The 1153433-nt window shown below is 43.2% G+C and overlaps 1 protein-coding gene across 1 annotated transcript; it reads right to left on the bottom strand.

The window, feature by feature from the left end:
• Positions 1-420554: 420554 nt before the first annotated feature.
• LOC126278678 (headcase protein-like) lies at positions 420555-1113061 on the bottom strand. The gene is made up of 5 exons (XM_049978925.1): positions 1111979-1113061; positions 904098-904194; positions 447511-447699; positions 444800-444988; positions 420555-430285 (listed from the first exon to the last, which is right to left on the bottom strand). The coding sequence occupies exons 1-5, from the start codon at positions 1112788-1112790 to the stop codon at positions 430118-430120; spliced, it is 1455 nt and encodes a 484-aa protein (XP_049834882.1). The 5' UTR covers positions 1112791-1113061; the 3' UTR covers positions 420555-430117.
• Positions 1113062-1153433: the final 40372 nt, after the last annotated feature.

Below are 1153433 nucleotides of genomic sequence, written 5' to 3'. Positions count from 1 at the left end.
TGCTCAGTTATATCTCCTCTGAGGTTTACTTTAGATTTGATGTTTGTTCGAATTAAGCTTATCAGTTTCATTAATTCCTTAGGACCTTTAGTGATGAAGATCTGTGCATACAACCATAAGCTTTTTTGAAGTCTACAAAAGTTGTGATTTGTTGTTTTTGTCTTCTTTTATAGAAATTCATTACCAATTTAAGAGTGATAATCTGTTCTGGACAATTTCTCCAGAATTCTTGACATGACTTTATATTTGGTATCCAAAACAGTAATTCCTCTATAATTGTCTGCACTTTTAATTTGTCTGCTCTTTGGTGTAATGGTTGGATTATAGCTCTAGTCTAGTGTTCTGGTATTAGGCCTTTGATCCTCATTTTCAATACGCATTGGTGTAATGATATATTCACTGGTTCGACTGCTTACTTCCGAAGTTCCACAAATGTTTGATTTTCTGCACTTGCTTTGCAGTTTTCCAATCCTTTCATAGCTGAGTAGACTTCATGGACTGTAGGTATATTTATAATCCCTGCTGGTGTTTTAATAGCGGTGCTTGTGTTTATTTGTAGTAGCTCTGTAGAATTTACGCAATTAAGTAATTTCTTTTAATGTTTCTGCTAAAATTTCTCTACTTTTCTACTGTTATGGACTATCTAATTATTTTTATCCTTTAAAATTGATACCGGGGGTCATATGTTTGTAATTGACTGTTAAATATTTTGTACTAATCCTTTGAGGTTGTATCCTCGCTATTAGTTTCTGTCGTTAGAAAAAAATCTTTTTGATATTGGGGTTTAACCCTTATTATTTTTTTGGCCACCTTTGTTGTGTGAGTTCTAAGTGTAATTCTTCTATTTTATGACTGTGATACTGTAACCAGCCTCCCCCCATGAACCACGGACCTTGCCGTTGGTGGGGAGGCTTGCGTGCCTCAACGATTTAGGTAGCCGCACCGTAGGTGCAACCTCAACGGAGGGGTATCTGTTGAGAGCCAGACAAACGTGTGGTTCCTGGAGAGGGACAGCAGCCTTCTCAGTAGTTGCAGGGGCAACAGTCTAGATGATTGACTGATCTGGCCTTGTAACACTAACCAAAACAGCCTTGCTCTTCTGATACTGCGGACGGCTGAAAGCAAGGGGAGGCTGCAGCCGTAATTTTTCCCGAGGGCATGCAGCTTTACCGTATGGTTAAATGATAGCGCCCTTTTGGGTAAAATATTCCGGAGGTAAAATAGTCCCCCATTCGGATCTCCGGGCGGGGACTACTCAAGAGGATGTCGTTATCAGGAGAAAGAAAACTGGCGTTCTAAGGATCGGAGCGTGGAATGTCAGAGCCCTTAATCGGGCAGGTAGGTTAGAAAATTTAACAAGGGAAATGAATAGGTTAAAGTTAGATATAGTGGGAATTAGCGAAGTTCGATGGCAGGAGGAAAAAGATTTCTGGTCAGGTGAATACAGGGTTACAAATACAAAATCAAATAGGGGTAATGCAGGGGTAGGTTTAATAATGAATAAAAAATAGGTGTACGGGTAAGCTACTACAAACAGCATACTGAACGCATTATTGTGGCCAAGATAAATACGAAGCCCACTCCTAACACACTAGTACAAGTTTATATGCCAACTAGCTCCACAGATGACGAAGATATTGATGAAATGTATGATGATATAAAAGAAATTATTCAGGTAGTGAAGGGAGACGAAAATTTAATAGTCATGGGTGACTGGAAACCGTCAGTAGGAAAAGGGAGAGAAGGAAACATAATAGGTGAATAGGGGTTGGGGGAGAGAAATGAAAGAGGAAGCCGTCTGGTAGAATTTTGCGCAGAGCATAACTTAATCATAGCTGATGCTTGGTTTAAGAATCATGAAAGAAAGTTGTATACATGGAAGAACCCTGGAGATACTAAAAGGTATCAGATAGATTATATAATGGTAAGACAGAGATTTAGGAACCAGGTTTTAAATTGTAAGACATTTACAGGGCTAGATGTGGACTCTGACCACAATACAGGGTGATTCAAAAAGAATACCATAATTTTAAAAATGTGTATTTAATGAAAGAAACATAACATAACCTTCTGTTACACATCATTACAAAGAGTATTTAAAAAGGCTTTTTTTCACTCAAAAACAAGTTCAGAGATGTTCAATATAGCCCCCCCTCCAGACACTCGAGCAATATCAGCCCGATACTCCAACTCGTTCCACACTCTCTGTAGCATATCAGGCGTAACAGTTTGGATAGCTGCTGTTATTTCTCGTTTCAAATCATCAATGGTGGCTGGGAGAGGTGGCCGAAACACCATATCCTTAACATACCCCATAAGAAAAATCGCAGGGGGTAAGATCAGGGCTTCTTGAAGGCCAGTGATGAAGTGCTCTGTCACGGGCTGCCTGACGGCCGATCCATCGCCTTCAGACGATAAGGTTTCATAACTAACCTTTTTTCGTAGGACTCTCCATACAGTTGATTGTGGAATTTGCAGTTCTCTGCTAGCTCTGCGAGTCGATTTTCCTGGGTTGCGAACAAATGATTGCTGGATGCGTGTTACATTTTCATCACTTGTTCTCGACCGTCCATAACTTTTCCCTTTGCACAAGCACCCATTCTCTGTAAACTGTTTATACCAACGTTTAATACACCACCTATCAGGATGTTTAGCACCATACTTCGTTCGAAATGCAAGCTGAACAACTGTCGTCGATTCACTTGTGCCGTACTCAATAACACAAAAAGCTTTCTGTTGAGCGGTCGCCATCTTAGCATCAACTGACGCTGACGCCTAGTCAACAGCGCCTCAAGCGAACAAATGTACAACTAAATCAAACTTTATAGCTCCCTTAATTCGCCGACACATAGTGCTTAGCTCTGCCTTTTGTCGTTGCAGAGTTTTAAATTCCTAAAGTTGTGGTATTCTTTTTGAATCACCCTGTATATTGGTTATGAACTGTAGAATGAAACTGAAGAAACTGCAAAAAGGTGGGATTTTAAGGAGATGGGATCTGGATAAACTGAAAGAACCAGAGACTGTACAGAGTTTCAGCTAGAGCATAAGGGAACAATTGACAGGAATGTAGGGGAATAAATACAGTAGAAGAAGAATGGGTAGCTTTCAGAGGTGAAATAATGAAGGCAGCAGAGGATCAAATAAGTAAAAAGACGAGGGCTATTAGAAATCCTTGGGTAACAGAAGAAATATTGAATATAATTGATGAAAGGAGAAAATGCAAAAATGCAGTAAATGAAGCAGGCAAAAAGGAATACAAACGTCTGAAAAATGACATCGACAGAAAGTGCAAAATGGCTAAGCAGCGATGGCTAGAGGACAAATGTAAGGATGTAGAGGCTTATGTCACTAGGGGTAAGATAGATACTGCCTACAGAAAAATTAAAGAGAAAGGAGAACCACTCGCATGAATATCAAAAGCTTTGATGGAAACCCAGTTCTAAGCAAAGAAGGGAAAGCAAAAAGGTGGAAGGAGTACATAGAAGGTCTATACAAGGGCGATGTACTTGCGGACAGTATTATGGAAATGGAAGAGGATGTAGATGAAGATGAAATGGGAGATACGATACTGCGTGAGTCGAAACAAGGCCCCAGGAGTAGACAATATTCCATTAGAACTACTGACAACCTTAGGAGAGCAAGTCCTGACAAAACTCTACCATCTGGTGAGCAAGATGTATGGGACAGGCAAAATACCCTCAGACTTCAAGAAGAAAGCAGGTGTTGACAGATGTGAAAATTACCGAACTATCAGTTTAATAAGTCACAGCTGCAAAATACTAACCCGAGTTCTTTACAGACGAATGGAAAACTGATAGAAGCCGACCTCGGGGAATATCAGTTTGGATTCCGTAGAAATTTTGGAACACGTGAGGCAATACTGCCCCTACGACTTATCTTAGAAGAAAGATTAAGGAAAGGCAAACCTACGTTTCTAGCATTTGTAGACTTAAAGAAAGCTTTTGACAATGTAGATAGGTATACTCTCTTTCAAATTCTGAAGGTAGCAGGGGTAAAATACAGAGAGCGAAAGGCTATTTACAATTTGTACAAAAAGCAGATGGCAGTTATAAGAGTCGTGAGGTATGAAAGGGAAGCAGTGGTTGGGAAGGGAGTAAGACAGGGTTGTAGCCTATTCCCGACGTTATTCAATCTGTATGTTGAGCAAGCAATAAAGGAAACAAAAGAAAAGTTCGGAGTAGGTATTAAAATCCATGGAGAAGAAATAAAAACGTTGAGGCTCGCCGATGACATTGTAATTCTGTCAGAGACAGCAAAGGACTTGGAAGAGCAGTTTAACAGAATGGACAGTGTCTTGAAAGGAGGATATAAGATGAACATCAACAAAAGCAAAACGAGGATAATGGAATATAGTCAAATTAAGTCGGGTGATGCTGAGGGAATTAGATTAGGAAATGAGACACTTAAAGTAGTAAAGGAGTTTTGCTATTTGGGGAGCAAAATAACTGATAATGGTCGAAGTAGAGAGGAAATAAAATGTAGACTGGCAATGGCAAGGAAAGCGTTTCTGAAGCAGAAAAATTTGTTAACATCGAGTATAGATTTAAATGTCAGGAAGTCGTTTCTGAAAGTATTTGTATGGAGTGTAGCCATGTATGGAAGTGAAACGTGGACGATAAATAGCTTAGACAAGAAGAGAATAGAAGCTTTCGACATGTGGTGCTACAGAAGAATACTGATGATTAGATTGGTTGATCACATAACTAATGAGGAGGTATTGAATAGAATTCGGGAGAAGAGGAGCTTGTGGCACAACTTGACTAGAAGAAGAGATCGGTTGGTAGGACATGTTCTGAGACATCGAGGGAGCACCAATTTAGTATTGGAGGGCAGCGTGGAGGGCAAAAATCGTAGAGGGAGACCAAGAGATGAATACACTAAGCAGATTCAGAAGGATGTAGGCTGCAGTAGGTACTGGGAGATGAAGAAGCTTGCACAGGATAGAGCAGCATGGAGAGCTTCATCAAACCAGTCTCGGGACTGCAGACCAGAACAACAACAACAACAACAACTTGGCTTGGTCTCTGTCTACCTCCGTTTTGTCACACTCATCGTTCCACCATTGGTGTTTTTCCTTGGATTTACTGGATCTACCTGTTTAGCAATTTTATATTCCGTGTTTGCTCTTTGTGTTCTTTGTTACTTACCAATTTATATGTGTCGTACGCACTCTTATTTTCAGGGTGAGACTTTTTTTGTCAACGAAGTGAATTTAATTTTTATTTTCAATAATGTAATGATTTGATCCAGTATCTGTCCCTCTCAGAATTTTCACATTTTCCTGTGTTAATTTTTGTCCATACAGAAATGCTCCAGTTGTAATTCTCCTATTTCTAGCCTGTGCGTTTCCAAGTTTTGAGTTTATTTGGTCTTCTCTTGTTGTGTCATGGTTTCTGCAGAGATTCGCCTGTCTTATGCCATTCTTGTTGGTGGTTCTTTGCACTGGCCAATTTCGTATTACCTATGTATATTCTTTTCCCTTCTTAACTCGGCATTAATGTCTCCAACTGAAGTTTTGGTGTGATTTTTATTTATATTTGTTACCTTCTGATCTAAAAGCTTCATCCACATCTTCTCCGTGTTCTTTATTATTTTTATCATTAGTTGAAACATAGGAATTTATTTTTGTATGTATTTTATCTGCAGCTGTCACAGTTAGTGTTGATAGCCTGGGAGATTGTGGTTTCAATGCTATTAAGGATTCAATTATTTTCAGACTGTCCACAAATCCCGTTACGAATTGTGGACATTGCTTCGTTACTCTATTTCCTGGTATTCCCTATTAAATTCAGTATCCTTGTTATTCTAGTGGTTCCTGATCAGTGCTTCTTGTTTCTTGAAGTCAGTTGTTAGAATCCCTTTCAGGTCCATTTCGTCTGTAAAAATTTTGAATTTCTCTGGTTGTACGATGGAATATATGCTGTGTGTTGCTATGTAGTTTATCTGTCCTGTCATGAGTCTAAATTTTTATCTTCTGTCAGTAATGGGTATTTTCAAATGCTCCACCGTGTCAGAATTCAGTCTTGTTGAGAGTGGCCAAGCTGTGGACTCTTCCTGAAAACATTCCATCCATGTTTGACTTTCGAAGGTAGTCAACCTTGTATGGACAAGCTCCGAGTAACAGCTGCTGTTGGTAATCGTAGAGGTTACAGAGGTTGTTTTGTGTTTGGACCGCGACAGCTGTTTTATATCGTTCATGTCCGCCGGCAAGCTGGGGAGCACCCCTCTAATAGCCATCTTAGACGTTTACTCCTGCGCCAATAATTATGCTGTTCAGATCTGACGTCATTCTGAGCAGTGGTTCTCTTTCTACAGCGTTTTGAAACTAGAACGTTAATGACACATATACTGTATTCTGTTAGGTTTTGTTTTCTTTGATAGTGTTTCATTAACTATGATGTATGTCGGTTGCTAACATTTCGTTGCTGTACAACAGCCGGTATAGTTGAGTGGTGGTTCAATCTCGCATCACCGTGCGACAGGCGTGTCACAGCGTAATTATAAACAAATAAACCGCTCCGTTATTGCTGGATCGCATTAGTTCACTCCTGCAGACAGACAATAGGCAATCCAAAGAAAAGATTTCCAAAGCGGTCTGCTGGAACACCTTCCCAAGCAATTCATGTCAGCGACTTACATGCGTTTCACGCAGGTATTGACGTTTGCTCCGTCTCAAACTATGCTCATACTAAGCACCAGTAATGTGCATTAAAACTCTACCCACTGTCTATTTTCTGTGTGTCTTTTAGTTTTCACAGAGTTTGCTTCTGAAATGCCAGACGTACTTACGAATATGGCTGTGTACAGCACTATAAAGCTATTCGCGAATTCTCTAAATTGATATCATGATAATGCACCTCTCTAGAAAAGGATTTTCTGTTAGACATGATGTTCAAAACACTACGCAGTTACTACTATGTTATCAGTAATTGTATTATCTGCTTCCGATTATCAGCTGTCTGTATTCAAATGGCCTGAGATGCAAAATTTAGTACTCCCATATGAACCAGGAAACAAGAGTGTCATATGACAGCTTTGACATTTTGAAATGGTAAATCAGAATTACTGCGTCTGTTCCAAAAGCTAGTAGTCCCGTTGCAAGTGACGTGAAAATGTTCTAGTAGCGAAGGCAGAATACAAACACTAATACAGCATGCACCTGTGTAATGATGTCACTCAAATCACACACACGTTGAGGATGTCGTAAGCAACGTGAAGTTTCAGTGTCTCACACTCTCCAAGGAGCGGCTTCAAGTATCGGACATCAGAGTTGTGAGTGCCTCACCCAGTGATCATATCAATGAACCGTTGATCCGCGGAACTGTTAATCCCCGACTGTATTAATACCAACTTCAATTAAAAAAACCTCGACAATAGGCACAATTATGTACGCTCTAGAGTATTGTTGCGAAAAGTATGGTCGTACTCTGCGCCATGTAACGGCTCGAACTTTGTTAGGCTCGTTGTGAGAAGTTACGACTGCGGACCGTCTGGCAAGAAGACCACACAGAAACCAGATTTTTCTTATTTTTTCATATTTATAGCACGTGAAACTCAGAACTATAATATCAATCATCCGAAGATGTTCGATGCAACTCTCATAAATTATCGATAAAATCGACTTTGAAGTTTTCTGATCGACTTTAGGAGGGGGGAGGGGGGAGCTGAGTTCGATTCCCAGCCAAGATAAATTTGGCGTTTCTGGGAGGCGTAAAATACATAAGTGTGAAAAAATAATAGTTTCCGATTTTTTAACTTTAAACAATCTTTTATAAAAAGAGAGCAATCAGAAAATTATATTTGGAACCAAAATTGGATTTTTGTGTGTGATACGTAATTATAAATCAGAAGATGAGCATTTTTCAAAAAAATGGTGCTAGCTAATCACCATGTATTTGATGAATTTTATATTTAAATGTTGTAGCTATTCGCACCAAACGGAAATAACGAAAAAAATAGGTACCGAAACAAGACACAGTCAGCGATTACCAATCTCGAGTGATACCAACTTTTTCCATCTTTCTGCATTTTTCGCTTCGCGGAAATGCTCGTAAAACATGCTCCTTTGTTTAAAAATTTGCATTAGCCAGGTATCGAACACACGACACTTACGTGACAGGCGAGAATTCTAACTCAGTACCACGTTATCTTTTAAAAATAATTGACCTCTTTATAGGGCATTACAAACGTTTGAAAATTCTTCAGAGCTGCGTTGATACGATTTGGAATACTGACGTATGAGTTCCCAACTTCGTGAACTATAAATATGAGAGATTCGAGAAAGCCAACTGTTTTGTGTCTTCTTGTGACTAGAAGCACTCATATACTGCCGAAGCGGTAGCATAAAGGTAGCTGTTAGCATCTTTAGCTTGGTTGTTCTGGAGTGACCTGGCATGGTGTTTTTAGACATGAGTTCCAGTTCTCAGTGTGTTCCTCAAGATATCATCTAAAACACATCGACGTTTGTACGTGTCCTATGCGTTGTGCTTATTCTGTAAGATCAGTCGAATACAGACCTGGTTACTGTATCAGAGATTGACGGCAACGCTTTAGGGAACAAATACCAATTAGTTGACAAAAGCCGATCTCTGACACGGTCCACAAATTTATCATATTTTCAACATAATCTGATTAGTTAATTTTTAATATGATATGCGATATGAAAATTCACCACTGACAGACAGTAATCATCAACAAAACTGACGAACAAACACCTAGGCGACACCAACATTTTGATCCATATAGTTAAACAACATGAACAAAATTAGAACGTCAGGTGTAGGTGACACGTGACCCATTGAAGATACCTAATTGAAAAGGCCACTCGACGCTGTTAATCGGAAGTAAGAGCTTTGCTGTACAGATGCCTTCAAGGTTAATTCCTTAAAAGTCGTGATCTCTCTTTAATTATATCAGGGCAGATCTTTACGAACTCACGGGCAAATTTTCACGGTTGGTACTAGCTAACTAGGATATTAGATTCTGTTCCCTTAAATACCATGCGCTTGAGTCATTACATCGCTCACGGTCTAAAACTCCACTTATGCACAACCACAAAACAGCAGTAACTGAATCCTTAAAATGTCACACACAATAATGAAAATGGTATGCAGTATCCGCGTCAGGCTCTCTGTGACAGGAAGGACAGGACCAAAGCGGGACTGAACATCATTCTGTTGTGAACTGTATTTTAACAGAACACACTAAGTTAGGTTTATTAAAAATCTCTTGGAATAAATCTCCAGTCTTACTGACTACTAAGAAACGGAATCATTTGCAGTCATAAAACTGTACCCGAGTAATTAAAGCATACAGATAAAATACAATAATAAAAATTGTAACATTACAATAAAACAGCCAAGAATTTATTTTCGGAAGAAATTTTAAGATTTACAGTCCAAAATAGAGGTATATTCCGCAAATAAGCAACGTATACAAACATTATTATACCGCCGGATAACAGAGATGCGCACGGCACGCAAGAGAAATGTCTGTACAAACCTGGTGTTAAATATTGCTTCCTATATAGTACAAATAGTCAGTGAGAACCTTCATGAAATTAATGGATCTTATATCTCCTAGTGTTTGGCCCGTTCAAAAACCAACAGTGTATACAAGGAGTAACATTAATAACCATTCAGTTGGCCGAGCCATGCTTTCATGAACACATGTAAATAAATCTAGTAATGGACGAATAAGCCAGTTAATACTTCAACAGTTCATATGAGCTAGAAATAAAAAAGGATAGATGCAGCAGGCGCGCGATGATAACGATACAAATAAATACATCTACATGCTATCCAGCCGTGTCTTGGCATCACATAGTTTACTTGGAAATATTAAATAGTGCGGGACCACCTGCACCCAGATGGCCGTTCGGTCGAAAGCGGACTTCGCTCCTGCTGTATTATTCTGGCAGATTTCAGTCAATTCCCACCAAAAGAAACACATGTGGTAGCATAATTAACAGAGCTACACAGAATTTAGTACGGGAATTGGGCCAAACGTCTACTTCAGACCGAACACCGCCGCACAAGAGTCAAAATTACAGCTACAAGAAAAAGTAAATAATTTTTCAGTGAGTTAATGGAATCAGATCAATGAAAATTATAAGGCGGATAAACTTTTAACACAGTTCCGAATGCAGATACCGGGCAGGAAGTTCGACTGAAACAGTACTGCCTACAAAGACCATTGACAACAGTTCGGAATCATTAATTTTGATAAATGTGTAATTTAAATGTTGTATCTGAATGCTGTCGGTGGCATTCTTACGGCCAATTCCGGCGGTAGGCTGTAAGCTCTCTGGACTTCGGTGGCGACAGTTTGCAGCACACCGCAGCAACTCCCGAACACGCATGCACTGCGTCTTGACTTTATTATATCTGCAGTACAGTTACAATACACATGTTACAAAACTTTTACAGGCATTCTTTTTCATGCATTTCGTTGCATGTTTAACCTATTCCCGAATGCTAATATAATAAATAAAGGCTAGCCAAAAAACGTTTTGAGTTTTCATGGACACAGAACAAATGCGACAAGAATTTGACGGAACACTGAAAAACCTAAGACGAAACAAAGCACTTGGAGTAGACGACATTCTTTCAGAATTACTGAAATCGTTGGGAAAGCCAGACATGACAAAATTATTCCATCTGGTGCGCAAGATTTACCAGACTGGTGGAATACCCTCATATTTCAAGAAGGTGCTGACTGGAGCGACTATGTTTAATATTTCTTGCTTGCAAAATAATAATGGGAATTATTTACAAAGGAATGGAACAAGTGGCAGAAACGGACCTCGGGACAGATTAGTCAGTTCTGGGGAAATGTGGGCATGTTCCTGGCAATGCTGATCTTGTGTTAAAGAAAGGCAAACCAACATTTACAGTATTTGCAGATTTTGTAGCGGTCTACTGTTCAGTAACTTCTTTGGACGGGTGCGAGAAATGTTCGTCTATTCCATGAAGTTCTGGGGTTGCAACTGGATTCAGCCGACATCTTGTCACGATATATCGTCTGGCAAAAAATAAGCCTTCTTCGGGTGAGTGTTTTGCACTGGAGATTGCGCATCGTTAACTTTTTGCCATAAATTGGCGCGGAGACGTACGCGCAAATGTAGCTGCTACATGAGCGACCTCTGTCGGGTTCCGCGCGCTGTTCGTATACTGCTCCATCTATGAAGCGCAGACGCAATGTGTAATGGTAATACTACATGCGCGCTCTCTGCCGGAATGTGCATTCGCGGAGCTAAGCTTCAGGTGTCGGAATTGATTATATTAACTGTCGCTAGAAGGGTAATTAGTGATAAAATGTTTTGTTTCCAAATAAAGTAAAGAAATCATTGGATCCCACACCTTATCCAGTTGAAAATCGCCATTACGATAAATAGGATCTTCCGTCAAACTTATTTCCACCAATGCCTTAATAATTGAATCCCAGAAGCGTCTCGTCGAGGCCAAGGTTTCCGTAGGAGAATAACCCGTAAAACTTCTTCTGGCAATACAATGCTCGGCAATGGCTGACTTACTGGGCTGCGAAAGGCGAGCGTGGCGATCACGTTCATCGCATCTTTCACGCGCTTTGTGCGTTGTCTGAGCAATGTAGGCTCTGCCACACTGGCAAAGTATTTCGGAGATTACTGCCTACCACAGTCCCACACTGTGCTTTGTCGAACAAAGAAGAGCACAAGTCTTCGTAGAAGGGCGGAAGATTACTTTGACGTAATGTTTCCTTAAGATTCCGCCTACTGCCGACGCACAGGAGGAACGCCCTGGACTTGAGCAGCACCTTCTTCTCTAGATTTTGTGTTCTTTCTTAAAGCTGTGCTGATATGATGTGAAGAATATCGATATAGATCGTAGATGTTCCAACTCCTTTGTAAGGCTTTCTCCATCGGACACTGAGCCGTGCGTAGCTCGTGTTCCCGCCATCATGTACTTTACACCCTATTTTTTAACGTACTTCCACATCACTATGTTAATTAAATTACTACTGTCACTGAGTTGCTGCTTTACCTGACCGTGAGCGACGTCATCAACGTGTATCGATACATTCCCTCTCATAGCTCGACTGCTATTACTTCGCCGGCCGTGGTGGCCGAGCGGTTCTAGGCGCTTCAGTCTGGAACCGCGCGACCGCTACGGTCGCAGAATCGAATCCTGCCTCGGGCATGGATGTGTGTGATGTCTTTAGGTTAGTTATGTTTAAGTAGTTTGAAGTTCTAGTGGACTGATGACCATTTTTTTTTTGCCATTATTTTCCGGTCATTGTCTGTCGCTGGCCAGTTCGGGCCGCGAGTTCGAGTCGGCCAGTCAGTTGGAACGCGTCTGGAGCGCAGTCCTGACCTGTCAGTCGGGGAGTTGCAGTGCAGCACAAGTGCAGTCGGGTGGAGCAGCAGTAAGGTCTGCGTCGACATGGCTCGCCCGACCATTGCCACCACGCATCACTTGAGCCGGGCCACGGTCTTGGTGGATCGTCGGTCGGTCGTCCTACCGGACGACGCGTTTTGGCTCGCCAATCGTTCATGGGTCGGCTGTGTGTGTGTGCATCGACTCCCGATTTGTCTTTGTGCGTGCTTAGTTACTGTTGAGTATCGTTCAGGTCTTGTGCAAGTGTTTGTCAGGTTGTGTGTGTAGTTAGCGTTATTTCCACTGACGACCAGGTAGGTTATCTCCGCACGGTGCAGTCGGCTGGATCAGCCTCAGTATCGGAGCGTGTGTGGACCTGTCTGATCACCACGAGCTTCGTGGTTCACCGGCCCAGAACGTCAAAGTTGAGTAGTGGTTTCAACTACCCAAGCCACGTCCATTCATGTTGTGTGCTCCGTTTCGGTAGTTCGCTTTTGGGAAGGTTTTCCTGTGAGCAGCACCAAGTGTTTGTATTGCTGAAGTTTAGCAGCCATGCGGTGGAATTAACTACATTGATTGACTACAATTCAAGTGCACCAGCGGAATTTTCTGGCTTGTGACCGTTAGCGTTCCAGTTACCTCCCCTAGCCAATAACGTAATTTCAGACAATGTCATTTCCTCACCCATTGTCGTTGTTCTACACGGTGTGTAGTTTTGACAGTGTAATACATATTTCATTGTGGATAATCACGTTTGTAACATTTTGTGTGTTCAATTCTCGTGCACCGATTGGTGGCAGGGAAGTCGTTTGTCGATCGGTACATGGCGGTCCCTTGTTTGGGTTCCGACGAATCAAGTGTTGTTGGGCTCACCACCTGTCTCACCTTAGTGAACGAGGGCAGACCGAACACCCCCCCCCCCCCCCCCGCCTGGAGGCCTCTGAATGCTGCTATCTTTACTGTCTTTTCCACCGGTGTTTAATTGGCTTTTTGTAATCTATCATAGCAAATGATAAAAAAATTCTTGGTTTTACTGTGTTTTATGTAATTTAGATGAATTCTGGCAAGTGGATATTTGCTGAAAGGTTATTGCCGTTGGGTTGTCTTTTCTTTATTCCGGCTTCAGGCTTAAGGGTTATGGGTTATTTTTTTTTTTAAGAGCGCCCATATGGCGGACGGCGGTTAGGGGAGGCTAACGCAGCATACCCCCAGATCTCAGAGATTCGGTTTAGCACAGTGGTGCGTGGACATTACGACGTCTGCATACTTAAGGCGCCGGCGTGGTGGCTCAGCTGTGGGGCCAAGTGCCATGACATGGCTCGGCCACAGAGAGGGTAGCATGCCGTTGGCCCATTATGACAGTATTTCTCTCTGAACGCTGGAACTGTGTGTTGCTGGTGGCGACTGGCGCTAGCAGGAGCCCAGTGGCTCGGTTGCGGGAATAAAAGGGAGGAAGATTAGGATTTAATGTCCCATCGAAAAATACATCCTTAGAGACGAGACTTCTGGGACGCCCCAGTTCAATTGTCAGCCTATCAGGCAGCGGCTGGATCTCCTTGGTGGGATGTCCTCTCGGCCTATCGGCAGAGCGACGGCGCACACACGGCAGAGGCTGACACTGTTAGGACTGACTACTCCAAAAATGGTTGAAATGGATCTGAGTACTATGGGATTTAACATCTGAGGTCATCAGTCCCCTAGACCGTAGAACTACTTAAAACTAACTCGCTGTTTTGACGTATGCCCAGCCAGGAGGGATGGCCAGTACATATTCACATAAAATCGGGTTCGTTTTGGTGTCGCGGCTACCGAAGGCGCGTATATCTCATGCCAAAGTGTCCTTGTTTTTGGTTATCATCCGGGGTAAGACCAACGATTGAATAGCGATGGCCGGTGAACGCCGTGGTTCAATGCTGGGTCACGTACTGCCGCAGGTGGCGCACAACACGCCAACGTGCTCATCTACCTAGGCTTGTGTTGTTAGTTATTGCTAGTTTCTGCTACCAATCAGTTTTTTATCTTATGTTTAATCTAACATAATGCAACGCGTTTCGAACATGCTCTGTTCAGCTTCAGCCGTTTATACATACAAAGAAATGTTTCTTAAAGTTAAACAGTCTTAAACTAGATTAACCTAGAAGTCTTTGTCCATTGTTTGTTACTACAGCGGATGGTGTGGCATTGGGGGGGGGGGGGGGGGGAGGGGGTCAGTGTATCCCCAAATGCCACACCGGCCGCTACAGTAACAAACAATGGAGAAAGAGTTCTAGGTTAATCTAGTTTAAGACTGTTTAACTTAAAGTAACATAGCCACTATAGATGAAAATAATCGTGTTGTTACACTCTTCCGGCCCACTGAATTCGCCCTGTCGCTGCACTTGGAACTACTTACTCGTTTATAGTTGATTGCAAACACATCAGGTTAGTCTTTTGCTCATGACATCTACACTGATAAGCCAAAGCGTTACGACCACTGCCCACCGCAACTTTGGATGCCACCTTGTGCCACTGAGGACACGTACACGCGACGCGGCAACAAAAATATGTAAACAGAGCAGACACGGACCGGGGTTCAGGCTAGCAAAGATATGGGTTGCAAATAGGAAAATCCATTGAGATAAGCGACTTTCACAAAGAGCAGATTATTACTGCGCAGGGCCTGTGAATTAGCATCTTGAAAACGGCGAAGATGGTCGAATGTTCACGCGATGCTGTCATGAGCTTATGCGGATAGAGGTAGGACAGTGAAACACTAGGCTCTAAATGGTTGGACGTCCACGACTCTTCGCAGAATGTGGTGTTTGGAGGCTTGTCTGTTATGTAAAGTAGGGTAGATATTGATCTGTGACATCTCTGCCGAAATATCCCAATGCTGGTGTTTCGGAGCACATCGTTTATCGTATATTGTTTAACATGGAGCTTCGCAGCAGACCACTCCTAGGTGTTAAAGTGTTATCCACGATTTCAATTATAATGGAGAGTGCTGCAGGAAGCAGCGAGCTAAGCAAGAATGGAAACGTAGGCAAGTGAAGCGCATGTGTAAAAACATATCTGTGACGATGACGTCAATTCGATTACAGTGGGCACGGGACTATCGGTATTCGCCAGTCGATCATTGAAAACGCCCGGCTCTCCGGGTGAATGACATTTTTGCTGCACTATGTCGATGGTCGTCTCCGTAAACGCTGTAATCGAGGTGAACGGCAGTTCGAAACGTGTAGGGCGCCAAGGATTGAGGCTGGAGAGAGCAGTATTATGCTATGGGAGACATTCACCTGCGCTTGCATGGGACTTGTGGCAGTAATCGAAAACGCGCTGGCCGCTGCGAACCACCTGCATCCCTTCAGAGCCAGAACAGTGCTGCAGTGGTTTGATGAGCATTGTATGAAACTCACGTTGATGTCTCGACGACCAAATTCGCCTGATGTAAATCTTTTGGAACCAATGTGGAACGCCATCGGACGCCGAGTACGCAAGTCAGCGGCCCCTTATTTGCGCGAATTACGTGACCTGTGCGTAGACATCTAATTCCACTTACCTCCACGAACCGACCAGCAAACAGTCGGATCCCTGATACGCAGAGTCAGTCATGTATTTCGTTCCAAAGGCGGAGAAACAAGGTGTTAAGCAGGTGGTCAAAATATTTTGGCTCATCAGTTTATAACCGTCCGTCTGTGTCATTTTAACAGCTCACACATTTGAAATTTCTACGCGGTCTATATGTTTTCAGTCTCTTTCTATTCTTGAAAACTAGCACTAGTGCTGAGAACAAATACCAGGGATGTGTTATTACACATGCGCTTCACGTGCCTATGTTTCATTCGTGCTTACCTCGCTTGCTCCCTGGAGCACTCTCCAAGATGTCTTACGGATGAGTTCATAGCTATCTTTTAGTCCCTGTCGGCAGCAATGTCAAACCATTTCGTAGAAATAGGGAGACGTCCCACAACAGTACTCCTACTAACATGACGAACCTGAGCACACACCCTATTGAGACCTGGTAGTAGTCAAGGGAAGGCAGGATTCGGTTACGATCGCGGTTCAAATGGCTCTGAGCAGTATGGGAGTTAACAGCCAAGGTCATCAGTCCCCTAGAACTTAGAACTACTTAAACCTAACTAACCTATGGACATCACACACATCCATAATACAACAGTGTCAATAATAGTGTTTTTAGTAAGTTACAATTTAGCAAATCATCATTAAATACAGATACAACAGACAATATTTTAAAAGCAAGCCACTGTAATCTGGGCAGAAGGCCTCAACGCTAGGAATGGCAATAAGTTAAGAATTGTTTAAGAACCCACAGCAATTTACAACTATCAGGTATTGAAATTTTAAGGTAAGTCGCCACAAACACAGCAGGAGGCACCACACGCCAGGGAGGGCAGTAAATGAGGTTTTAAGGCTTACTGCTGAAATACAAATACCAAATTAAAATTTTAAGGCAAATGACCACAATCACGGCTGCAGGCCTTACACGCCAGGAATGGCAATAATATAAAAAAAATTCGAAACTTGCTGTAAAACAGCAAATACAATAGCAAAACTTAATTTTAAAAAAACAAGCGACTGATCGAGAAGGTGCTCCAGGTATCAACCTGTCAGAAAGTCCGGCAACAAACACTTTCGCGAGCGATGAGATAGGCAGCCAAGAGTTGTATTCACTTCACAAGATGGTGACTCAGACAAGTGGCAGTCTAACGAATGACTAATGTTGATCTTGCTGTAGCTACCTGACGTCCAATGGATCAAATGCAACATTGGAACAATACACCAAAGCCGGAACCGGCGGTCTGCACTAAATACCCAGAATACTGTGTTTAAAGCCCTCAGAACGAGAAAGGAACCCTACCACCGGAGTAGAAAGCACTCCACTCGCTGCTCTTCGCCTCGGCGACACTGCGAGCCGCAACAGGAACCCAAGTCACTGGAGAATCGCGAGATATCACAATGGTGGAGGCTTCTCCACTTGGATTGAAATTCACTCAAAGCTTGCTGATCCGGTTTACGACGAGCTCGTGCACTCTCGTGACCGCAGCCCTTCCATCCGGCAGTCCACGCGTGCCGCCAGCGATCCTGGTGTGTCCTGGCTCCTCCTGGGTCCCCAACCGAACTGGCCCACTTACACGACCCGGAAAAACAACCACGTCGCACCAAAGATTGGGCAACTGTTATTACATATCGATAACCGCCGCTGCTACCACTAGCGGACAGGCAACGCTTGCGAAACCAAGTGGCGCCAGTCAACACGAGAAAAAGACAAACAACAGCAACCATGCCAACTAAACGATACCGTCTGGCCTCCAACAGAGGGCGGAAACCTACAAACAGCACCAACGCGAGCCGCAGCAAGGCTCACCTACACCACACATAATTCTAGTCGCCTCTCAGCGAAGTACCACCCATCTTCTTCAACCTAGTTACAAAGCTGGTAGAGAAAGAATGAAAACTATCGAGGTTGTCGAAGAGATAGCAATTTTGTTAGAGACGGAAAGTACTTGGAAGAGCAATGTAATGAAAGAGAGAGCATCTCAACAAAACTAAAACGAAGTTAATGGAATGTAGTCGAAGTAAATTAGGTGCTGCTGAGGAATTACATGAGGAAACAAGACAATGGAAGTTATACATGAGTTTTTATGTTTGGACAGGAAAATAACTGATGATGGTCAAATTAGAGAGAATGTAAAATGCAGACTAGCAATAGCAAGAAAGGACCACTGAATAAGACGAATTTGTTAAGGTCGGATCTAAATTTAAGGGGTTAGGAAGTCTTGTATAAATGTTTTATCTTTGGTGTTTGCTCGTATGGAATCGAACGTGGACGATGAGTAGTTCAAGACAAGAAAACAATAGACGGTTTTCAAATGTGATGCTACAGAAGAATGATAGTTAGATGCATCGATCGAGTAGCTAATGAGTAAAATCGGACTGGAGTAAAAACAAATTTATGGCATAACTTGAGTAAAAGAAAGGATCGGTTCACAGGACACAAATGGAGGAATGAAGAAATCATTAATTTGATGATGGAAGGAAAAGTCGGGGTAAAAATTGTAGAAAGGACTGAGCCGTGTGTACTTCCATCTTCCACGGCTGGTTTCCTGAGCGTCGTGTGGAGCCAATATTTTTGGTAATCGACAGTTTCTGGGCGCGATCGGGGTCTAGCATCTCGTTACTGTCTGTTATTGCTTCGTTTCTATTTCGTTTTTCCGCGGTTGTTCAGGGTTGGTCTTTTATGAAGCTCTTTCGTTTGAACTCCCGCCCGTAGTGTACCCACTATCGACTGCGATTTCAGTCTTTGGTGTACTTAGAAACCGTAGGTTGGTAACACGACCGACTCACGTGTTTACTGCAGCAGACTCTTTGCCCTGTACTATTTATAGGCGAGCGCGGTCACGTTGGAAGAGGTTGTCGCGCAGTGGCCTTCGTGTCTGCTCTGGTGACGTCGACATCCTGCCTTTCGCGTACGGGTGTTCTTATCGAACCCGCATTTCTACCCGTGGAGGAACGCCGGCGTAGTTGGGCCCCTCTGCCCGCTATTCACTGGTTGTCCGCGGGAGGCGGATGGCAGTCTAATCATTGCTTGCGTCGACGAAGGCAAACAAACAGTAACCATCATGGGGCGGTGGAACCGCCGTTCGGCGAGGGTTTGAGTCCGGGAGCAGTTCGGCTGGGTCGGTGTCTGACGGGACGACTGGGGACGGCTCAGAATTGTGCACAGCAGTCCCGGACAAACGACGAAGTGCACCGAGGGAAAGGAGAAAATTAGTTAAGTGTGAATGTTTCAAGTTGATAGTCCTTTGGGATTGAGTTCATCCAGTCGTTTCTCCTTGTGGCCATCGCTGTGGCAATCCTCTGTTCTGTTCACTGGTGCAATTCTGACAGTGCAGATTCCTCCACGCATCGTTGCTGATCGGTGTAGTGGTGTATTTTGGTAGTTATTTGTGTACGTTTACACTTCTATGTTTTGGTAGTTCATCCTCCCGCCCTGTGGTTGCAGAATTTCTGGTGGGGAGTTAGTTCCTTGTCTCCCAAGATCTAGTGCTGTATTATTAAGGTGAATTCTAGTTCAATGTAGTGTTCTATTAATCCCTGGGTATATGTGTCCGCCATACTATTTGCGCTGTATTTATTCTAAGTGAGTTGCACTGACAGTAGTAGGGGGTTCGAGTCCTGTCACGGAGCTGATAAGGGGTCACATTGGTTTCGGCTTGTTAGTTGGAGGGTGTTGCCTTAGAGGTTTGTTAACATTGGCATGTCAGCGTTGTCTAGCACTTGGGACCTAAAGAAGAACATTGTGCTGATTAGGGAATGTTGTTACATGTTCTTGTTTTCATTTCGATACCTGTATTTGTGAAGGCAACCGCATAAAGTAAGATCTGTTCTGAAGCTATGCTGGATCTTGCGCTGTTGGGATTTTTGGTTTTGTTTTGATCCCGACTATTTGGGTGTCAGGAATATGGAACTGTGTTGTTAATTTTTGGCTTGAGCAGCGGATACACGGCTAATTTAGTACGTGTGTAGTGGCATGGCGTCCTCGTGAAGGAGTGTCCGCTAGATTGTTATTGCGTCTCCTCAAAGTGTAATTTCCACGTTACTAAAACCTCCTTGTTAAAAGGGAGGAAGGAAAAAAAACTTCAGAAATACCTTCTATTTGCATTAACCATCTTACCTGTCGCTTAAGTAAATATCTGCTCAGTGATTAAGCTAATGGGAGCACCTGTCCTAAAAGCAACTAGCGCACTTCTGTTATGGTGGCCCTCGTGCCTATTTTGGTCCGAAAGATTGTATAAACAGGCTTACATGCTCCGTATCGAACTTCTGATGTTGTTTTCTGAGTGATTGTGGATTATTAAAATTGATTATAGTGCAAACTTTTGTATTTTACCAACCGTATTTATAAGTTATTAATGTGATTGTCTGGAATGTAATACGAAAGTTTTAGGACCATAGGTTGTCCAGGTAGAAATTTTGAAGCCATGCTGTGTTGTGAATTCATGTATTTATGTTTCATATCGCAATGAGAATTTAAATGTGGTAAACCCACGCTTTGTGATTACTAATTAAAGATTTAAGAGTGCGTTCACTTAGCGCTTACTTATGTGTCGTGTTTTTATAATTTTTAAAAATTGTAATAAGCGTTTTAGTTCTTAAATTAAAGCCTTTCCAATTCGAAAGTGGTGGCCCTCCCATTTTGGGCAATTGTAAGCATCGAAGCAGGATTTACGTAGTTGGTGTTTTGTATTGTATGTTATGAACAAATTATTTATGTGTTAAATCACGTCTGATATGTCAATTCCTTGGCCCCGTCCACTCCATGGTCGTAGTCTTTTAATATTAAAAGATCAGACCTCTATTCCAGAGACCATGAGAGGAACACAGTAAGCAGATTGAAATGGATGGGGGTTGCAGTAGTCACTCGGAGATGAAGGGGCTTACACAGGACAAAAAGCAGGCATAGCTGCATCAGACCAGACTTCTGAGTTAAGAGCTCAACTACAATGACAGCATCAACACAATAGTTTCTTTTTATGTAATATAATACTTGTAATACTTGAGACAATTATGTCAACAGATATAACAGCGTTGAACCGACCTGAGAGCCTCTGCTAGAACAGTATTAACCGTACCTGTAATAGAAGCAAAGTTTGAATCCCTGCAAGAGATAAATCGTATAATAACCTTTATAAGCGACCAAAGAAAATCCTAGTGACTTTAATTCTCGCTTATCTAGATTTGGTTGTCTATTTGATGCCTCGTGAAAGCCTGGGAATACACACCCTGGATTAGTCAGCAGTTGTTTTATATTGACACAGTACAGCCTATTCCCATGCCACAGGCGGGTCGTGTCAACATACAGCCGCTTCAGTACAACAGCTTAGGCACAGCTTACGCCCGGACGCACACCATTTGCGTCCGCTTCCACTACTCTTTCCCTACTATGCCTCCCACCGACTGCTGTCCGGCCGGACTGACAGACTTTAATTGAATTTCGAGGCAGTATTCATTTCGGGTCGGGACACAACACAGCGCACGCCGAAGCGAAATGTGTGCTCGGGCGCGCCTGCATGTGCGCTCGAATTGTTGGCCCATGTAATAATCGCCGACTCGGACGGAATAATTGTGACAGTAGTGAAACTGAGAACGAAATACGGGCCGGCATTGTCCACGGCGGGCGGTTTTTCAGCGCTGGGAGCGCGGTACGCGCACTTGTTTGAGGAGCGGCGTATTTGCAGGCGGCCGCCGGCTTTTGTGCGGCTAATACAGCCGCGGACGCAGCCGGGGGCAGTGTTTGTCCTGGCCGGAGGGAGGGCGGGCTCCGCTGCCACGCATCTCTCACGCAGCTACACTGTCGTGTCACACTAACCTCAGCACAGGTGTGGCGTGTGGAGTGCGTATGTAATTATGTCTACATTGACAATATTTCTGTGGGATTATGTCACAAACTGATGGGGAAGGAAATGGTCAAATTTAAGTGCATTGAACAAAAGGTTAAGTCAGTCCACCCGGTTAGCCGTGCGATCTGACGCACTGCTTTCCGGGTGGGAAGGCGTGCCGGTCCCTGGCACGAATCCGCCCGGCGAATTAGTGTTAAGGATGGTTTATAAGGCGGTTTTCCATCAGCCTTGGCGAATGCTGGCTGGTTCCCCTTATTCCGCCTCAGTTACACTTTGTCGGCGATTGCTGCGCAGACACTAACTCCACTACGCGTACATCTTACTTACTCTACCACACAAACAATGGGGTTACACTCGTCTTGTGTGAGACGTTCCTGGGGAGTCCACTGGGGGCGAACCGCACAATAACGCTGCGTTCGGCGTGGGGCGGTGGTGGGGTGCTTGGATTGCTGTAACCTGTTGTGGGGTTGTGAACCACTGAGGGCTACAGCAGGCCGGAGCCTCTCCGTCGTTTCTAGGTCCGCAGTTCCATACAATACGATACAGAGAAAAGGTTAAGTCACCCCCAGTAGAATAAATTGGACACCACTCACAGATTAGCCAGCACGATGAGCGACCTGTGATCGTTGGGCATATGCTAAGCACGACTATGCTATACTGCAGTGTCTGTTGTTGTTCAGGAGTACCATACAGTATTTCTTCGGACATGCATGCATGTCTGAAGGAACAGGCACTGCAGCGACTATAGTGGCCATGAAGAACACGGAATGTATTTGCATTTGCGAATATGACCAACCATCAGCTGTATAATGGTATGACGACCATGAAAATTGATGCCGGACCGGGATTCGAACCAAGATTACTGTGAGTGGTCGCCTTACAATTGGGCTATCCGAGCACGCTTCACGGGCAAACAAAACATGTGTTTCAAATGGCTCTGTGCGCTTTGGGACTTAAGTTCTGAGGTCATCAGTCCCGTAGAACTTAGAACTACTTAAACCTAACTAACATCAGGACATCACACACATCCATGCCCGAAGCAGGATTCGAACCTGCGACCGGTTCCCGACTCTAGCGCCTAGAACCGCTTGGCCACTCCGGCCCGCCCAAACCACATGATTGACAACATATCGAAGTATGGATATGGCTGTGAAGGATACTCGGATAGCCAACAGTAGGCGACCACTCGCAGTAAACGGGAAATCTGGCACAAAGTTTCATTGTCACATTCCATTATACAGCTGATCATTGTCCATATTCACAACCGCGAATACGTTTCATGTGCTAAGAATGTTGCCGATCGCTCTAGCAGTTGTTGCCAGTAGATGAATCTTGATGGAGAGACTGCTTCGTTATTCAAGCAGCTCCTCATTTGTCCACGCGAAGCTGAGTAGTCGCTGTTACAGATCTCTCTTCCCTAAAAGTAAAAGGTAGGAGCCAGTCGTCACAAATCTGCTAGAAACGTGTAGAAATATCATATCTTGTATTATAGTAACACGCATAGTTCCTGGGACTTTAATATAGGAAGACTAACTAAAAATCGGAAATGTGCACAGCAGATGCGGCGTCTCACACATTGGAACTTCGGTGAACATGTTCTGGATACCAGTGCACCAATGCAATCAACAAATAAATGCGCAGATGACCTCACGAAGAACGTAACACACAACAAGCACTTCCTTAACTGCGGCTAACTGCCTAAATCCTAAAATTTAAAAATGAGTTTTACAGCCGGCCGGGGTGGTCGAGCGGTTCTAGGCGCTAAAGTCTCGAACCGCGCGACCGCTACGGTCGCAGGTTCGAATCCTGCCTCGGGCATGATTGTGTGTGATGTCCTTAGGTTAGTTAGGTTTAAGTAGTTCTAAGTTCTAGGGGACTGATGACCTCAGAAGTTGAAGTCCCATAGTGCTCAGAGCCATTTGGATCTTTTTTTTTATTTTTTTTAAGTTCTACACTGCTTTCCTCCTGAGTTACCTGACATCATGTCGGCGGTTCTTGTAGCAGTACATTCATTCTATAGATTCAAACAGCAGGTTCCATTTCCATTTCAGTAAGGTGGTAATGGCTGATTCTTACTATACATTCCAGTGTGTTCCCAATAGCTGTAGTTGTAGTAGTAGTAGAAAATTCGTAACTATAACTTGTTTACTACATGTCTAACCAACTCTTTAATGGATGGCATGATTATTCTTAAACTAATAGTAATTTTTGCTGTATGCCTTCATGTGATGGAAATTATGATGTCGGTGTAGATGAAATATGCAGTTATTGCCGTATCAAAGAGACTTAACACATTTCTATTTGAGAGAATAGGTATAAAACCATAAGACTACACCTACAGAATCCCTTTGCTGTCGAAGCTGTTGCTATGTGGCTGAGACGTAGCACATTTTAAGTGAGATGCTGTTGCTGGACTGAGCAGTTCCTCATTAAAAGGGGCAAATAGTGTGTGTGTATGTGTATGTGTATGTGTATGTGTATGTGTATGTGTGTGTGTGTATGTGTGTGTGTGTATGTGTGTGTGTTTATGTGGAATGTAGTTGCACAAAACTTGAAGTGAACGGTGCAAGATGTCTCCGGGAGGGTGGCCGCTTCCCTCACGAGTGTCACGCCATTCCACTCCGCACACGGTATCATGTGTGAGAACTACAACGCGTATCGCATACTACAGGTATTCAGTGCCATGTCCAGTGTTTCGCGCTGCATGGTAGGCAGTCTAAGTATTTTATCTGGAGAAACACACATCGCATAATACAGTTACCGCATCGTATTTCGTCAGCATGGTCAATGGTGGAGGTTGTATCACTCCAGTGTTATCAAATACCCTCCCAGCCTTACCTCAGGCACTGATAGAGTAAAAAATGATTGTCTACATACCCCTAGCTTACACACTGTAATCCAGAAACACTATCAACGTTACGTTTAAGGTTTGAGTATGGCGGTTATTTGTGATGAATTCCGATCTAATAGATTTCACTCAGTCTGACAGCACTACCTTCGTGTCAGCAGAACGTGAATTTTCTAAATTAACACTACACTGAACTCCCATAAAAACACATTTAATATTGTAGAAAATAACACCGAATTCGGAGGTGTGCTCCGCGATGCTAGTGGTATAGGAGAAACTGGAAACTCGAAGTCTGAAAACAGTTGCGTTTGGAAACAGTTCTGAGTGCTGTTCCAACAATTTCTTGATGGCTAGTAAGGCTGATCGCTACGGGTTTGTGGTGCACAGAATCTTAGATGTCCCTTGCACTACGAAAAATACTAATATAATTTATGTGAGGAATCATTTAAAAATGGCTCCGAGCACTATGGGACTCAACTGCTGTGGTCATTAGTCCCCTAGAACTTAGAACTATTTAAACCTAACTAACCTAAGGACATCACACACATCCATGCCCGAGACAGGATTCGAACCTGCGACCGGAGCAGTCGCACGGTTCCGGACTGCGCGCCTAGAACCGCGAGACCACTGCGGTTGGCCATTTAAAAATGATGTGCTGTTGCGGACATTACGCAAATTCTGTTTATAGGAAGTATGGCTGGAGTTTAACCAAGGTGTACCTACACCAATAATCGGTGTCAGTAAAAAATAATGAATACTGTCACCCACGAAAAGAGTGAGTGCGTCGCTGCAATATAGCAGGCCGCGAAGCCTTGCTTATGAATCTACTACTACAGCTCGGTCCAGGCTTATTGCAATATGAATTCACCACGAGATCTATTGTTTGCACCTACTGAATCCACTACTGTTATGGCAACAACCACTAGTACTATACCAACTGAGACACAGCGAGCCACATGTATGTATGAACTATTATAGCAAATTTTCCTGTACACGCACCCTTACAATTCATCAGAAATGATTTATAAATCTCCTGGAAGCGTTTGATTATGCGTCAGTCATTTATGTATACTGAGATACAGAACGTTCGTAGTTCCAAATCAAAAGGGTTACTCCACCAGGAGAAGCGGATAGAAGACTTAGATGTCTTGGAAATAGTAACAAGCCGTTACATCACAAATATCGGTATTCACCAGTAATGTATGTGAAAGTCTTGTTTTGGTTTCCTAGTAGTTGTGTTTTTGAGTATGTAGCGGAAATGTTAAGACGTGAATGTAATAATTCAATGGATAGTACTGCCGCATTTTAGAATTACACCTACTAATGTCCACCTGTTCCGCTATCTGAACAGATTTCACTGCCGACCCATTTTCCGTCATTGCGAGGATACTGTACGAAGTATCATCGAGTTGATTCAGACAGCTAAAAATCTATATCGTTATGGTTAGACGGCTGTTCAGTTTTAGAACATGTTTTATGCCCTTTCTGGAAACAGAATAACAACGCGTATTCCATTAAAATTAATCGTGTGGAGCTCAACTTCCTCTGTCCGTACACAAGGCCCAGAGGACTATAGACATACCAGTGTAGTAGTAGTGCTCTATTAATTCTACTTTAACATGTGGACATAAAGACTGTTGGGTGGCGTTAAACCATTGTCACAGCGTTGCAATATAACGATGGTGTGGTTTCGTTCGTTGTATGGTACAGAAATACCTGATAACCTCTGCCGATGTCTCGTGCACTAGCGGAAGCGGCGTAGCCTGCAGCGTTCGTCACTTCAAGTGAGCTCTGCAGTTGCTGCAAGCACGGCAGCGTTGCGTCTGCACATCGATGGAAGTTGCGGTCTGCTGACATCTTTTGCAGTGTTTAAATACGTAAAAGAACGTCCCTACTCTACTAAACACTTGTCGAAATACACCAAGAGCCAAAGAAACTGGTACACATGCCTAATAACGAGTAGGGCCCCCGCGACCAGGCAGAAGTGCTGCAACACGACCTGGCATGGACTCCACTATTGTCTGAAGTAGTGCTGGAGGGAACTGACACCATGAATCCGGCAGGGCTGTCCATAATCGGTAACAGTACGAGGGGATGGAGATCTCTTCTGAACAGCACGTTATAAGTCATCCCAGATATGCTCAATAGTTCCATGTCTGGGAAGTTTGGTGGCCAGCGGAAGTGTTTAAACTCAGAAGAGTGTTCCTGGAGCCACTCCGTAGCAATTCTGGGCGTGTGGGACGTCGCATTGTCCTGCTGGAATTGCGCAAGTCCGTTGGAATGCACAATTAAAATGAATGCATGCAGGTGATCAGACAGGACAGTTACATATGTGGCAGGTCGAAGGTGGAAGAGCGGTTCTAGGTACTTCAGTTTGGAGCCGCGTGACCGCTGCGGTCGCAGGTTCGAATCCTGCCTCGCGCATGGATGTGTGTGATGCCCTTAGGTTCGTTAGGTTTAAGTAGTTCTAAGTTCTAGGGACTGATAACCTCAGATGTTAAGTTCCATAGAGCTCAGAGCCATTTGAACCATTTGAAGTTACGTACGTGTCACGTGTAAGAGTCGTATCTAGACGTACCAGAGGTCCCATATCACTCCAACTGCATACACTCCACACCATTGCAGAGCTTCCACCAGATTGAACAGCCCCCTGATGACATGCAAGTCCATGGATTCATCAGGTTGTCTCTATACCCGTACACGTCCATCCACTCGATACAATTTGAAACGAGACTCGTCCGAGCAGGTAATATGTTTCCAGTCATCAACATCCTGATGTATGTGATGACGGCACCACGCGAGACGCAAAGCTTTGTGTCGTGCAGTCATCAAGGGTACACGGGTGGACCTTCGGCTCCGAAAGCCCATATCAATGGTTTCGCTGAATGTTTCGCACGCTGACACTTGTTGATGGTCCAGCATTAAAATCTGCAGCAATTAGCGGAAAGGTTGCACTTCTGTCACACTAAACGATTCTCTTCAGTCGTCGGTGGTCTCGTTCTTGCAGGATCTTTTGCGGCCGCAGCGATGTCGGAAATTTGATGTTTTACCGGTTTCCTTATATTCACGGTACACTCGTGAAGTGGGCATACGGGAAAATCCCTACTTCATCGCTACCTCGGAGATGCTGTGTCCCATCACTCGTGTGCCGACTATAACACCAAGTTGAAACACACTTAAATCTTGATAACGTGCATTGTAGCAGCAGTAAAGGATCTAACAACCGCGCCAGACACTTGTTTTCTTATATAGGCGTTTCTGACAGCAGCGCCGTATTCTTTACATGTTTCAGTATTTGAATACGCTAGCCTATTCCATTATCTTTGGCGCTTCAGTGCAGGTTCGGTTGTGCGCGTAGTACTTGAATCTTTTTTTTTTCTCCTGGTTCAGAGGCAATACAAACGTGTCGACCATCAGGAGGGCGAATGTGCATCTCTTGATTTTTATAATTCCATGCAGAAAGTATGTGTGGGTTGTAGTAGTTAGCTAGTTAAATTCTTACTGCTGTATTTCTGTACTTGTATTATCAAAAATAAAGTGTAGTACCTCACTATTAGTGAAAATTGAAACCAAACAGTTTGTTATTGGCACTTATAACCAGTCATTTCCCTGGTATGTCACCTAGAATGTACTTAATAAATTACATGTTTCATAATTTTCTCATTCCTCTTTGCGATAATGAGCTGCGTATTTCTCTAGTATCACAACACCTCAGTTTTTTGGATAAATGTAAATTACGTTCAAGAAGATAGCCGTTGCTTATTGACTTTCTTGGAAATATGAAATTTAGCACTTAGAACGTTCGACGTTTCCACTTTCAAATATTTCTGACAGACACTTTCGGGTCACTGTCAAGAAGAAGGGGACGTAGATAGACATATTCAGCAGTTCTGGAAAAGGAGGGACAGATTTTATAGTTACGTGAAAAGCAATCAAAAATGTTGAGGAGATACTATATCAGACTGTTATTTTGTCTCAAATGCATCAATATTTATTACTGAGAAATGAAAACAACACACGATTCTGCAGCCAACGAAACCTTTCCTTTCACAGAAATGTGAATGGTTAGAATAACTGCATAATTGCCTCTCGTATATGTCACTCTTTATTGACCAGGCTTTCAGAGTGAGATTTTCACTCTGGAGCGGAGTGTGCGCTGCTGCGAAAATTCCTGGCAGATTAAAACGGTGTGCTTGATCGAGATTCGAACTCGTGACCTTCGCGTTCCGCGGACAAGTGCTCTATCGCGTGAGCAACCCAAATACGGCTCAAGCCTCCTCCTCACAGCTTCACTTCTGCCAGTACCTCGTCTCCTACCTTCCAAATTTTACAGAAGCTCTCCTGCGAGAGGAGGAGAGCTTCTGTAAAATTTCGAAGGTAGGAGAAGAGGTACCGGCGGAAGTAAAGCTGCGAGGACGGGGCGTGAGTTGTGCTCAGGTAGCTCAGATGGTAGAACGCTTGCCCGCGAAAGGCAAAGGTCCCGAGTTCGAGTCTCGATCCGGCACACAGTTTTAATCTGCCAGGAAGTTTCAAAGACATGACAAATTCTCACAAACTCCGGAGACAAACCACTCCAGATATTAGAAGAGTGAAAAGGACATACGATAAAAGTAGACTAAATGACGTGGAGGATGTATCTTTTATTAATTATTTAGTTGAGGGTTTTCCAAGACCTTTAACATACTCGTATTTAATATCACAGAACATCGTATCTTCTGAATATGTTAAAATGGCAGTGGTTACTAGTATATTAGAGCGTTATGAGCGTGCCATCTGGCACGTAGCGCACTCCCGCTAGCGCAGGAGGCTGGGTGGCGGAGTAGCGGGCGAGGCCTGTGGAAGCCGCGGCTCGCCGTATATCGGGCAACACATGGTCGTGACGGCCGCACACCCTCCTGCCATTTCCAATTAGCGAAATCGCGCGAGCCCGCCGCACAAGATTCGTGGTGTACACTAAAAAAAGTTACACACACAGACCTTCTAAAAATATAAACACGCTAAACGCTACCGAATAAAATTCACAGAGTTTCTCTGCACAGCTGTTTAATTTCTAGTTTCTGTTTAGAACGACCAATTTATACGCGCCGTTTGCTGCATATCTGACCAGTGGAAACCGTTGCGCCGAGATTAAACGGACTGCGGTTTCCGCTCTCTGACCAAAACTCTGCTGCACCGCAAAATTTAATATTGAACTGCCAAGATGTATGCGCTACGACACCGTCCTTAATTATTTTGAAAGTATCGTAAGTTAATGGCAGCTTAATGGAAGAAACTGGTTTATAGCCTGTACTTCGTACGGATTCTTTGCCCTGTAAGGGAAGAAAGCAGTATGCGTCATTTACCCTCCAGTTTGAGAATTTACTTTCACGTCGATGAGTCTTTCTTAACGCTGTTGAAGAGCGTATTATTGAACAGACCTATCTCCACCTCAGTCCAATACTCAGTTTGTAATGCCAAAACATTGACAAGGTGTGTATCATACTAGCTGCTTTCTAGGGTTCCGTGACTCAGTCTATAACAACAGAACCCTTATAGGACAGCTTTGTTGTCCGTCTTGTCTGTCTGTCTGTCCGACGGTTAAGAACCCTGTTTCTCATGGACAGGTAGACATATCAAGTTCAAATTTTTGTCACGTATTAAGGTCTATGGCCGCTTAGAGGGGTAAAAAGTTTAAGCCTCTAAGTCACTCCAAAAGATGCGGCCATTTATGTCAGATACTCTGATGCCACAAAACTCACTCATCAAGACCTATAGGGTCCTTCCTGTTGACCTACAATCTCAAAACCGCGCGGGGTTAGCCGAGCGGTCTTAGGCGCTGCAGTCATGGACTGTGCGGCTGGTCCCGGCGGAGGTTCAAGTCCTCCCTCGGGCATGGGTGTATGTGTTTGTCCTTAGGATAATTTAGGTTAAATAGTGTGTAAGCTTAGGGACTGATGACCTTAGCAGTTAAGTCCCATAAGATTTCACACGCATTTGAACATTTTTAGAATCTCAAAATCTGGGAAGAAGCAACATTTCGCAGTACAAGTAAAGTAAAAATGTGAAAATTGGCAATTTGTAATTATATAAACTAAAAAAATGTAACAAGAAAAAATATGTTTGTATTTTTTTATCTGTCTGCTTGTTTGTCTGTCCGTCTGTTAAGTCCTCGTGCAACAGTTTGGCGTACCAAGTTCAGATTTATGGCACATACCAAGATCTGTGGTCCCTTGGCGAAGTAAAAATAATAAACCACCAAGTCAGTGCAATCAAAAGGTATATTTATCTCATAGATTTTTATACTGGAGGACTCACTCATCATAACTTATAGGTCTTTTTGGTTCTGAGCACTATGGGGCTCAACTTCTCAGGTCATCAGTCCCCTAGAACTTAGAACTACTTAAACCTAACTAACCTAAGGACATCACACAGACTGTGGCGCCTAGAACCGCACGGCCACTCCTGTCGGTAAAACTTATAGGTGCTTCCCGTTGACCTAGAATCACGAAATTCTCGAGTACCAAAAGAAACTGGTATAGGCATGCATATTCACGTACAGAGATACTAGGGTTGGAATTTAAACAGTGGCAACTATTTATTCACAGCCGATACAAACGAGTTACATGTTTTCACCTGCTACTGTCCTTCAATTTAGTTATCAGCATTGTGTAGAACCCGTTGCCAGCGATGTGGAAGGCGTAGTTGACCGTTAGCAGAGCCTGTTCTGTTGATGGTGAGAATGGAGCGGTCTACTACCTGTGGAGTCTCTGGAACAGTTCTGAAGCGAATGCCACGAAGCGGTTCCTTGAGCTTCGGAAACAGATCAAAGTCACAAGGACTTAAGTCCGGGGAGTGTGGTGGATGGTACAGTACTTCCCAGTCCCATCGACCGAACAAAGTAGCCACAGCTTGGCGTGTATGTGCCCGCGCATTGTCGTGCCAAAATGATGTGTGGGTTGCGCAAAAAATTGTCGCCGCTTCTTTCGTAAAGCTGGTCTCAGGTGATACTCCAAAAATTTGTATGCACTTCTTCTAGGACGACCTGCCCGATGCATGTCTGCCACAGTTTGCCGACTTTCGATAAAGGCTTTTACCCAACGTGCCACTGTTCTGTACGGCAATGCCGATTCACCGCACGATTCTTGAAGACCTTGGTGATATTGTCGTGCTGTACGACCTATGGCACATTCAACCTTGATCCAACTCCGTTGTTACTGTTCCGAAAACATAGTGAAACCTTTACATTAGACCGCTCGCTCACAGGTCACCACCGGCCGGGGTGGCCGAGCGGTTCTAGGCGCTACAGCCACGGTCACAGGTTCGAATCCTGCCTCGGGCGTGGATGTGTGTGATGTCCTTAGGTTAGTTAGGTTTAAGTAGTTCTAAGTTCTAGGGGACTGATGACCTCAGACGTTAAATCCCATAGTGCTCAGAGCCATTTAAACCCATTTCAAAATTAGGTGGACTTACAAGGTAAGGAATGAGGAGGGTCTACGCAGAATCGGAGAGGAAAGGAATATGTGGAAAACACTGTTGAGAAGAAGGGACGAGATGATAGGACATGTTAAGGCATGAGGGAATGACTTCCATTGTACTAGAGGGAGTTATAGAGAGCAAAAACTGTAGAAGAAAGAGATTGGAATATATCCAGCAAATAATAGAGGACGTAAGTTGCAAGTGCTACTCTGAGATGAAGAGGTTGGCACAGGAGAGGAATTCATGGGGAGGGGGGGGGGGGGCGCATCAAACCAGTCAGAAGACTGATGACCAAAAAAAATAGTTCTTTATAAATAATCCATCACATTTTCACAACAACAGTGATGTCCATATCTACAACACTAGAAGGAAAATTGACCGTTACCCATTACTAAAGCTGTCAGTGGCTCAGAAAAGATTTAAGTATGTAGCAACACAAAATCTTTGATCATTTACCAAATAACATAAAATGTCTGACAGGTAGCAAAGCAAGTTTTAAATCTAACCCAAAGTCATATTCTTGGACAACCCTTATTCCATGGTTGGATCTCTATTTAAAAAGTGGTGGACTGTAAAAAGAACCTTGTCACTGCGTGTAGTTTCATGAGCATCAGTTTCATGAACAGCACTAAAACATAATCTGTTAATTGATGTTAACACTAACCGTGAATCGTATCCTGTAAACTGCCTCTTTCCACACCATTTCGATTAAAGTCTATTTCATCTATGGAGCATGTAACTAACTAACCGTGACTCATAAGAAAACATGTCGTAAAGTTGATGATTGTGTCTGGATACGCGGATATCCAAACGAATGGCTGCTCCAAACACGCGCCGCACCACGGACGCAGGCCGGTAGGGAAGTTGTATGCTATGGAGGACATTCACGTGGGCTTCAGTGAATGGTACATGTCGAAGTAAGGTACCATGACATCTGTGGACTACGTACACTCCTGGAAATTGAAATAAGAACACCGTGAATCCATTGTCCCAGGAAGGGGAAACTTTATTGACACATTCCTGGGGTCAGATACATCACATGATCACACTGACAGAACCACAGGCATTTAGACACAGGCAACAGAGCATGCACAATGTCGGCACTAGTACAGTGTATAGCCACCTTTCGCAGAAATGCAGGCTGCTATTCTCCCATGGAGACGATCGTAGAGATGCTGGATGTAGTCCTGTGGAACGGCTTGCCATGCCATTTCCACCTGGCGCCTCAGTTGGACCAGCGTTCGTGCTGGACGTGCAGACCGCGTGAGACGACGCTTCATCCAGTCCCAAACATGCTCAATGGGGGACAGATCCGGAGATCTTGCTGGCCAGGGTAGTTGACTTACACCTTCTAGAGCACGTTGGGTGGCACGGGATACATGCGGACGTGCATTGTCCTGTTGGAACAGCAAGTTCCCTTGCCGGTCTAGGAATGGTAGAACGATGGGTTCGATGACGGTTTGGATGTACCGTGCACTAATCAGTGTCACCTCGACGATCACCAGATGTGTACGGCCAGTGTAGGAGATCGCTCCCCACACCATGATGCCGGGTGTTGGCCCTGTGTGCCTCGGTCGAATGGAGTCCTGATTGTGGCGCTCACCTGCACGGCGCCAAACACGCATACGACCATCATTGGCACCAAGGCAGAAGCGACTCTCATCGCTGAAGACGACACGTCTCCATTCGTCCCTCCATTCACGCCTGTCGCGAGACCACTGGAGGCGGGCTGCACGATGTTGGGGCGTGAGCGGAAGACGGCCTAACGGTGTGCGGGACCGTATCCCAGCTTCATGGAGACGGTTGCGAATGGTCCTCGCCGATACCCCAGGAGCAACAGTGTCCCTAATTAGCTGGGAAGTGGCGGTGCGGTCCCCTACGGCACTGCGTAGTATCCTACGGTCTTGGCGTGCATTCGTGCGTCGTTGCGGCCCGGTCCCAGGTCGACGGGCACGTGCACCATCCGCCGACCACTGGCGACAACATCGATGTACTGTGGAGACCTCACGCCCCACGTGTTGAGCAATTCGGCGGTACATCCACCCGGCCTCCCGCATGCCCACTATACGCCCTCGTTCAAAGTCCGTCAACTGCACATACGGTTCACGTCCACGCTGTCGCGGCATGCTACCAGTGTTAAAGACTGCGATGGAGCTCCGTATGCCACGGCAAACTGGCTGACACTGACGGCGGCGGTGCACAAATGCTGCGCAATTAGCGCCATTCGACGGCCAACACCGCGGTTCCTGGTGTGTCCGCTGTGCCGTGCGTGTGATCATTGCTTGTACAGCCCTCTCGCAGTGTCCGGAGCAAGTATGGTGGGTTTGACACACCGGTGTCAATGTGTTCTTTTTTCCATTTCCAGGAGTGTAGATATCATTGCGGACCATCAGCTTCTCTTCATACTTAATGTCTTCCTTGGCGGAGATGGCGTCTACTACCGGAGTAAATATCTGTGACATAAGGCCTGAATAGTGCTTCAGTGATTTGAGAAGAAAGATACACTATGCGATCAAAAATATCCAGACACCCCAAAAAAACAAACGTTTCTCATATTAGATGCTTAGTGCTGCACCTGTTGCCAAGTACTTCAAATCAGCAACCTCACTAGTCGTTAGACATCGTGAAAGAGCAGAATGGGGCGCTCCGAGGAACTCACGGACTTCGAACGTGGTCAGGTAATTGGGTATCACTTGTGTCATACGTCTGTAAGCGAGATTTCCACACTCTTAAACACCCCTAGGTCCAATGTTTCCGATTGCTAGTGAAGTGGAAACGTGAATGGACACGTACAGGGCAAAAGCGTAAGGGCCGACCTCGTCTGTTGACTGACAGAGACCGCCGACTGTTGAAAAAGTCGTAATGTGCAATAGGCGTAACCTATCCAGACCATCACACAGAAATTCCAAACTGCATCACGATCCACTGCAGTACTATGACAGTTAGGCGGAGGTGAGAAAACTAGATTTCATGGTCAAGCGGCTGCTCGAAAGCCACACATCACGCTGGTAAATGCCAAACGACTACTCGCTTGATGTAAGGAGCATAAACATTGGACGAATGAACAGTGGGAAAGCGTTGTCTGGAGTGACGAATCACGGTACACAATGTGGCGATCAGATGACAGGGTGTGGGTATGGCGACTGCCCGTTGAACTTGATCTGCCAGCATGTTAAGTACCAACAGGAAAATTCGGAGGCGGTGGTGTTATGACGTGGTCGTGTTTATCATGGAGGGGGTTTGCACCCCTTGTTGTTTTGCATGACACTATCATATCACAGGCCGACATTTATGTTGTAAGTATCTTCTTGCTTCCCACTTTTGAAGAGCAATTCGGGGATGACCATTGCATCTTTCAAAACGATAGAGCACCTGTTCATAATGCACGGCCTGTGGCGGAGTGGTTACACGACAATAACATCCCTGTAATGGACTGGCCTGCACAGAGTCCTTACCTGAGTTATATAGAACACCTCTGGGATGTTATTGATTACAGTCTTCGTGCCAGACCTCATCCACTGACATCGATACCTCTCCTCAGTCTAGCACTCCGTGAAGAATGGGCTGCCATTCCCCAAAAAGCTTCCAGCCCCTTACTGAACGTATGCGAGACTGGGAGCTGCCATCCAGGCTAAGGGTGGGCCAACACCATCCTGAATTCCAGCATTGCCGATGGAGGGCGCCACGAACTTGTAAGTCATTTTCAGCCAGGTGTCCGGATATTTTTGGTTATTTAGTGTAACAAACTTGCGTTGACGTCTTAACCATCAAGTCTGCGTCATCCGGAAACACGTAGGGTGCCAAAAACCAACGATCCGTAATTTAAGCGAATTGTGAGACCTGTGTGTAGATATCTCGTGGCACATTCCTCTGGTAATCTACCAAGGACTTGTCGAAGCCATGTTAAACAGAATCCTCTGTACTGCGTTCTGAAGGTAGACTAACACCCCATTAAGAAGGTGAGTATAATGTTCAGGCTCATCAGTGTATGTTGAAAGCTACTTTTGCGTCTCAACCTGGTGACTGTGCGGTACCTCGCTGCTACGAACATTGAGCTCCTCTCGAGATGATGCTGAACACAGTTGTCACTTTAAATGCGAATACAAAGTGGCTCCACTCAAGTAGGTAAGTACACTACTGGCCATTAAAATTGCTACACCAAGAAGAAATGCAGATGATAAACGGGTATTCATTGCACAAAGATATTATACTAGAACTGACATGTGATTACGTTTACGCGCAATTTGTGTGCATAGACTCTGAGACATCAGTACCCACAACAACCACATCTGGCCGTAATAACGGCCTTGATACGCCTGGGCATTGAGTCAAACAGAGCTTCGATGGCGTCTACAGGTACAGCTGTCCATGCAGCTTCAACACGATAACACAGTTCAGCAAGAGTAGTGACTGGCGTATTGTCACGAGCCAGTTGCTCGGCCACCATTCACCAGACGTTTTCAATTGGTGAGAGATCTGGAGAATGTGCTGGCCTGGGCAGCAGTCGAACATTATCCAGAAAGCCCCTTACTGGACCTGCAACATGCGGTCGTGCATAATCCTGCTGAAATGTAGGTTTTCGCAGAGGTGGCAGAGACGTGTAACCAATGGCACCCCATACCATCACGCCCAGTGATACGCCAGTATGGCGATGACGAATACACGCTTCCAATGTGCGCTCACCGCGATGTCGCCAAACACAGATGAGACCATCATGATGCCGCCTCAAGGGTAACCGCAGCCATGGTCTCCGAGCTCATAGTCCATGCTGCTGCAACCGTCGTCGAACTGTTCGTGCAGATGGTTGTCGTCTTGCAGACGTCCCCATCTGTTGACTCAGGGATCGACACATGGTTACACCATCCAATACAGCCATGCGGATAAGATGCCTGTCATCTCGACTGCTAGTCATAAGAGGCCGTTGGGATCCAGCACGGCGTTCCGTATTACCGTTCTGAACCCAACGATTCCATATTCTGCTAACAGTCGTTGGATCTCGACCAACGCGAGCAGCAATGTCGCGATCGCAATCGCAATAGGCTACAATCCGACCTTTATCAAAGTCGGAAACGTGATGGTACGCATTTCTCCTCCTCACACGAGACATCACAACAACGTTGCACCAGGCAACGCCGGTCAACTGCTGTTTGTGTATGAGAAATCGGTTGGAAACTTTCCTCATGTCAGCACGTTGTAGGTGTTGCCACCAGCGGCAATCTTGTGTGAATGCTCTGAAAAGCTAATCATTTGCATATAACAGCATCTTCTTCCTGTCGGTTAAATTTCTCGTCTGTATCACGTCATCTTCGTGGTGTAGCAATTTTAATGGCCAGAAGTGTAATTCTGAGTGCGTTGCGAGCTGACGAGTACGGGCATCTTATATCGTTGGAAAATTATTTATTTTTGGAGGTAGTAGAATTAATTGGTATTTAGCTAGTTTGAATACATTAACCTCAATGGGGACTGTGTTGGAAAATTCGTATTTGGAAACAGCATTACATTTTGCCGACGTATGGGAACTAAATAACAATCGACAGTTGCCGCTCGCTGCATTCTATAAGCTTCTCTTTTGAAATCGCGAATTTCCACTGTCACGCCTTTTGTAAAAATTATTAATAGTCTTCGTAACACATATTGACTCGTTTTCCGCATTAGATTCGGTAATTACCGCTGACATCTATCAAAGTGTTTTATTTAATGAGATTGCAATTTAGAGTAATATTCGATATTGCAATAGTAATAAATGCAAATTATTGCAGACATACGCGGTAATTGTCATTTTGAATAATTACTTGAAGGCTGTCGACACGTCTGACATATAACCATCCTAACTCTACAGTAGTGTTGCACTATAAAGCACGAGTCTGATATTTATCGAATACCAGGGGACCTGTTCGAAACTTTCGCACTTATATAGTTGTTAATATCGACGTATTTAGAATAAGTGTAGTCGCTAAGACGAGAGTAGTTGTGGGAATAAATAGAAAATAACTTTCATGTACATCTACATCTACATCTACATCTATACTCCGCAAGCCACCTGACGGTGTGTGGTGGAGGGTACCCTGAGTACCTCTATCGGTTCTCCCTTCTATTCCAGTCTCGTATTGTACGTGGAAAGAAGGATTGTCGGTATGCTTCTGTGTGGGCTCTAATCTCTCTGATTTTATCCTCATGGTCTCTTCACGAGATATACGTAGGAGCGAGCAATATACTGCTTGACTCTTCGGTGAAGGTATGTTCTCGGAACTTTAACAAAAGCCCGTACCGAGCTACTAAGCGTCTCTCCTGCAGAGTCTTCCACTGGAGTTTACCTATCATCTCCGTAACGCTTTCGCGATTACTAAATGATCCTGTAACGAAGCGCGCTGCTCTCCGTTGGATCTTCTCTATCTCTTCTATCAAACCTATCTGGTGCGGATCCCACACTGCTGAGCAGTATTCAAGCAGTGGGCGAACAAGCATACTGTAACCTACTTCCTTTGTTGTCGGATTGCATTTCCTTAGGATTCTTCCAATGAATCTCAGTCTGGCCTCTGCTTTACCGACGATCAACTTTATATGATCATTCCATTTTAAATCACTCCTAATGCGTACTCCCAGATAATTTATCGAATTAACTGCTTCCAGCTGCTGACCTGCTATTTTGTAGCTAAATGATAAGGGACCTATCTTTCTATGTATTCGCATCACATTACACTTGTCTACATTGAGATTCAATTGCCATTCCGTGCACCATGCGTCAATTCGCTGCAGATCCTCCTGCATCTCAGTACAATTCTCCATTGTTGCAACCTCTCGATACACCACAGCATCATCTGCAAAAAGCCTCAGTGAACTTCCGATGTCATCGACCAGGTCATTTATGTATATTGTGAATAGCAACGGTCCTATGACACTCCCCTGCGGTACACCTGAAATCACTCTTACTTCGGAAGACTTCTCTCCATTGAGAATGACATGCTGCGTTCTGTTATCTAGGAACTCCTCAATCCAATCACACAATTGATCTGATAATCCGTATGCTCTTACTTTGTTCATTAAACGACTGTGGGGAACTGTGTCAAACGCCTTGCGGAAGTCAAGAAACACGGCATCTACCTGTGAACCGGGTCCAAGGCCCTCTGAGTATCGTGGACGAATAGCGCGATCTGTGTTTCACACGACCGTCTTTTTCGAAACCCATGCTGATTCCTACAGAGTAGATTAAAAATGATCCGAACGATGTGAAATAATAACCATGAATTATGATGTATCTTTGTGTGTACATCTCGACGCACATCATTTTGAACAAAATTCGATTACATGTAACCACGAAAGCCAGTAGTAACACTAGGTAAATCATAGTTCAAGATGACAATAACAAATATGTTTGTGTTTTCGGAAAGCACGTTCTTTTAGAGAAGTCAGCTTGTGCCACGGGCAGAGATAGTGGACTAAAGCTGTGGTCACAGGTATTATCCATGAAAATGCTGTATACAAATTATCCAGTTAATAAGTATTTTAAGACATAAAAAATGGCATCTGTAGTAAGGTAAAGTGCAAAGAGAGTCTCTTATTCCTAATTAATTAATCAGCTTCATGAAATACGGATATAAAGATGGGAACCCATGATACCCTTCTGCTGATGATAGTTAAAACTATCTTTTGTGCTATTATTTTTCACAAATAGTAAGTTTTAGCGCAAAATCGGTATGCAATATCAGAAGCCGGTTAAAAAACCCTTTTGACGAAACCGAATTCATCTCTGTGCGATTAGAATGTGCGAGGAAAAGGAATGTTGGCATTACCACGTTTCTTGCTTTGGGTGCCTTTGTTCCTATCGCTGCTCGTACGAAGCATCGCCGGCGGACTCGACTTCGTGCCATTACGTTCACCTGTCCCCACGTTCTTCCCGCTTCTGTTGCTCCTCTGTCCAGTATGCTCCTCCACGTTTTCCACGATCTTCCTCTTCTGCGATGGCCCTGAGGACCGTAATTCAAGGTTTGTCGCTATACTACCGTCTGATTTCTAAGAAACGAATGCCCACTCCATTTCAATTTTCTTGTATTTATCTGTGTATCCACAGGCTTCTCCTTCGTACGATTACGTAGCTCTCAACTGTATATTGTATTCCGGAAATGTATTCTCAGGGTTCTTCTTAAGAAGCGGTACTAAAAGTGTGTATTTTCTTGGAGATTGACTTTGTCACCTTCCAGGTTTCACGCCCCTACAACAACACTGATTTTACGTTGCTGTTGAATAGTCGAAATTTTGTTCGCAGGGAAATGTCATTTCTTTTCCAGAAGGGATGCAATTGGACGAAGGTTCCTTTAGAGTTTTTGATCCTCGCAAGGTACTCTCCTCGGCTCCTCGAATTTTATCGCAGTGCTTCGCGGGAAGGGGAGAAGGGTGGGGGTGAAGTACGTGGAGTCTTCAACATCGCCTGCACTACTTCTTCTGTTTATCTTCCTATCGATAGTTGACTTTAATCGTAGAAATTTCATATTTGTTGTTGGCCAAAAACTTCCCTCCCGTTACGTCAAATATTTCAGTCTGTCGTTCTTGAGCCTGGCGTTTTGAGACAAGAGACATCCGTCATCGACAAAATCAGTGTCTTCTAGTTACTGAGGTGCTGCAGTTTATTTCCTTTCTTTTTCATTCATTTGTCTTTCTCATCTCTGCGTTCATCACAATTGAGAAGATAGATGGAGACAGAACACATCTTTTCATCCAGACTTCAAGTTAATAGGTGATTCATTCATAATGAGTATTAAATTATAAAAACCTCCATGTCTTTCGGAACTCTTGTTCATTGTAAACACCAGAATGAGGTGTGATCCCCACTGGCACAAATACACTCTTGTATTCGCCGGCCGGGGTAGCCGAGCGGTTCTAGGCGCTTCAGTCCGGAACCGAGCTGCTGTTACGGTCCCAGGTTCGAATCCTGTCTCGGGCATGGATGTGTTTGATGTCCTTAGGTTAGTTACGTTTAAGTAGTTCTAGGGGACTGATGACCTCAGATGTCAAGTCCCAAAGTGCTCAGAGCCATTTGAATTTGAACGCCTGTATTCGTTGTGGCATGTAAGCACACAGCCCCCGAATCTCATCCTGCGGAGTTTCTTGACATGCTTGAAACTCGTGCCGTGTTAGTTCATTAAGACTGTTGGAAATGGTTTGGTATTAAAGTATATGTCTTTCCTTCGCAATCCAGTCATGCAGAAGACAGACAAATCAGGGGAACAAGCAAGTTAATCAAGGTTTCGTAGATCACTTAACACCTTTTTGGGATGAACTTGAGAAAGGGGCCCTGCATTATTCTGCTGGAGTACTGTGTTTCCGGTATTGTCCAGAGATTGCGGTGCCACACCGAAGTTGACAACACATATGAATACTCAGATCACAATATAATAGTGATGAAGAGTAGGCTGAAGTTCAAGACATTAGTCACGAAGAATCAATACGCAAAGAAGTGGGATACGGAAGTACTAAGGAATGACGAGATACGTTTGAAGTTCTCTAACGCTATAGATACAGCAATAAGGAATAGCGCAGTAGGCAATACAGTTGAAGAGGAATGGACATCTCTAAAAAGGATCATCACAGAAGTCAGGAAGGAAAACATAGGTACAAAGAAGGTAGCTGTGAAGAAACCATGGGTAACAGAAGAAATACTTCAGTTGATTGATGAAAGGAGGAAGTACAAACATGTTCCGGGAAAATCTTTGTTGTTGCGGTCTTCAGTCCTGAGACTGGTTTGATGCAGCTCTCCATGCCACTCTATCCTGTGCAAGCCTCTTCATCTCCCAGTACCTACTGCAACCTACATCCTTCTGAATCTGCTTAGTGTATTCATCTCTTGGTCTCCCTCTACGATTTTTACCCTCCACGCTGCCCTCCTACACCAAAATGGTGATCCCTTGATGCCTCAGAACATGTCCTTCCAACCGAACCCTTCTTCTGGTCAAGTTGTGCCACAAACTTCTCTTCTCCCCAATCCTATTCAGTACTTCCTCATTAGTTATGTGATCTACCCATCTAATCTTCAGCGTTTTTCTGTTGCACCACATTTCGAAAGCTTCTATTCTCTTCTTGTCCAAACTATTTATCGTCCATGTTTCACTTCCATACATGGCTACACTCCATACAAATACTATCAGATACGACTTCCTGACACTTAAATCTATACTTAAAGTTAACAAATTTCTCTTCTTCAGATACTCTTTCCTTGCCATTGCCAGTCTACATTTTATATCCTTCCTACTTCGAACATCATGTTATTATGCTCCCCAAATAGCAAAACTCCTTTACTACTTTAAATGTCTCATTTCCTAACCTAATTCCCTCAGCATCACCCGACTTAATCCGACTACATTCCATTATCCTCATTTTGCTTTTGTTGATGTTCATCTTATATCCTCCTTTCAAGATACTGGCCATTCCGTTCAAATGCTCTTCCAAGTCCTTTACTGTCATCGGCGGACCTCAAAGTTTTTATTTCTTCTCCATGGATTTTAATACCTACTCCGAATGTTTCTTTTGTTTCCTTTACAGCTTGCTCAATATACAGATTGAATAACATCGGGGAGAGGCTACAACCCTGTCTTACTCCCTTGCCAACCACTGCTTCCCTTTCATGTCCCTCGACTCTTATAACTGCCATCTGGCTTCTGTACAAATCGCATATTGTCAGTCAAATGGGAATTAACATTCTCCATTAACAGGAATCTCCTTACAACCGCCTTTCTATATCTGTTATTTTCATCTTCGCCACTACCACTACTACTACTACCACCATCTTTTTCGTAACTACTACTGCCACTTTCCATCTTTCTTTTCGCTCCCTTCTTCGATACTTCCAGCGTGTTTTTCACCTTTAGTCCACAGACGCTTGAGTCAGTCACGACCTTGGACACACCTGTAAATATGTCTTGCCCCGCGAAATCCAGCTTTTGTCCCTCTTCCGGCCAGCAGGTAAACGGAGCGCGCTCGGTCCTACAGGCGGCCACAATGGGACGGACCGGTTCCGGCGGCGGGCTCTTTGTGGCCCACGCGAACGCGCAGTCGCTAACGGCTCACTTCCACGAGTTCTGTGACCTGTTCTGCCAATCGCTGTTCCACATTATCCTCGTCTCTGAAACTTGGTTGAAACCAAACATTTCTTCCGACGCTATCCGAATCGCTGGTTACTCTCTCCTAAGGGCAGATCGTGAAACACGACGCGGGGGTGGTGTGGGTGCCTATGTTCGCTCTGATCTGACACCTACTGTGCTATGCACATCGGATGCAAAGGGCGAAGGAGAAGCAGAGTTCTTGTTTTTCGAAATAAATACATCAAATCAGAAACTGCTAATTGGAGTAATCTATAAACCTCCAAACGTCGGTGCCATGTCCTCCTTTCAGTCTGCCCTGTCCTCACTCGTGACACAGTATGAACACATAATCATTATGGGCGACACAAACATCGACTTACAGTTAAAATCTCCCTCTGCCGAAAAACTAAGGCGACTGTTCCACTCCAATGATATGAGTTTAACACCGCTGGACCCAACTCATCACACGCCACACAGCCACACAATCATAGATATAATAGCAACAAAGCGACCAGATAAAATAATCCGCGCCAATCAGACATCGGCTCCGGGACTCTCTGCTCATGACGTGATATTTTTAAATTACTCAATGCATACTACCAAAGAAAAATCTCACCTGGTAACCTACAGAAACTTAAAAAATGTTAACCATGACGCTCTTCAAAAGGATTGCTCAGACATCCCTTGGCATGATATAAACGATGAACCGACTTTAGACGAAAAAATTCGGCAATTATGTCGCAAAATTATTGCACTGTATGATAAACATGCTCCTCAACGCACTGTTAAGGTAAAGAGAGCTCCCGCTCCGTGGCTCACCACTGCATTACGTCAGTTAATGAATAAACGTGATGCTGCACATAGGGCCTTCAAGCGTAACCCAACTCCCGAGGCGTACGAAGCTTATAGGAAACTCCGAAACAGAACCAAGCAAAGCGTGAGGAATGCCAAAATCAGACATGCCCGCTCTGTCGTATGCGGCATATCAAAACCTGCTGCACTGTGGAAAAAGCTGCGCAGTTTCGGTATAGGGAAGCGAAGACCTGACGCTGTTTATCAAGCGTCTGCAGAAGAATTAAACGATTTCTTCTCAACAGCTGCAAACTGCCACGCAGCGACAAATTACCAGCCCCAAGATATGAATCTCTCGAGAGACAAGTTTTTCCTAAAACATGTCACTACCGGCACAGTACACAAGGCAATTATGAGAATCTCTTCCGAGGCAGTAGGAAATGATGGAGTGAGCATTGGCATGATTAACAACGTCGTAGACACTATTATTCCAGTTATCACAGACATCTTCAACCTGTCTCTTGTCAGTAGTACATATCCTACTGAGTGGAAGCAAAGTTTAATTAAGCCTATACCCAAGACTGACAACCCTAAGTCGCCAGGTGACTACAGGCCGATCAGCATACTACCTGCAATTTCTAAAGCCCTAGAGCACATTGTCCATGAACAACTGACGGATTACCTCAAAACTCATAACATTCATGACGAATATCAGTCAGGCTTTCGAAAGCACCATAGTACAGCAACCGCATTAATCAAAGTAACTGATGACATTAAACATGCTATGGACAGACGTGAAGCTACTATCCTAACACTGCTTGACTTTAGCAAGGCTTTTGACACAGTTGACTTCGATATATTACTAATTAAAATGAAACAGCTGAATTTCTCAAACAGCGCAATACAATGGTTCGACAGCTACCTCAAAAACAGAAGTCAAAAAGTCATTTGTGGGTCGGAAAAGTCATCATGGAAAAACGTGCGCTCTGGAGTTCCCCAAGGCTCCGTCCTTGGTCCACTACTCTTCTCACTGTACATTAATGATATTTCTTCAGTGATTCACTCCTGCAACTACCATCTTTATGCCGACGACATCCAACTGTACATAAGTGCAAGCCCCAAAAACATTGCTGGCGCAGTAGCGAGTATGAACGCAGATCTTTGCTCTGTTTCTCGATGGGCGCAGAACCTAGGTCTGAAACTAAACCCCAAGAAATCCCAGGTCATACTTATATCTCATCCAAAGTTAATCAGCCGGTACTTTCGCGAAACAGTCCCTAAAATACTCCTCAATGGTACCCAACTACCATACCAAAAAACAGTAAAAGACCTTGGAGTAATCTTGGATGAACACCTAAACTGGGAAGAACAAACAGTCACAGCTTGCCGGAAATCGCTCTCCTCCCTACATGCAATTCAAAAGTTTAGAAAAATATTTCCAACCCATGTTAAACAAAAATTAGTCCAAACACTAGTCTTGCCTAATCTTTACTACTGCGATGTAGTTCAACACGGCACAAATAGTGAAAATTCTAGATGCCTCGAGCTAGTGATGAATGCTTGCGTTAGATACGTGTGCAATATTCGGTTGTATGATCATATCAGTCCTTCATACTCCCAGCTAGGTTGGATACGCCCACATACGGCACGCGATCTCCACACGATGTGCTTACTTCATCGATTTCTTAGCCACTGGTGCCCCCAATACTTATCTTCTCACATTAAACACCTATCATCATTCCACAATCGCAACACCAGATCGGATACGTCTATCATCTTGGCTGTACCTTTACATAACACAAAATCTTTCTCCGTGTCATTCTCCATCTCAGCCATACGACAATGGAACGCGCTCCCCTGTGATCTGCGTCTTATCCAGAACTACTCAACATTCAAGAGGGAACTCAAAGCTTACATATTAGGGACGGTATAACCACCATTCTTGTGCCCCTCCCATCTCTTTCTTTCTCCTCTCCATCACAGCTTCTAATTTTACCGTTCTATTTCTCTTCCTCTAACCTATCTACCTCTTATACATCTCTTTCACCCCATTCTATCGTCTTATGTCTCTGCTCGATGAGAATAACTCACAAGCTGCAAGAACATAACGAGAAAATTCCCAACTAACAATGGGACTGACATTCAGAAAAGAAAAGTATGTTTACTTTCATATACATAGTCATTATTATTACTATTATTATTATTATTATTGATTGTTATAATTATTTTTTATTGTTATAATTATCATTGTACTACTGTTATAATATCTATTTTTTTGTTTAACATCAATACTGCATAATAGGCTATATGTCCTTAATGTTAAGTAGAAACTGTAACTCGTTCAACCTGAGTATGCCTGGTTAGGTGTAAGAGAGGGCCTGAAGGCCCTAATCTTGCCAGGTAAAATAAATGCATAAATAAATAAATAAATAAATAAATAGTCTTTCGCTCCCTGTATTTTACCCCCCTGCCACCTTTAGAATTTGAAAGAGAGTATTCCAGTCAACATCTTGTTCTGTAAGTCTACAAATGCTAGAAACGTAGGTTTGCCTTTGCTTAATCTTTCTTCTAAGATAAGTCGTAGGGCCAGTATTGCCTCACGTGTTCCAGTGTTTCTACGGAATCCAAACTGATCTTCCCCGAGGTCGGCTTCTACTAGTTTTTCCATTCGTCTGTACAGAATTCGTGTTAGTATTTTGCAGCTGTGGCTTATTAAACTGATTGTTCGGTAATTTTCACATCTGTCAACACCTGCTTTCTTTGGGATTGGAATTGTTATATTCTTCTTGAAGTCTAAGGGTATTTCGCCTGTTTCATACATCTTGCTCACAAGATGGTAGAGTTTTGTCAGGACTGGCTCTCCCAAGGATGTCAGTAGTTCCAATGGAATGTTGTCTACTCCGGGCGCCTTGTTTCGACTCAGGTCTTTCAGTGCTCTGTCAAACTCTTCACGCAATATCATATCTACCAGTTCATCTTCATCTACATCCTCTTCCATTTCCATAATATTGTCCTCAAGTGCATCGCCCTTGTATAGACCCTCCATATACTCCTTCCACCTTTCTGCTTTCCCTTATTTGCGTAGAACTGGGTTTCCATCTGAGCTCTTGATATTCATACAAGTGGTTCTCTTATCTCCAAATGTCTCTTTTATTTTCCTGTAGGCAGTAACTATCTTACCCCTAGTGATGTAAGCCTCCACATCCTTACATTTGCCCTCTAGCCATCCCTCCTTAGCCATTTTGCACTTCCTGTCGATCTCATTTTTGAGACGTTTGTATTCCTTTTTGCCTGCTTCATTTACTGCATTTTTATATTTTCTCCTTTCATCAATTAAATCCAATATTTCTTCTGTTACCCAAGGATTTCTACTAGCCCTCGTCTCTTTACCTACTTGATCCTCTGCTGCCTTCACTACTTCATCCCTCAAAGCTACCCATTCTTCTTCTACTGTATTTATTCCCCCCATTCCTGTCAATTGTTCCCTTACACTCTCCCTGAAACTCTGTACAACCTCTGGTTCTTTCAGTTTATTCAGGTCCCATCTCCTAAATTTCCCAAATTTTTGCAGTTTCTTCAGTTTTAATCTACAGGTCATAACCAATAGATTGTGGTCAGAGTCCACATCTGCCCCTGGAAATGTCTTACAATTTAAAACCTAGTTCCTAAATCTCTGTCTTACCATTATATAATCTATCTGATAACTTTTAGTATCTCCAGGGTTCTTCCATGTATACAACCTTCTTTCATGATTCTTAAACCAAGTGTTAGCTACGATTAAGTTGTGCTCTGTGCAAAATTCTACCAGGCGGCATCCTCTTTCATTTCTTAGCCCCAATCCATATTCACCTACTATGTTTCCTTCTCTCCCTTTTCCTACACTCGAATTCCAGCCACCCATGACTATTAAATCTTCGTCTCCCTTCACTATCTGAGTAATTTCTTTTATTGCATCATACATTTCTTCAATTTCTTCGTCATGTGCAGAGCTAGTTGGCATCCAAACTTGTACTACTGTAGCAGGTGTGGGCTTCGTATCTATCTTGGCCACAATAATGCGTTCACTATGCTGTTTGTAGTAGCTTATCCGCATTCCTATTTTCCTATTCATTATTAAACCGACTCCTGCATTACCCCTATTTGATTTTGTGTTTATAACTCTGTAGTCACGTGACCAGAAGTCTTGTTCCTCCTGCCACCGAACTTCACAAATTCCCAGTATATCTAACTTTAACCTATCCATTTCCCTTTTTAAATTTTCTAACCTACCTGCCCGATTAAGGGATCTGACATTCCACGCGCCGATCCGTAGAACGCCAGTTTTCTTTCTCCTGATAACGACACCCTCTTGAGTAGTCCCCGCCCGAATGGGGGACTATTTTACCTTCGGAATATTTTACCCAAGAGGACGCCATCATCATTTAATCATACAGTAAAGCTGCATGCCCTCGGGAAAAATTACGGCTATAGTTTCCCCTTGCTTTCAGCCGTTCGCAGTACCAGCACAGCAAAGCCGTTTTGGTTATTGTTACAAGGCCAGATCAGTCAATCATCCAGATTGTTGCCCTTGCAACTACTGAAAAGGCTGCTGCCCCTCTTCAGGAACCACACCTTGTGGTTGCACCTACGGTACGGCTATCTGTATCGCTGAGGCACGCAAGCCTCCCCACCAACGGCAAGGTCCATGGTTCATGGGGGGGGGGGGGGCGGGAAAATCAGGAATACAGAAATATAAGTCGCTGAGGAATGAAATAAATAGGAAGTGCAGGGAAGCTAAGACGAAATGGCTGCAGGAAAAATGTGAAGACATCGAAAAAGATATGATTGTCGGAAGGACAGACTCAGCATACAGGAAAGTCAAAACAACCTTTGGTGACATTAAAAGCAACGGTGGTAACATTAAGAGTGCAACGGGGATTCCACTGTTAAATGCAGAGGAGAGAGCAGATAGGTGGAAAGAATACATTGAAAGCCTCTACGAGGGTGAAGATTTGTCTGATGTGATAGAAGAAGAAACAGGAGTCGATTTAGAAGAGATAGGGGATCCAGTATTAGAATCGGAATTTAAAAGAGCTTTGGAGGACTTGCTGTCGCATAAGGCAGAAGGGATAGATAACATTCCATCAGAATTTCTAAAATCATTAGGGGAAGTGCCAACAAATCGACTATTCACGTTGGTGTGTAGAATATATGAGTCTGGCGACATACCATCTGACTTTCGGAAAAGCATCATCCACACAATTCCGAAGACGGCAAGAGCTGACAAGTGCGAAAATTATCGCACAATCAGCTTAACAGCTCATGCATCGAAGCTGCTTACAAGAATAATATACAGAAGAATGGATAAGAAAATTGAGAATGCGCTAGGTGACGATCAGTTTGGCTTTAGGAAAAGTAAAGGCACGAGAGAGGCAATTCTGACGTTACGGCTAATAATGGAAGCAAGGCTAAAGAAAAACCAAGACACGTTCATAGGGTTTGTTGACCTGGAAAAAGCGTTCGACAATATAAAATGGTGCAAGCTGTTCAAGATTCTAAAAAAAGTAGGGGTAAGCTATAGGGAGAGACGGGTCATATACAATATGTACAACAACTAAGAGGGAGTAATAAGAGTGGACGATCAAGAACGAAGTGCTCGTATTAAGAAGGGTGTAAGACAAGGCCGTAGCCTTTCGCCCCTACTCTTCAATCTGTACATCGAGGAAGCAATGATGGAAATAAAAGAAAGGTTCAGGAGTCGAGTTACAATACAAGGTGAAAGGATATCAATGATACGATTCGCTGATGACATTGCTATCCTGAGTGAAAGTGAAGAAGAATTAAAAGATCTGGTGAACGGAATGAACAGTCTAATCAGTACACCGTATGGTTTGAGAGTAAATCGAAGAAAGACGAAGGTAATGAGTAGTAGTAGAAATGAGAACAGCGAGAAACTTAACATCAGAATTGATGGTCACGAAGTCAGTGAAGTTAAGGAATTCTGCTACCTAGGCACTAAAATAACCAATGACGGACGGAGCAAGAAGGACATCAAAAGCAGACTCGCTATGGCAAAAAAGGCATTTCTGGCCAAGAGAAGTCTACTAATATCAAATACCGGCCTTAATATGAGGAAGAAATTTCTGAGGATGTACGTCTGGAGTACAGCATTGTATGGTAGTGAAACATGGACTGTGGGTAAACCGGACCAGAAGAGAAGAGAAGCATTTGAGATGTGGTGCTATAGGCGAATGTTGAAAATTAGGTATACTGAAAAGATAAGGAATGAGGAGGTTCTACGCAGAATCGGAGAGGAAAGGAATAGATGGAAAACACTGATGATAGGACATCTGCAAAGACATGAGGGAATGACTTCCATGGTACTAGAGGGAGCTGTAGAGGGCAAAAACTGTAGAGGAAGACAGAGATTGGCATACGTCAAGCAAATAATTGAGGACGTAGGTTGCAAGTGCTACTCTGAGATGAAGAGGTTAGCACAGGAAAGGAATTCGTGGTGGACCGCATCAGACCAGTCAGTAGACTGATGACCAAAAAAAAAAGGTTATTTTATACCTCAAAAGAACAATCTGTTAATTATTGCATCAAGTGATGCACTAGTCAATGACAGTTGTAAATTATCCAGTACTCCTGGACAATGACGTGTGTTAAAGATAAATAGATCTTTTATTTATTTATGTAATAAAGTGAACTAACATGTCATTTGTTCTAGTTTGATGAGCCTTCTCCCTGAGCAATCAAAGAACTCGCAGTTCCGGCCGGTCGAAAGTACTTTCCCCTGTCACAACACTATCGGTGTGCTGTGTTAGGTTACCGTAGCCTCGGACACATCAGACATTACCTCACGTTTTATTGTTGCACAGATAGTTAACATTTTTATATGTAAACGATTATCTTAATTTGTGCCTTAACTCAGTTCCCTTTCAATGAACTGTTTGATTATAAAAGTACCGTAAAGAAAAGGAACTGTTTAGTAGCCCTCTGCCAATCACTTGAGATCCGATGTTCTGTTGTTGTCAACCCCTGCGTGCTATTCACCTGATGACAGCGCAAGAAGCCACTACTGGGAGGGTATAAGTAGAGTCGGTTCTGTGTCAAGAGGCTCTCTCCCAGTTCTCTCGGTGTCAGATTTAATCGGAAGAATGGTAGTGACCTGTGTTCGCCGGTAGCCGCAATGAAAAAAGATACGGAATTAGTTATTTATCACAATAAAACACAGGTAGCGTCTTGATTCGTGGCTGGCATCGTCTGTCACTGCCCGCTGACGAATCGCGTCTTAAGCGGGCTTCAGCCCGTTCAAAACAGGTGACATCGCCACTTCGTTCCAGCCGGCTGCGGTGGCCGCGACAGTAACTGAAGGCGGCACGTGTATTGAACTTATACACCCAGACTTGGGAGGTTCTCTGTTCGCCATCCCCCCCCCCCCCCTCACACACACACACACACACACACACACACACACACACACACACACACACACACATACACACATACACACACGCCCGCTCACCGCCATTCTTCGACATCCATCGTACAGCGATGACGCTTGCCGTGAAGTTCGATGATAGTGGCCAGCCGGCATGTCAGCAACACTGGTGTCCTGATGCTGGTGGAAAGGAATGACCTCCAGGTCCTCCCATCTGCGACTGCGGCAGACTGGTGTGCTGAACTCTGCGACTGGTGATCATGGAGAGGTAGCCATCTCTGCCAGTGGCAGCTGTTGTTGTCCGTAGCGTGCAGGAAATCTACAACAGACTTGGGCCACACGTAACTTAGCTACATCAGGGGAATCTAGTGCGAACCTTATGTATGCCATCGATCGTTCTGACCGACTGCCTTACTAGCTAAACTGCTGGGGTATTTCTGGAGCGAAACTGTGGCTAATGTTTACCCGACGTCATTCGTCGTGACGACATAGAAATTGCCATTATGAAGGTATTAGCGGTTTTCTTCTGCCTTGCTTGCTTAACGACTTCGTTATAGTACAGAAGCGGTTCGAGAAAGCTCTTCGAACCGTTTCTTGTATTCGCCTTCGACTTTCTTTCGTCACATAAAGAAGGTGACGTGACACTGTTTGGCTGCTCTGACCCACTACACTCTGTGAAATCTGCTGCACGGCTCAGCAAAAACGCCGGTGTTGTGTTTTACCATGACCCATTCTCGGTGACAAAATGATTTCGTTGCGGCCGCCTAGTATCAAAAGCGCCGTAATGTAGCGAGATAGCTTCGCTCTATAACTTTGAACATGTACCCGTTTTACTGCCCTGTTCAAGGCTGCCATGCAACAATAGCGTTGAACGGACGTTGGGGCACCCAGCTGAAGGGATGCCACGTCGCTGCGCGGAATTAGCCGAGCGATCTCAGGCGCTACAGTCATGGACTGTGCGGCTGGTCCCGGAGGAGGTTCGAGTCCTCCCTGGGTCATGGGTTTGTCCTTAGGATAATTTAGCTTAATAGTGTGTAAGCTTAGGGACTTATGACCTTAGTAGTTAAGTCCCATAAGATTTCACACATTTGAACATTTGATTCCACGTCATTATGAGTCGGGCGGTACCAGTGAGAGGACTGACCCGTTTTTGGATGACGTGGGAGTGACAGCGAAGAATTCACAGAAGTATCATTTGAGATAAGATGTCGATGGGCAAGAAAAACGCGCGTATTACAAGTAAAATAACCAAATAATTACATAAGTTATTTCACTGTTCGAAGAAGTGTCTAACATGATTGATCAAGGTTGTGCAGTCACAACTAGTTTTGTACATTAATAGTAGGCGCTGAAGAGTAAAGCGAACCATAATAATTTAGATCTTATAAAAAGGATAACTAGATGTTTCTTCTTTAATTTAATCACGTTCCCACCAAAATTATTGCAGTATTAATATATAATTTCGTCGCCATGAAACGAGCGACACGTTTCACCAGGGCTCACCGCCACGATACAGTTAAAACAGCGCATATTATTGGCATAAACCGAAATGATCACTTCAAACATAGCAGACAGATCGAGACACAGTTTAACACAGAGTATGGGACGCACTGTGGAGAATACATATTACATGCACCAGATACTTTCTCTGACACGACCTTTTGCAGTTAGATTACGTCATACAAAAACAAAAGCTCTGCGCAAATAACAAATTAAGACCAAGATTTGCAGGTACGTGAACATTAATAGACAATTCTTATGCTACACAACAAACACACTTTAAAAGTGAACAATTAATTACACATGAATTGCAAAGCTTTACTTTTTAGATAGTACAATAGAGTCTCGATAGTTCGAGTTTCCAATACTCCGAGCCTCTATTAAAAAAAAAAAAAAAAAAAAACACACACGCAGTGTTGTGTGTCATTTTGTTTGTTGACTGTGTGTTCCGTTGTACACCTTACAAAGATGAGTGCTGTAACAAAAAAAGAGGAAATTTGTGCATTTGCATCTAAAATTAGAAATACTAAGACGACTTGACAAAGGAGAAACAATAAAAAAACTTGCTCTCGAATATGGTGTCGGTGAAGTTACTGTTGGTGACTGGCGAAGAAATCGACTTAAATGGGAACAGTTTTCTTCACAGCAATGCTCACACGTATCTCTCAGTTGAAGAAGTATAAGGAAGTCAGACTTCGAAAAAACAAGTGAGGCATTGTTCATGTGGTTTACCCAACAGAGACAGAAGAGTGTGCCACGCAGGATTAGGCGAGCGGTCTAAGGCGCTGTGGTCATGGACTGTGCGGCTGGTCCCGGCGGAGGTTCGAATCCTCCCTCATGGGTGTGTGTGTTTGTCCTTAGGATAATTTAGGTTAAGTAGTGTATAAGCTTAGGGACTGATGACCTTAGCAGTTAAGTCCAATAAGATTTCACACACACACACACACAGAGAGAGAGAGAGAGAGAGAGAGAGAGAGAGAGAGAGAGAGAGAGAGAGAGAGAAGGGTGCTCCGATTTCTGGCCTAATCTTGCAAGAAAAAGATGTGTTTTTCAGAAACGAGTTGCAGGAAGGAGATGACAATTTCGCCGTTAGTGTGGGCTGCCTCGACAAGTGGGAGAAGAGGTACGGAGTGCATCAACTAGATGTATGTGGAGAAAAACTCTCTGGTGACGCTCAGGCCGTTTCAAAATTTTTCGTCGAGTTTAAAAAAAATCATAACTGACGAAAATTTGTCTAATGAACAAATATATAACTGTGACGAAACAGGGCTAAATTTTAAAATGTCACTAGCGAGACCACTTGCTTCTTGTGAAGAAAAAAGTGCTCCTGGGCACAAAAAAAGCGAAGAGCGGCTCACAGTTATGGCAGCTTCAAATGCAACTGGAAACCACAAACTAAAACTAATTGTGATTGGGAAGTCTGCAAGCCAAGAGCTTTCAAGAATGTATCCATCTCAGCTCTTCCGGTTATGTATACGCATCAGAATACTGCCTGGATGAATCAGGAAATCTTCAAGAAGTGGTTTTTTATCTCATTTGTACCTGACTGCAAGAACTTTTTAAAAGAAAGGGGACTGCCATGCACAACAATTTTTCTCATGGATAATGCGTCCTCACAGCCAAGTGCAGGAGAACTGCAGTGCGACGGTATCCGCGCCTTGTTTTTCCCACCAAACGTTATCTATCTCATTTAGCCCATGGATCAGGGCGTTCTGGAATGCCTAAAAAAAAAAAGTATCGACGGCGTTTGGTACAGTCAATCCCGCATTCCGAAGACAACGAAAGCAATGTAGGAGCTTTGAAGAAAGTGACTTTGAAGGACGTCGTGTACTGGATTAGCGAATCTTGGAGCGAAATAAAGTCGGACACAATTTCTGAGTCATGGAGGAAAATTCTACAGGAAAGTATGCCAGACACAGAAACTGAAGATTTAGCAGATGAGGGTGATCAACCATTGTGTAATTTAATCAGAAGATTGCCAGGGTGTGAAGAGGCAGAAGAGGTGGATCTAAGCGAGTGGTTAAATTCGGACGAACAGTTGGAAGTGACAGATTCTTCTATAATTGACATGGTTAACATTCCATCGCAGTGTGAGAGTGACGACGATGAGGCAGAGGGTGCACCGATGATGAGTCACATCGATGGCTACGCTGCTCTAGAGGCCGCCATATGCTACGTGGAACAACAGCCTGAGGCGACACCAACTGACCTACTGCTCCTGAGACGGTGGCGTGACACTGCCGCGAGGATACGTTGCAGCTACGCCAAAGAAAAGACACTTCACTGTTACTTGTCCAAATAAATAATTTTTGTTATTCTGCCAATGCAAATGAATCTGTAAATACTTTTGTTTTAATAAAGTTCATACTTACAATACTTACAATACTTATACTTACAATACTTACAATACTTACAATATCTTTTTTCCATTTAAATTTCGATACTCCGAGTTTTCGATAGTTCGAGGTGGTTCCGGTCCAGTTCACCTCTAACTATCGAGACTCTACTGTATTCATAGTCATAACGGGATTGACAACTAGATTTTTCTATTCTTGCTGCATAGCGGTGAGCATTCGGCATCCTTTCAACAATTATCAGATCAGTCGTTTGCCGTTTTCAGCACCTCCTCCCACCACGATTCAGAGTGTTGGAGAGGTATCAGTTTTAAGAACCGCTGCATCGTATCAGCTGCAGGCATGATTGATGTCGGTATGACCGCTACAGACAAAAGCGACACTCATCGCCGACCACCAGAGAATGCCACTCAGTGCCCCACTTGACTCCAGCTGTACACCGTGCAAGTGTCAATAGCCTGTGGAGTGGTGTCAGCCGTAAACGCCACGTGGAAACTCTAGACCTCAATCCAGTTTTTAGCAATTCGTTCCTATGACCTTTTCGTGGCGCTGTCCTTTTGGAAGGACACGTACCTACACTATAATCATGAGTCCATTTCGCCTCACTCGTTCAACTTTCTTTGTACAACAGTCGTACGGTGCTTGATGCTCCCGTGTACCTCAAGCCAATTATTCGGCCATCCTCAAAGTTCTAAAGCTGACGATAAGCTACTCGTTCACTTCCTATGTGCAAGTTGCGTTATGTGCGCCTGAAATGTTCCAATGACGTTCGACGCAATGAAAATGTTCGCCTATTTACTTCTATGAATGATTAGAGTGCAGTCAATTTTAAGGCAATCTGGCGAGTAAAAAGGGTTCATTACATAAGATATATAGGTGGTTCTTCTATTAAACTGTGTGTCAAAACCACCCTGCGCACTGCATGCTACATGTATCGGGAACAGTATTTGATGACTGTTGTGTAATGATAAAAGTCACTCAAATCAAACACAATTTATTCTCTAACTTGTTTGCAGTTTATGATCCCTCATCAGTCCCTCTCAATCCAACGCCTTTCATCTCTATGCGCCACGCAGGTTTTTTTGTCAACTGTTTCGCGTTTCGAATATTTAAGTTATTTAGTTCTTTCACACGAAACTGTTACAGCCTTCTTCCTAAATTTATTTTTTATATTACGTCACATAGCTTGTCACATTGCTTGTCATTTTCAAACTCATAATAAACTTCTTCCCGCGCGTCTAGGTTGCAGCCCGACCTTCAATCTCGACCACTAGCCACCGACTGAACCATTCCAACGTCTCGAAAGCGCGCTCAGTCCATCCGGGAAACCCCGAACTTTGACGCGTAACACTAACTTCTAGAAACTTCTAGAGCATCAGATACATCACAGGCGCCGTAAATGAGTCGCTAATATCGATCTGCAGAACTCACGTACTTTTGTACTCACAACATTCTTTCAGTATTGAAATTACCGAGAAGAAGCTCACACAATCAATACGTCCAACAGGGGTAAAAAGAAAGATACCGAAAGGTTGTATACAACTTCTGCAGAACCAGACGCCAGTTTTAAGATGAAGAGCGTGAAAGGAAGTAGTAGTTGAGAAGGAAGAGAGATACGGTTGTAGCCTATCCCAGACGTCATTCAATCTGTACGTTAAGCAACCAGTACAGAAAACCAAAGAAAAATATGGAGAAGCAATTGAAGCTCACAGAGAAGAAATGAAATCTTTGAGGTTTGCCAAGGACATTATAATTGTGTCAGAGACAGCAAAAGACTTGAAAGTGCAGTTGAATAGAATGGATAGTGCCTTGAGAGAAGGATGTAGGCGAACATTAACAAAAACAAAACAAGGGTAATGTAACACAATCGAATTAAATCAGGCGTTGCTGGTGGAATTAAGTTAGGAAATGTGACGCTAAAAGTAGTAAATGAGTTTCGAATTTGTACAGTAAAATAGTTGATAAATACCTATGTAAGAGGACATAAAAGGTAAATTGGTAAGGGCAAGGAAAGCGTTTCTGAAGAAGATAAATTTGTTAACACCGAATATAAACTTAACCCTAAACTCACGAGATGTGCTCCCTCAGATCGCAAGAAAATTTTCGAACTCACTAGTGAATGTCAGGTCTGGCGGAATGCTTCTATAATCCCACATCCTTTTTAAATCGCCTAGCCTCAGTGTTTTGCTATCTGTTATATCGCCGCTTTCTTTCTTTGTTGTTGACTCTTATTGACAAATGTTGTGATCTCCTAGACCGCGCCTCATGAACTGCGCACCTGTCTTCTTCAGTACCGTACACAATGTGTTCGCAGGAACGTGTCAGTTGAGTATGAATTGTTAGTCGGTGGACGGAGGAAGAAGTCAGTGGTAAAGATCAATAAATAGACGAAAAATACGACGATTTTACAACAACCAATGATCACAAGTCTTTTAGCTAACAAGAGGATCATTCAGAGGAAGATCTTCAGGACAATTGTGATTGGGACCGTACTGTTTCTCCAATAAAGTACTTAGAGTATTAGTTAAAATCAAAAGTTTTATGAGTGGTGATAGAGAAAATACACTCCTGGAAATTGGAATAAGAACACTGTGAATTCATTGTCCCAGGAAGGGGAAACTTTATTGACACATTCCTGGGGTCAGATACATCACATGATCACACTGACAGAACCACAGGCACATAGACACAGGCAACAGAGCATGGACAATGTCGGCACTAGTACAGTGTATAGCCACCTTTCGCAGCAATGCAGGCTGCTATTCTCCCATGGAGACGATCGTAGAGATGCTGGATGTAGTCCTGTGGAACGGCTTGCCATGCCATTTCCACCTGGCGCCTCAGTTGGACCAGCGTTCGTGCTGGACGTGCAGACCGCGTGAGACGACGCTTCATCCAGTCCCAAACATCCTCAACGGGGGACAGATCCGGAGATCTTGCTGGCCAGGGTAGTTGACTTACACCTTCTAGAGCACGTTGGGTGGCACGGGATACATGCGGACGTGCATTGTCCTGTTGGAACAGCAAGTTCCCTTGCCGGTCTAGGAATGGTAGAACGATGGGTTCGATGACGGTTTGGATGTACCGTGCACTATTCAGTGTCCCCTCGACGATCACCAGAGGTGTACGGCCAGTGTAGGAAATCGCTCCCCACACCATGATGCCGGGTGTTGGCCCTGTGTGCCTCGGTCGTATGCAGTCCTGATTGTGGCGCTCACCTGCACGGCGCCAAACACGCATACGACCATCATTTGCACCAAGGCAGAAGCGACTCTCATCGCTGAAGACGACACGTCTCCATTCGTCCCTCCATTCACGCCTGTCGCGACACCACTGGAGGCGGGCTGCACGATGTTGGAGCGTGAGCGGAAGACGACCTAACGGTGTGCGGGACCGTAGCCCAGCTTCATGGAGACGGTTGCGAATGGTCCTCGCCGATACCCCAGGAGCAACAGTGTCCCTAATTTGCTGGGAAGTGGCGGTGCGGTCCCCTACGGCACTGCGTAGGATCCTACGGTCTTGGCGTGCATCCGTGCGTCGCTGCGGTCCGGTCCCAGGTCGACGGGCAATTGCACCTTCCGCCGACCACTGGCGACAACATCGATGTACTGTGGAGACCTCACACCCCACATGTTGAGCAATTCGGCGGTACGTCCACCCGGCCTCCCGCATGCCCACTGTACGCCCTCGTGCAAAGTCCTTCAACTGCACATACGGTTCACGTCCACGCTGTCGCGGTATGCTACCAGTGTTAAAGACTGCGATGGAGCTCCGTATGCCACGGAAAACTGGGTGACACTGACGGCGGCGGTGCACAAATGCTGCGCAGCTAGCGCCATTCGACGGCCAACACCGCGGTTCCTGGTGTGTCCGCTGTGCCGTGCGTGTGATCATTGCTTGTACAGCCCTCTCGCAGTGTCCGGAGCAAGTATGGTGGGTCTGACACACCGGTGTCAATGTGTTCTTTTTTCCATTTCCAGGAGTGTAGTAGATCCCAACGTTGCATTTCAGTTTTGTACAATTTCTTTTTTTTTTACGTATCGAGGGCAATTTTTAAGTGTAATTTTAAACCCTGTAAATTAGTTTTATATGAATATTTACTTGTTACAAGGATACTTTCACTTTCCAGAATGTAAAATTCAGTTCTCTAACAGTCTGTTGGCGAATTACTTAAAAAAACTGCACGAAAGTAAGGTACTGCAAGCTTCATTTAATGCAAAAAATCAACATCGTGTGTTCAAACGAAACTTAAATAAATGTTGTATAAATTAAATAAAAAGATTCAGATGATTTTGCGCCTTAAACCCCGGTGTAAACATAGGGGTCCCAGACAGCTAATGTCGTTCTATACCTTACAGAAAAGTCGCCTTACGAGTTATGGGTTAAGTGTTAGATAGTCTTTAGTGAAGACATCTGTGTAGAGTGTGGCTGACCCGTGGTAAAATTTGCTGTATTGCAGAGCGCGTCACAGCTCGTAGTGTGAAGCAGTCGATCTCCATTTCTGGCGGTGGTGCCGCTGTGGTAATCACAGCTTTAGTGTCTCCCTCTGGTGGGAAAGGGGAAAGGCAGCCTGTTTAAGTGGCGCTTTGAGCTCGCTGGAGGGCGAATCTGGTCAGTTGGTCAGCTGGGTCAGTGTGGGGCAGTCAGTGCCTGTCTGTCGTCCGGAGTGCTAGTATGTGTTAGGTCGCCAGCGCGCTCTAGCTTGTTCAGGCAATGGTCATTCGCGGTTGGATCGATCGGTTGGTAGGTCGCGCACTGAGACACAAGATGGCTTGTCCGTCTTGAGCGTCGGCGCATATGAGGTCGCCACGTGAGTCCAGTGGGCCGCGCCGTATAGCATGGGATAGTGGCTTCGCGGCCGAAAGGAGAGCAACAGGAGTCAACCCACGACAGCGGTCTGGCCGGCGCGAGCTGCGACGCCGTGAGACGGGAGATCGTCGCTCCTTCCTGCGTCCGTTGAAGCGTCTGGTAGCGGACAGTTCGGGTGAGCGTTGGGGGTGCTGCGCCAGGTCTTCGCCAGACATCGCAGTTTATTAGAAGTTCAGTGATTCGTGATATGTTGTTTCATCTACTTGTTGAATTCTACTTGTTTTCTTCGTCAGTCTCTCTTCCCCAGCCTGCTCGTCTGTCTCTCGTCCGCATTTGTTAGGCAATTAGTGTCTGTCTGCCTGTCAGTCGGTCTGCTGTACGTTATTAGCTGCCTTTGTCATGTTTGTCGGATTCGGTGTTAACGAATTGCTTGAAATGTAACGGCCGAATTCCTCAAATATGGTTTTATCTTGCCTATCATCTTGAGAGGCGGTATATGTGTAATGTACAGCATGTTTGACCAAACTTGTATACTTTATGTAAGACTGCATTTCATTGGTTTTTATTTAAATGGTCATTTTAGTGTATAAAGTTGCCACCCTTCCACCGTAAGAGTTTTTTTTCCTAAATCAAGATGCAACTTCGGTGGCGAGTTAATCTTTTAATGTTAGTGTTTTCTACCATTTCCATCCCTCCTACGGGGTGCATAGTTTATGTGCTTGTGTGAGTTGTTAAAATTTTTACTTTAAGGAATCTGGTGTGTTGCAGATTTGAACCAGTGTAGTCTTTCAGAGGTTGTTGTGAGCGGTCGTGACTATGTCCGTCTCAAAAGGGAGTGGCTAGATTCTCAGCCCGAAAGCTCATACAGTTAAATATTTGTTCTTTCTGCCTCTGAATAAATTGTAACTTCATATTTAGAGGGTGCTTTCTGATTATAATTTTAAATCTGTTTTAAAAAAGAGGCTTTTAGGAATAAAATTTCCATTTGTTGAAATAAATTTGATATGTTTTCATCAGTTACCCACTGGCAACTACTTCCACTCTCACATAGTGTGATTAAATGTGTTAATGTTCTTGATGAATCGCTAGTAAATAAAGTAAAGGAAAAGGTTTTGAAAGTAAATTCACCGTTCAGTAGCACTGTATGAAAATGAAACAAGGACAATATGCAGCTGAAAGAAGAACTGAACAAAAACTTTTGACATGTGGTGTTGCAGAAGAATGCTAAAGATTAGCTGGGTAGATCATGTAACTAATGAGGAGGTCCTGAATAGAATTGGAGAAAAAGAAATTTGTGGGATATCTTAAAGAAGGGTAGATTAATAGGGCACTTTCTAAGATATACGGGATTCGTCACTTTAGCATTGGAAGAAAGTGTGTGGTGGAGAGGAGGGGTGACTGGGGGGGGGGGGGGGGGCGGCGTGAATAAAAGCTGAAGAAGGAGACGTAGGGACAAGTACAGTAAGCAGGTGCAAATTTGTATGGTTGTAGTGGTTATCGAAAATGAAGAGGCTTGCATGGGACAGAGCACCGTGGAGATTTACATCAAACCAATCTTCGGAGTAAAGATCAGAACAACAACATCGAGCAGGCATGGAAATACTGGATTACCAGTTTGGTACCGTGCCGCCAAGAGTTCTTGATGTGACACTTTCCACAGCCGTCAGTGTACTAACGATCAAGTCCGACATTGGTGGTGGAAGGTTAATGAATGCCGAATGCACTGACCGTCGACAGTTGGCAGCGCCTGTAGGTGGTTGCAACAGTTTCTGGGAGTCGGGGACTGGGCCACGCTAGTAGGCGGTCGGCGCAGAGGCGCACGCAGCGTCTCCAGGGTCGGGCGGTTGGAGGCGCGTCGGTTAGGCGTCGCGGCAGCGGCGCGCGCGACGCGGCGTCCCTGAATCATTCAGCGGCTGCGCGCTGCATTATTGAGGCTGCGTCCGATCTGGCAGGCCGTCACACTGTCACGCCGTGTGTCTGCCGCGAGGCTGCAGTTCCTGTTCCCACTGCCGAGTCGCAGGAATTCGTACGGCACCTCGCAGCAATGTGGCCGTTCCGGATTTGCGTGAAGCAGCCACCTAGTGCCTCCGACTTCGGACCGACACACTGAGGTGACTTGGGATACCTCCCAATATGGAGTCGGACTTGGTTTTGCCCGGCGTACTGCAGCATGGACTCAAAGTCGCTGGAAGTCCTCTGCAGAAATACTGAGCCACGCTCCCTTTATACCCGTCTTTACCTGCAAAAGTGTAGCCGACGCAGAATTTTGTGCACGAAGTGAGCCCTTGCTTACATCCCACAAATGTTCGAGGGGATTCATGTCAGGCAGTCTGGGTTGCCAAGTCCTTAGCTCGAATTGTCCAGAATGTTCTGACATCCATCTACATCTCCATGCATAATCCGTCTTTTTATTTTATTTATTTATTTTAGTGTATACCACAAGACCCCTTTCCATTTTAAAATTACGAGATGCATCCAAGTTCTACATCTACATCTACATCCATACTGCGCAAGCCACCTGACGGTGTGTGGTGGAGGGTACCTTGAGTACCTCTATCGGTTCTCCCTTCTATTCCAGTCTCGTATTGTTCGTGGAAATAAAGATTGTCGGTATGCCTCTGTGTGGGCTCTAATCCCTCTGATTTTATCCTCATGGTCTCTTCGTGAGATATACGTATGAGGTGAAGGCATGTTCTCGAAACTTCAACAAAAGCCTGTAACGAGGCGCGCTGTTCTCCGTTGGATCTTCTCTCTATTTTCTATCAACCCTATCTGTTATGGATCCCACACCAGTGAGCAGTATTCAAGCAGTAGGCGAACAAGTGTACTGTAACCAACTTCCTTTGTTTTCGGAGTGAATTTCCTTAGGTTTCTCCAATGAATTTCAGTCTAGCATCTGCTGTACCGACGATTAATTATGGTCATTCCATTTTAAATCACTCCTGGTGCCTAGTCCTAGATAATTTATGGAATTAACTGCTTCCAGTTGCTGACCTGCTATATTGCAGCTAAATGATAAGGGAACTTTCTTTATATGTATTCGCAGCACATTACACTTGTCTACATTGAGATTCAATTGCCATTCCCTGCAACATGCGTCAATCCGTTGCAGATCCTCCTGGATTACAGTACAATTTTCCACTGTCACAACCTCCCCATATACTACAGCATCGTCCGCAAGAAGCCTCAGTGAACTTCCACAAGGTCATTTATATATATTGTGAATAGCAACGGTCCTACGACACTCCCCTGCGGCACATCTGAAATCACTCTTACTTCGGAAGACTTCTCTCCACTAAGAATGACATGCTGCGTTCTGTTATCTAGAAACTCTTCAATCCTATCACACAACTGGTCTGATAGTCCATATGCTCTTACTTTGTTCATTAAACAACTGTGGGGAGCTGTATCGAACGCCTTGCTGAAGTCAAGAAACATGGCATCTACCTGGTAACCTGTGTCTATGGCCCTCTGAGTCTCTTGGACGAATAGCGCGAGCTGGGTTTCACACGATCGTCTTATTCGAAACCCATGCTGATTCCTACAGAGTAGATTTCTAGTCTCCAGAAAAGTCATTATACTCGAACATGATACGTGTTCCAAAATTCTACAACTGATGGACGTTAGAGATATAGGTCTATAGTTCTGCACATCTGTTCGACGTCCCTTCTTGAAAACGGGGATGACCTGTGCCCTCTTCCAATCCTTTGGAACGCTACGCTCTTCTAGAGACCTACGGTACACCGCTCCAAGAAGGGGGGGGGGGGGCGAGTTCCTTCACATACTCTGTGTAAAATCGAACTGGTATCCCATCAGGTCCAGTAGCGATTTTAATTGTTTTTCTATCCCTGTATCCCATAAAACTTCCATCATTGTTTGGGAACATGAAGTCGATGAATGACAGCCAATGGTCTCCAAGCAACAGAACATATCCATTTTCAGTCCGGTTTATTTGGACAAGAGAACACAGTCCATTCCGTGTAAATATAGCCCACACCATTACGGAGTCACCACAAGCCTGCACAAGGTCTTGTTGACAACTCGGGTCCATGGGTTTGGTCATATGACCAGACCACGGAGTTCTAGTCATCCAGGGTCCAACCAATGTGGTCACGAGCCCAGTAGAGGCGCTGCAGGCACTTGCCCATTAACGCCATACATCGCCGTGCTGTTCTAACAGATACGAATTTCTGTGGTTATTTCACGCAGTGTTGTGTGTTAGCACTGACAGCTCTAAGCAAACGCCACTTCCCCCGATCGTTAAGAGAAGGCCGTCGGCCACTCCGTGGTCCGCGATGAGAGCTAATGCCTGACATTTGGTATTCTCGGCACTCTGTTGCCACTGTGGATCTGGGAGTACCGAATTCCCTAACGACTCGAAATGGAATGTCCCGTGCGTCTTGCTGCGACTATCGTTCCGCGTTCAAAGTCGGTGCATGCCCATCGCGCGACCATAATCACGTTTCGAAACCTTTTCACATGAATCAGCTGAGCCGGCCGCTGTGTCAGAGCGGTTCTAGGTGCTTCCTTCCGGAACCGCGCTGCTGCTACTGTCGCAGGTTCGAATCCTGCCTCGGCCATGGATGTGTGTGCTGTCCTTAGGTTAGTTAGGTTTAAGTAGTTCTTAGTCTAGGGAACTGATGACTGCAGATATTAAGTGCCGTAGTGCTTAGAGCCATTTGAACCATTTGAATCAGCTGAATACAATCAGTTGCGCTAATGCACTGTCCTTCTATACCTTGTATATGCGACAATACCGCCATCTGTGTATGTGCATATAACTGTCCCATGACTTTTATCACCTCACTGTATTTCTATGCTTCACTTCGGCTGGAGTCGTTCGCCACCCTGTTTAATAAGGAGACACAGGGTTATTTCAGTTTTATCAGTGCAGAAGAAGAATTATCCCCGGACTTTGCTTTTAAATCGATGTTTTAATAAATGTATCCCAGCCCTGCGACTGTACTGTAGTTTACGCTGATGGAGCCAAGAAGCAGGATTCCATCGGGTGCGCTTTGTTATTTCCAGAATACACTCCCAATATCTGTTTACTTAATACGCACGCAGTGATCTTGATGGTGCTGGAAGAGACCCACTGTAATCAAGCTATGAAGCTACTCATCTGCACCAATTCATTAACTACAACAAATGTATTTGCAATTGCAGATACCAACAACCATCAGCTGCATAAAGGAATGACAACAATGAAAATTTTTTACAGTCTGGAACTCGAACCCGGATTTCCTGCTTCACGTGCACGAGTCACTGCCTGACCGAAACTTCCACATACAATCATCATAACCTTCACTCGTACGCATTATGTAATTCCCGTATAGGGGAGAACACTTTGACTGAAAATCGCTGCCTGGTGACGACAGATTAATACGATACTGCGGCGCCTGTTCGTTAATAAGTACGACGGAGTGTTCCATCGGACAAGCATACGTGTCATCATTCCCTTATACAGCTGATGGTTGTTCGTACTCGCAACTGCGAATACATTTCGTGTATTTCGTAAGGCTGTGGTCGCCGCAGTGTCTGTTCCTTTGGACGTGCCTGTATACCAGGGTCACAGTGCCCCTCAATTATTCCATGGAGAAACTGCCTGAAAACAGAATAGTTTATAACGAATTTGGACTCTCATGCACTAAACTCATTTTATTTTGCTTCTCTTAAGTACTTTTTCAGTCAATATTAGTATTAATAAATTCGAAATTCGAGACTAAGTAAAAACTATCCTGGAAACTTTTCATTGAAGAAACTTGAAATTGACCCGGAACTAAAGACTTTATTTTGCACTTTAATTAGAAGAATATGCTATTCATTTAACGAACTGCACGAAAATTTTGGGTTGTTCTCTATTATTCATAAATCCGTTCATTCTTATTTCCGCACTCTTGGAATCGCTAGCAGACATGAAATATTAGAGACAGCTATCTTCCAACAATAACCACTCTTACCGTGAACAACTGTATTATTTTCATAGCTCCCTGAAGATTCGGTAGACTGGTAAGTTTCACCACTGTCCATAACTGCTGCAGGAGCATCAGTATCCGAATCACTTCCATCACAAAAGCACTTACGTCACTTTCGCAAATGATTTCTTTAACACTGCTTCCCGTATAGCATCTTCGTTACTAAAATGTCATTCCTACGTAACATTTTCACGCAATTGAACCACACACTCTGTGACAGAATAGTTACACAATGCTCACACGTCTAGGGTTTAGTGCCCCTCATGCTTTGCAACAGACACACCCTGAAGAAAAGAACACTACTGCCCATTAAAATTGCTACACCACGAAGATGACTTGCCACAGACGTGAAATTTAACCCACAGGAAGACAATGCTGTGATATGCAAACGATTAGCTTTTCTGAGCATTCACAAAACATTGGCGCCGGTGGCGACACCTACAACGTGCTGACATGAGGAAAGTTCCCTAACGATTTCTCATACACAAACAGCAGCTGACCGGCGTTGCCTGGTAAAATATTATTGTGACGCCTCGTGTAAGGAGGAGAAATGCGTACCATCACGTTTCCGACTTTGTAAAGGTCGGATTGTAGCTTATCGCGATTACGGTTTATCGTATCGCGACATTGTTGCTCGCGTTGGTCGAGATCCAATGACTGTTAGCAGAATATGGAATCGTTGGGTTCAGGAGGGTAATACAGAACGCCGTGCTGGATCCCATCGGCCTCGTATCTCTAGCAGTCGAGATGACAGGCATCTTATCCCCATAGCTGTAACGGATCGTGCAGCCACGTCTCGATCCCTGAGTCAACAGATGGGGACGTTTGCAAGACAACAACCATCTGCACGAATAGTTCAACGCGTTTGCAGCAGCATGGACTATCAGCTCGGAGACCATGGATGCGGTTACCCTTGACGTTGCATCACAGACAGGAGCGCCTGCGATGGTGTACTCAAAGACGAACCTGGGTGCACGAGTGGCAAAACGTCATTTTTTCGACTGAATCCAGGTTCTGTTTACAGCATCGTGATGGTCGCATCCGTGATTGGTGACATCGCGGTGAATGACATCGGAAGCGTGTATTCGTCATCGCCATACTGGCCTATCATCCGGCATGATGGTATAGGGTGCCACTGGTTACACGTCCGGTCACCTCTTGTTCGCAATGACGGCACTTTGAATAGTAGACGTTACATTTCAGGTGTGTTACGACCGTGGCTCTACCCTTTATTCGATCCCTACGAAACCCTACATTTCAGCAGGACAATGCACGACCACTTGTTCCAGGTCCTGTACGGGTCTTTCTGGATACAGAAAATGTTCGACTGGTGCCCTGGCCAGCACATTCTCCAGATCTCTAACCAACTGGAAACGTCTGGTCAATTGTGGCCGAGCAACTGGCTCGTCACAGTACGCCAGTCACTACTCTTTATGAACTGTGGTATAGTGTTGAAGCTGCATGGGCAGCTGTACCTGTAAACGCCATCCAAGCTCTGTGTGACTCAATGCCCAGTCGTATCAAGGCCGTTATTACGGCCAGAGATGCTTGTTTGGGGTACTGATTTCTCAGGATCTATGCACCCAAACTGCGTGAAAATGTAATCACATGTCAGTTATGGTATAATATATTTGTCCAATGAATACCCGTTTATCACCTGCATTTTTTCTTTGTGTAGCACGTTTAATGGCCAGTAGTGTAAATTCAGTTTATTCAAATGATCCACGACACCATTTTCAACTTAAACAGGTAGGGCAAGGTGGTGTCATTCTGCTGGGTACCTTGCTGTTGGGGCACAGTATCCTGCAACTGTGGTAAAGGTGTTTATGGCTGAGGAAGAAAGAAGCTACGGTAGTTGAAACCAACGACAGAGTTGTGGAGATCCTCATTCCGGTCGCTGCAGCTGAGAGGAAGTACTCCTAACACACCTCTGGATAAGGCACTGTCCTCTAACACATGGATTGTTCTTTGGCGGGAGGATTCACCAGTGTGCAGTACTTGTGCAGGATAGAAACAAATATCTGTACACCACATTTTATCAGAATGTGCTTCGTATCAAGATGTGTTGGCTGCAGCCGACTTACTAGCTGGCTTGTTCTCTATTTTAGGAGAAGATGTGGTTGGCGTTTTAAGAGCCTATACGATGTCTGAGTTCCTACATAGTTTCTTAGCCATTTTAATGTTCACTATAAGACAGAAAAAGAAAAGAAGCACAACGAAGGAATTCTCTAAATTAGTCACAAATTGATATTGATACAGGTATAATGCAAAATTGTAAACTTTGACGGCCGATGGATGAATGTGTGACGTTGCAGCTTAATTTCACAGCGCAGCAGAATAGCAAACAGAGGAAATGTTGATACCGGGCATATATTTTTATTTTTTTATTTAAAAGTGGCAACGGCCTGCTCTACAAGCCTCTTCCATTTACTTCTGTTGAGTGCACTATTTGTCCATTCAGTGTTCGTGTTTATCCTAGTTGTGTCCTCCCGGATGTTACCTCTCCACATACTTCTGAGTGTTCCTCTCTGTCCCTTTATGTCCTTCCGAATGCTTTTTTCGGTAGTCTGTTTTCTGTCATTCTTGCTATATGGCCTGCCTAGTTCAACCTTCTGTTTGTACAGCTCTCTTAATTCTTCATTTTTTTCTTATCCTTCATTCCATATTGCCTTCATCATATACTGGACCAAAAATGTTTCTTAGTATTTTTCGTTCAAATCTTAACCTCTTTTTCATCTTTCTTTCTAAATACTTACGCTTCACATCCGTATAATGTTACTGGTATAATGGTCTGCGGATACAGGCGTATTTTGAAGCTAGTACTAAGTAAACTTTTTTGGAAGACTTTCTGTGAGTTGGGACCAGAAGAGAATAGAAGCTTTCGAAATGTGGTGCTACAGTAGAATGCTGAGGTTTAGATGGGTAGATCACATAACTAATGAGGAGGTGTTGAATAGAATTGGGGAGAAGAGAAACTTGTGGCACAACTTGACTAGCAGAAGCGATCGGTTGATATTGTAGCCTCCGCGTGCCCTCTATATTCGTTAAAGCCTGTACTATGGTAAGTGAGCGGGTTTCACCTTATGAGAAAGGATTTTTGTATAGATATCGACCACGTGTAACTGAATGGTGGCAAATCAGACTTACACCCACTCTGTAATAACAATGATCCGTCAAGTAACTTCGAAATGCAATTACACGTTAGGATGGACCAAAAGCAACCCAGAATATGCTACCAATTAGATCACAATACGGTCGCCAGCCTAATTAGGCATTAACTGAGTTTCTTCCCTGTAAAAGTTGGCTTATATTCATGCAAAACAACAAGTAGTAACACTGCATAATATAGTAGAATTTTAGAACCAGAAAATCTATTGAACTGATAGTTTCACATTCTGGACTGGTATGGAAAAATCATAAATACATAACACTACACTATAATGTATACTACGAAAGTTTCTACTGTCTATTAATCTGATTAAAATCGGGCATAGGTTACCCTAGAAACACAAAATGTCAGTTTTGATAAAGATAGAACACTGATAAATTTAGTCTTTTATATTGACTTTAACTGTTGCTGGTCAAACCAATTTAGAACACTTCAGAATTCAAATGAATAAAAAGGGGGGGGGGACCTTGAAACCGTTATGATCACTGTATCAAAAAAATTGATTACTGAATTTATTATACGTTTCAAGATTTCCAGTATATAATTTACAAACTCTTTTCATCTTATTTACTGCTCATTTAAATAGCTTTATATCTGTCTCGAAATAATTAAACATCATTACTATATCAATATTAAAGTCATCTTTCAACTTCGTTAGACCTTCGTTATTCATTTATTGGTTCATTAACAAAACATTTCTTTAAACACCATTCTAAAATAGCTAGGTCTGCAAATAATTATTATTAACACAAAATTTTAATTTTCATTTTGGGACACTCGGATTGCACAACATTTGGAAAGGATTCTGTTAAGTTAGTTGTGAGATTAATTAAATTATGGGAAAATTCTGGTAAAATTTAGGTTATTATTGCACAGTTCACTCTCTGATCCATACGAATACAGTACTAAAAGTTTCAACCTGCTTGTATCGATGCGGCGGTTGGCGGTTGGCGGGCGGCGAGATGGCGAGGCACAGAGCACACATACAACCACAGCTATGGTTCTTGACGTATCGGCACTTTAGTTCTTCTTAGCGTCGCAATACTTTTCCATTTAGTGCCTATGGAATTTTGCCATGCTGTGTGGGCGTTGGAACGGCATACCCGAGGCTCAGTGAAGCTACGTCTTCCAGGAGAGCCTCCTCGCTCCAGAAGGTGTTGCTCAGACCAGTGCCAGACTTCAACTACTGCTGCTGAGCCCGTTGTGCCGTGCAGTGGCCGTGCGCATTTTCCCGCGCTCGCCTGCCATCCACCTTTTACCGCTCCCAGACAGGCCGGGTATTCCCCCGAGCTTTTGCATTCTACATATCCTAACACATTGCCTACGTAGGGACCAGACGTACAGTTACAATTTTAAACATCTTACAACAGTTTCAACATTTGTCACATTTCAATTCTATTACAATATTGCTTGACATTTGACATAAACATTAATATTGACATTGAAACTTATTTACAGTTTTCTTAACATAATGGCATGAAACAAACAAAAATTGAAATCAGAACATCAATTACACATCTTTATCGTAAAATCAGAAGAAAAAATGTTATATGTACAATAGTACAGCGTCATTGTTGTTACACATGCCCCCGTTTCCAGTAAATTTTACTAAGTGCAAATTTGATGGGAACACTGAACTTTTTATTTATATAGGGGTTCTGAATCTTTGTGTGGATGTACCATAACAAAATTTTATATCACAAAACTTCCTTTCACTCAAATTATATAGGTCTATACTTTTTAATATATCGAGAACATTTACCTATTATCTACTTAAGTGCCTTTGGCACAGTCCAACCTCCTATCACATTATGATTTATGTAGCAAATTACTTATTATTATTAAATTTCTCAGATAAATAAAATCAAAAATTGGAACATAAACACTTATCTACAAAGCAAATACAAATACCTATATACACTATAAAACAATTTGTTGCTGCTTGCACTGAATGGCAGTCTATTTCCTTATTTACTAAAAACACACAATACTATTTAGAAAAATCACTACACATATTATTCAGATTTGGGCAGTCCATTTCGCCTCACTTTATCACATCACCTGTACCACACTTACTATTCTCCTTTGATCATTTATCTGCCCTCTTTGGTGTTTGGCAGTCCTTTATATAATGACTCACGTACTGCCCACTTTGAATTTTGGCAGTCCCATCTTATATTTGGCTTGCAGCATTTGCTTTTTCTTTTCAGCAATCTGAAACTTACATAAGTACATTAGCACACTGACATTACTGTACATACATTTACAAAGATTTGTTACATTTAGAATAAAATAGTTTCATCGTAAGATACAGCAGATTTATTGCAGATTGCTTTCTGAATGTACTTAGGTCACTCACACCTAGGAATATACAGTTTCAGGTCCACAAAGTTTCTTACACCTAAAGGTCTCTTAGATTTTGGGTAGATCAGGTAGTAAGCATTATCATGTGGAAAGTTTTGTATTATATACGGTCCATTATAAATATATTTAAATTCGGAAATTTCATGGTTCAGTTCACTAGATTTTTCGTGTTTTTTTTAAAAGAACATAATCCCCAATTTTAAATTTTTAATCTTTCAGGTTTTTATCATGTCTTTTAGATCTAGATTCAGCTTTTTGCTTTGCCCCTTTTCTGACTAATTCTTTCTTTTGAGTTAACCCCAAGCTTGTAGCAGGTGGAAACTCTAATTTTTCGTCAATTAAACTTTTACTTCTGCTGCCTAACGAAATTTATTCCGGTGGGAACCCAGTAGATTCCTGATGTACGGTGTTCATAACATTCTCAAAGTCCGATATAAATCTGCCACAGACTCTTAATCATGCCCCTTCCTGTTTTTTCCACAACGCACCTTGGTCGGCTTTGACATCGTCCCAAGATACGTTCCTGACCCGTGAACCATTTATATCTGGTGGCTTTCTAGGTTTCTGGAGTTCAAAGTCTTTGCTTACTTGAACTCTTTGCGAAATAGACACTGAGTCGTCAGGTGGCTCTTTCTTTCTGTGTTCAGTCTCAACATCAGGGTTTTGTTTTGAAACTTCGTCGTCATTAGGTACAATATCACAGTTAGCTGTATTCCCATTATTTTCACTAGTACCGAAATACTCGTCATCTGAACTATCGTCAGAAGCTGACGATTCTGGATCGCTTTCTGGTTCTAACATAAAAGCTTTTCTGAAACAGGCACTAAGTTCTTCCTCTGCATTTTCGTCAGGCTTTGATTTTAACCCAATGTCCTCTTTTGGCAAAACGACCTCATTATCAGCTTTACTCACATCCACTGTCCCTTCATATTTTGTGTAATCCTTGTGGACTTCAGTTACTCGTAGGTAATTACGTGCCTTTTCCCCATGGTGCCTTTCGGTAACAGCTTGTATTGTTGAGGGATCGTTACCAGAAGTTACTTCCTCGTCAGTGCATAGGATTTCATCCTCCAATTCCTTCCTATCTTTAACCATCATCCTATCGGCAGCACGCGTACTTTGCGTGGCGCTATTTATTCTCTCCTCTTCAAATTCGGGCCATGTCATCTTATCGACATCCCTACTATTTCCTCATTCACTAATTAACCTCCTTCATTCATATTTCTTCTTAAAATCCTCCCACTCACATTTGCTTGAGGCCCTTGTACAGATCGTCGATCTGCACACGCCAGTCAGATACTTCTGCTAATTCATTCTCGCCATTTACTTCATTGCTAACACTGCTAACCGCACCTCTCTGTGTATCCACTGTTCCATCTACTATTTCCTTCGCCACGAACTACCACTCGTAATATACTCGCCAGCTCTTACGGCAATGTTCGTATCTAATTCTGCCGCCTTGCTAGCGGCTTCTCTCTGAACAGCTGATCTGCTAGGCTGGGCCGTTGCCCTCTGATGCTCCACTCGCCTGTTAACATGTAGCGCAGTGCGCGACGAAGATGAATCATCTGCGCACGTACCTGACGGTTGTTTCGCAACAACACCCTGCGTCGTTCCACGCCTGTCCCTAAGCTGTCTCATAACTTCACTGTCAGTCCGGTAATGTTTCTTAATTCGAGGCCGGTATGTTCTATCCGCTTCCGTTTGGCACGCAACGTTCGCAGAAATCAGTTTCCCGTGTCGTTATTATTTTCGCGGTGTACCCTCTACCACGACCTGGATAACTCCCTCTTCCCCTTCCTCTGCCTCTACCTCTCTGTATCATGATGACGCGAAAACCATCGCCGTCATTCCTCTCGTCATTATTGCAATTATTCCTGTTACTAACCGAGCGAGGTGGCGCACTGGTTAGCACACTGGATTCGCATTCGGGAGGACGACGGTTCAATCCCGAGCCCGGCCATTCTGATTTAGGTTTTCCGTGATTTCCCTAAATCGCTCCAGGCAAATGCCGGGATGGTTCCTTTGAAAGGGCACGGCCGGCTTCCTTCCATAATCCGATGAGACCGATGACCTCGCTGATTGGTCTCTTCCCCCAAAACTACCCCAACCCTGTTACTAAAATTCTGATAATTGGCACGACTTTCGCGCCAGTGGTCTTCGTCTTAGATCCTTTCGAGAAACGCTTGGAATCTGCGATGATTGCTTCCCACATATCTCTTCGAATCTTCTGGAAGCTTTTTATGTAGCTCCCAAACGATTTCAGAATCGGATCTTCTCCCTCTTAAATGTGTCAACTTTCAGTGCCAATATTCGCAGAAATCTTTCAAAGAGTTCCTGCCCATGTTACCATGAATTTTGGCCATGATAAACTCTCGCCAAAAATGATCCTGTTTTTGTTCGGACCAGTATTCTTCCTAAACTTCTGTTGAAATTCTTCGAACATCATTAGTTCATTCTCCAGCGCTTAGCGTCACCTGCTAAGGCGCTAATTACTACGTTTATCTTCTCTTGACCAGATAAGTGTTTACGAAACATTCTCTCGCAATTTTTGATGAAATCCAACGGATGCCATCCGTTATGTTTTTTGGCTGGATCGAAGCGTTCCGCACCTTCTAACAGCTTCATAAGTGGCTTGCCATTACAGACAACACCAGGCCTATCTTTGATTTTACTCTCGAGATCGAAAAGTATGCCTTGAATTTTCGATGTATTTTGTTCACACTTCTGTACACATCCAGTACCTTTTTCGTCTAAATCTCTTTCAATATCTGTAACCGCCTTTTTCAACTCTGAGATTCCATGTTGCCATTCGTTTACGATCTCAGTTTTAAGACCGAAAACTTTTTCGTCTACTTTTGTTTCAACTAGAGTCTCTACTTTCTCTTGGATGTTGAGAATTTCAACATCAAGCCTACTGTTAATGTCGTCAGTTTCCCCCTGCATAGTATTCACATTTTTATTAATTGTGTCAATTTCAGATTTCATAATATTTATTGCAGAATTTAAATTACCCGCTTTTTGTTCTACCTGCTCGATTTGTATACTAACTTTAATTCCTTGTTCTTCGATCTGTGCTTTAAGCTGACCATTCTGTGTTTTGAGCTGAACATCGCCATGTGTTCTGAGCTGATCAACGTGTGTTCTGAGCTGATTACTTTGTGTTTTAAGCTGCTCGTCAACGTGTGTTTTAAGCTGATCATTCTGTCCTGCAATTTGTTTGGTTAATCATTCAAACAAGTCGTTCATACTTAAAATTTTCACACTTTCTTGTTCTATGGAATCGGTGCGTTCCGATTCGATTTCAAAATTTTCTTTCGGTTCTTTCTTTATGTGTGGTGAATCAAACATGTCAGTGGATTCGTTCACATACCCACTATCATTTTCAAAGTCATCCCCTACTTCCTGTTTTATTCCTTGCTGTGTTCGAGGCTATCTCGACATTTCAATCTGTTCATTAACATGGTCGTGGTACTGTATGTACGCAAATTGTCTGCCGCTAACGGCATTTGTGATCTGGATGCGTAAACTCCTGTCATTGCCAGCTGCATCTTCCATTACGCTCGGCGCATCTACTGTGTCTACGTTCTTGTCCATACTGAACGCAAATTACACCTCACTACCGTACTTGATGTTCACTGCTGTTTACTTCACTGAATATTATTGCAATTCGTGCAACATCCACTGTTCGGTATTCACGTTAATTTGTGACCGAAAACAACAGGATGTCCTGTCACGGTCGCCACTTGAACCCTCCGTGTGCCCTCTGTATTCGTTAAAGCCTGTACTATGGTAAGTGAGCGGGGTTTTTGTATAGATATCGACCACGTGTACCTGAATGGTGGCAAATCAGACTTAACAATGATCCGTCAAGTAAATTTGAAATGCAATTACACGTCAGAATGACACCAAAAGCAACCCAGAATATGCTACCAATTAGATCACAATACGGTCGCCAGCCTAATTAGGCATTAACTGAGTTTCTTCCCTGTAAAAGTTGGCTTATATTCATGCAAAACAACAAGTAGCAACACTGCATAATATAGTAGAATTTTAGAACCAGAAAATCTATTGAACTGATAGTTTCACGTTCTGGACTGATATGGAAAAATCATAAATACATAACACTACACTATAATGTAAACTGTTATGATCACTATATTAAAAAAATTGATTACTGAATTTATTATGCGTTCAAGATTTCCAGTATATAAGTTACAAGTCTTTTCATCTTATTTACTGCTCATCTAAATACCTTTATATCTGTCTCGAAATAATTAAACTTCATTACTACATCAATGTTATAGTTATCTTTCTACTTCGTTAGACCTTCGTTATTCATTTATTGGTTCATTAACAAAACATTTCTTCAAACACCAATCTAACATAGCTAGGTCTGCAAATAATTATTATTAACACAAAATTTTAATTTTCATTTTGGGACACTCGGATTGCACAACATTTGGAAAGGACTCGGTCTAAGTTAGTTGTGAGATTAATTAAATTGAGGGAAAATTCTGGTAAAATTTAGGTTATTATTGCACAGTTCACTCTCTGATCCATACGAATACAGTACGAAAAGTTTCAACCTGAAACAAACAAAAATTGAAATCAGAACATCAATTACACAAGTTTATCGAACAATCAGAAGAGAAAATATTATATGTACAATACTACAGCAACGTTGTTGTTACAGTAGGACATGTTCTGATGCATCAAGGGATTGCCAGTTTAGTATTGGAGGGAAGAGTGGAGAGTAAAAATCGCAGAGGGAGACCAAGAGATGAATATACACTACTGGACATTGAAATTGCGACACCACGAAGGTGACATGCTACAGACGCGTAATTTAACCGACAGGAAGAAGATGCTGTGATATGCAAATGATTAGCTTTTCAGAGCATTCTCACAAGGTTCGCGCCGGTGGCTACACCTACAACGTGCTGACATGAGGAAAGTTTCCAAACGATTTCTCATACACAAACAGGTTGACAAGCGATGCCTGGTGAAACGTTGTTGTGATGCCGCATGTAAGGAGGAGAAATACGTACCATCACGTTTCCGACTTTGATAAAGGTCGAATTGTAGCCTGTCGCGATTTATCGAAAAGCGACATTGCTGCTCGCGTTCGTAGACATCCAATGACTGTTGGCAGAATATGGAATCGGTGGGTTCAGGAGGGTAATAATGAATGCCGTGCTGGATCCCATCGGCCTCGTATCTCTAGCCGTCGAGATGACAGGCATCTTATCCCCATGGCTGTAACGGATCGTGCAGCCACGTCTCGATCCCTGAGTCAACAGATGCGGACGTTTGCAAGACAACAACCATCTGACGTTCGCAGCAGCATGGACTATCAGATCGGATACCATGGCTGCGGTTACCCTCGACGCTTCATCACAGACAGAAGCGCCTGCGATGGTGTACTCTACGACGTACCTGGGTGCACGAATGGCAAAACGTCATCTTTTTGGATGAATACAGGTTCTGTTTACAGCATCATGATGGTCACATCCGTGTTTGACGAAATCGCGGTGAACGCACATTGGAAGCGTGTATTCGTCATCGCCATACTGGCGTATCACCCGGCGTGATGGTATGGGGTGCAACTGGTTACACGTCCCGGTCACCTCTAGTTAGCATTGACGGCACTTTGAACAGTTCTGAAGATCTATTCACCCAAATTGCGAAAAAATGTAATCACATGTCAGTTCTAGTATAATATATTTGTCCAATGAATATCCGTTTATCATCTGCGTTTCTTCTTGGTGTAGCCGGACGCGGTGGTCTCGCGGTTCTAGGCGCGCAGTCCGGAACCGTGCGACTGCTACGGTCGCAGGTTCGAATCCTGCCTCGGGCATGGATGTGTGTGATGTCCTTAGGTTAGTTTGGTTTAAGTAGTTCTAAGTTCTAGGGGACTAATGACCACAGCAGTTGAGTCCCATAGTGCTCAGAGATATTTGAACCATTTTCTTCTTGGTGTAGCAGTTTTAATGGCCAGTAGTGTACTAAGCAGATTCAGAAGGATGTAGGTTGCAGTAGGTACTGGGAGCTGAAGAAGCTTGCATAGGATAGAGTAGCTTGGAAAGCTGCATCAAACCAGTCTCTGGACTGAAGACCACAACAGCAAAAAGACTTTCATAAAACTAAAGAGGGTTTTGTTCGCTGTTGCAGTCGGGCATCTACTTCTACAGGGTGTTACCAAAACCTTCAGGAAACATTCCTCACACACAAAGAAAGAAAATTGTTATGTGGACATGTGTCCGGAAACGCTTACTTTCCATGTAGGAGCTCATTTTATTAATTCTCTTCAAATCACATTAATCATGGAATGGAAACACACAGTAACAGATCGTACCAGCGTGACACAGGAAATGTTCAAAATGTCCTCCGTTAGCGGGGATACATGCATCCACCCTCCGTCGCATGGAATCCCTGATGCGGTGATGCAGCCCTGAAGAATGGCGTATTGTATCACAGCCGTCCACAATACGAGCACGAAGAGTCTCTACATTTGGTGCCAGCGTTGCGTAGACAAGAGCTTTCAAATGTCCCCATAAATGAAAGACAAGAGGGTTGAGGTCAGAGAGCGTGGAGGCCTTGGAATTTGTCCGCCTCTACCTATCCAATCGGTCAACGTATTTGTTGTTGAGAAGCGTACGAACAATTCGACTGAAATGTGCAGGAGCTACATCGTGCATGAACCACATGTTGTGTCGTACTTGTAAAGGCACATGTTCTAGCAGCACAGGTAGAGTATCCCGTATGAAATCATGATAACGTGCTCCATTAAGCGTAGGTGGAAGAACATGGGGCCCAATCAAGACATCACAAACAAGGCCTGCCCAAACGTTCACAGAAAATCTGTGTTGATGAGGTGGTTCCACAATTGCGTGCGGATTCTCGTCAGCCCACAGTTGTTGATTGTGAAAATTTACAATTTTATCACGTTGGAATGAAGCCTCATACGTAAAGAGAACATTTGCACTGAAATGAGGATTGACACATTGTTGGATGAACCATTCGCAGAAGTGTACCCGTGGAGGCCAATCAGCTGCTGATAGTGCCTGCACACGCTGTACATGGTACGGAAACAACTGGTTCTCCCGTAGTACTCTCCATACAGTGACGTGGTCAACGTAACCTTGTACAGCAGCAACGTCTCTGACGCTGACATTAGGGTTATCGTCTACTGCACGAAGAATTGCCTCGTCCATTGCAGGTGTCCTCGTCGTTCTAGGTATTCCCCAGTCGTGAGTCACAGGCTGCAATGTTCCGTGCTCCCTAAGACGCCGATCAATTGCTTCGAACGTCTTCCTCTCGGGACACCTTCGTTCTGGAAATCTGTCGCGATACAAACGTACCGCGCCACGGCTATTGCCCCTTGCTAATCCATACATCAAATGGGCATCTGCCAACTCCGCATTTCTAAACATTGCACTGACTGCAAAACCACGTTCGTGATGAACACTAACCTGTTGATGCTACGTACTGACGTGCTTGATGCTAGTACTGTAGAGCAATGAGTCGCAAGTCAACACAAGCACCGAAGTCAACATTACCTTCCTTCAATTGGCCAACTCGCGGTGAATCGAGGAAGTACAGTACATACTGACGAAATTAAAATGAGCCCTACCATGGATATTAAGCGTTGCCTGACACATGTCCACATAACATATTTTCTTTCTTTGTGTGTGAGGAATGTTTCCTGAAAGTTTGGCCGTACCTTTGTGTAACACCCTGTATAACCATTCCATTATTGTTACTAAACAGAGTCCCTAAGTACTTGAAGTGGTCAACTGTTTTGAAAGTGAATCCACCTACAGCCAAAGATGCATCACGTAGATTTTTCTTACATATGACCAGATGTTCTGTCTTTTGTTCATTAACATGTAATCCTGCTTTCTTAAAAAAATGTTAAAATGGCTCTGAGCACTATGGGACTTAACATCTGTGGTCATCAGTCCTCTAGAACTTAGAGCTACTTAAACCTAACTAACCTAAGGACATCACACACATCCATGCCCGAGGCAGGATTCGAACCTGCGACCGCAGCATCCGCGCGGTGCCGGACTGAGCATCTAGAACCGCTAGACCATCGCGGCCGGCCAATCCTGCTTTCCCAGCAATTTTGTAATTGTAGGGCATAAAGGATTTGCGAATTTTTGTGTACTCAGTTGTACAGTAAATGTACCTCACAGACAGGCGCGTGAACAATATACGGAGATGGCAGCATTTGAGAGGGGACGTGTAGTTGCGCTCAAATAAGCCGGCTGGAGTAATCGACTACTGGCTTGACATTTGAGTAGGAACGACGCCACTATTCAACGTTGTTGGCCGGAACGGATGAACCACAGCTGTACACAGAGGGCGTGAAGTGTTGGAATGGCCATCGTCCTGGAAAAAGTCGCATGACATCCGGTAGTGGCGGATATTTTCGTATGCATTAGATGTCTGGAAAGCACAGGGCAGCTGCCAGTGCAAAAATCCTGATCACCAGACTTTGCTCCAGTGCTCTGTTAATGTTGTGATACGGGCTGCTGTTAGCCAGTCCTTGAGTGTTTGCGTTAACATCAATGACGTTCTTAACGATCGATGTGGTCTGTATGTCAGAAATGATTGCTCTCTCATCCCTCTAATTCTAATCTCCATCATAAAAATAAAACAATGTACAGCGCTCCCCATTAAAAATGAGAGACATTCACTTCACGAGGCAAAAGGGACTATAAGATGAATATAACGAACAGTAAAGCATCGATAATGGAGTATTGAAAAAGTAAGACAGGTAACGCTGTGGGACTTACATCAGGAAACGAGAAGAAAATCAGAAGAGGCAGGCTACGATGTAAGATGACTGATGACCGAAGTAGAGACGTTACAGAACGCAGACGCGCAATAACAAGAAAAGCGTTTGTGATAAAAAAAAATTTTAACATATGCTATAAATTTAAATGTCTCTGAAAATATTTCTGATGTGAAGGAGTGTGCAAGCAAAAAGTGATAAGTAATATACATAAGAAGAGTAGAATATATTGTAATACAAAATAATTCTAATTACAGGTGGGTAGATCGAATAACTGCTAAAGAGCTACTGAATCAAGCTGCCGAGAAAAAGAGCATTAAGGCGAAACGTGGCTAAAAGAAGTGGTAGAAATTAATTATATATTAATACCTTCAGCTGCTGACGGGCGTTGATATATATCAACGGGGGCTAGAACCCGGGGTCTGCTGCTTACATGACAGACGCTCTGTCCATCTATTTTTTATCTAATTTTGTTCGTTGCTGTTTGTTCGGGGCGGACGTCCTATGAAGCTTGTTCAACTACATCATTGATCCAATAACTCAGTTTTTTTTTTATTACAGGAGGCTGCTAACCCTCTGACCGAACACGCTGAGCTACCGTGCCGGCATCCATCTGAGCCACCGAGGGCACAGAGGATAGTGCGACTGCAGGTACTATCTAGCGCACGCCTCCCGCGAGACCCACATTCACACCTTATACGTCCTCACCCGTCTCTAATGACCTCGTTGTCGACGGGACGTTAAACACTAATCTCCTCCTCCTCTTATACGTCCTCACACTACATTCGTAGTGTCCCTACCCAACACACTTATTACTCGTGGAAGACATTCTTTCCAAGTCCCGTAAGAGTTCGGGTAACATGCGCACAAAAGAAGGAGGTCATGGCCGGTGTTGCCAGAACTAAATACTTATTGTGTCTGTTGTTTCGGATACGTCCGAAAGAACAGACACCATATACATATAAGTATAAAAGAAGAGGTCGGTTGTCAGGACACGACCTAAAGCATCAAGGAAGAGTCACTGTCGTATAGAGGGAATTGTGAGAGGTAAAAGTTGCAGAGCGACCAAGTATTTGCAGCACTATCCAGGAATATACTGCAACCCCCTACAATAAGCATGTTAAAGGTAAATTACGGGGACTGGTTCGTGAACACAAGGAGAAATCTTGAAAAATTATACAGCTTGCCAGGCTGTGGGCTTTCAATAAACATACATTACTCCAGCGAAATTTGTCGGACGCAAGCTAGACACAGTTTGAACAATGTGGACAGCTTTCGTAAGTTAGACCCAGTAAATTGTGCAATAGACACAGGCCGTACTTGTTAGCAAAGCGGCACCTACAGGGCGAGGAACTTCCAACACAAAACGCGACAAAACAGCTCAACGCGAAAGTCCTAAAGGGCCATCCAATAGTTAATCGTACAAGAACAATTCTGGTTGAGAAAACAGCTTACCCACTATAAATAACACAGCTGAAGGTGGCAACGGCAGACAGCAGTCTTGGCACGGTGATGGGGTGCAGACATTTGTATTCAGGCCTCTGCATGGCTGCATTGTCCTCCAGACGAAGCTAGGTCCCAGTTCCGCTATTAGCGTGAAGTCTCGCGCCTCGTCGTCCACTCGAGAACGTTGCTTCCGGATTCAGCGAAAACAAACCCAGGGCTCTGACCACCCACCAACGACCACGGCACGACCAGTACAGCAACGAAGATGATGCCAGGGTCACTGGCCTTTCTCGCTAACCAGCGTAACTCCCACCGTATCTCGCTGCTGCGCCGACTTGTCTCCGAATCTTTCCGCGCACGCCTAAACAGGCGATAGCGACCAATCACACCACGGTAAAGCGTGGTCACAAGAAAGATCCGACACAATAACCGCTCCAGAGATAAGCTGCGGCCAAAAGAGTGAGAGTTGTAAGATCTAACATATCTTTTGGGAACAATTTGATGTATAAACCACAGTGAGCCGTACGTGGGTCGTGTTCGTGCCATCTGTTATTTACCATCATGTTTTTTTTTTCTTTTTTTACCGCACCGCCACCTCGTTATGTTAATCTTCAATTACTGGTGTCATTGAGTTGCTGCCTGGCCTGCCCGTGAGCAGCAGCAGCAGCGCTTATCGATATAGGCCCTGCCATATCATCTTTGCTGGACTGCTATTACTTTCCGGTCGTCGTGTGTGGTCCAGTGAGTTGGACCTGGCAGTCGGACAGTTGGGACGCGGCAAACATTCGGTCAGGTTGGAGCGGAAGTGACATTCGGATAGCCATGACTCGCCCGATCGTCGCCGGCACATATGGTTTGACTGGGGACGGTCTTGGTTGATCGTCGTTTGGTGCTCTTAACGGACAACGTGTATTTGCTCGCCGGTTTCCCATACACAAACCCCAGCTGATGAATCCAGGTTCTGTTTACAGCATCATTAAGATCGCATCCATGTTTGGCGACATCTGGTGAACGCACATTGGAAGCGTGTATTCGTCATCGCCATACTGGCGTATCACCCGGCTTGATGGTATGTTGTGCCAGGGTTACACGTCTGGGTCACCTTTTGTTCCCATTGACGGCACTCTGAACAGTGGATGTTACATTTCAGATGTGTTACGACCCGGGGATCTACCCTTCATACGATCCCTGCGAAACCCTACATTTCAGTAGTATAATGCACGACCGCATGTTGTAGGTCCTGTACTGGCCTTCCTGGATCCAGAAAATGTTCGACTGCTGCCCTGGCCAGCACATTCTCCAGATCTCTCGCCAATTGAAAACGTCTGGTCAATGGTGGCCGAGCAATCGTCTCGTCACAATACGCCAGTCACTACTCTTGATTAACTGTGGTATCGTGTTGAAGCTGTATAGGCAGCTGTACCTGTACACGCCATCCAAGCTCTGTTTGACTCAATGCTCAGGAGTATCAAGGCCGTTATTAAAGCCAGAGGTGTTTGTTCTGGGTACTGATTTCTCAGGATCTGTAGACTCAAATTGCGTGAAAATGTAATCACATGTCGGTTCTAGTATAATATATTTGTCCAATGAATAACCGTTTATCATCTGCATTCCTTCTTGGTGTAGCAATTTTAATGGCCAGTAGTGTACTTGTTTGATGTAGGAGTATAGAGATTTCACGGACATCTTATCCTGATGGATGTATCTGTAGAAATACCTTGTACACTCTGAACACGTTAACAGAAAATAGCAAAAATAAGTTTCTTACGCGATCACAGATCTTAAAAACATCCAGATGTGGTCTCGCTGTTAACTTTTGCCAGTGAGAGGAACTTCTTGTGGCTGTGCTCGGGGCCGTGACACTGAATTACCGGCCGAGGCGGCATTTCGCCTCGCCACGTGGGACCACCTGCTGGCTGCCGGCAAAAGAACCGCCGGCTTGCTCGGGGCGTCGCCACGGCTGCCGCTGCGGCGCTGATTTCATTTCACAGCTGGGCGCCCAGCTCCGCCCGCCCTATCAGCGTCTTGCGGCGCCAGCCGTGCGCACATTATGAGGGCTAAGGGCGCAGCGGAGCCAGGCGACGCGCCGTCCTTACTTACCCGACAACGGCGCAATTTTCATTGCTGTCGGCGTACACGGGCAATGTTTCACTGCAGTGCGAGTTAAGAAAAATGCACTGATGCCACAGAAGTCATGAGACAGCGATATGCACGTATACAGATGACGGTAGTATCGCGTACACAAGATAGAAACGGCCAGTGCATTGGTGGAGCTGACATTTATACTCAGATGATTCACGTGAGAAAGTATCTCTGGTGATTACGGCGGCACGACGGGAATTAAAAGACACTGCCTGCGGAACGGTAGATGGAACTGGACGTATGGGACATTCCATTTCCGACATCGTCAGGCAATTCAGCATTCCGAGATCGACTAGCATGCCGAGAATAACAAATTTCAGGAATTACCTCTCAAAACGAACAACGCAGTGGCCGAAAGCCTTCACTTAACAACCGAGAGCACAGCGTTGTCAGTGCTAACCGACAAGCAACACTATACCAAATAACAGCAGAAATCAATATGGGACGTACGAACAACGAAACCGTTAGGTCAGTGCGGCGAAATTTGGCGTTAGTGGGCTATGACAGCAGACGACCGACGCGAGTGCCTTTGCTAACAGCACGGCATCGCCTGCAGCCCTTCTGCCTGAGCTCCTAGTCTTATCGCTTTCATCATAGACTACTGAAAACCGTGGCTGGTGGTAGAGTTCGAGCGTGGCACCGGCCTCACGAAGCCATGGAACCAAGTTGTCAACAAGACACTGCGCAATGCGCAAGCTCGTAGTGGCTCCGTAATTTACGCGAAATGGAGTGGGATCTCTGTTCCAGCTAAACTGATCATTTGCTGGAAATGTTCGACGACTTGGAAACAATTTGCAGACATTCATGGACTTTCCAGACAACGATGGAATTTTTATGGATGACAATGCGCCATCTCGCCGCTTCGTAATTCTTCACGACTGGTTTGAAGAACGTTCTGGACAATTTGAACGAATGATTTGGTCACCTAGATCACCCGACATGAATCCCTTTGAACATGTATGGGACATAATCGAGAGGTCAGTTAGTGCACAATATCCTGCACCCGCAACGCTTTCGCAACTACACTACTGGCCATTAAAATTGATACACCAAGAAGAAATGCAGATGATAGACGGGTATTCGTTGGACAAATATATTACACTTGAACTGACATGTGATTACATTTTTATGCACTTTGGGTGCATAGATCCTGAGAAATCAGTACCCAGAACAACCACCTCTGTCCGTAATAAAGGCCTTTATACGCATGGGCATTAAGTCAAACAGAGCTTGGATGGCGTGTACAGGTACACCTGCCCATGCAGCTTCAACACGATACCACAGTTCATCAAGAGAAGTGACTGGCGTATTGTGACGAGCCAATAGCTCAGCCACCATTGACCAGACGTTTCAATTGGTGAGAGATCTGGAGAATGTGCTAGCAGGGCAGCAATCGAACATTTTCTGTATCCAGAAAGGCCCGTACAGGACCTGGAACATGCGGTCGTGCGTTATCCTGTTGAAATGTAGGGTTTCGTAGGGATCGAATGAAGGGTAGAGCCACGGGTCGTAACACATCTGAAAATATAACGTCCACTGTTCAAAGTGCCGTCAATGCGAACAAGAGGTGACCGAGACGTGGTACCAATAGCACCCCATACCATCACGCCGGGTGATACGCCAGTATGGCGATGACGAATACACGCTCACAACGTGTGTTCAGCATGTTGTCGCGATACACGGATGCGACCATCATGATGCTGTAAACAGAAACTGGATTCATCCGGAAAAATGATGTTTTGGTATTCGTGCACCCATGTTCGTCGCTGAGTACACCATCGCATTCGCTCCTGTCTGTGATGCAGCTTCAAGGGTAACCGCAGCCATAGTCTCCGAGCTGATAGTCCATGCTGCTGCAAACGTCGTCGAACTGTTCGTGCAGATGGTTGTTGTCTTCCAAACGTCTCCATCTGTGGATTCAGGGGTCGAGACGTGGCTGCACGATCCGTTACAGCCATGCGGATAAGATGCCTGTCATCTCTACTGCTACTGATACGAGGCCGTTGGGATACAGCACGGCGTTCCGTAGTACCCTCCTGAACCCACCGATTCCATATTGTGCTAGCAGTCATTGGATCTCGACCAACGCGAGCAGCAATGTCGCAATACGATAAACCGTAATCGCGATAGGCTACAATCCGACCTTTATCAAAGTCGGAAACGTGATGGTATGCATTTCTCCTCCTTACACGAGGCATTACAATAACGCTTCACCAGGCAACGCCGGTCAACCGCTGTTTGTGTATGAGAAATCGTTTGGAAACTTTCCTCATGTCAGCACGTTGTAGGTGTCGCCACCGGCGCCAACGTTTTGTGAATGCTCTGAAAAGCTAATCATTTGTATATCACAGCATCTTCTTCCTGCCGGCTAAATCTAGCGTCTGTAGCACGTCATCTTCGTGGCGTAGAAATGTTAATGGCCAGTGGTGTATATTGTATCTTATACGTTGGACAGTTACACACAAGAACTATAGTGACGGCAAAAAAATCGCAACACCAAGAAAGAGTTGTGCGACATCAACTAAAATTGGTTGGCGTGTTTCCAGATCTACAATATTGTGTGAATTCATGTGTCGCGCCAATCACGTAAGAATAGCACTTATAGCGCCAATATGAGGATGCAAATCAGGTTTGTCTTAAACACACTCTGTAACGGTCGTGAGCGTTAGTTACCTTTAAGATAGGACGTGGTTGAGGTGATGCTAGTCGAGAAAGTCTTTTAGGCAACAAACACGCTGTTATCAACAACCCACTGAGTTTTAACGAGGGCTACGAGAAGGCGAATGTTGCAGAAGGACTTCGCAGGAAAGTAGCCACAGTTCGTGACTGCTGGAGACGGTGGTCACGTGAACGTATGATTGCAAGAAGACCGGGTTCCAGACGGCCATTGGCACTACCGAGAGGAAAGACCATCATGTTCGTCGCATCGCTCTGGGGCATCGTACTGCATCTGCGGCAGCAGTTTGAGCAGCAGTTATCACCACAGTGTCACAACCAACTGTTACAATCGTTTACTTCAAGGACAGCTCCGAGACAGACAGCCTGTAGCGTGCATTCCACTGGCCACAAACGACCGTCATTTAAACTTCAGTGGTGTCGAGCGCGAGCTCATTGAACAGCCGGTGGAGGTCTGTTTTGTTTTCCAATCAAAGCCGGTTCTGCCTCGGTGCCATTAATGGCCGTGTGTTCGTTAGAAGGAGACCAGTTCAGGGCTTGCAACTAATCCGTCTGAGTGCTAGTCGCACAGGACGCCAATTATGGTCTGGGATGGATTCGTGGACGTCCCACGCTCCCTGACTGCAAATCTGTACGTCAACCTGGTGATACGACCTGTTGTGCTGCCATTCATGAGCACTATTCCAGATAATGCTCGCCCACGTACTGCTGTTGTAACCCAACTGTTATACCAGAGCCAAGGTAGCCCCTGAGGGCCGGCAACCCATATAACACCACAAAGGACGAGGTTGTCTGTACTCAAGGCGTACCTAAAAGCACCATGGTAAACATCGGCTATTTACGTACAAGATAATAGAAACAAACATGCCGAGCACTATTTCCTGCAGGGGAACCTCGAGCTACGGCCTGCAGGAAGTATCACTACGCTAAAAACTGATTGGCTGGAGACACCTATTCAGTAGCTATAACCAGGCCCGAAGTTCAGTTCACGCTAGATGCCGATCTCGTGTACTCCGACCATTGAAGATTACATCTTCGTCTCGGAATCGGACTGTTACTAGTGTGTGAGTATTACCACGAACCTTTATGGAAAATTAGGACTGAACTTTTGTTTGCCTCAATTAGGAGACTTTTTTCGCTATTGTTACCTTTCGTTTATATGTTCAGTCATCAACCTTGTGAACTTACATCAATAAAAGTTGTCAGAATGAGATTTTCACTCTGCAGTGGAGTGTACGCTAATATGAAACTTCCTGGCAGATTAAAACTGTGTGCCCGACCGGGACTCGAACACGGGACCTTTGCCTTTCGCGGGCAAGTGCTTTACCATCTGAGCTACCGAAGCACGACTCACGCCCGGTACTCACAGCTTTACTTCTGCCAGTATCCGTCTCCTACCTTCCAAACTTTACAGAAGCTCTCCTGCGAACCTTGCAGAACTAACACTCCTGAAAGAAAGGATATTGTGGAGACATGGCTTAGCCACAGCCTGGGGGATGTTTCCAGAATGAGATTTTCACTCTGCAGCGGAGTGTACGCTGATATGAAACTTCCTGGCAGATTAAAACTGTGTGCCCGACCGGGACTCGAACTCGGGACCTTTGCCTTTCGCGGGCAAGTGCTCTACCATCTGAGCTACCGAAGCACGACTCACGCCCGGTACTCACAGCTTTACTTCTGCCAGTATCCATCTCCTACCCTCCAAACTTTACAGAAGCTCTCCTGCTAAGCCATGTCTCCGCAATATCCTTTCTTTCAGGAGTGCTACTTATGCAAGGTTCGCAGGAGAGCTTCTGTAAAGTTTGGAAGGTAGGAGATGGATACTGGCAGAAGTAAAGCTGTGAGTACCGGGCGTGAGTCGTGCTTCGGTAGCTCAGATGGTAGAGCACTTGCCTGCGAAAGGCAAAGGTCCCGAGTTCGAGTTTCGGTCGGGCACACAGTTTTAATTTGCCAGGAAGTTTCAATAACTGTTGTGTTTGTGAAAAATTACGAATAGTCAGTCACAACACCAACATGCTCTCCAGAGTGTCGAAATGTTCCCCAGGTCTGCTCGATCACCAGATATGTCTCCAGTCGAGCACATATGGGTTATTAGCGTCCCTTTACTGACCGACCAAGTGCAACAGGCATATAATTCCATCAAACATACTGACATCGGGTACGTGTGTAACACAATGCACAAAATTTTGTACACTTGCATTCAACATTCATCGATTATTAATGGACCAATAATTCATATTTGCAATGACGTATCTCGCTCTTACATTAATCTTTGAGCTTGCCGTGTTATTCACTTAAATATGTACCTACATAAATGTATTCCCGAAATTTAATTACAAGAAAATAATTATTTTCTGGTATTGAGATTTTTTCGGTCAGTGTACATATCCAGAGGTTCTGTGTATACATATTTATAATTTACCGATATCTATGAGTCTTGAAGAGCATCTCAAGAGTTATTCTTCAAAAGGCTTCCTCAGCAGCTTTGCTCAGTTCATTATTAGGTCTAGTATCGACTTGCTCCCCTTCTAGCAGTAATTTATTATAGATCGCTTCGGCAACGAAAGGTACCTAATGACTGCAAAAGAGTGCAGGTCATTGACGTTTTTCAGAAATGCCGGAAGATAGATCCACACAATTAATGACCTATATCGTTGACGTGAATCTGTTGTAGAATTATGGAAAACGTTTTATGCTCAAGAATTATGACGTTCTTGGAAAATGAACATCTCTATAAAAATCAACAAGGATTCCGCAAAAAGAGATCCTGTGAAAATCAGCTCGCCCTGTTCCTTCATGAGATCCACAGCTCAGTGGACAACGGGGCTCAGGTTGATGCTGTGTTCCTTTATTTCAATAAGGCATTTGACACCGTCCCGCATTGCCGTTAAATGAAAAACAAAAGAGTTTACGCAGTATCGGAGGAGACGTGCGATCAGATTCCAGATATTCTTGCAGATAGAACTCAATAAGTCGTTCTTAAAGGAACAAAATCGAAAGATGTGAAGGTAATATCCGGAGTACCACAGGAAAGTGTGATAGGACTGTTGTTGTTTACAGTATACATAAATGATCCAGTAGAAAGCGTCGAACGCTCTTTAAGGCTATTCGCAGATGATGCAGTTGTCTATACCAAATTAGAAACGCCAGAAGATTGTATGAATTTTCAGAATGACCTGCAGAGAATTACTGAATTGTGGAGACTCTGGCAGTTGACCCTGAACGTAAATAAATGTAGCATATTGCGCATACATATGAAAAGAAATCCACTACTGTATAGCTAAACTATTGATGACAAACAGCTGGAGACAGCGTCTGCCATAAAATACCTAGGCGTAACTACCCAGAGCGACCTTAAGTGTAATGACCATATAAAACATATAGTGGGAAAAGCAGACACCAGACTCAGATTCGTCTGAAGAATCTTAAGGAAATGTAACTCATCCACGAAAGGTGTGGCTTATAGGGTGCTTGTTCGCAATATTTTTGAGCATTGTTCATCTTTCTGGGATCCCTATCAGGTAAGAAGAGGAGATAGTGAAGATCCAACGAAGAGCGGCGCGTTTCGTGGCGGGATCGTTTAGCTGGCGAGAGAGCGTCACGGAGATGCTAAACAGACTCCACTGGTAGACGTTACAAGATAGTTTCTGTGCATCACGGAGAGATTTACTATTGAAATTTCGGGACACCACTTTTCAGGAGCAGACAGACAACGTATTACTTCCCCCCACATGCATCTCGCGTATTGACCACGAGGAGAAAATTCGAGAAATTAGAGCCAATGCCCTCTCACTATTCGCCAGTGGAACAGGGTTGGAAGGATCAGATAGTGGTACCGAAAGCACCCTCCGCCACACATCATTAGGTGGCTTGCGGAGTATGATGAAGATGAACATGTAGAAGCTCAGTCATGTGGGACTTGATAATTTACGTCCACGTACGTATTCCGCAAGCCACCATACCCTGTATGGCGTAGGGAACCTGTTCCATTCGCAAATAGGGCGTGAAAAAATGACTGTCTGCACGCCTCCGTACAAGCCCTAATTCCTTTCACCTTATCTCCGTCCTCCTTAAGCGACATGTACGTTGGCGGCAGTAGGATTGTTCTGCAGTCGGCCTCAAATGCTGATTCTCAACAGTGTTTGGCGAAAAGACTGTCGCTTTTCCTCTAGGGATTCACATTTGAGTTCACGAAGCAACTCTGTAACATCTGCGTGCTGTTCGAAGTTAGCAAATCCAGCAGCCCACTTCTCAACTGCTTCAATGTATTCCTTTAATCAGACCTGGTGTGGATCCCAAACACTCTTTTTTTCCCACTCATCCGCTTATACATTTAGAGTATTCATCGTCCCATCTAGAATGAAGTCTGTCTAACTCATCCTGCATTCTCCTACAGTCACCCAACGTCATCGGCAAACAGGCATACTTTCTGCTGCGTTATCCGTTAGATCGTTTTCGTGTATAAAGAACTAGCTTAGCGCCCGCTGCTTCCCACGTGTACACTCTATGGTCTGCACAGATGTTTTGTTTTACTTTAATCTTCTTTTCATCTTGTTCACGAATTACAAAACCTCCTAAACTTTTCACGCTAATTAAGGCCACAGAAGCATAATCTTTTCCAAAAACTCAATTCTGTTGGCTTGACTCGAAGGTAATTGTTAATCATGCCTCTTATGTTCTTGTGGTGATATTTCTATAGAAACTTACATACCCTAAAACACGTTTCTTTATATCTAACCGAGAAGTGAAATACTAATTTTCATAGCTTTAAAAAAATTTTAATATAACAAAATAGTTTATTAAAATTTGTCATCCCCTGTTTCACCCCCTCGGGAGTTATATTTCCAAAAACAATGAAACATATATTTTTTTAATTTATAACAGAGAAGCCAAATACAGATTTTCACAGATTTAGCTTTGAAAATACTTTCGTAACGAAATAATTTCATAAAACTTTTCGTCCCCCATTTAACTTCTTTAGCAGGTTGAATTTCCAAAAACACTGGAACACTTTTTTTAAATTTCTAACCGTGTAGTCAAATACCAATTTTCATAGATGCAGATTTAAAAATGGCTTAGTAGTTCTTTAACAAAATACAAGTTTTTTTTCATTTCTAACTGAGAAGCTAAATACCAATTTTTGTAGTTCTAGCTTCAAAATTGACTTAACAGAAATACATTTTCAAAAAGTCTCTCCTCTCCTTTTTCACCCCCTTATTAGTCAAATTTCGACAATCTCTTGCTTGCGGAATAATATCCAGAGGCTTGGCTGGGCGATATTTTGTCGATGAATCAATCTGAACCTATTACACTCCCTTAGGGGTTGAATTTCCAAAAACAACCACACAAGTACTTTTTTTCATTTTTAACTGAGAAGCCAAATACCAATTTTCGCAAATTTAACTTTCAAAATGTTTTCAAGAAACATTGCACTCCCAATTTCAACCCCTTAGTGCTTGATTGTAACAGAGAAGCCAAACACACATTTTCCTAGATTTAGCTTCAGAAATACTATGTGAAATATTTCCATAAAAGCTTTCATCCCGTATTTCACCCCCGTAGGGGTTGAAGTTTCAAAAACTGTGAAACATGTATTTCCAACCGAGAAGTCGAATTCAAATTTTCATTGATTTATCTTAAAAATGGTTTCATAATGATATATTTTCAGAAAACGTTTTATCCCTGCTGCATCCCCTTTAGGGAATTAATTTTCAAAGACGCTGAAACTCGTTTTTTTTTAGTTGCAACCGAGAAGTCAAATACCAATTTTCGTAGATGTTATTTTTGTTGTGGTAACGATTTTTACCCCTCACGCTTCCCTCCAGTACTAAATTGGTGCTCCATTGATACCTCACAATGTGTTCTACCAACCGATTCCTTCTTTCAGTCAGGTTGTACCACAAATTTCTCTTCTCCCCTATCCTAGTCAGTACCTCCTCATTAATTACGTGAGGGGTTTGGGTTGTTTTGGGGGAGGAGACAGACAGCGAGGTTATCAGTCCCATCGAATTAAGGAAGGACGTGGAAGTTGGCCGTGCGCCTTCAAAGGAACCACCCCGGCAATTGCCTGGAGCGATTTTGGGAAATCACGATGGCCATACGCGGGACTGAACGAAATGAGTCCAGGGTGCTAACCACTGCGCCACCACGCTCGATTAATTACGTGATCCACCAACCTAATCCTCAGCATTCTTCTGTAGCACCACATTTCAAAAGCTTCCATTCTCTTCTTGTCAGTTTATCGCCAATGTTTCACTTCCATACATGGCTACAATTCAAATACTTTCAGAAAGGACTTCCTGACACTTAAACCTATATTAGATATTCGATGGTAACAAATTTCTTTACTTCAGAAACGCTTATCGTGATGTTATCATTATACGTTTTATATCCTCCCTACTTTGACAATGATCCGTTAGTTTGCCTCCCAAAGAGCAAAACTCATTTACTAATCTAAATGCTATAAACGTCGGTTCATCTTTCCTGAACCTATCTTCTGTGAGAAGTCGTAGGGTCAGTGTTAACTTGCGTGTTCCTATATTTCCCCGGAATCCAAATTGATCTTCCCAGTGGTCGGCTCTACCAGTTTTTCCGTTCTTCTGTATGGAATTCGTGTTACTATATTGCACCCGTGATTTCTTAAACTGATTGTTCGGTATTTTCACAACTGTCAGCACCTGTTTTTTTTTTGGAGGATTATAAAATGTATTAATCGCTCCCACTTAACTATCTCTGTAACTGATATTATACCAATTTTAAATTCAAAACTTAACCGTAAATGTGTTTCAATCGTATCTGTTGGATTCCAGTCACCAGTGTGAAGGTACCACACCTCTCTCCATTTACCAAGACGGACAGAATACCAACGACCATCTCACGTTTGTGAGACGCTGCGAGCGCAACAAACTCCGATATTTCACCATCTTGGCAAAAAGGATAGTCCTGCTAATCCGCCCTCGTAGATACACGCCGTAATTTTCCAAGTCGTAATTATGTGAAGTGGCCTGGGAAGCAGGGTGAAAATGTAACTGACAGGGACTTTGTCCCCTAGTAAGCAGCAGTTACAAAAATAAGGGATCGACAATTATAGTGACATTTGGCACCTATTTTTTAAGAAGGGTGCACACTAAATACAGGGATATGATGCGAACTTGTTTTGTTATGTGCCTTGTATGATACTTTCATTAGTCACGTTAAATATAATTCTCTTCACGGAACATGTACTCACTGCGAAGAGAATCCTTATTCACGTTAACCGTTTCTAGAACTCCACAGAACTATCTCAAGCACTTGTTAGTTGACATGGTTACAACACGGAAAACAGTGTGTAAGGAAACTATCACTTGCCTTGATCAAGTTTGCACTGCCACGTGGATCTTTCTGTCATGATTCTATACTCTTAACTATTACGCGCGTAATAAACTGAATAAAAGACACACTATTTTCTATCACGTGACCAGTCGGCCATCTGTGTGTTTAAACCTCGAAAACACAGCCATTAGAAATCTCCCAAGCGCAAGCTGTGAGCCGAAATCACTTACTCATCATGTCGAGAACGCGTTATTAACGTCATTCTAACAATCGTCACAGTTCGAATGATACTCATGCACGCATTTAAAGTCTCTTCCTTCTAGCACACGTTACTGCGTGTAATACTTGCACAACACCCTGTCGCTATTTAGAAGCTGTTTTGGACACTTGGTACGGTATCTGATGAGCGATAATACTCCGAAAGTAGTACATTACATCAGAAATGAACGTTTTCGCCATGCGTTCATCTACGCGCTCTGCCTCTCGAAAAGCGCACCAGCGACTTAATCTTCCGAGCGTGCTAACAACTTACCTGGTGCATCCTCCACTGAACACATGCGCCCGTGAGCCACAGTAGATGTATCTACTTTGAACATGAATGAAAACATATGAACTGAAACAGAGGAATCTGACACATCACGTATTGTCCTCTATTATCTTCTTTAGATCACAATTAAAAACAATATATCTAACCCTGTTCTGGGACTATTTTATCTCTTTGTGCGATCTCTCTAGCTACTGAATAGCAGACATACAGCGACTCGCCTTCGGCATAGCCGTTCCGTGCGTTTTTCGTGGACGCGAAGTGGGGCCGAGGCAGTTTCAGATAAGTTTTTACAGTCTGACGATAATTTATGGATTTGTAGTTGTAGCTTGACGATTTCCACTATGAACAAACGGTAGTTACTGTTATTCTGAAGAATGTTGGGTTATCCCGACTGAAACCTGGGTAAATTCTAGGTAAACGGTGCAGCTGAGGCTGTTTATTATTAAAATTAAAATTAACATTTGGTGATCCCATTGCCATCGACTTCATTCGACACACAGCACTGACTAAAGAAGTAAGGGATTATTAACTCTTAGTGAGTTAGATAAACCATCAAACACTTAGTACGGCATGATAAGGATTTGAAGCTTTCTAGAAGATCCTTCTAGAACAATAGAGAAGATATCTCTGTTTCTGCGCCTATACCACACCCATATAACTTCTGGCTACTTCATTCTCGCCACCCTACTATAAGCAGCTCGTCGTCTTCTATATGTAACGTTCAGTCGTCCGTCTGCTCAGTGTCGTTTCAAAGCCTCCTTCTTACTTTAACTGAGTACAAAATAAATATTTTATTTCACGGCGCCTTACGATCTTTAAATTTTGGTGACGCCTTTAACTATTACTTTATCAAAACTAGACATGATTGTCTAAATGGGATTGCCGTGATCGTTCTTTAAATAAAAATATGGCACTTCAGTCTTTGATCGCTATTTTTTATTTTCAATGACCGGTTTCAGGCTAGCTGCCCATCTTCAGATCTGTTAGACAAAATTAAAAAATATAATTAACAAGAGAAGTAGTTACTGATAGAAATATCTTAGTTTACAAAAATAAATTTTTCAATGTATTAAATGCTAATATACCATATATTGCAGTTACGGAGTAATTCGACAGTACAGAACTATCGGTTCGCTGTCATAACTGAAGTAAATTTTAATCTGTTAAAACCTAATATCGAATTTTTGGAGAAACCTGATTGGTAACAGTAAAAAGTGCCCTATACATATACGAATTGCGCATATGTTATTTTTTCATCGTACAAATTAATAGCGTCTATACTTTTTAATAAAACAATTTTTAAAGTAAAAACGTAGTACTAATTTTTTTGAGTGGACCATGAACCGAAACAATTTACACCAATTTAAAATTTTTTTGTAAAGAAATTTAAAAATATAATTAAAATGTAGATATTATTTCGAAAATGTGCGTTTCCTCGTCTTTGTTTTGATTGGTGGTGGAGAGGATTTCCCTACGTCAGAACGTATACAACGCCACGCCAAGTCCTCTTCCACCGCGCCCAATTCACCTCGTCGCCAGTATGCTGAGGGACGTTCAGCTGCAGCTCCTCACTGGAGCGTGCTGTTGCATTCAAGAGTAAGCCAAATGCTGTCCGATTGCTATGACTGCAATGTTCCCTATATCGAATTTCAAAATTCCGCCCTGTCTGTCCTATATAATAACTGTCACATTCAGCATATTTGATCTTGTATACTTCGGAATTGTTGTATTCCATTTGTTTTGCCGTTGCTGGTTTATGTCGTAGTCTATTTGCCATTTGCTCTTCATTCTGGAATGTCACAACGATGTTTTTTGGGAATCGTTTAGCAATTCTTTCCGACACACGCGCTTTATATGTCAGGGTAACAAACTTCTTCTTAACTTAAATTATCCTAGAATCATTACTGATACCCGCGGATTTGTTTTTGATCTTGTTAAATATACGTGTAACATCTTGTGTCTAGTATCCATTAGCTGCTGCTACTTGCTTAATAATACCTAGTTCTTTCTGCAACTCATCTTCGTTTAGTGGCAGCAGCACCTGCTAGGGGATATAAGACACAAGATCGTGCAGAGTAACTTGTCATTACAGAACTATCGGTTCGCTGTCATAACTACAGTAAATTTTAATCTGTTAAAACATTATATAGCAGTTTTGCAGTAACCTGATTGGTAACAGTAAAAAGTGCCCTCTACCTATAAGAATTATGAGTATGTTATGTATTAACAGTACATACTAATGGCGAATATACTTTTTAATAATACCATTTTTAAAGTAAAAACATGTTAATAATTTTTTTTTTTGAGTGGACCATGAACCGAAACAATTTACAGCAATTTAAAAATTTTGTATAAAGTAACTTAAAAATATAATTAAAATGGAGATATTATTTCGAAAATGTGCGTTTCCTCTTCTTTGTATTGATAGGTGGTGGAGAGGATTTCCCTACGTCAGAACGTATACAACGCCACGCCAAGTCCTCTTCCTCCGCGCCTAATTCATCTCGCCGCCAGTACGCTGAGGACCGTTCCGCTGCAGCTTGTATGTTAGCATTTAATACATTCCAAAATTTCTTTTTGTAAATCAATATATTTCTATCAGTAACTGTATCTCCCTTGATAATTATATTTTTAATGTTGTCGAACAGATCTGAAGATGGGCAGCTAGACTGAAACCGGTCATTGAAACAAAAAAAAGCGATCAAAGACTGAAATGCCATATTTTTATTTAAATATAACTATTATTATCAAATGCACGTAAAAACAAAAACAGAGAATACATATATATATTACTATGTAATGTATTTGCTACGTTGCAAAGACAAAGTGAGTTTCGTACAATCGATACTTTCTGTATCTTATGTTGATTTATCTCAAGTAAATTCATTATTTTCGAAATTAGAACGTGTTCAACAATTCTGGACCAAACAAAAGTGAAGTACATTGTTCTGTAACTATGCCGGTCCTTTCTTTTAGCTTTCTTATACAGGGTGGTCCATTGATCGTGACCGGGCCAAATATCTCACGAAATAAACGTCAAACGAAAAAACTACAAAGAAAGAAACTTCTCTAGCTTGAAGGGGGAAATTAGATGGCGCTATGGTTGGCCCGCTAGATGGCGCTGCCAGAGTTCAAACGGATATCAACGGCGTTTTTTTTAAATAGGAACCTCCATTTTCTATTACATATAGTACGTAAAGAAATTTGAATGTTTTAGTTGGACCACTTTCTTCGCTTTGTGATAGATGGTGCTGTAATAGTCACAAACATATGGCATACAATTTTAGACGAACAGTTAGTAACAGGTAGGTACGTTTGAACAGTATACGTTACACCATTTAGATTGCCATCGATAAGATGGGGGCCAATTATGCTCCCTCCCATAATGCCACACCATACATTAACCCGCCAAGGTCGCTGATGTTCCACTTGTCGCAGCCATCGTAGATTTTCCGTTGCCCAATAATGCATATTATGCCGGTTGACGTTACCACTGTTGGTGAATGACGCTTCGTCGCTAAACAGAACTCGTGCAAAAAAGATGTCACGTTCCCTAATTTCTCTTGTGCCCAGTGGCAGAATTGTACACGACGTTCAAAGTTGTCGGCATGCAATTCCTGGTGCATAGAAATATGGTACGGGTGCAATCGATGTTGATGTTGCATTCTCAACACCGACGTTTTTGAGATTCCCGATTCTCGTGCAATTTGTCTGCTACTGATGTGCGGATTAGCCGCGACAGCAGCTAAAACACCTACTTGGGCATCAGAATTTGTTGCAGGTCGTGGTTGACGTTTCACATGTGGCTGAAAACTTTCTGTTTCCTTAAATAACGTAACTATCCGGTGAACGGTCCGGACACTTGGATGATGTCGTACAGGATACCGAGCAGCATACATAGCACACGCCTGTTGGGCATTTTGATCACAATAGCCATACATCAACACGATATCGACCTTTACCGCATTTGGTAAACGGTCCATTTTAACACGGGTAACGTATCACAAAGCAAATACCGTTCGCACTGGCGGAATGTAACGTGATACCACGTACTTATTCGTTTGTGACTATCACAGCGCCATCTATCACAAAGGGAAGAAAGTGGTCCAACGCAGTTGATATCTGTTTGACCTATGGCAGCGCCATCTAGCGGGCCAACCATAGCGCCATCTGTTTTCCCCTTTCAAGCTAGACGAGTTTCGTTGTTTGTAGTTTTTTCATTTGATGCTTATTTCGTGAGATATTTGGCCCGGGCACTATCAATGGACCATCCTTTATATGGGAGTCGCTTACCCTTTATTCCTCATAATGTGTTGTCTGGCGTGGTAATGTCTTGGTTTAATGGGGATCATTTCGATGGGGTGGACACGTTGCTATGCCCAATTCAGCAGCCTCGAAATTGTTATTCAAGGAAATCGTGCACCGTATAACGAAGTATGCTAGAAATCCGTCGGGCTACTGATCGATGACTTCGTCGGTACTGGAGCTGAGATGTTAACCAGGATTTCAAAAATCGCGAATAAGAGTTTCCATTGACGCATCCTTCTGAAAATATGGTCCGAACGGGTATCATTGTGACTTAGCAGTCTATTTCATTGCATGAGATGTGATTCTTCCCACGTTTTGCACGTAATGGTAATTTTTCTTACAAGGGGAGGCCGCCAATTGTGAAATTCAGATTCGATTCACACCGCGCATAATAAAAGCTCATGGCCAGAGGTATAATGTGGCAAAGCACTTCTCAGCCGTTGTCGAGAAAATCGACAGTTAAAAGAAACTGTTGCGGTGGAATACTCTCTACGATTAAAAATTTTCCACAGCGTCGTGGCGCAGCGGTAAGCGCTCGGGTTCGTAATCCGAAGGTCGCCGGATGGAATCTGGCGCCATGCATTTTTTTTATTATTACGTTTTTTGTAATTCATATATATATATATATATATATATATATATATATATATATATATATATATATACTATTAATTAATTGCTTATGCATGTTGGTGACGGCGGATCGCTCTCCAATTGTACCGCCTCCATTTTTCCGTTTGGTTAACAGGGTGTACCAATGCTCTTACGTCCGCACTGATTTTCGACGATGTTATAAGTTGCGCTAGGGACCGCATCTACCTTCTTTCGAAGTTAGCAGGCAACTACGCTGTTATGCGGCGGCTCGTTTCGGCCCATTCAACATCTGTCCTTCAAGTGTAGCGAGCGAGTAACGGAGTTTTTATTTCATACCTGCCACAGCAAATTTGTATTCGTGGGGTCTCTATTCTAATTCGAACGTTTGACTTACGCTATACGTATTCGTTTCGGAATATCGTTTCTACGTCTTCCGTTAACTATACGTGGTTAACATTATGAAGAGAATTAATAACATTTGTGAAATAAAACTTTGTTTTCGGAAAATATAATGATGTTCGAAGTCCCCAGTTTTTCCATTACAAACGACTTTGAACAACTTATTATATGCACAATTGTTGCAACTGATTGCCGGGAATTATATATGTGTGTGTAGTGTGTGTGTGTGTGTGTGTATGTGTGTGTGTGTGTGTGTGTGTTTGTGTGTGTGTACACATTTGAATTACAAAAAATAAAAGTTGCATGGTGCGAGATTCGATCCGGCGACCTTCGGATTACGAACACGAGCGCTTACCGCTGCGACATAACGCTGTAAACAATTATCAATCGTAGAGACTATTTCACCGCAACGGTTTCTTTTCACTGTCGATTTTCTCGACAACGGCTGAGAAGTGCATTTTGGTGCTTTGCCACATTACACCTCTGGCCATGAGCTTTTATTATGCGCAGTATGAATCGAATCTGAATTTCACAATTGGCGGCTTCCCCTTGTTAGACGAGAAAACAATAGCCCCCTGTGTGAAGTGTGATTTATCGCACATTCATCAGAAAATGATTCTCTTGAGTAAGATCGAGCATCTGGAAACGTGCGAACAAAGCACGCAGGTTGTAACATTCGGTTTCATGTTTTCGTCACGTAATTCATCCATCTGCTACATATTTTAATTTATTAGTCTTTCTTGGTTTGGTAATGGATTGTTAATAGCGATACTTGAAGTTCAGCAAATCTTTAGCGAGTGAATTTCACTAGAGATTGCTCAACTGTTTGAGTGACAGCAGCACACGTGCTCTCTCGCGTTTTGTTATGTCCATTACGTCGGCAGTATTTGACATTGCTTGCAACAACACCACGTTACGCGCCATCAAGAAAGGTTGCTTTACGAAATGGGGCCTCATCAAAGGTGTATTTAAAAGCACTCGTTATTGCTGCTCTTTCTGTGGAGATTCGTGCACTCACACACACACACCCACACACTATTAATCGCTCCTCAACACTGTAACTGTGTTCGCTTACATCAGCCATGTCTTCTCAGGTTACACAACACACTGCTCAAATTAATCAGTACGATACTGATAACACTGTATTTCGTCAGCTTAAAATGAGGGATAACATTTTCTTTTCCTAATTGTATGAAGCCGACAGCGGCAGTGGAATTTATCGGCCACTTTGTACATGTATCAAAACAGAAACTTGGGCTTAATTGTATCTTACGCACAGAACTACAGAGTTTTCATTTCAAAATGAGCCATCCTATTTTACTACGGTAAATCTTTTACAAGTGAGCCGCAGCGGTTTCATTTCGTCTTTTCTTCCCCCCTCATTTGCTGGCGCCTCACTGCGTGTCATAATTTGCTCTTAGCTTCCTGTGTGTTAACGCTGGCGCGGAGTCTTGAAAGACACGCCGGAGCATGTGGAGATGGAAGGCTCTGGGTACGTGGAGACAGGACAATTCGTACAGTGGCTCACCCATCGACTGGCTCTGTTTGATCGGGGACTGACCCGTCACAAGTGTACCGTTATTAGTGCCTGCCCTTCAGTGTGCTTGTCGTCCCTTATGTCCATGCTGTGCACTTTCGGAAGCGGGCGTTTTGCATTGAGCTGAAATTATGGAATAAAAACATCTTGATGTACCAACGGCTGGTATCGCACGCGCTGTGACATGCCCGCCTCTGTTTTTCCCCCGTTGTAATGAATGTGAACCATAACTTATCTGTTGGATGGTTCAAATGGCTCTAAGCACTGTGGGGCTTAACATCTGAAGTCATCAGTCTCCTAGACTTAGAACTACTTAAACCTAACTAACCTAAGGACATCACACACATACATGCCCAAGGCAGGATTCGAACCTGTGACCGCAGCAGCAGCGCGGTTCCGGACTGTAGCGCCTCGAACCGCTCGGCCACAGTTTCCGGCTGGTCTGTTTGCGTTTGATCGATTCAACGGTTAGTGTTTGTTCCGCACGTGCATGATAGCTGCTTGCCGTTGTGGTTACTACCTGAAGTTTACCTTACCGTTGTTTACGCCACAACCTGCCTGGTACTTTAAATCTGGTGGCTTTCAAATCAGTACTATTTTCCTGTGAGCCGTCAGACCCTTTGTTGCTACTCTAGTGGTTAATGAAATCGGGTATTTAGTGCCGTTAAATTGCTCATAAGCTCTGTGTAAATCTGGTTTATTAAGTCGTTGTTTTTAATTACTTGGCACCTTTTCTCGGGCAACGGCCTAGCCGCAGTGGATACACCGGTTCCCGTCAGATCACCGAAGTTAAGCGCTGTCGGGGGTGGCCGGCTCTTGTATGGGTGACCATCCCGGCCGCCATGCGCTGTTGCCGTTTTTCGGGGTGCACTGAGCATCGTTATGCCAATTGAGGAGCTACTCGACCGAATGGTAGCTGCTCCGGTCATAGAAAACCATCATAACGGCCTGGAGAGCGGTGTGCTGACCGCACGTCCCTCCTAACGGCATCCTCAGCCGAGGATGACACGGCGCTCGGATGGTCCCGATGGGCCACTTGTGGCCTGACAACGGAGTGCTGTGCATATTTTCTTGAATTTATTATTTATTTATTATTATTTATTTAATCATTTCAAGGAAATTTGTTGAACCAATGCATGCTGTCCAAATTGTGTTTTAGATCGTTCTGAAATCTAATTCCATGGAAGAGAGCCTTAATTGTAAATGCTAGCATTTAAGTACCACCTCCTAGATGTAAGCTTCTGTTTCTAACAGAAATTTCAGTTTGCGCAGACAAGTCTCTGGCTGTTTATCCCAGGCGACTTATTGACTGTTTTCCTGTTTGAAGTAACTTTCTGAGATTGATGATTTCCCCCTGTTCATGTAAGTTGTTTTGGGGGAGACGTTTATAAAGTCATCATTTTACCGTTTTATGTTGCTAAGCGGTGACTGCTCTGTGCTACGTTGAGAAACGTTACTATTGCATCATTATGGTAGATCTGAAGGTTTTGTGCCATATATATTAAGGCCTGGGTGAATTACATTTTCTTGGCTTATCTTTTAGCTCATGCTTCACTTGAGTAGTGTTTGATAACGGCTGTTCGTTTTACGAGTTGCAGGTCCGCTGTTTGGGGCTGCGCTTGGCCGCGGGAACCTTTTGCTGTTACTCAACGCCATGGTATTTTTCAGGGATCTTTGTGCCTTCCCGACATTACGTTAGTGGAGCTGTTCGTGCTGACAACGTATTTGTTAAGCTAAATTTGTGTAGCCTACGCTCTTATTTACAAACTCTTATGTGAATATTTTCCACGAAATGTTTTATATCACTCCTGAAATGGGCAATATTATTCGATTTCTGATTAACCTTTAGATGTTCTAAATCAGAGTATTTCAGCCTGTACTTGTGGTGCTAATATTCGGAATCTTTGAGCTTACTTTCTTTAGTGATCAATGTTTGAGATGCTTTTCCAATTATTGTTTCATCACTTCCGGTGTTGTATTCGTTCTATGCAAGTGAAAGAAAATCTTTCTGGATCATAACTGTTGGCGCTAAACTTTCATGTTTAGTCTGTTCTGAAAATTGAATGTTTGGACTTGTGATTTTCTAACTAGTAATCGCAGCTGCCGATGATCATTTCAAAGGCTAGTCTGATTAATATGAAAATCCGTTTAATTTTTTTTTATTTCAGTGATTATTCCAGGAACTGAGAAATTCTTAAGGGGCGTTTTTAGCCTTCCGTGAGGGTTAATTGACTCTGAATAAGTCATTTGTATTATATTTTATCTCAGTACGTGGCGATTTGTTCTTAAGGTTTTGGGAGAGTAATTGTTTTAATTTTTCCAAGGCCAAATTGCTTTAATTAAGAAATTTATTACCTTATTATGTTTCAATTTTGTATTTATTACTTATTTCTTGCTTGTGACTTGGGGCCTTTGATCAGTGGCTTAAACCGATTATTTGCAAAAACAAAAGTCCCGTTGCTCGTTCTATGGCATGGTTAATATTCTGTTCGGTTTGTTAGTGTAATGCATGCTGTAAATAAAAGTGAACTATCAAAGGCAAAATGATACGATTATCGTGGGTCTGCCCTTTCATGTGTCGTTTTCCTTTCCCTTTTTATGTAACCAGAGTTCAACAAGTATACACATACAACTTTGGAGTACATTTTACAATCATATTTGGGATTAAAATTTTCATTAATATCTACAAATGTTCAAGGTGAACTCCACCGGACGCATGGTAAACGTCTTAGGATCAAAATAGTGCCATACTCTTACATGAACAGAGTTACTGCGATGGCTATTACTGCTATGCTTCATCATAGTTCACTAGAAGTTGGGGAGGCACATAGATAGAGTCCTTTCCTCCCACTAAAAAACATATAATATGATCAGGCGACCTCGGAGGCCAATGAAGAAAAGTGAGATCTATCCGGTCATTATGGCCCATCCGTTGACGCAGCTCATTGGTTAGAAATGCTCTTATATGCAGGTGCCAATACGATAGTGCACCATCCTATAAGAAAATGACATTTTCATCGTGTACTCGTAACTGTGGAAAAAGGCCAGCGTTCCAGTGCGTATTGGTACCTGATTCTTTTAAATGTCGTTCAGAAGAAAATAACTGGTAGTAAATATTATCTCAGGAAACGACACAAAACATCTGAAGCTTTTTCAGTCCCTATTATGCTCGACTGCGATGTGTGGCTGCTGTGTTCCCCATGTTCTTATGTTGTGACAGTTCACCTTTCGACTTAAATGGTACGTGGCCTCGTCAATGAGCACTAAAACGTAAAATAAAATTGTACTACCTACAAGCCAAGAAAGACTTCACCAAAGTTTACATTTTTGTTTATTGTCACTAAATCCACCAAGAAGGGCAGAGAAAGACAACAAAGACTCACAAACAAGAAAGCTCTTAGTGAATTTGATGAGCTTGTCAAATCAATACTCCGCCATTGTACAAAACCTATGCAGAACGTATCATTAGGAATAATCTTGTTGATTGGACTAAAGGCATGACAGTTGACGGAAGTACTATCAATAACTTTCGATGTGCTGTCTTTCAGCCATCAGAGAAGATGAATTTCCTGTGCTGCTAACAAAAGTAGAGGGTATTACTCTATCATAATGATAATTGATCTAGAAGATTGGATTCATCACACACTAAATGTCGTGCAGCCTCTCATTTCTCTTGGATCAACCATCTACGACAGGGGAAGCTGGGAAGATGAGATAAGAAGACGGATCACTGCAGTGTGAATGGCTGTGAAGAAGCTCACCAAAATCTTCCAGAACGGAGCAATAACGAACACCACAAAGATCCGGCTTACTGGATTACTTGTGTTTTTTTTTGGAATATGACCCTTACGACCAGAGACAAACAGCCTGTTTATGAATTTGAGCTTTGACGTTGGCGCAGGATAATGCCCTAGAAATAGACCGAAAGAACAACAGATGTGGCGACTGATGAGCAACTCAGTATCTCCAACCGCCTTTCTTCTCGTGTCAACCAAAAAAGTTCTCCATTTCTTTGGGCATATTGTGAGAACAGATGGAGAAAGTCAAGAGAAAATAATGACGGAAGGAAAGATCAAGGTAAGGAGACCGAGAGGAAGAACAGCTGGCAGATGAACAGATCAAACCAAGATCCCCGGTCCACCTCTTCAGCAAGCTCCAGGAGAAGCTGGTAACCACACGGGATGGAGACGCTTGATTCATGGGGTTACGACACTCAGCCATGAGAACAACGACTCGTGATGGTCACCACCATGAATGGAGTCTAGTAATTGAATCCTCTGTGACCTGCAACACAATCACCGCCGCGAAACGCGCCAGACGGACACTGTCGGTTGGTACGACGAGTAGACCACTGTGGATCGCGTGCAGAACTCTGTGGCACACGCACTGCGTCTTGACCTTTGGGTTTTCCTTTGCAGAATCAACCAGTGCCTTGAAACTGCCGGTGCCATCATCGAAAGCTTCGAACTACAGGAGCTGCAGAGCTGTCCCCTCGACGGAAATTAGGTCTCATTTTTACATCTGTAAATGAACTGAACCTGTTCAAACGGAGAACGCAAAACATCTATTAATTGTTGTATTATCGCATCTCTACTCGAAGCACATTGCGTAATGAACGAACGTGCTAGCGACGAATCCGACTGCTGCAGGCAGTCCCCTGGAGGCAACCACATGGACCAGAAAACTTGCAAATGGCACCAAGGTGAATTTTTGCATCGATACGTAAGTTAAAACTGTCCGAAGTTTCTGTCTTCATTCGTGTGAAAGATGTAGTGATGTGAAACTGGATGACTCTTTTTGCGCATCGGCGTTGCGCACTGGTTGGCCAACATATCAACAGCCTGAAATTGTACGCCTGGAGCCCTCTATGCTAAACACCTGCGTAATTTTTGTCGTTGGTTACACGCCATTGGCCAGAACCGGTGAGTGAGGCTGGCGCATTCAGCAGCAACAATCACTGGGTGGTTTAGGAAATCAGCCTTAAGCAAAGACAACTGTGTTTGCACAAGGCTCATTTCCGAAACCACCCAGTTTTTACATCGCAAACACGGAAGAAACAAAAGAGGAGCTTAAAACCTTAGAAAATGAGTAACAGTCACGTTCATCGCTCTGTCAACGATATTTAAAACACACAAGGAGTAAAAGAAATACGCATATAAAATCTTTTTTGACAAAAATGTCACAGGTACACCGTTTCCGCGCTAGGTTTTGTTACCACATCAAAAAACTAAGCCACCTTCAAAACAATATACCGAAATTGAGAGAAACTGCCTAGCTAGGCTAATTCACACACAGGTTATATTTATACCACCCCCTATGAACCATTGACCTTGCCGTTGGTGGGGAGGCTTACGTGCCTCAACGATGCAAATAGCCATCCCGTAGGTGCAACCACAACGGAGGGGTATCTGTTGGGAGACCAGACAAACGTGTGGTTCCTGAAGAGGGGCAGCAGCCTTTTCAGTGGTTGCAGGGGCAACAGTCTGGATGGTTGACTGATCTGGCCTTGTAACACTACCAAAACGGCCTTGCTGTGCTGGTACTGCGAACGGCTGAAAGCAAGGGGAAACTACAGCCGGAATTTTTCCCGAGGGCATTCAGCTTTACTGTATGGTTAAATGATGATGGCATCCTCCTGGGTAAAATATCCCCGAGGTAAAATAGTCCCCCATTCGGATCTCCGGGCGGGGACTACTCAAGAGGACGTCGTTATCAGGAGAAAGAAAACTGGCGTTCTACGGATCGGAGCGTGGAATGTCAGATCCCTTAATCGGACAGGTAGGTTAGAAAATTTAAAAGGGAAATGGATAGGTTAAAGTTAGATATAGTGGGAATTAGTTAATTAAATAGAAAAGGGAGAGAAGGAAACATACTAGGTGAATATGGATCGGGGGTAAGAAATGAAAGAGGAAGCTGTCTGGTAGAATTTTGCACAGAGCATAACTTAATCAGAGTTAACAATTGATTCAAGACTCATAAAAGAAGGTTGTATACATGGAACAGTCCTGGAGATACTAGAAGGTATCAGATTATATAATGGTAAGACAGAGATTCAGGAACCAGGTTTTAAATTGTAAGACATTTCCAGGGGCAAATGTGGACTCTGACCACAATCTATTGGTTATGAACTGTAGATTAAAACTGTAGAAAATGCAAAAAAATGTGGGAGTTTAAGGAGATGGGACCTGGATAAATTGACTAAACCAAAGGTTGTACAGAGTTTCAGAGAGAGCATAAGGGAACAATTGACAGGAATGGGGGAAAGAAATACAGTAGAAGAAGAATGGGTACCCCTGAGGAATGAATTAGTAAAGGCAGCAGAGGATCAAGTAGGTAAAAATACGAGGGCTAGTAGAAATCGTTGGGTAACAGAAGAAGTATTCAATTGATGAAAGGAGGAAATATAAAAAGGCAGTAAATTGAGCAGGCAAAAGGAATTACAAACATCACAAAAATGAGATCGACAGGAAATGCAAAATAGCTAAGCAGTGATGACTTGAGGACAAATGTAAGGATGGAGAGGTGTATCTCACTAGGGGTAAGATAGATACTGCCTACAGGAAAATTATAGAGACCTTTGGAGAAAAGAGAGCCACTTGTATGAATATCAAGAGCTCAGATGGAAACCCAGTTCTAAGCAAAGAAGGGAAAGCAGAAAGGTGGAAGGAGTATATAGAGGGTCTATACAAGGGCGATGTACTTGAGGATAATATTATGGAAATGAAAGAGGATGTAGATGAAGACGAAATGGGAGATAAGATACTGCGTGAAGAGTTTGACAGAGCACTGAAAGACAAGAGCCGAAACAAGGCCCCCAGAGTAGACAACATTCCATTAGAACGACTGACGGCCTTGGGAGAGCCAGTCCTGAAAAAACTCTACCACCTGGTGCGCAAGATGTATGAGACAGGCGAAATACCCTCAGACGTAAAGAAGAATATAATAATTCCAATCCCAAAGAAAGCAGGTGTTGACAGATGTGAAAATTACCAAACTATCAGTATAACAAGGCACAGCTGCAAAATACTAAAGCGAATTCTTTACAGAAGAATGGAAAAGCTAGTGGAATCCGACCTCGGGGAAGATCAGTTTGGATTCCGTAGAAATGTTGGTACACCTGAGGCAATACTGACTCTACGATTTATCTTAGAAGCTAGATTTAACGTGTGGATGAAAGTTGAGCCATACCCAGCAGAGTTTGTCTTACAGGCGAAGGCGGGACAGACTCCATATTAATGTCCACCAGTAGTGTCCAGATACTTTTGATGAGATAATGTATACTGCAGTAATTATGCAGAGATGGAGAGGCTTGCAAATGATAGACTAGCCTGGAATTGTGCATTAAACACTTCGGAATGAACACCACAACACCAATATCTTCCCCTGTTTATCTCACTTCTCGCAGCTTTCGCCTTTCTTTATTCGCCTTTCTTTATTCGTCTGTGATAAACAGTATATTCATTTTCTATACATTCTTTACTTCTACTCAAATATACTGCATCACCCGCGTAAGTTAGTATTCCAGTTATAACACGTCGGTATAAGGCTCCTCTCTATTCCTAACAGCTATTACGTTAGTTGCTCAGTTCACATTTCGCAGACTGCGAAAACCGCAAGACCGAAAATCTGCAGACACAAAAAGAAGGGGTTTTTACTTTCTATGTTTCGAATGTGTTTCGCATCCGTGGTTTGTAATCTGATAGTCTCCACATTTGTGCGTACCCTTATTTCAGTATGTCAATAATCAAAGCACTCACCTACATTCATGCCAAAAGAACCAGTAAACACAAATAATGCGGCCAGATAATACATTGACTTCAGATTACTGTCGTTAGCCACAGTCGAAGTCGACAATAGAATAATAGTACCGTGTTCGGCAGATGAGTCAAAACAAAACCACAGCAATTCACAACACATATGAATCAGCACCATTTACAAGCTTTCAGCATTGTTTCTATTATCTCTACTTACTTAAACAGGCGTACATCTTTTTGTCACACTGTAACGCAAATTTACATCGAAGTTGTGCGTCAGTTTAATCACTCATACCAATACGACAAGTAACCGTAAATATTCACTAAAGATTGGAATACATAAAACTGCTTTCAGAGAAGAAAATTTTAGCTGCTTTCGGAAAATGGTCAATCAAATGTTTTTAACTCATTCACTATAGAATATGAAGGAGTGGAGGAGAAGAGGGCGGACGTTGTAGAACTCTCGGTTCTTTTCGGTTAAAAAGCCAGCAAGCTGAGAGTGAGACAAACGGGTTCCCAACAGAAAACATTTCGAGTGGAATTACCATTTAAGGTATTTGCGTGATAACCAAGGGAAACCTGTCGAAGACCTTTTCGGAAAGCGACGAATGACACTACATTTAACCTGTATCTGGAATAACATTATCTATGAACGTGACTACACTAGGTACTCTGAGGAGAATTCTTATTAACATCAGGGTTAACGGAGCCAAGCAGGGTAGATCCCATGGCTGCTCTTGAGGCTCAAGCCATGCATCTATCTCTTAGTAATAGTAAGGTAATCGTCTCGGTGGATCCCTTTGAGGGGGAAGAAATACGAATAGGCTGTGCGATGTTTAGTTCTCCCTATGATTTCTGACTGGAGTTTTATCTGGGCATTTACATTCTAGGCTTTTCATATCACCAGATGAGGCTTGTTTCAGCCTGTCAAGGAGTGTGAATTCACAGAAAACTTACCAATGTACATACCAACAAGCATAAGAGAATGATGTTAATTAAGTCGGACAGCCATAGCATAATATTAAATTTAGTATTTCTTTCACGTCCAAATATAGTCCTGTATGACTAACGAGATCGCAAATTTCATACTCACATTTTAGTAATTGAACTTGCGTATGAGTTGTGTGAATGTCAAAATGATCTTGTTTAAAATCAGCAGCACCCAATTATTATAAGCAGGATACATAGGAACTTAACGTTGCGAGCACATTGTTACCTACTGTTTAAAAAATGTGCTTCGAGATACACTTGCTTACGGAAGCTGAAGGCTGTTACTGAAAAACTACAGGTTTTCAAATCCAAGTTCGTCCTTGTTTTTTGGTTGTACTGCATGATGTGGTAGGGCAATGGATCGCTGCAGTACTGAAAGTCAAAAGATGGGTGAAAGCGCGAAATGCACAGTGCAATGAGAATATATATATATATATATATATATATATATATATATATATATATATATATATATATATATATATATATATATCACAAGCATGTAAAGGAAAAATCTATTGATTACTTGCGGCTATATAAGGAGCAGCAAATGAAAACGAGACACGTGGAATAAATGTAAGTAATCTGTTTTTTATTTCAAAAGCAATCGCCATTACTATTAACACATTCACCTCATTATGAGACAAGACAGTCAGCTCTTTCATCGAAAAATGTTTTCGGTTGCCTACGAAGCCATGATTGTAACCAGGTGAGTAGCTCTTCGTCCAAAGCAAGTAGATGGCCACAAACGTTTTTCTTCAGGGTTTGAGAAACAAGTTTGGCAACATGTGAGCCCGCCCACATATTATCACGGTATTTTAAACAATGCTGCAGAAGCTTCTGGAAAGACCTTACACATGCTCCATACAGTGCCGATCTTTCCCCATGCAATTTATAGTAATACCTAATACCCAACTCCTAAGCCGCTCGGGCTAGACGCGCTGTCTAGAGCGCCTTGCCATGGTTCGTGCAGCAACCCCGTCGGAGCTTCGAGTCCTCCCTCGGGAATGGGTGTGTGTATGCTGTCCTTAGAGTAAGTTAGTTTAAGCTAGACTGTGTGAAAGTCTAATGCTTAATGTGTAACACCAAATGCCTAATGTGCAGTGCCTAACATCTAATGCATAATGCCTTCGAAAAGTTTCCCATATCCATATCCATATGAGTCAAATACCAGTCATTTATAATTTTTTGGGGATGTCACTATCAGAGAAATTACAGTGGATCACAACATTTCCATCAAGGTAATGAGAAAATATGTTTAAACAGAAACATGGTGTTAATCTCAAGTTACAATCTACACTTGCATTTTACAGATAGTTATAATACGTTACTTACAGTCCTCATCAATTTTCATATGTTGATGGACTAAGACCTAATGTATATCACTTACACGGAAGTATGTGACTTTTTAGTTTCTGTGTCGATAAAATAATCGAAATTCCATCTCTCCAACATTTCTAGATGTGTAGTCTCATCTTTCTCTTCCTCATTTCCAAGAAACATTATTTCAAAAGTGTTCTCACACTATCTCCAGCAGAACAAGCTGTTACAATAGGCAGGCTTCATTATCTTCATATTATGGAAAATTAATCACAGCAAATTTGAACAAGAAATCAATTTTTATTTCTATCATAGTAGGCAATTCTAGAGAATTCAGAAGTCTGCAAAACGTCTTGTGGGGACTTCCCTCCTAGATACGTTTTTTGTGACTCAGGGGTTTGGCTTAAAAATTACGCTGTCAGGTTCTAGTGATAGAATACTATTTATGTCCTATAAGGAACGCCCTCAGTAGCTAACACCTTATAATTAACACCTTCAGTAATTAACACCCCCCCCTCCCTGTATGTGACACCCCCCTAGTAGCTGACTGGGTGTCAGCAATTGGAAGGTAAACTGTATTCCCTCTGTAATATATTTTACTCGTAATACCGCTGCCTGGAGGTGTTGTACATTATCTGCTAGACATCATGCGTTAGACATTAGGCATTATGCATAATGCGTTATGAATTAGAAATAGGCGTTAGGAGTAAAGCACCATACATTAGGTGTTAGGCATTAGGCGTTAAACATTACGTGTTACTTGACCGTAAGCAGTATTCTAATACCTGTTGGATGTCAGGTACTGGATATTAAATGGTACTGTGTCACTAGAAGCTATAGGTTAGACTGCAGCATTGCTCTATATTTAATGTTGTATGTATTTTTACAAAGTTATACAGACAATTTAGGTGCAGCAATAAATAATTTGCTTTGTAAGGTGTCAGGCAAATCCAACACCTTCCATGAAAACCCAGTAGCATGTCACATAGCTCCGAATAAATGATGACATTAAATTAACCAAAGTAATATGTGTAACGAGTGAGCAAATGGAATACCACAGACTAACACAAGAATGCCTAAATGCATGTCGTACCTTCCCACCGTGAGGCAGACGCAGTTCCGAGAGGAGAAACGAGAACAGAAGCCGAGAACAGAACCATGTTAAGCTAGAAGGCCCTACGATAAGAGACGGACTGAACACACACGTCGCCAGCTAACCACTAGGGCTCACCATCCGCATGTTTTAGCGTGAGACTTTTTCGCGTCTCTGTTACATCAAGGCCCAGCCCATGTTAAAAGCTAGAGCCCTCCAGAAAAACAGTATAGATCTTACGATAACGCTAAAAGGACCACACCAGCTGCAGGTTTTAGCGTAATACTTTTTAGCGTCTCTGTTACGTTTCCAACTGTAAAAACATTGCCCACCACGAAAAGTATAAAGTTTCTCATTGGATAGATAGAATTTTTTTAGGTGGAGCTTAAGGTTAACATTGAGACCCTGATTGGTCAGATGAAAACACAGCCAGATAGGTTTTTTTTTTTAAACCAACTTCGGTAAATTGTAGTAAGGAGAAGTTAATTAAGAGTTGCTTCCGAGATGGCGAGGTGAGCGGAGCTGTGTTGCCCGCCGCTGCCCTGACGCTGCCTAAACACTGACAAGGTAATGAACGCACTCGATGCCGCATTTTTGAGCGCATAAGGCTTCACTCAGAACTGCAGAAGTCTCATCTGTCACACCGCCTATTAGCGTAATACTAGAGTCGATCGTTAATTAAAACTCATGGTGTTCACATTTGTCACTTGAAGAACAGATCTGAAACGCGACGAGTTTTCTTTTATATAGTTATTGAGAAGCCACATCAGCTACTGTAATTTACGACAAGTTAGATAAGTAATTAAAGATAATTCAGGGTCACTGTAGACCTTTTGATAGTTTTCTCTTTTGTGAAACTTAAATTAAACCTAGATTATAGATGTGATATGGCATAGGTCATCCTTCGATCGATTGTAGAACTTGGAAACCCATTCAGGGAATATTCGTTCACATTTTTCTTGAGCGCAGTTGGTTTTTACCATCCTGTATTAAAATATTTCCTTTTATCAATAGTGCAATTTAAAAACGATGTTGTGTGAGTAGAATAAAATTTCCAATGGTAAACTTAACTGCTTTTTCGACGTTATTTTACCAGCTAACTAAGAATAGGAAAGCCTTGAAACCTTTCCACTATATTTAGTTAGTATTAAGATTCTTTTACAGGGAGTGCAGTGGAGCTGACGCTTAGATCATTTAGTACTTGGTTATATCATCGCTAGTCTCACTGAACTCTTCTGAATTCTACATGTCATGTGTGGTCTGGCGTCTCCTTACCAGCAACAGGTCCCAGGTTCACACTAGTCAATTCCCTAAAAAACACGGTCAGAGCGTCGTTGCGCGAAAGTGGTAGGGGGACAACGATATAGGTCAAACAGACACCACCATGAATGTTTAGAGCTTGCAAAGGGGTCTCACTTCCGGACGTTTTTAGACGTAAGAGTAATATTTCTGCATTTTAAGCTGTACATTAGACGTGCATAGCTTATACCCGACCATTTCTTGGGTATTTAGATGAATTTAATGTAAGGTACTTAGATCAAACTACTATCGTCCAATAACCCATAAAGTAATTTAAGTAGTGCCATTAAGCAAGCTGCGTGTATTTTAATGAGTGATACACACAGTTTATAACAAGAAATATTTGGTTTAATGTTACTAAGACCTTGCAAGGGTGGTACATATCGAACATAGTCGTATATTAGTTTTGCCTAACATAAAAGTTTTTTTCAGTAGCGTCAATATACACTCCTGGAAATTGAAATAAGAACACCGTGAATTCATTGTCCCAGGAAGGGGAAACTTTATTGACACATTCCTGGGGTCAGATACATCACATGATCACACTGACAGAACCACAGGCACATAGATACAGGCAACAGAGCATGCACAATGTCGGCACTACTACAGTGTATATCCACCTTTCGCAGCAATGCAGGCTGCTATTCTCCCATGCAGACGATCGTAGAGATGCTGGATGTAGTCCTGTGGAACGGCTTGCCATGCCATTTCCACCTGGCGCCTCAGTTAGACCAGCGTTCGTGCCGGACGTGCAGTCCGCGTGAGACGACGCTTCATCCAGTCCCAAACATGCTCAATGGGGGACAGATCCAGAGATCTTGCTGGCCAGGGTAGTTGACTTACACCTTCTAGAGCACGTTTGGTGGCACAGGATACATGCGGACGTGCATTGTCCTGTTGGAACAGCAAGTTCCCTTGCCGGTCTAGGAATGATAGAACGATGGGTTCGATGACGGTTTGGATGTACCTTGCACTATTCAGTGTCCCCTCGATGATCACCAGAGGTGTACAGCCAGTGTAGGAGATCGCTCCCCACACCATGATGCCGGATGTTGGCCCTGTGTGCCTCGGTCGTATGCAGTCCTGATTGTGGCGCTCACCTGCACGGCGCCAAACACGCATACGACCATCATTGGCACCAAGGCAGAAGCGACTCTCATCGCTGAAGACGACACGTCTCCATTCGTACCTCCATTCACGCCTGTCGCGACACCACTGGAGGCGGGCTGCACGATGTTGGGGCGTGAGCGGAAGACGGCCTAACGGTGTGCGGGACCGTAGCCCAGCTTCATGGAGACGGTTGCGAATGGTCCTCGCCGATACCCCAGGAGCAACAGTGTCCCTAATTTGCTGGGAAGTGGCGGTGCGGTCCCCTACGGCACTGCGTAGGATCCTACGGTCTTGGCGTGCATCCGTGCGTCGCTGCGGTCCGGTCCCAGGTCGACGGGCACGTGCACCTACCGCCGACCACTGGCGACAACATCGATGTACTGTGGAGACTTCACGCCCCACGTGTTGAGCAATTCGGCGGTACGTCCACCCGGCCTCCCGCATGCCCACTATACGCCCTCGCTCAAAGTCCGTCAACTGCACATACGGTTCACGTCCACACTGTCGCGGCATGCTACCAGTGTTAAAGACTGCGATGGAGCTCCGTATGCCACGGCAAACTGGCTGACACTGACGGCGGCGGTGCACAAATGCTGCGCAGCTAGCGCCATTTGACGGCCAACACCGCGGTTCCTGGTGTGTCCGCTGTGCCGTGCGTGTGATCATTGCTTGTACAGCCCTCTCGCAGTGTCCGGAGCAAGTATGGTGGGTCTGACACACCGGTGTCAATGTGTTCTTTTTTCCATTTCCAGGAGTGTACATGCTGTTTCCACTTTAATAGGTAATTCAGACAATTTAAATGCTGGAATATTTAATTTAAATCTTCATTGTTTTTGCAAAAAGTCTCAAATCTTACATATAATACAATAAATGATAAATAATTTTATCAAAGGTTTTTATTTGTGGCATATCAACTCTGTTATTGTGTTTGGGGATCTTACATCTCTGTCACCATCTCTGGTCGTCTGATGAGTGTGTATAAACAAAGCATGTTATTTTGCAATTTCAGTGATAGTATCGTAGTAAAACACTTGTCTCCCTTCCGAAAATCGAAACCATGAAAATATCTTCTTTCTTTCTAAAATCGTTTTGTGTGTGGTGGTACTTTAACAGATGTTGGTGCAGTTTGTTAGAATTTTTTAGAAAGTCATAGTTCTGTTTGCAACAGATGGGTCATCATTTGTACTAGCTGGCATGTATTGCATTCTTCTCTAGTAATGCAGTCAGCATCTTCGCTCCCCTCCTAAATTGGTGATGAAAAGATTGGGTGAAGACAGTGAACATCTGAACACATTTAACTCATTTAGACAATGTTGTAATTTGAAAATTACACTTTGTTTCATCGGTGACACCTTTTTGCGGACATTTTAGAATATTGAAACATTTTACAACCATCACAGTTGTCGAATATAATTAATTTGAGGCTATGTTGTGTCTTAAGCCAAGTGTGGCATTCAGATCGAACTTCCAATGGTGGAATTCGTTGACGAAAGAAGCGACAGGAGCTGAACGAAATGATAGTATGGCGTTGATGTCCGGGAGTCCCCACCTGGGGAGTTTAGAGTCCTTTCAGTTGATAAAACATGAGGCTGCTTGCGTGTCGAAGATGATGAAATGTTGATGGGGACCTAGGTCTGTTGCAAAGGCAGCCAGAAGCGCTGACCACTCTGCTAGGGTATCGGATGCAGCCAAAGTTAACTCGGTTGCTCATTTTATTTAGCGTTTTTGAAGTCTTGCAGAAGAGTATTTAAAGTAAAACTCATCTTTGACAGCTACACATTACGAATGCGTTAATTAAGTTGCATAAACAGGTCACGGAGAGAATGTTTCACACTCATTTTCAAATTAAATTGCAGAAGCAAACATTAGTTTTGAAATATTTATGGAGAGTATGTTTTATACTCATATTTCATAAAGACGTTTACCTACGTGTTTAGCAGGCCACATGTGTTTAAGCATGAAAATAAATAGTTACTTAGGTTTCACAATCATGTTTTTGACCCAGCTTTTTTGCGTTGTTGATGCATTTCTGCAGACTTGGAATTAATTGTGTGGCATTTGACAAGCATCGTAGTTGTCGAAAATAATTTACTCAAGGCTCTGTTGTGTCGTACACCAGGTACGGTAAATACGCTGGCCTTTTAACAATTTTACCAGTGCAACATCTGTTGGCAACAGAAAGCAACTGAGGCAGAATCAACAGTTGATTTAATTCCACATTTCTCATTGTTTTCAGAAAGATATTTAAAGTAAAACTCAACTTCAGTAACTGTATATTACTATTTCATTAATTCCATTTCAAGCCAACGTAGGTTTAAAATCATTTACAGACAGGATACTAAATACTTGCTCCAGCATAGCGAATGTATATAGTTTAGAATGAAATTTACTGATGTGACTGGTGAGTCAGTCCATAAAGATTTTTTGAAGGCAGTTATGGAAAAACAGTTGACAATATTTTCATATTTTTACGCAATTCAGCAAGTTTTTTAAGGAGCTGATGTATATTGATAAGTAATTCAGGTCGTTCAGATACTTTTGAGCACAGCCATCATTTTAATAGCGGCTCCAATACAAGGCTGAGACTGTAGGAGGAGATGGAGGTGGTACATTATGCAGCATGTAATTACGCAATTTTACACCAATATCATGTAAGTAATGCAACTTGGGGTCATTTTTATGGATAATTCTAACACTACACTTTGACCGGCTGAAATGAGGAGTATGAGGGGGCATGGTAGTATAAAGTAGAATTGTAATAATTGCCCCAGTCTTGAATTTCCTATTGGCTGCTTTATTTTTAATACTTTGCTGTGACTGTTTAGAGTTAACGAGAGGAGAGGTGGCATAGAGCATCACTGCTATTTTCCCCATCTCGAATTATTGATTGGCTGTTCCAGTTTTAACAACCTGATGCGATTCTGGTAGTGGGAGGGGGGATGGGAGGAGGAGAGACTTTTTAATTTCTAACTAGCACAATGGCGTTCTTTCTGTCATCTTAGATCTTTTGACTGTGATGTCATATTTTTAATACTATGTTGTATTTGGATGCAAATATACAGGGAATTGATAGGGGTGGGGAGTGGAATGGAGGGGAATGGATGTGAGAGGAGTCAGACGGGAGGGAAGCGCGAGTGGAAGGGGAGGGCATGGTCAAGACAAAGATCGAAGGTCGTTGACCTCTGTCCCTGAATGTAGGAAACGGAAAGATCAATCTGTATCCAGTGTCACCATTGTGTTCCTACTCATATGCATGTTCAGTACTTACTATAATAATGTAGTTTTTCTTTCAAATCAGCTCTCCCCTCCCCTCTCCTCAGATGTTGACACCACCAGCAGCTCTGCATGCTTGATGATTTCCCTGTCAGTAATGACATTTCCCATGAGGAAAAATCTATGTCAAGAGGCCAGAATCGTGAAACAGTGGTTTGTAACCCATCATATCTAAACGCGATGGAACACCTGTGGGAAACTATTGCTCACTGGCTCTGCATCTAAAAATCACCAGCCCATAATTAACGGGAATTATGTGACCTAAGCACAGATATCTGGAGTCACATACCTCCAAGAAATCTACCAAATCCATGTCACACAGAATCACTGCTGCATTGGGTTCCAAAGGTGGACCAGCATGCTGTTTAGCAAATAGTCATAATGTTTTCCACTCAATAGTGTAGCTGCACCTGGCAGACCCTTACCAGCTTACAACTGACACCTACTTCAGCTTCAATGCGTAAGTCAAAATTCACTAGATACTAAACGTCAATGCAAATAGTTATCTTAGCAACTGAGCCCAATATGGCTTGAAGTACAATCGTCAGTGCAAAACTCCATAGCCAGACGTAGCAATAGCTAACTTTTGGCTGGCATGGTTGACCCTATTTCGAAACAGGATGTATAATAGGAGAGGTTACAATAATGTTTTGTGCATTGTGGAAGCCTTCACGGTGAAAATTGTGAGCCAAAATTTCAAGTGAATCAAGGAAAAAATCAAGACACAGAGGAATTAATGACATTAGCTGCCAGTGGGCACTGATTTACATCAATGCGACAGGTTGAAAATTTGTGCTTGCCAGGGATCCTAACCCAGGTCCTCTGTTGACTAGGCAGATGTGCTGATCACTACGTCATCCACACACAGTGGTCACCATAACCGCACAGACCACCCTACCATGTCTCCAATCATGCCCAAATTCTCAACTTAGTCGCAAACTATTGATGTAGTGCACCTGCTCTTTAGCCCCATTGGAGACCTGGGTTCGAATACCAGTCTAACACAAATTTTCAACTTATCCTATTGATGTCAATCAATGCCCACCGGCAGCTGACATCTTTAATTCCTTTATATCTTCATTCATATAGTCCAAAAGAATAGACACCTCATATAACAGAGTTATTCGGAAAGTAAGGAATAATCGGTCGTGAAACGGATAACACAGTGAAAATCTGATGAAGCTTTGCACAGATGCGTTGGTCACTGTGTCTAGAGTGCCTGTCGATCGCATAATGTCGCTCTTTTCAGTTCTGAGCTCACATTGAGAACGTAAAGATGGTTAGAAATTAGCGTCTCCCGCCAAGTTTGAGGGCCTGGCGAAATATTTCGCCTGAAGCTATGCAGTCCACATAACATAACTGTCATGCAGTTTGTTCTACACGACAATTCTCGGCCGCACACTGCAGGGGCAATGAAGATCCACGTGCAGCGTTTTGGATGAAAGTGTTTGATCACCCACAATACATCCCGTAATTGTCTGTCCCTGAGTTTCATCTTTGCACAAATTAACCGCTGGCTATTAAGACAATATTTTGACACAGACAACGAGCCCCAGTCCTGAGTCGAAAAGTACTGGCGGCTGTCTTCTACAATGAGGGAATTGGAAAGTTGCTACAGCGCGACAACAGATGTCTGTGTGAGCGGCGACTGTGCAGTGAAGTAGCTGGAAGGCGTAGCTTACCATTGCAAATAAAACAGTTTTGATTTTCACTGTGGTTTCCATTCCGCGACCTACAGTTCTTTACTTTCCGAATAGACCTCATATAAAGAAAAAAATGTTACTGCAACGAACGTATATCCTAATTGCTGTCCTTGAGAGCATACAGACAGTTATTATTCCAACGAACTATTGGCGAATAGAACTGAATAGTAGAACTGGATAAACTTACTCTGGAAAACTATGTGCCCTCCGCTAAACACCGTACACCCACTTGCAGGTTGCGTATCTAGATGTAGATAAGATAAATAACAAAAATTCGAGATAATATAATTAACTAGAACTACCACATTTCCCTAATGAGTAGTGACATATTGGTTCTGGAAATAAAGATGTAAACATACAGTACTAGGAATTTGGGAAGGTTAGAAAGTAACTGATACCGTGATGTACATGTCCCCATTAGCGTAAATTAATATGTAAATTGCTGAGGTGGCATGAAACTGAAATACTTTTTAGGGTTCTGAAACTCAATCGGTAAAAACCGAACCCTTATAGTATCACTTTGTTAATAAATTAGTTTTTCCTAACCAGGGGGTCAAATACAAATGAATCCTATCCTAAGAAGCAAAGCAGCTGCATTAGGTTTTTATTACCCTTCCCAAGTAAATTCAACGTCAGTTTGTATACGTAATGATAAACTGCTGCGCTTCATTCCGTCACTGACGTAAACTTCCATCACTGAAGTTAGAAAGCTATCGGCACCATCTACTGCTTCTTTCGTGTACTACGAAACTAACGGCACCATTTATTGCTTCATTGGTGTCCTCCGCCGTCACTAACGTAAACATCCGAACTATTACCTTGTGCAGACTTCTAAAACATTAAATCATTATATCTTTTCTTTTATTGATCTGATTGTGATGAAATAAAGGCTGCATGTTGTCCCAAGCTACACTCAAGTTACCTGTGAAAATCCCACGAAAATTCGTCAAGTATTTTTCGAGTTCAAACAGACAGACACACCGCGTTTACAGTTTTATTATTTGTATTATTAGGCAACCGCTTCTTCCGCCCGCAGAAGTTTAAAAATAGTTCAAATACGTAGTTTCTTAAACTACAAGTTTAAAATTTTGTGTGTATCGCCCCTCAAACAGCATTAAAATTGATGCATTACTATGGTAGAAGGTCAGCTGAGCAAACAACTCTTCGTAGATAATTTCTGGACAGCTCACAAGCTCTCTTAAGTCCCACAACCTACACACAAATAAATACTCGAATTTTGCTGTATTCATAATCTCAATGTAACAAAGAGGCATAGTATCTCTCTTTCTTGCGAAGTAATTCAGTCTAGTGCATGCGGGTCAATACGACCGCTGAAGAAGCGTTGTTCGCTTTGTTCGCCGCAGCTCTTCTCGTGTGGGGCATTTCTTTATGACATATCAATGAAGGGAAGACATTATTCACGAGCCATTAGGTTGGAGGATACTTTCCTTTGTGGGCGTAACAAATATCTCACTAAATTACGGAACAGTAGCATATATGCCATCCCAAATTCTGCACAGGAGAACATTTGCTTCCTGTTGATAAATCTGCCTGCATGTTTTTCTGGGTTGTTGCCTTTGAGGCCCAGCCTTTTCAGAGATATTTTAGTTCAAAGTGGACAGCCAATATTTGAGTTGTTGAAGTGATATAAAAATGAATGTCTTTCACATGGATACAAAATTTTAAAGTTTGGCACAACGTCAATTGGAGGCCACCCAGACAACTAAATTATAACAATATTGTCAATGCAGTGTACTGTCTGCGGTCGCACTTATTGAGTTTCAGAAAGTAACGACATGAAAACACGCCAAACAATACGAAATTTATACCGCTTCTATACAGAACAGACATATCACAATAAAAACAAGATGTTTTTTCTAAAACATAGCGTTTCCTACACGAAGTGCCATTACAGTGAAACTACAATAAACAACGAGGAGAAAAACTGAGCACATATGGAGCGTATAAAATAAAATCTGCAGGATGCGGTGGATTCTATACAGAGCGGTTTTCCTAAATGCGGACGAATTGCAGGAAACGATACCTGAATGGTTAAGAAGCATAAAAGTTGTTACGTACAAATGACCGGACCTGTAAGGTGTTCATCATGGAGAGTACTTTATAATACACTCCTGGAAATGGAAAAAAGAACACATTGACACCGGTGTCAGACCCACCATACTTGCTCCGGACACTGCGAGAGGGCTGTACAAGCAATGATCACACGCACGGCACAGCGGACACACCAGGAACCGCGGTGTTAGCCGTCGAATGGCGCTAGCTGCGCAGCATTTGTGCACCGCCGCCGTCAGTGTCACCCAGTTTGCAATGGCATACGGAGCTCCATCGCAGTCTTTAACACTGGTAGCATGCCGCGACAGCGTGGCTGTGAACCGTATGTGCAGTTGACGGACTTTGAGCGAGGGCGTATAGTGGGCATGCGGGAGGCCGGGTGGACGTACCGCCGAATTGCTCAACACGTGGGGCGTGAGGTCTCCACAGTACATCGATGTTGTCGCCAGTGGTCGGCGGAAGGTGCACGTACCCGTCGACCTGGGACCGGACCGCAGCGACGCACGGATGCACGCCAAGACCGTAGGATCCTACGCAGTGCCGTAGGGGACCGCACCGCCACTTCCCAGCAAATTAGGGACACTGTTGCTCCTGGGGTATCGGCGAGGACCATTCGCAACCGTCTCCATGAAGCTGGGCTACGGTCCCGCACACCGTTAGGCCGTCTTCCGCTCACGCCCCAACATCGTGCAGCCCGCCTCCAGTGGTGTCGTGACAGGCGTGAATGGAGGTACGAATGGAGACGTGTCGTCTTCAGCGATGAGAGTCGCTTCTGTCTTGGTGCCAATGATGGTCGTAAGCGTGTTTGGCGCCGTGCAGGTGAGCGCCATAATCAGGACTGCATACGACCGAGGCACACTGGGCCAACACCCGGCATCATGGTGTGGGGAGCGATCTCCTACACTGGCCGTACACCTCTGGTGATCGTCTAGGGGACACTGAATAGTGCACGGTACATCCAAACCGCCATCGAACCCATCGTTCTACCATTCCTAGACCGGCAAGGGAACTTGCTGTTCCAACAGGACAATGCACGTCCGCATGTATCCTGTGCCACCCAACGTGCTCTAGAAGGTGTAAGTCAACTACCCTGGCCAGCAAGATCTCCGGGTCTGTCCCCCATTGAGCATGTTTGGGACTGGATGAAGCGTCGTCTCACGCGGTCTGCACGTGCAGCACGAACGCTGGTCCAACTGAGGCGCCAGGTGGAAATGGCATGGCAAGCCGGTCCACAGGACTACATTCAGCATCTCTACGATCGTCTCCATGGGAGAATAGCAGCCTGCATTGCTGCGAAAGGTGGATATACACTGCACTAGTGCCGACATTGTGCATGCTCTGTTGCCTGTGTCTATGTGCCTGTGGTTCTGTCAGTGTGATCATGTGATGTATCTGACCCCAGGAATGTGTCAATAAAGTTTCCCCTTCCTGGGTCAATGAATTCACGGTGTTCTTATTTCAATTTCCAGGAGTGTACATGATACCTGTACACTCCCAGTCAGTGCACGACACGCTGTGCTGGGACCAACGTTAGACAAATTGGAAATTGCCACCACGGACATCTGTCTAGGAGAAACGGCAAGTACCATAACCTATTTCCCGGAATCGTCGGTCAGTGGGAGGGGAAGCAAAATAGTAAAAACTTGTCTCGGCTTATCCGTATACACTAGATCGTTTCTGAGAAAATGACCGTCAAAGTTTTCGATGTTGTTTAGACACCTTTAAGCAGTAAGCTCAACCCAACTGGTTGCGTAATGGATAGCGTCGCGTCCTCTCACTTTTGCGCCCTGAGTTCGAAACTTGACCATTATTTTCATTTATTTTATTTTTTCATTTATCTACCAATGTCTATAGAACGTTAATGCATGAGAGTTTCTTTATCAACTCACGGGACACAAGGAAGTCTAAAACTGTAAAATTACAACTGTGTTTCACAAAAAATGTCAAACATTTTTACGTAAATAGTTTTGTGCCATTTTCAGGGTTTACAAGCTTTTTAAAGTCTCATGCCCTTAAACTTAATTCTTCTATCAATTTGTAATTCATATATTTTATGCTCGCGTTTATTTTTCAGTAAAATTTGGCATATATCTTTTGATGATACCAATCGTAGAAACATTCGAAACATAGAATTTCGAACACCAAGAGGATCACGAGAAGGCAGGATTGCCAAGGCGACATTCCTTTGTATGAATTTCACTCGGGAAAGAAGCGCAGTTAACTTGGCTGAAGATCTCACGCATTGGCAATAACTTCGCGGAAAACCACGCAAAACCGGTCACTTTTTCGAAAACCAGCGCTTGCAGTTGATTGTTGTTGTTGTTGTTGTTTGGTCTTCAGTCCAAAGACTGGATTGATGCAGCTCGTCGTGCTACTTTATTATGTACATGCCTCTTCATCTCCGATTAACAACTACAACTTTGTGTGTGTGTGTGTGTGTGTGTGTGTGTGTGTGTGTGTGTGTCATCAGTCTTCCCCGTCACGAATTCCCCCCTCTCGCGCTAACCTATTCATCTCAGAGTAGCACGTGCAACCTACGTCCTCAATTATTTGCTGGATGTATTTCAATTTCTGTATTCCTCTACTGCTTCTCTACTGCTTTTGCCCTCTACAGCTCTCTCTAGTACCATGGAATACCATGGAAGTCATCACCTCATGTCTTAACAGATGTCCTGTCCCTTCTCCTTATCAAAGTTTTCAGCATATTCCTTTCCTCTCCGATTCTACGTAGAACCCCCTCATTCCTTACCTTATCAGTCCACCTAATTTTCAACATTCGTCTGTAGCATCACATCTCAAATCCTTCGATTCTCTTCTGTTCCTATTTTCCCACGATCCATGTTTCACTACCATACGAAGCTGTGCCCCAGACGTACATTCTCATAAATTTCGTCCTCAAATTAAGGCCGATATTTGATATTAGTAGACTTCTCTTGGCCAGGAATGCCCTTTTTGCAGTGCTAGTCTACTTTTCATGTCCTCCTTGCTCCGTCCATCATTGGTTATTTTACTGCCTAGGTAGCAGAATTCCTTAACTTCATCTACTTCTTGACCGTCAATCCTGATGTTAAGTTTTGCACTGATCTCATTTCTACTACTTCTAATTACCTACGTCTTTCTTCGATTTACTCTCAACCGATAACGTGTACTCATTAGACTGTTCATTCCGTTCAGCAGATCATGTAATACTTCTTGACTTTCACTCAGGATAGCAACGTCATCAGCGAGTAGTATCACTGATACCCTTTCGCAGTGAACCTTAATTCCATTCCGGAATCTTTTTTTTTTTTTTTTTAATTTCCATCACTGCTTCCTCGATGTACAAATTGAACAGTAGGAGCTACATTCTTTTCCTACGCCATTTTTAATACAAGCACTTCCACTATTATTAAATCCTCTTTGCTGTTGTACATATTGTATATGACCCGTCTCTCCCTGTAACATACCCATACTTTTTTCAGAATTTCGAAAATCTTGCACCATTTTACATTGTCGAACGCTTTTTCCAGTTGACAAATCCTATGAAAGTCTGTTGATTTTTCTTAAGTCTTGCTTCCAATATTAACTGTGTAAGGAGGCTGTTTAGGTTTTTATATTGGAAACGCCACGTAGCGCTCTGTATGAAAATCACTGGCTGCGCTGTGCGCAGTCTGTGGCTAGTTTGCATTGTTGCCTGCCATTGTAGTGTTGGGCAGCTGGATGTGAACAGCGCGCAGCGTTGCGCAGTTGGGGGTGAGCCGCCAGCAGTGGTGGATGTGGGGAGAGAGATGGCGGAGTTGTGAGAGCGGATGATCTGGACAGAGACAGTAACTTTGTAAGACTGGATGTTATGAACTGATATATATAATATGACTTTTGAACAATATTAAGGTAAATACATTGTTTTTTCTTTATCAAAATCTTTCATTGGCTAACTATGCCTATCAGTAGTTAGTGCCTTCAGTAGTTTGAATCTTTTATTTACTTGGCAGTAGTGGCGCTCGCTGTATTGCAGTAGTTCGAGTAACGAAGATTTTTGGTGAGGTAAGTGATGTGTGGAAGGTATAGGTTAATGTTAGTCAGGGCCATTCTTTGGTAGGGATTTTTGAAAGTCAGACTGCGTTGCGCTAAAAATATTGTGTGGCAGTTTAAGCACAGTATTGTACAATTTTTCTAAGGGGACGTTTCATATGGCGACCCTTAGCCGAGGATATGTCCCTGGAATCTTCTGATTTTTTCTTGTAGTTTGTGTAATTAGTGTAGCTTTTGTTTATTTCTAGCGCGTAATTGTACAGAGAATCTCCTTTGTAGTTGCACTCTTTCATTGTTGTACAGTAAAACAGTTGTGGCATGCATGTAGATTTACACCAAGTATTTCGCAGCTGCACTTACAATTAACTGGATATTATTTTCAGCGCTATGTTAATGTGTTCTCTTAATTTTGCTCTTCAAATTGTGCTTTTCTGTGTTAGCGTGTGAAATATTGTGACAATAATGGCTCGTGAAAAAACGTAACCCTAAGCTCCAAAGTAAACTGAGAAATAATTGTGACGACGAGCGTAGCTTACCAGCACCACTGTGTAATGAATTAACAGGCATTCAAAGAAGTAATTTGGTAACTGTGCATAGGGAAATGGAGTGGGCGGCACATAATGGTGTAGACAGTGAAACAAATAGTGAACAGGAACCATCATCGATCGATCGGTCGACAACAGCTCGCCTCAGGAATCCGAAATAACAGGACACAATTTTGCAAATAATGCAGATTCAGGTTTTGGTTCCTCACCGTTTTCTCAAATAAGTCAAGACACATTTTCTGCTTTTCAAAATGCGAATATTGCCAGTTCAAATGCACTGCCGAATAGCAGTGAGGAACATGTCTCAGACATCAGTGCATTGTTATTACAGTTAATGCAACAAATGGGACAAAGGCTACAAAAGTTGGACACGATGAAACAAAATCACAGACAAACACAGCAAAAGCTTCAAAAGTTAAACGCAATAGAACAAAATCTTCGGAAGTTAGACACCATGCTTGAACAAACACGTGAAGATTTAACTAATGAGTTACATAACATTGAATCGAAATGTCAAAACGTCTGTAATGACGTAAAAACGCAAATATGTGAGCATTTTCAACCTATTTTTTCGCGGCATGAAAATGCATTACTGAATCACGAAGCAGTCATAAAAAAAACAGCAAACTAATGTTCATGAAAATCATGACACCTTGCAAGTTAAAATGGACTCAGTTGCATCTACCGATTCGGTTACGCAACTTGCAAAAACTCAGGAAAACTTAAAGGACACAGTAGATAAGATTTCAACACAAATGGACACTCTGAAACTTGGTTCAGAAAAGCACACAGAGGAAATAATTTCACTATCGGATAAAGTAGCCGAACTTTCAGATCAGTTCACGAACTTATCTACAAAGGTAGATGATGATCTGAATGACACAAGACCTGTTGCCTTCACTGACACTGAAGAGTATGAATAAATTAGAAAATTTAAACAAAATCAAAATCAAATCAATACACAGAACAAAAGAGAAATTCGGGAAGTACAAGATCAGTTGGCACAAGTAACACAAGAATTACATATTTCAGGGGACACTAGCGCTCCAGTACGGGAAGAGGGACATAGAAATAAGGAACAACCACAAAATAATAACACATGACACTTCGGAAATTATGAAAGAAATTGGCAAGGTGCATTGAATTTTGAGATGGAACCGCCGAAACGAAGTAACAATGAGCGATGTGCGACTCGCCGACACGAAGATTTTGACTATAAGCTGTTCATTACTGCACGTAAATTCAAAACATTTAAGAATTCTGGCAACGACATTCATCCACAAGCGTGGCTCCATCAATTCTCTCATTGTTTTCCTCCCAACTGGTCATCTGAGCACAGATTAGAATTTATGTGTGGCTACTTGGAGAATGAACCAGCTGTAAGAATGCGATCGGTCATTCACGATTGTCACAGTGAAGGAGAATTTTATCATGCCTTCCTCTCATCATATTGGTCTCAAGCTACACAAGACCGAGTAAAACATGGCATCATAATGATGAAACATTTCGAACAATCTGAATTATCCAGTCTTGTGAAATATTTTGAAGACATGTTGCACAAGAATCAGTACCTGTCAAACCCATACAGCCTCTCAGAACTCATCCGCATTTGCTTAATCAAACTACCTGAACATTTACGACATATTATTTTGGCAGGACGTTGCAAAGACGACATTGAAGCTCTTCATGGACTCTTACAAGAATTGAAAATTGACAATGACAATCGCGGAACGCGAAAACAGGAACACAACAATTACAGGTCACATCCGTCGCAATTCCGCGATGAAAGAAATAATAACTGGAAACGTCAAGGCTATTATCACAACATTAATCGTGACCAAAACAGACACCACACGTATGACAACCGTTGGCAGAGTAGTAATAATTATAGGGAAAGATCACCTCTCCATGATAGTGACTACCACAGAGACAATCAGAGAAACAGACAATATGGAAACCAAAATAATTATTATCAAGGGAGACAGAATAACTTAAGACGCAACGGTCCAACGCGCAGTTACGATTCAGGGAGAAATTCTCCACCACGTGACCGACAAGAAAGAAACTACAGGAACTATCCACATGACGACAGACGATATAATCATAACGACAGGACTGAATTTCATCAGAACTGGCGCGATTCAAACAGAGCAGGGCACTCTCGACAACATGATTTGTAGCAGTTAGATCTCCAAATCCCAATAACGACGGGCGCCAACAAAGAGATATCAGACAATGACTCACACCGCAGGCAACCACGTGCGCCGTCTGGCTCAGAAAAAATAACATACACGCTAAGCTTGATAAAAATTCCATTATTCTTTACCGACGTATATCGCATAATAACAGCGTTTAAGCTGAATCTCTGAGTACTATGAAGAGTAAAGGATTACACCACATTTCACACGTAAAACCGTTTATTGAAAGATAATTTGCTTTTTAACTTTGTCTTTTCCATAAAACTTTTCACTTCACATTTCTAGTATGCTTTGTTAGACTTAAGAAACTGTTAACATGCAACAATGTTTGAAGTTAAATATCCAGTCAAGAACCAAGAGAACTTATTTAAAAAGAAATTACGAATGCATTGTTATAGAGAACAGACGTCACTGTGTTATTGTGAGTGTACATTCTTGCTTGTTAGTTGCACGATTACGTAACGACTATAAGACTTACATACTTAGAACATATACTGGTACTACTAATGAGATTTTAATGCAACATTTTGGTTTACTTGAAAATACATTCTGGATTTAAAGTATTTTCTGAGAGATACCAGAAGACACAGTGGTTAGTTTACGTGATAGCTACACGATTATATCACGACGCTACTAATATGTGACACAATTTACATTGTTGCTTTAGCGGTGTATCCGGTTTATATCTGCACAGTTCTTCTGTATTATTCTGGAAAGTAAAACATGTTTTAGTAGTAACTTTTGTGGTATAGCTACAATGAAACAGCCTTTTTCGTAGCACAACAATACGTTACATTATAGTTTTTTCTTGATCATGGTAAGGTACGTAATAACTAAGATATCTATACGCAAAGCATTTCACTTTCCTTTATGGTGAGGTAAGTACATTGACTTCAGCAGAACTTTGCTTACAGAGGACGGTGACTACGACACTTCCATAGAATTATCTTACAGCAAGACGCACATTTAGCGCTACAGGACACGTATTTGAGTGATTAATTTTGTACTTAAACCATTTATTTTTCAAGATTTTTCAATTACAAAGAAAGTTTTCCATGATACATTTCATTCCATTGCTGTAATCTGTAACACCTAAGGGTATAATTACATTAATCCTCAGAGGGTACACGCCTACTTTGTTTACCATGTGTCTAGCAAACACAAGGAGCCCTAGCTAATATACTATTTGCTTATACAACTTTATACTTCGGTACCATATTTCTCTAACACAGAATTACGCAGCTATCTGATCATTTAATCGAGAGAGACAAACATTTATTTTACTACATCAGTGACAGATGTTTACGTAATTACACAGTTGGATAGCTCCACACTTACGAAACTGTATTTTGTGTGTACTTTGTGAAATGTTCATATTTTTTCGGAACTATTGTGATACTATGAGAGCTTTCAATGATGTATTTGGTACGAGATAATGATTTTTTAAAGTACGTTTGAGGTAGATGACACTATTGAAATGAGCAGAGAATTTTTTTTAGATTTTGCAATTATTGGAGGGAGCTACAACATTTTGAGAATCGGCTCAGATGTTATGATATTACTACGACGACGAAGTGTATTATGCTGTTGAGGTACGTTTATGATCAATAAGATGATGCTACCGTATATGAGGAATTTGATTATGCTACGTATTTCTTATGATGAAATCTTGAAGAAATGTCGATGAATAATGTATAATAAGGTAAGGAATAATGAGTAGTGGTTAGGGACTCTGATTTGTGGAAAAGGATGTTGGGAACCAAGAATCGTACTTTCAGAATTATGAAATGTATGTATATGTGTAAATGTATCACAACGCCGACGAAAATTATTTGGACACTGTTATATTTATAAGATTTTGTTTCTACACATTTCTAACGCAAATTCACGACCTGTGAAATTTTTTATGTGAGACTGTCACTGTTGCGCAAACTGGTGTCGTAAATATTTCGGTGAGAAAGTTAAGTGACCACCTTCACGTAATGCGTCGTGGGCACCCAGCTGCGCGACAGTCACCTGGAAAAAAGCCATTAGTGTGCGCCTTTCAGAGGCACAGGTGGAAAAAGAAGAGGCCATTATCCTCGCTATTGACATTTCTTTGTAGAAAGTGTCGCAAATACGACACGCTCAAACTTGAAAACATATGATTACAATTTGGAGCTCTTAATTTATATTTACTAAAATGCCTAATAAAATGATGAGAAACATTTTTACATCTATTGTCTTTCTAGTTGAGAGATCGCTCAATTTGTTTAATATCTAGTTTCTAGCTGCCCTGCAGCATTGGTTAAATATAATTTTATAGTTGTGCTTATATAAATATTTTATGCCTAAAAAACCAGTAAAGAATAACTTTATGATGTTCTTCAAAATAACGAATGAGCACAAAAAGACATTTCCCTTCACAGGAATTGCATACAGAATTTTCTTTTCAAGTACTTGGTAATTCCTTTTGTGAAATAAATTGTGATGCATCACTCTAGTGTTAAGATGTGTCATAGGTATTAGACGTGGCCATCTTTAGTGTAATATTTTTTCTGCTTGAACTTTGTAATGTTTAGATATAAGTTATTGCATTTGCTGCTGCTGTTTTGCCAGGCATAGTGCTACTAAATTTCACTTTGTATTATTCTGTTAAGCTAGTTTTACTACTGATTTATTTTTCTTGTTGCTGCACATTGGCTCATATTAGTTGTAATGTTGCATTTTCTCTGTTAATTTAGATTTGCTGCTGCTTGCTTTGCCAATTTGCATTTTTTTGTCATTGCTGTTTGTATTAATTGTTTTGTGCTGCTGAATTGCCTCGTTCCTTAGTTTAGGATCTGAGCTCAGTAGATTTAAGTTAGCTTAAGAGGGGGTAGACTATAAAAGACAACGAGTTGTGATGAGTTGGAAGAAATGCATTGAGAAGCTTTAAGAAAACGGTTTGGCCAAAAAAGTATTTTGAAAAAGGATATGAACAAAAAAGTTGGGTTTAGGTACAACAGGTTTAGGTAGAATTTCCTTGGAAATAAATGATGAGGTAACATAATTTAAAATAAATAATGAGGTAAGAAAAATGTGAACATGTAAATACAGAAAGCATGCTTGGATAGGATTTTTTTGGTGGAAACAAATGTTGAAATAAGAGGAAAGATCTATGAAATGAAGTTTTGGGCTGGACTGCAGTACCAAATGTTACACTGAACACGAACCCTGTCTTTCCTTTTGTATTATATCGCTATGTGTTTATGTACCCTTGTGTGTCTTCTTCTTGTCTTTATGTGTTTAGCTAATAAGATTTAGGTTGTAGAAATACTATGTTATTTTCTTTGTAAAGATGTTTAGACATTATTAATCCTGTTCTGTATCAATGCTCATGTGTGAAATTAATGTTTCGAAAACTATTCTTATTATTTTATATATTCACTTATGTCATAATTCCTGTAACACTGATTTATCTGTTTATTTCTATTCTTTTGTAAAGCCCCCACTACTACAAATGTTATCTGTATTGTTATGTTCTTTAATAATGTATTTTGTACCTTTGTTATTGTATTCTTATGTTATAAAACTGTAATTGACACCAGTTCATCAAATTAAGTAACTTTTAAGTTACATTTCACTGGACACGTTTCTGTTGGTCGTAGTATATGGACAACATGTGAAAGTTGGGACTGTTAGTGTTTGCACATGCGTTAATAATTCAGCAAAGGACTGGATAACTGCATTGCTGGTTCTAAGGACAATTCCAAAAACTTTGAGGCCACAAGTGGTGGCTTATGAACTTGCTATATTCTCCGCAAGACTCCTCGATGGTGATCGTGCACCTGCACAGTCTCAATAGATGGCTGCTGGCCGTCTCTACAAGGACTGAAGTGGGTCTGCACCTTTGATGGCCCACCAATACCATTATTTCTACAAGGACTGCAGTGGGTCTTCTGTGATGACCTACCTACCAATATTCTTCAAAACTTCGACTGACTCTGCTGTGGGTTTGCTCTGTTGTGGCCAATTATCTGTCTGCATGTCAAGAGTCAGCACTGTCTTTCCGTTGGAAGGACAACACTACTTCTTCAACAATGCATGGAAATCCTCTACTTCCATGTGCATTCTCTTTTACTGCTCAGACTTTGAGAAAAACACTGCAATTTTACTGTGATGAACGATCAGGACTGTCTTTATGGACTGTGAGAAAATTTTAGCTTTTGACCAACATTGTATCGATAAGTGTGTGCATTTGATTTCTTTGTTATTGTAATTATGAAAATTTTTTTCAAGTCTGTATCGGCCACTGCCCAAAACAATTTGTAAAATTTTTTGTGGGGAGCATGGGGGCTATGTAAGTAGGCTGTTTAGGTTTTTATATTGGTAACGCCACGTAGCGCTCTGTATGAAAATCACTGGCTGTGCTGTGTGCAGTCTGTAGCTAGTTTGCATTGTTGTCTGCCATTGTAGTGTTGAGCAGCTGGATGTGAACAGCGTGCAGCGTTGCGCAGTTGGAGGTGAGCCGCCAGCAGTGGTGGATGTGGGGAGAGGTGGTGAAGTTGTGAGAGCAGATAATCTGGACAGAGACAGTACTTTGTAAGACTGGATGTCATGAACTGATAAATATAATATGACTTTTGAACAATATTAAGGTAAATACATTGTTTTCTCTCTATCAAAATCTTTCATTTGCTAACTGTGCCTATCAGTAGTTAGTACCTTCAGTAGTTTGAATCTTTTATTTAGTTGGCAGTAGTGGCGCTCGCTGTGTTGCAGTAGTTCGAGTAACGAAGATTATTTGTGAGGTAAGTGATTCGTGAAAGGTATAGGTTAATGTCAGTCAGGGCCATTCTTTTGTAGGGATTTTTGAAAGTCAGATTGCGTTGCGCTAAAAATATTGTGTGTCAGTTTAAGCACAGTCTTGTACAATTTTTCGAAGGGTACGTTTCAACTGCAACGTCGAAATTGCCTCTTCAACTACTGAGCTATTCCTTATTGCTGTATCTATACCCTTAGAGAACTTTAACATACCTCGTCATTCCTCAGTACTTTCGTATCCCACTTCTTTGCGTATTGATTCTTCCTGACTATTGTCTTAATCTTTGGCCTACACTTCATCACTACTATATTGTAATCTGAATCTATACCTGCTCCTGGGTAAGCGTTACAATCCGGTATCTAATTTCGGAATCTCTGTCTGACCATGATGTAATCTACCTGAAATCTTTTAGTATCACCCGGCCTTTTAAAGTATACCTCCTCTTCTTGTGATTATTGAACAGAGTATTTGCTAGCCGGCTGTAGTAGCCGAGCGGTTCTAGCCGCCTCAGTCTGGAACCGCTCGAACGCTACGGTCGCAGGTTCGAATCCTACCTCGGGCATGGATGTGTGTGATGTCCTTAGGTTAGTTAGGTTTAAGTAGTTCTAAGTTCTAGGGGACTGATGACCTCAGATGTTAAGTCCCATAATGCTCAGCCATTTCAACCATTTTTGAGTATTCACTATTACTAGCTGGAACTTGTTACAAAACTCAGTTACTCTTTCTCCTCTCTCATTCCTTGTCCCAAGCCCATATTCTCCTGTAACCTTTTCTTCTATTCCTTGCCCTACAACTGCATTCCAGTTCGCAATGAGTATTAGATTTTCACCCCCCCCCTTTACAAACTATCTTACTCTGTCAATATCCTCATACACTTCCTCTATCTCTTCATCTTCAGCAACTACAACCTACATCCCTCTGAATCTCCTTACTGAATTCATTCCGCAGTCTCCCTCTACGATTTTTACCCCCCACGTTCCATCCAGTACTAAATTGGTGATATCTTGATGCCTCAGAATGTGTCCTACCAACCGATCTCTTCTTTTAGTGGGTTTGTACCACGAAGTTCTCTTCTCCCCAGTTCTATTTAGTAGCTCCTCGTTAGTTACATGATCTACTGTCTTCTTGGCTAAACGATTGTCATCCATGTTTCACTTCCATAAATGGGTAACTCCATAAAAACACTTTCAGAAAGGATTTCCTGACACTTAAATCTAAATTCAATCTTAACAAATTTCTTTTCTTTAGAAACGCTTTTCTTACCTTGCCAGTCTACATTTTGTATCCTCCCTACATCGACCATCATCCGTTGTTTTGCTTCCCAAAGAGCAAAACTCATTTACTAATTTAAGTGACTCATTTCCAAATCTAATTCCCTCAGCATCACCTGATTTAATTCGACAACATTCCATTGTCCTCGTTTTGAATTTTTTTTTACACTGTCCAATCAGTTCAACTGCTCTTCCAAGTCTGACAGAATTACAATGTTATCGGCAAACCTTTCTTCTTCTCCATGGACTTTAATTCCCAGTCCAATTCTTTCTTTTGTTTACTTAAATGCTTGCTGAATATACAGATTGAATAATATCGGGGACAAGTTACAACTCTGTCTCATTCCCTTCTCAACCACTGTTTCCCTTTCGTCCCGTCGACAATTATAACTGCCATCTGGTTTCAGTACAAACTGTAAATAGCCTTTCAGGTTCCTGAATTTTACTTCTGCCACCATTAGACTTTGAATGAGAGTATTCCAGTCACCATTGTCAAAAGCCTTCTCTAAGTCTATAAATGCTCTGCCTTTCCTTAACCTATCTTCTATGAGAAGTCGTACGATCAGTATTGCGAAGTGCATTCCTAAATTTGTCCGGAATCCAAACTGATCTTCTCTGAGGTCGGCTCCTACCAGTTTTTCCATTTTTCTGTAAAGTATTCGTGTATTTTTCAGCCGTGACATATTAAACTGATATTTCGGTAATTTTCACATCTGTCAGCACCTGGTTTTATGGGATTAGAATTATTATATTCTTCATGAAGTCTAAGGGTTTTTCGCTGTCTCATACACCTTGGTCACCATATGGAAGAGTTTTGTCATGGCTGGCTCTCCCTAGGCTATCAATAGCTGTAATGGAGTGTTAACTACAACCGGGGCCTTTTTTCAACTTAAGTCGTTTAGGTCTTCGTCAAATTCTTCACGCAGTATCATACCTTCCTTCTCATCTGCCTCTACGTCTTCTGCCATTTCCATAATATTGCCCTCAAGTACATCTCACTTGTATAGACCCTCTATATACTCTTTCCACCTTTCTGTTTTCCCTTATTTGCTTAGGACTGGTTTTCCCATCTGAGCTCTTGATATTCATACAGGCGGTTCTGTTTTCTGCAAAGGTCTGTTTAAGTTTCCTTTAGGCAGCCTTCTATCTTACCGCTAGTGATATATGCTTCTACGTCCTTACATTTCTCTTCCAGCCATTCCCGCTTAGATATTTTGCACTTCCGGTCGATCTCATTTTTTAGACGTTTGTATTCTCTTTTTCCTGCTTCGTTTACTAAGGTTTTATATTTTCTCCTTCCGTCGATTGAATTCAAAGTATTTTGTTCCCCAAGGATTTCTACTAGCCCTCGTCTTTTTACGTACTTGATCCTCTACTGCCTTCACTATTTCATCTCCCAAAGCTACCCATTCTCCTTCTACTGCATTCATTTCCCCTTTTCTTGTCAATCGCTCATTAACACTCACTCTGAAACCCTCTGCAACCCCTGGTTCTTTCATTTCTACATTTTTTTCCAATTTCTTCATTTGTAAACTACAGTTAATTAACAATAAATTGTGGTCAGATCCACCTCTGCCCCTGGAAATGTCTTATAATTTAAAATCTGGTTCCTATATCTCTGGCTAACCGTTATATATTCAATTTGAAACCTACCGGTGTCTCCAGGTCTCTTCCACACATACAGCCTTCTCTCATGATTCTTAAACTGTTAGCTGTGGTTAAATTATGCTCTGTGCAGAATCTAGCAGGTGACTTTTTTCATCCCTTCCCCCCCCCCCCCCCCCCCCCCTCCATTCCATATTCACCTACTACTTCTTCTCCTTCCCTTCCTTTTCCCACTATCAAATTCCAGTCCCCCATGTCTATTAAATTTCTGGCTCCCTTCACTATCTGAATAATTTCCTTTATCTCATCATATATTTTCTCAATTTCCTTTTCATTTGCGGAGGTGGTTCGCATATAAAGGTGTACTACTGTTCTGGGTGTGGGCATCGTATCTATCTTGGCTACAATAATACGTTCACTATGCTGTTCATAGCAAATTATCCGCGTTCCTACTCTTTTGCTCATTATTAAACCTACCCCTACATAGCCCCTATTTGATTTTGTATCTATAACCGAACTTCACTAATTCCTACTATATCTGTCTTTAACCTACCCATTTCCCTTTTTAAATTGTCTAACCTACCTGCCTGATTAAGGGAGCTGACACTCGACGCTCCGATCCGTAGAACGCCAGTTTTCTTTCTCCTGATAACGACATCCTCTTGAGTAGTCCCCGCCCGGAGATCCGAATGGGGGACTATTTTACCTCCGGAATATTTTACCCAAGAGGACGCCATCATCATTTAACCATACGGTAGAGCTGCATGCGCTCGGGAAAAACTACGGTGGTAGTTTCCCTTTGCTTACAGCCGTTTGCAGAAGCAGTACAGCAAGGCCGTTTTGTCTGATGTTACAAAGCCAGGTTAGTCAGTCATCGAGACTGTTGCCCCTGCATCTACTGAAAAGGCTGCTGCCCCTCTTCAGGAACCTCGCGTTTGTCTGGCCTCTCACCAGATACCCCTCCGTTGTGGTTGTACCTATGCAAATAATATATTGTCCAAGTCACAGTTTGGGTTTCTTAAGGATTCTGATATAGGTTAAGCTATTTACAATAACATTGGGATTCTACTTCATTCATTAGATAATAAATTAGAGCCTACTGGCATTTTCTATGAACTGTGAAAAGCATTTGAAACGTGTGAACCACAGCATTCTCTTCATTAAATTAGAATATTATGGTGTCACCAGCAATGCTGCGAAACGGCTTGTCTTACCTAACTAACAGGAAACAAAGGGTGTCGTTGCGAAATACTTGTGCAGTAAACAGTATTTATCTGATTGGAAATAAATTACATGTGGTGTTTCTCAAGGTTCCATCTGTTACATTGCCAGATGCTAAGTCTGTTTTGTTTGCAGGTGTGACAAACATTGTAATAAGTAGCAAGTCAAGTACAGATTTAGAAATAGCCGCTAATAAAATTTTCAGTGACCTTAAGAAATGGTTTAAAGCTAATTCGCTGTCATTAAACTTTGAAAAGACACACTGTATGCAGTTCATAACCAGTAAGAGTTTTCCTTCGAACATGTGTGTAACATGTTAAGACATGCAAATGGAAGAGGTTAACAGTGTTAAGTTTCTGGGATTACAACTCAATAATAAATTCAGTTGGGAAGGGCATATCACAGAAATCCTTATGTACCTAAACAAGACTGTATTTTCAGTGAGAATGATATCAGATGTAGGAGATATAAATACAAAAAAGTTGCATACTTCGCTTCCTTTCATTCTATTGTCTCATACGGGACCATTTTCTGGGGGCATTTTTGTAATTGCAAGGACAGAACAAAAATACCCCCAAGAAAAGGTTTTAGCGTGCAAAAGCATGTAATAAGAATTATTTGTGGTGTAAATTCAAGAAAATCATGTAGAAACATGTTCAAGGAACTTTATATTCCAACCACTGATTCTCAGTATATTTATTCCTTAATGAAATTTGTTGAAAATAATATAAATCTTATTTCCGATCACCAGCTCAAAGCAAAGTACCAATGCTAGGAGGAAGAACAATCTACATAAAGACCTAAAATCACTTACCTTGGCCCACAAAGGGGTCCAGTATCCAGGAACACAAAATTAAAAAAAATTGCTAGTAACCACTAAAAACTTGCTTTCAGGTAAAGCACGGTTTAAACATAGTTTGGAAGACTTTTTGATACGTAACTCCTTCTACTCTATAGATGAATAACTTAACATGTACGGTTAGAACAGTTCAAATAAAAATGTCGTTAGATTTCAGTTTTGACAGCACTTGCTCACAACAGTGAAGATTAGATATTTTGTGTATGATAAATTTATTAAAAGTACATAATAATGTTTCATTATGACAGCGTATTAATTCTGTAAATAATAGCAGTTCCACTTTACTGTAATTTATTCACCTATTTTGACAATCTCCCAACAAATGACCAGGGTAGTAAGTATTACAATCAAATGTTTTATGTTTTTTATGTTATACTGTCTGACATGTTCCACAACCATGAGAATCATCTCATTTTTTGAGACTATGGAACGAAAACTGAATCTAATTTCATTTAATCTAATCGATCACCTGCATTCTAATTGTACTACAATCTGCTGACAGAGGTAGTTATTGAACATGTTATTACAGCATTGCCAGACCGCCAATCTTTAACATCTATTTACTGCAGGAAATGTTCGCAAGCCCACTTTACACAGTATTTATGTCAAGCTCCTACGTCCGACTCGCTAGTTGGACAGACTCAGCGTCACCAGGGACACCTCCGAAGACAGCCAGCGCAGCTCTGGACGAAAGGTCAGAAACCGAGAAGTTTCTTGGACTATTGCCAGACAGCCCGGAAGACTTATCAGCAACTTTTTGAAAGTATTGTAGAAGAAATACGAAGTAGTTCTTAGCATGAGCCCCATCTAGAGGCCACCACCCACATTACGTATGCCTGGTGTGTGGAGCGCTCTCTAGATTGCGCTGTGTGCTATACCTGACGGAGACACAAGATCTGATGACCTTGCCTTTGTTAGCTTCTCTTCTTCGATGGTTGCCGAGTTGTGTATGTGAATGGTTCCCCCTGGCATTTCCTCACGGTGCCATGGGAAACCATACACCACGGCGAGCGGATGGTTAGTGAAGCTGTGTGCCCTTTAGGCTTGCCTGTATGGCGAGGTGCGACGTCCCCGTCCAACAGGTCATCGCTTGGTGGCTGCAGCTGAACCGCTGCCAGAGGTGTGGTCGGAAGCGGCTGCTTGGTGCGTCGGTAGGTCCCTCAGACTGCTGGCAGCACTGAGACCTTCTGAATCTGAAAAAGACAACTGTCTGGTAGTCCTGCCTACGCATGCACTGGCGTGCTGTGGGCACAACTGATTGCTATGGCACGTTGTGACACCATCAGAAGTTTTATTGTATCCAACAGCCAAGCAGTTGTATGACTTTGCCCGAAACCCAATTTTTTCCATATTTAAAAATTTTAATGAATACGGGATCATTTATCTATAAAAAAACTTTTGTCTCACCTCTGGCAATGCACCTGATTATAATTCACGAACTCCCTTAAAAATAATATTAAAGTATGAGGTCATCTTCCATACAGTCTTTCAGCTGAAGATTTTGCAACATATGAAATGGCTCTGCACTCAGAAACAAATGGTAGTAAAGCACTGTCCTTATTAAACTGCTGCGTGAGTTTTGTCGTATACGACTTCCAGAAAGTCCGTTGGCTTCTGGATGAAATGATGAGGTTTTAAAGTGTGCAGTTCCGTTCCTTAAACAATTAAAATGAAATATTGAAAAGAAAATTTAATTCCGCTATCTGGATCTATTGCTTTCGGTAATACTTAAAGGGAGAAAATCCTTGACAAACCTTGAACTGTTTTCAAAGACGTGATAGATGGCACTTGGGTCACCGGGACATTACTGACGTATTAGTTACTTATGTCGGTCACACGAAGCGCAGTCAGCTTTTGGCCTCGCCAGTCAGCCTCCTCCGTCGTCATGGGTCCAAGTAGTTTTCTGCAGCTGGTCCCATCATATACTTACCCTCAATGATCCTCTCAATCTATTTCACACGTTGTCTTCTACTCGGTCTATAGCCTCTGATGTCTTCTGCCATCATCTGCCCGGTGATCTGGCCTTCTCGCTGCATTACGTGTCCGTAACACCCCAGTCTCCTCTCTTTAATCAAAGCCACACTGTCCAGCGACATCTACAGCTGTTCACGGCTTTTCCTTTTCCTCCAGTCATCTCCATCCTTCATTGACCCAAAATCTGTCTCAGAATAACATTCTGAAATGTCAGTAGCTTCCTTTCTACTTTCTGTATCATAGTTCAGGTATCTGCTCCCTATAGCACGACAGGTTGTAATATTGTCTTGTAAATCCTAATCTTTGAGGCTCCTGATAGAAGCTGGGACACCATCAGATTTCCGTGCCCAAACCTTGATCTGCTTCCCGCTTGGATTCTTGCCGTTATTTCCTCTTCTGTCTCTTTCCGTCCTCTGAGTACTGCCACAAGATATTTTAACTTTTTCACCCTTTCAAAGATATTGCCACCTGTATCTAAAGGCCTGGCGTCGTCCTCTCTGCTCACAACGAGTTGTTTGGTATCATCCATATTCATCTTCTGCCCTCCTCTCACTGCCTCTTCCATTAACAATATTGCCATGTGAACCACATCTTGTTAATTCTGTGCTATTAAAACTACATCATCCGCACAGACCAGTGTGCTAATCCTCCCAGCCAGCTGTATAGCTATCTCCATGCTTGTTGCTTTTCTCAGATTCATAGGGTGGGGGTGGGGGGTGGAAGGGGGGCGAGGAGGCAGTCTCACTGGCGCACTCCAGTCTTCACTTTCAATGTCTCTGATATCGATATCTATCCATTAATTTCCACCGTGAATATCGTCTCTTTTATACACGCTTGTAGCTTCCTAAAAATGGAAGAGCGAAGTTGACGTGCAGATGTGGCCAGATTTCTGATGCCTGTGGCTACGGAATTTACTGTCAAGAACGTCCTGACCGGTATTTATTACATACGTGGCTTTTAACTAGCGTCAGTTCCATGTAGCAACGGTCTCCGACAACACGTTTGGTACATACGATTCTCCAGTGTCACAAATGGAAGATTTGAAGTACTTTGGGTTTAAACATTTTAGCCATAGCTGTTTGTGACTTTTCTGATTGTGAACGTATCAGAACAAGTTTCTAAACCGTGAGAGGATGGCTCATGTGTCAGTACGAGCAAACAGATTAAGAAACTATTTATAAGTAGACCACCCCGTAGTGTTTAATCTTTGGTAAAACTGGTTCCTTTAGCACAAGGTTTACAATTAAATTAGAATTCTACGGAAAATTTTTCACAATGTCTTGACGGACTACATGTAATGAAAAACAGACATCTGCTGAAAAATCATAAAATTTATCTTGTTCTCTAGGTAGTCATGAAAGGAAATTGGGCTGGAATGTTAGCCTGTGCACCTGTAAATTATTTCATGGTTATAATTAGTAAAAAGTAGCGCATAGGGTGTCTGTCCTGGAAGGAACACTATTTTATGGTCAAAAAATAGCCACAAAAAACTTGTGGTCCTTAAAAAGAATGAATTTGAGGCGTAGATATATATCATTAGGTATTTAGCGTCTAACAAACTTTCTTTCAGTTCATTGAATCCATCTTGGTATTCACCGCACCAATTTCATTTTCTGCCTTTGCGTAAGGAATGAACTTCTTGTAGTAATTTATTCATTCATCTTTTTTTTCGTGTCTTTTGACTGGCTTGATGCTGCACTCCATGAACTCCTCTCCTGTGCTAACCTTTTAACCTTTTCATCTCAGAATAGCACTTACAACCTACGTCTGCATCTATAGTTTTTAACTCTCTAGTACCATGGGAGTTATTCACTGATGTCTTAACACATTTCCTATATTTTCTGTCTCTTCTTCTTCTCAGCGTTTCCCATATATTCTTTTCCCCGCCGAGTCTCCAAAGAACCTCCTCATTCCTTCCCTTATCAGTCCACCTGGAATGCCATTGTTGTTCAAAAATGGTTCAAATGGCTCTAAGCACAGAGGTCATCAGTCCCCTAGACTTAGAACTACCTAAGGACATCACAAATATCCATGCCCGAGGGAGGATTCGAACCTGCAACAGTAGCAGCCGTCTCGTTCCCGACTGAAACTCCTACAACCGCATGGTCAAATTGGCTGGCGCCATTTTTGTCAATACTAGTCTGCATTCTACGTCCTCTTTGCATCTTCCGTCACGGCTTACTCTACTTCGTAGGTAGCGAAATTCATTAACTTCGTCTACTTCGTGATCACCAGTTCTGATGTTCAGTTTCTCGCTGTTTTCATATCTGTTACCTCTCAGTACTTTCGTCTTTCTTCCATTTACTCTCCATCCAGTCTTCGTACTCGTCAGACTATTCATTCCGTCCAACACTATTACTTCACCTTGAATACTAATCCCACTATTGAACGTTTCTTTTCTTTTCGTCATTGCTTCTTCGATGCATAGATTGAACAAAAGCGGCGAAAAACTGCGTCCCTGACTTACACATTTAATCCAGCACTTTCTTCTTGCTCTTCCACACTTATTTTTCCCTCTTGGTTCTTGTACATATTGTATATTACCCGTCTTCCCATACAGCTTATCCCGTTTTTCTCAGAGTTTCTAATATCTTGCACCATCTGACATTGTAGAATGCTTTTTCCAGGTCGACATATCCTACGAACTTGTTTTGATTTTTCTTCAATCTTCCATCCATTATTTTTGCTTGCCCTAATGTGGCACGTAATTGCTTGAGGTCTTTGGGAACTGGAAGAATCTCAATTGCATCAGTACGTTTAACTATCAGCCTGGTACCGTGTGAAGACAGAATGAGTCATAACATTGCTCCTCGGTCAGGAGAACGTGCACTTCTTTTTATTAAACACCTCGAATGTTTGCAGCTTGTTGTATTCTTGCCATCATGTTGAAAGTTGCTGATCGACTGCACCCATATCGCATATACAAGTGTCTCAATACTTCTGGTCCTCATGTTATGAGACGAGACGAGTAGCCTGCTTTGTGTTTCAAACCAGAGTAGTTTCAAAACAGAGGTGCTTCAAACCAACCTGCTTGCCCCTATCAGCACCGCAACCATTAAAGCAGCTCAACGTGCCGCAACAGAGACACAAGAGTAATAGTATCCTGAAGCACAGTGGTTGCAATAGGGCAACTTGGGTTTCCGCAAACCTGACAAGGATCACAGGACCCGGTTAGGTTGCTACACCTGAGAACAGGTCACTCTAAAGTAGCTAGCAAAGTATTTCTCTGCTACAGTAGTTTCACTACAGCTCATTTATCTTGACAATGGGAGCAGCAAAACGAACAAACCAAACTTGAAGGAGATTGAGGAGAAATTAAGAACTGGGAACCACATACCAGACACAAAATAGATCCCATCTCAAGCAGAGGAAAATCTGTGTTAATGAGGCAGCATCAAATAATTCGATAGGTGTCTTGCAATGCAAATTACGCAAAAAGTTATTAAACACTCATTCGGTAATCATGCTACGACATTTTTGAAAATTTGACCATCAGTTTCCTCACTCTATAAACATTTCGAAGGAGCACAAAGACTCAGTGGCTGACAAGTAAGTTGGAATGTGTGCTAAGGGCTTGAAGCCATTTAGCAGTACATAGGCCTGACAAACATTGGCTGAAACAGGAAAAAAATATGGCCCAGTGGATATTAAAAATCACAGTCTGGTGTTAAGTAACATAGTACGGAGAAAGCCTAATATGAAATAAAAGCTTTTTTTCTTTCAGGCAAGGCCTTTGTAGACTAACATAAAATGAAAAACGAACTTCTTGTTTGCTAAAATGCATTTGGAGGATTTAGAATGAACTATTAAGGCCACTTAGAATGAATTTAACGACCCGCAATAGACATCCTGAAAAAAAGGTGAAACTAATGTAACTGTGGATATACTTGGCTGCAATACGCTACGTTACAGAAACTGGATTTCTAAAGCCGTTCTGTAATTAAATAGACCGGAAATACGACAAAAATGAAAAAGAGGACGAATGACTGAAAATGAATATATATCGTATTGAGTGATACTCGGGTAAAAAAAGACTTTTCACTAACTTCCGAACTCATAACACAACAATGAAAGCGTACGAATAAACTGCCACATAGCGCAACACAGCCGGAAGGCGGGCCGGGCAAGCAAGATTCCTTTAGCCTGCTTGGATTGAGCATAGTTTGGCTTGGATGAGATTAGTCAGCTGTCTGTTCTGCTGATAACGTGCGGCAATTTGTCGACCAATAGAGTGGTACCATGCAGGCATACAGGACCTCCCAGTAAGGTGGTTTAAGGCCGTCGCATTGAACTGAGATTATATTCAAAAAATAGGGGTTTGTAGCTAAAGAGTGGGGAATAATATGGTGAATTGTAATCGAGAATAAAACCAATCATCTTTCAGAAAAAATATGTTGCATTACACATTCAACGCTCATCGTACACCTCGATTCATGTCTATCCTAATGCATGTCAGTCTAAGCTCTGACATAAGGTCCAATGACTGCAACTAAGATTTCCGAAACCGGTAATCAAAATAAAGTTGTATTTAGCGGTCTTGGCCGTATCAGGTTTTTCCTTCTGTATTTCACCTCATGAAAAAGGTCTAATGGTTTAAGGTCTGGGGATCTTGGTTGGCAGTTAACTGTACTACTACGTCGGTCCCAATAATTAGGGTAAGTGCGGTTGAGATGTTCCCTCACACGTCTGATAAAATGTGTACTAGCTCCTTCATGCTGGAAGTACACTGCAGTTAGCGTGGTGTTCAGCGACATCTTCAAGGTGTTAGAGAAACGAATTTTCCAAAAAATGGAAGTAATTGTGGCCCATTGTGCGCTCTTCTAAAGACCCTGGACCTGTCAACATGATACCGATCACGCCGCACCAAACACTGATCGAAAAACGAACTTGGGAACTGGTTTAGCCTGTAGCGTGTGAATGTTCCTGCGACCATCGATGATTATTATGTGTGCTGTTGATTCCATTCCGTTGGTAAGACACATACGTGGGCGCCACTTGCCCAAAACCAAATGTACGAGGTGTGTGAGAAAACTAACGAGGCTGATAACACTACGGGCGATCTGGCAACTCTGCGTTGTTCTACTTGTGTAGACCAGTGTGCTCATCGCTTACAGATGCTCAGGTGGAGGTTCAACGACGTACAGCCATCATATGATTTTCGACGACGCCATCAGTGAAGTTGTATTTTTGTTGTGTGTTACGAAAATGTTACAGCTGTATTTATAGCAACATTATGCCATTACGTTTTGTATTAAACTTGAGGAACCCATGAGAGTGACATTTCTATGGAGAACACTCCTTATCAAGAGCAGAAGTTTTACTCTGGCACAAATCATTTTCGGAAGGCCGAGAGCATGCTGAAGATGAGTCGCTCTGAGCGAGACCTTAAAAACCGACGAAAACTTCGAACATGCGCGTGCGCTTGTTAGATCAGATGGGTGACCTGTTAAACAGTTTCCCCGCACATCAAATGTTTACCGAAGTTTTGCACATGCGAAACGTTTGTGCCAAAATGATGCCGAGAAACCTCACAAGTGAGCAGAAGGACAACCGAAGAAACGTGTGCTCTGATCTTTTTGAAAGAACTGCCAATGACCAAGGATGGTTGATCGTGTGATCGCAGGTGATTAATCCTAGAGTTCTGAGTGCGATCCTGAGACAAAGAGTGGCAAAATAAGAAGTGGCACTCTGGGACATCTCCTCGACCGACAAAACTAATTAGCAATTAAAAGATCAAAAAATGCTGATATGCTTTTTGACAATGGGGGTATCGTGGAGAAAGGATTTGTTCCTCTAGGATATATTGTCAACCAAGCTTTTTACAAAGACGTCCTTGAAAGGCTCGGGAAAAGGGTGAATCGAGTGAGGCTGGACATTACAGATAAGTGGATGCTGCATCACGACAACGCCCTATGTCACACTGCCACTTCCATCAGAGAATTTTTGACTTCAAAAGGCATTCCTGTTGTCCACTGCCCCCCTATTCAGCTGATCTGAGTCCTTGTGGCTTTTTTCTTTTCCTAAAATTCAAAAATTTCGTAAAATGGGTGACATTTATGGACTCTGGACAACATTCAAAAGCGTGTGACCGACTTGTTAAAGAATGTACCACCTGAAGCATTTCAGCGTTGCTACCAAGGCTGGGAACAACGACTCCGCCTTTGTACAGTTGTCGAAGAGAATTACTTGAAGGGGACAATATTGTTGCTTGAAAAAAGTAGTTAACTTTAGTAGATAAAAGATCAGTTTCATTACTTTTCTCACACACCTCGTACATTAAATCTCTTCTGTCTCGGAACTCATTCCTCTTAGCGTTCTTGTCGCATCCCTGAATATTGACCATTGCTCCTAGCACATCCCGTATTGCTTTACAGAGTACGTGTAACGGAACTTCTGTAACAGAGACAGCTGAGTCGTCTAGCAAGCAAAAGATGTATGATAATGTAGTCCGCACACCCGGCACGATTAATGGGGAGAGGGGTGTGGACGGGTTGCTTTCAGTTCCTCCCGAGCCTGCAGCTACGGGCAGCTGGTTCGCTGGAGTGCCCCGGTAACAAGCTTGTTACCCGAAATTTTAGCCGATGCGCGTTTTCGGCATGCGTGCGCTCGCACGCGCCGGCACCCACGGCCCACGCCGACGGGGAAAGAGCGGAGTGGGCGGCGAAAGGCAGGCGGCGCTGCTCTCTGGCTGATGGAGGCGGGCCGTTACTGCGAGCAGCCTAATGTCGACCATAGGCCACACCCTGGCCTGCCCGTCTCATTAGCGGAGCACAGCGGCGCCGTACAGCGCCGGCCGAGTGCAGCCCGCGCTCTCTGCCAGCAACGTCTGTGTTTCAGGCAGCCGCGGAGGTAACTCTCATCCCGCTTCTTCAGACTTTACAAAAAAGAACGTGGAAAGACTTGCACTTCATAATGCCTTAAAGTATCCGGACACCCCAGAGTAATGCAGAATAGACCACTAGATGTCACGAGAGGAGGACTAGCCAATGTAAAAGTGATTAGACTATTTAGCATCATTTCTTTATTTACACTGAGGTCACAAAAGTCATAGTTAACAGTAATTTATTTTCAAAGAATATTCTTAAGAATTTATTTTATTTACTAGCGATTCACCAAGAACATTACACACTTAATCACACTATGTAAGCATGGAAGTAGTAGCCAGGAAGCAACTGATGAAATCATAACCAAATACCTTTTAACAAATGGGAATTTGTGCATAAAAGCATTTTTTAAAAGAAACAGATTTAAAATTATAATCAGAAAGCACCGTCTAAATATCAAAGTTACAATTCATTCAGAGGCAGAAAGAAACAAGTTTTGACTGTATGAGCTTCTGGGCAGAGAACCTTGCCGCTCCCTTTTGACACGGCCGTAGTTACGACCGCTCACACTACACTGGTGAAAATCTGCAACACACCACATAACTTTAAACTAAGAGTTTTAACAATTTACACAAGCACACAAACTATGTACCCCCCCGTAGGAGGGATGGAAATGATACAAAACACTAACAATTAAAATATTAACTTGATTTTAGCTTCCAAGAAATGTCTTACGGTGAAAGGATGGCAACTTTATTTACTAAAATACTTCAGGTATTAGGCCGTTACTCTCCAAGCAATAAATTCGTTAACACACCAAATCCGACAAACATGACAGAGGCAGCTAATAACGTACGGTAGATTGATAGGGAGATTACCGAAAAAACCGAAATGCAGGTTGTTCTAACCCACCCCTACTCCACAAGGGAAAAACGGACCACCCAATTTATCACCTTCCTGCCGGTGGGCAAACGGAGAAAAGTGATGGGTCGACCCCAAAGCGAAACGGCTGGTGACCTCGCCAAGAAAACAAGTAGAATTTAACAAGAGTAAATCAAACAACATATCACCAATCACTTAACTTCTAATAAACTGCGATTTCTCTAGAAGACCTGGCGCAGCATCCCCAAATCGCTCTCCCGAACCGTCCGCTGCCAGCCGCTTCAATGGAGGCAGGAAGGCGCGCCGATCTCCTGTCTCACGGCGTCGCAGCTCGCACCGGCCAGACTGATGTCGTGGGTTCACTCCTGTTGCTCTCGTGTCGACCCCGAAGTCACTACCCCTCGCTATAGGCCGCGGCCCACTGGACTCACGTGGCGACCTCACATGCGCCGACGCTCAAGACGGACAAGTCATCTTGTGTCTCAGTGCGCGACCGCCCAACCGATCGATTCAACAGCGAATGACCATTGCCTGAGCAAACTCGAGCAGATTGGCGGCCTAACGCGCAGACCCAGATGCAGGAACTAAGCCCCAACTTGGCGACCACTCGCTGAGTTCTCTTACTGGCGGAGTGGAAAGACTCTCATTCTGCCAGCTTTAAAGGTTGAGCCGAACGAAAGACATAATAGCACTCCGGACGACAGACAGACACTAAATGCCAAACAAATGCAGAAGAGAGACAGACTAGCAAGCTGGGGACGAGAGACTGACCCAGACTGACCGACTGGCGAGCTCATAGCGCCCCTTAAATGCACGTGAACAGGCAACCTTTCCCCTTTCCCACCAGAGAGGGACACCAAAGCTGCGATTGCCACAGCGGCGCCACCGCCAGAAACGGAGGGCGACTGTTTCACAATACGCACTGAGGCGCGCCCTTGAAAACAGCCATTTTTACCAAGGCTCATATAGAATAGCGATAAGCACATATTCAGATGGCGTTAGTGAGGCATACACAAGGTATAAAAGAACTGGCAGAGCTGTCGTTTGTATTCCTGTGATTCGGATGAATAGCTTTCGACGTGATGGTGGCCGCATGACGGGAATTAACAGACTTTGAATCTGGAATAGCAGTCGAAGCTAGTTGCATGGGACATTCCATTCTGGAAATCGTTAGGGAATTCAATATACTGAGATCCACAGTGTCAAGATCGTGCTGACACCACAGTTCAGGCTTTACCTCTCATCACGGACAATGCAGTGGCCGACGGCTTCCACCGAGAGCAGAGACGTTGGAGTATAACTGTCAGTGCTAACAAACAAGCAAAACTGAGTTAAATAACCGCAGAAATCAATGTGGGACGTCCGGCGAATGCATCCGCTAGGAAAGCGGGGCGAAATTTGGCGTTAATGGACCGACGCGAATGCTTTTGTTAACAGCATGGCATCGCCTGCAGCGCCTATCTGGGCTACTGACCATATCAGTTGGACCCTAGGGAATTGGAAAACTGTGGGCTAGTGAGATGAATCGCGATTTCAGTTGGTAAGAGCCGACGGTAGGGTTCGACTGTGATGTAGACAATACAAAGCCACACACCCAAGTTGTCAACAAAGCACTGTGCAAGCTTGTGGTGGCTCCATAATAGCGTGGGCTGTATCCACATGGAATGGACCGGGTCCTCTTGTCCACCTGAACCGATCATTGACATGTTCGTCTACCAGACCACTTGTAGCTGTTCATGGACCTCATGTTCTCAAAGAACGACGCCATTTTTATGGATGACATGTCACTGGGCCACAATCGTTCCCGACTGGTTTGAAGAACTTTCGGGACAATTCGAAAGAATAGTTTGGCCACCCAGATCGCCCGACTTGAATACCATCGAACGTAGTGGACAGAATCGAAAGCGCGGTTCGTGCACAAAATCCTGCCCTGGCAACACTTTCGCAATTATCCACGGCTATACATACAGAATGTATGTGATTTCAGGTGTGCCGCAGGGGAGTGTCGTAGGAGCGTTGCTATTTACAATATACATAAATTACCTTGTGGATAACATCGGAAGTTCACTGAGGCTTTTTGCGGATGATGCGGTAGTATATCGAGAGATTGTAACAACGGAAAATTGTACTGAAACGCAGGAGGATCTGCAACGAATTGAGGCATGGTGCATGGAATGGCAATTGAATCTCAATGTAGACTAGTGTAATGTGCTGCGAATACACACAAAGAAAAATCCTTTATCATTTAGCTACAACATAGCAAGTCAGCAACTGGAAGCAGTTAATTCCATAAATTATCTGGGAGTAGGCATTAGGAGTGGTTTACAATGGAATGACCAAATAAAACTAATCGTCGGTAAAGCAGATGCCAGACTGAGATTAATTGGAAGAATCCTAAGGAAACGCAATCCGAAAACAAAGGAAGTAGGTTACAGTACACTTGTTCGCCCACTGCTTGAATACTGCTCACAGGTGTGGGATCCGTACCAGACAGGATTGATAGAAGAGATAGAGAAGATCCAGCGGTGAGCAGCGCCCTTCGTTACGGGTCATTTAGCAGTCGCGAAAGCGTTACGGAGATGATTGATAATCTCCGGTGGAAGACTCTGCAAGAGAAGTGCTCAGTAGCTCGGTACGGGCTTTTGTTGAATTTTCGAGAACATACCTTCACCGAGGAGTCAAGCAGTATATTGCTTCCTCCTACGTACATCTCGCGAAGAGACCATGGGGATAAAATCAGAGAGATTAGAGCCCACACAGGGGCATACCGACAATCTTTCTTTCCACGAACAATACGAGACTGGAATAGAAGGGAGAACCGATAGAGGTACTCACACCGTCAGGTGGCTAGCGGAGTATGGATGTAGATGTAGACTTTCAACGACTTAATGGCACGTCGAGTTGCTGCGCTGCTCTGGGCAAAAGGATGTCTGATACGATATTAAGAGGTATCCTGCGACTTTTGTCACCTCAGTGTATGTAGGGTAGCAAGTGAAGGACAATAATTTCTGTTGCCAAATGACATACCATTCTTCAGGTGTCGTTTAGCTTCCCAACAAGTCTAGTTATAAGGGTTTGCATGCACTCAGCATGTTCCTTCAATGTTCATATCTTAAATATCTCTTCTGGCTTTCAACGTTTTTGTTACTGGGCTATATACGGGGTGTGAATTTTAAGTTGACAAACCAGAATAACCCGAAAAATAAGCTACACACAAAATAATGTGAAGAATCCAAAGTTGAATATTTTCCAGCGGGACATCTGCTGGTGCAAAAATTAGCCCGCCATCACAGCCTCCTGGGGGTGGGACGGGAGGCAAGATTAAAATTTCAAATGGGAACCCCCATTTTTATCGCAAGATCAGATTCTACATAAAAAAACTACGTACATTTTGTCTTAAACATTTGTTTTGATTCTTGGTAGTTGGCGCTGTAATTCAAGAAAATCCATGTTCTCATTTTTGTGTGGAAAATGGTTGCGGATAAATAAAAAGTACGAGGTTTGGTTAGTTAGTTAACCAGTCAGATGATTTGTTTGATAATTAAAAGTTGTGTGGCATCATGACCACAAACAAAACTTATCCGAATCTGCGAAAAAATTGATATAGTATTTGGGTCAACATTTGTAAAATTATAATTCCTCTCTCTCAAACCCCACCCTATGAGAAGAAATGGAGAGTTTTAGTTTTAGCAAATCAAAATTTATGAAGTAAATAAGTATTTTTTATTTATCCGTAACCATTTTCCACGCAAAAATGATGAATAATAGCGCCAACTACCAAGAATCGAAACAAATGTTTAAGACAAAATGTACGTAGATTTTTATGTAGAATCTGATTCTGCAATAAAAAATGGTAGTTCCCATTTAAAATTTTAATGTTGCCTCCCACCCCACCCCCACGGGGCTGTGATGGCGGGCTAATTTTAGCACCAGCAAATGTCCCTCTCGAAAATAATCAACTTTTGAGTCTACACATTTTTTCGTGCGAAGCTTATTTTTCGAGTTATTCTGGTATGCCAACTTAAAATTTACACCCTGTATACATTCGCTTAAAGCCAATCAGCAAATGCAGTCGAAGCTACGGCATATAATTCTGATAACTGAGTGTGAGTACGTACTGTGGAGAGCGGTACAAAATAAAAATACGTTGTCGTTACCTCAGCAATCATCAGACAAAAACTTTGTTCCCAATGTTAAAGTCTGAGATAAATTGTACAGTGACATAGTTGTTGAAGACAGATCCGGCGATATTTCCTTCGGAACAGAACTGCTGGAATCATTTACTCCCCGTGCTTCTCCATTCTGACCTAGAGTCGTAAAACTACTATAGGCTACTGTGGACTGTCATATGTAAGTGCAGACGACAGTTTTCCTTGCAGCTATGTTCAGTTAAAGTCACCTCTTCCTTTACGTTGGGTGTATTGCATACTTATTGGGCGTCGCCTCATAACGGTCGCTTCTTTTGCATATGCCATCAGTGTCTTACTAGTTCCTCCTAAAAACTGGATGCCGTAAACCATCTAGAAACTACATGAGGATATATAAAGGGCCGCTTAACCTACGGAATATTTTTGCTGTTTATAGTTATTCTGTTACCTAAGAATAAACATTTTTCATAACAAAACTGAAATTGTCAATGTTTAATTCAGGTTTTATTCGAAAATTATTGATCTTGGAACCTGAAACAGCGGGATACTGCAGTAAAAATAAACAAAACGATACAGATTATCATGTAGCACTAAAAACGTAATTTTCTCGACAAAAAGATAAAATAAAAAAGCAAAACAATAATATATCTAACATCGCCTCAGTATTTTGTCGAACTTACATAAAAGGCGTTTCTGTTATTCATAAATAAGTTTAGAATTTGTCAGTAACAACAGGAAACTCTTGCCTTTGATCATGATGAAGAACTTTGTGTTGAGTTCAAAATAACAACAAGAATTGTATACATTTGATGTTTGAGCATGTAAAATGTACTTGCCTGAAAAGTAATTGCTTTAGTTTCATAAAAGCGCAGAAGTAACACGATCAACTAATTTTTATTACTTATAAAACGCAATTTATTTTCTTCAAGGATACAGAATACACAATGGACTAACAAACAATGATGTGCGGCTCTATTTACGTGCAAAACAAACAAACAACCAAACAAAAAAATAAACAAAGAGAAAGTCAATGGGTCCCATTTTCTCTCCTACACTTCCATTGATTTTTCTTTCCATAGCACTTCTACCACCGTACTGGTAATCCTACCATTTACTACGTCATTTATGCAGTATACTAAAACTATCGAACCGTAGTTTTGGTAGAGCGCAACTCCATTCCGAACCGAGTGAGCTAGCACAGTGGACTAGCACTCGGGAGGACGACGGTTCATTCCGATTTAGGTTTTCTGTGTTTTTCCTAAATCTCTCCAAACAATTGGCCGGGTGGTTTCTTTGATAAGGCACGGCCGATTTCCTTCCCCATCCTTGAAACAATACGAGGATGTCCTCCGCTTCCGTTGTCTCGTTCACGACGGAACCTTAAACCACAATCTTCCCTCCTTCTTTCCATTCCGAGTTCGACCTGCTTTTCTAGCAGACAAGTCGTGCCAAGACATTGTGGGGTTACGTGTAAGAGGCGGCTGACTCCTTCAGGCCTTTATCCTCAAATTTTTTCCCACTTACTTACTTCATTTACTTTCCGATTCGGTTCTTACTTGTTGACTTTTCGCCTGTATTGTGTGCTGGTGTTAGTGGCTTGGTTCTGAGCACTATGGGACTCAACTGCTGAGGTCATCAGTCCCCTAGAACTTAGAACTACTTAAACCTAACTAGCCTAAGGACATCACACACATCCATGCCCGAGCTGCTATTAGTGGTTAGTGTAGCCTGTAGCAATGTAGGTAACTTGCCTCTCTACGCCTAATCTAACATTTCAACCTTGCAGTAGTTTTTCAGTTCTGGAGCGAAAACAAGCGGAACTTTCACACGCTCTCGAAGACCTGCCGGTTACTCAGAGTGCGGGATTCACGATAGCGGACCACACGGGATCATCTTCCAGGTAGAACTCCTCATGCAATGAGGGGCGGAGTGGAAGCCTGGCGTCCGCTATAGTAGAATTGAGAAAGGTGTGAGAACTCTGCTTGTTAGTAAACTTTAGGTGGAGTCCGTAGCTGTCCACTTGCCGTTATCCTGCTGTGCTGTGATCTCCAGACACCGTTTCCTCAAGCAATACGAGGTGCATTCAAGTTCTAAGGCCTCCGATTTTTTTTCTCCGGACTGGAAAGAGATAGAAACATGCGCATTGTTTTAAAATGAGGCCGCGCTCATTGTCTATACGTCGCAGAGATGGAAGCACCGTACGGCAGATGGAATTTTACCGCCAGCGGCGAGATTGAGAACTGTTTTAAATACTTAAAATGGCGACGTTTTTCTTACTTGAACAGCGTGCAATCATTCGTTTTCTGAATTTGCGTAGGTGAAACCAATTGAAATTCATCGACAGTTGAAGGAGACATGTGGTGATGGAGTTATGGATGTGTCGAAAGTGTGTTCGTGGGTGCGACAGCTTAATGAAGGCAGAACATCGTGTGACAACAAACCGAAACAACCTCGGCCTCGCACAAGCCGGTCTGACGACATGATCGAGAAAGTGGAGAGAATTGTTTTGGGGGATCGCCGAATGACTGTTGAACAGATCGCCTCCAGAGTTAGCATTTCTGTGGGTTCTGTGCACACAATCCTGCATGACGACCTGAAAATGCGAAAAGTGTCATCCAGGTGGGTGCCACGAATGCTGACGGACGACCACATGGCTGCCCGTGTGGCATGTTGCCAAGCAATGTCGACGCGCAACGACAGCATGAATGGGACTTTCTTTTCGTCGGTTGTGACGATGGATGAGACTTGGATGCCATTTTTCAATCCACAAACATAGCGCGTCAGCTCAATGGAAGCAAACAGATCCACCGCCACCAAAAAATATTTCGGGTAACCGCCAGTGCTGAAAAAATGATGGTGTCCATGTTCTGGGACAGCGAGGGCGTAATCCTTACCCATTGCGTTCCAAAGGGCACTACGGTAACAGGTGCATCCTACGAAAATGTTTTGAAGAACAAATTCCTTCCTGCACTGCAACAAAAACGTCCGGGAAGGGTTGCACGTGTGCTGTTTCACCAAGACAACTCACCCGCACATCGAGCTAACGTTACGCAACAGTTTCTTCGTGATAACAACTTTGAAGTGATTCCTCATGCTCCCTACTCACCTGACCTGGCTCATAGTGACTTATCGCTTTTTGCAACAATGAAAGACACTCTCCGTGGCCGCACATTCACCAGCCGTGCTGATATTGCCTCAGCGATTTTCCAGTGCTCAAAACAGGCTCCTAAAGAAGCCTTCGCCGCTGCCATGGAATCATGGCGTCAGCGTTGTGAAAAATGCGTACGTCTGCAGGGCGATTACGTCGAGAAGTAACGCCAGTTTCATCGATTTCGGGTGAGTAGTTAATCAGAAAAAAATCGGAAGCCTCAGAACTTCAATACACCTCGTGTATATAGCCTCTCACGCATCTGGAAATTTCCGAACTTTGGAACGCTGCGCGAAGTTCAACAAAATTTCCATAATTTTCGACAAACAAGTCTCGACTTGGGAACGTGGCGACACTCTTTTCCCTTTTCCATAAACATGTCTTTCCTTGATGGATACATCTCTAACTTTCTTGTGGGAGGTAGTGAACACATTTTCACCTACCTCATTGGAGGAATACTTAGGCAATTTCTGGAACTGGCCAGAAAGATTATGCGGGGTGTCTTTCCGACGCCTGAAGAAAGACTATCAAAACTGAGAGAGCCATTGTACTCCGGGACTCTAGTTAGCATTCTATCTTGGACCCTGCGCTGGTACAGGTTCTTATTGACTTCGCCTTCTGTCAAGTCTTTAACGTGCGCGCATCCGCGACCAGTCATCAGGAGGATGATGAGATCCGCGATTCTCAGTCACTCCATGTCGGCTCACCCAGCCACAGTTAGCAGCGGACGCAGTTCCGCGCACCGCAACTAGTCAGCAACGACCTCGACGTCAGTCACCGTAAGACCGGATTAATTTTGCAATGAACAGTTCTGATTTCAGAAATCGCGATAATAGTGAGGGGAGAGGAGTTCATTCCCGGTTTCTATATGTGCTCTTCATAATTTGATCTATGCGGTTCACACACTAGTACGCATGTTTCCCTGCGTCTAATTCTTGCTTCAAAGGGAATTTTTTTGTAACCACACATTTTTGTTTCGTTATCGAGTTGGTTCATTGGAACTCATCTGCCTAGTAACGATTCTTTCTGACTCTTCCTTTATTCATTGATCCGTTGTGTGTTCTGTCCACATTCGTAGTTTTTTTGTATAATTACATAGTTTTGCAATCATGGTTAAACATGTAATTCGTGTCCTTTATCTGCCTGGGATTCATCTCAGCCGTAATTTTCCAACATCATTCTGGTGGCCACCCCAATAGCCATTCACTTTCTTATCACTGTTCGATTTTAATTTTCTAAATTCATTATCAAATTGTTTTATAACCTCGGTATTCAAGTTTCCCGAGTAATTTAGCACATAGGTTGAATAGATATTATTGTGCCAGATTTCTATGTCTTTCAGCAACCGTTAAAGTTAATTATTCAGTCGAAATGCCCAGGTACTCCAACCATAAGCAATAAGCGAGGCCTCTGAGGAGTTTAGGAACTTATCAAATGTCGTTTCCGATGTGTGCATCAGTTGATCTTTCAAGTAGCCCGTTGGCTTCATCAGAAGTAATCTGTGATTTTATATGACCTGTGTTGGTAGATTCGTATCAATCTAATCTGCATACCTACGGAGCAGTGACGAGCAAGAGTTCGTGTTCACAACACATCCTGATTCCGGCACGTGATGTGGGGGTTCGTTACGTATTGGCTTTCTCAGGGCCACCTTCTCTTATACGATAGTATCTCCATTCGTTTCCCGCACTGCCCCGGAGCTTGTTACGTTGTGGATTAAATAAGGCTTGTTTCCGAGCCAATACTGCGAAAGACACAGCATGCATTGGACCTTTTAGGTCGGGTACCCAGAAAAAGGTCATTGTTCACAATGGCAGATAAAGATGACTATTTTCGGAGGCCAAACAATACAGAAACTGGCCGGTATCTGGCTGGAGACGCGTAGCAGTATGACGAGTAAGGATTTTACGTCTTTCCAACGAAGCAAGGTGCTGACTGCACTAAAGTCCCAGTCACGCATTTTGGAGCATATGTACATTATTACCGCTAACGAACCGATTTATTGACAAAAGGCAAGCCCTGATTCAGGAAATATCGTTCTTGTGAAACACAACTACCTTTTTACCCTCACGAAGTAATTAGTGATGTCGCCCTGGCAGAAAATCCAAAGAGATTCTGGTCGTATGTGATGTATGTTAGCTGCAACAAACAATCAATGCCTTCTCTACGCGATACCAATGGTGATACTATCGAAGATAGTGCTGCCAAAGCAGAGTTACCAAACACAGTCTTCCGAAATGGCCTTCACGAAAGAAGACGAAGTAAATGTTCCAGAATTCGAATCGAGAACAGCTGCCAACATGAATAATGTAGAAGCAGATATCCTCGGAGTAGTGAAGCAACTTCAGTCACTTAATAAAAGCAAGTCTTCTGGTGCACACTGTATACCAATTAGGTTCCTTTCGGAGTATACTGATGCATTAGCTCCATACTTATCAATCATATACAACCGTTCGCTCGACGAAAGATCCGTACCGAAAGAATGGAATGTTGCACAGATCACACCAATATTCAAGAAAGGTAGTAGGAGTAGTCCACTAAACTACAGGCCCATATCGTTAACGTCGATATGCAGCAGGATTTTTGAACACATATTGTGTTCGAACATTATGAATTACCTCGAAGAAAACGGCCTATTGACACCCGGTCAACATGGGTTTAGAAAAAGTTCCTGTGAAACACAACTAGCTCTTTCTTCACATGAAGTGCTGAGTGATGCTGACAAAGGATTTTAGATCGATTCCGCATTTCTGGATTTCCGGAAGGATTTGAGGCTGTAGTGGCACACAAGCGGCTCCAGTGAAATTGCGTGCTTGTGGAACATAGTCTCAGTTATGTGACTGGGTTTTTGATTTCCTGTCAGAGAGGTCACAGTTCGTAGTAATTGACGAAAAGTCATTGAGTAAAACAGAAGTATTTTCTGGCGTTCCCCAAGGTAGTATTATAGGCCCTTTGCTGTTCCTTATCTATAAAAACGATTTGGGAGACAATCTGAGAAGCCGTCTTAGGTTGTATGCAGATGACGCTGTCGTTTATCAACTAATAAAGTCATCAGCAGATCAAAACAAACTGCAAAACGATTTAGGAAAGATATCTGAATGGTGCGAAAAGTGGCAGTTGACCCTAAATAACGAAAGGTGTGAGGTCATCCACATGAGTGCTAAAAGGAACTCGATAAACTTCGGTTACCCGATAAATCAGTCTAATCTAAAAGCCGTAAATTCGACTTAATACCTAGGTATTACAATTAAGAACAACTTAAATTGGAAGGAACACATAGAAAATGTTGTGGGGAAGGCTAACAAAAGACTGCGTTTTATTGGCAGGACACTAAGAAATTGTAACAGACTTACTAAGGAGACTGCCTACACTGCGCTTGTCCGTCCTCTTTTAGAATACTGCTGCGCGGTGTGGGATCCTTACCAGATAGGACTGATGGAGTACATCGGAAAAGTTCAAAGAAGGGCAGAACGTTTTGTATTATCGCGAAGTATGGGAGAGAGTGTCACAGGAATGATACAGGATTTGGGCTGGAGAATCTTCTCACGAAATTTCAATCGCCTACTTTCTCCTCCGAACGCGAAAACATTTTATTGACACCGATCTACATAGAGAGGAACGATCATCATGATAAAATAAGGGAAATCGGAGGTCGCAAGGAAAGATATAGGTGTTCATTATTTCCGCGCGCTATGCGGGATTGGAATAATAGAGAATTGTCAAGGTGGTTCGATGAACCCTCTGCCAGGTACTTAAAAGTGATTTGCAGAGTATCCATGTAGATGTAGATGTAGACAGGATTGTCAAATTAATTCCATATCTTTAGATTTCCAGAAGGCTTTTGACACCGTTGCTCATAAATGACTTCTAATGAAACAGCGCGCCTATGGAGTATCGCCGCAGTTGTGTGACTGGGTTCGTGACTTCCTGTCAGAAAGGTCACAGTTCGTAGTATCTGGCGTTCCCCAAGGAAGTGTTGCAGGCCCTCTGCTGTTCCTGATGCACTTAAACAACATAGGAGACAATATGAGGAGCCCTCTTAGATTGTTTGCAGATGATGCTGTCATTTACCGTCTTGCAAAGTCATCAGGTGATCAAGACGTATTGCAGAATGATGTAGACAAGATGTCTGTATAGCCCGAAAAGTGGCAATTGACTCTAAATAATGAAAAGTGTCAAGTAATCCACGTGAGTACTAAAAGGAATCGGCCAAATTTCAGTTACACGACAAATCACACAAATATAAAGGCTGTAAACTCAACTAAATACTAAGGGGTTACAATTACGAATAATTTAAATTGAAAAGATCACATAGTCACTATTGTGAGGAAAGACCACGATTTATTAACAAAACACTTATAAAATGTAACAAGTCTGCTAAAGAGACTGCTTACACTGTAACATCACCACTATACGTTTCTGCATTAAACTAACCCCTACTTTACCTCCCACTCTATAAAAAGCTTGCGTGTTACCAAAACTATGTACTCGCTGTTTTCCAACTTAAACTCGTATGCTAACTTTTGACTGAACAGAACCTAATCTGAACTGAACTGTAACTTTTCTGGACACAACTTTTCTTTATATTAAATGCGCAACAGAAGTAAAAGAATTATCTGGATCTGATAAATAAATTTCTTTTATCTCACGTCATGACAACGTTGTTGCAAATTTCTCGAAAGCATAACACCAAATAGCAAACAGGCAGCCGCTAATCTAGATTTCTATTCCTAAATAAATATTCAAACTGTTGCATGCCACATGTGCAATGTGGTAATGCGTAATGATGAACTCACTTTAAACGGTGGGACGGGCAGACTGACTATTCCTATGATATAATATTCCAGGACAACGATTTTACAATGTATGTATTCAAAACGACAGAGTAAAACTTCGTGTGATCTTCACACATAACATAGATCTCAACAATAGTATGCTTAACAAACTGAACAATGGTTTGAAATGGGTACAATGTTAACAGAGAATTTCTATAAAAACAGCTTAATCAGTTGATAACTTAACGCGTTACTCAAGGAAGTGGTGTGGTCTTTCTCTCAGCTCTGAGCAAGTTAATTAGCTAACAATAGTTGTTGCTGACCGGAGTGGCCGTGCGGTTCTAGGCGCTACAGTCTGGAACCACGTGACCGCTACGGTCGCAAGTTCGAATCCTGCCTTGGGCATGGATGTGTGTGATGTCCTTAGGTTAGTTAGGTTTTAATAGTTCTAAGTTCTAGGGGACTGATGACCTTAGAAGTTAAGTCCCATAGTGCTCAGAGCCAATTTGAACAGCAGTTGTTCTTCCAAAATAGCTGCACAGTGCTACAGTCTTACCTCAAACTTCCTCTCTTAAAAAATAATAACATTATTCAAAATTTAGATTTCTTTCGCCTTTCAGTACATATTGATATTCATCCTTTCTGTCCTTTACAATAAATCTTTCTCCATCTAACAGATACCATCACAAGTCCACACAGCGCTACTAAAGACGTCCATCACCTACCACACTTCAACCAAGTATGTATCAGACTGCGCAGAGGCAAAGACTGTGCCACGCCAGGACCAAAGATTGCTTAACAGTAACGTAACTTGCTCTCTCTCTCTCTCTCTCTCTTTCTCTCTCTCTCTCTCTCTCTCTCCATTTCTCCCTCTCTGACGTGCACATCGATAAGATACAAAAGTCAAAATGACATGTCCACCTTACAACGCTAAGTTTGTCCGCCCTCTTCTGAAGTATTGCTGCGCGGTGTGGGATCCACATGAAATAGGATTAACGAAGGACATCGAGAAAGTTCAGAGTACGGCAGATGGTTTCCTGTTATCGCGAAATAGGGGAGAGAGGGCAACGGGTACGATACACGATCTGGAGTAGCAGTAATAGAAAGAAAGGTGTTCTCCGCTGCAGCAGTACCTTCTCATGAAACTCCAGTTACTAACATTCTCCTCAGAGTGTGGACATATTATGTTGGCACCAACCTACATAGGAAGAAATGGTTATCATAATAAAATAAGAGGAATCAGAGCTCACACGAAAAGATTTAATCGTCGAATTTTCCCGCGCACTGTTCGAGAATGGAACTGTAGAGAAATGGCTTGAAGATGGTCCGATGACTACACTGCCAGGCACTTAATTGTGAATCTCAGAGAAATATGAACCACGACTTGGGCTCACGCCCACAGGTCACCGTGTGCATGAGCTAAGACACTGATTTTAACATTCTAGGTGACCGTCTGTTGGCATTTTTTTTACATATGCTGTGTTCACTTCCATCTTCCAAGATGACAACAGACGTGTTCACAGGGCTGCAAGCTTACTTTTCTGGTTTGACGAACATTCAAATTCCCTGTTGCACCTCGACTGGCCGACTAAAGCCCCCAATCGTAATCTCAGCAAAATTGTCTGTAACTATTTGAAGAAGTGGGGTGACACGTAGCAGTCAGCATCAACTCAATTTGGTCGCTCTATGGAATCTAATGATCAAAGAGTGTTTCCAGTTGGATATTGCATATCTTAAGATATTTGTGGACTCTCTTTCCGGAGGACGTTATCAAAGCGAGAGGCATTTTTATATAGGTTGGAGCCCTCCGCACCTACATCGACGTGGTGACCATCACAAAAGTGCCAGTGTCAGCTCCAATCGAGGAAATCACACGATGTGGCGTCGTGATGTTGTCGATACATCTGGGTAGGAATACCCACCGATATGGGCCCATCTAGAAGTGGTCGAAAAGAGAACCAAGTGAGAGGTCAGAGGGAAAATAGTGCCAAGGTAAACTCCATGGAAAAAATCTCTGCGATTCTCAGGATGGATATAAGAGAGGTACCTATTTTCTTCCTATCTGCGATAGAGCATGCAAGTCTGTTGTTAGTTTTTGGGTATCGTGCAATGCTCATTGCCATTCTCATAGGTTATGATCGTCACGAAGAGAGCCAGTCCAATTGCGGAAAGGCACTGCTGAGGCTGGGTACCTACGATGTCCCCTAGGCCAGCTGCCGCGTCTGGACCTGTAAAATGCCAAAGCTGTCTTGCGAGTGCGATTGGTTAAAAATCGATCGCACGCTGTAAGGGGATTCGTTGAGCTTCTGTTTGTGTTTAGTGTGCAGTAAGAATTCCCTGCGTTGCTGCATGGTCGACTGGGTACATTCAGCTAGCGTTGCCAGTTAGTTTAATTCAGGGGTTCGCCAGTATTTGCTTATCTGTGAGCTTGTACTAGCCATAAGTGGTTAATTGTCCCTAGCAAGGACTGATTTTGCGGTATGACTGCAGTTTCCCAGGTTTAGGATGAAAGGGTTGTTCGAGTGTCTCTCCTGTACCTCCGTGATTGTCTCTAGGCGGTATTCTCTGTAAAGGTCCACTGCGCATGTGTATCATGGAGCGTTACGCATCATACACTCCTGGAAATGGAAAAAAGAACACATTGACACCGGTGTGTCAGACCCACCATACTTGCTCCGGACACTGCGAGAGGGCTGTACAAGCAATGATCACACACACGGCACAGCGGACACACCAGGAACCGCGGTGTTGGCCGTCGAATGGCGCTAGCTGCGCAGCATTTGTGCACCGCCGCCGTCAGTGTCAGCCAGTTTGCCGTGGCATACGGAGCTCCATCGCAGTCTTTAACACTGGTAGCATGCCGCGACAGCGTGGACGTGAACCGTATGTGCAGTTGACGGACTTTGAGCGAGGGCGTATAGTGGGCATGCGGGAGGCCGGGTGGACGTACCGCCGAATTGCTCAACACGTGGGGCGTGAGGTCTCCACAGTACATCGATGTTGTCGCCAATGGTCGGCGGAAGGTGCACGTGCCCGTCGACCTGGGACCGGACCGCAGCGACGCACGGATGCACGCCAAGACCGTAGGATCCTACGCAGTGCCGTAGGGGACCGCACCGCCACTTCCCAGCAAATTAGGGACACTGTTGCTCCTGGGGTATCGGCGAGGACCATTCGCAACCGTCTCCATGAAGCTACGGTCCCGCACACCATTAGGCCGTCTTCCGCTCATGCCCCAACATCGTGCAGCCCGCCTCCAGTGGTATCGCGGCAGGCGTGAATGGAGGGACGAATGGAGACGAGTCGTCTTCAGCGATGAGAGTCGCTTCTGCCTTGGTGCCAATGATGGTCGTATGCGTGTTTGGCGCCGTGCAGGTGAGCGCCACAATCAAGACAGCATACGACCGAGGCACACAGGGCCAACACCCGGCATCATGGTGTGGGGAGCGATCTCCTACACTGGCCGTACACCTCTGGTGATCGTCGAGGGGACACTGAATAGTGCACGGTACATCCAAACCGTCATCGAACCCATCGTTCTACCATTCCTAGACCGGCAAGGGAACTTGCTGTTGCGACAGGACAATGCACGTCCGCATTATCCCGTGCCACCCAACGTGCTCTAGAAGGTGTAAGTCAACTACCCTGGCCAGCAAGATCTCCGGAACTGTCCCCCATTGAGCATGTTTAGGACTGGATGAAGCGTCGTCTCACGCGGTCTGCACGTCCAGCACGAACGCTGGTCCAACTGAGGCGCCAGGTGGAAATGGCATGACAAGCCGTTCCACAGGACTACATCCAGCATCTCTACGATCGTCTCCATGGGAGAATACAGCCTGCATTGCTGCGAAAGGTGGATATACACTGTACTAGTGCCGACATTGTGCATGCTCTGTTGCCTATGTCTATGTGCCTGTGGTTCTGTCAGTGTGATCATGTGATGTATCTGACCCCAGGAATGTGTCAATAAAGTTTCCCCTTCCTGGGACAATGAATTCACGGTGTTCTTATTTCAATTTCCAGGAGTGTACGTAGCACCTTATTCTGTATGACCTGTTGGTGGCGCAGTCGTGTTGGAGCTGCGTAATCCCGAAAAGGAGCAGCGTATGTCATCAGACGTCTGTTCAGTGTCACGTGCATGATCTCCACACCTTTCTATTCAGTGTGCTTTGCCTGTTGAACATTGGATAAGGTTGTTTGAGCCTCGCGTTTGCTAAGATGGTTTCGTATTCTATGTGGAGCCCTGCCCATGCTCGTTTCCGATCCTGCCAGACACGGAGGTCACTGATTTTCGCACAGAAGAATACTGGGCGTCTGTGTAGTATAATTTGCCTGCAGCGTTGGTGTTTGTGCCGTTGTTTCGGTGTGACAGTGAACAGAACTGCTTCGCACTTGACGTTTACCTTAACACGCCATCATTCCAAGCAAAGCTCAGCATTCTGTAATCGTGAATTTATGTTTGATGGCTTCTAGTCTTGCACTAGCTTAGCAGTGGCATCCGCATAAGTGGTTACCATGGTGGTTTGGTGGTTGGAAAGTCGTTAATGTAGTACTTAAACAAGAGGGGTCCTAGGATACTGCCTTGGGGTATTCCCGCTTGTATACCGTGTCGTGTTAACCGTTTGCTCTGAACGTCAAAGTTGAAGCATCTGTTGGTCAGGTGTGAGTGTATGAGACGTAAGAGTCCGTCGGGGAACCAGCATCGCTGAGGCTGTGGATGAGGTCCTTGTGACACAGTCGTTCGAAGGCCTTCTCTATGTCTAGGAAAACAGTCCCTGTAGCTTTGTTTGTGCTGTAGCAGAGTTTGATATGTTCAGCTATGCAGAGGAGTTGTTGCATTTGAAATGCTCCTCTACTAGGGAATAGGGAAACAATTGGTAGGAATGGACCCTTTTTGTTTCACTCGTTTTAACAACCACATCAACAAATTCCTTTAAAACAACAGTATCATAACCCTGATTACTTTAGGTAATAAGAGTTGTAAGTCACAAGAATTTCAAATATAAGAAAATTTTAAAACCACTGACAATTATGCGCCTGGCGGCTTAAATTAAGACACAAAATATTTCTGACTAGTCTTTGGACACTGAGAACTGATGTTCTCAAAAACATTTACATAAATAACAACTTGCCAGAGATGTACCCAATAAATAGCAGGATGCAGTTCATACAGAGGCATTTGTCTGACACTCATGAGCACAGCAACAACCTTTCACAACTGTATGTTGATATTGGGACAAGGTTTAATAAACATAGCCTAATAAATACCCAAGTAAATATAATTAGCGCCAGAATTAATTAGCGAGGAGTGATGCCAGCTCGTTCGAAGGCAGAACAAAAACTTAACTTGGAGAAGCCAAGGCGGAAGGTGGCAGTTCGAGCTTCGACCCGGAGTCACCTCGGGCTACCCAGGATTTCACAGCTCGGTACCCATTGGTGGAAAGGTAGCGCTTACTACAAAACACCAGCCAGCCAGCTGTAACATTTAACAGGCACACAGAACAGGTCCGCAGGAACAATGTAAACAGCCACCAAAAGATATTAAGTAACAGGTTAAATTATTCACTAATAAAACGGCTCACTGCCTTTGACCAACTACGAATGAACTACACAGGCAACGTATAACCAACAGCGCAAATCTTGTCAATAACCTTAAGGAGAATTTCCTGCTATTAACATTCAAAAAACCTTCAATTACTAGCAAGGCCAGCGGGCACTCCAATCTTAGCCACAATTAAATTACGTGAACTCTTATGCGCCATTGTTGAGCGAAAACTGTAACGAGCACAATTCTGAAACTTTCATCATAAGCTTTACTGGGGCTGACTGCGCTAAGGCTACCAGACACTCGAATGCAGTATATTTGATAAACAGATTACGGCCTTGCAGCTGATTACGTATCACATCAAAGAACAATTTGTCAAGAGCTGGAAGAAGCATGCTCATGCATTATATTAATATTTACCACATGTCTTAAACAGCATGAATTCATCATAGGCACATGTTCACTTCCATGGTAACACCTATGGGCTTACAGTTACCAGAAGTGAGGTAGCAGCCCTCACACATATGAATTAAGTACAACCTGCCTTAACTTTTCGCTCGACGTCCGATATGGCTTGCGTCAGGTAGAGTAGGCGGCAGTAAGGCAGCGGACGACCGTAGAAAGCCCTGTCCGGAAGCAGCAGCATGCAAACCAAGGCCGCAACAAACCTGCTCACAGGCGACAGGAATTGCTCTCCACCAAGCTGCCCATAAACGTCGTCGGCTCCCGCTCCACCACAAGCGAACTCCGGCCTCAGGTGACATCGATCGGCAGGACGGTGTGGGCGAGCGGTTCTAGGCGCTTCAGTCTGTAACCGCGCGATCGCTACGGTCGCATGTTCGAATCCTACCTCGGGCATGGATGTGTGTGATGTCCTTAGCTTAGTTAGGTTTAAGTAGTTCTAAGTTATAGGGGACTGATGACCTCAGATGTTAAGTCCCATAGTGCTCAGAGGCATTTGAACCATTTAACATCGAACGCCAACTGGCCACGTCCTTGGCGAGAGCCTCCAGTTAACTCCTCCGGCAAAGATAAGGCAGCCAAGACTCAGTACGAGCCTCAAGCAAAGATACGAGCGCGAAGGCGAGGTACTTGCAAATACGCTGGCGCGCCAGCAAAACGCCACGGCTCAGTATTGTGGAGTGGTGATTTCTGGACTCGAACTGCTCCTGCCTTAGGGTGTCGTCGGTAAAGAGACGTTTGAGAATCACCTTCCCAACAATTTGCTGAACGAGCACAACAGACTGATGGATTGGTAATTTTGTGGAGGGAGTGGTCTTCCCTGGCTTTCTGAACATCAGGACCTTAGACGCCCTGAAAAGGAAGGAAAGTGTTGATATTGTACCACGGCTCTCGTGATGTGTCTCAGGTAGTATGGCTAGAGGTGCTGTTAGTAGGTGTAAGCATTGAAACGTTCCCTTAGAAAAATTAATGAATTACTGTGCTGATAAACCTCTTACGATATTTGATTTTCAAACAGCTGAGCAGAACTGAACGTACTCAGACATTTCTCTCTTTACTTATTCTGATCAACACTAAACTGACACACAATATTTTTAGCACAATGCAATTTGACTTTCAACAATCCCTACAAAAGAATGGCCCTGACTAACAATAACCAATTACTTGCATGAATCGCTTACCTCACAATAATCTTCGTTACACGAACTACTTCAATACAGCGAGCGCCAATACTGCCAGCTAAATAAAAGATTCTAACTACTGAAGGCACTAACTACTGATAGGCATAGTTAGCAAATGAAAGATTTTGATAGAGAACAAACAATGTATTTACCTTAATAATGTTCAAAAGTCATTATATATATATAGTTCTAAGTTCTAGGGGACTGGTGATCTCAGCATTTAAGTCCTCAGAGCCATTTGAACCATTTTTTAAAAAACTGTCGTCGATGGAATACTAAAACCTGAACTACATTCTCCTTCTTGGACTCTGTGAAGTGACTGTATGAGCTGTGCCCAGGCACACTGGACAAAATGTTAATCACCCATTGGTGCCGTCATGCTGTAAGTAGGCTGTTTACGTTTTATGTTGGTAACGCTACGTAGCGCTCTGTATGAAAATCACTGACTGTGCTGTCTGAAGTCTGTGGCTGGTTTGCATTGTCGGAATGTTTGCTATTGCAGTGTTGGGCAGCTGGATGTGAACAGCGCGTAGCGTTGCGCAGTTGGAGGTGAACCGCCAGCAGTGGTGGATGTGGGGAGAGAGATGGCAGAATTTTATGAGCGAACAATCTGGACGTGTGTCAGCCAGAAAGAGTAAATTTGTAATACTGGATATCATGATGAAGTGATATATATATATATATATATATATATATATATATATATATATAAAATTCTGCCATCTCTCTCCCAACATCCACCACTGCTGGCCGTTCACCTCCAACTGCGCAACGCTACGTTCTGTTCACATCCAACTGCCCAACACTATATATATATATATATATATATATATATATATATATATATATATATATTAGAACTACTTAAACCTAACTAACCTAAGGACATTACACACATCCCTGCCCGAGGCAGGATTCGAACCTGCGATCGTAGCGAACGCGCGGTTCCAGACTGAAGCGCCTAGAACCGCTCGGTCACAACGGCCGGCAACAGTTTTTTTAAAGGATGGTTACAAAGTCGCGACCGTGGAAGACCGTTGAGCAGTCATGGATCAGCATGGATTCCCAGCCTTACAAATAGGTGCAATCCATGTTACGACGAATTACTACAGTCAAAGATGTGGGAAGTGTCTCGCAAGCGGTTGCTCACGAACGTACTTCGCGTTGGCTTCTCGTTGGCTTCTATCAAAGAAGCCGTGCGCTCCAGCTCCGTGCAGTATGCAGACAGTGGCTGCGTTAACAGTTTACGCCCTGCTGCTCTAGTGACTCTTTTCAGCAGCTAGGCGAAGTGCAGTGTTCCTCGTCACTCGCGCCGTCACGCATACCCCTAATTTCAAACTGCATCGAGGAAGTACGTGCCGTGTTAGGTGCGCTGCAACGGTCGCTTTCATCCGGGAGGTGCTAGTAAGGACGGGAACCTTTCATGTTGTCGCTCCGTGTTCAGTAGAACGAGCGGCTGCGGCTACACGTACGCGTGGGAGGAAAAATAAAAGGCGGTGCGCGGTGAGCGGCGCGAGGTGCAGCCGCCGCGGTGGACGGATGGTCGTGGCCGCCGGGGGCGCGCAAGTGCACCTCAGCCGGCGCGCGCATTCAAACGGCATTCAGCGCGCCGCCCGGTCCGTATTTGTTTCGCCGAGCCTCGGCCTGCGCGGTCCGCTTTGTACGGCGCCCGGGCCGGCAAACAGAAGCAGCGCGCGTGGCAGGCAGGACACACACCACTCAGGCCGCTGTCTCCCGGGCCGGTTCTGTTTGTGGGAGGCGCCGCGCCGCCCTAAAGAGAGAGAGAGAGAGGTGGGCGCCGAGCGCCGGGGAGCCTTTTACCGACGTGTTTGTTGTGCGGGCATCCAAATAGGATTCATCCCTCTTTTAGCGATGAATAGTGTGTCGTGACCTGACATACACGCGTACATCATTAACGTTTTGTGCGGGACGTGGCGCGTGGCCGGCGTCGTGTCTGCGTGCGTCCGTGCGAGTTCACACTCGCTTCTCTCTCTGTCTCTCTCTCTCTCTCTCTCTCTCTCTCTCTGTCTCTCTCTCTTTGTGTGTGTGTGTGTGTGTGTGTGTGTGTGTGTGTGTGTGTGTTAGTACGTCGCCTCTAATTTTCTTCCTGTACGCTACCACTCCCTAGTCGAGGTAGCTGAATTGCTATGGAGAAGAGGCAGGTTGCGACAGAAGAGGCAGCCGGTTCGAATCCCAGAAAGACAGTGCCCTTATATTATAAAGGACTGTAACAAAACGTGCCGGCCGGGTGTGGCCGAGCGGTTCTAGGGGCTACAGTTTGGAACCGCGCGTCCTCTACGCTCGCATGTTCGAATCCTGCCTCGGGCATGGATGTGTGTGACGTCCTTAGGTTAGTTAGGTTTAAGTAGTTCTAAGTTCTAGGGGGCTGATGACCTCACAAGTTAAGTCCCATAGTGCTCAGAGCAATTTTTTGTAACAAAACGTCGATTGAGCCGTGCAGATTTAGGTTTCCCTACACACCTCAGTGAAAACTACAGGACGTGCTTTGCAAAATAATGCGACCGAATTCTCTTCCCTCTCCTTCCCCAATCGGAGATTGTGCATCACCTCTAAATGACTTCGTCACGAGTGGACGTCAGACCATAATGTTCTCTCCGTCCTGCCTTCCTTTGAATCCTTGTAATATTTCTGGCTTAGTCAGCCATCATATTAGGCTCCAAGAAGCTGTTCCCAGAGCAGTGGAGATGCAAGAAGTATAGATGACGAAATGTGGTGTGAGGTACCTGTGACAGATGTTAGATTCGGTACCATTCCCGTGAGAAAGACCGCCTGCATAATGCTACTGCTCTGTGATTGGCTGCTGTGTTCGGGGCAAGGGCGCCAAAACGCTACAGTATAGTTATTATTATTAGTTAAATTACTCATTGGAAGGCCTTCACTTTTTAATATAAATATCTCTCAACAACTGGCTATCAATGGGTCATTTCATAATTATTAAAAACAATTTAAATCAAAAACAAAAGACTGACGAAACTGCAGACGAAGTACTTCGGAAGCGTTCATGTCACGCCTTTTCTGGTATGGCGCGCGAAGTGTTTGGGGCTCTTCGTCACTCTCGATTAGGCAGTCGAGAAGAACAGACATGTTCTCTGTCGTAGGATGTTTTTCCAATTTTTATTTAAGTTCCTGATCGTCACTCTGGATTAGGCAGTCGAGATGTACAGTCATGTTGACTGTGGCAGGATGTGTTTGCCGGTATTCAATATTAAAAGATTCACTCCGGTAGTCATGAGGCACAGACACGTGCCACAAATAGTGTAAAGATACATTTTCGTACCCATTGTGTTTGATCATGTACTTAGATGTATCAAAAGGTGTTCTTCTCGTGTGGCTATAGTAAAATACGCGAGTGGCATTCCAAAGAAGTGATACATTATTTCAGAACAGAACCTCGCTAAAAGTCAGTTTCAGCCTCAAAATACAGAACCTACGACCTGCGTGCTGTTTTCTGCGCTGGGGACATCAACTTGAAGACAGCTGGTTAGTGAACTATAACAGAACCTCCGTATTCCACACAGTGCAGTGGGAACAACTAGGCGCCTCACGTGTACTGCATGCACAGAACAAATGTGCTCAGTGACACGTCATCTGCAGTAATGCAGTGGAGGTAAAGGAGGATGATTGTTATTAACACCAACGATTAATTCATTCTTCCTTTCTTGCCGTATTCTGTATTTACAAAACTTACCCTCATCCCATTTTGCATGGTGTGAAAGAAAATTTAAACTGATAAAAAATACACTGCCTGAAAAAAATAGTATACTGGAAAGATGAAGTGGATTCTGATCCGATGACGACATATGTCACCTGGGTGATAGTGGATGTAATGACAATGATTTCAATGTCGTCTGCCAACAGAGAGCACAGTGGTGTAGCTACCAGAGTGCCATCTGTGTCAACCCTTTGCTCACAGCCAAAGGTTCAGTGTGGTATAAGCGTGTGAAGTAAGCAGTCAACCACGGCACAAAGATGTGCTTTCTATAGCCAACTGAGCGAGTTTGAAAGGCGTCAAATTCTGTCCTTCGCAGTGGCGGGATAGTCCTTTCGGAGAATTCCCCACAGAAATTGGAAGTGATGTGTCTGATGTGCAATAATGCTGGCATCAGTGGTCGAGGGAATAATCTCACATCCGTAGACAATGTTCTGCGCGTCCACACAGCACAGATACCCCCCGGGATCGTCGTATTATAAGGGCAGCAGAGACAGATTGTACAATCACCACAGTACAGATAAGAGGGCTTGTGAGCCAAGACCTGTCAACACGTACTGTGGCGAACCAGTTATTAGCAGTGGGATTACAGGCACACCACAGCACTGATGTGCACAGTTCGACTGGTGCCGTCAGAGGATCACTTGCAAGACGGAGTGGATCACTGAGGTCTTCAGCAATGAAAGTGGTTTCTGCCTGCACGCAAGTAATTGTCATCTGCGTGTATGACGTAGACCTGATGAGCGCTGTCTGGTAGAGTGCATTCGTTCAAGACGCACTGGTCACCCCAGGCCTTATTGTCAGAGTTGTAATATGCTATAACTCTCGTTCATCTTTGGTATTTCTGGATGGAATGCTAACCAACACTCGGTACATGCAGAATGTTGTTAGACCCTTCCTTTTACCGTTCTTGCAACAGGAAGATCATGTGTTGTTCCAACAGGATAACGCTCGCCGACAAACTTCCCATGAAACTCAACTTGCCCTGCAGCACTGGACGCTTCCCGTGTCCAGCACTATCTCCGTACTTATCTCCAACTGAGCACATGTGGGATATGAAGAGGCGTCTCGTTTACCAACAACTCATGCAGATCTACGTGAACAGGTCTAGCAGGCGTGGCATAACGTACCCCACTACACCATTCTCCATCTTTACGATCGACTGAATTCCAGAGTCACCGCCTCAATTGCTGCCCGTGGAGGCTACAGCAAGTAAGAATACTAATATAGGTATTTCAGCATAGGTCGATATCCGGTAACTCGGAACCCTTTATGCTGTTGATCAGTAGATGTCATCATTGCATGTGCTCGATAACATCGGAACATTAAATCTTGAGTGAAGTGGAAACCTCTAAAGGAGTGTATTAATTCTTTTCCAACAGTGTATACATCTACTGGCGCAAAGGAAACTGTTCACCACTAACACTAACCGAACGTTGCCAAAATGATACTTAAGAATTTCCATGCCTGTGGGATATCATGATTACAGTTTCATCACTATGGAAGCTTATTTTCAGCACAGAAAAATGCGCACAGCCTTTCCAATAATTAACTTCAGAAAACAAATGACATATTAAAAAACGATTATTGGTCCCCGTAACAAAATAATCTGATCTCCAAAGTGAGCAACGATAATATACACCAAGAACTTAGCCCATGATACAGACATACATTATAGAGGGTGACTGAAAAGTAACTGTACACACTTTGTGGATAAATTACATGCATCAAAGTAAGAGTAAAAATGTTACATCAAGTTTTGTCTGAAACTACTTTACTTCAGAGTTATGCGATAGAGGGGGGATCACAAGTGTAACATAAACAACACATAAGTAATTCTTCTCGGAAGACAACGACACGGAGATCCATGAAATTAAACCCAACTACTTACTGTACTTTACCCCAGGACATGTTCAAAGTGATGTCCATGTAGGCCAGGGCCGGCCAGAAATTCTGCACGCGTGCGGTGCTCCTGCACATGTGCAACTTCCGGGTCACAGCGTGCACGCCGCAGCCGGCAGCGTTCATGTAGTGCATGTTTCTACCCACAGATGTCGCTTTATCCACTTGCTGGGATACTCTGTACCGGCGCATTTTAGTGCTCTTTCCACAGTTTGCAAGCCAACCATGGGAAGGTATTTCGCGTATTAAACATTTAAAATACAGTCACAGTCTACTCATTGAGGCGTCTACTTTTATATTAACAGTTTAACCCAGTAAGACAAGTAATACAGTTAACAAGGCAGCTTGACTGACGGCACGTAAATACAAGTAACGTTTTTGATCTAGTATTTAAGAAAGAGAGCACATAGCGACTTCCAACGAATTTTATTCATGATTTCAAATAACATTAAACTAATGCAAGGTTTCCTATAACTAATTCTCGATGCTCTCAGTTACACCCACATAATTTCTGTCTCACTGACTTCTGAACAGAATGATAATCGCAGACCTCCCGATGATCACCTGTTATTTCAATACCATTATTGCTATATCTTTCATCGGCTCCGTCTGAAATCTGCATAATAACAGACGATTAGATGAATGTTACGTTTTATCGACTTCAGCTGAGCGTAGCCCTTCACACATTTAAAAAAAAACGGTAAATATAAGTACACATTGGAACAATCGGTTTAATGACCAACTTTCCTGATAATAATGTAACATGGAGCAGAATGAGGCACTAATGGACAGTTAGTAAACAATAATTTTTAATTATGGAAGGAATAAATCCAAACACGTTTATCACTGGTCATGAGAAATGATAATCGAGTTGATGTGTCTCATCCATTTTCTTAAGGACATTTAATTTTGCTTGCCGTCCTTCACTCTTGAGTACACTACACTCGTCTTTGTGATATGTATTGTAGTGTCTTTCAATTGAAAACTTACGCTGGCCGCCTATCATTCGGCGGCATAGCAAACACTGTGAGTTTTCACCAACGGCTACAAAAAAAGAATTGCAGTTCCCAGTCATTTTTAAACGACTGAGAGCATAGATATCCCGTCCTTTGCTTTTTCACAGTACCTGCCATTTTTCAGTACTTCTCTGTTAAGGTTATGGTCACCAGGGGTAAACGAGACTGGGTATGTTGCGCTCTTGCTTGTACCACATAAACAGGGAAGTGGAGCCGCCGCCGTTCATTTAGGACACATGTGTAACAACAGATGTCGCTGTCGCACACGTGCGCACATGTGCAGCACCTCCGCACGTTTGCACACTTTGCAGCGTTCGGCCGGCCCTGATGTGGGCGAAGACAGTGATGCGTTCGACATCTTACCGCTTTCGGGTTGTGGCAGGTTCTGTTGATCTCATTCTGCAAAGCTGCAGAGCTATTTTCAATTTGCTGTTGTAGTTGGGCTACATTCTCAGTTGCAACACCACACATGAGCGCCCCGTGACGGCCCCAAAGGAAAACAATCCAGCGATTAAGATTCAGAGACCTGGCGGGCCAAGCAGCTGGCCCTGCACGAACTGTCTCCACTTACTGGGATAAGCAGGGGCGATTCTAGAAGTCGGTCAAGGAGTGCGGTAATGGGGGCGAGGGGGTTAGGGGGAATGGAGTATCGCTTAAGAAAAGAAGAGTTGGGGTCCTCCACCGAAAAATTGGTAAAATTTAGTTTTGCTTAAAGTAGTTTTTGGTAACTGTTTTGGAGTTCACGGTAAAAAGTGTGTATTAATAAATAACAAGACGCCCATTTTAAGTTAAATGATACTTATTGGTTTAGACAGCAAGCGATTTGCCGCTCTTATTCTTTTGTTAAAATGGGTTCGAAATCTTTTGCAGACCATATTGCTACATAATTATCAAAAAATGATTGAATCTGTTGGAGTAATATATTTTCTGATTTCTGAAGTCATTTTATCCAGTGTAATATGATACTCCATGGCGGGGGTGGGGGGGGAGGGCTATAGCTCCCATAGCCCCGCCCCCCCTGGCCACCACCCCTGGGGGTAAGCAATCCTGAGACACTCTCTTGGCACCCGACTGAAATGTGTAGGGGCGCCGTCGACGAAGCAACATCAGTCGATACGCAACCATAAATGACACTACGTTTCTTAACTCAGAAATAAAGCAGTTTCAGAGAAAACGTTATTTAAGATTTTATTCTTATTTTGATTCATACATTGCACACTCGAAGTGCATAGCGTTGCTTTTGAATCGCCTTGTATGGTTATGACAATACTCTTCCGTCTTCAAATGTCTTTACAAGAGGGTACCAAGATAAAATAGCAACAAGAGCAATGTCTCACTAGAATGTTCACAGTCCATTATTACCACCATCACCTTGCCACGCCCCACGCACTTCTATCCTTATATGGTTCAATTTTCGCCTATAAATGACCGTGGTTGGTCATTGGACTCGTAGTTGTAATGGGTGGGCACTCGCGTGCAGTGTTGATTTCACTAATCGAATTTTGAATAACTGGAATCGATGCGGTGACTTGACAAGCAAGCAGTGGGGAGGAGAACACACAACGTAAGTCATAACCACTTCGAAATAGAAACATACACTGCATATGGACAATATGGATCCTACATATGTATCACTTTCGTTACCGCACCGAAAGACACTTTCATGAGTACAGAATAAATGTGTTTTAAACTTAAGACACTTTTATGTAAAATAACACCGAAATGTTGAGTGAAAAATGGTGCTGAGCATTGAAGATGCATAGCTACGGTGGTGATGTCATTTCTAATTTTTGTAACGAATAAACATCTTTCTTCGACATTATCTTTACACAGAATTGACCACTGACTCAAAATGAGTTTTTACACTGATGTTTCCTGATAATTTTCAACGTGACCAATTTTTGAACTAACAGTAATTCAGTGCAACTTAACAAAACGCTTTCCAGCGCTTCTGTTGAAGACATAAATTTAATTTGTCACATGCCATGAATCAGTAAAATCGTATATTCTTAACTCTACAGTAATAACCTTTTTTGTAGTAAGGAAAATGTGCATAATAGCTTTTGTTGTCTTCTTCTGCAGTCGTTTATACTAGATTTGTCAATGTAATAAAATAGCACCAGATTACACTCGTTGCCGGTGACTAGCAACTTTGTACACGCTCTGATGCTTTACTTAATACGGCAATAATAACTTTAAGCACTTCATATAGGCCTAAGTATAATAAGCATACGATCTGAAAATGTTGCTGATTAAATATCACAGCATGTGAAAAGGACACACTAAACATCTACTGAAATAACAACACTGTGACGAAGATTGTTGCTTTCTTTACACATATCTTGTATTAGATTGTACAAGAGGATGACGAATCATGTCTTTTACAATCTGTCCCTCACTATGAAAAATAGAACATACTAAACTTCACCACAGAAATAAATACTTCAGTCTTTTTGTCGTGTTGAGCAATGTGTTGCAGCATCTGACGAGATTTTGCTGCCGATAGATGGTTTAGCAGCTTTTACACATTGGCTTCCAAGTCGTAATTCCTGTCGTAATATTTGGCCAGTACATTATTTGTTGACTGACTTTTGAACTGTGGAAGTACTGTGTAGACCTTGTTAGGTATTACCAGCACCAGATTACACTTGTTGCCCTTGACTAGCAACTTATATACAACTCTCGGCGTGCTTTTGTAGGAAGAGTAAAGGGTTAGGTGTTCCTGGTCTATTTTGTGTCGTGCGTTCGGGTCACTCATGTCGCTTGTGTTTTGGTGATCTAATGGTTTGAATTCTTCCTGTGGTCGGCACCCAAAGGCCCAAACAACAGTAAAGTAGTATGGTGGCACGTACTGGTGCAAGTTTGTTTGATTATAATTCACTCAAATACACTGATGATGGCTGTTTATAGCCGAAATTAAGATATACAGGAATAATAAAAAAAAACAATGGGATTGCGACTGACAGCTGTCTTTCCATCCTTCCTTGTCACAGCGTTTGTTCAACAATGGTTCAAATCACTCTAAGCACTATGGGACTTAACATCTGTCATCAGTCCCCTAGATTAGGACTACTTAAACCTGACTAACCTAAGGACATCATACATATCCATGCCCGAGGCAGGATATGAACTTGCGACCATAGCAGCCGCGTGGTTCCGGACTGAAGTTCCTAGAACCGCTCGGCCACAGCGGCCGGCCACAGCGTCTGTTCCTCAGCAGTAGCACAGACAGATTCCTTGGAGGGTGAGGGCGTGCATATTAGTGGAGAAAAGTTGAAGAATTACCTGAAGGGATAGATCGGCTGCGGTTCGATATTAACGGCTTTAGATCTGCAAGCAAACCACATTCCTGCCAAACTAATGTCGTGTGATCAGTGCAGGTCGTTCAGTATTCTTCCGGAGACAGAGGCTCCGCGATATATCAGTCGGAGTCTCCTAATTCCTTCAACGAATTGTCGGCACATATCGGTGAGTTGAGCACTTAAGAGACTTTTCTGCCTTCACCCACTTAATAAAATCAGTTTTCTTCAGGAGTCAGTAACACATTTGCAAGAAGATGTCTTCCGAAATTTTCGTTCGTTTCACAAGGATTATAAATCCAGAGAAGAAGAATTACTTTTCAAAATGTATCGCTAGCTTTGCATCATTTCCCTATATGCGATCGTGTGACACTACAAACTCTTAGTACGGAGTCATCAGTCGTATGACTTGTTTGATGTGGCCCGCTCCGTAACAAATATCATATCATCCTATCCGTTCTCCTTGTAAATATTTTCTATGTGTTTCTATCTCCTCGAGATCTGATGCCTTACCTTAACAAGGAGGTTAGTGTACTCTGCTATGACCCACAGGTCTATGCTGGTGGGAGCGTAAGCTGCCGGCTGGGCTACCCTATGTAGACAGATCCCTTGCGCACCAGTCAGATTAAAAGCAGTCCTCAACGCCAGGGGTGGGAGCAGAGGGGAGATGACAGGGGGGAGCAAGGGGTTGCTCTTATCCAACCCTCCTAGAGGAGGCAATCTTGACAGAAACAGGGAAGGGCATCCTACAAAACCTGGAGAAATGGATCCGTAACTGTAGAGAAAGTAACCATCAAAGGCGGGAAAAACCAGAAACAGAAAACGGTGTGCTCGGATACCTAAAGGTGGCAGCCCACCATTTAGCTACCCTCGCTCCAGGTAGATATTTTGTTAAGGCGGAATTTTTATATTTCTCCGGAAAAACAAGTAAAAAAAACTGACATCTTTTGATGACGACCAAAGAATGGAAAGGGCTTAACAATAAAAGAACTTAATTTTTTAAACAGCATTATGGAATGTTAGAGGAATGAGCACTATAGAAGAACAAGTAATGAAGGAATCAAACTGTGCAAAAAGCGATGGTGCTGTAATACCAGAAACAAAGTACAACCTACAAGACGCTAAAGAAATCAGTGGTTGTAATATGATATACAGTGGAGTAAGTAGAACTGAGCAGGCAAGAGCTGTAGTTCCTATTACGATCAAAAGGACCTATAATTATTAAAAACAGCTGTAGAGAATGGTTGCAATTATATGCGTTCATAAATCAGAGACTGGTAGTTGTAATATTAAAGATATTTGGGAGGCGGTTGAACGTAATTGGTGTATATACTCCAGAGGTGTGAAAGAGAGGAAACGCATGCAACCTACGAATGCATGCAGACGACGATTAATGGAATGCCTAAAGTAGAATGTTTAATATTTGCTGGAGACCTCAATGTGAGGATAGGTGAATCTATCATTAAAAGTGTAGTGCGGCAACATGGTGAACATATTAAAAATTATAATGCAGACCACTTAAGAGACTTTTCTGCCTTCACCCACTTAATAAAATCAGTTTTCCCCCCGTAAAGATATTCCTAAATCTACAGGGACAGCAAGGGATATTAGATCTGTAATAAACTATGTTATTAAATATGCATTAGCTGAAGACACCAAAATCTTCGGACGATATGACGTTAGTACTGTATTGTAAAAGTCCCTAGCATTGTTCTCTTTGAGGTTTGAGTCTATTGACGGCAAGATTGAATTTAGTAATAAAGAACTAAAGTATGAAATGACCTCCGAACTGAATAGCTTAAATTATAAAATTGATTCGAACCATCAGGATCTGCATGTCAAAAGTAGGGAAACAGCTAACTAAATTGCACAGTATTTTCAAAATCAAAACTTGTAACGTTCGTAAACGTTTCAAAGACACAAATGATCTTATGGAAGAGGTGTTGTCAGAATGGATAGGCAATGAATTCAAACTTTGCTCTAATCGGCTTGCGGGAGTAACTAATAAAGTAAATGTTTGCCAGAAGGACATTATGAAATTAAAATCTGACTGTGTGGAGTTATGTGAGGATCTTGATTAAAAAAATTCTGAGATTCTGGAGGCAGTAGAATTACAATTAGGAGAACTAAATGCTAGTATTCCTAACATAGAAAATAGAATACTCTCTGGTAGCTCTTGTAATACTACTGTCCAGCAAGTTGCTTCAGTCGACGCAGCTTTTATCAGATGTTGTTAATTTCTATGTTTTGATCCAGAGAAACAAATTCATTCGTTAGAGTTCTGGAATGATTTAGAGGACGTTCTACCAAATGCATCGTCAGAACGTGACACAATTTCTTTCATAAGAAGTCGTTTGTCAGGAGATACTTTCTCTAGAAAGTGGGTTTCATGGCTGTCATATCTGACAGAAAAGATGAAATCGGAAATGACCATGAGACTTGAAGGTAACTTGCCTTGGTACTGGCAGAAAAGAATCATCTTTGCACCTAGAGATAATGTGGATATGTTCACTGAGTATCTAGAGCGAATTGAAAGTGTAGCTACTGCCGAGGAGCAGGTGCTGAATAATAATAGGTCCTCTAACAGTCATATAAACAATCGAAATGATGACAGTGGCAAATTGTGAGTTAGAAATATGGAAGTTCAGAATATAAAACCTAATTAATGTGGTCAAGGTCGTGGTAGAGGAAGAATAGGTAGACTGCCACAACGCTTTCGCAGTAATTATTATGACGAATGCAGAAATATAAGTAATTTACCACTGAGACAAGACGGGGAGCAGAATGCTAACCGATGTCGTTCTCAATCGAATGGACACATTACGCCGCGTGTGGAAAACTAAGTTCCATCTATGAGGAAACTGGCGCTCACCAGGCGGAAACAGTGACATAGCCAGCAACAAAAAAAAAGATCACAGTCAGTCAGTACACGCAAACCGATAATGTGGGTGATAAAATAGGTGCAGACGGTACCAGTAATGTGCGAAACCAGTCTCATTATCTAGCTGAATGCATATTGGACACATCAGGAAAATGGGACAAGAAGGAAAAAGAAAACGCTACAGATAATATGGAATTACAGATTAACTGGTTTGAATCAGGTGAGAAAGAAGATGAAGCAAAGGCTTACATGTTCGACAGTGATGGCAGCCTGAAGGCTAAACTTTGGGTGGAGGAAATAGACTCAGTTTTGCAAGGTTCTGAGTTGTAGTTATTAAATGAAGAGGATGGCAGTAATAACGATGCCAGGGAACCTGTTAGCTGTATTGACCTGCCGCAAACTGAAAAACAGACGACAGTATTGTAGATAGCAATGTTGCGCAGGGGCGCAGTTGCTCAGAGTTAGAGAGTAGTTCAGCTGATGTAAAGCAAATGAAAGTGGAGGAAGTTGTAGAGTGCTTCGATTTTAAACTGTTGGGCTGATTCGAAAAGGCAGCTGCGGGTGCACAGGTTAGTAACCCCGTGAATCTAAGTATAAATATACTTGCAGCTGAACAAAATTACTTTACTTGGACACAGATTGAGAAAGATTTATTAGAAGACTTTCATGAGGAACCTTCCATGAGGAACCTGCTCAAACTAGAATAACTCACACTATTATAAAAACTAACATCTCAAGAATAACAGTGCATTGTCTTCTTGACAGTGGCATTGATAAAGTGCTTTCTCACAAGCATTCTTTGAATCTGTTCCTAATAAGATTGACTTAACTGTCACGAAAGAAAGTGGTTTAGGAATAATAGGTGCTACTGGAACAGTTTCTAGACCAGTACAGCATGAAGCTTTGATACCAAATGGCATACGTAACATAATGACAGAATATCCTTGTTTAGTCCTGTTTGGGTTAAGTGTCGAACTGTTCATTGGTACAGAGGTTATAACTAAATATCAGGAAAAGATTGACTTTGATCAGAGCCACTTATGGTTAGCTTCACCAGATTGTGGAGTGATTTCGGAGTCTTTCACTGGAAATTATGTGGGCAGTAATAATGAGGCATGGGAAACGTATATTAGAGTAATGAGGAATAAGAGATACTTGAAGGAAGATACTGAATTCGGGAAAAATGCAAGTAGCAAGATGCTAATGCGGAAGAGAACTACATTCTGGAAGAAACAGAAGCTAAGATACAGTTAACAGACCAAATTTCTGAAATTTCAGAGGAAACAAAGTTTTTGCATGGTTATCAAGAAGTATTCAAGATAATAGGTGAGCCTCATGCAAACACATACTGATTGGAATACCCGAAAAGTAAGACAGAATTAGGTCTACGAAACATTGTAGATCTGAAGCCTATCAAAATTGACATTAATTCGATTCTGTAGAGTGTCTGCCACTCTTTGCGGATATATAATTTGGCATACTGTGCGGTCCCAGATGGGCTTCATTCTCTTCATCTGTTCTATCTATAGTAAGGAATATAGGCCTTCCTGTTGTACATATGCTATTAGTTCATATCTCTCTAGTAAGAAAGATGATTCCCGAAAATGACCATACCCGAATGGTGACTTATAAGGAATATGAGAGGTATTTTGCAATAGTAAATTATAATTGTTAAGGTAACAATGGGAACTTAGAGGACGAATTATAGAAAAATAATGGCTAAAGTAAACAAGTAGCAAATAAGATCCAGAGAAAGGGTTAGTAACTACAAAATGCAGGTACATAGCTTTAAGAGAAGTAAATAAACTGTCATAAATAAACTGTCATAAATAAATAATTTTCATGTCTGATGTAAGGCTATCTGTAGGTAAGAGGGAGTTATTATATGGTGCCAGTAAACGCAAGCCAAAGTGATTTGATATCGATTAAAGGAGATGCGTGAAAATGACGTGAGGATCACACCAAAAATACGTGTAAATAATGAGGTCAGTAGGCTGATGAAGATAAAAGGGAAAAAGACACGTTCAAATATGTATGAAAGTGAAACATATGGGTAAATGAAAATAGGGAGAAATAGGTGTAATGAGATCAGTAGGCTGACATATAAGGTAAAAAGGTGGAAAACTGGTCCCTTACACCTCGTAGAAAGGGTTGAGAAACGCTTAGTCTTGCACAAGGCAGATTGTCAATTAACAGGTACGTGTTGACACATAGAGACAGCAATAAAGATAAACGAATGTGTTAAGAAATGTAGATTGTAGAGTACTGGCATGTTATAATAAAACAGCTTTTTAATTATGTGTGTAATTGTAAGATAGAGCTTATAAAGGTTACTCGATTTTCTAAGTACAGCAGCATGCAACGTAATCCAGCTAACTGCAAACTAACCTAAAATGTGACTATTTTATTGAGAAGCACCCACATGTCTTGCTCATACTGTGGCATCGAGCAGTCAGTCCTGCAAGATGAGTGGTCTGCCAAGCGAGTGGATTCATTCTTATTTATCAAGTAACATGAGCTCTAGTACTAACAATTAAGTTACAAATTATTCTCCTATTTGAATATTACGCAACGGATACGGATAACGCACATCTGACTATTAGTAATTTACACAACTCTGACTGTTCACTACGTACTGGCAATACCACATTTATTTTCTTACCCAACGGCTTTGATCGACACGTGGCCATCGCACTGAATATGAATGGCGCACACATTATAAATTCTGAATATCATGACAACATACTATTCGAAGGAAAAGGCCACCAATCTTTTTCTTTTCACTATCTTTTTTATTCCTATAAATTGTATAACCTAAACACACCATTACATTTTCTACAACAATTACACATAAGAAACTCCGCCCAGTTGGCATGGCTCTACATTGGTGATTCTCTATCTTATGGTCTCGTAACTATCTAACACTACAGTGCACTTTCTGGATAGGATGGTGGATCTTTTGCTATATCTCACACTTCGATTCTCACACCCATCATCGCGAAAATTTCCTCCAGACAGAGCGGTACAAAAGGAACATGCATAACCCACTACCTCTGAACCTATCTTGTGTAAGAAGGCTGTTTAGGTTTTTTATATTGGTAACGCCACGTAGCGCTCTCTATGAAAAGCACTGGCGCGCAAAGCAATTCACTTCGTTTATTACAAGGGAAGTACATTGTCTTCAGCAGAACTTTGCTTACAGAGGACGATAACTACGACACTTCCACAGAATTATCTTACAACAAGACGCACATTTAGCGCCGCAGGACACGCATTTGAATGATTAATTTTGTACTTGAACCATTTATTTTTCAATATTTTTGAATTACAAAGGTTTTCCGTGATACATTTCATTCCATTTCTGTAATCTGTAACACCTGAGGATATAATTACATTAATCCTCAGGGGGGTACACGCTTACTTTGTGTACAATGTGTATGGCAAGTACAAGGAGCCCTAGCTAATATGGTACTTGCTTATACAACTTTACACTTCGGTACCATATTTCTCTAACACAGAATTACACAGCTATCTGATCATTTAACTGAGAGAGACAAACATTTATTTTACTACATCAGTGACAGATGTTTATGTAATTACACCGTTGGATAACTTCACACTTACGAAATTGTATTTTGTCTGTACATTGTGAAATGTTCATATTTTTTCGGAATTATTGTGATACTATGGGAGCTCTGAATGATGTATTTGGTATGAGATCATGATTTTTAAAGTACGTTTGAGGTAGATGACACTATTGAAATGAGCAGAGAATATTTTTTAGCTTTTGAAGTTATTGCAGAAAGCTACGATGATTTTGAGATTTGGCTGAGGTTTTACGATGTTATGATGACGATATGTATTATGCTGTTGCGGTATGTTTATGATCAATAAGGTGATGCTATATGAGTTATTTGATTATGCTACGTATCTGTTATGATGAAATATTGAGGAAGTGTCGACGAATAAGGTAATGAATAATGAGTAGTTGTTAGGGACTCTGGTTTGTGAAAAAGGTTGTTGGAAACCAAGTATCGTACTTTAAGAGTTATGAAATGTATGTAAATGCATGAATGTATTACAATGCCGACGAAAATTTTTTGGACACTGTTATATCAATAGGATTTTGTTTGTACAGATGTGTAACGCAAATTCTTGACCTGTGAAATTTTGTATATGAGACTGTCACTGTAGTGCAAACTGGTGTCGTAAATATTTCCGTAAGAAAGTTAAGTGACCACCTTACCGTAATGCGTCGTGGGCACCCAGCTGCGCGACAATCGCCTGGAAAAAAGCCATTAGTGCGTGCATTTCAGAGGCACAGGTGGAGAAAAAAAGAGGCCATTATCCTCGCTATTGACAGTTCTTTGCAGAAAGCATCGCAAATACGACACGCACAAACTTGAAAACATGATTACACTGTAGAGTTATTAATTTATGATATTTACTAAAATTCCTAATGAAATGATGAGAAACGTTTGTACATCTATTGTTTTTTCTAGTTGAATGATTTTTTTACTGCCTTTGGAGACGCCATTTGTCTAGTGAATGACGTTTCACACCTTGCTTTGTATATATAGTTGCCTATTTTGTTTAATATCTAGATTCAAGCTGCACTCCAGCATTGGTTGAAATAAAATTTTACAGATGTACTAATATAATATTTTATGTCTACAGATCCAGTAAATAATAATTTTGTGATATATTTCCAAAAAAATAAGGGAGCACCAAAAGACATTTCCCTTCAAGGGAACTGCATATATAATTTTCTTTTCAAGTAATTGTCAATTTATTTCATAGAATAAGTTTTTGTGGTGCACCAGTTTAATTATATAGACATTAAGATGTGAATATACATTTCCCTTATCTGCATTCTTGTCTTTAGTGTACTATTTTTTCTGCATGAGCTTTGTCATGTTTACATATAAATTATTGCACTTGCTGCTGCTGTTTGCCAGGCATAGTGTTACTGAATTTCACTTTGTATTACTCTGTTAAGCCAGTTTTACTACTGATTTATTTTTCTTGTTGCTGTTCATTGCTTCATATTAGTTTTAATGTTACATTTGCTTTGCTAAGTCCTATATTGCTGCTTTTTTTGCCAATTTGCATTTTTTTGTCATTGCTGTTTGTGTTAATTGTTTTGTGCTGCTGCATTGCGTCGTCCCTTAGTTTAGCATCTGAGCTCAGTAGGTTTAAGTTAGCTTAAGAGGGGGTAGACTATATAAGAAACTAATTATGATGAATTGGAAGAAAAGCATTGAGAAGCTATAAGAAAATGGTTTGGCCAAAAAAGGTAGTGTACAGTGGAGAAAAACTATTTTTGAAAGAGGATGAGAACAGAATACAGAATGCATGCTTGGATAGGATTTTTTTTGGCTGGAGCAAATGTTGAAATAAGAGGGACGATCTATGGAGTGAAGTTATGCACAATATGTGAAAAAAAGAGGACTGTTAGTGTTTGGACTTGTGTTGATAATTCAGCAAGGGACTGGTTAATAGAATTGCTCGTTCTAAGGACAGTTCAAAAAACTTTGTGAGTGCGCCAGTGGTGGTTTATGGACTTGCTATATTCTCCGCAAGACTCTTCGAAGGTGATTGTGCGACTGCACAGTCGCAACAGATGGCTGCTGGCCGTCTCTACAAGGACTACAGTGGGTCTGCATCTTTGATGATCCACCAATACCATTATTTCTACAAGGACTGCAGTGGGTCTGCACCTCTGGTGGCCCAACAATCCTATAATCTCTACTAAGACTACAGTGGGTCTGCTCTGTGATGACCAACCTACCAACGTTCTTCAAAACTTCGACTGACTCTGCTGTGGGTTCGCTCTGTTGTGGCCCATTCCTGTCGGCATGTCAAGAGTCAGCACTGTCTTTCCGTTGGAAGGACAACACTACTTCTTCAAGACTGCATGGAAATCCATTACTTCTGTGTGCACTTTCTTTTGCTGCTCAGACTTTGAGAAAAAAAACACTGCAGTTTTACTGTGATGAATGATCAGAACTGTCTTTATGGACTATGAAAAATTTTTAGCTTTTAGACCAACATTGTATCAATAAGTGTGTGCATCTGATTTCTTTGTTATTGTAATCATAATTATGAAAAAAATTTCAAATCTGTATTGGCAAGTGCCCAAAACAATTTTTAAAATTTTTTGTGGGGAGCATGGGGGCTATATAAGAGGGCTGTTTAGGTTTGTTATATTGGTAACGCCACGTAGCGCTCTCTATGAAAAGCACTGGCTGTGCTGTGTGCAGCCAGTGGCTGGTTGGCATTGTTGTGTGCCATTGTAGTGTTGGGCAGCTGGATGTTAACAGCGGATAGCGTTGCGCAGTTGGAGGTGAGCCGCCAGCAATAGTGGATGTGGAGAAGTGAGATGGCGGATTTTTGAGAACGGATAATCTGGAGGTGTGTTCATCAGAAACAGTAGATTTGTAAGAATGGATGTCATGAACTGCTATATATACACTCCTGGAAATGGAAAAAAGAACACATTGACACCGGTGTCAGACCCACCATACTTGCTCCAGACACTGCGAGGGGGCTGTACAAGCAATGATCACACGCATGGCACAGCGGACACACCAGGAACCGCGGTGTTGGCCGTCGAATGGCGCTAGCTGCGCAGCATTTGTGCACCCCCGCCGTCAGTGTCAGCCAGTTTGCCGTGGCATACGGAGCTCCATCGCAGTCTTTAACACTGGTAGCATGCCGCGACAGCGTGGACGTGATCCGTTTGTGCAGTTGACGGACTTTGAGCGAGGGCGTATAGTGGGCATGCGGGAGGCCGGGTGGACGTACCGCCGAATTGCTCAACACGTGGGGCGTGAGGTCTCCACAGTACATCGATGTTGTCGCCAGTGGTCGGCGGAAGGTGCATGTGCCCGTCGACCTGAGACCGGACCGCAGCGCCGCACGGATGCACGGCAACACCGGAGGATCCTACGCAGGGGACCGCACCGCCACTTTCCAGCAAATTAGGGACACTGTTGCTCCTGGGGTATCGGCGGAGGACCATTCGCAACCGTCTCCATGAAGCTGGGCTACGGTCCCACACACCGTTAGGCCGTCTTCCGCTCACGCCCCAACATCGTGCAGCCCGCCTCCAGTGGTGTCGCGACAGGCGTGACTGGAGGGACGAATGGAGACGTGTCGTCTTCAGCGATGAGAGTCGCGTCTGCCTCGGTGCCAATGATGGTCGTATGCGTGTTTGGCGCCGTGCAGCTGAGCGCCACAATCATGACTGCATACGACCGAGGCACACAGGGCCAACACCCGGCATCATGGTGTGGGGAGCGATCTCCTACACTGGCCGTACACCTCTGGTGATCGTCGAGTGGACACTGAATAGTGCACGGTACATCCAAACCGTCATCGAACCCATCGTTCTACCATTCCTAGACCGGCAAGGGAACTTGCTGTTCCATCAGGACAATGCACGTCCGCATGTATCCCGTGCCACCCAACGTGATCTAGAAGGTGTAAGTCAACTACCCTGGCCAGCAAGATCTCCGGATCTGTCCCCCACTGAGCATGTTTGGGACTGGATGAAGCGTCGTCTCACGCGGTCTGCACGTCCAGCACGAACGCTGGTCCAACTGAGGCGCCAGGTGGAAATGGCATGGCAAGCCGTTCCACAGGACTACATCCAGCATCTCTACGATCGTCTCCATGGGAGAATAGCAGCCTGCATTGCTGCGAAATGTGGATATACACTGTACTAGTGCCGACATTGTGCATGCTCTGTTGCATGTGTCTATGTGCCTATGGTTCTGTCAGTGTGATCATGTGATGTATCTGACCCCAGGAATGTGTCAATAAAGTTTCCCCTTCCTGGGACAGTGAATTCACGGTGTTCTTATTTCAATTTCCAGGAGTGTATTATGACTATTAAGGTAAATACGTTGTTTGCTCTCTATTAAAATCTTTCATTTGCTAACTGTGCCTATCAGTAGATAGTGACTTCCGTAGTTTGAATCTTTTAGTTAGCTGGCAGTAGTGGCGCTCGTTGTATTGCAGTAGTTCGAGTAACGAAGAATTTTGTGAGGTAAGTGATTTGTGAAACATATAGGTTAATGTTAGTCAGGGCCATTCTCTTTTAGGGATTATTGAAAGTCAGATTGCGTTGCGCTAAAAACTATTGTGTGTCAGTTTAAGCACAGTCTTGCATAATTTTTTTAAGGGGACGTTTCACTTGCTACTCTCCCATGAAAACCACACATACTTAAATTACATGAGATACACCACACTGGCAACATGGAATACAACGCAAGAGATAGTCACAACGTTATAATCAAATCAGTTTCAGCTTTCTCCCTTCAATTAGTATTCATCCCAGTTTCAAACGATGCTGCCCCACTTCGTAGCTTTTCTTTCCTGCTATGAACTCTGGAGGATATATGCACGTCTTCCTGTGCAATGCAAGCCAGGTGGCGTTGCTGGATAGACGGCTGACTCACCTTGCTTCACTCTCAGAGTATTATAGTTTGAATCAAGCGTCACACGGAAACATAACAGGCAAAGTAATACTAAGAACATATTCGTCACACACGCGAGGTCACAACTGATACCATGGACGAGTACTTCTCTTTATCCTTTGTCACACACATAGATTGAGACTCACACAGTAGTCACCACGTGGAAGTACTAGTCTCTAATTTCAAGTCCTGCACAAGCCATTTCTTAAATATTTCCAACTTATAGTACATACGCCAGTAATTCAGCTTAACTTAAGCACGGTCGCAGGTTCGAATCCTGCCTCGGACATGGACGTGTGTGATGTCCTTAGGTTAGTTAGGTTTAAGTAGTTCTAATTTCTAGGGGACTGATGACCTCAGAAGTTAAGTCCCATAGTTCTCAGAGCCATTTGAACCATTTTTTTACTTTAGCACTCGGAAGTATTTCAACTTATTGCTACACGTGGTTTCATTGTGACTGTTGGTGACTTCCGAAGACTACTATGATCCCTTTAATATTACCTGCCTGACATTTAATTCTCCTCACATAAGTTCCTGAAATAGAGAAATTATTATTCCAAACTACTCATAAGTATTCCACATGCTTACCATTCTATCCACTCTTTTGTCTTTACGGAGCACACCTAAGACAGGTCTTACCAACACAAGATCCAGCGCCAGAATGCTGAAACATGGCCGTTCTTCAGGTCATCTCGCACCTCTGTCGAGGTGAGGGAAGACCATGCTACCCATTGGTCAGCCACATTTCAGGCACTCAAAGCTCAGGTAAATTTCATCTCTTTGGTTCCACCGTCTCAAAGATGATCATATATTGCACATTCACTATCTGTGGTTAGCAGACGACCATGCATTCATTCTTTTCGCAGATCTCACCAAATTGGATGTAGGTATTTATTTTGTGGGAGTGCACATGTGATCAATTAAATAAATAAATTGTCAGTTTTTCCTACACTGGTATCCGGCTTCGGTGTATCAAGTGAAATTCAGTTATTATTACAAAAAATATGTTGTTCTGACAAGAATAACGAAGAATGTTGTACCTATTTTTAATGTCGGGCAGTACTGTACCCTTTCATTACAAACCCACGTTGACTGTCAGAGCATAATAACTATGGTTTATAAAGAAACTGCGAAATTCTTTGTTCAAGCTTAATAATGAAATAACTAGTAAAGCGAGCTAGACTAACGTCATGATTTTATGAAGGTGCATATTGTCAATAATTATTTTGAAAAAGTTAATAATAGCCAAATAATAATTTTGAAGAAGAAAAATTCTCTCTGATAACTCCTCAATTAATTACTTAAATTACAGAAGGAAAATAGAGTACATAATGTGATTTATCCTCGCTTAGGTATAAGCTGAGGAAAGGAACTTAGCGTATGTTATCTGTTTCTCAGGAATATGGAGACTTCATGAAAAGCAGCCTATAAGTTGCATGGAGAAGGAAGTAAGAAGGACACCAACCGCAGTGACTTCCCACTTTCTATCTTAAATGTTGTACAGAAAGTGGTTCCTAAGGGCACATACCGTAGTGTGCACAGATGTCATTAAATGAAGGAGTACTGAAAAGCTATAAAAAAGCGAAATGTTTGTGTGTTTCACTTTCAGTTAAAGACCTATAAATTCTAAATCACAAAATAAATTTTATATAATCGAAAATTTTAATTCATGTTTCTATGTTATTTTATGTACATGATTTGTAAAAACAAACTCTACATAAAATAATTAGTAGGTGTAATATTAAGAAAAATTTGGCTAAAAACAATTTGATTTAAAATTAAGTCAGATATAGTAACATTACTTGTTTATAATATTTAATTTTATTCAAAAATATATTTTTTACAAAAATTAATATAGACTAATGAGGTGAAACAAGCACTGCACCAATGCAAGAGATACAGAGGCGAGAGAGTATGCTGGGGCTTGCCCCAGTTCACTACTACCAGCGCCATGACTGTGCTTAACATATAAAAGATTACACCATAACTTTTCCCAATTTCGTCAGTGTATGCTTAAGCATATTTATGCTAACAAATAATGGCTCTGAGCAGTATGAGACTTAACTTCTGAGGTTATCAGTCCCCTAGAACTTAGCACTACTTAAACCTAACTACCCTAAGGACATTACACACATCCATGCCTGAGGCAGTATTCAAACCTGCGACCGTAGCGGTCGCGCGGTTCAAGACTGTAAAGCCTAGAACCGCTCGGCCACCCCGGACGGCTTATGTTAACATTGTGAAGTCTCAGAATTATCAAAGGAATATGTTAGGAAAAATATTTTATCTTAAGTAAAACGTAGGTGGCGCTGAATAATAAAACTAGAAAGCTAAAAAATACAAATGTATGTCAGAGTTAAAAGTTACAAGTCTCAACTGGATCAGAGCAGCGCCGTAGTAGACTTGAACAAGAACAACGTTACATAATCGTCGTCGATTTGTTTAACACTGCTAAAGCAGAGGTGCATGAACCAAATGTAAAAACTCATGAAATGTTGTACTGTACTTTCCTCTCCACGGATTGATATGGCACTACCTGATCTATAATAAAAAGCGATTCAAAGATCTCCCAAGAACTGTCACTATTGTCCAGCTGTTCTATACTATAGATATGAGCTGGGGATATGGCGCCTAATTACTACACATCTTTTATCAGCGAGTTTAATATTATTACCATATGCACAGAGGTGACAAAAAGTCATAGGAAGGCGATATGCTGTTAAACAGATGGTGGTAGTATCACGTACACAAAATATAAAAGGCGGTGCATTGGTGGACCGCTCATTTAACCTGCCAGGTTGGCCGAGAGCGCTAATGCTCTGCTTCCTGGACTTGGGTAGGCGTGCCGGCTCCGGATCGAATCCGCCTGCCGGATTAACGACGAGGGCCGGTGTGCCGGCCAACCTGGAAGTGGTTTGTAGGCGGTTTTCCACATTCCTCTAGGTGAATACCAGGCTGGTCCCCAAGTCCCTCCTCAGTTACACGACTCACATACAACTGAAATACATCCGCACTTTTCCATGATTTACACTAGACGCAGACAGATGGGGTACTCTGATTCCATCCCGGGGGGTATGGGGTGGCGGGAGGAAGGGCATCCGGCCACCGCTTCAAATTAACATGCCAAATCCGATTTACCCAGGACAACCCCGCGCAAAATGCGGGACATAGGCACAAGCGATAGAATAAATTGGCGGTCCAATCATTTGTACTCAGATTTCGGATGTGATCATGGCCGCACGACGGAAATTAACTGACTTTCAACGCGGAATGGTACTTGGAGCTACACGCATGGCATATTCAATTTCGGAAATCGCTAGAGAATTCAATATTCCGAGACCAACAGAGTCAAGAGTGTGCCAAGAATAAGAAATTTCAGGTTTTTCCTCGCACCTCGCACAACGCGGTGACTGACGGCCTTCACTTAATGACCAAGATCAGTGGAATCTGCGTAGAGTTGTCAGTGCTAACAGACAAGCAACGCTGCGTGAAATAAATACGCATCTGTCGCGACACTGCGGTGAAATTTGACTTTAATAAGCAATAGCAGCAGTCGAGCGATGCGAACGTTTTTGCAGCGCCTCTCCTGGACCCTTGACGACTTGAAACGTCCCCTTTGAAAAATTATACAACACTGTGCTTAAACTGACACACAATAGTTTATAGCGCAACGCAATCTGACTTTCAATAATCCCTACAAGAGAATGGCCCTGACTAACATTAACCTATTTGTTTCACAAATCACTTACCTCACAAAAATCTTCGTTACTCGAACTACTGCAATACAGCGAGTGCCACTACTGCCAGCTAACTAAAAGATTCAAACTACGGAAGTCACTATCTACTGATAGGCACAGTTAGCAAATGAAACATTTTAATAGAGAACAAACAATGTATTTACCTTAATAGTCATAATATATATATCACTTCATGACACCAATTCTTACAAATTTCAAAACTCCGCCATCTCTCTCCCCACGTCCACCACTGCTGGCGGCTCACCTCCAATTGCGCAACGCTACGCGCTGTTAGCATCCAGCTGCCGCTGCCCAACACTACAATGGCAGACAACAATGCAAACCAGCCACAGACTGCACACGGCACAGCCAGTGATTTTTATACAGACCGCTACGTGGCGGCGGCGTTACCAATAAAAAATCCTAAACAGCCTACTTACATAGCCTCCATGCTCCCCACAAAAAAAATTATAAATTGTTTTGGACAGTGGCCAATACAGGTTTGAAAAAATTTTTCATATTTACAATGACAAAGAAATGAAATGCACATACTTATCGATACAATGTTTGTCAAAAGCTAAAATTTTCTCATAGTCCATAAAGACAGTGCTGATCATTCATCAAAGTAAAATTGCAGTGTTTTTCTCAAAGTCTGAGTAGTAAAAGAAAATGCACATGAAAGTAGTGGATTTCCATGCAGTCTTGAAGAAGTAGTGTTGTCCTTTCAACGAAAGAAAGTGCTGACTCTCGACATGCAGACAGGTAATGGGCCACAGCAGAGCAAACCCACACCAGAGTCAGTCGAAGTTTTCAAGAATATTTGTAGGTAGGTCGTCGCAGAGTAGACCCATTGTAGTCCTGGTAGAGATTACGGTATTGGTGGGCCACCAGAGGTGCAAACCCACTGCAGTCCTTGTAGAAATAATGGTATTGGTGGGTCATCAAAGGTGTAGACCCACTGTAGTCCTTGTAGAGATGGCCAGCAGCCATCTGTTTGACTGTGCAGGCGCACAATCACCATTGAAGAGTCTTGCAGATAATATAGCAAGTCCATAACCACCACTTGTTCACTCACAAAAATTGTTTTTGAAATGTCCTTACAACCAGCAATGCTGTTATCCAGGCCCTTACTGAATTATTAACACACGTGCAAACACTATCAGTCCCTACTTCTCACATATTGTCCATATACTATGACCAACAGAAATGTATGCAGTGAAATGAACCTTAATTTGAAGAACTGGTGTCTATACAGTTATAAATTTACAACATAGGAATACAATTACAAAAGTACAAAATATATCATTAAAGAACATAATAGTACAGACAACATTTACTGTAATACAGGTTTTACAAAAGAATCGAAATAACAAATACATCTGTATTACAAAAATTATGACATAAGTACATACATAAAAGATCAGAATAACTTTTGAAACCTCAATTTCACAGATGAGCATTAGAACAAAACAGAATAAATAATGTGTAAACATCTTTACAAAGTAAATAACATGTTATTAATGCAAATTGTATTTGAGGATAACAGTATTCCTCATCATAGTGAATGTAGCTTAGTATTAGAAGAGAAAAAAATTCTATGAAACAGTACACAGTACACAGTACACAGTACACGGGAAGAAAACAAATACACAAGGGTACACAAACATATAGTGGGATACACAAAAGGAAAGGACAGGGTTTGTTTTCAGGGTAACATTTGGTACTGCAGTTCAAACCAAAACTTCATTCCTTAGATCTTTCGTCTTATTTCAACATTTGCTTCCACCAAAAAAATCCTATCCAAGCATGCTTTCTGTATTTATATGTTCACATATTTCTTACTTCATCATTTATTTTCCAGTATCTTACCTCATCATTTATTTCCAAGAAAATCCTACCTATACCTGCTTTCTGTACTTTTCTCATATAACCTCTCAGTGGATTTCTTCAAATCCATTGCAACTCATTCTCTTATATAGGCTACCCCCTCTTAAGCTAACTTAAATCTACTGAGCTCAGATGCTTAACTAAGGGACGAGGCAATGCAGCACCACAAAACAATTTACACAAACAGCAATAATAAAAAAAAATGGAAATTGGCAAAAAAAAAGGCAGCAATATTACAACTAATCTAAGTCAATGCGCAGCAAACAAGAAAAATAAATCCGTAATAAAATTGGCTTAACCTAGTAATACAAAGTGACATTCAGTAGCACTATGAATGGCAAACAGCAGCAGAAAATGCTTTAACTTATACCTAAACATGACAAAGCTCAAGCAGAAAAAATGTTACACTAAAGGCAACAATGCAGATAAGGACAATGTCTATTCACATCTTAATGTCTATGCAATTAAAGTGGTGCACCACAAAAACTAATGCTACAACAAATTACCAAGTACTTGAAAAGAAAATTATATATACAGTTACTCTTATTAGTCGCTTCTTATTGCTCTTTCCATTCCAAGAGCTCCTTTTTCGAAGAATGTGGATCATGAAATAATTATTTAATAGATCTGTTGACAGAAAGTGTTCACATTGGCAAATGCATTTAATTTTATTTTATAAAACCAATGCTGCAACACAGCTGGAAACCAGATATCAAATGAAATAAGCAACTATGAAAGGCAAAGCATAAAAACATCATTCAATAATGTGACATTTCATAAGTTAGTACAAATTCTCTCAACTCTCATAGAAAGACGCTTGTCATTATCAGGCGTGCAGAAGTAAATAATTATCTTTTCCAAGTAAAGAGCGTGTCGTTTTTGCGATGCTTTCTACAAAGGACTGTCAATAGCGAGGATAATGGCCACTTTTTTTTCATCTAATGGCTTTCTTTTGTCAGGTGGCTATCGCACAGCTGGGTGCCCACGACGTATTACGTGCAGGTGGTCACTTAAGTGTCTTACCGAAATATTTACGACACCAGTTTCCGCTACAGTGGCAGTCTCATATATAAAATTTCACAGGTCAAGAATTTGCGTTACAAATCTGTAGAAACAAAATCCTATTGATATAACAGTGTCCAAAAAGTCTTCGTCGGCATTGTAATACATTCAAGCATTTACATACATTTCATAACTCTTAAAGTACGATTCTTGGTTTTCAACAACCTTTTTCACAAACCAGAGTCCCTAAGCACTACTCATTATTCCTTACCTTATTCGTCGACAGTTCTTCAATATTTCATCATAACAGATACATAGCATAATCAAATAACTCACATAGCATCAGCTTATTGATCATAAACATACCGCAACAGCATAATACACATAGTCATCGTAATAATAACATCATAACACCTCAGTCAAATCTCAAAAACGTCATAGCTTTCTGCAATAATTTCAAAGTCTAAAAAATTCTCTGCTCATGTCAAAAGTGTCATCTGCCTCAAGCGTACTTTAACAATCATGATCCCATACCAAATACATCATTCAAACCTCTCATAGTATCACAATGGTTCTGAAAAAATATGAACAGTTGACAAAGTACAGACAAAATACAATTTCGTAAGTGTGAAGTTATCCAACTGTGTAATTACGTAAACATCTGTCATTGATGTGGTAAAATAAATATTTGTCTCTCTCTCTCAGTTAAATGATCAGATAGCTGTGTAATTCTGTGTTAGAGAAATATGGTACCGATGTGTAAAGTTGTATAAGCAAATACCATATTAGCTAGGGCTCCTTGTGCTTGCCATACACATGGTACACAAAGTAAGCGGGTACCCCCCTGAGGATTAATGTAATTATATCCTCAGATGTTACAGATTACAGCAATGGAATGAAATGTATCACGGAAAACCTTTGTATCATTGTATTTCAAATATCTTTAAAAATAAATGTTTTAAGTACAGAATTAGTCACTCAAATACGCGTACAGTAGCGCTAAACTGTGCGTCGTGTTGTAAGATAATCTCTGTGGAAGTGTCGTAGTTATCGTCCTCCGAAAGCTAAGTTCTACAGAAGTCAATGTACTTACCTCATGATAAACAAAAGTGAAATGCTTTGGGTATAGATATCGTAGTTACTACGCCCATTGCCGTGATGAAGTAAGTACTGTACTGTAACGTATTGTTGTGCTACAGAAAAGGCTGTCTCATTGTAGCTATACCACAAATTTACTACTAAAACATGTTTTACTTTCCAGAATAATACAGAAAAACTGTGCAGATATAAAACAGATACAGTGCAAAAGCAACATTGTAAATTGTCACTCATTAGTAGCGTCGTGATAAAATCGTGTAGCTGTCACATAAACTAACCACTGAGTCATCTGGTATCTCACAGGAAGTAGTTTAAATCCAGAATTTATTTTCAAGTAAACCAAAATGTTGCATTAAAATCTCATTAGCAGTACTGGTAACTGTTCTAAATATGTCAGCCTTATAGTCGTTACGTAATCGTGCAACTAACAATCAAGAATGTACATGCACAATAACACTGTGACGTCTGTTCACTATAACAATGCATTCGTAATTTCTGTTTAAATAAGTTCTCTTGGTTCTTGACTGGATATTTAACTTCAAACATGGTTGCATATTAACAGATTCTAAATCTGACAAATTGTACTAGTAGCGTGAAGTGAAAAATTTTTATGGCAAAGACAAAGTTAAAAAGCAGATTATCTTTCAATAAACGGTTTTACATGTGAAATGTGGTGTAAACCTTTACTCTTCCTAGTACGCAGAGTTTCAACTTCAACGCAATTATCATGTGGTATACGTCGAATTCTGTAAGGTCTATTGTAAACTAGAAAGAATTTGTGACTCAAGTGTTTCTTCTTATGTGACAATGAATGAGCTTTAATGAGAACTTTCTGACCAATATATAATTTCTTTGCATTTGCTTTACCGTGTAATTTTCTCCTTTTGTCTGCAGCAGAATTTCTATTTTAATAGCCAAATCAATTATGTCTTTGTGTCGAAGTTTACGTGTATTCGGAAAATGTACAAGCTCTCTGATTCTGTTCGGTGGTTCTTTATTCTTCAGTACAAGAACATGTGGTAAAGTAGTGGAGTCATGAGGCATTTCATTCAGCACGTTTTGAAATAAGTGTAAATATCTGTCCCAATGCTGATGCTTTCTGTGACAATAAAGTCTGCAAAGCTTATTGATTTCTTTCATAATCCGTTCGGACGGGTTACAATGTGGTGAGTACAATGAAATAAAAACAGATTTTATTTTATGGTTACGAAGCATGCGTGACCAAACAGCAGATGTGAATTGCGGTCCGTTATCTGAAATTACTTTACTAACGTGTCCAACTTCACGTAAGAAATTTTTAACAAAGGCGTTGGATATAGACCGTCCAGTGGCTTTACGTAACGTAGTGAAAGAAACAAATTTTGAAAGTAATTTCAACAGCGACCAGAACGTACGAAAATCCATTAGATGTTCTGACAAGGGGTCCCAAGAGATCAAGAGCAGCAAATTCTTTTAATTTAGAAGGAATGATAGGAAACAACGGAGCACGATGTGAGAAAGTAGATGGTTTCGCCTTTTGACAAAGTTAACAAATAGACAAGAATCTTCGAATTCTCTTTTCCATATCGTTAAAATAACAAGTCGTTCGAAGAATATGATAACATTTTCGTGGACCAAAATGTGCGTAGCTGAAATGAATGTACCAAATGAGCTTATTAACAAAATCGTCTGGAATGCAAAAGTACCCATAGCTTGTCATCAACTGTCCAGCGTTTGAAGAGTATGTTGTTTCTAACCAGATAATAATGCCGAATCTGAGTGTGCGGCTTTTCATGACATTTACTTTTGATGTCTTTCCAAATCGGATCTTTATCTTGTTCATGAGCAATGTCCTTTAAAGATGTGGTGATGAAGTTTTCAAAGGCGACTTTCTGAATGTAAAGAATACTGTAATTTTTATCGAGGTTGCCTTTTGTGTTACTTTTCTCAAGCCCAGCCGGTGCGCGTGACAGTGCGTCCGGAACAATGTTCTCCTTGCGGGGAATGTAGACTATTGTGAAGTGGAATTCTTGCAGAAACAATGCCCAACGTTTTAAACTGTCATGATTTAATTTTGAAGACATAAGAAATTGTAATGAACGATGGTCACTGTATACTTTTACGTGCTTACCGTAAAGAAAGAAACGGAATTTGTTAAATGCCCAAACGATAGCTAAATCTTCTAATTCAGTAACGGAATAATTTTTTTTTCAGATTTTGTTAGCACTCGGCTAGCAAAAGCAATGGTTTTCTGAACAGCAATTTCATTTTCTGTGGCTTCTTGAAATAAATGGGCACCAAGACCGACTTTAGAAGAATCCGTGCTAAGGCAAAAATCTTGTGAGAGATCTGGATGAGCTAGTATTGGCGCGTTAAGTAGCATTCTTTCAAAGAGTTGAATTCCAACTGTGCTTGTTCGTCCCAGTTCCAAATAGTATTTTTTCCAGCGAGAGAACAAAGTTTTGGTCTAACTAGAATTTGCATATTCAGAAAACGACGGTAAAAATTTACGAGGCCTAGAAAACTGCGGACTTGTTTTTTTGTGGATGGAACTGGAATGGCTCTAATTGCTTCTAACTTTTCAGGATCCGGCTGAATGCCTTCAGAAGAAATAATATGTCCCAAAACTTCACCTTTGTCCTACCGAATTCAGACTTTTCCAAGTTAACTGTAATTCCAGATTTTGCAAAAATATGTAACACGCTGTTGAGGATGCGATTATGTTGTTCCCATGAGGCTTCTGCTATCAGAATATCGTCTACATATAAGGTGATGTGGCGTTTTAAGAACTCAGGTAATATGGAATTTAGCCCGCGAATGAATGCTGCCCAAGAGATGTTCAAACCAAAAGGAAGTTTCCGAAAGTGATAACAAACGCCGCAACAAAGGAAAGCTGTGTATTTTCTACATTCTGGGTGAAGTTCGATCTGATAAAAGCTGGATCTGAGATCAATGGAAGACAACACTTTTACACCATTAAAATTTTAAGGTAGTTCTTCCAACGTTTGCGGCCTATCTGTTTCAGGAATAATGATAGTATTGATTTGTCTCGAATCTAATACAAGCCTGATCGATCCATTTTTCTTCTCAACAACATGTAATGGATTGTTGTATGAGCTTACTGCAGGCTCAATAATGCCCTCGTCAAGCATAGATTGTATTTCTGTTTTAACACGGTCCCTATAATGTGCTGGAATTACGTATGGTCTAACACAAAATTTAGTATGCTCACGAACACGAAATTGGTACTGAAATCCCTTGATTGTTCCTGCATTGTGTGTAAAAACTGTGGAATGTGCTTGTAAAATCTCATAAAGGTCCTGCCTATCAGTGTCATTACAATTCTCAATTGTTTAAATTTTATTCTGAATTAACTCATTAGTTTCAAATATGCCGTCGATATCATCTCTGTCAGTACTTGCAGAGTGATTATTAGTGTCTAGTTCCGTAGAAAATTCCGAACTGTTGTCTAACACAAGGTAAAGCTGATTAATTTCCTCGTCATGGTTTGAGAGCCAATCTTCAAATTTCAAAGCTATTGACTTACCTTCTTTCTCTAAACGTATTTCAGCATCGTGAAAGTTTAAGATTGCTTTGTGTTCATTCAAAAAGTCTACTCCCAGTATAATTTCCGTCGACAATAATGGAACAACAAGAAAGTTCATAGGGAAGCTGTGGCTTTGACAAAAGAATTCTAAGTTGGTTTGTTGACGTACATCTACACTTCTTCCAATGACTGCACCTTGTAATTTAATCTTGCGTAACGGAAGCGTGGAGCAATCGTTCGATTTGCTGCATTTGCTAAATGCTGTTTCACTAATTACTGCCTGAGTCAAGTACTGCCGTAAATTTTACGTCATTTACAGTAATGTGAATCACAGGATATGCAATGTTGTTATGTTTTACGTCGTGTTCCAGGAGTAAGAAGTCCCTAATGTCTTCCATTTTTACGTAATTACTAGCTACGGCAGCTGAGTCGTCAGTTTCATGCGTACGTTTTGTGGCTGCCAGCGGTATGAGTCATTGCCTATTGTGTCTTTGTTGGCGCGCATCGTTATTGGGATTTGGAGACCTAACTTCTACAAATTCACCTTGTCGAGAGGGCCCTGCTCTGTTTGAATCCCGCAAGTTCTGCTGCAATTCAGGTCTGTCGTTACGATCATATCGTCTGTCGTCATGTCGGTAGATTCCATAGCTTCTTTCTTGTCGGTCACGTGGTGGAGAATTTCTCCCTGAATCGTAACTGCGCGCTGGACCGTTGCGTCTTAAGTTATTCTGTCTCCCTTGATAATAATTATTTTGGTTTCCATATTGTCTGTTTCTCTGATTGTCTCTGTGATAGTCATTACTACGGAAATGCGATCTTTCTCTGTAACTATTATTACTCCGCCAGTGGTTATCATATGGGTGGTGTCTGTTTTGGTCACGATTTGCGTTGTAAGAATAGACTTGTCGTGTCCAGTTATTGTTTCTGTCGTCACGGAATTGTGACGGATGTGAACTGGATTGTTTTCCTGTTTTCGCATCCCGCGACTGTCTGTGTCAATTTCTAATTCTTGTAAGAGTCCCTGAAAAGCTTCAATGTCGTCTTTGCCACGCCCTGCCAAAATAATATTCCTTAAATGTTCAGGCAATTTCATTATGCAAATGCGGATGAGTTCTGAAGGACTATATGGGTTTGAAAGATATTGATTCTTATGCAACATGTCTTCAAAATTTTTGACGAGACTAGAAAATTCAGATTGTTCAAAGTGTTTCATCATCATAATGCTACGTTTTACTCGGTCTTGTGTAGCTTGAGACCAATATGCTGAGAGGAATGCATGATAAAATTCTCCTTCACTGTGACAATCGTGAATGACCGATCGCATTCTTACCGCTGGCTCATTCTCCAAGTAGCCACACATAAATTCTAATCTGTGCTCTAATGACCAGTTGGGAGGAAAACAATGAGAGAATTGATGGAGCCACGCTTGTGGATGAATGTCGTTGCCAGAATTCTTAAATGTTTTGAATTTACGTGCAGTAATGAACAGCTTATAGTCAAAATCATCGTGTCAACGAGTAGCATATCGGTCATAGTTACGTCGTGTCGGCGGTTCCATCTCAAAATTCGGTGCACCTTGCCAATTTCTTTCATGATTTTCGAAATGCCCTGTGTTATTATTTTGTGGCTTTTCAGTATTTCTGACTTCCTCTTCCCGTGTTTGAACGCGAGTGTCCTCTGAAATATGTAATTTTTGTATTACCTGTGTCAGCTGATCTTGTACATCCCGGATTTCTCTTTGATGTTGCGTACTAATTTGATTCAGACTTTGTTTGAATTTCCTAATTTGTTCGCACTCTTCTGTCATTAAAGACTACCGGTTTTGTGTCATTCAGATTATCATCTACGTTCGTAGATAAATTAGTGAACTAATCCGAAAGTTCGGCTACTTTCTCCGATAGTGAACACATTTCCTCAGTGTGTTTTTCTGAACCAAGTTTCAGAGTGTCCATTTGTGTTGAAATCGAATCTACTGTGTCCTTTAAGTTTTCCTGAGTTCTTGCAAGTTGCTTAACCGAATCGGTGGATGCCACTGAGTCCATTTTAGCTTACAAGGTGTCGTGATTTTCACGAACAACAGTTTGCAATTCTTTTATGGCTGCTTCGTGATTCTGTAATGCGTTTTCATGCCGCGAAAAAATAGGTTGGAAATGCTCACAAATTTGTGTTTTTACGTCATTACAGATTTTTTGACTTCGATTCAATGTTATGTAACTCAGTAGTTAAATCTTCACGTGTTTGTTCAAGTGTGGTGTCTAACTTCCGAAGATTTTGTTCCATTGTGTCTAACTTTTGAAGATGATGTTCCATTGTGTCCAACTGTCGCTGTGTTTGTCTCTAGTGTTGTTCCATTGTGTCTAACTTTCGAAGATTTTGCTGTGTTTGTCTCTGATTTTGTTCCATTGTGTCCAACTGTTGCTGTGTTTGTCTCTGGTGTTGTTCCATTGTGTCTAACTTTCGAAGATTTTGTTGTGTTTGTCTCTGATTTTGTTCCATTGTGTCTAACTGTTGCTGTGTTTGTCTCTGATTTTTGTTTCATTTGTTGCATTAATTGCAATAATAATGTATTAGTGTCTGGAATCTGTTCCTCTATGCTTTTCGGCAGTGCATTTGCACCGGCAACATTCACATTTTGACAAGCAAAAAATGTGTCTTGACTTAATTGAGAAAACGGTGAGGACGCAAAACCTGCATGTACAGTATTTGCAAGATTGTGTCCTATCATTTCGGATTCCTGAGGCGAGCTGTTGCCGACCGATCGATCGATAATGCTTCCCTGTTCACAAACTGTTTCACTGCCTACACCATTATTTGCAGCCCGCTCCATTTCCCTATGTACAATTACCAAATTACTACTTTGAACATTAGTTAATTCATTACTCGGTGGCGCTAACGCACTGCTTTCGTCTTCACTGTCATTTCTCAGTTTACTTTGGAGCCTAGTATTCCGTTTTTCACACGCCATTATTGTTACAATATTTCACATGACAACACAGAAAAGCACAATTTGAAGAGCAAAAATAAGACAACACATTAATGTAGCAATGAAAATAATATCTAGTTAATTGCAAGCGCAGATGCGAAATACTTGCTGCAAATCTACATGCATACCACAACTGTTTTACTGTACAACAATGAAAATCTGCAACTACAAAGGAAATTCTCTCTATGATTACGCGCTAGCAATAAACAAAATCTACATTAATTACACAAACTACAAGAAAAAAATCAGAAGATTCCAGTGAGGTATCCTCGGCTAAGGGTCGACATATGAAACGTCCCCTTTGAAAAATTATACAAGACTATGCTTAAAGTGACACACAATAGTTTTTAGCGCAACGCAATCTGACTTTCAATAATCCCTACAAGAGAATGGCCCTGACTAACATTAACCTATGTGTTTCACAAATCACTTACCTCACAAAAATCTTCGTTACTCGAACTACTGCAATCAGCGACCGCCACTACTGCCAGCTAACTAAAAGATTCAAACTACGGAAGTCACTATCTACTGATAGGCACAGTTAGCAAATGAAAGATTTTAATAGAGAACAAACAGTGTATTTACCTTAATAGTCAAAATATATATGATAGTTCATGACATCCAGTCTTACAAATTACAAAACTCCGCCATCTCTCTCCCCACGTCCACCACTACTGGCGGCTCACCTCCAACTGCGCAACGCTACGCGCTGTTAGCATCCAGCTGCCGCTGCCCAACACTACAATGGCGAGTATTACAACAATGCCAACCAGCCACAGACTGCACATGGCACAGCCAGGGATTTTCATACAGAGCGCTACGTGGCGGCGGCGTTACCAATAAAAAAACCTAAACAGCCTAGTTACAGAGTGAAAAACCGTGTACTGATCAGATGAGTCGCAATTTCAGTTGGTTAGAGCTGGTTGAGTATTCGAGTGTGGTGCAGAGCCCACGAAGCCGTCGAGACAAGTTTTCGTATATATGGAATGTACTGGATCCTCTCGTCGAACTGAACCGATCATTGACTGGAAATGATTATTTTCGGCTCATTGAAGACCATCTCCAGCCGTTCATTTACTTCATGTTTTCAAACAACGATGGAATTTCTGTGGATGAAATGCACCATGTTCAAAAATGTTCAAATGTGTGTGAAATTTTATGGGACTTGACTGCTAAGGTCATCAGTCCCTTACACACTACTTAACCTAAATTATCCTAAGGACAAACACACAAACACACACATGCCCGAGGGAGGACTCGAACCTCCGCCGGGACGAGCAGCACAGTCCATGACTGCAGCGCCAAAGACCGTTCGGCTAATCCCACGCGGTTAATGCGCCATGTCACTTAGCGCAATTGTTCTTGATTGGCCTGAAGAGCATACTGTATAATTTGAGCGAATGATTTGGCCACGCAGTCACCCAATATGAATCCCATTGAACACCTATGGGACATAATCGAGAGGTCATTTCGTGCTCAAACTCTTGTACCCGAAAGTGTTTCACAATTACGGACGACTATAGAGACAGAATGGCTCAGTACTTCTGCAGGGGACTTACAACGAGTTGTTGATTCCATGCGACGTCGAGTTGCTTCACTACGCCGGGCAAAAGGAGATCCAACACGGTATTAGGAGAAATCCCATGACATCTGTCACATTAGTGTATGTGTTGTACCTTGCACATACAAATATATTCAGGCTTATGATATTTCATATAGTAAGTCAGTCTATATAACTGAAGCCAAAATTGTAAAAACTTATCAAACAATGAACTGTAAAAACTTATCAAACTATGAATTTTTTAAAAAATTTAATAACCTTTCTAAGTTGTAAGCTGCAATATAACAACACAAACTTAAGTAAAAAATACCTTGTTACTAACTTGTTACTTCGCCACTTAATAAAATACTTGGTTGAATTCTGCAAAAATCATACTCTATGTAATTCTCTCGTTTGTTCAACATACTCGGATTGTGACATACTTTCACCATGCCTCTGTATTTCCGTTTCCTCGTGCACATCCATTACTCTTTTTTTCTATATCGTATGCAGTATTAGCAGGACTTTGATACCCCCTGAAATAGTGGTGACCAGTTCATACAGATGTGTGGCCACAGTGGAATTCAGCGTAGTGTGTTACTAAATTCTGGTTTTGAGCTTCTGTTCTGTGTGACCTGCATAAAATTTCCAGCAGCTGTCAGACTTAATTTTGTGTGAAGCGGTCACACACTCAGAATAAATTATATTGAAATGATCCGCTGGGAAAGCCAACACTCTTATAATGCCAACTCAGTTTCTCGATAGTCTTGAGCGTAAGCGATCGTATTCAAAACATAGAAAACAGCTCATATGCGAACGTACATTACAAAACTGTAAACTTACGCTCGGTTCCGGGACTTTGCAATTAAAGCCCCACGAGTCGTAGCGTTCCACTTGGCAGCGAGAGTGGTTCTAAACCCCAAGTCCTTTGGCAACATCCAACGACCAACGACCTTGTAGCTAAAGTGGGAGGAGGGAGGGTGTACTTCCCCGCTCATTTGCTAAAAGCAGGTACGCGCCGAGCACTAACAGTGGCGTGTAGGGGGCAAGGGGGGTGGGGGGTTGTTGGTTTGTACCCAGCGCGGTGGCGGCAGCGGCACGCGTTTACAATCGTTTTATGGACTCGTTGGCCGGATTGCTATCTGTATTACGCAATTAAACGGTTTTAGTGCGTGGGACCGCCGGCCGGCCAGCGCAGATAAAAACCGTGGGCCGCATCGCGCCCCCCACTCCCCGCCAGGGCCACAATTTTTTGCAATTACTTGCAATCCCCGGCCGACTTCGGGCTGCGCGCGAGAGGTGCGCCCGGCGCCCTATCAGCGGATGCTATCAGCCGCCGGACACCGGCCGCTGATAAAAGCCGCCCCCACCAGCCCCCGGTGGCCACTTTAATAGCCGCCCTGGCTGCCAAATCAGCCCGCCTGCTGCACACGGAACACGTTCGCTGTCCGTGTTGGCAGTGTGCGAGTCGCTGCAATAGGCTGGCGGAGTTCTATGCTGTTTAAGTTCTATACTCCTAGAAATTCTTCCAATCCATATCTGGCATACAGCACACCAGTGCTTAACAGTATTGGTTAAAAACAGACTTGGTTAATTTTTTTTATTTTCAACGACGCGTTTCGCCTTATTTAGGCATCTTCAGGTTATCTACATAGAAAACAGAGAACAAATACATCTATTTAAAAATCGTGAATATTTTGGTGGGCCACTTGGCAACATAATCAGGGATTGATTACACTATTATAATAACATACGTTGAGCATTAAATACCTAAATAAGAGCAGCGTATTGATATATATATATATAAGATCATTCGGAAGAAACATTATCATTTCTGTGCATTTTTATAGTCGCGATGCAGTCATACCCGGATCAACACTAAGGGACCAGAAGATTTATAGACTTTAAAAGAAATGCAACACTACACAAAAAGGTTGGTTCAGAAATAATAAGAAAGCGATATTGTTCCTTCTGCCTCATGCTGCGTTCAGCCCATCAGCGTGATCGTAATTTCTGGTGATGAAGTAACACAAAATAATTATAATTCAACACCTTTTTTTAATCCTATGTACCTTTTCATATTAAATTACAATAGATGACCATTGTGGTTAAATACTTTATACACAACAGTCAAAATGTTCTCTTGATGCTGTCTGTTCGTAATCAGTTACAAGAAACTACATGTTTCCTGATTCAAAAAAAAATAACATTTTTCATATTCATTCTTTTTTTTCACATAGAATATAAAATACAGTTGCGGAACGCAGCAAGTCCGGGTCCGCCTTTCATAGAATACAAACAGTAAAAGGTGAGGCGCCAAAAACCTCATTTGTCTTGAAACACCATAATTCTTTTTTATACCATTAATCGATACATGTCCATAGAGATTTACAGGCACCGCGCAAGAACGGCAAAGATAAAGAATAATAGACTCTGTCGCTTCTATGCGATGGTTCATTTCTTTTACTTTACAATTGTTCAATAACTTTAGGCCATCAGGCATTTACTATTGAGCGTATATTAATGTTTGTGAGGCGAAAATTCGCTGCTATGCGATGGTTCATTTCTTTTACTTTACAATTGTTCGATAACTTTAGGCCATCAGGCATTTACTATTGAGCGTATATTAATGTTTGTGTGGCGAAAATTACTAATATTACACTGTCTCCCATGAGGAGGGAAGGAATACCGATGGTATTACTTTCATCCTCATGCCCATTGGAATATTTGTAATTTTCGGGTGTAGCATACAAGTTATTAAAAGTTTCATTTCAAATTCATTCCATAATAAAATAATTAATGTTTCAATTTGTAATTACTGACAGTGGACCATTGTGAATTTGTTCTGTGTTTCTATCAGTGTTTGCATGGATTCAGTCTTTCTTGATGATTCTTAAAATTAAGGCTTTAAGTACACATATTTAAAAAATTTATAAGGAAGTAGAGTCACACTTCTTTTTTCATTGTTGCAAAAGTAATTCGACTGTCACAACTGGTACACAACTTTCTGTTTTGATTGTAGTCATTATATTGTCACCGTCTTGTCAATTGATTGATTTGTCCGTTGTCGCACTTAATTATACATTTATTTTCGTCGTACATACACTATTTATGATAGACTTGGATTGTAGAGCGGCCACTGGTGATGGCTTCGACAAGGAAGTCCATATATTCCACTTTCAGGGCTCGAGTGTGGCTCTCCGAATTATTTCACATATGATACAGATAAAACATCTTATATTAGAATAGGCTACAAAACCAATTTTATATACATGTGGGATGGGATATAGGAAGGATCGGATCCTTTGACGTATTTTCGTGTGCTTATTTTCATTTGTATCGTGTCCTCTCGTTAAGGTTTACATTTCAACAGTGTTCAGAGGTGAACTTGTGACTTATCTCTGTGTACAATCAGTCATTATACTAATTACGCTAACTTCTCTATCTTAGAGTCTCTCAGAAGGTTTATGATATATACAAAAATGTTTCCAGTACTGGATGTGAATGTTTTTGCTACAGAATGTAGAGCACAGCAACTGTGTTGGCGGTTGAGAGTTTACATTATTTCGTCACATGGTGGCTGTCCGCCTCCGCTGTTGCTGTTGAAATTCAGTCTGTGCGAGCGCATGTGACCGGAGCTTACTTGCAGAGCGTTGATTTCGCGTTTGAGGTGCCGTGCGTCGCTTTTGTTCGGCGGATCGTGGCTTTGTGCTTTTTAAATTGCTGGAGGGAGCTTCTGCCACCGAAACTGCCGCACATCACTTCCTGTCCACTATCCAGTTACGGATTCACAGGTAAGTGATAGCTACCGCTGCAACTGCATGTATGGAATGATACTGATTATTACACACTGCACACAACAATGAATTTTTTACACACATGGTGCAGTAGAATACTGCCACTGAAAATCGTCGAACTTTAAAACTTCACTTGCACTATATTGAGCGTCTGTGTGAGCAGTGTGTTCTCGCTTCATAACATCACACGGTGTTTACAAGTTGATTTACATACTAATATTTACAAGAGTTCATTTAAATCGAGAAATAATCTAATTGACCACTTTGAATCAGAACAATTGTTTCTTTATTAGTCTTTTTTTATGCCTACGGTCACAGGTAAGCTATTATAAGTCCTTTTTCTTTGACCAAATTCATTCCAATCTCCTTTACAAATTAATTTCATTCATAGTAATCTTTATCACACTTGTTTATTCATTTTGTAGTCTCAATACATTTTCTTTAATGTTGATCTTATTTAGTGACTTGTGAGGGGTGCTTCATTTATGTCAAAGTTTCTCTCGTATGTGCTTGTCTTTCAAGCAAGTTCGAGGACAGATTTGAAAATAGCAATTAAGCCTCCGGATTTCGTGTAGAAATACAAACAATCGAAAAAGAAAAGTAGGCAAAGGGGGCCTACTCGCGGATCGTCGACAGAATTTAAATTACTCCTCAACCTGGTCGAAAATTTAATTTACATTGCGCATTACAAAAGCAATATGCGCGTCGCGAACCTACTCATTTTTATACGTAGTGCCTCACTTCCCAAGCACACGCGCATCTTTACAAGTTGATCCATTTTTATACGTAGTGCCTCACTTCCCAAGCACACGTGTATCTTTACAAGTTGATCCTGCGGAGTGGATAGGATCAAGGATCTTAAAGTATTTGCACTTAGGAAAGGGATTCAATAATCACAGAGAAAACAATAAATATTGCAGTGCGCACTTAAAATAAAATCTATCACTTCAAGCATGTGTATCTAATATGTATCTTGCTGCAGCTTGCTTACTACTCTTTGTTCGTTTCTTAGACTAAGTCAAATTTATGCATAACGCATTTGGGTATTAATTACCATTTGTATATATAAGCCTCTCACTAGAGTGTTGTTTGCTGCTGTGGCGACCTGTGAAGCTTGGGCGAGATTCTTATTCTATTCGCTGCTAGCTTGTGAATTTGCAGTATCGCTAATGCTCAATAGTACCGTGAAGTTGCCATAATAAACCATGTTACTCATATGTTCTTTTACTCAGGTTGTTTAGTATGGACTCATCTTACTTTGAGTTATATAATAAACTTCCTTTTTATTCCATCACGCTTTTACTTAAGGTTAACGTCAGGCCTTTTTAGAACAATTGCACTGCGTTATCAATCTGTTCATGCTTAATCCTAGGTACCTGTTTACTTCAGAGAGATGTTATTTTATCGCTGGCACAGCACTGTGCTGCAACTTAACAAGTTAAATCTACCGACTGTTTTGCGCTAACGGGTGGTGCCTTATTTACGTCACATTTCAAAATAGGGAATGACCTCATGGAATCGAATCTTTTCACACAACTTTCCTCTTTTGTCTGGACGTTTAAGTATTTCCTTTTAAAACAGGTCATTAATTTGTCCTCAATTAAATTTCACTTACTAATACATATAATCATCATTTTCATATTACTATTTAGCGAGAGAAGCGCATTATTCGCTCCTTCCTGCTCATTTTCAAATTACTATTTAGCGAGGGAAGTGCATTATTCGCTCCTTCCTCTTTCCCCATTTTAGTACCTCCGGGCTAATTATGACCTCTCGAGTACATCATTTCTCTTACATACTAACTTACAACTAAAATTGAAAATCGCCTCTAGGACATGTCCTCCTGTTTACATAAAGATTATTCATGTAAATACTTTGAAACGTCCCCTTAGAAAAATTGTACAAAACTGTGCTTAAACTGACACACAATATTTTTAGCGCAACGCAATCTGACTTACATAAATCCCTACAAAAGAATGCCCCTGACTAACATTAACCTATACGTTTCACAAGTCACTTACCACACAAAAATCTTCATTACTCGAACTACTGCAATACAGCAAGCGCCACTACTGCCAGGTAAATAAAAGATTCAAACTACGGAAGGCACTAACTACTGATAGGGATAGTTAGCAAATGAAAGATTTTAATAGAGAACAAACAATGTATTTACCTTAATAGTCATAATATATATAGCAGTTCATTACATCCAGTCTTACAAATTTCAAAACTCCGCCATCTCTCTCCCCACGTCCACCACTGCTGGCGGCTCACCTCCAACTGCCCAACGCTACGCGCTGTTAGCATCCAGCTGCCGCTGCCCAACACTACAATGGCAGACAACAATGCAAACCAGCCACAGACTGCACACGGCACAGCCAGTGATTTTCAAACAGAGCGCTACGTGGCGGCGGCGTTACCAATAAGAAAACCTAAACAGCCTACTTACAACTTGTCTACAACTTATTCTGTATTTTATTTTTCAGACGCTTTGTTTTAATACATGCGGTTTCCTTTTAGCACCGGTTAACGTCCGTAGTCAGTTCAGTTCAGTTCTTGTTACTCATTGGTTAATCCTGATCTCCAGTACCTTAGAATTTTCTTACAGCTTAAATTAACTTAATTCCTGGCGTTATAAAATTTTCTTAAATCATGATGGTGGAACAATCCTTTGATTTTATTCGTGGCAGGGTCAGATAACAAATAGCTAACAATGTGTGGTTTCCTCATTAACACAAAGGGTCCTTCATAAATGTGTTGCCACTTACGATTCTTCTTTAACAACAGGGATGGTTTAAAGTGAGTCCTGACTAATACCTTTACTCCTTCTTTGAAATCTATAACTCTGTTTACCTTCTTATCAAATGCCTGTTTTCGGAGGTTAGCATACGTTGTCAATGATATGAGAGCTTGCCTGATTTTTGCGTCTAGGTCCAATTAGTTGTCTTGTAACTTTGGAAAGGGGTCTATCCATTCATTCCTTTCTTTTGATCTTGACATTAACTCATGTGGCGTGAATCCGGCCGACAGATGAGGAAGGTGGTTTACAATCTGTTCGAAAGGTGTTACGAAGTCTACCCATTTAGATTGCTTATTCGGAATGTACGTCCTTATAAATCTGTTAAATTCTTTGAAGATTCTTTCTGTCGGATTCGATTGCGGTCGAAACAGGGATATCAAAATTTGTTTGATTCCATGGCGAGCAAGAAATGCACGCTATGGGCGTGATGTGAAATTTGAAGCATTATCGGACAAGATTGATCCCGGAACCCCGAATCGTGTGAAATAATCATTTTCAATGAGACGAATTATCGGATTTGCACAAGAAGATTTCACTGCGTACAGTCTTATGTGCTTAGAAAAATTATCCAGGATTGCTACTAAGTATTTAGAGCCTTCCCTAACGGTGGCTAGTGGACCTGCCAGATCAATACTAAGAAGCTGGTTTGGCCTTTCAGCTATTATTGGATTTAGTGGGATTGAAGTGGAAATGTTTAAGGATTTTGCCTTTTGACAGATGACACAGTTTCTCAATAATTTATGGATTCCTGATGTAGATTCGGAACATAACAGTAAATAGAGATTTTCCTTTTAGGTTTTTCTGGTCCGTAGTGATCCCATGAAATGTGAGTGTACCACAGAAGATGTTCAATGAAATTTCGAGGGATGCAAATACACCACCTCTCAGATGACTCAGACGTCTTATGAAATAGCACTTGGTTATGAACTTTATAAAACTTGGACAACTTGTGGGCTGCATTTTCGTGAAGAAATTGTCTAACCTTTTTTTACATTTTGGATCTGTATTTTGAAGAATCTGAATCTGCCTACATAACTGAAAAAAATACTTTCTGTGAATTGGACTTTCATTAACAAAACTTTATAATTAGACATTTGTTCCACCAGTTCGCTGGTTTCTGGTAAGCCCTCAGGTGAGCGAGAAAGTGCGTCTACTATAATATTATTTTTACCTATAATATCAAAGTCATATTCCTGCAGGAATAAGCACCATCGAGTAAGACGAGGATGTTGCAACTTGAATGAAAGGAGGAATGATAAGGCTTGATGGTCTGAACAGACTTTAATTTTTCTTCCATAGATATAATAGATAAATCGGCTAAAAGCCCATACTACGGCGAGTGCCTCCAACTCTGTAACCGAATAAGACTTTTCACACTCAGATAACACTCGACTCGCAAAGCTGATCACTTGGATTTGCTCGTGTCCATTTACTAATTGAATCTGGAAAAGACAAGCGCCGATACCCACAAAGGAAGCGTCTGCAGTAATGCAAAATTCCTTATCCATCTGAGGATGATGGAGAATGTTACTGTTAACCAGACTGTCTTTAATTTTCTGAAATCCGTCTTGGCATTCCGGCGTCCAATTTCAATGTGAATTCTTTTTTAAAAGGTTGTGAAGAGCGGGATTGTTCAATATCTGATTGGGAACAAAACGTCTGAAAAATGACGTAAATCCTTTCTGTTGCCTTTTTGTAACAGGGGTTGGAAAGTTTGTTATAGCAGTCAATTTTTCCGGGTCAGGTTTAATTCCTTCAGGGGTGATGATGTGTCCTAAAAAATTAATTTCACTTTTTCCAAACTTGGATTTCTTGAGATTTGCTGTAACACCATACTCTCTGAATCGTTTGAAACATGATAATGGCCTCCTTTTTTTCTCTCCACCTGTGCCTCTGACAGGCACACACTAATGGCTTTTTTCTAAGGCGTCTGTCGCGCAGCTGGGTGCCCACGACGCATTACGTGCAGGTGGTCACTTAACTTTCTTACCGAAATATTTACGACAGCAGTTTCCGCTACAGTGACAGTCTCATATAAAAAATTTCACAGGTCAAGAATTTGCGCTACAAATCTGTAGAAACAAAATCCTATTGTTATAGCAGTGTCAAAAAAATTTTCGTCGGCATTGTAATACATTCACGCATTTACATACATTTCATAACTCTTAAAGTGCGATTCTTGGTTTCCAACAACCTTTTTCACAAACCAGAGTCCCTAACCTCTACTCATTATTTCTTGCTTTATTACACATATACATATTCGTAGACACTTCTTCAATATTTCATCATAATAAATACGTAACATAATCAAATTCCTCAAATGGCATCAGCTTATTGATCATAAACATACCGCAACAGCGTAATACACATCGTCATCATAACATCATAAAACCTCAGCCAAATCTCAAAATCGTCGTAGCTTCCTCCAATAACTTCAAAACCTAAAAAAATTCTCTGCTCATGTCAAAAGTGTCATCTGCTCAAACGTACTTTAAAAATCATGATCCCATACCAAATACATCATTCAAACCTCTCATAGTATCACAATGGTTCCGAAAAAATATGAACAGTTCACAAAGTACAGACAAAATACAGTTTCATATGTGCCAAGTTATCCAACTGTGTAATTACATAAACATCTGTCATTGATGTAGTAAAATAAATAATTGTCTCTCTCTCAGTTAAATGATCAGATAGCTGTGTAATTTATGTGTTAGAGAAATATGGTACCGATGTGTAAAGTTGTATAAGTAAATACCATATTAGCTAGGGCTCCTTGTGCTTGCCATACACATGGTACACAAAGTAAGCGTGTACCCCCCTGAGGATTAATGTAATTATATCCTCAGGTGTTACAGATTACAGCAATGGAATGAAATGTATCACGGAAAACCTTTGTATCATTGTACTTCAAATATCTTTAAAAATAAATGTTTTAAGTACAAAATTAATCACTCAAATACGTGTACTGTAGCCCTACAAAAGAATGGCCCTGACTAACATTAACCTATACATTTCACAAATCACTTACCTCACAAAAATCTTCGTTACTCGAACTACTGCAATACAGCGAGCACCACTACTGCCAGCTAAATAAAAGATTCAAACTACTCAAGGCACTAACTACTGATAGGCATATAGTTAGTAAATGAAAGATTTTACTAGAGAAGAAACAGTGTATTTACCTTAATAGTCAAAATATATATGGTAGTTCATGACATACAGTCTTACAAAGTACAAAACTCCGCCATCTCTCTCCCCACGTCCACCACTGCTGGCGGCTCACTTCCAACTGCGCAACGCTACGCGCTGTTAGCATCCAGCTGCCGCTGCCCAACACTACAATGGCAGACAACAATGCAAACCAGCCACAGACTGCACACGGCACAGCCAGTGATTTTTCATACCGAGCGCTAAGCGGCGTTACCAATAAGAAAACCTAAACAGCCTACTTACACGTTGAAATACCTTTTGCAGAAGGGCCACATGATCTTCCCAATTTTTCGATGCTACAAGAACGTCATCCACATAGACTGTTACCTCATCTAAAAGTTCACAGTCTAGTACATAGTCAAGGGCAGAAATAAAAATTCCGGAACTCACATTTAGTCCAAACGGTACAACTTTGAAATGGTAAGATCTACCTGCAAATATAAACGCAGTGTACTTCCTAGACTCCGGCTCAAGTTTTACTTGCCAGTAACTGATTTTCAAATCAAGGGTGCTCAAATACTTAACTCCATGAAACTTCTGCAGATGCTCTTCAAGAGCCTCTGGTCTCGTTCTTATGGGTACTACAATTTTATTGATTAATCTTGCATCTAGGACTAGCCTTACGCTACCATCTGATTTTAGTACAGACAATAAAGTCTCGAATAAGGTGAATGAGATACTTCTATCACAATCCAGCGTAACGTTTTCCTGATCTCGCACTTGATAGCTTCGCGTCTCGCATATGGAATGGAATAGCTTGTTCTACAGTAGGTTGAATGGGGCAGGACGTCCATTCGATATTCAAAACCTTTTATTAGTCCCGGTTTCTTAGAAAATACTTGAACGTAATCTGCTAACAAATTGTAAAGCTCATTCTTTTGTTGTTTGGATAATTCACTGGACTTACTAGCTTTACCGTATAATTCATTCTGACCGGAAATTAGGTCTTTATACTCATCGTCACTAACACTTTCAAGATCTGTCATGTCTTCTGTCTGACTGTACTGTTGTCTTTTAGTCCACGGCCGTACTGCTATTTGAAGCACCTCAAAGTTTGTCTTCACCTTACTTCTTAACAAATTTACAGTTACTTGTTGCTGGCTCGCTACTAGAGTACAGATTCCACACTCGATGTCAATTTTAGCTTTCGTCTGCCTCAAGAATTCCTTACTCAGTATACATGACACTGTTAGGTTTTTAACAAAAAGAAAAATGTACGTTACTGAAATAGACTCTATCTGGATTTGAAGCTGAGTCTGAAGATTTACACGTTCTGTTAGTGGACCAATTGCTCCCGAAACGGTGCAACCTTGAATTGGAAGTGATAAAGCTTTGCACACAGAGGATATTTGCTTAAATAAACATAAAGATAAGACATTTATATTAGCTCCTGTATCTACAATGGCTGTTACTGGCATGTTGGCAATTGAAACTCTTATGGAAGCTTGAACTTGTTCGTCCCATACGTCATCATTGTCTTTCGTCTCAGTGTCTGCTACTAGATCATCACGTAAGTTTGTCTCTTTGTCATACCTAAGTGCTTTAATTTCGTGTGGACTAAGGGACAGGGTGCCCTCATTCAAACTTGCAGCATCCCATAGGAGGCCCAAAGATGCTGCTTTTAATTTTACGCTCGAAGCTTACTTTCCTGCTGATTTATATTTCTTAAAGTTTCTTCCGTCTAGAACTGGTATTGGTTTTGTGGTACGAACTCGGTTGGCAATGAATCATGTTGTCCTGGCGTATTCGCTTACGCATAATAAATTTGCGTATTATACGGGCGTTTAGGCTTCAGACTTCCCGAAGGTCCGTTTGCTTGTTGCATGAAGTGTATATTTTGTGGCTGAAAGGTATTTTGCTGTGGCTTGTGTTGATTGTAACTGTTACTGAAAGGTGTACGTTGGTCTCCACTTTGATTATGCCATTTATTTCCTTTCCGATGACGATTTGAATCGTAAGACTGATCGTTTTGATAATTACCGTTGATCGGTTGCGTGTTTCCATATTGCTGGGACTGTGTATTATAAAGTGAATTTCCGTACTGAGGTGGTGACGAATTATATATTGGATTGTATCTCTGGCTGTCATTGTACTTATTTTTGTATTTACTGTTGGAGTACGTAGTGTGTTTATTTTTTAAACCGTTGTGGCGTTGGTACCTGCCGTCGCTGTGACGCGCTTTCGCTCGGCCACCATTATTGCCTACGTATTCTGTATTGTGCTGGCCGCCTGCACTGATGTGGGCGTTGCCAACATCAACTCTAGCCTCCTCGTAAATCAGGTCTAACGAGTCTAACACAGATAGGAAAGTGTCCGTAACGTCCTCAGACACGTTTACTAACTTTTCTCTGATCGCAGTCGGCAGCTTAGTTTTTAGAATCATAATAACGTCTTTGGCGGTGATTTGCGAATACCAAAATATACTTTTCAAAATATCTTCTCAAACTACCGCGCTTACTGTTAAACACTTCGGCGTTGGAAACCTCTTTTCTCAGGCGCTTCTGCACACCAGAACTCCAGAATTTAGCTAAAAACATCTGTTCAAACTCTTTGTAACTTTTACAAGAGTCGACCATTTCGGTTCCCCATAAGGCAGCATCGCCTACGATAAATCCAGTAACGAATTGAATTCGTTGGCGGTCACTCCAGCTATTCGGGAAAATTCCTGAAAAATTTCGGAGGAACACTATAGGATGAATTTCTCTTTTCTGTGGGTGAAAGGTCGGAAAAACACGATGTTTGATCACGCTTTCCTCCTGTATCAAACTGACAAAAGTGGGTGGGCTGGTACTCTGGTTAAATTGTGCTTCTATAGAACTATGAGTTTGAGCGTTATCAAATGGTGAACGGTAATGTACCTGCTGTTGTTCATTAAATCATGGTGAATTATTCCACTCTCCTGGCACGGGAGGTGGGAAATTTTCAACTTGTCATTTTAGTGTACGAACTTCATCAATTATCTGTTGACGCCATTCAGGTAAATCTTGAGCTAACGTTCCTCTTATCTGGCCTAATTTTGACATCACATTATCTCCTGTTTTTCCAGGGGCTGCCAATATTTCAAAGGTCACGTTTTTGACAGTTTCCCTGAGTTCGTTCTTGACCTTGTTTTCTATGAATCCGTCTTTGTTTTTAATCCACTCTTGGTAGTGGTCGGACAATGCTTCAGCGTGTGCCTCAACAGTATTCTTTATTTGATCCTCTACATTAAGAGTCTCAGTCTGTTTGGAAAGATCATCAACAACATTCTCGATCGTGTCTACTGCGGTTTTAACTCCTTGACCTCATCAGAGATTGCAGTATAATCTTCTTTTAACTTCGCAGCTTGTTTTTGATATTCCATCATTTTTGAATTTATCTCTCCCTTGGCTGCTTCGATTTTTTCATCTAACCGTTTTGAAATATCCTCTATTTTTGACTCTACTTGTGTGTCAATTTCTAGCCTCATGGTCGTGATCTGACGACTGATTTGGATTTGGACATTACCCAACAGGGTATTTAAATCAGCTGTTATGTCTGCCTTTAGTTCGGCCTTTACCGAATTTAACCGTGTATTTAGGTCATTTATCTCCATTTGCAGATCTGTTTTCACTGAATTTATGTCTGCTTTTACTGAATTCCACAGATTTGTAAGGACCTGATTTTTATTATGCCGTCTTTCGGCCTTCTCTTTTTCTTCGCGGGCCTTTTCATCTAATTTTTCCTGCTTTTCACGCTCCTGTCTTTGCGCTTCGCTCTGTCTTTGACTTTCGAACTTGCGTTCCATTATTGCTTCGATCATTGCAACCAAGTCATTTTTTTCAAAAGCGGGAATAGTTTGCACACTAGGTCCAGCTTCTAAAACTTCGGTCGAGGCTGTTACTGCATCCGCTCGTGTACCTAACGCGCGTGAGCGTAATGGATAGTGAGGTCCATTCGCATTACCGCTGTCGTCTGCTTTTGTTTGTGTCCGCTGTTTACCGTCAGTCATGTTCATGAATTATTTGTCAAACAACAAAATGCTAAAGATATTGTTTGTCACTGCCGTCAGTCGTTTGTCTGTGACGTAGTGCTATGGCTTACTGGGACCTAAGATGAAATTTTAACTCTGGGTAACAACTGACATTCATGTACACCAAGAAGTCAAGATGGTTCCTACTAATTACAAACAAATGAAAAATGTCGAAAAAGTGAATTTTTGGTGGCCCACTTGGCAACAGAATCAGGGATATATATATATATATATATATATATATATATATATATATATATATATATATATATATATTCATGGAAATGGAAAAAAGAACACATTGACACCGGTGTGTCAGACCCACCATACTTGCTCCGGACACTGCGAGAGGGCTGTACAAGCAATGATCACACGGACACGGACACACCAGGAACCGCGGTGTTGGCCGTCGAATGGCGCTAGCTGCGCAGCATTTGTGCACCGCCGCCGTCAGTGTCAGCCAGTTTGCCGTGGCATACGGAGCTCCATCGCAGTCTTTAACACTGGTAGCATGCCGCGACAGCGTGGACGTGAACCGTACGTGCAGTTGACGGACTTTGAGCGAGGGCATATAGTGGGCATGCGGGAGGCCGGGTGGACGTACCGCCGAATTGCTCAACACGTGGGGCGTGAGGTCTCCACAGTACATCGATGTTATCGCCAGTGGTCGGCGGAAAGTGCTCGTGCCCGTCGACCTGGGACCGGACCGCAGCGACGCACGGATGCACGCCAAGACCGTAGGATCCTACGCAGTGCCGTAGGGGACCGCACCGCCACTTCCCAACAAATTAGGGACACTGTTGCTCCTGGAGTATCGGCGAGGACCATTCGCAACCGTCTCCATGAAGCTGGGCTACGGTCCCACACACCGTTAGGCCGTCTTCCGCTCACGCCCCAACATCGTGCAGCCCGCCTCCAGTGGTGTCGCGACAGGCGTGAATGGAGGGACGAATGGAGACGTGTCGTCTTCAGCGATGAGAGTCGCTTCTGCCTTGGTGCCAATGATGGTCGTCTACGAGTTTGGCGCCGTGTTGCTGAGCGCCACAATCAGGACTGCATACGACCGAGGCACACAGGGCCAACACCCGGCATCATGGTGTGGGGAGCGATCTCCTACACTGGCCGTACACCTCTGGTGATCGTCGAGTGGACACTGAATAGTGCACGGTACATCCAAACCGTCATCGAACCCATCGTTCTACCATTCCTAGACCGGCAAGGGAACTTGCTGTTCCAACAGGACAATGCACGTCCGCATGTATCCTGTGCCACCCAACGTGCTCTAGAAGGTGTAAGTCAACTACCCTGGCCAGCAAGATCTCCGGATCTGTCTCCCATAGAGCATGTTTGGGACTGGATGAAGCGTCGTCTCACGCGGTCTGCACGTCCAGCACGAATGCTGGTCCAACTGAGGCGCCAGGTGGAAATGGCATGGCAAGCCGTTCCACAGGACTACATCCAGCATCTCTACGATCGTCTCCATGGGAGAAAAGCAGCCTGCATTGCTGCGAAAGGTGGATATACACTGTACTAGTGCCGACATTATGCATGCTCTGTTGCCTGTGTCTATGTGCCTGTGGTTCTGTCAGTGTGATCATGTGATGTATCTGACCCCAGGAATGTGTCAATAAAGTTTCCCCTTCCTGGGACAGTGAATTCACGGTGTTCTTATTTCAATTTCCAGGACTGTATATATATGAGATCGTTCGGAAGAAACATTATCATTTTTGTGCAATTTTATATCGCGATGTAGTCATACCCGGATCAACACTAAGGGACCAGAAGATTTATAGACTTAAAAGAAATGTAACACTACACAAAAAGGTTGGTTCAGAAATAATAGGAAAACGATAATGTTCCTTCTGCCTCATGCTGCGTTCGGCCCATCAGCGTGGTCGTAATTTCTGGTGATGAAGTAGCACAAAATAATTATGAGCAAGTAAATGAGCAGATGAAATCATCAAGGTTAATTTACTAAAATAAGCACACTTATCTGTAACACACCTTTTTTTTAATGCTATGTACCTTTTCATATTAAATTACAATAGATGACCATTGTGGTTAAATACTTTATACATAACAGCCAAAATGTTCTCCTGATGCTGTCTGTTCGTAATCAGTTTCAACAAACTACATGTTTTCTGATTGAAAAAAAAAATAACATTTAGCATATTCATTCATTATTTTCACACAGAATATAAAATACAGTTCCGGAACGCAGCAAGTCCATGTCCGCCTTTCATAGAATACAAACAGTAAAAGGTGAGGCGCCAAAAATCTCATTTGTCTTGAAACAACATAATTCTCTTTTACACCATTAATCGATACATGCACATAGAGATTTACAGACACCGCGCAAGAACGGCAAAGATAAAGAATAATAGACTCTGTCGCTGCTATGCGATGGTTCATTTCTTTTACTTTACAATTGTTCAATAACTTTAGGCCGTCAGGCATTTACTATTGAGCGTATATAAATGTTTGTGAGGCGAAAATTGCTAATATAACAGTATCAGGTAGAGGGCACTCTCTCCTCTCAAATTTTATTTCGGAAATTCCAGTCTGACTTGAAGAGGCGACAGGCGAATCAGAACGTAACAGGATTTTGAACACGCCAAGCGAACGAGACGGGAACTCCGCCAGGTAATGTTCCCTCAGCAGCAGGCCTGACCTCTTCAAGCATAGTGTGATCTCTCCAGATGTTTCCCGGGGCCGGGCAGAGTCTTAAGACCCAAACCCGCTAGCCGGGCACACGACAGTACTGTGCGCCCCAACAGCGAAATCCCGTTCTTCTTTGAGTGACACGAGAACCCCACAATCCTCACTCGAGTGTCTCCACCACTCGCGTAAGCCTGGGGCTTAATCTTCTGAGTGGCGACCGAACTGCCCGTTATTCTCAGCGTTTTGTGCCTCGGCCGTTACCCAACTCCTGGGGAAACGAACTGGAAGGTTCCCAAGATTTACCGAAGCGACATAAGGTCAGACAGACAACGCCTGCTCTTTTTTGTGACGTACGGCATTCCAGTGAAGTGCGCTAACGCGAGTTAAATAAAGTGATGAGATTCATGTGTCTCACATAGGCCTTTTTCAGTTTCTGACACGGAGCAGATAATGTTATCTTATTAATGGAAGGAGGGAAGCCAGAGGCTTGTAACGTTTCGTTCTTGTTTTGAGAAGTCGTGCAGTAATGATTCCATAAAACCTCATATATACGACACTGAATGTACATCCAATGCAATTTTTTTCACCCAGTTACGACATTGTTTTATCTGCTGTAACGACATACTTTAAAATTATAATATTGTAGTGCCTGTTGTATTGAATCATATTTTATTTTTTCGTTCTTTTCTTTTCTTTTGTATAAGCTATATGTAAACTGAATGAGTTATAGACACCGCCAAAGCTAAATTAACGAATTTTGTACAGGGCTGCACGTTCAGAGACCGCGAATAGTTACAACTGAAAGAAAATCAATCCTCGGTCACTATTTTTAATGAATTAACCGGGTTTCAGCACTGCTAGGAGTGTCTTCATCAGAATTTAAATCAAAGAATGGTCTATATTCTATAACATGGTCACAGAATTATGAGTGAAAACGTATGATAAAGTATAAGTATAGAATCATCGTGAAAGACTGGCTGTACTTATGTCATTTATAAAATAACAAATATGCCAAAAGGGCATTAGACACAAAGGTATTTAAGATAAAGAAAACTGTGATGGCGAGCCACTAAGGGCTCTCACGCAACCTGTACCAAGCAAGTAACGAACAGCCCTTACTGGCTCGCCATCACAGTTTTCTTTATCTTAAATATCTTTGTGACTAATGCCCTTATGGCATATTTATTATTTTATAAATGACATATAAGTAATGAAACTTCCTGGCAGATTAAAACTGTGTGCTGGACCGCGACTCGAACTAGGGACCTTCACCTTTTGCGGGCAAATGCTCTACCAACTTTTTTTTTGTTAGCGCTCTTTTTTTCTCTCTGCCAAACTTTTATTTATTTATTTATTTATTTATTGTATGGAAAAGGCGTATTTCAGTTATGACAAACAAAATTGGAATGTACACTCGTGGAAACAACAGAATAAGAGTTCCTTCTAAACTATGAAATAGAATTTGAAACTAATAGTGTGATGATAGATAATAAAGAAAGAAAAATGTAACCAAATCCCGCACGCCATTCCATTTGCATGGCCCATCTGCGTTCAGATTCCATGTTCCCAATTGGTACAACATTTCGCAGCGTGTGGAGCTCCATGGCGGCGGTCATCCTCTGCCCGGTACTCCCCAACTGTGAGGGGGGTTATCGAAGACACTGCGCAAATAGTTCGCAAATACTTGTCGGTATCGGAGTGTACACTCAAGTGTGCTATGACTGTCCTGGAGAAATTACCAGTAATCAAGTACCATCTTCTCATCATCTCGAAAGAGGTAGAATATGGACATGCCTTCAAACCACGTGAGAGCGTGAGTCTTCGCAGGTGGGAAATAAGTATCCTCTGGACAAAGGAGGAGCCGTGGCTCAATTGTGCGAGGCGCGATACGTAGGAAGCAGGCGAGGATCTTCTGCACTAGCAGCCATACCTCTAACGCCGATCCACATGTTAAACGGTGTTCGCCAGTATCCACGAGGTGGCAACGTGGACAAAGGGGAGAATCCCAATAGCGTGCAGCCTTTGTCGTGTTACAAACTTCCCGTTCACCACCTGGTGCCACGCGGCTCGTACACGCGTGGGGAGGAACGGCTTCTGGACCGCTCTCCACACTGCAGGCCATAGGGTCGTAGGGCTCTTCCTCTTAATCACATTGCGAGAGATGGACCTTAGCAGCAGTCTGTAAACGTCTCTCGCCTTGGGAGTGCGAGTGTTGGGAAGGTCAGGGTGCACGTAACTATACTCAAGAATAAATGCCGAGAGGTGCGTGAGTGAGGGTGTAAGGTGCACAACCGTGACAGGTGGCAGAAGAGACGCCGGAAGCAATTCCTCTAACAGATGTCCCGTAGGGGAAGCACCTTTGTGGGTCCACAATTTCATCATTGTGCACAAGTATAACGCTGTAGCTCTCGCTCGTACATTTATAAGTCCCAGTCCGCCATCACACGGAGCGAGGGTGAGTGTTTCGTAACGGACTTTGAATAGGTGTCCGGCGGTAAGGTAATATCCAAACGCTGCTTGCAGTCTGTGTGCCATGGCTGTCGATATAGGTAGGACCTGAGCCATGTGGATCATCTCAGTCGCCACGTGAAGGTTGAGGTATTCCACACGCTGTAGGAGGTCCATCAGTCGAAGTACTGCCTGCAGTAATCGTGCATAGTTCATGGCAGTCGTGCGGCGCACATCCTGTGTAAATGTTATGCCCGAGAACCGGATCTTGTTAACTAGTGGGAGTGGAGCTAAAGCGTCCTCCTGTAGACCTCTCCCAATGGGCATCACAGCCGACTTGGCCACATTCATGAGGCTGCCCGCTGCCAATCCATAGCGATTGATCCATTGTATCATCGAGCGTACCTCGTCACCAGATCGGACAAGTAATAGAAGGTCATCAGCATATATCCTGGAGTGAAAGGTGTGATCTCTCAATCACATGCCCGAGGGCCTGTTTTTCAACCCTCCGACAAGTGGTTCGAGTGCGATCGTGTAAAGGATCATGGAGAGTGGGCATCCTTAGCGGACTGACCGTCGGATCGGAAAGGGACCCGCAATCCGTCCATTCACCAGTACACGGGATGTAGCTCCACGGAAAAGGCGCTGAAAGATGTCGAGGAAGTCAGACGGGAAGCCCATGCGGGCCATAACGAACAGATGGAACTTGTGGTGAAGTCTGTCGAAGGCGTGGTCGAAATCAATGGAGATCAGAGCAGCTCGAAGGCGACAGGATGTGGCGACAGCTATTAAATCCCTGCATTCGCTGGTTGCCGTTTGCATGTTGGTCACTCCGCCCTGTGTCGTTTGCTCCATTGAGAGGAGTGGGCGCAGAACCTTCTTTATGCGGCTGGCGCGTAGTCGGGCGAAGATTTTATAGTCCGAGTTGAGCATTGTAATTGGCCTGTAGTCCTCGACCGTCCGACCTCTGGAAGGTTTGTGTATCGCTATAAGGAGACCTTCCACGAATGCAGGGGACACGTGGGAACAAGGGGTCATCAGTTCTTGGTACATGGTGATCCATCGGGGCATCATTAGATCGCGGAAAGTCCGATAAAACTCGAGCGGCAGTCCGTCTGGCCCGGGAGATTTGTTGAGTGCTCCCATGTTAAGCGCGTCCTCGATGTCGTCCCGTGTAATTCCACCTAACAGCGTCCCCGCTGCTGCATTGTCGAGGGTGTGCGACACGTGCTGCAGTATGTCCTGATCGTCCGCTTCCTAGTCCTCTGTATTCACCTCCTCGTAAAACCTGCGATAGTGATCTGCAAAGGCCTCTGTAACCGCCGCCTGAGTCATTACGACCCTACCACCTGGCAATACGAGGTCTGTGATCAGCTGCTGTTGGCGTCGGCGGCTGTCGAGCACGATGTGATGCATAGACGGGGTTTCTCCTTCCGCTCGGTCTTGACGTCGCGATCGTACTACGACGCCCTCCAAACGTTTCCTCGTAAGAGACAATATTTTACCTTTAATTCGGCGGCTTTCCATTTGTCGGTTTGGAGATGGTGGTTGGCTGTCGAGTTCGCGAAGCATCGTGTAATAAAAGTCCAATGTGTGACGATTCCAAGCTGCCATATCTTTTCCGAAACGCTGGTTTCGCACAGTCCACCCACCATGCTAGAGTCGAAGGGTATTGGGGAAGACGACGTTCGCAATCCAGCCATGTGTTGGCGATATTCTGACGGGATTCCGGGGCTTGAAGATGTGCCACATTCAGCTTCCAGGATCCTCGGCTGCGCCATATCCGCTGCTGTTGTAGAGTGAGTGTGCGTATGAAAGCATTATGATCGGAGAAGGCAAGCGGCCAAAGTTCGGCGTCAGATACCCCCGGCGCTAGAGCTCGTGAGACATAAATGCGGTCTAGGCGACTGGCTGAGTGACTAGTAAGGTATGTCGGCCCGGGACGGTCACCGTGCACTGTCTCCCACGTGTCGGTGAGAAGCAGATCTCGAACCAGGAGCAGAAGTTCTTGACAAGTCGAGAAATGAGGGACTTGGTCTTTGGGGTGGAGTACACAGTTAAAGTCGCCGCCGAAGATGTATTGATCGAAGCGACTGATAAAGAGGGGGGCGATATCCTCCGAATAGAACAGCGATCGTTCGCGGCGTTGCTCAGTTCCTGATGGAGCGTAAATGTTAATGATGCGCGTGCCCAGTGCTGTGATCGACAGCCCCCTTCCTGACGGCAGGTAAGTCGCTTCTTCGATGACAATTCCGTCGCGCACTAGTATTGCCGTACCGCTGCCATTCCGGTCCGCCGGTGACATGTATGTCACATAACCGTAGAAAATGGGGAGGGCCGCTATATACACTTCTTTCAACAGGGCAATGACAACATCCGAAGAACGAAGCATCTCACGCAGCAACTCGATCTTCACTGCCGTTCGTATCGTGTTGATGTTAAGCGTGGCGATACGATAAGCTTGTTGCCGAACCGCAGGTGCTATGTTATAAGCATCAGTCCTGCGTATCGGCATCCGAGTTTGCCACTGTCCTCAGTTTCGTTCGGTGGTGCCACACTGCAGCAAATGGCGGCTGCCTCTGTGGTAGCGTTGTCATTGAAGGTGGAGTCGTCGTCCTCTGGAAGCTGTGTCGCATTCCGTTCGGAAGTTGCTCTACGCCTCCGCTTCCGTCGCTTTGGAGAGGGTTGCTTCCTGGTGTGTCCTTCTGTGTCAGACGATGGCAAAGATTCACGACGTTCTGGCACAAAGGCAGAAGTAGGCACAATAAGCGAGTTGACGGCCAAGCTGTCGTCATGTATCTTGTTATCCGTCGATGGGGGCGGCTGCATCGGAGTTGAATCCGTAGCTCGTGGAACGGGTGTGTCGTCATCGCCCTGTATTGGAGGATGGAGCTGCGACCCAACAGTGGATGTCGGCTGTCGTGGTGAAGTGGTAGCTGTCGTGAGGGCTGCTGCATAAGTCACGGGAAGCAGCGCCGGCTGCGACGGCGGGTCCGCGTCTGCCAGCGGCAGTTGAGTGATTCGACGTTGGATACATTCGGATCTGAGGTGTCCCTCCTTCCCACAACCAGAGCAGGTCTTCCGTTGCCCGTCGTAGATGACGATGGCACGGCAGCCACTGATATTCAGATATGAAGGTACATGTCTTGTAAGTTCTATTCGGACCTGGCGGACTCCGTCCAGCACAGGATATGTCTGGAATTGCGTCCATTTTTCCGCAATATGATCATGCACCGTGCCGTAGGGGCGCAGCACTGTCACGACGTCCTCCGCCGGAAGTTCGAAAGGAAGTTCGAAAAGTCTGATCGTGCGAAGTCCCATGCCTGAATAATCGACGTGCACAGTCCCCTCATTGCCATCAGCATGGCAGAAACGGAGGCCCTGTTTCGTGTCCCGAAGGATCCGTTCACATGTTGCGTCGTTGATGATCTTGACATATGCGATGCTACTCACAATGGACAAGTGAATGCCGAGAATGTCAGTCGCCGGGATTTTAACTTCTTTTCGTAGAAATCGTTCGACTTCGAGTGCTTTTGGCCGTGCAAATTCCTTGCGGAACGCAAATTTGAGCGTCGATCTTCTGTAGTGGTGCGCCATAGTGACCTATATGCTGAGTACGGCACGTGTGAAACGGCCGAGTACGATGTAAACAACACCAGCGCTCGCTCCGCGGCAGGAACACAAACAGCGCGTCCTCACCGCAGCACAGCCGAAGACCAACTGCCAACTGAGCTACCCAAGCACCACTCACGCCCCCTCCTCACAGCTTCACTTCTGCCAGTACCTCGTCTCCTACCTTCCAAACTTTACAGAAGCTCTCCTGCGAACCTATAAACTTTGTGTGCCAGAACGTCGTGAATCTTTGACATCGTCTGACACAGAAGGACGCACCAGGAAGCAACGCTCTCCGAAGCGACGGAAGCGGAGGCGTAGAGCAAATTCCGAACGGAATGCGACTCAGCTTCCAGAGGACGACGACTCCACCTTCAATGACAACGCTACCACAGAGGCAGCCGCCATTTGCTGCAGTGTGGCACCACCGAACGGAACTGAGGACAGTGGCAAACTCGGATGCCGATACGCAGGACAGATGCTCCCCACCACCTTCTGGAGTGCAAGCACCCATGCCGTGTCCTGAAGAAGCTAGGGAAACCGATCTGGCTTTGAGTTCCCCAACGTGGGCGGATGACCACGACGACGACGGCACCATGCAAGTTACTCCGACAGGGCCCACGCCATTGGCGCCGGCACTCTAGAAAGGACTGCAGGTGAGGTTTGGGGGGATGCGGAGGTGTCAATACAGTCAGAAGCGTCATAGGTAATTCCAGTCTTAATGTATAACATAGCACCTGCGGTTCGGCAACAAGCGTATTGTATCGCCACGATTAACTTCAACACGATACGAACGGTAGTGAAGATCCAGTTGCTGAGCGAGATGCTTCGTTCTTCGAATGTTGTCATTGCCCTGTTGCAAGAAGTGTATATAGCGGCCCTCCCCAATTTGATTGAGAGGAAAAGCCCGACCACCCTATGGCCTGCAGTGTGGAGAGCGGTCAGAAGCCGCTCCTCCCCATGCGGGTACGGGTCGCGTTGTACCAGGTGGTGAACGGGAAGGCTGCACGCTATTGGGATGACGGATTCCCCCCTTTGCCCACGTTGCCACCTCGTGGACACTGACGAACACCGTTTAACATGTGGATCGGCGTTAGAGGTATGGCTGCTAGTGCAGAAGATCCTCGCCTGCTACCTACGTATCGCGCCTCGCACAATTGAGCCACGGCTTCTCCTTTGTTCAGAGGATACTTATTTCCCACCTGCGACGACCCACGCTCTCACGTGGTTTAAAGGCATGTCCATATACTAACTCTTTCGAGATGATGAGAAGATGGTGCTTGATTACTGGCAATTTCTCCAGGACAGTCATAGCACACTTGAGTGTACACTCCGATACCGACAACTATTTGCGAACTACAGTATTTGCGCAGTGTCTTCGATAACCCCCCTCACAGTTGGGGAGTACCGGGCAGAGGATGACCGCCTTCATGGGGCTCCACACGCTGTGAAATGTTTTATGAATTTGGAACATGGAATCTGTACGCAGATGAGCCATGCACATGGAATGGCGTGCGGGATTTGGTTACATTTTTTTTTCTTTTATTATCTATCATTATACTATTCGTTTCGAATTCTATTTCATAGTTTAGAAGGAACTCTTGTTCTGTTGTTGGTACGGATGTACATTATACTTTTGTTTGTCGTAACTGAACGACGCCTTTTTTCATATAAAAAAAGTTGGTAGAGAAAAATTTACAATTACAACAAAAAATAAATAAAAAATATACTTAAAAAAAGAAAAAAACAAAAACAAAAAGTTGGTAGAGCACTTGCCAGCGAAAGGCAAAAGTCCCGAGTTCGAGTCTCGGTCCGGCACACAGTTTTAATCTGCCAGGAAGTTTCATATTAGCGCACACTCCGCTGTACAGTGCAAATTTCATTCTAGACATATAAGTACAGCCAGTCTTTCACAATGATTCATACTTTTACTTTATCATACGTTGTTAGTCATAATTCTGTGACTATGTTATAGAATATAGACCATTCTTTGATTTAAATTCTGAGGAAGACACTCCTAGCAGTGTTGAAACCCGGTTAATTCGTTAAAAATAGTGACCGAGGGCTGTTTTTGATTCAATTCTACATAAACGAGTTGTTTTGTGGCAAGGACAATGTTTTGATACATCGTTAAATATCTGTATGAAATAAAGTAAGAAACACGCTCTTCAGTTTATTAATTCATGTATCTTCACCTTTTTATATCAGAAAGAGGTAACGCACGGACGTATGCTAGGATCTGTCGTACAAGTATTGCTAAAACTGTGTATGTTAACCTTTCATTAAAACTGTTATAATCATTTACGAAAAAAGAAACATTTATTGAGACGATTAAGACGTCAACTCCCTTCTGTTTACCATTTCACTCGCCGCCGAAACCCTCCATCAAGAGATTCGGTACAGACAAGAAGAATATACGCAGTAAATGGAGGAGCGTTCCTGCGTCAATATTGCCAAGACTAAACACAATGGAGTTAATGTCAACAGTACGTAAAGCAAATTATATTTATTGATCTTGAATGTATTGATATGTTGATAATGGTATCAGCTAAAGTTCACCCAGGATTGTGCACAGATGGATAAATTATCTTCAAATTTCTTTCAACTATTCTTTCCAATCATTTTTTTCAGTTATTCAAGAAATTATTAATACATATCCATTGTCATATACCTATTCACTGTGATATTGTGATGCACATGCATGTCCAAAGGAACTTTCCATCGTAATCAGAATAACACAGACACTGCAAAATCGTATTTATTTGCCGACACCGAGCAAGTGACTTTTAAGTACAACGTCTTACCTATGCGGGAATATACAGTATATAATGGATGTACAAGGACAGGTCGTAGACGCGTGGTTGACGGCGTATGAGAGATTGGATGTGGGCGCGAGTCGCGCGCGGAGAGCCAAATGGTAAGGTGACCGCTCGCGATAAGCGGGAAATCTCGGTTCGACTCCCGGCCTGCCACAAATTTTCATTATCTTCAATCCATTCTGCAGCTGGTGGTAGTTCTTATTCGCAATTGCGAATTCATTTGATGTATTTTAAAACTGTTGATTCTGACCACAATTCTATTCCTAAAATTTTTTCACTGGGAACTTAACATTGTTAATATCAACAGAATTTACGGAGTATATGGAGGAGCGTTCCTGCGTCAACGTTGCCAAGACTAAGCACATTGGAATTAATGTGAAGCAGTACGTAATGCCAGGCCGGCGCACCAGGAGACACGCACACCTGGAGCTACTAGTGTGCGCTTCCGGGATAACGCTCGCCTGCTGGGCGAATTTATGAAATAATACTGCAAAACCTTTCCAAAATATAAACTTAAAAGATAGTTATACGGATCACATTTTTGTCCAGAAACAGCCTTGTAGGTACGCATTTTGCATATCGTAGCAATTTAGCTACAAGAAAAACACTTGTACGCTCGAAGCACTTTTAGAGCAATCCCGTGCGGAGCCTCAACGTTTCCACACAGCAACACTTCCCCTCCTCTGTCTGTTCCATACTCCTTTCCTACATTTCTCTTTTCCTCATTTGTTCCTGGATAGCGGATTCATCCATCTTTTACCCCTTAAAACCTCTCTGACATCTCCGCTGATCATTTGTTTCAATTGTCTGTGCTTGGAAAATGTCAGGATGTGGTGCATCTCCAGAAAGGTACATTTTTGTGATGTCCCTCTTAACCTATAAAAATTCAGAGCTATGAGCTTAACGCCGGCCGCTGTGGCCGAGCAGTTCTAGGGCCTTCAGTCCTGAACCGCGCTGCTGCTACGATCGCAGGTTCGAATCCTGCCCCGGGCATGGATGTGTGTGATGACCTTAGGTTAGTTAGGTTTAAGTAGTTCTAAGTCTACGGGACTGATGACCTCAGCTGTTAAGTCCGATAGTGCTTGGAGCCATCTGAACAATTTATGAGCTTAACATCCTACACATATCTCACAATAATTTGAAGCACAAAAGTAAAACACGTCCATCGATGGTTTGTAGTACGTTCTCGTTAACGCCCTCATACATACGCCAAATACAAATATACACACACTACAGGCCTCATAGGATAAACGAATGTCATAATAAAGTGCCTAAGAAGCTAAATTCAAAACTGACTTTTGTTCGGATGGTTTTCAATTACGGGTACGGCTGTAGATAATGTTTTATAAGAAACCAATGCTAGCACCCTACTATAGTACGTCAACAAAGTTTATTTATTTATTTAACCTGACCTGAATAGTGTCATCAGACCCTCTCTTGCATTAGACCAGGATTTCACACAGACAGTATCTACTACATCATAGCTACCTAGGAAATAACAATTTTATTATGATACCTAGTACGACGGGCGTTCAGCGCGTAAAGCAAAACACTTTTTTTCTCAGTCTGCTTCGGTTGAAATACGGGGAATTTTTGCTGGGGTACAGTGGAATTTTTCGCTTCAGCGCCTGTCGATTCATGAAGTTCAGATAGCTGGCGGCGCTATCCGCAGCCTTGAAAATTGCCTCTGTAACGGACGTACGTTCCAAGCAGAGAGATATCATTGAGTTTCTTTCGGGGAAAAAACCAGAGCATCGCAGATAATCGTAGGCGCTTGTAGAACGTCAGGCAGGGAACAAAAGCACGGCGAGTCGGTAGGAGAGGCTTCTGCCATCATCACAGCTAGGTCGTGCAAACCAGAGCATCGCAGATAATCGTAGGCGCTTGTAGAGCGTCAGGCAGGGAACAAAACCACGGCGAGTCGGTAGGCGAGGTGTCTGTCATCATCGCAGCTAGGTCGTGCAAACCTGACCGATCTCTCGCGTGCCGGTCGGCCGCACACGCCTGTGCTTATTGCAGCGATGGAACGTACGGGCACTCTCATTCCACGTGATTGACGTATCACAATTGAACACTTCGCTGCACAAGTGGACGTCTTCGCTGGTAGTGCTAAGACACTCGTCCACCAGTTGGCGTACTCCAAATTGTGTGCCTGCTGGGGTCCTAGCCACCGAAAAAAAGACCACAAAGAGTTTCCATCTGATTGGTCCAATAAAAGTTGCACTCCGCGAGAAGCAGTATGTTGATGATGGGTAGGTTATTGATGTACCAAGACGTTGGCTCCGGTGCCGACAAGTAAAGTGGTGCCATGCAGACATACACGCTCTCGCAGTAAGGTGGAGCGTAAGGCTTTCGCACTGAACGGCGGTTATGTTGACACGTATGGTTATGTATTAGAATCCTGAATAAAACCAGACTAATTTCAGGAAACAAATGTGTTACATTACTTCTTGAACTCCTCTCGAGTTAAAATGATTTGGCTGAAGTGGCAGTGTGAACAAACTGTATTGATTATGAATTAATATATTTAATACTGGCATTACTTTTACTACTGCTGCTGCTGCTGACACTAATAGCGACAGTAATAATAATAATAATAATAATAATAATAATAATAATAATGTCAATATTTGTGATTTTAATAACAATAATGACAGTGGAAGATATAAGAACAATTTTCTAGGTCTATAAAGTAGATATTTTCTGATACAACTAGTTCCAGGAAAAGCACTTTAAGAAGACTGCATCGGCTAAGGATGGAGCTTAACATGCCTGTCATAACATTGTCACCCAAAATAAGTTAATGTATGGTAAGCAACACGACATAACATTGTTTACTTACTTAACCCAATATGTACACTTACTTCATTAGTAACATCTTTTGTTGCCCATTTTCTTTCGGGAACGTACGCAGGATCTTATCGGAATCATAGGTATTAGCTTCATCTTCCGATTTCTGGAAAGCATTTTCTTGGCACGACCACCACACACGTTACGACTACAGGCAGCCATGTTCGTGGCACTTACAACTATTCTTACGCTCACATCCTGCCATGGTCGCCACTAGCTAGAATCTGAATATCGAGATACAGCAGCTATTCCTCGCATTATTGTCGAACTTTAACTAATATGACTGAAGTGTTCCACTTAACATGTTCTGCATACAATACCTCAGCTTCCAATCCATTGTCACTTACCATTGCTTACAGACGCCGTGTTCATGTATGATACGCAGATCAGTATACGGTGCACGGCAGAGGGTACCTTGCCCACTATAAGCCATTTTCTTTCCTGTTCCACTCGCAAATGGAGCAAGGCAAAAACGAGTATCCGTACAAGCCCTAATTTCTTTTATCTTGTCTCCGCGTTCCTCAAATGAAATGAAAGTTGGTCGCAGAAGAATCGTTTTGCAGTCTGCTCCAAATGGCGGTTCTCTAAATTTTCTCGATTCTGTTTCGTGAATCCCTCAAGGGATTCCCATCTGAATTCAACAAGCATCTCCATAATGAGGGTAATTGCTTTCTGAAATGGTCCCATGTCTTTCTTTAATCCGATATGTTGGGGACTCCAAACACTCGAGCAGTACTCAAAACTGGGTCGCACTAGTGTTCTACACGTGACCTCCTTCATAAAATTCTTTCAATAAACCAACCATTCGCCTTCGACATTGTGTCAAGCAGCATACCACAAAACTGTATTCGAACATTAAAGGATTATTTTTCCTCCTCTTCTATTTTTAACATTCATTTCTCTAAATTTTGAACAAGCTGCGACAGTCGTCACACCAAACAGAACTTCTGACAAAGTCATCCCGTATCCTTCACTCACTCAACGATGACACTTTACCGTACCCTACAGAGTCACCAGAAAACAGTCGCAGATCGCTGCTCACGCTACCCGTCAGTTGGTAATATGGATGAGCACAACCATTAAAAAATCCGATAAAAATGCTCTGAAATGCATACGTTAAGAGTTATGAGCATATGTTCATCTTCACTACTGTAAGACACATCTCTTTGACTGAAAACTCTTTACTTTCCATATTTTGATAGGTGATTGTGGACCAAAAGAAGATAACATGTCCATTAAACTTGTGGTCTAAAGGGAATGCCTTATGAACTATGAACACTTATCCACCTTCGCTTCTGTGAAACACATCCACCTAACAAATTCTCGTAGCTCGTAAAACATGTATTTCAGAGCCCATATATACTGGTCTATTTTCTTGTTTTGGTCCATAGTACCACCTCTGAAAGTTTGTAGGTGGAGTTCTGGATCACCCTGCACGAAGAACAAGAGCGATCCTGTCACATTTTCCCGAGGTACTCCTGATGACAATCTTCTCTCTGATGGGTTGGGTTGTTTGGAGGAAGAGACCAAACATCAAGGTCATCGGTCTCATCGGATTAGGGGAAGGATGGTGGTGGTGGTGGTGGTGGTGGTGGTTAGTGTTTAACGTCCCGTCGACAACGAGGTCATTAGAGACGGAGCGCAAGCTCGGGTTAGGGAAGGATTGGGAAGGAAATCGGCCGTGCCCTTTCAAAGGAACCATCCCGGCATTTTCCTGAAACGGTTTAGGGAAATCACAGAAAACCTAAATCAGGATGACCGGAGACGGAATTGAACCGTCGTCCTCCCGAATGCGATTCCAGTGTGCTAACCTCGCTCGGTTAGGGGAAGGAGGGGGAAGGAAGTCGGCCGTGCCCTTTCAGAGGAACCATCCCGGCATTTGCCTGGAGCGATTTAGGGAAATCACGGAAAACCTAAATCAGGATGGCCGGACGCAGGATTGAACCGTCGTCCTCCCGAATGCGTCTCTCTGATGAATGCTCGCCGTCAGACAAGGCTATCGCCAGAAGTGTCCCAGGGTTTCGTGGGTGAATATTATGTAGCTCTGAATGTAGTTTTGAGAAATACTTTGTAAGTGCGCCACTCACCTTACGGTAGGCGTACTCTTCCTCACGCCGTTGGTTCTCTGTGAAGTCTAGCACGGCCGTAGTCGGACGGCGTAAGAAATTCTCTAATAGCTGCAGTGGGCTGAGCACGTCCCCTTCCCGAGTCTTTCTCAACCAGTCACGTAACACGATATTCTACACGTCTATACGGCAGCGCCCCAGTGTTGCTGGAATTCTATTCAGGCGGCTCCTGTTTCTGGTCAGTGTTCCAACGCGTGCCAGTATTGTTGGAGAGGTTTGAGTGCTAATACTCCACGGATTCTGTTAGAGTGTTTCTTGACATTTACTGTGATAATGGTTTCTCAAAGTGTTCACATGTGTGTGAATTCGTAAGGGACAAAACTGCTGAGGTCATCAGTCCCTAGACTTACAAACTACTTAAACTAACTTATGCTAAGAACAACACACACAGCCGTGCTCAAGGGAGGGCTCGAACCTCCGGTGGGAGGGGCTGCGCAATCCATGACATAACTCCTAAAACCACGTGGCCACTTCGCGCGACGCTACGGCGCTGTTGTAGAACATTTACCATAGTTGAAATAGATAACTCATTTTGAAATGAAAGCTATGTAGTCCTATGCATTGTTGTTGTTGTTGTGGTCTTCAGTCCTGAGACTGGTTTGATGCAGCTCTCCATGCTGCTCTATCCTGTGCAAGCTTCTTCATCTCCCAGTACCTCCTGCAGCCTACATCCTTCTGAATCTGCTTAGTGTATTCATCTCTGGGTCTCCCTCTACGATTTTTACCCTCCACGCTGCCCTCCAATACTAAATTGGTGGTCCCTCGATATCTCAGAACATCCTATGCGTAAGAGACAATTAAGCCCGAGTTTCTATTTTGATACATGTACAAACAGTCCGAAAAGTCCCACTACCGCTGTTGGCTTGATACAATTACGAAAATCCGTGACACGGCGTCTCTAACCGCGCAGCCACTCCGCGCGGCGATGGTCTATCGTGACACGGGAACAACAAAGTCTGGAAAAGATGCTGCGCTGAAAAGTCAAGTGCCCGAAATTATATTCAGATTACATGATGACTTTGAAAGGGAAAGCTACAACGGCGACCCATTGTAACCAATCAGTAGTCGACAGAGTGGCAGAACTTTTCAGTATCTGTCCTGTGAGAGTGGAGAAAATGATAAAACAGCAAGACAGGGCAGTTTCAGCTGGAATCTCTGCTTTTTTTACGCCTGGAAGACTAAGAAAAAGCAATGCAGTGTCACAAATATAGACAACCTTGATGTAACTGCATTTATGTGGCATATACACTCCTGGAAATTGAAATAAGAACACCGTGAATTCATTGTCCCAGGAAGGGGAAACTTTATTGACACATTCCTGGGGTCAGATACATCACATGATCACACTGACAGAACCACAGGCACATAGACACAGGCAACAGAGCATGCACAATGTCGGCACTAGTACAGTGTATATCCACCTTTCGCAGGAATGCAGGCTGCTATTCTCCCATGGAGACGATCGTAGAGATGCTGGATGTAGTCCTGTGGAACGGCTTGCCATGCCATTTCCACCTGGCGCCTCAGTTGGACCAGCGTTCGTGCTGGACGTGCAGACCGCGTGAGACGACGCTTCATCCAGTCCAAAACATGCTCAATGGGGGACAGATCCGGAGATCTTGCTGACCAGGGTAGTTGACGTACACCTTCCAGAGCACGTTGGGTGGCACGGGATACATGCGGACGTGCATTGTCCTGTTGGAACAGCAAGTTCCCTTGCCGGTCTAGGAATGGTAGAACGATTGGATGTACCGTGCACTATTCAGTGTCCCCTCGACGATCACCAGAGCTGTACGGCCAGTGTAGGAGATCGCTCGCCATACCATGATGCCGGGTGTTGGCACTGTGTGCCTCGGTCGTATGCAGTCCTGATTGTGGCGCTCACCTGCACGGCGCCAAACACGCATACGACCATCATTGGCACCAAGGCAGAAGCGACTCTCATCGCTGAAGACGACACGTCTCCATTCGTCCCTCCATTCACGCCTGTCGCGACACCACTGGAGGCGGGCTGCACGATGTTGGGGCGAGAGCGAAAGACGGCCTAACGGTGTGCACGACCATAGCCCAGCTTCATGGAGACGGTTGCGAATGGTCCTCGCCGATACCCCAGGAGCAACAGTGTCCCTAATTTGCTGGGAAGTGGCGGTGCGGTCCCCTACGGCACTGCGTAGGATCCTATGGTCTTGGCGTGCATCTGTGCGTCGCTGCGGTCCGGTCCCAGGTCGATGGGCACGTGCACCTTCCGCCGACCACTGGCGACAACATCGATGTACTGTGGAGACCTCACGCCCCACGTGTTGAGCAATTCGGTGGTACGTCCACCCGGCCTCCCGCATGCCCACTATACGCCCTCGCTCAAAGTCCGTCAACTGCACATACGATTCACGTCCACGCTGTCGCGGCATGCTACCAGTGTTAAAGACTGCGATGGAGCTCCGTATGCCACGGCAAACTGGCTGACACTGACGGCGGCGGTGCACAAATGCTGCGCAGCTAGCGCCATTCGACGGCCAACACCGCGGTTCCTGGTGTGTCCGCTGTGCCGTGCGTGTGATCATTGCTTGTACAGCCCTCTCGCAGTGTCCGGAGCAAGTATGGTGGGTCTGACACACCGGTGTCAATGTGTTCTTTTTTCCATTTCCAGGAGTGTATATGTATGTTAGAGCACGGAAGAGTACCCTACACGTAAAACGTTATTAGTTTCACTGTCAGAAACCGATTTGTGTAGAGACAGTGCGACAAGCCTTTCCATTATTTTAAGAAAAATTGGTTTCGATTGGAAAAGTTCCTCCGCAGAAATGTATTGATGGAATAGGGAGACATGACGTGGAGATCCGTTTTCTTCCGGAAGACGCTAGCAGTGAACCCAGAAAACATGCACTGATCAGCCAGAACATTATGAACACCGACCCACTATCGAGATAAACCCGTTCACGCGATAGCAGTGTCACCTGCCAAGGAATGAAACACGCACGGTGCAGGACTTATCAGTGAGCGTGCTATACGTGTGCACAATGGGGAAGGAGGGCGATCTATCTGAGTTTGACCAAGGACAGATTGTAATGGTCAGGAGGCTCGGCACGAGAATTTAGGAAACTGCTCTACTTTTCGGGTCTTCGGCGAGTGCTGTGGTGAGTGTCTTCAACACGTGGTGCAACCAAGGTGAAACTACGTCCAGACTTCGTAGGGGTGAGCGGCACACCTCATTACCGATGTCGGACGTAAAAACTGGTAAAACTGGCCAGGCGGCTTACTGTGACGGAACTAACATCCGACTTCAATGCTGGGCGGAGTACAAGTGTGTCTGAACACACAGTGCACCGAGCTCCCCTAACGATGGGCCTCTCCAGCCGACGACCCGTGCTTGTACCAACGTTAACACCACGACATCGAAAACTACGGCTGAAATGGGCATGTGACCGCCGACAATATAAGTTGGCACAGTTGCAGAGCTCTGCATGGTCTGATGAATCCGAATGCCGACGGGAGGGTGCGAATCGGTCGTCTTCCACGGGAACAGATCCTTGATGCCTGTACTGCGGAACGGAGCCGGCCGTGGTGGTCTCGCGGCTCTAGGCGCGCAGTCCGGGACCGTGCGACTGCTATGGTCGCAGGTTCGAATCCTGCCTCGGGCATGGATGTGTGTGATGTCCTTAGGTTAGTTAGGTTTAAGTAGTCCTAAGTTCAAGGGGACTAATGACCACAGCAGTTGAGTCTCATAGTGCTCAGAACCATTTGAACCATATTTTTTTTTTTTTTTTTTTTTTTTGCGGAACGGAGGAAAGCTGGCGGCGGCTCCATTATGCTCTGGGAAACATTCACGCGGACTTCCATGGGTTCAGCGGTGCTCGTGCAAGGCACCATGACGGCAAGGAGTATCGTACACCGGTTGCTGACTTCATGACTGTCATGTTTCCCAACGGCAGCGCCATTTTTCTGCAAGATAATGCGCCGTGTCCCAAGGCCAGAAGTGTGACGGAGTGGCTCGAGGAACACAGTGGCGAGTTCCAGTTGATGTGACGGCCACCCACCTCGCCCGATCGGATATATCTGGGATATGATGAACATGGCGTCAAATCTCATCGCCCCCGTCCCCGGAATTTACGGGAATTAGGCGACATGTGTGCAGATGGGGTGCCAACTGCCTTCAGCGGCATACCAAGCCCTCATTGCTTCCATGTCACGACGCGCCACAAATGTTATCCGTGCCAAATGTGAACAAACCGGCTATCAGCTAGGAGCTCGTAATGTTCTGGCTGATTAGTGTAACATGGATTATTGAAACATGGGATAATGTACGTCGTGCATGGCATTTTCATGGACAGATGCTTAGATCGCAGTTATAAGGTGGTGAACAAACGACCTTGTGGTCTTTGCCTTGAGCCAACAAGTCAATAACATATGACTTTACTGCTAGGTTATTCGTAAAACTAATGATCAGATATAATTTATCGCTGTGGAAAATGTCAACGTTGCAACCACTCAATAAGTCGCACTTTAATGTCAAACCTAGTGGGAGTTTTTTCAGCATGCCTGTTAAAGTAAGGTGCGTGTGAGCCCCTGGTAGCTGAGTGGTCAGCGCGACGGAATGTCATACCTAACGGCACGGGTTCGAATCCAGGCTGGGTCGGAGATATTCTCCGTTCAGGAACTGGGTGTTGTGTTGTCCTTATCATCATCATTTCATCCCCATCGACACGCAAGTCGCCGATGTGGCGTCAACTCGAAAGACTTGCACCAGGCGAACGGTCTACCCTACGCGAGGCCATGGCCACACGGCATTATTTTAGTAAGGTGCGTTATAAATTACAATGACACAGCAGACAACTGGTGCCGAACACGCTTCCGTCAGCTATAAGTAAGTCTTCGATAAGCTCGCACATGTTTATTCCATAGCATCTCGTAGGAGATACGCGCATTGTTAGTGCCAATTGGGGTATCCGCACCTACACTCCGACCGGACAGCAACCACAGCACAGCTGCGTCCCGCGGATGGCCTGAGCTTAGGGCGATGTGCTCTTCCTGCAAAGGTGCCTGCCCGCCAGCTACGGCTACAACTCTGGATAGAAGACAGGACAAGAATAACGAGAGCAAAAAGCTTGTTATCGGTTGAGTCTCAGGACGCCACCACACAGAGCTATTTTCGCCGTCTGCCGACGTTCCACCGTTCCTGTTTTCCAGCGCGGGACTATTTGCCTCCGCAAGCCACGTACCCGAAAACAGTCCGCACTGTATACACTGAGGTGACGAAAGCATGGCATAGAGGTATGCACATATACGGATGACGACAGTATCGCATACGTAAGGTATAAAAGGGCAGTGCATTGGCGGAGCCCTGGTTCCCGGGTTCGATTCCCGACAGGGTCAGGGATTTTCTCTGCCTCGTGATGACTGGGTGTTGTGTGATGTCCTTAGGTTAGTTAGGTTTAAGTAGTTCTAAGTTCTAGGGGACTGATGACCATAGGTGCTAAGTCCCATAGTGCTCAGACCCATTTGAACCATTTTTGAGCTCACGCGTAAAATTTCCGACGTGATTATGGCCGCACAATGGAAGTTAGCAGACTTTGAACGCGGAAGGGTTGCTGGAGCTAGTTGCATGGCATATTACATTTCGGAAATAGTTGAGGCATTTAATTACCTAAAATCCACAGTGTCAAGCGTGTGCTGAGGATACCAAATGTCAGGTATTACTTCTCACACTTAACGACCGAGGAATAATTTCCTGAGAATGTACGTTTGGAGCACAGCATTGTGTGGTAGTGAAACATGGACTGTGGGAAAACGGGAACAGAAGAGAATCGAAGCTTTTGGGATGTAGTGCTACAAACAAATCTTGTAAATTTGGCCGACTGATAAGGTAAGAAATGAGAAGGTCCTGCGCAGAATCGGAGAGGAAAGGAATATGTGGTAAACACTGACAAGAAGAAGGGGCAGGGTGATAGGACATCAGTTAAGACATTAGGGAATGACTTCCATGATAATAGAGAGAGCTGTAGATGGAAAAACTGTAGGGGAGGACAGAGATTGGAATACATCCGGCAAATAATTTGAAGACGTACGTTACAAGTGTTATTGTGAGACGAAGAGGGTGGCACAGGAGAGAAATTAGTGACGGGCCGCATCATGCCAATCAGTAAACTGATGACTCATCATCATCATCATTTAAGACTGATCATGCCTTTCTAAGTTCAGTCTGGAGCATAGTCCCTCTTATAAAATTCCTCCATGATCCCCTATTCAGTGCTAACATTGGTGCCTCTTCCGATGTTAAGCCTATTACTTCAAAATCATTCTTAACCGAATCCAGGTACCTTCTCCTTGGTCTCCCCCAACTCCTCCTACCCTCTACTGCTGAACCCATGAGTCTTTTGGGTAACCCTGCTTCTCCCATGCGTCTAACATGACCCCACCATCTAAGCCTGTTCGCCCTGACTGCTACATCTATAGAGTTCATTCCCAGTTTTTCTTTGATTTCCTCATTGTGGACACCATCCTGCCATTGTTCCCATCTACTAGTACCTGCGATCATCCGAGCTACTTTCGTATCTGTAACCTCAACCTTATTGATAAGGTAACCTGAATCCACCCAGCTTTCGCTCCCATACAACAAAGTTGGTCGAAAGATTGAACAGTGCAGATAACTTAGTCTTGGTACTGACTTCCTTCTTGCAGAAGACAGTAGATCGTAGCTGAGCGCTCGCTGCATTAGCTTTGCTACACCTCGCTTCCAGTTCTTTCATTATGTTGCCATCCTCAGAGAATTTGCATCCTAAGTACTTGAAACCGTCCACCTGTTCTAACTTTGTTCCTCCTATTTGGCACTCAATGCGCTAATATCTCTTTCCCACTGACATTACTTTCGTTTTGGAGATTCTGATATTCAAACCATAGTCCTTACATTTCTGATCTAGCCCTGAAAAACTACTTTGCAAACTTTCAATCGAATCTGCCATCACAACTAAGTCATCCGCATATGTGAGACTGCTTATTTTGTGTTCACATATCTTAATCTCTATTGTTTTCAACATATGATCCATAAATAATATAAACAACAGTGGAGACAGGTTGCAGCCTTGTCTTACCCCTGAAACTACTCTGAGCCATGAACTCAATTTACCGACAACTCTAACTGCTGCCTGACTATCCACGTAAAGACCTTTACAGAAGTTTGCCTCTTATTCCATAATCTCGTAGTACAGCCAATAACTTCCTCCAAGGAACCCGGTCATATGCCTTTTCTAGATCTATAAAGCATAGATACAATTCCCTGTTCCACTCGTAATACTTCTCCATTAATTGCCGTAAGCTAAAGATCTGGTCCTCACAACCTCTAAGAGGCCTAAACCCACACTGATTTTCATCCAGTTTGTCCTTAACTAATATTCGCACTTTCCTTTCAACAATACCTGAGAAGATTTTACCCGCAACGCTGACTGAAGAGATACCTCTGTCGTTGTTGCAATCTTTTATGTTTCCATGTTTAAAGATTGGTGTAATTACTGCTTTCGTCCAGTCTGATGGAACCTGTCCCGACTCCCACGCGATTTTAATTATCCTGTATAGCCATTTAAGACCTGACATTCCTGACATTCCACTGTATTTGATGAGTGTCGACTTAATTTCATCCACCCCAGCCACTTTATTGCACTGCAATCTGTTGACCATTTTCTCCACTTCCTCAGATGTGATCCTATTTCCATCATCATTCCTATCCCATTGTACATCGAAATCTGAAACATTACTGATCGTATTTTCACCTACATTGAGCAACTCTTCAAAATATTCCCTCCATTTGCCCAAGGCATCAACAGGATTCACCAGCAGTTTTCCTGACCTGTCCAAAATACTTGTCATTTCCTTCTTGTCTCCCTTTCGAAGACTGCTAATTACATTCCAGAATGGTTTTCCAGCAGCTTGACCCAAAGTCTCCAACCTGTTTCCAAAGTCTTACCAAGATTTCTTCTTGGATGCTGCAGTTATCTGTTGGGCTTTGTTTCTTTCTTCAACATAACTTTCTCCGTCTAACTCAGTTCTAGTATGCAGCCATTTTTGATGAACCTTCTTGTTCCTTTTACAGTCTGCCTTGACTGTGTCATTCCACCAAGCTGTTTGCTTCAACCTACCTTGCCTCAAAAAAAAAAAAAAAAAAAAAAAGAAAAGAAAAGAAATAGGCTGAAAGACTTCATTGCCAAATATAATATGTTTGAAAATAGCTACACCATACACGACACACATGAACTTACACCTGCATCCCACTCACAGTTAACTTTGCATCACTCAACATAGTCAATCTATGCACAAACATCCCTTTAAAAGAGACTATTAGTATTATAAGAAAAAATCTGATTAGGTATAATAAAATTAATACTGCTGAGACATGTTCACTCATAGAAATGCTCATACTCATCCTGGATTTTAGCTTCAACAACAAGTTTTACCAATAACATGATGGTTTGGCAATGGGAAGTAGCTTAGTCGGCATATTAGTTGAGTTTTACATCAACCACACAGAACAAAAATACTTTTCAACAAATGACAAACAAAATAAAATGCTATAAAAGATATTTTGATGACACAATCCTTCTTCTTGGTGGTACAAACAGTGAAACTGATGGATTGGCAATAGGCCTCAGTAAAATATTAAAAATATTAAATTCACAGTTGAGCACTGAACAAATAGGAACTAAATTTTCTTCATTCTAAAATATGTAACAAGAACCATAACCATCAGTTTAGCATCTACAGGAAACCCACCAACAGAGATGTCAGCAGTGACAATTCTTCGTGTCATCCCATCCAATACAAAATGGCATATCTCAGACCTGTGGTACACTGAATGCATAAAGTACCTGTCAGTCAACACAGATCAACGAAATGAAATCAGTTTATTTGAAACAACTGCTCATGATAATGGCTATAATCCTATAATAATGATACACAAACTCCACAGCAAGATACAAATAAAAGACATAGCTCCATAGACCGGCAGTTGACACAGCTTCCAATTCGAAACTGGTCGGCCTCCTGCAGAAGGCAAACCTAAATATGCTGTTATCTCACATATAGGCCCAATTTATTTTATTTATTTATTTATTTATTTATTTTTTGTTCCGTGGGACCATATTAAGGAGAAGCCTCCATGGTCATGGAGCGAGTCAATACATGAAATTATAACATGATAGTAGAAACAGATAAAATGAAATATAAGAAACATATTCAGGCGACAAGTCGTAAGTTTAAATAAAGATAATCAACAATGTAACACTTGAATTTGCTTAATTTTTAAGCTCTTTCAGGAGCTCTTCGACAGAACTGAAGGAGTGAGCCATGAGGAAACTCTCCAGTTTAGACTTAAAAGTGTTTAGGCTACTGCTAAGATTTTTGAGTTTTTGTAATAGCTTATTGAAAATGGATGCAGCAGAATACTGCACTCCTTTCTGCACAAGAGTCAAAGAAGTGCAGTCCACATGCAGATCACACCCAATTATAAACCTATTTAAAAAGAATGATATTAATATCAGCTTCCCTACTGATAATAAATTACACCAAAAAGTGATCCATGATATAAATGTTTCCTAGGCCCCCTACAGTAAATAAGGAATATACGAACTCCAATGTGACTCGTGCCCAAAATTTTACATTGTTGAGAGAGGCAGAAGTTTTGAGATTAGGTACAAAAAACACCTCGGTGTCTTAAGAATTGGAAACCTCAACAAATCTGCATTTGCAATTCATATGGCGTTACGATTACAATACTACTACAGAATCTGAATTTACAATAAGAATAAACAAGTTTTAAGATCAGAAAGAGGGGAGAAGAGGAAATGGACAGAGGTGTGGGAGGAAATGGACATAGCAAACAAGAAGTAGAAGATGAGATCAGAGAGGGTGCAGGAAGAGGTGGACAAACGGGGGGAAAAAGAAGATGAACAGAGGGAGAGAAGGTGACGGGGAGAGAGAGAGAGAGAGAGAGAGAGAGAGAGAGAGAGAGAGAGAGAGAAAGAGAGAGAGATAGAGAGAGGGAGGAAGGATGTGGAGTTGGACAGAGAAAGGGGAAGGGGGAGATGGACAGAGACACGGAAGAGAAGGACATTAGGAAGTACATCAAATTCATACATATACATACATATTTTCTTTGTCTTTCTTCCTTTTCCATTTAAACATACCGATTTTAGACAGACACAAAATCCCCAAAATTGGCGATCTTTTACAGAAACGCGAAATTTAGCTCCGACTTCAATGCGAGATGCTTATTAGTTTACACAACGAAACTTCGTCTCAAAGAGAATCCAAAGAGGTTCTGGTCATATGTGAACTATGAAAGAAGCAATGCCTTCTCTGCGCAATAGCAATGGAGATACACTCCTGGAAAAGGAAAAAAGAACACATTGACACCGGTGCGTCAGACCCACCATACTTGCTCCGGACACTGCGAGAGGGTTGTACAAGCAATGATAACACGCACGGCACAGCGGACACATCAGGAACCGCGGTGTTGGCCGTCGAATGGCGCTAGCTGCGCAGCATTTGTGCACCGCCGCCGTCAGTGTCAGCCAGTTTGCCGTGGCATACGGAGCTCCATCGCAGTCTTTAACACTGGTAGCATGCCGCGACGTGAACCGTATGTGCAGTTGACGGACTTTGAGCGAGGGCGTATAGTGGGCATGCGAGAGGCCGGGTGGACGTACCGCCGAATTGCTCAACACGTGGGGCGTGAGGTCTCCACAGTACATCGATGTTGTCGCCAGTGGTCGGCGGAAGGTGCACGTGCCCGTCGACCTGGGACCGGACCGCAGCGACGCACGGATGCACGCCAAGACCGTAGGATCCTACGCAGTGCCGTAGGGGACCGCACCGCCACTTCCCAGCAAATTAGGGACACTGTTGCTCCTGGGTTATCGGCGATGAACCATTCGCAACCGTCTCTATGAAGCTGGGCTACGGTCCCGCACACCGTTAGGCCGTCTTTCGCTCACGCCCCAACATCGTGCAGCCCGCCTCCAGTGGTGTCGCGACAGGCGTGAAAGGAGGGACGAATGGAGACGTGTCGTCTTCAGCGATGAGACTCGCTTCTGCCTTGGTGCCAATGATGGTCGTATGCGTGTTTGGCGCCGTGCAGTTGAGCGCCACAATCAGGACTGCATACGACCGAGGCACACAGGGCCAACACCCGGCATCATGGTGTGGGGAGCGATCTCCTACACTGGCCGTACACCTCTGGTGATCGTCGAGGGGACACTGAATAGTGCACGGTACATCAAAATCGTCATCGAACCCATCGTTCTACCATTCCTAGACCGGCAAGGGAACTTGCTGTTTCAACAGGACAATGCACGTCCACCCAACGTGCTCTAGAAGGTGTAAGTCAACTACCCTGGCCAGCAAGATCTCCGGATCTGTCCCCCATTGAGCATGTTTGGGACTGGATGAAGCGTCGTCTCACGCGGTCTGCACGTCCAGCACGATCGCTGGTCCAACTGAGGCGCCAGGTGGAAATGGCATGGCAGGCCGTTCCACAGGACTCCATCCAGCATCTCTACGATCGTCTCCATGGGAGAATAGCAGCCTGCATTGCTGCGAAAGGTGGATATACACTGTACTAGTGCCGACATTGTGCATGCTCTGTTGCCTGTGTCTATGTGCCTGTGGTTCTGTCAGTGTTATCATGTGATGTATCTGACCCCAGGAATGTGTCAATAGAGTTTCCCCTTCCTGGGACAATGAATTCACGGTGTTCTTATTTCAATTTCCAGGAGTGTACTATCGAAGACAGTGCTGTCAAAGAAGAGTTACATAACACAGCCTTCTGAAATGGCTCCACAAAAGAAGACGAAGTAAATATTCCAGAATTCGAATTGAGAACAGCTGCCAACATAAGTAAGGTAAAATTAAATATCCTCGGAGTAGTGAAGCGACTTAAATCACTTAATAAATGCAAGTCTTCTGGTCCAGAATATATAACAATTAGATTTCTTTCGCAGAATGCTGATGCATTAGCTCCATACTTAACAATCTTATACAACTGTTAGCTCGACGAAAGATCCGTACCCAAAGACTGGAAAGTTGCACAGATCACACCAGTATTCAAGAAAAGTAGTAGGAGTAATCCACTTAATTAAACGCCCATATCGTTAACGTCGTCATGCACGAGGATTTTGGATTATATATTGTGTTATGACATTATTAATTACCTCAAAGGAAACGATCTATTATCACACAGTCAACATGGGTTTAGAAAACATCGTTCTTGTGAAACGCAACTAGCTCTTGAGATTTTCACTCTGCAGCGGAGTGTGCGCTGAGATGGAACTTCCTGGCAGATTAAAACTGTGTGCCTGACTCGAACTCGGGCTCCGTATTTGAGTCTCGGTTCGGCACACAGTTTTAATCTGCCAGGAAGTTTCAATTAGCTCTTTATTCGCATGAAGTGTTTAGTGCTATTGTCAAGGTATTTCAGATCGATTCCGTATTTCTGGATTTCCGGAAGGCTTTTGACACTGTACCACACAAGCGGCTTGTAGTGAAATTGCGTGCTTATGGAATACCGTCTCACAAGGGGAAGGCGTCAGACACGGCCAACCGATGCGGCTCAAATTTTGTTAGGTCCCTTGTATACAACCTAAAACGAACGAATCTGACATATTTTGGGACAACACCCCAACGTTTTTGAGAAAATCACCCCTAAAGGCTATGACGAGCAATCGACTAAAAATTGGTGGGACTGATAGATAATTCTAAATAGAGCATTTTTCATCATCAGGTATGGGGTCCGAAAACGCATACTTTTCCGGAAATCGAGGTAAGAAACTTTTACAACTGCTGCTTCTATACGCACATGGTATACGTTTTTTGTCGACAGCACCGATAGAGATATACAGGGTGTTACAAAAAGGTACGGCCAAACTTTCAGGAAACATTCCTCACACACAAAGAAAGAAAATTGTTATGTGGACATGTGTCCGGAAACGCTTACTTTCCATGTTAGAGCTCATTTTATTACCTTTTCTTCAAATCATATTAATCATGGAATGGAAACACACAGGAATAGAACTTACCAGCATGACTTCAAACACTTTGTTACAGGAAATGTTCAAAATGTCCTCCGTTAGCGAGGATACATGCATCCAGCCTCCGTCGCATGGAATTCCTGATGCTCTGATGCAGCCCTGGAGAATGACGTACACAATACGAGGATTAGTGGGCGAGTGTTTGTGGGCGTGTGCAAACGTAAAATCCGTGTTGGCCCTATATTGAAGAATTGCAGCTGCATCCCATTCCTGGAGTATTCTCGTTGTTTCATTCTCGTTACGACAACGAGATTCGACAAATCGGTCGTATGTCCACTTATTTATCGCCTGGTATTTGTCGTATCTTGTCCCTCCTTTAACGATATCACTTTCCCACAATTTCAAGTCCTTCTTCCTTTTCAGGGCTGTTGTTGCTCCATTCTTTTGCAGTGTTTGTAAGTTCCAATTTGGATGATTCCTGACTAGCGCTACCGCCTTTACTTTTACGTCAAGGGGTATATCGTCGTAGTTCAATCGTTTAGTATCCGGTTCGTAATATTCATCGGGAACAGATGATGTACATATTCCCAGTGACGTGGAGATTTCCAAAGTGTTATGACCATTTTGCGATTCATCACTGGCCGGGATATCGTCCACTGAAACACCCTCTGCTTCGTCTTCATGGTATAGTACTTTAGTACAACAAAACTCATTTCGTTCGTAAGCTCCAAAAATCGCTCGACGATAGCAGCTCCTATCAGTCTGGAACGCCGAAAAACAGAACTGCCTGCTTCCGGTAGTGCAACACTTTTACAAACCAAAACACAGCGTCGGTAACTTCCCGCTTGCCATCGTCTGTGACAGGCTCTCAACTATATATTGCAGCGCTAATTGAAGGATGTACATCTTCCATTATTCAGTTTGTGCACCTGAAAGATATTACCCAACAAACAATAACTAGTTACTACCGCATAAACATAGGAGCTAATTACTACAAACTACATACAGTACTCGTCATATGTTACTTACGGAAGAACATTCTATTCATTCACAAAACGTATTCCATTCGGCGCATTAACGATGGAAAAATCACTACGTGTATCCGCGAAGTTCACGACAGCCTAATGACGGAAAACAACTCTTTCCGATTGACTTTTATCAGACTCGTGCTGGATACCTTCACTCTTCCAGGTGCACAACTATGATATGACGAAGAGGCAACTGGGAAAACATAACACTCCCCGGGTGCATTCTGTCCCGTGCCTCGCTGTAAACAAGCGTCGCGCGGTTGGCTATCTGTGATCCCTCGTGAGGAATTCGCAGCACTCTTACTCGGAGTTGCTTTCATGTGACAAAGCTTAAAAGTTTAATACTTTACTAACTCACAGTGTTTGGGAAATTAGTTTGCCTACCTAATTATTATCATTCCTTATTGATTTACTTACCTCATTAACCCTACTATCCCTATCAATTGAGCTATGGAACAATTTAAACGAAAAGAATAACATCCGCTAGGTTTCTTCCAGATTCGAACTCAGGTTTTCCAATTCCCAGCCAGTTACCTTGGCCGTTGCGCTATAAGCGCTGTCGGCAAAAAGCGTTTACCTAGTGGGTACAGAAGCGGCAGTTGTAAAAGTTTCTTTCCTCGATTTCTGGAACAGATTGCGTTTGCGGAACCCATACCGGATGATGAAAAATGCCCTATTTCCAATAATCTATCGATCCCTCCAATTTTGAGTTGATTGCTCGTCATAATCTTTAGGGGTGATTTTCTCAAAATTGCGGGGGTGTGTCGTTTTAGGTTGTACACAAGCGACCTGCCAAATTTGAGCCGAATCGGTTGGCCGTGTCTGAGGCCTTCCCCTTGTCAGTCATGTGACTGGATTTGTGAATTCCTGTCAGAGAGGTCACATTTCGTAGTAACTGATGGAAAACCGTCGAGTAAAACAGAAGTGATTTCTGGTGTTCCCCAAGGTAGTGTTACAGGCCCTTTGCCGTTCCTTATCTATTATATATACGACTTGGGAGACAATCTGAGCAGCCGTCTTAGGTTGTTCGCAAATGACACTGTCGTTTATTGTCTAATAAAGTCATCAGAAGATCAAAACAAATTGCAAAAGGATTTAGAAAAAATATCTGAATGGTGCGAAATTTGGCAGTTGACCCTATATAACGAAAAGTGTGAGGTCATCCACATGAATGCTAAAAGGAATTCGTTAAACTTTGGTAACACGATCAATCAGTCTAATCTAAAGGCCGTAAATGCAACTAAGCGGGTAGGAATTACAATTACGAACGTGTTAAATTGGAAGGAACACATAGAAAATGTTGTGGGGAAGGCTAATCAAAGACTGCGTATTATTGGCTGGACACTTAGAAAATGTAACAGACCTACTAAGGAGACTGCCTCTTTCAGAATACTGCTGCGCGGTGTGGGATCCTTACCGGATAGGACTGACGGAGTACATCGAAAAATTTCAAAGAAGGGTAGCACGTTTTGTATTATAGCGAAATATGGGAGAGAGGATTTGGGCTGGACGTCATTAAGGTCATTAAAGGAAGGGCGTTTCTCGTTGCGGCGGAATCTTCTCACGGAATTTCAGTCACCAACTTTTTCCTCCGAATGCGAAAATGTTTTGTTGCCACCGACCTACATAGGGAGGAACGACCGCCACGATAAAATAAGAGAAATTAGAGCTCGTACGAAAGATACAGGTGTTCATTCTTTCCGCGCAATATAAGAGAGTCGAATAATAGAGAATTGTAAAGGTGGTTCGCTGAACCCTCTCCCAGGCAGTTAAATGTGATTTGCAGAGTATACATGTAGATGTAGATGAAGAAGTAGACTGAGCCACAGAAAAGAATAGCTGGGTACAGATCGTTGTAGCATAAAATCTCTGGCATATTTTTAACCTTTGTGAGAGCAATATTGTCAAAGGACACCCTGTTTCATTACTTTCTCATTTCAACCAGGCGATTTCTTTATTGGCATTTTTTATTTGTTCCAGTATGAATTCTATTTTGGACGTCTTACTTTCTTCTGATATTAATGATACCAATTTTTGTGATACTCGTTGTTTTGATAGTGTGGAACTCGCTCTGAGAGTAGCGAATATTATGTTCCTGGCTGTTTAGTTCGTTCTTTAGTCTCCGTGTTTCAGTTTTTTGTGACTATACTTCTTTTTCCAAGTCTTTTAGTTTCGAAACGTCCCCTGTGTGTTATTACTTCCAGTCTACTGTTTACCCATGCTTCTGAAATAAAACGCTTTCAGCTGTCTACGAACTTTTACAGGAATACGACCAGTTTCGTCATGAAACTTCCTGGAAGATTAAAACAGGGTGCCGGATCGAGACTCGAACTCGGGGCCTTTGCCTTCCGCGGGCAAGTGCTCTACCAACTGAGCTACCCAAGCACGACTCACGCCAATTCCTCACAGCTTCAATTCTGCCAGTACCTCGTCTCCTAGCTTCCAAACTTGACAGAAGCACTTTTGTGAACCTTGCAGAACTAGCACTCCTGGAAGAAAGGATAATGCGGACACATGGTTTAGTCACAGCACAGCATAGTGAAAATCTCACCCTAATAACATCCCCCAGGCTGTATTTCATATCAGCACACACTTCGCTGCAGAGTGAAAATATTTTGGCAGTTTCGTAATGTCAAATCATACCTTCAACGTACAGTCGACATTATGATAAAAATCAAACACATATCCTAATAATCTACACTCTGTGACAACCAATATGAAGTACTTACACGTTAGTAAAATATTTACACCTCACACGGAAATAAAATACTATTCCCCGCAACAAGGAGGGCGTCATAGTTGAAACTGACCACTTAAAAAGTGACATGTTGAAAGAATGTTTACATACAGAACAAAGAGAAACATAAGAAAAAAAAGAAAAGATAGAAAGCTACAGGCAGCAACATTGAAAGCTCATCTCACTTCAAACCACGGTGCTGCTGACATTAACACCCCTGCTGACATTAACACCCCAGCTGTCTCCCTGTGCAGGCCCACACTGATAGTCAACGTATTCATGTTTTTAACTTTCCCTATCATATATACGGTGGCGCCGGCCGGAGTGACAGAGCGGTTCTTGGTGCTACGGTCTGGAACCGCGCGATCGCTACGGTCGCAGGTTCGAATCCGCCTCAGGCATGGATGTGTGTGATGTTCTTAGGTTAGTTAGGTTTAAGTAGTTCTAGGGGACTGATGACCTCAGAAGTTAAGTCCCATAGTGCTCAGAGCCATTAGAACCATTTTATACGGTGTTCTCCCAGGATTCATGAAACCGGTCGCGTTCCGGTAAAAGTTGATATACAGCTGAAAGCTATTTATCTCAGAAACAAGAATTACTTCAGCTGCGGTTGCTTCCAACGGAAACTATTTTTACAGTGTCGTTGATATATACCGAATCCCGGTCCATAGCACAAAATGACATCAGCAAAGACAACCACTTCGCTAACGGCAGGCGGTCGAGGATGAAAGCTATAAAAACAGGTATAATGTACGAACAAGCACTGACTCACGGTCAGCTGTTCCGAGTGTCGATATTGTTAGCTGGCAGGAGTGCTGCTAGCTGTCATCAGGGGTGTCCTTAGGGCTACTGGACCTCAGAGCGGCCGATAGACATAAAGCGTTAGCAGTGTGCAGTCTGTCGAATCTGGGTCCGGGGAGTGAACGCAAGGCACGTGAGCACAGAAACATGTTACAGCGGATGTGAAATACCTGAGAGGAGAGTCATTGCGGAGGATAAATCTTACGTTCATGATTTCTTAAAGCTGAACTTATCGCTCATAAAGGACTTCACGTGTATCAAAGACTCAACTGTGATTTCAGCAGTGTGTATATGGATCGGGAGAAATCTTAGTGACTCATCAAATAACTTACGGGTTTGCTGCCGGGTGACGTCGTCGACCACCCCCCCCCCCCCCCCCCCCCCCGATATTTCGAAAGGAGCCATTCTCAAGGCAAATAGAATCAAGGAAGATACCACACACAGAACAAGTAACCGCAGAGTCAACACAAAGATAACCATCATCAGAAATATCGGAAGCGCCTATTTATCAACAGGTGGGGTAGCACTATTCCGTCCCTCTGTTTTTTGATGAGAGACGGAACCGATTTCCAAACACCATTTAAACAAAATCCACCATCTCTGTTTATAAGGTTGCTTGATAGTTTGATTTCAAGAGATTCCTTAATAATACTATCCCAATAGCTGGACGTGCAAGCCAGATCTCCGTGTTGTTGTATTCCATAGGATGACCGGTGTCAAGGCAATGTTCTGCAATAGTAGATTTGTTCGGCTGTTGTAAGCGTGTGTGACGCTTATATTGAATACACCGGTCTTCCACAGTCCTGATTGTCTGACCAATATATGACAAGCCACAACAGCAAGGAATACGATAGACCCCAGCCTTACGCAAACCAAGATCATCTTTTACGGACGCCAACAGGGCCTTAATCTTAGAAGGTGGTGGAAAAACACATTTCACATCATATTCCCGCAAAATACGGACAACCCCATTGGAAATGCGTCTTGCGTAAGCCAAAAAGGCCGTAGACTTAAGTGCCAGTTCGTTGCTATTGTCACTCACCCGTTGCACAGAAGGCTGATAGCGCAACTCACGTTTGACCTGCCTCTCAGTATGACCATTCTGACGAAAGGTGCTAGACGACGTCACTCGGCAGCAAATCCGTAAGTTATTTGAACATTCAATTCGCCGGGAAAAGTTAAGGTCTCATTATGACTCGTGTTTGATAATAAATTTCAAATAGGTCCTGATACTTGCACTGACATTACTGAAAATTTTCCTAGCCGATAGTAGTAGATTCTAATAATAATTACGTTAACTGTGGTCATATAGATTATGGAACATGAAAACGACTTAAAAACGAATAAGAACAATGAAAGTAAATAGTGGCAACTATTTATTCACAACCGATACAAAAGAGTTACATGTTTGCAGCTGTCACTGTCCTTCAAAGTAGTCACCAGCATTGTGTAGAACCCGTTGGCAGCGTAGTTGGAAGGCGTAGTATACCGTTAGCAGAGCCTGTTCTGTTGATGGTGCGAATGGAGCGAATACTTCTGAAGCGAATGCCACGAAGCCAATCCAACGAATGGCGTCATTATGAGTCGCCGGAAAGTGGAAAGTGCGTCAGAGCCCCAGTGTGGTGAAAGGTATGGTGATTCTCGTGTACGATTGTGATGGCGTTATCCTAAGGCATTACGTTCCTCCACGGCAGAACTTCAGTGCACAGTATGACTGTTCGTTTTGGAGCATCACCTGCGACCAGCTTTGTTAAAGAAGTGGTGACACTTTCTGCGCAACCCACCCATCATTTTGCACGACAGTCCGCAGGCAAGCTGTTGCTGCTCTGTTCGGTCGATGGGACTGGGAAGTACTGAACCATCCACCGTACTCCCCGCTGTTAAGTCCTTGTGCGTTTGATTTGATTCCGAAGATGAAGGAACCAGTTCGTGGCATTCACTTCAGAGCTGTTCCAGTGATTCGACAGGCAGTAGACAGGTTCTGCTAACTGTACACTACGCCTTCCATGTAGCTGGCAACGGGTTCTACTCAGGGTTATTTTGAAGGACAGTAACAGATGCAAACATGTGCCTGTTTTGAATCGGTTGTTAATAAATAGTTGCCACTATTTAAGTTCCAACCCTCTTATGTAAGCTCTACTAATAATTACGCTATCCGATTGCCGAAAACTGATTACATTCTGATAACACATTACTAGCAGAGATTTTACAATTTCCCTCACGTCTTGACAGCTAGGGCGCCACCGATCTAGGTCAAAGTCTATGGAGATAAAGTGGCTATAAATGAGTTATTGCCATGGGAAAGGTCGTGCATTGTGGCGACAAAAGTCGTGGGAGTTCTCGCAATATAATGTCGGACCACATTTGCCCAGCGTAGTGCAGTAACTCGACCTGATATGGACCTAATAAGTCGTCAGAGAGATATTGAGCCATGCTTCATCTGTAGCCGTCCGTAATTGGGAAAGTGTTGCCGGCGCAAGATTCTGTGCAAGATCCGACCTCTCGATTATGTTTAGTGGGATACATGTAGAGCGATCTGGGAGGCCAAATGATTCGCTCTAACTGTCCAGAATGTTCTTCAAACGAATACGAACAATTGCTGTCTCTCTACTGTTCCGCTCTCGATCGGCAAGGGAAAAACGAGCACTTAAATTTTACTGTGCGAGCCCTGATTTCTCTTATTTTATCGTGATGATCATTTCTCCTTATGTAGGTGGGTGCCAACAGAATGTTTTCGCAATCGGAGGAGAAAACTCGTGATTGAAATTTCATGAGAAGATCCCGTCTCAACGAAAAACGCCTTTGTTTTAATGATTGCCACGCCAATTCGTATATCATGTCTGTGACACTATCTCCCCTATTTCGCGATAATACAAAACGAGCTGCCCTTCTTTGTACTTTGTCGATGTCATCCGTCAGTCCCAAAATGGTTCAAATGGCTCTGAGCTCTATGGGACTCAACTGCTGTGGTAATTAGTCCCCTAGAACTTAGAACTACTTACCTAACTAACCTAAGGACATCACAGACATCCATGCCCGAGGCAGGATTCGAACCTGCTACCGTAGCAGTCGCACGGTTCCGGACTGCGCGCCTAGAACCGCGAGACCACCGCGGCTGGCTCCGTCAGTCCCACCTGATGCGGATCCCACACCGTACAGCAATACTCCAGAATAGGGCGGACAAGCGTGGTGTAAGCAGTCTCTTTAGTAGACCAGTTGCACCTTTCAAGTGTTCTGCCAATGAATCGCAGTCTTTGGTTTTCTCTACCCACAATATTATCTATGCGATCGATCCAATTCAGGTTATTTGTAATTGTAATCCCTAAGTATTTAGTTGAATTTACAGACTTAAGATTTGTGTGACTTATCGCATAATCGAAATTTAGCTGATTTCATTTAGTACTCATGTGAATAACTTCACACTTTTCCTTATTCAGGGCCAATTGCCATTTTGGGCACCATACAGATATCTTATCTAAATCAATTTGCAAGTCGTTTTGATCATCTGATGACTTTACTAGACGGTAAATAACAGCACCGTACGCAAAAAATCTAAGACGGCTACTCAGATTGTGTCCAATGTCGTTAATATACACTCCTGGAAATTGAAATAAGAACACCGTGAATTCATTGTCCCAGGAAGGGGAAACTTTATTGACACATTCCTGGGGTCAGATACATCACATGATCACACTGACAGAACCACAGGCACATAGACACAGGCAACAGAGCATGCACAATGTCGGCACTAGTACAGTGTATATCCACCTTTCGCAGCAATGCAGGCTGCTATTCTCCCATGGAGACGATCGTAGAGATGCTGGATGGAGTCCTGTGGAACGGCTTGCCATGCCATTTCCACCTGGCGCCTCAGTTGGACCTGCGTTCGTGCTGGACGTGCAGACCGCGTGAGACGACGCTTCATCCAGTCCCAAACATGCTCAATGGGGGACAGATCCGGAGATCTTGCTGGCCAGGGTCACCTGCACGGCGCCAAACACGCATACGACCATCATTGGCACCAAGGCACAAGCGACTCTCATCGCTGAAGACGACACGTCTCCATTCGTCCCTCCTTTCACGCCTGTCGCGACACCACTGGAGGCGGGCTGCACGATGTTGGGGCGTGAGCGAAAGACGGCCTAACGGTGTGCGGGACCGTAGCCCAGCTTCATAGAGACGGTTGCGAATGGTTCATCGCCGATAACCCAGGAGCAACAGTGTCCCTAATTTGCTGGGAAGTGGCGGTGCGGTCCCCTACGGCACTGCGTAGGATCCTACGGTCTTGGCGTGCAATCCGTGCGTCGCTGCGGTCAGGTCCCAGGTCGACGGGCACGTGCACCTTCCGCCGACCACTGGCGACAACATCGATGTACTGTGGAGACCTCACGCCCCACGTGTTGAGCAATTCGGCGGTACGTCCACCCGGCCTCTCGCATGCCCACTATTCGCCCTCGCTCAAAGTCCGTCAACTGCACATACGGTTCACGTCCACGCTGTCGCGGCATGCTACCAGTGTTAAAGATTGCGATGGAGCTCCGTATGCCACGGCAAACTGGCTGACACTGACGGCGGCGGTGCACAAATGCTGCGCAGCTAGCGCCATTCGACGGCCAAAACCGCGGTTCCTGGTGTGTCCGCTGTGCCGTGCGTGTGATAATTGCTTGTACAGCCCTCTCGCAGTGTCCGGAGCAAGTATGGTGGGTCTGACACACCGGTGTCAATGTGTTCTTTTTTCCATTTCCAGGAGTGTAGATCAGGAACAATAAAGGGGCCCGTAACACTTCCTTGGGGAACGCCGGATATTACTTCTGTTTTACTCGATGACTTTCCGCCGATTACTACGAACTGTGACATTTCTGACAGGAAATTACGAATCAAGTCTCACAACTGAGGCGATACTCCGTAGGCACGCAGTTTGGTTAGAAGACGCTTGTGAGGAACGGTGTCGAAAGCCTTCTGGAAGTTAAAAATATGGAATCAATTTGACATCCACTGTTGATAGAACTTATTACTTCATGAGTATAAAGAGCTAGTTGCGTTTCCCAAGGACTACATTTTCTGAAACCGTGCTGACTATATGTCAATAAATCGGTTTCTTCGAGGCACTTCATAATGTTCGAATACGGTATACGTTCCAGAACCCTGCTGCAAATTGACTTTAGTAATACAGGCCTGCAATTCAGTGAATTACTCCTACTTCCCTTTTTGGGTCTTGGTGTGACTTGAGCAATTTTCCAGTCTTTAGGTACGGATCTTTCTATGAGCGAGTGGTTGTATATAACTGCTAAATACGGAGCTATTTTATCAGCACACTCTGAGAGGAACCTGACTGGTATACAGTCTGGACTTGAGGCCTTTCCTTTATTAAGTGATTTAAGCTGCTTTGTTACACCGATGATATCTACTTCTATATTTCTCATCTTGGCAGTTGTTCTTGATTGGAATTCAGGAATATTTACTTCGTCTTCTTTGGTGAAGGAGCTTCGGAAAACCGTGTTTAATAACTCTGCTTTAGTGGCAATGTCATCAGTGACTTCACTGTTGTTATCGCTCAGTGAAGGTATTGATTGCGTCTTGCCACTGGTGTGCTTTATGTATGACCAGAATCACTTCGGGTTTTCTGCCAGATTTCGAGACAGAATTTCGTTGCTACAAATGGTGTCCAAGTAGCCGAACATAACGGTCAACGATCGGTTCAGTTGGACCAGAGGATACAGTCAGTTACACCTAGACACAGCCTACCGCATTATGGAGCCACCACCAGCTTGTACAGTGCCTAATTGACAACTTGTGTCCACAGTTTCGCGGGCCCCTGCGCCACATCCAAACACTCCATCAGCTCTTACCAACTGAAATCGGGACTCATCTGACCACTCCACAAATTTCCTGTAGTCTAGAGTCGAACCGATATGGTCACAAGCCCAGGTGAGGCGCTGCAGGCGATGTCGCGCTGTTAGCAAAGACATTGGCGTCGGTCGTCTGCTGCCATAGCCTATTAAAGTCCAATTTCGCCGCATTGTCCTAGCAGATACGTTTCTCATACGTCCCACTCTCAAATCTGCGGTTATTTCACACAGAGTTGCTTGTTTATTACTGGTGACAACTCTACCCGATCGCCTCCGATCACGGTCATTAAGCTAAGGCCGTGGGCCACTGCGTTGTCCGTGGTGAGAGAAAATATCCCGAAGTTGTTACTCTCGGTACACTCTTCACTGTGGATCACGGAATATTGATTTCCCTTACGATATCTTACGATATCCGAAGTGGGATGTACCATGCGTCTAGCTCGAACTAACATTCCGCCTTCAAAGTCTCTTACTTGATGACGTATGGCCATAATCACGTCGGAAACCTCTTCACATGAACCACCTGAGTACAAATGCCAGATTCGCCAGTGCACTGCCCTTTTATACTTTGTGTGTGCGATACTACCGCCGTCGGTGTACGTGGATGTCGCTGTCCCATGACTTCAGTCTGCTCAGTGTAAGTGCCAAAAATTTCAATTTTAGTGTTTTGTATCGAGAAGTTAGTACGTGGTCACGCCAACGGCACAGAGAAGATAGTACACTACTGGCCATTAAAATTGTTACACCAAGAAGATGACGTGCTACGGACGCGAAATTTAACCGACAGGAAGAAGATGCTGTGATATGCATTTTCAGAGCATTCACACAAGGTTGCCGCCGCTGGCGATACCTACAACGTCCTGACATGAGGAAAGTTTCCAACCGATTTCTCATACACAAACAGCAGTTGACCGCCGTCGCCTGGTGAAACGTTGTTGTGATGCCTCGTGTAAGGAGGAGAAATGCGTACCATCATGTTTCCGACATCGATAGAGGTCGGATTGCAGCCTATCGCGATTGCGGTTTATCGTATCGCGACATTGCTGCTCACGTTAGTCGAGATCCAATGACTGTTAGCAGAATATGGAATCTGTGGGTTACGGAGGGTAATACGGAACGCCGTGCTGGATCTCAATGGCCTCGTATCACTAGCAGTCGAGATGACAGGTAAATTATCCGCATAGCTGTAACGGATCGTGCAGCCACGTCTGTTTCCCTGAGTCAACAGATAGGGACGTCTGCAAGACAACAAACATCTGCACGAACAGTTCGACGCCGTTTGCAGCAGCATGGACTATCAGCTCGGAGACCATGGCTGCGGTTATCCTTGACGCTGCATCACAGACAGGAGCGCCTACGATGGTGAACTCAATGACGAGCCTGGGTGCACAAATGGCATAAACGCCATTGGAAGCGTGTATTCGTCATCGCCATACTGGCGTATCATCCGACTTGATGGTATGGGGTGCCATTGGTTACACGTCTAGGTCACCTCTTGTTCGAATTGACGGTACTTTGAACAGCGGACGTTACACTTCAGATGTGTTACGACCCGTGGCTCTACCGTTCATTCGATCCCCTGTGAAACCCTACATTTCAGCAGGATAATGCACGACCGCATGTTGCAGGTCCTGTACTGGTGTACGGGCCTTTCTGGATACAGAAAATGTTCGACTGCTGCCCTGGCCAGCACATTCTCCAGATGTCTCACCAACTGAAAACGTCTGGTCAGTTGTGGCCGAGTAAATGGCTCGTCACAATACGCCAGTCACTACTCTTGATTAACTGTGGTATCGTGTTGAAGCTGAATGGGCAGCTGTACCTGTACACGCCATTCAAGCTTTGTTTGACTTAATCCCCTGGCGCATCAAGGCCGTTATAACGGCCAGAGGTGGTTGTTCTGGGTACTGATTTTTCAGGATCTATGCACCCAAATTGCGTGAAAATGTAATTACATGTCAGTTCTAGTATAATATATTTGTCCAATGAATACCCGTTTATGATCTGCATTTCTTCTTGGTGTAGCAATTGTAATGGCCAGTAATGTATTCCTAGATACAATCAGACGTATTTGAAAACGTAGCCGATAGATAGATATACGTGCAGAATTGTTAGCACTTAATACCTCATTTTACAGTGTCTCGTCGACAGAGCTTTTGGTAACAAGTATCAGTGTTTGTTGTAATACAGATCTGTGTTTATAAATCAATATGCTGCCAAAACCTCTTCCATTTAGAATAGTAGTTTTGAAAATTGTAGTTTCATATCATTCCTACTTGTCTTGTGATAGGGAATTTGGTCCCGTTGAAGAAAGAAAGAAAGAAAGGGGTACTAGACAGTGGTTCCAGAAGAGTTAGCAGGAATGATTTGAAACGCTGAAGACGTAAGACCCAATAATGTAACAGTGATGAAGGATGAGGACTTCTTCGCAGAAGTTGACAACTCCTTGGACTTCTTCGCAGAAGTTGATAACTCCTTTAAATCTCAGCTCCCTCAGATTAGACTATCAAGAAACGATTTGCTGTTATAAAAGGAAGACAGTCATTGAATGACCCTGAAATGTAGAGGGACGACACAAAAAATTATTATCCATGTTGAATTTCCTTGATGAGAAGTATCACGCATTCTACCGCAAAATCTGTGCATAAAATACAAATAACAGTAATTCTGATTTTTGATAAGTAGGTATGTGGCCATGACAATGGCACAGAGAAGGTTCTCCGGTCTCCATCGTACTGAGTAGACATGTATGTACGGAAAGCGCGATTTCATAGACAAAAACATTCCAAATTTTTCAAATGTCGTGTTACACCAAGCATTAGAGTATGCCTTTCATCCTTAGCGTTTCTGTAACAATATTAGTGAAAATGAACTCATAAACCCATTTTTTTCTTTCCCATGAAATGTTTTCTTCACGTCAGTTACTACCTTTCCCATGTCAACATCTCAATTAATATTTGCTCACTTCATTATTTCTGTCAGTATGTATTTTATTTTCACATATACACCTAAAAAGCCATTTCGATAAATTCAAAAGTCATTGTTTTAATAAATGCAAACAACGGCTTTCAGCTTCTTAAGTAACATGTAAGCCGATATTTTCGCAGTTTAGTACTACAGTGTATTTAATACCGTACGAAATGGTAATTGTTCTTGGATACAGATACCAGGTGTGTTCAGTAAACAATGCAGCACACTTTTTTCTCCAAGGAAGTTGGTTTTATTCGGGATTTCAATACACCATGTTATTTATTTGACAGATTGATTTATTGCAGGTTTACTACTTTGTTCATATAACGCAACAAATAGCATAAAACCAGAATTGTATAGCACATTGTTAGCTACAGACTGTAATACAGTTGTAGTGCTACGGAAGGTTCTTGCAGTGCAAATCAACTGAGCGTTCTCTTGAGCCAGCACACACGCCGAACTGCTTCAATACGTTGCGATAGGTATAAACAGAAATGCCCGAATCACCATTCAGTTACCAGCGTCAGTTGTAAATTATTTTCCTAACTGGCGGCGAGTATTGTGCGATCCCGTCTATGGGAATCCCCTGGAACAGGAAGCATGGTGCGTTAGCTTTTATTTAGCTCATTACGACATGCCACATATACTAAAATCCCCGGAACTCAAACATCGCGAATCCTTTCATTTCTGCCGGAAGTGGTATGTTTGGGCACTGAGAGAGGGTCTCCAAATTAGTATGCGGGCCGCTGATTTCGCGTTGCTATTTTAATTAACCTGACCCCCGCGCTGCCGACCCGTGCCGCATTACGCCCCCGCGATTCAAGGAGGCCGCGCGAGAACAATAGAGGCCTGCAACACGTGATACACACGTGGAAGCGGACGGACGCGCCGTTGTAACCAAGTTGCTTTATTGGCAGCTTCGTCGATTTCCGAAATTTTCAGCGTGCAAGCCGACAAAGAGAGAGAGCCTTTTATCTCTCATTTGCATAGGTGCGCGCACAGAAAGAGAGGGGGGAAAACCGACAGAGGCATGGGCCGTGAGGGTAGCATATTACTGTTCTGTGACGTTCACTAAATCACGTCTGTCGGTGGAATGTTTGTGTAATAGCAGGTAACTCGTTAACGCCAACAAGAACTGCCCAGCAAAATTTACAGTTGCGGGAAAATTCTGTTTTGTGACGAATGCTTTAATTGCTTACAATACTCTGGGCATAGCCTCACCCTCAGCGGTCTTTAGTAACTTAAGTGATTTAACGTTTCTGTAAGTTTGATATTTAATGACGTAACAGTATATTTATGTTCAATGAAAAACGTGCTTCAACCGGTGACGCACGTCATTAATCTTTCCAGCGGATCCTGTGAGTTTTAAAACTAAGCTTATTTCGTGCGTCATGAGCGACCTGCAAACACATGCTCTTTATGCACACATTACAGTATCACTTAAATTTTTACAAATACAGTGCTCGCCATTAAAATTGCTACACCAAGAAGATGACGTGCTACAGAAGCGAAATTTAACGGACAAGAAGAAGATGCTGTGATACGCAAATGATTAGTTTTTCGGGGCATTCACACAAGGCTGTCACCGGTGGCGACACCTACAACGTGCTGACATGGGGAAAGTTTCCAACCGATTTCTCATACACAAACAGCAGTTGACCGGCGTCGCCTCGTGAAACGTTGTTGTGATGCCTCGTGTAAGGAGGAGTAATGCGTACCATCACGTTTCCAACTTTGATAAAGTTCGGATTGTAGCCTCTCGCGATTGCGGTTTATCGTATCGCGACATTGCTGCTCTCGTTGGTCGAGACCCGATGACTGTTAGCAGAATATGGTATCGGTGGAATCAGGAGGGTAATACGGAACGCCGTGCCGGATCCCAATGGCCTCGTATCACTAGCAGTCGAGATGACAGGCATCTTATCCGCATAGCTGTAACGGATCGTGCAGCCACGTCTTGATCCCTGAGTCAACAGATGGGGACGTTTGCAAGACAACAACCATCTGCACGAACAGTTCGACGACGTTTGTAGCAGCATGGACTATCAGCTCGGAGACCATGGCTGCGGTTATCCTTGACGCTGCATCACAGTCAGGAGCGCCTACGATGGTGAACTCAATGACGAGCCTGGGTGCACAAATGGCATAAACGCCATTGGAAGCGTGTATTCGTCATCGCCATACTGGCGTATCATCCGACTTGATGGTATGGGGTGCCATTGGTTACACGTCTAGGTCACCTCTTGTTCGAATTGACGGTACTTTGAACAGCGGACGTTACATTTCAGATGTGTTACGACCCGTGGCTCTACCGTTCATTCGATCCCCTGTGAAACCCTACATTTCAGCAGGATAATGCACGACCGCATGTTGCAGGTCCTGTACGGGTGTACGGGCCTTTCTGGATACAGAAAATGTTCGACTGCTGCCCTCGCCAGCACATTCTCCAGATGTCTCACCAACTGAAAACATCTGGTCAATGGTGGCCGAGTAACTGGCTCGTTACAATACGCCAGTCACTACTCTTGATTAACTGTGGTATCGTGTTGAAGCTGCATGGGCAGCTGTACATGTAAACGCCATCCAAGCTCTGTTTGACTCAATGCCCAGGCGTATGAAGGCCGTTATTACGGCCAGAGGTGGTTGTTCTGGGTACTGATTTTTCAGGATCTATGCATCAAAATTGTGTGAAAATCTAATATGTCAGTTCTGGTGTAATATATTTGTCCAAGGAATACCCGTTTATGATCGGCATTTCTTCTTGGTGTAGCAATTTTAATGGCCTGTAGTGTATTAGATAACATAGGATGTCCTGAGGATGTATAATCAAAATTATGTAGGTGGTCGACGATCCTACACTTAATGCTTAAAGATATACAAGATTTAAATTGATTTATTTTATTTATGCATTTATTTCAACTGTCGGTATGAAGAACTGCAAGCCGTGTCTTACCAAATAACCAAAAGAACTGTTCACCACGACGAACGGAGCGAGCGAGGAACGAACTCAAGGAATGGTCTCTCATAGCGCACTTCGGTCCCGGCTTTCTACTCACAGTTCCCGGGAACGGGAAACGATCGGTGTCGTTCCCAAACGGCACATAGGCCGGTCTCGTTCCAGCCTCGGTCCCGTTCCCGTGTCTCGGTCCCGGCTTTCTACTCACAGTTCCCGGGAACGGGAAACGATCGGTGTCGTTCCCAAACGGCACGTAGGCCGGTCTCGTTCCAGCCTCGGTCCCATTCCCGTGTCTCGGTCCCGGCTTTCTACTCACAGTTCCTGGGAACGGGAAACGATCGGTGTCGTTCCCAAACGGCACGTAGGCCGGTCTCGTTCCAGCCTCGGTCCCGTTCCCGTGTCTCGGTCCCGGCTTTCTACTCACAGTTCCCGGGTACGGGAAACGATCGGTGTCGTTCCCAAACGGCACGTAGGCCGGTCTCGTTCCAGCCTCGGTCCCGTTCCCATGTCTCGGTCCCGGCAATCTACTCACAGTTCCCGGGAACGGGAAACGTTCGGTGTCGTTCCCAAACGGCACATAGGCCTGTCTCGTTCCAGCCTCGGTCCCGTTCCCGTGTCTCGGTCCCGGCTTTCTCCTCACAGTTCCCGGGAACGGGAAACGATCGGTGTTGTTCCCAAACGGCACATAGGCCGGTCTCGTTCCAGCCTCGGTCCCGTTCTCATGTCTCGGTCCCGGCTTTCTACTCACAGTTCCCGGGAACGGGAAACGATCGGTGTCGTTCCCAACCGGCACATAGGCCGGTCTCGTTCCAGCCTCGGTCCCGTTCCCGTGTCTCGGTCCCGGCTTTCTACTCACAGTTCCCGGGAACGGGAAATGATCGGTGTCGTTCCCAAACGGCACGTAGGCCGGTCTCGTTCCAGCCTCGGTCCCGTTCCCGTGTCTCGGTCCCGGCTTTCTACTCACAGTTCCCGGGTACGGGAAACGATCGGTGTCGTTCCCAAACGGCACGTAGGCCGGTCTTGTTCCAGCCTCGGTCCCGTTCCCATGTCTCGGTCCCGGCAATCTACTCACAGTTCCCGGGAACGGGAAACGTTCGGTGTCGTTCCCAAACGGCACATAGGCCTGTCTCGTTCCAGCCTCGGTCCCGTTCCCGTGTCTCGGTCCCGGCTTTCTCCTCACAGTTCCCGGGAACGGGAAACGATCGGTGTCGTTCCCAAACGGCACGTAGGCCGGTCTCGTTCCAGCCTCGGTCCCGTTCTCATGTCTCGGTCCCGGCTTTCTACTCACAGTTCCCGGGAACGGGAAACGATCGGTGTCGTTCCCAACCGGCACATAGGCCGGTCTCGTTCCAGCCTCGGTCCCGTTCCCGTGTCTCGGTCCCGGCTTTCTACTCACAGTTCCCGGGAACGAGAAATGATCGGTGTCGTTCCCAAACGGCACGTAGGCCGGTCTCGTTCCAGCCTCGGTCCCGTTCCCGTGTCTCGGTCCCGGCTTTCTACTCACAGTTCCCGGGAACGGGAAACGATCGGTGTCGTTCCCAAACGGCACGTAGGCCGGTCTCGTTCCAGCCTCGGTCCTGTTCCCGTGTCTCGGTCCCGGCTTTCTACTCACAGTTCCCGGGAACGGGAAACGATCGGTGTCGTTCCCAAACGGCACGTAGGCCGGTCTCGTTCCAGCCTCGGTCCCGTTCCCGTGTCTCGGTCCCTGCTTTCTACTCACAGTTCCCGGGAACGGGAAACGATCGGTGTCGTTCCCAAACGGCACGTAGGCCGGTCTCGTTCCAGCCTCGGTCCCATTCCCATGTCTCGGTCCCGGCTTTCTACTCACAGCTCCCGGGAACGGGAAACGATCGGTGTCGTTCCCAAACGGCACATAGGCCGGTCTCGTTCCAGCCTCGGTCCCGTTCCCGTGTCTCGGTCCCGGCTTTCTACTCACAGTTCCCGGAATGGGAAACGATCGGTGTCATTCCCAAACGGCACGTAGGCCGGTCTCGTTCCAGCCTCGGTCCCGTTCCCGTGTCTCGGTCCCGGCTTTCTACTCACAGTTCCCGGGAACGGGAAACGATCGGTGTCGTTCCCAAACGGCACGTAGGCCGGTCTCGTTCCAGCCTCGGTCCCGTTCCCGTGTCTCGGTACCGGCTTTCTACTCACAGTTCCCGGGAACGGGAAACGATCGGTGTCGTTCCCAAACGGCACGTAGGCCGGTCTCGTTCCAGCCTCGGTCCCGTTCCCGTGTCTCGGTCCCGGCTTTCTACTCACAGTTCCCGGGAACGGGAAACGATCGGTGTCGTTCCCAACCGGCACATAGGCCGGTCTCGTTCCAGCCTCGGTCCCGTTCCCGTGTCTCGGTCCCGGCTTTCTACTCACAGTTCCCGGGAACGGGAAACGATCGGTGTCGTTCCCAAACGGCACGTAGGCCGGTCTCGTTCCAGCCTCGGTCCCGTTCCCGTGTCTCGGTCCCGGCTTTCTACTCACAGTTCCCGGGAATGGGAAACGATCGGTGTCGTTCCCAAACGGCACGTAGGCCGGTCTCGTTCCAGCCTCGGTCCCGTTCCCGTGTCTCGGTCTCGGTCTCGCTCGGCCGGACTTGTCCTCCTTGGCGTTCCACTGCAGACTGCTCATAGTTCAGTATTGAGTTGTTCGTTTCGTTCGCTTCGCATGCCCATTCTAGATCTTTTTCAAACCTTTTTTTGAACTCTGAACTTTTGGTTCTTTTCGTATTCTATTCAGCGTCCACGACCGGCACTTAAATGTATTTTATAATTACGTAAATTACATTAAAATTACGTGGTATGTAATGCACACAACGTTTCAGGTAACAAAACATCGTATCAGCTTACTTCATTATTTCGATAAAAAGCAAAAGAAATATTTGTAAAAAGGCGAGATTTTTTTGTTATTACACATGCAAAGGACGTCGGCACGGCACACACGTCTTTTTTTAATCCAATGTAAAAGAGCACGTTCATTGTTATGGAAGGCAGACCGACTTACAACCTAATGAAGTCCCGCTTCCTAATAGTGTGTGGTGTCACATTTTGTAAAGAGAATACGATAACTCCCACAACATTATTTCAGTGGCACAGGGTGGCTAGATTGCACATTGTCACTTACCAATCGTCATCTATTGTTTCGAAGTTGTTTGTATTGGATTATTTGTTATTTGTTTACTGCCTAATTGTTACATGTACGTCTATTCTGGTCGTAACGGTCAACAAATATTGCGTTATTGGAGAGCAGTCTGCAATCGTGACTGGTTCTTCGTGCTCCACCTTATATTATTTCACTGCGATCAGCCACATAACGCTGCAATTGGCTAAACGAGATGTTTTGCAGAATCACGAAAATTAAGTGTGTGAGAATTCTGTTGTGTACAAAAATTCTGTACTGCAGGGGGGATGCAACTGCCCCCTCTCGAAGCCTTCCATCTTCAGTCACTTATGCTACTAATTTTTTATTTTTCATTTTTCATATCAAGCACAATGAACGGTGAACGAGTAAAAATGAACGGTTCTCAAAAAAGAGCGATCACCAGTGAACTAGTTCCCAAGGATGAGCGACTTTGCCCATCTCTAGTAAGTTCCCATGGCACATAACTGCTGAGGTCATCGTACACTAGGCTTAGATACTACATAACCTAACTTAAACTAACTTACCCTACACTATGGACAACGCACACACCCATGCCCGAGGGAGGACTCGAACCTCCGACTGGGGGAGCCACGCGAACTGTCATAAGGTGCCTAAGAGCGCGGCTACCCCGTGCGGCACACACTTTAATGCAACCACCTGTCAAAAGCCTGAATAACCACCCTTTTCAGAGTGAAAGGTTCCAACAGGGATGTGCAGCCACGCAGACTCCAGTGATATGGCTAGTTACGCTAGGTTTCACAGTTGAGAAATCATGGCGCGTGCAGGCCGATCAAGGTGGTTCACACATTCTCGATCCGGTTTAAATTCAGAGAGTCTGCCGGCCAGTGGCGTACGGTAAACTCGTCCTGGTGCTCTACGAACGGTGCACGAACGCTGTGAACTGTGTGAGACGTTGCATTGTCCTGCTGGTAGGTGCCATCGTGCCCAAGAAAAACAAATTGCATGTCTGAGTGGACATGGTCCAAAAGAATAGACGCATACTTAATAAGTAATTGTCCACGTTTTCTATGTCAATGAAGTTGGCTTCGGATACTTTCATAAGCTTAGTTAATGGAAATGAATATGTATTAAATCCAAAGGGAGGCACGCAATTAGATTGTTTAGTCACGGCATATTTAATACAGAGTGTCTAGTGTGAGACGTTAAAAGAAAGGTGTTAAACGTTGTAGAGAGCCCTTCCGTCAAAATACCGAGAGGTAATGTTCCAATACCAATTAGAATTTTTTTAAATATTTAAGTTAATAGATAGTGGCAACAGACTTTATAGAACTTCAGACTAATACAATGAACTTCCGACTATGTTTCTTCTCCTGTGAGATTGGTAAATGAAACGGGAAGTACGGCAAATAGTTCTGGTACATTATATATACTTGGTCTTCTTCCCTACGACAGTTCATGTATGATATAGCTGCATGCAGCCTTCAGTGACAAAGGTTTGAAGCTTATCTTTGCAGTAGTTTGCTTTTACTGTAATTATCGCAGACGTTTTATCAAAATTCGATATTTCAGTTAACCAGTCATTAGGTAATATCTCTATGTTGTACGTATTAAGACTATTCCTGTCTGTCAAAATAGTGTTAACTACCAGTGAACTATAATTAGCTCTGCATGGGATGATGCCCATTGTAAAATACAGTACTCACACTTACATCAACATATCTTTATGACTAGTAAGCAGTTCCCACTGAAGTGTTTGGCAGAAGTTTCATCGAACTACTTTCAGACAACGATTTTACAGTGCTTGTATTGTTAAGAAGTACGGCGCAATGTTCTTTCAGAGATGCATGTGTGATAAGGCGACCGCTTGGGTGAAGCGGGAAAACCGGTCCGAGTTCTTGTTTTTGCACATCGTCATTGTACATTTATGTTGTCCTTATTCGCAATTGCTAATATATTTCATCTCTTTTATGACGGCTGTAGTCGTCACAGTGCCTGTTTCTTTGGACATGCATGCATCATACTTCTTAACAACACAGGCACTGCAATATCGTATTTATCTGCCGATACCACGCAGCGTCTTTAAACTGAAATTGCCTCTCCCTGTACGGGCATTCATAATGTATAAGAGTGCAGGTTGTGACGCATGAACGACGACATAGGGAAGTTTGGGTCTGGTCGTGAATCGTGCACGGATAGCCAAACGGTTAAGGCGACCGATCACATTAAGCGGGAAATCCGGTTGCGAGTTCCGGTCCGGCACAGACTTTCATTGTTGTCGTACCATAACACAGGTGATGGCTGTCCGTATTCCCAGTTGCGAATGCATTTGATGTACTTTCAGACTATTTCTCTACCGTTCCATTGGCGAACACTACGGGGGGGAGGGGGGGGGGGGGGAACGAACACATAAATCATTCCGTACGAGCTCTGATTTCTCTTACTTCAGTCTTCATTTCTCCCTATGTATCTACATCCATACTCCGCAAGTCACCTGACGGTGTGTGGCAGAGGGTTCTCTGAGTACCTCTATCGGTTCTCCCTTCTATTCCAGTCTCGTATTGTTCGTGGAAAGAAGGATTCTCGGTATGCTTCTGTATGGGCTCTCTCTGATTTTATCCATGGTAGGAGGGAGAAATATACTGCTTGACTCGTCGGTGAAGGTATGTTCTCGAAACTTCAACAAAAGCCCGTACCGAGCTACTGAGCGTCTCTCCTGCAGAGTCTTCCACTGGTGTTTATCTATCATCTCCGTAACGCTTTCGCGATTACTAAATGATCCTGTAATGAAGCGCGCTGCTCTCCGTTTGACCTTCTCTATCTCTTCTATCAACCCTATCTGGTACGGATCCCACACTGCTGAGCAGTATACAAGCACTGGGCGAACGAGCGTACTGTATCCTGCTTCCCTTGTTTTAGGATTGCATTTCCTTAGGATTCTTCCAATGAATCTCAGTCTGGCATCTGCTTTGCCGACGATCAACTTTATATGATCATTCCATTTTAATTCAATCCTAATGCCTACTCCCAGATAATTTATGGCATTAACTGCTTCCAGTTGCTGACCTGCTATATTGTAGCTAAATGATAAAGGATCTTTCTTTCTATGTATTCACAGCACATTACACTTGTCTACATTGAGATTCAATTGCCATTCCCTGCATCATGAGTCAATTCGCTGCAGATCCTCTTGCATTTCAGTACAATTTGCCATTGTTACAACCTCTCGATATAGCACAGCATCATCCGCAAAAAGCCTCAGTAAACTTCCGATGTCATCCACAAGGTCATTTATGAATATTGTGAATAGCAACGGTCCTATGACACTCCCCTGCGGTACACCTGAAATCACTCTTACTTCGGAAGACTTCTCTCCATTGAGAATGACATGCTGCTTTCTGTTATCTAGGAACTCTTGAAACCAATCACACAATTGGTCTGATAGTCCGTATGCTCTTACTTTGTTCATTAAACGACTGTGGGGAACTGTATCGAACGACTTGCGGAAGTCAAGAAACACGGCATCTACCTGGGAACCCGTGTCTATGGCCCTCTGACTCTCGTGGACGAATAGCGCGAGCTGGGTTTCACACGATCGTCTTTTTCGAAACCCATGCTGATTCCTACAGAGTAGATTTGTAGTCTCCAGAAAAGTAATTATACTCGAACATAATACGTGTTCCAAAATTCTACACCTGATTGACGTTAGAGATGTAGGTCTATAGTTTTGCACATCTGTTCGACGTACCTTCTTGAAAACGGGGATGACCTGTGCCCTTTTCCAATCCTTTGGAACGCTACGCTCTTCTAGTGACCTACAGTACACCGCTGCAAGAAGGGGGGCAAGTTCCTTCGCGTACTCTGCGTAAAATCGAACTGGTATCCTATCAGGTCCAGCGGCCTTTCCTCTTTTGAGCGATTTTAATTGTTTCTCTATCCCTCTGTCGTCTATTTCGATATCTACCATTTTGTCATCTGTGCGATAATCTAGAGAAGAAACTACAGTGCAGTCTTTCTCTGTGAAACAACTTTGGAAAAAGGCATTTAGTATTTCGGCCTTTAGTCTGTCATCCTCTGTCTCAGTACCATTTTGGTCACAGAGTGTCTGGACATTTTGTTTTGATCCACCTACCGCTTTGACATAACACCAAAATTTCTTAGGATTTTCTGCCAAGTCAGTACATAGAACTATACTTGCCAATCAACAAAATATGTCGCTTAAGGAGGAGAAAGTTGGAGTTTTATCCCTATCTTGTGATAACACAAAACGAGCTCGATAATCACGAGACCACCCAGGCAATGCCAGACCATAACACTCCCTCCTCTGGCCTGGATCCTTCCGACGAATTTTGCAGGGTGTTCGCTTTCAGACTTTCACGCCGTACTAGCCAACGGTCATCTGTCCGGTGGATTCATTTGAAAAGGTCATCTGTCGCCACTCGGTGAACATGCAGTTACCGTACTGGAGTGTAAATTCCAGCATTCGCCGCTGATGGACTGTAGTCAGCATGCGTGCATGAACCAGGCGCCCGTTGATGTGACCCATCCATGCATGACTAGTAAGTTGAGGAGACGCTGTTGGCAGCTCCTTGGTTCATCTGGGGGGTCAGGAGCTCAACAGTTGCACGTCTATTCGCCTATACATACCCCCGCCGCCGTCGTTCACCCCTGTCATTTATAGCCAGTGGTGCACAGCTGATGCATCGACGCGGGAAACGTTACCGCCAGGATTTCACCCGGAAGAAGTCCCGACCACTCACCCTCGGTTTTCCAGGTCTTTGTTCGTCGCCTAGGCATCGTTTCAGTTGACCCACGTGGTGTACTACGTTCGGCTGCACTTGGAGTGAATGGTAAATTAATATCTTGCTACGTCTTAAATTTTGCCAGATAGTTGAAAGACACGTTACAAAAGACGTGCATAATTGGCCTCAGCTGTGCCAGGTACTTCCACAGCAAACATAAGAGAAAAAAATTTATCACGGAATTCTTTAAATACGAGAACTCAGTATTCAGATGAATAGCATATGAAGAAACATACTTCTATGTGAGAAAAAGCACCCAAAGGCAAAACAGTAAAAACCTACCCTCAAAGAATAATTTGCTTGGAGAAAGAGGAACAACAGTATGCTTGGCACTTAAGTTTCAGAACTCAGACAGTATATAAATGACCTGGGTGACAATCTTAGCAGTTCTCTTAGACTGTTCGCAGATGATGCTGTAATTTACCGTCTAGTAAGGTCATCCGAAGACCAGTATCAGCTGCAAAGCGATTTAGAAAAGATTGCTGCATGGTGTGTCAGGTGGCAGTTGACGCTAAATAACGAAAAGTGTGAGATGATCCACATGAGTTCCAAAAGAAATCCGTTGGAATTCGATTACTCGATAAATAGTACAATTCTCAAGGCTGTCAATTCAACTAAGTACCTGGGTGTTAAAATTACGAACAACTTCAGTTGGAAGGACCACATAGATAATATTGTCGGGAAGGCGAGCCAAAGGTTGCGTTTCATTGGCAGGACACTTAGAAGATGCAACAAGTCCACTAAAGAGACAGCTTACACTACACTCGTTCGTCCTCTGTTAGAATATTGCTGCGCGGTGCGGGATCCTTACCAGGTGGGATTGACGGAGGACATCGAAAGGGTGCAAAAAAGGGCAGCTCGTTTTGTATTATCGCGTTATAGGGGAGAGAGTGTGGCAGATATGATACGCTAGTTGGGATGGAAGTCATTACAGCATAGACGTTTTTCGTCGCGGCGAGACCTTTTTACGAAATTTCAGTCACCAACTTTCTCTTCCGAATGCGAAAATATTTTGTTGAGCCCAACCTACATAGGTAGGAATGATCATCAAAATAAAATAAGAGAAATCAGAGCTCGAACAGAAAGGTTTAGGTGTTCGTTTTTCCCGCTCGCTGTTCGGGAGTGGAATAGTAGAGAGATAGTATGATTGTGGTTCGATGAACCCTCTGCCAAGCACTTAAATGTGAATTGCAGAGTAGTCATGTAGATGTAGATGTAGATGTAGATGTGAAACAAGCACCAATGTTCACTATACTTCCAGAGGGCATCAAAATTACTTTGTTATTGCTAGATCCATCGAAGTTGTTTTTGCGTGTTGTTTACTGAATAGTTTTGCTGAAAGGTTTTAGGGGTGGAAGGACTAGCACAGCATGAAGGACGTTTTACAGCCGTGTAGCACTGCAGCATATTTCCTCCATAACTGCTCTGTGACAAACATACACATCATCATTATTATTTTTTTAAAATGGTTTTAATGACATTTACGAAACTAATAAATCTTTTGGTTAAAAACAGACAGGACAAAGAATAGCGATAGATTATTTTCTTGAGACAATTTCAACAGCATATTGGACACTAATCAAACAGAAACAGCCACAGTTCTTTATAACCTCGTTTACAATGCGCAGGTATGGCACTGGAAGAATTTATAAGTTAAAACTCACCCATTACCCATGCAAATACTAACGAAATATGTCACATAATCAAATAGCTTACTGCTTTGATTGGGCATTTCTACTTTATGGCATTCTTATATTCTTTAATTGCCGTGAGGTACTATGAAGGCCCGCGTAAACAAAACGACTTTGACTTATTTCTATATAACGTTAATTTTAGACAACAGAGTTATTCGACTGCATCCTTGGCTTTACTGCCGTCTTGACAGATTCAAGCCCATTGTTTTCGCATTGTATGTTTGCTCTGCCGTTTCCCTCAAACAAACATATTATAATAAGTGAATTAGTTAATGAAAATTTGTCCTTGTTTCCCTTAAATAACATCACGTTATTTTTTGTTTTCTATTGCTGGCGATGCTTTCAATCTTCTATAAATATTTTCATTTCTTCAATAATGTACATTCATATTGTATTACTATCCAGAAAAACTTAAATTTCCTATCATTACTGAATTTCATCACAGTGTAACGTGTGTTGAACTGTGACGATAACAACTCCGATGTAGCTTCCAGTTTGCGGAACTGGCGTCTATTTAGGGGTGGGCCTTACACCATGGATAGGCGTGGAGGGGTGTAAATGGGCGAGACTTGTTCCGGATGAAACCCTAGCGCTAAGGGCACGTCATCGACGCCGGCTTTGGATAGCGACACTTTGCCATACTCACATCGCTTTCGTTACCTCTTTCGCATCTCTGAGCTAAGTGCGATGTTTGTTTGTGAGTCCAAGTCGTCACTATACAGTCTGCAGCCATTGTACTACGACCTACAGCCTCTGCGATCTTAGTACGCTTCCATGCGGCTCGTGTCAATGTTTTGCCCATTCTCAAAGTCCGAACGATGAAGAAACTGCCTGCGTACTTCTTCTGCCCATGCTGTTTTTTGATCTCTACCTGAAAAGTTCCAGTAATATTAGGCAGCATTCTTCATGTCTAGAAAAAGTTTGACTGGTTTGATGCAGCTCTTCATGCTACTCTATCCTTGCAAGCCTCTTCATCTCCGAGTAACCACAGACGCACGTGAACAGTTTACAAATTTACCTGTTTCGGAAATGCTTGCAACCTTGGCCCGAAAGCCAAAGATCATGCCCTTTTGGACGTCAGGTGAACCGCTCCGTCTCCTGTAGCCTCAGTGTATAAACTTGCAACAAAATTGTTTTAAACATTTTGTGTAGGGAACCACAGCTTGCTAGCACAAGGAAATACAAAGAAAACAATAAATAAGTGGACAGAATAAATATGAGGAAACTATACTGGTCCCACACAACAGCAACACCGGACGACGGGGCAGCCGACATGGAAGGAGGAATAATGCGAGGGTGACTGGAAATGCGCTGCTCGGCTGGCTGCAGTAGGGAGCGAGAGTAAGAAAGGGTAGGAGGGGAGCGGATGTCGTCCTGGTAGGACCACGGCTGAGGGGCGTTCGATTGCTCGGCGTTCAGCGCGCCAGCATTATTTCCGTTCAGGGCATTGTCTGCAGAAGATGGATGCTCCAGCCGCTTGATTGCAGTATTGCAGAAATGCTTTCTGCAATCACACATCGGAGAATGGACAGGGAATAGCAGCGGCGGTGTGGCAGGAGGCAGTAGGAATCGCTAGGGATTAAACCGACTGAATTATTTCTGCGAATGAATCGTGGTGTGAGAGCAACGGGATGTCCCAGAGAGTAGTTCGCAAATGAAAAAAGCTACTCCCGCATAAAAAGGAATGTGATGTATGCAGCGGATCACCGTAACAAGTAGAGTTCGTGATATATGCTGACGGATAAAGAAAGTTACACCAAAACCAAAAGCAACCGAACTGATACACATTTACATTCCTACGGCGTATCTTAACTCAAGTTTCATCCTCGTGTCAACTTATTATTAACATTTTCAGTACAGAAAACAACTTTTTCTAGAGATGAAGAATGCTGCCTAATATTACTGGAACTTTTCAGGTAGAGATCAAAAAACAGCATGGGCAGAAGAAGTACACAGGCAGTTTCTTCATCGTTCGGACTTTGAGAATGGGCAAAACATTGACACGAGCCGCATGGAAGCGTACTAAGATCGCACAGGCTGTAGGTCGTAGTACAATGGCTGCAGACTGTATAGTGACGACTTAGACTCACAAACAAACATCGCACTTATCTCAGAGATGCGGAAGAGGTAACGAAAGCGGTCTGTGATGTGAACACTTCCTACTCGGAAAGTGCTCGCGCAGCGTAACCAGTGGTAGTTCGTACCTGTATTTGATGTACTTCCGTACGCTCTGCCGAATTGTTAAATCTTTTTATACGCTGCGATCATCACCATCGAAAGTGGCAATTACAGCCCCCCCACCTACCAATGTTGTGATCCTCAATCCAAAAACTGTTTTGATGCAGCTCTCCATGCTACTCTATCGTTGCAAGCCTCTTCATCTCCGAATAAATACTGCAACCTACAACCGGCCGCTGTGGCCTAGCGCTCCTAGGATCTTCAGTCTGGAACCGCGCTACTGCTATGGTCGCAGGTTCGAAACCTTCCCCCTGGCATAGATGTGTGTGATGCCCTTAGGTTAGTTAGGTTTAAGTAATTCTAAGTCTAGGGGCTGACGACCTCAGATGTTAAGTCCCTTAGCGCTTAGAGCCATTTGAACCATTTTTGCTACTTTCATTCCTCTGAATATGCGTTCTGTATTCATACATTGGTCTCCCTCTACGATTTTTATCCCCCACGCTTCCATACACTACTAGATTGGTGATCCCTTGATGCCTCAATGTGTCCTATCAACCGATCCTCTTCTTTTAGTCGGCTTGTACCACAAATTTCTCTTCTTGCCAATGTTATTCAGTATCTCCTCATTAGTTACGTGATCGACCCGCTTAATTTTCAGCATTCTTCTGTAGCACCACATTTCAAAAGCTTCTGTTCCCTTCTTCTCTAAACTGTTTATCGGCCACGTTTCACATTCTCTTCTTCAGAAACCCTTTTCTTGCCATTGACAGTCTACATTTTATATTCTCTCTTCTTCGACCATCACGTTACTTAGCTGCCCAAATAACAAAACTAATTTACTACTATAAGTGTACCGTTTCCTAATCTGATTCCCTCAGCAGCACAGAATTTAATTCGACTGCATTCCATTATCCTCGTTTTGCTTTTGTTGATGTCCATCTTATACCCTCATTTCAAGACACTATACATTCCGTTCAACTGCTCTTCCAAATCCTTTGCTGTCTCTTACAGAATTAGAATGTCATCTGCAAACCTCAAAGTTCCTATTTATTCTCTCTGGACTTTATCCCTACTCCAAATATTTCTTTTGTTTCCTTTACTGCTTCCTCAGTATACGTATTAATTGACATCAGGGACAGACCACAACCCTGTCTTACTCCCTTCTCAACCACTGCTCCCGTTCGTGCCCCTTGACTTATAAAAGCCATCTGGTTTCTGTACAAACTATAAAAAGCCTTTCCCTCCCTGTACTTTACCCCTGCCACCTTTTGAATGTGAAAGAGAATATTTCAGTCCACACTGTCAATAGCTTTCTCTAAGTCTACAAATGCTAGAAACGTAGGTTTGGCTTTCCTTAATCAGTTCCCTATGAGATTAGTAAGGTCAGTATTGCCTCACGTGTTTAGACATTTCTCCGAAATGCAAACTGATCTGATTTTTTATTGTTCTGTAAAAGATTCGTGTTAGTATTTTCAGCCATGACTTATTAAACTGATGGTTCGGTAATTGTCACACCTGTCAGCACCAGCTTGTAGCTCTGGTGGAATTTTATATGCTCCCAGGGCATTTTTTCGACTTAAGTCTTTCAGTGCTTTGTCAAATTCTTCACGCAGTATCATATCTCTCTTCTCATCTTCCTCTTCGTCCTTTTCCATTTCCATAATACGACCCTCAAGTGTATCTCCCTTGTATAGACCCTCTGTATTCTCCTTCCACCCTTCTGCTTTCTCTTCTTTGCATAGAACTGGTTTCCCACCTGAGCTCTTGATATTCGTACAGGTGGTTCTATTTTCTCCAAAGTTCTCTTTAATTTTCCTATAGGCAGTATCTGTCTTACCCCTAGTGATATATGCTTCTATATCTTTACATTTGTTCTCTAGCCATTGCTGCTTAGTCACTTTGCTCTTCCTGTAGATTTCTTTTTTTAGACGTTTGCATTCCCTTTCGCCCATTTCCTTCATTACATTTTTATATTTTCTCCTATCACCGATTAAATTCAGTATCTCTTTTGCTACCCAAGGATTTCTACTCAAATGGTTCAAATGGCTCTGAGCACTATGGGACTAACTTCTGAGGTCATCAGTCCCCTAGAACTTAGAACTACTTAAACCTAACTAACCTACGCACATCGCACACATCCATGCTCGAGGCAGGATTCGAACCTGCGACCGTAGTGGTCGCGCGGTTCCAGACTATAGCGCCTAGAACCGCTCGGCCACTCCGATCGACGATTTCTACTAGCCCTCGTCTTTTTACCTACTTGATCTTCTGCTGCCTTCACTATTTCATATCCATAATGCCCCCTCTGAAAGCTCTACAACCTCTGGTTCTTTCAGTTTCTCCAGGTACCATCTCGATAAATCCCTGTCCTTTTGGAGTTTCTTCAGTTTTAATTTGCATTTCATTACCAATAAATTGTGGTCAGAGTTCACATCTGCCCCTGAATATGTCTTACAATTTACAATCTGGTTCCTAAATCTCGGTGTAACCATTATATAATCATTGTGAAAAATTCCGGTGTCTCCAGGTCTCTTCCAAATACGCAACCTTCTCTCATGATATAATTTTAAGACTTTCCGGGCAATTTGTTGTCATCTCGTGGAATCGGGGGTACTGCCAGTGGTCCACGTCTTCCTAACACGATATTTCGAGGTCGTAACTGGGCGTCTTCATCAGGTGTTCTCTGAGACTGGTTGACGAGCTGGCATAGCCCCATATTTATGCCTGGGCGATGTGTGGCGCTCCCTATGCCGTCCGCGCCCACTGTGGCCATTTCTGGCGGTATTATCAGTCTCTAGGCGCCCCATCTTCAGTCCGCGCCCATTGCGGCTCTCTTCTGAGGTAGCGGACATCCCAAGGCGTTCCTTATTGGGTCCGTGCCCGAGAGGCCCGAGCCTAGCACTCTCATGGCTCTGTTGAAGTTCCTTATGCTGTCGCCGACCGCGGCGAGTTTCTCTCGTGGCCGAGCCATTCTCCAGGCCTTCTGAACCCGGTATGCGCCTGTGAGGTGCGCTTCCTGCGGCATCCGGCTGCTGTTGGAGCTGCATATTACGATGGCCATCCTCCAAGGAGCTTGCTGCCGCCTGATATCGCGTATGCCGTTCTGTTCCGTTACTTACGCCCTTGGACGTCTGTAGTTCATTCCTGGAGGAGAGAACTTTCTGCCGTTGTTTCTGTAGTTGTTCCAAAGCAGAATTCCACGCAGCACTAAGCTGATATCCTGCTTCCCGGTTGATCAAGTTCTACGCTATCTTGATTTCAATCGATTCATTAATGACACTAGCCCAGAATGTCATAATCCATGGTATGCTCAAGGTCCAGGCAATGTTCTGCTATTGCAGATTTAGTTAGCTTTCGTAGCCTACTATGTCTCTGGTGTTCTTTACAGTTTATTTCAACTGTTCTGGTAGTTTGATCGATGTAAGACATCCCACATTCACATGGTATATAATAGACACCAGATTTCCGTAACCCCAAATCATTCTTGACAGTTCCAAGGAGCGTCCTTATCTTGTTAGGTGGGCAGAACACACTCTTGATATTGTGTTTCTTCAAGATTCTGCTGATATTGGCAGCAAGAGTACTTTCCTGGTCTCTTCTTCCTGCTCCTCTCCTGTTGCCTCAGGTCGCCTGGTGGGATGGTACGGATTGTCGATGTCCCTGGTGGAGTATCCGTTGTCTGTGAACACTCTTTGTAGATGTTCTAATTCCGCTGTCAGGCTGTGCAGAGAGTGTTTTGGCTCAGCCTACGAGTGTTCTCAGCACTCCATGCTTCTGTGCTGGGTGATGACAGCTGTCAGCCTGTAGATAAAGGTCAGTGTGTGTTGATTTCCTGTACACACTGTGGCCTAAGGTGCCGTCTGCCTTCCTCTTTACCAGGACTTCGAGGAATGGGAGCTGACCATCGCTCTCTATTTCCATGGTAAACTTGATGTTGGGATGTCTTGTGTTCAGATGGCCCAGGAACTCATCCAGTCTTCTCTTGCCATGTGGCCAGATGACTTACGTGTCATCAACGTATCTGAAGAAGCACGTCGGCTGGTAGGCACCAGTTGTAAGTGCCTCATCCTCCAATTTCTCCATAAACGGATTCGCCACTACTGGAAATAAGGGGCTACCCATGGCCACTCCTTCAGTCTGCTCATAGACTTGGCCTCCACAAAGGAAGTATGTCGATGTCAAAATATGCTTGAAACGATCCAGAAAGGCCCCGTCAAAATTCTCATTAGTTACATTGAGTGTGTCCTAAAGTGGTACCCTGGTGAATAGAGACACCACATCAATACTGACCATGATGTCTCTGTCCGAGATACGTAGGTTGGTGAGACAATCTCATGATTCTTAAGCCAAGTGTTAGCTATGATTAAATTATGCTGTGTGCAGAATTCTACCAGGTTGCTTCCTCTTCCATTCCTTTCCCTCGCCGGCCGCGATGGTCTAGCGGTTGTAGGCGCTCAGTCCGGAACCGCGCGACTGCTACGGTCGCAGGTTCGAATCCTGCCTCAGGCATGGATGTGTGTGATGTCCTTAGGTTAATTAGATTTAAGTAGTTCTAAGTTCTAGGCAACTGTTGACCACAGATGTTAAGTCCCATAGTGCTCAGACCCATTTGAACCATTTTTTTCCTTTCCCTCAGTCCATATTCACCTGCTACTTCTACTTCGCTTCCATTCTCCTGCTATCAAATTCCACTCCCACATGACTATTAAATTTTCAGCTCCCTTAACTATTTGAATAATTTCTTTTATCTCATCATGCATTTCCTCAATCCTCTCCTCTTCTGCGGAGCTAGTTGGCGTATGAACTTGTTGTACTACTATGGCGAGTGTGGATTTTGTGCCTATCTTGGCTACAATAATGTGTTCACTATTCTGTCCATAGTAGCTTCTCCGCGATCCTATTTCTTACTCATTATAAACCGTACTCCTGTATTACCTCTATTTGATTTTGAATTTATAACCCTGTATTCACCTGACCGGAAATCCTATTCCTCCTGCTACCGAACTTCACTAATTCCCACTACATTTAACTCTAACATATCAATGTCCCTTTTAAGTTTTGTAACCTACCTGCCCGGTTAAGGGATCTGACATTCCACGCTCCAACCCGTAGAACACCAGTTTTATTTCTCCTGATAATGACTTCATCCTGAGTAGTCCCCACCCGGAGATCCAAATGGTGGACTCTTTTAGTTCAGGAATATTTTACCCATTAGGATTCCATCATCATATAACCATACAGTAGCGCTGCATGCTATCGGGAAAAATTACAACTGTAGTTTCCTCTTGCTTTCAGCCGTTCAGAGTGCCAGCACAGCAAGCCCGTTTTGACTGATGTTACTAGGCCAGATCAGTCAAGCACCCAGACTGCTTCCCCTGCAACTGCTGAAAAGGTTGCTGCCCCCTTCAAGAACAACAAGTTTGTCTAGCCTCTCAACGTATATCCCACCGTTGTAGATGCACCTAAGGTACGGATATCTATATCGATGAGGCACGCTAGTCTCCCCACCAACGGCAATGTACATCCGAGGCTCATGGCGCGAGGGGGCGGAGGGAGCGGGGGGGGGGGGGGGGCACCTGGCAAAAAACTTCGCAAAACCAGCCGCACAGTGTCGCAGTGGATGCTGATGCACTCATGTATCCATCAGTGAAGTGGTTAGCGGCGCAATCATCGTGTCTTACAACGCAATCGCAGACCAACATGTACCAACTGATACCCTTACAGGGCCGGCAACGGCTTGCCATACTTCACACGCGTGCAGCATTTGCACGCCGAGGGCGGTCAGGGCCCGCCCTGTCACTCGGGTTTGCTCGGCCCTTCTCGGAGGTACCCGGAACAGCTCGACATTTCATTTAGCCTTGTGCTGCGGCATTTTGCAGTCGGTACAACTCTCTGATTTCGGCAGAATCGAATTGAAGAGTCGACGCTGTCTACCCTTCGCTATTTGTTCGTGGTATGAAGAGCGTTCACTTGTCTGATGGCTATGTGCACAAAAAGAGGCAGTCCAGTGATCTATCGTCACAGTCCTTTGACATCAATGGGAGCGACAGAAGAGAGGGATGACAACTCTCAATTCGCATAAGCGACGGGTTCTATTAATTGGCTACGAAACGATGCAGAAAGAAATTAAACTCATAGATGACAATGAAAAAGCAAAAAATTACAACGATCGACAGACAAGATTCATTGTTCTATACATTAAGAAGCACTCTGTGTTAAATTTGCAGGGATAGTGCACTTGAAGAATCTGGTGGTACTATCAGTAAAATTTCTGTAGTCGCACCTATTATTCCATTTCCAGTTGCAAGAGTTTCAGTAGAAATGAACCAAGAGTAAAAACGTCTTCATACATCACTGCAAAGTGCGTTAATTAAGACGAGGGGCATGCCTGGGACGATTTTAAATCTCCCTATTGTTAAATTTACGAAGAAAAATGGAGTGCAGGAAGAAAAATTAGAACTTTCTGAATGGATTGTAGACCTCGCATTTTAAGTGGACTTAGTGCACACTGTCTACAGTAAGATACTGCAAAGTTACTTATTCCTTATTTAATGGGGATGCATTTAAAAAGAAAATCGCGCTGTAGAAGGGGTACATTCTGACAAAGACAATACAGTTTACTAAGCTCACTGGCTTTCAAGAACTCATTTTGCGCTTGCAAGAATTACAATGACAGTTTTACAAAGGTTGTGAGAGCACTATCAATCTTACATCGAGCTGTTTTCGAGATCGTTTGTCACTTCAGGTGAAAGCGCACCTATGTGTGTGAAGATGTAACTGACTGTCCTGGAAGGTAATTTCAGTTTTAATTACAAATTGCTTTTCTCGTATAGATTTTCCAAGTTTCCATAATAAGGCTGCAAAGGTGCTACAACATTTCGATCATACCTGTATGAGAGACCTTTTTTCGATTATGAAACTAAATAAGTCACAATAACGTCGCAGCTTGAGTAAAGAACTCAGTGAAATTGTCTGCGCCTGTCCGTATGCCGACAGTATGTACCAGATAAAAATTACGTCTTCAGCAAGCCAAAAGTAATTAATTAATACTGAAAACCCGCTTTGTTTGTGATCTGTGTTGTTGTAAAATGTGAAATACTAAATCACTCCCATTTAAATGCGACGCGTTCGCTGTTTTCCCCTCTTCCTACTCCTCGCGCTTTACAGAGCGGCGTGGCGATCGGGGAAATGTGAAGCGGGCTGAGCGCGTTGGCACTCGGCCGGGGTATGGCCAGCGAACCGAAATCGTGGCCACCCCTGGGCTACAAGAGATCTGCAGCACACGCACAAACTTCAGTGGGACCACACGGAGAGGGGAAGGACACGACTGCCAACGAGGCAAAATGGAGATAGCGTTACCTGTCGACACCACCCAAGAATGGACCATCACCTACCAACATGTAAGCTGCACTGCTACCTTATACGCAACTACCGTCAAAGGGTCTTTCAACTTATTTGTTGAAAGTAGAGCCAGAAACATAGGCAGGCTCCACCCTATGTCACTAGACAAACTTGTTAGTTGGGAATGTGAGTCATTGTTCAAGCACATAATCAGTATTGTGGCGGCAAGGAAAAACCGTGTGCTAATTGAGGCTGTATCAGGAATAATTGCAAATGTCTTGGTCCAACATCTTTTCCTAGACAAAGCAAATTTGGAGCCCTACTTTCCGAATTTCTTCACTACTAAATAAGGCGTCATCAATAATATTCGAACCTCGCGTACGAAGGACAAATTGCCGGCTGGTGTTGCCGAAAGGTTCTAGGCACTTCAGTCTGGAACCGCGCGACCGCTATGGTCGCACTTTCGAATCCTGCCTCGGGCTTGTACGTATGTGATGTCCTTAGGTTAGTTAGGTGTAAGTAGTTCTAAGTTCGAGGGGACTGATGACCTCAGAAGTTGTCCCATAGTGCTCAGAGCCATTTGAACCATTTTTGAAGGACAAATTGTTAACGTAAATGACGTGTCGCTGAGACATTCTTGCCATCAGACTATTTAGTAAAAATATAGACCTGAATCGGGGAAAGGTAACAAAGCCTTACCAGTTTGTGTTCCGACATTAAGATCACAGGGCTCCCACAGTTGGTTTACGTTCAAGGAGTTCGCTCTCCAGTGGACATGCATCTACCCTCCGTCTTACAGCACTGAAATTCTTTGCGATTTGGACATGGCAGCAAACAGCGTAGGAAGTAACACAAGATGCGCTTAGGTCTAGCAGGAATACCACGACGATTCTCTGACTACCCAGACGCACATACGTCATGAAATGTAACCTCAAGAATTGGATAAACAATTTGAATCGTCGGAATCATTATATTTTTTGCAATTATATGAGATAGAATGGTTACAAGTCGAGCAGTTAAATTCAGAGCTAACATAAGAAGATCAACCGAATGGAGGCCCACACAGAAGTGATGCCTGTGGGACGGTGAACCAACCAACTTGCATTCATTGTACCGGTGGTCAGTGCCCTACCTCGAACCTGCCTAATGTATCGCAAACACAAGGAAACTAACAAAATTGTGTCTGTCAATAATATTATCTTTTGAGAAACAGGAGATATGTTCGAAAACAGGGTTTATGCGAATGCAGTTATGTCTCCGTGAAACATTGCGAGACAGGTTACAGATTCTCGTCTCTTCCAAACCTACAGCGGATCGATGCAAACATCAGCACCGCCACCTACTATCCGCAGCAAGCAATCCATGCCAAGATGACAATGCCACAAGCGTTAGCGGCGATAGCCTCAATGGATTCACCGTCAATACCACCGCCTCCTCTTCTAATACAGTTTGCACCACCAGCAATTCTAAGGAACTTAGAGGACACCACCAAATCGCGGTTGACTGGGCCCAGTTGTACCAACCAGAACTCTGTTTTCCTCTTGCTCCAATTGGTCTCAATCGCTAGTCATCACACTGTCACTGACTGAACCACCAGATTGATGTTCATAACTACCTTGCTAATAACGTTTTAAGTACAGTTACGGCTTTGATGAATGAAATATCATACTACCAGGCCACTAACGGGCCCACTCCAGTACTACATACCAACTCGATCGGAATATCAATGCAAAATACTTTGTCCCCAGCCCTTACACCCCTGAATGGCCTATCACATCATCCAGCGGAACGCAAGATCGCTCAAGGAAAACAAAGACAGTCTTCGACATCTTCTCTTCGAAACTCGTACAGATATTTGGACCGTCACTGAAACATGGTAAAAACCGAACGAATCGTTAGCATTCTCTGGCTACTGTCATTACAGAAGATAGACACGATGACTAGGGCAGTGCAGCCTTGTTGGTAAAATAAGATATCCACTTTTCTGTTGTCACTATTGGTACTGAGCATGATACATTGCATATGGTGTGTATCTGCCTGCTTATGAGGGACATCCGTCTGACTTTGGTCTCAGAATACCAAGTACCTAACAGCAGACCGCAAGAAAAACTGTTAACAACAGTAACTGACTCCAGTTTTGTGAGGTAACGGGCGAGATGTGGCGCACTGAAAATATTCCAAGTTCAGCATTAGCGTCGCCGCTCGGGCCGCTAGGCAAGCCGGGGCTCGTCAGCGACCGCATTGTGCCGGACGTTAGCCGGAGCAAGAGGGCAGCCCCAGGGCGTGGTCCAGGTGGACCGCGTGGCTGGGAATGCCATGTTGACGCCGTGTTTCGGAAGGGGCTTTGTGTCGATTTAGGAGATTTGTATACCGCGGAGTGCCAAAGGTGACAGACTTCGTGAAACCTTAATGGCAGACGTTTCACAGTTCGTATACAAGTTAATAGTCGCCAGGTGAATCAGGATACCTCAAAAAGAAACACGTGTATTACCATTATTTGCAAGACGATTCCGATGGTGTAATCAGATTTCCAATATCTCTTTTAGTTTAAAGTTTAGTATCTGACTGTAAATTATACAAGTAACACCCAAAATCTAAACGGTTCATCCGATTTCGTCGATCGACGTGTCTTCAGAAATATAATAGTGTAAACCTAAATTGGTTTAAATTACAGCCATGTGACTTGAATAGTACAGGAGTTATTGGAGGTCAAAGTGGCCTATTACTACCGATCGCGTCACGCCATAAGTACTCCACAGTTACATGAGATAACGGTAGCTGCATGCTTATAAATATAGTTATTCGTCTGTGTCTTTGTTTATATCCGATATATACTATTCATGAAGAAAGTGGTTAAATATTGTGATGTCCGGAATTTAAAAAAAAGGAGGGTGGTAATTTTTTGTTTTTTGTTTTGTTGAAAGGAAAGAAAGAAAAAAGGGTGAATAAAGGTGAAGGGAAGTGGTTCTATTTTTACTGGAATGAACTTATTGATGGACATCACAAAAATTTATTTTACCTATATTTTTTTTACTCATCGAAGAAGACAACACAACACATATAAAAGAAATCATCACACTAATATTATCCACAGAATGATCGTTTCACAAGACACTTTCTAGCTCGACTGACTCTTAAGACTGCACAAGACTCGACTGACTCTACTCTCTCTCTGGACCACAGCCTCTTCACGTCCCTCTGGACCAGAGATTTCAACTGTGATTAGCACGCCGATTATTTAATTAATCGTACAGCCGCTGGGCGCGCGCTTGGCGCGTCATTTAAATGGGGTTAAACGCACACCGCGAGAGGCGTGGGCTAGCGGTGTCTTACAGGTATCGCCACAATATTTACTGTGTTTTGGCACGCATAGAGATATTAGGCTACTCTCCTACATTGTGTTCTATTCCTTTGATAAATGTTTATTTGATTTGTTTATGTATTTAATAATGTGTGTTAGAATGTGTTTATGGTCCAGCGGTAGGAATATTTATTTAATTTCAAGTTATTTAAATGTAAATCCAGTATTTCGGATGTATTTCATTATGTTTGTGAGTGTGTATTGGCTTGGAGACATGGAGGGAGCGCTCTAGCCAATCACAGCAATCGTTCCAAAAAGGACACGTAGAGAGACTGTATGGAAGTGGGGAAGGAGCATCCTTTCGGGACAGGACACGAGAGAGTTCAAATGGTTCTCAGCACTATGGGAATCAACTGCTGTGGTCATCAGTCCCCAAGAACTTAGAACTAATTAAACCTAACTGACCTAAGGACATCACACACACCCATGCCCGAGGCAGGATTCGAAACTGCGACCGTAGCAGCAGCGCGGCTCCGGACTGGAGCGCCTAGAACCGCGCGGCCACCGCGGCCGGCCACGAGAGAGTCCTGGAGAGTACGGCGGTATGGACGCACGGTCGCGGGAAAGACTTGGAGGGTGGAGCAGTTTGCGAGTGGTCAGGAGAGATAGAAATATTTCTTACAAAGGAACCTCCCCATCGCACCCCCTCTCATATTTAGTTATAAGTTGGCACAGTGGATAGTCCTTGAAAAACTGAACACAGATCAAACGAGAAAACAGGAAGAAGTTGTGTGGAACTATGAAAAAAATAAGCAAAACATACAAACTGAGTAGTCCATGCGCAAGATAGGCAACATCAAGGAGAATTTGAGCTCAGGAGCGCCGTGGTCCGGTAGTTAGCGTGAGCAGCTGCTGAACAAGCGGTCCTTGGTTCAAATCTTCCTTCGAGTGAAAAGTTTACCTTCTTTATTTTCGCAAAGTTATGATCTATCCGTTCGTTCATTGACGTCTCTGTTCACTGTAATAAGTTGAGTGTCTGTGTTTTCCGAACGCACCGCAAAACCGTGCGATTAGTAGACGAAAAAACGTGCCCTTCCAATGGGAACCGAAAATATTTCCCTCCACAGGAAAACACCTCTGATATATTCTATACGACACTGGTGACGGCATGTGCGTCACTTGACAGGAATATATTGTCGGCCCACCTACCTTGTACACTTGGCGAATGGGTAAAAAGATTCTTCTACCTTGCCCGATTTAGGTTTTCTTGTGGATGTGATAATCGCTCCCAAAAAAGTGATGAAAACAAAAGAGTTCGTCACATAAACTGCAAAAAATGAATGCAACAGTTTCACAGTCGCACAGTTTTCCATGTGCTCTGTCAAAACATATGTTTTTAACGTTTTCAAATTTTTCCGTGTGTTGACCGTCAAATCCTGCATATGTCCAAGATAATCTGAACGTGTCCTGGAATTTTGGAGAGCGAAGTTGAGTATGTGTGAGTGCCTGAACTTTGGTAATTGAATGAAAATAAAAAATTAATCTTTAAAATCGAGTGAAGATTTGAATCAAGGACCTCTCATTCCGCCGCTGCTCACGCTAACCACAGGACCACGGCGCTTTTTTCATTTTTTTAAAATCTCATTCTGTTCGTGTTTGTTCGTTGTATCTGCTCGGGGCGAACGTCGCAAGACACCCGTTTCAGTTCGTCGTTGATCCATTAACTTAGTTTTTTTTATTACAGAGGGCAGCTAACCCTCAGACTGAAACCGCTGAGTTACCGGCGCGCTCGTAAGCTCATGATGCCCTTGATGTTGCTTATATTGGGCATGGACTACTTAGTTTGTATGTTTTGCTTTTTTCTTTATAGTTCCATACAACTTCTTCCTGTTTTCTCGATTGATTTGTGTTCAGTTTATCAAGGCCTATCCACTGTGCAACTTATAACTAAATCTGAGGGGGATGCGATGGGGAGGTTCCCTTGTTAGTGCTGACTTGTGCACTTGTGAGATTTCCATGGCTTCTGCAGTGAAGACGTAGTATGCGTTTAGAAGTGAAGGTCTCGCGATTCATGTTGTTGCTCATAACGGATTAAATGAAGTGGGAATCTATTGTTTCCCTGTTATTCAACTTATATTTCATTTAATTTCTGGACCATCGACACAAATAAATGTTTTACAGTAATAAAGGGCATTCTTAAAGGTACTTCTGCTATCGTACTCATCCTTTAAAGTCGTCAAATAGTGCCTGCGGAATTTAACTGCAATCTTTCATTTATAAATGTCTATGTTACGTTCAAAATTCGCAATTTCCGAGTGATAGGAACCTTCAGCCATTCGATTTATGTGTATATTAATGTCGTATACTGTAGACTCAGCAGTATTTGGCTTGTAATGCGGCAACTACGTATCCCAGCCCCTAGACAACGAAACCAGCCAAAACTTTTAACATTTCAGCGCTGAGTCTGAGGGTACGTAGTTCAGGGCCACACCACACCCCATCATTTTTATTCGAAAACCCGCAGCTTTCACCAGATCCTGTACGCTGCGGGCACGTTGGCGGCGATATTGTAACTTAAATGCTTCGCTTCTCTGCGTCTGAGTGGACCTCCCTAAAACTGTATCCCAAAACTTCTCAAAACTGGTTACCAAACAAACTAATTGCAAACTTAAATTCTTGTTCTGTGCAAAACTCTGAATACACTGAATTATACAAAGACTTAATATGATTTGCTGAGAACTGTTGACAAGTTGAAGCTAATTGTTACTATAAAAATACAATGCCACCCTGAATGTAACTTGACTTCTGATATAAATGCGCTGCTGAAACTACGAAGAAATTCCTGGCCCTGAACTGTATTTACACTTACCTCGTGTATTGACAGACATTTTTAACGATTTCTCGAAAGCAGCGAAGCAACATTCAGAAATTACGACTCGCAGTTCTGTACCACAAAATGCAGTGTGCATAAGTACATAATAAACTGAACAGAGAGTGGGAAGTTTTTACTGGTAAGAAATGGCTTCCGGAAAAATTTAGATAAAACTCTTTATTCCAAAGTAGTGCTTTAAAACTCAACTGAATGTTAAGAATAGTATTTACATAACATGTCTTTAATAAATAACTTTAAGCAAGGTTCAAATGGCTCTAAACACTATGAGACTTAACATCTGAGTTCATCAGTCCCCTAGAGTTAGAACTACTTAAACCTAACTAACTCAAGGACATCACACACATGCCTGCGAAAGTAAAAGGTCCCGAGTTCGAGTCTCGGTCCGGCACACAGTTTTAATCTGCCAGGAAGTTTCATATCAGCGCACAGTCCGCTGCAGAGTGAAAATCTCATTCTGGAAACATCTCCCAGGCTGTGGCTAAGCCATGTCTCCGCAATATCGTTTCTTTCAGGAGTGCTAGTTGTGCAAGTTTCACAGGAGAGCTTCTGTAAAGTTTGGAAAGTAGGAAACGAGGTACTGGCAGAAGTAAAGCTCTGAGGACGGGGCGTGAGACGTGCTTGGGTAGCTTAGTCGGTAGAGCCCTTGCCTTCGAAAGGCAAAGGTCCCGAGTTCGAGTCTCGGTCCGGCACACAGTTTTGATCCACCAGGAAGTTTCACATCAGCGCACACTCGGCTGCAGAGTGAAAATCTCATTCTTGATCACACACATCGATGCCCGAGGAAGGATTCGAACCTGCGACCGTATTATACAAAGACTTAATATGATTTGCTTGCCTTCGAAAGGCAAAGGTCCCGAGTTCGAGTCTCGGTCCGGCACACAGTTTTGATCCACCAGGAAGTTTCACATCAGCGCACACTCGGCTGCAGAGTGAAAATCTCATTCTGGATCACACACATCGATGCCCGAGGAAGGATTCGAACCTGCGACCGTATTATACAAAGACTTGAAGTTTCGAAAGTAGGAAACGAGGTACTGGCAGAAGTAAAGCTCTGAGGACGGGGCGTGAGACGTGCTTGGGTAGCTTAGTCGGTAGAGCCCTTGCCTTCGAAAGGCAAAGGTCCCGAGTTCGAGTCTCGGTCCGGCACACAGTTTTGATCCACCAGGAAGTTTCACATCAGCGCACACTCGGCTGCAGAGTGAAAATCTCATTCTGGATCACACACATCGATGCCCGAGGAAGGATTCGAACCTGCGACCGTAGCAGGCGCGAGGTTCCGGAGTGAAGCGCCTAGAACCGCTCTGTCACAGCTTCCGGCTTTAACCATGGGAAATCTCATTTTCCTATCAGAGCAATCCATATAACAATCCCATTATCTGAGCTTCGTTACTACAATCTCAATAATATAAAACAATACTACACGCTTTCACGCTTACATGATTCTCTCAACAATCCAAAAAAATTCACAACCAATATCCTTAGCTTCTCTCACCATAATTGCATCAAAAATATTCATACTCTAATCCCATCAACCTCATATCACACTTATAAAGAAAATTTCCTGACCATTCTTCAAGATGCGTCTACTACTCAACTTAGAATGTGCGTAACTTTTCCTAGCCCTCTCAGGCAGAGGCAGTGACAGATACTACAGCAAAAATCAAAGATTACTCGGATACATTGTTTTGTTCTATGTGAGCTATGATATCGATACTTACGTAAGAAACAGAATTTACAGACTGACCAAATAATATGCATAGCTCACTATGTGACCACCCAAACAGAAGCAAGACTCTCCGCCTCAGAATGCCACTCAGGGTGCCAGTCGACTTTGGCTTTATACTCCGCTAGTACATGTTGTCTCTCGTCTGCTGCGAGCTCTAAACAACGCATGCCAATTCAAGATCTCAACCCAGCTTCCATCAATGTATTCCCAGAATTTCTTGACGACAACCTGTCTCCAAAATCTGCTTTGATTTTAGCTGGTTTCTTTCGTATATTCGTCGGAGGAACTCGAAGGTTACAATTAATTTTTTTCTGACATGGACCTTCTGGAAGGACCTGTCCCTACTGCTGTTGCCACACTGATGTCCTGAATCCATCGAGTCACCTTTCACTCTATACTCATAGCACTACAGCCAATTATCTTGTTCTTTTCTCAAGCAGTTCTTGCGAACCATGGCAAGGCAACAGGTAGATTTCATATTCCTAGATTTCCTCTAAGCGTTTGACACATTGCCACATTGCAGACTGTCAACGTAGGTCTGGTCCGAGCGTACGGAATAGGATCTCAGATATGTGAGTCGATCGTCGACTTCTCAAGTAACAGAATCCAGTAGGGTGTCCTGGACAGCGAGTGTTCATCTGAGGCAAGCGCATGGTCCCAGTAAAGCGTTGTAGGACAAGTCTCGTTCTCTATATACATATACCATGTCATAGATGGGATGAGCAGCAGGCAGCGATTGTTTGCTGACGACGCTGTAATCTACAAAAAAGTGTAGTCATTGAGTGACTGTGAAATGACGCAGGATGACTCAGAACTCCTGTTTGTGGTGATGAAAGGCGGCTTGCTCTAAATGTAGAAGATGTCAGATAATGCAGACAAGTAAGAAAAACTATCCTCTGATGTCAGAATGCAGTATTAGCGATGTGTTGCTTGATGTAGTCAGGTCGATTAAATGTCTAGGCGTAACCTTGCAAAGCGATATGAAATGTTCGACCACATAAGGACGGTTGTAGGGAACACGTATGGTCGACTTTGGTTTATTAGGCGAATTCTAGAAAAGTATGGTTCATTTATAAACGAGATCGTGTGTAGAACACCAGTGAGACCCATTCGCAAGTACTGCTCGAGTGTTCGGGATATCTAAAGGTCGGATTAAAGGAAGACATGAAAGCAATTCAGTGACGTGCTGCTAGATTCGTTACTGGTAGGTTCGATCAATACGTGAGCGTTCCAAAGAAATTCTCCGTGAACTGAGATGAGAATCCCTGTAGAGCACTAGAAATTCTTTTAGCGAAATATTACCGAGAAAATTTAGAGAACCGGTGTTTGTGGCTGACTGCAAAAATGGATGTCTTGCGAGTATGTATGTATGTCTGTATGTAGATGTCTGTTCACCTGTCGGGATTATATCCCCATTTCCCATCATGCCAGTGAATCGACCTGTATCAACGTCTGAAAGACAGCGATAGGCCTTTCAGCATACTGTGTTGCGATCTGCATCTGAGTAAGTTCCAGTAGCGTTGGACACACCTAGTGGACATTAACTAACCACACTACTCTTCATCTGCAGCAACGGCTCTTTTTGTTTTTAAAATACTGAAAATAAACCCACATACAGACGAAAGTTTAATCAAGGTATCCAAAAGGCATAGAAATCATGAAGCATCATTTTGGTAGCGTTCGGTCAGTCACTTTCCATTTTCGTGACGGTAATTATTAAAATATGTATCACATACTTGGCATCCAAGCCGTACTCCTGCATTTAATGAAAATGTATCATCGTTTTTATTTTCTCTTTGAAATAACCTACGTAGTACGGCCACTTTCTATTTTTCCCGAAGTCTGTTTTTGTCTATTCGAGGTATTTTCAAGTACTATCACTTTCATTACAGCTATGTGTGTTCGTATGTTCAGTTTACGTCATTCCCCTATTACTTTGTTTATATTTAGTCTCCCCTTCTTTTAAAATTATTTATACTTCCATATGTCGTATTTGTTTGCCACCGTTCATTATATATCGGAGCTACCTGTTTAGTATTTTGCTTTCACATTTTATTAACATCGCTTTCATTTTAGCTTTTCATTTTTTTTAATTTCTTGTTAAGATTTTTAAATCTCTTCCGTTTTCATACTGTCAGTTCCATCACATTTATCGTTTTGTTCCAACATTCTTCCCTGGTATCTTCAACTCCTTGGACCCAATGGGTCTTCACACAGCTCATCCATTCTCTCTGTATTCTTGTCACGTTTTTTGTATCATTTTCAAGTTATACCGGCAGATTTCTACCTGCCACGCCAATCATTATCTTTTCGACTTATTATTGTGTACAAATATATTTGTTGTGATTCCCCAGTTCTTTTCTTGTATACAATAGTTATCTCTTTACATATTACTTCATTCAATTCCAAATTTCGCTGTAAGTTTTTCTTTCACATCTTCTTCATTTTCTCCTGTCTTAGATCCACATCCACAGGTGTCTTCTATTTCTTACCTTCTTCTTCCCCCAAAGCCTTTTACCATATTTGGTTCTTTTTTTAAGGTGCAGAAGCTAACATTCTGCCAGTTTTTCTCCAAATGGTATTCAGTAATTGGTTTCTATTTTCCAAAACAATTTCTTGAAACTTTATCACAACTATCATTACTAAAATATATAAAGCTTTCTTGCTAGGACTCAAACACATGCATATTTTAACTGCTGCACAAAACCTTATTCTTCACACAATTGTAATAGCTACCACCACTTCGAGGCGTATCGTTGGTTTGACTGCCTGCCTCCGTAATAACATGGTACCTCTTCTATGCGGATTCCGAACATAAAGAAGACAAAATCTTTATAACGAGTTCAATCGAAAAATGTTATTTTAAGCTGTATACAGTGCATCGAAACATCTAATGACTTTGATTCCTCAGTCAGTGGCACACTAATGGACAGAAAGGACTGTTAAATATTTAAATTAAAACGAGTAGCTTACAAAGCAATATTTCAGTATAGATGTGTGACTTTTTCTCCCTCGCTACATCAGCTCGATCCGAAACTGTTCACAAAACTCTCCACGCAACAATAACACCATGCGTACGCTTCCTGTTTTTATTCCCTTCATACTGCCTTAAATAAACTTCACGAAGTTTCACTGTGGAAAAAATAAATTCTACCGCAGGTTTATTTTCGGAATTTTTCAATTTTCTGAACAGTCCACAAAGTTTCCGCAATTCTTGTTGTCCGTTTGGAAAACAGCTGATGACAATGATAAGGAATTTGAAGAACTACATACTTTCCATCAACTGGACTAATTTAGTCTTTATTTTGTAACCGTTCAGGTAGTAGTAAATTTTCACAGGCAGAAAAAAAGATTGTACATTAGATTGATTTGCAGTTCAACTTCCCACAGAGTAAGTTGAAAAATACCAGAATCATAAAATATTTAAATAACCACATATAGTAGGCCATGATTTCAATTCCAGTACAAAAATTTGCTTCATTATGATGAAACAGAACGATCATTGAGATGGTAATACGAGGACTGACCATAACAATTGGTTGGTCCTCGGGTTGCCATCGTACAAATCGTTCCCTTTAAACATAGTTTCGTGCTGCAGTCTAAATCATAGTGGTACGTGTATCTGTAAACATTTTATGACTGTGATTCCTGTCAACTAAGCTAATGTTAATTTCGTATCTATCTAACGTACAACTTTTTCCTTCCTGTGAAGGTGAACACTACGACCGAAACCCTTAGAAAGTAAAGAATAAATTTGTGCAGTTAATGGCAAAGAAGCAGTTTTTCAAATTCCTGATGGCGGTATGATGTCACCTCATTAATCTGCTACTGATGAGAAAGTTGCGGAGATGGGAGACGGAAAAGGGACAAAACACAGCTGGCTCTAGCACAACTGCTACTCCCACTATTACATATATTCAGAAAGAAATTATTATTTCTATACATTTATGCTTACAAAAGGTTAATGTTAAAGTTTTTTCCTTCTGAACCACGCACGAAACTCCTGGTGAAGTTCAGCAATGGGGTCGCCGAAATCGCTCATTTGAATTAACGTATGCAAATCTACATTTGTCAGAAAATAAGAATCACTTACTCGAGTATACATCAAGAGCACTGTTTTCTTTTCGGATGCTATCTGACTGCGTTTGCCTCGCAAACTCTGCAGTAATTGAGAATAACATCGCACTAACAGAGAAGTCATTTCAGAGTCCAGTATTTAATCAGACAGGTTATGGCAACATACCGGTCTCCTCTTTGATAAAGACCGACCCTCATATTTGTTTTCCGTAGTCTAAAATAGCAGACACTTCTCCCGCACAGGGCTTCGTTTTATGCTACCAATATCAGTTACGCCTCGTGGTTAAATTCTACAAAATTAATTCGCCCCCAGCTCTTAGTGAGTGCGTGTGGTTTTGAGAGCTTCATTTGGTTAGGTTTCATCAGCCGCCGGAACGGGACACGGTGGATGTTCATTTTCCCTTGAATGCGTGCCCTCGACTTTGAAATTTTCCAGACATACGCCATAATGATTATACAATGTGCAAAACGAATGAAATCAGAATAGTTCCATTAAAATGGTTATGTTTGTGCTAGAAACATTTCACGGAGAAAAACACTCTGGCTGTAAAATTGAGCGAAACAGGTTGTCACTCAGATTTTACGCTCAAACACTTGGGCGCTGCATGTGAAATGTAAAGATCTGACCTTGAGTCACGGATTTAAGAATGAATTTTCACTTTTCATCGGAGTGTGTGCTAATCTGAAACTTTCTTGCAGATTAAAACTGCTTATAGGACCGACACTCGACACCGCAGTCTTTGCCTTTAGCGGGGAATCGTTCTACAGACTGAGCTGCACACAGACGACTGACAACTCGCCCGCAGAATTAGTTCTCAGGCGGGACATATTTCTCAAGGTTAAGCACGCCAGACGTAGTTTACACTTAGAAACCTCAGAAACGAGCTGTTGCATTGCTCTAATGACCATGATTAGATGCTACAGCGCTCTCCTGCAGCAGTGTCGGTTGCGTCTGACTCATAAATCGAACAGTTTGTTTACGAATATGCACGATAATAAAATTTCTTCACTTTATTGCAATACTTATTTTATATCTACATGCACATATACAGAATGGTCCACTGATAGTGGCCGAGCCAAATATCTCACGAAATAAGCATCGTACGAAAAAATTACGAAGAACGAAACTCGTCTAGCTTGAAGGGGGGAACCAGATGGCGCTATGGTTGGCCCGGTAGATGGCGTTGCCATAGGTCAAACGGATGTCAACTGCGTTTCTTAAAAATAGGAACCCCCATTTTTATTCCATTTTCGTGTAGTACGTAAATAAATATGAATGTTTTAGGTGGACCACTTTTTTCGCTTTGTGATAGATGGCGCTGTAATAGTCACAAACTTACAAGTACGTGCTCCCTGCCGCCGTTGGATAAGCAGCTGCCAGCAGCAAGTCGTATACTCCTAGCTTACTTATTTGTTACACAGTTTAATTCTTAATTTATTTGCGTGTTTTTGGGTACTTGCATTGTTTAATTCATAAATTTCGGGCGTATTATGGTATTTGAGAGTTGTAGCATCGCGCTTTAGTACCTGAATTGTGTAAATTCGTGTAGTCGTTTGTCTTCTATGTTTTGAACGGCCAGTGTCGGTTGGTCACAGCCAGTGTACTCCTTGCCGCCTGAGCTCCCAGTTGGTGCACATCCACAGCGAAGAAAGATACGTATATAGCTTCTTTTCTGCGTTTACTTCATAGATTCTTACTTACATTGCGTGTAAGTTTCGTATAGGAGGTGTAATTTCGAGTTTTAGTTACTGTAATCGTAAATTCAGGCAGATTGTAGCGCAGTCGTTAGGGATTTGTACAGGTTAGTTCATACATTCTTTGCGTGTTTCCCTTGCGTTATCTGGCACTCATGTTTCAGTAACTGTTGTTCAACATCGATTAGAATGGACAGGGACTGTGATTGCTGTGTTCGGATGAGGGCTGAGTTGGCATCCCTTCGCTCACAGCTGCAAGCGGTGCTGACTTCGGTCGCGCAGCTTGAGGCTATTGCCAATTGGCACAACTGTGGGGAGCAGGACTTGGGTATCACGGGGATGTCAACCTCGTCCCGTCTGTCCCCAGATCGGTCTGCCGCTTTGGTTCCGGTTGCTGCCCGCAGTGGGGCTGAGCCCTCACTTGTGGTTCATTGGGAAGTCGTTCCAAGGCGTGGCAGGCAGCGAAAGACGTCCCCGGAGGCTGATCAGAAAGCCTCGCCGGTGCGTCTGACAAATAGGTTTCAGGCACTGCCTCTGGCTGAGCGAGATGCAGCTGCCTGCCCTGTTTCAGAGGATGATTCTCAGCCTTCGAGGTCCGGGCAATCGCAAAGGGTGGGCTTATTGGTAGTTGGGAGCTCCAATATTAGGCGGGTAATGGGGCCCCTTAGGGATATGGCGGCTAAGGAGGGGAAGAAATCCAGTGTGCACTCCGTGTGCATTCCGGGTGGAGTCATTCCTGATGTGGAAAGGGTCCTTCCGGATGCCATGAAGAGCACAGGGTGCAGCCAGCTGCAGGTGGTGGCACATCTCGGCACTAATGACGTGTGTCGCTTTGGATCTGAGGAAATTCTCTCTGGCTTCCAACGGCTATCTGATTTGGTGAAGGCTGCCGGTCTTGCTTACGAGATGAAGGCAGACCTCACCATCTTTAGCATCGTTGACAGAACCGACTGCGGACCTTTGGTGCAGAGCCGGGTGGACGGTCTTAATCAGAGGCTCAGACGGTTCTGCGACCGTGTTGGCTGCAGATTCCTTGACTTGCGCCATAGGGTGGTGGGGTTTCGGGTTACGCTGAATAGGTCAGGAGTTCACTACACTGACAGCTACACGGGTAGCGGAGGCTGTGTGGCGTGGACTGGGCGTTTTTTTTTAGGTTAGAAGCCCTCGGGAAAGTACTGGGTGAGCTGCAATCTCAAAGGGTGCATGGCAAATACAGGACGTGCTTGGATCAAGGAACAGTCGGAATTGTAGTTGTAAATTGTTGTAGTTGTGCTGGGAAAGTCCCTGACCTTCAAGCGCTAATAGAAAGCACAGAAGCTGATATCGTTATAGGTACAGAAAGCTGGCTAAAGCCTGAAATAAGTTCTGCAGAAATTTTTACGAAGTCTCAGACGGTGTTTAGGAAAGATAGATTAGGCAGAATTGGTGGTGGAGTGTTTGTGTCTGTCAGTAGTGGTTTATCTTGTAGTGAAGTCGAAGTAGATACTCTGTGCGAATTGGTATGGGTGGAGGTTATACTTAACAGCCGAACTAAGTTAATAATTGGCTCCTTCTGTCGACCCCCAGACTCTGATGATATAGTTGCTGAACAGTGGTAGGCAGAAAATGTCTTCCGAGATTGTCCTAAATGCTTTCTCCGAAAATTATTTCGAGCGGTAAGTCCACGAACCCACGCGAATTGTAATGGTTGCGAAAACACACTTGACCTCTTAGCCACAAACAATCCAGAGCTCATAGAGAGCATCATGACTCATACAGGGATTAGTGATCACAAGGTCGTTGTAGCTAGGGTCAATACCGTTTCTTCCAAATCCACCAGAAACAAACCCAAAATAATTTTATTTAAAAAAGCGGATAAAGTGTCGCTAGAAGCCTTCCTAAGAGACAATCTCCATTCCTTTCGAACTGACTATGCAAATGTAGACGTGTTGTGGCTCAAATTCAAAGATATAGCAGCAACAGCAATTGAGAGATTCATACCTCATAAATTGGTAAGAGATGGAACTGATCCCTCATGGTACACAAAAAAGGTCCGAACGCTGTTGCAGAGGCAACGGTAAAAGCATGCGAAGTTCAGAAGAAAGCGAAATCACGAAGATTGGCTAAAATTTACATAGGCGCGAAATTTGGCACGGACTTCAATGCGAGATGCCTTTAATAGGTTCCACAATGAAACATTGCCTCGAAATTTGGTAGAAAATCCGAAGAAATTCTGGTCGTATGTAAAGTACACAAGCGGCAAGACGCACTCAATACCTTCGCTACGCAGTGCCGATGGCACTGTTTCCGATGACTGTGCCGCTAAAGCGGAGTTATTGAACGCAGTTTTCCGAAATTCCTTCCCAGGGAAGACGAATGGAATATTCCAGAATTTGAAACACGAACAGCTGCTAGCATGAGTTTCTTAGAAGTAGATACCTTAGGGGTTGCGAAGCAACTCAAATCGCTTGATACGGGCAAGTCTTCAGGTCCAGATTGTATACCGATTAGGTTCCTTTCAGATTACGCTGATACAATAGCTCCCTACTTAGCAATCATATACAAACGCTCGCTCACCGATAGATCTGTATCTACAGATTGGAAAATTTGCGCAGGTCGCACCAGTGTTTAAGAAGAGTAGTAGGAGTAATCCATCGAACTACAGACCTATATCATTGACGTCGGTTTGCAGTAGGGTTTTGGAGCATATTCTGTATTCAAACATTAAGAATCACCTCGAAGGGAACGAGCTATTGATACGTAATCAGCATGGCTTCAGAAAACATCGTTCTTGTGCAACGCGGCTAGCTCTTTATTCGCACAAAGTAATGGCCGCTGTCGACAGGGGATCTCAAGTTGATTCCGTATTTCTAGATTTCCGGAAAGCTTTTGACACCGTTCCTCACAAGCGACTTCTAATCAAGCTGCGGGCCTACGGGGTATCGTCTCAGTTGTGCGACTGGATTCGTGATTTCCTGTCAGGAAGATCGCAGTTCGTAGTAATAGGCGGCAAATCATCGAGTAAAACTGAACTGAAATCAGGTGTTCCCCAGGGAAGCGTCCTGGGACCTCTACTGTTCCTGATCTATATAAGTGACCTGGGTGACAATCTTATCAGTTCTCTTAGGTTTTTCGCAGATGATGCTGTAATTTACCGTCTAGTAAGGTCATCCGAAGACCAGTATCAGCTGCAAAGCGATTTAGAAAAGATTGCTGTATGGTGTGGCAGGTAGCAGTTGACGCTAAATAACGAAAAGTGTGAGGTGATCCACATGAGTTCCAAAAGAAATCCGATGGAATTCGATTACTCGATAAATAGTACAATTCTCAAGGCTGTCAATTCAACTAAGTACCTGGGTGTTAAAATTACGATCAACTTCGGTTGGAAAGACCACATAGATAATATTGTGGGGAAGGCGAGCCAAAGGTTGCGTTTCATTGGCAGGACACTTAGAAGATGCAACAAGTCCACTAAAGAGACAGCTTACACTACCCTCGTTCGTCCTCTGTTAGAATATTGCTGCGCGGTGTGGGATCCTTACCAGGTGGGATTGACGGAGGACATCGAAAGGGTGCAAAAAAGGGTAGCTCGTTTTGTATTATCTCGTAATAGTGGAGAGAGTGTGGCAGATATGATACGCGAGTTGAAATGGAAGTCATTAAAGCAAAGACGTTTTTCGTCGCGGCGAGATCTATTTACGAAATTTCAGTCACCAACTTTCTCTTCCGAATGCGAAAATATTTTGTTGAGCCAAACCTACATAGGTAGGAATGATCACCAAAATAAAATAAGAGAAATCAGAGTTTGAACAGAAAGGTTTAGGTGTTCGTTTTTCCCACGCGCTTTTAGGGAGTGGAATGGTAGGGAGATAGTATGATTGTGGTTCGATGAACCCTCTGCCAAGCACTTAAATGTGAATTGCAGAGTAATCATATAGATGTAGATGTAGATGTAGACGTGGTATCACTTAACATGCCGCCAGTGCGGACGGTATTTGCTTCGTGATACATTACCCGTGTTAAAATGGACCGTTTACCAAGTGCGGAAAAGGTCGACATCGTGTTGATGTATGACTATTGTGATCAAAATGCCCAACGGGCGTCTGCTATGTATGCTGCTCGGTGTCCTGGACGACATCATCCAAGTGTCCGGACCGTTCGCCGGACACTTACGTTATTTAAAGAAACAGGAAGTGTTCAGCCACTTGTGAAACGTCAACCACGGCCTGCAACAAATGATGATGCCCAGGTAGGTGTTTTAGCTGCTGTCGCGGCTAATCCGCACATCAGTAGCAGACAAATTGCGCGAGAATTGGGAATCTCAAAAACGTCGGTGTTGAGAATGCTACATCAACATCGATTGCACCGGCACCATGTTTCTGTGCACCAGGAATTGCATGGCGATGACTTTGAACGTCGTGTACAGTTCTGCCACTAGCCACAAGAGAAATTACGGGACGATGACAGATTTTCTGCACGCGTTCTATTTAGCGACGAAGCGTCATTCACCAACAGCGGTAACGTAAACCGGCATAACATGCACTATTGGGCAACGGAAAATCCACGATGTCTGCGACAAGTGGAACATCAGTGAACTTGGCGGGGTAATGTATGGTGCCGCATTATGCGAGGAAGGATAATTGGTCCCCATTTTATCGATGGCAATCTAAATGGTGGAATGTATGCTGATTTTCAACGTAATGTTCTACCGATGTTACTACAAGATGTTTCACTGCATGACAGAATGGCGATGTACTTCCAACAAGACGGATGTCCGGCACATAGGTCGCGTCCGGTTGAAACGGTATTAAAGAGCATATTTCATGACAGGTGGATTGGTCGTCAAAGCACGTTCACCGGATCTGACGTCCCCGGATTTCTTTCTGTGGGGAAACTCGAAAGATATTTGCTGTCGTAATCCACCTACAACTCCTGACAACATGCGTCAAAGCATTGTCAATGCACGTGCGAACACTACGGAAGGCAAACTACTCACTGTTGAGAGGAGTGTCGTTACACGTATTGCCGAATGCACTGAGGTTGACGGACATCATTTCGAGCATTTATTGCATTAATGTGGTGTTTACAGGTAGTCACACTGTAACAGCATGCGTTTTCAGAAATGATAATTTCACAATGGTACATGTATCACATTGGAACAACCGAAATAAAATGTTCAGAGTTACCTACGTCCTGTATTTTAATTTAAAAATCCTACGTGTTACCAATAGTTCGTCTAAAATTATGAGCCATTTGTTTGTGACTATTACAGCGCCATCTATCACAAAGCGAAAAAGTGATCCAACTAAAGCACTCATATTTCTTTACGTGCTACACGAATATGTAATAAAAAATGGGGCTTCCCATTATAAAAAACGCAGTTGATATCCGTTTGACCTATGGCAGCGAAATCTAGCGGGCAAACCATAGCGGGCCAACCATTCCCCCTTCTAGCTAGACAAGTTTCGTCTTTGTAGTATTTTCGTTCGACGCCTATTTTGTGAGTTATTTGGCCCCGTCACGGTCAATGGACCACCCTGTATACCCCACAGGCTGCCGTATGACGTAGGTCGGACAGTACCAAGTACCACTACTAATCATTTCCTTTCCTATTTCACTCACAAAGGAAATCGACTGTCTACATGGTTCCGCAAAAGCCCTAACTTCCCTCGTCTAAGCGGTCCTTAAGCGAAATGTGCATTCGCGGTAGTAGAATCATTCTGCAGTCAGCTACAAGTGCCTGTTCTCTAAATTTCCTCTACAGTGTTTCACAAAAAGAAGGTCGTCCTCCCTCCAGGGGGTTTATGAAGCATCTCGTTATACTCACATGTTGAACCGTGTTCGTCTTCGATACTGCGGAAACCATCTCTTCTACAGAAACAAAGGTGTCCGTAGCTGACAAACTGCTTATTTGCTTCTGTCTCGGGTTCTTCGGCCGACGTTCGTGTGATGATTTTGCTGACGTTTCGCCAGCACGAGTGGCTGGCATTGTCAAAGCTTCACCCTCCATTGCCGGAGGTGAACTGGAGCCGGGCTCGCGGCCGCAGACTATATGTACCTTGCGCGCCAACGTCCGAGGGCTTCTCCGCGGTCATTTCCGCGGTCATTTCCGGTGCGTTTCTCCTCTTGCTACCTGCTACGGTCGTTCTCTGCAGTACGGGAAGCCAGGAGCCGTTTACCTTAAGGCTTTCTTCTTTCTTGTTGAAGCTGTTCCCGTGTTTGTGTATTTCTACAGCTTCTCTGTACAAGCGGGTGTGATAGTGCTTCTCTACAGCCAGAACTTCCGTGTCGGTGAATTTTATTACATGTACCTGGTCGGTCTCACTCAGTGCGTGTTCTGCCACGGCCGATTTTTCCACCTGTCCCAACCTGCAATGTCGCTTATGTTCTTTGATCCTGGTGTTGATTGATCTTCCAGTCATTCCGACATGCGGGAAAGTTTATGTCGGAATGACTGGAAGATCAATCAACACCAGGATCAAAGAACATAAGCGACATTGCAGGTTGGGACAGGTGGAAAAATCGGCCGTGACAGAACACGCACTGAGTGAGACCGACCAGGTACATGTAATAAAATTCACCGACACGGAAGTTCTGGCTGTAGAGAAGCACTATCACACCCGCTTGTACAGAGAAGCTGTAGAAATACACAAACACGGGAACAGCTTCAACAAGAAAGAAGAAAGCCTTAAGGTAAACGGCTCCTGGCTTCCCGTACTGCAGAGAACGACCGTAGCAGGTAGCAAGAGGAGAAACGCACCGGAAATGACCGCGGAAATGACCGCGGAGAAGCCCTCGGACGTTGGCGCGCAAGGTACATATAGTCTGCGGCCGCGAGCCCGGCTCCAGTTCACCTCCGGCAATGGAGGGTGAAGCTTTGACAATGCCAGCCACTCGTGCTGGCGAAACGTCAGCAAAATCATCACACGAACGTCGGCCGAAGAACCCGAGACAGAAGCAAATAAGCAGTTTGTCAACAAGTGGCCACGAAAGTCTTAACAATTTTGTCCGTAGCTCTTAAGGCATGCATATTAGAGCCCACATTTACTCGACTTATCTTGTTTTCGTTCACGCAAGAGATGGACAAAACTGTTGTTTTCAGAGATCGAACCAGAACTGATCACTCACTGGAATGATCTAGCTCTTTTTAGTGACTCATCAGTCGCTATTCACTCACAAAAATAAGTAAAAGGAAGGTACATTGACTTCTAAGTTCAGGTCACTACACCTGTATTTTTACCTGATTTGATAATATTTTGGATGAGCATATAAAGCATATCTTGTGTTCCATTCCTAGTAATTTTCAGATACAAAAGTTTTAAGTTACAATTGCAGCGCCGGCCGCGGTGGTCTAGCGGTTCTAGGCGCTCAGTCATGAACCGAGCGACCGCTACGGTCGCAGGTTCCAATCTTGCCTCGGGCATGGATGTGTGTGATGTCCTTAGGTTAGTTAGGTTTAATTAGTTCTAAATTGTAGGGGACTGATGACCTCAGCAGTTAGGTCGCATAGTGCTCAGACCCATTTGAACCATTTGAACTGCAGCAAAAACTATAGATTCTACAGCAAAATGCAAAATATTTTTATCAAATAGAAGAATTTTAAGAAAAAAGACTGATCCTTGCTATATTTTGATACTTTTATTGGAAGAAAACAACATAAAAATTATAAAAACTCTAATTGAAGTGTATCTGCAGTAGTCGTTTACAGTCAGTCTTAGCATGTGTGTTCCCATAAAGGAAAAATTAATCAGTATTGTCATTTATAAATAAAATTTGACTCATTTTAGTCAATCTGAGTCTCTTTCTCTTCTTAGTGCACATTTGTCCTGCTTTTGAAGATATTCATTCACAGGCCAATGACGTGGCTGTGATAGGTAAGCAGTTGATACAGCGTTGGCTACAACAGGTTTCTTGTTACCCACCATTTTAAGGGATTGCTCTTTCTAGGCAAATATCACTCCGCTAAATATTTGTCCAGTTCGACAATTGCCGCACTTACTGGTTCGTGACTTGCTTGAAGCTCACTAACAGTTTCACTGAACTCCTCCCAGATTGAGAACGTCTGATGTGCGACGGTGGTAAGTGGTTTAAAAATGAGCTCCGTTTTTTTGTTGTTGAACAACCAACACTTCCATTTCTGCAGTAGCCTTCATGTAACAGTCCTGAAATGTTTTGTCACCTGAAAATCCTTGCTTATGAATCAGGGATCCAGTACTGTTGTCTGACTAATCACTTCGTCCCTGGAGGTAACCGTAAACCGCTCTGATAACCCTTTAAGTAAATTATCAACTAATGAATATTTCTTCAAGATATTCTTTATTTTTGTTTTTAAAAGATGTTAGTTGTCGTTTCATTAATCTTGACAAGATTTTCATTTTTAGAAAACTGTTTCCTGGTAGCCTCATCTATAACTTACAAAATCTGTAAAGCCTGTTGCATTATCTCCCAGTCCGTACCTTTTAAGTTTAAGGTGATCGATTTCCCACCTAAAATAGGGAGGCACAAAATTATGGGCTCTTTACTTAAGGTAGATCTTCTCAGCACTTCGTAAATAGAGTTCCAACTGACTGGGACATTTTGTTTCAGTTTCAGTCGGTTTTCTTTTAAATTTTCTTGCATTCCAGCAAGTTTGCTTAAAACAAAGGGTTTCTCCTTAAGAAACATATCAACTCTTTTGACTTCGTTAACGGTTTCCTGTATGGACCTCTGAATTACGTGTTATACAGTGAGGTTTAAAGAGTGTGCAAAGCGAGAGATATGTGGACATTTCAGAAGCATGACAGTTCATTTCGTATTTGACCCATTTTCTGTTGTTATGGAACTAATTTAAAAGATGTTAGTTGTCGTTTCATTAATCTTGGCAACAGACTTTACCCAGTTTGAGAAGTATTCTGCAGTGCGTCCGTCTTCGAATTGTGAGCACTCTAAAAGGTATGACTTTAGTTCACTCTTTCATCTATGAAATGTGCAGTGAGTGGATAGAAACTAATGTTATTTACACTACAGACTGCCTTTGCGGTACTCAAATTATTTTTGACTTTATCAAATAACTCATGTTGCAAATAGGGCTTTAATGAGTTTGACAATGTTTTTCGACTTGGTTAATTATGATTTGCGCAAAGCATATATTAGATTCTATCTCTTCAACCATAGAGAAAGAATGGTATTCTCTGCAAATCATTTTTAAAAGCTGTACATCTAATGCCATAGTTTTATTTAATGAGAGTGACATTATAATATTTTAAAAAATACTTACTGGTTGTTGTAAATGAAAAGCAGTTGAGGGTGAGGGACTTGGTCTACAACCTGACGACACTGGTGGTCTGGATGCAGTTTGAAACTCAATTTGCCTTACTGAGAGGATACCTTCACCCGAGGTGGAAGCAGATATCAGTGAGGAGGATTGAGAAGAGATGGTTTCTCGAATTTTTGCATCGATTGATGTCGATTTTGATTGGCTTCTTGACCCACATCGTTCCTGAGGTACTGTAGAATGTTTCGATTTGAAATGTCTCTTTAGGTTTGATGACGAGCCAGACGCCATGGTAATTATCTGCTGGCATTTTCCTTCTTCTTCCATTTTGGTAAAATGGTACCAAACATCACTCGTAATTCTTCTATGCGACGGCAGTGTGGACGACATATTGTTGTGCAGCACTGAAAAGTACACTGATCAAATTGAAGTGTTTACTATTAACGTAGCCATTTTAAATTATATAAGCTTAAAGCAAGAACAAATATACATGCAGCACATTCTATAATCGAAAGTTATAGAGTAGGATGTAGAACATTCAGATCCGAGAAGCTTAGATCCACAATTGTGAAGGTTGTATCATATACGAAAAAAAAAAAAAAATATGAAACAGTCATAATGATTAAAGAACTCGCGAAGACACCCCTTATAATATGTGAGGTTTTCACTGCTGGAAGATAAAAATTTTGAATTTTCTGAAATCCGAATTTGGGCTACATAGCGTGAACAAGAGATGGCAGGATAATGGTGTGAATGAAGGCTGAAAGAAAGCAGTGTAAAGGTACATTCTCCAAGGCGCGACGCACACTAGCGACTACGACGCTTCGCTACGTGACGTCAGAAGTTGCCTGCTGGCGCATGCACAGTTCGAGTTTGGGATGCAACGTGTGACTGTTGCGGCGGCTGTCGCAGCACTGCACCAATGAGCAGTGTTGCGACGGAAGTCGGACGACACAAAGACGTACGGGTGCCAGAAAGATGTCGAGCCAGTCAAGGAAAAGCCCGCATCTCGTGGTCGTGCGGTATCGTTCTCGCTTCCCATGCCCGGGTTCCCGGGTTCGATTCCCGGCGGGGTCAGAGATTTTCTCTGCCTCGTGATGGCTGGGTGTTGTGTGCTGTCCTTAGGTTAGTTAGGTTTAAGTAGTTCTAAGTTCTAGGGGACTGATGACCATAGATGTTAAGTCCCATAGTGCTCAGAGCCATTTGAACCATTTGAAGGAAAACTGAAATGAGCCACTCACAGGATGTGATGCTCTGTGAGTTGGTCTCGCAACATCCTTGCCTTTACGATTTGAAGAACCCTAAAGATAGGGACACTTTGTTCAGAGACAGAATTTGGGAAGAAATTGGTGCACAGTTGAAACGTGCAGGTGAGTGAAATATATATTATTTTCCCATTAATGTAAATTTTTCACTCCTGTTATGAAAATCAGTATAATTCATGCAGATGCAGAATTTTCGCAATACTCTTTTTTGTGACGATAACAATTGAAAACGGCAAGTACATTATAAAATGAACAATCTAAAGTACAACGAGAAAGTTACATTTTACAATACCTTCACTTTGAAAGTAAACGGTACACTAGTGTCTTGATGATACCTTCCAGTTGTGAAAAAACACCACCAGATTGTTGTACAGCTTTCTGTAATCAATGTGTGTTCGTTTTTTAGGAAGGCGTTTCTCAACACATTGCGCAAACAGTATGCAGCAATAAGTAATTTGTCACATTCACTTCAATTCATTGGTAGAAGATAGTGCTCAAAAAACTTGTGCCAAAAGTGCACAACTGTTTTACAAGGCCCTTCTGGTCTGACACAGTTCACAACTGAAATTCGTCTTTTGTAAATCCTGGAGTCATCTTATGAGTGCAGCTTGGCAAGATTAAATGTTCATGTCATCCATAACGATGTATGCTGTCAGAATATAAGAATATGGAAGGTCATTTGGATGGGAATAAAGAGTCAGTCGGCTATGAAATTTGCCTTAGCTAGTTCCAAAAGTTTCTGCATGGGACAAACTGACAAGTATAATTTGGGGAAATTTTGTAAACAAGCACAGACATTATTCCTTCCACATTTCTGCCAGTGTATCCTGTAGACGTTCAGAATGAAAATTCTAGAGATGTGTGAAGTGTAACCCTATCTTGTTGTCAAGAACTTGAAACAATGCAATGACGCTAGCGTGCGCTTATTGTTAATAAACTTATCTTTCATTGGAATTTTAGGTGAAATGTACAAAAACAGATGGAGGAATATTCGGGACTCGTGTCAGATAAATAAACGAGGAAGAAAGCTTGGAACAGGTTCAAATGCCTCAGCAAAACCAAGAAAATGGGTTCTGCTTGATCACTTGGATTTCCTGGAGACAGTTCAACAGGAGAGGTAGTACGTATAGCTGTTGATTTTAAGCACACTGCTTTCATCTGCACATCTGTTTCGTTTCTTTGCTATTGTAAATAATAACTTTTGCCTCATATTTATATATTTAACGAGCTACAAACCAAAATACTTCGTTCCAGATCTGTCTCCAATATTTCTCTATCGGAAGAAACGTCTGACAGTTTAGTTTCTGACATTATAACTGATTTCGAGGAGAATATAGACATTGAATTTCCTCAGCCAGAAATATCTGAAATGACAGAGATGGAATGCACAGTAGATCTAGGTACAACTTCCAATAAGTTGAATCAAGAACCTCGTTCCAGCGGCACAAACGTACGTAAAAGGAAAAAGTTGCGTTCTGAGGATAGAATATTTGACCTGCTCGAAAAACGACAGAGTGAGCAGGAAACGGCATTTGAAGTAATAAAAAAAAAGATGCCTGGAGACAAGTGCAAAGTAAGATGATGTCGATTTGTTCTTACGCAGCATGGGCCTGACATTGAAATCATTTCATCCTACTATTTCGGCAGAGACCAAAAAAAAAAAATCTGCATTCTAGTGATGGACATGCAACTTGAAAATGAAAAGTTTCGGACTACGTCAGAACAGCCTAAAACTATCTGAGGCGATTGTACCGTAAGCGACATGCACTGTATATTTTCTCTTTTGTAAAAATGTTGCTTCATTTATAAAAGTGTGCAGTTCTTTTTAAAATGCATGTTGTTTCATTCAGTTTCACGAACTGTTTTGTCGTTTTAACTCAGTTACAATTATGAAAATAAACTTGCTTATGGTGTTGAAAATTATTCTTTTATTTGTGGCACTACAAACTGAAAAGACAAGTACATATAAAATTAACTATATTAATAGGAAATATGGCTGTCCTTCATGATGGTAATAATCATTTGTTGTTCTTGCCTGCGGTTCAATATGTGTTTTGCCAAGGTACAGATCCTTCATTTGCGAAATAATCTATAAACTGCCTTCTAACCTGGAAACCTTCCATTTGAGAGAAACCGCCATGAGGTGTGATGGCAACAAAGTTTTGCGTTGGTTGCTGCAGCGTTTCATCCTCGGTGTAGTAGGGTTTCCCATCTCTTTCGAGGTAGGCATCTCTCAATAGATAATGCAAACAACATACTGCAATAACTATTTTGTCACACGTAGTCACTTTAACAGCAATTGGTTGGTAGAATGCTCTAAAAACTTGGGCCAGGAGTGCAAAACTGTTTTCTGAAACTGTTCTGGCCCGACACAATCTGTAATTGAAAATTCTCTTTTGTGCATTCTGGCGTGCTTCACTTATTGTATATGGTTTCATCATGTGTTTGGCAAGAAGGAATGCTTCATCACCTACAATGATGTATGGTGTCACAGTATCAGAATCTGGAAGAGCAGTTGTAGGAGGGTAAAACTCCGTTTGGCTAAGCGTGGTCCCTATTTTTGATTTATGTAAGATTCCGCTGTCTCCTTCATTTCCATATGATACAACGTCTATCATTACAAACTTCTATTTTCTATCGAGAACAACTAAGAGAACAGTAGAGAAATACTCATGGTGACTGTAATAAAGGGATACAGAATTAGGTGGGCAAATCTTTCTAATGTACTTGCCATCTATTGCACCAACACAGTTTGGAAACTGCCATTTGTTACAAAAATTTCCTAGAATTTTCCAAAAGTTTCTCTTTTGAAGGTACTGGCAGGTAAAGTGGAGAAAGTCTGTTGACAAGTGCGGTGAGTACTTCTTCCACTAGTCGACTGATGTATCCTGTGGAGATTCGGAAGCAGAATGCTGAGAATGCGAAAGATTCAGAACCTGAAAATAAGAGACCCCATTAAGCTACTATTCTGAATAGACTTAGCTTCCTTGGGATACTAGTGAAATATGCAAGAACAGACGAAACATTTTTGGGACTTGCGTGGAGAAATAAAAGAAAAATAAAGCTTGGAAAAGGACCAGTTTTTTGCTAATGTGGTGCTGGGGATAATAATTGAAGCCTGTGGTTGATAATTTTTTGTTAAGATGACCATGTACATGTGTAATGAAATGTATAGCAGTGTTTGCTGAAATAATTTCATTCATACCAATTCAGTCGGTTTTGTGGTGCACCATAAAAATTACCTTAGGTCATATGAACGAAGGTAAATGTTGTGATGCCCCTTGTAGATTCATCTGTTTCATGTATGATATAGATGACATGTCTGATAAGCAAAAAAGTATGGTTTTCCATATTCCCTGGAATACGGTTTATGACCGAATCTGATGAATTTACGTAAACGTAAATATTATAGGACACATTCTCATGCATTTCCTTACAACTTTTGTTGATACATTTAACGAGCTATAAAAAGAGAGACTTTGTTCCAGATATGTCTGCAATATTTTGCTCTCTCAGTTGAATGAAATAATAGACAATACGGTTTCCGTTGCTGGAACTGATTTCAAAGACAATACGAAAGTTGAATTCATATCAATAAATCTGATGAAAGTCTGAGACGAAAGAAATACAAGCTGCATCAAAAGTTTCAGATGAACAAACAATTGGTCTGATCCCAGCGCCGCAAATGTACATAAGATAATAAAACTAGACGCACCTTAGCGTCACTGGGAGTTTTTCAGCTGCACTGATAGGTTTCTTGACGCGGTTGCACGATTTTCTCTCTATGTCACTTGACATGAGCAAACTCGCTGACACTTAATTTGAAATAATGTCTGAATTTCGTATCGTCATTAATCAAAATGTTGTAACAAGCCTTCATCGCCACGTGTCGCAAAAAGACAATGAACCTTCTTCTTTTTCCTTTTATTGTGGAGCCACAACAACGTAACTGTCATCGTCTTCTTCTTGCTGTAAAATATCAAAGTACTTTAAAGTGAAATCGAATGTGGCTCTACTTTTCTCCATCATGTCAATGACAGACCGCAGCTTGGGAAACACGCGCCACTACTGACAAGTGAAGGTCAAATACAGCTGAGCGACGATGGCATTCCCATTCGTACTTATCGCATGATGTACTGTGAAGCGACAATGCGATACTCACGGGAAGTAATTCTCATACCCAGTGTCGCTATGATTTACCTACCACATCATATAAAAAATATAATTGTTGGCAAGGCGATATTAAACTAATTTGAACGTTTTTTCGCTCTGTTGAAAAACGTACATTTTTGACATTTGTTGGTTTTGTTAAGACGTCTACTTCTACTTGGGTATCCTCATCCAGGTTCAGAAGAAAATACTAGAGGTGAGTAATTTATCCTCTTCCCAATAATGAGAAGAAAATATAATGAAGGCAGCATGTCTTTACTTTTAAGAAACCTACATTTCGTGGCACTTTAAATGAAATTGTCAAGAGCATATGGAGAAATATTAGTAACTCATACCGGAGAAACATATTTCATTAGGTCCAAATGTGGCAGCGAAACAAAACAAATGCATTCTCTATCGTGTGATGACCACACGATTCACTTTGCGCGTCGACAGAACTGGCGGCTAGTCGCGACGTTCCGAAGATATATGAACCCAAATCTCGGAAACGGAGATCGATATCATGCTGATCTCAAATTTAAAAATAATTTCGATATGTTAGCTTCGTTTCATCGCCAACGATGTATGACCTAACGTGAACCATACGCAAAATAGCCAGCGACCACATTTTTCACTGTACACAATTCAAATTTTACGCAGTAGGTTACTTCTAAATTAAGTATCGGAATAATTGTGACGAATATCGGAGAAATAGACACCTCATTATCAGGCTGTGATGTGAAACTGTAAGATACGCAAACATCAATTTTTTTGTGCCTTTTACTTTCCTCACAATCGATAGAGAAGTAATATACAGCGAAAAAAAACACGCAAAACCGGAAGAGATACTTTTCAATTTTTTAAAGTAAAAGGAGAATCTGTATCGAAAAACTAACTTTGGGAGCCGATATAGCTTTGTTCCATTAACATACAGTATATTTTACAGCAAGAAAATCGGAATTCTCATTTTTCTTATGTATTTGAATCTGCCGCCGCCGACCAGAGCTTGGGAAACAGCGACGACTGCTGTCGTGTTGCGGCCTTGTCACCGGGTGCCAGGGTAGGGAAAGGGAGGGGGCAGCGTCGCAGTCGCAGCCAACTGTCGCGTCTTGCACAACGTAGCTTAAGTGAACTCTAAACCCTGTGCTTTAGCAGCTACGAATTTGTCTACTCTTGCAGCCACTAGTTCTACCAGTGTGTCTATTGTTACTGTAGAAAATGGTTGCCCATCACTTTCAACTCATTTCTTTATCTACGTCTACATATATACTCCGCTAGCCACCAAGCGGTGTGTGGTGGAGGGCACAATTCGCGCCAAATTCATATCCCCCCCCCCCCCCTTTTTGTTCCGCTCGCGGATGGCGCGAGGGAAAAACGAGTATCTGAACGCATCAAAAAAAAATGGTTCAAATGGCTCTGAGCACTATGGGACTTAACAGCTGTGGTCATGAGTCCCGTAGAACTTAGAGCTACTTACACCTAACTAACCTAAGGACATCACACACATCCATGCCCGAGGCAGGATTCGAACCTGCGACCGTAGCAGTCGCACGGTTCCGGACTGCGCGTCGAGAACCGCGGCCGGCTGAACGCATCAGTACGAGTTCTAATTTTCCTTATCTTTGCTTATCTTTGAATGGTGATGATTCCGCGATTTGAAAGTTGGTGGTAATAACATATGCTCTACAACCTCGGCGAAGATCGGATTTCGGAATTTAGTGAGTAGCTCCTTCCGTGTAGCGCGCCGTCTTTCTGCAAGTGTGTCCCACTTAAAACTTTCTATGAGATTTCTAGCGCTCTCGCGATTGCTAAATGTACCAGTCACGAATCTTGCCACTCTTCTTTGGACCTTCTAATCTCTTGAATCAGACCCAACTGGTAAGGGTCCCATACAGACGAACAATACTCTAAGACTGGACGAACTAACGTATTGTAAGCAATTTCCTTTGTTGAAGGACTGGTTCGCTTCAGGATTCTGATGTTACGCTTGTTTCTGCTGAAATCTCCCCATTCAGGACGACATACTGCTTACTGTCTGTTAGAAAACTTTCTACCCAACCGTATATGTCATCGGATAGACAGTAAGCGCCCGCTTTTTTGAGCAAGCCATATATTTCAGAATATCGACATCCATATTTTTATTCTAACCGACGTGGACAACTGTCTCAAGCCAAGCATACTCTTCAGTTCCCTAAATATAGACTCCACTGCCCTAAGACACCACGAAAGTAATAGATGAACAGGTGGGGTAGCGGTATACCAACATCGATTAGTAATGAAGACAAACAACTCAAATATATGTTTCTAAAAGTAAAAGCCCTAAAGAAAATTTGCCTAATGTGTGTCCTCTATAGACATCCGAAATTAGATAGGATAGCCTGTTTGAAAGCTGACCTTTCAAAATTCGATACAGCTTAGGAGATAACAGGCAATGCTAGGAACACAAACATAAATACTCTAGTATTTCAGCTTGCACCTACCGATAATGTAGCCTATAGTCCGACTGCCAGACATATATTTGCCTCGAAGTCCACGAGCAAACAAATTCGTACCTAGAATATCAGCTCACAACATCACATCCTTGACATACTCTCTAAAATATCAGGGAATAAACTGTACCAAATACAAAGAGTAAGTGTATCAATGTACCTAAACTTTTACGGAGGCACAATAGATAATTTGGGAGCCGACTTCCATACCAATCCTGGACGTAAAAAACTAACTCAATGGATTTATTACCACTCACTCTCTTACAGAATAAATATGCTCCCCCAAAGACCGGAAACCTAAAAGCAAACCTGCACCCTGGCTAACGGAAGAGATAAAACAGTTCATGAATCTCGGATACATTGCATATTGGACTTACAAACGACCTCCTACCCTTGAAAATAAGACTGAACACAAGCAGAAAGCAAACAGAGTGAATCAATACGAGAGAAACGATAACTAAGACTTGCCAATACTTTAATCTAAAACAAAGACCGGATGCTCTATGGAAAAGCTTGTGTAATCTAGGAAAGAGTAGGTAAAGTACAGAGTGCAGCTGATCCCATTGTCGCAACCAAGAAATTAAACCAGTTCTTGACTTAAGCGATTATCTTCGTTGAAACGTAAACAAAGCACAGACTTGCCGATTATTTCACGGAGTAGCGAAAAATTCTTTCTTGATCTCACAATGCTGTTGAAAAATCCTTCAGCTCAGCATTTATTGTACAGAACGGAGTAGCAGTCAAAACGGTCAAGCTTATTGTTGACCCACTACTGGTCATAATAACAACTGCTCCTTAGACCTTGATGCTCTTGCCTGGCCAACACAGCAGAAACACTCGTCCCATCAGAATACGAGCACTAGAGATCCGATTGCTAAGAACACTAGCTGGATACATTCTGTCTGACAGGAGAGTGAATGTAGACATAATAAAAGAACTGAGACTGAGACAAGTGGAAGGATTGTAGACAGATTACCAAAATTGGTGATAATTATTACCCAGTTGGTAGAAAATATTTAGGAAGACAGAGGAAAATTAACTATTTCAACCAAGAAGGCATAACAGACAAATGCCTAATACACAAAGAGAACAGAAGAAGATATATTATATTAAAAATATCATGATCTTTTTAAGAAACTGTGATTGTAATGAATTTTGTAATTACATATTACATTTTAGTCTGATGTAAGAGGACTCCTGAAGGCATTAATCTGTTCAGATTACATGAATAAATAACAAGTTGAACATAAAATTCAGGTTGTCCCAGGATGAATGGTCAGTATTCAGGGATATGACAAGAACGATCATTTGAAGCAATAAACTTTATGAAGACCTATGCACTATTCTGAATGGTTTCCAAGATATAACATATTTATTGAACATTGTTACTTATTTTCTTCATTGTTCAGTACATTGCCATTTTTACAAGGTACTATAATCGTGTAGACGAAGCAGAGACGAATAATTTGATATATGACAGGTGTTCTATCAAGTCGGGAAATTACCGCATATTGGCTTACCTAGACCTCAATGCACGTCGCGCAAGATTTTCCATATTCTCTCGCTCTCTTCATGCAATCTGTGAGTCCTTGAGAAAAATGAATAGGACCTTTTTAAAAGAAATTTAATGTAGTTTAATTTTGTACTGCTACAAGCTTTTGCTATAATCCGTGGATTTCGTGTTCAAGAAAAACGTACAAGAGGGACTTTAAATGTGTTCCATCTCAGAAACCGTTTGGAATAGGCCATATGTCCATATTTAGTTTTTTGCTTCAAATGATCTTTCCTGTCATATCTCTGAATATCGACTATTTCTCCTGCGACAACGTTTATAGATGGACTATCATATATGTTAAAATAATTATGTGGTATACATCCCGTTATATTTAGTATCCTATCCACCCAAAGTAATTAAAACCTGCGAAAAGGCTACCAGCACACCAACAGAAGCAACTAAAAATGCAACAGACGTAGAATAAGCCATAATAGTACACCTAACAAGAACACTCACACAACAAGAAAACAAGAGAGAAAAAATCGAATAAGGATACAAAGCATAAAGAGCTGAGCCCAAGTGGAGAAGAGTTCAGCCTAGAAAGCGTCGCGAGGAGGAGGGCGCGGCAAGGTGCCACACTCGATGAGACTATCGACCCACAGTTTCTCGGAGAAGAAGGTTCGATGACCAGAGAATAACCGGTTCTGAGAGTGGAAAAGGCGTGGATCAACTGCTCACTGCGGTAACAACCCAACTCCGTTGTGGGCTAAAAAAAGATACAACAAAGGAAATTGGAGAAAAACTGTCTGTATTTAGGATTGCGGACAACTGCACAATGCCGTTCATTTAGGAAGCGCCAAACATCAAGGATATTTTTCTCACTGTCAGTAAACAAGTAATTAAATGAGTGTCCACAAATCCACTTCACGGAGTTCGACTTCGCTTGCGGGAAGTATCCCAAGTCCGGAAAGGGGAGCAAGGAGGTATTTGATGAGGAGTCGTACAGATAATTATGTCCGGCAACCGTCGCATCAAGAATCAGACACCTATCGCTGATCCGCACTAGAGGCTATGCTTGTCCGTGTCCAGAACATCACAGGCAACGCATAACCAGAAGTCTCCAAGGTGAATCTCATGAAGGGGTTACCGGCATACTTGCTTCCCATTGACCGTAAGGTACCATGCAGACTGGACGTCAGTGTCAAAATAAGAAGAGCACACCGATCGGCAGACCGCACGCCTGTCGACTTGGGGATGCTTCCTTCAACCACATTCAGTGACTTCTGCTGCTGAAGAAAGCCATAGATCGCCTTCCTGGATGTCAAGCGCGTCGGCAGTATCGCAGTTATGGACGTAGCTAAGTTCAAGGAAAAATTGGAGGAAGTAAAATAAGGGCAGCGGCACATGCGAAAGCTGGATAGACACTGAGGGAGAGATGGTGCAAGGGCCTCCAACAACAGGCTGGTAAGGCATATAGACCACAGCGCCATATGAGAGCTGAAGAAAAGGGCTGTTGCTTTGTACCACAGGAAGGTGGTGGTCTCGTACCTTATCTTGAACAGCAAACCGTGGCAAACATATGAACCCAATGCCGCCACCATGAGGCGGGTCATGAACGGCGGAATAGGAAGTGTATGTGTCACGTGGGGGATATGTGACGCCAAATTCATTTACAAGCGACCACTGCAGAAGATCAAGGGCTTGTAAACGATGGTCTAAGAGCCCAGCACATATTTGGGACAATAGGCGTCGACAGTTGAAGGCAGTAGAGTGCCGCAGATCACATGCAAAATCGAGTCCTAAGCATCTATCGCAGAATCTATACGCAGTGGAGCACCACTGTTCGTAGGAAGCCCCGCACCTATAGCTACGGCGCTCAGTTTCCGGACATTAAGGCAGCTGCCAGAAACTTCGCCACAGGTTCTAACACATGCAAAGTGACTTCCTGATCTCGGCACCGATACTCAAAACGATTACGAGATAGTCGACATAAGCAGTTCAGCCGAATACTTGGCCACCGAGAGACAGCCCAGACAGGCATTGACTGGAGGCCGCAGAACATCAGTTCCATGGCGAAAGCATACAACAGGGCAGAGAGTAGGCAGCCTTGACGCACCAAACGGCGGATCGTGATGGGAGGAGTGCGACGGCCATTGTAGAGTATATGGGACGTAGTTTCACGAAGCAGACGCACTACGACGTCGAAGGTTGTGTCGGGGTATCCCATACGCGGAGTGTCCCCTCCAGGAAGTCGTGATCGACCCGATCTGGCTGAATTCAAGAGCTATCAGAAGTCCAGCTTGAAAAAGAGGGATTATATCCCGACAACGAGGGAGGGCAGTGCGGATGTTATTGGCACATCCCAAAGAAGTTTGGTCAGGGCAAACCACGTACTGGCCGACCATTTTAGCCGTGCACGCAACAGCCAGGTAAAGATATTTCTGTCACTATTGAGCAAAGTCAAGGGGCGGTAATCACATATTCGTGAGGTATCCCGAGGCTTATGGATGGAAATGATGAGACCGTCGAGTAAACAGTGTGGAATCTGCACGAGAGAAGACTTAAAGTCCCGACAAATTTTCGTCCACTCCAGCGCCATTAGGGAAGGAAATGTCCGATAAAACTCCAGTGGAAGTCCATCACGGACAGGTGACTTGTTTGCATAATCCGCCTGGAGAGCATCAAGGAGTACGTCCTCCGTGACGTCGGCAAGAATGTAAGGTGTCAGGCAAATCCAACACCTTACATGAAAACCCTGACATGATAAGCAAATCCAGTAGTATGTCACATAGCTCCGAATAAATCGTGACATTAAATTAACCAAAGTAATACGAGTAACGAGTGAGCAAATGGAATACCACAGAGTAAGACAAGAATGCCTAAATGCATGTCGTACCTTCCCACCGTGAGGCAGACGCAGTTCCGAGGGGAGAAACAAGTACAGAAGCCGAGAGCAGGACCGTGTTGAGCTAGAAGGCCCTATGATAAGGAACGGACGGCCCGGCCTACCTGTACAACTACCACCCGCACGTTTTAGCGTGAGAATTTTTCGCGTCTCAGGTATGTCAAGGACCACCCCCAGCCCATGTTAAAAGCTAGAGCCCTCCGGAAAAGCAGTATAGATCTTACGATAACACAAAAAGGGCCACTACCACCCGCAAGTTTTAGCGTGAGACTTTTTCCCGTGTCTGTTACATTAGGACAATCCTCCAGCCCATGTTAAAAGATAGAGCCCTCCAGAAGAACAGTATAGATCTCACGATAACGCTAAAAGGACCACACCACCCGCACGTTTTAGCGTGAGACTTTTTAGCGTCTCTGTTACGTTGCAAACTTTAAAAACATTGCCCCACCACGAAAAGTATAACGTTTCTCATTGGATAGACAGAATTTTTGTAGGCGGAGCTTAAGGTTAACATTGAGACCCTGATTGGTCAGTTGAAAACACAGCCAGATAACTTTTTAAATCTACTTCGGTAAATTGTAGTAAGGAGAAGTTAGAAAAGAGTTGGTTCCGAGACGGCGAGCTGGATGGCTGCTGCGCCGGCCGCTGCCGCCCTGACGCTGCTTAAACACCGACAAGGTAATGAACGCACGCGATGCCGCATTTTTGAGCGCATAAGGCTTCACTCAGAACTGCAGAAGTCTCATCTGTTACACCCCTTTTTTGCATACTACTAGTGTCGATCGTTAATCAAAACTCAAGGTGTTCACATTTGCCACTTGAACAACAGATCTGAAACGCGATGATTTTTCTTTTGTATAGTTATTGAGAAGCCACATCAGCCACTGTAATTTACGACAAGTGAAATAAGTAATTGAAGATAATTAAGGGTCACTGTAGACCATTTTGATAGTTGTAGACCATTTTGATAGTTTTGTCTTTTGTGAAACTTAAATTAAACCGAGATTATAGATGTGATGTGGCATAGATCATCCTTCGATCGATTGTAGAACTTGGAAACCCATTCAGGGAATATTCGTTCACATTTTTGTTGAACGCAGTTGGTTTTTACCACCCTGTATTAAAACATTTCCTTTTATCAATAGTGTAATTTATAAACAATGTTTTGAGAGTAGAATAAAATTTCCAATGGTAAACTTAACTGCTTTTTCAACGTTATTTTACCAGCTAACTAAAAATAGGAAAGCCTTGAACCCTTTCCACTAAATTTAGTTAGTATTAAGATTCTTTTACAGGGAGTGCAGTGGAGCTGACGCTGAGATCATTTAGTATTTGGTTATATCATCGCTAGTCTCACTGAACTCTTCTGAATTCTACATGTCATGTGTGGTCTGGCGTCTCCTTACCAGCAACAGGTCCCTCGTTCAAACTAGTTAATTCCCTAAAAACACGCTCAGAGCATCGTTGCGCGAAAGTGGTAGGGAGACACGATATAGTACAATCAGACACCACCATGAATGTTTAGAAGTAAGTACATCGTTGCATCCCCAGGAACCGAGCCACTGGAGTCGAAAGAACGCCATAATGTTGGCAGGCTGGTGATTCATTGCAGAATACAGGATAACATTATCGGCATGGAGGTCAAACCCCGTGCGATAGCTTTGGGTATCTAAGTGTTGCCCACCATCATTCGTAAGAATATTAATCAAACTCCTACGACGGTCGCGCCATTCGGCACTCACATGATACTCTGATGGACGCTGCTGCGCTAACCCACCGTGTGTGTGCGCCCTGACCACAACTCCTCCATGATGACCATGTAACACCAAGATCGATTATAAATAGTTTGTACTGTGTAATTTTATGTATGTAACTACGAAATGTTTGGTCTTTACTGACTAATGTCTTTGAATTGTCAGAGGGAAAGTGGAAGTTTATGATATACAGCGTGAGTCGCGCAAGACGTAACACCCCTATTATTCCGGGGGCGATTGCACGTATCGACAAGCGGTTTACGTCGAATCATAGCGGACTATGGGGCACGTACGTTGACACATGCACAATAATCACAACGTTTATATTGACCGAAATAATGTTTTTTTTAAATGGGACGCTAAACTTTTTTACCATCATTCGAACGCTCTGGAAAAGACGCTTATAGTGATGTAACTTATGTTGCTATTGCGATTCAAACTTTGATCAAAAGACGCTGGGAAACGTACGATTGAAGGACGAGGCGGTCGGAAGCGGCTGGACTGTAAAGACGCCTCGCGCCACCCGGAAAGCAGTCCGCGCCCTGCGACGTTGAACCAGTGGGACGTGCGTCTCCTATCCAGACGTAGTTGCTGCTGGGACATTACGTCCAGATACGTACAGAAATCAGGAGAAGATAGACATGCTACTTCTGTATGGCGAAAGTCGTAGGAATGCTGTCGAAACCATACGGCGGTACAGAGATATGTATTCTGATTGTCGGTGTCCTTCTCGCCAGGCCATTGCAAGAATGGTTACTACACTAGTGCGAACAGGCAGCTTTAACAGCAAACAAAGGAGGAGGAAAAAGACTGCGACCGACAGAGACCACGAAGAAGCTGTTCTGGCCATGACGTTTATCGATCCTCATTGTGCCACGAGACGTATTGCCGCGGAATGTGGGGTCAGCCAGACGAGTGTCATGCGCATTCTGCACCGGCGTAAGGTCCACCCATATCAGTTTCACTCCACCAGGCACTCGAAGGACGCGATTTCGAACGTCATATGGAGTTTTGTCAGTTTGCTCTGCGACGCCTGCGAGATAATACATTCTTCAAACGTGTGCTCTTCACCGACGAAGTAACATTCACTAATCACGGCAATCTAAATTTACGTAACATGCACTACTGGGCAGCTGAGAACGCACATTGACTGCGTGAGGTACAGCACCAAAGGCCGTGGCGCGTCAACGTGTGGTGCGGCATTGTAGGAAATTACATCGTAGGACCTTATTTCATTACAGGAGTATTAAATGGAAATATGTATGGAGACTTTCTTAGGAATATCCTACCCGTTCTGCTAAAACAGATACCACTCAATGACCGCCTGTGTATGTGGTTCCAACACAATGGCTGCCCAGCTCACTCCTCACGTGTTGCAAGTCAGATATTGAACAAGACATTTCCTGACCGCTGGATTGGACGGATTGCTTCAGTACAATGACCTGCCAGGTCCCCCTATTTGACCCCACTTGATTTCTTTTTGTGGGGAACACTGAAATATGCGTTCTACCGCGAAGCCCCAACAGATGACATGCGCCGCCGAATCGTCACAGCTTGCTCCGCCATATCATCCACTGACCTTTCATCTGACACCCATTCTCTTGAACGTCGATTACAGATGTGTCTTGCAGTCGAGGTTAAACCGTTTGAGTATATGCTTAAGTAAAGTACAACGCCATGTTTTGTTAAGAACACTATGAATTGTGAAGGTTATCAGTAGCTACCAATGTATTATTAAACGATATGTGTCAATGACCAGTAGCATGCTTGAAGTATAAATGTAACGCCTGTGGACAATGTGTATTGTAGTGGGAGGTGGTCAGCATTTGAATGTGAATAAAATGAGTATCTTATCATATGTGTATTCTCTCTAATTATATTGTCCAATACTATCTGTGGAAACAGTAGTTTCACAGCAGACACTTTGTTACCGCACAGACACACGCAGGCGTCACCCGGCGAAGAGTTTCCCATGACGCATCCATCAATAACATTAACAGCGGCTTACTGTGCGTCAGGTGTGACAGGTAATCAAGAAGGGGGCAAAGCTTAAATGAGAAACTACATCACAAAGCTGTTGCTATGTTCACACAATAACTATTCATTTCAGCCTGGGAATGTCCATGCATTTGGCATAGTTCTCATAATGCCCTTTTGATATGCAATTAGCTAGCATGCGCCACAGTTAGATACGAAACGCGACTTGCCACCCTCGTACCTATGGTGTATCGTGAAGAGAGCGGATGAGGGTTTACCTACATAGCGTAGGCCGTGCATTCTGCATAGAGCACGGCAAGTCGGCCGGCGGGTCGCGCGAGGCGTGTTTACTGTCTGCAGCCGCTTCCGACCACCTCGACCTTCGTCCGTACAATGTTTCCCAGCGTCATATAAGTTTGAATCACAATAGCAACATGTGTTACATCACTATCTTTTCCCGAGCGTTCGAATTATGGTAAAAAAAAGTTAAGCGTCCCATTTAAAAAACATGTACTTGCCTCATTATCTCGCTCAATATAAACTTTGTGATTATTGTGCATATACCAAAGTATGTGCACCCATAGTGGAATATGATTCGCCGAACACCGCTTGTCGACACGTGCAATCGACCCCGAAATAATGGGGGTGTTACGTCTTACAACATTCACCCTGTATATACATCTACATCTACATCTACATGACTACTCTGCAATTCACATTTAAGTGCTTGGCAGAGGGTTCATCGAACCACAATCATACTATCTCTCTACTATTCCACTCCCGAACAGCGAGCGGGAAAAACGAACACCTAAACCTTTCTGTTCGAGCTCTGATTTCTCTTATTTTATTTTGATGATCATTCCTACCTATGTAGGTTGGGCTCAACAAAATATTTTCGCATTCGGAAGAGAAAGTTGGTGACTGAAATTTCGTAAAAAGGTCTCGCCGCGACGAAAAACGTCTATGCTGTAATGACTTCCATCCCAACTCGTGTATCATATCTGCCACACTCTCTCCCCTATAACGCGATAATACAAAACGAGCTGCCCTTCTTTGCACCCTCTCGATGTCCTCCGTCAATCCCACCTGGTAAGGATCCCACACCGCGCAGCAATATTCTAACAGAGGACGAACGAGTGTAGTGTAAGCTGTCTCTTTAGTGGACTTGTTGCATCTTCTAAGTGTCCTGCCAATGAAACGCAACCTTTGGCTCGCCTTCCCGACAATATTATCTATGTGGTCCTTCCAACTGAAGTTGTTTGTAATTTTAACACCCAGGTACTTAGTTGAATTGACAGCCTTGAGAATTGTACTATTTATCGAGTAATCGAATTCCAACGGATTTCTTTTGGAACTCATGTGGATCATCTCACACTTTTCGTTATTTAGCGTCAACTGCCACCTGACACACCATACAGCAATCTTTTCTAAATCGCTTTGCAGCTGATACTGGTCTTCGGATGACCTTACTAGACGGTAAATTACAGCATCATCTTCGAACAACCTAAGAGATCTGCTCAGATTGTCACCCAGGTCATTTATATAGATCAGGAACAGTAGAGGTCCCAGGACGCTTCCCTGGGGAACACCTGATATCACTTCAGTTTTACTCGATGATTTGCCGTCTATTACTACGAACTGCGACCTTCCTGACAGGAAATCACGAATCCAGTCGCACAACTGAGACGATACCCCATAGCTCCGCAGCTTGATTAGAAGTCGCTTGTGAGGAACGGTGTCAAAAGCTTTCCGGAAATCTAGAAATACGGAATCAACTTGAGATCCCCTGTCGATAGCGGCCATTACTTCGTGCGAATAAAGAGCTAGCTGCGTTGCACAAGAGCGATGTTTTCTGAAGCCATGCTGATTACGTGTATGGTAAAGATCTGATAATGTTTAAAAACAATGAAATTTTATAAATATGCCTGCTTATAAAAGAGAAATAGTATGTAGAAAACTGGGAAGTTGTATGATGTAACTTAAAAGACGTAGGGAACCCCCACCGCTACGGAAGGGGCTTGGCGCGCGGGAAAATCTAGGCGGCAACAGAGAGAGCACATTCCTCAGCCAGTGGCCAGCAGTTGTACAGTAAATACCGTGGGTGCCAAATGAGGCATTGAGGAACTGATTTATGATGGAATAGCCTCGGATGTAGTTTCGGCTGTAAAATGATGCTCTCGCACTTTGGAATGGTTCTAAAATGATTAATACGTCGCCAAGAAGATTTGAATAGAGCATTAAACCGCCAGAGGTGAAAACAGATAGCTGCCACGTGCTTGCCACCACCATTGCGCCACTGCTTCACTAACTTTTGAAATGAGATATGTATAGCAGTATGAACCAGTATGATTGTGTGTGAGTGATTTTCAATAACAATTTCAATGATAAAAATTCGTGTTTGAACTTTGCAACTGTCCTGTTCATGAAACCAAGCATCGTCCTATCCTAAACGTGCTAAAGACCCAGTATCCTGTTTATGAAGAACCACTAACTTGCTTCTGTTTGAATGTGCCTAAGTTTCAGTGTTGAAGCATATAAATGTTGCTAGTTAAATTCCTTATTTCAGGGGTAGAGAGAGAGGCACATAATTTGGAACTTACAAAAAATACTTTATTTTGCTTTGAATTGTTTCCTCTTTGAATGTGCCAAAGTTTTAGTGCTAAAAGGCATAAATGTTATTAGTTAAAATCACTTGCTTCACAAGTAGTGAAAGGATCACACAATTTTGAACCTACTTGAAAATAACGTTAGCGCCGGCCGGTGTGGCCGAACGGTTCTCGGCGCTTCAGTCTCGACCCGTGCGACCGCTACGGTCCCATGCTAGAATCCTGCCTCGGGCTTGTATGTGTGTGATGTCCTTAGGTTAGTTAGGTTTTAGTAGTTCTAAGTTCTAGGGGACTGATGGCCTCAGATGTTAAGTCCAATAGTGCTCAGAGCACTTATCGTTACCTTGAACTTATTTTTGAAGTTAATTAAGAATATTGTTAGTGTAAATTGCTATAAAGCATTGAGAGATAAACAATATAAAGTGCAGGGATGAAGTGCATTGCTCCCTACAAGCTCTGCGCTTCATATTGATATTTATTAATTCCACCGAAGTAACTGACAGGTGCAAACCCGTAAGAAGCACTCCCAGTGACTGGACGAACCATCGTACTGTGATGTGTTAGTGCTGTGCCAGACGCTCAGACCCAACCCAGTTCCTGTTATATCTCTGAAGATGTAGGTAGAGATACCGTACAGGGTGGGCCAAAAGTCAGTTGTCACTACCAGTCTTTAGAGTTTATTGTGTCTAGGACAGTGGTGGTCTGTTCTGAACCTGACTAGCGCATAGTGCTCAAAAGTCAGATTATACAGGCAGTTATAGGTTTTGTTGCTTTTTGGTACTTGGGTCACAATAAACAGGACATTAACTATAGAAGAGAGTGTACTTTTGTCAAAAATAATAGAAAAAGGAACATGGTAACAGTGCTGTTTCTGATTTGTTTATGGAACGTTTGCCTAACATCCAACCTCCATCTCGATAAGGTATACGAAAACAAATTTGTGGTTTGAAGAGAATGGGCCGGCCGCTGTGACCGAGCGGTTCTAGGCGCTTCAGTGTGCAACCGCGGTGCTGCTACGGTCGCAGGTTCGAATCCTACCTGGGGCATGGATGTGTGTGATGTCCTTAGGTTAGTTAGTTTTAAGTAGTTCTAAGTCTAGGGGAAGTTAAGTACTTAACGTGATTTATATGGAACACACTTACGGCCAATCTGTGAAGTACTGTTGTTGTTTCTGTCTTACATGTTGGTAGCTCAAAAATGTTCAAATGTGTGTGAAATCCTATGGGACTTAACTGCTAAGGTCATCAGTCCCTAAACTTAAACACTACTTAACCTAAAATATCCTAAGGAGAATCACACACAACCATGCCCGAGGGAGGACTCGAACCTCCGTCCGGAGCAGCCTCACAGTCCATTGTTGGTAGCTTTTGGGCAGTTTGGCCGTATCTTGTCTACATGAGAGCAGGACAATCAGTGGAGATGTATGCATTTTAATGTCTTTTATGTAACGTTTGTTGAACTTACGTTCAAGTTTTGTAAGGGATTAGCCCATAGTTGTGATATACACTCATGCTCAAAAATTAATGATAATACTGAAACATGGTGAAACAACGATCTGGTGGGCGGTTTGCGGATTTAAATCACCTCGGTATCTGACCAAGCGCTGCATTTGACCTGCGGTCGTCACACGGTGGCGCTGGCAGAAGTCCACATACACAGAGGTGTGTTGGTGCATCGAGTGAGTGTGTAGATGTTTTCAGTGTGGTGACTCTGTGTTGAAAATGGCTCAAAGACACACATATTGATGACGTTATGAGGGGTAGAATAATAGAGCGACTGGAGGCTGGTCAAACACAGCAGGTCGTAGCACGGGCCCTCTGTGTGCCACAAAGTGTAATTACAAGATTACGGCAACGATTCCAGCAGACAGGAAATGTGTCCAGGCGCTACAGTACGGGACGTCCACATTGTACAATGCCACAAAAAGACCGATATATCAACGTAAGTGCCAGCAGACTGCCACGGAGTACTGCAGGTAGCCTTGCTCGGAACCTTACCACAGCCATTGGAACAGTTGTCTCCAGACATGCAGTCCACAGACGACTGAACAGACATGGTTTATTCGCCCAGAGACCTGAAAGGTGCATTCCACTGACCCCTGGTCACAGGAGAGCCCGTAAAGCCTGGTGTCAAGAACACAATACACGGTCTTTGGAACAGTGGTCACAGGTTATGTTCACGGACGAATCCAGGTATAGTCTGAACACTGATTCTCGCCGGGTTTTCATCTGGAGTGAACCAGAACCAGATACCACCCCTTAATGTCCTTGAAAGAGACCTGAATGGAGGTAGTGGTTTGATGGGTGGGATTGTGATTGGTGCACGTACACCCCTGCTTGTCTTTGACAGAGGAACTGTAACACGCCAGGTATATCGGGACGTCATTTTGCAGCAGTATGTCGGCCTTTTCAGAGTGCAGTTGGTCCCACCTTCCTCCTGATGGATGATAATGCACGGCCCCAGCGAGCTGCCATCGTGGAGGAGTACCTTGAAACAGAAGATATCAGGCGAATGGAGCGGCATGCCTGTTCTCCAGACCTAAACCCCATCGAGCACGTCGACGTATCGCTGCACGTCTTCAAACCCCTAGGACACTTCAGGAGCTCCAACACGCACTGGTACAAGAATGGGAGGCTATATCCCAGAAGCTGCTCGACCACCTGATCCAGAATATATGCGGCCTGTGTACGTGTGCATGGTGATCATGTCCCATATTGCTGTCGGGGTACATGCTCAGGAAACAGTGGCGCTTTGTAGCACATGTGCTTTGGGACGGTTTTCTCAACTTATCACCAATACCGTGGACTTACAGATCTGTGTCGTGTGTGTTCCCTACGTCTCTATGCTATTAGAGCTACTTTTGTGTAGTGGCACGTTGTGTGGCACCACATTCTACAATTATCCTTAATTAATGAGCATGAGTGTAGTTGAGGGGACAGAGTGCCGCCGCATGTATGTATAATGCAAATGTCCTTGTACCTTATTAATTTAATTTAAGAATCTATCTGTATGTATTACGCAAGAATCTTGTTGGCTCATGAATTAACTGTTATCAAATTAAAATATTGGTTTTGGAATAGTAAATGAGGCATCAAATTGGGCCACCCTTCCATGTGTTCGCTATAAATGAATCCCGATCATTTGTTCTGCATCTCAAAGAAGCTTTGTTATAACTGGAAAATAGCCCACCCATTCAATATCTTCTGCATGGCCGCGCGGGGTAGCCGTGCAGTCTATGGCGTCTTGCCACGGTTCGCGCGGCTCCCTCCCCCTCCTTCCACCTCCCCCCTCCCGGCGGAAGTTCGAATCCTCGAATCCTCCCTTGGACATCGGTGTGTGTGATGTCCTTAGCGTAATTTAGTTCAGGTTACATCAAGTAGTGTGTAAGCGTAGGGACCGCTGACCTCTGCAGTTTGGTCCCTTGGGATCTTACCACCAACATCTGCATCCAGTTAAGGAAAAGTCGACGTGGCAAGAAGACTGAGCACCCTCACATTGAGGGGCTATTCTGGGAGACTTTCAAAATTAAAACTTTGATGAGTAGATTGGAACATGGGGTAGTACTGAATGGTCTCCATGATGCATGGATTTTGCAGTTGGAGGTGTACTAAGTTCGTGATTTTGGGTATTTGAAGGAAGAAATCCAATCAGAATTTGAAAACCTAGGAAAATTTGTGACAAAGTTTTTAAATCAGTGTTGAAATGATGCAATGTTCGCTTCGAAGGGCATGGAAACCCCTTTGAGCGTCAGCTGTAGGTTCACTGAACTTAACATGTACTTTTTTGTTAACAATAAATTTGTATTTTAATTTCTTTACTATCGTTGCACCAAACGTATTTTTACAACCGTGTCATTGTGCACCCTCGATTTTATATGCGCCTTCCAGATTAACTTATGATCGACGAAGAGTCCCAGGTATTTGACTACCGTTTTCCTTTGGAAGTGCTGGCGGCCTACAGCTATATTACCGCTGGTAAATTCGCTGTGTGCCTCGAAACTAATACCGCAAACTCTGAAAGGTGGAAACACACAGAACTTACAAGAACTCTGTCTTCTTGTATCAAACGACATGGACTTTAATTCCGGCAGATAATTTAGCACAAGGGGCATATTGTGCGTAATAAAATACATCTTTTCTCATCGGCCAATTTCGGTTGAAAAATTGTGCAATTTGTTGTGGGACATCGTGGTATATTCTCGCTTCAGAGCGTACAGTTTCACGAAGTTCCGATAGGTCGCGGCGCTGTACGTAGTCTTCAAAATGACATCTGTAACGGAGGTGTGTCCCAAGCAAAGACATATCGTCTTTTGGAGGAAAACTAGAGCATTGTAGATGTTCATAGGCACTTGCACAATGTCTACATAGACCTGGCAGTAAACCAAAAGCACAGTGAGTCGCTGGACAAGGTGTCTGTTGTGTTCCCAACAAGGTCACGCACACCTGTCCGATTCTGTCGTACAGGCCGGATCTTGCATCTTCCATCTGTTTTTCCCAATGGAGGATGCACTACACGGGAAGCAGTACATCTACATTTACACTGCGCAAGCCACCCAACGGTGTGTGGCGAAAGGCACTTTACTTGCCACTGTCATTACCTCCCTTTGTAAGTAGGCTAATTGTATAGACACCAGTTATTCAAATTAAGTATCGTTTCGCTAACACGTTTCTGTTGTTCATAGTATATGGACAATATCTGAGAAGTAGGGACTGATAGTGTTTGCACATGTGTTGATAATTCAGCAAGGGACTGGTTAACAGCATTGCTGGTTCTAAGGACAATTCCAAAAACTTTGTGCGTGCACAAGTGGTGGTTGATGGACTTCCTATATTCTCCGCAAGACTCTTCGATGGTTATTGTGCACCTGCACAGTCGCAACAGATGGCTGCTGGCTATCTCTACAAGGACTACAGTGGGTCTGCACCTTTGATGACTCACCAATACCATTATTTCTACAAGAACTGCAGTGGATCTGCACCTGTGATGACCCACCACTACCATACTCTCTACCAGGACTACAGTGGGTCTACTCTGTGGTGACCTACCTACCATTATTCTTCAAAACTTCGACTGACTCTGCTGTGGGTTTGCTCTGTTGTGGCCCATTACCTGTCAGCATGTCAAGAGTCAGCACTGTCTTTCCGTTGGAAGGACAACACTACTTCTTCAAGACTGCCTGGAAATCCACTACTTCCGTGTGCATTTTCTTTTACTGCTCAGACATTGACCAAAAACACTGCTATTTTACTGTGATGAACCATCAGGACTGTCTTTATGGACTGTGAGAAAATTTTAGCTTTTGACCAACATTGTATCGATAAGTGTGTGCATTTCATTTCTTTGTTATTGTAATTATGAAAAAATTTTCAAATCTGCATTGGCCAGTGCCCAAAACAATTTGTAAAATTTTTTGTGGGGAGCATGGGGGCTATGTAAGTAGACTGTTTAGGTTTTTTAATTGGTAACGCCACATAGAGCTCTGTATGAAAATCACTGGCTATGCTGTGTGCAGTCTGTGGCTGGTTTGCATTGTTGTCTGCCATTGTAGTGTTGGGCAGCGGCAGCTGGATGTGAACAGCGCGTAGCGTTGCGCAGTTGGAGGTGAACCCCCAGCAGTGGTGGACGTGGGGAGAGAGATGGCGGAGTTTTGAAATTTGTAAGACTGGATGTCATGAACTGATATATATATATAATATGACTATTAAGGTAAATACATTGTTTGTTCACTATTAAAATCTTTCATTTGCTAACTATACCTAGCCTTTACATATGACCAGAATTTGTGTTCTTTGAAAGATCACTTACCAGTATTCTGAATGACGTTTCACGCTTGCTTTGCCTATTTTGTTCAATATCTAGTTTCTAGCTGTCCTGCAGCATTGGTTAAAGTAAAATTTTATAGATGTACTAATATAAATATTTTATGCCTACAGACCCAGTAAAGAATAACTTCGTGACATACTTCCAAAAAAATGAGGGAGCACAAAAAGACATTGCCCTTCACAGGAACTGCATACATAATTTTCTTTTCAAGTACTTGGTAATTTATTTCATTGAATAAGTAGTGGTTCACCATTTTAATTACATAGACATTAAGATGTGATTATAACTTTCCCTTATCTGCATTGTTGTCTTTAGTATTCTATTTTTTCTGCTTGTGGGTTTGTCATGTTTAGATATAAGTTATTACATTTACTGCTGCTTGCTTTGCAAATCTGCATTTTTTTGGGCCATTGCTGTTTGTGTTAATTTGTTTTGTGCTGCTGCATTGCCTCGTCCCTTAGTTTAGCATCTGAGCTCAGTAGGCTTAAGTTAGCTTAAGAGGGGGTAGTCTATATAAGAAACTAACTATGATGAATTGGAAGAAAAGCATTGAGAAGCTATAAGAAAATGGCTTGGCCAAAAAAAGTAGTGTACAGTGGAGGAAAACTATTTCTGAAAGAGGATGAGAACAGGATAGGATTTTTTTTTTGGCTGGAGCAAATGTTGAAATAAGAGGGGCGATCTATGAAATGAAGTTTTGGGTTGGACTCCAGTAACAAATGTTACACTGAAAACAAATCCTGCCCTTTCCTCTTGTGTTATCCCACATGTGTTTGTGTACCCTTGTGTATTTATGTCCTTCCTGTCTTTATATGTTTATCTGATAAGACTTATGTTGCATAATTTTTCTAATACTAAGCTACATTCACTATGATGAAGAATACTGTTATCCTCAAATATAATTTGCATTAATAACATGTTATTTACTTTGTAAAGATGTTTACACATTATTTATTCTGTTTTGTTCTAATGCTCATGTGTGAAGTTGATGTTTCAAAAGTTATTCTGATCTTTTATGTATGTACTTATAATTTTTGTAACACTGATTTATTTGCTATTTCGATTCTTTTGTAAAGCCTGTACTACTGCAAATGTTATCTGTATTTTTATGTTCTTTAAAGATGTATTTTGTACCTTTGTTATTGTATTCTTATGTTATAAAGTTGTAATTGACGCCAGTTCATCAAATGAAGTAACTTGTAAATTACATTTCACTGCACACGTTTCTGTTGGTCATAGTATATGGACAATATGTGAGAAGTAGGGACTGATAGTGTTTGCACGTGTGTTAATAATTCAGCAAGGGACTGGATAACAGCATTGCTGGTTCTAAGGACATTTCAAACAAATTCTTTGTGATTGGACAAGTGGTGGTTTATGGACTTGCTATATTCTTCCCAAGACTCTTCGATGGTGATTGTACACCTGCACAGTCGCAACAGATGGCTGCTAGCCATCTCTACAAGGACTACAGTGGGTCTACACCTTTGATAACCCACCAATACCATAATCTCTACAAGGACTGAAGTGGATCTACACCTTTGATGACTCACCAATACCATTATTTCTACAAGGACTGCACTGGGTCTGCACCTCTGGTGGCCCACCAATGCCGTAATCTCTACCAGGACTACAATGGGTCTACTCTGTGACGACCTACCTACCAATATTCTTTAAAACTTTGACTGACTCTGCTGTGGGTTTGCTCTGTTGTGGCCCATTACCTGTCTGCATGTCAAGAGTCAGCACTGTCTTTCCGTTGAAAGGACAACACTACTTCTTCAAGACTGCATGGAAATCCACTCCTTCCGTGTGCATTTTCTTTTACTACTCAGACTTTGAGAAAAACACTGCAATTTTACTTTGATGAATGATCAGTACTGTCTTTATGGACTGTGAGAAAATTTTAGCTTTTGACGAACATTGTATCGATAAGTGTGTGCATTTCATTTCTTTGTCATTGTAATTATGAAAAATATTTTCAAATCCATATTGGCCACTGCCCAAAACAATTTGTAAATTTTTTGTGGGGAGCGTGAGGGCTATGTAAGTAGGCTGTTTAGGTTTTTTTATTGGTAACGCCGCCGCCACGTAGCGCTCTGTATAAAAATCACTGGCTGTGCCGTGTGCAGTCTGTGGCTGGTTTGCATTGTTGTCTGCCATTGTAGTGTTGGGCAGCGGCAGCTGGATGCTAACAGCGCGTAGCGTTGCGCAGTTGGAGGTGAGCCACCAGCAGTGGTGGACGTGGGTAGAGAAATGGCGGAGTTTTGAAATTTGTAAGAATTGGTGTCATGAAGTGATATATATATATTATGACTATAAAGGTAAATACATTGTTTGTTCCCTATTAAAATCTTTCATTTGCTAACTATGCCTATCAGTAGTTAGTGACTTCCGTAGCTTGAATCTTTTAGTTAGCTGGCACTAGTGGCGCTTGCCTGTATTGCAGTAGTTCGAGTAACGAAGATTTTTGTGAGGTAAGTGATTTGTGAAACATATAGGTTAATGTTAGTCAGGCCCATTCTCTTGTAAGGATTATTGAAAGTCAGATTGCGTTGCGCTAAAAACTATTGTGTGTCAGTTTAAGCACAGCCTTGTACAATTGTTCAAAGGGGACGTTTCACTGATATGAAACTTCCTGGCAGATTAAAACTGTGTGCCCGACCGAGACTCGAACTCGGGACCTTTGCCTTTCGCGGGCAAGTGCTCTACCAACTGAGCTACCGAAGCACGACTCACGTCCGGTACTCACAGCTTTACTTCTGCCAGTATCCGTCTCCTACCTTCCAAACTTTACAGAAGCTCTTCTGCTAACCAGAGTTCGAGTATCGGTCGGGCACACAGTTTTAATCTGCCAGGAAGTTTCATGTCAGCGCACACTCCGCTGCAGAGTGAAAATCTCATTCTGGAAACATCCCCCAGGCTGTGGCTAAGCCATGTCTCCGCAGTATCCTTTCTTTCAGGAGTGCTAGTTCTGCTAGGTTCGCAGAAGAGCTTCTGTAAAGTTTGGAAGATAGGAGACGGATACTGGCAGAAGTAAAGCTGTGAGTACCGGACGTGAGTCGTGCTTCGGTAGCTCAGTTGGTAGAGCACTTGCCCGCGAAAGGCAAAGGTCCCGAGTTCGAGTCTCGGTCGGGCACACAGTTTTAATCTGCCAGGAAGTTTCATATCAGCGCACACTCCGCTGCAGAGTGAAAATCTCATTCTGGGGACGTTTCACCTTTCCTGTTCCAGTCGCGTATGGTTCGCGGGAAGAACGACTGCCGGAACGCCTCCGTGCGCGCTCGAATCTCTGTAATTTTACATTCGTGATCTCCTCGGGAGGTATAAGTAGGGGGAAGCAATAAATTCGATACCTCATCCAGAAACACACCCTCTCGAAACAGGGACAGCAAGCTACACCGCGATGCAGAGCGCCTTTCTTGAAGAGTCTGCCACTTGAGTTTGCTAAACATCTCCGTAACGCTATCACGCTTACCAAATAACCCTGTGACAAAACGCGCCGCTCTTCTTTGGATCTTCTCTATCTCCTCCGTCAACCCGGCCTCTTACGGATCCTACAATGATGAGCAATATTCAAGTATAGGTCGAACAAGTGTTTTGTAGGCCACCTCCTTTATTGATGGACTACATGTACTAAGGACTCTCCCAATGAATCTCAACCTGCCACCCGCCTTACCAATAACTAATTTTGGAAAACTGGGAGGCCATTGCTGCAACAAGATGTTGGCTCCGGCTTAGGCCAGTGTAGCTGTACCATGCGACCGTCCCAGCAAGATGGTGTAACGCCGTCGCACTGAATGGAGAATATGTTGAGAAATAGAGTCTTGTAGCCAAGCGAGTGAGGAATTATGTAGTGTATTGGAATCCCGCAGGAAGTCAACGTGATTTCAGAACAAATAACTTGTCGTGATGCTTACTGAACGCTCCTCGTACGCTGTACCCGGTACAGAAAAGGTGCACATTCGCCACGTCTAGCCGTAGTCCCGGAACGCAGCGTTTAATGGACGCAGGTGCAGCAGGCCCGGTGCGTGCAGCGGGCGGCGCGCATGTCGCGGCGCAAATAGGCGAGTATTTGCGGAGGCGGCGCGTCGCCCGCTGCACCGGGGCTAATTTGGTGCGGGTGGCGCTCTGCACACAGGCTGCAGCGGCAGCGGCAGGCGCGCTAAATAGCCGGGGCTGCCGCTGCAGCCGCCGATATGAGCCGCCGCGGGCGGAGCCGCTGTGCGCTCGCCCTGACCACACAGGCTGCCCCCCCCCCCCCCCCCCCCCTGTGACAGAAGCCACTGTGCCGACGCTGGCCTAGACCTCGTTGTTTGCTGTGGACTTGATTCAGTGCGATTTGGGAACCTACACTGCACAAATGAATGAAAGCGTCACTCATTTGAAACTTCATCATTTTCCTCCCATTGCGACGAAAAAGTTTGAAATTTCTTTCAAAAGTGCCTACAGCCTTCATCTGTAATTGCGCGAAAACATGGCGCACTGTGCCTTCGCCCTTGGTCTCGACGACGCTTCAAACAGCAAGGTGCGACAAATGTGGAAAAAATTGGCCAGAGGCGAGTAGCACTCGCGCACTGAGAGTTCTACACAAACCTATATATATATATATATAACGGGTGATCAAAAAGTCAAAACTTAGTGGTATATATATAAAACGGGTGATCAAAAAGTCAAAACTTAGTAAACCACGGAATAATGTAGGTAGAGAGGTAAAAATTGACATACATGCTTGGAATGACATGGGGGTTTATTAGAACCACCCCATATTGCTATACGCGTGAAAGATGTCTTGTGCACGTCGTTTGGTGATGATCGTGTGCTCAGCCTCCACTTTCGTCATGCTCGGCCTCCCAGGTACCCAGACCTCAGCCCATGAGATTATTGGCTTTGGGGCTACCTGAAGTCGCAAGTGTATCGTGATCGACCGACATCTCTAGGGATGCTGAAAGACAACATCCGACGCCAATGCCTCACCATAACTCCAGACATGTTTTACAGTGAAGTTCACAACATTATTCTTCGACTGCAGCTATTGTTGAGGAATTATGGTGGACATATTGAGCATTTCCTGTAAAGAACGTCTTCTTTGCGTTGTATTACTTTGTTATGCTAATTATTGCTATTCTGATCAGATGAAGCGTCATATTCGGACATTAGCTGAACTTTTGTCTTTTTTTGGTTCTAATAAAACTCCCATGTGATTCCAAGTATGTGTGTCAATTTGTACCTCTCTATCCACATTATTCCGTGATATATTCATCGTGGCCTCTGCATCAGAGGCTACTGATGAACGGCTCTTTGCCCAAGGTCGATCTGGCAAATAGATTTCTTACACGCGGTTCATGGTGTACACTAAGACGTATTATAACAGATATTACATACTTGAATTGATTTCCGATGTTTGTTGGACAGAAAACACACTTTTATTTTATGGGAATGGTGTAAGATAATTTAATGAAAGTAGTGTCCTTAGGCAGCTGCAACCTTTTCCCACTTTTCGGTCAAGAAATGGAATCCGTGACAAAAAAAGTCAGGTTCTTTTGAGGTGATATAATCATGGACCCAATCTCCGAGATTGTTAAGAGAGTTGTTGTACAACAAATGCATGCTACGTGAACCAAAACAAGTGGTTTCACTGGCGAGCCGCTGCCTACTTAGACAGACAGTAACCTGCCAGAGTACAGTACAGTGTCTGATTCTTGTTCACTGAATTTCACGGCGGGCAGAGTCCATCAGGTGGTCGCCAGTCACCATATAGAGTCGAACCGGTCGCAGCTACGGATGCGGTGATTCGTGCACACGGTTCGCCCATCTAGTGGAGCAGTGAATGGCACAGGGAGTTACTTCTACACTCCGTGGTGAAGGAGCACCTTAAGGGACCAGTTTGGCTGGCGCCAATCGCCTCTCCCCTGTGTCACCCCCAAGACAACACTACTGGCCTGTTTTTTTAAAATTCTCACTAAAATGGGCACTTTCAAGGGTCATAACAGGACACAGCTCCTCCAGGCTCCCGAACGTAGACGCCCGACAGTTTCTGTACTAATTAAGGCACCATTCTCAGAATGCAAACAACTGCAGGAACGTAGGCTGGGCTTGGCCAGAACTTTAACATTGTATCACAGCATAATGAAGGGACTTGCCACTACATTACGTGCCAGGCTGGAGTGCACATGGACTTTCAACGATACAGTTGTCGGTAGCGCAGGTGGTGGTATGAGGTGGTTCAAATGGCTCTGAGTACTATGGGACTTAAACATATGAGGTCATCAGTCCCCTAGACTTAGAACTACTTAAACCTAACTAACCTAAGGACATCACACACATCCATGCCCGAGGCAGGCGGCCGGCCGACATCATTCAACACAGGAGACGACGCAAGAGGCAGCTCATTACAGAGGTGGAGTTGGATGATAGACGACTTCCCGAAACACAAATCGATATCGTCCGAGCATTCGCATAGTCATATGCACTTCTCTAGGAACGTGAGTACAACATGGATGTTGGAGTCAGGGAAGTCCTATCCGACCTACCCGTCTCTCGGTATCCACAAGATGCTGCTACACTCTTATCGGATGTGACTTACGAAGAACTGCAACAGGCGATGTTGCGCGGTGTTCCCAACAAGATGCCCTTCACTGAAGGACTCGCTCTTGAATTTGAAACCGGTTTTTTGATCTCATGGTGATACGTGGTACTTACTGGAATTAAGGAAAACGTGGAAGGGGAGAGCCACGAATGTAACTTTCTTTTCACACAACCTGTTTATTTAACAATATAAAAAATGAGTTTTATAGATAATCGAACCATTTCACCATAAAATTTTCTTTAACAGAATGAACAAATTGGCAAAATTCTTTTGACGTTGAACCTTAACTTGAATAAGCTTTTAATCTTTACAAAAGAAATCTGAAGTACTGTAATGCAAATTAGCAAACAATATGACAACGATTACAAGACGGCCGGACCTGCAGCCCGGCCGCTATCTGGTGAAACAGCGGTGTTTACTATCGCTCTGCACACTGTCTCTCTTATTAAATGTCCTTCAGGAAAACTTAAAACTATATAAGTACCACTGATGACAAGAGTGATTCAGTTACTCAAAACAGACGACTTAACTTTCAATTTGAAAGCTGAATGTCGAAAGATTCCGGGTTAAGATGCGCACCTCTGCTTAAAGGTTAAACAGATTAACAAACAATACCACAATAATAAGGCTTACTTCAAAGCAACCAACCTCTTAATTTCAATCGGCAACCAAGGTGCGACTGGATCCCAAAACGTCTTTTCTGACAGTTTTATTTTGACTAAAGCCCTGGTGACAGTTGGCTGTTAATAATTTCAAAGTTAAAGTGATTGTCTGTTATTAAGACCGCTCTGAAGGAACGTCTTAAAACATTACGTTCGAACACTTATTACAGGAGAACTCACTCGGCGGAACCAGCAATGACCCGGTCTTTCAAACACAAAACGAACAGCTTAGTACAACAGGTTGTTCACATTATAACTAATGACTGAGAAATGCAATTACAATCAGAGAACTGAACCGGTTTACAGCGAAAACTAACCACGAGGTCCCTCTTTGTTTAACGGCAACCTGTGCCTTAGTACAATTTTCGCGGCTGTATTTATGACTAGCAGATGATTAATTAGAACATTAATGATCGAGTACAAACAAGGAAGGAAAGGCACTATAATAGCGGGACAGTTTTTCAAATGACAACTGGTGTCTTAGTACAGTTCTACTGCCTATATTTACGACCAAAGAGCAGACCAAGTAAAACTCTGAGGATCGGGTTGTTGTTTTGTGGTCTTCAGTCCTGAGACTGGTTTGATGCAGCTCTCCATGCTACTCTATCCCGTGCAAGCCTCTTCATCTCCCAGTACCTACTGCAACCTACAGCGATCTGAATCTGCTTAGTGTATTCATCTCTTGGTCTCCCTCTACGATTTTTACCCTCCACGCTGCCCTCCAATACTAAATTGGTGATTCCTTGATGCCTCAGAACATGTCCTACCAACCCATCCCTTCTTCTAGTCAAGTTGTGCCACAAACTTCTCTTCTCCCCAATCCTATTCAACACTTCCTCATTAGTTATGTGATCTACCCATCTAATCTTCAGCATTCTTCTGTAGCACCACATTTCGAAAGCTTCTATTCTCTTCTTGGCCAAGCTATTTATCGTCCATGTTTCACTTCCATGCATGGCTACACTCCATACAAATATTTTCAGAAATGACTTCCTGACACTTAAATCTATACTCGATGTTAACAAATTTCTCTTCTTCAGAAACGCTTTCCTTCCCATTGCCAGTCTACATTTTACATCCTCTCTACTTCGACCATCATCAGTTACTTTGCTCCCCAAATAGCAAAACTCCTTTACTACTTTCAGTGTCTCATTTCCTAATCTATTCGCGAGGAGTAGACTATGGGCCAGCAACGGGTTTCACCCACTCCCTTCTCTCATCACCATACACACACACACACACACACACACACACACACACATACATACATACATGTAGTACTACAAATAATGTGATGGAGCAAGTTGTAAATTTAAAAAAAAGTGTAAAAGTTTTCTGGCTGCTAACGAGCTGCAACTTGTTTGACCAGTTTATCGCATAGTTGACATCCGAAGATCTAGTTTGCCATTCCATTGGCTGGATATAGGTTTGTAGCAATGGCTTGGCGAGACTGGTGTCCTGCGGGTACAGCGGGGGCACAATATCTGACCAGAGTCTCGTAGTCAGTGAAATGGGAAACAAACCTCACATATACTGGCCATTTCACCTGTCTTTAATTTCCCGTGAGGAAACGGCCTGAATGATAGCTCTGTATCTTGTAGTGACATATGTGCCGCTGATTTCGGGACCAAATGTAGCAGATCTAGTTAACGAAATACTTACTTTCAACTTCCATGTGAAACAGCTTTCGAAGTACATTAAGAAGGCCTGGAAATTCTGATGATTCTAAGGGCTCATTTTCTAAAGTGTGCGTTAAGAGATGCTTATCCACACATCGATACAGCTTCGACAGAGGATATTTATGGCAGTGCTAGAAACTGCAGCATCAAAAGAACGTAGTTTAAACAAATTAAAGATGATAAAAACTGCGAGAGTCGAAAATGGATGGAATCAGATGGCTAGATTTAGCTATCTTGTCGATGTAATATGACACAGCTGCTCAAGACAAGTAAATGTAAAGAAAAATTATAAAAAACACATTCCTTGCTAATGCATATTTTTCTCAACTCTTAAGTATAGCACTTCTTCCTTCATTTCTAATTATTCATTTATGCATTATTTATGATTTATGAGTGTATATAAAATCTATTCTTTATTATAAATCATATTAACACTAATGCGTAATAGCTGCCTCAAATTTTTTTTTAAAATGGTTCATATGGCTCTGAACACTATGGGACCTAACTTCTGAGGTCATCAGTCCCCTAGAACTTAGAACTACTTAAACCTAACTAACCTAAGGACATCACACACATCCATGTCCGAGGCAGGATTCGAAGTTGCGACCGTAGCGACCGCGCGGTTCCAGATTGCAGCGCCTAGAACCGCTCAGCCACTCCGGCAGGCAAATTTTGTTTTACTTGCAATTGCTTTAAAAAGTTTATACAATTTATAATTTATTTACTACAATGATACAGTTAATTTGTTGTGTCCAATGTTTCTTTAATAAAGATTATTTAAGTAATTTTTTACGAATACTGCTTCATTTTCCTTAAACCTTCTAGCAAAATAATAAAATTTGCTAGCCGCGCCGGGTAGTCGTTCGGTCTAGGGCGTCTTGTCACGGTCCGCTCCACCCGTCGGAGGTTCGAGTCCTCCCTCGGGCATGGGTGTGTGTGTGTGTGTGTGTGTGTGTGTGTGTGTGTGTGTGAGTGTGTGTCATTTTTAGCGTAACTCAGTTTAAGTTAGGTTAAGTAGTGTGTTAGCTTAGGACCGATGACCTCAGTAGTTTGGTCCCATACGATCTTACCACAAATTTCCAAAATTTGCTAAATATACCTAGAAAGAACGAAACTTTGTTCGTTGTAAATGTTCAGTGCGGAAAACATTAACTTCATCATCGTGCATGCATTAACAACATTTCCGAAATGTCTCCTATATGGTTGCAAAACACCATTTCTAGGAGTTAACATTTCTTCTTCCCCAAACAACACGATTCTCCCCAAACAGCAACCACAATGATCTCCTTTCACGATGATGTATGGACTACACATATCTGTCTAGTTAAAGGTGGAGTGACATTCATTCTGAAAATTAATGAGGGTTTCATCTTTGAAGATCACTTTCATCCATGGCCTGATCGAGGTGGTGATGTCAGTACTAAGGAAATAAGCGTTTGGGATAGGTGCGAGAGTCCCGTCTGGGCTAGATCCTTGTGTTTTACCGCTGCCTTCCGTCGATCTGTCGTGTGTACACTGTGTGCAATGTTGTGGCATGCCTGTGAGTAGTGTTTGAAACGTTAGTGTTCTGTTGTTACAGATGAAGAAAAGGCAGAAGGTGTCACGCTGGACACATGTTTAACGTGGTGCCAACACACGTGGCATCACCCTTGGACGACTCAGGCACCTACATCCACTTCTCAACCCACACTCTACGCTACCCACCCACAATGGTCGATTTCACCATAAGACCTCTCATCGAATGTGCAGTTGCCTGGGGCAATATTGTTGACGTACACATCCGCCAGCTGCAATAAATTCAGAATAGGTCTCTGAGATTGGCTCTCCACCTTCATTGGGAGTACCGATAGCGAGAACAAATAGCTCATGTACGACGACCGGCAGAACGATATCGAGAAACTGCGAGAAAATTCTACCAACAGAAGGCTAGCTCTATAAATATGAGGTATGTGCTGTTTGGTTATATGAAACATACGTGTACAGATACAGAAAATAGCCGGCCGCTGTGGCCGAGCGGTTCTAGGAGCTTCAATCCTGAACCGCGCGACTTCTACGGTCGCAGGCTCGAATCCTGCCTCGGCCATGGATGTGTGCTCAGAGGCATTTGAACCATACAGAAAAAATATTTATTGTACAAAAATCTACAACTGTTAAACTAATTTTCTACATAGCTTCCGAAATTTTGTAAGCACTTGTCATAGCGTGGCACAAGTTTTTGTATGCCTTCTTCATAGACGGTTGCCACCTGTTTATTCAACTATATGGTAACATGTTCTTCCGGCTCGTCATCATAGTTGAAGTGTTGACCACCAAGGACAGATTTTAGGTGTATGAAGAGATGAAAGTCGCTAGGAGCGAGGTCCGAGCTGTACAGAGGAAGATCAAACGCGTCCCAGCGAAATTCCCGTAAGAGTTGTTCGGCCCCATTCGCCGTGTGAGGTAGGGCAATATCGTGGAAAAAAACAACTTAAGAATTTCCAGTACTGAAGCTCGCGTCGTCGCACGTCACCACATATCCCAGTACAAGCCGTTCTGAAGAGTATCTTCACATGCTTTCCACATCTCAGACAGTAAAAGCTTGCCACATTAATTACCTCAAGGGGGTGCGGTTATTCTGCAAGTTCGTGTCTCTCTTTTCATTATTTTCTATGAAAGCCACTGACCGTCAATGATTCCCTTAGGAACTCTAGCTGTGATCACAAGTACAGCATATGTCGCACATAAGTTCCGTAAAGGGTGAGATCCTAAAGTCCTTAAAGATCAGGATGACAACAACGACCTTGAGCTGGGAGAACTTCTATGAGTTTATTCTTAAGCTCAAGAGCAATTATTTCTTAATCTGAAGGCTGCAGTTGTACTTTCAGTCCAGTCTAAGTGAAGTCTCACAGATATTCTCGAAATTTTTTGCTGAGAAAATAATGACATGTCTCCTTCTGGCGTTTCAATATTCACGAACAATAATGTCTAAGACGCAAGACTCATTCACAAGAGACTAGAGGAAGAAAATCATCGATTACCTTAACATTAGGACGTGAATGTCTCTCGACGTTTGGGGCGAGAGCAAAGTGCATATTCTGGTCGATTTTTGTTCAACAAATTATTAGAGAAACATTTATTTAAACAATTTTAATCAACATGACTTGAATGAAATATTTAAGGCCTGTGTAAATGTAATAATGAACTGTGTGACAGTTATATAAATTCTTCGTATAAAAAAGTTACACTTCTCTTACACCACAGTTACATAGCATATGTGGTACGTTTCCAGCAAACTAGAAAAATAGTCTGAAGAGGGTTTTTGAACTTGAGAAAAAGCGTGTCACTTTTGTTCAAGCTGGGAAGCACAGATTGTGTCCTTGAACGACAGCGGAGCAACACCTGTAGTTGTTTGTTGTGACCTCGTCTGTTGCATGAGCAGACGATCAGTCCGTCGAGAGCGTTTGCAGAGTTATCTCGGCCCCAGGTGCTGGCTCTCTCCCTCTCCTCGTTTGCGTTCAGGCCCCAGCGGACGGCCTCCTCGGCAGATTGCGTCAGGTCGCGCGGACCCACCAGAAAATGAGAAAGCAGGCAGGCCTGCTCGCCGAATGTAATTAGGTATGGCCGATGAATAGCAAATTGAGCGAGGCGCGTCGGGAATGCGGTCGCTGACCTGGGCCGAAAGCAGGTCTGGCGCTGGTATACTGGCTAGGCAATTGCGGGTAACTAAACCACGAGGCTGGGTGCACTTACTCCCTTATCTTGGAGTATGCGTACTGAGCGATCTGAAGTGTACGACCACGCAAAGTTAACTGCGGATAAGGCAGATGGCATACTGAGATTCAATGGAAGAATCCTGAGGAAAGATAATCCGTCAAGAAAGGAAGTAACGTACAGCATTCTTGTTCGACCTATATTTGAATATCGCTTGTCAGTCTGCGATCCGTACCAGATAGGATTGATAGACGAACTAGAGGAGACCCAAAGAAGAGCATTAGGTTTAGTTACAGGTTAATTTAGTAAGCGCGAATGCGTCACGGAGATACTCAACGAACAAGTCTAGTGGCAGACGCTGCAAGAGAGGCATTCAACGCCGCTATGTGGTCTACTGTCAAAATTCCGCACGTGTAGATTCCTCCTTCGTATATCTCGCAAAACGATAATCAACATAAAATTAGAGAGACTGGAATCCACAAGGATACTTACCAGCATCGTTCTTCCTGCAATCCACAAGCGACCGGAACAGGAAAAGGAGGAAGTGGCAACGGTGCGCAAACTACTCTCCATCCGTACGCAAACTACTCTCCATCCAACACTGTAACACGTTTTCCGGTGTATAGATGTAGATGCAGATGTTTCATAGCTATCACTCTTACGGCATGTTACACAGTATACGACGTTACCGTTTTTTATATCTAGTTGCACGTATATCTACAACAATCTGTTTAACATGATCTTCGTCATGCCTTATACGAGGCGTGTTTTTTACGTAAGTACCGTTTTGAAATTAAAAAAAGACGTGTTAAGATATCTCAATAATTTTATTTTTACATCTAAAAATATGGAAATAATTTGACATCCCCTGTCGATAGCGCTTATTACTTCATGAGTATAAAGAGCTAGTTGTGTTTCACAAGAACGTTATTTTCTGAATCTGTTTCTTCGAGGTATTTCATAATGTTCGATTGCAGTGTATGTTCCAAAACCCTACTGCAAATCGACGTTAGTGATATAGGCTTGTAATTCAGCGGATTTCTTCTACTTCCCTTTTCGGGTATTGGTGTGACTCGAGCAATTTTCCAGTCTTTATGTACGGATCTTTCTGTGAGCGAGTATATAATTGCTAAATATGGAGCTATTTTATCAGCACACTCTGAGAGGAACCTGACTGGTATACAATCTGGGCAGGAGGCCTTGCCTTTATTAAGTGAATTAAGCTGCTTCGTTACTCATCATGGCAGCAGTTCTTGATTGGAATTGAGGAATATTTACTTCGTCTTCTTTAGTGAAGGAGTTTCGGAAAACCATGTTTAATAACTTTGCTTTAGTGGCACTGTCATCAGTGACTTCAACGTTGTTATCGAGCAATGAAGGTATTGATTGCGTCTTGCCACTGGTGTGCTTTATGTATGAACAGAATCTCTTTGTGTTTTCTGCCAGATTTCGAGACAGAATTTCGTTGTGGATATTATCAAAAGCATCTGGCATTGAATTACGTGCCATATTTCGAACATCTGTAACTTTGGCAATCTTGGGGATTTTGTGTTCTTTTAAATTTGGGATGCTTTCTTGGCTGCTTCTGCAACAGCGATCTGACACGTTTTGTGTACCATGGGGGATCAGTACCATCACTTATTAATTTATGTGGTATATATCTCTCAATTGCTGTCGATGCTATCTCTTTGAGAACATTCCAAAACTTTTCTACACTTACATGATCAGATCGGAAGGAGTGAAGACTGTCTCTTAAAAAGGCGTTAAGAGCATTTTTATCAGCTTTTTTTAAATAGATATACCTCGCGTTTCTTTTTGATGATTGTAGGTGTTACGGTATTCAGCCTAGCAGCAACTGTCTTGTGGTCGCTAATCCCTGTATTCGTCACAATATTTGATATTTGGCCAGGAATATTTGTTGTTAAAATGTCAAGTATGCTTTCGCAACCATTTACGCTGCGAGTGGACTCATGAACTAATTGTTCAAAATAATTTTCTGAGAGAGCATTCAGTACTATTTCGGATGACGTTTTATGCCTGCCACCGGCTTTAAACGTATAATTTTTCCAGCGTATCGAGGGTAGATTAAAGTCATCACCGACTATAATTGTATGAGCGGGGTACTTCTTTGAAATGAGACTCAAGTTTTCTTTGAACTGATCAGCAACTATATCTTGTGAGTCGGGGGGTCGGTAAAACGATCCAGTTAATAGTTTAGACCAATTGTCAGGTATAACCTCTACCCATACTATTTCACACGAACTATCTACTTCAATTTCGCGCAGGTGGTCCCGACGGAGGTTCGAGTCCTCCCTTGGGCATGGGTATGTATGTGTGTGTGTGTGTGTGTGTGTGTGTGTGTGTGTGTGTTTGTCCTTAGGATAGTTTAGTTTAAGTAGTTTGTAAGCTTAGTGACTGATGACCTTAGCAGTTAAGTCCCGTAAGATTTCACAGACTTTTTTGATTCAATTTCGTTACAAGGCAAACTACTTCTGACAGCAATAAATATTCCACCATCAACTGTATTTAATCTATCCTTTCTGAACACTGTTAGATGGTCTGAAAACATTTCGGCTGAACTTATTTCTGGCTTTGGACAGTCTCTGTACCTACAACTATTTGAGCTTCAGTGCTTTCTATTAGGGCCTGGAGCTCTGGTTCTTTCGCAACACAGCTTCAAATGAGGTTAGAAGATGAAACGCAACACACTGTAGTTAACCAAGCCATGCCTGCAGTGCAGTGCCGCGTTCTGAACCCTCGCCATCGCTGTCAACGACCTAAACTGCCACAAGCACCCTCCGCTGCAAGGCTCCTTCGACCTGCTACCGCAAGGCAACGTCCACGCCTTCGGACACTGACCACTCTTCAAGACGCTTCCGTTGTTGTTGTTGTGGTCTTCAGACCTGAGACTGGTTTGATGCAGCTCTCCATGCTACTCTATCCTGTGCAAGCTGCTTCATCTCCCAGTACCTACTGCAAACTAGTGTATTCATCTCTTGGTCTCCCTCTACGATTTTTACCCTACACACTGCCCTCCAATACTAAATTGGTGATCCCTTGATGCCTCAGAACATGTCCTACCAATCGATCCCTTCTTCTAGTCAAGTTGTGCCACAAACTTCTCTTCTCCCCAATCCTATTCAATACCTCCTGATTAGTTATGTGATCTACCCATCTAATTTTCAGCATTCTTCTGTAGCACCACATTTCGAAAGATTCTATTCTCTTCTTGTCCAAACTAGTTATCATCCATGTTTCACTTCCATACATAGCTACACTCCAGACAAATACTTTCAGAAACGACTTCCTGACACTTAAATCTATATTCGATGTTAACAAATTTCTCTTCTTCAGAAACGCTTTCCTTGCCATTGCCAGTCTATATTTGATATCCTCTCTACTTCGACCATCATCAGTTATTTTGCCCCCCAAATAGCAAAACTCTTTTCTACTTCAAGTGTTTCATTTCCTAATCTAATTCCCTCAGCATCACCCGACTTAATTCGACTGCATTCCAATATCCTCGTTTTGCTTTTGTTGGTGTTCATCTTATATCCTCCTTTCAAGACACTATCCATTCCGTTCAACTGCTCTTCTAAGTCCTTTGCAGTCTCTGACAGAATTACAATGTAATCTCATTGGCGAACCTTAAAGTTTTTATTTCTTCTCCATGGATTTTAATACCTTCTCCAAATTTTTCTTTTGTTTCCTTCACTGCTTGCTCAATATACAGATTGAACAACATCAGGGATAGGCTACAACCCTGTCTAACTCCCTTCCTAACCACTGCTTCCCTTTCATGCCCCTCGACTCTTATAACTGCCATCTGGTTTCTGTACAAATTGTAAATAGCCTATCGCGCCCTGTATTTTAGCCCTGCCACCTTTAGAATTTGAAAGAGAGTATTCCAGTCAACGCTTCCATATGACACAGGAATGCTGCATAACTTCGTCTTCCGCATTATCAGCTGCAAACAGCAGTATTTATTCCGCTTCAGAGCAGCCATCCAGCTGGGTCTATATCATGATGGCCGCCTGTGCCGGACGCCGCCACTAAGACAACGCCGTTCCAAAGACATCGCTGCCACCATCGTAACTTGGCCTCGAAGCCGCGACCGTCGCATAATCGCCCTGGACTTCGCTGCCACCCGACGGGATCCAGTCACCTCTAGCCTCTGAGTGCGGAGTTCAGGACACTGATTGTGAGTCCCCCTGCCATCCTCACTGTTGACAGCAGCAGACGTAGCGGTCGCCCTGCTGAAGGTCTGACCAGACAGAAAAACAGGCCCGGAGCGGCTGACACCGCAGAGGATGGCCGTGGCGTTCGGGGGCGAGGGACGTCACACAGTCAACAGGGGCTGGCCACAGCAGCTGCTGATGTCACACTATGGAAGCGGCCGAAACCTCATTAGCAGCTTGCGTGCGTAGCGCCATACGGCAGAGCTGTCTCCCACCGTTGCCTTGACACGTCAGTCAAATGCTCCAGCGGGTGCACTAACCCGCTCCGACCTGTGGCGAATCTGTATTCATCTACATCTATATACATACTCACAAACCACCATACAGTGCGTGGCGGAGTGTACCTAGTACCACAACTAGCATCTTCTCTCCCTGTTCCACTCCCAAACAAATCGAGGGGAAAAAATGACTGCGTATATGCCTCTGTACGAGCACTAATCTCTCTTATCTTATCTTTGTATTCTTTCCGCGAAATATAAGTTGGCGGCAGTAAAATTGTACTGCAGTCAGCCTCAAATGCTGGTTCTCTAAATTTCCTCAGTAGCGTTTCACGAAAACAACGCCTCCCTTCCTCTAGAGACTCCCACCCGAGTTCCTGAAGCATTTCCGTAACACTCACGTGATGATCAAACCTACCAGTAACAAATCTAGCAGCCCGCCTCTGAATTGCTTCTATGTCCTCCCTCAACCCGAACTGATAGGTATCCCAAACGCTCGAGCAGTACTCAAGAACAGGTCGCACCAGCGTTCTATAAGCGGTCTCCTTTACAGATGAACCACATCTTCCCAAAATTCTACCAATGAACCGAAGACGACTATCCGCCTTCCCGACAACTGCCATTACATGCTTGTCCAATGTCATATCGCTCTGCAACATTGAACCCAAATATTTAATCGATGTGACTGTGTCCAGCGCTACACTACTATTGGAGTATTCAAACATTACGGGATTCTTTTTTCTATTCATCTGCATTAATTTAAATTTAGAGTTAGCTGCCATTCTTTACACCAATCACAAATCCTGTCCAAGTCATCTTGTATCCTCCTACAGTCACTCAACGACGACACCTTCCCGTACACCACAGCATCATCAGCAAACAGCAGCACATTGTTATGCACCCTATCCAAACGATCATTTATGTACATAGGAAACAACAGCGGACCTACCACACTTCCCTGGGGCACTCCAGATGATACCCTCACCTCTGATGAACACTCACCATCGAGGACAACGTACTGGGTTCTATTATTTAAGAAGTCTTCGAGCTACTCACATATTTCGGAACCAATCCCATATGCCCGTACCTTAGTTAGGAATCTGCAGTGGGGCACCGAGTCACGTCTAGGTATATGGCATCCGTCTGATACCCTTCATCCATGGTTCGCAAGATATCATGTGAAAAAAGGGCGAGTTGCGTTTCGCAGGGGCGATGCTTTCTAAAGCCGTGCTGATGCATGGACAGCAACTTCTCTGTGTCCAGGAAATTTGTTATATTCGCACTGAGAATATGTTCGAGAATCCTGCAACAAACCGATGTTAAGTATATTGGTCTGTAGTTTGAGGATCCGTCCTTCTTCCCTTCTTATATACAGGCGTCACCTGCGCTTTTTTTCCAGTCGCTCGGGGCTTTACGTTGGCCAAGAGATTCGCGATAAATGCAAGCTAAGTAAGGAGCCAATGCAGTAGAGTACTCTCTGCAAAACCGAATTGGAATCCCATGAGGACCTGACAATTTATTTATTTTCAACCCATTCAGCTGCTTCGCAACCCCAGGGATGTCTATCACTATGTCCTCCATACGGGAATCTGTACGAGACTCGAACGGCGGTATGTTTGTACGATCCTCCTGCGTGAAATATTTCTCAAATGCTATATTTAAAATTTCAGCTTTCGTTTTGCTGTCTTCCGTTGCTAGGCCAGACTGATTAGTGAATGACTGGATGGAAGCCTTCGACCCGCTTACGGAGCGAGGTGGCGCAGTGATTACCACCCTGGACTCGCATTCGGGAGGACGACGGTTCATTCCTGCATCCGGCCATCCTGATTTAGGTTTTCCGTGATTTCCCTAAATCGCTCCAGTCAAATGCCGGGATTGTTCCTTTGACAGGGCACCGCCGACTTCCTTTCCGCTTCCTTCCCTAATCCGATGAGACCGATGACCTCGCTGTCTGGTCTGCTCCACCAAAACAACAACAACCTTCGACCCGCTTACCGGTTTTACGTAAGACCAGGATTTCCTTGGGTTTTCAGCAAGATCTTTTGCTAAAGTATGACGGTGGTAGTGGTTGTATGCTTAGCGCATCGCTCTTTTTACAGCAGCACGAATCTCTACTAACTTTTGCTTGTCCTAATTCTCCCGATCTTTCTTGTACCGCGAGTGCAAACTGTCTTTGCTTCCTGAGAATTCTCCGAATTGCGCTGTTAAACCACGGTGGGTCTTTTCCGTCCGTAACCCACTTTTTCGGCACATGCGTGGTTTTCAACTGAGACAACTCGGCGCTGGCTGGTTCACCAGGCCGGTTACTGCTGCGTCAAAACCGCCCTCTGTGTGGCCGGCACGACGGTATAAAGGCCTGGCCAGACAGAATACGGCCTGGTCATCTGGCCTGTGGCCTTGAACCGCAGAGGGTAGGCCGCACTGTTGAATCGCTCATTATTGTATGGCGGCGGTCCCACAGAGTGCGGCTCTGACGCACCGGCAGCCGGCCTGCCGCTCCGTTCGCCGCCGGGTTGTCACAGATTACAGATTTGCCGCAAGCCGGAGCGGCTGCTTGCCTCTGTTGGCGCATTCAACTGCTCTGCTGTCACACTGGAAGCAGCGGCGTGAGGCGGTTTTTGTCTTGCAGCTAGTAGTGCATGCACACAGAAAGACTTATAGAGGAGGTGAGAGAATACAACTTTTTGTACGATACGCGCGATCCTGATTCGGAGGAAGAATACTTTTGCCCTCGATATACTCTTGATTGAAAGCTGAATTCTCAGAAATGATGTTGTCACTGTGACGTCCATAACTTCCATTGTCAACTGCTGTAAACTCCGTAGTATGGATCAACGATCACCAGGAGAACTACCTAAAAGAAATGTTTGTAACAGAAGAACTAGGATCCACCATCCTTCGGGCACTTTAATTTGATTAGGCTCTCCGTCCATGCTTCCTAGACAGTCCGAAAACCCCCAAAGTTCTAGAAATCCTTCTTCAGATTTCTTCCATATCTCTGTTGTAGGACTAGGTATATTCTTGGGCTGTATAACAGTCCATATTGCCTGGCAGACTTGTTTCACAATATTTGCGACTGTTGAACGTCCTAACCGAAAAGAAAAAGCTATGGTCTGGTGACTGTCGCCTGTAGTCAAGTACCTGGAAAAGATTAAAATCTGTTATGCCGACAGAACGAATGGATAAATTACCGACCAAAGATATGTTTGTTTAAATTCAATGACAATGTTATGAATACAATGAAACAAAACAATCTATTAAGCAGAAAATTCTCTCTAGCGGAACATAAGGAACTAGGTTACTATAGTTTGCTGTATTCGTAAACACTGCAGATAAACTTATTACTCCACTCGTAACGACGTTGTGGGATAGCACTTTCTTCCGCCGCACCTTTCATATGATACAGCAAAACTGAAATGGAATAATTTATGTGACTTCTATTTGAAGTACAAAGAGACCACAAACGGTAAAACTTACCTCAAACAATTGGATAGTCTCTGCCTTGTATTAACTGCCTTTCTCCAGTTCGTTGTACACTTCTCGGTGCTACCTTTTTATCAGACGATGTATTTCCTCGAAAATTTCTCGCGACATACGAAAATATTTGAAGAACCTATCTTCGTCAGACTCTAGATCAATACACAGACGACGGTATTCTCCTAAGCTTTCTCTCTTGATATTAATGACGTGCACCTAACATCTCTCCTTGGTGCCATTTAGTATCGTTAATGCGAGTACGCATTTCTGCAATTTAAAAAAAATGAATTCGCACAAAGATAACGTGTCCGCGTAAAGATTCCAAATCGTCTAACGCCAAGACAATGGCGCTACGCATGCAGGCTTAATCATGGGGTTGGGCCTCTTCCACAGCGTAAGAGCTGACGCATCAAGAGTCGCTGCGGCAGGCCGTTGCCTGTGTGGCGCCTCTGGCCGCTGACGGGTCCGGCGGCCTACCCCTGCGCCTTCCGTCGCAGCGGCAGGCCGGATTCTGTCTGGCCAGGCCTTAACGAGCACGTCGGCGATGCGGCCTGGCCGTTGCGGGTCAACGCCGCAGCCCGTGCCGGCAGGTCGTCTTCTCTTTGACCAGCGCTCACAAGACAGTTGCTCGGAGTTCAGCACACATGGATGTATTTTCCGCAGAGATCAACACACACGTAAATAATAAACAAGTCTTCTCCCGCCGCACCACATTGATCTTCGATAAAGAATCATGCGTCCATATCAAGCCTTCCTAGACACCTGTCACAAAAAGCAAAATAAAGGTAATGGAATGTTGTCGGATTAAATCAGGCAGTGTTTAATTAGATTAAGAAACGAAACATCGATAGCATTAGCTGAGTTTTGATTTTTGGACAGCACAGTTACTGGCGCTAGGCGGTACTTAGAGGGTATAAAATGCAGCAATAGCAAGAAAACCGTTTCTGATAAAGAAAAAATTGTTAACGTCAAATTGAGCATTTCCACGAACATCTCTGCGCTCTGTATCAGAGAGCATTGTCGCAACTGCTACAAGGCGAGTTTTATCCGTGATCAGGGTGGGAATGGAACAGCGCAAGCTTGTGCGCAGCTCCAGTCACAGCACGCCTGCAGCGAGGAAGACAGCAGTTTGCCAGCTGCAATTCGATCTCGAGTCATGCCGGCAGTGCCGAACCTCTGGTAAAGGGTACAGACAGTCTCTCTGTCACGTGTTCGCCACCGTGTATGTACTACGACGTCCAGATGGATGGAGCGCCGATACCGGCAACAACAGAGGTTGTCCTTTTTCGCTGCCGTGTAGGGAGTCGGATGGGTGGACAGATGCTTTGGAATTATAGGTAACGGCTGCAGTCTCTGCCTGCCGTCTTCTCGCTGCCATGTTCGATGTACAGCGCGCCTGAACATTCGACACTTTTCACTTACGGATGGATTTGGAAGTGTAATTTGGGGATGGTTGGGAGCTCCAGTTACTTGAACCCTTAGGAACATGGCTGCCAAGGAGGGGAAAGGCCAGAGTGTACTCTGTGTTCATACCGAGTGGAGTCATTCCAGACGTGGATCGGGTACTTCCTGATGTGCATAGGGTGCCGCCAACTACTGTTGGTGGCGCACGTCGGTACCAAAGATGTGTGTCACTTTGGATCGGAAGAGATTCCCTCTGGATTCGAGCGGCTAACAGAAGCGGTAAAAGCTGCTTGCAAGATGAAAGCAGAGTTAACCATTTGCAGCGTAGTCGACAGGACCTATTGTGGACGTCTGGTACAGAGCCGAGTGGAGGGTGTGAATCAGAGGCGCAGACAGTTCTGCTGCAGATTCCTCGACGTTCACCGTAAGGTTGTGGGATATGTCGGGATCCGCTAAGTAGGTCACGAGTCCATTACACGCAGGAGGCGCCTACACGTATAGCGGGGACTATGTGGCGTGGACTGTGCCGTTTTTTAGGATAGAGCGTCACGGGAAACACAGAAAGGGCTTCAGTCTCAAAAGGTGCAGGTCGAACGCAGGAAGAACATAGATCTAGGAACCATCGGTATAACAGTTGTAAATTGCCCTAGCTGTCTTGGGAAAGTACCAGAGCTCCAAGCGCTAGTAGCACTGTTGCTCAATCGTTATAGGCACTGAAAGCCAGCTGAAGCAGAAGTTAAGTGCAGCCATAATTTTTACAAAGGGACCAACGGTGGCTGGCGACTGTATATTTGTTCCTGTTGGAAGTAGTTTATCTTCTAAAGAAATTGACGTAGCATAATTCATGTGAGGTAGTGTGGCTAGAGGTCATTTTTGGCAAACGGAATAAAATAATAATTGGATTCTTTTACAGACCTCCCAACTCAGATGATACAGTCACTGCAAGGTTCAAAAAAACTTCAGTCTAATTTCAATCACGTACCCGGTCATACAACTGTAGTTGGTGTGACTTCCATTTACCCTAGGATTTTTGGTGAAAATAAATGTGTACATCCGGAGGTACGCATAAAATAACATCCGAAATTCTGCTAAACGCATTCTCTGATAATTGTTTCGAGCAATTAGTTCAAGAGCCCACTCGAATATTAAGCGGTTGTGAAAACACGCCTGACCTCTTAGCAACAAATAATCCTGAGCTAATAACGAGCATCACAACGAATACAGGGATTAGCGAACACAGGGTTATCGTAGCGAGGCTGAATACCGTAACTCCCAAATCCACCAAAAATAAATCAAAAATATATATGTTCAAAAAAGCAGATAAACGTTCGCTTGATGCCTTCCTGGGAGACGTTCTGCACTCCTTCTAAATTAACAACATCAGTGTACATCATGTGTGGCTTGAATTTTAATAGCATTCCACAGAAACTGACAGATCTATACCAAATAAATTAACAAACGACGGAGCTTATCCCCGATCGTACACGAAACAGCTCAGAACTCTGTTGCAGAAAGAACGAAAAAGCATGACAAATTTAAAGGAACGCAGAATCCGCAAGATTGGCGATTTTTTGCAGAAGCACGAAATTTGGCACAGACTTCAATGCAAGATGCTTATAGTAGTTTCCACAACAAAACTTTGTTTCAAAACTTCCCAGATAATCCAAAGAGATTCTGGTCGTATGTAAGTAATGATAGCGGCAAGATGCAACCAATGAGCGATAGAAGTGAAAATATAACCGATAACAGTAGCAGAGTTACTACACACAGCCTTCCGGAATTCCTGTGCCAAATAAAACGTAGCAAATATTACAGAATTCAAATCAAGAACAGCTGTCAACATGAGTACAAATGCTCACTCGATGGAAGATCCGTACCCAAACACTGGAAAGTTGCACAGGTCACAGCAGTATTGAAGAAAGGCAATAGGAGTAATCCACTAAATTACAGGCCCATGTCACTGATGTCGATATGCAACCTGATTTTGGAACAAATTATAGTGTGTTCTAACATTATGAATTACTTCGAAGAGAATGATCTAGTGACAAGTAGTCAACACAGATTTAGTAAAACATCGTCCTTGTGAAACACAACTACGTCTTTACTCACTTAAAATGTTGGGTCCTGTCAGACAAGGGATTGCAAATTGATTCCGTATTTCTAGATTTCCGGGTGTCTTTTGACACTGTATCACACAAGCGGCTTGTAGTGAAATTGCTTGCTTATGGAATATCATCTGAGTTATGTGTCAGGATTCGTGATTTTCTGTCAGAGAGGTCACGGTTCGTAGTAATTGACGCAAAATCATTGAGTAAAAACAAGTGATTTCTGGCTTTCCCCAAGGTGGTGTTATAGGCTGTTCCTTGTCTATATAAACTATTTAGAATACAATCTGAGCAGCCGTGTTGGCCTGTTTGCAGATGATGCTGCCGTTTATCATCTAGTAAGGTCATCAAGAAGACCAAAACAAATTGCAAAACGATTCAGGTAAGATATCTGTATGGTGCGAAAATTGTCAATTGATCCTGATTAATAAAAAGTGTGAGGTCATCCACACGAGTTCTAAAACGAATCCATTAAACTTCGAGTACACGATAAATCAATCAAATCTAAAGACCGTAAACTATCCAGTGACACACATCGAAAAATAAGAAAAAGGTTTCCTCGTTCACACATTTTGATATTTACTACAGTAGTGAAGTGGATGTAAAGGCAAAGAAATACGAATATCATCGGCCAGGGTAAACATAATTAATGGCGGGCCAAGAATGTAACAGAGGGGTAAATGCTAGCGGTATGGGAGGCGAGCGTTATCCTGTTGGAAAACACTCACTGTCATGCTTTTCATGAATGGCAGCACAACAGATCTAACCGACAGACTGACATACAGATTCGCAGTCAGAGTGCGTGGGATAACCGCGAAAGAGCTCCTGCTGTCATACGAAATCGCACCCCAGACTATAACTCCACGTGCACATCAAGTTTGTCTAGCACTCACAAGGGAAGGCCACGACGTTTCTACGTTTGAAACGTGGATTTACTGTAAACTTCGTACACTCGTTGAACTCCATGAGGACAACAAAATGTGTGAGCAGTAGCGCGTACTTCTCAAGCGTTATTGAGAAAACCGCAAGATGATTTCGCTCGTCAAATATGTACCTTTGCGTGGCCATTTTTACAACGAAGCGCCGGAAGTCGAGTGGGGCCGGCACGGTAGCTCAGCGTGTTCGGTCAGAGGGTTTAGCTACCTTCTGTAATAAAAAAAAAACTGAGTGAACTTATCAACTAACAGACTGAACGAGTGTCGTCTGACGTCCGCCACGAACATATTGATCAACCAATATAGAGCAAAATGAGATTAAGAAATAAAGAAAATAAAAAAGTGGGTAGCGTTGAAGTCCCATAATCGGTGGATCGCTGGATCTGGTCCCGTCCGTCAGTTTTTTTTTTTTTTTTAGCACAGTCATTTTCTTTACTATTTACGTTACAATTGATATAATGGGAAAAATACGTGTAATTGGCTGCACTTTTATTAAATTTACAATGTTATTTGGCAGTCTACAAATTTTTATTATCACAAATAATATAATATTCATAACTATCGACTAGTAAACGACCAAACGCATAAAGTGATACTGAAAATGTATGATTGTCGTGCCTTCAAAATTGTTCGTATTTAATCGAAAGAGAACGAGAGATTGCTTCTCGTGAAGACGCTAGTAAAATACACTCGATACTGCATGACCAATTATCAGCGCCGATATTTAAGGAAATACTGCGTTATGCATGGTTTGCTTCGAAATTATCGGCTGGAAGTGAGGTTTTTGAAAATGTTAACGAGGTTTGTTTTTCCACGGAAAACCTCAAAAGACCTTGCGTATGCAGAAGAATAGCATTTATTCAATGCAGCTGATGCCGTTTAACTTTATATTTTCCATGATTTTACGAAAAATACTATCCTGCAACTTGTACTCGTAATGTCGTAACCGACGATTAACTGTACATCTTTCGAAAGCCCTCTGTGGCGGTCAAAACTTGCAAGAAACAAGTAGTTTCGGGCTCCTTCCAGGTATAAGAGATTTCTCAAATTACGGTCAAGCAAATATTTTTAGTATCACTTTACGCGTTTGGTCGTTTACTAGTCCATAGTTATGAATACTATGTTATTTGTGATAATAAAAATTTGTAGACTGCCAAATAACATTGTAAATTTAATAAAAGTTCATCCAATTACACGTATTTTTCCCATTATATCAATTGTAATATAAATAGTAAAGATAATGACTGTCTTAGAAATTAAAAAAAACTGATGGACGGGACGCGTTCCAGCGATCCACCGCTTATAGACCTTCAACGCTAACCTCTTTCTTTCTTCTTTTTTTTTATTGTTTGGTCGTTCCGGACTCCGGACGTCACATGACATCCGGCCAAGTTCGTTTGTTGTTCCTGCCACTCAGTTTTTTATTACAGAGGCCAACCAACTATCTGACCGAAGACGCTGAGCTACCGTGCCGGCACCTCTCGGCTGCTATCGCTTCATGGTAATAATCGCCAGGCACAGGTGTATACCTGACGACCGAAATTATCTTGCGGTTTTCTCAATAACGCTTGAGAAGTACGCGCTACTGCTCACACATTTTGTTGTCGTCATGGAGTACTAAGAGTGTACGAAGTTTACAGTAAATACGCGTTCCAAACGTCGTGACCTCTCCTTGTCAGACTGGTTACAGGCCCTCAACTGGCCTCCTTCTAACCAACACACGGCTGTCACTGGCACCGAGGCAGAACCAGCTTTCATCAGAAAAGCCAACAGACCTTCACTTTACCCTCCAACGAGCTCTCGCTTGATACCACTGAAGTCGCATATGGCGGTTGTTTGGGGCTCAGTGGAATGCAAACTACAGGGCGTCTAGCCCCGGCGCTGTCCTCGAAGTAACCGATTTGTAACAGTTCGTTGTGTCACTGTAGTGCCAACTGCTGCTCAGATTGATACTGCAGATGCAAGACGATGCGCCAGAGCCATACGTCGAACACGATTGTCTTCCCTCTCGGTATTGCTACGTGTTCGTCTGGAGAGCAGACTGCTTGCGAGCGTACATTCTCGTGCCAGCAATCACGAACAGCGGATACTTTCCTGCCAAGTGTTTCTGCAGTATCTCAGAAAGAACATCCAGCTTCTCGTAGCCCTATTACACGAACTCGTTCAAACTCAGTGAGGTGTCGATAACAGCGTCTCTGTCGCCTTAGGGACATTCTTGACACACATCAATTCACCACGTCCAACCACAAAGGAAACTAACCCTCACAACTGTTGCAGCGCGTATTTAAAGGAAACATGATTTGCATCCTCATTGTGGAGTTACTAACGCCACTCCTATCCAACTGGTGATTGAACAGACATCCATAACCTTTCAGCTGCAGAAACACGCCTAGCAACTTTAGTTTATGTCGCAAAACTCCTTCTTGCTGTTACGATTTTTTTCCTTTCTACACCTACATCTACATCCATACTCCGCAAGCCACCTGAGGTGTGTGGCAGAGGGTAGTTTGTGTACCTCAATCGGTTCTCCCTTCTATTCCAGTCTCGTATTGTTCGTGGAAAGAAAGTTTGTCGTTATGCCTCTGTGTGGGCTCTAATCTCTCTGATTTTATCCACATGGTCTCTTCGCGACATAAACGTACACCTTTAGTGTATTTTACAAGATGTACATCAGGATCTATTCAAGTCTACTCTTCAATGATGAGAACAATCCTTTGAAATGGACGGGGGCCATACTGAAGTATCATGAAAGTGTCCATAGATTTACAGTAAACATACATGCTTATTATATAAATGCATCCATTGTTTCTTAGAAACTGATAGAGATTTATGATCACCCTGTTGGTAGATCTCCTAAATTCATATGATCTGATGCAGACTGTTTTTTCCAACTAGGGTGCAGGGGAACAGTAGCACAGCCACAGACATTATTTTTATTCATTCTTAATTACTAGGATGGGCATTCTGTTAGTAAAAGCATGAATGGCCTTTCAGACCATGATGCACCAGTTTTAACACTAAAAGACTTTTGTACTCACACGAATGTCACATTTAAGTTAATCCAACAGCAACATAGAGTTTTTAAACCTTGTCAAGGAACTTGAATGGCAGGATGTTTATAGTGCCGATAACATAGATCATAAATACAATGCTTTCATTAACACATTTCTCATGCTCTTTGAGAGTTGCTTTCCATTAGAAGGTTAAAACAGGGTAGAGGAATAGGCAGCCCAGGTGGCTGACTAAGGTTATGATGGAGTGTATAGCAGAATATTAAAGTACTGTGCTGCACATGTTAGCGCTGTGTTTAGCCATATTTGTAATTTTTCCGTTAGGAATGGTCAGTTTACTAAGCGATTAAATCAATCACTAGTAAAGCCGCTTTATAAAAAGGGAAAACTTAGATAATTTTAGATCTATTTCTATGCCATGAGTGTTTACAAAAGTTATTGAAAAGGCTGTGTATGTAAGGTTCAATTTATATCACACGATTTGCTATCAAATGTAGAGTTCGGCTTTAGAAGTCGTTTAACAACTGAAAATGCTATATTCCTTTTTCTCTGTGACGTATTGGATGGATTAAACAAAAGGTTTTCGGACTAAGGCATTCGACTGTGTTGACCACAAAATATTGCTCCAGAATTAGCATCATTACGGAATACGGGCAGTAGCTCACAATTGGTTCACTTCTTACCTTAGCATCATACAGCAAAACGTACTTATTTGCAGTGTCGAGAATGGCTGTGATGTGGGGGTCTGAGTGGGGTATGGTCAAATGGGGAGTGCCCCAGGGATCAGTGTTGGGGCCCGTCCTGTGCCTTATTTGTATAAATGATATGCCCGCTAGTATTACGGGTAACTCCAAAATATTTCTGTTTGCTGATGACACTAGCTTGGTAGTAAAGGATGTTGTGTGCAATATTGGCTCGGTTTCAAATAGTCCAATACATGACCTAAGTTCATGGCTTGTAGAAAATAAACTAACGCTAAATCACAGTAAGACTCAGTTTTTACAGTTTCTAACACACAATTCAACAAAACCTGACGTTTTAATTTCATAGAATGGCTAAAAAACGGGCGGTTCGGGCAATATGTGGTGTAAGTTCATGAATCTCTTGTCCACCCTGTTCACGACTCTGGGTATTTTGACATTGGCCTCTCAGTATACATATATACACACACACACACACACACACACACACATATATATATATATATATATATATATATATATATATATATATATATTCTTGTTAACAATATTAGCTTATTCCCAAGAACAAGCGGCTTTCACTCGGTTAATACTCGGCAGAAGTCAAACCTGCATTTGGATCGGACTTCCTTAACTCTTGCAAAAAGGTGTACAGAATACTGCTGCATCCATTTTCAATAAGCTGCCACTAGAATTCAAAAATCTTAGCAGTAATCCACGCACTTTCAAATCGAAACTGAAGAGTGTCCTCATGGTTCACTCCTTGTATTCTGCGAGGATTTCCTAGAAAAATTAAGCTGATTCTTATTGTATTGTTGATTGCGTTTAGTTAAACTTGTCGACCGACATTTTTCAGGTTCATAAATATTTATTTTTATCTGTTATTACTTCTGTGTTAAAGTTTCATATACTGACACGTTCTACGACCTTGGAGATTTGCTCCTATATTTAGTCGTACGGAACTTGACGTGTAAATAAAAATAAATTATTATAGCACATTCGTTAGTCTCTTCGAAATTCCAGACATTATACTGCAGATTACTTTGTTTTCTTTATCTCTACAAATGTGTTGATCTTACTCTCATTTTCCTTAATTGTTACTTATACTACAGAGTGTAAAGTTACAATTTCTTCGCAGCTACGTCTACATTTCTTCATGCCGTACTGATTTTAAATATTTTACACAATATGAAATTTTGGTAAGAAAACAGCAATATAAAGTACACATTTTCTTTCTGTTATTGTAGCTGTTGTCGTCTCCATTTCTAAGATTGCTTTCATTCAGCTGTTAATGATAGTCTGTTCTATGCAAGTCATTTTATCTGTACTTAATACCGTAATCTGCATCCACGTAAAACTGTATACTGTAGTCAACCATTGGTTTCCTACTAAAAGTTTGATACCCCGTAGTTGTCTCCACAACCAAAGGAACTCTTCCATGATGCCTCCTGATGATTTTGTCTTTTATTGCTGCTTAATAATACGATCAATACCTCATCAATACGTAGAGCCGTTGTTCATCCAGCACCTCTTGAACTTTTTCCCGCTTCTTCTGCATATCATTCGTCAACAGTCTGTTATATTGAGCCCAGAACCAGCACTAACTGCACAAAGCACCAACAAGTGATTCTTTGTCCCAAGTTTAAATACACGACTGGTACGTTGACTAGTTAATGGCATTGATAAGATGGCACAGTTATATATCTCATTTGAATAGCTGCTTTCAGAGAATATGTGGATGGCTGCTCATTTATTTTGGTGCTTACTTTTAAGATATAATGAATCAGTAAGTGACTGTTCCTATTTTTTTTAAATTGAAAAACAAAATATCGTTGACTAGTTAATGGCATTGATAAGATGGCACAGTTATATATCTCATTTGAATAGCTGCTTTCAGAGAATATGTGGATGGCTGCTCATTTATTTTGGTGCTTACTTTTAAGATATAATGAATCAGTAAGTGACTGTTCCTATTTTTTTTAAATTGAAAAACAAAATATCGTTGACTAGTTAATGGCATTGATAAGATGGCACAGTTATATATCTCATTTGAATAGCTGCTTTCAGAGAATATGTGGATGGCTGCTCATTTATTTTGGTGCTTACTTTTAAGATATAATGAATCAGTAAGTGACTGTTCCTATTTTTTTTAATTGAAAAACAAAATATCGTTCTTAATACCGGCAGTTAAATGATTCTTGAATTTACTAGTCTTGTTAACAATATGTTAATTTCCGCATATGCAACAAAACTCACCTTTTGGTGAGCAGAAATTTCAAAATTTTCGTGGCAGTAATCGATATCGGCAAAATCTGTTCTTCAAAACTTCCTTCAGTTTTATACACATGCTCCTGACTTTTTGCTGTGTTTCTTTGCTTGCCAGATTGTAGCATTAATTATAGTCATTCTCAGTCCTTTATATTTATCAGGTCTCTTTGCAACTTAATACTACACTTCATCATTTCAGTCTTTCTCTTGTTTTTTTTGTTTTAATCAGGTTCTGTGTTAGGTAGATTATCCAACTTCTCCCATAATTCCAAGTCTCATATTGGTATTACTTTCCCTTAAACTTGTTTTCAAATTTATTATCATTCCGTTACTTCTCTGGCGAACAAGTTAAACTGCATGGAAGGGAGAAAGCCCAGGGTGAAACGTGCCGCACACGATTGTATCACTATTCGTAGCCACGTTTTGTTTTTATAATTTCACTTCGGGTTATTGAAATATACTGCCACAACTTCGTACGAATACAAAATCATTCATACACTGAAATTACAACATAAATAATTGAATAAAGATTCCAGATTATTTTACAGTGTACACATAGGCTGCAGAAGCTTGACATGATATCGACTACAGACAAAATAGAACATAAAAAAGAACTCAGCAGAGGCTGAACTGCAAACATCTGCAGATTAGCGTGTTTAAGCAACCACAGGAAGTTCACAGAATGATATATGGGCACGTTACTATCACACACAAAATAAAAAAAAAGCTTTATACAGTTGAGTATCTTAATGAAACAATAAAACAGGAGCACTTATTAGAAGAGTCAATTTCAATTTTATTAGGTTTCGCAGTAAGCGGCTTTGCTGTGTTGCGAAAAAACTACAGGAAAATATCAAGTGATTTATTAGAGAGGGTTCAAATTTGAGTGACGATAAGCTGCAATAGCGCTTTAATATCAGCTCGACCTCGAACAAGTAATTATGTTTGCCTCACCTGTTTCCGACAGCTAATGGTAAAAAAGTTACGATAACGATAAATCCGCATGGACAATTAGGAAACCGAAAATGTCGCAATACTTTCTTTTACAGAACTAGGGATGAGCTACTTTTTTCCTTGAAAATTCGCTTATAACGTACAACCGAGCGGTAGTCTTCATTTGTTTAGTTGAAATACAGTGTTAGAAGACAGCACAGGTTGCTCACATTCCTTAAACTTCCAGTGTTTGCAAAAATATAAAACAAATTGAGACTTCAGCAAAATATCTGGTAAGCTATTACTCTGCATTTCATTTCCCTCTAATTAGGTTAGCTTCAGTCCTTTGTCACGCCATCATGTAAAAACATGTACAAAAAAAGTAAGTTCTACAAGTTACGCCACGCTCCGACAAAGAACATTTGCCGAACAACGCCGGAGGACGAAAACATTGTAGTACACTCGGAGCGGTATAACGAATTTTCATGGCCCTATTTGTTCGGTCTGTAAGCAAAAAGAATGAGTGTGATTGCATCTTATTAGCAGAATAATGAAGCATTTGTGTGAGCGGCAATCTCCTCGAATTGAACATTCATTTGCTAATTCGTCAACGAATGATGAATTGGTAATTGGGAGACAGCGTTGGAAAACTGCACATGAAATACTCACGAGTTTTTTCGCCCGTCCATACCTGAGGTATCGATAGTTCTTGTTAGCCACGTTTCATCTGGAGAAACAATCATCCGATATATACACAATTTGTTTGATATTTGTCTGAAGAGGTGATTTAAAGACTAATAACACATGCTTTGTAATACTGAATGACAGCACTATTGTCATGTGTGGCGACTAAGACACGCAAAACAAACGTGAAAACTGTTGACAGATTTTATTGCACCTGCCCATAGGAAGTAACTGAAGCAAGAGAGATTGTAAATGCAACAAACGACGCATTGAGAAATGCCTCATTTAATCTGGAATAGTGTGGCAACAGCAACACAGCAGTTCTCCTCATTTACAGGTAATTCATGTCGCAAGACATTCACCTCGTCCATCAAGAAATGAACACTACATCACCTACTGCTCAAGCACACGGAATTCATCATTCCTGTAACATATAACCGCTTTTACATTCAGGAAATGTCTTATAAAAGTAAAGAAAAGCTAAAAGTAATAGCTCTTGCGGCTCACCGTGTGATTTAAAGTCATGTGGCACACTTTAGCCTAGAAACCACTACTTGCTGAGTGAGATTAATTCTTGACCTTCTTTTACAAAAAGAGGAACTATCAGAAGTAGTTTACACAGTACAACATCTTCGTTACAATGCTCGCACACATGATGAACACAGATTACTTCGTCATTTCGTAGAAAACGTCTGACAGAGGCTTGTCATATTTACTTGTTATTAATGTTACAAAGTAGAGATACCGCCAAACTATCTGACGTCTTGTTGGCTTCTTACCACAGTTTATGAAATAAAAAATCTTTAATCTCTTTAAAAAATTAACGACTGGAGCGCATTTTTTTCCAACAGATCGTTGAATACACATTTGATTTTTTAGTAATCGACAAATGTATCAGTGGGAAGCTTTCCAACAGTCCGAAGATAACGTCTCTGAGAATCATTTGAAACACGAACTTGCCCTACGGAATGCAATGAGTAGATTGAATTGTGAGACTGTTTTGGACATTGAGACTAAATGCAGTTCTTATGGAACTGACTTGCGAGGTACAACACAGTTTATCTCAGAACCGTTTACAATATCTGAAATCCCCAAGGAGCATACTGTCATGAATTTTCTAAATTCTCAAATTACTCTAACATCTGACCACCAACGGGGCATAATGGAGTATTGTTTGCCTCATTAATTTCACTCTTCTGTTCACTGAAGCAGGGCAGATCATGGATGGGGTTATTTGCGATACTATTAACTCTGAGGTGTAAATGCACGTATATTGGACATCGATGAGATTAGTGATCCGTTGTCGTCCTTATATGAAACTTCTGAACGATGATAGTTTCTCAGTAATCTGTTTCGCCCGTCTCTGAATAATGGTCTATCTGAGCATAGCTTTCAGTTCCTTTAAAACCCATCGGCTTCACAGCAAGTAACGGCAGTGGTGCACACAGGCCGTAACTACAATGTGATCTGCATTGGGCGTCGCTTATGATTGCTCACCAACTAGCTACTGTCAACAGTTAATAGATGGTCAGGAATAACCCTCCGTCGCCCACAGATGAACTCGTAGCCCATTGCCTCCCTGCACAGAGACATCGCAGGCCGTCGAATGTTAGATCATTACATGATACGAACACCTGAATGTGACAGTGCTTGAGCGACATAAAGTAATTCGACAGGTCAGGTGCCATGTGCTCTCCACTAAATGAAATAAAAAGTGACCACGCGAGAGTAGGACTCGCGCACTGAGCAGTCCGTATGAACACAGACAGTTCATCCATCCCGGGAATCGAGCATCTTGATTTTGCCTGTCATCGACATGCATTGATGCTGGCAAGATATCCGTCCAAATATTCAAAGAGTTTCGGGAATGTTTTAATTTCTTGTCCGAGATCGGACAACAAATGAGAAAAGAAATATTTTTTCGAGTGATATAATTACAAATTCACAATTTTCTGATTATTTTCCCTTACTTGTACTGTGCAATCTTTCTTCTCGTCAGATTTCATGATTCTGCGTCAAGGGAAAGTATCCTATAGGTTTTAACGAGTGAGTTTGAGAGTATCAAAATACGAGGGTTGGGACTTAAACAGTGGCAATTATTTATTCACGATCGATACAAAAGAGTTACATCTTTGCACCTGTTACTTTCCTTCAAAGTAGTCACCAGCGTTATGTAGAACACATTGCCAGCGATGTGGAAGGTGTAGTATACCGTTAGCAGAGCCTGTTTTGTTGATGGTGCAAATGGAGCGGTCTACTGCCTGTCGAATATCTGGAACAGTTCTGAAGTGAATGCCACGAAGTAGTTCCTTCATCTTCGGAATCAAATCAAAGTCACAAGCACTTAAGTCCGAGGAGTATGGTGGATGATACAGTACTTCCCAGTCTCATCGACGGAACAGGGCAGCCACAGATTGCGCTGTTGCACCCACGCATTGTCGTGCAAAATGATGGACGGGTTGCGCAGAAAGTGTCGCCGCTTCTTTTGCAAAGCTGGTCGCAGGTGATGCTCCAAAAACGAACAGTAAGGCTGCGTTCACACTGCCGGCCGGGCCGAGCCGAGCCTGGCCGGGCCGCCGCCCGCTTTGGTATCAGACACATGGTTTTGAATTGCGGTGTCCACACGCACCGACACGGCGTGAGCCTCCCGGAGCCGAGCCGGCGACATCCCGAGTGTTTAATATTGCCGGCGCGAGCTGACCGCAGGCGCGAGCCTGTGGAGCAGCACCACAGCTTCTGCAGTTCACGCATCACACGTCTCCCTTCTGCTTTCGTCACAAGTGTGACTGCACACGTCTTTTATTTTAAGATGTTACCTCACATTTCACAATCAGTGAGGAAAAATTACGTCTATTATAATGATACATGCGAAATTACTTTTATTTCATTTATTTAATCTACCGTATTTACATGCATTTACAACAATAGCTTGCCAGCGATCGCGGCATTGCCGCCACTGAATAGTTCGCATTTACTTGCAAACGGAGACAGATACAAGTGTCACTGAGGGACGGAAATGTGTCCCTGTGAATTGTAAAGTGACAGTTCCTTATTAGTGGAAATAGAACCACTGAGTCAAAGGGCATTATCTCAAAACTCTTCGCCTATCAATCTGTCTATCTTACAAGGTAATGAAAAGAATTCTGTGAGGTCATCAGTGGCTCCACATGATGAACTATCACCACTGCCAAGCGCTGCATCATGAAGAAAAAAGAAGAAAAAAAGTTGAAAATTCTGAAGGAGTATTTCTGAGATTCTTCGTTGAAGGCACAGCAAGACATTACCCAAAATGACGAAGCTAATCACTTCCTAATGATTCTCAGTAGTCCCATAAACTCTCTTCCCCTCAGAGGTAAGCGTTTGTGAAATTTAAAATACAAAAGCATGATTACAATTAATTTGAGGTAGTGAATGCTGTACAGAGTTCTAATGCAAACCAAAAAGTGTGTACTAATGAATCTTACCTTATCGTTATACACAATTTTTCTTCTGCTGTTATACTTCTGCGAAAATTTGTGTTATGTTTCGAAATTTTGTCTTGAAAGTTCTGCAGCACATACTGAAATGTATTATGATTCATTCTGTAACATGAATAAAATTTTTCAGGATAGTTTTTAAGTTCTTCATGTAAAGAAAAAAACTCTCTTAAATGTCTGTCACTGTTTATGGGAGGAATCCATAATCTCCTAGTTCTTCTGTACTTCAAAACTCGACGAGTTACTGCAGAGTCAAAACAATACCAATAAAATAGTGAAGACATTGTTCTACACGACAGCACAGACTAGCTAAAGGCGAGCAACTGTTGACTGCAGCTGCGTTTTCTACTGACTTGCTTGTCAGCTGTCGAAGGGTGGGGATTTTTTTTTAATTTATTTATTTGGCCTCCGGCAGCTAACAGCCATTTCGCCAAAGAGTGAGGATTACCTTGACAGTGCAGCGCAGCCTTCCAATGAAGGAAAAAAAATGAAGAACAATGAAACGCACATCTGTGTCGATCTACAGTAGTTTCATTAACTCTACATTATTTTTTCTGTCAAAGTAGACAACGAGACTACAGAATTGCGCTTCAGTTTCTGCAGTAAACGTATCACAAATCTCCAGTTTGTTTTTGTGATTAGTTTTACACCAAATTTTGTCAGACCTATGTCACTGACACTTCTACCTGTACATGTACTAAGCCAAGCTGTAACCGCGCAAACTCCGTGGCTTGCGGACGCGGCACTGACGCCACTGAATAGCTCGCTTTACTTGTGACCAGAGACAGATATCAGTGTCATTATCATTTCAAAAACTTTTTGGTACTTTTAGCTACATTTCATACGCAACAATGTATGGTCTAAAACGGATCTAACAGTATGCTACCCGCTACATAACTTTTTCACTACAAGATTTGTAAATCAAGTGCACAACGTTGACAAATAGCATCATTTCACAATGACTGTTAAGAAGTTGTTGTTGTTGTCTTCAGTCCTGAGACTGGTTTGATGCAGCTCTCCATGCTACTCTATCCTGTGCAAGCTGCTTCATCTCCCAGTACCTACTGCAACCTACATCCTTCTGAATCTGCTTAGTGTACTCATCTCTCGGTCTCCCTCTACGATTTTTACCCTCCACGCTGCCCTCCAACGCTAAATTTGTGATCCCTTGATGCCTCAAAACATGTCCTACCAACCGATCCCTTCTTCTAGTCAAGTTGTGCCACAAACTTCTCTTCTCCCCAATCCTATTCAATACCTCCTCATTAGTTACGTGATCTATCCACCTTATCTTCAGTATTCTTCTGTAGCACCACATTTCGAAAGCTTCTATTCTCTTCTTGTCCAAACTAGTTATCGTCCATGTTTCACTTCCATACATGGCTACACTCCAAACAAATACTTTCAGAAACGACTTCCTGATACATAAATCTATATTCGATGTTAACAAATTTCTCTTCTTCAGAAACGCTTTCCTTGCCATTGCCAGTCTACATTTTATATCCTCTCTACTTCGACCATCATCAGTTATTTTACTTCCTAAATAGCAAAACTCCTTTACTACTTTAAGTGTCTCATTTCCTAATCTAATTCCCTCAGCATCACCCGATTTAATTTGACTACATTCCATTATCCTCGTTTTGCTTTTGTTGATGTTCATCTTATATCCTCCTTTCAAGACACTGTCCAATGGAAAGGTAAATGATTCAATAGGAAGCTAAGATGTTACACTACCACGTGTACAAAAATCAGATTTTTTAGCCGCATGCTTTCTTCAAAATCGGTTGGAAAGCGTTACGAAACTAAGAAATCACGCGAAACGAAAAGTAGACTTTTTCTTTTTTTGCGACGTAAGTAACGTTTTTCGGAAAAAATAAGTTCATAAAACGATGTGGCGAAGTCTTATATACCGCAAAAAGTTTTTAAAACGTGAAAATCGGAGAAGTGGCTTTTCCCCCATCTCGCCGTCCCGGCTCGGCGCGGCGTGCAATGTGAATGCACCACACGTCGGCCTGAGCTGGCTAGGCACGAGTCGGCCGGCCGGCAGTGTGAACGCAGCCTAATACTGTGCTCTGGCGGTCTGCCGTGGAGGAACGTAATGTGGTGGGATAACACCGTCACAGTCGTACACGAGAATCACCATAACTTTCACGATACTGGGGCTCTGACGCACTTTCGACTTTCGCGGAGACCCATAATGACTCCATTCGTTGGATTGGCGTTTCAGTTTTGGCTCGTACGATGTGACCCACGTATCATCTAGTGTCACGATACGGCGTAAGAAAAACTCTCCTTCGAACTCATAGCGCTCCACGTGCTTCTGAGTAGCGTCATAACGCATCCATTTCTGCCTTTCCTTCGTCATACGGAACCCATCGTGATGCAGTTATTCTCATTCCCAGGCGTTCCTTCAGGATGCGAGGCACAGTCGTATGCGCTAATCCGGTTTCGTAGGCGAGCTCACGAATCGTATGGCGTCGATCACTGTCCACTAACGCGGCAACAGCATGCACTTCTTCAGAGACGCTAGGACGACCTGCCGCTGCATGTCTGCCACAGTTTGCCGACCTTCGTTGAAGGCTTTTACCCAACGTGCCACTGTTCTGTACGGCAATGCCGATTTCCCGCTCGCCTCTTGAAGACCTTGCTGACACTGCCGTGCTCTACGACTGCCGTGCTCTACGACCTCTGGCACTTTAAATCGTGATCCAACTCCGTTGTTCCTGTTTCGAAAACATAGTGACTCCGTTACGGTAGACCGCTCGCTCACAAGTGACTGTTTTTCCCTCGATTGTGGACACGCCGGTGACATGGACGGGCGAGTCCATTTGCGTGGAGGTAACGCAGGTATATCAACAACGTGTGCTAGTAGCGACAATAGTAGATTCCATCGCATAGTGTCTCCACAGCAGTGTTGCCACTATTTAAGTTCCAACCTACGTAAGTGACATAAATGGTGGTATCTTTTGATTGCCTTGACTTATAAGTTTAGGCCTATAGACCTCAGTATATGACACAAATTACTGCTTGATATGTCTACCCATTCCAGAGAAAAATGAATCTTAACAGACAGACTGACGGACATACAGTCTCAGTACAAATGACAAAAAAAATCTTTTTCCTGTGATATGATTACAAACGCACGTTTTTAGGATTTTTTCTTTGGTTGTAATGTGAAACTTGGACAAACGCATGATACACGATGCTCTGTCTTACAACATATTTATTCAATGCCGTTTTCGATCATGGACCATCTTCACAGTGGAGATGGCCCGTGATCAAGTGAGCCTGTGAGACAGCACAGTGTGTGTCCTCCATTTCTCCGTGTACGTTGTTACGGTTGCCAATTCCACGAGAAAAAATGTGGAACCTTGCTTCTTGGCATATTTCCAATTCTCTCCCGTAGTTTTGATGAGTGAGTTTGCGAGTAATAACATATGTGCCGTAAATGGCCGGATCTGTTGATTGCTTTGGCTTAGAAGCTAACGTTCATTGTATCGCCAAGAGACCATAGACCTTAGCACGTGACACAAATTTCAGCATGATACGTCTATCCGTTCCTGAGGAAACTGGTTTTCAACATACGGACAGGCAGACAGCCAGACGGACAACAGAATGTGGTACATAGTCCTAAAAACTCCATGCTTCTACCGTGCGAATTAGATCACCTTTGTAAAGCTGTAAGTTGCGTAATTAGAGCACTTTACCAAAATAATCTTACATTCTACGAATACTGCAAGGCAGATTGTTTTACCTGAAGGATAATGTATCTAGGAATACATGAAGTTTGATGGTCGGATATAGTGACTGTCTAACATTCTGCGTGATGTCTGTTTGTTCTATATCGTGTCTCCCTACCACTTTCGCGCAACGATGCTCTGAGCGTGTTTTTTGGGGAATTGACTAGTTTGAACCTGGGAAATGTTGCTGGTATGGAGACGCTAGACCACACATGACATGTAAAATTCAGAAGACTTCAGTGAGACTAGCGATGATATGACTAAATACTTAATGATATCACGATCAGCTCCACTGCACTCCCTGTAAAAGAATCTTAATACTAACTAAATTTAGTGGAGGGGGTTTCAAGGCTTCCCTATGTTTAGTTAGCTGGTAAAATAACGTCGAGAAAGCAGTTAAGTTTACCATTGGAAATTTTATTCTACTCACAAAACATTGTTTATAAATTGCACTATTGATAAAAGGAAGTGTTTTAATACAGGATGTTAAAAAAAACTGCGTTCAACAAAAACGTGAACGAATATTCCCTGAATGGGTTTCCAAGTTCTACAATGGATCGAAGGATGACCTATGCCATATCACATCTATAATCTAGGTTTACATTAAGTTTCACAAGAGAGAAAACTATCAAAATGATCTACAATGACCCTCGGTTATCTTCATTTCTTTATCTAACTTGTCGTAAATTACAGTGGCTGATGTGGCTTCTCAATAACTACATAACAGAAAAATCATCGCGTTTCAGATTTTTACTTCAAGTGGCAAATGTGAACACCATGAGCTTTAATTGACGGTCGACACTAGTATCACGCAAAAAAGGGGGTGTAACAGATAAGACTTCTGCAGTTCTGAGTGAAGCTTTATGCGCTGTTATGTGGCATCACGTGCGTTCATTACCTTGTCGGTGTTCGTCAGGGGGCGGCGAGCAGCACAGTTCTGCTCACCTCACCGTCTCGTAAGCAACTCTTTCCTAACTTCTCCTTACTATAATTTAACGAAGTTGGTTTAAAAAAAACTATCTGGCTGTGTTTTCATCTGACCAATCAGGGTCTCAATGTTAACCTTAAGCTCCGCCTACAAAAATTCTGTCTATCCAATGAGAAACGTTATACTTTTCGTGGTGGGGCAATGTTTTTAAAGTTTGCAACGTAAAAGAGACGCGAAAAAGTCTCACGCTAAAACTTGCAGCTGGTGTGGTCCTTTTAGCGTTATCGTAAGATCTATACTGTTCTTCTGGAGTGCTCTATCTTTTAACATGGGCTGGGGGGTGGTTCTAATGTAACAGAGTGCGAAAAAGTCTCATGCTAAAACTTGCGAGTGGTGTGGCCCTTTTTGTGTTATTGTAAGATCTATACTGTTCTTCTGGAGGGTTCTAGCTTTTAACATAGGCTGGGGGGTGGACCTAGCGGTTAGCTGGCGACGTGGGTGTCCGTCCCTTATCGTAGGGCCGTCAGCTTAACATGGTTCTGCTCTCGGCTTCCGTTCTCGTTTCTCCCCTCGGAACTGCGTCTGTCTCACGGTGGGAAGGTATGACATGCATTTAGGCATTCTTGTGTTAGTCTGTGGTATTCCATTTGCTCTCTCGTTACTCATATTACTTTGGTTAATTTAATGTCACGATTTATTCGGAGTTATGTGACATACTACTGGATTTGCTTATCATGTCAGGAATTTCATGGAAGGTGTTGTATTTGCCTGACACCTTACATATCACCACCCTTCGAACTTAATTTTTGCACTGAAGTTAGGCAATGATTGAATCGTTGTCTAAGTCAGTCAAAAATTATTCCGGTGTCTAAATTTTGTTGCGTCCTGTTCAACCACATTTTTCTGTCCTATGCTAGTTTGTATTACTAATTTATATTTTTATATTCTTCTACATTATAATTAAAAATGACAAGAGAAGAATATTTTTATGCTTTTATTAATTTTTAATTAATTTCTTTCTTTATTTAAGTGTGAAGTTTGTTTTTAAGAAGTTTGTTATCGAAAGTGAGGAGTCTTTCATATCGATTTTCTTAGAAATATTGTTTTTATAAATGTAATAATTAATTAAAAAGTATTCGTAACAAATTTTCTAAATATCATGTACAAGTAAAATGTTTTTGTTTCTAGACACTCATTTCAACATTGTTACACTAACAAAGAAGAATTATTTCCAAGAATTGCTTTGACAAAGAAATATACATACACAAGTATTGAGATATTATCCTAACAAATGGTACAAATGTTAAAAAAAGAGGGAAAGCATCCAACAAGATAATTTTTTATTCTTTGTTTTTATAAGGAGACAATAAGTAAAATATAGTTATTCTTTTATTTTTATGAAGAGAAAATAAGTGGCTTAATTTTAGTGTTTATTATGCCTTACTTTTGTTCTTTATATACTGTGCATTTCAGAACTAATGACTTATTTTTATCGATAGTCTGTTTTTTACTTAAGTCCATAGTCAATGACTGTTATTTTGTAGTTTATTAGCTGACTGGTGTGCTTATCTTATTTAGTTTATACACATGTTTCTTTTGCACAATTCCTACATCACATAATTTGATTTCACACATTCACACAATCCTATGAATGTTTAAGCATGAGGTTGGCGAATGTTTTTGCACAAAGGTGATGGACTTGAGCGAGATGGATGTGGCCAAGTGTTTGATGTACAGCTTCGTTCGTCATTCCTTGTTGGCTTTGCAAGTGTGTGTTGCTGTTGTGGAGGTCCCATAGTGGAATGGAGCTGTGAGTGCAGAATCTCGTGGTTTACTGGCTTTGTATGCGTGAAAGTCATCGTTATGTGTCGCTGAAAGCGGTCGTTTTTCGTTGTAATACTTCGCAGATGACTAGTTTACAATAGGATAGGGATTTGGGAAGGTATGTTGTCTATTCTTCACCCATCTTCTTTCTTGGTCTCAATCTTGCGAATCTTCAACTTCTGTTCTTCCTGCTTTTTCTCTGCTTCTTATTTGATTCTTGGTTCCTCTCTGTGCAGGATATGGAAATATTTATTGATAACTAGTCACTTTGAAGTTCTCCTCCTAGTAACAGACTGATAAATTGTTTGGGCGTGGAAGTTTTCTTTAGTTTCGTGCATCAGTGTGCTGTTTAGTAGCAGTAGTGTGACTTTCACACATATTTTTTTGCCAGTGGTGGCTTGCCCAAGCGGTCTTCTCGTCAGGCCGTTTTTTGCTCACTTTGTTCATTCGGAGCACTCGGAGACCCTTTCGGCGTTCAGCATCCCGTCGCATCTCTACAGGGCTCCAGCACTCTGTGATTCTGCTTGGCACATATACAGCCCACTTCAGCTACAAGAAGGGCCCTCTGTTGGTCTCGGTGTCCTTTCCCTTCTCTCGACGCTTCTGCCTTGTAGGAATCGTGTCTTGCTAATTACGTCCTTTTCTTTCTGGCTACTTCTCGTGTTGCAACTTTTTGGGTCGTTGCATCTCGTCCTCGCTGGAGCTTTTACAATAGTTCTTACAAAACGTTTTACTTATAACAATCTAACATATGTCTAGTACCTACATTGTTTTACCCCTTCTTAAAAGCTTTACATATTTCGGCGCCCTTTCCATCTTACAATTCTAAGATATTTGGAGTCTTAATGTCTACTCAAGAATCCTCAAATTCGTTTTTTATTTTTGTTTAGTGTTGTGGTGTATAGCATTTTAGTATTTCATGCTGTTAGACTATCTACGCTTTATCCCTTCACCTTAATCTATGGTACTATTGGTGTTACTTTTGTTTCTGTTTTTATTGAAACTACTTTCTTTTTTCCCACCTTCCTCTCTCTTCATTCTTCTTTCTCCTGACGATCTTATCTGCAACATAATCTTGAAATATTGTGCTGATTATTTACCAGTAATAAAATTAATCTTCAAACTTGTACTGAAAGTGTTTAATACTGCCAGTCTTAGGTAAAAATACCTCTACTTTATCTTGTAAAATACCCTCTATTTCTCTTTTACTGTGTTCCGAAATACCTTGAACTTCTTGCAATTTTTCGTCGATTTCTTTATGGACTTCTAACATGAGTTGAGGCGATTCCCCCTTTTGTGCATACCATTCTAATTCTTCTTCCTCTTTATCTCGCATCATTCTTAATTGTTTGTTTATAACTGGTATTTCTTCTAATTTTAGCTCTTGTTCAAAGAGAAGTGTGACATTAGCGAATGTTACGCTATCTTTCCTCATATCCAATATCGCTCGTCTCTCATTTAAAAAATCTGCACCTATAATCAAATCTACAGTTGGTTTAGGTATAGTCATGAAGTTGGCTTCGATCTTTTGACCTTGGCACGAAAGAGTTAACCTTGTTTGTCTCTTAACTTCCGCAGCATTGTTTGTAATAGGACATCTTACTTTAATCTTACGTGTTTACAGAACTGGCAATTCCTCATTGGCATTACACTGCATGAATAAATTTTCTGAGATCGCAGTCAGTTCACTTCCGCTATCAATTACAATATTGACTGGGATATGCTTTACCATGGCCTTCACAATTGGTTGAATTTGAATGGGTTGGTTCTATTCTTCTTCTTCTTCTTGCAACAACGAATCCTCCACTGAATCATACATGAGTCTTTTTAGGAATTTCCTTTGTGAATTTGAACTTTCTGTAGGATAAGCTTCGACAGCTACTTCTCTCTCTTTTATGTCCCGTTCTCTATTTCTTCCTTCGTTTACGCTTTCTTCAACATCCTCTACTTTTTCCTCATTCTCGTCTATCTTCTCCTTCTTCGTCGCTACTTCCACATAATCGCATCTAAATGCTCTAATTATCGCTCCATAACTTCCTTCATTATATACGTTGGGTTGTGTGCCCACTCATAACTTATTTTCATCTTCTGTCGACTGCGCATTATCCCTGGTTTCCATCTCAAATAGCTCTGCAATACTCATTACTTCGTCCTTTCCTCCTACATTCGTTGTGCATGCCTCTGGTAATTCATCTTCCTCATCAGTATTCTCCCAATTAATTTCGTCCCAACACGATATTGTTATTTTCTTGTCTTCGTTTTCATCTGGTCCCTACGGGTTTGTTTCCTCCTTCTTCTCTTTTCGTGATAAGATTTTTATTTCTCTGTTCAAGGTGCTGCAATTGTCCTTGGTCGGTGCGTCATCCTCTTTGGCATGGGCGCTTAGCTGTCAATTCGAACGTTTATCGGCGTTTGGTGGTCTTACCTCCACCTCTTCTATCTGCATTCGCTTCTCTTGTTCAGCTTGTTGACAGTGGTTTCTTTGTTGATAATTTGTCGGTCTATTGGTTCTTCAGTACCCGTTCCAGTTGTCGTTATTCCCTCTGTAATAGTTGTTGCCGTTCCTGGGTGAATTATAGTTATTGCCATATTCTCTTCTAAATCCATAACCGGTTCTTTGTTGAAATCTATTGTTGTTTCTTGGTGCGAAGATATCACGTGGTTCGTAATTATTGTTTCTTCGTATTGTGTCTCGTGGATTCCACTGCTTTTTGCTGTCGTTTTCACGTGCGCTTCGTCGTTTTCTTGCGTCATCTGCCGAAAATATGAACTCTAGTTCCCTTAGAATACCTTCAAATGCTTCGACGTCATTGCCTCCGCGACCTACTAATGATTAATGATTGCTGGTATTTCAACAGTAGCTTCATCGCGCATAATTTAATCAACTCTCCATCACTGTATGGGACATCTAGGCATTAATTTTTCTTTGCCATTAATTCAAAAAATTTCACGGGACTCTTCTCTCCTGAATTTTAAAAATATGGGTTCTGTAAAAATTCGTACTTCACTCTGTTCTGTGCTTCGCTGGACCAATATCGTGAGAGAAACTTCTCTCTGAAATCTTCGTATGATCGGAATGTCGCTGCAACATTTTGCATGATTTCTGCGACTGTTCCTGACATGTGTGCACATAAAAAGTCTAATTTGTGTGCTAGCGTCCAGTGTTCTGGTAATCCTACTCGGAATTGATCAATAAAAGTTCGTGGATGTAATGGGTTTCCTTCTCTAAAGTGTTGGAATTTTCTGACTGCGAGGAAATGATCGTTGTCGTACTTCGTCATAGTTCCATATGAAATTCGCGATTCTTCGCCACTTTTGTTTCTGATCATTTCTCCCTTCGTTCTTTCCGGTTGTGGTAGATCCATTGGATATTCTCCACTGTAACTTTCGCCTACCCTTGCGTAGTATCGTTGGAGTGGTACGCAATAATTTTCTTCCATCGGTAGTGAACGTGTAGCTGAATGCATTGCACTGTACTCTTCGCGACCTGGCTTTCCATTGTCACGTATCGGTTGGGTATTTTGTCTGGCTAACCTTGCTACTTCATTGTACGAACCAAACTGTCTTGAAACATACATTTGTGGTTCCGCATGTGTTTGTGGTGACGTTTGTTCATCAAGAATTTCGAAACGTGTTTGTTGCTGTGCAGGCTGTCTGATTTCACGTATGTTACTTTCCGCCTGTGATTGGAATCGCAAATCCGTAATATCTTCGTTACATCTACATCTACATCCATACTCCGCAAGCCACCTGACGGTGTGTGGCGGAGGGTACCCTGAGTACCTCTATCGGTTCTCCCTTCTATACCAGTCTCGTATTGTACGTGGAAAGAAGGATTGTCGGTATGCTTCTGTGTGGGCTCTAATCTCTCTGATTTTATCCTCATGGTCTCTTCGCGAGATATACGTAGGAGGGAGCAATATACTGCTTGACTCTTCGGTGAAGGTATGTTCTCGAAACTTTAACAAAAGCCCGTACCGAGCTACTGAGCGTCTCTCCTGCAGAGTCTTCCACTGGAGTTTATCTATCATCTCCGTAACGCTTTCTCAATTACTAAATGATCCTGTAACGAAGCGCCCTGCTCTCCGTTGGATCTTCTCTATCTCTTCTATCAACCCTACCTGGTGCGGATCCCACACTGCTGAGCAGTATTCAAGCATTGGGCGAACAAGCGTACTGTAACCTACTTCGTTTGTTGTCGGATTGCATTTCCTTAGGATTCTTCCAATGAATCTCAGTCTGGCATCTGCTTTACCGACGATCAACTTTATATGATCATTCCATTTTAATTCAATCCTAATGCCTACTCCCAGATAATTTATGGAATTAACTGCTTCCAGTTGCTGACCTGCTATTCTGTAGCTAAATGATAAGGGACCTATCTTTCTATGTAGTCGCATCACATTACACTTCTCTACATTGAGATTCAATTGCCATTCCGTGCACCATGCGTCAATTCGTTGCAGATCCTCCTGCATTTCAGTACAATTTTCCATTGTTGCAACCTCTCGATACACCACAGCATCATCTGCAAAAAGCCTCAGTGAACTTCCGATGTCATCCACCAGGTCATTTATGTATATTGTGAATAGCAACGGTCCTATGACACTCCCCTGCGGCACACCTGAAATCACTCTTACTTCGGAAGACTTCTCTCCATTGAGAATGACATGCTGAGTTCTGTTATCTAGGAACTCCTCAATCCAATCACACAATTGATCTGATAGTCCGTATGCTCTTACTTTGTTCATTAAACGACTGTGGGGAACTGTGTCAAACGCCTTGCGGAAGTCAACAAACACGGCATCTACCTGTGAACCCGTGTCTAAGGCCCTCTGAGTCTCGTAGACGAATAGCGCGAGCTGGGTTTCACACGACCGTCTTTTTCGAAACCCGTGCTGATTCCTACAGAGTAGATTTCTAGTCTCCAGAAAAGACATTATACTCGAACATAATACGTGTTCCAAAATTCTACAACTGATCGACGTTAGAGATATAGGTCTATAGTTCTGCACATCTGTTCGACGTCCCTTCTTGAAAACGGGGATGACCTGTGCCCTTTTCCAATCCTTTGGAACGCTTCGCTCTTCTAGAGACCTACGGTACACCGCTGCAAGAAGGGGGGCAAGTTCCTTCGCGTACTCTGTGTAAAATCGAACTGGTATCCCATCAGGACCAGCGGCCTTGTTTTTCCGGTGCTGTTACAGATACGGATGTGGCTGCAGACTCAGTGCATGTTCGATCTTGTTCACTACGCTCTTCAATGGTTTGCAACAACTCTGCTCTCAATTTCTAAAATTGTTGCTTCGTTTGCGCCTCTATTTTGACTTTGCGGTTATCATATCTTTTCAGCGGTGCTTTTGTGATACGTTTGTGTAACACACTGGTTTCAACAATTTCACGCGCTGTACCTGCTGCTTGTCTAGTTATTTCGTTTATCTGTTTCTCTAGTTTCTTGACTTCTCCCTGGGTGTTGTTACGTAATGTTTTGATCTCGTCCTGAATGTCACTACGCAATGTTTGTACGTCCGCTTGTACCTTGTCAATGTCTGTTCTCAATTGATTGTAACCTGTTATTAAGTTTCCTATCACTTCTCGAGATTCTTTTGCCTGGTCTTCAATATGACTTAGGTGTAACTGAATTTTTTTGTTTTGTTCTTTAATCGCACGCATTTGTCTCGGGGTTTCTGCATTTTGTTTCGTCATTTCTGCATTCTGAATTTTAATTTGGTTCGCAATTTCTTTATTTTGTCTTGTCATGGTTTCCGTCATTAATTGTAATAATTCTGCCAGATTGGTGGGTCCTACTGCGTTTTCTTCCGACGTCCTACACTCTGTGTTTTCGCCCAAGTGTTGGTTTGCAACCGATTGCATTGAACTGTGCTGTGACACGTTTCTGCTAGCATTCCTTGTACTATGTGGTGAGGGAGCTCTGATTACTTGTACTATGGGTTCTACGGATTCAAGACGCAAGTTAGAATCCTCACCGATTGTCTCTCTACTTTCCTGCTCCTCTGTCGTATGTTGACTTACGTCTTCTATGCCTTGCCGTACATTATCCTCGTTATGGTGCGTTATATGTCCTATTTCTCGCGGAAAGGTCGGGAGATACGGGAAGACTAAAGCTGGATTACATCATGATAAGAAAGAGTTTTCGAAACCAGATACTAGATTGTCAGGCGTACCCAGGAGCAGGCATAGACTCATATCATAACGTAGCAATGATGAAGATTAGACTAAAGTGTAAGACAATAGTACGTTGGAGTCAATGTGGAATGAAGTACAATACTGGCCATTAAAATTGCAACATCAAGAAGAAATCTAGATGATAAACGGGTAATCATTGGACAAATATATTACACTAGAACTGGCATGTGATTACAATTTGGGTGCATACATCCTGAGAAATCAGTACCCAGAACAACCACCTCTGGCCTGGGTACTGAGTCAAAAAGAGTTGGATGGCGTGTACAGGTACAGCTGCCTATGCAGCTTCAACACGATACCACAGTTAATCAAGAGTAGTGACTGGCGTATTCAAAAAATGACTCTGAGCACTATGGGACTTAACTTCTGAGGTCATCAGTCCCCTAGAACTTAGAACTACTTAAACCTAACTAACCTAACGACATCACACACATCCATGCCCGAGGCAGGATTCGAACCCGCGACCGTAGTGGTCGCTCGGTTCCAGACTGTAGCTCCTAGAACCGCACGGCTACCCTGGCCGGCGACTGGCGTATTGTGGAAGAGCCAGTTGTTCGGTCACCATTGACCAGACGTTTTCAGTTGGTGAGAGATCTGGAGAATGTCCTGGCCTGGGCAGCAGTCCAACATTTTCTGTATCCAGAAAGGCCCGAAAGGACCTGCAACACGCGGCCGTGCATTATCATGCTGAACTGTAGGCTTTCGCAGGGATCGAATGAAGAGTAGAGCCACGGGTCGCAACACATCTGAAATGTAACGTCCACTGTTCAAAGTGCCGTCAATGCGAACAAGAGCTGACCGCGACGTATAACCAATGGTACCGCATACCATCACGCCGGGTGATACGCCAGTATGGCGATGACGAATACACACTTCCAATGTGCGTTCACCGCGATGTCGCCAAACACGGCTGCGACCATCATGATGCTGTAAACAGAACCGGGATTCATCCGAAAAAAGACGTTTTGCCACTCGTATACCCACGTTCGTCGTTGAGTACACCATCGCAGGCGTTCTTGTCTGTTTGTCTGTGGACTCAGGGATCGAGACGTGGCTGCACGATCCGTTACAGCCATGCGGATAAGATGCCTGTCATCTCGACTGCTAGTGATACGAGGCCGTTGGGATCCAGCACGACGTTCCATATTACCCTCCTGAATCCACCAATAACATATTCTGCTAACAGTCATTGGACCTCGACCAACGCGAGCAGCAATGACGCGATACGATAAACCGCAATGGAGTTGGGCTACAATCCGACCTTTAACAAAAGTCGGAAACGTGATGGTACGCATTTCTCCTCCTTACAAGAGGCACCACAACAACGTTTCACCAGGCAATGCCGATCAACTGCTGTGTGTGTACGAGAAATCGGTTGGAAACTTTCCTCGTGTCAGCATGTTGTAGGCGTCGTCAACGGTGACATCAGTATGTGAATGCTCTGAAATCTAATCATTTGCATATCACAGCATCTTCTTCCTGTCGGTTAAATTTCACGTCTGTAGCACGTCATCTTCGTGGTGTAGTAATTTTAATGGCCAGAAGTGTAGTATACTGAAGTAGTGAGGAAAGATGAATCTGAAGTTCGCTAAGGATGTGGATACTGTGATAAGGACTATCGCAGTTCAGATGAAGACATCCCAAAAAAAATCGCAGATTTTGAATAGTCTCACGTAGGTGCGTGAAAGATAACTCCGAAGATACCTTCTTTAGCAGAAGAAGTATCTCAAATTATCGACTAAAGGAGGAAGTATAAAATGGTTCAAATGGCTTTGAGAACTATGGGACTTAACTTCTGAGGTCGTCAGTCCCCTAGAACTTAGAACTACTTGAACCTAACTAACCTAAGGACATCACACACATCCGTGCCCGAGGCAGGATTCGAACCTGCGACCGTAGCGGTAGCGTGGTTCCAGACTGTAGCGCCTAGAACCGCTCGGCCACCCCGGCCGGCGGAAGTATAAAGATGTTTAGGAAAAGACAGGAATACAGCAACATAAATCACTTGCAAAAGAAATTAAGAGAAAGTGCAGGGCAGTCAAGACGAAATGGCTGCAGAAGAAATGTGAAGAATTCGAAAAAGAAATGATTGTCTGGAGAAGCGACTCAGTTTGCAGAAAAGTCAAAAGAGCCTCTGGTGTAGTTAAAAGCAAAGATGGTAACATTACGAGTGCAATGGAAATTCCACTATTAAACGCAGAGCGGATAGGTGGAAAGAGTACACTGAAGGCGTGTAAGACGGGGCGGAGACCGAGCGAGGTGGCGCAGTGGTTAGCATACAGGACTCGCATTCGGGAGAACGACGGTTCAAACCAGCGTTGATTTAGGATTTCCGTAAATTGCTTCAATCAAATGCCTGGATGGTTCCTTTGAAAGGGCACAGCCGATTTACTTCCCGATCCTTCTCTAATCCGATGGGACCGATGAACGATGACCTCGCTGTTTGGATCTCCCCCACCCCTTCCCGAACCAACGGAGCGGGGGCGGGAGGTGTGTAAGTAGGCTGTTTAGGTTTTTTTATTGGTAACGCCACCGCCACTTAGCGCTCTGTATGAAAATCCCTGGCTGTGCTGTGTGCAGTCTGTGGCTGGTTGGCATTGTTGTAATACTCGCCATTGTAGTGTTGGGCACCGGCAGCTGGATGCTAACAGCGCGTAGCGTTGCGCAGTTGGAGGTGAGCCGCCAGCAGTGGAGGACGTGGGGAGAGAGATGGCGGAGTTTTGTAATTTGTAAGACTGGATGTCATGAACTGCTATATATATTATGACTATTGAGGTAAATACATTGTTTGTTCTCTATCAAAATCTATCATTTGCTAACTATGCCTATCAGTAGTTAGTGCCTTCAGTAGTTTGAATCTTTTATTTAGTTGGCAGTAGTGGCGCTCGCTGTATTGCAGTAGTTCGAGTAATGAAGATTTTTGGTGAGATAAGTGATTTGTGAAAGGTATAGATTAATGTTAGTCAGGGCCATTCTTTTGTAGGGATTATTGAAAGTCAGATTGCGTTGCGCCAAAAATATTGTGTGTCAGTTTAAGCACAGTCTTGTACAATTTTTCTAAGGGGACGTTTCAGGTGGAGGATTCGTATGATGATTTGATATAAAGGAACTGCAGTCAGTAAGGAAGACGTAGACGATCCAGTATTAGAGTCAGAATTACGAAGAGCTCTGGAAGACTTGACATCAAATAAATCAAAGGATAGATAATACTCAACAGGAATTTCTAAAATCCTTGGGGGAAATGGGGACCGAACGACTACTGAAGTTAGTGTGTAGAATCTATGGTTTGGCGAGGTACCAACAGCCTTTCGGATAAATATCTGCAACATCATTCCGAAGGTAGCAAGGGCAGACAGGTGCGAAACCTATCTCACAACCAACATAACGTTCCATGCACCCACGTTGCTGACAAGAACAATATACAGAACAACAGAAAAGAAAATTTAGGATGAGATAGATGACGACGGGTTTTGCTTTAGGAAAGGTAAAGACTCGAGAGAGATAGTTCTGACTTCGCGCTTGATAATCCAAGTGAGAGTGAAGAAAATTCAAGATACGCTCATAGGATCTGTCAATCTGGAAAAAGCGGTCGATAGTGTGAAATCGTGCAATATTTCGAAATTTGGAGAAAAATATGAGCAAACTACAGGGAGAGACGGGTAATATACAATATGTACAAGAACAAAGTTGTTGTTGTTGTTGTCTTCAGTCCTGAGACTGGTTTGATGCAGCTCTCCATGCTACTCTATCCTGTGCAAGCTTCTCCATCTCCCAGTACCTACTGCAACCTACATCCTTCTGAATCTGCTTAGTGTATTCATCTCTTGGTCTCCCTCTACGATTTTTACCCTCCACACTGCCCTCCAATGCTAAATTTGTGATCCCTTGATGCCTCAAAACATGTCCTACCAACCGATCCCTTCTTCTAGTCAAGTTGTGCCACGAACTTCTCTTCTCCCCAATCCTATTCAATACCTCCTCATTAGTTACGTGATCTACCCATCTAATCTTCAGCATTGTTCTGTAACACCACGTTTCGAAAGCTTCTATTCTCTTCTTGTCCAAACTAGTTATCGTCCATGTTTCACTTCCATACATGGCTACACTCCAAACAAATACTTTCAGAAACGACTTCCTGATACATAAATCTATATTCGATGTTAACAAATTTCTCTTCTTCAGATACGCTTTCCTTGCCATTGCCAGTCTACATTTTATATCCTCTCTACTTCGACCATCATCAGTTATTTTACTTCCTAAATAGCAAACCTCCTTTACTACTTTAAGTGTCTCATTTCCTAATCTAATTCCCTCAGCATCACCCGATTTAATTTGACTACATTCCATTATCCTCGTTTTGCTTTTGTTGATGTTCATCTTATATCCTCTTTTCAAGACACTGTCCATTCTGTTCAACTGCTCTTCCAAGTCCTTTGCCGTCTCTGACAGAATTACAATGTCATCAGCGAACCTCAAAGTTTTTACTTCTTCTCCATGAATTTTAATACCTACTCCAAATTTTTCTTTTGTTTCCTTTACTGCTTGCTCAATATACAGATTGAATAACATCGGGGAGAGGCTACAGCCCTGTCTCACTCCCTTCCCAACCACTGCTTCCCTTTCATGTCCCTCTACTCTTATAACTGCCATCTGGTTTCTGTACAAATTGTAAATAGCCTTTCGCTCCCTGTATTTTACCCCTGCCAACTTTAGAATTGGAAAGAGAGTATTCCAGTCAACATTGTCAAAAGCTTTCTCTAAGTCTACAAATGCTAGAATCGTAGGTTTGCCTTTCCTTAATCTTTCTTCTAAGATAAGTCGTAAGGTCAGTATTGCCTCACGTGTTCCAACATTTCGACGGAATCCAAACTGATCCTCCCCGAGGTCTGCATCTACCAGTTTTTCCATTCGTCTGTAAAGAATTCGCGTTAGTATTTTGCAGCCGTGGCTTATTAAACTGATAGTTCGGTAATTTTCATATCTGTCAGCACCTGCTTTCTTTGAGATTGGAATTATTATATTCTTCTTGAAGTCTGAGGGTGTTTCACCAGTCTCATACATCTTACTCACCAGCTGGTAGAGTTTTGTCATGACTGGCTCTCCCAAGGCCGTCAGTAGTTCTAATGGAATGTTGTCTACTCCGGGCGCCTTGTTTCGACTCAGGTCTTTCAGTACTCTGTCAAACTCTTCACGCAGTATCTTACCTCCCATTTCGTCTTCATCCACATCCTCTTCCATTTCCATAATATTGTCCTCAAGTACATCGCCCTTGTATAAACCCTCTATATACTCCTTCCACCTTTCTGCCTTCCCTTCTTTGCTTAGAACTGGGTTGCCATCTGAGATCTTGATATTCATACACGTGGTTCTCTTCTCTCCAAAGGTCTCTTTAATTTTCCTGTAGGCAGTATCTATCTTACCCTCTACATCCTTACATTTGTCCTCTAGCCATCCCTGCTTAGCCATTTTGCACTTCCTGTCGATCTCATTTTTGAGACGTTTGTATTCGTTTTTGCCTGCTTCATTTACTGCATTTTTATATTTTCTCCTTTCATCAATTAAATTCAATATTTCTTCTGTTACCCAAGGATTTCTGCTAGCCCTCGTCTTTATACCTACTTGATCCTCTGCTGCCTTCACTACTTCATCCCTCAAAGCTACCCATTCTTCTTCTACTGTGTTTCTTTCCCCCATTGCTGTCAATTGTTCCCTTATGCTCTCCTTGAAACTCTGTACAACCTCTGGTTCTTTTAGCTTATCCAAATCCCATGTCCTTAAATTCCCACGTTTTTGCAGTTTCTTCAGTTTTAACCTACAGGTCATAACCAATAGATTGTGGTCAGAGTCCACATCTGCCCTGGAAATGTCCTACAATTTAAAACCTGATTCCTAAATCTCTGTGTTACCATTATATAATCTATCTGATACCTTTTAGTATCTCCAGGATTCTTCCATGTATACAACCTTCTTTTATGATTCTTGAACCAAGTGTTAGCTATGAATAAGTTATGCTCTGTGCAAAATTCTGCCAGACGGCTTCCTCTTTCATTTCTTAGCCCCAATCCATAATCACCTACTATGTTTCCTTCTCTCCCTTTTCCTACTGATGAGTTCCAGTCACCCATGACTATTAAATTTTCGTCTCCCTTCACTACCTGAATAATTTCTTTTATCTCATCATACATTTCATCAATTTCGTCATCATCTGCAGAGCTAGTTGGCATATAAACCTGTACTACTGTAGTAGGCATTGCCTTTGTGTCTATCTTGGCCACAATAATGCGTTCACTATGCTGTTTGTAGTAGCTTACCCGCACTCCTATTTTTTTATTCATTATTAAACCTACTCCTGCATTACCCCTATTTGATTTTGTATTTATAACCCTGTGTTCACCTGACTAAAAGTCTTGTTCCTCCTGTCACCGAACTTTACTAATTCCCACTATATCTAACTTTAACCTATCCACTTCCCTTTTTAAATTTTCTAACCTACCTGCCCGATTCAGGGATGTGACATTCCACGCTCCGATCCGTATAACGCCAGTTTTCTTTCTCCTGTTAACGACGTTCTCCTGAGTAGTCCCCGCCCGGAGATCCGAATGGGGGACTATTTTACCTCCGGAATATTTTACCCAAGAGGACGTCATCACCATTTAATCATACAGTAAAGCTGCATGTCCTCGGGAAAAATTACGGCCGTAGTTTCCCCTTGCTTTCAGCCGTTCGCAGTACCAGCACAGCAAGGCCGTTTTGGTTAATGTTGCAAGGCCAGATCAGTCAATCATCCAGACTGTTGCCCCTGCAACTACTGAAAAGGCTGCTGCCCCTCTTCAGGAACCACACGTTTGTCTGGCCTCTCAACAGATACCCCTCCGTTGTGGTTGCACCTACGGTACGGCCATCTGTATCGCTGAGGCACGCAAGCCTCCCCACCAACGGCAAAGTCCTTGGTTCATGGCGGAAAGAGGAAACAATAAGACTGGAGAACCAAGAACGATGTGCTCGGGTTAAAAGGAGTACGAGGCCGGGATGTAGCCTTCGTGCCTACTGTTCAATCTGTACGGAAATAAAAGATGGGCTCCAGAGTGGCATTAAAGTTCAGGGTGAAAGGATATCAGTGATAAGACATGCTGATGACATTGGTATCCTCAGCGGAAATAAATAAAAATTTCACGATCGGTTGAATGGAATGTACAGCCTAATGACTACAGAATATGGATCGTGAGTAAACCGGAAAAAGGCAAAGGTAATGAGATGTAGCAGTAATGACAATAGCGAGAAAATTGAGGGTCATGAAGTAGACGATGTTAAGGAATTCTGCTACCTAGGAAGCAAAGTAATCCATGATGTACGAAGTAAAAAGGACATAAGAGACAGACCAGCGCAAGCAAAGAGGTCACTCCTGGCCAAAAGAAACCTACTGGTATAAAACATAGGCCTTAATGTGAGGAGTACATACATTTCTGATAATGTGTGTTTGGAGCACAGCTTTATATGGTAGTGAATCACAAACAATGGAAAAGCCGGAACAGAAGAGACTCGAGGAGTCTGAGATGTTGTGCTACAGAGAAATCAGATGGACCGATAAGACAAGGTATGAAGAGGTTCTCAGCAGAATTGGCGAAGAAAAGAACATGTGTAAACACTGAAAAGAAGGAAGAACAATCTGACAGCACATGTGTTAAAGCATCAGGGAGTTATCTCCATGGCAGTAGAAGGAACTGCAGAGGGTAAAAACAATAGGGGCAGACAGAGATTGGGATACATCCACCAAATAATTGAGGACGTAGGTTGCATGTGCGACTTTGAAATGAAAAGACTATCGGAGGAGAGGAATTTATGGTGGACCGCATAAGGACGACAAGATCGTCCGCATGCGGAGCTACACTCACATTACAACGTCCCGTTGTAGAACGTTGAACAGCTGATCTACGATGAGTCCCAAAAAGCTGGACCGAACACAGAGTTCTGTGAATTTTTGAGATCGTTTTTGATATCACGCAGCCATGAGGCACGATTTGAATAACCCTCTGTCTACAGTAGGCTTTCAAGCAACGTATAACATTCTGAAAATATAAGATCGCTTTAGCTGAAAGTCCTTTAGTTATAGGCGCGATCGATTTCGTAGCATTTTAGCTGGATCATCAGGTGCAGTAAAATCACGTCATGTGTCAGTCGAAAAAAGAGAATGACATGATCCAGCGTTCACAGTCAGCAATTTTTCGCTAAGTAACGGATGTCAAACAGTATAAAATAACATAGAACGCTTTCATATTACGCTCCCGTGATACCATGATAACAGTATCTGGTGAGTTACCGGGTCCCTATATACCGGAATAGTGATCAGAACAGACAGTGTATGATCACCTTTGGGATTACGTACAATTAAGCAGCTCATGAGCCGGCCGCGGTGGTCTCGCGGTTCTAGGCGCGCAGCCCGGAACCGTGCGACTGCTACGGTCGCAGGTTCGAATCCTGCCTCGGGCATGGATGTGTGTGATATCCTTAGGTTAGTTAGGTTTAAGTAGTTCTAAGTTCTAGGGGACTGATGACGATAGCAGCTGAGTCCCATAGTGCTCATCGCCATTTGAACCATTTTTGAAGCAGCTCATGGTTGCTCATTCATACACAGCAAGCGCGCGCACTGGATTGTGTGCCAAAAGGCGGCCTGTCAATACGTCGCTTACTTTCTCCAGATCTCTCGTCCTCTGAAAACACCCAGTTATGTGTTGCTAAGAGAATGGCAAGCCACTACATGCCAGCCACCACAGATGTTTTTATGGCCAGCGGCGTATTTCGCATCGGACCACTATTACAGCAAGTAACGGAGTTACAGTATATGTACACACAGTCGACCACTGCATTGCGTACTTCAACTCTTGAGGGTAAAGATGGGCGATAATTATCACTGGAGTATTCTTCTGTCACACCATTGTATCACAGCTGTTTCCTCTCACTCTTACATCAAATGACGTTCTCTATGACTGAGTGATGCAAAAAGATTCTAGTGCCTCTTGATGTATGGACAGTACTTTTCTGCAGCGTCTTCAGTAGTAACAACAAACTCAACTTTCTTGTTTTATATAACTATTGTGGGAGTAACGGTCTTACATTGCCTCTGTCCTGTGAGCTCTTGGTTGATGCCACTCAAGAGTCTCATTGATTAAGATCATGGACACGTACTCTCGACGGACGAACTAGGTTCATGGCACTGTCTGACCATCTACATTTTGGTCATAACGTCGTCCTAGCCGAATCTGTAAGATGTGTCTAATGCTTCTTCGATTAAATGTTAGATCGTGATTTTCTTTTCATGCCATATTTAAGTGTTAATGTTCTGGGAGATTCCCACTTGATTTGGACGCCAGTCGAGGCTTTGGCATTGTCAAGAGCATCTCGACAGTGCGATACAGCTAGGGGTAGGTGAGAAGTGGCTGGAGGCACTGAGGTCGCATATATATATATATATATATATATATATATATATATTTGAATTCAAAGGACGGCGAAAGTATCCGTATTCATTACAGAGAAGGGCTCAGTTAATGGTGTCCTCAACCTGAAGATAGTCTTTAAATGCGAACATTTTTAGGTTACGCTTTACCGTGACTGTTACTGACATTAAATGAAACAAGTTCACTGTTACCAGTCACCGTTTTATTTATTTCCACGACGCGTTTCGAAGGTTTAAACCTCCATCATCGGGTGGATTTACATTAGTAAGTATTACATTTGTGTGTGTGTGTTGTGTTACGATTTTTGGAGGAACTTGTGACATTGCCTAGTGGAGAAAACAAGACACTATTTCAGAATATGGTTTAGGATTACTTTTGACAAAAAATTAAACTGATATCTAATGGTAAACATTAAATAAGTAAACTACAGTACCTTCAGTGGTCACAGGTTCCTTTTGCTGTCGTAACACATCACATGTATACTGCCACATTCGTAAACAAATATGGCGTCAGAATCAACTGGGTGTAAGGATCGTATAGCAGAAGAGAAGACATAATCGCAAAGTGCAAAGAGTATACATCGTAACAACATTATTACAGAATAATTGCTTAAAGCATTTGGCGGTGTTTGCTTTGAGGTGTCAAATATATATATGTGTACTTCAGGTGTACATAAATCCAATTCTGACAAGTTAAAACCGCTAAACATTCATACTCGTTATACAATCAAGATAGGTTTTAACTCTGTAGTGCTTTCCTAGACGTAGTTCTGATCGAGGTGGTATGTCGGCTTTCTCTGACACCTGAACTGTCTTACATAGCCACTCATCCTGTGGACGTCAATTTAATGTCTATTTTGAACCACATACAACGTGGAATTTTTCGCATTAACAATTAATGAAGGTGAAAGAAGATATATTTGAGAGAAAACAATGCTAGAATCAACTGAGGATTAAACACTGGCTTGGTTCAAATGGCTCTGAGCACTATGCGACTTAACTTATGGGGTCATCAGTCGCCTAGAACTCAGAACTAATTAAACCTAACCAACCTAAGTACATCACTCACATCCATGCCCGAGGCAGGACTCGAACCTGCGACTGTAGCGGTCTCTCGGTTCCAGACTGCAGCGCCTAGAACCGCACGGCCACTCAGGCCGGCATTAAATACTGGAATATTAGATTTGGAGGGTGACGCTTTTACTACTCTTTTAAAAAGTTTTAAGACCTTAATACTCCCCTTACAGTCTTGTCTTCCATTCAACATTCTTGCATTTTCCCTCTTGAGTTCTCAATCATTAATATCGAATTATGTTTATGTGCTTTAGTTAGAAGCAAGCAATGTTCCCCGGTTGCTAACATATAGTACATAGCCAAATAAGTCCATCACTATGACAACTTCCTACACAGAATACAAAGAAGAAAAACTAACAAAACAAATAGTTCTTGAAAAACAAAATACAAAACCTTTCTTATTCTCAGAAAACTGACGCTGTTACGAGAATTAGAGCATTAGAAGAATGCCTTTCCATCATCTCTTAAACTGTTAGGGAGAAGCAGTTGTCTTTTTTCTGCACAACTGACTCACACGCATTCCTTACCAAATCTGCATCTGTATGTTGTCGTTAGCCAGTTACAAACCTATGAAACGTTTATGCGAAATGTATAACTGGGCAGAATATACATAGGTAATACTGTCGTTGTCGGTGGCGGGGTGTACACACTTAGTCGCCAAGCAGTTTGACAGACATGTTGAAGGAAAGACGAGACAAATGCATGAACGGAAAGTTGTACATTATTGTTACATGTATTGATAACATAAATAAAAGTTTAACGACGACTCGAAAAATTTATCTGCATTTGCATTCAGTAATCGGACAGGAGAGAGAAAATTTATGGCTTATACGAGAGTTTACGTGCATAGAGAATCCACGCCTACTATGTATTTATGCATTCAGGTATGTTCTATATCTCCTCCTAAACCACCTAACCGATTTCAGTCAAAACTGTTACTCATATCACTTTCTGTGTGGAAAGAATCGCTGTGGCGCTGAGAACCATCTACCTAGCGAAGGGGTTATGGTGGGAGTGAAAAAGCAGTTTAGTACACGACGCACGAACGACCAGATATTACTCATCGATTATTTGAGATTGCAGCATTTTGTGACACACAACAAACATTACATATAATTCCAAATCTTTACGAAATTTTAACTCGCTGATAGCCCCCTCCACAAAGGGTAAAAGTTTATTGCTTACTACATTTTCGCTGTTAATGTAGTAAAACTCCTCTTCAAGCATGATGCTTTAATTTATTACTTTGTTGCTACGAACTGCATTCGCGACATATTTTGCACATAGTATTCACATATACCACTGAATATATCAGAAAAATTATATCATTGTACGACACATTGTTCAGGAAATATGATGTCATTAACAATGGGATGCTTGAAAAAATGCACATCATGCATGACTTTTAAATGTATTGTTTCTTGGTGGCCGGAGTGGCCGGGCGGTTCTAGGCGCTACAGTCTGGAACCGCGCGACCACTACGCTCGCAGGTTCGAATCCTGCTTCAGGCATGGATGTGTGCGACGTCCTTAGGTTAGTTAGGTTTAAGTAGTTCTAAGTTCTAGGGGACTGATGATCAGAGCAGTTAAGTCCCATAGCGCTCAGAGCCATTTGAACCATTTGTATTATTTCTTTACTACTGTTCGCGACACATTCCGCAGACAGTAATCATACATACCACTGGCTGTGCCTGCAAAATTATATCATTGTACGGCGCATAATTCAGGGGATTTGACGTGAAAATTGAGCTGCGTGAAAGTGGAACTACAAGGCGCAATATTCTAGAGATATAGGAGAAATATGTGCTATTGGGGAGGGGGAATAACATGGAGAGTGAAGGGAGGAAAAGAGAGGGGGAAGCAGGATATGGACATAGACAAGGGGAGAAGGAGATGGATGGAGAGAGAGGGAGGGGAAATTGACAAAGAAAGGAAAGAGGAGGAGATGGGGAGAGAAAGGTAAGAGGAGGAGATGGACAGAGAGAGGGTGTGGAGGAGATGGACAGAAAAGGGTAGAAGGAGGAGATTGACAAAGAGAGGTGTAAGGAGGAGTTGAACTAATAGAAGATTGGAATAAATACATACACAGACAACATTGGGTACTCAGCTAGTTGTGAATAAATAATGCATGGAGATACCAACATTCAAGGGAGCATTGCATATATCACGTCAACGATACAAATTAAAAGATACACTCGCTTTCGTTTCTAACTACCAAAATCAAATATCACCAATAAAGAACAATTAAAGATGTTAGGCGTGAGCTGGTTTTAGAGCATGTGCTTGCTAAATAACTAAAGCTGGCGTGACTGGTTCGGTTAAAAATTACCACCGTAACAGTTCGACTGCCTACAACAATTTATGATCAGAAAGACAGAATCGGAGCGTGTTTTACTTGCACGATCGTTCCTATAAACTGCAGCTCTACGGTCCTCCACGTAGGAAGTTACTCGTATTGCAACCACCTCAGTTGCGCATGACAAATTGGACAGCTTAGCATCGCGTGTTCGAACTCCATTACGATGGTCGCATCTGTAAGCGATTATCAGCTGAGAAACTGTCGAGTGACAGCGGCACGAAAGAAATCCAGCTATCTGTAATAAATAGTGATGCTGTCTTCCTTCCCCCCCTTCCCCAATCTAGTGCAGAAATGAGGATAAGTCACAAGTGTTTTTTGCTGCTCTCGCGATCTTAAGCAACGAAGTATATGTCAGTGAACAGCTGTTTATTTGCCCTATCGGTATTCCCGATGGAAGTTATTGATTTCAGCTGCTGACTTAGGACTTACGCTACGAAAGTTATTCCACTTCTGTAGCCTGTACTCGACGACAATCGTTTTGCGAAATTTTGCACAACTAAAATAGCCGATAAATTTATATGCACTATCACTGTATCGAATTCAATGTGGAAAATGTTAACTTAAGAAGATCTACTATTTTTAGGTAATCATAATGATCGTTCCACGAGGCGTCCAAGACCTCATAATTCCACGTTCAGTGTCTTTATTTAACTTTCCAACAACATAATAACATGCAAAAAGTTGGCTGACATCGAACATTGTCGAAAATTACGGTACGAGCGCTTCTTCACTTCAAATGTCAGGAAGTTTTAGAGTGTTTCTGGATGATTAGCTAACAGGAGGGGTGTTCTGTAGCTCTTTGGAGAAACAGAAAAAGTTTAGTTTCAGCCTTAATTAATATTTAAATATGTGACGATGAGTGTTAACAGAACACACAAACACACATGCACCCGCACACACACCCATAGTCGATAAATTTGCATACGTGGTTACCATATCGAATTCACTCGTAAATACGCTAAGTTAATGTAATATACGAGGGGTGTTCAATATGTAATGCAATAAGTTTTTCCTGGAGGCAGGTTGGTTTTATTGAGGATTCCAGTACGTCATATTATTCTCCACTCTTTTAATTATGAAATTCTATTTTTCAACACAGTATCCGTTCAGTGCGATGCCTTACGAAACGTTACTGGTAGGGCCTGTACTCCCGCATAGTACCACTCTAATTGTCGGGGTCGGAACCAACGTCTCGCTGCATCAACAGCTCAAATGGCTCTGAGCACAATGGGACTTAACATCTAAGGTCATAAGTCCCCTAGACTTAGAAATACTTAAACCTAACTAAGCACATCACACACATCCATAACCGAGGCAGGATTCGAACCTGCGACCGTAGCAGCAGCACGGTTTCGGACTGAAGCGCCTAGAACCACTCGGTCACAGCGGCCAGCTCGCTGCATCAATAACCCCCCCCCCCCCCCATCATCTACATACTGCTCCCCGAGAAGTGCATCCTTCATTAAGGCAAACAGATGGAAGTCGGAAAGAACGAGTTCCAGGCTGTAGGGTGATTGAGTAAGAACAGTCTAATGAAGTTTTCTGACGTCCTCTCGGCTGTACAGACTTGTGTGAGGCCTTCAGTTATCATGTCGAACGAGAAGTTCTTTTGAATTTTTGTGCCAACAAACGTGCCAGTGTTTACTTCTCTTTCCTCAAGGTAACACAGTACACTTCAGAGTTGATCGTTGCGCCATGAGGGAGGACATCGAACAGAACAACCCTTTCAGAGCCCCAGAGGACCATCGCCGTGAGTTTACCCGCTGAGGGGGCGGTTGAACTTTTTCTTTGGAGGAGAGGTGGTGTGGTGCCTCTTCATGGATTGCCGTTTTGTTTCCGGGGCGAGCTGATAAAATCATGTTTCATCGCTTGTGACGGTGTTCGACTGAAAATTGTCACGATCTACCTCGTGTCGCGCAAGGATTTCCACACAGATGGTCGTTCGTTGCCCCTTGTAGTCTTCTGTTATACTGCGAGGAACCTAGCGAGTACACACCTTTGAGTACCCCAACTGGTGGACGAATGTGTCAGTACTACCAACACAGATGTCCAGTTGAGCAGTGAGATGTTTGATTGCGATCCGCCGACGACTCTCCCCACGTTCCAGTGTTGCAGGAGTCACAGCTGTGAGCAGCGAGCAGCCGGCCGGCACGCGGGATTGATTTTATTAACTGCCAGGTCTCCATAGGCATTCTGCAAGCGCCTATGAATATCTGTGATGCTCCGGTTTGCCGCCAAAAGAAACTCAGTGACAGCTCTCTGCTTGGAATGCAGCTCCGTTACAGGCGCCATTTTGAAGGCTACGTATAGCGCCGATACCTATCGGAACTTCATGAAACTATAGGGACTGAAGCGGGAATAATTTTCGATGTCTCACAATAAATTCTGCAGTTTTTCAGTAGAATATACCCGAGAAAAAAATGTGTTACCTTAATTATAGAACGCTACTCGTATATAGCATATCGACCAAAACATTACGACCACCTGCTCAACAGCGTTTTTGCACCACCTTCGGAATGCAGTACAGCAGCGATTCTGTGTGACATAGATTCGATAAATCCTCGGTAAGTTTCCGGACGGATGTGGCGCCAGATGTATGAGCTCAGGTCACGCGATTCCCGTGAATATATCACCGATGGATTGAGGGCGCATTACAGATGTGTGCTAGACATATGCTTCCTGACAAAAACAACTGGCACTGGGATGGAGTTGACATCCGAGCTGACACCACACGCCGGCCGCTGTGGCCGCGCGATTCTAGGCGTTTCAGTTCGGAACCACGCTGCTGCTGCGGTCGCAGGTTCGAATCCTGCCTCTGGCGTCGATGTGTGTGATGTCCTTAGTTTTACGTAGTTCTAAGTCTAGGGGACTGATGACCTCAGATGTTAAGTTCCAGAGTACTTAGAGCGATTTGAATCATTTTGACCCCACACGTTGTCTACTGGGGACCGGTCTTGGGATTTTGATGTCATCGAAGTATCTCAACATCACCCAGACGGTTCGTAGAGACACATCTCATATGTGGACGAGCATTGTCCTGCTGGAAAATGGCACAACGATACTGTCATGTGATAGGTAACGCATGAGGACGAAGCATGTCTGTGACGAACCGTTGTGCCCTCAGAATTCCCTCAGTCACGACCAATGGTTATCTACAGTTACACCCGATGGCTCTCTGCAGCGTAAGTCCCCTCTCCAAAACATACAAAGAATGCTACCTCTCCAAAAAAAAAAAAAAAAGAATTCAAATGGCTCTAAGCACTATGGGACTTAACACCTGAGGTCATCAGTCCCCTAGAACTTAGAACTAGTTAAGCCTAACTAACCTAAGGACACCACACACATCCATGCCCAAGGCAGCATTCGAACCTGCGACCGTAGTGGTCGCGCGGTTCCAGACTGCATCGCCTAGAACCGCTTGGCCACATCTGCCAGCGCTACCTCTCCAAGTAGCCACTATACTCGCCGAGCAGGTCTCCCCAAGTCGCCATCAAACTGGCCGACGAGAGTCGTCTGGGATAATGTATGAACGAAGTTTGTTCCTGAATAAAATGCGACGTCATTTATTAGCAGTCCATGCCTCCCGATCATGGCAGCACTCCAAATGCAACCGTTTGTATTGCGGTGTTTCAGCCAGCCCACGCATGTGACTGTAATTTCCTAGTCTGACTGCTGGTAGTCTCCGACCAATGGTGCAGGATGACAGAATGTTGCAGGGAATCCAGTACTTGTTTTCGGATGCTAACCACATATGTGAAGTGGATGATAAGTGCTTGGTCCACCAACGGCGATCCTCGCTCGTGGTGCCCAGATTTGATTGACTGGAAGCTTGACGACGAGTATGCCTGCCCTCACGTTTCCCAAGCAGCCCAGCATCGGGCTGCTATCACATCCAAATTCCCCACAAACTCTAGACATTGCACGATTCGACCAGATGGCGAAATCGGCACCCACAATGGGGCCTCTTTTAAAATCTTTTAGCTGTTGATAACTCTGTCCCAAACGAGTAGGCGGCATCTACGTGTCCTTCATAGCGAACACTCAACATCTGACTTTTTTTTCTTTATTGTTATTTTCAAACCTGTTTACAGGCAACCGTCCCGGGTGTGCTGGGGGACGTGGATGAAGTCGCCTTGAAGGGAGGAGAGGAACCGATGCCACCGCGGTAACTGGGCGGCGGAACGACTATGGATGTTGAGGTCGGCGGCGATCACGTAGGAGGAGAAAGTATGGTCAGTGTGGGAGAGGAAGTCGAAGGGAATAGGGACGTTAGGGCGGACATAGATGGTGGCGCAGGTGATGGTAAGGCCGAGGGAAGAAGAGACTAAGGATCAGGTGTTCGGTGGAGTCGGGAAGGAGAGGTTGGAGCCGAACTGGGATCTGGCGGTGGTGACCAATGGCAACTCCCCCACGCGCAATCGGGAGGGGATTATCGGAGCGGTGAAGGAGGTAGGGCGAAGTGTGGACGGTGTGGTGGGGTTGGAGGAAGGTTTCATTGAGGAGGAAGGCATCCATGCAGTGGGTGGCAAGGGTGTGCAGGAAGAGGTTCTTGTTGGCGGGAAGGGAGCGGATATTGTTGAAAAGAATACAGTGCTGTCACTCTATTACAGGGATTTAGACAAGGGTGTCAAGACGGGAGAAGGTGGGCCTGGTTGTTGGAGATGGTGGCGTACATTTTTAGTTGGAAAACGGAACGGGCGGCGAGGGATATCTGTTGGAGGGTGTGGGTGCGCCGAAAAGAATGAACATTCTGAAGGACGATGGTGAGGAATCTGATGATGTCCTCAGCAGTAGGGGGTGGGCAAAGGGAATTGCCGGGAGGGGTGGGGGTGAGTTCAGGAGTGGTAGCAGGGTCGGGCCTTACATTTCTGGGAGTAAGTAGAATGAGGGAGGTAACAGGTATTACAGGAGGGGGGGGCACTGCCATAAAAAGTGGGCTTGCCTACAATGTGGGCAGGTGGGGGCCTCGCGGCACTCAGATGTCAGGTGTGCATTATACTGCAAGCACCTTTGGCAGCAGAGGGATTGAGGAGGGGAACGGGAAGGGTCAACTTGATAGCGTTGATGAAAGAGAAGGGCACGCTCCTTCAGGAGAGGGTCGATGGAGGGGGCGTGTTCAGAAAGACCCGCATAAGGCGGGTGGGGCCAGCTGAGTTATGGATGCGGCAAACCGCACGCACCTCCAGATGTGGATGCGCCCTGAGCTCCCTCTACGTGATCACTGGACTAAGCCGAGTGATCACAGCGGTGAGGGTTGGCGGGCGACGCGGGGGTTGTGGTTGGGGGGAGGGAGATTTTCTAGTTTCCCTACCACGTTCAAGCTTCTGACATTCCATGCCCCGACTCGTAGAACATTGTCCTTCCGTTGGTATTCAGTCTTTTTCTCATGGTAACCTTCCCCTTGACAGTCCTCTCCCGGAGATCTGAATGGGGGATTATTCTGGAATCTCTTGCCAATGGAAAGATCATCATGACACTTCTTCAATTACAGGCCATATGGCCTATGGATACACGTTACGTGTCTTTAATGCAGTGGTTTCCATTGCCTTCTGCGTCCTCATGCCGTTGGTCACTGCTGATTCTTCCGCCATTTAGGGGCAGTTTCCCACCCCTAGGGCAAGGGAGTGCCCTGAACCTCTGTCCACTCCTCCGCCCTATTTGACAAGGCCGTTGGCAGAATGAGGCTGACTTCTTATGCCGGGAGTTCTTATTTATCAAAGTTCAAGCAGTGGCGGGCTTCGAACCCGAGACCAAGGTCGTTCTGACTACTAATCAAACAAGCTACCCCTAGGCCACGGGCACTCACCAATTTACAAAAAAATGGTTCAAATGGCTCTGAGCACTATGGGACTCAACTGGTGTGGTCATTAGTCCCCTAGAACTTAGAACTACTTAAACCTAACTAACCTAAGGACATCACACACATCCATGCCCGAGGCAGGATTCGAACCTGCGACCGTAGCAGTCGCACGGTTCCGGACTTCGCGCCTAGAACCGTGAGACCACCGCGGCCGGCACACCAATTTACACTACTGAACTAATTTTCCCAGGTTCGCCGACTCTACCGTGGAATTGTCTACATAGAGTATCATGGTTGGAGGGGCAGGACAATTTTGGCATTCCCAGTTTAGTATACAAGCTGGAGAAATCTAGCTTGTTTTCCTGGTGGCTATTCTGAATTGTCGTTGAATCCACACGCTGGCGGAAACACGCAAAGTCTTCCAGGCTCTGGGATTCCGTGCCATTTCTGGCCACTCAACATGAAGGCAGTAACTTTGAAAGGAATCTACTGACGAACACTTATATGTGGCACCCGAATATTGAAATGATACTAATGTACACTAAAATCAAACTATTACATTATAAAAGATGTATGTGTCTTTTGGGCCCTATAAAGCGGATTGCTGACTGTGCACTACCGCAGAGCCAAAGATTATAGTGTCTGAGATTGTAGTGTTGGAGTAAGAGAGCACTTGGCGCTCACCAGTGGGTAGCTGTCTGTGAGCGAAAGAGGACGGAGTAGGCAGTTTTTGTGGTGCGTTCTGTAGAGCCACCAAATGTTAAATTATCATGTAGGAAGTACAAGTGCATGTATTATTGGAAATATAAATGTGGAAGCACAAGTCTTCTGGCAAGCAAGGTAAGAAAGTTACATTTGTATGACTTGTTTTGCCAGCGCGTTAGTGTAAATGAGCTGGCTGATAAGTGGCAACAGTGAGTTCTATGTTGAGTAACCCCAGAATGTATGTAAACAGATTTGATGTAAAGGCAAGTTATATATTTCCCTCTTGTAATGTTTCTAAGATTTGTTAACACAGATGTACGTAATCTGATGATTTGTCTTTATATTTTTTTTTAAACAGGTTAGATAATACTTGCTACACAAATCTCACTGTTTGTGACTCAGTTAGTAAAAACGATATAATTTTCCTGAGTAATGTAATTTCAGTTGTCAGATTTGAATACAATTACACTATTGAAAAAGTCAGTGCTAGACGTTCACCCAAATCACTACCGCCTCCCCGTCCGGGTCATACGTTTTGCAAAGATATTGAATTTTGCTTAAATGTTTTCAAGTATCACCCAAAAGAAATTTTATGTATATTTCAAAATGTTATAGCGAGCATTACATACCGCTGAACCTGTAGCTAGTATATTTTGTTCTTCTTCATGAGAGACCAGAATATATCGCCATCTACCGTTGCTGCTTTAGAGGTAAGACAATTTTATTACTTGTTATGTGCACAGGGACCAAGGTTATCAGTTTTGAACAGGGCCAGAGGAGTCAGTACCGAAGGGGCTGAATGTATTTTGCAGTGACTGTATTTCCTTATTGGTATTGGGAGTTGCACTGCCCAACCTTCATATAAAGTTCTTGCTAACCATAACACAGAGCAAGCACACCACTTGCAGTTACAACACGCTACACCATAATTCCAGGCATTCATTCAAGTATTCCAAAGCAATTTTTAAGACGTTACAAATTGGCCGCTCCAATCAGCCAGGGCACCAGGAATGGTGACACCTCCAACCTCCACGTTGGCTATAAGGACTTCTTCGTATACCGCGGAGGTGCGCTGTAGTCCGTCGACCGAGTCTTTAAGTAGCCCGAGGAGCAGCTCTCCACCCCAATCCCTTGTAGTTACTAATGGTGCCGAAATCGTCGATTTCATAGTGCATCAGTTACCGTCATTTTGTGGCATTATTGTCCTCTGTTTCCTTGGCAGCAGCCTTGTGTTAACCATCCGCGATTTGCTCGTATTGTTTAGAATTACGAAGGACGCTACAACTATAATGGTTGTGTCTGTGCCTGTCGGTGAGTTTGCATAGCGAGATAACGGCGCTGCAAATCGACATGTACCGTGATAAGCTCTAGCGTCCGACTGCTGTTACTGCGGCCGCATTCTTGACCCATGGCTAGCTTCTTTTCTTACAGTAATTCAAATCAATCATTTTGCACCCTCTCTGGGGACTGATCTTTGTGCTGAAGACATTACTGTTCGTGTGAAGTTTTGCTCTTTCGTCTTGTCCTACAGTACGTCCACTGCTCGTCTAGCACCTGCTTTATTGTGAGTGATACTTGTGGGAGGCGAACCTCTCATTTAAGTATCCGCTTGTGAACAGATGTATTGTCAGATTATTGGTCTGTAGCTTCCCTGATGCCCCTCTTTGCCAGTCGATTCCTTAGTAGGCTGTAATAAGCGAATTCCGACGCCAGGGACGGAAGATCTGCAGCTGAGTGATCAGCTAGGAGACAATGATGGTGGTAAATCTCCGAGGGACTATTTTTTTAGTTTTTCAAAAAAAAAAAACTTTTCTGTAGCATTTTTGATAAAATTTCGACTGGAATGGGGGTTTATGAGGAGTACAACTGTCTCTGATGTTATAACGTATCGTTCTTGTAAGCTTTACTTATTGCTGGCTTCTGGAACTTTCAAAGCCGAGCGCGTCTTTTCCAAGGAAGTAGTATTGTGTTGCTGTATAATGAAAACAGTACCGCAGCGATAGTGGTCGAATGCCGTGCCGTCTTGGTGTGTGTAAGGAGAGTCGTTGAGTTCCCATGCACGGCAGTCACATGTAACCGCGTCATGCATTAACAATGTGAAGAAATGGTAGAAAGTGTAATCAAGACAACATCGGTTCGTAGGAGAAAAGTGTTTGAGAGATTCAGTTATTTCGCAGAAAAGTAAGCGGGATTAGTTATGAGGTTTATGATTAAAACAGTGTGGTATTTATGAGATAGAAATTTTCGTGGAAGACCGTATTTAAAGTAGAATGTAAATGAAAATGCTTCCGCGTTCAATGATTACCTGTTTAATTAATTTGGAAATGTAACATAGCAATAGTTACTGCATCATGATCATTCGTATGGCACACACATGCAGTACATTTATAATACGTAACGAATGTCATTGCGTAAAACAAAACAAAAAACACTAAATATCAGTATCTACGTTTCTAACCCATTCCATCGCTATGGGATTGGCATTCATAAAATAATTCCATGTGCCCTTATAGTTTCGTAAAACGCACTCCTCTCTTACATATCTGATAGATTGTTTCTATGTACCAAGTCACAACTAGAGGACTTCACGAAATCTCATATATGATGTGAGTCAGAGCACCGTCTACATCCACTGCGATTTCTGTTTAATTTCCTATCAATTTCCCGTCAAGTTGAACACCCATAGTATTACAGTTAGCCGGCCGCGGTGGTCTCACGGTTCTAGGCCCGCAGTCCGGAACCGTGCGACTGCTACGGTCGCAGGTTCGAATCCTGCCTCGGGCATGGATGTGTGTGATGTCCTTAGGTTAGTTAGGTTTAAGTAGTTCTAAGTTCTAGGGGACTAATGACCACACCAGTTGAGTCCCATAGTGCTCAGAGCCATTTGAACCATTTTATTACAGTTATATTTTGAACCATTCCCGTTCTCGGCAATTTCCGAGTGTTGGCAGTTCTTATTCCAGAGATTTCTTACTTTGCTGTTACCGGTAGCAAGCTATTCAACATACAGTAATTGCAGGTGTCTCGAACGAAGCCTATTTCTTTAGAAGACGGGTATGTCATAGTGAACTGGTAGTTCCTTATTCTCTTGTATATTATGGTAATCTCTTAGCGTGGTCTCAGGTCTGCCAATCTATGGTGGGTAGATATTGCTCAGCAAAGATAGCCAGTACACAGGAATTGGTGTGAGTGTACCAGTAATCATGTGCATCGTGTTGTTGAGCTGGGCATCAATGAGGTTGCTATGACAGCTGTTATACCACACTGAAGAACAATACTCTGCACCATAAAAAAGCAGTGGACGAGCCGATGTACGTAAAGTCTTAGTTGAAGGCCCACAGATTGCGCCTCATGCCCTCTGAATGATGTTGCGGTTTTCACCTTGGCTAATGTGTTTTCCAGACGCTTTTTATAAGAAAAAATGAGGTTAAGTAAGATGCCAAGATACCTGGTGCACTTGCTGTGACGTATCACACGTAACGTGTTCTCGATGTAAAAGTCCCATACTAGAACCCGATAGTCGCGAAAGTTAGTCTAAAAATAGCAAAAGACGTAAGAGCTATACAGTACCTTTAGACTATCGTTTCCACATCAATCGACGATGCCCGGTATATTATTACATTAATTACGTATGTAGGCAGGAAATTATCAGCAATGGCATCACAACTAACTTTTCTTTTGTGTTTCATTTAAACTACTACTTTGGCTATAGTGGAGACGACAACTTAAGTGAAAACTTCACTTTCAAGAGTACTAAAAGCGATCCACCACGCCAAACAACAAGTCACCTTCGTAACACCTGCCGGAGGTAGTGATGGATGGCAAATGCCGTCCAGCCAGTCAGATAATGGTTGTCTTCGGTGGGGCTAACAGAACAGTGTAGAGCAGTCTCTCTCTAGTATGTTCCGCCAATGCAGAAGTACCAGTTCACATTTGAAAAATGAACAAACCGCAGAACAGTTACTTAACCCACAATCTTTTATTGTGTACTCGACCACTTTCGGAACACTTTAAGTTCCATCATCTCGTTTAAAAAAATGAAATTGTTTAATCATGTGATATCATCCTCGCGCAAATACCATAGAACCAAAGGTTTCTTGTCAAAAGGGTAAAAGGGACAAAAATTCCATAATAACCGTGGGGAACGGTTGTTATGGAATTTTTGTTCCGTTTACCCTTTTGACGCGGAACCTTTGTTTCCATGGCAACATTGAGGCGAGGATGACGTCACATGATTAAGGTTTTTTTTTCACCTAATGATGGAACTCTACGTTCATCGAAACCGATTGTGCATACAATATACGACAATGGATTAAGCAACTTTTTGGGCTTTGTTTATTTTTCAGAATGGACATGTACAGTTGCGGCTGCCCCATAAGAAGAACTGTGCATATGGTTAGTGGTTTTGCAAAATAAATCGTGATGATGTAATTTTATATTTACATCACAAATTATTTGATAAATGTGCCCACATCCTGATCATTTACATGTGGTTCCCTTTTTTAAAAAACCTACCACCTTCTACACATCTCAATAGAAATCCTTCCACAGATCAGAAGGAGTTGTCAAGGAGAAACTTTTTCAGTTTGGTTTAAAATCTTACTGTACTGTCTCCTAGACATTTTATGTTAGTGAGTAAGCGACCAAAAATTTTGGTTGGAGCATTGTGCACCCATTTTTGTGCTGAGGACAATAGTGGTATAATGGTATAATGATGTCATTTCTTGTTCTGGTATTGTAGTAATGTACATCATTGTTCCTGATGAACAGTAGAGCTTAAAACAGATGTTTACAATATGATCACAGGTGAGTACCACACATTACTCTTGCAAAACGTTTTTTCACCAGTGAAGACTTTCTTTCTTAAAGCCGAGTTACGCAGAACATCAACCCATGTCACATTATTGAATGAAAATGTGCTAAGTATGTCAATTTACAAATTTGTCTCTCGCCTAGATCTGCAATGATTCTAAGTGCAAACGTGGCTGAACTAAGCTGTTGTAGGAGGTACAAAATGTGCTTTTTCCAGTTTTAATTCTCGTCAGTGTGGGCACCTAAGAATTTTTATGTTTTCACCCACATTCCCTATTTATTATTTCCTCAGCATATGTTACACTCATCACTGGAGTGGCACCTCTCGGTATGCAGAACTGAGTGTGTGACTCGAGTGAGACCATTCACAGAAAACCAGCCAACGTTACATTTAAGAACACTGTTCATCACTTCTTCTGTTGCTGTACGTATATTTGGGATGATTACAATACTAGTCCCGTCCACCAAAAGAACTAATTCTGCTATATCAGGCTAAAGGTAATTTACATATATAAGAAACAGCAATGGATCTAAGATTGAGCCTTGTGGAACATCGTAAGTGATTTCTCCCCAGTCATAAAAACTTCCTCGAACTACATTGGTTGAAATACTGAGTACAACTTACTGGAGTCTTTTCATTAAATATCATATTATCCATTGCTATGAACCCATCCCATAAAACCTCAGCTTATCTAGGAGAATACTGCGATTCATTTAATTTACACGTTTGACGATCATGAACAACAGGAATATCTCGTCTAGGTCTCAGTTCAATTACGAACTACAGCGACAGATAACACCGTTCATATCTATCTATACTACTGGTAAAACTGTAAATATGCCATGCCTGTCTGTTTTAAAGCTCTAATCTCTAAAACTACTAGACGAATTTTCATGGGGCATTCACAGTTATCTTGCACTTAGCTTGAGGCAAATTATGGGCCTTATTTCATCAAAATCAGAACACACAAAAAATATATAACATTTTAAAATTTTATCTAGAACTGTCTGCTCACTTCAGTAGTTCGAATGTTTGATCATCACAATGCAGAACACGAAAGACACAATAGATGGCACAACATGTTTCGTAGTGCACCAAAGAATCAATACATGGCGCTGTTAGATTTTTAACTCAGTGACAGATTTATTTTCATATTGCAAAATAAAAACTTTCAAAGGCGAATCGTAGGTACTTTGAATGTCCGATTCACACCGTGGCTCACTATTAAATACAGCAAAAATCCGCTTCCGCGCAGTGTTTTGATTCGGAGGCCTACGAGAAAGGCTGCGGCGAGTACGGCAAGAAGGTAGGCCTGAACTCGCTCGCTCTCTCAATTCAGCAGACAAACTACGTTTGTACACCTGTTAACTCGTAACTAGATGTGTGTACATACACACGAGAGTTGCATCTTTTTTACTGGAATCCGCTGATATGGAGTCTTACTGTTATTAGTCCTACAATGATCGGGAGTCCATAGGCCTACTTATATTTTGTTAAGGCTTTCCTGGGGTACAATAAAATTAAAATCATGCCAAAATAATTATCAGTTGCATAAGGCATCACTTCTTGTGCGAAATGAGGACTGTTAAGCAGAAGAGACTGAATGTTATATGCACGCTGTTATATCATATATATCGAGTGTTGATCTTAAATTCTGATGTAATACTGTTAATCAGTAAGACTTCATAATAACAGATTCCAGTAGAAGATGAAATTCTCCTTAGTATGTACACGCCCAGCTGCGAGTTAATGGGTTAAGAAAAGTATTTTGTCTGCCGAGTTGAGCAATCGAGCGAGTTCAGGCCTACCTTCGTGAAGTACGCATCGTGGCCTGTCTTTCTCGTAGGTCGCGTTTTGACTGCGCGATAGCAGTTTGCCGTTGTCGACTGCCGTCGTACGCTGTTGCCATCACCCCGTGGTGGAAGACTGGTACACATCCTCTTCAGCATCGGAATGCATAGGTCATTCAATTTCACGCTCCCTCTTTCCTATTGAAATTCCTGGGGTGTTTTACAATCTCCTTGGTCTCTCTGTATAACCTTTCATGGTATCCGCTTGTGGCTGCCAGTACTTGAGTCCTATCAAAATGAATGTGCTGGTCTCCTGGCTGAAAAACATGTTCCCCAACAGCTGATGTGTCAATCTGCCCTCTGATGCTCTTCTGGTCGTTTCTTGGGCGTTCTTTTTGTACACCGCCCTACAACTACACGGAATCCTATAAATTCTTGCTTTCTCCAGCGGTTGGCGAGAATCCTTGGCCGATTTTAGGTGCTCTTGTATCTTCCGGGTGGGTTTACCGCGATGTTTTGCCTCTTCTAGATTTTTTCTCATGCTGTTAGTAACGTCCATTTCACCGCCACCTGAACATCGCTATGATTTCTACGTGGTGGTCTTAAACGCTCTTTTCACCTCAGCAAACGAATAACCATTATTGAGCGATGCATTGGAGCGTTGTTTGAATTCTGGCTCGCAGATTCTCCTTGCTCTAACCGCCAACGTTTTTATGATTCCTTGCTTGTGTTAGGGATGGTGGTTCGAATCACGGTGTAGGTAAGATCTGAGTGAGTGGATTTACGGTAAACTGTGTGGGCTTATAGAACACCTCCGGGGAGAGCCCTGTTAATCATAATGGGGCTCTGTCCTCTGGATATAAGAAGAGAGAGCAGGCCGCGTGGTACTGGGCCAAGAAAGATAACATTACAAAAGTAGAAGGAATTATGGGAGCACCTGTTAGGGACAAGGGAGAGATGAGGAGGAGGGGTGAAGATTTATGGCAGGAGTTATGGGAGAAAGATGAAATTGGCAGAAGAACTTTTCAGTTCCTACCAAATGTAAGGGAAAGAATGGGAATGAAATATTTTGAGCCAACTCCTCACTGGTCATGGCCCCTATCCGACATATCTATGTCGGTTTGGGAAAAAGGGTGACGCCCGCGTGTGACTGTGGCGCATCAGAGGGTACCCCTGACCATGTGGTTTATGAGTGCCCCCTTTTCGATGATGCAGCAACCGCACTAAGACAACAACTACCAAGTAACAATACCTACGACCTACTCAGACAAGAAGAGACCTTTCAGAGACTGAACACGCTAGCCAACGAGGTATCACGAAAAGTATTAAGAATTTTCTTGAGGGACTTTCGTGACTAGTTAGTAATCACCGAACCGTCCAGCACTCCAAACCCGTTCCGCCTAATCGTGGATAGGTGGACTTAACAGTTGGAATCCGCCACGTGCAGGAATAGTGGGACTGGGGTGATCTACTTCACGAACTTGACAAACGCACCGATTATGACGTAGATTATGTAGCAGTTTTTAGTTACATAGAATAGGATAGTAGGTAAGGAACCTGCAGCGACAATTAAATTCTTGAAACTTCCTGGCAGATTAAAACTGTGTGCCCGACGGAGACTCGAACTCGGGACCTTTGCCTTTCGCAGGCAAGTGCTCTACCATCTGAGCTACCGAAGCACGACTCACGCCCGGTACTCACAGCTTTACTTCTGCCAGTATCTCGTCTCCTACCTTCCAAACTTTACAGAAGCTCTTCTACGAACCTTGTAGAACTAGCACTCCTGAAAGAAAGGATACTGCGGAGACATGGCTTAGCCACAGCTTGGAGGATGTTTCCAGAATGAGATTTTTACTCTGCAGCGGAGTGTGCGCTGATATGAAACTTCCTGGCAGATTAAAACTGTGTGCCCGACCGAAAGGCAAAGGTCCCGAGTTCGAGTCTCGGTCGGGCACACAGTTTTAATCTGTCAGGAAGTTTCATATCAGCGCACACTCCGCTGCAGAGTGAAAATCTCATTCTGGTAAGTATCTTCTTGCCTGCCCTGTGCCAGGGGCATGCTCATAGGGTTTAGCTCTATGAGCCAGGCACCCAAGTAGGTCTATATTAACACTGGCACATATGTAACGCTGCAGGCAGTTAATCTTAATCACTTGTAGTTATTAGAAATTATGCTAACACTAGAAGTAGTCTGCCCATTAACCTATTTAGTACTGTCTGTAGTAAACTAAATATGTAGTAGCTGCTATTATAATAACATTATAGAAAATTAAGACCCACTAATCATTAAGGTGGTGGGGTAGTTTTGTATAATTTATTTATTTTTTATTTATTTCTTTATTGTTCCGTGGGACCAAATTAAGGAGAAGTCTCCATGGTCACGGAACGAGACAATACATAAAATTATAACACGATATTAGAAACAGATAAACAGAAATATAAAAAAAACACATTCAGGAGACAAATCGTAAGTTTAAATAAAGAAAATCAACAATGTAACACTGGAATTTGCTTAATTTTTTAGCTCTTCCAGGAGCTCCTCGACAGAATAGAAGGAGTGAGCCATGAGGAAACTCTTCAGTTTAGACTTAAAAGAGTTTGTGCTACTGCTAAGGTTTTTGAGTTCTTGTGGTAGCTTATTAAAAATGGATGCAGCAGAATACTGCACTCCTTTCTGCACAAGAGTCAAGGAAGTGCATTCCACATGCAGATTGGATTTTTGTCTAGTATTAACTGAGTGAAAGCTGCTAACTCTTGGGAATAAGCTAATATTGCTAACAACAAACGACATTAAAGAAACTATATACTGTGAGGGCAATGTCAGAATTCCCAGACTATTGAATAGGGGTCGACAAGAGGTTCTCGAACGTACACCACATATACCTCGAACACCCCGTTTTTGAGCCAAAAACACCGTTTTTGAATCAGAAGAATTACCCCAAAAAATAATACCATATGACATAAGCGTATGAAAATTTGAGAAGTAGACTACTTTTCGTGTTGAAATGTCACTTATTTCAGATACGGTTCTAATGGTAAATAAAGCAGCATTTAGTTTCTGAACAAGATCCTGGACATGGGCTTTCCACAACAGCTTACTATCTATCCGAACGCCTTGGAACTTGAACTGTTCCGACTCGCTTATACTATGCCCATTCTGTCTGATCAAAATATCGGTTCGTGTTGAATTGTGGGTTAGAAACTGTAAAAACTGAGTCTTACTGTGATTTAGCATCAAATTATTTTCCACAAGCCACGAACTTATTTCACGAACTAATTATTATTATTATGGAAATAAAGAATTTTTTGAAAAGACTGTGTGGCTACTACTGGATAATCTACAGCAGAGTAAAGAGGTGCTAGAGGTGATAGCCTACAATATGACCTCCTCCTGTTGGTTGGCGGCCGTAGCCGCGAAGGTATAGAACCAAAAAATAGAAAAGGCAATGATAAAATTACAACTTTGCTGCCAGAAGACAAAAATGACAATTTCACCGAATAAGTCTACATACAGGGTGGCGCACGAAATGTGTTACCAATTGTTTCTTTCACAATTTACGACGCACATTAGATACCCCGCTCGGATCTCCAGCAGAGCTTGGAGAAACAAATAAGTTCCGAAACGACATGTAATTCACGATACTGCCGCAAGGAGACCAGTAAGCAGCAATGGCTGAAAATGGAAGACTGACGACACAGCAACGATCGGTAATTGTGTTACTTTTTCATGAAACGAAAAGCCTTGTTGTAACACAGAGGCGTTTTCGACAACAGTTCAACAAACAATGGGTCCCTCGTAAGAAGACCATCCACAGGTTGTACGATAAATTTGTACAGGAAGGAGCAGTATTGGAAGCGAACGACCTCGGCCTAAGCCTGTTTGTTCGCCGGAGAATATTGAAGCGGTACGAGTTGCTGTGCAGAGAAGTCCCGGGAAATCGTGTAGAAAGGCAACAGTGCCACTGGGAATATCCAGACGCTCCGTTCATCGCATTCTTAAAAGTAACCTCCATATGTGCCCATACAAAATGACCTGTGCACAGAAGCTCACTGAAGAACACAAGCAGCAGAGACTACTGTTTGCTCAGTGGGCGGAGGATAGGGAAGAAACTCCAACAACGTTTGGTTTTCAGACGAGGCGCATTTTCATTTAGACGGTGTGGTTAACGAACAAAATGTACGCTTTTGGGCCACTGAAAACCCACAAGTGCTTCATAAACGACAACATTATGCTCCGAGGATTACAGCGTGGGCAGCAATTTCCAGTCACGGACTTGCTGGACTCGTTTTCTTTGAAGAAATCGTGAACAGCGAGCGTTATTTGAGCATGTTTCGCAATAGCTTCATTCCACAGCTTCTTGCAAGATGGCGCAAGGCCACATACTGCAAATACTGTGTTGGAGTTTTTACACGAGCATTTCGACATGTGGATCATTTCACTCAGGTTTCCAGGTCGCTCCAATGACGGACAAAATTGACCCCCCCCCCCCCCCCCCCCCCAAAGAGTCCAGACCTCAATCCATGTGACTTTTTCTTTGGGGGTACCTAAAGGAAAAAATTTTCCCGAAACGTCCACGTGATTTAATGGAGCTCAGAAGACGTATTCTTCAAGCTTGCAGTGAAATTATGGAAGAAATGTGCCGTAGGGTAATCACTAACTGTTCGTTTGAAGGAAGTTAGAAAACGAAATGGTGGACATATTGAGTATGTGCTGAATTAGGACAAATCTCCATGGACGGCTCTTCACTGTAGTATATGTTCCTTTCAGCTTTTATTGACAATAATGTTAATATTCAAAAACAAAATGGTAACACATTTCGTACGCCACCCTGTATCTTTGGTAATGGGGCTCTGCCCACTAGACACCAACTCTAGAGAGCAGGCAGCAAGGTTCTGGGCCAAGAAAGGGAACATTGAGAAAACAGAGGACATTCTGTGTGTTCGGGTTGGGGACAGGGGTGTGATTAGGAGAAGAGGTAAGCAGCGATGACAGGAATCGTGGGAGACAGATGATACTCGCCGTAGAACATTTCAGCTCCTGCTCGACGTGAAAGAAAGGTTAGGACTGTAGTACATTGAGCCACCTCGGGGTCTGTTCCACTTCCTCACTGGTCATGAGCCCTATCTGACATATCTATTAGGAGGAGGGCTACGCCTGTGTGTGACTGTGGCGCACGGAGGTTACTCTCGACCATGCGGTTTACGAGTGCCCCCTTTTCAATGATGTAGCAGCCGCGTTGCGACTCCAACTACCAAACAATGACACGGAGTTCCTACTGAGACGTGAGAAGACATTTCCTCCTCTATGGTAAACTGAATCTTCGAATTGATCCCGTTGAGATGTTTGTGAAAACGATACAGTTCCTCCTGGTCACGCCGCCAAAAAACAAGCATACCATCCACGTACCAAATATCCGGTTTCTTGTTCGGAGATTCCAGTGCCTGCCCCTCGATTCTTTTCATAAAGACGTTCGCTATAATCGGGCTTAAGGGGCTCCCCATAGCGACAACATCCTTCTATTCATAAAATATATCGTTCCATTTGAAATACGTGGTTTTACGGATTTTTTTCTCCCGAAGTTGCAGAACTGTTTAAATGTTGCCTCACAACCACGTATTCGGTTTTTTCAAAAACTCTGATGCATTTCGTCGAACTAGCTGCACTGGTTGTATGCACACTTGCCAAAGCTTCCTACAGTTTATCTGTCAGTTGTAAACCCTTATGAGAGCTCTGGATGGAGGACTAGCTGAGAGCGTTTGGATCGTAACTGTGTCTTCACAAGTCTAGTGCAGTTTTTGTTCACAATTGCTTTAGAGTTCCGCAATAAGCATGTCGCGACTTTGTATGGTGTGACGTTGTGTTGGTATCTCTCAGTCTTACAATCTGCACCCAAATTCTACATTAGCTGCCGCTCCTTACGACTCGAATGGGTGAAGTCGAGGCTCTCCATACCTACTTGTCATTTCCTTCCTTTTTGTCACTTAGAGCTTGAAGAATGTCGTCTGCTGTTTTATTTGAATGTATCAGTTGATATTCCTCGTATAAGTCGTTACTCTCCTATGACCTTCCTGAAATGTATTGTTTCCCGTGTCCTCTGGGTATCGTTCTCTTTTGTGACAGTTTTACCAAATTTATCATAATTCCTAATTTGCACCGGAATGAAATCACCAATATCGCCGAGTTTGTCAGCATATTGTTGCCAGTTCTCTTTTTTAAAATTCAAGCTATATTTAGCAGTTGACTTTACTAATTCAGTGAGAATGGGCCTATGTTGGCTGTCTGGACAAAAGTCTATAATTTTCCTGTTTGCCAGTTCATTTCCATTACATTGGCCGTTAGTAAGAAAGAATAGGTCTGGTGATATGTCTTTCTGCCAGAACATTCCTTTGTCCTTTGAACTAAAAACCAATCACAGGTTATTCAAGGACAAACGATTCACATAAGATGTTTCCATTTATATCATTATTCTCATTTCCCGAAGTATGGTGGTGGCTATTAAAAACATAGGTGGCAGCGTCAGTAAAAAGTATGAATGGGGATGTGGGCCAGATCACTATTGGAGGTTTGTAGATGATGATAAAAGTAGTCCTACGTGACATCAGTGCCAAGATAAATATGTTGTCTGTAGAGTCCTTGGAAACCACTCTGTAATCAGCAATGTCCATCGTAACATCTGTTGTTATTCTGTTCACATGGCGTTCGTCATGAAGAGCTCTACCAGTCTATACCATGGGATTTTTCCTTTGCTTTAGAGATCACTGTCGTCTTTTCTGTTTATTTCTTGTAGAGTAATTATGTGCATATCGTTCTCACAGCACAGACGTGAGAGATATTCACATTTGCTTTTAGAGATTTCTTCGATATTCAGGTCACAGATCTTCAAGACTGTACCTATTGTCGGAATTTTGGGGTCTTGAGGAAGACCATTTGAATTTAAATTTTGCCGTATTGAGCATACCATTTACACGTTCGCTCACCAAGTTTTACAAGCATTAAGTATCATAACAGCGCCAGTTGGTATTTTCTGCGACTTATCTAACACGTTTGCCTGTGTGAATCATAACATTCTCCTGGATGAACTGAAGTTTTATGGAATTGATGGTGTAACCAACCAATGAATAATGTCATGTATAACCAAAATATTGCAGGAAATTGTACTTAGTAATGCAAGCAAAGTCGCCTGGGGACATTATTCTGACTGAGAAGAAATCACATAGGGGGATCCACAAAGCTCAATCTTAGGTATGCTGTTGTTCCTCATGTATGTAAACGGTCTTCCATCTAATACACTACAAGAAGAATTAGTTCTTTTGGCGAATAACACTAGCATTGTAATGAAACAAAGTCTACATATACCAACAGAAGATACGTTAATCAAAAATTTAAAAGCATCATCAACTGGTTCCTGCGGATGGTCTAACCCTCAGTTTTAAAAAGAGACAAAATATTCAGTTCTGCACACCTAGAGGTACTAAACTGATGATAAGCATAACCCATAGTGAGGAAACGATAAATAAGGTGGAAACAGCAAAACTCTTGGGTATCCATGCTAATAAGAATTTAAACAGGAAAGAGCAGCTCTTGCAACTCCTAAAACAACAGGAATGACAAATCAGTAAGTTGACATATTTAGTATATTGTCATTCAGCTCATCTCTAACACAGGAAGTCTTCCTTGCTGAAAAACTGCGTTGTAAGAACAATATATGGTGCTCAAACACAACCATAAACACAACATAACATTCAAATATTCTAGGATAGGAGTGGATCCAACGTCGAATCTTGTGGGACACCGATCACAGTGTAATCTCAGTCACTAAAATGTTCTCTCCTTCCGACATTGTTATAAATATTTGGCACGAGCATTCCCAATCTGATTCTTAAGTATGGAACGAACCAGTAGTAAGCGAAACCACCAGTCCTATGAAACTAAAATTTTTCTATGTATAAAAAAGGATCTACACACGCAAACTCTTTGGAAGGATCACAGAAAATACCAACTGATAAGCTTTATTGTTTAAGACTTCTAACGCTTCGTGAGAGTATAAACAACATTCTCAGTCGATCAACACTTCAGGAATCAAAATTTTTGATCCGACAAAAAAATTTTTCTGCTTGAATGTGACACTGCTCTTGAATAAAGTACTTATTCGAATATTTCGTAAAAAGATGTATGTAAGGAAACTGGACGATAAATATTAAAATCTTTCTTGTCACCTCTCTTAAGAAGAGTTTTAACAATTATCGCATATTTCAATCTGTATGGAAAGATTACAGGGATCCTTTACATACATCACTAAGGACATGTCCGCCCCCGGTAGCTAGCTGAGTTGTCAGCGCGACGGACTGTCAATCCTAATGGCGCGGGCTCGATTCCCGGCTGGGTCGGAGATTTTCTCCGCTCAAAGACTGGGTGTTGTGTTGTCCTACTCATCATCATTTCATCCCCATCGACGTGCAAGTCGCCGAAGTGGCGTCAAATCGAAAGACTTGTACCAGGCGAACGGTCTACCCGACGGGAGGCTCTCGTCACACGCCATTAACTTAAACTAAGGACATTACCTATTAATTATCGAAGTTCAACACATTGTCATCTACTCGTGGTTTCACTGTTCTGCAACCACTTTCCACAGATGCCATGAATAATGTGAACACTTACGCCGTTTCCGACTTGCTCATTCCCAAGCGTCAGGATTTAAAATATGCTATTTATCGAAGTCGCTTACATCAGGTGAATTTCGCATTTCCCGCCCATTTGTTGCCTGGAATGAGCTTCCACTCGTCTCTGCTCCGTTTACATAAAATGTGCGAAAATAAAATTGGCACATAAAATATTTCATGCACCATAAGGTAAGCAACACAGCTTATATAATCCGTCCCAGTTGCAGATGATGTAAGTTGGGTTAGCCCTCTCAAGGTAGGTGACATACCTTACTGACCAGTTTTATGTGCCCATCTTGTAACCTTTCTTACCATCTCATATACCTGTAACACCACCAGAATGCATTCCGTCTTTCGGTGAATAATGCCATTAATGTTCTCGTTCGTCAGCGTATTTTGTGCCCTACATTACGTAACTGCCTCTGAACACAGATGAAAAAATTAGGACAATTGCAGGTTAGTAGGTAGTTGTGTACTGAACAGCAGATGTGTCATGTAATATTCGCAGGTGTGAATGTAGTGGGGTGGTTTATAGTTGTTGTTGTTGTTGAGAATAGAGCAAGAACTGATTGTAGTGGTAGCCAAAGGGAAAATCTTTGCCATACAGGCATAATCAGAGGAAAGTAGAAAAGTTATGGAGATACTTATAAAACGAAGGGGAAACAGTTACGTCGATCCTCTGGCTATCTGAGCCCGTCTCATGACATTTCCACCAACGATTTCGAACACCAGTACCACCAATAAGTCAGTAGAGGAGAGTCTTACCCTCCACCTCCCGTGGAGATCACGAAAGTAAAATTAGAGATATTCGAGCGGGCACGGAGGCTTTCAGACAGTCGTTCTTCCCGCGAACCATACGCGACTGGAACAGAAAAGGGACGTAATGACAGTGGCACGTAAAGTGCCCTCCGCCACACGCCGTTGGTTGGCTTGCGAGTATAAATGTAGATGTAGATGATATACACTCTAAGAGATGAAAAGAGACGCAGCACAGAAGTGTTAAGCAAATGGGTCACAAACTGATGCCAGCATCTCGTGGTCGTGCGGTAGCGTTCTCGCTTCCCACGCCCGGGTTTCCGGGTTCGATTCCCGGCGGGGTCAGGGATTCTCTCTCCCTCGTGATGGCTGAGTGTTGTGTGGTGTCCTTAGGTTAGTTAGGTTTAAGTAGTTCTAAGTTCTAGGGGACTGATGACCATAGATGTTAAGTCCCATAGTGCTCAGAGCCACAAACTGATATTTACATAAATACCTACAAAAAATAAAAATTGTAAACTGTGACAGCCGATAGATGAATGTGTGGCGCAACTGCACCATTTCACTGTGCAGCTGGTAAGGATGGTAAATACAGGACATGTACCAGTGCATGAAGTCCGTGAATTTCGTTCCATATACTGTGTTGGATAGAACTGTGCCTCGCGTACCGGCATGTGAACAGCATACACAGATGTCATCATTAGAGAGAGGACATGTAGTTGGGCTCAAAGATGCCAGATGGAGTAATCGACGAATAGCTCGACGTTTGAATAGGAGCCATGCCACTATTCGACAGCACAGACAAGAATGGTTGAGCCACTGTGTTGTGTCAAGAAGGAAAAAGTAGATCTAGAGAGATAAGAGAACATGAAGACCAAGCAATCGTCAGAGAGGCGATCAGAGTCCCGGTCTCATCATTATCATCAATCCGACGTACAACTGGTGCTTCAGTGACCACAAGGACCATTAAGGAGGCAGCTCTCCTTGCACCGACTACCATTGACTTCTGTACACCAACAACCCTATTTGAAGTGGTGTCGGGTTTATTCCTCCTGGTATGTCGTTGACTCAAGCAGAATTGTTTTCAGTGATGAATCCCTTCTCGAACTGATCCCCGATGACCTGCGAAGATGTGGCTGGAGATGTCACAGACTGCAGTGGAATATCAACCTGGATGTCACCAACAATACAGCCTGAAAATCAGGAGTGATGGTCTGGGGTGCCATTTCATTTCGCAGCAGGACGCCTTTGGTTTGTCATCCGCAGCACCCTTACAGCACAGCAGTATGTCGACGACGTTCAACGCCCCGTTCTGTTGCCCTTCAAGGCAAGCCATTCTGAGCTTATATTTTACCAAGACAATACCCAGCTGCAAACGACGAGACGTTCTACTGCTTGTCTTCGAGCTTGCTCAACTCCACTTTGGCCAACAATGGCGCCAGATCACGCCCAATTGAAAAACGTTTGGAGCATTATGGGCAGGACCCTCCAGCCAGGTCGGGATTTCGACGAAATAACGCGCCAATTGCACAGAACTGGCATGATATCTCAAAGTGGGACGTCCAACAACTGTACCTATCAATGTCAAGCTGAATAACTGCTTGCATTAGGGCCAGCGGTTAACAATCACATTATTAATGTGTCCAATTTGAGAGGTTCTTTCTTCTGAATGTATCGTCCAATTTTTCTGTAATTGTGGTCATTTGTTTCTCCATATATGTACATCACATCTATCGATTTCCGTCACATTCAGATAAATCCTTCGTGGTGCATCGTTAGTTTTTTTCTGGAGGCGTGCTCAGATAGTCTGAGGTTTAAGGCAACAGGTCACAATAAGAAGATGATCCAGGTTCGATTCTGATACTTGTTACGACATTTTTATTACTTGTCTATTCAGTGTACCAGAAAGGTTTGCACTAATAGCATTCCATTTCATTATCATCGATTGCATCCCACAGATTCATTCAGTTCATTTCAGTGCATTTGATTCTGTATATATCCTCTGGGAGAGGGTAGGTCAAGGTCTTTCAGTCTCAGTTCCGCCACTAATGCTACTCGCAAGTGCCCTGTGAGACAACCTGTGGTTCCGAAATCATATGTGGTATCATCAACAGCTATGGACATTCATTACAAAAACATCAGTATTATTACGATCAGCATTACCAAACAATGTAGTGAATTGGTGTTTGGCAGCATGAGATACAAACTTTTATTACTTATAGTGTACTGTCCTGCAGCTCGACTTACATAACCAAGAAGACTTTTGGGAAGAACAGCAATAGATCGTGTGACGTTTTGTTAGGGGACGTGAATGAAGTAAACAGATGGGTTATCGGATTCTGAGGCACCTATCGTAGTACACGAAGATCTTAAAAAACAAAAATCAAGTGTAAATCCATGTCTACACTTTGAAAGTCAGAGAATGGTGAGTGGGGGGGGGGGGGGGGTATAAAGTGTACCAGTCCCAGATGGTCCAATTCGGGGTTTGAATGTTGGAAGAAAGCCTCGCACTGCCCCACTGTAGCAGCCCCAGTCTGACAAAATAACGAAAATCGTTGACTTTTATTTTTTTGTTGCTCTTGCCGTAATTATGAATAAGTGAGTAAGCCGACATGACTCATATTTTACAACTATTTTACATCAGACAGGTCTTTTGCGTAAACATGCCATTGTTTCAGTTTTATGACTTACACCAAAATATCCTGCATGTGTTACTGTTTGTAGGTCATCCTCATCAATAAAACTGAGGCGAATGTCATTTATCTTAACCCTATTGTTAATTACAAAAGCTTATCTGCGAATAGCATCATCAATATGAATATTAAATAATGTAATTAATAAACTACTTTGTTCTTTCACTCCTTCATCTACTGATGGCAGAGCTCTTATTTTTTAATCAACATCAAGAACAACTTATTGAATTATTGAATTTTCATAAATAGTTTCAATGTGCGATAAAATGAGTAAGGGATATGTCTGTGTTTCAGTAGGAAGCCTTTTTCTAACAATTTTGTCAAACAATTTGTAGAAATCTGTAAAAGCTAATTTCATTTGTTGGAAAACTTCCTGTTGCCTTCAATTACCAGATTCAAAACAAATATTTCACTAGCTTTGGAAACACCTTTCCTAAAACACAACTGTATAAATATTAACTCTATAACAATTTTCAACTGTGTAATAGTTTATAATTTCCTGTTAAGACTCCTGGAAAATAATTTCTAAAAGGCAAGCAGTAAATTAACACTCCAATACATATTACTACTTTCCTTTCTTAAACATCTGTAATACTGCCACAATTTCTGGCATATGCAATGTGATGGAGTGCTTAGTGTTATTGGCGACATGTTGTGAATTGCTGGTTCAAACCCAACTACCTGTAATTATTTGTAACCTCATACTTATCATTTCTGGGAGCTTCTTGAAATATCTCTTGTCTGTAATATTTGTACATATGGAATATACAATGGTTGTATAAATAGTAGCATTCAGGAACATCCAATGTTTGTGTAAATGACTGCACACCCTGCCAGGAGAACAGTTCTGACCGGCTGTATGTTTGTGTCAGTAGTGAATATACTTCCAGTTCTAAGTATTGCACTTTATCAATGACCCTGTCTGTGGATTTGGACTTGATTGTGGTTTCAACTTACAAAGCTGCATTGCGTGAGATCAACAAAAAAGGGATATTAAATATCCAAATTCATAACTGTAACAAATTAAATGAATCATGGACCTAACAACATGAGCAGCTGCCCCAAGACACAGGAGGACAAATCTTTTTTCAGAAGGTTATACTACCATAAGTGGTGACATGTCACTAGGCAATGAAGCTGTGGACACTTTCTGGTACCTTACTGTAGGCATAGATCTTAGCAACATGGCCCATGGCTTGTGGTTGATACAAGGCAGATACAGATATATTTGCAGACTAGAGGCATTTGTTATACAGACATCAACAAGACACAGTGCATGCAGAAATCATACAAACTAAATGTAATTCAGTCTGAGGAACTTTGCTTTTGGAGCCTTGGAACAATAAATAAAATTCAAGTAAAAGGTCAGTAACATCTGATTAACATAATTTGAATATCACTGGTTTGTTATTGCAGTTGTAGTGATACAATATTATTTGCTTCACAACTGTGATTTTTAACGGATAACTGAAATTAACTAGCCATGGTTGGTGAAACAATTGTATTCTAAGCTACTTACATTCCTGGAGATAGTGTATGTATTACCTGTACTTAATAAAATAACTGCAAATGCTGGACTCAAGTGCTATTACATTATAATTAATAGCTTTTAAAATATGATTAACACCCAAATGTGTGGCATTAACTAAATTCCATTACATTATTGCTTTGGTTTTTAGTTGCTTTCTTAAGTTTTAGTATGACTTTCTACTTCCAACACAAATTTTAAAATATAACCATCCATCGTGTAACAATTTTCCCCATATTAGCTCTGCTTTAATAATTTTAATGATGTTGTTTTCCAATTTTTTTAATTTTTTTATTTTGCACCTACAGGATAATTTCATGCTGAGCTTTACTGTCATTTCAAGCTCTTCATTACTTACTAAGTTTCTTGTTTACACATTCTTTCTTGTTCATTCAAATATGGAAAAAGCAAAGAGAACATATTTAACATTTCTAGGAGGTGACTGCCAATCATTGTTTGACATTTAAAGAGTTTCATGGCACTCAATTGTATAAATACTTACTTCATAACATTTCGTTTCAATAACTGGTCATAACATATGTGAAAACAAAGAGAATACTAAAATTATAGATTAGGAGATTAATTTCATTTGTAGATTGAAACACCTATTGAGTCTGAATACCCTAATTATTTTCCTCTTAGTGACATGGGTTGCTGATGTCTCTAACTGAACATAATAAATGTTCGCAGGCCCTTTACATGTATTGCAGAGGCTTGTTTCCTAATTTTGTCCTTAGTGACCAGTCAGTCAGGATAATCTGAATCACTGTTTAACAATTTCTCTTTTAATACATATTTTAGACTGTACTGGTATCTCAGGCTTTAAACAGTTTTAACATCCATGTACAAAATTGTTCAATAACATCTACTTCTTCTCACAGTGACTTGCTCTCCCTATGTGTTTATCAGTGGTCAGTCAATCAAATGCACCATAGAATAGCTTTTAACACTTTCTGCTGTTAATTCTCATGTTATTTAGTACTTTCTTTCATCACTATGTAATGGTGAGGAATGTAGATATACGCTGTCCCATGTGTTAATTTGATTATCCATCAGTCTCTGTTGCTACTGCTAGACAAAGTCCCTACTGTGTGTCTAAGGGCAACTGTGAGTAATTTTCACTAAGAATCTTGTCCTCAAGTTCTGCACGTGTGCTGGCAGCCATAACTTTGAGCATGCTTAAACCAATATCATCATGATCATAATCATAATCCACACGTTCTCCCCAGTGCACGCTGTCATAACCTGGAATATTTCCAAATGGTTTTAGATGACATACTGTGATCCTTTCCACACTATTTGCTACTTTTATGGTAATGTTAAACATAAAAGTAGTAAACATTTTGGTAATGAAGTACATTATTGAAATAACAGAAATGGAGTTCAAGTGAAATAGAACAAAACTGTTATCAGACCTGTTCTAACATTTGCATGATCTAAAATCAAGAGCTCTTACCTGAAATTAGATTATTAGTAGCTACTTTGCTGAATTCATCTTCAAAACACTCTTAGGTAATGATATTATATGGTTGAGGAATAGGTTTAATTCACATTTAATTTTTTTGAGTTATATCGATATTTATTACTCATTAAAGTAACATACAAAAAGCTGTCAAAAGTTTGTTTCCTTTCTCAACACACAGGACCTCAAGAGCGATCATAAAAGACCTTCCATCCGAAAAGAAACATTTCCTTTTATACATTTGTATTTACAAATGTTGCAACACACTAGACAATTTAAAAATACATATACATGTACATTGCTGATAGGTTTCCAATACATTTTCTCACATTAAACACGCAATAATTCTTTACAATTGACACCAAAAACCATCATATAAAAACTTGACATCACAAGGTATCTGTACTTTTATACATCAATAATAAAAATGTTTATATGTAATATTAGATTTTAAAAATGTCACACACACTGGCTCAACAAGAAGAGATCTCATTTATACAGAAAACAGCAAAAGGCCGATTGAGTACCATCTTACATTTCTTTGAAAGTCGTTACATTTTCTTTCTTGCTCAAAAACTGCTGTTAAAAGGAGACATCAGTTATAACATTTCTTTATTCTGAAATAAACTGAAGTGCTTTTACTGCAAATGATCAATTTCACAGTTAAGATTTTTGCAGAATGATACACCAAAGCTACACTCACAGGTCATCTGATGGTACCAAAAAGAAGCAGCTACTCTTGACACATATAACTTTTCAGACAATTACTATAGCTACTGTACTCAGTGTATTCAGTTCAAAGTAAACCACACTGAGGAAAAGTGTAAGTAGTTACAACTGACAAAAACGAAACTCAGCCAGACCACTGCAGAGTGCAGATAAGATTTTGACTGATGACCAACATGGAACTGAAGGATTGAGCCTAATTGAATTAGCCTGTTCTTTGAACTCAATGGTTAAGTCATTAGGAATAGCACGTTCTAGGATCAGTTCTTTCCACATGCATCATCACTGCTTCTTCCTCCCAAGAAAACTAAGCACAAATTCAAAAGAAGGCACCCTAAAGAAGTGTACAGCTGCCATAATACTGAATATCACTGAGGTGCTTGTGTAGCAAAAGACCTTTTATACAGGCACTGATAGTAAGTGCCCCTCTCAAACAAATAGTGGAGATCACAATGTTTGTAGATTCCACTAACTGTAACAACATTCATCCAAAGTTCACACACAGGCATGACAAACAGAAGCACAATCAACAAGCTAACATCACTAATGAAGCCAACACCATGAGTTTCACTTCACATATTACAAATATTTGTACTCTGGTAGGGATGCAGGCAGGACATGGCTCTGTGCAGTCAGGTCACAGTGAGTGCACAACTAGAAATGATTAACCTATTTCCTTCAACAAACCAGAATTTGCAAACCCAAATTCTTACGAGATATTTCCTTATATGTAAAGAAAAATTCCACCATTCAGAAAGCCACACAGAATTTTCTTTTTTGGCAAGTAAGTATGGTTAAGGCCACTGAGTAATGATATGAGCGATAGCAAAAAATATTTCAATGCACTACAGCACAAGTTCAAGCTCCAAATGCTCGACTTGACTCTGTAGAATAGTGTAGGTGAAAAGTAGTATCAGTGAACTATATGAAGACATCAAGGACAGAAAGAAGCATTCATCAACCACTCTAAAAAAATTGCAAACTGCAGATCATAATAGATGTTACTCAGGGAAACGTTAGCTGAAATAATGTGTAACAGTAACCATGCTGTAGTTACAAAATACAAGAAATTGCTGTAAAAACAAATGTGCAGTGCAAAACAGAATCAATATTGATACATCACGTATTACACAATGTAGCTACGGAATATAAAGAGACAAGAAGATGGTAAATACAAGAAAATCAGAATATGCCACACTTATTATATTTGTAATTAATAGCAGAAAACTTTGTATAAAAATTCTAACCACTCTGTGGAGACATGAGTTATTAATCAGAGTTATAATGCAATAAGTAACATCCAGTAGAAGGCATTGATTCTCTGGTTTATAAATTACTCATTTTGCATATATGAACTACCAAAAAAAAATGGATGTTCATTTCAAAAATTTGAAGGTGCAGAGAAAGTCAAGAGATGTGACAGGAACTCATGGAAATAACGAGCACTGCAAAAACAGAGGTACTAGTTCACCTGTTCATGTCTAACTATCACAAGAGAAATATTTGGAATAATGATACTGCAGTTAGCAGCCATCCACGAGTCCTGTAGCACGACAAAACTTTCTGACATGCTACACCTCTCTGTTAACATTTGGATCAAATATGTGATGGCCTTAGGTTATGCAAAACAAGTGATTTTGTAGTAAACAATTCTGATAGTAACAGTGGAAGTAACAAAACAGAAACAGCAGTAATTGGTGAAACTGAGCTTCTGTAATTTCATCATATTTTATGTTGCATAATTTTCCTCATCTTGTACACATGCTAAATGTTAACAATCTCTGGAGGAAATGATGCACTTACAAGTACTCTAGATACTGGTTTAAGGGGTCATTACTTTGGTTTCAGATTCTGAACAAGCTAACATAGGTATCTCACTTATGAAGTAATATTTTAGATGTAAGTTCTGCAGTGCTGGTTCACGTTATCTGAAAATAAATTAGGACCAACAAATTTCTGCCTATTTTGGAAACAAAAATGGGATAGTCATTCTTCAATTATCAAGCTGAGCACTCAACTGTAATGATAAAGGAACACAATTCGAGAGCCAGTGTCCTTTGCCCACGAGAACTGGGGAAAGCTAGAAGGGAAGTGCTCTGTTGCTCCTAAGGCCACACAGCAGATTCATAGGCGCTCATGTCTCCTCCCCTTGCATCATCACCAACACTGTGTCACCTGCTTCTGCATCTTCTGAGATACACATACATATCAGATGTCTAATTAGGTATTTCTCTCCTTGTTATCTGTGAGAACCAAATATACATGGCCAATATTATTCATGACTTTATTTCTCTCATAAGACATGTGCAACTAAGCAAAATGAGGAATACCATGAAAAAATTAGACAGTAACTTTTGAACTAGCTGGTAACATTTATGTTAGCCAAGAGTGCTGTAGAAGGACTTGTGAGTAGGAATGCAGTATAAATGTGGCACTTACCCAATCATTATTATGCTCTGTATCTTGGCTTCTGATACCTGAATGTGGATCGAACTGCTTCCAACTTAAAGACTTACGGAATATAAGTTTTTAACATAGGCTGAACTGCAATCCCTAGCTGTCAAATTCTACATTACAATATCACCATTCCATGAAGGTCATGTTTAACTGAATAAAAATGTATATTCAGAGAAAGTAACCTACCAAAATAGATTTATTTCCTTCAAATGATAAAGTCCAATGCACAGAGCAACCAGTCAGTGGATAACTGAAATTCCTGAAATATTATACTTCCTATCACATAACTCAGATATTGCTGTAGTCAGTGTATTCTAACATAGCAAACAGCAATGAAGTCAAACAATTATCAAGCCATTCTTGATCCATATTTCCAACAGAGCAAGTGTTTTCTATATGAATCACGCAGTAAATCTGCAGACTATTTACACACTGACATCAACACATATAAATGCTTGTACACTATAAAATTTCTCTCACTTTGTCAGGTAACGGTGCAACCCCATTTTAAATGTTTGAAATTTTTATGGACGTAAGATATAGTGATAAAACAATTTAACAAATTAACTGTTTGTGCGGGACTTGAACAGACAAATTTCAGGTCCGTAGTTTCAACAGTCATTTCAATATGGAATCTGGCAGTGAATTTTACTAAATGTTTTCAGTCAAGGATATGAAATAAATTACTTGCACAAAACTGTACTAAATTTATATAACAAGATGAGCAAATTCAAAACACCTTGTCAGTGCAACCCTCAAATTCTAATATCCAAAAATATATCTGTATCATTAATCTCACAAAAATGTAGCTGAATCAGCAGAGAAGGCAATGTAGTTAAATTTTAAAACGAACATGATAGCTCTTTATATACATGAGCACAATTTAAATATTCAGTCTCTCTCTTTGCTGTGTGGCTCACGAGTTGCGAACACTTCTGTCAAGCTTCCCATACAATCAAAAATTATAATAACAGTAATAATAAGAAAGATAATAATAAAGCACTTGAGTAATTACCACACAATAGTCTTATGCAATGTTATTTCTTACAGCATTAATCCACTATACATTCTACAGATTATTAACATATTACACATGTGGTGCATAATATATATATATATTTATTTATTTATATTATTTGTAATATTAGTACTCTTATCATAGTACAATAAAAATTATGACATTCTCAACACATGATACGACATGCTGAAAGCCCTCAAAGGTTGTGTGTGAAGCCCCTTGAGAGGCACTTTAAAAATAGGCTTCTGAAATATTCCTGCCTTTATTCTTCATGTTACTGCAGAGATATATGTATGGATGCAATGCCAGGGTTGTAAGACTACTTTTTCATTACCAATATCTGTGAACTAACTTTACACATGACTGGAACTCTCAGAGAAAATTTTCTTTGACTCTGCAGTCTGTTGAAACTCACAATTACAAAAAAGCACATTTTTATTGTACGATCCACTAAAAAGATACAAGAATAAAAAATAAATGTAGCACAGACATTTCTTATTGGGTTGTGTTGAAGACAGATGGCATCTCAGATTTCGTTGTCTTAATAAAATGAAGACAAGGAGAGTGTCTGAAGTCAGTACCAGGAAGCAGTTTACAGATGAAATTTGAATTTTAATGTAAACCATCAAGTAGCCTAATGTTAAATATATTTTCAAGTCCTGACACATCTATCACAGTACACACAAAACTCATTTTTCTTACAGTTAATTTATTTAAAATTTCATTTCCCAGTGTCTGCCACAGAAGCCATTACTGAAAATATACTGTGAATCATTCTCTTTCCAATGCAGATTCTTAACTCACACAAAAATTAATGAAGGGAAATAAATTAAAAAACACATTCAGATTATAAATGAGCTCAACATATAACTTATCACTAATACAGAAACTGGGTCCTGAGAGAAAGACTGTTGCACAATTTACTCCAATAATTATCATCAGAAGACAAATTATCAAACATGATCTTGATGTCTGAATTTCTAATCATGTAAAAAGAAAAACCCGCTTACTTACACATGGGTATATTCAACAGTAAATATTTGTAACAGATCTTTCAAGCTCATATACATACACCTCAGCTTTACAAAAGAGATATTTTGCCATTAGATGGCATTTCCAAAAGTTTGTACAACAGCTAATTGTAGAATGCCTCTAATGCAAAAGATGTAAAAAATGTATTTTATTGTGAAGTCTGTATGTACAGAAAACTCCTTTGCTCCTCTCAAAATTATGTGCATGTAAGACTCGAAAACCATAAGCGTTCTGTCCAGTGAACAACATTTTACTAACAAAGTCACATATTTATGTAACCCCATTCCCTTGTGAGCAAGGGTTTCCATTTTCCCCACATCACTGAATATTAGTTGCATGAAAATCCCTGATAAAAGAACAATTTTAGTTGGATACAGACTATCAGACACTGTTCATTTCTCCATCCAAAAAACCTTCTGCTGTCAAAACCAGTATCAACATATGAGAAGTATGTGTATCCCTCATATATTCATCACACAAACGATGCATTGTATATTTATGGTACTTACTGTGTTTTGATAGCACATAAAAGTCGTTTTCGCACCTAATTTACTGTACAGTATAATAGATGCTATTGTCATTGCAAAATGCAAATATCTAAAGAGATGGGTGTCTGACCCATGTACAATGCCAATGTAAAAATTATTAAAAAGCAAAATACCAAAGAGTAAAAAAAAAGTTCCCATTGTTACACATTACTTTCTACTATTGCTCCGTCTTAGTTTATTACCAATCTACTATTTATAAGTGGCAAGCCACATTTTAACCAGCACATCACGCTCCTAACAGCCTCTCATTCTGCTTATTGGTCCACTCCACCAGCTTCCTAACATAGTTGGATGCTTCACGAAATGGCCAAAATTGCAAACATCTTTACACATCTTTACACTCAATCTACATCTAGTGAAACACGGTAGTGCATGAGGGGAAAACTTAGCAAACCTATCAATATCTGTAAATTGTCAACCAACATAATATAATTTGCTTGACTATAACAACTCCCAACATTGCCTCCATCAACAACATAGAGGAAAGAGCATTATATAAGGAATATTATTTTTCTAAAAAGCAGTTTAGCCAATAAATTAAGTATACCGCCATTTCTACAGATATAAATCCTTCTAGTAAATTAGGCCTTGCCTATGGTATTTCATTTAGTTATATAATAAATTGGGGCTACCACAGCTTCATATTTCTATCAATATCAATCTCTTCACAATGCTGATTTCTTGTTTTGGAAAATTTATGATAAAGTGACTCCAACACACATTCACATTACATCACATTACTTGCATAAAAAGAATGACAATTTAGATTTCATAATGAAATAAATTAGTTTATGAACATGATACATTAATTATCCAAAGAAAACAACTCATGGCTTACAAAAGTATGGCAGCTTACTGTATACACACTGCATTTAGAGAAACATACACAAGCAGAAAAGAAACACAACACAATACCTTTGTAGATCTACCACTTCAACCAACAAAGAAAGAAATTGTGTAACCTGATGGCAGAAAAATCTGTTATTGGCATAATGTTATTTTTCTTCCATCATTGATAAAAGTGAATGTTACTTCCATATCTGACAAAAATATTGATTTGTCCAAACTGTGGAAAGTGTATGGTTTTGAGAGGAAACAGTAAATATATGGTATAATCTACTTACAAGAATACTTAAGAGACAACACAAAAAACACACATTCCATTCTGCACTCGCTCTAATTTGAGGTGAAATGTATTTGTACATATGTTTTCAATTGAAGGCTTCTTATTTTTTTGTACCTGTTTCATATTTATACTATATTTTCAGGGTTATTTAATGTAGTGAACTACTTTTTAAGGTACCAAAACAGCATCCTAATGGCTAATTACATACTACAGCTGGGAATTTGTGTTTTTGTGAACAACCCACCAGTCAAATAGGGAATATCTAGCATCACACACACTAAAGCAAAACTTCAGAATATTAATTTAATATAAAACTGTTCAATGTACACTTGCTAGAAGAAGCAACTTCGTTCTCATTTAGAACATCAAATTCGTATCACTATATTGTTATGCAACATTGTAGAATAAAAGTGTAAAGTGATGATTTGTTAACTAGCAAGCAATTTTTTTAAAGATCTCTAATATATGTCCTGATGCTACTATAACCATGTAACTGATTTCACATAAAACACAAAGACTTATTTAACAAATGATGCCTGTATGACTTAAACAAGATTATCTTTAATTTTGTGTTTGTTCTTCCCAATTCTGTATAAGCACATACAATCCCCACTGTCAGTTTTTTTTCTACCAGGAGTACAACACCTGGACTTCAGATACTAAAACAACTTTTTCCTGCAAGAAGGAAAAACTATCAATAATATACCTGATGTGGGAAGAAAGATTTCAAAATATTTTGGTAAATAGTAGATACAAATATATCATAGCTACTTCAGTTCCCAGACAGAGCAACAAAAATCAAAACTCTGTTTTAAAATTTAGACAGTCAATTCTATAGAAAAATTCAAATTGAAATTTTGATGGGGTATTTGAGTGAGGATTGTTACATATACAGAATAGCCACCGTATAATGAAGCATATGATAGCATACCTTTACCTAACTATTGCACAAGAAATAAATAGTCTATTTCTGTACCTAATTGTTTGTAAAATGTACACAAATTTCCAGACAACTGCCACAGCTTGGCACAAAAGGGGCATCTTATGAGGTCAATGCAAGACCAAAATATTCTGTTTCATGGAATTCTCCACATGAGCAAATTTGGGGGCGGTGTATTTTACACAGTCTAAAGTGGAGACACATAAGAATTGTAATTGCTGTCCACTGGCAGCTTTGGTAGATTACATGATTTCTGAGCAAGATGAAAACTGGCTAGCAAAGTTTTCTTGTTTAGCAGAAAATTTCAGTGGTACATTCTCTTAAACCTAGCATTAGTAATTAACAATTAGGAAGTTGTTCTAACTGATGAAATCTTACCACATAGAAAATTTATTACAGTCTACGTCTTACACTCTCCTCTTTATTTTGTTTATTTATACATAGATACAGACATATAAACTTTCATCTGCTGACATTTACAATTGAAATATAAACAATAGTCACAAAATTTATCTGTGTAGTTAATAAAACATTCTCTTCATTCAAAGCACTTCCATCAAATGCAGATGTGAGCTAAATTTCAACACAAAAACTGACATTCATACCAGTGTGTATGATTTCTTTCATTTACAAGAAAACAGAAACATTGATATAAAACATATAAAATTAAGCAGTCTTATCTCTACATGAACTTACAGTTTACCAGACTTACTATAGCAGTGGGACAAATAATACCAGCATTGGTTCTAGAATAAAGCAGTCGACAAATAAACGGCAGGTCAATTACAGACTAATTTACTTTTATTTAAATTGTAACTCTGCAAGTACCAACTTAACAACTTCTCTGAAATAACAAAAAAATGTCATTACTAAATAAGCAAGGCATACCTACAAATTAGCAGCACAAAATTTTCCACATGGTACGCATATGTCAGAGGAAATACATTATTTAAAATTTGTGCTTTGCTCCACCAATGCTAATATTTGCTAATAAATCCCAAAGTCCAATATTTGTACTTAATGTTAATCAAACCCACTTTCAATAAAAAAATCACTATGAGGAAAAACCATTTAGCATATACCTCTCCAAAAGCGGTAACTTTACAACACACTGCAAACATACCAAGGTGTTTCAGTTCATAATTTTTTTCATATATAAAGATCTTTTGAAAATAAGAACGTTTTGCAAGTTACCTCACTTTGACACGTCATTTTCGACATTAAAATATACATCTACCATGAGATAAATATACAGTTACATAGAGAAAACGACAAACATCTGGCACTAAACTACACAACACGGCAGTAGTACGCAAATTTATTACCTATCATAAAATTTCAAACAAGGAGAAGCATCTCACAAACACTACATGTCAAAAAATAATAAGAGACTGACCTCCAGTACAAACAGAAGTTGTAGGCGTTATTCATGCCACAAAATGACAAAAGAAGTGAGGACTGCCAAAAAATATTAATTTCAAAAGTCTTCTACTGGGGCAATTTCGAGAGCACAAGAACAATGATACTGATATTTCTGCAACACAAAACTTATCTTTCTCCTGGCACTGGTATTCTACACAATGTTGCCACAGAAAAATCCACATAAAACTCTAATTCTGGAATACAATTATCAAAAAATTTTCCTCACTGTTAAATGAAACATAGACTTCTTTACACTTCAATAACATCTATTAAAATGCTCTCTCTTTCTTCAACATCATTAGTTTCCAAGTCGCATAACAGCCCCAGTAGTAGCCCAGCCCCACTTGTGGTAGGAGGGCAGACGGTAATCGTGAGTTCCTATGTTGCGGGCACTGTTAAGACCATGGCTGCTGTGGCACGTTTCGGGCATAACAGTAGGCTAGTGGCTTCACAAAATGTGCATCCACTGTCCTGCAGTGTGGGCATGGCACGGAGTGGCTGTAGTCAGAGTAGAAGTTGAGCCGTTGGTGGGGATGCAGCATTGGCTTCTGGCAGTTGTTGCACTGTTGACACAGGTAAGTAAGAAATGTTATGAAACTAATCTTAGTAACCATAATTAAAGGCAACTAATTCTACCACATTATAAAAATATTCACTAACATTTTGGGGAACACAAAGCAACAGCCTGAAAACAGATAAATGGCTTACATTCCTGTATACCATGCTCTATAGACTATAGGGAAATTACTGCAACAACAAAAAACTGAATGGTAATCATAACAGAAATACTGTAGAACAAAGATGTACCCAGTGAGGGGGCATAGCAGAGCAGTTGCTACTCTCCCCAACCCCCTGCTACCACTATAAAAAAAGCCAGAATGCATAATGGACACCGACTAAGTAGGAAGTGCTCCTAGAGCCATTTGTTGTATATCACAAAATAATTTCGCCATTTAGTGCGAAACTAACATGTTAAAAATTGGTATGTTCCATGATAATGCTTCTATTCAAAAACAACATCTACTAATCATGATACAAATAAAATGAGGTTGTCTGGACTGGTCTGTTCAAACCCCTGACTTGCATGTCTTTCAAGAATTTTGGAATTTTTGATTGTTTGCTACACCAATTTATCCAAACATTCACATCATTTACCATAAAGCACAGTGAAAACAAAGTTCATCTTCAGCACATAACAGCTTTGTGGTAAGATAACCCCAAAAATTGCAAGCAGTATTAGTAGTAAAATGACACTCATCTTACAAGCTATTAGAGGGCTGCTATTTCTTACAACGAACATCAATGGCAGACAGGGATTTTTCAGCAATATTCCACAGAATTTAAATGTTAAGAATGATTAGAAACAAAGAAACTATGAAGAATAAATGTACACAGTAAACGAATAAGCACAGTTTTTATATACATGGCACACAATGCACTATGCTCGTGATGTCTCAGTCGTACACACACTTCAGTCCCGAACACAGTAAAGCTATAGGTGACCGAACATGAAAATGACCAAAACTGAGTTTTATTTTTCTTCACAAGAATAAGTAATTTCTCCTGACTTCAGATGTATGGTTTATTAACAAATACGTGTACTGTTTCTTCTTGAAGGTGCTTTGCATAGAAATCTATTCTCTTCGCACCCTTGCAATTTAGCGGCGACAAATGGCATGTCTCGCGGTCTGACGTTTACAATGTCCGAATGTTCTATAGATGGGTTCAAGAAGGCTGTATACAGTAACACGGCATATACAAGAGACATTTTAGCCTTGAATGACGATTTGCTTGCATTCGTTTAATGAATGTGACTTCGCTTTGGTAGTGACATTTCTCTTTTAGGGGTGTTCAAAATGTGCAAGAGTTAACAAATGATGGACTTGTAAGACGAAAATATGTAAAGGATTCGCATAACATGAGAAAAGCTGTGTGAGAAACCTGGTTCTACAACATTTCTACAGAAGAGGATTTGCAGCATGAACTGTGATCAGAAAAGCCTCATGGTGGAATATTGGGCGACTGATGCTACAGGGAAGGAACATTGCCAAAGGCATTACTTCTTGCTACTATTATGGAAACAGTGAAGTCAGAATACGGTGATCTTTCAGATTAAAATTTCTTACTACTTACTTACCAGATCAATACCAAAATTCAAAACAAAGTTTCAACAGTTGCATATAAGAATCGGTTACCAAATATGGTCTTTGTTGGTCACATAGACCTGGCAACAGATGTGATCAACATAATACTGATCCAATCATGGAGAGATTATCTCAAGTTAAAGTTCAGTAATGGGCAATTTATATATCCAGCCCAGGAATAATCATTGACTGTCAACAAGTAACGAAAGTTAAAAGACCTACAAAAGTCTCTACTAAGCAGTCTGGAGAAATGAAGCGTCTCTTCAGGAAAAGTATACAGGATTCGCCTCATCACAAAGAGTGTAAAGCTGAAATGCACTGAAAGAGCTGTACAGCGAGGAGAAAATGTTACAGTAAGGTTTATTTTCTCATTTTCCGTATCAACACAATGGTATCAGTAACGTACAATGAACTTCTTCCACATGTAAAATACGATAGCAGCTTTGTATTAGGCCTTATTCTTCTGGAAATAGTGCTACCACTATTATACGGTGTTATCATTGTGGGTGGTGTTTCTTAAAGAAAATAACCATGATTTTTTTTTTTTTTTTTCAAGCGAGACATGACGCATAAAATGTTTCTATGGCTGCAAACAGTAGCCCGCTGAAGTGTGAGCGATGTGAGACACATGATGCAACAGAAAATGAAATGAGCTTTCAAAATTAGTCTGGTACACAACTTGATGTAATAATAAAGCTATAATGAATAGTTATAGATGGGTACTGAAAATGCTGTGGAGTGATAACACAAAAAATTAGGTACTGCACAGAACTGGTGTAAAATAAATGCGACTAAACCGAAAAAGGGGAAGGATAATAGCAAATGTGTTAGGAAATCATGAAATAACTTTGATGGTGTCACATGGGGCCTAGAGGGCAAACATTGTTGGGAAGACAGAGATTGGAATATATAAAAGAAATAATAAGTGCTACTCTGCGACGAAGAGATCGGCAGAGAAGAGAAAATCATGGCGGCCCACATCAAACCAGTCAGATGCGATAAAACCTTAACCTCTTAAATGTTTTATATCAAGGGTAATGTACTCTCTAAGTATGAGGGAAAAAAGGGATCCCCATTCAATGCCCTGTTTTGCATAGTAGAATTCTCTGATTCCTTGAAGCAGGTCCTTATGCAGACCACAATTTCAGCAGCTTTGAATAACCCATATTGTGTCTTTCCAAACTTTGTAGATTGTTGCAAGAAACGGGCATGTTAAGTCATTTCCCAGTACAAATTCATCGAAGAATAACACTCGCCAACAGCATCCAAATGGTTCAAATGGCTCTGAGCACTATCGGACTTAACATCTATGGTCATCAATCACCTAGAACTTAGATCTACTTAAACCTAACTAACCTAAGGACATCACACAACACCCAGCCATCACGAGGCAGAGAAAATCCCTGACCCCGCCGGGAATCGAACCCGGGAACCCGGGCGTGGGAAGCGAGAACGCTACCGCATGACCACGGGATGCGGGCAACAACAGCATCCAACTCCTGTTTCTAAAGTACGACTAAATCCAACTCTGTCTGGAAGACAACTGTCAGTAAAAGCTAAGTGCGTACGGGAGACCCAAAGCAGATGACTGTTACGTATGGTGCTAAGGGGTTCATGGTATATGAAGGCACCATGATGAGTGGCTGTTTCACACTTTCATTGGTGGGCGAAAAAATACTGCTAACATTCAGAGGTAATGTGCAAAAAGCTTGGGCATGGCAATACTGATCACAGCCCATCGAGCAATCGGAAGAGCTAGTTAGCTATGCACAAACAAGCTGCACATCCTCTTCCACGGGAACTGAATCGACGACCAATACAGGAATGTAAACAATTAGTCTGCAGAACGTTTTGGCTAGCAACCTAAATGTTCTGGGCTCCAGGTACGACACAGCCATGGCTTAAATTTTGAATAACAAATCGTCAGCAACGCAGGTCGAAAACTTCCTGTATAAGGAGTCACCTTCATCTTGACAGTGGCCTTGTCAAGGGCAGACGAGCAAACAGAATTTCAGGGGAACCTCTTGCTCTTGGGTGGAAAATTGCCCCTAAAAGGTGTGTGAATAAGCAATGATCAAAGGTATGACACTGCGGGAGGCAATGGAAACCACTGCATTAAAGACACATTATGGGTGTCCACACGACATGTGATCTGTAGTTTAAAAAATGTTACTTAATGATCTCTCCGTTGGCAAACGATTCCGGATTTCTCTCTCGGATCCTCAGGAGGAGACAGGCAAATGGAAGATAACCAAGAGGAAAAGAGTGCATAATCAAATCTATGGTTCGGAGTTTGAACGTGGAGGGAAAGCTAGAAAATATGAAAAAGGAAATGCAAAGGCTCAATCTGGGCACAGAGGGGTTCAGTGAAGTGAAATGGAAACAAGATAAGGATTTCTGGTACGACGAATACAGGGTAGTACCTACAGCAGCGGAAAATAATATTATGGGAATAAGATTCGATATAAGTAGGAAGGTAAGGCAGAGAGTGAGTTACTTTGAATAATTCTGTGATAGGATTATTCTCACCTGAACTGACAGCAAACCGACGCCAATCACACTATTTCAAGGATCCATGCCGCCGATATGAAGAATTACAGGGTAACTCGTCATGTAAAGGAAGATGATACATTAATAATCATGACGGATTAAACAATATTGTAGGGGAAAGGACTAAAGACGGTGTTATGGGCGAAAATGGGCTCAGTAGTAGGAATCGAGAAAAGAAAGACTAACTGAGTTATGGAGTAAACTTCAGCTGGTAATAGCGAAAAAACTGTTCAAAAATCGCCTGAAGAGGAGGTATACTTAGAAGAATCCTGGAGACACGGGAAGATACCAGCTGGATTACAGCGTGGCCATGGAAGTGCAGGGAAGCCAAAGGGAAAATTCTGCTGGACAAATAAGAAGAAATGGAAATATAAATGGTCGATGGATGGTGTGACTCAGCATACACTGAAAGTCAAAACAAATTTCGTTGAAATGAAATGTAATGGGAGCAGCATTAAGAGTCCCACATAATTTCCATAGTTAAGCCCAAATGAAAGAGCGGATTCCTCACAAGCAGCTTCTAATCAAGCTGCGGAACTATGGGGTATCGTCTCAGTTGTGCGACTGGATTCGTGATTTCCTGTCAGGAAGGTCGCAGTTCGTAGTAATAGACGGCAAATCATCGAGTAAAACTGAAGTGATATCAGGTGTTCCCCAGGGAAGCGTCCTGGGACCTCTACTGTTCCTGATCTATATAAATGACCTGGGTGACAATCTGAGCAGTTCTCTTAGACTGTTCGCAGATGATGCTGTAATTTACCGTCTAGTAAGGTCATCCGAAGACCAGTATCAGCTGCAAAGCGATTTAGAAAAGATTGCTGTATGGTGTGTCAGGTGGCAGTTGACGCTAAATAACGAAAAGTGTGAGATGATCCACATGAGTTCCAAAAGAAATCCGTTGGAATTCGATTACTCGATAAATAGTACAATTCTCAAGGCTGTCAATTCAACTAAGTACCTGGGTGTTAAAATTACGAACAACTTCAGTTGGAAGGACCACATAGATAATATTGTCGGGAAGGCGAGCCAAAGGTTGCGTTTCATTGGCAGGACACTTAGAAGATGCAACAAGTCCACTAAAGAGACAGCTTACACTACACTCGTTCGTCCTCTGTTAGAATATTGCTGCGCGGTGTGGGATCCTTACCACGTGGGATTGACGGAGGACATCGAAAGGGTGCAAAAAAGGGCAGCTCGTTTTGTATTATCGCGTTATAGGGGAGAGAGTGTGGCAGATATGATACACGAGTTGGGATGGAAGTCATTACAGCATAGACGTTTTTCGTCGCGGCGAGACCTTTTTACGAAATTTCAGTCACCAACTTTCTCTTCCGAATGCGAAAATATTTTGTTGAGCCCAACCTACATAGGTAGGAATGATCATCAAAATAAAATAAGAGAAATCAGAGCTCGAACAGAAAGGTTTAGGTGTTCGTTTTTCCCGCTCGCTGTTCGGGAGTGGAATAGTAGAGAGATAGTATGATTGTGGTTCGATGAACCCTCTGCCAAGCACTTAAATGTGAATTGCAGAGTAGTCATGTAGATGTAGATATGTGGAAAGAAAAGGTCTCTAAGAGAGGGAGTATTTGACTCATGACACAACACAAGAAGAAATGAGATTCGGTATGGAAGTCATAAAAGATCCACTACTCGAGTCATAGTTTAACAGAGCTCAGGAAAACTGGCGATCAAGTGACGAAGTGGGAATAGCTAACATTCCTTCGGAACTTCTAAAATCTTGGGAGAAGTGACAACCAAACGACAGCTCAATCTAAACATCAGCGAAATAATGGCGGAAATAAGGTTCAAGAGTAGGATTCAAAAACTGCACCAATGTTTGTGCCGTGTAACAAAAACACGGTAGTGCATATCGGTGTGAGTAGCTTTTCTGCGGACACTGTGGCCAAGGCATCCATTTCGCTTGCGGCGTATGAGGAAATCGAGGAAGGCAATATATTGTCTTTTTCTACCTCCATGAAGAACTGGGCGTTACTATTAATGCTACTGATATGTTTCTCGCGTCTGTGGGGCCAAATGACGAATATCTCGTCAAGGAATCCAAATAAACAACTAGGCTTTAATGGCGCCGTGTGTAATGAAACAACATCGAAATTCTGCACAAAGAGGTTTGCAACAGCTGGAGCTAACGGTCTTCCCATCGCTACGCCCCCGTCTAATCACAATATTTGTCATTGTACAGAAAATAAGAATGTGCCTAAATATCTCCACGAAGTCGGTCACAAGCGAATGGGATACTAGGTCCAAAGAATTTTTGATAGGCCCATTCGTAAACAGCGTTACCACAAAAAAAAAACTGACCATAATCTCTCTATCATATATTGACAACTGTTAATCCGGCTGAGTTTTTCATACCATGTTCACAGTATCCCATAAGTGGAGCAAGGAGACTCGCCAAATACCTCGGCAGCTTGTATGCTGATGAAACAGTGGTGGATACAATGGGGCGTGATGGCGTCCGGTCCTTGCGGATCTTCGGTGAAGCATAAGAATTTGGTGCTGCAGACGCCTGTCTTGACCACATTGTCTTCCACCGTAGACCGCTTGAGAAGCTTAGTTTCCTTCCTTATCATTTTCGATGTTGGGTCGCGTGAGAGATCCTGCCGAGTATCTTGTCCAATAGCGCACAGGTCTGCGGATCGTAATCCGCGTATTCCACGATCACTGATGCGATGCCCTTTTCAGCAGGAAGGGCCACAATGCTTTCATCTTGGTGTGGTGTGCGCTGGCCATTGCGCTCAGCCTAGGTCATGACCTGGTAGCTCTGCTTTCGTGCGAATACTGATGGAATCACGTTATATTGCGTCCGTTGCTTGACTTGCGAGCTGCCTGTTCGAGGCTACATTTTTTCACTAGCAGGAATGACCCGTGGCGAAATTGCGAAGTCCTTTCGTAAGTGCCAACATTGCACCCGTGTCAAATTTGAAGAAAGCTCTGCCATAGCTGGCACTAACGACTTCTGGGAATATTTAATGAAAGAATTCATTGTAATAAAAATTAGTGATAACGCCTTTAATAGAGACGGCGGTCTGCTGCGCAACGCGGCGTACGATCCAGCGACAGAGCGATTGAAGCGGACAAATCGAATGGTTCAAATGGCTCTGAGCACTATGGGACTTACTTCTAAGGTCATCAGTCCTATAGAAGTTAGAACTACTTAAACATAACTAACCTAAGGACATCACACACATCCATGCCCGAGGCAGGATTCGAGCCTGCGACCGTAGCGGTCTCGCGGTTCCAGACTGTAGCGAACGGCTACCCACGCCGGCGGCAAATCGAAGCCCGAGTCAATGTATGTGCTGATGCCGCCTCAGTGAAATCAGAGTCAGTAGCTAACGTGTAATCGTACGTACCAGCAGCCCACTAGCAGCCTTACCAATTGCAAATGGCCAAGGCTTGTTTGGCCGACAGCTTGTGTACTTTAGATCACTTGAGGCGGCAGGAAGCCCAAGAACTTTTTATTCACTCTGCAGTCTTACATACTTCTAAATGACTGTGCGCTTCCAAATCTACATCTACATTTATACTCCGCAAGCCACCGAACGGTGTGTGGCGGAGGGCACTTCACGTGCCACTGTCATTACCTCCCTTTCCGGTTCCAGTCACGTATGGTTCGCGAGAAGAACGACTGCCGGAAAGCCTCCGTGCGCGCTCGAATCTCTCTAATTTTACATTCGTGATCTCCTCGGGAGGTATAAGTAGGGGAAAGCAATATATTCGATACCTCATCCAGAAACGCACCCTCTCGAAACCTGGACAGCATGCTACACCGCGATGCAGAGCGCCCCTGTTGCAGAGTCTGCCACTGGAGTTTGCTACACGTCTCCGAAACGCTATCACGCTTATCAAGTAACCCTGTGACGAAACGCGCCGCTCTTCTTTGGATCTTCTCTATCTCCTCCGTCAACCCGATCTGGTACGGATCCCACACTGATGAGCAATACTCAAGTATAGGTCGAACGAGTGTTTTGTAAGCCACCTCCTTCGTTGATGGACTACATTTTCTAAGTACTCTCCCAATTAATCTCAACCTGGTACCCGCCTTACCAATAATTAATTTTATATGATCTTTCCACTTCAAATCGTTCCGCACGCATACTCCCATGTATTTTACAGAAGTAACTGCTACCAGTGTTTGTTCCACTATCACATCACAACATACTTAAAACTTCCTTGCATATTAAAACTGTGTGCCGGATCGAGACTCAATTTCGGGACCTTTGCTTCCTGACAGCGTTACTTCTGCCAGTACCTCGTCTCCGACCTTCCATGTTTGGAGGTACTGGCGGAAGTAAGGCTGTGAGGACGGGGCATGAGTCGTGCTTGGGTAGCTCAGATGATAGAGCACTTGCCCGCGAAAGGCAAAGGTCCCGAATTCGAGTCTCGGTCCGGCACACAGTTTTAATCTGCCAGGAAGTTTGGTATCAGCGCACACTCCGCTGCAGAGTGAAAATCTCATTCTGGACACAACATACTTGTGTCGTGCCCATGAGGAACCACACCTCATACTGATGCTGACAACTGGCATCAGTTCCACGTAGAATGAAAATTTAAACAATAATGTCCAATACGTTATATGAACATCTCCAAACGGAGTGATAAATGTGGCGCTAGGCTTCGTGGTGCGACACTTTCCATTTCTGTTGGCACCACACCAAGAAGTAGCACACCAGTATCTATCCGCTTTAGTGTTCTCATTTTCATCGAAATAACGCCACCGGAAAGGTGCGACGTGGGGGAAACAGGTAAAGGTATTACAAACAACTGGCGCAATAAGCACGGTTTAAGCTGCGCAGCGCCGTTGACAGCAGAGAATGTCAGGCAGGGCAGAGGGCGGAGGCTGCGCGCCCAATTTCAGGGAACATAAAGCGGCAGCCGGCAATTAGCCGGTGCGCGCCGCCGCCAAACCGATTAGGGCGCCTAACAACGCCAGGAGTCGCCTCGCCGCTGCAGCAAGTGGCTGCAGACCGCAGCGCCTGCAGACATGCCTTGTGGCCTGTCCGCCTGGGGCTCCCTGACTGCCGTCGCGCTGTGTTTACCCACAGTGCCTGAGGTACTCGGGTCTCGCATCACTTGCAGTTTCCGCTGTTCTAGCGCAAGTGCACAGCTGCCCATTAAAACTGTAACACTACGAAAGCAACAAACGTGAAATTGTCAAGTTCCATGCGGCTTTTCGCGGATGATGCTGTAGTATATAGAGAAGTTGCAGCATTAGAAAATTTGCAGCGAAATGCAGGAAGATATGCACTTGGTGCAGGGAGTGGCAACTGACCCTTAACACAGACAAATGTAATGTATTGCGAATACATAGAGTCGGCCGCGGTGGCCGAGCGGTTCTAGGCGCTTCAGCTCGGAGCCGCGCGGCTGCTACGGTCGCAGGTTCGATTCCTTCTCGGGCATGGATGTGTGTGATGTCCTTAGGTTAGTTAGGTTTAAGTAGTTCTAAGTTCTATGGGACTGATGACCTCACATGTTAAGTCCCATAGTGCTCAGAGCCACTTGAACCATTTTTTTGAATACATAGAAAGTAGGATCCTTTATTGTATGATTATATGATAGCGGAACAAACACTGGTAGCAGTTACTTCTGTAAAATATCTGGGACTATGCGTACGGAACGATTTGAAGTGGAATGATCATATAAAATTAATTGTTGGTAAGGCGCGTGCCAGGTTCAGATTCATTGGGAGAGCCCTAAGATAATATAGCCCATCAACAAAGGAGGTAGCTTACAAAACACTCGTTCGACCTATACTTGAGTATAGTACCAGGTCGGGTTGACAGAGGAGATACATAAGATCCAAAGAAGAGCGGCGCGTTATTTGCTAAGGGTGATAGCGTTACGGAGATGTTTAGCAAACTCAAGTGGCAGACTCTGCAAGAGAGACGCTCTGCATCGCGGTGTAGCTTGCTGTCCAGGTTTCGAGAGGGTGCGTGTTCCTGGATGAGGTACCGAAATATTGCTTCCCCCTACTTATACCTCCCGAGGAGATCTCGAATGTAAAATTAGAGAGATTCGAGCGCACACGCAGGCTTTCCGGCAGTCGTTCTTCCCGCGAACCATACGCGACTGGAACAGGAAAGGGAGGTAATGACAGTGGTACATGAAGTGCCCTCCGCCACACACCGTTGGGTGGCTTCGGAATATAAATGTAAATGTAAAGTGTAATACATACTTGGGTATGCAAATAATTTACCATTTCATTGAAACTGCATAAATTACCTCTGAGTAACGTCATTTACTTTGTGTATATAATCTGTGATCTGTGAGAAGATCGTGTTAGGTTTCGTCTACGAAGGACAAACATCTACCACCATGCGCTACGATTCCACAGTGCGGAAGCTGGATCACGGTTACTGAGACTGTGATTTATCGCTTGGCAATACTGCTGCTCACCATGGTCGGGAACTCATGACTGATATGAAAACATGGAATCGATGGGTTCAGGAAGGTCGTACTTAACGCCATGCAGGAACTCAACAGCCACACGTGACTACAAGGAGGACAATCATTAGTTCACCGGAACAGGATCGTACACCCGCGCCGTGGACCTTCAACCAGTAAATGGGCTTGTCTGCAACAGGGTAAGTATCTACATGACAGTATGACGCCTGCAGTAGCACCATGGCGGACTGTTAGCACGTCAACCAATACTGCGGCTTTTCTTGACGCAACAGCAGTAAACAGAGGTAGACTGACAGTAGACGCACCAAACCGTCTTTTCAGACCGTTCCTGATTCCGCGCATAATATTACCATGGACATCTCCATTCTGAAGTCTTCAAAAAGATCGAACGTTGCTAGAGCACATTCATCATCCTCACACGTGCCCAGCATCTGGCATGATGTTATGGAGTACCACTGGGTACACCGAGCGCGGTGGCGCAGTGGTTAGACACTGGACTCGCATTCGGGAGGACGACGGTTCCATCCCGCGTCCGGCCATCCTGATTTAGGATTTCCGTGATTTCCCTAAATCGCTCCAGGCAAATGCCGGGATGGTTCCTTTCAAAGGACACGGCCGACTTCCTTCCCCATCCTTCCCTAATCCGATAAGACCGATGACCTCGCTGTCTGGTCTCCTTCCCCAAACAACCCAACCCCAACCACTGGGTACACAACACGATCACTTTTGGTTAGAAGGGCCGGTAATTTGAAGAGCAGTCGTCACATTTATGGCGGGTTAAGGCCAGTCGCTCTGCCCTATCTTTTTTGAGTTCTCCATTATCTTATTCTTTAACAAAATAAGGCATGACCAAATGTGTCCCGTGCTGTCATAACCTACTTCAATACAGAGGATGTTCCACTACTACCCTCGTCAGCTCGTTCTCCAGATCCCGTCTGGTCGTTGGTTGTCGAAAGACTGATACATCATCTTTTACCGTCTATTGTGACTGATGAATTCTGGTGTACATCTGAAGCAACATGGAATGATTTGCCCGTAATTTTCATCCAACCTCACTTGGACTTGATGCCCAATCGGGTTAGAATCACTGATGCTGTCAGATGTGGCAGCTGTATGTACAAAATTTTGCACCCTGTATACACCCAAATTGACTACATTCTGTACAGATAAGCACTAAAAATTCCATCTTCCCTTGTAATGCAGTTTAAAGGGTCAACAGTGTAGGTACCATGTTAAACAGCTCTACAGTACCTGTGTAAAAACGGACACACATACTTCCCATGGCCAGGACCTGAAGGGGCGGGTAGTCGCATCCTTGAATGTCAATAAGGACATCTTGCTATTCTGCAGAAGGCAGTCCATCTACATGGTGGTTTTGATGGCCTTTCGGGTTTTCGAAACACGAGTGGTGACGTCCACGACGAATACTCTTCAAGAGACTGGCGATCATCATCATCATCATCACCATCACCATCAGTAACAACAACAACAGCAGCCTATATTCATCGCTGGACAGGCTCCGCTCTACACGGTTCCATGTATTACAAGCTTTTGCTATACCCATCTAGCATTAGATGTTGTCAAAATCTTTTTGATCTGTTGATATCCAGAGACAGGTCAGATGGCGGGAAAATTAACTGAACAGCACAAAAGACATTGGACTACCTCAGGTGCGACGATGATGGTGTTTTCGTCCCAGTTTTCTGTCTATTACAGTGTGTTCACCTATGACGCGTGGCACTGAGTGGGAACGAATACAGAGGATGCACTAAGCGCCACATAGCACTCTGGCCCTTCTTCGGAATTTAGCAGGTTGGATGTTGGTTTTGTCAAAATACGACGAGTTTGGAAAAGACGCCTGAGAAAACGATTTGCGTCATTTAACGCTCCGACTGATATTTCAGTAGCAACTCGTCACAGTGTTGTGCACAAGCTCCAACTGAAACCTCACAAAACACCGCTATAGCATCGACCGACCAATCCTGGTAGAGTTCCTCGACATCACTGTTGCAACTGGTTGTTTCAGTCTTTGCGTGAACGACAGATTGAGCCTGCAACGCACTTTTTCTCTCATGAAGAATGGCTGCTTTATAAGAGTCCGTGAACAAGCAGAACAATCAGTGTTCCGTTTCTGAAAATTATTGTCCGATATATGAAGGGCCTTTGCTTAATATGATACAAGGAGTGTGGTGAGCAATTAATGTGCCACGAATAACTGCGGTAATATCATTCTACCAACCAAACCATGTGATAAGTGTTTTTTCAGAAAACTAACAATTAATAGAAAGATGTTCGGCTGTTTCGTGATGGGCAAAACAAGAGCACTTACGCGAATGCATTCATATGACAATTTGAGAGGTGTTCTGATTATGAGAACTATTAATTAGGAGTTTCTGCTCAGCTCAGTGAGCAAATACCACTGACATACAGGGTGTTACAAGAAGGTACGACCAAACTTTCAGGAAACATTCCTCACACACAAATAAAGAAAAGGTGTTATGTGGACATGAGTCCGGAAACTTAATTTCCATGTTAGAGCTCAGTTTAGTTTCGTCAGTATGTACTGTACTTCCTCGATTCACCGCCACATGTGTGCGCTGACGAGAATCCGCAAGCAATTGTGCAATCACGTCATCAACACAGATTTTCTGTGAACGTTTGGGCAGGCATTGTTGGTGATGTCTTGATCGGGCCCCATGTTCTTCCACCTACGCTCAATGGCGCATGTTGTTATGATTTCATACGGGATACTCTACCTGTGCTGCTAGAACATGTGCCTTTACAAGTACGACACAACATGTGGTTCATGCACGATGGAGCTCCTGCACATTTCAGTCGAAGTGGTCGTAGGCTTCTCAACAACAGATTCGGTGACCGATGGATGGGTAGAGGCGGACCAATTCCATGGCCTCCACGCTCTCCTGACCTCAATCCTCTTGACTTTCACGTATGGGGGCATTTGAAAGCTCTTGTCTACGCAACCCCGGTACCAAATGTAGAGACTCTTCGTGCTCGTATTGTGGACGGCTGTGATACGATACGCCATTCTCCAGGGCTGCATCAGCGCATCAGGGATTCCAAGCGACGGAGGGTGGATGCATGTATCCTCGCTAACGGAGGACATATTGAACATTTCCTGTAACAAAGTGAAGTCACGCTGGTACGTTCTGTTGCTGTGTGTTTCCATTCCATGGTTAATGTGATTTGAAGAGAAGTAATAAAATGAGCTCTAACATGGAAAGTAAGCGTTTCCGGACACATGTCCACATAACATATTTTCTTTCTTTGTGAGTGAGGAATGTTTCCTGAAAGTTTGGCCGTACCTTTTTGTAACACCCTGTATAAGTTTGAAATAGTAAATGGCTCATCCGTTTTCGCGGTCTTCTTACCAAGGCCGCTCGGTAACTAGTCTACTTTGGCTGAAACTGAAGCAGCATTTGCCACATTGCAAAGAACGGGCTGGAGCGTATGCGGCATTGGTATCCATGACACACAGCGCTTGCATAGTACAGGTCGCAAAAAACTACTTGGTACCTGAGCAGAAAAATATTCACTGTCGGCAATTGTCGAGTCCACCCCGTCTTAGTTTTCTGTCGCTTGCTGAATTGTGAACTTCGTCCGATAGACGCAACTGTCTCAATTGTTTCTGCGCTGATTTTCGTATTTAATACTCTAGTGTGAGACAACTGTTGATTAAACTGGCATAACCCGTTGAAAGGATAGTTTGCACCTCCCCTGCGGCTCGCCACACACAACGGGAGCCCCACCATTAACACTGCCCCCCCCCCCCCTTCACCCCAAACATGTCGTCTGTGCAGGTACGGGAAAAAGTAATTTAGTGCGCACTCTGGACGAAACATCCCGCATAACAAGATTTGTAGTGAACATATTTTGTGTACCAAATGTCGACTGTGCTCTGAGCTGGAGCAGCACAGATGGGCTGCCAGCACTACTGACCTTGGAGCGCTCGATGCAGCAGTGCATGGCGGCGAAAATGTCGTAAGAGTACATGGTGCCCAGCACGAGGGAGGAGCCGTCCCAGGCGGTGCCGCAGAAGCGGCAGCGGATGCCGCGTCCGGGACCCCAGCCCTCGAGACATGCCATGCACACCGCCGACAGGTACTGCGTGCGGCCCTCCACCTTCACCTGTCACAATCACAACATCGCTAGCGAAAACATAACTTCAAGAGCATTTATTATACAGGGGGCTATAAAATTCCCCTCATGAACTCCTAGGACATGTATAGGGGCAGAGTACACAATATGTCAAATTGGAACCCATGTCCGGAAGTGTACCGCTTCCGCGCTACAGCTATTTGAAAACGTGTTTGTTACACAGATATGCAACAGGATAGTCATGGAGGTGGGTGCCTAAGTCAGACCAGCTGATGCCATTTGACGTCTGTCCTATCTCTCTGGCCTGGTTCGAGCCTAATTTACGTTTCTGTAAGAGTTACAGCAAGCTGGTTGAGTACGCGGTTGCAGAATACACCGACATGGACCTTCTGCATGGTGAATCTCACGATAATGGTAGAGCTGCCCGTCACATTTATCAAGATCTTTATCCACAACGTCCGACTCCACCGCATGCCCTTTCCGCCACAATTACGCTATGGCTTCGAGAAGAGGTACCTTCACCGTCAGCAGGCGTGACTGCTGAGCTCCAAAGTGACACCGCACGACAGAGTAGGAAGGGGCCGTCCTGTATCATGTTGAAGAGAACCCGTCAACGAGTACACGAACAATTGCATGTGCAATGTATGTTGCTCCCAGCACCGTCAGGTATGTTCCGCATGAGCACATCCATACCACCTCCAAAGTATACAGTTACTCGAGGCAGCCAACTTGGCACCACGCGTTGAGTTCTCTATGCAGTTTCTGCGCCGCTGCATCAACGATACATTCTCTTCACAGCCGGATGCAAATTTACTTGGGACTGTGTTCTTAATTCTCGAAAGAGCCACATCTGGGCAGACTAAAACCCGCAAGTCACGCATGTCCAGGGATTACAAGACAGATTTTGTATGAATGGGCAGGTGTTCTGGGTGGTCACCGTACAACCGTACATGCGTACACCCAAGCTCACGGGGTTCCATCCAGTTGACCCTTACACAACACGTATTGGGCGTGTTGTTGGATGCTGTGCAAATCAGTCAAGACATGTGATTTCTGCGCAACGACGCATCCGTTCACTTTTCACGTCATATTCGGGAACACATGGACCAACGTTTCGGACACAGAAAGATAGACCGAGGTGGTCCAATCGCAGGGCCTCCACGAGCTCCTAATTTGACTTCACAGGAATTTTCCTCAGGGGTAGAAAGAAGAGTTTGATTATGACACTCGTGTAGAGACATAAGATCTAGAGACACGAGTTGTGGGTATCTACCACAACATCATAAGTGGGTACAATGTGTGCAATGGACCTGGTGGTGGTCACATGGAACCTTATATGTAGTGGATCAGAATGCTAACAATCCTTTTGAAAAGGACAAAAACGGTTTAACTGTAAAAAACAGTGTTTGTGAAATCGATTAGTTTCCTTTTTGTTGCTTTGGTTATAGGTGAGTGCAATTGCAAAACAAGTGATGTACTGGGTCACGCCTCATAAATTACTTATAAGAAAAGGTTGCGTTACCAACATGGTTATGGCACGGAAACGGTACGTTTGCGGATATGAGTTCCAATTCAATATATTATCTAATCAGTCCCCTTAAGGCTCCAGAGGTTAGTAAGCGAAATTTTAGAGCACCATGTATAAATAACGCCAATAATACAATATATCAGATAACAATAAAAGACTTCATATATGATTTAGCCGCCCTTAGCCGTAGGGTGTCCAACAAAGGACTTTCTGATTTTAAAATCCAGCGACGCGTAATCACAAAAGCCGTTATGAGACGGCGTTTTACACTGTACAGCTCACATCAGCATGCACAAATAAACTCGTTCTCCACAAACATTTTTTGTAACACATCACGATCTGCTCACAATTATACCGCTCGCAGTAGCGAGGTGGCACTTACTGTGTCTCGACGGAAATGGTTTCAGCTGCCACACACATCGACGATTGAAGCTAGTTCAGCGGGTGAGATGGTTCCGATAGCCAGCGTCTTTCAACATGCCCCACAAAATGTAGTCACGAGGAGCCGTGTCCGTGTCTACGGAGGCCAACCCACGTGCCAGTAAATTTTGGATAACCCAACGCACTCTTCTACCTTACCACTCATCAAGCAAGCGAAACACCTGTTTGGTGTTATGTGGTCGAAACGCTTGCTGTGTGGCAACAAACTGTTCGCTTGCTAGTTATCGATTCTCGTATGCAAAAATGGCCGATAACATGCCTCTGCTGTATACAGATGCCCAAATACTAACTTTTAGGAGAATGCAGCAGTTTCGGTTCACACGAACAGGGATTTTCGGAACCCTGAAATAGCCTGTTTTGTTTATTCACAAATCCATTTAAGTGGAAGTGTTTTTCATCTATGAACCAGATGTGGCCAGCATGAAACACTTAATTATCAACCACTGCGAGAATCTGGTTCACAAAGTCGGCCCTTTCTGGCACAGCAGGTAGAGATATCATTAGCATGCCGCTGTACAAGAACCTGGCAGCTCAACAGGCGACACACTATATGGAGAAAGGTCGCCAGCTGCGGTCTACCCACCTGTATGCAGAACCTGGCGTGCTGCCGTGGGCTGAGGAAGAAGGTGCCGTCGATGAGGGGGTAGCGGTCAAACACGGGCAGAGACGCCTGGCACAAGATGCAGCACACGCGGGACGTGTGCAGCGCCGCCAGCGTCGACAGGATGAAGCAGCGCGTCTCGTCGTTGCCATGGTTGCCCTCGTCCTCCATCTGCAACAGCCAACACAAAACAGCACGTCAGTGTCATTTCATACCACTTGTTTCTTATAACGTTCCATCTGGGGCGGGCATGCGCCACGACGTTGCCACTGAGAACCGGTACACGAAATAATAACACCATTGCAGCAACTGCTCAGCGGATGGCAACAGTTCATGAAACCATAGTCAAACTTACTTGGACCTGCACAAATGTAGCAAATTAAGATTTTCTTCGCAATACAGATAAAGAAAATGTGGCACCAATCTAGCCGCTCTCGGTGCCATTTAGTTTCCGAGTTTCAATGCAGCTTCACATTCGTAAGAACAATTTTCAAGATGGGTGACACAGTACATTCTCTTTTAATACGATGACGGTGCTGAAAATCGTGTGTGTGTGTGTGTGTGTGTGTGTGTGTGTGTGTGTGTGTGTGTGAGAGAGAGAGAGAGAGAGAGAGAGAGAGAGAGAGAGAGAGAGGAGGGGGGGCGGTGGGGGGGGGGGGGCGGAGGCACGGATTAGACGGGCGCATGGGAAAGAACAAGCATCGCGCCTGATTGGTAGATTGTAAAACGGGAGGACAACAGTGTTTTTGTTTTCTTTTTTAAGTTCCTATGGGACCAAACTGCTAACGTCATGAGTCCCTAGGCTTACATACTATTTAATCCAACTTAAACTAACTAACGCTAACACACACACACAAAAACGCGCGCGTTCGCGCGCGCGCACTCACAAGGGAGGACTCGAACACTCAACGGGAAAAGCCGCGCGAGCCGTAGCAAGGCGCCCCTGACCGCGCGGCTACTCCGCGCGGCGAGTACAGTGTTGTGCGGTGTGATGGAACGCAGTAAGCGAAACAAGATGAGTTCAAAATCGGACAAGAAATATTTATACTTTTAATTTCAAACAGAAGTCGAGCTGCTCAGTAAAACTCAATAAATAGTAAAAGTAACAACAAACCAAGAAAACGGAAACAAACATCTTTATTTAAATACTTTGTTTATTTTTCGAATCAAGCTATTTGCAATTCTCTTGAACAATAACATCCTTTCGTTTTGAATGAGTAGGTGATATACTGGGTTACGGCGAAAATTTTCGTCATAACGAAAGTTATGACTGTAAGCAAAACGTGTCCGTGTCATGGGTTATTCAATATAAATCCTCTTTTTATTGTAATTAGCTTTTATTCTACCAACTATGCAACCAATAGATGATTTATACTTATGCTTAACCGTGTAACATCTCGTATGAATTTCAGACATTTGAAAGTTGTTACACATTTGAAAGTGGTTTTGGACAATCCAAAATGCAAGGATATCTTAATTCAGCTAACTACAGCCAGTGCGGCAGACATATATCAGTCGGAAAATGTGTTTTGCTGCCGACCTCACGGAACTAAAACATTCTGTAACAGAACGAACCGCAACCGGATTCAGGTTCCAAATCTCGGACATTCACAACTGTCTCTACCAATCGCAGTCGTTGACCTGCCTACGGCCGCAGGAGGAAAGCGCTCCGTGCTGCCTATCCGCCGCGAGTCAACGACCGGGTATACTGACCAACCTTCAGGAAGTTTCTGTAGTTCCACCCACCACGGTGCAGCAAAAGCCAAGTCTAGGTAACCGGTCTCTGTTCGAGATGCATCTAAGGGACATACAAACAGGGTGGCTTCAGCTCCACATAATGCGTTTACACCGTCGTCGTCATTCCGTCATCTTCAAACAGCTGGTCAGCAATATGACGTTCAGTCTGGACAATCACCGTGTTCCAATGACGCTGCCGTTACCATCGTCAAGAGGCCTCGAGCCTCAGTCGGCCACCTAACTCTCCGGGATCTCAGGCAGCTCAGCACTCTGCCGGCTTCACAAAAATACTTCTCTGGGGTCCAGCCATACCCACATTTGTCGAGATTCTAACGGAGGACGCCTACTCTCTGTGCCACTGGGACGAGATGAAGTGTGCCGTATTCGCAGTGACAGCAGCTGACGCCGGGCCGTTGAGCTATGGACCGGTAAACGAGACTCCGTCTGGCACACCAGCTGCAGTGGCGACGCTTGGCCCATGCTACTGGAAGGTCAACACACCAGGAGGCGCCGTGTCGGTGCAGTCGCCAAGTTTGTAAGGGATCACCGTTAGCGGAGTCACTGACTGACGATTGTAAATAAACAGAAATTATGAGATGTGGCATGCCTTTACGATGCACACAGTGACTTGCCCCCTCTCGTATTTATATCTTACCCTTGGCTTGCCCAGGGGATAGATCCGTGTCGTACCAAAATAGAGTGGAATTTTCTGCCGGTTTTCAAGTATCTGATTGGAACGTTTAACCACAGCCACTGTGTTGGGGGCGGTAATGTTCTGTGTTCGGCTTATAAGGATGCTCTTGGTAGAGTTGGCTCTCGCCTTTCGGTCGGAGTAGGTTACAAGACTGTGCTCTCGCTGCTCTGGACAGCCTACCTTCTGTTGGCTGTCTAATTTACATTCATTTCATTGTAACTGTTTGACGAAGTTGTTGAAGTTTCGACTTCAACGTAACTTTCCGAGTACAGCTGGCAATTGAGCACCCTGCATACACGTGGCCTATGTTGTCCGTCTTGAGCAGTTTTGGCTTACGTTGACTGTATAGGAGTTAGTGTGTGACTTCGCTTGTTAAAATCAGTCACTGTACCGCCAGTGATTGTATGGCGAGCCATCTTCGTCTCCCTCAGAGGCGCATTCGTGTTGTTAGGAAGTCTTTAGTCTGGAACACCAGACCACGATAATTTGTTTTGGGCTATACTCGCGACATTATCATCACCATGACGGGACGTCGAAGCAACCAGCCATCACCTCCGGTACGCCAGATCGTGTCCTTGCAGTTGAAAAGACAGCTTGGTAATGTATGTCCGCAGCACCGACAGATTAGGGAATTTTGCTACGTGATAATCAGGGCTCAGCAGAGCGCGCCTGTTCGTCTTTTCTAACGTGGTTCTGCCTTGGGTGTTCATTGTCGGAGTGATCACTACTGTAGCTGCAATTAATGATGGGTTGGCTGGGTGTTTCTCTTAAAATTTGAGTTGCAAGGAATTTTCTCCACATACCACTTGGTCATAAATGTCACAAGCTAGTTTATGGACACCTTCACGTTCACAGCATTTATTTGAGTATCCAATTTGACGTATTGTAAATATCTCATGTGTTTTGTTTATTATTTTGAGTTTAGTCATAATAAATCACATTGTTACTTTGGACAGAACTTTCATTCTGTAGATCGGTAGAGCAACCTTTTCATTCCTCACTACGTTAATGAAACTTTCCTTTATCAAATTAACTTCTATCAAATGAAATTATTGCAGGTGCCAAATTCTTTTATACTCCACTTCCAGGGTCGATTACTGTCAGTTCGCGTTTCTTCTTAATCCAAATTCTACAAGAATTTAGTGTTAAATATACTGCTATCCACGAGCTGTCTTCTTCTCCTGCATCCACATCCGTCCCCGACAGAGCATCTGCGTCCACTACAAGCCGTCCTAGAAAACCTAAAACTGGATGGCTGGACAGAAGTTTGAACCGCTGTGCTATCGAATGCTGTCTTCAGCCTCTGGCACACCTCTCTTGATACCGACACACGAAATTTCTCCCGCCACTTTCGGTGGGAGTGAAATTCTGTCCTCTTTAGCGGCGTATATGCTCCGTTGTAAACGTCAGTCACGTCAAAACACGAATCTGTATACTTCTCGTTGTTTCGTATGTTACACAGTACCCTCGAAATGAACTGCAGTGGCTCGTACAACTGCTAATTACGCCGTACGGGGCCCACATCTCCTCCATTCCATTTGTCTGCAAATTACTCCAGTCGCTGCGTGTCATCTAAGATCCTCAATGAGCTCCACGTTTTTGAAAAGAACACGGTCGGCTACAACCAGGGACTGAGCTATGACCTGGGCCACTGCGAGCCGTGGCGAGGCAGTCGGGCGTTGTTTGCGCGCCGGGGAACACGTACCGCCCGCTTGTTTAATCTGCCCTCCAAATTAATTTTGTGCGCGCCTCTACTGGCGCCGCTTTCCCGTCCTGTGTTTGTCCAAGCGAAAAGCTGCCCACTCGTGTCCCTCTACAACCAACCGCAATGGAATAGATAGAGACTCCAGCGACGGACGTGAATATATCATATCCGTGCCGGTGACACAAAGGAGCCGTGCTCTATACTATTTTAACGCAGAAATCTTTTTACAGGAGATGGAAGTAAGATATCTCCAACAACAAAATTTGATGGTCTCTTGGTGTGGACAATACCATTATATTTATTAAGTAATCTGCTCACTCTGGACCCAGTAAGACAGAATACCTGCCTTTGGAATTCTTTGGTACGGTACGCCTAAGACGAAAACATGCTGTTTAGTGGAGCAGCTGAATGAATGTCAAGAGCTCAGATGGCAGGTCGGTACTAAACAAATACGGGAAAGCTGAAATGTGGAAGGAAGATATACATATATGTATACGCGTTATACAAGGGAAGTGGACGTGAAAGCAATATTACATAAAGTGACGAGGAAGTAGCTAACGACGAGATGGCAGGTAGTATACTGGGAAAAGAATTTAACAGAGCACTGACAAACGTAAGTAGAAACAAGGCCCGTGGAGCAGATAACATACCATCAGAATTACGTTCGACGTCCAGTGTGATTCCAAAATTAGCGAGCACGGAGGATATGGACGGGGACTGCCGGCACTAGGTGGGAATGTGCGTGGGCCGAGAAGCGGGTGCAGTAATTAACGCAACAGCGTAGGCAGGAGATCCCGGGCTCGGGTCGCGGTCCAACACGTACTTTCAAACGCTGCTGATGATTCCGCAGAAAGTCCCGATGCAGCTTACATCAACAGTTTCTTTGCTCCCCCCCCCCCCCCCCCTTTCATTTATGCAATCAGGCGACTAAATCCACAGCGTGATCATGCGCACGTCCAAACATGATATCTTTTTCCGGTCATTCCGTCGTGTTTCCATTTCGGCCCTTGCTATTCCGCTGATTGCACACAACCAACTGCCTACATACCAGTGCCCTGCCGTGATTTATGTCTGCGGTCGAGGGTCACATGAACATCTGGCACCAATTCTACACCATCTACAGCGCTTAAAAATTGACCAAACTTCTCTTATAAGGGATGGCTAACAATTTGTGGGCAGAGATTACACGTAATTTACTTTATTTTATTTAACATAGCAAGATTACGGCCATAAAGCCGTCTCTTACATCTACTCACGTATTCTACACATTTTGCATCACATTTCTTACGATAAGCACGTTATAAGTTATATTTAATATACGAGGGTTGGAACTTAGCCGGCCGGTATGGCCGAGCGGTTCTAGGCGCTTCAGTCTGGAATCGCGCTACGCTACAGTCGAAGGTTCGAATCCTGCCTCGGGCATGGATGTGTGTGATGTCCTTAGGTTAGTTAGGTTTAAGTAGTTCTGAGTTCTAGGGGACTGATGACCTCGGATGTTAAGTCCCATAGCACTCAGAGCCATTTGCAAGTTATATAGTGGCAACTATTTATTTGCAGCTCGAACTAAACAGATTTGTGTTTCAAAGTTTTACTGGCATTCAACGTAGTCACCAGCTTTGAATATAACCCGTTGCCAACGATGAGGAAGACGTAGGATACTCTTAGCAGTGCCAGTTGTGTTGATAGTTCGAGCGGAGCGGTCTACTGCCCGACGAATTTGTAGCACTCATGAAGCGAATGCCGTGAAGTGTTTCCGTCAGTTTAGAAATCGAGTTGAACTCACGAGGGACGTCAGGGGTGTGCAGTAGGTGATACAGCACTTAGAAGCCCCATCAGTCATCAGTAACAGCTTGCACTGTACGTGCTTGAGCATTGTCCTGCAAAATGATGGACAGGTCCTGCATGAAGTGTCATCACTACTGTCTTGCTGCTCATTTTTTGAATACAACCTACGCGCAGCTTAAGGACAGAAGTGATGACTCTGCAGGACCTCTCCAGCATTTTGCAGGACAACGCTAAAGCAAATTGCAAAACGATTTAGAAAAGATATCTGAATGGTGCGAAAATTGGCCAATTGATCCTAAATAACGAAAAGTGTGATGTCATCCACATGAGTGCTAAAAGGAAGGTTCAAATGGCTCTGAGCACTATGCGACTTAACATCTACGGTCATCAGTCCCCTAGAACTTAGAAGTACTTAAACCTAACTAACCTAAGGACATCACACACATCCAAGCCCGTGGCAGGATTCGAACCTGCGACCGTAGCGGTCGCGAGGTTCCAGACTGTAGCACCTAGAACCGCTCGGCCATCCCTGGTTGAGTCCATGCCATGTCGAGTTGCTGCGCTACGTCGAACAAAGCGAGGTCCGACACGATATCAGGTTGTATCCCATGCCCTTTGTCACCTCAGTGTACTGCTGACGTAGCTTTGCACACACACATAAGATTAAAGGGTTTGTTTATTTTGCGCGAGTACTTCCCCGAGGTGTCTAGCAGATATCTGTTGGAGACAGAATTCAGGCACCGTGTACAGGTATCTCCTCAATATTCCAAAAGCGTACGTTCCAAGAAAGTTATTACTTCCTCAAGTAATCTTAAATATTAGATAAACTTAAGCTTGGTGACAGTGGTTCTCGCCGCACACAGTCTGCGACCGGAATCTGTAACTCGACAGCGAGCGCCGCTTGGTAAAAGAGGTAAGTTACGGTGTTTTCCTAGAACGGAGGAACAACCCAAGTGCCCGTGGAGAAACGACTGCGGACTGTGTCTGATTGCAGGGGAAGCGAGTACAGCGTGGAATAAGAGATGAAACGCGGCTGCAGCAGGTGGAGGCTGCAGCTGACAGTGGCTATGACTTGAAATTCGGCGGACGCACGCTCCGACGGTTCTAATTATCGTGTCGCGGCGTGTGACGGCTGCCAGCGGCATACGTCGCGCCAAGAAACGCTGGCTGGCGCGTGCACACTGCTCACGCGTGTCCCGTCCGTGCAGGTAGGCAACGTCGGGATTGCGTGCCGCTCGCCGCATCTGCCTTCTGTCTGCGTACGTTCCGTTACGCTTGCAGAAACTCTTTCCAAAGTAGCAGACCTCTCTACAAGTCTTGACGACACTCCTCTGTAGATTAACGATGTACGACACAGATGTAGAAATAGAGAATGGTACAAATTATCCAGGGTGTCTACATGGACAAGGAAAAATAATTCCCGGATTTTTCCCGAATTTCCCGGTTGAAAACACTCTTTCTCCGTGTTATGTTACAGTAAACTTTTTCTCGGCTCTTATCAATCCTTTTATGGTTTATGGTTTTATACACCGGCGTAGAATTTCCCGGCACTTTAGAAAATGAAACTCAGGAGGAAAAAACACGTTTTGGAAAGATCTTTGATGTGCAGCAAGATATACACTGCATATTTCCGTGTTACGAAGGTATAAATTCGAATTCCACCAAACACCTCATGTTACTTCCCGAAGCATTAAAATCGAGAATGCGACGCGCTTTTGTAAGCCAGTCACACCTCATGTCACCTGATCTCGCCAGCTGATGACAGTATTTGATACGTGACTTAGTCAGTCAATAGCAAGATCACTCTTAAGTAGCGCGAACACACAAATAAGAAAAATTAATGGCTTAAATTAATGTACAATGGTTGCTGCAAGAAAAGCAAAACTATCACATATAATATTGATCTCTAAGGTTAATAAGCTGCAATAGAAGCTAAGTTTCCACATACATTGTTGATCTTTTTTGTGCGTCATACATAACATAAATATGCTAACAAATTTTTTTAATAATGACGTAAATTCCTGATCTTCTGGGCTCGAAATTCTTCATATGGTAGTCCCCAAAGAGCTGATTTTTAAATGAGAGTCAAATGCTCTGTGATTTAAGAAATTCGTCGTACACTCTCTCACATAGTTTATCTTACATAAAAGGAAATTTACTTTGAAAGTAAGGCTTTTCAAAGCAAAATTTGCAATATTTTTCCGTGACCTATTAGAAAGGTACGCTTCAGCAGTTGTCAGAGAGCGCCAGATAACAGGCGTCACTGCACTTCCGCAGCTACGATGACGCAGGAAGCCCGCATATTCGTACGTGTGAAGCATTAAAAGATCTTGCATTAAAACGAATCTAATGTAAAAAACTGTCACGTCATGCTAATTTGAGGCAATTTGTTGTTAAGAAGCACTGCACAGTCTTCCTAAAGCATTTGACACACTTTGCTGTTGGCAGACGCTTGTATGAGCACTGTGTTTTGTTGTTGTATATGGCGCATTTTCTTTGCGACTTATGTTTTCTTTTCGTTTTTTTCTCTCGTTCATGTTTTGTTGCTGCAGTATTATTCTGCAGAAGCGGGATACAGTAAATTTTTTTGTTAGAGTATTGGTTCTCACCAGTCAAAACCACAAAAATTTAACTGAAAACTAAAACAATGAAAAATTCCCGGAACTCAAAAAGGTCCCGGGTTTTTCCCGGTTTACTCCCGGATGAAAAAATTCTCGGGTTTTTCCCGGATCTCCCAGTTTTCCCGGGTCGTAGAACCCTTTCATCCCACCGGCTCATAACACTTTTTCCCAACAGAGCTGAGAAAAAAATACAAGTAATTATCCTACAAGTCTTCTAGTATTCTCTTTCCATTACTGCTCTTTACACGTTTACTGTGAATATTACGTATGTGTTTTATTTTCACTTACTTTATGTGAGTCGATGTTTTATTGGCAAATGTCCATTTTAGCATACGAATTTATTTAAATTAATAGCTACACATACTGCACTTTAAGTGATGAATTTACGATACTGGTTACCCATGCACCCTAGCATTAGTGCCCTACGTATCCAGGCCACGACCAGCACTTATTATGTACCTGGATGTATGGATTTTGGCGTTGATACCTACATTGGTATCCGATTCTACACTGAGTACGCGAAAGAACTTGCCCCCCTTCTAACAGCCGTGTTCCGCAAGCTTCTAGAGGAACAGAAGGTTCCAAACGATTGGAAAATAGCACAGGTAGTCCCAGTCTTCAAGAAGGGTCGTCGAGCAGATGCGATATCTCTGACATCGATCTGCTGTAGAATTTTAGAGTATATTTTTTGCTCGCGTACCATGTCATTTCTGGAAACCCAGAATAAGCTCTGCAACATGGATTCCGGAAACAGCGATCGTGTGAGATCCAAATCGCTTTCTTTGTTCATGAGACCCAGAAAATATTAGATACAGGCTCCCAGGTAAATACCATTTCCCTTGACTTCCGGAAGGCGTTCGATACAGTTCCGCACTGTCACCTGATAAACAAAGTACGAGCCTACGGAATATCAGACCAGCTGTGTGGCTGGATTGAAGAGTTTTTAGCAAACAGAACACAGCATGTTGTTCTCAATGGAGAGACGTCTACAGACGTTAAAGTAACCTCGGGCGTGCCACAGGGGAGTGTTATGGGACCATTGCTTTTTACAATGTATATAAATGACCTCGTAGATATTGTCGGAAGTTCCATGCGGCTTTTCGCGGATGATGCTGTAGTACACAGAGAAGTTGCAGCAGTAGAAAACAGCAGCGAAATGCAGGAAGAGCTACAGCGGATAGGTACTTGGTGCAGGGAGTGGCAACTGACCCTTAACATAGACAAATGTAACGTATTGCGAATACATAGAAAGAAGGATCCTTTACTGTATGATTACATGATAGCGAAACAAACACTGGTAGCAGTCACTTCTGTAAAATATCTGGGAGTATGCGCGCGGAACGATTTGAAGTGGAATGATCAAATTAATAGTTGGTAATGCGGGTGCCAGGTTGAGATTCATTGGGAAAGTCCTTAGAAAATGTAGTCCATCAACAAAGAAGGTGGCTTACAAAACACTCGTTCGACCTATACTTGAGTATTGCTCATCAGTGTGGGATCCGTACCAGATCGGGTTGACGGAGGAGATAAAGAAGATCCAAAGAAGAGCGGCGCGTTTCGTCACAGGGTTATTTGGTAAGCGGGATAGCGTTACGGAAATGTTTAGCAAACTCAAGTGGCAGACTCTGCAAGAGAGGCGCTCTGCATCGCGGTGTAGCTTGCTGTCCAGGGTTTCGAGAGGGTGCGTTTCTGGATGAGGTATCGAATATATTGCTTTCCCCTATTTATACCTCCCGAGGAGATCACGAATGTAAAATTAGAGAGATTCGAGTGCGCACAGAGGCTTTCCAGCAGCCGTTCTTCCCGCGAACCATACGCGACTGCAACAGGAAAGTGCCCTCCGCGACACACCGTTGGGTGGCTTGCGGAGTATAAATGTAGATGTAGATCAGAAAATAAAAATCTTATATTTAATGCATCATTAGGATTTTTGTAGATTTTGCTACAGCTACTTCAACAAAGTTACTCCACTGTTTTTCTATTAGTAACAGATCTGGAGAAATCAATGGCCGAAACCGGGAATTGTGAAATGTACAATTTATGTCACAAAAATGGACCTTTAAAAATAAACTACAACTCTTTGAAAAGAAAACTGCACAAATTATATGTGGATCATAATAACAAAGCGACTGACAGCTGTCTGTTAACGTGACAGCTGCCTCAGCAACAACCAGTCGAGGTACAAGTTTGGTCACACCGTTTGTCCTCTGCACAGTTGTCATACAGCTCTGCTGTACCAGTCAGAAGCGGACAAGAATAGTGTTCTGTAACATAATTGTTATTTCTTTTCTCATACACTTTGTTTCTCAGTTTCGTTATTTCCTATTTACGGAATGTGAAGCTCTGTGTGTATCTGCTTCGGGATCCGACAAAGCGAACTCAATACCTGCACGTTAACAAGGAACGTATGACCGTCCTCAGAACGGAATTGCAGAACTGCCCACTGCGAAACGCCCACTCTCGTCTACGCTTAACTATCGATCTAGATGACACTCTAGTCTAGGTATAATAAAGGTTCTTTTTTTTACCTCGTGACTATGCAGCCATCTCAACAGTGGAAAGACAATACGATGGTATGTCTTAAGGCGACTTCCGTGACAGTAATGGCGATATGAGTGGAACGACAACACAATACTCATACGATACTGAAGTACCTTTGTCATTCCGAATTACATGCATCCATGTCAGAAGGAACTGCACTGTGGCGATTACAGCCGTCATAAAATACATGCGAATATGGATTACCGTCTGCTGGATAATGGAATGATGAAGCACTGACTTATAAAACTCGTCGAGCGCCGGACTTTTGCATAAGGATATTGTTACGAGAAATGCGGCCGGATGAGAGATGAGACAAATAAACTGGCGTAGAAGACGTAATTGTGAATGTAATGGAAATCAAATGGAAGTGGGCAGAACGTTTTCCAAGGTGAACAGGTGTCAAATAAGCCAATGATATTATTTGCTGTATTCCATGAGATAAGAAAATATCGAGATGATTTACTGGAAAACTGGAAAGATGACATTAAAATACATGCATTAGCCACACAAGTATGTATAAGTCCAGAGAACGTCTTTATCCAAAAGTGGATGCCAAATGACTGACAATCAGACCATAATGAGTACCTCCACGTCAAAATGGGAAGCTCGAAGTATCGATGGTGGCATTTGATGGCGTGTGCCATCTAGTGGACTACCGTCCGCATTTCTACTTGTTTAGCACTTGTCGTCTGCACTGTGTAGTTTGTCTGTGGCTAATGAAGACGGGGCAAACTGTAAGGCTTTCTCGGTTGTTCCAAATGGGAGTAACTGGCAAATTTATATTCTTATATAAATAAAAAAAATAAGATTTATTCCCCTTAAACAAGACATCTTCGAGAGGATCTGCGACCATAAAGTCACTATTGATTATACATTTGTCTTGATCGTCAAACATTTTTATTTTCTCGTGATTGTCTTCGGGTTGTCACACCATCAAACAATGGTACAAAGTTATCTTTTCACTGGTACTCGCTGGACACTGATGACGTAATGAGTGTTATAGGTGACCAGATATAGTGTATCGGTGTTAAAAATATGATGACGAGGTGATTCGAAATGCGTCATGAGAAATTGAAACTAAAGAAAAATTTATGGCTATCAAGACTAGTGTATAACTGTTACTAAAATTAAAAAAAACATGCACAACTCCGAATAAGCTATAATAGCGCCCGCTTTCACTAAATACGTTAAATGTGGGATATTTGTGGAGATACATTTCGAGAATGACCTCTACCAATTTCAGCTACCGTATTTCTACGTTCTAAACTGTATGTAAGGAATAAATCACGGAAGTCTGCATATCTGGACAGATGGAGATGCGACCCAAAGATATCTTCATTACGCAGCCGAAACAGTACTCTGTTTCAAAGCATCATTCTTGTTAGGAAGCCATACACTCATTTAATGATTAAGATTTATTTCCAGATGTTCGTTAACTCACACCAAATATTTTCTTATAGTTCTGGGTGTTCTGAAATGTTATCACAAACTTTTCGTTCCGTATGGTCTCATGGTTCCAACTATCGAAACCAGCCTAATGTAAAATTTGTGTCGCTCCTTCATACTGGACCAGATTTTAATATATACATTAATCTACTTCTACCCTACAGACAATTAATGCCCCTAGAAGATTTTACCTTAAACTAATTTCTTGTTTATTAATGTTGTTTTTACGTATGTGTCAAATATTATAAACAGTCCTTCTTTGGCAGATGATCAAAGCATGCAAAAATCTAAATTGTATCAACATGTATTGTGCAAAAATCTGAAATGTATCAACATGTTTTGAGCCTCATTCAATCTGAAATAAATTACCATCGAGAAGGCGGTACAGTAGTTGTCACCTTGGTCTTGCATTTGGGAAGATGACGGTTTAAATGTCCGTCGGTCATCCAGACTTAGGTGTTCCGTGATATCCCCACAACCGCTGTAGCCCCAGTGCTGGGATGATTCCATAGAAAAAGGAACGACGATTTTCTTTTTCATGTTCCCTAATCCGACTGGATGCAAAACTCTTCCATCCATCTCCAAGAAAATTAATTCATTCGAACGTTGGCTACACTGAACATTAGCACAAAAAGTCTAAGAAGAGGCAGCTAAAAGCGAAATAGTTAAATCATGTGAAGTAAAGAAAGTGTGTGATGTTACTGAAAATGTTTCCGGAGCAAACACTTCGTAGTTTGTCAACATGGAATCAGTATGATTAAACGGCCCAACATGGCACTTTTAATGGTTCAAATGGCTCTGAGCACTATGGGACTCAACTGCTGGGGTCATCAGTCCCCTAGAACTTAGAACTACTTAAACCTAACTAACCTAAGGACATCAAACACATCCATGCCCGAGGCAGGATTCGAACCTGCGGCCGTAGCAGTCGCACGGTTCCGGACTGCGCGCCTAGAACCGCGAGACCACCGCGGCCGGCATGGCACTTTTAACAAGATCTCTTATGTAGAAGTGAATCTTCTTTAATGTGAGAATTTATAGCCGTAGCCACTTACATACAGTTCCTTACTTCATAAAAGAAGTGATAGCTTGATCGCCTATTTTCTATAAAAACGCTATCCATGTTTCATTATCAAACTATACAGCGCTAGGAACTGTAGGGTGTGAGCGTATTAGCGTGTCCCATGATAATGAAGGCTGATACAGCCATTCCATAAAATCAAATAAAAAAAATACGAAACAGAAAACGAGACATTGTCCAATTTTTCAGAAAGAATCTTCTATAACCATTAGCTGTAATAGTTTCTCCGCAGACGAATGTGACAAGATTAGCATTACAAAATGTGAACAGGAAAAACGTTTTGGGGAATACAAGATACACCTATTAATAAGATAGGACGCACTGAATTTAAAGGATAACTAACATCGAAAATAAACTCGAAACATTTCTCAGGCATGCATAAATGGTAACACGAACAGCTTTAAAAAGTTAGTACGTGAACATGAACAAAAATATTCGTTTTTGCCTTCCGCTACTCATTAGCGTGGGTACGCCTTCACAAAGCCGACATATCAAGCAAACAAACTCAAAAGAAAATTAATAAAACCGAAAAGAACATCTCCCAAAATATAACAGCCAGTGAAATATGCGCGATGTGAAGGACATTAATAAAGGGGCCCTAGTGAGGCAGCATGCGTCGAAATATACGATAGTGTCATATTCACAGCCTAGTTTATCCGTAGGAGCACGCAAAGAATTGCTTCACAGCTTCCTTTCCCTTGGCTGTTCTTTCATTATTGCTTTCCTTTTATACATCCGTTATAAATCTGTCGTCCAAAAAGCTGCGAGACATGTTTTAATCCCTTGGTCCGTGTCTACCATACCGCAACACCGCTGAGGCTAGCGTGTTGTCTAAGTGTTAGGCGACTACACAATTTAACAACGCGGTGACATGAAACATCACGGAACTATATTATCACTGACATTAATGTACATCAGGCAGATGGTAGTTCTACACGCTCGTTGTTTAAAATTAGTCTTTCCACTAAACACACGCAATTTTTAACTCGTGCACCGCATTGCGTTTTAAAGAACTCAAACCCAGAAGCAGGAAATCCACAATTTTTTTTACAATTCTCGAATGAATTTTTCACTCCGCTGTAGTGTGTGCACAGACACGAAACTTCCTGAACGCTACTGCTAGAACATATTTATTAAATGGGATATCCGACAACGTCTCATGATTCGACAGCAATCTTCAAACGGCCGACACTGTTCTCCCGCTTCTACATCTACTTCTACATCCATACTCCGCAAGCCACCTGACGGTGTGCGGCGGAGGGTACCTTGAGTATCTCTATCGGCTCTCCCTTCTATTCCAGTCTCGTATTGTTCGTGGAAAGAAGGATTGTCGGTATGCCTCTGTGTGGGCTCTAATCTCTCTGATTTATCCTCATGGTCTCTTCGCGAGATATATGTAGGAGGGAGCAATATACTGTTTGACTCCTCGGTTAAGGTATGTTCTCGAAACTTCAACAAAAGGCCGTACCAAGATACTGAGCGTCTCTCCTGCAGAATCTTCCACTGGAGTTTATCATCTCCGTAACGATATCACGATTACTAAATGATCCTGTAACGAAGCGCGCTGCTCTCCGTTGGATCATCTCTATCTCTTCTATCAACCCTCTCTGGTACGGAGCCCACACTGCTGAGCAGTATTCAGGCAGTGGGCGAACAAGTGTACTGTAACCTATTTCCTTTGTTTTTGGATTGCATTACCTTAGGATTCTTCCAATGAATCTCAGTCTGGCATCTGCTTTACCGACGATCAACTTTATACGACCATTCCATTTTAAATTCTCAACCTAGACAGAGGATACCACGTGAAAGGAAACGTTTCAGGTTCAAATCCTGATCTGGTACATTCATTTGGTTGGGTATTTACATAAGATTGATAGCAAGACAACCCAATGACTGTTAAATCGTCATTTTCTAATATAACCCTATAATAAGTATTTGGCGTACACAACACTGTAATGATGTTTTTACGTGTTGGAACTGGAGGACGGCAAGCAACGCACTACCTCCCTTGATTGTGCGCCCCTGTAAACATACCGTAACAACACTGCCACACAGTCAACTCTAAAGTTTGGAGAGTTGCAGCACGGTCTTGAGCTCAGGCGAGCACCAACTTCTCAAGCTATAATTATGGCAACCACAGAAGTTTAATTTCTCTGTCCACTGTGGCCATATACCTTACAAAAAGTATTGTAACCTGAAGTGTCGTCTCGCGTGTTCCAGTAAGTAGTTTTAGTAAATTACGTGGCAGTATATGGAAGCCCTACGTCATTTCTTTTCATTCAAATGGCTCTGAGCAGTATGGGACTTAACATCTGAGGTCATCAGTCCCCTAGAACTTAGAACTACTTAAACCTAACTAACCTAAGGACATCACACACATCCATGGCCGAAGCAGGATTCGAACCTCCGACCGTAGCGGTTGCGCGGTTCCAGACTGAAGCGCCTAGAACCACTCGGAAACAGCGGCCGGCTCCAATAGGCCAAACAACACAGAAAGTGGAGAGTAGCTGACTGGAGGCGTCTAGTACGGAGAAGAGATGTCTCTTTTACAAATGACGCAAGGTGTCGAATACCGTAACGGTCCAATTAGGCACATACAATATGTCATCAAAAGGATCCAGACACCTCAAAAACATACGTTTTCAGTATTACGCTGCCACCCACTGCCAGGTACTCCATAGCAGCGACCTCAGTAGTCATTAGACATTGTGAAAGAGCAGAACGGGGCATCCGCGGAGCTCACGGTCTTCGAAAGTGGTCATACATCTGTACGCGAGATTTCCACACTTCTATACGTCCGTAGGTCCACTATTCCCGATGTAATAGTGAAGTGGAAACGTGAAGGGACATGTACAGCACTAAAGCGTACAGCCGATCTCGTCTGTTGACTCACAGAGACCACCGACAGTTGAAGCGGGTCGTTAATGTGCAATAGGCAGACATCTATGCAGACCATCACACAGGGATTCCAAACCGCATCAGGATCCACTGCAAGTACTATGACAGTCAGGCGGGAGGTGAGAAAACTTGGATTTCATGGTCGAGCGGCTGTTCATAAGCCAAACGACGCCTCGCTTGGTACAAGAAGCGTAAACACTGGACAATTGAACAGTGGAAAAACGTTGTGTGGACTGCCCAAACACGGTACACAGTCTGACGATATGATAGCAGGGTGTTGGTATGGCGAATGCCCGGTGAACGTCATCTGTCAGTGTGTCTGTCGGAGGCGGTGGTGTTATGGTGTGAACGTGTTTTTCAAGGAAGGGGTTTGTACCCCTTGTTGTTTTCTGTGACACTATCACAGCACAGGCCTACATTGATGTTTTTTAAGCACCTTCTTGCTTCCTACTCTTGAAGAGCCATTCGGGGATGAGGATTCCATCTTTCAACACGATTGAGCACCTGCTCATAACGCACGGCCTGTGGCGAAGTGTTTACAAGACAATAACATCCCTGTAATGGACTGGCCTGCACAGAGCCCTGGGCTGAATTCTGTAGAACAGCTTAGGGATGTTTTGGAAGGCCGACTTCGTGCCAGGCCTCACTGACCGACATTGATACCTATCCGTAGTGCAGCTCTCCGTGAAGAATGGGCTGCCATTCTCCAAGAAACCTTCCAGCACCTGACTGAACGTATGCCTGCGAGAGTGGAAGCTGTCACCAAGGCTAATGGTGGGCCAACACCATATTGAAGTCCAGCATTACCGATGGAGGGAGCCACGAACTTGTAAGTCATTTTCAGTCAGGTGTCCGGATACTTTTGATCACATAGTATAGCTTGATGTTCGTTAAGGCTGCATTTCTGGGCGGAGTGGTTCGATGATTAATTGGTGATGTTTTCCGTACCATTACTTTCGCATATTTAATCATGCTACTATGAACATGAACAAGGATGTTTACTGTTCACATACAGGGTGACCAAGTGTTGCCGTCCACATAGTCATGATGAGCATGCTGAGGACTGTCCACTCTTCCACGATGAATGGACCCTGTTCACGTAGCTCACGCACACGTCCAGGTTTGACGAACACTCAGGCACCATAAATCATTTCGATGGCTCGGCGAAGCATCACTTTTTAATCGTACAGAAAATGTCGGGATTGTTTGAAAGAGGGACTGAAAAGGAACAAGCAAAATCCCTATAATTTGGTAGGATGTAATCATTAATGAGCAGCTTCAGCTGAACAGGACATACCTGAAGAAACTTGTGGACTCTCTTTGTCGTCGAATCAGGGCCGTTTTTTCTCCGTTGTGCTTACTTAACCTCGGTTACTAGAAATAAATTTTAAAAAATAATTGTTGCACCGCATAGGGCTTAGTCCGTTCTCTTAATAGAACTGGAGGTCACAATGTCTTGTGAAGTTGCGAAGTTGTCTTTTAGCACTGCATATAAAGCCAGAAATGCAATAAAAGTGGCTGAATATGCCGGAACAGAAAGGATGCTAATCTGATATTTAAGCCACGAGTACGAAACGACAAAAAACTGAGTTTCTGCTATAGAACTGTAAAAGATGTTATAAAGGGTCGAATACCTTTAGCGCTATGACGATGGCTAATGGCGTCAACGAAATAGTTGCATTAAATTAACCCAAGCCGAAAGTCGTCCCTAGCTTCAGTGAATTCGCAAAGCTACAATCCGTTTTTCTCTCACTCTCTCTCGATGCTCTCCTCATGTACGAATTAGCAGATAATGAAATAACGGCGAACTACGCTCGAAAGCTGGGGGCGGCGTCCGCCGTCGCGAGAATGTCGGCAGAGTCGGCACCCAACTATCGGGGGACTGTACGAACTATAAAAATGCAAATGGCATTGGGTGGATTTACATGTTCGACCGCGATGGGCGGAACGGGAATTAGCTGACGCGCACGGCGAGACCGAACCAAGGCCGGTCGTTGTTCGCTGCGACTCGCGGATACCGACTGTCTGCAGGACGCCGCAATTTGTTCAGCAGTCGGCTGCGACTGCAGCTATAGCCGTCGAAATACGGGAGGACTCTGTGCGGATGCTGACACAGCTGCTGCGTCTGGTAAAACTGCCTCGTGGGACAGAAAATGACGTCGGTGGGTAGAAAACCTCGGAAACCGTGTAAGCCTCCTGTGCTAACTCATCTGCCAGTACTGTTGCATGAACATGGCGACAAATAACAAAGAAAAGCAAAAACTCAATTCTAGCAGTAAACTTTTCTATCAAGTGAAACTAATGATGGTTCGCGATTGCTATGTGAGAAATCCCACTCTCCCTCTCTAAACAGAAATGTTACACCATTAATGTTTTCGATTCGCGCTTTGTACCACTGCCTCAGTGTAGTTGAGTGTGTGTTGTTTTGGAAATGGCTGGCAAATTAAAACTGTGACGTGCTGGGACCCGAACCCGAAACCTTGCTTTTTGCTGGCTACTGCTCCTGCCGACTGAGTAATCTAGACGTGGCCTGTATCTCCGCAATATTCTTTTTTTCAGGAATGGTAGTACAGCAAGGTGTCCAGGAAAGCTTCTGCGAAGTTTGGAAAATAATAATAATGTCGTGTGACGAGAGCCTGGTGCAAGTCTTTCGATTTGACGCCACTTCAGCGACCTGCGCGTCGATGGGGATGCAATGATGATGATTACGACAGCACAGCACCCAGTCCCTGAGCAGAGAAAAATCTCCGACCCAGCCGGGAATCGAACCCGGGCCCTTAGGATTAACAGTCTGTCGCGCTGACCGCTCACCTACCGGGGGGCGCACGTTTGGAAAATAGTAGAGAAATACTGGAAGAAGTGAAGCTGTGAAGCAGAGTCCAGAACGCATTTTTAATATCTGTCAGGAAGTTTCAGTCTACAATAATGATTTACTCTGACGCAAAAAATTAAAATTTGCAGCAGCATCGGGATTCGAATCTTGGGTTTACTAGGCAGATGCGCTAAGCGCTGCCCCGCTTTGACACTCCACCAGCAACCACAGCTGCACGGACTACGTCTCGCCCCCGCCCCCCAACAAATTCAAATTTACGCCTCAGTCTATTGCCACTACACTTCTACCCTCGCATAAGTATTATCGAGGCTCTCCGATATTGGAGTAGCACCTTAGCAATGAGTGAATCGGGGTTAATCATGCCTGTACCTGACGCATACAGTCGGTGTTCCTGAGACACACTGCGTCTCACCTTTATCTAAGATAATGATGTAAGCTGAAGCAATGAATTGAAATTTGTACCAGTGCCGGGATTCGAGACTATATCTCCTGCTTCCTAGGCAGATGCGCACTGGCCTTTCGGTTACAATAGCTGCATGAACTACGGACAACCCTAGTACGTCTGCCTCCCCGACACAAATTCCAATTTACGCCTCAGCCCATTGCTAATCCCCTCCTAAACTTGTATCACGAACGCCCGAAGTACATGATTAAGTTTCAGTCTGATGTGTTTTCATACAATGAAGCGCTTTTCTTTTAAACACACAATACGATAACACTTATCGGTGTGGCGCACTGATACGACAGTGAACTTCTATTCGAGAGCACGGTATTCCAAAAGTCGTATGGTAATCTAGTTTTAGGTTTTCCGTTATTTCTGTTCACACATTAAGCTGAATGTCGGGACAGTTCCTTTCAAAAATAAACAGCCAATTCCCCTCCACATCAAAAAACAAGAAGCCTATATTTTCTTTGGGTCACATTCAAATTTTCAGGGAGACGATAGTTATGGTTTACAGTCACGTCCACGATGGGTCGTCGGGAGCAAGTCAGTTCCAATTTCCTCTATCTGTACAATTAACTAGGAAGCATTCAAATCATTTCACAATATCTGTAATATTCATGAGTAGGAAAAGAACTCTGTATTTCACACAGGCCCTAATGCTGAAACTGACAATTTTAGACATAAGACTACAATATTTGTGTGCATTTGCGTGGGCGTATGTTGATGGAATGGGGAACGCGTTCTCCTAATTGGGTTCCCGATAAAGGAAAATTTTCTTCTGCACGCTACACTACTGTATATTTTCAGTAGCTCGTGCAACAAAACAGTGACAGTGTTCCTAAAGTAGACAATGCTGCTACCTGTGAACCTTCTATCAAATCAGTAGAAATAACGGTCATCGAACTGAACACTGACAACGAAAAATATACCGCGAAACTCTCTGTCACGTTTCAGCCATAAAACGCAGTTATTTAGGCTGCTAGTGCAAGAAACGAAGACTGGAAATCTATGTCTTATCGATGTCGTGGTCAATACAGCCAAACCATGTGAACCAAGATATGGAATGACTAGTTTAGCAGCCGCTGCTTCGCTCGGTGGACTGTAGTCTGCATATACTCAATTTTTTTGTGTTTGTTATCTATCGAATTTTTAAATTTTTCACAAATTACAACAGCTTCTAAACTTTTTACGCCAATTACAACCACGAAGCATGATCTTCTCAGACTGTACTTCTGAAGAACAACCGATTCTGGTAGCTGGGGTAGCAGGTCTTCCTTAATCCTGGGTTCTGAGTTCTTGTGGTGATATTTACATAGAAACGTTCATGCGGTAACACATATATTTTCAGAAGTCAAATACTAATGTTCAGAGATTTAGATTGAACAATGTTTTACTGTAACGAAATATTTTCATAACAATTTTCATCCTCCTGCTCCCCCCCCCCCCCCCTCCGCCCCCCTTAAGGGTTGAATTTCCAAAAACCCTAAAACATGTATTTCTTTTGTTTCTGAGGAATGAAATATGCATTTTCAGAGCTGTATCTGTCAAAATGCGTTAGCAGTTTTATAATTTATTTTCTAAAAAAAACTTTCAACCACTATTTACCTTTTAGTGGTTAAATTTTCAAAAATGTTGAAACTTTTTTTTTGTTTCTGACCAAAAGACCAAACACCAACATCACCTAGCTTACACAAAAATGGCTTATTGTTATGTTAGAAATAAATAAATACAGCCGCGCGGGATTAGCCGAGCGGTTTAGGGCGCTGCAGTCATGCTGTGCGGCTGGTCCCGGCGGAGGTTCGAGTCAAAAATGGTTCAAATGGCTTTGAGCACTATGGAACTTAACATCTATGGTCACCAGTCCCCTAGAACTTAGAACTACTTAAACCTAACTAACCTAAGGACATCACACAACACCCAGTCATCATGAGGAAGATAAAATCCCTAACCCCGCCGGGAATCGAACCCGGGAACCCGGGCGCGGGAAGCGAGAACGCTACCGCACGACCACGAGCTGCGGACGAGGTTCGTATCCTCCCTCGGGCATGGGTGTGTGTATTTGTCCTTACGATAATTTAGGTTAAGTAGTGTGTAAGCTTAGGGACTGATGACCTTAGCAGTTAAGTCCCATAAGATTTCACACACCTTCGAACATTTTTGAAATAAATACACTGACCGGAAAACGTAATCATAAACGTAGCAATCTGTTTCTCCTAATGAAACCGATCAGTCCACCGCTTAGGTACTGACGCGCGATCGCAACTTTGCACAACAAATTTAATGAAAATTGCCTAGCGTTGGGCTCATCTGACAGTTTCAATTTGGAACATATGAAGATATAACAATGTATTTTTAATATTTCTTCCGCAAAATGTGTTCACGTAAATTCAAGAACAATTAAGTTCCTCGCACGTGGAAAACTCGGTAACGCCAGTAGAAATCGCTTTTTCGTAACCTCTGTAAAAATATCCAGAATGAGATTTTCACTCTGCAGCGGAGTGTGCGCTGATATGAAACTTGCTGGCAGATTAAAACTGTGTGCCGGGCCGAGACTCTAACTCGCGATCTTTGCCTTTCGCGGGCAAGCACTTGCTCTCTAAAAATATGTTGTCGTAAATGTAACTAAAACGAAAATATATTGCGACTCTTGCAGCTCATAATGCTGCCAGTTCCATCTTTGTACAACGACTAATTTGCGTGTTTGAGAGAACTGAATAAAATGTCAGATCACACGTGTGCTCCCGTGCGAGATGTGGCAACTCTGCTCCGCGCCTCCACGTGCTCCAGCGCCAAGTGTCTCTCCTAACGTAATTTCGAACAGAGTATAGGTAAATGCCGGCTGCTGAAAGATACGCTAGCGGTTGGCTGCCACGTGCCAGCCGGAGCGGTGCGCAGCTGTCGCTGCGTGGGGACGCGTCCCCTCAAAGGACGCCTACGCGAGGGAGGCAAGACCGCACAAAGACGTCCGAGCGGGGGACGCCCGGCTTCGAACCCGGCCCGCTAACGAGCCAGGCCCTTGATTACGACGCTCGTACACATATGCGTATATGCGCGGCACAATGGCGGCACCGAACAATGCGAGTATCGCCGCTCCCGGCACCACCACCACCACCAGTCATCACGATGACGACGCCGGCCATAACCCTCCCCCGCCCCCCTTTCCCTCCATCACTACCACCCTTCTTCGTACTCAACTGGTTTCGCGTTCTGTTCCCCCCTCGTGCACCGCATTTTATTTTCTAGGAAGTCCCGGAGCGATGCCTGCTCCTGCTACGTGTGCGTCTTCGGGATCTTCACTGTACGACGATATAAGTGATAAAATATTCCACATAAAATTGACCAAATGATCAAAATTGCAATGGGAGAGATTTTTCTTGGGAAAATGTATTTCTTTAAAGGATATAATACACATACCTGTTCTCTCTCTCTCTCTCTCTCTCTCTCTCTCTCTCACACACACACACACACACACACACACACCCACACACACACACACACACACACACACACACACACACACAAGGCGGCCCGTGTGACCTTGCGGTTTTAGGCGCTTCAGTCTGGAACCGCGTGACCGCTACGGTCGCAGGTTCGAATCCTGCCTCGGGCATGGATGTGTGTGATGTCCTTAGGTTAGGTAGGTTTAATTAGTTCTAAGTTCTAGGCGACTGACGACCTCAGAAGTTAAGTCGCATAGTGCTCAGAGCCATTTGAACACACACACACACACAAGAACTGAATATCCCCTACAACAGTCCACACTGCACTCATGACGGAGAAGAAGACTCCAGAGGCAAGATCTTATTATCAGCCCTTCCGCCAATATGCTGGGTTAAATTCCAAGCCACTTCCCTTGTGTCCGCATTAGTAAGGGCATGTGACACTGCTGATATTGATCTGTCCGTCACTAAAATGCGTTAAGCTCGTCAGCCCCTTAGAGTCTGTTAATCGAGAGTGCAATACGGCAACTCTAAGTATCACCTTCTCATTTCTCCTGCTGATATACCATCATCATCAGCAGCAGCAGCATCAAAAAACACAAACAAGACACTCTGCTCTTCCCTACACCTTATCACCGCAGACATCTAAACGAAACACATTTAAGACACAGGAAACACAAGTTAACCAAGTGATGTCATCTAGAAAGGCTCGCATTGCACAGATGAGCCCCACCTGTAAATATATAACAAGCACCAGCCAGTACCGTTTGCGGCATATCAATAAACTGTTTGCCCGCGATAACTACTTTTGTCACTCAAGCGTAGTAGCAACGTTACGGCGGAAAATCGTGTGCACCCGACCGACATGGTTGAAATGTTATTGCTGATGTAGATTATAAGATAAAACAATTATAACAGAGATGAAACCTATAAGCACAAGACTATCAGCGAATCGTCAATGAGGGAAACCGTTGTAAAAGCTGACAACAGCTTTAGACAGACATATGAACCTGTTCTCACAACTGACAAGGCTTACCCTAGTCCGCACGTGGGTGTACACAACTGTATTATACAGTTATGTTGTTTGATACGGTGGGTGGTCTTTGGTGTTATAATATGCTCCAATGGCTCCCATACTCCGTGATGTGAAGGAGCAGAGTGGTGAGTGTTTGCTTGCTACTATCATAAATGCGAAAACTGACCTACATTTTTCAACAAGGTCGAGGAAAATGGCAAGCTTTAAAAGACCGGTATTAAGTCTTCTTGAGTCAGTTTGTTAGTTGGGATACGTGATTCACAAGTTAGAGACAGTCCTCCAGTATATCTAGTACAGTAAAACTGGAATACAACGAAATGAAACGCAGAAAGCTGTTTTTTGTACAAGTAATCTACAACAGCGTCCAGGTCCCGCGAACTCTGCGATTTCACTAAAAGGACCACAGAGCGATAAACACTTGTTGCTGGTCTGTTTGTGTAGATTTATTTTCGTGTTGCAATGAAGTGGCAGGCCGTGTTAATGAGTACTACGTGAGGTATTGGGGAACGAACATTTTATTCTGACGGGATGCTGCACGATATCCAAGCAAATATAGTCAATCAACCAGTATCTGAGAATCGATACATAGGACAATGGAAGAGAACTGCTTTGCTAAGCACTTCTTTGCAATGGAAAGCAGATTCCAGGTAAGGTGGCTATTGATTGCGTATGAAAACCAACTCACAGCCAAACTTTGTGAAGCACGAGTATTTTAAAAGCGCCTTTCTACTAAAGAAATTAAAAAAAAACATTTATTTCAGACTTGTACTTCAGAATTTACAGTTAGATACATAAATAATGTACAACATTTAGCAAACAGGATCGAGTAATCTACAATGTGGGAGTACAAAAAATTTAACTAAAATTCGTTCGTCATTTCCTGATAAAAGTATGTTAAGTCGGTTGCAGAAATTATGACAAAGACATTGTAGCAGATGTTGCTACAAACGCACAGGTAATGACTCTGAAAAGTCAAAGGAAGTGAATGAAATGGACATGTGCATGGAAATACAGATATGTCTTATCAGGTTCATGAATTTTACTTCGAACGGCCTAATACTATATAATTATACAGACGACACCTACAACTTTCCGATTGTGTTTTGCTAGTTTGCTAGAATCGATAGCCAGATGTGTAAGGCCGCTAGCACAATTTGCCAACGAGAACTTTTAAATTTTCATGCAAAAACTCTGCTTCTTGACTTGTGGTGATTATGTCGGCATTACAAAAATGGCTCTGAGCACTATGGGACTCAGTCCCCTAGAACTTAGAACTACTTGAACCTAACTAACCTAAGGACATCACACACATCCATGCCCGAGGCAAGATTCGAACCTGCTACCGTAGTAATCGCACGGTTCCGGACTGCGCGCCTAGAACAGCGAGACCACCGCGGCCGGCGGCATTACAAAGCGAGGAAAATCCCAATTGCAGCATTCGAAGATAAATTCATTACTGTCTGACAGAGAAAGCAAAAACGACGCAAGGCAAATGACGAACGGGGATCTAGCACGGAAGTGGTAATGGAATTCCAACTGCGCGGTGGTGACCACGAACACAGACCCTGCAGCGATGGAATAACAAAGGACCGCTGCCGCGGTATTACACGACACAGTCTGCATTACTATTAGAACGTTAGCAGCGCTTCTGCATATGACAGCGTAATCCTTCTCAATATGCTCAAAGCAGTATTTTCCAAAGCGTGCATTTTCGGCGATTAACAATTATACGAACGCTCGAGTTTTACGTTCACTGGCAATAAAAAAAGTGGCAGCCGGTGCCGCGTAGTACGAACGGTTAATACAGCAACAAAACACAATTAAGCAAGAATGGCTGCAGTGGAATTTGCGGTAGATTACAGATTACGAGCGAAATAGGCGCGTTGCCGTAAAGCATCGGCGGTGGGCCGCCATTGCAATTTGTTTGCCGTCGTTAGCAGAGAAGCGCTGGGAATGAGTTAACATGAACCGTTCCACACTCGGCCGGACAAAATTCGTGCGCGGTTGACTCTCTCTCAGCTAGCGGAGCCGTAGCCGGCGAGTAACACTTCCACGCTCACGTGCCGGCAGCTGTTGATCAATTAACACACGAGAGGAAAGTTCTACAAAGAACTGGTTAAAATAAAGAAACGTACAACACACATTTGGCTCACTTATACACCCGTCTGCGTGTAAGCAACGTGCATAAACAATGACCAGCATCTCGCAAACCACTTTAGAGAATATCTTTTTCTTAATCTTATCCATTGCTGTCAATGATGACTCCATGACTGCATTACTTTCGAAAAATAAAAAAATTAAAAACTGCAGAGTCTATCGAGGTACATTCGGCTAGCTAGTGAGGATTTCTCAAGTGTTTGAGTGTTCTTTGTAAAGTGTATCGAAAGTTCGTCTCGTTTCGCCTGCGTAGAATGCAAGGAAATGTCTAACTAACGGCAATAATAATGTTACCTCAGTCTTTCTCCGTGTCCTTCCATATTTCTTAACGCTCACCAATAATTTTACATCGCGACATACACGCATTCCTACAAATAGGCCATTTTTCGATGTGACATAGTGAAGTGCTTAATTTTAGAACTAGGTCGTGATGAAAGAAGGTACCGCAACCAGTCGCAACTAATGTTTATTGTGGCACATGTAGATTTCGGTCACTGGATGACCATCTTCCATGCTAGAGGTAATATAGGAACCAGTCAGGGAACAAAAACCTATGTGTTGACACCACAGTCAACTGCACAAATTTCACATATAAGTGAATGTTACATGCCAGCAGATAAAGTTAACACATTTCAGCCCTTATTTGGCATAGTCCCTCTTGGACTATACACGTCATGAGTTGAAACTGCCGGCCGATGTGGCCAAGCGGTTCTAGGCGCTTCAACCTGGAACCGCGCGACCGCTACGGTCGCAGGTTCGAATCCTGCCTCGGGCATGGACGTGTGTGATGTACTTAGGTTAGTTAGGTTTAAGTAGTTCTAAGTCTAGGGGACTGATGACCTCAGATGTTAAGTCTCATAGTGCTCAGAGCCATTAGAACCATTTTTGAAGTTCAAACTGCACCCCCGTCGGAGGTTCGGATCCTCCCTCGGGCATGGTTGTGTGTGTGTTGTCCTTAGCGTAAGTTAGATTAAGTACTGCGTAAGCTTAGGGACCGATGACCTCAGCAGTTTGGTCCCATAAGACCTTACCACAAATTACCAAATTCAAACTGCACTGAGGCCGCTGTTTATAGTTACTTCACATCTGACTCCAGTGTACGTCATGCGTGACTACGGTCCCATTAACACATGCGCCCGGTTATAGTAATCCGTTGCATATATGCAGTTGGTTGTTTATATTAAGACAAAAACAGCAATTACGAACATAACAATAGTAGCCTACACGAAGTAGTTAATATCACTACAACTTTAATTGTAAAAAAATTTCGCTGCTCTAACACCACTCACTTTTGTAAGTCGCTCCGAACGTATATCGATAAAAACGTATTTCTTTAAAAAGGCTATTTCTGTGATAGTATAAATAACCAACTACATATACACAATGCATTACTGCAACATAACGCTTGTGCAATTGTCCAAGAGGGACTTTGCCGAATAACGGTTGAAATGTGTTACCTTTATCTGCTAGCACGTATATCCACTTACATGTGAAATTCATACAATTGTACTTTTGTGTTAACATGTATGCGAATGTCTTCTAATTGGTCCTGTATTTCCTCTAGCACTGAAGATGGTCACTCAATGACCGAAATATTTATCTGCTACCGTAAACACAAGTTGCGACTGACTGCAGTACTTTGCTTCAGAAACTGAATTAACTGCGCTTGCTCTGCAAATGGGGTCAAATTTCTTTTTTTTGTTTTGTTTAAAAAAAGACATGACCGTAGGAATGATATATGTATTCAATGCGTATCTGTACTAGACATCTTCTATTGATATACAGGAGCCAAGGGATGAAGCCTTAAAAGGCTTTGGTATCAGTACAAATAAACAACAAACGAATCAGTTGAAATAAACAACAAACACAGCTAAACGGAAAATTAACATGAAAATAGCCTGTTTGCTATAAAAGAAAATAATATAAAACTGAATCTCCCAACTGTCCAACGTCATGAAAGCAACGAATAGTTAAGAGTAGTATCAGCAAACGCTTTAGAATCCGCCCATTCGAAACATCATATCTAAGCTGTGTTGTAGCATGTGCTTCGAAACGTCTTCCATTACATAAACGCTCACTGCGATAGGTTTACTTTCACAATCTTACGTGCTGGTAACCAATCAGTCCCAAATTAACACAACTGGTTTCGAAATTGGAAATTTGTGTTAAGTTCCTATGGGACCAAACTGCTAAGGTCATCGGTTCCTGGGCTCGCACACTATTTAATCTAACTTACGCTAAGGACAACACACAAACCCATGCCCAAGGAAGGACTCGAACCTCCGACGGGTGGAGCCGCGCGAACCGTGGCAAGGCGTTGAGACCGCACGGCTACCCCGCGCGGCACAACTGGTTTCCAAGATGCTTACGTCAACTGTCTAGCAGCTTTGTTCACTACGATTGCTGAAAATGACATATATTTCCGAAGCACGAACGGTGTGAGAATACTAAAAGTTTGAAGTAGCTCATAAAAAAATATAAATGCTCCAAGATGCTGCTTAGTTGCTCCAGAATCATAAAGGGTACCTGACAAACCAATGGTGGTCAGCTGATTGGGTGTCACTTGTGTCATACGTCTGTACGCGAGATTTCCCCTCGCCTAAACATACCTAGGTCCACTGTTTTCGATGTGATAGTGAAGTGGAAATGTGAAAGGACTCGTACAGCACTAAAGCGTATAGGCGGACCTCCTCTGTTGATCGACAGACACCGCCGACATTTAAAGAGCGTCATAGTGTGTAATAGGGAGACATCTATTCCAGACCATCATAAAGAAATTCCAAACTGCATCAGAACCCACTGCAAGTACTATGACAATTAGTTGGGAGGTGAAAAAACTTGGATTTCATGGTCGAGCGGCTGTGCATAAGCCACACATTACGCCGGTAAATGCCAAATGACGCCTCTATTGGTGTAAGGAGAGTAAATGTGCAAAATGTGTGTGAATTCCTAAGGGATCAAAATGCTGAGGTTATCGGTCCCTAGACTTGAACATTACTTCAGTTAACTTAAACTAAGAACAACAGACACACCCATGCCCGATGGAGGACTCGAACCTACGGCGGGAGGGACCCGCAATCCGTGACATGGCGCCTCAAACTGCGCAGCCACTCCGCACGGCGCAGCGTAAACATTGGACGATTGAACAATGTAAAAAGTTGTGTGGAGTGCCGAATCACAGCACACAATGTGGCGTTCTGATGACAGGGTGTGGGTATGGCGAATGCCCGGTGAACGTCATCTGCCAGCGTGTGTAGTGCCAACAGTAAAATTCGGAGGCGGTGGTGTCGTGGTGCATCTGTGTTTCTCATGGAGGGGGCTTGCACCCCTTGTTGTTTGCTTACATTGATGTTTTAAGCTCATTTTTGCTTCCCACTGTTGAAGAGCAATTTGGGGATGACGACTGCATCTTTCAACACGATTGACCACCTGTTCATAGCGCACAGCCTGTGTCGGAGTGGTTACAAGACAAAAACATCCCTGTAATGGACTGGCCTGCACAGATTCCTGACCTGAAGCCTACAGAACACCTTTGGAATATTTCGGAACACTTACTTCGTGCCACGCCTCACCGATAGACATCGATAGCTCTCCTCAGTACAGTGTGAAGAATGGGCTGCCATTCCCCAAGAAACCTTCCAGCACCTGACTGAAAGTCTGTCTGCGAGAGTGGAAGCTGTCATCAAGGCTACGGGTAGGCCAACACCATACTGATTTCCAGTATTACCGATGGGGAGGGCACCACGAACTTATACGTCATTTTCAGCCAGGGTCCGGAAACTTTTTGATCATATAGTGTACATACAGACAAGTCATAACGCCATGTACAAACAAGTAACATAAAGGAGCGCGAAACTCAAAAACACGTGGACAGTAGAAAGACGACTCACCCACATTGAGATGACGGAGAGCTTCTGGAAAGATGCAAAGAACAAGAAGACTAAAGTGAACGAAAGGTTTTCGCTGTTTGAAAGGCCAAACCATATAATAATGAAAAAAAACAGTGGTCGTTTAAAAACTATTTGTGAGACGCAAGACATGTCGTCTTCATTCGATAGTTAGCTCTACTGCGTATAAAATATATGAGAACTAAGATTTAAAGAGGACCTCAACGGCAGCTAATGTATGGTCGCTGTACTAACTATGTCCGTTATTAGACTTTGTAAGAAATTAGTGAACGACATTCGAAATTTGAAGTAGGGCGGCTACTGAGAAAGGTTAACACCTGCATACTGCCACATACCAAGTCGCGCATTTTGCAAGAATTAAGCGTGTACGAAAGATTCACATACCGAACGCGTCGTAACGTTCGAAAATTATGGCTGTCTCAGTCTAGTTTCAACTCGCACGCTTATTCTCTGATACATTTTCTGAACAGACAGAAGGTAGCGCCGAATTACGATGGGGAGGAGCGGCTGCACTTATGAGCAATAGTAAATTTACGCTTCTGGAATTCAGCAGCAACGAACTTCACTGAATTGTCACGATGCACATTTTGTAGCGGAAGTTGTGTGTGTGCCTAAGAATTTGGCACCGGCGTTCAAAACCAAACGCCAGGATGCAAGAGTTCTGTAGAAAATGCACTGAGAAGGATCTGACCATCTGTAACTTCATCTTTCGCCTTCAGTTAACGTCTTTTTTTCTTACAGACGAAAAAAAAAATTCGACCGATTGACGTTTTCACAGCAACGTAGATGAGCACACTGCTGTCACACTGTGGTTACACTAGTGTCCCAGTCACACACATAAGCCACCCGGGGGTGCAAAAGTAAATAAATACGCAAAAAATCTCTAACATTCCCAATTGGAAAGCCCCTCTGCCACATTCTCAGCCTGCCACGATGTTTGGTTCGGAAGAACTAAATTCTATAACAGCTCGCACAACTCTCAAAAGTAAATAAAGTAAAAAATATTTTTAATTTAATGAACTTCAGATCTTCCTTTGCCTTTGCTCAGATCTCTGAATTGAACAAACGCTGTTCTACATGGTGTGTGTGTGTGTGTGTAAAACCATGGCATCATTGCCACTCCTTCATTCTGAGTGAAAAGTATTCAAGTTGTCTAAGACGGCGTTGTTCCTGTAGCGTAAAGTGTGTCTTTATCAGTTAAATAAACCCCAGTGCAGTAAACCTCGCTCCTAATCCCAAGCAGTAGGCCTGTATCACATAAATACAAACTTTGACCTTTTGTCAGTACACACGGTGACAAATGACTCTACGATTCCTATATCTTCCATGAAATGTTTCTGGTTAACTACGTTTCGTTCCATTTACGATCCGATGGATACTTTCTAGCAAACAAATAATACAAACGTTTGCCCTGTAAGACGATCCCTGACAACTCGTAGCACTATTGCCAGCTTCCAACTGCAGAGTGCTAATGGCTACCGGCGTCTACAGCGCTATAACAACACTGACGCGTTGCCATAGAGTCTTTTACAAAATCGCTTTACGTTATTGGGTGAGGCACGCACCCGAAGCTGCCGCACTGAGCCCTCTGCAACTGTCAGGGATCAACTTAGATCGACTCAACTACAGGAAATTAGTGGATAACTTGCCGAACGTTAAAAATCATGCTTCTCTCAAAACTGAAATTTATTTGCACATCGCGATTGGTTTGTTTTGGCTTTAGGTTCAAAAACGTATGTGAAATCTTATGGGACTTAACTGCTAAGGTCATCAGTCCCTAAGCTTACACACTACTTAACCTAAATTATCCTAAGGACAAACATACACAGCCATGCCCGACGGAGGACTCGAACCTCCGCCGGGACCTGGCTTTAGGAGTCATTCCGAAGCAGGCAAATGCATCAAATGTGACAATCGTGGAAAACAGAAGACAGTGCGCCTCAAGCTCGGATCATTACTGCCAAAAATGATTCTGATATCTGACAAAGTCGATGTTAACTTGAGTGTTCCTTCCCCGTCAGTTCTGACTGGTTTGATGCAGTCCGCCACGACTTCCTCTTCTGTGCTAGCTTCTTCATTTCAGAGTAGCACTTGCAACCTACGTCCTCAATCATCTGCTGGATGTATTCTAATCTCTGTATTCCTCTACAGGTTTTATCCTCTATAGCACCATCCAGTACCATGGAAGTTATTCTCTGACATCTTAACAAATGTCTTACCATCTTGTTCCTTCTCCTCGTCAGTGTTTTCCATTTATTCCTTTCCTCGCCCAGTCTGAGAAGAGCCTCCTCATTCCTTGCCTTATCAGTCCATCTAACTTTCAATGATCTTCTGTAGCACCACATCTCGATTCTCTTCTGTTCCGGTTTTCACATAGTCCATGTTTCACTACCATACCATTTTGTGCTCCAAAAACACATTCTCAGAAATTTCTTCCTCGAAATTAGGTCAATATTTGATACCAGCAAACATATCTTGGCCAAGGCTTTTTGCCAATGCCAGTCTGGTTTTAGTGTCCTCCTTGCTTCGTCCGTCTTGGGTTATTTTGCTGCCTAGGTAGCAGAGTTCCTTAACTTCCTTTACTTCGTGATCACCAATCCTGAGGTTAGTTTTCCCACTGTTCTCATTTATGCTCCTTCTCATTACTTTCGTCTTTCTTCGATTTTCTCTCCAATCCATATTCTGTACTCATTAGATTCTTCATTCCAGTAACACACCGGGTAATTCTTCTTCACTTTCACTGAGGATCTTATCATTGTTATCCTATCACCTTGAATTTTAATTCCACTCTCCAACCTTTCTTTTATTTCCGTCAATGCTTCTTCGATGTATAGATTGAAAGGAGAGACGAAAAACTACATTCCTATCTTACACCCTTCTTAATCCGCACTTCATTCTTAGCCTTCCACTTATCTTGGTTCTTGTACATATTGTATATTATCCGTTTTTCCCTAAAGGTAACCCCTATTTTTCTTAGAATTTCGAACATCCTGTAACATTTTAAATTGCTGAACGCTTTTTCCAGGTCGAAAGATACTGTGAAAGAGTCTTGATTTTTCCCTAGTCTTGCATTCACTACCAACGGCAACTTCAGAACTTCCTCTCTGGTGCCTTTACCTTTCCTAAAGCAAAACTAATCGTCATCTAACACACCCTAAATTTTCTTTTCCATTCTAATGTATATTCTTCTAGTAAGTACCTTGGATGCAGGAGCAGTTGGGCTGACTGCGCCATAATTCTCGCACTTGTCGGTTCTTTCAATCTTCGGAAATGTGCGGATGATGTTATTCGGAAAGTCAGGTGGTATATCTTCAGATTCACATTCTATGCACCAACGTGAATCGCGTTTTGTCGTCACTTCCCCCAATTATTTTAGAAATTCTGATGGAATGTTATTTATCCCTGCTGCCTTTTTCGAACTTAAGTTTTACGAAGCTCTTTCAAACTATCATTCTAACACCGATCAGATGTCTCTTCTATGTCTGCTCCAGTTTGCTCTCCTATCACTTCGTCATACAAGTCTTCCCCTCATAGAGGCCTTCAATGTACTGTTTCCACCTATCTGCTCTCTCCTCTGCATTTAACAGTGGAATTCCCATTGAACGCCTAATGTTCCACCCTTGTTTTTAATGTTATCGAAGGTTGTTTTGATTTTTCCTGTATGCTGAGTCAGTCTCTCCGACAATCAGTTCTTTTTCGATTTCAACATTTTTTATTCGGACATTTCGCCTTAGCATCCCTGTACTTCCGATTTCCTTCATAGCTAAGTGACTTGTATTTCTGTATTCCTGAATTCAGTGAACATTTTTGTATTTCCTTCTTTCATCGATCAACTGTAGTATTTTTCCTGCTACGCATGGTTTCTTCGTAGTTACCGTCTTTGTACCTATGTTTTTCTTTCCGTCTTCTGTGAATGCCTCTTTTACAGTTGTCCATTCTTCTTGTACTGAACTGCGTGCTGAACTGTTCATTACCGCGGTATCTACAGTCTTGGAGAACTTCAAGTGTTTCTCTTCATTTCTTGATTATTTTGTATTCCACTACTTTGCGCATTAATTTTATCTGACTAGTCACTTGAACTTCATCCTACCCTTCATCACTACTAAATTGTGATCTGAGTTGACATCTGCTCCTGGGTAAGCCTTACAATCCAGTAACTGATTTTGGAATCTCTGCCTGACCATGATGTAAACCAACTGAAATCTTCCTGCATCTCCCGGCCGTTTCCAAGAACACTCCTCCTCTTGTGATTCTCGAACAAGGCATCGCTTTTACTAGCTGAAGTTTATTGCATAACTCCACTAATCTTTTTCCTATCTGATTCCTTGTAACAAACCTGTATCTCTCGTAACCCTTTTTTCTCCTCTTTCCCCTACAAACACATCCCAGTCCCCCATGATTATTCGATTTTCATCTCCATTTACGTACCGAATTACCCGTTCAATATCTTCATATAATTTCTCTCTCTCTCTCTCTTCGACTTACGACGTTGGCATGTATATCTGAGAGTACTGCCCGGTTGAAAGAAAAACAAAAGTTTTATTTTATGTTTTATTGGTACGACGCCGAGCCATACTGTAAAATACGTATCACTGAATAAATTATAATAACGTGAGGACTCGAATCCCACAAACGTTCTACGAGGGTTACTCCAAAAGAAATGCACACAAATTTTTTAAAATACATCTTTTATTCCACATGTCTGAAAGTTTTACAGTGTGTAAATACATCCTTTAGGAATAATATTTTAATTTCTCCACATAATTTCCATCCCTCTCAACTGCCTTACACCATCTTGGAACCAGCACCTGTATACCCGCACGGTAAAATTCTTGACCAACCAGTTGGAGCCACTGTTTGGCAGTGTGCACAACGGAGTCATCATCTTCAAACCTTGTTCCACGAAGAGAGTCTTTCAGTTTCCCAAAGAGATGATAGTCACATGGAACCAGGTCAGGACTGCAAGGCGGGTGTTTCAGTGTTGTCCATGCGAGTTTCGTGATTTTTTCTATGGTTTTTTTTACAGGCATGTGGCCGTGCATTGTGGTGCAACAGCAAAACATCCTGCTTTTGCCTTAGTACCTGAATAGTGCAAATTCGCGTAGTCGTCTGTCTTCTGTTTTTGTTGTGAACGGCCAGAGTCGGTTGGCCAGTCAGTGTGCTCCCTGCCGCCGTTGGATAAGCAGCTGCAGCAGCAAGTCGTATAACCCTAGCTTACTTATTTGTTACATAGTTTAATTAATTTCTTTGCGTGTTTTTGGGTACTTGCATTGTTTAATTCGTATATTTCGGGCGTATTATAGTATTTGAGGGTTGTAGCATCGCGCCTTAGTACCTGAATAGTGCAAATTTGCGTAGTCGTCTGTCTTCTGTTTTTGTGAACGGCCAGAGTCGGTTGGCCAGTCAGTGTGCTCCCTGCCGCCGTTGGATAAGCAGCCGCTGCAGCAAGTCGTATAACCCTAGCTTACTTATTTGTTACATAGTTTAATTAATTTCTTTGCGTGTTTTTGGGTACTTGCATTGTTTAATTCATATATTTCGGGCGTATTATAGTATTTGACAGTTGTAGCATCGCGCTTTAGTGTTTACTTCGTAGATTCTTATTCAAATTGCGTGTGAGTTTCGTATAGGAGGTGCAATTTCGAGTTTTAGTTACTGTAATCGTAAATTCAGCAGATTGTAGCGCAGTCGTTAGGCATTTGTACAGGTTAGTTGATACATTCTTTGCGTGTTCCGCTTGCGTTATCTAGGCACCGACTCGTGTTTCAGTAACTGTTGTTAAACATCGATTAGAATGGACAGGGACTGCGATTGCTGTGTTCGGATGAGGGCTGACTTGGCATCCCTTCGCTCACAGCTGCAATCGGCGCTGACTTCGGTCGCGCAGCTTGAGGCTGTTGCCAATGGGCACCACTGTGGGGAGCCGGACTCGGGTATCACGGGGATGTCAACCTCATCCCGTCTGTCCCCAGATCGGTCTGCCGCTGTGGTTGCCCCGGTTGCTGCCCGCAGTGGGGCTGAGCCCTCGCCTGTGGTTGATTGGGAGGTCGTTCCAAGGCGTGGCAGGCAGCGAAAGGCGTCCCCGGAAGCTGACCAGAAAGCCTCCCCGGTGCGTCTGACAAACCGGTTTCAGGCACTGTCTCTGGCTGAGCCAGATGCAGCTGCCTGCCCTGTTTCAGAGGATCATTCTCAGCCTTCAAGGTCCGGGCAATCGCAGAGGTTGGGCTTACTGGTAGTTGGGAGCTCCAATGTTAGGCGCGTAATGGGGCCCCTTAGGGATATGGCGGCTAAGAAGGGGAAGAAATCCAGTGTGCACTCCGTGTGCATTCCGGGAGGAGTCATTCCTGATGTCGAAAGGGTCCTTCCGGATGCCATGAAGAGCACAGGGTGCAGCCAGCTGCAGGTGGTGGCACATGTCGGCACTAATGACGTGTGTCGCTTTGGATCTGAGGAAATTCTCTCTGGATTCCAGCGGCTATCTGATTTGGTGAAGGCTGCCGGTCTTGCTTACGAGATGAAGGCAGAGCTCACCATCTGCAGCATCGTTGACAGAACCGACTGCGGACCTTTGGTGCAGAGCCGGGTGGAGGGTCTGAATCAGAGGCTCAGACGGTTTTGCGACCGTATTGGCTGCAGATTCCTTGACTTGCGCCATAGGGTGGTGGGGTTTCGGGTTCCGCTGAATAGGTCAGGAGTTCACTACACTCAGCTGGCGGCTACACGGGTAGCGGAGGCTGTGTGGCGTGGACTGGGCGGTTTTTTAGGTTAGAAGGCCTCGGGAAAGTGCGGGATGGGCTGCAATGTCAAAGGGTGCTTGGCAATTACAGGACGTGCTTGGATCAAGGAACAGTCGGAATTATAGTTGTAAATTGTTGTAGTTGCGCTGGAAAAGTCCCTGAGCTTCAAGCGCTAATAGAAAGCACAGAAGCTGATATCGTTATAGGTACAGAAAGCTGGCTAAAGCCTGAAATAAGTTCTGCAGAAATTTTTACGAAGTCTCAGACGGTGTTCAGGAAAGATAGATTAGGCAGAATTGGTGGTGGAGTGTTGGTGTCTGTCAGTAGTGGTTTATCTTGTAGTGAAGTCGAAGAAGATACTCTGTGCGAATTGGTGTGGGTGGAGGTTATACTTAACAGCCGAATTAAGTTAATAATTGGCTCCTTCTACCGACCCCCAGACTCCGATGATACAGTTGCGGAACAGTTCAGAGAAAGTTTGAGTCTCGTAACAAATAAATACCCCACTCATACGGTTATAGTTGGTGGGGACTTCAACCTACCCTCGGTATGTTGGCAAAAATACTTGTTCAAAACCGGTGGTAGGCACAAAACGTCTTCCGAGATTGTCCTAAATGCATTCTCCGAAAATTATTTAGAGCAGTTAGTCCACGAACCCACGCGAGTTGTAAATGGTTGCGAAAACAGACTTGACCTCTTGGCCACAAACAATCCAGAGCTGATAGAGAGCATCATGACTGATACAGGGATTAGTGATCACAAGGTCATTGTAGCTAGGCTCAATACCATTTCTTCCAAATCCATCAGAAACAAACGCAAAATAATTTTATTTAAAAAAGCGGATAAAGTACCACTAGAAGCCTTCCTAAAAGACAATTTCCATTCCTTCCGAACTGACTATGCGAATGTAGACGAGATGTGGCTCAAATTCAAAGATATAGTAGCAACAGCAATTGAGATATTCATACCTCATAAATTGGTAAGAGATGGAACGGATCCCCCGTGGTACACAAAAAAGGTCCGAACGCTGTTGCAGAGGCAACGGAAAAAGCATGCGAAGTTCAGAAGAACGCGAAATCCTGAAGATGGGCTAAAATTTACAGACGCGCGAAATTTGGCACGTACTTCGATGCGAGATGCCTTTAATAGGTTCCACAACGAAACATTGTCTCGAAATTTGGTAGAAAATCCGAAGAAATTCTGGTCGTATGTAAAGTACACAAGCGGCAAGACGCAGTCAATACCTTCGCTGCGCAGTGCCGATGGTACTGTTATCGACGACTGCGCCGCTAAAGCGGAGTTATTGAACGCAGTTTTCCGAAATTCCTTCACCAGGGAAGACGAATGGAATATTCCAGAATTTGAAACACGAACATCTGCTAGCATGAGTTTCTTAGAAGTAGATACCTTAGGGGTTGCGAAGCAACTCAAATCGCTTGATACGGGCAAGTCTTCAGGTCCAGATTGTATACCGATTAGGTTCCTTTCAGATTACGCTGATACTATAGCTCCCTACTTAGCACTCATATACAACCGCTCGCTCACCGATAGATCTGTACCTACAGATTGGAAAATTGCGCAGGTCGCACCAGTGTTCAAGAAGGGTAGTAGGAGTAATCCATTTAACTACAGACCTATATCATTGACGTCGGTTTGCAGTAGGGTTTTGGAGCATATACTGTATTCAAACATTATGAATCACCTCGAAGGGAACGATCTATTGACACGTAATCAGCATGGCTTCAGAAAACATCGCTCTTGTGCAACGCAGCTAGCTCTTTATTCGCACGAAGTAATGGCCGCTATCGACAGGGGATCTCAAGTTGATTCCGTATTTCTAGATTTCCGGAAAGCTTTTGACACCGTTCCTCACAAGCGACTTCTAATCAAGCTGCGGAACTATGGGGTATCGTCTCAGTTGTGCGACTGGATTCGTGATTTCCTGTCAGGAAGGTCGCAGTTCGTAGTAATAGACGGCAAATCATCGAGTAAAACTGAAGTGATATCAGGTGTTCCCCAGGGAAGCGTCCTGGGACCTCTACTGTTCCTGATCTATATAAATGACCTGGGTGACAATCTGAGCAGTTCTCTTAGACTGTTCGCAGATGATGCTGTAATTTACCGTCTAGTAAGGTCATCCGAAGACCAGTATCAGCTGCAAAGCGATTTAGAAAAGATTGCTGTATGGTGTGTCAGGTGGCAGTTGACGCTAAATAACGAAAAGTGTGAGATGATCCACATGAGTTCCAAAAGAAATCCGTTGGAATTCGATTACTCGATAAATAGTACAATTCTCAAGGCTGTCAATTCAACTAAGTACTTGGGTGTTAAAATTACAAACAACTTCAGTTGGAAGGACCACATAGATAATATTGTCGGGAAGGCGAGCCAAAGGTTGCGTTTCATTGGCAGGACACTTAGAAGATGCAACAAGTCCACTAAAGAGACAGCTTACACTACACTCGTTCGTCCTCTGTTAGAATATTGCTGCGCGGTGTGGGATCCTTACCAGGTGGGATTGACGGAGGACATCGAGAGGGTGCAAAGAAGGGCAGCTCGTTTTGTATTATCGCGTTATAGGGGAGAGAGTGTGGCAGATATGATACACGAGTTGGGATGGAAGTCATTACAGCATAGACGTTTTTCGTCGCGGCGAGACCTTTTTACGAAATTTCAGTCACCAACTTTCTCTTCCGAATGCGAAAATATTTTGTTGAGCCCAACCTACATAGGTAGGAATGATCATCAAAATAAAATAAGAGAAATCAGAGCTCGAACAGAAAGGTTTAGGTGTTCGTTTTTCCCGCTCGCTGTTCGGGAGTGGAATAGTAGAGAGATAGTATGATTGTGGTTCGATGAACCCTCTGCCAAGCACTTAAATGTGAATTGCAGAGTAGTCATGTAGATGTAGATGTGGTCGAACACGACTCAGTGAGCTTGAAGTCTCTTCATTGTCGTCACATATACATCAGCATTTATTGTGGTTCCACTTGGCATGATGTCCACAAGCAAGAGTCCTTCGGAATCGATAAACACCCTAGCCATAACTTTTCCAGCAGAAGGTGTGGTTTTGAATTTTTTTTTCTTGGGTGAATTTGCATGATGCCACTCCACTGACTGCCTCTTCGTCTCTGGTGAAAAATTAGAGCCATGTTTCATCACCTGTCACAATTCTTCCAAGAAATTCATCTCCACCATTCTCGTACTGTACGAAAAGTTCGCTGCATACCGTTTTCCTTGTTTCTTTGTGAACCGCTGTCAACATCCTGGGAACCCACCTGGAACAAACCTTTTTTAACGCCATCACTTACAGTATTCTACAAACACTTCCTTCCCCTATCCCAACGTAGCGTTCACGGTGGTGCGTCTTCAGCACTTACCAATTAATTAACTCTCTGCACAGTGTCTGTAGTGTGCGCAGTACGACGCCTGCCGCTGCGAGGACAACCCTCAATATTGCCGTTCCCGCTTTATCACGTAACCTGCTTGCCCACCGACTAACTGTACTGCGATCGACAGCAGCATCTCCATACGCCTTTTTCAACCTCTTGCGGATGTTTCTCACTGTATCGTTTTCACAGCACAGGAATTCCATGACAGCACATTGCTTCTGACGAATGTCAAGTGTAGCAGACATATTGAAGACATGCTGTGACGGCGCCACTCACAGGAACAGGTTGAACTAAGTTTGAAAACAAGCGAGAAAGGATGTATCTACACTCTGTAAAAATTTCACACATGCAGAATGAAAACTGTATTTTTACAAAAATAGTGTGCAAATAAAATGGCTCTGACCCCTATGGGACTTAACTGCTGAGGTCATCAGTCCCCTACAACTTAGAACTACTTAAACCTAACTAACCTAAGGACATCACTCTATAGGAATCAGCATGGGTTTCGAAAAAGACGGTCGTGTGAAATCCAGCTCGCGCTATTCGTCCACGAGACTCAGAGGACCATAGACACGGATTCACAGGTAGATGCCGTGTTTCTTGACTTCCGCAAGGCGTTCGATACAGTTCCCCACAGTCGTTTAATGAACAAAGTAAGAGCATATGGACTATCAGACCAATTGTGTGATTGGATTGAAGAGTTCCTAGATAACAGAACGCAGCATGTCATTCTCAATGGAGAGAAGTCTTTCGAAGTAAGAGTGATTTCAGATGTGCCACAGGGGAGTGTCGTAGGACCGTTGCTATTCACAATATACATAAATGACCTTGTGTATGACATCGGAAGTTCACTGAGGCTTTTTGCAGATGATGCTGTGGTATATCGAGAGGATTTAACAATGGAAAATTGTACTGAAATGGAAGAGGATCTGCAGCGAATTGACGCATGGTGCAGGGAATGGCAATTCAATCTCGATGTAGGCAAGTGTAACGTGCTGCGAAAACATAGAAAGAAAGATCCCTTATCATTTAGCTACAAAATAGCAGATCAGCAACTGGAAGCAGTTAATTCCATAAATTATCTGGGAGTACGCATTAGGAATGATTTAAAATGGAATGATTATATAAAGTTGATCGTCGGTAAAGCATATGCCAGACTGAGATTCATTGGAAGAATCCTAAGGAAATGCAATCCGAAAACAAAGGAAGTAGGTTACAGTACGCTTGTTCGCCCACTGCTTGAATACTGCTCAGCAGTGTGGGATCTGTACCAGATAGGGTTGATAGAGGAGATGGGGAAGATCCAACGGAGAGTAGCGCCCTTCGTTACAGGATCATTTAGTAAACGCGAAAGCGTTACGGAGATGATAGATAAACTCCAGTGGAAGACTCTGCAGGAGATACGCTCAGTAGCTCGGTACGGGCTTTTGTTAAAGTTTCGAGAACAAAACTTCACCGAAGAGTCAAGCAGTATATTGCTCCCTCCTACGTATATCTCGCGAAGAGACCATGAGGATAAAATCAGAAAGATTAGAGCCCACACAGAAGCATACCGACAATCTTTCTTTCCGCGAACAGTACGAGACTGGAATAGAAGGGATAACCGATAAGAGGTACTCTGGGTACCCTCCGCCACACGCCGTCAGGTGGCTTGCAGAGTATGGATGTAGATGTAGATCACACACATCCATGCCCGAGGCAGGATTCGAACCTGCGACCGTAGCAGTCGCGCGGTTCCACACTGTAGCGCCTAGAACCGCTCCGCCATCCCGGCCGGCAATATAGTGTGCATTTCTTTTGGAGTGACCCTCGTACGTTTCCTGACTGTGGATGCGTAAACGTACGCAATTATACTGGTTCACAGTGGCTGCCCATCGTGAACTAAGATGATCCATTTTTTGTATATACCCCACAAGATGCACAACATACACCTTAGACATGATGTAAGTTCCGGAAGTACTGAGTAGACACCAGCAAGGGGCAGACGAAATACGCAGGAGGGCGAGTGGATGCGTGCCTGTCGGCGTAAATGAGCGCTGTGAGGAGCGTCAGGTGTCAGCGATACAATCTGCCCGCGGCAGCGGCGGCAGAGCGCAACAAGTGAGCCACAAATCTCAGCGCCACGCCGCCTGGCGCCAGCCGCCTACCGCCCGCAGCGCCGGCCCGAATCACTTAGCACCTCAGGCACGCCGGGGGAGCCGCTAGAGGAGCACCTCTCCTTTTAGCCACACCGATGTCGCTGGTGGCCAAATGAAATTGGCTCACACCAACTCCGCAACTTCTTCCTGCTCAACACACGAGCTCTGCCACTTGCCCAAAATTGCCCTTACCGCCTAAACGTAACTATCGGCAGACATGCGATTTTCTCCTGACCAGGCCCTCCACCATCTCAATAAGCGGTTTTTAAAAGGGTAGAAACGTTTAACTGAAGAGTACCTCATATTTTACTACAAAATTTACGAAAAGTTAAAGTATAATCTTAAGTACAATTACTGAAATAAACGAGCTTCAATTGAATCTCTTTTATTCGGAATATAATTTTAACCTAACAATACTTTTTGTGTTAGCAGAAGAGCCAACGCCGTGTTACGAGTGGAGGCCGAAATGCACACGTTTTAGCTCACGCACGCTGGCGTGAAGAGGGAAGAACTATACTGACGTGAGGTCTGGAACATGACAAGGAATGAGAATTCAGTAAGCGGACGAAATTAGTTTGATACTTAACTTTAATCCATTAATGATGAACGACGCTCTTGACGGTACATGATTGACAATATTATCTGGTCAGAATACATTTTTGAAGTCATTAGTAGTAACTGAATATGGCGCCTTGCTAGGTCGTAGCTGAAAGCTATGCTGAACTGTCGTCTCTGCAAATGAGAGCGTATGTAGACAGTGAACCATCGCTAGAAAAGTCGGCTGCACAATTGGGGCGAGTGCTAGGGAGTCTCTCTAGACTAGACCTGCAGTGTGGCGGCGCTCGGTCTGCAAATCACTGATAGTGGCGTCACGCGGGTTCGATGAATACTAACGGACCGCGTCCGATTTAAAGGCTACCACCTAGCAAGTGTGATGTCTGGATGTGACACCACAATACTCATGCTTCACTTCAAAAAGTGCAATCGCTTCATTTCACCATTTTGCCATTGCACACATTTATCCTGTTTTAATACTTATCAAAAAAATGTTCAAATATGTGTGAATTCCTAAGGGACCGAACTGCTAAGGTCATCGGTTCCTAGACGTATATGCTACCTACTAACTTACGCTAAGAACAACACACACACCCATGCCCGAGGGAGGACTCGAACCTCCGGCACGAGGGGCCGAGCAATCCGTGACATGGCGTCTTAGACCACGGCGCAATACATATCTTTCTTCGATTTTCTTGTCAGTTTTTGATACGGAACCGCCGCAAACATTATTTAGTCGACTGTATGAGTCTGTCTGTACTCTTTTCAAGCAACAAAAATTTTAGGATTAGACGATTATAACACAGCGTTGAAAAGAAAATGAAAATTCTCCCACTCACCTGTCATTCTCCAAAGTGCAAAGGTATCATCCGCCCAATTACAAAAAGAAAAAGACACATTTTCTAATCAATATAATTTTCTTTGAGGTTGACAGAGGACTGTGAGAGGGATGAATCTTCTGGCACGATGCTCACTACATCTGGACATGCATATCTTACTGCTTCATGTTCCAGTTAAATTAGAGAGAAGCTGCAGTTTTCAAAGTCGTTTTTCTTTCTTTTTAAGGCAATCTTTTTTATCAATTTCTTTCCTATGTCTTTTACTGAAATGGATCATGAACGTGATTTCCTACGCGCTAGACAAAACACGATCACTTCATAGTCTAGAAATTTTAGCATTGCAGCTCTTCTCGTTCTCTAACCCTGTTCACCAGTAGGTTTCACTTTCCTTTAATGTTTGGATTTAAAGTTTTTAGAATTAGAAGTGCTCGGCCCCTTTCACAGTACATTAGTTTTACACAGTTCTTCATCATAAGTATCACTATCTGACACATATAACAGTATTTTTCTGTAGCTTACTTTATACGCGCTGTATTCAACACTAGGGATGTTCGTCTCTGCCGCGGCTGAAAGCTACGTCGCCGGATGCACCTGTCTGGCGCAAAATGCGCTCTTCTACAACAGTGTGAAATAGTCACAATAGTCCACGATTTGTAAACTGATTTGGAACCGTAGGCCGGATCTTCACTTCTGAGAAAGAAACCATGCGTTAGATGACAGTGTCCTACTTGAAGACGCGTAAAGCAGAGTTCATCACCTTTAAAGGGCTGGAAGGAGGTGCAATACGGAATTATAGTCCTTCTTATTGATCGCAGATCATTATTCAACACGCCCAACCACTCTTCCTCCAGAAGACGCCTGATAGACCTTCCCAGCAATGACATCTCGCTATGCAGAGAGATATGCCAATTGGTTGAGTCAGAAGAGTACATGCCCTCTTGGCTGTGGTATCGGCTTACCCATTCCCATTAATCCCGACGTGTTTAGTATCCTGCAACGTGATACATTCTTTCCCTGTCTTTGCAACTGGAGAAGGGCATACGTACAGTTTCATCTACTGGGTGCATATGCTGGATGGTTTGCAGAGCACTTAGTGAATGAGACCAGATCAGTAATTTCAAGTCGTGATCACGTTTCATTTGATCCACAGTTTTATGAATCGCATAGAGTTCAGGGTCAAACACAGTGCACTCAAGGGGCACTCTTGCACAAGTACCACAAGTACCACAAGTATTTAGTTGACCAAAGTAACCGCATGTTCTTGGGACCATAGCATGGCCACCATGATTAGGCCACCGGTACGTCAAACTACCGCTGTTTTCCCGTCGATGTGACGCCGTCCTTCTCTCTTCCTCGAACGATGGGTTGTTCAGATACGAAGCTGATGGATTAACCGTGCTGGTTTACGCTACTGCAGTCACTGGAACGATGTCAATAACATGCATCAGAAGTAAGATCGTAATGGATGAAAATGTGCGTTTGACGTTTGTAGAGCTAATGCTGGTAAAACACCTGCATAAGTGTGCTGCATATGCTGATAAGCCGAAACATTATGACCACTGCCAACCGCGAGATGGTGCGTTTGGATACCGCCTGGTGACGTTGCGGGCACATAACGCGCTATGAAGAGAATGTAACCACAAAGAGGACGGATGGGGCATCACTCTAGCGAAGATACTGCCTGCAACTGGGGAAATCCACTAAGATAAGTGACTTTGTCAAAGGACAGATTATTTCCACTCAAAGCCTTGGCACGAGTATCTCGAAAACGGTGAAGCTGGTCGAATGTTCACGTGCTACTGTTGAGAGCATCTACGGAAAGGCGTAGAAGGACAGTGAAACTAGCATTAGGCGCTAAATGGTTGGACGTCCACGACTCTTCACAGAACGTGGGATTCGGAGGCTTTCCTGCTCTTTAAACTACACCAGATGGTGATCTGTGACATCTCTGCCGAAAGAGCGCACTGTTAGTGCCGGCAAAAGTGTTTCGGAGCATACCTGTCATTGCAAATTGTTGAACATGGAGCTCCGCAGCAGACCGCCCCTATATGTTCACATGTTGACCCAACGACATTTTCAATTACGATTGTAGTGGGCACGCGACCATCTGGATTCGACTGTGGATCAATGGAAACGTGCGGCTTTTGTGGTGAATCACATTCCTGCTACACTACGTCGATGGTCGTCTCCACAAACGCACGTTACGTGCAGCGCGCCAAGGCCGCTGGCTGCTGGGAGCAGTATTACGCTACGGGCAACGTTCTCCTGCGCTTGCATGGGACCTGTGCTGGTAAACGAAGACACGCTAACAGATGCGAACCATCTGCATCCTTTCATGTTTGATGTATTTCCCGATGGTGATGTCATCTTCCAGTAGTATAAATGTCTGTGTCCAAGAGAAAGAACCATACTACAGTGGTTTGAGGAGCAACATTTTGATGTCTCACCAACTAAATTCGCCTGAGGTAAATCCTATGGAATCCATCTGGGTCACTATCGGGCGCCATTAAAGCGTGCGCTAATCAGCGACCCGTTATTTACGGGAATTACACGCTTTGTGCGTAGACATACCTCCACAAACCTACCAACAAACTGTCGGATAAGTGATACGCAGAATCAGTTGTCTTTCGTTCAAAGACGGAAAAACAAGCTACTGAGCAGGTGGTCATAAAGTTTCGGCTCATCAGTCTATAAACGATGTACGAATCTGTCTCACAACTCACCAGGTTTTTCAGTATTTGGCGAACATTGTCATCATAATATACAACATACGAGTTTCCGTGAAAAATGTATCGTGTGTCTTCACGGCATTTAACCATCGTTTTTTCCTGTATTATCATATTATCCGGATGTTCGACAATACGGTTGACCTGCGGATACACTTTACCCATATAAACGACATTCCACTGTATGTTGCGAATTACCTAAAAATTGTTTGTTTTCTGTAACTGTAAACAAACACAACAATCGGGCAAATGTCAACTTTGTACCAATATTGGGATTACCGTACAGTTTCAATTACACTATAGCCGGCATACTCGTCGCGAGAGAAATCAGCAACTTTTATAACATGTTGTTGTGCTCTTTGCTGAGCGTAGCGACCACATGAACTGAGCGTCTCCATCCTGGACTGTTACCAGCTTCTCTTAGAGCCTGCTGAAAAGGTGGACCAGAAATCTTCTTGAACTGAGCAATTCACCAGTTCCCTGCTCTTCATCAAGGCCTCTTTCCCTCGGTCTTCCCTCCCGCGATAATTTTCTCTAGGTTTTCTCCATCTCTTCTCACAATATGGCTAAAGAACAGGAGAATTTTTTGTATAACACGAGAAGAAAGGCGCGTGGAGATATTGGGTTGCTCAATAACGGACGCATTCGTTCTTCTTTCAGTTCATTTTATGCGCAGCATCGTGCGTCAGCGCCAAGTCTCAAATGCATCGATGGACTGTTCGCCTCGCAAAGACGGAAAACACTAGTATTTCAACAAGTCGGACCTTTGAGGTGTTCATTATTTCTCTGTTATACCAGATCTTGGTGAACTACTTCACAGTCGCGCTCCCTAACGTGATTCATTCGTCTTATCTTCACAGCTTCCCGTGTCACAGATTGTTGACCCAAGATAGATGAAAGAATTCACGACTTCCACCTTTAATCGACCTCTGAGTTGAACCTGTACTTCTCGATCAGTTATTAGTTCGGACTTGCTGATATCGAGATCTAATCCATGTGATACACTAATGTGTTTCACCTTTGTTAACAGCTCAGCAAGTACATAAGGGTGCTGGCTAAAAGCACGGTGTCATCACCAAATACGAAGTTGTTTTGTGCTTCTACCAGCAATTAAGGTGACTTTGGTCCAACCATTAAGAGCATTCTTAATGAGATGTTCGACATAGATGTTGTACAGCGGGGGGATAGACTACACCCCTGTCTTACATTTTTGATAATTTGATGAAATCAGACTTGCCAGCATTTGTTTTCACAGCTGCAAGTTGATTATTGTGTAGACTTCTGATCAGTACTGTCAAGTGTGGTGTGACTCCAAACTCCGACTACGGCTTTTCCCGGACGACACAGCCAAAGGTTATCCTATAGTCAAGGAAGCAGGTGAAGACACGGAAACAGAACTCTCGCGATTTCTCGATTGTATGAGGTACGTTGGGACTATATTCACGAGTTCTTTTTCATTCAACAAAACCTTCTTCCTCCGTGGAATGTCAAGCTGAATGCATGCCTTCAAACGCTGGTTCAAGATGCAGAACAACTGTACTGATATTTAAAACGATTTTAATATGTCGCTGATTTTTCAGTCCCAGTTGCACAATTTTTTACAGTATTAGTAGTTCCGATATCCCCGCATTACCTTCAGATTTATGTGGTTACTTCAGAAAACAGGCGTGTTCGCAGCCAGAACAACAAATCAGAATACAGTTGCTGTTGTAGTTGTTGTGATCTTCAGTCCTGAGGCAGGTTTGATGCAGCTCTCCATCCTGATCTATCCTGTGTAAGCTTCTTCATCTCCCAGTACCTACCGCAACCTACATCCTTCTGAATTTGCTTACTGTATTCATCTCTTGGTCTCCCTCTACTATTTTTACCCTCCACGCTGCCCTCCAATACTAAATTGGTGATCCGTTGATGCCTCAGAACATGTCCTACTAACCGATCCCTTCTTCTAGTCAAGTTGTGCCACAAACTTCTGTTCACCCCAATTCTATTCAATACTTCCTCATTAGTTATGTGATCTACCCATCTGATCTTCAGCATTCTTCTGTAGCACCACATTTCAAAAGCTTCTATTCTCTTCTTGTCCAAACTATTTATCGTCCATGTTTCACTTCCATACATGGCTACACTCCATACAAATCCTTTCAGAAACGACTTCCTGACACTTAAATCAACACTCAATGTTAACAAATTTCTCTTCTTGAGAAACGCTTTCCTTGCCATTGCCAGTGTACATTTTATATCTTCTCTACTTCGACCATCATCAGTTATTTTTCTACCCAAATAGCGAAACTCCTTTACTACTTAAAGTGTCTCATTCCCTAATCTTATTCCCTCAGCATCACCCGACTTAATTCGACTACATTCCATTATCCTCGTTTTGCTTTTGTTGATGTTCATCTTATATCCTCCTTTCTAGACACTATCCATTCCGTTCAACTGCTCTTCCAAGTTCTTTGCTGTCTCTGACAGAATTACAATGTCATCGGCAAATCTAAAAGTTTTTGTTTCTTCTCCATGGATTTTAATACCTACCCAGAATTTTTCTTTTGTTTCCTTCACTGCTTGCTCAATATACAGATTGAATAACATCAGGGAGAGACTACAACCCTGTCTCACTCCCTCCCCAACCTCTGCTTCCCTTTCATGCCCCTCGACTGTTATAACTACCATCTGGTTTCTGTACAAATTGTAAATAGCCTTTCGCTCTCTGTATTTTACCCGTGCCACCTTCAGAATTTGGAAGAGAGTATTCCAGTCAACATTGTAAAAAGCTTTCCCTAAGTCTACAAATGCTAGAAACGTAGGTTTGCCCTTCCTTAATCTAGCTTCTAAGATGAGTCGTAGGGTCAGTATTGCCTCACGTGTTCCAACATTTCTACGGAATCCAAACTGATCTTCCCCGAGGTCGGCTTCTACTAGTTTTTCCATTCGTCTGTAAAGAATTCGCGTTAGTATTTTGCAGCTGTGACTTATTAAACTGATAGTTCGGTAATTTTTACATCTGTCAACGCCTGCTTCCTTTGGGATAGGAATTATTATATTCTTCTTGAAGTCTGAGGGTATTTGGCCTGTTTCATACATCTTCCTCACCAGATCGTAGAGTTTTGTCAGGACTGGCTCTCCCAAGGCCGTCAGTAGTTCTAATTGAATGTTGTCTACTCCGGGGGCCTTCTTTCGACTCAGGTCAGAATACAGTATTCTGATGTCTAGTTCCGATACAGATACTAGGCGGTGCGTACGTACGTACATAGATCTGAAGATGATGCAGGAAGATCGAAATTAGGCAAATTATATAAAAAGTGTGCAACTGAGACTGAAAAATAAATTATACTTTGAAACTATTTTAATGTTTCAATTACCTCTGACGTGGCTGTAAGTGGTGAGAGGCTCGTTATGCGCCGGGGAAACAGCAGCCCCTTGGCTGCGCTGCGGGACGTGGACGCGCTCAGTTTCCGGCGATGTGTGCCGCTCGGCGATCGCTGACAGCGCGCGCCGTGCCGGAATTATGCCTTGGAGTAGTGGCCGGCGGCCGGCGGATAATTAAATCCAGCGGGCTGGTGGCACGCCGCCTCTCAGTAATGGAGTTAGGCCACGTGCACGACAGCGAGCAGACCTCGTTACGCGGCAGCCACTAATAAAACAGACGTTCCGCGAACGCGCTAATTAGCACCCGGCAGCTGCAAATACGGTCAAAATGCGGGGCCACTGCCACGTCACTTCGGAAGCTCGTCACACTTACAGGGCAGGGGGCGCACCGCGAAGGCCAACTCCTCCGTTTACGAAACTGCATTATTAGCGGCGTGGGAGGCGGGAGGTTACCAGTGTGCCACCGCAAATTCGCCGAAATTAACTGAAGTAATTCAACGTGCAAGCAATGAAACATTTGTAAGCGCACCGCTCACCTTAGCCTGGGCGGTGAAACTTCTTCCGCGGTGATTCTCTCTGAACTGCAGCACAGCTAATGAGGACGTTAAGGCTTTGTTACCGTCAACCATGAGCAGTCTACCGAGTCTGATGTCAAAAGTCTGGGTGCGAGGCGCGTAATGCGTTCAAAACATGAAATTGGATAAAACACATTATATGTATAAACAAAGATGCTGTAACTTACCAAACGAAAGCGTTGATACGTTGATAGAGTCAATAACAAACGCAAACACACACACAAAATTTCAAGCTTTCGCAACCCACGGTTGCTTCATCAGGAATCAGGGAAGGAGGGGGAAAGACGAAAGGATGTGGGTCTTTAAGGGAGAGGGTAAGGAGTCATTCCAATCCCGGGAGCGGAAAGACTTACCTTAGGGGGAAAAAGGGACAGGTATACACTCGCGCGCGCACACACACACACACACACACACACACACACACACACATATCCATCCGCACATATACAGACACAAGCAGACATATGTAAAGGCAAAGAGTTTGGGCAGATATGTCAGTCGAGGCGGTAGTACAGAGGCAAAGACGTTGTTGAAAGACAGGTGAGGTATGAGCGGCGGCAACTTGAAATTAGGGGAGGTTGAGGCCTGGTGGGTAACGGGAAGAGAGGATATATTGAAGGGCAAGTTCCCATCTCTGCAGTTCTGATAGGTTGGTGTCAGTGGGAAGTATCCAGATAACCCGGACGGTGTAACACTGTGCAAAGATGTCCTGGCCTTGCACCAAGGCATGTTTAGCCACAGGGTGATCCTCATTACCAACAAACACTGTCTGCCTGTGTCCGTTCATGCGAATGGACAGTTTGTTGCTGGTCATTCCCACATAGAAAGCTTCACAGTGTAGGCAGGTCAGTTGGTAAATCACGTGAGTGCTTTCACACGTGGCTCTGCCTTTGATCGTGTACACCTTCCGGGTTACAGGACTGGAGTAGGTAGTGGTGGCAGGGTGCATGGGACAGGTTTTACACCGGGGGCGGTTACAAGGGTAGAAGCCAGAGGGTAGGGAAGGTCGTTTGGGGATTTCATAGGGATGAACCAACGTATGGCATTGTTGGCTAGGATATCCCATGGCGTCGGGCCAGCTGCCTGTCGGAAGAGGCGTTCTGTGTCTGCGCATTTTGGCCACTTTCCTAGTGGATATCTGATAGTTGTGTCGTATGAGTATTTGTAGAGCGCAGGTAGCTGTAATGGTTACGTGTACACTGAAGTGACGAAGTCATGGAACAGCGATACGCACATATACAGATTGCGGTAGTATCGCATACACGAGGCATAAAACGGAAGGGAACTGACTCAGCTGTGAGTTCTATTCACGAGGAGAAGCTGGAAAATCGCAGGATGAAACTTATAGCCACTGAAGGAATGTAATGTGAGAAATAGGGATTTCCTGATTTTTAAGTGCTTTTTTATCAGAATCATCATCTTCTGCGAACATGCACTGAAACATTGTTGGAAAGAAGCACAACGAAAAATCATCTGCATCCTTTGGAAAGCAGCACCATATTTTTCATGGAGCAGTAACGTAAACTGTTCAAGAAACTGCTGCCCTATTGTACCAAAATCAAATTCACAACTCCTAGATTGCTGGTAATAAGTGTGAGACCACTATTCGATCCAAATGTGTTATTAAACAGTATCTGATTACTTTTGTTTTCGTTGTTCATCGATTTCATTTGCAAGGTCGCCCGTTTTAGGTCTACCCACTGCGTCGATATTTGCAAGTTTCTTACAAGTATGTTCTGATTTGGGGATCTATTAAAAATCGACGTACCTTTCTCTTTCGATGTCATAATTTCGAGCAACATACAGCTTCAGAACACTGTATATCAGTATGTCAAATCGCAATCATAATGCCTATTACTTCTACCAAAAAAGTTCTAAATGGATGAGCGATGGCCAATATCTCCTCCTGTTAATTTATTCTGTAACGTATAAAGGTATGTAGTCAATATTACTACAAGAAAATTCTTTTAGTAATTAGTCAAAAACAAAGAACCTTCATCACAAGACATCTGAAAAAATATTCAGAAAACCTGGAATCATATACGCACAAGGTGCATTGTGAAATCACTACGCGGGTTCTCGAACGTTACCGAGCGGTTCTGGGCGCTACAGTCTGGAACCGCGCGACCGCTACGGTCGCAGGTTCGAATCCTGCCTCGGGCATGGATGTGTGTGATGTCCTTAGGTTAGTTAAGTTTAAGTAGTTCTAAGTTCTAGGGGACTAATGACCTCAGAAGTTAGTCCCATAGTCCTCAGCGCCTTTTGAACCCCCTTTTCTCGAACGTTATTTCAGATCCATCAGATGTCGAATGCCAGAATAATTATTCAAACCACGTGACTGCATCATGATGTGAAAATAAATTATACGTTTCGGCTCCTTTTGCACGTGCCGTTCATAAGGGTGACTACGTGTAGAGTGACAATGTAACTCTACATGTATGATTATCTCTAAATACGAAAAAACCGTTCTGGAATTCCGATTAACGAATATACCATCCCAGATCTACGAAGTTGTCATTTCGTGAAAATATAACAAACAATAAAAAAATTTCCGTCTGAGGGCGTTGCTATCTCCTATATACAACTTAACGCGACTCCGTTGCGGGTCTATAAGCACCTACATGCAGGCAAGTGATTAGTAAGACATTCGAGTCTTTTCGCCGTGCGTGTGGCAAATGCGAAAACGTCAAAACAGGAGCAACGTGCTGTTATTCTTTTCTTAGCTGCCGAAGCACAAACACAGCAGACATTCATCGGAGAATGAAGAATGTGTATGTACAAACATGTCTGTCGACAACCACCATTGTGGAATGGCGCGCTAAGTTTCGTACGAGAAGGGGTGCTGCTTTTTTTTAGATAACGCACGACCACATATCGCAAATGTCATAACGCAGAAGTTACGCTGGCTCAAGTTGGACACAGTCTAGTACACAACCTATGATGTAGTCCTGGATCCCTTCCCGTGCGATTATCACGCCTTCGGTTCCTTAAAAAAAACCTTTTGAATGGTCGACGATTCCTGTCTGACGAGGACGTCCAGCAGGCAGTTATGTTTTCTTCACGCAGAAGGTCAAGGTGATTTACCATATAGGTTCTTCAACGCGGTGCGTCGGTGGGGTGATTGTCTCAATGCTCATGGAGACTTTACGTGACTGGTATACAGATTCTGGACTGTACGCCATTCGAACGGAAGTTTTTAGTTGACTCATAATTTCTGCTTGGTGTCGACTGATTTTGGTATAAAGTACCTAATTTGAAAACCGACTTAGCCGGTCATTGTGGCCAAGCGGTTCTAGGCGTTTCAGTCTGGGACCACGCGACCGCTTCGGTCGCACGTTCGAATCCTGCCTCGGGCATGGATGTGTGTGATGTCCTCAGGTTAGTCAGGTTTACGTAGTTCTAAGTTCTAGGGGACTGATGACCTCAGATGTTAATTCCGATAGTGCTCAGAGCCATATGACCCTTTTGGAAACCGACTTACATAATTTTTCTTGGTAGCATAACGCCAAAGCAGTAAACAAGGATTTGGGATTTCCTTACCAGCTCATTAGTTTCTTCACATCCGAATGAAAATAAATAAATAAAAATTTGGCCACATGCTAATAGGAGTCGCGTTCTGGGTTGGGGTTGGGTTGATTTGGGGGAAGAGACCAACTGCGTGGTCATAGGTCTCATCGGATTAGGGAAGGACGGGGAAGGAAGTCGGCCGTGCCCTTTCGAAGGAACCATCCCCGCATTTGCCTGGAACGATTTAGGGAAATCACGGAAAACCTAAATCAGGATTGCCGGACGTGGGATTGAACCGTCGTCCTCCCGAATGCGAGCGCGCTCAGGGGCCTCCACACAAGCTTAATTATGTATACGTACAGTTCATCAGTACCGGGAATCGAGAATCTCAATAATTTTTGCCTGTTGTAGGCACTGACACTCATACGATATTGGTCCCGAGAATGCCACGACCTTTGAGAGTGCTTTAATTTAAAGTTTGAAGTCTGATAACAAATGGCAAGGGAAATATTTTTTCAATGATATAATTACAAATAAACAATTTTCAAATATTTTCATTCACTTCGATTGTGAAATCTTCATTATTGTAAAATTTTATGATTCTAGGTCACCGGAAACTACACGATAGGCTTTAATGAGTGAGTTTGCGAGTATCAAAATATGTGACACAATTGGCCATATCTTTTGATTGCACTGAGTAGTCAGAGGCTTACCATGAACAAATTTGAACCTGATACGTCTACCTCGCCCTCAGAAAAGGGGGACAGTGGGACAGAGTGACAGACGGACGGTCAACAAAGTGACCTCGTAAGGGTTCCGTTTCTACAGACTGAGGTACGGAAACCCAAAAAGCACACAACCATCGCCCACGAAGTCACAACAAGAGCTTTACTGTGAATCTGTCTTTTCACGACAGCAAATTCTAACTTTGGAAGAGAAGCGGCAATAGCTGATATTTGAGGTTTCAGTACCGATTTAAACTATGTGTGGGTGTTTTTCGCGAAACGAGAGTTCATTAGGCTAACTGTTTATTCGTCTGCTCGTCATCTGTAACCGTCCTCCCAACACTTAATAGCAACAGCAGACAATGCCGTCCTCACTGTATAGATTACAAGTTCTTGAAAGAATATCTCTGTCCTTCAGGTATGGAAAGCAAAGTTGGGCTGAATGTTGATGACTTCCACATTTCATTTCGCTCTTATATGAGCACTTAAACGCCGCGTGATAGACCGGAACAAAAGGAGAAGCTGTAGAGTCGATGACAGATAATGGCCTTATGCTTCAGCCATTAAAATAATTGATGTTCCTATTACGCCCTTTACCGAGGCTTTTTGTACTTCCATATAACGAACACGTGCACAGGGAGACCATTAGAACAGCTGTTGTAACAATGCAAGTAGACAACACAAAAGAAGTTTCTCCGTAGTCAGGAACATCACGATTTGAAAAACGATCTTCTAAAAAGTTACTAAGCAATCACCGCAGAGCGACTGTGAATACGTGGAAGTAAATTAAAGTGCAGTTGCTATACTCTCTCCGATTAGGCAAAATGCAAAAGAAACCTGTGAATGTTCTACGTTTCGGTTATTTATATGACATTTGCACGGCCATCGTCTTGTACAAGCTCAATAGAATTACGGTAACATGACTTTCGGCATGTGCTGTGTTCCACGGGTCAATAACTGAGGAATGGGTATGTTATCACATTAGTATACCTTTATCTTTCAGAAATTAAAGTACGTAACAAAAAATTATTACATCGTCATTCACTTACATAACAAGAACTGAAATGCCGACTTATGCCGAAAACAAAGAGGAAAACAGAATCGTTCATCGTGATCCATTGTGTTCTGAGAGCTTCTATCGCATTTATGCCCTCTGTACGCGTTTAATACCATGTGACACCTATGTGGCATAGTTGGTATAAGTCTAAGAAAGTCACCCTGTGGTAATCTTCCCCATGAGAATTCTTGGAGATTCTGTGTTGGAGCAGGGCGACCACGAACACATCTGTCAAATACGTTCCACATAGGTTCAAGGGGGTTTGGGACATCCCTGGTGAAGCTCGCACATGGGCCGTGGCGTTATCGTGTATGGGGAGAAATTCAGGGCCGAACGCCAAGAGACGAACGGCTGTCAACACCGTTGGCTCCCGTCATCATCACAAAACCTTGGCCGAATCTGTCGATATCCTCCACACTTTGCACGTGTCGCTCACTACGGCGTCCACATACACGATCACGATTATCACTTTGCGTTAGAGGAAATCTGGACTCGTCCGTGAATAACACGTTTCGCCAGTGAAGAAGCTGCCTATTGACATGGGAATGGCATATAAGGTTCTTTCTCGTAATCTGCTCGTTACAGTCTGATCGGGCACAGCGGCTCGAGATGCCCTTCTGAGATCGTCTTGCAGTGCAGTGGCGGTAGCCGTACGACGCCGCAACGCAGAGATGTTCAGATTACTGACATGTCTCCTTTAAGTGTGTACACAACCTATGGATGACAGATTGAGGGGCATTGCCATCTGCAACAACACGAAGGAAAGTCCATCCTTTTTGAATGAAACAAACTGCCCTTGCCCCGCACGGAGATGTCGCATTGAGTAAGACGTTCACCAAAACTGTAACTGCCGTCTGTGTATCTCCCTAGAGAACACTGGAATACTGCTACTCACTCTCTTCTGCGGGTCATTTAACACTGTAAACAAGGCCTAACACAGCCGATAGATGACGCATGGTTTTAATTATTGCATACATCTAAAGCGAAGATCTCATGCTATGCTGAAGACTACAGGTACCGCCTGTAAAAAATAGATCCAATATCCCATGCGTTGATACACGTGTTCCCTTAATTCTTTTGAGCAGTGTGTATTTCCTTTGGTATATTATTAAACTATTTTTTTTCTTCTTCCTTTCTAACGATATTTTGTGACAGAATACGAGTTTTACTTCACATTACTACTGTCATATATTCAGTACAATCCAAAGAAAGAGAACTATTTCTCCCAGTCCGCCCACGAACGAAACGTCGGTTACGATTTAACACCAACAATCAACTAGACAATTAGACATGAAAGTGTTTATAGCGAAATTAACTTTCTAATTGACGCGATAATAAGATAAAGATAGGCCATGGTTGTCTTTTTTTTGGGATTCCCAATTGCTTCAATAGATAGCACATTAAAGTTGTCCCCAGACGTATCTAAAATGGTTTTATTTTTCTTAATAGAGATTTATTTAGCATTTAACAGTTTCACATGATAACAGAAAACAAATTCACCTGAAAAACAACTATATATATTACAACACTTTCACATTTCAGTCTTTTGTACAGAAATCTGCAGAAAGTTGTCCATTGAGTTAGATTCTGGGTGATGCTTTTGTGGAATTCACAGTGCACTGCTATTTTTTTTCTTTCTTCCGTGAGGTTTCATGTCAAAATACTATCATAAGCTTTACATATTGGAATCTTAAGAAAATTTGCGTATGTAAGCCTGTATTTACGATGACGAGTTACATTCCCATAAGTATGCCAAATACTGTAAGTTGTCGTTAATTTAAGTCCAAAAATTGTATGAACTATGTATGCCATGGTCCACATTGTTGCGTGTCTCTCTGCTTTAGCAAAACGATTTACATTCTGCTACCATGGCGTTTGAACCTATGCATTACGTATGGCCGTTCTATTGATCAGTCTAATCATGCCCCTTGCTGTGTGCCATATCGTGACAAATTTCGGGCATTGAAAACGATTTTCGACTGTGTCCTCCGAATTACAATATCCACTTGTGGCTGACGGTTTAACTGGATGGAGTAAAACCTGGAGTTAGTCGCTAGTGTCTGGTTTATCATTTTGTATCAAGTCGATCTGGCGGCTTATGGTATTGTCCTTTTATTGAGATAGTAATTTCGGATAAAATTTAATGAGTATGGGCTACTGACAATGTAAACCGACGCTAGCCCTGATGTCGGGCGATGTTTGTGAAACAGTACAGTAGCTGGCGAGTATGATACGTTTTCTATTACACGCTTAGTTCTGTTGACGAGTAGTGGCTCGCATTTTTGGTGCAAGTTCGTTAGTCCCAGTCCACCCTCATTTAAGTTGTGGATGCAGGTCGGCAGAGAAGCCTTAAAGATTTAACCCCTTCATATAACCCATATATTTTGCTAGCTTTATAAGCCTACCTTTTGTTTGGAGGGGGGGGGGGGCTTCTCGTGGTTCTGAAGCTAGTGGGTAGGAGAAATACACACGATTAAAAACTATTCAATAGCCAAGATCGCATAAAGTAATTCTTTATTTAAGACAATCAGTTTCAATAGACTATGTTGTCACCTTCAGGTCTTAAAATATTTTCTTTATAAAACGTGTTCATTCTACGGTGACCTCACGCACAAAATGAACATGTTTTACAACAACAAGATTTTAAGATCAGAAGATGACAGCATTGTCAGCTGAAACTGGTTATCTTAGATAAAGAAGTATTTTATGCGATCTTGGCTGTTGAATGCTTTTTTACAATTAAACAGATCGCCCTTCAGATGTTTCATCTTAATTTTTTTCTGTAATGCTCTACTTAATGAAACCTCGTATTTCAGTGAAAAAGCAGATTCCTGACTCCCTCTCATCTCTAAAGACTTTACCGAAATACACAGCGATCGAACCTACTTACCCAACATTAACTCTATGTTAAGACGCAGCTCAAAGGTTGCGACTTGCGACGGTCAAAACAGTGGGTCACTACAGGCAGGCACACATCATCACAGTAGGTGACGTACTATACTGAGATGACGGTTCTAGGCGCTTCGGTCCGGAACCACGCGGCTACTACGGTCGTAGGTTCGAATCCTGCCCTGGGCATGGATGTGTGTGATATCCTTAGGTTAGTCAGGTTTAAATAGTTCTAAGTCTAGGGGACTGATGACCTCAGAAGTTAAGTCCAATAGTGTTTAGAGCCATTTGAACCATTTTGAACTGTACTGAGGTGACAAAACTCTTGGAATAGCGATAAGCACATATACAGATGGCAGTAGTATCGCGTACACAAGGTATAAAAGGGCAGTGCATTGGCGGAGCTGTCTTTGGTAATCAGATGATTCATATGAAAGGGTTTCCGAAGTGATTATGACCGCAAGACGGGAATTAACAGACTTTAACGCGGAATGTAGATGGAGCTAGTTGCATGGGGCATTCCATTTCGGAAATCGTTAGCCAATTCAGTATTCCGAGACCCACAGTGTCGCGAGTGTGCCGAGAATATCAAATTTCAGGCATTACCTCTCACCAAGGTCAACGCAATGGTCGAGCGCCTTCACATAACGACTGAGAACAGTGGCGTTTGCGCCCATTTGTCAGTACCAACAGACAAGAAACACTGCGTGAAATAAACGCAGAAATCAATGTGGGACGTACGACAAACGTAATCGTTAGTATAGTGCGGCGGAATTTGGCGTTAATGGGCTATGGCAGCAGACGACTGATGCGCGTGCCTTTGCTAACACCACGATGTTGCCGCAGCTCCTCTCCTGGGCCCGCGATCTTAGCGGCTGGACCCTAGACAGCTGCAAAACCGTGGTCTGGTCCTATGAGTCCCGATATCAGTGAGGAAGAGCTGATTGTAGAGTTCGAGTATGGCGCGGACACCAAGAAGCCAGGGATCCAATTTGTCAACAGGGCACTGTACAAGCTGGTGGTGGCTCCATAACGGCGTGGGCTGTGTTTACATGGAATATACTGGATCCTCTGGTCCAACCGAACCGATCACTGAATGAAAATGGTTATGTTCGTCTGCTTGGAGGACATTTTCAGCCACTCATGGACTTCATGTTCCCAAACAAAGATGGATTTTTTATGGATGGCATTGCGCCATGTCACTGGGCCATAACTGTTGACAATCTGTTTGATGAACGCTCTGAATAATTCGAGCGAATGTTTTGGCCACCAAGACCGCCCAACAGCAATCCCATCAAAGATTTATGGTACGTAATCGAGAGGTCAGTTCATGGACAATATCCTGTATCAGCAACACTTTCGCAATTATTGATGGCTATAGAGGCAGCATGGCTCAATATTTGTGCTGGGGTCTTCCTACGACTTGCTGAGTCTATGTCAAGTCGAGATGCTGCACTACACCGGTAGAAAGGAGGGCCGAAACTGTATGAAGAGGTATCCCATTACTTCTGTCACCTCAGTGCATATCACCAATTTATTTTCAACGTAGATACGACCAAAGCTCCTTGAAAATACCCAACATTTTTCATCATTTTGTATATGAAGAAATGATGTCTTCAGTAGCCAACGTGTCGCACAGTACTTGGGGCTAAAAATAGATCGTCGATGGTATAAGCAAGAGTAGGAAACTGCTGGACTGCCGGACTCCTTGCTGGGATGAAGTGTAACGCAATGCAAATGGACGCGGCAGGCAGCTCATATTGCACAGAGGGTTAGTCCGGGCCCATCAGTCGCCGGGCCACTAAACGAAGCCGAGGTAATCCAGCATTTTCCACGCACGCCGCCGCAGGGGCCTAATCCCAGGGCCGGCCCGTCTTAACCGGCTCCCGCGCAGCAGTAAAATTAACATATCGGCAGCGGGGCCACCAAATTAGGTAGAGTGGAGCCGTCCTGTCGCGCCCCAACAGGATCCGCCGCTTACCCCAACTGCAGCCGCTGGCCGCTGACGTAATTGTGCGACGGTCGCCTCGCGCTCGCCCGTGCAAATGAGAGCGGCTGCCCGGATTATCCCGGCGGCCAGTGCGTATACCGCCGCCCGCCGCGCCCTACAAATTAGCCCGTCGCTACGAAGAAGAGTAATCAAGATACAGGTCTGCTCGACCAACTTGACAAAGCCACATCGCAGGCAACGCTGGGTCAACAAGACTGTGAAAGGTGATTAGACGGATGAGCTGCACTTGTTACTGTTTGCATCTCAATTTACCGACAAGAACAGAATCCATGTTAAGCAACGTACAAGCTGCCACGGAACATCGTTGCACCCTTCGCGGGCAATCACTACATAACATGTAGAGCAACGTGTTCCTGATTTTTACTCACTGATAGACTCAGTTGACGCCCACTAAATACAAAAAACTGGAATCCTTCGAAACACTATTACCACCCAGACATAGTAAGCCAAATAACACCATAGTTAGTCTGAGATGACTCAACAGTTATCTCTCCCTACGAAAAAGACCAACAAATCTTCAAGCTTCGTACTCTGGACTACTCCTTCAAAACGACCACCAAACCCCATCTATTCAAGCAATCAAATACATCGGGATGCTTCTGTTTACAACTTCGCCCATGGTTCAATTGGCTCTGAACACTATGGGACTTAACTTCTGAGGTCATCAGTCCCTTAGAACTTAGAACTACGTAAACCTAACTAACCTAAGGACATCACACACATCCATGCCCGAGGCAGGATTCGAACCTGCGACCGTAGCGGTCACGCGGGTCCAGACATTAGAGCCTAGAGCCGCTTGGCCACCCCGGCCGGCACTTCGCCCATACTAAGCTTATAAATGAATGTTAAAACTTATTAATACACAAAGTATAAGTAAATTACATATGTACACTTTGTAGAATCAAAATTAAATGCTGAACATTTAACACACTTTTCTCTTGGCAAGTTCTTGTACAACATACACTGACGAAAAAAATCGCAACACCACGAAGGAGCTGTCTGACATAAAAGAAAATTAACAGGCATGGTCCTACATCTGAAAAATGATGTCTATTTCAATTTCGCGCCAGTCGCATAAGAGTGGTGCTAGTTGCACCACTATGAGGACGCATATCAGGTTTGGTTTAAATATACGCTGTAAAGCTCGTGAGCGTTTGTTATCTTTGAGATTGGACGTGGTGATTTGAAGTTTGTCAAGAATGCCATTAAGGCGACACAGACGCCATTACCAACACCTCACGGAGTTTGATCGAGGTCGTGTAATTGGGCTTCAAGAAGATGGACGTTCTTTCGGTGATATTGTAGAAAGACTTGGCAGGAATGTAGCCTGGCAGCGGTGACCACGAGTACGTACGGTCCCAAGTAGACCGGCCTGCGGACCGGCATGTGGCACAACCAAGAGGGAACACCATTGTGTTCAGCGTATGATTCTGGCACATCGTACTGCACCCCCATCAGTAACTTCAGCAGCAACTGGCACCACAGTGACACAACGAAATGTTTAATAACGGTTACATCAAGGCCAACTGTGACCCAGATGCTCTGAAGTGCCCATTCCACTGCCTACAAACGGAGAGCTCACTGGAGGGCAGAGTGAATGTCTGTTACGATTTCTGATGAAAGCTCGTTCTTCCTCGGTGCCAGTGATGACCGTGTGTTGGTTAGACTGATGCCAGTTGAGGGCCTGCAACAAACCTGACTGCTTGCCAGAAACACTGGACCTATACACCTGGAGTTAATAGTTTGGGGTGCAATTTCGTACGACAGCGGAGCACTCTTGTGGTTATTCCACGCAAAATTGTAAGTCAGTATGTTAGTCTGGTGATTAGACCTGCTGAGGCGCCATTCATGAACAGCGTCACAGGGGATGTTTTCCAACAGGACAAATCTCGTATACACACAGATGTTGTAACCCTATATGCTCTACAGATGGTCGACATGTGCCTTGCCCTGCCCGATGACCAGATCTTTCTCAAACCGAGCACATCTGGGACACAATCGGATTGCAACTTCAGCGTCAACCACAACAATCATTAACGGCCCTTTTATTGATGCACCCATGGTCTACGGATAGCGTCTGTGATTAGTAATCTAGACATCTTCGGTCCCTGGTTCGAAACCCGCCACTGCTAAAATATTGATTAATAATTAGCATTGGCGGGCGAAGAATTCCGACATAAGATGTCACCCTCATTCTGCTAACGGCGAGATGGGAAGCTGCCCCTAAAGACAGAAGAATCAACAATGATCAAAGGCATGAGGATGCAGAAGGCAATGGTAACCACTGTATTAAAGAAAAACAAAATTTATCCACAGGACACGTGGCCTGCAACTGAAAAAGTGTCACGATGATCTCTCCATTGGAAATAGATTCCGAATAGTCTCCCATTTGGATCCCCGAGAGGGGCTGCCAACGGGTAAGTGTTCGTCAGAAAAAGATTGAATAACCAACTAAAGGGTAACGTTCTACGAGTCGGAGCGTGGAATGCCAGAAGCTTGAACTTGGTATGGAAACTAGAAAATCTGAAAAGGGAAATGCAAAGGCTCAATCTAGATACAGTAGGGGTCAGTGAAGCGAAATGGAAAGAATACAAGGATTTCTGGTACGGTGAGTATAAGGTAATATCAACAGCAGCAGAAAATGGTGTAACGGGAGTAGAATTCCTTACCAATAGGACGGTAGGGCAGAGAGATTCTTACAGTAAACATTGAAGTCATAGGGCTGTTCTTATCATAATCGACAGTAAACCAACATCGACAACGATAGTTCAGGTACAGATGCCGACATCTCCAGCTGAAGATGAAGAGAGAGAGAAAGTATATGAGGATATAGAAAGGGTAAGACAGTACGTAAAGGGAGATGAAAATCGAACAGTCTTGTGGGACTGGAATGCAGTTATACGGGAAGGAGTAGAAGAAAAGGTTACACAAGAATATGGGTTAAGAAATAAGTGAGGAGAAAGACTAATTGAGTTCTGTAATAAATTGCAACTAGTAAGAGCGACTACTCTATTCAAGAAGCACAAGAAGAGGAGATATACTTGGAAAACGCCAGGTGATACGGGAAGATATCACATTACATCATGGTCAGACAGACGTTCTGAAATCAGATACTGGATTGCAAGGCGTACCATGGACGAGATATACACTCAGATCACACTGAAGTAGTGATGAAGAGTAGGCTGAAGTAGAAGAGATTAGTAAGGAAGAATCAGTGGCATACGGAAGTACTAAAGGATGACGAGATACGCTTTAAATTCTCTAAGGCTATAGATACAGCAATAAGGAATAGCCCAGCAGGCTCTATAGTTGAAGAGGAATGGACATCTCTAAAAAGGTGACTCACAGAAGCTGTAAAGAAAAACATAGGTACAAAGAAGGTAACAGCGAAGAAACCTTGGGTAATAGCCGGCCGCTGTGGTCTAGCGGTTCTAGCCACTCAGTCCGGAACCGCGCGACTGCTACGGTCGCAGGTTCGAATCCTGCCTCGGGCATGGATGTGTGTGATGTCCTTAGGTTAGTTAGGTTTAAGTAGTTCTAAGTTCTAGGGGACTGATGACCACACATGTTAAGTCCCATAGTGCTCCGAGCCATTTGAACCATGGGTAATAGAAAAAAATTCAGTTGATCGATGGCACAAGGAAGTGTAAAATTGTTCAGGGACACCAAGAAATACTGAAATATAAAAAATGGTTCAAATGGCTCTGAGCACTATGGGACTTAACTTCTGAGGTCATCAGTCCCCTAGAACCTAAAACTACTTAAACCTAACTAACCTAAGGACATCACACACATCCATGCCCGAGGCAGGATTCGAACCTGCGACCGTAGCGCTGAAATAAAAGTCACTGAGGAATGAAGTAAATAGGACGTGCAGAGCAGCTAAGACGAAATGACTGCATGAAAAGTGTGAAGAATTCGAAAACGAAATGATTGTCGGAAGGACCGACTTAGAATAAAGGAAAGTCAAAACAAACTTCGGTGAAATTAAAAGCAAAGATGGCAACATTACGAGTGGAACGGGAATTCCACTATTAAATGCACAGGAGAGAGCGGATAGGTGAAAACAGCACACTGAAGGTCTCTATGAGGGGAGATTTGTCGGATGTGATAGAAGAAGAAACACGAGTCGATTTAGAACACTAATTCCGAAAATTCCGCCGCTACTTCAACTATCTCGTCAGCTGTTCTCATACGCCTCAGGGAAAAATTCTTGTCATTATTACGGATCAACTCCAGCTCTTCGTGTAGCTGCCGGAACACTGTGGTCGGTACGCTGCAGAAGCAGATTAACTGTTTGAAGGAAAAACAAGAGTATATGCTGTAAGCGGTGAAGTTACGCAGGAGTGGTGCGTTGTTCGCACAGACGACGGTGCGCTGACATTAACGGCACTTTCGCCACCAGCGCCACTCGACACAAAGGTTGGTTGGTGGAAGCGACGCGCCCCGCGGCGGAAAGGCCGAGCGGGCCCGTGCTAGCCGCGAGCCGCCGGGTCACCGCCAGCCAATGAACTCCGGCAAACGGGGCGAAATATGACGGCGCGCTCGCGTCCCTGGCCCCGTTCTCGGCGCGCCGCGACACTCTCCCGTTTCTACTTGCCTGAGCATCTCGCTGGCAACGACAACGTGCCGTCGGCACACGACCGTGCATCCGAACGTTGAGCGTTGAGCGTGCCGAGTTTCTGACGTCATACCGTGGAATAGCACGTTCGGCAGTCTTTCCGAACGTGCAGAGCAATATCTGGCATGTCAGATATTCTGAGCGTGCGTCTGAGCGTTGACCAATGAGATGGCACAGCGCCACTTGCGTCACACGCACTCCGTCCGAGGCCCACGCACGCCGTCCCCCTTCAGTACACAGTTATGAGGCGATATATTGGCATTAATTTCAAGCCTATACGTATATATGCCGTTTCTGAGAACCAGCAAATTGAGAATCACTGGGAAACCCGTTGTTCGTTGTGTGATTCGTTCCAATAAAATAATGAGAAACATCATATTCGTGGCAAAACAATTATTGTAACTTGCGTGTCATGAGAGTAGGCTACTTGAAGGCAGTGACACACTGAAGATCTACCCAAAACGCATTGATCTTGGTACAATTTGTTATAACTAAACTTCAATTAGTAACATAATTATCTACGATTAACGTTTTTAGCAAGGGGTAACACATTATTACTTACCACAAAGTGTTTGTTGCTTTAGCGTAGTGTGTAGCGTCTCTGTTCAGTAATGAGTTTTTATTGAGGCGGTGGTTCGTGTCTTAACACTTCGGAATTTTTTTTTCCTAACATTCGCGTTGTTATTAGGTTCTGATACTTTATTATTAGTTTAATATAAGTATATGCTATAATATTTGACGTTATATAAATATAAGTTCACCTTTTTTTGAGGGGTGACTGTTCGATTGGCTTAATCTACAGGACAGCTTGCGCTACTTGTATAAAGATATTTCGCTCCTTTTTCTTTTACGCTTCGTAATTCACATGTTGCAAAGGTTCTGCTACTGGGTAGGAACAGTGGTCCAGTAACACTGACCTTGAGGTTTTACTAAAATGTGGAAATGATGAAACAATGTTTATCTTAGGCGGAGAAGTATTCCAAATTTGTACCGGACTGTTTGTAATGGACATGGTACAATCCTTTTCGAGGACGATGGAGGAAATGTACGTTTTAATAGAGCTAAAGTGGGAATTTTACCCGCGCCCGTTGAGTAAACAGTGTGATTTACGAACTAGAAACATCCCTCAACTGCCGCTGGAGTGCGTTGCGATCGCGTGTACCATGTTGGGGCCCACGTACCGTATGCACAAGTCTCATCGTTCCCGAGCGTTCAGCAGCACGTTGAACTTGGCACGCTCAAGTTAAAGTTCGACAGCACGGTCCGTGTGCCGACGGCTGAAGGTACAACCACGTAATGACCATACGAGGGTGGTTTCAAAAGTTTTCGGAATCACCACGAGAGGTCAGCGGTAGCGCAACGAGCTGTTCAAGTGGTATTCATTCGACTGTTGCCTTTAAACACGTGCCACGTCGGTGCTTTTGGCAGAGCTAAGGCGTGGCGAGGCCTTGTTGTCCCCGTGTAATGATTTGCGAAGGTGGAAAAAATCGAGTTTCGAGCAGTGATTAAGTACTTCGTAAAGAAAGATATGAAAGGAAAGGACATTCATGCCGATTTCCAGAATACACTGGGGGACTCTTCTCCTTCATATTCAACTGTTGCGAAGTGTACAAATGAATTTAAATCTGGTCGGGAGAGCTTAGATGACGATCCGCGCAGTGGTCGGCCAAGATGTGGTCATGGAGGATCTCTGATTGAAAGTGCGTAAAACTGGTCACGCTTGCCACATGTCATCTGAAAGTTTAAATGGTTCTGAGCACTAAGCGACTTAATGTCTGAGGTCATCAGTCGCCTAGAACTTAGAACTAATAAACCTAACTAACCTAAGGACATCACACACATCCATGCCCGAGGCAGGATTCGAACCTGCGACCGTAGCGGTTGCTCGGCTCCAGACTGTAGCGCCTAGAACAGCACGGCCACTTTGGCTGTCCCATCTGAAAGAGTAAATCACATGTTAACTGAAGAATTAGAAACGAAAAAATTATCTACAAGATGGGTGCTGCCATCAAGACAATGCGCGTCCGCGCACATGTGCCGTCGCCATGCAAAATTAACCGAACAAAGGTATGATTTGTTGCCACACCCGCCTTATTCACCTGATATGGCTCCGTCAGATTTCTGTCGCTTCCCAAAACTGACAATTTTTCTTCATGGACGTAGATTCACTTTAAACGAAAAACTGATAGGCGGAGCAGACAACTATTTTGTAGGCCTGGAGGAAACTCATTTTCGAGACAGAATCAATGCACTCAAACATCGTTGGACTAAGTGCATTAATCTACAAGGTGACTACAATAAAAAACAGAAAACCTGCAACTCATACGAAAATAAATGTATTGGTCAGTAAAATTTAGGTAGTTGACTGTCGTGGAATTGAAATAAGGCAATACTAACTTTACAGCTCAGACCGGATTTTACGTGTGTATTTTACTTGTACTAGTGTAGTAACTTGGAACCTCTGTATTTAGGAAACGGATAAAAATAAAACGAAATTTTTCAAGATTATGCGACATCCCGATCTTAGAAATATACCGTAAAAATTACAACAATTTGCTGGGCACCGCCGTCTCGGAGCCAGCGGATGGGTTTTTGACACCAACTGATATAGATTTTTCAAAACCGAGAGATGGCTCTTCTATGTAAGTGACTAGAGAATATGACATTAACATTTGAGCAATTTCCTGCGGTTTTTTATTATTTTGATTTCGTCTTATACCGGATTTTACGTGAATAAGTAGGATTACTGCGGACCACTGTAACTTGGAAACAAAAATGTTCAGGGCTGTCCGAGATCGGGATCTTAGGAATATACGGTAAAAATTTCTGTCATTTGCACCGTCGTCTTTGGAATCCTCGGCTGGGTTTTGGTCTGCTGCTGACGGCGAAAATATAGGAAAAAGCCCTTTTTGTTGGGTTTTCAGAGGAACCACCCACGAACCGAGGTGCCTCCATGTAAGTTCCATCAAGCCACCGTAGACTACATCAAATGTAAAAGGAACCACCCGATTTGCCTAAGAAGGTGGAAGTGTGTAATGTGCATACTCTGACCCTACACTTACTGTAGTGATACTAACATGATCCTTCTGTTGGATATACAGATAGTTTGTAGTCCACGGCTATCCAAAACACTTGACCCCCACCTTTCTATTACCAATAGAACCCGAGGTATGAGCACTGGAGAGGTGAAAGTACACGAAAATGTAGTAAAACAGTTCCAGTAATGAACGAAAATGCGAGGGAAGAAACCTCAATGTAAGATTGGTAGGCAATCTAGCCCTTACAGCCGGAACTACGAAAAACTTAGAAGATCTGTTGAATGGAGCAGAAAACACGTGTAAAAATAAGCACAAACTAAACATTGAAGTAAAACGGAGACGTACTTGACATTAAACTGGAGACCATAATTGAGTTGAAGTGAATTCATTCTACTATACAGGAACCACAATTACAACAGAAGACCTGTCTTATACAAACACCAACGCCTCTTTAAAAAAAAATTAAAAAGCTCACAGTCAAAGTGAACTGTTTAGGTAAAATGTGCTCGTAAACACGTCAAATCAGATATCCTGGTGTACGCAGGACAAAGAAACACAATTACAGGGGGACCCACATGTGGTTCAACCTTACATAACTTGTGCTTCAAGAAGCAGTTCCTTACCTAACATTGTAATATGCATGGAAATATTATACAACATTTTTATTATATGCATACTGCAAATATGTGACGCAGGTCAATGAGAGTGCTGCCCAAATAAAATGAACCGAAAAGCATAAAAAAGTCTTTTATTTAGGTACATAAACGGACTACATTTGTAAGATGATAATAATAATAATAATATAGAAGCAATAACGAATGACAGAAAACGACAAAATAACGGGTTGACCTAATTAGGTAAGATATCAGGGGAAACAAATTTTCCAATAAAAACCATTACTAGTACCTTTTTTATGAGAAAATGGGATAAAGATTTTTGAAGTTCATATCTGGAACACATCAGTGAATAGAGGTGAACGTGAAATATGAGGGAACAGAAGAAAATGAAATTAGGAGAAACTGAAATGTGGCGATAATAATTAATTCGGCAGATGAAGAAGGAAATGCAGCCGCATCAGAATGTAAACAGGTAAACAACGAAGGACTAATTAACTTAGCCCTGGAAGTAGTAAAAAAAAAAAAAAAAAATATGTGTGAATCCTAAGGGACCAAACTCCTGCGGTCATCGGTCCCTAGACTGACACGCTACTTCAACTATGCTAACAACAACAACAACACACACACACACACACACACACACACACACACACACACACACACACACACACACACGCCAGAGGGGGTGCCTCAAACCGCGTGGCCACTCCGAGCGACTGGAAGTAGTAAAAAATAAGAAAGGAAATTCCGAAAGCACAAGCTCCACGAGTTGACGCTCATTTCTATGTACTTCGAGAGCTTATAAATACCACAAGAATATCGGTTTCCTAATCTTCTAGTTCTGTGGCAAGTAACTGCTACTTACAACTTTACTGCTACTTACAACTGTGTCCTCCTCTCCAGCCCTTATCCCTTCCCACGCCAAACTGTTTGTTGTCATGGCATGTTGTTACGTGAACACTGACTAGACTTACTGTCTTAGAGGAACACAGTGACCGTCCTGTAAACTATTTATTGTTAATAAATATTTCACCCTTGGGTCTCACAATTGGTATCATCATCCATAAACAATAAAAAAACTATAACAAGATCATGACTGAGCTATATCGGTCTGACTGTAGATAGAGTACGGCTTTTCGTTGTTGCAACATAAGGAGCGGCAGGGAGGCGAGAACACTGCCCCGGCCGCCTTCAATCCCCCAGGAAAGATCCCTGTTACTCATTTCAACAGCAAGCTAAGTGGACCTGGGGACGTTTTGGAGGGCCTGGAAGAAGCAAAATTCATCGCTACTAACCAGGACTGAACCGGGATCTCCAAGAAAGGAGTCTAGTGTTTCGCTCGCTACACCACGGCGGCCTCAGTAATAGTAATAATATTGCTTGATTTGTCTCAATGGCCTGGTGCAAGTACTTCAACTGGACGCCACTTTCAGCGACTTCTGTGTGCCTAAACCCACCTTCCGTAATCCTACCGGGCAAAGGGGGACCTACAGCCAAAACGTGGAATCCAAACCAGCCGGTGTTCCTGTGACTCGTCACATCACTGAGGGGCGTAGATTAGTTTATTTGAATACGTTACATTGTAACTCGTCAAAGTACTTGTCGAAGTACAACTGTTACATAACCAAGTCAAAAGTCATCCTAACATGGCAATGAATCACAGTCGCTGAAATTAGCGTACACTACATTTACTTTTCGTTACAAGAGTCATAGAATGGAAAGACTTTGGGATGTAGTACATGTAATGAAACAAGGTTACACAATATACATCAACCTAATGTGTCTTCATGGATGTGGAATAAGTCAGAAAACATCTAAAACATTCTTCCATTTAGAAGGTAATAACAAACGTCACAAAATATGGAAGTGTTCAATACAATGAGGTGTTTATAATTCTTACGCTACTGTACCCGCGCATCACCAGCAGATCGGTTTATAACACTTATTTACACTGATTACATTACTGCACTGATGAGAAGTCAGATTTACGTTCTTGAATTCGCATCACAAATAATTCTATTCCACTTTTTTTGGACTCCGAAGACTTAATTTTGGCTTGATTTGTTACCCCCCAAAAAATTATCTGATAAGAGAATGTCGGATGAAAGTAAGCGAAGTATATTTGCTTTTTTAAATTTTTATATCATCCATGTCTGACCACACCCGTACTGCAAATAAAGGTTCATTCAGGTGATTCAAGAGTATGCTCCTTCCTGGACAATTTATTATCTAGCTGCAGTCCCTAGAATTTATCACTGACATTCTAACTGCTTGTCGCCATATTTTAGGCATATGATGGAGGAAACCTCTTATATGTTCTGAACTACATACAGTGCTTCTTTTCTTTTTCAAATTTTTTTTTAAATTTTAGTGACATAGAAATAGATTAAAGGACGTGGCTCCGGAGCCAAATGTGTAGATAAAAAACGTAAATTTGTGTAGAAAGCGATATGCATGCGAATCTTAAATTTGATCCAAGGCAATCGCAATCTGCAATTTTACCTAACGGAATGACAGGTCTGTAATTCTGTCTTGACAATCAACAATTGCTGCTTATGAAAGTCTGACAAAAAAGAAAAAAAAATGAAAACTGTACTTCCAAAGTTATAACAATGCGAACGGTCGCCATACTGCTTGGGGAAGTTGTTACCTCTGATGCCACATTCGTCTCGAGATCAGGGAAACCAACCAATTTCCTCGCTCCACAGTTGCGGCATTTGTTGGTGCCAGCTCAAATGTCAGGCTAAGAGGAACAGGGCGCGGCCTTACAGAAAGCCTAATCCCGATTAACTTTTTTCACTCCGCCGCACGTCAGACTACGCACAAATACAAAAGGTCGGCGTCCCCTTTTCGTTTTTTAAAAAAGCGTCTTCTTCCACAATCTGTCAGCTCAAGACTGCGGAGAAACAACGCTTTTATACGGAAGCTTATTTTTCAGAGACGGAGGGCGGCCGAGGAGAGGACATTCTATATTCAGTAGCTCCTCTGTCATAAAGCGCCTGTATATGGCAGGAGAACTTTAATCCGGCCGAAGCGAGTGATCATGAAAATATTTCCAATACAGGGGAGCCGGCGGAATGAATCGCCAGTAAAAGCGCGCGGGCGCGGCCCTGCCTCCGCTACTGTCATTTTATTTTCCCCAAGATCCGACTCTTTTTTATGGCGCTCGTAAAACGACAACGCCGTGCTGAACGTTACCTGCGCACCCTGCCAGCCGCTCACGCACTCGCCTCCCCTCCCCTCAACTTCTGCACTGCCCCAAAACACGTAGTTGAAACAATAAAGACGTCCGAAGCCCTCCATAGTTATGTGAAACCAGTTATAGTATGCTGTTTCTAGCACAGAACACTATCAAAAACTCTTCCCCAACACAACTACAGTGTGCGCTTCCATGTGCAATTCACTAGATGCAACGTTTTTGGGATCAGAAATACGTATATCACAAACTTAACCGGGAAACTTGCTGTCTAGAACTAATGAAGCTCCAGTTCAGACACATTTGCAGTGCGCATGACTGCTGTGATACGTGATTTAAAAAACAGAAAACTAGGTTATTCTGTACATTTCCTTTGACTAATCCGTGAGGGCATGATTTCTGGCGGTACTCAGCTTAAAGACTGTTTTTGCAGATCAAAGAAAACAGTTATTAGAATTAGATTAGATCCAGTTTTCGTTCCATACACCCAAAAAAAGTAAGATGATTCTCGTGGACGTGGAACATGTCAGAAAGTATAATGTAAAAACATAAAACATCTGAATATAATACTACCCTGATCATTTGTCAGGAGATTGTCGAAATAAGTCTATAAAATATGGTATACTGGAGCAGCTAATATTTTCAGAATTAACACGGTGTCACAGTGTAATACTGTTATGCATTATTACTAAATGTATCATACACAAAATACCTAATCTTTACTGTTGTGACCAAATGCTGTCACAACTGAAATCTAACAGACATTTTTACTTAAGCTGGTTTAACGGCCTCTGCTAATATATTCGTCTATAGAATTGAAGGAACCGCCTATCAAAACGTCTTTCAAACTCTGTTTAAATCGTGCTTTATCTGAAACAAAGATTTTTAATGGTTGCTGGAAATTTATTCAAAATGTGTGTTCCTGAATACTGGACCCCTTTTTGGACCGAAGTAAGTGATGTATATTGTTCTTATTCCTAGTACTGATAATATGTATTGAGCTATTGGTTGGAAAAGAGATATATTACTTGCAACAAATTTCATTAAGGAACGGAGTGTAGTGTTTTGCCCGGTAGACCACGGCGGCCTCGATACTACTACTACTACTACTACTACTACTACTACTGTTAATAATAATACTTGAAGAGGTTTCTACACGATGTTCTTGAATGTACACCACAAATGATTCTTATGACACGCTTTTGCACCCTAAAAACGGTTGCTCGGTTTGATCAGTTGCCCCATAATGTGATCCCATATGTCATAATAGAATGAAAGTAAGCAAAGTATGCAACTTTTTTTATATTTATATCTCCTTCATGTGACATCATTTTCACTGCAAACACGGACTTGTTTAGGCGCTTAAGCAATTCTGAGGTATGCTCTTCGCAACTGAATTTATTAACGAGTTGTAATAACAGAAATTTAACACTGTCAACTTCTGCGATCTGCACGTCTTCACATGTAATACACATGTTGGAAGGAAATCTCTTACAGGTTCTGAACTGCTTATAGTGGGTCTTCTCAAAGTTTAATGACAGTGAATTAGCTATAAGCCAATTATTAATGTCAGTGAAAATTTTATTAGCAGCTATTTCCAAATCTGTAACTGACTTGCTACTTATTGCAATGTTTGTATCTTCTGGAAAAAAACTTAGCGTCTGGCAATGTAACAGATGAGGTTATTAATGTACACAAGAAAAAGCAATGAACCCAAGATGGAACCTTGAGGAACACCACAGGTAATCAATTCCCACTCACACGAAGACTGACTTGATTACTGCACAGGTATTTCGCAACGACAATCTATGTTTCCTGTTAGACAGCTAAGACTCAAACCATTTCGCAGCATTGCCGGTAACACCATAATACTCGTATTCTAATTTACTTAACAGAATGCTGTGGTTCACACAGTCAAAGGCTTTTGGCAGATCACAGAAAATGCCAGCAGCCACTAATTTATTATCTAATGAATTAAGTACATTCTCACTGTAATGGTAATTACACAACACAAGAAGTTTTGTGGCACCCCAGTTCCCAGAACAGCTGAAGACAGACGTTGACTGTGGATATGCATGAGCAGCGCTAATAGACGGAGGGGGTCCAACAGCCGATCAGATCGAGTCATTCTACCAGGAAGGACGTACACGGTCGTGTCGTCTGTAGTTCAGTCATGCCTAGGCGGTCAATACCACGACTCGATAGCGTCCGCATTGTTGCTTTGTGTCAGGACGCGCTCTCAACAAAGGAGCGAACCAAAGCGATGCTGTTCGGGCATGGATGAGATACAGAGACAGGAACTGTCAATGACATGCCTCGCTCAAGCCGCCCAAGGGCCACTACTGCAGTGGATGACCGCTACCTATGTGTCGGAGGAACCCTGACAGCAACGCCACCATGCTTTTCGTGCGGACACAGGACGTCGTGTTACGACTCAAACTGTGCGCAATAGGCTGCATGATGCGCAACTTCACTCCCGACGTCCATGGCGACGTCCATCTTTGCAACCACGACACATGCAGCGCGGCACAGAAGGGCCCAACAACATGCCGAATGGGCCGCTCAGGATTGGCATCAAGTTCTCCTCACCGATGAGGGTAGCATATGCCTCCAACCAGACAATAGTCGGAGACGTGTTTGGAGCCAACCCGGAGAGGCCGAACGCCATAGACACACTGTCCAGCGAGTCAAGCAAGTTGGAGGTTCCCTGCTGTTTTGGGGTGGTATTATGTGGTGCCGACGTATGCCGCTGGTGGTCATGAAAGGCACCGTAACGGCTATACGATACGTGAATGCCATCCTCCGACCGATAGTGCAACCATATCGGCAGAATATTGGCGAGGCATTCGTATTCATGGACGACAATTCGCGCCCCCATTGTGCACATCTTGTGAATGACTTCCTTCAGGATAACGACATCGCTCGACTATAGAGGTCAGCATCTTCTCCGGGCATGAACCCTATCGAACTTACCTGTGATAGACTGAAAAGGGCTGTTTATGGCCGACGTGACCCACCAACCACATTGAGAGATCTACGCCGAATCGCCATTGAGGAGTGGGAAAATCTGGACCAACAGTGCCTTGATGAAGTTGTGGATAATATGCCAAGCCGAATACAGGTATTCATCAACGCAAGAGGACTTGCTACTGCGTATTAGAGGTAACGGTGTGGACAGCAATCTGGACCACCACCTCTGAAGGTCTCACTGTGTGGTGATACAACATGCAATGTGTGGTTTTCATGAGTAATAAAAAGGGCGGAAATGATGTTTATGTTGATCTCTTTTTCTGTACAGGTTCCGGAACTCTCGGAACCGAGGTGATGCAAAACTTTTTTTGATGTGTGTAGCTTTCTCTACAGCAGAATCCTTAAGAAATCCAAACTGTGACCCGGACAATATATTATTTGCAGTCAGATGCTTAAGGAGACGTTTGCACACAACCTTTTCAAATATTTTTGAGAGTTGGTCGATAGTGTGATGGTATATCTTTATCCTCCTTCTTGTAAACTGGTATCTCTTTATCGCCCCTTAACTTCAGCATATTTTAGCCAGTCTGGAAATGTTCCACTGATAAGAGATTGATTACACAGGTAACTTAAGATAGAACTCAACTCGCATGAGCGCTCTTTTGTTTAACTTCGTTGATATGTTATCATACATAATGGTATAGTTAGATTTTAAGAATTTTATTATGGATGCTACTTCATTGGGAGACGTGAGTGTCATTTATATTTTACTGAAGTTATTTTGAATGACTGGTCTCAGATACTCCATTGCACTGTTCACCGAACCTGATAACCCCAAGCTGTCAGTAATAGAAATGAAATACTTGTTTAAGAGGTTTGCAACACTAAATGCACTTGTTACACTGCAATCAGTGTACGATACTCCCTGGCGGTCATGGAGTCTCCTTGCACGAGCTCCACTGGACCCATCGATGCCCACGTGAATGTTCCCCAAAGCGTAAAGGAGCCGCCGCCATCTTGTCTAAGTCTCGCAGAACAGGTGTCAAAGGAGCTGTTCCCCAGCAAGACGACGGGTCCGTGGCCTCCGTTCGGCATGATGACAAAGGTAGCGTGATTCATCAGAACATGCAACGCTCTGCCACTGCGCCAACGTCCAGTGCCGATAGCCACGTGCCCATTTCAGTCGCAGTTGCCGATGATGCGGCGTTAACATTGGCACATGCGTTGTTCGTCGGCTGCGGAGGCCCATCGTTAGGAGTGTTCGGTGTGCTGTGTGTTCAGACATACAGCATTAAAGCCTGTATCGTTTCGCCATTAAGCGCTCCCTCCGTTTTCATTAGTACATAATAGTTTTCAGTTACATATATCTGTATACTTTGGTTTGTTTATTCTTTTGTCAAGAGAAATGCACAGTTCAATAACTGGCGAGCCATTAGCCACTGGTATTACGTCTTCTGCCCCCACAGTGTTTCCAGATCATAAGAAGGGACAGACGATTCATCGTGAGGGTAGTGAATAAGGAAGCAAGGAATATTATAGAATCACATGATCTAGAAGCAAGGCAGGAAAGCAAAACAAGGTTATCTCCTTGCTGCCTGTTATGCTAACTTATCTCTACGATCTGTTGCAAAAAGCTGAAAAGGCGTAATTTTCACAGATATGAACCCTTTGTGCTTCTGGTAAAAAGCGTCCAAGATATGAAGTACATAAATTTCACTATCGTTACTTGGATACGGATTAGAGACATTATACTATGTACATGTGGACATCACATTTCTACTGCAAGCTATAAACAGTCGAAAAGCCCTCACAAATAACAATGATTTAATTATCTTGCTGTGACGAGAAAAGCCATTTTAATGGTTGCACACACATTACCAGAATTAATAAACTAATTAAACAACAGGCTACACAAACGAAAAAAAATGGTCGGATTTATTACGAAAGTATGAGTATCCTGAAAGATTATGGTTATTAGATATATTTAATTTGTTGAAATGTATTGCTGACAAAGGACGATTTACTTCAATTGCAATGTTTTTCCAATGACGTGAACTCCCACTCACAAGGCGTACATGGCTTCCGCATTTCTCTCGCGCGCATTATTCTCTGACAAAACACTCACCATTGTGTTGTGCGACAGGTCAACTATTTTTTCTCGGTCGGCCGGAGTGGCCGAGCGGTTCTAGGCGCTACAGTCTGGAACAGCGATACCGCACGGTCGCAGGTTCGAATCCTGTCTAGGTTGGATGTGTGTGATGTCCTTAGGTTAGATAGGTTTAAGTAGTTCTAAGTTCTAGGGGACTGATAACCTAAGTAGTTAAGTCCCATAGTGCTCAGAGCCATTTGAACCATTTTTTTTTTCCTTTTCTCAATAACAAATATTTTATTTGCGAATCACACACTGTCAGTTTGGCAAGCCGTAGGTGAGTAACCAGGATCTGGCATGTGCCTATTATTCCTCCTGAAGGGAGCGTTCGTCATTATTTTAATACTGCTCATATCAGGAGAAGTAGTAAAGTACTTTTGTAAGTTTGCATTCCAGTCGTTCAGTGTTAAAAATACGATGGGTTACGAGGATTCAACCAAAATTCCAACAGAACTGGCAATTTATTTTGTGTGAATTGTTAAACTTTTCTCATTCGAAGAAGCATCGCCATTTATGAGTAATGGCCACATTTCTCTTGTTGACAGGCTTAATTGTACTTCCTTTGCCAAAACACAGTGTAATTTGCACAAACTCATCTCCCAGCAGCTATTGCGACAGAATTCTCAAACAGAGTGCCACATTAAACAAGTAATTGGCAATCAGAGAGCTCAATAGCTTACGAAAAACCTCATAGTGTCGAAAAGTACTGACTGATTAAAACGGTGTGCCGGACCAAGTTTTCTCGGTTGTAATGCAAACATCGGAAAGTCAATGGTGAACAATCTATCTACATGGATACTCTGCAAATCACATTTAAGTGACTGGCAAAGGGTTCATCGAACCACCTTCACAATTCTCTATTATTCCAATGTCGTATAGCTAAATTTCTGCTTCCTGGGAACTTACTGGAAAGAGGAGCCTTCAAAACAAAGTCATGGCAACAAAGATAATAAATTCTGGAAAATGAAACAAAATAAATAAATTCTGGAAGATAAAACATAATAAAATGATTCAATAGTTGAAGTTACAGTTGTTCGTAAACGCAACTGCGAAAAAATGCACTTATGATAAAGATAAACTTAACATCAGGCACTAAACAAAGAAGTTCATCGCCTTATAGTATGCCGAAGGCAATTCGCACTCGGTCATTTCTTATCTAACTATGGTATTACGCAAACATCGACAAACGATGGTTCCGTATCGCGAGGCACGATACCGCTACCTACACGGATAATGAAACAGGGCGTATCCTCTACGATTCTTTACTGAATTTAAAATTCTTCACTTTTTTTATTGATTCTCCGGTAGACGCGTAGCTTTATCTGAGTAGCAGAGTCTGTTTCCCACTTTGGTCTTCGTAGATGCAAAGAATTGGCACCTAAAACTACGCGTATGCAGAATCTGACGTCTGTGTCCCAGTTCTTGTTTTGCATCTCGTCCCTTCAGATATTTCATACATTATAGTTCTCAGAACTGTCGGAACGTAACATCAGTAATCTGTGTTTTTTTCTCAAAAGCGAAGATTTTTATTATCCTCTGAAAATCTTCTACGACCTCTGCTCCTCTGGTTAATCCTGAACATCATGCTGTAGCGGAACTACTCAAAAGAAAAGAGATGGCTTCCAATCTTTTCGCCACTTTATGCACATCTCTACATCTTTCTTGTGCTGTTTACGTTACTTGTAATAATATAATGTTTCCTACTCCTGAATTGATCCTTATAGCGTATACATTTTACGGTAGTATATTTTTCATTGTTAGTTTATTATTAGAATTTCTACGACATACCATCCCTCTGCAATTTTTGCATCCTCCAATAATATCCTTCACCTTCACCATTAGGATCTGTCAGTGCTACAATATAATCAAAAGTACTACTGAATATTTTCTCGTTGATAATATACTTTAGCATCACTTTCTTCTCTGCCTCTATATTCTGTACAGACAATAAGAATTACAGAATACAGAGAACATCTTGTGCACGTTGGACAAAAGCGAAGTCCCACAATAAATATGAAACGAACACTCGTCGATCGTTAGATTTACAGTTCTTGTATATTTGAAAACATGAATAGTGGTCACATTCAGGCGCGCTGTATTGTAGCGAACATCAAATTGAACAGACGAAAAGAAATTAAAGCGCTATCATGTTTCTCGACTAGATGCGTAAAAATCATACTTAAATTGATCAGTGCGGTAGTACCACGAATCGGACTCACACCACTAATTTGAACAGGTTTAGTATGTTACTTGCAGCACTCCAATTAAGCTAAATATTTTGGGCCCTTCCGCACCACAGGAAAAACCTAAAACAAGAGACTTTCATTTATTTATTTCTCCACACAGATAGAGGTACAAAACAACTGTAACATTAATAAAGAACGAAGAAATTATCAATCAACTAATTTACTATAATTTCTTTATGCAGAATTTAAACGAGTGCATCACATTTAATCTCGCAAATCGGTTACAAAATCACGGTTTTCTGCACGACACACTGCAATGGTGTGCTTTCTCACGTAGTTCTCAACCAGTTTGAAAACAGTACGCTAATTCTGACCCACTTTACCAATCTATCAATCATTCTGTAACTTTTTGATAGACAAGCGCAAAGTGGCAAGAATCCGAATAGGAATACAGTTTCCACTGAAGAGCCAGCTGTCCTCGAGATGCATGTTTGATCGTGTGCGTCAGCAGTCATTTCCTCAGAGAAACAACTCAATATCTAGTTGTCTAATGGATCATACTTAGCGTCTCAACATACGAGTATGTCTTTTCAAATATGTAGCCGTGTTCGATTCACATGTACAGCAATTCTGCCTAACCTGAGCAACTTTTTTCAAGGACGCATTCCATTCGTTCGCTCTCATCGGACAATAGGACTTTCTTAGTAAATTTATTGCAGTAAACGCGATGCAACTGACATAAATTGTGAACTTTAGTAAGAAAAAGGAGAACAATACTCGATTTTCCCATTACGTAGAAACGTAATAACACCGGTTGTGACGGACGAACGATTCATTAGCCACCACAAAAAGCCGACTATCATTCACATCTGCTTCGTGGAAAGGATTCAGACGAATCACGGATGTTCATCCCCTTTCAGAGGTCTTGAAAATGTACGGGCTGGTACATAAACACTTAAACGTCATTTAGTTTGCCAGTCAACGTGAATAACCGTCGTGAGAAGCCTCCATTGCTGTGCTGAGGACATGCATAATATGGTAATGTGTCGTTGCTTTCATCTGGTGGTGTGATACTGCGGCACAAAGGGAAACACTTACGAAAACCGTTGCACGTAGAAGCCGCGACGGCCCTGCAGCAGTAACGGATTACAGGTAACAGCACAGGGTAATAAAACAGACGCACAGGGAACTAAAGAACTCCATGTATGCTAGACGTCGGTAGCGACAAGGACATAACGCTGCTCAAGTACAGTTACGTAATAAAGTTTTAATAACAGGAGTGGTTCTCGGTTCCTCTGTTCGAGAAGTCCAATGTGGCATATCAGAGGCTACTTTTTCGGCTAATTAATTTCATGCCTGCCTTATTATAGCGTGTCGATGGCATGATTATAACCGTGCCTGGAGTAAAAGTGGAGTGTTTAAAGCTGTATAGAAAATGCCTCGGGATTACTTGTAACAAATACTCTTATATATAGCAGGAATTAAGGATTAACTTCTGAAATAATCTAGCGACCTTGCCTGTTATAATATGAAATAATGAAAGATGAATGGACCGGTTTCCGTGATTTTCGTTACATGAGGCTGAGCGGTAAGCATTCACCCGACAGCGGCTCAAGTAGTCTTGGACAGTGAGTAGTGGGCGTAGTCGTAATCAAAAATCAGTGGAAAAAATTTTCTTTACAGCTGAAGTTGCCGCGTACACTTCGTGAACTAGACTGTGAGTTAATCTCCTGTGATAAGTTGCAGACCTCTCACGGTATTTAAGTGAGGGTGCAAAAAATGATGCGTCTGTCCTAGTTACGGGTATGTGAATCTTGGCGTTCATACATTTAGTATTCAACAGGAAGCTATGTGGCGGTGCTGGGTAACCTCTCCCTTTCCCGTTGTCAGAATTCAAAACGCAAATACATTGTTTCTGCTAAACAACAGAAAACACATTCATAGAATGGGAAGGAAAAGTGCATATGTGTACAATTAACACACAGCAGCCTCTTCTGCAGGTCTGTGGTATTGTAATGGACATTTGCAAAACGAACTACGTTATTTGTTCTTGCATGGTATGCGAAAAGTAACTGCATTTCATTATTCGTCAAAGCGAACAGTAGACTCGGTCATCGTGGAAAGGAAACTAACTAGGTTACGTGATTTGGTACAACCACGCACCAGTTCAAAACTGGTGTACGTTGTTAACTCGCTGTGAAAGCACAAATTATTTATTGGAGTTGAGAAGGAGAAAGGAGTGACTGTGCGAAAGGAAAAGATGACGAATGCGCAGGTAAAATTTTAAAGTAGGGTAGTTCGGTGGCGTATAAAGGAAACGCAGTGCTGAGTGGAGTGGGATTCAAGCATCTATCCAAAACAGAAGAAGCAGATTGTGCACAATAAATATGGATGCATGTGTTAGCAATTTCTACGATAATATTAACAATTCATCGAAATGCTAACTTTACGAAAACTTCGCAACTTTTATTTCACAGTATTCAACTTCGAGGTTAGCAAGGAAGCTCTGAGAACAGATTTTCTGTCCAAAGGCTTTGATTTTAAAAGGTTCCAGACAACGAACAATGCTGTGCGAATTAAATGACCTAGCTTCAAAACTGGCATATTAACGGGTGTCCAAAAATATTTTGCACATTCTTTGAAATTCGTTCTTTATTAATCGATATATAAATACGTTTTGGCGGTAATAATACAGACATTTGGCACTATCGTTTGGAGAAAGGAAGCGTGTGCTGAAGTGCTACTGAGAAACACATAATGTGAATGAGTTCCGGCGACGCTTGAGATTCGAATCTGAAACACCTCCATCTTCACGGTTAACACTTACAAGACATCCAGACAAGTTTGAAGTCGATAGAACGGTGCATGATGTGAAGAAGGGCCATAGCGGAAGAAAACAGACGTCAACATAAAGCTATCAACACACAGCCAAAGTGTTGAAACAGTGATTCGGCGTATCCATAATCTCCAAAAGTCACACTAGCCGCCATAACTGCGTATACTGCACTTAACGAAAATCCGTACAGTGATGAAGAACGGCATGTTAATCTACCAAGATCATCAGTCTCGTGCGGTCTGTGGTCAAAAGTGTTACTCAGGAAGTACTTCACTGAACGCACAGTGACAGGCAACTCTTACCTAAAAAAGTATGGAAAAAAACCAAACAACAGCGGTATTTCAATCAGTCCCTATTTATATTTCTTTAAGCTGCCAGTTTTGACTACATCGCTGGTGCCATCCTCTGACCCCATGAAGTGCGAAAACTGGTAACTTCAAGAAAAATAAATAAGAACTGATTGAAATACGGCTGTTGTTTGGGTTCTCTACATACTGTTTGATCAGCCGTTGTCCCGAACCCATGATGGATCAAAAATAAAATAAAAAAATTTACCTAGAAAGATTGCACGTGACAGTGACAGATATGAACGATGTTTTTGACAATGACGATTATTACTTTCTACAGGATGGTGCGCCGCCTCACTCTCAGCTTCATTTGAGGGTCGTTTTCAATCGGCAATTCTCTTAGAAATGGATAGCAAGAAGAGTAAGCGGTGTGAAGCTCGCTCACTGGATTTAACCCCTTCAAACTTTCGACTTTGAACTGCTGTTAAGAACGATATGTACGCCGCAAAATCACAAACACTGGATAATCTAACAGAGCAAACTGAGCGATCCTGCTATGCTGTTCCATTAGAAACAAAACAACTGGTGTATCTCTCTGTTCTAAGTAGTTGTGAACGATAAACTGCGGTGGAATGTGGTCATTCTGAAATACACACCTTAATGTGCACGTCGCTACAAAATTTCTATTTTATACGCTTTAATTAAATAGATATTCATTTTCAAAGAGTGCATACATTATTTTGAGTTATCCGAAAAAATGAAACGTTAGAATCAAAGTGGCCAGTAGTTTATTTGTACGAAACATATACATTAATTTGTGAATAAATCTTGACACAGGGATAGTATGTGTGAAGTATTCTCAAATAAAAATGCCGGCCAATGTCTAGATGACGTTCAGAGTGTGGCAGCAGTGCATTTACAAGAATACCGCACTCGTGAGATCTTCATTTCGATTTGCCACGCAGTACCAGCAGTTCTCTCTCTCTCTCTCTCTCTCTCTCTCTCTCTGTCTTTCTCCCTTCTCTTCCGTGTCATAAGCGCCTTCCTTCCTCGGCGATAAAGGACTCCTTACGCTAAATAACAAATCAGTTCACCTCTTCAAGCAACGGTATATACAGTTACACGTCTCAAGTAACCATAGCCATGCTGATATTCACTGTGATATTTGGCAAGAAGAGCCGAGACGTACTTACACTCTAAACTTGAATCAATATTTGCTTACCCATAAGGACCAGCTTCACTTACAGATAACATTCTGCATATTCATACTTGCTGTTTGCGCAGGCCTCTTCTGTGCGTATCCATTTCAGCTGGTAGCCAACATCCATAAACGGCCTTTCCTTCCTGCCACGGCACAGGTATCAGCGCTGCTTCGGAAGAAACAGCTTGTTTCGATTGGCGGTTCACAGAAAGTGTATTTTCGTTAACTTTTGATAAGCGTCAATATGTGCAACTGAGTACGTCTCCAGAACGTCATTCAAATATTGAGTTAAGAGTTCAGTTTTCGGATCACAGCACGAATTTTTTAAGAAAATCACAAAATAGATTTAAAGAAACGTTTTAGTACATCTACACATTTGAACGAAAACAGCTACAAGTAACTTAAAATTAAGAATAGACAACATTTTCGAAACATTGAAGCGCGTTATTATGTCCAGGGTCAGTCCTATGGAGACGTGGTGACTTCTTTAACACAAAACTCAAATCAGTCCCTACAAGGGCTTCCAAGTACGGATATCACTTGGGAAAGATAGACGTAAATAAGTATTTAACAAATTATAGACCATACGAAACAGCTTGAGAGAAAAACAGTGGACTCCGAGAGTGAATTAAAGAATTTCCTGCTGCACAAATCACCCCATCCCACTCTCTTTGATACACTGTAATTCTTATCTTCCTGTGGTTCGGTAAAATGCACAATTCGGAGCGTCTTTTATGTGAATATCAATGACGCCGTGAATAGGGGGGGGGGAGGGGAGGGGGGAGCGGAGCAGTAGGATTATGCACGAAAATGATAAAAACAGTACGAAGGTAAAAGGACGATTCGAGAATATGTGATAAACGTGAAAGAGGTGACCAACATCTGTCTTTCATTTTAGGTACGTTTCGTGATCTACGTCGCTAGGCTACAATCATGTTCCTACTGGAATCCCAGAGAAAGGAACAGTAAAGACGAAGACAATCAATTCTCGTAGATTAAACTCCTCGTGAGAAGAATTAAGTCGGCAAATGCCGGCATATATAGCGACCGGCAGACAGACGTGAGTTGCACAAGGCGCCACTAATGCACAGCGTGCTTCCGCTGCGCGCTTAATCGCCAGCTATCATTAATTCGCGCTGCTATACCCCGAGCGTGTAGAGAGGAGCGCAACTAATCCAGCAAACGTACCTGCCCGTGTCTTCCCCGCTTTCGCCGCGTCGTTCGCTCCCCAAACGAGCCCGCAGCACGGCCACGCATGTGCATTTCATTATCTTTAATAACCCAGTTTTACAGCCGGGCGTAAATCATACTCCCGAAAATGCACGCGGGCCATTAAATTTCGCCTGTAGTTAATTGGCGCGCGGCTGCGATTGTGCGGCTCTTTTATAGTCGGTGAGGGGCGACCAGAAGAAGGCCCCCCCGGCCCCTCGTAAAAGCCGCCCCGTGCTCTACCAGCAACGGTTGCGGCCGCGGCTGCTTCTGAGAAACGCGCGCTCGGCACCGCCTCTCATTTAAGCGGGCTTTCTCCGAACGCCAGCAAGCGTCGACTGCTGCGGGAACCAATCCCCTGGCTTGCCCCCGAAAATTCCACGCCTGTGACCTAATTAAAAAAGGGGAGCGCAGTGGCCACCGTATTTCACCTCCTTCACACTTGTTTCCCTCTTTCAGTCTGTATCCCAGAAGTATTTTCGTCCTTTTGTCGTCGGATTTGACTAACGAGAGCACCCGCGCGGCACTTCATCTACGGTGCTGGGCAGACACGGTCGCTGAAGTACCCTCACAGCGGCTAAGCTGCGGCCAGCACCACTGAGTAGGATTGCACTAGGCTGCTACGGAAATGACGTCGAGTTCGAAGCGAGTTGGCGTGAGAAGGCGAAATAACACAACGGTTTGCGAATCAATTGACAACCAGAACGAAAAACCTAAGCGGACCTAAACAAGCGAATAACAGGCCGGTAATACTCAAATTACAAGTGTAATGCAGTGTCTTAGTGGTTACCCTGTCGACGATGAGCTAATATTCCCATTCATTACAAACAGACGAACCGCCTCTGGCTTTTATAACTTTTCATTACGTACTGCCCCACCAACTGCAATTCTTACTTTCAATACACGAAGCTCTGTAAACTACACTACTGGCCATTAAAATTGCTACACCAAGAAGAAATGCAGATGATAAAAGGGTATTCATTGGACAAATATATTCTACTAGAACTGACATGTGATTACATTTTCACGCAATTTGGGTGCATAGATCCTGAGAAATCAGTACCGAGAACAACCACCTCTGGCCGTAGTAACGGCCTTGATACGCCTAGGCATGGAGTCAAACAGAGCTTGGATGGCGTGTACAGGCCCATGCAGCTTCAACACGATAGCACAGTTCATCAAGATTAGTGACTGGCGTATTGTGACGAGCCAGTTGCTCGACCACCATTGACCAGGCTTTTTCATTTGGTGAGAAATCTGGAGAATGTGCTGGACAGGGGAGCAGCCGAACATTTTCTGTATCCAGAAAGGCCCGTACAGGACCTGCAACATGCGGTCGTGCATTATTCTGCTGAAACGTAGGTTTTCGCAGGGATCGAACGAAGGGTGGAGCCACGGGTCGTAACACATCTGAAATGTAACGTCTACTGTTCAAAGTGCCGTCAATGCGAACAAGAGGTGACCGAGACGTGTAACGAATGGCACCCCATACCGTCACGCCGGGTGATACGCCAGTATGGCGACGACGAATACACGATTTCAATGTGGGTTCATCGCGATGTCGCCAAACACGGATGCGACCCACATGATGCTCTAAACAGAACCTGGATTCATCCGAAAAAAATGACTTTTTGCCATTCGTGCACACTGGTTCGTCGTTGAGTACACCATCGCAGGCGCTCATGTCTGTGATGCAGCGTCAAGAGTAACCGCAGCCATGGTCTCCGAGCTGATACTCCATGCTCCTGGAAACGTCGTTGAACTGTTCGTGCAGATTGTTGTTGTCTTGCAAAACGTCCCCATCTGTCGACTCAGGGATCGAGACGTGGCTGCACGATCCGTTACAGTTATGCGGATAAGATGGCTGTCATCTCGACTGCTAGTGATACGAGACCGTTGGGATCCAGTACGGCGTTCCGTATTACCCTCCTGAACCCACCGATTCCATATTCTGCTAACAGTCACTGGATATCGACCAACGCAAGCAGCAATGTCGTGATACGATAAACCGCAATCGCGATAGGCTACAATCCGACCTTTATCAAAGTCGGAAACGTGATGGTACGCATTTCTCCTCCTCATACGAGGCGTCACAACAACGTTTCACCAGGCAACGCCGGTCAACTGCTGTTTGTGTATGAGAAATCGGTTGGAAACTTTCCTCATGTCAGCACGTTGTAGGCGTCGGCACCAGCGCCAACCTTGTGTGAATGCCCTTAAAAGCTAATCAATTGCATATCACAGCGTCTTCTTCCTGTCGGTTAAATTTCGCGTCTGTAGCACGTCATCTTCGTAGTGTAGCAATTTTAATGGCCAGCAGTGTATTTTCTTTGTATAGCTCCTTCGCCAAACAAGGTGACGATTTCAGTCAATACATTCTTCGAAGTAGTCACATTTTCCTGTACTCCTTTGCGCTAATGGTGAACATCTTATTTTTAAACTTTTTTCATCCACAGCCACCTCTTTTCATTTTTTTGCATTTTTTCCACTTAGTGTCACTATTTACGTTGACTGGACCGCTTGAAAAATTCACCATACTATAGCCACAAATAAAACAAAAAGTAATTTGCGCCGCCGGAACAATGCGAATACGGTAGGTTAGTTTCGGCCCTGCTACCACTTCGCGCGCGGAAACAATGGAATCGTGTGGTCTAAAACCACACAGATAGGCCAATCTCCCGAAGGCCGCCATGTTATTACTGGAATGAGCAAGCGATATAAAATTACGTAGTGTCGAATTCTATTCGGCGATACAGGTGACATTATGAGGATGAAGAGGTTTTGGGACAGCGTCATAAAAGAAGTGGTAGCACTCACTCCGTCGTCAGGCCTCGAGTGGCCTACGGGAACCATCCGACCGCCGTGTCATCCTTTGTGGAGGATGGGGATAGGAGGGGGGTGGGCTCAGCACACCGGTCTCCCGGTCGTAAGATGGTATTCTTGACCGAAGCCGCTACTATTCGGTCGAGTAGCTCCTCAATTGGCATCACGACGCTGAGTGCACCCCGGAAAATGGCAACAGCACATGGCGGCCCGGATGGTCACCATCCAAGTGCAGACCACGCCCGACAGCGCTTAACTTCGGCGATCTCACAGGAACCGATGTATCCACTGCGGCAAGGCCGTTGCCTCATAAAAGAAGTGGTAGATATGAAAAAAAATCTGAAAACACTGGAAACAAGGGAGGCAGTCTGTAGCTACGCGCAGTCTGGGTCCCAGCCACCGCGAGGGTGAAGAGGGCACGACGGACGTGGGACGTAAAACATTACCACAGTTGGCGAGGACGAGGGCACCAGTGACGCCAAAGCCAGCAGAGCGGCTGTACAACGGCGAGGCCACGGCCACACGAGTCATTTACCATTTGAAAATGACCGAGGCGTGCTAGGTCAAAGGGAGTGGGATTTTAATCACCTGACGCGGCTGGAAGCCCCAGAATATTTCATTAAACCAAAGTTCGTGCTTGTTTCAGTGATCTTCATCCTTGTTGGGATTGCGATAGTTGACTCTTTTTTGATGGACTATTTGTAATGAGCGTTCGTATGGTTCGAGAAATATAAGTTTAGCGAATCTTCTGTTTGTTGCGTTAACTTGTTCGCTAATCATTTCTAGTCCTACAACGACTGCTGGCACACCACTCTGTGGTTCATCACTCCTTACCGTTGTGTAAGAAGTCGTACAGAACAGTAATATATATTATTTTCTTCAATTTTGTCTTACAGTGTGCGGAACGTCTGAAATGAGTCTCATATTAACAACCACTTGCAATACACGCCTTTACATTCCCTCGTTCGTTTTTGTAAGCTGTCATCCGGCCGCACCCCGCAGGCGGCGTGCAGCTGCGATACACAAACAGCTGGTGACAAGCAAATGTCCTCTTGGGGGCCAACTGGTCGGGCCGCAGTAACTTCGCAGCCGACAAGACACGGACCGCGAGGCTCTCAAAGTGTCCCCTGATCCCTGGGGGCGGCGCGCTTCTAACGCGGGCCATGTAAATGCGGCGCGGAGCCTGCGGGCGCTACATTTGCAAGTCGGCCGCGCCGTTTCGCCTAAATTAACGCCTGTGCGCCGCGGCCGCGGCCGAGATACCGCACTCTCTCCGCGGCGGAGTTTGCATCTATTTGGGAGGCGCGGGCGCGCGCGCGGCCACGGCGGCATTGTCGCCCGCGAGATGAAGTGGCGCCCTGGCGCGTCCCGTCCCGACCATCTCGTTACGAAGGCTGCAGCCGCGGAGGGGCCGAGCGACGCTCCAAGAATTACACCAAGTGCCGTCATCCACAAGGGCCAGACAAGCGGAAACGTCGCAATGACAGCTCCGTTTGCAGGGGACAAACTTTCAGCTGGCTACGAGCTGACGAAATTCGTGCGAGGAAATGTGGTGCTCGTAACAGGCGTTCACACGGAGTTGTCTGGCTCACTGTGAAAGTCACATCTAGGCATGAAATATACTACATTAATTTTTAGACTATTATCTATTAAACGTAGAGCTATTGCTACATTTCTTCTAAAGGCGTCGAATACTCACGGAACAGAATGAAACAATCCACTGATTCAGTCTGGCACCTTCGGTCGTCCTTGATATCTCTAAATGTTCTAAAGGAAGTAACTGTGGACCGGATGAATGGATACAGCATCTCAAAGTAGCGGCCTACGATTTGCATGATTCACGTCAATACTTAAGAAGATTATAATAAATGAAAAGCACCAGTTTGCTTTTGTTCTACAATATTACTTTTATTGTTAACCGGTTTTCGGCTTGCAAGGCCATCTTCATCTTCAGACATTTACTGAGTATTATCACCAAAGAAGTTAAATGTTAGCAGACAACATTGGAAGAGAAGTAACACATCTACACTTATGTAGAAACATACAGTAAGTAACATCTTTGCAATGAAAAAGTAAAAACTGAACTGTACATGAATAACAATGGAGTAGACAGGAAAACTCTTAGCACAAAATAGGAATAGCATGCCTACATAACAGTTTCTATTAATAAAGAAAACTAATAAAATAAAATAAAATTAGTAGTAGACAAGGCTTCATCAGGAGGCATGAAACATGGAAACCGGTTAACAATAAAAGTAATATTGTAGAACAAATGCAAACTGGTGCTTTCCATTTATTATAATGTTGTTCCACCAAGAACCGACGGAAGATTCTGTTACTACTTAACAAGATTGTTCGCCATCGATCGAACTGTGTACGGGAAAATATCGTCATTAGAATTGAACAAAATTCTTACTCCGTGAAAAAATGAAACACCTACAGCCGTCGTTTTGATGTAATTTATTACGTTGCAACCAGTTCCGGTGACTCAATATAGCATCTTCAGGCCTCAACTGGCGCCGAGGGGGTGTACTCCAATCACAGACAAGACACGGGATGGTGAACTCCAATCACAGACAAGACATACCGCCCCTTTTACTGTATTCTACAGAAGCTAGTACATAGATGTGGCCACTGATGGGATCGTGTATACGACTGGAATTCAGACACTCAGCGTCAGTTAAAGGCCTGAAGATTCTGTACTGAGCCACCTAAACTGGTTGCAGTATAATAAAATAACAACAAAGCGACGGCTGTAGGTGCTGCATCTCATTACGTATGTGAACGGCCGAAGTCCCGCACATCATCAGTCGCAAGGATGAGCAAACAAAAATTTCTTTTTGGCGTAATGAATGGCAGCTCTCTTTAAATGCGGATAATTTCCAGATAATGGTTGTGACAAAGAAGAAAGAACCGCACGGTATCTGATTAAAACATGAATGGCGACATTTTGAGCACACCATATCTTGTACCCAGTTAGGGGAAATACTAAGAAGCAATATGAAATTGGACGATCGTATGAAATCATTATTAGGGAAGGCAAATAGACACCTTAAGTATTTTTGCAAGGGTTCTGAGAAATTGCAGTCCGTCTGCAAAGGACATACAAGACGCTAGCGCGACCAATACTAGAACACTATTCTAGTGTTTGCTAGGATCGCCCATACGAATGTGTAACAGACAGGTTCAGAGAACTCAAATAGGATTAGTTTTCGCAAAACCCAGTTCGGTAAATTTTGAAAGCCTGTGTACCACAAATACAATCGCATATCTACCTTAGGGACATGAGAATAAGATATGAGAGATTAGGAAACAGACGGAGGCAAAGAGTCATTTTCCCCTCGCAGACAGAATAGGAAAGAAAAGTGATAACACTAATACGATATAACCCCGACACGCACTGTACAGTGGTTTGTGGATCATATAATTATGAAACTGTAGATCAAAGGGTAACACATCAACTTCATCGGGTGAACCCACATTAAATCACATGCAAATTTTATTTACAAATGAAATCGGCATCCTCCACAGATACTCAACGTCTTTTATAGACACGCGTAATGCCGACACTTTGGAAACAAACTTTTCTCCAGTAATGGGTAATTTGTGTGGTGGTGATTACCTCCAGTAATGAACCACATTTATATCGTTGTTATCTGACTGCCATGTCGCGTCGTCGCCCTATCTGACTTCTAAAGGGTACATGAGACCATTTTTATTTTCTTTCTATGGCTGCTGTATGAAAATAGTACGGTCTTCAACCGACTGTCATACATCACATCTGTAATGTTACTCTGGTAGTAATGTATAACGCTATTTAGAAAAAAATCGACCTCTGCTACGATGGCATACGCTTACTAGGTCTCAGATAGCTGCTACCATTTGTAATTTTACTCGATGTGAAGAGTATTATCATATGCTGTTTCGTGTCGAGTCCTTGAAACTTGAAGACGAATTTTGTCCGCGAGTAAAACTATTACACAATATATGATGTGCTCATTACTGTGAAAATCATGTATAACATTTTACTATTAATTTATCTGAGATCTGATTTATTCCACGTGGATTAATTTCTTAAGCTTGAGAGCTTTCCTTCTCACTGTGTTGTCTCCTTCCCAATATAATTATTAATCACACCAGAGACTATTATTATTATTATTATTATTATTATTATTATTATTATTCCCGTGTGGAGTTTGCTGGTCTCCCATCGGGCGCCTCCCCAGGTGGGTACAGGGGAAATAAAATACCGAGGTGGACCAAAATTAGCAACTGCTGCATTGTAGTATGATATTGGCTTATCAAAGGCTAAACGAAGAAAACCTTGAGTAAAAATTACCTGGTCCTCCGGGTTGGGGGTTGTGCAGTGGGCCAGCTCCTCACTCACATAAAAACATAAAAATGCTAAAAAACCTAATAATATGCCTCGGAAAAATTGGAACTTTGGACGACGAACTGGCGATGAGAAACGGAAAATTATGTTTGGATGCTGGAATGTACAACGTATTTCCACTAAAAAAAATTTACTACCTGCAGAACTTGACATGTTCAACGTGGATGTGGTCGTACTCTCTGAAACAAAGAAGAAAGGCCAAGGAGAAGAAGAACTGGATAATTATGTACATATCTGGAGTGGGGTATCAAAAGCAGTAAGAGCCAAAGCAGGAGTCTCCATTATGATAAAGAAATCATGGAAAGAAAGAATGACAAACTGGACATTCATCAATCAACGTATTATAATTGTTGAAATGACATTATTTGCTAGGGAAGTTGTGATTATTGGCGTATATGCACCCACGAACGACACAAAAGATAAGGAGAAGGATACATTTTGGGACACCCTCAGGGGGACTATTGGAAAAATCCCAAGAAGAAAGGAACTGATTATCATGGGAGATCTGAATGGAAGGGTAGGAATTAGAGAATCTTGTAGAATAGTAGGAAAACATGGAGAGGACGAAAATAATGACAATGGGGAACGATTGATTTCAATTTGTGAACAATTTGATCTAAAAATTACCAACACATTTTTAAAACATAAGGACATTCATAAATATACTTGGCAAAAGAACACCAAAGAACTTCGTTCTATAATAGATTATATTATCATTAGGCAAACAAGTAGTTTCAAAGCAGTAGACGTCATATCTTATAGAGGAGCCCCGTGTGGATCAGACCACTATCTAGTTAAAATGAAGTCTTTCTGGCCATGGAAGAATGCAAGGAGTGATACAAGTAACATAAATAAAACGAACCAGACTGAGAAAGATGAAAATTTGCCTTTTAATATTGACAGCCAACAAGACGAAAGTATCAGAACACTCTTTGCGGCCAGGATGGAAAGGAAACTGGTTGAATCATTTGAAGGAAGTACAGAGGAAATATATAACTATATAAAAGCTAATGTGAAAATCATAGCAACAGAGGTGTTGGGTAAAAAAGATAGAACCACGACCGTGCAGCAGAGTGGTGGTCAGAGGAACTAGAGGTCCTCGTTAGAGAAAAACGAAATGCGTTCCTTCAGCGGTTGAATGATAAATCACAAGAAACCAGATCAATATACAAGGAAAAGAAGAATGAAGTGATGAAAAAAATAAGGATGGCAAAAAAAGAAGCATGGGAAATCACAAGTGCCAACGTGAATAGCAAATTAGGATTTGGGAGAGCAAAAGAAGCATGGTCAGTATTGAAAGGGCTTCGACAGGATATAAAAAGCAAAACTAATCTCCAACTGATAACACAAAAGGAATGGGAAGAGTATTTCCGAAAATTATTAAATGAGGACAGAGAAGAATATCTCGAAGAAGGAACAGGGGAAGATAAAGGACATGAAGATGATGAGATCCAGATTTTAGAAAGTGAAGTACTTCAGGAGTTGAGAACAGGAAAGAATGGTAAATCACCGGGCCCAGGCAATATCAATCTGGAGTGTCTGAAATATGATGGTGACTAAATAGTGAAACTGATAACACAGCTCTTCAACAAAATGATACATGGAGAGTCAATATCAAACGAGATGAAGCTAGGTTACATTAATACAATATTTAAGAAAGGGGACCGCAAAATTTGTTCCAACTATCGAGGAATTTGTGTTACAAACACATTAATGAGAATTTTTGCAAAAGTAATTAAAAACAAACTGGAAAAAAATTTTAGAACCCAAGAAGAACAATGTGGATTCATGGCTGGCAGATCATGTGTAGACCATATTTTCATATTACGACAGATTTTGGAGAAACATACGGAAAAATCAAAAAATATAGGATTAATTTTCATAGATCTAGAAAAAGCGTATGACACTGTTGCCAGAAAATTACTTTGGAGAGCGCTACATATGGCAAACACAAACCCTTCCTTGATTAAAATAATACAACAGATGTATAAAGATAACATTTGCCAAGCGAAAGTTGGTAATAAACTTTCACAGAAATTTAGAACAAGCAAAGGCCTTTTACAGGGCTGTCCCATGTCACCAACATTATTTAAAATCTATATAGATATTAGCCTTAGAACATGGTCTCGTAAATGTAATAGTATGGGATTAGAAATAAGAGATGGAGTTTACCTGCACCATTTATTATTTGCTGATGATCAAGTAGTCGTAGCACAAGATGGGGAGATTGCTAACTATATGTGCAATCAACTAGCAATAGCATACAAAACTTGGGCTTTGAAGATTAATTACCAAAAAACAGAATACTTGACTAATGATTCAGATGAGCTATACATTGAAGGAAAGAAAATCAAAAAGATAAACACTTTCTGTTATTTGGGATCCATTTTAGAAATCGAGGGAAAATCAGAGTCAGAAATGAATAAAAGAATTAGTAGCGGACGGAGGGTCATTGGGATGCTTAACTCAGGCTTATGGAGCAGGAATGTAATGAGCAGAACTAAAAAATTAATATACAAATCCATATTAGAGAGTGTGGTTCTGTATGGAACGGAGACCTGGACAATTAACATGAAGCACATTAAAAAAATTACAAGCTCTAGAGATGGAACTTTGGAGAAGATCGGCAAGAATCTCCTGGATAGAAAAGATAAGGAACACCGAATTAATAAGGAGAATGGAAATAAAAGAAAGAATATATGACGTAATGGATAGGAAGAAATTACAGTGGTACGGGCATGTACGACGAATGGAGAAAACCAGAATACCAAAATTGATACTGGAGTGGGAACCGGAGGGGAGAAGAAGAAGAGTACGCCCCATGACCACCTGGATCCAAAATGTACAGCACACAATGAGGAGAATGGGCGCAGAGGAACAAGACACACAAGATCGAAACACCTGGAGAAATATTTTGAGAATATAGTTTAAGAACGGTTATTGTTTGTATTGTAATTTCCAAGTAAATTATTATGTTGGAGATATTCCTCTGTAATGAGGAAAACCTCTTAATAATAAAAAATTCATATTATTACTATCAATTAAATTCGTAACTTTACCAATTACGATGGTTTACATTTCTCGATATTTCACGACATTCCATATCGTGTACGTAGATTTTGATTCATGGAAGGAGATGAGTTAATAGACACCGTACTGTGAAACACGAAAACAGTGCTTGGCTCACTGTACCTATGGCAGCAGAGAATGAAAAGGAAAACTGCACCACAACTTCTCCACAAAGGGGCAGTACTGGTGAGCATGCGAAAGGTAATGGGGCTGTGCTGTCTACGGCGTAACATAGTGTACTGGTAATTTCTGCGGTACGAGCTCGAGAACAATGCTCAAATTAATGTGGTCGCATTTTACACCCGCAGTTAGAATTGCCTCACATCTCTGGCAAGGAACGCGGCTGCTCTTGTAGGAGGAGGTCCACCGGCAGTGCCGGAGCAGCCATTGTGCAATGACAAATCGGAGACACGTACGGCGCGGTCAATCGCGGCCTTGTAAGGCGGGCAGTTAGGCCCCAGAATGGTCGGGTCGCGCTGGCTGGCTGCCGGTTATGATTAGGGGAGGAAGGAAAGGGAACGAGCGTGGTTGCTTGGCACCAGAGCCATCCCCTCCTCCTTACGAGCTGACTGTCCGCCACGTGAGCCCGCGTCGCGTCGTCGCCTTCTGCCACTAGTCTCCAGCAGAGATCACGTGCCTTGTAGTGGCTTGTTAAGCACTCCGTCAGAGAATCCTGACGTCTAGCTGTTACCACGAATCCTCCAGTACAATCTGTAAATGCATTCTAAGTTTATCCTCAGTCTGTAATACTCTACAGGACAACTGTTGTTGTTTAGGCCAAAGAACTAAACGACCGACTCAACCAAACTCCACGCCTGAACTGTTTGCTATTATACTGAACTCGAAGTACCGAAAATGGAAAAATGAATTAGCCGATACCGCGTCTCGACAACAAATGAAGAGAGCGATACCTGACAAAACATAGTCCTATACGGCTATGAACTTTACACTGCCTTCTGGCTAGGATCCTAGTGTTCTCGGAAACTGCCATCATCGAGCGAAACGTGCAGCGTCAGAAACGGCCCCTGGAGTAGCCGGTCGCAGTACTTGGCAGCCCTCGAGCAGCGGCGGCCCCTTCTCGAGCCAGACAAGCCGATTGCGAGGCCGGAGTCCACTGCGCACCGCGCCGCGGCTCTCAGCGGACCACTACGGAAATCACTCTCGGCCACCACAATGGCGTAACGTGCTTGCAGAGCGGCACAACAGCGGCTGCGCTGGGGATCAGGCACTGCCGCTCGGCTTTCGCCAGCATTCTGCTCTAGAGTGGCTTTCGAGACGACTAAGTTACAGCCGCCAACAAACCTCTACCGTTCCAACGGCGAGTGAATAATACTTCACATCATACGCATAAAGTTCGTTTGCATATTCTTTTTTTATGTGAGAAAGCAGGTGCTGACAAATGTGAAAATTACCGAACAATCAGTTTAATAAGTCACGGATGCAAAATACTAACGTGAATTCTTTACAGACGAATGGAAAAACTGGTAGAAGACGAGGTCGGGGAAGATCAGTTTGGATTCCGTAGAAATTATCGAACACGTGAGGCAATACTGACCCTACGACTTATCTTAGAAGCTAGATTAAGGAAAGGCAAACCTACGTTTCTAGCATTTGTAGACTTAGAGAAAGCTTTTGACAATGTTGACTTTCAAATTCTGAAAGTGGCAGGGGTAAAATACAGGAAGCGAAAGGCTATTTACAATTTGTACAGAAACCAGATGGCAGTTATAAGAATCGAGGGACATGAAAGGGAAGCAGTGGTTGGGAAGGGAGTGAGACAGGGTTGTAGCCTCTCCAAGGAAACAAAACAAAAATTCGGAGTAGGTATTAAAACCCATGGAGAAGAAATAAAAACTTTGAGGTTCGCCGATGACATTGTAATCCTGTCAGAGACAGCAAAGGATTTAGAAGAGCAGTTGAATGGAATGGATAGTGTCTTGAAAGGAGGATACAATATGAACATCAACAAAAGCAAAACGAGTATAATGGAATGTAGTCGAATTAAGCCGGGTGATGCTGAAGGAATTAAGATTAGGAAATGAGACACTTGAAATAGTAAAGGAGCAAAATAACTGACAATGGTCGAAGTAGAGAATATATTAAATGTAGACTGGCAATTACAAGGAAAGCGTTTCTGAAGAAGAGAAATTTGTTAACATCGAGTATACATGAATGTATTTGTATGGAGTGTAGCCATGTATGGAAGTGAAACATGGACGATAACTAATTCGGACAAGAAGAGAATAGAAGCTTTCGAAATGTGGTGCTACAGAAGAATGCGGAAGATTAGATGATTAGATCATATAACTAATGAGGAGGTATTGAATAGGATTGGGGAGAAGAGAAGTTTGTGGCACAACTTGACCAGGAGGAGGAATCGGTTGGTAGGACATGTTCTGAGGCATCAAGGGATCGCCAGTTTAGTACTGGAGGGCAGCGTGGAGGGTAAAGATCGTAGAGGGAGACCAAGAGATGAATACACTAAGCAAATTCAGAAGGATGTAGGCTGCAGTAGGTACTGAGAGATGAAGAAGCTTGCACAGGATAGAGTAACATGGAGAGCTGCATCAAACCAGTCTCAGGACTGAAGACCACAACAACAACAACAACCCCTTATAGAAATAAATATTCATGTCCTTGTCGAAATCTTACCTGTTGCTGTAAAGCCGTGTTCGATCAGAACAGCTGCTAATAATAATAAACTGTTCATTTCCTAGAACCATGATGCTAGTGTCAAGCGCATACACTCCCGGCACGACTGAGCATGCATCTAGTCTCGTCGGCTCAGGATTAAAGTGCCACACTACAAATCCAAGGGTCGTGGGTTGACGTATCACGTCTTGCAATCTATCGATATTTGTTAATCTGAAAAATGCCGAGATCCACCGTGGTTGAAAGTGCAAACTGCGGGACCCAACATTACTGGCGGTTGTCGCTGAAACAACCTGTTTTCGGTAATACTGTTTTTTTTTTCAACGCCAGTTTAGCAGGACTCTTAAAACCGCTCAGAATAACCAGTTCTGAAATAAACATAGAAATCGAAGAAAGACTGAAAAATTTTGACTCCCTCGGTTTCAAGATACGTAGAACCTAAATATTAAATTAAATATGCAAATAGAAGAAAAATTATTACGTCCACTGCTCGCTGCTTTTCTCGAAAAGTAATAAGTGGTTGACTACAACAAAAAATTACCAGCATTCTCTCACTGATTCAATCTTTTTGAAACTGCTCAAAAATCGTGTTCTAATCGGGAATTATACCGCTATTTGGACATTGCGAACAGGGGTGAGAACTGGGGCTGAAGAAATCTATGTTTCGTGTTAATTTGTCCGTTTTCAAGGGCTACCAACAGTAAATTGCATGTTATATAAACACAGGCAGCGGATCAATTGCTTCTATTTTTATTGGAACTATGAATGGACTGTAAACTGTCAGGTTTTCTTCTTATATTACGTCAAAACTCGTTGTGGCTCCTACAGTTTTTCATCTTTTAAAGCAAATTTAGCATTGTACTCCAATGATACCACACTTCGTAAAATACGTTCAAACTAAGGATGGTGTCATTAGGTAGGTGAACTGATGTCCAACGACGACAGTTAGAGACACTAACCATACAGTCCAGTGGAACAAGTCTTGCACACTGGATATACAAGCGTACCATCAAAGACCATGGCACATGGTAACAGATACATTATTGTCTCAGAAATGCTGTACTAATTGTTATACTATGTGTTTGTTGTTCATTTCTGCAGCACCGATCACTTCTCCCATTTTCTATAATAACGCAGTATTGAAAAGTAATGAAAATTTTACGAATAAAAATTACTCGTTTAAAAATGGTGGGTAAGTGGTATTTCGGTTTTTTTACCCGGTTATTAGAAAAAGTAAAAACACCTGTTACAACTGAGACCAAACAAATACCGAAAAATGCCAGTTACAGAGAACTAAAATGCCGGTAGCGGTTTAAAACGGTCAGTTTTTGTCATCCATATGGAAGAGTGAAATAAAAACAACATGGGCGGCAGACGCCTACCACCTCCTCCAAAACGATCATACCTAGTAAAACAACGGTGGTGTTCAATCGACCTTCGGGTAAATGACAGATTTACTTTTGGGAAACTAAATATCCTAGCTACTCAAGTAATATATGGACAAATTCCTGGCTAAATCCGTGCCCTAACACTTCTATCAACCCTGCTTGAGAAGGTTTACTACAGTAAGTAATAAAAACTGTCTTCTCACAAAGTTGTGGCACGTACCGAAGGACATCCGGCGAAAGATACGGGTCAACTGCCCTTGTGAGGCGTACGCCACGCACGGTGCTGTGCCAGTCGCAGTTCCAGAGCGACAGATAAGGCAGAGTCAGGGGTCGTGGAGTCCGCTCGAATTAGCAGAGACGCCGCTGCATCCGGACAACAATACGGGCTCAATTACGGCTTATCGGCCGCGGTGCGGCCTTTAATTAAGGGTGAGCTTTATGGGGTGCGCTGCGGCTCGAACCCCCGACCTCGCCGGCAGGTCGTGAATTAGCTCGAGTAACGCTAAACCCGGCGCCGTAAAAAGCTGACTTTGGAAGAGCTTAGGGCGGACGGCGTGTTCATTATTGCCTCGTCCGCGCACCGGAAAGGTATTTCATTAGTCGCGCCAAGAGGAAATATTATGCACCTGCCCTCGGCCGAGAGATTTTTTTTTTCCTCCTCAGCGCTCCGCTTCCTCATTCTACCGTTCCCGAATCAGGCATTATCCCGCCCACAGCTCAATGAAACTGCCCCCTTAACTCTCGAGATTCGTGATGCCGTCCTTGGATTTTATATAAGGAAGATCTTTTTTTTAAAAAAAAAAATATCGACCTATTAATACCTTCCTGTTATGCAATATTTCACTCCCTTATAAGCTCTCGGAGTTTACTTCAACAGCGAAATACGATAGATGGATGGAATGACGTCCCTACGAGCTTAATATCTTGCTCTTTCCCGCTCTCACCTAAAATAATGTGACAACAATAGTTAAAAAGCTCTCAAACCTCGTTTAGTGGTTGAAAAGAGTTTAAAAGTGCACACGCACATGTTAATTTCAACCCGAAGTTTCCGGATGTATTGCGGCTCAGTTTTCATATGGACAACGAAATATAACTGAAATAACATATTACAGAAATAACTTACGTAAACCACGCATTACACATGAATAGACATTACAAACTATTAATCTCTTGCTTTATGTTTTAAAATTTCCTTCGCAATTTAATGACTCTACACTTTTTTTTAGTTTTCACTCTTTTGTACGTCACAAATAAAGAGCAAAGGTCGTCAACTAAACTCAGGATGGCCTTCTTGCGTGCATATAAAGCGTAACGTGTTAAAACATAACGCACGGCGTTTGGCATGCCAAAACGTTTTCAAACTGGAGATCTCTCGAAGTAGATAGCCAACGAGTTCGCAAACTGGAGATCTCTCGCAGGAGAGTTGTATCCGGCGAAGTTTACTACATTTAACATTGTTAAAATGACTTCCTGCCGTCTGGCCGAATGACATGATTTTCCCTAAAGCGACAATTTATGTCATGTGCCTTTGTTACTCAGTTTCCAGACTGTAGACAGCTTTTACACAGTACAGATACTGTATGTAAAGGGATGGGCCAGTGTGGGACTGTCCTGTACGCACACCCCATTTTGTCCGCTGCGTACACCTTTTTGATTGTAGGGTCGCTCAGGGAAGGGGAGAAGGCGATCATATCCCATCTGCTGCAATTATATAAGAATATAACTTACTTTGTAAACTACACTTTATTTGATAACACTGTAATTCAAAAAATTTTACTTTCTTTAGCCGTTCGTGTTTGTCGGTCAGTACCGTTTTGTTGGGATACGTTTTCCCTGTATTCTAGTAATTTAAGAAGTAGATGGCTTGCAGGTTGTCCTCGGCGCTTCAAAGCTTTTCCCTTTGTGTCATTGTTCTAAGAACGCAATAATTTCCTTGTATTGTATTTCTCGTTGCTTCGTCTTATGGTCTTATGATAAATATGTCTGTGTCCCCTTCAGTCAAGTTATATATATATATATTTTTTGTTACCACACTATTTCTTGCCCATGTTAAGCCATAAGCACAGCGATTTAGGTGGTCTACATCTGGCTCTTGGTATAGATACCACTCCACGTTATTTTTCGAAATTGCTCTTCAATTGTACCCGCTGATTTAGCGAACTATTTTTATACCTTGTCTTTCGATTTTTTAAAAATATTCTGTGTGTCAGTGTTCTTACATCACTGTTACTCTGGCTCCTTCTATTCCACTATTCATTTCTTTCTGGTTGATGTCAGTGTTCAAAGGAACATTGTTAGTCTTAGGGGAATGTGTCTAACTGATGTCTGTTTGTGTGTTTTAATGTCTTGTGTACGACACTTATCAATTGCAGGCTTCTTGTCAAAGAAATTTATCTGCGTATCTTGCTCTTCTTCTATTGTAAATTTCATATTCTCATATACTGTGTTTAATGTTGCATGTATCTGATCAACTTTGCTACCTGGTTCATAGCTTGGGCAGAGTATCTCTCGAATGTATATAAAGCGAAGAAGATATAGTATGTATCTGGTAATGTATCGTCAAATGCCAGCTTGATTCGGAAAAAAATATTTTTTTTCCTGTCATTTGGTATCACATCGCCAAACAAGAACTTTTTAACTAAATCACATCAAATACATGCATAATATTTCAATTTGCGATTTCCACTGAAAAATGCAGTAGAATCATTCTAGCGCTAATGTATTTGATATATCTTATTTACCCCGCTCCTAAATGAATGAACAATGAAAGCAAAAAGAAACAATACGTTTTGTAGTGGAAAGTACCTACCACGGCGTAATGTTGTAATGTTGAAAGAGACTTAAATTCTCATACGTATGCCCCGATTTAGAGTTTCATTTATCACTACAGGTGAATGCTGGGATGGCTGCTAAGTAAGGATGCGGCCAATTTCCTTTCTTCTCCTCGTCCAGTTCCGGCTTGTGCTCCGACTCTTACGTGTATATCTTCACGAAGATAGTTGTTAAAACTGAGACCACGAAACAGGAGAAATAAAAATCTTGCTGCATAAACTAGCAATAGCCCATCAACAAAGTAAACTGCGTTCAGCACTATAAACGGGACGAAGATCATGTATTAACGTCCTGTCGACGGTGAGGTCATCAGGGGCAGTGGAGAATCACTGATTGGGACAGGCCTGCGGCTGTGACCTTTTCAAAGGAACCACCACGGCATTTGCCTTGAATGATTTACGGAATATACACAAAAACTAATTCTGGATAGCGAGGCTTGGATATGAACTGCTGTTCTCCTGAATATGAGTGCAGAGCCATCCCATTCGATTACGTAGCAAAGTTGCAGGTGGTGTACGCAGTAGAGACGTTACTCACACATTTACAAGTTGATAACTGATTATTTATTTGAGTCACACTTGCGATTAAAAGAGTTTAACGAGTTTTGTCGCTACGGGGACCATTTTCAGGCCTTTCCAGCTTATTTAAAGTCACAAGCAGAAATGAGATTAATCATAAAATTAACATCAAAATTAGAGTCCATGGAGTAGAGGAAGTAAAGGAATTCAGCTACCTTGGAAACGATGACTTATGACGGACGAGCCAAGAACGACATCAAAAGCAAACTAGCACAAGCAAAGAGGGCATTCCTGGCCAGAACAGGTCTACTAGTATCAAACATAGCTCTTAATTTGAGGGAGAAATTTCTGAAAATGTACGTCTGGTCCCAAAATTCTATAGAAGTGTATCATGGACTGTGGGGACGGTGAGAAGAAGAGGATCAAAACGTTTGATATGTGGTACTACATAAGGATGCTAAAAACTAGATGGACTGATAAGAAAAGAGGAGGTTCTCCGCAGGATCGATGAGGGTGGAAACATGTGGAAAACAAAGACAAGCAGAAGGGACAGGGTGGTAGGATATGTGTTACGACATCAGAGGGCGACTTCCATAGTACTAGAAGAGGCGGCAGAAGGTAAAAACTGTAGGGGAAGAAAGAGATTGGAACGTATCCAACAAATAATTTAGGGTGTTGGGTGTAACTTCTCCTCTGTGATGAAGATGTTGGCACAGGAGAGAAAGTCGTGGCGCGCCGCATAGAACCATCAAGATGAGTGATGAGAAAAACAAGACGTCACCTTCGTCGCCGTGTATTAAAATAGTTTTAATGGTGAGATAGCTGTGCACACACTAACAGTAAACTGGAAAGATTTGAATATGACCCATAAGGATCGAAACAGGTATTCGCTTACATTAGGTCTCAACTGTGGCTGAAATAAAAAAGCAGTTCTAACTTTCCAAGAATTGCAACGTCATTCTATAGATGCTATGCCTGCTTTTGTATTATTTGCTAGAACAATATGCCGTTTAGCGTCCACCCTAAAACAATAATTATCCGTAACAAAACATAGAAATGAATACGTTCTTCGTCTTGGGAAAACCATAATGTTCTAATAAAGGTTATTTCATTTTATAAAATTAACGTCTGAAAAATCAAATTATTGTAACAAGCACACGAAACCTAAATCAATGTATAATGTCTCTCATCGTAATTCCGCATTCAATTATTTTTGTGTTTCAAAAATTTATTGGGCGTCTCGTGTGTTGAGTTTACTTAACAGTATTCATCTGGTGTTAGCTTCATCAGTTGCAAAGTTTAAATCTCTCGACAAAAGTAACATTTTGCAATTCAAAGCAAGTAAGTCACTGTGTATAACGAAAATGGAAGAAATTAGTTTACGAGGTAAAAAAAGCTGTCCACTCCACTAACAGAATGCAGTAAGTAGTAACACCAAAAACCATCACGACGACTACATCAAATTTCGTGGAGGAAGAAAGGAATATGAACAATAAAATGATGTACTATCCTTTTTGTTTAATAAAACAAAGTAAGAGCCTACGGAATATCAGACCAGCTGTGTGACTGGATTGAAGAGTTTTTAGCAAACAGAACACAGCGTGTTGTTCTTAATGGAGAGACGTCTACAGATGTTAAAGTAACCTCTGGCGTGCCTCAGGGGAATGTTATGGGACCATCGCTTTACACAATATATATAAATGACCTAGTAGATAGTGTCGGAAGTTCCATGCTGCTTTTCGCGGATGATGCTGTAGTATACAGAGAAGTTGCAGCATTAGAAAATTGCAGTGAAATGCAGGAAGATCTGCAGCGGATAGGCACTTAGTGCAGGGAGTGTCAACTGACCCTTAACATAGACGTAATGTATTGCGAATACATAGAAAGAAGGATCCTTTATTGTATGATTATATGATAGCGGAACAAACACGGGTAGCGGGTAGCAGTTACTTCTGTAAAATATCTGGGAGTATGCGTGCGGAACGATTTGAAGTGGAATGATCATATAAAATTAATTGTTGGTAAGGCGGGTACCAGGTTGAGATTCATTGGGAGAGTCCTTAGAAAATGTAGTCCATCAACAAAGTAGGTGGCTTACAAAACACTAGTTCGACCTATACTTGAGTATTGCTCGTCAATGTGTGATCCGTACCAAGGCGGGTTGACGGAGGATATAGAGAAGATCCAAAAAAGAGCGGCGCTTTTCGTCACAGGGTTATTTGGTAAGCGTGATAGCGTTACGGAAATGTTTAGCAAACTCAAGTGGCAGACTCTGCAAGAGAGGCGCTCTGCATCGCGGTATAGCTTGCTGTCCAGGTTTCGAGAGGGTGCGTTTCTGGGTGAGGTATCGAATATTGTTGCTTCCCCCTACTTATACCTCCCGAGGAGATCACGAATGTAAAATTAGAGAGATTCGAGGGCGCACGGAGGCTTTCCGGCAGTCGTTCTTCCCGCGAACCATACGCGACTGGAACAGGAAACGGAGGTAATGACAGAGGCACGTAAAGTGCCCTCCACCATACACCGTTGGGTCCACCATACACCGTTGGGTGGATTGCGGAGTATAAATGTAGATGTAGCATTGAACCCTATTTACATTAACTTGCAACAACGGAAGCTTACAAGATGGATACGCCACGGGAGAATTGCTCCAGCTGTGAAGTCACGAAGGCTGGTATTCAGGAGCCATTGGACAGCGTTGTAGCGGAATGAGACTTGTAGCGCCTAGGTCTACTTCGGTGGAACGGTCGGCCAGGTCCACTTTGGCGGAACGGTCGTCACACGCGGACAATGGGATAGTGCGTGACCAGCCGCTGTACGCCTCATCTCGCGCAGCCATGCCACGCGGTAGCATAGCCGCCGCGCGGGTTGCCGAACGTCAAGGCGTGAAGCGCTCCTGTTACGTCTTGAAGCACGTACCAGCCGCTAGGGCGCAACCGGCTTCTGTTCCAGCTACCATCCACAACGGGCGCTGCTTCAGATAAAACTTAAATCACAATACTATACCTAGTCCGCATTTAGGCCAGTTTTCCGATGGCGGAATGTACGATTGACTCAGCAGGACTGCGAAATTTTCGATGAGCCGTATCATCATTGGACGGCCTTAGGTAAACACATAAAGACCACGAAATTTCAGGCTGGCAGTTGTCTTTAAATGTGGATAACTGTAAGACACTGCCTATATCAAAGACAAAAAATGAATTCGAATAAACCTCTGCGACCGTTATACTGCGACCATTATACTGTCGCCGTCCTGTACCTCTCATTGGCATCATGAGAATAAGATGAATGCATATAGCAATTTTTTCCCACATTCAGAAGTACAGGAAGTTGGTGGGTATCACTCACACTTGACGATTAGCTCTGCAGTCTTATAAACGTTAGAATATATCACGGGATTCCGGCCTCCATTCAACTACGTTCAACCGCCTTAAACTAGCAAGCTGAGTTAATGAATACACGATGGGAACGTAATACACTGCAGTTATTGCGTCTCTAAGTCTGCAGTCGTCATTAAATGTGAGATAAACACATACAACAGTGCCTCCAAACTCTGTAGTGTTATGTGTGCCTCACTGTATTTTTTCTTTCACTAATTTATGCCTGATTTTATTCTGAGAAGCTCAGTAATGTATGTAAAAACCGTAAATGTAAATGTGATTCAAAAAGTAATTGAAGTGAAGTGAAGCGCAGCTGGACAGCAAGAAACTCTTTAGTGCGCAATCCCCGCAACGATAGTAACAGAGAATCTTTGAGTACAGACTCTAAAATAAAAGACAATTGATTTTATTTTTTAAAAAAAAGGACTGTTAATCTGTATCTTGCGGAAAGAGGACGTGTTGCTAGGCCGTCGCTCAGAACGTATTGTTACATTTAATGAAAATTGATATTTTAGTGGTAAAAACGAGTAAAGTATGTGTAAGAGTTGCCAAACATTTATGTATACAAATTTTCTGGAAGTGAAGAATAGAAATATTTTGTTTTCGGAAGAGGACGTAAACTTCATTTGTCGCTGCCGTCTATCAATCGAGAGAATTCAATTGGATTATGTTCTTGTACAACAGTATGGTGCTGAGATCCACTGACCAATTGTGATATACCAGGTCGTGTAGTTTGAAGGAAGTTTGTATGCTAAGCAATCTCCTTTTCTCACGAAAAGCAGATTGCTGCTTGATCTTATTTACTTACAACAGTGGTCCCTTAGGAATGAAAAGCTACGAAAACATGGGCTCAAAGCTATCCACAATACGGCCAAGTAACTAACAGAGTTGTATTTTGAACCTTAAAGAACAATAACTTCCTGCAAATTGTAATACGTCACCGAATGGTGCAGAAGCTGATCATTCAAGGAGGCAGCAACCAAAATTCAGGTACCAGTTACGACTTAAAGTAAAAGTCTCAATCAAAAATCTCTCTCTCTCTCTCTCTCTCTCTCCAAACACACATATAAATATTGATATCATTATTTAAAAAAAAGTCATATTACAGCTCTACAGGCTTCTGCACATATTAGTCTGTTTTTATTTGGACGTTTAAATTTTTAGTTTTTTATGTATCGTCAGCCAACACTGCTTGGTCGTGTAAAGAATAAATATACATATATATACACACTTTTTACCATGGTTGATTAACGCAAAAGTACTGGAAACAAGAGATCTTCCGTCGAATATGTAATATTATGTTATTGCAAACGGCGATAAACTTAAGTGAAATACTCAAATATTAAAGGGTATATAACAAAGAAGTCTTTCAAATTACATAATTGTATCTTCATTTATACTTTACCTTTATAATGGAAGTAATATACTGAAAATAATATAATAAAATTGATACGGGAGCGTTTATTTAATACAGAACAGTTTAGTACAGTGTTTATTCAGTCAAAGTTTTAGTTTCTACCAGACAACAAAGATTGCGGTTTAACTTTCTGCCGATGTGACGATATCATAAGAGACGGAGTAAAGCTCGCACTGATGAAGGAAACTGGTAATATCTCCTTCACAAGAACCAACCCGGTATTTACCATACAGGATACATGGAAATCTCCAAAACTTACACCTGGACAGTCGTACGGTGATTCGCACTGTCCATCCAAATTCAAGTTACGTATCGTAAGCACTGCGTCATCTAACTCGATAGTTTCTTCCGATCGATGCCATGGCAGAAGCTAAATATTAAAGACTGTTAAGAAGGTGACAGTCTCAGTATTGCTAGACACTTCTATAGATTATACTGAACCGACAATGGAAATCGTTTTAATAGTGCTCATCTGAGGTAAGAATACATTACATAGATGTAGTTGCAAACTAATACACACTGCTGTTTCATCATCAATGACTGTAAACAGTATGCTGATTGTGGAGAAGGAGCCATTCATTTTAGCATATGATTTTAAATAAGAAACCCATGACTCTTCATATGTAGAAATTCAAAACGTTCGCGCTGAATTTTTTACTGAGCATTTTATGATAGAAACACATGGGTTTTATTGAATTTCTGCGTTAAAATTTATAGCGTGTGTTCAATGTCAGTATACAACGTCTTGTCCTACACAACATACCCTGAAATTACTGCCTTTCTAATTGAAGAAAAAAACACCCTTAGAAATTGTTGCCATTCACTTTAACACCGCCGTGCATGTAACAATCTACATAGATTCTGAGATCCATTTGGTCTTCCTGTTCTTAGCGCATTAACAAATCAATAAGTAAATAAAAGTATAAATAAGTAAATAAAAGTAAGTAACAAACTTAGTTTCATGCCAAATTTATTTCAATGTTTCATTTCAGAAGTTATTACCATGAAAATAGCAACCAGGGAAACGGATATTGCCAAAATTAAAGGTTTAGCTGCGCCTTAGGAAGAGCTGTTACTCTCATAACAGTATACAACTCGCCCCTTGAGACGCCCTGAAGGATATGATAAAGCTGCTGGGACACTGGATATGCATTCTTGAGAATCGTCACGAAAGTCCCAGCTCGCCATCCATATTGATGTTCTGCACGGTTTCCCAAAATCGCTTACGAAACTGCCGCAAAAATTCGTTTGAAATGCCAAAGCCGATTTCATTCCTCATCCCCGTAGTACTCAAGTTCATCCTTCGACTATAACAACTTAACCGCTGACGTAAACATAAACCTTCATACCTCCATTTTTTGTGAATATGCGCTGCATAATGAGTCACAGATATTTATTGGATGTTTATCTTTCTGCAACAAAAAGTAAAATTCTGTAGAGCTGACGGAAAGATTTCAGTATGGTAGGAAAGCACCACGGAAGAAGCGAGAAACGAGGGCGCATCGGCGCAAGAGATATTGCAGTTTTGTCTGCTAGATTCTGGCGCCCCACGCCTTCTCGACGTAGTATCAAACACAGCCAGCTGAGGCGGAGCGGGGGACGCCCATTTCGCTGTGTATATTTAATGCAACTTTTATGGGTGCTTTATCACTTTTGTTCCCGTCATGTGTTAGCTGTTAGTCGTAGCCAACGTCCCTTTCCTCTGATACTATATTCTGGGTCTCTAATTTCCTCCACTACCGTGACAGAAACGCATCCTGCTGACAAAAATAAAAGGACGACGCAGAAAGGCTATTACAAGGAACCGAAATTGGAACTAAAATGACTTGGCAAAATTTCATTCCAGTACGTCAGCGCTTTCTCCTCCCTCGCCGTTTCCTGTCATAAGCCATATAGCGGAGCATCCTTTGAACTCACTCGCCGCACGGCCCTACCACAGCCCCGCTTCCGTCACGCCACGCCTTCCCTCCCTCAACCAGTACTGCCAACCCAATAGCCCCATCACAGAATACAGAATCCGGTGTCCTGCTGACCCAGCCAGCGAACTACTGACTTTATTGCACCATACGAGAAAACGGAGAGTACCCCGTTATGCCGTTACGAAATGCCGACAAAAGATGCACGTGTATTTTACGTATAGAAGCAAATGTATCTGTTGTTCTATTGGTCGTAGCAGTACCTACACAGTTCCTCAAAAGTTCATCGTACCGTAGCAACGAAACAAAACAAGCTGTTTGGTTCATGTGATTCACAAGCCGGAACGTTATTTACTCAATTTCAGTATGTGCTCATTTAGGACAATGTATGTTATCTACACCTACATCTACATGACAACTCTGCAATTCACAATTAAGAGGCTCCGGAAAGGTTCAAAATCATGAACTGTTCAATTTTTACTTTTTTCATTTTAAAAATCAGCAAACTTTTCCCTTTCAATTGACATATAATTTACTCATTTCAGAAAACTACAACTATTTTTAAAATATTTTTGAAATATGTTCTGCATGGTGATGGCCTACTGTGGCGCTGTTAAACTGCTGCCAAATGTCGTACTCATGAATCTACATGCTCATCATGTACGTTTTAGTGATGTGACAGAAAATAAGTGTTACAAAGTAAATGTTGTGGCTAATCTGTGATAGTTCGATATATATCGTTCGCTCGATTGTCGTGTGTTTCATTACTCTTTTGTAATCCAAAAATATTCGTTGTGAATTCTCTTCACTGAAGTCTCCGTGTTGTTGAAGGATAATGACGCGTAAACGTAAAGTGACTAGAAATCCTCTGAAGGCTTTTAAGAAAAGGACAAATGTTGGAAAGCCAAAGGTAGGTAGACGATAACTAAGTGTGTGAACCTAAACTAGCTGGTAAATCTGGCGATTGCAATGAAAGTGAGAAAGTATTTCGCAGAGGAAGCTTGGTTCAGTTAACGAAAAGTATGAATGTCTTCTGGGCGAATCGGATGTGTACGAAGTATTATGTATGTTAGTTCTCAAAGGAATTTTTGAAAACTGTGTGAGATGTATTCAGTGTAGTGAAGTCGGTCTGGAACTCTTATAAAGTCACGTAGGACTTGCCAGGAAATTTAACTGAAGTGTTGTAAGTGTTCATACATGACCACCTTTCGGAACAGTGTTGCAGTAACACCAAATGACAAAAATGGGAGCAAAACAAATGAACACAACATTAGATTTGTTTATGCCTTACGTACAATTGGTAAGGGTGCTACTGCACGTGCAGTTTACTGTGGAATGACGAATCTTCCAAATCCTACAACCAAGTTTACGAACTATACTGGATTTTTGGGGTCTAAAGTAAAAGATGTCGGTATAGAATCTATGAAGGGGCAGCATTCGATGGTACCTGGCACAAACGGGGACACACATATCTTCAGGGTACAGTATCTGACACAAGTAGGTTTACAGGGAAAGTTTTAGGTGTAGCAGTAATGTCTAAATATTGTAGGTGTCCACAAAAAAATAAAGGTACACATGAAAATAACTGCACAGCTACCTATAGTGGCAGTAGTGGAATGGAAGTGGCTGGTGTTACTAGTATATTTCAACGTTCTGTTGCGTGGGAATAAATGCGATATGTGAATTACCTTGTCTACGGTGATTCTAACAGTTTGAAACATATTCAAGAACTGAAGCCCCATGGTCATTAAGTTGTAGTACAGAAATTTGAGTGTACTGAACAGGTATAGAAATGAATGGGATAAAGACTTCGGCGACAGAAACCGATAAAGAAGAAGGAGAGAGAGAGAAAAGAAAACCCTCAGTGGTCGTAAAGTGGCTACAAGGCAAAACATCCACAGTGTCAGTAAAATGAAGAAGGTTGTTTGGGCCCCTTTTTCATACTTTTTTAAACGATGGAAGTCGATGGAAGTCCGCATCTTTACTTGTGTCCCAAAGGAGAAAACAGTTGGTGTAAGTACACAGGATTGCTAAATGATGATGTACACGGTCATAAACATAGTCTGCCTGATGTGGTAATGGAGGTTATAAAAACTATTTTCAGAGACTCGACACCAACTGAACTAAACCCCCAATGAAAGTGTAAATAGTGTTGTATGGTCAAGAATTCCCAAGACTGTGTTTGTTGGAATAGAAACACTTTACTTTGGTGTGTATGATGGTGTTGCTACTTTCAATGATGGCAACATTATAAGATGCAAAGTATTTCGAAATATGAGAATGAAGATAGGTTTCAACATCGTACGAACGATGCTTCTTTTAGACAAGTACCTTCTTCAGGCTGCTAACAGGGCTGTAAATAGCCTGCAAATACAATCCAGAATAAACAGGAGCAGCACAAAGAGGAAGCTGGAGGAGGACAAAGAAGCAGCTGGAGGAGGAGTTTGCACAAGATGAAGATAACCCATCTTATGGACCTGGAATGCACTGAAAAGGTAACCCAAACTTCGTCGCTCGATTCCCAAAAGTTTTATTTTTTCATACAAATTACATGTTTTCTCTGGATCTACCAAACTAATTTGCTTAAATTTTCATGGAGTGTTACACAGTCCCTTCTGTGTAACTTACCACAGCCTTTTTCCAAAAACCTGTATACTGTTGAATTTATAAATAAAAAAATGGCACAAAAAGTAGTGAATTTTCATTACAATGAAAAAAATAATCCCTAACAATTTAAATGAAATTTTTAAAAACCCTTGTTTTAAGTTGTAGCCAATACTCCAATAAATAACCTATATAAATTTAAACTTCCTACTCAAATACTTTCTGAGAAAATACATAATTTATAAGCGCTATTTTAAATTTGGGAAGACAGGGCTTTCCGGAGCCCCTAAGTTCCTGGCAGAGGGTTCATCTAACTACTGCTCCACTGTATTTCCCTACCGCCCCACTCTCTAACAGCGCGCAGGCAAAAAGGGCACTTCAATCTTTCCGTGTGAGCTTAGATTTCTCTTATTTTATTAAGATGATCATTTCTCCTCCCTCTGTAGGTGGGCGCCAACAAAATATTTTCGCATTCGGAGGGCAAAGCTGGTTATTGACATTTCATGAAAAGATATCGGCTCAATGAAAAACGCCTTTGTTTCAATAAGATTGTCACCCCATTTTGCGTATTATATCCGTGGTACTTCTCGCCTTCTTTGAGATAGTACACTAGGAGCTGCTCTTCTATGAACTTTTTCCATCTCCTCCCTCAATACTATCCAGTAAGAATCTCATACCGCGCAACAGTACTCCAGAAGAGGACGGACAGGCGTAATGTACGCAGTCTCTTTAGCAGATCTGTGGCATCTTCTTAGTGTTCTGCCAATAAAACGTGGTAGTTTTTGGTTCGGCTTCCCCACGACATTCTCCACGTGCTGGTTCCAAATTCAGTTGGTCGTGATTGTAATATCTACGTATTCAGTAGGACTGACAGCCTTTAGATTTGTGTGGTTTGTCATATAGTCAAAAGTTAACGGGTTCCTTTTAGTACTGACTTGCAAAACCTCACACTTAATAATAATAAAGTGTCAATTTCCATTTTCCGCACCTTACAGATATCTCGTCTAAATCACTTTGCATCTGTTGTTAATCTTCTAATGACTGTATAAGGCGGTAAAACTGAAAATAAACTATACGGGCTGCTCGGATTGTCTCCTACACCGTTTATATTGGAAATGCAAACGGTATATAATACTTACCACGGGAACGCTAGATAGCACTTTTGTTTTATTCGATTACTTTCTGTCAGTTGTTATTAACTGACAGATTTGTGTCAGGAAATCACGAATCCCGAATAACTGAAGCTATACTCCGTAAGCACGCAATTCGATTAGGAGCTCCTTGTGAGGAAGTGACGAAAGCCTCCTGGAAATCCACAAACACGGATTCAATTTGAAATCCCCTGTCGATTGCGCTCATTACTTCGTGCGAATAAATTGCTAGTCATTTTCTGAATCCATGCTATGTGTCAACAGATCATTTTTTCCGACGTAATTCATAATATTCGAGCACAGTGTATGTTCCAAAATCCTATGGCAAATCGCCGCCAGTGATATGGGATTGTAATTCAACGGATTACTCCTATTTCCTTTCCTGAGTATTGGTGTAACATGTGCAACTTTTCCAGTCTTTAGGCAGGGATCTTTCGTCGAGAGAGCTATTGTATACCCCTACGATTTGTAAGTATGGAGGTGTATATCAGCATACCATAAAAGGAACCTAATCGGTATAGAATCTGGGCTGGAAGGCTTGCCTTTCCAAAGCGATTTCCGCTCCTTCGCTATACCGAGAATATCGACTTACAAGTTACTAAAGTTGGCAGCTGTTTTTGTTTCGAAATCTGGAATATTTACTTTGTCTTCTGTGGTGAAGGAATTTCGGAAGCCTGTGTTTTGTTTCAGTCACAATGTCATCCACTGCTGCCGAGAAACTAAGGTATTGCTTTCGTCTTGCCACTGATGTGCTTTACATGCGACCAGAATCCCTTTGGATTTTCTGCCATATTTCGAGACCAGGTTTTGTTGTGGGAAGTATTACAACTACATAGCATGTAAGTCAACGTTAAATTTTAAGCTTCGGTAGAACATTGCGTCTTGGAGAGTTTACGTTCTTTTAAATTTAGCATGCTTTTTCGTTACTTCTGGAACAGTGTCCTGATCTGTTCTGTATACCGTAGGGAAATATTTCTGTCTCTCAGGAATTTATTTCGTACAAATCTCTCAATTGCCGTCGTTACTATTCTTTGAATTCATGCCACATCTGATCTACGTTTGCAAAGTTCGTTTGGAAGCAATGGAGTCTATCTAATCCATTACCATTCACTTTCGTCAAGTCTACTTAAGCTTTGGAAACGGTATCAGTGATTAGAATCTTCAGGTCATCCATGACATTCACAGACGGTTGGAAAACCTGATCCCTGAAATATCACTGCCTCCAAGGGCGTATAAAGTCTGATGACCTAGGAGACCACTGATGCGGATTCGCACGTGTAATAGTAACTTGATTTAACAGTTGTGTCTGTCCAGCTGTTTAGTGTACACTCTCTATTTCCGGATACTGATTTACAATTCGTGGATCGGGTATGCAGCTGGGTGTCATTCATCTTGCTTCCAGTGCGCACCTTTTCTTCACTTTGAGAAGGCTTTCACTCACTATCAGTTTCACATCATAAATCTTCTGAACCATGTATCTGAAATTTAAGAGTTGCCAAGCTTAAATTACTAATTAGGCACCGATAATCTTCGGTTTCAACAATCAAATCGCAGGCAGGTTTTCGATGTGAGTGGCTCTTCAGGTGACGAGTTACTATGTAGTGTATTCATGTACTAAGGTTGTGTATAGAAGTTAATTTGCTTTACACTTTAGTTTCCTAGTATTTTAATTTCTGAACAATCATCTGTTGACGGTAATAACTGTGAGACTTCAGGCTGAAATATACGAGTGTGAATCAAAACTTGAAATATTTTTTCACACGTGATTTACTGACCAAAAGTGTGAACAAGTGTATCGCTTTACGACATTGTCTCACTGAAATTCAATACATTTCCTCCAGTGCCCCAGAAGGACACAAATTCCACGACATTCTCTTTCTGAAATTCAATACATGTCCTCCAGTGCCCCAGTAGGACACAAATTCCTGGAAAAAGTTCTCGCAGTTACGCGCACAGGCACAAGTGCACTGCCTAGTGCACCTCTACATTTGAACAAACGTTCTCCCTCCCTTTGCCTCTTTGGGAGGTCCAAACAAGTGGTACTCACTTCGGGTGATATCTGGTGAGTATGGCGGATGTGGAAGACCATCAGTGAAGGGCAGTGATAGTTGGTACTGTTCTGAAGGCAGCATGAGGTCGAAATCGTTATATTGCAGTTCAGTATTTGCAGTCAGACGATCACATAAACCTGAGCTGACTGCAGGCCCAAGAAGCTTTGTAAACAAATCGGAATACAACGTGCTGGTGATAATGTTTCCCCTAGAGGGTAAAGTTCCAAAATTATGATGTTTGCTTGTGTGGCGCTCAAATGCGCGGTCATCAGCGCCCGTACAAAGTCCCAATTGTTACACAGTCCCATTTTTTTCACAGTCCAGTCTAGATACTGTCACGAATGATGATGATGATTATGAAATGATGAGGACGTCACAAACGCCCAGTCCCCGGGCAGAGAAATCCCCAATTCTGCCGGAAATCGAACCCCGGACCCCGTCATCCAGGGGCAGCAATGCTAGCCACTAGACCACACAGTTCCAAGATGGCGCCTCGTTTAGAAGGAGGACGTCCGTAATCGACTGTCCATCGCAATGGCTCCAGCTACTGCAATGGACTCTTGCATCACAACATGGTGAGCCTGACTTGGGCAAGGAGGATATGCCACAGACGTCATGCTTTTTCTGAACTTATTATTCCACTCGTACAGTCCGCGCAGTAATAAACATGATCCATCAGACTGGGTTTTCTTTGGTTCAAATGGCTCTGAGCGCTACGGGACTTAACATCTGAGGTCATCAGTCCCCTAGAACTTAGAACAACTTAAACCTAACTAACATAAGGACATCACACACATCCATGCCCGAGGCAGGATTCGAACCTGCGACCGTAGCGGTAGCGCGGTTCCAGACTGAAGCGCCTAGAAACGCTCGTCCACCACGACCGGGGGTTTTCATTCGCCAATGTTTATCGGTAGGTACCATCACTAACTTGAAAACTGTATGAGAGACCGTAGTTCTTAGTTAGTGCTTGTCGTAGCGGAACAATCATTTCAAATTGGTATTGTCTCGGTTCTACTTGTCTGCAGCATACTGTCACCTGTCGGACGTTTTTCAGAGTTCTGGATACGGTACTGTCAACTCACAGCATAATTTCTTTATTTAATTCCACTGCATGAGATGCCGACAGCGCTCGTGCGGGATCCGGAGGGCCCAATGGAGCATGCCCGCTGAGCCACGGCTGAGCCACGGCTCTGCGGCTCGGTGCCTCGAAGAACCTCTGCCGCCGCAATATACGAGGGCCGGTGACAGCGGCTCACCCTACTCATGCTTGGAGACATTACGCAACGTGACGCGCCGCAGACGCCACCTGGTCGCGGGTCCGTCTTCATCGTTCGTGCTCTAGTACAGACTCTTCCTCGCCGAGTTTATGAGCTGGACTCTTAATTCTTACCGCAATATTTGTAATGTGCCTTCGCATGCTTGTAAAAATACAAGTGCATCTTGTGTTTTCTTCTTCTCTCCAGCTTTCCTACGACGACAGTTGCCGCACAACTCTGTGGCCCAACTCTCCTTACAGCTGTGTACAACTTCGTACACAGGAATGATCACAAGCAAACTGTCGCCAGACTACCGATTTCTTCGTATGTGAAAAAAACAGAGAAAGTCTTATTCCATGCTAATATGATACAGATGTTAATTTGACTACAGACAATGGCGCTGGTAATCTAAAGCCTATTACTTTCTTAGCGTTTTCATGTGACTCCCCCTCGGTTAAAACAATATTCACAAGAGTAGTAAGAATAATCTGTGTAATGACAAGGAAGTCTTTAATGAACAGAGAGTATGACTAAAATTTCATAGAGTTTTCAAATACGTCACATTAGAAAAGTTCGGTGTAGGTATTAAAATCCATGGAGAAGAAATAAAAACTTCGAGGTTCCCCGATGACATTATAAGTCTGTCAGAGACAGCAAAGGACATGGAAGAGCAGTTGAGCGGAATGGACAGTGTCTTGAAAGGAGAGTATAAGATGAACATCAACAAAAGCAAAACGAGAATAATGGATTGTAGTCGAATTAAGTCTGGTGATGCTGAGGGAATTAGATTAGGAAATGAGACATTTAAAGTAGTAAAGGAGGTTTGCTATTAGAGGAGCGAAATAATTGATGATGGTTGAAGTAGAGAGAATATAAAATGTAGACTGGCAATGGCGAGGAAAGCGTTTCTGAAAGAAGAAAATTTGTTAACATCGAGTATTGATTTAAGTGTCAGGATGGTTCAAATGGCTCTGAGCACTATGGGACTCAACTGCTGTGGTCACTAGTCCCCTAGAACTTAGAACTACTTAAACCTAACTAACCTAAGGACATCACACACATCGATGCCCGAGGCAGGATTCGAACCTGCGACCGTAGCAGTCACACGGTTCCGGACTGCGCGCCTAGAACCGCGAGACCACCGCGGCCGGCTAAGTGTCAGGAAGTCGTTTCTGAAAGTATTTGTATGGAGTGTAGCCATGTAGCGAAGTGAAACGTGGACGATAAATAGTTTAGACAAGAAGAGAATAGAAGCTTTCGAAATGTGGTGCTACAGAAGAATGCTCAAGATTAGATGGGGAGATCACATAACTAATGAGGAGGTATTGAATAGAATTGGGGTGAACAGAAGTTTGTGGCACAACTTGACTAGAAGAAGGGATCAGTTGGTAGGACATGTTCTGAGGCATCAAGGGATCACCAATTTAGTATTGGAGGGCAGCGTGGAGGGTAAAAATGGTAAGGGAGACCAAGAGATGACTACACTAAGCAGATTCAGAAGTATGTAACTTGCAGTGGATACTGGGAGACGAAGAAGCTTGCACAGGATAGAGTAGCATGGAGAGCAGCATCAAACCAGACTCAGGACTGAAGACCACAACAACAACAACAACAACAGGGACAAAGATGTCGTAGACTCCCGGTTTCTTGCAAACAAGGCCCTATCTTTTCAGGCTCTGCCCCCTAAGCTGCAGTTTACCCCGACAGAGCAGCAGCTGTCGGCAGCGCGACGAGGTGATTGCCAGCACTCTGCGCGCCAATATAAGTGTAGGAAATCAGCGCCCGGCTGGTGTCGCCAGCTGCGTGTTTTACACCCCGCGCTCCGCTGACAGCGGCGCCGCGGGCAGCTAATTTTGCCGGGCAGCGAACAAAGCGCAGGCTCGTATTTCGGTTCGCGGCTCGGGGTAGGCTGAACGGCGAGTTCCCAGTCCCCCTTACCAGCGCTCTAATTCCATGCGCAGCCGCGCAACCTTTGACGAATGGCCAACACGCGACGGGCCCTCAATACATCGCGGCATTTCCTTCCTTTCTCAGACGCCTCTCCCCCTTTCCCTTGAAGAAAAGGCCAAATTTCATTATCCGTGAAACCCATTTATATCTGCGTCGCTTCTGGAACACAGTTCTTTCCTCTGCAACTGAAAATCGAGCATCATAATCTAAATTTGATGGCTTCTGTTCCACAAACATAGCCCGATAAAAAAAGCGAAGCACTCAGGAGAAATGGTCAGTTGTCAATGTAACATCGTGCACCTACACACCATCGGCCGTTATGCGGATGATTTGAGCAGCAATTATCTGCGACAGGCAGAACGACCACGAAAGTATTGTCCGTGTTTAGCGTTGCTACCAATTTGGTAAGGTATACAGGGTGAACATTAATAAAACGAACAAACTGCAGGGAATGGTTCTTGACTGGAAATGGAGGGAAAAAGGTCGTATGAAGATGCGTCTGAAAATAGACGGTGTGCGTCCAACGACAACATATCGTCCCTGCACACAGTACACAGACGCATCGCATCCACGTCACAACTGATGCTCAAAATGGCCTCCATGGGATACTACAATGCACGCGTTCACACGTCACATTATGAACTGCCGCTCTTTTTCCCATAATTGTGATGGTGTGGTGCAAGAACCATTGACAAGGTCCTTTCCGTAGGAGGAAATCCGCTGCTGATAATTCTTCCACTCGTTGCAGGTGATAGTGACAGAATCGGTTGTCATGCAGGATACTGGCTTATACCACGTTAGCGGGTCACTTGCCTGGAGTCTGTACTAGGATTCGTCTCAATATCCTGCAGAAATAGATCCCCCAAATCTGGTGTACGCTCAGTCTGCCGCCTCACTTCACGTTCGTCTCTCTCAAAGAACACATGATCACACAAGCGCCCTAAAAGGGCTTGAAATATTGTGTGATGTGGTTGGTGTCTGTGACGCACTTGTTCTGGTGCTGCCCCACGACTGTTTCCGGTCTGCTTGGCCGTACACCAACACCATCTACACTTGTTGCTAATATGAATATCTGACCATTCTGCTGCTTGTAGTGCACTGCGTCAATCACACAGCCTACAACACACATGGAACACAAGGCACGTGGTCAGAGGAACTTCCATTAGTCGTCGACGTCTACCGCGGCAATAATGCATTTCCGGACACATGTTCATAGGACCTTTTTTCCTCTATTACCAGTCAGGAATCTGTCCCTGCAGTTTGTCGGTTTTATTAATGTTCACCCTGTGTAAGAAATGTTACGTGTTTACTGTGAAGGACACAGAGATCAAACGGTTCAAATGGCTCTAAGCACTATGGCACTTAACAACTGAGGTCATCAGTCCTATAAACGTGTATCTACTTAAACCTAACTAACCTAAGGACATCACACACATCTGTGCCCGAGGCAGGATTCGAACCTGCGACGGCAGCAGCCGAGTGGTTCCGGACTGAAGCGCCTAGAACCGCTCGGCTACTGCGGCCGGCGACACGAAGATCAGCGTGCTCGTTTGAGACAAGTGTTAACAGCACCTGACAAGTGTCTGAAAGGTGTTTCATTGTGTATTTACGTTTGGGTTGCTGGTCGAATCGTGCTACATCCAGATTCATGGAATATTAGAATGTGACAATGCCCCGGTGTTAGAATGCATGGCAAGCATACTCGTCGTCAAGATTCTAGTAGCTGCCGATAACACCACAACGCAGACGGTTGCGTTTGGTGTGCTGCCGTGACCAGGAAGTATGGACTGCTAATGAATGGCGTTGTATTGAGTTCCGGCGATGAATCATAGTTCAGCACTATACCAGATGACCGTCGTCGGCGAGTATGATGGCGACCTGTGGAGAGGCCTCTGTCTTCCTTCGTCTGGAAGAGGCATTGCAGTGTTACTCCTGACATGTGAGAGTAGTCATCTGGTATGAATTCAGTTCACGTCTGGTAGTGATTGATGGAAATCTGCCAGCACAATGGTACGTCGTGGACATCCTGTGTTCTCATGTGTTACTTCTTATGCGACAGTATCGTGGTGCGATTTTTCACGAGGATAATTCTCGTCCACACACTGCACATGTGTCTACCTGCTTGACAGCTAGGTACTCCCGTGACCAGAGAATAATAAACGGGGCCAGGTCGGACGTCAACTATGTCACAGTGCCAAGATCAATTACAACATTTGTGAGCCAGTTTACCTCGGAAAGGATGCAAGGGCTTTATGAGACCCGTCGCAGCTGAATCAGTGCATGTATCCCGGACAGAAGCGAAAAGTCATACAGTGTGCGCATACTGCCAAGTTGTTTGTAAATTTGGCTCGATTTTGTAATCACTGAAAGAACATCACATAACCTCTCAATGCGTCCTTCTTGGTGCTTATCTCTTTTATGCCGTCGTTCTTACAAGGATCTATACCGATATTACTAACGGTCTTTTTTGCCAGTGTACTTAAAAGGATCTATACTGATATTAATAACGCAATGTGATTTTGTAATCACTGAAATAACATCACATAACCCCTCTACGCGTCCTTGTTGGTGCTTATCTCTTTTTTGTCATCGTTCTTACAAGGATCTATACCGATAATACTATCGCTCTTTTTTGCCACTGTACATACATGGATCTATACTGATATTACTAACGCACTGCGAACACCTCCAAGCATGCACTTTTCTTCCGTTATGTTCGCTCTGAAATTGGTTGAAATGGACTCACCGACAACAACAGTTCCTATCGGATTTGAAACCGTTTGTAAATGACAAGTTTTGACACTCGTCTCCCGTCTCTGTCGATTAGGATATTTTTACAACCACTGTCCTCACGCCATGTCACATGGCTGCGAGATGTAAAATGGTCCTTGCCGACACACTGGACATTCCGTGTACATAAGGAACGACATTCAGGATGTAGTCATTGGCATGTTGTAGCACATAGTACTTTTTTTTGATATTCTGTCACGTTTCCCTGTCGCCTATCTTACTTCACTGCACCACTTCACTGCCGTTACTTAGGTCAACAGTGGAGCTTCACATAACCGCTTATCTAGAACGCTACAAAGGAAACAGTATGTTTTTTCAAGGAAGTGACTAATATTTTTTCTGGTGAGCTTATATTTCTTGATTTGTAGATGAAAAATACATTTCCTAAATAATAAGTCCTGTCTGCACTCGCGACCAACTAAATTAGAGGAAGGTGTTGTGTTGTAGAGGAAGCGTTCCTACCTATCGCAGTGAACGAAACCGCTCTGCGTATCACGTGACTGTAATGCTGACAGACCTAATTGCAGACGTGACAGTTGAGCGTAGAATGGGCAAAACAAGCATATTGATTCATGGCCAGCATGGACACTCAACCCATGGGGCACTCCAGCTCTACGATAGCACGAGCACAGTAAATTCAGCGAGTCGCTGTGTCGACTATGCACCGTGAATATCTCGAGTCGCAGGAAATCCCCTCACTTGCAGTGAGCAGCAAAATGTTCGTGACAGCCACCGCCGAAAGGTCATCCATATGGCTTTTAGTTAGCTAATGCCTCACCCCATCGCTTCCAAACTTCGCTACCATGGTTTTACTGAACTGAATTCACTTATGTGAATTAAATCGATACATTAAGGATGAAATGCAATGAAATTTCATTTTAGCGGTCAAAAGAGAGTGGCACTGCTAAACCTGCGGTTCTTCTTTTGGGGAAGAAGGAGAAACATACCTGTCTACTGTTTGATGCAACCCACCACGACTTCCTTTAATATGCCAATTTTTTCACCCAGAGCCCGCATCTCGTGGTCATGCGGTAGCGTTCTCGCTTCCCGCGCCCGGGTTCCCGGGTTCGATTCCCGGCGGGGTCAGGGATTTTCTCTGCCTCGTGATGGCTGGGTGTTGTGTTTTGTCCTTAGGTTAGTTAGGTTTAAGTAGTTCTAAGTTTTAGAGGACTGATGTCCATAGATGTTAGTTTCCATAGTGCTCAGAGCCATTTCAACCATTTCTTCACTCAGAGCTTCATTTAAACTAATAGTCCACAATGATTTCCTGTGCATATTCCAGTCTGTGTCTCTCATTACATTTTTTTTACCCTCTAGTACTATGGAGGTTATTCAATGATGTCTTAACACATCTCCCATCAACATGTTTCATCTTTCCCACATATTTCACTTCTCGCCGATTCTGCGGTGAACCTCTCCTTTCCTTATCTTATCAGTCGACTTTTTTTTTCCTCGTCAATTTTGCCGAGAACAGTCCACCTCATTTTCAAAACCCTTCAATAGCATCACATCGCAAACACTTCGATTCTTAACTTTCCGATTTTCCCACAGTGCAAGATTGACTTGCATCCTCTACTACGGAATCCCCAATTTTGATCCTAAGTGTATCACTAATCTCATTTCTACTACTACTCATTACTTTCGTTTTTCTTCAGCCTGCTCTCCTGTAATTCTTTCTCGCTTTCGAGGTTAGCAATGCCACCAGCGCATCTTTATCACTGATATCGTTTCACCCTGAATTTTAACGTCACTTCTGAGCCCTTTTATTTCCGTGACAATTACTTCATTATGTAGACTGAACAATTCCGGCGAAAAACTACATTCTTGTCTTCTGCCCGTTCGTATCCGAGCACTTCGCTTTTGGTTTTCAATGTTTATTTTTCCGTACTGGTTCTCTTCCGTACTGTATAGCAATGAATATTCTGAGCCCACACAAACTAACGGTTAAGGTTACTGCTCAAGCTAAGCATGAGACTGTTATTCGAAAGCTGGTCTGACACAAATTTTCGCTTTTCATAGTAATGGTTCAAATGGCTCTGAGCGCTATGCGACTTAACTTCTAAGGCATCAGTCCCCGAGAACTTAGAAATACTTAAACCTAACTAACCTAAGGACAGCACACATCCATGCCCGAGACTGTAGCGCCTAGTAGCGCTAGGCCACCTCGGCCGGCCTATTTCATAGTACATTCCAGAACAATACACGTATCAGAATACGTGTTCCTTTTCCCTTTTTCTTCTTTCTGAAGGTACTAGGAGAAGTGATGGGAGCAAATTTCGAATGAATGTCCGTGATCGTTATCGTTTGCGACGCACACAGCGTACTTGTTTGATGGAATGCGAAGACGTCAAGTTTGGAAACTAGAGTGACGACTTGTAGCTCAATTCCAGTAAGCCAGTTTCCATCACGAATATGGGACTAAAATGGTCGCATTCGCCACATTCATTATGACAACTGACAAATAAAAACTTTTAATACTTAACACTGTCCTGTATATAGCATTTAAAAGGAAATTAAAAGAATTTCTTAATGGCAACTCCTTCTACTCATTAGATGAATTTTTGTATATAGTAAGTGGGCAATTTCCCAACCCCCACAAAAAATTAAAAATATTGAGTGTCATGTAATATTTTGTCTAATGTAATATCTTGTATAGACACCTTTTATTAACCTGACACGTTCCACATTATTACGAAGTGACGTATTCATGATCTATGGAACAAGTTCTAATCTAATCTCCAACACCTGTAATCATCAACAACAGCTGCAGCGGCTTTGACATGCACTGCTGGATAACGGCCACCGTTAGACATCCCTATTGCCTTCAACATGTATTCAGGTTGTCTTCAACAATAATTATGTGTTCACGCTGCTACTGAAAAGTCATCTAACAAACTTCCATTAGGTCTTGTTTCGTTCTTTTCTTTCCTCTCGAAATCCAGCAAAGAACCTACATCTACCCTCCACTCGCCTGGCTGCACGTTCTACAAATTTTCATTTCAGTTTTATTAGTCTTATTTCCGTCTTCTGCTGTAATCTGCTAAAACTTCGTACCTCCTCCCGCCACTCATAGAAATTCGCATAATGCATCACATAATATTTGGTGTGCTTTTTCAAAAGCCGATAAAACTGATGGGAGGGAAGGGTATTATACTGAAAAGTGAACATTTACTACATTGTACTTTAGTTTCAATTAGTCTTCTTGTGAATTAAAAGAGAAATAAACTAGTAGCTTTCTGCCCAGACCTGGTGAAAGTGAAAACTGCACCACCGTTTATTTTACTCTTAAATCTCCAGACTCCACAAAGTGCAGTCGGATTTTGGCTGTAACGTAGCCTTATCCACAGTGTTCTGTCCTTGGTGTCCTCTTCCTTTTTGCCAAGAATCTTGATATGCTTGGCTACTTGGTCTTTCCATCTTATTTTTGGTCTGCCTAAAGGTGTAAGTCCTTCGGGTTACTTCTCTGACACCTCCCTCAAACTTGATCCCTTCTTTCTTTTATACCAGTGCCCAGTACATCTCAGATCAGCAGTCAAACAAGATATTTCGCCCACGGACCGTGGAAGGCAAATCTGCACCGACCGACCGTCGTGCCATCCTCTGCCAACGGCGTCATTAGGTGCGGTATGGGGGTGCCTGGAGTCACTGCACCGCTTTCCCGACCACTGTTAGTTTTCATGAGCTAGTGCCGTTACTACTCGCTCAAGTAGCTTCTCAACTGGCTTCACGAGGCTGAGTGCACCGTGTACCAGTCCTCCCACAAAAAAATCGACATTGCAATCGGCCGTACTGACTATTCAGCTACGGGGGCCAACAAACAAAATATCTGCAATGTATTTTTTACTAAAAATTCTTAGTCTTCTGTTAGTCTCATACAGCGCGCCCACCGTGCGGTAGAGGAGGTGCAAATTAACAGCCGAATCTACTCACAAGTAGACCTTCTAAGCTACAGATAGCGTGTCTGCAATAGATTAAGCCGGTATCGCCAGTCTGTGGTCAGCAGCCTCCGAATGCAGTACCGAATATGAAAATCGGAGCACAAACATCAGGGACGGCCGTTTCTAACGGACGAAGCGGACAGTTCATCAGGTGACAACAATGAGAATGCTGCCCTTTCAGAACACTGTGGTGGACTCGTCCAGCGCTGATAACGAGAAAACGTAATTTTGTAGGAGCTTTCGCCCGTACACGATTGTCGCGCCGTTGCGTGTCGGCTTTGCTTGTGCTTTCTACTTCTCTCACTGCGCTTACTGACAGACGTTCGCCGTTTGCTTGCGGCTTTGGCGAAAACTTGCCGCTTGTGAATCTCGCTGGGGCACGCTCTCTCGTTCCTCGGCCGCATCGCTGTCAAACCGACGCCGAAGGCGCTTCTTCGGTAAGCACGGAGCGAACTGCCAACCGGTACGCGCCTGTAACTGGCAAACACGTAATTTAATTTGGGCCCCGGCACTCGAGTTGCTGAGACGAGCCACCAACTTCGGCGAGAGTGCCGAGGGACGAGGACTTCAGAGGCGCCGCCAAGATACGCCTCTACCACGCAGGAAAGGGTACGGAAGGAAATACTGTGCTTGAGCCGTTCTTCGCACCTGGTCGGATATCAGATTAGATTTCTCGAGGCCTTAGCGTAATGGCGGGCGTTACGACGCGTAAACCCGGCCCGCGGCGTTCACGCTTGTCCTCGCGGGGTCGGCTGGCGCGCGGCCCGGACGGCCGCTATGAGGTAATTGAATCGCTTTCCATTACGTCCGCTAACAGCGCGCGTTGTGCGGTCCCCGCGTTTTCTGCCGAGCGGTAAACCCGTACCCGCGCCGCCCGTTTCGGCTGTAGCGTGCGCCGAGCCAATTACGCCGCCAACAGCGACGAGCCTGCACGACAGTTGAAATTCCTCTTCCAGTTTTCCCTCCGCCGCGCCCTAAGCCGCTACCATTTTCGCTGAATTCAAGCACGCGACTTGTGTGTATCTCTCTGGGAACTATAAATATTTCCTTCGAAAGAGAAATTATTCTCATCGTTTATATGCTCTGCGGCATGTTAAAAACACATTCGCCAGTTCCATCCAACATAAATAACGAAACACTCTCTTCACGGCAGAAAGAAACTGGGCAGCAGGAATGTGACCTTCATATGACGTTCACGTAAAACAGCCACAGGTCTCGTACAATTTGATTCACTACTGCCGGCTTCAGTTTTCAGACGCAAGGAATAATCTCTGTTGATCCACTGTGGACGCGGGGCAGCGACTGGTCAAATATTTACCAAGGGAAATCGCCATCAACGTTTTGAGAAGTTATTTTATTCTTAGAAAGTTTCGGCATTTCGGTACGCCATCTTTACACCCCATATGCACTTCATGTGTAGACAGTCGACTGTATCGATATTAACACACTGGAGCCATGATTATCTGGATATTGTGAATTCGCTATTCGAGTGCTTCCTTCGAAGACTTGAGAACAACCAGTTCGCCTTTTGTGCTGGCCACTCAACTCATTTCACAGACATCAGCGTCTGCTGTACAAGCTTTACTAGTTAATACTTTTAGGATCCTTCGTGAAACTTACAGCCAGCTGCGTACAGGGGCGGACATTTGTGATAAGAGTGAACGACAGAATTTCCAACATCAGAAGAATACTAACACGAGTGCTGCAAGGGTCAGTGTTTGGCCCTGCGCTGTGTTTCATATGCGCAGGTGACCCACCGGCCGGCGATGCCAGTGATAATGATATCCATCTACGCGGACCACACTGCTCTCTTAACCGGAAGCCGATGGACAGTGACTCTCCGATCGCCGATTGCAAGATGCCTGTGTAGAGATCGAAAGATGGGCAACCAAGTGGCGCACTCGCTTCCACGAAACAAAAATCTAAGGCATGTTGTTCACCTGCTGACCGAAACTAGACCTCCCTGTCATTTAGCTTTTTGGAGAGTCCATCAATGGGTGGAAATGGCCACATATCTCGGAGTCTCCATAGACAGCAAGCTGACTTGGCATCGATAAATCTCCGATTTTTGTAGAATAGTACGAGGAAGACATCGATGTCAGAATTGTTCACATTTTGTTTTCCACAGCACATCTTAGTGGACCTAATTACTTCCTTACTACAAACTTGATTCCTCCAGTTTATTCTGCGTTTGTTTATAACAACTGTACATGACTCCGCATTTAATTCCTTTGTAATATATTCTTCTTATAATCTTGTATCAACACAGCGGAAAAACTTCATTTAAGAAGATTCGATCTGTCTTGCTTGGTCAGAAAATAAAATCAGTCCTCACATTTACACAGTATCAAGAGAGACTTTGCATAATCTCACACAATCTCCTTTCTAACGTTACGTTTAAATTAATGCTCATCGACTTGTGCCACAGAAATACCCAAATCTTCGAAGACTCATTTCAACATCGTCAGACTGTGTATACACCAGATACCTAAATTCATTTCTTTGTTCAATTATTTGTCCATTACTACAATTTTTGATTATATTAGTTCTAATCCTCCATATGCCCTCACCCTAGGTTAACACGTGGAAACTGTCAAACCATATATAGCAGCTATTTGGCTCGATTTATGTACGAATGTTTGTATTTCATTTTCAGCATTGCTTAGTGCGATCCGGTAGTTAACACAGGTCACAGTTGAAACCGTTTGGCCGACAAGTATCGACTCTCACGCCGTGGAGTTTAATCAGAGTACAGTGCGTGCCGGGGCTCTATCCGGCTGTGCACTTTGAACAGCAGCGCCGCAATCGGGAAAATGGACAATGTTGGCGCGTGTTGGCGTTTCATCTGGCGAGCGCGCACTGAAAGCGCAGGCTAGGCTGAAAAGACGGGTCGGAGCGGCCTGCTATTACTGCGCGACCTCCAATCGCGGTGATAACGACCTCCTAACCGGTCCACCCGACACCCCTTTACGGCCGGTCAAATTTGCATCTACCCACAGCTGCGTCAACGCAAAAGCAGAAACAGATCGTATCATCTCACGGTTACTAATCACATTAACGTATGTAATACTTTAATCGCACAGAAAGTACCCAAATAAATGTACACATGGGGAACGTATAGCACAGCATCCCAGAATAAACTGGTGAGCCGGAATATTATGACTACCTTTTTAACAGCCTGTTGGTTCACCTCTGGAACGCTTCAGCATAGATTCTACGTGGAATGTATTCGACAAATGGTTCAAATGGCTCTGAGCACTATGGGACTTATCATCTGTGGTCATCAGTCTCCTAGAACTTAGAACTACTTCAAAATAACTAACCAAAGGACATCACACACATCCATGCCCGAGGCAGGATTCTAACCTGCAACCGTAGCGGTCACGCGGTTCCAGACTGAAGCACCTAGAACCGCACGAATGTATTCGACAGATCCTTGGTACTTTCCGGAGGTATATCGCACCACATGTGTTCATTCAATCCAGATCAGGTTTATTTGGTGGCTAAGTTACAACTTGAGTTCATAATCATGCTTCTCAAATCACTGTGGTACGATTCTGGCATGTGACACGGACAAATATCTTGCTGGAAGATGACATCGGCGTCGCGGAAAACATAAAGCGTGGAAGTACGGAGGTGGGCAGGTGTAATGTTCACGAATTCCACAGCAGTTATGTTGTCTTCGTATAGTACTACAGTTAAGTTAGTTTTTAGGATGGTAGATGTTAAAGTCATAGTGAGCGACGGCCAGCGCCTTGAGGGTCATTCCAAGACCCGGGCCGCTCGCGCACAACCAGGTGACGGGCAATATTATACCTATGTCTTCTCTATTCAATGCTCTTCCTTCCTTCTTTCTAAATATTTAATTTCGTTTTGTTCATTAATATCTCACTTGATTTTGTATTAGTTATAAGTTTTATACTGCACAAAAAGATATCAAATGGATATAAACAAATAGAGCCCGCCTCCACGTGGCGGGACACGAGCAACGTCGTGAGTGGGGACGGGAGCCGGGGTGGTGTGTTACTTTCAGTCACACCGGACCCCGGACTCAGTCACAGCGGCTAAGCGGCAACATACGACCCACCATAAGAAATTAGACGGTGGGTCAGAAAATATAAGCAGCTAGTGAAAAAAAAGGTACTACAGGCACCAACTGAACGGTTCAAAATGGCTCTGAGCACTATGCGACTTAACTTCTGAGGTCATCAGTCGCCTAGAACTTAAAACTAATTAAGCCTAACTAACCTAAGGACATCACACACATCCATGCCAGAGGCAGGATTCGAACCTGCGACTGTAGCGGTCGCTCGGCTCCAGACTGTAGCGACTAGTACTGCACGGCCACTCCCCGCTCACCAAATGAATGCCCCCCGTAGCACAATGCTACGCCCGCCGACATGCGCCCGTGGCTTGGTGTATGTCTCGAGCAGCCGTTCGTCTGTATGACGGCGTATTAACAAGACGACACGTTTCCATTTATTCACGGTGCAGTTCGATGATCCTGTGCCAAATGCAATCGTAACTGACGATGTCGTAAGGCCAACATAAGAACACGTACGGGTCTTCTGCTACGGTGCCCCATTCTGCACTGAACGGTATCCCCCAAAACACTTGCAGAGTCTGCGTCAGCATTGTACTCTATCGTCAGATCTGTCGCCTATCCTGCTTTACAAAGTGGGCAAGCTTCCGACGTCCACGTTCTGTTATGGGCGTGGAAGTCTACCACCATTTCGCCTACTCCTGGTTTCACCATCCTTCATACACTTGCTCACAACTTCAGAGTTCCCCAGACGCTCTACACCAGGCGCCCGGACACAAGAATCTGCCCTCTATCAAAGTCGTTTATACTTGTGGATTTTCTCCTTTGGGACCGATATCATCCCTAACATGATACCCTATTCGTGTCTGCTCCACTAATATGCTTTCCTTATTGCGGTACGTGCCTCCACCGCCACCAGGCGGCATTTAGTCTCTCGGTGTGCAGTGGTCATAACGTTTTGGCCCATCACTATAAGTGATAATGACAGGGAGAGATGGATAGCACCGCCCTTTTTTTCAGGGACCAGAAACGTGAAATCCCTAGCACGCCCCTGAAGGGCATATAGACTAGTGCTGATAGCACCACCAGACCTATTATCATTACTGCAAGTAAGATACGATAACAGCTGTTATCCCAGAATCTACCAGAAGTTGGGTGTGTGGAGACTTACTCTGGCTTCCAGCTGCAACATTCCAGGTACCATATATGAGCATACGACGACTTCGCTTTCGATGCGCCCGGGATCAGCCGGCCACATATTGCTGTGAGTCTATTTTAATTTTCCACTATTCTTTGATGTGTGTTACTTGACAGTTTTCGAACTTTTCCCCAATCGTCACGTTGTTTTCGATGTTGTCAGTCAGTGTGATTAAGCGAGTGATCGTGGCTCTGAGCACTATGGGACTTAACATCTGTGGTCATCAGTCTCCTAGAACTTAGAACTAATTAAGCCTAACCAACCTAAGAACATCACACACGTCCATGCCCGAGGCAGGATTCGAACCTGCGACCGTAGCGGTCTCGCGGTTCCAGACTGCAGCGCCTAGAACCGCACGGCCACTTCGGCCTGAGAGTGATCGTGGGTGAGATTGGGAGAGAGTGCGTGCGGTTTTACCTAATTTGCCTTTTATTTCTTTTATCGCATTTTCTATGTTTTAACCATTCGTTTCTATTGATCTTCGCCTGGGCGCTAATAACCTCGACGTTGAGCGCCCCTAATCCACAAACACACATTGCGCCTGCTTCAACCTCGCGATCGCTAGATCACCCGGCGCACTAAACTGTAATCTGCTGTTACTTTAAGTGTTGTTACCGATTTTTATTTAAATTGATTCTTTAATTTGACTGTCCCAGAAGCCTACGATGCGTGCCTTGACAGAAGGTGTTGTCGAATTTGTTCTGTTTTATAGAGCATGTTCTGCTCAAGCAGAACTATCAGACGCGCGTAGGCGATTGAACTTCTCATGCTCCTTCCTGCACCGTTCTACAGAGTGCACTGTTTGTCCTCTTTCGCAGAGTATTTTGTAAATCCTAGAGACCAGTTTAAGATACAGCAAGCTCAGAATCATCAGAAAGTCATTTGCCCTGGTGGATACTGGATGCGGACTGAGTGTTTGACTGTGGTGCCGAGCGGTGCTTTCAGACGTTTCAATGTTGACACCAGGGCAAAGATTATCTCATTCCAGCCAGAAGTAAAAATGTAGTAAGGCAAGATAGTCTTACCTGAAAACCTAACAATGCAGGAATGCAGACAGCCAAGTTCGTCTTACCTGGAATAAAAAGAAATACTCGTTAGCTTACCAGTTAATTGTTTTATATTATCATGCATTTTTCAAAGAGTCGTGTTAAATTACAAAACTGTACTATTGCAAAACCACAGGAACAGATGCTTATCTTATTTTACCATCTGTTCCCCAATTCCCAAAGAACACTTTGACTCGTTGTCCCGTAGACGTAAACAAATAAGAATTGTCTAAGAACTAATCAGACCGATGTCATACGGAAATGACCTAGATATTCTTGGAAGTGTATGTCTGATGGGAATTGAGCAAGATTTTCTTGAAAGTGGATGTCTAGTGAAAAACGGTGCATGAAAGTGAAAGGTGGTCCACTGAGTATGAAGAAGAAGGAAACTGGAACCATTTGAAATGTAAAGAAAGTGAAAGATAAAGTTGACAGATGAAGCAGGAAATTAAACGTAATTAAAATAAGAGGCGTGAAAAGAAGTCAATGGATGATTCTTATTAGAGTGAGGGACAGGTTAGTTGGAGCACCTACCGCAGCATCCAGGCATACGTACCTTTTATTGCATTGATAAGTAGGTGGCAGATCATGCAGAATGTTGAGAGTAACAGCTACGCAGAGAAGGAAACAAAATAAAAAGAACTGTCTACAAGGTTCACCTCAACAGTTTAGCAGCTCACGTGTCATAATGTATGCCAATCAGTTTTCCTTGGTGACAGAACTAGAAAGGAATGAAACAAAGAGGTGTTACTTAGCGAAGGGAAAAAAGAAAGTGACGAACACCGGTGACGGCGTTTGGTTAACATTGTCGTCAATGCTACACTCAGAGGAAGGAAAAGGAACACAACTGTGTGAGGTACCGTCGACAGTAAGACTATAGGGTAGAGCTCAAGCTCAGTATACACAAAGGTGGGAAAGGAAATTGGCCTAATTTTCTTTCAAGAAATCGTCTCGTTATTTGAAGTAAGCGATTTGCGGGTTAACTTGATCTTCCTAGTGCGATCATTTGATGCAGCTTTGTTACACACTCAAAAACTATGTAGGCGCATTACTTAAATCCGCAATGCCCTTAATGACTACTAACAGCATAACTTTTATTCGTTAAAAAATTTTTCAGGTAATTTATACTTTAGGTACCAAATTTTATCTCACGAATCCACGCACAACTTCACGATGTCACATCAACAAAGGTCTGACTGAACATAGTTTGTCCACCCTTCATCTCATCTTGTGCTCCTCGTTAATGGCAGCGATGTTGAGAAGACTTGAAACTTCCCTCCTCTGAGACGTGAAGCAGCTGTGTAACAAGTTTCAACGAACTTTACACACGCTACGCTAAGCATTCGGGCACTGTTTCTCTTTGAGACACGCAATAAAATGTATTTAATACTGCCTCGCTCATTAAAATGTCACTGACTTTCCACTCCTCGAACGATCGTATTTCTATCGCAATTGTTAATTGTATGTTTCTTGAAATAAAGGCTCCAGTGGTTACTCAAGTTGTAATTTTATTCACACATTTCTATTCACTTAGAGTTTACACTCTGCTGTCCTCGGCGTAACCTCTTAACAAACTTGAGAATGATTAGAACTGAATCGAGATCGGCTGAGTGAATAAAATTAAAACCTAATTCGCAACTGGAGCGTCCATTTCAAGAGACGTATGTTTCTCTTAAGTTTGGATCTGTATAGAGCCACAGATACCAAGACGTTTTCTGCAATTACTTCAGCAAAGGCTCAGTGCTTGAGATAACGTCCCTAAATAACTGCCAAGTTTTAGACTGTTACACCAGCTGAATTCGTACTAATACAGAGCTGAAAATAAATTCCTTACTGAAAGATGGAATAAGTTTGTTAACCTTATATAAAAATTATCGGGCCGATTCCTCTTCTTCCTTTGTATCGTTAAGTTGACGCTTTGTTTGAAATTTCGTTATCATACGTCTTCCAACTTTGTAGCACTGTTTGAAGCTATGCAACAATCCTCTACTTTCTGGAATCACTGTAATCTGTGTCGCGCTCAATTTGATGTGCATAACGTAAGTAGGTCACTGTCATCCACGTCTTGTAAATTGTATCGAGAATCCTTGAAATGCACAATCATCGGTTCTGTGGCGCGGCCACCTTGTCCTCCCTTCAATACTCGTAGATTTCTTTTGCACTACACGGTCGCATTGTTGCCGATTTATTCGCAGTCTATTCGTAATATTTTTTTAACTATGCTAACGGAGGAGCTTCCATTTTAGTACCTGCTCCTTGGATAACGACTGACCTTTACTTCGTTTCAATGGAGACGGGATTTGTGGCTCTATGTACAAGGCTCCACCCCTGTTTCAGTATCATTTTCACTTATTATCATGTACCGTCATCATTTCCGGCACAGTAGTGCGTATAGACACCACACTTTCCACTGACTTATCTTCCAGAAACACTAATATTTCATCTGCAACTTCTTTCTTAATCTGCGAATTCCTTCGGTTCCTTTATCAACTTCGCGAAACTGCTGTTGTAGATATAATATACTGTTTGCTTTGTCTGTCGTTTCCACTGTTCAGCTTTTTATAAACGCCACTAATGCTGTGGCGCTGTTGTGAGTTAATCACCGACTTAAGCAGTTCAATTATACACCGTAGCCTCAAGCTGTGCTCACCACTAGATACCTCCAGTCCCGCCCCGTGTAGCCATTAGCGAACCAATATTGTGGTTGCACGATAGACAACGTGTGGAGCGACGAATGCTCAGATGGTGATTTTTAATTTTGCTCCTCTCCAATACGAGTTCGTGTTTTGAACATTGAGCTACCACATACAGCTGTGCATCCAAAACAGGCACCCTTTGGAATCGGCGTAGTGGATCGATAAAGGTGCAACATTTCCGAGCGAGATGCTTCCCTACACGCGGCTATTACAAAATGATGGTATTTCGTGATGATGCTGTACGCAGGAACCAGGCACTCAGTCGTTCTGCGCCAGGCAACGAACGCACCGTCGGTCAACTCCAGACCGGGCTGAGCCGAGGCGCGCTCAATGCAAGCGTCAGCGTCTAAGCTGTCCTCCCCAGATAGAAGCCGCGCCGGGCACATCACACGGTACGCGACGCTAATTAGTCGCCGCCCGCTAATTAGCAACTCCGCGCAAGGCGCCTACGCGGTGACAAAAGACGCCGGCCGGCCGCATTAAAAGTTGCTCGCCCGCCGGAAACATTTGCAAATTAAATTCCCCGCGCGGCGCGACCGCCCGGCAGGACCCCTTGTCTGGCCGCGGGTGACGCGAAAAGCTCAGATCTCAGCTCGCGTGGTCCCGGGCATCTCACAAGGCGCACGAACGTTTCGGCCCGCGCCGGAATTTTTCCCTCGCAAATATCGCATACCACGAAGAAGAAGTCTCCTTATACGATACGGCGCTCCAAGAATCCTCAGCATTCGCAGAGGAAGCTACCAAGCATCCGACTTCTTTTCTGTTCACTGGGACAGACCAATAAAAACGAGAAAAAAGATCTGAACACGTGATCATTCGTAGAGGAAGCAATCCTGTGTAGACCACTCCGACACGTACAGGGAACTTCCTGGGTCTTGTTCCGTGTATGGGATCTAATTTGTTTGTAAGAAACTTACTGTTGTTGTTTGGTCATCAGTACGGAGACCAACTAGATTCAACTCTCCACGCTACACCATCCCGTGTAAAACAGTCGATGTCTGCGTAAATAACGCAACCGATATCCATTTGATACTGCTTACTGTAGCTAACGAGGTTTTTACATACACGTGTATTTAAAACTATGCGTTCGCAAAGTTGGCAGCACTCACGGTACCTACATGAAAAACAAACACACACACACACACACACACACACACACACACACACACACACACGCTGCTGAATGCGAAACAGAGAAATTAAAGTCAAATTTCTATGACGGGAACTATTGCAAAGTTTTAAAACAGTGAAATGCAAAAAATGCAAATGAAACAAAGAACAAAAAACCGTTTCCTAAAATTACGAAGAGTGCAAGTGCAACCAAATTTCCTCGACTTCACTCTCTGGTAACGCAGTAAAAATTTCTCAACTTCAAAACAAGAAAAAAATGTGGAAAAAATACTCTACGTAAATTTTAAATCAAACTCGTAAACATCAAAGTCTGTTTTTAATCTATAAGTAACAAAATGCAGATTGGTATTACGTACACTATATTCATAGGACGACCACTGAGGATGCTTCATATAATGCGAAACCCATCTGGTGTAAAATACTCTTTAAACTGAAGAACGCTTAAGAGGAAAAAAAAAAAAAAAAAACATACAATACTTCGACCGTCATCAGTCATTCTGCTGACCAAATAGTAAAATTTGTCTACTGCTGCTTATGTCTCATTTTCAAATTCCCTCAACATAGCCTGGTTTTATTCGATACATTCTGTTACCCTTGTTTACTTTCGTTGATATTCATCTCATAACTCTTTTCAAGACACTATCCACTTCGTCAAAGAAACCCATCGTCGTAATGCGCTGGAATTGTAATCGTCAGAGTACAGACTGAACTCAAACGCCGACTACCACATACAGCTTTCGGCGATTTCGCGAACGTCAAATATCTCACCTGGGAGCCAACGCTGACTTCAAAATAACAAGCCCAAAAAATAAATGTTCCTACGCCTTTTTCGCGTAGTGGATGGAACTCTTAGCAAGAACGTCGACAATTTCATTGAATCTGATACCATGGCGTCTCTTCACCCACAGCATCCTAATTTTATTGTTGTTGTTGTTGTTGTTGTTGTTGTCTTCAGTCCTGAGACTGGTTTGATGCAGCTCTCCATGCAACTCTATCCTGTGCAAGCTTCTTCATCTCCCAGTACCTACTGCATCCTTCTGAATCTGTTTAGTGTATTCATCTCTTGGTCTCCCTTAAGATTTTTACCCTCCACGCTGCCCTCCAATGCTAAATTTGTGATCCCTTGATGCCTCAAAACGTGTGCTACCAACTGATCCCTTCTTCTAGTCAAGTTGTGCCACAAACTTCTCTTCTCCCCAATCCTATTCAATACCTCCTCATTAGTTACGTGATCTATCCACCTTATCTTCAGCATTCTTCTGTAGCACCACATTTCGAAAGCTTCTATTCTCTTCTTGTCCGAATTAGTTATCGTCCATGTTTCACTTCCATACATGGCTACACTCCAAACAAATACTTTCAGAAACGGATTCCTGATACATAAATCTATATTCGATGTTAACAAATTTCTCTTCTTCAGAAACGATTTCCTTGCCATTGCCAGTCTACATTTTATATCCTCTCTACTTCGACCATCATCAGTTATTTTACTTCCTAAATAGCAAAACTCCTTTACTACTTTAAGTGTCTCATTTCCTAATCTAATTCCCTCAGCATCGCCCGATTTAATTTGACTACATTCCATTATCCTCGTTTTGCTTTTGTTGATGTTCATCTTATATCCTCCTTTCAAGACACTGTCCATTCCGTTCAACTTCTCTTCCAAGTTCTTTGCCGTCTCTGACAGAATTACAATGTCATCGGCGAACCTCAAAGTTTTTACTTCTTCTCCATGAATTTTAATACCTACTCCGAATTTTTCTTTTGTTTCCTTTACTGCTTGCTCAATATACAGATTAAATAACATCGGGGAGAGGTTACAACCCTGTCTGTTACGACGCTGTATTGCCGCAACCTATAGCGGTGCAATACAGTCTATGATCTGGCACGCCAGGTAATTGTTTGTATTATTGACGAATTTATTCCATATGAGAAGGGATGCCGATCGCGAGTCCGACAGAAAAATGACTGTAGCTTCATCTAAGCTTTTAGTATATTTAAGACGCTCTAGAACTGCTGTGAGCTTCTGGGGGCTGCAACGGGGCCCTGTGGTGTGTGTGTGTCTTCGTAGCTACTTTTTGGATGAAACTTGAGTAATTACTTAGATAGAAGTTGTATCATACTCCTATAGTATTAGGTAGCATGGTATAGTAGTAGTAGTTTCGTACGATATATGGATACGGACAGCAGGGGATTTTATTGATGGTAACGGACTGACACATACTTAGGCTGGAGCCAAAAGTTATGACACATTTGCATACAGAGTAATTTGCTGGTTGGAGGCTGTAAAACCATAAGTTTCTCAGAGTCAGCTTGGTATATATATATATATACTATGTAATCAAACGTGTCCGGACACCTCAAAAACATACATTTTTCATCTGAGGTGCATTGTGCTGTCAGCGACCTCAGTAGTCATTATACATCGTAAGAGAACAGAATGAGCGGAACTCTCGGACTTCGAACGAGGTCAGGCGTTTGGGTGTCACTTGCGTCATAAGTCTGTACGAGAGATTTCCACACTCCTAAACATCCCTAGGTTCACTGTTTCCGATGTGATAGTGAAGTGGAAATTTGAAGTGACATGTACAGCACAAAAGCGGACAGGAAGATCTCGTCTGTTGACTGACAGAGACCGCCGTCGGTTCAGTAGGGTCGCAATGTGCAATATGCAAACATCTATCCAAACCATCACATAGGAATTCCAAACTGCATCAGGATCCACTCCAAGTACTATGACAGTTAGGCGGGAGGTAAGAAAAATTGGATTTCATGGTCGAGCGGCTGCTCATAAGCCACATATCACGCTGGTAAATGCCAAACGACGCCTCACTTCGTGTAAGGAGCGTAACATTGGATGACTTAACAATGGAAAATCGTTGTGTGGAGAGAAAAATCAGGGTACACAATGTGGCGATCCGATGACAGGGTGTTGGTATGGCGAATGCCCGGTGAACGTCGTCTGCCAGCGTGTGTAGTGTCAACAGTAAAATTCGGAGGCCGTGGTGTTATGGCGTGGTCGTGTTTTTCATGGAGGGGCTTGCAACCTTTGTTGTAATGCGTGGCACTATCACAGCACAGGCCTACATTGATGTTTTAAGGACCTTCTTGCTTCCCACTGTTGAAGAGCAATCCGGGGATGGCGATTGCATCTTTCAACACGATGGAGCAACTATTCATAACGCACAGCCTGTGGCGGAGTGGTTACACGACAATAGCATCCATGTAATGGACTGGCCTGCAAAGAGAATTGACCTGGATCCTACAGAACCCCTTTGGGATGTTTTGGAACTCCGACTTCGTCCCAGGCCTCACCGATCGGCATCGATACCTCTCCTCAGTGCAGCACTCCGTGAAGAATGGGTTGCCACTCTCCAAGAAACGTTCCAGCACCTGATTGAACGTATGCCTGCGAGAGTGGAAGCTGTCATCAAGACTAAGGGTGGGCCAACACCATATTGAATTCCAGCACTACCGAGGAAAGGCGCCACGAACTTTTAAGTCATTTTCAACCATGTGTCCGCATAGTTTTGATTGATCACACACACATATATAAAGAAACTTCCACATGGGAAAAATACATTAAAAACAAAGATTCCAAGACTTACCAAGCGGGAAAGCGCCGGTAGACAGGCACAATAAAATAACACACAAACACACACACATAAAATTTCTAGCTTTCGCAACCAACGGTTGCTTCTTCAGGAAAGAGGGAAGGAGAGGGAAAGACGAAAGGATGTGGGTTTTAAGGGAGAGGGTAAGGAGTCATTCCAATCCCGGGAGCGGTAATATTTACCTCAGGGGGAAAAAAAGGATAGGTATATACTTGCGCGCACACACACACATATCCATCCATACAAATACCAATGTATGGATGGATGTGTGTGTGTGTGTGTGTGTGTGTGTGTGTGTGTGTGTGTGTGTGTGTGTGTGTGTGTGTGCGCGCGCGCGCGCGCCCAAGTATTTGTGTGTTATTTTATTGTGCCTGTCTACCGGCGCTTTCCCGCTTGGTAAGTCTTGGAAATATATATATATATATATATATATATATATATATATATATATATATATATATATTCTCTTATAAAATTCTATGTAAATAATAAGTACCATTTAATGCCGTTTTTGTCTATCCTGTTGAGAGAATTTTTTTTCTGAACTCGTTAATAATTTTTTACGTTTTGCGTAGTCATACTATGCGCAATGTGATTTTACTGATGTTGGATAATGTAGATGATGCAGTAAAGTTATGACTTATTAAGTATGCGATGCTTCCTTTTGAGGACTAGTAACCCCACTGGAGAAATCTATACTGTTGCTTTTGACAAGAAAGCAAATCACATAGTAACGCGCTATATAAAATAAAATGAAACTGATTTAATCTGCCTCATATTATCATCACGGCACTGATTTAGACTGATTTTGTGAAACCGTTGGGACCCGAGTTTGAAACCGTAGTCGTAACACTTAATAGCCTATTTAATGTGACGTTTTCAGATCCATTCACTGAAAATGCACTTCATTTAAACTTCGGTGATTCGCGAGCAGTTCCGGAAAAAGTCCGTATTGTCCGCTTCTACTGCCGTAACCTCTTTACACATGAAATTACATGTTAACATAGCAAAGAATATTAGGAAGCCCACGATTAAAACTATCAAAATAATTTTAGGCAAAACACTAGATGAAGCTGACATAGAACAAAATATTTCTACATTATTTATCTTTTTTAAAGTGGAGACCAGCAGAAGTGAATGAGAATTAACTGCACGTGTAGTGTTCATTATTCCTAGCAAACACGTTACAAATCAGGGTAATTTCCAAGAATGATTGCCTATCGAAGTTGGAGGGCTCCAAACGATACATATCGAACGTGCGACAGTAAATCGATTATGGAAGTCTCGTGGCGCGTGTTACGAGTATGTTTCAAGTTGTCACTACAGAAACAACAAAAGAAAAGCGTTAGAGAAGCAATTGTAAATTCAAAGGAGACGACTTACCTTACTCGTCGTCGGTGTTATCGTCTTGTGACAATCCACGTGATGTATAAGCTGCAGAGGCAATTCCTTTTTTCCCTTACCCAGGGTAAACTCTGTCAATATCATGCAGGAATATCGGCAGTGTGTCGTAGGCACTGGAACAAATATAGTTCGTCCCTCTGTCCTGGACGTCCTTCTCTTTTTATGGTAGACTTGGGAGACTTCCACAGTCGTGCTATATTCTGGGTATGGGCACTGACGTCATTTGAACAGACAAACTCCAGAGAGTGGTTCACGAATCCGTGCTCGAACCCTTCAGCTTTCAGAGTCTGGTACGACTGAAACCCGTCTGTGGTGACTTTACTTCCAGGCAGTATGAAATGTTTTATGAGACCCACTAAAGTCACATTGTCTCAGGACAATACCCTCACAACGGAACCCTTTCTTGACTACCTTTCTATCCCACAAAAAATCGAAATATGATCTACTTCACTTTTAGAAGGTCGTCCTCTCTGATTCTTTCTTCTAGTAATATGAGATTCATCTACTACTACTATTTTATTTGGTCCACCAACTGGCACACTGTGATTTGTCATTATCACGTAGCACACTTCTCGGCAAAACCCGAAGTAGTCACACACGGCATTTGGCGATAACTCAGTTTATGATTCTGTGTTTTGCAACGTGTAATCTCGAATCCAGATCGACACAAGAATTACGCTCGTCTTAATCGATAATTTGGAGGACTCAAACCACGTACTTTTCCTGATGCTGGTTCACTTTCCGCAAAGTCCGCAATGAAATTGAAACGGAATCTCAGTGTCCACACTCCTCTTACGGCGTTTCAGAGACATCGCAGCACCACAGACAACACAGTCCCCTGCTTTGCTCGTCCGGCAGAAGTCCGTATTTCCGGAAAAACGTCAAACATTTGTCTATGGTGGAAATGCATAGGATTAGAGTTTTGCATGTGAGGCAATCCGCAGAAGAAACTTCAGAAGCAGCACACATTACACTCGTTATCAAGAGAAACCGTGTCTATTTCCCAATGGAATCACAAAAAATTACGGCGGGAATGTAATGTACATGAACTGAAGAAACAACGCAAAACTGATAAAAATGACAATCACAAATAATTTATCGTGACACGCACCACGAGACTTCCATAATCGATTTACTATCCCACGTTCTATATGTATCGTTTGGAGCCTTCCAACTTCGATAGGCAATCACTCTTAGAAATTACCCAAATCAGGCTGCTCATCGACACCTCAACTCCTGACGAATTCAATGGAACCCATTCGCGACTATATGCATCGTCGATGTGCAGTAGTCGCTAAAAGTTGGAGTGACAACGTTTTCTGACATTCATATGAGCTAATACTCTGATTATAGTAGTTATATATCACCTTACCTTATACAGACAAAAGACCCGGCTTTTCGACAAAAAACGAACTACAACGAATAAGAATACGCAATTAACAAATAAAGCGAAAATATTTTATCTGAATTTAGCGCTGTTCGAGTTTGGCAGACTCGCATGCAAGTGAAGCAGCGTACTGACGTGAACTTGAGCTCCCTGTGAGCACCTGCAATGGAGGCCGCGCTTATCGAGCGTCCGTTGGGGTCGCCCCGGAGCGGACCAGGTGTTTGGGGCTCGATTGGCGGTCTATTTTGAGTCGCTGAGACTGGCAGATCATCACCATGACAACCGGCCGGGCCTCCTGCGCTCGCCCACGCGATCTCCGATAACTGCGCGCCGGCGCGTTGCCGTGGCAACCAGCTCGGAGTCTGCTGGCGGCAACCTGTAGCGCACCCAGCAACAGCGCGCTCCGTGGGACGATGCCCCACACAGCCACCACCGGCTCCTTAACTCAGATCCTCGACTCACTATCTTCTCTATTTACGTTCGTAGCAACGAACCACGGATGTAGAAGCATATTTGCTCGTAACGTAAAAAAAAAAAAAAAAAAAAAAAAAAAAAAAAAAAAAAAAAAAAAAAAAAACAGTTAAAATATCAACATTTGTTCCTTTACTAGTGTAAAAGCGCATCGTAATGCTTACTGTTACAATCACAACTGGCTGTAGACTGAATTACTTAAATAAATACAGCAATCACTGAATTTTTTGTATAGCTTTATTCTTTTCCCAAGACGTGTTTCGAGTTTTCAGCCATCAGCGTACTACACTTATATTTTCGTCAGTTTCTCGTTTTCAAAGCCTGCTATTTTGAGTGCTGCACCTGCCTTTTGTTCTGCTTCAAAAATGGTTCAACTGGCTCTGAGCACTATGGGACTCAACTGCTGTGGTCATCAGTCCCCTAGAACTTAGAACTACTTAAACCTAACTAACCTAAGGACATCACACACATCCATGCCCGAGGCAGGATTCTAACCTGCGACCGTAGCAGTCGCACGGTTCCGGACTGCGCGCCTAGAACCGCGAGACCATCGCGGCCGGCTTGTTCTGCTGGCAGCATTGAAAATGCAGTAAATAAAAACGTTATACTAACAAAAATATAAACGTATTGTGCCAGTTGAGGGTGGATGAAAGCCCAAAACGCCTCTAAGGCGTAAAACAAAGTTATACAAAACGAAGATCGTTGCTGTGGTTCTTAAAGTAAGTTATTTTCTTTCATTCGTACGCGGTACAGCAATATATGGCACAGAAATTACAGACATCACAAATCCACATTTTTTAAAAATCTGGCACTTAATTAGGTCTATTACTAGAGATTTACCATAAAAAATTAATCGTTCGCTCCCTATCCAGGACATGTGCCGCGCGGTTAAATTCGCCATCTCACTGACTGCGCGGCCCCTCCTGCCGGAGTTTCGAGTCCTCCATTGGGCATGTGTGTGTGGGTTGTTCTTAGCATAGGTTAGTTTAAGTAGTGTGTAAGCCTAGGCACCGATGACCTCCGTGGTTTGGTCCCTTAAGAACACACACACACACACACACACACACACACACACACACACACACACACACACACACACACCATGACACGTAAACCGGAATGTTATCCCTAAAGAGGGTTGCTGCGTAAATACGTAAACAATACTTTCACTTAGCCTGCTACACTATTTGAATTTTTATATACTGAATCAGGTTTTCTTACAGCAACGCCTAAAATTTGGTGAAGGTTCCCTTAATACTGTCGGAAAAGATCTTTTATTCTATTCAAAAGAAAACTGTTGAACAAATGCATAAAATACATCATAATAGCAGTACAAAATTATCGCTCACTGTCACGTGAGAACTCCGATACCTCCGCGTACTACAGTTGCTCATTTCGTTCATGAGCCGATTTCACCGCACGTTAAGGAACAGCGTTTCCGATTAGTAATTCGCATCCTTACATGACCGGGCAAAATTACTGTCATCGTGCACCACTTACCGAGGTTTCCTGTAGACGATAACTGGGCTGTCATAAGGATTTCGTCCAAGGTAACTAATTGGCATGCATATATGCCGTGCACAAGGGCTAGACTGTTCACTTACAACGGGCAAAAAGATTCTTCTGTCCTAGCACCGACTGATCTCCACCTATACTCTGCAAGCCAACATCGACAAATGACGGAGGGTACCTGATGCTAATGGGAACGCACACTCTCACAATTTAAACAGTAAACATCTCGGAGCTGCACAGCGTCTCCCTTGCAGCTTCTGCCACTTGAGTTTGCTGAATGAGTACTAAACGAACGTGACGAAAAGTGCCGCTCTTCAGTACATCTTCTTCATCTCCAATTTTATATCCCCTAAGGAAAAAGTGATGGAAAAGAGCGAGTAGGACACGAGCTCTGAGGGTTCAGAACAAACTTAATTACGTACACCGACAATAATAACAATTCTGAGTGGCTCAAGACCCTAGCGCAAGTCTTTCTATTGTACGTCACTTAGGCGACTTGGCAAGAGGATTTGCAGTTAAACGTGGAATCCGAAAACACCCCTTATTCTGGCGACTCCCTGTATCATTCAGCGGTGAAGGCTAGTGTAAACGAAGACAGAAAAATGCCTGGTCCCACCGAGAATCGATCCCGTGACCACCTCAGTTTCTAGTCGTGTGCGCAAGAACACCATGCCAGACATGTACGTGTAGCTCAATTACAGGCTTTGCTGAGCGTGACTGTGAGTACCAAAATATAGAACACATGAATGCCGTATCTTTGCGTTAATTTAGAAGCTTAATTTATTCACACCACCAAGGGCCCTTAGACCTTAGTACCTGGCATAAATTTAGACTTTCTACCTCTACCCTTTACTGAGAAAATGGGGTCTAGACGGACGGACGGGCGACCAGACAAACGAACGACAGACAAGCACAAAGAAAATAAATGGGAAAAAAGTGATACAGTTACATATTAATTTTCGGGTTTTTCCTTTACTCCTATTGCGAAATTATGGTTCTTGCCAAATTTTAGGGTTGTTGGTAAATGGGAAGTACCCTGTGGGTTTTGACTAGTGAGTTTTCGAGTACCAAAATGTGAGACATAAATGTCCATATCTTTTGACTGCACCGACTTAGAAGCTTAAATTTTTTACACCGTCAAGTTACCATAGACCACAGTACCTGCCACGAAAGTACTATGGGACTTAACAACTGAGGTCATCAGTCCCCTAGAACTCAGAACTACTTAAACCTAACTAACCTAAGTACATTACACACATCCATGCCCGAGGCATGATTCGAACCTGCGACCGCAGCAGTAGCGCGGTTCCGGACTGAAGAGCCTAGAACCGCTCGGCCACAGCGGCCGGCTATCTGCCACAAAATTCAACTTGATACTCTACCCTTTCCCCAGAAAAAGATTTGTTAACAGCCGGGCAGACAGATAAGACAGGGCAGACGGACAACAAAGTGATCCTATGAGGGTTCCATTTTTGCCGATTGAGGTGCGGAACCCTAAAACAGGTCGAAAGAGGATTTTGTAAGAAACATTTTAGAAGGAAAATTACGTTTCCGGCTTGTTTCACCGATTTTCCGCTTGGAATCTGCTGTTGCTATAAGATTTATGCCCACGTTTTTTTTTTGTCTTTCCGGTTGGTTACTCCCACATACACTAAGTAGCCGAAGGTCATGGGAAGCCAAGTGTGCCGGCCGGAGTGGCTAAGCGGTTCTAGGCGCTACAGTCTGGAACCCGAGCGACCGCTGCGGTTGCAGGTTCGAATCCTGCCTCGGGCATGGATGTGTGTGATGTCCTCAGGTTAGTTAGGTTTAAGTAGTTCTAAGTTCTACGGGACTGATAACCTCAGATGTTAAGTCCCATAGTGCTCAGAGCCATTTGAACTATTTTGAAGCCAAGAGTGACGCGAGTCGCTCGCCTGGTGAAGTCTACACTGTGTATTGATCTCGAAACATTACTGATAGAAATGTGTTCACGACACCTTACATTCAAATTGGCGGCACTCTGACTCACAGAACACCGTCAATCGCGCCTACGATACTGTGGAAGTGGCGTAAGTAACGTTCGTCACACACACGTGGTTGTTCTGTGTGATGGTTTACGGGTGTAGAAATAAAGAGTCTAAGCGATATCCAATTTTCGACCCAGTATTGTTGAACTCCGTAACCCCAATCCTTGTCTAATCTTCGATGTGCTTGGAACCATGCACCGACTGTCAACCTAGGTTCAATGCTGGTTAAATCGCGAAGTGTTTTGACCTATATAATGTTTACATTCGCGCCATGCGCAACACCGCAACAATCGGGCGTCTAACTGCTGTAACGCAAAAGGCAGCCTGGCTGCGCTAGCCAATAAAACAATGACAGTTCACTGAAGGCTGTGCACTAGGCAGCTAGGATTGCCTGCCTGCGGCAGCCATTAGAATACGTCGGATTCAGCCGGTCCTGAACAGGACGTCCCGTGCCACGATGCGTTTTCTACATCAGTGGCTGCTACAGAAACAGCTGCAACCGCAGCGGTGAATCAGATTTGCTATCGTAGTCCATTACAGTGAGACATGTTTTAAATTAAGTTTTACGTTCTATCGACTCAGAAAGCGTATGCGGAGGTGAAATTTACAAATGTAATTTAAATAGCTAGGCAGCTAGGGACCAAATAAATGCACATAAAAGGAAGTGTTTTAAGCTAATAATTCTCTCTCTCTCTCTCTCTCTCTCTCTCTCTCTCTATCCGTGTGTGTGTGTGTGTGTGTGTGTGTGTGTGTGTGTGTGTGTGTGTGTGTGTGTGTGTGTGTGCGCGCGCGCGTTTGTTGTGTCTGTCTGGAGTACTTTGCCCTCCATCTCTTGCTGGCTTGAATTAATGTGTTCATATCTACACACATTCTACTCCCAATATTTTGACTGGAGTTTGTCCAGGAACTTATTGAACTTCCTGTCTCAAAGGAAATCTCCGTTCACTATAATCTTCAAGTGAAAAGTAAAGGGCTTGGCGCTTCCAGCAGATTTCAGAGGCGAGGTAGGGTCTCACACCTTTTGCGTGCGGCAGGCTCTGATGCCGTGGAAGCCGTCCCCGCACTCCATGGCAAACTGCATTAATTATAAACAGATGCGTGCATACTGTCGTCGCGTTCTACGGGATAGCAAAAAAGCTAGCTGGATTTCATTCACTAGTTCTTTTAACAGTTCCACCCCTTCCTCTGTCGTGTGGGCCAGCCACCTACGGCTCTATGGGACCAAGATCCATTCCCTAATTTCCGGCCCAACAGTAGGATACGATGTCACTGTGGACCCTACTGCTGCTCTCTCCAACATCTTAGGTCAACATTTTGAGGAAATTTCGAGCTCTTCCCACTATCACCCTGCTTTTCTCCATCGGACAAGAGCAGAGGAGGCTCTGGCGATACCCTTCTCAGAATCCTGAGTGCCGCCTTTATTATGAGGGAGCTCAATTATGCTCTCAGTTCATCCCGATCGTCCGTCCCACGGACGGACGCTGTCCATCCACATTCAGATGTTCACAGCAACTTTCTCTTTCGGGCAAGCACCTACAACCGCATCTGGGCAGAGGGCACGTTTCCCGGACGCTTGCGTGAAGCCACCATCATACCCATAGCTAAGCCCGGTAAGGACATACACCTTCCTTCTAGCTACCACTTCATCTCTCTCACTAGCTGTGTTTGCAAGGTGATGGAGCGTACGATTCATGCCGGGCTGGTATGGTAGCGCGAGTCTCGCAATTAAAAAAAAAAAAAAAAAAAAAAAAAAAAAAAAAAAAAAACTGCACAGCGTCCCGTTCTGCGGTTGACCATCTCGTTACTTTGTCAACCCACGTCATGAATGGTTTTCTGCGGAAATCCCAGACTGTGGCCGTGTTTTTCGATTTGGAGAAGGCCTACGACACCTGCTGGAGAACAGGTATCCTCCGTACTCTCTACACGTGGGGCTTCCGTTATCGCCTGCCCGGTTTCCCTGAGGAATTTTTTAAAAGATTAATTTTTCAATGTGCGTGTTGGTTCTGCCTTGGACATCTTTATCCAGGAAAACGATGTGCGTCGGGTTCAGTCCTCTTTGCTATCGCTATTAACCCTATAATGGCCCGTCTTCCGCTGGAACATCTCTGGCTCCCGTTACGTTGACGATTTTGCCATCTATTGCAGTTCTCCACGGCGTCTTCAGCGATGTCTCGATCGTCTTTACTCATGGAGCACCGAAAATGGTTTTCGTTTTTCCACTGACAAAACCGTTTGTGTGAATTTCTGGCGGCGCAATTGTCTTCTCCCATCACCGTTATATCTTGGGCCTGTTGCTCTTCCGTTCTTTGAAACTACGAAATTCCTGAGACTCAGGCTCGACAGGAAACAGTCTTGGTCCTCCCATGTGTCTTACCTGGCAGCCCGCTGTAAGCGCTCAAAGTCGTAACTGGCCTCAATGGTACTTCCTGGGATGCAGACCAAAGCACCCTCCTCCGTTTGTACCGGTCCCTTGTCCGTTCGAAACTCGACCATGTGTGCTTTGTTTATGCGTCTGCACGTCCGTCCCTCTTACGCCGTTTTAAAACTATCCACCATCGTGGCATCTGTTGGACCACTGGCGCCCGGTTGAGAGTCTGTGCCAAAGTTGCAGAACTACCACTGTCCTACCGCCCTCAGCAGGTATGCATGAGCGTAGTGGCGCAGTGGTTAGCACACTGGACTCGCATTCGGAAGGAGGACGATTCAATCCCGCGTCCGGCCATCCTGATTTACGTTTTCCGTGATTTCCCTAAATCGTTTCAGGCAAATGCCGGGATGGTTCCTTTGAAAGGGCACGGCCGACTTCCTTCTCCGTCCTTCCCTAATCCGATGAGACCGATGACCTCGCTGTTTGGTCTCTTCTCCCAAAACAACCCCAACCCAGGTATGCATGCCGTTTGTCTGCCATGCGTGGCCACCCATCCTATGCCTCCTTATTCAATGACTCCTTTGATCGCCACTATGGGGCGCATCCTCTTTTGTGTTACCTCCAGCACTCCGCTTTCGGCATCTGCTCCGGCGGCTTAACTTAACACTACCTGCAAACTTTCCCTGTGGGTGTGAACCCTTCATCACCTTGGCTTCGTATAGCGACCCGTGTTCATCTTGGTTCATTCGCTTCCTAAGGACAGTACTCCAGCCTCGATCTATCGCCTTCAGTTTCACCATCTCCGCATGGAAGTTCGCGATAGTACCTTTGTGCACACTGATGGCTCTCGGGCTGACCGTGGTGTCGGATGTGCCTTTGTCACTGGCGCCGATGGTCTTCGGTACCAGCTTCCGTCACACTGCTCAGTAATCACAGCCGAGCTCTTCGCCCTGTATCACGCCACGAAGTACATCCCGCGACACAGGCTTTTCAGTTGTGTCCTCTGCTCAGACTCCCTCAGCGCTCTTCAAAATCTCTGTGCGCTGTACACCGCCCATCCCTTAGTGCAACGGCTTCAGGAAAACTTGTCACTTGCTCCCTCTTGTTGGAGCCACTGTGTTGTTTATGTGGGTTCCTGGTTACGTCTGTCTGCCAGGAAACGAGACTGCTGACGTGCTGCCAAGACTGCAGTCCTCGTACCTCAGCCCACCAGTACCTGTATTACCTCCGATGATTTCTGTGTTGCCGTCTGTAGGAGATGGTGTCACTTTGGCATCGCCATTGGTTCCCTCTTCATGGCCCCAGATTATTAAGCTTCTCCCAGCGGCTTGGACGACCTCCTCTCGGCTCTCCCGAAGGGAGGTCATTTTAACTAGGTTGCGTATAGGGCACTGCCTTTTTAGCCATCGTCATTTGCTAAGTGGCGCGCCCCCACCACTTTGTGCATATTGCGCCCAAGTTTTAACTGTCCGCCATCTCCTCACGGAATGCCTATTTTTTAACCGTTTACGTTCCCGCTTGGTATTGCCGTCTAAGTTATCGGCCGTTTTAGCGAACGACCGCGTTTTACTTTTTGTCCGTCGTAGCAATTAGGCGAAGGCCATTTAATTTTTAGTTTTGGACCTTCGTTTCTCTATCACGTATTTTATAGTCCTTTCTGCACGTCCCTGTTTTTAGCTGTCTTCTCTTACGTCGATTGGGATTGTCGTGTAGTTGTTTTTTAACTCCTCTCTGTCTTCGTGTTCAGTTTTGACTTGGGTGCGTATGACCCGAGCTGTTTTTGTGTCCTAAAACAAAACAAACAACATTAAATTTTCAGCTATAACAAGTGCCTTGTGTCAGACAATGGCGTATGGCAACGGTATTCATTGTTTGATATGGAGTTCCCCTCCAGTATTCGTAAACTGTTATTCACTTTTTATCGAGTTTCCACGCAACGCTGATTGCTAAAAATTGATGCGTAACATGGTTTTCCGAATGTTCCAACATCCATGTACGTGAACCTATAATCCGCACCGCAAAAAGCAAGCGAAACAGACGAAAAACAATTTTTATAGTTACTATAAAGTGGGCCTGGATAACGTGGCTTTGCGTTTCTTACGAGGCAAAAGGTAAACGATTATTACATCTTCCACGTCTAACTGCAGCCTGGCTGACTATTGCGTTATAGCGCCGCGGCACATGATGAAATGAGACAACCCTTCCCGTGACTTCCGCTCATTCATTTTATTTTACGGTGGTAACGCTTTCCAGTGATGTATCGCCAGTTGTGTAAGAGAACAATAACGAGTCTTTTCGCCTATTTAAGCGCAAACGTTACCCTTATTTATGTCGTAGGTCGTCAGCCAGCCCCTGGACCCAGCTGTGGTCAACTGCAGACTCCCTGCGTTGCAACACAATTTTCTGCAGTTGCGGCTTCCCTACACAAGATGGGCCTGTAAAACTCACTTGGTATACTCCAGAAATAACGTTTGCTTCCAGCAATTCCGCTTCGTTAAGAACGACGCTGGTGCTAGGAAATCCTGAATACAGTAATCCAGTCACAAAGCTGGTCACTAAGCTATAGAATGGCTTCTGGAACTCAAGGAAATGACAATAACCGGGACGCCGTTACCTACTGCCGGCTGGCTCATGGACGATTGGAATTTCGTGAGATCGCTGTCTGAGGAATCCATGTTCACTCCTACACAACTTGGTCATAACACACGCCCATGAAACGTGTTCCGTAATTCTACAAAAGATCACTAGGGGGCCATGTGGTTGTTTGATAAATCCGCTCTCTCTCTCTCTCTCTCTCTCTCTCTCTCTCTCTCTCTCTGTTTACGTGGTACGTCATATTTCCGCGACTGTGTAAGAAACCATGACACTACGCTATAACTCGATCACTACCGCAGACCTATGGAATTTTCCGAATTATAATGAATGCAAGCAGTGTATATAGAAATGTGTGACAGAGTATGTTTTTAATCCTATACTAGGCTCTAAATACATCTGAAGGTAGCTATTGCATGTGGAAACCGGTTACAAAGAGATTATGTAACTACCGACATTAACGCAAGGTGTGAAAAGTTCCAGGCGGTTATTAAAGCAGCTACCACGTAACTTTCAAACTTTTAAGTCCTCATTACGACGCATTACGTTTGTTTACGCGCTTTTGGTTCCCTCGTCGCGTCCGTCATCTACTTAGAGAACGGATACACTTCCTCAAGACAATCATAATATTGGGTGTAAATCTGCACCAACTGTCACTAATTATATCTCAAGTCTGAGGCCTGCTGAATATGGTTAGAATGCACCTCAACCTGATCAACAAGTGGGGAAGCCATTCTAAGTTACTGGCGAACTAAAGTCGCTCTCACAACTACTACAACTGCTTCGGACGAAACGGGATGAACAAGCGTCTATTTACGTAGGCGGAGGAAAACAATGGCATAATCCCTAATTACACGCCCTATAAAAAGGAGTTTCTTGTAGACTCCTCGTTGCGAGCGTTCTCCGACAATTTGCATACAAATTGGCCCTCCCCCGTCTGGTGGACTATTTCCCTCAGAAAAAATCTATTAGCGTTCAATTTGAATATCAAATGGCGGTGCGTGTACGGAGAAGATGCCGCCACCTCACGAACGCAAAGCTGATACACGCAGAAGCACGCAGTAGCCGACCTCTCGCAGCTTCCGACTACGATGCTGGCGTCAAATTCGCTGACCGTCTTTTGCCTCATAAATTATGAAGAGGCTACCGTGGGGTGAGCAAAGATACATTTACTAACATGTTGTGGTACTAAATACTTATCCGCTTCACACATCACACGAACAAACATAAAAATACCAGTTTACTCGTTCCCATACAGTTGTTTCCATTTCGAAGATGCTTCATCTGCTAAGGTAATACATACACTAAGCCCATACTACCTTTTTTTCCATAAGGCCATTTACCATACAGAACATGTGATTCAGTATTGTTCATGCGCCATGATGTAAATATGTTATAATCGTAGCAGATGAAAAATCATATGGTTCAGATGACTCTGAGCACTTTGGGACTTAACTCCTGAGGTTATCAGTCCCCAAGAACTTAGAACAACTTAAACCTAACTAACCTAAGGACATCACACACATCCATGCCCGAGGCAGGATTCGAACCTGCGACCGTAGCGGTCGCGCGGTTCCAGACTGTAGCGCCTAGAACCGATCAGCCACTACGGCCGGCGATGAAAAATCTTTGGCATTTAAACAACTGAAAAAGTGTGAATTGTTGTTGTATGTGCCCTCGCGCTCTGTTTCCCAGAAAAGGATATATTCCGACGGTGTGTAAGTAAACATATCATCGAAATTATTTAAATAAACACCTCAAACAGTGGTGTATACTAACATACTCGTAAATTAATCTTTCTGAGTAAGAAAAACAAGAAGTACAAGTAACGATTAGGCAACTAATGAGGGCAGGATGCTGTCGAAATGCGTCCTGCCAATAAATTCCGAAAAATAAATGTAAATTAAGCTGAAATTTCATACTAAAGTCGCAGACCCGAACAAATATCACAAACATTTGCAAATGAAAGTTAATAACAATCTTGTCGTTATAATTGGACAAAATATCTTCTATTTCTGATAAGGATTTATTTCTCCATAAGATCATTTAAACCATGTACAAATAATTTTTATGGCCTACATTATTCATACCGTCCATAAAATTACTTACATAACTCATCTACCTTAAACATATGTATGTTAAACTCTAAGTTCCAGGTTATAATTCTATAGCGATTCATGGGCCGCTATGATGTCCGATATCGCATCATAATACTTAATAGAGAAAATCTAAATTTCCCGCAAACTAAAAATATGCCAAACTGAAGTATTGTATAAATATCTGACTTAAACAAAGCCGGCCGCGGTGGTCTCGCGGTTAAGACGCTCAGTCCGGAACGGCGTGACTGCTACGGTCGCAGGTTCGAATCCTGCCTCGGGCATGGGTGTGTGTGATGTCCTTAGGTTAGTTAGACTTAAGTAGTTCTAAGTTCTAGGGGACTCATGACCACAGATGTCAAGTCCCATAGTGCTCAGAGCCATTTGAACCATTTTTTTTAAAACAAAGCACAAAAGGGTCGACAACATATAAATTAACAAAGGAGTGACATCCGTCGATAGGTTTAAACCAGTACGGTTTCCGCACAACAAAGATCTTTGACCCTTCCCTGTATGGACTTAACTTTCAGTCAATTGAAATACATATTTCAGACTCGAATGACAGTCAATTAATTACAGGGCAAAAGCACAGCAAAAGTTAATCTGTCGCAAACTTAGGAACAGAAGATAAAAATTAAAGATGAGTAAGGATTATACTACTTTATTTTACACGTCCCTCTTGATCACACAAAGTTTTACACTTCACTATTATCGGTTTTGGCTACTGCCATTTTCAGATCATAAAATATTCTGATGTAGTATCAGAGTCAAACTAAACATGTAGGTACACAGATTATTTTCAGACTCTATGTCTCCAGTTGATATATTATGAAAGATTTGTCATAACTAAAATATTTAAAAAGATAGTGCTTTATGTTATTAATTATTTTAGTTATGACAAAACCTGACGGAAGAATATCACGTACAATCTGGCCTACACCAGTGTCACATGACGGTTGGGAGAGGAGGAAGATCATGGCAGCCACATGGTGAGGAGGGGAGAAAGTGGGAACGTTTTCCTCTTTTTGTTACGTTGCTACCAACTCAGCCGCCACGCAACGATCAGCTGCTTTGGTGCAAACAGCTCACGAAATTAAAGATTCGTCATGACGAGTTACAGGGGCTTTCTTTTCCAGATGTATTGCTTGTTTTGCGGCCGTGCGGTTCTAGGCGCGTCAGTTTGGAACCGCGTGACCGCTACGATCGCAGGTTCGAATCCTGCCTCGGGCATGGATGTATGTGATGTCGTTAGGATAGTTAGGCTTAAGTAATTCTAAGTTCTAGGGGACTGATAACCACAGATGTTGAGTCCCATAGTGCTCAGAGCCATTTGAACTACACTCCTGGAAATGGAAAAAAGAACACATTGACACCATACTTGCTCCGGACACTGCGAGAGGGCTGTACAAGCAATGATCACACGCACGGCACAGCGGACACACCAGGAAACGCGATGTTGGCCGTCGAATGGCGCTAGCTGCGCACCATTTGTGCACCGCCGCCGTCAGTGTCAGCCAGTTTGCCGTGGCATACGGAGCTCCATCGCAGTCTTTAACACTGGTAGCATGCCGCGACAGCGTGGACGTGAACCGTATGTGCAGTTGACGGACTTTGAGCGAGGGCGTATAGTGGGCATGCGGGAGGCCGGGTGGACGTACCGCCGAATTGCTCAACACGTGGGGCGTGAGGTCTCCACAGTACATCGATGTTGTCGCCAGTGGTCGGCGGAAGGTGCACGTGCCCGTCGACCTGGGACCGGACCGCAGCGACGCACGGATGCACGCCAAGACCGTAGGATCCTACGCAGTGCCGTAGGGGACCGCACCGCCACTTCCCAGCAAATTAGGGACACTGTTGCTCCTGGGGTATCGGCGAGGACCATTCGCAACCGTCTCCATGAAGCTGGGCTACGGTCCCGCACACCGTTAGGCCGTCTTCCGCTCACGCCCCAACATCGTGCAGCCCGCCTCCAGTGGTGTCGCGACAGGCGTGAATGGAGGGACGAATGGAGACGTGTCGTCTTCAGCGATGAGAGTCGCTTCTGCCTTGGTGCCAATGATGGTCGTATGCGTGTTTGGCGCCGTGCAGGTGAGCGCCACAATGAGGTCTGCATACGACCGAGGCACACAGGGCCAACACCCGGCATCATGGTGTGGGGAGCGATCTCCTACACTGGCCGTACACCTCTGGTGATCGTCGAGGGGACACTGAATAGTGCACGGTACATCCAAACCGTCATCGAACCCATCGTTCTACCATTCCTAGACCGGCAAGGGAACTTGCTGTTCCAACGGGACAATGCACGTCCGCATGTATCCCGTGCCACCCAACGTGCTCTAGAAGGTGTAAGTCAACTACCCTGGCCAGCAAGATCTCCGTATCTGTCCCCCATTGAGCATGTTTGGCACTGGATGAAGCGTCGTCTCACGCGGTCTGCACGTCCAGCACGAACGCTGGTCCAACTGAGGCGCCAGGTGGAAATGGCATGGCAAGCCGTTCCACAGGACTACATCCAGCATCTCTACGATCGTCTCCATGGGAGAATAGCAGCCTGCATTGCTGCGAAAGGTGGATATACACTGTACTAGTGCCGACATTGTGCATGCTCTGTTGCCTGTGTCTATGTGCCTGTGGTTCTGTCAGTGTGATCATGTGATGTATTTGACCCCAGGAATGTGTCAATAAAGTTTCCCCTCCCTGGGACAATGAATTCACGGTGTTCTTATTTCAATTTCCAGGAGTGTATTTTTTGCGGCTTGTTGTTTAGTAGTCAGTATAAACTTCAATCAATCCAGTTGCAATACAACTCATGAGTAGAAAGACAAAGGGCATTTAAAGCTTTTACTAAACATCTAACTCGGTGTCTCATGTCACATCGTGTTTTGTTTCTCCTACTAATTCTTCGGGAAATCGGAATCGTACGTGATCGCGAGGGCCAGGAATATCTTCAAGTCATTAATCGCAATTAATATATTAAGTAATACTTCACTCGCGTTCACCGAGCAGCTACAACGCAACTGGCAGCAGATGGAAAAACTACTTCATACTCAGGAAGGTTACTAACTTGTACCGATATTTATCTACAAGACTACGGATAAAAGTGGCACTGCTACGGGGACAGAGGGTAGTACATGTTCTTTATATTAAACCTTGTAGTTTTATTTTTTTGCTTGTAAAAAAAATCATGTTTTAAAAACGTGATTTCAAAAAATGGTTCAAATGGCTCTGAGCACTATGGGAATTAACATCTAGAACTTACGAACACTTACACCCAACTAACTTAAGGACATCACACACATCCATGCCCGAGGCAGGATTCGAACCTGCGACCGTAGCGGTCGCCAGATCCAGACTGTAGCGCCTAGACCGCTCGGCCACGACGGCCTGCCGTGATTTCAGGACAGTATTTTTTTTTTTTAAGTTTTCTGCCTTTAAGGTTCAACACAAGTTTTCAAAAATTGAAACCTCGGATTTTTACGGCTGGGTGAAGAGATTCGTTTCGCAGCTAAATTTTTATAAATTAAGCTTTGGCAGCAAGTGATAGTGGTACACAAACTGACCTACTCCACACACTATGAAGTAACTAGCGGAGTCTAGGACCTACATGTCGAATTATGTCGGAAACCTAATAATAAATATTTTAAGATTGTTTTTTATTTTGACTGGAGGTAGTCCGGGAACTTATTGATCTTCCTGTCTGAAAGGAAACCTCCGTTCACTACAATTTTCAAGTGAAAAGTAAATGGCTTGGCGCTTCCAGCAGGTTTGAGAGGCGAGGCAGGGTCTCACGTCTTTTGCGTGCGGCAGGCTCTGGTGCCGCGGAAGCCGTCCCCGCACTCGATCTGGGGCGCGGCGCGGCGCTACACTTCTGCGCAATCTGGCAAATCCCGTTTAACGGCGGCCGTCGCAGATTGCGCCGCGGCGCCAGCCCTTTGAATAATTAAGGACCGGACTGCGGGAACCGCTCCCATCTCGTTTCGCAGCGGCGGCGCGTCCCCTGAAATTAATGGCGCCGTTTACACAAACTCGCTGTTTTCAGGAGAGAGTATCTCGAAGTTGAGGGAAGTGTGTTTGGCATTTGTTTAGCCAACTATCCGCTTCATTTGCTTGCTCTTCGCCACCAGCCATTGCATTTGGAAGTGGATGCCTGGGATGTAGCAATCGCTTGGTGACGTATAGCAAGGCATTATATTAGATGGAATACGAAATTGTGGACTGACCGGTGTGTACAGATGGGAAGTCGTGCTCTTGTCCGTCCTACAGGGCATGGTGCGATGACTCACCGTAATACTTTCCTAAATAATAATTTCCGCCACCTGTCAGTTCTTGGGTTTGGAGAAGCCTCGTGCGACGATGCGTTTTCTATAATGTCTGTGGCTGCTGCAGAAACAACTGCAACCGCGTTTTACCCTCTATCAGCTCAGAAAGCGTATGCAGAGGTGAAATTTACAAATGTAATTTAAATAGCTGGACAGCTAGGGGTAAAATAAATACAAATAAAAAGTAAGTGTTTTGAGCTAATACCTCTCTACATCTATATCTACATTTATACTCCGTAAGCCACCAAACGGTGTGTGGCGGAGGGCACTTTACGTGCCACTGTCATTACCTCCCTTTCCTGTTCCGGTCGCGTATGGTTCGCGGGAACAACGACTGCTATGGTTCGCGGGAACAACGACTGCCGGAAAGCCTTCGTGCGCGCTCGAAACTCTCTAATTTTACATTCGTGATCTCCTCGGGAGGTATAAGTAGGGGGAAGCAATATATTCGATAACTCATCCAGAAACGCAGCCTCTCGAAACCTGGCGAGCAAGCTACACCGTAATGCAGAGCGCCTCTCTTGCAGAGTCTGCCACTTGAGTTTGCTAAACATCTCCGTAACGCTGCCACGCTTACCAAATAACCCTGTGACGAAACGCGCCGCTCTTCTTTGGATCTTCTCTATCTCCTCTATCAACCCTACCTTGTACACTGAAGAGCAATACTCCAGTTCCCAGATGTTTTACAGAAGTAACTGTTACCAGTGTTTGTTCGGCTATCATATAATCATACAATAAAGAATCCTTCTTTCTATGTATTTGCACTACATCAATATTTGTCTAGGTTTAGGGTCAGTCGCCACTCCCTGCACCAAGTGCCTATCCGCTCCAGATCTTCCAGCATTTCGCTGCAATTTTCTTACCTCGGCACACACTGGCAGCAGTGCTGTTCGTATAGCTCAGCGAGGTGCGCGCTGTCTTGTGGGACGAGCCAAATCCGAATCGGAACAGTGTGGTGTCTTAAAGGACACTGGCTCTGGAATCCCCTGGCCAAAGCTTCGACTTCAATGCTGCCCGGAACGCTGTCACATCGCACTAAAAAGATTAAACATACTGCTAATGATTCCGTCTTCAGAGAAGAGTTCAGTTTGGCTCTTTTGTTCTTTTTCCTGGCTTTATCCCGTATCTTCACGGGGTCGGTATGTTAATCTGGATTTGGCAGTGTTAGCCGGTGGCCGATATCCGTTCTGTCAGTCGGTCCCTTTCCCCTCGCTTCCCCACCGGGGGTTGGAATTTTTGTATCCAATCCGCCTGCGTCTAGTATTATTAGAGTTATTCTATGTGAAAGTGTAAGAACTTTACGAAGTTTTATCGAGCCGTGTAACTGCGGAGAGACTGGGTACCATCCTGGCATTCACCTGGTCGCGTGTAGGAAATCGCATTGCGTCTTCCCGGATCACGAAAGTAGTGTGCTAATACGCGCGGCTATCCGCGCGAATCCACATCTGAGTCTGAGTAAGAGCATGATATCGTCGTGAGCCAAATCAGGACTCTTTCTTTCTGCCAAATTCTGGTGCATAGGAACACTACTGTTAGTACAGCACACTTCAGTCTACTACTTCCGTGTGCTGAAAGTAATAGTGCCACTGTTATCTCGTGCAGAAATTCAGTCCCGGAACTTACTGAGCCGACTGTGTATTTTAACAAACGCAGTAGCTTACAGAGAGGAATCAACACTGTATTTACCACAGAATATGGCTTAAGCATAAACCAAAGGCTTCAATAGTGTGCATAGTAGTAGAAAGAACAGCGACTTTCATGTTATCAATTACCTAGGAAGATGTAGTAGCAGAAGAAGTGAAGCAAGATCACATTAGGTGGTCGAAACAACAAAGGTGTCAGAAATCAATTGGCGCAGGTAATGGAACCTCTCATCAATAAATGAACATTTTAGTGCAAAAATATTGATACGAAATTGAGGAAGAAGCTTCTGAAAACCTACGTCTGGGGCACAGCACTGCATGGAAGCGAAACATAGGTGACAATAAATCCGAAGCAGACGATACTGCAGCCATTTGATCTGTGGTGCTACCGCCGAAGGTTAAAAATTAATTGGAGAGATACGGTAAAATGAAGAAGTACGAGGAATAAACTGCCCCAGAATAGAGTTAAGCATCCAGAAGGAAAGATGGAGGAGGGGGGGGGGGGGGACTAAATGAACCTATGAACCTTCATGTGTTGAAAGTTCCTCACTGGTACGTTGAGAAGCGAGTCATAAAAGCGTTGTACCCTTTTACCCTCTCCCCTCTGGTGAGGTAAACTGGCGCACAACCGTTGCAACTGATCCTTGATATACTGGATACTGGTATTGTGACAGAATTGGCGTCCGAGTTGGCCTCACACTTGTTCTATGACGAAACTATCGGGAATCTTGCCGACCACAAGATTAATTCAATATCACACGTACAGTTCGTACAGATACGTTTCATCTGTGGATTAGCATTACTCTGTGGAGAAAAGTTATCACGACACTTCGTGTGAGAACACGGGATGTCCGTGCTTCCCGCTGTAGCCTCAGAATCCCATCAATCAGTACCACATATGACCTGAAGTCATATTCGATGGCGTCCTACATCCGAAGCTAGGAGCAATGGCTGTGCGCCTCTCCAAAAGATTAGGAGAATGGTGGTATCTCCCCATATCGCCGCCGCACTCGTAGAAAATGGTCATCCGGAGTAGTAGAGAGTCACAATTGATCACTGAACATAATGCAACGCCATGCATCAACAGTCCATGCCTGCCGGACACGGCACCGCTTCAAACACAACCATTTGTGTTGTCGACGGCAGCCAAAGCATGGGACGGTAATTCCCTAGACCGGCTGCAGGTAGTCTCCGAACAGCGGCGTGGGATGATGCAGAACGTTGCAGGAAATCCTCGGATGGCGGGCATTAATGCGAAAGAGTTACGATGTGCTGCTTGTACAACGACGATCCTCCCTTGTGGTAGTCAGATGTGGTCTATTGGAGCTTTGACGACGAATAGGCAGTCCAACTTTGGCCACTGCCACGCCCCTTTTCAGCTTTGTCAGGTGCTGATAGCGGTGTCTCGCACGAGAACGTAGTGACGCCTTGTCCTTTACAATGGTCCCTTACCATCCCTCACTTTTCTCGCCCCCTCTTATATCTCGCCAGAACTGGTAACAGTAATATACACGAAAACCACAAACGCACTCTGCCACAGAGATTTGCACCTCAAATAAATTACATGTCCAACGATGGTGTGTACGTTGCAAGGAGAGTGTCAGAACACTCCTTTACATTACATAAAACAAAATATCTAATTTAACGCTATTCTTTGCATTGTGTAAGCACTCAGATACCGATAGTAATAATTTGAGGGCGAAACATGGGAGCGCGATTCTAAGCATCGTTGTGAGACGAGGTCTGTCTGCGAGAGTGGGAGTGGCAGTGTCGGTCGAGAGCGTGAAGACGCTGACCTCACATCGGTGACGGCAGATCTTACCACACTCAAGGCTAATTTCATTTATATAGCCAGGAGAGATGTAAATGACTTAACTATGCCTGAAGATGGAATTCAAGGTAAAATTCGCAAGCATAGCGCAAAGGCAATTGCAGGGTTAGGGTCGTGATTGTTAGTCCGAGTTTGCAATAATCCCATGTTTTGCTTGTCAGTGAAAGGAACCTCCTTATACTCCAAGCACTAATAATTATTCTCAACATCTAAATAATATGCTGTGGTTACTGAATGTTAATGCACTTTTGAAATTGAAATAATTTGTTAATCTGGTACTCAACCAATACTGACACTTATGTCGTTTGTCACTGACGTTATTAATACTTGTTCACGATTATTCTTAAGTTTTAAATAGACTTAATTCAAGAAATCTCTTCTCAAAAGTTATTTAGTAGTTAACAGGACCCAAGCATCTCCTTTTTATTAAATTCATTCTCCGTAACAATAAGCTTTAGCCACTGCTGCTGCTGCATGCTGTAAACCACATGGAAAAAGGCAGTCATCTAAAGATGTGAGTGCAAAACTTAGGGCCAAAACATAGACACTGACAGACCACAACATGTCATGTACTCCAGTCTAGTAAATTCCGTTGCACAAGTCAGATTCTGTATCACTTGCAAATTCTTGTTCCAAAAAGCGGTCAGACAGCTTATTGAAATGTTAGTTTTGAGTTTTTCACAACACACACACTGTGTTATGAAGGTTAAATTCCGTTTACTGATAGCTCAAGTTGCTTATCGAGTCCATTTTCACAGACGAACATAGGCAATATTGGCTGCATATACGTTACACATATTGGTTGGACATATGTTACATATATGCACGTTACATTTAGCTGCTGCTGCTACTGCGGAATTGGTTGCATATACGTTACAACGTGCACTCTTTTACCGGACATTGTATTAAAATAATAAAATATAAACATGTATTTTAGAATTATTTATAAGAACGGCTGCATACTTAAGATGGAAAAAAGGTTTGTTGGTTTTTAAAACACAAAAACTCGTGAACCATTTCACTGTACTGCACTAATTGTCGGGATACGGATGTTGGAGTGAAGTTTGTGGGATGCATAGGATATGTTCAATATCGATGAGGAAAGGGAGAAATTCGGTGAGTTGGTAAATGATTCGAGTAGTAAAAGGTAACTCGATCGAGTGAGGGAGACGGAGAGTGCACAGAGTTCAAGGAATTATAAGGACTGATGCACGCTGTGTCGAGCAGATATGTGGCACTGGCATAGAAGACATAGGTCGGACCAAAACATCGTAGGGTGGCTAGAATATTCAAAACTTAGTACCTGTGCTCGAGGACAGAATGAAACTAGTTACAAGACGGAATACACAACAAAGCTTGTGAAAAAAGGCAACACAGAACCAAAATATCTGATCCGATTATTCAAAAACGTAAAAAAATTCATTAAAAGCAAAAAAACTGACTCATGGTTACTAATAGCCACACACTGTTATCGAAGGCCTCTTAGAGCATGGCGTGTGGCCAGTTCTTGGAGAATAGTTTATCATGACAGTAATTAGCCAATAAATGCGTAGGGCCCGACTTTTCTTCTTCGACACGTAAATAAAGCATCAGAACGGATCAGACGACGCCTGCTGAACACGCGATGAAACCGGTCCCACGATGCTCCAGCGTTTCTTGTTGTCCAGTCACGTGACGTGTAATTACGTCAAGTCACACCGTCATTCCTCTCGACCACAAGCGAACGGCTCATAGCACAACACCAGAAAGCACTCGGTAAAGCTGTATTTACGTGATCTACACTGACTGCATTCATTCACTTTTACAACTAGCTGCACAGCCTATCAAAAATTTTAGCAAGATTAATCCAGCCGTGCATTACCCAGTACATCCAACTCTCCACTTGTTACTTTACAGTACCTTTCACAACATGACCGTCAGAATCTAGTGGCATCGCTCGAATGCGATAAACTTGCGACATTTTTCTTCTCGGTACCATCTGTCCCTCCTATGTACATTAACTTGGGTACATACAGATAAACAGACATATTAGCACATTCCACGTCTGCTTTGCCATTACTCCTGTTTCTTCTTGTTGCTGACATGTACAGGAATAAAGATTAGGGTTGAAATTCCTGTCGATGGGGAGATCACTGGAAACGATCCAGGCTCGGAGCGGGAAGGATACTGGAGGTGCATTTCCAAGGAATCCATAGTGACATTCTACTTGTGCGATTTAGAGAAATCTCGGATAAGCTGAATACGGAAGGCCGGACAGAGGTCTGTATTATCGCCCTCTGCAATACGAGTACAGTGAAGTAACGCTACACCATCCCGCTCGGTTTACTCACGTTGTAGTGGCAACTATTGTCATAATATTGTTTTTGTATTTATTACCCACACCCAATTGAATTATAAGTGCCATACCAGAAGAGAAGCTTGATAAAACTATATTACTGAATAAATTTTATATGTGTAGCTTCTGCTCTGATGAAAAAAGCGGCATTACAACCCTAATCTGTTACGGTCAGCCGGCCAGTGTGGCCGAGCGGTTCCAGGCGCTTCAGTCCGCTACGGTCGCAGGTTCGAATCCTGCCTCGGGCATGGATGTGTGTGATGTTCTTAGGTTAATTAGGTTTAAGTAGTTCTAGTTCCTAGGGGACTGATGACCACAGCAGTTAAGTCCCACAGTGCTCAGAGCCATTTTTTTAACATCTCACAGTTAGCGAGGTAATTCGATTAAGTCTATTTACTTAGGTAGGGAGGGAAGAAAGAGCGTGGTAAGGCAGTGTTCTCGCATACGTATGGGTCGAGGTTCTAGTCGTATTATCATACAGATTTAGGTTTTAAGTCGTTTGCCTACATCGCGTAAAGCAAATACGGGATAATTATTTCGAAAAGTATACGGCCGCTTTCCTCCTCTCCGCTTTCTTTCTAATCCGGCACTAACATCCTCATCGCCTATCTTTTTCTAGTTGGAGAACGATACGCAACGAGAAAATTACGATTCTATATCAGAAACTATCTCAACGTCTGTCAGTAATGATTCAGAGAAATCGTGTACAACTTGCATCGCAATATCAACTTCTCCATCAGGAACAGACGCAATGATTGGAGCCGCAAACGTATGTTGTTTCATGGAAAGAGAACTTTTCTATTTCAGCTGAACCGTTTAATTTGACTATTAAATGTACAAACGAAAGAGGCGAGTGAGGAACAGTGAAACAAATAACTAATCCTAATAAATATAGGTGCAGAAACCAAAGTTTCCCTGTTACGACATGTGGAAAAGTGCAATCATGCAAATCTTACAACGCTGTTAATGTTTACGGTCACGTTCATTTTGACACACCGCAATTGAGGCGTAAATTACGAAGTGATAAGATCCCCTCATTATTTCCGATACTTCAGTACTGATAAAGTTTCGACATCAATTGCTTCGATCGTGGGTCGTCAATACCACGGCCTCCAAAACGACCGACTTCAACCCATTGGATTTTTTTTATTTTGTGAGGAGATATTGAAAAGCTTTGATGTATTCGAGCCCCTTTAATAAGAGTCGATGAATTCTGGGAACACACTGTGGTTAGCTGTCAACGCATTTGAAACACGTCTGGGATTTTTTGAAAGTGTACAGGCGTCGATGAGGAAGCTCTGAGGCATGTCTTCACGTGAACAGTTATGAATCACTTGTAATGTGTTTGTTCTCAAGTGCATATCTTCATTTTCGATCCTCGGGGGCTCTGCTATAAGGTGATCATGTATTCAGTTGTAACAAGTCCTATCTGGGAATCTTTGGTTTCCAGACCTACGGTTATTGCGGTTATGTGCTTTTTTCATTGCACTTTACTCGCCGCTTTCCTTTGTCCCTACAACAGCCAAATACCGGTACCCTTAATAATGTGGTCGATTTAGTACTCGAGAATTCCATATTTAGATGCTAGCTGTTAACGACATATAAAATCTACATCGATACAACTTTAAAACAACACAGTACTTGATGAACTTCCCATTACTGAATCGTTGATATAACCTAAGACTGCAATCGGCCACCAAACACGAGAAATCCTATTATTACCGATACATACAATCACGCCAATGTGTCTGAACGAAAGCCACGCCCAGTAACGAAATACTTGGAAAGATACCTAACAGACCATCAAACAGTTTGCTTGGACCAATACTAGGAATTTTTTCTTGCACATTGCGAATTCGGTTCAAATCTAATTGCGTGGTTGATTCACGGCAGATGCCTAGGTCTCTGGTGGCTGATTCCTTACCTGCGTTGTATCGGCAGCGCAGCGAATCAGATCCTCCGGCGCAACGTAACGAACGTGTATTAATGGAAGTACTAAGTCTTTTAACACTTTACATTCACTTTATAAATTAAGCGGCAACATAGATGAGAAGGCTTCTTTCCATAAAATTAAATCAGAATGGCCGGACATGATTTTGGGTTCTGTTCCACCGGAGAACGACGCGTATGACATTTAACTGGTGGTACTAAGAAATGTGCCAAGTGCTGTACTGAACACAGCATGGTTATTTATTTAACGGACTCTTACTGATTACGATCTATGTATGTGATGCGTATTTTAGCTTTTTACAGGCCAAAAATCCATACAATCAGTTTTCGTTAACGTCCTATGCAGCTGTATTTGGAAACTGCACAGTAATTCAGTACCAAAATACCGGGTGATAAAAAAGTCAGTATAAATTTGAAAACTGAATAAATCACGGAATAATGTAGATACAGAGGTACAAATTGGCACACATGCTTGGAATGACATGGGGTTTTATTACAACCAAAAAAATACAAACGTTCAAAAAATGTCCGGTATATGACGCTTCATCTGATCAGAATAATAAAATTAGCATAATAAAGTAAGACAAAGCAAAGATGATGTTCTTTACAGGAAATGCTCAATATGTCCACCACCATTCCTCAACAACAGCTGTAGTCGAGGAACAATGTTGTGAAAAGCACTGTAAAGCATGTCCGGAGTTATGGTGAGGCATTGCCGTCGGATGTTGTCTTTCAGCATCCGTAGAGACGTCGGTCGATCACGATACAATTGCGACTTCAAGTAACCCCAAAGTCAATAATCACACGGACTGAGGTCTGGGGACCTGGTAGGCCAAGCATGACGAAAGTGGCGGCTGAGCACACGATCATCACCAAACGAACGCGCGCAAGAGATATTTCACGCGTCTAGCAACATGGGATGGAGCGCCATCCTGCATAAACATCGTACGTTCCAGCACGTGTTTATCAGCCAGGCTGGGGATGATGCGATTCTGTAACATATCGGCGTACCTCTCATCCGTTGCGGTAGCAGTTTTGCTGTCCAGCGCCATCTGTCGGACATTTTGTGAACTTTTTTCGTTCTAATAAAACCCCATGCCATTCCAAGCACGTGTGTCAAGTTTTACCTCTCTATCTAATTTATTCCGTGGTTTTTGAAGTTCTCAAATTTATACTGACTGTCAGATCACCCTGTACTTTGCAGCGAAGTTCTGTTTGTCACACAGCTAAAGTGTATTGCACAGAATTAAACTGCTTTTCACCGGAACTTTGGTGTAGTATTTATCGCGTCATGAAATAAACGAGAGAGATTGCCAAAAGAGAAAACGGGTCAGGAGGTGCAGTGTAGCGCGCGAAAAGCGAGAGGACTGCCAGCCACGGTGTGGTGTCTGCCGCGCGGCCGTGGCGGCGCTGCGATCGCTGACCGCGCTATGCCGCGCCGCGCCGCGAGCCTAGCTCGGTCAAGGTGAGCGCGTCCTTCACGCCGCCGTTAAGGGCAAGCCGGCCACAGCTGGAGCTGGGAACGCCTGCCTCCGCTCCTCTCCCGTCCTGTGCACCGGCGTGGCGTGCGCGGCACTTCCTCTCTTTCTGGTCGCGTACTGCGACGTGCCTTGCCGTCTGCGCAGCCTGTCCATAGGCGATTCGAGGCTTTCATCTCCCCCCTCAACAGTTTGGCCAATACGCGACGGCTTTCTTTTGCGATCATACCTATAGTAGCACGTAGCGTTAAACAGGGCTTCAAGGCCTGATGGAATCCCTGTCAGATTCTATAAAGAAATTAGTATCCTTTCTAACCAAAGAAACCCAAGTGCCAGACTTCAGATCCAAAGTTGTCGTGTTCGATCCCTGACAGTCCCAGAATTTTTATCTGTTGCTTACCATCATTTGCCGGCCGGTGTGGCCGAGTGGTTCTAGGCGCTTCAGTCTGGAACCGCGCGAGCGCTCCGGTCGCAGGTTCGAATCCTTGCCTCGGGCATGGATGTGTGTGATGTCCTTAAGTTAGTTAGGTTTAAGTAGTTCTAAGTTCTAGGGGACTAATGGCCTCAGATGTTGAGTCCCGTAGTGCTCACAGCCATTTCAACCATTTTTTACCACCATTTGCAGCTCTGACCACGGTTTTAATGTGAAAAACCAAGGTCGGAGGAAGGCAACGGCATGATACGTTCCTAATGCAGTGTACAATCAACTTTCAAGTTGATGACAGCGTTAATTTTATCCTACTTATGCGAACAAAAAACTGTGTGCCCAGTGATTGGAAGAGCGTGCAGGTCACAACAGTCTACGAGAATGGAAGCAGAAGTGATCTACAAAACTATCCTACTATATCACTGACGTCCTTATACTGTTCAGTCTTAAAACATATTTTCAAAAAATGGCTCTCACCACTATCGGACTTAACTTCTGAGGTCATCAGTCCCCTAAAACTTAGAACTACTTAAACCTAACTAACCTAAGGACATCACACATACCCATGCCAGGGCAGGATTCGAACCTGCGACCTTAGCGCTCGCGTGGTTCCAGACTGTAGCCCCTAGAACCGCTCGGCCACCCCGGCCGGCAAAACATATTTTCAGCTCGAATGTAATTAATTACTTCAAACAGTATACCGACCAGCATGTATTCCAAAAACATCGGTCATGCGAAAACCCAATTAGCGCTTTTTTCATATGACTTCGGGAAAGCCACGGATCAAGGCAATAAGGTGCACGTAGTTACTTCTTAGTTCCCAGATCCCATTTGACTCATTACTTCTACATACACCAACTAATGCATAAAGAGACTAAAACAAACCACAGGACTGTAAAAAAGGACACTGAAAGAAACGCTTTTGGCTGTCACATGGGCAATGTGTCAAGCCTTCAGCGACAACCGTAACGGAATCTTACCGAAAGATCTCTGGCAACACCCCCCCCCCCCTCCCAAAAAAAGGTCTTGTCACACAAAATGATTGTCAACGGCACCTAAGTTAGTACAATGAAGTAACAGAGGAAGCAAAACTGAAAGTAGCAAAGCAAAGGCAGAAATGATGAACTGAGAACTTCAGTCAGATTCAAAACAGAATTTGCCGCTGACTTAGTCCCCTTTTAAACAAAGTATACTGTGAATGTCTCGAACAAAAAACTGTGTCCAGCAGTTGGAAGAAAGCGCTTGTCTAAAGAAGGGTACCGGAAGTGATTCACAGAACTACCGTCCTACATAATTAACATCTCTGTTGTATAGCATTGTTCTGATCACAAACGTAATGGGTATCTCGAACAACAAGACCTCCTCCATGTCAAACAGCGAGGATTCTGAAGCAAATCAGTCATAGAAACCAAACTGGAACATCCTGAAAGCAGCAATTATGGCAAACAAGTGGATGCAGTATTCCTAGACTTCCGAAAAGCTGGACTAGACTAGAGTGTGAATTCCTTAGGGACCAAACTGCTGAGGTCATCGGTCCCTAGACTTACACACAACTTAAACTTATGCTAAGAGCAACACACACACACACACGCACATGCCCGAGGGAGGACTCGAACCTCCTGCGGGAGGGGCCGCGCAATCAGTGACATGGCGCCTCAAACCTCGCGGCCACTCCAAGTGGCTTCCGAGAAGCATTTGATTCCGTTCCATACGAATATTTGCTAAAAAAAAGTATGATATACGGGGTATCAAATGAAGTTGTGGCTGGACTGATGCTGTAGGAGGATTTCTTGGTAAGGAGGGCGCAGCATGTGATCTCGGACGAAGTGTCACCGACAGAAGTAGAAACAATGTCAGATGTGCCTATGAAAATGTGTCAGGACCTTTGCGGTTCATGTCGTCCGTTAATGAGTTGGAAGACAGCATTAATAACCGCCTCAGGCGTTTCAGTGATGGTGCAGTTGTCTACTGTGAAGTACTATCTGGAAAAAAGCTGCCAAGTTACCCATACAGATCTTGATATAATTTTAAAATGATTCAACGACTGACAACTTCCCACTGAATCACACGTTACAGTTCCCTCCTGTAACATTCGTGTACCTCCCGGGAAGAAGGACTATTTAAATGCCTTTTTGTGCGCTGTTATTTGTCTATTGGTGTCTTCGTGGACCCTACGGGAACCGCATGTATGAGGTTCTAGGAACCCAGCTGCATTCTTCACTTATTACTTGCTCTTGAATACGTGTAAGTAGGTTTTCGGGGAAGAGTTTGCCAATCATGTTTTTAACCACCATTTTCTGGTTCTTATCATCGGCACACTAACAGTAAACAGGAAATTTGCTTGGCTTCGCTCACAACTATCGAATCTGATTCCCCATTTAGGGCTGTTAAATTTGTCCTTTCCCGAATGAATATTTCACATTGCAGCGTAGGTGGGCTGCTCTGAAACTTCCTGGCAGACGTGACAGAGCGGAACTCGAACGCGGAACCCAGCCTTTCGCGAGAACGTTAGCGAAACTTTTCTGTCCGGAGAACCATAGTACTTTGACTGGAAGTAGCGACTGGTCGAGTGGACAACAAATGGTATATAACTTAACTTCCTGTGTCATCAAAACTGTGTGGCAGATCGAGACTAGAACACACAATTTTGCCTTTCGCGGGCAAGAGCTCCACCGACACGACTCACAGCTTTACTTCCGCCATTACCTAGCTTTGCCCATTACCTGTCTCCTACCTCCCAAACTGTACAGAAGATCTCCTGCTCAACTTACTAGAATAGCACTTCTAGAATTAAGGATATTGCGAAGAAACGGCTTAGCTACAACCTACGGGATTGTTAAAGAACAATGGAAACAATTCCCTAAGCTGTAGGTAAGGTATCCTGAACAATGGAACACTCCCTTACACCAGTGATCGACGAAAGTTTTAGCTCAAGAGCCAATACTGACGTAGTGGGGCAACATCTCGGATTCCATATGTACAGGTCTCATTATTAACTGGTAACCAACACATGTGTTCTGAGCCAACAGTCGACTAGCTATAGTAAGGGCGCGATAAGCCGAGCCTCAATTAACGATCGTTAAAAGCCTTTACCATTGGGAACACTTCGCGTCAACTGTTCTGTTTCAGATTGATACAAACTTAGCGACCCCAAAGCCCTGACGAAGTGGTATTGTGTTGTCTATGTGAGTAGATGATCAACTGATTAATAAAAGTTATTGTACTTTTATTTAAATGCGTTGTGTATATAAGACACGATCGGTAATTTAATTTCATATTTCTTGTTGAAAATATGTACTGAATTTGAAGATGACATCGTCTGTAATGATCCATGCCAAATTTTACCACAGCAGATGATCGCAAGACTTGCGGACGCCTGTTAGTTGTCAGTACTGAAAGACAAACAATAAAACTCTCTGTTCACATCCTCTAAACCAACACTCGCCGCGCTACTCACTTCTCTCCCCGTGAGGTAAATGGTCAACTTTACTTATTTCATGGCAGAACTCACCAACGTCCACTAATATTAAACACATCTTAGAATATTACGGTCTCTGTAAGTACTTTTGTTTGATGCTGAATAGGAATGCTACACTCTTAAGAAGCTCTTTAAGTTAGTTGACCTTTTTTTTCTTTTCTTTTGATTCTGCTGTTAGTTGCTAGATGCTATACTATTATAATATTCGATTGAGAAACGCGAGACGCGCCAGAGCTTGATTAGGACCGCAGTTTGACTACCGCTGACTGATGCTGTGACTGGGCCATTTTTCTACATAATTCTTTCTTCCAGGGGTGCATGTCCAACAGGGTATGGAAGACACCTTCTGGTGATCCTAAATTTTTGTAAACGCGAAAGCAAAGCTGTCACGAAACGTCGTGCCATGGGCCTGCGTAACTCAGTTTACTTTTTCGTGGCATTACTATGTGACTGATATTTCAATGTGAAATGTACCTGTTAAACTGCATTCTTCTCCGCATCTCATCTTCACTTGGATCAGACCAATACTTTAAGTCCGTATTCCAGCAAATACTTTTCTCTTACTGTATGCGTTTTCCTATTACAAAAATCAGGAATTAAACTGTAGCTGAACTCTTGGACAAAACTGAAATATGACAAATAATAACATACAACGGTTAAACCTTGCGTGGTTTTGCGTCTGATATCATTACAGTGGCCGGCCAGAGTGACCGAGCGGTTCTAGGCGCTACAGTCTGGAACCGCGCGACCGCTACGGTCGCAGATTCGAATCCTGCCCCGGGCATGAACGTGTATGATGTCCTTAGGTTAGTTAGGTTTAAGCAGTTTTAAGTTCCAGGGGACTGATGACCACAGCAGTGCTCAGAGCCAATAAATCATTACAATGGTCCGATCAGGAGTTTCTCCAAGTGCAACCCCGTAACAACGATGCTCAACTTCAGTGCTGCGGGAGCAGGGGCTCATCAAGCCTTTGTTGTATGTCAAAGCATTACAGGGGCTCCTCTAAATTAATTTCGTAACAGCTGTACTGATCCAATAAAATGTTTCCCATGTCGACTGTGGGGGAACAGCGTCGTCAGCGAGAAGGTGAGATTGACACTGTGTTGGCCTGTCTGGGCGATCGAAGGGAACGTTTTTCTTAGCACGAGGAAAGAACATTCCACTTTGACTTGTGACGTCCGAGTACTAAGTTTACACGGTTTGTGTCGTGGCTTCGATGTCTGAGCAACCAGTAGCTGCACACATCATTTCTGGAGACCCTTTATAGCTTCCTCGACATGAGAATTCAGTAAACAAGTGGCCGTCTGGGAAGTTGCTTCCGTTGTGGTCCTATTCAAGAAGAGCAGTCGTTAGCTGACTGTCGGGGCGAGCGTTCTGGATAAGAGTTACGGCTGCAGGCGCTCTTGGGGCCGTCATGCTCTGAATACGGAAGCCTGAGCAGGGGGCTGGTTCGTCGTGCTTACCAAACCATGGCAGAGGTCTACCGGCGGCAGTTCCCGGCGACAAACAGAAGCCGTGGCTTGTATACTGCCGGAGCTGGCTACGTAAAAATGTTAACATCAAAGAAGGAAATACAATGCTCTCCAGCGAGCAACTCACAAGCTGTAGTTTGCGAGGATGAAAGCGCGAACTGGGAACGCCCATCCTTCTGCGAGGTCCACTGTACTATTAATTTATTTACACTAAAATTAATGTGATCTTGACTATCACCGTGTATAGGGATTGGCGGTTGAACCTTAACATTAATAAATGTAACGTTTTGCGAATAAATAAGAGAAAGGAAGGAAGATTACTGTTTAACGTCCCGTCGACAACGAGGTCATTAGAGATGGAGCACAACCTCCGGTTAAGGAAAGATGGGGAAGGGAATCGGCTAGGCCTTTTCAAAGGAACTATTCCGGCTTTTGCTGTAAGCGATTTAGGGAAATCACGAGAAACCTAAATCACGAAGGCCGGGAGACCCTGATTTGAACCTTCGTCCTCCCGAACGACAGTCCATTGTGCTAATCATTGCGCTACCTCTCTCTGTATAAATAAACGAAGAAATCCATTACTGCGCTAGTGGCGAAAAATGATTGGAAACCGTAACTTCTGTAAAACATCTAAGAGTAACGATCTGAGCGGTCGGTAGTGAATGACCACACATAATAAACCGTGGCAAAAGCATTTGCTGGCCTGACATTCACTGGCAGAATATTAAGGAAATGTATCCACGCGAGAAGTGGCTGACAAAACATTAGCAAAACTGGTTCTTGAGTATAGCTCACAAGTTACCTTTAGATGTACTCCTTTCCACAGAGAAAGCAAATGAAATAATGAATACTGCTTTCCCTCGTCCGTGGTTGAAAATAACCCATTCCCTGAGCGGGGAATGCTAGGAACGGAAGCCTGCAATCGGCCCGTGGTGCGTTGGCGGTTGGGAGAACCCTCCTCCCAGGACAGCCAGCTTCCAGCTTATAAAGGAAACGAACGAATAATGGGTTAAAGTGTCACAGAAGTGAAAGGAAACTGAACATCACTTTAATGTTTGAGTAATCGAGTCGAAAGAAAAGACCAAGTATAGCCTCTGCGCTCATTTTTATAAATTATATTAACAGTCACTACACACACAGATCAACGCTCTATTACTATAGTTACCTACTGCTGCACAGTACTGTCAGACTTGGTCCACGCGGGGGGGATTACGATATGCAATGTGACGCACGATGCGACGACACAAAGCAACTTTCATCGACGGAGCGCACAAAAACGTAGTTGAAGCGACTTAACTGGTTCACACTAGGACTCTGTCTACCTCCCTGTGCAACACGAAGTGCGGTCGCTCCATGCAACTTGTGTCGTATGATACACGGCACGGCGAAGGAAATTTCAAGTCATCCGACGCGCCTCAAACAAATGGCTTTATGTAGTCACTTTCTCAGTAGAACTTTTACACTTTCCATGAAAAATTAAAAATTGCTGGTTTTGGATTCACGGTTATTTTCCAATAGGCAGTCTTTCTCATTCGATTTTGAGGAAACTACTGGGTAAAAAAACTTCTTTTTTCCATGTCGTTTAGCCTGACATCACAGCCTGATAATGAACTCGACGCTCAAAGTTTAGGATATTTCGCAAATACGGAAGCCACCGGGCATATTTTGAAAAGTTTGCAATGAAGAACGTAGTTGCTGGCCAGCTTACCTTTGGTGCCTTTCAAGTCATAGATTGCTGCATACGAAATATAGCTAACATACTGAAATTGTTTTCAACGATGGAAAAGAGAACGAAACTTCTTTCCGTTCTTGAGAAAATATATGAGACGCGTTGAAGGTTGTCCGTTAAGATGGTGGCAGCTGTCTCGTGTTCCTCTTTTTCGTATGCTGCTGATACAATACAAATCTGGAAATGAAAAATTTACTGAAATGAAAAGACACCGGCAGTCATCCGCTGATTATGCTGCTTCCTCATTTCAGGAAACATTGTGACAAGCGTAAAAGAAATGCGAAGGCTAAATTCCTGTTACTGTCGAATGAGCAGTTGGGCAAATGCGAGAAGGACACGTCCGGGCGTTTCTTAGCATCATGAGGTTCTTCCAATTCCTCAAACACGTTGTCTACCCCTATGCAGAGTTCGCCACCCACTGCTATTCCATCTACTATGACTGATCTCACTTCAAATCCAGCAACGTTTCTTCTAATACTCCTTAAGCTGAATCATGTACTACTTTGCGAAACTGAATAGTTGTAGAAATACTATCCTAGATTTATTAATTCACAACCGTTAGTTACAAGCACTGACGAAAAAATAAACTGCAATATCTGAAAGACGATGACTTTTCAAATTTCGCGCCAGTAACATAAGAGTGGCGCTACTGGTGCCACAATCAGGACGCAATTCAGGTCTGCTTTCAATGTACGCTGCAACGATGTGTGATTCCACGTGCTACGTTGTTGTTAGTCAAGAATGACTTAAGGCGACTAAGACACAACTATCAACCCCGGAGTTTGAACGAGGTCGTGTTATAGGGCTACGAGAAGCTGGATGTTTCTTCTGTGACACTGCAGAACGACCTGGCAGGAATGTAGCCAGTCCAGATGACAGTGGCAGCGCTGGTCACGAGAATGTAAGATCGCAAGAATATCGAGCTCTGGGCGGCCATGTGACACTACTGTGAGGGACGACCATCATTTTCGGCGTATGGCTCTGGAGCACCGTACTGCATCTGCAGCAATGATCTGAGCAGCAGTTGGTACCAGAATGAGATAACGAACTGTTACAAATCGGGTACTTCAACGGCAGCTCCGAGCCAGACGCCCTGTTGCGTGCGTTCCACTGACCACAAACCGCCGCCATTTGGGACCTCAGTGGTGTCAAACAAGAGCTCGCTGAAGGGCCGGGTGGGCGTCTGTTGTCTATTCTGATGAAAATCTGCCTCTGTGTCAGTGATGGCCCTGCGTTGGTTTGAAAAAGGCCAGCTGAGAGCCTGCAACCAAGCTATTTGCATGCTGGACACTCTGGAGCTACAGCTGGAATCACAGTCTGGGATGCGATTCCAACAGAATAAAGCTTGCCCACATACCGCTGTTTCAACCCAACATGCTCTACAAAGTGTCTAGATGTTGCCATGGTCTGCCCGATCACCAGGTCTGTCTCAAATCCACCACGTGGGACGTCATCGGACGAGAACTCCAGCGTCTACACAAACAGCATTAACCGTCTGGTCACTTGAGCGCGGGAAGAAATACTGAATGCCGCTGTGGGATGCTGCAAAGTCTCGTGTTCGTGGTCCCTGCGGAAGCGATACGTAGGGCGCTGTTTATATTATTGGACTGCTCGCTTTATTGTGTTGTTTGGACTTTGTAATTAGGTTCACATGTTATATCTTCACTCGTCTGCCAGTCCACCTCCTTCAGCATCTCAGTGACGCTCTCGTGTGGTTCAACCAAATCTGTGAGCATTCGCGTTGCCTTTTTTTTATATAATACTTTGAATATCCCCTGTTTTATGTGCAAGTGTCCCACTCACTGTAGCAGAATTGTAGGATCCATCGAAGTCTGAAACCTGCCTTAGCTAAGGCTGATTCCATTCCAAAGCCTCACAAATTGTTGTACTCAGGTATTTGTAAGAGTTGACTGATTCCGAATGTGATTCATTCATACTGTAAATTTGTATTTCTAAACATTACATACCTGTTGCTAATCTCTGCACTTCTTTGAAATTTTATCCACATCTGACTGAATATTTGCACAGATTTTTTTCAATATAGTCCTCAATTACAGATAACGACATCACCTGCGAAAGTCCAAACTCATTTTCAATATTGGGTGTAGAATAACAACCGCTACCAGTCACAACAGAACATGATAATGCCTTAGTTTTGACGAATTCCACCCCAAATCCTGTATTATGTCCGTGACATTCTCTCCTCTGTTTAATGTTAATACAAAACGTTCTGCCCTTTTTTGAAGTTTCTCGATGTATTTCGTTATCCTACCTGGTAAGAGTCCCACACAGCGCAGCAGTACTACAAAAGAAGGGCTATTTCTTTAGCAGATATGTTGCAACTTCCGAGTGTTCTGCCAATAACACAGTGTTTGGTTCGCCTTCCCCGTAACATTTTATATGTGTTCTTTCCGATTTAAGTTGTACTTAATTGTAAACCCAGGTATTTCATTGAATTTAGGTTACGGCCTTCAGATTTGATGGATTTATCGTGTAGCTGAAGTTTAACGGATTCCATATAGCATTCGTGTAGATGACCTGCCAATTCTCGCACCATACAGGTATCTTATCTAAATCGTTTTGTAATTGTTTATGACCTTCTGGTGACTTTTCTGGACCATAAACGACAGCGCCATCTCCAAACAACATAAGACGGCTGCCCAGATTGTGTCCGAAATCGCTTATGTAGATAAGGAAAAGCAAAGGGCCTATAACACTACCTCGGGGAACGCCAGAGATCACTTTAATATGTTCCCAAATAATGCCGCATATCGATGTTAATGATATGGGCCCGTAAATCAGTGGATTACTCCTAATGCCTTTCTTGAATATCGGTGTCACCTGTGCAACTTTCCAGTCTTAGGGTACGGATCTTTCGTCGAGCGAGCGGTTAAGTATGGAGCTGTTACATCACCAAACTCCCAAAGGAATCCTCATTGGTATACAGTCCAAACCAGAAAAAGTATTTTTATTAAGTGATTTAAGTTGCTTCATTATTCCGAGGATACCTACTTTTAAGCTACTCATGTTGGCAGCTGTTCTTGATACAAATTCTGGAATATTTACTTCGTCTTCTTTGGTGAAGAAATTTCGGAAAGCTGTGTTTAGTAACTCTGCTTTAGCAGCACTGTTATCGACAGTATTTCCATTGCTGTTGCCCAGAGAAGGCCCTGACTGTTTCTGGCGGCTAGAATAATTTACGTTAACAACCAGAATCTCTTTCGTTTTTCTGCCAGGTTTCGAGAAAGTTTCGTTGTGGAAACTATTATAAGTATCTCGCATAGAAGTCCGCGCTAAATTTCGAGCTTCTGTAAAAGATCCAGTCTTGGAGATTTGCTTTCGTTTCAAATTGGCATTCTTTTTTTCGTTGTTCCGACCTGTTTTGTGTACCATGGGGGATCAGCTCCATCGTTTGTTAATTTATTTGGTACAAATCTCTCAATTGCTCTCAATAATGTTTCTCTGAATTCAAGCAACACCTGTTCTACATTTACACGGAGTTCGTTTCTCAAAGAAGGCGTCAAGCAAATTGTTATCTGCTTTTTTTAATATCTGTATGTATAACATCTCTGTACTTCTTTGATTTAAACTCTTTGACTATAAGTCTGTTTTCCAATGTAAACTGGTTTGATGTTATGAATGCATTAGTGTCTGAAGTTACTAACGCCGTAAGTGACATCACTATATCAAAGACGTAATGATGACTGTACACACGTACCGTGTTAAAAACGAAATATCTCTGAAAAATGATATGGATAAACCAGCTACATGTGTATAACATTTTACAACACATGTCGCTGAGCCACTTTCAAACGTTTCATTTGTGTCTATTTAGTGATCATCACATATTTGTTTTTGGTTTAAACAGTGATCTCCAACAGTGTGTATGAAAACATGTACCCGAATGAAAAACACCTGAAGATCGACACAAGTTCTAGACCGGTCGTGTGTTCAACAAAATCATCTTCTATTTTGACTACTAGGTGTTGCTGTTCTACGCTGTATACAAGTACAGTCACGGAGTTCAGCTGCATCCATTAACATTGTCTACTAGGTAAATAACATGCAACACGAACAGTTATGGGCCCAAAATACTTACCTCAACCACACTTGAAGATTCATCTACACCTGTCGAAGAAGATATCTTGTATCAGTTTTCGCTATTAATTATACCCCGTGGAAGTTCCCCATTTCTGATATACAAACCGATATACCTGTAAGTACACAGAAGTTTTTGGTGTGCAGTTGGGCCGTTTCCTTGGTGACGGATGTCCCACGAAGCACGAGCTAGAGGAGCGGCGGGGCGCTGCGCACTCTACACGTTCCGCGCATTAGCAGTCGCCCTTGTAATCGCGACATTTGCATGTTATCGGCCGCTGGTCTTCGCTAAGCCCCTGCCGCCTCCCAAGAACAGAAAAGCGCCGGGGAGCGCTCCCGGTACCGAAGTCCGCGCCAGATCTGTCAGAATTTGCATCAGAATGGCGACCGTGTTTACATATTTCTTCGAGAAGCAAAACGCCCCCGTAGCTCCACTCATCGTAGCGAGTTCTTTCGTCCTAGGCCAGACAACAGCCTTCATCACGTTCCTTAATGCCCGGACGTGGTCTCTGCCCCCGCAGCTCTTGGTCGCTGTTTACCGTCCTTGGGTGTCCTTGTTTGTAAATATTACCAGAGAAATCCTGCGGTCTATTCGTCGCCAGTGCAACGGACAGTGAGCAACGGGAGGGGGGATTATAAACTGTGTCGCTCGTAGTACCGCGTGCATTTCCCAATTAGCACACTTACAGCGGAACTGCGTGGTAGTTCGTCGAACACCCACTTCCTATCCTGACGATCACAAGTTATGCTCTTTTACGACTCCTTACTCAAATCTTCATTTACGAGTGGTCCGTCGCTTCTGTATTTGTTCTTCACGGGCTGCCCAATACTGAATGTGTTGCAAGATGCCAACTCCTGGATTCTTTCTACGTACGCTACCAGTCTACATCTTGTGTTGGCGGTCAGGAATGTGTTAGTTCCTTCAAAACTGAGAGACCTCTCTTCAAGATGGAAATCACTGACAATCCGATCGAGTCAACGACTCGCTCCTACCATACTAGCTTACTAACAGCCGCATTCCTTTCTACATTTAATGACCGTCTTATCGCCATCCCGCTCGTTAACTTCCTTCTCTTGACGCCACAAAAGCGAGTACCACACAGACTGTTCTCATTTTTGCAGTCACTGGGTTTGGCAACCACTCGGTTTCAATGAGCCTTCCTCGAGGAATTAACTTTGGACCCTTACTTCTTTCGTCCCTTTCAGACCTGCTCACCATGCAGGTCAGTGAAATGAAAGAAATGGAAACACGATACGTGACTAGTATCTGCTCAAATACATACGTAGGGTACAAGATGCAATTTGGTTATAATCGACAAAAATTCACAAGTCGTTACTGCTAATACTATAACTTTTTCTCGCATTCTGAAAGACGGTATAATAATCACAGATAAATCTCACTTCATTCTCGCCAATCGTACTATGAAGTCTTGGAAGAGAAATATAAGCAATTAAATTCTTCTATGAGAAATAGCAAGAATCAATTAGTTCTTGCTTGTAGTCCAGCCATCTGAGTAACTGTAAATCCTCCGTAAGAGAACGAGACAAAGACTGAAATAGTGAAACAATAATAATAATAATTATTATTATTATTATTATTATTATTATTATTATTATTATTATTAGTCTCAACTCCCAGAGTGGAAGACGTTAAGTAAAAATGGTTCATTTTCCTTTCCGCTTGTTCTTCTGGTTATTTTTATTTGCCCACCACTATTTCATTGTTTGCGAGAATTTAGCTCTTCTTTCTTCGCTCCATTTTGTTCCGGTTCTTCTGGCTTTTGTCTCCGGTTTAACCTCCCATTTTTTCTACTCTTATTCTAAAATTGTTCCTTACGTCTATTTCTTCTTTGGTGATTTTGGCTAATTCCAAGTCTTTTACACCATTTTGGACCCATTCTGCTCCATTAGCGAGGGAATCTATGTGTTTTACTCTTCTTTATGTTAGTCTATGTTCAGGAAGCCTCATTATGTGGCCGTAGAATTTGTCTTTTCCTCGTGTCTGTCTCTATATTAGAATATTCTTCAATTTTGGACGCTTTCTGTAGTCTATATCCATTCTCGGTCCAGCAATTTTCCTATTATTTTTCTTTCTTCAGATTTTCTACACAGTTTTCCTGTTTAGCGCCAAGGTTTCGCAGGCATAAAACATTGATGGTTTAATAACCTTTTTGTAATGTCTAATTTTGGCCTTTAATGATAATCATTTTTATTATAGAGGTTTTGCACTAATCCTAAACATTTATGAGCTTTTTGTATTCTTTCTTGTTGTGCATATTTTTCAGAGATAATTTCTCCTAGATATTTAAAGTGTGATACTCTGTTAATTTCTCCATATTTGGTTTAAAATCTGAGAATTTCTAAATTTGTTGTTGTAAACGCTGTCTTTTCAAATTATATCTGCAGGCAGACTTTCTCTGCGCGTTCTTTTAGAATTTCTATCTGTTTTATAGCCATCTCACAAGAATCTGCCATCGTCCGCAAAGGATAAGTACGGGATTCGTAGGTTATTTTTTTGGTTCCTAATAAAACTGGTTTCCAGCAATTTTCTTCTTCAAGTTTTTTTTCCCAATCTTCCATGACTGTACCTAGAACTTCATTGAACAACAAAGGCGATAACCCATCACCTTGTCTAACCCTAGCTTTTATCTCGAATGGTTTTGAAAGTTTTCCCATAAATTTCACTTTGGATGTTGTATTTGTTAATGTCTGTTGAATCATTTTCTGTATTCTCCGATGCAATCCTATTTCTTCAAAAATCATAAATAGTGTGGTTCTGTGGATTGAGTTATAGGCCTTTTGAAGTCGACGAAGACATATACTGTAGGCTTGCCTCGCATCTTCCTTATTCTTGTGATTAATTTTAGGGTACGATATGTTTGGCCTGAAACCAGCTTGGATATCTGAGAGTATGGGTTTTAGCAGTTGTTGTGTCTTTCAAGAATACAAGCTGATAATATCGGATATTATTATTATTATTATTATTATTATTATTATTATTATTATTATTGTTTCACTCTTTCGTTCACTGTCTTGCATTCAATATTTCTGCATGTGTACCACAAAATAAAACTGTACACGATTGGAGTTACTGAAGGATATGCTACTGATTCAAAAAATGTGTCTCAGTTTCGTAATCAGATCACGGAGGAATGTACATGGTAACATTTATGTTTCTTCACATGATAACCTTCAGGATTCTTTCAGTCCCATTTTTGTACATACAGCATAGAAATATCAGTAAAATTTGTATTTCCAACAAGTCTCCGGAATTAAGCGTGACAGTAAAATTGCTAATAAATAACGACTCAGCTACTACTGTTGTACTTCTTCAGACGCGTCGATGTTTCTACGCGAAAACAATGTATTACAAGGACATCATGGTTAAGGTTTGAATAAAAGCGGCCTGGGATCGATTCCCGGCCGGGCCAGAGATTTCCTCCGCTCGAGAAGCTGAATGGGTACGAACCGAAAGTCAATAAACTGAAATAAAAAAGGGATGGGATGATTAAGTAAATGTAATAACGTACATTTCTTTCAGTTTGAACCGCCGTGTTATTCATACAATGCGACAATAATTTCCGAGTCGCAGTTCGTAGTGATAAATGCCTCGGGTGATTATTGCTCCCGTGGTAAAGAGCATAACGAAGAATACAGGTAAACGGTAGGACGAGTTCAGTGAGTCATCCATTAACAGGGAAAGGTCGGTGACGTGGCCACGGAGGCTGGCAACAGATGGCAGCACGAGTACAGCTTGTAGCCACTGTGCGGCCCACGACGCTACATGCCACGCTGCTCGCATACATCTGTTTCATTTAAGCGTCTCCGAACTCGGTTCACAGCCAAAGCTGTTTAATTACACAATACTATCACGAAAGAAATAGCTCCTGCCATCTCAGCAAGGTTTTATCCATGTGGATGAGCAACACGAAAGCTTGTGAAACATTTACTACACCTACACACCTGCTGCATGAGATGTCGGTAGGATTAAAACCATCCGAACCTAACCGCAGATATTTATAGGGTAAACACACAGTTCCTTTCACAGAGTTGATACAACGCATTAAGCTGTTTAACCTTCACGAAAACAGTAAATTTTCCTGAATATTGGTAAGCGTGAAGCAATCTATTGGTAGCCGTTATTTGTCAATTTTTCTTCGTCGTTTCAGATTTGCAGAGTCTACAAAGCAAATGGAGGTATTCTTTACGATACTGGAACTTATCGCATCCGATCTCGGTCGACCTTCTTAATTCTGTCTGTATGTTTTTGCCTTTAAGAAGTTAATGTTAATATGATGATCTTTTCACTTCGTCAGGTGGCGCGATGGTTATGGTACTGATCTCGGCCAACGATATTTAAATTTTTCGTAGTTTCCCTAAACCTCTTAAGCAAATACCGGAATGCAGCCGGCTATCTGCCCCTTTCTTAATCTATCCCAGTACCCGCTCAGTTTCTAATGACCTCGTTGTAGAGGGTACGATAAACCCTTAAACGCTAATTTCCACCTTCTATATTAAAATGTGTGAAGTCAGTTCACAGAACATCAAGATATTCGTGCTGCAGCGAATGACTTTTAAACGTCCATATGAGCAATGTTGTTGTTGCTGTCTTCAGTCCTGAGACTGGTTTGATGCAGTTCTCCATGCTACTCTATCCTGTGCAAGCTTCTTCATCTCCCAGTACCTACTGAAACCTACATCCTTCTGAATCTGCTTAGTGTAGTCACATCTTGGTCTCCCTTAAGATTTTTACCCTCCACGCTGCCCTCCAATACTAAATTGGTGATCCATTGATGCCTCAGAATATGTCCTACCAACCGATCCCTTCTTCTGGTCAAGTAGTGCCACAAACTTCTCTTCTCCCCAATCCTATCAATACCTCCTCATTAGTTATGTGATCTACCCATCTAATCTTCAGCATTCTTCTGTAGCACCACATTTCGAAAGCTTCTATTCTCTTCTTGTCCAAACTATTTATCGTCCATGTTTCACTTCCATACATGGCTACACTCCATACAAATACTTTCAGAAATGATTTCCTGACACTTAAATCTGTACTCGATGTTAACAAATTTCTCTTCTTCAGAAACGCTTTCCTTGCCATTGCCAGTCTACATTTTATATCCTCTCTACGTCGACCATCATCAGCTATTTTACTCCCCAAATAGCAAAACTCCTTTACTACTTTAAGTGTCTCATTTCCTAATCTAATTCCCTCAGCATCACCCCATTTAATTCGACTACATTCAATATCGTCGTTTTGCTTTTGTTGATGTTCATCTTATATCCTCCTTTCAAGACACTACCCATTCCGTTCAACTGCTCTTCCAAGTCCTTTGCTGTCTCTGACAGAATTACAATGTCATCGGCGAACCTCAAAGTTTTTATTTCTTCTCCATGGATTTTAATACCTACTCCGAATTTTTCTTTTGTTTCCTTCACTGCTTGCTCAATATACAGATTGAATAACATCGGAGAGAGGCTACAACCCTGTCTCACTCCTTTCCCAACCACTGCTTCCCTTTCATGACCCTCGACTCTTATGACTCCCATCTGGTTTCTGTACAAATTATAAATAGCCTTTCGCTCCCTGTATTTTACCCCTGCCACCTTCAGAATTTGAAAGAGAGTATTCCAGTCAACATTGTCAAAAGCTTTCTCTAAGTCTACAATTGCTAGAAACGTAGGTTTGCCCTTCTTTAGTCTAGCTTGTAAGATAAGTCGTAGGGTCAGTATTGCCTCACGTGTTCCAATATTTTTACGGAATCCAAACTGATCTTCCCCGACGTCGGCTTCTACCACTTTTTCCATTCGTCTGTAAATAATTCGCATTAGAATTTTGCAGCTGTGACTTATTAAACTGATTGTTCTGTAATTTTCACATCTGTCAACACCTGCTTTCTTTTGGATTGGAATTATTATATTCTTCTTGAAGTCTGAGCGTATTTCGCCTGTCTCGTACATCTTGCTCACCATGTGACAGAGTTTTGTCAGAACTGGATCTCCCAAGGCAGTCAGTAGTTCCAATGGAATGTTGTCAATTCGACTCAGGTCTTTCAGTGCTCTGTCAAACTCTTCACGCAGTATCGTATCTCCCATTTCATCTTCATCTACATCCTCTTCCATTTCCATAATATTGTCCTCAAGTACATCGCCCTTGTATAGACCCTCTATATACTCCTTCCACCTTTCTGCTTTCCCTGCACCTGGGTTTCCATCTGAGCTCTTGATGTTCATGCAAGTGGTTCTCTTATAAAGGACACAATTAGTTCGATGAAACAGGTAGCGAAATATCTTTCAGAAAAATAGTGCTGTAAAAAGCTGACGATAAGTGATACTTGAATCCAAGATGATCGACTCAATATAAGCGAGTGACGCCGTACTTTTAAGCCTCATACAAATCACGTAAGCGTTCACGGATCATGCAGCTTTTGGTTGAGCACCTATTTGGGAAGACAGCAGCTTTCGGTTATTTCGCTTAACGTAATTAATTAGAAGGGAACCGTTGCTTTGTAAGAGGTTACGCGACCTGTGTACCTGGTGACGCGGATAATCCAGTACGAGAAGTTAGCTCGGCGTCATCAAGCTGCAACAACTAGCTCGTTAGTGCACGGCACAAGGAAGGATTACACCGGAATACGAACGATGCGAGCCTTACGTCCCACCCGCCCACGAGCTTCGTGCATATTTCAGCCTCCGCCAGCAGAGAATGCTTTTACAAGGGTGGTGGATAATTAGCTGGCTAGAGAGAACTATCACACCAAGTGATTCAGCGCCTAATCCGTCTTGTGTAACGGCTCTCCTGCGGTTGCTCTGTGGCAAAGGCGACTCACAACATCCGAACTGCGAGGCTTAACTCCCCAGAAGGTCGGTTAAGTTCCCAACAATTAGGTTCAGTGAGGATGAATCATTTAAATGGATGAGAATATAGTAGAATACCGTGGAAATGTTTTTCGTACAGTGACAATGGGAAAGCAGTGCCGTGTTTTCTTATAAAATCGAGCAGTAAACAGCATCTGAATTTAGACAAGCTTTGTTGCGATCGTATGCCGCTCTCTGGTAGTACTATTTGTTAGTATTAAGACAGCTGCTGCATTGTTTCGGGGACAGAACTTCCACCGACTTTGGATACTTTTTATTCCAACCTCCGGCAATGCTTGGTGTATGTATAATTCCTTACGTTTGCACTGAATTCAGACTCTACATTAAGCTCTTGCCCATAGGCCGTTTCGGGGAGGAGCACAACTAGTGAAGCACTTATCGGACTAATAATAATTTAAAACTTACTGGATTAAAACTGTGTGCTAGACACGTAATCGAACCCGGAAACTTTGCCTCTCACGGGCAAATGATGCATCGACTGACCGTCGTTCAGTCGGTACAGCACTGCCGCCAAAGGCAAAGTTTCCGGGTTCGAAACCCACAGTTTTAATGTGTCAGGGAGATTTAAATCACTGCACACTCCGCTGCCGAGTGAACATTCATTCTTTAAAAATAATGTGGTCAATGCGTTGCAGCAGCTGTAACATCAATACGGAAAAAGATACTGCAGGATTAAACACCAGTACAGGTCAATTCCATGTATTCTTTTATTTTAAACTACACCGTTTTCACAAAAAAAACTTCTATTTTCAGGTATCTGGCACATGTGGGGGATGTGCGTGCATTAAATGTGATGGTCCATATTCTTAGTGTATTACTAATATAAAGTTGGTACGATCTACGTTCAAATGGCTCTGAGCACTATGGGACTTAACATCTGATGTCATCGCTCCCCTAGACTTAGAACTACTTAAACCTAACTAACCTAAGGACATCATACACATCCATGCCCGAGGCAGGATTCTAACCAGCTACCGTAGCAGCAGCGCGGTTCCGGACTGACGCGCCTAGAACCGCTCGGTCACAACGGCCGGCCACGATCTATGTCTTTGATAACATATGATGTCACACAAAGGGCTCGTGGAGCCCTAAGAGCAATAGTCTTCCTTCAATATTTGTCAAAACATTCGTAACCGGTTTTGGCTAAGTAAAAGAGCGTTTGGAATCTACCTGTGGTGGTCATTAATCCTGACGGACTGGACGTTCTTATTTAATTGTTTTTGCGTTTGTTTATTTGGATATCTAAAAACTGTCCTGCTCAGTTCGGGACACGGTGGCGGCGAGAGAAGTAAAAACGCTTGACGGGTAGAGGACGGACGAAACTGCAACAGATTAAGTTAGTATGTTATGATCACGCTCAAAGCTGATCCACAAGCAATTTGGCCTGACGGTCCGATTCTGTGATTCTAGTTATCTCACCTTCTCTATTCTATATCCCCAAATATACTGCACGTCTAGCATCTCTGAAGCAAAATAAATAGCAAAGTCTTCTCGGAAACCAGTAAGTAAATACTGTCAAGATACCCAAATTCTACGTTCCTCCAGTCTCGTTACAGTACTGCCAATCTGTCGAAGTTCTACGTTCACCCAGTCTCCACTGTACAATGTTTTCCCCATTTCAGGACAAAGAATTAACATCCATTCCCGAGGAAGGACTCGAACCTGTGACCGCAGGGGTCGCGCGGTTCCAGACTGAAGAGCCCAGAACCGCTCGGCCACAGCGACCGGCAAAGATGGCATCGCCGACGAGGAACACATCAAGCATGAAAGGATACAAGTGGTTCGTAGCGGTCAGCGTGTCTTCGATTACTACCTTACATTCCACGCAAGCGCATGAGAATGTCTCCCACAGCATAATACCGCTCCCACCAGCCTGCGTCCGTGGCGCGCTGCACGTTTCGATCCGCCATTCACCTCGATGATGGTGTTTGTTGAGACGACCAGAGAGCTAGTGTAGCAAAAATGTGATTCACCCGAAGAACAGAAACGTTTCCATTGATCGACGGTCGAATCCCGATGGTCCCGTGCCCACTGCAATCGAAACTGACGATGTCGTTGGGTCAAAATGTGAACACGTAGAGAGGTAGTCTGCTGTATCTTTAGGTTCAACAATGTACGACGAACGGTGTGCTTCGAAATACTTGTGCATGCACCAGCATTGTGCTCTTTCGGCAGACGTACCACAGATCACAATCTATCCTACTTTACAGAGCAGACAAGCCTCCGAATTCCACTTTCTGTGACGCGTCGTGGAGATCCACCCATTTAACGCCTAGTGGTAATTTCACTGTCCTTCTACCTCTTCCCGTAGATGCTCACATTAGCACGTGAACATTCGACCAGCTTCGCCGTTCTGAAGATATTCATTCATAGCCTCTGTGTAATAATAATCTCCCCTTTGTCAAAGTCGTTTATCTGAATGGAATTCCCCATATGCAGCCTATATCTTCGGTAGGGTGATCCCCTGTCCGTGTCTGCTCCGCTTACATGCTTTTACTATCGCGTCACGTGCCCGTAACACCACCAAGCGGCATCCAACGTTGCAGTAGGCAATGGTCATAACGGTTTGGCTTATTAGTTGGGGTTGTTTAGGGGAAGAAGAAGAGACAGCGAGGTCATCGGTCTCATCGGATTAGGGAAGGACGGGGAAGGAAATCGGCCGTGCCCTTTCAAAAGAACCATCCCGGCATTTGCCTGGAGCGAATTAGGGAAATCACGAAAAACCTAAATCAGGATGACCGGACGCGGGATTGAACCGTCGTCCTCCCGAATGCGAGTCCAGTGTGCTAACCACTGCGCCACCTCGCTCGGTGGGCTTATTAGTGTATAAGTCAGTGCAACAGCTTCCGTCGGACTTCGCCAGGATAGCTGAAAATCCAGAATTGAATAACAGACGGTCTGTTATTCCGTCGTTAAGACTGACAGCGCACAGCAGGATCACAATTGACAATTCAAATCGCTCTGAGCACTATGGGACTTACCAGCCGAGGTCATCAGTGCCCTAGAAAAAAAATGGTTCAAATGGCTCTGAGCACTATGGGACTTAACTTCAGTGGTCATCAGTCCCCTAGAACTTAGAACCACTTAAACCTAACTAACCTAAGGACATCACACACATCCATGCCCGAGGCAGGATTCGAATCTGCGGCCGTTGCGGTCGTGCGGTTCTAGACTGAAGCGCCTAGAACCGTTCCCACATCGGCTGGGCATTGAGAATTCAATCAAAAGTGTACGACGGAGAGTTGTACGTAATGCTAGGAGAATTGGCTGCACTTTACTAGATGCATTACAGACCTATCATGTAAGGCATCAAACAAAATTAGCGATTGGGTTGCGGATTTCTTGGTACGGAGGAGGCAACATGTTATCTTGCATGGAGAGTCACCGACAGAAGGAGAAGTATCTTCAGACGTGCCCCAGGTGTTGGGATCCTTGTTGTTCTTTTTGTACCTTAATGATCTAGCAGACATAAACAGCATGCACTTGATAATGGCTTAAGGCCAAAATTGCTATCGTGAAATAAAGAAAGAGTTACAGTCACTGGTGTAAATATGATGTCTTTTATAAAGTAACCTCAGACTTTTGCTCACTAGGCACTTACCTATAAAGAAGTACAGTCTGAAAAAATTCTTCAGAAATGCAAAATTAAGTACTCCCTATGATTCACACTTAAGTTACATAAGTGTAAAATAATGTACTTCACAAAATAGTACAACGCTAACCTATGATTCAAATTTCTAATCAGTTATCGTAAACAAATACCTGTGTGTAGCGAATTGTAGGGATATGAAATATAATGATCACACGGGTTCAGTCGTAGGTAAGACTGGCAACAGAATTCAATTCATTGATAGGATACTTGGAAAATGAAGTTCAAAAAAGGAGACTACTTACTTACTAATCACTTGTGAGTCTCATGTTAGAACATGGCTCAAATGTGTGGCATCATACTAAACAGGATTGAGGATGTTGAACGTATGTACAGAAGAGCGGCAAGAATGGTCACCTGATTGAGTCGCGGAAGAACGTCGTAGACATAATGAAAACCCTGAATTGGCAGACTCTCCAAGATCCTGCGAAAGTCTACTTATAAAATATCAGCAACTTGTATTGAGAATTTAGAGATATTCTGCAGCCCTCTACGTATCGGTCCCATAGGGATCAGGACAATATCAGTGCACACTCGGAGACTTTTTGGCAGTCATTTTCTCAGCGCTGCACACGCGCTAAGAATGGTAACAAAAGTAGTATCATCTTTAGAACCTTCTCCCATGCAATTCACAAGAGTGCACAGTATGTAAGTTGATGTAGATATACATATGAAGATTTCAAGATCGAAGAAAATTCGTAGAAGCTGACCTAACTGAAGATGTGTAGAGCATAGTGTGCGAGGGCACGAGCTATATGAATGCGTAAAACTAAAAAGGATCTTTATCCAGCAGTGGATATCGTAGGGGTAATTATTAATTGACGCAAAGTCTGATGCTCCAGGCCAAATAATGGTGACTTTCAGCATCATAATTGTAAATAGCTACTTCTGCTATGTCCGCAGCATATGCAAGAAGTACTTAGCAATACAGGACGGGAATGAGGAAACATTTGAAGTCTGTTTTTGCTAACAATTCGTCTCTGCCGGTAAATAAATTATTCGTTATGTCGCTACTTCCGGATCGTTACACGAAAAAGATGTATCACACGATGGTGTTCTGTCTTGAATCGAAGCGCTTCGATACGGTGACCTACTTAGCGGAGGAGCGCCTACGATATCGCGGGGCGAAAGGAAAGTGACAGCTCGGTACCATATCAGCTTTGCAGAACTAAAACAAACGTTGGGTTACGTTGCTAGGTATAACTCTTCCGTCACGCACAGTGTCGAAGGACAACAGAAACGCACTAAAGATAGCTTTAGTTGTCGGGGGCGAGTCCCTGGCGCGCACGCGCATTCACTAACAAAAGAAAAGTCGCTCTCCGATGTAAAATACTGGGAGCTCTGTTCTGCTTCTTGTAAGTAGGTTGCATTTCTGATGATAACTTGTCTCTACACTTTGCGCTCCATGGCTATAAACATACGTGGAGTAACGGAAGTAGAACTAGCATGGGCTCCGGTCACGCTTCAAAGCGACAGACGCGATGGTACGATCCACTGGCAGGATAACATATTGCTGAAGCCTGACTGTACAACTGACGCCGAAGGTCACGCTTGCGGCCTGAATCTCATATCGACAAAGAGGTAATGTTTAGAAGTGTTTGCGTACATTCTAAAGCCTCTGCGACCCCCTGACGTGTCATTTCGAACCCACGTTATAACATGGCACTAACCCTGGATTACTGTTATTTCAGAAACTTTTCAGGAAATTACTCGTACTTTATAGCAATGAGAACCTGACAGTAACTGCTTTGTAGCTGGAGTCAGAAAAGGGTAGTTAGTTCACTACAAAATAAAGAATAAATGCCAATGGCATGGCACCGAACACCATTACTCCATCAAATGGCTTCGCACCGAAGAATCATGGCAACTACTTTTTCTTTGCAGAGTTAATGCTGAAGTATATTGAAATATTTTATAAAAGCTAGTCAATATATACAAACCAAATAATAAGGAATTTGTTTACCCTGGAAAAACGCCGGTCTACGTATCGCTCTTGTTGTTGTTGTGGTCTTCAGTCCTGAGAATGGTTTGATGCAGCTCTCCATGCTACTCTATCCTGTGCAAGCTTCTTCATCTCCCAGTACCTACTGCAACCTACATCCTTCTGAATCTGCTTAGTGTATTCATCTCTTGGTCTCCCTCTACGATTTTTACCCTCCACGCTGCCCTCCAATACTAAATTGGTGATCCCTTGATGCCTCAGAACATGTCCTACCAACCGATCGCTTCTTCTGGTCAAGTTGTGCCACAAACTTCTCTTCTCCCCAATCGTATTCAACACTTCCTCATTAGTTATGTGATCTACCCATCTAATCTTCAGCATTCTTCTGTAGCACCACATTTCGAAAGCTTCTATTCTCTTCTTGTCCAAACTATTTATCGTCTATGTTTCACTTCCATACATGGCTACACTCCATACAAATACTTTCAGAAATGATTTCCTGACACTTAAATCTGTACTCGATATTAACAAATTTCTCTTCTTCAGAAACGCTTTCCTTGCCATTGCCAGTCTACATTTTATATCCTCTCTACTTCGAGTATCATCAGTTATTTTGCTCCACAAATAGCTCTTAGCACCTAACAAACTGCAGTCCGTCGGGCATCATACAGCCCAGATCTGATATTACGCAAAAATTCACGTGTTTCCAAAAATGAAGGTTTGCGTAAGTGGAAAGATTCTTATAGACGAAGATCCAGTAGAAGATGTGATGATAAAGTGATCGAGAGAGCAGGCAGGATTCTTGAAAGTCTCGTATCGTGGCTCACGGAATGTATGTTCATCCCTTATGAAGTCTTTTTTACAAAAGAATATAATTTTATTCTAACCATTCTACGTGGAGAGAGCCCTATTGCCAATAAACGAACACATGTCAACAATTTAACCTCGGCTGTATTGTTCTCCGCCGTGCGGGGTAGCGGCGAGGTCTAGAGCGCCTTGTCACGGTCCGTGCGGCTTCCCCCGTCGGAGGTTCGAGTCCTCCCTCGGGCATAGGTGTGTGTGTTGACCATAGTATAAGTAGTTTATGTTAGATTAAGTAGTGTGTAGGCTTAGGGACCTCAGCAGTTTGGTCGCATAAGACCTTACCACAAATTTTCAGTTTCCTGTTGTTCTCCTTTGTTGCTCTATTAAGCGCAATATGTTTCTGGAATCATGTCCATTTTCAGGAACAGTACCGAAACAAAAGTGCATGTACACCGGCATCACATATCACGATTCTTGAGTTGTTGATGAGCGCCATAAATGTCAAATGTAGACTCGTACGAGATGTAAAAATTCTCTTGCTGAAGGTGATCTGCTGTGACTCTTGGCCTGGTACAAGTCAATTTCCATTTCATGCCATTTGTGTGAATTTAATGTTTGGTTTCTTAAATGTAGCCGTATGAGAAGATGATGATGAATGGGCGTATAGTGTATTGTCGTGTTCCTGTTGCTGATGATGGCAGAATGGAGAGGATGCAACGCAGTGCAAGCACATTACCTTCTCCTCTCGAATAGCACTCAGAACTTAACATTCTTATCCGACAAAAGGATCACCATTAACTCCAAGAGACACTGCAGAGATTTGGAATTTAATCGAGGCCATTGGCGCGAAATCGGGTGATCTGGAGATGCGTGCCACCGCCAGATGATGCTGGCGATGAAAATTTCTTCTACCGCCATGATTTTAATCGGCATCTTCGAGCTGAGTTCCAGTGCACAAGCATGAGTTAGAGCCATCGGCCACAGCTGCGGGTAATTATCTTGCTAATACAGGACGTGTGAATCTAAGTTACCTCTCGTTTACCAATTCAGAAGTATTAGACGCACAAGAACCAGAAGATTTAACTGTGCTACATAATCTCTCGACGACTTAAAACGTGATTTGCGCCTGAAACATATTGCCCCTAGTGGAACAATAAACGAGAAAAACACACCTTGGGAGGAATTATTTACTTGTTTCGTCTAGCTAATGATATGTTTCTTTACTGACAATCTGCCACTCTGATTGTCGTAACTTGGATTAGAATATCGATTTATTTTCTCTATTTCCCTACTGCTCTGTTTCGGCTATGTAGACACTTTCAAAAGTTTGATATAAACCGTCAAACGGGCAGATTTGGGTTCCAGTGAATATTTGCTTCGATCACACATACCTAACTGCATTTTAACAATTTACGTCCACTGTAAGTTAACTCAAATGCACTACCTGATCAAAAGAATCCGAACTCCTATTAATATGAGATGTGTTCATCTTTCTCCTACATGACAGTTTTAACTCAGCTGCCGACACTTTCAATTAGATGTCTGAATGTCTGTCGAGAAATGACAGCCCATTATTCCTCAAGAGCCGAATCCAGAGAAGGAAGTCTGTTCAAAGCTGGAGTCTAGAGCGAAACAAACATGCTAATTCATCCCGAAGATGTTCGAATATGTTCAGATCAGGACCCTGCGCAGGTCAATCCAGGAATGTTGTCTACAAACCATAGCCTCACAGATTCTGCTTTAGGCAGGTTGCATTGTCATGTTGATACACACAATCATCGCCCCCGAACTGGTCCTCTGCTGTAAGCACTACATAGTGCTGTAAAATGTGTTCGCATCCTTCAGCATTTAGCGTTCTCTTAATAACAATAAAGAGACACACATTAATCATAAAAACGCTCTCATCTCGTAAAACCACCTCCTCCGTGCTTCCATGTTGCACCACACGTGATGGCGGGTACGGCTCCCCAGGCATTTGCCAAATCCAAGCCCTTTCATCGGATCGCCACAGGGTATAGCGTAACCATCCACTGTCCAGTGGCGTCGCTTTTTACACAATTTCAAGCGTCGCTTAGCATCTACTACCGAAATGTGTGGCTTATGAGGAGCTGCGCGACTATTGCACCCCATTCTCTTAAACTACCTAAACATAGTTATCGTCCTATGTGGACTTCCGGCAGCACTTTGGAACTCTTAATTCCTTTCGCTGATTCCACGCAATATTTTAGAACCACCCTCCGCAATGCTCGACGGTCTCTATCCGTCAGTACATGAGATCTGCCTGCTCTTGGTTTAGGCAGTTGTTCCTTCGCATTTCCACTTAACAGGCACGCCACCAACGGTCGACTTGGTCAGCTGATGGATTTGTTAGTAAGGTGGCATCAAATGACCAGTTCACTTTTCAAGTCACTGAGCTTCCCTGACCGGCCGGAGTGACCGAGCGGTTCTGGGCGCTTCAGTCTGGAACCGCGCGACCGCTACTGTCGCAGTTTCGAATCCTGCCTCGGACATGGATATGTGTGATGTCCTTAGGTTAGTTAGGTTTAAGTAGTTCTATGGGACTAGTTCTATGGGACTGATGACCTCAGATGTTAAGTTCAATTGCGCTCAGAGCCATTTGAACCATTTGAGCTTCCCTGACCGACCCACTCTGCTGTTACAGTTTCTCTACTGACAACACAATACTCACCGCCACCATTTAAACTGGTGACGTCTAGTGGTCAATGCCACGCTACACAGCGTGTCCTGATACATTTGATGATACCATGCGTTGGATATCGCCCCCAGATTGACCATTTCAGGAATTACAAGGGAGAATGTTTTGCAAATGCTGACAGAGCAGTACAAAATTTCATGTATATGATGTGGCCCGTCAAACGGACATGCACTAAATCATCAAATGTAGCCGGACACACTGTGTAACGCGGCATTGATTCGGCAATGAAATTGACTACACAGCCGAGACTGTGTAAGTAGTGATCAAAAATTATTTTTCCGTTGACTTCGTTGCAACTAAAATAGTGTTAGGTACTAAGCATAAATCTGTACAAAGTTTTAGTGCTGACGAAATATTTTGTCCTTCGATTTCGAATCGTTCTATTACCTCTTATTTCTTTACCCATCGTCACAGACAGCGTCTCGAGAAGAGGAGGTAGGGTTTCAAATAACCTGATACTCGTTTTGTGTCTACACAGAAGATTACTGATGAAGCGGGAAAACAAACCTAAGTTTCAGAAGCACTTCAGGAGGAATTATTAATTATGGAGGTAGTTTCTGCCAATGTTGCGGTGCAACTTTTGTACTGATCAATCAGCGTTCACAAAGCATTCTCCTTCGTAATTTCTGACATGGTCAGTCTGGAGGCGGTATCCAATTATGGTAGCTGAAGAAATTTTCACAAACCGAGCTCGCTAAAAAAAAAAGGCTTGTATTGGGTGACTGGTTTAGACAGAGTTATGGTGTCATCATCGGATCTTACGCTTTTGAATTTTTACAACATGTTATACATCAGTGTTACAAATCAAATATGCAGTGTGAAGCGACGTGTAACATTAATACGTAATATGTTGCAAAAATTCAACAGCATGGAAAATTCGACTACGATTAGCTCTGTCGAAACGGGTCATCCCATAAAATACATTTTTGGTAATCTTGGCTTGTGAAGTTCTTTCAGTCGAAAACTGTAAAGATGGCGCAAAAATATCTCTCATCAGCCGTGCAGTGGCTGTCCCAAGCACTTTACTGCTTTGGCCTCGTAGCTATACAGTCCGGAACCGCGCGACTGCTACGGTCGCAGTTTCGAATCCTGCCTCGGACATGGATGTGTGTGATGTCCTTAGGTTAGTTAGGTTTAAGTAGTTCTAAGTTCTAGGGGACTGATGACCTCAGATGTGAAGTCCCATAGTGCTAAGAGCCATTTATTTTGTACTAGTCTACTCCGTGCAAGCCTCTGCGTAACTAATTCAGCATATAGCCGGTTCCACCTGTTTACTGTATTCAGCCGACCCCCTTCAAGTATTATTTCCCATACTTCTCTCCAGAGACAAATTGGCGATTCCTTGATGCCTCACGACGTATCCTATGAACCGTTTGCTTCTTTTAGTCAAGTGTGCAATTAACTTATTTTTTTTCCGCAGTTCTATTCAGTAACTCTTCATCAGTTATTCGATCCAGCCACCTGATCTTCAGCATTCTTCTGCAGAACCACATTTCAAAAGCTTCTTATCTGGACCGTTTATCGAACGCGTTTTACTAGAGTGCGAGACTGCACTGAAGACAAATGCCTTAAAAAAATTAAAAATCCTTCCTAACATTTAAATTTATATGCAATGTTAACCAACCTTTTTTTTTCAGATGTATTTTTTTCTACTGCCAATCTGTATTTTATATCCTTTCTCGTTTGGCTATCATTAGTTCATTAGGCCTACCCTTGTTTTACTTTTTTTGATGTACATTTTTAAACCTCGTTTCAAGACGCTATCCATTCTGTTCAACTGATCTTGCATGTCCTCAAACTCTGAAGGTATCAGTATGTCATCGTCAAACCTTAAAGTTTCATTTCCTCACCCTGGATTTTAATTTCTTTACCCAAGTTTTACTTAATTTCTTTACTGCTTGCTCGATGTACGACTGAACAACTCATGGAGGTATGATCTGTCTTTTCAACTAAATGAAAGGCAGTTTCTTCTTTTTCTCCATACCTCCACGAATTTTGAACCAACTAATACGATACAATCTTATCTCAGTCTCTTCTCAACTACTGCTACACTTTCCTTTTACCAAACTCCTTTACAAAATTATTCTCAAAAACTTAATTCCCTTGACAATTTCAACATAAACATGTTTTTTTCCCTTTCGAAATCATTTCTCGAATGGATATATGAAATAGTGTCGGGCTATTTCTGTTTATCAGCAACGCAATATGCTTTGGTTTGAAAAAAGAATTAAAAACTAGTGGGCTATAAACTCGAATTGCAGCTAGAATGTAAGCCCTTCAGAAATTGCACAACGGCACCCAGGGGTATATTTGCGCGTGTTTGCCGTAATCAAAGCAAAAGGCGTTTGCGTCACAGGGGTCCGCAAACAACTTCGCTGCAATACGGCAGAGACAGTTTCCAACAGGCGAAACGCAACGCGTTATTTGCGGGCTGAAACACAACTAAATTCGGACTATGAATGCGCGGCCCGTTTCCATAGCGACGCCTGATGCCATTAAAGCGAAAATTCGACAGGGGGCAGGCATCAACGCAAATGAAATCTGGGGGCCGTGCCCTGCGCTCTCATTTGTGCCCGAATTCTGCGTGTCGCCTATCTGATCACTGGGCGCCGATTCGATGCACTGCATGCCCTGTCACAAGTAATTCCTTTAGCAAATTTTCAGTCACACGAAAATAAATCGTTGCCGAATTTTGCTGCAGATATCGAAATGCATTCAGGCAGTCCGCGCCATCTAAGCGCCAGTGCGTGGAACAATAGTGACTCAGTATGGTATTTTGCAGGGAATGTCAAATTTATTGTTTTCTTCATTTTCGTCTAATTAATTTACAAATGTATGGTATACATTTGAGCTGGAATTTACAGAGATCTCACGGATAGTTTGAGACAGTAAAAAAGATCTCACGGATAGTTTGAGACAGTAACGTAAATTTGCCTCCCAGTCTTCTTCGAAATCACTAAACGGCTACGTCCTCTCAACGCAATTAATGAACGCTCCAGCTTCAGAAGCACATAATTATTTCCACTATGACTACAATCGGTAATCTTCATCCTTCGAGGAAAGAGAAGACATCACCACAGTCTTACCTAGATGGAGGATGCAAAAGCGTCTGGTTCATGAATGACTGGCTGGCCTGTGAACAAAAACGTTTACGTTGTCAGTCGAGAGATTAAGCAGACCCGCAACTGGTGGCTGAGCTATTTCGGAGAAGTTTAGGGAGATAACGAGGGCATATTAATCATAGGTACTGTCCTCCTTTCTTCCTGTATGACCGTGCAAGGAGATGCAGTGGTTAACATTGGCCTCTGAACGGTGATGACCGGTGTTCAGATCACGTCCTGCTATCTAGTTTTAGGTTTTCCGTTGTTTCTCAAAATCATCTAAAGCAGAAGATAGTTTGAAAAGAACAGACCAATTTCGTTAACCATCCTTCCCCAAACGGAGCTTATGTTTTGCTTCTAATGACCACGTTCGCAACAGAAAATTAGCTCTTCATTCCTTTCTTCGCGGCAAAGAAGTGCACACATTCTCTCTTCGACACGCACACCACTCTCCTATCGACATACGTTGTTCCTTTCATTGTTCGTTAAACAATATGGTGGAAGATCGAGACGCATGGCTAACGCTTTATGTTGGTACAATCACGAAAATATTGTTCTTTTTTCTTACGAATGTTGTGCACTAACATGATGCAGTACAAAATTTGCTCTAATTAAGAATCAGCTGGTATAAACGGTCAGACCACTGAGTAGGAAAACATACGAACTAAGCACCCATTATACTGAGGTGTGACCGTTGTGTTCTAACGGGCACAGCACTAGACTCTGGCCAAGGAGTACCCTGGTTCAGTCACGATTAGAGGCATTATTTCTCGTTCCCGTCTCTCCATGACTGCCCCAGATCCACTCAGCCTGCTAGCAAATGTGTACCGGGAAACTCGCCAGGTGTGAACGCCGGCCATGCCATTGGACGCGCCACCAGCTCCCTCCTTGCTGCAACAAGCAAAGGCTGTACTCTGCCTACAGTCGCTTTTTGTCACTGCCTTTTCTTAGGGTTCTGTATCTCCACCTGTAAAAACGGAATCCTTATAATATCACTTCGTTCCCCACCTGTCTGTCCGTCTGCAGACCCATTTTTCTCAGTTATTAGTACAGGTATATAGTTGAAATTTACGTCACATACGGTCCCTTGGCGGTGTAAAAAATTTAAGGTTCTATGTCAATGCAATCACAAGACATTGCCATTTACGACACATATTTTGACATTCGCAAACTCACTCATCGAAAACTATAGATAACAGTCCGTATACATATGGAAGATACACTACTGGCCATTAAAATTGCTACACCAAGAAGAAATGCAGATGATAAACGAGTATTCATTGGACAAATATATTTTGATGGAACTGACATATGATCACATTTTCAAGCAATTTGGGTGCTTAGATCCTGATAAATCAGTACCCAGAAAGAGGTTGGATAACGTGTACAGGTACAGCTGCCCATGCAATTTCAACACGATACCACAGTTCATCTAGAGCAGTGACTGGCGTATTGTTTCGAGCCAGTTGCTCGGCCACTATTTACCAGACGTTTTCAGTTGGTGAGACATCTGGAGAATGTGCTGGCCAGGGCAGCAGTCGATCATTTTCTGTTTCCAAAAAGGCAAGTACAGGACCTCCAACATGCAGTCATGCATTATCCTGCTGAAATGTAGGGTTTCGCAAGGATCGAATTAAGGGTAGAGCCACGGTTCGTAACACATCTGAAACTTAACGTCCACTGTTCAAAGTGCCGTCAATGCGAACAAGAGGTGACCGCGACGTGTAACCAATGGCACCGAATACCATCACGCCGGGTGATATGCCAGTATGGTGATGACGAATAGACGCTTCTAAAGTGCGTTCACCGCGATTTCGAGAAACACGGATGCGACCATCGTGATGCTGTAAACAGAGCCTGGATTCATCCGAAAAAATGACGTTTTGCCATTCGTGCACCCAGGCTCGTCGTTGAGTACACCATCTCAGGCGCTGGTGTCTGTGATGCTGCGTCAAGGGTAACCGCAGCCATGGTCTCCGAGCTGATACTCCATGCTCCTGCAAACGTCGTCAAACTGTTCGTGCAGATGGTTATTGTCTTGCGAAACGTCCCCATCTGTTGACTCAGGGACCGAGACGTGGCTGCACGATCCGTTACAGCCATGCGTATAAGATGGCTGTCATCTTGACTGCTAGTGATACGAGGCCGTTAGGATCCAGAACGGCGTTCCGTATTACCCTCCTGAACCCAGCGATTCCATATTTTGCTAACAGTCATTGGATCTCGACTAACGCGAGCAGCAATGTCGCGATACGATAAACCGCAATCGCGATAGGCTACAATCCGACCTTTGATGGTACGCATTTCTCCTCCTTACACGAGGCATCACAACAACGCTTCACTAGGCAACGCCGGTTTACTGCTGTTTGCGTATGAGAAGTCGGTTGGAAACTTTCCTCATGTCAGCACGTTGTAGGTGTCGCCACTGGCGCCAGCCTTTTATGAATGCTCTGAAAAGCTAATCATTTGCATATCACAGCATCTTCTTCCTGTCGGTTAAATTTCGCGTCTGTAGCACGTCATATTCGTGGTGTAGCAATTTCAATGGCCCGTAGTGTTCCATGGAACCCTCACAGAGCGAAACCTACTCTTACTTGTCCGTTTGTATATGAAGATCTTGTCTTTTACGTAGGTCTTACAAGAGATAAGCGCCCGTATTTCCTCTAAGGTAGGGGTGGGCAAATAGCGGCACGCAGGCCGCTAACGGTTTTGAGCGGCCCAAACGAAGACAGAAAATAATGCCTTGAACCGAGATTTCCTTCTCGGTCGCGACCAAGATATCCACTAGCACGGCGAAAGTAAAATCACACAGTGAAAGAAATTTAATTTCTTTGTACTGAAAAATTTCCATGTATGAAGAAATTTGTTTGGAAAATGTTCTCTACATTCTATGTTTATTTGTGAGCACGGTTGAGAGTAAATACAGGCCCCTAGACGCTCTTTCACAGACATTAACTTCCAGGCTGTGACCAGAAAATCAACAAGCAAATGCATTTCCTCATTTCAAAAGAAAGTGGATACATTTGTCTTATTAAATTGAATGTACAATGGAACGTAAAATGCAAATTAACTAATGATTGCAATCATTTTAAAAGAAGCGGTCATCCAGTTTCCTGTTCCACAAAGTGGCCCCCGACCCAAAACAATTGCCCACCCCTACTCTAAGGTGACAATTGACCTGAAATACTGCATGATCATTTCAGTCGCGCTTTTTTATAAGAACTATCAAATGAAAGCTAACAACATTAGTGAGTGAAACTCCGAAGTTAACTATCCTGCAGTAATAACCCATGTAACACATCCTAAAATTCACACGATCATTTGCTTGCAGTTTGAAGTAGTAATACCGAACGGCATGCAGTTAATCATTGAACACAGCAAAACTGTGTTTGACATTGGCAGTTTTATGATTACTGACGTCTACAGCAAACTAGATACATATATTATCAAACCTCATATTATCATATTCTTACGGCAAACACACTGACAGAAAAAAATTGCACCATCGAAAAGTAATTTATGTAGAGTAATGAAATCTCTGGAATACATTTCTCTCGGTATTATATTTAAGTGAGTAACACTGCAAGTTCACAGGTTAATGTAAACGCGTGGCAAATCATTCCAACTGTAATGCCAGTACAGTAATGACCAGAGTAACCACCACGAAGTTGAATGCAAGCATGCAAACGTGCATGCATTGTGTAGTACAGGTGCCGGATGTCAGTTTGTGGGCTGGAGTTCCATGCCTGTTCCACTGGTCGGTCAATGCACGGACGGTTAATGCTGGATGTAGATGACGCTGGAGTTGTCCTCCGATGATGCTCCACATGTGCTCGATTGGAGACAGATCTGGTGATCGAGCAGGCTAAGGCAGCATGTAGACACCCTAGATCATGTTCGGTTACAACAGCGGCATGTGGGCGAGTGTTGTCCTCTAGTAAAACACCTTCCGGAAGGCTGTTCACGAATTCCACCTCAATAGGTCGAATCACCAGATTGAAGTACAACGCACCCCACACCATAGCTTCAGGTGTAGGTCCAGTCTGTCTAACATGCAGACAGGTTGGTTGCACGGCCTCAACTGGCCTTTTTCTAAACCAACCACGGCCATCACTGGCACAGAGGCAAGATTTCGTGACAAAACACAACAGACCCTTACCAGACCCTCCAGTGAGCTCTTGCCTGACACCAGTGAAGTCGCAAATGGCGTTGGTTTGGATTAGTGGAACCCACACAACAAGGTGTTTGGATCGCAGCCGTCCTTGAAGTAATCGATTTGTAACAGTTCGTTGTCTCATTGTGGTGTCACCTGCTGCTCAAATTGCTGCTGCAGACGCATTACGATGCCAGAGTCATTGCCTAATGCGATGGTCTTCCCACTCGGTAGGGCCACGTGGGCGTCCGGAGCCCGGTCTTCTTGCTACCGTACATTCTCGTGACCATTGTTGCCAACAATCGTGAACAATGGTTACATTCCTGCAAAGTCGTTCTGCAGTATCGCAAAAGGAACATACAGCTTCTCGTGGCCCTGCCACACCACTATGTTCAAAGCCAGTGAGGTGTCGATAATGGTGTCTTTGTCGCCTTAACGGCATTCTTCACTAACATCAATTCACCACGTCCAATCTCAAAGGTAGCTAACGCTCACGGCCATTACAGCATCTATTTAAAGCAAACCTGATTTGCATTCTCATAGCAGCGCTTCTAGCGAATGGCGCGAAAGCTGACTACATATCGTCTTTCAGATGCAGAAACACGCCTACCACCTTTCGTTTATGTCGCATAACTACTTGGTGTTGGTTTTTTTTTTTTGTAACAGTTGGCATATACGGAAACGTGTACCATACTGGTATCTAAGGCCGACTGTCACCGGTAAATGCAGAGGGTGAATAGAAATGATGTAATTCGATTTGTTGTCTACCTTTTCCATACTAAAACTCTGACCATACTGCACAAAATCAGTCAGGAGATATGTAAATCGTGAAGTTTTTCCTGTGTTTAAGCGACAAAAAACTGCCAATTATCCTGGTATATATAAGTGAAAGCGAATGAAAACTAACCATCAATGGCTGAGTAAATGGGCTATACTTGTCACAGGGTTGCTAGAACGTACCTACGTAGTTAGCCAGTAATTAACCTAGAAGTCGAGTCGTCTCCTAGAAGGACAACTCATGCGCTTCTTATCAAACAATAACACAAATGCATGGAAAATAGTTCCAAGTGGTAGTGCGATTGCCAGAGGGAGGGTGATTGTTGCAAGGTGGAACACATATTCATTCGCCTCAAGCAGAGGAGAATTATTTAATCCTTCCCGACAATCGGCGTTTTTTACTTTGTACGACGAATGAGCGCCTTCGGATTCGAGGGGACTTTTGTGAGTTTCGGGGCCATCTACATTTTACGTGCAGCAGAGCCACAAGTCCATGTACGGTACGCGCACTCGAGGTCATAGCTTACGTTGACGAGTAAACATCGCAGAATAATGCAGGGGAGTACGCGACCAGTAGTTTTTCATATCTACTCCTGGCCGAAGTGAAGCGGAAAAGAATCCATTCCACATATTGCCCGTAAATATTTTACGCTGCATTGCATGGCATAGCCAGAAGCAGACCAACATGTGAGACTACGAATACGTTCCAGTTCCCAGCAATGTACTGTTGTTGCTTGTAACCAGCGTCGGTAACTGGTGGGCCCACCGAAGCTTGAAGTAACGACTGTGATTTCTACTTTTAACAGAAATAAGTAATTTTAATAAACTCTGAAAAAACATGCGTATGAAACATTTTTATGCTCTCCACTACGATGCGTTAGGTACTTAGTACCATAATTAGCGACGTTGTGTACATTCCCTTTCGCTTATGGAGTGAGGAGAAGACGGCTGTCATTACGTCTAATATATTTTATCTTAGTCATCTATACTACAATTCGGCTAAAATGGAACACAATCAAGACGCCTATCTAACGTCTTACACTCTTACAGGGACAACAAAACCTTTTTTCGGTACGTCATATAACTGATGGCCTAAGTAAAAACTTTTGTCACATTCTACTCATCTTACGTTAAAAGTCTAACACAGGAAGTCAAGCATTTATGTTAGAAGCTATGTGTATGTCTTGCGACACTGCTACTCAGGGCGCACAAATTACCTGAGTACATTCATCGAGTATTTCAGAATGAGAACACTTTACGATTTTCAGCTAACTTCAAACATAACTTCAAACCCATTTGAAACACAACGTACTGGAAGCAAAAAAGATTATTACTACTACACTTTCGTAGTTCATGTAGTAAAATTTCAGTATCAAGCATGGCGTTTTAATTTATTACTTATTTACAGCGAACTCCACCCTAGCATGTTTTGCAGACAATATCCGCATATAACACACTATGCCACACTTAGTTCAGGAGATAAGACTTAATATACATTAACATGCGTTCTACACGTGAGAGTTCGATTCTTTAAAAAAATCGGAGGGTGGGATGGGGGGGGGGTTGGTGATCGCCATAAGAATTATACGATGGAGCCGCAAAAGTGTTGCACAGTCTTCTTCCAATTCAGGGTCTCTTCAGTGTACCCAACACTTTGGCCACAACTCTGTTACCTGCTTTCCTAAGAGTCCCAAAAATGGTTCAAATGGCTATAAGCACTATGGGACTTAACTTCTAAGGTCATCAGTCCCCTAGAACTTAGAACTACTTAAATCTAACTAACTTAAGGACACCACACACATCCATTCCCGAGGCAGGATCCGAACCTGCGACCGTAGCAGCCGCGAGGTTTCGGACTGAAGCGTCTAGAACAGCTCGGCCACAGTGGCCGTCTGTAAGAGTCCCAGTTTAAGTTCACTGACTAACCTGTTTCAACTTCGTATTTTCTGTACCAACCTATTAAGATTTCAGCAGTGCAGCTCTAAAAATGAGTTCGTTCGCTGTTAGCTTCCATTCGTACTTGATAAGTACTCCAAACGATGAAGTAGTAGTAGAGAATAGATGGCGATAGCGTATTGGTTGGGGTTTCCTTATAAAGTGATATAAGGTGTTCATCGAATTTCTTTGCGCCATGTAATAACCCCTTGATATTTAAGCGAAGAAACAAGCCAAGCTTCAGAAGTTTAGCAATCATCTTGTAATTGGAAACCATCTGCTTTTCACTCTTTGTTAAGGGCAACTGTATTTAGTCATACATTAAAGTCAGTTTTTTCGAAAGCGTAATAGGTAACAAAAATAATTTACACTAGCGAAAAATTGGGAAGCACGAAGTTAATCACCAAGAGAGCGAGGAACACAACTAAACCGTGCGATGACCATGACGATGAACCGTGGTGAACAGCATTTTACCTCGAATAACTGAAAATTCTGAGCACCGACGATACATAGGTTATTTTCGCTCTGATAAACGACTCCATAAATTCTTGATTCCCCGTCGGAATGCGAGACAGAAGTGTTGCAATAACCATTACCGCTGTTTCGAAAGAGAGACACGATTATCCATCTGCCAGTGTGATTCAGTTGTTTCTTAACCGTGTAAACAACCTCTCTTTTTTACTGTAGTGCTATCCATGCCGTGCGGGCTTAAAATCGAACTGTCTGGTTTTGAACGGAGCTGGCGATAAATTTCGTTATGGCGAGGTACGTGGAATTCAACAGGTGGTGTCAGCTGCAGCTTACAGTCGTATCTCACCAGACGATGATGCATGTGTCGCTGTAACTACACTGATTATTACATTCGGTTCACCGAGCGAAATGAAGCAGTTTTTCAAGGCAGTGCACTCAATCTGATAAGCAGCCTCATATACTGGTCAGGCCATCCTGATATACGTTTCCTGTGACACTGCAAATCACTTCAGTTCCGTGTAATCTAATCTAATGCTTTCTAAAGCGCACGGTCGCTTGCTTCCAACATCACCAACCAATTCTATTGCCCCGTATGTGACAGACGTCGATGACAAAGGCTCGAGGAAGGACTATGTCGTATTGTGTTAAGGTTTCGTACCGAATGTGTACAACTATAAACATATTTACCGTGTGTGATATATCGAGGGACAATGCGCGCAGCTCTCAGCAATCTGAGTTACTTGTTGCACATTTTATCTGTTCCAATTAAATTCCCACTGAGATATTAAGGCATGTATGGTGTGTGCCAAGAAACAAAGCGACTACTTTTGGGCCCATACGCCGAAACGACCGTGCTGTCGCCCAGACTAACAACGTCCACGGTCTCCTTTGTTTCCCGGTTGTCATGTCCGGTATGCTACTACTTTTTTACTAATGGGGAAGATAAGCTTCATCTAGCGTTTTGAAACTTGTCTATTTCCCTAGTGACCAGTTTGTTTTCATCAACGCGCTGTATCTAGCATCGCGTTCATTACGCGCCAGTTGGCCGTGTCTCATCCAGGGAAGTCCCCAAATTTCTGAAAGCTGTTCTAAAAGCATTTCGGTCATCCGCCTGTTATGGTGCCCACTCCTCTCTGCGATCTTTCTTGATATAAATTTATCAGAGGACTTTATCAGCCACCTTCGCTCACCCGAATTCGAATATTAAAAATTATTTTAGTCCATCGAGAGGCTTGTGTTAGAAGCGACCTTTTCGCTTGCATATTTCATCTGTGATCTCTATTCTGAAGTATACGTTCTGTTAACGTTCTCGTATAAGATCTTCCCATTTTTTCTTTCTGTTTCTGAGAGTAACATTTTAAACGGAGAAGTACCGTTTATTATTATTATTATTATTATTATTATTGGGTTGGGTTCGTAGCGTTTTACCAGAAGTTTAATAAACGCATCAGTTATAAACAACGGGGACTTTAGTCATCAGTAATATATGCACCTTCACTATTTACAACAGTCTGCCAAAACTGGTTAACTTTTCGATTCCGAGACTATTAAAATCACGTGGTTTTGAGGCGAAGAAGGCGCCAAGCTAAGTTAGGAGCTCATATTCATCCGGGAAGGAAGTTCCCTGCAAGATGTTCGATAAAGAGCAGAGAAGGTAGAAATCTAAGGGCGCAACATCAGGTGATATGGTGGATGCGGAATCATTTCTCAACTCCTGCGTAGTTTTTTTTTTCCAGTCTATCAGAAGGCGGGCATCACTTCATGCATTCCTGATCGCTGTTCTTCAACTGCGTGTGGAAGACGTCTCAGTTGTTGACAATAAATGCCAGTATAATGGTTATACCTCGGGGAAGCAATTCGTACTACACCAAACTGCCTGTTCCACCAGATGCATAACATTATCTTTGTACGGGGAGTTGCTGTTGTTTGGGCTCATCCTTTTCTTTCTTTTCCCATGTTAGCATACAGACACCATTTCTCGTCACCAGTAACGAAACAAGATAAGAAAGGTCGGTGTCGTTCATAAGCCAACTGATGAGAAGCAAGCAGAGATGCAGATACGGCCAGCCGTCGATTTCTGTGATTTTTACTTAGAGCATGCTGTACCCACACATCCGATTTCTGAACCTGTCCCCCCCCCCCCCCTCTTGCATGCAAAAGATGCACGATGGTGAAATGATCACGGTTCATCGCGTTTGACAGTTATCGAATGCACTGACGTGGATTATTGTGCATTACTGTGCTTAAAAAAAAAATGTGTGTGTGAAATCTTATGGGACTACGTAACCTAAATTATCATAAAGACAAATACACACACCCATGCACGAGGAAGGACACGAACCTCCGCCGGGACCAGCCGCACAGTCCATGACTGCAGTGCCTCAGGCCGCTCGGCAAATCCCGCGACACTATTGCGCTTAAGCGATCTCAATCGAACCCGGATGGTCTACCTACACGAGGAGCCAAAACTATCCTACTTAAAACGACGAAACTATTTCCTTGCCGTGTTCTGTCCAACTGCATTATCCTCGTAGAAAGGGTGCAATGTTTCTGGCTGCCTCCGCTGCTGTCACCCCTCTACCGAACTCAAACGGAAGAGTACGTCGGAAAAGTTAGGATTTCTCTACTTCGCATTCCATTTTATAGCGTTCACAGCTTCACCACTCACTATTTCCAAATGACAAAATGAGCGCCGGCGGTTCTACGCGCTTCAGTCTGGAACCGCGCGACCGCAACGGTCGCAGGTTCGAATCCTGCGTCGGGCATGGATGTGTGTGATGTCCTTAGGTTAGTTAGGTTTACGTAGTGCTAAGTTCTAGGGGACTGATGACCTCAGATGTTAAGTCCTATAGTGCTCAGAGCCATTTGAACAATTTTTTAACAAAATGAGAATATGTAAACTCACATAGCAACAGTGAACTACAAATAAAAGACTACAATAGATAAATATAACCTTAGCAACAGGAATGTCGACATTCAAAACGGAAACTATACGAACTTAATGCTTCACTGTATTATTATTATTATTATTATTATTATTATTATTGTAGTTTGTTTTTATTCATTGTTTGTGTACTGCTTAGATCAAAAGGAAATGACAGTGTACAGCAGCAGCTGACTCAACCTTATACTTTCTAAAATATGTTTATAACTGTCGCTCGAATGACCCGTTGCACTTGATAAAGTTTCTTGTGAATATCATCGACAGAACACTTACTAAATGGCGGCGTGAACCTGGAAACAATAGGCCGCAGGGAACCGAGAGTTACGCCAGCTTGGGCTTCTAGTAAACGTAGCAGAGCATACGGAAGGCAGCCGTGGACGGAGCGTATGCTGGCGATTCTGTAGCCGCGGTGGGGTTTTCGGCACTTGGATTCGCCCTGCGCGATGTAATTATGCCAGAGCCCGTTCCAAACGCAGCTGTACGCCGTCAATACTGCTGGCTGTGTTTAAGGCGAGACAAGATGTACGCTCAGCGCCCTAGCAATGGACCCTGTGGCCTAACGTCGTAAAATCGAATGCTGGGTTTCCAGTGTTCGCTGTCTGCGCAAATTACACGTCCGGGCCCGTTACCTTAGCACGAACTTGGGGCTCTCAAATGTGTCCTAACATCGACAACTCTCGATGCCCAACATTATCGCTACACGTTATCCTCAGCAATACACGTAGGTCGAATTAAGAAGATTCGAAAATTACTAATAATAATAAGTCAAACATATGTGTGCCTTTCGGTGCTTGTATTCCCGAAAAATATTTACTTCTTCAATTAAAACGAATAAAGAGGAAGTTCTTCCACAACATACCTAGCCCATATCACAAAACACCAGACAATCCGAACAGGTCATGTACGCCCAGAAAAGATTACTGATGCGTAAGTACAGGGCTCGTTTATATGGTCATTTAAGATGGATGAACAGCGCCAGGTGGACTACAAGAGCACAGCCTGGCGATGAAAAAACTTTTTCGTGAGAGTGGCTTGTAGTTTTTGGAGTACTGATCCCAATAAAGTCACAAAATCCGTATCATCGACATTTTTTAAAAATTAAAATTCAATATTTACAAAACGCGTTTTTAGTTGCCGGTCATGGACTTCCCAAGAAACATGCAAAATTCAGCGTGCTGGGACCGCCTCTTCCGATTTGGGTGCGCGGTGTCCCTTGGAGCACCATAGTCACGCCTGCTGACTGTGAAGGTACCGTTTCTCGAAGCGGTTGCATGATTGTGGCGGAAAGGGTACGCCACTGAGTCAGACCTTATGGAGAATGATCCTGATGAATGCGAACAGCTACCGCGAGCTTCCCCATACACAAGGATCACATCGGCGAATTCTGTAAACATGTACTCAACCAAATTGCTCTAAGACTTACAGTCATGTGAATGAGGCTCGAACCAGGTCAGAGAGGTAGGACAGGCGTCAAAAGACATCAGCCGATACGGCGTAACCACGACCCACCATGACCACCCTGTTGCAAACCTATCTTGCAGACCTGTTTTCATACGGCTGTAGCACGGAAACGGTGCGTTTCTGGAAATGGATTCCTACTCAAAATATTATTTACTCATTCCCCTCCAAAGTCCTAGAAGACTGTAACGGTAATTTCCCAACTTTTCTCTGCGACCAGTCCAGAATGCAATGAAGCATTTTCTTTCAATGACGATCACTAATGTAATCGATGACGTTGGAGACATTTGACTAAAAGGTTCAAATGGCTCTGAGCACTATGTGACTTAACATCTGAGGTCATCAGTCCCCTAGAACTTAGAACTACTTAAACCTAACTAACCTAAGGATATCACACACATCCATGCCCGAGGCAGGATTCGAACCGCGGTCGCGCGGTTCCGGACTGAATCGCCTAGAACCGCTCGGCCACTTCGGCCGGCAGACAGACTGTTTTAGCTAATGTGTGTTCAATTTTTAAGCATCAGTCTCTTTTTTTTACAAAGCTAATTGTGAGCTAATTAGTGGAGAAAGTTTTTGCGGAATGAAAGGACTTGGTGAAGTTTCATGAAACGCAGAAAAAATTGTTAACAAGGAAATTAAAGCATTTTATTATGTGTGATTCTACTAATTTTATCCCGATACTTCTTATCTGAGATTTCACAGATGCTGAAAAAACCAAATGCAGAGTATTCGGAGTGTATTTTTTTCGGCAATGGTCACATGAAGAGTCTGCGTGGAATCAAATGAAAACAGCCGATCGAAGTGGCCGCGCGTTTAGAGGCGCCATGTCACGAATCATGCGGCCTCTCCCAACGGAGGTTCGAGTCCTCCCTCGGGCATGGGTGTGTGTGTTGTCCTTAAAGTAAGTTAGTTCAGGTAGCATGTAAATCTAGGGACCGATGGACCTCAGCAGTTTCGTACCTTAAGAATTCACACATCATCTGAATTTTTGAAATGGAAACAGTGATCGTATTAGTGGTATTGCCATCACAACCATATAACCATGTCTCAGTTGTCAAAGAAAATCCTGGTATCGTTGTCAAAACAATTACACAAGCATAAAGACACGGAAAGTTAACTCGGGTCCACCGGAAACTTCACAGATCGTCGCCTTGACTGCTTGCATTTTCTAATGTCGTGACCCTCAGCTGCCGAGTAATAAAATTCATTCTTTTCAACCACAGCTCCTAGTACCTCGTCACGAAGCCACAGCGGATGCATGCTAAGTAAGAATTTAGTTTTAGTCCTGAGGACTGCCTTGTGATCAAACAGGCACTGAAATAAAGTAATTAGCGGGTATGAAGCCAAGATAAACTTTTCTTTATGGCGCAATTGCTTATGTCGATGTTGTCTGTATCGCGTTATAGATGATACCGGACGTTTCTCAGCGACAGTGCGATCAGGAATGACGGAACCTTTACACAGTTTTCCAAATCGCGCAGTTGAAAGTGCCATTTTTACAAGTATACGGGATCTGCAACAAATATTGTGAACCTATACTACACGATTTTTCTGTTAACATAAAGTGTATCATGTTATCTTGCAGGGGATAGAGGCTAAGAGAGGTTTATGGGACGTTACAGGCAGTTATCTTTTACTCGCTGAATACGCAAATGTAGGCCAAGAAACGCTAACACTGGTACGAACTACGCTACACCAGTGGCTAGCAGAGTGTTACACAAATGTAGAATAAAGGCACAGCAGCCTCTTTTGAACCTATATTAATTTATTACTAAGCCTACACTTCTTTTGTATCATTAAATTTGAAATCGTGCAAGCTACTCTATTAATGAATGAAATAGACATGTGACGTCACATTAAATCGCTACAACATCAGACTCTTTCTTTAATTACGGCAATGCAATTTTCGTTGTATTTCAGTGTCACAAGCACACACACGCAATAGAATCCGGCAGTGAAGCCGCTAGAGTGACAGGTGGTTGAAATGGCCTAAGTGTCCCAAACATCGATATCTCATCCAATCGTTTAGGGAAACCCAGACATCTGTTTAGGGATGTCCGGGACTGTTCATCTCTCAACCAATATGTTAAGGTGGAGCTCCCGAAAGCGGATTTTGTAAATCGATCTCCCAACATCGCTTACGGTTGACCATGTGAACACTAATATCTGTTCTGGAAATGTAGTTCTAGCTGCCGGATTTCCACTTCCACAACAGCGCCCACATGAACGCACAACTGTTTTTGAAACGTGTTTGAATTGTCAGGTTACGGCTTATTTTTGAAAATTTTAGGCTAATCTGGACGGAGTCTTAGACAGAACATGAATCTGTCTACCTATAATACTTAATTGAAGAGAAATAGCGATTGCACTGGCTAAATCTTTGTAGACGCCATTTGTGTGTAGCAAATGGCGATCAGGAAACAGACATTTCAAGACACAATGAAATGAATGACATTAGGCTGCTAGTAGTCATTGATTTAAATCAATGAGGAAAGTTGGAAGTTTGTGACGAATCGGGATTCGAAACCGGACCTCCTGCTTAGTACGTAGAGCGTTGAGCACTGTTCCATTAGGACACAGTGGTCGCAATTGCACTGACGACCATACCACGCCTCCCGTCAGACCCAAATTTTCAACCCGTTCACACACTACTGACGTAGTGCCCCTTGCTGTTATTCTTACTACTCGCGGCATTTCCCCGATTTCCGTAAGAGTTCGAGCGTGGTGTACATCTGCATTGAAATGACTGATTAGTCATCCATCTTACCTTAATTAGAGGTGTGATGCCTGTTCTTCCGGACATGTCTGAAAGAACAGACACAGTTAAGATCCTGCTGCCACTATGAATCAATCAAGACACAAAGGACTGAACGTCATTGTCTGCTGGTAGGCAATGATTTAAATCACTGGGAGAAGCTTGAAAATTTGAGCCACACTGGGATTCGAACACAGGTCTCCTGGTTACTATAATCGAGATGGCGTAAGTAGATCGCTGACAGCACGTAGCGCTGTTCACAGCTTTCAACTGCGAAGCCCTAACGGCTGTAGGCGAAAGCAGTAGCCGTTCACAGAGCTGTGAGATGCTGACAGACATTTACAAAATCGCCTGTAGCCGTTAGTGCTTCGCAGCTGAAAGCTGGCAACAGCGCTACGAGCCGTCTGGAATCTGCTTCTTCCATCTCGATTATAGTAACCAGGAGATGAGGTTCGAATCCCTGTCCGGCACAAATTTTCAACTTTCCTCATTGATTTAAATCAGTGCCCACTAGCAGCTCATGTTATTCATTCCGTGGCCGGCCGGTGTGGCAGAGCGATTTTAGGCGCTACAGTCTGGAACCTCGCGACCGCTACGGTCGCAGGTTCGAATCCTGCCTTGGGCATGTCCTTAGGTTAGTTAGGTTTAAGTAGTTCTATGTTCTAGGGGACTGATGACCTCAGATGTTAAGTTCGGTGGTGCTTAGAGCCATTTGAACCATTCCTATGTGTCTTGATAGATTCATAGTGGCAGCAGGATCATAACTGTGTCTGTCCGAAACGACGGACATCAAATATATAAAACCGATACTTTACCACCCTAGCAAAACTGTTTCAGGAGAAAAACAGTTTCCGAAATTCGATTTTCACATTTCGGAAGTTGTGCCACACGTAAACGTGTTCATAAGCTGAGGCGTGATCTCAAAACGGCCAACTCGTACAAGCGATCGCATAGCCCTTGACAATAGGGAAGATGCGAGCCAGCGGGACAGTACGATGAGTAGTGGGCTGCTGTGGGAAGGGCTAGGAGCTGGCAACAGCGCTGTTTGGCCGCGGCACTCGCTTCACAGGACATTCCCAGCGCCGAGGCGTTACCGCAGTAAATGTCTCCTTCTGAGACCATAGAACACTCCCACCAATGTGCTTTCTTCCAGCTCACAAGCAGACAACCAATATCGGATGGCGAAAATTCGTACAACTGTGGTGACAACATTTATGCAGGAGAAATTTTTTGAAAGCCCATTTTCGCCCATGTAAATAACATCGTAATATCTGATACCTCAAGGTATTGACACTTTTTTCTTGAAACATTACTTTTGAGTCGATACTATTTGTTCAATGCCGAGTCCCTACTCGGAACATCTTTCCTTATTCCTGACACAATCCGGATGGAGACAAGCTATTTAAAAGTTCTATATTAAAAAATAAATCTTTTAACAACCACGATCGCAAGTAAATTACAACTAGCGATGAATAGTTTCCGCTAATAACACAAATATCTAAGGATCTTCTTATAACTTCAGATAACAACAGAAAATTGCACTATGCAGTAGTAGCAGAAGAGATTACAAAACCCTTATAATGTAAACAAAAGATGTGTAGTGTCTGCTCGCAAAATGAGCCTAAGACAACGTCTGCATCACAGTGGACGCACTTTTGTATTGGTATTGCTTTTTATTTCTTAGTTCTTCAACGCCTAATATTTCATGTCAACGGTATACCCCACTACTTTGCTGTCACACGAGCGTCCACTGTGATACAGATTTGTGCCTTGTTTACAATGTTAGCGGACTCCTTCACCACGTGTACTACGCAGAAACCTATTTTCATGTCAATTCCATGGCTAATCTCATTTCTGCTACTCTTCATTACATTCGCCGTTCTTTGCTTTACACTTAATCCATTTTCTGTCCTCAGTAAACTGTTCATTCCATTTATCAAAAATGGTTCAAATGGCTCTGAGCTCTTTGGGACTTAACATCTGAGGTCATCAGTCCCCTAGAACTTAGAACTACTTAAACCTAACAAACCTAAGGACATCACACACATCCATGCCCGAGGCAGGATTCGAACCTGCGACCGTAGCGGTCGCGCGGTTCCAGACTGAAGCACCTAGAACCGCTCGGTCACTCCGGCCGGCCATTCCATTCATCATCAGGTCCTGTAATTTCTACTCAATTTAAGATAATAGCAATGTAATGAATTCGTCGTATCATTGATATCCACTCGCATTGTTTTGTAGTCCTACTCCTGTATATTACTTTTATTTCCGTCACTGCTTCTTCGATGCACAAAGTTGAACAGTAGGGGAGAAAGACTGCATCAGTGTCTTACAACCTTTTTAATCTTTACTCTTCGTTGTCAGTCTTCCATTCTTATTGTTCTCTCTATAGATTATTGTACATATTATTTTAGTACCTGTCTTTCCCTGTGGCTTATAACCGGTTTTTTTGTCCCTCTTTTTCAAACAACGACCTGCCTGTCTGGTGTCTTTGCGATTTCTTACAGAATTGTTAGATCTGTTATTTTGCAGCAAACAGCATCAAGTTTCACATACGAGTGCCACGTGTCATTTAGATTAGAAGTGACTACCAGTTTTGATGCGACTAATATCCCAGTGGTAATGAGTTTCTTTCCACACACGTTGAAGCAAATCGGGAGCAACTCGTGCAACGGCATCGTAGATTCGATTCTGGAGGTCGGCTAAGTTGTCTGATAGGGTAACCATAGACACGTCTTTAATGAAACCCCCAGAGGTAGAAATACAGTAACTTGGGAAGCGATTATCGAGGAATCCTCGAACTTCCGAACGAAATTAGGTGGTGCACCGCCTTGCTGGTAGTAAACCGTGCCATCTCGGCCATATTCATCGATCTGTGGAATTAAAAAGTTTATAAGCATCCAGATACACAATACCAGTGACAGTATTCCCCATGACGAGGAATGGGCCGCACACTGTTAATTTGCTAAGGCGACAAAACATATGTGGATTTTCGCTGCCCCATACTCTGCAGACGTGAGTGTGCGAAATTTATGCCGAACAGTTGTTGCAATAGTGCGTTTTATTAAACCAAAACACACAGTGATCACACTCTGCATCACTAATGGCACCCATTTTAACTGTGCACTACGCTGGCGCCCCTTGTGCCGGAATGGGGTACTGACGCACTAGTGTGTTTGTTTGCTACAAAATGACACATCTATCGAAGCTACCTCAATAAATTTCGATTTGATCCCAAAGCTGTAAAGTCCTTTCTGACTCACCCTGTACTATGTACTCAGTTTTTTTTATTGAATTCTGTATCAGATTACAACTGTGTGACGGGCTGGGACTCAAACCCAAAACCCTTGCCTTTCGTGGGCAAAAGTTCCACCGACTGAGCTAGCCACGCAGACTCCCGGCTCTACAGAGTGCGCTAGCCAGACACGACAGTCTTAATCTGCCAGAAAGCTTCATATCAGCAAACACTCCGCAGAAAAAGAAAATCAGTCCTGGCTTGTGCGACAGTCCTCCCATTTTCTGCACTTGCGAAAACTTTCGCAAATATTGGCTACTCAAAGTTTTCGTCCTAAAACGCGAGGTAGAGTGACCTGCTCGTTTTAGTAACGCGTGCGGAGCGATACCTGCCCGCAGCTGTGTGGCGGTGCGTCGGCGCCGTGGCGAGGTCAGCACGCGCAGAGCGCGCCAATTGAGCGGCCGCGGGGTCAGCGGCGCGACCTCCGACCCGCGGCGTGGGCCTCAGCCCAGATCTGGCGCGCTCGCCGTCACGCGCCAGCCGGGCCAGCTCCAATTCACGGCGCTGCAGACACTAGTCAACGAACCCGGCGCTCGAGGCACAGGCACCACGGGCACTGACAACAGCAGTAGCTCGATTCTCCTCTTATTCTGCCGATTGCAACATGAAGGCGGCATGGAACAGACGCCAAATTGTATTGAAGTGTATTACACGCTCAGATACGAAAGTTATTATACTTTTGGAGCAACCGCAGAAAGCAAGAGTGATGCCATCTACATTCTGTAACCACTAAGGTCACAAATTAATGGGCCACCTCTTAACGTCGTATGCGACCTTCTTTTGCCATTAGCAGTCCGGCTACTCGACGTGGCATGAACAAGATGTTGGGAAGTCCCTTGCAGAAATATTGAACCATACTCCCTCCACAGCCGTCCAAGTGTTGCCAATGCAGGATAACTGACCTCTCGATTGTGTTGGTTCAAATGGCTCTGAGCACTGTGGGACTTAACTTCTGAGGTCACCAGTCCCGTAGAACTTAGAACTACTTAATGCTAACTAACCTAAGGACATCACACACATCTATGCCCGAGGCAGGATTCGAACTTGCGACCGTAGCCGTCGCACGGTTCCAGACTGTAGCATCTAGAACCGCTCGGCCACTTCGGCCAGCTCTCGATTGTGTCCCATTAATGTTCCATGGTGTTTATGTCGGGCGATCTGCGTGGCCACATCATTCGCTCGAATTATTCAGAATATTCAAACCAATTGCAAGCAATGGTGGCCCTTTGACATAGAAATAATATAATAATAACTACACTAGCAGTAACAGTCAGGTATCGTTGCAGGTTACATGCAGCACCTTGTGAAACGTGGGTGGCTCCACGCAGCGACAATGCGCACTGCCATTGCAATCTATCAGTCACAAAGTAATGTGAGTGGGAGTAATCCTGCTCGGTCGAACAAGCAGTATGTCTGTACCCTCGGGCGCTAGAAATAATATAAAAGTTCCATCGCTCTTCGGGAACATAAAGACCATGAACAGCTACAAATGGTTTCTAAGAAGCCGAACTTCACCAATTCCATTCAATGGTCCTTGGAAACACAGTCCACACCATTATGGAGCCGCCACCAGATCGAACAGTGCCTCGTCGACTACTTCGGTCCACGGCATCGTGGAGTCTGGGCCACACTCAGAACCCTACCATCACCTCTTGCTAACTTTACTAGGGGCTCATCTGACTAAGCCACGGTTTTCCAGTTGCCTGGGGTCCAGCCGATATGGTTAGGGGCCTAGGAGGCGCTATGCATGCGATGTTGTGGTGTTGTGCTATTTTGTCTAAAACTGACATGGTGAGTCCGTTGCTGTGTACAATTAATGTAGGTTAATTCTTACAAAGAAGAAAACAGCAACCAGCCACTATTAACACTGCTTATTTAGGTTAATAGCACCGCGGTTTCGAACTGGCAAGTTCATCATCAGACGGCGGTTCAAATGATTTTCAAGATACACTTTACATTATCGTCCGTTTACGATTTTTATTTTTCCACTGTGTGTATGTGGTGCTTTGCACACTGTGGTGATACACAAGTTACGTAAGTGCTGGATATATTTAGGAATATGCGAAAAACACAATCCTTCAACTTCGCAATAAAATCACGCGGAATTTTCGACGGCAACAACACACCAACAATACTTCGGCACAGTGGAATAATAAAAATCGGAAATGGACGATAATGTAAAATGTATCTTGAAAATCATGTGAACAGCCGTCTGATGATGAACTTGCCAGTTGCTATTTTCTTCTTTGTAAGAATTAACCTACATTAATTGTGGTGTTAGTTAAGGCACGCGACTCGGTCGTCTGCTGTCATAGCCCACTACGCTAAATTTCGCCGCACTGTCCTAACGGGTACGTTCATCATATGTCCAACACTGATTTTCTGCGGTCATTCAGGTGTTGCTTGTCTGTTAGCACTGATTATTATTTACAAACGCCGCTGCTCTCAGTGTTCAGTAAAGGCCATCCGCCACTTCTTTGTCCACTGTGAGAGATAATGCCTGAAATTTGATATTCTCGACCCACTCCTGACACCGTGGTTCTTGGAATATTGAATTCCCTAACGATTTTATAATTGGAATGTCCCATGCATACGTGAACACCTGAGTGCAAATGACAGCTCCGCCAAAGCACTGCACTTTTATACCTTGTGTACGTGATACTACTGCGATCTGCACGTCTGCATATGGTTATCCCACGATTTCTGCCTCCTAAATGTGCAAGGAGAGATTGCGCAGCGGATTTGAAGACAGAACTCGCTTTTTAATGTTGGCTGTTTTTAAGGAGCTCGTAGTATGCCTTCTGTAAGAAGAAAAAGCATCTATAGGCACGTATCAAAATTCGACAGTGGCAAGATGACAAGAGACGGTGGTTTATCGTTCCGTGATACTGCTGCTCGCATGGTTGGGATGCCACGACTGTCACGCGAATATGGAATCGTTGGGTTTAGGAGGGCTATAACGTCATGCAGGATCCCAATGACCTCACGCCACTAGCGCCCGAGGGTACAGACATACTGCCGAGCAGGATTACTCCCACTCACATTAGTTTGTGACTTATAGATTGCAATGGCAGTGCACAATGTCGCTGGTGTGGAGCCACCCACGTTTCACAAGGTGGTCCCATGTAACCTGCGACGATACCTGACTGCTAGTGTAGTTGCTCTTCTAAGCAGTAGCGTCTTGACCTGCGACTACTGGTACTTTAGGTGCTTGGGATATTCACGGCTCTGTTTAAAAAGGATAACTCGATGTAGTCATAGGATCAAGTCGCACACGTCTGCTTTCATGCCCCACAGCTAACGCACTGCAAATAATGACCTGTAGCTGTGAACCTGCATCAAGTACTTCATGCAGTGGCTAGAATTGCGAATTAATAAATTACACAGAAATAGAAAAGTTAAATTAATAATTTAATAACGAGGGTTCTATTCCAACGACTATAACTGATGCAGACAACACAGAATTATGCTGAATAATGTTTATTCAAGAAAGGACATCTCAAACCAACGAAAAGTGGCCCGAGGATATTCAGATAAAGCACAGACAGAAAATACCCTTACCATAAGCAGTAAAGTTACGAGAATGGTAGCTATACTCCCAAACTAAATACACATCGAAGATACGTGAAAAATAAGTCACTTTCGCAGTCACCATACGCGAAATATTCACCAGCTCTGAAAAGAGTTCAAAATGATGATTCACAAATTAACACATGTGGTACCAAGAATATTGACACATAATCTGTCTATCCTCAGTTCTGTAACACAAGTGAAAGAGTCCTACTCTGGAGAACAGTCAGACCTCTCGAAATATAAAGTCCCTTCAGAAGTATGATAGTAGCCGTTCACCACCTAGAGTCAACCACCTCCATGTTACTGCAGGCTACTTCTTCCGGAACGAACATCCAAGTGTCCGGAACCGTTTGCCTTGAGTTCTTCATCCGAAAAGTCCCAGTCTGCGCTTGCCTCCCACAGTATTCCGCTACTGTCTGCTTTTCCACTGGCTGGAGTCTGTTCCCACCAAAAAAGCATCGTTCGAAAATTTTACAGTCATGACTTGACTAAACCTGACCACTTCAAGGACTAAACTAATATATCACAACAATATTTAAATAAAGAAGTGTCATAAGCATTTATTTACATTCAGATAATTTACAATAAATATACACTCAGGTCATTTACAATAAATATAAGTAATAGTCGGTTCATAAATTAATTAGCCAACATTCTTGCACAAGTGTGCTCACGGTAATTGACAACAGAGGTCGTTAAATATTGTTAAAACAATAATTTATGCCTTCTTCATAGAAGCGTCTTTTGGTTCTCTTTTCAATTGTGGTGTTCGTTAACACATGCGATTGATTATTTTTAAATTAGCACAGTTTTTTAATAGCACTTGTAGTCAGTATTCAAATAATGTTACTGCCAAAATGGTAAACTGTATTAAATAACTATTCAAGTGTGTCAATATGTAGATATTCATGCTGTATTCATTTGATGCGTAAGATGGAAAATACAATGTTCTGACAAATGTTTTATGAAAATATTAAAATATGTCATAAGTCAACAAATAAAACACATACAGATGAATAGCTATAGTGCAATTTTATCATCTGAAACATCGTTTTGTTGAAATACGGACGAAGCGTTCAGAAGTTGCTAATTCAGTGGTTAATTGTGAAATATTCACTTCAGTAGTCTTAAAGATATTGAAATACTATTGTGTCACTGGACGTACATTATTTTTCTGATATCGCAGATGTATTCAGTTATGCTTTAGTATTTGACTCAACTAGTTCTCTGACGCACAAGGACAATCAAATCCACCCCCCCCCCCCCCCCCCCCTCCCAAAAAAAAATTCCAGGAGGCCAAATCGCTCGCCTATATATGCGTAACGTTACAAATCTACAGAACTAAACGAGCATGTGGCGCTCCAGCAAGAACTAGATTGGAAGGTGGCTATCCCCTCAAACATCAATCATAAATCAATTTTAATCGCAGTACAGTATCTTGTACCAGGAAACGATCTTGTCTGCAAGCAAACATGGATCCACACGAAAACTATTGCTGATGTTTCCCTTGACGCGCGAGAAGAGAGAGGTACGCCAACATTGGTGCGCCCAGCTACACAGGAGTGGACACACAGTGTCCTTTCAGAGGAGTCTCGTTTCTGCATGTACCATCATGGTGGCGTACCTGTTTGTGGTGGCTCCCAGGAGGGCCATGTTGCTAGACTGCTTTCATCGTCATATGGGTCGAGCACCCAGCGCAGTGGTATGTGGTGCCACTGGGTACGCAACACGATCACCTTTCGTTGAAGCCGGTCGTTCAGACAGCAGCCGTTCCACGTCTAACGCACTGAATGACCGGTGGCCGTACTGAATCTTCGATGGGTCTGTGACGTAATCCTTCAAGACAAGGTAAGACGGCATGTTGTCGGAGTTGTCCCGAGTACCTGCCCTGGCCAACACGTTTTCCAGATATCACACCCATTAAAAAACAACTGGTCTTTGGCTGCCACGAGACTGATATGGCACCACTCCCCAGACACTAAGATCCATGTGTTCTGCTGAAGCAATGGAAACATGTACCCGTATGAATAATCCCAGATCGGTTCGATTCATTTCCCAACCGTGTTGAAGCAGGTCTACGTGCTAAATTTCACATTCTGTGTACCTCCAAATCACCTAAGATACTGTATACGCTCAACGAGTGTAATTTAGTTATTTGTCATCCGGCGAAGTGTAATAGATGTGCCTTCTGACACGATTCGCTAAAACTCTTTTGTCGACAAATTTCTTCTTCCATGTATTTATTTCTGATCTCTCAACATTCCACTGGCAGTGTGAAATTAAAAGTGCAGCAAAGAATAGAGAGAAGTATAAGTCCACGGGCCTCTACGCACCAGATACAGAACGTTAGTCTCAGTTATTTGGCGAGGTTCGTATATTGCTTCTCGTGAATTGCATCGTAATGAGATTGAATTTATTTCACAACGAGAAAAATGATAAAAGTCGAGCAGCGCCTGCGGGATCGGCAGCATTTTTCACCAGTAATGCGCCAACAGTGGGTGCGGATGAGTGGCAATGTCAAAAATGTTTCAAATGGCTCTGAGCACTATGGGACTTAACTGCTGAGGTCATTAGTCCCCTAGAACTAAGAACTACTTAAACCTAACTAACCTAAGGCCATCACACACACCCATGTCCGAGGCAGGATTCGAACCTGCGACCGTAGCGGTCACGCGGTTCGAGACTGTAGCGCCTAGAACCGCACGGCCACCCTGGCCGGCCGTTGCAATGTCCCTAGTTTAAGAGGAAAAGCTAGGATTGTCATATTGTCACCGTCTCGATGCTGTCCGTAATGCCTTGGAAAATTTGTTTCTGGTTAATAATCAAGCAAAGGGACTCAAATTACACACCGTTACTGCTCCATTTTGAGACTAATAATAAGCCGCAGCCAAATAAAAATTACGCTTAAACAAAAAAACAGAAACACCTTATTTCGATCGTACTGCAGCCAATAGCCAAGTGGTCATACTAAACCTGCCAGTATTACGTAATCACTGATCGCAAGTATTTCTAAAGTAAGTGTTTGACCTGCAAGACGAACACATTTAGAAGCGAGTACGAAATAGGATATGCTCTGCTGTACGAGCTGACCCATTAACAGGAGACCTGGGAACGCAATGCGTTACTGCGATGAACAGTGTTGTTAAGTTCGCGACATGTCACATGTTTCCTGCTGCCGCCACTGCGTGCTGTGAGAGAACCTGTCGCTCTCAGAACTACATACTGCCTGTCCTTCACGAATGCACACCCGCCTGCGCGAAACGGTAGGCACCTCGAAATACGAGACGTGTGCTGAGGGGGTGAAAATAAAATAAAATGAAAAGCCGTCTCGTGAAGAGTTCCTCCCCGGCTTATAATGTTTAAACAGGTCCCAACTCCCACGAGAAATGAACGTGCGCGAGCGTCTTTTCAAGGACACGGCGAGGGAGCGCGCTCCTTCCCCGGCACGCCATTTCTGAATGAGGCCCCACGACTGCCTTGTTGGCCTTTTGTGGGCGTGAGCACAGCGTCGGGCACCGCCAGTGTGCTGCGGGAGCTAGCCATCACCGTAATGCAGGTGACATACCGACTTCCTCGGCTGAGCAGAGAAATTCACGGAATCACACTACCCGCAGTGCCGCGAGAAATCAATTCTTCCTTTCAGGAAAGTACAAGAAAACGCAGAATAACCACTTAAAAAGGGAATAACGACAGAGCAGCTCCAAGAGCTCCTTTTAATTTTTATCTGCAAGATGATACTACGATTACTACACACTAATGGAAACAGGTAGTCTTACACCATGACCACTTTGATCGAACGCTACCAGAATGATACTCCAATATTTTCAGGCCTGAGAATATGTTGATTAAAATTTCATTCTTATACGAGAGGCGTTTAATTAAGTAATGCGACACTTTTCCCGTTTCGGCTGGAACAATGTGGAATTTGTTGTGGGACATGGTGGAATAATGCCGCTTCAGCCCATATTGTTTCATTAAGTTACGACAGGTGGCGGCGCTGTACGTAGCGTTCAAATGGCGTTCATAATGAAGGTCAGTTCCAAGCGGAAGGATGTCACTGATTTCTTTTGGCAGAAAACCAGAGCATCGCAGTGAGTCTTTAAGAGAGGAGTCAGTCATCATTACACCTACACTCATGCTCATAAATAAAGGATAACTGCAGAATGTGGTGCCACACATCTACATCTAGATTTACATTTATACCCCGCAAGCCACCCAACGCTGTGTGGCGGAGTGCACTTTACGTGCACACAACGTTGAAATATACAAAACTAGCGCTAATAGCGTACGTACATAGGGAACACACACGACACAGATCTGTACGTCCACGGTATTGGTGATAAGTTGAGAAAACCCTCCCGAAATAAACGCCACTGTTTCCAGAATGAGATTTTCACTCTGCAGCGGAGTCTGCGCTGATATGAAACTTCCTGGCAGATTAAAACTGCGACTCGAACTCGGGACCTTTGCCTTTCGCGGACAAGTGCTCTACCAACTGAGCTACCGAAGCACGACTCACGCCCCGTCCTCACAGCTTTACTTCTGCCAGTACTTCGTCTCCTACCTTCCAAACTTTACAGAAGCTCTCCTGCGAACCTTGCAGAAGCATTTCTTTCGAGCGAAAGATTTTGACTGATGATTTTGGGATGAACTAGTCTGTTTGTGGTGATGTAGATAACTGCATATTTCTAGCAAATCCAGAATTTTATTCTTGCTGAGGACGGCAAAGTTCAGCCACCCTTATTGAGAATGTCAAAATAATGGCTACAACTCTCACTTGACTTTACAATTGCAAGGCCCGGAGTTCGAGTCTCGGTCCGGCACACATTTTTAATCTGCCAGGAAGTTTCATATCAGCGCACACTCCACTGCAGAGTAAAAATCTCATTCTGGAAACATCTCCCAGGCTGTGGCTAAGCCATGTCTCCGCGATATCCTTTCTTTCACGAGTGCTAGTTCTGCAAGGTTAGCAGGAGAGCTTCTGTAAAGTTTGGAAGGTAGGAGACGAGGTACTGGCAGAAGTAAAGCTGTGAGTACCGGGCGTGAGTCGTGCTTCGGTAGCTCAGATGGTAGAGCACTTTAGCGCGAAAGGCAAAGGTCCCGAGTCTCGGTCCGGCACACAGTTTTAATCTGCCAGGAAGTTTCAAACGCCACGGTTTCCTGCGCATGTACCCCTACATCAATATGGGATACGATTACCATGAACACGGACACAGGCCGCACAACGGGTTGGCATACTCTGGATCAGGTGATCCAGCAGCTGCTGGGGTATAGCCTCCCATTCTTGTACCACTGCCTGTCGGAGCTCCTGAAGTGCCGTAGGGGTTTGAAGACGTGCGATACGTCGACCGAGAGCCATCCCACACATGCTCGATGGGGTTTAGGTCTGGAGAACAAGCAGGCCACTCCATTCGCCTGATATCTTCTGTTTCAAGGTACTGCTCCACGGTGGCAGCTCAATGGGGTCGTGCGTTGTCATCCATCAGAGCGTTGTTTTACTATGTACCAGCATTATCCTCACTTTATGAGCATGAGTGTAGCTCGCGCAAACCTGTTCGAACTCCCGCGTGCCAGCCGGTCGCAAACGGCAATGACACTTCCAATGGTGGTAAGTGCGGATACTCTCCCCCCGTACCACTGCCATTACAACGCCATCGATCTTGTCTGGGGTCAAATAAAAGCAAACATCGTGGAAAGAAATAAAACCTTTGTCGTGTGAGACGCAGATAAGTCCGTAAATGAGGCTATCACACGAATAACGGCAGAAAATTGGAAAGAGATCACCAGGTCGAACACAGAAGAAGGCTTGAGCGAAGAATCCCTGCAAAATATTGTAATTTCTTTAATGACGATGAGGACAGCACCAGCAAAGATACCGAAGCATGTATGGTCGGGACGAGAGGTGGCCAATTAGAAGACGGAGTTTTGGGGTTTCCGTTCTCCCGCACAAAAAATAAAGATGACATCTTCATCCGATATTTTACATATAACGTTTGTACTTTTTGTTGTATTTTGTTAAAGTCGAAAATCTATTCGTGTGTGCTTGTGTAAGGAGGCAAACACTGCTAGCGCCTGAGAAAAATATCTGATCAAGGAACACATCGCTCAGCAGAATGCTGCCAACACGAGCACTGCAATGAATCGAGCGGCAGTAGCCCTGACTTCCGTGTGGCCGAAGATGCATCGCCTTCCTCCCCGTATCGCAATCGCTGGCCCACTGCTCTTCCATGTCGAATACTAGCAAATGCGCTACCAGCTGTCCGAGATTTTCTTTCGTCGTACGGAGTATGCTTTGTTCCCTTAGTATCGTTTGCTTAAGTTTTTGATGTTCATCCTATCATCTCTTTTCTAGGCAATATTCATTCCGTTAAATTGCTTTTCGAAGTCCTTTGCTACCTTTCGCAGAGTCACAATGTCATCGGCGAACATCAAAGTTTTATTCCTTCTCTCTGAACTTCACTGAACAATATCGGAGGTAGGTGACAACACTCTCTCACTCCCTTCTCAACTACTGCTTCCCTTTCATGTTCTGCAACTTTTACAGTTCAAGTCCGGTTTCTGTGCAAGTTGTAGATAATCTTTCGCTTCCTGTATTTTATCGCTACTACCTTCTGAATTCAAAGAGTGTATTCCAGTCAACACGGTCAAAAGATTTCTCTAAATCTGCAAATACTATAACGGTAGGTTTACCTTCTTTTTCAAATTGCCTTCTAACATAGGTCGTTCGTTGGTCCAGGCCTGCATTGCGTATTCCTATATTTCTGGGGTGTCGGCTTCACCAGTCTTTCCCTTCTTCTGTTACTACTTGGCAACGTCGAGCCCAAGACTGACAAATAGAGCAGAGAACTGAACGGAATTATATCATAACCTCCCCTGAGGGAAGAGAAAGGCAAGTGGATATGATATCCAATACGACCATGATCCGTAAAGCCATGTAACGTTAAAGCAAGTCTTTGCGTTGATGACAACTTCACTTTTATATAAGATTCAAACCGTGATTATGCAGTGGATAATCCCGGCTCGGCGTCAGCGACGCAATATTACGCTGGCTCACGGGGATCGTAAAATGTATGCATGGTTACGTGACGTATCAGATTCGGCGCTCCCCATTTTTGGCAGGTGGCTGGCAGACGCACGTCACGAATACAGAGCACGGAACCTTGAGCTCCTGTACGTGTCGCTAAGCTAATTTCCGGCCACGCCGGGAAACAATCACGGAAACAAAACTTAACCACACAGAATAATTGAGTTGCGGCCAAGTTGCGCGGGGCAGCCGGACGTGAGCAGCATACGTGAGCGCGCCACAAAAACCGCCACCCTCCCTCCCCCTGCCCCGCGCGTGCAGCCACAACTATGCGCTACTATGCACTTCCCTCCAGTCTGTCGTCCCAATCGTCAACTCGAAATCGCACTCAACCGTCTGGATTATTATTTTTACATTTATCTGTGCAGCTAAAATTTGACGGCTGTTTTCTTCAACTAAGAGTGCCAGCGAAAGTTCATTTAAAAAAATCCTTACATGAACGCGGTCACGATATGCCACGAATTAATGAAATACTTTGAATATGTGGGCACTGTACGTTCCTCTTTCATTATTATACAGACCCCCCCCCCCTTTCCGCGCGATATCGATGCTGCTCATCAGTTGTAACAAGTAAAATATGGACGGTGTTTAGCGTGTCGTTGATGTCGTACAGGTGTACCATTGTGTCATTTCGTTTACAAACGATTAAACATATTAATCTTAAAATGCCAGAACAGCTAGCCACTTCACTAAATTGTTACCCACTTTTACTTTCGCTCCATTAAATGCGACATCAATGCCACGTTTATTACGCCAATATTATGTTGAAGTACGTGCGGTAAATATACTTACAAAGTCTTGGTGACAGAAAAAAGGGCCCAATTGTGGCTGTTAGGAGTAGGGATATGAGGTGTTCCAACAGAACGGCGCCAAGGATGCACCACACAAGGTCCGTCTGTTGCTTTCGGCACGATGTGTCCGTGTCTTGTCTACTGCAAGAGGTGCTTGCCCTTGGCTTGTGCAAGGCAACCGTCACTCTCGCATGAGTTGGTATCCTGAACCACGTGCTGGGAGACCCTTTTAACGCACAAGTCTGAACGGCGAAGCTATAAAGCCGCCAGTCCCGTCATTGCCTTCCTTGGTGAACATACCATCTTCTCAATTGTGATTAGTCGCAGATTCGAATCCTGCCTCGGGCTTGTGTGTGTGTGATGTCCTTAGGTTAGTTAGGTTTAATTAGTTCTAGGTCCTAGGCCACTGATGACCTCAGAAGTTAAGTCGCATAGTGCTCAGAGACATTGGACCCATTTTTGAATTGTGATGAGGCCCTCGTCAAATTATTCCTTGTGGTGGGGCTAGCTGTAGAACAGTAATATATGATTCTATGTTTCTTGTGAAAGGTGTGTGTGTGTGGGTACGGGGTGGGGGGATGGCGGGTTGGGGGAGGGGTTGCACTCGCGCATTGTTCAATTTAATTTTAAGACACGACACCCTTTGCCCACAGCTAGGTGCTAAATTCTACGTAATGAGCATAGCTGTAAAAAGCCTATTGCAAATACGATTCGTGACTGAAGGCATCAAAATCTGTTTTTACTTGTCTTTTCATTATAAATGTTACTTTTTAATGTACTGAGTAACGTCGCAGGAAGAAGATACCTTATCTCTTGTAAGTCACGGTAAACTGATAGCACACTAACCATCATAATTACAGGACCCCTCCTCCAAGTAGGTAAACACGTCCAAATTTCTCAAGCAAGGGATAAATTACGAGGATTGGAACTTATATAATGGCAACTATTTATTAATAATTGATACAAAAGAGTTACATGTTTGCATCTGTTACTGTCCTTCAGAGCAGCTACCGGCGTTGTGTTGAACCCGTTACCAGCGATGTGGAAGACGTAGTATACAGTTAGCAGAGTCTGTTCTGTTGATGGTGCGAATGGAGCGGTCTACTGCCTGTCGAATCTCTGGAACAGTTCTGAAGCAAATGCCACGAAGTGCTTCCTTCATCTTCGGAATCAAATCAAAGTCACAAGGACTTAAGTCGTATTAGTGTTTGTTTTTGGAGCATCACCTGCGGCCAGCTTTGCGAAAGAAGTGGCGACCTTTTTGCGCAACCTAACCATCATTTTCTACGACAATGCGCGGGCGCATACAGCGCAAACTGTGGCTGCTGTGTTCGGTCGATGGGACAGGGAAGTACTGCACCATCCACCTTACTCCCCGGACTTAAGTCCTTGTGACTTTGATTTGATTCCGAAGATGAAGGAACCACATAGTGGAATTCGCTTCAGAACTGTTCCAGAGATTCGACATGCAGTAGACCGCTCCATTCGCAACATCAACAGAACAGGTTCTGCTAACGGTATACTACTCCTTCCACATCTCTGGCAACGGGTTCTACACAACGCTGGTGAGTACCTTGAAGTACAGTAACAGGTGCAAACATTTAACTCTTTTATATCTTTTGTGAATAAATAGTTGCCACTATTTAAGTTCCAACCCTCGTGTATAATCATCCATGTTGACTGTGAATTAATTTCACATACACACATCGCAGCATCTGCCAGAAACATATTCCTCCCCCATCCTGCAACGCTTGCTCTCACCCTCTCTCCCACGTTACAACAATCTCAGACTGGAGAAGGATACGAGAATGAATCAACAGCGCTTCCATTTTTTTCCCTTCTCGCCCCTAAGGAGTGTCATTTGGAGAGATCACAGAAAACTGTAATCAGACGTAAATTTAAGCTTTATTCCTACACGTCACTTGTAACTGGGAAGCTATCCAGTCTTACGTTAAAAGGGAGACAGTTCAAAAGCACGAATCCCTAAGCGTGTTGCTACATGTCACTTGAAGTTTGTTTTCTGTTCACCACTTCTGCGTTAATATCAGCGCTATATTTGTCTTCTGTTCCAGGTGCGCTTTCACCTGGCCAGATGTTATTAGCAAAGTTGTGGCACGTAGAAGACAGATGTCTACACACGTTGAGAGATGGTCGGGGTTAGCCCGGCGACAAGACGCCCCGAGAGTTTCGTTCCGGGCAGAGCCGGCTCGTCCGACAACAAATGCAGACGGCCACAGAGGCGCCAAGAAACGGTTCCGCTTGTTTCGTAACCTGCGCGGCTGGACAGCTTTCTAGACCCCTTCCTTAAAAGCACCAGATACTTCCGAGAAGGACCACTGCGTTTCTCCACGTAATGGATTCGAGACCGCCCGCAGAAGTTTTCACTTCTCAATGGGATAAACGTCTTGGCAACTATTAAAAAATTCTGCGGCTTGTATTAAACTTACAGTCGAGTCCCACGAATAGATTTATTACCCGTTTGGAAGGATTTCCTTGCGCAGTTTTTGAGCTAGAAACACAGTGTACCTGCAAAAGGCCAGAATTCGGAGTGTTGGCAGTAAAACTGCAGCTCACACAGCGGACGAGGACCGGAGCCGATGTACAAATGTTACGCGGATGTTTTACGGCTGCCTCCCGTTTACGGCACAGATAACATGGCGGTTATGCGTGCACTGGCAAACATATAAAATTCAACGGGCTTGTTTCCTCGGTGAACGACAGCTGGGTCGTCATAGTCTACAAATACGCGCAGTACTCCGCCGGAAAAAAAGGGGGGACTATATCGCTCGTGAACTGTTGGAACTACCTTGTATTTGCACGTTTGCAGGCTGCCGTGACTGTTATGGCCAGAATCGAGAGCCAGCATTTTTCATTCCGATTGCTGGACTAAATCAAAGCTATCGGAGCCTTCCGCGGCACCTCTCTTCGCAGTCTGGCACAGATATTTACGAAATTCTGGCTGCAGATAAAGCACTTCTGTGGTAAGAAAAGTATTTCACTCATGTCATCTCTTAGCTTATGAGGTATTATTGGTGCCAATGCCAATGATCTACAACAGGAAAAACTTCGAGCAATACGAAGAAAGACTAAAAAATGAAAAAGAATGAGAAGGAAACATCTAATATAAGAGATACAGTTACAAAATAACGTGAATGATGCTGTCACACAGTAAGTGCGCATGCGCCGAAGGTGAACGACAAAATGCTGTGAAGAGTAAAGGCTTCTCAGTCGAATACGGTGTCTCTGGTGTCTGTAAATAATCACTGGGGCCTTGGCCTTCGTTAGTGTAAGAGCTGTTATTTTTTGCCGGAAAAATTAGTGTAATAACGGAGCAACGGAGTTGCACATGAAACTTGGATAAATGCTACTGAAACCTATTTTCCAACAAAAGAAGTACGCGAGTTTTTGAGTGGTTTATGCGTTTGCGAAACTGCCGCGAACAAGCTGAAGATGACTCACGCCTGGGACGCCCTTCAACATCAAACCTGATGAAAATATCGGAAATGTAGGTAATCTGATTCGATCTTCAAAATGGCTCTGAGCACTATGGGGTTTAACTTCTGAGATCATCAGTCCCCTAGAACTTAGAACTACTTAAACTTAACTAACCTAAGGACATCACACATATCCATGCCCGAGGCAGGATTCGAACCTGCGACCGTTGCGGTCGCGCGGTTCCAGACTGTAGAGCATAGAACCGCTCGGCCACTCCGGCCGGCTGATTCGATCTGATTGACTGTTGAGTATTCTATCGATTACTGAAGTTGTGGAAATTGCCGAAGAATGCCTAAGGCAAATTTTACGTAAGTAGTTTGACATTAGAAAAGCGTATGCGAAACTGGTGCCGAAAATTGTCATCATTGAACAAAAAGAAGTTCGTGAAAATATTTGTGCTGACAAAGGTAGAGCACTGGAGTTGATCCTAACTTCTTGGAAAGAGTGATAACATGTAACGAATCTTGATTTTTCACTAATGACCCAGAAACTAAGTACCAGTCCATTCATTAGAAGGGTCCAACTTCAGTGATAGCGGAAAAAGCTCGAGTCAACAAATCAAGATTCAAAGCATTGATGATTGCTTTTTTTAGATATTCATGGTAGTATATACCTTCACCGAGTTCCCGAAGGCAAAGCTAATCAGCGTTACTACCTTGAGGTTCTTGATCAACTCTGTGAGAAAATAAAAATAAACCACCCTAATTGTGGAAGAACAAGTCATGGGCTCTGCATCAAAACATCGCACCGGCTCATTACTCATAATGTGTTAAGAGGCTTCTAGCTAAGTACAGCATTCCATTGTTAGACCATCCACATTATTCGCCTGGCCTAGCACCGTGTGACATATATCTATTCACCAAGGTCAAATCTGCATTAACAGGAACAAGATTTCATCCTGTTGAAGCAGGAAAGAAATAAAGGTACGCGGCATCAAGGAGCCCACAGAGGAAGACTTTCAGCATTGTTTCCATCAATGGAAATGGAGCGTTGTAGGGGTATAAGACAAGAGTAGACAGAGTAATGGCACTAATTATGTACGCATTTGAAATAAATTTTTTTACAGCTATTGTCCCTTTATTTTTTAGCCACAGCTCGTATTCTGAAGTCACCAAGCGTCGTAACAGACATTTATCTGTACAGTGCCGGTGGCTGTGAAAAGAGTTTTCTTGTGATTACGAGATGAAAAGGCGAAATCTGTTGCTGAAACGGAACTTGCTACTTATGGCTTACCAATAGCATCATGGGTGGGACATTCCTTGACGTATTCATACGATGGACTCATCACCTTCAAGAGTGTTACATGCCTTCACAGTACCGGACGCTATGGAGAAGACTTCCTTTGCGCTAAGTCGAAAATACCTTCCACTACCGGGATTCTAAGGGGTTTTAACAGAATCTAACGCTGCCACGCATGATACTTTATTAATGAAACCTTCACCTGAATAGATAATTTCACAAATTTACAACGGACTGTATTTCGTATAACGGTGACTCCCTTACGAGGCTCATCGGGTAAGACACTGCGGTCGCATTCGGGAGAACGGAGACAGTTCAAATCCCCGCCCTACCATCCAAAATTATGTTCTCCGAAGTTTGCCTAAACCGCTTAACAGAAATTCTGGGATGGTTGTTTGGGACGGCACGGTCCACTGGTTTTATCGTTGTTCCTTAATTGACATCTTCTGATATGATGTTTTCCTTCTTCAATATTACATCAAGATTCAACATTACATTCAATAAATGTATGGTAGGAGAATGACTGTCGATAAACGTGCCAATAAGCATTAATTTATCTGATTTTCAGGTCGCCCTTACATCGCGAGAAAGTATTATGTTGCCCGTCTCTTCTAGGAAGATAAGTTTTCAAACTGTAGCGTCTGCCAGTGTAGTTGGATGCGCATCTCTGAATCACCCTCGCGCCAACTAAACGATCCCCTGACGAAATTCGCTGCTCTTCGATGGTCCTCCTACGTCTCTTCTACTAATGCAAACAGATAAGGGTCCCATACTAAAGAGAAGTACTCCAGACTCGGTCCAACAAGTATTTTGTTAGTCACTTCTTTCGCGGATTAATTACATTTAAGGTACTCTCAATAAATCTAAGTCTTGCGTCTGGCTTTCCTTTTTGTTTTATGTGGTCATTCCACGAAAAGTTAACTCTTTCCTATCCCATACGAAGGCTTCACTCAACCCTTTCCTGTGTAGCTGTAAATCCTATACATTTCTATAAATGTTCTTCCCAGCGATCAATTATTTCCCGTAGACATACACATTTTCCACAAATATTGTCTTCACTCCTAAATTCGAATACAAGTCTGTCACACAAGAAATATTAACATGATATGCACCCTCAAGTCGATGCAACAACTTTGTCACCAACATGCATCATGTTATGTCGTAATTTTTATTTTTTCTAGACGTATTTTCTACGTCTTCTCGCTGTTCTAATCCGAAGACTACACTACTGGCCACTAAAATTGCTACACCACGAAGATAACGTGCTACAGACGCGAAATTTAACCGACAAGAAGAAGATGCTGTGATATGAAAATAATTAGCTTTTCAGAACAGAGGAGAGTTTCCAACCGATTTCTCATACACAAACAGCAGTTAACCGGCGTTGCCTGGTGAAACGTTGTCGTATAAGGAGGAGAAATGCGTACATCACGTTTCCGACTTTGAAAAGGTCGGATTGTAGCCCATCGCGATTGCGGTTTACCGCATCGCGACATTGCTGCTCGCGTTGGTCGAGATCCAATGACTGTAAGCAGAATATGGAATCGGTGGGTTCAGGGGGGTAATACGGAACGACGTGCTCCATCCCAACGGCCTCGTATCACTAGCAGTCGAGATGACAGGCATCTTATCCACATGGCTGTAACAAATCGGGCAGCCACGTCTCGATCCCTGAGTCAACAGATGGGGACGTTTTGCAAGACAACAACCATCTGCACCAACAGTTTGACGATTTGCAGCAGCATGGACTATCAGCTCGGAGACCATGGCTGCGGTTACCCTTGACGCTGCATCACAGACAGGAGCTCCTGCGATGGTGTATTCAACGACGAAACCGGGTCCACGAATGGCAAAACGTCATTTTTTCGGATGAATCCAGGTTCTGTTTACAGCATCATGATGGTCGCATCCGTGTTTCTCGACATCGCGGTGAACGCACTTTGTAAGCGTGTATTCGTCATTGCCATACTGGCTTATCACCCGGCGGGATGATATGGGGTGCCATTGGTTACACGTCTCGGTCACCTCTCGTTCTCATTGTCGGCACTTTGAACAGTGGACGTTACATTTCAGATGTGTTACGACCCGTGGCTCTACCCTTCATTCGATCCCCGCGAAACCCTACATTTTCGCAGGATAATGCACGACCGCATGTTGTCCCATAAGGGCCTTTCTGGATAAATGTTCGACTGCTGACCTGGCCAGCACATTCTCCAGATCTCTCACCAATTGAAAACGTCTGGTCAATGGTGTTCGAGCAACTGGCTCGTCACAATACGCCAGGGACTACTCTTGATGAACTGTGGTATCGTGTTGAAGCTGCATGGGCAGCTGTACCTGTACACACCATCCAAGTTCTGCTTGAGTCAATACCCAGGCGTATCAAGGCCGTTACTACGGCCAGAGGTGGTTGCTCAGGGTACGGATTTCTCAGGATCTATGCACAGAAACTGCATGAAAATGTAATCACATGTCAGTTCTAGTATAATATATTAGTCCAAGGAATACCTGTTTATCATCTGCATTTCTTCTTGGTGTAGTAATTTTAATGGCCAGTAATGTATGTAGCAACAGTGTGTCTGCCGCTAGCTTAAAAAGCAGACTAACATGAATATGCGAAATACCAAGGCCCCGCCATCTGCTTTACGTCTATCACGCCATGCTCCCCTACTGGAAGAGGTAAATATTTTTCCCAATTTTCTCTATTCTCTGCGTGCCCTGTACTCTATTCTGCTGAGAAGAAGGCAGCTAATCTGCTAAGAGCACGGGGGAGACGTGCTGCTTGTGTTGGTGAGATACGGAGGCTTTCATTAAATTGACGCCGCGAGTGTTCAAACACGCGGAGAGGCGGCAGGCTGCTCCGTAAACAGCGCGGCTCGGGACGCCGTGCCGCAATCGATGTCTGGAGCTGGCGCGCGGCCCCTCTGGAGACCTGGCGTGGCGGAGCGGTGCGCTCTATGAACCTCCGGCGTCAACGACCCCGGGCCACTGCAGCCCCGTCTATCTTCCCTGTCTCGCGGGATATTCGCTCTCCGATTGCATCAAGTGCACTGCCCCCCACTTTTGTAGTGTATTGTAGCCTTTTCCCCGCGAAAGAGCACTGAATCGAATATGAAATCTGCGAGAGAGGCAAAGCGTCTACCGGCGAAAAACAGATGCGGCACAGAATTGTGAACGTCCGTTTGACTTGAAAAGGGCTAACATATGTCAGCACCCACTAGGGAGGGAATTTAACTTTGAACTTAACAATATCCTTGCACTACAGTGAACCCCAATAACTTTGCAACACAAGAAAGAATACTTGATTATATTTGGAAGCGATTTGTGAATTTATAGGAAAAAACATTTGCTCCAACCTGTCTGGGAATCGAGTCGAACTAAGCTTTGTCACGGGTATGTCAATATCATGTTGCTTCAACTGTATGTCACGTTTCATCAATCGTAGTGGTAGCCTGAAAATCTCTCGGCAAAAGATGACAAAATGTTTTCAGTGGATGTGAGATCTGGAGGGAGTGCTGGCCAGGACAACAGTCGACTACCGTTTGTATTGACGATGTTGCGACAGCACGAGAAAGATGCGGCCTTGCATTTTATTCTTGGGGGATAACGTCACGGAAACCTCCAAGTTAGGATAGATCCTCCGTCCGTAACACACCAGGAGCGCAATGCTTTCTGTTCAAATTACCGGATATTAGAATCGGAGGTGTTTTACACTCAATGGCATTCCATACCATCAGGCCAGGTCACGAGCATGTATGATGGTGGCGAACACAATCTGGAACGTTCTATCTACCGTAGCATCCACACACGGAACCGTTCGTGACTCTTCCCCAAGGACCGCGACTCTTCTCCAATGATGACACGGCGCCACGCCTGTGTCTAGCGTAACCCGTTGGGTGTAACACTGTTGGAGTGTCTTATCTTTTTTTTTTCCACATCAAAGGAAGTTGCAAAAAGGTCGCCGTGCTGTCCAGGCGTCTAGATGGCGTTACACCTACTTACTTTCTGCGGTTGCTCCGAAATGCTAAACATTTTCTTATTCAAGCATTTACTACACTTCACGCCAATTCAGCGCTTTTACATGCCGCGTACGAAGTGTTGTAATTTCCGAAGGTGACTTGAGTGCCACGGAGCCAACGTTTATCCTTTTCTGTATAATGCCTTATAAGATTGCCTTTTACAACAGCAAAAATCTGTAATTTTATGGTTGCTATCTTTGCACAGAATGTGTGGTTATAATCAAACTTCCCCATGATAAACGAACGATAGCAAGAAACTTTGTGGAAATATTTGTAAGAACATATGGAAGAGAAATAATGAATAAACCACTGAGAGGAAAGCATTTTATTTTCCGTATAACATGTTTACGTTCCAGGTCATAAACGTTGTGTTCGATGTGACGACCATCTGCACCCACGACAACCTGGAAGCGCACTGGAGATTCCATTTCACAGTTGTTCGCAGCACTATTCGAACCTTGGATCATAGAATCATCTGCTATCGTACACAGCTCATGCTCTGCTTGAAAATCGCACACCGCGTCGCGCATTCTCAGCCATGGCAACAGTAACGCCTTCAACAATTTGAGGCGCTATTGGCCTCCCCCAAATCGCCAGTTAATTCAAAGTTGCGTGTCATATTCTTCAATCCCGGGGTCAAAAGAAGACCTCTCCGTATTCCTTTAATGCTGAGAGAAGATCACTATTACTGTCATTTTGATAAAATAGCTTTACGAGTAAAACACTGTGCAACTTCTCCAGACCGATACTGACTTCCTGCTGACGATTGTGTTTCAACCCACCGTCGCCGTACCAGTACCGACATCTAACGGCAAGTCATGACCAGGGTTAGGATTTTTAGGTGCGCACTTTTTTTTAAGGTAAATTAAAGCTGTTCGAAATTATATCACAGTGTGAAATTTTGTTCAAAAATGTTCAAATGTATGTGAATTTCTAAGAAATCCAACTGCTGTGGTCATCGGTCCCTAGACTTACACACTACTTAAACTAACTTATGCTAAGAACAGCACACACACCCATGCACAATGGAGAACTCCACCCTCCGGCGGGAGGATCCACGCAGTCCGTGACATGACGACTCAAACCGCACGGCCACTCCGCGCGGCGAAATTTTGTTCCTAGCTGTGAAAAGTAAGTGTATCCCTTTCAGTAAATGCCACGCGGGGGTTGAAAGCACACCTGCAACAATGGAAAGTAATTGTATGTTCGACAAAAACTCTTTCTCTCGCTTTGACACTTTAAAGTAGCCCGTAATAATGCAACTGACTATGAGTGACTATCCCACCAAAATCAGTAGCCAACTGTTCCTCAATGTGAGTTTGTAACTATGAGAGACGTCATCTGTCTGCGTGCACGCGGAGGCTGCTCAAGCAGAGACGCCAGTAACCCCACCCGCGTAGATCCGACAGCTGAGATTGAATTCTGCTCAAAGCTACTAGAAATCGCTTAGACTGCAGTCCCAGCATGAATGAGAATATTCTGGTAATGGTCCCGGTGTTATAAAAGAGAGCCTGGACAGAAAGTGAGCGAGTGGGCGCAAGAGTGTTGTGTGACAATCGCACTGAGTTACCAAGTGAAGTGATGTTAGCTCTTCGTTACATTATTAAACGAGTGTACTACAATATATTACCATGTCAAAGGTGTCCAGTCCCTGATTTATTGTTCTGGCTCAGGATTTCATATAGGATATCATAGACAATGATGGAACTGTTATGGGATGTACTATTTGCGATTCAAGAATTTTGTTACATGAAAAACACAAGCGAGATCGCATCAAACAACATATTACCAGTACCATACATCAAATGAAAAACACTCTTCAAGCAAAAAAATCGCGGCAACCTCTCAAAATTTAAAGTAATTAAACATTGATTTGTGTGTAACTCTTACACAAGCAAGAATTCCGCTCAATAAGGTGAACCGTCCAGCCTTCAAGCGATTTCTTGAATAATACACAAAGATGTCAATGCCTGATGAGAGTACTTTAAGGGGGTAGGAGCAGGAGAGGCACCACAGGACATTTTAATTTCCACTGTCTATACTTTTACAAATAAATTCAGAAAACTTCGTCAGCTTGACTAAGAAGGAGTCAGTATTTACACTCATAGCGGTGGAAGTTCAAAAACATAACGACATAATTATTTTTTTTCCATGTGAAATTTCATCATTTTTGCACACACTGCATTTGTTGCTACAGGTACACTTTGCATCACAAGTAAGAGAGATTCGTCGATGAATTTTGCACAGCACACAAACCATACTTACAGGTGTATGAAACTCTAGAATTTTCCAAATCTATTAAAAACTGTGGTAAAAACTGAAACAACTATAAAATTTGAGTTTTTTTCTAAACATGGAGTTTAAAACGTAACAGCTCATTCATTTTTACACAGATTAAATAGATACGAGATTCATACACCTGTAAGTATGGTTCGTACGCTGTGCAAAATTCATCGAAGAATCTCTCTTACTTATGAAGTAAAGTGTACCTATAGCGACAAATTCAGCCAATAGTAAGTAAGAATATGATGAAATGTCACATGTAAAAAAAATTGTTTTGTCATGTTTTTGGACTTCCACTGCTATGAGTGTGAATCCTGAATACTTCCTTGTCATGCTCATAAAGTTTTATGAATTTATTTGTAAAAGTATAAAAGTGGAAATTAAAATGTCCTGCGGTGCCTCTCCTGCTCCAATTCGGCCCTTTTGATGTCCTACCCCTTTACAGAAAACTAAATCGAGCCTGTTTACCAAGAAACCATAGAGAGAATTAAAGAGAAAGTGTCTGGTTGCGATGTGGGAATCATTGTGGAAGAAACCATAAACTCAATGGGACGATATGTTTGGAACATTTTAGTTATTCCCTTAGCAGGGGAAAAAGTTAAGCCCACGCTGTTCAAATGTATGAGCTGCAGAAATCACACACCAGTACAGTAAGAAATCACTTGTGTACTTCTGTCAAAACCTGTGGCCTACTGGTATCGAGTTTGAAAAACTTCTTGTTGTGGTTACGGAGCAGGCTCCATTCATGGTTTCAGCCGTTAACCAACTGAAACCTTTATTTCCTAAGATGAAGCATGTGACATGTTTGGTCCATGTCCTTCACAGGGTTTGTGAATCCATACGGAACGAACACGACATCGCAAATCAATTCATCTCGGCTCTGCCCTGAAGAAGATTCTACTGAGAGCTCCTAGTCGTGTTGTTGCCTACAGGAAAACCACTGGCCTGCCACTTATAAATCTCCCGGTCATTACACGTTCGGGATCTTCGATTGAGAGTGCTGCTATTTTGAGTGAGAACTTTGACAAAATAAGAGAGTTTGTGATTTCTTTGGATCCAGCCGACGAAGGTGTTTCCAAGCACAGCAAGTTCTGTTACCGGAGAGAATACATAATTTGCAGAGACAACTATATTGTGTCCATAGTTACAAGTACCTGACTGCAGCTATTAAACGATTAGAAAAACAAGGTCTGGAAGAGGGAAAACAATGCGACATTTTCCTTGCCAAAGACAACATGCAGACGTCTTCTGTGAATCTCGTGTGCCTTGTTGTCGGGGATCCCAGAAGCGTAAATATGCAAAAAGGGTATGGTAAATTATTCTTCAAAGCATATTCTCGGAATTAATACATGAAACTATATCTGACGTCCATGAAAGTACATCTGACGCTTCTGTCTCTCACTCCCAAATTATCGTGGACATTTGATCTTATAAATCGCTTATGATGTATTCTCAAAAAATTTTAGCATGTCAGTCACTCTCGTAACTATCAACAGTTATTTCGAAAATATACTACTTATTATATAGAATCTTTTCAACAAAGTATTAACTAGAATGAAATTTTCACTCTACAGCGGAGTGTGTGCTGATATGAAACTTCCTGGCAGATTGAAACTGTGTGCCGGGCCGAGACTCGAATTCGGTACCTTTGCCTTTCACGGGCAAGTGCTCTGCCAACTGAGCTATCCAAGCACGACTCACGTCCTGTCCTCACAGGTTTAATTCCGCCAGTACCTCACCTCCTACCTTCCAAACTTCATGGAAACTCTTCTGCGAACCTTGTAGAGCACTTGCCCGCGAAAGGCAAAGGTCCCGAGTTCAAGTCTCGGTCCGGCAAACAGTTTTAAGCTGCCAGGAAGTTTCAAGGTATTAACTGTTAAGATATTGTTGCTGCATGATTTAGAAAAAGAAACATGCCAGTATATAGGCTATAGTAAGATCAATATCGCTATTATGAAGGAGCTGTGATTTTTTTTTTCAATTAATTAAATATAAATGTTCACTGCAGCCTTAATCGAAAATACACGGATGAGTCACAACACTATGATCACTCCTCATCACGAGACTGAAAGCGGCATGGTGGCAAAGCGTGTACGTGACGGAGTGCGGAAACAACGGATCACACAAGAATGGGCAATCATTCTAGCGACGAAACCCGCGGCAAATGGGGAAATCTACTAGCGTAACCGACTATGACAAAGGACATGCGCATAGGAACGGGCATCTAGAAAATGGCGAAGCTGATCGGCTGATCGCGTGCTACTGTCGTGAAGTGCCCAAGGAAAGTGGATGAAGGCGGTATAACCACAAGCAGGCGATAAGGTATTGGTGGTCTAGCCATCACCACAGAAGGTAGGTGACAGAGGCTTGCCAGCCCTTTAAAGCAAGTCACACCACGATCTGTGGCAGATGTGACAGCAGTGTTTGAGCAGGTACAAGCGCTTCAGAGGATACCGTTCACCGCACATTGTTCCACATGGGCTTCCGAAGCACACGCGCCATACGGGCTAACAAGTTAATTTAACGACATAGTTAATTACGACCGCAGTGAGGTGTGAATGACAGTCACCTTGACTTCCATGGGCACTGTGGTAGTAACCGAAGGCATCGTGACAGCCGTGTACAACGCGAACATTAATGCAGACGACTTGCGTCCCTTCGCACTTTCTGTCCTCGCTGACGGAGACGACATCTACCAGTAGGGTAGCTGTTCGTGTCGCAAGGAACATCACAATGAAATCGTGTTGATGTCTCGACCACCGAATACGAGGATATGAACCCGGTGGAACGTTACCGGGCACCAGCTTCGCTCCCAGATACCACCGCCCAGTAATCTAAGGAAGTTGCCCGACGTGTGGGTAGACATTCCTCTGGAATCTTATTAAGGCATCGTCGACTTCCTGCCACGCACCACTGTTGCGGTATTACTTCCACAGTTGGACCAACAAGCTATTACACATAAGCAGGTGGTCATAATGATTTGTATCATCGGTGTGTATCGTACCGTTTTTTTTTCCATATTTTCAACATTATCGGCTAATAACACTACCTACATCTGCAATTCAAACAGAACACAAACGGAATGAATTTTTGCTAAATAAACGATACCAATCATCAGCCCACGGACTGGTTTTAACAAAGTGCTGCTTATTTGCTATTTAAGTTTACAATCGAACTCGGTTATCTTAGCCAATTGCAGCGGATATTACACGAAATATAAAGCACTGTGTGGCTCAGCATTTCTCACACTGTTCATATCGATGAAGGTTATTTTAAGTAACATTTAAAAATATTAAAATACATTTGAAAAAGAGACAACAGACTGATATTTAGCAGCGTAACCACACACTACGTCTAATTTGATCTGATAGAGAGAAATCTAAGGTGTTTCTTACCAACAGCTGCGGAAGACTGAATCATTCTCGTCTTACCTGAAACAGAAATGAACAGTTATTAGTGTGTCGCACAGATGAACGTATGTTTCCGAAACAATCGTTTTAATCACAAAACAAACAAGACAAAATGATCGTTTGCATTAAACTGGGCAGTTTTCTAGCTCTCTTGAACGAATGGAGCAGCTGCATCTGGAAAAAAAGTCGGTGTTTGATTCCTAACTGGATTTATGGATGGGAAAAACAGACTGTTTAACACCGACACCGGTGTTTTAGTTCTGAATAACCCGTAGTCTTCAGTATTTGTTTGGTAAAGGTTACAACAAGTGATTCTATTTTTTACCCATAACCAGACAAAACAATCTGAATATACATTACCCATAGCAGTAGTAGTAAATTTTTCGTTTTTAAATAAAGCGTCGCTAAAGAACCGATAATTTGTGTTCATAAAATTAGCATTTCTTTGAAATATTGCGTTAGGAAATGGGATAAACGATCGGTGCCATTTTAATAACAATTCCGACAGCAACATGGCATAAGAATGTACAGGCAGTGTTGCTGAGATAATAATTTACCTGTTACCATGTGGCGTGGGCTGTTAGGCAGTACGCGTGTATGTGCAATGTACAAGACTCTAGTCTATATGAAAGTTTCTCACTGTCGTTGTAGGACATCGGTAGTGTTACAGAATGGCAACTGCAAGTATTTTATGAAGTGCGGTATCACTGAAGTAAAATGCTCAAATTGCTTTAAAAGATTAAAAACGGGAGAAGACACAACAAACTTGTGATGTAATATAAGGAGAACACTTAAAAATTAACAGTTCATTCATAGTTACAATAAAAATAGAAAGTAGCTGATCTGTGCTGCCTGTGTCTACATAACACTTATTTATCTGTTCATAGCCCTTGAAAACTGACAAATTAATGTGCGAAATAAAGAATTCTTCAACCTCAATTTTCAGCTTTTGTCACTGGCTATTCGTAATGTCCGTATTAGTGGTATGATTTCCGATTAAAACATGATTATTGAGCAGAGTTGCAAAAAATTTGAATCAATGGGAGAATAATGATTTTTCGTTGTTATCAACCACTTATAACTTTTCGAGAAAAGCAGCAGACAATGGATGAACGAAATAATAGGAATAAAAAATTGAAAATAGGTTATTTAAGAAACTGGTTGTGTTTAGCTGTTGTACCAACAGGTTAAAAAGGCGTTGACAAAAGCCGATATAAGCGAAAACCAGTTGTTTCAGCCATAGTCGCCATACCTCCCTGGCTATTGATTCGTCTCCAAAATAGCCCTCGATGAAATCTGGTGACTCACATTTTGGGCTCTTCTACAGTTTGGTATCCGATAAAACAGATCGCCACGGGGCCTCCCGATACATGGTATCTGTTTACTGTTAGCTACTCCCCCGTGGCCGACGCGGAAGTTTTGCTGCTGGCTAAGTTTCGCTTCCCCTCTGGTCGCCCGTCGAATAAGTGGCGCACTCCTCCCGGGGTTCCCATGGAGACGAAGGACAGAATCGAATCAGCGCAAACGGCTTTACGGTAGAAGCATCCGTCCGGCCCCGCCGGCTGCCAAGTGTGCCGTTGCGACTACGGTACCAGTTTGGTCATGCAGACCGCACGCGGCTGTTCGTAACTCAGTTCACCAACAACAAACTCACACTGCGCCGCAAACACGGCTGCTCCACCTGATCCTTGTGGGCAGTCGTGCGTTCGTCTCGGATGCAACGCAGAACTTGGGAGGAGTGGGGCGGTAAGCCAGTGTGTCCTAAGTTCAGAGACATGCAGACGTAAACCTATGAGCGCAACACTGAGAAATACAAATTAAACTGTTTTCAGCAGTCGCGAACAATTAAACTTCTATGCGAAAGGCCCATTTTGTACATTATATAGAGCTTTGTTTACATAGGCATACGACAGTGGGCAATATATGTACTACAACATATCGGTACAGCTTTAAGACTGAATTCAGGAATTCTTACACATAGAATTCGAAACGTTATTCTTAACGGGGGAAATTTTTCTCGGTCGTGAAAGCGACTATGAGAATACACCAAGGGAGTTTATAGAGCTATTACTGTTAACTATGTACGAGGTGTGCCCGGAAACTAATTTCGTTTCGTAATAAAAATAACAAATCTTAAACTATCATTCTACATATCTCCAACCATTTAGAAGTCATATGTTATTGTACTCTGCTTTTTTTTTTTTTTTTTTTTTTTTTTTTTTTTTTTTTTTTTTTTTTTTTTTTGCCGGCCGAAGGGGCCGGGCGGTTCTAGGCGCTTCAGTCTGGAACCGCGCGACCGTTACGGTCGCAGTTCGAGTCCTGCCTCGGGCATGCATGTGTGTGATGCCCTTAGGTTAGTTAGGTTTAAGTAGTTCTAAGTTCTAGGGGACTGATGACCTCAGATGTTAAGTCCGGTAGTGCTCAGAGCCATTTGAACCATTTCTACATTTTTTATACGCCATCCTCATAGAACCCTGCCGTTTAATGCTGTCTACCATGCGCGTTCTTTCAGCTAATCATTGTAGTTGAGTTTTTGGCCATCATGGAACGTTATCGGATACAAAAAGAGAAGTCGCTAGGAGAGTGGTCAAACTGGCTCCAGTCGAAGTCCTGCAAGAGGTCGGGCGCTGCTATGAATCACAAAGCGATACCGTTTCTGAACTTTCCGTGGCTTTTATTCTGTATCGCGAGAACCTGTTTCCAAAGCGTCTAAAAATGGTTCAAATGACTCTGAGCACTATGGGACTTACAACATCTATGGTCATCAGTCCCCTAGTACTTAGAACTACTTAAACCTAACTACCTAAAGACATCACACAATACCCAGTCATCACGAGGCAGAGAAAATCCCTGACCCCGCCGGAAATCGAACCCGGGAACCCGGGCGTGGGAAGCGAGAACGCTACCGCACGACCACGAGCTGCGGGCCAAAAGAGTCTCACAGTAAACATTTGCACTGACTGTTACATCTCATGGTAAAAAATGTAGTGTCTATTCCAAAAGACTTTGTACATGACTTTTCGAGGGTCAGATTTGAATTGCTTTAGTACTTACTAGCGTTTCAGTGTGCCTCCATTCCAGTGACTGTCGCTTCGATTCAGGATTTTCATAAGCAACAAAAGTCTCATCCCCGGTTACTGTCTTGCTTCTATAACATCCATCATATTTGTTGTAGCGTGTCGAAAAATGTTCAGCCAATTTTAGCATCCTAAACAAACATTCTAAGGGATATGAAACACAATGGGAACTCAAAATGGCGTCATCTTCTTCTCCATGGCTCAAAGCAACTGTCATACATGAGTCAAACTGCGACTGTAGAGCTGCTGTGGAAAGAAATACAAACGGAACTTACTTTCTGGACGTACCTCGTATATGCGAAAACCGGTGAGGCCATTAACGGAGGTTGCCACTGAGTGTAGGGAAATGCAGAGAAAGCTGCAGGGGATTGACAATTTGTGGACTATGTAAAAGTCACAAAGCTCGACCGATATTTCGTAAGTTGCATCCTGTCCATTAAACGACTAGAGAGACATAGAAATTGAGCAAAAAATGCGCCGAAATATTCCTTGTTCGCTGACATGGCTGGCGTCAAACGCTAGAAACAGTTACAATAGTAAAATATCAAGAAGCGACCAAAAGTGGAACGACAACATTAAACTTGTCGAAGGGAAGGGATCGCTAGCTTATAAAACCTCGTTAGACCGATTCTTTAGTAATGCTCTTGAGTCCGGGACTCTTACCAGATAGAATTACCAACGAGTACAGGAGACAAAGAAGACTCAAAGAAAAACGCTGTGTTTCTGCTCAAACGTCTTGTGTGTGTGTGTGTGTGTGTGTGTGTGTGTGTGTGTGTGTGTGTGTGTGTGTGCAGGGTTTATTAATGAGTCGTCAATTATATATATATTTCATAATTTTTCAGTTGTTTGCGCTCTGCTGCAGCTTCCGAATTATGTTAGTTCCCTTGAACTGGGTAAGATTATATAGACGGGGTGTAACGGATACAATTGCAGATATTTTTATTTGCGGTACATTAATATGCACACGTAGCAGTGTGTTGGTGGTTGTTTCTCTGTGTCGAACAAATGTGTGTGATATATTATGGGACTTAACTGCTAAGGTCATCAGTCCCTAAGCTTACACACTACTTAACCTAAATTATCCTAAGGACAAACACACACACCCATGCCCGAGGGAGGACTCGAACCTCCGCCGGGACCAGCCGCACAGTCCGTGACTGCAGCTCTCTAGCCGGCCGAAGTGGCCGTGCGGTTCTAGGCGCTACAGTCTGGAGCCGAGCGACTGCTACGGTCGCAGGTTGGAATCCTGCCTCGAGCATGGATGTGTGTGATGTCCTTAGGTTGGTTAGGTTCAATTACTTCTACGTTCTAGGCGACTGATGACCTCAGAAGTTAAGTCGCATAGTGCTCAGAGCCATTTGAACCATTTTTGCAAAGCCATAAACCGCTCGGCTACTCCCGCGCGGCTGCGTCGAACAGTCTTCCCAGAAACAAATCAAACTTTACCACCTGATGTTTTCTGCATGGCTGTAACTGCACCACTAAGTGGGCTAGGACTACCAGTATAGACTAACCGTTCTGTGCCCGTGCGTCCACACTTTACCTGCTGCCCAGGGGAAAAAATTAGCATCAATGGCTTGCTCTCGGAGGAACAACGCCATCTAAAAAGATATGACTTTTAACAGCAATATCAGTCTGTAAATAACGTAAATATCGATGTAGTGTTGTTCAGTTCACCGTCCTCAGTCACCAACGTAAATATCTACACTTGCACCTGTTACATCCTACATATTTCTTTAGTCTTACAATTCCTATATACTGCTCTGAATCTTGGAGTTCTCAGCTCATAACTTTTATCTTGACCAAAAGTTTATGTTAATCAATCACACATTCTGTAGCTTTAGAAATAAATTTCCTACTAGGAACACATTTCTCTTAGGTATCTAGTTATTTAATTTGCACACTAATTAACGACCACTAACAAGAAACCTGATACGACTTGTCATATTTGAAAATAATGCATTCACCGCGGAACTAGGAAAACAGCAATTCTACATCAAAAGGGATATCAAAATAATACGTCTAGTAATACTGGTAAGACACAAAGGTACGCTCTCTATTTTAGGCTCTGAGCTGATCAAGGTTTGCGTAATTCCGTTGAAAAGCACTGAATTTCGCATAAGCTCGTGGTTAGCTAATTAAAGTGGTGTCAGTCCATTAAACTGGAAAACAGCTGCACTCCGGCTAACACAGTAACTATTACAACAGTCATAAATGGAAAATAGCTGCACTTGGCTAACCCAGTAACTGTTACAACAGTCATAAACAGAAAAAGAGGTTTACTAAGAACTGTTTTACACAGTACTATTTAGTGAACCGTTACAACAAAGTATTTTCAGTATGTGCCTGTCACTCACAAAGTTTCCATTGCTTAATTAATGGAAAGTGAGTAACGTCCGAAGACGTTCAAGCGGATCATTGGCTCACCTAGTCTAGGGTGAGTGAAGAAATTTCCTGTCGACCGTCTTTCTTTTTCTTTCCCCTCTCTTTTCAATATATTATCGGTTACACGGCTCAATATCAACGTACAACTTCGGACATCTTCGGACGTATCAGGTCCAGCAAAAAGGGCATTTGGCTGCTGGCATTAATAACCCATTTCTCAACGCGTATTCCTGTGCTACTGTTTATCACAGTGGATGAACATTTTACAACAAACGTGTTCTTGCATTCCGCCGCGCAGAACTCGAACCTGTGACTTCCGCCTTGAGCCAACGCCTGTGGTCGCGCCACGAGATTCTCTCAGTGAGAGCGGCCAGCAAAAGGAGCGCGCACAGGGTGAATGCGCAACGGATGTACGAAGTCGTGGCGATCATTAGCGTAGAGTACAGTATTTTGGAGCAAAACTCTGAAATCCTAAATCAAAAAGGGCATGCTTTACCGTAATCGAAACTACTGAGCCGGCCCGAGTGGCCGTGCGGTTCTAGGCACTACAGTCTCGAACCGAGTGACCGTTACGGTCGCAGGTTCGAATCCTGCCTCGGGCATGGATGTGTGTGATGTACTTAAGTTAGTTAGGTTTAATTAGTTCTAAGTTCTAGGCGACTGATGACCTAAGAAGTTAAGTCGCATAGTGCTCAGAGCCATTTGAACCATTTTGAAACTACTGAACAGAGGAAACGGTATCAATTACAGACTCGAAAGATGAGTCGGACACATCCCCAAACATCTAGTGAACTTCTACAACGAGTAAAAGATTTTGAAAGTAGACCACAAAATCAATGATAAGATGACTAAACTAATATTTTGCCAAAATAAATTTTTACAAATTAACAATGAAGTCAAAGAATCAGTTGATACGTTTTTGTACTTAAGAGAAATACAGGACGTCTGGATGGACAATGTATATTACTAAGCGGTTAACCAGGTTCATGGTTCACTGTGCACAATCCCGAAAGCAGGATGTCTAACGGCTTCCAGGGGCAACAGAAATATGATTTTCAATATTTCAAACAATTATTATCCGAATTTAAAATAGTGTAATAATCTGCTCATTATGAGGTTTAATATTAATATTAAAGGTTTGACACAGAAAGACACGTTTTACAGTCAGAAACAGTATATGTTTTGGGGGCACTGCAACTCACAGCGCGCCAGTTCTCTTCAGGTATTTGAGAATGAAAGCGCTTACTTACTTCCAGCAAACTTTATACAGAAGTTCAGCTCGAACCTTTACGAAACGTCCCTTACGATTATGAAAGGAAGAAAGTTTATCGCTTACTACATTTTCGCAGTTCATGCAGTAGGACTACAATATCTGGCACGATATTTTACCTAATACACTTCTTTACTTCACTTTATATTCGCAACAGATTACATAGACAATATCCACAGATACCACTCAATGTACCTGGGGAATTAGATCACTGTGCGAAACATAATTTAGGAGATACGACGTCATTAACACTGAGATACGTGAAAAACTAGATTTCGTTTAGAACGAAGAGTAAATTACCGAGACTATACTCACCCAGTGTTTGATAATGTGAGCGCTTAGGGACTTCTAACAAGCTTTAAACATAATTTCAAACCTTTTCTAAACTTTTTCTAGCATACATGAAATATTAAAAACATTAATTCATTTGTAAAGCAATCTGAATTTTGAAGCTGTTTTATACATGGGAGTTCGATTCTTTAAAGTAATGGGGTGGAAGGGCGTTACTGGTAAATAAATAAATAATGACGACTTGTGATGGTTTTGGTAAACTAAATAGGATTTTCAGAACTAGCCTCCCGACGCGTCTGAAAACGAAAGATTACACGTGAGTTGTCAGCTATAAATCATGGCACTGAAACATGGACTTTTAATGTGAAAACCATAAGAAAAACCGAGGGTTACTCAGCGGTTAATAGAGCAGCGTACGTTGGATACTGCTAGGAGAGACATAAAAACAATCGGGGAACAGAGTGGACTGGAACATTTACTTATTTGCGAAATGAAATGGAAGCAAATGAATATGTAAAAACGAAAATGCATGATACAACAGACAAGAAATTACTTTGGATTCCGCTGGATGAGACAAGATCGAGACGACGACGTAATAGAAGGTGGTGGGTGAGACTAGAAAATATCCAGGGATAATGCATGGGAACTGCAGACGACGAAGTGCAGATGAGGCCTTTATGAGTGGACGGTTGCTGACGGCGGCGGCAACGACGATGATGACTGTATTCCACACAGTGAACAAGCTCCTTGTCGTCTCCACAATAAACTAATTCGAGAAGTGCAATGTTCAACAATCTGATTCCTGTAAGTTCCTCAGAAACTTCGAGAGAAGAGAACCGAAGGAGAGCGGAAATAATACAAGACTGATTCTGCAGTCACTTGTCCTTTTAACTACAGCTGCTATTCAAAGCCAACACAAAGCGCCTACTTGTAAAGTCACACAGAAATCTTATCACCCTCGGAGATACAAGATATACAGCGTTTCGTAACGCTTGTTGCCAAACAAAGAGCACTCACAGAGCGGCGGCTGTGCCATTTTCCTGTCGCAGTAAGGCACGCAACTTACGCTGATGAACACATTGCAAAAGCAAATTCCATATCACGGTAAGCGAGTTAATGTTTTTGAATATGTCAGTGCTCTAGTAGCTCGTTTAATTAGGGTTTAATTTTTTGCCCAGTGCAGGATCATCCTAGATGGTTCAAAAATAGCTTGGCTGGCGTAAGGCTCAACACAAAAGTTTTGTCTCAAGTGCAGATAGTGTTGAGGATCAGTGGACAAAGTTCAAAACCATCGTACAATATGCGTTAGATGAGTATGTGCCAAGCAAGATCGTAAGAGATGGGAAAGAGCCACCGTGGTACAACAACCGAGTTAGAAAACTGCTGCGGAAGCAAAGGGAACTTCACAGCAAACATAAACATAGCCAAAGCCTTGCAGACAAACAAAAATTACGCGAAGCGAAATGTAGTGTGAGGAGGGTTATGCGAGAGGCTTTCAATGAATTCGAAAGTAAAGGTCCATGTACTGACTTGGCAGAAAATCCTAAGAAATTTTGGTCCTATGTCAAAGCGGTTGGTGGATCAAAACAAAATGTCCAGACACTCTGTGACCAACATGGTACTGAAACAGAGGATGGCAGACTAAAGGCCGAAATACTAAATGTCTTCTTTCAAAGCTGTTTTACAGAGGAAGACTGCACTGTGCTTCCTTCTCTAGATTGTCGCACAGTTGACAAAATGGTAGATATCGAAGTAGACGACAGAGGGATAGAGAAACAATTAAAATCGCTCAAAAGAGGAAAGGCCGCTGGTCCTGATGGGATACCGGTTCGATTTTACACAGAGTACGCGAAGGAACTTGCCCCCCTTCTTGCAGTGGTGTACCGTAGGTCTCTAGAAGAGCGAAGCGTTCCAAAGGATTGGAAAAGGGCACAGGTCATCCCCGTTTTCAAGAAGGGACGTCGAACAGATGTGCAGAACTTTAGACCTATATCTCTAACGTCGATCAGTTGTAGAATTTTGGAACACGTATTATGTTCGAGTATAATGTCTTTTCTGGAGACTAGAAATCTACTCTGTAGGAATCAGCATGGGTTTCGAAAAAGACGGTCGTGTGAAACCCAGCTCGCGCTATTCGTCCACGAGACTCAGAGGGCCTTAGACACGGCTTCACAGGTAGATGCCGTGTTTCTTGACTTCCGCAAGGCGTTTGACACAGTTCCCCACTGTCGTTTAATGAACAAAGTAAGAGCATAGGGACTATCAGACCAATTGTGTGATTGGTTTCAAGAGTTCCTAGATAACAGAACGCAGCATGTCATTCTCAATGGAGAGAAGTCTTCCGAAGTAAGAGTGATTTCAGGTGTGCCGCAGGGGAGTGTCATAGGACCGTTGCTATTCACAATATACGTAAATGACCTGGTGGATGACATCGGAAGTTCACTGATGCTTTTTGCAGTTGATGCTGTGGTGTATCGAGAGGTTGCAACAATGGAAAATTGTACTGAAATGCAGGAGGATCTGCAGCGAATTGACGCATGGTGCACGGAATGGCAATTGAATCTCAATGTAGACAAGTGTAATATGATGCGAATACATAGAAAGATAGGTCCCTTATCATTTAGCTACAAAATAGCAGATCAGCAACTGGAAGCAGTTAATTCCATAAATTATCTGGGAGTACGCATTAGGAGTGATTTAAAATGGAATGATCATACAAAGTTGATCGTCGGTAAAGCAGATGCCAGACTGAGATTCATTGGAAGAATCCTAAGGAAATGCAATCCGACAATAAAGGAAGTAGGTTACAGTACGTTTGGTCGCCCAATGCTTGAATACTGCTCAGCAGTGTGGGATCCGCACCAGGTAGAGTTGATAGAAGAGATAGAGAAGATCCAACGGAGAGCAGCGCGCTTCGTTACAGGATCATTTAGTAATTGCGAAAGCGTTACGGAGATGATAGATAAACTCCAGTGGAAGACTCTGCAGGAGAGACGCTCAGTAGCTCGGTATGGGCTTTTGTTAAAGTTTCGAGAACATACTTTCACCGAAGAGTCAAGCAGTATATTGCTCCCTCCTACGTATATCTCGCGAAGAGACCATGAGAATAAAATCAGAGAGATTAGAGCCCACACAGAAGCATACCGACAATCCTTCTTTTCACGTACAATACGAAACTGGAATAGAAGGGAGAACCGATAGAGATACTAAGGGTACCCTCCGCCACACACCGTCAGGTGGCTTGCGGAGTATGGATGTAGATGTAGATGTAGAGATTAGGACGAGAAACACTAATGATGCTGTGTCACGACCGAATTCTCAACGATTCTTATGTGAAATGTTTACTGGACGATGCGAAGTGCTCATTCTCAAATATTGGTTGAATAAAGCCTGGCTATTTGTGCGAGGTGAGTTACGATGCCTCGAGACTTAGTTTCACCTCTTGAATACTTGTATTACTGTGTTCAAATATTTGAAACAAGTTTATACCCCATAACGAGTAAATTACAATAGCAACTTGAATTATTAAATTCGTTCCAAAATTACATTAGTAACTGCACTGAATAACCAATTTTTTGTTGCTCCTGAAAGCCGTAAAACTTTCACTCCAAACGCAGCCATTTGCTTTGTGTTGCCGGCAGCCTACGCATGGGACGCTAATTCCCTAGCCCGGCTGTTGCTGGTCTCCCAACAATGGTGCTGGATGACACAGAATGTTACACAATGCTTACTGTTGGATGGAAGCCGCAGACGCAAAGGGGTTACGGCATTCTTGGCGCACTGTACGACGGTCATCCCTTGTGGTGGTCAGACGTGGTCAACTGGAACCTTGATGATGAATATGTCTGCCCTCACGTTCCAATGCAGTCCAAAATCGGGTTAGTGTCACATCCGAATGTCTTACAAACCTGGCCACCGAATGTCTTACAAATCTGGCCATTGCACCATTCGAAAAGTCGAGCAAATTCCAACCCTCAATGAGGACGCTTGTAAATTCTGCCAGGTGCTGATAACGTTGTCTCAAACGAGTACGTAGCTTCTCTGTGTCCTTCACAATGATCACTCACCATCTGGGGCTGTTAAAGCAAAGCCCCTTGTATTCCCTATCAAGCCCAATAACAACACTCAACAGAACAACACTAATGCATCAAATACGACCAATAGTAATGCATTCTAGTGGTCGTTCTATCTGTCACACAGAATTGCAGTTCTAATCGTATACATACCCGCCGATGATGTGCATGTGTACTAAGTTACAAGGACATCCGACGATGTCTTCTAGGTACTTCACTATTTTTGTCGGGCAATGTATTTGAACCGAAAAAAGCGAGGGCGTGTTGGTATCTTGGTCGGAGTTGACAACGTATTCGATTTGGCAGAGAGCTATTGGCAGAGAGCTAAAGAGCTATAATTGGAATGTTAAAATAATTAAATAAGGTCTCTGAGGAATTAAAAATGAGAATTAATAGGAAAAAATGCAAGAAAGAAAGAGCAACTATAAAGTTAGGACACAAAGATATATGGAACAAGTTAGCGTTTTCAAATATCTGGGAAGCATAATTTCGGAAGACATGAGATGTAAGAAGGAGGCGGAAATGCGTATAACAATTGCCAAGGAGGCATTTAATAAGAGGAAGCTTCTATGTGCATGCATGAACAGGGACCAGAGGAACAGACGGGACATGGGCTTTATATGGATCGTGGCGTTATGCGGAGACTTAGACACTGAGGAAAGAGGAAAAACGAAGAATAAAAGTAAGTGAGACGTTGATTTGAAGGAGGTTGGAATGGATAAAATGGAAATACGAAGTGTGAAATGAGCAGATGAGAACAATGGAGTAAGAGAGGGAAATTATAAACGTCATCAGGAAGAGGAAACACAACTGGCTTGGACACGGAATGAGAAGAGATTTTTACTGATGTACGCTATGGAGGAAACGGTGAAAGGAAGAGGAACGAGGAGGAGGAGAAGAAGAAGATACCAGGTGGTAGGCAGTACTAAGAATAGCAAACAATTTTGAGAAAACGAAAAGGCTAGCAAATGACAGGACTGCAAGGAAAGCTACATGTGAAGACTTGCCCTAGGGAGGAACACTGATTATGATGATGATGATGATGATGATGAATGTATTTTATGCCAAACGAGTTCGAAGCCGTACGATGTGGAGTGTGGAGCCGAGCTGCGTGATGCTACGGCGCACCGCACAGCTGACCTTGAGCCCTCACAATGGGGCATTACTGCCGGAGCGCGCTGTTTTGCAAACACGCGCCCTGGTGCGGAGTCGTCGGCAGCCTGTGACGAGGTGTGGTTCCAAACACGCTGAGGCCAAACAGTTTCTGCATCCAGTCTGCTGGAAAGAGACATCGAATCACGTCCCTTACGTAACTCTCCGTACAATCCATTCACTGATATTAAGGTTCTGAGATCGATTCCCGGTGACCGCTTCGAAATTTTCCAGTGATGTAAAGTTGTGGAGCGGGGTTCACTCGGCGTCGTGAGGCTTCACCAGAAGCCGTTGCCCTAACTAGGTAGCAAACTTACATACAAATTACTGAGGCGGTGTCATATCGACTGGCTTGCATCAGGCTGGAAGGCAGGCTATAAATCCCAAAGACTCAGATTCGATTTCTAGTCGGTCCTGGGACTGTTTCTGCCACTTATTGCTTTTTTCACCTCTGGAAATAATTCTTATACACTGCGCAGCAAAATTAAAGGATCACTTTTTCGAAAACCAACGGTGCCTACAATCTTCCCCTGCAATGGTACAAAAGCGTGGCGCCCTGTGACGTCACCTCGAGCTCGGCGGCGCTTCAGACAGAGAGGTGTTGCCACATGCACGAAAAAGGCCACAGCTCGAAGTTCATATGACGTGCAAGGTGGGTGAGTTAGGTCACACTGGCACCAAATTTCACAATTCTGCCAAGTTCCACAGTGGACGTGTCACACGATGAATATAGGTCGTCACAGCTCCTCTTACCCACGTTTCACCCGTCTTTTGGCATCTCTGTGGTGGAGGTCAGAACCGCGACATCCAGCGTTGTAATCAAGCGGTCTTCTTATATGTGGCTCAGGAAAATTCTTATAGGTGGCCCAGGAAAAAAATTTCAAACACACAACCGCTCACAATCGACAGGAACAAACCGCTCACAATCGACAGGAACAGGGAGGGGCCGTTTGCCGTTAATATTGCACGCCACAGGAAGACGGAAAGCAAGGGGACCGAAAAAAGAGTAGGTACCCTTTCTGCTTCAGATCACATTCAAATTTCGTCGAATTGTTTCGAACCTGTGCACGACAGCAAAAGTTGTGGCCGCGTTGTGCTCCAAAAGGGTACGATAACGTTCAAAGGGGATGCACCCCATTGAAACGTCCGACAATGTCAGCAGTACCTAAGATTGTCAACAATGTCTTCCTGGCGCTCGTCACACTGCGATTTCGACCGCGAAATCTGTGGGAATCAACATTCCAGGGAAAGATGTGGTTTCACAAAGGCCTTTTTATGCCACCCACTGAGGGCTTTTAGTGTCGATTGTGAGTGGCTGAACGTCTGAAATATTTTCTTCAGTCACCTATAAGAAATATGCGTGATTTCAACGCTGGGTGTCGCGGTTCTGACCTCCAATGCAGAGACGTCAAAAAAGGTGGTGAAACGCGCGGAGGAGGGGCTGTGACGACATTCTCATCGTATGACACGTCCACGGTGGCGTTGGGCAGAATTTTAATGAAATTTGGTGTCAATGTGTCATCATTTACCGACCTTACAGCTCGCATGAACTTCTGAGCGGCCTCTTTTTCCCATGTGTCGGCACCTTGCTGTCTGAAGTGTTGGGACAAAAATTTCGTGGCTTTTAATACTGTTTCGCAGTGTACTTCCACTGTCTCGTTTTTCCCCACATTGGGCACAAGGGTTTGTGTCCAGAAATGGTGAATTAAAAGCATTTGAAAAAATCCATCAACGTTTTGTGAAATTACTTGTATAAAAAGTAAGGGAGCGTCAAATGTTCCTCAAATCTGCTTTATTACTTACGTTTACACAAATCATTTCAAAAAACACTTGACAGATTTTTGTCCAAAAAAATTTTTTTTCACATTTAGTTCAGATAGCGTGATCTTACTGACACCTGTTTTGTCCTCCTAGTGCTGCTGCTTTTGAAATGCCCTAAATTTAGTACCTGATTCGAAGGGAGCCATTTTAAAAACCAAATCTCACACCAATGCAACTTTTTTTTTGCTCAAAATAGCTACGCCTTGAAAAGATAGACTTTGTGGTATATCATTTCCTTCCTAGTGTCTTCAGCTAAAAAAATATCCTGAGCTTGGTACCGGATTCGAAGCAAGACATTTTCATAGTTACATATCACTCCACTGTAATGTTCCTGTGCAAAACAGAGAGGCCTTCAATAGATGAACTTTTAAGACTTAGTTTACATAGCTAAGAACACTTATCCGTAAAATATTTCAATTTCTCCGCAGGTCAAATGGTTCAAATGGATCTAAGTACTATGGGACTTAACATCGGAGGTCATCAGTCCCCTAGAACTTAGAACTGCTTAAACTTAACTAACTTAAGGACATCACACACATCCATGCCCGAGGCCGGATTCGAACCTGCGACACTAGCAGCAGCGCCGTTCCGCACTGAAGCGCCTAGAACCGCCTGTACACAGCAGCCGGCTCCGCAAGTCCATTAATTAAGTTTTTGTTTTGAAAAAATAGATCTCATGCTCGTCACACTAACATCCCATATCTATTTATCACTCTTCGTTTGGCTACGAAAATTCGGACAGAATTCATTGAGTAATTTTTCACCAAACCACTAGGTTTCTCTTAATTACTTTAAAGCAATTATTTTCTTGTTTTTGGCAAAACCAGACCTCACGCTTCTCAATTCGATACCCTATTTGTCCTTTGCCATTCTTCATTTGACTTGAAAATGTGGGGAAAAAAACACTGTGTTACTTATATGGGGTCTTCTTTTTGTCCCCTCAAACATTTGACCAAAAATGAGAAAGCATCAGTCTCTTAGGGGAACAGTCACAATTTTAGTTGAAATGGGTGTTAGCCTGTTTCGAAAATTTTAATCAAGAAAGTTACTTCTTCGTTTGGTGTTACTAAGCACAAATGTGAATGAGCTTCAGGCAGAAGAATATACGTTTCTTCTGTTTGTCGGGTTTCGACTTACATCGTAGGCCCAAAGAAGAGCGATTTTGTGTATATGAAAAATGTATAGCTCCATCGTGACTCGGAATCCATGTTAACCTGCAGGCTGCGAACACGTTTTAAGACCGGAAAAAGGGAAAGGCATTTCACCTCCAACAGTACCACGCCTAATGAAGCAGTGTGTTTCAAACCAACCTTCCAGTTCAGTATCCCTACTGAGCAATAGTAATATTCAGTAATATACTCATGTTTGTCAAGATTTTCTCAACCATCCAGGATCAAAACTTTACCGCCTTATAATGTACCTTTAAGAACAGTTCCGACCACAATCAGCGATCGAGTGCGTTTCGAAAGATAAACAAATCACGTGCAGCTACTTTACATTACTTGGTAAAAATTTCGTGCTGAGATCAAATGCAGACGAAGCTGTAATTAATCGTTCTTAGAATTTCCGAATTACTAGGAAAAAATACTGTTACTGTGCTATTTCAATTTTATGTTGTATGATTCTGAGGAAGAAATTAGATTAGAGCAATCCGCAAAGATAATTTAACACTCATCCAGTCAGTTTCCGAGTGGTGCTTTTATTTCGATGTAATACGATGCACGGTGCAGAACAAATCCGGCCGCAATCACTCACCCGTTTACAACCTGTTTGTGACACGGCAATTCACGATACACTCATTAAAAGCATCCACTACACTCCCGGCGAAAACACACGCGACGCACGCCCGAAACTGCGTTAATTGATGTGTCGGAACGCGGCACCCTCGCAGCTGTGTTCAGTTTACTGTACTGACGAACAATCAACGAGGTCCGCGGCGTGTCTTATAATTGAAATAAATGCCAGCTGACGCCCACTAGTTTCTTTTATCAGGCAAGAATATGGTTTTCTGGTCCTCTTTTTAGATCTTACCAGATATCCATAGTGTGCCAATGTTACATTATGATTAATAAATGCGCGGTATACACTGAAGACCTAAAACGTTGAGGCCACCTGCTCCGCAGCGTGTTTGTCCAGCTTTGGAACGCAATACAGCAGCGACTTGGAGTGAAAAGGATTCGACAAGTTCGTGGTACGTTACCGGAGGTATATGGCACCAGATGTTCACGGACACGTCAAGCAATTTCCGTAAATTACGGACCTGTGGTTTGTGAACCGTGGATCTGGCGCTTGATCGGATCCCAGAACTGTTCCATCGAGTTCACATCAGACGAAGTTGTGAAGTGACTTCACTATTATGTTCCTTAAACGATTCTGGCCTTGTGACACGAACAGTTATCCTGCTGAAAGATTCCATCGCCGTCGTAGAAGACAACAAGCCTGAAAGGATTCAGGTGATCCGCAGTAATGTTCACGTAATCCAAAGCCGACAGTGTGTCTTCGAGTACCAACCACAATGTGTCTTCGAGTACCAACCACGGGTTCCACGACAGTCCAAGTGAATGTCCTCCACAGTATGACTCCATCGGCCTGCGTACGTCGCGCGCTGCAAGTTTAGAGAAGCCATTCGCCGGATAACGGCGCATTCGGGCTTGATCACCGGCTTGGTGTGACAACAAACGCGATTCATTAGACCACGAACATGTTTCTATTGGTCCACGACCCAACCTCGATGATGCCATGCCCACTGCCTTCCTAATTGACGATATCGCTGGATCAGTATGAGAACACAAAGAGGTCATCTGGTGCTGAGCTCCATGTTCAACAATGTGTACTGAGCAGTGTGCTGAGTTAAACTTGTGCCTCCAACAGCATGGCACTCTGACGTCAAATCTGCTACTGACAGTCGCCTATCGTACTCCACAGAACGAGCGAACGTCCGATCCGTTCTGTGATAATGTGTGTGCGCGTTAAACACCTTATCGCCACCCATAGTTTCGCCGTTGTTTGAACATCTTTCCACAGATTCTCGTGTCAGTAGCATGCGAACAACTTCGCAGGCAACGGACTTATCTTTGTCAAAGGCAGTGGACTTCCTCACTTCCGTCCCGTATCGTCGCTGGAATGATAGCCCATTCGTTTCTGCTCCGCCTACAAGTTTTCCTTCCCGCATCACGTGCCCACAACGCAACCATGCAGCGTTTAAACTCGCGTGGATATACGCAGGGTGAGGCATTTAAAACAGTTTGTCGGAATATTTGGCGAAATAAATATCGGATTAGAAAAAAGTGGTAATAAACGTTGTGCAGTTCGAAGAGAGGCGTCCATTACACAACGCTCGACCCTCCTGTACGACGCCCGGGGCCGGGAGGAGCGGGTGACTTGTAAATCTTTAATAGGATCTATACCTTTTGTATGAAACACTTCCTTTGTTTCGTGCTACATGGCGCTGTAATAGGCAAACATGGAAATGACGTGACATTTATTGCAAAATTGTACTATCTCAAACCAATACACATCCGATTAGAACAATCGATGTACTTATGTTGACGAAGCTCGCCAAGGTATGCTACTCTATTCCCCGATAGGAATGTTCTGTCTGCTGCGTCGATTCGCAGTATTGTCCATCTGTTTACTGAAACGGTAAGAGTTAAACCTAGAGAAAGAGTCCGACCGCGGCTAGTGACAAACGAAAGTAACACAGTGAACACTTTAGCTGTGGTTGCTGAAAATCCTCACATTAGTTCTCCAAATTATGCGAGGTTCAGGAATTTCGCAAAGAAGTGTTCTACGCGTACTGAAAGCACACCAATGGCCCCCCTTTCATCGCTGCATCAAGAACTGCATGATGACGATTTTCACAATTGCCTGAATTTCTGCAATTGGATGTAGGATCAAGTGGCAGTCAGTGATAATTTCATTTCCAAATAGTTTTCCCTGATGAATAAAATTTTACGAATCGTGGTCAAGTTAATCGACATAATATGCATAATATGCATTAGTGATCCCCAATGGGTAAGGCAAGTTGAATATCAACGCCCATGGAGCGTCAACGTTTGGTGCGGTATTTTAGGTACGCATGTTATTGGCCCATACTGGTAAACTGACTGTTCAGCGACATTGTGGATAATGTTTTTCCCATACTAATGGACGATGTTCTACTACAAACAAGACAGGATATGTGGTTTCAACGCGAAGGACGCCCAGCCCATTTTTCACGACTAGCTCGAGAAGTTTTGAATCGATACTATCCGGGTCGATGGATTGGTCGATGAGTTCCCCAGAGAGCATCGCATGTTCGCCAGATTTGACTTCTGCCGATTTTCTCCTGTGGGGATGGCTAAAAGAAAGAGTTTACATCCATGTACCAACAACCCCGGAATATATGCGGCATCGGATAACCAATGAATGCGCAGACATTAGTGCAGACACTAATGCATGTCGGACTGTCGTTCAGACACAGGGTTGCAATGTGCATTAGAAATAATGGACAACATTTAGAACATTCGTTGCATTGAAACATTTGCGAGAGGCAAGGGGACTCACAGTAACCAAGCACACCCAGATAGTGGGAGACAAGGGGACTTACCAAAATCAAGCATCCCGAAGGGAACACATTACTACCATATCCACGTCGTTGTTCCTGGGTAACGCTAAACGTAGTCTAAGAATGCAACGCGGAATGGTAGACGATGTCACATGACAGCATTTTCCCAAATATCAAATAATGTACTTTCACTTTTCTAATCGGATGTGAATTTTTGTAAGGTATTACTGTTTTGCAACAATTGACACCACATTTTAATGTGTGCCGATAACACCCACATCTGTCATGAAACGAAAAAAAAAGTTATAAAAGTTACATATTTTTTCTCGGAAAATCCAAATATGCAATAAAAAAAGGAGTTCCTATTTAAGATTTCAAAGTCACCCCCCCCCCCCCGCCCCGACCCTTCCGCCAGCGGGGTTGGTGCAGGAGGGTCGAGCGTTATGTTCGTGGATGTCCCTCTTCAAGTTGAACAACGTTTATTACTAGCTCTTTTAATCAGTAGTGTAATTTCCCGAGAATTTCGACAAATAGTTTTAAATCCTTCATCCTGCATATACAGCTAAGACGGGCCACCCCACGTATATCCAGAATGAATAAACTCACCGAGGTTCGTTTTACGTTACCTTATAGGATACAATATGGCGAATTTCAAAGAACTTAACTTGGCTCTAGATCAGTTCTATTGGGTTCCGACTGCAACGTTAAGGTGGCAACTGTAAAAATGTAGCATTTGTACAGTGTTCTCCGCGCCGTGAAAATTATTGTTTTGCATGTTTCTACGACGCTTGTCATTCTGGCCCGTGTGAGATCACATCTGTCCTACAAAACAATGGGCGTGTTTAAATAAAGAGTATTTGATTTTTCACTTTCTCCATAAAATTTAACTGTGTAATGTTTTCTTGACTGTACCAATCTTCTATAACATATCGATAGTTACGAAGATGTACTTGCAATGAAAACCAGAATTTTGCGTGCGATATTAAATTAGAAACTAGATGATGTGCATTTTTCTTGAAAAATGATGGTTAAGTATGAGTTAATTACCACATACTTGATGAATTACAGATTTAATTGATTTAGGTGTTCAAATCGAACAAAAGAAAATTACAGACACAGCGAATTTCGAACCGCCGCTCGCCAGCACATGTTATTATGTATTTTTCATACACAGTGTTTCTTGAAAAACCTTAAAGCTGATTTTTCTCTGTAATTTTGTACAAAACATTAACAACAACTTGTTTCTCGCCGTTATGGTGTTCCGCGCGCGTGTTTCACTACGAAGCAAGTGGCACTGTCATCCATTTTCACATTAAGAATGGACAGCAAGACAATCAGAGCACAAGTAGCGTTTACAGAGGCTGGACAGTATACGATTTTTGAAATAAAAATTACATAGCTAAAGTATAATTAAGAAAACCGTTGATGGTTGTTAATATATCAAAATGTCTAAGTTTCATTTATAGTGACATAATAATAAGGTGTGTAATACATAAGTTGGCACAACTTCCAAGAATGGTACTAGAGCTACGACTGCCAATCAATCATCGCGTTTGTGTTTCTTTACATCAGGTTTAATCTTATGATGAACCAAGCACAGATGCAACACGTATACTATGTATGAGCTTCTCAAGCATGTTCGATAAACCAGAATTCTATGTTTTACGAGGCTTCTGAGTACAGTAAGAGAGCGTCGGCCGTCCAGCAGCGGAGCTGGAGAATCCGGCTAACGCGGCAAACTAGAAATTTTCCGGTTTGAGTTCATGTCGCATAATTTTATTTTCCAATGTGCATAATTTTATTTTTTCAATCTTCCATCACGTAACTGTGTCGTTACAACGAATAACGTTACTTCAGAAAGAAACAACAATAACAATATCGTGGTACATTCGTGGTATAATAGGGAATCGTATAAAATAAATGTTAGTTTATCAACACATTAAAATGCGTAGAGTGCTGTTACACCGGGCTATACTTGCTTTGAATACTGTACCCTGTGTTTACAATGCACACATGAATGTATATATAAATGATTTCATGACTCTCCCTTGTTATGCTTCAGCTATACCTGACCAAGTAAGCACCACCGTTATAGTTATTATTATTATTATTATTATTATTATTATTCTATTACGAGTGGGTTTTTGAAAGTAAGTTCCGATTGGTCGCGAAATGGACAACAGTGGAAATTCGATGAAGTTTTGCCCATCGATCCCGTCACGTCGCACGCACGTTTCAGTTCTGAGCGCAGAGTAAACACGTAAAGATGCCAAAAAAAATAGTTGTCTCCCGCCAAATATGGCTGCCTACAGACAGATTTCGCCTCGTTTCATGCAACCCCACAGAATGCAATTTTCTTCTTCAAGAAAATTCTCGGCCGCAGCGTTTTCGATGGGAAGTATTTGATAACACCCATCATACCGCCCGGACCTGGTTCTTTCTCGCTGGCTGGAGTGGACCACCGGTTCTAGGCGCTTCAGTCTGGAACCGCGCGACCGCTACGTCGCAGGTTCGAATCCTGCATCGGGCATGGATATGTGTGATGTCCTAAGGTTAGTTAGGTTGAAGTAGTTCTAAGTTCTAGGAGACTGATGACCTCAGCAGTTAAGTCCCATAGTGCTCAGAGACATTTGAACCATTTTTTTGCCTCTTTCTGATGTTCATCTTTCCTCATATGAACCGCTGGCTATGGGACAAAATTTTGGCACTGTAAACGAGCTGCGGTCCAGGGTAGAGAACTGACGAAAAGCACGGGCGTCTGCATTCTGTGAGGAGAATGTTGGAAAGCTGGTACAATGCCACGACAAACTTTCAACAAGTCGGAGCGTCGGCTGGGTGAAGAAGTAACTGGTAGATGTAGCTAACTGTTGCAAATAAAACATTTCTAATTTTCATTGTGGTTTCCATTTCGCTACCGATCGCAACTTACTTTCAGGGCAACCCTTTTATTCAAATGGTTCAAATGTCTCTGAGCACTATGGGACTTAACATCTTAGGTCATCAGTCCCCTAGAACTTAGAACTACTTAAACCTAACTAACCTAAGGACGTCACACACATCCATGCCCGAGGCAGGATTAGAACCTGCGACCGTATCTGTCCTGCGGTTCCGGACTGAACCACACGGCCACCGTGGCCAGCAACCCATTTATTATTATCATTATTTTTCCTTCACTGTAGCCATAAAAGTTTTTCGTCGCATGACTCAAAGAAGTATGGGCAGATATCCTGTCCGCTACCTTAGTTGGCAGTGCTAACGCGACTGTTCGACGGCTGTCGCTCTTCTGTGGCATTCAACAAGCTCGTCAAACTTCGAAATTCTATTTCTCGAAAGCGCTTGAGAAAAGCATCACACAAGAGCAACATATGTTATATCCAAATGTGTACTACAATCATGCGAAAAACGGGTCGATTGAAAAATGGGAGGCAAGGATTTGCACGTTCCGCAGCTTTGCCAACGGAGGGCACAAGCGAAAGGGGCGCGGTAAGCATGTATCATGGGCTGAGCTACCAATACAGACTGCCGCTGGTGAGGTAATGAGAATTATTCACACGTCATCAACCCCAGCATCATATTTTTTTTCTTGCCCAATATCCCAATCCGCAACAGTTCGGGCTGACATTTAATGAACGATACTGAGAGACAAATGTTTCCCACTCACTGGCAATTTTTCCTCGTGGCCCGAGAGATAAATTTGGAATTTTTTTTTTACGGTGATTATAGGCTTTGGCCCATCCCCACGCCATGGCATGGCATCATCGTTGCTCCACTCGCAGCCCTCCCACAGCGAGCGCACACACAAATCTGGCGCTGGTGACAGCTGCACGCCCTGTCTCCGCGGGGCACGCCCCCTCTCCCTATAGTGCCGCACGCAGCCGCTCGTTGACGCCGAAATATGGCACATGATACGTCTCTTTCAAATGGCAGCTAAGCGGGCGTTCCCCCACCCCCCCTCCCCCCTGCGCGGCGCAGTACGAAACAAGCACTACTCCACAACCGGTAGCCATACCCAGCACACAAAGTCTACCAGTAGCTAACACTGCTCTAGTCGGCACTGCGAATCATTAAGAGAGCACAATCACGCGGGCCGTACCAGTGTATCAAATCTGCGTAAACACTTCAGATTTTTACACTTCAAAATGTACTACGAGCACGTAACATCGGAAGAGAGCCCCGTTTTCAACTGCACGTCGCACACACCTGTACCCAGAGCCGGCAGCCTCTGGTGGACACAATGCCGCGAGTTACGCTCGACGGCGATAAGTGCTCTCTTCCATACTATGACGTGGACAAACTTCAGTGTCGATACAATTTATTACACTGTTTTCACGTTTTTGTCAAGAAACAGAAAAGAGGAGAGAGGAACAACCTACACTGTATTTACAGACTACAAGGTTGGACAAAGGTATGGAAACACCACGAGAAACGTATGCTTGAACAAAAGGCATAAGCTAGCCAAGCCTGCAGGTTGTATTGTACACTACCGGCCATTAAAATTGCTACACCACGAAGACGACGTGCTACAGACGCGAAATTTAATTGACAGGAAGAACATGCTGTGATATGCAAATGATTAGCTTTTCAGACATTCACACAAGGTTGGCGCCGGTGGCGACACCTACAACGTGCTGACATGAGGAACATTTCCAAACGATTTCTCATACACAAACAGCAGTTGACCGGCGATGCCTGCTGAAACGTTCTTGTGATGCCTCGTGTAAGTAGCAGCAATGCGTACCATAACGTTTCCGACTTTGATAAAGGTGGGTTTGTAGCCTATCGCGATTGCAGTTTATCGTATCGCGACATTGCTGTTCGCGTTGGCCGTGATCCAATGACTGTAAGCAGAATATGGAATCGGTGGGTTCAGGGGGGTAATACGGAACGACGTGCTCCATCCCAACGGCCTCGTATCACTAGCAGTCGAGATGACAGGCATCTTATCCACATGGCTGTAACAAATCGGGCAGCCACGTCTCGATCCCTGAGTCAACAGATGGGGACGTTTTGCAAGACAACAACCATCTGCACGAACAGTTTGACGACATTTGCAGCAGCATAGACTATCAGCTCGGAGACCATGGCTGCGGTTACCCTTGACGCTGCATCACAGACAGGAGCGCCTGCGATGGCGTATTCAACGACGAAACCGGGTCCGCGAATGGCAAAACGTCATTTTTTCAGATGAATCCAGGTTCTGTTTACAGCATCATGATGGTCGCATCCGTGTTTGGCGACATCGCGGTGAGCGCACATTGGAAACATGTATTCGTCATCGCCATACTGGCGTATCACCCGGCGTGATGGTATGGGATGCCCTTGGTTACACATCTTGGTCACCTCTTGTTCCCATTGACGGCACTTTGAACAGTGGACGTTATATTTCAGATGTGTTACGACCCGTAGCTCTACCCATCATTCGATCCCTGCGAAACCCTACATTTCAGCAGGATAATGCACGACCGCATGTTGCAGGTCCTGTACGGGGCTTTCTGGATGCAGAAAATGTTCGACTGCTGCCCTGGCCAGCACATTCTCCAGATCTCTTACCAATTGAAAACGTCTGGTCAATGGTGGCCGAGCAACTGGCTCGTCACAATACGCCAATCACTACTCGTGATGAACTGTGGTATCGTGTTGAAGCTGCATGGGCAGCTGTACCTGTAAACGCCATCCAAGTTCTGTTTGACTCAATGCCCAGGCGTATCAAGGCCATTTTTACGGCCAGAGGTGCTTGTTATGGGTACTGATTTCTCACGATACGCACCCAAATTGCGTGAAAATGTAATCACATGTCAGTTGTAGTGTAATATATTAATCCAATGAATACCCGTTTATCATCTGCATTTTTTCTTGGTGTAGCAATTTTAATGGCCAGTAATGTATATTCCACTGTCGATACACAAGAAACGGACCTCGTGGCCGGCAGAGCCAGCTACAGAGGGCGAGAAGCGGGCAGATGCCGCCGCTGGTCGGAGGAGGAGCGGAGTGTTGGAAGCAGCAGGCTGTCGTTTTACGACTGAGCGCCGGGAAACGTGCGAAGAAGGCGCCGAGAGGAGCCCCGTGTGCGTGCCCTTGGCTGACTTTGTGGTAACGACCCGTCCGCCAGCAGTAAACTCTGCACCAGTGATAAGATAGCCCGCTGCTGCGGGTGCGGCCTCGGAATCGCGTGGCTTCGCCTGTCCCGAAGGTCACTCCTACTGTATGGGCCAACAGCAAATGACGCCGCAACCGGAGGCTACGGCTTGCCTTAAAAATCCGTTCGAGTATCCGTGCAAGATTAAACAGTGAATAGGGTCAATAATGATCATATTATACAAAAATTGAAAGCCCAATACAATCTGGCTCAGTGTGAGTTACCGTCTCTAAGTAATTACGATACGACATTGCGCCGGCCGTGGTGGCCGAGCTGTTCTAGGCGCTACACTCTGGAACTGCGCGACCGCTACGGTCGCAGGTTCGAATTCTGCCTCGGGCATGGATGTGTGTGATGTTCTTGGGTTAGTTAGGTTTAAGTAGTTTTAAGTTCTAGGGGACTGATGACCTCAGATGTCAAGTCGCATAGTGCTCAGAGCCATTTGAACCATACGACATTGCAGTGCTTTCGGACATGAGTGCCTGTGCTAAGGAACAGGTACTACGGCGGCTGCAGTTACAAAACACATGAAACATTCGCAAACCATCAATTGCATAAAGGACTCATGAAATGAAAATTTATGCGGGTCAGGGACTCGAACCCGGTTATCCTGCTTCACGTGAACGGTCGCCTTAGCATCTTTGACTATCCGTGTACGACTCAAGGCCATACCCGAACTTCCACATGTCGTCGTTCATGCGTCACACTCTGCACTCGTACACATTACGTTATTGCCGTACAGGGGGAGGGCTTTGTAATTGAAAGTCGCTGCATGCATGTCACTGCCCGGTAGCGGCAGATAAATGCGATATTGCAGCTCCCCCTGTACGGCAATTACCTAATGTGTACGACTGCAGGTTGTGACGCGTGAAACGACGACGTATGAATCGTGCACGGATGGCCAACATTTAAGGTCACATCTCGCGTAAAGTGAGAAATTCTGGTTCGAGTAGCTGCACGGCACAAATTTTCAATGTTTTCATTCCATTATATAGCATGTTTGTCGGTATTCGCAACTACGAGTACATTTCATGTGTTCTTTATTGTACTGTCAGCAAGAGTGCACCCATCACATTCGTATCGAAGGTTCAAATGGCTCTGAGCACTATGGGACTTAACATCTGTGGTCATCAGTCCCCTAGAACTTAAAACTACTTAAACCTTACTAACATAAGTACATCACACACATCCATGCCCAAGGCAGGATTCGAACCTGCAACCGTAGCGGTCACGCGGTTCCAGACTGAAGCGCCTAGAACCGCACGGCCACACCGGCCGGCTCGTATCAAAGAATTCCAACTGAATCCAATATATAACATCACAAATGAGATCGCTTAGACTACTATTGTGTTTCAGTCCCGACAGTTTTTCCACGCTTCATATTTCTGGCGCTAGGACTGCAACACCTCCATCACTGCAAGCGTGAGGTAGCCATACTGATGTATAACAATTGAACGGAAACCCACAACTCCCGAAGGTTTATCGAATCAGGAGTCTAGCGATACATACCTCTCTCCCTCAGAAGCACCTCAAATGTACTCAATAGTAGTGACTGAAAAGAGACCGACTATGCATATACGTTGATCGGAGAAGGAGCACGGTAAACACGAAGCCCCCAACAGCATCTCAAATGCATTCACTAGTAAAGAAACCCAGAAATCTTTGAGACTCAGTTTAAGTCGTGTCATTATGTGCACTGATGAGTCAGGGAGCAATTGGGTGGATTGTACTGCAGAATAAAAAACTTTCCATTAGGAGTCTCCACTAAAAAAAAAACACTGTAAATATGTACAAACAGACCCTTTTGGCTGTGAACGACGATCGCAAAAATGCCCGACGGAAAAATCATCCATTAAGGATAATAAATCCATAAAGGATACTATCAGTAACGTACACTACTGGCGAGAATGTTTTCAGCTTCACGTGCGTTTGTGTACAATCGTTTGGTGGTATGACTTCTACAAACGTGAATTACATCTCTTCATCAGACGGGGTGCGATTAGCGGAGGTACTCTGCTCCATACAGCGTGATGATACTGAGTGGTATAGCAGGAAACGAAACAACATCATGAAGCGGTTGGCAAATGCGTGGCAGAGAAGATGGGACCAACTCCAACTGGCCGACCCCTTCCACTTCTCTCTCCACAAGAGAGAAAATGTAGCGTCATGTCCCAACTCCCTGATGTGGTTAGTGCATTTCCTGACAGGATATGAACCTTTTCCTGAGCAGCTATGGTAAAGCTGTCATCAATCGAAAGATTAGTTTGAATACCACTGTGCTTTACTTGACCTTCCAAATGATTTACCAATCAGTTACAGGGAACTTACAGATTAACATGTACTCCGAAGCGTGGTGCAGCTCGGAATTTTCGCTTAAACACTGCCATAGGGGAAAGAAGCGGTAACTGACAGACAAAAATCCTAATAATGACAGGGAACGGAACCAGAGAAACTTAGGCACCAAGCCTGAGTACCTACATACAGTTAAAAGACAAGACAATGAAATCTGGGACTGTGGATATGTGGTTACAACCGAGTATGGACTAGGGGATATCCAGACTTGTCGACGTGTCAGAAGGTCTTAGACTTGCCAGTGTATCAGGAGGTCTTCCCACTTGCAGAAACATCGGAGCGCCAATAAGGGACAGAATCCACTAGTGCGGACAGTCTGTCTCAGGTACAATTGGCAGCAAACCCAGCGCCACGGAAGAGGGTGGAAATGCTCCAGAGCCGCAAAGCCCGGGAAGAGATTTAAACGTCTGTACATAACTTAAATCAGGTATAAATATGCTAGGGAACAGTTGGCTTCGAGTGCGAGAAAGTACCTGGGGGAACTTGGGGGTTACCTACGGACTCAACAGTTTGCCAGGTTTGCCGAACCAACCATTGGACTCTCGCCACCACAGCCTATGCGCTTGTGTAAACTGCTACAAGTACACCCTGACAGTTCTGATGACATCGATGAGCGATGCAGTGACACTGCCGACGGGGCTCGGATTGCCCCCCGGACACTGCCTGGGATGCACGAACCTTCTGGACGATTGAGTGCAAGTAATAAGCCAGGTATTGAAGCAATGCGCACTAGCGAGGGCTTTGCACCAGGTGACGCACCAGCCAATGTAATCATTCTGCCGTGTACGTGGCGCGCCCGTTGAACATTTAGCGTCGATTTCCGTATTACGTATGGTGAAGATATTTAGCCAATGTAGTGTTTATTAATGGGGGCATGAAGCAAATGTAACAAGTATTATGTTTAGAAGTGTCAGCATACATTATGATAAGGGCAATGACAGAAGCTGGCACATAGTCCAACGTGGCGCCTACCGCAATGTTGCATTATCACAGTCGGCAATGACCGAAGCGAGTGGCGTGGAACAGAGACAGCACGCATTAAAATCCGCCTTCTTACTTGCTATCCACTCTTAAAAGTGCTCCTCCTCCGAGTGCCCACCTCATCTCAGGTTACCTTCACATATTTTACAGATTGAGTGCTTACGGCCGTGGTATAATGGCGTTCGTAATGGTAGTGGTAAAAGATGTCAGGTGAAAATACAACACAACGTCAAACACACACAAAAACGTGTCAAAATTTTTCCACTGTGGATACACGGAACATCTTAGAAACATACGACTGCAAAAGTACCTACAGCACCCAACAGCGAGACGATTGCAGATGATACTGTTGACATTTCGTTGATGAGTGACATACTTCTTAGGGGGCGTCTATAACACAATCCAAGGTATCCAATGTCTTCCTATAAACCACACGTTGCCGACCACATCTTTGACTATTTCAGCAGGGCGCGAGTATACGAAGCAGGCGCTTGACACAGGTGTGCGTGAGGGTACAGAGAAAGCATGCCTTCCACGACCGAGTGTCCCAAGCTTAAGCCCTCGATTATCTGTCCTCTGTGAGACGCGCTGACATTTTTGGTCTGCTAGCGAAAGGCAACGTTCCCGGTTCGAGTCCCGGCCCAGTACACATAATCTGCCGGGAAGTTTCAGAAACAGCTCACTCTCCGCTGCAAATAATCCTCTTAGGCGGTGGCGAAGCAATTACTCCGCCATGTACGTTCTTCTTGTGTGAAGTTTGGAAAGTAGGAGAGAAGTCCTGAGAGAAGTGTAACTGCGACGGCGAGTCTTGGGTCGGTAAGAGCACTCAGCGCGAAAGGCAAGTTTCCACGATTAAATACGCCTCCAGCACACTATATTAATAAGAATAATAATACAGTCAGTTATCTTTTGGGCTCACGTCACCAAGATAAAAAAATCTATTTGACTCCAAAGAGCTACTTTTTAAGTACTGGACTTTGTTTCGCCAGCTGTGGAGAACTACAATCCAATCAGTAAAGCTCTGCGTAATCAGAACTAACCATATTCCATGGAATTAAAACTACTCGCGCTGACTAATTATCTGGATTTTAAAATTAATCCCGTTGTTACAACATTTTTAATTCCAACGAATTCAATTTCCCCAAGTGATAAAGTAATATGCTTAATTAAAAAGGTAGTTTGTTTTCAGCTGAGTTACAAAAAGTACCATAGAAAAAAGTCCAAAAACGAGCAATACTGCCTCGTGTCTACTTGACACAGGGAATGGAATTCTTTGAGCCTGTGCATTAATACCTTTCATGTCAGTCGAAAGTATATTACGAACACTATCTTTGAAGTTTCCCACTTAGTTGGCGCAGTGAAAGCAAGGAAAGAAGATTCTCGGTTAGCGTTCCCTCAACGACGAGGTCATGACAGACGGATCTCGCAGGGGGATAAGGTGATGAATGAAAAACACATCGTGTCCTTCTCAGAGGAACCACATCCTTCTCAAAGGGCACTGACCCGCAAAGTTTTAATTCGGTGAGACCTTTCGTAAACAATATTCAATAATGAGAAGAAGGACCCTATGTACACTACCTCCTCTGCGTGTTACTTAAACCTTTATAATACCCTGCCAATGAAGCGCAGTCAGCTGTTTTTCTTTCAGACTTATTTAACATCGTCACGATCGACTTCTAACCAAACTGCGTGCCAATGGAATATCGCCTCAGTTGTGCGACTGGATTCTTGATTTCCTGACATAAAGGTCACAGTTCGTATTAATAGACAGAAAGTCATCGAGTAAAACAGAAGTAATATCCGGCGTTCCCCAAGGAAATTTTATAGGCCCGCTATTGTTCTTGATCTACATTAATGACGAAGGAGACAATCTGAGTAGCCGTCTTAAATGCTTTGCAGATGATGCTGTCATTTACCGTGTTGTAAAGTCATCAGATGATCAAAACAAATTGCAAAATGATTCAGATAAGATATCTGTATGGTGCGAAAAGTGGCAATTGACCCTGAATAAAGAAACGTGTGGAGTTATTCACATACACAAATCTGAAGACTGTAAATTCAACTAAATACTTAGGGATTACAACTAAAAATAACCTAAATATATATATAATGTTGTGGGTAAAGCAAACCTAAGACTGCGATTCATTGGCAGAACACAACTGGAGCAACAGCTTTACTAAAGAGACTGCTTACACCACACTTGTCCAACTTAATCTGGAATACTGCTGTGCGGTGTGGGATCCGCATCAGGTGGGACTGACGGATGACATCGAAAAAGTTCAAAGAAGGGCAGCTCGTTTTGTGTTATCGCGAAATAGAGGAGATAGTGCTACAAACTTGGTACGTGAATTGGAGTGGCAATCACTAAAACAAAAGCGTTTCTCGTTGCGACGGGATCTTCTCATGAAATTTCAATCACCAGTTTTCTCCTCCGATTCCGAAAACATTCTGTTGGCACCCACTTACATAGGGAGAAATGATCATCACGATAAAATAAGAGAAATCAAGGCTCGTACAGAAAAATTGAAGTGCTCGTTTTTCCCGTGCGCCATTAGAGAGTGGAACGGTAGAGAGACAGCTTGGTGGTGGTTCACTGAACCCTCTGCCAGGCACTTTATTGTGAATAGCAGAGTAATCACGTAGGTGTAGATGATGTATAAACCGTTGTTAGATTAGTCGAAGAAATTTGGCGAGTGTGAATGATTTGCTGGTTCTGCAACAAAATCATGTTAGGCCACAAACTATAACCATACTACGTGACGCGCTTGTATATTACAAGTTAGTTGTCAGTCAGCGCCCCAAAATTAAACGTTTGTACAAACTCTTCTGTTGATTAAAAACGGAGGTTACGTTTTAAGACTTCGCCAACATCGAGTGCGTTAAAGCCAGACTTCTGGTTCAAATGGAGGCTTACAAAAATAAAGACACCTTCTGTGGTAGAGCCGTTCTGGGATTCGCCTGGCGAGGTTTGAGGAAACACAAGAAAACATAAATGATTTATTTTCATTTGACAACATGTTCCTATGGCTTTCATCACTGTATAAATGGCGCGTCTGTCAAATCTTATAGTATAAGCGATATTGTCATCCGCGCATAGTGTGAATAAACATCTTTTCCATAAGACGTCTTCGCATCGATTTCTGATATTTGCATGAAATTTTCGATCATATACTAGAAATTTACACAACAGCAGCAGCAGCAACTCCACAGAAAGACTTTGTAATCATAATGAGGAACGTTTGAGCCATTTACGTGTCTGAATATTGCTGTCTAGTAATAAGCTAGTGCCACTTTCGCTAAGATCTATCGTTCTCGTCTGGAAACTTCACTATGCTGTTTTTTTTGCAAATGCAGCAAAGGTAATTGTTTTGAGTGCTAAAACGCATACGACGTTCATAATCTGGAAACATTTAATTAAGCATGTTTTTTTGCAAATGCCTCATGGCTAATCATTTTTTCACTATAAACGCTCATAAAAGTGATTATTTCTTGCAAAGGGAACGGAAAAACTGCAACATCCGCGCCATAAACTAAAGTTGTTAAGCGTGTTTCTATATCTGATAGATGATGTCCGTTCAAATTTCAGGTCTGTCGCGTAAGGATAGCGCTCGAAGTGTCACTATGAGGGTGCAAATCAGGTTTGCTTCAATTACATACCGTAACGATAAGTGGGCGTTAGTTACCTTTGAGAGTGGACGTGAGGAGTTGATGTTAGTCAATGCCTTTAAAGCGACAAAGACGCTATTATCAACACCTCACTGATTTTCAACGAGGTCGTGTAATAGGGCTACGAGAAGCTATATGTTTCTTCTGCGACACTGCAGAAACACTTGGCAGGAATGTAGCCACTGTACATGATTACTGGCAGCGGTGGTTACGAGAATGTACGGTCGTACATACATCTGCAGACAGTAACAAACGTGGACGATAAACAGGACACACATAGAGAGTATAGAAGCTTTAGAAATTTGATGTTACTGAAGAATGATGAAGGAGAAGATACTGAATCGAAGAAGGGAGAGAAGAAATTAGTGGCACAACTTTATTAAATAGGAGATCAATTGATAATACAACAATATTATCCCCGACAAAGTAATTCCCTTCGGCAGCTGTACACCGGAAGAGTCGTTCTTCCCAGTCTTGGTAGCACCGCTCAAAGGCTTCCACTGGTAAGGACTTTAACATGTTGGTCACATTCTCTTGAATCTTCTCCAGTGTCCCACAATGACTTCTTTTTAAGATATTTTTCAACTTCGAGAAAAGAAGCTGCGGGAACAAAAAAAAAATGGTTCAAATGGCTCTGAGCACTATGGGAGTTAACATCTCCTCACCACGTGGCTGCCATGATCTTCCTCCTCTCTCAACCGTCATGTGACACTGGTGTAGGCCAGATTGTACGTGATATTCTTCCGTCAGATTTTGTCATAACTAAAATAATTAATAACATAAAGCACTATCTTTTTAAATATTTTAGTTATGACAAATCTTTCGTAATATATCAACTGGAGACACAGAGTCTGAAAATAATCTGTGTACCTACATGTTTAGTTTGACTCTGATACTACATCAGAATAGGTGTAGGTTGCAAGTTAGGCATAGAATTGCACGTCTGCATCAGACCAGTCTTCGGATTTAAGACGCCAACAACAATTGCGCTAAAGCTCCTCCAGTCCAGAAATGATCGCAATTGGCAATTACGAAAACAGGCTGTTTCAATGCCGCAAGAAAGCAGTAACATTCTCATACCTAAGGTTTTGTGGAATGGAATACTAAGCTGGCACTGGCTTTGAGAAACCGTTACAGAAAATAAACATATTAGCACCCTTGCCTTATCGATAGCCGGGAGTGCCTCTGGATGACGCTAGATGGAGCACCAGCTGGAAATACTGAGCTCTGACTGCGAGCAGGAAGGCCAGCCAAGAGCAACGGCGATGAGGTTGTACCCTACCGGCAGACAGCTGCCGAGCGCCCATTGTGCAGGTCGGGGCACGCCCCCTCCATTGTCAGGATGCACGATTGCGGACGGCCGCTCGCCGGATTGGATTGGCTCTCAATTCATTCAAACTCACTGCCATGGCTTGCGCGTTGCTCTCTTTCTCGCTACGCTTGACGGTAAATGAAACATCAATAAGCAGCCAAATCAATACGGGCTACTCTATTGAATCAAGTAACAAAGACGTGTCACGGAGATGGGCACTGTGTGTCCAAAGTTCCGCGGCAGTACATTAAGTACTGAATCGGAACAAATGATAGACTACAAATTTCCCAAGCCTCTTATATTTCCATTTTGCAGAGTCAAAAAACTGTGCACTTACAACTAACAAAAAATAGTGCATATGGCTCTGAGCACTATGGGACTCAACATCTTAGGTCATAAGTCCCCTAGAACTTGGAACTACTTAAACCTAACTAACCTAAGGACATCACACACACCCATGCCCGAGGCAGGATTCGAACCTGCGACCGTAGCAGCCCCGCGGTTCCGGACTGCAGCGCCAGAACCGCATGGCCACCGCGGCCGGCCTACAACTAACTCTCTATATGTAATATACACTACTGGCCTTTAAAATTGCTACACCAAGAAGAAATGCACATGATAAACGGGTATTCATTGGACAAACATATCATACTAGAACTGATATGTGGTTACATTTTCATGCAATTTGGGTGCATATATCCTGAGAAATCAGTACCCAGAACAACCATCTCTGGCCGTAATAACGGTCTAGATACGCCTGGGCATCGAGTCAAACAGAGCTTGGATGGCGTGTACAGGTACAGCTGCCCATGCAGGTTCAACACGATACCACAGTTCATCAAGAGTAGTCACTGGCGTATTGTCACGAGCCAGTTGCTCGGCCAGCATTGACCAGACGTTTTCAATTGGTGAGAGATCTGGAGAACGTGCTGGCACAGGACCTGCAACATGCGGTCGTGCATTATCCTGCTAAAACGTAGGGTTACGCAGGGATCGAATGAAGGGTAGAGCCACGGGTCGTAACACATCTGAAATGTAACGTCCACTGTTCAAAGTGCCGTCAATGGGAACAAGAGGTGACCAAGATGTGTAACCAAGGGCACCCCATATCATCACGCCGGGTGATACGCCAGTAGGGCGATGACGAATACACGCTTCCAATGTGCGTTCACCGCGATGTCGCCAAAGATGGATGTCACCATTATGATGCTGTAAACAGAACCTCGATTAGTCCGAAAAAATGACGTTTTGCCATTCGTGCACCCAGGTTCGTCGTTGAGTACACCATCTCAGGCGCTCCTGTCTGTGATGCAGCATCAAGGGTAACCGCAGCCATGGTGTCCGAGCTGATAGTCCATGCTGCTGCAAACGTCGTCGCATTGTTCGTGCAGATGGTTGTTGTCTTGCAAACGTCCCCATCTGTTGACTCAGGGATGGAGACGTGGCTGCACGATCCGTTACAGCCATGCGGATAAGATGCCTGTCATCTCGACTGCTAATGATACGAGACCGTTGGGATCCAGCACGGCGTTCCGTGTTGCCCTCCTGAACCCACTGATTCCATATTCTGCTAACAGTCATTGGATCTTGACCAACGCGAGCAGCAATGTCGCGATACGATAAACCGCAATCGCGATAGGCTACAATCCGACCTTTATCAAAGTCGGAAACGTTATGGTACGTATTTCTCCTCCTTACACGAGGCATCACAACAACGTTTCACCAGACAACGCCGGTCAACTACTGTTTGTGTATGAGAAATCGGTTGGAAACTTTCTTCATGTCAGCACGTTGTAGGTGTCGCCACCGGCGCCAACCTTGTGTGAATGCTCTGAAAAGCTAATCATTTGCATATCGGAGCATTTTCTTCCTGTCGGTTAAATTTCATGTCTGTAGCACGTCATCTTCGTGGTGTAGCAATTTCAATGGCCAGTAGTGTAATAAGTTTTGCATCTACTATTACTCTTTCGGTTGACTGTTGTATTCTTTCATGTTCCAATGACGACAAAAACGAACATTCTGGAGAAACCGAAGTCTGTTGCGTAATTATCCAAATTAAAAGTTTGGTACAAATTCATCGTAGATTTCCAATAATTTGTGTTCAACTGAAATTGAATCGAGCAACAGTGAAAGAGTTCAAACAATTGAATCAGCTTTCGGAAAGGGAGCTTTATTTAGGAGCAAAATCATGGGAAACAGGAAACTGTCAAGCGAGACAGCACAAAGTAATGCTCAACTCTGTTCCTCGACGAAACGACTGCAGACTGAATGAAAGTAGAATCCTAGTAATCTCGAATACGGTTCCACTATTTTACGGAACACGCAATTTATGAAAAATAATTTTCTGGCTCCCATGGATCATGTGCTTTCCTTCAAAATCTCGCGATTCATCAGCACAGTAACGATTCATTAGCGCGATAACCATTCTAGTCTTTTCTCCTGGACTGTTTTAGTGGAGGTGGCAAACACTTTCACTTCGAATATTTTATGAAGCGGTTTCCTCCACCCGTTACATGATGTACCGTTTGGAGGAATACTAAAGTATTGTGTTTTAATATTCCTATTTGAGATCTGCCATACGCTGCAACTAACCTTGCTTCTGTCTTTACCGAAACAAATTACGCTGAGTAGACGCTTCTGTTCACCTATTTCTGACGCTAATGTTTTTCTGACCTGGGTCTTTGCAATAAAAAAAATTAAAAAAACACCTGTTTGCAAAGCTCCTTTGTAGTACCACATCGGATGTTCTAGCGAAATCTCGAAACATGTACAGTGTCATTAACACTCACTAAAGCGAATTAATACTTCTTCCAGTTTCCTGCAGCACTGCCGTTAACCTTTCGATCGACACAGTCAATGCTCGCAGCGTCGGTGTGGCCGCCAAGTGGCTGATTAGCCACTGCACGCAGTAACAGCAACGCAACAATTCGCAAATTAAAGGTCGGCTGCGCTGGAGTGCGGGACGTACTAAACCCGCCGGCGCAAATTGAGCTCTAATTGCAGTGCGCGGTCAGTTACTAGACCGCAGGGTGGGATTGAGTGGAAGCAGTTGCAAGCTGCAACCAAAAGATTTCAATTAGTTCGAAGTTTAATTAAAAGGTATAATTGACGCGGTCACTTATACACAGCCTCTGTTTAAGCTGGCACACACGCTCCATGGCCTACCTGTAGAAAAATCTCCCTATCTCTGGTGCCTGTGGGCATTCCGTTACACAACGCCACACTTAGGTCGTCCCTCACAGAGAACTATTGGAAGTTACCCGCACACTGAAGTACGCACCCTTTCTATTTTTCCAAGTAGATGGCATAGTAGGAAAAAAAATGTGGACTCGAGCATTCGTAGCCAGCCAGTCGTCATGCGTTTAGTAACAAATCGACGTTGTTCCCGAGGTCAACGGCTGCCGGAGCCGTTGTTTGTGAACAAAGATTTTTTAAAATAATAGCAGTGTACTCCTCCTCCCATATTTCTGTATTGCACGAGATTCAAACAAACACTGTCCGTGACACGCGAGAGTAGCGAAAAGCGATGCTCGGTCACTACCGATGTACGCCGATGGGGAACTTGAAAGGTTACTTTCATAATTAGTATCTGCCTGGAGACGTGGGCTTGCGACTTCACACGAGAAGTTGCGTGTCAGCCGTTCCGTAAACAAAGCAAAGTTCATCAACAGCAGGGTGCACTCCATTGAAAGTGGAATCTAATAGTAACTCCAAGCACGGCGCGAGGTCGCCTACGGCGTGCAAGTATGGCGCATTCCGAAGAACTTCATACAGCTGAGTGATCTGTCTGGCCTCAGCATAACGCTCTTTTCTTAACAAGAAAAACGCTTTTCTTACATATCATAATATTCTGACTGATTTATATATTTGAGCTAATTTCTTTAAATTTGTACAAAATGTTTCGCTACGAAAACTGCATTATTCATGCAGCTTGTAGGGAAGCCTGGTGATACCACGTCTGTAGAACTGGTGTCTCAGGTTCTGGCTAAACGTTTTAGCTGAAGGCTGCGACTTGTAAAACAGTCGAGCAGTCAGCCTGAATGGGTCCCATAATAGTGGGACTTTCGCGAAGTTTCCTTGTTGGGAAATGGTGAGGGGGATGTTTTGCTAATCTTAGTGTTTGTCTCTGCAAATCTTGGAGCAGACGACTACGTTTGTCTGCAGAGTTCCCAACACTACGGCCGCGTAATCCAGCACTAGTCGACTCAGTGCTACGTATAGCATAATTCCGAGTTGTGATGAAAAACCACCTTTTGCCTGATGTCACGGATATGTTGCCTCCAGGAGAGTTGCCTCTCAAGGGACACCCATAACTACTTCGCAGTATGCCACGTATTTTTTAAATAGCTGAGATATTTTCATGGCTGGCTTCCTGATGTCTTATGGGTGGCCATATAGGTCTCTAAGACGCCGCGCTTGTCCCTGAGAATTGCGGTTACCAAGAGATCATCTCCAGCGCAAAATGCCAACCACACCGAGGCCTGTCTCCAGCCACATGGAAGTTCACCATTCCTTTCCTCAAATTTTGTGCAGCATTTGCATTTTGATTAATGAAAGTATATGTGCACTGAAAAATAGAACATTATAATAATTTAGTATTTTATCCATCTTCAGCAATTGTATTCGCGTATAAGGAAATAGTAAGTAACCAGTTGCATAAAAGAAATTTAAATTCTCTACCGGTTTCGGGTACTTAATGGCCTTCTCAAAAGGTTATGCCTATTGCATTATTTGTTAGTGTCAATAGTAAACTGCTTATAGCATAATGCCATAATCATGTATTTCACTAGCACTAGTTTTATACACACACTGTGAACTATATGATCATGGCACTGTGCTGTATGTACTTTATTACCAGATTTATGCCGACACTGAACTACATAGTTCATGTCTCTTGCTAATCAAAAAATGTCTTACATTGAGTGCAATTTCGCACTTGCTCGTTCGTCGATCGTTGTACTCACCTACCCAGTGGAATCGTTCTTTGCTGCATATTTTGTTGTCCATGGTAGGGGCTGTTCAAGCGTTCATTGCGTCGTGTTGCAGAGATAGTGTCGGTTATTGTATTTATGTGTCCGTACGTCTTCATTGCACATTACGTTGTACACGGTGGTTAGTGTAAATGAGCTTCTGTGTTGTTCCGTCAGCCCTAGGTTACTCAATTATTTACTGGTCAGAACGATGAGCTATGGGGTTCCAATTTCCCCGCATGTGCAGTTTGAGTTATTCCTCAGCATCATGCGGTTTGTGCGTGGGACAAGGGCCGTTGTACAGTTAGAAAAGATGCCACGCCACGTTTGTGATTGACGAAGCTCATTTTCAAGCGCTCCAGCCTAGTAGCGAATAAGTCGTAAACAACCACTAACCGCCAGGTCTCCACTCGCCAGAGTTGAAGTTGGCGTTTATTCTGTATGGGATCATGGGAAGAGATCTCCCACGATAATTACTGGCTTCAGATCCGCAGACACTCCAAGAGTGATGACATATGACTTTCTGTGGCACTGAACTTTATCTTGCCGGCCGCGGTGGTCCCGCGGTTCTAGGCGCGCAGTCCGGAACCGTGCGACTGCTACTGTCGCAGGTTCGAATCCTGCCTCGGGCATGGATGTGTGTGATGTCCTTACGTTAGTTAGGTTGAAGTAGTTCTAAGTTCTAGGGGACTAATGACCACAGCAGTTGAGTCCCATAGTGCTCAGAGCCATTTTTTTTAACCTTATCCCCCCTAAAATAAGATAGAAGCGCTATATCTATTCCAGTACTTCAAGGGTCTGTCTGACGAGCGCTGAGGTGGACGTTAGGTCGCTGGCAACAAAGGATTTCCCAAGCTCAGTGAGCCTCTAGAACTGGTCATATCGATACCGCCAGCCGGTGGTATATCCAACATTTCTACGTCTTCGTCGCTCTCGGATGAAGACATAAAAGTATGATTTTGGTAAATGAGGGCGAATTTCAGGGAACGATCCCTGAGACGAGAAGAAGGAAATAAGGTCATATGAACGTATGGTCGGAAATGCATTCCAAGGGATGTAAACCCACCTGAAGTCAGCGATACAAGATCGTTAACAATGTAGGTTTCAACTGTTGAGATCACACAGGAGAACACACTAGGCAAGGGAGTCTTCTGTCTGTACTAGTGTTTTAGCCAAATACCCAAAGACGGCAGGGGCTCGAACACCGCCACGTAGTAGCCATATTACAATTCGTAGAACCACAGACACATCTTCCCACAAGTGAAGCAGGATCACCCGCAGGAAGTGCAGATATGCATTGTGGAAGGTTGACTGGTACCACGCAGCGGTCGCCAATCTGTGAATAGGATGGATGACAGAAATCTTGGTGGTCTGTGCGACGAACCAGCGACAAAACTGTTGCTGCAGGGGAAAATACGTACATCATATGGCTTATATGCATTGAAAGTGACAAGTATGTTGCCGGATGTGGAGAATGTTCCACACGGTCGTTTGGCTTAGCCCCTGGTGCTGATGCTGGGGCCTCTGAGACAAAGATCTTTTACTGGCGACATGCGACCAGGCAGTTTATCAGTTCTCTTAAGTGCTGATTATATTGAGTTCGCCAACGTAATTCGTGAGCTATGAGTTGTAGAAGTCACTTCTAGGATGTTCAAATGGATCTACGCACTATGGGACTTAACATCTGCGGTCATCAGTCCCCTATACTTATAACTACTTAAACCTAAATAACCTAAGGACATCATACACATCCATGCCCGAGGCAGGATTCGAACCTACGACCGTAGTAGCAGCGCGGTTCCGGACTGAAGCGCCAGCACCGCTCGGTCACAGCGGACTTCTAGGATGTGATCGTAATCAATTCTACGGTGCATATTTTCTCCATGCTCATTTCTATGTCTCAAACGGTACCAGAGCCTATAATGAGTACTTGGCAAAGGAAAAATTTGTGTATTCAGTATGTACAGAAAGAGTATATACTCAACATTCATATTTATCACCTCGATGATGATGCTACACAAAGGTGACAGGGCACTAATTGCTACCAAAATATACACAACCAATATTTCGCATCAAGAGCCATTATTCAGAGAGCCTCTTACCATGCAGTGACATGTAATGCCTCAATGACGCCGTGAAATTAGTTCCAGAGCGGAAAAACTTTTAATCAAATGGCTTTTTTCCCCGCTGGTCCGTATGCAACAACCAGATTAAAAATCCCATTTAAGTTATCCCACACCGACATGACATGTAACATTTCATCTCCAGCGAGCAAAAGTTGAAATTGGTAGCCGCACTGGAGCGTGTAATTCTGACGCCAGCAAATGAACAGTTATTCACTTCCTGGCTTCAAGCAACACCAAAAAATATGTCCTGGCAACAAGTGATTACGTGCTTCACTGACTGACTCGTTTCGACAGCTTCCCCATTCATCGCCTCGACGTAACTTTTCGTTCTTATTTTAGTTCCGTCGTCTCGTTTCCTGTTGGCCACCAACGCGTTCTACTTTGCAGTCTGCAAGAAGTTAACTTTTACGTGTGTAATACATTTATCTACTAGAATGACTTTCGATGCGAATTACTAATGTTTTATATCAATGCGAAAACGTTACGCGGGAGAGCGGCAATTTCCTTGAGTGATACTCTAGAAACGTGCAGTCAGTTCGACTGGAGATATTACTATCTACTAATGGCAATTTAAGTTAGTACCATTTTCCATTTGCTTCAAAACCAACTTCTTCTCAATACGATGTTTCCTGGTGCACATCTACATTATCTCCTACATTCCCTGAGATTCACTAATTTACCATTAGCTTGCTGGACGAAACGTTACTAGTTAACTCCTCATATGACGCTGTTGCAACCGCTGCTAAGGCACCATTCTTGAATGGGAAGACCGAGATAATCATAGTTGAGATAATGGGCGAAAAACGGTTCAACGTTCTCCATAAAGGCTACGGAAAACCAGCTACAACGCCACTGTGGACAGCTAAGATGTCAAGTCTCAATTCTTTAATCAAGGGAATTCAAATGAATTGTTTCAAATCACCATTTTTTAACCCAGAGAAGCTCAAACGAGTATTAGGGATGTTTTTCAAAAAGTAAGTCCACAAGCTGGCTTTCATGTTCTAATACGCATTCTACACAGTAGGTCGAACTCTTGGTGTGGAAGTACCTCCACAATATGACCGTCTGATCGAAGTTTGAGTTCAGATCTTTTCAAATACTGAACTCCGGAAGATTTCGAGCAACTACTCTTCCCTCGATGAAAAGAGGAACTGGCTACTATACTGTGAAACGGCTCTGTTCGACTTAGTATATAAAGGCTATAGTGCCAGTTTCATGAAACGCATTTATACCTCAATCAGCTACAAACTTTACGGCTGGCGCAGTTGTTAAAATACTGAAACTGTAATCAGCAGGGATGGTGCGATAATGCGAATGACGCGATGGTACCTTGTCCAATCCAATCTTGTGCTCCAATGACTTCAGCAACGGGGTGTTATATCCTAACGTTCCTTCCAAACTCCAAAGTGAATATCTCTCTAGGTACTGTAGCCTTATCAAATCCCTCGGTTTGCTAAGAAAACATTTAAAAGTTGGGATACTGGGCGGTCAGATACAGTCTGGAAAGCTTGTAATGGTGTTGCAGGGAAGGTTGCGTTGAAAAATAATTGTTAAGAACAAAATTCGATAAGCTGCGCCGTTTCCAAGTTATTTGCCATTGAATTTAGCCAAATTAAGGAAGCCTGCCTGCGGTGGCGTCGGCAAACATGTCCGTCGTTTCCAGAATGAGATTTTCACTCTGCAGTGGAGAGTGCGCTGATATGAAACTTCCTGGCAGATTAAAACTGTGTGCCCCACCAAGACTCGAACTCGGGACCTTTGCCTTTCGCGGGCAAGTGCTCTACCATCTGAGCTACCGAAGCAAGACTCACGCCCGGCCCTCACAGCTTTACTTCTGCCAGTATCTCGTCTCCTACCTTTCAGGAGTGCTAGTTCTGCAAGGTTCGCAGGAGAGCTTCTGTAAAGTTTGGAAGGTAGGAGACGAGATACTGGCAGAAGTAAAGCTGTGAGGACCGGGCGTGAGTCGTGCTTCGGTAGCTCAGATGGTAGACCACTTGCCCGCGAAAGGCAAAGGTCCCGAGTTCGAGTCTCGGTCGGGCACACAGTTTTAATCTGCCAGGAAGTTTCATGTTCGTCATTTGGTTATCTCAAACCGAAAAAAGGTAGCTCTTGCTCACCTAGCTTAAATTCATCACTTCTGAAAAAGGCACATTTCGACTGGTAATGGGCATAACTTCAGTGACCCACAGAAGTCTGTGCATTAAAGCAATTTAGCGCGTGCAAGTGCTTGAGTTTGCGCGCGCAACGACCAAATTGGCTCATTTCAATGCTAAATAACTCGGAAACGGCGCAACGTATCGCATTTATTTGCCTTAACAATTTTTTCTGAGCAAAACCTCCACTCCAACGCTCTGGTGGTGGTGGTTAACGTCCCGTCGACAACGAGGTCATTAGTGACGGAGCGCCTGAAACGATTCAGGGAAATCACGGAAAACCTAAATCAGGATGGCTGGAGACGGGATTGAACCGTCGTCCTCCCGAATGCGCCACCTCGCTCGGTCCAACGCTCTGACAAGCCTTTCAGACTGTTTCTGACCACCCTATATAACGTCTCGCTGACGGCAGGTGTGGCGAAAGAATTCTGTAACAGTTTTGTCGAAGAAATCGCCCCGTGATTAGCCTGAAACAATTTAGGGTAATTAACCGCAGAAGCCGAAATTTAAGAAAAGTGAACAGTCCTTTAGGCGGCAAACCTCCCGTTAACGAAGGTAAATAACGAATAGCCTTAACCTGCATACGAGGAAACGGTTGAAATGTCTTGTACGCTGTATGTGTGTGTGTGTGTGTGTGTGTGTGTGTGTGATGCACGTACATAAGACTACGATGGCAGCTACTACACTTTACACACACTACAAAAGAGAGCTGCACGACATCGTAGAGAAACTACTAACTCCGATTGTACAAGAGTGGGAAGTATAGCAGATCGAGTCCTCTTCAAACAAGCCATTTTGGCATTGGCTTAACCACTTTGCAGAAACCACGGAAAATCCAGATATTGAAGCCCGAACGTGAACTTGAATCCGCCTGAATGCAAATCCAGTGCGCCTTATCACTTAATGGCATTAGAGCAGGTAAGACCTCGCTGCCTGAGACTTCAATCTGCCCCGTTCGTATATGACCTATTAACTAATAGGTCGCTACAACGTGAAACATATTCACAGTGATCCAACTAAAACAGTCCACTTCCGTTCACGTCGTCATTTTGTGTGACAAATTCTAGAAAGAGGACCGGAATCGCGGGCTACAGCAGAGCGCGCGGCAGCTGCCGGGTTCAGGCACCTCGCGCAAGGCCGCGCTTTCGCCACCTCGAGTCCTTGGCTCCCTTGAGCTGTATCGCGTGACGTCAACACGCGACGCAGCTGCGACAATGCGAGTCCTGTGCGACTCTGCACAGCGGCCACGCCTCTGCGTAAGCGCGCGTGGTTAGGAGCCATGCCCGCCGGCAGCTGCACGTAATTACAGGCTCTCCTACCGTGTGCTGTTCCGGGCTCGTCCACAGCCGCGTAATTAGAGCCGACGAGACGAGTAACGAGAAAATGGGACAGGCAGTCCGTTCTCTTGGGGTAAATCCAATAACTTCACGTCCCTTCCACAAAAATACAGCTCGTCTCAAACAGATGTCATCTTAATTTCGAATGACGGTACTCTCGCGAAGCAAGTAGAATGATATTTACTGGAAAGAACGAAAAATGTAGTACATAAGTGGGTAATTTCATTTACATAGTGCTGACAATATTTTGTACGTTTCTAGCTGTGGCGAAAGTTTCTTGGAGTGATGGTGCCCTACAGCAACGAGCGATTTATAAAACTTACTATGTTTTATTTTTAGAGCTGTTAAAGTTCGTCATTTGGCTTGTAAAATTAAAGCATAAAATAATCCATTTTCATGTATTACACCACAAGCTGATATAATCTTTATCGCGCTGCGACTACTTAGTACAACGTCATACGGCACAACAAAAGCGAGGACTCCTAAAACCGTTGGGGGACAGAGTAATGAAAATCTGCGAACCAAGCTGCTCGACGCAGAATTAAAACATCTCACCAATGCATTGCTCTAGAATTGTTATTCGTTCGCTGAGGTAAAAAAGAGCGTTAAGGCCATCACTGCGTAGAAATCACGACACTCAACCGCCGGTGAAATCGCTAGTTTTCCTTCCTTCTTTAATGACGTCACTGACCGCATGGGAAAAGTCTTGAAAACGCGGAAGTCGCGGTAATCTACAAACCCATCCGGATGATACAAGACCACCTAAAAGCGGGCAAGGATGCTAGCCAAGCTCTGGAGAAAGTAGGAATTTACAGGATTCCGTGTAGTTGTGGGGAGGTGTACGTGGATACTACAAAATGGAACGGTCAAAAAACGACTAGATGAGCACAAGGGCAGTTGCAGAAGGGGGAGATTGGAAGATGAGCTGTTGCGGAACATGCTTTGCAGCCAGGAGACCACAGCATTAATTTGGATAGGATTCGAATACTGGCAGCCAAAAGCGGATACCACGAAAGGCTATACGGAGAGGCCACAGAGATTGTAAAACATCCCACAACAACAGAAGACGATGGCAGTCGACGACGGCCAATTGAGCTCGGGGTATTCAAAACACGTGACGTCACTCCACTGCGCGGAAGCGGAATTTTGCTGCAGTCATTGGCAGGCCAGGGTATGAATCGAACATTCACAGAAACTACGACCCCTTGAAAACGTCCTCAGCAGGGAGGGACGAAACGGAGCGTTTTAATGTAAAATCCGTTCCACCACGGCATTACAGCCAGAAACATTTTATTTATTGTGAGAGTTTAGAATTTTAAAATTGGGTACAACAGATTTCCGAAATTTAAATGTTATTATCTATATAGTGCTACAAAGTAGGCCTAGAGTATGTCATGACATCATTTAGCCAAGAATTCCAAAAAAATGGCTCTGAGCACCATGGGACTCAACTGCTGTGGTCATTAGTCCCCTAGAACTTAGAACTACTTAAACCTAACTAACCTAAGGACATCACACACATCCATGCCCGAGGCAGGATTCGAACCTGCGACCGTAGCAGTCGCACGGTTCGGGACTGCGCGCCTAGAACCGCGAGACCACCGCGGCCGGCCAAGAATTCCATCTTGGTTAAATATAGGTGTGGGTAAAACTTTCACAGCGCTAAATAGATACCTAATATATGTTAAAATTATGAAAATACAGTACAGACCGTTTTAAAAGTATCCAAACAAGACATTTTGAAACTAACTGCAGTACAATAAAGATTTTAACAGTTCGTGGCAGTATACATAAGAATGCCTTTAAGATACAGAGTACAAACTAAAGATGATAAAATAATAATTTCTGTAACATCAGTGACTGTGTAGTGTACCATCACACCAAAAACCTTCCACCGGCAGGGAATAAGGCTACAGCAACATCAAACGACATACGAATCTTACCAGCAAACTGATGAAGTTTTTGTCCATTCGAGGCCGGTAAAGACGCAATTTCTTAATGAACCGGACAACTGACATTGACTAGTTCCCGTTCGCACGTTCTATAGGAATCCATCGGTATTTTCCCTTCTACAAAACAGAAAGAAAACTGTGTCACTGAGGTGATTTCGAACTCTGCTTGTCTTACCTATATCACACAGCACATTCCCGCAACTGCACCTCTCCGAGTGTAGCAAACATTTCCCTAGCCCTCTCTCTCTCTCTCTCTCTCGATTTTCTGCGTTCGGCTCGAGTGCCGTTCATACACACCAGCGTAAACTCTCGCGAACAATACACAAAAACAGAGTGGATTATTGTTTCTATGTACATATGCAATATCTTCGGCAACGAATTGAGCAGCGTGTTAATAGCTCTCGGTTTACTTAAAAAAACCGTCGTTCTGAAATACACCGTAAAACTTCAAATTTATTCCTAAGCCGTGGAAAAATTTGTGCTGGGCTGCATTATAATTGACAATCATATGACACTCGCGGTTCTATGAAGTTCATCACTGAAGACGGCTTCTTCGAGTACTAGTGTACCGGAATCAAAAGCCTTATGACATTGTGGTCAATGGAATTTTCTGACGATTACTTTATGGAGTTTGGCCTGCTGCGAGGTAACACGAGACCGACTTCACATACTTATTACTGATGTTATATAGCGTCGGCATACCACTTTCTTTCAGGAATTAATGATTGAATCCTTGCAGAGTGTCGTCCTCCCTTCATCTGGAAAGTTATACACAATCACCTTCGTTCTTCCAACGCCCCTTTAATTATTATACTTTCAAAGCCACGAAGTAATAAAAAAATAATTCGTTATGAACTATTCCGAAATGATCTTTAACCTAGACAAAATTTCCCACATTTTCGAGGGCACTGTGTGAATTTGTTGTGGTCCGTAATGCGTATCTGAGGGCCTCTTAAAGCTACGACCTCGGCCATAAAGATGTTATTAGGAAGGAGGTCATGCATAACACCGGCTTCCATAGTGGAACAGCCGTATGCAAATTCCCTTACTTTCTTTCATTCTATGTGAGTCCGTACGTACATAACGGGTGTGTGCTGTCGGCCATGCCATCATAATGTGCTGAGTTAATATTTGAGTTAAAAATTCTAACCGTCGACTAGACACTAAATCTAACCTCCTATCTTCTTGTTTCCTTTTCTTAAAATGCATCATGGCGTATGCACTCCTGAAGTGGGAGGATCACATCGTAGACCAGACCAAGACTTGACTCAGCACAGTTCCTCACCGTCGACGTGACGCTAGTCTAAAATTACTTAAACGCACAGTAGTCAATTTCTCGATTAACACCGGAAGATATTTCGTTAATGTGACTCACACCAGAGCTCGCAAGAGGTGTCGGTGAAGACGATGTATTAAACAACAGAACAACAAATTAATTTTTCTCCAACTTTTGCTGTTTCATATTGAAAATGTCTTCAACAAGACTCATGCTCCAACTCAAGATTGCCGTTTTACTTACAGTGAAACGTCAAATAAGCTTTTCCTTGGTGGCTCAACGCAGTTTAAGATAAATCTGATCTCCAATTTGCGGCTTTTATTGCCTTCTAACTGGCTCTGCTAACTGTTAAATAACAAGTAGTAAATTAAAAATGGGCCAGCTGACTGGCTTCTGAGGATAAGGTATGAAATTAAAAAAGAGCGGCAATAATTAGTAGCAAGGAGGTGGGCGCGGAAAACTTGTGGGAAGCAGAAGCGGCGCTGTTTAATTAAGAGCCCGAGCCGGCCCGGCTGAGTAATGCTCGCAGCTTCTGCGAGTCTTCGCCAGCCCCCGGTGTCAATTACTTAAAAAAGCGGAGGCGAGGGGTTTCACTGGCAGGCTTTCGGCTCCGCGCCTCTGCCTCTTCCAGCGTGCATGCAACACTGAACATCGCAGATTTATTTCACCGTTCCTTTACGCCAAGACGGGCCGACTACTTTGAGCCAAACGCCATGAACCATTCAGCGGCAATGTTTGTTTATTACTGACATCAAGAAGAGATTGTAAAGATTGAACCAGTCCGCCGCTCACGTTACTAACTTTACGCATGTTGTTGTCGTTACTGCTGGTGTGGTCTGAAGACAGGTTTGATGCAGCTCACCACGCTAGTCTGTCGTGGGCAGACCTCTTCAGCTCTGCATAACATCTGTATCATACATTCCTCTCTGCTTACTGCAGTAAAGCTACGGTCTCTCTCTACGATTCTTATCTCTCCACACTGCCAAACTGACGATTCATCGATGCCTCAGCATGTGCGCGATCTCTCCACACTGCCAAATTGACGATTCATCGATGCCTCAGCAAGTGCGCGATAAACCGATCTCTTACTTTTACCAGGTTGTACGACAACGCCCTGTTTCCCACAAATTCGATCCAGTACCTCCTCATTAGTAATCTGATCAAGCCATGTAATCTTCAGCATTCTTCTGCAGTGGTTCTATTCTTTTCTTGTCTGCAGTGGTTCTATTCTATTCTTGTCAAATTCTGTATCGTCTGTGTTTCATTTCCGTATAGGCTACAGTCCATGAAATACCTTGAGAACAGCCTTCTTAACATTTAAATTTATAGTCGATGATAACAAACTTCTCTCTTTCAGAAACGCATTTCTTGCTAAAACCGGTCTACGTTCTATATCCTCTTTACGTCCGCCATATTCATTTATTTTACATCCTACATAACAAAAATCAGCTACTAGCTACCTAATCTAATTCCCTCAGCATGCCAGCCAGTCATGCCTGGAGGTCTAGCGGTAAAGCGCTTGAATGGAAACCAAACAGTCGCGTGACTGAATCCCCGTCGAAGCTTGGATTTTTGAGTCTACGTTTTAGCCTGATCTTCACCCCTCAACGACGTGAAGAGTCGCAAGAAACGCCACGTGGTTCGAATTGCACGTTAAACCGTAAATCCCCTTTACCCAGTTGGATAAGTGGGTTGGGTTGTTGTTGTTGTTGTTGTGCTCGTGGTCTTCAGTCCAGAGACTGGTCCAGCTCTCCATGCTACTCTGTCCTGTGCAAGCTTCTTCATCTCCCAATACTTACTGCAACCTACATCCTTCTGAATCTGCTTGGTGTATTCATCTATTGGTCTTCCTCTGCGATTTTTGCCCACCACATTGCTCTCCAATACTAAATCGGTGATCCCTCAATGCCTCAGAACACGTCCTACCAACCGATCCCTTCTTCTACACAAGTTGTGCCACAAATTCCTCTTCTCCCCAATTCTATTCAGTACCTACTACTCCGCATTAGTTACATGCTCTACTCATCTAATCTTGATCATTCTTCTGTAGCATCACATTTCGAAAGCTTCTATTCTCTTCTTGTCTAAACTATTTGTCGTCCACGTTTCACATCCATACAAGGTTACACTCCATACAATTACTCTGACGAAAGACTTCCTGACACTTAAATCTATACTCGATGTTAACAAATTTCTACTTTAAGTGTCTCATTTCCCAATCTAATTCGCCGGCCGGAGTGGCCGTGCGGTTCTAGGCGCTACAGTCTGGAGTCGAGCGACCGCTACGGTCGCAGGTTCGAATCCTGCCTCGGGCATGGATGTGTGTGATGTCCTTAGGTTTAATTAGTTCTAAGTTCTAGGCGACTGATGACCTCAGAAGTTAAGTCGCATAGTGCTCAGAGCCATTTGAACCAATCTAATTCCCTCAGCATCACCCGACTTAATTCTACTACATTCCATTATCTTCGTTTTGCTTTTGTTGATGTTCATCTTATATCCTCCTTTCAAGACACTATCCATTCCGTTCAACTGCTCTTCCAAGTCCTTTGCTGTCTCTGACAGAATTACAATGTCATCGGCGAACCTCAAAGTTTTTATTTCTTCTCCATGGACTTTAATACCTACTCCGAATTTTTCTTTTGTTTCATTTACTGCTTGCTCAATATACAGATTGAATAACATTGGGGAGAGGCTCCTTATTCTCTCTTTTTGACTGCAATTGAAAGCAACAGATAAAACCTACTGTGGCTGTAATAAGCTTCTTATCGGCTTGGTTGGCGTATACAGGTGGGATGTGAATGACCGCTGACGTTTGTTCCCAGAAAGGAGAGAGAACTTTGAAGGACCTGCCCATTCAGTGCGCGCAGTACGCAGCAGTACATTTCTGAAGAGCCGCAAAAGAAGAACAGGTTCATAACTTTTGCCTCCTACTTTCGCTCAATTAGCGTTTATGAGGCGGATCGCTTTAAAAATACTCCAAGTCCCAACACCTAATTAAATTCTCCGCTAAGTCTGATTTGTTATGCAATTTAATTAAAATTGTTTCAGAAGTGCTTACATTTCAAAAGTTCTTAACTCGATTAGTTGTAAAAACGATTATTCGGCACTATGTAAGTGGATAAGAGGGCGTGCCGGGGCGGGGTGAGGGAGGGGCATAATGGCAGGAAGCCGGCCATGAGCGCCAGCCTTGGAGACGTCCGGGCGGGACAGGACGCTATCTGCACACCAAGGCGATCCGCGGCGGAAGCCTGACTATCTGTAACGACAGCTGTTCGTCATGCGAGTGCATACGGCGACGAGATAATGTTCACAAAATTACGACCGGAGTAATGAATAACAGGCGATATCATTGTTATGACCAGGCTCCGTAGGCGAGGTCGCAGTGGCGCTCATGTCATAAGCAGCTACTGCTGGAACTTTGTCGTTCACCTGCGAGTTCGCTGATTCGAATCCTAAGATGGAAGAAATTTTACGCCATCTTAATAGGTGACAGGCAACAGCTTTGAGATGCTTGTGAAAAATCGTGATATCACACGCCGCACATCTACACCTACACTCCGCAAGCCACTCGTGGCGGAGAGTACTTGCACGGTACCACTGTCTTCCCCAATCTTCCCTATAGGGGAACTCCGGGCAGAACGGGATAGCGGGGCACAATGGGAAGTTGCTCTTTTCTAGACTGGACAGTGTTGCAACCTGTTGTATGGGCATGTAACTACTTCTCCGAATGGAAGGGAAGAGAGGGCACCGATTCTGATTTAGTTTGAAGTGCGAGATCTAAGTGAATTGTCAAGTTACCGTTTGCGTTATTCTAACGTTTGATGCATTTCAACGCCAGGTAAGCTGTTAATTGTATACCCTAAAATGACACATCCCCTTAAAGTGCGTGGCATTTGTTTACTTTAGTTATTTACTGCTTTAAATACGTCAGTTATTACACTCCATAAAAGTTGTTAACCTCAAAAGTGCTCTTGGGGCGGAACGGAACGGGGCAGAATGGGATAAGTGTCCCGTTCTGCCTCGTCATATTTTAATGCAAGTAGAAAGCAAACCCAGCCTGGATGTTTATGGATGCCAGACTCTCCCAACCAGCTATGTTCGCCGAACAACTCAACTCTCCATATATCTCCCGAGGCTGTCATTCCAATCCTACTGATCTGTTAAAATACTTGGCGGACTACAAGACGAAAAGGAAAAACAGTCGTATTAACAGATTCTCCTTATAAGAAGGAACTGCAGAATGATGTCGCACGTAAAGTAGGCCTACAGAAAGGAGGAGGGTGCACAAATACAAACAATGTCAGGACAGAGACGTCAGGTGCAATGCAACTTAAGGCAAAAATATCAAACTGTACACCCAGAAAAACCAAAACAGAAGACATCAAAGACCTTAAGAAAAATAAAAGGAAGAAGATGACGGTGTGGCCATGCGGTTCTAGGCTCTTCAGTCAGGAACCGCGCGACCGCAACGGTCGCAGGTTCGAATCCTGCCTCGGGCATGGGTGTGTGTGATGTCCTTAGGTTGGATAGGTTTAAGTAGTTCTAAGTTCTAGGGGACTGATGACCTCAGATGTTAAGTCCCATAGTGCTCAGAGCCATTTGATCCATTTTTGAAGAAGATGATGGAGAAGAGAGAATCAGAGAGAGAGAGAGGATGCTGAACGTCTCTACTGTGGGGACTTCTATTCCGTTTCTAATGAGGGCTGGGTCGCTTGCCAGACTGGGCACACAATTCATGTGCTGGCAGAGACAGTGAAGATGAAGAGTAAATACTGATTTGTGACTATTGTCGAAAGGGCTAGTAGTTAGTGGTTTGGTGGTTATTAAGCATTGTACATTTTTCTAAATGACATTAAAATATTTTCTTATTTTGAAGATTGACTTTTTAATTGTTTAAATTACACATTCCTTAGTCTGAATTGTCTGTTATACGACATTTTGTCATAGTTTAATACGATATTCGTAAATCAAACTCAACGTTTATGCAATAATTTAACAAAAAATACCCTTATCCCATTCTGCCCCGTGGGTGGGGCGGAACTGGAAATATGCAAGACTTTCTTTGAAAAATTGTATAAAATGCAAAATGTATTGTTTTAAGTGATTATAAAATAAGGTACATTAGGTTACACTATGAGGTGTTTTTTATCACTTTGTGAAGTGTTTCCTTGTGTTCCCTTATTTACAGAAATTGTTAAATATTAAGTATCCCGTTCCGCCCCGAGTTCCCCTACCATTCGAGTATGGCGGGAGTAATGACTGTCAGTAAACTTCAGTATTAGCTTCAATTTATCTGATTATCTGGTTGTGGTCAAATCGTGAGACGTTTGTGGCAAGTAGTAGTATGTTGCTCAACTCTTCCTGGAACGCACACTCTCGAAATCTGAACAGTAATCATCACCCTGAGGCACAACGTATCTCTCGTAGCGTCAACCAATGGAGTTTATTTAGCATCTCCGTAGTGTTCTCATGTCGACTAAACAATACGGTAATCTTTACTGTTAAACTAAAGCCATAGTACACAGTCAACCTTACAAGTGTTCTGTAAGCCATTTCTTTCTTCACTCTCCCATTGTATCTAAGCATGGCATCTGCTTTCTGTGCCGATAGTATAACAGAACAACAACGGATTTCTTCAGCTGTTTACGCACAATACATAACATTTATTTATTGAATTACGCTTATTACAAAACGAAGTTTATGGGCAATTATTTTTTGTGGAACACCGTAGCTGGACATGTTGGAACATCTACATCATACTCCGCAAGCCACCTAATCGTGCGTGGCGGAGGGTGCTTTTTGTACCACTAACTGAGCCCTCCAATCCTGTTCCACTCGCGAATAGAGCGTGGGAAGAATGATTGTCGGCAAGCCTCTGTACTGGCCCTATTTTCACGAATCTTCTCCTCGTTGTCATTACGCAAAAAGTATGTGGGAGGAAGTAATATGTTGTCCGGCTCTTGTGGGAAAGTGCTCTCTCGAAATTTCATTGGTAAATCTCTCCGTGATGCACAACGTCTCTCCTGTAACGTCTGCCAATGAAGTTTGTTGAGCATCTCCGTAACGCATGGGAGTTACTCCTAGACATTCTGCGGTAGATAATGTTTCCAGTGGTTTGTTATCAACAATGTAGCTGATTAGTAGTGGACTTTTATCCTACGCATCCTATTTCTTTATTGTTCCGTGGGACCACATTGAGGAGAAGTTTCCATGGTCATGGATACGAGTCAATACATGAAATTATAACACGATTGTAGAAACAGATATAATGAAATATAAGAAACATATTAGTTTAAATAAAGGAAATCAAGAACGTAGCACTGGAATTTGCTTAATTTTTTTAGCTCTTCCAGGAGCTCCTCGACAGAATAGAAGGAATGAGCCATGAGGAAACTCTTCAGTTTAGACTTAAAAATGTTTGGGGTACTGCTAAGATTTTTGAGTTCTTGTGATAGCTTATTGAAAATGGATGCAGCAGAATACTGCACTCCTTTCTGCACAAGAGTCAAGGAAGTGCATTCCACATGCAGATTTGATTTCTGCCTAGCATTAGCTGAGTGAAAGCTGCTAACTCTTGGGAATAAGCTAATATTGCTAACAACAAACGACATTAAAGAAAATATATACTGTGAGGGCAATGTCAAAATTCCCAGACTATTGAATAGGGGTCGACAAGAGGTTTTCGACCTTACACCACACATAGCTCGAACAGCCGTTTTTGAGCCAAACATTTCTACTAGGTCTCTTATATATACTGCAAACAGTAACGGTCCTATCACACTTTCTTGGGGTTTTCCGGAAAAATGACTGTTCCCTTGACTTACCGAATAATCACATAACTTCATTATTCAACACGATGGGACTTTCTGTAGCACTGGCACCTTGATGTCGGAGTGTTTTTTAATCAACCTCTTCCTCAGTCGTAGCTAGACAGTATGGGCAAAGAGGCTTGGCTCTTACTTTACGGCCGCCGAGATCTGCTCATCTCACGTCATGTGACCCTTTTTTTGGGGGGTAAAAAAAGAAAAGGCAGTTTACGTACGTGGAACTCATAAAACAAGAGATGACGCTTCGTGTGTGGGCCAAATTCGGCTGCAGCTAAGATTCTGGTAATGCGGAAGGAAAGCGATACAGTACTCTAAATATTTATAAACTGCATCTGTATACTTTAAAACTTCCTCTCTCCAACTGTGAATAGATTACTCACAGTTTTCCGAATGACAAACTATCTAAAGTGGGTCCACCTTTTAGGCACGGAGCCAGGTTTCTGCAGGAGGTGGTGTTTCACAGTTTGTTACTGTCTCCACAACCCTGAAATATAGCTTGAAGACACCCTCGTTTTTAAAGTGACATATATTCCTAAGATTTTAATACTCATTAAACACATAAAATGTTGTAATATAGCAATAATAGTTTCCATCGGTGCTTTCAGAAATCTTTAACATAGCATACAAGTCACTGCAATTCGGAGAATTGTTGGACATGTGGTACTTGAAAATGGCTGAAGACTGAAATCATGATTGCACAGTAGAATAAACGATCTATACAGTCTAATGGCGAAACTTTCATTTAAAACGTGTTACATGACTGTGGTCCCCCCAAACCACGCTAAAATTAGGGCGCCAACTCTTCATTTGTTGAAAAGAAGAATAGCTCCTGCCAGCTGTCAAATAGATATAACAACTTTTAGCAATTTCATTGCAACTTTAAGGTTTTCATTGGAGTGACCCTCGTAAAATCGAAGTGTGCAGTCACCGTTTAACAGCATTCCACTAAGCAATTCGAGGGTGAGCGTGGATCCGCCGACCACCGCTATGCGAATGTGTGAGGGGAGTGTTGTTCCTTTCGTAGTTTTCGCCCATGTTTCGGTAAGTCAGTCTTATTGTTATTTTGCTTTTTTTAGTGGAAGGTCTTTCCCATTTCTATGGTCTGACTCAATTTTGCCGGACCTGTCAGTGGATTTAATAACTGTGTGGGATAGTTAACAGGAGGTACGGTTAGCCTGTGACGAACGCCTTAAGGAACTCTTGCACGGTCAATATATGTTGAGCAATAATACTGAACATCTGGGAGTTGTATTAACGGTTTACGCAATCTATTTAAGGAGACTGTAGAGCATTCAAAATACTGACGCTTGCTCAATATACTGTGCAATATAGGCCTACTGTACCGTCCAAGGGCAGTGGTGCGTAATGAAGACAGTTCCTACAAAGACAGAGAAATTTAATTCGCTCCAAATTAATTTCCGTAAGAAACTGCAAAATGTACGTGACAAAAGATCAGAGAGCGTGTTGGAGGATGTATATTAAAGCACTATGCGATACTTCGAGCAGGAGGAGATTAGTGTTTAACGTCTCGTCGACAACGGGACGGAGCAGAAGGTCGCATTAGGGAAGGATGGAGAAGGAAAGGGGCAACCATCCCGAAATTTGCATTAAGCTATTAAGGAAATCACGGAAAATCTAAATCTGGACCGTCGGACACGGGTTTGAACCGTCGTCCAATCAAATGCGAGTCCAGTGTGCTATCAAATGTGTGTGAAATCTTATGGGACTTAACTGCTAAGGTCATCAGTCCCCAAGCTTACACACTACTTAACCTAAATTATCCTAAGGAAAAACACACACACCCATGCCTGAGGGAGGACTCGAGCCTCCTCTGGGACCAGCCCAACAGTCCAAGACTGCCGCGCCTAGACCGCTCGTCTAATCCCGCGCGGCCAGTGTGCTATCCACTGCGCAACCCCGCTCAGCCATACTTCGAGAAATGATATCCCTAACTGATTAGGAAACATCAGATACCTCGTTTTTCACAATAGCGGGGGAAGCTGAATATCACGGTCTCATAACAAAAGCAGAATTGTTTATTTCCACTTCTAACAGTTTTCAGAATTGGCAAAATTATTTGCTAATTCTGAAAACTGCTGCGACCATGGCTACTGACCAGAGCAGTCACACCATAAAATATCATGTAATTCAATCACTAATCAGTAAAAAAAACGTATTTCGATTGTAACAGTTGTTACAGTAGAGAAACACATAGAAAATATCACATGCACACGGTAAATTTCATACTTCACTTGTTCAATACTTAATAAGTTGCTGTGATTTACGAATCCACGCTGCAGTGAATGAGCTTGTGGTCCACTGAAACGGTTTCTGGAAGCTTTTCAGACCGTCCGTTCTGCACAATTTCTGCTAATGTTTTATAAGCCGAGCAACTCAATCGCAATACAAACTAGTTCTAGTGTCAACGTGTTCGCTACGAAGGCACATTTCCAACTGATGCGTTCTGGACACATGCAGTGTGTCCCAAAAAACATCGAAGAGTTTTAGGTTCATGTTCCTTTCCACCAAAGGAAGTCTAGTGAACAGAGACTCTCAAATACATAACTTAAGGGCAATGATCACTTGTTCATCTTAAATACTATGAAACACATCTCTTACTTCAAACTATTTGTTTCTCAGATTTTCAGAGGAGATAGTATGGACCAAAACTAGAAAAAACTGTGGAGTAAACATGGACTCTACAATACATACCTAAAGAGCTGTGAGCACTTGTTCAGTAAGGGAGATGTATTTCACACTAGCGAAAATGAACACGTGGTCATAGCCCTTGAAGTATGCATTTTAGACCCCACGCTTACTGGACTTTTTTTCCTGTTTCGGTACATACGACCTCCTCCCAAAATATGAAAAGCAAAGTTCATGCAGCAGAAGAGATCTGTTTGATAGTATCTAAGATGAACAAATGCTCATGGCTCTTTAAGGTATGCATTTTAGCGTCGATGTTTACTAGACTTTTTTCTTTTTTTGTTGTTGTAAGGAATCCGTCTCTAGCTTGTCGGTGTTTTTCGGGACATCCTGCACACTGCAACTTAATAATATGCCATCCTTGGTCTCCCACTTTCGTGCAATAAACTGACTCAGCGTGTGAGGACCGCTTTAGCTGTCTAGAATGTTACCTTCTAGCCGCAACTCCAGTCACATGGACAGGCCCCCATACAAGAAACCGAAAAGTATCCTGTGTTGAATGCAGCTCGTAGGTTTCCTTGTCATTTTCGAGACTTATCTTTCATTTATTTTATTCGCCGAAAATTAGCTTTCAAAATGGGACATTAATAAATGTAAAATATGAACGTTTCTCCTGGAATGATGCTTTGGAGGGGTCATAGCTAGACCTCCACTTGGATTCGTGATATACCATCTTCGGATAACCTGCAATTGCACCTGCGTACGTGTAGGTTACAACTGGGATGGTGTCTCGAGGGAACTGTCAACATCGGAGTAGACTGGGCGGGCACGTGGATGAGGAAACGCGCTCCCTTGCCGGAGTGGATACGGAGCGGCATTTGCCGCCGGGACGAGTAGGCCGGTTCAACTCCCCCAGTGCAAGCGCCGCGTCTCATCTCCGGCGGTAACTCGGCGAGACGTCTCTCCACCCCCTCACGCGAGTGCAGAATCGCATCTGCACGGCGCGTGCCGACCATTCTGCCGGCGCCAGGAACTAAATATTGGGCAACATCTCTCAGGACGGCGCGCTAGTGAAACGCGCTACCGCTTTTTGAGAGTGGGCCAAGTCGTGCACTAAACCGCACCTGCGCTGTCCCGTCTAGCAGCTTCCATGTGCGATGAAAGTGAAGTGAAAAGTTGGACTCTGAGATTACTCCGGCTCGTCGCAGATAAACTCTCCCCCACCCCCAACCCCCTCCCATAACATATACGCCTGCACATCAGAGACAACTGTCGTCCTGTTGTTTTCACCTTTGCTCCTCCCCTCCAACCTGCTTCCTACCCACGACCTCGCTCTGAAATCTGATAAAAATAATATAAAAAAAACAATCTGTCGTTAATGAGAGGATAATCAAAATGGAAAGGGCATACGTAATAACAAGTAAATAAACGCAAAAAGAATAACAGGAGTAAAATTACAATGCCTCCACGTAACTGAATATCTAGAACTGAATTGTAGCTCTGACAATCTAGAAATATTAGGGAGAAGAATCATTAGGAAAATTTTAGTTCCACTAGGAAATACAGACGACTGGAAGTGATGAAACATGTCCAAAAACAGAAAAAAATAACAGAAACAAAATTAGCAAACATAATTCGTAAATCTCTAATAAATACGGTATGTAAAGTCACATTTATGGGAGAAGTATCTGAGCCATTTGAAATAAAAACTGGTGTTACACAAGTGACCTTTACTGTTTAACTGCGGTCTAGAAAAAAATGTTAGGACCTGGAATTTGGAGAAAAAACACACAAAACTGAAGCAATTATCCTGGGAAGGAAAACAAATCAAATTAAGATAAGCTGCCTGGGTTTTGAAGAAAATGTGACAGATGCAATTATTCAACAAATACTATAGGAAAAGTAGTTACTAAAACTGGTCTGAAAATTTCAGCTAAAAAAAAAACTAAACTCATGAAATATGTAAAAATGTTCTAAAATTCATATAAACACAAATAGGTAAAATAGAGGGAGTAGGTAAATTTATACACCTTCGAGAAACTATACAAAAGAATAGGCTATAAAAATTTTCAGTACAAGAGTCAACGAAATGGGAAGCGCATATGGTTTGACAAAGAATATTTACCACAACAAATGCGTGTGTACAAGATTTAAACTATAAACACTATACAACAGTCTTACGATCATAATGTTTATATGGATGTGAATGTCTAACGATGAACTACAGCCTCGACAGAATGGAGGTACTCGAAAGATTGATTATCAGAAAGAAAATGGGTCCAATACAAACTACACATTGTTGGAAAAAGAAACACAAAGGGCTACGCAAAGATTAATGAATGAGAACAGGGTAACGAAATCAATATTCTTCTATTTGTGGAAGAAGAAATCGACAATAGTATGGATTACAGAAACAATGGAAGAAGCAACATCGAAGAATCGGGAACAGCACGAGGAACTAAATTTGGAAGGCTTTCAAAGCAAAAGAAATAAGAAACAGGAAACAACCTGGAGATACAACACGAAGAGAAGACGGTGTACTGGAGAAATAGGAGACAACAACAAAAGAAGAGGAGCTGAAGTTATTATACGACCCTAGTCGACCAGGACGAAAATTGAAAAGAAAAGTAAACAGGAAAAAGAATTTTTTTTTTTGACGTTTATACCCGTTAGTGCAAACCATATCAAAATCTCTAATACCGATGTCAGGTTTAATTTATATCCACAGACAAACGCGTCAGAAACCTTGATCATGCACAGAGGCGTTTGGGGGATTGTGATCATTGGTATCTTAATATGTAACCATGTTTTCTACACAGCCATAGCTGCGTCGGCCAGAGTGGCCGAGCGGTTCTAGCACTTCAATCTGGAACCGCGCGACCGCTACGGTCGCAGGTTCGAATCCTGCTTCGGGCATGGATGTGTGTGTGTCCTTAGGTTAGTTAGGTTTAAGTAGTTCTAAGTTCTGGGGGTCTGATGACCTCAGAAGTTAAGTCCCATAGTGCTCAGAGCCATTTTTAGTTATAGCTGCACCACTAACTGAACTACGCCTGTCGGTATAGACCAAACTTTTTGCGTCCACAATTCAACATATGGCCCGCTGCCAGGGGAAAATATTTGCGTCCACAATTCAACATATGGCCCGCTGCCAGGGGAAAATAAGTGTTCAGTACATTGGCCTCAGTCGCCAATAAAAATATCTGCACTTGTACGGCTAACACCCTGTATGCATTGAAGAAGTAGAGGAGAAAAAGTTACGTATAAACGCAAGGATTTGAATAATAATTATTTCGTGTGGCTCAATGGCCTATTGCGAGTCTTTCAATTGGACATCACGTCGGCAACTTGCGTCTCCTTAACGTATATCAGTTACACAACTAACCAGAACCATCTGCAGTATTCTGACGAATCTCCACATCACATGGGAAATGAATGTTACGTAAAAAGGCTAACTGAAATATCAATGGTCCGGGCACGATTCGATATCGCAACCTTTCCGTTTCCATGCACACGCTTTGCCACTATTTTTCTTTTTTCTTCGTTCTTATCCATCTGTTTCTTCCCATATTTTTCGTTAGCACTTCTTTGCGGATGTCGCATGACACCTCTTTCTATGCTAGCAATGAGCAGATTCCTCGGTTACGCAGGGTGTACCGTGCCGGCTACCACTACATGAAGAGGACCGAACCAAACTCCTGTGAAGGTTCTTTGCTGGCTCTTTACGGCGCTTCCCACAAGATGTCACGTCCTCTGTAGCTGATGAGTATGTAGCTTCCAACATTGCCAGGAAATGTCACTAAAAACATGTGGGACAGAAAACAATACATACATTACACACTCATCATTACTTGGTAGCAATAAGTTATATGTTCAAACCTTCCTCGGAATCTCTTATCTGTTAGTAAAAACCATGTCCAAATCCGTGTAGTAGTTCCTGAGACTAGCCTACACTACACTTTTAGTTAGTAAAGTGGTTGTGCACTCTAAATTATTTATGTAAATATATAAGATAAGTGGTAACAGGTTGGAAAAAAAAGAAACAGATCTCGAAGTATCTCTGGAAAATAAATGAACGACAAGCTGGATTCCAGAAGTTAAAAAGTATTTAGGACTAACACGACATAAAAGAGAAGAAAAGACAGACAGATAGATTTTGAGATAGAAAGTGTTAAATTTACAGGTACTCCAAGGCAGAGGCAGTAGAGATCCTCTGGAGAACGAAAAAAAAGAGACTAGCGAAAAAGCTAACGAATACTAGAGGATAAAGAGAAAATGAGCAGAATTTGAAATTTTCGCATGGTCCCTAGTTGGCCAAAACGAATGGTGGGAAAGAGTAAAGATACACACACACACACACACACACACACACACACACACACACACACACACACACACACACACACACACAATCTTTTGGAGAACCTCCTTACTGTATCAGAATCATCACTGCGCTGCGCCCCCGTCCATTTCCATTCGTACAAAACGTGCAGGAAAATCTACAGTCCATGCACTGTTTCGCTCGCTGTACGTACGAAATTATCTCATGGCCACATTTATGATTTCGCTTCTCTCTTTAAATCCCTCCGGATATATGCTTGGCGGTTGTAATTTATTCCAATGACTAATCCTCTAGCCCGAAGTCAAATGTAAACTGTGATGATAAATTTACACATACGCTCTCTGCAGGATGAAACCCTTAAGTTACCCAATACAGTATGTATAGCGCAATTTTGCCGCAAGCTTTTGACAACTATTAGTGCGTTGATTGGTGAGTATTTTTTTCCACGATCAAAACTCCAAACTTATTTATCGACCGAGATGCAGAACAGGTTTTTATATTCAAATTATGCATGTTTCTTAACACAGTATCCGAAACCAGAAAAAAAACTAGTCATATAACTCTCATGATTTGACTGCGAACATGTCGAAAAACAGGCCCGCATTTTCTAATTATTCAGTTCAAGAACGTTGGTTGTGGCAGCACAGGTCTGCTTTTCCCCCATGATAAAATCACGTAACGGCACAGAAAATTGCCTGTTTTATTTGTAACAGTTACACCTTTCATTTACTTCTCTACAGAGTCGCCGCTCCGACTTAAGACATCTGCTGTAGCTTAATACTAAATTTCCAATACCCTTGTCATAGAAGGCAGTCTCTGGTGCTTTCCTACAATTTCCTACGCTGGACTGCAGCCCGATGTCTGTGCCAAAATGTTGTCTTTTCAGACAACGGTTCGTCTGAACTGGGATGGAAACTAGGGTCGTGCGGCTGAGAACAGTCATGAAGAAGCAAACGCATGACAATTTCATTATGGGGGGCTGTATGAAATCAGGCGAAATCTCCTGGAAGGCCACCATACTTTTCTGGGCATCTTTCAGCGCTCACTGTGCGCATCTGTGCAAAGCTTCATCGGATTTTCATTGTGGTTTCCACTTCGCGACCGATCGTTTCTTACTTTCCGAACAGCCCTCGTATGTTATCTCTGAAGGTCTTATGAAGCAACTTAAGTTCCGTACGTTGTGCGGAAAAGTTTCAATTTTAAAATGATTCTGCACAACGTAACCCTCCTTATCTCAGTACTATAATTACACGAACTACCATTTTACCATTGAAACGTGAAACGACGTGTGAGGTTCAAAGGTTCAACCCAGCTACGCGTGGCTTACTTTCCTCACTCGCGAAAACTCAAGTGCCTCTTGGACAGGAGTCATGTGTTAGCTTAGGTTGCATAAAAGTACTTACAGTGTTGTCTTGTCACACTTTGGTTCTCCATCCATTGCTGTACTCACCTGCAACAAGGAAACGATAACTTCAGTAATGCCATAACTGTACTAGTAACATCTACGATGATGATAATAATAAACTGCGACTGCAGTAACTATGAATGACTAGAGAGAGAGAGAGAGAGAGAGAGAGAGAGAGAGAGAGAGAGAGAGAGAGATATCGGTAAAAAACGTTAACGTTCGTTATGGTGTTGACAATATTGAAAATTTCAAGAACGGCATAGAAGATATATGGCCCAATAAAAGAGAAAGCAGATAACTTTCACATCATACACTAATTTATTGACTGACCTATGTATGATCATAAGCTGTCAAAATTCGTATGTTTGAGAGAGAGCTCGTAGTCCTGTGGTGTCCTGCAAGTCCATGTTTGTCCTTGGTTTCTCTCAGTCATTGTAGTTGTTTCCTAGACCATACTTTCCAATGTTAGATAGTGCTCTGACCTTATTGACCTTGATGTCGACTGGATATTCAACTGCAATCACCATTTTCTTTTTACATGTCCGAAACAACATGCTCTTCCCTTGGTCTTAAAATACATTTCACAGCTCTAACAAGAATTAACTTGCTGTACAAATAACGGAATTAAGAACTGACAGCAGTCTAAAGCTCTCTCAGTGTCGTGTGGGAAATAATGAGTAAAACTAATGTGCACATAATGAAATTATTACATATCATAAACTTCAAGAGCAAGAATTTTAAAAACGTAGCAAAATTTGCATAGTTGATACATACGTCAAAACATGACTATTGATGGATTAACAGCAGTAATCTGGAGACTTAAATTGAATCGATAGCACCGGTATTCCGGATGCTCTGCATCTATCACTACAGCATTTGAACTAAGAATCTTCGAGTAATAACAGGGAATTCACGTGCTACGTAAATTTATTAAGCAGATAGAAAGCTTTCACCTTATCACACGTATATCGGGTTTCACATCCCGACGGCCATTTAGAGATTGGTTTTAATAACCTGTTTAAGGCAACTACTGATGATGAAGTTTACACACGGTCAATGAACAACCTGATGATTAAGTTTACACACGGTCAACGAACAACCTGATTCTACATTAACAAATGGTTGAAATGGCTCTGAGCACTATGCGACTTAACTTCTGAGGTCATCAGTCGCCTAGAACTTAGAACTAATTAAACATAACTAATCTAAGGACATAGCACACATCCATGCCCGAGGCAGGATTTGAACCTGCGACCGGAGCGGTCGCTCGGTTCAGACTATAGCGCGGAGAACCCCCACGGCCATTCCGGCCGGCTCACATTAACACCACGTGCTTCAACATGTACTATAGCATACACAGGCGGACAAGAACATTGATAAGTTATTGACAACAGCAGGAGTGACGCTGAAAAATTCGTCTTTGAGATGAGGCTGCACTGCAGGGTTCTGTAAGACCCTATTTACATTACTGTAAACAGGTAGCTTGCTATCTGCAACTAAATGAGTTTCGCTGGCGAGTTAACAAATTATTCTACCTGAAAACGTAATATGACTGCATTCTGCGATTACTTACACCAGTTTTCAAAGTATCCGTCGCCATATGTATGCTCCTCTGTTGTGGAAATGCACAAACTAAAATTATTTTTAAGGAATTCCACTCGCATGTTACATCTTTTCACTTCGAAAAGCACAGTGTTTACGTTGGCTGTGGGTCTAAACCCTGTTAGTGTTCACTTGTCGCTTTGCACAGATGCCCACAGTGAGCGCGAAAAGATGCCCAGAAAATAGTGGATCCCGCCAAGTATGGTGGTCTTCCGGGAGATTTCGCCTGATTTCATACAGCCCCACATAATGTAACTGTCATGCATTTTCTTCTTCACGCCAGTGTCAGCCGCACGACCCTAGTTTTCATACCTGTTCAGACGAACCGTTGGCTAAAAAGACAACACTTTTTCACAGACATCGGGCTGCAGTCCAGCGTAGGAATTTGTAGGAAAGCACCCTTCTACGACGAGGGCATTGGAAAGTTGGCATTAAGCTACAGCTAATGTCTTAAGTCGGAGCGGCGACTATGTAGAGAAGTAAATGGAAGGTGTAGCTGTTGGAAATAAAACAGTTTTGATTTTCACTGTGATCTCCGTTTCGCTGCCGATCGGTCCTCGTAGCCCTGTGTATTCTCTTGTTTTCATACCATTCTTGAGGCAAACTGGAACTCGGCTTAGTCTCTTTGTCACTCCCCCTCCCCTGTGTGTGTGTGTGTGTGTGTGTGTGTGTGTGTGTGTGTGTGAGAGAGAGAGAGAGAGAGAGAGAGAGAGAGAGAGAGAGAGAGAACACCTTTACTACTAAGTTTAACACAGGTTGTTAGAAAACTCCTTTTTTGTCTTGAGGCAATTTTGCACAGGGCGCGTCGATCAACCAGGATATATTCATCCAGTATTTGATCATGAGAGCACTTAGCGACTTTAGGACATAATTTCAAGCCGTTTCTTTCCCATCTTTTTCTCGCTTGCATGGTTAAGTCAAATATTTATGACATCACCTCATATGTAAAGCTATCAAGAGTTTGCAGCTGTTTTATACGCGGGGCTTCGATTCTTTAAGAAATCACGAGTTACTGGTTTCGTTCTATAAAGCACAGTACTTAAGGTTTCATGTCACCAGATAGAACGTACAACAGCGACCAAACTCCATCCGCGTTCGAAAGGGATATCCCTTCCCGCCAGAACTTCTAGACCAGGCCGAAAGTTGAAGCACGTCGGAGAGGGTTGGGGGAAGCGAAGCAGACAGCCCAGGCTAGGCGTAGCGGCAAATCTGGGCTACAATGGCGGCGCCGGCGGCAGGATGGGCACAAACTGTGAACTCTTCATCCCGGCAGCAGCGGCCGCAGTTTGCAGAGCAAACAAGACGGCGGGAGTTGGGAGTAGGACTGGCTGTAAACTCGTTACGGCGTCATAACCGCCGGCTCCGCGCGTGAGAGTCGAGTGCCCGAGCGCGGGATTATCCGGTACACCGCTTTATTAGCGCATTCCCAAAGCCGGCGCGCCGCTTGTTGGCGGCTCGGCCGGCGAGCTTCGGAGAGCCATCGAGGCGGGTTCCGTCGGATTACCGCGGCCTCTCTTCTGTGCCAAGTGCCACGTTCCTACCCTCCAAACTTGCCGAGTTTGTGTGGAGCCAACGGAACGGACCACTCACCGCAAATACAGTATGAACTACCCACGTGTCCCAAACTTGGGCATAATATGGAAGAGGAAAAACGGCGAAGATAGCGGAAGAGGTGTCAATCGCAACGGTAGAGAATGCAGTAAAATTTTCTCCGCTGCGAACCTGAAATTAATTCTAACAAGGAAACCACGACGGAGAGGCTATTTTTCAATACAATGTATGTGATGGTACGAGAAATTTTTCAGCGAATGCACAGAGAAACAGCTGCAACAGATGCGTTTTCCATGTTAGGAGCGGCTGGTTTGTTTATGTTCTCTGGGGGTCATTACCTCAGTCGTAACCGCACTGCCGATACTACTGAGATAATACTTGAACTTGAGAAGCAATCGTGCTGCAAATGATAATTTGTAAAGTCAGAAAAAATACATCCAAAAAATAGCCGAAACTACTGAAAGAGCTACAAGAAAGTAAGCAAACATCTAACTGAAGTGAAAACTGAAAACTGCAACAGAATCAGGGATTGGGCTTGGATTTCGTATCTACATCTATATTTACATCCACCTGGATACTCCGTGCGTTTCTAGGCGCTTCAGTCTGGAATCGCGTGACCGCTACGGTCGCAGGTTCGAATCCTGCCTCGGGCATGGATGTGTGTGATGTCCTTACGTTAGTTAGGTTTAAGTAGTTCTACGTTCTAAGGAACTGATGACCACAGATGTTAAGTCCCATAGTGCTCAGAGCCATTTGAACCATTTGAACTTGGATACTAGGAAAAACTCATTTAAGTGCCTGGCAGAAAGTTCATCGAACCACCTTCACAATTCTCTATTATTCCAATCTCGTATAGCGCGCAGAAAGAATGAACACCTGTAACTTCCCGTACGAGCTCTGGATTCCCTTATTTTAACGTGGTGATCGTTCCTCCCTATGTAAGCCGGTGTCAAAAAAACATTTTCGAATTCGGGGGAGAAAGTTAGTGATTAGAATTTCGTGACAAAATTCCGTCGCAACGAAAAACGCCTTTCTCTTAATGATTTCCAACCCAAATCCTGTATCATTTCTGTGACACCCTCTCCCATATTTCGCGATAATACAAAACGTGCTGCCTTTCTTTGCACTTTTTCGATGTACTCCGTCAATGCTATCTGGTAAGGATCCCACACGGCGCAGCAGTTTTCTAAAAGAGGACGGACAAGCATATGTAGGCAGTCTCGTTAATAGGTCTGTTACATTTTCTAAGTGTCCTGCTAATAAAACGCAGTCAACTTCCCCACAACATTTTCTATATGTTCTTTCCAATTTACGTTGTTCGTAATTGTAATACCTAGGTATTTAGTTGAATTTGCGGCATTTAGATTAGACTGATTTATCGTGTAACCGACGTTTAACGAGTTCCTTTTAGCACTCATGTTGATGGCCTCACGCTTTTCGTTATTTATGGCCAACTGTCAATTTTCGCACCTTTTATAATCGTTTTGCAATTTGTTTGATCTTCAGATGACTTTATTGGTCGATAAGCAACAGCGTCATCCGCAAACAACCTAAGACGGCTGCTCAGATTGTCTCCCAAATCGTTTATATAGATAAGGAACAGCAAAGTGACTATAGCACAACCTTGGGGAACGCCAGAAATCACATCTGTTTTACTCGATGACTTTCTGTCAATTACTACGAACTGTCACCTCTCTGGCAGGAAGTCACAAATCCAGTCACATAACTGACACGACATTCCATAAGCACGCAGTTTCACTTTAAGCCGCTTGTGTAGTACAGTGTCAAAAGCCTTCTGGAAATCCAGAAATACGGAATCGATCTGGGATCCCTTGTCAATAGCAGTCAACACTTCATGTGAATAGAGAGCTAGTCGTGTTTCACAAGAACGATGATTTATAAACCCATATTGTAGTGCTGTGTGTCAATAGACCATTTCTTCGAGGTAATTCATAAGGTTCGAACTCAGTATATGTTCCAGAATCCTGCTGCATATCGACGTTAACTATATATGCCTGTAATTAAGTGCATTACTCCTACTACTTTTCTTGAATACTGGTGTGACCTCTGCAACTTTCAAGTCTTTGGGTACGGATCTTTCGTCGAGCGAACGGTTGTATATGATTGTCAAGTATGGAGCTAATGCATCAGCATACTCTGAAAGGAACCTAACTGGTATACGGCCTGGACCAGAAGTCTTGCTTTTATTAAGTGTTTTAAGTCGCTTCACTACTCCGAGGATATTTACTTCTACCTTACTCATGTTGGCAGCTGTTCTTGATTCGAATTCTGGAGTATTTACTTCGTCTTCTTATGTGAAGGCGTTTCGGGCGGCTTTCTGGGAACAGCAGCTTTGCCGTTAAGCAATCGAAACACGCCTCCTGGCCAGATTGCAGTTATCGAAGTCACTACACGTTTCCTCCTACCTGTCGAATACTTCAGTCCCTTTTGTTCTGATGGTGCCACAGAGGCTTATGGGTTTAGTCTAGCTCACACTGATTTTAATCACGTAAGTCAACCTGCCCTCAACCAGAGAGTTAGTTTGAGCATCGAAGTTTTTTAGTAGACGTGGTCCTGTTGGAGGACGTATTCTCTCGTTTTCCTCAGGACTTCAACCTGACAGACGCAGCCAATTACAGGAGGATCTATTGTGGCGATACCTGTAAGACACCGCTAGCCCACGCCTCTCGCGGTGTGCGTTTAACCCCATTTAAATGACGCGCCAAGCGCGCGCCCAGCGGCTGTACGATTAATTAAATAATCGGCGTGCTAATCACAGTTGAAATCTCTGGTCCAGAGGGACGTGAAGAGGCTGTGGTCCAGAGAGAGAGTAGAGTCAGTCGAGTATTGTTCAGTCTTAAGAGTCAGTCGAGCTAGAAAGTGTCTTGTGAAACGATCATTCTGTGGATAATATTAGTGTGATGATTTCTTTTATATGTGTTGTGTTGTCTTCTTCGATGAGTAAAAGAAAAATATAGGTAAAATAAATTTTTGTGATGTCCATCAATAAGTTCATTCCAGTAAAAATAGAACCACTTCCCTTCACCTTTATTCACCCTTTTTTTCTTTCTTTACTTTCAACAAAATGAAAAAACAAAAAAAATTACCACCCTCCTTTTTTTTAATTCCGGACATCACACTATATTAAGAGTCAGTCGAGCTAGAAAGTGTCTTGTGAAACGATCATTCTGTGGATAATATTAGTGTGATGATTTCTTTTATATGTGTTGTGTTGTCTTCTTCGATGAGTAAAAGAAAAATATAGGTAAAATAAATTTTTGTGATGTCCATCAATAAGTTCATTCCAGTAAAAATAGAACCACTTCCCTTCACCTTTATTCACCCTTTTTTCTTTCTTTACTTTCAACAAAATGAAAAAACAAAAAAAAATTACCACCCTCCTTTTTTTTAATTCCGGACATCACACTATATTTCAACTTCCCGGCCGCGGTGGTCTCGCGGTTCTAGGCGCGCAGTCTGGAACCTCGCGACTGCTACGGTCGCAGGTTCGAATCCTGCCTCGGGCATGGATGTGTGTGATGTCCTTAGGTTAGTTAGGTTCAAGTAGTTCTAAGTTCTAGGGGACTAATGACCACAGCAGTTGAGTCCCATAGTGCTCAGAGCCATTTGAACCATTTATATTTCAACTTATACTCAGAATCACGGTGCCACATGGGGTTTTCCACAACATAAACGCGTTTGCAGAGGCAAAACGAGCGGTGAATGACAGACAAATAATAGGATTTTGAGATATGTATTCTGGCACTCACCTACGTATTTCAATTTAATGACATCAAACATAAGCGACGCAACTAAAGGTGACATATCGCTTTTCGCCATTTTCTAACATATCTTCCAACAGTTATGTATTCGTGTTAGATCGCAGGGCCTATGTACAGTGTATGTCGTCGTATGTCCAAATAGACTATTGAAGTCCGACGTGAACCAACGACAATGCAATTCGGGGACCCAATAGCAAGTTATCGAAAAAGAAACAGTTTTCATTAAATCTTCAGCAGTAAACATGTACCGAGGCGAGCGCGGTCACGAATTAAACGGGAGATACAAGCTGCCCAGAAAGTACCACTCAAGGTCCCTGTGACGTATAATTCATTGAGTCTATAAATACTACATGGGAACTGCTGACTTTACTGAAAGCACGTCGATTCCTCGGGAAAGCTGGAACTCGAAGAAAGACAAAGTTAATCCCCGAGGAAGGAATTATAAATTTATACGGATTCCTAAACAGGATTACGTGGGGCTACACGCACAGGAACGGCCTCAAAGGGCGAAGATCCCATGGATAGTCACTACCAGGCTTATAAACTAAGTATTCTGCTACGCAGGAGCACAGACTTGGCGACTTAAACAGCATCAGGCAAAAGCTTTAATGTCCTCACTTTTTCTTAAGATTTAATGCCTCGAGAAGGAAAACTTCGTTAGAAATTCCTTCATAGGACTACGTAACGTCAGTACTATTTCGAAACTAAGATTAATGAACACAATGGTGCAATGTGTTGTTACCACCAGTTTTAATTATATTGGCAGTGATCACATAAAAGAATGCCGAAATTCTCAAAAAACTAGCCGAAATTGTTCTACCATATTCGTTTCAAATATTTTAGATTTTGTACTTAAATTAATAATTGTCAGATATTAAAGAATTAAAACCCAATGAAACATTAATTGAAAACACGGATTCTGATGGGACACGTCGTTTGTTCAAATGATTTTGGGCTTCAGTTATTAGAAACGTTAGAGACTTAATGCTTATGTTTTCCTGTTTATCGGCTAAAAACACCACACGTACATCCAGTAAATCTTGCATGACGTTGCTGAAATATTTCTACACTGTTTTCAGAGACTTGTCTGCCGGGAAATAGTTTTTTTTTTTTTTTAAACTCCTCCTATTACCCTAGGGACATGCATTACTGGTACTGACTACTGGACACTCATTTAGATATACAGGAGAGAGCAACACAATAATAACTCTGCATACAAGGCAACAGACCTACAGTTGTACGACTCAAACTATGAAGTACATCAAGCACAGAATCACTGAAACGGTATTACCATCGTCACCAAAGACAGCCACAAATTCACTCCACACACCCGGAAATCTGCGTTACTTAGTTCACAGCTAAATTTCATTTTACAAAAATAAAATTTCCAGTTTGTGGACCATTTGCGCCTCAGTAGCGAAGGTACCTTCGCCAGTCTTGACATTATCACGTACTACTGACAAGACTGCACCAGCCAAACTTCTTTGTAATATTTCACAACAACCAGAAAAATTTCGTTCTGCCAAATGAACAGTAAAATGAAAATATTTTTATGTGTGTTTGGTAGCATTTTTCGTCTATTCACATCATGCAGGAAAAAAAAAAGAATTTTTGAACGAATTTATTTTTAATGTATTTCACCGTAGACTGCAAACAACAGCCACAGCAGATTGGTGATAAAGTAATACGAGATGAGTTTTTATTCTCCATTATAACCCTTTCTCAAGGCATCCAACCCACACAAATATTGACCCCAGGCATTATTTATAGAGCAGATATAGGGTGACAATTACTGAACTACATGAAAAACGAAACGAAAATTTGATTCAACTTGTAAACGGCTCTACAGATATTCGTATTTAGGTTATGAAATATTCGGTATGGCTGCCATCACTGGTGACGATGTGGCACAGGCGAATAGCGAAATTCTGCATGACCCGGTGTTTTCAGCTCAGCAGTGGTTTTGGGGTTATTACTGTACACCTTGTCTTTAATAAGTCCCACAGAAAGGAGTCGCGTGTGAATATGGCGGCCAGTCGAGGTCCATGCCAGTGGCCTCTGGGCACCTCAGAGCCAGCCTGTACGCGGTCCCCAAAGTGCTCCTCCGGGACATCAAACACACTCCTGCTTCGGTGCAGTCGAGCTCGGTCATGCATGAACCACATCTTGTCGAACTCAGAGTCACTTTGGATAACGGGAATGAAATAATCTTCCAAACCCTTCACGTACCATTCGGTAGTCACCTTACCATCAAGATTATTCCGTGACTGCACACTGCACACCACAGAGGGTGAAGAGATTCTCGATTACGAAATGCGCGTTCTCAGTTCCCCAAATACGCCATACAGACGAACCCATCCAAATGAAAGTGGGCTTCGTCGCTAACCAAACCACGTATGCCTTTACTAATTCCCATCATGCCCCGCGGCCAACCGTGCAGTTTGAAAGTCCTAACGTAAACCGTTCAGAAGTTAAGACGATCTTATTTAATGTAGTTCAGCAATGGTCACTTCGGATACAAACGAGACGATAAAATCAGAGTAATTCTAGCTCATCTGGAGGCCTACCGGGAGCCATTCTTTGTCCGTTCCATACGCAATTCGAACAGGGAAAGTCGTATTAGTGGGGGGGGGGGGGGGGGGGGTGTCGTGGAGGGGGGGGGGGAACCTAAGTACCTACCGCAATGTACCGTAAGGCGACTTGCAGAACATAGTTACAGATGTGCAATGAATTGAAATTAGTTTCATTTTGAAGATATCTTCTTGAGTGAATTCCGAATGTTCAAAGTATCAGCCAAGCAAAAAACTGACTATAAATAGCATGATCAAAAATGTCAGTAAGATGGTCAGAGACAAACCGAAAAATTGTTAGTGTTATTCATCGGATAAAGTCAAATATTTTCAAAGTTATTAATGATGGTTTGTTTCTGACACCAGTCGTAACTGAAATGCAACGATGTAATATATGGAAGTAATCCTCTAAAACGTGTAGTCATAGAAAATAATATGAATAGTAATATGTGGTTACGTTTTAAGTTACGTACTTCACTGAGCAGGTTGAAATACGCAAAATCTCTTCAGCATCCCACATGAACCACGTTTATTCATTAGACAATCGAACGAGAACCTCCCATACAATTCATGTATTGTGTTATCCCAAGAGGAGGGAGCAGCCCCGCTGGGGCACCAGAATGTAAGAGCATTTCCTCGTAACTGTGAGCTGCCTCAACGATGGATCGGCCGCAAGGCTCGTACACACCTCGTATTCCACTACGAGCCTCCAAGATCGCCAGTTCGCACGGGAATTTGATACAATGTTTATGTGCCTACCGGTTAAAAATTTTGGAAGAGTTGCAACACAGCATAGAAACAGCTCTGAAGGCAGTTACGTGCCAATATCCTCGCACAGTTACTGGACAAGTATGTTTGTCGTCTGGTTGTTTGGTGTTTTCCGTGGAGGCAACACTGAACATTTACGAAAGGTAAATGAAAGCTTTCCTCCTAAACGCAACAGTAAAAAATACATTATGGTTTATTTGTGGCTGCAGGTAAAAGTGGAGCTTCTTTTGTAACTAAAAGCTTCTAACCCTGTCCATAAATTAAGATTTACGCCAAGTTATCTTAGTTCATGCAGAAGATACAGTCACATGGGATTGGTCTTTTTTCACACTCTGTGCTTTTGGTAAATAGTTGGCTTTAAGCACGTAAGCGATAAAAGCTTAGGAAAAGTTTGGAATTATACTTGAAGTTTGCTGGACGCCGCTAAGTATTCTCATTGTGAAACCCTGGATGAATATAGTTTGGGTAACTTGCGCTACATTTTAAGCAAAAACTAGTTTTTCACGCATCCCAGTTTTACGGCTGCATATATCCTGAACTATGAATCGTACAATGATACAGTTTCGCAGCTCCATTCATTGGTTTACGTCTGCAGACTGTGTTGTGAATACAGTCGCCAAAACTCAAATCAAATGATATTCAAGCGCTAGAAAATCGTATGCAGCAGAAAGTGAAAGGCGTGAGCGGCGGCCGAGAACAATAATGATGCAGCTGCGGCGAGACGAGAGCGGCTGGGACACAAAAACAGCCGGCGGGTTTTTATAGTTCGCCCCTGTTTACGAATGCGGGGCTCGTTTGTAGCGGCTCTTCTTCTTCAGTGCCAGCCCTCCAACGAGGTAAATTTTTCCACTGGTCCCTGTGCTATCGTCCCGAAAACATTTAATGGCCGTAGTTAACGCGCCCGAAAGCGAGGAAGACGCCTGATAACAGACTCTACCAGGCGGCATCAGTAAACGCCCAACTGTTCCTTGAAAATTAGGTCACACTAACACAGCAACGCAAGCGTATAGTGCTCTTCCGACCCTTACATTTATGAAAGAAGTGTTATCCCGAAACTGGAAGCCCTGTCGACATCTGACGGTGGTGAGTTGTGTGGAAACTGTAGCCTCAGCATACAATATAAAGTGTCATCTTAGGCGCAGGGGCTACTTTTTGCAAATCCGAGACGGCAAAATCACTGGAAAAAGAAATAATAAAGCACATCTAATGTCTTTTACATAGCGTTTTTCGAATCACAACCTCAGCATCAGTTATCGAAGGACTCAATTGCAGCCGGCCGCGGTGGTCTCGCGGTTCTAGGCGCGCAGTCCGGAGCCGTGCGACTGCTACGGTCGCAGGTTCGAATCCTGCCTAGGGCATAGATGTGTGTGATGTCCTTAGGTTAGTTAGGTTTAAGTAGTTCTAAGTTCTAGGGGACTGATGACCACAGTCCCATAGTGCTCAGAGCCATTTGAACCATTTGAACTCAATTGCAATGCCAACAGCCCAGAAGGAGTATCTTTGAATTCTGCTGATTTCTGCAGCATACAAAAGTTAAACAAGAGGAAAGTGCTTCATTGTGAAGTCACATACAACAGAAATTAGAAAGATTCGTAGATACTCGTTTCTGGCTTGTTGCCGCGGAAATGGAGGTACTTCGACAACAATTCAGAACCTGATAATGGAGCTGTTCTTCGAAATGTACACTGATGAAATAAAAATACTACTGAAAAGACAGCAAACAGATTTTTTTTAAGTCTATGAGATTGCAGCATATTACGCCCTCAATGAAATCTAGCGTTTACAGTGACTGCATCTACAAAGATGCAACGCATTGGAATAAACGGAACTATATTATGTACCCCATCACAATGAGAAATAAGCGAGAATGCCCAATGGCACAATGAGCAACGATGAAATGATGTTTTCTGATCCGCGGCCGCCCCTTGCAAGAAAAACATCCCCCCAGTTAAATCTTCTCTAGCTTCCATCGGTGTCGACTAGTTAAATTTGTCTACCTCATGCTTCTGAAAGCTCGAAATGCTGCTATTACCTGACATCGCCGCGAGACAACTTACTTCCACGGTTTCCGTAAATCTCCTGAGGTTCAGTCCTTAGAATAATGCCATTCTCATATCATTCCTTGGCAACACGGATGTCCTCTGCATCTATGAACCGCCAAAGACGAAAAAAAAAATACAATGAAGAAGGGCAGACAGATAGCGTAGGGTTTACCGTCCCGTCCATGACGGCGGACACTGGAGACGAAGAACAAACTTGCACTGCGCGAGGACGGAGAAGGAAACTGGATGAAGAGTCAAACACCTTCGCCTAGTTCGCAAACTTATTTCACTTGGCTACTAGCTTCGGCCATTTACTATGTTATCTTCAAGCCCCTGACCGTCGTAGGAAGATTTCACCTCGGTGCTGGTCAAAACCGGGACCAGCACTGTTATCCAGTGAACTGTTATCCTAGTGAAAGTTGCCATCGCCGTCGGTAAAGACACCAAGTATGAAGGGATGCATATGATCTGCAGTAATGTTCGCCAAGTCCACAGTTGCCGAGGCGTCTTAGGTTACTGCCACAGGGACCATGGACGCTAAGGCGAATGTCCCCCGTAGCATAATACTGCCACCACTAGTCTGTGTCCGAGGCGAGGGATATGTTTCGAGCAGCCGTTGCGTGGATAAGTGCGTATTCCGATATCCACACCAGCCTAATATAATTAGCAACGTACTTCATTCGACCAGGCGACAGGTTCCCTTCCATCCACGGTCCTATCTCGACGATCCCGTGCCACTTACACTCAAAATTGACGATTTCGTTGGATCAACATGGGACTACGTACGTCTCCTGCTGAAGAGCCCCTTGTTATACAATATACGTCGAACGATGTATCCGAATCACTTCTGCCTCCACCAGCATTGTCTGCAACAGCGCCACCTGTCCATTGCACAGTGGGAAAGCCACCTACCTCCGAGTGCAGTGAACAGGCGTGGGTTTCCAACATCCTGTCGCCCACCCGTAGCTTCACCGCCCTTCAACCACTTTCCATAGATGCTCACGACAGCAACACCCGAACAGCCGTCCAGTCTCGCCGTCTCAGAGAAGCTCGTTTCGCTTACGTCGGTGCCTTTCCCCATCTACGGACTGCGTCGTCACTAGAATGGTTCCCCGATTTGTCTCTGCCCCGCTTATATACTGCCCTTACCGTATACGCAAGGTCAACAGGTTTAGTGATCCCAATGTTTTGGCACATCAGTATATTATTCCTAAGACAGAGTGATCCAAAGCCACTACTGCCTTAGACGACAATCAACTGTACCTTTGTCGACTGACTGATAGTACATACAAGAGGCCGGTCTATCTGGCGACGGGGTGGCGCTTCTGCTTCACAAAGCGCGGGCCCCCTTTCAGTTCCGGTTGGGTAATGGATATGCGTTTTCAGTGGCCATTACTATGAGTGTCCACTTTAACGATAAATCTGAACGATGGAAAGTATTAAAAAAGTGTGTCTTCAAGTCAAGAAGAGGCCCAGCGCGACTAGCACTGATGAAAACTAGAATTCTACATAGTAACCAGAACATCAACAAAGATGCAAAGCATCGACACAGAGTAGGATCTTCATTATGCAGAACCTTGACTAAAAAGACTGAGAACAACAAGTTTAAAAAGTAGGACAGTAAGTGATTCGTGGAAGTGATATGACCTCCGCTTTCGTGCAATTTGATTGCGGTCAAGCAAACGGAATCAACTGTGATGCTGTTTCTCTTTTGAGGGAGAGGGCGGGGAGCTCGTATACTGCTTCACAAGCCAACTTCTGACCTGACACTTCAGATACTGAAGCGAACGCGAATGTATCCAATAAAACTACTGAAAACTTCGCCTGTGCTAATCACTGAGCTGGGTTCAGAATTTACCCAATCTGTTTTATTTATCTGAAAACATAAATGACCTGATCTTTTTACAACATATTTTCCAATTAGCAGTCAAAGGGGCTGTGAAATAGAAGTGTTACCGCAACACACTAGATCGCGTGTTCACCTGCTTTGTTCATAGATTTAATTACTGTATGGTTACCTTTTTATTAGGAACGTGGGTGGACTCAGCGACTGTGACGTAACTTTCAAATGATAGAGCACAGCAATCAGTCGTCCTTTTCTTGCACGTTTTATTTTGCAAATTTAGATTTCGGCTAGTGCCTAGCCATTATCAATGTTAAAACATACAGGGTCAGGCGATGCTATCATCGTGGCGTAACCTATATGGCTTCTACATTAGCTTATATACCACTACTTCATTGTATCAATGCATGTTCTAGTCCGTCAGTCTCCTGTTGTTCGGGATTCTGCCACAGTCTTTCAAGACTACTTTATAATGAAGGTAGAATTTGCGGAGAAGACATCGATTGGCTGTATGGCGCCTTCTGTATGAACTACGTAATATATAACGCCCAAAGGAAAAGAGTTATGGTTACGGTCTATAGTAAAAACCTCAAATTTGCTTAGGAATAACACAAAAGGAAATGCAAGTAAAATTATTTGCGTTGCTGTCCGATGTATTTCCATATTCAGCAGTAAACAAAGAAAATATAAAAAAATCCGGTTTCACTCCTTGTGAGTCAATTGCTCACACACACCTTGTCAGTCAATTCTTTTGTTATTCTTTAAAACACATATGTAACGTCAGATTGGTAAAACTTTTTTTATTGTTTATAAAACTCAAGGAGGCACATACTATATTCTGTAACTTTAGAAGTGAGTTAATTTAAATGTTCTTATCTTTTGAACTATTTTTCTGTTTATCTAATCATCGTGATTAATAAATAGTTCATAGATGGCGCCAAATGTCAGCCAGATGGATATCTGGTATGACTTGCCATTCCATTACAGCTATAGAGAGTACTAGACCCTGTGCCACTTCAAACAGATTTTAATTATAAAACCAATATAGTGAGCTGCTGTTACTAACAATGTACAAGCATCTCAACTAACGTAACATGGAGAAAGTTCTGTAGGTTCAGTGTTATAACCATCGTATTCGTACAGTAATGTGTTAATGGCTGCTACATATTGGTAAGGCGGCAGGAGCTACTTCGTACCCCCTGGGTCAAATCCCTCACTGTTTCCCAGCAAGAAGTTCTCAAACAATTCCCAAAACTGCAAATTATTCATAATAACCCGATCATTAATCAGACTGCAGTTGACATTTTTGTGATAACAAAAGATCTTCAGCTCTTCTAGGAGATCGATAAACCTGCTATTCTTCACACAGTAACCTCACATTAGATGTCAAAGTCGACAACTTATGTTTTGTTGTAAGTAAACAAACAGCCATATTCGATTTCTCCGTGGTATCTTTTCTGATAACGTGACGTGTATTTTTTAGCATTCATAAAGGCTAGGCACTAGGCGAAATATAGATTTGCAGAATAAAACCTGCAAGAAAAGGACGACTGACTGCTGTTCTCTAACATTTAATTAAGTTATCGCAACGTGATGAATGTAGGTGGATAGCACTCAGAATAGGAGCAACAGTAATTTTCGTCTGCACAAATTGTGAATATAGCCATGCAGTATTGATATTGTCTTATTTCATTAGCTAAAGTATGCTCAGACATGCCTAAACACTTCTCGTAGTGAGGCTATCGTTACATAGTATCTTTTCAGTTTTCTAGGTCCACTTCATAGGAAGTAGCCCCCGACGAAATTACCACGACTGTGTAACATCAGTTCTAGGAATATGTAGGTGCAGCAGTGTGTAAGCGACCAAGCCCGATCACATCTGCACACAATGGTGTTCTACTAGGCCAGCGGCTTTGTTGCTTGTCCTATCTGTGAGACCGTGACAAGGCACCTATACGTACACTGTACAAGCTAGAAAATGTGTAGGTTAGAAAAGCTCCTTACATACAAGAAGATATCAGAATGAAGACCACGTCAACGTCCACATCTGCACATTGCTGTTGCCAGTCTACCCTTTCTAGTTTAATTATCATAAGTTATTGAATTGCCGAAGTGGCAAAATTCATTTTCTGTCACATTTTCTAAACTAACTCTCTGCACGGTCTGGTTTAATCCGGCAACAGTCCATTACTTTTGTTGATATTCATCCTATAACCTCTTTTCAAGCTATCTGCCATCTCTGAAGAAATCTCATTGCCATCGGCAAACCTCAAAGCTTTTTCCTTGAACTTGAGTCGGGAGTGAGGGTTGTTGCCTACCGCCATGGTACTGAAATCGTCAAATAAACTATCCCCAAGCGAGCTTTCGCTATGCCTGGATTTTTTAATCTGTCTCTAGAGTTTCGCCGGACGGAGCGGCGATGCCCCGACTTCCCAAACCGGCTGAGGTTCCAACTGGAGACTAACCAGCCGGGGAGAGGAATGCTGTCCCAACAACACTCGCCGAGGCCGCCAATGGGAAACCGCCCGCGCCCGTGCCAGCTCCTTGGCGCCGGCACTGGCTGATTTGCATGTAAATACGTGCCGCCGGCAGCCAGCAGGCCGCGCTATTTATTTCATTAGCCCCGACGCCCGGGACGTCCTCTGCACAGATTTGATTGCGCAAAAACATCCGACTGAGATCCCTAGTTCCAGCACGCTCAGATTTTCGTTCGCCCATTTAGCTCTCTCCAGACGGTAATCGCCGAACCAAGCGGACAAGCGCTCCAACCCCCTCCCCTCCCCTCCCCTCCCCCATCACCATGCGCATGCCCCTCCCACACACACACACAAACATCCTTAACTTGTTTCATGTTTACCACTGTGATTGCGCTGCTAAACTGTTTGGCGTTTTTAAGGATCCGTGCATCAATCTGTAAAAACAGAATGGCTTTGTTGCCGTCCGTTTGTCTGTCTATCCGTCCGTTCGTCTTTTAAGGCCACTTTTTCTCAGGAAAGGGTAGACGTCTACAGGCTCTTGGCGTTGTAATAAATGTAAGCTTCTAAGTCAATGCAACCAAACGACACAGCCATTTAGGTTACACATTCTGATACAAATGCACTAATCAAAAACTATATGATACTTCCCGCTGGCCTAGAATCATGAAATCTGAAAAGAAGCAACGTTTCATAATACAACCAAATGAAAAAAATGCGAAAACTGTGGATCTGGAATTATATCCTATGAAAAACGAAAATTTTATTTGTTAGCAGGTAGTGTTGCACTTCTGTTAAGATTCCTTTTCCTCATTAACGACTAAACGTATAAAGCTGAAATTTATGTTGCATACTGGGGTCTATGGTCTCTTGGAAGTGTAAAAAATTGAAGCTTCTGATTCAATGCAATCAAAGAATATTTATGGACTAGCCTATTTTGATACTTTCACATTCCCTCATCAAAACCCATAGGGTACTTACCGTTGGCCTAGAATCCTGAAATTTGGCAAGAAGCGGGGTTCCACAGTACAAGTAATGGAAAAAAACGAAAATTGTTAAATTGCAATTATAACACAGGAAATAAATATTTCTTTTGTCATTTGTCAACGAAAATAAAACGATCGCTGACTGGGTTGCAATGGTAAAATCAAACATCAGGCAAGGAATGACTTTATTAATCACATAACGCGTTTCAGAATATATCCATCATCAGACATCCCAGAGCGATTACTGCACCTCGTAGATATGGCGTTTCAAATTATATATGAAGCAAACATTCGCAACTAGTCTCCAGGTAAATATGGCGTTTAAAGTTATACATGAAACAAACATTTGCAGACTAGTCTACGTGCAGTAATGGCTCCTAGATATCTGACGATGAATAAATTTCAAAACGCGTCATATGAGCAATAAAGTCATTCCTTCTCTGATGTCTGACTTTACGAGTGCGACCCAATCAGCCGGAATGGAGAACGGCTGGTTATAATAATGGTCGCCTGCCTCGAGCAAGACTTTATGCCACATTTGTATTATTGAAAATCTTATTATCCATGGGACCGACATCTTGCCAGTATCAGTGTCGATAACATTAAAAAATGGTCGAGACTTTGATTCTCCGAATGCATGAACTATCTACATACATAATTAAGTTTGTACGGATCCCTTAGTGCGCTAACCCTACTAGCAAATGGCAAATTTTTTCTTCTTTCTCCCACTAATTAACTGCAATATGATTGCTAAACTAGTGATCGCTCTGTATAAGCACACTGGTGCTCTACAAAGAGAAATATTTCCTGGCGTCGGAAGTCTACTTTTTTATTCTCCGTGTGACGTTCTGTTCGAAGCTATTTTGTCTGTATTACACTTCATGGCGTCCTTTGTTAATTAGAAAACGAAGGAGGCTTAGACTCGCCGTAGATGATGTTACTGGAGACGACTGGCACAAGAAATAAACAACAAAATTGGCCATCCCTTTTTCAAAGGACCATGCTCTTATAAGATAGATCGGTGGACATGGGGGCGAGAATCACTACGCCACATCGGCCGGCAGGATATTCGAAGCCCAATAAAATGGTTCTCAGCGTTACGTCACCTCTGCCTGTATAACATTATATGTTCTATACAGCGAACAGATGCTTAGTTCCACTGTGCTACGCGTTTCATTCGCTCCCTCTCTTACTACATCTACATATTCACTCTGCATGCCACTTACCGCGTATGATAGAGGATAAATGAGATCAACGTTATCGGTTTTCTGACCCTTTCGCACATCGAGCGAGGGGAAAAGAATTCCCATATGCCCCTGTATATGCTGTCATGCCCACTTGATAAGGGCTTCAAATACTGGCGCAAAACTCCAGGACCAGTGTCTCGTTTGCGATCTCCTGCACAGATGCGCTGCTATTTCCCAGAATATATCCAAGTCTTCCATTCACCTTCCATAATGTCGCTACTTAGTGTGGTCCCTAAATATTTGCTCAAGACGTTCACCACTTTTCTCCAAATGGTAATCACGCAACCGAAATGGCAGTTACACAGGTAGTAGCCTTTCTAATTTTTCAGAATCACGCGGCCTGATTCCCAAACCGATTATACTGAAACTGATATTTACCATGGAAACCTGCGCATTTATATCGGGAGGGCAGTTTGATGTCCAATTCTTTCAAACATGAGTCCACTATCTGAAAACTACCAACACAGTGATCGCCAAATTCTTGTAACTATAGTATGACAGGGTGACGGAAGCTTTGTGAGTGAAAGGGAACTGTGCGACCCGAATGCAATACTCCTACTACAATTACTTTCTATTGTGTTTAGGTCACTGATCTTCAGAGCACAATCAAGTAGAACAATTTCCTGTATCATTATGCACATATTCTCTTCACTAAAGACGAGACCCACACTGATATTATTGGATTATGTAGCTCCCTGCATGCTTTGTATATAACCCACGTTATCGGGCCTAAGAACGGCGAATACGAGTTTTTGATTGAAAGTGCTAATGCAACCGTCGATTGCTTTTTCAAATGAGTACGTTGCTGACATGAATGCAATGACACACTACAACAGAATTCTGTTCAGAACTATCATCGACGTCGGAGATCGGCTACAACGCTGTCTCACTCCTTTCTCAATCACTGATCCCTTTCGTGTCCCTCGTCTCTTCTAACTGCCATCTGCTTTCTGTATAGATTGTAAATAGCCTTTTGCTACCTATACTTCACCCTGTCACCTTTATAATTTGAAAGACAGTGTTCTAGTCAACATTGTCAAATTCTTCCTCTATGTCTACTCTCTACAATCTCTGGTTCTTTCGGTTTATAGAGGTCCCATGTCCTTAAATTCGTATCACTTTGCAGTTCCTTCACTTTTTCTGAAACCTTCCAGTGTCTCCAGGGCTCTTCCACATATACAATATTCTTTCGTGATCCTTAAAGCAAAAATTATGCTCTGTGCAAAATTCTACCAAGACAGTGGTACGTCGACTATATTCTAGATCCCGTTTTGTTGACTCTCATGACAAGCCTTCCTGGGCTTAAATTTCAGCAAATGCTGCCCGCCTGCACAGGACGAGAGTTTCTACTGCTTGTTTTCGTGCTTGCTAAACCCTATCGTAGTCAGCAAAGTCGCCTGATCTCTCCCCAATTGCGAACGTTTGGAGCATTGTGGGCAGGACCCTCCAAGCAGCTCAGGAGGATCTAAAGTGCGAATTGGACAGAATGTATCTCGATATCACTCAGCAGGACATCCAACAACTCTACCAATCAATGCCAATCTGCATAAAGGCCAGAGGTGGATCAACGCGTTACAGACTTGCTGAATTTGTAAAGTTCTTTCTCTTGAATATATCATCTCAGTTTCCTCAAATTGTAATAATTCGCTCGTCTGTGCATGTACATCACGTCTAACGAGTCTAGTGTAATTCCTTCAGTGTGCGTCGTTACTTTGGCTTAGAGTGTATTCCCCACGAATACCATAGATCACTTCGTAGTTTATCTGGAACACATTCTTCAAGTAAGTCGTGATTGAGCCTATCCTGTCCAACTGAGTTAGCGTTCAGTCTCTTATTAGACCTAGGTCTACGGGATGTTAACACTCTCCCCCTCCACACACAAACACATATACCGATGGACCAAAACATTATGACCGCAAGCAATCGCAAGACCGAATGCCGCATGGAGACGATGTGGGCAAGTGGGGTCGAACATAAACGGATACGGGCCAGCCGGCCGGCTTTGACAACGAGTAGATTATTATGTCCCCATGCATGAGAAGCAGAATCACGAAAACGGCGAAGTTGGTGGGCTGCTCCCCGTCGTGAGCATCTATGGAAAGCGATTTAGGAATGCTGCAGTCATGAGTAGGTGAAAAGGTGTTGGACATCCACGACTCGCCACAGAACGTGGAGGTCTCTCAAGCAGGATCTTCAGCGATGTGTGACATCTGACGACAGAGTACAATGCTGGTGCAGGCGCTAGTGTTCGGAGCACATTGTACGACACACATTGTTGAACATGGGGCCTGGCAGCAGATGATCTGATGTTGATCCAACCGCACCGAAATTTCGATTGCAATTGGCACGCGACCATCCAGGTTGAACCGTGAATCAGTGGAAACGTGACCCCTGATACGATGAACATGTTTCTCGTTAAGCTAGGTCGGTAGTCGTGTCGGGATGCGCATTTACCCAGGCTACGGCTGCTCGAAACATGTCCCTCGGCTCGAAAGAAGGCTCGTGGGGTATTATTACGCTATGGGGACATTCACATGGAATTCCTCGGGACAGGCGGTGGTAACGCCACCATCCCAGCTGTGGACTACGTGAACGTTATTGCAGACCACCTGCATCCCTTCATGTTTGACGTCTCGACAAACGTCCATAGCATCTTCCAGCAGGATAAATGACCTACATCTAATTAGAGACTGATCGCTTACTCATTTGGACCGGGTTCGATCGGCCATGACGTAAATGAAGAAATTGTACTATAGTTGTTTGATGAGTATATAGTGAATTCACATTTATACCTTGGCTACCAATTATCTTATCTGAACCGCATGCAAAACATCTGCGACGCTATCAAGCCCCAGATCCACGCCCAATAATCGTCACATTAAACAGAAACTAAGGTCTGGGTCAGAGTGCATTTATCTGGAGCGACCACACAGAAGACAGATGTCAGATTCGTTCGACCTGTTTTTGATACTGCTCGGCACTGTGGCCTCCACAGGAGATAGGATTAATATTAGAGACAGAAAAGGTCCAAAGAAGAGCAGCGTATCCGTCATGGGCTCATTCATCTAACGCGAGAGCGTCGTGAAGCTCCTCACGTAACTCTAGAGGACGCTACGAAAGACAAACTGCACCACGGTGATATGTTGTTAAAATTCCGGAACGCAAGATCCAAGATGACTCAAACAACGTATCACTTTCTTGTACATACGTCTCGCTCAGTGACCACGGCGATAATAGTAACACTTCCGAGTTCATAGAGACGCCTACCGACAGTCTTTCTTCTCGTACACCATTCGGGGTCGAATCAGGACTAGGAGGAAATGATATTGTACGCGAAATAGACAGCGTCAGATTTCGTATGACGGCTCGAGGTGTATAGCCTGCAAATTACCAGGCGAAATGCACAACGCGAACAGAAATGTGTCGTACTTCTTCACAAAGTAACTGCATGTATAAACGTTCTCTGCAAACCATGGTGAGTGCTTGTCAGAAAGTATTTGGCACTATACCACACGTTAGTATTTCTTCCCGTACCTATCATGCATAGAGCTTAAATGGCGTGCTATAATTAGTCTAACTTATTTTTTACGATCTCTAGCGCTGCAATATGTTGGAACTGAAGGATATTTCCAGATTTTTCACTTAATACTGGTTCCTGAAACTTTACACGCAAGCGCTCAAGGGACTGAGGGCATCAGTCTTCAAAAAATGGTTCAAATGGCTCTGTGCACTATGGGACTTAACTTCTGAGGTCATCAGTCCCCTAGAACTTAGAACCACTTAAACCTAACCTAAGGACATCACACACATCCATGCCCGACGTAGGATTCGAACCTGCGACCGTAGCAGCAGTGCGGTTCCGGACTGAAGCGCCTAGAACCCCTTGGCCACAACGGTCGGCCTTGCAGATAGTACTTCATAATAAATAACTGCATTAAGTTCAAAACGTCTGTGATTGCCTTTACTATTGTCTTCATGCCATTAACATAGAATATGAAAATCATCTTGACAGCTAGCGTCCGAGACAGTTCACCGTTTCCACCCGGTCTATTTGCACACGGTGACGTCTTCGCACAGTGAATTCAGAAAATGGCAGAAAGCCAGAGTGCAGTATACAGTGTGCGTCTGTCGCGCTGACCTATATGCTGTGCGCAGTTCACCTTTACGTTCCGCTGTGCAGCTCCGTTGCCCCCCGGCGCGGCAGTACAAGGCTCAAATTAGCCACAGGCCGGCGTGACCGCTCTCCAAGGCACAACGCACAGGACCGTAAACACGCACAGCACAAGCACAGCCAACAAGATTCGACGACAGTACTCTGCGGTATTGATTTCCTCTGTTCTTTATCTACGTCTCAATCTTTTCTCTGCAAGTCACCTTACAGCCTGGAACCGCGCGACCGCTACGTCGCAGGTTCGAATACTGCCTCGGGCATGGATATGTGTGATATCCTTCGGTTAGTTAGGTTTAAGTAGTTCTAAGTTGTAGGGGACTGATAACCATAGATGTTAAGTCCCATAGTGCTCAGAGCCACTGGAACCATTTGAACATCTATGTCCGAGGCAGGATTCGAACCTGAGACCGTAGCGGTCGCGCGGTTCCAAACTAAAACACCTAGAACCGCTCGGCCACACCGGCCGGCTCCTGAGGGTCCTTGTAATGTACTTCAGTATGGTTTCTGTCTCCTGTTCGGTTAGTTTTATGTGATCGGTCCACTCTAGCTCTGTACCCATGGGTGTAAGTCTGTATTGAACAGGGGACCTAGAAACGACGGAGAGGCCTCCTCCCCGCCAGACCCTCAGTGGTACACAATCCCACAACAGGAGACAGCAGTCCACTCACCCCACCGCCGCACACGCCGAACCCAGGGTTATTGTGTGGTTCGGCCCACAGTGGACCCCCGGGAACGTCTTATTCCAGAGGAGTGTAACCCCAATGTTTGCGTGGTAGAGTAATTATGGTGTACGCGTTACATGGAGACAATGTTTGCGCAGCAATCGCCAACATAATGTAACTGAGACAGAATAAAGGGAACTAGCCCGCATTCGCCGAGGCAGATGCAAAACCGCCTTAAAAACCATCCACAAGCTGTCCGGCACACGGGATCTCGACACTAATCCGGCGGGCGGATTCGTGGCGCGGACTGGCACGCCTTCCAACCCGGGAAGCAGTGCGTTAGATCGTCCTGCTAGCCGGGCGGGCTCTGTACCCATATTCTCACATCTTTAGTAGATCTCTTCCAAAGGCTGTTCGGCAGCTGAGTAATCATACAGCAATAGGTTTTCCGTCTATTTATTTGCAATACGTTAAATTTGTTTATGCTGAAGGCCTGTTGCCAATCCACACAACAAGCGTCGATCTTCTGCAGATCGTCCTGCAACTTTATATAATTTCCTACCGTTGCGAGTCAAAAAGTGATCAAAAAGTCTGTGTAAATTTGAAAACTGAATAAATCACGGAATAATGTAGAGAGAGAGGTACAAATTGGCACACATGCTTGGAATGACAGGGTTTTATTAGAACCAAAAAAATACAAAACTTAAAAAAATGTCCGACATATGGCGCTTCATCCGATTAGAATAGCAATAATTAGCATAACAAAGTAAGACAAAGCAAAGATGATGTTCTTTACAGGAAATGCTCAATATGTCCACCATCATTCCTCAACAATAGCTGTAGTCGAGGAATAATGTTGTGAACAGCACTGTAAAGCAGGTCCGGAGTTATGGTGAGATATTGGCTTCGGATGTTGTCTTTCAGCATTCCTAGAGATGTCGGTCGATCACTACTTCAGGTAACCCAAAAGCCAATAATCGCACGGACTGCGGTCTGGGGACCTGGTAGGCCAAGCATGACGAAAGTGGCGGCCGAGCACACGATCTTCACCAAACGACGTGCGCAAGAGGTCTTTCACGCGTCTAGCAATATGGGGTGGAGCGCCATCCTGCATAAACAACAGGTGTTTATCGGCCAGGCTGGGGATGATGCGATTTTATAACGTATCGGCGTACCTCTCACCCGTCACGGTAGCAGAATCACGCATATCCTCGAAGAAAAAAGGCCCGATAACGGTAGATGTGGTAAATACAACACATGCCGTGACTTTCTCGTAGGCCAGTGGAGTTTCCACGATAGTTCTAGGATTTTCGGTAGCCGAAATTCTGCAGTTTTGGGCGTTGACAAACCCTCGGAGCGTGAAATGAGCTTTCTTCGGTCCACAACACGTTACTCAACCAATCGCCATCTTCCGCCATCTTTTGAAACGCCCACACCGCAAATGCCCTCCGCTTCACTAAATCGTCAGGTAACAGTTCACGATGCCGATGGATTTTGTACGGATAGCACTGGAGGGTACGCCTCAGTGCCAACCAAACAGTAGTGTATGGAATGCCGGTGCGACGTGCGACTGCACGAGCGCTGACTTCCACGTGCATAAACGAACCCGCTACAGTCTCCTGAACTGTCTCAGCAGCATTACGCCTTGTGCTCTGTCGGCCACTACGGGGTCTATCGTCTAAACAACCCGTGGTTTGGAACTTCGCAATCATTCTCGCCACAGCTGCATTTGTCAACGGACCTTTACCCGTTAGCTAAAAGCGCCTTTTCAGGTAACGTCAACATGCTGCGACTGCTGGCGCATATGACTCTCTCTCTCTCTTTACAGCTCCTTTTATACACGATTGTCATGCGCAGTCACTGGCGTTTTGCTGTCCAGCGCCATCTCTCGGACATTTTTTGAACTGTTGTATTTTTTTGGTTCTAATAAAACCCAGTGTCATTTCAAGCATGTATGTCAATTTGTACCTCTCTATCTACATTATTCCGTGATTTATTCAGTTTTCAAATTTATACTGACTTTTTGACCACCCGGTACATGAAAGCAATACTGGCTCGGTATGGAGGCCTGACCCGCTTCCGGTAACACGGAGACACACATTTAGCTAACGGTGGCCACGGCGCAGAAAGCCGTGCCTCTCCACTTGGCGATGGGGACTTGGCCAGTTTCACGCGACGTCCGCCCTCGCCGATTGGGCTGCGGAACACTGGGTGGCGACACGCGACGCCGCGCTGGCGATAACAGCTGGGGCAACACCGGCTGCGCTGCGGTAGGTCAGGGCGCGCACGGCTTTGCGAAACCACCGGCTCGCTGCCCGGGACGCTCTGAAATTCCCACGCGACAGCGCTCGCTCTGCCAGTCAGGGTTGGCACTCGGATGGCACCGGCAGGATTATAGAACAGATGGGAACGAGCATCGAAACGGAGACTAACACATACTGCACTACCGGCACGTGAATGCTGAATGTGGAAAAAATAAGACTGTGAAGATTTTAACCGAAATGACGTTGAACGTTTTGTAGTTGCCGTTTCATTATTATTGTTTTATTATATTCACAATTTCCTTGTTCTTTTAAACTTCCCTTACATTATTTAATTAGTGTTGATCTAGCTCACGTATTAAAGAACGATGGCAAGTAAATTTTTTGGGCTGTGGGATTTTTTGTCATATTGTAATTCTTTTCTTTTATGGTTATTCTGAAGAACCATAGATGAAGGGTATTAGACGGATGCCATATTCCTTGGCTACCGGAAAGCGTTTGACTCGGTGCCCCAATGCAAACTCCTAACTAAGATACGAGCATATGGGCTTGGTTCCCAAGTATGTGAGTGGCTCGAAGACTTCTTAAGTAATAGAACCCAGTACGCTGTCCTCGATGGTGAGTGTTCATCAGACGTGAGGGTATCATGTAGAGTGCCACAGGGAAGTGTGGTAGGTCCGCTGTTGTTTTCTATCTACAGAAATGATCTTTTGGATAGGGTGGATAGCGATGTGCGGCTGTTTGCTGATGATGCTGTGGTGTACGGGAAGGTGTCGTCGTTGAGTGACTGTAGGAGGATACAAGATGACTTGGACAGGATTTGTGATTGGTGTAAAGAATGGCAGCTAACTCTAAATATAGATAAATGTAAATTAATGCAGATGAATCCTGTAGTGTTTGAATACTCCATCAGTAGTGTAGCGCTTGACACAGTCACGTCGATGAAATATTTGGCCGTAACATTGCAGAGCGATATGAAGTGGGACAAGCATTTAATGGCAGTTGTGAGGAAGGCGGATAGTCGTCTTCGGTTCATTGGTAGAATTTTGGGAACATGTGGTTCATCTGTAAAGGAGACCGCTTATAAAACACTAATACGACCTATTCTTGAGTACTGCTCGAGCGTTTGGGATTCCTACCAGGTCGGATTGAGGGAGGACATAGAAGCAATTCAGAGGCGGGCTGTTAGATTTGTTACTAAACAATTTTACTGCCGCCAACTTATATTTCGCGGAAAGACCACAAAGATAAGAGAGATAAGGGCTCGTACAGAGGCATATAGGCAGTCATTTTTCCCTCGCTCTGTTTGGGAGTGGAACAGGGAGAAAGGACGCTAGTTGTGGTACGAGGTACCCTCCGCCATGCACCGTATGGTGGATTGCGGAGTATGTAAGTATATGTAGATATAGAGACTGAAACGAATCATACAGATTGTTGTTACTGATGTTTTCTTCAGTCCCAAAACTGCTTTGACCCAGCTCTTCACGCTGTCCTAACCTGTCCAAGCTCCTTCGTCTGTGCACAGCTACTGCAACCTACATCTATTTGCATCCACTTGCTGCCATCAAGCCTTGGTTTCTCTCGGAAGATTTTAATCCTCACTCTTCCCCCCATAAACAAACTGACTATTCCTTGATGCTTCAGGAGGTCTGCTATTAAAAATCGGTCTCTTTCGTTTTTGTCACGTTGCCCCATAAATTCCCCCCCCCCCTCCCCGAATCCAGTCAACCCATCTAGTCTTCAGCGTTCTTCTATGGTACGACATTTCAACAGCCTCAATTTCTTCTTGTCTGAACTGTATATCATCTGTGTTAACTTCCGCATAAGGCTACACTCCAGACAAATATCTTCATAAAAGACGTAGCATTTTAATTTATATTCGAAGTTAACAAACTTCTCTTTTTCAAAGACGATTTTCTTACTATTGCGTCTATATTTTACATCTCTCTATTTTGGCTATCGACAGTTATTTTCCTGCTCAAATAGCAAACCTCAGCTGCTACATACAGTGTCTCATTTCCTAACCTAATTCTCTCAGTAACGCCTTATATACGAGGTGCATTCAAGTTCTAAGGCCTACGATTTTTTTCCTAATTAACTACTCACCCGAAATCGATGAAACTGGCGTTACTTCTCGACGTAATCGCCCTGCAGACGTACGCATTTTTCACAACGCTGACGCCATGATTCCATGGCAACGGCGAAGGCTTCTTTAGGAGCCTGTTTTGAGCACTGGAAAATCGCTGAGGCAATATCAGCACGGCTGGTGAATGTGCGGCCACGGAGAGTGTCTTTTATTGTTGGAAAAATCCAAAAGTCACTATGAGCCAGGTCAGGTGAGTAGGGAGCATGAGGAATCACTTCAAAGTTGTTATCACGAAGAAACTGTTGCGTAACGTTAGCTCGATGTGCGGGTGAGTTGTCTTTGTGAAACAGCACACGCGCAGCCCTTCCCGGACGTTTTTGTTGCAGTGCAGAAAGGAATTTGTTCTTGAAAACATTTTCGTAGGATGCACCTGTTACCGCAGTGCCCTTTGGAACACAATGGGTAAGGATTACGCCCTGGCTGTCCCAGAACATGGACACCATCATTTTTTCAGCACTGGCGGTTACCCGAATTTTTTTTTGGTGGCGGTGAATTTGTGTGCTTCTATTGAGGTGACTGGCGCTTTGCTTCTGGATTGAAAAATGGCATCAACGTCTCATCCATTGTCACAACCGACGAAAAGAAAGTCCCATTCATGCTGTCGTTGCGCGTCAACATTGCTTGGCAACATGCCACACGGGCAGCCATGTGGTCGTCCGTCAGCATTCGTGGCACCCACCTGGATGACACTTTTCGCATTTGCAGGTCGTCATGCAGGATTGTGTGCACAGAACCCACAGAAATGCCAACTCTGGAGGCGATCTGTTCAACAGACATTCGGCGATGCCCCAAAACAATTCTCTCCACTTTCTCGATCATGTCGTCAGACCGGCTTGTGCGAGCCCGAGGTTGTTCGTTTAGTTGTCACACGATGTTCTGCCTTCATTAAACTGTCGCACCCACGAACGCACTTTCGACACATCCATAACTCCATCACCACATGTCTCCTTCAACTGTCGATGAATTTCAATTGGTTTCACACCACGCAAATTCAGAAAACTGCACGCTGTTCAAGTAAGGAAAACGTCGCCATTTTAAGTATTTAAAACAGTTCTCATTCTCGCCGCTGGCGGTAAAATTCCATCTACCGCACGGTGCTGCCATCTCTGGGACGTATTGACAATGAACGAAGCCTCATTTTAAAACAATGTGCATGTTTCTATCTCTTTCCAGTCTGGAGAAAAAAAATCGGAGGCCTTAGAACGTGAATGCACCTCGTAATTCTGTTACATTCCTTTCAACTTGTTTTTATTTTCTTGATATCTATACACATAATCCCTATACAAGACACTATACAGGGTTTTATAAATCAGTTATACAAAAGTAACCTTTAACTGTGAAATGGGTAAATAACTTACAGAAATGTTTGATAAAGCACTTAGCAATTAAACACGAATTTCCACCCTCCGTATAGTGATTTTGATTACTCCGATAATTGTGGTTTGCAATTCTCCTGTTCATGGGTAGTGAGCGCGTTTTGTAGTATTCCATGATTAAGTATACATCTACATCATACTCCCCAAGCCATGTAATGGTGTGTGGCGCAGGGCACTTTCAGTACCACTGTCTGATCCGTCCAACCCTGTTCCACTCGCGAATAATGCGTGCGAAGAATGATGTCGGTAAGCCTCTGTATTGGCTCTAATTTCTCAAATTTTCTCATCGTGATCAATACGAGAGATGTATCAATACGAGAGATGTATGTAGGAGGAAGTAATGTGATGTCCGACTCCTGATGAAAACCGTTGTCCCGAAATTTCAACAGGAAATCTCTCCGTGATGCACAACGCCTCTCTTGTAACGTCTGCCAGCGGAGTTTTCTTAGCATCTCCGTAACCCTCTCTCGCTAGCTAAACGATCCCGTGACGAAACGCGCCACTCTTCGTTGGATTTTCTCTATCTCCTCTATCAGTCCTACCTGATACAGATCCCAGACAGATAAACAACACTCAAGAATCAGGCGAGTAAGCGCCTTATAAGCCACTTATTTCGTTGATGACTTACATTTCCTAAAGATTCTTCCGATGAATCTGAGTGTTGTGTCTGCTTTTCCCATTATCTGTTTTATATGGTCAGTTCATTTAAGGTCGCTCTGGGCAGATACGCCAGCTGTTTTTCATCAATAGTGTAGCTCTACATAGTGGATTTCTTTTCCTACGTATGCGCAATATGTTACATTCATTTACGTTCGGGACAGCTGCCAGAGTCTGCACCATTCATCAAGTATCTACAGGTCGTTCTGCAAATTCTTACTATCTTCTGGCGTTGCTACTTTGGTATAGACAAATGCATCATCTGCGAATAGCTTACGAAGCATCTGACACTTTCTACTATATCATTTATATATATTGTAAACTGCAGCTGTTCTGTCACACTTCCCTGTGGTACTCCGAATATTACCTTTACATCTGCCGATTTAGTTCCGTTAAGAGCGAAGTGTTGAGTTCTATCTGCAAGAAAGTCTTGAATCCAATCGCAGGTCTGCTACGATACTCCGTAAGCTCATTTTTTTTTCATTAAACGGCAAAGTGGGACGGTGTCAAATGCCTTATTGCAATCAAGGAACACGGCATAAACCTGAGCGCCGTTGTCCACAGCGCTGTGGACCTCGTGGAGAAACAGAGCGAGCTGAGCTTTGCACGATTTCTGTTTGTGGAATCCATTTTCCAAAAAACGTCATAATTCTTGAGCATAAATCGTTCCATAACTCCACAACACACTGACGTAAACGATATAGATCTCTAATTGTGTGGATCTGTCTTCTGGTCTTTCTTAAAAACGGAAATTACCTGCACTTTTCAGTCGTTAGGTACATTTCATTGCTCAAGCGATCTACGATAAATTACTGCTTGAAAGGGAGCAAGTTCCTTCGGATATTCTTTATAGAGTCTTATAGGTATCTCATTCTGGTCCTGACGCTTTTGCACTACTAACTGATGTAGCTGCTTTTCAATTCCGCGATCGGTTATCTCAATATCTGCCATTTCACTGTTCGTACGACGATTGAAAGAAGGGACGATGTTACGACCTTCCGCGGTGAAACAACTTGGGAAGACCGAATTCGGTGTTGCGGCCTTCTCTCTGTTATCTTTCGTTTCGGTGCCGGTGTGATCGCTGGGAGAATTAATACGTGATTTTGACCCACTTACTGATTTTATATACGACCAAAATCTCTTTCAAAGTCACTGAAGGCTTCTCTCATTTCTCTCCTTATGCTCTTTTTCGCTTCGCTAAGCTTTTGTTTGCCAGCAAGGTTTTTACTTCTCTTGAATCTGAGATGAAGTGCTCTTTGTTTACGTTCCAATTTTCTAACACGGCTATTAAACCACGGTGGATCTTTCCCGTCCCATAAAACATTACTCGGGTCATACTTGTCTAGGTCATATTTAACAATGCCTTTGAATTTTTTCCATTTGTTCTCCACATCTTCGTCCGCATCACCGAAAATTTGAAACTGACTACTGATATATTCTGAAATTTATATCCTGTCACCATTACTAAGCAAATATATCTTCCTACCTTTCTTAACATTTTTAACATTCCTTGTAGCACCCATCGCCATAGATGCTGTCAAAGCCTTATGATCACTGATGCCTTCCTCTACGTTCAATGATTGGATAAGTTCAGGTTTGGTTACCAGGAGGTCCAAGACGTTACCCTCACGAGTTGGTTCTCTATCTGCTCAAGGTAATTTTCGGACAAGACATTCAGAACAAAGCCACACGATTCCCTGTCTCCGACACCAGTTTCGATGGCACAACACTCCCAATCTATACCTGGCAATTTGAAGTCATCCCCTATAACAACAGCATGATGAAGAAAATTACTAATGATATTCTGCAAGTTCTGTCTGAAGCGCTCTACCATTACGGATCCTGACCCAGGTGGTCAATAAAAGCATCTGATCACCATTTTTTACAGTTCTTTGATACTCAGTTTCACGCAGATTCATTCACATTTGGAATCCGTGATAATCCCGCAAGTAAAATTTTATCGTTCCTGGACACATGCTGTTAATAACATCTACATCTACATCCATACTCCGCAAGCCACCTGACGGTGTGTGGCGGAGGGTACCCTGAGTACCTCTATCGGTTCTCCCTTCTATTCCAGTCTCGTATTGTACGTGGAAAGAAGGATTGTCGGTATGCTTCTGTGTGGGCTCTAATCTCTCTGATTTTATCCTCATGGTCTCTTCGCGAGACATACGTAGGAGGGAGCAATATACTGCTTGACTCTTCTGTGAAGGTATGTTCTCGAAACTTTAACAAAAGCCCGTACCGAGCTACTGAGCGTCTCTCCTGCAGAGTCTTCCACTGGAGTTTATCTATCATCTCCGTAACGCTTTCGCAATTACTAAATGATCCTGTAACGAAGCGCGCTGCTCTCCGTTGGATCTTCTCTATCTCTTCTATCAACCCTACCTGGTGCGGATCCCACACTGCTGAGCAGTATTCAAGCATTGGGCGAACAAGCGTACTGTAACCTACTTCCTTTGTTGTCGGATTGCATTTCCTTAGGATTCTTCCAATGAATCTCAGTCTGGCATCTGCTTTACCGACGATCAACTTTATATGATCATTCCATTTTAAATCACTCCTAATGCGTACTCCCAGATAGTTTATGGAATTAACTGCTTCCAGTTGCTGACCTGCTATTTTGTAGCTAAATGATAAGGGACCTATCTTTCTATGTATTCGCATCACATTACACTTGTCTACATTGAGATTCAATTGCCATTCCGTGCACCATGCGTCAATTCGCTGCAGATCCTCCTGCATTTCAGTACAATTTTCCATTGTTGCAACCTATCGATACACCACGGCATCATCTGCAAAAAGCCTCAGTGAACTTCCGATGTCATCCACCAGGTCATTTATGTATATTGTGAATAGCAACGGTCCTATGACACTCCCCTGCGGCACACCTGAAATCACTCTTACTTCGGAAGACTTCTCTCCATTGAGAATGACATGCTGCGTTCTGTTATCTAGGAACTCCTCAATCCAATCACACAATTGATCTGATAGTCCGTATGCTCTTACTTTGTTCATTAAACGACTGTGGGGAACTGTGTCAAACGCCTTACGGAAGTCAAGAAAAACGGCATCTACCTGTGAAAACGTGTCTAAGGCCCCCTGAGTCTCGTGGACGAATAGCGCGAGCTGGGTTTCACACGACCGTCTTTTTCGAAACCCATGCTGATTGCTACAGAGTAGATTTCTAGTCTCCAGAAAAGACATTATACTCGAACATAATACGTGTTCGAAAATTTTACAACTGATCGACGTTAGAGATATAGGTCTATAGTTCTGCACATCTGTTCGACGTCCCTTCTTGAAAACGGGGATGACCTGTGCCCTTTTCCAATCCTTTGGAACGCTTCGCTCTTCTAGAGACCTACGGTACACCGCTGCAAGAAGGGGGGCAAGTTCCTTCGCGTACTCTGTGTAAAATCGAACTGGTATCGCAGCAGGACCAGCGGCCTTTCCTCTTTTGAGCGATTTTAATTGTTTCTCTATCCCTCTGTCGTCTACTTCGATATCTACCATTTTGTCAACTGTGCGACAATCTAGAGAAGGAAGCACAGTGCAGTCTTCCTCTGTGAAACAGCTTTGGAAGAAAACATTTAGTATTTCGGCCTTTAGTCTGTCATCCTCTGTTTCAGTACCATTTTGGTCACAGAGTGTCTGGACATTTTGTTTTGATCCACCTACCGCTTTGACATAGGACCAAAATTTCTTAGGATTTTCTGCCAAGTCAGTACATAGAACTTTACTTTCGAATTCATTGAAAGCCTCTCGCATAACCCTCCTCACACTACATTTCGCTTCGTGTGTTTGCTGTGAAGTTCCCTTTGCTTCCGCAGCACTTTTCTAACTCGGTTGTTGTACCACGGTGGCTCTTTCCCATCTCTTACGATCTTGCTTGGCACATACTCATCTAACGCGTATTGTACCATGGTTTTGAACTTTGTCCACTGATCCTCAACACTATCTGCACTTGAGACAAAACTTTTGTGTTGAGCCGTCAGGTACTCTGTAATCTGCTTTTTGTCACTTTTGCTAAACAGAAAAATCTTCCTACCTTTTTTAATATTTCTATTTACGGCTGAAATCATCGATGCAGTAACCGCTTTATGATCGCTGATTCCCTGTTCTGCATTAACTGATTCAAATAGTTCGGGTCTGTTTGTCACCAGAAGGTCTAATATGTTATCACCACGAGTCGGTTTTCTGTTTAACTGCTCAAGGTAGTTTTCAGATAAAGCACTTAAAAATATTTCACTGGATTCTTTGTCCCTGCCACCCGTTATGAATGTTTGAGTCTCCCAGTCTATATCCGGCAAATTAAAATCTCCACCCAGAACTATAACATGGTGGGGAAATCTACTCGAAATATTTTCCATATTATTCTTCAGGTGCTGAGCCACAACAGCTGCTGAGCCCGGGGGCCTATAGAGACATCCAGTTACCATGTCTGAGCCTGCTTTAACCGTGACCTTCACCCAAATCATTTCACAGTTTGAATCTCCGTCAATTTCCTTCGATACTATTGCACTTCTTATCGCTATAAACACGCTTCCCCCTTCACTGTCCAGCCTATCTCTGCGGTATACATTCCAATCAGAGTTTAGGATTTCATTACTGTTTACGTCTGGTTTCAGCCAACTTTCTGTTCCTAGTACTATATGGGCGTTGTGACCGTTTATTATTGAGAGCAGTTCTGGGACCTTTCTATAGACGCTCCTGCAGTTTACTATTAGCACATTAATATTGTTATTCCTTGTTGCATTTTGCCTACTCCTGCCTTGCCGCGTCTCAGGAGGCGTTTTGTCGGGCCTAGGGAGGGAATTCTCTAACCTAAAAAAACCCCATGTGCACTCCACACGTACTCCGCTTCCCTCGTAGCCGCTTCCGGCGTGTAGTGCACGCCTGACCTATTCAGGGGGACCCTACATTTCTCCAACCGATAGCGGAGGTCGAGAAATTTGCACCCCAGCTCTCCGCAGAATCGTCTGAGCCTCTGGTTTAAGCCTTCCACTAGGCTCCAAACCAGAGGACCGCGATCGGTTCTGGGAACGATACTACAAATAGTTAGCTCTGATTCCACCCCGCGAGCGAGGCTTTCCGCCTTCACCAACTCCGCCAACCGCCTGTACGAACTGAGGATGACCTCTGAACCCAGACGGCAGGAGTCATTGGTGCCGACATGAGCAACAATTTGATACTGAACTAAGCCGGCGAGCGATATTCTACGGGCAGAAATCTTAATGCGCCTGCATTCAAGCTAAGAACATTAAATGAGATGATGCGGTCGAGACTCAACGAGGGAAACGTTAATCTGAACTACTATCACTATCTTTTAAGCAAGACGTCTGTCTCGTATGGGCTACCAATACTTAGATCTAACAGTGCCAAGTCAATTCAGTGTTCCATATACTTTTTAAGATAGCTATAATTTGGGAACTTACAAGCACTCATTACATACTTTGCCGTGATTTACAACCGGAATTAGGTATCATTTGGTAGGATGTACATCGTATATATTAATATTTAGACTGGCGTAAATGAAATAGGCAAAAAATAAAAATTTAAAAAAAACTGCATTCGAAACAAAAAACTGTTGTTGAATCAGAGAGTAATGTCTAATTAGAACAAATAATTCTATGTTAGTAAAATTTCCATTACAGTAAGGTGCAAAAATTGTTTTATATATACTGATGAATGTGTTTATTCTATCTGTGGAATTCACTTCCACTAAATAAATAGCAGAAAGTTCCAGTACGATGATTTTCATTGAAACTAGAACTAACGAGTAAAGTCCGCTGATGCTTTTCCAGCGATAGGAATAACAAAGAGATTTCATTTCGTCTTTAATAACATCGATGTCTACAGCATACTTAACTCAAACATTACTCTGTCCATCGAAATTCCATAAGGGTTGATAAAATCGTGTAGAATTATAAATTATAGTCGTGACTCTGCAGTGACCTTCCCGAAGCAGATAAAACTGCTAGTTCCGCTGTTCAATATTCTTCATCAGTGTTGCTAATAGTCTGCCCGCCGTAAAATGGGTTCTGCTCTGCGACCTACTTCAACGGCTCCAATTGATTTCTATTTGCTATTGTGAAAGAGGATTAATCATCATGATAGTCCCGCTGCTATTCATCCGGGCGTCTGAAAATTGTTTGTACAGCCAGTCACAGGTGTCATGTTCATAATGCCACGACAAATCAAATGCCACCTCTTACAATCAACAAGAAACGTTCAGTTCCGCGATCAACAAAAAAGTCGTTATACAGATAAAAGAAAAAAAGACGCCAAGAACAGGCTTCAAATGTTACAACGGTGATTGCGTAATGGTCGACAGTACCAGTCTCAAATAATAAGCTTAATAATTTTTGTTCCCGGTGCTGCTATAATTCGTTAGAATGTACAGTCCTATCAACATCCCAGGTAAAACAATAAAGTTATTATTTCAGGTAAGTTTCATTTTCCTTAATAAACTTTTGTTTCAAGGGTGGGTATGGGCTACGGTTGTCAAAGAAATATATCACCTCCAGTGAGAAAGAGCAGACATACCTCGATGGTGAGTGTTCATCGGCGGTGAGGGTATCATCTGGAGTGCCCCAGGGAAGTGTGGTAGGTCCGCTGTTGTTTTCTATCTACATAAATGATCTTTTGGATAGGGTGGATAGCAATGTGCGGCTGTTTGCTGATGATGCTCTGGTGTACGGGAAGGTGTCGTCGTTGAGTGACTGTAGAAGGATACAAGATGACTTGGGCATGACTTGTGATTGGTGTAAAGATTGGCAGCTAACTCGAAATATAGATAAATGTAAATTAATGCAGATGAATCCTGTAGTGTTTGAATACTCCATCAGTAATGTAGCGCTTGACACAGTCACGTCGATTAAATATTTGGGCCTAACATTGCAGAGCGTTATGAAGTGGGACAAGCATGTAATGGCAGTTGTGGGGAAGGCGGATAGTCGTCTTCAGTTCATTGGTGGAATTTTGGGAAGGTGTGGTTGATCTGTAAAGGAGACCGCTTATAAAACACTAATACGACCTATTATTGAGTACTGCTCAAGCGTTTGGGATCCCTAGCAGGTCGGATTGAGGGAGGACATAGAAGCAATTCAGAGGCGGGCTGCGAGATTTGTTACTGGTAGGTCTGATCATCACGTGAGTGTTACGGAAATGCTTCAGGAACTCGGGTGGGAGTCTCTGGAGGAAACGAGGCTTTCTTTTCATGAATCGCTACTGAGGAAATTTAAAGAACCAGCATTTGAGGCTGACTGCACTACAATTTTACTGCCGCCAAGTTATATTTCGCGGAAAGACCACAAAGATAGGATAAGAGAGATTAGAGCTCGTACAGAGGCATATAGGCAGTCATTTTTCCCTCGTTCTGTTTGGGAGTGGAACAGGGAGAGAAGATGCTTGTTGTGGTACGAGGTACCCTCTGCCACGCACCGTATGGTGCATTGCGGAGTATGTATGTAGATGTAGATGTAGACCCTCCGTGTGCATTAAAATTTAATCTCGATAGAATTCGTTCAACTTCTTTATATTTGAGGCAAGTGTCGTACTGTCTTATTCAAGTTAGGTAACAAAAATACCATAAAATGCAATTTCTACACCATTCTCACATCTGACGTAGAATGACCGACCCCCAAATATATTACTCTTCACTCAGTTCAATTGCCTCCACTTATCCGAGACAAATGGAACTATTATGCACCTTGGAGTCCGTTCCTTCTGTCTTTTCAGTTTACAATTTATTCGTTAATACGGTTTCTATGAAAAGCATCAGGCTAGAAATTTTTTCTATGTAATAACTTTAAGTGAAATTCACAGTCTGAGGAAATAGACTTCATCAAAAAGTATAAAACGATTATTGCGTCTTACAATGAATTTAAAACACGTGCAAATGACGTATAGTTAAGTAATTATCGATATTTGAAAGGAAACGGACGTAAACTATCTTTCTTTGGAGATTGCTTGTGGATGTAATTCTTTAACAGTAAGTTTCCCTCTCCTTGGCGCAGTTGGTATCCGTTTGTTTTGAGATGTTTCACAGCCGTCTTGAGTGCAAAAGTCGATTCACAACAGACGTAACGACTATTTCATGTCATAGGAATACTCAACGCATGATCCAATGTCAGTTACTTGAGCGAAATATAAGCTCGCCGTCAGCTCTGTCACTTTGGGAGTATTTATTGCAAACAGTAAATTATACGACGTCAAACTGTTCAGCCTTAAAAATGTTGAAATAAAATTGTCTCAGAATTTAGGAGCTGCCTATTAGGTGGAGAAACAATATTCAGAATGTTTCTATAAAACATTTAACAATTCTCAGTGTGAATAAAAACACTCATTAAACTTGGAAGTGCAAGACGTTTTACTCCCGATACATCAACTTTTGATCTCCCCAGAACATATTCATAAATAAATAATTCGAAAGTCACACTGTCTCGCTATTTCGTCCTGCTTGTTCTCTTTTCAATTGTGAAAATATATTTAACACATGCATTCGTTGCCCCGTTTAAACTCGTTGACGATGGTCATTTTACTGCAGGAATAGTCAATATGCTTTTATACTGTTCACAAAGGTCGGCTTAGATTTAGTTTAAATAATTTATTAACTATCACAGGACAATCACGATTCACAATATGTGTTACGTCCAAGCGATCTTTTTCCACACTACACCAAGATTTCACCAAATTGGCTGATTTCCATCACCACCCGAGCTTGCGCTCCATCTCTAATTATCTTCGTCGATGAGATATGAAAACCCAATCCTCTTCACATACAATTGTCATCAACATGAAGTTTGCTTTGAATACGATAGTGTTAATAGCCTTGGTTCTATTGGAAGTGGATGTGATATGTCCTTGCCTTTTCCCGACACTGGAGGTAACACATCTAGACACTGATGATGAAACCTACTGATAAACGTAGAATTACAACGTGGTGAGGGAAGTCATGTTACACCTCCTCGCATTATGTCGACCTTTCTTTTGCTTAACGTAGTGCAGTAACTCGACGTGACGAGAAATCAAAAACTCGTTGGGACCCCTGCAGAAATACTGAGCCATGCTGCTTCTATAATTGCACAACCAATCGCGAACAGTTGTGGCCTGGTGACAAGCTGCATTCTCATCCATAAAAATTCCATAGTTGTGTGGGAACATAAGAGTCCATGAATGTTGCGAATGGTCTCCAAGTAGCCGAACATAACCATTTCCAATCAGTGGTCCATGTAAACACAGTTCACACCATTATGGAGCCTCCACAAACTTGCACAGTGCCCTTGTTGACAACTTGGGTCCATGGCTTCGTGGGGTCTGTGCCACACTCGAACCGTACCGTCACATCTTACCAACTGACATCAGGACTCATCTGACCAGGCCGCGGTTATCCGGTCGTCTAGGGTCGAACTGATATGGTCACGAGGCCAGGAGAGGCGCTGCAGGCGAGGTCGTGGTGTTAGCAAAGGCACTCCAGTCGGTCGTCTGCTGCCATAGACTGTCAACGCCGAATTTCGCCACACTGTCCAAACGGATACTTCGTCGTATGTTCCACATTAATTTCTGCCGTTATTTCATACAACGTTGCTTGTCTCTCAGCACTAACAACTCCACGCAAACGCCCGTTGCTCCCCGTCGTTATGTGAAGGCCGTCAGCCACTGCGCTGACATTGGTGAGAGGTAATGTCAGAAAAATATGGTATTCACGGCGCACTCTTGACACTGTGGGTCGCGGAACATCGAATTCCCTAACGAATTCCGAAACGGAATGTCTCATGCATCAAGCTCCAACTACTATTCTGCGTTAGAAGTCTGTTAATTCGCGTCGTGCCATCATGATCACGTCGGAAACCTTTTCAAGTAAGTCACCTGAAACAAGTCTGCGGCTCGCTTCCCGCGCACGGGGTCCCGGGTTCGATTCCCGGCGGGATCAGAGATTTTTCTCGTCGAGATGACTGCCCAGCAGCACTGGCGCTACCGCGAGAACTACAAAACCTTCCTGCAGATTCCACTGCAGACAGCAATCGCCAGAGTCCTCCCCAGCCTGTGACCCCCAGTACCGCCACCAGCCACCTCACCGCAAGAATAACGTGCGCAGTTATAGTGAATAAGTGCAACAGAAAAGATAAAGTGCTTTCTCCTCTCGCATCAAATAGTGAAGTATAGTAGTATAAAGTGTTTCTTCTTAGTGAAATCAGTGATACAAAGTGCTTCTCACCAAACATCTGTCATGCTCGCAAACAAAACAGTGTCTAAAACATGCCCAGTAGTACTACCAGTTTGTTTTTCGTAATTATTTTTTTTCATTTGTACTATATTGTCTAGGAGACAAGCATTACTTACTGGAAAGTGCCAACTAGTTATAATAATAATAATAATAATAATAATTATTATTATTATTGCCTTTCGCGGGCAAGTGCTCTACCATCTGAGCTACCGAAGCACGATTCACGCCCGGTACTCACAGCTTTACTTCTGCCAGTATCGCGTCTCCTACCTTCCAAACATGTCTCCGCAGTATCCTTTCTTTCAGGAGTGCTGGTTCTACAAGGTTCGCAGGAGAGCTTCTGTAAAGGAGACGAGATACTGGCAGAAGTTAAGCTGTGAGGAACGGGCGTGAGTCGTACTTCGGTAGCTCAGATGGTAGAGCACTTGCCCGCGAAAGGCAAAGGTCCCGAGTTCGAGTCTCGGTCGGGCACACAGTTTTAATCTGCCAGGAAGTTTCATATCAGCGCACACTCCGCTGCAGAGTGAAAATCTCATTCTGAAAATTTTCTCTCTTCTTCAATTTAGGTATAATCTGTAGTATATGTAAAAACGTTTCTTCCACTTCTGCTCCATCTATCATGGTGATGTTTCCCTCATACTGTCCCACCTAACAGTTTAAACTAGAGAAGAGATCAAACCAGAATGCACAATGAACTCAAAATCAATGTGTCGATGCTAAATATAAATTGTTATGCCTTCCTGCAATGTCTACCCAAAAAAAGATGACAAATGCCCTTGTAAAAGGGTTCAAGGAACAACAATAAGAGAAAAACGAAAAAGGGAAAAATATAAAAAAACGAAAACCTATAAAATGACTGTAATATTAACCAACAATAGGTATATATTAGGTCCACAGAATAAAATTTCTTTTTTTTTAATTTATCGTAGTTAATACATTGAAATAAATATATATGGTTACAAAAAAAAGTGTTATGTGTCTTTCATCATCATGTTATTCTCATTCACTCGCAAGTAGCCGTAGTGGAGTTAAAGAAGTTGTGGAGCGGCGGCCGAACCGCCCCGCGATGGGTCTTCCGGCCACCAATGCCATACGCTCATTATTATTATTACCTGAAAACAGATGACAGTTCCGCCATACACTGCCCTTTCATATTCTGTGTACGCGACACTACTACCATCTGTATACGTGCTTATCGCTATCCTATGACTTTTGTCAACTCAGTGCACAGCCTCGGTGCGATTTGGCGTTTTTCATATCGCAAGTGAATTGTCGCAGGATAAAGAAGTTTCGAAAAATTTTTCAAATTCCTACGAAACGAAACAAAACTCTCTAATTGTCATCGGGCGAAGGCATCAGACAGCTCTATTTCACTGTTGTTCAGGACTCCACTGCAGTAACTCATGTGAAGATACCCGGGTATTCTGAAGGTATCTTTCAAGTGTCACACACTCTTTTACGTATAAAATACCAGTAACGCTGCTAGGTGTAGCTCAAATTGAAACAGCAACTTTAGCAATTTTCATGATGCTCCAGAACAAAACCCTAACGTCGACATGGCGAAACTAGACGTTTACGCCCCGATAGAAAGCGACAAACCGCCAGCTGATGGTCGTACAGGTACAAAATAAACCCATTGTTAAAGGGCTAGGCGGGCAAGCGAGTGGGGTTGACTGTGCTCTCTGACAGAAAGGCGGCTTCATAAAATTTCAATGAGGCGGCTGAACGTACGCGGCGCGCGTCTCCACCCAGCAATGAATATGCATACAACGCTCGCGCGCCTACGTGTCCACATGGCTGATTTGCAGCACAGCACTGCTCCCGCCCTCCGTGTCGTTGACCGAAGCCGCTTTAATGCTGCTGTGGTTTTCGTGTGAATTGAATGAGGCCGTAAACTACTGCTAAACACAGGGGGACAGTTCAAACTACAGTAGTATCTCACCTCAAGCGATGGTGACATCATCTGTCCTCCAATCTACGCTAGAGTCCCAAAAAAGATCTCGATAAGTTTACTGTTGAATGGTGATGTTGTGGGGGTGATGGAAATTTCTGAGCGTCAATCCCCTGCTTTCACATGTATGGATGTTTGGTTTGTGTGGCGCTCAACTGTGCGATCATCAGTGCCCGTACAAGGTCCCAATTTTTTTGCACAGTCCAATTTTTTACTCAGTCAAACTAGCCAATGTCACGAATGATGCTGATGATGATAATGATGATGAGATTATAAGGACAACACAAACACCCAGTCCCCGGGCAGAGAAAATCCCCAACCCGGCCGAGAATCGAACCCAGGACCCCGTGATCCAGAGGCAGCAACGCTAGCCACTAGACCACGAGCTGCAGACGTGGATCATTTGTGACATCATGGAGGGTTGTAGATCTCTTCAGACTTAAAACATTAGTCTTCGCATCGGGAACGACAGACTGTTTTCTAGGCTCACAGGTCGACACTGCATTAATATCACTTTGATTCTCATTGCGGGTATGAGATCAGTGGACATTAACGTAATGCGGCAGAGCAAAAATAGGCAGGAACGCCTTTCTTTAATCTTAAAAAAAGCCTCTACATGGTTTCAATTTAAACAAAAGGACTTTCTTGAGCCTTCACACGGTATGATGGCGTCAATGTGTTCTCATGAATATGTGAAACTACGACCCTTCGATCCTGCCTAAATTGTCAACCATGACGTTTGCAAATTTCGGGCGCACGAATGTGTGTAAGAGCGAAAGAGAGAAAGAGAGAGAGCTGGGGGGATCTTCTCTATCTCAGTACCGTGCCAGGACGCATAGATCAGTTTATTCCAGCTTCGCATTGGACAGCTGCCAACCTCCCCCCCTTTTTTCTCTATAAACGTGGTGCTGCCAGTTTCTTACCTCAGAAGGTACATACTTGGTATACGAGTCCATTTGAGAGGGCGACCGTGCGTCAATTTCGCACAGACTGCCTCCGAATTACAGTTATTTTTCACAAGGAAAAGTCTAGAAAAATTCGCAGTGAAACTTTGGTACAAGTGAGAATTACACACGAGATATCATTCTCATTTTAATAAATAAGAACCAAGATGTATTCAAAGGATAACGACGGCTTTGTCACTCGGCTTAGATTTTCTAATCGGTTTTTGGCTTTGGTTTGGAATATCTTAGAATCGATATTCATATGATCTCCTTTTCTGTAACAGTCATGAGCTCTACGGAAAGAAGAAGAGCAGCTTAACGCCAGAGAATGCGGCATATAAAATAAATCTAAGGAATAATAAAGCGAGAAGAAGAAACTGATTTCTAGATTGCCCTCGAGACAAGTTCGACATACAACATTCGCGTCCAAGAGTTGTTCCTCTGATCTTAAACTCGCTGATTTTCAGCATTGATACTGACCAATAGGAGAGTAATAATAACTCAAGTCTTCGGAAAGAGTTTATATTTCCATGACTTTACATGTGTCAAAATGTGCCCTACTACTACGTATTATCAAGAATAGCTCGAGTATCTTTGGATCTCACTGAAACATCTTATCCAGGGGTAATCGCTTGTAATGGTCGTATGGTGATTGTTCAACATTCTTAAAATTATGACTACATGCCGGCCGGTGTGGTCGAGCGGTTCTAGACTCTTCAGTCTGGAACCGCGCTGCTGCTACGGTCGCAGGTTTGAATCCTGCATCGGGCACGGATGTGTGTGATGTCCTTATGTTACTTAGGTTTAATGAGATGTAAGTCATGGGGACTGATGACCTCAGATGTTAAGTCCCATAGTGCTTAGAGCCATTTGAACCATTTGACTGACTACAATGGTTGCTTGTTCAACGTATTTAAAATAGTGACTAAAATGGTTTGCAACCGCGCCATGATGGTAACAGCAAACCAGACTCACGGTAAATTAACTCAAACGGAAACACAGAACTGTGTTATAGTAAGTTGACCACTTCAAATTTGGGAGAAGGTGTTGTCTGGAGGGGTGGTCTTCTTAAAGGGTGGCCAAGGTAAAATGGATGCTGAACGTAATTATTTAAACATAATTAATGACAACTGCTATTATATATTAATAATCCTAATACTACTACAACACGAACAAAATCGTTTACACAGTAAAATACGAGGAAATTAGCATCTGCACATAACTTTTCATACCGTTGTTTAAAATCACATTCTCATATTCCTTTTATACCTCAGGTAGTAAGCACATCACTTTTTGGTCGAAAAGCTCAGAGGCAAAGGGCTTGTGTCTAGCAATGCTACGCAAAGGCTCGCCCAACGGGATTGCCTGTACAGAAATACTTAATCTTCAATACCACTGTTCTGATTGTCACTACACTCAGGATCTGGGCTCAGTTCTGCAACGACACCTTTCCACTTACAACCACTATTTAAGCACTCAGTTTCTTAGTTCACTGCAGGAATGTCCAATACAGTATTGACAGCATCGCACAGGATGTTTATTGATTTATAGCCACCTTCTTATTCTCCAGTGCCCACATTTTGTAAAGACTGAATACCAGAATTAATGAAGAATTTTCTAATTGTTTCGTTTCCCTTTTCATTCCACGCACTTTTAATCCAACTGACGCATCACGTACTGCTACAAACTTAGCTAGGTTACACGGATGTGGCGTTGTCCATTTTCGCAATTAGGGAATGCAGAAGCTATGATTAAAAAAATGGCTCTGAGCACTATGGGACTTGAATTCTGAGGTCATCAGTCCCCTAACTAACCTAACTAACTAACCTAAGGACATCACACACATCGATGCCCGAGGCAGGATTCGAACGTGCGACCGTAGCGGTCGCACGGCTGCAGACTGTAGCGCCTAGAACCGCTCAGCCACTGTTATTATCGGTAATGTAATTTCAAACAAAGGATGACTCCTTGGTCACGAGGCTGAAAAACGATACTGCGCTGACTGGAAAAAAATTTTGCTTCCACATTTAGTAAATTTCGCTGCAATGGTATGGTGCATTATCTACAAAAAGTAGTATTTTATAATTTTTTTTTCATATTGCGAAGTCACAGTCATAATATATTTCTTTACCGTCAGTACCGCCATTAGACTGTTGTTTATTACAGTGAAAGTGTAAGTGTAAGACTGTAAATAAAGACCAATCTAATAGCGGTACTGACTTTAAAGAAAGTAGTATTTTATGTTTCTGAATGCTCATTTTTTAATTAAAGTTATTCAGCCAAGAACGAAAAACGTCACACGTCATCCATGCATTTTTATTTGCATGCCAAGAGACCCCAAGCAAGGAAATGTCATTGTTTTTGAAGCATCATGGACGATTTGCTGGATGTATCACTGGTGGTTCTTCTTTTTTACCGCAGAAGTCTGCTGAAAGGCCGGACGTTAATCTTTGTTTCACTATTTTTCCGCCCTTGCACTCATCACCCTACCCAGTTAAGTGATTTGTCTGGAATAATTTTTAAAAATATGGACCAGTTTCATCCATGTTGTTAATTTCTATTACAATAGTCACTTGTATTTATCTAAGTCTCGACTTCCAGTCGGATACAACATCTTGATTAATTTCTGCACTTTCTCCACAGACTGCTCAGAAAACAATACTTTGTCGAACACGAAATCTGTCCAACTAACTGTTGCTTGCATTGTAATTAGGTTCAAATGGCTCTGAGCACTATGGGACTTAACAGCTGAGGTCATCAGTCCCCTAGAACTTAGAACTACTTAAACCTAACTAACCTAAGGACATCACACACATCCATGCCCGAGGCAGGATTCGAACCTGCGACCGTAGCAGCCACGCGGTTCCCCGAATGCGCGCCTAGAACCGCGAGACCACCGCGGCCGGCTGGAATTAGGTATTTCACTATTAGAAGCAAATTTAAGAGGTTTTTCTTGTAGAATCGGTACACTAATTGGCAGTCCTTTGGCACGTACTACATTATACCACAGTAAAACATCATTATTAACGTCTTCAAGTAGTTGCCTTCGAGTTTTCTTTGAATTTTTGTTGGTGGTTTCTTCCCATTCCTTGAGATACCTACCGCTATCTGCAACTGTATTCTGCATTTGACTTTTTCTACAATTAAACTCTTTCGCTAAGTACCGCTGACCTTTTCCTTTTTCAGTCTCTCTAATAACAGAAATTCGCTGTTCTAGTGAAAGAACTAACAGGCTTACAATGAAATTTTAGAGATTACTGCGTAGAACTGTCGACGAGAAATCTTACAATAATACTGTATTGTAATTACCTTGTCTACAATTCTTTGTGGTCGTCTTAAAGGGTGGCCTTATGGAAGTTTATTTCTGTTTCTAAGAATATGGTCTTTTAGAGAGGGTCAACTTAAAAGGGTGATCTTACCGACAAGGTTCACTGTATATAGATCAGATGTATGTGACTTTGAAAGAATCGGCAAAAAGTCACTATTTCAAAGTTAAATCTCACAATTGTCAAATTCAACGGTGAAACCTCATTTCATTATTTCCTTTAATTAACAATAGATAACCTAAAACAAGATATAGTATTTTTAAAGCACTTGAGCTTTATTAATAACAATGATATCTACGGATGTGAACCCCGCTACTTATCAATCAGACCGAAGCCTGAATATTAACAGACTACAGAGCTATTTAAAATAAATATGCCGATTACAAACGGCTATTGTTATTTAATGCATGGCAATAAATGGATAAGAATGACACAGAATGCTAACTCAGAATGTAAGAGAAAGTTCATTTTCTTCACAAACATTATAAATATTCTACGTGACGACCCTCAATGACACAGACAACTTCTAGGCGATGATAATCCATTTCACCTCTTACATTATGAAGCAAGTTTGGACTCTTCAGCGCGATCGTATTAGAAACGCACATTTTCAGTTCTGGAATTGTTTTCGGCAAAGGAGGCACTTACATGGTCTTTCACATAGCCATTTACCAAATAATCCTCTGGGTGCCCTAGAACAGATAACAGTTTCATTACGTTCGGTAAGACAGAGCCAACAGCTTGGAAGATCTTGACTAAAAATGTACCCGGTGCTCGAATGTTCCTTTCAGACTGAATGCCTTCTCAACGAAAGGGGGAGGGGGGGGGGGGGTGGTGGTGGTTCGTTGAACCCACAATTTTTTTTATGTCCCCTGCTTTTGCCCAAGTAACTTTCAAACTACGTATTCCCTTTGAGTTATTGTTTGTTGGCTATTTTATGAAACGTTAGTGTCAATATATTTTATAGAAAATTCCTGCTTTGAAAGAAAAAACAAATAAACTTATTATGAGTCCAACAACCCCCCCCCCCCCCCCCCTTAGGCTTCCATACTATAGAAAATTTCCCTTAGTAGGATTTCGTATTTCTCCTCTCTACAACAATGCAAGTTACTTTCTTGTTGGTTGGTATTCTTAATACACACAACAGTCGGTTTACTTTCAGAGGAAGTGATTGTTGATGTCAGTCAGCTGTTATTTATCCTGTAAACCTGCAGTGAGTTAGTGCAGTTCCCAACACGTAGGCCTCCAGTAACTTTGGTGTCCTACACAGCAAAAACGAAACCAAGTAAAAACTTATTGATGTTGTCAACAATACACCAAGATAAAGGCACTGTAGTAGGAGAGAAGAATAAAACCGAGATAAATGCATATGATAATTCCACTAAAGATGGAATTGATGCCATTGATCAAATGGCGCGTATGTACACCAGCAAGAGGGGAGTAAAGAGATGGTCTCTATCTGTATTTTACTCTCTCATCGTCATTTGTGCTATCAATGCAACCACCATATTCATCCAGCAACATCCAAGATGGAATGAAAAGAAACACAACAAACGGAAACTTATCTTCTGCAAGTTGGGATGGAACTAGCGAAATTGCAGGTAGAAGAAAGAAGTGCCAATGCAAGAGGGTTATCTAACCAAATTGTTCAATCAATGGAGACTATTCTACAAAAGAAAATCAAAGAAGTGACAACAGAAGAACGTCAGCAGCCTCCTGCAGGGGAAGGTCGGTGCCATGTTTGTGTAAGAAAAGCTAAAACAAAGAAGCAGAAGTACAACAATGTAAGTAAACCAAAACAGTATTGTGGACAGCGTCATAAGCATGTGTGTAACACGCATTCAGAAAAAATTGTGAAGTGTGTCTCTTGCCTTGAAGTTGAGGACCCAAGAGTAGTCTATTGTATATGAACACATCTGTATTTAGTATTGTAATATGTCAATTTTTTTATTCACTCAATCCAATATTTATAGCAATTAACAACATTTATAAACCGATGCCTTAGTTAAAATACATAAACCATTTTTAAAGTTGTAATTTTTCGTCAGTAAACTTATTTAATATACGTGGGCTCGCCGAACATCCCCCCCCCCCCCCCCCCCACACGCCAAGTTAGAAAAAAAGGCTTGGGCGTCCTAGGGTTAAAAATACCGAACATTTCAATTGTGTATCACAGCGCAGGCGTCGACTTCAGATTCTCCGTGCTTGCGTAACGATCGACATTTTTGTATTTCTTTTACATTCTTGTCGATGTATTGAAACGCATTAAATATGTGTGGCAGATTGCAATCACTATATTAATTCCCAGTTTCCCTGTATAGTCGATGAAAAAGGTAGATGGTTTGCAGGAGGTTACCGTTATTTACGTTCACTCACACAAACAAGATACTGCTCAATTTAACATGCACTATCACCAGGATATTACTAATGTGGCAAGAGATTCAACTATCTTCCTCCTTTTTTTCCCCTTTGCTTTAGTAACAGAACTACCTGATTTGAAACTATTAAACCCAGGACAGTCGATAAGAAATCAAAAGGAACTAATATCCGCTTCAATTTCGATTCTGAGCTTCCGCCTCGTGGCAAGGAGACTTTGGAGGGAAGCAGTCTTAATCGTGGCGTCCGAGGAGCTGCCACAAATCCCCGCCGCCCCATTTGCCAGGCAGCGTAGGCTCCTGTGGGGAGCAGCCAAGACCGATGCAGCTCCCGCAATTAAGCCTTAATTTGGCCGGATTAAAAGTATTTAAAAGTTGGTTACAAGCGCCGCCGGCATTGTCCGCATGCCGGAGAGCAGTTTAAGATTCAGGCCGTCTACGTGCGCCGATATTATACGGAATAAGCGACACGGCGCGATGCGCTCTCATTAATACACAGCAATCTGATTTCTTTTCAACAGGGAAGCGATCTCATCCGGAAATACACAATGACGAGCACCTGCACAAATGAGATGCTCGTAACATTCCAAGCTGTCGAGTTTAGATGGGCTCTTATCAGCGAAAGAAATGGGGATGAACAGCGTGCCATCTAAAAGACACAACCATTAAAAAAAAGGAAGAGTCAACTCCTAAAAGCAAATCTGAATATATATTTCGGCATTAACGCTTTCATATGGCGAATTCACAAAGTCGCAAACATAAATTCTATATTGGCACGTAGAAAAGGACATTCAAATTGGTTATCGGGGTGAAGTGAAATATTTTCAAGTGACCAAATCATTTCACTCTCATAAAGGGAAATGGCTAATTTTTAACGAGAATGAGCTCCAGAAAAAATGAATTTCTACTGCTCTTTCAAAAATGACATAACAATGGTGTTGAAGTACAGCACAGTCGATGGAGGGACACTCGTCACTACGATTATCTTCTACAGCAAACTCCTTAATATTTAATCGACGAGGATGTGCCTACAGTTTGGCTTAAGAAAATACAGGGTGTTTCAAAAATTACTTGACAAATTTAAAAATTCATATAAATTTACTGAATGAAGATATAGAGCTGGTTTTAGTGCTATTTTGCAGGGAAACACGTCAAGTTTTTTACGTTAAAGATGCTGTATGTGGCTTCCGTTGTTCAACCTGCACACATTAGATACAACTTGCTCAGTGACGGCGTAAATGCTCGCTCTAAGTTCACGTAGAGAAGCCGGCACAGAAGATACAAACACGATATCCTTCATAAATCAGCATAAATAAAAAATCGAGTAGTGTCAGTTTGGCGAACGTGGAGCCCATGCAAACTGACGCATCACGGCCAATACATTGACCTGAAAAGCGGTCACTGATAAAATCACGAACGTCAGCCAGGTAGTAGGATGGTGCACCACCTTGCATGAAGCAAAAATTTTTCGTTCTTGGTCATCTTCACCGATCTATGGTATCAAAAATTGTTGTAACATATCCAGGTACACTACCCCGTTGACGGTTCCCTCACGGAAAAATGAGGCCAAACACTTTGTTCTTGCTCAGTGCACAAAAAACGTTCAGTTTAGGGCTACCACGAACATTTCGCAATATTTGATGTGGATTTTCACTGCCCGAAATCCTACAATTATGTCAGTGAAAAATCGACCCGTCAGTAAAGATGATTTTGTCCAAGAAATGTCCATCTTCACGTCATTGATTTAACACGCCCCCACAGAAGTCCTTGCGAGCAATTTTATCGTTGTCTTTTATTGCTTGTTATCTTAGCAGAAAGATTAAGGAAAGGCAAACCTACGTTTCTAGCATTTGTAGACTTAGAGAAAGCTTTTGATAATGTTGACTGGAATACTCTCTTTCAAATTCTGAAGGTGGCAGGGGTAAAATACAGGGAGCGAAAGGCTATTTACAATTTGTACAAAAAACCAGATGGCGTTTGTAAGAGTCGAGGGGCATGAAAGGGAAGCAGTGGTTGGGAAGGGAGTAAGACAGGGTTGTAGCCTCTCCCCGATGTTATTCAATCTGTATATTGAGCAAGCAATAAAGGAAACAAAAGAAAATTTCGGAGTAGGTATTAAAATCCATGGAGAAGAAATAAAAACTTTGAGGTTCGCCGATGACATTGTCATTCTGTCAGAGACAGCAAGGGACTTGGAAGAGCAGTTGAATGGAATGGACAGTGTCTCGAGAGGAGTATATAAGATGAACATCAACAAAAGCAAAACGAGGATAATGGAATGTAGTCGAATTAAGTCGGGTGATGCTGAGGGAATTAGATTAGGAAATGAGCCGCTTAAAGTAGTAAAGGAGTTTTGCTATTTGGGGAGCAAAATAACTGATGATGGTCGAAGTAGAGAGGATATAAAATGTAGATTGGCAATGGCAAGGAAAGCGTTTCTGAAGAAGAGAAATTTGTTAACATCGAATATAGATTTAAGTGTCAGGAAGTCTTTTCTGAAAGTATTTGTATGGAGTGTAGCCATGTATGGAAGTGAAACATGGACGATAAATAGTTTGGACAAGAAGAGAATAGAAGCTTTCGAAATGTGGTGCTACAGAAGAATGCTGAAGATTAGAGGGGTAGATCACATAACTAATGAGAAAGTATTGAATAGGATTGGGGAGAAGAGAAGTTTGTGGCACAACTTGACAAGAAGAAGGGAACGGTTGGTAGGACATGTTCTGAGGCATCAAGGGATCACCAATTTAATATTGGAGGGCAGCGTGGAGGATAAAAATCGTAGAGGGAGACCAAGAGATATATACACTAAGCAGATTCAGAAGGATGTAGGTTGCAGTAGGGACTGGGAGATGAAGCAACTTGCACAGGATAGAGTAGCATGGAGAGCTGTATCAAAATAGTCTCAGGACTGAAGACCACAACAACAACAACAACAACATTATTGCTTGTACGATCGTTGATCTGTACGGTTTCTCAATACACGCCAAACAGTCGTATATGGGATTTCCAGTGAAAGCAGCCATCTTTAACGTAACTGCCGCTAGCGCTTCTTTCGGTTCGATTCGACGCTAGCGAACTACGCAAGATAAAACTTGATGTCTTTCCCTACACATTGACACTACGGCCACCACTATAGGTACTATAAATTAATTTATTTGAATTATCAAAGTTGTAAAGTCCTTTTTGAAACATTGTGTACTCATAAATGCAGCCGCGAGATATGGACAGACTCGCTGTCGTCAAGAAACGTGAATCGGTCAATGTGGTTCGATTTTTGAAACTTATTAATAAACGAAACCAAAACGTTATTCGCCTTTTCCCCGCACATTATTAATGCTTATTCATAGTACTTTTACCCTACAATGCATACATGTAGCCTACATAACTTACGCCACAACCGCGCACTATCACCTGGTAAATGATAGACGCAAATTATGAAAAGAAGAATTTTGAACAGAATACTTCTGTGCGCAAATAATTATATAATTTGGAGTAACTGCGTGAGAGAATGGATACGAAAATTGCTGAAAGGACTGCCAAAGTAATTTTTTCTCCAAATCTCAAGGAGGACATAACGGCTGAATGGTTGAGGATAATACAGAAATACGGTTCCCTTCTCCATTAACATCGTAGGCTCTCCACGACTACGCATCTCCTGATCCATATCTTTGATGGGGCCAACATGATTATTGGCTTGATCGCATATTTTTCTTTTTGTACCGATGACTGAATGATGTTAGTGTACGAGGCTAGTTTATGGAGCTAATGTGACATTGACACATAAGATATGCTTTCGCACTTGTGGCAAGACATTCAATATTAATAAGACATTGTATTGCATTGTATTGAACTGGGGACTTAGAAATGACGGAGAGGCTTCGTCCCCGCCGTAGCCCGCAGTGGTACACAACCTCACAACAGGCTACAGCAGTCCACTCACCCCACCGCCGCCCCACACTGAACCCAGGATCATTGTGCGGTTCGGCCCCCAGTGGACCCCCCCGGGAACGTCTCACACCAGACGAATGTAAACCCAAATGTTTGCGTGGTAGACTAATTATGGTGCACCCGTACGCGGAGACACTGTTTGCGCAGCAATCGCCGACACAGCGTAACTGAGGCGGAATAAGGGGAACCAGTCCGCATTCGCCAAGGCAGATGGAAAACCGCCTTAAAAAACCATCCATAGACTGGCCAGCACATCAGACCTCGACATTAATCTGCCGGGCGGATTCATACCTGAGACCGGCACGCCTTCCCACCCGGAAAGAGAGCGTTACGCACGGCTAACTGGGCGGGCCGTTAAAAAGACGCGCCTCGCACTACTATAGCTGCTGAGTACTTCTCCCCATCAATGAAGCTGAGATGGTTTCTTAAGCAACGAACGACAGGTTTCTTCTTCTACACCTAATCTGCTACTCTCTAAACTCCACTCCATACTTCCTTCTTTCTCCATCGACAACCATCAGCTTCACATTCCTTCAATCCTGTATGCTGTGTGATCTGTTTTCATACAGGAAGAGGGATTCAGAAATACCAGCACAAGAAGAAATAAGGACACTCAGTGGGAAAAATGATAACGAGTTCTCTTCAAATTTCGTGATAACTAATCCCCTCTATGCTTCCTAATAAGGGCAAGTCTTTCTTTCGAAAGACAAGGGGCGCAGGGTGAGGGTGGATTTGGCGATCTATTATGACACTGGCAGTATCGTTCTTTGACGACTCTCGAGCAGCTTCGCAGTCCACCACCTCTATCAAGCCTGTAGCCTCCCTCCTGCAAAAGGTTATTGATTCTTAATCAAATAGGTTTCTGTGCGACGATTAGACATGTGTAAGGGGTGGTTAAAGAGAAGAACACGCTTCGTGCGAAATATCACCATGTTGCCTTAAAAAAAAACATGTCTTCTTTTCCTTTACGAATTTTAAGTGAAAAAAGTGACTTCAAAGGATAACAACTGTTCATGCTATATACTTCGTTTACTGAGCTTGTAAATAACACACTTCATAGCAATGACCAGACCCAAGCTACCAACTAGGAATGATGGCCGGCCGGTGTGGCCGTGCGGTTCTAGGCGCTTCAGCTGGATCTGCGTGACCGCTACGGTCGCAGGTTCGAATCCTGCCTCGGGCATGGATGTGTGTGATGTCCTTAGGTTAGTTAGGTTTAAGTAATTCTAAGTTCCAGGGGACTGATGACCTTAGTAGTTAAGTCCCACAGTGCTCAGAGCCAGTTGTACCATTTAGGAATGATGATACTGATTTCCACACTGATGTAGTGTGTAATTGCGCGCACATTCCGGAATAAATCGATTAATTACTCACTATAGTCCTAAAATTCGGTACAAAACTTCCAAACTAATATTTTATTAACGTCTTTCTGCACAATGGTCATACGAGAGAAATTCGAAATATGTCTCCTATTTTTCGGGGATGTAGAGAATCTGTTACCACGTTTGTTGGCCAGTGTTGTGACTGGTGTTGCCTCTACTCTCATTAAGCAGGTGCGCGCTTCTCTCGGATGCTCCTCAGTCTCGGCTTGGCAGCCAATCACAATGGAGCCAAGCGCGTAGCTCGCGCAATTATTCTATTTCTCAACGCGAAAGGCGTAAAACAGGTTCGAATTCATCGGCGATTGACGGAAGTGTATGGACAAAACTGCGTCGATGTCAAAAACGTTCGTAAGTGGTGCAGAGAGTTTACTTCATGACGAACAAAGAAGCGAGACTTCATGACGAACAAAGAAGCGAGAGGCCGTCAGTTTCTGACGATACAGCCGCGGCAATTGAGGAAACCATGCGTAAAAATCGGAGGACCACTTTGGCTGCTCTCTGCGTTTCGGATACTGAGATTTTCCGAAGCACCATCCACAGGATTATACCGGAAAAATTACATTATCGGAAGGTGTATGCGAGACGGGTACTGCCCGTGCTGACAAAAGACCACAAACGGATACGCGTTGATTCTCTTCGCGAATTTTTTTGCCGCTAGGCAGAGGAACAGGAAAACTTCTTGGACGCGATTGTCACCAGTGACGAAACATGGGCATTCCTCTCTACACCTGAAACAAAAGTCCCGGGAGTGGCGGCCTCCTCTACACCCATGCCGCAAAAATTCAGATACACACAGCCTTAATTTTATCCACTGCTGTCACTATTTCTTCCGTGACTGAATTACTTTCGTAAAATAAAGGACAGTTGCATTCAGCCACAATTGCGATTTTATATCAATGCACGATTCATTTCGAGCCCTTCGGGCTCTTGTTCAGGTGTTTTGATAGTCTGCATAGTTTTTTTTCCAGATTTAGGTTAATTCTGTTCCTGGTAAGATTACAATGGTACGAGCACATTACAATCTGCCGGTGAGATCACTGCTCTGTGTTTTGGCAGCACTGTTAATCGACATTCTGCTTGCTAGGACAACAATAAACGCTGACAGGTACTGTGAAATCTGGAAATATGAAGAAGAGAAATTCAGAATCGGAGAAAGTAAATTATGAACAAGGTCGTAAGCATTCTCAACGATAGTACTCCCACACGACGCCCGTCAGTCTATCTCCTGCAAAACTTTGGTCGGGACGTCATCACCTACCCACAATACAGTCAGAACTAGACCCCGAGCAACTACCATCTCTTAAAAGTTCAAGGAACATGTGTCTGGACGGCAGATCTGCTACGACGACGAAGTGAAAGATGAGGCTCAACGCTTCCTGAAGGACATGACGATGAGCTGGTATAGCATGGGCATTGTAAAACTGCCACAGCGTCTACAAACATGCATCGTCCGACATGGTGATTATGTAGAAAAATACAGCATCCTTCAGTCTTTAAAATGATGTATCATAAAAAGTAACCTGTTATTGATATATCTAAAAATATAACAGACCTAACTTTCGGGATTGCCCTCACATATTTTAGGTGCGACTCGACTGCATACGACTGTTTCGCGCGAAACCTGGACGACTGCCCTCGCCTCGCATAAAGGCGTGTGAACTGTAGCACGGAGAAGCCGCACGCTCGTTTCTGACTATTCTAGAGATCCAGCGATGCTTGACGGGTACGACTAACGATGTTGATAGCCTTCCTCCTCTATCGACAGTGTGGGGCAAGGGGGCAAACTGTTTCGCATTCCACCGCCACCGTCAACCCTTCTTTCTCGATCTGCAGTACGGAGCACGGAGCAATACCCACACACAAAATTTCTCCAGGGGAGTCTTTGTCCCATTCCCCAAGGAAGACGACTGTGCGGCTTCCACTTTCGATTTTTGTAGGGCTTTCTCAGCAAATTTAGAGAGAGGAGGTGCAGGCGGCGCTAATGAGACGTTAGCGCTATCAGACACATTCGGCGGCTGCGTCACGCGCGGGCGATATGGCTCGCACCCCTGCGCCGTCTCCTCCAAATCATTTCCGCAGATAGCGAGCCGCGGATGTTTCTCGACCCCGTGCAGGGCGGCGCCAAGCGGCGGAACGCGGAACTCATGGTCCTGACAAGTTATAGAGCTGGGGGGGAGAAAGCGACATCCAATTTCCTCCCTGGACGCGCACTGGACAGCAGTTTCTTTCCAAAATTAAGGTAGACGGTCCAGTGGCAGTGGAGGCGAGTGGCCTCCAAATGTACCAAAATCGAGACGCCCGCGCCGCAGAGATTGCCTGTTAATTTGCAGTCTATTACGCCGGCGGGTTGGCTCAAATTCGTTCTGCCGTGGTGCAGGATGGTCGTTGGGATGTGGAATTCGCTGGAAAAAAAGTACGTAAAAACTTTGTCATTCATATAATACCAGTTGGCGAATACTATCAAAACACGAATCTGAAGTCAAACTTCGCAAATCAGTAGGAAATATGTACCCTCGCTGATTACAGCTTGCTGCATTAGCGGGCCGTGGAGAGAGAGTTATCGCAAATACGGAGAACACGGCGCGTATGTAGCATAATAAAATCCTTATCGTACTTCGAAAAAATTCATTTTCCGTATCTTTTCAATATCCGTCGACAACAATTTGGTCCTGTTCCCACCCCTACCACGGATGATCAATTTGATCATATCAAGCCACAGGTAACGACAATTATGGTATAAGCGCTGATATCGATCGTGTACAATGGAATAGTGTGATGATCAGCGTCACTATCGCATCAAAGAAACAATAAACTTACTAACCATGCTGGGTTAATAGAAGAGGTAGAGATGATCTCACATTGATGTGTGTGATGTCCTTAGGTTAGTTAGGTTTAAGTAGTTCTAAGTTCTAGGGGACTGATGACCTTAGAAGTTACGTCCCACAGTGCTCAGAGCCATTTGAACTTTTTTTTTTTAAATAATCTCACAAAGAGCGGCTAGTTTCATCACTGGACGCTTTACGGAGATATTCAACAAAATCCGGTGGCATACGCTACAAAACAGGTGATGTGTGTCGAGGACAGGCTTACTTTTGAAATTCCGAGAGCGTGCGTTCGAGGAAGGTTCAAAATGGCTCTGGGCACTATGGGACTTAACTTCTAAGGTCATCAGACTCCTAGAACTTAGAACTACTTAAACCTAACTTACCTAAGGAAATCACACACATCCATGCCCGCGGCAGAATTCGAACCTGCGACCGTAGCGGTCGCGCAGTTACAGACTGTAGCGCCTAGAACCGCTCGGTCTTTCGAGAAAGGGTTGGGCAACATATTAATTTCTTACAACGTCCCGCGAAATGCCCACAAGGAGAAAATCAGAGATATTACAGCTTCTACGTAAGTTTTTCGATAGTTGTTCTGACCACATACCATTTCCGTATGGAACAGGAAAGGGGCTAAACAGATTCTGTACCTTAACACATAATCTTTCGTATACTTTCGTACGTCATTGTAGTTCTATCTTCAACGTTTGCTTCCATCACGTAAATTTCATATGGGAATAAACTTGCGTTTCCTTCTTTTTTCTCTTTTTCTGTGATGACAATGGAAAATCTCTTCTGACATTACTCTTGTTGCTATTATAAGTAAATGAAATGACATTTTCACTGCCGTTATTTAATGAAGTGATCATTTCGTATGACGATTTTTCAAAAATAGCTCATTCTGCCACTCTTTCTCCATGGTGCTCTGCTTATAAATGACGGCTCTCTTCCGGTCTTTACATGTGATTTTCCTAACAACCTCGTTGCTAAGTGCTTCGACAATAGACAGCATATTTTTTGTTGTCACCGTAACCTTTAATTTGGGTCTATATCAGTTCTAATGGGTTGAAATGGCAGAGACAAAGTAGTAACCCAGTTCTAATGGGTTGAAATGGCAGTGACAAAGTAGCAATCTAATGATTGACTTTTTAGCAGGTAGTTGATTTTGTATATGGGAATAGGGAAAGGTGTATGGTGTACTGAGACATGTGGGACCCGTAAGCTAAGCCTTTTTAAATTTATAATCGTCAGCTCCTTTGGCTTTGCCATGATAGGAGTCTTGTCGCCAACAGAACGGTTGGGAGTATTATCAACATTTGTTGTCGGTGTAGGCACGAAACGCGTAAACCATTTCTCTCTGCCTACTGTGAGAGAGATGCATCCTCATGCATATCGATGACTACATTACATTCGATTTTGCACGAATGTTAGGCTGTGAGTAATAGATCTCTTCCCGGTGGATTCTGCGCAACTTTGCCGCAGCTGAAGAACAGGCTAGTGTCAATTGTGCAAGTTAGGAAATGCTTTAAAAATCTGCATTAGGAAATCATCTTAGCAGGAGACGAAACAAGAATATATTAGTACGTGATGAAAATTAAAATCAACTGTTCGGGTGCTCGTAGATGAAACCAACAACGCTTCCAAGAAAATTATAGCTTGTTTCCTTAGTTACACTGCCAATACCGCGACAGTTACACTAGGAGATGGAAGAATAGTTAATGCTGAATGGTATACAATTCTTTTTTCTCCCAGAAGTCACCTCAGAACTCAGGAAAACAACAGAAAAAGTCGAGTGCGTTTCAAACATACAGATTCATTGTTAGATGATCTGCCTGCTTTTATAAAAAAACACTTTATGGATTGATTTGGGGGTGAGATGCCGTGTAATCGCAGTGTGAAATATTTGTGTTCTCGGTCTTTCTATAACGAATAACATTCACATTTTTGTTTGTGAACGACATAAATTACCTAGGCACACCATGTATTTTGAATGAATGTATTATATACAGGGTGAAACAGAACTCCGCCTACAAAATTTCCGAGGTTGTTCAGGAACATATTTTGAGCACTGAACTTTGGTATGAGGAACCTGTGGTCTCCGATTCCTCGTTACAGAGTAATTGTATTTATCTCCCCTCCCCCCGTCTCTTTCTCACCCCCCCCCCCCCACTTTTTCACCCCTGAGCTAGTTGTTCGTAAATAGCGACACGGATAAGTTCGCTGATGGAGTGTTTTCTGATATGCTACTCGTGTATGGGTTCAAATGCATTGGAACAGCGGCGCAGCGACGCTATGCTAGAGGTGTACTCGCATCACCGGCAACTCCGTTACACTTCTTTTGCATCTGTTTGAGGATTGTTGCATTATTCTGTGTTCTCTATTCTTTGTGCATAATTATATTCATTTTTGTACTATTCAGATTTCGGCTTTTATGCCATTATCAAGCTAAAAGTTGTTACACCATTTTTTCGTTACGTCTGTTGAGGCAGTCCAAAGCAGGGTAAACTCGGCTAACATACGTCGTTAAGATGTAAGAGTTAAGAAATGTTGACTTAATTTTTTCCACGTGCCTCGTTTTCATTTCACTGCCCCTTATATACATCCGAAACCGGCAACTGTGGTTTTTCAATGAATTGGACCAAGAGCAAATTGCGGTTAGTTGCTGCTTTACATTGTTAACAATATTCATCCAGCATGTATTTATCAGCGATGTTATTTTATACGACGAGAGTCCTTTCGCTCCTCACCAGAGTGCACTTTTTTCCTGCCATTCGCACTACTGACAATTTTGTAACGCGTGGGAAGAAAAAGCGGAATAGTGAGAAACTCATTCCGTGGCTGCGATGAGAATAAACAGCCGTTGGACACTGCTTTCCCTGACCAGCACAGATAGGATTATTTATAGCTCTGGGCATCATACGAGCGCAGCACACGGCTCCGCTGGAAGGCGGCGTAACGGTGCCGCCATTGAGGCGTGGGCGCCTCCTATCTGAGGCCCAACAGCTCCGCGCCGCCGATACCGTTCTACCCCCCCCCCCCCCCTCCACCCACACACACGAGCTGACAAGGGGACGGCAGGCTGCCATCTTGCCCTTTCACGCCGCCCGAGAGTCCCTGAGAGCGGAGAGGCAAAAAGCCACTGGTACCGTGACACGCGATCCACTTAATGACGGCGGAAGCCTGTCCGTTACGGAGCAGCGGGTGGGATTCCGACTGGCGGCTCCCCGGGTGGCTGCGCTGACAATAAGACGCTTCCAGCTGTCACAACTGACGGCCGTTCACAATGCTGCCGCTCACGAGGCGTGAAACCGACTACATGGCGCCGCATTCTGCTCTGGCTCAAGAGTTCTGTTACTGCTCACCGTCGCCCAAATCTTATTTAATACAGCTGGGTGAACTGAACTCGTGTAGCTCATGGCGTTCTTAAGCCTGCTGTAACTAACGTCAGTGGACCGCTTGCACGTCTGTTGTCTGAAGAACAAAATCTCACGTGGATTATTGTAAAAAGAAGGAAGACTAAATCTGGCCTCCCGTTAACGAACAAGTCGTTAGAAGGAAGGAAGGAAGATTCGAGTTTAATGTCCTGTCGACAGTGCAGTTATTAGGCAAGGAGCTTCTTAAATAAAGCATCCCGCAAATTGCCTGCGACGATTAACAGAAATCATGGAAAACCTCTATCTGAATGGCCGGACGGGGATTTGAACTTTCGTCCTCCCGCCCAGTGCCTTAACAACTGCGCTATGCCGCTCGGTACGGCTGACGCTATTAGCCGGCCGAAGTGGCCGTGCGGTTCTAGGCGCGGCAGTCTGGAACCGCGAGACCGCTACGATCGCAGGTTCGAATCCTGCCTCGGGCATGGATGTGTGTGATGTCCTTAGTTTGTTTAGTTTCACCTAGTTCTAAGTTCTAGGGGACTAATGACCTCAGAAGTTGTGTCCCGTAGCGCTCAGAGCCATTTGAACCATTTTTGACGCTATTAAATACGCGTCTAATGTCTGGCAGTGTTGCAGATGAAGACGATAAGAGAATGCAGAGGGCGATGTATATCGCCGGAATATAGCGCACTTCTCTCCAATAGCACCGGGCGGATCGCTGAGATTCACGTCCTTCTCCGACGGACGGATCACCATCAACATTGTCACATGCTCTCAGACTACGTGGCATTACAGGAAGATATGGAATGTAACTTAACACTTCGGTTTAGTGTCCGATGAGGAGTAAGTGTTCCTCTCCTCCAATTGCGAGCTGGACACTGGCGATTAAAATATTTTCACCACCAGGCTTCCAGCCAGCTTCCTCTGAATCGAACGTAACCGCTTGAGTGTCCGTTAGGGCCTCTGCTACTGAAAAGGGTGTGATACAGTTGGAAGATGAACTATTCAAGTTATGTAGTAAGCTCTGATGCTCTGTTGACTCCATCGTCTTTAGAGTGATAGGGTTCAGATTCATTGTTCTGCCGACTTCGATGCCATCGGATACCGGGAAAAAGTTCGAACAAAAACGGAAGCAAGGAAAGTTTGGATTTAACCTCCTGTCGATGACGAGACCGTTAGAGCCGGAGCACGAACTCAGACTAGGGAAGGAAACTAGCCATGCACTTTTATAAAAACAACCTCAGCAATCGCCTTCAGCGATTTACGGAAAACGTAAATCCGGATGGGCAATGTAGATTTGAACCGCCGCCCCCCGAATACAGTTCTTGCCACTGCTCGCAGAAAAACAGGTCTCACTGGAGAGAAAAAAAACCGGGCTCGGATTTTTACAATCATTCGACATTCAACTAACGAGGCTTAGCGAAACCGCGAAAAAACTTCATCAGGTTGGAAATGTATCTCATCCTCGCTCCTCCCGAATACGAGTATCTCAGTCTCACCTTGCACTCTCATTAGGAACGGAGAATTAGCCCGTTGGGAAGAACGATGATAAAAGAGCGATGTGCCACCCCTGTCAAGGTACTGTTCTGACTTTTGGGAGGACCAGTATTCAATTCCCTACTTAGGTTTCCCGTTCTTTTCTTTAATCACGGAGAATGGTCCCACTGAATAGAAAACTGTCAATTTTCTGCAGTTCTGCTAATGGACAGGAATGTAAATAAGCTAGAGTCCAGTCGCATTTTGTTAGCACATCCTTCTAACGTGTCAACAACTACGTAAATCTTCCAGCATTTACTTAGATTACAATAGAGACGATCACAGCAAAAATTTCGAATGAAATATACTTCCTCACTGTTGTTGTGGAGGTTACTATCTCTCGTAACCCCACTACTCAGAAATGCATTTCATAATAAAAATACAAGAAATTGTCACATTAATATGAAGACCTTCCTAAAAATAACTTATTCTTCAGCTCATTTTTGACTTATCTATAATGCAATCTTTTTATTTTCTCCGTTTCATCGTAGCATCTATGAGAATGGTTGTCTGTCGTTCATCCGTGTTCGCTGCGCCTGTTTTACTGTAACTCAGGTCTAAAATAGTTGGAGCAACAGCAAACTGATGGCGTTTCGTGACTAGAGTCGAAAATATAGAGAGCATTAAAAAGTCATTAGAGTTCTTTGGAAGACGCTTGTCTGCTGAAAACTACTGTGGAAGTAAACTAAACATAGTAATAAGAGTTAAGGTGGCATTAAACTTTTACCATAAAAGGAGAATGCCCAGCTCACAAGAAAAAAGGTTTTTACGGCCGCTCACGACGAGAACATTAAGAGACAGAGAACAAACCTGAAGTGGGTGAAGCTGAACAATAAACACGTCCGTGTCTCAAAGTAACCGTCCCTCCCAAAAGTGAGTTCCGTGTAATGACCTCTTCATCGACTCACTCGATGTCGCTCTTAATATGAGTCAAGAAAACAATAAAACCAGCGTGAACGAAACCAAATAAACAAACCATTCGTTGTAGAAGTGCCAAATCTCTTGTAAACCAGTCCAAAGCAAAAGTAGTTTTCGCAAGGTCCTGTAATAGTTTGGGCTTTGTCATCGAAGCGAAACGTAAATAATAAAGCAAATGAAACGTCTTGAGGTGACTTATTCACTTATATATATTTTTTTTTTCTTAATGGAGTCCATCTACGAAGATGAAAGTTACCCAGTAGCCTCAGTTGGAAATGTCCCACTGCGGTTTGATGATCATAAGAATGAAGTAAACATACCTTCCGTTCTATCCACAATACGGATTTTTTTATTATTATCGAGACTTTTTAGGGAGGGAGAACTGGGAAAACGAAAAGGGCTCATTTCTTTCCCCCAACATTTATCAATTAACTAGCTACCGTGCCCGGCGCTGCCCGGAATGTATAATAGCGCCCGGAATGTTTAATATTTGCCACACGAAGTGATACGCCCTGTGGCTTCTTGATACTCACAGCGAATGCACCCTGCGTGGGAAACTGCAAAATCTCTTTACTGAAGGGCATATTTCAACTGTTGCGTCTCAACAGAATGCCGCGAATGAATAAGTCCTCACCTGTGCCATCCTTAAAAATCAGATTCTAGGCTTCCGGTTTTGACTTTTACATATATACACAAATTTCAAAAAAAAGTTTTGCAAGTACTTCTATATTATGCTTTGATTACTTTTTAAATTACAAATTGAAATAATATATTTGTAATACATAATACACCTAAAATCTCTCTGCAAAGTACGTACTTCTATCATTGTAACATACGTAATTATCTGCAGGAAATATTTTAAGTCTAAAAATATGTGCATACGTTTATTGAATGAATATTTAACATATTCATTTAAATTTTGTACTACATATGTACAGTCAGCACGGGTTAAAGAACCCCTAATTACTTAAAACGACATGCCGGATTAGCAGTTACTACATTGCAATAAATTTTATGTTATTAGTGTATTTCGTACTTTTATACTTTGACGATAGCGTCATATTATGAACGCTGATTGGCAGTTGCGAAGTAGTGTGAGATGAAGTAGGCGGAGTCTCTCCATATTTAAGCTCATGCTCAGCACTCATAACCATCAGTTGACTTCGTAGCAGCTGATGGGAGCTCCGCCTACCATCCTCCAAGGAAGCCATGGGTATAATAACTTTTATTTTATCTTGTTAAAATTTTGTCGTCATTAGACACTTTTCATTTTATTTTAAAATTGGTCTCTAGTATTTTCTAAAATTAATTAACAGGTCTGAAGATGGTTATGTAAATATAACCGAAGCGAGTCACCTATGTTATTGAGACATAAGTGTTGTGATCAAAACTGAACTTTAGTGGAAATATAATACTTTATTGATCACTGTTCCAAAAATGTTTACCAATATTTTAGGTGAACCTATTATTTGGTCCAAGAGCGAGGAAAACTACTTCGCTGCAAACAGCATCCGCTCGAATGGGAGACACGTGAAAATTTTGCAAGCGGCGAAAGGGAATTTCCCAGGTGATGCAACGAAAGTAGAGCCTCCCACAGTGGCCTCGTGTTGTCTGGTCGGTCGTGATCTCAATGCTTACCAATATTTTAGGTGAACATATTATTTGGTTCACGAGCGAGGAAAACTACTTCGCTGCAAACAGCATCCGCTCGAATGGGAGACACGTGAAAATTTTGCAAGCGGCGAAAGGGAATTTCCCAGGTGATGCAACGAAAGTAGAGCCTCCCACAGTGGCCTCGTGTTGTCTGGTCGGTCGTGATCTCAATGCTTACCAATATTTTAGGTGAACCTATTATTTGGTTCAAGAGCGAGGAAAACTACTTCGCTGCAAACAGCATCCGCTCGAATGGGAGACACGTGAAAATTTTGCAAGCGGCGAAAGGGAATTTCCCAGGTGATGCAGCGAAAGTAGAGCCTCCCACAGTGGCCTCGTGTTGTCTGGTCGGTCGTGATCTCAATGCTTACCAATATTTTAGGTGAACATATTATTTGGTTCACGAGCGAGGAAAACTACTTCGCTGCAAACAGCATCCGCTCGAATGGGAGACACGTGAAAATTTTGCAAGCGGCGAAAGGGAATTTCCCAGGTGATGCAACGAAAGTAGAGCCTCCCACAGTGGCCTCGTGTTGTCTGGTCGGTCGTGATCTCAATGCTTACCAATATTTTAGGTGAACCTATTATTTGGTTCAAGAGCGAGGAAAACTACTTCGCTGCAAACAGCATCCGCTCGAATGGGAGACACGTGAAAATTTTGCAAGCGGCGAAATGGAATTTCCCAGGTGATGCAACGAAAGTAGAGCCTCCCACAGTGGCCTCGTGTTGTCTGGTCGGTCGTGATCTCAATGCTTACCAATATTTTAGGTGAACCTATTATTTGGTTCAAGATTGAGGAAAACTACTTCGCTGCAAACAGCATCCGCTCGAATGGGAGACACGTGAAAATTTTGCAAGCGGCGAAAGGGAATTTCCCAGGTGATGCAACGAAAGTAGAGCCTCCCACAGTGGCCTCGTGTTGTCTGGTCGGTCGTGATCTCAATGCTTACCAATATTTTAGGTGAACGTATTATTTGGTTCAAGAGCGAGGAAAACTACTTCGCTGCAAACAGCATCCGCTCGAATGGGAGACACGTGAAAATTTTGCAAGCGGCGAAAGGGAATTTCCCAGGTGATGCAACGAAAGTAGAGCCTCCCACAGTGGCCTCGTGTTGTCTGGTCGGTCGTGATCTCAATGCTTACCAATATTTTAGGTGAACATATTATTTGGTTCAAGAGCGAGGAAAACTACTTCGCTGCAAACAGCATCCGCTCGAATGGGAGACACGTGAAAATTTTGCAAGCGGCGAAAGGGAATTTCCCAGGTGATGCAACGAAAGTAGAGCCTCCCACAGTGGCCTCGTGTTGTCTGGTCGGTCGTGATCTCAATGCTTACCAATATTTTAGGTGAACCTATTATTTGGTTCAAGAGCGAGGAAAACTACTTCGCTGCAAACAGCATCCGCTCGAATGGGAGACACGTGAAAATTTTGCAAGCGGCGAAAGGGAATTTCCCAGGCGATGCAACGAAAGTAGAGCCTCCCACAGTGGCCTCGTGTTGTCTGGTCGGTCGTGATCTCAATGCTTACCAATATTTTAGGTGAACCTATTATTTGGTTCAAGAGCGAGGAAAACTACTTCGCTGCCAACAGCATCCGCTCGAATGGGAGACACGTGAAAATTTTGCAAGCGGCGAAAGGGAATTTCCCAGGCGATGCAACGAAAGTAGAGCCTCCCACAGTGGCCTCGTGTTGTCTGGTCGGTCGTGATCTCAATGCTTACCAATATTTTAGGTGAACCTATTATTTGGTTCAAGAGCGAGGAAAACTACTTCGCTGCCAACAGCATCCGCTCGAATGGGAGACACGTGAAAATTTTGCAAGCGGCGAAAGGGAATTTCCCAGGTGATGCAACGAAAGTAGAGCCTCCCACAGTGGCCTCGTGTTGTCTGGTCGGTCGTGATCTCAATGCTGGCTGCCGCCGCGTTGCGGATGCCCCCGGCGTGCTGACGGCTCTCCACGTGGGCGGAGGGGGAGGGGCGGGGCAGACGGGCAGTGAATGCGAGGCAGGCAGCGCTGGACGCGAGCGCCTTCCCTTAGCTCGTTATCGGGCCTCTCGCTCACATATTGATCAGATGGCGCGTCGCCAAGGCGGACAGTCCGCTCCCAGACGAGGGCGCTGTCAGGGGGCAGGTGCGCGCCGAATGAAAGATGTCCGGCCGCCAGCGCTCATATTAGAGCCACCTACGAGTAGTCCTGCTCTCGCCACGATCAAAGAAGCCATTGCGGCATATTGAATTAGTGTATCTGTATTTGCATGGTAATATATCTGCCGCTTGGACAGCGGACGCATAAGAAGCTCTAGGTGTGGTCTCTGTAGTGTAAGACTTCGTACACAATGGTAGTCAGGAAAGGTAGGCTACAGACTGGTGCGGCAACTGTTGTACGAAAGCTGGACAGGAGTAGAAATGTTTCACGAACAGGATACTATAACAAACAAAAGATTTATTTAACTTCATCTCTCCCAAAGTCAACAAGCATGAAGCACAAACGAAAGTTTCATAATGTAGTGGCTCAAAGGGCACGTCGGCTGAGCAACTGCCGCCGGCCATCCTATTTCTTGGCGTTCGTAGTCCAGAGACGCTGGAGGCGTGGCTCAGCGGGTGTGCTCCATTCCGTTTGCCGGATCCAGCACGACCGCTATCGGCGTCGGACGCAAACTTACAATTCCGTTGCCAACTATGATACACCGGTAAGGTGGTAGAATTAACGCGATTTCTACATCAAAGATTAGAAAAATTACAGCAGATAGGAAGAATCGAAGGGAAAAACGTATTCGTGCCGAACTTTCGATACATGTTACTAACGTCTCATTCTATCACAATCGCTGGAGAATTATTGCCTGTTGTCCCTGATTTATGCTAGGTTGGCTGGTTTCCCAAAGGCTCCCTCCAGTCATTTGGTACCGAAAGTAAAGTGCCAATTCGAAGTGTTAATCCATAGTGTAGTCCTCCACATGAGCAATACAATAGAATCTACTGAAATATGTGGCTACAGAAAAATGCGGCAGATGAGAACTAACGATGAAGGTACTGAATCAATTAAAGAACTGTAATTTTCGACACCTTCAACTTCACTAAAAGAAGTTGAGCTATCGAGGAACTGCCAGTTTAGTACTGGAAGGCAGTGTGGTGAGGGGTAAAAGTTGCAATGGAAGATCAAGGCTTGACTACAGTAAGCAAGTTCACTTGGCTGTAAAGGTTGCTATAGTTCTGCAGAGATGTAGAGGCTTGCACAGGATAGTCTAGAGTAGAGAGCTACATCAAACCAGCCTCTGCACTTCAGAGAAGACGATAACAACGCAGACAACTCTTCCGAGTATTCCAGTAGTCAGCTCCACAGCTGTAATGTTTTTTAAGAAAGTGATGTTGGGAAACACACCGTCAGTTGCCAAGTCAATCACTTTATTACGCTGCAAGTTTCCGCCTCCTAGGTCACCATACGGCCACAAAAAATGTACGTATGTCTAATCCATCAATCATGGTTTCGATAATGACCATCCGTCTCAAGCGCAGAACTTCGTTCAAATTGACTACTAAATTTTCTCTTGTGATAGATATGAAAAAAAAATTACGGAAGTTCTATCCATAATTTTGTTCAATCTGACATATCAAATATAGAAACTTTGAAGCAGACCTTTTATGTTCGAATAGACATTAACGAAATCTTGTTGGATTACACATACGTATGTTTAGGTGATGTTTTTGACTGCACCATAAGGATAATCACCTACCAGCTGATGTAGTAGATAACTTTATTGTACACAATGGCAATTTAAATCAGGTGCTCTGATCACATAAATGAAAGCAGAAATAGGTACGGGAAGATGACAGTAATTGTGCGAAAGCAGATGTTCTTTTCTCTCTCAAAAATCACCATGTTCAGGGACGGAAGAAATCAACAGACCACGTTGTCTCCGCTGATGGTGACGGAACATTTGAATTAACGAGAGAATTTATAACAATTTGTTCAAAATATGTTCAAATGTGTGTCAATTCTAAAGGGACCAAACTGCTGAGGTCATCGGTCCCTAGACTTACACACTACTTAAACTAACTTATGCTAAGAACAACACACACTCCTGTGACCGAGGGAGGACTCGAAACACCGGCGGGAGGGGCTGCGCAATCCGTGATATGGCGCCCAAGACCGCGCGGCCACTCCGCGCGGCATAGCAATTTGTGACGACATACCCCTCGGGAAAGGTCAAGTACATTTTAAGCAGGTGTGGCGGCGGAAAGACGTATTTTATAATTAGACAATAGCCTGTGCTTTGGTAAATAACATGGGAGACGTCTGTGGCTGTGTACTGAATAACACTGTAGTGATTTAAAAAATCGTGGCGCCATTGCTCCCATTCCTGCTAGTCACAGTCAGCAATATTTTTCTTACACATTCGTTCAACAGGCACTGTCACGTTGTTTGGAGATTAACATACGACGCTGGTACACATTCTGGTGATTAAGTAGTGTCTCTGACTCTAGCTCCCGATAGGGTGCACACTGGTAACTAAATGCTTGCGTGCAACAGAATTTCGAATCGTTTCTTTCGCTGTGATTTTAGAGCTTCCGCGGCGGAGAATAGCGTGGAGCAAACGGCGAACCAAAATACTGTGACGCGGAAAACGGCTGACTAATAACGCTAGTAGTAAGAAAACTCTGTAACGATCTCCCTCTATTAAAGTACACTCCTGGAAATTGAAATAAGAACACCGTGAATTCATTGTCCCAGGAAGGGGAAACTTTATTGACACATTCCTGGGGTCAGATACATCACATGATCACACTGACAGAACCACAGGCACATAGACACACTCAACAGAGCATGCACAGTGTCGGCACTAGTACAGTGTATATCCACCTTTCGCAGCAATGCAGGCTGCTATTCTCCCATGGAGACGATCGTAGAGATGCTGGATGTAGTCCTGTGGAACGGCTTGCCATGCCATTTCCACCTGGCGCCTCAGTTGGACCAGCGTTCGTGCTGGACGTGCAGTCCGCTTGAGACGACGCTTCATCCAGTCCCAATCATGCTCAATGGGGGACAGATCCGGAGATCTTGCTGGCCAGGGTAGTTGACTTACACCTTCTAGAGCACGTTGAGTGGCACGGGATACATTCGGACGTGCATTGTCCTGTTGGAACAGCAAGTTCCCTTGCCGGTCTAGGAATGGTAGAACGATGGGTTCGATGACGGTTTGGACGTACCGTGCGCTATTCAGTGTCCCCTCGACGATCACCAGAGGTGTACGGCCAGTGTAGGAGATCGGTCCCCACACCATGATGCCGGGTGTTGGGCCTGTGTGCCTCGGTCGTATGCAGTCCTGATCGTGGGGCTCACCTGCACGGCGCCAAACACGCATACGACCATCAATGGCACCAAGGCAGAAGCGACTCTCATCGCTGAAGACGACACGTCTCCATTCGTCCCTCCATTCACGCCTGTCGCGACACCACTGGTGGCGGGCTGCACGATGTTGGGGCGTGAGCGGAAGACGGCCTAACGGTGTGCGGGACCGTAGCCCAGCTTCATGGAGACGGTTGCGAATGGTCCTCGCCGATACCCCAGGAGCAACAGTGTCCCTAATTTGCTGGGAAGTGGCTGTGCGGTCCCCTAGGGCACTGCGTAGGATCCTACGGTTTTGGCGTGCACTCGTGCGTCGCTGCGGTCCGGTCCCAGGTCGACGGGCACGTGCACCTTCCGCCGACCACTGGCGATAACATCGATGTACTGTGAAGACCTCACGCTCCACGTGTTGAGCAATTCAGCGGTACGTCCACCCGGCCTCCCGCATGCCCACTATACGCCCTCGATCAAAGTCCGTCAACTGCACATACGGTTCACGTCCACGCTGTTGCGGCATGCTACCAGTGTTAAAGACTGCGATGGAGCTCCGTATGCCACGGCAAACTGACTGACACTGACGGCGGCGGTGCACAAATGCTGCGCAGCTAGCGCCATTCGACGGCCAACACCACGGTTCCTAGTGTGTCCGCTGTGCCGTGCGTGTGATCATTGCTTGTACAGCCTTCTCGCAGTGTCCGGAGCAAGTATGGTGGGTCTGACACACCGGTGTCAATGTGTTCTTTTTTCCATTTCCCTCTCGTTCATAGACTGAACATTGGAAGAACGTTTGCTTGTATGTCTCTTTGCACAAGGTATTCGCCTCGTTAATGAATGCTTTCGTCGCTGTTTGGTAGACAATTTAATTGGTTAAAGAAAGTGATAGGCTCATTTTATAAGTCTGTATCAGAAACAAAATTTATAGCGATGTAGAATATTCGCAGCTGTTGCACTTAAAACCTGTTTTTGATATTTATTAATTGGAATGTTGTAAACATTCTCCAGGTCTTGGGCAGGACAGGTATCATTTCTTTCACACTATCCCGCAAAACAGACAGGCCTGTACCTATTACTACTGCCTCCCAGAATATATTGTAGATGTTTTCTGGACTACCAACAACATTACCAGTATTCCCAGCACGATACATTCGACATTACTTGTGTATCTACTGAAGATTCTACGTCCTAAACAACATGCTGCCTTCTGACTACCAAAAGGATTCAAATCCTGTCCTAAACATTCGTATATTTTCCATACGAACACATTTATTTTAGTATGCGTTGGTACTGTACAGGACGAAAATTCTCTTGAGTAAGCACTTTCATAATTCCATACGAACACATTTGTTTTAGTGTGCGTTGGTACTATACAGGACAAAAATTCTCTTGAGTAAGCACTTTCATTTAACTTTTTTATCTACATTCAACCTACTTTTGTGCACCTCATGAGAATATGTCAAGTGAGTGTAAAACAGTTTTAGAAAGATGACATGGATAAAGAAAGAATGGGACACCCAGAGCCAATACGTTAGCTCGCGCCAAAACGCTCATCGGTAATTCGGCTGACGTCTGGCATGCCACAAGAAAACATGACAGGACTGCTAACAGTCGCATTCTATGTAAATGCTCTAAGAATGAGAACAGAAATGTCACAATGTTTTCCGATGATGATATCATTTCCAGATAAGTTAGAACGTGAGAAGCACGTAATGGAGTCAACGATGGAAAAAAAAGACTTGCTTGAATGCGTTGCTTACATAACTGGTCCAACGTAAAACATGATAACACAGATAAATTATTTCAATGTGAAACAACACAAACATCACTGAAGGTGAGGAGATATTTAGCTTCTCTGTAACACATTGCTAATTAAGTTTAAAAGCTCTAATGCTAGTCATTTTTTGCGCCATCAAAATTATGTGACCGCTTTCAAGCGTGATTCCGTGCTGATTAAAAGGTGGCCTGATCTGTTTTCATCAACATGAATGGACTCGAAGGATGTTCATTAACGTATATCGATATTTCATATGATACAAGTTCTACACCTGAAAAACAACGGAAAATGGTATAAGAAGTGTAAGACTGTGCTAATGTAAGGTGCCACTTCTTTCTACTCTCCATTTGTTAGCCGAAGAGTGAGACAAATAGAACTTTGAATGACGAACAACGAAATGGTATATGGGCAATTAGTACTGTTCTGTGTTCTCACTACGACAGTGCATAGGATTTGACGGAAGACGCAACATTATCGCTAGCCTTAGCAACAATAGTTCCAACGTGCGAGAATGAGCATCTACTCCATATCTGGCATTTTAGCATAAGACTATATCCTCTGACAATTCACCTCTTTCAAACTGAAGCTTTCACTCTACAGCGGACCATGTTGTGGTCTTCAGTCTTGAGACTTTGATGCAGCTCTCCATGCTACTCAATCCTGTGCAAGCTTCTTCATCTCCCAGTACGTACCGCAACCTACATCCTTCTGAATCTGTTTAGTGTATTCATCTCTTGGTCTCCCTCTACGATTTTTACCCGCCATGCTGCCCTCCAATACTAAATTAGTGATCCCTTGATGCCTCAGAACATGTCCTACCAACCGATCCCTTCTTCTAGTCAAGTTGTGCCACAAACTTCTCTTGTCCCCAATCCTATTCAATACCTCCTCATTAGTTACGTGATCTATCCATCTTATCTTCAGTATTCTTCTGCAGCATCACATTTCGAAAGCTTCTATTCTCTTCTTGTCCAAACTAGTTATCGTCCATGTTTCACTTCCATACATGGCTACACTCCAAACAAATACTTTCAGAAACGACTTCCTGATACATAAATCTATATTCGATGTTAACAAATTTCTCTTCTTCAGAAACGCTTTCCTTGCCATTGCCAGTCTACATTTTATATCCTCTCTACTTCGACCATCATCAGTTATTTTACTCCCTAAATACCAAAACTAATTTACTACTTTAAGCGGCTCATTTCCTAATCTAATTTCCTCAGCATCACCCGATTTAATTTGACTATATTCCATTATCCTCGTTTTGCTTTTGTTGACGTACATCTTATATCCTCCTTTCAAGACACTGTCCATTCCGTTCAACTGCTCTTCCAAGTCCTTTGCCGTCTCTGACAAAATTACAATGTCATCGGCGAACCTCAATGTTTTTACTTCTTCTCCATGAATTTTAATAACTACTCCAAATTTTTCTTTTGTTTCCTTTACTGCTTGCTCAATATACAGATTGAATAACATCGGGGAGAGGCTACAACCCTGTCTCACTCCTTTCCCAACCACTGCTTCCCTTTCATGCCCCTCGACTCTTATGACTGTCATCTGGTTTCTGTACAAATTGTAAATAGCCTTTCGCTCCCTGTATTTTACCCGTGCCACCTTTAGAATTTGAAAGAGAGTATTCCAGTCAACATTGTCAAAAGCTTTCTCTAAGTCTACAAATGCTAGAAACGTAGGTTTGCCTTTTCTTAATCTTCCTCCTAAGATAAGTCGTAAGGTCAGTATTGCCTCACGTGTTCCAACATTTCTACGGAATCGAAACTGATCCTCCACGAGGTCCGCATCTACCAGTTTTTCCATTCGTATGTAAAGAATTCGTGTTAGTATTTTGCAGTTGTGACTTATTAAACTGATAGTTCGGTAATTTTCGCATCTGTCAGCACCTGCTTTCTTTGGGATTGAAATTATTATATTCTTCTTGAAGTCTGAGGGTATTTCGCCTGTCTCATACATCTTGATCACCAGCTGGTAGAGTTTTGTCATGACTGGCTCTCCCAAGGCCGTCAGTAGTTCTAATGGAATGTTGTCTACTCTACACCATATGCTGTTTTAAAAAATAAAGTCGTATGGCATGAACTGCTAGGAGACCCCGAAAGGCAGATTCAGCCGCGTAATTGGAAATGTTTTCCTAGCCTTCACACCTGCAGACATCTTTCCGTCGCGAAGTATGAGAGCTGTGTTGGGAAGTATCTCTGTTAGGTTTAGGTCACTGAAACGTGCGTGTGTGTGTGTGTGTTTAGTGTAGTGTTGTGTAGTGTAATGTCACGTTCGTCTTGGGGATAATGAGAGAAGGAAGAGAGTGTAACCCGGTGCCTTCACATAGCTTAGCTCTCTCGAATAGCACCAAGTGGGCCGCTAAGCTGAACGTCCCAATCTGCAAGACGGATCACCGTCAACACTGTCACAACCCCACTTGATGAAACCCTGCGCTAAGGTTTGGCTTTAAACGACGGCAATGGCTCGAATACTGGTGACCAGTGTCTTTGCGCCACCACCCCTCCTGTTTCCCCTGCCGTTTAAGTACAAAAGGAAAATTGTCAACAGCGCGCGGCGTACGTGGACGGTGATCCATCCAAGTACTGCTCACGGCCGATGAAGCTTAATTTCGTGACATCATCGGACCCGGTGTATCCACCACGGCACGCCCATTTATGTGTACTGTTTTGAAACTGCCACCTGTGCCTTCAGTGGATACCGCTTTTACAAAATGGCTCTGAGCACTATGGGACTCAACTTCTGAGGTCATTAGTCCCCTAAAACTTAGAACTAGTTAAACCTAACTAACCTAAGGACATCACACAAATCCATGCCCGAGGCAGGATTCGAACCTGCGACCGTAGCGGTCTTGCGGTTCCAGACTGCTGCGCCTAGAACCGCACGGCCACTTCAACCGACATACTGCTTTTACAAGGGAAGGTATCCAGACACGACATTGATTTGATTTATTGCTCATTTAGAGACCTGTTGCCTTGTATTTTATAACAGGTCGTTCATTTTACAGCTTTTCATGTAGACTACAAAACATATTACATATTAAAAACAGCAGTTATTGTTTTCAGCAATTACAAAGAAAGTAATAATAAATTAAAAATACATTGGAAACTAAAGGAATAAAACACAAGAAAGATTCAAATTTTAAGAAGATATGATGATAGCAAAGACGTGGATAGAAAGAGAGAGAGAAATGTTACCCTAGCTGAGCCAGCCTGGTCTGAATGAAAGCTTTGGAATTACTTCGAGCCTTGCAGCCCCGATTCGCTGGAATTTAATTGAACGATTAATGTTTCTAAACACTGTTTACAAAAACACTATAACTATTATGTACACTGTGGAAAGAGCAGTGGTGTGTGAGTGTACAGCATGATATCTTGCGGTTATTAATTTCAGTTCCTATATTGTGTGTCTTGAATTTTACCTGTTACGTTGCTTGTACACTAGGAGTTCAGTTACAAATGCTACATCCCAGCAGCGATGTAATGACGCGGGATGAATATGCCTGCTGTTTATATTTAAGCTAGAACAGGTTTACAAGGTTGATTGCATTACATTGTTTATTCTAGTACAGTTTAATTATTGTAGATGTCGAAGGTTGTCTGCGGTATGTGTCGGTGAAAGAGTTCGCTGTTAGAGTGAGTGTCTGATTCGGCACTGCTGTCTATGTTGGTGTACGAATTGACATTGCTGTCTTACGTGCTTCGTATGTGTTGCAGTGTTACGTTTCACGGCCGTGACTGTATATATTCGTCATCTAATATCCTTGAGACATCATCAGCGATATTATTTACCTTTTCCTACTAGTCTTTGTGTCTTATTTCCCATACCACGTCATTGTCGCACTGCATTGGTGTCTGATGTGCTGCTCTGTATCGGTGTCAGTGTTCTGTGTTCTCGGAATCCATGTTCCCAAAAGCACACGTAGCACTCTGGCTGCGGCCGCGGTGTTAGTGAATCATACCCCGGCTGGGATTGATAAGGCTCAGTCTCAGACTGAGGAAGAAATGATATAGCCTACGGCCCTTATAGCTCAACTCTTTGCCACATATCCACCCGCTATTTAACGAGTTGGCGCTTCTCCGTGATCTCCTGTCCGATAAATTCAATTACCTTATCCTGTCGCTTCCTCCTCAGCCAGCACACTGCAGCTCGAAGCCGAATGGTTATGTCGATAGGGAAGGTTTCAAGCACCAAGCAGAATGATTCCACTGACGTGGTGCTGAAAGCTTCAGACAGTCTTACCAGAGCGCTTCTCTACCCTCACCGCACGCCAGCAGTACAACTCTCGTGAAAACTTGCCAAGCAGTTACATGTAGTTCCGTCGTGCAACAATGTTTTTAGTTAATTAAAAAAGAAACAATTTTTTGTGTTTTATGATTATGATTTCATATCGCAGGAAGATCGATACTACTGCAGAGTTGCAAGCAAATACTACTTACGAGACAAACTGCCTGTTGGCTTCTGTCTCGAGTTCTTCGGGTCGAGGTTTGTTTGATGACTTTTTGACGTTTCGCTAGTACGAGTGTCAAAGCTTCACCTTCCACTGCTGGTGGTGGACTAGAGTCGAGCTCGCGGCCGCATATACAGGGTGTTTCAAAAATGACCGGTATATTTGAAACGGCAATAAAAACTAAACGAGCAGCGATAGAAATGCACCGTTTGTTGCAATATGCTTGGGACAACAGTACATTTTCAGGCGGACAAACTTTCGAAATTACAGTAGTTACAATTTTCAACAACAGATGGCGCTGCAAGTGATGTGAAAGATATAGAAGACAACGCAGTCTGTGGGTGCGCCATTCTGTACGTCGTCTTTCTGCTGTAAGCGTGTGCTGTTCACAACGTGCAAGTGTGCTGTGGACAACATGGTTTATTCCTTAGAACAGAGGATTTTTCTGGTGTTGGAATTCCACCGACTAGAACACAGTGTTTTTGCAACAAGACGAAGTTTTCAACGGAGGTTTAATGTAACCAAAGGACCGAAAAGCGATACAATAAAGGATCTGTTTGAAAAATTTCAACGGGCTGGGAACGTGACGGATGAACGTGCTGGAAAGGTAGGGCGACCGCGTACGGCAACCACAGAGGTCAACGCGCAGCTAGTGCAGCAGGTGATCCGACAGCGGCCTCGGGTTTCCGTTCGCCGTGTTGCAGCTGCGGTCCAAATAACGCCAACGTCCACGTATCGTCTCATGCGCCAGAGTTTACACCTCTATCCATACAAAATTCAAACGCGGCAACCCCTCAGCGCCGCTACCATTGCTGCACGAGAGACATTCGCTAACGATATAGTGCACAGGATTGATGACGGCGATATGCATCTGGGCAGCATTTGGTTTACTGACGAAACTTATTTTTACCTGGATGGCTTCGTCAATAAACAGAACTGGCGCATATTGGGAAACCAAAAAGCCCCATGTTGCAGTCCCATCATCCCTGCATCCTCAAAAAGTACTGGTCTGGGCCGCCATTTCTTCCAAAGGAATCATTGGCCCACTTTCCAGATCCGAAACGATTACTGCATCACGCTATCTGGACATTCTTCGTGAATTTGTGGCGGTACAAACTGCCTTAGACGACACTGCGAACACCTCGTGGTTTATGCAAGATGGTGCCCGGCCACATCGCACGGCCGACGCCTTTAATTTCCTGAATGCATATTTCGATGATCGTGTGATTGCTTTGGGCTATCCGAAACATACAGGAGGCGGCGTGGATTGGCCTCCCTATTCGCCAGACATGAACCCCTCTGACTACTTTCTGTGGGGACACTTGAAAGACCAGGTGTACCGCCAGAATCCAGATACAATTGAACAGCTGAAGCAGTACATCTTATCTGCAAGTGAAGCCATTCCGCCAGACACGTTGTCAAAGGTTTCGGGTAATTTCATTCAGAGACTACGCCATATTATTGCTACGCATGGTGAATATGTGGAAAATATCGTACTATAGAGTTTCCCAGACCGCAGCGCCATCTGTTGTTGACAATTGTAACTATTGTAATTTCGAAAGTTTGTCTGCTTGAAAATGTACTGTTGTCCCAAGCATATTGCAACAAACGGTGTATTTCTATCGCTGCTCGTTTAGTTTTTATTGCCGTTTCAAATATACCGGGCATTTTTGAAACACCCTGTATGTAGCTGCCGCGCCTACGTCCGTTGGCATTTCCGGTGCGATTCTCCTCTTGCTGCCCGCAACGGTCGTTCGCTGCAGCACAGAAAGCTTCAGGCTTTCTTATTTCCTGTTGAAGCTATTCTCGTGTTCGTGTATTTCTATAGTTCCTCTGAACAAGTGTGTGTGTGTGTCACCTCTCCCCTACGGCAAGAACTTCCGTGTCAGTGAATTTTACTACGTGGTCGGTCTCTCACAGCGCGTCATCCGCCACGACCGATTTATCCACCTGCCCCAACCTGTAATGCCGCTTTTGCTCGGTGACTCTGGTGTTCATTGATCGTTCAGTCATTTCAACACATACTTTTCTGCATGTACGTGGTATGCGGCATATTCCCGACATGGAAAGTGCGCCCTTTTCTCCACTGCCGATCTGAGACACCCTCTGATATTCTTTGTCAGTTTATCAATAGTCTTCACCCGCTTTTGCGCAGTATACGGCCGATTCCGTCCGTCACTCTGGGTATGTACGGCAGAAAGGCCGTGCCCGACATTTCTATTTCCGATGTGTCACTTCACAGAGTGTTTGATTCTGTAACGCTACTTATGTAACTGGTGGAGTACCCATTGCTTCTGAGAACGCTTTCCATGTGTTGCATCTCGCGTCTAATGCTCTGTGGGTCACATATTAGTTTTGATGGCATTACGAGCTCAATAATGATGCCTCATGCCTCTTTTCTGGCAGTTTGTGTACACAAGGTATCAGTCCATGTGTGTCGGTTTTCGGTTCACGGTATGTTCGAGGTTTACACCATTTTTCGCGAACAGAGCATCTCGAAATAGCTATTGTCCTTTTCTACCTGTACGGTAAATTTTATGTTGGCATGGAGACCATTAAGGTGTCTTAGGAAGTCACCGAAGGTATCGTCGAAATATCTATACCACACCTTAGGTTCCTAAGGTGCCATGTTCAGTGCCTGTGCTTCGAAATGTTCCTTGAAGAAGCTGGCCACCGCTGGTCTAAGTGGTCTACCCATGGCGACGCCTTCCAGCTGTTCGTAGAAGTTGCCATTCCACATGAAACAGCTGATGTTGCGACAAGCATGAAAGAGCTTGGTGATGTCTTACGGGAAAAAGGAACCGGATGTATTCCAGAGTCACTGAGGCCACTTTGGTAAACGTCAGAAACGTCATCAAACAAACCTCGGCCGAAAAACCCGAGACAAAAGTCACCAGGCTGTTTGTATTACATAAAAGTTCGAAGTGAAAGTACTTTTCTGTAGCTGCTATGTGGATTACGGCTGCTATTTCATTCGACAAGATAAAACTACGTTTTAATATTTAAAATGAGATTGAAGTCCCAGAGAATCACTTATAAACCACACTCAAAAAAATGTAATTACCGTCGCATTATATCTAAGAATTTTGTATCGAAATACTAATGAAATAATTCAATCTGAGAACTAGGTTTATGTTTCATTTAAACATGTATTAGGAAGGCCTACAAGGATTCATATACTGCTATTTCAGAGTGCTTATGAGGCCAAGAATGCTTTCTGCTTGTTTAGTGATTAAGAAACATGGTTCACTTTAGTTAAAACACCAACATGTCCTGCCCTAAGCAAGCACACAGATTTGAATTTCACCCAGCGCAACTTCACACAGCTCTAATGGGGGTGGGGGACTGGGAAGTGAAGTATCCTTCGGACTGGGCAGATCGCTCCGAGTACCGGTTGTCTCTGCAAATCTCCGAGTCAGCCATCTCCGGACACCGTACTGTCGCCCTCGTCACAGCGCTTTATCAATTTCACCTTTACTTACACAACAAACAACAACGCTAAAATTCCTTGTAATATTATGCCTTAATCGGCGCTTCTACTGAGCAGTATCGGATGTTTTGGAAATGCAATCTGAAGACGAACAAACGTTAAAGGTCTTCTTCATCATTACAGTGTTTAGAGCGACCGGAACTACGTTTAAATAGAAACGCTGTCCGCAGCTACTGTTAAACAGCTAGCTACTTCTTTACTCTCCATTTTGTTTTCTCAAACATTCTGCCTTTTCATGAAATAAGAACAACAAATGCAGTTTTGGTTTTTAATGGATAAATCACTGTTTCACGTATCTAGACGGTCACGAACAGAAGTATATAGTGGTATACCATAGATCAATTTTACTGTGAAGCTTTTCGAAAAAAATAACCACAAAATGTGCACAATAAGGGGCTGAAGTTGTCAGCAAAACGTAATTTGAGCGCCTTTATGTACAATTGACAAGCGAAAGAATGCGGAAAAAAACTGTCCTAACACACTTCGCTCTCATATTTGGCACATTTCCCTACCTTTTTTTGTGAAATGTTTCACGGTTAACACAGGCATGTGTTACAGCAATAAATCCTTTGTTTCACCGGCTGATGAATACACATTCAACGCATATCGTCCCACACATTTTATAAAAAATATCACAGCTTCAATATCTCGATAAATAAATAATATTAATTACACAACAAAATACTCGTCTATCGACTTCCAGCATCCGTTTTGAAATTTATAACAGCTAATTTAAGAACTTAACTAAACTCAAAGCCGAATAATGAAAAATATGATCCAGTTTAAATCAGAATATTCTGCTCTTTCGGTTTGAGGCCATCGCGAAATTTCGCTGCATTTTTGTCAAATAACAGATCTGTTAAGTTCCTTTTCAGCTGACAGTTCGATAAACTCTCAGGCAAATACGTATGTGAGCAGAGTACCGCAGTAAATGCAATAGTCCTCTAGTGTGTTGCACTGTCGTCGCCAGGCTCTTTAGTGAACACAACTTAAGAAATTCCCGATACGAGTAATTACATCAGTTTGCAGGTTGTGCCCATCTTGGCCACTTTAGTTGGAATGGAATACGGATCAAAACCTCTGACGATATCATTATTTCACAACTTACACGAATCCCTAAGTCTTTTGTAATGACGAACAATTCATGAGGACGGACACACCGGTCACCCTCATTAGGGACCAAACCAACACTTTAATTTCTTTATTGCTGTTACACAAATAGGTCTATTATCTACAAACTGGAACAGGTAGTAACTTTTCATTGCTTCTTATAAGGATAATTAAAAATACTATTTAACAACGCTTTTCAGAAAAAAGTTCCTGGCGCCCTCCATCGGTAAAGCTGGAATTCAATATGGTGTTGCCCCACCCTTAGCCTTGATGACAGCTTCCACTCTCGCAGGCATTCGAGCAATCAGGTGCTAGAAGGTTTCTTAGGGAATGACAGCCCATTATTCACCGAGTGCCGCAATAAGGAAAGGTATCGATGTCGGTCGGTGAGGGCTGGCACGAAGTCGGCGATCCGAAACATCCCAAAGGTGTTGTATAGGATTCAGGCCAGGACTCTGTGCATGCCAGTCAATTGCAGGGATGTCACAGGCCGCGCATTATGAACACGATCTCGATCGTGTTGATAGCTGCAATCACCATCCCCGAATTGCTCTTCAACAGTGGGAAGCAAGAAGGTAATTAAAACACCAATGTAGGCCTCTGCTATGATAGTGCCACGCTAAACAACAAGAGGTGCAACCGCCTCCATGAAAAACACGACCACACCTTAACACCACCACCTCCGAATTTTACTGTTGGCACTACACACGCTGGCAGATGACGTTCACCGGGCATTTGCCACATCCTGCCATCCGATCGCCACATTGTGTACCGTGATTCTTTACTCCACACAACGTTTTTCCACTTTTCAATCGTCCAATGTTAACGCTTCCCACACCAGGTGAGGCGTCATTTGGCATTTACCGTTGTGATGTGTGGCTTATGAGCAGCCGCTCCATCATGAAATCCAAGTTTTCTCACCTCCCGCCTAACTGTCATAGTACTTGCAGTGGATCCTGATGCAGTTTGGAACTCCTGTAAGACAGCATAGATGTCTACCTGTTACACATTACGACCCTCTTCAACTGTCGGCGGTCTGTCAGTCAACAGACGAGATCGGCTTGTACGCTTTTGTGCTGTACGTGTCCCTTCACGTTTCCACTTCACTATCACATCGGAAACAGTGGACTAGGGGATGTTTATGAGTGTGGAAATCTCGCGTACAGATGTGTGACCCAAGTGACACCCAATCACATGACCACGTTCGAAGTCCGCGGAGCGCCCCATTCTGCTCTCTCACGATGTCTAATGACTACTAAGGTCGCTGATATGGAGTACCTGGCAGTAGGTGGCAGCACAACGCACCTAATATGAAAATGTATGTTTTGGGGGGTGTCCGGATACTTTTGATCACATAGTGTATGCAGATTGTGGCAGTATCGCGTATACAAGGTATAAAAGTGCAATGGATTTTCGGAGTTGTCATTTGTACTGTAATTCATGTGAAACAGACGTGATGGCAGCACAACGGGAATTAGCAAACTTTGAACTTTGAATGGTAGTTGGAGCTACACGCACGGACATTTAAATTCGGAAAGCGTTAGGAAACTCAATATCCCGAGAATCACAGTGTCAAGAATCTGCAGAGAAAACCAAATTTCAGGCATTACCTCTCAACGTGGACAATGCTGGCGGTGTTTCCGTCGAGTTGTCAGTGCTAACACACAAGCAACACTGCGTGAAATAACAGCAGAAATCAATGTGTGACGTACGACGAACGTATCCGTGAGGACAGTGCGGCGAAACTTGGCGTTGATGGGTTATGGCAGCAAATAACCGACACGAGTGCCTTTGCTACCAGCACGACATCGCCTACGGCGCCACTCATGGGCACATCCGTTGCACATTAGACGACTCGATAACGGTGGACTGGTCAGATGACTCCCGATTTCGGTTGGAAAGAGCTGATGGTAGGGTTAGACTGTGGCGCAGACCGCACAAAGCCATGGACCCAAGTTGTCCACGAGGAACTGTACAAGCAGGTGGTGGCTCCATAATGGGCTGCGTTGTTATGAAATGGACTGGGTCCTCTGGTTCGCGCACAACATCCCACATCGGCAACACTTTCGCAAATTTGGATGGCTATGGAGGCAGCACGGCTCAATATTTCTGCAGGGGATTTCCAACGACTTGTTGAGTCCATGTCACGATGGGTTGCTGCACAACACCAGGCAGAAGGAAGTCCGACACGATGTTAGGAGGTGTCCTATGACTTCTGTCACCTCAATGTAGTAACCATCTTTATTTTAAGCCTTGCGTATAATGATGATAATAATGTTGTTGTTGTCTTCAGTCCTGAGACTGGTTTGATGCAGCTCTCCATGCTACTCTATCCTGTGCAAGCTGCTTCATCTCCCAGTACCTACTGCAACCTACATCCTTCTGAATCTGCTTAGTGTATTCATCTCTTGGTCTCCCTCTACAATTTTTACCATCCACACTGCCCTCCAATGCTAAATTTGTGATCCCTTGATGCCACAAAACATGTCCTACCAACCGATTCCTTCTCCTAGTCAAGTTGTGCCACAAACTTCTCTTCTCCCCAATCCTATTCAATACCTCCTCATTAGTTACGTGATCTACCCATCTTATCTTCAGCATTCTTCTGTAGCACCACATTTCGAAAGCTTCTTGATAATAATAATAATAATAATAATAATAATTATTATTATTATTATTATTATTATTATTATTATTATTATTATTACCATATTAGCCCGCGCAAGCTACTTCCTCTCAACAAATCTGCTACAACCTACATCCATTTGAACCTGCTTTCTGTACTGAAGAGTTGGGCTCCTTCCATAGAAGCTCTGTTTAATATTTGTGACTTCGCCACCTTATATTCTTTGAGAGGCAAAATAAGGCGTGTATTTCTAGGAGTACCCACTATTATGCATGTGACCCTAGTCTTGCCGCCGGAAGACAACGGGGCCTCCGATCCCACTGTCGGACATCCTTCAAGTATGTTTCTGTTGTTTCGTATTTCATCATCAGGTAAACCCGAGGACTCTACCCTTGTAATATGTGTCTGTCCGATACAAGGGGATCGAACTCGTTATCACGCCCAAAGAGGAACTGAAATGCACTGATGTGTTATTAGGGCATGAGGGGCCCAATTTGTTTGACTATACCAGTGTTTTAACTCTCTGGAAAATGAGAACCGTTGCCGGTTAAAAATGAATGAACAATGGAAACAGAAAAAATCTGGTCGATTAAAATTTCCCGAAAGTACGTGATACTAAACGCAGCGTGTTTCAATGATAATTTTGTGAATGTGGTGTCAGTTTCCGTCTTGTAACGCGAAAGTAATGCGGTGAAGTATCAAACTTAACAAGTAGGATGTTTTGTAAATACATTAACAAGTAGAATGTTTTATAAATACATTAGATGGCATTGTCATTTGTATGTTTTCTTTGTTCCTTAGTTACTTCTGTATCATTGTTATTATTATTATTATTATTATTATTATTATTATTATTACTGTTGTTAAACTATTATTATACACATAAAGGCCAATGAAGGACTACGCAAAGCGTCTACAAGACGTGAGATTTTATCTAGGGCCACACTTCCTTTATCTTCTCACTGCGCATTTCCTTCCTTTGTTCCCACCAAGTTGTTCCTCTCTTGAATTTCCTGACTCTTGGTTCACTTTCCGCTTGAGTAGTTTGAGGCAGAATGTTTATCTTGTATTATCTGAGTCTGTTATGCCAGCACCATTTAGCTCCTCTGCCTTCGGTAATCTACTTCATGTTCTTAATGCTTTGTGTGTACTCAAAGATCTGTCAGTTTGTCAGGTGTCCGGCATTCTCTCAATTTGCCCGTAAAATGTCAGTGGCTGTTTCTTCAAGTCATGTACTAGCCAGATGGCTTTCAGTCTCTGGTCTACTCTACAATCGATAGTCATATTCTGACTTACTGCGCCCTCAGTTTTTCCGATGATTATTTCTTGATATTTTATAGTGCACCTTCCGGACCCATAACCAACGTTTCTGATGCTTGTAAGATTTCTGGCTTGATGGCAGCGTTATAATGTCTCACATTTACATTGCGTGATAGGCATAACTTATTGTAGGTGTTTCTAGTCTTCCAGAACGCTACTGTCATAATTTGATTTCTCTGTTTGTCAGCTTCTTACTGTATTCCATTTGCCTCTGTTATATCCCAAAGATAGTTGAATTTGTGACTACCTTGATCTCGCCATACTGTGTCGTAACCTCGTTTGGTGCATCTTTTTGCTTTGACATATATTCTTTACTCCGACCTTTTCAGCCTTCTCTTTCAGGACCATGATTTGGTTTATTTATTTATTCATTTATTTTATTCACATAGTTTACGCCCACATGGGAGTACTAAAATCAAACGTTGTCTCACATGTTATAGTTTCGGAACGCCTCTTCCATTCCTTTTAATTACCCCCCTCTTCCATTCCTTTTAATTACTCTTTTGCATTATTTTAACGCTCTTGAGGTTTCTCGTCGTTTCCTTTCTTGCCCCTACATCCGTTGTGAGATTTACAAGCGTTTCGCTTCCATATATTTCCAATGCATCATCGGGTGGCGATTTTTTGTGGTCTTGTTATAAACACTTACAGGGGTTGAACAACAACACGGAAAAACCACGAGAAATACACGGCTGAAGATAAATGCAGGTGCTAGCCAAGCCTGCAGGTTGCGCTGTTGCATTTGACCACGAATGTCCTCGATACGTTGCAAGTATCAGTCATGGTCAGAAAATTGTTCTGGATAGTTGTGAATCCATAACGTCGGAGTTACATGAATTCGAAAGTGAGCAAATTGTTGGTGCTTGTATGGTGGGTGTTTCCTTAATCCAGGCAGGTGAAGTGGATGCTGTTTCAAGAGGCACCGAACCGAAGATTTATATAGCATACAGTGTAAGCGGAAAAACACCTTCTGCTAAGGCACAACATGGACGAAAGTCAGCGTTATGTGATTGTGACGGACGGTCATTGAAGAGAATTGTGACGAAAAATAAAAGAGGGCGACAGCAGCAGAAATCACTGCGTAACTGAACGTCGCACTCGCGACCTCTGTCAGCAACAAAACAACACGAAGGGTGCTCTATAAGCAGGGAATTGTAGGGCATGTGGAGTTCCAAAACCACTCATCACAAAAAAACGTGTCGCAGAAGCAATAAAATCTGGACTTCGGAGCAATGACGGAGTCACTTGGTCGGATGAGTCTTGTTTCACACTGTTCCCAACTTCTGACCTTATTTACGTCCCAAAAGTGAAACATGACGAGAGTTCGGTGACGATTCGGGCATTCATATCGTCGTATTCCTAGGGTGCATAGTTATCCTGCAAATCCCCAATGGTGACGTTGTGTTCCAAGACGACAGGACTTCTGTTCACATAACTCGCATCGTTCAGGACTAGTTTCATGAGCTCGAGGATGATCAGTCGCATTTCCCCTGGGCACCAGATCTCTATACTATTGAGCCTTTGTGGTCTACTTTGAAGAGACAGGTTTTTGATGGCTATCCACCTACATCATTGCTACTTGAACTTGCAACTTAGCAGGATGAATGGTATAACATTTCCTAGAAAACCATGGAAGACACATATGACCATATCCTCGTACACCGAATAGGTCATAAAACGGGTTGTGTTTTTGGTGTTCCAAATTTTTATCCACGCTCTGTATCTGCCGCCCTAGAGTTGTACCTCTTTGTCCTGGTTATACCCGGATGTCCGATTTTCGGTGTTTACGTGCACATTTCACTTAAACAATTTACTTTCAGTTTGTGCTATTTAAAAATGTGTGTTGTATGTCCTTACTGTCTACATGTGTTAGCTGTTAACGCAAGCAATAAACACACACAAGTAACACGTTTTTAAATAACACGCAGTGAATGTGAATTGTTCAGCTGAAACATGCTGGCAAACGTCGAAAATCGAAGATCCTTGTCTACACAGGCCAACAAGACACAATTCCAGGCGACACATATGTGATAACAAGACGTGCTTATGACGCTTCATAAATAAAATGAAGTGAAACGGTAGTGGCATATAAACAGCCTTTTAATCCATGCTTTCTCGGGTATGCATCAGCATGTCCGATGGGGAATTTGCTGTGAAAGGAAAAAAAATAAAGTTTCGCTTAGTTTGCTCGTGTCTTCGTAATGTTTGTGAAATCTTAAGGAAGTTAACTGACAATGTCATCAGTCCCTACTGCTAAGGTCATCAGTCCCTAAGCTCACACACTACTTAACCTAAATTATCCTAAGGACAAACACATACAGCCATTCCCGAGGGAGGACACGAAGCTCCGCCGGGACCTGCCGCACAGTCCATGACTGCAGCGCCTAAGACCGCTCGGCTAATCCCGCGCGGCTCTCGTGTCTTCCGTTCACACAGATAGTAACTCCCATACAGTCGTGCATGTATCTCTAACTGCTTCAGTGTTTCTTCTGGAATTGTCTTTTGCTGTCGCTTGTTAAGTACAGGCCTGTTAAGAGAGAGCTCGGTGTGAAATAATGGGGTGTCTCCGTGCCTAACGGAACGGAGTGTACACGTGGCGCTGCCAAGACGCCGCAGGAGGCGAAGGAGAAGGCGCCAGCAAACCTGAAGCCCCGACGACCCACTACTAACCTTCCTCAACTCGATTCAGAGAACCCCTTGCCCAGCCCGCTCCCTGGTGGGGGATGCACCGCAGGGGAGAAGAGGCGGGCGGAGCACGTGAGTCCCCGAGCACAATCAATAAAATACTACGACCACTACTACCCTGTCAGAAAACATCGGCCTCGCCTTGTCGACCGGCCTCGCGAGTTCAATGTCAATGTCAGGGACACTCATCGCCGGCCGTACTTGCGTGAACGGCACGGCGCGGCCTGCGTGCCTATCGACCGCTCCTCTCATCCCACTGAAGCGCCGAGGCCTTGATTAAACATCGCTTATCGATATCCGCGCTGTACTGCACTACACATCGCGACCGAAATGACCTTGACAAGAAATTCTGCTAACGGCAGGTTATCACGTATGAGTCCGCAATCTCGCAGAATCATCACAGCGCTTGTTACGCGTAAGCTAGGACCTATTCATTACTGCCCGATACCAGTCGCTTATTACATACACGACTGGGTTCAAGTGACACACTTCTGCGTGCAGCGCAAGATATAGTACGACAAATACCGGCCTCTGTGGTTCTCATAGAGTCATTTCTACTAGTTGACTCATGAACTGTGCATGAGTGTGGATTTGATGTGATGTACCGCGTGTGTAGCTATTGCGACTGAAAAGACTAAATGTGAAGAAGAAAAGAGATTAGCATCCAGAAAATGAGGTGAGGAACCGTTAGATACAACATAATTACAGGATTATCTTTTAATTTGCAGCACGAGGCAACCTGAGGACTGAAAAAGATCATCTCAGAATTGAGAAAGCTTAGTGTACCGTTTCCTATAAGCGTTACCTGTTTTTTAATAAATGACGATAGTGCCTTTGTTAGACATCTGATGAGACTTATTTTTCGTTACCAATTTTAAAATCTGACCACAGACCTACCAGAGAACCTGAAATCATCACATTTAGCCGTTAATTACAAAATTGTTTGTATATCAAGGATCAGTAACGTTACAAACCCATTTGTAAACATGTTTCACGTTTAGAAATTCAGAAGCTTTATCTTTTTTGCTAATAGTGAAGAAATATTGTTTAGTTACATTAATACCGCGTATGTTTATTTCTATGTTCGAAAAACAATTCATTTTTTTGCAGGTGTAACTGTTGATGGCTAAATACTACACTCACACTAAAAACCGAATAACTAAGAATGAAAACGATTAAAAATAACCAGAGTATGGTCTTTAGGTAGTTCAGACAACTTTTTAATCGAGGGCTGTGCTGTTCGGCATTTCTGTCTCAGTAATACAAACAGTTCAAAAACGAAATGTCGCGTAGGAGAGTTCATACAGTTTGCATAAGAGACGGCGTACACAACATTTCCTCCTCCAGTGTAGGGGATCTGGCTCAGGAACCCAAAAAAAGTACCAACATGGATACATAATGACTGCTCATACTCAGCTAACTAAGCGTTATTACACTCAACAGAAAACGGCTGGATACTGTTACCGACGATTTAGCTTCATAGCTTATCAGCTTCGGACTTTGCTATTAACAGTACCTGAATTATACACTGGTATCAGATCACTCAATGATAGGAACGTATCACTTTCCTTATTCTTACAGTTTATTCTTTGTCTAACTCTCGAACAATTCTGTTTTCTGATTACTCTTTGAGACGTATCTTCCCATGATGTTTCGCCGACTGTCATATATCAATTTACGACGATATCTAATGCAGCAAGTCACCACATTTGTGCAGCATCGCTTTTGACTACCGCAGCCATGGCATCTCTACACCAAATAAGCATAGAAAGCATTAAAGACGCGAAAGACATCGCAGAAGAAATCACGTGGGGATGATGCGAAGAGGTACAGCACACATTTAATAGTATCTAGTCGAAAATAAACGCTATGAGAACCATAACCTTAGCATAAAGTTTATAATTTATAAAGTTTATAATTTGATTGTAATTCAAAACACCTGGGCTCTGATTGTAAAATCCACATTTATCTGGTATTCATAAATATATAAAAACATAATAGCTTACTTACTTTTGAATACATTATGGGAGAGGCAGTGATCAATGTCTTACAAATATTTACTATTAAAAACAGTCTTGATCACAATTTATTTATCAAGGTGACCAACACAAAGAGGTTCCTACTCAATGGTCTGACGATGACCACAGTAGCGGTCGAAACCGGTATCCCTGATAAATAAATCGTGATCAAGACTGTTTTTAATAGTAAATAATAGCTTATCTCTTACATTATATCTGGAGAATCAGTAAAATGTGCGTTTATATTCGTTGTTCAAGCTCAGTTTTATCACTGAGGGGAACAAATATGGTGCTCATCTAGTGTACAAAGTGTTAGTTCCCTAACGTCCAGTCTTACAAAGGTACCATCCAATAGTCAAACATTGATTAAGCTTATGCCTTACGGATGTTTAAGAACCCGTGACTTTTTATTAAGTATAATTACAGAACAACTGCAACCAATCACAGCTATGTACCCTCCTGTGCACCATCTGAAAATGAGGCTCACAAAGTTAAAAAACCGTTTCATGGAACAAAAAGCTATTTCAAAAAAGTGACTCGTTGCAATTAGTATTTATTCTATAGGGTCAACATTTTCTTTTAGACCATTAAATTAGCCAAATTTACCAACGTGCTCACATGTACACTCCTGGAAATGGAAAAAAGAACACATTGACACCGGTGTGTCAGACCCACCATACTTGCTCCGGACACTGCGAGAGGGCTGTACAATCAATGATCACACGCACGGCACAGCGGACACACCAGGAACCGCAGTGTTGGCCGTCGAATGGCGCTAGCTGCGCAGCATTTGTGCACCGCCGCCGTCAGTGTCAGCCAGTTTGCCGTGGCATACGGAGCTCCATCGCAGTCTTTAACACTGGTAGCATGCCGCGACAGCGTGGACGCGAACCGTATGTGCAGTTGACGGACTTCGAGCGAGGGCGTATAGTGGGCATACGGGAGGCCGGGTGGACGTACCGCCGAATTGCTCAACACGTGGGGCGTGAGGTCTCCACAGTACATCAATGTTATCGCCAGTGGTCGGCGGAAGGTGAAGGTGCACGTGCCCGTCGACCTGGGACCGGACCGCAGCGACGCACGGATGCACGCCAATACCGTAGGATCCTACGCAGTGCCATAGGGGACCGCACCGCCACTTCCCAGCAAATTAGGGACACTGTTGCTCCTGGGGTATCGGCGAGGACCATTCGCAACCGTCTCCATGAAGCTGGGCTACGGTCCCGCACACCATTAGGCCGTCTTCCGCTCACGCCCCAACATCGTGCAGCCCGCCTCCAGTGGTGTCGCGACAGGCGTGAATGGAGGGACGAATGGAGACGTGTCGTCTTCAGCGATGAGAGTCGCTTCTGCCTTGGTGCCAATGATGGTCGTATGCGTGTTTGGCGCCATGCAGGTGAGCGCCACAATCAGAACTGCATACGACCGAGGCACACAGGGCCAACACCCGGCATCATGGTGTGGGGAGCGATCTCCTACACTGGCCGTACACCTCTGGTGATCTTCGAGGGGACACTGAATAGTGCACGGTACATCCAAACCGTCATCGAACCCATCGTTCTACCATTCCTAGACCGGCAAGGGAACTTGCTGTTCCAACAGGACAATGCACGTCCGCATGTATCCCATGCCACCCAACGTGCTCTAGAAGGTGTAAGTCAACTACCCTGGCCAGCGAGATCTCCGTATCTGTCCCCCATTGAGCATGTTTGGGACTGGATGAAGCGTCGTCTCACGCGGTCTGCACGTCCAGCACGAACGCTGGTCCAACTGAGGCGCCAGGTGGAAATGGCATGGCAAGCCGTTCCACAGGACTACATCCAGCATCTCTACGATCGTCTCCATGGGAGAATAGCAGCCTGCATTGCTGCGAAAGGTGGATATACACTGTACTAGTGCCGACACTGTGCATGCTCTGTTGAGTGTGTCTATGTGCCTGTGGTTCTGTCAGTGTTATCATGTGATGTATCTGACCCCAGGAATGTGTCAATAAAGTTTCCCCTTCCTGGGACAATGAATTCACGGTGTTCTTATTTCAATTTCCAGGAGTGTATTACAAACCACCTGTAATTTAACATCAGATTTTTACTGTCCTACTACTTTTGAAACTAATACTTTTACTACTTGCGAGAAAGCCGCGCGGTTTGGGGCGCCTTGCCACGGTTCGGTTCGGTTCGCGCGGTTTTCCCCCGTCGGAGGTTCGAGTCCTCCGTCGAGCATGGGCGTGTGCGTGTTGTCGTTAGTTAGATTAAGTAGTGTGTAAGTCTAGGGAACGATGACCTCAGCAGTTTGGTCCCTTAGGAACTTACCACAAATTTCAATTTTTTACTTATGAGAAGCTGAGCTATGTTTTATAAATGTTGAACATGTGTGCTGCCTCAAAACATAGAATGGTGGTACTGAACCTGTATTCCCAGAAAGCACTCATAATAGTGCACGTGCCATAGTATGGACATTTTAGAATTTATAACAAAAACACAAGACAAATGGGTCGCACAAAAATAAACATTACTGCACAAAACCAATAACGACTACAAATGAGGCACCTGAAAATGTAATTTTAACATATTCGAAGCCGGTAAAAGTATGATTGAATTAACATTTTTTAAGTGAAACTTATGGCTGGTTGATGTTTCAAGTTATATATTTTAAGACAGCTTTATCAATGTAACGGACGCAGGGGAAAGTTCACAAGCTCTTACGAGAGCTTCCACATCGCAAATAAACAGCATCACCACAGCAAATTTTTGCACTTATAGAGCTGTAAACTTATTTCTGAACAAGCAACCGGTTGAGATGTGCGTTGAATGTATTAACTACTTCGATCCTGTTGTATGTGCCATCTTGTTACGGAAAGGGGAGAACTTTAATGTCTATGCCGTCCCGTACACATCAGCACCATGTATGTGTGACATTGTTTGGCAAAGGTTGGGAATGAAATACGCAGTGGCGCTTTAGAAAAAGGTAGGTGTGAATTGGGGAAACTGCGAAAAACCTAAATCAAGACGACTGAGACGGAATTTGAGCAGCACTGCTCCAGAACATGGGTCCATTTCCTAACTAGCGAGTAACTTTGTTTCTATATTACGCAAATGGCCTTCACTGGTATCAGCCATTCAGGTTTACACAAGTACACACCGATCACACAAGTACATAATCAAACAAAGGCATTATACATATTTCTTAGATAAAAAGCACCAAGGTAATTACTTAATGTTACTTGCAAAATACAGTGAAGTTAATCTCGTCAGACAACGTCTATTCATGCAGCGTGAGTTTATGGTTTCTTTCGAGCAATGTTGTAAATCTCTCGGCAAAACTAAACGACATTTTCCTCCCTTTTGATGGTTTGAAATGCACTATTAACTGGTTATTTACAACACAGAAATGTTTGATCGTCGAAGTTTTGTTCATTTGCATCCGCGTCTAACAGTTCACGCTTTATGTCTGAAACGATGGCACATTACTGATTGCTTTTATTTATTTCAATAACCTTCACGAAAATAGCTTACGTTAACGTCGGTAAAACGTGGTAACAATGGTAGCGGACGGCAGTACAGTTTCCTACTTATCCTGTGAGTATTTGCTTGCAAATCCTACAAGTTCTTCCACCAACTTTAAAAAAATAAAAAAGAACCGACGCTTAATACAGGGAGTGGCAGTTAACCGTCAGTATAAATAAATTTAACTTAATGCGAATATATAGACGCAAGGACCCTTCATTGTATGATTAAACAACAATTGCAGAACCATCACTGGAAGCAATTACTTCCATAAAAGATATAGGAGTATGGGTACGGAGCGATGTGAAATGGAATGGCCATATAAGAGTAACCGCGCGTAAAGCAGATGACAGGCCGACATTCATTGCAAGAATCCTCAAGTAATGTAGCCCGCCAACAAAGAAAATAACTTACAAAACACTCGTGCGACAAATACATGAATGTTGCTCGACAGTATGCGATATGTGCCAGATCAGATTGCTACAGTAAATTGAGAAGATCCGAAATACAGTAGCGTTACATGATCATTATTTCGTAACATGTTCAGTTAATAAACAAGGAAAGCGTCACAGAGATGATCAACCAACTCCAGTAATAGACGCTGAAACATAAACGTTCTGCATCACGGAGTCGATTATTGCTAAAATTTCCCAGAGCGTTACGTTCCTAGATGAGCCAACTTAGACACTGCTTCCTGCTACACATATATCTCGCGAAAAGACAATCGAGATAAAATTAGAGAGATCTGAGCCCATAAGAGGCTTAATGACAACCGTTCTTCCCATGAGCTATTAGCGACTGGACAGGAAAGTGAGTAGTGACATAGAAAGATCTTTTATTCCTGAAGACGAGACATTTTAGCACTTCGTTCAAGCAATAATGTCAGCTTCAGGCGGTAGGGAAGAGAGAGAGAGAGAGAGAGAGAGAGAGAGAGAGAGAGAGAGAGAAGGAGAAGGAAGAGACCACTGCAATCTTACAGAATGCTTGTATAGCAAGAAAATATGGTATTAATCAGAATACACTTCATACTCAAAGCTGTCAAGTGTTCTTCTTTTTTTGTGCCTCGACAGCTCATGGTGAGCCTTGATCCGTTGCTAGAGCCCTCCAATTTCTATAACCCATTTACCGGAGATCTTCGATGACTCCATCCTCCCATCTGATTTTCCGCCGATCACGCTCTCTCTGTCCTCCTGAATTTCCTTGTAATACTTTTGAGTACTTCCCGCAACACTCATTCGTGCTTCATTCCCAGCTCACATAAATCTGGATGATTCCACTATTTTTCTGTTAGATGGGTCTTTATAATCATTGTATCGTTCCCTCCATATTCCTATTTCACAAATTAAGCCGACGATTATTCGAAGGGTTTTTCTTTGAGATGCGTCGAACGTTTCAAAGTCTTTTGCTGTTAGCGTCCACGCTACGGAGACATATGTGAGCACAGGCGTTATAAATATTTAGTAGGTGAGTAATTTGGTGGTCAGGAACCTTGATTATAAAGACTTGTTAGAGTAAAATAAGGTCCATTGGTTGCTACTGGCCTCTTCTTAATTTTATAGGAAGTGTCGTTTGAGCAGGTGACTGTCGTACCCAGATGCTTGCACTGCTCTCCAGTACTGAATGTGGTTTCTGTCACTTCTTTCAATAAACAATGTGAATGATCTGTAGCTGGGTAAAGAAAATCTTGTACATCTTCAAGTTGTCAGTAAATGAGTTCATGATTTTGACATTCGTTACTTAATTTTAAATACCAAAGTTTCCATGGCTTCAACCAGCTGAAGAAATAGCAACGTCTTATCTGAATCAAATAGCCTTTTTAATTCTTTGGTCAATCCTAGCGCTGCTGTAGTACAAAGAAGGGCCTTTGGAGAGGTACAATAAGGGCAGGGTGGGTGGTGGCAGTGACTGGCGAGCAGCGGTACACAGAGCGGCCCGTGTAAACAACGGGTCCCGCTTAAAGCTTTCCGCCCCCGCCACAGCCACGCCACACGCGCGCCGCCACGCCGTTCTGAAAACATCGCGCTCGCCACTGACCTTGAGCTGTCCCTCACGCACCGCGTCCTCTTCCAATGCAGCAGCAGCCAGCCTGTTACGTATTGTTTCCTCGCTTGGCCGCCCTTGCGGCGCCCTACATTGTTTGGACACACTTCCGCCTGAACAGCACCGCTTTCATCCGATGTTGTAACACTGCGGTGACAGCTTTTCACAAACGCATTCCACTGTCAGTGGAATTCATGAACGGCCATAGGTGCTCACAAGAACGAACATTCGCTGCCTCCTGGCGTCTGCGAGTATTGAATTCGTATTTACTACAATATCCTTGCACATTTATAGTAATGATCGTCGGTGAATCTAGAAAATCACAGACTTAGCCATGGCGAGTGCGTTGGGGAATACAGTGTGTGTGTGTGTGTGTGTGTGTGTGTGTGTGTGTGTTTCAGTAGTTTATTTACCTGATTATTTCTTTTACTATGCAACAAGATTTATTCCATTGTACTAATCATTTTTTCTATTTTCAGCTTCTAATTTTCAGTATCAACCCAAAGTTAGCAGTACATTAATACATTTTTCCCCTTCTGAATAACTCGTTTAATATCCTGCATTTAATCATAGGAATAGCTGAATCACAACGGTAGCACTCATATTAAAAGTACGAGGGTTGGAACTTAAATAGTGGCAACTATTTATTTACAGCTAGAACAAAATAGACACGTGTTTCAAAGTTCTACTGACCTTCAAAGTAGTCACCAGCATTGTGTATAACCCGTTGCCAGCGACGTGGAAGTAGTAGGATACTCTTAACAATGCCAGTTGTGTTGACAGTTCGAGAGGCGCGGTGTATTGCCCCACGAATTTGTAGTAGTTCTGAAGCGAATGCCGTGAATTGTTTCTTTCAGTTTAGAAATCGAGTTGAGCTCACGAGGGCATAAGTCATGGGAGTGCAGTAGATAGTATAGCACTTAGCACCCTCATCAGTCAAACAAATCATTAACAGCTTGCACCGCACGTGCTTAAGCATTGTTCTGCAAAATGATGGTCAGGTCCTGCAGAAAGTGTCATCACTCATGTCTCTAAGCTGGTCGTAGGTTGTGTTCCAAAATGAACAGCACAGAGACAGAAGTGATGACACTTTCTGCAGGACCTGATCATCATTTTGGAGGACAATGTTCAAGAACGTACAGTGGTTCAACTGGCTCTGAGCTCTATGGGACTTAACATCTGAGGTCGTCATCAGTCCCCTATAACTCAGAACTACTTAAAGTAACTACCCTAAGGACATCACACACATCCATTCCCGAGGCAGGATTCGGACCTGCAACCGTAGCAGTCGCGCGGTTCCCGACTGAAGCGCCTAGAACCGCTCGGCCACTTCGAACGTACAGTGCAAGCTGTTACTGATTTGTCTGACTGATGGGGCTTCTAAGTGCTATACCACCTACTGCACCTTCCTGACTTACGCTCTCGTGAGTTCAACTCGATTTCTAAACTGAAGGAAACACTTCACGGCATTCGCTTCAAAACTGATACAAATTCGTCGGTACAGACCGCGCCGCTCGAACTGTCAACAAACCTGGTACTGCTAAGAGTATCCTACGACTTCCACATTCGACTTTACGTCAGATCGCAGCATCCACCGTCACTTGCCTGTTTTGGTTCTTGAAGAAGAATGGATTGCATTCCTCCACAGACATTCAGAAATCTCATTGAAAATGTCCCCAGCATACTACAAGCCGTCACAAAGGCGAAGGATGGGCGCACCCCTTATTGACGTCCACTAATAGGTGTCAACATACTTTTGATTAAATGTGGGGGTTACCCTCCATCCCCAATTCATGTAGAAAGTTTCAGTTTGGACTGCAGATTTGGGGTTAGAAGATGTGGATGTCAAGAAACGACATCATACCAGGAAACTCACAAGAAGTCCGTGAATCGGGTGCCGAAGTGACTTGAGACTTTGTAGAATGTTCCTGCGAGAATGTTTTAGAATTTACTATCATGTCCTATAATTTTCCTGATTGCTCGAGAATGTTACATTATCCTGCTCCGCTGAGGTTACATTTCAGCTCAGAATGGTACATACATAGCGAGGCACATGCATCAGAATACTTCTTGAAATCGATCAGAGCTGGTTAAGAAAAAGTGTAAGTGATAGAGTGTGAAATAAATTTAAGTGAAAGATAATTGCTTAACCTTGTGAATAGTGTATTAACTAGAGGAGATGGCTCTGAGCACTATGTTATTAACTAGACTTTTAAAATTTAACACGATGCCAAAACGTAAAAAAGGAAGATACCTTGCCAATGGTGAATTGGAAAAGAAACAGAAACAACAGCGAAAATGAAACAGACGAGGGGCGTAAAGCGTGTTTGGCTTCACAACGGTAGGGAATGAAGAGACCAAGTCAAAACTTAACAAATGAACTAGATGTAATTAGAGAAGAGGATCTAGTAAGATATCCAGAAAGCAGAATAGAGCAACTGCTGAAAAAACAAGATTACGAGTTAAATAAGTATAGGTACAATGACTGAAGTTTGAGAAAGGTAACTCAAGTATATGAACAAAACATTTAGGGTACCATGACGGCAAATCGGAAGAAGCAAAGATTACAGTTCGACAGGTAATGAACTCCTTTGTGATACCAACAAATACAAACACCGTTGTCACTGACAAAGTGGATCGTGTGTTCCAATTGTTCGTGACAACAATTTTTTTAGAGAAACGCCAGGAATATGTTGCATGAGTCCAAAAATGCAATTAGCGCCACTTGAAGCGCCTCTAACACAAATATTTCATTACATTATAGGAGAAATTCCGGAATCAAATCTTTTTTTTTTTTTTTTTTTTTTTTTTTTTTTTTTTTTTTTTTTTTTTACAGCGACCAACGCTTTCTTTCAAATGATATAATTGGTGCTACTTCCATGAGCATGAACAAGTGAGCCTTCAAGGATATTTTAGAGTACGAAAAACAATTTTACGACTTTTTTTTGGAAGCTTGTTTACGATATTCTCGAGTGGTCTTTAATGTTATCAGAAAATGAAAGAAAATGAGACCAAGGCTAGCAAGGCTGTTTCAGCTAGCCTTCCCATGCAGAACACTGAGTGGATACCTATAACATATGTTTTGTTTGATTCCAGTCAAATTTAGTCCATGGGGCATTCAAACACAATGAATCACTTATACCAAATAATGAAAATTTTAGAATCTTGCTACCTCTTGGATAAATTTCTGCAGGCGCTCATGTAAACACCCCATAAAGTCTAGAAAAAGTTCAAATACACGCCTCTGCCTCCAACAGCACGGCAGAAGCCAGAATGCAGCACTTAGCACAGCTAATATTTTGCTTTGCCGCGTTTCCCACTGACGAGACAGTTCAGGCCACAAATAACAAGCGCAGTAGCTCAGCAGATATATGGCACAAAGGACATGTCTGTGTTTGCTGCTGAAAGTGTGTTAAGACCAGATTGCCTTGTGAAATTATTTGTTATGTCAGATAAAATACATGAATGAAGAAAGTTACACAACATGAACCTGGGTATCTCCGGCAACACATGCCGCCTACACAGTACAATATTACTCGCGTGGTACTTGACCCAGTCACATGTTTAAGTTGGGCTTAACGTTGCAAGGCGATATGAAATGGAACGGTCACGTAATGGCAGTTGTTGGGAATGCGAAAGATCGGCTTCGATTTAGGAGAATACCAGAAAAGTGTAGCTCATCTATAAAGGAGCCCGCATATAGAACACTTCTACCGACCAATCAAGAGTACTGCTCGTGTGTTTCGAATCCTCATCGGGTCGGAGTGAAGGAATTCGTCGGTTTTTTCAGAGACGGGCTGCTGAATTTATTACAGATTAAGTCAATAAACACAAATAGGAATCCCTGGAGGGAAGAAGACGTTCGTTTTGCGAAAGACTATCGAGAAAGTTTACAGAACCCAGAACGTCCCACTGCTAACAAACATGTTTAAGGGCTGCGCAGAGAATACAAGATAAATCAAGGCTCGTGCGGAAGTACGTAGATAGTCTTTTTTTCCCCTATCTCCATTTGAATGGAACTGGAAAGGGAATGACTAACAGCCGTACAAGGTACCGCCATACGCGGTATGGTGGCTTGTGGAGTATGTATACAGATGTTGATGTAGATGGTCAATGGTGATGCGAGAAATCGGACGCGGACCAATTTCGTTATTCGTCTTAAATAATTTAGGACAAACCGGAAAACCCAAATAGGAATGGCTGGGCCTTTATCTCCCGATTGATGTGCGATGGAGGAACCCACAGTGCCTAGTCGCTCAGGGCGTGGTAGTAACAGTCCTCTTACGGAAACGGTAATGCCTAGAGAATTTTACAGTAACGTTATCGAAGTCATAAATCTCCTGCCTGTTACGCTGAAGAGATTATCTGTTCCGAAGCGAAAGCGTCTTTGGAAGATATTCACTTTATGTTTCCACTACACTGAGGAAAAAATTGAGATAAAGGGCTCACGAGACAATGTTATCTTTCTTACACGTATCAAGCGCATATAGCCTTTCAGTATTACAATTTCTTTCCCTCCTGCAGATCTGAAACTTATGAGGCTGTCATCCGGATCGGTGAACACTATAAATTTGAATCGTCTCTGACACATCCCTTTACCACAAATTAACTTCACCGTTTGCAATACTTGTGAATAATGCAGCATGAACCTACACAGAAAGTAAAATTAGGAGCTTTACAGGCAATAAGTCAAAATTTGAAGGCCATAATTTTTAAAAGCAAAACTCGATATATTACGTCATGAAATTTTTGCAATTACGCTAGCATACTAATAACATATACAGTGATTGGCAACATAGCCGTCACTCACAGCGATGGTCAGGTATCAGGTAGAAGAATATCGTGCGCTGATGTGGCTTTTTTGCTCGATATAATACTCTCCACAATGAATAACACTAACAAGCTTTAACGATAAAATCACATCTGTCAACGCTGCACTCGAAATACATTGCGAGTGATTAAGTTAAGAGATCACGTATTTGGCAGTATCCGGATTCACATCCAGTGTCAGTCAATTACGTCAATAGTGAGTTTGTTACTCTGAAAGTACATGTTCTTCTCCCTGCCCCAATCCTTGTCTAACGACAAATATTTTTCTCTAACCATATTACCAAGCAGAGAGAAGTAGTGGTTAAACACAGCACTCGAATTCGGTACCTACCTGGGGAGTGAGGTTTAAGTCCTTGTCTGGCAATAAAGGCAAAAGTTTAGAAAGTTTTCCTGAATCGATTAAGCAAGTACTGGGGCAGTTCATTTTGATCAGTTTTCTTCCACACTCTTGTCCTATTCCAGTTTCTGCTCCATTTGTAATGACAACGTGGTCGAGGCGGCATCAGTGGATGAGTGGTTCTAGGCGCTTCAGTCTGGAAGCGCGCGACCGCAACGGTCGCAGGTTCGAAACCTGCCTCGGGCATGGATTTGTCTGATGTCCTTAGGTTAGTTAGGTTTAAGTAGTTCTAAGTTCTAGGGGACTGATGACCTCAGAGGTTAAGTCCCATAGTGCTCAGAGCCATTTGAACCTTTTTTTTTTAATTTTCTTCTCGTTGGATTTTAATTGCTTTCTCCCAAATTTCTCCTAGATTTCCATTACTGCTTGCTCATTGTACAAACTGGCTTAAAATATGACGTAGCTAGGAAGACTACAACCCTATCTCACTCCCTCCTCAACTCTTTCTCTCATGTTCTTCTGTTCTTTTAACTTGCGGTCTGCTTTCTGTTAAAGGTGGTCAACAGCTAGGAGAGCGCGCATATCAACAGCTCTGAAGTCAACCCTAACAATGTAGTTTATGAACGTCGACCGCACAGAACGCTGCTTTATCAGCAGTACGGCTGGTGACGTAAGGAACTGTCGGCATAGGCGCGCCGGGTATAAATAGCGGAGGTTCATTAGCTGGACAAACATAGCGCTTATCGCGCGATGCGCCCGCAGCTTAATCGCAGAGCTCACGTTCCTTTCTATCTCTGTGCCAGCTGTCCATCAAACACACACATGCAGCTGGAGCTTTTTTTTCATACAGTTACCGAATATTCGAGACGAATTCTTTGTTTAATTTTGTCCGTGCCCTCCCACTAGGCGTTACATGCATGTGGCATAGCTGGCTGTGAGAGGCAAAGAATCCGCTTGACTATGCATAAAGTGATCCGCAACATGTACTTTTTTTGCAGGAACTGTAATGTCCCATCAAATCACATTGTGCCCCAAGAGTAAAATATTGTTTAGAGTGAAGCTCAAAGAGAAAAACAACCATAAAGACTGTGAAACAATGTAGAGTGAGACGTATCAATGTACTCTTTAAGACTTTGGTAGTTAGGTATCTAATTTTCCTTTGCACTTTTTGGGGTGAAATACTTATATCCTGCTTATTTAAAGCTGTAAGAACAATGCTTATATAAAGCATATGAGTGTACTTCTGGATATGGCACAACTTCACTAAAAGAAGAGCTCCGTTGATAGGACACACCTTGAAGCATAGAAGAATTGTCAGTTTGGTATTGAAGGAAAGCGTGTGGGGTAAAAAATGTAGAGGGAGACCAAGTCTTGAATAATATAAGGAAATTCACGCAGACGTAGGTTGCAGTAGGATTTAGAGATGACGAAGTTTGCAAAGGGCAGATTGGCGTTCTTTGTTTTTGTTTACGGACGCAAGAACAACTAGGGTCAGGTCATATGGGCACCATAGATTAGCGCAAAGAGATGCATCAAATCAGTTTGTAGGTTGTAGTAGGTATTTAGAAAAATGAAATGGCTCTGAGCACTATGTGACTTAACATATGTGGTCATCAGTCCCCTAGAAGTTAGAACTACTTAAACCTAACTAACGTAAGGACATCACACACATCCATGCCCGAGGCAGGATTCGGACCTGCGACCGTAGCGGTCACGCGGTTCCAGACTGGAGCGCGTAGACCGCACGGCCACACCGACCGGAACGTGTTTACAGATTAAGAAGTTTGCAAAGGATAGATGATGCATCAAATCAGTCTTCGGACGTGAAGACCACATAACAACAAGATCAATGACAAACAAAGAGAACAACAGTGAAACTTCCTGGCAGATTAAAACTGTGTGCCCGACCGACACTCGAACTCGGGAAGTTTCATAACAGAGCACACTCCGCTGCAGAGTGAAAATCTCATTCTGGAAACATAGGCTGTGACTAAGCCATGTCTCCGCAGTATCCTTTCTTTCAGAAGTGCTAGTTCTGCAAGGTTCGCAGGAGAGCTTCTGTAAAGTTTGGAAGGTAGGACACGAGATACTGGCAGAAGTAAAGCTGTGAGGACCGGGCGTGAGTCGTGCTTCGGTAGCTCAGATGGTAGAGCACTTGCCTGTGAAAGGCAAGGTTCCGAGTTCGAGTCTCGGTCGGGCACACAGTTTTAATCTGTCAGGAACCAGGAAGTTTCAGCGCACACTCCGCTGCAGAGTGAAAATCTCATTCTGAGAACAACAGTGGATTCAGGACTGTGTCCTGTGGTACTCCTGACGGAAGCTATCGATTTGCAAGCGTGTACGCTGATACTTCCAGTAAACCGCACATCTTCCCGCCTCTCAAAAGTATTTTACGGTGCGAAGTCACTCGTATTTACAGAGTTTCTATCCTAATGGGCAGTATCGCCATTTCTGTGACAACAGAGACCAGCGTGCTCATCGCTCAGACGCAGTACAACAGCGTGTATGACGTTACAGTACTGGGAGCTCCTTGAAGCGTGCTTGCCAAGCGCGAGTCCCAACACAAGCATCAAATGCGTAAGCGTGTGGCTGAGAGCCAGATGCGTCAATAGCGCCCGCAGTGCAGCCGTCCCTAGCGCGGCAGCTGCCATAAACTCAAGCCAGGCTGACGGCCAAATGGCTAATTGCAACCAGCAGTGTTCTCGGAGCCGACGGCGAATGAGTTGATGTGCTGTGCCCACGTTCGCCAGAAGAACAATAAGCATCCAGAGTTCAGCAACCTGCCTGCTTGTCTTAGACGTTGCCATTCCGTCGCCATAAACTACGTGACCGCTTTGTTCTATGCTGCCAGTGGTTCAAATGTACAACATTAGTCATTTTGCCGATGGAATTTTGTCATACCCATACCTACGACTACGAACTCGTATGGATACGAAGCCAAAATAAGTAATACGTGAAGCAAATACTTGGCTTCCGTTTAATAGCAGGACAATGGAAAATCACTACGTACTCAAAACACACAGCTTTTAGCCCTAAGCACTAACATCTGAGGTCATCAGTCCCGTAGACTTAAAACTACTTAAACCTAACTAACCTCGCGACAGCTATGGCGCAGGTTCGAATCCTGCCTCGGGCACGGATGTGTGTGATGTCCTTAGGTTAGTTAGGTTTAAGTAGTTCTAAGTTCGAGGGGACTGACGGCCTCATTACCAAGCGAAGTGGTGCAGTGGGGACCGTCTTTCAATTCAAAAAATGTTCACATGTGTGTGAAATCTTATGGGACGTAACTGCTAAGGTCATCAGTCCCTAAGCTTACACACTACGTAACCCAAATTATCCTAAGGACAAACACACACATCCATGCCCGAGGGAGGACTTTAACCTCCGCCGGTACCAGCCGCACAGTCCATGACTGCAGCGCCTGAGAGCGCTCGGCTAATCCTGCGAGGCGTCTTTCAAATCCCTGCCCGGCTATCGAAGATCTGGATTGTGCGTGGTTTCAGTGAATCGTTCAAGGCTAAAGATGCGCTGGTCTCCTAGGAAAGGACACGACCTATTTCCTTTACATATCAGCACTTGTGTTCCGTCTGTGATTACCGCGTCAATGACCGGAGGCTAAAACCTAATTTTTCCTTTCAAGAATATACTTCAGCCGTGAACATATACCCCGTAGAAGATGGATCATTTTCGATTAGTGTCTCGTCCATGACGAATTCATTAGAGAAGGAGCGCACTTTAGCATAACATAAAGGAACACTAACTGTGGACTTCCATGGATCGGTGGCGTCGTTCAAGTTAGTGTAGGTAAACTAAGGAAAATGATAAAACATACGCAGTTTACCAATACGTCTCACAGTCATTCCTCATTCAAGGCGTCGTGCCTCCTGATATATTAATTTCCGACCACTGGTTCCGGTTCTAAATACTCTACAGCCAGATCAAATCTGACTGTAAAAAGTTGGCATACTACCCTGTACGTCGGACAATTATGTGATATCAGAATCTGTTCTATAGGTTTGTCAAGTCTCGTGATTATAGCATTGCGTGAGTTTACTCTCGTGAACAAATGCTATTTAATCATCCTTGGCAACAAGATGAAGATAGAAGAAAATAGAAATTAGTTCTCATAGCTCGGCGGGTCAATGATCAAAAGGCACACTACAATCCAAAGTCCAGGATTCGATCCACGGTCAGTACTGGGAACTTTTTCCCTGTTCACTGCTTCTTTCAGCTCTGGAAATTATTTCCTAATGCAAAAATTTCAACGCGCCCCATGGTTCGGAGTTCAGGTACGGCTGTGGTTACCCCAGAAAGTCACTTGGTATGTTAGTTCCAAAGTCGGAGGATGGCAAGTTCATGTTATTTCCAACAGGACCATGCCTAGTAGGGCCCTATTTTGTTTAAACAATCCTTCCGATTGAAGACAGCTATACTTAATAATAAAGAAGGTTCAACATACCAGCTCATGATACAGAAACCTAGGCAACTTTTTCCATGAGCGTTTACTGAATTAAAATCGTCAGTGGTCTAGAATCAATCAATATGAAATTCTGGTTTGATTGCTTATATAAAAACAGTCCTTTTCAGAAGCTACTAAATACTGATGTTTTACTTATTTCTTATTGCATTGTCTATTTTCTGCTTGTATTTGGCACTGGTGTTTGGGCCATTTTCACATTTACTTGCAGCGCTGACGTAAATTACGACTAAAAATTGTTACGTCACTGTCACACACAGATATTTGTTTACGATGCTCTGACTAAACGTATTAGCCGGCTATGTGAACAGGGAACCTGCAAGGCCGGTGGCACATCGTGTTGAGGGCCAGGAAACAGTGAGAGTAGGTAGTAGTAATATGGAACAGCGCAGCTTCCTCATAAGCGAAGGGCTGTTACACGCTCCAGCGTCTGTGCCTTCTGTAAAACAACTGAACACTGACAGGCAATTTAGCTTTACAGAACAACTTGTACAATATCACTGTGACAACATTTACAACAAGCCAATTTAATTCTGAGGCTTATTCTGTTCACAACTATGTCGTCTCGTTCACATACTTGATGACAGTTCTGGCACCTTCAAGAACCATGCCGCCATGAGTACAGACAGAACATTTTGCCGGCCGGAGTGGCCGAGCGGTTATAGGCGCTTCAATCTGGAACCGCGCGACCGCTACGGTCGCAGGTTCGAATCCTGCCTCTGGCATGGATGTGTGTGATGTCCTTAGGTTAATTAGGTTTAAGTAGTTCTAGGTTCTAGGGGACTGATGACCTCAGTTGTTAAATCCCATAGTGCTCAGAGCCATTTGAAGCATAATGTTCCAGTACAACATTAGTAGTGTGCTGATCGACACAGTCACACCGATTAAATATCGGGGAGTAACGTAGCACAGCAGTATGTAATGGAACGAGGATGTAAGGATTGTAGTAGCGAAGGAGAATGGTCAACTTCGGATTATTAGAAAAAATTTAGGGGAGTGTGGCTCATCTGTAAGGGAGACCGCAATAGGACACTGGTGCAACGCAATGTTGAGTATTACTCTCGGGTCCCCACAGGGACCGATTAAAGGAAGGCATCGAAGCACTTCAGAGGCGGGCTGCTGGAATTGTTACCGGCAGGTTAAAACAACACGCAAGTATTAAGAGGATGTTTCGGAAACTCTAAAGGGAAACAATGCAGGGAAGGCGACGTTCTTTTAGAGGAGCGCTATTAAGAAAATTTAGAGAATCAGCATTGGAGGCTGACAGCAGAACGATTCTACTGCTGCCAACATACCAGGTGTTCAAAAAGTCAGTATAAATTTGAAAACTGAATAAATCACGGAATAATGTAGATAGAGGGGTACAAATTGACACACATGCTAGGAATGACATGGGGTTTCATTAAAACCAAAAAAATAAAAAAGTTCAAAAATGTCCGACAGATAGCGATTCATCTGATCAGAATAGCAATAATTAGCATAACAATGTAAGACAAAGCAAAAATGATGTTCTTTACAGGAAATGCTCAATATGTCCATCATCATTCCTCAACAATAACTGTATTCGAGGAATAATGTTGTCAACAGCACTGTAAAGCATGTCTGGAGTTATGGTGAGGCATTGGCGTCAGATGTTGTCTTTCAGCATCCCTAGAGATGTCAGTCGATCACGATAGTCTTGCAACTCCAGGTTGCCCCAAAGCCAATAGTCGCACGGACTGCGGTCTGGGGACCTGGGAGGCCAAGCGTGACGAAAGTGGCGGCTGAGACACGATCATCACCAAACGACACGCGCAAGAGATCTTTCACGCATGTAGCAATATAGGGTGTTTTTTTTGTATTTTTGGAGTAAAACCACATGAAATTCCAAACATGTGTGTCAATTTTTACCTCTCTATCTACATTATTCTGTTGTTTCAAATTCATACTGACTTTTTGATCACTCAGTACATTTCGCACAAGAACCACGAAGATTAGACTCGTACAGTGGCATACAGACAGTCGTTTTTCTCTCGCTCTGTTTGCGCATGGAACAAGAAAGGAATGGCTAGTAGTGATAAAGGGTACCCTCTATACACACCATACCCTGGCTTGCGCAGTACGTATGCAGACGTAGTGTTCAGTTTTTAAAAGACCGCTCTTTTGATCTATACTTTGATTCTCAAAAGGTCATCCTTACATTTTTTAAACTGTGCAGCAGTGTTCGTACAAGATATATACGAAGGGAGAGTGTTCCGCTACGTCCACCGGCAGCGGCGACCGCAGCACCGTCTGGCGGGCACGCCGCGAGCAATTAAAAATCGAGGCCCAGCGGAGCTGCGGCAATTTGCGCGGCGTTATCGCGGAGCCACATATTAACAGCGGCCATCGCAGGTAATGACGAATTAGCGCCGGCCGCAGCGCACTGCCGGGCGCGATACGGCGATCCGGCCCCAGGGACGCATCCATCGCCGCACCACAGCCGCACGCTTTTTCCCCATGCTATCTGCTGCCGCGGGCCACCTACCCGCAACAGGCCTGCTGCACGCGTCCTGCCCAGTTCTCCCTATCCGACAGTCACAGCCAGTCCATTTCTGCAGCCAGCACGCCGGGAAAACCTCAACTGCCTGCGTGGCTGCCCCTCTCAGTTTACAGCATTTAAAATCCGTGTTGCATCTGATTAAAAAAATTCTTATTTATTTTATCACGTATGTTACATCATACCGGGAGCGAGGTCACTTAACCGCTGCGCATTTCTGTCCAGGGTCAAATTTTAGCTAAGTAGTTAAAGATACCCCTCACTATGAGAAAATGAGAAACAACTGCTCTGTGAAATTTGTTTAAATGTGTTGGCATAACTGGTTTATTATTAACAAGCGACAATCTCAGCCTCGGCGTCGTTTTTGCAGTCATTGCATGCGTGAAAAGTGTACTTTACGAATAGAGAATAGTCCAAAAGAAGAACACTTGTTAACTTCAAACATGTGGTGGAAATTTGATCGCATTATGAAGATGTAAGTAGATCTTTCGTTGAAAAGTTCCCGCTTATACAGCCAACATGCAGGTACGCTATCTGCAAATTAAATCGAAGTTTCGAGGTGACAGGGCGTTCGAGGAGGACTGGTCAATATTCAGCAATATGACAGGAACACTTCTTTGAGGCAAAGAACTTTGTATGGAAATACGCCCTATTCCATCGCAGAAGCCGCAGACAAACACCGTATCTGAATTTCTTCATTAGTGTAGATATGTGGTATTTCAGGCAGCTTGTGTGTGTGCACAGATAACCGATGGTTCTCTCTGATACATTCTCAATACCTCGCACTACTTCACCAACAACACCCCATGGACCACTGCGCATTCAACGTGCTAGTTTAATGGCAGAAACACATCGCGAGCAGAGAGGCTGAAATTAACAATGTAGGTTGGATAGAATAAAACCAATGACAAACTTAAATATCCTTTATTTTCCTTTGGTGTGTGTGTGTGTGTGTGTGTGTGTGTGTGTGTGTGTGTGTGTGTGTGTGTGTGTGTGTGCAGGCGCGCGCGCGTGTGTATGTGTGCGAACGTACGCGCGCGCGCATGGGAGAACCATCATTCGCAACAAACAAAAAAAGATGTCGTAAACATGGGCTCTAAAATGTATCTCTTGACAATGAAATTTGGTAAATATTGCAATCCTTTGATGCAGAACGATTTACACCGGCAAAAGATTGGTTCAAATTTTGGTCGCCACATGCAAATCCGGCACTGTGAACGCAAGAAAGACGTGTAGAAATGTTCCCATTTGTTATGGATTAAGAACAGGACGTGAGTAGGAAATGTCTAACCAGTGAGAAAAGCATAATTATGTTACTATTAACCGTCGCTAACAAAATTTGTTCAAAATGAGCGAAGCATTAACTCATTAGAATATCTATCGTAATTACACTGCTGGCCATTAAAATTGCTACACCAAGAAGAAATGCAGATGATAAAAGGGTATTCATTGGACAAATATATTATACTAGAACCGACATGTGATTACATTTTCGCGCAATTTAAGTGCATAGATCCTGATAAATAAGTAACCAGAACAATCATCTCTGGCCTTAATAACGGCCTTCATACGCCTGGGCATTGAGTCACAGCATGGATGGCGTGTACAGGTACAGCTGCCCATGCAACTTCAACACGATACCACAGTTCATCAAGAGTAGTGACTGGCGTATTGTGACGACTCAGTTGCTCGGCCACCATTGACCAGACGTTTTCAGTTGGTGGGAGATCTGGAGAATGTGCTGGCCAGGGCAGCAGTCGAACATTTTCTGTATCCAGAAAGGCCCGTACAGGACCTGCAACATGCGGTCGTGAATTAACCTGCTGAAATGTAGGGTTTCGCAGAGATCGAATGAAGTATAGAGCCACGGGTCGTGGTACATCCGAAATGCAACGTCCACTGTTGAAAGTGCCGTCAATGCGAACAAAAGGTGACCGAGACGTGTGACCAATGGCTCCCCACACCATCACGCCGGGTGATACGCCAGTATGGCGATAACGAATACACGCTTCCAATGTGCGTGCGTTCGCCGCGATGTCGCCAAACACGGATGCGACCATCATGATACTGTAAACAGAACCTGGATTCATCCGAAAAAATGGCGTTTTGCCATTCGTGCACCCAGGTTCGTCGTTGAGAACACCATCGCAGGCGCTCCTGTCTGTGATGCAGCGTCAAGGGTAACCGCAGCCATGTTCTCCGAACTGATAGTCCATGCTGCTGCAAACGTCGTTGAACTGTTCGTTCAGATGGTTTTTGTCTTGCAAACGTCCCCATCTGTTGACTGAGGGATCGAGACGTGGCTGCACGATCCGTTACAGCCATGCGGATAAGATGCATGTCGTCTCGACTGCTAGTGATACGAGGCCGTTGGGATCCAGCACGGCGTTCCGTATTACCCTCCTGAGTCCACCGATTCCATATTCTGCTAACAGACATTGGATCTCGACCAACGCTAGCAGCACTGTCGCGATACGATAAACCGCAATCCCGATAGGATACAATCCAACTTTTATCAAAGTCGGACACGTGATGGTAGGCATTATTCTCCTTACACAGGCATCACAACAACGTTTCAACAGGCAGCGCCGGTCAGCTGCTGTTTGCGTATGAGAAATTGGTTGGAAACTTTCCTCATGTCAGCACGTTGTAGGTGTCCCCACCGGCGCCAAATGCTCTGAGAAGCTAATCAATTGTATATCACAGCATCGTCTTCCTGTAGGTTAAATTTCGCTTCTGTAGCACGTCATCCTCGTGGTGTAGCAATTTTGATGGCTAGTAGTGTACTTTAATTATAACCAACCGGCAGATCAAGTGTGATCCGGCTGCAGTCTTTATGATTTTTGAAAAGTTTATCAGCGTTCCCACCAACACGTGAATTGGTGTTAGAGTTCTAAGTCTTCGCTAAAGACAGAGTTCTACGTCTTCAATAAGGACAGGATACACTGTATAGTATGTATTTCTCCCGACAATAGTTAACAGAGAATGTTTGGAGGCGGTAGTTGTTGCGCCGCCCGGGTACATGGAACTCCGCCAGCAGGAGTGTTTACTGACAAGATCTGCTGGTGGCAAGGTCTTCTCGGCCTCATTATAGAAACCGAAGGAAGCGACCGCTGCAACTCGAGGAGGCCGCCTGACGCAGCGTCACGTGATGACAGGTGTCCACAGCTGAACGGTCGGTCTGTTCTCTACGAGATCTGCAGCACGTCCGCAGCTGCAATCTGCGCCGTTCCCGAGAAGTCAGTGGAAAATAAGTGTGGAGTCGGTCAGCTCTCTTCTCTGCTTCTAGGAATCAACGCCTGCTGCCCGGCTCGTTGTGCTCGGCTTTCTGCCAACGCAGAGGTCTCGGTAGCTGCGAACGTTTCTGTAATAAAAGCTCTGGACTATATCTCGGCCGATGATTTGATTATTCACTAGCAAACCCAGCAATGCTTCGCAATTGCTTAATACGTACAGGAATTGGATATATAGGGTGATCAAAAAGTCAGTATAAATTTGAAAACTTAGTAAACCACGGAATGTAGATAGAGAGGTAAAAATTGACACACATCTCTAGGGATGCTGAAAGACAACATGCGACGCCAATGTCTCACCATAACTCCGGACATGTGCTGTTGACAACATTATTCCTCGACTACAGCTATTTTTGAGTAATGATGGTGGACATATTGAGCATTTCATGTAAAGAACATCATCTTTGCTTTGTCTTACTTTGTTATGCTAATTATTGCTAATCTGATCAGATGAAGCGCCATCGGTCGGACATTTTTTGAACGTTTGTATTTTTTTTGTTCTTATAAAACCCCATGTCATTCCAAGTATGTCTGTCAATTTGTTCCTCTCTATCTACATTATTCGGTGATTTACTCAGTTTTCAAATTTATACAGACTTTTTGATCACCCGGTACATCCTAATCTCGCCCCCCCCCCCCCACCCCACACACACACAAAACAGACTCTGTCCATCCATCCCCCCTCCCCCCCCCCCCCCCCACACACACACAACGATCCTCGTTTACTGATATTGCAAACGAAACCTTAACTGGAAATTGAAGTCGCTTAACATGAATGGGTAAATCGACTGGGATCATTGGTATATGGGTTATGAGACAGATAAACCCAGCTGCTGAAAATGTGAGGATAGTAACTTCAATGAGCGTACTTGGCATCTGCGAAATGGTAGGCTTACCTAGTTTCAGACGATTCAGATTACGCAGCAGAACTCTAACCTTAAGCCGATACGCCATAAATACAGCTTCACAGTTTTCAGTTAAAACCGACAGCGAGGAACATAACACAACAGTATATTGTTGAGAGTACAGTTTTTGTTTCAAACTGTATAAGGACAAAGAGTATACGAGGTGGTCCGAAACAATCTGTAAAGCTTGTGAGGGTATTTCAGAGGAGGTTTTGCTGAAAAATAACTGTAAAGGAAAACATTAGTTATGTTCCTCCGTTCCCGGTTCAAAAATGGTTCAAATGGCTCTGAGCACTATGGGACTTAAATTCTGAGGTCATCAGTCCCCTAGAACTTAGAACTACGTAAACCTGACTAAGCTAAGGACATCACACACATCCAAGCCAGAGGCAGGATTCGAACCTGCGACCGTAGCGGTCGCGCGGTTCCAGATTGTAGCGCCTAGAACCGCTCGGCCAAACCGACCGGCCCCGTTTCCGCGTTATTCAAGATTGAAGTTAGCCAATCAGGTCGTTGAGCTCGCAAATTCAAGCACCTGCACACACTAAATTGCAGTAGATATAGAAACGTCTGTGGGACGTGTGGCCGTGAGTTACCAATTCTTGAAACGCTAATTATCAGTTAAAATGTGTCTTTTAAAAAATGGTAAATTTTCGGTACGTGAGCAAAAGCTACGTCTATTCGGTTTGGGGAAACCAAACACATTTGGCGACTCTGCTTTCGGCAAGTTACTTTGTCTAATTTAAATGCCCTGTCTACGAGGAAAAAAAGGACATCGCAAATCTTCACAGCGCAGCGTTTTCTTTCTCTCATTGGTTTTAACGGGAAACCTGTACATTGTTGCTTAAAAAATATATAGCCTACAACTGCCCAAACCTTTAATTGAGTATAGTGTAAAAATTTGAAGGAAGTCAGTCGAGAGCATTTCGAGATTTTTGGGAACAACGTAAAGAACGTCGTATAGTGGTGTAGATGTATCGCATTTTTCTCAAAGTCTGAAGCATAATGACTTGAAGAGATTTAGAACGTTCGATTTCAATTCCTCACAAGTTGGCTCTGTTGTTGCAACACGTGACGCAATTGGGAAAATATAATTATATCCTTCTAGCGACGATTCAGACCGCAAATTGGGAAATCCACTGTCATAAGCGTCTTCGACAAAAGGACAAATTGTATGGCCCGGCGACGTCGTCATTCAAGCGAACGGCTGCTAACATGCACTGCACCACGAACGCATGCCGATGGACGCTGTGTTATGCTATGCTATGGAGGACATTCATCTGGGCTCCCACGGAACCATTGATAGTAATCGGAACCACAACTGCAGACTTTGTTGAACATTATGTCTGGTATCTTCCCAGACAGTGTAGTAGGCATTTTCCAGCAAGATGTCCGTGTCGCACGGCTAGAATCGTGCTACAGTGGTTTGAGAAGCAGGTTGGTGAACTCGCTTTGATTTCTTCGCCAATTAATTCGTGCGATCTGAATACTATGGAATACATTTTGGATGCTATCGTGCGCCGGCTTCTCATTCACAAACCACCGAACCGTTATTTATAGGAATTGCGTTGCCTTTGCGCAAGCTGCAGTGTCACATACGCTAAAAAACCTACCAAGGACTTGTCGAATCCATGTCACACAAATAGCTACTTCACTGCTTGCCAAGGAGGACCAATACGCCATTACGCACATGGTCATAATGTTTTGGTTTCTAAGCATACAAGACTCGTTATTTTTGCAGCTTACGTGCATTTCACATCGACTTCATTGGAGCTACAATAAATCTTAATTAACACGTCTCAGTTGCTAATGAAGGCAGGGATCAGGCGTTCCAGAAATTTATGGTACCATAAATTTCTTTTTAACGTTTCCCAACTATGCTATTCCTTCTCGTGTCAAAAATTTCCAAAGTTGCTTTCTGACCAGCAGTTCGTGTAATTTAACTGCTTTCGCAAGCTAACGTGCGTCCTTCCCAGCGTATTTTAGTTTACATTTCCCAAATTCTTCATAATCTGCTTTACATTTTTCGCGTATCAGGCTCGAAATGAATCCCAGATATTAGATCAATATTCCATTAAAGTTCTCAGCAGCGTTTTATGTGCAAATTCTTTCGTACACTAACTATATTTTCGCAATATTTCGCCTACGAATTTCAACCTGTGATTAACAGATCGAAGAAATGTTATTCCAAGTAGTTTTATGACAAACTCACGATGAAGGCCAAAAGTTCCGTGTTTTTTAAATATACTACATGTTTAAATTCCCTGAATGTATACATATACATACAAATTGGCAGTTTACAATCTTGCCTATGATTGAAAGCGTGCCAGCAACCTAACTGGAAACCGGTACGACCTTTTCTTTCTTTATTTATTCGTTTTTCTGCTGTTTCGGATATATTACGCGTCGCTTCTTTCCAGAACACTCATTTCAGTGGAAAATGTGATTAAATATCCAGCATAAACCTATTTTCTACGGCGGACATCAGTGTTACACTTTTTTATTGTGGAGAGATAAATAATACACTTCTTTTCCTGCATCGCCGTATTTTGGAATCTCTTGTTTGAAGAGTGAAATTTGTCATAGAAAAGTCCTATCGATCTTCTCTGTGAGCAGTCACTGCAAACCGCTACCATCTTAACCTCAGACCAGACTCATAAATCTTCTCTGGTAGTCCTCTACGTGATTTACGTTTCGAAGCGTATTTCAAGGCTTCAGAAAAGAGGAAAATGAGTAGAAATCATACAGCGCAAATTGCAGCTATGGTAAGTTGCCGTGACAAATGTCAAAAGTTTACTAACAAATTTTACATATTAATTATACGTGATAAAATCATGTGCCCTGTGTCTGCTCGAAAGTTGGAAAATCACAGCTTCTTTATTAGATGGAAGGTTTCAGAAAAAAATACCACCGATATTCTATAGTGAAGTAATGCCTCCTTTTTAGCACAAATTTCAACACAGTTACGATTGCGATTAGTCTTCTGAAGGTGACAGATTGATAGGTTACAACAAGGCACAGAAACACAAAATAATGAGAGGATTTTGTATGTGGAATGGGTCTTGCAACCGAAATAAACATTTAAAATGTCCGTATCAGCATCATTTATTTAGGATTATCTCTCCAAAATTCCCCATAATTTCCGAGACTACTATCTTAAACGGGGACGTACAAATTTTTCTCTCTACCCCTGTAATCGTTGAAACACAACTTTTATGTTCGTAATGGCAAGAATCTGAAATAACGTCAAAAAAATTACAGAGAAACTGAGGCTCTGCTTTAACTCATTTAGAGATGTCAGATATACCCCCTACCGAATACAATAAAATTTCCTGAGAGCGAAAATTTTATGTTCACCAATCAGCATGGTTTTACAAGGCATGTCTCGTCCGAAACTCAGCTTGGCCTTTTCTCACATCATATACTGCGAACTATGGATGAAGGACAACAGATAGAATCCGTATTTCCCCATTTTTGGAAAGCGTTTGACACGGTACCCTACCGCAAGCTGTCAAAGGTAGTACGGGCATATGAAATACGTTGACAGACATGTGGATGACTCGAGGACTTCTTAAGTCATAGAACCCAGTATGAAGTCCTCGAAGGTTAAGGAGTGCCGCAGGGAGTATGATAAAAAACGCTATTATTTTCTGTGTACATAAATGATTTGGCGGGCAGGGTGGGCAGCAATATCGGCTATTTGCTGATGGTGCTATGGTGTACGTAAATTGTCGTCGTCGAGTGACTGTAGGAGGATACAAGATGACTTAGACACAATTTCCAGTTGCTGTGATGAATGACATCTAGCTCTAAATGTACAAACATGTAAGTTAATGTAGAGAAGAAGGAAAAACAAAGTAACATTGTTCCAGTACAATATTAATAAAGTGCTGCTTGAGACAGTCACACCAGATTAAATATCGAGGCGTAACTTTGCACAGCAATATGAAATGTAATGAGCACATAAGGACTGTAGTAGCGAAGGCGACTGGTCAACTTGTTTATTACGAAAATTTTAGGGAAGTGTGGTTCATCTGTAAAGGAGACCGCAATAGGACACTGGTGCAACCCACTGTTGAGTATTACTCTCGGGTCCCCACAGGGTCGGATTAAAGGAAGGCATCGAAGCACTTCAGAGGAGGGCTGCTAGATTTGTTGCCGCTAGGTTTGAAAAACACACAAGTATTAAGAGGATGTTTCGGAAACTCTAAAGGGAAACAATGCCGTGAAGGCGACGTTCTTTTAGAGGAGCGCTATTAAGAAAATTTAGAGAATCAGCATTGGAGGCTGACAGCACAACGATCCTACTGCTGCCAACATACCAGGTGATCAAAAAGTCAGTATAAATTTGAAAACTGAATAAATCACAGAATAATGTAGATAGAGAGGTACAAATTGACACACATGCTTGGAATGACATGGGGTTTTATTAAAACCAAAAAAAAATAAAAATAAAAAGGTTCAAATATGTCCATCGAAGCACTTGAGAGGAGGGCTGCTAGATTTGTTGCCGCTAGGCTTGAAAAACACCCAAGTATTAAGAGGTTGTTTCGAAAACTCTAAAGGGAATCATATGAAGGGAAGGCGATATTCTCTTCGAGGAGCACAATTAAGAAAATTTAGAGAACCGGTAATCGAGGCTGAATGCGGAACGATTCTGCTGCCCCAGTACACACCGCGCTAAGAACCGCGAATGCAAAAACGAGAAATTGGGGCTCTACGGAGACATATAACAATCGTTTTTAACTCGCCCTATTTGTGAGTGGACCAGAAAAGTAAATGACCAGTAGTAGTACGGGGTACGATCCGGAATATCTATGCAGATGTATCTTATACATCTGTTCAACAAATGACAGGATACAACAGTGAATTCTGGTATGCTTTTACTTGATCCTTGTGGAGAGCCAGGTGAATACACTTTCAGCACGTGCAAACGAGGGCGTGTAGCGCCAGCAGTATGGAATAATACCAAAGACAAGGAGCGAAGAAATAGCTACATACAAACTTTGATGGAATGATTCAAAGGAAATTCCAACTGGAAAAAAATTGGGAACGCAAGGGCAATGAGTGGCCTTTCTTCAAATAAATTTAGAAAAATCCAAACAGGGTCAACTAGAAATTTGAACATCCCCCCCCCCCCCCCCCAATGTTGGTGTCAAAAGCACTTTGTACACTTGACATCAGCGTCACACAGTCTTTACTACTCTTTCAGTGCTACACTGATTGTGAAAGAGTAACACTTTTGTTAAAAAGTCTTAATCTTAAATTTTTGAGCATTCCCGTGACGCTCTCGTACTGACTAATTCCGTTCCAAACAACTCTTTCAGTGAAATGGTTTAAAGAGGAGAATGGTTCACAGCTGCGGTATCATACTCAGACCGGCTGCGCATGTTAATAACTACGAGAATTCCATTATAACCCTGTCTCGTTTTATCAAATGAGCTGACGTAAACAGCCCATTCGTTGACTTCTCTTTCCCGTGGCTTTCGACTTCTGAGAAAAGTTTTGCCTACAGAAGAACTTCATCGGAATACAGCGTCCTTGTGCGGGAGGTTTCTGCGAAATTTTATTTGGCTTGGAGCCGTCACCGGTAAACGCTTTACCTGACAGACACGAGGGGGAGGTGTGGCGGATCAATACCGAAGGGGACATCTCGGGCTCAGCACAAGCGTCCCGCCAGCTTCAATAAACACAGCGATTGCCTCAGCTGCCTGCACCAGATCGAAGGGGAGGAGGCAATAAAATCCACAGCCCGCCGCAAGGTGATGCAACTGTATTTGCTGTGTTCTGTGAAACCTGCGGGCTGCCTGAAGGTACGAGTAGTATGCGACCGCTGTTCTGCTGATGTGAGCTCATCCTGTGGAGCCGAAGGCACGGTGAACAATGTAACTCAGTATGCCGAATGGACAATAATCTTTTACTTCTGCACTAAATATTACAGACGTTACTTTTACAGTAACTAAGCTGTAAACCAATTACGCAGCGATGTACTATATTAGCTAAATGAATAGAATTACCTCCATGTGCTGTCAGGCGGTTAAATGTTTGCTGCGCGCCAAACCGCTGATCAAATTTGTAGAACTGTGAACTGATACAAGAAGGAAAGGGTTGGAACCATTTACACAGCCGGCCGGAGTGGCCGTGCAGTTCTAGGCGCTACAGTCTGGAATTGGGCGACCGCTACGGTCGCAGGTTCGAATCCTGCCTCGGGCATGGATATGTGTGATGTCCTTAGGTTAGTTAGGTTTAAGTAGTTCTAAGTCTAGGGGACTGATAACCTCAGATGTTAAATCCCATAGTGCTTAGAGCCATTTGAACCATTTTTTTTCTCCTTCCTCTAACTTCTTGCTGCCCTTCAGTTCGTGATATTTCACTTGGATGTAAAATAAATAAATAAAACTACGCAGTTTGCGTAAGCCCCGTACAGTGAAGATACCTCTAGATTGTGTCCATTACAGTTTCAACAATTCAAGCTGCAGCGAGTATACAGAAGGGGCAACCATGGGCCGGGCTTCCACTGCACCCTACAACATGTGGCGTGTAGAGAGGTAGAGAGAGAGAGAGAGGTAGAGAGAGAGAGAGAGAGAGAGAGAGAGAGAGAGAGAGAGAGAGCATGAAAATTTAGAAAGATTTGGTACAAGAGAGATTCAGTAGTATTATTAAATGGTTCAAATGGCTCTGAGCACTATGGGACTTAACTTCCAAGGTCATCAGTCCCCTAGAACTTAGAGCTACTTAAACCTAACTAACCTAAGGACATCACATACATCCATGCCCGAGGCAGGATTCGAACCTGCGACCGTAGCGGTCGCGCGGTTCCAGACTGTAGCGCCTAGAACCGCTAGGCCACCCCGGCCGGCAGTAGTATTACTGATGTATATGATTCTGATATTAATTTATATATTTTTTCATTTAACAATAATGAATTCCGCATGTCTGCGTAAAAATTTTAATTTATTTTCATATGATTAGTAATATAAAAACATTTTATTTTAATTAATAAGCTGTGAATCAATATTTGTTTAGCATTGACAATGAACGCAGAATTTACAACAAAATTAAGAAATTGGTACTCGTGGCATTGAAGCAGGGATCTCATTATCACGTGACTTGTACGTTACGCATTCAGGTACAAGATACTTCTTTGTATTAAATTAAATGTTTTGAACTTCGCCGCTCCCGGATATCTTCACATCTCTGAAGGAGATTTTTAGAATTTTTCTGAGAACTGCGTCGTACTGCTTAAGGAAACTGATCTCCGAGCACTGACCTTCAGGTACTACAAGTACGGAGAAAACCGAGGGGACCAGTCCATAACGTCCCCTTGTACGATTGAGACGGCGACTTAATGGGAGGTGGGCAGATGACATCAGGAAACAAGCTGGAGCAACAAAATGCACCTATATAAAGCTAATTCAAGGAGAAGTGAGCGCTTCATCCATCATTACGGTTTAGATATATCAAAATATTGCAGTACAAAATACAAGCAGGTGGACGTGCTGGGTAGTTTGTTGTTCCATTCACTTTCGCACTTATACAAGAAACTGAGGATCCTCTACTATATCTTAATCAAGCTGTGAATCTTATTCAAGCCTTGTGTCGAGGCGGTGCTGGTTGGCTCTAGAGAGTGGGTTGCTGCAGCGGGCAGGGGAAACGCACCCTCGTGAAAAATCCATACCGGCTTTCGCTTCCCTTCCCTTCCCTTCCCTTCCCTACCGCGTGCTGTGGGGGAACTACGAGCGGCGCGCAACCGATGCGCTGTTGGGGCAGGCCTGCAGTTTCCTTCCTCAGCGTTTTGCCAAAACCAGTTGCAGCGGCCCCGCCTTCTAACGTCAGGCTGAAGCAAACAAGGGCCACTGTCATTCTTTTCCGAGCTATTAACGCATATACCTTGGCAAGCATAAGTAGAGATTCATTCTTTCCAGCCAGAGACACCACCCTGTACTATTTTTGCCAGTAACGTGGCAAATTTGAGCATCGGGAAGCACATAATTATTACCAACAAAATTTATTTCAGTCGACGCTCACTAAATTGTTTATTGACTATACCTGTTCCGACTGACTAGTCATTCTCAACAGCTCATAAATACTTATTGGTCTAGGCTTCGTCAAAGCATGCTAGAAGTCGACGTGACTCCTACTAGCTCAGAGGGTTCCCAACCTTTCTCAGGCCACTACCCCGGAGTGCAACCAGATATCAAAAATCCTCCTTAATCCCAGCGACCCGCTTTACTGGCTCAGTTTTGGACCCCTTCCTGTTTTCGTAGAATTCTTCTATTTGCTCTGTGAACCTAGTGTGTGCCATTCTTGTAATGTACCCATAAAATTTAAGACTTCGTCTTGTCATGTCACAGATATTTCTGTATATTCTTCTATTGCCTTATGACTTATCAGCCTTCAAGTTTCTCAATCAGTATTTACCTAATAATCTGTGTTTTGCCTTTTGAATTTCTTCAACATTCCTCTTTCTATTTAAAACTAAAGTTTCTGCTCCATAAAGACATTCAGGTATGATTACAGTGCTTTAATACCTACGTTTACTGAATTTAGAAAGTGATTTTTTATTATAAATATTACGTATTAGTCTGAACGCAGTTGCTATTTTTGGACAGCGAACTTCGTGTGAAGCTTTTTCCGGACTGTTTTCTTGGATGATTTCCCCCAAGTATTTAAATTGAGAAACCATTTTTATTTTTCCATATTTAAACTTTGGGGCTTGTTTGTTGCATGTCATATTAATTCATTTTTTCGAATGATATTTGTAGTCCTACTTTTTCTGCAACTTCTCTAAGAATTTCAATTTGTTTTTGAGAAGTGGTTATATCCCTAGTTAAATTTGCCAATCATCTGCAAAGGCGAAGATATATTCTGTAATATTACTTCTACCTAACTGGACTGACTGATCTATGTTTTGAGTCGATTTTTGCTCTTACCATTCTTTAATTACCTTTTCCAAAACACAGTTAAACAGTAATGGACAGAGTCCATTCCCCTGTCTAACACCAGTCTTTATATCAAATGGTTCAGAAATTTCTCCCATGAATTTAACTTCAGACGTAGAGTTGGTTAACGTTTCCTTAATCAGTGTTAAGAGTTTTATTACCTAGCCCTTGTTCTTTTAAAATTTGGAAAAGAGATTCACTATCAACTGAGCGTTAACATCGGTTATATCCTCTTTTTTATGCAATGCATAAATTAGGGAAGTTTTCCAGTCCTCGGGTATTTTCCCAGTTTGCCAGATATCTCCTATTAGTCGAGTGATTCCTTTTAGAGTGGTAGGGCAACTGATTTCATTAGTTCTGCAGTCATGCCGTGTTCACTGGGGTGCTTTTTAAGTTTCTTAATTTGTTTAGTTATTTCGATTTCGTCCGGTTCTTTAGTGTTAGGGTTGGCGTTATTAGCTTGCTGTGGTTGGAATTTATTCACTGGTTCTCGCCAGTTTAATCGTTTTTCAAATTAATTAGCAAGTGGCTCACAATTTTCCTGATTACAGTTAGAAAGGTATTGTACTTATTTTCAGTTTTGGCATTATTCCAGTTTTTGAATGCCTCGTGACTTAACTGCTGTTTCACCATCCGCGTTCCATCGAGGGTGTTTTTGCTTTCCTTTCGAAGCGGAATAAATATTTTTGCTGTTTTGATCAACTTTTTTAAGGCTTTTCCAATTGCTGGATTGTTTTTTGTCAAGTTCGTCTGTGGAGTTATCTTAGCAGTGTCAAATTTTGGGAAAACATTTATTATTTTCAAGAGTTTTTGAGGTTGAAGTTTTACTTTCATTCGTGTTAAATAATAGTTAGAATAAATATTAGCCCGTTTCCTAACTTGGACATGTGAAATCTCTTTAAAAATGTGTTGACATGATCTTAAGGTTAAAAATTCTGTAGCTTTCTACAAGTCCTTGGTAATTTTGGTTTGTCGATTTGTGCGCAGGAAATCCACCCTTCGTTTTCTTCTACTTTTTTCTCTTTACCTAATTGAGCATTAAAAGCACCCATTAAAATTTTAACATGGTCTTAGGCAGTGTTGCTTTAAAAATTCTGGCGGTTACACCGATTATTAATGCACTAGCATTTCACAGTTGCAAAGGCATATCTCGAGCTTAAATTAACCTGTGATCATGCAATGCTTATCACTCAAATATGTTATCTAGACAAATGTATTCCGCAAATTTCATTACTCTGCGTTAATTATTTTTTGGTACTGGCATTGTTTCTGTCAACGTATTTATTGTAAACACGTGTGGTCCTACAATGCTTCTTTGTGGAACGTACCATGACAGTCGCACTTATGATGAAGCTCCGCTGTGCGTTACGTATTGGACGCGTCGGAGAGACACATTGCGCGGTGCCCTAACCTAGGACAAGGGAGGAGAGGTGACCGTTAGCGGGCGCCCACAAAGGGGAAGAGATGGCCCGGCCTACCTCTTGCAGCTTGCCCTTCCGCTGTGCTCCCGCATCACGCCACCGCTCAGGGAGAGCAGGAAGGTTGGGGAGGTGTGGGGAGGACGCGTGGAAAAAAACACGAACACGCACTGGCGTGGCAGCTGCTTCACGCAGCACGCACCGCGCTGCACTTGGCAAGCTTCGCTTCGCCGCAACTTCCTGCTCTGCTGCACCCAACCCGCGTAACCGAGGCGTCCACCACCACGTGGTCACGGCCTCGCAAATACCAATTTATGGATGAGTATGTCGTAAGTGTGCAAACTCGCTGAGTAACAAGAATACCACGAGAGTCTAAATACCAATCTCGGACACCAGTTTATTGGTTATGAAATATGAATTAAAACTTAGGAAACTGCAAAAGGAGAGAAATTTAAGGGGATAGGACCTGGATAAACTGACAGAACCAGAGCTTGTAGGGAGTTTCAGACGGAAGATTGGGAAACGGCTAATACGAATAGAGGAAAGGAATATAGTAGAAGAAGAATGGGTCGCTTCGATAGGTGAAATAGTGAAGACAGCAGAGGATCAAGTAGGTTAAAAGGCGAGGGCTAGTAGAAATCCTTCGGCAACGCAACAGATACTGAATATAACTGATAGAAGGGGAAAATTTAAAAGTGCGGTACATGATGCAGGCGAAACATCTAAATGAGGTCAACAGGAAGATCATAACGCCTAAGTAGGAACGGCTAGAGGACAAAAGTAAGTATTTTGAAGCATATAACACTAGTGGAAAGATAGATGCCGCCTACATGAACATTAAACAGACCTTTGGAGAAAGGAGAACCAACTGTGTGAATATCAAAGAGCTCAAATCGAGAACCAGTGCTAGGCAAAGACAAGAAAGTAGAAAGGTGGAAGAAGTATATAGCGGACCTGTGAAAGGGAGACGTACTTGAGAGCAACATTATTGAATTGGAAGAGGACGCAGATTAAGATGAGATGGGAGATATGATAGTGCGCGAGGAATATGACAGAGCACTGAAATACTTACGCTGAAACAAGGGCCCGGGAGTAGATAACATTCCATTAGAACTATTGACAGCCTCGGGAGAGCCAGCCATGACAAAACTCCGCATGTAGTGAGCGAGACGTATCAGACACGCCAATTATCATCAGGCTTCAAGAAGAATATAATAATTCCAATTCCAAAGAAATCAGTTGCTGACAGGTGTGAATATAACCGAACTATGAGTTTAACAAGTAACGGTTGCAAAATACTAACACGAATTCTAATTCTTTACAGGCAAATGAAAAAACTAGTAGAAGCCGACTTCGGGGAAGACCAATTTAGATTCCGGAGAAATGTACGAACACGCAAGACAATACTGACCCTACGACTTCTCATCACTAGAGCAAATGAAACTGTATCAAAGGCATGGGTGTTACTAGATAGAAAAATACTGGGAAGGCGACAAATTATTCATGTCTGTATGAGAAAGTCATCACCGTGGACAGTACCCGTTACCATGCCTTGTTTACGTCCTCGAACTTGAGACTCTTATTACAAGACTTCAAAAGATGGGAATAAATGAACTGAATTTTACTAGAGTGAGGTTTTTGCCTACGAAATTTTCGTGTTAAATGTACTGAGGTTTCCATTCTAGTACAAAAGCGACAGAGCATAAAATCCCGCAAAAAATTAATTCCACCCGAATCGGCATTTCCGAGCGCTGATTTTCAATGTCAAATAGGATTACGGAGATTACCAGCTGGCATCGTTATAACAGCGGCATGACTTCGTGTGGTACTGGGCAGGCAAATTAGACATCAATACGATACCAAAATATTGACCGACGTTGTAAAAGGGGCATTGTAGTTTATTCAAGTCTGCTGTCCTTAACTCGGACCATCGGACGCCCATCGCAGATCAGTGACATAATACTGGTTATTCTTCTGCCCGATTTCCCGCTCATACTTGCGCTTAAGGTGTAATCTGTTTTCAGAATGTGAGCACCGCACGTGGACACAGGAGATACCGTATAATGAGGACTAAAATCCGCGCAGTTACGGTGCAAAGGAAAGCGCACAATGAAAGTGACTCCACACACAAAAGGCGATAGGCATGAATGGTGCGGGACATTAAAAGCCGTTTCGGCTTTCAATTAACTGAATTTTCCAACGGACTACCGAATAATGAAATCACAAATGCCTCTCACAATACTTCCATGTTATTAGGGAGCGGTCCCCTCCGAACAATAGCTTGCAGATAGTTGGCTAACATTCTGATTTACGGGTGGTAAATAATGCGGATGAAGCCAGCAGTCATGTGCCTCAGACACTGCTAAAGTGGAGACGTGGCGATAATTGAAACATACATTAATGATCTTACTGCTGAACAAAATTAGCACCTTCAGACTGCACATTCTTCTAGATGATACAAACGTATGAATTAAAATTGGGACTGAATTGGGCCTCTCGACGAAACATCTAATCAAATATTTGAAAACATCAACAGATCATGGACGGAAAGTGAAAGCGAAGAAATTATGTGGGTAAGTGACTAGAAATTAACGAGGAAGACCAATAGCAAATGTTATCTGCGGCGTGTCTTTCAAGTCTAGCCATTTTGCGGGTACACAGCAAACAAATTTACGTCCGTTGCGACTTCACATAGGCTGCAGGAATTCTTATTTTGTCAGCCTCTTTTACTGTCTGTCCACAGACTCATCGATATTTTACACCTGAACAGAGCAAAGGCGTAATTACAAACTTCACAAAACGCAAGCAATCCATAAATCCTCCACTCCGGCGATCATACTATGCACCGTGTCCGCAACACAAGAACGTGGATCGGTCCATGTTGGCAACTGATTTGCAGGCAGCAGTGTGCAGCAAATGGCTAATGCAGAAATAAATCTGCACAGATGCACATTTTTCCTCTCCTGATAAAGCTACACAAACACTGCAGTTAATGCTGCGAGATTCTCCAAGCTTCCAGTGAATGAAAATGCTGGAAGTGTCAAATATTCAGCGCAGAAAATATGGGGCATACGCTCGCGAATATTCGCCGACACCAAATCGGCTTAACGAGATGTGATCACGCCATACATTCGTTGCGCACCACCAAAAAAACTATACGATCCCTGCGGACAGTCGACGGGAAATTAGTCACACGGATTGTTTCAATCTGGCCACATTTAAGTGTTACGCATCCACACAAATAACAACGTGGTGAACCAAAAACAGCACGACAGGACTACCACGAGTCCTACCGCGGCAAGAAATATTGACACACTGTAGCGAAACTGTGGCGTTTCTGGATATATGGAGCCCCTATTCTACCCTCACGTGGACGTAAAGGAAAAAAAAAAAAAATAAACTACGTAAAAGGACGTCACACACAAGATTCCACTAAGATGGTGAGAGCTACTACGCCTGCTTATAATTAGGTAGCCATTTACAGATTATTTTAAGATAAGCGTAACTACGTGAAACTGGCCGTTAAAGCTTTGCAACTGAAAACTTATTTGTACAGAAGAATTATGAGTTTTTAAGAAGGAAAGTATTTTTAATCTGCACTATCGACGTTTTATTCTTGTGAAAATAATGGTCTACAATTTTTATAGTTGCGTATTCCGTCCCTTTAAGTCGAAAGGGTAGATTCACTACAGTGTAGTGCATATTGTTTCCCTTTACATATCACTGTTGATAATATTAGGTAACAGTGATACCTATCACTCTGTATCCAACAAATATTTCTTTTTCCGTCGTGTCTGTTACAGCCCTCTCAGTCATTTCCCCATATACTTGCTAAAAACTGCAGACGTCAAAAGAAAAACATGGCCTTCAAAATGTTACTTCATTCATAGGCATGTGCGCTTGGTGCTTTGATGAAAGATCTGCGATTGACGCGCAACAGTTTGCTGCAGACTGCCAGCAAAGCCATTAGGCGAAGTGGTGCTATAAGTAACAGAGAGAGGAAGAAATCAGAAGCCAAATGGCTCTGAGCACTATGGGACTCAACATCTGAGGTCATTAGTCCCCTAGAACGTAGAACTAGTTAAACCTAACCAACCTAAGGACATCACATAGATCCATGCCCGAGGCAGGATTCGAACCTGCGACCGTAGCGGTGTCGCGGTTCCAAACTGCAGCGCCTAGAACCGCACGGCCACTTCGATGAAATTTTTATCTCCTAAGTATTCTTCTGAAAGGAAACGTTAAACATTCATGTTCCTCATAAGACTTGAAGAAAGAAGGACCCTTTATTGTATGATTATATGATAGCGGAACAAACACGGGTAGCAGTTACTTCTGTGAAGTATCTGGGAGTATGCGTACGGAACGATTTGAAGTGGAATGATCATATAAAATTAATTGTTGGTAAGGCGGATACCAGGTTGAGATTCATTGGGAGAGTCCTTAGAAAATGTAGTCCATCAACAAAGCAGGTGGCTTACAAAACACTTGTTCGACCTATACTTGAGTATTTCTCATCAGTGTGGGATCCGTACCAGATCGGGTTAACGGAGGAGATAGAGAAGATCCAAAGAAGAGCGGCGCGTTTCGTCACAGGGTTATTTGGTAACTGTGATAGCGTTACGGAGATGTTTAGCAAATTCAAGTGGCAGACTCTGAAATAGAGGCGCTCTGCATCGCGGTGTATCTTGCTGTCCAGGTTATGAGAGGGTGCGTTTCTGTATGAGGTATCGAATATATTGCTTCCCTCTACTTATACCTCACGAGGAGATCACGAATGTAAAACTAGAGAGATTCGAGCGCGCACGGAGGCTTTCCGACAGTCGTTCTTCCCGCGAACCATACGCGACTGGAACAGAAAAGGGAAGTAATGACAGTGGCATGTAAAATGCCCTCCGCCACACACCGATGGGTGGCGGGCGGAGTATTGATGTAGATGTAGATGTAGAATTTCCTCTGCGGACCTCAGTATCAGCATTTTACTACCCTACTTTCAGAAATTTTTTTCACTCTAATTTACTTTGAGCCATGCCTTTCCATTTATTTCCATTAACTTGCCCAACGTGAATTCTTATCAAAGTCATCAGTGGTTAAGAATATCACCCTGCCAGCAAATAACGAAGTATAATTATTAAAATAAATCATCTCGTATCTTCAGTTTCATTCTCTGTAAAAATCAGTCGCTGTTGTTTCTTGGTCAATATGTCGAAAATTATTAATGCACAGTTAATAGAAGTTGGATGTTATTTCATAAATTATTTGTAACAGTGGTGTTCGCGAACGATTTAACGTTGAGCGCTATGAGGTCTGAAACATCGTCAGCCGAAAAGAGAGCTTTCACAATGCCTTATTCTTAATTTATAACAAGTTGTTTGCCTGAATGGTTAGATGCAGTGTTTATTCAAAAATTCACTCCCAACTGCGAGTGACTGTAAGACATGCATGAACAAGGGTAAAAGGTTATGCTAAGAAAGACCCATTTACTGCTCAGCTACGAGAAAGATAGCGATTTTCAAACACCATGTGGCTTGGCAATGTCTTTTGGAAATTATATGTATATCCGATATTCATCCAAATAGCGCAAAGGACCATGGTCTTGGCCAATGACAAGTCTGGCGACAAACTCTCAATGGAAACAATCGAGAAATGTTCTCATTTATCAATGGTCGCAGTCGTAGTATACCGTATGTGACGTCACCAACTGTATTCTTAATTACTTCATTACGAACGCAGATATAGCGAATGGCTTGAGACGTGAAACCTCCAGCAGCTTTAGGTTGTCATGAATCGTCCAGCAAGCGATTCGAGAGCGCGAGAACCAAGCTGCAATCATTTTCATACACCGGAGCTGCACTGCAAACTAATAACGTTGTTGTAAACTAACTACCATGAAGAAAGTTCAGTGGAAAAATCGTGTCACTAAAAATTGTTTCAGAATTCGAAATGGCTACTTCAGGGTTGAGCGCCACCGTGAGAGTGACCTTCAGCGACATTACCTACTGTGTTGCGTTCCTCGACTACATAAGCAAATAAACTTAAAATTTGTAAACTTATATCCCTTATTTATTCACAAAAATATTAATTCGTCTAGCTCGATTTCAACTAAATTGAATACTTTTGGAATTCACATATTGTTACTAATTACAGAAACTGTGATGTTTATTTGCCTATTAACCAAGTATTAGACATACTTCACACTCTGTAAACTAATCATACGTTCTTCTTACTTATTTCTAACAGATTTTCTGCGCTACGCCATTTACCTTTGGAACTAGTGAAAAGTCACTGTCTAAAATACTCTTATAATATATTCATGATCAGTAGGCGAAATATACACTGATGGAAGCATAATTGTTGGGCAGTCTTCTTCGAATACAGGTTCTCTAAATTCGCAACAGCACTTCGTGAGAGATTCATCGTCTTACTTCCCAGCTGCCCATTTAAGTTCCCTGACTATTTCTTTTACACTTTCGAATGAGCTACACCGATCCTTTAATCTCTTAGCGAAAAATCTATGAATTCGGTCGATGTCCGCCGTCATCCCTACTTCATAACGGCTCCAAAGGATGGAACATTATTCTAGAATTGCTCGCGCTAGCGTCTTGTATGCCATTTCCTTTACAGATGCCCCAGATTTTTCCAGAATTCTTCGAACAAATCTTTGAGTCTCCTTTGCCTTCACAAATACTGAATTTTCTTAGTCGTCCCAATTTCATACAACTTTTTAGTATCATCACTAAAATACTTACCAGATGTGAGGTGATCAGATACTTTCGGGTTGATTCTTACTTTAATTATAACGATAATGTTATTATAAACGCATCCAGTTTATAGATGGTTGCATAACATTATCGTAATACTAGGTTACCTTAACTATCAGAAATGTAACGTAGACTCCTGTGGATATCCTGGGCTAGAAGAGATAAACTTACGACTGCCAACAGATGACTGCGTTTAGAAAATATTCATCTTCAGTCCCAAATATGAATGATTACGATTGCGATCATATCGCATATAACGTTTAATTTGCGAAGTTGTCCACTGAGTACATTTCACAAGATATTAACACATCTCGCACAGTCTTCATGGATGGTGGTAAAGTGATTTACGCTGTCTCCCCGGCCTCAAATGCAAGCCTCTAAAAAGTCTCCCTGTGAAGGAACTCGTGTTTTTATTGTGGGGCTCCCTGTAATCGCACTGCAGCAAATGTTCCAAGTGGAAGTACACTACAATGTGCTGCGCCAATTTAGCACCAACCAAGTCATCTTTCCAAGGACGTCGCTCAAAGGAGTATTGCGTTTGATGGCCTACATTATGAGGGCCGTTCGCTGCTAGCTTTAATGATACAGAATGGCGGGCACTGCGCATGCGTTTTTACTTTCAAGTCTCTCTTACTGCCAACTGCGCAGTTCGGTGTTTTACTGTCCACTGCGACGTAATCTTCCGCAGCCAAGCGATCCATATACGCTTCATACCATATTGATACTCTCTATTGCTTAGTCCAACATTAAGAATGCTTATTATTGTTGGCAAAAGGATACAGACTGAGTAACCAAATGGAACAAAACCTCCAATCAAAACTGCACACTGCAAATAACGATACTATCTACTTCATTTTGTCTCTGCATTCACATCTACCTATCACGGAAATTCGTCGATACATAAAACAAATAGTCCAAGACAACTGCCAGTGTCTATTAACCTGTACCATAAAATGCACAATACATAATAAAACCATTCGCTTGGGATCAGTACTACACGGTGACCATTACCCGTTGGTATATTAAACTGGTCACACTAAGGCTAAACAAGTCATGAAACTGAAGTCTGTCGATCACTAATACATAAGTTGTTTTTCTTGTGGCTAGAAAACCGACGCTAACACACTATCTTACGCTGAACTTGTTCCACACTCTTACTAGTAAGGGCAAAAATAGCGAGAGGCTGTAGGCTAACAGGATACTAAGTGTCAAAAGCGCATGTAGTGAGACCACGTTTCTAGTCTTCTCAAAAATACCGCATCTGCACTGTGAAGCTGCAACGTTGTTTAGAAAATCAAGGTGAGGTTCGTAGAAACATCGACAGATGACAGGTTTAGGGTGAGACACTCCCATCCTTAGGGACGCCCAGAAAGACATTTAGAATTAACAGTCGGATCCATTCTCCCTCTCTTATGTCGCATATATCATTTCAAGGACGGTCTGTAATATACATCTGAATTGTGTTGGGAACAATGTACCATTAACGTACGTTAACAGAGATTTTTCGTAGACAACAGTAAGACAATGGGTTTCTGCAGTGTATCGCTGGCGGTTGAGGGAAAAAAAAAGACGACATTAGGCATGACATGTTACGCGCTGCAAGAAATATGGGAAGGTTTATATTCGGCTAGTCTGCGATGCTAGTGGACACTATATCTTGCCTCAGCGAAGCAACCCCTTCTCTCTCGGCCAATACATCTTAATAGATGGACGCGGCGGCTCGATGCGAGTGACAAATGGTGGTAGGGGAGTCCTGTACCCAGTGTAGAGGAACTAGTGCCGCACCAGATTCCCATATGGGAACAAATGGTAATTAACTGATTTCACGCACAAAGCACTGTACATTTCGAGCCCCGTAACTTTCCATTAGGCCTAACACATTACTGACCATACATGTAACTAGGCGCATAAAATTATATTTGACGCGAAACAGTGAAACCCTCCCACAATTCTGTTAGGACTGTATGGACAAATTTAGGTGAACAGTCGGTTGGTCGTAACCGTATAGCGCGTAGCAACAGAAAAACGTATGGGGATGCCTTCAGCTGGACGCGTTACAATTCAAACTTCAACATAGAAGCAATATGCTTTCTTTCAGAGACGAGTTACGGGCAGAACTGAAGCTGTTGGGAAGGGTCGTGAGTCGGAGCACTTGGCCGCGAAAGGCAAAGGTACCGAGTTCGAGTCTCGGTCCGGCACACAGTTTTAATCTGCTAGATGTTTCAACACAGAAGCTCATTTAAAGTACTCCCGGCGGATAGAATAGTCCTCCATTTTTCGTACGTGCATCCGAGACAGCATCAAATCTTCTTCCGATATTTCAGCTGTGAGCCTTACAGCCGAAATATCAGAAGCAGAGGTGTTCCTGATACAGGGCCGAAAACTGATGGGAGAATCTAAATGTATTTGGAGAATACTGCATGAAATTCCGATACACATCTGTCCACCTAGAACAGAAACGTTAGGCTACACTTTCACTACTCATTAAGGTTGGAACACAGCAAAAAATTTACATTTTGATTTATGCATAGTACACAACTTATGAGCGGAGGGTATACTTCCGTTAAAGCACTGAATGACATGCCCTTTACCAGACAACGGTACGATTTCTGCCATACCTTTTCATTTATGTATCACGATTGTTCGTCTCATCGATGATTAAACAGACCATCAGCTTAGCAGACTAACGATAGTCTACTGCATTTCTGAAAAAGCCATGCAAACGATTGACAGGACTGGATTAAGAGCGTGACGGGAAGCCAGCTATTCTAGTTCCACAAACGAGAATGCTCCAGAATTTCACCTCACGTCGAAAGAAACACGTCAATGATGTATGTTTTTATATCCAAGTACGTAGGTAGAAACGATCACATAATAAAATAGGCGCAATGAGACCTTACACAAAAAGATTTAATTGGTCGGTTTTTCCGCACGATGAAACCTCTGCCAGGCACTTACTCTAAGTCCGAATCGCAGAGTACTAATAAGGATGTTACGATTGTTCGTACTAGCATCCTCTCACTCTTACACAGCATACAAGGTGAACGAACCAATAATCTGTGCCAACCTCTGTTATAAATGAGTGAGCCGGCCGCGGAGGTCGTGCGGTTCTAGCGCTGCAGTCCGGAACCGCGGGACTGCTACGGTCGCAGGTTCGAATCCTGCCTCGGGCATGGATGTGTGTGTGATGTCCTTAGGTTAGTTAGGTTTAAGTAGTTCTAAGTTCTAGGGGGCTGATGACCTAAGATGTTAAGTCCCATAGTGCTCAGAGCCATTTGAACCATAAATGTGTGCATGGGCATGGACAGACTTATCGGTAAGCGTATCGTAGTGCCTAGTATGCTATGCTGAACCAAATTTCTGAGCAAACAACATATTTTCACTGTGGGTAGACTTTCAAATGCAAGGAAGAACCGCGAGGTTCGTGTAAGACTAAACCAACATGAAAGAAAACATGATGAAATAAGCGTGTTACGAAGATAACTGGTTGAATGCGTAACATGCGCAAGTAAAGCACTCCTCGAGATCATCAATACTAAGGAGATTGCCATCTTGACGGGAATTGCTACCGAAGTAGTCATCACAAAAAACTCACATGGGGCCCCAGAACCCAGGGTTCGGTGTGGGGCGGCGGAGGGGTGAGTGAACTGCTGTAGCCTGTTGTGGGGTTGGGTACCACCGAGGTCTACGGCGGAGACGAAGCCTCTCCGTCGTCAGGTCCCAGGTTTAGTACACGATACACACACACACACACACACACACACACACACACACACACACACACACCTTGGCGCTTTATGTATACAGCCTCCATCACACATTTGCCGTTTCAGTTTTTTGCGAAAATTCGTTCGGAGCGAATTCAATTTCTCTCGGTATCGGCAGGAACTACTGTTTATTGCGCAATATATTGAGCGAGGATCACTATTATTGCGTAATACTCAGTATTTTTTTAATTCGCATCATAACGTGAATTAATTTTGATAGAAAAACTGTCTGGTTCAAAGAGCGTATTTAGGATTTTTTTTATTTTTATACAGCCAGTAGACAGGGTAATTCTTAAATGGAAATGCCTCAAAAAGTGCGTTATGCGTCAACTAGGTTCTTCAGTTTCCCGTAGCGCCAGTGGTAAAGTGGAGAACATTTTCATGGGTATTACTAGCGAAGAGACTTAAGTCGCATTCTTTTGGAGAAAGGAAGAGAAAAATACAGGGTGTTTCAAAAAGAATGACCTAATTTCAAAACTCATATTTTTGGTAAAAAATACAACAAACATGTGATAAATTGCAAAATATTCATAAAATCTTTAAGTTTTGGCCATGCTATTACAAATTCTCTCTGTGTCCTCCAGCTGCAGCATGAAAATCTAGACAATAGCTAAAATCGTCACCAACTTTACATAATGTATCTGCTTTTACAGAAGCGTCTATTATTCTATTCTTCACTTCTTCTGTTGCTTCATCACTGAAAATTAAAGTGTGGTGTCCTCTAGCAGAGCATTACCGAAGTCAAACCGCTTCCTTTTATATCACTTAGCCAAAGAGCTTGCACTAGTTGTTAACAGACCAAACGACGGCGGATCAATGTCAAAACGCCAACGAAAAGCACGCTGGACCGAAATCACTTAAAGCACGTTGGACCCAAATCACTGACTCACTCTTTGCAAACTGCAGCATATTAATGTCTTTCGTGGAGCGGACGACATTTTACTTCCAACTGACTGCAAACTGAGAGGACGCACCGACTGACATCTAACGGCTATTTTATGAAACTCTAGGCCCCGCCCATTCAAACAAACACATTTCCTTGCTGGCACGTCCCATTTTTTTATCATTATTACCGTCCAAAATCAGGTCATTCCTTTCGAAACATCCTGTACAACGAAATTTAGCAGATGTCACTGCAGTCACAATCCACCGGTGCGACATTTAGATATGCTGTCTGAGATCCAGACACTCAGGCCTGAAAAGCACGTAACTGACACCTCGCCTAAACACGAGAGACCGCGCAAAAGGGGAATAAAGAAGACGAAAAAAAAGAAAGAAAGATACCACAAGGGTAAGCGCAGTAATAAAAGTGCGCGGCTTTTTCATAATAGTCTTTAGGCACGGGCACTACTCAAATTCTTAGGGAGGAGCGAGAGCTCTTTCAGGCGTTATCGCGGTTCGCGCCCGCGCTGATAGCTCCCGCAGTAGTGCGCAAAGCGGCGGGGCGCCAGCTCGCCGCCGTAATTGCGACCCGGCCGAGGGCGCGCGCTCACATCAAAGCCGCGCGCCCCCGCTGTTCTAGCTGGCCGCGCCTAATGAACATGCGACTCTCGCGCCGCTGCACGCTGCCCAGCGAAGCCTCGCGCGCTGCTGGAGCGCACAGACTCGAGGAAACCGTCACAAATTATGCGTCGCGTCTAGTACTGCTTGTCCACTTTCTCCCGATTGCCGGGCACAGCAGATTAAAACTGTGTGCCGGACCGAGACTCGAACTCGGGACCTATTGCCTTTCGCGGGCAAGTGCTCTACCACCTGAGCTACACAAGCACGACTCGCGCCCCGTCCTCACAGCTTTACTCCTGCCTGTACCTCGTCTCCCACCTTCCAAACTTTACAGAAGCTCTCCTGCTTCCCCTTTAATGTCGTTCAAAGCCCGTATTCCTTTGAAATTTCAGTGTGTATTATAGCTAATAATGCCTAACGCGTTCTCCAAATCAACAAATACTATAACAGTACGTATTCCCTTCTTTAGTCTATCTTCTGAGATACGTCGTCCGACCAGTACTGTCTCCTATTTTCCTCTGCAAGATGTATCCCAAAACCTGTTTGGTCATAAAAAATAAGCTCATGAGCATATATATTACTACATGTCTACTCTACTTTTCTACCTGATCGCCATTCACGTATTTACACTTTCCAGAACGCTGCACCAGCTTCTTTAACACCTCTGTATACAACTCTGCCGCCTGGAAATTCAACGCCTGTAAATTCAACCAGCTGATAACGCCAGTCTACAGTTCATTGTCGTTTTGAAGTCGTTGTCCACTCAAACACTTTTTCGAATAGAAGAAGAGGAAATGGTCCTTCGGTGCAACGTCGAGAATGTACGGAGGGTGCTCAGAAAGTTCCCAACGAAAACCTTGAGTTTTCTCCTCCGTTTTAGCAGCGGTTTGAGAGCGTGTGTTGTCGCGAAGGAGGATTACGCCAGACGACTGTTTCCGGCGGGTTCGATTTTGGATCGCACGTCTCAATTTACTTAGCGTTTCACAATATACGTCGCCAGCCGGAGTCGCCTTGCGGTTCTAGGCGCTACAGTCTGGAACCGAGCGATCGCTACAGTCGCAGGTTCGAATCCTGCCTCGGGTATGCATGTGTGTGATATCCTTAGTTTAGTTAGGTTTAATTAGTTGTAAGTTCTAGGCGTCTGATGACCTTAGAAGTTAAGTTGCATAGTGCTCAGAGCCATTTGAACCACAATATACGTCAACTGTAACTGTTGACCCACGGTCCACGAAATCAATCAAATTGCCGCCCTTCCGTTCCAAAAAGCGAGCCATTGTTTTTCGATTAGACAACGGAGAATGCTTTAATTTTTTAGGTTTGGTGAACTTGAATGGAGCCACTGCATTGAATGTTGACCCGATTCTGCGTTGGTGTAGGATATCCGCGTCTCGTCGGTGTGGAATGTGGGAACACAAATCACTCCATCTTTCCTTCATCGCACCAAAAACTGCAGTGCACTATGTATTCTTTGATCTTTGTTCTGATAAGTGAGAATTTTTGGGACGCATTTGGCACACAGTGATATCCAAGCTATTCAGTGACAATCCTGTTAACTGAGGTTGGAGCAACATTTTGGAACTCATTAGCCAGACCACTAATCATCAACAGCCGATCACGCCGAAGTTTTTGGTTCACTTGATCAACGATGTCGTGGGTCCGAATTCTAGACCTGTCACTCCGCTGTTCATTGTGAACATCTGTACGCCCATTATGAAATTATCCACACCACTTTCGAACACGTTTGTCGCTCATTATTTGAGGTCCATACCCCAGCCATAGCTCACGATGGATTTCAACAGCTGAAGATCCTTTTGCCGGAAAAAATCCAATCGCACCGCGCACTTCACAACTGCCGGAATCTACGATTGTCTCGGCCATTGTGATATGCCCTCACCGACAGTCAAACGACTAGTGAATCAAGTCAACACTGCAGCAGTTTACTAAAGAGGCGGTAGACATCGCTGCAAGAAACATCATTCAGGTCTACCACCACTTAAATATGGTCAGTTTTGGAATATACCTCGTACATTTCTCCGGAACCTAAATTGATCTTCCCCGTTGTCAGCTTCTGACTGTCTTTCTATTCTTCTGTATGGCATCACTTCCGAATTTTATCTAGTGTGATTAGCTATTTGGTTGGCTCACAGACGTAATGTTGCAATAGCTCGGCTTATATATTATTCCTTTTATAGGTTTATCCATCTACATCTACATACATACTCCGCAATCCACCATAGAATGCGTGGCGGAGGGTACCTCGTACCACAACTAGCATCTTCTCTCCCTGTTCCTCTCCCAAACAGAGCGAGGGAAAAATGACTGCCTATATGCCTCTGTACGAGCCCTAATCTCTCTTATCTTATCTTTGTGGTCTTTCCGCGAAATATAAGTTGGCGGCAGTAAAATTGTACTGCAGGCAGCCTCAAATGTTGGTTCTCTAAATTTCCTCAGTAGCGATTCACTAAAAGAACGCCTCCTTTCCTCTAGAGACTCCCACCCGAGTTCCTGAAGCATTTCCGTAACACTCGCTTGGTGATCAAACCTACCAGTAACAAATCTCGCAGCCCGCCTCTGAATTGCTTCTATGTCCTCCCTCAACCAGATCTGATAGGGATCCCAAAAGCACGAGTAGTACTCAAGAATAGGTCGTATTAGTGTTTTATAAGCGGTCTCCTATACAGATGAACCACATCTTCCCAAAATTCTACCAATGAACCAAACCCGACTATCCGCCTTCCCCATAACTGCCATTACATGCCCGTCCCACTTCATATCGCTCTGCAACGTTACGGGCAAATATTTAATCGACGTGACTGTGTCAAGCGCTACACTTGTGATGGAGTATTCAAACATTACGGGGTTTACATTTACATTTATCTATACTTAGAGTTAGCTGCCATTCTTTCCACCAATCACAAATCCTGTCCAAGTCATCTTGTATCCTCCTACAGTCACTCAAAGGCGACACTTTCCCAAAGCATCATCAGCAAACAGCCGCACATTGCTATCCGCCATCTCCAAAAGATCATTTATGTAGATAGAAAACAACAGCGGACCTACCACACTTCCCTGGGGCACTCCAGATGATACCCTCACCTCCGATGAACACTCACCATCGAGGACAACGTACCGGGTTCTATTACTTAAGAAGTCTTCGAGCCATTCACAAACTTGGGAACAAATCCCATATGCTCGTACCTTACTTAGGAGTCTGCAGAGGGGTACCGAGTCAAACGCTTTCCGGAAGTCAAGGTATATGGCATCCGCGTGATACCCTTCATCCATGGTTCGCAAAATATCATGTGAAAAAAGGTCGAGTTGCGTTTCGGAGGAGCGATGCTTTCTAAAGCCGTGCTGATGCATGGACAGCAACTTCTCTGTCTTAAGGAAATTCATTATATTCGAACTGAGAATATGTTCGAGAATTCTGCAACAAACCGATGTTAAGGTTATTGGTCTGTATTTTTGAGAATCCGTCCTTCTACCCTACTTATATACAGGCGTCACCTGCGCTTTTTTCCAGATAGTCGAAACCGGAGAGCAAGGCGACATCAGTCCGTCCAACCGCCGCGGTGACCCACATGGTAGAAACAAGAGCAGGGGACAGGTGCTGGGGGACAATGCAACGGAAATGCAACTGCGTAGCTCCGTGGGAGCGGCCCGCCAGGTGCCGTGATGCGAACCCGCTCGCCACTTCCGGCGGCGTCATGTGTGACCCAGTGCGCACCTGGGGTGTCCTTGGGGCTCGGCACGCAAAGCCTGACCTACGGCACAACTGCCGGCAACCACCCAGAGCCAGCGCTGGAAAAACGCGTAGTGCGGGCGCCGCGTCCTTCGCCCCACGCGGCGGCAGCCGCCCGTGACTCATGCACGCCGCAGCGCCTGCCTGCTCCCAGAAGCGCGCCACTGCTTCTAGGAACGTACAAACCACCACAACAAACATTACGCAACGCCGGCAGCACACACTCTGAAGCTACCTAGTAATTTCTCCGCCATAACTCCCTCTCCACTTAGCCGTCCTCACTGACCTGAGGAACCAGTAAGCAATGAACCGCCGCTTTCAGCAATAATCATGACTTCACTGTCCCGTAGTACAGTACCACAACGGTGAACTGAATGATTCTGGTTCCATCCCCGTTAGTTCTACATTTGTTCTCTCACTTAACCCTGTATTCACATCTGGCAACGTGAAGAATACTGACAAGGGAACCTCCCCATCGCACCCCCCTCAGATTTAGTTATAAGTTGGCACAGTGGATAGGCCTAGAAAAACTGAACACAGATCAATCGAGCAAACAGGAAGACGTCGTGTGGAACTATGAAAAAATAAGCAAAATATACAAACTGAGTAGTCCATGCGCAAGATAGGCAACATTAAGGATAATGTGAGCTCAGGAGCGCCGTGGTCCCGTGCTTAGCGTGAGCAGCTGCGGAACGAGAGGTCCTTGGTTCAAGTCTCCCCTCAAGTGAAAAGTTTAATTTTTTATTTTCAGTCAATTATTATCTGTCCGTCCGTCCGTCCGTCCGATGCGAAGTAACGCGGCCTAGTATGGGGACGCTACACCTAAACGGAAACATTTGAAAACGTTTTGACAGAGCACAGGGAAAACTGTGCGACTGTGAAACTGTTGCATTCATTTGTTGCGGTTTATGTGACAAACTCTTATGTTTTCATCACTTTTTTGGGAGTGATTATCACATCCACAAGAAAACCTAAATCGGGCAAGGTAGAAGAATCTTTTTACCCATTCGCCAAGTGTACAAGTTAGGTGCGTCGACAACATATTCCTGTCATTTGACGCACATGCCGTCACCAGTGTCGTACAGAATATATCAGACGTGTTTTCCTGTGGAGGAATCGGTTGACCTATGACCTTGCGATCAAACGTTTTCGTTTCCCATTGGAGAGGCACGTCCTTTCATCTACTAATCGCACGGTTTTGCGGTGCGGTCGCAAAACACAGACACTAAACTTATTACAGTGAACAGAGATGTCAATGAACGAACGGATAGACCATAACTTTACGAAAATAAAGAAAATAAATTTTTCACTCGAGGGAAGACTTGAACCAGGGACCTCACGTTCAACAACTACCCACGCTAACCAAGGGACCACGGCGCTCCTGACCTCACACTATCCTTGATGTTGCTTATCGTGCGCATGGACTTCTCAGTTTATATATTTTGCTTATTTTTTCATAGTTCCACACAACTTCTTCCTGTTTTCTCGATTGATCTGTGTTCATTTTTTCAAGGCCTATCCACTGTGCCAACTTATGACTAAATCTGAGGGGAGTGCCATGGGGCGGTTCTCTGTGTAAGCTGATCTCTAATCCACAGTGACGTTAAACTGCAGGCCCTCCTATAAAATGGCTGAGGAAACAGTTCAAAGGTCGAAGAAAGTCAATGATGTACCACATCCAAAAGGACCGTGCTTAGTAAACTACTCAAACCAACCTTCTGGTTGATGAGAGCTTTACCTTTACTGACAGCAGTATGTGTATTAAGAAACTGAGCAATATTAGACAATGTGCAGAATTCTAGAAGGTGTTGTCAATATAGCCGTCGGTGTCGCTCAGGAGATCTCCTCTCCCAGCTGGTGTCTTTCTGGACTCATCTCTCTCTGTAGCTTGTCACAATGTTCCTTAATAAGTTCTCATTTTATCTCGTCTAGTGGAATCCTTCTTACGTACGTTCGCTGCAGCTCTTGCCTGATTTTCACTGCTCAAGTTTTGGTGAGCCCTTACTTCACCGACATTGAGTTTCTTATGGTTATTTCTAATGATATGCCTAATCTCTATTGCTAACGTTTAGAAGGCTTTTTTCCAGTAACATCTGTGCCGGCCGCGGTGGCCGAGCGCTTCTTGGCACTTCAGTCCGGAACTGCGCGACTGCTACGGTCGCAGGTTGGATTCCTGCCTCGGGCATGGATGTGTGTGATGCCCTTAGGTTACTTAGGTTTAAGTAATTCTAAGTTCTAGGGGACTAATGACCTCAGATGGTAAGTCCCATAGTGCTCAGAGCAATTTTTGACCAGTAACATCTGTGTCAATTCTTTTTTTTTTCCATCGAACTGTAAGGCGGACGCTTTGCTACTTTGTTTGTGTCACGGCGTGACAATAGCCTCTCAGAAGGCATTATTATAAAATTCTGTTTTTAGATAGTGAAGTACAGCTGTGTGGCACGACACGCGCGTTTAATTCTACACATGGGATTTAGTGACAATACATCGGTACATCAATACATAAACAAAAGCACTTGACCAATGACACCCGCAGTTCTTCGTTGGTTACACAGATAGGCATCAAAATTGCAAGACCATGAAAGCGGCAACCAACAGACGTCAAACTGGCTAAGTGTACTACATCCTTGGACATAATAATTATTGGCATTGCGCAACCGTACAAAGCTGGGAGGGTTATCACAATCTACAATAGGTCCATAACGACAGCTTACGCAGCTGGTTTGCCGTGCAGGATTAGCCGAGCGGTCTCAGGCGCTGCAGTCATGGACTGTGCGGCTGATCGCGGCGGAGGTTCGAGTCCTCCCTCGGGCATGGGTGTGTGTTTGTCCTTAGGATAATTTAGGGTAAGTAGTGTGCAAGCTTAGAGACTGATGACCTTAGCAGTTAAGTCCCATAAGATTTCACACACATTTGAAAATTTGAACGCAGCGGGTTCCTCATTCAGAAATGGTATTTGAATGTTGTTTCTTTGTGAGACGATCTTGACATGTCCCGTGTGAGAATGCGAAAAGGCTTCCGAAATGTGTCGGAATTCGACAATGGCCGCTTCGTCGCCTATCGAGACTGCAGGTTATGATGTCACGGTCTTCTGATCGCACTGTTCGGAATTCCACGACAGCATTGCGAGTATATCTCTATGGACCTATACGACTAATGCCCAAGATGATAGACGTGTTATTTAAAAAAAAAATCTTATGGGACTTAACTACTAAGGTCATCAGTCGCTAATCTTACACACTACCTAACCTAAATTAGCCTAAGCACAAAACCACACACCCATGCCCGACGGAGGACTCGAACCTCCTCCGGGACCAGCCGCACGGTCCGTGACTGCAGCGCCTCAAACCGCTCGGCTAATTCCGCGCGGCCCGTATTATTCATTCGGCCTCGAAGGAATAGTACAGACCCGTCACGTATAATGAATCAGGAAATGGGCCTGCCTGTGCAGCAAGACAAGTAACCACACGAGCAGTGCATCGACGTATTGAAAACAACAGACTATCAGCAAGGCGACCATCGTTACCTTGAGACGGCATAAGAGGCACATGCGCCCCATGACAACACTGGACGGAGGAATAATAACACGTCGTGGTTTCAGACGTTCCTGTTCTGCGTACATCATCACAATGCGAGAATCCTTGTACGGAGGTTCCGAGAAGGACAAACGTTACCAGATTGCGTCCTCATCGTCATACAAGCTCAGGGCCTAACATGAGGTATGGGATGCCATTGGGTATACAACACGATCACCACAGATTCGCGCAGCCGGTAATTTGGCCAGCTGCCGTGTTGAGGCAGGTGTCTGTGCCCCTCGCCTCCGCGACATCAGGTTTCAAAGATAAGTACCACGATACATGGAGCGTACGAGTGTTGCCTCGACCAGCATCATCTCCAGATCTCAAACTCCCTGAAAACATCTGGTCATGGGTTGTCGACCGATTGGCATGCTGCACGCGCCAGCCACTACAACTGATTTACTTTGGCACAGCGCTGAAACGTACAAGTTTGCTGCACGCGCCAGCCACTACAACTGATTTACTTTGGCACAGAGCTGAAACGTACAAGTGTCTGTTATCCAATCCGAACAGGATTAGCCGGAATCTTCCTGCCAGAAGTGGCAGCTCTGTGTCCTAACTTTTGCATCCCGTTCAAAATTGGCTCTGAGCACTATGGGACTTAACTTCTGAGGTCATCAGTCCCCTAGAACTTAGAACTACTTAAACCTAACTAACCTAAGGACATCACACACATCCATACCCGAGGCAGGATTCGAACCTGCGACCGTGGCAGTCGCGCGGTTCCGGACTGAAGCGCCTAAAACCGCTCGGCCACCCCGGCCGGCTTTGCATTCCGTAAACGGCCCAAATAACTTTTACTTTTTTATTACTATTGTTCTGCGTCATCAGGCTTCTGACTGGTTTGATGCGGCCCGTCACGAATTCCCCTCTATCCAAGTAGCACATGCATCCTACGTCTTCAGTCAAATTGTTGGAAGTATTCCAATCTCCGTCTGCCTCTAAACGTCTTACCCTTTACAGCTCCCTCTAGTACATCTACATCTACATCCACATCCGTACTCCGCAAGCCACCCGACGGTGTGTGGCGGAGGGTACCCTGAGTACCTCTATCGGTTCTCCCTTCTATTCCAGTCTCGTATTGTACGTGGAAAGAAGGATTGTCGGTATGCTTCTGTGTGGGCTCTAATCTCTCTGATTTTATCCTCATGGTCTCTTCGCGAGATATACGTAGGAGGGAGCAATATACTGCTTGACTCTTCGGTGAAGGTATGTTCTCGAAACTTCAACAAAAGCCCGTACCGAGCTACTGAGCGTCTCTCCTGCAGAGTCTTCCACTGGAGTTTATCTATCATCTCCGTAACGCTTTCGCAATTACTAAATGATCCTGTAACGAAGCGCGCTGCTCTCCGTTGGATCTTCTCTATCTCTTCTATCAACCCTACCTGGTGCGGATCCCACACTGCTGAGCAGTATTCAAGCATTGGGCGAACAAGCGTACTGTAACCTACTTCCTTTGTTGTCGGATTGCATTTCCTTAGGATTCTTCCAATGAATCTCAGTCTGGCATCTGCTTTACCGACGATCAACTTTATATGATCATTCCATTTTAAATCACTCCTAATGCGTACTCCCAGATAATTTATGGAATTAACTGCTTCCAGTTGCTGACCTGCTATTTTGTAGCTAAATGATAAGGGACCTATATTTCTATGTATTCGCATCACATTACACTTCGCTACATTGAGATTCAATTGCCATTCCGTGCACCATGCGTCAATTCGCTGCAGATCCTCCTGCATTTCAGTACAATTTTCCATTGTTGCAACCTCTCGATACACCACAGCATCATCTGCAAAAAGCCTCAGTGAACTTCCGATGTCATCCACCAGGTCATTTATGTATATTGTGAATAGCAACGGTCCTATGACACTCCCCTGAGGCACACCTGAAATCACTCTTACTTCGGAAGACTTCTCTCCATTGAGAATGACGTGCTGCGTTCTGTTATCTAGGAACTCCTCAATCCAATCACACAATTGATCTGATAGTCCGTACGCTCTTACTTTGTTCATTAAACGACTATGGGGAACTGTGTCAAACGCCTTGCGGAAGTCAAGAAACACGGCATCTACCTGTGAACCCGTGTCTAAGGCCCTCTGAGTCTCGTGGACGAATAGCGCGAGCTGGGTTTCACACGATCGTCTTTTTCGAAACCCATGCTGATTCCTACAGAGTAGATTTCTAGTCTCCAGAAAAGACATTATACTCGAACATAATACGTGTTCCAAAATTCTACAACTGATCGACGTTAGAGATATAGGTCTATAGTTCTGCACATCTGTTCGACGTCCCTTCTTGAGAACGGGGATGACCTGTGCCCTTTTCCAATCCTTTGGAACGCTTCGCTCTTCTAGAGACCTACGGTACACCGCTGCAAGAAGGGGGGCAAGTTCCTTCGCGTACTCTGTGTAAAATCGAACTGGTATCCCATCAGGACCAGCGGCCTTTCCTCTTTTGAGCGATTTTAATTGTTTCTCTATCCCTCTGTCGTCTACTTCGATATCTACCATTTTGTCAACTGTGCGACAATCTAGAGAAGGAAGCACAGTGCAGTCTTCCTCTGTGAAACAGCTTTGGAAGAAGACATTTAGTAATTCGGCCTTTAGTCTGTCATCCTCTGTTTCAGTACCATTTTGGTCACAGAGTGTCTGGACATTTTGTTTTGATCCACCTACCGCTTTGACATAGGACCAAAATTTCTTAGGATTTTCTGCCAAGTCAGTACATAGAACGTTACTTTCGAATTCATTGAAAGCCTCTCGCATAGCCCTCCTCACACTACATTTCGCTTCGCGTAATTTTTGTTTGTCTGCAAGGCTTTGGCTATGTTTATGTTTGCTGTGAAGTTCCCTTTGCTTCCGCAGCAGTTTTCTAACTCGGTTGTTGTACCACGGTGGCTCTTTTCCATCTCTTACGATCTTGCTTGGCACATACTCATCTAACGCATATTGTACCATGGTTTTGAACTTTGTCCACTGATCCTCAACACTATCTGCACTTGAGACAAAACTTTTGTGTTGAGCCGTCAGGTACTCTGTAATCTGCTTTTTGTCACTTTTGCTAAACAGAAAAATCTTCCTACCTTTTTTAATATTTCTATTTACGGCTGAAATCATCGACGCAGTAACCGCTTTATGATCGCTGATTCCCTGTTCTGCATTAACTGATTCAAATAGTTCGGGTCTGTTTGTCACCAGAAGGTCTAATATATTATCGCCACGAGTCGGTTTTCTGTTTAACTGCTCAAGGTAGTTTTCAGATAAAGCACTTAAAAATATTTCACTGGATTCTTTGTCCCTGCCACCCGTTATGAACGTTTGAGTCTCCCAGTCTATATCCGGCAAATTAAAATCTCCACCCAGAACTATAACTTGGTGGGGAAATCTACTCGAAATATTTTCCAAATTATTCTTCAGGTGCTGAGCCACAACAGCTGCTGAGCCCGGGGGCCTATAGAGACATCCAATTACCATGTCTGAGCCTGCTTTAACCGTGACCTTCACCCAAATCATTTCACAATTCGAATCTCCGTCAATTTCCTTCGATACTATTGCACTTCTTATCGCTATAAACACGCCTCCCCCTTCACTGTCCAGCCTATCTCTGCGGTATACATTCCAATCAGAGTTTAGGATTTCATTACTGTTTACGTCTGGTTTCAGCCAACTTTCTGTTCCTAGTACTATATGGGCGTTGTGACCGTTTATTAATGAGAGCAGTTCTGGGACCTTTCTATAGACGCTTCTGCAGTTTACTATTAGCACATTAATATTGTTATTCCTTGCTGCATTTTGCCTACTCCTGCCTTGCCGCGTCTCAGGAGGCGTCTTGTCGGGCCTAGGGAGGGAATTCTCTAACCTAAAAAAACCCCATGTGCACTCCACACGTACTCCGCTACCCTCGTAGCCGCTTCCGGCGTGTAGTGCACGCCTGACCTATTCAGGGGGACCCTACATTTCTCCACCCGATAGCGGAGGTCGAGAAATTTGCACCCCAGCTCTCCGCAGAATCGTCTGAGCCTCTGGTTTAAGCCTTCCACTCGGCTCCAAACCAGAGGACCGCGATCGGTTCTCGGAACGATACTACAAATAGTTAGCTCTGATTCCACCCCGCGAGCGAGGCTTTCCACCTTCACCAACTCCGCCAACCGCCTGTACGAACTGAGGATGACCTCTGAACCCAGACGGCAAGAGTCATTGGTGCCGACATGAGCAACAATTTGCAGTCGGGTGCACCCAGTGCTCTCTATCGCCGCCGGTAGGGCCTCCTCCACATCTCGGATGAGACCCCCCGGCAAGCAGACAGAGTGAACACTGGCCTTCTTCCCCGACCTTTCCGCTATTACTGTGGATGTTGTATCCTGATGTCTTAACAGATATCCCATCATACTGTTCCTCCTCCTTGTCAGTTTCCCACATGGTCCTTTCTTCGCCGATTCTGCAGAGAACCTACTCATTTCTTATTTGTATCCCTCTACCTATTTTTCAACGTTGTTCCGTAGCACCACATCTCAAATGCTTCGATTCTCTTTCGACAAAGATTCACTACTATACAATGCTGTGCTCCTCCAAACGTTAATTCTCAGAAATTTTTTCCGCGAATTAAGGGCTGCTTCTCTTGGCGAGGAATTCTCTCTCTGCCTGTGCTAGTCTGGTTTTTATGTCCTCCTTGCTTCGTTCATCACGGGTTAATATGCGTCCAACTTAGCAGAATTCCTTAACTTCGTCTACTTCGTGACCACCAGTTTCGGTGTTAAGTTTCTCGCTATTCTCATTTCTGCTACTTCCCGTTACCTTTTATCTTTTTCCGGTTTACTCTAAATTAACGAAATGTATAGGCGCAGTATGTAAAATTTTATTATTTGCTATCTTTCCTGGTGTTGCTGCTTTGCCCAGCAGTGTATTTCGCCAAGTTTCCCGGCCACGAGCAGCGGCGTCATGCACTGCAACAGAACTGCAGTGTGAACGAGCTGACGGACCGTGCGTGCAGCGCGCTGGCTGCTGGCATTCGCGTGCTGACAGCCTACTAGGGCCGTGCGTCGCTCGCGAAGACGTCAGCCAGCCCCATAAATCCCATTAAAACTTTGCCGCTGATTTCACGCTGGCGCCGTGCGTCAATAACAGCTGCGTATCATTTGCCTGCCCCTGGCTCGCAAAGGCGCTTATTTCGCTCCACTAAATGCGCGCGCATTCAGACGCGCCTTCAGAGCGCAAGCACCGCCTCTGCCGATTCTGAAGGATCCGTGTCTCCCACACGGATTGTGTTTTGGGAAATTGCGCATTCCTGCTGCTGTATAACAAATCTGACGTTAATCCTTAAATCGTTACTGCAATCTTGGGAGTAGCTAAATCCACTGAGACGACGAAGGGAAACATAACAACGCACCGTTAAACCGCTCTAGAAGGATGGTCCTGCGTGTAAAAGCAAACTTAAGTTACTCTCCTTCTACGTATGAGTGCCGCCAGTATGGAAAAGATTTAGCTATCATTGGCAATCTGCAATCCACGATTTAGCAAATTTTCTCCTTTAATTCTTTGCTCGGATGCCTTTTTGTCCCCATAGGCATCAGTTTTTCTAATGGAGGAGCGATGAGTGCCGCCATGTGTCTAGTAATATTGTTAATTGCATCCTGCACATATTTGTTTTGTAATTTTGGAAGTATAACAACGTATTGTGTATTGGAGATGCTGGTTGGGAACCAAAAAGGTATTTGCCTATATAGGTGTGGAAACGTACCAGAAAACCTACACTCACACACACCAGACTAACAGTTGTCCAACCGATGCACGTGTTTAGTTCGCATGTAGTTCACCTCAGTGACTTGTATGCCAGGGCGCTAAACGGTTCGAGTACGTGAGCTTCGCTTTCGATTCCACCAAAAAATGGAAACTTTATTTAGTAGCTAAATTCTATGTGGAGAATCATGATAACCGTTAGTTGAATCAAACCATACCACGCCAAATGCAGTTAAAAGTGTTTTAGTGCACACAAAGTATCTCTTTGGATCAATAAATAAAACGCGACGCACTCGATCATCTCCTAAGCTATCGTCTCCTAAGGTATCACAACAACCAATTATAGTAAAGATAATAAATTCTCGAAGACTGAATGGTCTGGACATCTGATGATAATGAAAGAATACAGAATTGTGTTAAGACTATAGAGTGAGAAACCATATGACAAAAGACCAAGGGGGAGACCCTGGAGTACTTGGTGCAATGAACTTGATTGCATACGCGAAAGATTGGGAATAAATAACTGGCAAGAGGTAGCACAAGACAGGAGCATCTGGAGGAAACATGTGAGATCCCCAGGGGAGCTTCGAGTCCCTTAGAAGACTACTACTACTAATAATTATACATATTACCGAGACGAAGCTCTGACTACGGAGATAATAAACACAGCTATATAGTGATCTATGTATCTGCGTGAAATATGATGTTGCGGTACGTAAGTGCGCGGTCACAATCCAACGAGGTTTATCAACACACATGAAGGCACTTTTTTCAGTCCCAGCACTGCAGTAAATAACTTATTATCGAGGACTAATTATAAAATGGTTATCCCGCTGTCATTTATCCTAACGGTGCATTGCACTGAGGTTCTTTTCTTTTTATCACGACTGGTTTTCACAATGATACCGGCACCCTAAAGCTACAGTGGGAGCGCAGACGTACACGCCTGTGCTCGGTGGAGACCTTGATGTTACCAAATGCGACTCGCACACGCTACTTTCCTCCTGACGACTCGGACGCTGGATGTTTCACGATCAGCGCAGCTGGGCCTACATTCGAATATCCACGGACGGTCTACGTGCTTCCCAATCTCTCACGCTCTCCTGCGCACGTTGTCAATAATAATACCGGAGCAGCTCATGGCATCTTCAGGGCACGTATCCACCACGTGACGCCGACACGTGGCTTCAGTGGCAACGCCTTTCACAGGATCTGGCGCCTCTGGCATTCTTACACCAGAAAAACGTCTTCTGCAAACATCATTCACCAAATTCCTAGACATCGATTTCTTTATAAATTGAAATTATCAACTATAATTTCATAGTACTACTTTATCAACTGGCTTCCACATTTGCATGAGAGATTAAACTGCAGATGGAACACAAGCTTAGATATCTACATCTACGTATCCATCTACACTACTGGCCATTAAAGCTGCTACACCGGAGAAGAAATACAGATGATAAACGGGTATTCATTGGACAAATATATTATACTACGACTGACATGTGATTACAATTTCACGCGATTTGGATGCATAGATCCTGAGAAATCAGTACCCAGAACAACCACCTCTGGCCGTAACAACGGCCTTAATACGCCTGGGCATTGAGTCAAACAGAGCTTGGATGGCGTGTACAGGTACAGTTGCCCATGCAGCTTCAACACGATACCACAGTTCATCAAGAGTAGTGACTGGCATATTGTGACGAGCCAGTTGCTCGGCCACCATAGACCAGACGTTTTCAATTGGTGAGAGATCTGAAACATTTTCTGTATCCAGAAAGGCCCGTACAGGACCTGCAACATGCGGTTGTGCATTAACCTGCTAAAATGTAGGGTTTCGCAGAGATCGAATGAAGGTTAGAGCCACGGGTCGTAACACATCTGAAATGTAACGTCCACTGTTCAAAGTACCGTCAATGCGAACACGAGATGACCGAGACGTGTGACCAATGGCACCCCATACCATCACGCTGGGTGATACGCCAGTATGGCGATGACGAATACACACTTCCAATGTGCGTTCACCGCGATGTCACCAAACACGGATGCGACCATCACGATGCTGTAAACAGAACCTGGATTCATCCGAAAAAATGACGTTTTGGCATTCGTGCACCCAGGTTCGTCGCTGAGTACTCCATCTCAGGCGCTCTTGTCGGTGATGCAGCGTCAAGGGTAACCGCAGCCATGGTCTCCGAGCTGATAGTCAATACTGCTGCAAACGTCGTCGAACTGTTACTGCAGATGATTGTTGTCTTGCAAACGTCCCCATCTGCTGACACAGGGATCGTGACGTGGTTGCACGATCCGTTACAGCCATGCGGATAAGATGCCTGTCATCTCGACTGCTAGTGATACGAGGCCGTTGGGATCCAGCACGGCGGTGATAGGTGGCGGCGCTATACTATAATAATGTCGTGTGACGAGGGCTTCCCGTCAGGTAGACCGTTCGCCTGGTGCAAGTCTTTCGATTTGACGCCACTTCGGAGACTTGCGCGTCGATGGGGATGAAATGATGATGATTAGGACAACACAACACCCAGTCTCTGACCGGAGAAAATCTCCGACCCAACCGGGAATCGAAACCGGGCCGTTAGGATTACATTCTGTCGCGCTGACCACTCAGCTACCAGGGGCGGACGGCGCTATACTTAACCTTCACAACGGCGTCTGTAACGGAGATACGTTCCAAGCAGACAGCTCCGAGTTTCTTTTTGTGGAAAACAGCAGCATCGCAAATCTTCATATGACCTTGCAAAATGTCTATGGAGACTTGGATGTGTACAAACTTGTCCGTGCCGCCTGGCCGCACACAGCTGTGACTCTTGCAATGCTGGAAGTTGGAACGTGCGGACACACTCAATCGAGTTGATCAACAGATCACAATCAAACACCTGGTTGCACAACTGGACATCTCTGTTGGCAGTGGTGACACACTCGCCAACCAGTTGGGTACTCAATGGTGTGTGTCTGCTGGGTTCCATGCCGCATAAAAGAAGACCATAAAGAGCAATGAAGGGCCATCTGCCGCAATAAAAGAAGCACTCCACGGGAAGCAGTGCATGGTTGATGGGGAGATTGTCGATTCAGCAACACGTTGGCTCTGACGTCGACCATTAGTGTGGTACCATGCAGGCACACTGACCCTCCTAGTAAGGTGGCAAAAGACCGTGGCATTCAACGAACATTATGTTGAAATAAAGCAATTTGTAGCCAAAAGAATGGGGAATAATACAGTGTATTGGAATTATGAATAAAACCAACCTGCTTTCAGAAAAAGTGTTGCATTACTTATTGTACGCCCGTCGTCTTAATGCACAACACAGGGTGTCCCACTCAAACCTCCCTGATTTCAAAGACCCAGGAAAAAAAAACAGTAGATATGACAATGAAAAATGCACCTCATTGTAGAGAATCTCAAAGAATTTATTTACTATCAATACACCTCTACATGTGAACCATTTGTGGCACGAAGAATATCGAGTCTAAATTCTATTTCACGCCAAGTTCTTTGTAACATTTCCTCTGTTATTGTTGCAATCGCATCAGTGATACGATGTCGCAACGTAGGAATATTGTTCATTTTGGTCCTTCACGAATCCCCGCATAAAGAAATCAAGCGGCGTAACGTAAGGTGGACGTGGTGGCCAGGCAATGTGTCCTCCGCGCCCGATCCAACAATTGGGAAAATTCCTATCCAGAAACTTGCGAACAGCCGTTGACCAATGCAGCAGGGGTCCATCTGGTTGAAAAATGATGCTGGGTTGCAAGTCTTGTATCTGTGGGTACTGCTCCAACATGACCAGGTACACTGACCCATTCATTGTTTGCTCTGCAAAGAATTAAGGTCTCCGTAACAATCATTAATTTTAAGCGTTTCTGTGACGTTTCTGTTCAGCAGAGTAAAAGGGCTTGTCCACAGCAATCTCTTTAATTCAGTTCTAAATTCAATGGCATTACCTACAAGGGATGTAATATACATTGGCAAGTGGTTGAATACGCGTGCACTCCATCCGAAGGACACATCAACATTAGCCATATAACACTATCCAAAGACTAAAATGTTCATATGTGTGTGAATTACTACGGAACCAAACAGGTAGATCATCGATCCTAGACACACCCATGCCCGAGAGACGACTCCAACATCAGGCGGGAGCGGCCATGCAACCCGTGACATGGCGCCTCAAACCATGCGGCCACTACGCGAGCTGTATCCAAACTCGTATGAGATACTGCAGAAAGATTATGGCTTTAGTCGAGAACTATGACGCACTTCTTGAATCGCTGATCAAACAATTGTGCTGAAACTTCCTTTCACCACCAAGACTTGAACAACTTAACTCTGGGTAAAGTACCATCGCATTAATGTGAAGTAGTAACCTTCGGTTAAGACATAGGTTGATATTCAATCATTACAATTTAATCAAGAAATGCAGTAACGATATGGGAGACACACATTTTACAATACGTATACTAGATTTTTTCGGCTTGTTCCCGGGTATTTTTTTACATTTTACATGTATTGCAGGCCCCGCAATCTCGTTTTCTGTGATTTTCCCAGAAAGCAAGAAATATCACTCACTGTTCAGGAGACAGTAAGTTTTTATTTAACGAAATTGGAGGGAACATAAGGGCGGATACAAGAAATGAGTAAGGAAATCGGTCACTTACTTCTAATAGATACTCCCATAACACACAGCGAGTTAGCACACAAGGCACTGGACTCGCTTTCGGGAGGAATGGAGTTCAAATCTTCGTACGGTCATCCAGAATCAGCTTTTCTGTAGTTTCCTTACATCAATGCTGAAAAATTGCAGACGTCAAATGAAATACATGGCCTTCAAAACGTCACTTTTCATTCGCAGGCACGCGCGCTTGGTGCTTTCAAGAGCGAGCTGTGATTGGAGCGCAACAGTTTGCTGCAGACTACTAGCAAAGCTACTAGGTGAAGTGGTGCTATAAGTAACAGCCATGAGGAAGAAATCAGAAGCCAGCAAGCTGCTGGTACAATATTTAAACAGCGGTCACCCGTACAGGACAAAAAGTTATAACAAATCGCCAGTTTCGAGGAAACTAAATACAGATCTCATCCGAGACTGTGGCACGTGTACACACACACACACACACACACACACACACACACACACACACACACACAATTTTTTTTGTCTCGTAGTGGTCAAAAATTACCCAGAAATAAATTAAAAATAGTCGTGTATCCCTGTTTCCCTCGCTCATCAGGCAAATGTCGAAATTCGAAATCCCCTCCAATATTCTTAATTAGGGGTCTCTAAGCCCCACTTCCAACCTACTAGGACACTTGGCTGAAAAGACCAAAACGTGTTCCACAGCAGCCAGCTTAACTCCCTCGAATATGGAAACACAACTCACTGCAGTATGGAAACTGCACCCCACCGTTAACACTATTTAGAAGGGAAAAAATAAAAAAATAAAAAAAGCTTGACAGTAACGACGGATCGAGGTACAGGGGAATTACAGCGGTTACTAGTATCGATTCCTGCTGGTAAGGAACTTTCGTGCGAAAATGTATCTTTCCTGCGAGCGCGCCCACTTACGCTTTGTTTTTCCCCTTTTCCTAAACACTGAGGCGGTGGACGACAATCGGAGCCTGAGCAGAGAGAAATGTGAGCGGTTCCGGGTGAGCTGCAGCAAACACTGCAGAGCGTAGTATTAACCGACGTGTAACGTGGTGTATCGTACCGCTACTGAAACCAGTTCCGCGGTTTTTTCCAGCGTACAGCCGTCCAACTGCGCAGCTCCGTGACCCATGGTCCCCCTCCTTATATCCACGGCCTTGCGTCATTCCACTCACCGCACTAGGAAAACAAGAGCGTATTATACACACAAGAGCGGAATATGTGATATCGTATGCCGGAAAAAATACTGTCGAATTCTTTGGTCGTAAAATATGGCGCTCACAGGAAAACACCCTTGCCCAATATGGTTCCTTCAAATAAAAACTGCTTCTAGCAACAATTCTCCAAACCAGGCTGGGTAAAAAATAGTCATCGACTGACAGTAGTATTTGTACTGAATGCAGTTATTCTTTGCCGACAGATAACAAATTAGTATGTCTCACGACCTAGTGTAAATATGTCCTAATTGACGCCCCTTTGGCCGTTTGCGCCCTTTGTAAGTGTGATAGTTTCGCATAGGTTACTGTAAGGAGTGAGTGTTTGTTTGTTTGTTTGTTTGTTTGTGTGTGGAGGGGGGGGGGGTGTACGCGCGCGCTCCAAGGGGACCGCCTTGTTTCATATTCCCATCCGACGGACGGATCACCACAAATAAAGGTGATTACAAAGTAGTAACTACGGCTTCTGAGATATAATTATTTTTGATAAGTCATTAATTTGACCTCTGCAGAATTAAAACTGTGTTTGATGCGAAACTGCCATGGGGAGGAATAAGTAAATAAAACATAGGTAAGGGTGACAGAATGAAGATGAAACATCGTGAAGTGTTATGTTGTGGTTCTATCTCCAAAGGCAATCTGCAACTAGACTCTGAAATGTTTAACAGCAATATGTTTCAGAAGATCGCGAGGTGTGTGTTCCGCTAATGCAGCACACACTGACTTCAAGATAAGCTGCGTCCTAGTTTGGTAGTTAACCTCATTCTCCACCGTAAACTACGCGTTTTTCAATAGATAAAATGGTGAATGCAAGCATCATATTCGTTGAAAATGAAACTGTATTAAATTTAAATAAAAGAATTCCAGGGATTCCTTTCCAGTTGTATGATTTGTTTGTGAATGCAAGACACATCTTTTTCGCATTCATCAAAAAATCTATTTAGAACCTCTGCTTACCAAGGAGAGGAAATTGGGGATTTCGTGACAAATATTGCACACGTCATCACAGGACGAAACGTACCACAGGAAACTGGAAAAGTCTACAAACGGATAACTTCCCTTCACAATTGTAACGTAGCATTTTCTTTATCACAGACAGATTTAAAGTACCGAACACAACTCTTCATTAAAATATGTCGCAGATATCGTAAGCACCGTGGTTCACTAAGTCAGCAATGACAGTTTACTATAGCTGCATAGGCGGTGTGAAGACGTTATTAAACAGGAGCTAATCAGAACGTTATGAATGTGTAGCATTTCACTTAGTGCAACAATTTTGATGTCTGTTCAGTACTCTTGACTCACATGTTACGTCCATTCGGCTACGTTAACTGAATACTTGTCGCTCGCAGACAAACTCGTGCATCTGATACGATAATTCCTGGAAGCGCTACAGGTGACAGGAGGGCCCTTTTCTGCACTTACCTTGATGTGGTAGGAGTTGAGTTTGTGGCGTGGCAGTGAGTTGAAGGAGCTAAAATCTTGACGCCTGGAGAAGATGCCATTGCCGCCGGCACCCGCCCTGCAAAAACAACATGAACAATTTGTTAACTGGGGACAGTCAAGTACGTAAACACTGTTACGTAAACGGGAAGTGCTTTCACTTCGTAACGGACTACGCTGTAAGAGCGATAATCGCATAACGATATAGCCACAACGATAAACAAACGTATTATTAAGTTTCTGGACTTTCCCGTGACACTTTGATTACCCGCATATATCCAATAATTTAGCAAATATAAATGGCACTCTCTGGATACCAATTCAGAATTACATGAGCACTTAACATACTGTAGTTAATGAGAACTGATTAATTTCATTACAAATATAACTGATCTTAACATTTCACAAACATCGTTATAGCTCTTATTACCGGCCATACAAAATATGCAGTAGGATTATTATTCCAAGACAATATACCTGATCTTATTTGGAGGTGCAGCTGGAATGTGGAGAACTACTTTTGCCAAGGCGTTATTACGCTGTCAGTAACCGAAATGCGGTTCGTGATATACAGAGACAACCAGTAACATTTAAGGTTGGTGATTTATGGCCTCTTCATTATATTTATATATAAAATATGTACATGAAATCGAAGCATAGGAGAAATGACAGTATTTGGCTATGCTAATTGTTAATCTATAATAAGTATTAATGATTACAGAGTCCGTGACAAATATTCACGAACAAGCGAACCAACTGTTTCAGAGAATGTCTATGCAGTTCCTCATCAACACTGCACGATTCTCTAGAAGCAAAGCAAAACGATCACTGATAGCTGCCAGCGTTTTTCATGACGCGAAATAAGTTACCGGAATAAAGACAGAAACAATTAGTTTCATTTTGTGAGCAAATTCAAATTGCCCAGTCCTATGTTATGTGGAGGTATTTTCAACAGGCATTTATAGACACATGACTCGATAAATTTATATGAGAATGAATGGTAGCTAGTTTGCACGGTATTCCCTCTTTTGCTGTATACAGATGTAATGCTTCCTCATGTATCCCGTAATACTCATGAGACTCAACGAAGAAAATCACCTTGCACATATTCTTGGGATCAAAAATACAGAATATACTGCTCATGAGTTACGCTTTTGAACCAGAATATGTCAAAATGTTTGCTATTCTTACACTCACCATGATTTCATGCACTTTTCTTGAAAATTCCGTCATTCGCATTTAATTTTTGACAAACTGAACATATTTCGCTTGTAAAATGCCAGCCATTTATTACTTACTGTACTACAAAGCTTTCACCGTTACTAGTCCGCTTGCTTATTCGACGCGCATAAATCCCAATGACGCTGAGGTACTCAAACCGAATTCCTGATATCAAAGACGGACTTTATTTTTTAACAGTTTTACTGGCAGCCACCATCATTTTTACCTGTTTACAGCAGAAAGATTACGATTATCACCGGTCATCTTCAGACCTGACAATGAAAAATTATATCGCTCAAGAGCTTCTTTTTCAGCAATATTCGGCGAGTAGTTGTCTACAAGTTACTTCGGGTGTGCCATATTAAAGCTTTAGGGCAACCGAAATGAGAGGATGTTGACTGCTACATATCACCTGTTGTTCCTAATGACTCTGAGATTGCCGGCCGCGGTGGTCTCGCGGTTCTAGGCGCGCAGTCCGGAACCGTGCGACTGCTACGGTCGCAGGTTCGAATCCTGCCTCGGGCATGGATGTGTGTAATGTCCTTAGGTTAGTTAGGTTTAAGTAGTTCTAAGTTCTAGGGGACTGATGACCATAGCTGTTAAGTCCCATAGTGCTCATAGCCATTTGAACCATTTGAACTTTGAGATTGAGATTGGATGATTTAGCGAAAAAGTTGAAGACCGATAGGTCGCCTGGTTTTTGTCAAACCAGGAGCGTATCTGTGCAGATCCTGGTTTTTGTGCAAAGTAACCTAAATGAACGGGCCAAATCACGATATGGAAAACACCCCGTTAACATCAAATAACCACTTCCGGCGTGAACTACGCCCTCCACACATTGTGAGTTATGCGTACTCGAGGCCTTGCACCGTTTGTTAAAGAGGCAAGGCTGACTCGTCTGACCACATTATACAGCCCTTGTCAGGTACTGTCCGCAGCTCGTGGTCGTGCGGGAGCGTTCTCGCTTCCCGCGCCCGGGTTCGATTCCCGGCGGCGTCAGGGATTTTCTCTGCCTTGTGATAATTGGGTGTTGTGTGATGTCCTTAGGTTAGACAGGTTTAAGTACTGTTCTAGGGGAGTGATGACCTCCTCAGACGTTAAGTCCCATAGTGCTCAGAGCCATTTGAACCATTTTCTACAAATCGCAGTCATAAAAGTCACGTTTGTAACTACAACACTGACATTGTACTTAATATAGTTCAAGTCCGTTTGAAGATGGCCGCTGGTCAAAACGCGCCAGGAAATGAATACATTATCTGCGGATTAGACGAACGTGCAATCACAAAGGGCGTTTAATAAGTAACGCAACACATTTTTTTCTAAAAGCAGTTTGTTTTTATTCGGGACTCCACACACCATATTCTTCCCCACTCTTTTGGCTACAAAACCCCATTGTTCAACATAACCTCCGTTCAATGCGGCCGCCTTACGCCACGTTACTGGGAGTTACAGTATGCAAGCATGGTACCACTCTACTCGTCGACGTCGGAGCCAACGCCTTCCTGCATCAAAAACGTCACCATCATTCATGTACTGCTATTCGCGGAGTGCTGCCATCATAGCGCCAAACAGATGGGCGTGGGACGGTGCGAGATCCGGGATGTACAGTGGATAAAGAAAAACTGACCAATGAAGTTTTGTGAGCTCCTCTCGGGTGCGCAGATTCATGTGAGGTCTTGAGTTGTCACGGAGAAGTCCCATTTGCATCTTTGACGTGACGACCATGCTGAAGCGATTTCCTCACTTCCCTGAGGCTAGCACGATATACTTCATCATGAGGGAGGTCATCAAACAGAATAACCCCTTTAGCCTCTCAGAAAGTCGTCGCAATGATTTTACAGGCTGGGGATGCGGCTTTCAGCTTTTTCTTTCGGAGGAGAGCTGGTATGGCGCCACTCCATGGATTGCGAGGTGTTTGTGATCCGTCGATCACTTCGAATGCGACTGTCCGCACTTTCCCACACTACAGGAGTTACAGCTGTGTTGCCGCCGGCCGGCACGCGAGAGGTCGGACAGAATGAGATTTTCACTCTGCAGCGGAGTGTGCGCTGATATGAAACTTCCTGGCAGATTAAAACTGTGCGCCGGGCCGAGACTCGAACTCGGGACCTTTGCCTTTCTCGGGCAAGTGCTCCACCAACTAAGCTACCCAAGCACGACTCACGCCCCGTCCTCACAACTTTACTTCTGCCAGTACCTCGTCTCCTACCTTCCAAACTTTACAGAACTCGGGACCTTTGCCCTTCGCGGGCAAGTGCTCTTACCAACTGAGCAATCCAAGCACGACTCACGCCCCGTCCTCACAGATTAACTACTGCCAGTACCTCGTCTCCTACCTTCCAAACTTTACAGAAACTCTCCTGCGAAACTTGCAGAACTACCACTCCCGAAAGAAAGGATATTGCGGAGACATGGCTTAGCCACAGCCTGGGGGATGTTTCCAGAATGAGATTTTCATTCTGCAGCGAAGTGTGCGCGCTGATATGAAACTTCCTGCACATTAAAACTGTGTGCCGGGCCGACACTCGAACACGGGACCTTCCGCGGGCAAGTGCTCTACCAACTGAGCTACCCAAGCACGACTCACGCCCCGTCCTCACACCTTTACTTCTGCCAGTACCTCGTCTCCTACCTTCCAAACTTTGCAGAAGCTCTCCTGCGAACGTTGCAGAACTAGCACTCCTGAAAGGCAAAGGTCCCGAGTTCGAGTCTCGGGCCTGCAGACAGTTTTAATCTGCCAGGAAGTTTCAGGGCGGACAGGTTTGAGCGACCGTGTTTCGATGATAACAAACATCTTGCTAAACGACTCACCGTCATTTTGTTTACTGCCAGGTCTCCGCGGACATTCTACAAGCGCCTATGAACATCTGCGATGCTCTGGTTTTTCGCCTAACTATACTCAATTATGGGAACGCACCTATCGGAACTTCATGACACTACAGGGCCTGAAGCGAGAATATTTCACATGTCCCACGGCGAATTCTGTATTTCTTTAACCCCCAACCAAAATCGCCCCTCGTAAATTACATAAACGCTGAAACATGTGGAATTCAATATAGGAAAGCGACAGGTGTCTTCGAGGGGAGGTATTCTAAGAGCTTACGGGGCGTCCCGCTCTTTGAAAACGGGCGAAAATGAAGCACTATGGCGAGATGCCTTTAATAGATTCCACAACGAAACATTGTCTCGAAATTTCATAGAAAACCCGAAGAAATTCTGGTCGTATGTAAAGTACACAAACGGCAAGACGCAGTCAATACCTTTGCTGCGCAGTGCCGATGGTACTGTAACCGACGACTGTGCCGCTAATGCGCAGTTATTGAAAGCAGATTTCCGAAATTCCTTCAACAGGGAAGACGAATGGAATATTTCAGAATTTGAAACACGAACAGCTGCTAGCATGAGTTTCTTAGAAGTAGATACCTTAGGGGTTGCGAAGCAACTCAAATCGCTTGATACGGGCAAGTCTTCAGGTCCAGATTGTATACCGATTAGGTTCCTTTCAGATTACGCTGATACAATAGCTCCCTACTTAGCAATTATATAAAACCGCTCGCTCACCGATAGATCTGTACCTACAGATTGGAAAATTGCGCAGGTCGCACCAAAGTTTAAGAAGGGTAGTAGGAGTAATCCATCGAACTACAGACCTATATCACTGACGTCGGTTTGCAGTAGGGATTTGGAACATATACTGTATTCAAACATTATGAATCACCTCGAAGGGAACGATCTATTGATACGTAATCAGCATGATTTCAGAAAACATCGTTCTTGTGCAACGCAGCTAGTTGTTTATTCGCACGAAGTAATGGCCGCTATCCACAGGCGATCTCAGGTTGATTCCGTATTTCTGGATTTCCGGAAAGATTTTGACACAGTTCCTCACAAGCGAATTCTAATCAAGCTCCGGGCCTATGGGGTATCGTCTCAGTTGTGCGACTGGATTCGTGATTTCCTGTCAGGAAGGTCGCAGTTCGTAGTAATAGACGCAAATCATCGAGTAAAACTGAAGTGGTATCAGGTGTTCCCCACGGAAGCGTCCTGGGGCCCCTGCTGTTCCTGATCTATATAAATGTCCTGGGTGACAACCTGATCAGTTCTCTTAGGTTGTTCGCAGATGATGCTGTAATTTACCGTCTAGTAAGATCACCCAAAGACCAGAATCAGTTGCAAAGTGATTTAGAAAAGATTGCTGTATGGTGTGGCAGGTGGCAGTCGACGCTAAATAACGAAAAATGTGAGGTGATCCACATGAGTTCCAAAAGAAATCCGTTGGAATTCGATTACTCGATAAATAGTACAATTCTCAAGGCTGTCAATTCAACTAAGTACCTGGGTGTTAAAATTACGAACAACTTGAGTTGTAAAGACCACATAGATAATAAAGTGGGGAAGGCGAGTCAAAGGTTGCGTTTCATGGGCAGGACACTTAGAAGATGCAACAAGTCCACTAAAGAGACAGCTTACACAACACTCGTTCGTCCTCTGTTAGAATATTGCTGCGCAATGTGGGATCCTTACCAGGTGGGATTGACGGAGGACATCGAAAGGGTGCAAAAAACGGCAGCTCGTTTTGTATTATCACGTAATAGGGAAGAGAGTGTGGCAGATATGATAAGCGAGTTTGGGATGGAAGTCATTAAAGCAAAGACGTTTTTCGTCGCGGCGAGCTCTATTTACGAAATTTCAGTCGCCAACTTTCTCTTCCGAATGCGAAAATATTTTGTTGATCCAACCAACACAGGAAGGAATGATCATCAAAATAAAATAAGAGAAATCAAAGCTCGAACAGAAAGGTTTTGGTGTTCGTTTTTCCCGCGCGCTGTTCGGGAGTGGAATGGTAGAGAGATAGTACGATTGTGGTTAGATGAACCCTCTGCCAAGCACTTAAATGTGAATTGCAGAGTAGTCATGTAGACGTAGATGTTGATTTCATCCCAGGAGCCAACGCCAAGCCCGTTCGCCTTTCAGGAGCCGCTGCCAGCCGTCGCCGACTCTTTTGCACGTGTTAAATCACGTCTTGCCCTCCACGTGCTTTGGTAGCCAGGAGCAGCGGCTGGACTCGGCTGGCTGCGTGCGGCCCACGGCCCACGCGGCGCGCGTGGGCGACCCGCAGGCCGGGCCGCGCCGGGCAGACGCGCGCCTCAATAATTCACCGCTGACCGGCTTCTCGCCGCAGCGCGCTCCCTCGGGACCAGCCTGTCTCGCGCCGGACTGACTCGCGGCGCACCGCCGTCATTACTGGCCGAAAGGGCAGCGGCCTGCGCTGCCGCCGCCTACCCACTACCACTTCACGCGATAACTTCTCCGCGTTACGCTGAAGTCACCGTAATCAGCACCAAAAAGACTTTCTAGAATTTTTCACGAATGACGTCGGCTCAGTAACACAAGTTAGTCGCGCACACGGAAGATCAGTGACTGCCTTTTCTTACAAGGGAACCTCCCCATCGCAAACCCCCCCCCCCCCCTCCCCAGATTTAGTTATTAGTTGGCAGAGTGGACAGGCCTTGAAAAACTGAACACAGATCAATCGAGAAAACTGGAAGAAGTTGTGTGGAACTATGAAAAAAATAAGCAAAATACACAAACTGAGCCCGCATCTCGTGGTCGTGCGGTAGCGTTCTCGCTTCCCATGCCAGGGTTCACGGGTTCGATTCCCGGCGGGGTCAGGGATTTTCTCTGCCTCGTGATGGCTGGGTATTGTGTGATGTCCTTAGGTTAGTTAGGTTTAAGTAGTTCTACGTTCTAGGGGACTGATGACCATAGCTGTTAAGTCCCATAGTGTTCAGAGCCATTTGAACTATTTTTTATACAAACTGAGTAGTCCATGCGCACGATAAGCAACATCAAAGTTTACGAACGTCTGCAGAACGAATTACAGATGTCAAAAACAACACTGTAGAATTACTTGAATAGGATTGGGGAGAAGAGAAGTTTGTGGCACAACTTGACTAGAAGAAGGGATCGGTTGGTAGGACATGTTCTGAGGCATCAAGGGATCCCCAATTTAGTATTGGAGGGCAGCGTGGAGGGTAAAAATCGTAGAGGGAGACCAAGAGATGAATACACCAAGCAGATTCAGAAGGATGTAGGTTGCAGTAGGTACTGGGAGATGAAGAAGCCTGCACAGGATAGAGTAGCATGGAGAGCTGCATCAAACCAGTCTCAGCACTGAAGACCACAACAACACAACAACAATTACTAACGTGTTTACTTCAAACATGTAGGCTTGAACCAAGGACCTCTCGTTCCGCAGCTGCTCACGCTAACCACGGGATCACGGCGCTCCTGAGCTTATACTATCCTTGATGTTGCCTATCTTTCGCATGGACTACTCAGTTTGTACATTTTGCTTTTTTTTTTCATAGTTCCACACAACTTCTTCCTGTTTTCTCGATTGATCTGTGTTCAGTTTTTCAAGGCCTATCCACTGTGCCAACTTATAACTAAGTATGATGAGGTGCGATGGGGAGGTTCCCTTGTTAGAGAGCCTGTATAGGGAGAGAGTGGCCATAGGTGAAGTTGCCCGTGATTGGTTGACTAGCTTTGGTGCCATTTTTCTGCCAAACGTCTCTCGCGCTTCCTATGTTCGCCGTGCTTTTGAGTTGAACTGAAGTGCAGAGGACTTCTGGAAACGATTAAAAGCTATTTGAAACATTGAGAGACTTGCCATGCATTGTGCATGCATGTTCGATTTAGTTGTATATCGTTTTTAGTACGTAATTAGCGTTTGCGATCTTAAATACGAGTTGAAATAATGAAGTGTTTTGTTATGAAGTCGGTAGGCCTACATCTTTGAAGTAAACACGTTAGTAATTGTACAGTATTGTTTTTGACATCTGAAATTCGTTCTGCAGACGTTCGTAAACAATGCCAGGTTGTGCTGCATTTGGTTGTTCCAATAGAGGCAAAGGTGGATTTCGCCTGTTAGCATTGCCACGCATTGAAGAACGACGAAAGCAGTGGGCAGTATTTATTTAGTTACGCCTATAAAAATGTTTGGTTCTTCACATTGCTCAGAGAACTCTGAAAAGGTGTCAGTTATTTTAAATATTTTTAGTCACGCAAAACATGTAGGCCTATTAAAATTTACTGCATTTTTAAGCTCTTATTTCTTTAACAGTCCGTGCATACTGATAGCATCACAAGCTTTTCTGAAGCCAATATCTGACAGTCCTAGCTGGAAACGGAAAGTTCCTGTAATTTTTCGAGCCATGCTCATTCGACTTTATAGCGTCAAACTTTATTTCATTCCGAATCAGAACACTAGGCATTAGTTTTGTTTCCGTATTACTGCCTGACTGTTGACGCATACAAGTTGTAAGCACGTTTTCCGCAGTTGTCGTGATTGCTGAAACATTATTCATAGTAAATAATCGTAGGTACTCTTGAAGACAGTTTTTAATAGGCCTGCTTACTGTGGGGTAGTTTTCTTATTATATTTGGTCGTTATTACAGTAGCCTACATTTAACATTACCTGCTTTTTGTAATCTTTTTCGTTTGTTATCTACTATGAAAGGAAGTCGTAAGCAGTTGTTTACTTGTGACATGTAAAAAGTTTGAAGACGTGACAAGAAGTATTAAAACGTCTCACACTTTTTGCATGTCACAACAACTGCTTACGACTTTCATTCATCTGACGTTAAATGTTTAGCGTTATGCACTTCCGATACAAAACAAATTCTATACACTATATTTTTTTTTACGTTACTTTCAATGCCTCACTTCCCGCGCCCTGGTTCGATTCCCGGCGGGGTCAGGGATTTTCTCTGCCTCGTGATGACTGGGTGTTGTGTGATGTCCTTAGGTTAGTTAGGTTTAAGTAGTTCTAAGTTCTAGGGGACTGATGACCTCAGATGTTAAGTCCCATAGTGCTCAGAGCCAATAGAACCATTCAGTTGACGCTTAAGTAGTGACATTGTGTCAAGTGTATGTATATACAGCTAACGTCCTTCCAGAAGGCTGGACTATTTTTCAAAAACTATGCAAATAAAAAGGGAATAACTGTGAAACAGATGTAATTTTTACTATAACTGATTAATCAAAGTTTTCATTAAACCGTATACAAAAAACAGTTCAGCCTTATCTGGGTTAAGTTGTCACTCTACCGCGTTCCAAAAGGAAATACTTATACGAGCGTTGGAACTTAAATAGTGGCAACTATTTACTCACAACAGATACAAAAGAGTTACATATTTGCACCTGTTACTGTCTTTCAAAGAGCCGGCCGTGGTGACCGAGCGGTTCTAGGGGCTCAGTCCTGACCCGCGTGACTGCTACGGTCGCAGGTTCGAATCCTGCCTCGGGCATGGATGTGTGTGATGTCCTTATAGTTTGGTTTAAGTAGTTGTAAGTTCTAGGGGACAGATGACCACAGCTGTTAAGTCCCATAGTGCTCAGAGCCATTTTTTTTGTCTTAAAAGTAGTCACCAGCGTTGTGTAGAACCCGTTGCCAGCGATGTGGAAGGCGTAGTATACCGTTAGCAGAGACTGTTCTGTTCATGGTGCGAACGAAGCGGTCTACTACCTGTCGAATCTCTGGAACAGTTCTGAAGCGAATGCCACGAAGTGTTTCCCTCATCTTCGGAATCAAATCAAAGTCACAAGGACTTAAGGTGGGGGAGTACGGTGGATGGTACAGTGTTTCCCAGTCCCATCGACCGAACGCAGCAGCCACAGTTTGCTGTATGCGCCCGCGCATTGTCGTGCAAAATGATGGCTTGGTTGCGCAGGAAGTGTCGCCGCTACTTTCGCAAAGCAGGTCGCAGGTGATGCTCCAAAAACGAACAGTAATACTGTGCATTGACGGTCTGCCTGAAAGAACGTAAGGCGTTAGGATAACACCATCACAGCCGTACACGATAATCACCATAACTTTCATCATACTGAGGCTCTGGCGCACTTTCGACTTTCGCGGCGACCTATAACGACGCCATTCGTTGGACTGACGTTTCAGTTTTGGCTTCGTGGCATTCGCTTCAGTACTGTATAATAAAGAAGATTGATACAATGCACGTATTTTGTTTATCGAGGATTTTATGAGCGTATTAAAACTTTCCGCAGTGTCCTCAATAAGATTTTAATTATTCGTCTTCACTGGTAAGTCGACAGATTTTGGGGTGGCATACACCATAAAAGCATTAAAAACATATGAGCAGACTTCCAGCAAGCATTTTATGTGACAAATACTTCCTGACACGCACAGTGAGTTTAACATGTAGATTCTTTTCTGTCTGGCTGTTTGTTTTCGGTATAAATGTTGCAATGGATTTTAAACTAACCTATCGATGAGCTGGAGACTTGAAACTTTCAACATAGCTTAGAACTGGATGATGACACAAAATGAACTCGCCTGCTTGTGTGATGCGTGGCGGATATACAGTACTTTTTTCCAGAGCCATTTCCCCTTTTCCTGTTCCAGTCGCAAATAGTTCGCTGCAAGAATGACTGCTGATAAGCCTCGGTGTGATACCGGATCTCTCTGAATTTTACCTTCACAGTATTTTTGAGAGATACACGTAGGAGGAAGCAAAATATTGGTTGATTGGTTGACTCATATGAAAAGAAACTACGATAAACCTGAAGTTTACATCGTGTCTCTGTAGTAATCTCATCAAATCGGTTGGAAAAATTTCACACACACACACACAATACTGAAAAGCAGAAAATTATTTGAATAAAATCAGTTTTATACACCATGTTTTAAACAAAGTATCAAATAATTTTAGCTGCATACAGTTTCCCAACTCGACACAGATAGTATAAAAAATTTGTAATTCAAAATTTGAAAATACTTGTAGCATTAAGACGAAAAAGGGGGAAGCATGCAATATACAATTTATGCATGAATACTTCACTTCCATAAAATTACCTATTGTGTGTGACCCACGTTTTCGTTGAAAATCTTACAAGTTTTTTCATAGGTACTAAAAATTTAGGCTCAAATTTTCAGAACTATCTGGATTAGGAAACTGTTTAGGGCTAGTAGAAGTTATTATTTTAGTTAGATTTAAAAACGTATATTAAAAATTTATTTTTATTTAAAAATTATTTCAATAATGATAGACGAAAACTCACCTCATTTAAACTTAAAAAGAATGGCCGTCCAGAAACAAATTTCTACGCAAATCATGCGTATTTCTACAAGGACACCTGAGCTGTCAATTGGTGCAGTACCAGGGAGTGAGGACACGAAATCTTCATGAGATGGCTCTCCAATAATGCAGAAGCTTCGCTTCGGAAAATTTTTGGTCGGTTGCGCTAAAGCACGAGGGCTGCCGCTCTCGAGTGGTATAAACATGCTCGTGAAACTCCGAACCTCGATTTCCCAAAAACGCTTGAGAAGCGCATCGTGGTAGAGGAACGTTGTTACAGTACAACTGTGCGAAATATGAACAAAATTGGCGATCCTCTGGCTACACGTTCCCTTTTAAGTGTTCTTTTCATTGTCTAACGAAAGTACTGTAGATACTTGTTTCAAAACCTCGCTCTTCGCTTCTGCTACAACGCTTCCGTGTTTCTTTCGCAAGTCTTTGTATTCATTAACCTTTCTCAACAGCACTGAGTCCTCTTGGGCACTGCTAATTAACCATATGACTGTACCCTCACTTGTGTATACGACAATGTGAAACTCGAATCATAATCCTGGTACGTTAATAAGAATAAAACAAGAGGAACTCAGTTACATGTGAGAAATTTCTCAAAATGCTTAACCTTGGCTCTTTAGAGGACTATAGAACCTCCGCAACCGGTGGCACTATCTCATCGCTCTGTCATAACAAGAGTTCAGAACAACGGTTCCCTTGACCGACAGAACTGTATGCATAGAATGCGCGCAAACAACACAACACTACTGTGCCAGTACGTGTCAGGCCGATCGGAAAATAGATCCACCGGCGCTGCAATGAATAGCCCAGGTGCAAGAGCAGCGGTCATCATGTATTTGTTGCTCAACATCCTCCATGCCACTGAGCATCAGTCGGTTCGCAAAGAATTTCAGACTTGTCGCTTGCATAATGCCTCCGACTATGACGTACTGCGACAGCCGCATGCTTTTTCCATCAATTCTGGGGCAATTTTAGCACTGTAAAAGCTTTCAGATATGCAGTAAATGATAGCTTGTAGTGGCTTAGGAATTACAAATTTTGTTTGTGTGAATGCCACCCTATGTTACAAGCACAGAAAAATATCGAAAACACATAATGTTGTTACTTTTTCTCTTATTTACAGTACCAGTAGCCTAATTAATAAAGAATTTCAGGATGAGAAATATATCGTTTTAAAAACCTTAAATGATGCCTAAAGCAATAGTCAACGTGGAATCAGAATCACCACGTAACGAATGTCTTGCAGTGTGCTCATAAGATTTGAGACAACGTAGTAAAAGTGAGATGAATAGCCGGCCGGGTGACCGAGCGGTTCTAGGCGCTACAGTCTGGAACCGCGCAACCGCTACGGTGGCAGGTTCGAATCCTGCCTCGGGCGTGGATGTGTGTGATGTCCTTAGGTTAGTTTGGTTTAAGTAGTTGTAAGTTCTAGGGGACTGATGACCTAAGATGTTAAGTCCCATAGTGCTCAGAGCCATTTGAACCATTTTTGAGACGAATATACATTACTCTTAAAGCAGAGAGCACCATATTTTAAGGATAAGACTGAGAGCCCGTCCGGCAAGAGGTCATTGGAGATGCACCAAGAACTCAGCATGGACAACAACGGAACAGTAAAACAACATCTACGAGGGAAACTGCTTACAAAACACTGCTGTGACCCATCCTAGAAAACTGCACAACTGCGTGGGACCCATACCAAGCACAAGATACGGGGGACACCACAAACATACATTGAGGTCACAAAAGTCACATTTAAAGATGACAATGTATCGCGTACACAAGGTATAAAAGGGCAGTATATTGGTGGATCTGCCATTTGTACTCAATTGATTCATAAGAAAAAGCTTCCAAGGTAGTTAAGGCCGCAAGACAGGAGTTAACAGACTTTGAACGCTAAAAGGTAGTTGGAGGTAGACGCATGGGATATTCCATTTCAGTATTCCAGTCCAATATTCCGAGATCCACAGTAAAAAAAGTGTGCCGAGAATACCACATTTCAGGCATTACCCTTTCATCACGGACAACGCAGTGGCCGACAGCCTTCGCTTAACGACCAAAAGCAGCAGCGTTTGCGTCGAGCTGTCAGTGTTAACATATGAGCAACACCGCAAGAAATAACAGTGGAAATTAAGGCGAGAGGTACCACGAACGTATCCGTTAGGCTAGGGTGGTGCAATTTGGCGTTAATGGCTATGGCATAAAAATGACCGACACGAATACCATTGTTAACGGCACGACACCACCTGCAGCGGCTCTCCTGGGCTCGTGACCATATCGGTTGGACCCTAAGCACCTGGAACGCCGTGTCCTCTTCCGATGAGTCCCTCTTCCAGTTGGTAAGAGCTCATGGTAGAGTTAGAGTTAGAGAACCCACGATGCCATGAACCCACATTGCCAACAAGACACTGCGCACGCTGGTGCTGGCTTCATAATGGTGTGGGCTGTGTTTACATAGAGTGGACCGGGTTCTCTGGTCCAACTGAACCCACCACTGACTGGAAATAGTTATGTTCGGCTACTTGGAGACCATTTGCAGCCATTCATGGGCTTCATGGTCCCAAACAACGATGGAATTTTTATGGGTGGCCGTGAGCCATTGGTTTTAAGAATATTCTAGACAATTCGAAATAATGATTTGGCTGCCCATATCGCCCCCATCGAAAATTTATGAGACATAATCGACAGGTCAGTTAGTGCACAAACTCCTCCACTGGCAATACCTTCGCATTTGTGGACGGCTATAGACGTCGCATAGTTCAATATTTCTGCAGGGGAATTCCAATTATTTGTTGAGTCCATGCCACGTCGAGCTGCTGCATTACGCCGTGCAAAATGATGTGCGAGACAATATTAAGAGGTAACCCATGACTATTGTCACCTCAGTGTATAAAAAAATGCACCAAAATGGTCACAGATTTGTTTGACACACGGTAGCGTGTCACGGAAATGCTGAAATGGCTGAATTGGCTGATGTTCAAAGATAAACGTCAACTATCTCACGAAAGCCTACTCAAACATCTTCAAGAACCTGTACTGAGGAATCCAGGAATATACTCCACACCCCCCACTTATAGCTCCAACATGGGCCTCGAAAAAATGATGATTTACAACGCTCACAGTGGCGTTGAAACGTTCTTCCCACTATCAATACACGAATAAAGCATGATGACACCAAAATATACTGAAGATCCAAAGAAACTGGTACACTTGCCTAACATCGCTTAGGGACCCCACGAGCACGACTTGCCTAACATCGCTTAGGGACCCCGCGAGCAAGCAGAAGTGCCGCAACATGACGTGGCATGGACTCGACTAATGTCTGAAGTAGTGCTGGAGGGAACTGACACCATAAACCATGCACGGCTGTCCATAAATCCATAAGAGAACGAGGATGTGGTGATCTCTTCTGAACAGCACTTTCAAAGGCATCCCAGATATGCTCAATGATGTTCATGTCTGGTGATTTTGATGGCCAGGGAAACTGTTTGAATTAGGATGAGTGTTCCTGGAGCCACTGTGCAGCAATGCGGGATGTGTGGGGTGTCGCATTGCCCTGCTGGAATTGTCCAAGTCCGTCGGAATGCACAATGGCCATGAATGGATGCATGTGATCGGACAGGATGATTAAGTACGTGTCACCTGTTCACCTGTCAGAGTCGTATCTAGATGTATAAGGGGTCCCAGGGTCCCATATCACTCCAACTGCACACTCCTCACACCACTACAGAGCCTCCACCAGCTTCAACTGTCCCCTACTGACATGCAGAATCCATGGATTCATGAGGTTGTCTCCATACCCTTACACGTGCATCCGATCGATAGAATTTGAAATTAGACTCATCCAACCAGCCAACATGTTTCCAGTACAATGTCGGTGTTGACGGGCCCAGGCAAGACGTAAAGCTTTGTGTCGTGCACTCATACACGAGTGGGCCTTCAGCTCCGAAAGCCCATATCGATGATGTTTCAAAATGGTTCAAATGGCTCTGAGCACTATGGGACTTAACATCTGAGGTCATCAGTCCTCTATAATTTAGAACTACTTAAACCTAACTAACCTAAGGACATCTCACACATCCATGCCCGAGGCAGGATTCGAACCTGCGACCGCAGCGATCGCGCGGTTCCAGACTGAAGCGCCTACAACCGTTCGGCCACACAGGCCGGCGACGATGTTTCGTTGAATGGTTCGCACGCTGCCACATGTTGATGGCCCCAGCATTGAAATCTGCAGCAATATGCGTAAGGGTTGCACTTGTATCATCTTCAGTCGTCGTTGCTGTCGTTCTTGCAGGATCTTTTTGCCCGCAGCGATGTCGGAGATTTGCTGTTTTACTGGATTCCTGATATTCACAGTACACTCCATGAAATGAGTCGTACGGGAAAATACCCATTTCATCGCTACCTCGGAGACGCCGTATCCCATCGCTCGTGCGCCGATTACAACATAACGTACACACTCCCTTAAATGTTCATAACCTGCCACTCTAGCAGTAGTAACCGATTTAACAACTGCCTCAGACACTTGTTTTGTCTTATATAGGCGTTGTCGCCCGCAGCGCCGTAATCTGCCTGTTAACATATCTCTGTATTTGAATACGCATGCCTACACCAGTTTATTTGGCGCTTCAGTGTACACGGTACATCTGGTAAGTACCCTCTGCCATGCACATTCACAGTGCCTTACAAAGTATGGAAGTTCCATAAATAGTAAATACCGTTATCAAAAGGTCAAGATAACGACATAAGCGTGCGGGAAACCTGAGTGCATGGGATGTGACCCATGCATGTCATTGGACGAATTAGAATAAATATCTCGAATCAGCTGGAGGCAGTCAGACCTACGAACATGTAGAGATTAGTCTGTTTCAACTTTTCTATGCTTCGCAAATAGCAACGAGAGCCATAGAAACTGTGGTGTTCGCGCGCCGCCACAATACGAACAGACTGTGGAACCCCCTTTTTTTTTTTTTTTTTTTTTTTTTTTTTTTTTTTTTTTTTTTTTTTAAGGAAGGGGTCCATGGTGAGGGTACCTTTGGTAATTAAACACGGCGATGTATCGGCAGCGGGCGATGGCGCACATTAGCTGTACGTGACGTGCCACAGCCAACCCTCGCAAAGCGTGTTGGCCGCTCCGCAACTGCTGAGTGGAACTTTTTTCATTACTTACGCGCGTAAATCTTCTGTAAATGTTATTGCACTCATCTCGCAAGCATCAAAGCCCCGCAAATTTGGTTTCACTGCTTCCGCAATCAGCCAGAATTAATGGGTAGTGCAATATACACCCACGAAGAATTATCAGCCGACGGGAATTGTGTCGATGGGGTTGTTTTTCCAGCCATCAAGGAGTAGACAGAGAAGCGCATTATATCGATTTGCTACCCCGCTGCGAGGGCGTTGGATTCTAAACGTATGTTCAAATGCTGACTACTACGAAGCATTTTCTTTTCATACGCGAAACCAAGAAAGAACCACATTTCTGCATCGATATTGCGACAGATAAGTAATGGTAACAAGCGGTTACAAACAATAACCCGAGGGCGCAGAAATTTGCTTCGTGATGGCTCGTCTCGATGCTGTGTGCTAATACCGATTCCTCTGCATAAAAATCGAAAACTCTTTCGGCCCACTAGTTAAAACGCTTAATACTCCCAACTGAGTAATGTATTTGTGTTTACGTGCTGTAAGTCGCACCAACGCGCCAGACAAGAAAAGCGTAGATGGGGCCACACACAGATTCAACGTTAAGTATTTCAAAATGACAAGTTATTTGATACACTGGTGCATAGTAAATGTTGATATATTGTTATGTAGCTCGTTTAGCTGTCACTCAACAGTGATTTTTTTTTCTTCTACACACTACTGCATTATCTAAGCGTTATCAACCAACGAAAACTTCAACAAATAAGAGATTTCAAGATAAATTACTTTATCAACGTCACGTCTGTCCGGTCGCTGTAAGAGAGTACAGGAATAATGACATCATTATCAGAAATTTGCGATCCACCGTTAGTAAAGGCCCTTTCCAAACTTCTTCATGCATTTTTATATTTATGGTTATATTCATATAATTTTCTACTGTTAATTACCTCCTTCCATTATGCAATCTTCTCGATCCATTCGTATCTATTGGAAGCCAAGAAAATACTTCTTTGGTCCATCGACAATCTCTTTGCCCTGCTGCCCACCATCATTTCATATTTATCATACTTACGTCATCACTAAAGTTTTTTTTCTCTGTCCTTTTGTTTGTTTTCCTTTCTCTACTAATAGCTCCCGCCGTGCGGGATTAGCCGAGCGGTCTGGGCACTGCAGTCATGGACTGTTCGGCTGATCCTGGCGGAGGTTCGAGTCCTACCTCGGGGATTGGTGTGAGTGTTTGTCCTTAGGATAATTTAGGTTAAGTAGTATGTAAGCTTAGGGACTGATGACCTTAGCAGTTAAGTCCAATAAGATTTCACACACACACACACAGTAATTCCCAACAAGTTTATCCACAGTGCTCGCCGAACAACCAGCACTTATCGATTTTCGCATTGAAAGTACTTGCTTCAATGAAATTCGAAAACGATGATACACAGTGTTGGAGACTTCCCTTTCGGGCACAACGGGAGAATAGCATCGCTCTAAACACGCGAAGTCCTCAAATGGTTCTATTACTTCGTTGTTGATTTGTTCTCTTTATGTGCAGGTTGTACATTACGCAATTCAAGACATAGGCTGTCCAGTCACATTAACGTGACCACTTATCCAAAGCTCGATTAACCATCTTTTGCAGCGCGAGACATGCAGAGGGTAAATGTGGTCCTGGTAGATACCGACAGATGTGTGGAGAAGCGCCAGTTCCGGTGCCTTGGCCAGCTGGGGGGGGTTCTCGGTTGAGAATCAGTGCCGTGAACAGCCCGATCGAACTGCTTCCACAGATTCTCGACTGGCTTTAAATCCGGGAATTTTGGTAGCCAGGGGAGTACGTTAAACCAGGGGAGTACGTTAAACTTATCTTCGAACCAGACCCGTACACTGTGATCTGGGGAACACATTGCATTCCTCTGCTGGTAGATGCCATCGCGCCTAGGAAAAACAAACTGCATGTAGGTAGAGGTGGACTTGGCCCCAGGGATGGACGCATACATGTGTACATTCTACAAGATCATCCAGGAAATTCCACGAAAACATTCCTCAGACTATAACGCTGCTCCCTCTAGGTTGCAGTGTGTTTTCTTTCTGATCTTTCACGCAGTACACGCCGATGGTCATGTGTCCGATTGAGCATACATCGAAAAAGCCACCTTTCACCACTCAGTGGACGTGGCGGTGTTGACATGCGAATTCCAACCATCGTCGCCGACGAACAGCAGACAGCGTGGATGCATGAAGCAGGCGCTTACTGCGGAGGCCCATACGCAGCAACTTTTGCTGAACGGTCGTTGAGAACTGTTGGTAGTCTTCTTTCATCTGGGCGGTCAGTTACTCTACAGTTGTACGTCTATTCGCACGTATACATCTCCGCAGCCATTGTCCACCCCTGCATCTGTGTCCCGTGGTGCACCAGTTGCTTCGGCGCTGGTTTAGGGTAGCGCCATTTTGCCACGCACGGTATACAGGGCGTCGGAAAAGACTTTCCATGATTACATAAATTGATAACTCATGCTAGAAGTAAGATACAAATACGAAACTTAAGTCGAATTGTTTACAACTACTAAAGTCTTTTCCTGTTTCAGGATCGCAGAACGTAAGTAGTTAAAAAAATGTGTGTGGAACCTTATGGGACTTAACTGCTACGGTCATCAGTCCCTAAGCTTACACAATACTTAACCTAATTTATCCTAAGGACAAACACACACACCCATGCCCGCGGGAGGACTCGAACCTCCGCCGGGACCAGCCGTAAGTAGTGGATGAGATGCAGTGCCCAAGAAGCCATGTTAACCAATCAGGTGAAGGCACAGTGTGTCCTGTAGTACCATGAGACACGATCACCAACCACAGTGCACAGACACTTCCAGACAACATTTGGAAGGAATCCACCTGATGTCAACAGCATTAAAGCCTGGTATCAGAAGTTCAAGAACACATTCTCGGTTGCTGACCTTCCGAGGTCTGGTCGACCAAGAACCTCACCAGACAGGGTGGAAGCTGTAAGGCAGTCTTTTCTGGGAAGTCCGAAGAAATTGGTGCGCAGGACCTCACGCGAATTACAGATGCGAAAAAGCTTTCTCCATGCCATTTTACACAAACGTTTATTGTTTCGTGCATACAAAGTGCAAATAGTTCAGGCCTTGTTGACCAATGACAGTACACGTCGATATGACTTTGCGGTCGAAATGCTATCACGTGTTGAGGACGATGATGGTTATCTCAGACGAATTGCCTTTTCCGACGAAGCGAATTTTTTTTGCCAGTGTAATAGTGAATCGCTATAACGTGCGCATTTGGGGTTCACAACCCCCTGGCGAGGTCATGGAGTGCAACAGGGGCAGTCCAAAGGTGAATGTTTGGTGCGCGCTACAGCACGACCGAATTATCGGGCCATTCTTCTTCGCTCTGGCTGTGTATCTGGCAGTGTATCTGTACATGTTTCAACTGTATGCTGTTCCTCAGCTGCTTCATTATCACCCCGATGTCTTGTTTCAGCAAGACGGTGCACCGCCTCACTGGGGTTTGGACGTCCGTGCGTATCTCGATATGACCTTTCCTGGGCGATGGATTGGTCGTGATGGGACAACGGTTTGGCCTCCACGCTCTTCTGACATAACCCCATTAGACTTCATTTTATGGGGTTATGTCAAGGACGAGGTCTACCGAATAAGTGCACCAGATCTTGAAACCCTGCGGCAACGGATAACCACAGTCGTTGAATCGATCCCTCCAGTGATGTTGGCTAATGTGTGGACGGAAACTGAATATCGCCTAGATTTGCTACGTGCTACCAAGGGTGCTCATGTGGAAGTTTACTGATGTGTGAAAAAAATAGTTTGTAGTGTGACTGCTACGGTCGCAGTTTCGAATCCTGCCTCGGGCATGGATGTGTGTGGTGTCCTTAGGTTAGTTAGGTTTAAGTATTTCTAAGTTCTAGGGAACTGATGACCACAGCATCAGAGTCCCATAGTGCTCAGAGCCATTTGAACCATTTTTTTGATAGTTTGTAAACAATTAGACACCAGTTTCATATTTGTATCTTACTGCTAGCCTCAGTCATCAATTTACGTTATCAGGGAAAGACTTTTCAGACACCGTGTACTTCAACCACGGCGGCACGCGAACAATTTACAGACTTTGCAGTTTCGGAAAGGCCTCCATCTCTGGCCCAACAGCAAATTATCATGCCCTTTTGGACGTCTGATAAATCACTCCGTTTCAGCATTACGACATCGAGTGCACTGTTTTTTGCGAACCCTCCGAAACGTTTTATATACCCTCCAATGCTATTGCTGTCACCTGCCGTTTGTGAGTGAGCGCTGCACGTTAACGTCGAACATAGACGCTGGTCACATTAATGTGACTGGACCGTGTAGTTCGTTTCAAGCTAGCTTTCAAACGTGTTCTACTTAATTTCTTCAATTTGTTGTTGAAGCTTACCTGCACTACAGGCAATCAGTGCAGTATAATTTACAACATGATAATAAACATCATCTTTAATAGCACGGATACAGCTGCAAATAGCCCTCTCCGCAGAAATTCTCTAAGGGAGCAGGAATTGAACTTAGTCCCTCCGCACTGTAGTGAGACAAAGCACACAGGCCGTCTTCACTGGAAATTTATTTTTACTATGAGTAAGCCTATGAGAACGAAATTAAATGCTGACCTTGACGAGTTCAAGTCGTAGTGCGGAGCAAATAAAGGCTAGGAAGTTGTTCTGTAACACACCGCAAAGCAAAAAACAAACTGGGAGATAAGACACAGCGATACATGCGAAATAAGACATAAAAGAAGCATTGTGGAGGCGTGACTCCACCGCAGGATGTGATACAGATTGACTCAGAGTGTCGTCAGCTTCCGGCGACAAGTCCGAACAAGTATACGCGATGATCACATGCTAATAATGTGGCCGCCAACATACAGCTGCCTTTGACGCGCCTCCAACAGACTGATGTGCTATTTGTAGGATATGTCACTAACGTAGACTAGTAATACCGAATAATGTACGAACAGCTACATGGGTGCATTACTTATTTGTCAGTTACGCAGATTGGTAAACTGCACGTAGTTGAAATGGTGACCCATTTGATGCCCCCATGGAACCACAACAGATTAACATTGTTAAAGTGTTAACAGCAAAACAGTGCGGGTAGCTGGCATCTAACAGGTTCTTAAAATGATTCGTAAACTGCCACGGATTTGGATCAACAGATTTTTATGCATTATTATGTAACTTGAGGGTGGAGGGGGGAGAAAGGAAACGGAAGGGAAGGGAAGGAACTGCAGATACCAGCTGCATCGATACTTTATGCGGAATCGGCGGCGGCGCGTGACAATCCGTGCCGGACCAGGACTCGAACCCAGGGTCTCCATGTCACTAGGCCGTTGCATTAACCACTGTGCCATCTGGACACAACGTTTATCGCAGATACGCGGACTACCTCGGTACGCTCCGCGGCCGACTCACACAACCACCTGTGTCGTACATTATGACGAGCTAAACTGACTAATAAAGGGAAGCCCTATATATCTGATTTCACACACTTGCAAAATCAGTCAACCCATGTGTCAAATCACTGGCAAAGTCAAGTGTGTCTGCGTAAGTTTCTAACTAAGAAAATGAAGATTCCTATTCGACATGTATGTGCCCTAATTCCCAAACTGATATTTCTAATCTAACAATCGCAGTGACACTAGCTTATAATTATTGAAACAGTCACCAACTTACTTATGGCGAAGACAATTGAGAGAGATGTACTCAAAAAACTGACTGGTTTCCAATGCTTTTCCCACAGTTACAGAATCCTAGTCTGGTTTTTAGAACCGTCACAATCCCATAAGGCTATCAACGACAAAGGTTCCCCGGTACCTGCAAACGACCATACGCATACAGCAAAGTTTATAACACATCTCACAAAATCCATATTTTAACTTAACACAGTATTAAAACTCTCGACGAAGGCTAGCAGCTTAAATTGTTAGAACTGCAGATAGCTCGAAATTTTAACATCCAAGATCTGAAGGAGAAATCTGTGATGCTTTCCTGACCATCAGAATAATCTCCACAGTTAGACAATGGAAAGAGGCAGTTTTTATATCGTCCATTTTGGCTATTATGTTATACGGCATTACATTTTCGAGTAATCTGTGCATTCGTAAAGCGATATTTAAATCAGAAAATGCGATTCCAATGATTTGCCTGTCACTCTGTGAAAATAACTGTAAGAGTACTTCAGATTGCTGTCTTTGCCGTCCCGACGCGGTGCATAACGGGTCTTGGGACAAATAAAACAGACAATTACAACTTAAAAAAAATTAAACTTAACAGAAAATTATCTACATTATCATAACACTCACTTAACCGCCGCCGGCCGCGGTGGCGAGCGGTTCTAGGCACTTCAGTCCGGAACCGCGCGACTGCTACGGTCGCAGGTTCGAATCCTGCCTCGGGCATGGATGTGTGTGTGATGTCCTTAGGTTGGTTAGGTTTAAGTAGTTCTATGTTCTAGGGGACTGATGACCTCAGATGTTAAGTCCCATAGTGCTCAGAGCCATTTGAACCATTTTTTTTTTTACTTAACCACCGTCCTAATGAATTATTCGCTATTCTGCAGGTTACGTTTCCGATATTATTACTTGAAGTAATACCGCAACCAGCTGTATTTATGCCAAGGCGAGTATGGTGCTTTCACTGCTTCAACTGGTGTAATATATTTACATTTTCATTAATCCAAAGTTTTTGTTAAACTTCATATGCATAACACACACACTTTTACATTCACTGGCACAGTTTTTATATGCCTTAAACCATACACGAAGAAAAAATACAAATGGAATAAATCACTGGTTTTCAAAGGTCTCAAAAGCATATTTATAGCACACATCCTAGATCTTTACATTCGTCCCTCGTGTTAGGTTACTTTTCCTGTATCGTATTACTTATACATACATATATGTACTACCGCAAATTTTCTTATCAACATTCTGTGAGCTGTAGATGTTGAGATAGTAGCTTCCGTTCAGACGGTCCCACGGAGCCTGAGAAAATAAATAAAACGTCATGGAGAAACACTGGCCACACTCTCGAAAAGGGGGCGCGCTGTTCCAGCTAGTCCGGCTTGGTCCCGGCAGGCCTCAACTGAGTTATTAGCGCAGAGAGCACAGCTTGATGACGCAGATTTCGCTGTTTAGTTAGTTAAGTGGGCGCCTGGCCCCAATTCAGCATGAGCTCAGCTGCGCCAAACGAAACCAAGCTCTGCTCCCAGCGCGTGCAGTAAACAAGCTGTTCGCCTAATGCACATCAGTAGCTAGGCTTCTCCCAGCCTATGTAACACAGAAGGCAGGAGAAGATAGCCAACTACTCTTAGACCCCAGATTCATGGACAGCCGCAACATACAACGTGACGCAACATACAGTACTGCTACCTCTGGGCACGAGCAGTACACTTAAAAATGACTCCAAATCAGTAATTTACAATGCGTCTGGACTCTCCAGTAAATGAAACAGATCTAATCCCCAGGGTTGGTGTGATGGACTGGTTGATCTGAGGGAAGGGACCAAACAGCGACGTCATCGGTCCCATCGGGAAAGGGAACGATGGGGAAAGAAGTCGGCCGTGCCCTTTCAAAGAAACCATTCCGGCATTTGCCTGAAGCGAGTCAGGGAAATCACGAAAAACCTAAATCAGGATCGTCGGAAGCGGGTTTGAACCGTCGTAGTCCCGAATGCGAGTCCAGTGTGCTAACCACTGCGCCACCTCGCTCGGTCTATGGACCGGGTAAGCATTTCGTTAATACACGTTGTATCATTTACGAGCCTTCTGGGATCAAGTGTGATCTAAGGTGACACAAAAGTATCACTGCAGCGGGGGCGCAATTTTCGCATTAATAAGAATGGTCATTTTGTGAGTTTAAAGACGTCTATAAGGCATGCCCCCTTTATCGGCCTACTTTCACCTTGATTAGATGTTGTTGGACCATGTTACTGCCTCAGTTTCCTCACAAACACGCAATTTTAAGCCGAATGTCGCGTCTAACGACAGTTAATAATGTCATTTTGATAATGTCATTTTGACCAAGGTACTTTAATCAACAGGCCTCGACAGAGGGTGTGCCTGAAATATCACCGTTGTACGTGAGACTGCTCGCCTCAGATGGAACAGCCTCTGACAAGAGACACTAAACTCCACTCCGTTAGCAGCTAAACCTATAGAGCCTCTGTGGGCCGTGGTGGCCGAGCGGTTCTAGGCGCTACAATCTGGAACCGCGCGACCGCGACGGACGCAGGTTCGAATCCTGCCTCGGGTATGGATGTGTGTGATGTCCTTGGGTTAGTTAGGTTTAAGTAGTTCTAAGTTCTAGGGGACTGATGACCTCAGATGTTAAGTCGCATAGTGCTCAGAGCCATTATAACCATTTATCTTGTGGTCCTGATGTATGTTTGCATATTCAGCTGTTTTGCATATTTAACTTATAGTTGACAGTCACTTTGACTTATTGCGCTTGTTTTCGAGTACTTGGAGATTTTTTACTTTAGAAAAAGGTAGATCAAAGAATTTACAACAAAGGTTGCTTGAAAAATGGAATAAAGTGCAGCAACGCGTTCGGAATGTTGACTGTAGCTTTTGGCGAACTTACTAAGATGGTTCAAATAGCTCTGAGCACTATGCGACTTAACGTCTGAGGCCATCAGTCGCCTAGAACGAAGAACTAATTAAACCAAACTAACCTAAGGGCATCACACACATCCATGCCCGAGGCAGGATTCGAACCTGCGACCGTAGCGGTCGCTCGGTTCCAGCCTGTAGCGCCTAGAACCGCGCGGCCACTCCGGCCGGCGAACTTCTAAGAGTCAGTCAAGAGTTTGGTATACAAGTTTCGAAGACGGTCGGTAAGACTGAAGACGACAACCGCCCTGGACCCACGAGCACAGCACATCAATTACTGGCACAAAGTGGAAAAGTAAAGAAAATGGTCATGGAAAATCGCCGAGTCACTATAGAGAGTTTGCTGATGATGTTGGAATATCCTTTGGTTCAGGCCAGGTAATTTTTCTGATGTTCTGGGAATGAAACATGCTGCAGCAAAGTTTGTTCCGAAACTGTTGAATTTCGACCAGGAAAGACTTCGCGTACACATCGCTTCGGAATTGCTTAATGAAGTCGTAAACGATCCAGAAGTTCTAAAGAAGTTTATCGCAGGTGACGAAACATGGTTATATGGGTTTCTTTCTTTTGCTTACGCCATAGTCCCGCAGCGATCGCAGGGTCGGCATGGTTAAAACGGATTTGGCAATGTTAGTGTTAGGGATGTTCGGATGCCCTTCCTCCACCCCATACTCCCCAGGACGAAATCAGTGTACCCCAACTGTAGTGTAAATCGTGAAATAGTGCGGACGTGTTTCAAATGTCTCCGATGCGTGTAACTGAGGCGGAACGTGGGGACCAGCCAGGTATTCACCTAGTGGGATGTGGAAAACCGCCTAAAAACTACATCCAGGCTGGCCAGTACACCGGCCCTCGTCGTTAATCCGCCGGGCGGATTCGATCCGGGGCCGGCGTGCCACCCGAGTCCACGAAGCAGCGCGTTAGCGCGCTGGGCTACCATGGCGGGTCAACCATAGTTATATGGGTATGAAGTCGAAACCAAGGCACCAAGGCACCACTTTTACCAATTTCTTCTTGTATTTGTTACGTTATTACTCTACTATAGACCAGTAACAGTAAGTAAAATCAAATGAAGCAAAACTATTAGAGAAAAACAGACACGTACATTTTGAAATTGAAACTATTAGAAATTTCCACTTTAAAAACTGGTAAAACTTTTAAGACATTAAAGAAATTTTGTTAATTTGCATGTATTACTTGTTCCTGGGAAAAGATGTTCTTCCATTTGAAAATACAACATGGTGCATGGCCCACTAAGTTTTGCTTACCCGGCCGTACGTCATACAACTAATTTTAAAAAAATTACACACAATTTTACTTCCACAATAATTTGTAACTGCTGAATTAACAATATATTCCAACTAGCTTTTAAATATTCTACAATACTTAAACGTGTAGAGTTCCAAATATTTGCAAATGCTGCGCAAAGTACTATCTCACGCCTAACAACAAAAAACGTAGAAAATTGCGGAAACTACTAATGGCTAGTCCTGCCTTTGAATATCTTTCACACAAGAGATGACTCCCCTGAGTGATACCTGTCATGATAATAGTTTGTTTCCTTACTTTACTCACAATGACTTTCGTCGTATCCGGCCAGAGTGGCCGTGCGGTTCTAGGCGCTGCAGTCTGGAGCCGAGCGACCGCTACGGTCGCAGGTTCGAATCCTGCCTCGGGCATGGATGTGTGTGATGTCCTTAGGTTAGTTAGGTTTAATTAGTTCTAAGATCTAGGCGACTGATGACCTCAGAAGTTAAGTCGCATAGTGCTCAGAGCCATTTGAACCATTTTGACTTTCGTCGTTTTCAGTTTGTTCTTGATAGCACATTCGCACCACCAACTATGGCAATGTAGTCATTCTTTGACGCATATTCGCCATAGTTCTGCGTTTCTGTGCCTGCCTCGTGCTTCCATCTACTGTTGGACCCCCTTAGATGCTAATCGCAACAAATATTATTCGCCGTCTTAGCACATTGATATCTTTGGAGCACTGTAGATGGAGTAAAACTGGTACCAGTCGGCCTTATGACCGCCCTCCGCTGGCTCTTACGTAGTAGCAGTGATGCGGTGTGCATACAATCAGTGTCGTAAGATGCGTACACGTGGAAACGTGACAGCTGTCATGTTGGGACGTGTCAATGGGCACATCGTGAACGTCAGCTGTCCGAATTTCGATGCATCCACGGACAGTCCAACGTTTCTAAAAGGAATGGCTTATCACTTGCAGCCGTGTTAATGCGCTGAAGTACAGTGTTAGTAAAAAGATGCTTCCATATCATTTCGTTTAACGGAGCACCATGCTTCAGGAAGCTTGTATTTGTCAATCCTGGCTAGTAATATTGATTTTCAATCTCAGTTTTATTACGATCCAGGACACAAGTCTTTGTTTCGGCTTCGGTATTACCGCTGACAACTGGCCTGGACAAACTGCCAGCACAGTTCTATCGCATTTACAGTTGGTGCTGTACCACTGTTCACTGTACCACCTGAAGACTTTGCTCAACAAATAACCTTGGCAATCTTTTAAAGTCTTATAACATACACCACCTGTCAGTAATATTTACTGTAATTTTGAGATAGTTTTCTCGTATTATTTGTTCTTTTATTTCAATATTGCAGTGTAGTTGAGCATTGTTACTCATAAAGCTATCCGTGAAAGGCATTCAGCATGAATCCTTGACTCATTCTACAAAAACGTCATATTTTCTTTTTTTTTTTACGCCTTGAAACACTTATTGGCCGCCAGAAATGTGCGACTGATTACGAGTTTATCTTATCTGGCGTAGTGTTTTTTTTCCCACTTCACAAGGGGGAGATCTTACAATACCTCAATACGAACTCTGTGTTCTTGTTAACGCAGTGATTTGTCTCCTAAACAAGCTTCAAAGTAGAAACATCTAGGTGCCTAAATAGTTTTTTACATCCATGTATAAACTCCATGTACTGTATGCGTAAACAGCGGTAGACATGTATTATTAGTCTAGCGACGACCTACCTAATATTTAAAAAATCTTTTACTAGCATATTTTTCGGAATTTCATCTGTATTTTGTCTCTAGTGGCAGAGGTACTTCACTGAACTTTGCATTCTACTATGGTATGTTCGTACCTTCCGCCGAAGTTTGGACGAAATATAGACGACGTAGCGGCGTCGGCCACTATCTCTGTATGAAGGCTCTCTGCGAAAAACTATGCGCATACGCTACAGCGTCAACTTTTGGTAAAAATTCACCGATGAGCACCAATAATACCCAATGTAAAACTCACATGGAGAAACCCGAACGGTTGTCAGCCGAAATATCAGGTCTACATCAACTGGCTGCTATTCCGAAACCTTGCGTAATATTTATTACGCTACAAAAACTTCAAAAATCCCAGAGGGCACATTGATTCTTTAGTATCTTCACCTCCGCTATTCACATAGAAATGCTATTACAAACTACTGGAAATGATCTACGGAACAATTTGAAAAAAGAATATATATATATATATATATATATATATATATATATATATATATATAGAGAGAGAGAGAGAGAGAGAGAGAGAGAGAGAATTAAAGAAGTACTCTTAAATAGGTGGTGTTGGCACGTAAAATGGCGCGAACTACCAGTTGGGCACCTGACAGCGTAACGAAGGCCTTGACAGTTGGCAGCACTGTTGCCATATTTCAACTGCGAAGCGTGAATGATTGCTGACGATACCGAACTACGTGAGTGAAAACAGTAGTCATTTGTATAGCTGTGGCAACACTGAGGATTTGCCATCGAGATGTAAATAAAATCGCGAAACAGTCGCACCAGGCCCACTTGCTGAAATATTTGCGATCACAACAATAGCTGAATATGCAAGTGTCGCAACAATACGCAATGCTGAGCCGCCCTGAGAGCGCTTGCATGCTCGCCCGCAGCTGTGTAGAGCGCTCCAGGGGGAACCCCCTAAGTGTCCGTTAAAAGTGAGCGGCGTCTTAAATTAGTCGGCAGCTCCGTCCTAGGCGGCACGTCCGCGGCGCAGCTGCAACACGTTATTCACGTTTTGTCCAGCAGGGAGTGCCCACAATCCCAAGGGCCCAGAAGGTCAGCCCACAATAACCATGCTTGAAACACACCTACGCGCTACATTGCCTCAACCGCAGAACGTTTCCAAGTGCTCGAACGGTTCCAACGCCTTCGTATTCGCCATGGTTCTGCTTCTCTCTACTCTGCCTCGTGTGGTTCCACCTACTGGGTCTCGGTACCCTTAGATGCTTGGCTAATAGTACAAAATATCATTCACCGCCTTAAAACAGCGCACTGATCGCTTTGGAGCACTGAAGATGGAGTACAACCGGTACCAGGAGGGCATGTGACCCTCCGCCACTGGCAGTGAAGTGGTATGCATGCTATCAGTGTAGTAAGATGGGTCGACGTGGAAACGTGACAGATGTCATGTTTGGACGTCCGCATGGTCACAATGTGAATGAAGTTGTCCGATACTTCGACGCATCAACACCGACTGTCCAACTTTATAAAAGAAGTGGTGTATCGTGTTAATAGGTTAAGTACAGTGTTAGTAAAAAGATGCTGAACGATAAGGGCTGGAAATGTCAAGATCTCAAACGCTACAGGAATTCCTGCCGTCAGTGAATGCAGGTCTATTTCAAACCAGTTTCCGAGAGAACATTGAGAAGGAATGGAATCTGGTATCTTGCAGAAGGGCACTGATTACGACCGTTTTCAAATGATCCACGACGCTGAGTGCAACGACGGCCAAATGAGGCTTTTAACCGCAAGATTTTAAGGGTGTATTTCAGGCTGCAGGTGGTTCTGTGACGTTTTGAAAGCGTTTTTCGTACTATGACTTTGACCAATTCATCCGGGTTACCGCGAACATGAACCTCGACATATATTTCAAGATCCTCAGTGACCAAGTGTCTTCTCCAAGAGGACAATATGAGTTCGCAGTACTCCACGCGTACGTACCTGATTTGACGAAAACTCACGCACCATATCGTACAACTGGCCCCCGAAATCACCCGATCAGCTGAAAAAACGCTGCCTCATGTCTTCTGAGGCGGGCGGGAAGGGAAGGGACTAATTTCAAATTTTTTGTCCGGTGTCCTTATTTGTCTAAAAGTTGACCGTCGGCCGGTCAGAGTGGCCGTGCGGTTCTAGGCGCTACAGTCTGAAACCGAGCGACCGCTGCGGTCGCAGGTTCGAATTCTGCCTCGGGCATGGATGTGTGTGATGTCCTTAAGTTAGTTAGGTATAATTAGTTCTAAGTTCTAGGCAACTGATGACCTCAGAAGTTAAGTCGCCTAGTGCTCAGAGCCATTTGAACCAGTTGACCATCTGTTGCATAGTGGGACTCAGCGGAGCAGCGGAATGCTTCCAACTTATATTCTACATTACTTCACTCTATTCTTTTTATTAATGCCTTTTAATAGATTAGCTTTTCTCTGGAGAGGCGACGACTTCACCTTACTTCACAACCCAACACAGCCTCCTTCGTACACAAACAGAAGTGCTACACAGGTTCCTTATTGTCATTCTGGCAAAAGCGAACAAACTGGTCACAACTAGAGGGAGTCCTAGGCCCGTGTCTTCGCCCAATTCAAAACCAGTAAGGTTTGCCGTCAGACTTCAACGGTAGACAGGAATGACCCCATGAAATAACTTGTGTATATTTTCTTTTCTCCTTTCTTTCTTCGTAGTAATTTTTCATTCTTTCCTTGTGTTTTTCTCTTCTTTCTTCTGTCAATATGTGGTGTTTTTTTTTTTCTGTTCAATGTTAGACTGTGTGGACAAATACTGCATTTCATCAGTACTGATGCGACTGGGTCAATTTTCAAGTGAGAACCTTTCTGTCTTACTTGGATGGCGATAACGTGGACGACTAGCTAGCCAAGAAAGGACACACCATCTGCTTAGCTGGAGAGGATGCAATTCCGACTAGTATTTGGCCAGACTGTTTGTTGACTCTAGCAGGTGCAAAAGAAGCCATAGATTCAGGATTTCGTCCCGTCGACGACGAGGTCATTAGAGACGGCGCACAAGCCCGGATTGGGGACGTATGGGGAAGGATATCGGCCATGTCCTTTTCGAAGGGACCATATCAGCAATGGACGTTAACGATTTAGGGAAACAATGGAAAACCTAAATATGGATGGCCACTACGTCACGTTCGTCCTCTGGTAGGTGCAGCCGAAGAAAAAACTGTTGTGGCAGATATAAATTATAGTGTGTAAAAATGATTGCGGAAGTCGTTCAGTATACCAGGTGTGCTGAGATGAAAAGTTTAGTGCAAGGTAAATAGATCGAAGACAGAATCGCACCACACAAAAAATTACTATAAGAAGTTGAAACTCCGTTAATTTTCAAAGTGATAAATTTTCTAACTATACTCCCTCGATACAAAAGAAGGGGACAGTTCATACATTATAACCATTCAGCAGTATCGCCCCGTTCAATAGCCGGGCCTTTGTAGTAGGCTAAAATTCGTACTTCACCCACCCCATCACTCGTCAAGTATTTACAGGTTAGTAATCAAGTGAGGCATGACAAAATTAAAGCGAATTCCTGTTTAGTGAACTTGTACCGATCCTTTAAGCAGCAAAAACCGAACGAGAATACTGGCAATGGCGTTCCTCCCCCAACGCCTCGCCCCATTTATTTCTTTCATATACATTTTACGTGATAAATGTTCATATTCGTTGGGAATGTAGAGAGCCTTGTTATTATTGTCAATTTGTAGCATTCTGTATTTGGCGAAGAAACGTTAACTGTGGTACGTATTTCACTTCTAGAAGAGGCATTGTGTTCTCATTAGAAAAGTTCGAACTCCCACATGACTGACAAAATAGAAACTGCTTTCAGACATTTTTCGTATGTAACTATAAGGTATGTATTGTTTTTGTGGTTTTGTGTCACTGCTGTATCTTGAACACAAGAAAATCCCTGACGGCCTGGAGAAACGATAATAAGATTCACGGGTCAGTGGTAAACAACCATTCGCCTGCAACTGTATGATTAATAGACTTTTTTTCGGAGGATGAAACTAGGTAGAAGATACTGGTTTCGAGCAGGTTCACATTCGCCCTGATTTCTGTAGTCATTTCAGGACGATGCCACGAAAGTTCTTTCACGTGGCTTACTGCTCTCTTCTGCCACATCCAAAGGGTGTACACTCCGCGTAGCACTCAACCATTCAAAATTCAGTATAGAGATAGTAGTTTAGAATGATGCACTGCAACAGACTTAGCTAGGCAACAATTTCTCTCTTATTAAGCCGCAAATGAGAAAAGCTCGTAACACGTATGGAAAGAAATAACAGGTTCCGTAGGTGGCATTTTATTTGCGCTGCATCTCAAAAGGTGGAGATGCGTTGAACTAAGCGACATTAATTTACCGTTTGTGACCATAATAATTGTAAAAGGAATCTTCTCCCTTGCTAGAAACTAACCGCGTAACGGCTAAGCCCCTGGTGGCCATTGAGCACACCGGGTTATCAAAAAAGCCGTCTGTCCAAAACAATCGATCTATCGCTACTTACTTATCTGTGGGTCGCAAGGGTTTATCGTTCGGGCGCGACTGACGCAGGAGGCCGCAATATTCTTCGTTTGTCAAGACTCAATCAGCCGGCGAACATGTGGGTGCGATAAAAGAAAAGGAGCAGAAATTCACATTGAATCACTGGCAGAAAAGTGCCTCTTCAAGCGTTTTCACGGTCAACATCAGCGGCAAGGACAGTGCGAAGATAACATACTACGAAGCCGCGGAAGAAGCAGTCTTTTTTTATCTTGCCAGCTGATTAAACACTATCTCGATACAATGTATTAATAATAACTCAACTAATTGGATCAGCAGTTAGGAGCATATCGAGGAGGGTTTAGAAAAGGACGGTCCTGTGTGGGACAAATTTTAAACCTGAAATTCATAATCTGGTATAGAAGAATGGGATGTAAAAGCATTTGTATAACATTTGTAGACTTCAAAAAGCATATGATTCAGTTGACAAGAAAACGTTATTCAGCTCCTTAAAAGGGCTTGGAACTGCCAATAAATCAGTGGCAATCATAAAAGACATACTAACAAATACAAAATTACATTTTAAAGCAAACACTGGGAGGCTTCTGAGATCAGAACTGGCGCAAGTCAGGGAGATGGATTATCCTCACTACTGTTCAATTGTGTGCTAGAAAACGTAATCGGGGAATGAAGGAAAAGAACAGAAGAAAGAGGGAATTAGAAGAATCACGATTGGGTGAAAAGGGGATAATCTGAGTTTTGATTGTCTGTCTATTACAAATGATTTTACCATCTTTGCTGAATCTGTAGAAGGTGCAATACTGCAGATAAATCTCCTACAAGAGAATTTCAAAAGCAAGCCTATATCCATCTTTTGTAAAAACAGAGTATATGACCCAGATTCGAAGGAGGCATCGAAATATATGGAAACTGATTGTGGTAGCATAAAAAAGCTACAAAAATTAAATATCAGGTGAAATAATGCAACCAAATGATTTAAACAAAGAAGCTATCCTAGGAAGGGCAGGGAAAATGGAGGTGGTTTTTCAAGTGACAAAACACCTGGATAAAAAGAAATCTATTTCCATAAGCGCAAAACGTCGACACTACAGTACTGTCATTAAACCAGACTGCCTTTATGCATCAGAATGTCTTTCGTTAACGAAAGCCAAGCAATCAGGTGAGCCGCGCGGTCTAGGGTGTCTGTTACGGTCCGCGCGGCTCCCCCCGTCGGAGGTTCGAGTCCTCCCTCGGCATGGGTGTGTCTGTTGTCCTTAGCGTAAGTTAGTTTAAGTAAGATTAACTAGTCTGTAAGCTTAGGGACCGATAACCTGAGCACTTAGGTCCCCACAAATTTCATTTTTTTTCAATCAAGTGAAATAGAAAAGAAGGAAAAAAAAAATAATCACGTAATGTTGGGACCAAAATATGAGAATGGAAATGAAAATCAAGAAGTAATTAAGAAATTTATGAAGAAGTAGAGTGAATATCAGAAACGATGAGGAAGAGAAGAGTTGCATTCTATGGACACCTAAAAAGACTGATGAAAACAGGATAACAAAAATAATTTTTAACATATTTGACAGAAACCCTTAAACATCAATGACGTGGATAAAAGAAACTAAAGCAGACCTAACGGAAATGGAAATAATGGAGGAAGAAATAGGAGAAAGAGAGAGGTTCAGAGCAAAAATAAAAGGATGTATGTGATGTCCTTAGGTTAGTTAGGTTTAACTAGTCCTAAGTTCTAGGGGACTAATGACCTGAGAAGTTGAGTCCCATAGTGCTCAGAGCCATTTGAACCATTTTTTTGAACTCTTTTCGAATGTGTTCGAGATGCAGTGAACCAGCATGAACTCATGAATTCTGACAATTTCGCTCACACATTCCTCCCTCTCCTCCAATGGTTGTTCCAGAGCAACGATGGTGACTGGATCTTTCTACTCATTTCTGTGTGGGTTGGCAATGTGAGAAATGGACTCCGTTCTGTCGGTTAAGTCCTAATAGGAGTGTTTCGCCTTTGCCGTCGTTAGACGTGTGGATATGTGTTGTTGTAAATATGGAAATGAAAGGAAGGTAGCCGGCCGGAGTGACCGTGTGGTTCTAGGCGCTAGTCTGGAGCCGAGCGACCGCTACGGTCGGAGGTTCGAATCCTGCCTCGGGAATGGATGTGTGTGATGTCCTTCGGTTAGTTAGGTTTAATTAGTTCTAAGTTCTAGGCGACTGATGACCTCAGAAGTTAAGTCGCATAGTGCTCAGACCCAGCAAAGGAAGGTAACTCGAAATTCGCTATCAGTACAAATACTAATCCTATCGAACAGCGCCAAACACTATCGAGCTTAACGAGCTAACCCTGCGGCCGGATCGTCATCAGCCGAGAAATATTCTCACTTGGAAGGGAGCTGTGGAGGGCTTTGGGATCTAAGGTACGATACTGGAGCAGATTCCCGTGATCAGGAAGCTGGAAGTAATATTCTTATGTGTATCCTTATCTCTCGTACTCTTATTGCTCAAATATAGGTGAAGGGAAGTTGCACTACTACGATTCTAACTAGCTATCTCCAGCTCGAGTACCACGGCAGTATCTTGCTTTATCGAGATCTCCTAGGTAGACTTGTATCATCAAAAGGAACCCCCTTGAGTGCGAGGTCGCAAAAGGCCAGGGATGTTTATGGCTTTCAGTGCCGCACACATTGTCTGTCATGGAACCACAATTTTGGCCGCCAATGGCAACAGGGGTCGGGACTGGAGGTATTCAATGGTGAGCACAGCATGCGGCTACGTAGCGTAGTTGCACTGCTTAGCCGGCGAGTAACTCACAGCAGAGCTACAGTGCTACTGGAGTTGATACAAAGCAGAGCAATGGCAACGGTAAACAGAGAAAACATTTCATTATACCTACAACAGGCTGACGAAGTAGACATTTCGCAGAAACGAGCCTAATGAATTTCGCAGACGAAATATTAGCATTTCTGTAAGATGAGTCAGGGGAATGTATGGTGTCGTATACGCTTTACTGTGCGGACAATGTACATGTAGAGTACAACGATGGCGATACGTACTTAACAACTGAAAGCGATACTGAAACAGGTGACGAGTCAAAGTTATTTCGAATAAGTCCGCAGCAATATGATTCTGTAGTGCATAAGAAAAGCTACTGATACTCAATGCAGAACAAGGCGCACTTGTTACAAAAACTGGTGTTAGTGCGTTTAAGGATTGATCGATACAATGTACAAGACGTCCATGGCAGTGACCTGTTACGTTACGCACATCAAATTGCGCGCGACATAGATTACATTGATTTCCAGGAAGCAGTGGATGCTTGCTTAACTTTCAAACAGTGCTACAGAATTGGAAGACGTAATTTGAAGAAATTTCAAACAAAGCGTCAACTTTACGATACAAATCAAGTTGCGGAATCGGTCCGATTTTTTGATAAGGCAAACTTATTTAATCGTTCACTAAAGAATCTGAAGAGGAAATGTCTATGGAAGGAACCCTGGAAATTAAAGGTACCACGACAGTTGTATCAATCAACTAACATAAGGGCCTTAACGCATTCGTATACAATTATGCCGACTGTTAACATGGATGGTAAACTGGATGGAATGATTTTTATTGTGATGCGAGAAGATGGAAGGTGCTCTGTCCTTACGATTCTTTCTCGTGTGCGTGACCTTGCAAGGGCATTATGTTATGAGCACTGCTTTTGCCCAATAACTGTCAAAATAACTTACATTTGCTTGATTCCTGATCTGAGTATAAAAATCATATTCGCTCCTGAAAAGTGTGTGGCATTGCAATTCATACCACCTGGAAGAATTGGACATATTCAGCCTCTGGATTTTTGTTTTTTCCGTGCCTTTAAAATAAATTATCGCACTATGTGCAGCTACGTCTTAAAGGATAGCCATTTCCACAATAAACTCCACGACAGACTGTTCGCATTCGACTGCATGCCATCACATTCCATCGGTTCTCAGCGCCCCACTACACCAATATGACTCTATATGCATTCTTGAAGAGTGGATATCTAACTGAACGTCTTGCACTGTTTGTAACTCTCTAGGAGTTCGCCTTCGATCTTGATGATTCGAACCTCTCTGATCACTGTGGGGCGCTATTTTTCATTCGGTGTTTATGATGCAAGTTAATGATTTGTTTCAAACATTTCTTGAATGTCGACGATTTCCACTTTGTGTAATATGTACATCCCATAGATGGATGGTCTCTGCACCTACAGGGCACTCATTTTCTGTCGCCCTGCTGATGCACATGGCGAGTCATTAAGATCTAATATTTTTCCTGTCATACCTGTTTGCAAAACACTTCCAGATGAGCCTTACAAAAGACTACACTTGCGATCTCGCACTTAGGGGTTCCTTGTCAGTTACACTAACGCGTAAAACCTACGCACCGGTAATGAAGTTCGAACAGCACAGTGTTGTAGATTAAGTAACTGCCCAGTTGCAAGCAGCTATGGACAGCGCAAGCAAAAACAATGGGTTCGCGAGGTGCCGAAGGTAAGGTCACCCGTCCGATAAGGAAAGCTGCAGACTGCCAGTCAAGGACGCCTCGGAATAACTTGCTTGTTTACTACACCAGCGGCTCACGTTATATCCCTGTTTCGCTGCAAAAAACTTACAGTGCTTAGAAAACATGCTATGAATAAACTGCTACGGTACAATTACACGGAAAAGGAACAATCAGTAACAACCACAAAACACTAACGCTCTGTCATTCAAACACAGTATTAGAAGCTGTTATTTCCTTCTAAGTCGTTATTTGTCATGAGGATAAGCAGCTTAAAGGTTAATTCATTCAAGCAGTCGGTGCTGTTTTGCCTAACACAAGGGTCAGAAGAAGGACGTCAACTAAGACCTAAGATGTGGAAGTGTGGGAATAAACTCGTCGCAGACGTTATTTGTTCCGAACACTGTTTCAAAAATGTTCAAATGTGTGTGAAATCTTATGGGACTTAACTGCTAAGGCCATCAGTCCCTAAGTTTACACATTACTTAACCTAAATTATCCTAAGGACAAACACACACACCCATGCCCGAGGGAGGACTCGAACCTCCGCTGGGACGAGCCGCCCAGTCCATGACTGCAGCACTTTAGACCGCTCGGCTAATGCCGCGCTGCGAGATTGTTTCATAAATTCGCAATCCAGCTCTTTTCGAATTATAAGTGGTAAGTTCCGTCAATGTAGTTATCTTCGTGCAAACGTCAGGGTTAGTTTCGGCGCAAAAATATGCTGAAATATTTTTCTAAATATATATTTGTCCATTACGATAATACAGTTTTAGTACGTAAGGTTTCATAGAGAGATGATGTGACAATATTCTCTGTATTACAATACGACAAAAAAAGGATACAAGTAAATTCCAATACATCAAGATCTAGAATGTATAAGTTTGAAATCAAGCGCTTAATTAAACCCAATGAACTGTGGAACCATGCACAGGCATGCAACATATACAATGGAGCAGTAATGTGTGTGAACCGCCCCTGTACGCTTAATCCGAAACAAACTACACTTCTACAGGAGGCTTAAATCTGGAGCTCACTGTACATACAGATAGGTGTTGAACAGACGCGCAGTACACTGCACTTCGCAAATGTCATTGGCTGTAAACGATACCGTCTCCATTAAAGGTATAAAGTTTCGGATCCGAGTAATGGGAAAAAAATTATGTCGCTATTTAGCTAGAAAGAAGGTGAGAGAGGGAATGACATATTGTTTTCATCCATCAAAATTTAGCACCATCGACTTACGGTACAGATCAGATCTTTCTACAGCACGCTAAGTAGAGAGGGCTTAGGACGCCGTTGATGATTAACCATCAGTATGATTGAGACATTATGCATACGGTTGCATTGCAGGCATGCGCTAGGTGCAGGCGCCGTGCTACATCTCTCGTTCCTCAGTTCCGTCACCAAATCCAAAGTAACTGCTGCTTGGCAACAAACATGCGGGTTTCTTCACGACTGGACAGAAGGACGAGAAACTCCATACAAAATAAAGTCAGAGACTTTGTCCGGAAACGCTTTAACCTAAATAGTTGCTCGCTCGCTGCAGGTGTTACCAGTTTACGGACAACCGTAAGGAAACTGTAAATAAAATTTACAGCAATACCTCAACACCAGGCTTTAATAAAATTCTGACAGTGTCACATCAGCTGGTACAGCTCTGCTACCAGTTAGACAAGATCACAGGCGGCAACGAATCTTGTGAAGATTATTTTTCTCTCTACAGACGTTTCAGGTAACAGACTGTTTACAAAGTACCAGCAGTCGGAATACGTGAACATGATGTCCAACGAAAGGAACTCAAATTGTCCCCGATGGTATCAATCATCGTGCACTAAAAAACAAGTACGAGAACATGTTTAACGACATTGGGATTTTGTGCCTTGAAATAAAGTCAACGTCATAATAAATGAAGAGCACTAGTTTGCTTTTGTTCTGCAGTATTGCATTTATTATGTTAATCGGTTTTCGGCTTACAAGGCCATCTAGAGACATTTACTTTGTATTGTCAGTAAAGAAGTCAGAATGTTTGTAAAAAAAACATTGGAAGAGAAGTTACACGTCTAGATTGAATCAGAAACATACAGTAAGTAACATCTTTGACATTTTGGTGGTAACGCAATGAAAAAGAACAAAAATTGAACAGTAAATAAATAAAAACGGAGTAGACAGAAAAAAAATTAACACAAAATTGGAACAGCATGCCTACTTAACAGTTTCTATTAATAAACAAAACTAATAAAATAAATTAGTACTTGACAAGGCTGCTTCAGGAGGTATAAAACAAGGAGTGTGTTACACAAACCAATTAAAAGAAGAAACAACTATAGATGTAACTACAGAATATTTAGGGAACTTAAGCAACATCAATAAGATAAACAGAAATGAATAAATGCAGGAAAATGGAGGAGTGTGAGGGAACATACAGAAAATGCAATCTTTCAGAGTCTGGTGGTACTGCATTTTAAAAGGTAAAAAGACTGAACAATACACAAATACAAAAGGAGCAAACAGGAAGAACATTAGCATTAAATAACTGAACCAAGTAAAACAAAATCAATTACATGAGACAACTAAAAGAGGTATTAAACATGGAAAGTAATACAAGTACCGGTTAAAAGAAATTGAAACTACAGTCTATATGGAATTCATAGACAACTTCAATAAAGTAAAAGAACTTAATGAATCAGGCAAATGGGAATAAGTAGCAAAAGACAGTGTGGGAAGTAATGAATAACAGAGATGATATATGAAGTTTAGGAGAGGGGAAGTTCTGAGCTGTGTCTGGTCATCTAGGATTACATCACGACTGTGAGCTACAAGTTTGTTAATTTCCAGGGCTCCCAGCTGGTGGAGCTTGCGGCCTTTGTTTGCTAAGCGAAGGACTTGGATACTGGCTGATAGTTGTGACCCTCATTTAGTACATGTTCAGCAAATGCGGAGTCAGAATTCTGCAACCTCCAACTGCGTTTATGTTCAGCCAGCCTAGTTGCTATGTCTCTGCCTGACTGATCAATATAAAACTTGTCGCAATCAGAAAAGGTAATTTTATATGCCTCACTGAAGGCTAATAACTGGATCTTATCTTTGCTATTGAAAATACACTGGGCTGTCACGTTCTTAACACAGCAGCAAAGCCTATACTAGCAGGCTTTCAGTAAGTTGGGTACTATCTGTGACACTTCTCCTAGATATGGTACTGTACACCATTTCTTGCAGACAGTCGATGGGAAAGCATATGGAGCATAGAGGAGTTTTTTGTACTAAAGTTTATCCTGTCTACTCCGTTTTCATTTATTTATTGTTAAATTTTTTTTATTTTTCATTGCATTACCACCACATAATCAAAGATGTTACTTAGTATATGTTTCTGCTTTAATCTCGACGTGTAACTTCTCTTCCAATGTTGTTTACAAACATTGTAACTTCTTTGTTGACTATACTCAGTAAATATCTCAAATGGTCTTGTTAGCCGAAAACTGGTTAACATAATAAAAGTAATACTGTAGAACAAAAGCAAACTAGTTTTTCATTTACTATATTGTTCTACCAAGAACCGACGGAATTTCAGTTAACAAAGTCAACGTCACTTTCGTGAACTGTAGACAACAAAGTACCCGCTTTTAGGAACTAGTGAAGTCACTAAGTGCACCCTTTCACTCACTCCAAATTTTTACAACTGTGTTCTTGCTACTTTCAACTGCCGAAACATCATTTCCTACCACCAGAATGTCTGTAAAAAGAATGAAGGCTTGGAATGATGTGAGATTTCCATGAATCCTTACTAATTCCTAAACAAAGCTCTACAATGGAGGGTTATAAGTACTCAATATTCTCTCAGTCTGAACTGTGCTCATAAACAGTTTGATTTCTTTTTAGTGAGATTTTCTGCTAGACAGTATCACACAATAAATGCATTTATAAAGATACTATCAGTATTGCTCTTCAGTAATAACTAATTTTTCTGTAAATGACCCAGTAAAGATAGGTGATTACTACAGAACGATCAATTATTTACAAACAATGAATAACTGGTTGAAGCAGACCTCGGGGAAGATCGGTTTAGGTTCTACAAATATGTGGGTACACATGACGCAATTCTGATCTTATGACCTACCTTAAAACAAGAGTCAACCTGCGATTATATCAATGGTAGATTTTTGTAAAATGTTGGACAGTGTTGACTAGTAAACAGTATTTGGAATTCTAAAGGTATAAAGTGTAAAATGTGGGGAACAAAAGGTCATTTACAACTTATATACAAACCGGACTGTAGTTATTAGTCGGAGGACAAAGGGAATATGTTATTGAATCTGTAAAATGAGCAAGCAGTAAAAGAAACCCAAGGCGAAATTTGGAAAAAATAATATACGTTCAAGGAAAAAATATTAAAACTTCGCTCTTTTTCTGTGACGCTGTAATTCTGTCAGAGATGGTAATGGATTTGGAAGATCGGCTGAATAGAATAGACAATCTCTTGAAAAATCGTTGTAAGATGAGCATCGACGTAAGTAAATCAAGGAATATGAAATGTAGACGAATTGCATCAGGTGATTCTGAGGGTATTAGATTAGGAAATTAGAAACTAAAAGTAGTAAATCAGTTTTACTATTTCGACAGCACAGTTAAGTGATGATAAGTGAAGTAGTGAGGATATAAAATGCAGACTGGCAATAGTAATAAAAGAATTCATGAAAAAGCGACATGTGTTAACGTCTAACACAAATCTAAATGTTCAAGAAGCCTTTTTCAAATTTTATTTATCTGAACTGTAGCCTTGTACTTAAGTGAAATGGGAACGATGGGCAGTTCAGACCAAAATGGGATAGAAGCTTTTGAAATTTGGTGATACAGAAGGATGATCATTAGATGGGCAAATCGGATAACTAATGAGGAAGTACTGATTCGAATTGGGGGGCGGGTGGAGAAATTAATGGCAAGACTTCACTATAAGAAGGGGTCGTTTGATAGGACACGTCCTGAAGGAACGAAAAGTGACTTTGGCAATGGAGGACGAAGGAATAGTCAATTTCGCACTGGAGGAAAGCATTGTAGAGGAAGACCAAGCCGTTTCAAATGGATGTACATTGCAGTAGTTACGCGGAACTGAAGAAACTTGCTTAGGATACACTGATCAGCCAGAATCTCATGACCACCGATCTACTATCGATGTAAACATGTCCAGGAGATAGTAGAGTCATCTGGCGAGGAATGACTGCTAGTCAGGCACACGCAAGGTGCATGTAGCATCGGTGAGCGTGCTGACTGTGTGTAGAATGGGGAAGGTGCGCGATCTATCTTGAGTTTGACCGAGGGCAGATTGTGATGATGGCCCAGACGCTACGCACGAGAATTTTAGAAGGCGCACGACTTGTCGGGTGTTCGAGAAATGCTGTGGTGAGAGTATTCAACACATGGCGAAACCAAGGTGACACCAGGTCCAGACCTCCTGGGGTTGGGTGGCCACCCCTCATTACAGTCGTTTGACGTCGTAGGCTGGGCAGACTGGTAAAACAGGACACGGGCGAATTATAGTGGAACTAACATCAGACTTCAATTCTGGGCAGAGGAAAAGTGTGTCTGAACACACAGTGCACCGAACACTCCTAACGATGAAACTCCGCAGTCGACAACCTATGTATGTGTCGATGTTAACACTACGAAATGGTTCAAAGAGCTCTGAGCACTATAAAACTTCTGAGGTCATCAGTCCCCTAGAACGTAGATCTACTTAAACCTAACTAACCTAAGGACATCACACACATCCATGCCCGAGGCAGGATTCGAACTTGTAACCGTAGCGGTCGCGCGGTTCCAGACTGAGGCGCCTAGAACCGCTCGGCCACCCCGGGCGGCTAACACTACGACATCAGCAACTACGACTGCAAGGGGCACGTGACCATCGGCACTGGACGTTGGCGCAGTGGCAGAGCATTGCATGATCTTATGAATCCCGATACCTTCTTCGTCATGCCGATAGCAGGGCGCGAATCCATCGTCTTCTAGGTGACACCTGTACTGAGGGACGGAGACAAGCTGTTGGTGGCTCCATTATGCTCTGGAGAACATTCACGTGGGCACCTATGGGTCCAGTGGAGCTCGTGCAAGGCACATCGGTTGCACACCAAGTACACCCGTTCATAACGATCACGTTTTCCAACGGCAGTGGCATATTTGAAGAAGTTAGTGTGGCTTGTCATACGGCCAGGAGTGTGATGGGTGGTTCGAGGAACGCAGTGGTGAGTTCCAATTGATGTGGTGGCCCCCCAACTCGCCAGATCTGAACCGGGTCGAACACATCTGAGATGTGATTGAACGTGGCGTCAGAGCTCATCGAACCCTTCCCGGAATTTACGCGAATTAAGTGCCTTGTGCGTGCAGATGTGGTGCCAACTCCCTCCAGCGAACTACCAAGGCCTCACTGCTTCCACGCCATGACGCGTCGGTGTTACCCGTGCCAAATGAGGATATACCAGCTAGGTGGGCATAATGTTCTGGCTGATCAGTGCATATAAGCATGGAGAGCTGCTTCAAACCAATCTTCAGACTGAAGACGAAGACGACAACAACAATAACGAAATGGCTCTGAGTAGTATGGGACTTAACATCTGAGGTCATCAGTCCCCTAGAACTTAGAACTACTTAAACCTAAGGACATTACACACATCCATGCCCGAGGCAGGATTCGAACCTGCGGCCGTAGCGGTCGCGCGGTTCCAGACTGAGGTGCCTAGAACCGGCAACAACAACAACATTAATACAGATATGCTCTGTTTTACGTCGACGCGCATTGGACACGCAAAATCCGAAGACGCAGCGTCACCACTGGGAGGAGAGATTCGAGGTAAGCGTCGTGACATGCGAATGACAGAGATTGAAGATACGCCGTATGAAGGGCCCCTCCGACTGTTGGCCAAACAGGATTAGAAAGATCGCCTAAATATGGGTGTCTGCTTATCGCCACGCCCGGGATGCGATGCTGCGCTAACGAGACGTATTTGGGAGCTGCTCCTCGACACGAATCCTGTTCACCCCCTCTTCTCCACACTTTTCGGTGATGCTGCCGATGCAACAACATAAAATCGATATTCCTTTATTTCCCCTGTGTGCCGAATATTTTTCAGCAAGGCCGCCGCCGGAGTCAGCGAGCCATTTCTGCTAAGGATGTCACAGATACGTATCCTCTCTGCTGTCCAATATACAGCGCACACAAGTTTAGCCCCAGGCGTGTAGCGAATGATCGTCATGTTCCTATCAATGTATCTTTTGTAACCAGCTAGGGGAATGAGGACACGATGAAACCTAACAGTTTACCTCCTCTCTGCCAAGCGGTAGGGGGGAAAAATGCACGGTGTGATCACAGTAAGGTAACTGCCAACGTCACTGTTCAAATTTCTTTTTCTAGTCTTTGGAACAATCCAGTTTACTACAAAAAAGAGCGAAACGCAGAGCCAGATGTACTGATTGGGCGCTAGGAGCGATGACCTCAAAATTTCTCAAGTGAAATAATGGTCGTTTTGAGCGGTCAGTTTACAATTGATCATTTTTAGCCTCATGAACCCAAAAAGATATTTTACAAACACTTATCTTTGTAGAGGTGTCTAAAATCCCAAAAAATACAAGGAGTAAGGATAAGTTGAGTGTAAGAGAGTGTTGTGGTTTGCAGGAGAGCCAACCGTGTTAGTAAAGGAAGCCGAAATGCACGCGTTTTAGCGCACGCAGGCTGACGTGAGGTCTGGAACATAACAAGGGAATTAGAATTGATAAAAACGGATGTAGCTGGTGGAATACTTAACTTTAATCCATTTATGGAGAACGTCGCTCTTTATGGTACATGATTCACAATATCAATAGTACGGATACTGGCGCCTTGCTAGGTCGTAGCAAATAACTTAGCTGAAGGCTATGCTAACTATCGTCTCGGCAAATGAGAGCGTAGAAGTCAGTGAATCATCGCTAGCAAAGTCGGCTGTACAACTGGGGCGAGCGCTAGGAAGTCTCTCTAGACCTGAGGTGTGGCGGCGCTCGGTCTGCAATTACTGATAGTGGCGACACGCGGGTCCGACGTATACTACCGGACCGCGGCCGATTTAAAGGCTACCGCCTAGCAAGTGTGGTGTCTGGCGGTGACACCACAGAGAGTATGTTTACTTCGCAAGTTAAATATATTCAGTTTTCAAACTAAAAGTTAGTTCGTGTATAAAACTTGTGCTACCGTTCAAGAAAAAAAATTAATACTGATTTCTAGTTACTGGTCCACATCTGAGATACAATTATCAACTTTGTCCCGTCTTCTTTTACCACTCAGCAGCACAGCTCGATAGTTAAATTAAATTTGCAGCTTGTATTATCTTCCTTATTTTTCGGAAATTTACTAACACAACTGTCAGTAAAAGCAAAAGCAGTTACGGTCTAGTTACAAATGAACGTAGCCGATTGTTGGGTTTCACTTCTGCGAAATGAATAAAGAAGTACCAGGAAGGTTCCCTGCAGAGAACTTGTTCACAGAATTTCGGCTGGAGTAAATAAGGGAAATCTTAGCAGCCGACATTGGAAAACGAGCACGTTTTCAATCTTCACTTCAGTACTATATCGAGCGCTTGTAACCGCCTAATCTTCTGTCCTTGTCCTGTTTCTATGTTTGTGTTTCAGGACAGTCTGCGTTTCAAGAAAGTAAAACGTAAGAATGTTTCGTTAACAGCGCACCGGTACGAATTGAATTACACAATTCAATATCAATGGCAGTAACCATTTGTGCCTCACTGTTTAAAAGTTCAAAAAATGGTCAAATGTGTGTGAAATGTTATGAGACTTAACTGCTAAGATCATCAGTCCCTAAGCTTACACACTACTTAACCTAAATTATCCTACGGACAAACACACATACCCATGGTCGAGGGAAGACTCGAACCTCCGCCGGGACCAGCCAAACAGTCCATGACTGCAGCGCCCTAGACCGCTCGGCTAATCCCGCGCGGCTTTAAAAGTTCTGTCCTGCCTTCTCTTTCTGATTCAGATGCTTTGTTTGTTGACTACCTCCATTGTTCGATACCTCTGCTCTTTAGGTAAACACAAGAACGACACATAAAACAATATGTTACATCACTATCAGTGAGATAAGATATCGGTTCCAGCAAGCCGTACATCAATAGGAAGATAAAGAACAATAACACAAACTAGTTACAGAACTACGCCAGAGAACTGTTCCGCAGTAGATGTACACATTTGACGGTAGCTATAGATAACATGTTACAATTGGAAACAAACTAGATAACTATTATCTAAGACTTATAGAATGAAAACGCTTACTCACTTACTCACCTTCTACGACAATTTCAGCTCTACACTCAGGGCACAACCTGGTTCGATACGAGAGTGCACGAGAGTGCACCAAATAGCTAAAAAATAGAAGGTCAGCAACTGGGAGCAGTTAATTCCATAAATTATCTGGGAGTACGCATTAGGAGTGATTTAAAATGGTATGATCGTATAAAGTTGATCGTCGGTAAAGCAGATGCCAGACTGAGATTCATTGGAAGAATCCTAAGGAAATGCAATCCGAAAACAAAGGAAGTAGGTTACAGTACGCTTGTTCGCCCATTGCTTGAATACTGTTCAGCAGTGTGGGATCCGTACCAGATAGGGTTGATAAAAGAGATAAAGAAGATCCAACGGAGAGCAGCGCGCCTCGTTACAGGATCATTTAGTAATCGCGAAAGCGTTACGGAAATGATAGATAAACTCCAGTGAAAGACTCTGCAGGAGAGACGCTCAGTAGCTTGATACGGGCTTTTGTTAAAGTTTCGAGAACATACGTTTAACTAAGAGTCAAACAGTATATTGCTCCCTCCTACGTATATCTCGCGAAGAGAACATGAGGATAAAATCAGAGAGATTAGAGCCCACACAGAAGCATACCGACAATCCTTCTTTCCACGAACAATACGAGACTGGAATAGAAGGGAGAACCGATAGAGGTATTCAGGGTGCCCTCCGCCACACACCGTCAGGTGGCTTGCGGAGTATGGATGTAGATGTAGATAGTGACCAATTCCTCGTGGTGAGATGAACTTCTCAACAACACGCACTTTCATCCGCGATCGCGAGAGATCGGAAATCGATACACCAAAAGGTGCGCTTCTTGGCCACCATTCCACCCCACAATTGTATATTTCCTTAAACAGTCCTCTAATCCGTTCCAGAGACTACAAGAATTTAACGAATTTGCAAAGGCATGAACAAGCGATGACATACTGACGTTTAAAATTTGGTTATGTTCTTTCGGCTCTGGCTGTCGCCACCTGACTAGTGAACAGTGAACCGTATCAGACACGCTAGTAATTGCAAGCATGATGCGGCATAAGTATGTACGCAATCCTGCTAACTAAAGTAACATTAAAGACAAATGACATGTAGCCATTTGCATGTGTTGCTATAAAAATGTTAACAGGCATTTATCTACTTTCGAACTCCATTACAAACACTAAAGAAGGCTTATAAGCCGGAAGAAAATCCAAATATGAGTTATATTTTAGTAAGATACGTACTCCAGTGCTAAAATGAAACATATGAAACACATAAGCGACATGTAATGAAACGACATAGAATTTATGATATGGGAATAAACTGTAGACTGGGTGGAAAAATCTGGTTTAGTTTAAGAGAACTACTCACAAACTTTGCCAGTGAGTGGATTCAGCCAACTTGAACTGAAAGAGAACTAATGAATGCGGTCATGTAGGTGTTTTTAGTTTTCTCAGTTCATATGGGTCTTCTGTGCGGAGGAATCAAGTTGATGCCTGATTATTTCAATCGTAAATACCATTAAAATATGCAGTTCTCCCGAAATAATAACAACAATAATAATAAAAATAATAAAAATCATTTTGCGTAGAAAACATAAAATTTATGTTTAATGCTCTCTTTGTTGAACCGTGCTTCTTAACGAGTTAGTGATGCGTCTCTAATGACATCGCAATCGACAAAGAGTAACTTTTCACTAATCTTCCTGCCGTCATGACTTTCGCATATTGTCTATAATTACAGAAAGTAGAAGCCAGAAATCAAAAAATAACATGCAGACAAGTAGTTTTCTTTTCCCTACACTGCAAGCAGAAAGGAAAAGGAAACTGCAGACACACGTAGGAATACTTGTGTACTGCAGACTGTTTTAAAATACACAATATACTAAAAAGATAACGTGATAAAAATATGATAATGGCAGTAATATTGCACTGCATTTGTTGATCTGTAACTAAAAATACTCCTATGTATAATAAAGATAAATTGTTTTCCTTTTTTATGAAAGGAAAATTAAGGTTCTGAAACAACATAGTAGGACGGTACGGGAAAGGCAGCTTTTCGAAACACTCAAGAACCTGTTTTCATTTAACTGTTAGGAGCATTGGATTTCCTCCATCGAAAATTTGGTTTACAAGAAGAAGAAAAACACGAAACTATAAAATGTACCGTAACACTCTTCCTTCGACTTCAAAGAAGAAAGAAAAAGCTAGTAACATGTCAAGGAAAGTACAAAAAAAAAAAAAAAAAAAAAAAAAAAGGTGGAAGAAGAAGTTTCAAAGTTTGGATGTTCAGCCAAGTTACTGCTCGTGCCGCCGGAACTGAGCTGCGAGCAGTGATAGGAGCTTTCCGGTGCTGGTAAGATTGGAGAACGAAGTGGCAACAGTTCTGTTCACTAGTTATTACATTATCTGTAGTATCAATAATCTTTTATACAAATTAAGGAGATAATACATAGTAATCAGCACACAGCGTACTAAACAGCAGATAACTGACATTTACGTCGGATACAGCGGATGCCAATCAAGATGATTTCACTGAAACCCTGATCACACTTTATTAGTTCTGGGAGTCAAGGTGCGCATTCACGCTGTAGAAATAATTGTCAGTGATGATCTCCACTGTGTCATAGTCATCAGCGGTTGTACCTGGCCACTGCATCAGGCATAAGTCTACAATGGCGTTACAAAGGACGCTCAGTAATTAATCTACTCGCTATCTTGACAAGCAGCTGAACACAACGTACAGCGAAGGAAACTACGAGGGTCAGTCAAAAAGTAATGCCTCCTATTTTTTTTTTCTACGTTTAATTGTCAGGAAATTTAAATGCAATTACATAGGTTGAAAACCACAACATTGACGATCATTTTGTCATTTTTCAATGTAATCTCCGCCCATCTCTACAGTTTTGGTCCATCTTTGAACAAGGGCATGTATCCCAGCACGGTAAAAATCACAGCTCTGCTTCCTAAGCCATTGACGCACGGATGTTTTGACGGCCTCCTCATCTTCAAAATGAATCCCACGATGAGCTTCTTTTAGTGGCCCGAACAGATGGAAGTCTGATGGTGCCAGGTCAGGGCTGTATGGGGGATGAGGCAAAACTTCCCATCCAATTTTGACAATCTCGTCAGAGGTGTGACGACTGGTGTGTGGTCTTGCATTGTCATGCAAAAGAAGAACATCTGCCATTGATTTTGTTGGGCGAACTCGCTGAAGACGTGCTTTAAGTTTTTTGAGGGTTGTGACGTATTGAACAGAATTTATTGTGCATCCCTGCTCCAAAAAATCAACCAGAATCACACCCTCTGTATCCCAGAAAACTGTTGCCATAACTTTCCCTGCCGATCGCACAGTTTTGAATTTTTTCTTCCTCGGCGAGCTTGTGTGACGCCACTCCATTGACTGCCTCTTTGATTCGGGTTCAAAAAAATGCACCCATGTTTCGTCCCCGGTCACAATTTTTTTCAGAAACTCATCTCCCTCCAAACGGAAGCGCTGCAAGTGTTGGGAGGCTATTGTTTTCCTTGCCTCTTTATTCTGATCGGTTAACATTCTTGGAACCCACCGTGCACAAACTTTTGAGTACCCCAATTGTTTAATAATCGTGATCACACTGCCTTTACTAAGAGAAATAATGCGACACACTTCATCTGCAGTCACCCGACGGTCACCACGAATGATGTCATCAACTTGCTGAATGTTGTGTGGAGTCACTGCACTCACCGGCCTGCCGCTCCGCTTTTCGTCAGTCAACGGTGTTTGCCCTTCAGCTTCCTTACAAAGACGAATCCATCGTCTAACAGTGCTGACATCCACTGTCACAACACCATACACCTTCTTCAGTCTTTCATGAATGCGTATGGGCGTTTCACCTTCTGCATTCAAGAATTCAATCACACAACGCTGTCTCAAACGAACATCGATGTCGGCCATCTTACAAACTTCTGCTGTGCTGCCACATGTTGACACAGAAAGTTACTACTGCAGTGGATTGCAGAAGAAGGTTTGAGGAATGGCGCCAAATTCAAATTTTTCACTTAACTTAATTTTTTTAAGTAGAAAAAAAATGGGAGGCATTACTTTTTGACCGACCCTCGTACTTTTAGCAGGTGCTATTACCTATCAGTAAGCGCTTGATTTGAGGAGGATCGGTAAATGCGGCGACGCATGAACAACAAACGAAAGACATGTGGATCTTCGTTCCGTGACAATGTTGTTAAAAAAATGAAAGAAGGCTGAGGTTTAAGGACCCATAAACAACGCGGTCACAAGAAACGGAGCACAGGCTCGCACTGGAGATGACGAGGAGAACTCGATTGTGCCCATTTTGAAACAACTATCCTGGCATTCAGTTTAAGCAATTTAGGAAAATCAAGGACACCCTAAACGTGGAGATGGCCAAACTGAGGTTGCAAACTCACTCCTACAGAATACAAGTCCAGTGTCTTACATACTGCCCCAATTAAAGGTGTTGCACAATCGATGGGACGATGAATACAATACGTACGTACTTGTGAGAGAGTGTCACACCTCCAAGACAAATTTTGCAGCAAAATGTTTTATACGCAAGAAATAGACTGTCGATGAGCAACAATTAGTGATATGTATGGAAGCCTTTCCAAAGAAAATTTGCTACAGAGTCAAGTTACTTATTAATATTGTTGGTTTAAGCTGTATGATTTCCACGAAACCGGCACTTCAGTTAGAATTATTAGCAAGTGTTTTCGCAATATCCACTTCACCCAAGTCGGGAATTACGCATACTGGACAAAAAACTAAGTCACCCCCAGGATATAGCAGGCTAATAACGTGTTAACACCGCCCACTTCTGGCCTTCTTACTGGTTCCAATTCTTCGACGTAGAAATCAATAAATTTATTCAATTATTCCATATCCAGCTACAAGCACTAACTGACTGTTACATCCCATACAGCTGTCAAGTGGGGTATGTTGATTGCTAAGTTTCACCCACTGTTCAAAGCAGTACCAGGCTGTAGGAGTTAGCGCATTAGTCGAGTTGCAACATAGTGCTTCAGTGTTTGTCAAACCAGGAACGTATGCAGAGACCTGTGAACACGATAGCTATCACCTTCGAAGACGGGAGTGTCCATTGCATATCCCATACTCTCACGAAGATATAGTAGAAAGGGCAACACTGTATCAGCGGGGATGTGGAAATACACATTCTGGTTCATGTTTACAGTAACTTGAATGAATGTGCACATGTAATGGCGCAAAAAACAGCTCCAAAACATCATTCGGCTACGGCCTATATTACACCCTCCACGAACTGAGAGTTATATGTCTAACTGGGCCGTCAGTGCACTAGGCACCTTGTATCATTTGAAAAGAAAAAATCCCAGAACTCGTAGCACCACACTACACTTTTCCAGTCAATACTGACCAGTTTCTCTGTTTTTTTTATTCAATGACACGTGCAGCTTTATGTGCTGCTATGCACGACGGCCTTCTGCGAATGTGGCAGTTCCCTTCGCTATATTCGTTCGGAATCCGGTTTAAATGATTCTATGTTGGAACACGTGAGGCAATACTGACCCTACGACATCTTAGAAGAAAGATTAAGGAAAGGCAAACCTACGTTTCTAGCATTTGTAGACTGTTGATTGGAATACTCTCTTTCAAATTCTGAAGGTGGCAGGGGTAAAATACAGGGAGCGAAAGATATTTACAATTTGTACAGAAACCAGATGGCAGTTATAAGAGTCGAGGGGCATGAAAGGGAAGCAGTGGTTGGCAAGGGAGTGAGACAGGTTTGTAGCCTATCCCGGATGTTATTCAATCTCTATATTGAGCAAGCAGTAAAGGAAACAAAAGAAAAATCCATGGAGAAGAAATAAAAACTTTGAGGTTCGCCGAGGACATAGTAATTCTGTCAGAGACTGCAAAGGACCTCGTAGAGCAGTTGAACGGAATGTACAGTGTCTTGAAAGGAGGATATAAGATGAACATAAACAAAAGCAAAACGAGGATAATGGAATGTAGTCGAATTAAGTCGGGTGATGCTGAGGGAATTAGATTAGGAAATGAGACACTTAAAGTAGTAAAGGAGTTTTGCTATTCGGGGAGCAAAATAACTGATGATGGTCGAAGTAGAGAGGATATAAAATGTAGACAGGCAATGGCAACGAAAGCGTTTCTGAAGCAGAAAAATTTGTTAACATCGAGTATAGATTTAAATGTCAGGAAGGCGTTTCTGAAAATATTTGTATGGAGTGTAGGTATGTATGGAACTGAAACGTGGACGATAAATAGTTTGGATAAGAAGAGAACAGAAGCTTTCGAAATGTGGTGCTACAGAAGAATGCTGACGATTAGATGGGTAGATTACATAACTAATGAGGAGATACTGAATAGAATTGGGGACGAGTTTGTGGCACAACTTGACGAGAAGAAGGGATCGGTTGGTAGGACATGTTCTGAGACATCGAGGGATCACCAATTTAATATTGGAGGGCAGCGTGGAGGGTAACAATCGTAGAGGGAGACCAAGAGATGAATACACTAAGCAGATTCAGATTCAGAAGGATGTAGGCTGCAGTGGGTACTGGGAGATGAAGAAGCTTGCACAGGATAGAGTAGCATGGAGAGCTGCATCCATCCAGTCTCAGGACTGAAGACCACAACAACAACAACGTTCATTGACAACGGCAGTTCCTGCCGAGTATGAAAAGAATGTTCTAGACAAGGCGTAAAACTCGTCTCCAGTTTCTGTCGGTTAGTGTCCTTTTACGACCATGGTCTTGCGTGGCCGGTAGTGGAACACCACTCCTTGTGGACACGCTGACAAACCGCGTCGGTACAACCACAATTTGAGCAACTTTATTCACCTTGTAATTACTTGGTGCCATGTCCTCAGTGGCGGAAAGTTTTCACCGCCTGGTACCAGTTACACACCACCTACAGCGCTTCAAAACGACCAGTGTACTCTTTCAACGGCGTGACTAATTCTCTGTACCATGAGCTTACCTGACATCTAGACTTTTATAAGAATTGTGATATAGGAGCTTCATGAGTTATCGCGACAGTTATACGGGAAACGTCCAAGTAACTGATAAATGATATTACGTCCATAACCGTCGGGCGACGTTAGAAGAAGCGACAGAGCAACGTCGTTTCACCCATACGAACGTAGGCGCTCAATGTTGAGGAGAGTCGCTCAATGTTGAGGAGATTGTAGGCGATACGACACCTCGACAGCAGCCTGGAAGGGCAGAGTAGTTGCTGCGTGGCAAGTGCGTGCTGGGATGATGTGTTTTGGGCGCCGAGCCCCCCGTGTAATTACGCGGAACCCGGATGTGCCAATCGTCGCAGAAACAAGGTCTGCGCCGCGGCCTGTATTATGATACGCGGAACGCTGTCCCAATCCGCAGCCGTCATCAGGATTTCCATCACGTGGCACAGCCCCGACCCCACCTGTGCTTATTACTACCCACTCCGTCTCAGTCATAAGGAGCTGCCCTCCTTGTGCTTGTGCTTCTCCGTTGCTCATTTTACGCTACATTGCATATGCTTCCTTCAGCATAGATAACATTTTGAGAGGCGCATATCTCTCTTTTACGGAATGGGAAAGGCTATAATTATGTAACAGCAACATATTACCTTACCCAAGTTACTTGTGTATTTTCCCTACTACGTGTCACAGTTTTGTAGAATTGTAAATGTTTGTGCGAGTCGTGGGATATTGTTACAGAATGGGAGAAAAACCCAAACGACGCCAAAAATCCTTTCTCTGTATACACATTCTGCATGTTATTGTTCAGAGTATCGTCCTATTCAGTTTGCAGGTGCAGCACGAGAAAATATATGGCCCCGTAAGCGGCCGACTCTTTTTTCGATATTTAATGATTCTCACACGACGTACACGATGAAAGCACGAATTTGTCGTATACCTGGGATCCCCATCGTCTTAAGTATACCGAAGATGGATTCACGGTATCAAATTCAACTTCCTTTCAACGATTCCCCTTTAAATTCCCTGAGAGTTTCTATTATGCCCCCTACTGGACATACCAACCTAATAACCACCCAGCAGTGCGTCTCTATATTCTTACGATGTTCTGTAAGCTCGACTTCATGAGGAGGATTAACAGCGCAGCATTACTCTAGAACGTGTCCTACGAGCTTTTCTGGGTAGTTTTTTTTTCGGAGTTGTACCAATAAGTATCTTCGCGAGAGACTCTGGGAGCATACCTTACCTTCGTTTCCGATTAACATTCATCATAAAGTACGGCGTATAGATATTACAAAAATTCTGAGCCAATCATATAACTGTGATCGTATTTAACATTTTTCGAAATTCTACGAATATGGAAACTGTCTGTTCGTCAGAATCAACTATCTGGCACACATCGCGCGTAGAAACACTCACAAATTACAAGGGAGAGTCCACAAATATTCTTTACAGCATGTCTCTCTTGTAAGGAAGAGGAGGACACGATTAAGCTAGTTAGCTAATCGCAAAAGGGTGTATAGGGAATATTTTCTACTCTCTCCATCAATGGACGAATGATAGCCAATCTTAATATACAGAACAATTAATATAAGGAAAACAAGTTAACATAAGGAACAATAAAATAACCACGCCTATTACTGTGATGCGCAGAACATAGAAGTTGGTTTGACTGCGATACGAACGTTTCCTTCCATCGTATCTGTCCAGACCAGGTTGGTGTTCCACATCTGAATTGTTACACTACATTCATTTTGTTAGGGAATGAAGTTAAAAATTAAAATATAAAAAACCTTGTCTCCCGATTTTCTGTGTCCCTGATACGAGAGTGAGACGCAAATTACACATCATCATTTACTTTGTGCAGGAGTAATTTTGGGCCAAGTTACTGTACCGTAATGCAGATCTTAAAAGACCGACTGGTCATTTAGAATGGGAGAGAAAATAGTGCCTGACAGCTTCTTTTCTGGTTTTTAAGTAGGATCCGGCTTCACTTTCGTTGGCGCCCTGCAGCATTCAGAAGTAGCATCCGTGTGGTCCTAACGCCTCACGCGCTTACAGAAATAATGAGGAACTTGGAAAGTCGAGTGTGACGTTTACTACTTGTGAGACGTAAATGATTCACGTGATTCACGCCACTGGAATAAAACCGCTGACCGCCGTCTGCATAACATACCGACATGGTACGGCCTAAAGACTAAGCAACACGCCATCCTTCTCCCCTGTTAATAGATCTCTCCCTTTTGCTCGTCTCCACCGTACAGTGGCTTCCTTGGCATCATTTTGTAACTCATTTTTAGTTGATCCTCACTTATGGTGCAAAAATGAGGTCACTTGAAGAAAAGTGCCCACATATGAATAAAAGAATGGAGAAGGCAGGACACTGTAATTGGATTTCACGAGATGCCCACAGGAAAACAGTGGAGATAAAATCAAAACATCTAAAATATGCGGAAAATGGAAGCGACACAGTCCATAACCAGCAGGCTGCAGAGTAAAAATCTGCAGCGGTTACCGCATGTTAAAAGGCTGAGGAATGACAGGTGGCCTAAGAATGTGTTAATGTGCACCCCGAGAAAAACTAAAAGAGGACGGCCACCTTTTTCGTGGGATGTATAGCATCGGAAAAAGTGCACCTGAAAGACTGCGTTGCCTCTGATGCGATGTTGGAATATGCCATCTGGGGGACAGTAGATGTACTGATAGTGGTTTCAACGTCATCTACCGACAGACAGCCTACTGCCGTAGTTACCAGAGCGCCATCGTTGCCTACCCTTTAACAGGGAATGTTTACGATGGGAAGGCTCAGTGCGCTGCAAACGTGCGAAACAAGTAGGCAATCATGTCACTGCCGGGATGGCCCTTTCGGAAAACTGCCACACAAGTTGGACATGCTGCGTCCGTTGTGCAACGATGCTGGTATTAGCAGTCACGTGATCATTCTCACACCCAAGGACGAGGTCCTGGACGTCCACGCGGCATAGACGCCCGCCAGAATCGTCGTATTGCCAGGACAAAGGTGGCAGATCGTACAGCATAGATAGAAAGACGTGTCGACACGAACTGTTGCGATCCGATTAATGGCAGTGAGAACATGGGTACGCACATCTCTGGCCCGTCTTCCACTCACACCACAGCATCGACGTGCAAGTCTCGACTGGTGCCGTCAGAGGATCACTTGGGAAATGGAATGGCGCGCCCTCGTCTTGAGCGATGAAAGCAGATTCTGCCTGAGCGCGAGTGATCGTCGTTTCCGCCTACGACGTAGACGGCGAGTACTGTTTCGTAGTGTATTCGTCTGAGACACACAAGCCAATACTCCAGTCCTTCAGGTCTGGGGTGCGATAAGCTGTATCTCTCGTTCACCTTTGGTGTTTCTGGAGAGGACGCTAGCCTGCGCTCGATACGTGCGGAATGTAGTTAGACCCGTTCTTTGGCCGTACTTGCAACAGGAAGTGATATGTTGTCCAACAGAGTAATGCTCGTCCACACACTGCCGTTAAACTAAATGTGCTCTGCAACACATGCACCAACTTCCCTGTCCAGCATGATTTCTTGACTTGCTCCAATCAAGCACAGCTCTTACAGAACTACGTGGACATGTCGAGGAGGCGTGGCATAACGTATTCCAGGACAGTATTCGTCATCTGAACGATCGACTGGATGCCAATCACCAACCTTCTCCTCCGAATGCGAAAATACTTTGTTGACACCGACTTACGTAGTGAGGAATGATCACAAAGATAAAATAAGGGAAATCAGGACTCGTACAGAAAGATACAGGTGTTCATGCTTCCCGCGCGCTAAACGAGATTTGAATAATAGAGAATTGTGAAGGTGGTTCGATGAACTCTCTGCCAGGCAATTAAATGTGATTTGCAGAGTATCCATGTAGATGTAGAGTCAGCTCCTGCATTGCCGCCAGTGGAGGCTACATCAGGTACTAATATGGTTCAAATGGCTCTGAGCACTATGGGACTCAACATCTATGGTCATCAGTCCCCTAGAACATAGAACTACTTAAACCTAACTAACCTAAGGACATCACACAACACCAAGTCATCACAGGGCAGAGAAAATCCCTGACCCCGCTGGGAATCGAACCGGGGAACCGGCGCGCGGGAAGCGAGACCCCTACCGCACGACCACGAGCTGCGGACATACTAATACGGGTGTTCCAGAATGGGTCGATACCTTGTATCTCAGAATCGCTTGTGCATTGACCTGTAAATGCAATCATTTCAAGTACTCCCTACGCACTGTTGCAACAATAAATCTTGAGCGAACAGGAAACCTGAAAAAACGAATGTACTAATTTGTCCGACAGTGTATATTGGTACAACAACGAATCAGAAGGCTTTAGCAGTTTTCGACTGGAGTAAACGGGACTACTTAGATGAGAAAACGAATAACCTCTAGTGTGGGGAATAGTCGACGAAGGAGAAGAAAAAATGCTTGACCACCTGTGAAACCTCATACTGTATACTAGTGCACATGTTCCTGCCGCATTCGTTTTCCTGTTTCTTTGTGTACTTCTGATGCAGAATATACACTCTAAAACCAAAAAATGACGCACCGACAAGGAACTATTCGAATGGGACGGCAGTCGGGTAGATGTGATGCACGCGTACAGTCAAATAAATCAATACAATTTCAGAAAAGTTGGATGATTTGTTCAAGGGAAAAAGCTTCAGAAACTGAGCAAGTCTATAATGCGTTGGTCCACCACTGGTCCTTACGAAAGTAGCTATTCGGAATGGAACTGATTGATAGAGTTTGTTGGATGTTCTCCTTCGGGATATCGTGCCAGATTCTGTACAATTGGTGCATTAGATCATAAATATCCCGGTATGACTGGAGGGACCTGCCCATAGTTCTCCAAACGTTTCAACCTAGGAGAGATTCGGCGATCTTGATGACCCCTTGGCTTTGTAAAGTACGGCCGGCCGAAGTGGCCGAGCGGTTCTAGGCGCTACAGTCTGGAACCGCGTGACCGCTACGGTCGCAGGTTCAAATCCTGTCTGGGGCATGGATATGTGTGATGTCCTTAGGTTAGTTAGATTTAAGTAGTTCAAAGTTTTAGGGGACTGAGGACCTCAGAAATTAAGTCCCACAGTGCTCAGAGCCATTTGTACCATTTTGCGAAGACGTGTCTAGAGACGCTCTTGACAGCAATAGCATATCAATCTGACTGTCGTACGGCATACGACCCGAGAACCAGGAGTGATGGGCTGGGATGCTATTTCTTTGCATACCACCAGCTCTTCGGTTGTGGTCGTCTTCGTGCTTGCCAAACACTGCCCTGGCCAACAAAGTCGCCGGATCTCTCCCCAAGTGAGAATGATTGGAGCACTACGGGCAGGGTCCACCAACCAGATTGAGATTTTTACCATCTAATGCGCCAACTGGACAGAACTGGCACGATGGCAGGACATCCAACAACTCTTATCAATCAATACCAAACCGAATAACTGCTTGCCCAACACAAGATGTGGATCAACGCGTTATTGACTTGCTTAATTTGTGGAGCTCTTTTCGGAAAGTGTAATAAAAAATAGTTCAAATGGCTCTGAGCACTATGGGATTCAACCACTGTGGTCATTAGTCCCCTAGAACTTAGAACTACTTAAACCCAACTAACCTAAGGACATCACACACATCCATGCCCGAGGCAGGATTCGAACGTGCGACCGTAGCAGTCGCACGGTTCCGGACTGCGCGCCTAGAACCGCGAGACCACCGCGGCCGGCGAAAGTGTAATAATTTGTTTGCTTATACATATACAACAAATTTACGTCCCTCCTGTTTATCTACATCTTTATGACAAGCTTAATAAATATAAGTTCAAACTGTCTGCGTCACTGGCGCCTGTAAGTAGGATCGAGTCAGATTCTTCGAAGGCAACATAGCACTCTGTTTCTTTCGCTAGCAATTCCACACAGCTATAACGCGAATACATCGTGCATCGAGAGTGAACTTCACTCCGCGCACACTGAGAGCAGACCACCCGTAAGGCGGTGCTGGGCCTGCTCCCCAGTCACCACACGTCCTGGTGCCATCGCCGCGGCCCTGACTCGTTTCGTGGCGCTGATAGGCGGACCGAGGGGAGGAAATAATGCGCGCAAAGTGAAAAGAGGGAAATAATTCCCATTCCGGGCGCGGCGCGGCGTTTATCGGGCTGGCGCACGGAGCGGTGACAGAACAAAAGCCGCTATCTGCCCGGCCATGGCCGCCATCCTCCCTCGCCTTCACGGTTCGTCAACACCTTTGTCACTGCTGCTGTCGTGTGGATGTTGGGGACCGGGCTTTCACGGCGCCCACTACAGATTCCAAACCGGCTCCAACGTCTGCTTTAACTTTCAGTCTTCATGACCAAGTTGTTCCAATTATTTCTCATCGTCCGTCATGTGTAAGATAGTACGCCGTCCATGAGTTAAGCGACGTAACTATTATATATTAGAATCCGCAAATTCAAACCAATACTTATGATTCATTTCATTAGGAAAAAAAATAATATGATGGACAGGAACGGGATGATCACTCGCCTTTGACCTTGTCAAATAAAGCAACTAAAGCTGGTTCTAGAATCTACGTCGAGAAGTCTTTACGGTACAGGATGAACCGAAACAAAATATCGGAGGTTGATCATGTTATTTTCTGAGTTTTGAGTCAAAGAGATCCGAGGTTTCCGGTGGTTCTTTACAGAGTGGTTGCATTTCGTTTGATTTCTTACCGCCATTTATCTTGATATCTGTACTGCGCTGATAGTATCTGCACAACATTCGCATGTGAACGGTATACGCCAGCATCTTGTTAGCGAACAAACTTGTTCCATTCATCCATAGCACTCACTGTTGACTTCAGTTAATGCCCTCTTTATTCTTCGTCCTCAAGCTTTTCATTCAGTACAGCTCATTTCCGTCTCAGGTTTTTTTCCGGCAGTGTTACGGTAACAGTGACACACAGAAGCAAGGATAGATTTCCTGCTGAAGTTTTGTTCGATATGCACCTCGTGTACGTATGTACTGAATGCAATGTAAGGCCCGGACGACGACACTACGCTAAGCTATTCCCGCAGCGACGGCAAAGCTAAGCTATTCCCACAGCGACGGCAAAGCTAAGCTATTCCCACAGCGACGGAAATCACACGACAATATATATTGTATAATATACATACCGTCTTTTGCAAAAAAAAAAAAGAAAATAAAAATAAAAAAATAAAAAATAAAAATAAAGGTTCAAATCGCTCTGAGCACTATGGGACTTAACATCAGTGGTCATCAGTCCCCTAGAACTTAGAACTACTTAAACCTAACTAACCTAAGGACATCACACACATCCATGCCCGAGGCAGGATTCGAACCTGCGACCGTAGCAGTCACGCTGTTCCGGACTGAGCGCCTTAACCGCGATTTGCAACTGTAATGAAAGGTTTAATGAGACCAAACACGTTTCGCTTTATTCTAAAGCATCTTCATTATAGGTTAAATGCTGTCTTTTACAACTGTAGATAAAGTCTTATTGAGAACAAACCTGTTTCGTTTTATTCTAAAGTATCTTCAGTAGTCACTGTAACAATGTATTTTTCCCCCTCCCACAATTTTGTTTGCTAGGATCATAAATAGTTCACATGATTTAACTTACGACTGTAAAAAGTATTAGTTATTATCGTTACTCGTGACTGTTTACGTCATTCTTCCTGTTCTTCCACACATATGTGTCAGATTTTAGCATACATCACTTCCACTAACGCTAAATAAATTCACGTCAGTGTACACACACACACACACACACACACACACACACACACACACACAAAGCGCGTGTTTAACTGGCTCGACTTTTAGTGACCTGTATTACATTTTACTTTTATACTTGGAATTATATGTTTCTTTGATGCAGCGTAAAGTATAGCACCCTCGAGGCACATGGTCTTTCAAATGTAGTTTCAACTGACGACTACTGTTGTAGCACAAATAATTGTTTTAAAGGAAAATATATATCTTTTGTGCCTCCCTCTAAACACACTGACTTCTAGGAACTCTTACGCCGGAATCGCTGATATTAGGCTGCTCTGTTCCTTTTCAGCCGCTGCTTCTCTGAGGTTTGTCTCCGTGATGCCATATCCAAATTGTGCATTTGGGCGACGGACTTGTACTGTTCCATTACTGAAGGTATTTCTTGACGTGAAATACGAAAAATACAGCACCATCAGAGTTTGTTTATGTTCTCCTGGCTAAACGCATGTCTGGGACACGAGTCAAATCACTTACAATGTTTCAAGCGCCCTTTTTACTGTAAATATGGGCTTTTAGTAGTTAAAAAGTCGGATTTTTAAATATCGTTAATAACTATAAAGCAACTACGCACACCCGCTACGGACGAAAACCAGCAAAATTCCGAATTGCCATGTCGACTTATTGCATAATTAAAGAGTATTTTCTAAGTTCGAACATAACAAATTTTTTGACGCAGAAAATTCAGAAAGCATCGCTCGTGTGAAACTCAGCTTGCTCTTTTCTGTCACGGAATCTGGAAAACCATGGATGAATCATAGATCCCATATTCCTACATTCCGTAAAACACCTGACATAGTGTCAAAATGCATACTGTTAACGATACAGCATATGGAGTAGGTTCTCAGATATGTGAGTGGCAAGATGACTTTTTAAGTAACAAAACCAAGTATGTTGTCCTGGACATCGAGTGTTCATCGGAAACAAGTTTCGTCAGGAGTGCACCAGGTGAGAGTGAATGGACAGCCCTTGTTCTCTATGTATACATGAGCAAGTGTGAGCAGCTATCTTGTTGCCAAATAGAGAAACCGCTGATGGCGTTGTACTGCACGGGAGAGTGTCGTCTGAGAGCGACTGTGGGAGGATACTTTAACAGAATTTCTATTTGATGAGCAGAATAGCAAAAATGGTTCAAATGGCTCTGAGCACTATGGGACTTAACATCTGTGGTCATCAGTCCCCTAGAACTTAGAACTACTTAAACCTAACTAACCTACGGACATCACACACATCCATGCCCGAGGCAGGATTCGAACCTGCGACCGTAGCAGTCGCGCGGTTCCGGACTGCGCGCCTAGAACCGCGAGACCACCGCGGCCGGCAGCAGAATAGCACCTTGCTTTAAATGTGAAATAATGTAAGTTAATGTAGATGAGTAGGATACACAATCTTGTGTGCTGTTCGAATACAGTATTAGTGGTGTGTCAGGTCGATTAAATCTGTAGGGAGGTAAAGTTGCAAAGAGACTTGTAATTGAACGAACACGCCGAATGTCAAACTTTGGTTTATTGAGAGATATTTAAGACAGGGTAGCTCATCTATAAAGCAGACAACGTACTGAACAATTGTGCTCGCATTTTTAGGGTCTGCTGCAAGTCGGATTAAAGGAAGACATCGAAGAAATTCGCATGACATTAGATTTCTTACCGGTAGGGCAGCGCGGGATTAGCCGAAAGGTCTCGGGCGCTGCAGTCATGGACTGTGCGGCTGGTCCCGGCGGAGGTTCGAGTCCTCCCTCGGGCATGGGTTTGTGTGTTTGTCCTGAGGATAATTTAGGTTAAGTAGTGTGTAAGCTTAGGGACGGATGACCTTAGCAGTTAAGTCCCATACGATTTCACACACATTTGAAAATTTTACCGGTAGGTTTAATCAACAAGTGAATGTTACGGGAATGCTCCTTGAAGTCGAATGGGAACCCCTGGAGGGAAGGAGATGTTCTTTTCGAGGTACACTTTTGTGAGAGTTGATAGAACCGGCATTTCCGACAGATTGCAGAATGGTTCTACTGCCAGCAATATACATTTCACGTAAGGACAGTGAAGACAAGATAAGAGATATCAAGGCTGATACAGAAGCATGGAGACAGTAGTTTGTTCCTCACGATTTGAGAGAACAGAATAAGGAATGACTAACAGTTGTACAATGAAGCATCCGCGACGTGGATCGCGGAATAAATATGTAGATACAGAAGGCTAAAGACTCTGGCTACACGAATTTGACTTATTTAAGCATAGAACTAATAACACATTTCATTCATGAGTGTGGCCACTTAGTGTAAAAACGCCCACAGTCAGCAAGCTCTCGTGTGTGGAAGGGCAAATACCAGTAAAGAATTGCAAAACCGTGCACGAGACGAATTTGAAACGAAGCTTGTTGTGTGTTTTATCGTAAATCACATTTACGAGTGTCCTTGACTCATGTGATGTTCATCGCAACCACGGCGCGCAGACTGGAGTGTCATGTAATTATGAATAAAGGCATAGTTCGGTGCTTAATTAAGGAACCGCAAACCACGGCCTGCGTTAGCGTGCTTTCACGTGGACGCACTGAATCATCAATGGAATTAGCACGGCATTTATTATTTTCGCTATAAATTCGATGCCACAATTCTGATGCTTGCTTGTGACATTTTGGTTTATTCGGCTTACATTTATGTCGTGCTTGCCATTTGCTATGAATACGCTGTTCTCTGTTTACCAGTTTTAACTGAGATTATACTGTAATATAGCGCTGAACGATAAAATCAACACCTGTAATAACTTCTTGTTGCCAAAAGCTTGAAGGTGTCGAGCGTGCTATTCGATTTACAAGTTTTGTGAGATTCCCTGAAGAAATGATTAATTCACCAACTAGTCTCATCATTCAGTAGGAGATTTCTACTTTAAGATTCGAATATGTATTGAATCGGTCAGCTGAAAAGGGTGGGGGTGCGTGTAGAAACGTAAAATTCTCAAGGATGCTTAAGAAAACAACTAAAATAGTTTTCTTAGACATGTTGATCTAGAATCACTATGTCGCATTAAGCAGTGGGATAAATTAATATATACCATTCAACACTAACTAGCTACGCAAAGTGCGGCGAAGAAACCCAATTTGAATGTATTGGCTATGACCGCTTTTCGAGCCTGACGGTTTGCGAGACGTCACTAGCAGCATAAGGAGTGATGATCGCATGATATCGGACTATATCATTCACTTGTTTTATATAAATTACGGAGTGTCTTACTAGCATACAACCTAATCCAAATTACAGCAATACTGCCCATGATACCTTAAACACTACACTTTATCTTCATCGCTATTTTATCAGTAGTAGATACCAATCGCCTCCATGTTCTAGAGATTAGCGTCGCGCAAAACCCATGTTAGGTTCCCAATGATCATTTCAGAGTTTTCTGACGGAAGGCCTGGGCAGAGCTCCATTCGGTATCGTCAGATCAAATGAGAATCTGCTTGAATAACCAAGTGGCAACAGTTGACTACGAATCAACCGTAATGACATAAAACCAAGAATTTCTTCTCCCAGAAACGACTTACATTTATTTATACTGGCTGATTCTGACAGGTCTGCTACCTCCGTGGAATTTTCTGTACGCCTCCTTTCTGCTTATTCGAGCTGGAACATTGTATCAAGTTATGTCCTGAGTTACATCCCTTTCAATAGTGGGGTTTGTAGTGAAGAATTAACTTCTTGATGCTAGTAATTTCGAGAAGCAATCCGAGATAAAATTGATTGATTAACTGGGCGGAGGTATTTGACTAAATGGCGGGGTCATCAGTCCCGAAACTGAGCTAAAAAGAAGAAGAAAAAAACCTTAATGTCTAGGCAATTCTGAACTAGCTATCATTTTTCAGCTCAATCATCATCATTTCTCCCCAGATTGGATATCAATATATTCTCATTCCTAAAGCTAAAAACACATTTGTTACCTTATATGCTTCCCCAACTTTAACACTTAGTCTGTTAACTCAGTTCAAAATAAAAGGAGTCATGCAAACGTCTACAGAGTTCAAAATAAAAGGAGTCATGCAAACGTCTACAGAACTATCAGACTTGAGGAGACGACAGCTATCGTCTACATCATCTACAGTATCGAAGGATTGTAAAATTTAAACTGATGGCATTCTGAGACATGAGTAAATACTGCAGCACCTGATGACAAATATAGTCCGCACAGTGCTATCTCTGGACGATATTTATAAACCACAACGATCTCCACAGGAATCAAGCGACAGCGTTAATTTCCAGCACCTATCAACTGATCTTTTGGTTCATAAATTCTGCCGTGATGTGGTTAAGGCCGCATTAAACACTCGGGTGAAGTGTAATTTTCGCGTGCAATCACGATTTCATTATTGAACGTTCAATCAAAAAATCCGCCCTCCGACCTTATGACAGCGACCGATTAATAATGATCGCGCACGCTTCCGAATGGAAACCCATTTGCGAACTGAATAACCGTGACTAACGCACTATCAAATGCAACCGTACATCGAATACTGTTGTTTGCTGAGATCGTTGCGATAACCTGGCCAGGCGATTGCAGATTTCTCGCTGCCGACTGCTGTTCCCCTTCATTAACAGTCTTTCACCCAGACACCACAAATGACATGCTTCTTCAGTTCTTAACTGCTCAGTACATGCACCACTACACACAGTAAAAAATATATGAATGTCCCCTAGCGCACAAACGTTGAGGTCTCTCACCCAAACGCTACTGTTTGACGGTTTCTTTTAAGAGCGATTACATACCAGTCTTTCATGAGTTGCTTAGTGAAGATGCAAACATGATCCTTTTAGATCACACACAGCCACTCGAAAACAGGATAATTGATAAGAAAATGACCAGAGTATCATTGCAAAGAATGACTCAAACGGGGATACGCCAGACGATCATCTGTAACTGTGACTCCTGAACTCGACTAAATCGAGCGTCAGAGTCTGACATAAAAGAAAGAGCAAAAACTATACAAGAAAAAAAGAGAAAACTCAGAAAATACTTGTTTTGTTACGTCCATAGTACGAAAACTTAAAACACTCTTTGTACAGGTAATAAGTGAAACCTGCTAGCGGTACGAAGGCGTTATTCGGGTAGTACAGACAAGAGATCTTTGTAAGAATGAGCAACCGATTATTTCATTGAAAAACTCTAAAATCGCGGCCTCTGGCGGAAACGAGTCGTAGTACAAAATTATAATACATTAAATTTCCAACAAAAAATCATTTTAACTTTATCTTGGGGGAGCGAGGGAACATTGAAAAATCTCGCGCGACATCGATGCGCTGTAGCTTAGGAAGTTGTAGCCCGCAAGTTTCCCGTATCAAATTCTTTTTCTCCACTTCTTCTACAATACTGTGGTATGTTGTAAACAATGACAATGTACTGAATAATACAGAAAATAGAATAAAATGTTCTCGGATTTCCAACCGCGTCAATTGCTTAAAACTACACGAGCTTTCGGCCAAGCTCTCCTTGGCCATTGTCATGTGGTATGACTGCCGGTGGGCTGTTGGTAAGCCCTTATATACGCTAGCTGCTGGCTGTGACGTCACTGGTGCACGTGACATTGCCATATATGGGCATGTTTTGAGTCGGCGTTCATTGTGCCCTCTTCAACCGCGCGATCGCTGGATCCCATGCAGCGCTGAGCTGCAAACCACCGTCTCTATTCAGGGTGATTGCGCTAATTTTCGACAATAACTCTGTCGTGGCTCGCACTAACGGCTTCTGGGGCAGTTTAATAAAGGAATTACCGTAAATACCCTGAATAGAGACGGTGGCTTGCAGCTCAGCGCTGGGGATCCAGCGTTCGCGCGGTTGAAGAGGGCACATCGAACGCCGACTCAAAACCATCTGATTTCTACTGCCGCGGAATCGAAAAGTTATCCCAGTTTTGGGCAGACTGTTGTAAATAGTGAAGGAGAAAATATTACTGACGACTAAAGTCTCTGTTAGGTGTATCTGTCGTGTCTACTAAACTTATGAAAAAGCGCTACGAATTTATGCACCAATCCAATATCTCTGGCGTCACGTTTAAAACAAATTGGTATTAATTACACAAAATCGGTATACTGTCTTTACCGCGACATCATACATATATACACTTTTATATGAAAAGCTTCGGCTGATACCGATAACTCCATAATTAAAATAGCTATGAGAAGACTACATAACGTTTCTCACAATATATCTGGGCGAAATCAGAATTACGATATCTTAAACGGTTCAGGAAATATGAGGGGTGAGCAGCTTACTTAAACCACCTTGTATATGCTGGGTACTTTTTCCACGTTTCTTGGGCTACTTTTCCTAGTCACCTGGGATAAAGGACTGGGCTCTAGTTGCAAGGCAATCACATATTTGTGATGCTATTACGTATGCTCCTGTATTTGTCACCATTCGACATTATAGTAAAATTATATAAATCTGTGAATAAAAACCTACCTGTCCGTCGGCGTACATCATACTTTCCAGAACGGTGTTGATTTTCGGGGAGAAGCTTTGCTTTCCAGGAATATCATTACATTCCAGCTCATTAAATGCTGAGGTGCATTCCAGAACGGTGTTGATTTTCGAGGAGAAGCTTTGCTTTCCAGGAACGTCATTACATTCCAGCTCAGTAATTGCTGAGGGTCCTGCCACAATCAGTCTTTGAAGCCAATGACTTGCGGGTGATAAATTCCCCTTGCAAACTAAGACGAGCAAGTGGCATTAAACGTTGTTTCCCAGTTACCTGCTTCTAATGTATCGACGTACGAAATAAATCTATTGCGACAATGGTAACTATTACATTTACATTTGCAGATGACACTGATGCCCAGCGCTAATAGTTCCTATAGTAATAAAAAGAAATGCGGGCCGTAAGTGGGAGAAGATACAGAATACCATTGGACATTGTCAGCAGACGCATTATGTGATTACGAACTTATTAATTACAAGACACATTAAATTATCGCTCTTTCACACAGCGAGTGATAGACAGTGGTGACTATTTTAGATGGTTTTTCTGAACCACAACATTCCAGATGTGAGTTCCTTTCACACCCCTACCTACCGGGCGACCGCTATATGTCCCAACAGTTTGTATTAGAGACAACGAATACAATTTTCTGCGCCTGTTCATTTACATTCCTTACACATCATATTACCCAACACTTGTGGACAAACGTACATCTTTATAAGGGGAACTGAAAATTCATTCAAGCCTACTACCTTATTCTACACTCAGTATCATTGCACACACGACAGTAAAAATAGTGATTCAACCTTTTATAATGAGTTGGATAATGGCTTGTCACAGCAAAATTCGTGCTGCGAGAAAAAACAGCATGTCTAGTTGGAAGAAGGTCCAAAAATTGAATTATAAGAAGTAAAAGGTAAGAAACATTTTTAACTGTTGAAGCAAAAAAGAATCGCCAGTCGCTGCGAAGCAGTACACAGTTGCACCTAGGACTTGAGTCCAGTACGCGCGGCATGAATATTAAAAGCAACCGAGTAGCTGCCCGTGCCTCTTCCCCTTCCCCTTCTTTCTCCTCCACCCGTCCCTCCTTCCACTGCATGCGACTCCCTTCCACTTTTACTCCTTGACCTTCACCTTGACGACTAAAAATACAGCTGCAATGTCGTCGAACGAAACACATAGTCGCTGTTCTGTTACGCTGTCGGCATTTTAACGTCCTGTCTCACGGGCGTGAAGGTGACGAGAGGTCGCAACACGGCAGAACTATTCAAGCAAAGGAAAACAATACTCATACACCTTCAGGGCGTTAAGTGGAATACGTAAAAGGGAAGACACTATTCACCATTCACTTTTGCAACTGAAAATGTGTAATTGCGAAGTAAGCATGCCGATCGCCCTTGAATGAAGACTAACAATGAACCTTACCAAATATTGCTGTTAAACTAACCTTTAGTTTTTTGTTTTTCTTTTAGCCTCACCACGGGTGTGTGTGTGTGTGTGTGTGTGTGTGTGTGTGTGTGTGTGTGTGCGCGCGCGCTAAATGTCCCGTTACTGTGTATCTGCACGTCTGTAATCAAATCAGTTTGCTTATGTCTCTGTACACCACCTTCATACAGCTGGGAGCTGTTTTTCACTTCCGAAGATCGGATAACCTACGTGCCATTATTTCCTGGCTCAATATTTTCAGGTGACTTCAAAATGATTCAAATGGCTCTGAGCACTATGGGACTTGACATCTGAGGTCATCAGTCCCCTAGAACTTACTACTTAAACCTTAGTAACCTAACAGCACACACATCCATGCCCGAGGCAGGATTCGAACCTACGACCGTAGCGGTCGCGCGGTTCCACACTGAAGCGCCTAGAACCGCTCGGCCACACTGGCCGGCCTATTCAGGTGACTGTTAAAGCACTATTTTGTCTATGGTGTTGGGGTGGTAAAAAAACAGATGGAAGGTAAGCTCCCGTAGAACCATAGTAGGTACTATAAAAAATACCGAGTTTCCAAGAGCTTCATTTCCATTTTCTACGGTGAAACTTACCTATTTTGGTTACTGTTTGTTATGCTTAGAGGTTCTGTGCCCCAAGTATTGGCATTTCTCTGGTAAGGTATATGGATCGTTGTTTGTGTCTCATGACAGTTTAAAGGCCACTTCTATTATTCCTTATTTTTCTATCAAACATTATTATTATTATTATTATTATTATTATTATTGACAATATAACTACAGAAGGCTACCAATGTCCCAGGTACATTAAGTCGATGGATGGCAGGGTCCTTGCAAGCGGAACGGTAGTCCACACAACCTGACGGGAACGAATCGACACCGAAGGCAATGGGCAAAGGATACGGGAACTCAGCTCTCTCTAATACCGTTCCTGTGAATTACCTACGAACTTCCGTCATCTAACTCGTTCCACGTGTAGTCGAAATTTGTGGTCTGCGGAAAAGGAATCTGTTCGTCACATAAAAACAGACTAACAGAAAATAAATGACGTCTTAAGCGAGCAAAAGCATTTAGTTTTTCACGGCTTTCACAGAGCACTGAAAGGAAATTCGTCATTTTCCGTGCTATCTTTTACAAGGAAATGAGGTGGTTACCACTACATTTTAATTGTAAGTCAGTGTTTAGTGGTGACGTCACAGCTGTCTTGGCAGTTTTCGTGAGAAATAACACAGTTACTAGCATTAGGTTTGAATTATACGCATACAGTTCTACTCCGCACGCAAGGTGGCGGAGGACACTCATGATAAAGCTTTATCCCCCTTACCTGGTCCATTCGCGACGTAAGACGTCGATAAACTTCAGCATTAGTTCTGACTCTCTCGTTGTCATTCCGCGAGACAAACTATAGGAAATAACAAGCTGGTCCATATTTCCTGAAATGAAAACTCTCGAAATTTTAACAATATTAAGATGTCGTTATGTTTTAGACCGTACTATGAGACTATTGTTCACGAAACATGTACGTGAGTTTTTATCAAGCATTCTAAAGCGAGAGAAATCGAACTGTGCGGCTAATCCACCAACAAAATGGTTCAAATGGCGCTCAGTACTATGGGACTTAACACCTGAGGTCATCAGTACCCTAGAACTTGGAAGTACTTAAACCTAACTAACGTAAGGACACCACACACATCCATGCCCGAGGCAGGATTCGAACCTGAGACCGTAGCAGTCGCGCGGTTCAGGACTAAAGCGCCTAGAACCGCTCGGCCACCGTGGACGGCGGTCGCCTCAACAGCTCCGGCTATCCGAGTACACTTTCCGCCCAACCCAAATACCCAACTTGTTGCACATACAAACATACATAAATAAACATCGCCACATATTCGAGATCAATTTACGAAATAATTACACGTTTCACTATCATAATTTTATCCACATAGTTGAAGCCCCTGAGCTGTCACTAATTCGTAGCCGTCGTGTGATTGTTTGGGGTAGTCTAACAACATGCACTTTAGCAAATTCTACTGTGGCGATACAGTCCAATGACGCCAAGAAGGAGAAGATTACTAGTCTCTTAATTATGCTGTTTCTAATAGATTTTTTACCGGTGGCTTTCAAAGTGTCAAAACATAAGCGAGATGAAAATGAAGCTGCGAGTAAAATATTATGTTATTGGTGACAGAGATATCCCACGGGGAGGGTTCGGCGGCCTGTTGTGGCCCTTGCACACACTGACCTCTTTCCTTGCGAATATATGAGAACTGTGTCTTACGGGTATTTGTAGAGCGAAGGTGAATGTAGTGGATGCATGTGTAGTGTAATGTTATGTATGTGTTATATACTCCTCTAGAGTAGGATCAAGGTTGTTATCGAGGTTAAAGTCCCAAATGACGGACGGATCGCCGTCAACAGTGTCACATGCCCTCAGTTCATGAGACAATGCGGTGAGGTTCGGAATTTAATCCACGACACTAGCACAAAGACTGGTGAACAGTGACTTCACGCCACCCCCCCCCCCCCCTCCAAACCTTCTTTCCGAACTACTACTGGCAGCGAAAATTTCATCCACCGTAAAAATTGGAAACGCCTTACCTCCGAGTCGAGCGCCATTAACTGCACAGAGGCGTGCATTAGCAATCTCCGCTACGGAGGCGGGTGAAAATGAATGGAGACAAATGTGAATCCATAACTTCTAAACGCTACTAGGCAATGCGAATGCTATTTATACTGCAACTGCTTTCTGAATTTAAACTGTATGCAGTGTTTTTCAATCGTGTCCGTTTGAAACAATAACAAGATTTTAAAAAATCCTCCACACTCTTGACTTCGTTTACACTGTCTGCTGGACACTTTAAACCGTTAGCTGCAGCTTCACTGTGAACAGGACGACCTCTGTCATGGCCTGACTAGCCGGTCGTAATATGATGCTGTGTATGTCGAATGAACGACAAAAGGATGAATGACTAATTAGGGCTGTGTGAGCAAAAACACTAAATAATACAGCTTTCGATTTACAGTGTCATACAATAGGTACGGGCTACAAAAGCCGTTGTTCTTCGTTTCACCAGCGTGTAACAGGGCTTCCATGGCGCTAGATCGGGGTGAGACTGCGGCGGAAGCTCAATGACAATAGTCATCAGGGGGAACTGCTTTCAGGCCCGGACAATGCTGATGACTGTGTGCAGAAGAACAAAGACATGACGACTGCACGTTGTAACCGAAACTGCAAAGCGAGTGCAGGTTATTCACAAGTGCCTCGGTGACGTTTAGGAACGAATTATCAGAAAAATTGTACTACAGTACATGCACTCAAAAAGTGCACTTAAATGAGATGATACGTACACTTTTCTGCCGATAATATTTAGCTCGGGTGTGGCTTGATGACTCACTAGATACGTTTCTCGGTTCGATCTCCCGTCGACCCTAGGAGTTTTGCATCACTTTACCTCTCCCACTGACATCTTAACGTGAATAATGCCAAACTTGGCAGTGGTTCGCAGCCCCCGATAAACTGTAGTTGTAAGTCGCCCATGTTGCTGTGTGCGTTATGACCTATAGTGATCCGGTTCGGATCCGACGATTACAGCTATACCTGTAGAAAACGATCATTGAGGAAATAAAAATATTTCAACACGCGATCTTGGCACAAAAAACTCTTTATCAATAAACTACATGCATACATTTTGGGCTCCTTTTTACAAACACGTTCACTATAGTAATTTTTAATTATTATTTTTTTACCAATGTTCAATGTGTCCCATCAGACGCACGAGGATCATCATCAGAACTTAGTCAAACTCGCCACAGACTTTTCGAGCATGTCTGGAGTTACTGTGTCTACTGCCGTTGGTATGCTATCTCGTAGCCCACTCGAAGTTGTTTTAACTGGTATACGAGTATTTTACGAACACCCTCTCTCCTTTACAAAAGATATGAATTAAAAAAAAAAAAACATTTAGCGCGAGATCGATAGAAGTGCAATGACCAGGGTCGGTACCGGCAGCTTTCTCGGCGCAGCCAACCTAGTCAACTTCAGTGATAGGACGACACTGAGTTTAGTGCGTCTATGTACTCGTAAACGAAACTATATTATTGGTTTCAAATACTGGAAAATGGATGTCCTCCGTATATAGTCATAATCAGACGACGTTGTTTCGAATCAATAATATGACTGCAGTGATCTCAGTGTTCTGCCAAACAGTGTCGAAAGATAATGTTGGTAGCAACCAGAAACAAGTGAATATCGGTCCGTAGTCATCCAAACGGATACTAAGTCACTCACCGCCCTGAGAGACGACGGACTTTCAGTAAGTAATACAACACTTTTTTTTCTCGGCCAGTTTCGGTTGAAAAAAATTGGAATTTATTGTGGGAGATCGTGAAACATTACTACTTCAGCCCCTATAGTTTCATGGAGTTCCGATACCTGGTGCCGCTGTACGGCGTCTCTGAAGGAAGTGCGTTTGAAGCAGAGAGCTATCGTTGAGTTACTTTTGGCGGGAAACTAGAGCATCGCAGATATTCATAAGCGCTTGCAGAATGTCTACGGACTCTAGTTAGTAAACAAATGCACAGTGAGTCTTTGTCCAGGCGTCTGTCATCATCTTACAAGGTTGCGCAAACCTGTCCGATCTCCCGCGCGCCGCACACCTGTGAATCCTGCAATGTTGGTACGTGTGGACACACTCATACGAGATGATCTACGGATCACAATCAAACACCTCACTGCTCAACTGGACGCTTCTACTGCTAGAGCAAACACTCTTGCGTTCATCAGCTCGGATACTCAAAGTTGTGCATCCGCTGGGCTCCTGGCCACCTAACAGAGAGATCATAAACGGCAACGAAGGACCATCTGCGAGGAATTGCTTGAGCGTTACGAGGCTGATCGTGATACTTTTATGTCGAACATCGTCACAGAAGATAAAACATGGGTTTATCCCTTCTTACCGAAAACAAAACGGCAGTCCACTGAGTGGAACATCACATCTCCTCCGAATTAAAAGTTCAAAGCCGCATGCCCAGCCGGCGAAGTCATGGCGCCGGTATTCAGGAACTCTGAAGCGATACTCCGTTTGATTTCTTCCCTCAGGGCCCGCATCTCGTGGTCGTGCGGTAGCGTTCTCGCTTCCCACGCCCGGGATTTTCTCTGCCTCGTGATGGCTGGGTGTTGTGTGATGTCCTTAGGTTAGTTAGGTTTAAGTAGTTCTAAGTTCTAGGGGACTGATGACCTCAGATGTTACGTCCCATAGTGCTCAGAGTCATTTGAACCATTTGAATCTTCCCTCATGGTGCAACGATAGAGTCAGAAGGGAGAACCGATACAGGTACTCAAGGTACCCCATACACTGTCAGGTGGCTTGAGGTGTATGGATGTAGATGTAGAAGTGTACTGTGTTACTCTCAGGAAATTGAAGAAACGACTTTAGCGTGTTTGTCACCGCAAAAAGGCAAACTAATTTCTCCTGCATTACAATGCAAGACCTCACACAATTATTGGTACTCGAGATGAGCACACAACGCAGCTTTTCCTCATCTACCCCACAGACTGTGTCTCGCTCCTTTCGACTTCCATCTGTTTGGCCCAAAAAGGATGCACTCCGAACAGTCTGGAACCGCGCGGCCGCTACAGTCGCAGGTTCGAATCTTGATAGGTTTAAGTAGTTCTAAGTTCTAGGGGTCTGATGACCTCAGAAGTTAAGTCTCATACTGCTCAGAACGATTTTTCATGCACTCCGAGGGAAGCAGTTGGTGGGGAGGTTTCTGCTGCAACAAGACGTTGGGTATGACGTCGACCAGTTGAGTGGTACCATGGGGCCATACAGGCTCTCCCAGGAAGGTGGCGTACGGCCGTCGCATTGAACGGATATTATGCTGAAATTAGAGTTTTGTAGACAAAAGGATTAGGAATAATATGATGTGTACATTACTTTATGAACGCACCTCGTAATTCTTACGCCCTCCACACGCTCAACTCAAATAAAATCCGTTGTCAACACCAGCTGGTAACCAGTCGATTGTGAATCACTTCCTGTGTTGTCGAATACGGCTTCGGGCAAGGTGCGACAGCAGAGTAACTTAGCAGTAAATGCAGTAAATCGCTGTGTCCTCGGACATAGTCAAACGGCTCTGAGCACTATGGCACTTAACATCTATCGTCATCAGTCCCCTAGAACTTAGAACTACTTAAACCTAACTAACCTAAGGACATCACACAACACCCAGCCATCACGAGGCAGAGAACATCCCTGGCCCCGCCGGGAATCGAACCCGGGAACGGGCAGCGAGAACGCTACTGCAAGACCACGAGATGCGGGCTCGGACATAGCCGTGTACTGGTTTAACTTCAAAAATAATAAGCGGACCGTGAGTAACTCAGTACTAGCTCTGCACGGGAAGTGAAAAAAATTCCCATTTTATTCTTCTGCAAAAAATGGTTCAAATGGCTCTGAGCACTATGGGACTCAACTGCTGTGGTCATTAGTCCCCTAGAACTTAGAACTACTTAAACCTAACTAACCTAAGGACATCACACACATCCATGCCCGAGGCAGGATTCGAACCTGCGACCGTAGCAGTCGCACGGTTCCGGACTGCGCCTAGAACCGCGAGACCACCGCGGCCGGCTATTCTTCTGCAAGCTTCGAGACTGCTGCAGGAGGGTTCTGACAGAGAAAGTATGGTGTGAAGTGAGAGAAATATTTCATATTACATGTATGTAGTATACAGTGTATCTGTTATTTACAATATAATTTACGGTTCGTTAATGCGCGTAATGTAAAAATATGAAAATTACAACAGGAGTATTCTTGTTTGTCACTAGCTATGTGTTCTGTAAAATTTCATTGCCCAGGGAAACGAACAGTGAAAACGACCGAAAGCCTACAAACCTCCGAAACGCATAAAAACAATGGTGTCTACATACAAATGATCTAACGATATATCCGTGTACATAAATCGGAAGACATTTGGGTCTTCAAAATAAAAATGAAAGGGTTTTAGTAGTGTGCTATAAGAAAGGGTGCGAAGGAGGGGAATGACGGAGCAGGGGGAAGGCTGTAAGAGTAACGAAGGCAGGGGCTAAGAAAGCGGGTAAATAAAGAAGGCAGGCAGGCGCCGTGCTCTGGTAACGACTGGCTGCTCCGATTGAGATTAATGGCGGCACAAGTGAGTAATCTCCAGCGCGGTCGTGCCCGCTTAGCCTCAGCTCGCGCTGGTTTAGTCGCAGCGCAACAAAAGAACGAAATGATACAACGATACGAAGAGGATTAGTTGGTGATCATATTTTCTGCTGGTTCGGCCTACTGTCTTTACGGTTCAATATCGACGCACTATTGCGCACTCATACAATGATCTGCTCATGGCTGCACACACGAAGACCTTCCTAATAAAACACAAAGTATGAAGGATGTTCTTCTCTCCACCCATAGAAAAAAGGATGACGAATGTGGAGTGCGTCTATAAAATTGAATTGAATGCAAAAACTACTTCATTTTATTGAGAGGGAGAGAGGGGGAGAGAGAGAGAGAGAGAGAGAGAGAGAGAGAGAGAGAGAGAGAGAGAGCCGAATGGACGACCAGCGCAGTTGGAAGGCTTCTGCGAAAATGCGGTGTACTATAAACAAAATCAAATATAAGACGCAAATGCGACCCTATTATACAGTACTGTTACTATGTTTGGTGTCTTTATCAAGTAGGCCTGATAACATGCATCGAACGAATTCTGACGAATTCTGCAAGGTCGGTACAGCCCAAATGAAAGTGTACCAGAAACGCTTGGAGAACGTAAATGTTAATCCTTGGAAGAGAAAAGTAATTTTCTCGCAACCCTGTTGCGTAAATTTAGAGCTCCCTGCATTCGAAGGAGTCAGTGCACTCTTTGTGCTTACACCATGGAACATGATCCCTGGATCATGAGAATAAGGTAGATAGAACCATTTGCGAGATCATTTTTTTTCCCTTGATCAACAAGCGTATGGGACACGAACGAAAATCAATAAAATTGGTACGATGTAACTTTCCCCAGGCAATGTAAAAATGGTTCGAATGGCTCGAAGCACTATGGGACTTGACATCTGAGGTCATCAGTCCCCAAAACTTAGAACTACTTAAAACTAACTAACCTAAGGACATCACTCACATCCATGCCCGAGGCAGGATTCGAACCTGCGATCGTAGCAGCAGCGCGGTTCCGGACTGAAGCGGATGTAAAGTGACTTGGGTAGCATGCGTACACCAACCTGATCAGAAGTATCCGGACACACTATAAAATGCGAAACCGACCTCTAGATGCCACGCAAGGCGAACAGGCCAGAATACGTGGATCCGTGGAGTATTGTGTGATCAGGGGACAAGCAGGAGCAGCAGAATGGTTCAGTCAGGAGAGTTCAGTGACTTCGAATGTGGCATAGTCATTGGAGGTGAAGTGAGTAACAAATCCTTCTTAGAGCTCTCTGAGTTGGTGATGCGATTGTGAAGTGGAAAACGCGAAGGAGCAACTGCAGTCCTCATGTATCGTGGACAATTTCTAACACTGTGGAGAGTAGTTGTAAAAAAATGGCATGAAATCACTCTTGAGTTCCAAAGAGCCACCAGCAGACCAGCTAGCTGTGCGTAGGGAGTTGAAAACAATTGGGTACAATGGTCGAGCAGCTCATAGTAAGTCATAAATTTCTGTCGTAAACTCTAAGCATCGCTTGATGAGGTGTAAAGAGCAGCTTACTGGATGAATAGTGACAATCGATATGGAGTGATGAAACGCGTTATACCCTAAGACAATCCGATGGAAGGATGGAGAACATTAACTTCCACCACGGGTAGTGCTAACAGTAAAGTAAGTTGCGGATAATGTTTCAGTACGTTTTTTTTTTTTTTTTTTTTTTTTTTTTTTTTTTTTTTTTTTTTTTTTGAGATTATGGTGTGGTCTCCTTAGTGCGTTTAAGAAAACTCTAAATGCAGAACTATGTGAACATACCTACGACACCATTGTCTCCGCATTGCGTCACACCGCTCGGTCCTCGCAGAGGATTGCCTCATTCCCTGCAACTTCCTGACAAGAGCAAAACTGTGTGCTGGACTGAAATGGACTGGTTTTTAGATCTGAGCTTTCTGTGAGCATGCTCTTACCGGATGAGGGCTCAGACATGTTTTATAGTGTACATAAAGGCTTCAAATGGCTCTGAGCACTATAGAACTTTACTTCTGAGGTCATCAGCCCCCTACAACATAGAACTACCTAAACGTAACTAACCTAAGGACATCACACACACCCATGCCCGAGGCAGGATTCGAACCTGCGACCGTAGCGATCGCGCGGTTCCGGACTGTAGCGCCTAGAACCGCTCGGCTACTCCGGCCGGCGGTACATAAAGTTTTAAAATGCCAACAACTGTACTTTTGAGTGCTTATCTCGCTAGGTTTACACAAAATTGACCGAACACTATGAAAGTAATGGAGAGAGATCTGCATCTCATCTGACGTTAGACAGAAAAGCTCTATCACCACTGCGACACACGACTTGAGATGCCTTAATCAGAGTACTTTTTCCTTCAGTACAGTCCATGAACGAATGAAAACCTATGATAATGGGAAGAACACCAGGACACTGCGGAAAATATCAAGAAGTACAACACCATATTACCCATACGGGACAAATTTTTATTTATCACAAGCATATGAAGTTTATTACTTTCGAACGGAGACTCATGGTGTTTGTTATACGTCAGTGACAGTGATAGTAGTTATACTCAATGACATCTACTGCGGGGCAGGCATCTCGTGCGGACTGGAGTTCTGTCTATGGAAGAAGTGCGTGAATACTAGCAAATCAATACATTAGGTGGGTATATGTCATTTCGTTCGCAAATTATGAGACATTTATTCTATGACCTTCTGAAACCAAATGCTACAGGCAGAATAATTTTACCCAGTGATTTCTAGCTACCATTGGAGTCCAGATCTGTGGGACAAAAGCTGTTAAGTTTTCATATTGCCTGTCTAATTGCATATTAATCCATAATGTCAATGGAATATTTAATGTGGGCACTTTGCTTCTTCTTTGGGGCAGATACCTGAACCCCATTCCACTTGGCATCGTGTCCCTCCTGCCTTGTCACACTATAGACTCACTCAATTTTGTAACATTTTGCTGGCACGTTCTGTCACCTTTGTCGTTAAGAATGTCATCCCTTTATCCTCCTCGCCGCGGATAAATTTATTACGTAAGCTGTTGTGGCTTCCCGCGAACGCATTTTCCGCAATCTGTTTCCTGCTTGAACTGCGAGGTAACAACGCGCACCACTTATATACATATGTTTAAATTATACAAATACATCATACGAATGAGTGGGTGGAAAACGGCGTAAATAAAAGTTGTAGTGTTCATTTCATGGTCCTATGTAACTGTGTGTGTGGGGGTGGGGGGGTGGGGGGGGGGGGTGTAGCTCAGACCCCTACGTGGTTCGGGTGAATAAACCAAAACCAGTTAAACAGATCATTACTAAGCAGAGATGAAAGCGCCAAAAACACACTGTAATGACGGTTACTGAGCGAAGAACAGATTCTACGTACCTGAGGCGTGCAGTTAACCTCCCAAAGGCGGGAAAAGCGAGCGATGTAGGAAGCGAGAGTGTCCCCCATACATGCCGTAATTACGGCGTGGGGCCAGCCTCGAGCCGGGCACACAATGGCGGCCAGACCGGTCGCGGAAGCTACCGCGGTCACCTTGACCCAATACAGCGAATGCGTTAGCTGGGGACGAGGGTTCGGGGCAGGTGGCCGGCAAAGCGGGCGCTGGGCAGCTGCAGCTGCAAGGCCACGCAACGCCACAAAGGCCGGCCAGCGCTACCCTCATAACGCATTCATCGACACCTTCTCTTTGGACTCCACCAACCACAACATGCCACACACATGACATCCATTACAGAGTTTTCTAGACTCTGAACATTCTTGAAATGTATTCGCAGTTGCTAATATAAACCACCTCCAGCTGTGTAATGGAATGACAACAATCAAAATGTGTGCCGGACTGGGACTCAAATTCGGATTTCCCGTTTCACGCGATAGGTCGCCTTCAGCGTTTTGGCTATGAAAGCACGACTCACGGCCAGATCCACACTACCACATGCCGTCATCCATGTGTCATGCCTGTACTCACACATCCCAGTAACGTTAGTACCGTATAGGAGACATTTAATTTGTGAGTCGCGGGCCCGGTGTAGACTGATAAATACGAAAATTAAGACGAGTACATTCTGCTACTGACGTTCCAAACCTAAGGTGTCAGAACTAAAAGCTACCTCTAACAAACGGCTTTCCGGAGTGGGAAGGAGCGCCGGTCTCCGGCACGAATCCGCCCGGAGGATTTCTGTCGAAGTCCGGTGAGCCGGCCAGTCTTTGGATGGTTTTTAGGCGGTTTTCCATCTGCCTCGGCGAATGCGGGCTTATTCCGCCTCAGCTACACTATGTCGGCGATTGCTGAGCAAACAAGTTCTCCACGTACGCGTACACCACCATTACTCTACCACGCAAACATAGGGGTTACACTCGTCTGCTGTGAGACGTTCCCGAAGGGGGGGGGGGGGGGCACCGGGGGCCGAACCGCACAATAACAATGGGTTCGGTGAGGGGCGGCGGAGGGGTGAAGTGGACTGCGGTAGTCGTCGTGGGGTTGTGGACCACTGCGGCAGCGGCGGGGAAGGGGCCTCTGTCGTTTTTAGGTCCCTGGTTAACATACAATACAATACAAAAGCTACAACGGCACGTCTCGCTTATAGACACAAAGATTAGAAGTCTCCACTAGTCTTCCACCGTTACAAAAAAGTGTTGTCGACTGACATACAGGTGTCGGACAAAAACATAGAAACATGGAAAACATAACACATTATTATGTGTAATACGATGCAGGAAACTCTTTAACATTCACAACAGCTTCCAGTCGTCTGGGAATGGATAAATACAGTTCCCGTATGGTTTTCGAAGGAATCTTACACCATTCTCCCTGGAAAAAAAAAAAAAAAAAAAAAAAAAAAAAAATGAAAGTTCAGCTAACGACGATGGAGGTGGACAGCTTCACGAACCCTTCCCTCCGAAGTAGAACACAAAGGCTCAATAATATTGACATCTGATGAGTACGGTGCCCAGGGAAGATAAGCCAGTTCATCCTCGTGCTCACAAAACCAATCCTGGAGCTGTGTGAACAGATGCCCTCTAGTTTTGAAACACAGCGTCACCACTGCCGAACAAACACTGCACCATGGGACAGACCTGATCAGCTAAAATGGTCACGTAATCCTTGGCAGTAATGTGACCTTGCAGAGTAATCATGGGGCATACGTAATACCAAGATATGGTTGCCCAAATCATCACCGCACGCCTGCCACGTTTCAGTCTTGCGACGTAAACTCGGACAGAAGTTAGCGTGCAACAAGACTCAGCCGACCAAATGACTGCCTTTCACAGCTACAAAATTCCGGTTTAAGGGCTTCAGTACTACGTTTTCCTGTGCATTTGCATCACTGATGAGTGTTTTTGGAATTCCAGCTCGCCCTGCAATTCCGTGCTGATGGAGCTCCTTTCCTGTTGTTTTAGTGCCGACAGGGCTCTTGAGTGCGAGATTCGGTTCTGCTTATTTTTCGTCAAAATCCTCTTCAATGATCGTTTGTCCCCTTCTTCTTGTCAGTGTTTTTCACACGTTCCTCTCCTTATCACTTCTGTGGAGTTCTTATCAGTCCATCTAATTTTCAACATCCTTCTGTAACGCTCCCATTTCCGGCCGCTGGTGGCCGAGTGGTTATAGGCGCTTCAGTCTGGAGCCGCGCGACCGCTACAGTTTAAGTAGCTCTAAGCTCTAGGGGACTGATGACCTGAGATGTTAAGTCCCATAGTGCTCAGAGCCACTTGGACATTTTTTAACGCTTCCATCATCTGCTTTTCCGGTTTTCCCATGGTCCATTTTCATTTCCGTTTAATGCTTTGCTATCAGAAATTTCGTCATCAAATTAGGACCTATGTTCGATACTGGTGGCTTTATTTTTGTAAGAAGTGCCCTCTTTCCCTGTTTTAGTCTGCTTTTTGTCTTATCCTTGCCTCATTCGTCATGTGTTCATTCGCTTCCAAGGCAGCAGAATTCCTTCAGTTTCTCTACTCCGTTGTCATGAATTTTGATGTTAAGGTTATCGCTCAACTCACTTCTATTACTCCTCATTACTTCAGTCTTTCTTCGGTTTTCTCTTAATCTATAATGTGCGCTTATTAGACCATACCATTCAACAGGTCCATCAATTCTTCCTCACTTTCAATCAGGACAGCGATGACATCAGAGAATATTATCATTTATATCCTTTCAACCTCAATTTTATCGTCAAATTTGATGTTAAGTTATAGCTCATTTCACTTCTATTACTCATCATTACTTCAGTCTTTCTTCGGTTTTCTCTTAATGTAAAATGTGCGCGTGTGTTCATGAGGCCATTCCATTCAACAGGTCTATCAATTCTTCCTCACTTTCACTCTGGACAACAACATCATCAGTGAATCTTATCATTTATATCCTTTCACCCTGAAATTTAATCCCACTCCTGCGCCTTTCTTTTATTTCCGTTAACCATATACCAGAATACTAACCGACAGTGTAACGGGTGTTGTGAGTACTGAAGATGAATCTTGGTGTGTAGCTCGAGGGGTGTTGGTGCAAGGAACGCACTCATTTTGGCCGCTAAGCAGATGCTCTATTTCTCAAATTATATGTTCTTTTGCTTTATTCCACCATACAACCCTAATACACACGATGTACAGGAGGGGATAACACTGTTCCAAAACCGCCAACAAGTCCGTCTCTGCCGGATAAAGACACCTGCAACATTGAAACAAACGAAATGTAGATGTTTTCGCTAAGGAGGGTACTCTTTATTACGCCACTATGGAATCCTAGTTACCCAGTTACTACCAAGAGTGAGAGCTTCATTCAGGGAAGCGTGGCACAAAGAATGGCAAGCGTCCTCCAGAATGAGGCCCGTAATAGGCCTACATTGTCAAAAGTTGTCTAACAATAAATATAAAACGCGCTCTAAGTTTTGTAACAGGTATGATATAAATGTTACACTACACCACTACAGATCTATAAGGCGTCAGTGAAAGTTCTTGTACAGTGCTTTAGAGAAAGAACTGTAGCACAGCACATACCGCCAACGTAAGCCTGAGCTTCTATTAAGGCTACTTCATGAAACATCTGCATCGAATCGGTTTCACACTAATCATTCTGTGTTCACGGACTGCAGTGAAAAACGAGAACTGTATCTTTTTCGGTTGCATTAATCGTCCTGATTCTACAAAACCCAACTGCAAGATCTAATAAATCTGAAATGTGCTCTGGCGATTTCAATAACGTTGTTATTATCAGGAAAGGAAATCAACATGTACAGGCTGAAATGCACGTTTTTAATCAACATGTACTTGTGCTTTTAATATTGGAGTGATTATAATTGGAGAAAATTGTGAAACACTTATTTGATTGCAATGTATGTCCGGGGCAATAAGAGTTGAATCTACAGTTACGGAGGCTACGAGACGCGAGTTCTTCGAATCGGGCTGTAGCATCCTGACCTAGTTTAGAATGACTTGGAGCGGCTGGAAAACCAACTCCTAGCCAATATGAAACCAGGGTCCTCTTCCCTTGATACTCCTTATTGTACAGTTGGTTTCCAATCGGTAAGGAATAGATTAAGAGATATTGTTTTAATTCAGTAATTAAGTACCCATTTTATAAATGGACATCGTTCAACAAACAGTTAAAATTATTCTGTCTAGGTGATGTAGGCAGCTTTCTTCATATAAATGTATTGTGCCACACAGGCAAACGTCAAGAAATGGAAAAAATCACTGCTCTAAGAGCAGTCTGTCCAGGTTTGGATAAAGAAGAAACATGAGATAGTTTCCCTTTAACGCTGAACACCACAGGATATAATACTTCAATGTACAGTTGCTTCGGAATGCGGAACTATAATACTTCCATATTATATTCGACAAATATTGGGTGAAAAATTAGCGTTAGTGTAAGTTCAAAGTAATAGAAGCCTCCGGTGGTCAGAATTCACAGCAGGACTTGCAATCTGTGAACGTACCGGGGAGAAATACTTTCAACAGCATCGGTACAATACAAATATTCTTTGCAACGCGGTTCGCACATATTTGCAGAGTCCAAACGCACATATAATCCATTACCCGTTCACCGTCCACGGTACCGGATTGAAGCACAAAGAAATTCTGTGGCTTCCCACCCGATACAGCAGTTGTACGTGGAAAGCAAATCACAATGTTTCCGCATCGCCAAGGAAAGCAAACTGTGTCAAACTCGTGTAACCGCGTGGAGAACATCTGGTACATCAGTCGGAAATGGAGACTATATTCAAAACAGTATTTTCCACACTTGAATCTCTGGGTTACTTACAGGAAACGATTAACACCAAAGTCTGCTACTTTTTTTTTCTGCAACGGGTGGGGGTAAAGGGGGGGGGGGGGGAGCATGACCTGTAAAAGTAAAGAACGGTAAAAAGTTAAAAACACCTTAAAATAACGACTTCCCGAACATCTTTTTCCGGGAAATAAGTACGTACTCATGGTTATCCTGTTCAAAAACAGATAACATGTTGTTGAGGTTGTTGTTGCTGTTGTCTTCCGTCGGAAGACTAGTTTGATGCAACTCTACTTGCTAGTCCATCCTGTGCAAGTCTCTTCATCTCAGCTACAGCAACTTATGTACATCCATCTGAGCCTGCTTACCATATTCGAGCCATCGTCTTCCTTTAATTATCTAATCACTTCCCTTCTACTTCCCACCATTACCAAACTGATAGCTCCTTGGTGCCTCAGTATGTAACCTATCAACCGATCTCTTCTTCTAGCCAAGTTACACCATAAATTTTTCGTTTTTTCAAATTAGTTCGCGTACCTCCTTATTTGGTGGTTCGATTCACCCTGCCAATTGTTAGCATTCTTCTATAGCACCTCCTTTCAAAGGCTCGTGCTATCGCCTTGTCTGGATTGCCAATCGTCCACGTATCGCTTCCATACAAGATTACACTAAAACCGATCCAGAATGAGAATATGAAACTTCCTGGCAAATTTAAACTGTGTGCCGAACGGAGACTCGAACTCGGGACCTTTGCCTTTCGCGGGCAAGTGCTCTACCAATTGAGCTACCCAAGCACGACTCAAGCCCCGTCCTCACAGCTTTACTTATGTCAGTACCTCGTCTCCTATCGTCCAAACTTTACAGAAGCTCTCCTGTAGCTCAGTTGGTAGAGCACTTGCCTGCGAAAGGCAAAGGTCCCGAGTTCGAGTCTCGGTCCGGCACACAGTTTTAATCGGCCAGGACGTTTCACTCCAACCAATACCTTGTCTCTCCCCCTACCACGTTAATTCTTTATCCAAATTTCTCCCTGGTTTTCTTCGCCGCTTGGTCAATGTACATTTTGAATAACATGAAGATAGGCTAAAACCTTTCCTCATTCCCTTCTCAACAATTGATTCTCTTTCAATGTATTCGATTCTTACAACAAAGAGACAAAAATAGTGTATTTTTAAAAAATTTCATCAGATTCATAAATAGCTTTAGCTTTCTTAACCAATTTTCTTCCGATTCTTAAGTTTAACTGTGCTATGCTTCTACATTAAAACACGGCCAATGGCACACTCTGGTCGAGTTTTCTCTACATCATTTATTTGCCTTTCTGCCCGGCCCTATTATCAAGGCTTTTTATTTTTGGAACATAGAATGAGCAAAATGCATATTGTGAGGCAGACTGCTATTGCAAATAAGCACGAACTTTTACGCCAGAGGGTTGTTGCGTATTTGCGAGTTTCGGGCCTAACGCGCAGACTTCGTAAGCATCAAGAGCACTAAATAGGAAAAAAATCAATAATCAGGAGATACACAAATAAAATTTGGATCTGAATCTCTAGAATGTGAAGTCGATTTTAAAATATGCACAAAAATATTAAACCCACTACTGTTGTGACCTGAGACTAACGACCACTTCTATTACAGTGTACGTGGCTTTGCGGTGTGTGCCTGTGGACTGAGGACTTTTGCCCGAATGTCGGGTGTTCCAGCGTTTAAAGTTGTTCAAGTCCTTCAGGAAAAGTTTTGCTTATTCAAGAAAAAGGTTAATTCATATACTCAACTGCGAATCCCACCGTCTTCCTGCACTCTACAAGCGCTGGTCTTGTTACTAGACGGTACAGTGAAGGTCAGCACAGCCCGTTCCGCTCAAACCAAATTTGGAACAAAATAGTGCCTCAGTACACTGCGATATCTCCGAACCACCACATACCACGCCCCCAATTTACAATATTACTGACATTATAGAGGCAATATTGCCCTACATTATGAAGAAACCACTAATTACCATCCGGTTTGACAAAAGCATTAAATTGGCGATGCTCTCACGATTCACAGTGTGCTAATTGAACGTTTAGCTACATCTGCAGGATCCTGTTACATAACGGAGTGCAAAAAGGCAACAAGTGAACTTCGCGGAGCTGCTCTCCGCGTCCTTGCCAGCAGGCGTTTCTAAATGACGCCCAAGCAGCTGGGGGGCCCAAGGTGGGAAGGAACCGCACAGCCAAACACTGTACACGCCGACCGAGTCAGATCACTGGAACGTGTTTGAAACTTCTCTCAGGCTTAGCTGGCCTGTCAAACATACCACACTGCTGCCATGGAATGTCCGTCATGCCTAGAGATAAATAAATAAGAAACGTCATGTGGCTATCAGCCTGGTGCAAATCTTCCGGTATGACACCACTTCGTCGGCTTCTGTGTCAATCAATGTACCCGTTTATTCCTAGAGCTTCTCATTTGTCCTCACGAGGTTGAGTGTACTCCATTCCAGGCTTTATCACATACGAAAAAACATGATACGGTCACAGTGAATCGAAGCGAGCAACTCTGCGTCAGTAGCGACCGACGTTAGCTTCTAGACCACGGAGGCGATCATGCGGAAAGAATGAAATTTCCCAAGTACAAGCACCGTATCATTACTTTGTCTGGAGGTAATATGAAGTATGGCGCACTGCCTGGTGTTTCTCAGATATTTATTGGCATTTTATATTACCACAAAAAGGAACAGAATCTACTTAGAATTTTAAATCAAAGTAATTTTGCAACCACATAGGCACCCGCGCCTAATGTAAATTTCAATACACGCCATAGATAATAACCACTGTTTTTATTTTAGTATTTCAAGTATTTAGCATTTTGCCGTAGCACTACGCCTTAAGTATTTTAATGAAAAATTATTGTATTTGGTGTCTATTCTTTTGGACATGTCCGAAACAACAGACACCATTTTGATCCAGCAGCCACTCTGAATTAAGACACAAAGGAAATACAGACATTGGCTGCGACTGGGCATTGGTTTAAATCAATGGATAAGTTGAAAATTTGTGCCAGACCAGGATTCAAACCAGGGTCTCCAGTTTACTGGGTCCATGTGCTGACCACTGAGCCATCGGGACACAGCTGTCATCGCTACTGCACCGATGTCCCTAGCACACCTCCCGTCAGACCTCAATTCTGAACTCCTCCACGTACTAATAATGTAATGCCGCCGCGCCGGGTAGCCGCGCGGTCTGAGGCGCTTTGTCACGGTGTGTGTGTGTGTGTGTGTGTGTGTGTGTGTGTGTGTGTGTGTGTGTGTGTGTGTGTGTGTGTGTGTGTGTGTGTGTGTGTGTGTGTTGCCCATAGCGTAAGTTAGTTTAAGCTAGATTAAGTAGATAAAGGCAATGGAAACCACTGCATTAAAGACACGTAACGTGTATCCACAGGACATGTGGCCTGTAGTTGAAGAAGTGTCATGATGATCTCTCCATTGGCAAAAGATTCCGGAATAGTCCCCCATTCGGATCTCAGGGAGGGGACTGCCAAGGGGGAGGTTACCATGAGAAAAAGATTGAATAATCAACGAAAGGATAATGTTCTACGAGTCGGGGCGTGGAATGTCAGATGCTTGAACGTGGTAAGGAAGCTAGAAAATCTGAAAAGGGAAATGCAAAGGCTCAATCTAGATATAGTAGGGGTCAGTGAAGTGAAGTGGAAGGAAGACAAGGATTTCTGGTCAGATGAGTATCGGGTAATATCAACAGAGGCAGAAAATGGTATAACAGGTGTAGGATTCGTTATGAATAGGAAGGTAGGGCAGAGGGTGTATTACTGTGAACAGTTCAGTGACCGGGTTGTTCTAATCAGAATCGACAGCAGACCTACACCGACAACGACAGTTCAGGTATACATGCCGACGTCGCAAGCTGAAGATGAACAGATAGAGAATGTGTATGAGGATATTGAGAGGGTGATGCAGTATGTAAAGGGGGACGAAAATCTAATAGTCATGGGCGACTGGAATGCAGTTGTAGGGGAAGGAGTAGAAGAAAACGTTACAGGAGAATATGGGCTTGGGACAAAGAATGAAAGAGGAGAAAGACTAATTGAGTTTTGTAACAAGTTTCAGCTATTAATAGCGAATACCCTGTTCAAGAATCACAAGAGGAGGAGGTATGCTTGGAAAAGGCCAGGAGATACTGGAAGATTTCAATTAGATTATATCATGGTCAGACAGAGATTCCGAAATCAGACACTGGATTGTAAGGCGCACCCAGGAGCCGATATAGACACAGATCACAATATAGTAGTGATGAAGAGTAGGCTGAAGTTCAAGACATTAGTCAGGAAGAATCAATACGCAAAGAAGTGGGATACGGAAGTTCTAAGGAATGACGAGATACGTTTGAAGTTCTCTAATGCTACAGATACAGCAATAAGGAATAGCGCAGTAGGCAGCACTGTTGAAGAGGAATGGACATCTGTAAAAAGGGCCATCACAGAAGTTAGGAAGGAAAACATAGGTACAAAGAAGGTAGCTGCGAAAAAACCATGGGTAACAGAAGAAATACTTCAGTTGATTGATGAAAGGAGGAAGTACAAACATGTTCCGGGAAAAACAGGAATACAGAAATACAAGTCGCTGAGGAATGAAATAAATAGGAAGTGCAGGGAAGCTAAGACGAAATGGCTGCACGAAAAATGTGAAGACATCGAAAAAGATATGATTGTCGGAAGGACAGACTCAGCATACGGGAAAGTCAAAACAACCTTCGGTGACATTAAAACCAATGGTGGTAACATTGTGAAACGGGAATTCCACTGTTAAATGCTCAGGAGAGAGCAGATAGGTGGAAAGAATACATTGAAAGCCTCTATGAGGGTGAAGATTTGTCTGATGTGATAGAAGAAGAAACAGGAGTCGATTTAGAATAGATTGGGGATCCAGTATTAGAATCGGAATTTAAAAGAGCTTTGGAGGACTTACGGTCAAATAAGGCAGAAGGGATAGATAACATTCCATCAGAATTTCTAAAATCATTAGGGGAAGTGGCAACAAAACGACTACTCACGTTGGTGTGTAGAATATATGAGTCTGACGACATACCATCTGACTTTCGGAAAAGCATCATCCACACAATTCCGAAGACGGCAAGAGCTGACAAGTGCGAGAATTATCACACAATCAGCTTAACAGCTCATGCATCGAAGCTGCTTCGAAGAATAATATACAGAAGAATGGAAAAGAAAATTGAGAATGCGCTAGGTGACGATCAGTTTGGCTTTAGGAAAAGTAAAGGCACGAGAGAGGCAATTCTGACGTTACGGCTAATAATGGAAGCAAGGCTAAAGAAAAATCAAGACACGTTCATAGGATTTGTCTACCTGGAAAAAGCGTTCGACAATATAAAATGGTGCAAGCTGTTCAAGATTCTGAAAAAAGTAGGGGTAAGCTATAGGGAGAGACGGGCCATATACAATATGTACAACAACCAAGAGGGAATAATAAGAGTGGACGATCAAGAACGAAGTGCTCGTATTAAGAAGGGTGTAAGACAAGGCTGTAGCCTTTCGCCCCTACTCTTCAATCTGTACATCGAGGAAGCAATGATGGAAATAAAAGAAAGGTTCAGGAGTGGAATTAAAATACAAGGTGAAAGGATATCAATGATACGATTCGCTGATGACATTGCTATCCTGAGTGAAAGTGAAGAAGAATTAAATGATCTGCTGAACGGAATGAACAGTCTAATGAGTACACAGTATGGTTTGAGAGTAAATCGGAGAAAGACGAAGGTAATGAGAAGTAGTAGAAATGAGAACAGCGAGAAACTTAACATCAGGAGTGATGGTCACGAAGTCAATGAATGCTTCTACCTAGGCAGTAAAATAACCAATGACGGACGGAGCAAGGAGGACATCAAAAGCAGACTCGCTATGGCAAAAAAGGCATTTCTGGCCAAGAGAAGTCTACTAATATCAAATACCGGCCTTAATTCAGGAAGAAATTTCTGAGGATGTACGTCTGGAGTACATCATTGTATGGTAGTGAAACATGGACTGTGGGAAAATCGGAACAGAAGAGAATCGAAGCATTTGAGATGTGGTGCTATAGACGAATGTTGAAAATTAGGTGGACTGATAAGGTAAGGAATGAGGAGGTTCTACGCAGAATCGGAGAGGAAAGGAAGGATGATAGGACATCTGCTAAGACATGAGGGAATAACTTCCATGGTACTCGAGGGAGCTGTAGAGGGCAAAAACTGTAGAGGAAGGCAGAGATTGGAACACGTCAAGCAAATAATTGAGGACGTAGGTTGCAAGTGCTACTCTCAGATGAAGAGGTTAGCACAGGAAAGGAGTTCGTGGCGGGCCGCATCAAACCAGTCAGTAGACTGACGAGAAAAAAAAAGTTGTGTGTAGGCTTAGGGACCGATGACCTCAGCAGTTTGGTCCCAGAAGACCTTACCACAAATTTCCAAATTCCAATGTAGTGCTCCTTGCTCATTATGTCACTACTCGTGGCATGTGGCATTTCGCCGACTCCCGTAAGAGTTCGAGCATGGTGTGCATCTGCACTTAAAAGATCATTGGACTTTCTCACTTAAATCATATATGTGATGGTTGTTCTTTCAGGCATGCCCGAAAGAACAGACGCCACATACATATAATTAAGGCGAGGACTGCCAATGGTCTCTTCAGTGCAGATGCACACCAATCTCGAACTCTTACGGGAGTCGGCGAAATGCTGCGAGTACTGAGTATAATGGGCAAAAGGCACTCACTATATTAGTAGTTTGTGAATGAGTTGAGAATTTGGGACCGACGGCAGGCGTGCTAGAGGAGTCCGTGCAGTAGCGATGACCATTTTGTCCTAATGGTGCAGTGGTCAGCGCATGGACATGGACCAGTAACCAGGAGACCCAGGTCTGAATCCTGGTCTGGCACAAATTTTCAACTGTCCCCATTGATTTAAACCAAAGTTCCATCGCAGCCAATGTCTGTAATTCCTTTGAGACAGATTATTTTTGTTTTTTACAGATATACCTACTGTCTACAAATGGTACGCTCTACCTTTCTCTCGATTTCTGTAACACTCAAGTATACAAATGTGTATATATGAATGTGTGTATGCTTAGGTCCTCCTAGAAGACTCTGCATATCATGCTGCTGGTACTGTATGATTCTAAAGACTTTCATTTATTTTTTTAAAAATTCTCTAAAGGGTCTCTGAGACTGCACTCTGATGTCATCATGATCATCTCCAATCAACCTACCCACTTTGAAAACTATGGATTGCAGACCAACACATTTCGTTGTTTTACGGCCATCCCTTTTCGACTGTCACTTCCACTCGTAGCGGACAGGAAGTCATACGTCGTTATGATTTAACACATACATGTGCATGTTTGTACGTGTCAAAAAAATTAATAAAAGTTTCAAATTCGACTGTGAAAACGGGAAAAACAACTAGGAGTCAACAAGGTGAAAAAAAATATATGTGAAATCTTATGGGACTTAACTGCTAAGGTCATCAGTCCCTAAGATTACACACTACTTAACTTAAATTATCCTAAGGACAAACACACGCACACCCATGACCGAGGGAGGACTCGAACCTCCGCCGGGACGAGCCGCACAGTCCATGACTGCAGCGCCCTAGACCGCTCGGTTAATACCGCGCGGCCAACAAGGTGAAAGATCCGCTCTCCAGAATTATGCATGTATACCCAGAATGCTTACTGGGGGAGAACAGGTCAAATTCATCATTAACGAAGGTGAATGAAATAAGATGATCGTATGACATTAATGGTCGGGAGTCCCTGACCGGAGAAGTTCGGCAACCCAAATGCAATTTTTTTCAATTGACGACACATTGGGCGACTTGCGTGTCGATGATGATGAAACGATGACGACGACAACACAACATCCAGTCTCCGAGCGGAGAAAATCTGTGACCGGACCGGGGATCGAATCCGGGTATGCAGCATGGCAGTTAAGACGCGCTGACACTCAACTAAGGAGGCAGTCATTAACAAAGGTAAAGAACTGAAAAGTCGGAAAGTGCATGAGCATTCTAATTTTTAGTATTACTGTTTGCAAGCTATATGTGTCCAAAATATTGTCAGCGCGAATCAAAGCCGACAACATGAGATGAATTACTAAAATATTCTTGGGTCACCGCCAGTACTGATGGATTGATACACGTCTTCTAACTCCCCAATAAACCCGAACAGATTTTACTACTTTCAAGCCGTGTTAAAATCGTACAGCTAAAACAGCACAATATCAAAGATACATGAGGAGCCCCTCTAATAGGCAACGTAACATCAATCTGCTAAACGATTCGCTAACTTGAAAGAATTCTTAAGATTGACGGAGAAGGTATTAAGTGTAGAATTCTGGGATAAAGGAACAAAGTCAAACGAACCTTGTAAAGGAGACAGACAGGTGAACAACAATCGCTATACATTGAAACTAGGGAGACACATACTCACACAAGAGTGACTTACTATATAGCATCATGAAGTCGCCAAGAGCTGAGGAAAAAGTTTCGGAACACTGGATGTTTGGAGCACTGCACTGTGTGAAAATGAAAGGTGTACAATGGAGGAAACGAAACCAGAATGGTATTTGATGTACTAAAAAAATGTTAGCATTAAGGAGAGAATGAGTAGTCAGATGATAAGCGGAAGTCTGTTGAAACACTTATTTGTAGAAGAGACAGAGAGGTGGAACTGGAGATATGGCACCCAGGAGCGACTAAGACGACTCAGGAGTGAGCAGTGGAAGGAAAAAGTTGTAGGAGGAGGCAAAGACTGGAACATGTCAAACAGGTTACCGAAAGCACTGCGGGCTGCACGTGTGGGTAACGACATCTGACCAACCTTCGACTTAGGGTGTCTACACGCCTCATCCCATGTGGCAAATGGCTGTAAAACTGCACGTAGAAATTACGGCCACTATAATAACCTCGGTGTTTTCACGAACGGAACACGTATTTTTTACAGATGTGCAAGTCTGTAATTCGTGCGTAACTACTGCAAGCTACATCCATTTGAACCTGATTACTGTATTCGATCCTCGGTCTCTCTGCCTCTCTACAATTTTTAACTCCTAAACGTCAATTACCAAACTGGCGATTCCTCCATGCTTCAGAATGTGTCCTGTTCATCTACCTCTTCTTTTAATCAGGTTGAGTCATAAATTTCTTGTTTCCCCAAACGGTTTAACGTCTCCTCATTAGTTATTCGATCCACTTTTCAAAGGCGTCTATTCTCTTCTTATCTCAACTGTTTATCGTCCTTATGTCACTTCAGTATGAGGCTGCACTAATGAAAAATGCGTTCAGAAAAGCTTTCGTACATTTATATTCGTATTCTATGTTAAAAAATTTCTCTTTATTAAAACTGCTTTTCTTGCTATTGCTAGTCCGCATTTTATAACCTCTGTACTTCGGTCATCACTACTCATTTTTGTGCTTAAATACCAAAACTCATGTACTACTTGTCTCATTTCTTAACTTAACCCCCACAGCATCGCTTGATTTTAATTCGACTACATTCCAGTAATCTTGTTTTACTTTTGCTGATGTTAATCTCATAGCCTATTTTCAAGATATTATTCATTCGTTCAACTGCTCTTCCAAGTATTTTGCTATCTTCAACTGCCTCCTTAATTCAAGAACTGGTCCATTAAAAGAAAAAAAAGAGTGTCGCACTTGTTATGCCCCAACTGTTTCTAATGAATGGAAAAAACTTTTAATATTTGCTTTTACAAGGCAAGTAGAATAGGTGAGATCCAAAAGGTATCATGCTGTTATCACGAAAGAAGACGAATACTTAGTTACATGTGCTAAAAAGTGAGTATTCTACAACATAAACCCCGTCTCCTCTGTTCCGCTATTCTGTTACGGACTTCATTCCTCGAACACGTAGAAACGCTTTACTTCCCAGTTTAGTGCATCCTAATCCAATTCTCGTGTAAATGGTAAACTGAGCACGGCATCTTCCTGTGTCCTTTTCACCTCCACGAGGCCGCCGCTAAACAACACTACTTCGCGAGAGGCTCTCAGCTACTTTACTTTCATTTGGTAATTATGCAAAATCCTACTATTTTTTGTCTATTGTGTGCCAGTTCTCTATGACTCTTTGTCACTATGTTGTTGTTGACCATAAAACAATTTATTCAGGTGTGTAAAATGACAATCACAAAACGTACGTAGGATGGATGATGAATACACACCAGGACCGCCACTGTGTTCTACAACGAAATGTATACGAGGAATTGAGTCAACTCAACAAAAACACTGAGCATCCCGTGCCTCATTTTCTGAAGGGCCCGTCTCAATCTCCACACTTTCATCACGGAGCAGGAAGAAGTAAGTGATGGTCTAGCAAACTGGAAATTTGGAAAGTTGAGGAAAGATCTTATGGGACCAAACTGCTCAGGTCATCGGTCCCTAAGCTTACACACTACTTAACCTAACTCAAACTAACCTACGCTAAGGACAAAATACACACACATACACACTCACACACCCATGCCCGAGGGAGGACTCGAACCTCCGACGGGGGAGCCGCGCGGACCGTGACAAGGTGCCACAGACCACGCGGCTGGTGGTCTAGCAGTGACGTTTTGTCCCAGTAACCTTCTGCTGTGTTACGCTATGGTGGCTGTGCGCCAGTCATTCTTCCACGATCTTGTGTACTTCTTCAAATGGCTGTGAGCAATATACGACTTAACTTCTGAGGTCATCAGTCGCCTAGAATTTAGAACTAATTAAACCTCACTAACCTAAGGACAGTTCTCTTAGGTTGTTCGCAGATGATGCTGTAATTTACCGTCTAGTAAGGTCATCCGAAGACCACTATCAGTTGCAAAGTGATTTAGAAAAGATTGCTGTATGGTGTGGCAGGTGGCAGTTGACGCTAAATAACGAAAAGTGTGAGGTGATCCACATGAGTTCCAAAAGAAATCCGTTGGAATTAGATTACTCGATAAATGGTACAATTCTCAGAGCTGCCAATTCAACTAAGTACCTGGGTGTAAAAATTACGAACAACTTCAGTTGGAAAGACCACATAAACAATATTGTGGGGAAGGCGAGCCAAAGGTTGCGTTTCATTGGCAGGACACTTAGAAGATGCAACAAGTCCACTAAAGAGACAGCTTACACTACACTCGTTCGTCCTCTGTTAGAATATTGCTGCGCGGTGTGGGATCCTTAGCACGTGGGATTGACGGAGGACATCGAAAGGGTGCAAAAAACGGCAGCTCGTTTTGTATTATCACGTAATAGGGGAGAGAGAGTGGCAGATATGATACGCGAGTTGGGATGGAAGTCATTAAAGCAAAGACGTTTTTCGTCGCGGCAATTTCAGTCACCAACTTTCTCTTCCGAATGCGAAGATATTTTGTTGAGCCCAACCTACATGGGTAGGAATGATCATCAAAATAAAATAAGAGAAATCAGAGCTCGAACAGAAAGGTTTAGGTGTTCGTTTTTCCAGCGCGCTGTTCGGGAGTGGAATGGTAGTGAGATAGTATGATTGTGGTTCGATGAACTCTCTGCCAAGCACTTGATTGTGAATTGCAGAGTAATTATGTAGATGTAGATCACGTACATCCATGCCCGAGGCAGAATTCGAACCTGCGACCGTAGCGGTCGGTCGGCTGTAGCGCCTAGAACCGCATGGCCACTGCGTGTACTTGTTATTTAAGTCCCTCCACGTTCTCTGTAAATTAGCAAAAAATTAAAATGTGTGGTCTTCAAATTTTCATTACAAGTAAAATTGCGTCTTACAGTACTATACGTAGCCTATCTCACTGCAATCTTGTTTCTGCAATACAACCACAATTTAATGGCCTTACAGTACTTCAAGGGCATTTGAACTACGACAACAGATCCACAATGGTGCATTTCCGTCCTAGGGTTATTTGGAAAATTTAGCTTGATACGACGTTTCCAATCTTGCTCTGTCCTTATTATCGAGTCACAATGTATGGCACCCATTTTCTGTCAGTGGGGGAAGTTATTATTCATATGCCAGAAGAAGGCGCAACAAATTGTAGGCAAGTCAGCTGGTACCGAAGCTACTGCATGAAATGCCAAGACTAGCTCACTTACCAAAATGATAGGGCTAATGTTTGCCGTTAGCGGTTGGCTACTCTTGTTTCGCTTGCGCACAGGGCGAAATGCACTACGGAAGAGCGGCGCACCACGACACGACCCAAATATTGTTTACATGAAATCGTATGAGGCAGGACGCACACGCGGCATAGCTGACCAACTGGCCAACCATGAATCGCCATGCGGCGTCATTAGCTCAGATGTCGCTAGTGCGGTATAGCAGATGCCGCAATGATGCACATCACTCAAATCGTAGCTCTTTTCACTTGTGAAACGGAAATTTGTTTCCGAAAGTGGCACTAGACGAGGAAAAGTTAATTGTTTGTATAAATGGATATCCCGATTTATAGCCTTCACAATGAACATTACATGCATAGTAGCAGAAGAAGAAACATGTGGAAAGAAATTGCCTAGGAAACGCAGGCTCTGAGCACTATGCGACTTAACTTCTGAGGTCATCAGTCGCCTAGAACTAAGAACTAATTAAACCTAACTAACCTAAGGACATTACAAACATCCATGGCCGAGGCAGGATTCGAACCTGCGACAGTAGCGGTCGCTCGGTTCCAGACTCTAGCGCCTAGAACCGCACGGCCACTCCGGCCGGCGAAATGCAGGCCAAACTTCTAGCGGGGAACTGAAAAAATCTTTGAATCTATCTCGTATCTGGATAGTGTTGTTCACGAAATTGTCTCATATATGAAGAAGCTTTGGTAACTGTATCAATTCAGTCTCTTCATTGTCAAACAACACTGAGTCGTGTGTGAGAATATCGTCAACACACACTCACGTTCTGCAAATGTTCCGGTCTGAGACAGATATTGCGAAAGCAAATCCTAAATTTCTGGCACAACATTCCAAAAGCATTGTTTGAGACAATTCGTTATGTCTGTAACAGTATAGGCAGTTTACGCAATTCTGAGGACCCTTGAGACATAAAAGAAACGTTTGAACAGGCTCTACCACATTTTGCGGAAATGTCGTAGCGCGACCACATTTAAACAACGCTGTACTATCGAAGTATACGTCACAGCGACATTACGCAGCGCTGAAGTACTTATTTTCACAGCGCCACGTCACTGTGAACAGTGACGACTTTATCAGGACACGGTGGAAGCTTCCTTCGGAGGACGATAAACCACATACCGCGGCGGCCATTACGCGGTAAACGGCGGCGACGGGCGCCGTTCCTTTCCGGCCAGCGCCGAAATTGGCAGCGACGTGAGAGCAACAGGTTGCTGGGCAGGCCAGTCGGGAAACACAAGACGCCAGCCAGCCGCGCCGCGCTCCGTCGGCCAAGCGCAGTGTTGCCACCCGAGCAACTCCGGCGCTGCCCTCTGCACACTCTCCAGTCCTCGCTAAGTACTCTCACAAACTCCACGCACAGCTCCCCGCAGTTTTGCGTGAAAGAGGCAATGTCAAGTCTGTGTACTCGGTGATTATTTAATCGTGACAACGTAAGCACCCCATAGGGCTTCAAAGGCAATGCCAAAGTAGAGCCATATCCTGCTTCTGCCTTAAAGCGACGGCTATACGTGTTGTCCACCAATTTAAGTGTGATGCTGTTCAGTTACGCGAACACTTTGTCCGGAACACAAATTGTTATCTTCGTCCATGAAATACAAAGTGTCGTGGACGGCGACCTAGATAATGGTCTTCCTTAACTTCCGGAAGGCATTCGATACACTACCTCACAGCCGTTAAGTGGAGAAAAAAAAAACACCCGAGCTTACTGAGTATTGGACAGACTTATGACTAGATTCAGGCATTTTAAGCGACAGAACTTAATCCATTATTCTTAACGGGATGAAATCGACAGAAGTAAAAGGTAATTTATTGAGTACCCCAAAGTAGTGTTACAGGGTCATTAATGTTTACAATGCACAGGTTGTAACAAAATTTCCATAACAAACTCTGAGGGCAGGTTCCTTACACCAAAACAAGAAAAGAAGTCCAGTGAACACAGGCTATAAAATGCACACCTCATGGCTCACTCCTTCTATTCTGTCAAGGAGCTCCTGGAAGAGCTGAAAAATTAAGCAAATTCCAGTGTTACATTGTTGATTTTCTTTATTTAAATTTACGAATTGTCGCCTGAATACGTTTCTTATATTTCATTTTATCTGTTTCTACTATCGTGTTATAATTTCATGTACTGACTCGTTCCATGACCATGGATACTTCTCCTTAATTTGGTCCCACGGAACAATAAATAAATAAATAAAATAAATACGAGCACTTGTTCATCTTCGAAACTATGAGACAAATCTCTTCTACTGCAGCCTCTTTGCTTTCCACATTTGAGGAGGGGGTACCATGGACCAAAAGAAGAAGAAAATATTTAGTAAACGTGAGTTCTAAAATGCACAGACTAAAAGTTATGTGCACTTGGTCAACAGAAGTGTCAGTAGAAGTGTCGATGAGCAAGGGCTCACAGCTCCTTAAGTACGCATTTAGGAGCCCATGTTTACTGGACCTTTTTTTCGTGTTGTGGTCCATATTACTTCCTCCCACAATATGAAAGCAAGAGCAACAGCAGAAGAGATGTGTATCACAGTACAGAAGATGAACAAGGTGTCATACCATGGTAATCGGACTTCCCGTCTTCATTGTCGGTAAAGGGAATTTAGTTATACTCTGTATATAAATAATCAACGTAGGGACCTATATGAGGCTTTTTTTCAGACAATGCTATTGTCTATAGGATGGTTCAGAGCCAAAAGCCGGTAGCAGAATGACCTGCGCAGGATACACGAGAGCTGCAGGAACTGTAGGTTGACCTCAGACATGCATAAATGTAACATACTGCGCGTAAAATGTCTTAGTGACCCATTACTATTCGATTACACTATTGGTGAGATGAAAAATCATTGGAAACAGTAACAACCATAAGATATCCTGGAAAAACCGTCCTAAATTCCGAATGCTACATCAAATATGTATTTTTTTTAATTACAATATTTTATAAAATGAATCAGAACGTCTTACGCAACTACATCAACAGAAAAGAAACTTCATAAATACACAGCCTGACAAAAAAAATAGAAGCACCCAAGAGCGGAAGAGTACACAAAATGTAACTTCATGGCTTGAGAAAGTATGTGATGTTAGTGCAAATTTTTAAACTGGAGTCAAATTTACAAACAACTTTGGAGCATGAGCCTACTTATCAGTATGACGTTGTACTCACTCTGGCCTGGATACAGGCACTGATTGAGTTAGGGATGGCGTCATAAAGGAGTTTTATCCTCTCATGAGGTTAACTGACCCACAACTGTTGTAATTGGTCTTTGATATCTTGGATACTGGCACTGTGATGGAGTTGACGTCAGACGTAGTCCCAAACATTTATCGTGGATAGGTCTGTTGTTCTTTCTTGTCACAGGAGTACATGCGACACGAATCGTATGTGGACGAGCATTGTCCTGCCGAAAAATGACGCCACGATATTGTAGCGTGAGGATGCAGAATGTCCGTGACATACCGTTGTGTCATTGGTGCTCTCTCCGCTGCGGCCTGAGGTCATACCCAATGGCTCCCCACACCATGATCCCAGGAGTAAACTGTATTTTTACAAGAACGGGACCTCTCCTCAGATCGCACCCATACTCGTATACGATGCTCATCCGAGGTAGTGCAGAACCGCGAGTGGTCGCTGAACGCATTATGACGCCACTCTGCAGCTTCCCATTCGCGGCACTGCTCCAAACGCAGCTGTTTGTGTTGTGCTAACGGCAGGATACAAATGGGACGGCATTTCCCTAGTCGGACTAATGGTGCGCGGTGACACAGGATGTTGCAGGGAGTCCGGACTTGTTCTCGGATGACAGGCGCTCATGTAAAACGGGCGCTCCCCTGTAGTAATCAGACGTGGTCGACCCGAACCCATTTGGCAAGTATACCTGCACACAAGTTCCCATGCGATGCAGCATTGGGCCACCGGATGCCACACAAAGCTGGATAATACATGATTCCACCAGATAGTCAATAAGACACCTCTTTCCAAACACTGCCAGATACTGATAACAGCGTCTGCCATGAGTGCACGCCAGTGATCACTTTTAGGCTGACGTTATTCACGTCCCTCATAAACCCTATGGTGGCCGTTCTACCTGTCACTAATCATACAGGGTGTTTCAAAAAGGTATAGCCAAACTTTCAGGAAACATTCCTCACACACAAAGAAAGAAAATATGTTATGTGGACATGTGTCCGGAAGCGCTTACTTTCCATCTTAGAGCTCATTTTATTACTTCTCTTCAAAACACATTAATCAGGGATGGAAACACACAGCAACAGAACGTACCAACGTGACTTCAAAAACTTTGTTACAGGAAATGTTCAAAATGTCCTCCGTTAGCGAGGATACATGCATTCCCCCTTTGTCGCATGGAATTCCTGATGCGCTGATGCAGCCCTGGAGAATGGCGTATCGTATCACAGCCGTACACAATACGAGCACGAAGAGTCTCTACATTTGGTACCGGGGTTGCGTAGACAAGAGCTTTCAAATGCCACCATAAATGAAAGTCAAGACGGTTGAGGTCATGAGAGCGTGGAGGCCATGGAATTGGCCGCCTCTACCAATCCATCGGTCACCGAACCTGTTGTTGAGAAGCGTACGAACACTTCGATTGACATGTGCAAGAGATCCATCGTGTATGAACCGCATGTTGTTTCGCACTTTTAAAGGCACATGTTCTAGCAGCACAGGTAGAGTACCCCGTATGAAATCATGATAACGTGCTCCATTGAGCGTAGGTGGAAGAACATGGGGCCCAATCAAGACATCAACAATGCCTGCCCAAACGTTCACAGAAAATCTGTGTTGATGACGTGATTGCACAATTGCGTGCGGATTCTCGCCAGCCCACACATGTAGATTGTGAAAATTTTCAATTTGATCACATTGGAACGAAGCCTCATCCGTAAAGAGAACATTTGCACTAAAATGAGGATTGACACATGGTTGGATGAACCATTCGCAAAAGTGTACCCGTGGAGGCCAATCAGCTGCTGATAGAGCCTGCACACGCTGTACATGGTACGGAAACAACTGGTTCTCCCGCAGCACTCTCCATACGTTACCTTGTACAGCAGCAACTTCTCTGACGCTGACATTAGGGTTATCGTCAGCTGCACGAAGAATTGCCTCGTCCATTGCAGGTGTCCTCGTCGTTCTAGGTCTTCCCCAGTCGCTAGTCATAGGCTGGAATGTTCCGTGCTCCCTAAGACGCCGATGAATTGCTTCGAACGTCTTCCTGTCGGGACACCTTCGTTCTGGAAATCTGTCTCGATACAAACGTACCGCGCCACGGCTATTGCCCCGTGCTAATCCATTCATCAAATGGGCATCTGCCAACTCCGCATTTGTAAACATTGCACTGACTGCAAAACCACGTTCGTGATGAACACTAACCTGTTGATGCTACGTACTGATGTGCCTGATGCTAGTACTGTAGAGCAATGAGTCGCATGTCAACACAAGGACCGAAGTCAACATTACTCTCCTTCAATTGGGCCAACTGGCGGTGAATCGAGGAAGTACAACACATACAGACGAAACTAAAATGAGCTCTTACATCGAAATTAATCGTTTCCGAACACATGTCCACATAACATCTTTTATTTATTTGTGTGTGTAAGGAATGTTTCCTGAAAGTTTGGCCGTACATATTTGTAACACCCTGTATACAACAGCCGACGGTGTGTACCTGTACAAACTTACACTGACATACGATCATGTCTTCTTGGTGCCTCACCTTTTTTGGTCTGGCAGTAAGTTGTGAACATTGAAACACATTCACGTTTCAGTCATCGGTAATGAAACTGTGGGAGGAGGCCTTCTACTTGTTACGCAGCTTGTTTGTTTCCTTTGGTGTCGGAGACTACGACACGATTACTTTGTAACATGTGTATGTTTGTATCGTCTCCTTATCGGCTGTGGCTGTACTATTTGTTTTTGGGCTACATTTGATTACAATTTAAGCTTTGCATGGAGTAACTACTATCAACAATTTGTCGAGATTCGCTTTGTACTCCTGATGTTTTTGGACTTTATTTGTGTTTATTGCATGCTAGCGTTATTGCCCTTGATGTTTGTAAATTAGAATTATTATTCCTGCTCGAACTTTTAATTGTTCTTTGAGAAAACAGTAGAGGCAGGGGATGTCAACTACGCAGGAACAGTATCATTTTCGGTAGGTTTTAAAATTTCAACGACGGAACGACATCACTTTTAGAGACTACGCTCACAACGTCGTCGGATACCTAAACCTGCGACCACACAATTTGTAAAACATAACATGAAAAAATACTTCAATTATTTTACGCTTTCTGAACTTACATATATCTACAATGTTGCCATTTACGGTACTATTGATTGGCGTAACATACTTGGCTGAATAAGCGAAACGAGAATGTGAAAAATTATACGAGAGAGGCAAAGGCCAATCGAAACGACGTAACTAGAATACTGATAGACTATCACCGACTGGAGAGCTGTGTTTAGGAAAACAACGATGTAACCCAGAAAGTTCATCAAAATTTTATCAGTAGTAGAAACAGAAACAAATAATTAAATACTTCAGTCGTATGACTGAATTATCAATGCTAACTTAAGGGAAAATTACAGAAAGGAAAGACTTTTTTTTTACCTCCGCTATATGTAAAGAAACATTTCTGCACTCACTAGTAGTTCAGATGTCACACTTCGTCTCTTGAGCCGGAATGAAAAACGGAATATTCAGCATCATTCTGCCACAAGGTATATATTGCCAAGCACGATAATGTGACGTTATCACTTTGTTTAATGTTCAGAATCAAAGCAGGCAAAGATATGGAGTGTCAGTTCACTAACTTTGCGTACACCGTTGTTTATATGTGTAAGCATTCTAACTCTGACATCCCTGTACGTACGAGGTGTGTGGGACAAATAATGAGGCTGACAAATGCGAGCTATCTGTCAACGATTTGTTGTTCTACTTGTGTAGACCGATGTGTTCATCCCTTACAGATGCACAATCCGAGTTTCAGTTCAGTACAACCATCACGTGATTTATGAAAGCGCCATCAGTGAAGTTGTTTTTATTGCGTGTTAGAAATGGAACTGCGGAATTTAGTGCAACGTTATGCCATCAAGTTTTATGTTACACGGGGAATTCGCGATTATGACTCTTGAAATGTTGAAACGAGACTACGGGGAACATGTTTTATCAAGAGCACAAGTTTTTTGCTGGCACAAATAATTTTTTTTTGAAGGCCGAGAACACGCTGAAGATGAGCCTCACTCAGGAAAACTTTCAACTTCAAAAACTGACAAAAATGTCGAACGTGTGCGTGCTCTCGTGATATCAGACCGGCGTTCAACAATAAGGACGATGGGCATCCTGCTCAAAACACTTCCACCGTACACCCAATTCTGACCAGAGTTGAACAGGTTCGTTCCAAAAAGGTGCCGAAAAACCACACAACTGAGCAGAAGGACAATCGAAGAAACGTATGCTTTGATCTTCTTGAGAGCATTGCCAATGACCATGAATGTGATCACAAGTGACAAATCCTAGGGTCTTAGTACGATCTTGAAGCAGGGCGACAAAGTGGTGTGTGGCACACTGAGATATCTTCTCAACAGAAAAAAAGTTCGAATGAACACATCAAAGATCACAATAACGCTGATTACATTTCTGGCAGTAGGGGGTATCGGGCATAAAGAATTTGTTCCTCCAGCACGAACTCCCAACCACATGTTTTACAAAGATTTCCTTGAAAGGCTCACGAATAGGGCGAATAGAGTGAGACCGGACATTACTGACAAGTGGATACTGCATCATGGCAACACCTCACGGCCACTTCCATCGCGGATATTTTTTTTTTACTCAAAAGCCATTCCTGTTGTTCAGCAGCCCCCCTGTTCACATGATCTGAATCTTTGTGTTTTTTCTTTTCTCGAAATTGAAAAAGTCTTAGAAAGATCTTATTTAGGGAATCGAGGAGCACATTCAAAAGAAAGTGCAGACTTGTTAAACGCCATGTCAATTGAAGCCTTTCAGCGTAGTTACCCAGACTGGGCACAACCACTCCGTCCGTGTATAGCTGCCCAGTGTAACTACTTAGAAGGGTATAATATTGTTGTTTGAAAAGAAGGAAAAAAAAAACGTTGTTGAAGAAATAGGTCTAGTTCCTTTCCCTCATACGTCGTATTGAATTTATTGTTGGCAATATTGGTTCATTTACAAAAAACTGCAACATTCATTCAGTGAACACTAGACGCAAAAACGATCTGCACTTGGATTACAACATCTGCAAGCCTTGTACAGGAAAGTCTGCACTGTTCAGCATGTTTCATAATTGTTTAGTTTCTTTTGTTTATAAATTTTGAAATGAACATTCTTTAACTATGTACAGAGACCTGAGAAATAAACTGAAAAGCTTAATGAGGCGAAAGGATTTCTTTTATTCTCAGCATAAGCAGTGGTGTACGCCGGTGCTTACCACTGCGGAGAAAGATAAGCGACGGAGCTGTTAGGATTCATTCTGAGCAAAATACAATTCTGTGCTATAACGCGGCCTATGATCTAGCTCCTCCCTCCAGTTTGCTGCGTTATTAGTATCTGTTAGTATGGATTCTATACCGATTCTCGATTTTTGATTGAGGGACAGGGCATGTAAAATCAATAAATAAATAAATGGGCAAAGGTCAATCACTATAAAGTCGTGTGCAAGTGGAGCTTCATGTGAGACAGTGTTTATCTTTGGAGGGGCATTCTAGCTGTGCACGAATCGAAGGAGACGGTGCGCATAGTTCAAGTCACTGTTCTGGCGCAGAGGACAAACGGAAGACGAGTTGACGGTCCACAACGCGACCCGTGTTCCGCAAAGTGTCGTGGAATGGGTCTCATTATTCCCAGAAATCTATATATTCCTATAGCTGCTTATTGATCAACTAAAATCGCTCATATAGCAAAGGGGATTGCACATGACGAGATACCCATACCATTCTACAAAGAGTACCCGAAAGAACATGCTATATATTCCTATAGCTGCTTATGGATCAACTAAAATCGCTCGTATAGCAAAGGGGATTGCACCTGACGAGATACCCATACGATTCTACACAGAGTACCCGAAAGAACATGCTACATATTCCTATAGCTGCTTATTGATCAACTAAAGTCGCTCGTATAGCAAAGGGGATTGCACCTGACGAGATACCCATACGATTCTACACAGAGTACCCGAAAGAACATGCTATATATTCCTATAGCTGCTTATTGATCAACTAAAATCGCTCGTATAGCAAAGGGGATTGCACCTGACGAGATACCCATACGATTCTACACAGAGTACCCAAAAGAACATGCTATATATTCGTATAGCTGCTTATTGATCAACTAAAATCGCTCGTATAGCAAAGAGGATTGCACCTGACGAGATACCCATACGATTCTACACAGAGTACCCGAAAGAACATGCTATATATTCCTATAGCTGCTTATTGATCAACTAAAATCGCTCGTATAGCAAAGGGGATTGCACCTGACGAGATACCCATACGATTCTACACAGAGTACCCGAAAGAACATGCTCATTTTCTGGTAGCGGTCTATCGTAGGTCACTAGTGGGACAAAGCTTCCAAACTGATTATAAAATTTACATTTTATTCGCGTTTCCAAGAAACATCGAACAGATACACACAACTATCGGCCAGAATCACTCATTTCAATCGGTTTTACAATTTTGGAAAACGTATCGTGACCTCATGGTAGGAACAAAATCTTCTCTTCTGCGTTTTCCTGCATTTCGCGGTAAAACTCTGGTGTTGCGACTTGCCAATACACGACAGTATCAACTGCGAACTACTTCATGAGCCCTCCAATGTCAGACAACGTGTGATTTATACATCTCGCACAGCAACGGCCTTAGTAACACTTCCCCGGTATACATCCACAATAACTTGATTCGCCCGGTTAAGAGGGACGTGTTGAAGCCTGTCCGCCAGAAAGGCCTCTGTTGTACGGACGAACACACATACAACTACGGACTTCAGGATGCGTCCTCTTAACCGATCTGTTCTTTAAGTCAAGCTGTGCCACAGATTTCTTTTTTTCCGGTTCGATTCAGTACCTTTTCATCAGTTATTCGAATCTATCTATCTATATTCAGCATTTCTCTGTACCACCACGTCTCAAAAGCCTCTCTCCTCTTCTTCTCTAACACTGGTCTGATGCAGCTCTCCACACTATTCTATCCTGTGCAAAGCTATCTCTGGAGAACTACTGCAACCTACACCCACTTGGACCTGCTTACTACATTCAACTCTTGGTCACTGTCTACAATATTTATCCACCACACTTCCTCTCATTACCAAACTGACTATTCACTCGTGCTTCAGGAAGTGTCCTTTGTCTGCCTCTCCTTCCGATGTAGTTGTTCCTGTGTCACAAAGGGAAGGTCCATGGTTCGTGCAAGGGGGGAGTCTCTATTCTACTCATTCAAAAGCATGGTTCGATATCCCGTAAGCTTGTCTTTGTTCATTTGATGAGAGTGTGCAATTGAATCGCACGGGTTCCGGTCGCCAACGAATATGAAATAGCTCTTGCCGTCGGTATCTACAGGTTCCTGCACGTCGTGGACGAACCGCGCGAGCGACATCCGGAGAAGAAAGAAATACTGATCTAGTATCAACCAGAACTATTTTTTCTATTATCGGGAGAAAATTTGAGTTTCGCGAAGACATCAAAAATGTTCAAATGTGTGTGCAATCTTATGGGACTTAACTGCTTAGGTCATCAGTTCCTAAGTTTACACACTACTTAACCTAAATTATTTTAAGGACAAAACACACACACACACACACACACACACACACACACACACACACACACACACACACACACATGGCCGAGGAGGACTCGAACCTCCGCCGGGACCAGCCGCATAGTCCATGACTGCAGCGCCTTAGACCGCTTTTTTTTCTCATTTTGTTCGCTTTTGGTCATTGAATCTGCTCTGGGCGGACGACGTAAGACTTCCATTTACGTTCGTTGTTGATCGATTACCTCAGTGCTTTTATTACAGAGGGCAGCTAACCCACTGACCGAACACGCTGAGCTACCGTGCCGGTAGACCGCTCAGCTAATCCCGCGCGGCTTCGCGAAGATATATTCAACGTGTATTTACATGGTAAGTCAATGGCTTAAAAAGAATATTACAAGTTAGGGTGCAGCGCAATTAAAACTGCTGCACAAATGTCCCTTGACAGTGTACGATAATTTTTCTGCTCTGCATACGGTATATTGTCGGGTGGTTTGATAAAGTGGGCCAAAGTAAGTATCTACATTACTGCCGACAGGCCAGTGCTAAAGGCTGTTGCTGTATATTACAACGTCGCCATGTGGTGTGCGGGCTGACTGGGGAAACCACACGCGGCCGTCACCCACCACCAAATGCCAGGCCACACGCGCACCTGCAGCGCCGCACCCCACACTCTTCCAGCCATCTCGCCAAATTGAAACCCTGCGGCAATGCATCTCCATCCTGCCACACGACCGGTAGAAAGCGTATGCTGCAAGCTAGCTGGGGCATAGGCCACACTACATCATGATCAGAATAGACAAGTGACTGACAGCTAGTTATCTACATGACAGCGACCATAGAAAGCTACTGCTAACTGATCTGAAGTGACTTGTTTGCACAGAGCAGTTTGGTTTGACTTTTTATACTTAACAAAACGGCGTGCCTGAGCTAGCAGCAAAAGTGCACACAAATGTGACAAAGCACTAAGAAACTCGTTATCATGCGGTAACGAGACACTTAGGAACAGATTCAGTGCCCTATTGAATGACACAGCTGTAGTTGATATAGTCATCTTGCCAGGGTTGGTAACGCAGGAGACTAAGCTTCCAAGCTTTACTGTCTATCATTTTGCTATTCTGATTCACGCATAAACAGCATTCCAGCTTCAGACCCACACCCTTTTGCGTTTGCCTTCACTTGACAAACGAAGCAGCAGGTTTCTCGATACGTAATAAAGAAAGCCGTTGTCACAACAACATCGTTCTGGTTAGAACCATAGGACCCTCACACGATCGTAGTGGAATGATCTACCATCCATTACTACAGAAAAAATTCAGAATACCAAATACAAGACCCAACGTATGAAAAGTAACCCTCACGCACTTAGAAGGCAGATACGGAAACTTCATCACAGAATAATGGTATGCAGGGTACACCAGATTCTAACGACAAATTTCCGGATGCTGTTCAGGGATATTTCCAGTATATTTGTATTATGGACCCTTGGTCTTCTGTGGCTGATTATTAGTAGTTGCATTTGGCTTGATTTCTTACCCAAGTCTGTGTTGCAGTGAAAATACCTGCACAACGCTGCAAATATTGACGGAATGCGCTGTGCGCCTTGTTTCGGAACAAACTTGTTCTATTCACTGACGGTACTTGCTGCTGACAAACAGTAATGCGCAGTTAACTCTTTGCTCTCAACTTTGCAGTGAGTACTGCACGATTCTGTGTTTTCGCAGTGATAGTCAGCAGTATGGATAGATTTACTGATCAAGAGTTGCCCGACATGCACCTAGTGTGTAGGTTCTCTGAATGCAATGGAAGAGCTGCACAGCAACCCAATGCTGAACAATTTCAGTAGCAACGGCATCCGCATCACCGCACTTTTCCATCTGATCATTGTTACAATATTCCGGTTTTGTGTTTCATATATTGTTGTACATTTGTTAAGGTATATTCACAGAAATGGGATAACAAAGCAAATAAATAATATTTTCGTTATTACTCTGTAACGACCCAACCCTTATAACAAAACATGCCTGAGCAATGTCCGAAATTTTGTATGTGGAGCTCGCGTTCGACCAATATTTACTTCAATTCACTTTCTCGAAACGAAAAATAAAAGATTTACACCCTAACTTTCCAATGCTGATTGGGACTGAAGAAGAGTGTTCCACGTATTCTATGCTTCCAATAACGTGCTACAATACCGCAGTCGCTAAATGACACTGATGGAGGCGAATTTGAAAAAAAAAACTTACTTCAAGCATGGTAGGTACGAAACAGAAAACACTGTTGAAATGCCCTTCCAACTAGTGTAACCACAAAACCTGAGCCACCTCTTAGCACCTGAGCTCTACAATGGTTAGGAGCACACACACACACACACACACACACACACACACACACACACACACACACACACACACACACAACCAAAGTAAGTTAATTCAGTTTTTAAGACAAGGGATTAGCATTCAACAGGAGCGGGGTCAAATCCCCGTCCTGATTTCGATTTTCCGTGATTTAGTCAAATAGTTTAATTCAAATGCCGGGACAGGTACTTTGAAAAGGACCCCAGGAATTTCCTCCGCCATTCTTGTATTCGAAACGAGTCCTGTGCTCCGTCATCAATGACATCATGGTCGACGGGAAATCAGACCTTAATATTTCTTCCTCTTGTTAACAGTTTGCTTAAAATCTGGTGACCACAAAGTAAATACACATGATAAGGTAAAAGCCTGGATTTAAAAGTTTTTCGCGCTTGTGTAAAACAACAGAGTCCTGAAAGAAGGAACGGGATCACTGTAGTCTGTTGATATTTGGCAAATGAAAATTGCTATTATGGTTGTTTGAAGAAAATGACAGCGAAACTAAAATGGCGCCTTGCTTGTAACAGTATTTCCGCTCGCTACACATTAAAATGGATGTAAACATTGAAGTTACGGAATGCATGATGAACAGGTACGCAAAATACACCGTGCGCACTTTTGGTTGTACCCTAACGACAATTAGTAGAACTAAGAAGAGTTCCGAGTAATTCTGGTGGCGCAGTGGTTGGCATACTGGATTCGCTTTCGGGGGGCGACGGTTGAAATCCCAGTCCGGACATCAGGGTTCAGGTTTCCCGTGATTTCCCTAAAGCGCTCCAGGCAAATGCTCGGCTGATTCCTTTCAAAAAGTACTGCCGATTTCCTTTCTCGTCCTTTATTAATCCGAGAACGCGCACGATCTCTAACGATCTCGTTGTCGATGATGCGTTACACACTGATCTTCCTTCCTTCCCTCCAAATAATTCTCTTTCTCAGTCGGCAGGGCTATAATTCGACAGTTATGTTCCACTGATGAATATGTCATAGTTGTTGTTGTTGTGGTCTTCAGTCCCGATACTGGTTTGATGCAGCTCTCCATGCTAATCTATCCTGTGCAAGCTTCTTCATCCCCAGTACCTACTGCAACCTACTTTCAGAAACGACTTCCTGATACATAAATCTACACTCCTGGAAATGGAAAAAAGAACACATTGACACAGGGGTGTCAGACCCACCATACTTGCTCCGGACACTGCGAGAGGGCTGTACAAGCAATGATCACACGCACGGCACAGCGGACACATCAGGAACCGCGGTGTTGGCCGTCGAATGGCGCTAGCTGCGCACCATTTGTGCACCGCTGCCGTCAGTGTCAGCCAGTTTGCCGTGGCATACGGAGCTCCATCGCAGTCTTTAACACTGGTAGCATGCCGCGACAGCGTGGACGTGAACCGTATGTGCAGTTGACGGACTTTGAGCGAGGGCGTATAGTGGGCATGCGGGAGGCCGGGTGGACGTACCGCCGAATTGCTCAACACGTGGGGCGTGAGGTCTCCACAGTACATCGATGTTGTCGCCAGTGGTCGGCGGAAGGTGCACGTGCCCGTCGACCTGGGGCCGGACCGCAGCGACGCACGGATGCACGCCAAGACCGTAGGATCCTACGCAGTGCCGTAGGGGACCGCACCGCCACTTCCCAGCAAATTAGGGACACTGTTGCTCCTGGGTATCGGCGAGGACCATTCGCAACCGTCTCCATGAAGCTGGGCTACGGTCCCGCACACCGTTAGGCCTTCTTCCGCTCACGCCCCAACATCGTGCAGCCCGCCTCCAGTGGTGTCGCGACAGGCGTGAATGGAGGGACGAATGGAGACGTGTCGTCTTCAGCGATGAGAGTCGCTCCTGCCTTGGTGCCAATGATGGTCGTATGCGTGTTTGGCGCCGTGCAGGTGAGCGCCACAATCAGGATTGCATACGACCGAGGCACACAGGGCCAACACCCGGCATCATGGTGTGGGGAGCGATCTCCTACACTGGCCGTACACCTCTGATGATCGTCGAGGGGACGCTGAATAGTGCACGGTACATCCAAACCGTCATCGAACCCATCGTTCTACCATTCCTAGACCGGCAAGGGAACTTGCTGTTCCAACAGGACAATGCACGTCCGCATGTATCCCGTGCCACCCAACGTGCTCTAGAAGGTATAAGTCAGCTACACTGGCCAGCAAGATCTCCGGATCTGTCCCCCATTGAGCATGTTTGGGACTGGATGAAGCGTCGTCTCACGCGGTCTGCACGTCCAGCACGAACGCTGGTCCAACTGAGGCGCCAGGTGGAAATGGCATGGCAAGCCGTTCCAGCATCTCTACGATCGTCTCCATGGGAGAATAGCAGCCTGCATTGCTGCGAAAGGTGGATATACACTGTACTAGTGCCGACATTGTGCATGCTCTGTTGCCTGTGTCTATGTGCCTGTGGTTCTGTCAGTGTGATCATGTGATGTATCTGACCCCACGAATGTCTCAATAAAGTTTCCCCTTCCTGGGACAATGAATTCACGGTGTTCTTATTTCAATTTACAGGAGTGTATATTCGATGTTAACAAATTTCTCTTCTTCAGAAACGCTTTCCTTGCCATTGCCAGTCTACATTTTATATCCTCTCTACTTCGACCATCATCAGTTACTTTACTTCCTAAATAGCAAAACTCCTTTACTACTTTAAGTGTCTCATTTCCTAATCTAATTCCCTCAGCATCACCCGATTTAATTTGACTACATTCCATTATCCTCGTTTTGCTTTTGTTGATGTTCATCTTATATCCTCCTTTACATCCTAAAAGGCATAGGAGGCATAAAAATCACTAACGATGCCTCAATTACGTGATATATGGTTTCTTAAGAATTAAATTAAAATAATTTTTTTTTTAAACCAGTTGCTAAAGAGAAACAGCCATCATTCTTACCCAAAAGAAACAACATTGAACTGGTGATGAAGAATGGCTGCAAATATTAATAATACACATTCTGTGGAAAACCAACTATCACAATGAAGGAAACAACAAGATGAGTAATAATGGGCGAAGCAGTATAGATACTGTCTGCAGTACCCGTGCAGAGACGTGGAGACTGACGATGAACAGAAGTGCTTCTTTGTATGAATATTGCTACAAAGTAGACTCCCGCGAGGGGGATATACGTCACGGGGAAACCCAGGCGCAACTACGAGTCCCGGGATCGATCCCGCATCCTCCAAATGAGGAAGCTCCTTCCCCCTCGCATAGCTAGCAACTGCTTGCACGGCACCGTCTCGCGTCTAAATCCGCGTCTGCAGTGAAGTCACATACAGTGGCGCAAATATGACTGTCTACTGACATGCAAGGACCAGACAGCCAGCAGAAACTTTCGGTATACGCACATCAAACTAATAGTGAGCGAAAACTAAAATATTCCTTTTGGTTCATAAATGACAAAACCCTATTCTGCGTTAAGTGCTGCTTCACCTCCACGCATTCAGAATCGTGATGCCGCCAGAATACAAGAAGGTGACAAAAGTCATGGGATACCTCCTAATACCGTGCCGGACCTTATTTTGTCCGGCGTAGTGCGGCAACGCGATGTGGCAGGGACTCAAACCGTTGGCAATGCTCCACAGAAATACTGAGCCATGCTGACTCCATAGCCGTCCATGATTGCGAAAGTGTTGCCGGTGCAAGATGCTATGCACCAACTGACCACTCGATTATGCCGCATGAATGTTGCAAGGGATTCATGTCGGAGGACCAAGGTCGTCAAATCATTCGCTTAAATTGTGGCTCGCTGATATGACATCGTGGTCTGCGAACATGAAGTCCAAGAATGGCTGCAAATGGTCTACAAGGTGCCGAACAAACACATCTGCAGTGAATCATTGGTTTAGTTGGACCAGAAAACCCAGTCCATTCCATGTAAACACAGCCCAGGCCGTTTTACAAAAACCACCGAACAATGCATGAATAATCCGCAAACCAGATAATCGGAAGCTTCCGGACGCATTGTTAGCGGAGAGTTTTTCCTTCTAACACCATCAGGCAAAACAGTTTAGAGATTGCTTTAACAAAAATGTAAAGAAAGGTTAAGTTAGTAGTTTGAAAGCTTCAGGTATTGCACACATATCTTTCTCTCTCTCTCTCTCTCTCTCTCTCTCTCTCTCCCACTAACCCACCACTTGAGTGCAACGCACTAAACATTCATGCAACCATGAGACACTCAAGAAAGTCCTTCTTTGGGGTGTTATTCAACTCGTGTGTCACGCTGGCTTGAATGTCGGTTACGTCGTCAAAGGGTTGATCCTTCATGTGAATTTCTGCACTTTGTTGTTGTGTAGTACGTTTGTCATCCGTCCCGACTGTTTTCCAGAAAAGAATTGTCCGCGTTCTGAATTTCAGTCAAGTCGCGGCAGGAGTCTACGTGACGTCGTTTTTGTGCGAGAGTCAAGAAGTGCACGACAAACTGTGTATACATGCTTCTCTTCTGCAAAACATTCTGGAGAGTATCTTCATCGCTTGATCTAGTGATGTTGCTCCACTGCCATTTGTGAGACAACAAAGGCCACACGTCCATTACTTAACACTGTCTCGGAATTTGATGGATTAACTATATCCATGTTAGTTTTCCCTATCAACTATGGTACACTCCGTTCAATGCAACATGTCAATCAAAGCCGACTAATAATATACACCGTGTCCCAATAAAGTTAGTAACAAAGACTATGCACTTGCAGTTCATGAAGATAGAGTGGAGAGATGTATATGGCAACAGGAGCTAAAGATGTATTCGACAGATGCGTAACGGCGATTGGGCTGCTAGGCATATCAACCTCAGCTGCAAAGAATCTCCACATATACTGCCTCCGCTGCGCCAGCAAAATTACTTATATCACGATAAAAGGTCATGTATATCATCGCTGCAGAATTCTGCTTACGTTCGTTCTCATTATACCACTCATTTTCAAGCTATATCTGCGAATGACTTTTCGCATTTCTCCGTCCTCGTTTTAATATCGTTGTCTCTCTGAGCCTCCATTGTTCACTCTTTCGCGCAGGTTGACGCCATCTCGACTTAATTGAGTATCGATCTCCCTCGCCACACATTTCTTATGCTGTCGCTGCATATCCATCTCTAAATGAGCGAGTCCGCATTCTATACGAGCATATGTAACACGTAAGCGAAACGCTCGGATACCGAGGAGCGGTGTCTCCGTAATTGCGTATCTGGCGCTCCACAGCTCGTCTGTTTGAACAGTGCAAATTCCTGCGAAGAAAGACCAAGTGAAAATATCGTGTGTGGAAAACAAGATGGTGTGTCAGAAGCGCATGTAATATGCGGGCTAGTTTAAATTTCTACTGTACAGCGTAGTATCATTCCCAGACAATGCATTTATTTGTTGATAACGGTAAGTTCTGGAGGGCAGAGTCCTTGATAAGGACGGTACGGGTCTGCAAAATCGCTTTCTATAACAAACCTCATCTACGAAATTATAGGTATAACGCTGCCGATAGTAGTTGTTCAAATGTGTGTGAAATCTTATGGAACTTAACTGCTTAGGTCATCAGCCCCTAAGCTTATACACTACTTAACCTAAATTATCCTAAGGACAAACACACACATCCATGCCTGAGGGAGGACTCGAACCTCCGCCGGGACCAGCTGCACAGTCCCTGGACTCCAGCGCCCAAGAGCGCTCGGCTAATCGCGCGCGGCCGCCGATAGTAGTTCTATATTTAGCATGTCCTCTTTTTTTTCGTAAAACTTTACATTTTGTCACTAAGTTCTAGTGTCCACGATGAGTCTCTATTAGTTTCAGGCTGCTTTCTACTAAACGCTTCGACATGAACTTGAGCAAAGACGGAGCAGGCAACCGCCGTTTGACATTTGCCCAATAGTGGCGTTCGACACTTTCAAATTGCTCACCTTTGATTTAACCCTGCTTTTGTTAGTTTTCTTAGTTCATATTGGCATTTTGTTGGCTGATTACCATCTGAAGTAGGAAGGAAAGTAAACCGTCTGGTCATTATAGATTATGTCCAAACTCATGCTAGACAGGGACGAGGAAGGCAATCGTCGCCGTTCTTTCAAAAGACTTTCAGTGGTTTAGGAAACAACGAAAAAGCTACATCTGGATGGCTACACGAAGATCAGAATTCGGCTCCACAGTACGGCATTATGAGACATGTATTACCATCGTGCAGTATCTAAGGAACAGGAACAGCTAATGCTTCTGACAGTGGGCATAGAAGATACCACTGAACACGTAATTCGGAAGATTTAAGCTCAAATTCTAATTCTATTACCCATAACAGGGCACGGCTCGGTCGCTGCCAGGATACGAATCGAAAAATAAACGTGTTCGATTCTCAGTTGGGCCTATGATTTTTTTGTCATTTTTCTTTTATTTGGAAATTCTTTCTACGTGTCAAAAACGCCGAGTTGTATTGTGGTTCAGGGTCTACGTTAAACGCACCTTGATTTTTTCGAGGCTATAAATAAAACTAAATAACTTAGTCCTTTCAAAGGGGCGAAATATGCGATGGGAATTAAACAAGTGTTGTCCATGCACCTTCTTGCTACTTGAAACCAGGCTTGTCTGGGTATCATTCAGTCTTAGCTTTCTATGGTGCGTCGTACTTCAGGACAATATTATGGAAATGGAAGAGAAGGTAGATGAAGATGAAATGGGAGATATGATACCGCGTGAAGAATTTGATAGAGCACTGAAATACCTGAGTCGAAACAAGGCCCTCGGAGTAGACAACATTCCATTAGAACTAATGATGGCCTTGCAAGAGCCAGTCCTGACAAAACTCTACCATCTGGTGAATAAAGATGTATGAGTCAGGCGAAATACCCTCAGACTTCAAGAAGAATAGAATAATTCCAATCCCAAAGAAAGCAGGTATTGACAGATGTGAAAATTACCGAAATATCAGTTTAATAAGTCACAGCTGCAAAATACTAACGCGAATTCTTTACAGACGAATGGAAAAACTGGTAGAAGCCGACCTCGGGGAAGATCAGTTTGGATTCCGTACAAATGTTGGAGCACGTGAGGCAGTACTGACCCTACGACTTATATTAGAAGCTAGATTAAGGTAGGGCAAACCTACGTTTCTAGCATTTGTAGACTTAGAGAAAGCTTTTGACAATGTAGATTGGAATACTCTCTTTCAAATTCTGAAGGTGGCAGGTGTAAAATACAGGGAGCGAAAGGCTATTTACAATTTGTAGAGAAACCAGATGGCAGTTATAAGAGTCGAGGGACATGAAAGGGGAGCAGTGGTTGGGAAGGGAGTGAGACAGGGTTGTAGTCTCTTCCCGATGTTATTCAATCTGCATATTGAGCAAGCAATAAAGCAAACAAAAGAAAAGTTTGGAGTAGGTATTAAAATCCATAGAGAAGAAATAAAAACTTTGAGGTTCGACGATGACATTGTAATTCTGTTAGAGACAGCAAAGGACTTGGAAGAGCAGTTGAACGGAATGGACAGTGTCTTGATTGGAGGGTATAAGATGAACAAAGTAAGAGCATACGGACTATCAGATCAATTGTGTGATTGGATTGAGGAGTTCCTAGATAACAGAACGCAGCATGTCATTCTCAATGGAGAGAAGTCTTCCGAAGTAAGAGTGATTTCAGGTGTGCCGCAGGGGAGTGTCATAGGACCGTTGCTATTCACAATATACATAAATGACCTGGTGGATGACATCGGAAGTTCACTGAGGCTTTTTGCAGATGATGCTGTGGTGTATTGAGAGGTTGCAACAATGGAAAATTGTACTGAAATGCAGGAGGATCTGCAGCGAATTGACGCATGGTGCACGGAATGGCAATTGAATCTCAATGTAGACAAGTGTAATGTGATGCGAATACATAGAAAGATAGGTCCCTTATCATTTAGCTACAAAATAGCAGGTCAGCAACTGGAAGAAGTTAATTCCATAAATTATCTGGGAGTACTCATTAAGAGTGATTTAAAATGGAATGATCATATAAAGTTGATAGTCGGTAAAGCAGATGCCAGACTGAGATTCATTGGAAGAATCCTAAGGAAATGCAATCCGAAAACAAAGGAAGTAGGTTACAGTACGCTTGTTCGCCCAATGCTTGAATACTGCTCAGCAGTGTGGGATCCGCACCAGGTAGGGTTGATAGAAGAGATAGAGAAGATCCAACGGAGAGCAGGGCGCTTCGTTACAGGATCATTTAGTAATTGAGAAAGCGTTACGGAGATGATAGATAAACTCCAGTGGAAGACTCTGCAGGAGAGACGCTCAGTAGCTCGGTACGGGCTTTTGTTAAAGTTTCGAGAACATACCTTCACCGAAGAGTCAAGCAGTATATTGCTCCCTCCTACGTATATCTCGCGAAGAGACCATGAGGATAAAATCAGAGAGATTAGAGCCCACACAGAAGCATACCGACAATCCTTCTTTCCACGTACAATACGAGACTGGAATAGAAGGGAGAACCGATAGAGGTACTCAGGGTACCCTCCGCCACACACCGTCAGTTGGCTTGCGGAGTATGGATGTAGATGTAGATGTAGAACATCAACAAAAGCAAAACGAGGATAATGGAATGTAGTCCAATTAAGTCGGGTGATGCAGAGGGAATTAGATTACGAAATGAGGCACTTAAAGTAGCAAAGGAGTTTTGCTATTTGGGGAGAAAATAAGTGATGATGGTCGAAGTAGAGTGGATATAAAATGTAGACTGGCAATGGCAAGGATAGCGTTTCTGAAGAAGAAAAATTTGTTAACATCGAGTATAGATTTAAATGTCAGGAAGTCTTTTCTGAAAGTATTTGTATGGAGTGTAGCCATGTATGGAAGTAAAACGTGGACAATAAATAGTTTATACAAGAAGAGACTAGAAGCTTTCGAAATGTGGTGCTACAGAAGAATGCTGAAGATTTTATGGGTAGATCACATAACTAATGAGGAGGTATTGAATAGAATTGGGGAGAAGAGGGGCTTGTGGCACAACTTGACTAGAAGAAGGGCTCGATTGGTAGGACATGTTCTGAGACATCGAGGGATCACCAATTTAGTACTGGAGGGCAGCGTGGAGGGTAAAAATCGTAGAGGGAGACCAAGAGATGAATACACTAAGCAGAATCAGAAGGATGTAGGCTTCAGTAGGTACTGGGGGATGAAGAAGCTTGCTCAGGATAGAGTAGCATGTAGAGCTGCACCAAACCAGTCTCAGGACTGAAGACCACAACAACAACAATGGTGCGTCGTAGTGCTGAAAGACTAGGAAAAACGGAAGCATTTTCCGAGAAGGTGGGCGCCTAACTGAAGCTAAAATTTCGGCAGCGGTGCTAAAAATAGAGGTTCGGTGCGAACCGCAAGCTTCCGAAATGGTGTAAGGCAGCTAGCTGCAAGACGGGTTTAAGGACGGCAGTGATTATCCCCGCACCGCGGCAGCGCTGTTACGCAAGAGTGCGTACGCCAGGCCACGCCAGCCAGTCGGCCTGAGCCGTGCGCTTTCCTCGCGGCTGTTTGTTTTGCTCCGCAGCTGCGAGCACGGCCGTAGCGTTTCGTAACGCCCGCTCGCTCGCTCACTCTCGCGGCCCGAGTTGACTGACCTCCAGCTACTGGGTCAGCACACCGGGCCAGCCGCGAGGTTTCAGCCACACTCCTGGTTTCGTACCTCGTTACTGTATCGACGTCCACAATCTTCTCAATGTGTCAGGTACTGCAGAAAATGTCCGACCGTGAGATGGTACAGCAGAATTAAAGGTAAAATTTTCCGTAGCTCTGAAGTTGAAAGCCGTAACGAACGCTACCATGTGACCCGTTCTCTTGCAAGACGCTCAGACGGTAATGAGGAAGTCGTAAACCTGGTAATGGAGGGAAGCGTGTAAAGAGAGACCTCGGCTGCAATACTGCAAGCAGGTTAAAATAGACGTGTCTTCCAGTAGTAGTGGAGAGATGAAGAGGCTTTCACGGCATACACTAGCGAGCAATGTACGACAAAAGCTTTAGCTGTGTACTTATTGAAGTCGGAAGAAATGATTCATTTAAGAATGTGTTATTACCATTATTATTTACGTGGTCCAGCCACTTTAAAGGTGACTAACGCTGATGTTCGACGTCAACGGGCAATAACCACTCACAGATTGCAGGTGGCAGTCCTACCAGTGAAGGTTACGTAAGGCATGTGGGGGGACGCGGAAAACAGTGCAGTCGTCGTCGTAATGTGTAAACGGAGCGATTTATCTTATGTTCACTGGCTTTCGGGCAGAATGGGGAAGCATTTCCGAAATGGCATAGTTTGTAAACTGTTCGCGTGCCGCCGTGAGTATACCATGCATGGCACAATGGCGCTACGCACAAAATAGCGCCGAGACAATTGTGGCCATAGATGACAGGGCTGAACGACGGCTGAGGAGACATGTATGGGCGACTGTTGACCAACTCATGGCCCAGATTAACCAAGGGGCTGCAAACAGCGTCTCGTCAACTGCCGTTCAGCGAACGCTGCTTACTAGAAAGGATTAATGGAGTACATCGAGAACTTTCAAAGAAGAGCAGCACGTTTTGTACTATCGATGTATGGGGGAGGCAGTGTCACGAACATGATACAGGATTTGGGGAGGACATTAAGGTCCATCGTATATTATATCATACGTTGCACACGTGTTTTTATTTTGTATCGTCATCACTAGATGGAATGGTGTAGGGTGCTTAGAACTGTTTTTGTGTATGGTTGGTGGTTGCCGCTTCACAAGAGTGGTAGTTTTCAGTGACACAAAAAAATACCGTTACTGCACAGTTAGCATCTCTCTTAGAGCTACTCTGAAACGGCAAGATAATGTGCGATAGGTAAAAATTTTATCCTATACTGAAATTGCTTGCATTGATATAAATGTTTGGCTTATGGTTTTAGTATTAGACCACACTAATAATTACGCATGGTGTTGTTTCTGGCTGTAAAATCTTTATCTAGGATTATATAATAGAGTAACACTGTGTCGTACGTGATATGGTGCATTGGGAAACTATCAAACGTAATTCAGGAAACACTTCCTTTTTTTTACTTTTAGCTTAAAATAATACAATCAGTGGTTTCCTGAGGTCATTGTGTTAGATTCTTATGCAGTATATTACATTTTCAGGTCAAATAAATGTTATTATAATCCATAGAATCCCCGTGATGCACAAGACATTCTAAAACTACTTGGGAATCTCTGCGATATAGATAGTATCTGCAGTGGAGTAGAACGAGCTGATTAACTGGATTTAGTCCTTCTTCCACCAAGCGATGGAAATGACCCCGATTGTAATCATGCTCCCACTGACGATGAAAAACTCGTTAGTTTCAGTGGCACCGGTAAAGGAGTTCTTTCGCGGGCAATAGAAGTACGAGCCACTTCAGAAGAAAACAGCCTGTGAGAGAAAGCAACAATGGATAAGAACACACCAGAACTATGAATGAAATATAAAACAATATCACGGGAGTTGGTTTCAAACGAACTGAAAACCATGGATATTGGCAGTAACGTAGATTTCACTGGCAGTACACTGAAGGGCCAAAGAAACTGGTACGGGAATGCGTATTCAAATACAGAGATACGTAAACAGGCAGAATATGGCGCTGCGGTCGGCAATGCCTATATAAGATAACAAGTGTGTGGCGCATTTGTTAGACTGGTTACTGCTGCTACAATGGCAGGTTATCAAGATTTAAGTGGGTTTGAACGTGGTGTTATAGTCGGCGCACGAGCGATGGGAAACAGCATCTCCGAGGTAACGATGAAGTGGGGACTTTCCCGCACTACCATTTCACGAGTGTTAAACATCAAATCCCCGACACCTCTGCGGCCGGAAAAACATCCTGTAAGAACGGGACCAACGACGACTGAAGAGAATCGTTCAACGAGACAGAATTACAATCCTTCCGCAAATTGGTGCAGATTTCAGTGCTGGGCCATCAGCAAGTATAAGCGTGCGAACAATTCAACTAGACATCAACGATATGGGCTTTCGGAGCCGAAGACCCACTTATATACCCTTGATGACTACACGAGATAAAGCTTTACGCCTCGCCTGGGCCCGTCAACACCGACACTGGACTGTTGTTGACTGAAAACATGTTGCACGGTCGGACGAGTCTCGTTTCAACTTGTGTCGAGCGGATGATTTATCCGTTGTCAGTGAGCACCTTACCCCAGCGAGTTCACCCATCAGACGCTGTTAGACAATGTGGTGGGTGCACAAGGTATTGGCCCTGAACTCCGTCTCATACACAATAACGTCAGGAAGTATGTAGTAGGCGTCGCCAGACATGTGTTGCTAAGGTTGGACATTTAACTGAACAACGAATCCTGATCTCAGTCCAATCGAATACACGTGGCAGTTGCTTGAAAGACTTGTTCTAAGTCGACGCAGTACACTCCAGAGCTTCTAAAAACTGACAGTAGCTACCACAAGAAAATTAGAATGGATAGTACAGCGTATGGGCTCACAGAAACATTTGTATAAATTTTAAGAACGAATATCTCACCAAAAGAAGGAAAAGAGTCCACAAACAAGTATTTCGTATTGGTACTATTGATGAAAGAATATCTTACAATTATCAAGCCAGAAATTGAGAACAAATGTTCAAAATATCCTCCCCTTCCTTTTACACACGTGCATACTCGTATCATGGCTGTCGAACGTCCACTAATTATCTTCAATGATGATTAAAAAAATTCAAAATTTAAAAGAAATTATCTGAAACGTGCAAATCTAGATCTTCCAAATATTAAGATCATGCTGGTCATAAACTAATATGCCGGACCTTGAGGCCGAGCGGTTCTAGGCGCTTCAGCCTGGAACCGCGCTGCTGCTACGGTCGCAGGTTCGAATCCTGCCCCGAACATGGCTGTGTGTGATGTCCTTAGGTTAGTTAGGTTTAAGTAGTTCTAAGTCTCAGGGGCTGATGACCTCAGATGCTAAGTCCCATAGTGCTTAGAGCCATTTTAGCCATAAAGTGATATAACAATGGTTCAAATGGCTCTGAGAACTATGGGAGTTATTAGTCCCCCAGAGCATAGAACTACTTAAACCTAACTAACCTAAGGACATCACACACATCCATGCCCGAGGCAGGATTCGAACCTGCAACCGTAGCGGTCGTGCGGTTCCAGACTGAGGTGCCTAGAACCGCTCGGGCACACCAGCCGGCTGATATAACAATATTTTCGTTATAACGACGTTGTAGAAAATGGTTTTCAACTCATTTCAGTCAGCCTGACTACATCAGATAGGCTACGCTGAAGAATTTTGTATTTTGGTATTTTGACTAACCTCACATTAATTCTGATTAGAAACACAGTAGAGCACTCTGATTCTCCCCTGGTTCTCACAGGGAAGGGCGCAGGTGAAGAGAGAGGAGGGGGGCGAGGGGGGAGGGAGAAAGAAAGAAAGAGCGTGCTGTGAATATGTCAAAAAGAGAGAGGTTACGAGAAAGGTAGCGGGGCGAATGTGAGCGTGAGAGACTGGCCGTGTCACTTTCCAAGAGCAATGAACGTCACGTTGGACGCAGAAGGCAGAAGCAGAAGCACTGCAACGCGTTTACTGTGACGGACAACGCCAGGCGTGCCAGCCGTGACGAGCCGCGCAAAGCCGGCTGGCTTGCTACCTGCTAATTTACGCTCGCGGCCATCCCCGCTTCAATCCGATTAACTACGCAAATAGCTCCCAAATCCCTCAAACCCTACACAGGACGTTTTAGCCCTGCGAAATTTGACACAGAGGACGACATTTTATACAGCTGCGTTCGGAGTCTTTCTCTCTCTCTTTTTTTTAAAAGCACTTTGTGGACGAGTGTAAAACCGAGAGATGGAGCGGCGAGGAACAGCGACGGAACAGGATACGCGACCCAGAGCATGAAATATGAAAGCTCAACGACTATAAAGACTGAGTTGTACGTATTTCTCGCCGGCCGGAGTGGCCGGGCGGTTCTAGGCGCTACAGTCTGGAACCGCGCGACTGCTATGGTCGCAGGTTCGAATCCTGCCTCGGGCATGGATGTGTGCGATGTCCTTAGGTTAGTTAGGTTTAAGTAGTTCTAAATTCTAGGGGACCGATGACCTCAGATGTTAAGTCCCATTGTGCTCAGAGCGACTTGTACGTATTTCCCCCGCGTCTTGTACAGCGACACCAAAGCAAAGAGAGGTAAAATAACAAATATTTTGCTATCGCTACAACTAAGACAGCATAACTACAAATAGCCATCCAGAACGGTGTAGTCTACCGTGCTACCCGTAGTTTTGAACGGAGATATGCAAACGATTCATGTCGCGAACGCTTCCTCACGGACGTTCCACCAATATATGAAGTGTTTTTATAGAGCCCCGCTACACATTTATTATCGCTTCTGACCTGTTACGAGGCGCATTGTCTTGATGATAGATTCTACCTTCCTCTCGAGTGAGAGATCATCATGCGTGAGTGACTTCGCCTCCAAGGACGCTATTATGTTCCTAGAGGATACTATTATTTTGCTTGACGATAATACAATGTACAAAGACAATTTTACAAAAACACTGCCCAGGCCATAAAGTTTGGTTACCTGTTCCCTCGTGTTACTGAACTATCGCAGCCCATGGCACATGCTACACGACTTAACACCTCAAAAGCAAAATATATTAAAATCACCTTGCGCAGGAGTTCCTTTTTCGACGAATATCTCTGACAACACACCTCGTCCTCCAACTCTCTTGTGGGAGAGGCAAAACAAGTTCACGAACACGATTTTAGGTTTCTTTCGCATTTATCCCAGCATTATGGCCTGATTAAAATTACTTTCTAATTGGCACTTCACGCGTTGGACTGGTTCCTTCCAATAAGAGCGCTCATCATGCCCGAGCTGTTCGCCACTGCCAAACTGCCACAACAAACGATCAGTTCACTTCCAATACCTTGTTCAGCTTTCTTTCTTGATGTGCTTGGATCCTAAATCTCGTGTCTGGTCCTTTTACGTCGCATTTTATCAGACATGATAACAATACCAAACACACACACACATTGCATGTTTCATACGCAGCACTAGCCCATCACTACTGGACCCTTTCGCACAAGTGCGATCGGCGTCACAAATTCAATTACCATCATCACAGAGATAAAAGAAAATATGCTGGCACGACACAAGTAAGTTACAGTCTTGACGTATGTAGTTTCGAATCTTGACAGGCGATAATTTTTTATTTTTAAAACATTATAAAAATTACTTTGGTTATTGATATTCAATTAACTGGTTTACATGTTAGTTTTTAATATTTTTAATCCTTTGTCGCGTCGTTTTCATCATCATACAGTCTTTTTATTTGCTCTTATTTCTTCTTCCCCTCACTCTTTCCCCATATCCTGTCGTGCCTATAACCTGTAACCGAATGCCAAACAGGACTGTTCATCAGCTGCTATCGTGCAAGCTCATGTAGCCAGTGTGAAGATAGTTTCAGGTAAAAGGGAGAAATTACGGTTCACTTGTGGTTTTGAAACTGACAGTTTTCTGTCTTGAGTTTGCTCATAGAGATCAGCTTTAAACGTCGTTAACAATGTGAGCGTGATTTCTAGTTCTGCCCCAGGTTGTTAACTACGGTTTTCTTGGGTAAAATTTCTACTGCTTCTCTTCGTGTTTGCCAAACCTCACTTTGGCCACCAAGGTCGCCGGATCTCTCCCCAAGTGAGAACGTCTGGCGCACTATGTACCCTCCAACCGTCCCCGGATTTTGACGATCTAACGCGAGAGAATTTGGCACGATACCACCATGGGAGCATCCGACAACTAGAGGTGGTCCAGCGCATTACCGACTTGCTCAATTTGTAAAGCTCTTTTTCTTGAATAAATCATCCAGTTTTTCTGAGATTGTAAACATTTGTTTGTCTGCAAATCACGTCTACCGATTTCCGTCCCATTAAGTGAATATGAGAGCAGAAAAGCAGAGCCTAAGGCTCGGTAGCGCCGTTCGAATCAGCAATTTTCGACACATTACGGTGGGCTCCGACGATTCAAAAAAAGTTATCAGGGAGCCATTAATTCAATCAGTAACCCATTTTGAGTGTGTAACCTGTTAATACCGACAAAGGTGTCGAACTGGACAGAACCTTGTAAGTTAAGTTCCGCCCGATCACTGTGTCAACATCTTCCACTGTCCGCAGCTCGTGGTCGTGCGATAGCGTTCTCGCTTTCCACGCCCGGGTTCCCAGGTTCGATTCCCGGCGGGGTCAGTGATTTTTTCTGACTCGTGATGACTCGGTGTTGTGTGCTGTCCTTAGGTTACTTAGCTTTAACTAGTTCTAAGTTCTAGGGGACTGATGACCATAGATGTTAAGTCCCATAGTGCTCAGAGCCATTTGAATCATCTTCCACTGGCGGCATTCGCTGCGGTACGGAGGGGCATGTGCTCGGCGCACCGCTCTCCCGGTCGTTAACAGTATTCTTGCCATGGAACCGCTACTATTCGGTCAGGTAGATCATCAGTTGACCTCACAGGGCTGAGTGCACCCACTTCCAATCCTCCCATAATGGAAAAATCCCTGGCAGTACATGGAAGTCAGACGCGCTGACTACTCTGCTACGGAGGTGGACAAACTTGTAAGTGCCAGAATAGTAAATCTGTGACGTACATGGTAAGATACAAAGAAAAAAGAGAAAGATGTGCCATGTCCTTTTAAGGAGGGTAGACGCACAAATAAAACTGACAGGAAAGTTGAGGTTCACAAGATGCGGACGGACACAGATTCGTAGTAGTTTCAACCATCCCAGCGGAAATTCGTGTCTCGCACGAAAAGAACGAGTATTTGTACAGCTGCGTTTGTGTATAATCCTGACAGTGACACGTTTGTACCACTTTGGGGCGTCGACAGCAATAGTCTGATGACGGGACTTCCGATAAACAAAGCAAATATAATGGTTCAAATGGCTCTGAGCACTATGGGACTCAACTGCTGTGGTCATCAGTCCCCTAGAACTCCGAACTACTTAAACCTAACTAACCTAAGGACATCACACACACCCATGCCCGAGGCAGGATTCGAACCTGCGACCGTAGCAGTCGCGCGGTGCCGGACTGCGCGCCTAGAACCGCTAGACCCCAGCAAAATTAATGCAATTGGCTTAAACTCCAGACTGACTTCTTTTAAAGCAAAGACTCAACAGTGAAAAACGACTGTCTTTGGCCAAGTATGTGGTCTGACACCACACCAGGAAGCGTTGCCTCACAGTCCAGTGATGCCAGCTCGCATTAAATCTACTGGTCTGCCCAGTCCTACAAATCAAGGTGCGACGGAGCTTCCAAGGTAGCGCTAAGCTGGCGGTGTTATCGAGCAGCGACCGGCTGCAGCCTCCAACTGATCGTTTGGCGCGGTCGAGAGCCGCGTCGACGGCGTCATTAGCGACTGCGCTGCGGCTTCGGAAGGAGAGCGATGATTGGCCGAACGGCGCGTGTTTGCTGTAATGCAATGTGTGCTTCGCTGCCTACTCTGCTAATGCCCGTCCGCTGGAAATGAGGCGCCCCTGTAGAGGTTCCTACAGACCAACACAAGTAGTTTCAAACAAGCTACCAGTCCGATAAACTGCACTTTCCATTGTGTATCTTCTCTGTTAAGTAACTGTACTACCTCAAGACACTTCTGCATGTATACTCTCCAACAGTTGTGAAGTGAATGGCAGAAGATACTAATGTACTTGTACCTCGCGTTAAGAGTTTCTTCCCGTTCCATTCGCGTATGGAGCGCGGGACGAATGACTGTTTAGATGGCTCCACATGCTTGAGCAACATTCTAGGATGGGTCTCACAAGTATATCTAAATTCTTTACTTAATAATGGCTCTTGAAATTTTGTAAGTTGAAATCTGTATTGAGGCATCTCCGAGTGCACCCTCTCCCATGTGTCACATATATGTGTGACGGACGATTCATGGTGCCCTTCCTTGTAGACCTGCAATATTCCCCATTTGTTCTGTTTGGTACGGGTCCCACACAACTGAGAAATGTTCTAGTGTGGGTAGCACGAAAGCTTTCAAATCAGTGATCTCCACTGTAGCTGACCGTATTTTCCCAGCGTGCCATCAGTGAACCGAACTGAACCATCGGCTGTACCTATCATTGGTAGGTCATATCCCTACAAGTTGTTAACTGAGTTATTTGTATATCTCTACATGTCCTTAAGCGGGCGTATTTATAGGAACCGTTGTTTCAAACTTTGATTCACTGATATTCTAGTCAAAGCAAGGGCACGATTTTTTATTTTTGAACATTTAAAGGAAGCTGCATTTCTTTGTACCATTAATTAATCCTATTACGGTCCGACGGGATATGAGTCCAGCTTTCTTCAAACACTACTTCGATATATATAACTTCATCATTTGCAAAGAGTCTGGCATTGTCTGCCATGTCATTAACATACAGCATGAACAGAAAGGGTCCCAACACATCTGCCGCAAGTATGCCTGAAGTTAATTCTACATATGTCGATGACTCTCCATCCAAGATAGCATGCTTCGTTCCCAGTACCAAGAAATCGTCAATCCAACCACAAACTGCGTTTGTACCCCGTATGATCATACTCTCGCTAATAAACCTTGCTGTGGTACTAAGTTAAATGTTTTCACCCATGGCTTTCAAGAGATTACGTAAGAAAAGCGTTGGTTGGGTTTCGCATGAGCTAATTTAGTGTACGTAGCTTTTGGTGGTGATCACGAGTTATGTAACTCCACGAGAATTTGTTACAATACGTAATAAAGCTCGCTCTTCGACCAAACTCTCCGAAGCTCAAAAAATTCAAATGCTTCTGAGCACTATGGGACATAACTTCTAAGGTCATTAGTCCCCTAAAACTTAGAACTACTTAAACGTAACTAACCTAAGGACATCACACACATCCATGCCCGAGGCAGGATTCGAACCTGCGACCGTAGCGGTCGCGCGGTTCCAGACTGTAGCGCCTAGAACCGCTCGGCCACCCCAGCCGGCTCCGAAGTTCACTTTCGGTAAAGTCTGACTGCTGGTTACGGGGAATGCGCATATGGAACCCAAGTCTGATGATGTCCGTTCCACGTTACATGATTAATTTGAATATTTTTATATACAATGGTTTTTATACATCAATGAAAAGTCTCAAAAAACAGTAAAAGACGAGAAAATCTGGGTATACACAAAAACTCAGTACACTGACAATATTGTGTTCTGTGCGTAACTACTACAATCAAACCAGCTCTATGAAATACGCTTAAATCTCTAAATAGTTCTCAGAATACGTGTGAGAGTACGACGGAATATTATAGCTAACTTTTTTCGATAGCGGCGGAGCATTCTTTACTGAATTGCGAAGGAGAATCGTTAGCATATTGGAAGCAAAAACTCTGATAGAGTTGGCTGGATTGTTAATTACAGCGCCAGTTAAAAATAACAGTTAGCTTTCAAACTGATTCATGTGTTGTAACACAAAATATTATCGTTAAGTCCTGACAGCTTTCTAAAGACTTGTGGATTAAACGTGAACATGACTCAGTTATTTTGCATTCTTAAAACCCACTTTAGAGGAGTCGTGGCGAGAATAATCCCTCGTCTAAACCTAGAATCTGCATCGCCCAAATTTCCTCTGAACTGAATCCTAAAGAAGCATGGCACCAATCCAAACAAAAGCTGAGCTGGAACCTAAACATGGGCCTCCATATCGACTGGATTCTTTTTCTGTGCAAAATTGTCAATGCTGTGCCCTATCAGAGGAAGGTATAAAATGTAAGAGGATACCACATGAAACAAAGTATTTTGTCACAATTACACAATACATGATGTATGGGTGGCTACAGAAAGTGCTCGAGTTACGTTCACAGTCCCCTTTACTTATGGTCCCACCGGAAGCGGTAGGCAAAGCATGTAAGCCGTGGAGCATCGATATGATAATTTCAAAAGCAGTATCACAGTTCTGATGTGACTCTTTGCATTAGAGGGTCTACGTTGTTCTGGTATTCGTCTTTCGCTTATATTTTACCTCATATTGTGGTTGTTTAATTTTGGTTCAATTCAAAGCGTCTGATGATGACCAAAGATCGAAAGTTAGTCATTTATGGAATAAAATGTGCTCGATCGACATTGAACACTGTAATAAAAGGCCGTATCATATCCTAGACAAACGGGCGCTGTCGACATAGCTGTTAAACGCTAAAAAATAAAAAAAATCCCACCTACAGGAATTTCTATTTAATTATCGTTTTTTTAAACATAGGAGGTACAAGCAATGTACAAGAAAAGGATACTAGACGAGTTGGCGAACAGCGTATCGTCGAAACAGAAAAACATTCAAGTGTTTCATTCATATTCAAGGCTTAGTTCCACAGTGTCACCATCAGCAGCATGACTCAAACTGTTATGGATGATAATTATTTCCTTCCTATACGAATGTTTTCTCTCTGCATACACAAACCAATACCAAATGTTTTCAGTCCTGTACCAGTTATCCAAATTCGTCTCTGGTTGTCGTGCCCTTCAGTCCGAAGAGGGGTGTGTTGCAGTTCTCCATTATTAGTCTATTCCGTGCAAGTCTCGTCATCTCTGCATAACTGCTGAAACCACCTCTATTTGAGCCTGTTTACCGTATGCAACCGTTGGTTCCTCGGTACAATTTTTATCTCCCACACTTTCTTCCATTACCAAACAGACGATTCTTTGATGCCTCATGATGTATCCGATCTAACGACCTCATCTTTTAGTGAAGTTATATCATTAAAATTAGCAAAGATATTCTAAACAGTAAACACTACTTATTTACACACTATTTCAACAGAGACTAAAACGTTAACGAAGTTCGGCTACTTTCTTCAACACAAGTGCACCTGCGCTCAGTGTATCCCTATCTCATGCATCACAGTGGCTCCAAGTACTTGTGGAGGGTGTGAGACCTGGGGTAATGTAGAGTGAAGAAACATGAGTTTACAAACATGTACTGTATTACCGTTTACAGAAACATTTTGATACCAAGTTGCCTACGCGTTTTCCATCCTGCACTACGTCGCTAGCGAGTTACACACCTGAAGCAGGGAGGACCTACTTATTCCCCGTCCTGTAATAGGTTCGTAGAGAGATTCCGACCAATTCCGTAAGCTGTTTTCAACAATACAGCCACAAACGATTCCTTACAATCCTCTTTCAAGATGAAACTCAAGAATGTGCGCTGTTCGGAACAATGGCAATGTATTCCGGTGGAACGGAATCCATTTCAGGTCCACGTTTCTGATCTACATTCCACTCCTTCAACGCCACGCAGTGTTCTCTCTCTCTCTCTCTCTCTCGCTCTCTCTCTCTCTCTCTCTGTCTGTGTGTGTGTGTGTGTGTGTGTGTGTGTGTGTGTGTGTGTGTGTGTGTGTGTGTGTGTGTGTGTGTGTTTATTTTGCATTTAGTTTGATTTCTTATCCCCACTTGTTTCTGTAATGCACTGAAAGTATCTGCTGCCAACACTGCAAATGTCGTCGGCATGCGCTTTGTGTCTTGTTTGGAAACAATATTGTTCAATCACTCATGGTACTTGCTGCTGACAACAATCATGCCTACTTCACACTTGGTCCTCCAGCTTGCATTCTGTATTCCTCGGTTCTGTCTTGCGTTTTTTCCTGACAGTGTTCGTTGTACGATGTACGTAGCGGTATTAAGGAGGTTTACTAATGAAGATCTGACAGATACACAAGTCGTGTATAGGTGCTTTGAATTCAGTGGAGGAGAAGAAACCGAAGAAATCGTACATTACTTCTCTGCAACTAGTCACGGGAGACCACGCGATCCCTTACAACGTAACACTCAGAAAATATTCTCCAACTTTCTTTCTTCGTTCTTTCCATTCCTTAGCGTTTATCATGTCTAGTACGAGACCGCTTTTTAAGATACGACAAATTTTGTTTTGTTATTTAACTTATGAATGTGGCAGGGGTAAAATACAGAAGGGAGTGAGACAGGGTTGTAGCCTATCCCCGATGTTATTCAATCTGTATATTGTGCAAGCTGTGAAGGAAACAAAAGAAAAATTCGGAGTACGTATTAAAATCCATGGAGAAGAAATAAAAACTTAGAGGTTCGCGAATGACATTGGAATTCTGTCAGAGACAGCAAAGGACTTGGAAGAGCAGTTGAACGGAATGAACAGTGTCTTGAAAGGAGGATATAAAATGGTCGAATTAAGTCTGGTGATGCTGAGGAAATTAGATTAGAAAATGAGACGCTTAGAGCAGTAAAGGAGTTTTGCTATTTGGGGAACAAAATAACTGATGATGGTCGAAGCAGAGGATATAAAATGTAGACTGGCAATGGCAAGGAAAGCGTTTCTGAAGAAGAGAAATTTGTTAACATCGAGTATAGATTTAAGTGTCAGGAAGTCGTTTCTAAAAGTATTTGTATGGAGCGTAGCCATGTATGGAAGTGAAACATGGACGATAACTAGTTTGGACAAGAAGAGAATAGAAGCTTTCGAAATGTGGTGCTACAGAAGAATGCTTAAGATTAGGTGGGTAGATCATATAACTAATGAGGAGGTATTGAATAGGATTGGGGAGAAGAGAAGTTTGTGGCACAACTTGACTAGAAGAAGGGATCGGTTGGTAGGATATGTTCTGAGGCATCAAGGGATCACCAATTTAGTATTGGAGGGCAGCGTGGAGAGTAAAAATCGTAGAGGGAGACCAAGAGATGAATACACTAAACGGATTCAGAAGGATGTAGGTTGCAGTAGGTACTGCCACAACACCTGACATAGATTCCGGAGTAGTCCCTTCATCAAAACCACAACCAATATCTTCACTTTCGTGATATATACAAGCTTCTCCTCGTCACTAAAAATCAAGGCTCTGTCTGTCTTTGTTTTTGCCTACCGTTTAGGCTTTTCTCAGCTACCTCTAGCACCATGGGAGTTATTTCTTGATGTATTAACACATGTCCTGTCATTGTTTCAGTTGTAATATTTTGCACATGTTCCTCTCCTCGCGAATTCTGCAGAGACTGTTCTCATTTATTATCATTCCACGTAATTGTATGCCTTATTCTTCTAACCCTTCCATTCTCTCCGTTTCCTACTCTCCCACAGTCCATTATTCACTTCTCTGCATTAATATGGTCCAAACGCACGTTACCAGTTAGGAATTCCCTCTTTGTGCTAATCTGCTTTTTATGTTCTCCCTGGGTCGTCCATCATGTGTCATTTTGTTTCCAGTTTAACAGAATTCCTGAACTTTGTATACTTCGTGGCTGCAGTTTTGATGATTAATTTGTAACTAATCCCATCTGTGTACTCATTAGACTGTTTTTTCGGTTCAACAGGTCCTGCATTCCTTCCTCACGTTCCTGAGTATAACACCGTCATCAGTAAATCTTATCTGTGATAACCTTTCACCCTACATTTTAATCCCATTCCCGAACTTCTGTTTCCGTCATTGCTTCCTCGTCGTACAAACTGTACAGTAAGAGGTGAAGACGGCATCGGTGTGACACCGATTCCAAACCGGGCACCGTTCTTGTTTCTTTAAATCCCGTCCGTTACCTCATCTGTCGTCCGACTATCGATTAATCGAAAATAATAAAACCAAGGTGGCATCGTCAAGAGATATAAAATAAAATTAGAATAAGCGTCATCAAACAGAACTAATACTGCGAATGGGCCACAGTGTCGGGAGAATAGCAATGTGAAAGTCGCTACTGTTCGCAACAAACTGGACATTATGACTGCCGGCATTGTGCCCTAGTTCGCACCATATTATTAGTTCTGTTCGACGTTACCTGCGCTAATTTTGTTTTACACTCCTGGAAATGGAAAAAAGAACACATTGACACGGGTGTGTCAGACCCACCATACTTGTTCCGGACACTGCAAGAGGGCTGTACAAGCAATGATCACACGCATGGCACAGCGGACACACCAGGAACCGCGGTGTTGGCCGTCGAATGGCGCTAGCTGCGCAGCATTTGTGCACCGCCGCCGTCAGTGTCAGCCAGTTTGCCGTGGCATACGGAGCTCCATCGCAGACTTTAACACTGGTAGCAAGCCGCGACAGCGTGGACGTGAGCCGTATGTGCAGTTGACGGACTTTGAGCGAGGGCGTGTAGTGGGCATGCGGGAGGCCGGGTGGACGTACCGCCGAATTGCTCAACACGTGGGGCGTGAGGTTTCCACAGTACATCGATGTTGTCGCCAGTGGTCGGCGGAAGGTGCACGTGCCCGTCAACCTGCGACCAGACCGCAGCGACGCACGGATGCACGCCAAGATCGTAGGATCCTACGCAGTGCCGTAGGGGACTGCACCGCCACTTCCCAGCAAATTAGGGACACTGTTGCTCCTGGGGTATCGGCGAGGACCATTCGCAACCGTCTCCATGAAGCTGGGCTACGGTCCCGCACACCGTTAGGCCGTCTTCCGCTCACGCCCCAACATCGTGCAGCCCGCCTCCAGTGGTGCCGCGACAGGCGTGAATGGAGCGACGAATGGAGACGTGTCGTCTTCAGCGATGAGAGTCGCTTCTGCCTTGGTGCCAATGATGGTCGTATGCGTGTTTGGCGCCGTGCAGGTGAGCGCCACAATCAGGACTGCATACGACCGAGGCACACAGGGCCAACACCCGGCATCATGGTGTGGGGAGCGATCTCCTACACTGGCCGTACACCTCTGGTGATCGTCGAGGGGACACTGAATAGTGCACGGTACATCCAAACCGTCATCGAACCCATCCTTCTACCATTCCCAGACCGGAAAGGGAACTTGCTGTTCCAACAGGACAATGCACGTCCGCATGTATCCCGTGCCACCCAACGTGCTCTACAAGGTGTAAGTCAACTACCCTGGCCAGCAAGATCTCCGGATCTGTCCCCCATTGAGCATGTTTGGGACTGGATGAAGCGTCGTCTCACGCGGTCTGCACGTCCAGCACGAACGCTGGTCCAACTGAAGCGCCAGGTGGAAATGGCATGGCAAGCCGTTCCACAGGACTACATCCAGCATCTCTACGATCGTCTCCATGGGAGAATAGCAGCCTGCATTGCTGCGAATGGTGGCTATACACTGTACTAGTGCCGACACTGTGCATGCTCTGTTGCCTGTGTCTATGTGCCTGTGGTTCTGTCAGTGTGATCATGTGATGTATCTGACCCCAGGAATGTGTCAATAAAGTTTCCCCTTCCTGGGACAATGAATTCACGGTGTTCTTATTTCAATTTCCAGGAGTGTATATCTCTTGACGATGCCAGTCTGGCTTTACTGTATTAGGAATTTTTCAAAAAGATCTGAGGACCGCCAGTACAGCCCAAATGGGTAGTTCGACGACAGCTTTTGTAATCGTAGACTGGAATGAAAGAAGTTGATTCTATGCTTCATGATTAACTGTTTTTATTCGCGACTACGTTGAAGCATGTAAAACTTCCGTTCTTGGTCTTCCAATCTTACATTTCCCCTCTTGGTACTTACACACATTGTCTAATACTCACCTTTCCTTGTAGCTTACGCCTATTTTTCAAAGAATTTCGAACATCTCGCACCACTTTACCTAGTCGAACACTTTCTCTAGGTCGACAGATCGTGTAAATGTGTCTTGATTTTTCTAAAGTGTTGATTGCATTATTAAACACGACATAGGAACTGCCTATTTGGTGCTTTGTGTCCTTAAGCCAAACTGCAGCACATCCTCAGCTTTCTTTTCCATTGTTAAATTATTCTTACACAGCGTATTTGCTGTGATTTATGCACGGCCGCCAGCAAGGTGACTAGGGACGAACTTGTGAAATAACGTGGGTTTCTGCTGCAATGCCCTAACGTCTAAGGAGAGGATTACAGCGTGGCTGTCGTGAGGGTACCGCGGGAGAACTGCGATAAACACTCGTAGAGAGCGCAGTGCGTACTTTGAACAGAGAGTAATGCAATGGCAGAGGATACGTGAGTTAGCGAGCCCCTTGTGGGGCCTCGACACAATTGCGTACGCTCTCTCTCTCTCTCTCTCTCTCTCTCTCTCTCTCTCTCTCTCTCTCTCTCTCTCTCACACACACACACACACACACACACACACACACACACACACACACACACACACACTCATCCCCCCCCACACACACACACACACACACGCGCGCGCGCACGGAGTAAGTGCTACAAGTGCTGAGCTGCATGTCAGTCAGCCGCAGCCAACGAACTCTCCACATGGTCCGAGGCGGGTGGGTGATAGAACCGAGTTTGTCAGCCTGGTATCGGGTTTCCTTCCTGCCTGTCCGCACATTCCTGCCTCGGCGCTCCCTGTGCTACGTGACTGCCTTTCCTTACGGCCATTGTCTTGATACGGTGTCCTTGTAAAACTAGCCTACGGAGATAAAGGACGCTTTCGCCACCAAGTCCGTTGAACCTCAAGCGTGACAGAAAGTGCGCATCTTGAACACGCGGACATCACTCACAGTTAACTCCGTTGACTGCTTACGGGCAGACCCGTAGTGGAATTATAGAAGATGGAGAAAAGCAATCTGATAATGAGTCCAGAGCACTCTAAGGAGGCTGAATCGAGCAAGGTTTTCCACATAGTTACAGGTCGGAGATGCAACGGTATTTTCTCTCCTGCTCGTATACCGAAAAGCGCAGCGCGCTAACTTACGAATCAGAAACGTGAACCAGACTCGGGTCAAACCCGCGCGTCGGATTAAGAACCGTGGGGCTGGTACACGTATCAATTAGAGTGTGACTTTTAGGCGGTTACCCACACTCGTAAAAGCAAATGCTGGGCTGGTCCCCAAATTCGGCCGCTGCTAATACAACACACAAACAACGCACAGAACACGTTTTATAGACAAATGGCGCACGCGACTTGCCTCCACTAGGTTAACTTGACCACTATGGTGGCAGGAAGGCCATCCGGACACTAAGTTAAATGTTTTTGTTGTTGTTGTGGTCTTCAGTCCTGAGACTGGTTTGATGCAGCTCTCCATGCTACGCTATCCTGTGCAAGCTTCTTCATCTCCCAGTACTTACTGCAACCTGCATCCTTCTGAATCTGCTTAGTGTATTCATCTCTTGGTCTCCCTCTACGATTTTTACCCTCCACGCAGCCCTACAATGCTAAATTGATTGTAATGTCAGGTAATTTTCTGAAACCATGGAAAATCAGAAGCAGAACTTTGGGATGGGATTTGCAGTCCGTTTCTCCGGAATATGTGTGCAATGTCTTAACTGTTTAACGTCTGTGTCTGTATCGGTTCTTTACTGTAGGATGTGTGCAACACAATCTTAAGTCAACAGACCATGGGAAGTGAGTTGTATTTTTGTCTGTTGCTCACAGGTGTTTCGGAGTATCACTGATTTACGCAGATATTGTCAAAGAGCGACCTTGTGCTCAGTTGTCACGGATCGCATAACAACACGGATAGCCCTTAAGTAGTGTCTGCTCAAGAGTGTCGGTATCTGCTGTATGCATCATTCGCTACACATTTTCCAGAAACTGTCAATTTAATGCGCGGTCTGAAAAATAATGGTCGTGGTAAAACTGAGCAAATTTGGTATAGGTAGTCTTTGCAAATTTATTCGTCAGAAGGCTTTGGGATACTGTGTCAGGCATACGATTGAAAAGGCCATCCGTGTAAGTTCGTGTTTAGTGACTATGGATTTATTGTTGATGGTTAACACATTTTCACGAAACGCTAATATTTGTGCACTAGTCCTGTCATTTCAGTCAAAGCACGTATCACATCCATGAGAAACATTACAGCAACAAATAGTATTTCCTGAATGATCGAAATACAGAATAAAATGTCTTGCATTGTGCATCCTGTTTTAGACACATAAGTTGTGCGAAACACATGATAAAGGAAAACAATGGAAAAGTTAAGTCCTGGGCGATAACACTCCAGGAGGAAATCTGACCTACGGTAACTGCTTTCCGTGCTGGATGTCATGAGTCACCACCATATTCAAATCATAACGCCAAACAGCTTCGAGCACTTTTGATAATCAGAATACAGCGGAAGACACTTGCTCAAAAGCATTTTTGTTTGCAGATTATTATAATGAAACTAAATATCTTCCCCGAGGAATGTTACCCAAGAGGTTTGCATAATTCATAACGCAGCGCGAAGAGGGATAAAATGCGTGAGGGAGTAAAACAAGTATTGATTTCCACGGTGCGAGGGCGAAGCGTCCCTCGCAGAGGGTAGGTCGGGGAGAGAGGAATCCCAGCGAAAGGAGAGGGCCCCTGCGTCAGCCAGAAAATAAACAAGATCACTAATAGAACAGCTCGCTGCTTAAGGGTTAGGGACGCCATCGACACAGCAATGGGGATGAAGCTACATGAGGGGCCTATGCCTCGACTATAGGAAATAAGACATCAGTTAATTCATCAGCACTAATCGCCATCATTGCCTTGTTAATAGCAGATTAATTCACAATAGTATCTTCAAATAAAATACTCTAAAGTTTCGAAACTTACTGGCTGACTAAAACTTTTTGCAGAGCCAGCAATCTAACCATAAACCTTTCCTTTAGCAGGCAATGCTAGTAACGGCTGAGCTATCCAGGTAGAACTCACAACCTGTTCTCAGAGCTTTACTTCCGCCAGCACATCTTTTTATCTCCAAAATTTCACAGAAGCTCTTCTGCGTATCTTGCTTGACTAGCACTACTGAAACAAAGAATATTGCGGGGAAGTGGCTCAGCCGCATCCTCGCGTATGGGTTGTTTCCAAAATAAATTTTCACTATGAAGCGGAGTGTGCGCTGATATGAAATTTTCTGGCAAAAAAAAAAAAAAAAAAAAAAAAAAAAAAAAAAAAAAAAAAAAAAAAAAAAAAAACCCACTTGCCTCGATAGATTCGTTGGTAGAGCATTTGACCGTGAAAGGCCAGGAAGTTTCAAAACATCACATACTTTGCTGTTGAGTGAGAGCTTAGTTCTGTAAACAACCGCCAGGCTGTCGATAAGCCATTGCTGTGCAGTATCCTACTATAAAAATACGAGGGTCGGTCAAAAAGTAATGCCTCCCATTTTTTTTCTACTTAAAAAATTAAGTTAAGTGAAAAATTTGAATTTGGCGCCATTCCTCAAACCTTCTTCTGCAATCCACTGCAGTAGTAACTTTCTGTGTCAACAGGTGGCAGCACAGCAGAAGTTTGTAAGATGGCCGACATCGATGTTCGTTTGAGACAGCGTTGTGTGATTGAATTCTTGAATGCAGAAGGTGAAACGCTCATACGCATTCATGAAAGACTGAAGAAGGTGTATGGTGTTGTGACAGTGGATGTCAGCACTGTTAGACGATGGGTTCGTCGTTGTAAGGAAGCTGAAGGGCAAACACCGTTGACTGACGAAAAGCGGAGCGGCAGGCCGGTGAGTGCAGTGACTCCACACAACATTCAGCAAGTTGATGACATCATTCGTGGTGACCGTCGGGTGACTGCAGATGAAGTGTGTCGCATTATTTCTCTTAGTAAAGGCGGTGTGATCACGGTTATTAAACAACTGGGGTACTCAAAAGTTTGTGCACCGTGGGTTCCAAGAATGTTAACCGATCAGAATAAAGAGGCAAGGAAAACAATAGCCTCCCAACACTTGCAGCGCTTCCGTTTGGAGGGAGATGAGTTTCTGAAAAAAATTGTGACTGGGGACGAAACATGGGTGCATTTTTTTGAACCCGAATCAAAGAGGCAGTCAATGGAGTGGCATCACACAAGCTCACCGAGGAAGAAAAAATTCAAAACTGTGCGATCGGCAGGGAAAGTTATGGCAACAGTTTTCTGGGATACAGAGGGTGTGATTCTGGTTGATTTTTTGGAGCAGGGATGCACAATAAATTCTGTTCAATACGTCACAACCCAAAAAACTTAAACCACGTCTTCAGCGAGTTCGCCCAACAAAATCAATGGCAGATGTTCTTCTTTTGCATGACAATGCAAGACCACACACCAGTCGTCACACCTCTGACGAGATTGTCAAAATTGGATGGGAAGTTTTGCCTCATCCCCCATACAGTCCTGATCTGGCACCATCAGACTTCCATCTGTTCGGGCCACTAAAAGAAGCTCATCGTGGGATTCATTTTGAAGATGAGGAGGCCGTCAAAACATCCGTGCGTCAATGGCTTAGGAAGCAGAGCTGTGATTTTTACCATGCTGGGATACATGCCCTTGTTCAAAGATGGACCAAAACTGTAGAGATGGGCGGAGATTACATTGAAAAATGACAAAATGATCCTCAATGTTGTGGTTTTCAACCTATGTAATTGCATTTAAATTTCCTGACAATTAAACGTAGAAAAAAAAATAGGAGGCATTACTTTTTGACTGACCCTCGTAAAAGAGAGTTACTGTTGTAAATGAGCGATTTTCCCAACACACACACGCACCCGCGTTGAGATTAACAGTGGCCATTTCTTTCAGCCTTACAAAGGAAGGGGTATGAAATACTTAAGCAATTTAAAATCCAAGTACTGACGCGAACTGTACGAGAGAAGACGAATCAGATTACTGATCACCTGTGGACTGTCTCCATAATTACTGATTTGATGGAAGAACCGAAATGGAGGAAAGGGAATCATTGTTAAGGAAGTATAGTTGTTTTCGTTAAGCTTTGCCAGTCTAGCACAAGACGAACACGATCTTGAGTTTTTGACACGGCGTTTATATCAGAAGAATGACAGGTGACGAGTACAGATGAGTCTAACAAAAGCTGAACAAGTGGTAGTGAACAGTGACACTAGATATGACGGTGAAGTTTTGAGAGACGTAGAAAAATATCTTGGGATTTGTTTTGACAAATGTGGATTAGGTAATACAGAAGCAAAATATATAATCCAACAGAGCAAAAAAATAATAGGACGCATGAATTTTTTTTCGTGAGCAAGACACAAAAATATGAAAACAGTGGTTAGGCTAATGGCTGAAACCTATACTATGGATTAGAAATATGAACTTAAAGTGCTGACCTTAAAAAACGGCTCCTAGTTGTGGAAATCAATTATTATTAATGAAGGAGCGCCAGGATCAAGAATTGAGGAAAAAACCAATGACGAAGTAAGAGCTAGAATGGAGGCAAATGAAACAGTGACACAACTGAAAGAAAATAATTAAAATGGTACGGGCATTTCTTGAAAATACCAGATCATTGGTGGTCAAAGATAATTTTTAAATGGAAACGACCTAACACACGTAAACACGGCAAATCACGACGCTCTTGGAAACACCAAATCAACTAAGCAATAGAGCATCGAGGAGTACGTAAGGTGTTTGCCAAGAGTAAAGTGTCTTGGCAGAAGTTATCAGGAATACAGCAAAATGTAATTATTAATTGACCTCTGTATTAATTAATCCTGCAATAATGATAATAATAACAAATCTGATACGCTAATTCACCCCGAAAAGTAATTTTACAACAATTCCATATATATGAACAGGGGACTACTGTATGTGTGTTCTTGCATAAATTTGCAGTTTTCTAGAAGAAAAATTAGTAAAATAGTCCCAAGACGGTGGGTCTCTTGAAAAGATAAAGAGTTTAGCCGGCACTTTCAAACTTGGTTCGTGTGGTATCATCACCCTCACCGTCGTCTCACAGTTGGCAACGGGAACGCACGTTTCTGATAGACGCCGATGCGCGGCCGCTGACCACGCCTTCAACAGCTCCAACTCCCGAGAACCCTCTGCCGGGGCAACATAGGATAGCCGCCTGATTAAATCCTTTCGAGACTGCGTTCGAGTCGAACTAGGGCACTGGTTATGCAAGTGAAAGAGTGAGACCCGTGGGGCCATCTGGAAAGTATTTATTACTTATGTCATTCATATATTCTTTTTCTATGGTTAGCTTCATTGTGCCAATTGTATTCCTAAGTTGAGGTTTCATGGTTATTCCCGTGTTGTAGAGGCTGTCTCGCTTTTTTCCTTATTATTACGAGCAAAAGAGAGTGTCTAATTCAATTGCAATATTTTAGTTACTTTTGTTCTCCTTCCCCCTGTCCCCAAATACCTTAATTGGGTCTTAAGTCAAACGCATGTTCCCGTTTGCGAGATCTGGTGCTGGCTGTCACGGAGACGCAGTTTTGCAGATAAGCTCTACATATCTGTAAAATTGCAGGAAGGAGTGACTCATCTGCAGGTACTATTTTGATATATCATACCCCACCTCTTCATTAAATTTGTCTCGTCATGGAGAGCTGGGAATCAATGCTTCAAGTGAGTCCTAGGCTCACAATCCTGTACCTTCGTAAACATTTATCGCTTCAAGGTACTACACTGACACGAAGTGAAGCTGTGGAGGCGAGTCTCGAGTCGTGCAGGATAGCTTAGTTGGTAAAATTACTATCCGCGAAGCAAAAGGTTCGAGTCCCGGTCCGACATACAAAATTAATTAAGTTGCGATACAGCGTACAGACCTCTGCAAAATGAAACATTCATTCATTTAATTGCCGTCGATCTTAAAGGAGGCAGCTGAAGCCCCTGTAGTTCAAATTTTACTATAAACCAAGGTGAAACAGGATATATGGTCGATTATTTTTTTATCATATCCGAGGCGTTTTAATGGAGTTCCCAAAGATATACACTGTCATATGCGGAATGTTATCGCAGTATTAATAATGGAAAGGAAAAGGATGACAGGCGGGTTTGGTTGGAGAGCGGTTCCTGAGAAGTGACGTCAAGTTAAAAAAAAAATCAAATGGCTCTGAGCACTATGGGACTTAACATCTGAGGTCATCAGTCCCCTAGAACTTAGAACTACTTAAACCCAACTAACCTAACGACACCACACACATTCATGCCCGAGGCAGGATTCGAGCCTGCGACCGAAGCGGTTGCGCGGTTGCAGACTGAAGCGCCTAGAACCGCTCGGCCACTACGGCCGGCCGTCAAGAACCGCTGCGCGTGCCACGATTGGGCCTGCAGGCGGCGGACACAAGAGAAGCTGAAGACCGTGTGGGTGTCGAGAACGACCGTGACGTGCTAAGAAAGGCATATGGACTGAGTGTCACCATCGTGGATGAAGAAGACGGGAAGTGGATTTCGACTACGGTGGACAGATATAAGATAAGTCGACCTTCGAACTTTTGAGGTCTTGTATTCATTCGAAAGACCCACTAAAGGAAGTGGTCATGTTGAAGAGAACAGACCTGTGTTATGAACGTGTTTCTGTTAGAAGTGTGACGCGATGATGAGAATGCCGTTGACCGAATGATCTTTGGAAAAAGATGTTTCAATGACCTAGTGTGTTCATTTAGTCACCTTTCAATCTAGTGCCACTCTGAGGTACGGCGAGCTGACTTGTTCATTGCAGCGTATTGCTAAAGGCGCCTTGTTGAAATGGTGAAGACGCACGTGGCATGAGTGATTTGGGAAGCCGGCAGGTCAAAGGGGTGGGTAAACGTTAAGTAATTATTTGTTTGTCCCGGGTATAACAAGATAAAAGTTTTGGCACACGCAAAATGAGAATGTCAAAAGCTATGTACGTAACTGGAAATTTGTTCACTACATATGAGGCTTACGACAGGAAGTTTTCTCAAGTTACTCGATGCTTCTTGCAAAGATTGGCTGTAGTCAGAGAATAAGTCGAGGTCGTGTTGCTTGTAGGAAGAAAATCGTAAGAATTTTCAAGGAGAGACTTTATGTATGTTTTTAACAAAACCCATCTTATTTCATTAATTTTCCTCAAATTATGATCTGTACGTTTAATTTTTTTTTAACTGTCAAAGGTTGGAAATATTGAGCAGCTAAGGTGGTAATGGACATTACGAGTATGGTTTTTTTATATTAACGCCTTTTAATTCTTAGTGAAACGTTTCATACTTGTATCTGTTGAAGATTTTGAAGGTCCTGAGCAACAAAATTAGTGTTTGATGGTCAAAGAAGCCAAATACTGAATATATAATTCGAAAGTGGATACACTATTAACTTGTTGCACAGTGCGTTTTTATTTAATTTCGAGAAGTTTTCTGGAATCATGTCTACGAAATTTTAAAAATTATGATCATCAGTTACCTTGGTAGAATACGGTGTGACTGTTCAGCCGATGCTGTTTTGTACGTTGGGCTACTGAGTGTCAGCTAAATGATAAAGTCTCTTTTTGGCTTTCAGAATACCACTAGTTCTCTCCACTCCCCGAAAGTTCGTGTCTCTGCCTCATCACAAAGATTAAAAAGAAAGAAAAATGGCTGGATGAGTCATTTAAATGTTAGAGGACCCAGCCTACTGAAGTTGTATGGTAAGACACCTCTGTGTTCAAACCTATGTATGATTGAAGTCAGTTTTACTTTTTTACTTAAACGTAAATACCTGGTGTAAATTTGGTCCCCTATGTCTACTTTCATTTTAGTCTGAAGTGTTTCAATGGTTCACTGCATCGTATTTACCGTGTCAAGTGGGAAAACCGATCGAGGAAACTAGAATTTCTGAAAGGGCACGACAATTTTCTTGACATAGTTGTTTTATTCTCAACGGTATCAAACTGGAACCAACTGCGATGTTATACAATATTCGCTGGACATAACTCGTATTTCGGAGTCATTCCCTGTTATGGAAATATATGACACGTAGCACATCATGAAATCTAGTAAATATTTCGTACCATTTTTCTTGGAAGTCACATAGAAAAGGTCAACTGTAGTCCATTAGTAAGGGTTTTGCTTAGAAGCAAATATCCCTTGTACCTACGTCGATTTCTGCGCATCAGCAAGCGGAAGGAGAAATGATGTTTTAAAAGACTTACGAGAGGTGACAGCCGCTACTCAAAGCAACACCTCCAAACCGTTTTTCAGAGAACTAAGCAGCAATTTAAATGTTTTGTATGAAGCACGGAACCGGCGAAACCGATCTCTACACGAGGTGGAGATAACAATGAAGTCATGTTCACCCAAAACCACGAAATGCCGGTGAGATGGCATCAGATTGTTAATAAGGACTATGGATCATCTCTAGAGACAAACAGTTTACGTTGAACCAGTTTCACCCAACAAAGAAGATGCAACAGTCAGAAACGATTTCCGCCGTTAAATATGGAAGAATCAAAACTAGGGGGACTGTGGTCATTTCTAGGAAGCCTCACGACAAAACGTGGACAATTTCGGGGGAAGATAAGGAGCGAGACGAGAGCTATGGAATGGTCAGAACGTTACGCGTGGAGCAACAGTACGTCTAGGATTAGAAGAATGAATCAGTCATCCATAACTGAATAGGAGAGTCGTACCATTCAGCTGGAGCAGGAATCTTTCGGTATTCCCATTGACGTGACATAAACAGGTACACATTATGGGAAACTAATTTTTTTAGCAAATACGTTTTTCAGCCGCTGCGTTTCCTATGAGAAACAATTCGTTTCAAGCATTTTGTTTCGTCACGTCAGCTACAATACATCTATTTATTTTCTTTAAAACTTGCTCTGCTTGATAGTCACCAATGTCCGCTCTTCTTATAAGACGTACCTCCAGAAATTCATTCCTACATAAATCCATTGATCACCAAATGTTTAATGGAGAGATGCGGAAGAGCGCTGAACAAGGGGAATGTACATTTCAAACAACGGAATTTCGCCAGGTAAAGTGCGAATAAATCCCGCTTATGCAAATTAACAATGAGGTTCAAATCAGTAATTCGATTTCCTGTAAATGGATCGGCTCCAGCTACTCTTTTGACCGCAAAGGGCAAGTTAATTAGCAACAAATTGGCTACTCGCCCGGCTCACTGAAAAATAATGGAACTAATGGACACTCACACCCTCGTTTAAAATCGACGGCATCCATAATAAAAAGGAGAGGGACGCATAGCGGCACCCTGCCGGATGCGGATGTTCCATTTTGGGCCTCTCGGGCGCGCAAGCGTAAGTGAACAACGTATCCAGAAACAGCTAGGACGATGGCGAGTGAAGATCACACTTCAAAATGTCCGCAGTTAACTTCAAATAAAAGGGTAAAGACTCAATCCCCATATCAGACAGCCTCTATTTTTTCACCTGTCGTAGAAGCGCCGAAAAAGGTTTGTTTATTAGGCATATACGAAGACCTCTCTCTTTCAGCTTCGACGGAAAACATCCGCTTAACGCTGGAAGACTGACACTTCGAAGCGGTTCGTGTGGCGAGCTAGGATAGGAGAGCGATGCTTACGAATAGATTGAAGTTGCATTCGAGCACAGATCAACAATGCTCGGCTAAGAATGTGAAACTTTATTGTTGTTGTTGTTGTTGTGGTCTTCAGTCCTGAAACTGGTTTGATGCAGCTCTCCATGCTACTCTATCCTGTGCAAGCTTCTTCATCTCCCAGTACCTACTGCAACCTACGTCCTTCTGAATCTGCTTAGTGTAGTCATCTCTTGGTCTCCCTCTACGATTTTTACCCTCCACGCTGCCCTCCAATACTAAATTGGTGATCCCTTGATGCCTCAGAACATGTCCTACCAACCGATCCCTTCTTCTGGTCAAGTTGTGCCACAAACTTCTCTTCTCCCCAATCCGATTCAATTCTTCCTCATTAGTTATGTGATCTACCCATCTAATCTTCAGCATTCTTCTGTAGCACCACATTTTGAAAGCTTCTATTCTCTTCTTGTCCAAACTATTTATCGTACATGATTTACTTCCATACATGGCTACACTCCATACTAATACTTTCATAAATGACTTCCTGACACTTAAATCTATACTCGATGTTAACAAACTTCTCTTCTTCAGAAACGCTTTTCTTGCCATTGCCAGTCTACATTTTATATCCTCTCTACTTCGACCATCATCAGTTATTTTGTTCCCCAAATAGCAAAACTCCTTTACTACTTTAAGTGTCTCACTTCCTAATCTAATTCCCTCAGCATCACCCGACTTAATTCGACTACATTCCATTATCCTCGTTTTGCGTTTGTTGATGTCATCTTATATCCTCCTTTCAAGACACTATCCATTCCGTTCAACTGCTCTTCCAAGTCCTTTGCTGTCTCTGACAGAATTACGATGTCATCGGCGAACCTCAAAGTTTTTATTTCTACTCCATGGATTTTAATACCTACTCCGAATTTTTCTTTTGTTTCCTTTACTGCTTGCTCAATATACAGATTGAATAACATCGGGGATAGGCTACAACCCTGTCTTACTCCTTTCCCCACCACTGCTTCCCTTTCATGCCCCTCGACTCTTATAACTGCCATCTGGTTTCTGTACAAATTGTAAATAGCCTTTCGCTCCCTGTATTTTACCCCTGCCACCTTCAGAATTTGAAAAAGAGTATTCCAGTCAACATTGTCAAAAGCTTTCTCTAAGTCTACAAATGCTAGAAACGTAGGTTTGCCTTTTCTTAATCTAGCTTCTAAGATAAGCCGTAGGGTCAGTATTGCCTCACGTGTTCCAACATTTCGACGGAATCCAAACTGATCTTCCCCGAGGTCGGCTTCTACCAGTTTTTCCATTCGTCTGTAAAGAACTCCGGTTAGTATTTTATAGCTGTGACTTATTAAACTGATAGTTCGGTAATTTTCACATCTGTCAACACCTGCTTTCTTTGGGATTGGAATTATTACATTCTTCCTGAAGTCTGAGGGTATTTCGCCTGTCTCATACATCTTGCTCACCAGCTGGTAGAGTTTTGTCATGACTGGCTCTCCCAAGGCCGTCAGTAGTTCCAATGGAATGTTGTCGACTCCGGGGGCCTTGTTTCGACTCAGGTCTTTCAGTGCTCTGTCAAACTCTTCACGCAGTATCGTATCTCCCATTTCATCTTCATCTACATCCTCTTCCATTTCCATAATATTGTCATCAAGTACATCGCCCTTGTATAGACCCTCTATATACTCCTTCCATCTTTCTGCTTTCCCTTCTTTGGTTAGAACTGGGTTTCCATCTGAGCTCTTAATATTCATACAAGTGGTCCTCTTTTCTCCAAAGGTCTCTTTAATTTTCCTGATCTTACCTCTAGTGAGATAAGCCTCTACATCCTTACATTTGTCCTCTAGCCATCCCTGCTTAGCCATTTTGCACTTCCTGTCGAACTCATTTTTGAGACGTTTGTATTCCTTTTTGCCTGATTCATTTACTGCATTTTTATATTTTCTCCTTTCATCAATTAACTTCAATATTTCTTCTGTTACCCAAGGATTTCTAGCAGCCCTCGTCTTTGTACCTACTTTATCCTCTGCTGCCTTCACTACTTCATCCCTCAAAGCTACCCATTCTTCTTCTATTGTATTTCTTTCCCCCATTCCTGTCAATTGCTCCCTTATGCTCTCCTTGAAACTCCGTACAACCTCTGGTTCTTTTAGTTTATCCAGGTCCCATCTCCTTAAATTCCCACCTTTTTGCAGTTTCTTCAGTTTTAATCTACAGGTCATAACCAATAGATTGTGGTCAGAGTCCACATCTGCCCCTGGAAATGTCTTACAATTTAAAACCTGGTTCCTAAATCTCTGTCGTACCATTATATAATCTATCTGAAACCTGTCAGTATCTCCAGGCTTCTTCCATGTATACAGCCTTCTTTTATGGTTCTTGAACCAAGTGTTACCTATGATGAAGTTGTGCTCTGTGCAAAATTCTACCTGGCGGCTTCCTCTTTCATTTCTTTACCCCAGTCCATATTGACCTACTACGTTTCCTTCTCTACCTTTTCCTACTACCGAATTCCAGTCACCCATGACTATTAAATTTTCGTCACCCTTCACTATCTGAATAATTTCTTTTATTTGATCATACATTTCTTCAATTTCTTCGTCATCTGCAGAGCTAGTTGGCATATAAACTTGTACTACTGTAGTAGGTGTGGGCTTCGTATCTATCTTGCCCACAATAATGCGTTCACTATACTGTTTGTAGTAGCTTACCCGCATTCCTATTTTACTATTCATTATTAAACCTACTCCTGCATTACCCCTATTTGATTTTGTGTTTATAACCCTGTAGTCACCTGACCAGAAGTCTTGTTCCTCCTGCCACCGAACCTCACTAATTCCGACTATATCTAACTTTAACCTATCCATTTCCCTTTTTAAATATTCTAACCTACCTGCCCGATTAAGGGATCTGACATTCCACGCTCCGACCCGTAGAACGCCAGTTTTCTTTCTCCTGATAACGACATCCTCTTGAGTAGTCCCCGCCCGGAGATCCGAATGAGGGACTATTTTACCTCCGGAATATTTTACCCAAGAGGATGCCATCATCATTTAATCACACAGTAAAGCTGCATGCCCTCGGGAAAAATTACGGCTGTAGTTTCCCCTTGCTTTCAGCCGTTCGCAGTACCAGCACAGCAAGGCTGTTTTGGTTATTGTTACAAGGCCAGATCAGTCAATCATCCAGACTGTTGCCCCTGCAACTACTGAAAAGGCTGCTGCCCCTCTTCAGGAACCACACGTTTGTCTGGCCTCTCAACAGATACCCCTCCGTTGTGGTTGCACCTACGGTACGGCTACCTGTATCGCTGAGGCACGCAAGCCTCTCCACCAGCGGCAAGGTCCATGGTTCATGGGGGGAAGGAAACTTTACTACAAGACGTATTTAGGGCAAATCCTTACACATACATGTGTCAACGCTCAGTACTGTGAAATCATACTCTACACCACAGAAGAGCAATAACTTTTAGGCAGTGATTTTTTGGTGCGAGATTTTCCAACACTACTCGTCACACAGGGGTTGCGGAATTAATGAAGAAAATGAGCTGAGCATCACATCAGATCATCTGGTTGTAATCCAATTGCGTATTTCTTGTAGAAAATGTAGAAACAGAAAAAGGCCTGCAGTGTGAAGGAAGAAATGACCTGTAATGGTAGTAAAAGTGTGGTACTGCCCACAAATACAAAAACAGTGATACACTTATCAATTAATTGTCTTCATCCGAGATAAAAATATCGTTCGGGTGGAAGTTAATGTAATGTATTAGCATTTTTGCACACTTGTGGTGTTAGTTTACAACACACTATTCTGGAGAGAAGGGAGGCGTAATAAAACGAGAAAGTGTCGGTAAAACAAATACATTTTATTTCTAAGATAAGTAATGGAAAATACAATAAAAATGTCAATTGTAGGGTAACAGTTATAAAAAGGAGAAATTGTTGACGGGGGATTGTTAGGCGTCTGAAGACTTGCTCCATTTATTCTCTCTCACCAACACACGCATAACTATTCAGCACTAATCTTTCAAAATGCAGCGAAATGTATACTGATGTGAACCTCCTTATAAAATAAAAATTTGTAACGGATTGGGACTCGAACGTTGCCTTTCGCTGGAAATGCTCATACTGGGAGAATGCCGAGTTCGAGCAGCGAACCAATACACATTATTATGTGCGGAACTGTCAGAAAACTATGCTATTTGTTATACATGTTCTGCTACTAAAAAATATATGTACACTACCTGACAAAAAAGAGCGAAGCACCCAGATGTGGAGGAACAAAGGAAATAAAACTTCACGGGTTAAAACGGTATTTGATGTTATTTCGGTGACTACAAAATCGAGTCAGATTTAGGAAGAACTTGGCAATATGAGCCCACTTATCGGCGGCCGAACTTCCCCGCATAGAGCCTCCCGGCCAACAGTATCATACGATCACTTCATTTCAGTATGACCTTGTATCCCCTCTGGCCCGGATGTACGCACAGATTCGGTTGCAAAGGGTGTCCCAAGACCGTTATATCCCCTCCTGATGCAAGATGGTCCACGACGGTTAACTGGTCCTCGATATCCTGAATCCGAGTGGTCTGCGTTGGTCCTGTACAGGGTCTGCCGAAGACGGTCTGGGGGTCGTTTTGGCCGCAGGAGTACACCAGAATCACGCTGTCATACAGTCCAGAATGTTCGTGACGGGACGGGAGTGGCCTTGCGGTTCTAGGCGCTTCAGTCTGGAGCCGAGCGGCCGCTACGGTCGCAGTTTCGAATCCTGCCTCGGGCATGGATGTGTGGACGTCCTTAGGATAATTAGGTTTAATTAGTTCTAAGTACTAGGCGACGGATGACTTCAGAAGTTAAGTCGCTTAGTGCTCAGAGCCATTTTGAACGATGGTTTCGGCGTTTCAAAAATGGTGACTTCGATGACGGACACAAGGAACGTGAAAAACCGCCAAAAAATACGAATATGTGAAATTAGAAGCATTATTGAACACAAAGTCATTTTTCTTCATGAAAACGCTCCTTCACACACAGCAAAACCAGTTCGAGACACGCTGGAAGCACTCGAATGATAAGTTCTACCCCATGCGGCTTACTCACCAGATTTGCTTCCTTCCGATTACCATTTGTTTGCATCGATGGGTTACGCACTTGCTAAGCAGCGCTTTAGTTTGTGCTAAGATGTTAAAAAATGGCGCCGGCCGGAGTGGCCGAGTGGTTCTAGGCGCTACAGTCTGGAACCGCGCGACCGCTACGTTCGCAGGTGCGAATCCTGCCTCGGGCATGGCTGTGTGTGATGTCCTTAGGTTGGTTAGGTTTAAGTAGTTCTAAGTTCTAGGAGACTAACGACCTCAGCAGTTAAGTCCCATAGTGCTCAGACATTTTAAGCATTTTTGAAAAAAATGACTCTGCGGATGGTTCGCTGCAAAAGGGTAAAGTTTTTATTGGCGCGGTATTCACAAATTGCCTGAAAGATGGGGAAAATGTATAAAATGGTTCAAATGGCTCTGAACACTATGGGACTTCTGAGGTCATCAGTCCCCTAGAACTTAGGACATCACACATCCATACCCGAGGCAGGATTCGAACCTGCGACCGCAGCGGTCGCGCGGTTCCAGACTGTAGCGCCTAGAACCGCTCGGACACCCGGCCGGCGGGAAAATGTACAACAGACGATAGAGCATACTTTGAAAAAACCACTATGTATAGTTCTTCTGAATTTATCATGTTTTTTTAGACAACAAATCCTTATTTCATACTTGTACATCTCGTATATCACTAAGGAGAGGGCACAGGCGCGATTCACTGCTGAACACAACACGACGCCATTCAGCAGTACATGCTTCCCGGTCACGGCACCATTCGAAACATAGGCGTCTGTGTTGCGGCATTAACGGTAGCCTACAGAGGCCGGTAATTCCCTCGGACGGCAACTGCTAGTCTTCTACCAACTGTGCGGGATGGCCCAGAATGTTGCAAGGAGTCCACTACCTGTTCTCGGATGGCAGGTGAAGATGTGAAGGGGTACTATGTACTTGGTGCACGGTGTCCTCCGTCGTGGCGGTCAAACGTGGTCGACTGGTACCTACGCAATCAAACGTCAGACCAGTGTCGCATCCGAATGCCACACAAATATGGATACTGCATGATTCGACAGTCGCCCAAATGGAGACCCACTACGATGTCCCTTTTAAACTGTCAGGTGCTCTTAACGCTGTCTCACACGAGTACGTGGCATCTCCGCATCCTTCACAGTATCATTCAACATATGACGCTGTACACGCCCCTTATACAGTAATGGAAATTAGTATTCATACACTAGAACGTGGAAAAGTAAATTGCCTTTATTGACAACACGAAACCAAAACCACTAATTGCATGTGCACTACACACATTGGCCAGTCGCCAATGCAGCTATGCTGGTTTATAGAACGAGAATGAACAAGCCTTTACAAAACAAAATACAAAAACGTCTGCAAAGTTCTCTACTGCGCTGGTAATTAAGTATTCATACACCAACAGAAAATGACCTTTTAACAAAGCCAGAACATGTTTAATACTTCGTATGTATACCTCCGTGGCATGGAATGGACCAATTTTCTTGTAGTTTCCGACGTGATACCTTCCCATTCTCGAAGGAGAGCCTCTTTCAAAGAGGCCTTACAACGGATGTCGTGTTTTCTCTCTCGTGTTTCCAGCTCACTCCACAAGTGTTCGATGGGATTCAGGTCCGGAGCCTGATCTGGCGTTTTAAGTGTGTGTGGAGTGTTGTAGAGCAACCACAGCCGGACAATTTGCACCGTATGTTTGGGATCATTATCCTGTAGGAAGTACTAATTTCTAGGAAGACCCAAGGCGTCAACACTCTGTTGTAAGATCTGTTTGAGAATGTTTATATACACAAATCTGTCCATGGTACCTTCCACAAACACTAATTTTCCGACACCGGAGGCTGACATACAGCCCCATATCATCACACCACCATCTCCGTGCTTCACCGTGGGTCTTCTCCAGACCAAGATCCCACCATCATTGTGCACGATATTAAATTTGCTTTCATCATTAAACAATGCAGTATCCCAGAAGTCTGCTGTCTTGGATACATGCTGTTTCGCGAATTCCATTCGTCACTTCCTGTTCTTTTTGCTGGTGTAGGGCTTTCGTCTCCGGACCCAGCCTCTGTAGCCCGAACGATTGAGAATGGTACGAACTGCCCTTGGAGTGATGTCCTTTCGGAAGTGGTCATGTACATATGCGCATAGTGCCGACGCTGTCGTTTTCAGGTTTTTCTTGATGATTCTTAGTAGCATTCTGGACTCTCTTGTTGTAAGCTTCTGTGGACGACCGTGTCGTTCACTGTTTATTACTACATGTCTGTCCTTATATCGCTTAATGATAGACTGCACAGTCGCTCGGCTTCGTCCTATGATGTTCGCAATTTCGGCATACGACTTGTGTTGAAGATATTGGGCGACAACGATGTTTCGTTCCTCAATGGTAGTTTCCTTCCCCTTGCGGCCCATTCCGCTGTTCCACGGTACCCACGTCCGACGTGCTGTTGCTTCACGGCCGCTACACGACTATACAAGTGTGGCTTGCACTCCGGGGCTGCGTCATCCGTTTGTTTGGTTGAAAGTAGTCCGCTGTATGAATACACTTTGCCCTGTCGTAGACCGTGCGGAGTGTAACATATTTTATTTTCCCAGAATAGATTCATGGCATATGGGAAACTTCATTACCAAGAACATGGTTATCTGACGCTACATCATCGTACTTATTTGTATCGGCGCTGTGGGTGATTTACAATCCCAAAACACCATAGTAGTTTGTCAACACCTACTGTATGAATACTTATTTCCATCACTGTATATCCTATCAGGCTTGGTAAACGAACAATGCACTCTCGTGGCCATTCTTATAATTTCCATACTCGTCGATGTGTGTGCACGTGTACGACTTTACACTGGCATACAACCACGTCTTCTGACTGTTTCACAATTTTTTTGCAGCTAGGATATATCTTTCGTTCTCAGTCCAGTATTAGTAGCCATTTTCATGACTGCCCATGACATGTTGTGAAATACAGAAATATCTCTTTTTGTACCAATATAGATATGTAACGTGTTTCAATGTGTTGTGGTTGGATATGATGTGTGCTGGTGCATTATAATGTAGTGCTTGTGTTGTTATACACCTTGTAAATGCAAGGAACAGGAACGGCGACACTCGGCGCCGGACGTAGGCTACTCCTGTGCAACAGCACCTCGGGGTTCATCGAGATATGTTCCCCAGTCAACTGACGGATAACCTTCAATGTTGCCACTTGAACGTACTCCAGCAAATACTGCGGAGATTCGGATTTAATAAATGAGACCAGCACACAAGTCATGTGATTAGGAATTGTAAACTATTTTATCTCTCTTTCCCTTTCCAGTACTAAAGTGGAAAATTTCGTTTCCCTTCATTTGTTGCCGCAACAACCGGATCATGCACCATCGCATTAGAGTTTTTGTGACGTCGGCTTGGAGGCGAGACACTATCGTAGCTAAACTGCAAAACGGATGTACATCGATCTAACAGGTCGCAAACTTCTCGAATTATGATCCACAGGCTTGTAATTCTTAAAACAGAAACAAAAGCACGGAAACATGTCTTCAAGAAAAATGATATCTCCGTATAGTATCAACGGATGGTGGAGAGCACGTTAATCCCACAAAAGGAGATGCATAACTCTTTTACAGAAGTTTTTCAATTTTCTACTTAACTGTATTCAGCAAAACAAGCAACCCAGCATACTAAAATAAGTTTCCGAGAGAGAAAATTTAAGTTTCCTGTGGCTGATGTCAACAGAGAATCTGTTTATGTAATCAAGCTAGTATGAATGGTAAATACAAGATGCGCGTCGTCGTCAATGTTTTGTTTTACACTTTCTATTAAAATAAACGAATATATCAACAACAATCGGTCCTTGTCATATTAACATCCTTCCGTTATGTTCTCTGTGGCCCCAGGCATCGTAGTTGCCTCATAAAACGAAGCTAGCGGGTTCGAGTCCTTAACGGGACATCTGCATGAGAGTTAGAAGTGCCGTGTGTATCCTACAAAGATACGTTATATGAAATTACAATATGGACAATCAAACTGTTTCTATACCGCAAAGTTAAGGGCTGGGGCAAGCCATTCATTGGGACGATTGCACGAAGAGGCATGCAACATGCAACGATTGTGATCAGCGTAAACAACAACGTCAGATGACCCTGACTGTGAAAGGAATAAAAGCTGGCGGACGCGGAGGGACTAGCGGGAGCCACAAAAGAGTGGCCTTGTAGTCACATTCCAGCAGCAGCCTTCGTGACTCCCGGCGGCCTTGCAGGCCTGTCCTATTGTATCCCACGTGTTGGCTCTGCTTCCGCTCAAGCCCATGAATCGATCGATCGACACAACAATTACCACGGTAATCACGGAAGCGCGACTGCGTGCAACGGTTTTCTACTGTGCAAAATGAGACAAAAGACTCGAGAAACAGTAGTTTGCACATATATGTCAAAGATTCTTTATTGCATTCTGTCTCTTTCTCGTAAGACTTCGATTGCGGTAACTCTGTGTGGTGTTCGGATGGGACATTCGATTGGCATCAACTGTGGCATGTCTCCTCTTATATCAAGGTCTTTCTCAAGCAATCTCCACGGGCCAATCCACTATGCAACTCCGCACACTGCCACTAACTAGGACGCGACTCAGAAAAAATACTCCGTGTCAGATCCTTCGAGAAGAGGCATTTTTACCCACACGGTTTTGCAACATACCGGCCAGAGACCCGGGTTGTTCCCTACATTAAATAAAGTAACAGCAACTTCCGAGCAATGAGTTCAATCTGCATCGTGCAGCGTATGATGAGTAGGCCGCATGGCCATTTTCCAAACTTATCCACTACTGTAGAACTTAGGAACCCCCTCCGGGCCAGAAAATGAGTCCCAAAATCTAAGAGACAAGGGTTTCTGGAGTTTTTAGTTTGGCAGCCACCCATAAAAACCAGCCACCGATATCTCTCAGAATCGAGAATAAGCAGAAATTTCCGATCACTCAACTCACCCCCCCCCCCCCCCCCCCCCCGTTACCCTCCAAGTTACACCAGTGTCCATCACTGCTGACCCACTATACCGAGGGCATCATCATCCAGGGGTGGTTCAAATGGCTCTGAGCCCTATGGGACTTAACATCTGAGGTCATCAGTCCCCTAGAACTTAGAACTACTTAAACCTAACTAACCTAAGGACATCACACACATTCATGTCCGAGACAGGATTCGAAGAACCTGCGACCCTAGTGGCAGCGCGGTCCCGGACTGAAGCATCTAGAACCACTCGGCCACACTGGTCGACGGCGATGAAAGTTTGGAATTCAAAAGATTAGGAAATGATGCACATGGGGCTAAAAATTAATTCAGAAAGTTCAATAATCAACAGATGGGAGAAGTTTCCTGTCGTTTTATGTGTGAGGCGAGGGACGCGAGAAGTTATAAATTTAATATGATGCAAAGGTATGTAGGTGTTTTTCCCTGTTTTTTTTTTTTCGCTTCGATACTGAATAGTATTAAAAATTTACTAATCATTGCCAAAATGGCCATTTCCGTTAAAATCAAGTCTTCGTAGGAGTTTGACGCTTCCATGCGCATAGGTACCGTAAAGCGAAGTTGGCCGTTTACTGTATTGCAAACGTCCTAGAATGGTCGTTCCAAGAACTGCTGCACTTGATAAAATTAAGTTGGCCATAAAAAGCAGTGCCTTTTTTGTCTGCTGATTGTCTTTTTGGGAATTGAGAGCTAAGATATAAACACAGCCCAATGACCGTCGCTCACTTTTTTGGCCGCCATGAAGAAATCAACATGCAATACCGCGATAAGCAAAGTCTTCCTCCAGGCCACAAAGACCAACAGTTTAAGCGGTGTGTAGCGGTAGCAAACGTGATTGCTAAAACCTTGGAAGTTTAAGGTAGGCTGCCAGGTTGCTAACGAGCAAACAGTTTAAGCACCCTGTTGCTCATTCGTCACGACCATTTGGTTAATGAAAATTACGACGGTAGCTCAAAATACGTCGGTGTCTTTCAAGATGCCACTTATACAACGCTAAACTTCTACTGTCATTCCAGTATCATTTGACAGAATCGCTCATTTGCTCGCCTTTCATTTCTCATATATTTTCGCATTTATTGTGTGTGATTTTATCCTGTTGACTGAGCAGCAACTGCTGGTCCAATAACCTGTAATAGTTGACAGTTTAGGGACGGTTTGGCACTTATTTCAGTTCTACGATATTAATTTATTAAGTGAGCTTTTTGTATCGGTATCTGAGTGAATGTGGCTACATGTCTTAATGTACCTACCTGTCCATCTTTCCCTAATTTGTATTACCAGCTTGATCACAACTGCGGAGATTAAGCTTTAGGCCAAGGTTAATTATGCCTAGAAGTATGAGAGGAAGCTGATGCTTCCGTCAGCGTCAGGACAGGATGCTGTAGGGTAGGCGTCCATTTTAGCCGAGAGCAGACGGCCCCGAGGGAGGGATTTATACTGTCTGTCCTATTCTGGTTCAGCACAGAGGGGCGTCAACTCCATGCATCTAAGAGGTTTGGAGCAAGTGATGGGCAATTTCCCTGCAGCCATTTCAGGTGGGACACAGAACTTTGAACAAGTACACGCTGTCGAGTCACAATATCATTACGTCCTACTGGTGTGCAGTGTAGGCAAATTGTAAATGCCTCACAATCAGTCAAATGCTGATGCGTCCTACATGTATCTAGAATCGTGCTCTCTGCAGACGAGCATGATGGTTCACTGGAATAACACCCGGGAAATTTGGAAGCCACTGAGAAATTTAGACGTTTTGACTGTGCTCTCTTAACAATCTGAGAACACCTACAACCCATGTGACAAGGCTTCGTGAGAGATGCCGCTCTCCCCAGAGAAGCCAATCCATCGTGTATGCGTGATGTGACCTTCACGTTTAATTAGTAACCTAATCAGTATGTTAGTTCCTTTTAGATGAAATCACGGTGTGGCGGAATTACATGAAAGCATTCCGTAGGACATAGAGCCTATGTTCACACATGAATCTGGCAGCTCTCTATTACATCAGGACCGTGAGCTGTTCTAGTGTGTCGGATGGCCTTGAAGCATCGTCTAAGACGATCTTCCGGAGGCACCAATGGTTTGCTTTCTGTTATGGCTACTGACTCTGGTGTCACTGGTTCACGAAAGATATGCAGCCGGCCGGAGTGGCCGTGCGGTTCTAGGTGCTACAGTCTGGAACCGAGCGACCGCTACGGTCGCAGGTTCGAATCCTGCCTCGGGCATGGATGTGTGTAATGTCCTTAGGTTAGTTAGGTTTAGGTAGTTCTAAGTTCTAGGGGACTAATGACCTCAGAAGTTGAGTCCCATAGTGCTCAGAGCCATTTGAACTAACGATACACTTTTACAAGAGATCCACGTAAACAGTTAACAAACTGCCGTTTCAGAAGTAATGAAAGGCGGTGGATGTAACATTTTGCCATTGCATAAAATGCTTCAATTATTGGTGACAGTATTTGTCACGCGTACAGAAAGGCACTCAGTCCCCTCGTGTACCCACATCTGCGGTACAAATCATGTCACATACCTCATAAGCAACGCGCTGTGCACATCACGATTAAGTAGTGGTCATAATAATGCCAATCGACGGCGTCAGCGCGCGGAAGACAACTGGAAACTGCTAGTGTCTGATCTACACTATCAGCGGCGCGCATGGGATTTTCACGATATCCGTTTCGATTTGTTATATACTATAGCAAAAGGCAAAGTACAGTAAACAGAACTGATGTATTATGAGGAAATGAAAAGTATTCGACTCAATATACATGTGTTGAGCTTCATTCTTCTTTATGGTATTGTCATAAACCAAGCATGGAGTCACCTTCATGAACCTATGGTATGATAATATTTTCTAGTGCAAACAGCCGTGATCCCCAGCCACAAGAGTTAACTGTTCCCTGTTGTTTTGATTTAAAAGAACTCACTGAATATTAAAAAGATTGTCATCACGAACGTCAGCAGGAACAAAAACCGTGACGCGGATCATAGGTATGTCAAAGTGCGGTGAATGACACGATGGAAACTAGATGGTGGTAACGCTGAGAATTCACACAGCATACACAGTCTTGCAGGAAATGCGGACTTGAAACTTCCTGGCAGATTAAAACTGAAGATTAAAACTGCCGGACCGAGACTCGAAATCGGGACCTTTGCCTTCTGGAAAGCAGACTTGCGTCTCACTAAGAATCGTGGTTTGGAGGCCATGATCTGTTCTCCTTCCTTAAAATCAATGTACCCAGTTCTATCTCGCCTAGAACTCTGTAGCTTTCTTAAGTTTTACAGTTTGTTAGGTAAGAAATACCATGTTGATCTAATGAAGCGAAAAATACGTTTCTGAGAGTAGTGGAAAGCTACAATGGTGTTTTTTGTGCTTCAGTTGTGTTTTTGTGTAGATAACATGGTACGACGCAGGACTCGGTGGTAGTATTCACACGACGTTCGTGTGGATCCATGAAAGCACAAGGAAACTTAGCAGCGAAATCAGGTTCAGATTAGAAATAGGTTCCACCCGAGCACGAGTGCTCTCTAGCAACGCGTCGTCTCCCTCGTTCCTTCTACCGGCATTATCTCTTCGTTTTCCAGCTCATTATCTTTTTATTTACGTACGTGTAAGAAGATAATCCCCATCGCTTTGGTGTTTTCGTGTATCCTTCTCAGACGTTTGTAACTGAAAACTTATCAGCCTACGTAAATACGAAATATGCGTTATGGCTTTCGTGAAATATAATAATCCAACTACCGGTTAAACAAGTAGATGCGTGTCTCAACGGCGGCCTTCATGCACTCATTTTTATCACAGAAAAATATCTTCTACCGGATTGAGTATGACCCTTCACTGAGAAATACGTTACAACGATGTAATAATTGGAGCGAGAGATAATTAATTATTGCGGTTGAAGAGATTTCGGGTATATATTGCACGCATCATTCTAGCAGTACTCATGATTTACTTAAGTTAGTAATTCTATAATTTGTTTTTCGCAGTTATGAAATAATTTACGTTATTTTACCTTTCCCATATTATGATCCAGACACGCAATAACTACTTGCACTCGTAACTCTGGCACATATTGGACTATTAAATTTATTTGACAAAGCTGCTTTGTCAAATATATTCGCGTCTTTTAGTGTAACAGAGAATTTTTGTCAAATGTTGCCTTACGTCAAATATATTTCATAATATCTACCGCGTCGTCTTAGATTTGACCAAATAAAACGAACATCTGTTTACTGCAAGTGGCTTCTATGTATAAACACACTTTGTAACCATTGTGTGTTATGTATGTGGAATGGAGAAGCATACTTAAAATACGAATTTCGGAGCTTATTGTGACGCTATAAATAACGAAAAGCCTTTTATAATCTGCAATGAAATATAATGTTTTTCCCTTTTCAGCCAGGAAGATGGAAATAAACTTTCTTCAAAGTGAATTAGATTAGTCTGCACTGACAGATTTGTGTAAGATGGAAGATGTAAGGAAGTTCACTATGTGCCATGTTCCACAATGAAACGTGTGGGGGCACCTGTATTTAAGAGGCAGAGGTCGAGTTGTGACAGTAAATTTTCGACATCTCTGCCTCAGCCAGTAAGCACAGTGCCAGCCTACAAGGGGTTATGAGTGTTAAAATCTCCCAAAAGTAGGAAAAGTTTAGGAAGTTAATCAATCAATGCAGCCAATGTGTTCAGGGGTACTGCACCATCTGGAGGAAGATATACATTGCAGACAGATATTTCCTGCCTCGCCCTTATCCTGACAGCCACAGCTTCAATAGGGCTTTCAAGGGGCATGGGTTCACTGCATGCTGAGTTCAGAACATGAACGAAAACTCCACCTGATATTCGATTATGGTCGCTACGGTTCCTGTAATATCCCTTATAGTCGCGGAGGGCAGGATTCCGGATTGCCGGGAACCAGGTTTCCTGAAGGGCAATGCAGAAAGCAGGTGTAAAGCTTGACAGTTGTCATAGCTCAACCAGGCGGTGGAAAAAACCGCCGCAATTCCACTGGAGGCTGATCGTGAGGCTGGGAAGGCATGGAACATTCGATGAGGCAGTTTACACCTCTGGGTCGCCTGCTGACACCGATTTATTTTCTGAGCAGGCTGTTTCCATGGTGTCTGAGGGCCCGGCGAGATCTAGGTCCTCAGCAGACGCCAGAATCTTCACGTCATCCTCAGAAGCAAATCTTGTAGGTAGCAGTGGTGAGGGTGCCACTGCAAGTCCCTTGGTCTTGGGGGCTCTTCTTTTTGGATTTTTCTCGCTGCTCCTTGGGTTTCTCTGGCGGGGAGGGCTGGGCTGATTCAGTCTACAGGACTGAGGATGATCGTGAAGCCCTACGACCAGCTACTTTTAGGCACTTCAGCCACTGGTGGGAGTCTTCTTTCCCACTAGCAGAAACATGGGAAGGGAGTGACCCAAGGGACCTCTTCCTAGCAAGAGTTGCGGAGTGACCCAAGGGACCCCTTCCTAGCGAGAGTTGCCAAATAAGACTTACGCTTCTCTGGCTGAGGAGTGGGGACTGGTTGGGGGGACAGTGCTCCCGAGGTAGGTGGTGTGGGAGCAACAGACGGAAGTGCCCCCAACTGACAAGGGGGCAGGTGTAAGTCTTCTAGCTCGGAGAGCCGACCGAAATTCGCGGAACGGATGGGGGCTACAATTGTTCTCGTAGCGGCGGCGTAAGTGGAGCTCATAGCCCCAGGATGTGGACGCTCAAATTCCCCCTTAGACTCAGTGTAGGTCAGACGGTCCAGGGTCTTGTATTCCATGATTTCCTATCACACTGTAAAATCCTGGAGTGTAGCGAGCAAGGTGAATGATGCACTCCGCAGTTCACACAGATGGGGGGCGGGACACATGGAGTATTGGGATGTGATGGACGTCCACAATCTCGACATGTGAAGAGGGAAGAGAAATGGTTGAACGTACTTAAAAAACCGCATAGGGGGAGGGATATATGGCAGCAGTAGACCATCACCTTGAACTTCCCTGGCAATGTGTCACCCTCGAAGGCCAAGATGAAGGCACCGGTGGGAACCTGATTATCCCTCGGACCCCGATGGATGTGGCGGACAAAATGAACGCCTTGTCGCCTCTAAGTTGGCGTGCAGCTCGTCGTCAGATTGCAAAAGAAGGTCTCTGTGGAATATAATACCCTGGACCATATTTAAGCTCTTATGGGACGTGATGGTAACGGAAACATCCCCCAGCTTGTCTCAAGCGAGTAATGCTCGTGCCTGGGCGGAGGATGCTGTTTTTATCAAGACTGACCCTGATCATATTTTGGACAACCCCTCCACCTCCCCAAACTTGTCTTCTAAATGGTCTACAAAAAACAATTGAGTCCGCATCAGTTCTCATACATACGAGGTACTGGGATGAATAAGGTTTGCTGCCATTCTTAGCCTGGCGTTCCTCCCATGGTGTGGCCGGGGAGGGGAATGACTTAGGGTCGTACTTTCTTGCATTGTACTGAGACTTAGAACGCTTAGAGACTACTGGTGTTTAATCTCCAGCAAGTGATGACGTGGTACACTTCATCGCGAGTCATTCGCCCTGATGCCATCCACTCCCGCCAGGGGCCCTCCACACGGGCGCCACCCAGACACAGCAAAGGCCACCTGGAAGGATAGCCATTGCCAGGAGTCCTGATGTCCCATGGTGACAGGCATCTACTCCTTGGCACATGTAGGGAGTTAACGGCGCAAGCATCAGCAGAGCGATCCCTGTGTTGTCAGGGGTCTACAACCAACAGGGTACATGGCCACCCAGCCACAATGGACTGGCTACCGTGCTGGATATCAGCTCCAAACAAGTCCATGGTCATCGTCGGCTCAGAAACCGATACTGCATAGTGCATGGTGGAAAAAGCACACAAACAAATGTCCTCGCCCTAGAGATGGAGAATGAGCGGGATTGCAATGCGACGACGAGAAAGCGGGCTACAGATCTCAAGGCACGATGGATATGATGCACCATGTAAGGCGCCCTTCCCCAATTGGCACGCTCTTCGGAAAAATGTTGACGACTTGAGGTCAAACCCTTTAGGAGACCATCATGTAAAGGCCGAAACGTGTGAGACTCCTTTTAGTCGCCTCTTACGACAGGCAGGAATACCTCGGGCCTATTCTTACCCCCGGACACACGGGGGGGGGGGGGGGGTGTAAATATCTTAACGCGTGTAGTGATTACTTTTGAATGAGCCACTCGATGGTCCTGGTGTGACTGCCTCACAGATTACAAAAATGAAGCAGCAGAATTAAAGTGGCCAGCAGTTTATTTAGATACATTACACTGTGAATAACAGTCGTCACAGTGATGTGCGAGGAGTATTGACAATTCAAAGTGCCGATCAATGTTAAATTGTTGAGTTATGCATGGTATTGGCGTACAGAAGTGTAGCTCGAGGCAGCCTTCCACTAGTAAGAAAATTGGAGAGTGCGCTACTAATACATCCCATGCTTATAGGGAGTAAACACGGCGCTTCAGACATCTTGGTCAGGTTTTCAGTTCCCTTTGAGAAGTATTACGTGGTTACTGTGTACAGTTGCTTACGCCTAACCAGAAATGTTTTTATTTGAAATCGAGTAGTCCTCGTACAAATGAATGGTGCACAGCAATGGGAATATCAATCAAACATTGTCAATGAAGGTATGGATATCCTCGAAGAGGCATCAGCATTCTCTTGTTTCTGTTAATATCGAATTTGTCACGGCAACACATTGAACGACAGTATGACCTCCCGACAACAATTCCAGTGTGATAAAAGTATCCAACGAAAACGGCGCCCTTCTTGGGGGCGGGAGTGCGTTCCGGCACCCCCAAGGGCGAATGCATACAGTTGGAAGTTATTCTTGGCTGCGAGGAAGTCAGGGGAAAACTGGCACGAGCCACACAATTCTGACAGCGGCGACGGAGCGGTTATAATTAGTGAAGGGAGAGCGACGAAAACACACGCGGCGTTTGGGCACCTTAAAACAGAACCACTAAAGATAGCGAGGGCGTCGGAAGGTCTGCGTCAAGCCGGAAGCCATGCATAAGTTCGCTGCGTATTCCACCACACACGGTATCTTCAAGAGAAAAGCTTTCTAAAAGTTAGCTTCCCTGTTTCCGCAAAATATTGTACACATTAAGTTAAAATAAAAACAGAGAATTTACTGGGGAAGGAACTGCGAGATGCTTTATGCAGAGTGATTACTATTTTTTACTGTCAAAAGGCCGAACTGCGCTACCGCTTCCCAATCGAACACTTAGCTATGTGGAACTGCCGAAGTGCTAAGACCAACACATCTCCATACACACGGGGTGGGAAAAAATGGGAACACCGAAAACCCAGTAATTTGCCATGCCTAATACGGTGTAGGAAAAGCACTGGCATTCCAAACAGCTTTCAGTCGTCTCTGAATGGATAAATACAGTTACTCTATAGTTTTCAGGTGATGCTGAGGGAATTATATTAGGAAATGAGACACTTAAAGCATTAAAGGAGTTTTGCTATTTGGGGAGCAAAATAACTGATGATGGTCGTTGTTGTTGTTGTTGTCTTCAGTCCTGAGACTGGTTTGATGCAGCTCTCCATGCTACTCTATCCTGTGCAAGCTGCTTCATCTCCCAGTACCTACTGCAACCTACATCCTTCTGAATCTGCTTAGTGTACTCATCTCTCGGTCTCCCTCTACGATTTTTACCCTCCACGCTGCCCTCCAATGCTAAATTTGTGATCCCTTGATGCCTCAAAACATGTCCTACCAACCAATCCCTTCTTCTAGTCAAGTTGTGCCACAAACTTCTCTTCTCCCCAATCCTATTCAATACCTCCTCATTAGTTACGTGATCTATCCACCTTATCTTCAGTATTCTTCTGTAGCACCACATTTCGAAAGCTTCTATTCTGTTCTTGTCCAAACTAGTTATCGTCCATGTTTCACTTCCATACATGGCTACACTCCAAACAAATACTTTCAGAAACGATTTCCTGATACATAAATCTATATTCGATGTTAACAAATTTCTCTTCTTCAGAAACGATTTCCTTGCCATTGCCAGTCTACATTTTATATCCTCTCTACTTCGACCATCATCAGTTATTTTACTTCCTAAATAGCAAAACTCCTTTACTACTTTAAGTGTCTCATTTCCTAATCTAATTCCCTTAGCATCACCCGATTTAATTTGACTACATTCCATTATCCTCGTTTTGCTTTTGTTAATGTTCATCTTATATCCTCCTTTCAAGACACTGTCCATTCCGTTCAACTGCTCTTCCAAGTCCTTTGCCTTCTCTGGCAGAATTACAATGTCATCGGCGAACCTGAAAGTTTTTACTTCGTCTCCATGAATTTTAATACCTACTCCGAATTTTTCTTTTGTTTCCTTTACTGCTTGCTCAATATACAGATTGAATAACATCGGGGAGAGGCTACAACCCTGTCTCACTCCTTTCCCAACCACTGCTTCCCTTTCATGCCCCTCGACTCTTATTACTGCCATCTGGTTTCTGTACAAATTATAAATAGCCTTTCGCTCCCAGTATTTTACCCCTGCCACCTTTAGAATTTGAAAAAGAGTATTCCAGTCAACATTGTCAAAAGCTTTCTCTAACTCTACAAATGCTAGAAACGTAGGTTTGCCTTTTCTTAATCTTTCTTCTAAGATAAGTCGTAAGGTCAGTATTGCCTCACGTGTTCCAACATTTCGACGGAATCCAAACTGATCTTCCCCGAGGTCTGCATCTACCAGTTTTTCCATTCGTCTGTAAAGAATTCGCGTTAGTATTTTGCAGCCGTGGCTTATTAAACTGATAGTTCGGTAATTTTCACATCTGTCAGCACCTGCTTTCTTTGGGATTGGAATTATTATATTCTTCTTGAAGTCTGAGGGTATTTCGCCTGTCTCATACATCTTGCTCACCAGCTGGTAGAGTTTTGTCATGACTGGCTCTCCCAAGGCCGTCAGTAGTTCTAATGGAATGTTGTCTACTCCGGGGGCCTTGTTTCGACTCATGTCTTTCAGTGCTCTGTCAAACTCTTCACGCAGTATCGTATCTCCCATTTCGTCTTCATCTACATCCTCTTCTATTTCCATAATATTGTCCTCAAGTACATCGCCCTTGTATAAGCCTTCTATATACTCCTTCCACCCTTCTGCCTTCCCTTCTTTGCTTAGAACTGGGCTGCCATCTGAGCTCTTGATATTCATACACGTGGTTCTCTTCTCTCCAAAGGTCTCTTTAATTTTCCTGTAGGCAGTATCTATCTTACCCCTAGTGAGATAAGCTTCTACATCCTTACATTTGTCCTCTAGCCATCCCTGTTTAGCCATTTTGCACTTCCTGTCGATCTCATTTTTGAGACGTCTGTATTCCTTTTTGCCTGCTTCATTTACTGCATTTTTATATTTTCTCCTTTCATCAATTAACTTCAATATTTCTTCTGTTACCCAAGGATTTCTAGCAGCCCTCGTCTTTGTACCTACTTTATCCTCTGCTGCCTTCACTACTACATCCCTCAGAGCTACCCATTCTTCTTCTACTGTATTTCTTTCCCCCATTCCTATCAATTGTTCTCTTATGCTCTCCCTGAAACTCTGTACAACCTCTGGTTCTTTCAGTTTATCCAGGTCCCATCTCCTTAATTTCTCACATTTTTGCAGTTTCTTCAGTTTTAATCTACAGGTCATAACCAATAGATTGTGGTCAGAGTCCACATCCGCCCCTGGAAATGTCTTACAACTTAAAACCTGGTTCCTAAATCTCTGTCTTACCATTATATAATCTATCTGATACCTTTTAGTATCTCCAGGGTTCTTCCACGTATACAACCTTCTTTCATGATTCTTAAACCAAGTGTTAGCTATGATTAAGTTGTGCTCTGTGCAAAATTCTACTAGGCGGCTTCCTCTTTCATTTCTTAGCCCCAATCCATATTCACCTACTATGTTTCCTTCTCTCCCTTTTCCTACACTCGAATTCCAGTCACCCATTACTATTAAATTTTCGTCTCCCTTCACTATCTGAATAATTTCTTTTATTTCATCGTACATTTCTTCAATTTCTTCATCATCTGCAGAGCTAGTTGGCATATAAACTTGTACTACTGTAGTAGGTGTGGGCTTCGTATCTATCTTGGCCACAATAATGCGTTCACTATGCTGTTTGTAGTAGCTTACCCGCATTCCTATTTTCCTATTCATTATTAAACGTACTCCTGCATTACCCCTATTTGATTTTGTGTTTATAACCCTGTAGTCACCTGACCAGAAGTCTTGTTCCTCCTGCCACCGAACCTCACTAATTCCCACTATATCTAACTTTAACCTATCCATTTCCCTTTTTAAATATTCTAACCTACCTGCCCGATTAAGGGATCTGACATTCCACGCTCCGATCCGTAGAATGCCAGTTTTCTTTCTCCTGATAACGACATCCTCCTGAGTAGTCCCCGCCCGGAGATCCGAATGGGGGACTATTTTACCTCCGGAATATTTTACCCAAGAGGATGCCATCATCATTTAATCATACAGTAAAGCTGCATGTCCTCGGGAAAAATTACGGCTGTAGTTTCCCCTTGCTTTCAGCCGTTCGCAGTACCAGCACAGCAAGGCCGTTTTGGTTAATGTTGCAAGGCCAGATCAGTCAATCATCCCCCTCTTCAGGAACCACACGTTTGTCTGGCCTCTCAACAGATACCCCTCCATTGTGGTTGCACCTACGGTACGGCCATCTGTATCGCTGAGGCACGCAAGCCTCCCCACCAACGGCAAGGTCCATGGTTCATGGGGTCGTAGTAGAGAGGATATAAAATGTAGACAGGCAATAACAAGGAAAGCGTCTCTAAAGAAGAGAAATTTGTTAACATCAAGTTGAAGTGCCAGGAAGTAGTTTCTGAAAGTATTTGTATGGAGCGTACCCATGTATGGAAGTGAAACACGGACGATAAATAGTTTGGACAAGAAGAGAATAGAAAATTTCGAAATGTGGTGCTACAGAAGAATGCTGAAGATTAGGTGGGTAGATCACATAACTAATGAGGAGGTATTGCATAGAATTGGGGAGAAGAGGAGGTTATAGCACAACTTGACTAGAAGAAGGGATCGGTTGGTAGGACATGTTCTGAGGCATCAAAGGATCACCAATTTAGTATTGGAGGGCAGCTTGGAGGGTAAAAATCGTAGAGGGAGACCAAGAGATGACTACACTAAGCAGATTCAGAAGGACGTAGGTTGCAGTAGGTACTGGGAGATGAAGAAGCTTGCACAGGATCGAGTAGCATCGAGAGCTGCATCAAACCAGTCTCAGGACTGAAGACCACAACAACAACAACAACATAGTTTTCAAGGGAATCCTATCCCATTATTACAGTAAAATACTGATAAGTCCCGGTAACGATGACGGAGGAGTATAGTGATGACGATATCTTCCCTCAAAAGCACACAAAGGCTCAATAACACTGTGGTCTAGTGACTGGCGGCTAGCGGAGGTGCAACAACCCATCCTCGTGTTTACAAAACCAGTGCTAGGCGACGCAAGCTGTGGGAACAGGGGTCCTGTTGTCTTGGAACACAGCATCACCATTGGGGAACGAACACTGTACCATGGGATGGACCTGATCATCCAAGATGGTCACAAAATCCTTGACAGTAATGTGGTCTTGCGGAGCACCGATGCGACCAATGGAATACCAAGACATTGCTGCCTAAATTATCACCGAACCCCCGCCATATAAACTCGGCCAGAAGCTGAAAACAATGTACAACAATACTTATCCAGATAAATAACTTTCTTCCATTTCAAACGCACAAAGAGTAGGACCACCTTTTGCCCAGCGTAGTGCAGCAACTCGACGTGATATTAACTCAACAAGCCGCTGGATCCCCTGCAGAAATCTTGTGCCATATTGCCTCTATAGCTGTGGGTAATTCCGAATATGTTGGTGGTGTAGGATTTTATGCACGTACTGACCTCTCGATTACGTCCCATAAATGTTAGATACGATTCATGTCGGGGAGTGCAAACCAATTGCTCGAATTGTCCAGAATGTTCTGCAAACAAACCGCAAATAACAGCGGCCCGGTGATGTGTTTGGGAACATGAAGTCCATGAATGGCTGCAAACATTCTCCAAGTAGCCAAACAATCATTTGCAGTCAACGATCGGTTCAGTCGGACCAGAGGACCCAGTCTATTGCAAATTAACACTGCCCACACCCATGAGCTTGCCTTGCCTTGTTGACAACTTGGGTCCATGGCTTCGTGGGGTCTGCGCCACACGCGAACCCTACCATCAGCACTTCCCCACCTAACATCGGAAGATATCAGATCAGGCCACTGGTTTTTAGTCGTCTGGGGTCCAACCGATATGGTCACGATTCTAGGAGAGGCACTGCAGGCGATGTCGTGCTGTTAGTAAAGGTACTCACGTCGGGTAATCCGTATGTCCCAATAGATTTCGGCGGTTTTTTCAAAAAGTGTTGCTTGTCTGTTAGCACTGACAACTCTGCGCAAACGCCACTGTTCTCAGTCGTGAAGTGAAGGCTGTCGGACATGCGGTGTCCGTGGTGAGAGGTAATGCCTGAAATATAGTACTCTAGGCACACTCTTGACACTGTGGATCACGGAATGCTGAATTCCCTAATGATTGCAGAAATGGCATGCCCCATGTCCATCTACCACACCGCGTTCAAAGTTCAAAAAATGGTTCAAATGGCTCTGAGCACTATAGGAAGAACTTAGAACTACTTAAGCCTAACTAACCTAAGGACATCACACACATCCATGCCCGAGGCAGGATTCGAACCTGCGACCGTAGCAATCGCGCGGTTCCGGACTGAGCGCCTAGAACCTCAAGACCACCGCGGCCGGCTCGTTCAGTCTGTTAATTCCCGTTGTGCGGCCATAATCGCGTCGGAAACTTATTCACAAGAGTACGAATGACAGTTCCGCCCTTTTATAGCTTATGTATGTGATGCTATCGCCATCTGTGTACCTGCATATCGCTATCCCAAGTTTTATGGCTTACTTAAGATGTTCTTCTGTTACGGGCGGGCATTTGCAGCAATGATTTGTGGTTTTGGAACTCCAGCTCGATCTGTAAGTTTCTGTTTATAGAGCTCCCTCCGTCTTGTTTTGATGCTGACGGTGTCCGCCAGTGCGACGTTCACCTCTTCAGTTACTTTTACAACTGTCCAACTGCCGTCCTCTTATTTTTCGTTACAGTCTTCTTCAATGACCGTCTGTAACGATTACTCGAAACACTTTCCATCTGCGCTGTGACTTAGTGGATGACGTTTTTCCGCTTTCCTTTTATGCGGTACAAATCTTCTATACGGTACCTTTGGAAACACTTCGGTTACCTTGTTTACACAAGTACACACAACACGAGCACCAACAATTTGTCCACTTTTGAAGTCACTTAGCTCCGAAATAAAGCACACACAAGTACACGGAGCACTGTTCTGACCACGAAAAATACCTGCGACGTATCGAGGCCATTACGCAGGTGCCGTTCTTGACGAAATATAGCAGAGAACCTGCAGGCTTGGCTAGCATCTAAATTTATGTTGACGCATATATTCCCTAGCGGTGTTATCATATCTACGTCCAACACCCGTACAGCCATATTCTGCAAACCATGTGGGATGCAATGAAGATGCTACTTCCCATTATACCACAGATTAGCGTTTCTTCCCATTCATTCGAGTGTGGAGCGAGGGAAAAGTCCAATCTTGTCGATTACCCTTAAGGGTGCGATACTGGGACCTGTATATATTCCTTCCTTAATAATGATTCTCGAAGACCGGTCATTAGGCTTTCACAGAATAGTTTATATTTATTTTCAAGCATCTGCCACTTGCAGTTTATAAATTTCCGTGACGATACCCCGTGTGTCAAAAAAACCTGTCCCATAGAGGTGCTACGAGAGTTTTACAAGCAATCTCGTTCCTAGACGGACTGCATTTTCCCAGTAAAACAAAGTCTTCTATCTTTTTAACCTATGACTGAGTTTCTGCGGCCATTACATATCGCAGCCGCGAAAGTTATTACATCCAGGTATTTGTATGAGTAGACTGATTCCAACTGTCGTCACGTATCCATGTAACGTACCAAGATAACTGCAACGCACTAGACTCCCCATGTGGGAGAACTAGCAAAGAACTCTTCAACTTCCGTCAGTCCGATCACACTACCCCGGCGAGCTGACTGATAAAATTTCTCACTGATAAAATTTCTCATTTTTTCCTAACTCATCAAAATGTTCACTATTTCTGACTTAGACCTGTGTGTTCTGTCCCGTAACAGTTTTTTCTGCTTTCTTTTTGCCCAGCGTTTTTCTATTACCAGTGGAACCCCAGGCACAGCTCTTTTAATGGGAACAGAAATTAGTCCCACAGTTATCCATGCTGTCATCGAGAGTTTACTGATGGCTGAACTGCAAATCGGACCAAGCCGTTTTGACGTCTAGCTAACTAACCCTGATGTAATTAATCCTCATTATTTCCATATAGTCTCAGTTCCGCAAGAATTGTAGTTTTCCTTCCTCAATGAATTTCCCCTCACGAAGAAACTCTTTACGACTGAAAATAAAAAGAAGGAAAGAACGTTGCCCACACAATCGTATTTGTTGCGGTAGCGAAACGCACGAACACGGGAAGAAATCTTACGGACGACGACTTTTCCAAGACAACCCATACAAACACGAACACTGTTCAAGCTAAGAGATACACATTTTCTGAGCGACAAACGCTTGGAACGAAATCCTAGATATTTGCAGTATGCAATGCACGTAATAAATGCTGAGGAGTTCAGCTGACTAACGACATGATGCACATTTCACACAACCATCTTTTAAAGACGTTAGATGGACCGAAAAGCGTTTTACGGTGAGCTGCGTCCATATATCGAGATAAATAGATGCTTTTGTTTCGCTTGGTATTCCCAGTTTCTTCCTTTCTGTTCTAGCGATATTTGAGGCCCTATAATATTTTTATTTAATCAACACAGGCTGCCAGTAAAATCTTACACACTAGAGATAAAACATAATGTGAAAGCCTCGTAGTAATGAAACTGAAAAAGAACGCTTCTAGTCTTGTACTTGCCACAAAAAAGTATAAGCGATGAGGATCGTTTCGAAACGGGGAGGTCTTATTTTGCTCTAACATTTATCACTTCTTCCAGTGAAAAAATTTCAAAATTCAATATGATTAGCTAACAAGTAAGTACAGCATGCAGGAAACATTAGGAAGAAAATCAGTAATTACACGGTCTTCTTGCCTCGTATAATTACATGCTAATAATTCTGGACGCTGTGAAGAACATTCAACTTACCTGAAGGTTGTGAAATGTGCTGCTAACGAAGCCCGTGCTCTTCACGGTGCGTAAGAATTTCGACGCTAATAACTCGAGAAGGAACTCCGGGCGGCGGCTCGGGATTCAGATTTTCGGATACTACCGGCTACAATGAAGTATTTTGGACGCAGCCGGTTATTACATGGGGATTACACGACCTGAGTAGGAAGTATGGTACGCACAATATTACGAACTTGTTCGCAAAGAACGCGCGCAAGAATGGACAAACTTTGTTTCTCTAAGTTTCCTCTCCAAGTTTCCGATTCGAAGGACGACGATACATGAGTAACCAACATAGTTAAAATAGAAGATTATCTATGACTGAAAAGGAAAGGTAACTTTAGATTCTTCTTAAAAATATATAGTTTATAGCCTGCGAAACACAGGCAGTGTTTGGCCGTTGTGGCCAAGCGGTTCTAAGCGCTTCAGTCCGGAACCGCGCTGCTGCTACGGTCGCAGGTTCGAAACCTGCCTCGGGCATGGACGTGTGCGATGTCCTTAGGTTAGTTAGGTTTAAGTATTTCTAAGTTCTAGGGGACTGATGACCGCAGATGTTAACTGCCGTAGTGCTCAGAGCCATTTGAAACTTAAGAAACTGCCCCATGCACTCCAAAACAAAAGACGTGGGATGCTGAGTAAGGGGATCGTTTTACATCATGACAACGCTCGCCCACACGCAGCCAATAGAACTCAAGTGTTGATCAGATCATTTGACTGGGAACAACTCGATCATCGTCTATACAGTCCAATAACGACCACGTGTTCCCTGTATTGAAGAAGCATCTGGTTGGTCACATGAAGATTTCAAAACGCCCGTGTTGCAATAGTCGTCAAATCAGGAGTCAGATTTCCAAGGGGATGGTATTTCAAAGTAGCGTGTACGTTACTGTAAGTGCCTTAATACCGGTGAGAATTATACAGAAAAGTAGATTACTGAACAGGCTTTAGTGTGAAAATAAAACTGCTGAGAAACGTGTACTTTTTTATTTTTAATTCAAAACGATACTTACTTAAAAAAACAAGCCTCGTATAAACGAGAGTTACACAGGGGAAGAACACCACCCGGATCGGTTAAAACTTGTAAGAATGACTTAATACACATGGAGATGCTTTCGTTTCACCCCCCCAATCAAGGTCACTTGTCAGTACAAATTTGCATATGGAAACCACCAGTGTTTGCCCCTTAACGTATCTAAAGGCTGAAGAAACAATATCGTCTAACAGACTCAATAATAAATGAGGTATTATTTGGCAAAAAAGTTAAACATTTATTTGAAAGGATCTGCATTATCACAGGCAGTATTTACAGAACTGTATTTCCAAAACACAAATTGCTGTATTGTGTATGTTCTTCCCGTATTCGTCATCGAAGAGCAAATGCGGTGTTTCAGTGAAATGATTAACACACATTGGAATCGAACAGCTCGTGGCAAAGCCACTGTAATTACTTTATTCGTAATGTAATCACCGTAGCTTTTGATACTGGACTACCGAAAATGATATAGCATATCCACATGTGGCTCTTTTCAAGCGACTGTTCTGTTTCATTCGGCTGTGATTTAACCGCTTCGTTGAAACTCCACATTGACACTTCTATGATGTATGGGCGATGGAAGTTTTCATAGTAACTTCCATTTTGATAAATACGACTATGTAAGTAATGTGTGTGTCAACACTTGGCTGTTTCAAGCAAATGTTCACCTTTCTGCCAAATAATACCTCATTTATAATTCTTATGAATCTGCTGCTTATAACTGTCTATTACACGGCAATGTTTCTTCAGTGCCTCGTACTTCTGTAGATTTGTTAATCTTCAAACACATCGTAGTAATAGACGGCAAATCATCGAGTAAAACTGAAGTGATATCAGGTGTTCCCCAGGGAAGCGTCCTGGGACCTCTGCTGTTCCTGATCTATATAAATGACCTGGGTGACAATCTGAGCAGTTCTCTTAGGTTGTTCGCAGATGATGCTGTAATTTGCCGTCTAGTAAGGTCATCCGAAGACCAGTATCAGTTGCAAAGCGATTTAGAAAAGATTGCTGTATGGTGTGGCAGATAGCAGTTGACGCTAAATAACGAAAAGTGTGAGGTGATCCACATGAGTTCCAAAAGAAATCCGTTGGAATTCGATTACTCGATAAATAGTACAATTCTCAAGGCTGTCAATTCAACTAAGTACCTGGGTGTTAAAATTACGAACAACTTCAGTTGGAAAGACCACATAGATAATATTGTGGGGAAGGCGAGCCAAAGGTTGCGTTTCATTGGCAGGACACTTAGAAGGTGCAACAAGTCCACTAAAGAGACAGCTTACGCTACACTCGTTCGTCCTCTGTTAGAATATTGCTGCGCAGTGTGGGATCCTTACCAGGTGGGATTGACGGAAGACATCGAAAGGGTGCAAAAAATGGCAGCTCGTTTTGTATTATCACGTAATAGGGGAGAGATTGTGGCAGATATGATACGCGAATTGGGATGGAAGTCATTAAAGCAAAAACGTTTTTCGTCGCGGCGAGATCTTTTTACGAAATTTCAGTCACCAACTTTCTCTTCCGAATGCGAAAATATTTTGTTGAGCCCAACCTACATAGGTAGGAATGATCATCAAAATAAAATACGAGAAATCAGAGCTCGAACAGAAAGGTTTAGGTGTTCATTTTTCCCGCGCGCTGTTAGGGAGTGGAATGGTAGAGAGATAGTATGATTGTGGTTCGATGAACCCTCTGCCAAGCACTTAAATGTGAATTGCAGAGTAGTCATGTAGATGTAGATGTAGATAGTACAGAAATCCAATGTTTTACAGATGACCTTGATCGGAGGTAGAAGCGACACATTTCCGCATTTTTACATCATTTTATTCGGATTTAGCCATTCGAGTTGGGGTACTTCCCTTGTTAGTGCATTTTGATTCAGAACTGTAGTATTGGGTCTCCAGTTATTACTTTGGCGACGACTTGCGCGTGATGGACAAAATAGTATGCTTTAATTGGCACCGCCTCGGCATGAACCTGTAGTAGCAGTCTCTGAAGAAAATCATTATTTCAAAACAATAAATGGCGCCAGGTTGTTGTTTCTGCTCTAACTATCGTAAAAAAATACCTCATTCTTACAATTCCTCCTCCATTACAATCGTCGTACCTGCACACAGCCTTCCGGAGAGAATCGATACTTCAAGACAATAAATCTCGATGGCTCCTGTTTCTGTGCGAGTCATAATCAAGAGAACTGCTCATTCTCGCGATTCTTCGTGCATTATATCTTCAGTACCCGCTCATATTCTAAATAACAATAGCATTTTCTTTTCTAAATACGAAAAAATGCGCGCTTCGGTAGCGTGCGTTTGAGCGCGCGAGAAGGTATTCCAGTGGTTCCGATTCGCGGACGGTATTGGCGGACAAGGGCTCAGCGAAGCGATGTAGGGAGGCCGCCGTATTTTAAGGCGGCACCACGCACCCCTTTCCCTTCCCTTCTCTTCTTCCGGGCGCATAATGGAGGCAGCAGCTTACACGCGCCCTCGCGTCGGTGCTTGCAGAAACAAGGACACTGCGAAATACGAGCGGCGGCGCTGCACGGCATTGTTTGAGCAAGTGTGCCGGGAAACAGATGGTCCGCCAAGTTTGCGAGCTAGCGCACTCGTGGGAGCGATCCGCAGTCCGCACTCTGCGCCCAGATAATGTTGCACGCTCTCCGGCCGCCAGAGGCGCCGATACCTGCAAAAGGGTCCCGGTTATGAGCTTACCCCAGCTGTGGATCAACTTTTTCCAGCCCCCCGAAGTAACATGGAGGCTTATTTTCTGTATTATTTCTAATGTATCACGTCCGGAAACGCGCAGTCAAGTACTAATTAAAAATGGTAGAATTTTTATCACAATGAAAAATACGTGGAAGGGAGGCTCTTGTCCATGTACAATGAATGTTTCAAAATGAAAACTAGTCACTAAGAATTAGCTCTATTCAACCATAAGACGTACGGGTGGCTGCTTAACCCGGAAACATTGTAGCTCTGATACGTTGGTAGCATTGTTAGCTAAATTTTTCATGGGTAATCTTCCACATACCTTTCAATTAACTGTCCCTCCTTGTAACAATGTGAAAGTGGCCCAGTTTCACGTATTGTCTGCTTCAGCAGAGGTGTGTCTTCTACTTCCTGGGTAAAAAATACTCCGCGCATGTGCTAACGTAGCCACTGAACCTTGGGTATAGATTGCATATTCGAATGTGATAAAGACACGGCATTTTCTATGCCCGACTTTGTGCAAACGAGTATGAGGTAAATATTAAGTCTGAGAGACAAAGTGACCACATTTCGCAGAGCGATAGTAATACAGATTCTGAGCAAGAGGTAGAAAGTGATAATTCAGATGACGTGGCAGCAGTATCTTCAGCCAGCTAGGAAGGAAAGGATGACACTCTGTGGAAAAAATCTGCACCACCAAGAAACACTTGCCCTCACTTCTTAAATCTACTCTGAGATCCATCACTGGAAAGGAAGAACCAAGGCAATCTTGCCTTCTGCGATGTGTGGTGTGTCCCCGAAGAAACAACCAGAAAACCAAAACTACGTGCAAAACTTTCTGTAGGTTAATATGTAAGGAACATTAATTTGCAGTTTGTAAAGAATGTACCGACTATGACAGATAAACTCTCCAGAATACACTGTCTTCGTGAGAGTTTTTGTGATTACGACAAAAAGCACTCTAGTGCTGTAATGGATACACGTACATTCCAATTCATTGAAAAGTTCCATGAAAATATTATTTCTACCTGAGGTAAAAAATACCCCAAGCGTGTAGTAACGTTATAAAAATTACGCGCGTGTTCTTACAGGTTAAGTGGTAGACCACAAAGCAGAAATCTTGGGGTTCAATCCTCAGTAGATCCTCGAGGAAACTGGGGATGTGTTATATGACAATCAGTTTGTAAATACAGTCAAATACATTAAAGTGACCGTCCTGATGCTGCGGTCGATAATGGGAACAGGATTTAAGGAAAATCACGACACTGCATAGATGCTTACCTCCAGTTCTGGCATGATATCTGCATTTGTTATTTGGCTTCTTTACATCATTATTGTACAGTGACTGAGACCCACATGACCACAGCAATACGCTGTATGCATCTTCCTGTTGACACTCGCAGATAATGCTATAGTTATAAACTTCTGAAGATCGGCACTATGCCTGAAATGAGTTAAGAAATTAAATTTCTTTCATGTAACTGTTTGCTGATTATTTCTATACATTTTCATAGAGTTTGACAATCTACAAAAAACGTTTAACAATGTAAAATGCTGCAAGATATTCGAAATTCTTGTGAAAATGGGTGTAAGCTACAGGTAAAAACGCAAATATATGACTTGTACAAGAACCAAGGCCAAAAACTAAGAATGGAGACCAACAACTAAGTGCTCAGATTAGAAAGGATATACGCCACAGAAGTAGCCTGTCGCCCTTATTGTTCAATATACTGTATGCAACGAAGAAGCAATAACGGAAATAAAAGAAAGGTCCAGGAATGAGATTAAAATCGATGGCGACAGGATACCAACGATAAGATTCGTTGATGAAAATGCTATCGTCACTGAAAGCGAGAAAAAATGCAAGATCCGTTGAATGGAATGAGTCTAATGAGTAAAGAATGTGGATTGATAGTTAATCGGAGAAAGAAGAAAACAGTGGATTAGCGGTAAACTTAAAACCAGAACTGGGGACCACGAAGTAAGCGATTTGTAGGAATTCTGCTACGTCGGAATCAAAATAATGCATGACGGAAGCAGCAAGGAGAACATAAAAAACAGATTACTACAGGGAAGGGTGCGTCTACTAGTATCAAACTAGACCGCAGCTAAACAAATTTTTGAAGGACGGCACTGTATGGAAGTTGATTGTCATGGACTTCGAGGGTACCGGAAAGGAAGAAAAATTGGTGGGTTTGAAATGTGGCGCTGTAGAAGTATGTTGAAATTTCAGTGGACAGTTCTGACTAGAAGAAGGGATATAATTACAGGACATTTGTTAAAAGATAATACCTCCCATGGTACAATAATAGCAACAGAAGATAAAAACTGTAAAGTCAGAAATAGTCTTGCTTTGACACGGAAAAAAAATAAAAAAATCGCTTTCTCACCTCTGGCAATAACTTTGAGAAACGGTAGTACTCATCGTAACAAGAAAGTTTAAGTCAATAAAAATGGGTCCGGAAACAATACGTTCCGTCCGCGATAAACAATAGGAAAGCGTGCGCGACAGTTTGTTGCGGATATTAACATAGTCGCTGCACTGGCGCTACGTCAAATGTGTCGGCAGAGTATTATGGTCATAATCAAAAAAATATTCCGGGCCATTATACCGTGGTCGAAGGGATTTCACTTTAAAACCCGACGTTTCATCTCCATCAGCCAGTAGCGAGCCGGAGGTCAATCGGACATTCAACACAGCTACAATCCCTCTCGAAGATGTCCGCCGCAGTTGGGGATGAAACGTAGCGTTTTAAAGTGAAACCCCTTCGAAAACGGCATAATAGCCCTGAACATTTTATTAATTGTTACAATTCCGGCTGTGAAGGTTTACAGTTTACAATCAGGGTACTATGATGTCTTACTCATATTACACTACCTGTCTGCTGTCAGTTGTGTGGTTCGAGGCTGTTGTGGACTACATTAATTTTCGTCGTGTCTGTGTCCCTTATTGTACTGTGCTATCAACCGTGGGTAGTATCACGGTGTTTTATCTTCTTCCAAAGGCGTTTTAGGCATATTTTATATTTTTTCCGTTTTTCTTGACGTACATCATCTGCAACGGTATGAGTGGCTGTTAGTAAAAAAAGTTATCTAATTTATGTCAGCGTTATAAAGTTGGGACTGCGGTAGTGTTGTGGATACAGTTTTGGTGTGTACTAGGTTGTTACGTTGTTTGCCATGTAATCACGTTCATTGGACGGGTTGCAGCTACTTTTAGACAAAGAGTAACGTAAATTTCCTGTCTTGTCCGTAATCCAAAACACTAAGTCATTTTGCTGTTCGTGTGTGTCGAGAGAAATGTATCGCATATTGTGAGAAGGTTATGAGAAGTGTAGCGGGAGCTCAGACAACTTCTGTTCCTTATACGTCTCTGTGTTTTTCCTGTTCTGTATCCTATATCAGTTCTCTTAGAGAGCGTTTCTGCACAGTGTGTTATTTTGGTTTACTACATTTTTGCCGTCTGCTATTGCCTTTTGTAAGTAGTAATTTTCTTCCGTTGTTAGTTTTCGGTATAAACTGTTGCTGTGTTTTAGTTTGTGTAGTTTACATTAGATCTTAGTGGGGCGGTTGTTTTTGTTCATTAGGTGTTCTGCGAAAGTGAAATGTGTACTGTCACTCTTTAGAGGTATTCGGAAATTTCTGCTTGTCTATCCTGTTTCGGGCCTGACAGGAATTGCATGTGAGCTGGTATACTCCAGCATTGCTGAATGTGTATGAGGTTCTTTTGTCTGGTCTTAGCTTTTGTTGAACTGTGTTGTTTGTTTTGAAATCTTTGGGATCCCTTGCTGTTCTAATGTGCTTCCAGTTCTGTTTTCTATTTTATTATTGTATGTTAGTGTGTAACACCTGTTTCTTTTACCGATGTGGTGTGCTCTGCTGTGTTGTCTGTGAGTTCTGCCTATAGGTTTTCATATCCTTTGGTTGTGCGCTTGAGTGAATGATCACTATTGTTGTTTCATTTTTACCTAGTTGTAGAGCTTCTTTATGGCGTTAGTTTTGTAGTCGTTTTCAGTAGCAATTAATTTGATTATATTTAATGCCCGAGTGTAGTTTTCTGGTTTAAGAGGTGTTCTATTTATCCTGTGGAGCATGTGTGTGACTTGTGGAATTTGGTTTTCTGTAGAAGAAAACTTGATGTTGGTTGTTGTTTCTTGTAATTTTAAGATCCAGAAAATTTAGTTTCTTTTCCTATTTATTTTGTGAAGTGGACTTGTGGATGTACTGTGTTGATACTACTGTATACTTCTTGTATGATGTTTCGCGGTTCATCTATGAGACAGATTACGTCATCCACATACTGGTACCAGTAAATTATTTTGTACCCTTCTTGTTTTCCAATGTTGAACACTGCGTTCGCTATATGATCGAAGATTATGTTCGCTAAAATTCCACTGATGGGAGACCCCATGGATAGCCCATGTTGTTGCAAATAAAAGTTGTTGTTGAAAGTGAAGTAATTGTGTTTTGTGATTAGCTTAAGAATGGATGAGATTTCATTTATTTTCTTGGGAATTTCTTGCTTTTTAGCTGTTGTTCTGTAATATGTTGATCACGTAATCAGTCTCATAGTCCCAACTATACAACGTATAAGTGCAAGTTTTTGTATTTTTGTATTTTTTAATTTTTTACTAGCAGCCTCTCCTACAGTAGTAGATGACTTGATATATGACGAGATAAACGGAAAAAAATCACCACCACAGAAAATATGTGCAAACAGCGGCAACAATCGCAAAACCATGGCGTGACGTATAATAAATACGGTATTATGAAATTATTCACAGAAAACTATATTTGGAACAAACACAGTAAATATGTAATAATGTTTTACAATGTTGTACAAGTATGCTGCTTCTGCATGTTTTAGAATCATGAACCCACCGATGGCACTGAAACCTGTTTCGGAATAAATAAATAATTAACAAAAGTGTTTTGCACCAAGGCGGGCCCACAATCCGTTGTTGTAACTGCACTACCTATTTGTTCTTATTTGTTCTTTAGCGTATTATGCCGTGATGATTAAACATCTAAGTTATTACGCTGGGCAGACGATTTCGCTGGGCAGACGATTTCCGATAAAACTTTTAATTACTGCATCTCTTTCTCCGTGTCCCCATTTTGATGGGAAAAAAATTCCATACGCTGTCCGAAAGCTACGGTCAAGTTAGCTGTGAAAACCGCATGAAAATTCGCCTAGTGCTTTTGAAGATTATCGTGTTCAAACAACCAGACACGACGGTTTTACAGTTTTATTATTAGTACAGATATAGATAGTCTTAATCGGCTTATATCGACTTAACAACAATTTAGCGTTTTTGTCTCTCATGAGTCATCGTCGGAACTTTGTGACTTGTTAGAAAAATAACACGTCGAACAGTCACCCAGCGCCCATCTTTGTCATGTGACGTCATCTGGTTTTAGTTTATTTCGACTGACCAAGATAAAAATTAGGTGACTGTTCAACAGGTTACTTTTGTAACAAGATGTTGGTTCTGACGATGACTGACAAAGAGTCGAACATGATAACCTGGTTTAAGCCCATAGCGACCAAGACATTTGTGAACAAAAGAGTACGTTCCAAAACAGGTCGCGTTGGTTCAATCGGACAATCTCAAATTTCAATGGACATATTTTTTGCTTATATTAGCTGATAGACCACTTCCTTGCTTTAGCACGCGCACTCAATGAAAAACAAAAAACTGCAGGGCGTCGATGACATGGGGCTCTAACTCGTCACCGGAGCACGAAAGCAAACATGCAGAGCACTTAACGAAACCTTAACACTTGCAAGGAAGAACTTTATAATCAACATAAACGTGTTACCTCTCCGAGTAAACGCAATGAAGTACTGTGTACAAACAGGGTGTTGTAAACACTAAGTGCAGTTAACAGCTAAAGTACATTCAATGTCGTACAGTAATGCATGGAGGCATTAACGATGAGGCTAAGAGTAAGTATTTCCAGCGATAAACTATAAAAAAAGATTTAAGGACAGACATCTGCGCACGTCTGGGTTAGAAAGCAAAAAGTGTTGAGTGGCCACGTACGTTTTCGGAGTTGCGCTAACGAACAAGTCGCCTTATGGTCGCGGGAAAGTGTAAACAAGTGCAAACAACACCCCGCGTTCTTTGCTTGTTCTTCTTTAAATTGCTCCACTAGCCTCTGCATGGGGCTGGTTTACAACATGGTCACAGCGAAACTTGAGTAAACTGCAGTCGAGACATAAAAATACACTGCGCGCGGGTACTTCAAAAGCCCGAGCGTAACAAATGCACAAAGAGAGCCGGCAGCTGAGACGGCAGAGGGCAGTGCCACCAACTCGCACAGTAGCAGAAAAAAAGGGCGGATGAGGAGAGGGAGAAAGGAAAGGAGCGGGAATTAACCACGGCTGCCTGCCCAAATTAACGGGAAAGCTATCCCATTCTGTTTTTAGTCCACAAATCCTTTACTCCACGTAAGCGCCGCATGTGAAATGCCGTACTCTCTCGTTTGTTCTGCGTACGAGACTTAGAGTTTCTGCGGCTGTTAATGCACTTCAATTAAGTGAGATGTGACGCTGAAGGGCCTAACTAAGCGAAACGTACAGTGTACCCCTACAAATAAAACCCTCGCGGTGCTTCCTTTTCCAAAAGGAGTGGAAATAGGAGCGGATGGACTATTTGCCATCAAAAATGCTAGCCTCTACTGCGCTGTAGCTTACACTTCAGCGTACATCGCTTTTAATAAGATTGCCTTTGAGACAGGACTTGTAACTGAATTAAACTGAAGGCACAGCATGTGTCATATGGACGTAAAACAGGGTAGCGTACTTCCATTGCAAGGTAGTATTTTCGCATCGTTACGGAAAAAATCGACAGATATAAAGGTAATTTCAGGAGGATCCCTTGGGGGCGTAACAGGGCCATTACTTTTCACAATACACTACATTATTCTAAATTAGTTACCTAAAAATAAAGTTAATAATTTCGAAATAACTGACTGATTTTTCCGCAGGAGCCCTCCAAATCTCGCACCACCAAGTTTTAATTCTACGTCTCCAGATGCAGCTCCATTCGCTCGTTATGAGGAAACAGTTCGTGATCACATTAACAATGGAAAAGTAAAGCGCTGCGGAATGTGTTACGAGTTGCTTTTGGTAACGCAAACTCCATTTGTTGTAAGAAGACGCTTCAGAACGGAGTGTCACAAAGCTCCGCCTCGGGCGAAGACTATTGGCGTGGTATGATATTTCAGTGGAACTACGTTCTGTGGCACATCTAGAGAAAGGTCAAGGTCACCCACGGGTAGCCACACTATGGAATATGTGAGGAAGACATATGAATAGCTTGGCCACCAAAGGAAACACTGAGGACAGGTGTAGATCTGAGGACCGAATTCCTCCTCCGTGCAGCCTCGTCACTTCAGCGTAGCGCTTGCAACCTACGGCCTCAATTATCTGTGGGTTGTATTCCAGTCTCTGTCTTGCTCTGCAGTTTTTATCCTCTACAGCTCCTTCTAGTACCACGGAAGTATGGAAGTTATGCTCTGACGTCTTAACGACTGTCCTACATCTTCGTCACCACTGACTGCTGATTTGACACCCTTAGACTTTCATCTGTGGGGATGTTACAGACAAGGTGTACATCCTTCACCTGCCTGCACCTACCAACGAGATAGATGGTAGCTGGCTTGCTGATGCGGATGTGAGAAGCATTTTTTTTTTACAGATGGGATATCTACCGTGTGACAAGAGGAAGCCACATGGAACACTTTAAAAAGAAACTTGATGTTCTGTCAATTTCGGAAAGGAGAATAAATTAAATCAAGTAAGTAAATCTTCTGCCTTCATTAATGTCACTATTAGGTAACCAATTTAAAATAACCTGTATATTAATGATCTAGTAGTTAACGCCAAAAGCACCGTGAGGCTATTCGTGGACAACCTGCAGTCAAGCCTAAAAGTAAATAAATGTGATACATTATGCATAAATAGGCGAAGAAATCCACTACTGTTTGATCACGTTATTGGTGACAAATCAATGGAAATAGTAACTACGGTAAAATACCTAGGAGTAACCTAACCATTTGGAGGGACCTAAAGTGGGATAATCACATAATAAGCTTGTAGGAATATAAGATACCAGATTAAGAATCATTGGGAAAATCTTATGGAAATGTAATTCAGCCACCAAAGAAGTGGATTACAAAAAATTCTTGATACTGCTCATCAGTCTGGTAGCCTTATCGGACAGGATTAGTAGAACATGCAGCGAAGAAACAACCGAGAGCGTTGCGGAGATGCTCAACAAACACCAGTGGCAGATTCTACGAGAGAGGAATTGTCCATCATGGAGAGCTTTGTTGTTAAAATTCGATAACGTACGTTTCGGAAAAGTCGGGCGACATAATACTTCCACCTGCATATGTCTCGTAAAATGACGACGACAAGAAAATCAGAAAGATTAGAGTTAACATGGAGTTTCAACAAAAATCATTCTTCCCATGTGCCATTCCTGAATAGAACAGAGAAGATGTGAAAATACAGTAGTGTCAGAAGTACTATCCGCAAATCATCGTTAGAGTTGTTGCAGGTTGATGTAAATACTGTTTGACTATTGATAAAATATTCTCGGGATTCAAGCCGTGTCGTGTGGTTAACTGCCCACGAGCTTTAGGCAGAGATCTCCGCTGCCACTGTCAAGTGGTTGAGTGTTGCCTAAATACCCCTGTCTAGTCCCGCGCCATATATGGCAACGTTTTGGTTGCACGACCGCTTCGCCTGCTTCAACTACCCAATCACGGGATCCCAGAACGTACTCAGCTGCAAATCCCCCGACTTTACTGAGGGTGCTGTCCGATTGCTTCATGTCTTACGCTATCCCAGAAGCTTTTGGTCCATTTAATGATAGAAGTCTCGCCGAATGCAATTCGGTGTCCGTGTTCCAGAGCATGCTCCGTTACAGCTGATTTTTCGGAATAGCGTGGTCGGAAACACCTTTCATGTTCTGTGAGACTCTGTTCAATAGTACGGACAGTTTGATCGATATAAAACTGCTCATTGTATGTTTCCAGTGTTCTGAGGCCTACATCATCTTTCACTGGCTTCATTAATTGCCGGATCCAGAATGAGATTTTCATTCTGCAGCGGAGTGTGCGCTGATATGAAACTTGCTGGCAGTTTAAAACTGTGTGCCCGACCGAGACTCGAACTCGGGACCTTTGTCTTTCGCGGGGAAGTGCTCTACCATCTGAGCTACCGAAGCACGACTCACGCCCGGTACTCACAGCTTTACTTCTGCCAGTATCTCGTCTCCTACCTTCCGGGGATATGGCTTAGCGATATCGGATCATTGCTGGGGGGCCTGAAGACTTACCGATTTCATGTTTCTTCAGGGGTCGTTTGATCTTCCTTGTCACTGAACCATAAAACGGCAACAACGCAATCTTCTTCGTGTGGTCTTCGGAGATCTGCTTTAGTGGCTTAGCAGGAACTGCTTGCGAAAATTGTCTCTTGTTGAAAACTTTATGGAAGTGGCTCAATTGTCTTGGCAGGTTTTCGGCGTGTGAAACGGTTTCAGCTCGATGCACGAAGATCCTCAGAACAGACCGTTTCTGTGCTGGGTGGTGGTAGCTGGTGGCGTGCAGAAATCGATCCTTGTGGGTGGGCTTGCAGTAATCGTCAGGTGTCTATCAGATTAACTGCAACGACTGCTAATGTTGAACAAACAGGGCTTACTTTGGCAATTCGGTTCAAAGAACACCGAGACTTAAGTAATTCGAGATCTGCCTTAACTAATCACCTACAAGCACACAAGCACTCTATCCCTGACGTGGACAGTAACTTAAGTATCCTCCATATGCAGCCCGAAAAGTCAAGTTTTTAACTTATTGGAAGAAATTGAAATTTTACGCAGTCTGGACCAAATTCCACTACATACATTAAACTAGCAAACCACGTTGAAACATGCGGTTCTACTGAATAACTACATGTTTCTAAAATAATGTGTCACAAGGTCAGGCCTGATTCTCTGAACTCCCATTCGTTTAGCAATTGTGTCGCGTTAATCATCTTTCCATATGAACATTATTTCGTCTAATAAAGTGTGCTCGGCTTGATCATGTTGATTTTTCATTTGGCTTCTAGTCTCACTACACTTATATTACAGAATTTTTATGATAGTTTTTATATTTTTACGTTTTTATATAATCACCTCAGCCCATACATATAATCCTGCATATATGACGACTAACTAGGCACAGTTTATCTTACCATTATTTTTATCACGACTTTTATTGTATACTTCTGTCTTCATTCATTTGGCCTGCCTACTATTGCCTTGTTGCCTATTAAGGGACATATTTTCATTATTCTTATCTACTCCCATTGGTTTAGTTGTCTAACTTCTTAACCATATTTCCATATGATTCATTACTCCTCTGTAAGATGTATGGCGCACAGCCTTATCTCTTGGTGTGTTATTTCGATGCTCACATTACTTCACCCACATTTTAGATCTGTGATGGGTTTTTTATATACACTCCTGGAAATTGAAATAAGAACACCGTGAATTCATTGTCCCAGGAAGGGGAAATTTTATTGACACATTCCTGGGGTCAGATACATCACATGATCACACTGACAGAACCACAGGCACATAGACACAGGCAACAGAGCATGTACAATGTCGGCACTAGTACAGTGTATATCCACCTTTCGCAGCAATGCAGGCTGCTATTCTCCCATGGAGACGATCGTAGAGATGCCGGATGTAGTCCTGTGGAACGGCTTGCCATGCCATTTCCACCTGGCGCCTCAGTTGGACCAGCGTTCGTGCTGGACGTGCAGACTGCGTGAGACGACGCTTCATCCAGTCCCAAACATGCTCAATGGGGGACAGATCCGGAGATCTTTCTGGCCAGGGTAGTTGACTTACACCTTCTAGAGCACGCTGGGTGGCACGGGATACATGCGGACGTGCATTGTCCTGTTGGAACAGCAAGTTCCCTTGCCGGTCTAGGAATGGTAGAACGATGGGTTTGATGACGGTTTGGATGTACCGTGCACTATTCAGTGTCCCCTCGACGATCACCAGAGGTGTACGGCCAGTGTAGGAGATCGCTCCCCACACCATGATGCCGGGTGTTGGCCCTGTGTGCCTCGGTCGTATGCAATCCTGATTGTGGCGCTCACCTGCACGGCGCCAAACACGCATACGACCATCATTGGCACCAAGGCAGGAGCGACTCTCATCGCTGAAGACGACACGTCTCCATTCGTCCCTCCATTCACGCCTGTCGCGACACCACTGGAGGCGGGCTGCACGATGTTGGGGCGTGAGCGGAAGAAGGCCTAACGGTGTGCGGGACCGTAGCCCAGCTTCATGGAGACGGTTGCGAATGGTCCTCGCCGATACCCCAGGAGCAACAGTGTCCCTAATTTGCCGGGAAAAGGCGGTGCGGTCCCCTACGGCACTGCGTACGGTCTTGGCGTGCATCCGTGCGTCGCTGCTGTCCGGTCCCTGGTCGACGGGCACGTGCATCTTCCGCCGACCACTGGCGACAACATCGATGTACTGTGGAGACCTCACGCCCCACGTGTTGAGCAATTCGGCGGTACGTCCACCCGGCCTTCCGCATGCCCACTATACGCCCTCGCTCAAAGTCCGTCAACTGCACATACGGTTCACGTCCACGCTGTCGCGGCATGCTACCAGTGTTAAAGACTGCGATGGAGCTCCGTATGCCACGGCAAACTGGCTGACACTGACGGCGGCGGTGCACATATGCCGCGCAGCTAGCGCCATTCGACGGCCAACACCGCGGTTCCTGGTGTGTCCGCTGTGCCGTGCGTGTGATCATTGCTTGTACAGCCCTCTCGCAGTGTCCGGAGCAAGTATGGTGGGTCTGACACACCGGTGTCAATGTGTTCTTTTTTCCATTTCCAGGAGTGTATTTTAGTTTTGTCACTCAAGCCCATAATGTATCACACGTGACGATTTACTTAGTGTGGTTAAATATTAACATTAATATTTATCACTGTTGTACCTATTTGTTCATTTTACCTATGTACATTGTCTTGTTGCCTGAAAACTGCACGTGCTTGAGAGCTACTTGGTCTATCGGCGTACCATAGCTTGTTCATATTCTAAAACATCCTTAAATGAAATATTGTAAGCGTTCGGACTAGTCACTCTTAGATTTTCTATATCATCGCTTATAACATCACTTTACTTGGTTGAACACCGTTGGCGCCCGCGCCGCAACGCGTTTCCAGAACTCTGGCGTGGCCCTCTACATTGTAGTGGTTAGCATTCGCGGCTCAGCGGCTGACACTGTGAGTACTGTGTTTGTTCTACTCTTCTGTTTACTTCGTTCCACCCGCCCGGATGTTACATTTTAGGTCAGTTTCATTACTGGGTGCCCCTTTTCTCTTTTTTCTAGTTCCGCCGAAACGCAGTAACTGAAACCCTTGTACTGACTAGCCCAACCGCTCGTTATGTATTACCAAATACTATATGTAGGTCTCCTTGTTTGGGCAGTCTGCTCGTTTGGTTTTTACACATATTTCGCATTAAATTTCCTCTTTCCTCTCCTTTGTATAGTACAATTTCACAGACCTGAAGACGGGATTATAGAGAGACCCGCTTTAGTTGTACTAATATTTATTTCGAGATTCTAAAATAAATATTAGTACAACTGAAACGGATCTTTCTAAATTACCTACTATTTAAATGGGCACATGACCATCGGCACTGGACGTTGGCGCAGTGGCATAGAGCTGAAAGGTCCGAAGAATTCCGATATCTTCTTCATCATGCCGATGGTATGGCGCGGAACTGTCGTCTTGTAGGGGAACAGCTCCTTGACACCTGTACTGCGCAACGGAGACAACCTGGCGTCGGTTCTATTATGCTCTGGGGCACATTCACTTGGATATCCAGGGGTCCAATGGAGCTCGTGCAACGCACGACGACCAAGGAGCGTCATACATCCCTTCGCGACGATCATGTTTCCCAACGGCTGTGGCATTTTTCAAGAAGATAATGCGCCTTGTTACAAGGCCAGGACTGCGATGGAGTGGTTCGAGGAACAGTGACGAGTTCCAATTCATGTACTGGTCTCCTAAATCGCCAGATCTGAACCCGATCTAACACATCTGGGATGCGATTGAACATGGCGTCGGAAATCATCCCCCCTCTCCGGAATTTACGGACATTAGGTGTCTTCCTGTGAGCAGATGTGGTGCCAACTCCCTCCAGCGACCTACCGCGCCATCACTGCTTTCATGCCACGACACGTCGCCGCTGTTATCCGTGCCGGAGGTGGATATACGGGCTACTAGGTAGGTGTTCATAGCCGGCCGTTGTGGCCGAGCGGTTCCAGATGCTTCAGTCCGGAACTGCGCTGCTGCTACGGTCGCAGGTTCGAATCCTGCCTCGGGCATGGATGTGTGTGATGTCCTTAGGTTAGTTAGGTTTAAGTAGTTCTACGTTCTTGGGGACTGATGCCCTCAGATGTTAAGACCCATAGTGCTCAGAACCATTTGAACCATTTGTAGGTGGTCATAACGTTCGGCTGGGCAGAAGTGCAGACTACAGCGTCGCTTCTAGACGACACTATTAATCGCTGACAACACAAGACCGAGAAAACTTACATTCTCTATCAGTCTTTTCCTTTCGACGTGGTGGATTTATCAGATTCTATCATTTAAGGCGGCAAGTAGCCAAGATTAGGACACCTCATGTACACAAAAATTGGTGAGACAGCAGATATCCAATGCATTTAAAGATGCGTTCCAAAGAACGTAACACGTATGTACAGCACAAATGAAAGTGCAACTGATTACGCTCATGGGAATCATTAGAAGAAACGCGACGTTGCATCGAGAGACTCTGTTGGGTTAATTTAGCGAACCAGTATTCGGAGACGAGTGTACAGTAATTCTGCACCTTTCATCATATTACACACATACACGGTCCGATCAAAAATATCAGGATACCTCTATGTAAGGCGAAATTGACCAATAGATTTCAGGAGAAGTGGATCAGCCAGCATAAACAGATGCGGAGAGTACTGTGTTGTTAGAACAGAAGCAGTTATGTTGTTAGTACAAAAGCAGTAACAGCAAAATAGATCGGTCAGAAGACCTCAGTAACTTTAAACGTGCGTAAGTCACTGAAAGTAACTCGAGTACAAATCCATAAGCGACATTTCATCCATCCTAAAGCTGCCAAAGTCAGCTGTTGGTGACGTGACTGTGGAGTGGGAACGCGAAGGAACGACCATAGCTAAGACAAAATGGTTCAAATGGCTCTGAGCACTATGGGACTTAACATCTGAGGTCATCAGTCCCCCAGAACTGAGAACGAGTTCCAAAGTATTACCAGCAGTCTAACTAGCACAATGACTGTGCGTACGGAGTTAAAAAGATCTCTATACAATGGTCGAGCAGTTACTCACACCACACATTTCTGTCGTCAATGCTAAATAACGCTTATGATGGTGTAAAGAGCGGCGCCATTGCACAATAAACAGATATTTGGGAGTTATGAATCAAGCTATGCCCTAATGCAATCCGACGGAAGGGTTTGGGTTTGGCGAACACCTGGAGAACGTTACTTACCATCCTGTGCAGTGTCAGCAATGAAGTATATAGGTGGAGTTACGGTCTGGGTGTGTTTCTTGTGTGTAGCGTGTGGTCCCTTATTACGCTTATCCGGGAGGATATGGTCACATTTTTTAGCATTGTGTACTGCGTGCGGTAGAGGAATAGTTCGCAAACGATGATTATATCAGCGCCTGTACCCTGTCACAAAGCAGCAGCTTGGATGTAATGGTTTGTGGACACAACATTCCTGAAATGGGCTGGCCTGCTCAGAGTCATGACCTAAAACCGTTGATCACCTTTGGGATAAGTCAGATCATCGACTACGATCCAGACCCCAGCGTCCAATATCACTACTTGCTCAGTAAGAGTGGCCTGCCATTCCTGCACAAACATTCACACACTCGATTGAAAATATCTCCAGCAGAGATCAAGCCGTAATAAAATCGAGGCTTGGACACGCCCCAAATTAATATCCACTAATATGTGTCCGCATACTTTTGATCAGATAGCGTAGCAGCGCGTACCAAGCTGTAATGACAGCCGTTTTTCCCGCGAATGGAATATGACACAAATTTAACATTACTGTAACAAAGTGCCCTCCGCCAAGCACTACATCGTGACATGGGGAGAGCTCCGTTTTCTTACATTTCATCTCCTTCGATTGCTTCTTTGTCTTTTGATTGCCTTTCTGAAGCTGTTATTGTGTTAAATTCGGCAACGCTACTGCGGCTGTTTATTGCGACCAGGAAACGCCGTGAGCCGCGCGGGGTAGGCGTGCGGTCTGGGGCGTCTTGTCACAGTTCGCTCGGCTCCCCCCGTCGGAGATTCGAGTCCTCCCTCGGGCGTGGGTGTATGTGCTGTGTATTACGTAAGTCAGTTTAAGTTTTTTTAATCAGTGTGTAAGCCTCGAGACCGATGACTTCAGCAGTTTGATCCCAGAGAACCTTACCACAAATTAAAAAAAAAGACAAGTAAATCATTTTGTGCTGAATTCGTGTTAAAGGAACGAAGAGTTGAACAGAAAAGATCATCATACAAGGGAAAAAAAGGAGGTAAATGACCAAGTACAGGAAGCGAGGCACATCACGAATAAGCAGTATGAATAATCTCTCACGAACTACGGAGGAAGAACAACTAAACTTCGAGCGGAATGGTGCAGTTTGTGGAAGTCAGATGAATGGTCGTCGTGACACTCAGAAACGAGTAACGTGACTGACAATAATGGTCATATTTAAATCCAACCACGAGCATAGGTTGTCTAGAAAGTTCGAAGAACGTAAATCTACCATTACTTTGGCTGCGAAGTCAACGTGGAATCAATAACCACGGTTTGAGGGGCCTGGTAAAAGATATAAATCTGGTTAGCTGGGAAATTGCGTCGCCTGTCTTGGCAGCAGATAAATTACAGGTGTTACAGAACTAAAAATACTACCCCAGCTACGGAGAAAACGGCGTGTTTTGCATCAGATGCCCTACAAGGCTGATCTCCAGATCAGCTGCTGCGATCACTCGTTATTCCAACAAATTTTTGTCCGCAATCCATATAGAACAGGTAGCAACTCAGTGTATCAAACCGAGGTACAAAGAAATAATAAAAAGCAAGTCGCAGAAGAAAGAATAACTGCCAACTGAATTTAGTTTCGACATAAAGAATGTCTTCACAGCGACCATAAAACACACAGGCACACATAAAAGCCACTTCTGAATGCTTCGGCAGCTTTCTCCTAACTGCTGACACAGATTTCCACTGTGTGACGGGACAAAGGACACACACAGCACCAGCCACACGACACTCTGGCGTAACACATTGGTGAGGGCTGTTTCAAGTTCTGCCGACGAGGAATCGATCGTCCCAAATTTGCGACGCTCTGAATAAAAGAGTAATAAAAAAAAAAAAAAGCGGAAGAGAAGCCGAAGCTTGGTTCGAACTTCGCAGTATTTCCAGCACCCGCGATCTGCTGGAAGGAGAAAAGGTTAGTTTTAAGGTCTCGTCTGCCTCGAGGTTTATTACATACGGACAAGGGTCTGGGAACTAATGCGCAATTATTCCGAAGCGATTTAGGGAAACCAGCGAATATCTTAATGTAGATAGTTGGGTGGGGATTTGAGCTCCACTCCCGCCTGAACGAGAGCCTTCCGTCTCAGTCTCGTTGGCATTACTTGCTGCAATTTTGCTGGAAGTGTTATGCCCATGTCTTCCTGCGAATTGAGCTGACCAACTACAGTATTATTAATTAAGCACCATAACCATGAAGCGATTTGCAATTTTTCACAAATTTATTGACACAGACGGGAGCTAAGTACCAGTGAGAATTCTAATCTTAGTATGCCATGAGCTTCCTGATAGTGTGATTGACTCGTAACGGTATAATCTCAAACAGGCAAAATTGTAAACATGCTGCATTATCAAGGCCCGTGCACAAATCAAACTGAGTCGTGACCGAGAGGTTCTAGGTGCTTCAGTCTGGAACCGCGCGACCGCTACGGTCGCAGGTTCGAATCATGCCTCAGGCACGGATGTGCGTGATGTCCTTAGGTTAGTCAGGTTTCAGTAGTTCTAAGTTCTAGGGGACTGATGACCTCAGATGTTAAGTCCCATAGTGCTCAGAGTCATTCGAATCATTTTGTTATATATACGCTTACAGTCTACTAGAATTTCTGCCCACATATCTCTCAATCGTTATCCGTTGAATCCGAATTATTTAATACACGAAGACCTTTAGAACCAGGAAGAGAGTATTCTAAGTACGAACAATCTTTCTTATTTATAGGTCGTACCACTGAACACAAGAACTTAACATACAATTAAAACGTACACAGGTCTCCTCCACTTGAAGGACGTTTCTTTATAGCCCTACTTTACTTCGTTAGCGGGCTTTGGTCAGAGGTCGATGCCGTTTATCACGTCTAAGGTATCGAAGGAAACAAATTACTATTTAGCTTTTCTTCAATACGGTGACATTTAGCAGACGGCGTAGTGTTAACCTTTCGGCCTGGCATTACTTCACTAGCCGGCTGGTCCACAATGACATGTTGCTCAAAATAAAAGATTACACGTCCAGCCTAAAAGGGCATACGTCAACCAAACGCAACAATATCCTCCAAGTATGTCAGTAATAAATCAGTCTACTTACTGAAATCTAAGACATCTCAATATCTTAGGCAAGAGACGTACAATGGAATGAAAAGGGGAATTTTACAGTGAGGAAGAATAGTCGGCTGCACGGTTTGAGGCGCCATGTCACGGATTGTGTGGCCTCTCCCGCCGGACGTTAGGGTCCTCCGTCGGGCATGGGTGTGTGTGTTGTCCTTAGCATAAGTTAAAGTTGCGTTAAGTCTAGGGATCGATGACCTCGGCAGTTTGGTCCTTTAGGAATTCTCTCTCTCTCTCTCTCTCTCTCTCTCTCTCTCTCTCTCTCTCTCTCTCTCTCTCTCTCTCACACACACACACACACACACACACACACACAAGAATAGTCAGTTTACACATTATCAGAAGGTTTCCTCAGATGTAGACTACGGACTGATGGAAAATACCGATTACACATTACACGATGCTCATACATTATATCTTAGTTTTAACTTGTGTATTCGGGAATCTTTGCAAACAGAAATGATTTAACAGAAAAAATGTACAACTGCGCACCGGTGCCCAATTCACTTCGGACCGGAACAAAAAATATCGAAGATATTTTCTCGAAAAAAAGATTTTCTCAATACGTCAGCGTGGATTCAGAAACAAACAATCGCGTGATTAAACATGGCTTCCACTTTCCACACCCGATGTCTTTGAAAATAATAGTAGGTATAGGTTAAAATCAAGCCTATTCCAAGATTTTCGAATAGATTTCTTAAAGTACAACAAAGTAGATTGATAAAGATCTGTCCTTACAATGTGTCTTCAGTCTAACAGAACTCATTACGTTACGCAGGCTAGTGAATGTTCAACAGAATGACAAAACTCCTGCATCCTGTCAACTTTTTTTAAATACGTAAGAGGGCAGTAAGAAATGGAATGAATACACGAAACAAAGAAATAGACGGCGAATGGACAACTTGAACTGTTGCGTAGCTTTTGTGGTACACCTGTAAAAGAAACACAATGCGACCAATTTTGCAGTACTGTTCTAGAGTTTGCAGTCTTTATCGAGCAAACAAGATAACAGATGCCAAACGAAGAAACACAGGCGTTGGTAAGGTCGTGATACAAGAAACAGTGCCCCAAAATTCGCCCCCTTCGCAATTTGACACCTGTTCAATGACGGTGTGATTCCTTACAACGAGACACCGCTACTTTAAGTATTCTGTGCACAATAGCTGGAAGCAAGATGCCATATGATTACTCTGAATGTGTAACGGACCTTCGTCATCTGTTTGTAGAATATGCATAAGCTTTTCCTTCGCCGTACACTAATAAGTGCATGTTTGCAATGCGAGACTACTTGTCGTATTCAGAATATACTATGAACAATGGAGATAAGAAACCTACTACATTATTGCAAAAGTAGAGTACGTAATCCAAAACGGAGATTAGTATAATACCGACCAGTACGCCTCTTATCATATGTAATGATCTTGGAGAGTACCATAGGCAGCACATACGTGATACCACTGGAGTACCGCGGCGTCTCATATTGTTGTCCTGCGGATCATAATCTAATGGGAACGGCTGTTCTACCACAATCCTAAAAGTTAAGTACATTCTGATCCTGAGGTATCAGATGAGTTTCCTGTTTCTGGTGGTGTCCATCAGGGAGATGCTGTTTTACACCTCCTATTTACCATAATCATGGGACCCTGCTGTATTCTGGTGATGTTTTACGGGCTAATGAAGACAAGAACGACCTCTGACGGTGAGTTCAAGAATGGAAGAAGCGCCTTGAACATTTCGGACTATATAAACTGAATATCTGTCAATAGATGCACATATACGGACACAAATACACTACAAATCTGCAAAACACAAACATCTTCAAGTACTTTGGCTCAAAAATCGCTGTCGGCGGCTCGCTCATTCCTGAAATCCCAAACCGTGTTAACAATGTATGGATTAAACGGCGGACAATGTCTGGTGTGCTTCATGTAAAAAGATCCCAGGGCCGATTCAAGTAAAAATTTTCACCCTGCAATCCGCGCAGTTGTCTTGTACGTCGCAGAATGTCAACCCACAGCAAAGGAAGCTGAGTAACGATTTCCTGTAATGGAAACGAAAATGCTTCGGTGGACATCTAGCCTGACACTTCATCACTATGTGACCAATCTAGAAATGCACTGGCGGCATGGAGTTGAGAATGAGGGAAAGCCGTCTACGTTGGTATGGTTCAAATGGCTCTGAGCACTATGGGACTTAGACCTTAGAACTTAGACCTACTCAAAAATAACTAATCTAAGGACATCACACAACATCCAGTCATCACGAGGCAGAGAAAATCCCTGACCCCGCCGGGAATCGAACCCGGGAACTCGGGCGTGGGAAGCGAGAACGCTACCGCACGACCACGAGCTGCGGACTACGTTGGTATGGAAATGAACTTCGAAAAGACCAAGATACAATAGCGAAACGCTAGTTTTAGATAAAAAAGACGATGGTAAACGACCTATTGAGACTAGTTTTTTGTGGTGGGTCATTTCGTAACAACTGTATGTAACTTCCAGTAGTTTACAAGAAGAAGGCCTTATGAGAGACCAAGGCAACATAGATACCCTCCATATAGACCTCAAGATTGCGGGCCTTCAAACTGACCAAGCACAGATCGCCCTGGAGGCACAGAGCCGAAAGAACTGACCCAGTTGTATTGCACGACAAACAATCAGGAAGAAGACGAAGTTACCAAAACGAAGCTGTCTCAAGTATTAACCCATTGTCAAAAAGATCCGTAAATGTACACAGAATGAACCTGTCGACAGCGCAGTGGAGAAAGGCACCCGTTTGGCAGCTCGAAGACGGATGAATGTTGGCAACACGTGATGCAGGTGGCGGCCTTGTGGAAGGGGGGAGGACGCGGAAAGGACGCCTGTTTTGCATTGGTCACTATGTCGGACGCCGCGCTCGTTACGTAACGCGGGACTTATAAATGCGGCCATCCTACGCGATGGGCGCACCAGCTACAGCTAATAGTGCGTTATGTCAACAGCGGCATCGGCTGTTGAGCAGCTGGCTACTGATCAAGTCAACACTGGCGCCAGTATATCTGCGCAAGCAGACGGCTTCAATGGCGCCGTCGCAGCCATTATACTTGCAAAATGTCTTCCATCCCAGGCTTGGGTGTTTGCACTCTCGTGCAGCAATGCGATAGTCGCCCGGAGGGATTACGCAGATGTCCTTCAATCCGAAAGGGAGCACGACTTCGCTCGTAACTGCACTGCCGGTGAAAGCGGCACATCTACGGCAGCATTTTTTTTTTTTTAATTTACTGAGGTAACTATCATGAAATGGGATAAAATTATACAAATACACAGGGTGAGGAAAAACTTATCTCATAATAAGGTAACAGCGAATGTAAAATCCAGCAATATTTTCCGCATAACCATACATCGGAAACGCACTACAGCCATCAAAGGCAGCCAATCAGTGACGAGGGAAGCCAGTTCGTCCCAGGAATTTTTGAGAGGGCGCACAGTCATTTTTGCTATTTATCAACCTTGTAGCGATGTTCGAATCCGAAACTTCAAGCATCTGCGGTAAAAAACGTGATTTGAAGAAAATGTGTGTACAAACTTTAATTTCTGTTTTCCTTTCCACTATTGTCTTAGTTCACACCATTAAACTATTCACCTCCAGTTCGTTAAAGAATGGAACTCCTAAGTATAAAACAGCTTCAAACGTCTGGTTCTCTTACATTTGAGTTGACGTATTAAAGATCTGACGTTAAAGCGTGTAAGTGGGAAAAAGTTAGTATGTGCTCTCATTCTGAAACAGGGGATGAATTTCGTCTGGATAATTTGATCTTCGTTTTAAGCAAAGGCTAGTTTGTCACCCAACTAAATGATCATGACGTCATATCATCTTGAACTGTGTGTCGGACAGTAATATAATTAAATAAATTAAAACGTGATGCCTAGTGCTGATGTTCTACTGCACTAACAGCGAAAATGTAGTAAGCGAGAAAAAGTTTCTGAATGGTTTGACATCGTATATACAGTTTGTTGGAAGTAGGTAAGTGCCATCATTCTCATATACTGGAGTAATTTGCGCGCCATGAGCTACTGCTTCGAAGCTTTGTAACATACGGAGGAGTACACCCCTCGCCCCCAAAAAACCGGAATGACCTTGCCGTAGGCGGAGCTTGTGTAGTACGCATTTCTTCCGCTAGGAGCGTAGTATATGACACAACTCACTGCCTGTTCAGTGTCACCTGTGTTGTCGACCTGGCTTGTTTTGTCAATCTGCAGTGATTGCTTTTGCTAGCCCTCTTCTTGTTTCGTTTTTTATGATGGCAACTTTAAGTGAACAACCTGCAGCTGTGAAATATTGTTTTCTACTCGGTAAAAATGCTGCTGAAACTCTTCTAATATGGCAAACAGCTTACCAAGGTGACGCTAAGGGGACAACTCAAGTGTACGAATGGTTTGCGCGATTTATAAGTGGCGACATGTCGATTGACGACGAACCTCGCTCTGGACATCTATCAACTGCCCGAATTGACGAAAATTCATTCATGATTGGTTCCCCCAAGCCAGACCGTCACTCAAACTTATTACTTGGAAATTATAAGAAGACTGCGCGAACAGTGTTCGACAAAAAAAGACCCTTTTTGTGGCAGACAGGAGATTTCTTCCACCAGGACAATGCACCTGCACACACAGCCAACTCTTATTATTTATGACTAAAAATAGGATGGTTCCGCTCCCCCACGCAGCTTACTCGCCTGGTCCAGGCGACTTTTCCTTATTTCCACACATGAAAAGGGCCATAAAAGGCTACCGATTTCATAACACTGAAGAAGACAAAAAAAAACCGAGAGAGGAGCTGAAAGTAATTTCTAATGATGACTACAAAACACGTTTCGAATTGTGGAAGCATCAGTGGGACAAATGTGTTAGTTGTAATGGAAATGCCGGATGGCTAGGGCCTCCCGTCGGGTAGACCGTTCTCCTGGTGCAAGTTTTTCGAATTAACGCTACTTCGGCGACTTGCGTGTCGATGGGGATGAAATGCCGATGATAAGGACAACACAAAACACAGTCCCTGAGCGGAGAAAATCTCCGACCCACCCGGGAATCGAACCCGGGCCGTTAGGTATGACAGTCCGTCGCGCTGACCACTCAGCTACCAGGGGCGGACATTAGATGTACTGGGAGAGTATTTTGAAGAGGATAAAGTTGTTTTGTAAACAGTTTGAAAATATATAGTTTTTGAAAAATAATTCAGTTTTTTTAGGGTATCTCCTCGTAAGATTGTACCTCTTGCTGAGTTACGTTATGACAGTATTTTAAATTCGGTTAGTAATTATACGAAATAATGTAAATAAAAAAATTAAGGTTTTTGCCCTTGGAAGCCGATAGATATATAACCTGCATCTGGGATCGTGGCTTGGGTTAGTCGTCCGCAATAATATAGATTTACTGACCTACTGTACTTGTTAAAACGAAATTTTTTTCATTTCATTTTCATGCTCCCTTGCTGTTGTCCCAAAAATTAAAAACGTAAGATTTCATTGAAGACAACGTTACAGGTTACATAACCACCTGATGCCTACCTTACTACCATGCTGTTGGTGCAGTACGGCATATTATCATCACTAATTAATGGCGTTATGGTACTTCGTAGTTGATCCTACCCTGTTCTGATCCTATCATCAGATTTTCATCCCTGGACACTCTGATAGCTATAAAATTGGGAAAGTAACAAAAACGAAAGAAGTATTATGTTTTCAGCAAATGATGAACCTTCAATTCATTTTTCTTAACTAAACTATGCAGTAAAATAATTGCGGTGAGCTGTCTATAGAATGCTTATGAATGGCAGATGGTGGAAACTTAAGTTCTGAAAGAACTTGGTTTGGACAATAAATCAGGAACAATAATTCAACAGACTGATTTGAGCAAAGTCATTTAGGTGAAGGATTACGGGCAGCTGAGAAAGTAAGACTGGAATAAGAGAGGCTTCTACATCCTCTCTTAAACGACGTTCAACAGAAAAATATTAGCGAGTGACGAAATGGACCAAGTGGAGAATGTGTAGATAAGGCCAAATTAGGATGTCCAACTTTCGCAGCTCACCCTGCACTGCTTCCACATTCTCTTGACACACGAGCTAAACAGATTAATCAATTTAATATGAAGCAGAATCGTCAGGTATGAAGATATTGTTCGCGTACCACAGTTCATAACAACATCAGGTCCACACACAGATAACTTCTGGCAAATCAGGGGAAAATAAAGCAGGTACAAAAAATTAAATTCTTGGAGTAATGAATAGCCCATCATAACGAGAAAGGAGCCTCCAAGTCAAGGATGACCAAGGCGAAAATGATCTACGATTTTACCAAAGATGTTTATAACAAACGATTAGTGTCAGTCGTAACATTAAACACTACTTATTGTGCCGTCATTAACCCGGAAGTCCCATATGCAGCAGCATACCTTTAAGTGAATCAGAAACAATTGTAACAACGACAAGAAGCAAAAGAAAGCAAGAGTCTCCGAAACATAATAGACACAAACATGAAAAAAATTCACACGTTGAAATTATTACAGACACCAATGAGAAATGGAGGATTTGTAGGTCCCCAGACAAGAATGGTATCACAAAGGCTGTCCCGTCGAAACAATTTCCATATTTTTCCTTTCTAATAAAGAACCACAAAAAATGGCTCTATGCACTATGGGACTTAACATCTGAGGTCATCAGTCCTCTAGACTTCGAACCATAGCTTCAGCTCTTTAGATTCCAGAGAGGGGGACAAATAAGTGAAAACGTATTCCACTTCAGCCTCAAATAATTTGACAGCGAAACTGGTGTATATATATACTGATATATATCGTATTATATTTCGTATACCTAAGAAGTATCTAACTTGGAAAGGCGAAAAAGTACTGCTATTGTGGAGGTATCTGTACGAACGCAACTAATGCGCTCTGGAAGCAATACTCTGGTACCCTAAACCCTGTTTTTGGGCAAGGATATTCTCTTAACAAACAAACGCAAGAACATCAAGAGAGGAAAGGGTTTTGCTAAATATTTTGCACGGATTAAGCTGCTCTACGAAACTGAAAAATGGGCAACATGGGACTTGAAATAAATACTTAAAACAACTAAATGTAAAAGACAAAGATAATACCCACATGAAATAAACTTGGCATGAAAAATCTGTAACGAACATTTCTCAAGGATTAATACTGGGTGTAAGGAAAGGGACAGACGCAAGGACTATTTCTTCGATGACGTGAAGGGACAGTAAGATGCAGAAACTACCAATGAGTGAAAATTGATACCACTGACAAAAATGTAAAGCTTGACCTGCAGAATATGATGAGCAAGAAATCTCTGTCGTGTGTTACGTGCATTAATAACACATAACGATCTGTTAATTTTCTGCATATCTATATCTACAGACACTCCACAACGCAACGTAAGGTGCTTGGCGGAGGGTACTCTGTACCGTTACCTGTCATTTCCTTTCTTGTTCCGTTCTCAAATATAGAAAGGGAAAAACGACTCTCTGTATGGTTCCATACGAGCCCTAATTTCACGTATCTTATCTTCGTGCTCCTGAGGCGCAATGTATGTTGGCGGCAGAAGAATCGTTCGGCAGTTTCAAATGCTGTTTCCGTAATTTTCTCGACAGTGTTTCTCGAAAATAACGTTGCCTTTGCTCCAGGGATTCCAATTTGAATTCCCGAAGCATCTCCGTAACACTTGTGTGTTGTTCGAACCTATCGGTAACAAATCTATAATCCTTTCATCATAAGAATAAACCTGATGTAAACAAACACAAGCGCGACGATTGGTCAGAAACCGTAGCATAAGTACACTGGTGTCGTTACGCCCGGAGCAGCCTTTACGTATTAGATATCTTATTACTAAGTTACGTCAAATGAAACTTTAAGATGTTCAGATGTATTAACAGCCATCAACATTCTTCTTAATCACGCTTTAGCTACGTAGTTTTTATTTCAAAAATCGCGTAGTCACAGCTCCTGCAGCCTTGTGCTGATTGTCACGCTGTTAATGCGCAGTATGAAAATGTTTGGGCTGCTTTCTCTTCCATAGTGAAACACGCGCATGGAACACGGTTAAAAAGCGCCAAGAAATAGGCTGTCCTTAACGTTTTTCATACATTTTCAAAGATAATCGGCTTTCAGTTTTCCCAGCGTTGTATACACTACCAAACAACCCCAGATTGAACGTAGAGTGCAGTCGGTAGAGTAATGGAATGCGAACCAAAAGCGGTTATTCGTGCATTGGCTCAAATCTGCCGAGTATCACTTTTTTTTTCGTTCAATATGAAATGTCAACATCCCGTAATTATAAAATTCATCATCATTTTGTATAAAAATGCACGTCTTCTTGCTCCTAATCAAATATTGGACACGAAATTCCTGTTTCCATTTCAAATACAAATTCTTAATCGTCGAATTTTTATGAAAGACTGTTCATAAAAGTGGTTTAAATTAAGAAAACAAAACAATTTAATTTTACGGCAAAAAATGAAAACTCAAATCCTCTTTATTTGTACTATGTCCTTCGTTTTGTACCATAGAATATCATAGGAACATGAAAAACAATAATTCTCACAGCATCAAGCACATCATACAAATGCTGCAGTTTTACATTTGCTAGTTATCAACGTAGCAGATGACACTTCCAGAACTGAAATGTATTTCCACATTCGGATAAAGAAGGAACTATGAGATTGTAAGACGACTGACTACGTAATACCTTCAGTGGCTTCAAAATTTAACTATACGGTGAAATCCTTCAACACTCTTACGTTAAACACAGCTTATGCAGAAAAATTACCCTGTGGTTAAATAAAGTAAGTTTCATCATTCTTGGTTCAGATGGCTCTGAGAACTATGGGACTTAACATCTGAGGTCATCAGTCCCCTAGAACTTAGAACTACTTAAACCCATCTAACCTAAGGACATCACACACATCCATGCCCGAGGCAGAATTCGAACCTGCGATCGTAGCGGTCGCGCGGTTCCAGACTGGGGCGCCTAGCACCGCTCGGCCACTTCGGCCGCTCATCATTCTTGGTTTTAATTACAATAGCACGTTAGCTAAAAACGATAACGTGTTGTGGCTTTCGCCTAGTCATCTAAGGAGCGTATTGTGGGAGATTTGCAGTGTATTATATTTCATTCTGCTTAAAAATTAAATGACATTCGATACTGTATTGTTCCTCTGCTCTTCACTTTTTACGTGTGAACTGCAGCTGGCCACGTCACTGCCAGCTAGCTGTACCAACTGACCGGCCAGTGCTGTCCAAGTTAAAATGCGCCGGTAAAGCTGTTCTCCCGTATTATCGCTAAGTCGATGATCGCGTAATGCACAGCACAAAACGTACCTTTATTATCGTACTTGACAGTACTAGAGCAGCTTGGCTGCAATCCCGCGTGAAATGGAAATCCAGTGAGGTTCCAGAAAACTTGGAAGAATACATAGTGCAATGTTAACATCAGGTTTATTCTTATGATGAACGGCTTATAGTAGCTCGCCTCTGAACTGCATCGATGTCTTCCTTCAATACGGCCTGGTCCTAATCCCAAACACTCCAGCAGTACTCAAGAACAGGTCGCACCTGCGTCGTATATGCGGTCCCCTTTACAGGTCAATCATTCCTTCCTAAATTTCTTCCAATAAACTGAAGTCGACCATTCGCCTTCTCTACCGCAGTTCCCACATGTTCGTTCCACGTCACATCGTTTTGCAACGTTACGGCCAGGTATTTATGCGACAAGGCACTCTAAAGCAGGACTCTAGTGATACTGTATCCGAACAATACAGGTTTGATCTTCCTACTCATCCGCATACAAGTTATATTCGACAAATTTCTTACATTTTGTTTTCTGCATTAGGACTTATCATAAAAATCAAGGGCCTTGTCCTGTATCATCTGCTCTACTTCCCCCACTGAGCACCGTAACAAAATGCTGAGTGTCATCAGCCTTTTCCACATAATTTATATATTGTAACTCAAGTATAATTACTCACCTATATTTTACCTTATGTACGTGAACATTTACCACTAACACAAGCATAAACGATAGAAACATTCACAAGACTGACAAGTACTCACCTTTATTCTTAGAAGGATGTCAGTAGTACCGCATCCTTACTTAACACTTACCTTTAATAGAGGATAATACGTACATTTAGTCAGGATTTAAAATCAGTTCCATACAGGAGTAGAGCTAATAACTAGAGTACATTCTAATTGTCGTACTTCCTCTCTTGACTTTCTTTATCTTCTTTCTCCTGAATTATATTCTCGAAGACGTTACATCCTTGAAATTTTATTGACACCAATGTACAATATTTAATATTATTATATGAAATGAAAAAGATGAAAGTGAACTTCATCCTGCGACACACAAGTGAAGCCAAAAATGGCTCATGCCAACGAATTTCCTTGCAAAACATGGAAGAACACCACGATATGTTAAGTGAGGGCAGGAATGCCCAAGTGATGACACCACAAGATTTATTAAGATGGAATAGATCTCAGTTTTGCTGGTGACATAATGGCTACGAAATATTCTTGGGGAAGAAAATTGAAAGATGGAACACGAGGTAATTATGGGGGTCACTGTGTACTCAGTAGACTACGCAACAGACTATGACATTCAATTTTGGTAAAGACATGTCTAAGAACGGACTGTACGATGGCAACTGCAATTAATATTAACTTCATTCGTATCATCCACGTAAGTTGTAAAACGAGACATACACAAACGACGATGAAAGAGCCCTAAGTTTTGGCTTTAAGTCTAGCTGCAGAAAAACAGCGAAATCTTTAAAAAGCTGTGCAACGTTGATTTCGATTTATATTTCAAATTGCCTGGGTAACTATAAATAACACACATTATAAGACCTGTGGTTTGAGCAATATGGTCAAAAGGCACATAACATTAGAATATCTAGTTTCCAAAAACAGTAGATGGAACATTATGCACAACACATAAAAGCAAAATAATTTTTTCTGGAAAAAGAATAACACGTAAGCTTATATCAATCAGTGTCCATTGTAGCATTTAAATCTACTGCGTGAGTTCATTATAAAGCTCACTGTATCAGTAAATCTGAAGCCTTGACTACATTATTAAAGTTCACTCCCATCACTATGTATAGATTTTACCTCTATGACCTTATCAACTACACGGGAGCTGCGATAAGAAACTACAAAAACACAATTTGAAGTAACAAAAAGTATTTTTGTTCCAGTTGCAACGACTGCAAACATGGTATAACCAGACCTATTGCTTCTGGTACCACAATTCTACTAGCTGCTTAAAATAGACAATAATAAAAATGAATTGATGCTGCTGAGCGATAAACGCAAGTATCTCAAACGAACTGTAAATCTTTAACCGCTCATATGAAAGTCACACGCTGACAGGAATCGCGAACCTGTTATAAAGTGGGAATAAAACATTCACGAACAGAAAAGAAATGAGCATAGGCAGCTTGAGAAAATAAAGATACAGCGAAGCAAGACAATGGACATTATGACATTTATTTTTATATCTGTAATTCAATAACAAGATAACAGCAAACTACATTTCGAAATTATAACTTTACGAGACAGGAACATAACTGCAGATACGGCACCGTTCCTTTCAGTGATTTACTGCAGCAATTTCGTTAAATCTTAATGTTTAATTATACTATGTACTCACATCATAATCGGGGTGAAGAACTCAGATCGCCTGATGTCGAACGTAGTACGCTTCGTGCTGCACTTTTTAAAGGCGATCGGCCCAACAGTCACAGCATGCGAGACCGTTACAGCTAATTGTTGCAAACACATTTTGCGTTCATTACACGAACAAATCTACTGGTAATATTAGAGTATTCGTCTGAGAACAATCACTTTAGTGAATACGTATGCTAATTTGACTTCTAATTCAGTTTTGAATTGTGGGAAGTTCGAAAGGCAAAGAACAACAATTACCAACACCAATATGGCTGCTTTATTCTTTGACTCGAAGAATTCCAAGCAGCCTTAGAAGACCCTTATTACATTCTGTTACCGTAAACAGACTGTTGCAAAAGCTTTGTATAAAATAAATAAATTACTATGTTGGAAACATAAATACATCCCCTAATTACGTTGCAGCACATATTACCGGCGTAACATTTCACACCAAAGATAATAATCAACTTTGCAAGCAGATAACAATAATTTGAGTTTAGTTGCTTTCTGCCAACGTTGAAAGGGGAAATGACAGAGGCGTATGGTTCTTACGGAAAAGTGATGAAAAGACCGAGGGTAAAAAAAAAAATTACAAGAATTTTTTTTTACAGTAAATACCATGTTTAATAAGAATATAAGGAAAATGTTGGCTTTCCGGCAATATGCTACGAACTCTGACCATTACACCCAGAGAAAGAAAGAGTAATAAGATTGCAGTTTTAACATTTTATCGTACTTCGTACAGCTCTTAAGAATTCTTTCACGTTGTGGAATATGCATGCTTTACGTTGTCAATGGATATTTTCGTCTTTCTCTGGGATTACTGTGAATTTATAACGTGGACCAGTGCAGTCATCTCAACAAATCGTCATTTCTTAACGACAGAAACACAGTCTCCAGTAATTTCCTTTACATCATCCGGAGTAAGAACTCTATATTCAAGTATTGTAATGCTACTTTGGTTTCATAACATCAGTTTCTGGTTCTCAACTTCAATTTGTCGTTTCACAAACTGACAGGTGATGAATTGCATGTCTTTCTTTTAAAGGTTGGGTTAGCAGTAATGGAAGTCATGTTCCGGAAATTCGACTGATGTAAAGGAATTAGGCTGGAAACGATGTTGCTGAATATTAATGAAATTAAGATTGTCACGTACCTTACCGCCGTTTGACGTCACGATGTTTAAGAAATGACAAACAACTACTCATGCGCTGAAGCAAACTGCGCTCAGCAAGGGTGCAATAGCCGAAAGCAGATTTTCCTGCGGTAACCCAAAGAAACGTGCGCAGGGCGCCGGTCGGGGTGGCGCACAGGCGCCAAGGTCAAGGTGGGAAGCAGAGACCCGCTCAGCTGGTGCGGGATGCCCGCCCAAGGTCACGCGGGGGATGTGGGTCACCCCACTCAGCGACTCGTTACTACACACCACGCCCCCTACTCACACTGAATCTCATCGGATAAGGGTAGCAAAGCTCCAATACAGTCTCCCATCCGGCCTCACGCCCTTATTTACGGAGGATGCTCATTAATGGCGCTCCGAGTACAAAAGCGCACACTGTCAAACGTGAAAAGTACCGGTACAAACTTCGTTATGAAAATTGAGCTATATTCAAACCGTAGTCAACAAGGTAAGAGGATAAGACACACCAATATTTCGCGAGTATTTAAATAATTCTAAAGATTTTGAAATGTAGGATATTACAGTTGACTGCAAGAATCGACTGATACTGATAAATTACTATTAATGTGGTAAAAATTACGAAGTTTCTCCTTGCAATGTTTGTGCTTTATCTACGATATGTGCACATGAAACGCGCTAAAATGTTCCTCGAAGACTTGTACTATCTAATTTCACAACGATGTTGTCACGTCCCAGCCTAACTTACACCTCGAGCTACACTACAGGTCCAGTCTGTCACACCACAACCAAGACATCAAGACAGGGGAGGTCGGGGGCTCTACGACATTCTAACCAAGTTATGGCTTAGTTCTGATGTTGGATCAGTGCTGCAAGTCCGTTCAACCCCTAAACCCAATTATGCCAGAATAATTTGGTTGTTTAAATTTATGTACAGATATCGTAAACTCAGAACCCATGAGAATTTTAAAGAGCAACCGCAACCTAATAAATTGCTAGGAGTTAAGATGGAAATACGGTAAGCATACGGCGGTCACAAAGCGTGAAAAGCACTTTAAACTACTGAGCAATTATCTTCGAGCATGCTATTTGCATGAAAATTACAAAACTGCATTACTCGAGTACAGGCTAAATTACACAGAAGCCAGCAGCATAAAAGCCTCAAGGGTAGCATATTCTATGTGTGCTACTGACCTGGTCCTGTCAGAGAAGAACTCGAACTTCGACTTCTTCTTGCCACCTCCATGTCCGGAGCTGCCGTGCCCGATGTGGGCGGGTGAGACGGACGTCTCACTGGAGGTCGGTGGCGACGAGGAGCCAGTGCTCGAAGAAAGCGACCCAGTCCTGCCCCGAAGTTCACCGTGGTGAACGGTGCCGATGTTCTGGGCGTCGCTGCCGGCGCCTCCTCTTACATTATTGTTGTTATTGTTGTTGAGATTTATGTTGCCGTGTAGATGGTGTCCGTTGGCAGAGGACGCCAGCGACGGGCGGGTGTTCTGGCGGTTGCGTCGCTTTTTCTTCTTCTCGAAGTCGTCTTGGCAGCCGGCGTTGTTTGGCAGGGGCGGGGACCAGTCAAGGTCCTTCTTCAAATGGCCGCGGCCGCAGAGGCAGCCGCACGCCTTGAATGCCAGATCGTATCCCTTCTTGGTCCACAGGTTCTGGTGGCGCTGTCTTTCCGACCAGGAACGCGCTCGGCCGCACGTCTTCAGGTACGTCAGCACCGTCTGCTCCCAAGCGTCAAAGCATTCGCGGTGCATGTACTGGCCCACTGTGCAGTGGTCATTGTTACAAGTGACCTTTACGCAGTCCCGCAAGTCTTCCAAATTGATGGAACTATCGTTGTTGTTGGTGGCGGTGGCCCTTAGACACTCGCCGGTGGGGACACAGCAACGCGTCACATTGGCGTCGTGGTTTTCAATGGTCTCTGGGTCGATGCCGTTCAGCCCCTGCAAGTCGCCGGCGCCACCTCCGGTCCCGCCGTGGTTGTTGTTCTTACGAGGGGCCATGCTCCAGCTATCACCTGCTTCTCCTCTCCTTATGGCTCTCAATTCTCCTGAAAGTTCCTTCCACCTCCTCGTCAGCCTTCCCACGGTGTCACAACGACGATCAATCGTCAGCTTAGAATCTCGTGAGATCAGCTGCTTCTACCCATTCACACTGCCGCAGCGAGGGTTCCAGTTTCACCTTCCTTGCCGACAGCGAAATGAAAACAGTCAGCATCCAGCGTGGAACATCACAGTCGCTTCCTCTCGCTTTCGCTTCTACAAGCCGACTGTGCGTGAGTACAGCGACGCGAGCGCCGTTTCGCCGGCTGGCCGCTAGAGGCGCGGAGGGGGCCTGCGCGCCGACGCGCGTTGCCATTGGCTGGCACGGAAGGTGGGGAGGTGCATCATAACAACCGGTCACGTGCTTAGCCTAGAGAGAAAATAGCCGCCCGTTTTCCCTTTCTACTCGCCAGAGAGCGAAGCGGACGCCGTAGTACTATTACGTTCGCTCTCTGCGCAAGCCGTTTAGCCTTTGCGTAACTTGGCGACGCAAGCCGGTGACCGCGCCATGCTACGTTGCATTTCCGACGCAATGCGAGACGACAGCGACTGCCACGGTGAGACGAAATGCGGTACTTTATTTGTGCACGCTGTTTATGCCCCCCTTTGTCCCACGTGTGACACGCAAAGCTCTAAGTTGAACTGCACATGACAGAAATGGCAACTTTGTGGACGTATCTAACCCCATTCATAAAATTGGTACAGTCATCAACACACTGCCGAAGAAGAAGTTCCAGACAAACGAAGGTCACACTTGAAATGTAGAATGTGGAGACGGGGATTGTAATCATATCACGAACTCTTGTAGTTCGAAAAATTCCTGATCATAATGATTCACAATACGGATGAGTTTCTCAAATCAACGTATTCCAAGGCAGAAAGTCTGACGACTTCGGATTCAAATAGTTTCCTCGGAACTTTGCGCTCCTGGCCAAAAATGCTTCTAATTAATGGAAATCGGGAGGGTTGTCTCAAACACTAACATATACCAGGCGGTTATAATTTTAGTGCAGCTACTCACAGAGGTGCAGTGTGGGCTGTAATTATTGTATGACAGCGAAACTTCGTAGTTATGCTCCTGCATTAACGCGGAACCAATTTACGCTGAAAAAAATTAGTTCCAGTTTCGGTCAACAGGTGCAAATCTGGTGCTGTACATCATTTAGTCGACGACTGAGTTGCTCATATTAAACAAATTGTGTAAGCGGCGGGTAATAATAAAATCAGCATTATGCCTCTCTCACTTTTTCGACATTTTCTGTCCTCGTACCGTTCCTAATCTACTGCACATGCGCCGGCCGCGGTGGTCTCGCGGTTCTAGGCACGCAGTCCGCTACGGTCGCAGGTTCGAATCCTGCCTCGGGCATGGATGTGTGTGATGTCCTTAGGTTAGTTAGGTTTAAGTAGTTGTAAGTTCTAGGGGACTGATGACCATAGTGCTCAGAGCCATTTGAAACATTTACTACACATGCAAATATTTCTATACCTCTTTCTTCCATTCTCAATGCCTTATTTGGAACTATTTTTTTTTTTCAAGACTAAATCGTTTCTGCATTAGCGCATTAACTCTACCAAGTTTCGCCGCCATACTATAGTTGCAGCCCACATTGGACACCTATGAACAGCTGCACTTTAATTATAACCACGCGGTAGATACGCTTTCGACCGGCCAGTGGTCATCCTCAAGCTAAAAACACAAGCTTAATGACCTTGAAGACGATACTTCGCGTTAGTCTTTAATTAAAACACCGTATTCCTGAAATACAAGATGCGTCTGAAGAGTTCTGCGAATGGTCTCAAAAAATAAAGGAGATACCTTTACTGGCCTTCTAATTAATCATCTTTAGCTACAACACACATCTGATATCGATTGTAAGGCTGTTGGAAGCTATCAGCAAACGCCTCTTGTGAAATCGCTCGAAACACCGTGGTCACGTGTTACTGGCTATCCACATGATTACAGCGGATGAGATCTAATGTTATCAATACGATCTGGGGAACAAACGACAGGCAGTTGCATAGTCTATACCGCCTTCCTGCCAACCTCGGGTAAAAGTTCAGGTGGATCAAGACCTTACTGCCAAAAGGTGATCAACATCGTTCTAATCTTGGAGTTTGTCAGCTGATTTATTATGGGAGGTGAGGAAGCCGATGAACACCATGACACTGACAGTCGCTCGGTATTGGCAGAACTAGGTCTTGTCTCCTGTAATGATGCGGATAACCGAAAACGTGTGATCACTGTGGTTGGAGCGATTCCACAAGAAGCATTTGCTGACAGTTTCCAAAAGCTTTGCAAGCAATGACAAAAGTGTGTCGTGCCTAATGGTGATTACTTCAAAGGCCAGTAAAGATATTGTATCGTTGTTGCATTAATTTATTCTGAAGGCGGTGCTGATAGACAATAAAAGCGGGTTAAAAGCTGTGAGCTATGTGGGGAAATTAACCTTGCATTACTGCGCAACTGTTTCACCAGGTATCCAGTCTAGCTTACCAAATTCCGAACCAGACTAACATTAATTATAACCTTTTAATAGTCATACGAAAACCGGTGATATATATATATATATATATATATATATATATATATATATATATATATATAAGAGAATTTAAATAAAAAGAAATAAATCAGTTCATGTTGTTTATATTTGGAAAATTATTTTAACATTGATCATTGAAATTTCAGCATATTAAACTTGAGTCATAACTAAGCTAGTGCGATATTTAGGATTGTGAAAATGTGAGTTTGTAATCTTACAGAACACATCAAATATGGAGTCAAGATTGGGAGACTGCGTACAACACTGCATTCATAAAATAACACACGAAGAACGTTGAAACATATGCAAGAGGAAATTAACCACAACCAACCGATTCAATTTTCACCCAAGGAAGTTACGTTCGTAGCGCAAACCTGTCCGTCATGTAATTACCACACACTGGTATACTAAATTCATACTAACTCTCTGTGAAATCTTCCCGAAAAGAATAGCTGAGGGTTACTTTGATGATTACCCCACATGCTTCACGTGGTCAACTTGGTTTACACAAAGAGTGTAACTCCACAATAATTTTGGTAAATAAAATAAATTAGATCGAAAAGTAATTTACAAAAGAAAAACCTCGAACTGGTTACTATCGTCTTACTATTAACCTGATGGGTCAAACAACTGTATAAGCACGTGGTACTGGTCTCACAAAGTACACCCCACGTGGGTTGAACATAAACAAAAGTCGCTATATTGAAAAATATTGTCAAGACGAGACGTTATAATCTCACGCACATTCGCATTTAAGATTGATGATCTTAGTTAGAGTTACTGATCAACACGTGGTTCCACTTTACTCACAAAGTAGTGACAAAGCAACTACCGGAATGTATTCTGAACTTCACACTCGAAGTACACTGTCTTGCAATTTAAGATAACATTACATATTTTAGAGCTAAACCTGAAATAAAGGACATTAAATTTTCAGTTAGGCTGATCTTAAGAAATCCATTGTCCTGCGGACTTAGCAGACACGCGCTTAGCCAGAGATCTTACCACTTCAGACGCTCGCCGCCGACAGACTGACTTGGCCCGCTACCGAGCGTGCTTCACGAATACAAACGGAAGTGACCAGAGAGGCAGCTTCCTATACCAACATGACAAGGGACGGACAGGAGCATACTAAGAATAGAAACCTCTTTGCATCTAGAAAGCGTAGCTACCTGTTCCGACGTTGGTCCTACTGTTCTCTAGCAGACAGGCTTGTCTGCTACCCTCGAGCATGCAACTAGAAATACATTTGCTTATTCATCCTCTCACACAGAAGGGAAGGGGGATGACAATATCTTATCATAGACAGTATATAAAAGCAAGCGGATGTAGGTTCCGTATGAGACTGTGTGACATGAATTACATATAAACTGTGTTTTAAAGTGTAGTAGTGTGACAGATCGTTCTTGTTTATGTGCAAAAGTAACACGTTACACTACTCAGTCTCCTCCCAGATAGTCAGAAACACCACAGTAAATTTAGAAGAGGAATTTATGCCATAAATGACAACAGATTTCAGCAATTAACATGAAAGGAATCCAACATAGACCTTTCAATATTTTGTTTGTAACTCTTGTTCCTTCGTTTTCCGAGACAATTCACCGTAATTTTCATGTGCATCTCTTAGGTTAGTATGGAAAGTCGATTGGACTTTGAACTTCGACGTCAATTCCTTATTGAGATTAATCAGCCATGTTGTTGTTGTCTTCAGTCCTGAGACTGGTTTGATGCAGCTCTCCATGCTACTCTATCCTGTGCAAGCTGCTTCATCTCCCAGTACCTACTGCAACCTACATCCTTCTGAATCTGCTTAGTGTACTCATCTCTCGGTCTCCCTCTACGATTTTTACCCTCCACGCTGCCCTCCAATGCTAAATTTGTGATCCCTTGATGCCTCAGAACATGTCCTACCAACCGGTCCCTTCTTGTCAAGTTGTGCCACAAACTCCTCCCCAATTCTATTCAATACCTCCTCATTAGTTACGTGATCTACCCATCTAATCTTCAGCATTCTTCTGTAGCACCACGTTTCGAAAGCTTCTATTCTCTTCTTGTCCAAACTATTTACCGTCCATATTTCACTTCCATACATGGCTAGACTCCAAACAAATACTTTCAGAAACGACTTTCTGATACATAAATCTATATTCGATGTTAACAAATTTCTCTTCTTCAGAAACGCTTTCCTTGCCATTGCCAGTCTACATTTTATATCCTTTCTACTTCGACCATCATCAGTTATTTTACTTCCTAAATAGCAAAACTCCTTTACTACTATAAGTGTCTCATTTCCTAATATAATTCCCTCAGCATCACCCGATTTAATTTGACTACATTCCATTATCCTCGTTTTGCTTTTGTTAATGTTTATCTTATATCCTCCTTTCAAGACACTGTCCATTCCGTTCAACTGCTCTTCCAAGTCCTTTGCCGTCTCTGACAGAATTACAATGTCATCGGCGAACCTCAAAGTTTTTACTTCGTCTCCATGAATTTTAATACCTACTCCAAATTTTTCTTTTGTTTCCTTTACTGCTTGCTCAATATACAGATTGAATAACATCGGGGAGAGCCATAAACTGTTAAAATTAAAGCTGCTCGTTACAGGGAAGGAAATTCCAAATCACTGAAAATTCCTAACAGATTTGCGTTGTGCACCGGGCAGATACTCGATCCCAAACCCTTGCCTTACTGCCTGAGCTACCCAGTTGTGTTTCACAATATGGCTCAAAGCTTTAATCTGTTAGATCTCTTCCTATTTTTGAAACTCACAAGTTGTGAGCATTTTCCTCGAAAGTCAAGCAACCAGATTCGAAACTCGATTGGCACACAATTTTAATCGGTCTGAAGGGTTTCACACAACACATGCTTCACTGAAAACTGAAAGATGCGTACTATACAGTTCAAATACTGATTTCTTCAAAGTAGAGTGAGTTGCTGGAAGGAATGTTATTGTAAAACTTCCTGGCAGATTAAAACTGTTTGCCGGACCGAGACTCGATCTCGGGATCTTCGCCTTTCACGGGCAAGTGCTCTACCATCTGAGCTGCCCAAGCACGACTCACGCCCCGTCTTCACGGCTTTACTTCCAGCAGTGACGACGGGGGGGGGGGGGGGGTGAGTCGTGCTTGGGTAGCTGAGGTGGTAGAGCACTAGCCCGTGAAAGGCGAAGATCCCGAGATCGAGTAACAGTCCGGCACACAGTTTTAATCTGCCAGGAAGTTTTATATCAGTGCACACTCCGCTGCAGAGTGAAAATTAATGTCCCATCAACAACAAGATAATTACAGACGTAGCACAAACGCGGCATAGTTCAAGGCTGTCGATGGAAATCGGTCGCCCCCTGCAAAGGAACCATCCCAGCATTTGCCTGGCACGATTTAGGGAAATCGCGGAAAATCTAAAATCTGGATGGACGGGTGCCCATTTGATCCGTCGTCTTCCCGAAACCGAATCCATTGTGCTAATCACCGCTCCACATAGCTCAGTTTTAGGGTTGGAACACTAGCAAGGCTGGAGAATGGACAGCGAAGGAATCGGCCGTATCGCTTTGGGATAAGCGGGGGACACCTTACATGGGTAGGGATTTCAACAGTGGTCCTCCCAAATGCCAGTTTAGTACGTTATTCGCTGCGCCATCTTAATAGGGAAAGTTGAAAGAGGGCTTGAATTATCACGCCAGCCACCTCTGCCATGTCAGACATCCTGATGTAAGAAAAATGATGCCAAAGAGAAAGCTCCCGAACATGAAATTTGCATCTTCTACTTAGTTAACTGACACCAATAACAACAACAACCACTCCTGAACGTAGCTGAACCGCACTTGTAATCCTAAAAGAGTTGTGATGTATACTTCAAAACAGGCGATACATTAACGCCTCCTATCATTAGTTTCATTTTATGTTATTAGTTCCGCTGGTGTTCAGTTTGGGCATTACAACAGTGACAATTGTATGTCATGATTTTCACTGTCAAAAATTTAGGATGTGGCAGTGTCGAAAATCTACGAAATTGCCTTGGCTTCGCCTCTATGTGATCACCAAGGTGCCTTTCCGACGATCCGACCTGTATATTGTAAGAGTGCACTGCCCTGTGTAGGTTTTCTCGCTCTGCATTGCGATGTACCCAAATCTTCATCGGTTAATTGTGCAATTCATTAACAAGTTAAACAGTGAAATCAGCAGGACTTCCGTGAAAACCATGACTATCTTTTACTATACAGCCTCGTTGTCTTGTCTAGAAGTGCACGTCTTTGGATTATCTGTTTCGTTATATAACCAACGAGCAAAATAAATGACCTATTTTGCGTAAGACTGTGTATTTATTTACCATTTCGAAATAAAGAGACGTTAGCAGAGACACAGTATGAGAATAAGTTTAACTGAAATCAGTGTTGTCAGTTCAAGATCGCTTTTCCACATTCACAATGACACTACATACGTAAGTAATACGCCTAGCTGACATCGTTTTTCAAACTACAACTAGCCAGGTACTTCAGCCGGAGCTAATTCTTTTAAAACTGCCTCTCTTGACTTCACTGTTCAAGCGTCAACCGAGTTATACGTCATACTGAAGACATGGTTTTTGAATAATTAATGTTAAATTAATTGTTAACTAAAGCTGAGCAATTTTAAATTTCCGTGATTAATATTACGGAAGCGGATCCCTTACAATAATGAATCTTAATTCACAAAAATAGTGACTGTAAGTCGATGACTGACGCATGGCACTTGAGGAGTAAGTGCTGGAAATATATATTAAAATAAAGGTTACTATATTGTTGTTGGCATGATCTTCTTTCCGAAGACTGGTTTGATAAAGCTCTCCACGCGACTGTGTTGTATACCAATCTGCTCATATCTGAATAACTGCCACACTGACATTTCCTTGATGGACGAAGATGCATCCTGCCAAGAGACCCCTTCTATTTGTTGGGGTATGCCATAAACTTCTTTTATCCCCTGTTCGGTTCAGTACCTCATCATTAATTAGTCGATCTACTGATCAAATCTGTGATATTTCCATAATATTAGCAAAACAAAGGTAACTGGTGTGTCGTTGTCATGAGTATCAAACATTAGCATTTTGTATGAGTCTTATACATCTCGCATCATATTTTGACAGGTTAGTACGTATGATAAGTAATCTAATTTACATCAATTAAAACATCGTCTTATGTGGGAATCTAGGTACCTGAAAACTAACAACGGCCGGGAGAGCGTTGTGTTGACCACATGTTCCCCTGTATACGCATCCATTGACGACTAAGGGCTCAGGGTGACATGGCGGCCGGTCGGTGTCGTAGGACCTTCAAGGCCTGTTTGGTCAGTGTTTGTTTCTAGGTACAGATTTGAGTACCTCCTACTTCAATTAAGATAGCTAACGTACACCAAAAGGCTCTTTATAAAATCTGAAGCCAAGCCATGCAGTACTCTCATATCAGGTTTTGTGGCATTAAAATATAACCGCCGCACACAACCGGCATGACTAACTATCATAAAAAATAATGTTAATGTAATTGTAGTGAATCGCCGTTAATTTTGCATTGTTAGTAAATCAGAGTGAGAGAATAATTATATGAAACGTTGATGATTACTTATCTGCGGCAACGTCGTCCAGGGGAGATTTCTTCTGTTGACGTTACGATTGTGATACAAATATTAAAACAAGTTTTCTTCTTGTGTGTTTATTCTGTTCGTAAATAACTCGTGCACTTCCGACACATCAGATTCTGTGTACACTTGTGTCTACAACGTCACGGCTCAAAACAGATTGTTTGCAAAACTGCCCCTAACGTGACTATCTCATAACCACGATTCATTACAGCCTTTCGTCTGATATATGGCGCCAACATACGAATAAAGCTACACATATACCAAAGATAAATTTCAAAGGAACTACAGTGATTTAAAAATATAAATTCTGTCGCTACACATATATCAAAGATAAATTTCAAAGGAACTATAGTGATTTAAAAATATAAACTCTGTCGCGAGTCGTGTGTAATAAAACACAGAAATTCATGTGTTACTGTGAAATAGCCACGGGTGCAAAATACTAACACGAATTCTTTACAGACGAATGGAAAATCTGGTAGAAGCCGACCTCGGGAAAGATCAGTTTGGATTACGTAGAAATGTTGGAACAAGTGAGGCAATACTGACCTTACGAGTTATCTTAGAAGAAAGATTAAGGAAAGGCAAACCTACGTTTCTAGCATTTGCAGAATTAGAGAAAGCTTTTGACAATGTTGACTGGAATACTCTCTTTCAAATTCTGAAGGTGGCAGGTGTAAAATACAGGGAGCGAAAGGCTATTTACAATTTGTACAGATACCAGATGGCAGTTATAAGAGTCGAGGGACATGAAAGGGAAGCAGTGGTTGGGAAGGGAGTGAGACAGGGTTGTAGCCTCTCCCCGATGTTATTCAATCTGTATATTGAGCAAGCAGTAAAGGAAACAAAAGAAAAATTCGGGGTAGGTATTAAACTATCCATGCAGAAGAAATAAAAACTTTGAGGTTTGCCGATGACATTGTAATTCTGTCAGAGACAACAAAGGACCTGGAAGAGCAGTTGAACGGAATGTATAGTGTCTTGAAAGGAGGATATAAGATGAACATCAACAAAAGCAAAACTAGGATAATGGAATGTAGTCGAATTAAATCTGGTGATGCTGCGGGAATTAGATTAGGAAATGAGACGCTTAAAGTAGTAAATGAGTTTTGCTATTTGGGGAGCAAAATAACTGATGATGGTCGAAGTAGGATATAAAACGTAGACTGGCAATGGCACGGAAATCGTTTCTGAAGAAGAGAAATTTGCTAACACTTAATTGTCAAGATGTTGTTTATGAAAGTATTTGTATGGAGTGTAGCCATGTATGGAAGTGAAACGTGGACGATAAATAGTTTACACAAGCTTTCGAAACGTGGTGCTACAGAAGAATGCTGAAGATTAGATGGGTAGATTACATAACTAATGAGGAGGTACTGAACAGAATTGGGGAAAAGAGAAGTTCGTGCCACAACTTGACTAGAAGAAGGGATCGATTGGTAGGACATGTTTTGAGGCATCAAGGGATCAGCAGTTTAGTATTGGAGGGCAGCGTGGAGGGTAAAAATCATAGAGGGAGACCAGAAGATGAATACACTAAACAGATTCAGAAGGATGTAGGTTGCAGAAGGTACTGGGAGATGAAGAAGGCTGCAGAGGATATAGTAGCATGGAGAGCTGCATCAAACCAGTCTCTGGACTGAAGACCACAACGACAACAACTGTGAAAGAGAATTTGTTTATGTGTTTAAAATCCAATTTGACTTCATCTGCTTAAGTTAACTATCCATGTACCAGAATGACTAACTTTTCAGAGTTTTCGTAGATTTGCATTCAAAACATACCGAATGCGCTCACAATCATCGAAAGAATAATTAAATAGTAATAACGGATAAATGCAGTGAAAAACGAAGCTCCCCTGCAAAAATCGTGAACTGCGCAAATACGGCAAGAAACGGTATCGGACTACTCATAAATAGAGAAAAAAAAGGAACCGATAAGTTCAATATGGAGCAGGGAATATCAGACTCGGATCGTTACTAGCTCACGGAGTGTCAATAAAAAGTGAGGAGACAGTCAGTAAATGTTACGTTTGGCATGATCTGGCAAAAAGGAAACCAAAGGCGGAAACGTGAGTCACGTGTGGTATATGTTTGAGTAAATAAATGTAAATTAATTATTATTAAAAGAAACGAGAAAATGTATATTTTCAGTCGGTAGAGCACGTGCACGCGGATGCTACAGACCGAGATACGCACCCTGGTCCGACATAGAGTTTTGATCTGCCGGTGAGTTTCAAACTAGTGCACACTCTGATGTAGTCTGAAAACTTCATTATGGAATCAGTTGTTTCTTCACTACCTAGATCTTGAACTCTGATCTCTGAGTACGAAACCCCCCCCCCCCCCCAATGCTAGGAAGTTCCTGTCTTCTGCATAGCCCGCCCAGCTGAAGTTAAAGTTTCCACTGGTCAGTCTGCACGTAATTAAATATTATTTACTTATCTGTTGTTCTGAATCTATTGTCATTTATGACAGCGACCTTTGAAGCTGAAAACTATCAGATCAGGACTATATTGTCAGACGAAACTCTTCCTTCACAGAAACTACGAATTTTGCAGTCTGTTGAGTTTTATTCTTGCAAATGGCAACATGAATATTTCGGTGGTCTGTGTATTTAGTCTGTATTATCTTGCAAGGAGTTTACAAGAATCTGCAATAATATTCCCGAAATCCGTTATCTGACATCTTGTAGATATCTTGTTGTTGTCCAAACAAACCGCATGCAGGACTCAGAAGACTTCCTGCAAAGTCAACATTTAATGTCCCACTCAGAGAAGTGCATTGTCGCATTTCCTGGATAACTTCATATACCAAGTATGTAAATATGGATTTTGCTTTATAGTGATAAGTGTGTGCCCTTCCACATTTTAATATTATTTTATAATTTATGAGCTCTTGTTGGCATGTCTGTGAGAACAATAATATCTGTCCTCATTGTTTAGAATACTTCATTTTACAAAAACCACGGATTTGGGGAAAGTAGTGTATAATTCATCGAATGGCGTTGATTTGCCCGACAACGGGTTGTATGAGTAAAGTATAAGTGAAATAAAGTGCAAACAGTTTTCTGATCAGCCTGTCAGTGTCAGATTGCAGTAGAGTTTTCTAATGATATCACAGAACTGTCGCAGGTTTCTTTCTTTTTTTTTTTCGCTAATTGTGAAACAGTTCAATTTAGTCTTCTCCGTAAATCTTTAACATCTGACGCAATGGGCTCGTTTGTGTGCAGTACTCTGAAGTACTTTCTTTTGCATTTTATGACACTTCGAGGCCGCCATCTTTTAGTTAGGCAAAAAATGAAATACCAGGATCTTAGATTGGCGCGCTTAGACAGAAACAGTTCGCTTTCTAGTGAGGCAGATTTCTCTGGAAGCAACGGATCGGTTGCCGATCGATTGCTAGTTTCGCTCTTTGAATATGAATGCGATGGATTAGTGAGCTTTAAACTACAACATGTATAAGGGTTGTTTCTCACTGAAGATCGTGGGTCTGGATGTAGATAGCCGCTTTGTGTAGCCGGCTTCCCGCGTACAAAGAAGAAATCCCACTCTTGGTAGATGAAGTGCCGACGGTCGACTTATTATTGAAATACATCAGTTACAAAAGGTTTCCCATAGAATAAATACCTGTGGTTGTTGCGTTCTCATTCTGGATGAAATTCTGTCTTCTGTCTCCATGAACTCAACTGTCGGAGGAGAAAAGAAATCTAAGCAAAGTAGTTGATGCACATTCCCCAAGCCCATTGCCATCGACCACAGCCAATTTGATTTTCTTGAAGATAAGCTTGTCCACAAATATGATGCATCCGTTTCCTGGAAGAACTTTTCTTTTGGAACGGAGAGCGCTTAATTATCGACGGTCTAGAGTAAGACCTCTTGTTGAATCTATTATGACGCTCGACTTGTATGCAACCTGCATAACGTGAGATTCTTGCAAGTCCTGCAGCAGTTTAACTATAGAAAATGGCTGATACCTCAGACAGCTAGAGAACATTGCTCTTTACGGCAGTCAGTCCAGATGCAAAGTAACAACACGATGATATAAATGTCAATAGACACTTTGACAGAGATGACACTTTCCTTAACGCTTGTAAACTAAAATTTAGTTCAATAAATGACATCTCCAAAAGCAAGTTTCAACTTGAAATCAGACGACGGAAATTTTGTACTGGGTTGGGAACCGAAACTTCGATCCGTAACTGTTGTTCGTGTTAACTGATCACGAAAGATCTCAACGGAAGTAACAAAGTGAAATCATGTTTAAACCTGAAATGACATGGCATGAAGTTTTATACTGGACGAGGATCCAGCAAGTAATCAGATGTTAACTAAGTACAATTAAATGTTAAATGTCGAAATTTTTCACCAGTAGCGAGATGACGGAAAATGAAATGACGAGATAGAAAATGCTGGTTATCACATTCGGACCCGGCACCTATCACTGTTGTTTGCTAACCACCATTAGTTGTCAAATATCCGTTTATTTCAGTAGTAGATGTGCATGTGTGTGAACTGGAAATAACGTGGTAAAACGTTCTGTGTTGACTGGGAGTCGAAATCGTACATATTGTTGACCACACACAAAGAGACATTACCTATCGATTTTTTTTTTTGCCGGACCCTGGGAACGGCATATTTGAATTTGAAACGATGTGATGAAAAGTTGTGTCTGACAGAGAGTCGAAACCCGTCACCATTCTTCAATGACACATATTTGGTGTTTGTTCGCTATGTAGGGGCCATTTCAAAACGGGAATGCTTACGGAAGCAATGAAACATGTTTGATGTCTAAATGCTTAATTTATTTCAGCAACTTCATATCATCTTTAATCTGTCGATTTACCAATTTTCGACTTTTTCAAGTTCTTCCACAGTGATGCCAAGGTGAAATCTTTATTCTCCGTGTCTGTTTGTCGTTCTGGGTTTGCTCTATATATTCCAGCCAATTTCAAAACATAATTAAGAAGCAATCTTGGCGGCATAAAATTGTTGTTGTTATCTTCAGTCCTGAGACTGGTTTGATGCAGCTCTCCATGCTACTCTATCCTGTGCAAGCCTCTTCATCTCCCAGTACCTACTGCAACCTACATCCTTCTGAATCTGCTTAGTGTATTCATCTCTTGGTCTCCCTCTATGATTTTTACCCTCCATGCTGCCCTCCAATGCTAAATTTGTGATCCCTTGATGCCTCAGAACATGTCCTACCAACCGATCCCTTCTTCTCGTCAAGTTGTGCCACAAACTTTTCTTCTCCCCAATACTATTCAATACCTCCTCGTTAGTTATGTGATCTACCCATCTAATCTTCAGCATTCTTCGTAGCACCACATTTCGAAAGCTTCTATTCTCTTCTTGTCCAAACTAGTTATCGTCCATGTTTCACTTCCATACATGGCTACACTCCATACAAATACGTTCAGAAACGACTTCCTGATACATAAATCTATATTCGATGTTAACAAATTTCTCTTCTTCATAAACGCTTTCCTTGCCATTGCCAGTCTACATTTTATATCCTCTCTACTTCGACCATCATCAGTTATTTTGTTCCCCAAATAGCAAAACTCCTTTACTGCTTTAAGTGTCTCATTTCCTAATCTAATTCCCTCAGCATCACCCGATTTAATTTGACTACATTCCATTATCCTCGTTTTGCTTTTGTTGATGTTCATCTTATATCCTCCTTTCAAGACACTGTCCATTCCGTTCAACTGCTCTTCCAAGTCCTTTGCATAAAATTATTTACTCTTATTTTAAACAGTGGCCGGTTCCGATCTGTATGAGTTCCTCTTCAGGCCAGTTGCTTACTGTCGTTGGATTTAGACACACATGTTTCGTGCAATTTCCTCTGGAGGTCACCCTAAATCCAACGTCAGTGAGTAACTAGTCTGACTATGATCTCACACCGATCGAAAACGGTCACCTTTTAAAATAAAGATAAATTATTTAATGTGGCCGAGACTGTTTTTTAATTTTAAAATTTCCAATAGTCCTTTTTTGACCGCTGTTACTTCCACGAACAATGTTTCGAAGAATTTCCAACTTTTTTTAGCTAACCAAGAGCAAATGAACAGTAGCGTCAGGAGACTCGTTGATGGGCGCAGGTGCTATCTTGAAAGTATTATTAAGCGTTTCCAATAGCCCCATGAGGAAATGAAATTACAATTAGCATTGTTCACTGAGGCAGATTCAGCCTCAAGCACCGTAGTATTTTACGTAGCGGTTTGTTCTAACAAGTACACTTCATTCCTTCTTATACGAATGTTCTGATAGCCTAGAGGCGCCGTTAGTGTGAAACAACCAGAAAACTGTGTTCGTAGCGTAAATATGAGGAGCCACATGGAAGTTCTGTCCCACACTCACCAACCGTTCCTGTTACTTTGGTTTCTCTCTGTCTCAAGCTGTTTTCAAATTGAAAATCTCACTCATCAGGCGCTTTTGGCTTTTATTGGCAAAGTATCACCAGCAGTTATATTGGTATCATTACATGTAGATGATACTTTTCATTCCTTTAGGTATCCAGTTTTGCATAAGGGTGACACATTCGAGACATTCCTGTCACGTTTACTTGTAATAAATTCAAACTTTAATTGTGCTAGATATTACACAAGAAGGAGCATTATTTAAGTTGAATATTTCTTCATATTTAATAAATATCATTTCAATACTAATTAATTTTATATTACATTGTTGGAGAACATCGATATTTATTGTCATAAAATTATTTAAAAACAGACTGGATCGTTGCCGATGTCAACTTCTGGCGGGTTTCGGCCTTTTAATTACGGGCCATCGCCAGAGTCTGCACTGTAATAACAAAAGGAAAAGTTCTATATTACATAAGGAAGTCAATGATGGAAAAGTATACTCTAAAACGATGCATCATTACATATCTGGATGACGGCGATGGCTCCTGACCATTTGTGGAGTTCTCAGTTACTGTAAATGGTGCTGACGGCTAAGCAGCCACGAGTTATATATGCTAGAGAGAGGGTGCTCCAGAGCCTAAGGTATCGCCGTCAGCCAATGGGAAACGACTTAAGTATCGTTTTGAGTCTTCATTCTTCAATATTTATCTTTTACGTTTAACTAATCAGGAAACGAGTTCATTTGTGGTGAACAGTCTATCTTACAGTCAGCCTCACAAACTGCATTAAAATTTAGTGTAATTCTTAAACTGAGGTCCAGAGCGTCGTCTGGAGGAAATAATTAGCACTGTAAGATCGCTAATTCTATAGCTCCTGCTATTTATTCGTAATAAAACCAAATGTGTGGCATATTATCGCAAAACTTATACATGTAGACTTATATGTATTAGTAGTCAGTCTTAAAAAATAGTAGAAAAAACTAAATGCATCGCTGTGTAAGTGCGCCATCTCTTGGTGCCTCTAGTAAGGTATTAGGACGCCGTATGGGGACAGCCAGACTGATATGTCTGTCAGTTGTCAAAGATGTACTTGACGCTTGCATAACAGTGGAGATCGATATCACTCACTAAAGATAAAACGGGCGTTGTTCACTTAAGTGGCACCAGTTTAGCCACATTATGTTATTGCAGATAATCTGCAATACATCACTGTTCACAAGAGGAAATGATTTGTTACAAAAATTTAGAAATATTTGGAGTTTAGAGTATAGATATTTCTTAAGAATAGCAGTAAAAATGTAGAAATTATGTTAAAATCGTATACATGTCCTTTGTAAAATCGTTGAGGCTACTGGTATTATAAAACAATATTACTTTATGCACTTGATTACTTTACGTAATGTACCACTTTTACTTTTGTTATTACAGTGACGGCCCGTAATTAAAAGGCCGAACTGCACTGTAGTTCCTTCTCTAGATTGTCGCACAGATGACAAAATGGTAGATATCGAAATAGACGACAGAGGGATAGAGAAACAATTAAAATCGCTCAAAAGAGGAAAGGCCGCTGGACCTGATGGGATACCAGTTCGATTTTACACAGAGTACGCGAAGGAACGTGTCCCCCTTCTTGCAGCGGTGTACCGTAGGTCTCAAGAAGAGCGTAGCGTACCAAAGGATTGGAAAAGGGCACAGGTCATCCCCGTTTTCAAGAAGGGACGTCGAACAGATGTGCAGAACTATACACCTATATCTCTAACGTCGATCAGTTGTAGAATTTTGGAACACGTATGTAAGGTGTCAGGCAAATCCAACACCTTCCATGAAAACCCTGACATAATAAGCAAATCTACTAGTATGTCACATACCTCTGAATAAATCGTGACATTAAATTAACCAAAGTAATACAAGTAACGAGAGAGCAAATGGAATGCCACAGACTAACACAAGAATGCCTAAATGCATGTCGTACCCTCCCACCGTGAGGCAGACGCACTTCCGAGGGGAGAAACGAGGACAGAAGCCGAGAGCAGAACCGTGTTAAGCTAGAAGGCCCTACGATAAGGGGCGGACTGGACACCCCGTCGCCAGCCTTCCTCTAAGTCTACCACCCGCACGTTTTAGCGTGAGACGTTTTCGCGTCCCTGTTACGTCAAGGACCACCCTCCAGCCCATGTTAAAAGCTAGAGCCCTCCAGAAAAACAGTATAGATCTTACGATAACACAAAAAGGGCCACTACCACCCGCAAGTTTTAGCGTGAGACTTTTTCGCGTCTCAGGTACGTCAAGGACCACCCCCCAGCCCATGTTAAAAGATAGAGCCCTCCAGAAGAACAGTATAGATCTTACGATAACGCTAAAAGGACCACACCAGCTGCAGGTTTTAGCGTGAGACCTTTTAGCGTCTCTGTTACGTTGCAAACTTTAGAAACATTGCCCCACCACGAAAAGTATAGCGTTTCTCATTGGATAGACAGAATTTTTGTAGGCGGAACTTAAGGTTAGTATTCAGACCCTGATTGGTCAGATGAAAACACAGCCAAATAGTTTTTTTTTAAACCAACTTCGGTAAATTGTAGTAAGGAGAAGTTAGGAGAGAGTTACTTCCGAGACGGCGAGCTGGATGGCTGGTGCGCCGGCCGCTGACGCCCTGACGCTGCCTAAACACCGACAAGATAATGAACGCACGCAATGCCGAATTTTTGAGCGCGTAAGACTTCACTCAGAACTGCAGAAGACTCATCTGTTACACCCCCTTTTTGCGTAATACTAGTGTCGATCGTTAATTAAAACTCATGGTGTTCACATTTGCCACTTGAAGAACAGATCTGAAACGCAATGATTTTTCTTTTATATAGTTATTGAGAAGCCACATCAGCCACTGTAATTTACGACAAGTTAGATAAGTAATTAAAGATAATTGAGGGTCACTGTAGACCATTTTTATAGTTTTCTCTTTTGTGAAACCTAATTAAAACCTAGATTATAGATGTGATATGGCATAGGTCATCCTTCGATCCATTATAGAACTTGGAAACCCACTCAGGGAATATTCGTTCACATTTTTGTTGAACGCAGTCCGTTTGTACCATCCTGTATTAAAACATTTCCTTTTATCAATGGTGCAATTTATAAACGTTGTTTTGTGATTAGAATAAATTTCCAATGGTAAACTTAACTGCTTTTTCGACGTTATTTTACCAGCTAACTAAAAATAGGAAATCCTTGAACCCCTTCCACTACATTTAGTTAGTATTAAGATTCTTTTACAGGGAGTGCAGTGGAGCTAACGCTGAGATCATTTAGTATTTGGTTATATCATCGCTAGTCTCACTGAACTCTTCTGAATTCTACATGTCATGTGTGGTCTGGCGTCTCCTTACCAGCAACAGGTCCCAGGTCCAAACTAGTTAATTCCCTAAAAAACACGCTCAGAGCGTCGTTGCGCGAAAGTGGTAGGGAGACACGGTATAGAATAAACAGACACCACCATGAATGTTTAGACGTATTATGTTCGAGTCTTATTATGTTCGAGTCGTATTATGTTTGAGTATAATGACTTTCCTGGAGACTAGAAATCTAGTCTGTAGAAATCAGCATGGGTTTCGAAAAAGACGGTCGTGTGAAACCCAGCTCGCGCTATTCGTCCACGAGACTCAGAGGGCCATGGACACGGGTTCACAGGTAGATGCCGTGTTTCTCGACTTCCGCAAGGCGTTCGATAGTTCCCCACAGTCGTTTAATGAACAAAGTAAGAGCATATGGACTATCAGACCAATTGTGTGATTGGATTGAGGAGTTTCTAGATAACAGAACGCAGCATGTCATTCTCAAAGGAGAGAACTCTTCCGAAGTAAGAGTGATTTCAAGTGTGCCGCAGGGGAGTGTCATAGGACCGTTGCTATTCACAATATACATAAATGACCTGGTGGATGACATCGGAAGTTCACTGAGGCTTTTTGCAGATGATGCTGTGGTGTATCGAGAGATTGCAACAATGGAAAATTGTACTGAAATGCAGGAGGATCTGCAGCGAATTGACGCATGGTGCACGGAATGGCAATTGAATCTCAATGTAGCGAAGTGTAATGTGATGCGAATACATAGAAAGATAGGTCCCTTATCATTTAGCTACAAAATAGCAGGTCAGCAACTGGAAGCAGTTAATTCCATAAATTATCTGGGAGTACGCATTAGGAGTGATTTAAAATGGAATGATCATATAAAGTTGCTCGTCGGTAAAGCAGATGCCAGACTGAGATTCATTGGAAGAATCCTAAGGAAATGCAATCCGACAACAAAGGAAGTAGGTTACAGTACGCTTGTTCGCCCAATGCTTGAATACTGCTCAGCAGTGTGGGATCCGCACCAGGTAGGGTTGATAGAAGAGATAGAGAAGATCCAACGGAGAGCAGCGCGCTTCGTTACAGGATCATTTAGTAATTGCGAAAGCGTTACGGAGATGATAGATAAACTCCAGTGGAAGACTCTGCAGGAGAGACGCTCAGTAGCTCGGTACGGGCTTTTGTTAAAGTTTCGAGAACATACCTTCACCGAAGAGTTAAGCAGTATATTGCTCCCTCCTACGTATATCTCGCGAAGAGACCATGAGGATAAAATCAGAGAGATTAGAGACCACACAGAATCATACCGACAATCCTTCTTTCTTCGAACAATTCGAGACTGGAATAGAAGGGAGAACCGATAGAGGTACTCAGGGTACCCTCCGCCACACACTTGCGGAGTTTGGATGTAGATGTAGACGTAGAACCGCTCAGAAGTTAACTCAGGTTGCGATCAAGTCTGTTTTTCAATAATTTTAATACTAATTGTTGGGAATCTTTCCTACTAAAGATAACCTAGGCCATCGTCCCGCATTCCCAGCAGTAAATTACATAAATGATTCTTACTTAAGGGTAACACTGCAGTATCAAACTTTTCATTTGATTTCATGAAGATCGTTCCACACACGTTCTGCAACTAATCTCATAGCTTATATTGCGAGCTACCTGTGTTTTCAATCATTGTGGCAACGGGAGCTTGCTGCAGGCAGTACCAGCTTACTAAGTGATGACATTGCTGCTTTGTGAAAGGGGAGATGCATTAGCTCCTGATCCCAATCTCGCTAGGGATCTAGACAATTTGACAGGTTTTTTAATTATTCTCTTACCAAGCCACAACCTTCCATATCGGAACTCAGTAAGGAAATATTAATTTCTTCATCTTAAGTCTTGATTTAGTACATCCTAAATCTAAAGGCCAAAATTTTAAGTAAATGTGACATTGCACACACGTTAAAACAAGTATTCTTCTGCTTATATCGACAGATTTTTAATTTTTTTGTAAAAGTATTTTAACTGGTTTATGTGTGGCTTGTTAAGTTATTACCTGGGATTTTTTGATGAACTCTTGTTCCCAGATTTACATACTTTTATGGTAGTACTAAAATGCTTTTTGGCTAAGACACAGGACGTCACGTAGACACTAACCATAGTGACGGCGAAAGTCCGCAGTATCTTACTAACTGCGTCTAGTTTTATGTAGCCTTGTATTATGGATACTACTTGTTTTTGTAAATAAGCCATTTCTCGTAAGGGTTGCATTGTAAGTTGCAATTCTTTTGAACAGCACATAATTTTATAGCACTTCTTGTTGGTTTTCTGACAGAAAAAGATAAAAGAGGAATTAACTATCAACAATATCCTCTCTGACAGTAGCTAAAATAATCTGAAGATGCTCAGGCGTTTTTTGGATTCCACGCTTGTAAAATGCTATTGATTCGTAGATAATGATGTCGTCAATCCAAGTTTAAAGGACATTTTCGTCCACAAAGAAACTTTTTTGTCGATTATTCCATAAAGATCGAGAAAGGTAAACATTTGAGGGCACAAGATCAGATGAATAAGTATAGTAGGAATGGATTTCGAGGCAAGCTTCCTGATATCCTCTTTAGTGAAATCAGCGGAGTTCAGCAGGTGTTTCCGAACAGTAGCACACTTGATGCAGTTTTCTTGGTCTTTTTGTTACATGGTAGTTGTAAGGTGTCTCAGGTGTTGGCAACAGATGCCAGCTGCGATGGAAAAATCGCTGGAATGTAGTTGTTAACGGAAAACGCCGTCCTAGTGCCACCGGATGCATAACATTCCATTTTATGGACTCACACTGGCCTTTGTTTCAGGTAGCTTTTGCTAGGGACCGCCATTGTTTTTTTTTGTGATGCTAACATACGGTTGCTGAAATCAATGTCTGACGATTCTGATTTGTTTTCCATTACTTCCTTAAATCGATTAAGGCAAATGCAGCAGTGTTTCCTTTGAAAGAGAACCGTCGATTTCCTTCCCCATCCTCCACAATCTTAGGTTCTGCTTCGCCTCTGATGGCTTCGTCGTTGATGGGCTGTTCAACCCTAATCATCTCTGCTTTCCTTTTCCCCCGACATTGCCCACTGAATGCACGTCTCAAGTGGGTCAAATGGTCGCACTTCATCACATTTGCCGATAATCAAGTGGAGAATAGTGCTAAATCGTACAAGTGTCATTCATCAAAGCCCACTTGAATTTAGTGAATGATTTACATCGAAACTATCGTACTTGAAACGAGAAAACTTTTTTCTGACGTTATTTCTGTGACGCACTTTCTCCATTGACGGCACAGGTGTTTCCAGCTGCCTTCAACTCACTTTTAAATCCAAAGAGAATAAAATAACGCAAATGTTAGACTTTTTACATTTCATGCTCCATTTTCAATGGCTAAACAACGCTCATCATAAGTCACCGATAGAACCTCAGATAAAAGAAGACAGTTGATAAATTTACTGATGCAACCTGCCAAATAAAACATATGCACCAATCTACTTACGTGGATCGAAGAGCTTCAGGCTGAGTTTATCCTATTCTCGTCGCCGCCAAACTCACCGGACTTAAACTCAATTGAGAATCTGTGGGATCTTCTCGATCGGGCTTTTCGCACCATGAATCCTCTCCTTGTGTGCGATGATATGCGCGGAGTTCGACTCTCAATATCAACATCGAATTTCCTCATGTTATTTCCAGTTCAAACATCCTCAAATCTGGCTGCTTGTGAAAATATTCTATGTCTAGCATTTAACTGTGCTTATTTAACAATCATTTAGGTGCTAGGGTCAGATCCATGTCCAATACAGAAGTTTACGCCACGTTACTTCAAATTTAAACGTGCGCACACTTTGTTATTTATGAAGGGAAAGTAGATTTAAGATGTAACTCTTCAGGCTTCCCGACGAGATCTTGTCATGTGGAATAATCGGGTCTACTGCCGGATGTTTGTGTCGCTCCTCAAATACGGCAGTCTCAGGTGACACCTGAAGAAGGCAACGAGTTACGTGGCCGAAATATTGTGCCAGAGCGACACAAACATCCGGCAGTAGACCCGATTATTCCACATGTCTAGATTTAAGATCTTTCCTGGTTAGTTAACATGAGCAGTAGTTGCTGGATAAGAGTACTGTCTCCTGATCCAGTACAAAAATTTTCGTCATGTGAGTTCAAGTTGTAACTTGTTCTTTAAAATGGCATTTGTTGTATTGAGTTTACAAGCACTAAGCAATGTGTCATATCTGATAGTGTTTCCTGATATTTGCATTATCGTGTATTAATTTGCGTCAGGACTGACTACCATGCATAGCAATGTTGTCTAGTGGTCTGTTGTAGTAACAATTTGGTACAGTAAAGAAAAGAGATCACAGGATCTGCAAGAAACTTAGGTTATGTGGGTTGCCTACCATTAATGCGGAACGCAATTTAGAGCGTTCGGATAAATTGGACTTAGGAGAATGACAGTACACCCAATAAGGAGCGAATTTTTCAAAGAACTTTCAGTGACTGTCAAGTTTTCGGAAGACATTCATTACAAAAATTTTCCGCACGCGAGAAAGGGCGAAACTTCAAGAGGCACTGCAGTGCAATTACTTTAATGAAAAAGAATCTGGCTCAGCTGCAGTCTGCTGATCGAACGCAGGAAAATTGCTCGCAATAATTATTACCAGGATGCCTCGTCAACACTTCAGGTGAATGCGAAAGGCAGTATTGTCGAATTTAAGTTCGAAAAGCTGTACAGATCAAGTAAGAAAATTTATTATCTCGATGATGTTAGTCCTACTTAGCAAGGAAAGACCTACAGCAGGATATATCTTTTACACATGTTTCTGCAATAAATATCGTGCAAAATATCAATAAACGTTTTTACAAGTAATTACTTATCATTTTCTTTCTCTGTGGTGCCAACGTGTCGAAATGCTTGTTATCTATGTAGTTCGTGCTAAGCTTCAGCCGTTTTCTTTTCGTATAGTCAAGATTCTCACCGTATCAGATTTGTTTGTAACCTCAAGCTTTCAGCGACTTCCGCTGCTGTCATCTCTAGGTGCTAACTGTCATACTGATAGGCTGTGTGGTACATTCGTACGTATACTAGGCACACAGATGGAAAAAGTAAACAAAGAGTCTATTTGTAATCGTTGTAACTGTTAATACATTTTCCACTGTGAAATACGCCGATCAATGCCTTCACGGAAAAATGTTCGCGGTTGCCTACAGAACCATGGTTAATGGCATAGCAAATGGAAAAAAATGCACGTCTTCGGCGACCATTGTGAAGGACCTATCATGAAATATTTGACGACAATGTAATACCCATAGAGTATACACAGTATGGGGTGAGCATAACCTATGGCGCATGTCCTCAATATCAAATCGGCCTAGTCACATGATTTTGGGACGACGCTGCTTGTCTACATTTTGCTGTAATAGCGAAACTCGAATGTTACACGTATTGGCCTTGTTTAATATACGTTGTTGCATGTTTGAGTATTGACAACAGTTATGATGCATTATTGTTGCTACGGATGTAAAGGGAAGTATGTGAAAGGAGGACCAGTTACTTTTCATAGGTTGTTGTTGTGGTCTTCAGTCCTGAGACTGGTTTGATGCAGCTCTCCATGCCACTCTATCCTGTGCAAGCCTCTTCATCTCCCAGTACCTACTGCAACCAACATCCTTCTGAATCTGCTTAGTGTATTCATCTCTTGGTCTCCCTCTATGATTTTTACCCTCCACGCTGCCCTCCAATACTAAACTGGTGATCCCTTGATGCCTCAGAAATGTCCTACCAACCGATCCCTTCTTCTCGTCAAGTTGTGCTACAAACTTCTCTTCTCCCCAATTCTATTCAATACCTCCTCATTAGTTATGTGATCTACCCATCTAATCTTCAACATTCTTCTGTAGCACCACATTTCGAAAGCTTCTATTCTCTTCTTGTGCAAACTATTTATTGTCCATGTTTCACTTCCATACATGGCTACACTCCATACAAATACTTTCAGAAACGACTTCCCTACATTTAAATCGATAATCGATGTTAACAAATTTCTCTTCTTCAGAAACGCTTTCCTTGCGATTGCTAGTCTACATTTTATATCCTCTCTCCTTCGACCATCATCCGTTATTTTGCTCCCTAAATAGCAAAATTCCTTTACTACTTTAAGTGTCTCATTTCCTAATCTAATTCCCTCAGCATCACCCGACTTAATTCGACTACATTCCATTATCCTCGTTTTGCTTTTGTTGATGTTCATCTTATATCCTTCTTTCAAGACGCTATCCATTCCGTTCAACTGCTCTTCCAAGTCCTTTGCTGTCTCTGACAGAATTACGATGTCATCGGCGAACCTCAAAGTTATTATTTCTTCTCCATGGATTTTAATACCTACTCCGAATTTTTCTTTTGTTTCCTTTACTGCTTGCTCAGTATACAGATTGAATAACATCGGGGAGAGGCTACAACCCTGTCTTACTCCCTTCCCAACAACTGCTTCCCTTTCATGGACCTCGACTCTTATAACTGCCATCTGGTTTCTGTACAAATTGTAAATAGCCTTTCGCTCCCTGTATTTTACCCCTGCCACCTTTAGAATTTGAAAGAGAGTATTCCAGTCAACACTGTCGAAAGCCTTCTCTAAGTCTATAAATCCTAGAAATGTAGGTTTGCCTTACCTTAAACTTTCTTCTAAGATAAGTCGTAAGGTCAGTATTGCCTCACGTGTTCCAGTATTTCTACGGAATCCAAACTGATCTTCCCCGAGGTCGGCTTCTACTAGTTTTTCCATTCGTCTGTAAAGAATTCGTGTAGTATTTTGCAGCTGAGGCTTATTAAAATGATTGTTATGTACAACAAATTTATAACTGCAAATACCACATTGATATGAGGCAATTTATATGTTGGAAAAATACGCCTTGTCCTGTAGAGTTAACTTCTGTAATTTTTTTGGCTGTGTGCTTCTGAGACAAGTGTTGGATAAGTTTGCAAGTGTGTTTGAGTAAACTGCCAGCCAGGATATATATAGATTCGTGCCATGTTCATAAGAAGGTGAAATTTATACGGAACAGCATAAATATCCAATTTATGCAAATTCTCAACAAGCTTTTTTTTCTAAGAACTCTAAGAACTTCTGCCCCCATGAACCATGGACCTTGCGTTGGTGGAGAGGCTTGCGTGCCTCAGCGATACAGATAGCCGTACCGTAGGTGCAACCACAACGGAAGGGTATCTGTTGAGAGGCCAGACAAACGTGTGGATCCTGAAGAGGGGCAGCAGACTTTTCAATAGTTGCAGGGGCAACAGTCTGGATGATTGACTGATCTGGCCTTGTAACAATAACCAAAACGGCCTTGCTGTGCTGGTACTGCGAACGGCTGAAAGCAAGGGGAAACTACGGCCGTAATTTTTCCCGAGGGCATGCAGCTTTACTGTATGATTAAATGATGATGGTGTCCTCTTGGGTAAAATATTCCGGAGGTAAAATAGTCCCCCATTCGGATCTCCGGGTGGGGACTACTCAAGAGGATGTCGTTATCAGGAGAAAGAAAACTGGCGTTCTACGGATCGGAGCGTGGAATGTCAGATCCCTGAATCGGACAGGTAGGTTAGAAAATTTGAAAAGGGAAATGGATAGGTTAAAGTTAGATGTAGTGGGAATTAGTGAAGTTCGGTGGCAGGGGGAACAAGACTTCTGGTCACGTGACTACAGGGTTATAAACACAAAATCAAATAGAGGTCATGCAGGAGTAGGTTTCATAATGAATAATACAATAGGAATGCGGGTAAGCTACTACAAACAGCATAGTGAACGTATTATTGTGGCCAAGATAGATACGAAGCCCACACCTACTACAGTAGTACAAGTTAATGTGCCAACTAGCTCTGCAGATGACGAAGAAATTGAAGAAATGTATGATGAAATAAAAGAAATTATTCAGATAGTGAAGGATGACGAATATTTAATAGCAATGGGTGACTGGAATTCGGTAGTAGGAAAAGGGAGAGAAGGAAACGTAGTAGGTGAATATGGACTGGGGCTAAGAAATGAAAGAAGAACCCGCCTGGTAGAATTTTTCACAGAGCACAACTTAATCATAGCTAACACTTGGTACAAGAATCATAAAAGAAGGTTGTACACATAGAAGAAGCCTGGAGATACTGACAGGTTTCAGATAGATTATATAATGGTAAGACAGAGATTTAGGAACCAGGTTTTAAATTGTAAGACATTTCCAGGGGTAGATGTGGACTCTGACCACAATCTATTGGTTATAACCTGTAGATAAAACTGAAGAAACTGCAAAAAGGTGGGAATTTAAGGAGATGGGAGCTGGATAAACTAAAAGAACCAGAGGTTGTACAGAGTTTCAGGGAGAGTATAAGGGAACAATTGACAGGAATGGGGGAAAGAAATACAGTAGAAGAAGAATGGGTAGCTCTGAAGGATGAAGTAGTGAAGGCAGCAGAGGATAAAGTAGGTACAAAATCGAGGGCTGCTAGAAATCCTTGGGTAACAGAAGAAATATTGAATTTAATTGATGAAAGGAGAAAATATAAAAATGCAGTAAATGAAGCGGACAAAAAGGAATACAGACGTCTCAAAAATGAGATCGACAGGAAGTGCAAAATGGCTAAGCAGGGATGGCTTGAGGACAAATGTAAGGATGTAGAGGCTTATCTCACTAGGGGTAAAAGAGATACTGCCTACAGGAAAATTGAAGAGACCTTTGGAGATAAGAGAACCACTTGTATGAACATCAAGAGCTCAGATGGAAGCCTAGTTCTAAGCAAAGAAGGGAAAGCAGAAAGGTGGAAGGAGTATATAGAGGGTCTATACAAGGGCGATGTACTTGAGGATAATATTATGGAAATGGAAGAGGATGAAGATGAAATGGGAGATACGATACTGCATGAAGAATTTGACAGAGCACTGAAAGATCTGAGTCGAAACAAGGCCCCGGGAGTAGACAACATTCCATTATAACTACTGACGGCCTTGGGAGAGCCAGTCCTGACAAAACTCTTCCATCTGGTGAGCAAGATGTACGGGACAGGTGAAATACCCTCAGACTTCAAGAAGAATATAATCATTCCAATCCCAAAGAAAGCAGGTGTTGACAGATGTGAAAATTATCGAACTATCAGTTTAATAAGTCACAACTGCAAAATACTAACGCTAATACTTTACAGACGAATGGAAAAACTGGTAGATGCGGACCTCGGGGAGGATCAGTTTGGATTCCGTAGAAATGTTGGAACACGTGATGCAATACTGACCTTACGACTTATTTTAGAAGAAAGATGAAGAAAAGGCAAACCTACGTTTCTAGCATTTGTAGACTTGGAGAAAGCTTTTGACAATGTAGATTGGAATACTCTCTTTCAAATTCTGAAGGTGGCAGGGGTAAAATACAGGGAGCGAAAGGCTACTTACAATTTGTACAGAAACCAGATGGCAGTCGTAAGAGTCGAGGGGTATGAAAGGGAAGCAGTGGTTGGGAAAGGAGTGAGACAGGGTTGTAGCCTCTCCCCGATGTTATTCAATCTGTATATTGAGCAAGCAGTGAAGGAAACAAAAGAAAAATTCGGAGTAGCTATTAAAATAATGGAGAAGAAGTAAAAACTTTGAGGTTCGCCGATGACATTGTAATTCTGTCAGAGACGGCAAAGGTCTTGGAAGAGCAGTTGAACGGAATGGACAGTGTCTTGAAAGGAGGATATAAGATGAACATCAACAAAGCAAAACGAGGATAATGGAATGTAGTCAAATTAAATCGGGTGATGCTGAGGGAATTAGATTAGGAAATGAGACACTTAAAGTAGTAAAGGATTTTTGCTATTTGGGGAGCAAAATACCTGATGATGGTCGAAGTAGAGAGGATATAAAATGTAGACTGGCAATGGCAACGAGAGCGTTTCTAAACAGAAAAAATTGTTAACATCGAGTATAGATTTAAATGTCAGGAAGGCGTTTCTGAAAATATTTGTATGGAGTGTAGGTATGTATGGAACTGAAACGTGGACGATAAATAGTTTGGATAAGAAGAGAACAGAAGCTTTCGAAATGTGGTGCTACAGAAGAATGCTGACGATTAGATGGGTAGATCACATAACTAATGAGAAAGTATTGAATAGGATTGGGGAGAAGAGAAGTTTGTGGCCTAACTTGACGAGAAGAAGAGATCGATTGGTAGGACATGTTCTGAGGCATCAAGGGATCACCAATTTAGTATTGGAGGGCAGCATGGAGGGTAAAAATCATAGAGGGAGACCAAGAGATTAATACACTAAGCAGATTCAGAAGGATGTAGGTTGTAGTAGGTACTGGGAGATGAAGAAGCTTGCACAGGATAGAGTAGCATGGAGAGCTGCATCAAACCAGTCTCAGGACTGAAGACCACAACAACAACAGTATCCGAAGAATGAACAAAGAGCCAAAATTGAAGATAATAATAGACAAACAGGTAGTGTGGCAAGCTTATTTATTGTAACAATATCATCGTTTCAAATGCATTATTTTTGTGACATTTCGGCGCTTTATACAGTGCCATTGCAACGTATTTCATTTTTTTATTTTTCACTATTGGACTTAACATCTGAGGTTATCAGTCCCCTTGACTTAGAACTACTTAAACCTAACTAACCTAAGGACATCACACACATCCATGCCCGAGGCTGGATTCGAACCTGCGACTGTAGCAGCAGCGCGTTTTCGGACTAAAGCGCCTAGAGCCGCTCGGTCACAGAGGTCGGCCGTAACTCATTAAAACGTATTCGACAATACAAGAAAGTACAATACAAAACGTAAAAAAATTCAGGGTGTATCAAAAAAAAATCATCTGATTTTAAAAAATCGTAAGTCTTACGTTATTTGATATATGTGCTTCAATAACATACTTTGGCGAAGAGCAAACTTTCGCGTTTTACTATGTTCCCGATGGGTAGCAGCAGTATGCTCCCACTTCAATTCTAGTAAAAAATGGTGTAGGGACAACAGAAAGCGTTTGGCGTTTAACGTTTTGCGCAGTGCATGTCAGTAATAACTGTTCAGCGTGACTTTCGTACTAGTGTGGATACTCCTACAGCACAGAGCATTAGACGATGGCATGAACAATTCCGGGAAACATGTTGTTTGCGTAGAGACAAATCGCCGGGCTGTCCCCGAGTGTCTGACACAGACTTCGAACGCATCCGCCATAGTTTCACAAGGAGTCCGCAGAAATCCGTTCGCCGTGCAGCTCGACAGCTCAACATGCCCCCCTGTGTCCGTCTGGCGTGTGTTGCGTCGACGTTCACACATGAAACCATACAAAATTGAGCTACCGCAAGCTCTTTGTGAAGGTGACAAACAACAACTTGTGGAGTTCCATAATTTCGCTCCTGGCAAGATGGAAGACGTCAGATTTCTTCCGTGCTTAGTGTTTAGTGACGAAGCAACATTTCGTTTTGGAAAGATGAACCGTCAAAATGTGAGAATATGGCGTGCGGAAAAACCATATGAAATTGTACAACATTAGACGGACAATCCAAAATTTAATGCTTTGCGCAGTTTCACAGGAAAAGGTGTATGGTCCAGTTTTCTTTGGCGGGAACACGTTTGCATGAAGCACATGTCTCGATATGCTTGATAATTTTCTGTTTCCACAGTTGAAGACTGATTCGAACGACTTCATTTACCAACAGCACTGGGCACCGCCACATTGGATTCTTGAAGTTGGGCAATTTTTAAATCAAAGAATTTTTGAACGATGAAGCTGTCGCACTGGACCAAATGATTGAGCCTTTCATTACCGGTCCTGGCAGTATGTGATTATTTCTTGTGGGGGTGTTTAAAAGAATCGGTTGGTGTTTGCGTTAGCAACAACAATGAATGAATTGAAACATCGCGTAACAACAGCTGTGGAAGCCGTAACGCAAGACATGCTCGCTGCACTGCGAGAACAACTTGAATACCGCATTGACATATGCCGTGCATCGCAAGGGGGCATATTGAACACATATGAAAAGATACGAAAAAAAACACATTTTGAGTTTCCCAGTCATAAAAAAAACAAATTTCATGGCTTATGTTTATTAGTTTCAGAAATATAGTCGTGCCAAATCGGATGATTCTTTTTGATACACCCCGCATTGTTGACAATCACTTATTTTACTGTTTGAAAATTCAAGCTTTGATTCGGTATTTTTTATTTTATGGTTGTTAGGGTATGATTTTATTTTTCTAATGAGACAGCGAATTTTCTTAGATGTTTGCTTCAGTTTAAAAAGCAGAAGATTGAATAAGGAAAAATTGAAAGTACTTCTGTAAATAGAAGTGTAAGTCATTTATTGTAACAATTTCGTAGTAACAAATGCGATGTTTTTTCGAGACAATTCGGCGTTCCATGGAGTGTCATCGTAAAGTAATTAAGCAGAACGGGGATTCGACAATACGAGTAAGTGCAACAGAAATCGTAAAAAAGTATTATTGCATGTCACATCTTCCAATAACCGAAAGAAACGTAAATAAAGGGGAATCTGACATGTGAGACTGTGGCGAAAGAGGACAATACTCTTGCTCGTCACACCTTTAGCTAACTTCGGTTACAGATGTCTTTGAAACACGTACACAGAGCATCACGATTTTTCTGAAGGTGATCTATGTGTACTAGCGAAGGAATGACACTGATAACGCACTAAGCGGTATACGGACTAAAACTCGCCTTCTCAAGGTCACGTGACTTGAACTGCAGGAGACGTTGCGGTCAGTAATTTCGTTCCGTGCATCCGAGTGCTCACTCTTGATTTTTATATTCTGTAGTACTACTCCTTTTCGTGCTACCTCAAAGATCTTAGTGCAAGAAATATGACGAAATATTTGATTAAATTTCTTCGTCAAAGAGATTCGATAGTGCAATACCGGCCACAGGCAGCGTCTGTTGCGGTTGAGCACATCGCAAGCTCGGCCTGCAGCGGGGCCACCTGGCGTCCCATGTCCTTATGACCTTGAGCTCGCTGCGGCGGCAAAGTGCCAGCTGCCGCGCTGCCCCATTTGCGTGACTTCACTGCTGTGCTCCTTGCAGCAGATTGCTGGCCGCGATGCAATACCCTCTACTGCGGCTGTTTTTCCAACGCTATCCGCGAGCGACACATCAACAATCACTTCTAGCTCAATGGCCAGCCTCTTTTCTCCCATATTCTTGGACACTTATTTCCGTATTCTCCTGTTTGTTCTCAAGTACATCCATAAGGAAAGCACTGTAAACTCCCGCCGGGGGTTCGAGTCCTCCCTCGGGCATGATGTGTGTGTTGTTCTTAGCATAAGTTGGGCCGGTATTACACTGTCAAATTTCTTTGTCAAAGGTTTGATCAAAGATGTGATCAAATATTCCGTCAAATATATTTGACAAAGATCTTTGACGTAGCGCTAGAAGGGGTATTACACTGTCAGCATATTTTTCGTCAAAGTTCAAGATGGCTGAAAACTTTTTATTAACCGCAGCAGTCGCATGTACCACAATTGCACTGTGTGCATATGCGGAAGAGAAGCGGGGGAAAAAAGGAAACATACCTGGGTGAAGCCGTGGGTTTTACGACGACACGATAAAAGCATTCAACAAATCTTGTTACGTGAGCTTATAGCGGACGATGTCAAGTCGTACATCAATTACTTAAGAATGGATGAGTATACATTTCTGTATGTGCTCAATGAAGTGTATCCTCATATCACAAAGCACAATATTCACTCAAGAACTGCTACATCTGCAGAAGGCAGACTCACTGTAACACTCCGATTCCTTGCTACAGGAGAGGGTTAGGTTAGGTTAGATTAGGTTAGGTCAGGTCTGCAATCTTCGTAATCTATTTTTGTATGCAGCGTGCCTCACATTGTAAAGTGCCTCACCAGCTTCATACATCTCTATTAATTTTGTAGTTGTCGGCAAACACCAATTGTATTTACCGGCAATGTTTATAAAAACACTACAGACGACAGAATGCATCGATGCTAGCGCTCCATGTGGTAACATCTCACATTGCGGGAAACAGAAGACAAACGACTTCTTTGATCAAATCTACAGCGAGGCCCTATATTTGATCAAGTATTAGACGACATTTGACAAAGTTCCCTATTACACCATAAAATATCTTTGACAAAGATATTGGACAAAGATATTTGACAAAGAAATTTGATAGTTTAATACTGGCCTATCCGCGTGCGACACAGTTCTAGCTCAATGGCCAGACTCTTTTCTCCCATTTTCTTTGACTCTTATTTCTGTATTCTCCTCTTTGTTGTCATGTACATCCATAAGCAAGCCACTGTGAACTCTCGCCGGAGGTTCGAGTCTTGCCTCGGGCATGGGTGTGTGTGTGTTGTTCTTAGTGTAAGTTAGTTTAAGTAGTGTGTAAGTCTAGGGACTGATGACCTAAGCAGTTTGGTCCCTTAGGAATTCACACACATCTGAACATTTCTGAACCACTGTGAAGTGCTTGGCAGGGCATGCTTCCCATAGCACCTCGTATTAAAATGCGCTTGCACGGGCCACATTTTACGCAACAGTGTGGCCATAATAGGCTTGTCGTCAATATTGCGCTATGGAGTGGCAAAATTGCAGATGGAGCAGGCCGTTAGAGGTAGCTGCCGATGTACGAGGCGCGTTCAGTAAGTAATGCAACAAATTTCTTTTCTGAAAGCACGTTAGTTTTATTGAGGATTTCAATAGACCATACCGTCCCCAACTCTTTTGGGTACACATAGGGTGGGCCTGTATGACCGCCTGGTACCGCTCTACTGGTTCATGTCGGAGATAAACTGCTTCATCAATAACATTCCCATCATCCACGTACTGCTTCCCGTGGAGTGCATCCTTCATTGGGCCAAACAGGTGGAAGTCGCAAGGTGCGAAATCCGGACTGTGGAGTGGGTGTGGAAGATCAGTCCAATGAAGTTTTGTGAGTCCTCTCAGTTCCGCATACTTGTGTGAGGCCTTGCGTTTTCATGGAAAAGTAGAAGTATGCATTTTTGTGGCGACTAACACATTGCAGCTGTCACAGCTGTGTGCAGCAGTCCGGTAGGAGGGAGGACGGACAGGTCTGCGCAACCTTGTTGCGGTAATGACAGGCGCCTCACCCAACGACTCACCGTGCTTTTATTCACTGCCAGGTCTCCCTGCAAACGCCTTAGATTATCTGCGATGCTCTGGTTTTCCGCGAAAAGAAATTAAATGATACCGCTCTGTTTGGAAAACACCTCCGTTACAGACGGCATTTTGAAGGCTACGTACAGCGTCGATACTCATCGGAACTTCATGAAACTATAGAGGCTGAAATGGGAATATCTCGCTATATGCAGAAATAACTCGCCGAGGGAAAAAATTTGTTGCTTTACTTACCGAATGCCCTCGTATACCGTCAGTGTTGCCGTACTTGTCCACCAAGGTTGGCGAATATTTCGTATGGCCGGGCCTTATCTGTCTCTGTTTCTTGTCTATAAACGCCACCTTCTCACTCTCAGCTTTTGCGATGAAACAATACTATTTTGCTTCCGTCTGAAAGTAGGCGCGGATAAATAGGGCACTCGATTTGTTTGTTGTCCACTGGAAGGGGGAAGTGGGCAAACGAGAGGAATATAAGTTTCATAAATATAATGTGTACATCCTCGATCGGAGCTATGGAGCACGGAAAAGTAATATACACAAACACCGTAATCTGAAAAAGGAACATTCTCGCTTCTACAGAGGTATTAGAAGAATATCTCCATCAGTGACCTATAATTATATTTCAGATTAGTTCTTGATATTAGTACATTTTTTAAGGTTCTTCACATGTGATTTCGTGTTCCTGAGCGGCAACGTGCCAAACGTCGTTTTTTGGATTACGACCTTTGCATACATTATCTTCCATGTCCCATAACTTTGGTCGCAGATGTACCGTATTTATGAGATTCATAATTCTCCCACTGAACTGGTGACGCAATAAAATATTAAAATAAACATTTCAATATTATTTCAGAGTACCTTAACGAACTCCGTGAGTCCTACAACTAATTTAATTTTCTTTGTAGCTCATTGTTATTACTTTGTTTTATTGCTCAAAACAAATTCAGCTAGTAATGAGGATAAAAGATGACTTGAACATAATTTCTAGTTGGTGTGGCGAATGGCAGCTTGCCCTAAATGCATAAAAACGTAATGCAGTAGACTAGGAAAAATAATCCTGTAACGTTTGAATAAAGCATTAGTAGATGCTTGACACTGTCACGTTGATGAAATGTCTACGAGTAGCGTTGCAGAGCGGTATGAAATGGAACGAGCAGTTAAGGCCGGTAGTGGGGAAGGCGAACGCTCCACTTCGGATTATTGGAAGAATTTTAGGAAAGCGTGGGTCACCTGTGAAGATGACCGCATCTAGGACACTAGTACGACCCACTGTTGATGACTATTCGATTGTTTGAGGTCCACATCAGAACGGATTAAAGGAATACATCGAAGGAATTCAACGGCGTGCTGCTAGATTTGTCACCGATAGGTTTGATCAGTACACAAGTATTAAAAAGATGATTCGTGAACTCGAATGGGAATCCCTAGAGAGAATATGACGTTCTTTTCGCGAGGCCCTATTGAGAAAATTTAGAGAACCAGTATTTGAGGCTGATGCAATACGATTCTACTGCCGCTAACGTACGTTTCGCATAATAACCACGAAGACAAAAAAAAAATTGATCCCTTAAGGGGGCAAAAAGACAACCGTTTTTCCCTCGTTCCATTTGCGAGTGGAACAGGGAAGGGAACTACTAGTAGTGGTACGAAAAACCATCGCCTTGCAGCGTCCGGTGTCTTCCCAAGTAAGTATGTAGATGGAGATGTACACTGAATTAATTAAGTAACTTTGTTTTTTTTTTAGTTAATAGCTAAAACTTCATGACTACCACACGTACAAGGAAAGTATCTCTCCTTTTCTGTCCTAAACGGAACGCAAGCAGTGCCAACAATGTGGGACTGTGGGCCGGCATTGATGCAAAAACTTTTGTTTTTATTTATTCTGTTTTCTTTCCCAAACAATAGACAATATCGCCATCATCAGTAGGTTTTTCCTTTATTCTATAACATGCAGATACAGCATCGATATAAATTTTACTACATGTGTATACTATTTGGTTCCAAATACTGCATTCTGTGAATGGTTTCATAATATCTTCTTCTCTAAAAGCCACAGCTTAGTTTTTGCTTTTATAACATATTTTCTGTGTTTTAGTTGATTTTTCTTTCGCATACAACATCCCATCTGCAACTGTGTGAGTGGCTGCTAATGTCATATAAATCCACGTTTTCATGTTTGTTAATAAAGATCACTCATACAGCTGCATATTACTTGCTGTGTGGCGAAGAAACGGCAACAAAAACACAGAAAATGTGCCCGAAATAATGTCAACGAACGTAAAACATTTGCTGTGACCTAAAGTAAATGAGGTATTATGAAACTGTCCAGAGAATACAATATCTGGAACCAAATGTGACACCTGTAATAATGTTTTATAAAGTTGATAACGACACTATTTTCGCATGTTTTAGAATAAAGATAAAATCCCACTGGTAATGGTGAAATTGTCGCTGTTGTAGTTTGGGAAAGAAAATTAAATAAATGAGGATAAGTGGAAACTTGAAATGCTTGATGACTTTTGTAGGCTTTAAAAAAGGCATATGTTTCAATTAATAGAAATGGACTAATCAACATTTTTAAGGAATTCGGGCTCAACAATAGAACAACAGGAAGAATTAAAGGAACTTTAAGAAACACATCATCAAATGTAAAATTTGTGGGGGAAATGTCAAAACCTTTTGAAATAATATCAGGAGTAAGATAGGAGGATGGTTTATCACCCCTACTTTTTAACTGCACGTTGGAGAAGACAGCGAGAGAATGGAGAAGGGTCTACCAGTACATATGATATGCAACTAGGAAGAAACTCCAATAAAATCATCATAGATTGTCTAGCTTTTGGAAATGACATGGCTTTAATTACTGAATCACTGGACAATGCCAAAGAGCAAACCACAGAACCAGAGAAATAAGCAGAAAGACTGGTACCAAAAATATCATTTGAAAAGACACATTTCGAGACAAAACTTAAAAATCGTAACAACACAATTTCTAAAATTAACCTTTTAAATACCTAGGTCAACGGATAACAAGAACAGAAAAGAAATGGTAGCCGTAGAAAATAAAAAGGGCATTCCAAATGACAAAAAACATATGTAACAAAACAACTTCGTTGTGGAACACAAAATTAAGACACCATCAAACATTGGTAAAGCCTGAAGCGTTGTATGCAGCAGAAATCCACATGAGTTCCAAAAGAAATCCGTTGGAATTCGATTACTCGATAAATAGTACAATTCTCAAGGCTGTCAATTCAACTAAGTACCTGGGTGTTAAAATTACGAACAACTTCAGTTGGAAGGACCACATAGATAATATTGTCGGGAAGGCGAGCCAAAGGTTGCGTTTCATTGGCAGGACACTTAGAAGATACAACAAGTCCACTAAAGAGACAGCTTACACTACACTCGTTCGTCCTCTGTTAGAATATTGCTGCGCGGTGTGGGATCCTTACCAGGTGGGATTGACGGAGGACATCGAGAGGGTGCAAAGAAGGGCAGCTCGTTTTGTATTATCGCGTTATAGGGGAGAGAGTGTGGCAGATATGATACACGAGTTGGGATGGAAGTCATTACAGCATAGACGTTTTTCGTCGCGGCGAGAGCTTTTTACGAAATTTCAGTCACCAACTTTCTCTTCCGAATGCGAAAATATTTTGTTGAGCCCAACCTACATAGGTAGGAATGATCATCAAAATAAAATAAGAGAAATCAGAGCTCGAACAGAAAGGTTTAGGTGTTCGTTTTTCCCGCTCGCAGTTCGGGAGTGGAATAGTAGAGAGATAGTATGATTGTGGTTCGATGAACCCTCTGCCAAGCACTTAAATGTGAATTGCAGAGTAGTCATGTAGATGTAGATGTAGAAGACTTAAGCTAACAAGATGTGGGGATCTTGAAAAATCGAAAAATTGGAAGAAGAATTCTAAGAAAGTATGGGACCTAGCAGCAATAGTAATGTTGAATAAAAATTAAGATCAAACAGATAGTTCTGTATGAAATTGGGAAAGCTGAGGTAATGAGGAAAAGAAGACTACAGTTGTATGACTACATATATCGAATGAACAGTAACAGAGCAATCAAGCAGATCTTCACTTGCTAAATAGCTACAAATCCAATCCCACATGATTCATCGAAATTGACAAAAATGTGAAAAACACTGGAATTTGAATGGATTAATAGATAACAGAATACTTTTTAGAGAAGTAAAACAAAAACAAGTTTCAGGAAAGAAAGAGGTCTGCAAAAACGAAGAAAGTTGACCCGGGAAGAAAAGGAAGGACGTTCCCGAAACATGAAGAAAATCTGGGAGCAAAGAAAATAAAACACAAATAAACAATACCAAGGGATTAGCCGAGCGGTCTGAGGCGCTGCAGTCATGGACTGTGTGGCTGATCCCGGCCGAGGTTCGAATTCTCCCTCGGGCATGGGTGTGTGTGTGTGTGTGTTTGTCCTTAGGGTAATTTAGGTTAAGTAGTGTGTAAGCTTAGGGACTGATGACCTTAGCAGTTAAGACCTATAAGATTTCACACACGATTGAACATTTTTTTTAAAAACAATACCAAAATTGATATATCGTAGCGCTGTAACCGGACATCCTCCTCAACAGTAGCTGTCGATACCAGTATTATTTTTCGAATTTTGGATAGGTCAGTATTATCTCACTTGCTTTTCTGGAAACTTTCATATAATTTTGTACACAGTAAGTTATATTTCAAGCTAAATACTAGTCCTGAATGTACAGTTCAAATTATTTTTTTAGAAACATTTGAAATTGCGAATTATTTGCACACTTAAACTTTCTATTATTAATTACGCAATTCTATACTGTTTACTATGTTTATTTCTGGATTCATTTATGGAACAATAATCGAAATTAGTAATGTAACGAAAACTAGTGTGAATTCATTTGTTAAGAAAGCTTGTTAACCCTTTGGAACACTGTTATTTCCGCAGAGTCGTAAGCTTGCCTCTGATGCAATCGGACGTATTTATGTACAAAAGGAATGAACAATGATGCAACTTCAGCTTTATAAATATGAAAATTCAATATACTGTAAGATATTCTAAAACGTGAGAAAATCAATGGAGGCCGGCCAGATTGACCGAACGGTTCTAGGCGCTATAGTCTGGAACCGCGCGACCGCTCCGGTCACAGGTTCGAATCCTGCTTCGGGCATGGATGTGTGTGGTGTCCTTAAGTTAGTAAGGTTTAAGTATTTCTAAGTTCTAGGGGACTGATGACCTCAGAAGTCCCATAGTGCTAAGAGCCAAAATCAGTGGAAAATATTTACGTAAAAAATTCTGCAACAGTCTCACAGTTTATTTAGTTCAAACCAACCGTGAGGACCTCATGTAAGATTTTCAGCTGCAGGAATCAGGCCTCTAGACAAGAAGAACTGGAACCGTCATATCACGACCAGCTAAGTAAACTTGAAAGTTTCGCTCCTCTTAAATCTTCATAAAATACTGTGCTTGAAAATTACTTGGATTGTGCATTGGATGTGGACAATAGATGGAAGAAGAAAGAAGGGGGGAGATTACAGCGTCCAAAAGAGTTATTCGCTAAATAAATAAATGATAAACCCGCAAGTGCTTTTCATCAAGGTGGACCCACAATCGCATACTGTTTTTGTTCTAACAGGGACCAACAGTAGAGATTCGAGATAAAATGATAGTAACGAGTGTGGCTGGAACGGCCACGCCTGTTTCTGGTTTTGCACATGCCGACGCTCCGCAGCAGAAACGACAGCTTCACTTTCTTCCCGGTGTGAAGTGCGAGTAGTGTTACGTTCGTAAGATTTGACAAGTTTGCATCGGGCGAGGCGCCGGCTGAGTTGTGCCTGCAACGTGAAGCCCCAGTGTGCAGCGGAAGTGGGTTGGGGGCCGGGGTGCTAGCCCCCTCCCCGCTGCTGCATGCAGTATCGACTGGCCGCTCTCCCCTCTTGCACGACGCATCATGACCTGCCTCAACAGTGGCGTCATCGCGCACGTAAACTGCCGTAACATCCACGCTAATACGTTCTCTACAACAATATGCACTGCGGCTGCGGAAGCTGTCCTTTGTACAGGCATAACAGCGTCGCTTGCGTTCTGACTTCAACACATTCATCGTTCCTTTCTTCCACCATCAACATCCGCGGAGTTTTCAAGTAGAGCTCTATGATCTTAATTTGTTTCAACATTAATATTACTGCTACGTCCCAGTATTTTCCTTAGCATTCTTCTTTCAGCTTTTACCAGGTTTTCAAGACGCCCAAACTTGTTGGTTTCAGTGTTTCTACTGCACACAATTTTTCAGGCTTAACCACTATTTGATAGTGTCTTAGTTTTTGCGTTTCAGGACTAAGTTTTTTTTGTTATATATGGTTCAAATGGCTCTGAGCGCTATGGGGCTTAACTTCTGAGGTCATCACTCCCCTAGAACATAGAACTACTTAAACCCAACTAACCTAACGACATCACACATATCCATGCCCGAGGCAGGATTCGAACCTGCGACCGTAGCGGTCGCGCGGTTCCAGACTGTAGCGCCTAGAACCGCTCGGCCACCCTGGCCGGCTGTTACATATGTTTTTTGTCGTTTGGAATGTCCTTTCTTGTTTATGTACTCTGTTTTCTATGGTTGTCTTTTTTTTTGTGTTGCTTGTTATCCATTCTCATATGTATTTAAAACAGCTTGTTGTAGATATTGTGTTGTTATAAATTTTAAGATCTGTCACGAAATACGTTTATTTCAAATGATATTTTTAGTCGTGCTTTGTCGGCTTGTTTCTGTAGTTTTGTGATATGCTCTTTGGCGCCATCCAGTGAGCCAGTAATTAAAGTCACGCCATCTGTAAATCTATGGCGATTTTGTTGAAGTTTCTTCCTAGTTGAATGCGCTATGTACTGATAGACTTTCTCTATTCTCTTCCTACCTAACGTGCTGTGAAAACTAGGAGTGATGAACCATATCCCTGTCTCACTCCTGACTAGCCGGTCGGGACGGCCGAGCGGTTCTAGGCGTTACAGTCTGGAACCGCGCGACCGCTACGGTCGCAGGTTCGAAACTTGCCTCGGGCGTGGATGTGTGTGATGTCCTTAGGTTAGTTAGGTTTACGTAGTTCTAAGTTCTAGCGAACTGATGACCTGAGAAGTTAAGTCCCATAGTGCTCAGAGCCATTTGAACCATTTCGTAGTGTTAACATCGACACATCCATAGGTTCTCGACTGCGCAGTTTCATCGTTAGGAGTGTTCGGTGCACTGTGTGTTCAGACACACTTTTACTCTGCCCAGAATTAAAGTCTGTTTTCCCCATAAATTTTACATTTGATGTTGTGTTTGTTAAAGTTTCTGTAGTTATTTCTGTTGTTCTATTGATGAGTCCGAAATCCTTTATAATGGTGATAAGCATATTTCTCTCAATTGAGTCACAGGCCTTTTTAAAGCCTACAAAAGTTATCACGTATTTCAGGCTCCTTATTTCCTCGTTTATTCTATTTTCTTTCCCAAACTTGTTACAGCGACAATATCGCCATCATCAGTGCTTTTTTTCTTTGTTCCAAAAGTGATCGTTTTTGTTGTGCTTCTTGGCCTATGAATTTGGA

The sequence above is a fragment of the Schistocerca gregaria genome, chromosome 1 (genome assembly GCF_023897955.1).
Source record: "Schistocerca gregaria isolate iqSchGreg1 chromosome 1, iqSchGreg1.2, whole genome shotgun sequence".
Taxonomy (NCBI): domain Eukaryota; kingdom Metazoa; phylum Arthropoda; class Insecta; order Orthoptera; family Acrididae; genus Schistocerca; species Schistocerca gregaria.
Note: the sequence above shows the minus strand (reverse complement) of the source record. Positions and strands in the feature narration are given on the sequence as shown.

Excerpts from the sequence above, each read along its gene's own strand:
- LOC126278678 (XM_049978925.1), bottom strand. The coding sequence starts at position 1,112,790 with ATGGCCCCTCGTAAGAACAACAACCACGGCGGGACCGGAGGTGGCGCC. Across the intron at positions 444,989-447,510 it reads ACGCCAGGTTCTGCATACAG|GTGAAGGTGGAGGGCCGCAC; the intron begins GTGGGTAGACCG and ends TGATTGTGACAG. Across the intron at positions 430,286-444,799 it reads GCTGCATCGAGCGCTCCAAG|TGCAACAACTGCCAGAAGCC; the intron begins GTCAGTAGTGCT and ends CTGTGTCAACAG.